The sequence below is a fragment of the Cervus elaphus genome, chromosome 25 (genome assembly GCF_910594005.1).
Source record: "Cervus elaphus chromosome 25, mCerEla1.1, whole genome shotgun sequence".
Lineage (NCBI taxonomy): Eukaryota > Metazoa > Chordata > Mammalia > Artiodactyla > Cervidae > Cervus > Cervus elaphus.
Window position 1 is genome coordinate 15,596,458 of NC_057839.1, and position 1,135,265 is coordinate 16,731,722.

The 1,135,265-nt window shown below is 41.0% G+C and overlaps 4 protein-coding genes, 1 long non-coding RNA gene and 1 other non-coding gene across 21 annotated transcripts; 3 read left to right on the plus strand and 3 right to left on the minus strand.

Annotated features, from left to right (window-relative positions):
• Nucleotides 1–17,504: 17,504 nt before the first annotated feature.
• Nucleotides 17,505–35,950, minus strand: LOC122683960. Its single transcript, XR_006337878.1, has 3 exons — nucleotides 35,738–35,950; nucleotides 33,496–33,603; nucleotides 17,505–17,685 (listed from the first exon to the last, which is right to left on the minus strand). It is a non-coding gene; the product is annotated as an uncharacterized LOC122683960 (long non-coding RNA).
• A 33,765-nt stretch (nucleotides 35,951–69,715) lies between these two features.
• CD180 (CD180 molecule) lies at nucleotides 69,716–83,893 on the plus strand. 2 transcript variants are annotated; one of them, XM_043887925.1, is made up of 3 exons: nucleotides 69,716–70,091; nucleotides 78,190–78,356; nucleotides 82,121–83,893. In XM_043887925.1, exons 1-3 carry the CDS (start codon nucleotides 70,002–70,004, stop codon nucleotides 83,847–83,849), a joined length of 1,986 nt encoding a protein of 661 aa, XP_043743860.1. In that variant the 5' UTR covers nucleotides 69,716–70,001; the 3' UTR covers nucleotides 83,850–83,893. The 2 variants fall into 2 exon arrangements, with proteins under 2 accessions (XP_043743860.1, XP_043743861.1); XM_043887926.1 differs by lacking the exon at nucleotides 78,190–78,356 and having other exon boundaries at nucleotides 69,717–70,091.
• Nucleotides 83,894–94,462: 10,569 nt separating this feature from the next.
• On the minus strand, nucleotides 94,463–698,096 carry MAST4 (microtubule associated serine/threonine kinase family member 4). 12 transcript variants are annotated; one of them, XM_043887653.1, is made up of 31 exons: nucleotides 697,473–698,096; nucleotides 524,921–525,074; nucleotides 499,281–499,405; nucleotides 416,403–416,477; nucleotides 385,550–385,581; nucleotides 372,305–372,340; nucleotides 213,788–213,876; nucleotides 172,826–172,895; nucleotides 167,424–167,502; nucleotides 161,138–161,295; nucleotides 158,897–158,972; nucleotides 156,811–157,020; nucleotides 154,708–154,809; nucleotides 152,222–152,354; nucleotides 148,438–148,505; nucleotides 146,010–146,095; nucleotides 138,561–138,769; nucleotides 136,681–136,819; nucleotides 135,245–135,377; nucleotides 134,105–134,270; nucleotides 132,161–132,262; nucleotides 124,621–124,743; nucleotides 124,304–124,416; nucleotides 122,160–122,287; nucleotides 121,279–121,514; nucleotides 116,878–117,078; nucleotides 114,690–114,919; nucleotides 114,042–114,164; nucleotides 105,413–105,549; nucleotides 102,841–103,022; nucleotides 94,463–102,509 (listed from the first exon to the last, which is right to left on the minus strand). In XM_043887653.1, the coding sequence occupies exons 1-31, from the start codon at nucleotides 697,821–697,823 to the stop codon at nucleotides 97,003–97,005; spliced, it is 9,573 nt and encodes a 3,190-aa protein (XP_043743588.1). In that variant the 5' UTR covers nucleotides 697,824–698,096; the 3' UTR covers nucleotides 94,463–97,002. The 12 variants fall into 12 exon arrangements, with proteins under 12 accessions (XP_043743588.1, XP_043743590.1, XP_043743591.1 ...); XM_043887655.1 differs by lacking the exon at nucleotides 416,403–416,477; XM_043887656.1 differs by lacking the exons at nucleotides 372,305–372,340; nucleotides 416,403–416,477.
• Nucleotides 613,945–614,051, plus strand: LOC122684015. Its single transcript, XR_006337911.1, has one exon. It is a non-coding gene; the product is annotated as a U6 spliceosomal RNA (small nuclear RNA).
• Nucleotides 698,097–1,055,738: 357,642 nt separating the features above from the next.
• On the minus strand, nucleotides 1,055,739–1,102,688 carry SREK1 (splicing regulatory glutamic acid and lysine rich protein 1). Of its 4 annotated transcripts, none has more exons than XM_043887217.1 (12): nucleotides 1,102,363–1,102,688; nucleotides 1,092,760–1,092,893; nucleotides 1,087,022–1,087,137; nucleotides 1,079,807–1,079,971; nucleotides 1,079,481–1,079,659; nucleotides 1,078,290–1,078,420; nucleotides 1,077,300–1,077,414; nucleotides 1,071,755–1,071,874; nucleotides 1,071,003–1,071,389; nucleotides 1,067,179–1,067,274; nucleotides 1,061,604–1,061,745; nucleotides 1,055,739–1,060,512 (listed from the first exon to the last, which is right to left on the minus strand). In XM_043887217.1, exons 1-12 carry the CDS (start codon nucleotides 1,102,521–1,102,523, stop codon nucleotides 1,060,363–1,060,365), a joined length of 1,896 nt encoding a protein of 631 aa, XP_043743152.1. In that variant the 5' UTR covers nucleotides 1,102,524–1,102,688; the 3' UTR covers nucleotides 1,055,739–1,060,362. The 4 variants fall into 4 exon arrangements, with proteins under 4 accessions (XP_043743152.1, XP_043743151.1, XP_043743153.1 ...); XM_043887216.1 differs by having other exon boundaries at nucleotides 1,061,604–1,061,748; nucleotides 1,102,363–1,102,686; XM_043887218.1 differs by lacking the exon at nucleotides 1,102,363–1,102,688 and adding an exon at nucleotides 1,087,419–1,090,268 and having other exon boundaries at nucleotides 1,061,604–1,061,748.
• A 1,278-nt stretch (nucleotides 1,102,689–1,103,966) lies between these two features.
• On the plus strand, nucleotides 1,103,967–1,120,929 carry LOC122683512 (protein FAM114A2-like). Its single transcript, XM_043887137.1, is given in 3 exon segments — nucleotides 1,103,967–1,104,056; nucleotides 1,119,278–1,120,363; nucleotides 1,120,365–1,120,929. Coding segments are annotated over 3 exon segments (1,224 nt in total). The 3' UTR covers nucleotides 1,120,413–1,120,929.
• Nucleotides 1,120,930–1,135,265: the final 14,336 nt, after the last annotated feature.

Sequence of the window (1,135,265 nt, forward strand, 5' to 3'; positions counted from 1 at the left end):
CTCACAAAGAGAACAAGTAAGGCTATCCATGCAAATCGGGATGAGATCACATGATGTCATAAAGTCCACCAACAAAATTGTTCTTGATTTTTTACCTGCTTCACCCCCACCCTTACCTAAGGGATGTGACACTTTTCTGTCTAAACCATGGCTCACTTGGGCCCTGATTTTCAATAAGGGGATTAGTAGGAGACTACAGCAGAAGACTCAGAGACTGTGTCATTCACAAAGCCTCTAGAAATTTCTGCTACCCTCCTCCCACACCTAGGATGAGAATCTCTGCAGCCAAGAGTGTCTGCGAGGTAGGCAAGGGAACTTTGGTCTCTTTTCTTCCCTAGGTAATCTGTTCATCCAAAGGTATATCAAGTTGGAAGAATGCTAGAACCAGGCAATGATGGAGCAGTCATACCACTAGATCTAGATTCAGCACAAGCTTTTGTCTGTTCTCCCCACTTCCAGTATGAGAGCAGGAATGATTAGGCCTAACCAGGATGTTGGTTTTTTTTATTATTAGTTGGCATATTCCTCATCTACTCAGTAAAACATCAAGAAAGAACACTTTGGTAATCTGGGTCCTACCATTCCTACTGGCCTTAGGGCAGGCTGAGAAAAGTGTATAGTTTTGCGTGGTGGGGTAGGAGGGTGTGTGGCCTTCAACACTGGCCCATCCTGGGATCCTCGGATTTCCTAGGAAAAGATGCAGAGCACCCCTCAGTGGCAGAAGAGAAAAAAGAAGGGGAGGGGTGAGCAGGGATGGGAAAGAGCCCGATTTCTTTCAGCTCCCCCATTCAATTTCCAGACTTGTATTCAGGGAGTCCTCAGAATCCAGGTGGAAGTCCCTGAGGCTAGAAACGCCTGTGTTTGATTTTATGTTTATGTTGGGCACAGACATATCAACAGGCCCTTAGAAACACAGCTTAGGAGGTCTCTGCTTGTTGTTTACCTCCGAAATGACCAAGAAGAGGCTGACATGCAAGTAGTATGTTTTGAATGATGTGCTAATTTAAAATCTTCTGTATGAGAAGACACGGAATGCACAGTTCCTATCAGAGTTCCGGTGGTTTGGCGGCAGAGGCCCTCAGCTGAAGTCAGCATCACGAGCAGAGTGTCTGCTCCTCTTTCCGCCCTTGCGTGTGCGGACCTCAACAGGCTGCACTTGCTGACCCACTCAGTCACAGTGCGGAAATCGTATTTTCATGCTTGCTTTGTGAACATGCTTTCTTTTCTAAAGGAAAAGAAAATACTAGTTCTTGCTAAAGATAAAGATCTTCTAAAGGTTCTTTATCTTCAGCAAGAACTATTTCTTAGTTCTTGGAATTAGACTATAGGATAATATCAATTTGGGAACAAATTTTTGGCTAAGACTCTTATTTGGCTGGATCAAGTTTCTGGAAAGTAAAAAAAAAATAAAAAGAAAAAGAAAGAAAGAAAACATTTCAGACAAAGCATTCCCTTGTGTTTAGTTGATTCAAAATCAACTTTATCAAATGAGGGGAGAATGAAACTGATCATGTGAATACTATTCCTGAAAAGAAAGGTTTAATTTTTTACCAATTAAAAATATATTGGTTAACATATAAACACCCACACACATACCCCTCAGGCTCATCAAAAGCCAAAGGAGTCATACACTCACACAACAAGCCTTTTGCCTTTCTGAAAACTAAAACAATTATAATTATTACAGAAGTAATCCCAAATCCTGGTAGTTTCCATGAAGTTTATGAACTTTCCTGTAAAACAGGCTTTGTGTCTGTGATTAATATATTTCTGAACCAAAAATTGAGACACGATGTCTGACACAGAATTTTCAGGGGGAAGAGAAGATGGTTCCAGGAAATCCTGGACACGTGGTTGCCGTAGTGATGCCACGTGTATTGATAGAATAGCACCAATTTTTATAGTTCAGCAGTTGTAAGAATTATACTCTATATATTCCTTATATCCCTCTTCCTCCAAAGGCCTAGATTACTGGTCATGCAACAGGGCTCAATATGCTTGGATTCTATTTTATGCTTTATAAGATATTTTTACCTTTTCTTTTTTCATTTAAAAATCATCAAAAGTATCGACATGAAAGCAAAGAAGCAATTATGACTGTACCTATTTTATTCAAAGTACTATTATAAGGACCTACCTACAGGGAACTCTACTGAATACTTGGTAATGACCTAAATGGGAAAAGAATCTAAAAAAGAGTAGATATATGTATATGCATAACTGATACACTTTGCAGTACAGCAGAAACTAATACAATATTGTAAAATCAACTATAAGCTAATAAAATTTTTTTAAAGTATTATTAAATTCCTCATTCTGCTTTTATAGACAAAGTGGCAGGATGCCAAAGGTCATACAAATGGGAAATGGCAGAACTGTAACTCATAAACACTCATTGATTAATGAATTGATTGATTCAAGAAACTGCTCTTTATTACCTATATAACTGGCAAAGACAAGAATCAAACTGTATGCTTAGCTGATGTAGTTAGCTGTGCGTTCCCTGGTAGCTCTGCAATGAGCATACAAGCTGGAATCCAGCAAAATTAAAAGTTGCTGCTGCTTAAAAGACAGCTGTGAAAATGAAATGAGAATGCATACTTTGAGAAAATATGCACAAAATGCATATCTGATAATGGACTGGTACCCAGAATACATAAAGAACTCTCAAAGCTTAATAAGAAAACAAACAACCTTAATTAAAAATGGGCAAAGGATCTGAAGAAACACCTCATCAAAGAGATGTGGATGGCAAACAGGAACATAAAAAAGACTCTCAAAACTATTAGTCATTAGGGAAATGCACATGAAAATTGCACTGAGATACCACAATAAACCTAATAGAATGTAAACAGACAAACAAAAAAGGTGGCATTACCACGGGCTAGTGATGATGCGGAGCACCGGGGACACTCATACACTGCCAGTGGGCATAAAAAGGTCCACTTTGGGAAACTCTTCAGCAATTTCTTAGAAAGTTAAACATAAATTTCCACACAACCCAGCAACACCCATCCCTAGGTATCCTTGCAAAGGAAATTAGAATTGATATTCACATAAAAACTATAAAAAATGTTTATAGCATCTTTAATCATCATTGTCAAAAACTGGAAACAATCCAACTAGGAGAGAGGAATTATGGTACATCTATAAATTGGACTACTACTCAGAAGTAAAAAGGAACAAACTACTAACACATGCAACAACATGGATGAATCTCAAAACAGTGCTTTAAGTGAAAGAAGTGAGATACAAAAGGCTAAATACTGTAGGATTCCATTTTTATGACATTGTTGAAAAGAGAAAGATCAATGGTTTCCAGGGTGTACGGTGGAGGGGCAAAATTTATTATAAAGAGGCATGATGGGACTTTCCTAAGGGCTTTGAAAATATCTGTAACTTGACTTTTGTGGAATTACATGACTATATATACGTTTTCAAAATTTACAGAACTACATACTTAAACTGGGAGAGTTTTACTGTATGTAAATGATACCTCAATAAACCTTACTTTTTTAAAAAGTGAGAACAAGTATTTTTTTTGCACCAAAAAACACAAAGTCCTATTAAGTGACAAGTCAGTTTAACACTAATTGCTGTCTGTAAGATACAAAGAAGGTAAATATCTGGCTCTTTGTATGATTTTGATCATATTTATATAAGTTTTCATATATTTGGAAGAAAACCAATTATCCTAAACTAGATTATCAACAAAAAAATATTTATATAGATGCCAGAGAAGGTGATTTAGGATATAAACCATTCCCTATATATAGTGGGGCTTTCCTCATATGTCAGTTGGTAAAGAATCTGCCTGCAACGCAGAGACCTGGGTTTGATTCCTGGGTCGGGAAGATCCTCTGGAGAAGGAAATGGCAACCCACTCCAGTATTCTTGCCTGGAGAATCCTATGGATAGAGGATCCTGGCAGGCTACCATCCACGGGATCGCTAGAGTCAGACACGACTTAGCAACTAAACCACAACCATCAGAGTGGACCAAATGGTCACCCAACAAGATACATCCACACCCTAATCCTCAAAACCTATGAATGTTACCTAACATACAAAAGAAGGAATATTACCTAATACAGGAGAAGGTGTGATTAAGTTCATCTTGAGACGAGGATTATCTGGGTCTGCCTTAAACACAACCACATGTAGCTTTCTAAGAAAGGAACTGTGTGGTGCACAGAGGAGAGGCCGTGTGAAGGTGGAGGCCACGTGAAGACCGGAGTGATGCAGCCACCAGAGCTAGAAGAGGCACGAGCCTCTGGAAGGAACACAGCCCTGTCCTCTTGATTGCAGCTTGGTGAAACTGATCTTGGACTCTGGCCTCCCAAATTATAAGAGAATAAAGTTCTGTTGCTTTAAGCCACCAAGTTTACTGGCTTCTTATTTTGTTACAGAGGCTATAGGAAATGAATATAAACATCATGATGATATGGTCATGTAAGGGCTGGACACGAATTTGAGGAAACTATGGGTGAGTGTGGAGTACAGAGGAGCCTGGTGTGCTATAGTCCATAGGGCCACAAAGAGTCAGACACAGCTTATTGACTGAACGACAATATAAGGACATGAGTACATATGCCCAACTCAGCCACAAGAAGCAGGCCCTACGTGAATTGTTCTTGGATTGTACTGACCAAGGTACCCTGTGGCTTCGATTGTTCCCTACTCTTGACCATCCATCTGGCGGTGAGCCTGCCCAGAGAAAGAAGTAGAACCCCAGGGACTACAGTAGAAGCTGCTGCTTGCACACCCAACATCCATCCTCCCTTTGTCCTTAGTAAGAGACACCCACACAGTTAGACTCTGCAATAGACAAACACATTTCCAAACATCCCTTTTAGATACAGGTGGCCAATGAGATTTAAGTAGACATTATTGGCAAAAGCTGCAGAGAAAGGTCTTCAAAAGAAAATTGATTCTATTGAAATGCAAGTGGCTTTACTCACCCTGCTTCCCTCCTTCCTGATGTCTGTAAGGCAGAAGTGATGGATAGAGCTCCGACAGCCATCTCTTGATGGTGAGGTGACCTTGAACATAGAAGGCATGCTCTAAGGATAGAAAAGCAAAAAGATAAAAGGAGCCTGAGTTCCTAAGGACCATAGAGCTGCTCTACTAGTTCTAGGCTGCTTGTTTCTATTTCACGCGAAATAAAATACAAAAGGGCCTTATTTTGGAAGGCCATTGTTATTTTGAGCCTTTATTAGTAGAAGCCAGAAGCAATTCCGAACTGATTGGAATTAAATAAGGATCTAATTAGCTTTATTAAATAATACCAAAAACTACAAAGTTAAAAATGAAAAGTTGTGGATAGCCTGATTTCTCTCCCCTGATTTAGTTCTCTTGAGAACAAATGTGTCGATATCATTAAAAATCCCTATTATTTTAATCTACTAATCTTTGCTTTTTTCTTTTTCAGTTAATCTGTAAATAAATGGAAATGTACAAGTTACTTATAAGTCACACCACTCTATGTCCCCAAAACTGCATGAAGAAAGTACCCAGCCCTGTTACTTGTTCCAAATCAGAAAGAAAAAAATTACATTAGGATCCAAATTACTATTACTAATTCCCATCTTCTTATATTAGTACCCAGTGTATACAAAGAGGCTTCCCAGGTGGCACTAGTGGTAAAGAACCCACCTGCTAATGCACAAGGCATAAGTGATGCAAGTTTGATCCCTGGATGGGGAAGATCCCCTGGAGAAGGGCATAGCAACTGACTCCAGTACTCTTGAGCCTGGAGAATCCCATGGACAGAGGAGCCTTGCGGGCTAGAGTCCATAGGGTCGCAAAGACTTGGACACGACAAAAGTGACTTAACACACACATAGTGTACCCAAAGAGCACCGAAACACTTTCTCACTAAACTATGTAGTTTTGCATTTTGTAGAGGCTGGCTGACTTACATGGGTTCTAAAAAATTCAGACAACTTTCTTCTGATCATTAAAAACAAATCTGCAAAACAGGTAGAGAGATGTAAATTCTAAATCTTTAAAAAAAAAAAAAAGTAAACTCCCAAATAAGGAGAATAGGGAAAATTACTGAGTGAAGTCATTAAAAGCAAATTTATAAAAAAGATACCTAGAATTTAAAAAATGATTTAAATAAGAATAAGGATAAAAGAATCTCCTGAGGTTACAAAACATAAGAGGACCAGCAGCCCATAGGACTGATCACCTGTGGGCCTGAATCTCCTTGGCCTTTGTGTTTACAAGAGCCCCATTCACAGCACCTTACAAACCCTCCATTTGCACCACCTCCCAGGCTGTCCTGGGGGAGCAGTTTGGGGAAACAAGGACTATAAACAGAAAGCATAATAAACAAGATCACAAGCCCTGCCAGGTACAGGACAGAAGGCAGAACCGTTCGTCTACACTGGGCTTCTAATCTAATTTTGTGTTTCCTTCACCCCCATGTTTCTTAAAAGGGAGGCTTACACCAGTTCAGGGGAAGTCAAGACCGTGAAGTTCTTTCTGGGCGCACTTCCCATTGCAAGGAGGCCACTGTACACACACAGGGTGAAGCTCCACTGTGCAGGGTCACTTCTGAGACAACTGTAACCATAAATGCATCTGTTCTGGGTAACAAAATCGAGAGGAACAAGAAGTCGCTTCAGTTGCACTCTAATCTCAGCTTCCTTATCTGAGGAAAACTGAAAGGTCATTCACACCACGGAGAGCGCTGACTTGAGTTTGACAGTGTGGAAAGAATGGAGATTTAGGCATCTAAAGCCTTGCACATGCGCCTGACACAATTTTGTTAAATGATCTTAGCTTTATGGTTAAATGAACTTAACCTCCCTGAGCTTCTGTTTCCTCATCAGGAAAATGAGGTTGATACTACATTTATTCCAGGATCAGGTGGAAAACAACAGCCACAGATGTTCAGTAAATGTTGATTCATTTCCCCCTTCTTCTACACAGTATCATAGCCCCAGACTGGCAGCCTACAAGCCAAAGCTGGCCTATAGACATGATTTTGCTGCAAATTGTGGGTTGTTTTCATTTTGATTCTTTCTTTAATTTTAAGAAGACATTACAGTTCAATATTTTTCTAAAACTGCAATTTCAGTTTATCTTGAAAAATGGGGATGGAAACAGTGGGCCTGCACTTCTGCATGGCCACATGATTGTTAGAGTTGATTGTTTAGACACGGCATGTGCTATCTAGCGCATCAACTTCCTAACCCAGCCGTATTCATTCCCTTGAGTTAAATGCCTGACATTATAGGCATCTGAATTTGCCAAATCTGCTAACAATCACATGGGGGTCCACTCAAATCACCATCTTTTCTTCCCTCCACCACATCACATCTTCCAATACTGAAGTTAAACATGCCATTTGGGATAATTCTAATGTTGGAGCAAGAGACTGAAAGCAAAATTGAAAGGTTAATCAACAAGTTACAGGAAATCAAGCCATGGGGGAGGGAGGTTGAAAAGACACACATAGACACATACAAACGAACAAACAGATACACACATACATTGTGTAAGCCCATGATTGATTGACTATATTCAGTTAGGTTCATTTCTTTCCCTTAGTTTATGGGAATAAACAAAGTATAAATCATACACTTTAATTCTATAATTGTTAATGTTTAAATGTACTTTTTAATTCTAATTTGAGTCAGCTTACAGTTACACATATAATCAAACATTAATTTAATTATCAAAAAAAAAGATAATTAGAACAAACTGTTAGGACAGCATGGAGGAATAAGCACTCTTATATTACAGATGGGAGTGTGAAATGTTACAATCCCTACAAAGGAGAATTTGCAAATATCTAACACAAGTCTAGATGAATTTACCATTTAGACCTCAAAAAATCCACTTCCAGGAATATATATTGAAGACTCAAAAGTGTATTAATTATCTATTGCTGTATCACTAATACAGCTACTAATCATCTTGGTTTGTCCAGGACTGTGGATTTTACTGAAACTCGTAATTTTCAGTACTCAAACTAGAACAATCCCAGGCAAACTCAGATTATTGGTCATCCTAGCAACAAACTGCCCTAAAATTTAAAGAACATATTCAGTAAGCTTGTCAGTGGTCTTGTCAATGATTTATCTGACACCAAAAGCAAAAATAAACAAGTGGTAATACATCAAACCAAAAAGTTTCTGCACAGCAAAGGAAATCATTGACCAAATGAAAAGACAATCTACTGAATAAGAGAAAACATCTGCAAATTATATGTCTGATAAGAAGTTAATATTCAAGATATTGTATATTCAAAATATCCTCATACAATACTCAAAATATTGTATGAGAAATTCATACAATTCAACAGCAAACAAGCATACCATCCAACTTTAAAATAAGCAGAAGATCCAAATATTAATAGATATTTTTCCAAAGAAGACATACAGATGGCCAACATGTACATAAAAAGACACTCAACATCACTAACTGTATCAGGGACATGCACGTCAAAACCACAGTAAAATATCTATCACCTTTATCTGTTAGAATGGTTATTATCAAAAAGACAAAAATAATAAGTGCTGGTGAGAACACAGGAAAAAGGGAACCCTTGTGTACTGTTGGTGGGAACATAAATTGGTACAGCCATTTTGGGAAACAGTATGGAAATCATCAAAAACTTAAAAATAGAAGTAGCATATGACCCAGCAATTCCACTTCTGGGTATTTATCTGAACAAAACAAAAACACTAACTTGAAAAAATATATGCATCCTCATGTTCATTGCAACATTATTTAAAATAGGAAATGACCTAAGTGTCCACCAGTGAATGAAGGGATAAAGAAAATGCCACACACACAAGCACACACAGAAATATTATTCAACCACAAAGAAAGAATGAAGTTTTGCTATTTGCAACAAATTGGATGGCCTCAGGGTATTATGCTATTTCTACGTGAGATAAGTCAGATAAGGAAAGACAAATATTGTAAGAGCTCACTAACACATAGAATCTAGAAAACAAACATAAACCAGGCTCATAGATAGAGAAAACAGATTGGTGGCTGCCAGAGGTGGGAGACTGGGAAGAGGGGAGAAATGGGTAAAGGGAGCTAAAATATGCAAATTCTCAGCTACAGAAATATAAGTGAGGGGATGTAAAGTCCAGCACAGTGACTATAGTTAATAATACTGTATTGCATATTTGAAAGTTTCTAAGAGAAAAGATCTTAAAAGCTATGAGAATAAAAACACTATGTGTGGTAATGGATATTAACTAGACTTATGTGGTTATTATTTGGCAATGTATACAAATAACAAATCATGTTGTACACCTGAAACTAATATAATGTTATATACCAATTATTTATCAATTCCAAAAAAAAATTTAAAACCTTAAAATGCAAAACTAGAACAGGCAAACAAAGATTGTCATCCCAGTAACACCAGGTACACACTCCTGTATTAAAATGGTAACCAACAAGGACCTACTCTATAGCACAGGGAACTCTGATCAATATTATGTAACCAGCTAAATGGGAAAGGAATTTGAAAAAGAAGAGACATGCGTATAAGTGAGTCACTTTGTGTAAATCTGGAACTAATACAACATGGTTAGTCAACTACAGTCCTGTATAAAATAAAAGAGTCAAAAAATGCTGTAAAACTTGGCAGCTTAAAATAATACACATTTATTTAGCTCACAACTTCTGTGAGTCAGGAGTGCAGGCAAGGCTCAGCTGAACTTGTGCTTCACGGCCTCTCACGAGGCTGAGTTCAAGTGTCAAAGAGGGCTAGGGTTTCACGTGAAAGCTCAACCAGGGGAGGAGCTGCATCCAAGCTTACTTACAAGGTTGTTGCCGGAGTCAGTTCCACGGGGCTGTTGGAACGCGACCTTCGGTTATTCTCTGTCTGCAGGTTAGAGGTCACCCTCAGTTCCTTGCCATGTGGGTCTCCCCAACATAGCAACTTGCTTCATCAAAGCCAAAAGAAAGAATTTTCCAGCAAGGCAGAAGTAACACTTTTGGTAACCTAGTCATAGGAGTGATAGCCCTTCCATATTGCCATCTTCTTTGGTTAGAAGCAACTTACACAAACTACTGCACAATTGCACTCATCTCACACGCTAGCAAAGTAATGCTCAGAATTCTCCAAGCCAGGCTTCAACAGTACGTGAACCGTGAACTTCCAGATGTTCATGCTGGATTTAGAAAAGGCAGAGGAACCACAGATCAAATTGCCAACATCCAATGGAGAACTGAAAAAGCAAGAGAGTTCCAGAAAATCATCTACTTCTGTTTTATTGACTACACCAAAGCCTTTGACCGTGTGGATCACAACAAACTGTGGAAAATTCTTCAAGATATGGGAATACCAGGGCACCTGACCTGACCCTGAGAAATCTGTATGCAGGTCAAGAAGCAACAGTTAGAACTGGACATGGAACAACAGACTGGTTCCAAATCAGGAAACGAATACCTCAAGGGTGTATATTGTCATCCTGCTTACTTAACTGATATGCAAAGTACATCATGCAAAATGCCAGGCTGGATGAAGAACAAGCTGTAATCACGATTGCCGGGAGAAATATCAATAACCTCAGATATGCAGATGTGAGAGTTAGACTGTAAAGAAAGCTGAGGGCCAAAGAATTGATGCTTTTGAACTGTGGTGTTGGAGAAGACTCTTAAGAGTCCCTTGGACTGCAAGGAGATCCAACCAGCCCATCCTAAAGGAAATTAGTCCTGAATATTCTTTGGAAGGACTGATGCTGAAGCTGAAACTCCAATACTTTGGCCACCTGATTGGAAGAACTGACTCATTGGAAAAGACCTTGACACTGGGAAAGATTGAAGGCGGGAGGAGAAGAGGACAGCAGAGGATGAGATGGTTGGATGGTATCACTGACCTGATGGACATGAGTTTGAGTAAGCTCCAGGAGTTGGTGATGGACAGGGAGGCCTGGCGCGCTGCAGTCCATGGGGTCGCAAAGAGTCGGACACGACTGAGCTACTGAACTGAACTTGCGTAAGGGGAGTGGCTTACACAACGCCAGAAGGTAGAAATCACCTGGGCCAGAAAAGACTCTGTCTTGAGCCCAGGCCTGGGCGCATCAGACACACGTGTGTTCTATTTCAAATCCTCTTAACCCCCACCTCTCACTCAAGCCACTGCTGCAGCAAAGCCCCAAGTCTTGATTAGCCTTACAGAGGCTGATGTCTGATAGAGACCACGGTATTCCAAGGGGCAGCATGGATGGACAGAGAAGGCAATGGCACCCCACTCCAGTACTCTTGCCTGGAGAATCCCATGGATGGAGGAGCCTAGCAGGCTGGAATCCATGGGGTCACTAGCAGTCGGACACGACTGAGCGACTTCACTTTCACTTTTCACTTTCACACATTGGAGAAGGAAATGGCAACCCACTCCAGTGTTCTTGCCTGGAGAATCCCAGGGACAGGGGAGCCTGGTGGGCTGCCGTCTATGGGGTCGCACAGGGTCGGACACGACTGAAGTGACTTAGCAGCAGCATGGATGGACAGCAGTGGAGTGTTTCCTGAGCTCTATTTATGAGGGGGAAAAAAGCTTAAGAGCTAGAAGAAAGAAAGCTGAAATTAGATACTACAATGGAAAAAATAAGGCCCTCTGCTTGGCTCCCAGGTAAGTTCATCCATAGACCCAGAGCCCACTCCCACTGAAGGGGAGGTTGCACCTCCTTGAAGAGGAGCCCAGGCAGTCCATCACAAGTATAAACAATGATCACTCCCTCAATGTTTCTCCAAAGTGACCTAGGGACACTTACCACAGTACTGTGTACTGGGGAAAGGGGAATACAGAATTGCTTCAACCTTAGGCTGCTATGAGAAATCATAAATGCCAGTTACTACTGTTTGTCTGATTAGAGAAGAAAGTACAGAGGACAGGTGATAAATGAAATCCCCACCCTGGTCCAAGTCACAGTGAAACCCATAGTTATTTCTCCAGTAACTGAGTCTATAATTGGGACAGGTAAACTTAGAAAATGGAAACCCCTCCTATCAGCTCCCTGAATTTTGACGTTAGAGCCTTTAGGGTCATGTAGAAGGCCCGTGTGATTTTTATAGTTCTAACAGCTCTAGGTGATAGGCACATGCAAAGCAAAATTAGATACCACCCATTTTCTTCCTGGGAGAAGGCAATGGCACCCCACTCCAGTACTCTTGCCTGGAAAATCCCATGGGTGGAGGAGCCTGGCAGGCTGCAGTCCATGGGGTCACAAGAGTCGGACACGACTGAGCAACTTCACTTTCACTTTTCCCTTTCATGCATTGGAGATGGAAATGGCAACCCACTCCAGTGTTCTTGCCTGGAGAATCCCAGGGATGGGGGAGCCTGGTGGGCTGCCATCTATGGGGTCACACAGAGTCAGACACGACTGAAGCAACTTAGCAGCAGCAGCAGCATTTTCTTCCCAGCTATCATTTGAGAGGGGATGAAAAGTGCTGAAGCCAGAATGAACCCCGGGGGAGGGGGTGTGATGCAAGGCACACTGGGCACCCCAGGTATGCTCTCCACCCTCTAGTCTACTTTTGTAAAAGGTAATTAGCCCTGAGGGGAGTCACACATTAACAGGAAGTCAGTTACACCCTATCATCCATCAGAGGATTTTCTTGGCCTTACCTAGACACTTACATGATAATCACAGGCCGCCACTGGTCTGCTCAGAGCAGTGTAGGGCCGGCCCACAGGGCGCCAGCAGGTCGGCACCAGGGTCTCCCTCAGTGGAAGTCTATGTCAGCCTGCACAGCCCTTCCGCACTAGCTTTGGCTCAGATTCGAGGGGCGAGAGCCACACTGGCAGGTGTGTGGGCTAACCTGGCTGAATATCCTCACTCCTCAAAGTAGCCTCTCCTATAACAACTCCCTGGACGTAGCTTTCATTCCCTCCAGGGATACCTCGTTATAAAAGTCACCACACCCAGGGAGGCCTCAAGAATCGTGTCCTTAGCAGGAATGCGCGGTCTTTCATAGCTCTTCCCAGCCCAGATAAAACTGACCAGTCAGGGTCATTTTTATCATCAGCAATGTCACTTGGAAATACAGTTTGCATTTTACCCTTAAGAGGCTGCCAGAGTAATGGCTGTGTGTGTGTGTGCGCACACACGCGCGTGTGCACAATCACATGCACTCAGTCATGTCCAACTCTTTGTGATCCTATGACTGTGGCCGCCAGGCTCCTCTGTAAATGGGATTTCCCAGGCAAGAATATAGGAGTGGGTTGCCATTTCCTTCTCCAGGGAATCTTCCCGACCCAGTGATCGAACCAGAGTCTCCTGAATTGGCAGGTGGATTCTTTACCACTGAGCCACCTGGGAAGCCCAACACAGCTGTCCAGCTACCCAAAGGGCAAGTTCTCATGTAGAAGGGAAAGCTTTGTTTACCCCTTACGTTAGCCACCCTGGCTAAAGAGCAGGCTCTACAGATTCTGTCCTTTCTTCAGGACGGAGCTTCCGTAGCTACAGCGGTGTTTCAGCGTCTTTGGGGAGCTGCACAGAAAGACATGGGTGGATGGAGAGGAATTCCAGAACCAGCTTTATCTCCTCCTCTGGTTTTTGTTATTTGTCTTTTTTTTAAACAAGCCCTATTTGAAATTGAGGCTGATGTTCTTGTTTGTTTCAAATAGGGAGGCCGTGGTGGCCACAATGCAGACAAATCCCTTAGGGCTTCATCTGACACCAGAGATTGAGGTGCTGGGACCTACTAAAGCAGAGTGCAAACACCGCCCCCTCTCTGCTGTGTCCTTCAAATCAGGCAGGACAGTCTTACCCAGGTGGATCAGATTGTCTTCCTAGTGAGAGTGCGGGCCTCAGGAACAAGATTCTTCTCAACTTTGCTAAAAGGATTGCTGACTCTTTTCTCCCACTTTGAGTTACATTAAGAATAGGTCTTCTTCCCTCCTCTTGTTTGATGGGTGCCATCCCCCAGGAGATAAGAGGAGGTCAGGAACTCACTCTGCACATACATACTTCCAACTTTACAGGAGCCTGCCTTGTTGATTCCAAGAAACTGAATGTCCATGAGAAAAGTTTTGCCCTGAAAGAAGACCTCACCTCTTCCCCAGGCTGTGCAGCAAGTGAAGCCTCTAGGGAGACGTGCATGTTCATCTCCAGGGTCTGCTCTGTCCTCCTTATGGCCAAACTCACCCTTACAGCTTATGGACTGGCACCAGCCCCATGGAGAAGACTCAGTTCTTTTCTCCCTCCGCAAGTCCGATATGCTTCTTTAATGAGTCTGGTGGTGCTTTGGTCAAGTGTCCAGAGAGACAAGAACAGACTTGGAGGGGGTCAGGGGGATGGGGAGATGAGGACAGATGAGCTGGCATCTGTGGGAGAAGGAGAGCTGTGCAGTGATTCCTTAATGAATTTATTTAAGGGCGGAGGTGGGGGAGATGAAATATGGGGCAGCCTGAGAGGACAGAGGGGGAGAACGAGAGAAAGAGAGCAGATGTTGTGAAAGATACTCTTTCGTGTTTCCTGCGCACTGGCAATCTGCAGATGTATGTTGGCAGGGCTACAGTCAGAGAACAGAGGGAGGCTGGAGTTTACACATCTGGAAATCATTTGGCAGGGGGCAGAGTTCAAACGCTTTCTGCCTCAGCCGCTCGCAGACCTTCCTTGCCGCGTGGGCTGTGGCTGGGTGAGGGGCCGCCAGGCACAGAGTCCCTCCAGCCTCACTCTGGGCGGAAGCCCCACCTAAGCCGGTGGGGTTTGCCTCTGTATGGGTCCAGTCACGCGGAAAAGTTGAAATGCTGATAAAAAGAGAGAACGGGCCTGGGGAAGGACAGGAGCAAAGCGGAGAATGCACCAGAACGGAGAGAAGCCTGGCTGGAAATCAAGAAACAAAATGTACTTGGACTGAGTCCAGAGCGTGAGTTAACTGGAGAGCAAAGAACACCATTCAGTGGAGGGGAAGGAAAAAAAAAAAAAAAGACTCCTCTGCTGCATAGTAACACCCAGGGATCATGCTCACGCCACATTTACTTTTCTCAGAAATCCCTGTCCATGTTGCCTTCATTGGTTGCAGGAATGTGGAGGGTCCTCTTGATCCTGAGGGAGGATCCCTTGGGAAGGATTTATGGGGTTCTGCAAGGAGACAGCAGGGTCTCCCAGGACCGGGTCATCACCCCACTGACCCAAAGCCTCTGCGGCCACTGGGAGACAGAGTCCTCCCTCCCAAAAGGGGCAAGGTCAGCTCGGGTGTTTAGCTTCCCTCTGAGGAGAAACACATCCCTGGTGAACTTGTGTCCCAGCACAAAGACCCTGCCACGCTCAAGGGAGCAGACACGCTGGCTGCAGCTGCTGGGGGGCGCGGCGCGGGGCGCCACGTGGCCTGTGTGGGCGGTGAACGCACCGCGAGTGGTCCTGAGTTAAAGGCACTTGGGCTCACCCAGGTGGGGTAATAAGGTCCAGGACCTCAGAAAGATCAGAGTCCACCTGGGGAGAGAACAGAGCACATGCAAAGACGAATTACAAAATACAACCGAATGGAATAAAAGGCCAAACGTGAGATCAAACACACTCTGATGGATCGCTTCATAACCCCCACCCCCACCCCAAACCTGCTTAACTTCCTGTCCCCTCTACCTTACTGGAAGTCTCTGCCTTCCCTAGGCTGCCCGTGCCAGAAACGGTCGTTACTCCCCCTCAGCTCATGTCAGGTGTGGCCACAGGCCCTGCTGATTTATGCCTTCACCTCTTTTGCACGTGTCCATCACCCGCCGCATCTCTAGACTGAATCACTGCTGCCGCTTCTGAATCAGCCTTGCTGCTGCTGATCTGATCCCCCGAGTCCGCGCTCCAAGATCTCAGTCTGAAGGGAAATCTGAGTGTGCCACTCCTGTAAATGGTTCAGCAGACTTCCACAGTTTTCAGAATAAAGCTCAGCCTGCGAAGCATGACACACAAAATCGTCATGACCTGGCTTTTGTCCACGATCGGAACCTCATCTTCAGCGGTGCGCTCAGAAATGTTTAACAACCAAGGCCTCCAGACACAGCATGTGTCATCTCACACGACACACTCCCCCTGAGCAATGAAGTTCTTCCAACTCCCTGGCCATAACCACGTCTCTCCCTCACCTGGACCTCTGCACAGCTTTCTCTCTCTGCCCAGAAAGACCTTTCTCCTGCCTCTCCCCCATGCTCACACCCCCCAACCCACCCCTGCCAATCATCATCTTTCCAGACCTGGCTTCCACCAGGAAGTCAGCCCTTAGCAGTCGTGTCCGACTCTTTGCCAACCCACGGACTATACAGTCCATGGGCTTCTCCAGGCCGGAATACCAGAGTGGGGAGCCTTTCCCTTTTCCAGGGGATCTTCCTGACCCAGGGCTTGAACCCAGGTCTCCCACATTGTAGACAGATTCTTTACCAGCTGAGCCACAAGGGAAGGTTGCCATTTCCTTCTCCAGGGTTAGCAAGCACAGGGGCCACCAAATGCTGCCTTGTAAATGTGTGGCGGGACTGTTGCTCTATCAGGCACCTTTGAGGACAGAACTATTTTTATCTTTGCATCCACATTGCCTCCCACACTTTCTGGAACATAGTAGGTTTTCAGTTGTCACTGAAATACAGAATATAAACACTGCTAGTTTTTAACTTACTACTTATGCTCTGCCCTCTGGTAAAAAGATTCAAGGTTGTGAATGAATGCTATAAGCCTTTTCCACAAACAGAGCTCTGGGAAGTACAGAAGTCAGAGTGGCCAGAGAAGACTTCTTGGAGCTGAGTTGCCATAATCAGCAAATTAAAATACAGGATGCCCAGTGAAATCTGACTTTTAGGTAAGCAATGATTTTTTTTTTTGTAAGTAGTTCCTATGCAACATTTGCGAAATACTTAAACAAATATTCATTCACCTGAAATGCATATTGAACTGGGCGTCCTGTATTTTATCTGGTAACCCTATCTTTGAAGAGGCTGCATTTGAGCAAGAGCTTGATGGATGAGTCAGATTTAGAAAGGGCAAGAGAAGGGGGACTGGTTTTTCTCACTGGAGGCTGGTGGGAGGGGAGATGAGCCAAGTGCATGGAGACCAGGACCTGTAAGGAATTTTCAGATCGGTCTTGTTAGAGCATAAAGTTGGTGCTCACAATGAGAGGCTGAAAAGGAGGAGAAAGTTGAAATGGAAATAGAAATGGAAGTGATCACAGAGAGAGGACCACTGCCATTATTTAGACATTTGTTCAGTTTAAAAGTCCTGAACTGGCCCAGAGGCGATTGGAAAAAAGGACAGGAAGAAAGGGCAGATTTCTAAGTATGTTGGGGGATGGGAAGGAGATCTAAAGAATCCACGAAGACTTAAGACTGAAGAGGAGAAGCCAGCTTAGAAGGGACAGGCAAAGGAGGATGAGCTTCATTTAGACCAAATGACACTGATGTGAAAGTAGGACCCACAAGGAGGACTGACTACCAAGCAGGAGAGGAGATGCTGGGGCCTCGGCGTGACAGTGGTCATGGAGTGTCCCTACATAACTGACAGGGATGGTCTGCGAGGGTTCTCAGTCACTTACATGCTCCCCGTACATGACAGAGGAGGACTGGTGGGATGACCACCACAAATAGCCAAGGCAGTGTGACAGACCACTAATACGCTCCCTCAATGATGACTCCTCATTCCAGGCCTTCTCCAGAGTCCACCAGGCCACTCGAGAGACGTCTCACTCTTCTGTTTCATGAAGGAATGATAGATGCAGTTCACTGCAAGACATTCAAAGATGGAAAAGGGCATTTCCCCACTAAGTTACCTAAATGTATTGTAAAGTTCAAATTTAATACACTTCAAATCTGTGCCTGACCAGAGCAAATTGTTTATCTATGTGAAATTGGCAAAGGGTCAGTCTGTGGATATAAAAATACTTTGAAAATTATACTGTACCATACAAACCTAAGGATATTATTCATATAAATGGAGTCTCTAAAAGGTAACAGACAATAATCACCCAGATATCCAAAATTATGTTTGCTTTTTGCTAGATGTCTGGATATTTCAAGACATCGAATTCAGTCCTTTCCCTAATATTACCCATGTCTTTCTTATCTTCTTTTTACATAGTACTTATCACCATCTATCACACCTTATATCCAGTTCAGTTCAGTTGCTCAGTCATGTCTGCCTCTTTGCAACCCCATGGACTGTAGCAAGCCAGGCTTCCCTGTCCATCACCAACTCCCGGAGCTTGCTCAAATTCATGACTGTTGAACCGGTGATGCCATCCAACCATTTCATCCTCTGTTGTCCCCATCTCCTCATGCCTTCAATCTTTCCCAGCATCAGGGTCTTTTCTAATGAGTCAGTTCTTCGCATCAGGTGGCCAAAGTATTGGAGTTTCAGCTTCAACATCAGTCCTTCCAATGAACACCCAGGACTGATCTCCTTTAGAATGGACTGGTTGGATCTCCTTGCAGTCCAAGGGACTCTCAAGAGTCTTCTCCAACACCACAGTTCAAAAGCATCATTCTTCAGCACTCAGCTTTCTTTATGGTCCAACTCTCACATACATGACTACTGGAAAAACTGTAGCTTTGACTATACCTATTCCCCATATGGAATACCTTATTTTGTGTTTTCCTTGATTATGCCACAAGACTGCGTGAGCATTGAGGGCAAGAATTTATATCTCTTTTGTTGATGGCTATACTTCTCCATGCCCAAAGCAAAGCTTATTTCTGACTAACTGAATTCATTTTAGTTTTCTAAGGGATGAGTAAGCTTATGTAAATATATCTTGATTGCTAGGAAGTATCCTAAAGACAAACATGAAAGAAATATCCAAATTACAATATCCACTGTTCTACAACTAGGTATCAAACAGTCATTCGAAGTCATGAGGACACACTGTCCATGTAAACTTGATTGTCCTAAAAATAAGATACATGTAGACCAATGCCAAGTTCTTCCTGGTAGCACACACTACAGGCATCTCAGGTGACCCACAAGAGTTCGTTTCCCTCCCTTAGTATGGATCTTGCTAAGCTCAGCTGTTTGATAGCTCTTCTCATGTCCCTAGAGGCCTCAGGTCCTCACCACACCCCTGCTGAGGGTTGATTCAACAAAGACCCCATGTGGACTGTGCCTTTCCCCCCCTTCCTAGGACAGTGTGTCTGTCTCAATCTGGAGAAGAGAGCCACATTTTAATTCCAGTTTCAGAGCTCTGGTTTGAGCCTCTGTTTCTTCTTGCACAGTTCATTCCCCTGTTGTTGGTAGCAATCCTGTCTTAGAGTGATGATTGGACACCACCTTACACATGGTGTTCTGCAGAGTAAGTTCAAGAAAAAGGATCCCTGCTCAGCTTCCCAGCATGAACTGGCATCCCTAATGTAGACAAACACACACAAAAAATACACCGCAGCTGAGGCTCAGATGAGCCTTGAAAGGCATCCAGCTGCACTCTTAAACCCAGCTGGTATGTGTCCTGGTTAAATAACGGAACAGACTGGCAAGTCCCGGAGAACTCAGTGCTGAAGTCCAGAAGGCTGTCATGTCTGTGTGTGTTTGGCATCCCTGGGAGGCAGGAGGATGGCGGGGAGAAAGATTTGGTAGCAAGATGTTAAGGAAGCTGGAGGTGCCGTAACTAAGAAAGACCCTACTAAATAGCTGACTCCTTGGAGTCTAGTTTTAAGGAGACGGGTGGAAATCAGCAGCGAGAGGTGGGCCACGAGGCCCACAGAGGGCATACTGGAGAATCATGGATGGGGATGTCTGAATCCCAACAGGTCCTGCAGGAAAGTTCATGCACCGCTCACCACTCCCTCCACCTGCTACTCTGCCTTCTCTCCTGACCACCCACAAAGAGCCAAAGAGGAGACGTCCCTGCCATTTCCTCCGACCTTGGGGGACTGTCTCCTGCAAGCTCTCCTCTTCCTCTGGAAAGTCATCCAGCTCCACAGAGCCCAACAACCCTTTCTCCTTTCCATCCTGTCCTCAGCAGATTCATGCAGTGTTCCTTTGGCCTCCTAATTACTGCCAGACGCGAAGCTGATGGGCCAGCCTTTATAGACACTATTACTGCCAGATCCTCTTCCCTTCACTGTCTGGAAGCCTGTCTCTATTTAAGCCCTAATCCTTTTTGCCATTTTTGACCTAGTTCCCATTATTTTATATTTTTCCATATTAAGTTAAATAAGCCACTTGTCAGCCTGCATATATCTTATTGAATCCAGCTCTTCTTTTGTGACTCAAATGAATGCCTAATGGAAAAAAAAAAAAAAACTACACTGGCCAGTTCCAGGGATTTATCCACTTTCTTAACTTCCAGCATAAAGGACTAGATGGAAAGTCCCTTTTAAAATGCTGGTGATATTCCTTAACTAGGCAAAGAGAGCCTGTAACTCACTACCATTCTACTGCCTGCAGTCTTCAGATGGACGAATATGTTTAAATATATAAAAAATATTTAATGAGCATGGATGAAGCACTCCTTACAACTGGGATATCTACCCATTCCTCGATGAAAGACTGATAAGAGTGGATGAATGTGTTTCACAGATAAGGAGAAAGAAGAAGCTAAGCAAGAGGAGAAAAGGAGAGTGAGGAATCAAAAGCACAACAGACACTCACCGGAGGCATAACTGATCCTCCCTCTGCATCTTAAGCCCCATGTAACTGTATGTGAAGCCGAACAAAAGCCAAAAGAGGCTCCACTTTGGAAAATATTATTTCTTGAAGCATGCATGCCATGACCACAGGTCTGAACAAAGACACCTTTCCTCTCATGATAAATAATCCACAGACTGGCACCCGCCCTCTTCCTAGCATGTTTCAAAAGTAATTACCTGCACTGTGTTTGTACCACAAACTCTTTGCACCAAACCAAACTTTTCAAGGCTCTCTCTGTGGCTTGAATACGCTCTATCTTGTTTGTCCATCATTTAGGGAGACATTAAGACTACTTAGTGGTGTTTTCATGTGCTATTCTTAGTCTATTTTTCTCCTCCAAAATCAAGTACTTTCACAGCTGACCAACTGAAATTGAAGAGCACGTGGACCTCTCAGAGATCGAACCCAGGAACAGTAATGTCCAGGTGGTTTTACAATCTTGGCAAGGAGTGCTGACTGCCTTGCCCTGGCTGGTGGCAACCCGCCTTGCGCAATCCAGAAACCGTGTCAGGGACAGGTGAAAAATAAGAAATAAAATTTACTTGTTTTGACCCTCCAAGAAGAGGAGCTGATGCTTACTTTTTTCAATTCTCATTGAATTGTAGAATCAATCCTTTCTATTTTGAAAGAGCAGTTTTCATTATTGATAAAATACCAACTGTAAAAAATAAAGTACACTAATTTAAATACATAAAAAATAATATACACACAAAAAAAATACACAAAAATATGGTATGCACTTTTCAATGCATTACTTTAACACAACCATCTTTCAGCTTGGTATCATTATGATGTACATTATAAGAGGAAGCCTGAGATTTAATTAGCTAACCAGTATCAATGTACCCTTAGTGGATATGCACAGGTTCAACTGAACTCAGAGAACACGATCTGGCTACAATGCTTTAAAATACTTTCATGATGGAAATGTTTTTCAATTAGATATGTAAAAAGGAGAGCAAAAACAATTTTCACCACACTCAGAGACAACTTGATAAAACCTCTTTTACAAACTTTGTACATATACCCCCAATTTAAAAAAAAAAAATGAGAGAGATCATACTTAACATACTGCTGTAAAAACTTTGTATTTTCATTTGAAACATACTGTGGAGGTCTTTTTGTGTCAATAAACACACTTCTACCCTATCATATTTAATGACTGTTTTCCATTGTTATCCCTACACCGTAACGCATGTAATCAATCTTCCTTTTGGACATTTTGGTTCTTATACAGAATGCTGTGATAAATAATCTAATAGATGAGTTCTCCACACATCTTTAGATTTCTGAGATAAATTCTTAGAAACAAGATATAGTTTTTACATATTGCCAAATTGCCTTGGGAAATATATGAACTTTCATTCCTGTCAAAAATGTATTAAATCATCCTCGTCCCCCACCATTACCAGCATTGGATATTTTATCATCTTTGCCAATTTAAAAAGGGAAATAATAAGATCTCATTGATGTTTTAGTTGCTCTTCCTTAATTAGTTCTGCCAATCAAACACTCTTCTTTTTGGTATTTGTATTAGTCCTTTTGTGAAATCTATACTTATGTGAATAGCTAATTTTTACTTCACAGCTCACTAGATAGTAATCACTTGCCAAAATAATGTGTCAAATATATTTTCCCAATTTTTTCATTTGTTATTAATTTTTTAGTTTTTTAATTAAAAAATGTTCACAATTTTTCTTTTCTTTTTTGGTTTCTGTCATTGACATCATCCTTACAAAGAACCTCCCCCTCCTTCAAGATTATTTAAAAAACTTAAATTTCCTTATTGTATTTCCAAAGGATTTTTTCACATTTAAATGTTTAATATCTAGCATTTCTTGGTATAAAATATAGCTTATTTCTTATAATTTTTAAACCAAATGTCTAAACACCATTTGCTAAATGATCTGTAAAATCATTGCTCATTTATATTTTTTATTTTATACCAAAACTTTATATATTTAAGTTTATTTCTAGAATTATTGTTCTACTCCATAGATTTTTTTTCCTTCTGATTCCTAGGACATTATTGTCTGCTCTAGTCATTACAGCTTTATAAGCCACATCAATGTCTCAGAGGACAATTTTCCCTTCATTATTACCAACTGTTTATTCATTCACATGCATTTAAAAGGTATCCCTTCAGTTTCAGAAAAATGGGGGATTGTGGTTATAACTGTGTTATATCATTAGAATAATTGGAAAGAACTGAAGCCTTACAATTTGATTAAACTGTTCCTTCCTGGAACAAGCAAAACATGTCTATTTAATTCAAGTTTTCTTAATAATGCATTTATTTTCTTCATATATTATAATGTATCCTATTATATGAATGGAATCTTCTCCCAATTGCATTTAACAATTGGCTATCATGAAACTTAGACTTATACAACTGAACTCCAAGCCATCCTCATTCTTTTAAGGGTAAAGTTGATGCCGAAAAACACTAATTGTCAGTTAAAAGTCCTTCATTTCAGTGAAGGTGGTAAAAATACAAACTTATAGTTACAAAATAAGCAATTTGGGGGGATATAATGTACAGTGTGGTGACTGTAGTTAATAATACTGTACTGTATATTTGAAATTTACTAAAAGTAGATCTTAAAAGTTCTTATCACAAGAAAAAAGACAAATTTCACTATGTGTGGTGGAGATGGATATTAACTAGACTTACTGTGGTGATCATTTCAAATCATCATGTTGTACTTCTGAAAATAATATAATTTTATGTGATAATGATACCTGAATTTTTTTTTAAGTCACCTATTTTATTTGTAACTCAACTTAGTATATAAAGGCATCAGCTAGTTCCAAAGACTCTGTCTCCAGGATGCATCCCTGAACAGCCCACTTCTTCCCATCTCCACCACCACTGGTCAAGGTGCCAGCAAACTTCGCCTGGGCTATTGTTATTATAATTTTGTCACTGGCCTTCCACAGTTCCTGTTTTAAATCATTCTTTGTATTTCACAAATGAACAAGTCATATCACATCCCTGCTTAAACTCACTCCCCCCACCCCACTCCAGCCCAGGCATCTTTAATCTAAGTACTTTACTGGGGCCCACAAGGTCTATGGGATTTGGGCCCCACGTCCCTTCCCAACCGCACTGCCCACCTGTTCTTTCTCAGCAGTCTCCACCACCCTTGCCTTCTTTCAGCTTCCCACGTCACCATCTCCTTAGGGCCTTTCTGCAAGCTCTTCCTCTGCCTGAGATCTCTTCTTCTAGGTGGCCATTCCTGCTGACCATCTGAAGCCCACATTAAGTGTCACATTCAACAAGGTCCTCCCTGCCCATTCAATTTAAAGTAGACTCCATCACTCTCCTATCACATCCCCCTGTTTTGTTTTTTCTAAAACAATTCACCATGAAATATTGACTTATTTGTGTAGTGTGTATCTTCTCCCCTCAATTTGTCTCCCCACATTCCCACCTTGAAGGCAAAGTCCCAGAAGAGTCATAATTCCTATCTTAACCACTACTGCATCTCTCAGGACTAGATGAATACCTGGCACAGAGCAGGCGCTTAGTTAAAATGTGTGAAATGAATGAATAAGTGAACAACCTAAGGCTGTGTGAATCATGGTGAACAGTTTGGTGCAAGCAACGTGCATTTTATAATCAGATAGACCTATGTTTGATTCTCAGTCTCAGTCCTTAGCTAATCTGAGCCCTTGGGAAAAATACTCAAAGTCTTAGAATATCGCTTTCTTTAGTTATCAAAATGGAGTGATTAGTTACTGCCGCATATGTTTGGTTTGAGAAGTAAATGAAAAAATTGTATAAAGCACTAGCACAATCCCTGGTACACAAAACTCAAGATATGTTAGTTCTTTGCCCATTCCTGAGCTACTTCCACTCACCAACTAGTATCTTTATCTATGTTACAGCTGGGGAGCTATGGAATTTAGTGCTCAGAGAGCCTCAATATTAAACAAGACTTTAAAACTGGGTAAAAAAGAGAAAGAAAGAAAGCGAATGCTACCGTCTGGGATGGGTCTTTGTTCCAACTAGCTTTCTGAGATTCAGAAGGAATAGACTATTCAGCAAATTATTCCCTGCCCTAAACTGGAACCTGGAGTTAAAGGCAAGGACAATTGAACAAGTCAAGAAAAACTTTAATTTTGCTACAAATCAACAGAGTTTGGGTCTCTAATCTTAATGCCACATTAGGGGAAAATACTCATTAGTAAGATGTCACACAGTATGCTGGAATTATAAAAGGAGCGTTAAACATAATCCCCAATGGAGGATCCAAAATTCAAATAAATTGGTGATTATGATTTCCTAGAGCAAGTTCACTATGTTTCCAAGTGCCTCCAACATCAAGGGAGTACAGAAATTATACAAGGCTATAAAATCTGACACAGCAAAAGTGCTTCATTCTGAAAAAGGAAATGAATTCTTTGACCTTGACTATCAAAACACCATCATTGACTTTTCTATACTTTCCTTTGGAGTTTACAATTGAGAAGTCACTTCATTTTGTTTCTCTTTTATTTATATTTTGAGGGATTAAGCCCATGGATACAAGTTTTCTAACTTAGAAAGGGTCAGCAAAAATGCCAATAATCTCAGTTTCTGGCACCTTCCGAATCATGAGGACCCTACTTAGGATTAGGGCTCACTCTACCTGAAATACTACCTGAAAAGTGATGGACCAAAATTACACATCATCTGCTATTACAAATAGATTGTATGAGCCTGTTGTTTTGCATTTTGGTTTTTGTTGTTTTGGGGATATGTTGTTCAAGCAGATATTGGGAAACATATGCAACATATGTTTTCCCAAGAGAAGGGCCAGCCAGTACCAGACCGGAGTTCAAGTGAAGCTCAGGGACTCAAAACATGCACTGTGGAGCGTGCTGCTGAGTCTGAGTCCCTGTTCCACGTGCGAAAGAGACCCCAAAGACCCTAGAGAAAGCAATATTCTGAGACTTTGAATAATTTTCCACACCTTACTAGCTGTGAAACCTCAGGCAAATCATTTAGCCTTTCTGTGCCTCTGTGTTCTTGTCTATAAAACAGAATGATAAAAACATTATCCACATTGTAGGGTTGTAATGAGGAGTAAATGAGAATTTGTAAGAAACTCAGTAAAACTTGCTAAAGCGTTTATTAATTCAATTATAACTCAAAAAAGATTTTCAGTGCTTTTGTTCAGTGAATATGTGTCTTCAGAGGGAAGGGAAGGGATACTCACCCCCACCATGTGTGGGGTGATGAACAGGGACTCTCTTCACCTTTTCCCACCTTGTCCCAGAAGGTGTAAGAGGTAAACATGAGTCGCCATCCTTTTATTAAATGAAAAACTGAAATAAGTGAAACGAATTAAAAAAACTAATCCCATTTACTTTAAAAATCAAAGGAGGATACAGAAAGGGAACCCTAGTTCTTGGGTTTCTAGGTCTCCCTGCCTCTTTCTACAGGCATCAGTTATAAATCATGGTCTGTTCCCAGGGCACAGATCCTGAAGGTAAGGATTGGCAAGTACAGGATATCAAAATCTCCACCTTCTGAGGCCACCATGGAGTTGAAAGAAGTCAAATAAGACAACATGATTCTAATACTCCTGAGAATATAAAATGTCAGCATGAAAAGAACCCTTAAACTCTTTAGAGTGTCAGTCTGACGTGCCCAGCTCCTCATCCCTTACTGCCTTGCTGCGTCTTACCTTCGCCCACTAAGTACTGGGTGGTCTGTTGGAAATCTGAAAATAATTTTCAGTATATTCCATGAGAGCAGCCCATCTGCTAAGAGAAAGTTTAAATAAAAACTTCTGAATAGCTTTCTTTACCATGAGACAGGATGGCTTTAGGACTAAAGTTTCTGAGGGGGAAGAAGAAGTGTAATTTGTGACCCCAACCTGGGTAACCACCACAGAGGGCTCTTCACAGATTTCGGGCCAGTCCAGATGACCTATGGCTCTCTGGCACCCAGGGCAGACTCTCCTAACCAGAGGATAATTCTAGAAAGTGAGAACAAAGACATCTCCCCATTCATCACGATTGTAATAATGAAGAACCATAATGACAACGGTAGGAGAAAGCAGAGAAAATAAAATATTACAAGACAGAGAGGCAGTTCAGAAAACTGCATAATGATCATTTTTCTTCAGGACACACCATTGAGAAAAATTAAGTCTAACCTCTGATGGCTTCCTGTGGCAAAGCCACAGAAATCTAATTGAGAGACTCAGGTCCACAGAAATCTGCTGTCTGGTCTGGCTATAGAATCATATTATGATAAGCTTTTGACCTGATTACTGTAAGAAACAAAGGATTGTTGCTACGACATCATTATGTAGACTGCACACCCAAACGATACTTTTCTAATCTTTATTCACTGGTCTCTCCCCCCATTATCTCTAACAAGCAGATGTAGGAGAAACCTCAAGAGACACTGTATTCTGTTTGATTCTGGGGGAGTTCCAAATGCATTTTGTATTTCCATTGTAGAAAAGACACAAAATTGAGTGGTGTGTAAAAGATAGAAGGGCAATGACTTCTGGGCTAGCATTGTAATATTACTGACATTACACTACACTTTCTATCTGTGCGGTGAGTAAAGATGTTAGAACCACAAAGACTTCTCACAATTATATGCTTGCTGCTCTATCTGCCCATTGCACATTCTGAGACGGTTGGAAGTATATCTTTCCGTTTGCCCACAAAATGTAACTCCAGTAGTATCCTATAGAATAAAGCCTAGCCACGGGATGGGGTCTCAGTACAATTTCATACTTTTTCTTTCTCTGGCTATGAGCAGGTGTAAACAACTTGAACAGACCTGCAGGCTTTCAGAGAAACAAGAGGCGCCTAAAAAGTTGTCTCAAGTCTCGCTCCTGTTCTCCATTAGAGTAACTTCATTCACTGTTGCGTAAACCTCCACTTCTCTTCATCCAAAAAACCTCTCCATGTGAAAAATGAGCTGCCTGGGCATTCCCGAGCCCTTCCAGGACAGACAGCACAGCCCTCGCCCTCTTGACCAAACAGAGCTTCTCTCAGAAGCACCACTTCCTGTTATAGTGATCTCTTTGCAACTCTGTCTCCCCAACTTGGCATCTGAAACCCTAGAGGCAAGCTCACTTCTCAGCTCTCGAGAAATGATCTCCAAATAAATGAATGGATGAACAAATGAATCAACTAAAGATGGGAACTAAACTGTTAGGAAGCCGAGGAACATGGGATGTTGACACCTGCTAGGAGTACAATTCTCTCATTAAATATGAAGTTGAGGTTGCGACTGAAAATAGAGGACCCCCAGAGAAGCATGATAACATTTGACAGATCAAAAGTATACAGTATTGGTTGTACTAGCTTAATCTTCTATTACATGCAGTTTACATAGTCTGTGGGTATAAAATTGAATAGCCAATATAGTTCTAAAACGTATCTGCAAGTGTTGCTTAGCTAAAGAATATTATAAGTATGATAATAATAATGAAAGCAACCAATAAAGGCAATACAGGCTACTTTACTATAAAGAGTAACTATATGAGCAAATGTTATTTTCAGTTATGTCCTTGTTCAGGGAATGGGCAGTGGGTTCCTGGATGTTCATCTTATTTAAAAATATTGAACCACACATGTCTTGAACCTAAGACTATAATCAATGATCAATAAAATTCTTTGCAGCTGGGGGTAAAAAAAAAACTAAAAAGAGCAGATCTTCCTATAATGTATAATCCTCAGTCTATTATTAGAATTATTCTGTCTTTGTATGGCTCTTCAACTTAACTAGCACTGTTATATCTTACTTAATATTTTTGTCTAAAGCTTAATAAAACTCTTCATTAATACTAAAAATGGTAGACAGTGCTAAATATCTATAAGTGAGCTAAACACATAATTGAGCCTTTGATTTTAAGCAGATGTTCTGTTTACAGGACGTTATGGACTCATGACCTATTTGAATCTACACAATAAACTATGCTAATAAAAAAGAAAACAAAAACAACAGGTTCTGCTATATTCAGGCACAAAGCTTAAAAGAAAGACTTGTGAAAAACCAATTCAATCCTTATTTTCCCCCATTCATAAGCAATGTCTTTCACTGTCATAAAAACTAATCCTAGTTAAAGTTCAATTCAGAGGACAGAATTGAATTAACTAATGTTCTAACAACAGTAACAACAATAAAAAGAAAAATAATTGAGTGATGGCTTTCCACTTGTATAAGACTTTGCTGTTTCCACGACATTAGAACCCATATTTGTTACCAACACTAGGATCTACTCAGCACACAGCCAGTGGAGCAGAGGGCCCAGTCTGAGATGGATAAATGATCATTAGTGCTGGTGACTGCATTGACGAGACCACCCATAGTGTTCAGCATCTTTCATTCAGGAGTCAGTATGAAATCTGATCATAAACACTTCATTTAATGGCCTGCTTAGTACTTACCTACAGAGAGCAGTACATTAACAGGGCTGAGATTAGAATTTAAATAGAGGAAGCATTTTACCGGGTAAGGCTGTAAGGATGCCTAAGAAGAGCCAATTAGCTTCAGGCTGAGAGCTCACCCTGCACTCAAGAGGATTTTCAATCATGAAGTTGATGTCATTTTACTGTAAGTTTTTGGAAGGACCTCTCAGTCATGACTTAAACCTAGGATATAAGGACTATCACTCGTTACCTTCATAACAACTGTCCTAAACATGGATCTCATGGATGGCGATCTGTCTGTAAGGACCTTAGAGGGAAGGGCAATGTCACAGAATATAAGTTAAAGAAAGGGCTTTGTTGAGGGCAGTGGAGGCTTGCACAGTTAGGCTCACAGCATTAGAGGAGGTGGGGTCACCCTCTGTCTCCACGGAGAGGGGGCCAGGGCATCCTACTAGACAAGCAATTATGGCTTACGTCCCAGTCAAGGAACCCGAGCCCCTTTCCTCTCTGCCTCAGGAGAAGGCGACACTGCTATAGGAGGAGCAGACAGAATCCTGGTGCTAGGCAGGGCGGCTTTAGATGCCAGCTGTCTACTAGAATTGTCAGGGCAGGACAGCACCCAGCATCCAGAGATCTGAGATCCATGCAGGACTGCAGGCCACCCCACTCAGGAGAAAGGCCATGCTTAGGTAAGAAGCTGCGCTCAGACCTACAGCCCGTCTCCCTGGCAAGGGGAGCCCCCGGGGGCCAGCTGGATCACTGCCAAGGCCACCCAGAGAGGGCACCTAAGGTCATCTGCAGACATAAATGCCTTGCATCACAATATGACCCATGAAACTTTGCAAAAGACTGTGAAATAAAATCAGGCTAACCTAAATTCTTCGCTTCCACATGCCTTGGTTTGGCTTCATTGGAATGACCCTGTTATAACTAAAGTCCAACAAATTACTCTGTAGAAAGAGGGTGTCCCTTGCCAGCTTTCTTTCTTTCCTTAGGACTAAGTGTACATATTTCTCTACCAAGCAATCCTTTGCCTCCTTTTATTTTGTAATTTATTACACCAGGACCAGTACTAGGAAAAAACCAAAACAAACTGTGGTGTAGGTCACAGTTGTCATCAGAGCTCCCCATTCGCACATTGCTGTCACCCTCCCAGGGCCAAGAGCCTTGCATTACCCACTCTGGTCTCAGCCTCAGGGCGCTAACCTCCCAACCCGACCTCCTTTCACCAGCAAAGTTGCCTGCTTCATGCCCCATCCTCTAACAATAAATGCTGGTTTCCTACACAGGGAAATTAACTCTATTAAATTGTTTCACTTTCTAGGGTGCAGTGAATTGAGTGGTGATGAATATTCTATGCACTCAGAGAGGACATTTTTATCAGAGAAAGCTTCTTCTTTTCTGTCTGTGGTCCCTTCACACTTGAATTCAGCTTGGCTTGCTGCCACAGAGGAAAATAGACTGTAAGAACCAACGAGCCCTCACATAACACACTTGAAGTCCTTTGGTTAAGTTTGCATCAGTCTTTTGTCCCCATCTAGATCTTCCAGCTCCTCCAGTTTACTTTTGCCATTATTTATTGTACATGTCATTGTTGCAGAACACTTCATTCCCTTTATAGAATGAGGTTGTGCATAAGTAAGCTAGTGATAAATGTGCCCTCAGATGTTGCTCCCTAGTTTTTGGTGTATGTGAATCTCAAAAATTAAGTCAGAACTGCCATATGACCCAGTAATCCCACAGCTAGGCATACACACTGAGGAAATCAGAATTGAAAGAGACACAGGTATCCCAATGTTCACTGCAGCACTGTTTACAACAGCTAGGACATGGAAGCAACCTAGATGTCAATTGGCAGGTGAATGGATAAGGAAGCTGTGGTACATATACACAATGGAATATTACTCAGCTATAAAAAAAACACATTTGAGTCAGTTCTAATGAGGTAGATGAGACCAGAGCCTATTATACAGAGTGAAGTAAGTCAGAAAGAGAAACACCAATACAGTATATTAATGCATATATATGGAATTTAGAAAGATGGTAACAATAACCCTATATGCAAGACAGCAAAAGAGACACAGACATAAAGAACAGACTTTGGACTATGTGGGAGAAGGTGAGGGTGGGATGATTTGAGAGAATAGCACTGAAACATGTATATACCATATGTAAAATAGATGACCAGTGCAAGTTCGATGCATGAAGCAGGGCACTCAAAACCAGTACTCTGGGACAATCTGGAGGGATGAGGTGGGGAGGAAGATAGGGGAGGGTTCAGGATGCGGCGAACACATGTGCATCCGTGGCTGATTCATGTCTATGTATGGCAAAAACCACCACAATATTGTAAAGTAATTATCCTCCAATTAAAATATATTAATTAATTTAAAAAAATGAAGCCACAATCTCAGGTCCTCATTGATTAGCTATTAAATACTTGGTTGACTATTCATAATGCTAAAACAGTGTACTGAACTTGGAATCCAAATATCTCAGTTTGACTTCTGATGCTGAATGTATTTGTCCTAGATTTCCCTTTCGCCTCTGTTGTTTCTCCATACTGAAGAGAGATGGGACATGATAATAAAAGAAAAGCAAAAGGCATATTCCAGGAATTCATAAGAAAAAGGAAATATCATGTTGAAAATAATTGATTAAGTGATTAAATAGCAAGACAAGGTATGCTTCTGAAGTCACATTAGCAAACCAACTGCAAGCCAACCCTCCAAACCTCCTTTATGAGCCCATTAATATTCCTTAAGCTAAGTTTCCTGAAGTCTAAAACAGATCTCTTGACCTTGAGCCCAAATCGACAAAGTTTTCCCAAGATTCCCTGCAGCCCTCCAGGTGAGGGCCCAGTGGCTGGACGTGGGATGACCCAGGAAGTTCAGCGTGTGCTGCACAACACACGCCAAGGAATGTCTGCAGCCTTGGAGAGTCAAGCAGGTACCTGTCTGTGTTTGCTGTGGTCTCCGGAGCTGGGAAGCAAACCAAGTCACACCATGTTTCAACTGCAGCAAATCATTAGCAAAACAGGCAAATGGCAACAGTGCAATTGCAACAACAAGCAGGTGGCCCTTTTACCAAAGATGTTATCCTGAAAATACAGCTAATCGGCTAGAATGTAAACAGCACACCTTTCTCATAAACAAAGGAGACTGGCAGCTGGCAGCTGATCTGAGTCTTCTGATTTGCATCCCTACAGTGAGCATTTGAGATCCCTTCATAATATATACTTGTGAACAAATGAGCAAAGAAACAATGAAATATATGGCACCCCTGTCAATGCTTCAGACCACCAGAGGACACAACAAAAAATTCAACATAAACCCAGGTCTTCTGCTTCCATCAGAAGGCTTCTTAGCTGCTCTTACTTCTGTGATAATTAGCCTCCAGCTGATTTGAGATTTGTCATCACAGAGTGAGATTCTTTCCTTTTTCTATACATAAAATTAGGAACTTGATTCCTTTGCGATGCATCTCTTTAAAATCTACAATGACTTTACTTCTCAAATGTTATGTCACATCCAATATTGATGGCCATAGGACACAGGGGATATTTTCTCATTTTTAAAAAAGCATCAAAATATCTGAATATTTTAAGTATGACTGCATGAAAAACTGTCTTAAATAAATCTCTTAGATCCTTGATATATTATGGGACTTGACATCAAAATCAAACATTCCACATGTACAAAAGCACTGTATATGTCAGAAATAGCCCAGCTGCTTCAGAATAAACTGAAGTGAATGACTAGAACCCATATCTCCCACTACACCCCCTCTACACACACCAGCAGCACCTTCACACATAACATGTCCCTCCATACAACTTCCCGGATGAACCCAGAGGCACATCTGCAAAATAAAGGCTATACATTACTACCCTACAGTTCAATCATAAAATCTAATAATTGATATACAGTTCTCCCATACACTTCAAAGTAATAAAAGTTTTTTTTAAATATTTCTACAGGCTAACATTCCACCAGCATGATGAGCATGTAGCATATATCACTGTCCTTGGAGTTATATGTTCTTATTAACATATTTTCCCTAAGCAGGAACCAGTTGATTTCTATATGATGAATTGAATTTCCAGTTAGGTCAATGCCTCTGTAGTATGAGTTATCTGGGAGACAACACAGCTACAATTTTCATTATCAACTTATATTATTTTCCCCAGTTATAGCAAAAATTCAGTTTTCCCAGGCCTCCTGCTTTGTGAATGGTGGAAAACATTATAGTTATGTTGACATAGAAGTTGATGAAAATTTATATAAAAGAATCAGAAAAAAATGTGTGTGTATTATGATATGTAATGTGTACATATTATGATATATACATCCCTCATCTGCTTGTATGGGAAGCAGACATTAGGACAGAACAGGTCTGTTCCTTTCAGAGAGACCTATGTCATTTTCCCAGGTTTTATTTAAATACAAATTGCAAGACAACGCAGACCCTTTTTGCCTTTCACATCCTTGCACCATTCTCCCATGAATAATTTCTGGGCTTACCTCTTGATTCTGCCACACAGTTGCTTTGTGACTGTTGACAGGTTATTTAACTTCTCAGAGCCTCTCCTTGAGAATGAAGATATTAACATCATCTGATTCAGAGGGTTGCTATGGAGACAAAATAAAGGAGCATCAGTGTAAAGTTCTGGGTGCTTCTACTTACTTACATTAGATCACTGGCCACTCCTGCCCTTCTTCAAGAAAGATTATCTGTACCTTTAAATCAATACCCCACCTTCAATGTACAAACTTGAAAAACATCAGCTTTTTATCTCCTGTCCATCAGTAAATGGATACTCCATGCATACACAGAACACACAAACACAAAAGCGTTCACTTTTAATGACAATTGTACTGGCACCAAGGGAATCACGTAACAGACAACATGCTTTAAAGTGAAGAATTATTCTCCGAGTATTCATTTACCAACTTTCCACACGCCAAGTTCCCAAAGCAGTCAAGAACATTTGAGACCCTGCAGGCTTCAGGTTTCCCCTAATGGGGCACTAGTTGTTTTCAAATAAATGCCTTTGGTGTGCAAGCTGTCTGTGTAGAATGAAAACGGATTAAAGAACGGTAAGCGTAACCCATCATTCTGGTGTTTACAAGGCCGCACTTCAGAAGTTTCCAGGAAAGATCTGATTGGAATTAAATGTATTGGATATCTAATAAAAATATTTAATATTTGAGTTACAAGAGTTCAGCTGTGAAACACGTCCCTCAAAAATACAAACACAATTCTATCCCTGCTCCCCATAACATTTACTCTTCCTCAAATGATTACAGCTTTAATACACACACATATACACACAAATATGCATCACATACACACTTCGCTCCTTTGATACTAAGTATTTTCTATGTGAAAGTCTCTTTAATTTTGTGTTTTCCTTCTTTATTTGCAACCTTCTTAGGACTTTAAAATGAGGTGTTTTAATAGCGCCACCTTGTGGTGATAAGCCATTTCACAGTCATCCTCCCAGTGTCATATCTCTTCCCCTGCCTTTTCTCGCTTATGTTTTGTGAGCTGTATTTCATTTGTATTCATTAATCATTCCTCAGCATTTGTTACTAAGGATGAAAAAGATTTCACCAAAACAAAGGAGGCCATTAAAGAAACTAACAAAATAGCAATAATGTGAGGAGAACAGTAGAACTTGTACCTTTAAGAATATGCCATTCTTCAGAGGAAGGGAGTGTAACTAAAAATCAACCAGAGATTTAGTAAGAAGAATGTCAAAGTGGGTTGTAAAGGAAAAATTAATGTGATTTAAAGCATTTTGGCTGGAGTTCTCCTTTCATATCGACCACATTTTCTGCCCTGTGGCCAGCCTGAGATCCAGGCTGCTCAGCACAGTAAGTAAATGCTTCCCAGAAACAAACAATGGAATATCGAAGCCATTGGTATTCTTCTCACAGCAGTAGGAACCATAGCCAGGTGCTAAAGGAATTGGCTGCTTATGAATTATTCCTTCCTTTTCTTCCTTCCTCTTCATTTCTGCTTCCTCTCACAGAACTATCAGCGGCCCTTTCCCCAGGGGCCAGAGTGCTACTTGGAGAACTACTAATAATGCCCATTGTTTTCCTAAGTCATTTCAGGCCCAGGGATTTAGACATTCATTAGGAGCTTATGCCCAGTAGCAGTTCTGACCAGTTGATCATCAAAACAAGTGATACATACATGTACTCTTTTCAGGATGAGATGATTAAATCCATCAGAAACATCATCCTGCCTATAAGACCATTATATGGATTCACAGGGTGAAAACCGAGAGAAGGAGTAAAGACTTGAGAATGATGGCTGGGGAACACCCACTCATGAGTCCAGCCAAGAGTACCAAAGCTACCAAAGGATCTTTCCTGCTCAGAGAGGTCCAAAGGGAAGCTGAGCTCCTGACTGAAAGGTCAAATTCATATACACACACTTATGTACACACAGGCACACACGTGGACACATACACACACAAGCACACATATTAATGCACACGAACTGCATCCAGTTCGCCGACATAAGCATAGGGTTTAATCCGTGCTTCTTTCATTGACCTTCTGTGGAAAGACATTTGTCCTTTAGGTCCTCAGACCTGGGACTCACAAGTCAAGCTGTCAAGTTTTGTGGAAGATGAAGCTGAGAGGAGACAATCTTTGTCTACTGGAGATTTTGATGAATAGGCAGAAAAGCTTAGCACTGGCAGACGATAAGTGTAGGAGATGGGGTGAAACAGTGGGGGGAGTTATATACCTGACTGTGAAGAGGACGGGGTCACTGGAGCAGCCAAAGGAAGCCACACAGAAATCATGCAAGCACAGTGTTTCATCCCGCGAGGGCAGCGCCCTGGAGGCCTGCCAAAGTCAGACATGCATCCAAGTCTGAGTGACTCCCAGCCCAGACGAAGGACTGTGACCAAGCAGTGAATTCCTTTTCCTTCCTGGTGACCTTGCGTTACTTTCCAGTAAGTTCTCCCGTGGTACAATTGTTCCTTTATCTGCACAGGAAGGGGATTTGTGATTCCTTCTGGAAACCAGAGTGCTGGGAGTGCCAGGCTCACTCTCTCAGCTGCTGGCTCAGAGTCTGACCATACCCTGACCTGGAAGGAAGCCCAGTCGTGTGTGGGCGCTGATGCAACCGCCCAGCTCACCAACAGGCTGGGGGGTGGCTTTAATTCTCTAGGACGCAGTAGCCTTTTGGTGACCATCAGGCAGAAACTACCATGACACCAATGGTGTAAAACAGGGGACAAAGCAGTCCTCCCACTGGGGCTTGTAACCAAAGCTGCACTGGAATCCAGCCTTGTTCACTCACGGCAGGACCCTCTACGGCTGCTCTCCATAAAAAGTGAGCAGCTGCGACAGCAACATAGGCCTGCAAGACCTAAATCACTTACTATCTGGACCTTCATAGAAAAAGTCTGCCAACCTCTGGTTTAAAGGAAAGGTCATCCAGAGAAGGCAGTGTGGTGTAACAGAAGGACCATGAGAAAGCGGCTCCCCAGGCCTAGGTGCTAGGCTGGCTTCTGTTACTAACCATCTCCCTAAGTGACTTTTTTTTTTCCTAGCTGTAGAAGATTCTAAAATTCTGTGATTTAAACCTTTGGAACACGCAGGGTTCTAGATGCCAATTTCACTGCCCAATACTTTTCATTTTCAAAACATGTCATTTTTTTATACATAATCCAAGGATTGTAATGTTTAAGATCATTAGATTGGAACCCATTTTTGTGTTTTAAAAAAGAAACAAATACACATGCATACATGTATGCGCGCACACACACACACACAGTCACGCACATCAGAGCAAGCCATCTGGCCCACTGGTATACGTATAGGATTTCACACCCAGGCTCCCTGCACTGACCTTTTATGGGAAAGACATGAGTCTTCCAGGGCCTCACCACTTGCTCAGTGAAAGCTGCTATCAGGGCCTCACCATCTACAAAGCAATGATCAAAACATCACTACTCAGTTACTACCTAAGACACAGCTATAAAATTATGGAGAATTATTTTTATAAAACTGAGCAATTGTCTGAGTCCATCTCCTGAGGGAATAAAAATGCCTAATTCACAAAACATTTCATTCATTGTAACATTATTATGTAGTGGATGCTCTCCTATTTACTTGTATTCTGTACCATCCTTATTTAGGGGTTACTTTTTGAGACCTGCAAATAGTTTCCAAACATCTCTCAATCGAGAAAAATGTAACATAGTGAAGCTGGTTTTAAATGAGGGCTCTGTCTTAGTTAAGGTTCTCCCCAAAAGCAGAGCCTGAGACAAGATCATCTACCCTGGGATGTGATTCCAAGGAACAGGAGTAGAGGACTGGGCAGATTTAAACAGGGAAAGGGGGGAAGCTGAGCTGATCCAAAGCCACTTCACTGAACCAGGCACTTGAATGGGCAACTCTAGCTCCATAGCCCTGAGATGCTTTGAACTGCCTAGTAGAATGAGCCCCTGATGTCTCCCTGAATAGTATGGGATGTGGGGATTATTTATCCTCCAACTCCCATCATTGCCCCAAGGGGTTTTAGTTCACTCCTGCTTCCAGGGTGTGCATGGGGCAGAATGGTAACTTGGCCTCTGGAAACAACAGCCTCAGGGAAGCCCCAGGTCAGAAAGTAAGAATTGTGTGGGGCAGCTGAGGCAAGGACCCAGTGGGTCACAACTTCACAGAGCTGTCACAGCAGTGACTGGGGTCAAAAGGTCACGGAAGAGGCTATAAGGAAGGACAGTGAAGACGCTGTCCTTGTGTTCAAGCAGAATTCCATTTCAAAGAAGGATACAATTCTGTAAATAAACCATGTTAATGCATCCTAAAGGAGATCAGTCCTGGGTGTTCATTGGAAGGACTGATGCTGAAGGTGAAACTCCAATACTTTGGCCACCCAGTGCAAAGAGCTGACTCATTTGAAAAGACCCTGATGCTGGGAAAGATTGAGGGCAGGAGGAGAAGGGGACGACAGAGGATGAGATGGTTAGATGGCATCACCGACACAACGGACGTGGGTTTGGGTGGACTCCGGGAGCTGGTGGTGGACAGGGAGACCTGGCGTGCTGCAGTTCATGGGGTCGCAAAGAATCAGACACAACTGCGCGACTGACCTGAACTGAAAGCATTCAGATCGACATTGCCGGTTAATATGTGAACACAGACAGATTCTCCTACTCTGTCAGATGGGCAGCAATGAATGGAGGTCAGCATAAAGGAAGTCTTCAGAGAAAGGGTGATACCTGAGTGGTTTCAAAGGACCATTGAGAGTTTTCCAGAAGTAAAGCAACGTAAGTGAACAAATCGCCTATGCAAAGCCATGGGAGATGGACAAGTCAGAAAACACGCAAGAAAATACAGGGACTTCAGAAAGGTTAAAACAGAGATAACGTCTGGGGAAACGGTCAGCCATGAAGAGGGAGCAGAGCCCAGAAACACCGGATCCCATCCCAGGTACCTTGAAATCGTATCTACTGACAATTAAGGAACATAGAAAGATTGTTTTACACAAAAAAAGGAAGAAGGGAGTTATTCAATTTGCTTTTAAGAACAATAACTCTAGTAACATCAGGGAAGGGAATTCATATGATCTCAAAGGAATTTCAGAGGTAGATTAAAGTTTATGTATATTGATGATCCCAAGATTAAAATATTTCAGATCTGCCAAACATCTCAAATCATAGAATATACAATAACCTATTTTTATGTAGATGTACAGAACATTATAACTACATTAAACACAAGACTAATGAAGAAACAGACAAAGGATTAATCTCAAAAATATACAAGCAACTCCTGCAGCTCAATTCCAGAAAAATAAATGACCCAATCAAAAAGTGGGCCAAAGAACTAAACAGACATTTCTCCAAAGAAGACATACAGATGGCTAACAAACACATGAAAAGGTGCTCAACATCACTCATTATTAGAGAAATGCAAATCAAAACCACAATGAGGTACCATTACACACCAGTCAGGATGGCTGCTATCCAAAAGTCTACAAGCAATAAATGCTGGAGAGGCTGTGGAGAAAAGGGAACCCTCATACACTGTTGGTGGGAATGCAAACTAGTACAGCCACTATGGAAAACAGTGTGGAGATTCCTTAAAAAACTGGAAATAGAACTGCCATATGACCCAGCAATACCACTTCTGGGCATACACACTGAGGAAACCAGATCTGAAAGAGACACATGCACCCCAATGTTCATCGCAGCACTGTTTATAATAGCCAGGACATGGAAGCAACCTAGATGCCCATCAGCAGATGAATGGATAAGGAAGCTGTGGTACATATACACCATGGAATTTTACTCAGCCGTCAAAAGGAATTCATTTGAACCAGTCCTAATGAGATGGATGAAACTGGAGCCCCTTATACAGAGTGAAGTAAGCCAGAAAGATAAAGAACATTACAGCATACTAACACATATATATGGAATTTAGAAAGATGGTAACAATAACCCTATATGCAAAACAGAAAAAGAGACACAGAAATACAGAACAGACTTTTGAACTCTGTGGGAGAAGGTGAGGGTGGGATGTTTCAAAAGAACAGCATGTATACTATCTATGGTGAAACAGATCACCAGCCCAGGTGGGATGCATGAGACAGGTGCTCCGGCCTGGTGCACTGGGAAGACCCAGAGGAATCGGGTGGAGAGGGAGGTGGGAGGGGGGATCGGGATGGGGAATAAGTGTAAATCTATGGCTGATTCATATCAATGTATGACAAAACCCACTGAAATGTTGTGAAGTAATTAGCCTCCAACTAATAAAAAAATTAAAAAAAAATATATATATAACAAAAAAAAAAAAAAACACAAGACTAAATGAAAACCATTACAAGGTTTCATCAGATTTTTGTGACAGTGCAGGTCTGTTATTTATTATTTAGCATTCACAGCACTTTACAATGCAGGTCTGGTAATAATTTAAACCCCTTGGTCATTCCCCTAGCCCTTTACCTCTGTGAAGCAGTGTGATAATTCAGGAAGACTACTGCCAGGATTCAGTTCAGAAGTGTAGCTTTCCCCACCACACTGAGAAGAAAATGAGTCATTTGGGTTTTTCATTGAGATGAGTAATGGGCATCCAATACACAAAACTGCCTTTCTCAACTTATTAATGTGCTAAGTTGCTTCAGCCATGTCCAGTGCTTTGCTGCCAGGCCCCTCTGTCCACGGGATTCTCCAGGCAAGAATACTGGAGTGGGTTGCCATGCCCTCCTCCAGGGGATCTTCCTGACCCAGGGACGGAACCCACGTCTCTTGTGTCTCCTGCATTGGCAGGCAGGTTCTTTACCACTAGGGCCGCCTTAATAAATTTGCCAAAATAGTAATTCTAAGGCTCCTCACATGAATTCGTGTGCCAAATACAAGAGGGGGGCTCATGTCCACGGAGGAAGAAGAAGCTAAAGACGTGACACTAAACATGAAGGGACAGACAGAGTGACAAAAGGAAGACTTAAAGGAGCAGCCAACTCGCGGGGCCTCAGTTCTGCGTCACCCAGAATGAGGAGCAACCCATTTCCCCTTTGCCAGACCGCTCACAAAAACTGATACTGATGCTGGGTGACGAGGATGACCCATCTCTAGAGAGGTAATCCAGAGCTCCTCGGTTTGTGTTCAAGCCCCTCTCCGTCATGGAGTCAAGTCTGCCATCAATTTTGGACCCATGGTCCACTCTGGCAGTCTGGTGAGATCTGGCTACCGAGAGACCTGGCTTGCTAGGAATGTAATGGACTAGGATTTTCAATACATCCCCCAGAGGGACCAGAACAAGCCTTACCATGGAGAAAGGTAAAAACAAAAATATACCTCTAAAAAATAGGATAGAATTGGGAGTTCATTGGTGATCCAATGGTTAGGACCTCGTGCTTTCACTGCAGGGGGTTATGGGTTTGATTCCTGGTCAGGGAACTAAGATTTTGTGAAAGAAAATAGGATCAAATTTTATTTAGCTCACTTCAAGAGACAGCTTGAATACTACCTATAGTAACTGCTGGTCATCTGACTTCACACACGCTAATTAACTTCTCTGGCCCTCAGCTCCCTAAAAATTAAGATAATAGTAGTAGCTACTTCATAGGTTTGTCACAGAATTAAATTAAATTTCAAAAGTGCTAACTATACCTGGCATATGGTACGTGTTCAAAAATATTAACTGTTGCTATAGTTGCTATTACTATTACTACTATATTGAGAACTGACAAATCTACAAATAGTGACCAATACTCTACTTCCTCCCTTAGTTTCAAATAATATTTGTCTCTGATTTTAATTCCTGCATCAAAACAAAAGACTTTTTTAAACCAGGCTGCAAACAACTTTTTCTTTAGGAAGTCCTTTATATATTATCACCTACATTTGGCTTTTCTCTGAGCTCTAAAGAGCTCTATTTTTAATAATAATAATAATAATAATGAGTTATTTATTTTTTCTGTCTTATGTGGCTGGCAGAGGTTGTGTGTATATAAATGCTCAGATCCTAACTATACACTGAAATTTAATCAGCAGATCCTTAGGTGCTAAGCATAACTTTCTGGATGCACTATTTCTTGCTTCCACGTGGAAAATACCATATGGAATTGATGTGACCCATGCAAAGGCGGGTTGAGCTTTCTGATATTCACAGACATATTGGCCCCTGGATTAAATCTGAGATTTAATACACCAGAACTCAATCCTCTGACAGAGCCTGGTAACCACCAGACTGGAAATAGACTTTCTGGATGACTGCTGAGTTTCTAAATCACATTAGCCTTTTGTCAACTCACACAGCAGGTAAAGAGTGGAATAATTTAGAAACTCGACATCAGGGGGAAAGTACACACTCCAGAGAGGAAATAACCTCTGCAAGGCTGCATTTCTTCTTTGTCTTCCTCTTGCGCTACAGAGTGTCTCTTAAAATTATCAGGCATCTACCTACCATGCTTTGACTATGGGCCTGTTCTGTTGGGGTCTGCCAGCTCAAAGGGGGTAGATGCCACCCCTCTGGCATCTCACCTGAATCCCTGTGTTCTGTGACTAAGTCTCCAGAGACAAACATTTCTGACCCAAAGCAAATAAACTGCCTGGGGGGCTGGGCAGAATCTCAAGAAAATAAATAACAACAGCCAAAGGCAGAGTCAAAAGGAATGGTCCATAACGGAGGGGATTTCCCCCAATGTTTTAACGTGAACATTTTCTAAAATGAAAGTTGATAGTCTAGTATAACTGGTAGCTGCATACCCACCACCAAGATGGAGCAGCTGTTCATATTTTGGCATTCTGTTTGTCTGTATGTATCCATTTCACTGTGGCTATGTGTGTGTACACTGAGCCATCTGAACGTAAGTTGCTGGTATCAAAGACACTGCACCCCTAAATAGTTCAGTATGTATCTCCTCAGAATGAAGACATTCCCCTCTGTAACCTTAGTAGAAAAATCACACCTAAGCAAATTAAGAGCAACGAATATCACCTGATACTAGTCCACATTCCAATCGTCCTCCTTATCCTAAGACTTAAAGCACCATGTTTGATGACTATAGCTCTATCAGGCCCTTAGACTAGAGCAGTCCTCCAACCTCTCATTTTGGAGGCACTGGCGCCTGCCTGTGTCCGCATCAGCGGTCTATAAACCGTGCACCAGTGAGTGGTGATCGTGAGGGGAAGGAGCAGGAGGGGAGAAAGGTGCCCAGCACAGGAGAACCAGCCGGACTCCCCACCGCACTCAGCGTAGGGACAATGGCAGCCCGCCCAGCACACCCCTGCCCGTGCCCCACTTCTCAGACCTCGCAGACCTTGCTGCGGCCATGCTGGCCTCCTTGTGGCTTCCAACGAGCTAGGTTCACACCCAGTTCCACACTCTGGCCCTCTCTCCTCTTCCCGGGACGCTGGTCTCCCACAGATCCAAAGGGGCACTCACCCCCTCCAGGTCTTTGCTTATCTTATTTAAAATTGCAAACTACGCTCTCCACCTTACTGTTTCCTCACGGTGTATTTCACCATCTAGCTTTCTATGCATTTTGCTTCTTTTGTTAATTGCTTCTCTCAGCACCTGGATGGAGTTTTGTCTGACGGTGCCCAGGGCTGCACCCAGCTCCTCTATTAGCACCAATATCATCAGCTCAGTTCAATCACCAAGTATAAGACCCACTGCTGTGCTCCAGACGGAGAAGGCAATGGCACCCCACTCCAGTACTCTTGCCTGGAAAATCCCATGGACAGAGGAGCCTGGTAGGCTGCTGTCCATGGGGTCGCTAAGAGTCAGACACGACTGAGCGACTTCACTTTCACTTTTCACTTTCATGCATTGGAGAAGGAAATGGCAACCCACTCCAGTGTTCTTGCCTGGAGAATCCCAGGGACAGCAGAGCCTGGTGGGCTGCCGTCTATGAGGTCGCAGAGTCAGACAGGGCTGAAGCGACTTAGCAGCAGCAGCAGCTGGGCTCCAGACACTTGCAGAGCAGCAGGACCTCAGAGGCTCCCCTCGGAGCTGACACAAATCCAGGTCAGCAGTGAGGCTATGTCTCAGCATTGAGAATGGCCCTCAAAAGGCAGGTGAGACCCTGGAGCCCCCCAGAGCCATTCCCGAGCCCTAGAGTTTGCCTGGAGTTACAGCCAACCACACAGCCCACTCCTGCCATCCCCCTGCCCCCCTCATGAATCCCGCCACTATCTGTGCAGGTCTCAGTTTACCTGGGCCTGGCAACTCCTCAGTATGTCCATTCAGAACATCCCCCGCAGAAGCGCCCTCCCCTCCCCTCACTGGACCACTTCATCCCTCCAGCCACCCCCTCCCGCCTGCACTCCTCAGGACCACGGCCAAGAGGCAAGTGTGGCCAAGCCAGCTCAAACGACGTCCCCGGCATCCCTCCCCGCACAGTGTAGACGTCAGCACCTGGCCTCACATGTGCACAAGACCCTTCTTGACCTGACTGCCACCCTCCCCACCCCTTCTCCTGACACTCCTCACACCGGACCACACTAGGATATTCTCAGTCGTTTCTGGAATAATCCAGGCTCCTCATGCCTTGCAGTTACTTAACCTTCTCTGTTCCTCGCACCTTGGCTCCTACCCCATCACACCTCCAGACAGTTCTGAGAAACTTCTACTCTTCCTGCTGGTTTCAGTTCAAATGCTCTCTCTCTGGGCAGCTTTTCTGACCTGTGAGAACTTGGACTCTCCCTTCTGTTCTCACACAGGGAGTTTTGTCTAAAATGAATCTCACTCTAACAGTGTCACCTCACCATTATTTGGTTCTCTGTCTGCCAGCTAGATGTCAGCGTGGCCCTGGCCCTATGAAGGGACTGGCATCTTCCATCTTCCTATTCAGATTCTTTGGCAAAAGACTAGGTGTTTAATAAATTTGCACCACTTAGGTCTAAGGAGCTATTTTGCCCTGGGCAGAGCTATTTGCTGAGGGCCTTAAAGAGCAGAGTTAGTGACCCTCATCTTTCCCAATTCTGATTTTATGGCTGAGGCCTTGAGTTAATGGTAAATGTCCTCATTGTTTCGGTTTGCTGAAACATTATGTAAACCCAGCATCAGGCGGCTGTTTGACTGGCGACAAACAATTCTGCATTCCAGAGCATGCTGACCCTGTGGCCAGCTTGTTTTGTTTGCTTTTCACTAACAAAGAGCGTCTCATTTAAACTTCTGAAAGTTAAACCACATTCCATGTTCCCTTTTGCCCTCCCTCATACAAATGTCAGTGTGTGTTTGAGACAGACAGAGGAATAGAGGGAGCCAGAGACAGAAAGAGACGGAGAAGCCATGGAATTAGCTAGCTGCTATGCGTCAGACTACTGCTCATGCCCTGACCCAAAAGAGGCCTGGAGAGAGCGCCAAGGATTGGACACCAGGTCCAAAGAACCACACTGAAGTGCTGCTAGTCTCAGCAGACCACCTGCTCCCAAAGCATTAACAAACATGGACAACATCCTTGCCACGTCTCCACTCCGTCCTAGTTCCCTCTTGGTGGTTCAGATGGGAAGAATCTGTCTGCAATGCAAGAGACCCAGGTTCGATTCTTGGGTCAGGAAGATCCCCCAGAGAAGAGAATGGCTACCCACTCCAGTATTCTTGCCTGGACAGAGGAGCCTAACAAGTTACAGTCCACAGGGTCACAAAGAGTCTGACTCTGAGACGTTATCTTTTCCACCCAAATGAGTTGAGACAATTAGATGGGCCTTACATTCTGCGCATGGTCAACCCTCAGTAAACAGCAGCGTTAGGAGTTTTCCAAGGAATTCTCTAATTTTCTACAACTAAAAATCCTCTACATTGTGAATAAGCTTCTGTTGTTTCTACCTATGACATGCTGACATGGGTGCAATATCACTTAGTGTTATTATTGAGAAATCTTCAACTGTTATCCATCTCCACAAAAGATCTTCACTCGTGGTTCTGTGCGGGGTGAGTTGTGGGGAATACAGAAGGACACTTGGGCTGCTAGAAGGCTCACGCTAAGAATTTACAGACTGCAGGCTGAAGGTGAAGGAGCATTTCTTGTGAGGCCTAGACTCCTTCCCCTTACTGTTGGTATTGTTTTAGTTTGTCTGGTTTGAACCAAAGCCAGCTGAATCTCCTCCAAGTTCTAGTCACGGTCAGATCTCAGGAGACAGCCTGTCTGTTCGAAAAAAAAAAAAAAATATCTGCCTGGACATCCACCCCAGCCCGAGTCATGACAGATCACTGATGCCTTGTGACCCCAGCAAGTGTCCCCATTCCATTCACGGTGAAAGGAAGGGGCAACAACATTAAGCGCTGTAATCTCCACATCTGAGGTTACTGGAGCCTGAATAAGAAGCCCTATGAGCAGATGAGGCTGCAGGGCCAGTTTCCATCTGGCATAGTCGGCCTCTCCTGCCAGGCATCTCTGTCTTCTTCATTTTTTCCTCTGTTTACTCACGGGTGCCTCCTCTCAGGGCCTCAAGGCACTTTTGATTGTCCGCCTCTAATTAGTGAGCATATAATGGGCCTGACCCTGACCAATTCCCTGAAAAGCTAGGAGAGAACCAGAAGAGGGGTCTCCACTCACAAGGAGCTTATAATCTAGAGGTGGAGGTAAAAATGACAACATTAAAAATGGAATAGAGATACGAAATATACTGCATGCGTGTATTTGGAACTTCCCAGGAGGCGCTAGAGATTAAAAACAAAAACTCCACCTGCCATTGCAAGAGACATATGGGTTTGATCCCTGGGTCAGGAAGATCCCCTGGAGGAGGGCATGGCAACCCACTCCAGTATTCTTGCCTGAAGAATGCCATGGACTGAGGAGCCTGGTGGGCTACTGTCCATGGGGTCACACAGAATCAGACGCAGCTAAAGGAACTTAGCACACACACAGGCATGCACATGTTTGGGGCCTTTTGACAAATAAGCTTTTCTACAAATGGCTGAGATCATCTTCAGATCAGCATTTAAGACCTATCCATGAAGAGGGCAGAGGTGGGGTGGGATATGACTCAGTACTTTAAATAATCTACTTTTCAAACACTATGGAACTAAATTATAGTGATTTCAACCAGTTTTCATTTAACTACAGTCTGGCTTTTTAATTTAGTGAAAAAATCCTCATCAAATTTACCATATTAAATTTGTTTAAACGTGTAAGAATATACATATTTTATTAACATAGACTTTACTCCATCTCCCTATAGCTGTCTATATATATATATATATATATATATATATATAAAATACCTGTATGTACATATATACATGTTTTTCTTTTCTACCAAGAAAACTCAGAGAAAATTTTAATGTTAATCGCTATACACTAATACAACAGAGATATATGGTAATTAATATTATAAATGATTTAATAGGGACTTCCCTAGCTGTCCAGTGGTTAAGACTTTGCCTTCCAATGCAGGCGGTTTAGGTTCAATCCTGGCCAGGGGAACTAAGATCCCAAATGCCTCATGGCCAAAAACCCAAAGCATAAAATACAGAAACAATATTGTAACAAATTTAATAGACTTTAACAAGGGTCCCCATCAAAAAATCTTAAAAAAAATAAAATAAACTGCATAGTGAAAAAGAAGCTAAGTACAGCAGACAGAGCTTAGATATTGGAGAAAAGAAGCATGAATTAACCGGTTCCTTTCTCATGATATGAATTTGAAAAGAATAATAATTCTTATCTCATGAGGTGTTATTATGGAGGGGGAAGAATTAATGTACATAAAGTGTCTAGCACAGTATTAAATATGCTGTTCTAACCTGCCTAGTATACCTTTGGCCATTAGGCATAAACCATTAAAAACTATGATAAGTTAACTTTGTTAACAGACATTATCATTGTAGCCTAGAATCATCAACCAAGAAAAAAAAAATAGAAAGGAAAATAACAGTACCAAAAAAAAATGTTTCAATGTATCTAAAAGGAATGAGGTTTTAGAAGGCCTGGTATCTAAATATCAGGATACAAGAGTTTACCAGTCATACCTTACCACTTTTAGTAATTGCAGCCACATTCCAGTGCAGAGCTGCCCTGGAAAGGCAACTCTTTCCAGGTGGAAAGAGTTGGAACCATATGGAAAGGAAGCTTGGCTAACAAGCTAGAATTACAGACAGCTGATCAAGAAATTCAGTAGGTACCTGATAGAGAAGCCCCAGATGATACCCTTTCTGTGGAGAAGACTAATACTGATTTGGGAAATGGGATTCTGGCTGCTGGAAAGGGGAGGTGGAGTCAGAGATGGTTTCTTTCTCGCAGAGCTCCCCCACAATGGCCTACGGGACAACAGTGATCAAGAGTAGGCTGACAGTGCTTAGAGGCTGACTGCTCCCAAATGAGAAGGGCAAATAGGTAAAACCACCATAATGGGGACCCACAACATTCCGTAAGAATTCCTGCAAAATTTCAGTTCCTGCAGGGGTCAGAGTGGAGTCATTTCAGGAAAGAGACATCTTGTTCATGGGGCCTGGATGCCAGATCCTGAACAGTGGTGGTATCCCAGAACACAGGGGAACAAAGAGGCAAAAAACCATAAGCTCCAGAATCAACCAAAGTAGTAACGCCATCTCCTAAATCCTATAAAAAGGAATAAATATATTGTAAGCACTGATTATACAAGGCCTCCCTGTGTTCTCTAAACAGCTCTACCATGTAGCCAAAAAATGTGTATTTTAGCCATAAGGAGCTTTAAACATGTAACTGACCATAACTGTCTTCTTGGAATTCGGAAGTCTTTGAGGTAATGCTACAGATTACCTAGCTCTCCTAACAAAACTAAGACATTCATGCCACTGCCTTCTTACTCTCATCACATTCTTTAAATTAGTTAAGCGAGGAGGCCGTTAGACTGAGGTGACTCGAATGTTCTAATGCAGTGCTAACGTTTGGCACCTACATAAGCAAACCAAAATCTAAGCCTCAAGGTCAAGAAATCAAAACCGAACAGAACCAATCACAAACAACCAACTAGACTTTCCTGAATGAGGCAATAGTTTAAGTTATAGCCAATCATATATCTCCTTCTAAGGACATAATCTCTTTCTAAGTCTCCTCTACCAAAGTCTTGCTTTTGACTCTTAACTACCTCTGGTTTGTCTCTGCCAGATCAGAGCCCATATTCACTCAAATAAACTTTTAAACATTTTAATATGCCTCGGTTTATCTTTCAGCATTCAAACTCTGTCCTAACTACCATCCTAGCTTATTGTCATGTTCTCTGACATTTAAAAGGGAAAGTGTTTTAGAGATCATCTGGCCCACTCCACCCCCACCCTGCCCCCACCACAGTTTAAAAGAAAGGAACCAAGACTGAGGTAGATCGAAGAACAGTCACAATCATAATAATGCTACTCTTTATCCCTTCATGAACGCTAGCCAAATCATTTTAGCAACACCTAACTATATCCACATAAGTTGCCAGTGCTCAGCAATATGACTAGCGTAACTCAGTTATGAGTAACAGAAAAACTAAAATGAAAAATAAAGTGACATATCACGTGCAGTCACATGAGAAATCTATTATTTTGAAGACTGCCACAAATGCACTGCAATTTGGATTCCCAAAGACAACTGGGAAACAGAAAGTGTTATTAGTCACACGAAGCTTATAGTGACAGTCAATTCTCCAAGCAATTCACACATCATGGAAATGAATTTTTAATTATAATTTTATAGGGCTGTATTTTTAAAAGCAACTTAAGGATGTTTCATTAAAATGAGCATTTCACTAAAATGACTAGACTTCTGAAATCCAACTACAGTTTCCTTCACTTCCTCTCCTTCCCCACTCCCTCCAAGCCACCACCAGTCCACACTCAACTCTGACCCCACTTGCCCAACATAAGCCCACAGGAACCATCACTGCAACACCCTGCTGGCCTGCAGAAAATCATTCTGGTCTCTCCCTTTATCTCTCAGCCACAAATTGGCAAGTCCCTCTCTATGTCTAGGTGGTCCTTTTGTTTGCCTTGAATAGATCCACTTTCACATTCTCTACAACATCCCCCACAAATTGATTCCATATTGCAGCCTAAATCCTACCCAAATCCACAAGAAGAACCAAGCGCCTATTACAGGTACCAATTCATCAGGAAAGTGCACTGAACCAACACAAGAATAAGTCTGCAACACGATGCCAGTGAATTCAGCTTTCTGCATGAAACTTTTCACATAACTGGCCAGAGAGAAGCCCACTCCTGACTCTCAACAACACGCTATTCTTGCTGTTTAGTCGCTTAGTCATGTCCAACTCCTTGCAACCCCATGGACTATAGCCTGCCAGATTCCTATGTCCATGGGATTTTTCAAGCAAGAATACTGGAATGGGTTGCCATTTCCTGCCCCAGGGGATCTTCCCAACCCAGGAATCCAACCTGCATCTCATGCCCTGGCAGGCAGATTCTTTACCGCTGGGCCACCAGGGCAGCTCATGTATACACCAACATGTATACTGTGTTAAAGCACACGTAAGGCACTGCCTGTTCGCTACAGTTCACGTTAACAAGTTAGATGGTTTGCCGAAAGAGCCACAGATCTTGAGATCAGCTGACAGAACAGCTGAGGCCAGCACCAAGTGACCAACGGAATGCTGAAACTGCAGGATGCAGATTGTAGTATTTATCAGTCAAGTGATTCACGTGGTTATCTCAGTTTGAAGCACTGACCTAAGACTTCTATGAAGTTGTCTGGCTCAGGGGAAAAAAATAAAATCTCAAAAAAAGGACAGAGTAAAAGAGAACTAAAGAAAAATGAGATGTGTTTTACCATAATGTAAGTCAGAAAAAGAAACCTTTAAATCCATTTTGAACAATATTTTCCTACTATTAATGTAGTCTTTCCTATACTTAGTAAATAAGAGTAGCTATCACTACAGAAAATTTGTGAAGTGAGATAATTTCAACTAAGTGTAAATGTTATGGTACATATGGGCCTGTAATGAACTCCAATTTCTAAATATAAACATAGGCATGTAATTTTAAAAGAGAAAATCAGCTTCCCTTTGCCATTTCAAAAACATGACTACTGGACAAATATTTAAGGAATAACCACTTGAAGACTGCCAAACTATTTCCCTGCCCTGAGAATCACCCCTCTCTGCCCCTCCAGTCCCGCCCACTTGCCGGTCTGGCCCTGAACTCAGCCCCGTTTTATTAGCCCACCCACACATAACATGAATCCCAGCTCTTCTTCCAGACTCCCTCCTCTCCTCCCTGCTATTTCTGTATGTGGCTTCTCCTATTTCAATAGTAGAGAGGCTCCTTTTCTTTCCAATCTTGCTTATTCCTCAGTTCCCACATATAATTTTGGTTTTATCAATCACTTCCTCTCCTATCTCTTCAGTCTCTTATTGTTTATTTCAGTTTTTCTTCTTGGGTAACACCAAGTGGAGCATGAGTCTCCATCACCCTAACACACCCATCCTTCTCCTGAGCACCCTGATTAAGCATCCTTTTCTCTTCAGCATGTCATCTCCAAGCTTTCGAAGGAGTGGTCTACTTGAAAGAGTAAATGACTTCTATTTCCTCGTCAGTTTCACATGCCTTGCACGCTAAGTCACTTCAGTCATGTCTGACTCTTTGTGACCCTATGGACTGTAGCCCGCCAGTCCATGGGGATTCTGTTCATGGGGATTCTCCAGGAAGATTACTGGAGTGGACTGCCATGCCCTCCTCCAGGGGATCTTCCTGACCCAGGGATCGAACCTGAGTCTCTTACATCTCCTGCATTGGCAGGCTGGTTCTTTACTACCAGTGCCGTCTGGGAAGCCTTGCACACGCCTTAACCAAGTGCAAACACACTGACAGCAGAAATGGCAGACTGAGGCTGGGTGTAGCTGGGGGAACCTGGAGACTGCCAAGAGATTCCCACCAGCCTATGGCCACCTCTCATACTCCCCACTCCATGTTCTAGACACAGGGCCAACATCCAGCCATCATCCAACCAAGAGGCATGAGGGCTCTGGTTGGCTAGATCATGTAGGTTTAGAATTTGGGATTTTTAAGTGAAACAACAATTTCTAAATATTAGCCAGTAATTTGATTTTTTAAACACTGAGAATGAAATAAAATACCTCTTCTGGATTCAGCCTATAACCATGAAATTTGCAAACTATGCTTTAAATCACTGGTGGCCACAGTAAAGAATCTGCCCACAATGCAGGAGACCCGGGTTCAATCCCTGGGTCAGGAAGATCCCCTGCAGAAGGGAGTGGCAACCCACTCTGGTATTCTTGTCTGGAGAATTCCGTGGACAGAGGAGCCTGGCGGCCCCAGTCCATGGGGTTGCAAAGAGTTGGACATGACTGAGCAACTAACAATACACACGCCTTATATCTAAGAACAGTTCTCTTAAAAAGTCATCAGTGACCACATAGCTGCTATAAACAATGGCCTTTCTCATCTAATTTTCTTCACCTTTTTGTGTGTGTTTGGGGGGGGGGGGGACAGGGGGTTGGTATCATAAACTGCTGTGTTAAACTGCAATAACCAAAATTCGGTGACTCCACTCTTTGCTTATTGTTCTGCCATTGCCTTTCTTTAGCTTATCTGACTTGATCATTTTATTTTCCTTCAAAAACCCCTAATTGCAAAATCATCTAGTATCTGGGAGTCAACTACTTCCACTACAAAGCTCACTCCCCACAAAAATCTCCAGCTTCCCTCCTGAGCTCCAGCCTCAGACTTCTGTACATGGGTACCACACTCCCAAAATATGCTGTGCTGACTCATCCTCTTCCTTAGCATTGGTGCCACCAATTCTACTTCTTCTATCCCTTTCCTCTGAGCCAATCAGCCTCAAAACTCCATCAGTTGGGCTCCCCAATCAATCATCACTTCTTTTCTGTGTCCTTTGCAGAATCGGTCATGAATGTCTCCACTTCTTCTTTCTCCTTGACTCTCATTAGCTCTCTCAGCTGAAGGACTAATCCCGGAGCCTGCAAACCCATCTCCCAGGCCTAGGTCCTTCATCTCTTTACCTCCACTCTGCTGCCCCATTCATCTTCCTGAAGGACTCAAGTTCTGGCCAATCCTGTGCTCAGAACTAAATTGGTACCTGTTGCTTACCCAGAATGGAACCCAGGACCCTCCCTGATACTTTCAGCCTGCTTCTCCTCCACTTCCTTCCCTCTGCAAATATCCTAAGTGCCAAGCAAAGTCCTTTATAATCGTTTGGACTACCTCCTGGCTAGTGTCATCCTCTTCCCTGAAGTCCTGTAACCCTGGATCTATTCCTCTGATGGTCTTTACACAGTGGAGCCTCTATTTAAGGTTCATGGGTCATGCCTTATCTCTGTAAGATGCGGGATTCCTTGGCATGGCAGGTTTGGGGTCTCATTTGTCTTGGACCCCTCACAATGATAGCAGTGACTTCTGGCTCCCTATTTGAGGACCAGATGACTGGGCCAGTTTCCTGACTGCCTGTAACAGTAACAACAATCACATTATAGTTTTTCACCAGCTGGGAAGGAACTTAGTATGGGAGTGAGGACCCCTTGCCTATCTGGCTCAGGTAACTGGGGATTAGAATGATAATACAGTGGCATAGAGGGCAAGTTACAGGTGCAACTTTATATTTCTTACTTTAGTTTGATACGAGTTCACATCAGGTGAACTTTAACTGCCATTTCCAGTTCTTTCAATTTGAGATTAGAGCTGTCGTTCAGTCACCAATATAGCAAGCTTGTCTGTGGCAAAACAGATCTCCTCAAAGGTCCCTCCTCCACCCTGTTCCCTGGTCCTCTGTCCACTGTGTTACTCTGGACTTGTCCTCTAGGATTCAGCCCAAGGCATCTGATCCACAAGGTTGTTTTGAGTTACAGCGTTTTCATTTCATTCTCTTTAAAAATGAGTATTTTTAAAATTGAAACAGGAATACATCCCACATGGTTAAAAGAATTCAAACAGAACAAAAGTGTACTAAATGAAAAATATCCCTCCCACATCATACTTCCCTAGTTGAGGCTTCTCTCAGTCTCCTAAAGAAAACTGCCATGTCATTTCTCTGGGTACCCTTCTAGAAGTTTTCCCTTTGCTTGCAAATATATGCAAAAGACAATCACTTTTGTATAAGAACAAAAGAACTCAATGCACACTAGTAGGCCACTTGGTTTTTGTTCTTAACGATATTTGCTACTTGTAAACACACAGAAGCTTGTAAGCCTCATACATGGAAAGCCTTTGGAACTGTACTTGACCCACAGTCAATGCTGAATAAATGACCCTTTACATGGTACCTAGCAGAGGACATCCCAAGATTCTAAAATTCATACCAGTTAGACCCTAGGAGCACACATGCAAAAAAAAAGCTGCAGTTCTGCAGGAGGAAGGCTCAGAAGTGCTTCTTTCCACTCACATTCCAGAGACAGGCTCCAGCAGACGGCTGTCACCTCTCACGCTGCCACCAGAGCTCAGCTCCCCTCGGCGAAGCCACACCCCCCTTCCTCTGATCCCACCTAGTCCAAACAACACGTGCAAGAGTGAAGGCTTCCTAACGTGTTTTTTGCAGCCCCTTTCAGAAAACTGAAAAAAAGTAGCTTCTTGCCCTTTCATTTGGTTACATGGCAATGAAAGATAAATTCCCCCGTGTACTCTGAGCTGTGTTGAATCAGCACCCCCAAGTTTTGCCCAAGCTGATTTAGTTACGCACCTCGTCACGAGGTGTTTCTAGAAGGTAATGTGGGGTCTTCGGCCTTCAGCTCCTGCCCGCAACCTCTTCTACTGAGCCCTCTAATTAGAACAGATCTCACAGGAGGTGCATATTAAGAAATTAACAGCACCAGGGCTCGGCGGCGAGTTGGAGGGGCCTTAGGAGACCACCAGAGAAGTCTTTGCTCCCCTAAAAGCAGTTTTCAGTTTGGGCGACTTTGTTCAAAAACTCTGCAGAAACCACACCCACCCCACAGCCCGCATTTACACCATTTTCAGTTCCCCACGGGGAGGCCTGCAGCACTTCGGCCGCTTCGTTCCCATACCCGATGAGCCCTTCGCTTCTGCGGCGCTGACAGCCCACCCAGCATGCACCACGGCGGGCCAGCCCCCAGTGGGGGAGGGGGCAGGGAGCCGGAAGGGCGAGACCATGAGGATGGCGAGTGTATGTGGGCGTCTGTGGGCTTCAGAGAGCTGGCTTTTAGGGGGGAGCTGGTTGGTGACTGCAACTCCTTAAGAAAGAGCTGAGAGTCCATTTACGTTCCATCCCCCCAAGAAACTTTGCTTTCCAAGTACACGTAGGTGTATGGACTGAAGGACACAGCGCGCACACACGAGCCGGGTCTCCCAGCAACGGACGGTGGGTAGAAATGCCATCACACTGCTGCCCTGATTCTCATCAAGGGGAGAAACATGAGATGCCTGACCCTTTCATGTTACTCGCCGAGAGGCTTATGTGGGGTGAGAGACTGGGTCAGAGCAGGCCAGCCGCAGACAACTGTTCTGCCACTGACTTTCCAGACATTCCCCAAAGCCCTGCAGCACCCGATACCCGTGCCGGCATAACTGTCCACGCAGGGGGGGTGAACCGTCTTTCGTAACAGCTACCGCTTCTTAATGGACTGGCCTTTCCATCGAGCCAGTCATATAGCCCAGCCCAAAGCCCCAGTCAACTAGAATACTAAAAACTCAGGAAGAAGTTGAATAAAAGGCACTGTTACCTAAAGTGGCCCTTGGCCAGGCCCCCGAGGCCAACAGGGGGCTATTGAATGACCTCAACTGCTCTGGACTAGAATGACGAGAAACTTCTGTGAGAAAAAATAATAACCAGCCCAACTCGAGTCCGGAGTGTGAACAAAAGGCTAGGGTCGGAAGGATACCTCGAACAGTGTACTTAGGCTCAGACCAATCTCTAGAGGAAAGCCCAGGACTCGCTGGGACTACGTGTCATGGAGGGGATAAAGGCTGAGGGCTGACATCGAGCCGAAGGCAAAGTGAGCAAGTTTCTGGGCACAGATGTGAGAGAGAAGGGGGCGTCCATTTAGGGGAGGGATCAGACACTCCAGGGAAGGATGGATGACAACTCGGAGCAGCTGTCTGCACAGTTCAGGGCTGCTGGGCCGTTCCAGTGACTTTAGGGAATTAAGATGTTTGGGGTAGGAGTTCCAGACAAAACTGAATTTAGTCTAGCTTGCAGTTGCTCTGGCCAAAATCCTGGGCATTATTCTTGACCCCTCTCTCGCGCCCCCACCTCATACCCAATCTATCAGGAAATCCTATTGGTCCTACTTTGAAAATTCTGCGCAATTCTTTCCACTTCTGCTACTATGTAGCACTCTGGTCCAAGCCACACCATGTAACACTTCAATTACTGTAATAACTTTCCCAGGGTTCTTGCTTCCACCCTGCTGCCCTGCTGTCCACACAGCAGCCAGAGAGATACTTTTAATCTTTAAGTCAGAAAGTGTCCCTCCTCATCTGGAAACCCTCCAGTGGATCCCCATTTTACTCGGAGGAAAAGCCAAAGTCCTCCCACTGTCTTATTAGCTTCTGTGCAGGCTGTTTCCATGGTTCCTTAGCCCGCATCTCCTCCTGATCTCAGCCTCACTTACTCACTCCAGCCACACTGGACACTTCATCCTCCTTGACCTAACCAAGACACCCTCAGAGACCTCCTTAAATGCACTTCCCTAAATCTGGGAAGATCTTTCCCCAGATATAGTCATGACTCACCCCTCAACTCCCTCAGATCTCTTCTCAAATGTGAAATTCTCAGAAAGCTCTCCCCTGTCCAAAATTACAAAGGTGTACAAATCCCCTTTGAACTGCTCTTATTTTTTTCATGTCATTTAACACTGTCTAATGTGATATACAGGCACATATACATATATAGAATTCATTTGTTTTACATATATTATGCTTTCTATTTGTCTTTCCTCACACTAAAACGCGAAGTTCCATAAGAGCAAGGAGTTTTATGTAGTTTGTTAATGGGTAATAATGTTAATTCTTTGAGCCTACTAGAACGTCTGTCTTACAGATGGCTCTCAATGCAAATAGTTTAAATGAGGAAGTGAAATGGTTTACAGTCAAAGTCACTGAATGGCCTCTTTACCAGACTAGTAGCTCCGCCATGGCAGGATAGGTACCATCCATCCATCATACATGGGATACATGTTTACTGAGCAGCTCATCAGTGGGGCTTCCCTGGTGCTCAGTGGTAAAGAGTTCACCTGCATGGGTTTGATCCCTGGGTGAGGAATATCCCCTGAAGAAGGAAATTGCAACCCACTCCAGTGTTCTTTCCAGGATAATCCCATGGACAGAGGAGCCTGGCGGGCTAGAATCCATGGGATAGCAAAGAGTAGGACACGACTGTACGCACACACATATACACACACACACATACCCACACACAGTGAATCTATACAAACAAAGCACTATGCTGAGGTCTAAAATATCATGGTAATCAAAACATATATGGTCCTACCTTCAAGGATCTTACAATTTAGTGACTGGAGACAGATATTCAACAAATAACTCTGCAAATAAAGAGATAATTACAATTGACATAAGTGTACTATTAAAAGAATCCAGAAAAGACATTCTATTTGGGATTAGGTTGGTAAAAGAAGAAATGGAAAGAGCTGAACTGATTCAAGATTATTTAGAAGATGGAAAATATAGGTGTTGTCAGTGGATTAAATGAGGTTGGGGAGAATTTTATTGACAAAGGTGAGTCCTGAATTTTTGGTTTAATTTCTGGAGTAAGGAGCCCTTTGTATGAGTTAGTTTAGGATACTTAATAATGGACCCTCTAAAGATATCCATGTTTTAAACTCTGGAACCCATAAATGCTACCTTATCTGGAAAAGGCATTTATGGGTATGATTATTTTAAGGATCTTGAGGACATGAGATTATTCTGGATTATCTAGATGGGCCCTAAATGCAATCACATGTATCCTTATAAGAGGGAAGCAAAGGGAGATTAAAACACATATAAAAACACAAGAAGGCAATGTGAAGATGGGACAAAGGGATTTGAAGATGCTGACCTTGAAAGCTGGAATGATGTGGCCACAAGCCAAGTGTGATAATTATGTGTTGATTTGACTGGGCCGCGGGATATCCAGACATTTGGTCGAAAATCATTCTGGGTGTGTCTGTGAGTGTGTTTCCTGATGAGATTTGTTTGAATCAGTGGACTGAGTAAAGCAGACTGTCCTCCCTAATGTGGATGTTCCTCATCCAATAAATTGGAGACCTGAATAGAACAAAAAGTCTGAAAGAGAGGAAACGTCTCCTGCCTAACTATTTGAACCAAAGCAGTCATCTTCTCCTGCCCCTAGATTAGAATTTATAGCGTGCACCCTCCTGAGCCTCTAGCCTGATGGCTGCAGAACTTCTCACCCTCCATTGCTACATGAGCCAGTTCCTTATAATAAAACTCATGCACACACACACACACACACACACACACACACACACACACACACACACACACACACACACACACACACACACACACACTATTGTTTCTCTAGAGGTTGTGAGGTTGTGAAAGTCACTCAGTCATGTCCAACTCTTTGTGACCCCATGGACTATACAGTCCATGGAATTCTCCAGGCCAGATTACTGGAGGGGGTAGCTTTTCCCTTCTCCAGGGGATCTTACTGACCTAGGAATCAAACCCGGGTCTCCTACATTGCAGGCAGATTCTTTACCGTCTGAGCCACCGTGGAAGCCCTGATTTATAACTGTACCTTCCATCTACTCATTCAACTGGCATTCATCAGACAGACACCAAACCAGGCTGTGAGATAAAATATAAGCAAGACGTTGTCCCGGGCCTCACAGATTTCATAATTCAATGGAGGAAAGGAGCACAGGAGTGAACAGAAGATTCAAGAGCTGTAATAGAATCAAGCACAAGGGATAGTGGGGACTTGGACCTTTGTAGGGACAGAAGTCACCTCCTTCCATCACAGTACTGAGCACGGAGGACATTCTTGAGACATTCGAGAGCACCTTATCATTTGTGAGGAAACAGAGGAGGAAATGACAGCCCAGCTCGTATTCTGTATGACTGCCGCAGCCCTAAAACAGTAATGGCATGTCAGCGGTTCAGTGCCACCCAGGGCCTCTAAGCAGGACAAAGTCTCAGCTGTCAGGAAAGGTGGTTGCCAAGCTGAGGTGCACACAGGATGTTCTTTGTGGCAATCTCCATGTGACATTCAGAAAATGGTCACTAGGTGGCAGGGTTAACATTTGCAAAATTACCACCAGTAGCAGTTAACTACTAGCTGGATTCTTAGCTGGAAACAGTTTTTGTTTCTATCCCAAAGGGAGAGTGGGACCAAGTCCTAGGGACAGGATGACTGGGTAGTCTCTCAAATCTCGCCCAGAGCTTCCTGCGCACACAATCCCTCATTTCTAAAGATGGATCCATCCCTGCTCCAGGGGCACTGGGCTCAGTATGCACTCTGTCCTAAGAAGCAGGTTCAGACTGAGGTTCGGGGCGGGGAGGAGGAGGAGAAAGGCTGCCAAGTATTCTTCAAAGCTTTAAGGGAAACAAGTGGCTCTTACGCTTTTCACATCTTCAGCTTTCCCTGTCAGTGTCCTGTTTTATCTGGTGTCACACTCCCAGGGGGTCAAGCCCTACCTTAGCCACAGAACCAAATGACCTTGAACAAATTATTTAGCTTCCTTGTGTTTCTTTACCCAGAGATGACAGAGTATAGTCATACAGATTAAATGAGTTAAAGTCTCTAACTTACATAGAATAGTACCTGGCGATAAACAATAAGCACTGTGTGCTAAATATTATTATTATTATTTTCTCTAGGTAAAAAGGAGAACTTTTTTCTCAATTTCTTATGAAGATGGTAAGTAGTTGGGACTCTAAGTTGTAATTTTAAAACAAAGACAAAAAACAACTTTGAGTTCCAAATTTTCAGATGAAATTATAAAGAAAAAAGTGACCACTCAACAAAAGGTATTTACGTCCATTCTAGAATGATGAACCAGGCTCTTTTCCTGGTAGAATTCTAGAGTGGAAATGGGCCACCTCCTGACAAAGACACATCTGACCCTCCAGGTATCTAGCTTCCCATCCCTTCCCACAGAAAAACAGAGCCTGAGACCCCAGAGCCAGCAGATGCTTTATAACCTGTCCGTGGTCTTGAGTGTGGTGGTGTTCTCTCATTTCCCGTATGAGAACAGAATTCTGACATCACAGCCAACTTCTCCAGACACCCCAAAACTTCACTGTCCCACCAAGGCTGTAGTTTTTTTCGCAAAAAACACACATACACACAGCTTCAGGTAGCTCAATTTCAACGTTGATTAGGACCTTATCTACTTACGTAAAGCAAACTTTTTTGTCATTTGTTTAGTTTCTCATTGGCTCTTGAATAATGAATGTGCATGTATTTAAAAGCTACAGATCAGCCTCATTTTTCATGGCAGATATATGTGTAATTACATTTTGAAAAATCTGATCATAGACTGCATAAGATTTGGTTGCAGGAATTCTACAACGCAGAGCAGTCACAAACTGACTTCTTTGATAAAATAAATGGTTGTATTTTTATCAGTCCTACATAAAATTTAAATTTTTATGCTTGATTTGCTTAAAGTGAATTCAACCATATTTAGAAAGTAGAAAGGAAGTTTTAGAATTTCCTCTTTCTTCTTCTTCTTGTTTTTGTTTGGTATTAACAGAGTAAAACAGGAACAGATTGTGTTCTAAAGAGGAAGATTCTGCTAGAATTGAAGCTACAATCTTAAAATTTTCCCATACTTAGCCAGTATTGATTGACTCTCCAGGTAGAGATTTTGCTCTCAACCTCATGCTAATTTATGGTGAGACTTGTCATAATATATTCAGCAATACAAAATGGATTTTCTCTCCCTTGCTGAAAATCTCAAGACACCCCAGTTCTTGGCTTCCTGTTGTCTTCCCCCAAGGAATCCACATATTTGCATCACATTCAAAAAAAAAAAAAGGCCAAAAGCTAGATTGGCCCCCAGTCAGAAGTGAACCATCTACTATTGTTCAGGCACCCACAAAACAAAGTTCTAAGGGGAAAGGACAAATGCATGTTGCTTGGGCACTTCCAGAGACCAAGAGATACAATGATCCTACAGAAAACAAATTTTGACAAGTGAGGGACAAAGGACATGGTAGGATTATGACTGGCCATGGCTAAAGGTGAGGCTCAAAAATAAAATATGAAAATCAGAGGGGAAAACCTTACACAGACACACAACTGAAGCAAGAACCAAATGCCAGCAAAAGACAGAGACCTGACAAGAAAAAGATTTTCAGAAAGGAAATGCAACAGAAGTGAAATGCAAAACAAGCAAGAAAAGACATGCAGCCTATAAGAGAGCAAAGAAGAAAGAAGAGGATTTTTCCTGAGCACAGAGGCCAGTAAGATGATAAGGTTTGGACCACTTCTCTAGTTATCTCCATCTGAACAGACACATTCCTACCACTGGGGTCGATTTGATTTGGTGTTTAAGTCAGAAACAATAGTAACTTGGTAACCATTTATAGACACAATATTTTTATGATTTTGAAATTTAAAACTCTCAAATGTCAATTGCACCCCCACTCGCAAATCTTCCCTCCAAACCCCAAAGCTTTCAATATGTTCCAACTATATGGAACTAAGAGAAGTATTTGGAGTAGGTTGTATTACTGCCATTTTGGGGCATTGGGATTTCAGGAGTCTACTTGGGGCAAATGGCACCTCTCTGGGGGAAGAGGAAGGAGAAGAGTTTGGTTCCAGCTGTGCTAAATTCGGCAGCTTATTGAGAGAATTGCTTTGCTTTAAAACAGACATAAGCTAGTGTGTGAGATTCAAGCTATTTCTAGAAATGCATTTAGAAACCATTTCCAGAGGTTGCCACATTAAAAACTCTCTGTGCAGAATCTTAACCTTTTACCCCTTGTTCCTCAGCTCTTCCCCAAAGCCCTTTGTCCTCCACAGGTTGGTTCAAGAACTCCCAGGACTAGAAAGAGCTTCCCTCACAGGAGGAAGCGGCCTAGATGGGTATGCAAACCCAATGAGCCACCTTAATTAGCTTCTTTGTATGTACAAACATTTCCTCTCAGCCCTACTTAACAATCAGTGGTCATGATGGACTCTAATTACAGTGATAAATTGGGCCTGGGCAGCCACCTCCTGCTCCATCATTAAAGGGGACTATTTACGGGGGCCTTTGCAGTCAGTCATCTCCTTAGCACTAGAAAGACACCACGGCTCACAGAGGTCACTGGAGGTGAACAGGAACGCCCAAGGTGGCCGAGAGCATCAGGCACTCGGTGGCCCCAGCAGCAGCTCAGAGCTGTGTGTTCTGCACAATTAAGAAAACGCATCTGCACAACACGAGGAGTGGACCATGGGCCTGGGGACCAAGTCAGCACGTCCTTAGCATTTACTAAGTCCAGATGTCTTTATCTTCTGGGCAGGAAGTCAGAGTCTGTCCAGATGGCATCTTGATTGCTTTCAGCTCAGCTGATTAAATTTCTAAGGCTGACATCTCTTCCAAATACCCTCTCCATTCTATGAAAATGGGGTTGTTAAACAGTGCCAGAAAGAGTCCCTGAAGACGGCAGGCTGAGAGGGCCCAGTTGCAAACCTGAGTGCCTGGGACACAGCGCCAGGCAAATTTCCTGCCATGTGGCTGGGGTTCTGGGATTTTTTTTCACTACAGCAACAGAATTTCTGGAGAGGAAGTGTTGAGGGGCGAGATCGTGACTGGACCCAAGATCTAGGTAGGAGACCTGGCTCCTCCACTTTCTGACGTGTGACCTTGTGAATATCCTTAAGCCACCCTGACTTCAGTTTACTCTCCTGTAAGCCTGGGATAACAAGAAGACCTACTGCAACAAGTTGCTTTGAAGATTCATGAGATCATGCACACCAAGTGCTTACAAAAGTACAAGAACCTGGTAAATGTTCCCTGTGCGCGCTCAGTCACTCAGTCATGTCTGACTCTTTGCGACCCCATGGACTGTATCCCAGCAGGCTCCTCTGTCCATGGAATTCTCCAGACAATGCTGGAGTGGGTTGCCATTCCCTTCTCCAGGGGATCTTCCCAACCCAGGGATCAAAACTGGGTCTCCTACATTGTAGGTAGATTCTTTACCATAAAGATGCCCCCACCCCCCCCAACCCCACCCCATATCCACAGGTACTGCATTCATGGATTCAACCAACCATGGATGGGAAATATTTGGGAAAAAATTCTAGAAAATTCCAGAAAGCACAACTTGAATTTGCCACACAGCAGCAATTGTTACACAACATTTACATGGAAAATTCAGCAGTGACCACAGGACTGGAAAAAGTTAGTTTTCATCCCAATCCCAAAGAAGAGCAATGCCACAGAATGTTCAAACTGGTGCACGATTGCACGCATTTCACATGCTAGCAAGAGAGTGAGTGAAAGTTGCTCAGTCGTGTCCAGCTCTTTGCAACCCCGTGGCCTGTAACCTGCCAGGCTCTTCTGTCCATGGAATTCTCCAGGCCAGAATACTAGAGTGGGTAGCCAGTCCCATCTCCAGGGGATCTTCCAAACCCAAGGATCGAACCCAGGTCTCCCACATTGCAGGTGGTTTCTTTACCATCTGAGCCACCAAGGTAATGTTCAAAATCCTTCAAGCTAGGCTCCAACAGTACATGAACCAAGAACTTCCAGACATACAAGCTGGATTTAGAAAAGGAACAGGAACCAGAGATCAAATTGCCATCATCCATTGGGTCAGAGAAAAAGCAAGGGAATTCCAGAAAAACATCTACTTCATTGACTATGATAAAGCCTGTGACTGTGTAGATCACAACAAATGATGGGAAAATCTTAAAAGAGATGGGAATACCAGACCACCTTACCTGCCTCCTGAGAAACCTGTATGGACGTCAAGAAGAAAGAGTTAGAATCAGACTTTAAACAATGGACTAGTTCCAAATTGGAAAAGGAGTACGTCGAGGTTGTATATAGTCACCCTGCTTATTTAACTTCTATGTAGAGTACATCATGAAAAATGCCAGGCTGGATGAAGCTCAAGCTGGAATCAAGATTGCCAGGAGAAGTATCAATAACCTCAGATATGCAGACAATACCACGCTAATGGCAGAAAGTGAAGAGGAACTAAATAGCCTCTTGATGAAGGTGAAAGAGGAGAGTGAAAACCTGGCTTAAAACTCAACATTCAGAAAACTAAGATCATGGCATCTGGTGCCATCACTTCATGACAAATAGATGGGGAAACAATGGAAACAGTGACAGACTTTATTTTCTTGGACTCCAAAATCACTGGGGACAGTGACTGCAGCCATGAAATTAATAAATACTTGCTCCTTGAAAGAAAAGCTGACAAACACAGAATATTAAGAAGCAGGCACATGACTTTGTCGACAAAGGTCCGAATGGTCAAAGCTATGGTTAGTCATGTAAGGATGTGAGAGTTGGACCATAAAGAAGGCTTAGCACTGAAGAATTGATGCTTTCACAGTCTGGTGCTGGAGAAGACTCTTGAGAGTCCCTTGAACAGCAAGGAGATCAAACCAGTCAATACTAAAAGAAATCAACCCTGAATATTCATTGTTAGAACTGATGCTGAAGTTAAAACTTCAATACTTTGGCCACCTGATGTGAAGAACCAACTCATTGGAAAAGACCCTGATGCTGGGAAAGATTGAGGGCAGGAGGAGAAGGGGGTGACAGAGGATGAGAGGGGTTGAATGGCGTCATTGACTCAATGGACATGAGTTTGAGTAAACTCCAGGACACAGTGAAGGACAGGAAAGACTGGCATGCTGTAGTCCATGGGGTTGTAAAGAGTCAGACATGACTGAGCCACTGAACTGAACTGACAGGCATTATAATTAATCTAGAGATAATTTAAAGTATACAGGAGGATGTCATAGGTTCTATGCAAATCTGACACCATTTTATGTGAGACTTGAGCATCTGCGGATGTTGCTTTCCCTTGGGGTCCTGGAACCAGTGACTCACAGGTGTTTGAGATGACTGTAGTCTTGCTAATTTTTGTTCCTAGCTCTACTTTGCCTTCTTCGGCAGTGCTTCTTAAAAACACAAACTTGCATAAGGGCAAGGGACGATGCATAAGCTTTAGACCAGAAAAAATAAGTAATCCTTTATAGTCCTTTACGGGTTACCTTTCTTTCACAAGCATCCCTGAGACAGAAGCAGGGCAGACAGTATTTCTCTTTTACAGAAGCTGAGACTCTAGAAGGGCAATGGCTTGTCCAAGGTCACATCAGTAGCTGTGTCTGAGGATGAAAAAGGCTGTTGAACTCCTCTGTGCTGCACACACTCCTACGTGCTACAGATCCTGTGCTCACATGAGGAAATCAGTGCCACATGTGGAGCAGAGGAATGAACACGCTCCCCTCCGACCACCATCATCTCGCCCCCAGCAAACGCTTCCGGTCAGGCTGACAGGACACGCCAAGGACCGCCATGGTGAAGAAAGGAGGCCATAGCACCAATTTACAGAAATTGTGGCCTATCTCTTGCTGTTTTACAAACTCCTTTCCTTCCATGCTTCACTCTCAAGGGCTGTGGGAACTTCAACTACTACTACACTCACAGTAAAATGCGTCTCAAGGGACAGGATGTGGAAAATGTTCCAGAAGACCTAAAAGTCAATGACTTAATAATAATATGAATAATCTCAACTCTTGAGAATGCCAGACTCATGTTTTCTTTTACATTCTTAAAAGAAAAAAAAATGGCATGGTTGGATTAAGTTATTTTAAAGCTTATTTTTAGCTTTAAATTTTTTTATGTTAATGGACCACTATTAGGACCACTTTTATTTCAGAGTGTTTATCTGAGAATTCCAATTCCCTGACCTGTGCTCTAGTCCCCACATTTCATTGCCTATTAATATCATATTCATTTAAAGCTTAAGAGAAAAGCTGTAAAGATGCCTTTAAAATTCCTGCCTTTATAAAATACAACAGGTGAAAGAGAAGTTAGTAAATGGCACTCACCATTAATTAGAAGTTAAAGCTGAACAAATAGTCTATTATGTTACACATATTTCCAGAACCACTTGTGCATAACTGGGTGACCAAGGAATAGTGAAATCTGGTTTTGGAGAAATACCAAATCAGAGAGTTTTTTAATTGTTGTAACGGCCCCCTGGAGTAGGTACTTCCAATATTGATCATCTCTGGGAGAGAGAAATTCTGGGGCAAGAAGAACTCCCCCTTTCCCTGAGTGCCAAGCCAAGAAGCCTTGGGCTCCGAGATGTGAAAAGTCTTAGAGCATTTTTTTGTGATGGAGGGGAGTTGGCAATGCCATGGAAGACACTATGCTTGCTTTCACGGTTGTGGCAATGGTAACATCAGCTTCCATGGCAGAGAAAGAGCCTGGTGCAGCAGGATCAAGGCTGGCATATTGAAGCCACCGGCACAACTGAGCTTGGACTCGAGCAGGACTTAAGAAGAGCCATGTCGCCTCTCCAGGTGGAAGAGGCCCACGAGCATTGCCTGCTCTTTCTGGTCTGGGGACCTCCCAAGAGCCGTCAACTGCAAAGGTAGCAGCCAAGCAGAATGACACACAGGCTTGCGGGCTCTGTTCACACTCTCAGAGACAAAGGGGGCAACTTACAACCATTATGACTCTGAACCATGTGTCATAAGACCTTGGTAACACAAATAAATATGGAGAAATATTTTGATAAGGAGTAAAACTGACCATAAAATGCATTTAAATAGTCAAGTTAAAGAAGAATTTTATATGCCAGTAGATTTAACCATCTGGAGACAGAGGGGAAAGCAGGCGTGACCCAAAAAGCAGAACAAAAACCAAATGTACAAGACGGAGAAAAAAAAATTAAGATTTAATACCAACTGGTACCCATAAGCTGAAACGGATGTTAAACATCTAGTTCTTTGCTAAAATTGAATCACAAAAGCATGTTTTGGTTTGCACACCCTTGGAAAAAAGCAATTAGCCCTAGTCATTGCTAAGAAAGGGTAGAAACAGCCAGACAAGGTATATAAGAACTCCACATGCTTTCCCAGACTATAATTGCCTTGAAACACACAAAAGTGAGTACACGGGCCTCCCAGACATAAAAGTGGGGAGTTACCCATAGGGTGACAGCTGACCCAAGGGATGAACTTCATGGAAATCAGGTGGAAAACAAGACACAATACAATAACAACAAAGAATGGTTTGGGGTTTACATGTAAATATGTGGTATAAGGGTACTTGAATTTTATGAAAATTTCTACAGTCCACAGATCTGTTGTTTCTCCACTGACATGGGTATCAACCCATAGAAATAAATGAGTTACCTGTGCCTTTTTTCATCTTCTCATATCGCTCTCCATATCTCTGCAAGTACTGGTCCTTATAACAGGTGATGGCAGTCTATCCCTCAAAGGCATTGTGAATAAATTGAGTTTGCAGTCATGATGTGCATAGCTCCAGCCAAACCTCTCTATTTTTTATATTTTCTCAGAAGGGTTAAGACCACCTACCTACATTAGTAAAGAAAGAGCAATTGTCAACAAAAAGCCAGTGTAACTCTTTTTTATTGGCTCAGGCCAATGACTGTTAAATAAGTAAAATGAAATCTTTATTTGGAAATAGAATGATAGGATTTTTCAGATGGAGAAATGCCTTATAAATAGTCCAGCCCCATCATTTTACTGATAAGGAAATTTAGACAGAGAGACTTTCCCAAATGCATAACTAGTTAATGGCAAAGCTAGGACCAGAATTCAAGTTAGTGCCTTTCTTGGGAGATTTGGAAAATATTCATATATATAGACTGTTAGGGACTGTAATGCATGAACTTGTGATACAGTTGAAGGAATGATATTTTTAACCTAGAAAGGGGACAGTTCAGGGACATGATGACTATATTCAAATACTTGAAGGACAGACAAGTAGTAAAAGGGCTTGAACTTGTCTTCCCGGCCTGAGGAAACAAGGTCAATTATGAGAAGATAAGAGGAAAGAAAGACTTTGGTAGGTCAGTATAAGATAAAACCCTTTAAACAGTCAAAATATGCCAAAACAATTTGTCGGGGGATAGTAAGCTTTCTGTCACCAGAGAAACTTCAGAAAAGACAGGAAGATACTGTAGTGTGTATGTTTTGTCCACAGAAAGGGGTGGGGTAAGGGGTGTGGAGGAGAAAATTCAGGCATGAAAATCATTTGAATAGGGTGACCTTTAAGAGTATGTGGTTCTTTACAACCTGAGACCAAATAAGGGTTTCATTCTTGCCTCCAAGCTCTAAAACCTATCTTCCTATCTGTTTGCAATAGTTTAAATTTTAATCTATTTCATATTTCAGGGTATTATGCCCTGAATATTTGATTTGAATGCTGTGGCAGAAGGTCACTCGTATTCATTTATTTTCTTTCATACACTTGCAGAGAGTCTTTAGACTCCATTATGCAAACACATGCAAATCATATGCAAATAGTGTGGCCTCAGAAAATGACAAAATCTTATGGTCTTAACTGAGCCATCAAACCTTTCTTTAAGAAGGCAAGTATAATATGCCTTTTGAATGTCTCTGGGGCAGGAGACAATTTCCTGAGAGTGATATTTACATGACATTGGAATTGGTTACTCAGAGGAGTTTTTGCCTCACATTCTTCACATTTATGTAGAACTTTGAGGTTAAGAAAGCATTTTCACATAAATGATCCCATTTGATCCTCATAATTACCCTGTGATATTGGCAGAACAGGAATTGGAATTCTTGTTCTATTATTCAGATGGGAAATAGACTCAGAAAAGTTAAATGCCTTGCCCAGCTTTGCTCCATTGATGAACGATGGATCTGAGACTTTGAAGTAGACCTTCTTTCAGTCTAAGACCTCTTCATGACACTAAGATGCATATCTTCTTTAAAGCACGGTGCTTGTCATCAGTCTGGGTTTGCTTGGATGGATGGTATTTTGCCAAAAGCATCTTTGAAGTTACTTCTGTTGATGAAGATGGCATTTTACAGGTGGCAAAAAAAGTAATTATTTGTAATAGTGCTAGCACAGAGACAAGTCTGTAGTGTCTGCAGCCCTCCCTCCCTTGCTTTTTTTCATATCTGTTCTAAAATCTCCGGATGAAGAAGTTTCCTTAACCTGTCCACTTCTCAGCTTTTTCAGGAGAGAGAATTCTTTCTTAAACTATGCAGAGTAACAGCATGGTCTCTGCAATGAGCCTGTCTATTTGCATGTGTGTGTGTGTGTGTGTGTAGTCACTCAATCATGTCTGACTCTTGTGGCCCCATGGACTATAGCCTGCCAGGTGCCTCTGTGCATGGAATTTCCCAGTCAGGAATACTGGAATGGGTTGCCATTTCCTCCCCTAGGGAATCTTCCCCGCCCAGGGATTGAACCTGAGTCTCCTATGTCTCTTGCATTGCAGGCAGATTCTTTTCCCATTGAGCCATCAAGGAAGCTCATGTGGCCTTGGAGAGGTCATTTAGTCCTCTAAGCATCAGTTTCTACATCTATAAAATGGGGGAAATAGCACCTCTTTGATAGAATATGTGAGAAGGAGATATACACAAAAGAAAACCTGCTTAGAGTCTGACACATAATATGTGTTCAATAAACGGTAGCTACTATAATTATCATATCAGTGGTGGTAACGCAGTAATGGTAGTACCTCAAGGCATTGTGAACTCCGATGCTAAGAATTGGCTCTTGGAAACTGAACAGGAGGACAGTAATGCCAAGTATCTCTTATATGCCAAAGGACTGAAAACAGACACCGTTTGAGGCAGCTGAATTCTGCCCAGTGAGGAATGAATGAACTTCAACTTTCTTTAGTCACTATTATATCTTTCCTCATAACGAGGGGGTTTCAAGGCTATTTCTAAGAAGAAATAGAGCCAAGGCTGACATCCTTAACTCCACTCTCTCTGAGCCGGACTGCTCTGTATATGGCAGTGACCTTTACTTCCCTGGATCACCTTGGGAGGGGATTCCATGGCAGCTGCTTCAGCAAGCCTGAATCACTGGGTCATGGGATGGAGATGTCTTCTTCCTCTACTGAGACCAGATGTGGGGACCACGGAAGAGGCTGAGGCAGTAGCTCCACCCTCTTTCTGGGATGACCCTGCTCCCTCTTGCCCTAGTTCCCAGCTCCAGCAGGTGCCACTGCAGGGCACCTTCCCTCCACCCCTCAGAGTACTCTGCCCTTCCAGAGCACCCCAGTCCTCTCCTGCTCACTCACCCAGGCTAACCAACAAGGTGGCCTCCTCCATGAGGACAGCCTCCTGCTCCCACAGCTTCTTTCATGGAGAGGGACTGGAAGCTTGCTGAGGGTCACTAGGAACCATTGCCCCAAGTGTCCATGTGTCCATGTGACCAGAAGTGCCCTGGGTCATTCTGAGGTTGGGTGCTCAGCTATTTTTGGCAAGAATGAGTCCTCTGCAAAAGGGACTTCCCCTTTTTTTGCAGTGCTAAGCCACCAAAGGCTGAGCAGTCAACATTTCTTATTCCCAGATCACTCTCTGAGCACCTCTCTGGCTGTCAGATTACCAAGGTTGTCATAGCTTTATTCGATTTCTCAGCTCCAGGCTTTCGCTGACCGTACCAGGCTGGGTGACTTCGGTCCTGGGAATGGCTCCCCGTGTCAGCTGCTTCCTGTTGGCGGTGCTGATTTCTGCCAGCTGTAAAGCCATCCCCTCCTCAGATCCGAAGTGCACTGAGGTGAGTCCAGACTATTTGTCTTTGTCCAGATTCAACTGCCTGGAAACGTTGAGATTCAGCACGCAGTTGTATCTGAGCCTTGGCGTTCCAATATCCACTGTCTTTAAAAGGGCAATGGGGTGTGTAGAACTTTTTCTTTGCTGTGAAAAAGGAGCCAAAGAGCTCTTCTGGGGAGATGCACTCACCAATTCCTAGTAGGAAGAAGTGAGAGTTGTTCTCCTCTGCAAACAATTTCCCCCAAATAATCCCAGTTGGGACATAAAATGTCAACAGGGTCAACTGCAAAGGGTAGAGCTCCAAACCTGCCCCCTAGCATAAAGAAGCTGTTTGTCCCAGCTCCCACCACATGGCCACTTCCCCAGAGAGTCCTTCAGTTTCCTGGCATTCAGGGTGGAAGTAAGTGAAGACCACCTGTGCCGGGCTTTAGAGAATAGAAAGATCACTCTGAATGAGCCTGGCTTTCTCCTCGAGTCGGACAGCCCTCCATCTGTTTCACTAACCCACAGGAGTAACATCTGAAAATACAGCCAAATTGTACCTTCTGTTTTGGACCATAGCAATTGTTTATCAACTTGTGGGAAGTTCTTGGGGCTTCCCAAGTGGCTCAGTGATAGAGAACCCGCCTGCCAATGCAGGAGACATAAGAGATGCAGGTTCAATTCCTGGGTTGGGAAGATCCCCTGCAGGAGGGCATGGCAAACCACTCCAGTATTCTTGCCTGGAGAAGCCCATGGACAGAGCAGCCTGCAGGCTACAGTCCATGGGTCTGCAAGAGTCGGACATGACTGGAAGTGACTTAGCAATCACGCATGCATGGGAAGTTCTTGGGCAGGGTGATGAGATAGAGAAAGAAAAAGGGGTCATTCTCTTACCATCGTCCTCCCTTACCTCTGATCCCATCAGGTATCCAGCACCACGTGAACTATCAGACAAGGGCTTGGACAGGAAGGACCATCAGTCTCGGTGGCTGAGTAGGTTGCTTTCCTAGTTTGGAGCTGAATGGCAAAAAAGAGGCAAGAGTAGCTCAGTGGAGAAAGGCAGAGCTTAAGACCCAGGGTCAGGGGAGTCAGGGAAAGTGGGGTAAAGACCTGCCAGACAAGAGCAAGAGCAGAAGCCAGGACTTTAATGAGGCCTGGGAGCAGAAAGCAACAGGACCTCTTTAGTCTGGTGCGTGTATGATCAGAAGGTAAGTCATGTCCAACTCTTCACCACCCCAGGGACTACCAGCCTCCTCTGTCCATGGAATTTTCCAGGAAAGAATACTGGAGTGGGTTGCCATTTCCTTCTCCAGGGGATATTCCTGACCCAGGAATCGAACCTACGTCTCCTGCACCGGCAGGAAGCGATGCTAATCTGATATTGGGATGGAATCAGGATGCACACTCAGACCAAAAGGAAGTACAGTGCCCAGGGGAAATTGTTCCATCTGCTACAATAATGTACCACAGACCAGATGGCTTCAACAACAGAAACCTACTTTGGTACAACTCCGCAGGCTAGAAGTCCAAGATCAAGATGTCAGCAAGGTTGGCTTCTTCTGAGGCCCCTTTCCTTGGCTAATTGACAGCCTTCTTCTCAGGCCCTATCCTGAAAACAAGGGTTTGGGTCTGAGTTCAGTAAACTTTTTATTGAAGTAAAATTTACATACAGAAAATCTACTAACCCTAAGTGCAGAGCTCAATGAGTTTTCACCAAGTGAACACATCCATGTGAGCAGCATGCAGAACAAAAAGCAGAACCTTCTCAGCACCTCAGAAGCCCTCTCATGTCTCCTCCAGATCACCAGCCCCTTAGACCCTCCAGTATTCTCACTTCTATCACCAACAATGGATTTTGCCTCTTTTTTGAATTTTGTATGCATGAGACCAGTGTACACTCTTCTGTATCTGACATTTTGCTCAATGTCAAGTATGTGAGGCTTATCGATGATGTTGTGTGCAGCCATCGTGCTTGTTTTCATCACTGAATGGTATTCTGTTGCACTGTTGTTGTTGTTGTCTGCTAGGTCAGGTCTGGCTCTCTTGTGACCCCGTGGACTGTAGCCTGCCAGGCTCCTCTATCCATGGGATTTCCCACGCCCTCCTCCAAGGGATCTTCCCAACCCAGGGATAGAACCCATCTCCTGGCATTTCCTGCATTGACAGGCAGATTGTTTGGAAGCTCCACATTCTTATCTAGGTCTTCGGTAAATAAATGAACAAATATTTATTAGGTATATATCAGGGAGTAGATGTATTTCATCATAGGGTACACGTATGTTGAACTTTAGTAAATATTGCCAGTTTTCAACATGTTGGTATCCACTTATTCTTACCAGCAGTGGATATGAGTTCTGATTGCCCCAATGCCTCTCTAACATTTGCTATTGTTTGTTTAAGAATGTTAGCTATTCTGATGGATGAGTAGGGGCATTTCACGGTAATTTCTTATTTTCTTAATTAAATTGAGTATACTTGTACATTTTTGGGTGTGTGTGTGTGTGTAAGTGTCTTTTCAAGTCTTTGGCCCATTTTCTCTTAGACTATTCATGGGTTTTTGTTTGTTTGTTTGTTATTTTGGTAGTGGTTCTTTAGGTATTCTGGATGTGATTGCAAATATCTTTTCCTACTTGGTGGCTTGCCTCTTCATTCTGAATATTTTTTGAAGACAGAAGTCCTTAATTTTATCATAGCTTGATTTATCATTTTTCTTTTATTTATTTGAAGTGAATGTCTATTTTGTTTAAGAAATTTTTGCCAACCCAAAGCAATGAAGATATTATCCTATATCTTCTTTTGGAAGTTTTATCATTTTCTATCATTTTGTATTTATTTCTAAGCTTCACATGTATATTTACAGTCCATCTGGAATTTTTTTTTTTTTTTTGCATGTGATGTAGAGGAGTAGTCAAGATAAATTTTTAAATAAAACTTTTTGTTTGGAAAAAATGTCAAACCTTGATAAATTCTAAAATATTCTCAAAATATTATAATGAATGCCAATAAATACTCCACACGGAATCTTCCATGTTTAAATTGAATGTATATATGCATGTGTGTGTATCGTAAGTAACAAAATTAGATCTATGACCAAGTTTTTGAAGGTTGATAAATATGCAAACAGTAGCTAGAATTCAGCCTTCTGTGATTTGGATTCAGGTAATATTTTAGATGTGCTCTTGAATCATTGCTTGTAATTATAGGCATGTCTCCTCCTTTCAGATGACTATTTGTCATTGAACAGTCACCAAGTCATGTCCAACTTTTTGCAACCCCATGGACTGCAGCACACCAGGCTTCCTGTCCTTCACTATCTCCCAGAGTTTTCTCAAACTCATGTCCATTGAGGCAGTGATGCCATCCAAACCATCTCATCCTCTGTCATCCCCTTCTCCTCCTACCCTCAATCTTTCCCAGCATTGGAGGCTTTTCCAATGAGTCAGCTCTTGAAATCAGGTGGCCAAAGTATTGGAGCTCTAGCATCAATCCTTCCAACAAACATTCAGGGTTGATTTCCCGGATGACTCTTCAGTCCCCTCAAACCTGTGGTAGGAGACAATCCTTCATGCCCAGGTATGGGGGAAAGTGCTTAGTAGAGCTCTGTTTTAAGAGAACTCCAAGTTCATGATACAGGGGCTTCACAATAACTCTAGACAATGATAATGATGTTTCAATGATCCAGGGAAATGCTGACTTTTCTTGTGAGTGCTTGATGTATATTACCTCATTAATCCTGAAAGCTGGTCTACCAAGAGAGGTTATTGTCCTCAATCCATAGCTGAGCAAAACAGGATCCTCAGAAAACACAGCTTGGTAGTTGAGACCTGGGATGTGAACCCAAGCAGTCTGCCTTAAGACACACAGAAAGTGAACTGCTTTTAATCTGAGTGCCCTTTGCCTGGAATCAGATCGACAACAGAGTTTTAGGGATGCGACCTCTTCGGAGTCTTTTCTTATTTTCAGAGAGTAACTGTTACTCGGATTTGACTCAGTCAAATTGCTGTCTCTGGATAGAGAGAAGTGACTAGCGAAGGAAGGTTGGAGTTCAGTGTCCCAGAGTCCCCATGCCTGGGGGAGCTGGCTGCTGCTGCGGGTGCCAAGTGCAGAGGAGACATCCAAACAGGTGGGAACCCGTGCTTGTGTGAAACTCAGAGAATCTGAAGTCAGAAAATGCTCTCAACACTTGTGAGAAGAGAAATACTGTGGGGTGGGAGGGAGTCAGAGATACAGCAGGAAGAAGCAAAATAAGATCATGATTGAAAAAATGCAGATGAATAGCTGGAGGGAAAGGGGATTGCACACACAGATGGAGCACTTGGGAGCCCCACTGCGGGTAACGGCGCCGCTCTGAGGTGGAGCTGGAGACAAAGGGATGGGCATGGGTCCCAGTGCGAATGCCCGTGACTGGAATAGAGGTGGGCATGGGTCAGTTGTCCTGAACACCATGGGGCTTCGCCTCGGCCCTGCGTAAGTTCACATCCAGAGGAGTCCAGTCTGCAGTGGAATGGCCAAAGCAGCAGAGTGAGAAAGTGACTTTGGAAACTGACCCCAGACTGAGGTCTAGCAACGAAGTCTGTTTTTATAGGAAGTGGTCACGTGGGGCTCAAAGAAACCACAGGGGCTGCAAAAGCAGTGGTGGGTATCTGCCTAGAAAAGCAACTGAACATGTGGTCCTTGCAGCTGACCCAGCCCTGAGCACAGTGGCAGTGACCACATAGCTGGGACATAGGAATTCTCTTCTACACCCCACCCTTTGTATTATCAGGCTGCTGCCTAGGAATCCTGTGCTATGCTATGGAAGCTCACCCTTAGGAAGTTTTGCTGTGAAAACTGTCAGCGAGAAAGATACAATCTCACTGATACAGTTTTATGAAAAGTGTATAACCTGAATCAAATCATGGGGAAACAAACCACAGAGAAGGAAGATGCAAACTATGAGCCAGGATTCTTAAAAAATTAATCAGTGTCAGTAGAGATCATGAAAGACTGAAGAATCTGCTCAGATTAAAGGAGACAGAAGAGACGTGGAAATGAGAGACAATGATTGAACAGAAATGTGATGTAAAAGCCATGGTGAGGAACCCAGAATAGTCTCTGAAATGTGCTTGGTTTTCAAATTTTCTTATGAGCCCTTATCATTTGCCTCATTCCTTAGGAATAAAGGGCAGATAATTCATTGCCGTTGGCCTAACTAGACATTATTGAATGTTACAACCTAGGCTCCCAGTGAGCTGCCAGTCCTCCTGGGAAGGGCTGTGCCCTGGTTCTCGGGTTTTCACTGGGTTGAAACTGAGCTATTCCTTTCCATTTGCTAGGCCAGTGGTTCAGGAGAGCTTATACTCCCTTTCAACTTTTGGAATCACATTAACGCTGTGAAGTGCTTAGTGAAGCATACAAGAGGAGTAACTTAGTTGTCACAGAAATGTATATATTCTGGAAAAGGAGGGAATTGCCAATGCCGAGCCTTTTACTGCAGGGCCAGAACAGAGCAAGACAAACTGAGGAAAGGCCCCATTTCTCCAGGTATTTATGACGTCAGTGATGCCAGAGGAGATCAGAAAAGAAAAATGGGTCTCCTCAAAGCTAATCTGAACCTCAGAAGGTGCACATACATCTTCTCCCTGGGTCTTCTCTCTTCCTGGGGAATAGGAGGGATCTCACAGCCTGTGTTTTCCCTCACCAGTCAGTCAAATATATTTTAAAGGCCAAGTGTGCATTTCAAGGGCATTCTGTGGATTTGCAGCAATGCCTGAAGGACTTTGGGTCTATGAAGCAATTATGGATGACAGGGATTATAAACATGGTAGTTTCATCAGTGACTTTGTAACATTGTCACAATATAGAAGAAAACTGGACTTCTCTGGTAGCTCAGACAGTATAGAATTTGCCTGCAATGCTGGAGACCTGGGTTTGACCCCTGGGTCAGGAAGATCTCCTGGAGAAAGGCATGGCAACCCACTCCAGTATTCTTGCCTCAAAAATTCCATGGACAGAGGAGCCTGGTTGGCTGCAGTCCATGGGATTGCAAAGAGTCGGACATGACTGAGTGACTAACATTATCATGTAGAAGAAAACCAGTGACTTCTTGTAAATGAGCGCGCTCAGTGTTGCTACAAAAAAGGGCCTGGCTAAGCAGAAGTTGGAGAGTGAGTAAGGCAAAAAGCAATTAAAATGGTGACACCTCTAAAACAAAGCACGTCAGGGTGCAGGCAGATGCATGCCATCTTCTGCGTGCAGTTAAGCAGACCCATTTGCAACTCAGCATGAGGAAAGCTGCTGACCCAGATTTCAGTGGGGCAGGCCATTCCCTACCCAGGGCCGTCTCACTGGGGCCTCTGGTGAGAACACCACGCGGCCAGGAGAAAGCAGGGCCTGAAAGGTGCGATGAGATCACGTGGAGCCTGCGATGATCTGAGAGCTGGTCCGTGGTTCTGGGACGTCTCTCTTCTCTGTGTCTCCAAGTTCTGCTTCTCTTGGAGAGCATGTCTTTCTTTCCCTGGAGCCTCCCCATGCAATATATATCCCACCAGACCTTCAGACCTGTCCGCCACCCTTTATCCTAAGGCATCAGCCAGATAAATTTATGAGCCCATAATTCTAAGGGCCTCTAACGAACCCCTTCACATTTTTACCTGCTTAGTTCAAGATCTGTAACTTGAGTTAGCACATTTAGCAAGCAGTAAGCAGCAGATGTGAAAACCCTTGACTCTCTCTGGGTCCCAGTGGGACCCAGCATAAGGAAGTCCTCTGAATTTACGTGCAGAGCTGTGCCCTCTGCTGGGTCTGGTATCAGCAGTCTGCAGTTCCAGAGATCCTAAACTGAGTCATACTTCAAGATTATAAGACCTTATGACCTAAGGTCTGTGCCATGCTGCTAGTTCTTTTCTTTTTTAAACATTAAGAAAATTTCTAAATATATACCAAAACGGTCAGTTATAAGGGAACCTTGTACGGATCACTCCACATTCAGCAACCACCAAGATTTTGGCTACTAACTTCCTCTATCCACTCTCTTCTTTTTTGCCAAAGTATTTCAAAGCAAATCTCCACCATCATGTCATTTTGCCTCTAAAACCTTCAAAAATAACTCAGAATATCTCTCCTACATAATTACAAGGTCATTATCATTCACAAAATTCACAGTTCTTTAATATTCTAAAATATCCTGTCCTCATTTGAAGTTCCCTGACAATGTTTTCTCAAATGCCTTATTTGAATCAGAATCTAAAGAAGTGAAGTGAAGAAAGTGTTAGTCACTCAATAGTGTCATTTCAGCTCCATAGACTGTAGCCTGCCAGGCTCCTCGGTCCATGGGATTCACCAGGCAAGAATACTGCAGTGGGTTGCCACGCTCTTTTCCAGGAGACCTTCCCCACCCAGGGACAGAACCCACATCTCCTTTGTCTCCTGCATTAGCAGGTGGGTTCTTTACCACTAGTGCCACCTGGAAAGCTCCATACTTCACAAAGTATGCAATATCTGATTGTCTTCTCTTGTTGATGCTAGAGTTGATTTGTTTGTTTCAAAGTGGAAAAAAAAACAAACATTTTTATGTATCCAAAAACAAACTCTAAAACAAATCATGTTCAGAAAAGGCTTGTTTTTATCACCACACCTTGATCTGCTTCCTTCCCTTCCCTTGAATATAGCCAGTTTAGGGTTCTCCCCACCCCACCCTAGTTTCTTTTTGTAAATGTAAGAAAATACACACATACTTTCCTTAGGTATCATACGGCATACTACATATTATATGCAACATATACTAATAGATGTCTACACCTTGATTTTTTCACCTTACAATTAACCTGCATATCACTCCATTATCAGTATATGGAGATTGTACTTAGTAGTTTTTTATCTACACAGGGTTCCATTTTGTGAATGTACATATTTTAACTGGCCTATATGGATAGATAATCTGGTTATTGCCAATCTTTTGCTATTGTAAAAAATACTACAATGAATAATGTTATGCATAGTCATTTTGTGCTTTTCCAAGTATTTTATTTGGTGAAGATTCCTAGAAGTGAGACCTCTGCCCAAAGGATAAAACATGTAATTTTACTAGAGAGCCAGTAAATATACTGTCTGATATTGGCTCACACTGTTTCTCTTATCAGAAAGAAGACAACAGGACTTACAACTGTGAAAATTTAGGTCTCAGAGAAATTCCTGACACTCTACCAAACACAACAGAAGTTTTGGAATTCAGCTTCAACTTCTTGCCTACAATTCAAAATACAACCTTCAGCAAGCTCATAAATCTTGTCTTTTTGGATTTGACCAGGTTTGTATCTGAGTTTTTTGTGTGTGCTTGATGTTTTACTTGGGTCAAAACATTCAAACTGTTTCCAGGACCTTCCTTTGGGGAGCAGGGACAGCCTGCTTATTCTGTGTGTTTACCCCTTCCCATGAAATATTTTTACACAGGTAAAATATAATTTAAATAAGCACCAATCAGTGGAGAGGGAAGTGGCTTATTCTCAAAATAAATTGTGTCTGCAGTCAAACTTAAGAAGTTCGAAGGAATATCAATAACACAACTGAAAATAATTTTGTACTAAATCAGATGTCACATCATACTATATTTTAGCAGAGTTGATTATGAGTGGGTGTGACATTTTAAGAAAAAAATTAGAGGAGACATACACACCATCTACTAACTTTTTTCCTGAAAATTGGTTTTAGAGGCAAGATGAAGATTCTAAATGCTGGCCCAGGGCTTCTGAGCCAGCGGGCAGAAGTGCCAGAAGAAAATAAAGGGATCGAGCAAGAGAGAAATGCAGCTGGTGTGTGTGTGTGTGTGTAAATTAGGGGAGGGCTCCATATGTGGATGGAGCCTGCTCCTCTTGCAGAAGTTCCATTTCTTCTACCTTGGTCCTTCAACCTAAGCTTCTACAGAGCAGGAGAGTATTCACATCCTTTGTTGTTGTTGTTTAGTCACTAAGTTATGTCCAACTCTTTGTGACCCCATGGACTGTAGCTCACCAGGCTCCTCTGTCCATGGGATTCTCCAGGCAAGAATACAGGAGTGGGTTGCCATTTCCTCCTCCAGGGGATCTTCCCCACCCAGGGATCGAACCCGTGTCTCCTGCCTCTTTTACATTGCAGGTGGATTCTTTAGCACTGATCCACCCAGAAAGTCCTTTCACATCCATAAGATTATACAGTCACATCTGCATGACCACCACTGGGAGGCAGGCATGGTAAATACTGCCATTCCACCTGTGTTAGATGGGAAAACAGAGGCTCAAGGAGATTTTGCAAGCTGCCTTAAATTCACACAGGAAGGAAACTGGGACTCTTGCTCTCCTGACTCCCAGCCCAGAATTTACTTTCTCTTTTAACATTTCTCATTCTCACATGAGAAGAGTTTGACTTTTTAAGAAGCATTAGGCCGGGAGAGCTTTCATAACTAGAGGACTCTCAGTTTCCTCTTCTGCTATTTTCAAAAAGCGATAAGAATGGGACCTCATGCTTTCTAAAGGCCTCCCCACTCTGCATCTGGCTGCAATGAGGCACTGTTTTCCTGACCTTACACAGTTGCTGTTTCCTTAGCTTTACCAGTTTGCTTTGTTTGCCCTTGGCTCATTCTTCTGTCTTGCTTTTTAGAACTTCCTCTCTGCAATTCTTTTCCTTTTCAGACATTTAATTTCTTTGGTTACTGTCTGTTAGCAGTCAACTTCCTCAGTTTTTGATTTTCTGAAAATATTTTTATTTCACTCTGATTCTTGCAAGATAACATTTTCTGGCATATGTTATCATTTTCTGGCAACTGTCTAGGCTGACAGTAGTTTTTTTCTCAGCCCTTCAGGATTATCATCCCAGTCTCCCATTGTTGCTGTTGGGAGGTCATCTATCTGTCCAGTCATTGTTCATATATTGAATAGCTGTCTTTTCTTCTCTGGATATTTTCAATAGCTTCTCTTTGTCCTTGGAATTCTATAATATCACAGTGACACATTGTGTAGATTGTTAGGCTCCTTGAATCTGAGATTGGTGTCTTTCATCAGTTCTAAAATATTCTAGCCACTACCCATTTGAGCTCCAGTTTGCTCCCACTCACCCTTGTATCATCTTTGGATCTCTGATTAGACTTATATTGCATCATCTTAACTGTCCTTTATATATCTTAATATCTCTTTATTGTTTTCCAACTCATTTTTTTTAAATTTTGGCTACATTCTAGGTAATTTCCTCATATTTACTTCTAGTCCATTAATATCCTCTTCAGCTGTGTTTAATCTCTTGTATAAGCTATGCATTGGTTTTCTAATTTCAGTTATTAACTTTTCCCATTTTAATATAATTTATTTTTTATTTTACAAATATATAAGGTCAGTTTTAATATTGTTTCCTTCATCATACTTTTGGTTCTTACTATTTCCTTTAAGCATATCAAGCATATGTTTGACATAGTGTAATTATAATGATATGATAATACATATAAGCTTTATCATCTATTCTTTATACATATTATACATATATTGCATACACACACAATATGCGTATACTTTATCAGATATATCTGATAACTGTGGCATCTGCTGCCTTTTTAAATCTGATTCCGTAGAGCTTTTTTTTTTTTTTGGCTGACTTTGGCTAATGTGTTTTCCTTATGTGTTTAGTTAATTCTTATTTTGAGAATTTATCATGTAGAACTTTGTATAAATCTTTGTTTAAAATGTTTCCTTGAATTAGATAATAACAATGAACTATTAATATTGGTATGTGTGACAATGGCATTATGGCTATAGAAAATAAGCCTGTTTTTTTTTTCTTTTTTGAGATGCATACTGAAATATGTATAGACACCTAGGATTTGACTTAATTTTAGAGAGAAAAGTAGGTATAGAAGAAGAAATAACTATGGCAAAATGGTGAGAACCGTTGCATCTGTGTGATATATACATGGAAATTCATTGTACTATTCTCTTGACTTTTATGTAAATTGGAATGGTTTTTATGTAAATCTTTTCACCTGCTAGTTACCTGAAATCACTACCATTCTAGAACTGTTTTAAGCTAAACTTTCCGTTTGGGTTTCTTTGGGGAAGTCCACAGAAGCAGTGTAAACTCAGGCTCCAGTTTTCATAGGTGGAAGCTGGTGGTGGTTAGAGACTCTCAGAGGATGTTTTTCTTGTTGTTCTTGTTTTTCTACCCAAAGGCAAGGTCAAGATAAACATATATCCTCAAAGTCTCTCTCGATGAGTTTTCTTTTTTTAAGTTCACCCACTGAAAGGATCCCTTGAGGGTCTTGGTAGTTTGCAGGTTTTTGAAAAGAGCTCCTATTCTATCCCCAAAGCTTTGTCTCCTGCCACTGGGCTATGTGGCTCATTAAAATCTGGACCCTAGGCCACCAAGGATCAGCAGATATCGACAGATATGACATAACTAGCTCCAGAATTTGGTCCTATGGTTTCAAGCTTCCTTTTGACATTACATCTCTAAACAATTCACTTACTGACCTCCAGGGGAGCTCTGTGTGTGGATGTATAGTGCAGTATTTTGAGGTATTATATCAGGATGAGTTTTCTCTGAACCTCTAGTTCCGTATGTCTATGGAGCATTTTCATATATATCATTTGAATCACAACCATTCTACAAAACAATCATTGTTTGCTATACTTTATAGAAGAGAAAAACAGAGGTTGAGAAAAGTTGTGACTTGCCCAGGATAGCATAGATAACATATTTTATATATCATGTTATACATTGTGTATTTTATGACCTATTTTATATTGCTTATAACAGTAAATAATAGTTTGATTTTGTCTACAAACTACTAATTTTTCCAAACACAAATCTCTGAGAGTTCAACTTAAAATATATAGAAAAAAATTCTAAGTCAGAGTGTTCAGATCTGAGGCTAGTCATTAACTCCAGAGGCTATCTGTGGGTAATGAAGAAAGTTTATTATCTTTTACTTTGAATAATAATGTACACTGTTTTTACTATGCACAAAAGATGGCCTTGCTATTATAAGTCACTGTGATAGAACTTTTTTCTTTTCCTTAATTAATTCTTCTTAAATACTATAATCTTTTTAAGGTGCCAGATTAACTGGGTACATGAAGACACTTTTCAAAGCCATCATCAACTGAACACCATTGTGTTGACTGGAAATCCCCTGATATTCATGGCAGAAACATCACTTAGTGGGCCCAAGTTGCTGAAGCATCTTTTCTTAACCCAAACAGGACTATCCAATCTCGAGTTTATCCCAGTGCACAACCTGGAAAATTTGGAAAGTTTGCATCTTGGAAGCAACCATATTTCCTCCATTAATTTCCCAGAAAACTTCCCAACACAGAATCTGAAAGTCCTGGATTTTCAGAATAATGCTATACACTACATCTCTAGAAAAGACACCCATGCTCTGGAACAGGCCACCAAACTTAGTCTTAATTTCAACGGCAATGACATTAAAGGCATTGAACCTGGGGCTTTCAATTCAAAGATCTTTCAAAGTTTGAAATTTGGAGGGTCTCTCAACTTATCTATTATACTTAAAGGTCTACAGAACTCTACTATTCAGTCTCTTTGGCTGGGGACTTTTGAGGACACTGATGACCAAGATCTCACTTCAGACACATTTGAGGGACTTTGTGACATGTCTGTTGAGAGCATCAACTTACAAAAGCACCGTTTCTATGACTTATCATCGTCCACATTTCGGTGCTTCACTCGACTCCAGGAGTTGGATCTGACAGCAGCTCACTTGAATGGACTGCCTTCTGGGATTGAGGGTATGAACTCTCTCAAGAAATTAGTTCTCAATGCAAATAGTTTTGATCAATTGTGTCAAATCAGTGCTGCCAGTTTCCCGTCCCTTAGGGACCTTTACATCAAAGGCAACATGAGGAAACTTGACCTCGGCACTCGGTGTTTAGAAAAACTAGAAAATCTTCAGAAACTTGATTTAAGCCACAGTGATATCGAGGCTTCTGACTGTTGCAACCTGCAACTCAAAAGCCTGCGCCGCCTGCAGTACTTAAACCTGAGCTACAACCAGCCCCTGGGTCTCGAGGATCAGGCGTTCAAAGAATGCCCCCAGCTAGAACGCCTGGATTTGGCATTTACCCACCTACTTGTTAAGGCTCCACACAGCCCTTTCCAAAACCTCCATCTCCTGCGGGTTCTGAATCTCTCTCACTGCCTCCTTGATGCCAGCAATCAGCGCCTTCTAGCAGGCCTGCGGGATCTCCGGCATCTGAATTTACAAGGGAATTCCTTTCAAGATGGGAGCATCTCAAAGACCAATCTACTTCAGACAGTAGGCAGCTTGGAGATTCTGATTTTATCCTCCTGTAATCTCCTCTCCATAGACCAGCAAGCATTCCACGGCCTTGGGAATGTGAACCACTTAGACTTGAGCCACAACAGCCTGACAGGAGACAGCATTGATGCTCTTAACCATCTTAAGGGGATCTACCTCAATCTGGCCTCCAATAACATTCGCATCATCCCACCCCATCTCCTCCCTGCCTTATCTCAGCAGAGCACCATTAATTTAAGTCACAATCCCCTGGACTGCACTTGCTCAAATATTAATTTCATAACATGGTACAAAGAAAATCTATATAAACTTGAGGACTTGGAGGAGACTATGTGTGCAAATCCCCCACCTTTAAGGGGAGTGAAACTGTCCGAGGTCAAACTGTACTGTGGGATTACGGGCGTGGGCATTTTCTTTATTGTAGTATTTGTATTCTTGCTCATCCTTCTGCTCATTTTTTCAGTTAAATTTATTCTTAGGTGGAAATACCAGCACATTTAGTGCTGAAGGTGTCTGGAGATGGAAAATAAATATGCTTAGCAAAATTGCCCTTGGTAGAGGAACTGTTGTCTGTTAGTGATCAGACTTTTCTGATTGGTTCCTGGAACTGGGTAGGGATTCACTGTACTTTTCTGAGTCCCAGAACTGATGAACCTCCCAGGAAGGTAAAGTGACTAGGGCCAGAGGGTCAGATGCAGCTACGAGAGACACAGAGCCTTTTCCTCATATGGAAGGTGGGTAGGAGTTGAGGGGAACCAGTGGTCGGGAAAGGCCAGGAGGCTATTAGGAGGTCATCACTTCCACTCAGGAGCATCCCTGGAGGCACCTCCTCCCTTGACTCGCCCACATCTCTCTCCTGCAGCTCTGGTCGTGTGCTTGGGTCTGAGTTCTCAGCAATAGAGCCATTTGGGAAACAAGTTGGGGATAAAGTCTCAAAGTATATTTTAAAAGAAAAAGAGAAAACACAATGAATTTAAAAGAAGAGGCTGAGAAATGAATCTTACCATCAAATTGACTTCATTAACCTCCTTATTCCTTAAATCTCCAAGGATTCTACAATGCCGCCATGGTACAAATAGCTCTAAGGGGGAAAAAAAAAAAAGACTCCCTCACCAAGATGCCCCTCCCCGAGGTTGAGGTGTTTTGCACATTGACTACCCTCATTTCAGAACCAAGAAGGCTTTTTTTTTTTTTTTTAACCTATCTGGTGTTCTCACTCTTATTATGTTACAGATCCTAACTTAACAGGTGGGCTGTGTATTTTTCAAAAGAAAAATACTCTTTTCATTTGAATGTCTGGTCCTTGGAAGCTTCTTTCTCATAGGAACCATGAGATAAATGGTGGTTTGGTTCCCAAGCCAGCTCTCAAAAGCCTACTCACCTGGGACAGCAACTGAGACAGCACATTTACAATGAAAACCAGTGGAAGAAAGCAAGCATTCAGGCACCCTCACCACTGGGAACCCAACAAGCTGCCTCAGGGAGGACTAGTTTCTGTTGAGGCTGGAGGTATTACAAAGATGGTACCAGCAAGAGAGAGTGGACAGGGCCAGTAAATGCAGACAGAGGACTGGGAAGCCAGCAGTGTTGTACTCAGGTCTTCTTCCCAAGGCGCAAAGGGTGACACCCGTGCAGGGCTTGATCTTCTGAAGTCTGCACTGGCAGAGAAGACAGCTGAGCTCTTGTACTCACGTGTTGCATTTATAAGGCCTGGATTAAGTAGAATAATCAATTTTAGGTTAGAGATAGCAGAGTTATTAAATTTTGGTTGGATATCAAAGTAAAAATTAGTTAACATTCAATCAGAATTGATTAACCTTAGGTTGGGGGCATATTACTGGAACAGAGTAGAAACTTGGGGATCAGCTCTTCTTTACCTCTGTACCTCCAGAAAAGTAGGAAAAACAAGGGAATAGTGAAGGAAAGCCATAAACATGCATTGCAAATGCTTTACCAGTCTTAGGGTATTTGTGTGTGTGTGTGTGTGTGATACTACATAGGAGCTTAAGCCTTCCCAGAAGTTCTTGGTTAAGGACACAAGTCAGTGGCCAGGGAATGGAGGGGGTGGGGGCGGGGTGGGGAGTGAGGCATTTGCTTTGGGTGCATAATTTAAGGGGGAACCAAAAAACTCAGTAATCAAGGCAAAAAATATTCTTATTTTTAAAACTCTAAATTAACCACTACAATATTGTAAAGTAATTAGCCTCCAACTAATAAAAATAAATGTAAAAAAAAAAACCCAACTCTAAATTAATGCCAAAAATCCACAATAAGTATAAAAAAATTTTCAACATAGCCAGGATCCACACCAGTGCCATGCTGAAATGTATGAGAGCCTGAGGCAAAAGGGAAATTGTTAGTAGCCATGCTGCCTTTGTTTAAAACTTTGATATTTTGTTCATTGTTTTTTCATATTTTACATTAGTTTTGATTCTGTTAATGTTGCATAAAATACTATTTATCTTTGTTACTGAGTTTTTTGGTGCCCCCTTAAATTTGGCACCCGAGGCAGGTGCCTCACTCACCTTGCCCTGCCCCACCCTGAGGACTGGTCAGAAGTGGGGACTCCCATCTAACTCCCAGGCCACCGTCTACTGGAGGCCTATTAGCAGGCGCCGTATCTCAGTTTTCTTCCAAAATGTCCCATCTCCTTCCCCTTGGTTTCTGGGAACAGGGAGAAGTGTTCAAGATCTTATACCTTGTTCTTATCCTCAGCTGTCTCCCAGCTCTTGGGCGCAAAGATTTGCATCCTTCCTTCAAAACCAAGAGAAGTGGCAGAGCTGAATGGGTACCAAAACCCTCTGGTGAGAGAGGGCAAGCAGGGCACCGTCCTGCTAATGAAATGAAACCTCACACAATTCACTGCTTTGATTATCTGAAACACCAGCATTTGGGAAAACAGGTGCGTGGGAAAGGAATTTTCCTCGGCTTTCCTGAGGGAGTGTGGACAAGGAAGTCATTTAAGGATACATGTCAAAGGAGAAAGAAAGTGCCTGGAACTATGTGGGCCTGGGGACACCCCTCTTCAGCCACCGTCATTTCTTCCCTGGGCCTACGATGGTGGGGCAGCCCCCCGAGAAGGCTGGCCTGGGCCCCTGCTGCGCTATCACTGTCCTGAGTCTGGCAGTGACCAGGGCCTTTTCCCCTTGAGTTTTGGGCTCAGAGGCGACCTAACGCAGAAGTGGGCATGACTGCTCCAGGCTGTGCTGAGCGGGTGCTCTTCCAGGAAGCCTCCTCGCTGTGGCCACAGGAAAGGCCCCTCATTCGAGGGACCTGAAGCCAGGCAAGCAGCCAACCCTCCAAGTCAGAGAGCACACCTCCCTCTGACCACCATCCACACAGTCCACTCTCATGGTGCAGGAAGCCTTCACTTCGGGGAACTGAGGCAGAGATATAGCTGGACACATAGTTATTTTGCCTTGTTGATTTTGTTCATGTGCTTGCAGCAAATTCGATGATCAGTTCTGGAAAGTCTGAGGGGCTTTCCTGGTGGTGACCTGAAGATGCGAAAACCACGCTCACTGCTCCTTCCCTCCCTTTCCTGTTTCTCTTTCTTTGTTGCTTCTTCCCCTCCTTCATCCATAACTCTTTCTCTCCCTCTGTACTTCCTTTCATTATTTATCTCCTGCTTTCCTTCCTCTCCTTCCCTTTTTCCTTCAATCCTACCAGGGAGGATGAAAGTCTACACTCTTAAGAATTCAGACTGATAGCACCAACCCACCAAGTTCCCTGTGTATCCTTGCAAACTCAAGCTCCTTCCTGCCTTAAGGATTTAAGCTGTGGATAGGGCCTCCCTGAAAGCTCAGTTGGTAGAGAATCCGCTTGCAATGCAGGAGACCCTGGTTCGATTCCTTGGTTGGGAAGATCTGCTGGAGAAGGGATAGGCTACCCACTCCAGGATTCTGGCCTGGAGAATTCCATGGACTGTATAGTCCAGGGGTCGCAAAGGGTCGGACATGACTGAGCAACTTTCGCTTTCAGGAAATACTAACTGCTGACCTAACCACTCCCTTGCCTTGGGAACTTGGAACGTGTAACTTGGAAAAACAAAAACATTCTGTAGAGCAGGGGGTCTCCAACTTCTGAGCTCTAATGCCTGATGATCTGAGGTGAAGATGATGTAATAATAATTACACATAATAATAAGAATTAAAGTGCACAATAAATGTAATGTGCTTGGATCATCCTCAAACCATCTCCCCCCTCCCCACCCCCAATCTGTGGAAAAACTTTTTCAGGAACCTGGTCCTTGGTGCCAAAAAGGTTGGGGACCACTGCTGCAAACTGCATCCCCGTGAAGACCTTAGGGACCCAAGCCCTAACAATCTGGAATGGCCCGGCTCCGCTGTATCAGGCCCTTCTATGCGACGCCACAATCTGCTCCATAACTGGGCACTGATCTAGGGCTTTGTGACTGTTTTAAGCAATAGTAAATTCACCCTACAAAGTCAGAGAGGGAGCTTCTTGATGGCTGCTGTCAATTTTATTGCTTTATCCTAGTTACTAGGATAGACTCTGCAGCCGCAGTGTTTATTGGTTTTATGTATCGCATGTTGTTGCTGCTCTGACAAGCTACTCCTATAAAAATGTGTTATTATTGCACGTTGTAGCTCAGTGAGCTGACCGTGCATTTCAAAGTGTACTGAAGCAAATAGCGATGAAGTCCATAAAAACCGACTGGCCCCCATCACAGAGGATGCTCTGAGTGGACTGCAACTCCCACAGTCTGGAAGCAAATTATACCTTTCCCCTGTGCCAGCGGCCCTGACTGCTAATGGAACACAGCACAGACCCAAACACAGGCATTATCTATGTGTCCAAGTTAAATTTCAGGACAGGAAACTGTCATTTTACTTCTACTCATCTAATTCCCCAATAAGTGATGCTTGCAATTTTGAAGTTTATAAAAGTATGAAATAAATGGCTTTACAATACTTTCATATATTACTATAGGATGCATGAGGGGTGGCTGACATTGCTTTCCATCTGTTCTGAATGCCGAAAGGAAAATTAATTTGAATTACAGCAAGAGAGGAGGTGGTTAGTTCTAAGCAAGTCAAGACTGAGGGGGGGTCCTGGGTGTCGAGCTAGAATCAATTGCCTGAGACATTAAGAATTAGGATGCCTAATACAATGGGAGTTAGTCTGGCTGCAGAGGAGTCAGCAGCCCAGTGTGACTCCCAGAGCTCCCAGACACTGGTTTATCACCAGAATCATTGGGGAAATTCTTTACAGAGCAGATTTCCATGCCCTACCCTGTATATATTGGGATTCTGTTAGACTAGGGTTGGCCTTGGACTTTTAGCCAAATTATTTCATGTAAAATCCTTCCTTTAACTTTATCAAACAGTAACAGAAATACATGTCAGACTCCATGAGCTAAAAAACTATGCCATACCCTATAAGAGGAAATGTCCCAACAAAATGGGAAGAAAAGGTTAAGGAGGCTTCCAGTCCAAGAGTGAGGCACCTGGGCAAGCAGCTCATTAGTCTCTTCTGCCATCACCACCAGGCCACAAGCCTCTGTTCCTCAACTACCCTGTTCTGCCACCTATCCATCCCCACTCCATCCCAGCTACTGACAACTGGAAATCACTTATTGAATACTGTAGGTCTTGAAAAAGGAATTTGGAATTTGGAAAACTCAGCAGTGGCCACAGGACTGGAAAAGGTCAGTTTTCATTCCAATCCCAAAGAAAGGTAATGCCAAAGAATGTTCAAACTACCACAAAATTGCACTCATTCCACATACTAGCAAAGTAATGCTCAAAATATTCCAAGGCAGACTTCAACAGTACGTGAACTGAGAACTTCTAGATTCACAAGTTGGATTTAGAAAAGGCAAAGGAACCAGAGATCAAATTGCCAACATCTGTTGGATCATAGAAAATGCAAGAGAATTTCAGAAAAACATCTACTTCTGCTTCATTGACTATGCTAAAGCCTTTGACTGTGTGGATCACAACAAACTGTGCAAAATTCTTAAAGAGATGGGAATACCAGACCACCGTATCCGCCACCTGAGAAACCTGTATGCAGATAATAAGCAACAGTTAGAACTGGACATAGAACACTGGACTGGTTCCAAATTGGGAAAGGGGTACATAAAAGCTGTATATTGTCACTCTGCTTACTTAACTTATATGCAGAGTACATCATGCAAAATGCCAGGCTGGATGAAGCTCAAGCTGGAATCAAGATTGCCAGGAGAAATATCAATAACCTTAGATACGCAGATGACACCACTCTTATGGCAGAAAGCGAAGAGGAGCTAAAGCGTCTCTTGATGAAAGTGAAAGAGATGAGTGAAAAAGCTGGCTTAAAACTCAACATTCAAAAAACTAAGATCATTTGCCATCACTTCATGGCAAATAGATGGGGAAACAATGGAAACAGTGACAGACTTTATTTTCTTGGGCTCCAAAATCACTGCAGATGGTGAGTGCAGTCATGAAATCAAAAGATGTTTGCTCCTTGGAAGAAAAGCTATGACCAACCTAGACAGCATATTGAAAAGCAGAGACATTACTTTGCCAACAAAGGTCTGTATAGTCAAAGCTATGGTTTTTCCAGTAGTCATGTATGGATGTGAAAGCTGGACAATAAAGAAAGCTGAGCACCAAAGAATTGATGCTTTTGAATTGTGGTGTTGGAGAAGACTCTTGAGAGTCCCTTGGATGGCAAGAAGATCAAACTAGTCAATCTTAAAGGAAATCAGTCCTTACTATCCAATGGAAGGACTGATGCTAAAGCCAAAACTCCAATACTTTGACCATCTGATGCAAAGAACTGACTCATTTGAAAGACCCTGATGCTGGGAAAGATTGAAGGCAGGAGGAGAAGGGGATGACAGAGGATGAGATGGTTGGATGGCATCACCGACTCGATGGACATGAGTTTGAATAAGCTCCGGGAGTTGGTGATGGACAGGGAAGCCCGGCATGCTGCTGTCCATGGGGTCACAAAGAGTTGGACACGACTGAGCAACTGCACTGAACTGAATCTACCATTTTCAAATTTGGTTTTAAAAAGCCATTATTGCTCATGAAAGATTAAACAGTGAACTACATTGAACATTGACCTCTCGCTGCCTACCTTTTCCTCCATTTTTACATAATATTCTCTAAACACTTGGCTGTTCGAGACATGATACTAGATCCTGCAAAGAGAAGCAGAGGACAGGGAACCACCTGAGCATTTCTCCATCTCCCCCTTCTCCATTCATGTCAGGTCATGGGCTTTCTAAATAGCTTGGGGCATTCTTTTTTCTCTTTCTACTCTTCTTGGAAAGGATCTAAATATCCAACAAGAGATAAAGGATTAAATAAGGTAAGGAAAGACTCTATGTTCTTGGGTGGGATAAGAGCATAAACATGCTGATACTACCAGGAAATAAAGAAACACAGATTAAAATAAGATAAGGTTTATATCTAGTAGTCTGGCAAAAAAAAGGAGACTAGATACTAGTGTAGGTGGAAAGCGAGCTTATAGGAACTGCACACACTGCTTAGGGGTGTAGACTGGTGTAGCTATTGTAGAACCACGAGGCAAAAATTCATCAAATTAAATACATCACCCACCAATCCTGCGCTGGGTGTGTATGACAAGAAAATTTCACAATTCCACAATGGTATTCAGTGCACCATTGTTTCTTTATGGGTGAGTTCAAATCCATTTAAGGGGTCATCACTAGGGAAATGGGCATTTAAAACCTCTAAGATGCACATCATGAGGCATCATCCAGTAACTAGAAGTGGTGAGTTAGACACAGCTATAGCAATGTAGCTGAATCTTAAGCATACAGTGTGGGAGGAGGTCATGGAGAGGACATGATCACCAGTTGACCCGAAGTTGGACCCATCATTTGGAGTCTCCTCACCCCCTCCCCTGTCCTCGTAAAGTATGTGTGGTGTTCCCATAGGAGGAGTCGTTTTCAAGGACTTGGCCTTGAGAGAGCAAGGCCAATCATCTGCACGTTATACATGCCTGAATCCTGTTAAGGCCTCTATGTTAACCTTCAGGCACGTAATCTGTGGGTTTTATTTATTTTCCCTCCCAGTTAGGTTGCCCTCCGAGATTCGAAGACTTCCCCCAGACCCACCAGTGCGAGAGTTTCCTGGTGTTTGGAAACTTTCTCTATTAAGACTCCCTCCCCAGGACGGGTCTCCGTCCCTAGCTCTTTTGTCTCTCTTTTTATCTTTTATATTTTGTCCTACCTCCTTTTGAAGACAATGGGCTGCTTTTCTGGGCTCCTGATGTCCTCAGCTAGCGATCAGAAGTTGTTTTGTGAAGTTTGCCCTGCGTTCAATTGTTCTTTCGATGAATTTGTAGGGGAGAAAGTGGTCTCCCCGTCCTATTCCTCCGCCATCTTGGCTCCTCCATCTATGTTAACCTTTAAAACCCTGGCAGGTGGGTGCGGAGATCCCCTTGTCCCGGGGCCACCGCAGAGAAGCCTCGTCGGTGAGTCCCCTGCTTATAAACCTGCCGCCTGCCAGCCTGGGGCTGCTGTCTCTTCAGTCTCCCCTTGTCTTCCATGCATGAGCCAGTTTGGGAACCAACATATAGACCTTAATGGAAAAAAACAAACACCCAAACGACTTATTAACATGATTTTCATAAATTAAAAATACATGTATACAGAACAATGATACTTACATTTTTTAAGAACACAAACAATTAACATAGTTGCCTATGGGGCAGGAGAGGAGGCTGGATGGGAGTGTAGGGGTAAGTTAAATGAATCCTGGCTCCAAGGTCGATGAGCCAAGACTTTAGAGCAGGAAGACCTCAAGCATCCAAGTCTGAGGTTCTCCACTTGTGCATATGTACAGGAGAGGAAATACTGCGTCACGTCTTTAACATGAAATGCCATGTGGTCATTACACAGTATTGCAGGATACTTAGAGACGTTGAAATCTATTTTTGATTTAATACTAAGCAAAAGAAGTTACCCAACATCATGCCCACTATTATTTCTTTTTTTCTGTTAAAATAAAAATCCATATAAATTGAAGAATAAAAGTGTCTGGGGAAGGGCAGTGACTTAATCTTTTTATTGCTTTTCTGTATTTGTAATTTGCCTTCACTTGACCATGTATTGCACAATAAAGAAAAATAAGAATTTTTAAAAACTTTTTTGGTTTTCACAACAGCCCAAGAATAAAGAAATGGTGAGAATTTCCAGTACTGAAAAAGGAGGTGGAATTTTTCTAAAGCTTTGCAATTTCAAAGGCAAATGCTTAAGCCCAAGCTTCCCGGATTGCTCTTTGCTTTCCCTTGAGAACAGAAGGAGCCCTGGGTGTCCTAAGGATCCCTCTGGGAAGGGGCAGCAGCCAAGCGGCTGAGAGTCATCTTACCGGGCGGCCCTGAGCTGACAGACACGGGAGACCGTCCACAGGGACTGCCCTCAGTACCCCGCGAGAGTGAGTCTGCCTGCAGCCGCGGAAAGCCACTTCAGCACAACACTGTTTCACAGTGTCTGTATTCCAAAGAGACAGAACTTTCAGGCAAAGGGTATCTATTTAGACAGGCTACAGCTGGAGGAGATGGCGATGCCAGCTGACATGTGAAGGCTGGGTAGTGGCAACATGCTTGCTTTAGGCCTTGCAAAAACCTCTTTCTTCACCTCTAGGTTCTGACAGCCGTCTCTTCAGTGCTTCAGGGAAGCAGCCAATGACTTTGGGAGATGCTTTCAGCTTTATAACATCAAGAGCCTTTTTGTAAAGCTCTGTGGGGCAGTTCTTAGAAACCGTCTGCAATGGATCTTCTTCCTTTCCCCCTACATCTGAACAGACTCGGTGGCATGTCAGAAAACATACAGGGAACTTTGGTCTTGGGAACAGAGCCCCTTTTGGGAGTGTTTGCCTGCATCCAAGTATTGGGACTGACAGCCCCATCGCAGCCTGTGATGTTACGAGGTGTCGATCTTGTCTTTCGGAATGCACGGTCCCAGCAATTCATGAGATGCTGGTGCTAAAGCCTCCAGTCCAGGGTCTACGGTGTCTGAACTGCCAGAGAACCTGAACCTGGGCCAAATGATTGACTTTCAGTATAAAGAATAGTAATGAAACCAAAGTTCAACAAAGCTGTGGTGATTTTCCAGCTTTCCTAGATATATGAGATGCATACAGTACTAACTGGGGTAGGAGGCAGAAAGAGAGGAATACACAAAATGATGACATTGAGGAAAGTGTTAAGAACATACTGGTAGGAAGGAAATTAAATTGAGTGAACTGCCCTACCATTGAGTTGCTTAATGTCCAGCCTATACTGAAGCAAGCAAATTTCCACAGTTAACAGAGCTACATTTTTTCATGTAACATTTGTGTTGTGAACCAAAAATCTAGAAGGGAAATTGCCTACTGATTAATTACAACTAATAAAGGACCCCTATTACAGAGAACGATTAGCTTCCTTGGCTCATGGCTTCCCACTGATCATCAAGTTTGTAATTTTGGATAATACGATTTTTCTGCATATAAACTTAAAAAGAGAAAATGAGGTGGCTTAGATCATTCAGAGGGGCCTGGATCTGAATTCAAGTGCAAGATACCTGGTAACGTTTAGAAAGGTCAAGAGCTTTAGAACCAGAAAAATCCACATCCTAAAGTAAGCTATCTTTATAGGGTGTGTGTTAAGCAAACCACACAGCCTGTCTGCTCAGTAAAATGGGGATGTCATCACCATCTGGTTTGAGGCTGGTTTTGGGGCTCAAATAAGATGGCAGATAAAATTCATGTTGCCCAGCACTAAGTGTACATGCAGAGTAGGCAGACACTAAATGTAAGGTGGCTTCCTTCCATCCTGATGTCTTATTGGTTTTTAATTATAAGGGAGGAGATCGGATGGAAGGAAAAGAAAGGAGAGAGAACACATGGTAACTGATGGAACAAAGCTTTGGGAGAAATGAACAGGAGTGGAGTCTACTTAAAGGCAGACAGTCTTGAAGAAAGGAACACTGTTTCAGTTTAAAAGAAATTAGCAAACCTTTCTGCCTTACACTCACCAAAAGGGTCTGCAGAAAGCCACCCTTTCCACAACAGAGTTCTATTCAGTCATGTTTTGGAGATGCTATGCATGTGTGTGGATGGGGGGGAAAAAAACCTTAATAGCCATTATCTTTTCATGCTAAATTTTTATTTCAATGTTATGCAACTGCATAAGTATAAATATTTGTTCAATATACAACAATTATGACATCCATAGGGAATTTCTTAGAGAAAATAAGACTGCACACACTTTATTGCACAGATCCTAACAAACTTGAAGCTGGTAAATCTACAGCTCGGAGTACTAGGGAGGAGCACACCGTACAATCACAGGAGACCGACCAAACAGAACACAGGAGGGCTTCTACCATCTGACTGGAGAGGTTTACAACAACAAACAGTTACTACACGAATGCAATCTTAGGGACTCTGTAGCCATCCAAAATGCAAAAACATATTTGGCAAAAATGATAATACACTATACAAAATATACATTTTAAAATATCATTTGTAAACAAGCAGCTAGTTGTGCTTTAAAGAAAATTGGACAGTTAAAAGCAAAGGCTGTAAACCATACATTACCTCCCCGACAGACCTGTCTAAATGTCTGAGTGCAGAAGGGTTAGGTTATGACAGCCGCCGAATGCAGGTATGAATTATAAATGTTGAGACCATTTTTGAAACCCATTTAAGTTCTTTCAAAATATTTGTTTCTTCTACAATTCACAACATAGTGATGGGAAACGGCTAAAATCTCATGGGAAAAAAATCAGGGGCAAGGAAGAGAGTTTTTCACCACTGTCAACTCATTTTACAATGAAGGACAACCAAGCAATTGGTTAAGTTATGCCTTTGTTTTTGGAGTGGAGTTTACAGCCTCACTAAATGATTTACAATCCACAGGGATGTAAGATGATGCTGTGCTTAGGTGAACAATTTTATAGCCTGAAGATACGAAGACATCCCTGCAGGGGAGGGGGATTGGGTGCTTGACTAGTATTTACTGGTGATTTTTTTCTCTTACAAAACAAAACAAAAATCCTGCTATGGATCCCAAGCATCTTATAAATACTTAGCTGTGTGTATTTTCTCTTAGTGCCTTAGTACTTATGTCAGCAAGTGCCGTCTCATAATACAAAACAAGCCACCAGGAAAACTGCAACAAAAAAACATGAAGACCCCCTCAGCACTAAAATGACTGGACAGATCCTACATATTCCATGGTATACAAAATTTAAATAAGGCTTAGCAAAAGTAAAAAGGACAGTCACATTCAAGCACCAAATAGCTCCAACAAGTCTTTTTGTTACAAAAATGCTGCTCTTTATTAATACAGTATATATATATTTTTTTGCATACAAATAAAGAGACCATGTTATGAAATGTATGGAGCTACTTGATGCACCAGAAATGAATGTGAAACCCAGGAACTTGCTAAAAACAGCAAGCTTCATCTACAACATAAGGCCCCAGCTATGTATTAAAATGTATCTGATGTCCTGATTATTCCTTAAAATATATGCTATGATGCCAAAATCCATACCCCCTCCACTTTTCCTCAAAAAAGCAAAGTGAAAACCTCTTCCAATGCCTAGTGCTTATTAATCAACCTAAATACGAGCAGATTTGTGTGCGGCCAGTTATTTTCTTTTTTGCTCAACAGCAGGGTGGGCGCAGAACTACTACAAAATGTGTGCTTCTCGGACTAGCGACTCATAGCATAAAGGCCTGAGTTTATTTAAGAGCATGGGAAGGAGGGAAACCAGAACAGAAATAAAAATCAACGTGTGTTTATAGCCCTCACTCTACCTATGGTGAAGAGTTGACACACACGCCCACAGACAAGGACAACTGGCCTCTGAGACAGCTGGGCCCAGGATCAAAATGGCCATTAGTGAAATGAAAATGGCTAGCTCCATCTGTTGTGACCATTCCTGATGGAGGAGCATTCCAGATGCAGTGATTCTAGTCATTCTTGCTTTAGATCTGGAAAGATAGGTAGCCAGATATAGTGCTATCAAAACTTCTGGTTAAAAATACACATACAAACTCACAATCTAGTGTATTTCAGGCTTGCTTTCACCATCAACTCTACTCAGAATGTTTTAGCTTAGAAAAAAATGTAGCCTTGCAAGAGTCTCTTCAACCACAGACCAAAACACGTGGGTGGATGTGTATATACACAAACAAGGGTGCATCTATATTTTAACAAGCACCCAGCTTTAGCCATTTCGCATCATGACTGCATCGTGATCAATGGTAGAGCAAACATTCTACTAAAAAAACCCCAAAAGTTGTAGTAAATGATGCCATCAGCAAGGTATCGACTCTACATCCCAAACCAAACACATTGCTAGATATTTACAGAGAAAGTCTTTTCCCTCAACAACCCTCAACCTCAACCAGAAAGAATTTTTTTTTGTTGTTTTATTTTGTACAAACACTATCTGGTAACAGTTTACCGGTTCCAATTTGGGAAGGCATTTGGAAGAAGGTCCCCTCTTTCTCTGTCTCTTGTCTCCTAGCTTCTTCAGTGAGGCTCCAGGCTCTGCCAATAGCAGGGGGGTGGGGGGGGGGTGGTGTCCCACAATGCTGGTTTCCAAGGTAGTCAAGACGCAGTTACACACGCAGGGTGGGTTTCCCCAGTACCGCCCGAGCCTGCCCCATCACAAGGCCTTTTTGTGGGGGCTGCCGCGCAAACTCTCTTTCCCCCGCCTCTGTCGCAGCCCAGTGTCCTTCTCAGAAGGGAGAACGACGGGGCGCTCAGTGCTTGGAGCGGGGGACGGCTTGGCCGCCTCTCTGCCCACACTCTGGTTCCTGGTCTGAGCTGGCGGGGTGGGGGCTGGCTCTTTCCCTTTGGCTTCTCCCACGGCGGCGGTTACTGAGAGGGCCCAGTCCCGGTGGCTGGTGCCCGCCACCAGGCCAGGGTTGGGGTGCTGGGACTCCAGAGTGATGGCTGAGCTGCGGAAGGATGGCAAGGAGTCGCTCTTGGTCATTTGGGTTCTGCCACCCTCGCCAGGCAGGGCTTTCCGCTGGTCCCTGCTGCTCGAGGCTGGGGGTTCTGCTGCAGGCCCACCGGCCTTGGCAGAGGAGGTGTCGCTGGAGGTGGTAGAAGTCTCTGGAACTGCTGGTCTGGCCTCGGGAAAGCCACAGGAGTAGCTCAGAGACTTCTCTGGGAGGGTGGCACAGCGGAGCGAGCTCTGCACTGTGGCTGAGGGTGACCGCTTCATGCCGCTGGGCTTGCTCGCCTCGCTCAGTGGCCTCTGGGGACTGGGCCCTTGCCCCTTGGCCTCCGGCCAGCCCTTCCCAGTGGCTGCTGCCGGCTTCTCCGCACCCTTGGGCCCAGCCTCACTGTGCACCGAGGCCACGCTGGCGCCTGGCTTCTCACCACCCACAGGGGTGTAAAGTGCTTCAGTGCGTTTCTTCCCTTCAGACTCGCCGGTGTTGGCGCTGGCGGCCAGCGGGCTCGGGCTCCTGTCTGTCTGTCTGCACAGAGGGGGACAATCTTTCACAGTGGATGGTGTGGGGGCCTTTGGAGACGGGTTTTGCCTTTCCCTGATGGTGGGAAGTTTCTGGTCCACTGACTCACTGGCCCCGAGGAGTCCTCGCATCTCCAGTGCCTCTGGGGGACACCCAGCGCTGGTGGGTCTCAGCTTTGTGTCTCGAGGACCCCCTTCCATGGGCAGGGGGACTGAGCGCCCACTGGCTCCCTGGCCAGTCACTTCACGGGCTGTATCCTGGGGACCTGGGAGGACAGGGAACTCCTCTGACGCACCCTTACTGCTCCCCACCCCCGCTCTGCCAAGGGTCTGAGCGCCAGGCTCTTTGCTCACTGCAGCCTCAGCGCCCGGCTTCTGGGAGGAGAGGGGCCGGTCTGGGAACTTAGACTTTGGAGGGCCCAGGCTGGGGTCAGACCTGGGCTTATGGCTGCTGCTGTCACCGTGCAGAGCAGCGGGCCTGAGAGCGTCCTGGAAGCTGGAGTCTGTAGCACAGGGCTTGCTCCCCGGCAGAGAGGCGGTGGGGTGGCTGGGCAGAATGTAGTGCTGACAAGCCGGGCCAGGGAGCTCTTTGGTGGGGGGTGGGGGCTGACAGCTACTGGTGAGGTGCTTTTGTGGGGGCTGTTCTTTCCTTTCCAGTTCCCTGGGACTCAGCTGAGAGCTACTGGTGACATGCTTTTGTGGAGGTTGTTCTTTCCTTTCCAGTTCCTGGGGACCCGGCTGAGAACAACTGGTGAGGTGCCTTTGCAGAGGCTGTTCTTTCGTTTCTGGTTCCTTGGGACCCACCTGAAAACTACTGGTGAGGTGCTTCTGCAAACACAGTTCTTTCCTTTCTGGTTCCTTGGGACCCACCTGAGAACTACTGGTGACATGCTTTTGCAGGGGCTGTTCTTTCCTTTCCGGTTCCTTGGGACCCACCTGAAAACTACTGGTGAGGTGCTTCTGCAAACACTGTTCTTTCCTTTCTGGTTCCTTGGGACCTGGCTGAGAACTACTGGTGAGGTGCTTCTGCGAACACTGTTCTTTCCTTTCTGGTTCCTTGGGACCCAGCTGAGAGTTACTGGTGAGGTGCTTTTGTGGGGGCTGTTCTTTCCTTTCTGGTTCCTTGGGACTCACCTGAAAACTACCGGTGAGGTGCTTTTGCAGAGGCTGTTCTTTCATTTCTGGTTCCCTGGGACTCAGCTGAGAGCTACTGGTGACATGCTTTTGTGGAGGTTGTTCTTTGCTTTCTGGTTCCTTGGGACCCAGCTGAGAACTACTGGTGAGGTGCTTCTGCAAACACTGTTCTTTCCTTTCCAGCTCCTTGGGACCCAGCTGAGAACTACTGGTGACGTGCTTTTGCAGAGGCTGTTCTTTCCTTTCTGGTTCCTTGGGACCCAGCTGAGAACTACTGGTGAGGTGCTTCTGCAAACACTGTTCTTTCCTTTCCAGTTCCTTGGGACCCAGCTGAGAACTACTGGTGAGGTGCTTCTGCGAACACTGTTCTTTCCTTTCTAGTTCCTTGGGACCCAGCTGAGAGTTACTGGTGAGGTGCTTTTGCAGAGGCTGTTCTTTGCTTTCCGGTTCCTTGGGACCCGGCTGAGAACTACTGGTGAGGTGCTTTTGCAGAGGCTGTTCTTTCATTTCTGGTTCCCTGGGACTCAGCTGAGAGTTACTGGTGACGTGCTTTTGCAGAGGCTGTTCTTTGCTTTCCAGTTCCTTGGGACCCAGCTGAGAACTACTGGTAAGGTGCTTTTGTGGGAGCTGTTCTTTCTTTTCCAGTTCTTTGGGACCTGGCTGAGAACTACTGGTGAGGTGCTTCTGCAAACACTGTTCTTTACGTTCTAGTTCCTTGGGACCCGGCTGAGAACTACTGGTGAGGTGCTTTTGCAGGGGCTGTTCTTTCCTTTCTGGTTCCTTGGGACCCAGCTGAGAACTACTGGTGAGGTGCTTTTGAAGGGGCTGTTCTTTCCTTTCTGGTTCCTTGGGACCCGGCTGAGAACTACTGGTGAGGTGCTTCTGCAAACACGGTTCTTTCCTTTCTGGTTCCTTGGGAACCGGCTGAGAACTACTGGTAAGGTGCTTTTGCAGGGGCTGTTCTTTCCTTTCCAGTTCCTTGGGACCCATTTGAGAACTACTGGTAAGGTGCTTTTGTGGGAGCTGTTCTTTTCTTTCTAGTTCTTTGGGACCTGGCTGAGAACTACTGGTGATGTGCTTTTGCAGGGGCTGTTCTTTCCTTTCTGGTTCCTTGGGACCCGGCTGAGAGTTACTGGTGAGGTGCTTTTGCGGGGGCTGTTCTTTCCTTTCTGGTTCCTTGGGACTGTCTTTCTGCACAGACTGGAAACCAGAAGGCCTTTCACTCTTCTCACTCTCTGGCCTGGGTGGCTCCAGAGACCACTTGGCAGAAGTGGGTTCCATCCTGGATTCCAGGCCACTCTCTGCACCCAGATCTCTCTCACAAGGAGCCCCCGCAGAGCGCAAAGAGGAGTCCTCTCTGGCCAGCAGCCTCACCTCCTCTCGGCCGTCTCTGGGGTTTGCTCTCCCGCAAGGCCCGCATGCTTTTTCCAAGGCCTGGGTCTGGGTGGAGATATCCGGGCGGGTCCTCCCCACCACAGGGAGGGTTTGGGAGCTGTCGCTGGGTTTAGCAGCTTCTGGGGAACACAGCTCCTTGGAGGACTCTTTGCGGATGTCGGGCCTCGCAGCTGACCGCTCGCTCCTGACTATGGAAGGGCCCCTTTCGGACAACTCCCTCCCACTCGGCTTCTCCCTGGGGGGGACACTTTCAGGAGAGAGTGGGCTGCGGGATCGAGATGCGTTGGCACCTTGGAGGTTCTGCCCCGGGAAGGGAAGGAGCTTAACGTCGGGGCTGCGGTCTTGGTGCTGGCTGGGGTGGCCCTCTCCCCGCTGGGGATGGCTCTCCATGATGGTCGCTGGGGTGTGGGCTGCCTGGGAGACCTTCTTGTCCAGCTTCAGCTCTGGGTCAGGCGGGGCAGCCACCGGTGAACTCTGCAGACCCCGGCTGGATGGCGGGAACCGAGGCTCGAGCAGGTAGGCTTTGCTCACCTTGAAGCCAGCCGGGGAGGGCTCTTTCTGGCCCGCGGGGTCAGTCTTTCTCCCTGTGCTGCTGGGGACAGCCAGGGGCACGGGGGACCCCGCATCACTGCCCGGGCTGGGGCTCTGGGCAGGATCCGGGGAAGGCAGCTCTGTCTTGGAGGCCTGCGGTCCCGACAGGAGAGCGATGTCCAAGGTGCCTTCAATGGGCTTCAGGCATGACACAGACCTCCCTTCCAGCTTATACTCGGAGGGGCTTTTCCGGACAGGCGACTCTGGGGCAGCCAAGCCCGGCTTCTCCACTCCGCTGTCCACCCGGCCAGAAAGGGCCTTGAGAGGGACAAAGGCGACGGCGCTGAGCTGAGCCGCATGGGCGCTGCCAATGAACGGCGTGCGGCCCTCGGGGGCTGGCGGGGCCTCCTGTTGCCCTCCCATGGCCCGGCCCAGGCTCCCGGGCAGGCCCTCCTGGACACCGGCCGCCACCTTGGGCTTGAGCACAGAGCAGGGGCTCTCGTCTTTGTCTTCGAGGGACATCTTCTTCCGGAGGTAATCGATGTTGGCCAACTTGCTGTCTAACTTCTCACACCGCACACCCTCCTTGGCCTGGGGGGCCTTCTCCGCGGTGTCCCCCTTCCCAGAGGTGGACCTGTGGGGGGCGTGGCAGAGGCCGTCCGGGAGGGTGCTGTGAGTCGAGGCTCGTTTGAGGTCACAGGTGCCCTGGCCGTGGTCCCCGGCTGCCGGCGCCCCCTCAGAGGCGACACCCTCGCTGGCCCGCACGCTGGCCTGCTTGTGGAGGGCGTCTTTCAAAAGGCTGCACAGGGGCTGCGCCTCCTGCCCGGCTGCTCTGCTCTCAAAATGACTTGACCTCTCTGAAGCTTTCGGATAGATTTTCTTCTCTCTCTCTTCGAGCCTAAAAGCGCAGAGGTTTTCCAAGTCACTGCCGAGTCCGTGGGGCTTCGGGCGGGATTCCTGTTTTTCCGAGAGCCCGTCAGGTTTCTTCACCACCACCTTGGCCTTCAGCTTCTCTCGGTCCAGCTCGTCCACAGACTCCTGGCGGCCCAGCTTCCGGGACACGGGGCGCTTCAGGCAGCCTTGCTCCACGGGCCTGGCCCGGCTGAGGGCAGGCGCATCGCACACGTTCTCCTCCAGGCTCTGCAAGGTCACCTCCCGCTGTTGCTGCTCCCGCGGCACCTCCTCCTGGGTGACCTCCAGGCTGTGCTTGCGGGAGCACAGGTGCTTCTTGTCGCCTCCATAGGAGGGAGAGAGCTTCTCCTCCGACTGCACGCGCTTGAGCAGCGGGGACCGAGGGGGTTCCGCACTCTTGGGCCTCACAACGTGCCTGACGATGGTGGGTGGGGAGTGCATTTTGCTGGGAAAGGCTTGGGCCATCTTGGAATTGCCAAGTGAGTGCCCCAGCAGAGGGGATGGGGACCGCTGCGGGGAGGTGGGCTGTGGGGTCGGAGAGGGTGTCCGGGCCAGCGGAGACAGGGGGATGCTGCCGGCTGACTTCCGCCTTCCTGACCGGTAGCGCTGCCCGCTGAGTTTGGGGGCCAGACCATGGAGCGTGCTGGGCCGGATGTGTCCGGACCCCGCCGGGGAGTTGGGGGCACTGGAGCTTGGGGAGCTGCTCTGGGAGGAGTTAGTACCTGTGGGTGGGAAACGGGACACTGTGAGCAAGAACCACCTTCCCCTTTCTTTCCAGGCTTTCAGACCCTGGATGTTTTAGATAAGGGCAGCCAACTGTCTCAGCATCTCAGTCTAGTGAACAAGGACTTTTCAGATAAACCTCCCCAAAGGTCAACCCAGTACTTCCTGTCTTTTCTAAGGGACCAAATTGCTATATCTTCTGACCTTCCTGTTAATCCTGTTCTCTGTCAATTACATCCCCACCTTCTTTCTTTAAGCTGGAATAAGCTTGTCTTCCAGGATCTCAGCTCGTGACCCCTCAACTCTTGCTAGGAGAGGAGGTTCACTCACCGGATGGGAAGTCGGGGGTGGAACGGTAGCTGGGTGTAGGGGATCGGGGAGACAAGCTGTGAGTGGGGGACCCTGGGAGGCTCTCCCCTGATGACAGGGATCGGTTCAAGCAGGAGAAACTTCGGCTGGTGTGGAGTAAAGGAGAAGGCTGCTTGGCTAGTTTTTTGAAAAGGGATCTCCTCCTAGAGTGAAAACAGAAGAAAACGGATCAGATTCTACATTCAAAACCACTCCCCCTTCCCCAAAGCACCAGTGTACTGATTCAGTATATCCAGAGATGGTGACATGATGGCAGGTCCTCTCAAAGAGAAGGATTCCACTTTTACCTTCAAAACTTTCCCATGACTTAGAAAGGACGATGCTTGGAGAATACACAATGGAAACCCTCTTAATTTCAAGCACTTTAAGAAAAGTTGTGAAAAATAGGAAAAACATATCTGGTGACTCAGAATCCGCCTGCAATGCAGGAGACCCAGGGTCAGGAAGATCCCAAGAAGAAAATGGCAACCCACTCCAGTCTTCTTGCCTGGAAAATTTCAGGCACAGAGGAGCCTTGCAGGCTACAGTCCATGGGGTTGCAAAGAGCTGGACATGACTGAGTGACTAAGAATAAATGCATATTCATTTATTTGTATGTCAGGTTTTTGAGGATACTGTTTTTTGCCTGAAAGCTTCCAAGTATATAGCCCCCAACACACTGACACAATTAAATTAAGAGACAATACAAAGTAAATCCCTGGAAGAAAAACTGTCATTTGGAATATTGGATTCTTTAATGGTGATCTACTGGGTAGAGGCTTTCATCTCTGAGGGGCTGTTTGCTGTGCTTATTCCATCATGAATTCCTGAATATTCCTATGAACACTGGAGGCTGTACATTTACACAGAAAAACTGAGGGAGGTGAACTGAAGCTTTATCAAGTCAGCAGGGCAGCAGACATCATGCTTCAGCAGAGGGCAAATGTGTAGTGAGTGCCAACAAGCACGTCTTAAAGTTAAAAGCACAGCTTCAGGTGGCTTGAAAAACGGGTGGCTGTATAGGGTTCCTTCACCTCCAGGGGCTGAGTCACACACTTTCTACTCTACTATCCCTTGAAGCAGTGTGTTCTATATGACCCAACACACACTCAAAATATAAAGCTCACATTAAAAAAAAAAAAAAGAAGGATATCAATGTATGTATGTATGTGTGTATGTGTACTTTTTATCACAGTAATAAATGTACTTGGGTCAAAAAGTTAAATAGTTTTATAAGCTTATAATGAAAAATAGCTCTATTCTGCCTTTTCCCCAACTCCGAGAAAAACTCTTTCTACTCTTTTAGCTGTATGCAAATTGCCAAGTAATGTGCTTACATTGTTTTTTCAGTTTTTCAATTCTAGAAATTATCTGTTGATTTCCCACCACAGAAGATGAAAATTTAGCCCCTAGAGCAACACATTCCCCCTTCTAACCAAACACACTTCCTCCCAATTGAGCTAAACCAAATTTTTTGGTTAGGAAAAAAAGGTTGACACTTTATTTTACACAATAAATACTGTTCATAGTTTGGCCATGAAAAGCGTAATTCTATTTTCCTCTCTTGTACAAATTTGTCTTTCCTGGAGTTAATAATCATTGCTTTTTTCATTTGCGTATTTTTCTTTTCTAGCATTAAAATCCTTATAATGTGATCCAACACACCAAATTCAAGTAGGTAGAATCAAGATGCGGTTGCATCATGCAGGGAGCATATCTAGACAATTGTTTGGAAGAAACATCCCCACCATACAGACACACACACAGACAGACACACACACACACCCCTCACCAGTGTCTGCACAGGGGACTAAGTGACACTAACGGTGCCTTTCACAGTGCAAATGTGTAATAGACTTTCAGGCAGTAAAACAAAGTCTTTTTATTTCTAGGCTTATTTGGATGCTTTGAAGATCTAGTTATCTTAGAATATCTGGCACTCAAAAATAGCAACTATATATTTTTGTATTATTTATTATTGCTATTGTTTAGTTGCTAAGTCATGTCTCACTCTTTCCCGACTCCATGGACTGTAGCCTGCCAGGTTCCTCTGTCCATGGGATTCTCCAGGGAACCCAGCTGGAGTGGGTTGCCATGCCCTCCTCCAGGGGATCTTCCCAACCCAGGGATCAAACCCGCATCTCCTGCATTGCAGGTAGATTCTTTACCACTGAGCTACCAAGGCTTCCCTGGTGTTTTTAGATGGACATTATTAAATATAGATTTAATGCTAAAAGCTACTGAAGTTTTAGTTCCTCAAGTCCAACTGAAATGAAGTCTGAAAACTTAAGAAAAAGCAGAGCTTTTCATGGTTCTCACACATGAGAAAAAGTAATCTAAATTCTACAGTGTAACTATATAAATCTTTTCATTATGAAACATAATGCTGTTATGAATGAATACAAACTCTGGTGTATAAATACATTTGAACAGGGCAACATTTCTTGCAGAGACATAGATCTTCCTCACATGCAAGCATTTAAATTAAGTGAGGAGTAACTTTCCTTCAGTGTGGGAACACACCAAACCCACGAGGAGCACGGCTCTAACTCACCTTTCTAGACTTTCCTTCTTCTTAGATTTCTTGCTCCGCCTCACCATCCGGCTCTTATAGCTGTTTCTCCTGGCTGGTCCTGTTTTGATTGATGTGTTTTCAAATGGGGTGGTTGTGATTGACACCTTATTTCCACTCTATAAAAAAAATGAGGTGGTATTAAAGGGAAATGCTGTGATGAAACAAGACCAGAAAAGATATAGGAGATCCAAAGACAAATAAACATCCAAAAGGACGGACATGACCACGTGTCAATGACCCTTCAGGTAGTGAAGTCCTGATAAACTGGGTGGAAAAAAAAAATGTGAGGTCTCCTTAAGGTGGTGGGATGTGGATTCCACGGTCACTGTTGTGCTCAGCTGCGTCCAACTCCTCGCATCCCATGAACTGCTGCCCTCCAGGTTCCTCTGTCCATGGAATTTTCCAGGCAAGAACACTGAAGTGGGTTGCAATTTCCCACTCCAGGGGATCTTCCTGACCCAGAGATTGAACCTGCATCTCTTGCGTTTCCTGCATTGACAGGTGGATTCTTTACCACTGAGCCAACTGGGAAGCCCAGCAGAGCTGAGTTTAAATCTGAGCCTGTGACCTGAGCACTTGTTTTCCTCTGAACCATCTTACAGCGGAATCACACCTGTCTCCTAGGGCTCATCTGAGGATTAAGGGGATAGAGTGTGTAAAGCCGTTAGCACCCAGAGTGGCACATGGAAAGGGCTCTATAAATAACACTTACGCTCATGCATATGTATTAAGTGTAAACGTGCCCAGAGACGCTTGCTCCTGGTTGATTTATTTTTCTTCTCTCTCCTTTCTGTGTTTTTCCTTTGACATAGAAATCATAAAGCAGCACAACTGAATCAGACTTTTATCTTTAATTATTTTTAAAGTTTTCTTTTCTATCACCAGAAAACCTGTCAGCCCAGCAGAGCTGGAAAGTTTATGCCAGCGGGTGTAAGACAGCCTCTGCTCCGTCAGGTCAGGAGTGGTAAGGTCATTCCTGGGGCTTTCTGAGCCCCTCGACTTGAACCTGGGACTGGGGCTTGCTGGACAGGCCCGAGGGATGGATTTGAGAGCAGGGTCAGAGGCCAGGGTGAGGGGTGCCCTAGACAGGCGGGCAGAACCCTACCCCTTCACTTTGGTCTCAATGATCTCTTCTTGAATTTCTTAAAAACCAAGGGAGAATCATATCCTTTCAAAGTCACAGATGGTCCTGATTACCTTAAAAAGACAAGAAGTATACACAGAAGGGCCTTTTAAAAGGCCTATGCCTGGAAGATGCCTAGCAACTCAGATCTAAGTGATGTTAAGAGACGGTGAGTTGAGTACAGTCAGGCAGGGGACTGAAAAAACAGACTGTTCAAATATCAACATCCACTTCTCCACCCAACTTGGGAAGTAATACATGCCATTATTAGAAGAAAACAATAATGTATATTTATATTTTAAAAAAATCATTGAGAAGCCTACCACTCAGCTAATGCTAGTAATATTTCTATATATTTCTTGCTGGTCTTCTATTAAACGTGTATAAATTATGCATATATATATATAGACGTATTTTATAAGTAATTTTAATTAATCTAATAGTTTTTTTTTCACTTCGCATTTCATAACTTTGAAAAACTTGCACTTTATCATTGAATATTCCTTCACATAATTTTTACTGGCTATTTAAAAATATTCCATGAGATAGGTAAATCACAATTTAACTATTTCCTTATAGCTCTTATTTCTATACTCCAATTCTTGTAAAAGTTGAAATAAGTATCTTTATCTATAAATTAGTGTCCTAACCTCTGACATTTTCCTTAGATTATCTAACTAGACTCAATACACTGAACTGTAGGGTCTAGCTGAACTTTTTAAAGACTGTTGGTACACACTGATGCACTAATTTCCAGAAAGTTCATGTCAATTTAAACTCTTACCAGCAGCACATGAGTACCCATCTTAGCACACACCTGTCAGAACTGAATACTAATATTAAATAAATTACCAATTTTATAGGAAAAAGTTACATCAAGTTTTAATCTTTGTTCTTTGGGTATTAACAAAGCTGGATTTCGTTTCATTTATTTTTCATTGTTTTTATTTCTTTAGATAATGATTTGTTCATGTCTTACATCCAATTTTGTATCTAAAAATCAATAATCAACTGAAAATTAATGATTTTTGGGTTCTTTATATATTTAAGAACATATAATCCCATACTTAGTGCCATGACTGTAAAAAAAAAATATTTTAGGGAAATGGGATTTGAATTTGAACAAGGGAAAAAAAAAGTTTTTCATTCTGAAAAAATAAATTACTTGTCTTATATTTATATGCAGATGCCAAAACTTTCAAAGTAAACCTTTATCTGGTAGTGGAGACTGGCATTCAGTTTATTCTTTAAACTGAAAACTCCACTTTTAAGTATGAAAGGGCTACCAAAATTTGTTTGGAATGGGGTTTGTTCTTTACAATTTGACTGAGGCCAGCCTAAAGTTTTGGTTTTTCCTGTATGCCTTAGGGGAAGGAAAGCGGCAGCAAACATGATAGGGGTTCATCCGTCATTGGGATTCATTCCATCCTTTACTAAATCATATCGGAGAGGACAGAGTCACAGTGACCCCTGGGGCTGCTGGAGCCCATGAGCCGTCTAAGCCTGAACCACTGCTATCCCTTCTAATACAGGTCAATTTTAAAAATGGAAAAATATCGTATATATTGCATGAGATGAATACAATAAAATGCTTAACATTTTTCATTAGAAAAGTTACGGCTGGAGTGTCATTAAGCTTTGTACAAACGTCCCTTTCTGCAAGTAGCACTGACATATATAGACTTCCACGTGTAAAGCACTTAGGGGCAAGTTGCTAAAGACACAGGAGGCCCAGCCTGGCACTCTGATGTGATAACCTAAAGAGGTGAGGAGGGGAGGGAGGCTCCCGAGGGAACGCATACATATATAATTATTCACATTGTTGTACGGCAGAAACCAATACAAAATTGTAAAGCAATTTTCCACCAATTAAGATATAAATAAAATTTTTAAAAGTTAAAAGAAAAAACTCAAAAAAGACAAACAAACCTAGATTTTGTTTGTTTCTACAGAGGGCTATTTCAGGGGACAGTTCACTTGAGTTATGGAAATACACAAAGAGATAACCTCCCCAAGAGGAAATACAGACAGAAAAAAATGCAGAGTGCAAACATTTGGTTGAAAAAGTTAATGATGACAAAAATAGTAAGTAAATGACTGAAAAATAATTTTATGGGGAATAAGTGAGAACTGTGAAGCCTGCCACCTGGTGGATCCATCAGCTATAGCAAGTGCTGCCAGAACTGACAATTTGTTTTACTGGGTCCTTTGACCTCAACAAATTCTTTTGAAGAAGGAACAATCTCTTATTAGAGAGATTCTGTGGCACTATTTCAAAAAACAACAACAATAAAATGGGGCCAGAAGACTGTCAAATGTTCTATTAAGTTAAGCATTACTTTAAACTGCTTGTGTGATTAGTGCATGGTGGGGAGGAAATTATTTTAAGCTGGCTGAACTGAATACACAAGCAGAGGTCAGGCTACCCAGCCTGTGCTCAGTCTGACTCCGCATTAGTTTATCATGTGGCCGTGGGTATCTCCCTGAGCTACACTGCTTTCACATTTCTTCCTCTGCAAAATACCCAAGGGGAATGCATTCTTCCCATACCTGAGTCCTCGTCCCATTCACACTCTCCACCATCCAGCCATATCACCTTGCATACTGCATCCCAGACGCCATGAACTCAGGCTCCGGCCACACTGGTTTACTCAGGCACCTCAAGGACTTTGAGCTTCCTGTTCTTGTGGTTTAAAGCATCATTTTATTGTGCCTAGACCGTCCCACACTCCTTCCCTTACACTAACATCCACCCACCCTTCACAGCCCTGCACAGAAAACCCCCAGCTCTCCGCCTGTCCACCGTAGTGGAAGGCTCTCTCTCCTTCAGCACTTGGGCCCTATTTACAGACTGTTCCTTTGGCTTGACACTCTGATTAGAGCCTAGCACCGCCACTGTTTCTCCTGCGAACACTGGGCTGTAAGTCTCTGGCAATCAGACCTCATGGCCGGAGCACGGGGGTATGCTACTTGAAAGCTCAGGCTCTGGAGCAGCACTGCCGGTATGCAAATCTGCTATGTCCTAGCACAGAACCTTGGCTGCTTTGCTAACTTCTCCTTGCTTTAATTTCTTCATCTGTAAAATGCGGACATTCCTATGCATAGCACCTGTGCACAGACTATGAGGATGACCTGAGTTTATTCATGTAAAGTGCTCTTGACTGCCTACTATTCATATGTGCCATCTGCTGTGTGACCCTTCCGTACCTCGCACAACTCTGCACATTCTGGGGACCCAGTTAATATGTAAGAATGGCAATAATGATGCTCTTTTAGCCCCCATTTTAGTACCCAGAGGTTCCCCAGAGTTTAGGGAAAGGAAATACTGAGGCAGTGGCTGGGGTTATTTTAGCACTTCTCCTATGACTGGGCATTTAAGCTAATGCTGTCCTAAGAAAGCAACCTGGCTGAACAGGGGGTTTCCTGCATTTGAGAGGCTCCACTAGGCAGGCAGTCATGTGAGCAGGGCGTACGACTGGGTCCACGTGGCCTCCACACTCCACCACAGTGGGGAGAGAGAGATTTCAGTGCTGTGGGAAAGGTCTTTTAGGAAGCTACTTGTCATCTGGATGGAGGTGATTAACTCCCCGTGGCAGGAGAGGTTTGAGGCAACACTGAGGAAGCACATTTTCAGGGGTTCAAAGCCGATGGGGAACTGAACCGAGTAATTATGACTTTGCTTCTCTGTGCACATAGAGAAGTTAGTGCTTTCACAGCAGGCTCACTTTGAAGTTGTGAGAGTAAGTGAGACCAAAAGTGAAGCCATGACACAGGGAATATGCTTAATGTGTTCACAATCCAAAGATAAATAAGTATTGCACACAATGTTAGTTGCTTAGTTGTGTGTCTTTGTGATCCCATGGACTACAGCCCACCAGGCTCCTCTGTCCATGGAATTCTCCAGGCAAGAATACTGGGGTCGGTTGCCCTTCCCTTCTCCAGGGGATCTTTGCCACCCAGGGATTGAACTGGGGTCTCCTGCCCTGCAGGCTGGATTCTTTACCATCCAAACCATCAGGGAAGCCCAGTATCGTACATGGATTTTTAAAAATACATACAGTGCTATGTGATGGCTCTTCCACCTTTTTCTAAGGATACCATGAGATTTTGTGAAGTAGTTTGCAAGTGTAAAACATCGTATAGACAGCATGTGAGAACACCAAAATACAGCTACTACCCTGACGGTCTGCCACGGATGGCACGTGGGCATCCAGGACTGGTACCAGTCACTTCATCCTCTGTCCAAGAATCACTGTTCACACTTAGGAGACAGACGCATGATAACGCAGTTCCTTGGGAAGATAATTAAATCCCCTGTATCCACTCTGTTTCCTGACATGGGTTGCTCTTTTGAGAGCTTCCTTTATGAGCCAGAGGCAGGATCCTCTGCTTAGATGTGAGACAGCACGCCATGGCCCAGGAGGATGCCAAAGCTCTCCATTACAGCATGTTCATGGCATTTCACGGACACAGGTCAACCAGATCCAGGAATGCAGGCACTCCGTAAGCAGATGAGGACAAAATGTTATAAATGGGATTGACTGAGTCTTTTCAGAGACCTTGCCAGAGACGATCAGGAGAAACATACATTCAAATTTCACAGAAGTAGGAAGAGACGTTTTAAAATCCAGAATCATTTGAAAATGTTTTATAAAATAAATAATGAAAGAGATCAAATATGTCTCAGCAAAATAAAAAGAAGGCATATTTCCTAAAGATATGTATATTTCACCTTATTGTTTCTTCTTCTGATTTTATGAGCAAATGCAAGAAATATTATAAAGATATACTGTGCCAGGACCTAAGATGCATGTAGCATAATACTGCTACAAAAAACGGAAGAGGTCAAACCTACTACCATTTAAAATCCATTTGACCATCTTTGAACTGCTGATGCCAAAACTTGGAAAACTTCTAGTCAGGTGAGTGACAACGAAAAGAAACTCACATATAAAACATAATCTAAACAAAAGGGAGATCCCAGAAAAGCTCAAGGAGCACTTGAGAGAGAGAAGTACCTCTCTGCCCTACACCAATGGAAAGATATACAGGCTGGAATAGATAGAGCCTGGGCCCTTACCCACAAAGGGCCAATGTGAGCCAGCAATGGGGTATCCCTGGACCACTGGATCAGGTACTATGAGAAAAGAGACTGGTCAGACTCATAAATCTTTGATCTCTTCTTGAATTTTGTCTTGGGAAGTCTGAGGTCATTTCAGAGGACTCTCACAGGCAAGGACTCTCAAAGTCCACAATCCTGCTCTGCCTCCCATTTTGGGGGCACTTACTAGGAGACAATTGTTCCATGGCAGTTGGACAAGTAATATTATCAGAAACAGATGGTGAATGAAATGAAAAAACACTCAAGTCTTACCCATGTAGGTACCAGAAATGCTACCTGTTTTGAAATGGCAACCCGCTCCAGAATTCTTGCCTGAAAAACCCCATGGCTGGAGGAGCCTGGTGGGCTATAGTCCAAAGGGTTGCAAAGAGTCGGACACGACTGGGCGACTGAGCACACGTGCACTCCTCAGGAGGCGTACTGCAACGTGTAGAGACCCCACCGTCTCAGGGATGGAACAGCGCGTACATGAAGGCGTAACACAGGCAGCGGTGTGGTGCCTGGCTCCTCCGTGGTGACTTCTGGACAGCAGGCGAGGGAGAACCCTGCTATTCACATTGTCTGAGTACCTGGCTGCAACACAGGCAGTGTGTGAACGCTGAGACAACGTGGAGCTTTAATAGCAGCTCCATGTCCCTCCTGCAGGGCTGTTGTCAGACCTGCCGTGTTTTCGGCACGGCCACGGCTGGCTTCCCATACTGCCTACGGCTCTGCAACGTCCTCTCAATATTCATCCTACTCCTCCAGTGAGCAGCACTATGCATTTGTGAGAAAGTTGACTAGAGTTAAGGGGACCACCCATAGATACAGAGGATAGCAAAGACAGTCACCTACTCCCATGGGGCCTGAAGTCAAGACCAAAATTTCATTAATGCTGTGGACTGATCAATGGCAATAACTTCCCTACAATCTGCTACTTCACAACGGACCTTTGAATGTACATACTATTACTACTCTTGGAATCTGTGCCAGACCCTGAATCTTTTGAAGAATACACTTGTGTTGGCTGGGGGATGACAAAAAGAAGGATAAAAGTCATTTATCAAAGGCTTACTTACTTATCAAAGGCTTTGTACACCCACCTACCTGCACTAATTCCAAATTCCCAAGTTTCTTTCAAGCTTCAGTTCAGTGTAACTTCTCTGTGATGACTCTCCCTATTCACAGAATATTCTGCAAAAGTATGGCATTCTTCCCCCTGCTATGGCCCTGGCTAATCAGGTTGAACTTCATCTGCCTGCATACATCTCCTATATCTCTCACAGTCGTCAAAGTAAGAACTGTACCTTAATTTCCAATGTCTACCGTATCTAGACATGTTACCAGTGTCTACCATGGTATCTGCCTAGCAAGTGCTCTAGAAACAATCTGAGTGGATGTTGTTTAAATGACACACGTGTTTATGTTTTGTTTCTCAATAGGCTGCAGGCTATCTGAGGCGATGGCTCACACCTCTCTGAAAGCCCCTAGTAATCCCTCCCTGTGTTCACACACTGAGAGGTCATCTATAAATCTGCTGACATGTAAAATGACCCTACAATTAATGATTGTATTTTTTTTAATCATAGATACGATTTTTTCCTTGAAAAAACTTAAACTCAAGACTCAGATTCATCTTTGTTTTCACCAGATCCATATTTGGAGTTATAACTTTATATTCTTTAGTTAGCAGTGGCAAAGCAAACAGCCCAAAAGAAATGAGAGAATGAGTGTAGACCATTTCTCTTCATCACACTCATGCTCTTTGTGATCTTCCTACTCCATTGGCTTGAATCAGCTTAATTCCAAGTAGGGACTGATCTACATTCAGATTTATTTGTACAAGGAGGGAAAGGTCTAAAGATTGCTAGAATCCTTTCTTCCATTACCACCTACTTCTGTCATTTATAGTGTATATTATATATTTGCAGCTCTAGCTTCCAAAGAAACCCAACTCTCGAATCAAGCTTCAGGTCTGACCTCACAGTTTAATACCACTGTCTTCTGCCACAATAGAATAAAATGTACTGAAAGCTGCTAAAGAAAACCGCACTGAGGATGGATGATTTCCAAACAGATTTTACTAAGTGTGATACATGAAACAAAGAGAACGCTATTTGTAATTTAGGATAAGAAGCAAAATTAAATTAGGAAGTGACTGTGCAGATACATGGAAGTGGATTTCATGATACAAAACCAAAAAAATTCATGTTGTTCTTGCCTTTACCTTAAACAGACCACTGAACGTTTTCTCAGCAAAGAGAATGAGTGTATATGGATAGCCCATATAGAAGAATACTAGAACTTGAGTAAAGAACTTTTGGTGCTAGTTCCTTCTGGCTACCTGTTTCATCTAGATGGCCCTGACATCAAAAAGACAGTACCTTTAGCAGGAGCTCTATAACTTCTGTGTGGACAAGTCCATGCACTGGTTCTCCATTGATGTGCGTGATCAGATCCCCAGCCTTCAGTCCTGCCTGGCAAGCCGGACTTCCTTCTTCTACATTCTAAAATTCAAGAGGAGAAGATATATTAGTGAGCAAACAAGTGACAATCCTGACACCTACTGTTCTTTTGCAGCACAATATTCTGAGTTCATCAACAAATGATCCTGCGATTCTAAGAGGAAACCAGTAAAATATGGTTCACTATTTTTGTTCTGCCATCCTCCTAAAATAGGGTAATTCCTATGGTTCCTTAAGCAATATTTCAGGTGACCTGAGAAAGTATTTTAGAAAAGAAGAAGGCCAGGTGGAAAAAACTAAGAAAAGAAGGATAAAAATAGGATTATTTTGTACTATTTCTACAAGCTTGGTATAAAGAGTGGATAATCAGATTTGAAGACTAACAAAATTATTAAAAAGAATTAACTTTTGCTAAATTCAGTCCTACCACACAGATAAAGGGCAAGAGTATGAAGCAGGCCCCAAATGCCAGCTTAACAGGAAACTCATTTGCTGTTAACTATGCCTCAGCTGATGTATTCATTCTCTAGTTTGCTGGGAATGAAAACTGGCCAGAAAGAGTCTCACCCAAACGATGTGATGCACTGTGTAAATGTCGCTGTCTCCCACGTACACCCGGATGGCTCGGATGGTGAAACCATAGTTCTTCCCCAAACTGTGGATCACAATGGGCTGGTGTGGACTGGCAGAAGCTCCTGAAGAATCTCGGCTGGGAGAGGAGTCCCTTGAGGAAGAAGGGTCCGAGGACAGGGAATGGGGAGACATTGGACTTCCCAGTGGAGAAACAGCAAACATATCTGCAACAAAGAAGCCAGTCATCAAAGCTTTACCAACTGAGCCACCTGGGAAGCCACATTATTGAAGGAGTACTGGCTGAATAATCTGAATCGGGAAAACACTGTCATGTTAACTTTCTGATAAAAGGATCATTCCTTATTACTGTGATTAGAACTGACTCTCTTCATGTATTACCTGCGGTTCTAGCAAGGTTTCTGAGAGGGTAATGCAGGTGGATAGAGAAATTTTAAGAAAAACTCACTTCATATTCTTCAACACCATTTCTATCTTGTTTTCCTTGTTTTATGAACAAACACGCTTTTTATTTATAGTTCTTATCACTGTTTCATCTATGTGAATCTAAACAAATCCTAACTGGTCATATGAAATTGTGCACGCACGCCTGTCTGTGTGCTGTGCATGAAAAAGAATCATCTGCAAAACGATGCCATGGTTTAAATGTGAGCTGAGCAAGGGCCAGGCTACAAAAGGCCGGTGCTGTTGAAGACTCCCGGGGTGCAGTGAGTAACACTGTGGCCACAGCAAGCTGAAAGTATCCAGACTATCTTCTGTCGTAATTCTTGGGATGCGTGTGTGCTCAGTCGTGTCCGACTGGTTCCGACCCCATGAACTGCAGTCTGCCAGGCTCCTCTGTCCATGGGATTATCCAGGCAAGAATCTTACATCTGTCCAAAGGAGAACAATTACCTAAATGTATCACTGTCCAGGCTCCTTCACTGACTTCATGTGGCATCCTCACACTTTTGTCCTGGCTACCCTCTGTCTCATCCAAAGGCCAGGTGAACAGATCCACACTGATGGGTAGGGAACTTCAAAACATGCAAAGGTAGGAAGCAGACAGAGTGGACACACAGATCCAAACTGCTAAGAAAGCCATGCCCCTGACTCTTTTCCTCAATACAGCTTTCCTTATCTCCCCAAATAACTGACCCATGTTCACCACGATGTGGGCTTTCTCACCAGCTCTCAAAGTGGACTGGACCACATTCCACTTACCGACCACACTGGAACCACTGCCTTCTGGTTGTGAATAGTCATTCAGACTAGGGTGCTTGTTTTAAGGTGCTATAAGGACATCTCCCAGAAAACAGAACATGCTATAGTGAGCACTACCCCCTCAATGAACATTTCTTTCTGCACAAATTTGAAATTTCAAAAATGTAAACAATCCCTTTTATACATGGTCTGTATTCTTCCAACTGCAAGCCATCTGCAATATAATTTGACTGCCACTTCCATTCTTTTACTGTCAGCTGAGTGATAAGTCACAACCACCAGGGTGTGTATTTTCATCTCAGCCAGTGAAATTACACCAGATTTTGTGATTAGTAGAGGCAAAACTAGGTTGTGGAAAAATGCTGCAATTCAACAAAATCATAATTAAGCCAAGTTTTTTAAATATAGGGAAGAAAACGACTGGGCTACCAGTAGGAGGAAGCATAACCCAACAGACAAGGCTGGTAAGACCTGCAATTTCAGTGCTGTCTGTGATACTCTCTGCATCCCCAGAAATGAAAAACGTATGTTCTCTGTATTGATTTCCTCATTAATTAGATGAGAAAAACTATACTTAGCTTTCTGACACAGATGCTGTAAACAGCTCTGTAAAGGATATAAATGATGCATGGTCTAGGGAAGAAAAATTATTCAGAAGAGGGAAATTTATCACTTAACTTGGGGAGGGGAGAAAGGAAAAAGAAAGAAAACAAAAGAAATAAGCCTTTGTGGGAAGGGATCCTGCCTCATCTCCTGCTGCCGAAAGAAGTGTGAAGGAATAGGTCACGTTTGTCTTCTGGGAGCCCTGGAGGCCCTCCAGGGGGTCGCTCAGGAGGGCTGTGCCCGGGCACCACCCGTTACTGGGTCAAGCAGCCTTGCGTCTCAGCCAACATGCCACACTGGGGGAAGGGGGGGCACATGCACAAGTCACACAATTTCATGCGAGTCGATGTCTCTCTACCTCCTGGGATCATGAGGGACAGAGCACTGGCAGAAAGGGACTTTGTGACTTTCCCCGAGATTTTCTTTTTCTCTGTGCTTTCTAATCGCTGCCGAGCCATGTGAGAAGCGGGTTCACTGGAGGGCTTTGAGGCATTATCTGTACTGTCCACACACTCGCTTCGTCCATTTATCTGATCCAAGTGCTCTGAAAAACTGCCAACTGTACAAAGAAGAAGGGATAAACATTTCAGGAGAATTTGGGATAGGAGAGCTGGGGAGGAGGGAGGAGAGAGAGGGAAGGATGAACACTGGGAAACAGAGGCCCACGTGGTGCATGAGTCCATGTGGTGTCAGGCAAACATGGGAATCACGCGACTGGTTCGAGAAAGGTGAGTTGGAGGAGGGAGAATGAAAGAGCTGTCCATCCAGATTTCATTCTCCTTGTACACAGGTCCACTAATTCTGAGTCGACTCCATTTAACTAGAAGAACAATTGCGCTTTAGAATCATTTACAACTCTCATAGAGACAATTCTTCCTCCTGACCCCACTGTGAAAGGCCATGAACCAAACATCACCTTACGAGCCCCATGACCACCCACAGCATACTACGATCAGCCTATGATACCAGTGATCAGCATTAGCAAGGCAGTTAATACTGGTTTTTGCTAAGTGGACATTATTTAGTCACTTCACAGAGACTTATGCCCCTGTCATCTCCTACCATCTTTCCAAGACATACCTCACACTAGGCTCAGGATGTAACTTCCATAAAAGCGTCTAAAGTGTCACCTTTGACCTCCCACACCTCCTTTCACTCTAAGCTCCTCGTAAATTTCACAAGCCAAGACAGAGTTTCTTTCACTACATGCTGCATTACCCAATGGCTTGCTACATCTTCTTGGCTTTAGTCTTGACACAGCCATATGCTGACCTGTCCTGAAATTCCTGGACCAGTGAGAAGATCTGTCCCCCTCTAAGCCAGCCAAATCTTCTTTATATTTATTACCTTGAATATAAACCGGAAGGGTTTTTTTTAAGTTAAAAAATTAGAACTTCCCTCAGCACAGTAATGTGAGAGAATATCTCACCATACAGAACAATGCAGAAATGGAATATCACTGATACCAGTCCGGTAAGTGCACACGCCCAGCGTAAAGACAGTTCTCTCTGTCAGAAGTGACATATTGAAAAAAAAGTCACATGACCATCTCTTTCCGTTTCTCCTATTCTTTCTTTCACAGTCTATCAGTTTTTTGGTATTTTTTCCTTTCTTTTTTCTTATCAATGATACTACATATTTGTCTGTCCAGAAAAAGACAATGCTTATCTCTCTTGTCTTTCTACATGCTATATTAGAAGCCCCCTGTGCTTTAAAAATCATCAGCGCTATCATCACATGAAGATATGCAATCCACAGAGAGAATTTAATACCATTATAAATGATCCTTTGGAAGACCAGCCAGCACATTTTAAAGTGCTGACCATGACATTCTTTGCCTAGAAAAGAGGCTTAATTGGATTTAACTAACATTTCTGTTGCAGTGCTAGACTCACAACGGTACAGCTGAAGTTTGGTCCTAGTTCACAGAGGTGGCGCGACCCCATAGGCGTGGTCCACACTAAGGAAAGCCTAGGACCCAGGACAGTGGGGCTTGCGAACAGCACAGTTCACGGCCAGCCAGGTGCTGCAGGCACAGGAGAAGATTCGCAGTCCTCTGTGTGACCCCCATCTGACCTACCAAAGAAGATAATCTCAAGGCAAATAACAACCCTCTTTCCACTTGCATATGCTAAACTCAACCCCATTTAACAGTGTATCTATCCTATTCACTCTAAATATAAAGACATCAACTGCTGAGGGACTAGGCAAAAATTGCTTCACAAATCAAATCTCACCTCAAAAACCTTCAGCTTGCTCTGGGATAAGTTACACGCTCACTTCTTTCTCATTTGGTTTGTATGGGATCATTGACAAGTGTAAACTGGAAAGCTGAATCTCTTCACGATGAATAATTTGTTGGATGCGTTCGAGCACTACACCTAAGTTTTCAGGACTTTTGCTTCTCACTGATTCAAATACATTGTAGTCGAGAAAAGGAAACATACAAAGCTGGACTTCCCTAAACGCTGGAGTGTGAATATACACCGTTCTCTTTTATCATCCCCCCTGCTTGCCTCTGCCATCTCGTTTCATAGCACTGTATATAAACGTGTGAGTCTTTCCTGCCAAGGGTGGATGTCACTTTAATGTTCTGTAAATGTCAAGGGTTCTTTCTTTTTGATGGTGGAGCAATATAAAAATCAACAAATTTAATTTTACTACAGTCACGGTTTTCAGATTTCCTAATTACCCTTGGCTATGAGCAAATCAGCTTGTCTCTCTATTCTGTACGGCCCCCAAGGTCTTTGATTATTTTTAGTGTGTGTCTGAGGGAGACAGGGAGAAAGGTGGTTTGAATCTATTAATCAAAATGCACGGCAGGACAGAGACAGATTTTTTTTTAATTATGAAAGTAATCAATCAAATGCTTAGACACCATTCCCTTCCCTCTACCTCGTAACTTTCTGATAGTCAGTAGGCAGAAGAGTCCAAGAGATCATAAACAATTCATCATATTAAGAATAACTGAAATAGAGGCAACTCTATTCAGAGTAAATAATAAACTAAGAAACACATGAGAACTTAGTAACCAGAAATATAAAGCACTTGACATATCCACATTTGATTCAATACCAAGATGAACAGGAATCTTAGGCTACTAGCTTGTTTTTACACACTTCTTCATTGCTATTATCTTGGCTCTACCAAGTTAGGACATGTGGAATTATCCCACATGGAAATAGAACTGAGAGGAAAAGAGAGAAGGGAAAAACCCAACATTATTTTTCCCCATGATCAACTATCAGCTCACATGAAGCTCCACAGAACCAGACTTTTTAATGAGGTGGAAATAAACCCTGTTTGTAAAATTTATTATTTTGAAATGATTCAAAACAAAACAAAATTATACACTGAATATTCAGTTAGTTAAAAAAAATGTTCATGATAATCATTCATGGTTATCAATATAGCATACTGGATATGGCTTAATGAAACCATTTATTATTGCAACCTTAAGCCATACCCATATTTTTATTTTTTGAAAGCATAAATGCACATTGCTCTGTGGAAGGATGTGCTATGCATAACATTTCTATAAACCAAATAATATCTGAAATGCACCTCAAGGGCTTGCTCTGAGGGAAGCGCGAGTCCAATCATTTAATGAGGACACCTCTGTGATTAAGGCCCCAAGTATCCACGATACACACTGCTGCTGCTGCTAAGGCGTTTCAGTCGTGTCCGACTCTGTGCAACCCCATAGATGGCAGCCCACCAGGCTCCCCTGTCCCTGGGATTCTCCAGGCAAGAACACTGGGGTGGGTTGCCATTTCCTTCTCCAATGCATGAAAGGGAAAAGTGAATGTGAAGTCGCTTAGTCGTGTCCGACTCTTAGCGACCCCATGGACTGCAGCCTCCCAGGCTCCTCCATCCATGGGATTTTCCAGGCAAGAGTACTGGAGAGGGGTGCCATTGCCTTCTCCGCCACGACACATTAGGCATTCTAAAAACCTGTGGAGACACTGCTCCTCTGGTCAGGAAGGTTTATTCACACAAAAGTAACATTATGAAGAATTCTCCCAGGAAAGGCCTATGCCCCTGGACTGCTTCGCACACACCAGACTATGTCTCAGAAGTGTCTTTACCAGTTACCTAGAAGCTGGAAACCTGTGTGCAGTGGAGTGGTTTCATAGGCACACAAGGTATCAGTTTGAACTGTGTTTCTGACTCCCCTCTCCCCTCTTGGCATGAGAATTTTGCTGCATTGACGGAGGGTTTAGAGTGGAGACTATTTGGTGACTGGGTATAATGTGGCCCCACAACAAAAACCAGCTCCTTCAAGGAAACAACCACCCATTTGAACACCAGAGGGAAAACTGGCTTACACTATACAGATGGTGATGTAAGACGCTATTGAGGGTCCTGTTGACCATTTGACAGGGTTGCTTACTCATCACTTTGAGTTAGATGCAACTCCACAAGACCTTTGCTGTGCCTTTGCCTCCACAATGAAGAACAAGCTCCCCTACTGCATTCTGAAGACCATCCAAGGGCGCCGCTGAAACCCATCAGAGGATGTGAAGGCTTCAGGTGAAGCAAGAAAGACTGGCTGTACAGCCCTGCGCTAAGGAGAGAGCTGAGATGTCTGATCTCAGTTCTGAGGAGTCCATCGCCTAAGGAGTGGGGCTGTAAGAGAGTCTAGCAACACAAAACGCCCATCATCACTGCCTGGTCCGAAGCCAGGCCTGGGACTCCGCGCGCCGCAGTCAACCTGGCGGGCGATGCTGGGATGGCAGGGGCCAGCTCATGGCCTCACCTGACAGAGTGGAGCTGCTGATGGTGCTGGCCGGGGTGGTGACCTCTGGCTCCTCCTGAGCACTCTCTGCAGGGGGGAGGGCTGGCTTTTCCGGCTCCTCGTGCAGCTCTCTGGGGTGGGGAGCAGCCCCATCATGTTCTGCCTCTGCTGAAACAGCCAGCTTGGGAAGCAGCCCAGAACCGAGTCTATGTCTGTTGCTTTCGGTATCCGAAGAGTTGGATGTGGATAACTGTTGCCTTAATTAAACACGAAAACAAAGTCATATATCTACAGACACTAGGAAATTGTGTGCAAGGTGAATTTTAGGGGGAAAAAAAAAGCAGGTAAAAATGGAACTGATGGCGCCTAACTGACACACTTTGAGGGCAGTGACTTCTAAACGGTGCCAGACCACAGGTATCCCCAGGAACTGATCAGAAATGCATACTCTTGGGGCCTCCCTTGTGGTCCAGCAGTAAGAATCCACCTGCCAGTGCAGGGGAAACGGGTTTGATCCCTGGGAAGGTCCGATATGCTGTGGAGCAACCAAGCCCATGTGCCACGAGTACTGAGCCCATGCAGAGCCCGCGAGTCGCAACTAGTGAGCCCCCGCACGGCGACCGGAGAGCAGCCGCCTCTCATGGCAACTGGGGAAAGCCGTGCAGCAGTGAAGACCGGCTCAGTTAAAAACAAGTAAATGAGAAAAATGCAAGAGGATGTAAAACTGTATTTTTACAAAAAAGGAAAAGAGAAATATACATCCTCAGCCCCCATCTCAGACCTCCTGGGTCAGCACTTTGCTTCCACAGGCCCTCCAGGAGATTCGGATGCATGGTCGCGTGTAAGAACCACTGCCCTAGTAGCTGCTGTTTACAGTGCTTCTCAACAAGCATTTCACATACATTTCAGAATACTCTGAACTCCAGCTTAACGTTTCCGTGGATGGCAAAGTTGTGCATTTAGTTTTGTCCCCAGGGTCTTCCTTTTCTTCTCCTGAATTCTGAGTACCTCGATCCATACTGCTGAAAACCTGCAAGGCAAAGAATCAGTGCTTATTAATATCTGCTGGAAAGGGCTTGTCAGAAGGAAAAAAAAAAAAAAGTCCTAGGAGAACAACCTGAGAGTATGACTAAGGTTTGAATTGGGGCCATGCTATTCAGAAGGTACTTTCCAAAGCTATTTACTTGAGTCCTGAGGTGAGTGGCCAACTGTACAATTTTATTTCCTTTTGGAGTGGGGAACTACGAATTCATCACATTCTCACCATATCTCACTATGGACTTTGTATCTGCAAACAAAATCCATACATGCATTGGGGTTTCCAGGCCTGGGATCACTGCATGCATTAGATTACATTTAACCATGAAGTCAATCAGAAAAAGAAAATCACAGAGAAAAAGATTTAATGGCCCCCAGTCAGGGGCAGGAAGTAGAAAAATGAATTGGCATTGAGAGGGAAGAGAAGAATATATTACCTGTTTCAAGACCCATTGGGGGGAGATGCAGTGTGTACTTGGTGAGGAGTCAGAGGTATTTGTTTGGCTTATAAATCACATATACCAACAGGCAGCCTCCTATATTGATACTGGGATTTCTGAAGGGGATAATAGCTTAAGCAAACTGAGGTCTCTGCTGTACCATGCGCAAGATGGAAGCGCAAACAGAGAGCTGAGAGTCCAACCCAGGAAGCACTTGCTACACCCAAGCCAGCCACCCGCTGCTCTCATGGGGATGGCCCTTATAGCTCCTATAATCTCCTGGGATTAGGAGGAAGGTAGCAAAAGAACAGGGGACAGCAGAGAGGGAGCAGTGTAGGGGATGGCTTTGATGGGCCAGAGAACAGGTACTGGGAAAGCCTGAACTCTGTCATCAGCTTCTTTCCTGGCTCTGGCCTAGACCTGGGCCTCCCCTCCAGGGAAATCCCTACCTCTCCGTGTCATTCCTATAACCGGGGAGGGCAGTGTCGGCCAATCTGCAGAGCAATCTGGGTAGTCACTTAGGAAAAGCTACAGAACACTTTCAAATCACTCATTGCTATAGAAAAGCTACACAATAATGATGCAAAATGCCATGGCAACAGAAAATACATCTTGAGTGAAAACAGCAAAAGGAAGGTAGGGTGCCCTCTAGGTTCATTTCTATCTTCCCAGGGCCCTGTTCATCTCAGGACTATCAGGTAAGTCTTTGGTTTGTTTGTCTTTTAAATCTTCCCACTATCAGTCAAAAAGCACCTTTCTCCAACACTGATTTTATCTTCTACTATTTCTAAAATTCTAGCTTGTCTGGCCTGTTGCCCCTTTAATATATCTTACACTTTCTATCACTGATTAAGAGATTGTTTCATTTCACAATCAACTGTCTCCAGGTGTCTGGGCTTATATCAAGGACTAAGCCTTCTCCTTTGTATTGTATCCGTGGGATACTAGGAGAGGGCTCTGCACACAATGAGCTCAAAATTCTTCTTATAAAAGCAATGGGAGGATGCCTCCACAGCCCAGCAAAAGCTAGACCAGGGTCAACATGGAGATCGTATCAGACACTCCCCAAAGAAAAACCGTGAGTGCAAGTCTCTGCCTCCAAGAAAAAGGATATTAATCTGTGAAGCTGGAAACAGAGAAATATACCACTGCATGGGGGTAGGAGCGCTGGTTTATCAAAATCAAAGGGGTAGGGGTCACTCTTTTCTACCCCTAAGAGACTCCAAGCTCCGAAACACCACAGGTGGTTTCCACAATCTCGTAAAGGTATTTAAGGTACCAACTATCTGACCCATGGGCTTCCCTAGTGGCTCAATGGTAAAGAATCCTCCTGCCAGTGCAAGAGACGTGGGTTCGATCCCTGGGTTGGGAAGATCCCCTGGAGGAGGAAATAGCAACCCACTCCAGTATTCCTGTCTGGGAAATTCCATGGACAGAGGAGCCTGGTGGGCTACAGTTTACGAGGTCACAAAGAGTATGACACAATTTAGCAATTAAGCAACAACAAATCTGACCCGTAGGAAGTTCTCTAAGAGAGACCCTCTATGTTTATGCCATATTTCACTCACCTTAGAAAACCTATGTGAACATGAGGAAAACTGCCTTATTTCCACATTAAAGTCTTCATCATTCGTGTCATCTTCTTCCTCAGTCTCCATATGATGGTACTTCTCTGACCGAGCTGCAGGGAAAGGTTTGGAAAGCAGTTTCAATTATTCAGAATTTCAGCTTTTAACTTAGCTATTTTAATTATGAGTTTCTCTATCAAAGCAGCATTATGTTTCAGAACTCATGGGTTTAAGACTGGAAGGCACCTATCAAAAACAGAGCTAATTTTCCACAAAGAAAAGGCCAAATAATGTTTTATGTCAGATATTGCACATACTATCAAAATAACTTGTGTCGTCTTCAGATTCCAGTTGGGGAATGAATTCTGCCTTCTGTCTCAGCAAACTGTTCCAGTCTAAGCAACGGAAGAATCGATGTTGTTTGACTTCGTAGGCACCACCTTAGGGTAGGGAGTGGAGGGAAAGAATAGACGAAAAGTGTTCAGTTATCCTCCCAACAAAGGTAAGAACCAGTTTTTAAGAGCAACAGAAAAAAAAAAAGTTATATTAAGAGAGAATTAAAGAAATCAGGGAAATCTTTTTCATGCTACAACCCAAAGCTCCAAAAATTTTCCCATAATTTATCAGCAGGGGATTTGATTTTGCTAACAGCAGTTGCTATGGCACAGTTTTTCTTTGTTAATTTTTCCATGACTTCCTCCATTTTTCAAAGGTTAATGACACGGCCACTTAAAATCCCATTATGCTCAACCTGGGGATGTGGACACACACTGGCCCAAAGCAGACCTGCTGCTTGCAACCCCCCTAAAATTCTAAGAAGGTATAAAATGTGCTCATGGCAGTAATTCCTCTGGAGGTAAGTTTTATTTATTTATTTATTTTGGGGTACCTACCACAATCGATTTCTCTTTTTTTAAATTATATATACATATATACACATATATATACCTATACATATATAGGCTATGCTGGGTCTTTGCTGTTGCACACAGGCTTTCTCTAGTTGCAGAGAGTGGGGGTTACTCTCGAGTTGTGGCCTGTGGCTTCTAGGACATGCAGGGTCAGTCACTGACCCAGGCATGTGAAATATTCCCAGACCAGGAATCAAACCCATGTCCCCTGCATTGGCAGGCAGATTCTTAACCACTGCAACTCCAAATAACTCCATCCAAAAATTTTACTTTTAATTGGAGGATAGTTGCTTTACAATATTGTGTTGGTTTCTGCCATATAGCAAGATGAATCATCCATAGGTATATGTATGAAGGTAAGATTTTAATAAAGATGATAATATATAATGGTTATCTTTCAATTTTACTGGACTGTTCATTAACATTGGTAGGAATTAGATTCTATGGCTTACAGATTCTTAAATAAGAAATTGGCAAGCTTGTTTGATAGATTTATAATACATGTGATGAAACGCAACCACAATTCCTACGTTTTAGGTTTCTTTTTGCCAAGTGAGCCTGATAGGACAATTCAGTGAATCGAACTAATATTTGTAATTCAGTTTATGATTTTACAGAGAGATTTTGAAGGGCAGACCCCATCAAAGTATTACACGGTCCCCCTTGTAAAGGGGCTTCCCTTGTGGCTCAGCTGGTAAAGAATCCACCTGCAATGTGGGAGACCTGGGTTCGATCTCTGGGTTGGGAAGACCCCCTGGAGAAGGGAAAGGCTACCCATTCTAGCATTCTGGTCTGGAGAATTCCATGGACTGTATAGTATACTTTCTTCCCCGATAGCTGAGTTGGTAAAGAATTCGCCTGCAATGCAGGAGACCCCAGTTTGATTCCTGTGTTGGGAAGATCCTCTGGAGAAGGGATAGGCTACCTACTCCAGTATTCTTGGGCTTCCTTTGTGGTTCAGCTGGTAAAGAATCTGCCTGCAGTGTGGGAGACCTGGATTCGATCCTTGGGTTGGGAAGGTCCCCTGGAGAAGGGTAAGGCTACCCACTCCAGTATTCTGGCCTAGAGAATTCCATGGACTGTATAGTCCATGGTGTTGCAAAGAGTCGGACACGACTGAACGACTTTCACTTTCCCATGTAAAGAGAAGGTACACATGTTATAAAAATCTCACCACGAGAATCACACCCCCATCCTACCACCAACATGCACACTGTTGATGGGAGAGATAAGGAAAATTCAATCTTGAAACAATTTCAGGAAGAGATACTTCTCACAAGACTAGTACCAGGATCTAATCCGTCTCCCAACCAGGAGATGTCCCTCGACATGGGTTTCAAATGCCTCTTTAGTGCAGTTGTTACCCATGCTTCTCATCCTGTCCTCGGTGGGGTACAAAAGGAATAGAATGAGAAATGCAAGCCGAATGAAAAATCTTGGGGCAGGGGAGGTATCTGTGAAGTTCAAAGTCATCTTTCTGTCCTCACTGGGCCTCCCTTCAGCACAAGGAGCAGGTTGTCTCGGGCTCCAAACCAGCCAAGGGAAACCAATGTTTTGAAAATGATGGAACGAAGAGAAAAATGCTAAGTGAAAAAATCACCCTCCAAAAGGGAGAATGGGTTCTTTACAAAGTATTTGACTAGAATCTTCATCTAGAATTCAGTAGGCTTTTTCCTTGTTTTTCAGCATGATACTCAAGTCTGATGTTGAGAGCAACAGCATCAGCAGCTGGGATTTGAGGGCCAACTTTGACAAGTATTACACTAGAGACAAGAGGCAACTTGCTTCTTTTAATTAAACCACTGAAAGTAATGCCTCATTGTAGGCACTGTCCACTCCATTTTTTGGATGGGTAAAGCAAATAATCAGTAAACCGTACTGGGTCAAGATCATCCAGTGAGCAAGGGTTGGAGGGGCTGAGCTGAGGTCTGTCTAAAAACCACCGGTCCATCCTCAGCGCCACAGCACCACATGCCATGTAAGGGGAGGCCTGGTTTAGTCTGGATCCTACCCTGCCCTCTCTCTCGCATCAAGTTGCAAACAGATTCACAACTGTGGATATTGGGAAAGGAGCCATACACCCAGCTCCCCAGCATGTCTGCCTAATCCAGCTCCAGTCCTCTGCATTCTGGTTCTCATCTACCCCAACAAACATCCCCATCCACAGGCCAGGGACAGTTTCTTCCGGTGATCTTTGCTTGGAGACGATCAAAGGGCTAAAATATGCGTCAATTCAATTCCCTCACTGTGCCAGTGACACAGGTCCAAAGAGTCAGGTCCTACCTAGTGGCCTACCAAGCACTATTCAGCAACGATTATGACTTCAGCTGCCACTCTTGGGGCCTCATCAAATGACCACTCTGGAACATCCAGGTCACTCAACTTTAGCCAGCAAAGCATAGTTCTCTGGACCCAAAGGCTCAAAAGACACTTGCAGACCATATCCAGAGTGTTTGCTCCCTGACCCACACCTTGGCACTCGTATTGGTGAGAGCCTTCACTTGCTCTCTATAGAGAATGACAAATGGGCCCTCCCCGGGGAGCCCAGCCCACTGCCGACCCAGGGCCCAGGTCTCACCATTGGCCTCTGTGCCCCACTGAGAGCAGCTGCTTATCACTGAGCCCTGTTTTTCATGCACTTTTGGAGAGAGGGGGAGCAAAAGAATCAAAAGGACATACCAGAGAAAAATTAACCCTGGGCTAACAACCTCAATCCTGGGGCTTCCCGGGTAGCTCAGCTGGTAAAGAATCCACCTGCAATGCAGGAGACCCCAGTTCAATTTCTGAGTCGGGAAGTCATCCCTAGAGAGGGGATGGACTACCTACTCCAGTATTCGTGGGCTTCCCTGGTGGCTCAGACAAAGAATCCGCCTGCAATGTGGGAGACCTGAGTTTGATCCCTGGGCTGGGAAGATCCCCTGGAAGAGGACATGGCAACCCACTCCAATATTCTTGCTTGGAAAAATCCCCATGGACAGAGGAGTCTGGCAGGCTACAGTCCATGGGGTTGCAGAGTTCGACAAAACTGAACGACTAAGCACACACATGGCACAACCTCAAACCTAGAGAGTGTGTTGAAAAGCAGAGATGTTACTCTGCTGATGAAGGTCCGTGTAGTCAAGGCTGTGGTCTTCTCAGTGGTCACGTACAGTTGTGAGAGCTGGACCATAAAGGCGGCAGAGTGCCAAAGAATTGATGTCTTCGAACTGTAGTGCTGGAGAAGACTCCTGAAAGTCCCTTGGACAGCAAGGAGATCAAACCAGTCAATCTTAAGGGAAATCAACCCTGAATATTCACTGGAAGGACTGACACTGAAGCTCCAGTATTTTGGTTATCTGATGCGAAAAGATGATTCATTGGAAAAGTCCCTTATGCTGGGAAAGATTGAGGGCAGAAGGAAAAGAGGGCATCAGAGGATGAGATGGCTGGATGGCATCACTGATGCAATGAACATGAACTTGGGCAAACTCCAGGAGATGGTGAGGAACAGGGAGGCCTGGCGTACTGCAGTCCATGGGATCACAGAGAGACAGACGTGACTGGGCGACTGAACAGCAACCTCTTGGAATAATATAGATGGTGGCTTTATGAGCCAAATACAAATCATCAGACACAGGAACTCACACAAATGTCACTCTCACCGTAAGAATTCACCAGAAAGGTAAAGGAAGGGAAAGTGGCCGTTTCTTGCGCTCCTGTTATGCACCAGATCAGTGTAACCACATACCTCCTCCAACGTGCCTGCACTCAGTCCTGCAATAATCCTGTGAGGTGTGTAACGTGCTTATTTCCACAGATTAGGACACTGAGACTCCAGGCAATGAAGAAATGACTTACGACCTCCCAGCTGGCTCATGGGTGGGAGTCAGTCACATCTGAGCAGGTCTCAAGGCCAGTGAGCCCAGCTGCACTCAATCTTCTCCAAGTTCAAAAGTCAAGTTCAAATACGACAAGGTCCCAAATTGCAAGTTAGGGTTTGGCACTAGTGTTCTCCCTTGAGCTTTTCTCTCCTTTCACAGAATTTTCTTAAACATCCATTATGCTCTTCACACTCCTTTTCTCAGCCTCTCTAGTCTCTCGGGCAAACGTGCATTCGCACATTTTCGTGCATTATTTTGCCCTCTTAATATGCATCAAATCCAAAACACTGTCATTGGAAGCAGCATGGCAGACTTGCGGGATTCTCAGACTTGCTCTCTGGGCCCTACTGGGACTTAGCACATTGGACCTGCCTGTTTGGCAAGTTCTCCTCGACAATGCTAAGAGCTTGGGCAGGGTCTTTTAAAGTCTTTTGCAAGCTTCTGCTAGAAGATTTGTTTCTCAATCTGTCAAACCCCGAAAAGACTGAAACCAGCAGTCAAGGAGAAAATGTGCAAAGAAAACTTGCAGCGTATAATGTACAGACGTGGATGTTCTGACCACCATCCATAGCCCTGTCTTGCCAAGTAAAGACCAATCGAGAGCCCACACGTTCCTAGGAGAGGGAAATGGGCAGAGAAGATAGGAAAACTCTCCAAAGTGATGTGCGAACACTGAAGAGAGCTCTTTAGCAGAAGTGTTGATATGATTCCAATACATTTTTAGCTCTCCCTTAGAACAATACTTCCCTGGACAGTTGATTAGACTATACAAACAGGTATTTGTATTGTTGCAGGGCACTCTTAAAATGCCTCTGCTTCTCATATTTGACTCCAGTGAGTAAAACCACCTCTCAAATCTCTGCACCACACAGAGCCCTGACTCTCACTCTTGGACAGCTATGCTTATCTCTTGGACCATAAAGCAAATCCGACGGTAGATCACAGACAGAGGGAAATAACCAGTTTGCTAGTCACTTCAGACAAAAGGAAATCCAAATAGGGTGACAAGAAAGATAAAGAATTCTGTTCAAAGAGTTCAATCAGCTCAAAGGTGGGAGCACCATCAACCATTCCTAAATCTCATCTGCCAAAGGGGAAAGCATGGGCTTATACATGCAGAAAAATAAAAATTGACAACACCAGCAACAGGGTCACATCTGGTCCCAGTAGACAGAGTTGGCGATCTTCTATCCTCACAGTAATCCTGGGATGTAGACCTTTTATCAGCTCCATTTTACAGATGAGGCACAGAAAGGGAAACAACCTGCTCGTCATCACAGAGTTCGGATTTAAACCCAGGCAACCTGACTCCAGAGTTTATGCCTTTAGCTTCTGTTATATCACCTTTCCTAGTGAAAGGCCCACTTATCCATGGAAGAAAGCAAAAAGCACATGGCACTCTAGCATAAAGGCTTCCCAGGTGGCACCGGTGGTAAAGAATCGGCCTGTCAGTGCAGGAGATGGAAGAGACACAGTTCAATTCCTGGGTCGGGAAGGTCCCCTGGAGAAAGGCATGGCAACCCACTCCGGTCTTCTTGCCTGGAGAATCCCATGGACAGAGGAGCCTGGCAAGTTATAGCCCATGTGGTCACAAAATCAGACACGACTGAAGTGACTTAGCATGCAGGCAGGCACTCTAGTACAAAACTCAACTCAAATTAGTTTTCCTATTGAGTTCTGATTTTAAAACGTCTTGGGAATTCCCTGGTGGTACGGTGGTTAGGACACTGGCTTTCACTGGCATTGACCTGGGTTCAATCCCTGGTCGGGGAACTGAGATCCCACAAGCCTCATAGTGTGCGCCCCCCAAAAAAACCATGAAAGCTTCTTGGATTCTCTAGGGCAGGGTCTTCAATGTTTTTCTGACAAGAGCCAGACAGTAAATGTTTTAGGCCTCGTGGGCCATGAGTTGGTCATGACTACTCAACTCGGCCAAGCAGCATGAAGACAGCCATAGATAATGTGCAAGTGACCAGCACTGCTGTGATTCAGTAAAACTTTATTTACAAAACAAAGATCGGATCCAGGGGTTTTAATGCATCCTCAGAAACTCTGGGTAGCACAGCATTCCATACTTAAGCAAGAAAAAGAGCTCTCCAACTGAGGAAGCTCTGAGCAAAAGTGGAGAACAATGTAAGATATTGTTTATTTGGAGTTTTTGCAAATGATTTCTGTCTAGAAAAAACTGGGTGAGAGAATGATCTCATCAGCATTTTCTTATCTTTCTAGTAAAATGGGGTAGGATGAAACAGCTCAGAATAAACAACCCAGCAAGGCAACAATTGTCATGGATGAAAATTTTTATCAATACAGTGTGTATGTGCGATGTGTGCTGTATGTGTGTGTGCATGTGTGTACATTATGTGTATTTAATATTTAGTCTCATCTCGGTAAATTCACATACTGGAGTTGGCTAGGACTGTATTGCAATCTCTAAGTCTGTCTATTAAGAATATAAGGAAGAAAAGGAAAAGGAGTTTGGAGAAACAAAAAACTGGTAGAACAGTCACAAAAAATAATCAGCAAGAAATAAATCTACTATCTCCTTTATCTTGAAAGTTAATGTTTTTTAACCCTCTTTCTTGGGCCACGGTACCGATCACCATGATAGAATAGTATGGTTCAACCCAAGGCACTTGTTTCTAGTAATTAGTTCAAGTACTGATAATCTGTTTCAAAACTTGCAGATAGCAACTGCTGGGTCAAATCCTTCTAGGGAAAAAAAACTCTCCAAGTTCCTAATCTTCTGTTTCAAATTTTTAAGATTCATGCTTTTCAAGACAGAAGAGTTACATGTGCCCTTTGCCCTTAAAGTTTTCTTCCAGATATATTTTATTGACTGAAACAAAGTAAGAAAAATTTCTGCTTTCCAAAAAAGAACAACAACAAAACAACAGCCACCAACCCTCATAGTGTACACACTGCTCTGAATCATGTAAATATTGTTTACTGTATTGTAGTCATATTCTGAGTCAATCAACAGATGTTTCCCATGCAAAAAACAAAACAAAAATACAAACCTCTGAGTGCTTCACACTGACATTATTTCCTGCATATTAGCAAAATTAAAACACACGTGCTCTAACCTGTTCCCAGTCTCTCCAGGGGATTCTGCCTGAGGAGCAAGGTAATCAGATCCTGGGCATCAGGAGGTGGTGCCTCATCCTTTTCAGGCCAGTTGATCTCATCTAGAAAGAAGAAAAATAGGTGATAGATTGTATTGCTCAAATGGTGGTCCACATCCCAACAGTATGGATAGCATCCAGGAGTCAGAAATGCAGAACTTCAAGTTCCATTCCACCAGCTTAATCGGAATCCACAGCTGATTCCTTCAGTTGATTCCTAGGATCAGTCAAGTGTGAGAAGCACTCTTGCACAAGATATGTATAGTACTACTTTCAACAAGCCAGCATGAGAACATTTCAAATGAGTATCTCTCATTTACCTTTTTGATTCATTTTTCTTTGGTAGAACTGACACTGCAAATTAGTTCTCTTGATGTTAAGAGGGTTCAATATAGTGGAAACTCTAAACTCCTATGGTTAAGGCAATCGCCCACCCAGGGATCATGGGGAGTCAGATTTTCTCTTCTGCTATCATACTTAACTGAGAATCTGGCCACAGCTCTAGAGTTCTTTTGCTTTGAGGAGTAAAAAATAATTTTGTGAAAATAACTATTTCCAGAGACAAAGGAAAGGTTAAAATGCTAAGATTGAAGAAGAAGAAAAGAACCCAAAGAAATTGTAGTAATGGAAGTATTTAAAATCTGCCATAAATATTAAAATAGGTTCTACATTCTCAAGGAGTTCGCCTGAAGATAGGTGTGCATGCTTGTGTGTATGGAAATGCAATAAAAACATGAGTTATTTCTGTGTGTGCCTGCCTCTAGCTTCCTCCGCTGCAGTTTAAATCTGATTTGGAAAATAAAACATGAATATGCAGCTGAGCCGCAAGGCACTGAGAAAGCAAAGCCAGCATTGGCTGCTTGTGTTAATTAAACAGTTGATTCCTCTTGCCGCTCAGGCCTTGGTATATCAGCAGACAGTCTAGTTATAAATCCATAAAGAGCTCAGATATTGTATAAAAGGGTTATACACTGCAGGCAACTCGCAAATCTACTTTGTTTAAGTTTACAAAGATGCCTGGCTTTCAAAGTCAGTGACAGAAAATAATGCTGTGATTAAAAGGTTCCTTATACCAAAAGGAATTATCCCCCTATTTCCACCGTTGGGCCTTCTAAGTATAGTCCAGAAGGGACCAGAGGTGGGTGAAGATGTGAGTGATGACTAACAAACTTTGAGTAAGAGAGGCCTTTCTGATCTCTGCTTCAGGAAAATTTATAAAAACAGCAGGTAGGGTAGTAATAGGCCTATTTAATTATCATTTAGTTTTGCCACAAGCCACATAACAATAGTTAGGGTCAGCTTGCAGGTTAAGATCTAAAGGTTATTGAATTTAAATGAAAGATGAACAGCTGTTAAGAAATAACATTACACCATAACAACTACCAATGAAATCATTAACAATCTGTGGATTAAATTTGCTTCCTCCCCATTCTCATTATTTATTATTTGGTAGACATTTGTTTTAGGGTTTATTACATTTTTGCTAATTTCTTCACTGTGCCAATAGCCATTTTCCCCATTTATGCAAATGTTACCCACATTAACCTTTTCTTCCCTGGTGAAACTCTCCTATTATGGAAAGGAAGACTGGACAGCAGCGAAATCATTTGCAAATCCCACACTAATTTCTTTTGCAGATAAAGCACACCATAAAAATCAGTTACATCGCTAGTACATTTCTAAATTCCACGTTAACAAAACTTCAGATCAATTTCCAACACAAATGGCTCCGTTGAGATTGTGAAAGTCAGTTTCATGCTATGATGAGTGAGTTCTTTTAATTTGTTGGCTAAAGCATTTGATAAAGGTTAACATTTTAGTAATAAAAACAGTAATACTCCCCAGAATTACATTAAAAAGCTGCTTCCCAATGGTAGCCTAGAGATAACTCCTGACAATATTTACCACTGATGACTTGTCCAAATAGCTCTTCTGGAGTGTCCCCAAAGAACGGCACGCATCCAACCAGAAATTCATAGAGGATAATCCCCATGGCCCACCAGTCCACTGGCTTCCCGTAGCCCTGCCTCAGAATCACTTCTGGTGCAATGTATTCAGGTGTGCCACAGACCTAAAAGATAATTGCAATATTAGAATAATTGGAATATTAGACACAAATTAAAATGAGCAAGATGGCTCAATATCAATTATTTTGCCTAGAGTGCACCTGCTCAACCACATGGACAAAGAACTTAAGACCAGAGATTCTAAATCATTTTCTATCATACCAAAGGCAATGAATTACTTAAATACCAAAAAAAAAAAAAAGCAAAGCTTAAAATGCTGCTTTAACAGAAAACTGTGTGTAATATCTAATTTCAAATTTGAGTACCTTTTTATTTACTTTGCAAAAACATTTGTAATCCCTGAAATTTAAAATAATACTGTATTTTTTTCATCTGTCACTCTCAGAGAGTTTTAGTATTTATACGACCGAAATACATTCACATCCTGGTTACTTCATAAAAGCCTGATGGTTGAGACATGTTCACCTTAAGTAACTGTACAATGAACAGATTGTGGGCACATGGTAATGAGGCGTGCTTAAAGAGAAATGGTCCATGGCTCGGAGTTTAGCACCCGTGATTGTACGACGCATCATGAATTTCATGAGGACTCTACTGAGACTCCAAAATTCCTTACAAAAACAGTTTTCCATTTGTCTCTCTCACACTCTCACTTGTGAGCAATTAGATCATTCATCTTACTAACAGACCATAATGCTGGGGGAGGGATGTGGAGGGACCTATAGTTCAAAGAGGTCCTGAGAGAAAAATGGGAGCAATTTGCACTTTATTAAATGTAAGGCTTATCAAGACATCTAAAGCCCCAGCGCTAAAATGAAGACAGCCTAGGCAAGTTTTGGTTCTGAATCTCATTGGCAATGCTGTACTTTGTATCAGAAATGATAACCCACTTCAGTATTCCTGCCTGGAGAATCCCATGGACAGAGAAGCCTGGTGGGCTCTGGTCCATGGGGTCACAAAGAGTCAGACCCGACCACAGGACTAACACTTACTAGAACTGAGCAACATGCAACCTTACCTGCTTGTCCAGGAACTCTCGGGCGTCCTTCTCAATATGACCCTCATAAAGATTGGTAGTCATGCTCATGAGTCCCACCTTGGATAATCCAAAATCTGTCAGCTTTATGTGCCCCATGGAGGTGACCAACAAACTGTGAAGCAGAAGGACATATATGACAATACTCCTTTGAAGCTCATTTTTTTGTTTTTACTTTTCTCCCTTCCACTGACAGTTTTTAAGACTATGTAGTATATAGGTATCAGTCTTATTACAAAATCCAGCCTGCAAAGAGATGAAGTCACACAAAGATGTTAAATATATTAATATGTATCTGGCAGCTGAGTGTAATCCACAACGGAGGGCTAGAGATTGGGACCCGCTCGTCTTCCCTGGAGCATCTACATACAGGATCACTTACAAATTGCAACTCAGAAAAATTCAAGTATGGAACTCTGACATCTTTGCATTTTCAGAATAAAAAAATAACTGAGAAAGGGCTACTGATAATCCTGTGTTACACATCAACAACTAAGATAAGCTACCAATCTGTGATTCAAGTAAGATAAAGAACTTGGAAGAAAAACGTAGTGTTGTTTCAGATTTTAACTTCTGACTCAAACTTAAATTTCTATTCACTAAAGACAAGACCTACATCTCTTATACATGCAAAGAATGCACATTTGAAAGCTTTATGAATTTAGAGTTTAAATTTGTTTTCATTTTAAGTGGCATAGGAAATTTTAATAATTTAAAAAATTAAAGGAGGAGTCTAAAAAATAAAGCTATCGGAAGGATATATGCTGAAATTCTATAGTTGTGTTTGGTAATTTTGTGATTTTTTTTTTTTTTTTGTACTTCCCAAATCTTCTGGAATGAGCATGAGTTAATTTTATCATAAAGTTTTCAGCACACTGAAAAAATACTTCTAGAGGCATCTCAAATTAGTGGAGAAAGCATGAAACATTTAATAAACGGTGTCAAGAAGACTACCTAGACTTTGGTGGGAAAACAGTGTATCTGTATCTCAAATCAGACACCAAAATGAGCTCCACATAGATTAAAAATTAAATAATAAATTATGAATAAAATAGAATGGATTCTATAAGAATATCATCTTGGAGGAGAAAAGAATTATCTAAATATGATTCTAAATGCATAAACTACCCAGAAAACAACTCATGGCATTCTATGTACCTATTATTTACATAATAAAAACCTTAAAAAAATTAATTAACCCTGGTTTTATACTCTTTTGTTTGTTTCTTATAAGCTATCATTATAAACATCATAACCTTTAAAAAGATTATACAAAAATTATAAATGTTGCTAAAAATAACTTTGGGGAACATTATGGGAGAATTTTTAAACATGCAAAGCAGCATTAAAAGAAAACATTTTTTAAAGACAAAAATTTGTATTATGTGAAAAACAGACATATTGCATCAGTGACATACTTGTCTGGTTTCAAATCCCTATGTACAATTCCATAATTATGTAGATATTCCAAGGCCAGGACCGTCTCAGCAAAGTACATCCTGGCCATGTCAACAGGGAGAGGACCCATGTTCTTCATTAAGGTAGCACAGTCACCCCCTATAAAACAGAACAAAAAAGACTTAGCAAGTACTGTATCAGCTGGGATTAAAGACCACCAGTTTAGATTGCAGAATTTCAAAACAGAATGGCCTCTAACCACAAAGTCCATCATGCTCTTAAGTGGAGACTGTTAGGTAATCATGTTTCTACTTAAATGTGCTGTGAAGAAAATACAGACGTCTATTTAAGAAGCACTGCTCATGAGGGAGCAGATTTGACCTGAAGTGAAACAAAAAGTTGAAGAACTAATGACGTGTTTTAGGAACAGTGTGACCATTTAAAATATAATAAAACCCATGGCTGATTCATGTCAATGTATGGCAAAAACCACTACAATATTGTAAAGTAATTAGCCTCCAATTAAAATAAATTAATTAATTTAAAAATATATAATAAAGCATTTTGAAACATGGATTCTGGAATCAGGCTGCCTGAGTTCAAATTCCAGCTTTGATTCTTACAGGTGGGGACGTCTTAGGTAAACTGGTCTTGGTCCCTTTGTCTGTTATGCCAGGATATGAATAACGTCATCCCTTTTATTGTGAGGATTAAATGAAGTAATCTATGTAAAGAATTTAGGATGCTGTCAACACATATTAAACATGTGGAAAACATTAATGATTGTTGTTAAAATAACCACAGCAAAAGTTAATAAAGTATTGGTGTGGTGAAAAGAACATTGGGTGGAAATCATGCAAATTATGTTTTTGTCTTGTATCTACCACTAAGTATCTAGTGAAACGTGGGTTTCAGTTCATTCACCTGCAAAATGAAAATGCTATTTAATGTTCCTTCAAATTGTGAAGTTTTGGGATTCTGTTCAAATAATTACAAGGGCTTAAAGCAGATACTTTGAAAAAACTGTTTTGGCCCTTGCTTACCTATTCATTTTATAGTTTTATTTATGTTAATAAGGCATGGCTACTGAAATACTCAAACATTTCATGTAAAATTGATGGAAATAACATTACTTGGAGCATTTAAAAGACAGACCATGAACTTCCAAAAGAAAAACAAGCTTTTTAAAATTAAACTGTAGTTGATTTATAATGTTAGTTTCAGGTATACAGCTTCTGATTCTTTCCATTGATAGGTTATTAAAAGATACTGAATACAGTTCCATGTGCTATACACTAAATCCTTGTTATCTATTTTATATATAGTGGTGTATATCTGTTAACCCCATAGTCCTAATTTATTCCCCCTCCTCTTTCCCCTTTGAAAGCCAGAAATTTGTTTTCTATGTCTGTGAGTATATTTTGCTTTTGTAAATAAGTTGATTTGTACTTTTTTTAGAAGCTAGATTTTCTTGAATGTGTCTTCCTTCTAACTCACTTTTAATTTAATACCATAGACTGAAAAGGACATATTTTTAATACATTCCTTAAGAGGATCCACTGTAATGAATGCTTTTATGATACGTGATAAAAATAAGTAGGAAAAATCCCATCACCTATATTCTAACTTTAATGACCAATTGAGAGGAGGTACTCAGGATGAAAGGCTATTTAAAAAGGAAAACAACCTTTTTTTTCACGTAGCACTAATTTTCCCTTTGTTATAACAGAGCTGGCACTTTACAGGCAATTATCAGAAGATAATGACTGGGAATACTGCCATCTCATTGCCCAGCCTCGGTTCCTCTGCGGGTGCAACCACCGTGAAGCACGGGTCAGTCACACACAGACAGCGGCCTTGGGTATCAGCGCTATGTTCTCTGCGTCAGAGACTGACTCACCTTCCACGTATTCCATGACCATGCACAAGTGGCGCCTGGTCTCAAAGGAGCAATACATGCTGACCACAAAAGGGTTTTCTGCAAAAGTCAGGATATCCCGTTCCACAAAGGCCTGCTGGATCTGGTTTCGGAGGATGAGGTTCTGTTTATTAATCTTCTTCATGGCAAACCTCTGCCGGGATTCCTTATGCCGAACGAAATAGACTGCCCTGGAAAGGAGCACGAGGAGTTGGGGTTCAAAGGAAGAGGGGATGTTTCTGGGTACAGTAAGCCAGGGAGGTGGATGTGATCACCCACTTTTTTTTTAAGTTCACATAACAGCTGGGATTCAGCCCACATAAACTATGCTGGCAACTATCAACATTCAATTTCAGGTCAAAGTCCTTTGGCTAGGTTGATTTTTTTTTTTTATCCTTTCAATAAAGGTTACAGGTCACACATAAGACATCAAATTCATTTCAACTGCTGAAGGATATGGACAGTCTCCAGAGTGAGCTATTTTCCAATAGCTGGCTGTTGTTTTCAGTTTTTTCATAAACAGAACAAAATCCAATATATAAGTTAGAACAGGAAAACAATGAAAAAAGTACAAACATATTCTGAGCTAAAGCCTTTCTAGCATTAGATATATATTAGGCATTTTTTCACAACTGACTAAAGCAATAATTTTCTATATGATACACATGAGATCTACAAAAAGAGACCATAGATTATAGTTTCTTAAAGCAGCTGACTTCCAACTTGAGAGTAATTTACTTCCCATTAACTTTCATAGGGCTTCTCAGGTGGCGCTAGTGGTAAAGAACCCGCCTGCCAATGCAGGAGACAGAAGAGATGCCGGTTCAATCTCTGAGCTGGGAAGATCCCTTGGAGGAGGGCATGGCAACCCACTCCAGTATTCTTGCCTGGAGAATCCCATGGATAGAGGAGCCTGGCGGACTATAGTCCATAGGGTTGCAAAGAATTGGACATGACTGAAGTAACTTAGCATGCACACATAAACTTTCTAGATAAATATGAAGTATGTCTAGACAAATATGAAGGTCATAGGGGGCTGCCCACCCTGCTACAAAGAGAAGCATATTTCTTCACTACAGACCTCGGCATGAGTTACACCTATGTCTGTTTGAACAGGAAATGCATTTCTCAACTGAAAAGGGGTCCAGAGTATACAGACATTTCTGGTGCATCTGACCCACAGGTGAGGTGCCCAGCAACTTTACCCTAATATGAGCAGGTTGTATGGAATTTCTGCCAGAAGCCTCACCCAAATACTCTACAGAACCAGTTCTGTCTGGGAAAAGACAATGGACTCCTTGGAGCTTCAAATGCTGTACAGAAAAGAAGTAATCAGGAGGAAGATCTTCCAAACCCCACCTGGAAATGATGAGCAACAAGGAAAATGTCTTGGACAGTCTCCTTTTCTCGTAAGTTACTCGTCACTTATCTCATTATTGAGGGAGAACAGGTCTGAACTCAGGTGAGGCAATGTGCAAATACTTAATAATTTATCTAAAGAGCCATCATCATTAGAAGTGTGTAATAGGTTATATGAGGCTGTTCTGAAACAAACGCAATGATAAACTAAGGAATAATTTACCTAAAGAGCTACCAGTCACAGTAAACTCTACCCAGTAGGATGCTTCCTAAACAAAGGGTTATCTGAGATTCATTTCCCACTAGTGATTTTCACTGTCCCTGAAAAAATGAACACAAAGGGGACTAGGACACCCTATATGTCTGTTGAACCAAAATGTCAGAGTGATCCACTGATGTAAATCTTAAGTATATTCAATCTCAGTTTAATCAATGTTCACATCTTTCTCTTAGGTGCTCGACTAGGAATTCATCTTTCTATCAAATGTGTACCTCTTTATCTTTGTCTTCTCATTATACCCACATTTTCCCTTGACTCACAAAATCACACAAGCTGTCTGAACCACACTCCACACAGCCAGCTGGAGGAATAACCTGGTGTTCCTACGTCCACTTTACAATAAGCTGGTGTGGGGGCTGGCCAGCTAGGTGCTCACCACTTTCCATGTGGGCTTGCTGTCCTCTTTAGGATGCCCAGACACTTGGGCTTCCACCAGCTGGGTTTAGTTCTACACCTGTGCTCCTCACTAGGCTTGATACCATAACTGACTAATTTAAACAAATATTTAAACTGATGGAAAGTGAGTGTGAAAAGAGAAAACATCCTTGTTTATAAGAAAAGTGAATGGAATACTTGGGAAAGTACTGATAAATGTGAGTTACTAATTAAAATTCCTATCGATTCAGTAAAGTGAAAAGATTCTAAATGTTAAGAAAATAATAAAAATCTAGACACAGATTGATTTCAGTTTTTGCTTCACCTATAAAGAAGCTAAAAATGGGAAACAAACAACATAGTACAGTCAGCCTTATGTGTCCCTGTCTTCTGTATACCCTTAGATTCAACCAACTGAGGACTGAAAACATTAAAAAAAATCCCAGGAACTCCATAAAGCAAGACGTGAATTTACCACACTGACAACTATTTACAAAGCATTTACATTGTATTGGACTTCCCTGGTGGTTCAGCTGGTAAAGAATCTGCCTGCAATGCCGGAGACTTGGGTTGGGATCCCTGGGTTGGGAAGATCCCCTGGAGAAGGGAATGGCTACCCACTCCAATATTCTGGCCTGGAGAATTCCATGGACTGTTGCATAGGGTTGCAAAGAGACACAACCGAGCGACTTTCACTACATTGTATTAGGTATTATAAGCAGTCTACAGATGATTTAAACTATTGGAGAGGATGCCATTTTATGTAACAGACTTGAGCATTTGTGGATTTTAGTATCCAATGGAGGTAATACCAAAGAATGACTATGTAACTACGGTTTATATTAGCTGTCTTATAAAGGTCTTACATCAAAAGGCTGGTCAATTTACATAAATTTAAGTTAAATTAAAATGTTTAAAGTACATATCATTTTTTGGCGATTTCCTGCTTTGACTAACTTTTTCATTAACCAACTTAACTCATTCTTTCTGAATCAAACACTTTGACAATTTCCCCCCTTTTTCCAATTACTAATTCGATAGAGCAGAACAAAAGATTCAAAAACACTCGAGCTTCTCCTAATCAGAAGCTGATAGCAGAACAGACATACTCAAAGGGAGCACAGAAAAGAACTTGGCCTCGGCTTAGATATGAGACAAGCATTGGCAGATATTGTCATGAAGAGGGATTTCTGAAATACAAAATCTGCTTTTTAAAATAAGTCTCAGAACTGAAAATGTTAAAAAGTCAGTATCTTTATATAAGCACTTACCTATTCTTGAGAGTCAACTGGAGTACAGTTCAGTTACTATCTCTTCTTTCAATGTTTAATATTAAGTAGGTTTAGTGCTAGGATTTCCAGACATATGATATTGAGAATTTCACTTTTAGACTATCAGTAAGTTGCCTTTTTTTCCCCCCTGTTGTATCTTTCTTTTCTTTTTTGGCCATGCCACAAGGCATGTGGGATCTTAGTTCCCTGACCAGGGACTGAACTCATACCCCCTGCTGTGGAAGCACAGACCTCTAACCACTGGACTGCCAGGGAATTCCCTAGGGTGCCACTTTGATTTTCAACCACGCACCACCATTTCTTACATAAATAACTGCAAAAAAACTCAATATGTAACAGGAAGTGAAGGAAAAAAGAATAGGATTGCACATGACTTCATGAAAGAACAAAAGAGAAAGAAGCCCCAGGCTCAATTTGACCAGCACTTACACCAGGTACAGTGTTAATAAAGGCCTTCAATCTTTATCCTCAGATTTTCAGTTCATAAAATTTGATTTGACTTTCTGCTTCCCCTTGCTATTTTATTTAAAACAATCAGGTAATCCTTAGGAATTAACTGAAATTAATTTCAGTTGAAATTAATCCTATAGGTAGCTTGAGATACCATTTCCTCAGGACAAACATATCTTGTTCAAGTTGCAAAAGTCAACTTAGACTTAATTAGAATCCCCTGCAGCTGGGTTTGTTTTGTTTATGTTCTAACATTTTGGTACTGCTTTGGGAATATTATTTCTAATGCTGAAATTGGTTCATTTAGTAATAAGTATTCTCTCACATACTCCTTTCCTCCCTTCCTATAAGTCAGTGTTCAAAATCTACTCAAGTCAGCAGAGAGAGAGGAGAGAGAGAGAGGGAGGGAGAGGCTGAAAAAGAGAGAGAAATAGAGACAAACAGCAGTGGGACAGACAGACACCTAACACTGCGAGGCAGAGCTGCAAACCGCCCAAGTCTAGTTATAAAACTAGGCTGAACTGATTGGGCTCCCATTTCTCTGCTTTCTGTCCCCAAGGGTTGCTTTCTTTGAAAAGGCTTCTGTGTCTCTTTTCCTATACTGACCCCTCTGTGCAACAGGAAGACTCAACGATGGGAGGTGATGCGTTGGGAGGGGCAACCCGCTGAGCCAAGCATCACTCCACTCAAGCAGAACTGAGGTGGGGGCGGGGAGAAGCAGAATGGGAAGCAGGCAGGATCTAGAGCAGAATGAATCAGTCCTATGGGGAGGGTGAATGTCTCATGCATATACAATTACGCATGGATCTGAGAGCCTGATACACGAATCCCTGTGGGCAGAACCTCACGTGGGAAGGAGAGTGCATGTGTTGTCGAGACGCTGAGAGGAAAGGCTATCAAGAGGGGGCATCTGTCAGCTTGCACACCTGGTCTCTCAGGTAAATGACTCTGTCCTTTGAGGGTGAAAAAAAGAAAGGGCGGCAAGAAAGGCTAGAAAGGAATGTGAAGTGGAGAAGAGCTGTGCCTCTCAGATCCGGTTTACTTACTTTAAAAAATTTTAGATTAGTTTTATTCTTTCACTTTGAAAACATTCAAAATTGTTATCTAAAAATCTAGGTGGAGGGAAGTTCACGGCCATCCAGTGACTCCATGCTCTTACTGCCAAGGGCCCGGGTTTGATTCCTGGTCAAGGAACTAGGCTCTCACAAGCCTTGTGACCAAAAATATTTAAAAATAAATAAATAAAAACAAAATCTAGGTGGATGTACTCAATGGAAGAAGGATTTCTATACCCCAATTGAGATGACTAAAAGTTATAAACAAAATATAAAGGGAGACAAGAACTCTGCTTACAGTCAGCATATGTGTGATCAGGCCTGGAAGCCTCTTTCCCCACATCAACACCTCAAAGGGTCTTGTGAGGAGATGACATATATAAAGAGACTAGTCCAGTGCCTGGCACACAGTAGGTGTTCACTTCCTACAAAGGGCTAAGTTTGGCTTGAAGGAAGTTTCAGCTTCCAGGCAGGGATCTGAAACCTACTAACCAGAGAAGGAAATTCAGTGCTTATCAAGTTGGTAAAATGGCTTCATGCCATGCGAATGTGAAAGTGTTAGTCATTCAGTCTTGTCTGACTCTTTCCGACCCCATAGACCATAGCCCGCCAGGCTCCTCTGTCCATCGGATTCTCCAGGCAGAAATACTGGAATGGGTAGCCACTCTCTTCTCCAGGGGATCTTCCTGACCTAGGGATCGAACCCGGGGTCTCCTGCATTGCAGGCAGATTCTTTACCATCTGAGCCACCAGGGAAGCCCCTTCATGCCATGAACTGTCACTAAGCAGGGATGTTGAGAAAATCCTGACCTGTTACAGCTCTTTCTAAGAAAAGGGTTAGTTTCCAGTATAACCAGTTTTTGAAAAGTCAAAGAACAGGTCACTGATGTGAGCAGGGGATTCAGCTACAGGGATGCCCAAGAGAGCCTTGAACAGCTTCAATTCATGGCCCACAAGGGATCCACCTGTTCAGCCAGTTCACAGAACCCCGCCATAGCATCTTGATCGGGTGGGTCAATGGGTGTGGCTCGATTCAAACTTTAAGTTCAAAATAATTAAATCTTAGAGGAAATCTGTCAGAAACATAGTGAGAGATTAACTTGAAGTGTAAAAAAAGAAAAAAAAAAAGTTTTGGCTGATCAGCACAGGCTCCCGCAGGCAGCTTGTAAGCCCATTAATGACTTGGCCTGCGTCCTGGGTGTTTACGGATTCACAGCTTGTTTAACTTCTTGTATATTCCCAACCATTCCCCAAAGTGTGATATACCTCATCTACTATACAGTGGTTTAATTGCACTACAAATGAGTTTACTCAACCAATTAGAACTCCATATACAGCTAAGATATTTGCTCAAATTTTATAAAAGTGGTGCTTCACCGACAATCCTGTGCCAGAATTTCACTTCCAATAAAATCAAGCAGTGCTTATACCCACAGATTCCTTAAATCAAAGTTCAGTCTTCTTTCTAATCAAAGAAGAAATCCTCAGAGGATCCCCAGGATGAAAAAGGACTAAAAGCCAACAATATATAAACAAAATCCACAAACAACCACATGCTAAAATGATCTTCTTAGGCAGAAGAGTTTCAGTGAGGTCCTTGAAAAAAAATAAAACATTGCAAAAAAAAAAATCAGAAAGCATTTATAAGCCACATCAGGAAATATGCCATTTGACATAATCCTGAAAACAAATCAGTGAGGCATAGAAAGGACTCACAAATGTTTAAGTTCTTCACTAAGTTAATGGTGTGGAAAATATTAGAGGTGAAAAAAATCATAAGAAGAAACATCCCTTGTGGCATAACAAAAATCGTTTCTATCTCATCTGCTCATGTGTGTGATAAATGGCAATAAATGTCTACGGGATGGTTTATTGCCCTCCACCTACAGATGGAATTGCAATTAATACTTAATTAAACTAGAGTTCTGGGCTGTCTAAAGTGGATCAGGACACAGTTTGTGCATGAATTATCCTTCCAAATTATTAGTAACTCAAGAAGGATCTTGTCAGTATTGACCTTAAGCCATGAGAAAGAAACTCTGTGTCTATAAAACTGAGTCAAGGAAGGGGCACCACTAATATAATCAGACTATAGCATAGAGGCCAATTGAAAAAAAAAAAATTCTGGTGTAACTGAAAGACAAAGAATTGTATTACTTTATATTTTCAATCAGCCTTCTTATTTAAGTTCTTCTCTTCCAAGGCTGACTGCTGGTCAGGCAGGAAATGCTGGCTAATCCTCAAGAAGAAATGCTATAAATGGAATTTATATATATTCAAATATATTTATACATAAATATACAGCCAGATGTGTATATGTATCTATATATCTACATAGAAACAGGCATATGCAAAAATGTTCCCTTATTTTAGAAATTTTTGTTTTCTAAAGTCTTTCTCTCCAACCCTCTATAATAACTCCCACCCATGTCACTTGAAATACTTTCTGTTGAGGTATTCAATGAAAAATGATTTGGGCTTCACCTTCTACCCATTAAATGAAGGAGCAGTTATCTGAAAACTAAAGTCCCCAACAATATCTATTTGGCATTAAGATCAATGTGAAGAATATATTTCTTAGGTGTGTTAAAACACAATAGAGTTTTCTTGGATTACTCACCCATAGGCTCCATTGCTGATCAATTTAATCGTTTCAAAATCACTTTCCCGAGGTTTCCTTCGAAGTTTCAGGGAAGCATTAGAGCTCTTGGAGACGAAACACGGATGTTTTTAAAAAAAAAAAAAAGCACAGAATTTAAGAAAATTATTTTAGCAGCAAAATAATTAATATCTGAATTACATGCTCTCTTGTTTAAAATATTAAAGTGCAATATTACAGCCAAAGGAACCTGGGGGACAACTTTAAAGATCAATTTTCCAAAGCACCGCTGATAAACTATTCCTCACGACAGTGGCTCAGATTCACTGAACTGAACCTAATTTCCGGGAGATAGAGGCACCAAGGTTTTGAAAATTCCTGATTTTAATTTACCTCTGTAAAGTATTTGGGTGAACCTCATCCTAGTCTTCTAAAGTTTTTTAAGTCTTTAAAGTCATCTTAAAGTTTTAAGTCCAAAATGCCAAAGCTTAATTCTGCTTTTAGTCAGTTAGAATAGAATGGGCTAGAGTGGCTCTATGCAGGCTAGTGGACCATGTGACTTGTCTGCCCGACCCAGAGCGTCTCTATTTCACTCCTATGGCAACCTTTCCCATCTGGAGAAGGTAGCTGACAATGAATGGGATGGCCAAGCAGAGCATGCCTGTCTTTCTTTACTTCCATTCATTGTAAGTCTTACCATGGTTTAGATACCAATTTTCAAAAAGACAGCCCTTTTAAAAGTTCAGCTCACAGAATAAACAGTGTTTTGTTTTTCTAAAAAATTGCCGTATCTTAGCGCTGAAAAGGAGTTAACAGTCATTTTGCTTCCTCTACAGAGACCAGAATTCCCTCCTCATAATTTTGGAAGAACCTCCATGACTCTGAGGAATCCTCCCCGGCTCAGACATGGCGCCCGCTGACCTGCTGCCCACCATCCTTGGAAGACTTAGACTGACCTTCACACCTTCCTGGGTGACTTCAGTATCTACACAGAGAGCTCACCAAACAACCTGGTCCGGGTCTACCTTGCCTCCTCAACTCAAACAGCTCCCTTCTCTACTTCTCCCTGGCCTCTGGCCACAGGACCTGGGTCTAGTCGTCCCCTGCGAGCACTCTACCTCAGGAAACATAATCCAAGCCTGGGACCACTTACTTGTTCAGCCACCCCAGTCTGACTGCTCTCCACAGCTCGGGCTGCAAAGACCCTGAACCAGTCTCTGTCTCCTTAATTCTTCCTCACCTGCTCCCGTGAATGCCTCCTAAGCCACCTAGACCGTCCACCAGAAACTCTCCCTCTGGGGGCTGGAAGGTCCCGCACCTTACACACGCTGCCTGCTTGATGGCTCTCCTTGGATGTCTCAACGAACTTCAGCTTTAGCGCACTCAACATTCTGGCAGTTATAATGAAACTGATTAAAAAGTTGCCTTTATTTAGCGTTTACTACGTGAGGCTGTCCTAACCATTTCACACAGACTACCTCCGTTAATTTTTCATATATATTTTATAGATGAGGAAACTGAGGTATAGAGAGACTCCGACAGCTAGTGAGAAGTGAAGCCAGGCTTGAAACCTGGCAATCTGGCTCCAGAGTCTGGGCATTTCATCCCCCAGGCTAGACAGCCGCCCCTCTCTCCTCACCCCCTGACGCTTGGGGGTGGCCCGTCCTGGTTCCTCTTCCTCTGATCACAAACAGGAAGGACGGCATCAGCACGAGGCCCTCTCAGCTGCGCTGCAGCCTTTCAGACGGCTTCCCCAGGGTCCCCCCTGCCCGCTCCCCTCACCCATCTTCTTCCTGCGCTGCGATCAGAGTGACTTTCTTCCCGCTGTAACTCTATTAGGGTCATCTCCTTATCTACTCCTCCCCACCCCACCCCACGACACACACACCTTTCCTCCACAGCACCACAGCTTCCCACTGTTCTTCAAAAGAAACGATTTGACACAGATGAACAGCAAGGACGTCTGTGTGCAGTTTTAACCAGAGCTGGAGGGTTTTAACATGAAGCTGAAGGCTACACGGTCACCGTCACTCTAGAGCCCTCAGAAGCACTCTCCTATCACGTGTCTCCTGATGTTTCCTTGGCCTGGAAAGTTCCCTCTGCCCCTTCTCATCCTAGTAACCCCTCACATGTCAAGCATCCCTTCCTTAGGAGATCTTTCTGGACTGGCAAGATGAAGCTAAGTCTCTTTATGTTATGTTCCAGGAACACCTGGCCCTTTTTCTTCATCAATCTCCTTCAAGTTTCTCATTTTGATTTTTTGTGCATGATTTCCTTATATTAATTTGTTTCTCTTTGAAGAGAGGGGCTAAAGTTGTACACCTAGTGCCTCGCCTATAGAAGCACAATAAATATGTGTTGAACAAATAAAGTAATTAACACAGCCAAAATCTCCAGATGCTCATAAACAGAAAAACCAACATCATATTTCATCAAGAAAGATACTTACACTCACTGATTCATCTGTTTCTGGTGTTTCTGCTGTCCCACTATCATAGTTTCCCAGCTGAGCCATTTCTAAATTGAAAAAAAAAAAAAAAGGCAAGATTTAAGAGAAATAGGACTATTGCAATTGGACAGCAGTACTATGCTATTAATAAAACTAAAGAAAAACTATTTTCTTCAATATTAAAAAAAAGAAAAATTTACTCTATACTCCAAGGTACACATGGGGAAATCTTAAATCCAAAATGGCAAGAACCAACAACTGATATTTTGAAACTGTTCATTACATGCCCTTTTCCCGAGAACCGCATTCCCTATGAATACTTAGACATAGTCCCACTCGGAGGTGGGCATCTGCGCATGCTAGCAGGACCCCCTGGTTGACACGATCACCGCAGCGTGGAAGGGGTTTGGAGGGCTCAACGACTATGCCTGTAAACAGATACTCAGGAGAGGCAAGTTTCCTAGGCTCTGATGCATCAGAGAGGCACTGCCTGTAGCTCAGAGCTTGAGTCTCAGGTTGTGATGAGCCACCCTTTGCTCTATCCCGTCACATGCAGCGAGAGCAAGCATTCCTAGTCCATGAGAATTCGCAATTTGTCAGAAAGGAAGCAACAGTAACTGTTAAGAAGAGTTTGGAGTTGAGATGACTTGAGCTACCCCCACGAAGAGCACTTAACTAGTGAGTTCTTAACCTTGGGCTCTTTCTCTGTAGGATGGAAACAGTACTGTTTATCTCAGTTTTTTATGAGTATGACAAGGGATATGCATATAAAGCTCTTAGCATGTTAACTAACAAAAATTAAGTGCTTATTGAATGTTGATTGTTGTTTATTACTATTAATTATACCATGTAAAGGAGTCAGTTCTGGGCTGGATGCCACATGTTGACACCAGTCTAAATTCTACCCTACTGGTCTCGTTATGAGACAAAGCATTTAATTGCTCAACCAATACTGGAATGCATCCTTGAGTCTATATAAGTAAATGAGAAAACCGAACTCATTTTCTGGTTTGTTTTGATTTTTATACTTAACAGAAAAAAACAAAACATGTTTAATTTAAAAAAAGAACCTGAAAGAATTTTCTCCAAAACTTTGATAGGGGGTTATCTCTAAGTGGCAGAATCACAAATAATTTGAATTTTCTAATTTTTAAAAATCAAACAAGTATAATAAAGAGTTACAGTATTTAGTTACGTATTTTTGTGTGTATCTAATATTACTTCCTATGTGCTCAGAATTTCATGGATTCATATTCTTATAAATATAATCATCCTTTCTTGGGAGAGATTACACAAAAAAGATATGAAGCAAAGCAACACTACAGTGTTGCCTTTAGAGAAAAATTAACTACAGAAATTAAAATAACTGGAGATTGACACTATACCAGGTTACTTACAGAGGAAATCCAGGAATTAAAAATGAGCTCAGTAAAACCTGTGTGCTTTCTTTGTGTCATTTAAATGAGTCAACATCCTCTGTGGCTAGCACTGTGAAGTCATGGACTAGGAGGTAAATTATAATGTATTCAGTTGGAGGGGCTCAAAGTATTTGTGTGTCATGTCTGACTCTTTGCAATCCTATGGACTGTATGCTGCCAGGCTCCTCTGTTTGTGGGATTCTCCAGGCAAGAATACTGGAGTGGGTGGCCATTCCCTTCTCCAGGGCATCTTCCCAACCCAGGGATCAAACCTGGGTCTCCAGCACTGCAGGCAGATTCTTTACCACCTGAGTCACCAGGGAAGCCCCAAAACAGCAACAGTAACTAACACTTATTAAGCATTATTATACATCTTGGGTGCAGACGTGAACTCATATAATCCTAAAACAACCATATGAAGAGATGCCATTATTCAGTTTTTGGGGAAAGCACTGAGGCACAGGAAGCTCATCAGTCTGATCAGGGTGACCCACCTACAGTGCTGACACTCTGGGCAGTCCCATGCCAAACCCTGACTCCGAACCCTCAAAAGTCAAGTTTTAGGTCTGCCAATGCCCATGATGACAAGAAGGCAAATACACATAGATCAGAGTTTGCAATAATCATGTTTTAAGTGATTATAGCAAACAGATTAAAAATTATCCTTGGATCTGAATTCAGAAAATTAAAAAGTTAAAAACACAACTCTTAGTGATAAATTTGTATAACTAAAACATGAAACTTGTCAAAAATCAGTGTTAAACATTTTTTAAGACTATAAAGGTATATAAATGGGCCTCAGATTATTCCCCTACCAAAGGTTCAGTCTACAGCGATATTTCCTGCCAGGTAAGAAAACTGTGAAGAGCTCACTCAGTCTACAATTCAAGGGCTGACACAACCTTAACTCTACCAGCGTGAAGAGTCACTATAATACACTTTGACAGCCTCCCCCACTCCAATTATTTTCATAAAAAAACAAATTAAAAGATGGTTCTGTTTTAAATAGAGTTGCTGCTAAATAACTATTATCTGGGAAATACATATTATTTGTAAGCAGTGGGTAGTAATGGAATGGAACCAAGAGTCAGCTTTTGAAGCAGGAAGCTAAGGCATCATTTTGTAATGCCTGAAGAGATTTTTAAAACTCATCTAAATACCATTAAACATCTGCCCTTTTTATTTCATTGATTTAAACCATTTCTGAAGACTCATGATTCAAAAAGGTAAAGATGGTAATTTAAAAGCCATGGGGAAAAATCTCTCCCCAGGGAACTTTTCAGAAAAGCAGCCACCAGTCTCCGATAAGTGATGAATCTGTTGTGGTATTGCTTTCAGTACAGTATAAATTTATCTGGCATTATCTCCCCGTAATGCATGCATCATTTCACTGGAAGCAAAGACTTGATGGCCATAAGAGCAGACAAAGCGGGGGAAATAGGAGAACAGTCAGAGAGCAGCAGGTTCCCTGGCTGTAGATGGGAACATATCTGTGCCAACAGTTAGCATCATCACAGACAATTTAGCAAGATAAACACTGTTTGCAAATTCAATTTAATGAACCAGGAAGACAATTTTGAATAAAGGAGTCTATGATTGTTTTTGAGTCTTTTCAGGCAGTATATAACCTAAGTGTTTCAAATGACAATCCCAAACAATAATGAACAGGAAAAGGTGGTGACAGGGGTGGTTTGCCAATATCAGATTTGGAAAAAAAAAACAAAAAAACAAAAACCAACCCACTAACAGGGTGCTTCCCCTTCTCTGCATTTAATAGCAGTGGACTTTTTTTTTTATTCAAGCAGAAATCCTTGCCTAAGTTCTAGAAAGCCTTCTCTCTCCAACTGGCTCCCCAGTATATATATATATATAAAATATATATATATTACTATTTTTCATACTTTTCTGAGATAAGTAAGTAAAAATAGATTTACGAAGACTGCACCTGACTTAAAGTTAATCACCAGTGATCAGTTACCTTACTCCTCAGTTACATTGAAATGTCACTTTTAAATTAAATGTAGTTAATTTCTTTACCAACATTTAAAAAATGTGCACCTCTGAGAAGAATCAAGTAGCGCTTCCCAGGAGAAACAACACCCCGAGAAGGTGGAAATCTAAACCTTCCTGGAAATAAGTTTCAGGCTGAGAAGCCTTCAGGATTTCAAGGTCTCCTCCCCACGCTAGGTAAACACAAAATTCAATTTAGAGCTCTTTCCTTTGGGTCACAATTGGCCCCCAGATTTGGCCTTTTCACCAGATAGTGGTCAAAACAAGAAGAAAAAGGAAAGATTTGCCACTAAGTTCTTCAATGAGGCCATGATGAATAAGCAGGTAAAAGGTCAACCCAACCAGGTACTACTCACCTTCCAGAGGATCTTTATTGAGGCCAAGCTGGCTAATGATGTACCTGGGAATGTCAGTTTTAATACCCTGTCCTTCTTTGGCATGGCCTTCTGCTGCTTCTAATAGGTAGTAAAATTCTTCGGGATCAAATTCCTAACAGAAGACAAACACAGATGTATACTTCTTTGAGCCAAAATTGTCTAACGTTTTATTACATAAACCCTATTCACAGTGAAATTGCTGGATACATATGGTTGTAAGTTATTTATACTGAAAGAAGGCAAAAGGATTACTTCATTTAAAAAGCATATAATTTTCAGGTCATATTCAAAGCCTAATCATATTCTAAGACATTAAATCCTTGGTAACGTAAAGATAATTTCCATTTCCAATTTCCTTGTAATGTGACTTTGAAGGTACCAGGCTCCACTTAAGCTATCTATCCTACTGAAAATGAACAGGTCTGAATTTTTAACTGTGCCATTTTAGAAAAGTTTTAAAAATCCATGAATCTCTTCCAAAGAGATTCAGTTTCTCTCTCTGCCCAAAGAACCTAAGAAGAAGTAATATGAGAATGCATTTTTCTGAAAAGTTTTGAAGGAAACTCCTTTAGTGTAGAGGTGTCCAAAAATATTAGAAAGAAAAATCTCAAAATTACCACTTTTATCATTGAACTCTAAAATTATGCCACAAAATTAGTACTTCCAGTCACCTCTTTGTAAAAATTTGGTAACATTCTCTTAAGCAGTTTACCTTTGGCTGACTGTTGCTTCTAAATGAAAAAGCATGCTACAAATGGAGTAAAGCCAAACCAACGTCCACACTCAGTACCCTTTACAGAAACCTAAAAGCAGAGGCAAGGCAAGATTGGAACTACAGGCCTAAGATGAATGGTTGGGAGAAATATTCCCTAAAATTCTCAAACTCCAGTTTCATCTGAGCTTTAAACAGCTCAAAAAGCAGCACTTGTTTCTATCTTTGATAGGCTACATGGACCTTTACTGCTTCTCTTCTGATTAAGACTGATTACTGTAAAAAAGTCATTTCCTCTTTGAAGGCAACATCTCTCTTAGCATGTCTGCTGCTGTCCAGAGAAGCAAATTTCAATGCTAAATGGTATTTCCCCCCAAACTGAACAACTGCAGGAAGTACAAGCCTGTGGTGCATAATTCAAAAGGTACAACACAAAGAGCAGGGAACAAACCAGTCTTCCTTCTGCCTGTATCTGGTAGTCACATGGTTCTCCGCCCCAGAGGCATCCGGAGTATTTTGCTTTCCCTTTATTCTTCCAGAGACACTCAAATGCTGAATGGTGCTTTTGAGTCTAGGAGTCTCAGAGTCCCTGCATTGATGGAAAGACTTCCTCCACCATACGCCTACCTTTCTTCTCTAGACTTAACCTCTACCACATCTCACTATGCACTAGTGTAAGTTTATGAGGCTGTAAACATTTCACTATTATGAAAAAACCACAAATCTTAATTACAATAAGAATAAAACCAAAATAATATCACCAAGTATGTATATGTGTGTGTACATGTAAAGTTCTGAAAAGCCGTATTGTACGCAGTATTATAAATATCAATACTCTAATGGCTTGTGAACTTAAAAGTGAGTTTTGATACTACTTGAAGCCCCATGAAACTATTTTTTTGTTTGAACCCTCACCTTTGTTCACAGTGTTGACTAACATTTCAATCAAAACAACATAAAATGAAGCAAAGATTTTCAAACAGGAAAATGGTCACTGACTAAACAAAGTATAATCGATAAACTAATCGTGGAAAGTCTCATTCCCTGAGGTCTGGATAAGGCCCTACTGTATTCTCCAAATGGGCTGCTGACACGCCCTTATTTCGAACATGCCACATTTCAAAAGTAAGAGTTATAACCACAGGTTACCATTTATCCTAGCTCTGATTTCCCTTTCTCTGCATCTTGGCATCTCCAGAAAAGTGAGGCACAGTGAGTGTCTTGAACGAGCCCGAACAAAGAAATTATGCTGAGATAAAGTCAAGTGCATTATTTCATAATCAATTTTTTAGGTTTGACCAGAATGTGATAACAACCACCTCTCAATACAACACAAGTCCTAGAATTTTACCGAAAACCAGAGAAGGAAAGCACAGATGTTGTCATCAACATCCATGAGTTGCTGTTCCTCTTGGCTCTTTCTTGGGCTTCCCTGGTGGCTCAGACCATACAGAGTGTGCCTGCAATGCGGGAGACCTGGGTTTGATCCCTGGGTTTGGAAGATCCACTGGAGAAGGAAGTGGCAACCCACTCCAGTATTCTTGCCTGGAAAATCCACGGAAGGAGGAGCCTGGCAGGCTACAGTCCATGGGGTCTCAAAGAGTCAGACACGACTGAGCGACTTCACTTTCTCTTTCTTGACTCTTTCCTTTTAGCTCTGTCTCTGAAGCCAAATGTAACTGGGGCTTTCGGGTGGTCCCTGCTTTCCCACAGTTAACAATAAATAACAAAGTCACTTCAAGGGACAACTCACCAGGCACTCTAATAAACGAGCAGGGCGGGCGATAACAATCAGGATCTTTCGAACTAGTTGTTTAATAAATGCCAGCTCTCCACTTTCTGAACGATTGTGAGCCTATGAGGAAGCAATGAAAAGAATGATGAGAGAGTTGCTCCATTAAATGGGAAAGAAAATCAGCAAAGCATGCTAATTAGATAACTGAAAATATTCAAAAACTAAGTGACTTAGAAAATACTTTTAAAAGATTGATAAGCAGACATTATCTCTACATAAACGGACACTACTAAACGTCTAGATCTACCAAATGGCTCCATTAGCTACATTTTAATTGCAAAACGTTGATTTATTCTCTGTGTTAAAAATCAAACATTAGGGCTCTTAATGTGAGCCATGAATGAAGGAGACATTAAAGGTTTATGACACATCAAGTACATGATACAAGCAGAGTGGATAGTTGATGAGGAACCTTGATTTTCCAGATATAACTGGAGAAGCTGTATGCTGCTTATATCAAATGTTAGGTGAATAATTAAATCAAATGCAACTTTCCAAAATGTAGGTAGAGAAACTATATACAAGCAAAAACAAAACAGTTAACATTTAAAAGAAAAAATAGAGAAAATGACCATTGGGGAATGATTATAAAATAAAATGTGTTTAAAGACAACCAACTGGCAACTATAACTATAGACCCTGATGGTGCTCTTAATGTTACACATATATATATTCCCCTGCCCAAGAGAAAAATTTCCCTAAAAGTCAACAGTTAATCTATTATATGGTGCATTCACATGATTTTTTGAAACCCTAAGATTTTTTTCTAATTGCCATGAAACAGCTTGCCAAGTCTATCATATAGAAACAAAATTAAGTGGGGTATTTCAATGCAAATAGCTTCAGTTATGGATTCAAGCCTTTACAGGGAAAGCCTGTGAAGGAATGAACCACAGAACTTAACTGGTAATTATAACAATATCCTGATACAGAACTGAGAAATTAAGGAAAAAATATCTCAGAGAGGTAAATACATTTTTATCGTAATTTATGGTAGCATTGGTCTATAACACATTGGAAACTGACAATAAAACCCCAGAATACAGTGTTCACACAAAGATAGTCTAAGAAAAACTGCCTCTGTGGGCTACAAAAGGTTGAAATGTGAGAAATGGGGACAGAGCACAGAACTCTGTTGGGAGGTTTAGATGGGAAAGGGAAGAAAAATAGTGGCTGCTTGTCAGAGAGGACTGTCTCATCTTGCCACAACTAAATTCAGTATGAGCAAGGACAGATGGATTCCTAGAAAACTAGGATGCCAATATTTTCATTCAGTTCCATGCAATTATTTACATAATCATCCTTAGAGAAAACCACCTACGGTTTTATTTACATGGGCATAATGTATGCCGATGCGATACAAAAATACAATCTATCCAAATATATAGGCTAAACAGGTTTTACTTGTAGGCTGTGGATGATCAATTTCAATCAGGACAGCAATATTATGCACTAATTCCATCCCAACATGCACACTCCCTTCCTGTCTTGGGTGTTATCAGGAGCTAGGCATGCAAGTGTTAGGCCTGGAAGGGGCCTGTGTTTATCTGTCATTTTAGAAATTGAATATTTTGTTAGAAGAAATATTGACACCAATGAAAATGTAAGTTGCCATTTACTACCCAGTACCACATGCAGGTTAATTAACAGGACACATGGCCTGAAAGAAGCCAGCAATTTTCCATTTAGCTTTTCCAGATATTAGAACTAGATAGCATCATCAAAAAATGCACGTACATTCAGGCAATTTTTAACTTTATGGTTAAGGAGGGGGGGAAAAAAATCACTGCTTCAGAATCTTTCACAATCCACTTATCCAACAGCCATAGATTGCTGGGTCCCAAGGTTCCTGTAAAGGTTATTACATTAACTTTCTATTACTCTAAATGTTGACCTGAAACAATTTATAGCAAGTAGCAATCAATTTTTTTCTTCTTCTTTGCTTCTGTGTAATACGAACTCTGTCTCATAGTTGAAACTTGTTGGGCAAATGCACTCATAAAATTTGTCTTTTTTCAGGGTAAAAGCAAAACAAATCAAAAAACTTTATAAGACCCATACCTCCTGTAGCAGCTTATCTAATTTGTGCTGCAATTCAAGGAAGTATCGTGAGGTGATGAGACCCTGGTGGGACTTATCCAAACAATCGCGAGCCAGTTCAATAATCTGATGGTGAGTGAAGCTGAGCACCCCATCTGCAAGCGGCAGGACGTGGTCTGGAGAGTGGCTGGTGATGACATCTTTCAGGCGCTCTTCCATCTGAGCTGTAGCCTGCGCACAGAAGACACGCACACACAGACGTTACACAAGGAAACACAAAAGGTACACGGTACAATCACCACATTTATTTAGTATTTTTGGAGACCTCTACAAGTTATCAAATAGAATTCTAGAAGTTAAATTTAAAAGAAGCCTCACTTCTGCATGATACTATAAAATGCTAAATACATACATGTCATTATACATGTGTCAAAACCCACAGAATATACAATACAGGAGTGAACCCTAATGCAACCTATGGACTTGGGGTGATTACAGTGTGTCAGTGTTGGTTTGCCAGTGATAACAAATGGACCACTCTGGGACCAGAGGTGTGTGTAGGGGGATGTTGATAAGAGGGGATTGTGTATGTATGGGGTCAGGGAGCATTTGGAAACTCTCTGTACTTTCTGTTCAACTTTGCCATGAATCTAAAACTGCCTTATAAATATAAAGTCTATTTGAAAAAAAGAAGAAGAAGAAGAAGAAGCCTCACCAAATGGAAAAAGAGGTATATACGAGAAACTGAATCTCCCAGGGTGATAATTACTTATTTTCTATGCCCTATCAAATGTAAAACGGTCCATGTAAGCTTCTCCAAATAACTCAGTATCTGTGAATTGCTGTGCTGTCATTTCAAATCTTGGGCTCTTTCAGATAGTTTGCCGAAAATATCAAATACTTGCAGCTCTGTTTTTACCTATTCAAAAATCAGAACTGAAGTTAGAGTTCCTTAGGGTGGGCCAACAGTTTGCTCTCTTGGCTGTATTTTAATGTACCAGGAACAAGCATCTTATACCATCAATACTCTTTCCTCAAAAAGCTACATCTTGGGCAAAAGGTCAAAGGAATTCCCTTGACAACGTAAGTCTAAAATTTCCTTCCCAATTTTTATTTCATTCTCTAGGATCCCCGATTGCCTAATCAATATTCCTTGCTTGAATTTATTGTATATGCTGGGAGATTCTCTCTGCCTCCTGTTCCTTTCTAAAATCCTAACCAGTATTAACTAGTAAAGTCAGGATCTGTTTCCCTGGTGAACAAGTCGCATGTGATAAATGGCTAAAACGACCGTAATCAATGACATCAATGTTGGGTTCATTACAAATAATAAGTACTCTACTCCTGATTTATGAAGCCGAGGATTTCCTTTTGCTCTCCTGCCTAGGGTTACAAAGGTGATAAGGGGAGGAACGGGGACAGAATGGAGCGACTGTTTCTCCCAAATGTGTAGAAACACGCTGGTGGAAAAGCCATGGAGACTAGGGCATGGGGACTGGCAGACAGCAACTCTTTGCAGCCGGGGCAAGTGGCATCAACCCGTCTCCAAAGGCTCTCTGGTTCAGTCCAAATTCTACTGGCCCGTCCAATGGGGAACACTGCAACTGGACTTTCCTTCTGAATAAAGAGGATTAGACTTATAATTGCTAAAGAGACTGGAAGCCACAGAAAAGAAAAATTAGGTGAGAAAAGTAAAAGACTTTTGTGACATAAACCCATTTACAGGCTTCTGAGGAAGCTGAACAGTCTCTGCTGGACCAAGCAGCAGGCCCAGAATGGGCAGAAGGAGCCCCAGAATCCAGCGGCCTTTCAAAGCAGATGCTCACGGAACATCTCCCAGCACCCCCACATCCAACTCGTCACAGTGGGCAGGTGAACCAATGGGATTTACTTTACAGCCATTTCAGTCCACAGAATGTGTGGCTGATTCTCAGCACCTTTTAAAAGGGCTTAGTGATTTTATCTTTCTAAAGAAGGCTACAGTGCTATTTTATGCGAGTCATGACTGGACTGGACCATTACTTTCCTCGAAAAAACCACCTTACAGACGCTAAACCTATGTTGCCTGTTGGTTTAGGTGCTAGACATCTTCAATTCAATTCATTACCTTTGGGAATCTTTCTTTGTAGACATGGTTCATCATAATTATTTCATGGTCACAGCAGGCGGGAGAACGTCCAGGGCTGCAAGCAAAGCAAATTACCCTTTTAAACTTGCTACAGCATGAAATGAAAATAAGATTTTTATTTATAAACAATGGGTTGCAACAAAAGTACTATGCAGCCTTTGTAAGAAAAGTATATTAGGTAATAAACTACAAAATCAGTCATTAGTGCATGCGCACACACACACATACTCACAGAGAAACCCTGAATATGATTCAAAAAGAAAGCTCCAGAAGTAGAATGCTGAAAATTAACTATAGGTACAATATAAAAGTTCATAAAACATTCTTAAATTGCAGTTACATTTTGTATGTAGCATGTACTTGTGTGGTTCCAGAAACCAGTGAATGAACTGGGACATAAAAGAGTACAAACAGCAATGTCCAGGGCACGCTGCAGTGTCAATTTCACACTTTTATCATACATCTGCTCTCTGCCACGTGCCACTGAAGAGATTTAAGAGTTTCCCACAGCACAGGTGTCACCACCGAAATCCATTTTCTAGCTGGGACTGGGATGCTGGGGTGGGCACCGTGTGCAGTATGAAACAGAGGCACACAACTCTGAGGTTTTTTTTTTATTTCAATTGTAGACTCCTGCTCCTTCCTAGTGGTAACACAGTTGGGCAACTGCAGCGTGACTTTATGTATTTCTGAGACGATATAGCTGCTTGTGCTAGCTATCCTGTGAACTCCTTTCGTAATACAAAAAATGGCACCCATGTGGTAAAATACAATGGCTCTAAATGAATTCATAACATTTTATTCCATATCTCAAAATAATCTAACATGATTACACCACATGGCTATATTTACTATATGGCACTAGGAAGGTACAAAGGAAAAAAGAAAAAAAAAAAAAAAAAACCCTTCTCAGCAAACTCTGATGTTCAACTGAACACCTGACAAACTATGTTTTAAAATAAACCTTCCTATCAAAGCAGGCCAGTTCTATATGCCATGGAGATCTCCTATTCTGGAGGACCCAGGATGGACTCCCTGCCCCCCCTGCAGAGAAGGACCTGTTGTCCCAGCTGCTGGGGCTGGAGCAGCCTTCAGCAGTCAGGCCCCTTGGATATGGCCTCAGATGCAGACTCCCCTCAGGCTTCCCCGGTGGCTCCGTGGTAAAGAATCCACCTGCAAGGCAGGAGCCGCGGCAGACAGGTTCGATCCCTGGGTTGGGAAGGTCCCCAAAAGAAGGGAATGACTACCCACTCCAGTATTCTTACCTGGAGAATTCCATGGACAGAGAAGCCTAGTGGGCTACAGTCCATGGGGCTGCAAAGAGTCAGACACTGCTGAAGCAACTTGGCATGCACGCAGAGCCCCCTCACCCAAGGCCAAGTCCTTCCCAGAGTACCACATCCCAGGACTGAGTGGAGATGGAAAGGAAGGGCCATTTGGTTCAGAGGGACAGCTCTGATGGGTCATTTCCTCCCCAGAACTCCCTATGGGGTTGGTTGTGGCTGCCGGGCCTACACAGAGGCAGGACTCCTCTTCTGCTCAATCCCACTACCCACTCCTTCACCCGGACAGGTGTAATTCCCAAGCACTCCTTAATAAACATCGTCATCTCTCTGTTAGAGTCACTCTCAGAGGAACCAAACAGTGACATCTATTTTTTTGCGAGCCAAGGTCAAAATAAAACCAGCCCTACTCAACGTCAAATGGACTACATTTGGCTTTGACAAAATACAAGGGACACAAGCTCCTAATGGCTCGCTCATAATCCTGGAGAAATTAAGACTTGTGATGAGAAGGAAAAATCCAAGACCTGGGTGGATTTTCATAAAAAGGAATCTGAATTCCAAATGTGAACCTCAACACGCTGCCCTTCCCTTTTAGCCAAGCTTCTTTGCCAAATATTAATTGATGTAGCACCATAATTTGATGATCTTGAAATTTCCAACTAGAAGTTTCTCGGGTGGTCCTTGTCGTTCACTATGGTTTCTTTTACCACAACAATTATCAACTTGTAAAAATTTTAAAGAAAAATAGTAAGAGGCCTTTCAATGGTAATTTACTATATCATGTGTAGATGCAAAAAAAAAAAAATCACACTACATTTATAGTAGTTCATAAACCAATTAACACATACATGAATTAGAGGACCCAAAGTCTTTCCCTGAAATGGCTGCAAAGAGGTTATCCAACTAATAAAACATTTCACTCAGGTCTACATACCTCAGACTTCGGGAGCGGGGGCGCATGGGTGTGTTCCTGCATCTGTTCTCTGTGGTGATGCTTTCGGTGGTACAGAAATGTTTTGATAAGAAGTGTAATTCATCAGGTGTCGGTTGATATGGTAACTGATGCAACTTCTCCTGGGAGGAACAGGATGACTACAACAAACCAAAGTGAGGTTTAATGACTATCTCAAAAAGAAATGCTTTAAATGAATATTAGGTCGCAGCACTAAATTTTGTTACATCACCATGTTATACTGCATCTTTTCCATGTTATAATTACATTAGCTAGTGCCTAACTGTATACCTTGATGTGGTCTCTAGAGGTCTAGATGGCTACCGTATTTTATCTCATTTGTCTACAATTTCCCCAAAAATAGTTTACTCTCTGAAGAAAAACCAGGGTCTGAAAACGGATGGGACCCAGTCAAAGCCAGAGCAAGAAAGTGACAACTGTAGTGAGAATTTGGGAGCAAGAAATGACATATTAGTTCTCAGCGGAGTGTGACATCCTCACTTCTAACACTTGCTATTCGGGTAAGTAACATAAAATTAATTCTATGATGTATAATCATAAATGAACTCTATGATGTATAATCAAAAATAAAGTAATAAGGTAATGAGATCTGTCTTTACAAAGCATGCTGTCCTTTGATGTGATTATCATCAATATGAGTCCTGGGTAAAAAGGGGATGGGAAAAGAAAATACTTGTCTCACTTATACCATTGTTTTAAAAACTGGGAATTGGAAATTTTTTCTGTGTTCTCAGGCTTAATGCTATTTTTTTTGAGACAGCTTCAGTGGTGTTGCGTTTTTTTAATCCCTTGAATCTAGATGTGCTCTTTGAAAATCACTCAGCACTTAGAACAAAGTAAGGTAGAAAAGGTGAATGGCTAAACAACACTGCTTTTAATTAATCTGAGAAATATAACTATTAAACAATGTGATTGCTTTTTTGTTTGTTTTTATCGAGAGGTAAACTCTTTAAGTGGTTCTAGCAAAAGAAATGAGAAATGTTTGAGTAATGGAAACACAGGCAGAATAAGCATATTTTGAAAGATACCACTCATTTGAATATTCCATTCGAGCAGGTGTTTTTTTTTATTTAAAAAAAACTGCCACATCAACAGCATACTTCATAAACACAGAAACACTACAGTGCAGTAGTTAGAAATTAATAGACTAAAGCTTTAAAATATCCTTGTACCTTGAAATTATAAAATACTTTCTAAGTACATACAAAGATAATGAGGACTTTTTACAATGTAATGAGGTTATTTTATAAACTATAAAAATGAGAACACTACTAGAAAGACTTCTGAGGTAAACCAAAGCTCTAGTCATAAAACACAAGTAGTTTTAAATACTGTCACGATGAAAAAAGAAACAAAACACCCAAAGTCAACTCAAGAAATCAGTAAAAGAATAATAAAAGTCAATGCCAGCAGGAGAGAAGTCGCAGCCATAAAAGCAAAGATGACGAAATCAGCAAACAGAAACCCCGAGTTAAGACTTTGTATATATGTCTCAAAGGTAAATCAACGTACACAGTCCTGTAGCCAAAATCCAAAAACCCAGATGTCTATTCATAAATTCCCAGTAATAACTTTTTGGTGGCAAGCCATCAGCTGAACTGATGGAAAGCCATTTAAAATACGCATTTAATCCACTTGATGTGAATGCTAATTCAGCTTTGCCATAGAAATATTAATGTATCTGATTCTGAGTTGCTGGGCTGTTGTGTACAGTACAGGGAGGATCATGTTAACTTTGTAAAATGTGAAAATTAATTCCAGAGCCACACCAGACTTAAGAGTTTCACATAAGGCATTATGAACCAGCGTTTGCATGAGGACACAAGTGACTTTAGGGAGTGATTCCCTCTGAGGAGAGGGGAAGAGAAAAGGACTGTGCGGGAAGGGCTTTATTTCTACTTTAATATTTTATTTATTAATCAAAATAAAAGTTCATGTCAAAATAGCTGCAGCAAATGTAAGAAAATGGTCACAGGTGCTAACTCCAACAGGAAAATTTTGTGGTTATACCATAAACATAACCATGTGACTGAACTCCACAGCAATGTGTCCAGGGCTTCCTGATGGGGATGCGTTAGAATGAAGGATGAGGTGGGAAAAGTATTAGAGAAGTGAGAAGCAAAGGGCTTCTCTGGGGAGACAGCGTCTCTCCTCTCAGTTGGGACAGACGAGGTGTCAATGGGAAAAGGGTGACGCTACCCCAGGGACACCGGATGAGTTTATGGAACAGGAAGCAACTGGAGGCTCTCCAAACAGCCTGGAAACTCAAAAGTATCAAACAGGGCCCCCCACAGTGAGTCACTAATGGACAGCAGAGGGTCAGTCCAGGAGTCTGTTCCAGCAAAGATCAGGGACTCAGAGAACTTGTGACAGGCTGCAGGCGCTGTCCCTAGGACCTCACAAGCTCACTGAAAAGATACCTCTGCTGGTCAGTACATCCTTGGAACAGCACTTTTATTAGAGTTTCAAGAATTAGTTTGGAATTCCTCAATAAATTAAGACCCATGACTTTATGTTTCTAGCATGCTCTCTAAACGTGGTGCCAGTAAGTCTCATCACCCAACTAGTTTGCATATATAACTTCTGACTACATCATAAATCAAATCCACTTTCAAAGAGTGAAGGTTTACAAAAAGAACTGTGCTTCTAGTTCTAAGGCACTTAGAAGAGTTTCCCCAAAATGTTGTGAGTAATGGTATCATTCAAATAAACTAGTTTCCCAAGATAAGCATTTTGTAAAGGACAGTATTCATATGTATGTGCAGTTTTCCACTTAAAGTAATGTTATTTTATAGTCAGACCTCATATTTATAAGTATTTATATTCTTATTTTTACTCTTTCCCCCAGAAAATAATTTATCTGTAAGAAATATATGGGAGATATCTTCTGACTGCTATAATTCCATATTACTTATCTTAAAATTAAAAATTATAATCTGAATATTACCTTGGAAAAGTTTCTCAAATTAATTTTAACTACAAAACTTGAAATTAAGAGAAGCAGCAATACTAAATATTCTGAGGAAGAACTTATTAACTTCATATGACCAAATCTTTTCAATTTCAGAATGAAGCATTTTAACCCTTGGGAATTTTGCAGTTTCTATAATACCCAAAGGATGTGGTATTTACATTTCAGCATTAGCAACTCTAACTCAGCTAACAACAAATGTCTGTAAAACTTAAGCTGTATTTTCAAAGTGTTTGTGATTTTATCTGTATATATTCTGTATTTTTATTTAAAAAATAACCAAAATCATTTCTAATTAACTTAATCACAACCAGTTAACCCAGAAAATGAGACTGTAAAAGTGATTCAGGTTAGACTTAGAAAAGAAAAAAATGCAACTCCTGAGCAGCTTTGCACAATTTTTTGTCCTAACATTTAAAGGGCAAGAAGATAAAGAAGCTGAGGAAAATGAGAAGCAGCATTTCAAATTTTCAATTATCATTTTTATCAATAGCCAACAAGGAGAAAAAAATAACTGAACTTGTTAGAGCACCTACATTCCAAAAATCTAACAGTGCCTTATGTCTTTTGGTAAAGACAGTCATTTTGAAAGTTACAATTTGATTTTGAAGGGGAAAAGAGGAATATGAGATCCACAATTATATGAAACCACCTTCTCCAATAAAATAAACACCTAAGAGAAAAGCTGCTTTACCTCTGGGTGGAAGCTGTTAGAAACACAAAACACCTGTGTGTGACTAAAATTGTCTCAGAAAGCTTCCTCTTCAGGCATATACATAAGTCAGGGACAGCAGTGACATCATGACAGATGGTCAGGTCAGATTTATTAATTATCAAGTGTGGTTTAAGCAATACCTTGTGAATTCCTTTTTTAAAAAGTCAAGTGCCCAGGGTTGAGAAACTTACTGTATTCTTATTGCTACACACAGGGGTTAGTAAACAGCCCCTCAGTTCATTCTCTGTGCCTCAGAGCTTTGAGCCATAAAATGACGAAAACAATGGCAACTACATTATAAAGCATGTTTTTACAAATAAATGAGACAATTAAACAAGTCAATTAAATTTTACAATTTATATTTTTTTTTCATTTTTTTTCAAATTTTTCATTTACAATAAGCCAATGCATTGTAAGTAGTGAGACTAGTACCTAGCACATAAAATGTGTTTATAAAAATATTTCTAAAGTACTTTGTACCAAATGGGGTCCACTTCTACATAGCTCACCCTTGCTTTTTAGATTCACTTTTAAAAATGACATATGATCTCCTAGCTAGAGACAGAAAGAACAAAGATCCTGCATCCTCCCCTGTTTTTCTTGCCAAAGAGAAACTTCTATATCCAAACTATAACAAGACTTGACTGCAGGACAAAGCAAGGTGATATAGTTAAAATTAAAAGGATTTGAAGTCAAGAAAGAAGATACAAATTTGGGGCACGGGGAGGATTCAATGAGAGTATGTATGAGAATGGGACAAGTAGTCTGTTTACTGGTGGTTGGATTCTAACTGGAGATGCTCACAAGTCTAGGGAAGAATTCCACTTAAAATCCTTATTCTTTTTTGCTTTCTGGTCAATCAGTTTCAGCAGTCATTTTCACACTGTGGTAGCCAATGCTTTCAAGATCTAAAACATGGGCTAATAATAAACAATGATGCTTACTGACAAAAAACAAGGGTGACTTTGTTTACCATTCTTTAGTGACAACTCTATCCACTGAAGCCATTCAAGAGTTTTGAATATCCTTTCCTGGATGTGAGACTAAAGTGCCACTGAAACTATTCAGGACTGTCAGGATGTTTCACAAAAATGATCTAAATGGACAATAAACTCACATACCACAACCCAATGGAATAGTGGACAAGAAAATAAATTATTGCTCCTCAATAAAATGTTATAAGAAGGTAAAAATAATCCAACAGATTTTAACAGGCCAGTGTTTTGCTCTAGGAAACCCATGTTACACTGCATCTGGAACTCTGGAAATATAAAATATAAGGCACTGGTGATATCAATTAAAGTTTATACATTTAACACAGTTTCTTTTCAATTCACCGATATTAAGTGTGAAGCTATATGCTTAGCACAGTGCTGGGGTTTATGGGGGGTGGGGGAGATAGATATCCCTTTGCGATAAACCACAGATTTTGACAAAATGGAGACAGGAATGACTCAGAAGCGGCTCTAAAACCAAGTTCACATTCCTGGCTGGTACAAGAGCTTTCAGACTTCTCCATTAGGTATTTATTGATTGACCTACACCATATCCTAGGTCCTTCTAAATGACCACCAGCTTCTAAATCTCTGTAGAAGCTCTGCAGAAGGAGAGGGAGGTAGGGGAGGGATGGATAGGGAGTCTGGGGTTTAGCAGATGCAAACTATTATATAAAGAATGGATAAACAACAAGGTCCTACTGTATAGCACAGGGAACTATATTCAGTATCCTGGAATAAATTATAATGGAAAAGAATATAATAAAGAATGCATATATGTGTATGTGTATAACTGAATCACTTTGCTACACAGAAGAAAACACAATATTGTAAATTAACTGTACTTCAATAAAAAAAGTAAAGTAAAAAAATAAACTCTGTAGAGACAAATATCCCACAATATCACGAATTTAAATGGAGAAGGCATGTATCTAAGCCACTGAATCACTTTCAGTAATTGATAGGGCTCTTGTTGAAATGTTGTAGTTTGCGGCAATAGTATTCTTCTTCCTCTATCCTATTTCCATGGCTTCATCTTGTCTCTGTATTGATCTTAACTTACTTCTAAGTTCTTTTAATCTCTCCTTAAAAGAAAGTTTTTATCCAGAAGGTACAAATTTAAGGCTTGCCATTCTTTTTCTTTGAAAGATAAAAACTAAAAAACAAAACAAAACAGAACTCTACATCTAAGCCATACAAGAAAAAAAAATGCCATCAAAGTTTGATGGCATTTTCAGTACTAATATCACTGGCATGGAACCAAAGCAATAAAACCAGATTGTGTTCCCTCCCCTACCCCCAAACACCAAATGGTATTAAAACAAAAGCTCCCAGTCTCCTCCCAACTTGTGATCTGGGGACTCGCTCAATTTGTGCACCATAATTTAAAAGCTTGCAGCAAAGAGTATGTCTTTTTTGTGTCTGTCAGCTCATCATTTGATGTGAAGCCTACTCGGAGGGACAGACATACAGAATTCATCCTCTCCTCCCTATCAGGGAACACCCAGAGAAAGTGCTGCCCATGCAAGAGCTCTGGGGTGTATAAGAGAAAAACTGGGCACTTACAGAGACCGTAGAGCTGGGAGTGTTTGTCCCATAGCCAGAGGAGGGGAGGGAAGCCAAGGACCAGCGGCGTCCATCAGTCCTGGGGAGAAAGTGCGATTAGCTTAGGCCCACACTGGAGGAGGGTTACGTGGGAACCCCAGGGAAACCGAGTATTCTTCGTCGAACAAATGACACAAACACAGTCAGTGAGGGTGTGGAAATGTTCAGCAAGGGCCAGAGTAAACAAACATTATACAGCAGGTTGACTTTTATTTAAACTGAATCAATACACCCAAACAAGTAGAAAGTGAATGGGTTGATCCATATTATTGATCTCTCACTAATACACTTTGACAAAATGAATACCAGGGATAATTACATTGGTCAGACTCAGCAGATTCAGATGAATAAAAATAGAAAGGCAAGAGGAAAACCACTCCTATGTGGAAACTGAACACTGGGGCCACGATCTTTGGAAGGGCCTGAATTCCAGCATGGTACGAGAGCCTCTGGGGACTTCCACCACATCCTAAAGACTTTCAGCTTATTACTTTCAAGAGAACAATCCTACTCATCACACCAAAGGAAGGGAGGATCAGGGGGCTCGTGGCCGGCTCAAGCCTTAAGTGGCAAATAACTTTAGCACTAAGAAAGTGACTGCCCTTGTGTTCAGAATCTCTTAAGAGTTATTACCTTCTGACATGACCTGGCTTTATAGAGTGTTCCAGCAAATGCCTCTTTCTGAGTTTATGAGTGTGCGGCCCAGCTCTGGCCAGTGACAGGGAGCAAAGAAAGAATATTCTCCACTAGTGATAGAAGCTAATGCAGAGTAGAATGACCTGCACTAGTCACAGAGGTGAAGCTGTCAGGAGTCTTAATAGAATATGGTTTTTATCTCCAAATGGCAACAGGATGGATAGCTTCTGGGTTGAACTCTATAGTTATTAATCGGGGTCATTACAAGGGTCTCAGATGAGTTGTCAAAGCGGTGAAGACAATCCTGTTGCTAAAGTAGGATTATTTTATTAACAATAATAAAATAACTATTTTATTAGCAATTTTGAATAGGACTATGCCTTCAAAATAACATAACACAGTGAAGACAAATATACACACATTTGCCATGGGGAGAAAAGGAAAAACACACTTTTCTAAGGAGTTATACTGCATTCTTTGACCATATGTAGCCTTTTTGTAACTCATGATTTATATTAATTTACCAAGTGAGAGGTAAGAGTAGACCAAATTGACCACAGACACATTCACTATAAGGGGACATCAGGGAATTCCTCAGAATTTGACTTGAATTTGAGAAATGTCACAATCGCATGTTTATGTAGAAAAATGACATCTTAGCCTAAATTATAATCAAGGGAGAATATAATCATAGGCCACCATGGATGTTATTTTTACCTCCAATAAATGCAAATGGTCCACAAAGACAAAATGAGAAATTCAAGTGGACAAATCACAGAAGTAGTACAATGTTAAGATTTTAGTAAAATTTACCTGTCAATTCTGTGACCATGATTGGAGTACAATTGAATCAAGTATTTTTTTTTTAAAAAAAAGAAGCAAATTAAGATGCTTGTAAATGTATCAGATAAAAGGAATGAAAAGAAATGCCACAAGTTCTCTAGAAATAATTTTATACAATTTAAAATGTTAAAAGATTTAAGATGAAACTAATTCTAATAACATGTTTCCAAAGACAACTGACCATCAATTAAATGGACACAGGTTGGCCCTGGCTTATTTGGCTAATTATTACAGACTTAAGAACCCATGCCTGGACTCTATTTTAAACACTTCCAGTTTTTAAAAGAATATGGTTTTCAAAGAATTATTCAGTCCATTTAATAGCAATTATCAGAAACTAGTCTTTGGAAAGAGTGAGGGACACAATTTCCCCCACCATGACTCTGCTTTGTGATTCATTAACTCTCCTTTCCCTCAGGTATCAATGAACATATTTCAGATGAATGAACAACTCCAAGAGGAGACATGTTCTTATTAGTTCTGAAGCATAAATTAACATTTGCTTACTTTGGAAAACACATGACTAGAAAGATGTTTAAACAAGAATATGCTTAGTACTTTGTACAACCATGGACCAGAAGTAATTTATGTCTCATAAAGTTCCCTAAGTTGTCTGTGTCTATTTATTCAAATGGAATACAAAGGACCACTGCATTTTCATTACCATGACAACTGCATATGAGAACTTCCTATATATGCTATATACGTGCTCTAAGAGATAGCATGCCCTTTTTTGAAGAAAGCTATCACACAAGTACAATTTGGATCCTACTAATAATGTTCTCTTTTCTTTGTAGCAGCTACCAGTAAAATGTTACCTGAAAACAAAACTACATTCTTGCCAAAGCCACAAGGCTTTTTTTGAAAAGAGTGTTTCCTTTGTGGGTGGAAATTTCAATGTTATACTAAATGAAAAAGTAACACGAGAAAAACATCTGATGGGAACACAGGCTACAAAGCAACTAGCAAAAACAACAACAAAAGCAAACAAACAAAAACAACCCGCTGAAAACCCGCCCCTCTCCCCAAACCTCCATCATTTCAATACTAGCCACAAAAAGTTAGATTACGATGGTGTATGACAAAGGAAGAAAGAAAAGTTCCAGTATCAACCTGGCTACTGTGACTGTATAAAGAGGAAGCAGATTTCATGATTTGTTTGTTGTACTCATCTGGCATGATACATTTTATGGTCTAGTTGATACTGGAACAAGATGAACTATGCCAATATAATGTAACCAGAGTAACTTCAGCCCACCTGTGCTCAGTAAGCGTCTCATGACTTGACCTCAGTAGGCAAATCTGTTCCAGTAATTTGGCTATGTAAATACATTCTGATATTTCACCTGATAAATAACAACTAGGCAGCCAGGAGACATCCCCAGCATCTATTCAGGGCTCTCTTAATATTTCTGATGAAAGTGAAAGCAATGTATGATATGTAAACCTCTACACAACTTCTAAGGAAGGCAGACCAATGTCATCACCTCCATTTTACCACCAAGGAAGACAACATTAAATAACTCCACAAGCAGGTGGATTGTAAATCAGTATCCCAGTTACTGGTTTGGTGTGCTGCAGTCAATGGGGTCGCAAAGAGTCTCACATGACAGCAACTGAAAAACAACAATCACAGCTACTAGCAAAATACAAATACGCTTCCTTGTTCCAGACAAAATCTACTACACTATGACACGCATTTTCATCCTAGTATTTTAATCCAATACTAAAAAAATTTACTTGATAATTTCACTCTCAGACACATATTAGATAGTACGGAAAGCAAGTGTGTGTTGTCTTACTTCCCAGACTTAACTGCAACTAGTTCATTACCAGCAGATGAATACTGAGGGGAAATTCTCACATGTTATAAGTAGGGTCAGAAAAGATTAATAAGTCCAACCTTTATCCCTTTATGCAAGAATAATTTTTAAAACGGGGCAATCTCTTCCATCTGTTGGACTAAATATACAAAATAATAAAATTTGGGACTCCCAAAATGGCATTACTTCCTAAGGTCTCAGAAATGCATACCAAATGGTAGGGAATGGAGACCCATGAGTGGAATTTCCATGTTTCTGGAATGAAAAATCAACTTTAAAATGGAAGAGATAGATGCCAGATGTTAAAAATAGGCCAATTTGAGTTTTGATAGCAAACACAGGTTCTGTTTACTTGCATAAAAGTTTAAAAAGATGATCACTCATGTCCTAATCTAAATTAACACTTTTTGAAGACTGTGCAGTGAGTTCCATCTGGAAATTCCTGCAAAATGAACCAGTGGTCTCCTGTGATAATTTTCTGTTACGGTTTACGGCTTATTTGTCAAAAATTAACATGCCTGGGGGTTTGTGAATTTTTTTTTTCTATATAGCACAGAAACCAGAGTCATCTGTCCTCTAGTCAGCCACTTAATTATTAGGTTCTCTTCATTTTTATAAATCTGGCAGGATTAAAAGACTGATTTTGGTCACATTTAAAAACAGGCTATGAGATGTGCATTTTCTTTTTACTTGAAGTAATTAAATGCATTCTACCACCACTTCCCCCGCCTTTTTTTTTTCAAAGAAACATATTTTAAGGACTATGCTGTGTTCTTTTTTAAACCAATTTTTATAGGATTTCCCTTTTCATTTAGAATAGTAGCACCATCGTGAATTAATATTCAGTGGACAAACACACACAGGCTTTGTGGAACCAATTAATTGTCACTTTTTCTTTACAGTGCTTACAGGCTGTAAGAGGACTAAAAGAATCAAAGTTGGTTTTCATTGGGGAAAACTAGGGTGTGGGTCTCAGAAAGTTCCTTGGAGATCACATCTCAATTACTTTTTGTCCTCCCTATAGGGAAGGCCTGGTACACATAGGCATTTACCATACGGTGGGGAATGTGTGATTTGACAAGAGAATCTTAATGATCAGGAATTGAGAATATACTGCAAGCAGATCCTTTCCTCTGGACCTAGTAACAGAAAACACATTTCACGATGACAAATGGCAGTGATGACACTGCAGGTTTGCACGTAATGTGTTAAATCTACTTTTTTAACCTACCTGTATGTCTTAATTAAATGTTACTTTAATTCATTTCAAGGTATGATTAGCTCTCTGAAGAAAATGTAATCAATAAGCAGGACATTCGGACCATAAAAGCAATTCATTCCGAATATTCAGAAACCTGGCTAAAGGGGCAATTTTGTCTTCTGTGTGTTTTCCCTGGCTGGAAGAGGAATGGAGGAAAGTGAAGATTTGAATGTGACAGGGGAAGCCCACTAATTTCACACACAGAAGAGGAGGCTGTGCAGACATCTCTGACTGGGAGAGATCACAGTAGGTGATCCCAAAATAAAAGCTTTGGTAACAGATCGTATGCCCACTATCCTCTGAGCAACCGTACTTTCTCGTGACTCACTGACCCAGATATGAGACATATAGTCTTGATACTTGATGTCCAATTCTAACTAAGAAAGGAAGAGAAAACACTCAGGGAGGTCACTAAATTGCTGGCTTGGTGCTCTCAAGGAAAGAGGCATCTTAAGGGTTTATACCTTGTGATTCCAGGGAAGGTCATTTTTATTTATTTATTTTTGAGTATTTCAGTAACAACGACAACCGCACCGGGACACATGGATGAATCAAGTCCTTATAATATAAGCTCAGAAAAGTCAGTAAAAATCTGCTGAGCATCAAAAGCAGGTATGAGACACTACACTAGGGATGGGAGAAAAGGTGAAAATGTTTTTTTCTGCCCTTAGTGGGAGCCCACCATCTGGGGGAGGACCAAAGGAGGCATCTATAACTCTAGCGGGTAGTGGAGGAACTGGGGCAGGGGGGAGGGTTTCTCCACATAACACTTTATCATTCTACACACAAAAAGTTCTTACCTCCGTGCAAATGAAAAATGGGCAGAGGCACTGGGGGAGAAATTTCTTGGACTATCTTGAGGGCTATTTCCTGTAGAGAGAAAGAAGGAAAAAAAATGACATTAAGATTTTATTCTTGTATCATTAGCTACATCCAGAACGCTCTTTAGTAGTAAGCTTCTGTACACCTTTGTAAAATGTCCATCTCCTCAAAAAATGCTTTAGTTTTATTTGGAGCAGAGAAAGGGATTGGCTTGAGTTCCAGCACAACTTTCCAAGGGTGTAATATATGAATAAACAAACCCATGTCACCAACCAGCAGACTTTCATATATTTCATAATGTATTTCAGTCCCACAGAATAATGAATACATACATATGTCTTGGTTCCTGCTTTTCCAGATGTTAACATTTCCACAGTAGGATAGAGAAGATAAGCTTCAATTGGGAGCGTGAGGCTTTCCATTTTAGGAAGGCAGCCTCAGTATTTTTATTTACCGAAACAGAATGAAAGTCTGAGTTCTCAATAAATCCTCATTCTTCAAAGCACACATTTTAAAGGCAGAAATGTCAGAACAGGGCATAAAATACTAGGTAGAACCCCAGCAGTTCAGAGCTCAAATGACCCAGCCTAGAGGCCCAGAAGTATCTTCTTCAATAGTCCCTCTGCTCCTAGGCAGCTGAGGGGGTGACTAGCCAGGCTGCCTGAAAAGCCACAGCCACACAGCAGCTCACAGAAGGCATCTTCCCCAAGTTCTTACATGGTGGGTGGAACACGGATGCTTCTGTACGGTGACAGCTCGTCTGGAGGCTTGCTACTTTCCCCATCAGAACATGCAACCTGTTGCTGATCATGGGGTAAGCTTGGCAGGCAGAGGGTGAGGGGAGGCCCCAGGCAGGCCAGACCACCCCGCTTCCCTCTGCAGGGTTCATTAGGTTGGCAGAATGGTCTGAGGACTGGATGGGACTGTAGCCGGTTTAAACAAGGAGGTTAGGAAAGGCTGCAAACAAATGCTGCATGTTCTTGAAACACAGAAAATAATTCAAGAAGACACGTTTAATCTTAACAAGAAGCCAGTGCGCCACGTTGCTGATCTCACACCGGAAGCGACAATTTGTAATTAGGTAGAAGGAACACAGAATGGCACCTGGCCACAAAGGTAAACAATTTACTACCTGTGTGCAAAAAGAACTGACTGACACATCGAAGGGGATCATTTCAGTGTTACCTTTACTTCTGGACTGGCTGTGCCTCTACTGAAATTTTTCAGTTAACTTAAAGTTGCAGATTTTGCAGTGATGGCATCAACAGATGCCATTAAGTTTATGACAGACAGCACAATTAAAGCCATTTAACTGGGAAGCGCTGAAAAGCCCCTTTCTTTATGGATAGAGAATCAAGAAGCATTTTCCCCCTGCTGCAATGAAATTTATCATGCCTTTGCATCTGTTGTTTCTTGGGCCTCTAGAGAAACGGATTGTGCTTTTGCCATCCGGTAATCCAGGACCCTTTCTGTCCTTTATCTACACAGCTAAATTAAATTCTTTGAACTTCTCCCAACAGCCTTCATTCCCCCACTCCCTCCCCTGTTAGTTTGTGCACTGCTTTTCATATTTCTTAAAAGGTCTTGATTTCAAGATGGCTAGAAATCTTGTTTCTAAAGGGAAACAGGTGAAATGCCAGAAATCTCTGGGTTGATTTTAATTTTATTTGGAAAAAAAAAAAAACATTTGGTTTGCTCACACCCCCCACAGAGCAAACTATCAGTAACTTATGAGAAACAAAACAGTTGATTGAAGCCAAGGTATTTTGAGAACAATCCCTACTACTCTAACCACTGAGAATAAATAATAAGGCCAATAAAACTTGGCACCAAATTCTTAGCCCTGTGTTCTTTGTAAAGAGAACATTATATCTGGAGATTATATGAGATCAACCAGAACAAGTAGAGGGAGTTTATTAAATATTTTGAAGAATCTGAAGGAGGCAGAAACAGGAATTATCTTAAGAACCTTTTCACTTTTAGAGATTTTAACAAGTGGCCCCCCAGGAAACAATGTAACATCTTATAATACATGGCGGCCCATCACACTGAGGATGAATGGGCAGAGACAGAGATATAGAGGTAGGTTAATTTAACTCTGCTCTTTAAAAAAACAAGACAAAAAATCAGCACTACTCTTAACCATTTCTTATATTGGGTTTTGCCTTCTCATTCTGTGTGGTCTTTCCAGGTCCATACACTGAAAAGATTCCTCAACTCTAAGTTACATACCCATTTGTATTATCCTACTAATCACAGATCTTTCTTTTTGTTTCTGGTCACATTGAGGAGCTAGTTGAGATAGAAATACACACATCCCACATCATCACAAAGGCCCTTAAGTACAGTGGGCTATTGGAGAAAACAAAGGCAGTATGAACTAGAATACTTGGTAATTCCTTAAGGCCAAGAGACTGCAGCTTAATTTGAGGGCAGTTCAGCAAGCTCAGGATAGGAGAAGGAATGGAAGGACCTCAGGAAGGGGACAGAATCAATCCAAACACAGTTAGGTGATGCAGTAGAGAGACAGACTCTCTAGTACCAGGGAATTCAGACTGGTCAAGTCAATGAGTTGTGAACAACATGGTTTGGTACTACCTAGTGGAAGGCTTAAGAGAAATTTGAACGCAAGAGAGGCACTCGATATTTTAACCTGGGGTGAGTATGTTGAGTGGACAGGGGAGTCGCCAAGGAGAAGGAGCTGGACTAGGATGCGGAAAGCCAACAGAACGCATGTTGTGGTGAGCAAACCAAGTGTGACTGGTGATGGATCAAAAATAAGTGACGAAAAAGATTACAGACTAACTGGTACTTCCAAGGTTAGCAGACTGGGAGGATGACTGCTCCACTAACAGGGAACTTTCAGAGAGAACTGGGGTGGTAGTAATAGTAGAGGAAAAGGATAGAGTATTCTAGAGCTTTTTGTGTCATTTGTTACAGAAAATTCCTCAATTTTCCTCACGGAGAAATTACAAGATGAGTAGATTGCTACTGCTAAGTCACTTCAGTCGTGTCCGACTCTGTGCGACCCCGTCCCTGGGATTCTCCAGGCAAGAACACTGGAGTGGGTTGCCATTTCTTTCTCCAATGCATAAAAGTGAAAAGTGAAAGTGAAGTCGCTCAGTCATGACTGACTCTTCGAGACCCCATGGACTGCAGCCTACTAGGCTCCTCCGTCCATGGGATTCTCCAGGCAAGAGTAGTGGAGTGGGGTGCCATTGCCTTCTCCGATGAGTAGATTAGATAGGCACAAATCAATCTTTGAGGCCTTTGTTCTTCTTTGAGACAAACACTGATTTGTGTGTTATGTTTGAAGACTTAGGGACACTGTTCTGTGATACACAACAACGCTAATTTAGGACAGATTGAAATATAAAGCACACTTTATACATTCTTCACTTGGAGGTGAGGACCAGACTGCTGTGGGCACTCGGAGCACTTTCCCAGGACAAGAAAACAAGATGGAGTGAAACCAGAGTCCTACACTTGACCTTCACCAGGCACAGTCCTGCGCTCTGAAATCATCCACCCATCTGCAAAGCAATACCTGAGAGGCTCTCGAATGAAAACCAGTGCCAGTTAATTCTCTGCCCATATGTGCAGCACTTGCTTATAACTCAAACCCTGCTGTTCGAAGGGATTTGCTGGCTCTTGGATGTCTGAGTGCCAGGACACTTTATAGACTGCTGCTTCTGACCTGGTAAAGGAAACCTTAGTGGTGGGTGGGCAGGCGCTGGAGAGGTAATTAACTCCGTGATTCCCAGGGGGAACTGGCGTGGTGAACACACAGGCAGTACATCAAAACAGTAGTTACCTAACGGAGCTACACAGGGTGCCTCATTTTGGAGGCAGTTATTGTTAAGAAAGTGATTTCGAGATTAATTAAATTGTTTGATTGCTTTGTAATTAGGTTGGAGAAGTCCTCCATCTTCACCGCAGAGAAACAAGCTGCAAATCATTTTAAAAGGCATATGCTATACCCACTATAGATTATTAATGTGCTTTTAATAGCTGTCTGTTTACAAAATGATAGTTTCTGGTTGCCTTGATTTTCTATCAGGACTGAGGGAATCCAAGAATTAATGATAATTGCCATTTGAAACTCCTGGTGGATCAAAGAGTAAGCCCCCACTTTAATCCTTGTTGTCATTACTTGATGATCGGCTTAAATGAGTTGTGCCTTTTTTATACCCTAACAAACAGCACTGTGTTCCTCATCGCTCTGCAGGAGATTCTCAGCAATAAATTGACAGTGCTGAAAAACCTGAAGTCCAGACTTCACAGGACCAAACCTAGGACTCCCTTGCAAAATGTGATGGCAGCAGATGAAGGGACGATTGAACAGTTATGCAGGGACCGCAGGCTGAGTGGACTTTGAAAAATAACAGTTCAAATTCACCCGAGAAGTTGACATCTATGCTATCAGATCCAGCTGACGCAAGAGGGGAGTTAAAAATCCTCCTCTCACTTAGCCATTTCAGAAACTGGCTACTCTCCAGATATAATTGTGGGATATTAATTAAACCTGGGTAGCTGTTTAGACTCTAAGTGGACAGAGAAAAACCTTGATTGGCCTTCAGCAGCACTCTCTTAGGGCAAGCTGTTAAGTGTTCACAGCAGGCCGATATAACAAAGTATAGTGTGTGCATGCTCGGTCATGTTCAACTCTTTGCGACCCCATGGACTGTAGCCTGCCAGGGTCCTTTGCCCATGGAATTTTCCGGGTAAGAATACTGGAGTGGGTTGCCTTTTCCTTCTGCAGAGGATCTTCCCAACCCAGGGACTGGACTCATGTCTTTTTGCGTCTCCAGCTTGGCAGGCAAGTTCTTTACCACCTAAACCACCAGGCATGCCTGTACAGCAGGCCGATAAATAGACTTTTATGCCTGGGTTTTCAAGTAAAGAAATAATTATGGACAATAAATCAGGGCTTTCTTAAAATCTGGCTTCTCTGAACCTCCTTTGGTTTTTTCATCCTTGTCACATTGACTCTCCTTACCCAGTACCACTTCTCACTGTCATCTGATTAATTCAACAAATACTTATCAATCCTTTCCTAACAGAGAAGAGTGGTATGATTTGACTTACATTTTAGAAAGAGCCCCCATGCTGTTCCATGTCCAATGGGCTCTAAGCAGGCAATGAACAGAAGCAGGGAGATCAGAAAGGAGGCTGTCGTGTAGACAAGGTAAGAGGAGACGGTGGTTTGGAGACGTTGGAAGTAGAGCTCAGGTGTGTTCTGAGGGTAGACCCAAAAGGGTTTACTGGGAAACTAGACCAAGTGGAATAACGGGGGAAAGGGAGGAAGCAAGGAGGACTCCTAGGGAGTTCCCTGGTGGCCCAGAGCTTTCACTGCCAGAGCCTGGATTTGATCCTTGGTCAGGGGACCTTTAAGATCCCACAAGCCACAAAGTGGAAAAAAAAAAAAGATATATATATATATGTGTGTGTGTGTATACACATATATATATGTATGTGTGTGTGTGTATGTATATATATATATGATGACTCCTAGCTCTTAGGATTGAGCGAGATAGGCAGATGGTGACTTTAACTGAGATGTAGAAGACTGAAGGAAGACTGGGTTTGGGAACGTGAGGAGGACAGATTAACAATAACCAAGACATGGAAGCAACCCAAGTGCCTATCAACAGATGACTGGCTTAAGGAATGTGGTACATTTATACAACGGAATATCGCCTAGCCATAAAGAACCAAACACTGCCATCTGTAACAACATGGACGGACCGGAGGGCCTTATGTACAGTGAACTAAGTCAGACAGAGAAAGACAAGTACCATATGGAGTCACTTATACATGGAATCTATAAAGTAATACAAACGAATTTATATAAGAAATGAAACAGACTCACAGATTTAGAAAATAAGCTTATAGTTACCGAAGGGGAGAGGAAGGGGAGGAGGGCCTAATTTGGGGAACGGGATTAAATAGATACAAACTAGGTACTATGTGTAAAATAGAAAAGCAATAAAGGATTTACTGTGTAACACAAAGAAGTATACCCAGTACCTTGTGATAACCGAAAATGGAAATAATCTGTAAAAACAAGCAAGCAAACAAAAAACAAATCACTATGCTATATACCTGAAACACAATCTTGTAAATCAATTATACTGAGTTTAAAAAATGCAAAATAAAACCTTTGAAAATTTGAGTGGGATCTATGCTCTTTTATTTATGGAGGCACCACCTCAAATAATTTTAAATATATTAGAATGTACTTTCCAGGGGGCGCCCGTAGTAAAGAATCTACCTGCCAATGCAGGAGGTGCTAGAGGTGCAGGTTCGATCTCTGGGGTCAGGAAGGTCTCCTGGAGAAGGAAATTGCACCCCACTCCAGTATTCTTGCCTGAAATATCCCACGGGCAGAGGAGCCTGGCGGCCTACAGGTCATGGGGCCACAGAGTTGGATACAACTGAGCAACTGAATGCACACACACACAATGTACTTATGTTCCATACTGTATGCAATTAACAATGCTACACTTCTTATATGTAGCATTTATACCACTCAATTAAACATTTAAAAATCCTATTACAGTTTTTTTTATTGTACCTGAGAGCAAATAACATTTTTCCAGCTCACATTATTTAGTGCCTAATAGATTTGATAGCTTTGGTCTGTTTAATATGGCCAAACTAGACAACAGTGCTAGTTAAAGGTTGGCAGAGAAAGATAATTTTACAGGCTAACCACTGAAGTCTGAATATTGAGAATTTCAATCATTCTATGTCCTGTCACCATAGGTAAAATGGAATGGAATATAATGATGTGTACTATATTTTACTTTTCTCTACTTCTCACTAAATTATTCTAAATGCTGGTGAAGGATAAACTCTGGTTATATATACGTATAGATACACAGAAAGCATATTTTGAATTTTCAGTGCCTAACGTAGTCTGTTATACAGTAAATGAGAATTGTACTGAATTTTTTCTAATTCAACAATTATGTATTAGGTTCTTATTATATACAGCACTTTGAGCTACCTGCTAAGCAGATTAAACAGGTAAAGAAGACCCAAAGGACTAAAAATCTACTGATAGAAGATCTGTACATTACTAACTTTAGACACATCTTGTGAAATCAATTCTGGATCCTTATTCATGTGGAAAAGAAACTTTCTTAGACCGAAGCCCTTAAATGTATCAAAACTACTCATTAAAAACCGTCAATGATGAAACCACATGGAGGATGTAGTATGTCACAACAGATACTTAACAAATGGACACGCCCTGCTTTTTAAGGAATGACTGATGAGTTTATAGGGTGAAAAACATGTAGGATGTGAAAGAGAGATCCAATAACAGGTCAATTGCTATGTCATAAGATTCTCACAGATGCCTGTTGTCTCCATTTCATGAAGCCATTCCTCTGAAATTTGTGTAGTGTATTTGAAATGCTGTGGCATTGACACAAATCCCTTGGAGATGTGTTATAATGGGTTTTCAAGAATGTTTTAGCTTTTCATTGACCCTTCCTTATTACTCTGAATTGATGTCACATCTCAAGGTGATCTCGAGTAAAGACTAGTGAATGTCAAGAGTGATGAAGAAAGTTGATTTTAGTTGTATGTTTTCCTCCCATCTACAGTAATTCATCTTCCCAGCAATAGAGAAGAGATTACTTTTAGCCTTTGTGTATAAAGTTACTGAGGAGTGTCTGTAAGGTGAAGAAAGGGGAGATAAGAACATAGCTACCATAACAGACACTCCAAAGTTTCATGCAGCTTTATGAAATGTGATGTAGTCTATCAATTTTAGATAATTAATTAGTCTCTGAATGTACATAAAAGACCAAGTCAAAGAATGTAACCTAAGGTGTGCATATTTTTTTTCTATCTTACATGAAGGGATTTTAATTCTTTAACATAATTAGATACAAAGAATTTGCATTTTTACCCAGAAAAGGGGTGGATGATATCAAGAAACTGGTTCCTCTCAGATTGTTTCCTTCAATTGCTGAATAATTTCTAGTCAAAGAGGAAGTATTTAAATGAAATGTTGCATGTCCTTATAACTTGCTAAATGTAATCTAGATGTATTCTCTATTATAAATCACCTCCTTTCAGCTCCCCTTAAAAATATAAATACTAAATTTAAGGTGGTTTAATTTAACAAATGGAAAATGTTCTTTTGGCTTCTGATAAAAAGGCATTCCATCTGAAGGAAACAAAATATGTGTTATGTATTTTTTAAATAGTTACTTAATTATGTTCAGTTTCTAACTCCAGAAATATCTCGAGATTTAAAAGAATCTAATACATTTAATTCTACTGTTTCATAATAAAATAATATGTAATGCACCAAGAATCTAATAAATCAGAATTCTGGCTTTCAGATTCCATAAACCATACTACACAAGATCTTGGAAATACTTTGGCCCTGAGACTCTCCTCTAGAATCTTTTTTTACCCCTCACTTTCTGCTTCCATGCCCTTGGATCAATAAACAGTTCTCAAGCTCAGATGCACAGGAGAATTACTTGGGAGGCTTTAGAAATGCTGATACCCAGACCCTAGTCTACCTTTTTTAAATGAAGTGGCTCTAGTAAACTGCGAGAGCTGAGAACTTTAGAATTTCCGTGTACTCTGTTAAATCAAGCTCAAGACTTCACTAGCCATTTAGATCCCTCAAGTCCTGAAGTTTTTACACTGCCCGCTTTCTATAACTTAACTTCCCTGCCTCTTATTTCAGCTATACTAATTCAATGCCCCTTTTATATATTCACTTCACTCTGACCTCCAAGTAGTCTCAGAACAGGACTAAGGCTGGAAATTTCTTCCCCATCAGCTTAAACAAACAGCATCCCACCATGTCAACACTCTAGAAATCCCACCTGTCCACAGGTGTTGTCACAGGTCAATCAAGTAAGTTATTACGCTTCTTCTACTGGCGTCCTGTTACTCTCCTCTAAACTCAATTATTTCCACAATTTCTCCTCTCTTCTAAAGAGGAACACCCCCACCCCAAATTAAGCTGTGTATCACTCCTCTGTTCCTGGGTTAAGGTTAAAAGTCTGTATAAGGAAGTCGTAGGGAAGAATACACTCATTAACCACAACTGTGTTTATACTTTTACTATCAACTCTAATTGTTTGACTGCTTAAAGCTGAAATGCCAATTATCTTTATAATCCGTATCTAACAGTATATGAATAAGATATTAGCCTTAAAACTATACATCTTATTCTTTCATTTTTTAAACAAGCAGAATGCCTAATATATGGCCTTGGTAACATCAGAACATGTAAAATTATTAGAAAGGTTAAAACCAAGGCATGTGGCAGGGGGGACTCAATTGAACCAGTGATTATCAGAAGCAAGACTAAAATCATTCTAATTATTCTAATCATTCCTTCTTGCAGAAAACATGATTCACCCTTATCCATAACAGGGATGTGTCCATTCAGGGCCTTACTCTATTTATGATCTATGCATGTATCCATATTTTTAGCATACAATCCCAAGTAACTGATGGACAGGGTGAGGGGCACTTGTTTGCAACCCTGAGATTCTGAATGCACAGATATCAATCTTCAGTGAACCACTACCATAAGGAGCCACAGATATGAATTCTAATGTGTTGAACTTTTCAGGCATATTGGGGTGTGTTGAGGCAGGGGAAAAAGTTGTGATTATTCTTTTAAAAAGCACAACAGAGTCTTTAAGGACCTCTGAAAGAAAAATTAGTTACATACTTTGGCATAATGAATCATTTAACAAATACTTATCTTACTAAATGCAAGAGCTGATACAATAAAACTAGTAGAAAGAAACAGAGAAAAAACTAAACATTGGTTTTGGTAACAATTTTTAAAAAAAATTTTATTGGAGTATAGTTGATTTACAGTGATGCATTAGTTTCAGGTATAAGTGAATCAGTTACACATATATATAAATCCACTCTTTAAAATTCTTATCCCATGCATGAGACAAGTGCTCGGGCCTGGTGCACTGGGAAGACCCAGAGGAATCGGGTGGAGAGGGAGGTGGGAGGGGGGATCGGGATGGGGAATACGTGTAAATCTATTGCTGATTCATGTCAATGTATGATAAAACCCACTGAAAAAATAAATAAATAAATAAATTTTAAAATAAATAAATAAATAAATAAAATTCTTATCCCATGTGGGCCATTACAGAGTACTGAGAAGAGTTCCCTGCGGTGTGCAGTAGGTCTTCATTAGTTATCTGTTCTATAAATAATAGTGTGGATGTGTCAATCCTAACCTTCCAATTTACCCTTCCTCCCTATTTACACCCTGGTAACCATAAGTTTAACCATAAGGGCTTTTCTGGTGGCCCAGACGGTAAAGCGTCTGCCTACAATGCAGGAGACGATCCCTGGGTCGGGAAGATCCTCTGGAGAAGGAAATGGCAACCCACTCCAGTACTCTTGCCTGGAAAATCCCATGAATGGAGGAGCATAGTAGGTTACAGTCCATGGGGTTGCAAAGAGTCGGACATGACTGAGCGACTTCACTTTTACTTTCAAACATAAGTTTGTTTTCTATATCTGTAACTCTGTTTTTCTTGTGTAGATAAGTTCATCTGTACCCCTTTTTAAGATGCCGCATATAAGTGATAACATATGATATTTGTCTTTCTCTGACTTATTTCACTCAGTATGACAGTGTCTAGGTCCATGCATATTGCTGCAAATGACATTATTTCATTCTTTTTATGGCTGAGTAGTGTTCCACTGTATACACAAACCACATCTTCTTTATCCATTTCTCTACTGATGGACATTTAGGTTGCTTCTATGTCCTGGTTATAGCAAGAAAACAGTGCTGCAATGAACACTGGGGTGCATGTATCTTTTCTAATTATGATTTTCTCCAGATATACGTCCAGGATTGGTATTGCTGGATCATATGATAGCTCTATTTTTCATTTGTTAAGGAACCTCCATACTGTCCTCTATAATAGCTGTACCAATTTATAGTCCCTCTGACAGCAGTGGACCATTCCCTTTTCTCCACACCCTCTCCAGTATCTATTATTTATAGATGTTTTTACATTCTGACCGGTGTGAGGCAATACCTTACCTCATTATAGTTCTGATTTGCATTTCTCTAATCATTAGTGATGTTGACATCTTTTCATGTGCTTTTTATTGGCAATAATTTTTTTGACTATGACACCAAAAGAGAAAGCAACAAAAGTAAAAATAAATGAGACTAAATCAAACTAAAAAGCTTCACAACAGAAGAAACAATCAGCAAAAGGAAAAGACAATTTACTGAGTGAGATAAAATATATGCAAATGATAAGGGGTTAATATTAAAAAATAATACAATTCAATAGCAAAAAATCAATCTGATTACAAAAGGGGAAATAACTTGAATAGATATTTTCCCAAAGAAGACAATCAAATGGCCAACAGGCATATGAAAAGGTGCTCACCATCACTAAGCATCAAGGAAATGCAAACCAAAACCACAGGGAGATCTCATATCAGGACTGTCAGAAAGGTTATCTTGTTATCTCTTATCAAAAAGACAGATAACAAGTGTTGGCAATGATATGAAGAAAAGAGAATCTTTTTTTTTTTTCTGTTAAACACAATTTGTTGTTTTGATTAAGACTACATTTTACTTTAAATGTTAGCATTGGTATCTCAATGTATTGGTACAAAATACACACTAGATCTCAAAGACATGGTGAAAAAATTGATGAGTGATCTCATCAGTTTTTAAACATTGATTTAATGTTAAAATGATCATTTCTAGTAATTTTCTTAAATATACTATTTTTAAAATTATTTCACCTGTTTTGTTTTTAATGGTCTTAATGTGGCTACTTGGAACTATGAAATTACATATGTGATTCTCTTGGTAGTTTTGCCTGAAACAATATGATTTTTCATCTCTCTGATAAATATATATATATAAAATTTAGAATTTCCATTAGTGAAGATTTTTAGGTAATAAACTCTCTTTTGTCTAAAATGCTTTAATTTCATTTATATTTTTCAAAGGTAGCTTCTGTGGGTATAGAATGCTATATTAATTTTTTTTCAGTATGTTGAAGATATCATTCTACTGTCTTTTGGCTCCTATCATTACTTTCAGCAGGTAAACATTCAGCCTAATTGCCACTTCTATATTAGCTATCACTCATTAGCCTCTGAATGATTTTAAGATCTCCTTGATGTTCTCCTCTTTCACTGTTGTGGTCTCTATAGGTATGGAATTTTTTTTTTCTTTTTGTCTTGCTTGGAGTAGGTTGAATTTCTTTGATCTGGATTTTAGTGTCCTTCAGTAATTCTGGAAAATTCAAAGAAATTATCCCTCTAAAGAGATCTCTTCTCCATTCTTCCTATTATCACCTTTCAGAACTCTAATGGTCTAATCAAACCCAACAGACCATTCATTCATTGTTGGTGAGAATGTAAACTGATGCAGACACTGTGGCAAACAACGTGGAGACTCCTCAAAAAATTAACAACAGAAATGTCATATGTTCCAGCAATTCCACTTCTGGGTGTTAATCGGAAGAAAATGACATCACTATCTCAAAAAGACATCTGTACTTCCATGTTCACTGCAGCATTATTTACAATAACCAAGACACAGTTGGTGATGGACAGGGAAGGAAGCCTGGTGTGCTGCAGTCCATAGGCACGCAAAGACTTGGACACGGCTGAGCTGAACTGAAGACACATTAACAACCTAAGGGTCCCCTGATGGATGAATGGACACACTCACACACACACAATGGGATGGTATTTGGTCATAAAAAAAAGATTCTGCCTACTGTAACAACATGGGCTGGACCTTGATGACATTACAATAAGCAAAATAAGACAGAGAAAGACAAATATTGTATATTCTTTCTTATATGTGGAGTCTAAAAAACTCAGAAATAGAGAGTTTTGGTTTCCAGTTGCTAGGGGTGGAGGAAATGGGGAGATGTTTAAAAGATACAAATTTCTAGTTATAAGATAAATAAATTTGGGGATTTAATGTACAGTATGGTGACTATAATTAACAATACTGTACTATATATTTAAAAATTGTTAAGAGAGTAAAGCTTTAAGGTTATCACCATACAAATAAAAACTGTAACTATGTAAGGGGATATAGGAGTTAACTAACCTAATTGTGGTAATAATTTCACAATACATACACGTACCAAATCATCATGTCATATACCTTAAACTTGTATATGTTATATGTTATTAATGTCTCAATAAAGCTTGAGAGAGAAAAAGAGTCAATATCTGCTGGATACCCTTCTAGATCTAGTAAGCAACTGATACTGGGAGAGTCCTTCAAGTGATGTTGGTAGAGATGCCGGATGAAATGGAATGCTGGTATTCTGGAGACTGTTTAAGCTAGAGTTCTGTATCCTGGGAATACTCAAAGGGTCAAAAATGGACAATCACTTTCGGTGTCAGGTCAGCGTGAACGTAACACGGACCGGCACTTAGCAGTTGGACCGGAAGCACTGCCCTATGCTCCTCCTGTTGGCTACCATGTGGTAGAGCCCAGCAGCCTTTGGAGGAAGCTCGATGAATCGCGCCATCCCGGATAATGCTCCCACCCACCAGGCAGGAAAGAAAGAGAGAACATGAGGCAGGACGGGACACTGCACTTGTGGTGATAGGTATTCAGTATACATAAAATGAGGAAGCCACAGGTTCAGAAGAGAGAAGAATGGATGGCCGCAAAGGGGCAACCTTTCATCTGACTCAGAGGAAAACTGTAGGAGAAAGGAAGTGATCCTTCTGAAGCAGAGGAAACTGAGGGAACAGAAGGACAGCATCTCAAAAGTGAAGAGCACCTTTTTACACATCTTCATTGTATTATAAAAACAATTATATACATTGAAAAAAGTTCAAAGAGTTAAACGTGGTATTAAACAAAAGGTGGCAGAGAAAACAGGTAAAGGTGGTATGTAAAATTCTTTTCCAGCCTCTGATTCTCATTCATTGATTCAATCAAACACTTACTATGAACTCATTATGGGCCAGGTACTGCAACAAGCTATGGGCTCCATGTCACCTCCCCAGCCCCAGCTCCACTCTTCAGATGTATGGATTTATCCAGGAATACATATAGATATATAAGAATATACAATGTATATTTTTTAAAATTTCCCAAATAATGCTGTGCCATATACGATTTCCCTTGAGCAAGCAACACAGATTTCAAGTGTGCAGGCTCACTTACATGTGGATTTTTTTCTATAGTAAATACTCTACCACCACACGTGTTCAGCAGTTGGGTTGACTCTGGATAAGGATCGCCAATCAGAAGAAATCGCCAATCAGAAGAACCTCAGATATAGAGGGCCAAGTCTAAGTTATACTTGGATTTTCAGTTGCACAGAGGGTAGGCACCTCTGTTGTGTTATTCAAGGGTCAACTGTTTATATATAAATATATACACATATATATGTTCTAAGCTCAGCTGGTAAAGAATCCACCTGCAATGCAGGAGATCCCCGTTCGATTCCTGGGTCAGGAAGATCTCCTAGAGAAGGGTTAGACTATGCACTCCAGTATTCTTGGGCCTCCTTGCTGGCTCAAATGGTAAAGAATACAGAAGACCTGGGTTCGAACCCTGGGTTGGGAAGGTCCCCTGGAGGAGGGCGTGGCAACCCACTTCAGTATTCTTGCCTGGAGAATCCCCGTGGATAAGAGGAGCCTGGGAGACTAGAGTCCACGGGGTTGCAAAGAGTCAGACATGACTAAGCACAGCACATTCTATAACTGATGCTTTTTTGTTAATAATCTAGCTACAACTTTCTATATCAGTTCATCTAAATCTGTCATCTCTAGTATCAAATAAAATTTCAGTATGTCACATACCATAATTTACTCAGTCTTCTATTAACAGATATTTAGACTGATTTCAGTGCTTTGCTTATTCAATGAATATCTTCTGCAAACTCAGGTGATTATACCCAGGAACTAAACTCCTAGAAGCAGGATTACATTGGCCCCCAAAGTCGGTTCACTTTTTACTTTGGTGCATATAGCTAAACTGCTCTCCAAAGACCCTGCCCTAATTTACACTCTCACTAGTGGCATCGGGAACACCGTCTCCCCTCAATCTTGTCAACACTGCATTTTTTTCGGATTTTGGTGGTATCATATTGTTTTGATATGAATTTGTTTAGGATGAGTGAAACTGAACATTTTCTAAAATGCTACCTGACCATTTGTTCCTTTTTGTCCAAATTACCTGCTTCACACTTTACTGCTCTGAGGTATTATGTCAGTCTTTTTTTGACATTAATTTGTAGTTTTTGTTTTTGTACACTGAGGAAATTCTTTGAACACACTAAACACATTTCTTCCATTTGTGCTTATCTTTTAATATTGCTAATATTAACTCTTCTGCAGAGAAATTTTTATTTAATCAGATTTAACAATCATTTTTCTTTATGGCTTATAAAGTTTTGTACCTTGTTCAAAAAGGTCTTCCTACCCTCCCAAATTATTTTCTAAATGAAACCATATTTTCTTCTAGTACTTAATTTTTTTGATACCCTCTGTATTTTATGGGATCTTAGTTCATCCATTAGCAAGCGAACCCATGAGTCCTGCAGTGGAAGCATGCAGTCCTAACAGATGGACAACCAGGGAATTCCCTATGGTTGTTCTTTTTTCTTTTTCTGTATCTACATGGGATTTATTTAAGGAGTAAGCTATAGCAATCGAGGTAACTTCTTTTCCAAATAGCTAATCAACTGATTCAAAACCACTGACTTTAGTAATCTACATTTTCCTCAATGACTTAAGTAAGGTATATTTAAGGTATGCCAAGTAACATGATGCCGTCGAGGCGGTGGTTGTAGAAGTTAGGACAGGGCAGTAAATGATGCAGAGCTTAGAAACTGCATCAAGATCAAACTAGAGAAATCTGCAGGCCAGCTGGAAAAACCTTTTAGTGCAATATTCCAGGTGATTCTTGACCTGAACAGGACCATGGGCGTCTCTGCTTTTATTAAGTCCTCCAGGTGATACTTAGGCACACTAGAGTTTCAGCATGGCTTTAGAACATTCATTCTTAATATTGGTTTTACATTCAAATAGCCTAGGGAACTTAAAAAAAAAATCCAATGACCAAGTCACACTTCAGTCCAATTAAATCAGAATGGGAATTGAGGTGAGGGAAGCATCAGTCATTTTTAAAGCTTCCCAGGTGATTCCACTGTGCACTCAAGTTGGAGAAGCACTGCTTTAGATTCTGCTAAAGAAAGTGAATTGTATAGATTAAGCTGTTCTCTAACCTTTCGACGTATCTAATTCCCCTGGTGAGCCCTTAAAAAGATACATACTGATGCCAGGTCAGACAGATGAAGTTTCTGATTTAATTGGTCTGGGACCTGGGTATTTCTTTCTTTCTTTTTTTTTTTTTTAAGCTCCACAGGTTATTATAATACGCAGCAAGGCTTGAGGACCGGCAATGCAGTCATTCTCAAACTGCAGAGTGCATCAGGATTACTTTGAGGATTTACTGGACCACATACTACTGGGCACTATCCCCGTGGTTACTCAGTGAGGATGGGTGGGAGCCTCAGAGTTTGTATTTCTAACTAGTCTTCTGGTGCCGCTGATCTGCAGATCACCTGTGGCTCATATGGTAAAAAATCCATGCAGTGCAGGAGACCTGAGTTCGATCCTTGGATTGGGAAGATCCTCTAGAGGAGGGAATGGCTACCCACTCCAGTATTCTTGTCTGGAGAATCCCCATGGACAGAGGAGCCTGGCCGGCTACAGTCCATGGGGTCGCAAAGAGTGAGAGATGACTGAGTGGCTAACATTTTTTTAAATTTCACACTCGTGTGTGTCAGGACAAACCATGGGATGTTTTTCTTTAGTTAAAAGACATAATTAAATTCATGTCTTAAAAAATAACAGCTTCAATTAGAAGAGAGATTTGAGAGGCAATAAGAACACGCAAAAGATGGAGCCCAGTTCTCAATTCACTGCAAAAGCCCTGAGCAACTGGGTGGGGAGAGAAGCCAGGTTTAAAACATATTTCAGGGAAAACTCAGCAGGGAGGGGTTTAACAAAAGATGATGTTGAAGCTGCTAGCTTGGGTGGACCACATGGATGATGTTGCCAATATCTGAGAATAAACAGAATTGGTGATAAGAGACTTGGTATTGAATAACAGTTGGATTTAAGGTGCTGGTGGGACATATTCATAAGGAGAGAGTACTAGTAAGTACAAACAGGCATCTGTGCTCAGAGGAAAGGCCGAGATAAAAACTGCAAGAAAACTCATCACACACATGAATCAAAAGACAGTGGGCAAGAAGCGACTGTCACAAGTAGAAGGGTGACAAAGGATGCCACCCAAGGGAGCCTAAGAGTTTTTTAAAAATGAATTGAAAACTAAAAGCAGCCAACAGAAAGACAGAAATATAGAAGGAAGTATCATAGGAATCAAGGGAAGAGACATAGTCAAGAGTTAGAAAGTGCTTCCTAATATCGAAACCTGCAAGGGTGCTCACACTGAGTAATATTATTTTAAAAAGATATTGCATTCTACAAGTAGGAGGTCATGATTTTAGCAGAGCAGTAGGACAGGAGTGGTGTCATGCCTGGGTACATCCTCGGTGAATCCTGGTCAATGCTGGACCTGAACTAGCTTTCCAAGGGTACTGGAATAGGAATATTTGGCTTGTTTTATTGTGACATTAAACAAATATAACATCTACATTTGATTATTAATTTAATCAAGTTATAATTTTTTAAGACACTTCAAATGTTATAGCTCATAATTTCACAGAATGCTTTAAAACCTAATATTAAAAATGTGCTATCAGGTAGAAAATCAAATTAGGGGTTGGCTTTCACATTTTCTGATAGGAAGCTATAGCAAACCAAAATGTTTCCTCTACAGGCTAGAATATCTAATTGCTGAACCTTAGCACAGGACAATTTTACTCAGGGTATCTTTAATTAACCACAGCTCTTTCACTAGAAAATATATGAAAAAGTTCTGCTAAATAGTTTTGCGATGTCTTCCAACAGCAATTAACTCAGACCAAAGGGAAAAAAAAGAAAAGACATTTTTATTCAGCAATGTATGTCTTAAAAAACCACTCCAGTCTTCACCCAGATCAAACACTACCCTCCAGCAGCAGCAAGCTTTTCTAGGTGACGTCAGGGTAGAAAACAGGAGCATATAGCAGCATATGCCCATCACCACCGTGGGGCTGATTAAGGATAAACTAGACTGAGGGGATAACTTCAGTAGTACTACTGACACGGGGAAGTGCTGAACATAAAACTGTTTAACTGCTTTAAACTGGAGGCAGATGGTGAGGGTGGAAGCAATATGCACATAGGATCTTGCTGGTGGAACATTTAAAATCCATAGAAAAGGAACTGCTCACTTTTAAAATAAATTACAAAAACCCAATTCTAAAACTAACACACACTCATTGTTGAGGACTTGAAAATACCTAAAATTACAAGAATGAAATTAGTAATTCTAAAAACGTAATGTGAGGTTTTTCTTTGGCCTATTTTACTATAGAATATAGTATGGAGGAAGCTCACCTCACATATTTTCATATAGATCAGTTCAGTTCAGTCACTCAGTCATGTCCGACTTTTTGTGACCCCATGAACTGCAGCACACCAGGCCACCCTGTCCATCACCAACTCCTGGAGTCCACCCAAACTCATGTCCATCGAGTCAGTGATGCCATCCAGCCATCTCATCTTCTTTCGTCCCCTTCTCCTCCTGCCCCCAAACCCTCCCAGCATCAGGGTCTTTTCCAATGAGTCAACTCTTTGCATGAGGTGGCCAAAGTATTGGAGTTTCAGCTTCAGCATCAGTCCTTCCAATGAACACCTAGGACTGATGTCCTTGCAGTCCAAGGGACTCTCAAGAGTCTTCTCCAACACCACAGTTCAAAAGCATCAATTCTTCTGCGCTCAGCTTTCTTCACATCCAACTCTCACATCCAGACATGACCACTGGAAAAACCATAGCCTTTGACTAGACGGACCTTTGTTGGCAAAGTAATGTCTCTGCTTTTTAGTATGCTATCTGGGTTGGTCATAACTTTCCTTCCAGGGAGTAAGCGTCTTTTAATTTCATGGCTGCAATCACCATCTGCAGTGATTTTGGATTCCCCCAAAATAAAGTCTGCCATTCTTTCCACTATTTCCCCATCTATTTCCCATGAAGTGATGGGACCAGATGCCATGATCTTAGTTTTCTGAATGTTGAGCTTTAAGCCAATTTTTTCACTCTCCTCCTTCACTTTCATCAAGAAGCTTTTAGTTCTTCTTCACTTTCTGCCATAAGGGTGGTGTCATCTGCATATCTGAGGTTATTGATATTTCTCCCGGCAATCTTGATTCCAACTTGTGCTTCCTCCAGCCCAGCGTTTCTCATGATGTACTCTGCATATAAGTTAAATAAGCAGGGTGACAATATATAGCCTTGATAGCCAATTTCAAATCAATTGCCAATTGAACTTTTTCTTTCTCAGTGGTGTGTGATGCTTCCCTCATCATATTATCTTCAAGCTCTGTCAATTTTTATTTCATGAGTGAACGGCTGCTCGCACTGTTATTACTTTATGATGTGTATTAATCTCAGGTAGTCAGGTCTGACTCACTGAATGTACTTGGCCAACCGTATTGACTCAGTCTTCCAAATGTACTCTAGAACCATCATGCCAAGTACCACAGTGAGCATTTGTCATGTTTATAGTCACCCAGTATCTTCTGAATGGCCTCCTTACATAAGAAAAATTTCCTATATCATGAGACCTGTCTCCCCAAAGTTGGTGCCACCACCCACTTTTCCAACTTTCCTTGTATCTAGAGCACAAGTGAAGTTTAAACTCAATTTTAGCTCAAAAGAAGGCAGTATGAGGACGGAGGTGCTGGAGGAAACCATTTTGGTGGCAAAGTTGTCCCTCTTTGGGGGCGACTGTGTCAGAGTTTCTGGAATCCTAGTCCAGGGGCAGCAGCAGCCATGACCAGCACGGGCACAGTGCCAGGATATGGTTGGGGGCTGCGGCCTTCAGTGCTCACTCTCTGGCCCTGCTGACAATTCTGTGAGCTACATAATGCACCTTAAGATATTTCTCTGCTTAAACCAGATAAGAGTGTATGTGGTGCCTGCAACAAAGGAAACAGTTACATACACACACATACACACACATGAAGATTTTGCTGGGAATTGCCTAAGAACTGTAATATAATTTGGGGAAATAATTTTTAGCCTTTTCTACAACAAATATGACATGTCTTTTCATTATGCAAAAATAGTTCACATTTCTAACAAAGTTTTGTTGTTTCTTCATAGAAATCTCTTTCAAATCTCTTTCTAGTTATTCAAAGGCATGATATTTTATGACTTTTTTGTGGGGAAAAGGGAGTATGAGAAAAGAGAGTGGAATGCTATCATGAATTGATGCCTTTCTTTCAATATCCTTTCTAACTGGTTACAACTGGCAATATACAGCAAGATTAATTTCTGTATATTCATCATGTATACAATCTATGTAATGAATGGTTTCATTAATTTTAACACATACCTAATCCTGTTGGATAGTCTAGGTTATTCATATCATCTGAATTTAACAAATTTTACCATCTTTGAGTTACAGATTTTGCTTCAGTTTTATGTTTCTGCTTGTCTGCAAAGAACCTCTAGAATAAAGTTAAATATTATTGGGGAGCGATTTTCACCGATTGCCTCTAGTATTTTCTAAAGTAAGATTAAGTTAGGTATGTCTTAACTACATTACAAAATTCTTTGTTGATTCTTATTCTCTAAAGAATTTTTAGCTGAAATGGATGTTTAATTTTATAGAGTGTTCTTTCACCATCTATTCTGATGAACAGCTGACCCACTATTAAGATGTATTAGTTGTGTTCATACTATTAAAACAATCAGCATTCTTGGGATAAACCTCAGGAGTTTATAGTAAATAATTCTTACAGTGTTCTATTAAATTTTAACATTTACATTTCAAAAATGAATTGGGTTGGTGGTTTTCTTATTTTGTGCTGTATGAGTATTTTCTTAATGTACCAGGAAATCATTGTTTTTCACGCTATTAAAGATAAAGTTATCTTTAAGTGTTTAAGATAAACACCTGAATGCATATTTTAGTGATTAATAAATTCAAAAGGGATGCAGTATAACTTTTGTTTCCTAACCTACTTTCCAAAATCAATCAAGGAGCTCAGCATATATATACTTTCGCCACACCTTCATCTCTCATTTTAGTTATTAATTAGTTCCAATCTATATTGCTATTGGTGAGTTATTATTTATGCTACTACATTTTTAAAAAACCTCTTCAAACTTTTTTCTATTAATGCTCACCATTGTACACTTTTACTCCAGCCTTCCAATTCTTTAGTTCTTCATTCTAAATTAACTCTCAGTCATTTTCTACTTATCTTTAAGTAAGTTTCTCAGGAAAGTTATGGAAAGTATATTTTATGTGACCTCAAACATATGATAATGCATGAATACAAATATGTTTATATACATGAGTATATATGTGTATAATATCTGAGCAAATAGAAGTCTTTGACAACAACACCATCACAAAGCAATCTGTGGAAAGTCGGAGGACAGTATCAATTGTATTCCTTTGTAAGCAATTAGTCTTCCCCCCACCCCCACCCCCGTTCAGATGTTTTCCCTTCATTACTCAAAAATTTAAATCTTGGGACTATATTTAAGGCACAGTTTTATTTCTCTGTTTCTTTTTGTTGTGTTTTCACTCAATTTTTCTTTTAACTTGGAAAGTTTTCTTTAATAGTATCTTTCATGATTGCTTTTGTGCCATTTTATCTGGTCTCCCATCAAGAGGAGATACTGCTATAAATTAATTAATGAATCCCCAATTTATCTGGCATGGATGTTAATCCATGAAAGTACAATTAATACTTTCATGGATTAACTGTACTTTCATGGATTAACACAGAAAACAGGGAAGGACAAATGATATGATATCATTCATACGTAGAATTCATACGTAGAATCTAAGTTTTAAAAAAAGATACAAATGAACTTATTTACAAAACAGAAATACACAAATATTGAACAAACTTATGTTTACCAAAAGGAAAACATGGGTGAGGGAGGGGTAAATCAGGAGTTTGGGATTAACACACACTCCTATATATAAGATCAATAATCAACAGGGACCTAGTATATAGCACAGGAAACTCTACCCAATATGCTGTGGTAACCTGTATGGGTTAAAGGATCTGAAAAGGAATTAATACAGGTATAACTGAGTCACTTTGCTATATACCTGAAACTAGCACAAAATTTTAAATCAACTATACTCCAATAAAGTTTTTTTTTAACTTTTTTAATTAAAAAAAGAAAAAATTCTGACATAGAAATATGAGGCTGTTGGGGCAAAGTAGGCAGTAGATGTCTCTGGTCAGCTCAAAAAGCAGCTTTCCTATTGTGGGAAGTGTCTGCCAGATACTTTGGTTGTTGGCCCAGGAATGAAGACTCTGCTGTAGGGGTTATAAGTAATGTAGGAGGCTGAAACTTACCTTTGTTTCTGCCTATTGAGTTATACTGTTTCTGAGATCTAGCCATGAACTGACTATTTTTGAATCATGTTGTGTTTTCCCTAAAGATGTAACCAATCATTGATATATTCTTAATCTCCAGTATTACTGCAGTTTCAGAAATTGGGGTTGGTGGACTGTTATAAATAGTCCAATGAAAAGCATGAAGAACCACCAAACACCAAATGGGTTGACCTATATGTCAACCAATCACTCTGAGGTACGTTCAAGTCAGTGACTATTTTGTAACTTCTATTTTGCTAGTTCAAATAACTTTTATCTTGCTATTTCAGGAAACAGAATGGTAAGTAGAAGCAGGTTACACAGAACATATTCATGACAGAAGTGGTTAAAACCTCACATCACCAGAAGAAATAAGTATCCATCATTTGTATCAACAGTAAGAATAGGAGGGATGAAATAAAAAGTTTCACAGAACTACTGACAAAGCAGACTGCTTCTGGTTATGTGAAATTCGTTGTCAGGGGAGGTGTGTACATTTCTTGATGTTAAAAGTCTGCTGGGTCTCCAGAGGAGGGAGAAGAATTTGCATTGGTCTTTTTCTTTTGAAATCAAAACTGTCAAATGAAATGACTAGTGACAAGCTTAAAAGACATTTCCTAAATTCCACTGAAATAATGGCACAAAAGAAAGAAATGTGAACTAAGTCACATATTTTTTTTTTTTCAATTTCAAGAATGCTAGAGTATGTTCATTCCTGAGCCAAGTTACTAATTCCACAAGGCAGCAGGCTATTTTTTTTTTTTAACCAATTAAGGAACTTCATTTCCTGCTTTTGGCCTATTTAATATGATTTGCATCTCTTAACATTGAAATGGGGCATGTTCTTTGCCTGAAGATCTCATACACACACACACTTACTCACACTTCCCTCCCCAACCCCCCAATCCCCACCTCTCCCTCTTTCAAAACCTCCAAAACTAAATTCATTCCTTTAAATGACTGGTTGGTCACTCTGGTAACTATTGTAGAGTTCCAGAATATTCCCACATGTGCAAAAGGAGGTTTTCAAGCCTAAAAGTTCCAGTTTATAGATATATTTACCACTAACTGGGATGTAACACTATACTAATTAATCAACAGAAAAGCCTTCAAGGTGGCCTGGGATGCCTAGGCAACAGGACAACCAGTTTTCCCATCCAAAGTCCAAATGGAGCATCCTTTCTCAGATGATGAAAAAAAGTGACCATATCTAGAAAACGCTTGTGGGGAGTTCAGTCATGTCCCCCTGCCTCCATTTAGATCTGCAGAGGCCAACCTACCATCCCAACCAACATTTTTCTTAATATTTTAGATGCTGAGAGAACATTTTCCTTCAGACCCTAAAGCATGACCCCAATAAAGAACATAAGACCAATATGAATCAACACCAAAAACACAGGGTGAAAACCACCCCTTTAAAACAAACAAATGAATAAAAATTTAGGAATATGGAACTAAAACCTTAAAAGAAATACTTTAAAAGATTATTAGGAAAAAAAAAAACAAACCATGTAATTCAGTCTCCTCCTTCAGGAGAAATTAAAGCCAAAAAAAGAGAGACTTAACTGACAGCAGACTACCATAAAACTTTAAGAAAATTAACCTGAAATATCACTTCTTTTTATCTAAGGAAAAAGTATGAACATAGTGCTTCTTTATCAAAGGGAAAAATAGTGCATATAATCAAATGCTGGTTTTTAGTTTACCGACATCTGATACCTTAACAGATGAACCACTCTGGAACGCTTATGCTTTAGGGGAACTCCTTTAGTATACCCGTATCAGAGACTCTCCACGAATGAGCAGGATGTTAGCATGAGGCTCAGCAGCAGTGTAATTAGGGGGTGTACAGTTTTCATTACAATGGTAGGGATTTTCTCTCTCTCAGCCCACTTGTTTACTTGGTAGGTACCATTTCCAGCTGACCATCCGGGATGATTTAGTCACGTGGAAGGTTGTTATTACACCATTATCCTGCTCATCTCCTGACTACCAGTTACTTTTTTCATGTATCAGAGCAATAGTTCATTCCTAAAGTCATCTGGCATTTTTCTCTATCCTTAAAACACAGCATGAATAACTGTAACAACAAAATGCCTGTAAACCTATGTGTTTCTTTCTTTCTTTTTTTTTTTTTAAAGTGAGCTCCCCTCCTGTGCTTCAGGTGTGGGTCCAGGCTCTTTGAGAGAGTAGGAGAATCAGAAATGAAGCATTGATCTACACACTGTGTCTGGCCCTAGAAAAGAGTGAATCAAAGCTTACTCTGGAAGGCAGCTATGCTCACCACCACTTGGGATTAACATACACATACCGCTGTATATCAAACAGTTAATCTACACAGACAAACTGCACAGCACAGAGAACTCACTCTATAATAACCTATATAGGAAAAGAATCTGAGAAGAATAGCTATCTGTAAAACCAAATCACTTTGCTGTACATCTGAAACTTAATTCAACATTATAAATCAAATATACTCCAATAAAGAAACAACAACAAAATGAAACGTAGGATTTAAGGTTAAAAAATATTGGGTTAGCCAAAAAGTTTATTTGGGCACCCAATAATAAAGGAATGAACCAAGGAATGAAATGAATAAATAAATAAATCTGAAACTGGGGGTGGGAGAAAAAGCTCACAATGGGGATGTCCCAGGTCTTCCCTAATCCCTCCAGAAGGTATTATATGTTGGGGGCCAGCTTCCACAGTCTCACTGGGAGGAGTCCAAGAGGCAGAGATGGTAGGCAGGGATCCAGACCTGGCTCTGACACCAACAAGCCGTGTGATCCTCGACCCTTGGCTGCCCTGCGTCTCAATGCCTGTAGAAAGTTTTCAAACCTGAATGCATGTGTAAACACGTGTACATGCTAAATCTTTCACTCAAGCAAAAGACTACTTTCTAGCCCAAAATGTGACAGAGTTTGATCTTCTCTGGCTGAAGCAAAGGTGAAGTGGGGGCCTGCAAACCCCATTCCAAATATCCCTTCCCACTCCCTAACCCCAAGGCATCTCCACAGTAACTGCTGTGGTTCTGAGCCACTGGAACTGGCTTTTAAAAAAAAAAAAAATTGCTGTTCATTTCCCAAGTCAGCTGTAAACCAGAGTACAGTACACAGGGGAGGGATCTTCAAAGGCTGGTATGCCAAAATGAAAATATCACAGACTACTACAACCGTGCTCCAACAGAGATTGTTACCAGGGGGCCACGTTCCACTGCCAGCAATCCACCTGGAGACTGCAACAAGCCTGTGTTCTAATTTGATGTGTCTTTACAAACTATATTATCTTAGCATTTTAACCACACAATGAATTCAAACTGGTTATAATATACTTTGATAGCTTCCTAAAACTCCACAGTGTTTGGCTCTTTATAATATCACAATACTGTCACATTTAAGCAGTCACATGAGGCTGCAAGAGGAAAGTTCTACTCTTTCCATTTTATAGATAAGGACATTCAGATTTAGAGAGTGCTTTGCCCAAATCAACACTGCTGATACACGGCAGAGCTGAGATCCAGTGTTTATTACATATACCATTTAGTACTTCTATTAATAGTTTGAGATCTCAAATTAAAAGGGTTCAGGGAGCAGGATTACTGAGTTACATAGTAGCCGGAGGTTTCTACACTAGTCTAGTCGTCAACCTCCAGGACATCAGGAACACAGTGTGAAATGGGAACAACTCTCAGCTTTGTGTAAGAGTTCCTTTTCCATTTACCCCACTAACATTACCATGTCACCGTGATGTCAGTGGGTACAAAGTTCCTGGAAGTTTATAGAGCTAGCTATTGTTCCACCTAGAGAGAACACTCTTGAGATGTACTTGGATACATGTAAGATTATTTTGGTGCCTACACAACACATTCTTGATGCTTATTAAATGTCATCTGCAGCTAGCATTAAATAGCATTTCCTGTGGATCTAATCTGTAATTCTTAAGGACTCAAAAATCTCAGACAACAATGGATGGCCCAACAACTCAAATACAAGACAATAGAAGCCAGCACTTTAATGAATACCTTCCCAGATTAGGCTGAGAAACTAATCAAAGTTGATCACAAAGATTCATGTTACAATATTGTTCACCACAATATTACTCATAAGAAAAAAAACTGGAGACAGCCAAAATACTCATTATGGGGAGATAACTATGGCACATTCAAGAAATGGAATATTTTTTACTCCTGAAAACCAAATATTTGAAACAAAGAAAAGTATTTAATGTATGTAAAAATCTCAATACCAGAAGAAAATAGACACAAGCTTATATCTGATCCCATACTTACATATATACATATATATATACACACAAACACACACACATATACACAAAGGTATGTGTGCATATGCAAATTTAAGTTTATATGTGAAGTGAAAGTCACTCAGTAATGTCCGACTCTTTGCGACCCCATGGACTATGTAGTCCATGAATTCTCCAGGCCAGAATCCTGGAGTGGGTAGCTGTTCCCCACTTTGCAGGGATAGAATTCAGGTCTCCCACATTGCAGGTGGATTCTTTACCAGCTGAGCCACCAGGGAAGCCCATGTTTGTATGTACACATTTACACATACATAAGTGTTATACACATTGTAATAGATATAGATGTGTAAAATCTACATATTTAGATAAATATCGAATTAAGTGGTTAATTTTGAGTGGTGAATAAGACTATAAATGATGATTATATTCTTCTTTATACTTTCCTATATTTTCCAAATTTTCCATAATAAACATGTACAGCTTTTGTGAAAAGGAAAAAAAAAAAAAGGTTTTTAAAGACCTTTTTTAAAAACCTAAAATTCCATTTTTTAAGCAAAACTGATCTCCTCTTCCTAAAACTCTGTGACCCTTCTTGTATGCATGCTTTCCTAAATTATCTCCACCTCTCCCTTCCCTAGTCTACAGAAACCAAATCTGCCATCAACTCTACCATCAGAGTGTGGATGGACCCGGTTCCAACAGCTGAACCTTCCAAACTTGTGATGATTACCCATGTATGTACACCTTAACATCTATGACAAGCTCTGCAATTACCCACTGTGACTCCTAATATCGAAGCTTAGAACTTAAAAAGCCTGCAATTTGCATGGCTGTGTGGAGAAGTACTCATACATTACTGCAGTAAATACAAAAATCTGCATTAAGGCGTCATTAGGGTGGAAATTGTAATTATGCCAGACTAAGTTCAAAGACAGAGATGGCGCTGCTATACGTGATATTTAGGGAAATGTTCCTTAGTATAGGTACTTGAATTAAAAACGCAGACTTTAAGTCCCCTTTACAGGTTGCCTGAGAGGGAGCCCATAGCCTTCCACCAAGGGCCTGGGCATGTAATGAAGACAGCTGGCTGATCCCCAGGCCAACAGGACCCCCGCCTCAAGTTCTTTTTACCTCTGGGGAAGAATTAGTTTTCCTGTGATATGAATCCACATACTCTCACCAGCTAAGAGGCTGAAGAAGACCGTCTGTATTTACATATAGCTGAGAATTTCTTTCTCAAGTTCAGAGATAATTTGGGAGGAAGCTAGTGAGGATGATGCCAGAAGCATCACAGTGCCAGAAAGCTGAAGTCACTGTGATGGTCGCCAAAGCAGACTGTCCTGTCTGAGACCATCAGGCTGGGAGAGCCTCAAGGGTGAGGACAGAAGTGATTCTGCAAGAATTTTAAATGCACCTTTTCACTTTCTAGGTCATCATTTACTAATCACATATCTCAGAATAAAAGCAACCCTAGCAGGGAAGGGATAGTTAGGGAGATTGGGATGGACATGTACACACTGCTGCATTGAAAATGGATAACGAACAAGGACCTATTATATAGCACAGGGAACTCTGCTCAATGTTATGTGGCAGTGTGGATAATGGAGCAGCTGAAGGGAGAATGGATACATACGTATATATATGTATGGCTGAGTTGCTTTGCTATGTACCTGAAGCCATCACAACACTGTTAATCAGTTATATGCCAATACAAAATTAAAAGTGTTCTTTAAAAAGGCAACCATAAATAGAAGGCAATCCAATATTTTTTAACTAGCAGATAAAAAAGGTTACTTGGGTGGCCAATCTGAATACATAACAGAGACTTAGAAGACATAATAATACATATCATTTATATATTTTAAAACAGTGAAATACATAATCATCATACTTATGAAATTTAAATCTGAAAATGTCTAAACTCAGAGTAGACAAAGTTGATAAGGTAATCACTCTAATCTCCATAATTTGAAATTAAAAGAAGATTCTACATCTCACTAACTTTCGAGAAATTGGGCTATTTGAGACCCGAGTTTCTTAAATATTCTTACCCATCTAAAACTTATAAGAATCTCTATTCTCATAAAAAAAAAAATAGTAACTTCAAGAATTCCCAATGTCTATTCTCTATCAGAAAGAGGATAGTTTAGATCTCCTTAATTTCAGTGAAATTCTGGCTTGTTTGACTGCTCTGTGGACTTGGGAAGGGGTAAAGCACCTTAGCATCAAAACTAATGAAGAGGAAAAAAAGGCAATAGCACCCTCTCAGCTTTCAGCAATGGTGGAAACAGATTATATTATGGACAAGGTAAATGTAAGCTAAAATGACTTTTAAATATGGTTATTAAAATAATGTACTATAATGTGTAAGGCTTTGCAAGTACTCAGATTGATATTTAAGAGGATTGTCTCTTTGGGTGGGAAACAAACTTTGCCTTTGATCAGAAGTTTGGTGCATTTTTGGTCAACAAAGGAAAAAGGATCTCTGTGTATTTCTTTATAAACAGTTCATTTATATTTCAACAAACACTTGTTATGTGCCTGATAGCGATTACTGACCTCATGCTAAAACCCACCTGTCCCCCTCTGGGAGCCCTGTCTCCCTCGGCATCTGGGACACTGTCTCCTCCTTTTTCCCTCCTGTCTCTCAGGTTTCTGCTTCTCAGTTTCCTGCTGGTTTCTTGTCCTCTCAGAACATCTAAATGTTGGCCTTATAGACTCAGTTCACTGTTTCATCTTAAGAACTTCTAAAACTCTTTCCCTCAATGATTTTATCCCATCCCCAGGTTTTTAATACCATCTATAAACGCACAGTCCAAACTGTTCTCACCAGCACAGATTCTTGAGCTTCAGGCCCCATGTGACAACTGTTAATTTACATCACTTAGATGTTTCATGGGCATCTTAAATCAAATAAGCAGCAAAGTGAATTCTTAAGCGCTACCTCAAACCTATTCTTGTCTCCTGAATCTTGGGAAGCCTCCCTTTCATTGATCCATATTCTCAGCAAGGTATCTGGAAGCCACCTTTGATTAATTGCGTCTTACCCCACAAATCCATCAGTTTGTCAATGATGGATATTGTCAATTCTAACTTGAAAAATATGTAATTAAGATCCAATTGGTACTTCAGAAACCAAGCAGAAGAAAATCCACAGTAGATGCATAAACACAAAAAATATTTGGATTAAAAAAAAAAAAAAAAGGAAGAGCCTTTCCCAAAGGATGGAGGAGTAAAATCTTCCTAAGTGCTGCCCAAGAGACCTATGTTCACAAACAAAGACAAAACAAGGCCACATTCATTGACACAGGGGTGTATTAAATTTAGCAGTAAGCTTCCAAAAGCTTCAATGTGTAATAAAGGAGAAACCAAAAAGCTAAATCAATGACCATTTGGGTTAAATTCTACATTTAGATTTAGGAGACTATCTAGAGATTGGGGAAAGATTGGATTGGATTGAACTGTTGTCACTCAATCATGTCTGATTCTTTGCGACGCCATGGACTGTACAGGCTTCTCTGTACATGAGATTCTCCAGGCAAGAATATCGGAGTGGGTTGCCATTTCCTTCTCCAGGGGATTTTCTTGACCCAGGGGTTGAATCTTCATCTCCTGCATTGGCAGCCTAATTCTTTACCATTGAGCCATGAGGGAAGCCCATGCCAGTCATTAAATTATTATTAAAAAAATAATATATAAACATTATACTCTTCTCAAAGAAACAAAACAATAAATGCAGGTCACAGAGCAGATGGAGCTGCATGAAGGAATTAACAAATACTAATGATGTTGGTATATACCCCTGATTAGTGACTCAACACAAAGCCATACCCCAAACTAGGAAAACACAATGACGTCAGTTCATCTGATTTTATCATCCTTTTCCTTAAGCAGGAAGGGCAAGATGGGTCATTACTCAAGCCAACAATTGGTATTTACACAAAGGCTAAGGTTTAAACAAAAAAGAAAAAAACAAAACTGTGGGTACAGTATGGAATAAAAAAGATGTATTCTCTATAATTCAGAGAAACTGATTTATGAAGTACTTGAAGTCACAGAACAAATGTACCATGAAATAGTACACTGTGGACATTCACACTAGATGAAGAAATCTGGTCTTGAGCCCATTTAAGATTTTAATAAAAGCAGACAAGCAGATGATTCCAAGGTAATGTCTACCCAAGGATTTAGCAGTATGATTTGCCAATTTGACCTAAATAAAATAAAATTGTGAGGAGGACACTACAGCACTCTCAACTGAACACAATGTTCCACAAGTTTAAGTTGATTTTGTTAAGATCTGCTTATAATTAGGAAAAAAAAAAAAAATGGGTGGCCATATCAGCGATTGCTCTTGAGTAAAACAAGAAAGTTTCTATCACTTCAAAGAGAGTGGTTATATGGGGCATCAGCAAGCTTAATTTCCATTAACGCTGGCCATCAATTTGCCATGACTCTGAAGCACACAATCTTGCTTTGTCCTATTCTTCAAATATAGAGATGCAAAGGAGCCATTTGTCCACACCATCACTTCTGTGTCACCAAAGGAGGTCACTGCCCTGCTGATCAAGCACTTTTATTAAAGATCTACAAAGCATATTTAAACAACTTGGCAAATAATATTTCAAGCACAGAAAACCTGCTCAAAGCGTGAAACTCAACAAAACAAAAAAAGATTAAATAAAGGCACTCTTACGCTCAGGGCGATGTCTCTAGTCTAACCTAATCTAAAGAGAAATCTTTCACTGATACCTAAAGATCCTTCATCTCTATTGACGGGGTTGTTCCCACCAGCGAAGTAAAATTCATAGTAATAACTTTCCCTCTGTGTGCTGCATGCAAACTTGATGGGGCCACAAATACCTGAGCAGAAACATATAAGTGTACAGTCTCCTTAAGTTGACAGAAACTGACTTAACGCCTTTTTTTTTTTTTTTAAACTGCTATCTCCTCCCTTCATAGGCTAGCCTATAAAGTTTAGGAAGAATTCAGGAAAACTCTTGCTGCTCAAAAATTCACTCAGTGCTTGGGAAAACCCCCACCCTAAATGTCAGGCTAAGGAACACAAGGACGTGAAGAAGCACTTCACTGATAGGAAGCTTGTCAAACAAGAAAAGGCAGGGGAAACAGAGAGGTCAGAACAGCCCTGTCAGGTTCTTAGAGGAAGACCAGTTTGGTTTAAAAAAAAGAAAAGAAAAGAAACTACAACAACTAGATAAAACCAAAAAATGGAAGAAATCAGAAAGAAAAAGACAAATTAGATGACAAAATTAAAAATAAGAAAAAACTTACATTAATCAAAAAGCAACATTAGAACCAACAGCGAATCAGAAAAGAAATTCAGTGAAATGACAAAAGATTAAGAAAACATGCACACATTAAAATGACTAAGATATTCAGTTCACACGTGCTAGCTATTATCAAAGCTATTGATACTAGAATATCAAAACTATTGGTCAAAGAATAGCTATTATCAAAGATAAGAGATAACAGGCATTGGTGAAGATGTGGAGAAAAGGGAACCCTTGCGCACTATTGATGGGAATGTAAATTGGAGTAGCCACTGTGGAAAATACTATGGAGGTTCCTTAAAAAATGGAACTACCATATGATCTAGCAATTCCAGTTTAGGGTACATACTGGAAGGAAACACAATCAGTATCTTCAAAAGACATCTGCACTCCCATGATTTACAATAGCCAAGATACGGAAACAACATAAGTTATCTGTCACCAGACGGATGTATAAAGAAAACGGGGTATGTATCTACAACAGAATATTCTCCAGCCATAAAAAAAGAAATTCTGCCATTTGCAACAATGTGGATGAATCTTGAGGGCATTATGCTAAATGAAAAAAGTCAAAGAAACATAAATATTGTATGATCTCAGGAATATATAGAATCTAAAAACAAACAAAAAAAACCCAAAACAAAAAACAAACTCAGAACAACAAAATGGAAGAAATGAAAAGCCACAAGACCGGTGGTTGCCAGAAGTGGGGGGTGGGTGAAATGGGTGAAGGTGATCAAAAAGGGGATGATAGAGGATGAGATGGTTGGATGGCATCACCGACTCAATGGACATGAGTTTGGGTAAACTCCGCAAGCCGGGGATGGACAGGGAGGCCTGGTGTGCTGCATGGGGTCGCAAAGAATCAGACACGACTGAGCAACTGAACTGAACTGAGCTGATCAAAAAGCACAAGCTTCTAGTTATATGATAAATAAATAAGTTCTGGGGATGTAATGTATAACATGGTGACTATAGTTAGCAATACTGTATTGAATATCTGAAAGTTGCTGAAAGAGTAAATCTTAAAGGCTCTCCTCACAAGAAAAAAAATGTGTAACTATGTGAGGTGATGGATATTAACTAGACTTATTGTGGCAGTCATTAAAAAAAAAGATATATAATCACTGTGTTGTATATCTTAAATACAAGCTTATATGTCAATTATACATTAATAAAACTGGTACTATGGTATTATGTTTGGCCTGTATCAATAGAACCTGAAAAACTGTAACTTAAGTGTGGGCAAGGGTGGAGTAAATAAATAGTTTCAACATAGGCGTCTCAGTCACATGGACAGATATACAGAGACACATACACACAATACATATAGGAAAAAAAAGACAAGAGATACAGTAAAATGTTAGCAGGGTTATTCTTGGATAGTGGGTTTAAGGGGGATTTATATTTCCACATAAATTTCTCATATTTTCTACCAACTATCTGCTTTGCTGTCACAATCAGAGTATCACTTTTTATATTTTAACCATATCAGCCTTGAAGATCACAGTCATGGGAACAGAGGCTGAAAATTTTCTTATGAGATTTTATCATACCTTAAAAATGGCACAGGGTCATATGGATGTTGGTAAGTGATTTAAGGACTTGGTTGGCACACAGGGCCAACATTTCAGGTTTTACTAAACCCCTTACCCCCCAGTTACATATCTTCAGAGCTTATAGTTCACATTCTCAGGGCAGCAGGTTACTATAAAGTTCCTTGCCGATATCAGGGATGTGAGATGCTCTCATGTACATCTCTGGTACCCTGGATGTTGACGAATCTTGTTCTAGCCCAGATGCTCTTCTTTGAATTTATTATTCTGCTTTGTGTATCTTTCACTATCTCCATTTCCCTGCTAGTCTAATGACGTTCAAATCCTTGTATCAGCATGCCTGTCTGCAAAACCTGTGCCTGTTAACCCCATCCTATTCAGCGTCACATCTGGTGAATGAGTATAATTGATACGGCAGAAATACAAGGAGAGCAAGTTTTAAAGTGGCAAGACCAATGTGTGGCTCAAAAAGAGACTCCAGCACAAGTTCAAAAAAGGAAGGTCCTCGTAGTTTTCTGAAACAATACAAACTTTATTGAAAAAATGTACACAATGTCTCATAGTTTCTACTTGGAAACCACATTATACTCTGGGTTATGTTTGTTAAGCCAATGATCGAAGGGTAGAGGTGAGGAGAAGGGAAAATAAAGAAGAAACGCACATCAAGATGTTCACAGGGTGTTTTGAACAGTGAGATTTGGGGTGTTTCATTGCCTAACCTCATATGCCTACCCTAGTACTTTTCTGAGTTTTGCAAGTTTCTACTTGTAGTTGTATTGTCCACACAATCTCTCCAGTTCTCTGGTTATTTTCACCTGTATGGGGCCTCCTTTAGCTGAGTTATATCTTTGAAGAGAGGCCTGGTGAGCAGAACAGAAAATAGTGTAGGGACTAATCCTTCAGAAACGAGGTTCATATGTACAATAGAGAGACAGACAGTAATTTATGAAAGTTTTTTCCCAAGTAGATACTAACTTAATAGGTTATGAACACATAGAAGATTAAGAATATTTCTTGTCTTTAATAATTCTAGAGTAGCAATAGAAAAGTGAGACTTTTTTTTTCCTATTTTTCCTTCAAAAAACACTCATATAAATGAATCTAAGTAGCCAGCTGCAAATTCCCAGTAAAATAATCTTTGAAGACACAAAAGGTTAGATATTTTGACCAATGGGGCAACATTTGATCTTGGGACTCTAAAAGTCTAATAGGTCTCATTTATTTATCTACATCTAGTCTGTGGTTCATCCTCTGTAAGTATCACTCTTAGAGATTATACTTAGCCTTTCGAATCAAAATAAAGTATTGAAGTGATACTGTGGTAGGCAGAATTCTAAAAATGATCTTTTCAAGACACCTGTCTCCCAGTTATTCAAGCAAACACTCCTCTAGGTACTACTATGATGGGATTTTGCAGATGTAAAGCTCCGTATCAGTTGACTTTAATATACAGAGATTATTTGACTTGGCCTGATCCTATCAGATATTGGAGAAGGAAATGGCAACCCACTCCAGTGTTCTTGCCTGGAGAATCCCAGGGGCGGGGGAGCCTGGTGGGCTGCCGTCTATGGGGTCGCACAGAGTCGGACACGACTGAAGCGACTTAGCAGCAGCAGCAGCAGCAGCAGACCCTATCAGATAAGCCCTTTAAAATAATTTTCTTCAATTGATAGCAGAGTAAGTTACAGATGTGAACCATGAGAATGACTGGATTGCCAATGCAAGCTTGAAGACAGAGGAGGACAGCCTCCGGCCAACAGTCAGGATAAAATGGGGATATTAATTCTCCAACCACAAGGATCTGAATCTGTTCACAACCTACATGAGCTTGAGTAGATTCCTTCTCAATCTACAGATAAGAGACCAGCCCAGTCTGACAATAAACGAAGCCTTGTTTTAAATGGAATGGGGAAGTCCTAAAGGGGGAGCTCTCACACACTACCCCTCAGACCCCAGCAGAGGGAGGCAAGAATTTCTCAGCCCAGCAACAGCTCAGCCACCAAGACTCTGGACTCTCCTCCCAACTTCTTCTCTTCCTCTGTAAAGGCAAAAGCCTCTCTCTTCTGTTTTTTGGATTTACCTTTTAAGGTAAGTTTGCTTGTGCCAAATTACAACTTTCTGCCATCCCAAAATAAACTCATTTTGCTGGTAAAATAAGTTTCTAATTTTTTTTAAGGTCAACAACCAACTGACTCTGGCTGAATAAAACTCTGAACAGAAAAAAAAAAAAAAAAGGTGAGGGTTCCTACAGAACTAGGAACTTATCTTTTCTATCTTTCTTTGATTTTGCCCTTGAGATACCCTGAGAGCCTGCCTGAGGTCAAACAAGTCTATACCTAGACTTGTATAGAACTATAAGGTCAATAGATGGATACTGTCTTAAGCCTCTAAATTTTTGGTAATTTGCTATATAGTAATAGAGAACTAGATCAGGCATTATTTTGTTTCATTTACCAGTTGTATTTACAGAAACTTACTCTATTATAAAAGCACCACCCACTAATTTCCCTACTTTCCTATTCTCCAAAGATTAAAAACTGTTAAATTTATCTTTCCAAAAATCCCTTATGAATATGCAAGTATGTTTATATGTGTATATGCACTCAAACACACACACACATATATAAAATTACACAATGTATTTTTTCACTGAATAGTCTATCTTGGACAGCGTTCATATATCAGAATATAAAAGCCCCCACCTCATTCTTTGTAACAAACATGAAGTCTTGGGTTATATACCTGTATTATTTCCTACTAAACCAGATGCTTAATAAATAAAAGGTTCACTAAATAAATAAAGGGTATACTTAATAAATAAAGGGTATACTAAATAAAGGGTACAATAAAATATAAAGTGGTAACAATTAATTTTCCATTTGCTAGTTATAAGCAATGCTCAGTGAAGTCGCTCAGTCATATCTGACTCTTTGCGACCCCATGGACTGCAGCCTACCAGGCTCCTCTGTCCATGGGATTTTCCAGGCAAGAGTATTAGAGTGGGTTGCTATTTCCTTCTCCAGGTGATCTTCCCGATCCAGGGATCGAACCCAGGTCTCCTGCACCGTAGGCAGACACTTTACCATCTGAGCCACCAGGGAAGCCATATAAGCAATGCTAGACTTACCCTTTTCTGTTACTGTGTGAGATATCAATAAGATAAATTCCTAGAGATGGATTTGCCAAAGGGTAAATGTAGTTGAAAGTTTAACCAATATCACAAACTAACTAAAAGTGTTGTGCCAATTCACATCAACACCTAAGTGATCTGAGAGGGGCTGTTTCTCCACAACCTCGCTATCATCGAATTCTATCAGTGTTAGGAAAGTTTTGACAGTATGCTAGGTGAACAACACCGTCTCATTATTCTGGTTCATATTTCTCTTATAATAGAAATGAATCATCATTTCACACATTTTTGTTGGCCAATTTAATTTTCTTCCTGTGACGTACCTTTTTACATCTTTTGATCATTTTCCTCCTGGTGCATTCACCACTTCCATATCAATTTACACAAGCTCTTCATATATTAAGGCAATCAGATGTCTCTCAGTTATAGGTTTAAAAATATTTTTCACACTTTGTTTTCCTTTGATTTCATTTGTTACACAAAACTTTTCAATTCAGGAGAGACATACTAGTCTTTTCCTTTGAGGCTTCTACATTAAATTTCACACTTAGCATTAGAAACTTGTGATATTTACCTCTCTTTTTTCTTTTAATGGGACTGTCCTGATCACAGTTCTTTAAGGAATCCCTGTCTGTCAACAAAGACTATTCTGTCTGCAGAGATAAGCTCCAAAACACGATGCCAGTATCTCTTCTTCCTCAGGGCATTACTGATACATCTACACAAATAAATTAATGTTTTCATTTCTACCGACTCACTTGACGGCATAAATTCGTGTGTCAGTGATGAGTGTCCTGACACATAATCCTTGCCTAAGAAATATAGAAAGTGTATCTGCTGGGCGACTAGGCACTGAGAGGTGGCACTTATTTTTTCCTCGTTTTTCACGGGGACGCCCAGGAACCGGCCCCTGGTGTCTGCGGACCATACATAGCAGGGAATGCAGCAACAGGAAGAGGTGAGTAGGCATTTCACACTGTCAAGGTGTGAGGTTGGGTCCTTTACTTAACCTTTCCTTCTTTCTTTAAAGAAATAGGAACCGACCAGACTGTGATAAATGCCACTTCTCACAAAAAGTCTAACAGATTTCTCTACAGTTTCTGAGTGAATAACAACCTGTTGGCTCTGTAACATAAAGAAAAAGTCTCTTGGAACCTGAAAAACAGGATTTTCTTTGCCCATTATTCCTCTGATTAAATACAAAACTATGCTTTGAAGGGGAAAGAATTCTCCATAGAGAAAAGAAAAATAATTAAAAGGATCATTAAAGTCTTACCGCATATTCTTTAATCTCAATATCAGAACTGAAGAGAATCATGACAATAAAAGCCTAATCAACGGGCACAACAGTATCATGCAATCAATACAGAACACTATAAAGACGAGTAGGACTAAATGCTTTAAATCACAGCTGAACTATATAAAAGAAATAAAATTTATCATATACTTAGAACCTGGTATATACTGGTGGCAGTCTGACAGAGGGATGAAAAAGATAAAACAAAGGGATAATTCCAGCCCCTAAGCAAAGTATTTGATCTTGCTTGACCCTCTGGTCAGCTTTCACTAAAATGACAATACAATATCAATCTCCAAAGTATAAAAGTAACAATATAAATAGTTGTGTACTCACCATTCAGCTTTAGAAACATATTAGCAACTGCTTACTCCTCTCCACAATTATACCTCCTCACACATTCTCAGACATAACTGCTACCATGAGCTGGGTCTTTCAAATGACCGTATTTTCCTTTAGACTCTTACTACAAATGTGTATTTGTTGCTATTGCTATTTAGTCGCTAAGTCACGTCCAACTCTTTATGACCACATGGACTGTAGCCCGCCAGGCTCCTCTGTCCATGGGATTTCCCAGGCAAGAATGCTGTAGTGGGTTGCCATTTTCTTCTCCAGGGGATCTTCCTGACCCAGGGATTGAACCCAGGTCTCCTGCACTGGCAGTCAGACTCTTTACCACTGAGCCACCTGGGAAGCCGACAAATTTATATACACATATACATATATGTGTGTGTGTGTGTGTGTGTGCATGTGTACCCCTAAAGAAAACGTTGCATGTAGCATCATGGTAACCTTATAGGTATGGTTTAAGCACGATTCTTTTGCAACTAGCTTTTATGCCCAACACCATCTTTGAGTGCTAGTTCATTTGTTTACTAAGTACACAATGCTTTGTGGATAACTATGCCTCAATTCATTTATCCATTTTCTAACTGACAGACATTTGGGTTACATTCCTTTAAACGTTTAGATACAACAAGTAACATTTCTATGAGTAGTCTAGAACATGTCTTCTTGCATATACATGTAGGAGAATCTATAAAGTTTTGTCTAGGAGTAGTATTTCTGGACTTGAGTAGTTTTACTGCATACAGTATCATAATTTTATGAACTTATCTTTTGCTTTTTTAACTTTACCATCTTTTATTTATGAGGAAAATAAAACTTCATTCCAAAGGGGCATCTACCTCCCTCTTTCTCTCTCCTGTTTCATCCCCAAACATGTTTAGATAACTTCCACTCTCAACTGGAGATCCCCACTGAGCAGAAGGACTGCTTTCTAGGAGACAGTCATACCCTAGTTTAAATATAAAATCAACACTATCTGAACACCTATATGTGAGAGTTTCCACAAGAGTATATCAGAGGTAGGGCTTAATCACTTATCCTTTAAACCCAACATCCTCCATAATCTCGAGCACATCTTCCTACAGATCCTCCACAAAATCTCTGAAAGGCACTCAAAGTCAAAATTCATTCTCCTTTTTGATTCTCATATCTCTTTTCACCTTTATATTCCCATACAATCAAGCACACACATCCCACACTCTAGCCACACAGTAGGAATTCCCCTATCTCTCATCCCATTTCTACCTACCAAAGTCTTGCGCACCTTTCAACATCATGTGCAAGTGGCTCCTTCAACAGCTCCCAAACTCTCCCGCTTGGCATTAACCCTTTTGTACCACCTTGGACAGAATTTTTTAAAAAATAAAAAGAAGTCTTCATTTTATAGTTTTTTGTAATGTGGCTCTACCATCCTTCTAATCAGCTCTTGAGGCCAAAAGCCTCATCTTTTGAATCTTCTTTGTGCCGGCAATGGGTCTAGATGTAAAGGTAAGTTATATATATATACCACTGGCAGGTAAGACTTTAAACTCCTGCCCACATATAAGAGGAGACATGTTCTAGACTGCTCAGAGCGTCATTGTTTGTGATAGTTAATGTATATAACAGGTAAGTTCAACTTTAGGGAGAAAAATGCTGAATAGTTCTGACACATTTTGGGACTTGAGACCCCAAAATACGTTAACACTGGCACATTGAATATTTTAAGGTGAAGGGATATGAGGAGCAACGCATGAAGGAAGGGCTTTCTGTCTTGCCCATAAGCGGGTCATAAAACCTTCATGTGAGAGGCACACTCTCTATACCTGAAGGAAAGGAGCTTTCTTATCTCTGAAGACAAGGGACATAGAAGAATCTGAACAAACATGTCTTGCTGAGTTTTCCCCAGCTTACTAAGATTAGCCCACCTTTGTCCTAAATATCTTTGCACGACTCCCCACTCTTGATCAAAACTGTAAAAACTAATTTAACTGTTTCTTTGGATTTTCATTTCCTTATGAATGCTCCATAAAATGTATATTAAATAAATGTGCATGCTTTTCTTTTGTAATTTGTCTCTGGTTACCGAGGTTCTCAGTGGAGAAGTTAGGAGGGGAAAGAGAAAGACGTTTTTCTTTCCCTACAGTTCTTAACACTAATCCACTGCATGTGAATTATCATGGCTATATGTCCAAAAGGAAATCCTAACATTGGGAGCATGACTTGCATCATCCACAAATTTAGACACGAAAAAAAAAAAAAAAAAACTGAAATAAGACCTCGTGAGGAATAAAAAGGAATTCTCACTTTCAGAGTTCACGTGCTCAAAGAGAGGATGGGCTGACTTCTCAAAAAGAACAACTTAGTGATAAAGCAATAGAGAAACCAAGATAACAAGGTGTGGAGACACATCCAAAATTCAAAATGCCCAGCTTTTAAAAAACTAGCAAGAAAAAACAAACAAAACTACAAGAATAAGTAAAACAGAACTCAAAGTAATTCATTACCTGCATGAGCAGAAAGAGGTGAGTGGGGCCGAGGCAATGCTGGGGACTGTCCATTGCCTATCAAGCTTTTCCGGTTGCTGGTTCGGCAACTGTCAAAAGGAAAGGAAAAACAGTTTAAAAAACAAGAGAACCTAGCATCCATAATGTTCAAGTATGTTCAGAGTAGACATAGCTTAGACTGAACAATCTATCTGCTCATGTTACTTCTAAAATTTTTGCAATATGCAGTCACTAATATTTGAAAGGTGGTTGTTTCCTGAATAGTAGAAAACATAATATATTCATATCATATAGAACACAATCAATATTCTTCACCACCAGTGAAGTTATAATCAAATGCCTTCTTTCGGCTCTTGACTGCAAATATGTAACATGCCATACACACAAGTGATAAGGATTCAAATCAGCAAACCACAGGTAGCAGCTTTGTTGACATGAAATTTCTAATACAAAATTACATGCAATGAAGCGCAATGACATTAATCTTACAATGATGCACTAATTAAAAATCTAATTATTTAGACAAATTTCATACTTGTGCCTTTTGTCAATAAAACAGCTGATGCCTAAGATACATGTACAATATTTCACTACTCATTCATTTTTCATCTTCATACCATACTCAAAATTCCTTATTAAAATAAGTATTTTGGGAATCATAAAAACAGATTCCAGTTTGCATTAAAATAACAATGAAGGCCTTTTCTCAGAGGCACATTACCTACTGTTTTTTATCCTGGTACCCAGTGAGTAGAAATACATTGCTACATATATGCACAGGGCAACAACTACAGGTCCACTATTTTTTTCCTGTTTCTGATACTAGAAAGTTATAAAATGGTTAATAACGTTCCCAAGCCTTAGAGCATAACACAATAGTTGATGATGAAGTGGATATTATCTTACTTTCCTTTGCTTTTCTGCAGCACAGACTGCTACATCATAGCCATGGTTAGAAAAGGATAATAAAAACCAGCAGGTTACCTCATTGAATTCACTTATAAGGTTCACTGTAATTCCATCCTCCTACACTAGAGCTGCCCTTAACCACCATTACAGATTTACTGTAATTTCTTCTTAATTCAGAATATCTCTCTGTTACAGTACTCTTTAAACAGGAATCTTCACCTACTTCTAAATAACATATGGCGGACATATTTGAGAGTTTGTATAAAATATATGAAAGAAACTTTTCTCAATACTTCTGAATAACACATTTCAAAACCAAACCAAATTTCTTTCCACAATATTGACTTGGGGAACCAATCCTCTCTTTTAGATGTTTGCTACCTATTATCATTCGTCAACATTCTCATATTTATAATTTCTTAAGGTCAGGCTACATCATTTTACTTTCCTTACTGGAGCAATCAACAGCCCTCAGCATTATCTATGTGTTTAATTAAGATCATGTTTACTCAGCCTTAAAGAAGTTGTTGCATAAGAATAGACCCTTGATACTTAATTATGAAGGTGGAATGTGGTATTATCAACTCATCTATCAAGAATCATTATCTGACCTATTAACAAATTCATAATCAAGTCAGATCATGTGCTTGTTTTTTAAAGAAATATTTTTTACACTGTATTTTATGTCAATTCAAATTAACATCTTTCATTTTAAAATAGGGATATTAAATATATCAACTTGCTAAAGCTAATAAGAAATTATAAATGAAAGATCTATATCCTGGAACTCTCACAAAAGTTATTTGCTAATTTGAGCAAACTGGGAAAAACACAGGCTAACTTACATAAAAATGGATATGTGTTATTTTTTACATTTAGTATTTTATCTAAATCATTTATGTAAATTTTCTATTGACATTCAATTATTAATTTATACACATATAAATTAAATGAAGAAGAAATACCTATCAATTGATATCTACTGATATCAATATATCAATAGAAACAGTAATCTAATGAATATTTACATAGGGATATTAGTGAAGTATGCTGACTTAAAATTTAGAAAATGATATTTCTTAAAAACATTTAAATTAAATTTTCCTAAGACACAGAATATAACTAGTCCAGTACCACAGCAAGAAAGTAGCCAACAATTTGTATCTAAAACAAAGAAAAACACAAACAAAAATTCTCACAATTGTATCATTTACTGAAAGTCTACCAGAATAAATGGATATTGAAAAAGTACTGATTTCAAAAATGTGATTTAAAAAAAAAAGTCTCAAAAAGAAATGTCTGACTAAAATGATGCCATCTACTTGTTTCTCCTCAAACCAGTCAATACTAAGCGAAATCAACCCTGAATATTCATTGGAAGGACTGATGTTGAAGCTGAAGCTCCAGTACTTTGGTCACCTGATGCGAAGAGCTGACTCATTGGAAAAGACCCTGATGCTGGGAAAGACTGAAGGCAAATGAGAAGGGGGCAGCAGAGGATGAGATGGTTAGATAGCGTCACTGACTCAATGTATATGAATTTGAGCAAACTCTCGGAGACAGTGGAGGGCAGAGGAGCCTGGCTGGTGTGCTACATACACTCCTTGGGGTTGCAAAGAGTCAGACACGATTTAACGAGTGAACCATCCACTTGTGTGGTCAATATAAAATACAAAAATAAGAACAAAGTTTATATTACATTCATCCCATGTTTGCCCATTGTCTAAAAAGATTTGTAATCTTTACAAATCTATGATTGTGAATGTAATTAAGGATGAAGAAAAATAGGATTCTTTACCTAATAACACAAGAGCAAGTTAGAGGAAGTTAAAAACAAGCTGCCTCAGAATTTGAACAGTTCACCATGAAGACACTGGTATTGTGTTACACAAATCCTTAAATAGTTGAGGCATGTCTTATTGACAGATGTGAACAATCAAAACTGAAGTTGTCTTCTCTATCCTCTGTATTGATCTTTAGCATGAAGCTAGAGAGAGAAGTAAAATTTTTGAATCTCTCAAAATCAAACATGAAGCTTTTAAACATGAAAAGTTCCTCAGCAATGCAAAACTAGACTTTACAAAACATAGCTCAAAGCAGAAATTTAGATACGTACACAAATCTCTACACTCACAAAATAGGGTCTTGGCCTCTCAAATGAACTTATTTGTTGCTAATATTTTTAAGGGTAATGAGGCATATTTTACACTATATTTAACCTTAAAGCACCTAGATCTTGCATATGTATGTATATATGGATATATGTATGTATATATGTGTATATATATACACATATATATATGAAAGTATTAGTCGCTCAGTCATGTCTGACTCTTTGAGATCCCATGGACTGTAGCCCACCAGGTTTCTCTGCCCATGGAATTTTCCAGGCAAGGACACTGGAGTGGGTTGCCATTCCCTTCTCCAGGAGATCTTCCTGACCCAGGAATCTAACCCATGTCTCCTGCACTGCAGGCAGATTATGTTCTAAGCCACTAGGGAAACCCATATATCTCAAGTATATGTATATATTAAGTGTACGTGAGTGGGGTGGTGGTTTAGTCATGTCCAACTCTTGCGACCCCACAGACTACAGCCTGCCAGGCTCCTCTGTCCATGGGATTCTCCAGGCAAGAATACTGGAGTGGGTTGCCATTTCCTTCTCCATATATTAAGTATATGTGTGTGTGTGTATATACTTTAAAAATACTGAACCCTATTGAGATATTCTGTACCTAACTTTTCAAAGCTGGAGAGGAGGGTGGTCATCCAATCTCATTGCCCCCTACTTCTGGTATCTCTGAGAGTCACTTATTATTCTAAGTACCTGATTCCCAATAAATGAATTAAAATCTGCCTTTAACCCCAAAACAAGAGCACTCCTAGTAGACAGGACCTGAATATTTACCACCTAGACTGCCACAGCACCTGGCACTCCCTGCATTAATAATGACACTGGTGCAAAACGCTGAACTGACCTCTGTTGTCATTATTTATTTATCCAGGCATCACACTCTTTTCCTGATGAAAGGGAGGAGCTCATGGCTAGCAAGTGTGAGGCAGGCTCCCCTGGAGCTGGTGACCACATCATTCTCATTTAACCCATAAAGTGGTGAAGCAGTGGAGACATCACCACTTGAGCAAAATCAAGGTCCCTTTTCTCTCACCAGCACAACTAAGTTGAACCACGCTTGCTTTTTCTCAAGTCCTGTCAAAGGGGAAAAAGAGGTGCCATCCTACCAGGTAAAATACAAACATCATTCCTACTGTAGCAGGAATATCTTAGCTGAAAATTTACCCTCTTCTAACTGTTTGAACTTGTAAAGAGTTATCTCCAGTTCAGCCTTAGGAATCTTAAAGGTATTTGATTGCAAAAGTGAAACTAAAGAACCATTATGGGTAATGATAACCCTATACGCAAAACAGAAAAAGAGACACAGATGTACAGACTTTTGGACTCTGTGGGAGAAGGCGAGGGTGGGATGTTTCAAGAGAACAGCATCGAAACATGTATATTATCTATAGTGAAACAGATCACCAGCCCAGGTTGGATGCATGAGACAAGTGCTCGGGCCTGGTGCACTGGGAAGACTCAGAGGGATTGGGTAGAGAGGGAGGTGGGAGGGGGGATCGGGATGGGGAATACATGTAAATCCATGGCTTATTCATGTCAATGTATGACAAAACCCACTACAACACTGTAAAGTAATTAGCCTCCAACTAATAAAAATAAATGAAAAAAAAAGAAAAAAAAAAAAAGAACCATTATGAATTCAAGTTCTAGCTATCCATTCCCAAAATACAATCTCTTTATTTCATTCTTTAAGAAGAAATGGAAATCATCCACCCTGACGGTACTTGGTTCTTAAAGCCAAAGCCAAGAATAGCCACTGCCCACAAAGTACCTGCCTCTCCTCATGACACCCAGCTGAAAAAACCGCATGGGGCACTGCCTATGGACAGCACGCTCAGTTTTTCCTCTCATCTGGCAAGGTGACACAATGGCACAGATTCTTGCAAAATCTGAATTTAGCCCAAGAAGACAACTGGAGACAACAGCAAAGGTAAACAGTGGACTAGAACAGGGGCTGACGGTGCCAAGTGAGCCTTCCTTATTACCTCACTCCTCTGGTTCCTCCCTGCAAAGACCCACCTACTGACAGACAGCACACACACACGCAGACACACACACGCCCAAGGGACGATCACTGTTGACCATGACCCCGGGATCTGAGAAGAATGGGAGGTGGAAAGGTGGTGAGAGTCCTTCCAAGTGAGTAGGCCTGCCGAGCCCCCGCGGGCCGGGAGGCAAGGCGGGTGGGGACACCACCTCTGCGAGAAGACGGCCACAGCCGGACGGGCACCCTGGAGCGTGACGGGAGGCCCCGCCGGGAAGCGTTTCCTTGTCAGCGTGGCGTTTTGGCTCAGGCTGGTGACCTGAGGATCACACAGGCTGCCACCTGCCCCCTGAGCTCACCAGGGCAGTTTCACAAGGAGCTCCTCAACCTTCCCGCGCCTGCCAACAGCGCCTTCGTTCATCAGGAGCAGAGAGAGACACACCACGCGTTCCACCGTGGACGTCAGGCCTCGGCCAGAGTGAGGGACAAAGGGCCACGAGGGGAGGGAAGGCGCTGTAGGGACCTTCGGTCCCCAGGACCCATATTCTGTCTCTGCCCAGACTGTCCTTCTGCTCAGAGCTCCCCGTGAAGGGTTTGGAGGGACCCGTACACGTCTCACACCTGGATCTGTCGCATCTCTCCTGGCAGAGGAACCAGTTAATTATCCTCTGACAGGGCTATAAAAGCTGTGAGGCCCACCAGGCGGTGGCCTTCTGCAACAGCTCTGAGTGGCTGAAATGATGCTTAATTTTAAATTACAATCATCCGGGGACATGAATACTGATCGGGTCTAATGGCGGCGAGACAAGCCGAGAAAGCGAAGCCCCAACAGGCAGTCATTTCTAACGGTCGCCGCTGACGGGAAAGGTCAACACTCAGTAAGACAGAGGACTGACCACGGCTGCGGGGCAGGGGACCGCCTGGGAAGAGCCCCGGGAATTCCGAACAGCTAGGCTATAATTTATTAATTCATCTTGATGAAAAATTTGATAAATTTGCACAGGAGGCCAATTACAGACCAAAGCTGTACTGAATGTGAACATCTGTTAACTATACTCTGATACCCTAATAGAATCTGACACTGAATATTCCTTAAACAAAGAGGAAGGCAGAAGTAGAGGAAACTGGGTATGACCAGAAGGCAGAAATTATCCACTTAATGTGGTATTACTGAGAACATGTTATAAAACAGGCAAGCTTCTGTTTCCTTATCTTTACAATGAAGGGGCTGCACCAGATCAGAGGAGTCATTACCTATTTTTGTTTGGTTTATGAAATTTGAAAAATATCGAAAATACAAAAAAAAAAAAAAAAACCAAACACTTCCTACCGCCTAGAATAACAATGCTATCATTTTGTGATATTTATTCCTAGTATTTAGTAAATATTACACATATATACTAAAGATACAGAAGGAAATGTACATTTTTGCCATCCAAAACATCCACATGAATTTTTCACTCCCCAACCAGGCAGTTCTAAAAGAATTGTGGCTGGTAGCTTTCCCATCCATTCTTGATACTTTTATATACATATACAAATACCTATACCTAACAACATTTGTGTATGCATCTGTATTTTCACTACTGGTGCCATGTATCAGGAAAAACTGACAAAGACTTGGAATTGTGCAAAAGACATGAATGGCTTTCCTTTCAGTAGCTGGGAAGGCTTAGTGCAATGAACCCCCAAGAGATTATCTGGTTCTATCAGGTGGACACCTTTCACTGTCTTTCTCGTGACTAGGCTACCTTAAAACTCTGTAGGGGTTGGAGTTCAGTCGGAGAAAATCAGCAGTAACACAAGTGATTCTTGTCCACATTACTAGACCATAAAATGTCTAGTAAATTCATTTACTACACATAAATGAACTTTGTCTAGTACAAATACAGTTAATAACCACCCATAAAAAGTGACCTCAAACATTTAATATCATTGTCTTACAGGATATTGACTAGTTTTGTATCTGCTGTCAAATTTTATTTCATTATTTTTATTAAAATATATATATAATGTCATATATATTTTAACATACTTATTCACATATATATATATATGGTTTTCAAAATCTCTTATTGTTGTCCTTATTAATAAGCAAATTAAATCTTTGACACATTTACTTTATATTTGTATGACCGTCATGTTTTTGACTTTTTGGATAAACTGTACTTTAGCACAAACTATATCTTAAAGATATTCTATAACTTAATTTTTTCACTCAACATTATATTTTTGAGATTTACCCATGGCAACATAAAGATGGGTTTAATTCATGCTTTTTTCAGATTATTCATTTGAAGCAGATTTTAGGATTCTTAAGTTCACTAAAATTATATATATCATGGACATTTCTTTTTTTCTTTGTGCAACCTGAAGTATCTAGGCCTCTATGTATTTGCAAATCTGATTGCAAAAAAGTCTTGAAAAGTATCTTTGAGACTAAATTTGAAAGAAAAATTATACATGCAACAGAAAGTAAATCTTCCTACAATTTTCTCTGGACACTTCTCCCTCATATCCTTAATTCCTTCAGATGCTGCCACACCCTTCTCTCCATGTCTGCCTTCATACTATTGCCTTCACCAGAAATAACTTTTTGTCTCTCATATGTAAATCAATCTGCCCTTCCCCTGGGCTACTTCAAGTCTACAGCTCTACCCCTTTTCCTGGACAGCACAACAAGGCCATAGCTGGTAGCCAGCTGGATAAGCTCTAGTCCCCCCGAGAAGGCAACAGGGAGCAAAGCATTAATATTCCTGACTCTGTGATAGACTCTTATTTAGGTAAAGTTAAGTGAAAGTCACTCAGACGTGTCTGACTCTTTGTGACCCCATGGACTGTAGCCGGCCAGGGTCCTCTGTCCATGGAATTCTCCAGGAAAGAATACTGGAGTGGGTAGCCATTCCCTTCTCCAGGGGATCTTCCCAATCCAGGGACTGAACCTGGGTTTCCTGCATTGCAGGTGGAATCTTTACAATCTGAGCCACCAAGGAAGCCCCAGAATACTGGAGTGGGTAGCCTATCCCTCCTCCAGGGGATCTTCCCAACCCAGGGATCGAACCAAGGTCTCCTGCATTGCAGGCAGATTCTTTCACAGCTAAGGTACCAGGGAAGCCCGAGGTAAAGTTAAGACACTGTTAAAATCTTCCCTATGCCCTGTGAAATTAAGGCTCCAACCAAGCTTCCATGAAGTCATCCAACAAATTACTTTCTGAGTCCCTAATACATGCTAGATACTATTCTTAACTATTTTGGGCTCCAAAATCACTGCAGATAGTGACTGCAACCACAAAATTAAAAGACGCTTGCTCCTTGAAAGAAAAGCTATGACAAACCTAGACAGCATATTAAAAAACAGAGATACTTTTCCAACAAAGGTCTATCTAGTCAAAGCTATGGTTTTTATCCAGTAGTCATGTGTGGATGTGAGAGCTGGACCGTGAAGAAGGCTGAGTGGCAAAGAATTGATGCTTTTGAACTGTGGTGTTGGAGAAGACTCTTGAGAGTCTCTTGGACAGTGAGGAGATCAAACCAGTCCATCCTAAAGGAAACCAGTCCTGAATATTCACTGGAAGCACTGATGCTCAAGCTAAAGCTCCAATACTCTGGCCACCTGATACAAAGGGCCAATTCACTGGAAAAGACCCTGATGCTGGGAAAGATTGAGGCCAGGAAAAGAAGCGGGTGACGAGAGGATGATATGGTTGGATGGCATCACCGACTCAAGGAACATGAGTTTTAGGCAAATTCTGGGAGACAGTGAAGCACAGGGAAGCCTGGCGTGCTGCAGTTCATGGGGTCACAAAGAGACGACAAGACTTAGCGACTGAGCAACATCTATTCTAAACAAACAAATATCACTCTGTCCTCTAGAGGGGAAGAAGATAATAAGCACCATAAATTAGCAAACTAGGACTGGAGACAGTGATGACACTTGTAGTATGCGAGATGGCGGTAGAGAAAAATGACGCAGACAGTAGGGCATGGAGAGTGGAGATGGGAAATCACAGTGTTAAACAGGTGGTTAGGAAAAGCTGCACTGGGAAGGTGGTATTCGAGGAAGACCAGAAGGATGAGGGAGTGAGCCTTTGGTGAGAGCAAAGGCCCTGAGGCAGCAGGGCTCCAGGACCAGCTAGCAGGCCAGAGTGAGGAGCAGAGCTGGTCAGAGACGAGCAGCAAAAAGGTCAATGGACCGAGGATGGGGCCCACTGTGGCAGCTCGCAGGCCACAGGACTGAGATGGGTTTTACTCTGGGTGAAAAGGGAAGCTATTGGAAGGTTTTGAACATGACTTGATCTTTGTTTTCAGAGAATCAATCTAACCAGAGGAGGAGGGAGGGAAACCAGGGAGAAAGCAGGTGGGCACGGGTAGTAGTACATTCTCATCTCCATGACTCGACTCTAACATACAGCATTTCATTTTAAAAAGCCATGCCAAAAATCACCTCCAAGATTCAATGCAAGTATGAGAGAGGGCCATGCTCTTTCATACAGCCTCCGAAAGGCTGGAGAAAGAACAGGTAGCCAGCGCTGTGTTGAGGGCAGAGCAGATAGTGTCAGGCCTCTGCATACTGGCATCAGTGCAATAACCTAGCTTATCATTTTCTGGGCTATATTATTATGAACACTTAGTACTGATGTTATCAGCTTGATACTTGAACTTAACTTTTCCATTAGTAGAAAAAGTCCTCTTTAAAGACATTAATTATCAGGGAAAGGAATGACTGCTCATACAGTTTTCAGGTAGGAGCAAAAAATTTGGGCTAATTACATACCCAGAGGAAGGTATAGGTCTTGATGCTTTCAAACATTCTTAGGAAAATCAAGAGGAATATGTATGCGTGTGTGTGTGTATTACTATATACAGTACTTCTTAGAAATATATCTAATCCATTAAGATAAGCCCTTGGTGAGATCTAGCCCAACTTTCTGTCTTTGCAGGGGAAGAGAGATGGCTGAATATACAGATATTGGCAAGATGCTATTCAATGCAACAAACATTTATGGAATGTCTATTGCTATGTACCAAGTACTATGGGAAGTAAGAAAATGAAGAAAACACTCTCAAAGTGTTTCAAGTGTAAAAGAAGAGCTAAGACTGATTCACAGATAACTGTATTCTTAGGCAGAATCTGGCAGAGATGTACAAACAAAAATATGCTGCTATCTAAAGTGTGAGAAAACCTCAATCAGCTCAGGATTTTAGAGTGTACACTCAACAGGGCAAATTGTCCCTCCATTTCATAGGTCTTCCCTAAACAACCCCTTAAACTCAGTGATCTGCCTGATACAAACTTTTTAAACCATTTTGGCCCTAATTATTCCATTTTGCGACTACAGCAAAGCAAGATCCATGAACCCAGCTAACCCTATGTGGCCGACATGGTGAGCTCTGACGTCCTATGTGAGCATGTGACAGATGGGTGGGGCTGACATGCACCATGTTGCACCAGTGACCCTGGCAAGCAGAGCATCCACTCTGTGGTCACTCATTCATTCAGTAAACATAACAGGGATTCCACCTGGAGCTTACAGTCTAGGAGATGGGGGACAAGCTCCTTGAGGTCAAAGATTGAATTTTATACATAGTAAATCTCTTTGGATACCCAGAAAAACATAGAAAATAAAAATGATTTGAATACAGATTCAGTAAATATTTTTGAATAACTAAATATAGTTCCTGCCTTTAAGAAGTTTCTAATTTAACTTGGAGGACACACATAGTCTAATCTATAAGACTAAACTGATCCAAGATGATATTACAGCTAATTCTACTAGTTTGATCAAGGCCATGTATAACCGAGAAAACACAAAGAACTGACAGGTTTATATGATGTGAAACATCTTACTGAGAAAATCTACACACATGTCACTCTGAATAAAACAAAATGGGATAATCGGTGGAGTTAAGAGAGGGGCATAATACGATGGTCAAAGTCAAGCAGGAGCTGGTAATAATGTGGGATTTATGGTAGTCATGTTAAGTCCAACTGCTAAAAATATTAGAAGTAAAAAATAATTAAAGTGAGAAGGCTCTCAATACCTGTTAGTTTTTGCAGTGCAATTTATCTGCAGCATGTGTTACAGGACATACCTAGACTCAGGTCCCCCAGGAATCCTCAGACAACAGGGCAGGTCATCTATTTGAACAATGACACTTAAAGGCTGGAACAGGCAATGGAGAGATGAATTCTGGACTTTTGAGTAGTCACACAGAGTGTAATAGCTTAAACCTCATGAAAGACACACACTGAAGACTGTACTTGAGATGAGGGTGTGGAGAAAATGCTGCATAGGTTAAGGTCGAGAGTTGAACAGCATGTGCTGTATCTTGGCAGACTGCTCCAAAGGTTGATCTGGCCAAATATTGTCTGGAGTCATTGAAAATTATGGTCTAATCTGTGCTTCTATCACCTGGCTGGGCTGACCTCTGACTGGGCTATCAAAGAAGCACTGAGAGTCAGCAAGGGGAGGGACAGAGGTGGTGGCCCCGATTTTATAACTGGGTAGAGGGTCATAGAAACAAACAGCTATAAGACTGAAACATAAGCCTCTGGCTGCTCTCAGGACAGCTTTGGCCACGGACCAAAGATAAGTCTACAGACATGTTTGAGAGTTAAGGAAAAATAAGCAAAATACAAACTAATGTTCTTCTAAACTTCTTGTGTTGTGGGGGTGGGGGATGTACATGACACATTTTTTTTTAAAGTTTCCATGTTTCATATTCAGTACGGATAAAAGTCACAACTTGATACACACTCTATTTACTAAGCAGCAGAGAGCCAAGTAGAAAAATTACTTTTAATGAATTTAATAGTATTGGATTTTTCTCAGTTGGCCAGTGTTATGCAAAGATATTAAAACAAACAAACCAAAAAAAAAAAAAAAAAACCACACTAAAAAAGTGGTGGCAACACCAAACCAGAGAAAATACAACAGCTTAAATCTAATGTTCCATTCTCCTTTCTGGAAATACTATAATAAAATTTTACTATTAACTTCTTTCCTCTGTACCTAGTACCTCCTGCTTCATGACTTTAAAGAAATGGTCACCAGTTCTATAAATCTGGATTGAAAGATTTTCTTATATTCAAATCTTATTTGAACATACATGTAGCAGCTGAACTGATACAATATTATTTTACCCACTCCAGGTTCTCCATATATAAATTGAATCTGTTTAACTCACTACATCTAGAAACACTGAATTTGGTGGATATGTTTCACTGTGAAAGTGTTGGTCACTCAGCATCCAACTCTTTTCCTATCCCATGGACTGGGGGGCCTGCCAGACTTCTCTGTCCATGGAATCCTCCAGACAAGCATACTGGAGTGGGTAGCTATCCCCTCCCCAGATCTTCCTGACCCAGGGATCAAATCCAGGTCTCCTGCATTGCCAGCAGATTCTTTACCATCTGAGCCATCAGGGAAGCCCATGCTTCACTCTCGTGGGGTAATTTAGCCACAAAGCTAAACATGACCTATACAATCAGTTCCCTCTTTTTGGTTCAGAGGATTCTGAGGCCACTCCAATCTGACTCACACAAAGGGAGGAGGAGTTGACTTCTGTAACCACTGGATTTCCTTTTATGACACTTGACAGAAATTTATGTCAAGCCCAGAATGAACAGCATGACTGCATAACGCCCTTCCAACTGGAAAGTATTTTGCATTTACAGCAATTTGGCACAATGCATTGCTCACAAGTGAACCTTCTCCGATTCCTGCGCCTCCACAGTCAGAACACAGACAGACACACATGGAAAGCCCGCATCTGAGCTCCACTTGTGCTTTTCTGCGGGGAAACGTCAAGTGGCAAAGAGCCAGCCTCTTTCTCTTCAGTGTGTTTTGTTGCTGGCTGTGCCCAACTCAGAATCTTGCAAAATGACATTCTGCTAATGACAGGAATGTCAAAGCTGTGATAATGGGCACAAGTGGAAGAAAATGTTTCCTAAATGGAAAAACAACAGGAAAACTGCCAAATGGATATTAAAATAAGTCGCGCGTTCCTTCCATCCTTAAGTGTTGAGTGCCCTACTATTCATGGCCAGCGTGAAAGGAAGAGCAGATCTCTAAGGAGGAAAGAAGAGCCCAACTTGATGAAAAGCACAGAAAAAAAACCAAGAGGTCAAGGGAATGTTTTCCCTTAATTAACTTGACAGATGTCTTTTCTTTTCCTCATTTGCATCCACTGATGTTTTCTTAGTCTCTCAACTTGCAAAGATGAAATTGGCCACAAGGAACCAATTCTGTATCTAAAGACAGGAGGGCTGGGGCGATACCAGAAGATGCTGGTCTTTAAATTGCTCAGTACTCAGTTTGGGTAATGAATGAAGTCTCCTTGCTCTTGCCATTTGTGGGCTGAGCCACAGAATTTTACCTCTGGAAGATGATGTAATGACTTCCAAGGCAGCACCACCAATTTGTGGCAAATAAGGCTTAGGAAAGGAGGTCATGTGGGCTCCCACAACCAGGGCACATTCAAAGTTAGAAATATCTACATTAGACACAGAAATACATTTAACTATGTCTTATGTGTTACACATTCCACAAAGGAAAAGGTAGTTTGGTTTAAGATTTCACTGATTGTCTATTTCTTAGGAGAGTACGGTTATAAAATACAAGGACTTACCATTGATTGGTAGAGCTGGTTTTAAATTGAGGTCATTTACTGATCTGTAGATTAGGGGTAAAAATTTGAACTACCTCTGAGGGTTAAGTAGAAACGAAATGAGACAACGCATGTGAAGAAAGTATCACACTGTTTGGCAAAATGAGTACTTCATAAATATTAGCTGTCAAAAGAAAGCATTGTGTGACATTTACAATGGATAACCAACAAGGTCCTACTGTATAACACAGGGAACTCTGCTCAATGCTATGTGACAGCCTGAATGCGAGGGGAGTTTGGGAGGGAATGGTTACAAGTGCAGCTATGGCCGAGGCCCATCGCTGCCCACCTGCAACTATCACAACATTGGTGCTTGGCTACACTCCAATGTAAAATACAAAGTTTTAAAAGAAAAAAGAAAATATTTTGGTCTTTCTTTCTTCAATACATCCTCTCATGCATACATGTTTTCCTATATAGAATGTTACACTAAGGCTTCTCCCCCAAGGATTGGGGAACAAGACGCACAAGATTGCCCATAGAATTAACTTCTAAAATCAATACAATGAATTATGCAAGAGCTAAAGAGGCTGGTTCCAAGGCAGCAGACTTGACAATAAATGTAAATATTAACACAGTTATAGAAAGAATGTAACAATAAGAAGGGTGATTGATTAGCTTTAGAAATATAGAAAAACAAAAACTGCAGAACCACAAGTCAACTGTGCCTCCAGGGGCTTCAAATCAGCACCCTTCAGGCGAAGGGCATGCAAGGGACTGAACCCAACACATACTTCATTTCAGATCAACTCTCAAAATCACGCACATCCATCCACCTCTGCCTGACGCCATGGGTCTTGTGAGCCAGCTAACGTGCCTTGCTCGGCTACCATATCCCCCAAGCCACCTTCTGACTACTTCAGGGAGAGGTCTGCCCAAAAGTGAATAACAAGAACAATAATGACAACTGCTAACTAAGACTAAATGTCTTTTAATACACCCCAAGCAACAGCTTAATCTGCATGAGAATCCTGAGGTAAGACTTACATTTCTCCACATCTCACAGACTTGAAAGCTGAAGAACTGAGAAGTTTAGAAACTTGCCAAAGATCACACAGCTAGTAAGTGGTAGGACAGGTATCCAAACCCAGGCAGTATGCCTTCACAGCCTGTGCTTTTAGCCATTTTGTAGAAATGTCTATAAAGCAAAGAATAAGAACTTTGAAGAGCCTAAACTCCATACCAGTTATCTGTCCTCCCTGTAAATGAATGTCTCAGCATTTCTGGTCCTATACATAAATCAGTGGGCTTACTAACCATAGACCCATGCCTACCACAGACCCAGTAACCATGGGGCTACTCTTGGGATACCAACAAACCAGGTTTTTGAGCCTGTAGCCTGGCAGTCAGATAGACGAGGTAGATCAAGTTAATAAGCTTCATACTCAGGTTGTGAAGTTTTTCTAGGAGCAGAAAGCCTGACCCAGGTGGACAGACACCCCAGTGTCACCAAGCGGGGCATGCATGTTATCCTGTGATATATTTGTACACAGGGGTTTCCCAGGTGGCTCAGTGGTAAAGGATCTGCCTGCAATTCAGGAGACACGGGTTTGATTCTTGCATCAAGAAGATCCTCTGGAGAAGGAAATGGCAACCCACTCCAGTATTCTTGCCTGGAAAACCCCATGGACAGAGGAGCCTGGCAGCCTACAGCCCATGGGGTCACAAAGAATTGGACATGACTGAGCACACACACACACACACATATTTGTATACACAGTTATCAGGCTTACAGAAGACAGATAAGTAAGATGTCATGATTTGGGCATTCCTTCCTCCGCAGTGTATTCTTGAGGGTCCAAATGCAGATGAATGAACTGGCACATAGATTATCCATTTCAAGCAGGCACTTCCTCCTTATCCCTTCTCAAACCAGCTGGTTTAGTCAGACACAGTTAGGGAAGAGACTTGTGTTTAAGCATGTGTGATTCATACTCTTTTGTTAAATTGTTTCTTAGTTAAGATTTTAAAATTAAATCCAAGTTTCTGGATCATATCCTCGTTAACATGGCTTGGCTTTTTATCTTTTTTTCTACGTCTAGATATCTGACTCTTTAAGGATTTTATGCTTTACCAGGGAAGCCCCTTTAAAGATTAGAGAATACAGAAATCAAGACTTTGTGGTGTGAAGCCTCTTTGTATGTACTGGTTTTAGAGGAAAGGAGGATATTATAATATACATTAGGAAGTGAATTTAGCCAACAGAAGATCTAAAACATATATATATTGACCATATTGAGATAAGCTTTTTTAAAAAAGAAGGATTTATAAATGATGTATCTCAAAATACAACAAACTCAACATTATAAAATGTACATATTTATGACTTCTATAAACCTGTGATTCCCCAATCTTAGATTCTTATATTGCACTATTCTTTCAGGATGTCTATCCTTTGGTCCAGCATCTTCCCTTATTTTTTAAAATTAAAATATAGTTGATTTATAATATTGTGTTAACTTCAGGTGTACAACAAAGTGATTCAACCCCATAGCATCTTGTGGAAAAACCCAAATGAACTCTTTGGCCAACTTTATACATATATATTTTTTCAGATTCTTTGTCCTAATAGGTTATTACAAGATATTGACTATCGGTACCTGTGCTATACAGTAGGTCCTTGCTGTTTATCCATTTTATAGATAGCAGTGTGTATCTGTTAGTCCCTAATTCCTAATTGCATCTTCCTCCATGCTTGCTTCCCAAAGGCCTCCCAGACTCTGAGAGAGCATGTATGAGAATGTGACTGTGGAAAGAGGTTTCACTGAATTGTGTGAATTACATTAAAACTATGGCAGGAGTTCAGACAAGGCAGAGTGCCAGGAAAGCGTCATTTCCTAAGGAAAAGTTTACTGCTGGCTTCATCTACCTTCAAATCACCATCCTGCCTCTTATGGGCATGGCCACCTATTTCTCACAGGGCCAGCCTTGTGTTCAAAGAGGTGACCTCATCGTCCCAGCCTGGAATTTGGTCCTTATTAGTAAGTACCCTGAGCTCCAGAACAACACAGGCACTCCGCCTCTTCACCACATTCACCAGCCATCCCACTTCAACTCATTCTGCATTCCCTGCATGCAGTGACTCAGAGAATCTCTCTTCATTGTGTTCCTGGACTCCTGTTTATTAAAGTTATGGAATCCCTGACCTTCACAGGAAAACATTTCAAAGTAGAAATTCAAAGTAGAGAGAGATGGCACCCAACTATGTAACATTTCCATATTGAAAAGGATCCAGTGTAACCTGCCCACCTGAAATTAAATTGCATATCATGAGTAGAATTAAGACACTTCAACTTACTGAAAACAAATCACTGACACTAAGAAAGAAATGAATGTAAACTCTCCCCCTGGTTACTTTTGCTTATCTTTTTTCTAAACAGACCTTCAATCCTATTGAAAGGGCAACATACATATGAAAACAACAAGCTAAACCATCCTGAAAATAAAATCTGTCTATAGCTACCAAGTGAGTCACTCCTTTGGCTTTGTGGCCACCTCATATTTCCATTTACATTATAATCATAAAATTGTAGGGTTCACTTATATAACAAAGAGTGTTTTCTGCTTGGCTGTCAGATAGTAGCTACACTGTTTAGTCCCAGAGTTTATGAACTCACCCAGTGATATGTGTGCATGTAAGTCACTTCAGGTGAGTCTGACTCTCTGCGATCCTATGGACTGTAGCCCACCAGGCTCCCCAGTCCTTTGGATTCTCCAGGCATGAATACTGGAGTGAGTTGCCGTGCCTTTCTCCAGGGGATCTTCCCGACCCAGGGATTGAACCCTAGTCTCCTAAGTTGCATTGGCAGGAGAGTTCTTTACCACTAGTGCCATTGGGAAGCCCCCACACAATTATACAGTAAGGAGCAAAAACACTGCGCTATTAGCCAATCAGCCTCAAGGACAGTACCTCAAAGCTGTATGTTTGGCAGAAATCAACACAATTCTGTAAAGCAATTATCCTTCAATTAAAAAATAAATAAAAACTGTGATGTTCTTCAAATGTCAAAAACCGCGTCTCATTTTACTTAAAAAAAAAATCACACATTCAGTTATGCCTTTTGCATCCGAAAGCATCAATACTGTAAAATAATATTTAAACGGCAGATGAGCGGTAAGCAATAGGTCCTATCACCTTTCTACAAACTGGGGACTAGCACCTGGGGATCACCAGTTTCATAAGACAAAGTTACCTCCTTCCCCTCCTCCAACAATACCGCCATCCACTTCATTTTCTTGTTTTAACTCAACTTGTTTTTCTGACGTGCAGTTTGATCACATCACCAAAACCCCCAAGAGTTTTTAGAGTTTCTGACCCAGGCCAAGGGAGGACAGTTACCAGGACCCCAAAGAAGATGTGCTTATGAGTTTGCAATCAGGAAATCTGGGGAGGGAGACATTTCCCTGAGTTTTTAAATAGCTCCATTGTTTAGCAAGGAGACATTGTGTATTTGAAAGAACCAAGAAAAAAAAAAAAAAAAGACCTACCCAAGGTTTGACAGAAAGTAGGCAGTCACGTTTAAAAACAAAAAGACTAAAGACCAAAATGAAATAAACATACAATCACCTAAATTAGAAACACAACTGTTAAAGAAAGCTTTCAGTTATCCAGGTAGGCAAATTATTACTTAGTTTAAGGCATTTTCTCAAGTAAGTAGAGACAGTAAAGACTATTAACACGGCCAAAATTTATCACTGAGAAATATGAAATAGGAAATGAGTGGGTAGGGGAGGTCCCAGAAAGATTATGTAATGTGTCCATAATACACTGTTAAACCAAAGCATAATTCCATTTAAAAAATCTTAATTGTTTTATTGCAGTAAAGACCTGTAGAACCAATAATTAATATTTGCGTTCTAGCTGAAAAAAATATACTGGCAATGAGTCTGGCCCCAAAGTTAGGAAGAATTACTGGTATATTAATTATAAATAACTCTATCCCCCTAATCCTCATTGTTACCACCTCGCTTCAGAGATTAGTCATTTTTCAACTGCTAAAACTTCCTTTCAGAAAAAGAACTTTGATTAGTTTTCTACCTCTTCATGTAACATATGATTTTAGCCCAACAAGATTAATCTCTAACTCAACTATGTGAAGGAGTTAATCAATTTGTAGAGAAATGAAGAAAACTACTTCCCTAACCTTTTAAAAATGTTTTTTAAAAATTGATAAGACTCAGAAATAGAAATAGGGTTGGCCGCTTTTCTTAGGACAGCTCATTTTTGGGTCATTCCATCCTCCAAACACTTTTTATGTACTAAATGAAACATGTATTTTAAAGAATCTCCCTCACAATAAGGACCTACTTCTGCCCTAGTCACAGTAGCCTGACATCGATAGACAAAAAGTCCAGAATTGAGGGAAGACAAGGTGTCTCCAGGAGGTCCAACGACTGAGGCTGACAGATGCCTGGGACCTGCAACAAAGGCTGTCTGCTCACCCACTCGCTTCTCTCTTAAGATCACTAACAATCACCTAGAATTAACTGCCTCCTCTCTATGAAAGTTCCTGTTTCTAACCAAGCTAAGACACCACCTCCCCTCTCCCATCCCAGACACATATATCTTTTTAGACCTTTTCCTGAGATGGCAGAGAACAAAGGATGATGTAGAATAAGTGATCGGTCTTATTCTCCTAAAAACCCTGAATGAAGTAGCTATTAAGCTCTGCTACAACCACAAGGTGGGATATTTTTCCCAAAATGCTTGCTTACAATGGTGAAAAGTGGAGGGTCCAAAGCTTGACACCAAATATGTTTAAAATACACAGAAAGCAAAGAAAATGGACTGGAAGGAAATGTACACAAATAATAATGGTGAGTACTTCTCAGGGGTGGGAATAAGGGAAAACGTGTGTATTCTTGCACTTTCGTTCACAAAAAAATTAACTATGAACCCTGCAACCTCTTAATCTGGAAAAAATATGTATGTGTTATAAACAACAACACAGCCTTTAAACGCACTGCTCGCCACCGTTTCCAGGAGGAATGGAGAGAGGCAGAGGGTGACGACAAAGTACCCCATAACAGGGTCATTTACTGAGATATTAATTCATGGTATTCTTTCTCCTAGAGGGGGATGAAAGGTATGCTTTCCTCATTCCAAGAAGTCTTTGTGTTCACAGTGTGGGCTCCTATGCCTTAGAAGGTCTTTACTAGGTTTTGGATTCAGTGGCGGTAGAAGTTAGGAAGAGCCAGAAGGCAGGTTTCCCCCAGGTGGCCGCTCCCTAAGGATGCGAGAGGCTGAGAGTGATGCTCCTACAGGGAGAAGGCAGGGAGGAGCTGCCCAGGCCCAGAAGACAGGGGTGGGCTTCCCTGAGACCAAGGCCAGAATGCAAGGAGGCACATGCGTCTGGGGGTGAATCTGGCCGTGTGAGTGGCCAGCACCTGCGTCCGCTCCTTTTCACAGCAGGGCTTCAAGAGGCACCTGTGATAGAGTTAGGAGCCGGAGCCACGGTAGCTTTGCCAGTGCCAGCGAGAGACGCTCTCACCCAGCACTGGCATCTCGTGCACCCATATCCCAGCTCAGACCAGGCCGCCCCACTTCGTGTGGGCTTCAACTAGAAGTGACACAGGTGCGCAGGACGTCCCTGCTGGTTTCCACTTGACCATTTCAGAAAGGCCAAGAAGCTATGCTATGGCATTGAAGAAAGAAGTGAAAGTGTCAGTCACTCGGTCGTGTCCAACTTTTTGCGACTCCCATAGACTGTATAGCCCCCCAGGCTCCTCTGTCCATGAAATTCTCCAGGCAATAATACTGGAGTGGGTTGCCATGCCCTCCTCCAGGGGATCTTCCTGACCCAAGATCGAATCCAGGTCTCCTGCATTGCAGGCAGATTCCTTATCATCTAAGCCACCAGGGAAGCCCCAGCAGAAAGAATACCACAAATTAGTGTCTCAGTGAATGACACAGTCATAGGTACTTTGTCATCAACTCTCTACCACTCTCCATTAATCATGGTGAGCAGTATTTTTCAAAATCATCTGTTTTTCTTTATAACACACACATATTTTTTCCAGATTAGAGGTTGCAGGATTCATAGTTCATTTTTTTGTGGTGATGGTTTCATGGGTGCATATTTGCTGCAAACCCAGCAAACTGTATACATCAAATACGCAGTTTCTTGTATGTCAACTCCACCTCAAAAAAGTGATATAAAAAAAGAAAAGAAACAACTCAACAGTTATAGTAGAAAAAACAGCACACCAAATCCCCTTGGTTGGGAAGTACTAGCCAGTCCTAACTCATAGCACCCAAAATATCAGTAAGGTCTCTCTTAGGAAACCATTCAGTAAATGACATTTTATTATTTTAGCAAAGGCTCAGCCCTCCTCAAAATGTGATTTAAAACATGAAGACAGAAACAAAGCACAGAATGTTGACCGTCCAGTTTCCTAAGGACAGGAACTGTTTATGCCCCTTTAATTACAATCCAATGGCTGCTGGTTGCATAGTCACAGTGGTACTAATCAAAGCTGGGCTGGACCCAACTCTAATAGTTATTAATGATGTGGGGAGGACACAGCTAAGACTTTGGCAGGCTTCGTCGGCTCAACAAATGGCAAAGCCAGAAGGAATAAGGTCTCCTTGACTTAAAATGCCAATAATAGCCCCACATATAACCCAGGAGTTGCAGAGGTTTGAAAGTGAATGCAGGTCATCACAAGGGTTCCCTCAAAATCAGCAGACCTTCTGAGGAATCTTTCTTTTGCTTATAAATTCACCCCCCTGGCATTAGAGGAATACACTCATTAATGAAGATTATTCTTTTAGATTATCCACAGTGTACACGATTTCTATAGTGGTAGACATACCCAGCTACCCTAAAACAACAAAGAACTCTATAGACATCATCTTTCCCCAGCATTTATCATTAAATCTATTCACTCCTCTTAGAGATTTCATTATTGAATTTATATTCGAGTGGAATCATTACACATTGCATTTGAATATTAAGTGTCTTATATTCAATCTGCAGAAAACCTGCAAAGCTGAAGCTGCAGTGCTGAACTAACTAGAATCATACTGTCTCATGGTAAGAAAGCATAAAGTGTAAAGCTTCTAGGAGTGGTGTTAGTGATGTGGGACATTTCACGCGTTATTACACAGCCTGAGATCTTAGGAAGGTCACAGAACCAATGGAAGGAAAACCTAAAGTAGGAATCCAGCACCACGGGGAGGGTGGAGGGACCTGTGGTTTTGCAATCACTGTTTTGTAACCCTCGAGCCCCACCCAAATGCCCACAAGTGTCACTGGGCACTGACCACATTCACTTCCCTCCTGAGTCTCCTCCAGAGACTGCAGAAATGCCATGCTTCTGTGGTGACAGGGACCATTTTAATCAGGTTAGGAGTTCAGGGCCCAGACAGGATAATTAGATTTTCAACATCTTACACAAAAAGCAGCTTAAAGGAAAACATCTGAATAAGCTCCAAGGAATAATGCCAAATTCTCAGGTGTGGCTTCTGATGACACCACAACAAAAGATATAAGCCTTTCAGGTAAGTGGTTTTAAATGAAGAGATTGCACAAAGCCAGATAAGACATTGTATACTTAAGTCCCTGGCCAACTGAGGCTTATCTTCTAATCTCCATTGGAAACGTGTTCTGGTGTGAAGAATAAAATACCATGAAGGGTCTCCTTCATTGAGAACCAAAGAAATAAAGAGGGTACACCTATAAAGAATGGCAATAGTGTGTAAAACCCTGTTCTTAGACATCATTGTTTATGTGCATCTCCCGATGAATCTGTATGTAGATGAGGATCCACCATGTCATATTATTTGACAACAAACTGACATTTTCCTTTGAAACAAACTTGTTTTGCTTATCATAGAAAATGGCTGCAAAAGCAAAGATAAAGGTGACCGCTGTAAGGAGAAAATGAAAACAAGCAAACTGTCTTTCCACAGTAGAGTCAAAGTCAATCAATTTATCCATAGAGCAAAATCTAGACCATTCTACTGTGACAAAACTCACAGGGCACCTCACATCTTTGCTGCGGCACTAGAACACTGCTTAACCATCACTCAGTTACTGGAGAACCGACTGCCTCACTCACAACTTTGCCCAGATGCTTCTATCTCTTGGTGAAAAAGCACAGAACATTTTCTAGAATGTAACACCATGTCTAGGCTGCAATGTATCACAGCAAACTAGCTCAGCCTGATCTTGAGTTTCTTCTCTACGAGTTTTCCCCAAAAAGGAGTGGTATCTACAACAATCTGAAAAAAGCACAGAGAAATTAAGATCCAAATAAAGCAGTGCTCACAACTCCAACAGTGAGCAGAGAACAAAACTCTACTTTATTATTTTAATGTTAATAGCTGCCACTTTTTAAAAAGTGCTATCAAGTCAGCGTGAATTTCTTTTTTTAAGGGTGAGTTGTTCACAGTAAAAACTAAATAACTGCCAAGAACAAGATAGGTTTCAAAAATACTACTCTACTCGTCAAATGCTGGTTTCCATTCACTTCTCCATATTTTAACTTTAAGTAAGACTGTTCAGTCCTAACCTGAGAATATGGTTAGACTCAGGCAAAAAATATTTATATACTAAGACATACAATGATTATCTTAGATAATGCTGGACTGAAAATATATCATGTTGAAATTGTACATATGGTCTATTACTTTTAATACTTTGAAGTCTGTGCAACAGTGGACATGAAGTCAATAGCAATGAATCTGAGCTACTATATGTTGTTTGTAGTAGCTACACATATGTGTGTTTCTGTATCTGTGCTTAATAAAATATATAAGACACACTGCCTTCTTTTTCTGGAGCTTAGAATCGTATTATTCTCAATAAATTCTTTCACCATTTCCATGAAATTCGATGGTAAATACCCTATTTCACATACTAATATATGTGACTGCATAGAGTGAGAGCAGTAAGACTAATGCTGAAAGCAACAGAGTCAGGTAAGAAGTAATCCTAATCTGGGTGTTGGCATGGAATATTCTGCTTCCCTGGTGGCTCAGCTGGTAAAAAATCCACCTGCAATGTGGGAGACCTGGGTTCAATCCCTGGGTTGGGAAGATCCCCTGGAAAAGGGAATGGCTACCCACTCCAGTATTCTGGCCTGGAGAATTCCATAGACTGTGTAGTTCTACATACAGTGAATGTTCAACACTTCCCCACAGCTAAAACAATGTTTAAACTGGTTTACTCTAAAATGACTACACGGAGTTCTTTTACTAGGGATTGTAAGCTTCCTGCAGGCAATCATCTTACTGTTTTTGTGACCCTAGTACAATACCTGACAGAAAAGCTGATTAAACCTTGTTGGATAACTGAGTAATCTCTAAGAATATGCTAATAAAACTGACAAAAGGAAAGTTTTGCTGAAAATGGGTGAGAAGCTTGATCCCAGCAAGCCCTGGCATAATAAACCTTCCTTTCTTAAATTAGTAAAAGTTAACCTTTTTACAGTTTCTCCTCAAAAGCCAAAAATCTTCATTAGAAAGCAGAGATCGTGGGTCAGGATGTACTGAGAGCTATACAAAGTCAGATCCTATCCCTGGCTTCTAGGGCTGAATCTAAAGCAGACTGCATATACAACAGAATAATTAACATATTTAGGTAACTGTAAATATTATGAAAGAATCTATAGGCTAAGGGGTTAAAGTTGCAATGAAGCAAGGGTTTCTGGAAGGGGTACAGATGGCTTTTGACAAATTAGCACACCTTCAACGCAAGAGACAGAAGTAGGTCACAATGAGTAAGTGAATTTTCCACTGACTCATTTCCACATGTATCATGCGCAGCAAAGGGTACCAGTGATCTGAGTCTCTACCTGGAAGAGCCGAACAAATCAGAACTCTAAGCAAAGAAGCTAGAATTAACACTGACCCTGCGGGGAGAACCGCCATCCTGACCTAGAAGCAGGTCAGTAGACAGGAAGGCCAACAGGCCTGACGAATAATATGCACTTAATAAAAGTCCTCATGCATTCAAAAAAGCTAACAACTTAAGACTGTAAGCCCAGCACAGTGACGGGATTCCTATTCTTTCTCAAGCTAAAGATCGATTCAATCAGGTTGAATGGGATTCCACCAATGGACATATTCAGCAAATCTTCACTAAATCTGCATGCACTTTTTCAGGTTTTAACTTTGAACACAAATAACCTCTATTTTAGGTTTGATGGGAAACCAGATTGGCCAATTATTTTTAAATACAAATTCATTTATTTTAGTGCAAATGGAGCATACCACTGTAAATGTCAAATAGTCACCATCCATTATGATAATAGGGTCCAGTCAATCTTACCAACTTATTCAAAGTTCACTGCATGAATGATCAGAGCTCTCAGTCCCCAGACAGACCTTAAAATATGTCCTTATTAAAAATTTTGAAAGCAATAAATCAGGTTAAAGAGGTGACAAGAGATGACCCTCATCAGCCATCTATTCCAGGAAATGCCCAGTGTCTTCCGCTGGAGCAGCCAGAAGCTGACAGCTTCCCTGGCCACGAAGAGGACGCCAGGATGGGATACAAGCACCAGGAGACTTGTGTCTCCATCCACTAGGATCTTACATCGAAATAAGTTTGTGGAAATAATGCATAGATTTTGCTCTAGTGTGAGGTTACCCACAGATGAAAGGAAATGCTTTTCTTCACGCAGGGAAAAAAAACTATCCTGGGACATTTGGAAAAATTCCACCCAACAGACATCAGTTTTATTTTTCTCCAATACAGTTAATGAGTTAGATAGCCTCATCTACACTTGAACAAAAGTAGTCAAAGATTATCAGCCAATTCTGAAACACCAGTTGCAGCTACAGGAAAATTAATCTTCACTGTAAAAGCTGACTGGCATGGAATCAACACTTATGACTGTGGCCTCTTTAGCACAATACTCTACTGAAACAAGATACTAAATTAGAATAGAGCTATTGAGACATCCAAGGTTCTACAAAATGAGACACTGTGAGCGAGTGACACAAACACCAAAGACAGGAAAACACTTAGACATTCGGTCTCCAAATATATAAAGACCATGCGGCTTTACTGTTTACAGACGAAGGCCACCTAAACTGTAAGACAGAACGGAGGAATTTAAAACTACAATCTCATCACTGTACACACAGCAGGTCTTACTCCAAGTACTATCCTGGGACTCTTATAAGATGACTCTGGAATGCAGATTTATAGAAAACATCACGTGTATTTTTTGAAGTAAAATGTCACTCAAATGATGTGCTTCTGCTCCCAGGGCTATGATTACCTCATCAAGAAGCAAATGGACAAACACGGCATTTTATAACCGCCATCCATAACCAGGTGGTCATCTCAGGGCTTTCAATCAGTACGAGCCTGGGTCAAGCCAAGATTCAAAAGGAAAAAATCTAAACCATCAGATACTGCCTCTAAGTTAATTGAGCTTTAATACTGAACTGCACTGGAAAATGCAGTTTTTATTTATGAAATGAAGAACTGTAAGTAAGTGAATGATCTTTACCCACATGTATACAAAACATTTAGATAAAAATACACAGTTGACCCTTGAACATCATAGGTTTGAAATGCATGAGTCCACTCACATGTGGATTTTACGAAATACTACAGTACCACACGATTCCGGTTGGCTGAATCCAGAGATGCAAAATCTTGGATACAAATGGTTGCCTCTAAGTTACAGGTAGATTTTTGACTACTCTGAAGGGCAGCACCCCTACCCCCTACCCTTGCATGGTTCAAGGGTCAGCTATACACTTAATTTGAAATTTGGATTTACAATGCTATACTATTCCTAAACATACACAGCATTTCACGATGAACTGTGAAACTTCATAAATTCCACTTTAAAGGTGTCTACATTAAAAAAAAACTAAATGCAATATGTAATTTTAAAATCTCAAAATGTATAAAAATAACGTATGTCTTATTTTCAGATTGCTGCTGCTACTAAGTCACTTCAGTCATGTCCAGCTCTTTGCAACCCTATGGATGATAGCTCGCCAGGCTCCTCTGTCCATGGATTCTCCAGGCAAGAATACTGGAGTGGGTTGCCATGCCCTTCTCCAGGGGATCTTCCTGGATTAATTTTCACATTAACTAGGAACTCTGTACAGACCCATACACAACACAAAGTGTAAGGCCATTTCAATGATGTGGTCAACATCAGATTTCAAACTTAACAAGAATAAACATGTTTTTCTTACTCCTACCCTTTTCCCCATAGGAGGAAACATGCTTTCCTTCTAAAATTTCTACCATTCTGTCCACCTCATTCTTCCTCTATGTGGACCCAGAAATCATGCTGCCAACAGAGCACTTTTCAATGAAAAATGCTTTTTGTTTCTGTCAAGAAAAATACAATGAAATAGCAAAGAAAAACTGAACAATCAAAAATCATTATCACTATGCCACAGAATTTTGCAACTTCAATTTCCTACTCAACTCCTATTATCTCTTTCCATACATTTCTTTTTCTTTAGAGGCATAATATACAGGATGGTGAGATTCCTCAAAGTAGTTTTTTCGTCCAGTTTTATTGAGATATAATTTACACAAAGCTCTGTTTAAGTGTGACATGTATAGCATCATGTTTTGACTTAGACACATCATGAAGTGAGTATCACAATAAGCTTCAGTGAACATGTGAATGTCCATCATCTCATACAGATACAAATTAAAGAAATAGAAAAAAGAATATTTTTCTTGTGAGGAGAACTTTTTAGGATTTACTCTCTTAACAGTTTTCATATATAATAAACAGCAGAGTTAATTACATGTATCATGTTGTATGTTAAGTCGCTCCCTAGCACTTGTTTACCTTATATAACAGAAGGATACACATTTTGACTGCCTTCATCCAAATCACCCTCCCCCTACTCTGCACCTCTGGTAACCACAAATCTCATCTCATTTTCTGAGTTTGCTTTTGAAGTATAATTGACCTACAATACTATGTTAGTTTCTGTTATACAACATAGTGATTAGATATTTCTATATATTTCAAACTGCTCACCATAATAATTTTACTTACCAGATACTTTATACCCATGACTCATTTATTTTGTAACGGGAAGTTTCTACATCTTAACCTCCCTCACCTCTTTCTTTCCTCCTGCTAGCACCCTCCTCTCCGGCAACCACCTGTTTCTTCCCTGTATCCACAACTGTTTCTTTTTTGTTCATTTCTTTTGTATTTTAGATTCAACATGTAAGTGAAATCATACACTATTTGTCTTTTTGTCTTTATCTGTCTGCCTTATTTCACTTAGCATAGGAAACTATCAAAAAAAAAAAAGCCACCTACTGAATAGGAGAAGATATTTGCAAATGATACATCCGATAAGGGGTTTATATCCAACATACACAAATAACTCACACATCTCAACATCAAAAAGAAAAAAGCTTGATTGAAAAGTGGGCAGAGGATCTGGAGAGATATTTTTACAAGAAAGACATACAGATGGTCAACAGGCAAATGAAAAGGTGTTCAACGTCACCAATCACGAGGGAAATGCAAATCAAAACCACAATGAGACACCACCTTACCCTGTCAGAGGTAGCTATTATCAAAAAAAACCAGTAAATACTGGTGAGGATGTGGAGAAAAAGGGAAACTTCATGCACTGTTGGTAGAAAGGTAAATTGGTGCAACTGCCATAGAAAACAGTATGGAAATTCTTCAAAAAATTTTAAAAAGAACTATCATACGATCCAGCAATTCAACTCCTGGATGTTTATCCAAAGAAAACAAAAGCATTAATTTGAAAAAAGTACATGCATCTCTATGTTCATTGCAGCATTATTTACAACAGTCAAGCTATGGACTGCATAGCACAGGAACTATTCCCTAGAAGGGAAAAGAATCTGAAAAAGAACATATGTATATTTGAATCACTATACTGAACACCCATAGAAGTAACATAACATTGTAAATCAACTATACTTCAATGAAAGAAAAATATGTAGAGGCAATCTTAGTGCCCATCAATAGATGATAAAGAAGACATGATCATAAACACACACACACACACACACACACACGTACATATATGGAGCTTCCCAGGTACTGCGAGTGGTAAAGAACCGGCCTACCAATGCAGAAAAACGTAAAGAGACGTGGGCTCGATCCCTGGGTTGAGAAGATCCCCTGGAGAAGGGCACAGGAATCCACTCCAGTATTCTTGCCTGGAGAATCCCACGGGCAGAGGAGCCTGGTGGGCTACAGCCCATGTGGTCACAAAGGGTTAGACATGACTGAAGTGACTTAGCATGCACACACATACATATATACACCATATTCTATATACCATAAAGAAGAATGAAATCTTGCCATCTGAGACAACAGAAATTGTTCCCAACATACTTTTTAACTATATGGAAAATTCCAGAATTACCATGAAACTTCAGCAGCTATGGCTTTTCCATGACCAGAGATACCTAGGTTGCAAACACTATTTCAAAGTGAAAGAAAACACGCATCTATGCACAGGATAAGTATACGTTTCTGCGGCTTGTCCTGCAGAGAAAACACTACCTAAACCATGTACAAAGTGTCTCCGTTCCACTTGTGAAAAGAGAAGGTCCAAAAGATTAGATTCAGTCCCTGGGTCTAGGCAGTCCTAAATACTTGAGACTCTTGGAAGAAAAATACTCAACACTAAGTAACTTGAGAGCTTGTCATTAATACTGGAGCTTCCCTGGTGGCTCAGTCGGTGAAGAATCTGCCTGCAAGGCAGGAGACTGCCTGCAAAGCAGGAAACCCAGGTTTGATCCCTGGGTCAGGAAGATGCCCTGGAGAAGGAAATAGCAACCCACTCCAGTATTCTTGCCTGGAGAATCTCATGGACAAAGGAGCCTGGCAGGCTGCAGTCCATGGGGTCACAAGAGTCAGAAATGATTTGGCAACTAAACCACCACCATTAGTCTTTGGGTGGATGACTCTTAACCCCCAACCAGGAACTCCTCCCAGGTTCCAAATGCTTGTTTCCAACAGTCAGCAGCACATTTCCATGAGGGTGTCTAAGGAAGCACCAATTCAGTGACTCTCCAACTGAAATGAGCATCTTTACCCAAGATGCCCTGCTTCCTGAGTCTCCAGTTTCAGGGACTGGTACCATTACCCAACAGCCTAAAGCACTATAATCACTCAGTTGGTCATCTGGTCCTATGGATCTCATCTCCCTTCACCCTCACAGCCCCTAACCTGGTTGTGGTATCATCACCACCAGCTCTGTCCTGGAAGCCTGCTGAAGCATGCTCTAACTGGAATCCTGGCCACCCCCCTGACCAGTGTCAACTCATCCTCCACTAACAGAAATCTTCCAAATGGGCAAACATGATCTTACTACTACCCTGTACAAAATCGTTCACTGGTTCCTCCCACTCGCAGAGTAAATTTCAGGTTTCTGATGATCACTCTCATCGTATTTTTCAACTCTTGCTCCAGGTCTCTTTACAGGAACCTGTCTCTTTGCCTGGAACATTCTCTTCCATCTTAAACTGAAAAGCCAACCTGCTTAAATTTTCTGAAAGCCCATTTTCTGTTATAAATCCCTGGGATGCTCTCAAAACATTTTATGTTCCCCCCACCACAACATGGCTAACAGTGGGTAAGCAGAGACATATAATCACACACAGGGTTGTAAATTCTTGTTAATTCTATGTGTCTTCCTCTCCCCCTGTCTCCCCCCACTGCACTCCCCATGAAACCACAAGCTTTCAGGAGGGCTGGAACCACCTGTCTCCTTCACCACTGCCTCCTCAGCACAATCCATGACATAAAGAAGGTGCTCAACTAATTTCGACTGAATTCATGAACCAAGAGATGCAGAGGATGGGGAGCAGACTGCCCCCACCACCACCGTCCAAGCCTCATCTCCCAAGTGAGATCTCCCTTGCTTTCAAGCACATTTTAAACTCAGAAGTGGCCATGACAACAGATCAATGCTAAGGAATGGCTTCCATGAAGTAAGGATGTATCTGAACTGTTTAAAACAAACTGGGAGTCAAACAACTCCTTCATCCAACTCTTCTCGGTGACAATCCACAAACCTTCTTTAGCCTGAAAACTCTCAAGCAGAAAAGGCTTATCCTTCCTTGGGAGGATATAGCTTCTATTTTCCATTTCGACAAGCCAAGTTTTTATTTGGAATGATCCAAAGAAAACTAGAAAAAGGTTCCCCATCTTTTATATGCAGGTCCATAAGTAGAGGCAACTCTGCATCCAGGCACCATATCTGAGGCCTCTATTACTGAACAGGGTTTCCTTTTGGAGTTGTATCCTCAGCCCAGCCAGACTGTGTTATGTACACAATACATCTGCATTCACCTGTGGGTATGCACAGGGATATGGTTACCACTAAAGTTGACTTTGCTTCCACGGCATAGTTGGAACTCTGATGAGACTAAAGCATACATGACACGTATGAGTTATAGGTCAAGACAGATATATTTTACATTGCTTTTGTAATAACTACATATTTTAATGAGTTCAATACTACAAATAAATGTAAACAGTACAAGCTATCTATCTTAGTACAACATTAAAGTAAAAAAATTGCTGTCTTCTGCACTAATTATCTGAATTGTATCATTAAATATGTAGATAAATATCCTTATACATCTTCAGGCAATAACTCTGATAATTTACAATAATTACATAAACATGCCATCCTGATGAAGATAACTTTTAATAATCTTATGTACAAACATTAAAATAGGATATATTATAGTTATTCTGCCTTCCATATTTAACATGATGCATTTGCATTTTCACAAATAAAGGTAACTGGCTAATTTAAACCTGATTTCTTTTCACAGCGAGTTTCATTTGCACTGGCATTCAGAATTAAAATATAAAGTGAAGTCCAAATATAAGGACGGAAGGAGTCCTTACCATCCACATCTGCATCAACTTCATGAGTCACTGAAAAATGATGGATTGTTTTTCTCATCTCTTTTGAACATAATTCTGCGGTCTCAAGTATTACAGGAGAGAAAAATGTGCCTAAGGGGCTATGATTTACAATTATTCTGTTTCATGCTGATTAGCATAAATGACTATGATAGAAAATTGCATGAAAACCCTAGAAGAGTCAATAACAGATATTGATCCACAGCAGCACCTTCAGGAGGAAAAATTGCTTGCTGCCTATGCTTCAAGCTTCCAGTCTAATTTGGCGGAGGATCTTTTAACCCGAAAATGAGTCCACGTTTACAAAGCATTCTTATGGTTACATGAACTACCTTTCACAAGCAAATGGACAAATCAAATCTCACCACTCCACTCCCAGATTTATCAGACTAAGAATTTGTACCCAGATTAACATGGAGGCATTTATAATGCAACTGCAAAGCTAAAAGGAATCTTGCTTTCTATTTGCAATGAATATTGTGAAGTGATGCTGAATTAGGCAAGTGGTGTGACACTTAAAAGTATTTACAGTTCTCTTCAAGAAAAAAAATTTCTTTCTCTCCAAAATGCAAAGTTGAAGGGGGTAGGGAGGTAATGAGAAGAAATGGCTTCCATTTTCCGAAAGAATTAGGATAAATTTAGCTTGCCACTCCTCTCACATAGAACATACTTAGATCTCCATAATTAAAACACTCATAATGTATAGGAGAGAAAACAACTTTAAGTAAATGAGAAGTGCTTTATCACTAATATTCCTTAACTTCTTTTTATTTCAAAGATCTTACTTTCCAGTGAGGCAATACAATTCTAGTCTGGTAAGTAGGTGGGTGCAGCACACGATCTCTGTGTAAAAGATGTGGTTATGACAAAGACGCGGTGATGCTCTGACGGCAAGATGCCGAAAGATACAGGCTCCTCTAATGCAAGCAAAGGACATGGCTTAATACGCATAGAACAGGGACACAGTCACATTCCCCTTAGCTCTGATTTTTGGGTCCCTCCAAAGGGAAATGACCAGGGTTACAATTGTTCCTACCGTGTTACTATTTCCTGAGCTTCCTATGTGTGTGTTAAGTTGTTTCAGTCATGTCCGACTCTTCGAGACCCACGGACCGTAGCCCTCCAGGCTCCTCTGTCCATGGGATTCTCCAGGCAAAAATACTGGAGTGGGTTGCCATTTCCTCCTCCAGGGACTCTTCCTGATCCAGGAATCAAAACCACATCCCCATGTCTCTTGCATCGGCAAACAGGTTCTTTACCACCGGTGCCACCTATGAAGCCCTGCTGCTGCCAAGTCACTTCAGTCGTGTCCGACCCTGTGCGACCCCATAGACAGCAGCCCACCAGGCTCCTCTGTCCCTGGGATTCCCCAGGTAAGCCCTAGTTACATGCTAAATAAAAGCAACAGATGAAACCCAGGGAATTTCTCACTACTAACTGCCCAGGTAACTTCCCAGGTGAATCAAATGTTACTTTCCTGGCAAAACAGTCCCTTAATTATTCCAGTGCCCCAAATCAGTGTTTTGATAAACTCAAGAGGCCATCTGGGTCAGCCTTTCTCTATACTACTAGAATCTGAGCTGCCAGGGATCGCAGTGAACTTCTGGATCCAGCTATTCCTGACTTCCATAGAGTCCAGAGACATGTGAGGAGTCTATGACTAGAATTTAATGAGTCTACAAGCTGGACTCTTTTGTGGTTTTCACTAACCAATAACTGAACAATATCATTTCCTCTGTGCGCACACATAGCATTAGCATTCCTTGTGATTTTGTCACCAATAGAAATCACATACATTTTCATATCATGGTATAGTTGCTGCATTAAAAAGTCACATACCCATAATCACTTCCAAATTATGGAATTAATAGTTAACTAGACACACCTCTAACTCCTGATATCTTGTGTACTAGCAAAGAATCACAAAAATCATCACTTTTTAATGTTTTATGATTTCAATATAACTGGCTTTCTTTATAATTCTATATATTTATTTCATTTACACTAAAAGATACTATTCTGAAAAGTGGTTCATAGGTTTCACCATACTGTCAATAGAATCCAGGATTTTAAAAACTGGTTAGCAGTAGAGAGCCTAGGAAATCTTGCTAATGTCACACAGCTTGTTAGTGGCAGAAACGTGACTAAAAACAAGATCATCTGACTTTATTGCTCATAGAGTCCTTAACAGTTGCAGTTTGGAATGACCCAAGTGTGGTCACATGCTACCATGTAATTACTGGCTTCTCAGAGATCCTCCTACATATGTCTAACTAGATCAAGGCCCAGAGGCTCTAGTTTGCTGGGAAAGATGAGGGATATTCCCTGAAAGTCAGATCCAGCATACGGGAAGTTTTTCTAACTCCTTCATCTCATTCTCAGAGATTGAAGTCACAGGTCTGAGTATGAACAGATTGATGCTGAGCTGGAAGAGAATATATGCACAATGGAATATTGAACACAGAATATTCACAAACTCTTTAAAATATCTGTTAAACCATTGTACTCATGAGAATCCTCAATCTAAACACAGGATATTTCTAATTGAACGATGCCCTTGGTATATTCAGGACTTCCCTGGTATCTCAGCTAGTAAAGAATCCACCAGCAATGCAGGAAACCCTGGTTCAACTCCTGGGTCAGGAAGATCCCCTGGAGAAGGGAATGGCTACCCACTCCAGCATTCTTGGACTTCCCATGAGGCACAGCTGGTAAAGAATCCACCTGCAATGCAGGGGACTTGGGTTCAATCCCAGGGTTGGGAAGATCCCCTGGAGAAGGAAACGGCTACCCACTTCAGTATTCTGGCCTGGAGAATTTCATGGACTGTATAGTTCACGGGGTCACAAAGAGTCAGACACAACTGAGCGACTTTCACTTCACACTTGCTGTATTCAGCTTATCCCCCATAAACTTCGTATGCCATCTATGAAGTGGCATTTACGTGACTCCAGGTGTGAACCAATAGCATACTTGTACCAAAAGGTAGAATGGTTATTTATCAGTGCTCATTTATGAGCCTGCCAAGTACTAGACGAGGAAGGGGAAATTCAAACTCAAAAAAAGCTAGCACTGCCCAAGGTCACAGCGTGGAGACTCAATCTTATTTCACACACACAAATCAGATCAATTGAAGATGGAAATGCATAATACATTAGACAAACAATTTCAAACCTTGATAAAAGCAGATCTTGGAATGTGCATTAATAGCACTTTGCATTTAGTAATGTTTCACTTTTGAACATTAAATGTGCTGAGGGTGAAGAACAAATAAAAGAAATAGCCAATTGCTTTCATGAAATATTGATGACAGTACAGTAAAAGTTCAGAGCAGCAGTAAAACTCCAGGAGTTATTTGCTCCTATAACAGTGTCCTTAACCCCACATCTTGCCCCTGCTGCTTGCCTCCCTCTATTTCCCACGTTCCACAAGAGGAATTTTCATTCTTTTAGAAGCTTTTCATCCTAAAGCATATGCAATGTTCCTTCCAGACTTGAATCTGGCAATGAGGTACCCTCCTGTCATTTTTTTTTTTTTTTTTTTTTTTTTGCTAGAGAAAATATGGAACCACCAGGCTGCCAATCTAGCAATAACATAACATGTGATATAAGAGTCACAAACTTGGAAGGAACCTCAAGTAGACACAAAAGCTACCCGGCACGATGTATCAAAATTCATAAACATGTTCATGTCACTTTGGCCTAGAAATCTCTATACTGGGAATTTATCCTAACAAAATAGCTCCAAAAGACAGGAAAAGCTATATGCACAGATACGCTCACTGTGGAGTACTTTCATTCAATAAACCTTTATTAAGTGCCTATTATGTGCCAGGCACTACGCTGGCACAAAGTCTCCGCTTCAAGGCAGTCACAATCAGCTGGTAATTCAGAGAAGTATATACAGAATCACAGCATGTTGGGATAAATGCTAACAAGCCTGTGCAGAATCACCAGAAACACTAAAATGTGCTGGAACAGAAAGGCAGAGAGTCAAGGAGGACCTTACAAAATTTTAGGTAATGCTTTTAATAATTTCGTCCCAGTTTTATTTTTAAAGACACAATGTAATGCTGAAATGTTTAAAAAAAAAAACAAACAACTTTATTACTCTGAAAAAAATTCCTCAATACATTCTTTAAAATAAAAAATAGCAAGCAAATCTAAATAGCCCTTAAGAGCTCTTAAAGGCCCTCCATCTCTCTCTCCACCACGTGTGGGAGGTGGGGTGTAGTCATGTATCACGCCGGCAGTCTATATTCCCTGTCTTAGTTTTCTACTACACACCAGGGTGTCCCTCATCAAAACCGTGAAAGAACTCTGAGTTCATTTTGCTTAAAACCCAAAACAAAATAAACAAACCAAAAAATGTTATTGCTCCTTTGAGAACTTTCTCTTTCAAATGGCCCACAACTGCTGCAGAAAAATCCTGCTGTAAGATTTCAGAAGGTCCTTTACTAAAGACAGTATTTATTATGTGTTATGATTTTTGAGTGTAGAAATGAAAAACATTCCACAGTTTGAGGAGTTGTGTTGGGAAGCTTTTGAAGAAGTATAGGTTGGACCCACCTACTAATTCACTGTTAGAAAAAGTACGAACTAAATTGGACATGCTACAAAAGAGCACTGCCTTTATTTACACTCGGATTGGAGCAAACTCTAGTCCTGTCACGTGGATGACACCCAGCGCAAGTTCAGACACGCTCCATCCACATCAGGTGGTGGGAGCCACGGAGACCCCTCCCTCAGCGCGTTCCGGCCTGCGTCATGGCTCAAGGCTTTGGTCATACCCCAGAAGTGGGCAGGGGCTTGAGAAGAATCACTAGAGAAGGCCGTCCCGCAGCATCTTTTTTTTTAAGAGTGCCTACAGGGAAAGACTGTGCTTGAAATAATCTATGGGAAGAAAGTAAAAGTAATATTTACTGAGCATCTATATTTGTGAGGCATTGCCCTAGCTCCTGGTTTGGCAAATATTTTCTGTAGAAGACCAGAGAGTACATGTTTTTGACTTTGCAAACCAGAGTCTCATGTTACAACTACAGTAAGGACCCTACACGAGAACATTCAAGTAGGAAACTTTCAAAGCTCTGAACGTGCCCTGTAGGCCAGCTGTTGTACTGTACTGTAAGATTTAAAATGTTTTATCTTTTGTGTCTATTTTTAAAGCAGTATTTGTGTGAAAAGTATTATAAACCTATTACAGTATAGTACCACATAGCTGATCACATTAGTTGGGTATCTAGACTAACTTTGTTGGACATACAAACAAACTGGACTTTTGAACATAGTCTTGGAACAAGACTAGTTCACATGTGGATTTCTGCACCGGATTATGCTACTGTAATACCAGAAGCCATAGATAATATCTAATTGAATGGTGTGGCTGAGTTCTAATAAAGCTTTATGTATAAAAACAGGGAATAGAGTGGATTTGGTCTAGACTGTATCTTGTCTGCCCCTGATCTAAATGTTTCACAATTTATCTTATTTAAGGCACAAAAAAAAGATTTTTTGGCTATTCTTCCTATGTAAGATGAGGAAACCAAACATCAGAGGTAAGGTCACCTGCCAAAATCACACATCTAGGTTGTCACTGAGTCAGGATTCCAGCCAAGGTCTCCCTGACCCAAAGTCTGAACTTTTCCTACTATATGAACAGAGTCTATTAGGTTAAATGCAGATAAGGAAGGAGAGCTACCTTGAAAGAAAGAAAATGAAAGGCAAGTCTAAATCTTTTCTTTCATTCACTATTACCCAATCTATGCCCAACTATGACAGCAAAAGTGCCTGCAAACAGAGTTATAAGTAAAACATTCCTCCCAAGAGAAGCTTCTGGAATACCCAATACTGAACACCTTCATAACCACAAGGGAAAAAGAACCAAACTCTGTATTAGAACGTGCCAGATTACGGCAAAGCTCTAGGATGGTCACACTCCTAGAATTCCAACACGCCCTGAAAGGATTTTGTAAAATAACCCTACTGATATTCACATACTCGGTAATTCATTCATTCCATGCCCGGATAGCACACTTTATAAGTGCTTTAAAAAAAAAACAGACATGGTACTCAGTCCTTCAGGAACTTTAACAGAGTTGGAGGGAACACACAGACACTAAATAGTTAATTACTGGTTGATATCAATTGCCACTTGTGTATGAAAAGAAACTATAAGGGTGATGCACATAGCTCAGTGTCTAAAACTCAAGAAAAATTAGGCAATAAATATGAATTTGCTTCTTCTCCTGGTTGAATCTTATTCAAGGTTCTCTCTCCTTTTATTCCCCTTGAGAAATGAAAGATTTTGTTTTCAACATCATTGTCCTAATTTGGAATCTGGAGACTAGCTTGAAACTTTGGTACCTAAGCATCAACTTCCTCATCTTACAATGAGGGGGTTTGACTAGATGTTCCAAAGCTGTTTCCAAGTTAAGGCTTCTATAAATTAGCTTTTAAATATACGATTCTGTAATGTCCAACTTATAAAAAGAAAGTATCCTGGATGAAACTTAAATGTCCAGATATTTTAATCCATGACATAGGGTTGTTACATCCTTACAGTAAGAAAAAGTTTCAATTCTTAAAACCATCTCCCTTAAAAAGCAGAAAGCATCACTTAGAGAGTTGCACAATTTATTTCTGAAAATTAAATGATGATTTCCCCCAAAGGACAGAGGGGAAAGGAAGATGTGGAGCAGATGGATTCATTGTTCCCCTATGGAGAAAAAACATTTCTACACCTTGCAAAAATATATTAATTGGCCTGCCATCTGGCAAGCCTGCTCACACACATAAGGGATAAAGTTTAGATCTTGAGGTTTAACATTTAAGCCTGTGGGGAGATGGTAATTGGAATCTTTCTGAGTTAGCAGGAGGATTTTTAAAGGGAACATTTCAAAAGAGATCTGAATACAGGTGGAGAAAAACAGAAACTAAACTGTGAGACCATCCAAGGTGACATCATGGGCATCCATGGCCTCGCCCCAACTCTGCAGACCAGTGAGATGCGTGGACACTCCCACGTCAGGTGACACTGTTCATTAGCAGGGCAGCTCTCACAGCATGAGTTTGAATGTTTCCCCTCAATTTTACAGATAACCTCCTGCCCATGCTTTCTTGCACATTTTTGGAAATCTTACCATTGTAAAGGTGGGTGTTTAAAGGAACCTCTTTAAAAGGTCGGGAAGTACTTCATCAAACAGGAAGCTAAATAAAATATAAGTTTTGTGATATGTATGTGCTCTTGTGCACACACATGCCCAGAACAAATACATGGAAGGATAACACCATATTTTTCACAGTGGTTTTATTTGAGCACTAGAATTTGGGGTGATTTTAACAGTTGTTCATATTTTCTCCATTTTCTGTCTTAGGCATAAGTTTACATTTTCTTCTCAAAGTTACATACATTCCACTGAAATTAAAATATAATAAAAATCATGAAGAGACACGGTATATTATTTTACAAAGCAAATAAAGTATCTTGACTTTATCTTTCTCAAGATGTATGTTTTGGTCTGTCTTTACTGGCATGGAAAAACTCCATGCTTCCTTCTGGGTCTCTGTATTTTCTAACGCCATAATCTATGTCTTAAATTACACACCTTCCAGTCTTTCACCTCACGGCTTTGTCTCCTTCCCCAGTAAACACCACCAAATTATCTATAACCATTTTCTGCTAGTAGAATTTGTTTATCTGGTTTCTTAAAACTTCCTCACCTATGTAGCACCAAAGCATCATTATACACTAATAATGGACCACACAATTTAGGTAGTTTAAGCTTCTCTTTCGAGTATCTCATTCTGATGCATTTTCCTGGAACCTACTTGACATTACCAACCATGTAATCAATGTTTAAGTACTGTTAACCATCTTCATCAAAATGGTTGTTTAAAAGGATGACAGTGTAACACGGTATCCCAGCTGGGACTCTGGAATAGAAAAAGGACACTGGGGCATAGCTAGGCAAGACATAATAAAATATGGAGCTAATTTTTTAAAGGGGGTTGGGAAGGAAGAGCAAAGCCTGCTATTCTAAACCTTTATTAGCACCACCAAACAACTAAAAAGCACCTACAACTTTTTGGAGTGATGGAAATATTCTCTATCTTCATTGTGATAATTACATGAATGTATTTGTCAAAATTCAAAGAGCCGCATACCTAAAAAGGATAGTTGCACTACATGTAAATTATATCTCAGTAAACAGTGTTACCTGGCTGCCTGGACATTCTTTTTCTAGAGTGAGTAAATGAGAGTCGTAAACCCTGTGTCAGCAGGGATCTGGATTGGTGGCAGTGAAAAACACCTTCTTTAACATTAAAAAAAAAAAAAATGACTTCTTTCCCCTCCATCCTTGGTAAGGGACAGCTATTTCTCAAAAGCCGTTCACACACTGCACCACTGAGAACGAAGACACGGCCACTGAAGGATTTTTGTGGTTCAGAGAACTCTGGACACAATATTTGTGCCTTTTGTATGTCGTAGATCATTCATACTTTATTCTTACACAATTGCTTTAAGCATAGCAAAGCAGTTACACCCTAGTTCTCTAAATACAATGATTTTCTCAAAGGGAAAAATATGCATTTAAGTGTCATCAATTTATCTCCTTAGGAGTTAGCATTAGCATACTTAAGAGAAATTACTATGTTTTTAAAAAGTGAAGAAGAAGCCTGTAAGCAATTCATCTCTAAAACCCTAACAGATCTTTCCTGGCATTCACAACATATTGCCATGTAAGAGGTTAGAATTTTCATTCCTTCTATGAAATGAACTACACGCTCTATTATCAGACTGGCAAAGATTTTGAGGTAAGTCCATAATATATACACTCATGTTAATGCACAGGATTTTATAATACCTAGAAATCTCAGCAAAACAAGCAGGGGTGTCGTAGAGTGTTATTCATTCAAAAGGCCTGTAAGACAGCAGCTGTTCAGAGCTTCACTATAAAGTAAAACCTCAATTTCAAAAGCACAAGCCCACTCAAATACCATTATAAACTGTGATACTTACGATGGGGAAATTACAGGAGAATACATATACAATTTTCATTAACGGGAAAGAGAATCAGCAGGTGGCATTTTAAAACAAAGTAAAACCTACTTCTATTTTTTATTCTCTTCCCTTAGACAGCAGGTGGCATTTCTATAGCAAAGATCAAAATTTTCAGCACTCAGTATTCCACAAATATCTTTGAATTACCAGGAGGCTGCTGTACAGTAAAAATTAAGTGACTAAAATCTTTCTTTACAAATACTATTTTCAATAATTAGAACATTGTTGGATCTGTATTTCCTTTGGAGCCAGTATAGCCACTTATGTTTTTATCTGGATTTACCCTGTACTATTAGTAACTTAGGGACAATTAATTAACTTCTATAAGCCTCAGTTTTTTCATCTGTATAAGAGATATTATAGGTGGACTTAAAGGAGACAACATACATCAACAGATACTCCTCCTCTCCCTCCTCCCGAGCTGATGTTGGTGGCTTTCCTACTGGCTATTATAGGTTACCGTAGTTATCTATCCACATCACTTTTTAACCCCACTAGATTGAGCTACTTGAACAAAAGGACCATGCCATGCCACCTTTGTTTCCCAGGTGATAAGCATAGTCCTGGTCATATGAAAGATATTCAATAAACATTTGGTACACAAATGAATAAATAAGACAATGCAATAAATCCCCAGACTTGCCCACAGAAGTCAGACAGAGTCAAACTAGGTTACTAGGGTATCAGCTTTCAGAAGGTGATTCAGCCTCATCCATGAGCCCCAAAGCAGAAAAAAGGATCATACCGAGATACATAACTCATAAATAAGTTCCTCCAAGTATCTTTAAATGTAATTAACTTACCATCTTTCAGAGGTTAATCACCTTTGGCTTCTGGTTTCTCTATTTTTTTGGCCCAGTTTACAAACACGTGAGTTTTCTTTAGTGCTTTTAAGGCAGCCAAAGACAAGAAATTGACAGAGGAGCTACATGGCCATAAGGACGGGGGGCTGCCTTCTCCCAATCAAATCCCTAAGACTTCCTTATGACTAGAAGGCAAACACCAAACCAAACCAAGCAAGCCAAAATCATTTCAGTCTCACATGCGTTAACATAGAGTTTAAGATATATACACACCTGGAACTTCCCAACAGAATCCATAATTGTTGGGCCATGAATCCCCTCCAAACATGTTAGTTTCTTATTAAATAGATTTGAAATCAAACCTGTTAAGAGGCTGAAGGAGCAGCTACAAGCCACTGCCTGTAGGACACGCCTAAAAGAATGGAAGGTTTGAAAAGCGAAGCTTGTTTTCTCGGCTGGGCATTTCATTTACATGGGAACTAGAAAACTGGCTTAAAGTGAGAACTATAATCTTTCTGGAACAATAGGTCATGACGAGCTTCCTTAATGCCAAAATAAGTGTTCAGAAGCGACTTCTGCTAACCAAAAGAAAGTGTAAAGGGCATATATGTTTACTCTGGCTTGAATACAACACTTCTGAATATGTCTATCTGTGCCAAAAGTCAGAACCCTATTCTTCATGGATTTCAAACCTGGGATCCATGAAATGAAAAGTTTGTATGCCATCAAAAAGTTGCAGTATATCTAGCCAGTTCAAGTAACTTGTATCTTTTGATCCTAATATTACCCTAGGTCTGATGTGAGAAGGTAGAATAATTATAACATTAAATCTCGAAAGGTAAATAAACTACAATTTCTTCTGTGTGAGAAGGTTTTTTTTTTCTCTTTTTTTTAAAGAAGCCATCAAATGATCAGCAATCAATAACAATTTTAGAGAAAAACTTAAGTCAACCTATCAGGAGGGTATCTTGGCCAGAGTAATGCTGGTAAAAAATAACATCCAAAAATCACTAAGATCTAAGGACTACATTGAAGCAAGCAGAGGTCTGATCTTGAGTTTGGATTACCATGTTAAGGAGGTTTATAAAAACCACTATTGACTTTTTACCTTAAAAATCCTATATTTCCAAGGTTAGTTTTTTTTTTTTAATTGACATGAGAAAAGTCATCTATTGAGGAAAAACGCTACATACAAAGTTTACAGGTCATATCATAAAAATGGCGCAACTTTTATTCCTTACTAGCTCTGTGGTCCAAACATCTAACCCTAAACATCAAATCCTAAAGCACACAGGAAATTATAATTCATAAACATATTAGCTCATTTTGCAGAATCCTCACCAACAACTATGACCTTAAGCACCCCTGAACTATCCTATATGCTACCTGTCCCACCATGACCATTTGAATCATAAATTAAAATTTTCCTTTACTTAGGGACCTATCTTTTATGGGGGCTTCCCTTCTGACTCAGCTGGTAAAGAATCCGCCTGCAATGCAGGAGACCTGGGTTCAATCCCTGGGTTGGGAAGATCCCCTGGAGAAGGGAAAGGCTACCCACTCCAGTATTCTGGCCTGGAGAATTCCATGGACTGTAGTGTCCATGGGGTCGCAAAGAGTCAGACACGACTGAGCAACTTTCACTTCACTATGTTTTATGGAAAATGCAAATTCATAGTCATTCATTCAACCTGCCAAGTCAGGTGAGTGGGCCTATCAGTTGTCCTGCCACCTGTTTGCCCTTTGGAGCAGTTAAGCAAGAGTAGGCTAATTTTACAGTGAACTCTTTTTTGGATTAGCAAATAATTTGTGTTTATCTAGATGGGTCTAGAATGGAGAATATGTAAGCCTGTGCATATGCTCAGTCATGTCCCACTTTTTGCAGCCCCATTGACTAAAGCCCACCAAACTCCCGTATCCATGGGATTATTCCAGCCAGGGATCAAACCCGCATCTCCTGAGGGTCCTACATGGGCAGGCGGACTCTTTACCACTGAACCACAAGGGATGCCTGGAATGGAGAGTACAAAGACGATAAAACTAACCTTCACTTAGAAAAGTAATGCATTCGACATGGATTCTGTACCTTCATGCTCAGTGTCTGACGTAGACAACCTACAGGGAAAAGTTTTCAATTTTGCTTCAAAAATCTTGAGATTAGCCAAGTGAAAGTAATATTTGTACAGGAACTCTATCCCAAGTTCCAAAGGCAACAAGCCATTCCAGATCAGACTTAAGAAATAACATTACATAATAGTCACTTAATGGCCATTGTTTTATAGTAACAAAGGTTTCATTTACCGTATTTCCTAGAGTGTTTTATTCAGCTAGCAGTTTTTCCCATGACAAACATACTTTTTTCCCCTTAACCCCTTCATCTATCTGTAAAAGTAAAACATTCAATAATTGTAGCTTCTAATTAAAAGATATCCATCATATTGCACTTTAAAAGATAGGTATATTAAAGGGACATAGGTGATTTTTATGCCAGCCACAGGTTCAGATTCTTCAGATCTAGTGGCTAAGAAATCTGACAGTGGCTAGATGATATAATAGTTACTCTCAAGAGAAATGTTGTAAGGTCAAAGTCAGGGTCCTGAGACATCAACACACACTGTAATGTTTAAAATTAGACAGAATAAAGCACAGCAAAGACAGCTTCAGCAAACACTCATATGGCAAAATGAGCCTAGTGGATCCAGCAGTGTTCCTCCCTCTCTGATTCTATGACCCAAGTTTCACTAGTTCCTTCTTCCCTCGAGCCAAGTGATTCACTCTGAAACTAATACATTATCTGAAAAAGCTATTTCCTATATGAATGTCCACATTAGATTAGAAAGTTTCCAGAGATATGTAGCTCCTTCTTTCCTGTGAAAAGATAAAAGTGTATTTGAGAAGTACTCAGAAAAACATCTACTACTACTTCATTGACTACGCTAAAGCCTTTTACTGTGTGGATCACAACAAACTGTGGAAAATTCTTAAAGAGATGGGAATACCAGACCACCTTATCTGCCTCCTGATAAATCTGTATACAGGTCAAGAAGCAACAGTTAGAACCAGACATGGAAAGACAGGCTGGTTCAAAATTGGGAAAGGAGTACGTCAAGGCTGTATATCGTCACCCTGCTTATTTAACTTATATGCAGAGTACATCATGTGAAATGCCAGGGTGGATGAAGCACAAGCTGAAATCAAGATTGAAAATCAAGATTGAAATCAAGAAATATCATAACCTCAGATATGAAGATTACACCACCCTTATGGCAGGAAGCGAAGAGGAACTACAGAGCCTCTTGATGAAGGTGAAAGAGGACAGTGAAAAAGTTGGCTTAAAACTCAACTTTCAAAAAATGAAGATCATGGCATCTGGTCCCATCACTTTATGGCAAATAGATGAGGAAACAATGGAAACAGTGACAGACTTTATTTCGGGGGGCTCTAAAATCACCACAGATGGTGACTGCAGTCATGAAATTAAAAGACGCTTGCTCCTTGGAAGAAAAGCTATGACAAACATAGACAGTGTACTAAAAAGCAGAGACATTACTTTGACCACAAAGGTACAAATAGTCAAAGCTATGGTTTTTCCAGTAGTCATGTAAGAATGTGAGAGGTGGACCATAAAGAAGGCTGAATGCCAATGAATTAATGCTTTTGAACTGTGGTCTTAGAGAAGACTCTTGGGGAGTCCCTTGGACTGCAAAGAGATCAAACCAGTCAATCCTAAAGGAAATCATCCTGAATATTCATTAGAAGGACTGATGCTGAAGCTCCAATACTTGGGCCACCTGATGCGAAGAGCCGACTCATTAGAAAAGACCCCGATGCTGGGAAAGATCGAAGGCAGGAGGAGCAGGGGACGACAGAGGACAAGGTGGCTGGATGGCATCACCGACTCAATGGACATGAGTCTGAGCAAGCTCCAGGAGATGGTAAAGGACAGGGAGGCCTGGCGTTCTGTAGTCCATGGGGTCGCAAAGAGTCAGACACAACTAAGCGGCTGAACAATAACAAAATATTTGGGCTCCTCGGGTGGCTCAGACAGTAAAGAATCTGCCTGCAATGCAGGAGACCTGGGTTCGCTCCCCGGGAGGGGAAGATCCCCTAGCAGAGGGGATGGCAACCCACTCTAGTATTCTTGCCTGGAGAATCCCCATGGACAGAGGAGCCTGGTGGGCTACAATCCATAGGGTCACACAGAGGAGGACATGACTGAGCAACTAAGCATACACACACACACACACACACAAACACACATATACATGTGTGTGTGAATTTTGCCTGCAATTAGTTTCCCAAAACACTCTGAACTCTAACAAAATAGAAATCACTGATAAATGTAAATTCCAAAGTCAGCAGAATGTATAAAGTCCTAAAACGGGCAATGAAGATGCTTAGGATAAAATAAACATTGACTGTCTATTCTTTTCACCAATCTATTTTACCTTCAAATGCTAATCAAAGCCTAAATGCTCTGCTTGAGCCTTTTTTCTTTAAAACAAAACAACAAGATGTTTCAGTTTGATATTGCTATAATTACCTCCCTAACAAGCATATCCAATAACCATTAGTGTAGCTAAAACTCCCACTGGTCTTCTCATGCTATTAATAAGATTTAAGGTCAATATTTTCAGAATTTATAACCAAATTCACAAGGGAACTTTCCTAATTACCAAAATAGAGGAAAGAAAATAAAGTATCAGAACAAGTACTAATAACCACATGAACTTTTACTTAGAGATAGTCCTCTAGTTACAAAATGTGCCATGGGTCACAAAAACCCAGCGTGTTGCTAGATATCCAAGGCTTCTACATAGAGCTTGGGCCTGCTTTTAATAAATGGTTTTACACACACACCCTGTACCTACTTTCATCCAAGTAGCCCCAGGACCATTCTACTATCTTGGATCTCTGATAAACTTTCAAAGGGATTACTCAGTTACCATGATGTCACTCCCAAATGACTAGGTTACATGTAGTGAAGACAGCTCCGATTAAAAATAGCTTTGTGCATGCTTACTCACACTGAGAGATGGCAGTGCTGGGGAGGTGAGCTGGGGGTTCAGAGCCTCAAGTCCTGAGATCCCTGCCTATTTCCATTGAACCAATACAAGGAGGACTCTCCCAAATTATTCAGAATAAAGCCCTACCCCAAGCCTTCTCCTCTATGAGTCACCTTCACACTATTGTGAGAAGGGACAATCTCTCAACCCCAACATTTGTCAGTTTTTAGCCCACAAGGCAGATGGTCTCTAACTTGAGGCTTATGAGCCCCCTGTTTTAAAGATATCATTTGGGCTTCTGATAACAGGATCTATACATAAGGAGAAGCAAACAGAGTCATAAAAGCATGTAACATTCTCTCTCCTCACTGTGAACTTACCAGCACAAGTATACCCCTTCCAGAGTCGACTCATTACAGCAACCAACAGTCCACACCTCCCCCGGGAACATATGCTCCATATTCTAAAGCTTTGTTTTTAATGAACTTCTTCTGAAATCTACTTTTTGCCTGTCTCACACACTGCTCCCGCTCATTCCTCTCCTCCTCCCTCTTACTCCTTCCCTCTCCCCTCACAAAAGACCTACACATTCAAGGGGGAAAACAAATGATCGGTCATCTCCTGTTGTAAACTTCCCACTGGAAGTTTAGAGCAATATTTCTGAGATGTGTATATTCTGGCCCACATCCCTTGTGTCTGGTCAGCTTGAAGACCAGAGAACACGCTGCTCTAGTATGGGGCAGCCGGACGCTTCACCCAAGTCACTTCGAGGAGCTCCTGGCCTGGGCTCCCCATGGTCCCCGCTTCCCCAGGGGTCCCCCCAATCAGACTGGGGGAGGGGTGCAGGCGTGACTGCCTCACAGACCAGCGTCCGTGTCAGAACTCACTAGAGGCAAGATGAGAGGACAGAAGGGCAAGCCCTGCAGTGAGGGGCAGGCCTGTCCTGCCGGCGGAAAATGCAGTCAGGAGCATGAAGAAAGAAGGATGAAAGGAAGCAGTTATGAAACAGGCCTGGGCAAAGCCAGGAGTGGGAGGGAATGGGTGCAGAGACGCAGGGAGGGGCAGGCAGGTGAGGCTAGAGAGGACAAGAGCAGGGACGTGCGCACCAGGTTTCAGCCGTCCGGAGCAGGCTGGGGGCTGGGGAGGAGGCCGCACACCCTCCCTCTGCACCCTCAGCTCAGGGGCAGGCTCTGGCACAATCAGTGAGGGGGCCGAGCGGAGCTAGAGACACTCGGAACAGCTCCAACTGAAAACACGTCAGAAAGGAGACAACTCAGGAGGCTGGGGAGAGAACTTGAGCTTCCAGAGGAGAGGGGAGAGGAAGCTGTCATTGCCTATTTGGGTGATGAAGCAGACAGTAAAGTGAGCAACAGTGAGTAAGGGGATATGATTCAGGGAAGAGGACTGACAGGCCAGCTGTGAGCACGCAGAGGCTGGGACGCGGGGATGTGCCGCTGCTGGACTTGGCTTCCCACAGAGAGTGGTTGCCACCCACAGTCGCCGACGCCTCACTTCACTTCCATTTCCCAACCCCCACCCCACCCCTCTGTGGCCGGGGTTCAGGGTGAAGTCACCCAGGCCTCCCCAGTCTTCAGACACACGCACACCTCGGGTCATCTCTGTGGAGCAGCGGCTGGCCACTCCCTTGGGATCTCTGTGAGAACACTCTGCTGGCTCCCTTCCCTCTCCTCCGCATCTCCTTTCCATTTCCTATCTCCATCTCTGCCCTTTCCTTCAATGGGACATCTTCAGCTTTCCCACAGATTCATCTAGCACATTTTGCATGGTCCTAATGAGGACTTCCAAGCCTATTATTTTTGGTCCAGCCTCCCCAACAGCCCCGGACCTACAACCCAACTTGGCCTGCCTAGGGCTCTGTCTTTTCAGCCGCCAAGCCTTGACTGTTCCCACAGGCCTACTCCCGAAGTCTTCCCGCCCACATCTCTTTCTCATCCTTTAGATCTTCTCTTAAACATTATCTCTTCAAAGACCTGCCCTGACCACATTATCTACAGTAGCCTCCTCACCGTCACTCTCTCTTCTCAGCTCTTGCTTACGGCCTCCAGGACACGGTGACCACCGTGTGGCACTTGACTTACGTAGATGCTGGTCTATTTCTGAGGCCCAAGCCCTCTGTCTGGTTCACGCTCCATCCCTGGCCCAACACAGACCATTGGTTCTGTCTGAATGACCGAATGGCTGCCCCACAGTACATCACGGGAAAGGTGCTCACTCAATGTGGATGAACGGTCCCCTCTGGGGACCCCAGGGGACACTGCGAGTCCCAGCTCTTGTGTCTTCTATGTACAAGTGAGTCTCCATTTCCCTAGTTCCCCAAGTTAAAACCCCCAGGGCCATTGTGGTACCCTTCTTCATTCCTCAGAGCCAACAACTCATTAGCTTCTCCCAACTTTATACCCTCAATAGCTCTCAAGGTCTAATCTCATCACATTCTTTGCTCAGACCTGCAAAACCCTTTAGAAAGGCTACTGCCATAACTCATCCATTGGTTTTGAGGTCTCACTCTCCTTTCTCAGACCTAAAACTGCCCAGCATTGCTAGATGTGCCTCTCTCCCCAGGCTCCCACAAATACCTAGAGCCTCAACTCTCTCCTCAGTCATCACCCACTATTCATCCCCTCGTTGTGATGACAGTAACCATAACAAGAGTTAGGGCTTATTGAAAGTTTTCATATGTGAGTCACTGCAGTCAGCATTTTACACATATGGACATATTTTAATCTTACAACAATCCTATGAAATAAGTAATGTACTTATCCCTATCTTGTAGATAGAGCAACAGAATTCCAAATAAGTTAACTAATTCAATAGACAATATCACAGAATTAAGATTCAAACTCAGGTAAACTGGCTTCAGATCAACTCTCTTAACCATTGGGCTCTATTATATAGCCTCTTTAAACTTCATGCTTCAGCAGTACCAAGTTATGCTTCTGGTTCTTTATGCTCCAGCAATACTAAGCTATGTATAATCCCTCGAACTCTGTGTTGCTGAGGCTACCACGCCTTCATACACACCATTCCTCTTGCTCCTTGGGAAGGCCTTGTCTTTCTGTCTGATAAATGCCAACCTACCCTTTAAAACCTCCCCACGATTTTCTGTATGGTACATCTCTCAGCTCCTATGTACCTGGTAAATACTTCTTGATCGCCCTGATTTGCAATGATTCACCTGCACCCCTTCACTGAAGGCATGCCTGTGACTTTCAGCTTTGAGTCACGGTGCCCAGGCACACAATAGATGCACAATAAATGTGGATTAAACCGGGCTTTCTGAAAAAGGGGTAAGCACGGGATAACCAATACCTGACATGCCAGGGCAGGAAGGAAGCATATTCTATCCTGCTAAAAGACATATATTCATGCTCAAAACAAAAGAAAAACTCACCAAACACCCCATATGTTTCTGGAGAGGAGACACAGAGTGCATAAAAGTTCAATGCATTCTGACAACTACAGCAGTTAGTTTAAGATCCCTGAATGTACCTGCTGCTCATTGCAACTGCTGAGTAATGTGAATTCAGCAAAAATAAAGCAAAACTGAAATAACCTTTTATCCCAAGGGTTCTCAGAAAAATACATTTGGAGCCTCTGTCAAAATGATGAACTGAGTCACAAACTACCCAATGGCCTGCGTAGGATTATACTGACTGAGGTGTCACTGAGGTTTGGAGATTATCATTTAAGCCCAAAGAAAACATGACAGATTTCTTACCATTAAGGTTAAAATTCAAGCATCGTCTAGAGTCACTACACTTCAACAAAACTAAGGGTGCACTGTAAAACCAAGCAGCAACATTTATAAATAGATGGTGTGTGTTTTTTTACAGTGTGACATATAGAAGATAGAAGTCAAAGAGACGCTTGATCTCGCCTCCCTCAAAATTTTTAATTCAACCAGAAAGGAAAATATGTCACAAAGAAATAGTAACACAAAGCAGGCAAACTAATTCCCATTCTAAGTTGTAAGGGGATCCTCCAGTGAATGGAGAATCCAAAGATCTATGAAATTCACAGCCTCTAAAAAGTGCAATTCTTACTTCAGTTTAAAACAACACATTTTGGTTGAAATACCCTGTTTATTCAGCCTAGATTTCTGTCCCTCAAAGCAGCAGGTGAATGGCTGTATTAAGACCACCTTGAGGAAATGAGGAGGGGGAGGACAGGTAGGCAAAGCCAGTCATAAAAAAAGGAACCATTACCAATGGAAATGTGAGGTTTACAGCAAAACAGCAAACAAAATCAGCTTGCATCCAGACAACTCAGTGTCTGCCACATGCCAGTTCAAAAGGAATGAAGAGAACAAAATATCATCATTGGGACATAGTACAGGGAAGTTAGGCTTTCAGTGCATCAGGACCCGTTCAAGAGTTCAGGCCTGAGGGTCAGTTTGTAAGCGCCTTTTCCCAAGAATTCAGGAGTTACGAGCCAGGCAGAGCTTTGAGCTGGAAGAGAAACCTTAAAAGCATCCCCATGAGAGCACAAACCAACAAAGCAGAGCCATGCCGAACAGCAAAGCAGACGCGATCCGGCAAAAACCCGAAGGCCTCCATGATGACAGTTTCTACCACGATGTACACTGAGATGAGTCGGAAACCATTCAGCTTCTCTTTCTTTTGTCTAAGTGGTCAACATTCTATCCTGAGGTGCTCCAAGACACTCATTCACAAGTTCAAAGCTGGATTTTATCCTTTGATAGATGTAAGAGGCTGATACTGAAGAAAAGGTTATCATCAAGTCCTCTGGATTACAACATAATCAGAAGAAACAGTGGAAATAAAATATGCAAGCAAATGTACAGAGAAGCAGCCAGGCTTGGGCAGGAGAGCTGTCCCAAGGGCTCAGGCACATCCAGCTGAGGATGAAGGTAAGGCATCACCACCCGGACACGGGGCACACCCTCAGCGAGGCTGGCGAAAGGGGCAGGCAACCTGGGAACGGACAGGTCGTTTTCAAAGGGCAGACTTAGGGAAGCCGATCACTGCGATAAGAAGGACTGACGTGGCACATAGAGGAGTAGGACTGGGAGCCGATAAGGGTGGTCACAGAAGGGGAAGAGTCATCCTACAAGCAGAGGTTTCGTGTCCTTACAAAAGCAAAAAGAACACAGAGCTAGAGTTGATCGCTGTATAATAAGAGAAGGCAACAGCCACATACACTGACCCGGAGAGCGGGACACCTGCCCTTCATCTTCCCGAATCTACATGATAAACAGAAAGCAGCTGGGGCCCCGGGAAACCTGTAAGTAGGTGTATCTAGAGCTGGTCTCCAGGATACAAGTTCCCAAACTCTGTGAATCCTGGAAATCCCCAGTTAACAAACAGGCTGTGACAACCTGTATTCTGAGAAGGGAGGGAAGAAATTCCACCTCTCTCTCTGTATCACGAAACTGAAGGGACGGGCCCATGACTTGGGGAATGGACACAGCCCTCCCACACTCTCATCTGGCTGGGAAGAACCCAAGTTTCTTTAGAACCGAGGCTCTCTGCCAGGGCGAGCTGTCTCAAATGGAGTGTTCCAGGCTGAGTAGGAACTGCCCTAAGGCCGTGGTCGGACCAGCCTGAGAGTCCTTGATGTGTCTGCCTCAATAACACCATCAAACATGTAAGTACGGGAAGGAAACACTCCAGTTACTCCTCAGTTTCAGACACACAGGCATGATGCCAGGGCAGACTCCTCTCGCCCAGAAGTGGCTCCAGGTGAGAGGAGCAGCTATATCACAGCCCAGGCTACATCACTCAGACACGGTTAAGACTCCTGACACACACGTCAGAGAATTCACTGCCATGAGGAGCACAGGCCCGGTTCCGGTACAGTAGGTATCTCTTCAACTGATCCACTGTTTGGGGGCGTCTGGTGTGTGGATGACACAGCCTGTACACAAATGACCAACACCGCAAGAGTCTCTTTCTCTCTGAACACTGTAGCAGAATGTGAAAAGCACAGCCATCCTATTTAAAAGGGACAGCTTTAGATCATCACATGGTTTAGTGGTACCAGCATCGTTCAAGTTACATGAAAAGCTATGATTTACAAATTGATGCAATCCCTTTCTCTCGCACACATACACACACACACATATTTTTCTATATGTATATATGCATGTATATATAAACAGCATATGCCAGTGTATTCCAGGACACTTCTGAAATTTAAGAAATACCATGAGAGAGGTCAAAAGGAAAAACTACTAAGTTTTCCAAAGCATCACATATCTGCACTAACGCTGCAAAAAGTTACTGGTACAACCAAACAGAATGAACCACTTTCCTGTGTTCTTTAAACACTGGAGGACAGAGATTATGAATCTCCAATCTGATAGCCAAGCATCCTGTTTATTTGACTGTACCGCGGCCTCGTGTGTGTTCACGTGTATGTTCAAGGCAAGTTCTGAAGAAAAACAAAGAATCTGTACTTACACAACTCAGAGGGTGTGCCCCTCTAAAACCACAATCATGCCACCTGCCTGTGCTGGACACAAATGCAGAGAGAGGAGGCACACCTCCTTTAAAATCATTTTCTTTCACCCAACTGTCAGCAACTAACTCTCAACTGCCTTTCACTTGTGGCTTGAGCTTCTCCTTGATTCAAAAAATCTTTTTTCTTTTCACCTACTCTAACAGATATATGTTACAAAATGAAAAGGCCAGTCCTGTACTAGAAATACACGTCAGCAAATCAATTTAAAAAATAAAATGCAAAGTTATGCAGACTTATCTCTTTAAGCAGACAATTTGAAACAGGCAAACTTGAGCTATCTTTGCGCTGGACATGTCCATTGTATAAAGGTTAAATATTTAATAGAGCAGAGAGAGCATCTGAAAGGCTCTACTCAGAGAAGCAGACGCTCCCATCATGGAGTGAATGAAATGGACAAGCGATCAGATCAAAAAGAGTGAGCAAGGATCTCTTCCCGCTTCCCTGCTCTTCCCACCACTCACAACTCCAGGTCCCGATTCTCCACATTTCAGAAAGAGAATTCCGAAAAACCACATTTATCAGGATGAGCCAGGAAATCCGCGAGGAGGAGGGAACACCTGAGCCAGGGCGCCCCTGGCAGAGCATAAACTTCTCAAACTGTTACCCAATCAACAACACCCCAGTTGCTAGGGGGGGCCCAGGCCGTAGGGCAGCCTCTGAAGCCAAAGCGTTCATTCCCTCTCCAAGGCAAAAAGGAACCCCCGCGTTTTTACCTTTGTGTTCGCCGAAGCCTGTTCCCACTCCTCAAATGAGGCAAAGTAAAGTTTGAGAGCACAGTCCAAAAATTGGGGTCAGACATATCCATTTCTTTCTCGCTTCAATTCACCGCGGGTTCGAGGCCATAAGACCAAAACGGAGAGGAGGAGAGAAAAAGGAGAGCGGGGGAAAAAAAAGACAAAAAGATCCCAATTATCTACTCACTCCCTCCAGAGGAACCGTGCTGCGAACTGTGATCTCAAGAACAACTTGGTGCGTGAGTGAGAAGTACCCGTCCTAGCCTTTAATTAACACACAGCCATTTCTCCAAGGTTCAAGAAACTTATTTCCTCTTGGGTTTGCCCTCTCCTGGTCAGCCTCGGCCAGCTATAAACAGTAATTACACGAGTTTGGCCGAGCGTCCGGCTCAAAACGCTGTCTGTGTGTGATTCAGTCCAAGGTACTCTGTCATCTGTTTGGCAGATACCATTTGCAGCTCCTGCGGGGGGGTGGGGACGGGAGGGGTGACGACTATTTTAAGTCTTCGGTTCCGGGAGGGCTGGTTGCTTATCAGCAAAACCATTCAACATCCGAACATGCCCAGTGCTGAGTTTCCTCTCGGTATCTACATACAAGGAAAGGAATGTAAATGGAAAAAGCTCCTCTTCTTCGCCCCTCCTCAAAAGAAAAAAAAAAAAAAAGGAAACTTAAAAGCACTTTGAGAAAGCTGGCCTGTTGGCGGACGGCAGCCAGACACCTTTGTGCAGCCTCCGCGGGAAGGGGCCGGGCGGCGGGGACCGGTCCGGGCGCAGACACTCCCCTGCGGAGCGGGGCCTCATGGGAAAGGCGGCGGGCGAGCCGGTGCGTGAGCCCCGCAGACCGCGACCCCCCAGCATCTCCCGCGGCCCCCGCAGCCCCAGCGCCGAGCCCCTGGCGGGTCCTCCCCTCGGCATGAATAAACCAGCGCAATCCGGAACCGGGTGGAGAATGCCGCGCACACCTGGAGGCTGGTCCGTGATTCACTGCAGACTGGATCGTCAGGAAAACGCTCCGAGGAAGTCAGTAATGACTCTTTGCCAAGAGACGCTGTTGGTTGCGTAGAAAAAGCACGCCAAGGGGATGCCACACTCACCTAAAACCTCAGTAAACTGAATTTACGAGTTTACATCCATTTGATGAATTGCCACAGCGCGCATATGTGTGGCTTCACCCAATCTCGGGACTGGTCAACCACTACCTGTGAAGACACTGCCTGACTTTCAGTAAACCAATGCTAGAATCATTTTCCTGCCAGGAGTGTTAAGAGTTTGAAAGGAAGGAATGAAGGGGAGGTTGGATCAGTGTTGTCATTCACTTCCAAGAAAGCCACAGTATTCAAATTACTCCCCAAACCCACCAATGGTTATGATTTTCTTATATAAAGAAAACATTAGAGTTTAAATTAGCTGCCTCAAATCTGGTGTAATATGGCAAGAAATACCAATTTTTTTTAATGTCTAAGCAAAAATAACACTTAAAAAGATGGTTTACGTCATCCAGTAAATATTGAAACAAACTTGCTTACAGAAATATATGTTGTTGTTCAGTCCAGTCGCTAAATCTTGTCCAACTCTTAGAAAGGTGAAGAAAAAGGCAATGGGAGTGGTCAGCTGACAAGGGAGCCGGGTAAACAAAACAGGAATCTGGTTTAGGATGTACTCTTTATCTGATTCTGGTTACCCACAGATATATTATCACCCCAAGAACTCTAAGAATTTCTGATAATTCTCGTCCAGGGCTATCTTATGCATTATCTCCCCAAACTCTTAGGGCCTCCTCAGATCCTTGAAATCTATACAAGTAGACAAAGATGACAATATTTTCTCAATTTTATGTGGCAAAATACACTTCATCAGATGCTTAGGAACTTGGTCCAATATTTATTGCCCCATACTAAGTCATATCTTCTTTAAAAAAAAATGGTTTTAAATATTGAAAAAAGTATCTTTTAAAGGCTTACACAGAGATGGTACCATACTCCAAAGCAGTTTCCCAACCTCAGCACTACTGATATTTTAGGCTAGTTTTTTTGTCTGGGACGGCGGGCCGGGGGGGGGGGGGGGGGGGGGGTGCGCGCGCTGTCTTGTGCATTGGAGGACATTTAGCAGCCTCCTTGTTTGCTACCCACTAGATAGCAGCTGTGATGTTCAATGATATCTGCAGACATTGCCTTAAGTTCCTTGGAGGACAAAATGGCTCCTGGTTGAGAACCACCACTCTAGATAAAAGCTTTCTCTAATAAAGTAGTATAGAATATTGGTTAAGAGCAAAATTCCTGGGCTTGAATTCTGGATCCAACACTTACTATGACCCTAAGCAAGTCAGTTAATGTCTGCCCACTTTCCCTATTTGTATGGGGTCCATGACAGAACCAACCTCTAACAGGTTCACACATATAAATGAGAAGACATACATAAAGCCCTTCATGCAGTGTCTAGAACACAATGCACAGAAATGTTGGCAATATGCAGGCGCTAAAAGAATACCATGCTGGACAGATGCAAGTCTGGAGCAGAGGGCATACCACAGCATCCTCTCTGCTTTCACGGTGCTCTGAACATGCTTCGACGGGGGTGCTGGTCACACTGTATTACAATTGACTGTTTACTGCTGTCTTTCCTATTAGTCTGTGAGCTTCCTCAAGGCTAAAGTCATGTTTTATTGATCTCTGTATTTCTACAGTCTGACAGTTCCTGATTTATATAAGCATTCAAGACATGCTTTTTGAATGGGGATACTTCAGATGTTCAGGTATCTATTCTTTCTCTTAAGATGCCCTGAAATTTATCAGTTTTAGCAGGTCTATTGATTTACTCAAAGAATCTTGAATTTTAAAGAAGCCCATGAGGATATTTTTAAATTCTAAAGACTTTCTCTTATTGACTCATTTTTATCTATATTCTGTAACTGGAAACAGTAGTTAGGGTAACATTCTTCGGGTCTTAACATGGCTCTAAGAAATGTCGCAATCAAATCCAGGATTAACTCTCTTTGAATCCTACCCCCCACCCATCCCCAAAGATAAGCCCCCAAAATGTTTTGTGCTCACTTTTTAGGTATCTGGATAATTACATATCAGAGGCTGCCCAGGGAAGAATAATGAAGCTGGTGAAGGGACTTGAAACTGTGCTATATAAATTACGGGGTTGAAGGACCCTGATGAAGGTGGAAAAGACTTAAGAAACTAGCAACAGCTGTCCTTGAACACTGAAATAATTACCGTTTGGAAGGATCTTCAAGTGCAAAGATGAAAAAGGCTGAAACAACAAGGCCTTGCTATGTGGGTGTTAGACGGGAGGTAAATTGAAGGAGATGCAGTGGGTGAGATTCAAAATCTGAATGACTTAACGCTGGGGCAACTCTGTACCACCAACTCTCAGATCCTCCGTGGTCCTTCTAGAAAAGTCTGCACATATGGGCAACACCACAAAGATGACAGCAATAAGTTGGATAAATCAGTGATATAAAACATTAATTCCTTCCTTTGACTGACTGACACACATTCTGGTCTGTGGGCAGCAGCAGATGTCGTAACTATCTCCACCTTGTACATTTTGGGGACTCCACCATGCAGATTCTCAAAGGAATAGGTAAAGATCTGAATATTTTTAATGTTTACTTTAAATGTTTAAAGTATACTTTAATGTTTTTTGCACTTCAAAGTCTTTAAGAATTGGGGTTGTATCCAAGATGGAAAGTTAAAATTGGTAAAGTGTGTGAAGAGCCGGAAATGAACTAGTTAGTACAGTGAAAGTGGCTAATATATTCCCACACTCCTTTAAGAGTAGGAGTAGGTGTGACACTGAAGTGTAGCTTGTCTCCTAACCTGTTTGACTTGATTTGGGAACCTATGATTCAGAAGGTAATGCAGTCAGTAAATACAAGAATTAAAATTGTCAGAACTACTGACATTTTTATTCAGACAAAATAACTACATGTGTAGAAACTAAAGTATATTTTAGTTCCAAAGGCAGTCAAACTCTGGCTACAGAACTAAGAGGAAACTGAGATTATTGGAAATTCTTAAGACTACAGCTGGTCTATGGTCACTACACAAATATTCAGTAAGATTTTCTACTTATTGCACAATAACTAAGCCTATATGGCAGTGGACAAGCTTTGTGATTCAGAATACTCATTCATTTAATCAGGTTGATATTATCAGTCGTTGTTTTTATGAGAAAGGTGAATGAAACTGAAAAATAAGCTTGTCACGCTCCTGAAATGTTAGTTTAAGATGAAATAAGTATTTAAAGAAGGGTCAAATTCTTCACTATTCACCATCTCCTAATATAAAAAATTCCAGATCCTTTTTGCAGACTTAATTCTTCTGTCTAAACCCCACCCTCTGATCCATGTTTGTTCAGTAGGGTTTCCACCACTTTACATAGAACAGCATTAAGGACTGGGACTTCGCCTTGAACTTAGACCCTGCAGGAGGTTGAGTTTTCTAGTGTAGGTGTGAGGCTAGGAAGCTGTTAGCTCCCTGCACGGTCACCCTTGCGACAGGCCATGTCCAGTGAAAAGACGCTAAGGCAAGTGGAGTCCCTGATGAGTTTCCAAATGTATTCTGATCTTGGCCTGGTCTGGGAATTCTGCTACACATTAACTTTGATCTCTGTCCAACATTATCAGAGTACACAGAAGTGACTGCATCCCCAAGGCTGTCCATACCTACAGGTGTACTTTGGTCATCTTCTAAATGCTGTCTTGAAGAGTTTGAGTCTAGGAGTATGAAGAGCAAATTGCCCATCCTGAACGAACCATCCTTGTAATCACTGTACCTCTTAAGAAAAAAATTAAAAACTGGGCCAGAAATGTGAAGAAAGTTGAATCAATGGGAACGAGTTGTAAGAAAGCTCTTCTAGAACTACTAAGCAAAGGTTTTTGCTTCCATTGCTAAAATATGAAGGAAGATAAAAGGATCAATGAAAACTAACCTGTAAGGATAGATCTGAATGCTGCAAAGCCACAAGATGAATAATAATCAGGGTTACAGAGTGCCATGAATATTAAAAAAAAAAAACATGTTTAAACAATATCACAAGGTAAGAGAGATTCAGATTTCTAAAAGGAATAGATGAAACAATAGATAAACCAAATAAAACTGATTTCTCTTTCCTGATAGGTTAAGTAGAGAACTACATAATCCCCAAGGGCAGGTCAAAGGACAAGGTCCAGGAGGGGAAAGACAGAAAGATAGGCAGACTGGGAAGAGAATGTGATATTTTCCTCAGGTATTCCCTGGAATCCAGAAGAATTAAAGGCTCAGAAAATGTGGCAAATAACCAATACCTTCACAAAGTCAAAGCGGAGAGAACAAATAGACATGGGAAACGCACTTTTCTCCCAAATTAGTGACTCCTTGATTTGTGTGAAAGATAAGGAGATTAGAACATGCAGGACCAAAATCACTGATTCTAAGCATGTTACTCCAGCACTGTCTACCGTGTCATCGACTCTCAAGCCAGGGAAGGTTCTGGGTTCTGGGAGAAGGCCCATAGCTTAATGTGCCTCTGGGAGAGGAGTTAGGCTGCTAGAAAATGTGTCATCTTTACAGAGCTGGAGGGGTTCATCCTGTAGGAGGGAGACTACTGGGAGAAAACCAGAAAAGAGTGTGTCTCTCCACTCAAAATCACTGGCCTCTAACAGAGCTAAGCAATCCAATTTTGGAACCAAGAGTAGTGCTTAGAGACCAAGGCCATCATCTGACAAATAGGAAGGCTAACTCCTTGACCGCTTTATGACCAATCTTCCTTGCCACTTACTCCAGACAACCTTCCTGTAAGCCTCCTTACCCATACTGGGTTAGGTATCCCTCTACGGGGCTCTGCTCCTGAGAGCTCGTGCAGAAAATGTGTTCCCCCACCACATCAGTATCTGCACGTTTGCAGATGGGTTCCCTTAGAGTAAGAACTCCATGAGGGCAGAGGCTGTATTGCTATCTTTTAATCCTGGATACAACCATTAGAATGAATGTTAAGGGAGGAAGGGGAGAAGGATTTGCTCAGGGTAAGAAAGATACTTGATAGCAAAGTTAGGTCTAGAATCCTGATATTTTGAAGACTGACCGCATCTATGGTGGCTCAGAGGTTAAAGCGTCTGCCTGCAATGCGGGAGACCTGGGTTCGATCCCTGGGTCGGGAAGATCCCCTGGAGAAGGAAATGGCAACCCACTCCAGTATTCTTGCCTGGAGAATCCCATGGACAGAAGAGCCTGGGGGGCTACAGTCCACTGGGTCGCAAAGAGTCGGACATGACTGAGCGACTTCACTTCACTTTACTTCATGTTTTAAAAAACATTTTTTGTCTACTATTCTTTGAATTTCATGAGCCCATAATATTATCCACATATGCTGTACCTGTTAAGAAGGTCTACTGTCTCAGATTTCAAAATCTCTGAAAAGAGACCATGCATATGTGGTTGTGAGTTTCCCTGGTAGCTCAGATGGTAAAAATTTGCCTGTGATGCAGGAAACCTGGGTTTGATCCCTGGGTCCAGAAGATTCTCTGGAGAAGGGAATGGCTACCCACTCCAGTATTCTTGCCTAGAGAATTCCATGGACAGAGAAGCCTGGCTGGCTACACTCCATGGGGTCACAAAGAGCTGGACACAACTAAGTGACTAACATATATGTAGTTGTATATATGTGGACACATGTAAATATGTGTGTAACTAGTTTGTATGAAATGCAAAATGCTTTTTGAGTAACAGTGAACCTTAGATACTAATCATTGCATTAGACTCTCGATCTGGAGTTAACTTCAAGGACACAGTGTTTCTTGATCCAGAAGCTTGGTCTAAGGTACATCATTTCTCATCCAGCTCCTAAGCATGAATTACAGTGCAATTATAAGAAGTGTCAATTAAGTGGGTCACTGTGGTTATATTTAGCCCTTTAGTAGCTGACACTAAGACCTTTCTGTAATATAAGATTAAGGTTAATTTATCAGGTCTTCTTTTCTTGAACATTTTTCCAGGTCAGACATCTAAAGTTATGGAAAATTATCCCATTAAAATCAGAGATACGAATTTCCCATTCAAGTACCATATAGGGAGCATATACAGACAGAGGTAGAAACCATGAACTTCTGCAGCAATCAGAATTTTGTTCCATTGTTAAAGCTGACTCAAATTATTCCACAAATGAGAGGATAGTATGTCAGTGAAGATACAGAATTTTAAAGAAATATTAATTCATCAGAGAATAAATATGGGGTTAAGCATAAAAAGTAGTAACCTCTTCACTTTTCATAAATCATAGAAATGCAATTAAAACATCAATCAGATACTTTTCACCTGCTTAACAGGAAAAGACTAAAAAAAGATAATAATAGTGAATGCTGGTGAAAGCACAAGGAGATAAATATGCTTTACCAACTTTCTGGAAAGTAATCTGGAGAATGAAAACACACACACTACACATATGAACGTGCATTTATATATGTGCACATATACACAGATACATATAAATGTATATATATGTACACATAGACAAATGATATACACACATATATTTGAACTAATTCCACATCTAGAAATTATACAATAAAATTGAACACACAAAAATCTATGCATATGAAAATTAATCTTAGAATCCCTCATAATAGTATAACACCGGAAAAAACCCAAAGGTACAAGACAAGGGCAACTATTAATAAATATTGAAACAGTCATAAGATGAAATGCTATAAAGCCAATAAAGACCACTATGGTAGAAAGAGTAATGCCTTCCAAAGATAGAAGGTTCTAATTCCTTAATCTGTGAATATGTTACCTTAATAGAAATTTTGCAGATGTGATTAAATTAAGGATATTGCAACAAGGAGATTATCCTGTATTATCCAGGTGGGCCCTAAATGTAATCACAAATGTCTTATAAAAGAGAGGCAGGAGATTTGATTACAGAAGAATGTAATATGACACTGAAGCTAGATGCTACGCTGATAGTTTTGAAGACAGAGGAAGGAGCAAAGAAAACAAGGAATTCAGTTCTAGTAACTGGAAAAGGCACAGGAACAAATTGACCTCCTTGTTTCTAGTGGGATATCAGCCCTGCTAACACCTTGATTTCAGCCTAGTGAAAGTGATTTTAGACTTACGATCTACAGAATTCTAAGAGAATAAATATATGTTGTCCTAAGCCACTTTGTTGGAATTTGTCACAATGGCCATAGGAAGCTAAAACAATGCTTTTAAAAAATATGTAACAAATGGGAAATGCTCTTGAAACAGGTCTATTTTTAAAAAAGGAAAAAACAAGAGTTCTATGAGCTAAGTTATTTACAACATAGTAAATATGAATGTACATGAAGAGATGGAAATAAAGCATTTTTAGTGGACACTTATGAGTATGGGATTATGGTTGATTTTATTCCTCTTTATACTTTTTAGTAAAAAGTATATATTATTTTTTTAATTGCCATTTTTAATAGGAACTGAAAGTTCAAGTTACTGAGAATTTACAAATATTTTGAGGTTTTACAAATTTAAGAAACACACACTTTCACTCTGAAATTTCATAAAATTTGATTGCTATTTTTGACAAACAAAATTAATGCATTATGTAAAAGCTCTACAAGCCTTATAAATAAATACCAAAATTGCTCTTAAAAAAAAAGTCTACTCTCAGGAATTTTATAAATAAAAATGAAAAATATCTCTTTTCCAGATATAAATCCTTACCTGTCTATGGCAACTGGGCAAATGGGTATTTGCAAAGCTGACTGGGTTATAAATCCATACAGAGCTTTGTTTTGGGTTGAATATATATGTTATTACTTGCAGATTCATTAGGCTGTGCATTTTATGTGAACAGTTTTGAATTCCAGAGCTGCTTCACTCCACTGGGCTGTAGATAAAACCTTTCTTCTTTCATGGCTCAGAAAAATCATATACTCTTGAAAGCAAGCTCAGTTTTAATATTAGCCAAATATGTGTACCATAAAAAATGATGTTCATAATTTTGAAGAATTATATTAGCTATAATTTGGGATCACCTCTCACCAACACATACAAACATTATTTTTAATGAGGCTTAGATAATTCAGATTTTACTGTCTTTACTTAGCTAGAGTCTAAAGACTGAAAGGCTACGACCAGGTTTCTGATGCCAACCATGGAAATATTCTTTGAACCAATGTATTGTCATACATGTCATAGAAGACAACCATATTAATGTTCATAGGGATCAACAAACTTTCAAAAATAAGTTATTCCGCTTAATAAGAGCTATAACAAAAACCCATCATGTCATCCATTATAGTGATAGATGAGAGATGGATGAACATCTATCAACATGAAACAAGAATTATCTCTACCAGTGACTCTTAGAACACAGACTTCTAAAGAATGTTAATATATCAAGGTTAAAGGGGGAAAAAAGGCCAGATGACATGTACATGGCAGGAATAGAAAATTAAAGAGAAAAGAGCAAGTCCCACTTAAAATGGCAGAAATATAGACTAGTTTGGAAAATTAGAAAATGGGGGAAAAGTATGCATACATATAACTGATTCACGTCATTGCGCAGCAGAAACACAGCGTTGTAAAGGAAATGCGCATATGTGTGCTCAGTCACTCAGTCGTGTCTGACTCTTTGCGACCCCATGGACTGTAGCCCACCAGGCTCCTCTGTCCATGGGCTTCTCCAGGCAAGAATACTGGAGTAAGTTGCCATGCCCATCTCCAGGGGATCTTCCCAACTCAGGGATTGAACCTGTGTTTCCTGCCTCTCCTGCATTGCAGGTGGATTCTTTACCCACTGACCCACCTGGGAACCTGTAAAGCAATTATACTCCAACCAACAAACTAATTAAAAAAAAGGAAAATGGGAGAAAAATAAATTGGGAAGGTTTTACTATATACAAAGTGATGAAGAATAATGGATGTTCCTGTTTTCTCCCTACTGGTCACACCCTGGTCGTGCCCTTTGTTACTTCCTGCTTGGATTAATACCCTTCTCTTCCTGCTCCCCCTCCAAATTATTCTTCCAAAGCTGCCCAGCTCCAGTGGATGCACACAATCATTTCACTCCCTGTGCAACAAGGTTCAATGGCTCCTCACTCACATAGCAACATTTCTTCAAGTCTGGTTCCTGTGCTACCTACCATCCTTGAATTACCTCGAGAGCTTGTTAGAAATTCACATTCATGAGGCATCTTCAAACCCACTGACTCAAGATTTCAGAGCATGAAGCCCAGGAATGTGCATCCTATCAAAGTGCCCAGGGGATTCTCACATACACTGAGGTTTTAGAGGTTTTTCCTAAGAAAATCAAAACCTCTTTAAATGAAAGACTTTATGGTGCAGTCCCTTGTCATCTCTTCTGCCTCATCCTTTGATGTGTGCCTCTTCGTGGTTTATGCTCCAATAAGACTAAAATATGTACCTGTCAGAAATATTGAATTACTTTAAGCTCCCCAGACACAGTAGCTCTGCCATACCTCATTGCCTTGGCACATCCTGTTCCCTGTTTCTAGAATTTCCACCTCCTCTGCCTGGAAAACTTGTGCTCATCTTTCAAGTGTGAGCTATAAGGTCACCTCTCCAGCATAGCCTGCCTAACTTTCTCCCGCAGGCCTAAGTGTTTTTCCTCCTGAATCGCCAATGAATTTTATGCATATACATGCCTCTTTTACAGCATTCATTCTACTGCGCACCATTGTCTGTATATAGGTCCAGCTCTCCACTAGGCTTTAAGCTCTCCAAGTACAAGGTCAGTTTCTATTCATCTGTGTATAACTCCAAGTACACAGTAGATATTCAGCAGAATGAGTGAATGCATATATATTATTTTCTAAAGTTAGCTTAAAAAAAAAAAAAACTAGACTGATTATTTTTCTTTTTCCCTAATAGAAAGAGCTCATCGGCTTCTACCCACAAGCCCTAGGGGGATGCTTCTAAAACCATCTTGACTTTTGTCAACTGGTTGGATGCTTTTTTCTTTTAAGTCACTGCCATTATTGACAGCCTTCATGATGATTAATGAAAAGAACAATAGAAATTTAAATCTCTGATTTTTAGGCATATTTTAATAACTCATTAAGAAATGAATCAAAAAACACTAGTTGCTTTTTTTAGTTCAGTTCAGTTGCTCAGTTGTGTCTGACTCTTTGTGACCCCATGAACCACAGCATGCCAGGCCTCCCTGTCCATCACCAACTCCCGGAGTTTACTCACACTCATGTCCATTGAGTCGGTGATGCCATCCAACCATCTCATCCTCTGTCGTCCCCTTCTCCTGCCTGCCTTCAATCTTTCCCAGCATCAAAGTCTTTTCCAATGAGTCAGTTCTTTGCATCAGGTGGCCAATGTATTGGAGTTTCAGCTTCAACATCAGTCCTTTCAAAGAATATTCAGTACTGATTTCCTTTAGGATGGACTGGTTGGATCTCCTTGCAGTCCAAGGGACTCTCAAGAGTCTTCTCCAACACCATAGTTCAAAAGCATCAGTTCTTCAGTGCTCAGCTTTCTTTATAGTCCAACTCTCACATCCATACATGACCACTGCAAAAACCATAGCTTTGACTAGACGGACCTTTGTTGGCAAAGTGGTGTCTCTACTTTTCAATATGCTGTCTAGGTTGGTCATAACTTTCCTTCCAAGGAGTAAGTGTCTTAATTTCATGGCTGCAGTCACCATCTGCAGTGATTTTGGAGTCCCCCAAAATAAAGTCTGTCCAACAAGTAAAAAGTAGCTTTTTACTTCACAACAAATATGCCTGAAATAAAGAGTTACTTTGTCTTTCTTGAAAAAAGTGATTAAAAACTGGAACTTGGGCAGGGTGACCTTTACCTGAGGGTGGAAATTCAGTCTTACTGGGGACATGATCAGCATAAACAACCTGCTGCTGTGATCAGAGAACTGAGAGTGCCAGGGCAGTCGTGCTCACGATGAGCAGCCTGCCGATGACCACTGCACAGCCTGGGGCTCCCAGCTCAGCTACGTCTACTTCCACAGCCAAATCTTCCATCCTGTTTAGGAGGAGCTGGAAGGGTGAACGGACACATCTGTGCAACATTTGACCATCAGCCTCCTCTGTCCATCTCCCGTCCTTGCACCTCTCTTCCTCTTTGGCAAATGGCCATCCCTACATCTCAGTCCTGCTCTTCTTCCACAGTCAACCAATCCCTTCCGAGGGTTTAGCTAAGAAGAAATGTTTCAGTTGATGTTTTAGTGCTGAAGATGTGACTATTTAGTTGGGTTTATAAGCATTGGTGATTTATAATATTTTAGGTGTAGAGCAAAGTGAATCAGTTATACAGACATGTGTATATATAAATATTCTTTTTCAGGTTCTTTTCCATTACAGGTTATTACAAGATATTCAGTGTGGTTCCCTGAGCTATACAGTAGGTCCTTGCTGTTTATCTAGTTTATATATCATAGTATATATCTGTTAATTCCAAATTCTTAATTTATCCCTACCCCCGCCCTTATGGTTACAGTTTTTTTCCTATGTCTGTGGGTCGATTTCTGTTTTTCATTTGTATCATTTTTTTAGATTTCACATATAAGTGATATCATATGATATTTGTCTTTCTCTGACTTACCTCACTTAGTATGATAATCTCTAGGTCCATCCATATTCCTACAAATGGCATTATTTCATTGTTTTTAATGATTAATATTCTATTGTGTGTATATATACATATATATGTGTCTGTGTGTATCCATATGTGTACATATAAATATGGATCTCACATATTCTTTATCCATTCATCTACTGATGAACATTTAAGTTGCTTCCATGTCTCTGGCTAGTGCTTCTATGGACACTGGGGTGCATATATCTTTTTGAATTAGCATCTTCATTTTTTCTGTATGCATGCCCAGGAGTGGCGCTGCTGGACCATATAGAAAGTCTACTTTTAGTTTTTTAAGGAATCACTATAGTGTTTTTCCATAGTGACTATACCAGTTTACAATCCTATCAACAGTGTAGCAGGGCTCTCTTTTCTCCATAGAGCTGGGTTTACATTTTAAAGAGGATTCAAATTTTTAGAGTAAGGAACAAGGAGTAGGGGTGGGGCAGAGTCTACCCCTGAGACTGCAGGGGTCTGAGTTCAGTGGATTATGCTACCAGTCAGAACCCAGAGACAAGGATCCTAAAGAGCGGCAGCCATCATCGCATCTCCCCACTGCCTTTCATTGGAGAAAACCAGACATGAGGATGCAAAACCTTGCCCTGAAAGGGTTAGCAATCTCTGATGTAGATTCTACTCTCTTAGTTTCCACACAAGCATCAGGGGTAGAAGACTTAAGTGTAATAATTATGCCACCACCAAAAATGGTCATTATAGATTATAGAAAAGCATGGCTATACGTAACTTGAAAAAGACAAGAGAAGAAGTTTAACTATGATTATAATCATATAAAATCATATATGTATATAGAAAAAAGATTTATAGGCATCATAGAAAACTGAACATAGTTCATCCTAAGCAACTTATCTTAGTTTTTTATTTCTGCTGTTGTGGTTTTAATACATATGAAAGCACAGTGTAAATTTTAACAGTTATTTCCTGGTCTTTAGTAACTTGCTCCATGATTGTATCAACTCTGCCTTGCTGCCAACTCATCTTCCCCAAAGCAACACCAACCCCCATTAAATAACACTGCCAGAGACAAAACACAAGAAAAAGCAGGAGCACTTGGGCAGTCTCCGATGGGGGCTCAGGGAGGGACAACCTGTTCTTCACAGACACTAAACAAAGCTAAAACTGAACTAAAACTAAACATCTAAAACTAACATCTAAAACTGGACATCTCAACATCTTGAGTGACATCTGACGTTATCAAAGTCCTTCCTCTCCTCTTCAAAATAATCTTTTCCTCTAACAGGATAAATAGCTTTATCCACAGCTTTAAAAACATCACTGCAGAATTCAAAGATCCATCCATTGACTCTGTCCCAGAAATGGGATCAGATACAGCTAGCCCTCCGTAACCACTGGCTCCCCATCCACTGATACAGAGGGCCCACTGTCCTATGCCATTTAATACAAGGAACATGAGTGTCTAGATTGTGGTACCCACGGGGGATCCTGGACCCAATGCCCTGTGGATACTGAGGAATGACTATATGTAACTCAGTGAGTGACCAGGTATCTGTGGAGTATCAAGCATGAGGTATTGTTTGTCACTTTCAGCTTTTCTGGGAAGCAAAGCCTGCTGCATGTAATTTTCATAAATGGAAAGCTCTGGCCCAGCCCTACAAATCACAAAGGGCTTTTGTGTTTTGAAAATACAAGTCAAGGAATGGAAGTTCTGGATGGATCAAATACCCACCAAACAGGTGATTCATGGGTTGAGCCCACTGGTTAACATAAGTATCCAAACAAGGGCAATTTTGGAAAGGAAGAGAGAAAGAAGACTTTGTGAGGTCTCATAAGTGAGTGCCATGCCATAGGCTGCTGAATTTTTCAGTGTGTTCCTTCCAAAGGAAGCAAATGAAAGAACAAGTGGGAAACAATGAACAGATCCGAGTATGCAAACCAAACAGCCAGATTTTAGAAACGCATGCTAAGTCCCACAAGAATGTGTCATGCTTGCAGTCTGTAACGTCCCTCTCCTGTGCCACTGGCTACCTCAGAGGATATTAGCGTATAACTGCTTTTTTGAGTGAAGCAGGAATTTAAGGTCCTATATTTTAGAGTCACTGTGCCTCAAGAAGCTTTCACTGCAACAATTCTGAATCTTGTTTATTTTTACTTTTCATTCAAAGACTCAGCATTTCTGAAGGGAATAACTAAAATCATAACATGTTATTTTCCTACAAATAGCCCAGTAAATAAAACAATGACACCTTCTTTCCCAGTGAAATCACATCTAATCTACCTGTCAGATTCCTGGAACTTCTAGAATAGATTCGTATCTCGAAGTTTCCAAGAGTAGTTAAGTAACTTAAAAAAAAAAAAATCTCATAGAGAAATATGACCAAATAAATATACCATCACCTGAGAGATAAAAGAATATAGCATAGTTCTGGTCATATGGTTCTTTAAAGTTGAGGATGAAAACTGAATTCATAAATATAATACACTTCTAATTAAAGTTTATTATAATCTCAAAACAAAACTAATAGTGTTTCCAAGGTGATATAAAGCTTTATTTTTCTTTGTTTGATTAAACAGAATAAGCAAAACATGAAAGACAGAAACTCACTAATGATCCATAAATTTCACCTTATGAAATTATTTTAATTTCTTGCCACAATGGACCTTCCAAAATGGCAACCCACTACAGTGTTCTTGCCTGGAGAATCACATGGACAGAGGAGCCTGGCGGGCTACAGTCCATGGGGTCACAAGAGTCGGACATGACTTAGCAACTAAACCACCACCACGGAGTGGTCAGCAACTGGCAAACTAATAAAATTATTTTAACTTCTTGCCACAGTGGACCTTCCATAGAGTGGTCAGCAACTAGCAAGCTCTAAGTCTGAACTTCACTTCTTCTACTTCTCCCTATGAAACCTATGTAGGCTTGCCAGAGAACAGAGAAATGCCCTAAGGTAGAGATCTAGAAAAAAACAGTGAAAGCAAAATTCTCAGCTACTTTGTGTGTGTGTGTGTGTGTGTGTGTGTGTGTGTGTGTGTGTGTGTGTGTGTGTGTGTGTGTGTGTGTGACAGAGAGAGAGAGGGAGGGAGAGAGAGAGTCGGTGTGACTATTCTGGCACTGACTACAGATTAAAAAAAATTAACGAAAAGGAGACATGGAATACAATCATCATTTAAAACAGATTTAAGGTAAATGGTATAAAAGCTATTTTATGGTTTAAGCAAAAAATATTGATCATATTTTACTTATTCTAGAAAAACACTTTTTTCTTTCTTGGTTGAAAAAACTTCTACTTAGGGTGAATGTGTATGTAATTGCACACACACTCTTGGGAACTCCCTTAAAAAATTTATCTGAAACTGTATTTTTTCCTTAAAGAAGCTGGTTTCAATATGTCAGTGGGGGAAAACAAGTAACACTTCACCACATAGTACAGCATTTTCACAGGGATGTGCTTGTGTACCAATGAGTTTTAACCAAACCCACACACCTGCACTGCTATCACGGACCCATTCCGAAATATCAAAGACTCTGCCCAGTCTACTTGAATAATTCTGGGCTGACACATACTTCAGCGGGGTGGTGAGACCCTCAAGTGATCAATGACGGCACAGTCCCTCTGAAGACAAACAGTTTCCCCAGACACTCTATACTGTTACTGTCGTTGAAGCCTAGATGAGCTGGCTGCCTAAAGCAAAAATAAGTAGACTTCACCAGATTGTGTACAAATAAGGGTGGAGAGAAAGACGTGGTTAAAAGGTGCTTCTGAGAATCTAAGAAGAGGTCAAATTCAGGGCCATTTAAAATACGTCAAGGTTCTAACAACTCTCACCCTTGGAAGCTCCATCTGACATACTATCAAACATATTAAAATACACCCAAATCATGAATCGAATCTTTATTTTCTCCCCTGTGAGATATGTTTTAACTATTTCACATTTTTGCTTTATAAGCTAAACAATCATCACACAGTTGAGAATTCATGAAGTGAGAAGATCTAAAATAGAAATTGCTTTCAAAAATTATATTTTTATGACCTGTTAAATTTAACAATTAATAAAGTCGATATGCTATGTTACAAGTATTCCTCTAATAAAGCTGTAAGCGCAAGTTGACTTCAGATGTTAAAATGTGAAAAAAAAATCTATGTTTTCATAGATAAAATATGGTATAAATTTTTATTCTTCACTTTTCTTTTTGTGCCCTTTGAACAACACTTTCCCCTTCGCAACAAACTTGACCTAATTCTACAAATGTCTGTGCTCGGCAAACTGGGCATGTATGGAGAGGCGATCTCCCATAAAGGTGGAGAATGCAGATTCTTGAGCCACTGTCTGGGTTTCTAATTACAGCATCAATACTTACTAGCTCTGTGATGTTGGGTAAGCGCCTTGGTTTTCTATTCTATAATGAGAATAAGAGTACTTACCTTCCAGGATTGTTGCCAGGATTATGTTAGTATTTTTTGAGCATTGAGAACAGTGCCTGATATTCTAGAAGTATTAGTCATGTTACTATTATTTCGAACCTAATGCATGAAATGGTTCTGAAAGAATCATTCACTTTCCCCCAACAAAGCTGCTCATCTATGGGAACCATGTTGAAGGAAGTGGATAGACCACAAACTTCAGGCAGATATATATCCATATGCCAGGTCTTAGACCAATGTCTTCACCTTCCTTTTCCTTCCCAGAGATTCTTCGCTGGGCTAGGAACTGGGGTGATCCCAAGTTATGATAAGGATAATTATAGGATAATTATGATAAGGATAATTCTTTCCAGGTTAAAGGTCAAGACACAGGCTCAGGATCAGAGAAGTTAAACACCTTGTCTCTCCAGAATAAATACTAGAGTCAGCTCCCTCTAGCGGCTGAGATATTCAATTACAACTCCCTCCAGCCAGGTGTAATTCTAGGTCTGCTGTCAAGAAAATAATCGAGAAGATGGTAAACCTAAGTGAGGAGCTTCCCTAGTGGCTTAGGGCATAAAGAATCCACCTGCACTGCAGGAGACCCAGGTTCTGTCCCTGGGTCAGGGAGATCCCCTGGAGAAGGGAATGGCAACCCCCTCCAGTATTCTTGCCTGGAAAGTCCCATGGACAGAGGAGCCTGGCGAGTCACTGAACAAGCATGCACGCAAACTTAACTGAAAAGTTCATTCTAAGCCATTAAAGAGCAAGGTGCAAAATAATAAACCAAGTTCATGCAGAACTATTGAACATTTGTACAATGTCATAACTATTAACCTTAGCATCATGAAAAGAGCAACTTTAATTAAATGTAACCCCATTGTAGGTATTTAACACCTACTTCAGGGTCCTCTAAGTATAGTCAGTATAAGCTACATGATAAATAGCTTTTTCTTTCCTAAGTTTTTTTTAATGGACGGGGCTCATTAGTTTACATAATCACCCCTAAAACTAGGACAGTGCCCCCCCTGTTGCTCTGTAGTAAAATATTAATCCTACCAAACCAAATATTTGACATGATCTGTTGGGCTTGGAGTGTTTTCCTTAAACCATTAACTTCTCAGGGGTATGAGGAGGCAGGGAAAAAAAGAAAAATACCACATCTTTCACTACAGCTGTGTTACATAAGGACTATATAGCAAAAAGATCCAGATTTTCTTTACAAGTACTGAAATTCTTTTTTAGCAATTTATGTCCTAAACCATATCAGCCACTCAAACCAGCTCTTCTGAAAGGGTCTGATTTTAAAAACACATTGCCCATGGTTCGTCAGCATATGCTATGTGCTATATGCCGATGAAGGAAGGTTATAGCAAATAAAATGTAAAAGTGTGACTACTTTTTCATTTATAAATTCACTTAAGAAGGCTAAAAACTGTCAACCCACCAGAGAAAAATCTTTCTAAATCAAAGCTCTCCTGTTTTTTCATATAAACTTTATACAGACATTTGATTTTTAAAAACCTTATATAAAATACACCCAGTTAAAGAGAGTATTTTATTTATTTTTGTTTCCTTCCAACTCCAAAAAGTATATTTTTTCTTTCATGCTATTAAATACACCAACATCAAGGAATATTTTTTAGTATGTACAGTACCATGTAAATCTACATAATTTCATACTCCCTTAAGATAATGAGAAGTGTGTAAGAATACATACATGTGCATGCATACCTGTGTGAAGCAAAATACTGCGTTAGAGAAAGAAGTTACGATTTTTAGACATTTTTATTTGCTATGTTGGCAATTCGTCTAAGTAGCAATATTCTCTCAGCATTTGGACCCACAGGGCTAGAAATGAGCCATGGAAAAGAAAAATTGATATGCACATTTATGTATTGTCCTTCTTTCTATAATAAAGATCAATTATCTCTCTGTTTAAAAACCAGTGATCCAGAATTTTTAGGACAATGAAAATATCATACTCTGTATGATACCATAATGATGGATACATGTTATTATACATTTGTTCAAATCCATAGACTCTACAACACCAAGAGTCAATCATAATGTAAACTGAGGACTATAAGTGATAATGATGTATCCACAGAAGTTCATCTGTGGTAACAAATTCATCACTTTGGTGATGTAATTCCTAAAAGATGATGCTGTGAAAGTGCTGCATTCAACATGCCAGCAAATTTGGAAAACTCAGCAGTGGCCACAGGACTGGAAAATGTCAATGTTCATTCCAATCCCAAAGAATGTTCAAACTATCATACACTTGTGCTCATTTCACGTGTTAGTAAGGTTATACTCAAAATCCTTCAAGCTAGGCTTCAGTAGTGTGTGAACCAAGAACTTCCAGATGTACAAGTTGGGTTTAGAAAAGGCAGAGGAACTAGAGATCAAATTGCTAACATTCGTTGGATCACAGAGAAAGACAGGGAATTCCAGAAAAACATCTACTTCTACACTAAAGCCTTTGACTGTGTGGATTACAACAAACTGTTTAAAATTCTTAAAGAGATAGAAATACCAGACCATCCTACCTGTCTTCAGAGAAATCTGTATGCAGGTCAAGAAGCAACAGTTAGAACAGGACATGGAAGAATTGACTGGTTCAAAATTGGGAAAGGAGTATGTCAGTGCTATATATTGTCACCTTGTTTAACTTTTATACAGAGTTCAGGTCTGTTCAGTTGCTCAGTCGTGTCTGACTCTTTGCGACCCCATGGACTGTAGCATGCCAGGCTTCCCCGTCCATCACCAACTCCCAGAGCTTGCTCAAACTCATGTCCATCAAGCCGGTGATGCCATCCAACCATCTCATCCTCTGTTGTCCCCTTCTCCTCCTGCCCCCAATCTTTCCCAGCATCAGGGTCTTTTCAAATGAGTCAGTTCTTCACATCAGGTGGCCAAAGTATTTATTGGAATTTCAGCTTCAGCATCAGTCCTTCCAATGGATATTCAGGACTGATCTCCTTTAGGATGGACTGGCTGGATCTCCTTGCAGTCCAAGGGACTCTCAAGAGTCTTCTCCAACACCACAGTTCAAAAGCATCAGTTCTTCAGTGCTCAGCTTTTTTTATAGTCCAATCCTCATACTGGAAAAACCATAGTCTTGACTAGACAGACCTTTGCTGGCAAAGTAATGTCTCTGCTTTCTAATATGCTATCTAGGTTGGTCATAGCTTTTCTTCCAAGGAGAAATCATCTCTTAATTTCACGGCTGCAGTCACCATCTGCAGTGATTTTGGAGCCCCCCAAAATAAAGTCTCATTGTTTCCCCAACTATTTGCCATGAAGTGATGGGACTGAATGCCATGATCTTAGTTTTCTGAATGTTGCATTTTAAGCCAACTTTTTCATTCTCCTCTTTTACTTTCATCAAGAAGCTCTTTAGTTCTTCTTCACTTTCTGCCATAAGGGTGGTATCACCTGCATATCTGAGGTTATCAATATTTCTCCCAGCAATCTTGATTACAGCTTGTGCTTCATGCAGCCCAGCATTTCACATGATGTACTCTGTATATAAGTTAAATAAGCAGGGTGACAATATACAACCTTGACATACTCCTTTTCCAATTTGGAATCAGTCCATTGTTCCATGTGCAGTTCTAACTGTTGCTTCTTGACCTGCATACAGATTTCTCAGGAGGCAGGTCAGGTGGTCTGGTATTCCCATTTCTTTAAGAATTTTCCACATGGATGTGAGAGTTGAACCATAAAGAAGGCTGAATACTAAAGAATTGATGCTTTTGAACTGTGGTGTTGGAGAGGACTTCTGAGAATCCCTTGGACAGCAAGGAATTCAAACCAGTCGATCCTAAAAGAAATCAACCCTGAATATTCACTGGAAGGACTGACGCTGAAGCGCCAATACTTTGGCCACCTGATGCTATGAGCCAACTTGTTGGGAAAGACCCTGATGAAAGATTAAAGGCGATGGAAGAAGGGAGCAGCAGAGGATGAGATGGTTGGACAGCATCACGGACTCAATGGACATGAAATCGAAGCAAACTGCCGGAGAAGACACGGAAGGACAGAGAAACCTGGTATGCTGCAGTCCATGGGGTCGAAAGAGTCAGACACCACTGAGCAACTGAACAACAACAATAATTCATGTATAGGGCAAGGGGCATGTGGTATATGGGAAATGTCTGTACTGTCTTAATTTTGCTGTGAGCCTAAAACTGTTCTGTTTTTTTTTTAAAGTCAAAAATTAAAAAGAAAAAATCTTGCCCTCTATTTTAGGCCAAAGGACTAAAATAAAACCCCCCAAAAAACACCCTATAATCCCTATCTACCCTTATCTTATCCCTACAGCCCAGAAAAATAAAGCCCAGCCTGGTCCAGGCTCTCTCTCCAGGCTCAGCACTTAACACATCTTCTGTCTTCGCTTCTGTCTTGTTCCCCACACTGCGCTCACCAGGAACCATGCTCCCGGCCTTGTAACCACAACACAGGCTCTCATCCCACTCCATCTGCCCCTGCCGTGCCCTCTGCCCAGGTGGGCCCCCCCTGCCAACTCCTCTTCTCTTCCTGATTGATATCTTTTCATCCTTCTACAGCCAAAGAGCATCTCCTCTGGGAGCTCCCCTGCTGAAATCAAGTCAGACAGAATTAATCCTCTCTCCCCTTGTCTGTTACTATTTGACAGTCAACGGTTTTCATGTTGGTCTTCCCTGAGGGAAGGTCATGGGTCACCCATCCTGGAAGCCCAGCCTCTGTTGTGGGGTCATTCCTGGCAATCAATACGTGTTTGCCGGGTGAATGACAGGTTCTACAGTGTATGTCTACACGTCGGTGGCTTCAAATCTCTTTGAGCAGTAGGAGGTACACAAGCAAAAAGCGAGGCTCACGCCCCCCTTCCTGCTGCACTCCTTCCTGGAGTTTTCATTACCCTGTTGATACAGTGCTGAGTTTTTTTCCTACCTGGATTGTTTCTACTCCCCTCCCCATCTGCCATACCCTTATTCCATCTACCCAAATCTTATCCTTCCTCCAAGACTGGCCTCCTATCTCACTCACCCTGAAGGCCTTTCTCAGTTACACAGACATGCCCAGACAGGCTCCAGGCTGAAGGAAAAGAAATAGTTTACGTTGTAAAATCACTCCAGGCCCTACCGCTCACGTAAGCCTGGCCCTAAAGAAGCCTGATTTGGTAACAGGGAAGGGAAAGGTCTCAAAACTGTGCATAGGATCTCGCCTTGACCAAGAGCCTGATCTTCCCAAGAGCAGACTCTCGTGCCCCTTGTCAACTACAAATTGGCTCTTGCCAAGAGCATTGCCAACAACTGAACAAGGGCATTTGCCATCTGCCTCTGCAGAGACCGAACCCTGTGCTATTGCAGCTACTCACCTTCAACACCCTCTGAGGGGGTTCAGCATGAAGTGAGGCGCTCTGTGCTCCAGGGAATCTGGTGGGACAGGTCTTTAGGAGCAGATTTTATGATTTCAATCCTTGCATCTCCTCATATCTAGAAAAGCACTAAATCTCTTCATAGTGACATCAGATCCTCCTGACTAGCAAAAGAAACCTTTTGTAAAATGAATGCCTAATAGTATTGAACTCCACCTTCCCCCAAACCTTATATATTGACCTTCCTCCCATTGCCTCTTTGGAGCAGTCTCTCTGAGCTATCTGAGGTGCTGCCTCCCTGGCTGCAGTCCTCATTTTGGCCCAAATAAAACTTAACTCGCAAGTCTCAAGTTGTGCATCTTTTTTTAGCCGACACCCTCAAGCTGATGGAATCACAAAGGCCTTTGTCATTTGTCAAGCATTTCTTCTGGCCCCTGTCTTCCACTTCCCATCCATGTGCCCTCACCCCAAACCCCTTAATTCCATGGTCTCTGCCCAGATCAGTGTGGACCCACCAGCTTGACTACACAGGGGACCGGCCACTCTGCTACTTGAAACTGTCTCGCTTTGCTGCTGTGAAACTGCTCACCTGGTTTCCCTCCTAACCCCTGGGCACATCCCCTCTAGCTCCTCTGCTTTGATCTCAGGATCTGCAGCCTCACAGGGTCTGTCCTGGAGTCTGTCTGACCTCATCACCTCCCATGGCCTTATGTAACGCCCCCTGGCCTGGAAGTCCCCAACCAGCTTCTCCAACAGAACCGAACCTTTCTTCAGAATTCAGACCCCACATGGGTATCACACAGACTTCTCAAATTTCACATAAAATCAAACTCTTGTTTTGCCATAAGCTGCTCCTCCTCAAGCCTTCCTTCCCTTAGTAACCAGAACCACCTTCCACTCTCTTACTCCGGCCAACAGTCCAGAAGCTGTCCTTGACTTTCCCTTGACCTGCCTCTTCCAACTCATCTGCCAGCAAGTCCTACACACCGTCCTGCAGAACAAGGCCTGACTTCAGTCACTTTTCTCCAACCTCACCACTCACCCTCTGGGCCAGCCACCATCATCTGCCCCCCATACCTCCCCTCAACCCTCCTCCCCCACCCTCCCCCCTACCTTCCCCTACGTCCTCTTTCCCTCACACACTGCCCCCCTCACCCATGTGGCTCTTCCTTAGGTTGCTCTTGCCCTAGCTGGAGGAGGTTCTCTCTACTTGGAATTCTGGTCATTCTAGTCCAACCAGCATGTTACACCCACAGAGAAAAAGAAGCCATCAGATCACCCTATTTAATTTCTTGGCAAATCACTTGTTATTCTCCAATGGTTTCTTGGCTTGTATGTTTATGCTCAGTGTTCTTCCCTGCCCCCCACCACCCCATCCCCATGTGCATGCATGCTCAGTTGCTTAGTCGTGTCTGATTCTATGTGACTCCACAGACTGTAGCCTGCTAGAAAACAAAACAAAACAAAAAATCCCATGGAATTTTCTAGGCAAGAATGCTGGAGTGGGTTGCCAGTTCCTGCTCCAGGGGCTCTTCCTGACCCAGAGATCAGCACTGAGTCTCTCACGTCTCCTGCACTGGCAGGCGGATTCCTTACCACTGCGCCACCCGGGGAACCCTGGCCCCATTGTTAGCTCTGTGTGAGCAGAAACCTTCTCCACGCTGTTCCGTGATGTGTTTGTTCTCAGAGCTAGAACACAGCCCGGTCAGTAACTGATGCTCAGGCTGCAGGAGCGCTGTATGAATGAAGGTCAGTCCGTGCCAGCACTCATGTCTCCCACGTCACCTCTCAATACTTTCGGCCAAAAGACTTTGGGATGCATAGTCCAAGATGCCTCTGTCTTCTCTCCATTTACATTTGATGATAATCTATACTCCTTAATATATAATATATACTCCATATACTCTATGTTCCATAATCTGATGCCATGAGTAAATTTTTGTACTTCTCCAGAATTTCTATCTTTAATAAGATTTTGCGGAAGTTATGCCACTGGAATAGACCATCTGTCAATAAGTTGCCAGTTACATTAAAAAAATTACTCTAAGCCAGCCTTCCCCTCATCAGCTTGGTAACTATTACTTGCTAATCATCTTCTCTGTGCCTGGTACTTAATCATCCCCATCATTGAAAGATAAGCATTGACTTCTGTATTACACAGATGAAGAACCTGGGCTCAGAAATACTATATAAGTAGAACAGAGTCCTTTAAAGCAAATGACAGAGCTGCATGAGCCTTGAAAATGGTTAAAACATCTCAGAGGGAGGTCTAGATACATCAAACAATGTATGTGTGTGTGTTAGTCACTTAGTTGTGTCACTCTTTGCGACCCCGTGAACTGTAGCCCACCAGGTTCCTCTGTCCTTGGGATTTTCCAGGCAAGAGTACAAGAGTGGGTTGCCATTTCTTCCTCCAGGCGGGGGTCTTCCTGTTCCAGGGATCAAACCCAGGTCTCTTGCATTGCAGGCAGATTTCTTACCATCTGAGCCACCGTATTAAACAAAATAACTACCTATGCACCTTTAAATCAGCAGCCCAAATCCCAGCTTCTGTCATAATCATGAGAAGGATCAGATCCAGAGTCACACATTCAGATTTCTGGAACAAAGCTAAGCGGGGCCATCTGTGATCAAGAAGAGGCAGCACCACAGAAAACAAGGAACATTAACTCGCGTCTCCGGAGCTAAACCCACACACTGGCTTCACCTCGGGTCTCACCCACCAACGCTGCAGTTTGTGACAGCCCTGGGGATGTTTCAGATCCTCCTAATGAAGAAGCTGCACACAGCTGTCGGGAACGCGGGCAGCAAAAGGTTAGAACTTTAAACTGTGTCTCTACCCCTCCTCTGAAATGAAGTCAGCCACATGGCCACAGCAGTGCACACCACTGAACTCCCTACGTAAAAATGCTAAGTCAGAGCCCTAACTCGTTGATGAATGGGGGAGCATTCCTTGATACACATTCCCGTGTCCTGCAGATTGACTGTAAAACTAAATCTAACTAGACAATGAACCCTGTGTCGCTGGGGAAATTAATCACCAGCAAAAGGGCACTGCAGCCCAACAGTGGTCGTAGGCTGGCAACCTCCTTCCAGCAAACTGCACATAGGCGCTTTAATGAGGGAGAAAATATGAGCTAAGAGAACTGTAGTCAAATCATTTCCTACAGAAGGGGAAGCACATGAACTGACGTGGTGATATCTGGCGCCAAAAGATGAGCTAGGGAGAACAAAAGGCTGTCAAAGTCAGGTGTCATCACTAAAGCTGAGACAGCCCAGGGCGTGGGCTCAAGCTGCAATATGACATTCTCAAAGGGAGCACGAGTTTTGTTCCTAATGTCAGCCCTTTTAGTGATTTTTATTGATGTCATTTTTCTTCAGGACTCGCTGGTTCTCCCAGACCAGCAACAGGAGATTCCAACAGAATGTCATGATGTCATCAGAAACACACACTTTGATAAATAATAAAAATTTCCTGTCATCCTTAAATGCTCTTTTTTTGGACATGATTTTCCTACCTATGCAGGTAATGATGTCCAGCACATTCATATCACTCTACGGCCTCTCTAATTGACCCTCACACCAAACCCTGGTTAGAATCAACTTCAAGCCTCCTTAAGACACATGGAAATCCTTAAGGTAAGTACACATGGGGACATGCACACACAGACACACACACAGTGACATCCTGGTACAGAATGGGGTAAAGAAGATGTCGTGAAGGGAAGAAGAACATTTCACCTACAGAAAGGTGAGATGTACTAGGCCATCACAGAAAGAGAAATAGGTCCCACTGCCATCTTTTCAGATTCAGACACTCTGGATGGTAACTTCAATCCTATAAAGTTAGGGATGATCTCCTCACCTATGAAGTGGGCACACCACCACCAAAGAATTCCACCTACTCTGCCTATTTCCCACAAAGTTGCAGCCTCAAACATTACAAAGAACTACATGATGGGATAAAGTTCAGACAAATAAACAGTAAGAGTGACCTCACTGGGCTTTTATGAGGAACCAATTAGAATTTGTATGTGAGAAGTGTCCTTAAATTGGAGAGCTCTGTACAATTACTGAGCCAAATTGATCTTGGCAGAGACACAGAGTTTTGAATGCTTCTCCAGAAGCAATATCGCTCTACAACCCTCAGACCCAAAGTGGGTCAGAGAGTCCCTTGAAAAATGGAATTCCAAAATTAACTGGGGCAAAAAATAAGGCTGCCCTAGCCTCCATTATCCTTCAACAACCCAAATCAATTCAGAGGGTGATGGAATGCACGTTCCCCTAAATACAAGTTAGGAGTGTTGTTTTTGTTTTGTTTTTAAGAAGCATCTAAGGCTTCTGGCCAATTTCTATCAAAATAAATCCAATGCAACTATGACAATTTCACAACACAATTCCCACTGGCCGGTGCTGCTGCCGCAGTTGCTCCTACCATTTGACTGATTCCTTAGTGTTTAGCCACTAGGATCGCAACTGATCCTCAGAATCCATCTTAACATGGAGTTGTGAGTGCCTCTTACACAAGAGTAGTGAAAAGTGTTTACTATTAGCCATCTCTAGAAGAGCGAAATGAGCAAATGACTGACAGTCAAATGGCTTTGCAAAATGAAATTTGCTACTTTGGGCTGATAATTTCCAACAAATAAAAGTATTAATACCAAATAATAATTTCATTCATCTAAACCATCTGGTCAGCTATTCTGGGTAACATTTTGCAAACCCCTCACACTGGAAGGCTGAAAATGCACAGTGCTCCTTGAGTCACACATTGTGTTATTGTATTATGTGAAAAAGGCAGCAGGTTACAAAATTCTCCCTTTAAAGTTTCTGTGCCTAAATGACATCTCCCCTACTGAACTGTACAGAACTTCACAGTCCAACACTCATTTTTATTTAGTATAGTTCTTGTTCTTTCTTGAGAAAAGAACAGCTAACAGCCACTCCTATAGTCCAACTCCTTAAGTAAGACAGAAAGAGAGAAAGAGACTTCTGTCACTGCTAGAATTTCTCAGGTCTTCACTGAATCACAAAAGGAGCTTTTCCGCCTGGCTTCTGGGGGCATCTCTAGGGGACATAGAGGCTAATGACCCAAATTCAGGCTATTCAGGTGTTTCTCCATTCAGAGCATTAGGCTCATGATCCAGTTAGATGGACTCAAGAAATCTCAGCTGCAGGCTGCAGCTGAACACACTTCTCAAGGTCAGCGCCTGTACTCTGAGGTACGCACAAGTCACTGTATTTCTCTCATTAAGACCCAAACCACAGGAGCACAAGCCAAGGCGGATTCTGCAGAGCATCTGCCTCCCACCCGCAGCCTAACAGAGAGGCCTCAGCGTCTCTGCTGCTCCTGCCTCCCTCATCTCCACCCCATCACATCAAAGCCCTGGAAACAACGCTGAGCTCCGGGACACTGCACCTCCAGCAACAGGTGGGATGTCCCACTTGGCTGTGATGCCCTCATTTTCAGATCTGACATCACTAAACACAATTAAAAGTGATATTATTATCTCCCCAGCTGATTTCTCTCCTAATTCCCTATTTCCTTCTGAGCTATGACAGTGCCGCTGGTCTGCATCCTGCCTCCCATCTTTCAGCTTGTCCTGTTGACTCTTCTTCCATAGCACCTGCCGCATGCTTCCTTTCCCTTCTCAATCTCATCTTTCTAGATCTATGGTTTTTCTTCCTTTTCTATACTTTGCGTCCTCCATTCTATTCATACCGTGTTTCTCCAGTGCAGAAATCTTACTGAAGATTTTCCTGGTTAAAAACCTCAGACACGCCCCACTCTGAGGAGATAAAACCCAAATCTCATAGACTGGCATGTGACAGACACTACAGTCTGTGCCCGACCACTCTTTCCATGAAGTGCCCTCTGCCCACACTCGAGGTTACTCAAGCTCTCAGACAAGCTGGCTCATTTCCATTTCTGATCACGTTTTCATCATCCCTTCCACCCCTACTCACCCCTGGTGACCTTCCTTCTATTCACTTACTTCCCCCCAATCGGCCTTCAGGGTCCAGTTCAAGTCATGCTCCTACATTTCTAAATCCTCTGGCTGTGCTACTAAAGTGGCCTCTGTAACATAACCCATTCCATTTTATTTTTTCAGGTGTCCAGGCTTACCTAAATTGTTACTCAAAACAAAAATAAGTTCAAGGAAAATCAGAACTCCTCTTCTTGATATGTCTTATAGTGAGTAAAGTGAAATCGCCCAGTTGTGTCTGACTCTTTGTGACCCCATGGACTGTAGCCTACCAGGCTCCTCCATCCATGGAGTTTTCTAGGCAAGAGTACTGGAGTGGGTTGCCATTTCCTTCTCCAGGGGATCTTACCAACCCGGGGATGGAAGCCGGGTCTCCCACATTGCAGGCAGATGCTTTACCGTCTGAGACACCAGGGAGCCTGACGTCTTATAGTATCAGCAGAGCAAACCAACCAAAGTTGGTTCTATTTGCTTATTCACTGATATGCTACAACTTACAAATAGTGAGATGACTTCCTAAGGACTGATTTTAGAACACAGAAAAACTAGAATGGGTGCATTTTAGGTTTTGCCTTCCTTTAATAAACTTTATTCTCATTACCACAACTCACCCAATGGCTATCCAACCTTGGAAGCTCTTAAGAAACTTCCATTTGGGGAGGGAAGAGGAAAATAGATAAGTTTATTTTCTATAAAAACAAAAGGAAAAATTATACCTGGTTTTAATAATGTGTTAAATTGATGACAGCAATTTCAAAGTATATCCTCTCTCATGTTCATTCATAACCACACTAACAAACTTGTACATATCATACAATAACACAGTGTCTCAGAATAAGCAAACAATAAAAATATGGGTATGCTTTTCAGCCACCTATATAGTGGACTCCAGAGTGAAAAATAAAATCACCTGGAAGCTCCAAAGAAGCAGGGAATAGAAGTGAAAATGTCTTTGGAGACGGGACAACCACAGAGTTCAAAGTGCAGAGCTCCAATCCACTGCAGCCACTGCTGCTTCACTGGAACACACACAGTTAAGCAAAAATTGACCAAATGATTACACCACCCAAAGCAATCTACAGATTCAATGCAAGCCCTATCAAACTACCAATGGCATTTTTCACAAAACTGGAAAAAAATCACAATTTGTACAAAAACACAAAGAACCTCAAATAGCCAAAGCAATCTTGAGAAAGAAAAACAGAGATGGGGGAATCAACTTTCCTGACTTCAGACTATACTACAAAGCTACAGTCATCAAGACAGTATGGACAAAACAATAAAATACATTTTTTGTCAAATTCTTTCAGTTCTGTTTTCACAAAAAATATAACATCAAATGGACTCTTATTTCAATAGCTGTAATAATTTATTATTACATTAATTACATATTACATATTAATAATTTATTACAGCTATATAATAATACTTATTATCTTTCTTCCTTTAGGAAAGAGACAATGGCCATTGTAAGCTTGCGGTATAACCTGATTGGTCATTAAGGTGGAGGCCAATGACTCATGACTGTGAAGCTATTATGAGACCTGTGAGTCCAAATACTGCCAACAACCTGAAAAAACAAAGCCACGCACAGAGGCCCTAGTATTTTCCCCCCACATGTCTTTAGCTATTGTTGTGATCAATAAATTAGAAAATATTAAATGTCCTGATTTCACAGTCACTTTCTGCTTTCTGCCTTTCTGCTTAATCAAGAGATAATGTTCAATCAGGGGATTGTACGGGATGTTCTACACAAAGCCTGACATTAAAAAGGATTCCCAGAATGACAAAGGTGAGACCAGCTATCCCAGATCCCTGATGCTGACCCCATATGTCACCCAATGTCACACAGATCTGAGGCTTTTCAAGCTCTCCAGCTACTGCTGGGCTCCACACAATGACTATTAAGTTCAGCTTCTTTTATAACTCCCATCACTGATAGAAGGCAATAAACGAAAATGAGTGGAGGATGGTGGTCAATGGATGCTAAAAGGATAAATAAGTCACTAATGCATCCATACGCTATCTCACACTGAGCTAAACCAAAAGCCCATACATTCAAGGTTTCAAGACCATGCTCTAAGTTATAGAAAGGAAACAATGAATGGATAAACCAAAGCACATTATAAATCATCACACACAAAATATCTGGATCTACATTGTGGGGCTATGAACCATCCAGATGCCCACGCTGGATCCCCCTGGACTCAGGAGTGAGCCCACAGAGCCCCCTTTATTAAACACACGGCACACTTGCCTGGGAGGGGAGTGGGAGGAGCAGCGTGGGATTTTCATCACCCCATCAGTGTCATCACACTTCAGTCAAACTGTTTCCTTGCTTGTTTCCTACACGGCTGGGAGCTCCCTGAGGGGAGGGATGGAGTCCCATTCATTGTCTTCTCCTCCAGACCACGCCTGGCTCTCAGAAGCAAAATGACTGGGGAGTGAAGTGGGGCACACGGAGCCCCATCAGCGGGGCAAGTGGCAGGAACAGCAGTGCACGCCAAGAGGCCTAGAGCACAGTCCACAGCAGGGCCTCCGACAAGGGAACTGTAAAAGCTGCCAGGGAGAAAAAGTGAGCCAAAGCAAGCACTCTGCAGTGGGCTGTAACTGCAAGTCATTCTGTGGCTTTTACCTGGAGCCTTGCTCAAGCTTGCCCAGATCCCACTGCCTGTAACGTGTCAGGAAGCCATCACATACATGAAAACTGGAGGCAAAGATTCCATGAGGTGGGGCTGAAACGTACCATCAACCAGACAGCAAGGGGTTCTCTCCTCCAAGCAGATACAGACAGATGGACACACACACTCAAAGGCATCCAGAGTCTGGAAGGTTAAATCAGCACTTGATGAGGGAGTAAGTCCCCTGGGCCACGGGAAAGAGGCTGGGCAACTTCCAACTCTCGAGTATCTTTACCCTTAAGGATGCCCTTGGGCTTGTACCTGTCTCCCTGTCTCCCTATCTGGCCCTGACAGCTCCAGCCACACTGGTCTGTCTCTTTCATGAACTATCTTGACTAGTGGTCCGTGCTGTTCCCTGGCTTTCGTTCCTGGGAGGAGTCAGGGTGCCGGAGTGAATGGAGCACTGGATTAAGAATCAGAAAAGCTGGTTCGAGTCATATGACTCCTTCAGCCCTTGGTCCTCCTTCTGTGACACAGAGGTAAAGGGGCCCACATAGAGGGTCAAGTGAGGATCACAATAAAAGTGGGAGAATATAGTTCACCATTCTATTTGGCTTCGATGGTTGCTGTACTGTTAACACAGACTTGGTAGTTTTAAACAGTGGAAATGGATTCTCTCAAATTCGGTAGTCAGAAATCCAAAATCAGTATCAATTGGCCCCAATCAAGGGATCGGCAGACCATGCTCCCTCGGGAGGCACCAGGGAGAACCTGTTCCTTGCCTCTTCCAGTTTCTCTGTGTCAAACCTCCCTCTTAGTACATTTGTTGATAGGATTTATGACCCACAGGATAATCTAGCATGATCTCTTCATCTCAAAATCATTAAAATGAACCACAACTGCCAAGGCTCTTTTTCCAATTAGATAACATTTGTTGGTTCCAGAGATTAGGATCTGATATCTTTGGGGCCACCATTCAGGCCTCTCCACCCATCAACTACATTCAGTGTTAAAGTACAATTCTTGCCACATATTCTTTCATTTATTTATTTAAAATTAATTAATTTTAATTGGAGGATAATTGCAATATTGTGGTGGCTTTTGGCATACATCAATATGAATTGGTCACAGGTACACATGTGCCCCCCTTCCTGAGTCCCCCTCCCACCTCCCTCCCCACCCCATCCCTCTGGGTTGTCCCAGAGCATCGGCTTTGGGTGCTCTGCTTCATGCATCAAACTTGCACTGGTCATCTATTTTACATATGGTAACGTACATGTTTCAATGCTATTCTCTCAATTCACCCCACTCTCAGCTTCTCCCATTGAGTCCAAAAGTCTGTTCTTTACATCTGTAAAGATGCCCTGCACATAGGATCGCTGGTACTGTCTTTCTAAATTCCATGTACATGTGTAATATACAGTATTTGTCTTTCTCTTTCTGACTTACTTCACTCTGTATAATAGGCTCCAGGTTCATCTTACTCATCAGAACGGATTCAAGTGCATTCTTTTTCTTTTATAGCTGAGTAATATTCCATTATGGATATGTACCACAATTTCTTTATCCATTCATCTGCTGATGGACACCTAGGTTGCTTCCATGTCCTGGCTATTATAAACAGTGCTGCAATGAACACTGGGGTACACGTGTCTCTTTCAATTCTGGTTTCCTCAGGGTATATGCCAGCAGTAGGATTGCCTTAGACACCCCTGGGACAATGTTAAACACCCCACCATTCAAATCATAGGCATCCCAGAAGGAGAAGACAAAAGGAGAGGGCATGAGAAAATACTTGAGGAGATAATAGTTGAAAACTTCCATACTCTGTTCTTAATTCTCATCATCACAACTAGGACTGAGATCCTTTGAGGCTAAGAACAACTCTTTGACTTTGCAAGTCCCATGATGGTTTTTAAGGTGTTATTTGTTCATATAGAAAATAAAGCCCTATTCCACTTAATTTTTAGTTCCCAGCACTGGATCCCATGTAAAAATTCTAACTTAGTGTCAAGTGTTTCATTTTTTATTTCTAAAATACCCAGACTTTCTGTTGAGAGAATCTAGGGAAGGAGGAACTGCATGGTAGATGCCTCCACTGTTACAGCCAACTGCCTTGCACTGAGGGTCATGCCACGCATTGTCAGTGAAAACTGTTCCAAACTATCACCTGAATACACACAGGCAGGAGAACTACGAGAAGTAAAATTGCCATATACGCCAGACAAGAGTGTGTGAACTCCATGCAGCCTGAGTCATCTCAAAGCAAAGGAAAGAAAAGCAGCAGCTAATTGGGAAGAGCTTGATGAAGCCTTAAGATGGGGTGGTAAATCCATTCACGCATTTTTTTCCTGCAACTATTTGCTGAGGACACACTATGGGCCAGATACTAGGGACCCAGTCGTGAGCAAAATAGGCGAACTATTGTCAATTTTAAAATTCCATGCTAGTTGGGAAAATAAACTACAAGTAAACAAACAAATATTGAATGGGGATATGCTTCTCCAGTGGCTCAGACCATGAAGAATCTGCCTGCCACGCGGGAGCCCTTGGTTCGATACCTGGGTTGGGAAGATCCCCTGGAGAAGGAAATGGCAACCCACTCCAGTATTCTTGCCTGGAGAAGCCCATGGACGGAGGAGCCTGGCGGGCTACAGTCCACGGGGTCACAAAGAGTTGGACACGACTGAGCAATTAACTAACATAGGGCTTCCCTGGTGGCTCAGACAGTAAAGCGTCTGCCTGCAGTGCGGGAGACCTGGGTTCAATCCCTGGGTTGGGAAGATCCCCTGGAGAAGGAAATGGCAACCCACTCTAGTACTCTTGTCTGGAAAATTCCATGGATGGAGGAGACTGGTAAACTCTGGTCCATGGGGTCGCAAAGAGCCGGACATGACTGAGCAACTTCTCTTCTCTGAGAAAACTAACATTCACCAAAGGAAACATCATGAAGCAGGTCTGGATAGGGGGGAGGTTGGGGACACACTTCTCCTAGAGGGGCAGGGAAGGCCTGCCCCAGTGACAGGGGCAGCAGACAATGTCTGCTGCAGTGACATTTAGTTCGGACATTGAGTGAAAGAGCTCAGGTGATTGAGGAACAGGAAGGAGAGTCTCCTCTAGCTGTCCTGATCAGCTAGAATAAGTTGATGTGCCAGAAAATGCAGTGCTCAGTAAGATGATGTTAAAAGGACCTAGGAGTCAGCTAGAAAGACCTCCCACTGATGGATTTTGGGACAACGTGACCAACAAAAAGAGGAATACTGGTCATGGGTCCTTATGCACCAAATATAGGTTATCTATTTTATTCTTTAAAAATATGCATGAATCAATAATAACATTCCTAAAAATGGGGAGAGAGAAAGGAGGAAAACTTCCTCTGTAACAGAAAAACACTGGAGAAGGCAGTAGCACCCCACTCCAGTACTCTTGCCTGGAAAATCCCATGGACGGAGGAGCCTGGTAGGCTGCAGTCCATGCGGTCGCTGAGAGTCGGACACGACTGAGTGACTTCACTTTCACTTTTCAGTTTCATGCATTGGAGAAGGAAATGGCAAGCCACTCCAGTGTTCTTGCCTGGAGAATCCCAGGGATGGGGGAGCCTGGTGGGCTGCCGTCTATGGAGTTGCACAGAGTCAGACAGGAAGGGACTTAGCAGCAGCAGCAGTAACAGAATTAGAAAACTGCCACTTGAAAAATAGCAACAAAATAACTGATTCAAGCCAGGTCATCAAAGAATGCAAAAACCACTGGGTAAAATTTTATTGAGAAAAGGATATTCATATGATCTCAAAACAGTACTCTGGAGATTACTTAATAAAGCAAAAAGCATAAAACTGCACAGGAAAACTTTGGCAGGCACCAGATTTGGGGCTTTGCAGTATGATGCTATGAGTAAGACATTTTCATCTGTTCTTCTCAAGTATGTTTAACCCGAATCTAATGATCAAGAAACCATCAGATAAATTGAGATTGTGGGACAGTCAACAAAACAGTTTTCCTATATTCCTGAAAAATGTCAGTGTTATGAAAAGATGGAAGAAAAATCTAAAACTGTTCTAAAGGAAACTAAAGAGACACGGCAACTAAAGGAAACATGTACTTTTAAACTAGATTCTGGAGTTTAAAAATGCAACTCTAAAGAACTTTGGAGGGGATAATTGGAGAAATTTGAGATGGACTGCATATGAGATATTACTATAATCAGGTTCAACTTGGGAGTATAATGATGTTACGATTATGAAAGAGAAAGCACATGTCCTCAGGAGATAAATGTTGGAGTATTTTGGGGTGAAATGTCTGAATGTTTGCAAATTACTCTCAAATGGTTCAACAAACAAACAAAAGCAGTCATTTAATATTTATACGGGCTAAAAAGGAAGGAGGCAGGAAGACAAAGCAAATGTGAAGTGTTAATCGGTGAATCAAGGTGAACATGGGTGTTGGCCGTACTATTCTTTCAACTTTTTTTGTAGATGTGGATTTTTTTTTTGTTGTTGTTAAGGTGAAAGGGTAGGCGAGAATATTTCAGGTACAGGAGACAAAAAGGTTGCGACACAAACATTCTTCGAGTGGTCAAGAAAAATCAGAATCCAATGGGACCAGAAGGAAAGGAGTGAGAGACAGCAGGAATGGGTCGTGGAACATGGGAGGCAGCCCGTGGCAGGCTCTGAGCAGAGGAAGGACGGACACAGCAAAGACCACTCTGAGAGCCCAGACTGGGCGCAGGAGGGCAGGGGTTGAATGGAAGTGAGGAGGGGAGGTAAGTGAGGAGGCTTAGAAATCCAGGGATATGACTTCTGACTCTGGACTTAAGATAGAGCCAAGTTGATATTTTATATAAAGAGGAGAAGAAAAACAATTCCAATACCACTGCAGGAAAATAAATGTTCTCTCACTTTGGAGTATCCCCATACTGTTTTATTAAATGGATCCAGTAATAGTTCACCTGAGCATACTGTCATGGAAAGAGTGGTAGAAAAGCATACGAGTCCATGAAATTTAGCTCATTTCCTCTTCACCTGAGATCATGAGTACAGCTGTCCCGTTTTCATAATGTCTCATCATCATCACGTTCCATTAGCATATGCAACATCCTCGATAACAAAGGTCGGGTTTTGAAGTTCATTTTGAATGCTGGGTTTCTAAGAACAGTACAAAGCTAATAATAATAATAAAACAGAATGCCCAGGTTGGAACTCTTCACAAATGATATCTAATTAATTCTTATAACACCTCCAAGAGGTATTATTAGCCCCATGTTACTGCTGGAGAAACTTGATAGCTTTTTTTTTTCTTTTAATTCTGCATTTGTATCACTCTTCTTGCTGAGACACGTCTAAGCTTTACATTGTCATTGCCATCTTTTGCTTTCAAAGAATATCACAACTTAATTCTCTTTTCAATAGGGTGGGTGTTAATGGCCGTAGCCACATTTTAAGTGTAGGAAATAAGTTTTTTAAGTGATGTGAGATGTTTTTCCCCTAGTCTTGAAGTGATACAGTAACAAAATGGAATATATGGTAGAACTCTATGCCGCCCTATCCCACCTACACACAGTAAAGTATTTTTTTTTTCATTTGCCCCAAGATGATCTAATAACTGGGAGATAACTGCTAAACGTGACACAGAATAATTTTAAGATGTTCCAGAACCAAAAATCAAAATTTGGTTAAGTGAAGAAGTCATAATATTTGATACAGAAAAACTGTGTAACAATAAATACTCCTGATTGATGAAAGCCAAATGAGTCTCTCAGTGTGGGTGGTACGAAGGAAGTTTCCAGGCTCCTTGGACTTTGGGTGGAGCTCCTACTTCAGGTCTGAGGAGGCAGGTCTTTTAATAGGCTCAAAAAGTGTGAGACCATCACAGCAGTGTTGAGACACTCTCACCCCAGGGCTGCAGCAAGCCAGCCCTGGCCGAGGGAATGATGCAGACTGCTGAGGATAGGGCAGCAGGAGCTATCAGTGCCTTGGGGGCCTATGGCCTGATTTCCAAATGAAATCAATTTAACCTTCATTGTGTCACTTGGGCTCTGTCTAAAATAAAACTTTTTTAAAAAGAGAAATATAGGGCACCACAATTCGAAACACGTTCCCCAGCCCCATAACCACACTCTCAACAGAGGACTAAAGAATTCACTTGTATGGTGACCCAAAACACCAGGGAAGCCCACGTTAGTTGCTCAGTCTTGACTCTTTGCAACCCTACAGACTTTAGGCCAGCCAGGCTCCTCTATCCATGGCATTCTCCAGGCAAGAATACTGGAGTGGGTAGCCATTCCCTTTTCCAGGGGATCTTCCCTACCCAGGGATCAAACCCAGGTCTCCTGCATTGCAGGCAGATTTTTTTTTTTTTTTTTTTTTTTTTTTTTACCATCTGAGCCACCAGGGAAGCCCTGAAGTCCAGACAGAGTAACAAAATCACCTCCCTGTAAACATCATATTCTGTTCGGAATGCAAAATTTGAAATGACTAAGAACTGAAGTGTGTTCAAGTGTAGACACTTCACTTTATGCCACAGAATAAGAGGGCGGGCTCTTCCCCCAGAGGCCTGAGTTTTAATGGGATCAAGCCACTTTCCAGACATTGTGGGTATAATTTACTGTTCAAACTTGGGGGGTGTTAAAGTGAAAGGGGGGCGCTTTTACGAATGACAATGGGACAGCAGGCATCAACCGAACGGCACATAGGCAGACCGATGTGTGTGGTCACTATAGATAGGTAAGTTTGTTTCTCTGAGTCTGTTTTCACTTCTGTCAAACTGTCTTCCTGGCCTCACAGGCCTGGTGTGAGGACTACAGGAGTTAATGCATGGGGAGCACTAAGAATATTCACATATGGGGCAGGTAGCAAGCTCTCAGTGAAACTAAGCCACCCCACATGCAGATACCTAAGTGATTTTAGCCTCCTGCTCAAAACCATAAGCCAAAGAGAAAAGTTAGCATGAACAAGTGAACGCATAATGAAAAAAGAAGAATCATTATGTCAGAAACCAAGGCCCCTGAAAGGCTCTCAGGGCCTGGCCACAGGGGCTCCTAAGCCTGCAGGGGCAAAGGCTTTGAGAGGGTGACATGTTCCAGGGACCCAGAGGGATGTGAAAGCTCTGCTTGCCATCTGACCTCATAAAACCTCATTCCCTGGGCTCGGTATCTGCAATAAGTTTATTCCATTCTCCCGTCCCCATTACGGTCTACTCTCTGCCCCCTCACCCACCCCTCACCTGGAGTACCACACACACATCCTCTCATTCTCCCTTCTTACAGGAAACAGAAGCCGCCGGCTGGCAGCACCTGCAGAAACCACAGTAGCCGAGTGAAGCACTAACTGGCCTGTCCACGCCTCACCCGCCACCGTTCCAGTGACACCCGAGACCCCAACCTTCCCACTTCTGCCTGGACCACACCCACAGGGCCAGCCAAGTGTTCACAGTCATGCTCATCTCTGCTTCGCAGAGCCATTCCGTATGGTGCTGGTACTAAACAGACCTGGGCCTACACAGCAATTCAGAAATAAAACTCAGGGATGCATAAGGTGGTTCATTAAACCATCACATTCACAAAAGTACTGGAACTGGTGTCTGCAGACTATGAAAAAATTGCCATCTGGTACCAGCTTCTTCAGATTTTTTTTTCAATATTCTTCAGAAAGTGAAGTGGCGGGGCGGCCGGGGGGGCAGGCGCAGAAGAAACAATGGAAAAGACAAATGGTCCTACTCATCCTACAAAGTCAGTGAAACTAAATGGGTATATCAGTCAGGTGACTTTCCCACACTTACAGGTGTCCCATGAAAAGGAGACACAAATAAGTTTGTTTGTATCCTATTTTAGATTCTACATATTAGTGATATCATATGATGCTTGTCTTTCTCTGTTTGGTTTACTTCATTTAGTATGAAAATCTCTAGGTCTATCCATGTTGCTGCAAATGGTATTGATTCATTATTTTTATAGCTGAGTAATATTCCATCCCATATATGTACCACATCTTCTTTATCCATTCATCTATTGATGGACACTTAGGTTGCTTCCATACTTTGGCTATTGTAAATAGTGCTGCTATGAACACTGGGGCGCATGTATCTTTTCAAGTTATGTTTTTCTCCAGATATATGTCCAGGAGTGGGATTGCTAGATCATATGGTAGTTCTATTTTTAATTTTTTAAAGAACCTCCATACTGTTCTCCAGGCTTCTCAGGTGGCACTAGTGATAAAGAATCTGCCTGTCACTGCAGGAGATACAAGAGACACGGGTTAGATCACTGGGTCGGGAAGATCCTCTGGAGAGGAAATGGTACCCGTCTCCAGTATTCCTGTGAGGTAAATTCCACAGGCATAAGAGCCTGGTGGGCTACAGTCCATGGAGCTGCAAAGAGCTGGACATGACTGAGCGACTGAGTACACACATGCACACACATACTGTTCTCCAGAGCAGCTACACTAATTTATATTCCCAGCAACACTGTAGGCAGGATTCCTTTTCTTCACAGACATAGAAAACAAAGGGAAGCAGGGGAGAGGGATAACTTAGATGTTTGGGATTAAAATGTATAGACTACTATATATAAAATAGATAATCAACGAGGACCTACAGTATAGCACAGGATAGAGTATAGCACTATACTCAATACGTTGTAATAACCTATAATGGTAGAGAATGTAAAAATATATATATATATATCCTAAGCATTTTAGTACATATCTGAAACTAACACATTGTAAATCAACTATATTTCAATAAAAATTTAAAAAGAAGACATTAAAAAAAGGAGGCATATTCACAGCATACTACCATGTATTTAGTGAATGCTTATTATGCCTGCCCCTCACCATGGCAACAAGTGGAGTGATGGGGGATTCAGGGAGCTGTGGACACCTGGTCACCTTTCTAGCAGCAGCAGGACGAATGGACAAGCTCTTGCACGGGAAGAGGGCAGCAGGGGCCCAGCTTGAGGCTAGACCAGACTCACGCCACAAGGGAACACTAACTCACTGGCGGGCTTTTGTTTTTAAAAAGCTGCCCCCAAAGTCCCCTGTTAGAACTCTTTTGCTGCTTCAAAGTACCTTCCACGACAAAAGCCAATTGATTTTAGGGCTTCCCTGGTGGTTCAGACGATAAAGAATCTGCCTGCAACACAGGAGAATCAGGTTCGATCCCTGGGTCAGGAAGATACCCCGGAGAAGGGCATGGCAACCCACTCTAGTGTTCTTGCCTGCAGAATCCCATGGACAGGGGAGCCTGGGCGGCTACAGTCCACGGGGTCACAAGAGCCAGACACAACTGAGCGACTAATGCTTTCACACTAACACTCACACAGATTGACTTTATGAAGTATCTGCCCTATAATAAGTGCTCTTACAGGTGCCAGGGAGATGGCAGGAGCAAATCAGACAGGCCTCCATTCCATGGAGCTTACACTGAACTCCCTTTCATCAAACTGACTTAGCCTCTTCACTATGTCATCTGTTGTGACCTCTAGACCATTTTCTCTGCCCCTCACCATAGCCAGGCACTGTCACTAATATACGCTGATGTTAACTTTCATGTAATAAGCCCTTTCTACTCCCGCCTTGAACCTTACTTTATGTATCATTAATACCTGGTCAGTTTTTAAATTTTGAAGGTTATAATTTAATATTTATGGAATCATCAAAATGCATGCCCTACCTCTCAAAGTGTCAGTACCAATTGCAAAGCACACACACGAGTGCGCCCTGCTGTGAGCACAGGTAAAAACATCGGAGCAGGCTGGATTCCCCGGGAGTCACATCCACTCCATCCATACATATTTATGGAGCCTCTACTATATACGTCAGGTGCTATTTTAGGTTCCCTGGATACATCTGTGGGGGAAAAACATTCCTCGTCCTCATGAAGTTGAGGCACACTGGCAATAGTTTTCTCTGAAACTAGCACTGAATCCTACCAGCCATGGGGCATGTGTGGCTTCAGTCCCAGCTGAAACAGGGAGAGAGATTTGGGAGAGATGAGAAGAACTGGAACAGCCACACCATCGCCATCTCCAGCTGAGCTGTGTGTCCACCACCACCATGAGACTCCAGGAACCAAATGGGGAGGTGAACAGAAGGATGGAAGAAGTGAAATAGGAGGGATGTAGGAAGTGCAAGAGATGCCCTAAGGGCTGCCATCCACTCAGAAGTTGGACCACGCGATTAAAATGCAAAACAATATTTTCCTATCAATAGCAATGTGGTCCCTGAGTTACAGTAGCCAGCCTCCAGCTATTTACTAGTCACTATTGAGGGTGAGGCCTACCAGGGGCCATGAAAGATCCTGAAAAGGTAAAATGAGGAAACCCTGGAATCTTGCTATCTAATAATCAGGGTCCAGATTATGAGCTGGCCTAGGTCACATTCACATTACTCATGAGGCACTGGTGTCCTCATTATATGAACTGCCACTAAATTAACGTAAGTGTGCTGTCTTGGGGATTGCAGAAATTCTGAGCAGCTATAGTTGCCACAGAAGAGGGAAGTAAAGGCATAAATAAATTCCACTTTAGATTTTTTAAATGTTTTCTATCAATTGGTATAGATAAACAGATATTTGGGCCATTTTTTTTTTTTAAAGCTTGTGGACAAATCGTGTCGTTTGCCTATTTCTCTCCAGCCCTGTTGTAAGACAATAAGAGCACCAGAATTTCAAGATGAAAGGGCCTTTGGGAATAATGTGCTTGAATTCTCTGTTCTACATCTTTCCAAGTAAGTGGGAACTTGGCCTTCTGGGAGATTTCCAACAGCGTGAAACTGATGGTGTGATGAGAAGATCCATTCTACACTCTGAAGCTTTCTTGGAAAATTCTTCCCCTCATAGAGAGCCAAAGTGTGCCATGTTATAGCCTCCTGCAGCAATGTGAGGTTACATCCCCAAGACGTACTCAGCTAAACTTACATTTCATTTAGCAGCTCAGCTGCCCCGGAAGCTGCAGTTCTCTCATTTCCGGGCAACTCTCAGGAAGCCCATGGAGACTAAGGCTAATTCCCGTCCCAACATAGCTTGCCTCCGGGGCTCCACCATGAAAGAAACAGCATCTTCCACCACAGCATTTAGAAACTGTGTGTGTCAGCACCTCCAAAGGGCACAGAAATAGACAGTGCTCACCACCACTGCTCTCCCTGGACCTTTGATGCCCACTCATTAAAAAGGAACAAAGAAGAAATCTGATCCATCACAACCAACGGAAGAAAAAACAATTCTATGCACAGATACAATAAATGCTTTTCTGTGGTAATAGCATGAATCTATTTGGAATCCCAGAGATTTCAGTTCCGTTCAGTCACTCTGTCATGTCCAATTCTTTGAGACCCCATGGACTGCAGCACGCCAGGCCTCCCTGTCCATCACCAACTCCTGGAGCTTGCTCAAACTCATGTCCATTGAGTTGGTGATGCCATCCAACCATCTCATCCTCTGTTGTCCCCTTCTCCTCCTGCCTTCAATCTTTCCCAGTATTAGGGTTTTTTCCAATGAGTCAGTTCTTCACATCAGGTGGCCAAAGTATTGGAGCTTCAGCTTTAGCATCAGTCCCTCCAATGAATATTCAGGACTGATTTCCTTTAGGATGGGCTGGTTGGATCTCCTTGCAGTCCAAGGGACTCTCAAGAGTCTTCTCTAACACCACAGTTCAAAAGCATCAACTCTTTGGCACTCAGCTTTCTTTATGGTCCATCTCTCACATCCATACATGACTACTGGAAAGATCACAGCTTTGACTAGACAGACTCTGTGATTTACATTAGACCATAATCTGGGGGCACATTATTAGGGACAGTCAACTCCAAGCAATCAACCAGAAATCTCTACTTAAGAGATGACTCAGTGTGTTCAGGACCAAACTCAATCCTGACTAATTTTCCTCCAACTCTGCTCTCTTAGGTTCTGCTCAATTAATGCTAAAAATCTCCATGTAAATTCATTCAAAACTATCTATTGAACACCTATTGTGGGCACCTTTCCTTCATTACCTTCTGCGGCCAAGACTGCTATTTCCCAAACTCATTTCCTGTTTCCTGGATGCAAGGAAGCTGTATTTTCCAGTCATCCTTGTCATTAGGCGTAGTAGAACTCCAAATTCTAGGCATGGAATGGGAGTGAGAGCAATGCCTGCCACTCTCAGGTCTGGCGTCGCACCATCTCCTGGGATCTTTTCATTTTCCATCACCTGGAATGATACCCAGAGCAACTCTAAAGGCCATGTGTTGAAGAACCCTCTGGATTACTAAATGACTGTGTAGAGTGGGTCCTCTCCACACTCTTGGTCTGTGAGTGAAAAATACAATTCCATTTTATCTAAACCAATTGTCTGGTGGTTGATTTGTGAGCAGTACCATAACCAATACATCTTCTATTTCCAGTTCACTCATTCATTCTTTAATAAACATTTTGCAAATGCTTACTACATTCCATGAACTGAGAAAGGCACTGGGGAAATAAAAATCACTAAAGGAGGTCACAAAGTCCACATAAACGGATAATTAAAACCCCATATAAATGAGCCCATGGCAATGTGTATGTCTTAAGTTAGTCACAGTGGAAAGATTTGAGACTTCATTTTGAATCCAAGGCTAGTTAAGCCACTTAAATATCTAAATGTGTTAACATCTTCATCTGCAAACAGAAGCAAAATTCCTTTCTGCCTAGTGTCAGGTGGGTTAAATTGAAAGAGATAGAAAGCATTCTGTCAAGTATCAAGTACTCTGCAAATTTTAATTCAATTCACTGCAATTGTCCTAATCCAGGACCTATTATCATACCAGCACCCTCACTGGAGCTACTAACTAAAGTCCTATCTATTCTTAAAGAATAGATTGGTAAACAGATTGGGAGATGGGTAAATGTAAATTTTCTCAGTCATTTTTTTATTCAGAAAAAATCTTCTAATACCCTGAAATAATTGCAAAATGAAAGTCAAACATTTCAGCTGAGTATTTAAGATCTTACATAGCATAGTCCCAAATTAATGTTTAAGTCCATATCAATCTCTGTATAAGTCCATGCTTTTTTTTCTACTTCATCCACCCTATCTTCTAGTTATAAACCCATTTCTACAATGTGCCACACTCTCTTACCTCCTTACTGTTTTATTCTCTGTTTAGTTTTGACCTTCACTGCTAACTCTACTCATTGAAACCTTCCAGTTTTTCATGGTCCAGCTCAAATATCAACAGTTCCAAAGACATCTCTACATCTCTCTCCAAAAACAGTTTTCAGAACCTCATCTTCCTCTGTACTACCACGGTGTTTTATTAGGAGTTTCTCTTCTCCACTATTGATAGCAACTTTATTTCAAGTAGCCTATTGTTTATAGGAAGGAAAAGGACATGTGGGTATTTAATAAAGGCGTGTTACATTGAGGGAAAAAAGTTCAGAAGACAGACCAGTTACTTGTGGTTAGATCATCAAAATAGACAAATTACAAGAGCAATGGAATTCTTTGGATTGTGAGAAAATCATTCCTATGCTTTAGGACCTACTATATTCAGGGGATACTTTATAAAAGTTATTACATGAAACTTTCATGTTGAAAGTCACTTTGACAATAATAAATATAATCCCATCAGCAGAAGAGTAGAGCCAAAGTTCAAAGTCTTTCACTCATTTCTGCAGTCAATTCTTCAAATTTTGGTTCAGTCTTATTTTAGAAAAATGAGAGAAACACATTAAATTGTCCCACTAATGGGTCTTCCCTGGAGGCTCAGAAGGTAAAGAATCTGCCCGCAATGCAGGAGACCCGGGTTTGATTCCTGGGTCAGGAAGATCCCTTGGAGAAGGGAATGGCTACCCCCTCCAGTATTCTTGCCTGGAGAATCCCATGGAGGAGCCTGGCAGGCTACAGTCCATGGGGTAACAAAGAGTAGTATTTTTAAGGAAATGGCAATGCATGGCAAATTTTTCATTCATTTGCATATAAGAAATAAAAAGTACTCATTAATAGAAAATAATTTAAGTCACTCTTTGCATCAACTGAGAATGTGCTTCTACCTTCTACTTTAGGATTAAAAAAATGGGTGCGAGGGTTGAGGGGCGACTTCTCTGGTGATCCAGTGGTTAAGACTTCATGATCCCAATAAAGCAGGCACAGGTTCAATACCCAGTCAGAGAACTAAGATCCCACATGCTGCATGGAAAGAAAATTATTAAAAAAAAAAAAAAAATGGATAAGGGGAAGTTGGGTTGTGATTAGATCCAGCGAGACAAATTCTATTCACAGACACTGAATTCTCGGAAATCCTAATAGATTGTATGTACTATACATACAATACTAACAACATTTTCTATTATGTACTCTCATGATAAGATGGGCTAAAATGCAAGTAGAGTTCCTTGAAGATGTTTCTCTCTAGAGAAGAGAAGAATGAATTTATATCAGCCTATGAGTGAGAGGGTGGGGTATATAAGTGGGGATTCTAAAAATTCAAAAATACTAATGGTTTTAGACAAGTCAAGTACTTTGTCCTGGAAATAACATGACATAATTTAGAGCATACATAAAATAATTTCTAATGTGAATTAGAAAGTATTTCCTAGAAACTGTAATAAATAGCATTATTATAAAAGATGAATCAAAATTCATGACTTTCAGTGCAGACCATTCTCTAAGGAAAGCCACATGTAACATACACACAGGAGTCAAACAAACTACTAATCGCTGGACACTAAGGGAAACATGAGTAAGATATGCTCAGTGGAATAAGCAAGGTACATTTTCTCAGTGCTCCTGTAAAGTCATCAGGTAAATAACTCAACCAGTTTCCTCATTTCATATGTTAACATGAAGACAATAGTTAAGGGGAAAAAAAAACCCCAAAACTTTATTTTTATGCAATAAAATTATTGCATATTGTGGCCCACAGTGTTCAGATACTCATGGTGGGATACGGGGGATGGGAAGGCAAGACAAGGCAGCCCCGGGCAGGCACCGGAGCGCGCTTACCTCCAGAAGTGAAAAGCGAAGAGAGGACTACAGGGACTGCCTGGGCTGGATGGGGTTGGACTCAGGCTCCTTGGAGTGAGACTGAAAGTTAAAATAATGTCATTCCAAGTGGGAGAAATGGTGGCAGAGAAAATAGCACAGCTCAGTGAAGGGACTTTGTTCCCTTTAGGCCAGAATCATCACGGCACGCCTATCAGTACCACTAGGTAATCATCTAATCACGTGTCCCTTCTCAGCTCTAAATCAGAGAACAAGCACAATGCTGCCTGCTGCAATTTACATTCTCAAAACTACTGCTGCCATTTTTATTTGTGCCTTTTGTCACACAGCAACTTGGCAGATATGTTCGACATGTGATTTTTTTGCAAAGAAAAGTCGGTGATTTTTTTATATTGTGTGTATTCTACTTCCAAGTCAGAATTAATGGTAAATTTGTATCAAAACCATCTAGAAGTAGTCATCAGAATAGAAATGAGAATTCAGGTTAAATATTGTCATTTTTAAAAAAACAAAGTAACAAATATTTCCATATAGGAAGTTATATTTTTAAGCACTTTTTAGTGAAAAATACTCAGCAATATGTTGTCTAAGTCTCATGGTAAAAAGTGTTCTTATGCTTATGTTCATAATAAGGAACTTCAAATTTTCTCATATATGGTTATAAAGTATTTTATTCTCCAAGAGGTTTTTTTTTTTTTTCCTTCAAATTCATCTATCAATGGACCATTGTAACTCCTACTCCCATCAACCCATCCAAGCCCCCAAGCACATTCAGCAGCCAATTCTCAAATATTTAGCATGGGGTCCCAAGCTTAGAGTCCCTTTTCCTTTTTTTTTTCTTTTAGCCTCATGGCTCTTCTCTTTTAGAGAGGAAAAGGAACAAATTAGTCATTTTGTTTACTTGCAACAATTCTGCCAAGAGATCTATCAAGATATGAAGTAAATACCAGTCGATTTCCAATTACTTTCACATGGCAAAATCAAAATAAGAACTAGCTAAATATTCTAGCACCAACTCTTAAGCTGAAGTGAGCCCTGAAAACTTCTGCTACAAGTTTCTTCAAGAACATTCTTCTGCCCGTCCTTTGGTCCACGACTCTACACTGTACATGTTCTTACCTCAGGCAAAGAGTTCTTGGAGCTGAGCTGCATACTGGCTAATTCAAGCTGGCTGTACTCTTCACTGAACAGAGAAGGGGCAGCCGTGGCTAGCATCAGACTCAGGCGTACCAAATTCTTAACGCCATCCTTGTTCCCCATTATGTGGATAATTGAGACTTGGCTGTATTTGATTCAAACCAAAATGTGAGTTGTTGCTCACAATACTCCAATTTGTTTAATGAAATGCTTCAAAGGAGTAATTTTTTATGTCTTCTAAAACCACCCTTGGGCTTGGTGTCAGTACTCCGTAAACTAAGGAATCGATTTCCCTATACATTCAGAGGACATTCAGAATCTGCTGCTTCAACATACTGTACTCAAACTTAGCAGCTCATTGGAAAGCCGTCATGAGTGCCCACTGATAGAGCCGTCCTCTAGTCTAAGTACAGTCTTATCTTTTCCTTCTGGTCCTAAAATAGGCATGAAAAGACAGTGAAGCCACTCAGTGCCTCCAAGCAGAGACATGTTATCATACGTGCTATAAAGTGTCTATGAACCTAATTCTACAGTAAAATTGGGGGAAAAAAAAAAGGAATGAAAAAAACCACTCAATTTCTCAGAAATCAGAAAGCCATGCATAGGCTCTCGACATATGAGAAATTTCTGAATAAATTAATAACCATTAATTTCTGAAATATTACTATATTTGCTGTCTCACATCCAGGATTTCAATTTCTGGAACAGGAATCAGAAACGCCTCATGTTATTGATAAATCAGATGGGAAATTTTTGAATTGCCTCTACAGTGTGTAAAATATTCTAAAAAATATTCTAGTGTAAGAGTCCATGCTGCAGTATCTATGGGATAAACTTTCCTGAAGAAAAACAGAAATGTCTCATGAGAGAACATTCAAAAGCTGTTCTGCACAGTTTGTCTTATAAGGTCCCCAAATAAATAAAATTATATACATTAAATGTGCCCTTAATAAAATCAATGATAAGACTTTTCATTATAACCATTCTCTGCAGTGGTAAGAAACTGAATTTACTCAAAGACTGCAGAACTAGCTTTCTCCATGAATGAATATGAAATCAGCTCTGTCTACCTAAGAGTAGTTTTACATTTCAAGGTAAACAAAATGTTCAAAGTGAATTTCTATTGTCATTGTCAATGACATTGAAGAGTGATCCTCTATTCCACTGCCTCAAGCTCCTCAGGTAAAAAATAAGCTATTTCAGATCCACAGTGTCATGTACCAGGGTGGAGGCTAGACTGAGGGGTTATGGCCCTGGGACCAAAACAAAATGCAGGGAACCCCTGTGTTGAGCTGATCTGTAGGTCACCATCATCACTGGCAATGTCCTAAAATTGGTGGCACAGCTCAGCCTTTCAAATTATAGACGGAACAGTAGATACAACTGAGTTTGTACTTTAGAAAGTAACTTTGAAGTATCTCCTGTTAATGTGGATGAGATATCAAAAATGGAAGAAAGAAAAACTGTAATGTGAAACCATACGTGTCAAAGCCGAAAGAGACAGCAAGGAAGCAGCGCAACCAGAAGGAAAGGTGAAGAAAAGTTGGGGGTTAAAACTAAGTTTCTGGGCCTGGAGCACACAGCCACAGGCATCTGAGCTGTGCAGTTCCAGAATGCTAGAGGGAGGAGGATTAAGGAGAAAAACGTGTGGATGCCACTAAAATATTCCACACAGATGAGGGGGGCTGAATGCCAGGGTGGAGATGGGGACAAATCAGTAGCATTGGGCAAATACTCTTTGTATCTCTGTTGTATAAAAAGCCTTGTCTAGCAAGAAGGTTGTAGCAGCCCTCTAAGTTTTCTAAGTGAGCACTTGTTAGTTAAAAAATCAGTGTAATTTTAGAGCAAGAACTGATGGAGAAAGTACTCAAATCGCTTCAGAAATGTCATGTTTTCACTCATTTATCAACTGAGGGAACAGTTCCCCTTGTGTGACGCACCGACAGGATTCAAGGGGAAGAGTGACTCCTCAGAACTAGGCACAGGTCTCCCCTGCAGTCTCATCCTGGAAGGAGTCCAGCATGAATGAGATGATCAAGGTTGTGCAGATTTCAATGAAAATGCAATTTTATATCTGTATGGCAAGTGAGACAACATATTTATATTTTTCTACCAGAAATCTATTGTGCTATTTATTATTTTAAGTGCCAGCACAGACTAACTCACAGCTTCTGCATCTTTGACAAACAGATTTAAAATAAAAATTTGCTGACACTTCCTGCATCACAGATGTTTAACTTCTGCGCCACAAATTAGATGTGGGCATTTTAAGTGGCTGCATCAAATCAGAAGGCAAGTCAGATGTGTTAATGGGTTAAAAAAAAAAAAAAAGGTAAGCAAACACAGAGCTCAACTAGGTAAACACACCGCGTGAGGCGGCCGGAGACTCTGCAGAAGGACGCAAAATGTACTACAGTTCATTAATATTCTGCTGCACAGATAAAGCATGGATCACATCTAATGAGTGTGACAAATAACCCTTCTCCTGCACTCTTATCCATTGTAATGTCTTCTGGTATCCAAGCCAAACAGAGGCCCTTCTTTAGAACAAGGCAGCATGGGGATAAACAAACAGTAAGAGAGAAGAAAAAAAAAAAAAAAGACACACCACGGCCTGCTGATACATTCTTTCACAATGAGCTGTTAAGATGTTTCCAGCACTGAGGTTTAGTAACTTTAAATATGCAGCAGCGTTTTTCCTCTGACTGCAATGCAAAATGCTGGGTCGGGGCTTCCACATAGGCTGAAATCAAATGCCATACATTTAAGACAGGTTCCTTCCAGCTCACACTGCAGTGCTCTGAGGCTGTCAGTACAAACAAATGCTAAAGAGCTATTGGTCGCAGGAAAGCGAGTGCCATGCAGAAAGCATTAAAATATTAAAGAGAGACAATACTTACTCCAAGGTCAGCCCCGGAATCTGTAGCCTTTCCCGCTGGGCTTTCATGGTTGTTATATGTTACCACACTCTATTGTAACCATGACACACATTCCCTGCCAGCGTCCCGGCGATGACAGAGAGCCGAAATGAACCTCTAGAAAGGGCTGGACTAACCTTCTCTCGAGGGGGAGGGGGATCCTGCAAGTTTCGGTCCTTCCACCTCCAGCGGTAATCAAGAGATGTCAGCCGCTTTCCTCAGGTTAACGACAGTGCGCACTGCACTGATTTCGTTAAGGGAATGAGGCTTTTGGCTCTGCATATCAAGTAATTGGTTTCTGATTTTTTTTTTTTTTCAAAGAAAGTCGCTCCTCTCACAGACCCAGTTTTCACCTCAGTGAAATGAAAAGTCCTCTTCACCATGCAGACTGGAAAAAATAATAACAAAGCAACAGCATCATGCTTATAAAAGAGTTTATTTCAGCAAACCTCAACTATTCCCTGCCTCCTGGGGATGCTCCTGAATAGAATTTGGCCACCCGCAGGAAGTTCTGCTTATTCTTCCCCTGGTGGAGTTAACAAAATCAGTCATGTTCCACAAGAAAGACACGGGGAATGGTTGCCCAATGAAAATAATTAGATTTTTTTCTATATATGGCAATCATCAGAAAGAGGAATAAACTAACTGCCTTAATTTGGGGGAAGTTGAACTCTGCTGTGAGGCAAAGACTTGTGCGAACAGGCAAACCCTACAACTGGGAAAATACCAACTGGAGACAGAAGAGATGGGAGCCTGGATTTTCATTTTGGAAAGCTGATTTTTAAGAACAGCGCAGTGCTAAGTACGTTAACAAGAGCAATCAAATACGAATAAGGAAAGAAACAACATATATTCTGGAAACCTGGAAGTTTCATCCTGTATTTATTCAAGGAGCAGAATTTTTCACAGTATTCATAACTTAGGACTAAGTGTACCTCCATTGCTGTGGATGAAGAACATCTCACTCACTTTCTCTAATGCAAATTTTAAAATGTTTTACAAACTGGCAACCATTGGTTTGTTGAGTAGAAATACTAGGACAAATCAGGATTTTACTTTAGCAAGTCTGGGTATTTTACTTTAGCAAGTCATGGCTGTTTCACCACTGTGGGAAAACAACTGTGCTCAAGTGGTTACATTTTAAAGGCCATGAAGTCAAGCTCCATCTTTTAACAGATGAGGAAGCTGAGGGCTCACAGTTGGTGGTGGAACTGGGATGAGATTCCAGTGTGTTTATTCCTGTCCCAGGGGCCTTCAGAGTAGGGGTGTCATGTGCAGCTGTTCTGGTTGTGCCCTGCACAAGGGTGCTGGGCAGGAAGGGAAGTCAAGGCTGAAATCCAGCCTGCTTCTCACTTTGCCACTCTCAGGCTCTGGGCTGCTTCCCACCTCTTTTTTCCCCTCACTTTTACAATGTTACACCCGGCTATGCACCATCTAGAGGATCATCTGTTTACAAGCCTACTAAAGTGCACGTGGACTAGAGAAAAGTCCACATGATCTTCCCCAAACCTTTCTCTACATCCTAATCTGCCAGCTTGCTCTGGGGGCATTTGTTAATGTTACTTCTCCTTTGTGAGCTCACAGAACTAACCAAGCCTCCGCCCTGTTAGAGGCAACATATCCACACAGAGAATACTTACTGGTTAGTACTGCAAGGAGGCACATAAAAGTGTAAACTAATAACCATAAGTAGCATAAAAGCATAAAGCAACAAGAAATAATGAAAATACAATGGAATACAAAAGAGGAAGGATCAACTTTGCTCCCCATTCTATCCTCAGGATACTTTTTTGCAATGTAAAATATCCAGAATCTCACCATTCTTTCCACCCAAAACACCTTGATTCAAGATATACTGTGTCCAGGTTGGATGCATGAGACAAGTGCTCGGGGCTGGTGCACTGGGATGACCCAGAGGGATGGGATGGGGAGGGAGGTGGGAGGGGGGTTCAGGATGGGGAACACATGTAAATCCATGGCTGATTCATGTCAATGTATGGCAAAACCCACTACAATATTGTAAAGTAATTAGCCTCCAACTAATAAAAATAAATGGGGAAGAAAAAAAAGATATACTGTGTCCTGACTAGGTCACTGTCATTTCCTTCTAACTGAATTCTCTACTTTCTCCCTGCCACCCTCCTACACTTCATTGGCCACACAGACTCCAAGATGCTCATTTTCAGAATGCATCATTCCTCTGCTCAAAATTCTTCACTAGTTTCCTTCTTATTCCAAGTAAAAGCCCCAAACCTGGCAAACTTGGCAAAAGAATGGGACAACTGAGCATCAGGAGGAGTGACAATAGCAATATGTTAAAATGTATCCAAAGCTTGAAACTATGAGTTCAAGGAGATAGAAGAGGAAGGAAGAAAGGAAGGAAGCCAGCCAGCCAGGGTCATCTTTGGAAGATGTTAGAACACTATCCCATTACTTTTAAAAACTGATAAAGGGGAAAAATCAAGCACTTATCCTGCTTTCCTTATGAATAGAACCTCACAGATGCAAAATGATTCTCTACATAGACATATTCCAAGTGGTAAATACGGAATGAATGGCAACATGAGATTACTGCCATTTTTCAAACCCCAACAAATCAACAGATCTAGGTCATAATCAATGATAACTGCTGACATCACTAAGAGATAGCTGGATACTACGTGCTGCTTGATATAACACATCTGAAGTCTTCTCATCAAACAAAGCCACGTCACTCCTGGATACAACCGAGCCTCTACATCAAAATGCCATTTTACAGGAAACATAGTGACAAAGGAACATAATAATATCACAGAAATATGATCAGCATAAGCTAAACTGTGAAAGCTAGAACAAATGATCTGATCCCTTAAACATTTTCAAAGCAATAGTGGGAAAAAAAAAAAAATGGAAAAAGAATCTCAACCTTAAAAAAGACTTGAGACATATTGACTAATTGCAACATATAAACACTTTGGGGTCCTAATATCAAACATATAATCAAATATTTAGAAAATAATTACTGTAACAGGCTCCCCCCCACAAATATGTACACACATAGTGGGTATTTGTTAATACTAATAATTTGTCTTTAAATATAATATTGGAATCAATCATTTTTTCATTTCTCACCTTCTAGAGATATACCCCCAAATATTCATAGATAAAATGTCTAGGCTTTGCTTCAGGTTAACCTAGAGAGAGAGTAAAATATATGAGAGAAAAGTAGGAACTTCCCTGGTGGTCTAATGGTTAAGGACCTGCCTTCCAACACAGAGGATGTGGGCTCAATTCCTGGTCAGGAAACTAAGATCCTACATGCTATGGGGCAACTAACCCCACATGCTACAACCAAGAACTGACACAGCCAAATAAATAAAGAAAAAAGTGTTTTTAAAAAAAGAAGAAAAAAAGAAAAGTGACCCTGAGTAAATATTTGATAGGCCTGGGTGATAGGTAGATAGGGGCTTCATTATACTCTTCTGTTTAGCATACGCCTGAAATTTTCTGTAACAAAAATTGAAGAAGAGTTTGTATGAGGACTGCAAAGATCCATGTGACATGTACAGGCCCATCTCCCTGGCCTCCTCTCCTACCACTCCCATGCTCATTCCTGGCTGCTCTTCACATGCACCAGGAACACTCCTACCCCAAGACCTTTGCACTATTTCCACTGCCTGAACTCTTTCCTCTGAGATGTCCAGATATCCTGCCTATTTGAAACAAGATGCCTTCCCCGCACCTAGTGCTTCCTTATCATCCTGATGTCTTTTTCTCCTCTGCACTTATCATCATTTGATGTTATTGGTACTTATTGACTGACTGACTGTCTTCCCCTATGCAGGGAGGCGCCAAGAAGGTAAGTAGGTTGTGTGTATCTCCAGCGCCAAGAACATCTCACACAGGTTTCCAATACCTATCTCCTGAAGGCTGAATAAATGTCCCTCCCTATACAGCTGCAACCACCAACCAAAGAGACTTGGCCTCTTCTTTCTCATAATTATAGATTTCTACAACATTAATTGTTGGAACTTACATGTCAGAATGAAGACCTCAGAGAGTTGTCTTTAAGAGACTAGAGAACTGGAACATGTTCATTTATCACATGAAGACCCAGAAAAGCCCCTACTGACCGGAAGGCACACATCAAAGACCAGCTGCTCACACGCGGGTGTGGAGAAAACCAAGGTCACACGAGACTAGTGTGCTGCGTTTTGACGGGAGGTGCATAGGTGGGGAAACACTGGTTTAAACTACTTCGGGATCACTGGGAAGACATGCACAGAGGCTGGAGTTAAGCGCCCTCCTTTTCTGATGAGACAAAATCACTGTGCAGTCACATTAATGGTGGCAATACGGATTTGAACAAACCCAGTGGCATGGCTTAAGTCAGGGTTCTTCTATGTATTCTCTAGAGTAATAGTTCTCAACCAGGGCCAGCAAAGTCTGGAGACATTTTCAGTTGTCATACCTGGGCAGAGATCAGGGATATTGCTGAGCACCCCACAATGCACTAGACAGCCCCCACAACAAAGAACTACCCACCCCAAATCAACAATGCTACTCTAGGAACCCAGCTGTAAAATCAAGTGTCAGTTTTTGCAGGACCCTCAGCATCCTTAACCAGTTTCAAATATTTTGCTTCTGATTTCATTGCACTAAGCTTGGGGGTGTGGGGGGAAGAGAGGAGTCTTATTGTTTCATTTCTCAGTCAATATTTCCTCTCTCAGCAATAATACTAACCTAAGCGTATGTAATTCTCCCATCCTGCTTACCGGAGCAGTAACCTAGACACCAAAATCTGCAAACAAGACAACCCAAACAACAGGCAAATGAGCTCTATGGGGGCACCGGGGCCATGAGTGAAGGGGAGCACACGCACCCAGCCAGGCACGTTGACCTGAGGCACACAGGCAGACAGGATTGACACAGAAGGGTTTGACTTCGTAGACGAAATTCAAGGTGCAGATCTCCCCAATCCAATATTTTCTCATTTTTTGTCTCTCTAGACTCAAGGCTTCCACAAGAAAGATACAAAACCCCAAGGCAAGAGTGAAAATCAGCATCACTCTTCCTGAATGTTCAATTATTTATATATTCTTAAAAGGTGGGCATGGTTGAGGGAAATGTTCCAAAAAGGGGTGCGTGTGTGTATGTGTGTGTGTCTGATCTCTTCTTTTGGAACCCATAATCCAAAAATAGTTAGACCACACTACTAACATTTTCACCCTCTCATTAGCTGATATCATTTATAATCACTTTACTGTGTACCTGAAACATTGTAAATCAACTACATTTCAATAAAAAATAAAAATTAAAAACCTTAAAATTTCTTTTCAGCCGTCCTTGTTCTAGGTATGAGAGATGTAGGAGTGGATGAGACAGAAAGATCCGCCTATGGAGTCCATTTAAGTTGGGGAAACTGAATAAGGATATAACTAAGATCATTTCCGATAAGGACGGGTACTGTGTAGGGGCCCTCACAGGTAACACGATGATCAGGGACTCGGGGAGCAGACACTGCTTTCAGACTGGGACCAGGAAGACTCAGTGATGTACAAGCTTCATTTGCAGGAGGACAAGGAACAAGCTCTTGAGGAGTCAGGAAAAGAGTACCACAGGCAGAGAGAATAGCAATCGCAAAGTCTCTGAAGCTGGGACAGGCTGGCTCATTTAATAGCCTTAAAGAGGGCCATGTGCCTGATTGTAGTAACACCATAAACATTCGTTGAGCATTTATATAAAACATGGCACTGTGTGGGATGTAAGGATGAATCATATACAAGCTTGATTCTTAAGGATTTTATCATTTAGCAAAACAGGATGAAGGATAGAATATAAATTAAAGGAGGAATCTTTAGATAGATGGATGGAATGGAATGCTATTCAGTCTTAAATTCAGTTTTATGTTGTATACACCATGAAGATGAAGAACCGGGTTTTAATTTTAGTGATATCTTTAATGATGAGTATTGGCTTTTCAAGCAGGCCTTTTTGAGAAGTCAGTAAATGATTTCAAAGCGATTCTCCATCACTTCATAAACCAGGTAACACGGAACTGCCACGCATCCATTCCCTGAAGGACATATATCACGTGCGTCCTATGGGCAAGACTCTCAAGAAGTAAGGTGGCTGAGATAGGACCCCTCCTAGGGGCACAAGATGAGGAAAGATCAAACAGAAGCATCTTCCCCTCTTCCTCCCTTCCCCTTCTCGTGCCCTCTCCTGTTCCTCTTCCTTCCCCAAATAAAATGAAACCCTTTCTTAATAGAGAAGGCTTAGAACCAACACCTACATAGTTTGCTAAAGATATCTTAAGACATTTAAGGTATCAAATTAACCACCAGTACACCTTTTCTCAAGAAACTACTAGGGGATATGCTCCACCTAAATAATGAAGTAAGCCACTTACGAGAAATGCATGAGACCAAGGAAAGTACAGCACATGGAAAGAAGTAAAGTGAATTACCAGGAGGAGGGTAATGACGATAAGGGGGAACCCCAAGAAAATAGTCATGCAGCAGACCTACAGAGCATACAGACCAGTCTGCGGCAGAAAGATGGAGATGTCCATTAATGGACGAACAGATAAGCCAAATACGATAGATGGATGGAATGGAATACTACTGAGTCTTAAAAGAGAAGGATATTTTGATATATGCTATAACATGGATAAACCCTGAAGATACGATGCCAAGTGACATAAGACAGTCACAAACGGACAAAAAAGTTGCATCTCCTGTTAAAACAAAAATCTTTCTCAGTTTTCTCACACACTTCTCTTTTGGGCTTCCCTAGTAGCTTAGTCGGTAAAGAATCTGCTTGCAGTGCGGGAGACCTGGGTTTGATCCCTGGGTCAGGAAGATCCCCTGGAGAAGAAAATGGCAATCCAATCCAGTATTCTCGCCTGGAAAATCCTATGGACAGGGGAGCCTGGCCGGCTACAGCCCATGGGGTCGCAAGAGACAGACACAACTTATCAACTAAACCACCACCACCACACACTTCTTTAACACACTCCCTCTTTTCCAAAAAGTTATTCATACTCTTCATCATTCCATGCAGGATTGGGGGCAATATATAAGAATATACTACTCACTATTTAGTAAACTACAAATGAAGCAAAGTAAAAAAGTGTACACACACAAGTAAAAGTACATTAAGTCAGAACCAAAGAAAATAGAAAACAGAATAAAAGGACAAATCCATGGGAAAATATGAAACCAAATACTCAGAAAATACAGAATGATAAAGTAAAGGGGGCAAATTTGATGGCATTATCTGGAACCAAATTAATTAATTACTCACCCAACATTATATAGTTAGTAAGTGACTGAGTCAGGATTCTAAATTGGATTTTTCTGACTCCAACCACTGTGTTCTTTTTTACTAAAGTACACAACACTTTTCCAGATCATAAAGTATAAATATTGAGTCACTTGACAAAATAATTCCAGACATGTTTCTATGTAAGATATTCAACATATTTAATTCACATAAAAAATTGATTTTCAACAGAATTTTGAAAAATATATTGCATAAAATCAGATATACTCTGGATAGGTAACCCAAAAGGCAAGCTAATAAACTCTACTTTTGGACAGATAAACTGTCAAAAATGATCAGCAAACAAAAATATTAAATGACACAGGGTTTGGGGAAAAGAGTCACAAAGTACTTTCTGGAGGTGATAACTGAGAAAAGACCTCTTCGGTCTCCACACTCAGCAATGCCATGGTTATCTCCTGTTGGGCTAGATTATCAGGGATATGGAGTAGACAGCACTATTCTTACTATTTTCTATTTTTGTGAACTGCTTAATCACTTGTGGCCTGACCCATTAATAGCCACACCAACATTTTTCAAGAGCTCATCTCACATTAGCAGAGTTCCTCATTAGAGAAAGGCCTTCTTCAATAGCTTACCCTAATGGTGTCTAATTTTTAATATTAAAAAAAAAATTCACACTGTGAATTACGCAACTGATTTTCCACAGCTGGAGCTTTGTGAAAACTTTTATAAATAATAGATGCAAAATCTAGAGAGACCTAAAACAGGTAACATGAAGACTGACAAATCAAAGAAAAATCTTACTTTTTAAATAAAAGAGGGGGAATGGTAAATTCAAAACCATTTAAAAGAAAGAAGTGAAAATTCAGATGTTCATCAGTAAATTTTAAAGACAATGGGCCATATATAATAGTTAAGCTCTTTTAGGGGAATGTTATCATTTACATTTATGGACACCAGGTTCTGAAACCTGGGGAACACAATGTATAAAGAAGAGACACAAATATTTGCATTGTCACTGAAGATGTACAGTCTTCTTTAAAAATGCTCCTCTCTCTGAAATTTTTGCTCCCAACATATCTTGCATAATTCCAAGTCAAGCATATCCTTTAGTTATTATGAAATGTTATGATGATCTGACAATGCGTAACAGATGACCCAAATGCATGTGTTGCTCTGCAGTTTGAAGTCATGGTAACAAAAACACCAAAATTACATGTCTCCATCACAGTGCACACAATGGAGACAAGTAGAGCAATGGAAAAACAAATGCCATTTCTTTATATTGCATGTTTGACGGCTATCATTCCTTTGACAAACATATACTGAATACCTATTATATGTGCAATACTGGAAACAATAAAGAAAATTAGTAGTTCATAGTTTTATTATAAAGTGTATACTTGGTTTAAAAATAGAATTTTATGGAAAAGGTTCTGTTGGCTACATTTTAGGGGAAGAAGGGAATGAAAACGGAAGCGGGGAAGGTAGGACAAGCTGGCTCAAACTTGCTTGCCCTAACAACAGCGGTTATACTGATTGTCATTCTGATATTCCAAGTTCTACTAAATAATACAAGAGGTGAAATTAAAGCCTGGAAAGACTAATGTTGGCTTTGTGGTCACAATATCTGCTTGGACTTCAAGCATCTTATTTGAGCAAGATAGACAATATCTATTTCAATTGGGCAAGCAACATAAAGAGAATTATATGTTGTTAATGTGATATTTTCCATTCTCAATCGATGTGTATTTTACAAAGTTTTTAAGAGAGTATATCCTATCTTATCTCCTTTACAGTCAGTTTTTCTTTTCTTTTTTTAGCTTGTAAGAGCTGTCCACAGGGACAAATAAGCTGGGTCTGCATGGTATCATGAATCCAAAGAAGAAAACCAAACAGAGAATACAGGCTGAAACACAAATATCACCTTTTTTTAATCTGAAAATCCTTCTTCAATTCCCATTTCTTCCATTGAAAATTATAATCTTTCAATGCAAATATGGCACCTGCTTTAGAACACTAGGAATTGTTGAAATATGCATCTTATAAAAGCAAAGATTAATGTATTTTGCAAGAATATATTGCTGAGGTATATACATGAAGATGAGTTACCCAAAAACACAAAATACATTCTATAGAAATATGGAGAGAAACATTTCAAACTATTGATTTTCTCTTGAGCAGAACTTGAATTTTTAAATTTGCAATATTTTGGTTGATCATTACTATTATCCTCTAAAGAATTTCTAATCGTACTTTTTATGTTTTTCTTTTAGTCAAATTTTATTTGTTGTTGTTCAGTCGCTAAGTCACGTCCAACTCTGCAATGTGGACTGCAGCACACCAGGCTTCCCTGTCCTTCACTATCTCCCTGAGTTTGCTCAAACTCATATCCATTAAATCGGTGATGCTGTCCAGCCATCTCATTCTCTGTCATCCGCTTCTCCTCCTGCCCTCAATCTTGCCCAGAATCAGGGTGTTTCCCATTGGCTCTTTCCCTCAGGCGGCCAAAATACTGGAGCTTCAGTTTCAGCATCAGTCCTTCCAAAGAATATTGAGGGTTAATTTCCTTTAGGATTGAATGGTTTGATCACCTTGCCGTCCAAAGGACTCTCAAAAGTCTTCTCCAGCACCATAATTCAAAAGCATCAATTCTTTCAGTACTGAGCCTTCTTTATGCTCCAACACCATACATGACTACTGGAAAGACAGTAGCTTTGACTATATGAGCGTTATCAGCAAAGTGATATCTTTTCTTTTTAACATGCTGTCAAGGTCTGTCATAGCTTTCTTTCCAAGATGCAAGTGTCTTCTAATTTCATGGCTCCAGTCACCATCTACAGTGATTTTAGAGCCCAAGAAGAGGAAATATGTCACTGTTTCCACCTTTTCCCCTTTTATTTGCCATGAAGTGATAGGACCAAATGCCATGATTTTACTTTTTTGAATGCTAAGTTTTAAGCTAGCTTTTCCACTCTCCTCTTTAACTCTCATCTAGAGGCTCTTTAGTTCCTCTTAGCTTTCTGCCATTACAGTGGTATCATCTGCATATCTGAAGTTATTGATATTTCTCCTTGCCATCTTAATTCTAGCTTGTGCTTCATCTAGCCTGGCATTTTGCATGATGTACTCTGTATATGCATTAAATAGCAAGGTGACAACATACAGCCTTGACGTACTCTTTCCCCAATTTTGAACCAATTTGTTGTTCTAACTGTTGCTTCTTGACCTGTATACAGGTTTCTTAGGAGGCAGGTAAAGTGGTCTGCTATTTCCAACTCTTTAAGAATTTTCCGCAGTTCTTGAGGTGCTAGCCTACTGTGTTCTCGCTTTGCTTGGCAAAGCAAGAAAGCTGCTCTTTCCTTCTCCAAGTTTTATTTTGGAGAACATTATTCTCAAAATCTTCGAAAAATGTTGTGAATTTCTAATATTATACTACAAAGTTATCTAACATGTAGTGCTCATGTCAATTTCATAAACTTGAACCTATAGGCATTCTTACCCCCATTTTATGAATGAAGAAAGGAGGCCAAGAAGTAATAATTAACTTGCCCAAGGTCACCCAGCTAGGAAGAAAAGGACCTTTAACAGTCCGCTTTGCATAATTTATTGAGATTGCTTTCTGTAGCCTAATGAAGGATCGATTTGATGAATGTTCCTTAAGTATTGCAGAGTGCAGTGGGAAGACAGAGTCTACATTTATAGCATATAACATTTAACAGAGATCCATTCAAATCCCAACTAACTTCTTATTTTCTTGACCTAATATTAACAATATTGTGTTAAAACATCTGCTCCCTCTCCAAAAGCAAGTGCCTCTTAGACCAGTGTATTGAACGTTTTTGGTTTTTAGGATTACTTTAGGACATTGTTTCTGAACTAAATGATTTATTTGTGCAGTTTGACAAAGTATCTTGTCTCCCAGCACACATTCTGACACATCATAGTTACTGAAATTTGTTGTCTGAACTCAGACCTTTCCTATTTCCAAAATAAGTAATTATCTCCAGTCCCAACCCTCATTATTTCCACGTTTAACTATTTTATCACAGTATTTATTGTTTGTCCCCAATATTCTTTCCCTTCATTGGATTATTATTTATAAACATTTTATACATTTTGAATTATCTTATTCATTTTTTGGTGACATCGTAAGTGTATTACTTGGTTAGTACTGTAAGATTAAATATATATGAAGGATCTATGATTTCAACTACTTTAAGAACCCTATGGTAAGAGAAAATTGGTTACAATGAAACTGTTTTTCTCTTAGAAATGGTAAAGCTGGTTCTTAAGAGAAAATTGGTTACAAAGAACCCTATGGTAAAAAAAAAAAAGAAAAAACAACTCAAATTTATTGTAGAAAAAAATGCCTTTCTGCTAATGTGCTAAGTTAAAATAGTCACCTCAACTTAAGTTAAACTACTTGATCAAAAAGGTCTCCCCTGCCCTTTTGATCTAAATTAGATCCACAAATATCTTCACCTAGGTCATTCTGTTCTTTTCCTTCTGAACACTTATTACAGAGTAAAATTTAAATAATAAATATTAATGTAAACCCCATAAGGGCAGGGGTCATGCCTTTTCTGTCCACTATTTCATACTAAGTATTTATTTAGCACAGTGTTCACATATAGAAGGCACTCAATAAATATTTGACAAAGCATAGTTAACAAAGATAACTGAAAGTATAGTCACAGGCATTAAAACATCAAATTCAACCAGGAGATTATTTCTAGAAGGCTTAGCTATCATTCTTGACTAGAAATATCAGAATCACTCTGGGGCTATTTTGAGAAATCTAGCATGCCAACTTGAACTAACCATTCAAGTTCATTCAAGCCAGTGATACAGATGGCATCAACTACAAACAGCAATAATAGTCATATAACCTGGAATCTGCACTGGAGCCCGAGGTGGCTAGCCCGGACAGGCAGCAGTGATGGATGGAGGGAACAAAAAGGACCTGGGTATCAGAAGGTGAGAAAGTGAAAGTGAAAGCCACTCAGTCATGTCCAACTCTTTGTGACCTCATGGACTATACAGTCCATGGAATTCTCCAGGCCAGAATACTGGAGTGGGTAGCCTTTCTCTTCTCCAGGAGATCTTCCCAGCCTAGGAATTGAACCCAAGTCTCCCACATTGCAGGCAGAGTCTTTACCAGCTGAGCCATCAGGGAAACCCAAGAATACCGGAGTGGGTAAGGAAAAGTATAAAGCCACAAATTTTTAATAATTCTGTAATACCAAAGGAATCAGCAGAGGAATCTCTGCTTATGTGACATGATTTTTATGTGACTATCACTAATGCCTTACCCCTTTCCAGGTAACCCCAAACTTGGAATCAGATTACATACCTCTCTTATGCTCACATTCTAACAGAGCTCAGTCTTTGGTTCTGAGACAAATAATCCAAATCAGACACTGACATGGGTTTTCATCTTTACCTTTCCTTTTCTATCTGCTCAGCCAACTTGGGAACTCAGTCTCTGAGCAGGTTTAAGTCCTACAAGCCAACAGACCCCTTCATCACCCCAACCCCTTCTTTACAAATGAGGTGCTCAGAACGGATGACACCTGTGACACCTGCCTTGTGGGTGAGAGGGACAGTCACTTCATGTGAGAAGTCTGTCATCTAGATGCTCTATTTTCCTACATATCTTGCATGGGAGAAAAAAATTTTAAGTCCCCAAATAGCACAACACGGACTTACCAGGTGGCACTAGCTGTAAAGAATCTGCCTGCCAATGCAGGAGACGCAAAAGACGTGGGTTCGATCCCTGGGTCAGGAAGATCCCCTGGAGGAGGAATTGGCCCCCCCACTCCAGTGTTCTTGACTGGAAAACTGCATGGGCAGAGGAGTCTAGCGGGCTACAGTCCATGGGGCCGCAGAGTGGGACATGAGTGAGCACACATCGAGCACAACATAATGAAATAAATGTTAATGTATCTTTGCCAATTTCAGTCCGAGCTGCCTCCTCACATCACAGGCTATTGCCTCTAAAAGAGCTGAATTCTTGAGAACCAATACAAAGACACAAAATGTACCCATGAGAGACTTCCCGGGTGGTTCAGTGGCTAAGACTCTGTACTCCCAATGCAGGGGGCCTGGGTTTGATCCCTGGTCAGGGCACTAGACCCTACATGCCACAACTAAGAGTTCACATGCCACAACTAAAGACTCTGCATGTGACAAATAAGCCCTGGCACAGCCAAATAAAGAAATAAATATTTTGTTATAAACGTACCCATCATCTCAAATCCAAATTAAAATTCAATTTTCCTTTCCTGTGGGGTATGAGCCTGGTTGGTACAATCTTTATGGGTTATTCTCTTTCCTGACAGAGAAAACGCTTTGCAGAATGGACAAGCATTACAGGAGGGAAGAGACGGTCCCATTCTTCTAGAAAGAAAAGACTGCAGTGACAATGATCCTGAGAGTAAAGTGAGATGGAGGTTTGCTTCTAGTAATCTAGATGGCAAAGGAGAAAACTTAAAATACGTGAAATCTCTAAGTAAACAGAGAATAGTGTTAACCCATTCCTTTGTGATTTCCATGAACGTATAGACGGAAGTTTTATGTGTTAAAAGGCAGAAAAAAGAATTGCTCATGCATTTTTCCCCCCTCATGTGGAGACGGAATATGGTACAGGAATTAAAAAGAAAAGCTGTGTTCCCTTATTTTAATGTTCCTTTGACAGATCAGGATCAGGCTGAAACTCAGGTCTGCTTCAAGCCCTACAGGGACCATAATAAAAGTCATCAAGAAAAAAAAAAAATGTCCATTTTCCAGGGTCCTACTTCTTCTAAAGCAGAAACAACAATAAAGAAATCAGAGGTGAAAAGAATTAGTACATCGTAAAAAACAGGAAGGAAAAATACTCTCATGTTGACTGTCCCTGAGAGAATTTACTCACATACTTAAATTTATGCAGCAAGTTACTATACCAGGAGCCTCATAAATACTGGCCCCATAATCAAGCTGCAATCATTCATTTTATTTACATTTCATTAGGGGCACTAAGGTAATGATCTGCGGAAGGTTTCACTACAGCCAACGCCAAAGCAAATGGACATCTTAAAGGGAGAGAGCATAAAAAGGGACTGTCATTTGTCCCAACGGCATGGAATTATTAAAGAAACAATCTGCTTAAAAAGTTACTGTGTGCTTTTATGTGTTTCCTACTTGTAACTGCATTCTAAATTATTTTTACTCCACACATTACATGTGAGACAAGACCTGAATTTAACTAAAGAATGTAGACTGAACTTTGCGTATTACATGGAAAACAAACAAACTTCCATGAAAGCGATGCTGCAACCATAATTTCCAATACACCTAGAACATTGGCCATATATATTATAACTTGTTATTTACCGCTGGCAAAATCCATGACAACCTTTCAGGCACTTCCTTAGCAATTTGAATAGCTGCACCAAAGGGCAGAGCGGCAATACACTGAATAAAACATCCAATGCCTGCATTATTCCTTTGAAGGCTGTCAGCCATACATTTTGAATAACCTGAAATGAAGATCAAAAGGGAATAGAATTCATTTATTTATTTATTTTACCTGAGGCAGTGAATGAAAAGAAAGCAAAATTTAGGATAAAAAAAAAAGTTTAAATGTAGGCAAATATCAACACTTTGTTCTGAAGATCCATAAAGCCCAATAATTTCCTCTAAGTCACAAAACATGACATTGAGCAATAAAACTAAAGGCAAGGCAACAAAAAGAGCTATAGAAAAATAAAACCAGATATTCCTTCCTCTCACTCCACTTTTGAGTCACCTTTGAGCTGACCTTCACTCACACAGTTCCTCCTGTATTCTGGTCATGGGCCTCACTTCAGTTCTCTTCAATAATTTCAGCCTGAGAATGGTTCCTCCTTCCTGTGGGGATTCCCTGGGAATCATTCATGTTTCTCTCTCTTTCCTCAAATATGTTTTAAAGACAGGAAGAACGTGATAGAACTCAAGATGGGAAGGAGAAAGACAGGGTGCATTATTTTGAAATGATTCTAACATGCAAATATCAGTTTAGTATCAGTATCCTAAGCCATCTTTCTATACAGATCCAAAACAAGACGGCTAACGAAAAACAAACATAGAAATGACTGTCAAGCAGTTTCACACATAAGCTATTGCACAAGTTTAATGGCCCCATTTAAAACCCTGACATCACTCAGTAACTGATTCTATGCAAAAGATAATTCAACTAACAAGATTCTATGTAGAGTATAACATAATTGTGTGTGTGCAGTTGTGTCTGACTCTTTGCAAACCCACGGACTGTAGCCTGCCAGGCTCCTCTGTCCATGGAATTTTCCAGGCAATAATACTGGAGTGGGTTGCCATTTCCTACACCAGATCTTCCCCACCCAAGGATCAAACTCGCATTTCTTTTGTCTCCTGCATTGGCAGGCAGATTCTTTACCTCTGAGGCACCTGGGAAGCTATAACATAATTACCAAATTAGTAAGCTAAATATGGCTCCAATACTCAATACTGGAGGCTTTTCCTATGACAACAGAAGCAGCTGTTACTGCTGTCCCCACCTACCTGCCAGTAGACACAGAGAGAGCTGATGGGCAGCATTTTCTCCTGCCCTACCTTGGGGGCCCAGGCCTTGGGGACCCTCATCACATAAGGCAGGGACACCAGCTGCACTGTGCCAGGACCTTGGTGCCCCACGGGACTTGGTGGCCTCCATGGGGCTCAAGGATTAGGACCCGAGGGGTTCTGGACTACTAAGACAATTTGCCTGAGTGTATGAGCTGGGTCAGACTGTGTGGAACAGCCTAAGAACTCACCCACCATTTCTGGCATAGCTTCCCTGGGGAAGCTTGTTCAGAGGTCTCAAATGAGTGATCTCAATGTGAACTGTGAAAAAAGAGCTCACTTGAAAACTTGTGGCTGTTGAAGAAAAAGCAACTTAAAATGGAGATTCTGACTCTAAGGGTTTTTATTTGGGCCTTTAAGTCAGTGAGTTTCTCTTGAGTCCAAGTTTTACTTGTTCGTAAAACGGAAGTCATAACACTGCCTCAATACCAGGAAGTAATCATGTTCATGTATTTCTTTCTTCAGAGAAAAGTTTTAAAATCCAAGGATATGGCAGCAGAATTCTCAGAAGCCAGTAACTTACACTCATGTATACTATTCCTCCCTCCCCTGTTCACTGCGGCCAGACCTGTCAAGATGATGGAATATCATCCCCATGATCTGATTACCCATCGGCTGGCTCTGAGTTCATCAAAACGAAATGATCATGTGTGGGCCTGACCTAATCAGGTAAATCCTTCAAAAGAAAGTAAAGCAGCAGAGAGTGGCTTCACTGGCCCAGCCCAGAGAAGATGGAAAACAGGCCGAGCTTGACAGTTGTAAGGAGCTGAATTCTGCTGACAACATGAGCTGGGAGAACAGAGCTGAGCCCTTCCCACACTTCTGATGTCCAGAACTAGGAGATAATAAATAAGTGTTGTCTTAAGTCACTAAGTTTATGGTAATTTATTACACAACAATAGAAAACTGGCACAGAGCAGATCTGTAAATTCATGTTTTTTTTTCCATAACTACTGGGAAAAGAGGCATCAGAAGTAACACAGTACACACGCAATACACACAATGAAAAAGGGAGAGAGTGGGGAGAGATTTGAGATGTATTGGGCCAGACATTCTGGTAGCTGCTTAACAAATGTCTCTTGTAAAGAAACAGTTTTATTTAGAAAGAAGTTATAGTGTCTTCTATTACTCTAAAATAAAGTTTCAAATTAAAGCCAAATTACTACCAACTTAACACAAGTTTTAACCTTCTTATCATGATACAGATCTTGTAACTAGCAAAAGGATATAATCCAAAGTTGGCTTTGAACATTTTTATTTTAAAGACTCTCAGAGCAACCAATGGGTAGGTGATTGCAACCTTGAAAACAACTATATAAAATAAAGTTATGCTTATCATATTGGTCATTCAGAAATAATTTTCTCTCTTAATGGGCAAACTAATCCATTATTTTAGAAACAGATGCAACATAACATACACAGCAATACAAAAAAAAAAACAATTACACCAAAGCTATTCAGAATAAAGTGTGAATTGTGACCTTTTTTAAACAGAAAAATCAGAAAATACCTCACAATGTTTTGAAAATAGGAATCATGCACAACCACAGAGCAGAAAGTAGAAAGAGGGCTATCTGTACCTTAAAAAAATCTCAACATCTATGCAAGATCTGTAAAGTTAACACCACCAGAACCCTTCAGGCTCCTCGAAAACTGAAACTGACTTATCAGACAAGACTGGTGAATGCAAAGCATACCTTTGCTGCTTTAGAATCATTTTGACATTTCTACCATTCATCATGCTCTAACTTAAATTCTTTAAAAAGATAAAAAAGGTGTTTCCCTCATGGTCCAGTGGTGAAGACTCAGTGCTCCCAATGCAGGGGGCTCAGGTTCGATCCCTGGTCAGGGAACTAGATCCCACACGCCCCAATTAAGAATGTGCGTGCCTCAACTAAAGATCCTGAATGCCTCACTGATGTGGCCAAATAAATAAATAAATATTAAAAAGAGAAAAAGAAGAAAAACATAAGAACTAAGCGTAGCCTCAAAATATTTCAGAATGCAACCACAGGGAAAAGACAGCACTGTTCTTCAGTAAGGACCTGTTCTCTGTATTTCAATTGTTCCGGAAGAAAGAATGGAAATATTCAAACAAGTACTAAAAAGTTTTAAGTACTATTAGTAGTAATTTTTGCTTAAAGACAGAACTTGACAAAGTGAATTCACCATGCCATCCTATTAAGCCAATATGCTTCTCGGAATTCGTTACTATCTTAATTTTCAGTTCAGCTCAGTTGCTCATTTGTGTCCGACTCTTTGTGACCCCAAAGACTGCAGCACGCCAGGCCTTCCTGTCCATCACCAACTCCCGGAGTTTACTCAAACTCATGTCCCTTGAGTCAGTGATGCCATCCAACCATATCATCTTCTGTCATCCCCTTAATTTTATATAAAATTTATATAAAATTTCTTAATTTTATAGAAATATATTTTAGCTGTTGTTTTACAGCTTGCAAGAGATAATGACACCAAGAACTATTTGGACATGTGGAACTTCCCTGCAGTCACTACTCATTTTTTAGAAGTGGTAACAACTTTAGAACATAAGGAAGAATCTTTAAACATTCTTTAATCTCAGAGAGTGATTTTTATATCTCAACCAAAAAGTGAACAGGCAGGTTTTACCAGAAATGCTAACTACAGTTTCCATTCATAAGTGCTTGCTCTGGGTAAGTTCTTGACATGCATTGTGTGTGTTAGTCGCTTAGTTGTGTCCAACTCTGCAAGCCCATGGACTTGTAGCCTGCTAGGCTCCTCTGTCCACTGAATTCTCCAGGTATCTCTGGAGTGAGGTGCCATTTTCTTCTCTAGGGGAATCTTCCCAACCCAGCGATCAAACCTGAGTCTCCTGCATTGAAAACAGATTAAGTTCTGAGCCACCAGGGAAGCCTCTGCCATGCATCATCACATTTAATTCCATGGGGTGATACTTTCATCAACCTTATTTCATTGGTAATGAAATTAAAACCTGGAAAGGTTACTTAACTTATTTAAAGTTAAGTGGAGTGGTAAGTGGTAGAACTAGGATGGCCAGTCTGCACAGCCAAAATAAGCAAGCAATCCCCAGATGAACCATCTTTGATGACACGGTTCCCCTCAATGAAACAATAGAGGTGTGACACCTATTGCAGCTCCTCTACCAAAACAGGAGAAATCGATGGAAAATTTTTCCATAATCCAACAATGTGAGATCTATATGAGAAAAACAACACACTTACGCTCCCCCTACTCTCACACAGACACACTTTCACGCCGGAATCAATAACTGAGTGTCATCTCAAATTGCATGAAAGTTACTAGCTATTTAATTACACCTAAATAAATGTGTAATGTGCAAATTAGACAGATTGCATTCATTTCTAAACAAAGAGTAAGCTGATATAATTAATCCAAGACCAAAAAGAAAATCATTAAGAAACTTAACTGAGAATACAAAGTTATCTCCAACAGCTTTTATCACACAAGCTAAATTACAAGGGCAGTTATAAAGTACGTGCACACACAAACTTGTATATATGACAGTCTGGAATTTAGAAAATAACGACTCTGTACTTAAGAATGTAGTATAGAATCATGTTGTGAAAGCTATTTTCTTAGTAAAGGTACAGCTGATTTACAATGTTGTGTTAGCTTCCATTGTACAGCACAGTGATTCAGATATTCACATATATAGTATTCTCCTTCAGACTCTTTTCTGTTATAACTTATTACAATATATTGAGCATAGTTCCCTGTGCTATACAGTAGCTCCTCGTTGTTTACCTGTTTTACATATAGTAGTGTGTATATGTTAATCCCAAACTCCTGATTAATCCCCAACCCCTCTACTATCCCCTTTGGTAACTATAAGATTGTTTTCTATGTCTGTGAAGCTATTTCTATTTTGTAAATAAGTTCATTTGTAAGTTCACTTGCCTCTAAAGCATTCAATTTTTTAAGATTCTACATATATGTGATATCATGATATTTGTCTTTCTCTGAAGACTGAAAAAGAAAATTTTTATCATGTTATATACTCTTTTAATATAATTGTCAGTATTCAAATCCAGAAGTTTTGCTGTAAATTAAAATACCATATTAATCACAAGTATTTTATATACATAAAAAATATGTTTGTAATGGAGACACTGAAAAGTTATCTCTCCTATACAAGAAAATACACAAATTGATAAGATTAGTATACACTCTCAGAGACATATAACAAATATATGAATAGATATTTCTCAGAAAATAACACATAAGGAGGAAAATAAAATTAAGCATAAAATGTTTTGATAGTAAATTAAATGCAAATTAAAGTAACAATAAAATATCACTTTACACACAAAATGGCAAAATATAAGCAGTGTTAAAACACCTATTCCTATAGAACTGCCATATGACCCAGCAATCCCACTTCTGGGCATACACACCGAGGAAACCAGAACTGAAAGAGACATGTGTACCCCAATGTTCATCGCAGCACTGTTTATAATAGCCAGGACATGGAAGCAACCTAGATGTCCATAGCAGACAAATGGATAAGAAAGCTATGGTATATATACACAATGGAATACTACTCAGCCATTGAAAAAGAATACATTTGAATCAGTTCTAATGAGATGGATAAAACTGGAGCCCATTAGACAGAGTGAAGTAAGCCAGAAAGAAAAACACCAATACAGTATACTAATGCATATATATGGAATTTAGAAAGATGGTAACGATAACCCTATATGCAAGACAGAAAAAGAGACACAGATGTATAGAACAGACTTTTGGACTCTATGGGAGAAGACAAGGGTGAAATGATCTGAGAGAACAGCATCAAAACATGTATATTATCAAGTGTGAAACAGATCGCCAGTCCAGGTTGGATGCATGAGACAAGTGCTTGGGGCTGGTGCACTGGGATGACTCAGAGGGATCGGATGGGGAGGGAGGGGGGTTCAGGATGGGGAACACATGTAAATCCATGGCTGATTCATGTCAATGTATGGCAAAAACCACTACAATATTGTAAAGCAATTAGCCTCCAACTAATAAAAATAAATGAAAAAAAAATAATAATAAAACACCTATTTCTGATTGGGATAAAGAAAAAGATGGTTCTCATCAAATCACTAGCTAGTAGAAATACATATACATATTATTTCTTCTCTTTAGTTCAGTATGGATATTTTCCATTAACCTGTTTTCTAGTTCATGAATACTGTCTTCTACTGTATCTAATCTGGTTTCAAACCTATTTACATAGTTCCTAATTTGGTTACTGTATTTTTCAGTCATAACATTTTCTAATTGCCTTTATTGCCACAAATTTCAATTCCCTAGTGAAACTTTCCAATTTTTCTTTTCTTTAAAAAAAAAAAAAATTAGTCATGTTATTTTAAGTCCCTACATTGTAACCTCAATCTCTGGGGCAAAATTCCAAAATTATGTTCTCTTTATTTTCTCTTCTATTTTGGTCATATGGTTTTGTCTCTTAGTATACCTATAACTTTTAATTATTAGGTTTTGTGTGAAAAAAAATGAAGAATCTAAGTCAGTGTTTCCCTCACCCCACCCAGGGTATTATAATGACACAGATAAACTGTCTATCATTTTTATATGTTGTAACCTTTAAATCCACAAACAACTGCAATAGGCAATACTTTTTTACCACTTAAAAACCAAGGTTTAACCCCTCGGGAGAGAGATTACCTACCTCAAGAACACATACTCTAAATAATGTTATCTTTTACCAAAAAAGGTTATTCTTCCTCTTCTAGAGAAAGGATGAATCACAGCCTGAGCTAATTCCAAGTTGTTGCACTTTTCATATGACTTAGCCTACTTCTGACTTGCCTCTGTTTCTACAGAGCAGGCCCTCTAGGGTATTCAACTGATAGTATGGTGGATTTTGACCCAACTCCTCTCTAAACTCATGACTAGAACACAGAAGTGAGCATCCTGACTGTAGAACCAAATAAGAAAAAATTCTTCTGATTAAAAGGGATCAGTCTGCTAAATTCAGGCAACTTACTCATTTCATGAAGCTCTTTTTCTTCCTGGATCACAAGCAATTCTTAACTATATATGAATAGAACACATAGAAAATTTCTATGCAACTTAAGAAGAACATTCAGTTTTATATCCCTTTTAATTGTAGTGTTTCTTACACTAGAGAGTTAGTGTTTCACACTAACAGTCTTTCACTTTACAAGGCACTAGAAGCATTCCAGGAGCAAGCCATCTACCATGATTGCTATGTAATGCTTATTTGAGAATAGGGTTCATAGTGATATGACAGTTAAAAAAGAGGTAAAGATACTGAAGAATAAAAATTATTATTTGTACATGATATAATGTTATGTCAAAAAAGCCAAACAGAATCAATTGAAAAACTATCAGTTAATGAAAGAGTTAAGTAACTTGGACAGATCCCATATAAATATACAAAATCCAACACTTTTGCTACCAATAACAGAGAGAAAATGTGATTTCAAAAATTCTGTATAAACATAAAAATAGTTTAAAATACTTCAAGGTATCTTATAGAGAAAACTATGATCTACAAGAAAAAGGAAAAAAAACACTTTACAAAGAGAAACTATTATTATTATTGTTAAATTGAAAATAATAAATGCTACTAGAATGAAAAAAAGATACCATAAGATGACAATTCCTTCTAAATGAAATATTTTTAATATTCCACTTAGGGAAAACTGACATGGTGACTGAACCACAAACAGAATTCTAACATTTACCTAGAAAAAAAGATGAATGAATGAAAAATGAATAGATTAAAAAAAAAATAAGAGATGGGCCTATCACATAAAAACCTGAAGAAAAATAAACATGAAAATACTTGTCTACAGTTTTTAAAAACAGTGTGTTACTGGTTAAAGAGCACAGAAACAAGCAAGAAATTACAGGCATATATTAAATATGATGAAGTATAACAAATCAGCAGGGAGAGAGTTATTTACTAGTGGGAGAAGGGAACAACTGCTTAGCAAAATGGGAGGAAAATGTCATCCTACTATGTACAGAACAGATTACAAATCCATTTAGAGAAGCATTTTGTGACTGTTGGTATGAGACACGACGGTATTGGAGATTAAAAAATGAAGACAGTCTAGGAGTACAATAAACGAAGGAGCACACACAAAAGTGCACTGCCCCTAACCCCTTCTAGTGGGAAATATTATGCTAACTTGAATAAGGTCTGATAAAACTTGGCAGGTGCTAAGTGAGACATTCACTGCATGTCTCAATGCCTTCTCACCCAAACATCCAGTCCTGACATACAGTAGATGCTCAAGTGTTTATGGAATAACAAACTACAGTAAGTATTTTAAAATAATGTGAGTACTCTCCTATGTGTGGTGCTCATAGAAGAACCTGGGCTCTCCTCATCCTTCTACTTCCAAAGAGGGAAAGTTCATTGCAATTTGTCCCTGGTAGAATGATTAGAGGGAAAGAGAGCAAGGGGGAAGAGTTTATTAAAGAAAGACATTTTTTAAGTTTTTCACTTTATGCCAGGCACTGTACTCAGGAGAGAGAGATTCCAAGCAAAAGGATAAAATAAAAAATGGAAGAAAGTATCTCTGAGTATCAAAGAAGATATTGCTAAAGATCACAAGCATAAGACCAAAGACCCAACACCAGTTTTATGACTTTCTAAAAGCAAAGACAGGTAGCTTAAGAACTCAGAGATGAAGATTACATGAGAAAAAGACATTTCTATGAAAAGAAAAAACCTTTATCATTAGCTTATGTTATGAAGTCATTTTATTTTATTTGTTTAACACATTTACACCACATTTCATATATACCAGAAACTCTTCTAGGCATTTACAAATTTTATTTCATTTCATATTTCACTATAAGGCACTGATAAAAGACAACGAAAATACCAACAACTGGAAAGATACACTGTGCTCACAGACTGGAAGAATTAATATTGTTAAAATGATCATCCCACTTAAGACAATCAATAAAATACCTATTAAAAAAAGGCCAGTGACATTTTTCACAGAACTAGGACAAATAATTCTATTTTTTTTATGGAAACATGGAAGACCTTTAATAGCCAAAACAACCTGGAGAAAGAAGAACAAAGCTAGAGGTATCATGAGCCCTGGTTTCAAACTATACTACAAAGCTACAATAATCAAAACAGCATGGTACTGGCACACACACACACACACACACACACACACACAAAGACACATAGATCAATAGAATAGAAAGATGAAGAGACCAGAAATGAACACACTTATATCGTCAATTAATCTACAACAAAGGAGACAAGAAAATACAATGGAAAAAAGACAGCCTCTTTAATAAATGATGCTGGGAAAACAGGATAGCTATATGCAAAAGAATAAAAACAGACTAGTTTTTCACACCACACACAAAAGTAAACTCAAAATTCATTAAAGACTTAAATGCAAGACTTGAAACCAAAAGACTTCTAAAAAAAAACAAAACATAAGCAATATGCTTTCTGACATAGGTCTTAGCAATTTTTTTTTTTAATGTATCTCCTTAGGCAAAGGAATCAAAAGCAAAAATAAACAAATGGGACTACTCACACTAAAAAGCTTTTTCACAGCAAAGAAAACCATCAACAAAATGAAAAACTATGACATCTGCAAGCAATACATTGAATAAGGGGTTACTATACAAAAATATCAAGTGGGCCTTAGAAAGCATCACTACGAACAAAGTTAGTAGATGTGATAGAATTCCAGTTGAGCTATTTAAAATCCTGAAAGATGATGCTGTGAAGGTGCTGCACTCAGTATGCCAGCAAATTTGGAAAACTCAGCAGTGGCCACAGGACTGGAAAAGGTCAGTTTTCATTCCAATCTCTAAGAAAGGCAATCCCAAAGAATGCTCAAACTACCGCACAATTGCACTCATCTCACACGTTAGTAAAGTAATTCTCAAAATTCTCCAAGCCAGGCTTCAGCCAATACGTGAACCGTGAACTTCCAGATGTTCAAGCTGGTTTTAGAAAGGGCAGAGGAACCAGAGATCAAATTGCCAACATCTGCTGGATCATCGAAAAAGCAAGAGAGTTCCAGAAAAACATCTGTTTCTCCTTTATTGACTACGCCAAAGCCTTCGACTGTGTGGACCACAATAAACTGTGGAAAATTCTGAAAGTGATGGGAATACCAGACCACCTGACCTGCCTCCTGAGAAACCTGTATGCAGGTCAAGAAGCAACAGTTAGAACTGGACATGGAACAACAGACTGGTTCCAAATAGGAAAAGGAGTACATCAAGGCTGTATATTGTCACCCTGCTTATTTAACTTATATGCAGAGTACATCATGAGAAACGCTGGGCTGGAAGAAGCACAAGCTGGAATCAAGATTGCCGGGAGAAATATCAGTAACCTCAGATATGCAGACGATACCACCCTTACGGCAGAAAGTGAAGAGGAACTAAAAAGCCTCTTGATGAAAGTGAAAGAGGAGAGTGAAAAAGTTGGCCTAAAGCTTAACATTCAGAAAGCAAAGATCATGGCATCTGGTCCCATCACTTCATGGGAAATAGATGGGGAGACAGTGGAAACAGTGGCTGACTTTATTTTTTGGGCTCCAAAATCACTGCAGATGGTGATTGCAGCCATGAAATTAAAAGACTTTTGCTCCTTGGAAGGAAAGTTATGACCAACCTAGACAGCATATTAAAAAGCAGAGACATTACTTTGCCAACAAAGGTCTGTCTGGTCAAGGCTATGGTTTTTCCAGTGGTCATGTATGGATGTGAGAGTTGGACTGTGAAGAAAGCTGAGCGCCACAAAATTGACGTTTTTGAATTGTGGTGTTGTAGAAGATTCTTTCTTGAGAGTCCCTTGGACTGCAAGGAGATCCAACCAGTCCATCCTAAAGGAGATCAGTCCTGGGTGTTCACTGGAAGGACTGATGCTGAAGCTGAAACTCCAATACTTTGGCCACCTCATGTGAAGAGTTGACTCATTGGAAAAGACCCAGATGCTGGGAGGGATTGGGGGCAGGAGGAGAAGGGGACGACAGAGGATGAGATGGCTGGATGGCATCACTGACTCAATGGGCATGAGTTTAAGTAAACTCCGGAAGTTTGTGATGGACAGGGAGGGAGGCCTGGCGTGCTGTGATTCATGCGGTCACAGAGTCGGACGCAACTGAGCAACTGAACTCAACTGAAATGAACTGATACAAAAATATATAAAGAATTCATAAAACTCAACATGAAAATAACCCAATCAATCAAATTAAAAACTGGGCAGAAGACTTGAATCAACATTTTCCAAATAAGACATACAGATGGTTAACAGGCACATGAAAATATGATCAACATCACTAATAATCATGGGAATGCAGACCAAATACAATGAGATATTACCTCACACCTGTCAGAGTGGGTATTATCAAAAAAACAAAAAATAATTTGTTGGCAAGCATGTGGAGAAATGGGAACCCTTACGCATGTTTGCTGGGAATGTAAACTGATACAGCTGCTGTGGAAAACAATATGGAGATTCCTCAAAAAATTAAAAACAAAACCATCATATGGTTCAGCAAATCCACTCTTGGGTTGTTCCAAAGGGAAAAACACACACGCACACACGCTAATTTGAAGAAAAGAAAGTATGCCCTGTATGTTCCTTGCAGCATTATTTACAATAGCTAAGATATGAAAGTAACCTAAGCTTCCATTGGCAGATGAATGGGTAAAGAAATGTGGTTTGTATACACAATGGAATACTATTTAGCAGTAAAATAAAGAATGAAATCTTGCCATTGATGACAACATGGACAGACCTAGAAAGTCTTACACTAAGTTAAACAAATCAGAAAAAGAGAAATACTCTATGAGTTCACTTATATGTGGAATCTAAAAACTAAATGAACAGACATCACAAAACAGAAACACAGTTGTCAGTACGAAGAAAATAACACGTGGTTGCTGTGGTGGGAGGCAAGGAGTAAGGAGAAGTAAGTGAGGAAGATTAAATGGTGCAAACTTCTAGTTACAGAATAAATGAGTCACGGGTATAAAATGTACAGTGTGGGGAATATAATTGATAATAATGTCGTGTGTTTATATGGTGACAGATGGCAACTAAACCTACTGTGGTGATCATTTTGAAATGTATTGAAATGTACAGAAATACTGAATCACTATGTTGTACACCAGGAACTAACATATTGCTATAGGTCAATTATACTTCAAAAACAAGCAAACAACTCATCAAAATAAAAATTAGATATGTGGTTACCAGAGGTGAGAGGGTGGGGAGAAAGGGACTAGGATGAAAGTAGCCAAGAGGCACAAACTTTCAGTTATAAAGTAATGACTATTCACTAAACTTATCTTGGTAATCATTTCCTGATGTATATGATGCAAATCACCATGCTATACACCTTAAATTTATATAATGCTGTATGTCAATTAAATCTTAATGAAACTGGAAGGAAAAAATAAAACATCTCTCATAAAGAAAAAAAAGAACTTCTGGAGGATAAACACAGTAAAAAGTTTCACAAAAATGTAAGCTCATAAGATGTATTTAATTGAAGGACAGGACAATGTAATAATATAAAAACAAATTTCATTTATACAACACACAAAAAAATCACTACATATTATATATTTTAATCTTTACAGTAACTCATGATTTGGATGCCATTATGACCATGTCTGCTCAACCAAGACTATGGACCTACTAAGTGGTAAAAACAGGATTTGAATTCAGGCTACTATTAATAATTTCCCACTGATAAAGTTTATCTGAAATGCATGATCCTCAGACGAACACTTTCTCTTTTTAAGATGAGAATAACAGAAAAACAAGAAATAAAGGGAGCAGTCAAAGGACAGACGAAGACCAATATTTCAATCCTCTTTCTATCAGTGACCAGATACGAGACCGGGGGCAAGTAAAAGAAACTTTCTGGGTCTTGGTTTTCACATCAGTTAAATGGAGATGATACAATTTAGCTTCAGAATGAGGGATTGAGGGGGAAAAAAATGTCTATGGAGAAGCACCTGGCAACCAAGGAGCACAAAGTTGGCACAAGGGCGGCAAACACAGCTAAGGTTGCATCAGTATTGAGCATCATGCTAAGTAGGGATGGGGCAGGGTATGCTGGGGCGGGGGTCCCCCAGGACAGAGCTGGGAAGAGAGGACAGAACTGACAGAACTGACAGAGGAGAACTTAAAGCAGTTGAGGGATAACTAGGTTGGAAAAGGGCAAAAGGGCAGATTCAATGGGCAGTAAAATGGTTACAAGGTTACAATATAATTGGCTCCATAGGCACCTTGGAAGATGGCACTTGCCCTCCTAAAAGAAATAAGAGTACACCAACTTTGACTCCAAAAACACTGCAGAGTATTGAAATCTAAGGAGTAAGTTGAAAAATGGAGAAGCCTTTTCTGACATTTACTTGTGTAAAATGAGTCAGAAATTAGCTAGTTTGAATACTTCCTTCTCATACTCGTCTCCTATTAGGTGTCAGCAAACATTCACTGCTGCCTTGCACAAGCCACACTCTATGCAGAGGAGTTCTGATGCACTATCTCACGGAATCCTCATTTCCATCATTCCCACTGTAACAGAGGCAAAGTCACAGAGCTGTGAGATGCCAGAACTATACTGGAAGACACACCTATGTCCTGAAAAAAGCATATGATCTTAAATATAGCAGTTATTGCTTTCAAATGCAGACTTTTGGGGGTAAATCTCTAGAGAAAACAGGAAATTGCCAAGTCAAGCATGCCTTGTTTCCACTCACTACAGATGGCCACTTCCTTTTAACTCATTAACTCCTGGTTTGCAGATATTTTTCCCTTCTCCACCATTGGGACCCCTCCTGAGCTGTCAAGTTAGTTTAACTATAGTACCTGAGACAACTCAAAGCAAGGCTGGATTTTGAATAAGAGATGACCGAAGCCAAATACAAAATACAACATCAGCAACCACAAAGCTTAGGTTCAAATAATTATTTCAGTAAAGTGCATAAAGACAAGGGTTAATTAAATGTGGGGTCACCCATTTTAATTAGAAATATTCAATTAGACTACTAAATCAAGTTATATCCATTAATGTACTAAAAGTATTTTGCACCAATTCTGGCCCTACATATATTGCATGCCAGTGTTCCTCAAAGCACAGTTTAAAAGTGATTCTTAGGGAAATATGAATACACACTACAGTAAAAACTTTATTGACATTTCATTGATGCTATATAATGACTATCTTTTAATTTTAGACTGCTCAAAATTAATTAAATATGCTTTTAGTGCCATATTTCCATTTGTGTTAAGGATCAAGTTGGCCAAATATTACTATTTCAGTTGCCCTGAGCTAATGAGAAAATAACAGAGGCCCAAGTACACAAGTAAAATGAGGGCCAAATAATATCATGGAGTGACACGGACCCATCACTAAAGGATTTTTATCAGAAGAGTCACAGAACTGAGCTTTACACTACATATGACAAACATGTCAACTCAAAACACAAACGAAGGAAGCAGGTGCCATAGTAGTCAATAGCATACTGGTATTACTAAGAATGATCTAGTTTTGACAAATCATTATATCTTTCTATCCTATACATTATATATCATGTAAATCATTAATATACAGCATTGATACGGTTATGTTAAATGGTGCTCTGCAGTTTAGTCATATTTGTTTTAATATGTTCTAGTTGTAGTGGTAAAAGCCATTAAATACAAGTTTATACCTGACTTCTGTCTTCATTCACAATTATCATTAAAATAAACATACTGAAGTCGATATTGCAGGTATGAAATGTTTCCCTTTTAAAAGAAGTTCTGGCATCATTCAATTTAGAGGAACCCATCTAAATGCATGGTCACAAATTACATTGGTCTGGGAAGCACTGAAGCAGTCAACATTCTCCACAAGCTGCCACTCTGCTGTCTGGCTCCTCACAGAACAAGTGAGAGAACAAGTATAAATGCCTTCCCACAGGAAGCTTAAAATTTAGGTGGAGAAAAAAGGTCTCTTTGAGGAAAAAAAAATAAACTAAACTTTCTTCTTTTCTTTTTTTTACCATGCTGCATAGCATGTAGGATCTTAGTTCCCTGACATGAAAGCACAGAGTCCTAACCATTGAATCACCAGAGAATTTCCAAAATAAGCCTTCTTAAGGTGGTTTCTGAGACTCGGATGAAAGCTTTAGAAAACACATACATGCACACACATTTATGGCAGTTGATACATTACACAATGCTGTTCACAGCCCCCCAAGATGAGAATATTTAAATAATCAGAGGATAAGAATAATTTATAAAAGCCAAATTATTCCATTTAATAAGTGGAAAAGAGATGATGACATGCAACCAGAAAAGAAAATAAGTGTGGGCCAAAAAAGTTGAAAATAATTTGCTAGATCATGAAACAATTAGGAAAAACTGTTAGTAGGTTTGGTGGGGGAAATTCTGCTCAAACATAAGTATATACAATTCCAAATCACATGATCTCACTTTCAAGGAGTCAAAATCTCATCATCACTGAAATACTTTATCAGAAGTTTTGCTACATAAGAGGGGCATATAAGTACTATATAGGTAGAAGGAGTTACCAGAAATATAAGTACTTTGTTTACTCTAATTAAAGAACTATGGAAAGAATCTATGGATGGTTAAATGTAGTAATTGTTGTTTAGTTGTTAAGTTGTGTCTGACTCTTTGCAACCCCCATTGACTGTAGCCCTTCAGGCTCCTCTGTTCAAGAGATTATCCATTATACTGTAGTAGGGTGCCATTTCCTTCTCCAAAATGTAGTACTATATGATAATAAATTTGAGATATGCAAAGGATTGGTCATATTAAGCTCTGAAAGGCCAAAGAAATCTCTGGCTTCCCAATTTAAATGATTCCTGTTTAGATGAGAATTAAAGAATGAAACTATCAGATTAGAAATGATTATGAAGAGATACACTTTCTGGTTGGAAAAGAACCACAAAGTAACATTTTGAAAACCCCAACACAATGCTTTGTGGAAATTTATTTTAACTAAGTGCTGACTTTGAATAAATAAAAGGATTTAATTACTAAATTTCATGGTTTGTCATAGAGAAAACATCAAATTTCACTCCATCAAAGATTAACAGAAAAATCGTAATAAAAACTGTGCAAATTATTTACATAGCTTAAGTAGATATCAAAGATTGCAGACATGCTCTGAGGAACAGAACTAATTGTCAACCCATGACCTGCACATAGCTAATTATCAGCCCCAAAACAGAGAAAGCCTTCGTTGCCTATTCAGTTTGTACTACCACTTTCAGATCAAGGTTTCATCATTTCTGGTCATAAATAAAAACCAGCCATGCAGAGAATTTAATTCAAAGTGCAAGCACAATTTCAACACAAGTTTATTTCATCTCTTTTTTTCTTCCACATTTTCATTTTTATTTTTATGAGAAAACAAACTATTATTTCCTGAAATACACAACCTGCAGGGTGGCCTAGAGTTCTCGGTCACCTCCACTTTTGAAATCATACTATTCAACTACCAGAAGATAATAAAGTCTATGAAAATGCATCTTATGAAATTAATGAGTGAGCAAACTAGAGGTTAAAACAAGGCATTCATTTCCAGACCTGCATTCCTCTCTCAAGCCCAAGAATTCCCAGTGAAAAGGCCAATCTCTTATAAAACTGATGGTTTCATCATCTTTCCCAGTGAAGGTGACAGAGCTTCTCCTAATGAAGACTTCTTACTTACTCATCTCCAGAAACCTCTCAGATAATTCACATTGAAGTGTGACACAAGACCATCTATAAAAAAAACCCTCATTGATTAAGATTTTATGTACAGCAATTCAGAAGTGATTGTTAATCCACAGCCATCAGTATGTTCTATTTCTCACCATATAGGTTATTATTTGAAGATAGCATTCATACCATCACCACCACTGAGAAAAGAATGCTGGATACTAATCTCATTTGATAGTGTTTTCATAGTTTTCTGAAGATACCATGGATTCATGGGCTCCCTCCAAGATGTCCTTTAAATACCAGTAATACCATCTAACAGGGTCACCAGGTGTCAGAATTCCCATACTGGCTGGATTTCAGTGGGAAGTCACTAGAGTCCTGCATATGAGAAACTGGATGAGTCCCTTTTAAACAATATCTGCATATATGCATGCCTTCTCAGCAGCAACACTGCCTTCAATATGATCTGAATATTTTTGGTGATGGAGGCCAAGGAAAATATGAATATATAAAACACAAATAATTTTCAAACTTTCTAGATTGCTTCAGATTGACAGCCAGAAGTTAATAAACGACATCCAGCATAATGTCATGCCCAATCCTATTTTATTTACAAGTGATAACTATCACTTCATTGGGAATGTGTTAGAGAAAACTGTGTCGGAGTTAGTGGGGTTCCTTTCATGAACTTCATCATTTCCCCATCTTCACTAGCTAGCTAAAGAAATAAAAAAATAATAATACTTATTCAAAAACAATGCTGAAATTCATCTCTCACCTCAAGAATTAGGGTCCTGATAAACACCAAGAAAGGTGAACCCACAAGTGATAAAATCAATAGTTTGGGGAGAAATATTGCAATGGGAATTGAGGTTAGGAGTGAACCTTTAAAAGCCTTGGTAAATTTTTGAAACCCCATAAAAATAAAATAAGGAAAAACATACTCCGTGAGAAAATACATTTTATACATTTAAAATAAGCCATAAATGGATGGCTTTAACTGCTTTCTAAGTTCCTCAAGCAGCAGATACTTTTTAGAATCTCACACCACTGTGACATTACATGAGACACTTAGAAAACGATGTCCCCTTGCCACAGATAAAGTAAGTCCTAAGAAACTATGATTCCCCTAAGTCTGGACCTCCATGAAAATCTTTATCTCTAGAGGGTAGCTGTGAATTTGGAAATGCAGAGACTCAAAATAATTCAAGATGGATAAAGAAACCTTTGGGCTGACTTTTCTTTATCCTACACAGCTGTGTGGAGTGGGCTCCCTGCTCAACATAAAATATATAGGCTCAGTCCAGCCCCAGCAGTTTTATAAATCTCAGCTTCTCCTTCCTTCAGGTCCACAAGTACAGTTCCAAAGCAAGCCCACTCATCCCCCTTTCCTCCCAATTCCCTGCATCATATCAGAGAATCAATGCTGAACAGATAGTGGATCCAGGTAGAAAGGCAATTTTCTTTCCTGCCTCATGCTGCTGCTGCTGCTGCTAAGTCATTTCAGTCGTGTCCAACTCTGTGCGACCCCACAGACAGCAGCTCACCAGGCTCCACCGTCCTTGGGATTCTCCAGGCAAGAATACTGGAGTGGGTTGCCATTTCCTTCTCCAACGCATGAAAGTGAAAAATTCAATTGAAGTCGCTCAGTCATGTCCGACTCAGCAAATCCATGGACTGCAGCCTACCAGACTCCTCCGTCCATGGGATTTTCCAGGCAAGAGTACTGGAGTGGGGTGCCACTGCCTTCTCCTTCCTGCCTCATACATTCCTGAAAACATGCTACAGAGCCAAATATATAATCAGCATTTTTTAATCTAAATTTCTTAATGATTCTTCATCAATACATGTTAAAGCTGTCCACATTCTTTAATTTTGTTCTTTTCACTCACAAATACATATACCATTGACCAAAGAACAATGGGTGTCTGATGGAAGCTAAGTATTAGTCTTTTTGGGAAAGAAATAATTTCCTTCTGGTGTCAGCTGCATTAAATCTATGAGCGCTATACATCTTATCACTGATATCAGCATGTTCCTTGCTCTATTTTCTAGTCAACTTTCTGAAACAATGGTAAAAAGCAATGAAGCACTCAAAATAGGGTCCTGCTACCATGATGGTGATGCTGCTGAAACTATAAGCTAGTTGGTAGAAAATGGTAATGACTGACACTATCTGTGGCATTAGGAAAGAGAGCTGTGAAGGAATAAGGGAGCAGTTAGAAGGGGCATAGTTTCAGAGTCTTCTCCAGTTCACATAAAAAATACTTTGAGGAAAAGATGTCATGGGGCCTAGCAGGCTAGTTCTTCTTAAAGTCTGAGGGGGAAATTCTCCTGTCTTTATTCTCCTTGGACCAACCTTTCCTCTCTGATACACTCTAAACAGCAGTGATGGGTGTTCCTGGGAGAGGATTTCTGTCTCACTTAGGATTAGGGGTCATAGCCTCAGCTGCACCCAAATATGTGGTTTAAGCAAAAGAGCTTATAGCTTTCTCACGTGAAAAAGGTTCAGAAGCAGGAAATCCGCGGCTGATATGATGGCTACCAAATCATCTGATTAAAGTACTTCTACCTTTCAGTTCTATCATCCTTCTGGTAATCTACCCTCATGTTCTACCTCAGGGACCAGTGTGGCTGCCTGATCTCTGGCCAACATAAATACATTACATACAGAAAGACAAAAACAGAAAAAAAGGAAAAGGATCCTCACCAGCTGTCTATTCCCCAAGAAACTTCTGCTTAGATCTCACTGGCCAAAACACAATACCATAACTACATCTAGCTGTGAGGGCAAGCAGCTCTTAGGCATAGTCTTTTAATTGAGCACATTACCAACCCCTGACAAAAATCAGTTATATCCATAAAGCAGAAGGGGACCATGGATATTGGGGATACAGCTGAATGTCTCTGCAGGTGCCCCAGTGGTGTTAGTTCTGGGCATGAGCCCAGCTCCCAGGGGAAATCCTTGAGGCACATGAAGGTCCAGCCTTGTTGACCAAAGGGACACCAAGTAGGTGCTCATCTTCCAGCAGGGAGGAGCAATATTGCTCAGAGTGCCCTTCTGCATCCCCTAAGCACCCTGATGTGGGAGGGAGAAAACTGCCATGATGTCTCAACCTGGGCAGCCCTATTTCCCCAGCTCATTTCAACAACATGCTGGACTGTGCTCAGTAGGTGCATCTGCCAGGCTAAGGCATCAGACTGCATTCTCAGAAAAACAACATTATAAACAGTGGGGGAGGTTTCCAGGCTTAGCCACAAAGGCCTATTTCACAGGTAACGTAGTAGAAACATATTCATTGGCCATCATCTAAAGTGGAATTGATTGGATTTTGATAGATTAGTCTTTGCTCTAATAAGGTGTGCAGAAGAGTCTGGATAGAAGGAAAAAGGAAACGGTAGCAAGGAGTAATTCATATTTCTTCCTTGCGTTGTTCTCTTGCAAATGCTCCTCTCAACTGCTCTCTCCCTAACAGGTATCTTGTCTTATCTCTGTGTTTTCCCCACAGTTCTTTCTCTCTCTGTCAGTAGGACGATGGAGCCCATTCAGAGGAATTCTTGAGAAAACAAGAAGACATTTCATAGACCAGTACAAGCTTAAGCTGACAGGTAAAATTTCCCTTTCAGATATAAGCAGTGAGGATGAGAAATGGAGGGGGTGTTACAGAGTAAACTGTGTCCTTCAAAAGATGCTGAGGTCCACACACCCAGCCCCTGTGAATGCGATCTGGGAACAGAATCTTTGCTGATGATCATGTTAAAATGAGGTCATTGTGGGGTCCTATTCTGTGCAACTGTGTCCACACAGAAGGGAGAAATTTGGATGCAGGAGGAGGCATGCACACAGGAGAATATGAGGATGCACGTAGATATGGGAGCCACATGTGTGCAAGCCAAGTTAGGCGACTGGGTCAGCAAATCACAGAAGCTAGGACAGAAGACTGGGACAGATCTTCCCTCACAGCTCTCATGAGAAGCCAAACCTGTCAACACCTTGATCTTGGACTCCTAGCTTTCAAACCTAGAAGTTCCTGCTGTTTAAACCACCCAGAGCTTGTGGCACTTTGTTACAACAGCCTTGGCAGGCTAATTTTGTGGGGTGAGTGGAGCCTCTTCACCCACCTTGCCAGGCTGAGCACGATGCTCTTTTTCTCTCAAGTGTCCACCTCCTTTGTGGGCTTTGAGTGGCCTCTTGAGGCTCTTAGTTTCTCAGCCACCATCATTACATACTTGGGGCTCCAGCCATGTGGGTTCCAGGAACACTCACTAATGACCGGGGTGAGGGTGAGTGCTTCCCTCTAACAAGACCTCCCCCATTAACAAGGATTATCCATCACTATGTAAGATAAGGAGAAATCAGGCCCAGTCAAATGGGGTACCTACATTTCAGAGTCTGTACACAGGACCGAACTGCATGCATATGCAGCTGCCCCAGGCTTATGTAGAAACAACTGAATAAAAGCAGAGAAGAGTAAAGGGTTGTGCAGAAAGAGGCAATGTAATCACTCATTTCTCTCACACACATTTCCCTGTGTCCACAACATCTTCCCATTTTTTCCCTCTCCTGGCCTTTTTAGCCACAGGATCTGTCTGAAAGACGCTGAGAATGGCAAAGGCTGAAAAAGCTGTTAAAGAAAGCTAAATCTTTCAAAGATACAAGCGGTCTGGGGGAAATCTCCCTTTCATGCACAGCCACTCTCCATCTTTTATTGTTTTTAATAAAAAATCTAGGAAAGAAATAATGGAATGACCATCTATCTATACCTGAATATCAGTTACTCACCCTGATAAATCACACACCATTGAAACCTGCAGCAACCATCCTGATCTTAGCTCCCCTCTGTCCTCCCAGAGGTAATCACCAACATGAATTTGGTGTTTCTTACTCTCATTCAAGCCTTTTTAAAAAATCTTTCTTAGAAAAGTACAACCTTTCAAAATTGAACCAGGAAGAAATAGAAAATCTTAGACCCATCACAAGCACAGAAATTGAAACTAATCAGAAATCTTCCAACAAACAAAAGCCCAGGACCAAACAGCTTCACAGCTGAATTTTAACAAAAATTTAGAGAAGAACTAATACCTATCCTACTCAAACTCTTCCAGAAAATTGCAGAAGAAGGTAAACTTCCAAACTCATTCTATGAGGCCACCATCACCCTAATACCAAAACCTAACAAAGACGCCACAAAAAAAGAAAACTACAGGCCAATATCACTGGTGAACATAGATGCAAAAATCCTTAACAAAATTCTAGCAAACAGAATCCAACAACATATTAAAAAGATCATACATCATGATCAAGTGGGCTTTATCCCAGGGATGCAAGGATTCTTCAATATCCACAAATCAATCAACGTAATACACCACATTAACACATTGAAAAATAAAAACCATATGATTATCTCAATAGATGCAGAGAAAGCCTTTGACAAAATTCAACATTCATTTATGATAAAAACCCTCCAGAAAGCAGGACTAGAAGGAACATACCTCAACATAATAAAAGCTATATATGACAAACCCTCAGCAAACATTATCCTCAATGGTGAAAAATTGAAAGCATTTCCCCTAAAGTCAGGAACAAGACAAGGGTGCCCACTCTCACCACTACTATTCAACATAGTTTTGGAAGTTTTGGCCACAGCAACCAGAGCAGAAAAAGAAATAAAAGGAATCCAAACTGGAAAAGAAGAAGTAAAACTCTCACTGTTTGCAGATGACATGATCCTCTACATAGAAAACCCTAAAGACTCCACCAGAAAATTACTAGAGCTAATCAATGAATATAGTAAAGTTGCAGGATAGAAAATTAATACACAGAAATCCCTTGCATTCCTATACACTAACAATGAGAAAACAGAAAGAGAACTTAAGGAAACAATACCATTCACCATTGCAACGAAAAGAATATAATATTTAGGAATAAATTTACCTAAAGAAACAAAAGACCTATATATAGAAAACTATAAACCACTGATGAAAGAAATCAAAGATGACACAGATAGATGAAGAAATATACCATGTTCACAGATAGGAAGAATCAATATAGTGAAAATGAGTATACCATCCAAAGTAATCTATAGATTCAATGCAATCCTTATAAGCTACCAACGGTATTTTTCAAAGGACTAGAACAAATAATTTCACAATTTGTATGGAAACACAAAAAAACTCACATAGCCAAAGCAATCTTAAGAAACAAGAATGGAACTGGAGGAATCAACCTGCCTGACTTCAGTCTCTATTACAAAGCCACAGTCATCAAGACAGTATGGTACTGGCACAAAGACAGAAATATAGATCAATGGAACAAAATAGAAAGCCCAGAGATAAATCCACACACCTATGGACATCTTATCTTTGACAAAGGAGGCAAGAATATACAATGGAGAAAAGACAATCTCTTTAACAAGTGGTGCTGGGAAAACTGGTCAACCACTTGTAAAACAATGAAACTAGAACACTTTCTAACACCATATACAAAAACAAACTCAAAATGGATTAAAGATCTAAATGTAAGACCAGAAACTATTAAACTCCTAAAGGAAAACATAGGCAAAACACTCTCCGACATAAACCATAGCAGGATCCTCGATGACCCACCTCCCAGAATATTGGAAATAAAAGCAAAAATAAACAAAATGTACCTAATTAAAATTAAAAGCTTCTGCACAACAAAGGAAACAATAAGCAAGGTGAAAAGACAGCCTTCAGAATGGGAGAAAATAATAGCAAATGAAGCAATGGACAAAGAATTAATCTCAAAAATATACAAGCAACTCCTGCAGCCCAAGTCCAGAAAAATAAAAGACCCATTTAAAAAGTGGGCCAAAGAACTAAACAGACATTTCTCCAAAGAAGACATATAGATGGCTAAAAAACACATGAAAAGATGCTCAACATCACTCATTATCAGAGAAATGCAAATCAAAACCACAATGAGGTACCACTTCACGCCAGTCAGAATGGCTGCTATCCAAAAGTCTACAAGCAATAAATGCTGGAGAAGGTGTGGAGAAAAGGGAACCCTCTTACACTGTTGGTGGGAATGTAAACTAGTACAGCCACTGTGGAGAACAGTGTGGAGATTCCTTAAAAAACTGGAAATAGAACTGCCATATGACCCAGCAATCCCACTTCTGGGCATACACACTGAGGAAACCAGAATTGAAAGAGACACATGTACCCCAATGTTCATCACAGCACTGTTTATAATAGCCAGGACATGGAAGCAACCTAGACGTCCATCAGCAGACAAATGGATAAGAAAGCTGTGGTACATATACACCATGGAATATTACTCAGCCATTAAAAAGAATACATTTGAATCAGTTCTAATGAGGTGGATGAAACTGGAGCCTATTATACAGAGTGAAATAAGCCAGAAAGAAAAACACCAATACAGTATACTAATGCATATATATGGAATTTAGAAAGATTGTAATGATAACCCTGTATGCGAGAAAGCAAAAGAGACCCAGATGTATTGAACAGTCTTTTGGACTCTGCGGGAGAGGGTGAGGGTGGGATGATATGGGAAAATGGCATTGAAACATGTAAATTATCATATGTGAAATGAATCGCCAATCCAGGTTCAATGCATGATACAGGGTGCTTGGGGCTGGTGCACTGGGATGACCCAGAGGGATGGGATGGGGAGGGAGGTGGGAGGGGTTTCAGGATGGGGAACACATGTACACCCGTGGAGGATTCAAGTCAGTGTATGGCAAAACCAATACAATATTGTAAAGTAAAATTAATCAATTAAAAAAATGAATAAATAAAATAAAAAAATATTCTTTGTGTAAAAAAATAAAATAAAATAAAATAATCTTTATTTATTTGTCTGGGTCGAGTCTTAGTTGTGGTACATGGGATCTTTAGTTGTAGCATGTGGGATCTTAGTTCCCTGACCAGGGATGAAACCTGTGTCCCCTGCATTGGGAGTACAGTCTCATCCACTGGACCACCAGGAAAGTCCCCTTCATGCAAGTCATATACCTTGATTAAAAAAAAAACAACAACAACGCACCTAAAGTCAGAGTGCTCCTTGGTCACAGTCCCACTGATAACTTTTTTTTTTTTAACCTCTTTTCCTTTCTTTCCCTCATCTAGCAAAAGAATAATTATCAGATAAATGTATTCAAACCATGGGAATTGTAACTGCAAAAAGCTTCATCTGATTCCAATCAACTAATATCCATTTTATGTACTGCATTACCTGCTCCCTCCCCTCCATGAAACTGTGATGTAGGAAATTCAAGCCAGACCAAGAGGAAATATGCTTTGAATAGTTATCTATGTCTGGCACTCTTCAATGCCTATTGGTAAATGAAAGCCTCTGTCACCTACGCTTAAAATTCTCTGACAATAAACCAAAACAAATAAATTAGAATTTAGGATGAGGTTAAATTTAAATTACGCTTCTTTATACAGAGGACTGGAAAAACATAAAAACATTAACCAGTAACAAATCCATCACTGTTGCCTGTTTTCATAAAAGATGTAAATGCAAACAACAAGATAAAATCGCACTAGACTCAAATACATCAAGGGGAGGGCCCAACATCTACATTCATATTTGAAGCACAGCATATTCCTACTGGAAGTTAGAATAACTTAACAGAGGAATACAATAACTTCTCAGTCAACTTAACTAATGTGTTAGTCCATGAGAGGACATATGTATACTTATGGCTGATTCATGTTGATATTTGACAGAAACCAACAAAATTCTATAAAGCAATTACCCTTCAATTAAAAAACAAACAAATTTTTAAAAAACAGTAAGGGAGATACATGATTTTAAAACACACATAGACCATATTTATAGAACAACTATTATATGATTCTAGACAGAGGGGACACAGCAGGGACCGAAACTCCCTGGCTCAAGGGAACCTCTACTCCAGCATGTGCAAAGTTATACTAATGACACATCCTGAGGAATTCTGGGAAACCCTCCCTGATCGATAAATCACTCTGCAAATCACAACTTGGCTAAGAATGGCCGCAGTGCTGGTTTCTGGGGAAATCTTACAAAGCCCCAAGTGTTAAAGCCAAACAAAGGAAAATCTGTTCTATTCCCTAAATGAAAATAGCATCTCTCTGCTGACCAGTGGAACCTATTAAAATGTGTTGTTCAGAGTGATTTCCCACACATAAAAAGTAACAGCCTTTCTGAACCTAAACAAATATTGCCAACAGCTGTAGAAAAAAAAAAAGTTATCATTTGGAACTTTATAAAATGAGTTACTGAAAATAAGGAAACGGGTCAGGAACCTAAATGATGATATGTGACCATTAGAAACAGCCCAGAACTCTGCTCTCCTGGTTGTTTCTGTTGGAAGACACAGAAAATTCTATGGGCAAGTAGGTCACTCAGCTCATATATGAATGGTGGGCTTCAGAAAATACTTCCCAACTGGAAAGAAAATGGACTCCAAGAATCAATAAGCATCAAAGAATGAGGATTTAGAAGAAAACCTGAAAAGTAATACACTAAAATGCTAGTGGGGACTGTCTCTACAAGGTGGGATTATGGATGAAAACATTTCTTTATACTTCTCCATTTTTCTACAATGGAAGTAATTGTGAAAAATGATCAACACTTTATGATCTAAGAATTTTCACAGCAAAATAAAATGCTACCCGATTTCTTAAAAGCTATATGACTACAACACCAAAAATAACCAAAGGAGAAATTATCTAATGCATCAAAAGACACAAGGAAAAAGTAAATGCTCTGCTTTTTAAATTATCTTTTCTTTAAGTGGTAAGATATAGGGAAATTTTGAATGCATTTTTCCTATTTCCTAGTTCTGTAATGACCCCTGTGTGACTGTTAGAAGTATTGTTTAAATTATTATTTTCTACAAAGACCAATTAGCCTTAACCTACTAAGATGCTATAAATTCTACATTATTACTAAAAAAACAGACCACAATAAGAAACCACATATCAATTCATTCTCTAATAACAAGTCTTGGAAATGCCTCTAGGATTGAATTATTTTCCTCTTTGAAAGGAGTCTTATAAATTCAGAGAGACAGAAAGTATAAACTTTTTGGAAGTGAGCTATTTCAATGGGACACAGGTCCCTGGTTCTCCACTGCTGCTACTCTGTGAGCAAACCAGCACTACATCTGATGAGTCGGTAAGAGGACACGGCCACAGGGAGAAAAGCAGGAGTGAGGTGGTTTGGTTTCCAAACACTGCCTATGACTAACACTACAGGACTAAAATATTTCCTGATGACAGGAACAGAACTGAACCCAGGCCAGCTACCTCTTTTACAACAGGGTTTTAAAGCTTGTCTTAAGATGAGTTTTTCCTTTCTCTGCCCCAAACGCCATTTCCCAATGATCAAATAGTAGGTTACAGAGCCAGAGAACAATTTGTTACATCTATGAATTCCTCTACCTGAAGGCCAGATTTCATCAGTGCCCCTTCCTTTCCCCTCTGCCCTAAACAACTTGAAATATATGACTGTATTCTTACATTAAGGTCAGTGCTCTGGGTTACAAACACGGGCTGAACGATTTTTATACGGGCAACAACAAAAGCAAGAGCTTGACTATCCTCAAAAGAGTCATTTACACTCTACAGAGAAGATGAATGAGTGAGGGTCGCCCCTAGGTATGAGGCGTTGGAAGTTTTGGGGTGCTCAGGAGGATGCAGATGTAGGACCACAACCAAAAGAAGCCAAGAATGAGAGGATAACTTGAAACATGTGAGTCATAACTTCAGGAAGTACTTACAACCCTCAAAGCACTTATTCCCCTCAGTTGGTGTTGTTCAGTCACTCAGTCATGTTTGCATGCCAGGCATCCCTGTCCTTCACTATCTCCCAGAGTATGCTAAAATTCATGTTCATTGAGTCAGTGATACCATCTGATTATCTCATCCTCTGTCACCCCCTTCTCTTCCTACGCTCAATCTTTCCCAGCATCAAGGTATTTTCCAATGAGTCAGCTCTCCACATCAGGTGGCCAAAGTATTGGAGCTTCAGCATCAGTCCTTCCAATGAATGTTCAGGGTTGATTTCCTTTTACGATTGACTGGTTTGATTATCTTGCTATCCAAGGGACCCTCAAGAGTCTTCTCTAGCACCACAATTTGAAAGCATCAATTCTTCAGCACTTAGCCTTCTTTATGGTCCAACTCTCATATCCATACATGACTATTGGGAAAGCCACAGCTTTGATTAGATGGGCCTTTGTTGGCAAAGTGATGTCTCTGCTTTTTAATATACTGTCTAGGTTTGTCATAGCTTTTTTTTTCCCAAGAAGCAAGTGTTTTTTAATTTCATGGCTGCAGTCACCATCCATTGTGATTTTGGGGGCCAAGAAAATAAAATCTGCCACTCCCATCAGTGGCCAGCTTCATTTCTTTTCGAGGAAGTTCTCCTGGTGGCTGACTAGAGAGACTTTTTCAGCCTTCATTTGGGAGGCTTCTGCTGCCAACACCTGCCTCAGTTGTCACTGGCTGACCCCTAAAGATAGAGAGTGCGATTCCCCAATATTAATGGACCCCAAGAGAACAATTCTATCTGCGAGGCTCACAATGGATAGGAAAGCCTTCAACTACATGGCATTTCTTTTAATCAGTTATACTGCTTGGGGCTCATTTTACAAAGCCATCTGGCTTTGCAGACATCAATGCAAGGATCATGAAAAACCCCACTTTTTACTATGGTCCCACAAAGCGGGGAAATTTACTTCAAAGTGTGTTATGCTCCCAGGGTTCTGGTGTAGAAATTTCTTGCTCCGATTCTTCATTGTTCAGACATCCAAGGATCCTAGCCATCTAGGACATAAAAGGATTCTTCTGAAAGCACCATGTAAAAGAAAGTGTTTGTTCAGTCCCAGTGTCCCTACAAATGTGATCTCATGCTACATGGTGGGGTGTCTAAGAAGATGAAAATGAAGGGGCCTCAACAGAGCAGTTGGGAATCTGGTCAGATAAATGGGAGGTTGGGGGTCATGAGCCGTGCTAAATTGGAGAACGCCGAGATGCCCTCCTTCCTGTGAATATTCTACTCATTCTCACAAAATGTTCCATGCCTCAGTGTGGCATTAAGAAGAAATGCTTTGACTCTTTTTCTCTCACTACTGAATAAAACTGCAATTATATTTAAAATATTTTTCCTTTGTATTGCTTTGACAGGTTCTCTTTTGAAGTTTTCTATTCATACATTTCAATAATCCTATCCCTTGCTAAGAGACAGTGAGCTGGCTTTTAACAAATTCAGTATTAGCAGAAGGGACCAATGGTATTTTTTCTTTTTTTGCAAAGAGCTCTTTCATTCATCAGAATCTGAATGTTAGAAGATATTACAAAACTCAAGAAGACTGACAGATCGACATTTAGGTGTAGAAAAATACTATAGGGATTAATAATTGGTCCCCACATTTAATGTACCATTTTAAAAAGCCATCTTCTGACATTAACTAACCTGGAAATTAAATGCAGCTGGAGGCTCATATGACCAGCTCACAATAGGTTTCTCAAAAGAGTGGTTATTCTTCTTTAAGGCACCCAGTATAAGGATCATTGACTACCGACCCAGTGGCTTCGTGCAAACAAATGGAGCAGTCTCAACACATTTCTTAATGGGCAGAAGACCTGGCAGCAGAAAGGACAAGTGCTTAGGTCACAATTACAGTTGATTCATAATTTCTGCAAGGAGCCCAGGGACAGGGTTGGACCGTCACTCCAAAGGAACCTTATCTTCCCTGGTGATAACACACTTGAACTTCTGATGCATGCTCAGTCACTTCAGTCATGTTCAACACTTTGCAACGCTATGGACTGTCCATGGGATTCTCTAGGCAAGAATACTGGAGTGGGTTGCCATTTCCTCCTCCAGGGGATCTTCCCAACCCATGGATGGAACCAGCATCGCTAATGTCTCCTGCATAGGCAGGCGAGTTCTTTACCACTAGTGTCACCAGGTCTCTATGTGAAGCAATATGGAAGCCTCATCCTTGCCTTGGATCTACTGCATCAGTATTTTGTACTCTCTCCTATGTGTATGAGGCTTAACATTTCTAACGTGGATTAAGGCAAAATAAAGATGGGAAGCTGGTGATATTTTACAGATGACCATTATATCTACTACTGAGGGCAAGAATCCCCTAGAAGAAATGCAGTAGCTGTCATAGTCAACAAAAGAGTCCAAAATGCAGTACTTGGATGCAATCTCAAAAATGACAGAATGATCTCTGTTCGTTTCCAAAGCAAACCACTCAATATAACAGTAATTCAAGTCTGTGCCCCAACCAGTAATGCTGAAGAAGCTGAAGTTCAATGGTCCTATGAAGACCTACAAGAAATTCTAGAACTACCACTCAAAAGAGATGTCCTCTTCATTATAGGGGACTGGAAAGCCAAAGTAGGAAGTCAAGAGCTACCTGGAGTAACAAGCAAATTTGGCCTTGCAGAACAAAATGAAGCAGTTCAAAGGCTAATAGAGTTTTGCCAAGAGAACACACTGGTCATAGCAAACACCCTCTTCCAACAATATAAGAGAAGACCCTACACATGGACATCACCAGATGGCCAATACTGAAAGCAGATTGATTATATTATTTACAGCCAAAGATGGAGAAGCTCTATACATGACTGGGAGCTGACTGTGGCTCAGATCATGAACTCCTTATTGCCAAATTCAGACTTAAATTGAAGAAAGTAGGGAAAACCACTAGACCATTCAGGTATGACCTAAATCAAATCCCTTATGATTATATAGTGGAAGTAACAAATAGATTCAAGGGATTAGATCTGATAGAGTGCCTGAATAACTATGGAAGGAGGTTTGTGACATTGCATAGGAGGCAGTGATCAAGACCATCCCCAAGAAAAAGAAAGGCAAAATGGTTGTCTGAGGAGGCCTTACAAATATCTGAGAAGAGAAGAGAAGCTAAAGGCAAAGGAAAAAAGGAAAGATATACCCATTTGAATGCAGAGTTCCAAAGAATAGCAAGGAGAGAAAAGAAACCCTTCTTCAGTGATCAATGCAAAGATATAGAGGAAAACAATAGAATGGGAAAGACTAGAGATCTCTTCAAGAAAATTAGAGGTACCAAGGGAACATTTCATGCAAAGATGAGCATAATAAAGGAGAGAAATGGTATGGACCTAACAGAAGCAGAAGATATTAAAAAGAGGTGGCAAGAATACACAGAAAAACTACACAAAAAAGATATTCATGACCCAGATAACCACAATGGTATGATCACTCACCTAGAACCAGACATCCTGGAATGTAAAGTCAAGTGGGCCTTAGGAAGCATCGCTACAAACAAATATAGTGGAGGTGATGGAATTCCAGTTGAGCTATTTCAAATCCTGAAAGATGATGCTGTGAAAGTACTGCACTCAATATGCCAGCAAATTTGGAAAACTCAGCATTGCCCACAGGACTGGAAAAAGTCAGTTTTCATTCCAATACCAAAGAAAGGCAATGCCAAAGAATGCTCTAACTACAGCACAATTACACTCATCTCACACACTAGCAAAGTAAAGCTCAAAATTCTCCAAGCTAGGCTTCAACAGTATGTGAACTGTGAACTTCCAGATGTTCAAGCTGGATTTAGAAAAGGCAGAGGAACCAGAGAACAAATTGCCAACATCCATTGGATCATCAAAAAGCAAGAGAGTTTAAAAAAAACATGTACTTTATTGACTATGCCAAAGACTTTGACTATGTGGATCACAATAAACTGTGGAAAATTCTGAAGGAGATGGGAATATCAGACCACCTGATCTGCCTCCTGAGAAATCTGTATGCAGGTCAAGAAGCAACAACAGGACATGGAACAACAAACTGGTTCCAAATTGGGAAAGGAGTACATAAAGGCTGTATATTGTCATCCTGCTTATTTAACTTCTATGCAGAGTACATCACGCGAAATGCCAGGCTGGATGAGGCACAAGCTGGAATCAAGATTTCCAGGAGAAATATCAATAACCTCAGATATGCAGATGACACCATCCTTCTGGCAGAAAGTGAAGAAGAACTAAAGAGCCTCTTGATGAAAGTGAAAGAGGAGAGTGGAAAAAGTTGGCTTAAAACTCAGCATTCAGAAAACTAAGATCATGGCATTCAGTCCCATCACTTTATGGCAAATAGATGGGGAAACAATGGAAACAGTGACAGACTTTATTTTCTTGGGCTCGAAAATCACTGCAGATGGTGACTGCAGCCATGAAATTAAAAGATGCTTGCTCCTTGGAAGAAAAGCTATGACCAACACAAACAACATATTAAAAAACAGACATTACTTTGCCAAAAAAGGTCCATCTAGTCAAAGCTATGGTTTTTCCAGTAGTCATGTATGGATATGAGAGTTGGACTATAAAGAAAGCTGAGCACTGAAGAATTGACGCTTTTGAACTGTGGTGTTGGACAAAACTCTTCAAAGTCCCTTGGACTACAAGGAGATCCAACCTGTCAATCCTAAAGGAAATCAATCCTGAATATTCATTGGAAGGATTGTTGCTGAAGCTGAAATTCCAATACTTTGGCCACCTGATGCAAAGAATAGACTCCTTGGAAAAGACCCTAATGCTGGGAAAGATTGAAGGCAGGAGGAGAAGGGGATGACAGAGGATGAGGTGGTTGGATGGCATCACCGACACAATGGACATGAGTTGAGTAGGCTCCAGGAGTTGGTGATGGACAGGGAAGCCTGGCCTGCTCAAGTCCATGGAGTCTCAAAGAGTCAAACATGACTGAGTGACTGAACCTAACTGAAGACAGTACCAAACACATGAAGGTAGTATTTAATGAAGGTAATTTAAACAAGAAAAAGAGAGTAGTATTGCATTAGAACAGTGTTACTGCCCTAATTTACTGTGATCATTTGTAGGCAACCCTTACAAGTCTTAAATTGATAACTAATGTGAGCAAAATATTTACCTTGATTCAGTTTTAATTTTGAGTTGTAAGTTGTAAGATTTTTTTCATCTTTTAAAAGTACAATGCCACATAACTTGTTGTTGTTGTTGTTTTTACTTCAGTTTGATCTAGATTAAGAACACCTATGAGTTAAGGAGGGTTCTGGCCCTAAGGAACATTGCTTTGAACATAATACCTGAAATATTTTTGGAGGTACATTATTGTTTTTTGGTCAACACCATAATATCACCTGCTTTGTATCTTCATGTAAGGCAGAGATGCTGAATATAACCTGAACTGATTAATTTAAATCAATATATGTGACTATTTGTACCCAAGGTTGCAGTTTTGGGGGCATTTCTTTCCTTACTCTTTAGGTTCTCTGAGCACTATTTTAATTATTCTACTGCTTATATCTTTCTAGTCTATCATTTCACATCCTCTAAATCAATGTTTTGGGGTTTTTTGGGGGTGCTATGATGGCACATTGCAGCAGCTAGAGTTCTCCTAGCTTCAAACATAAACAACTCTGTTTCTTGCCCATGGACTCTACTACAATCATTCCAACACCCAGTCACAAATGATTATGTATATTGGTTCTACAAAGAAAGATAGGTTCTCCATCCTAATTTAAGAATTCTATCTTTCAGAGTCTAAGCTTAGGTAGCCCTGAAGCAAATTAAAGTTTTAAATACTTGGTATATTATAAAAGAAACATTCCTTTATTATTAATCTTATGATATGCTTGTTCATTGCTTATTTACTGTGATTTTAAGATCCTGTGATAGTCTACATACACTTAAAAATAAGTTTATAATTAACAGTATTTACACACATGCATAATTATATTTAAAATTTATTCTTTTCTAAAAACTTGAAGTATAGTTTATTTATCAATTTTGTTTATCTTCTCAAAGAACCAGCTTTTTTTTTTTAATCTTTACTATTGTTTCTTTCATTTCTTTTTCATTTATTTCTGCTTAGATCTTTATGATTTGTTTCCTTCTACTCATTTTGGGGTTTTTTTTTGTTCTTCTTTTTCCATTTTAGGTGTAAAGTTAGGTTGTCTATTCAATGTTTTTCTTGTTTCTTGAGGTAGGATTGTATTGCTATAAACTTCCCTCTTAGAACTGCTTTTGCTGTATTCCACAGGTTTTGAGTTGTGTTTTCATTGTCATTTATATCTAGAAATTTTTTTATTTCTTCAGTAACCTATTGTTTACTTAGAAACTTGTTGTGTTTGTGTTTCTTACAGTTTTTTTCTGGTAATTGATATCTAGTCTCATAGCCTTGTGGTCGGAGAAGATTCTTGATATGATTTCAATTTTCTTAAATTTTCTGAGGTTTGATTTGTGATCCAAGATGTGGTCTATCCTGGAGAATGTTCTATGCGTACTTGAGAAGAAGGTGTATTCTTCTGCATTTGGATAGAATGTACTGAAGATATCAATGAGATCCATCTCATCTAATGTATCATTTAAGACTTGTGTTTCCTTATTAATTTTCTGTTCTGATGATTTGTCCATTGGTGTGAGTGGGGTGTTAAAGTCTTCTATTATTTGTTACTGCCAATTTCTCCTTTTATGTGTGTTAGTGTTTGTCTTATGTATTGAGGTACTTCTATGTTGCATGCATAGTTATTTACAATTGCTATGTCTTCCTCTTGGATTGATCCCTTGATCATTATGTAGTGTCCTTCCTTATCTCTTGTAATCTTCTTTATTTTAAGGTCTATTTTGTCTAATATGAGGATTGCTACTCCGGCTTCCTTTTGCTTCCCATCTGCATGGAATATATTTTTCCATCCTCTCAGTTTCAGTCTATACGTGTCTTTAGGTCTGATGTGGGTTTCTTTTAGACAGTATATATATGGGTCTTGTTTTTGTATCCTTTCAGCCAATCTGTGTCTTTTGGTTGGAGCATTTAATCCATTTACATTTAAAGTAATTATTGATATATATGTTCCTATTGCCATTTTCTTAATTGTTTGGGGTTGATTTTGTAGATCTTTTCTCTTCTCTTGTATTCCTTGACCACATAAGTTCCTTTAGCATTTGTTGTAAAGCTGGTTTGGTAGTACTGAATTCTCTTAACTTTTGCTTTCCTGACAAGCCTTTTATTTCTCCATCAATTTTGAATGAGATTCTTGCCGAGTACAGTAATCTTGGTTGTAGAATTTTCCCTTTCAGCACTTTAAATATATCCTCCATCCCCTTCTGGCCTGCAGAGTTTCTGCTGAAAGATCAGCTGTTAAGCCTATGGGGTTTCCCTTGTATGTTACTTGTTGCTTCTCTCTTGCTGCTTTTAATATTCTTTCTTTGTGCTTAGTCTTTGTTAGTTTGATTAGTATGTGCCTTGGCGTGTTTCTCCTTGGGTTTATCCTGTATGGGACTGTTTGTGCCTCTTGGACTTGTTTGACTATTTCCTTTTCCATGTTGGGGAAATTTTCAACTATAATCTCTTCAAAAATTTTCTCATACCCTTTCTTTTTCTCTTCTTCTGTGACCCCAATAATTCAAATGTTGGTGCATTTGATATTGTCCCAGAGGTCTCTGAGACTATGCTCAGTTCTTTTCATTCTTTTTACTTTATTCTGCTCTTCAGAAGTGGTTTCCACCATTTTACCTTCCAACTTACTGATTCATTCTTTTGCTTCAGATATTCTGCTATTGATTTCTTCTAGAGTATTTTTAATTTCAGTAATTGTGTTGTCTCTGTGTGTTTATTCATTAATTTTTCTAGGTCTTTGTTAATTAATTGATTCTTGCATTTTCTCCATTTTGTTTTCAAGGTTTTTGATCATCTTTACTATCATTATTCTGAATTCTTTTTCAGGTAGTTTGCCTATTTCCTCTTCATTTATTTGGACTTCTGTATTTCTAGTCTGTTCCTTCATCTGTGCAGTATTTCTCTGCCTTTTCATTATTTTATTAACTTATTGTGTTTGAGGTCTTCTTTTCCCAGGCTTCAAGGTTGAATTCTTTATTCCTTTTGGTTTCTGCCCTCCTAAGGTTGGTCCAGTGGTCTGTGTAAGCTTCATATAGGGTGAGATTTGTGCGGAGTTTTTGTTTGCTTGTTTGTTTTTCCTCTGATGGGCAAGGCTGAGTGAGGTGGTAATCCTGTCTGCTGATGACTGGGTTTGTATTTTTGTTTTATTTGTTGTTTAGATGAGGTATCCTGCACAGGGTGCTACTGGTGGTTGGGTGATGCCAGGTCTTGTATTCGAGTTGTTTCCTTGGTGTGAGTTCTCACTATTTGATACTCCCTACAGTTAGTTCTCTGGGTCTAGGGTCTTGGAGTCAGTGCTCCTACTCCAAAGGCTCAAGGCTTGATCTCTGGTCTCTCAGTCACCTTCCTGGATGAACGCACCATGTCACTACTGGACTGTTAACTTGTAAGACATGATATGGAACATACAAGCCACATCGACACCCTGGAAGTCGTTCTCTACATCAGAGAGACAGCGGATGTCTCCTGGTATAAACCGGATGCCTTCTGGAATGGCCTGAGCTGGGTGGCTGATGTCAAACAGAATCACAAGGACTCCCTTCTGGTCCAGAGCACAGCCAAGGCTCCTCCCATAATGAGGACTGATTCCTTCGGAGATTTGTGGGAATCCATATGTGGTAGTCAAAGATAACTGGACAGTGGCAGAGGATGATGACGCCGGGACTGCTCAAGGTGGGGCGACCCAGGCCCCTCCTGTGAAGTAAGGTTTATTTATGATACACTGTTAGTTTCAGGTGTATAGTAGTACAGTGATTCAGTATCACACATATATGTGTATATGTGTATTATAAATATGTAAATTCTTTTTCAGATTCTTTTCCATTATAGGTTACTATAAGATATCAAATATAGTTCCCTGTGCTATACAGTAAATCTTTGTTAATTTATATATTGTAGTGTATCTCTGTTAATCTCATACTCCTACTTTATCCCTCCCCTTTGGTAATCATAATTTTGTTTTCTATGTCTGTGAGTCTATTTCTCTTTTTTAAATAAGCTCATTTGTATTATTGTTCAGATTCCACATAAAAGTGATATTATATTTGATAACACAAATATCTTTTTATATTTATGTTTATCATCTTTGTCTGTTTTGATGATGATTAAAACTTAAGTGCTATAAAGAAGGCTCAAAGTGAAAGGGAAAGTCGCTCAGTCCTGTCCGACTCTTTGTGACTAGGCCAGAATATTGGAGTGGGTAGCCTTTCCCTTTTCCAGGTGATCTTCCTAACCCAGGGATCGAACCCAGGTCTCTTGCATTGCCAGCTGATTCTTTACCAGCTGAGCCACAAGGGAAGCCCAAGAATATTGGAGTGGGTAGCCTATCCCTTCTCCAGCAGATCTTCCCGACACAGGAATTGAACCAGGGTCTCCTGCATTGCAGGTAGTAAAGAAGGCTGAGCACTGAAGAACTGATGCTCTCAAATCGTGGTGCTGAAGAAGACTCTTGAGAGTCCCTTGGATGGCAAGGAGATCAAAACATTCAATCCTAAAGGAAATCAACCCTGAATATTCATTGGAAGGACTGGTGCAAAGGACTGGCCACCTGATGCAAAGAACTGACTCATTGGAAAAGATCCTGATGCTGGAAAAGATTGAGCACAGGAGGAGAAGGGGATGACAGAGGATGAGATGGTTGAATGGCATTACTGATTCAATGGACATGAGTCTGAGCAATCTCTGGGAGATAGTGAAGGACAGGGAGGTGTGGCTTGCTGCAGTCCATGGGGTCACAGAGAGTCAGACATGACTTAGCAATTAAACAACAAGAACAACAAAACCCAAGTGCAGGAAACACAGTTTGAGCTGGTTAAAATACAGCTTATTAGGAAATATGAGAAATGTGATATGCCTTTAATACAGTACAGTTTATATCATTTGTCAACCTTTGATAAAACATGATTGCTCTCGGCTCTCAGTAGGCTCAGCTTGTTCAATGGCTTAAAATTACCATTTGCTCTGTCACCTAAATTTCCACTGTTGGCCAGCATAAGTTACTTCAGTTGGGCTAATCTCTGTATAGCTCCACACACTACTGAAAGCATTCCTGCTCTTTGGTTAAAAAAAAAAAAACAACTGTTCTGAAAGCAACAAAGTGTTCCCTTATCCCAGCTGTAGCAACCACATATGTTTCAGAATCTTAGAATAGTGGAAAGTAGTTTTAGTGATAAAACTGGGGTCCGTGGGGTGCCTACTAGCTGATTTCATATGAGTAGTGGGTGGAAGCCAGGCAGTGATTATTAATTACCTAGTTTAGAACACAGCAGTAAAATTATATTTGATTTTGACCTAATAAAATTATAAATTCATATAGAAAGTTCAAAGTGAACTCTTAATTTTACTAAGTCCTTTTGTGGTTTTCATGTAAATAATTTAAATTAGTTTCTACCTCTAAATTATCATCTTTAATATTTATACACATGTAAAAAATTGCCATACCTATCTATTTATTTGAACTATATTTTCAGTGAAAGTACTAAAACTATCATTTTTAAAAACACAATTATAATTTGTCAAGTATTTATATCACTCAATAATAATCACAATGTGTTACTTCACCATTTCCTTTTATGGCTATAGAAGAAACTAATGGTTTTTTCCTAATTAACCAAATAAAAATGGGCAGGGACAAACATTAGGACTTTTATTCACTTTCATAAGCAAAATACAGATCTCATGTGTATCTGCATATGTGTTCAATTTGTAAGAAAATGTAACCATTATTTTAAATCACAGGCAGCTTTAGAATTTCAGATGCCTTCAGAGAAATGCAGAAGTATTTATTACCTTAATACTATAACTAAAGTTTCCAAAAAATCTATCGAGAATTTCAGTGAACAAAATTAATATCACATTAGTAAAAACTTAATGTAAGAATTGTCAAAAACATAAAATATTAAAAACAACTTTACCTCAAACTTCAAATGTGATAACTTCTTAAGTCAACATTGTTTAACTTTTAGAAAAACCAAAGCAAAAGGACTGAAAACCCATAGTTTATCATAAACTTCAGCTATAGGTCTTTGTCATATTATCAAATTTACACACCCCTCAACCAATCCAGGTACAGGTATAACTTCTAGTTCGTTATATAAATAGAAATACAAATTATTTACAAGGTCACTTTAGCTTTATTATAATCTGATAATCTGATTTTTAGACAGATTAAAACATATCATGCCTGCATCCCCATTTTTGCATCTTAGGATAATTATACAATTATCACAGGAACAAAGTCACATTTAGAGAAATAAAATTCACAGAAAATCCTTTAAGTTATCAGTAAATATTTTCCAATTAGTAACATCAAGTAAAGAGATTCCCAAACTGCAAAGTAATTTTGCAGTTTTATTTATCATATATTATTATATTAAATTTTAAAACTTAAAGGTTGGGAATTTTATCTTAAATGTTTTAAATATAAAACTTCCCACCTTTAAGTTTTAAAATTTAATATAGCTAGATCAATATGAAACAAAAAATAAATGGCTAAAAGCAACCATGAAAAGTATGAAAACAGACCAGTGAGGGAGGACTTACCAGACAGCACAACTCACTAGAAAGCCACTGTATTCAAAACAAAATGGTGTTGGCACAGAAGCAGACAGACAGGGATCAGAATGAAGAGGCCAGAGACTGATACAAAGGTATGTGGCATCTTTATATGTGACAAGGGTAACATTTCCATCCCATGAAAAATAAAGTTTCTTATAGTAACGATATTGGGGAGAAAAAAGAAAGATAGCATCCTACTTCATATCATGTACAAAACGTAAAACTGGAGTAAGATTTGAATGTTTTTAAAGAAAGAATAGGGAAAAAAAGGGAAGAATATTTATAAGGATGTTTGTATGACCATGGGATGGACAATGCCATCCTGAGTAAAACAGATAACTCAGAAGCAATAAAGAAAATGATAGATACGTCGGATTAAATAATAATTAATAATTTTCTTTTAGTAAAAGACATCATACACATAGACAAGAATCAAAAAGCTATATTTGCACATATATAACACTGGTATAACACTGGATTAACATTTCTAAAACAATACATAGCTCCCAGAAATTGTGACAGAAAAACACTAGAAAAATGGGTAGTGGAAATGAATAGGAAATGAAGAAAAGAAATTCAAATGGATAATAAACATATGAAAATATATTCTACATCAGTGACAGTCAGTGAAGAAATGTAAATTAATGCTCAGAGGTTTAAGACTGCCAAGAATGAAAAGAAAGAGTGGCATCCAATGCTGGTGAAATGTAGAAAATGGGCATTCTTATGTGCAAATGTGATTTGCTATTTCTTTGGGGAAAGAATCTAGAAATATCTATTAAAATTAAAAATACACATACCGTTTGACCAAGCAATTCCACTTCTGGGAATCTATCCTATAGGGAAAAAAAAAGGACCAGTACGTAAGGATACAGGTACAATGATATTTATTGCAGCATTGTTTGTTGTGGGGCGCAGGAAGATGGGGGAGTGGAAATAACATTAATGTCCATTAGTGAGGAAATGGTTAATGAAATGTGGAATATCCATAATATAGAATATTATATATTATTCAAAACAATAGGATAAAGCTGTAGAGTGTGACTTGGTAAGGTGAGAAAAACAAATTGAAAAGCTATAATTCCACTATGACAGTAGCAACAAACACAGCAAAACAATGGCCATGCAGGCACCCCCGTGTACATGGAACAAGGACTGAGGAACACAGACCAGACGGACAAGGGCCACCCCGGGTTAGGAGTGGAAACAAGGACTGAGAGGAATGGGGATTATTTCCTTCCTCCTAGTGTATCTCTCTGCTGCTTCACTGGTTACTATGAGCCATATGTTTGCTCTAGAACTTTCAAAAATATATTTAAGAAAAAATATTAACTTTTTAGTGGTAGTAGAGCAGAAGCATTTCCAGACATTCACCTGCAGTAAAATAGCAGCAATTCAACAAATATTCCCTTTTATGCATATGCCAGTCACAGCAGTGTTCATTTCTGATTGCTTGCCCAATATCCATTCCATCTCTCTCCCCTAAGTGTATCTGCCATGTGATTTGGATGGAGTTGACTCCACTCTACTTGAAGGGACTCCTGAGTGGTCTTAGCCAGTTTGGCCTGCCAAAAATACAGTTTGGAGCCACTAATACAATTTTAAATTTTCTAGTAGTCACATTAAAAGCAAACGTAAAAGAAACAAGTGAAGGCAATTTTAATAATGGTTTTGTATTCTAACCCAACATACCCCAAAATATTACCCTTTCACCATGCAATTAGTACACAAATTATTAAATATTTCACATTTTTTTTCACATCTCAATTTGGACTAGTTACATTTCAAGAGCTCAACAGCCACATGTGGCCAGTGGTTACCATACTGAACAGTCTAAGTTAATGAGGGCAATGCTATAAATATTGTCATATTCAAGGATGGATACATAATTTAAGATGGCCCAATCAAAGAGAAACCCATAATGGCAGGAGAAGAAAAATCCACTCCTGGTGAGGACAGATAAGAAAAAACAAACCGTGAAAACTGTTGGCAGTCATCTACGAGCTAGGAAGGAAGCATGCCCTGGAATGAAGGAGAAACTGGGTCCCTGGGTCAACACTGAAACTCTTGATTAACTCTTGCCAGAAGCCAGGACTTTTTAGTTACATTAGCTGGGAAATTTTTTTTTTTCAGCCATTTTCAGTTAGGTTTTCTCCTATTACTTGCAATCAAAAATATCCCAATTGATAAACTCATCTGTGGACAATGCCATGTCTAAACAAATACTTTCTTCTCAAGTCAATTAACTCAAATGTTCAACATTTCTTCCCTTGTAGTTAAGGCATGCTTTGTTAAACTATTCTTATTTGATAACACTTTCAGACATCTTCCAAAAATACTCACAAAAAAGATTTCCAGAGACTAATTTCTGAGCAAGCATGGTCACCACACGAGAGTATTTTCCTCAAGACAGTATAGACAGTAGGCATCAGAGCAGTCAATCCCTTCATTCTCACTTCACCCTCTTTTCTGGCCCTTCCTCTCTAGACCAGTGGTCCCCACCTCCAGCACTAGGAACATGCTGGGTTGACAAGTCTTTGTTGAGGCAGGTGTTTTCCCATACACTGCAGAATGTTTAGCAACAACTCTGTCCTCTCTATAGCCACTAAAGGAGAGGAGAAATCCACCTCCCAGCAATTGTGACAATCAAAAATCTCTCCAGACACTGTCACATGTCCCCGAGGGGACAATATCACCTCTGGTTGAGAACCACTGTTCTAGACCAATAGCTAGTCCTAATGTATAGCTGACCTGCATTGTTCTATGACAAACGCCTCCCCTCTCTAAGCGTTTTCTGGATCACACTCTTTCCAGGCCTTGTGGCCCTCTCCCAGACCAGACATGGACATGTGAACGCTGTCTGGTCATGCCCTCCCTCCCCCATTCCCTGCCTATGCTGGGCCTGAGCTCTCCGCTGCACCTCTTCTTTCCAGAAGAAAGGCACCTAGTCCTCTCTGACCTCAGCTTGAAATCATTACTTGAGCTGCTCTCTGAACCACCCACCCAACCATTTCTCTTGAGCTTCTCTGAGGGGATGTTTGCTTATCTGTGGTCACTTATTCCACAACTCAGCCTCCCACAGCTGGGTTACCCATCTCCTCCATCAGTATATCATTGGTGACAGTTCCATCACAGTCTCTCCACATTGCATCGACTAACACATTGCTCTCCCTAATCTATCCTTAAGACTTATAACGACTGGAAATTTTTTCATAGCTTCTCAAATTGCTCTAAAGATTTAATGTATTCCAATAAAAATCTCACCTGGATTTTGGGGGCAGAAAAATGATAAGCTGATTCCAAACCTAAAGAATTTAGAATGGTCCAAACAATTTTGAAAATAAAAAATATAGCTGGATGACTAACACTATCCGATATCTGAACTTACTATACAGCTACAACAATTCAATCAGTGCAGACACTGATATAAGACAAACAAGACATGAAACAGAATAGAAAGTCTGTAGATAGACACCCATATATGGACAACCAATTTTCAACCAAACTGCAAAGAAATTCAGTGGAGAGGGGACAGAGAATGGTCTGTTTAACAAATGGTGCTAGAACAGTTAGATACCTGTATGCAAGAACTTAAAACTTCAATCCAGACTTCACCCACACACAAAAATTATCTCAAAATGGATCATAGACATAAACATCTAAAATTTTAAATCTAAAATTATAAATTTTATGGAAAAAGAGGAGAAAACTTTTGTGACCCTGAAACAGTCAAAGATGGCTTAGATGCAACACCAAAACCATAACCACTTAAAGAACAAACTGATAAATTTGACTTCATGAAAACTAAAATATTTTGCTCTTTAATAGATGCTGTAAAGCAACCGAAACCAGGAGAAAATCTACCAATCATGTATAGCAGCTTTATTTATAGTGGCCCCAAACTATACGTGACCCAAATGTCTATCAGCAAGTGGATGGATAATCAAACTATGCTGTACCCACCAATAGGATATTACTTAGAAATAAAAAGCAATGGACTATTAACATACACTGCAAAAGAACTGAATCGCAAGATAATTACATGGAGTGAAAGAAACCAGACAAAAAAAGAGTAAAAGCAGTTTTGTTCCATTTATTTAAAAGTTTAGGAAATGCAAACAAATCTTTAGGAATGGAAAATATTAGTAACTGTCTGATTAGGCATGTTGGGGGAGGGGGAGGGAGCAATTACAAACCTGTAAGAGGAAACTTCTGGAGGAGATGGATATTTCATTACCTTGACTGTGGAGCTGGTTTCACAGGACTGTCTGTATATATGTGTGCATGTCAATTTATGAGATTGTGTACTTTAAGTATAATTTATGATATGTCAATTATGGGTCAATGAAGCTTTGTTTTTAAGGGGAGGGGGAAGTACTGTTAGCTGTTAGGGAAATATTAACCCACAATTATGGGTCAATGAAGTTTTGTTTTTTTTTTTTTAAGGGGAGGGGGAAGCATGCTACGTACTGTGAGCATGTAGGGTTATGCTGCTCTTGTTGCTTAGTCACTAAGTCATGTCTGAATCTCTTGTAACCTCGTGGACTGTAGTCCGCCGGGCTCATTCTGCCCATGGAATTTCCCAGGCAGGTATACTGGAGTGGGTTGCCATTTCCTTCTCCAGGGGATCATCATGATCCAGGGATCAAACTCATGTCTCTTCCTTGGCCATGGATTCTTCACCACTGAGCCGCCAGGGAAGCCTAAATTGGCTCATGCTACATGGGATTTCATGACAGGAAGTGGTTCTGTCTCATTGTGTTGTTTTAAATTCTGCTGTGGTTTAATACAATTATAATTTACAATTCCTGGTACTTAACATAAAACAGCCGAGGTGATGTTAAACAGTAAATAAAAGGTCCATGGATGAAAAGAAACTACACAGAGCCTTGAGGAGTAACAATCTAAACTATGTTTGCTTTAATTCCCCTTTTAAGTATTTTCCCAGATCACCACCATCATCACCACCCTCTGCTGTGGTCTTAAGGATGTGGTCTAACCAACACCTTCCAGCCAAAAAAGAAAAAAAGTGAGATAGAGCTAAGTGACTTGAATTCTCAAAGATAAAAATTAAGTAACATGCTTTTTGATGACAGTATTTTTCCCTGTGATTCTACCAGAATCAACTTCATTTACATACAAATTGGTAATACCTTAGAATCTCACTAAAAAAACCACCAATGTTCCCCTAAGACTTAAAACCATATACTGATCTATTAATTTCATTTCAGTATATGATGTCAAGTGTATTTTCAAAATATACTCCAGGGCTTCCAAAGGCTTCTTTAATCCACTAGGACTGGTTTTAGCGTTTAATTTATCCTAGACTTAAAAAAACTTCTGCTTATTCTCCAAGATAATTGATTCTTGATTTGTTAAGATACTAAACACTATGCCTTACAACCTGAAATATCAAACCCCTGGTGAACTCACTCATGTGCCGTGCACAGAGCAAATCCTCTCAGCAAGAGGCCAAGGGGAGCCCAGGAGAGCAGACCGTGCCCTCCCCTAGAGCTGATGTCAGCCCAGGGGGACGGTCCACACTGACTCTGCAGTGAACAACATTTGTCCCACAGCAGTGACACAAGGATGCAGAGGGTGCCATGAAAACGCTCTCCTCAGTTTTTGAAAAACACCAGTAAATGCAAAAGACCTCTTCCTAAGTAAAAGCACATACACCACCACCAATAACAGTAGAGTCAGCATTGGAAAAATCAGGGTTTAGTAAGAGTTAAGCAATCAGAGCTAATGTCACCCCAAGGTTAATCTCACTGATCTGTAGGACACAGCAGAAATTAAAAATAATTTCTTCCCACACAATAAAAAGCATAATGCCTAGGCCAAATTAATATGTTCTAATAGAGGAAGAACATTTTCACCTAAGCATCTACAAAATAGGCAAATATTTCTTAAAAGATTATAGTTCTAGGAAAGAAGCATTTAAAAATCCTTTCCTTCAATATATTAGGCCTATTTAAATTTATTATCATTAGAATTTTTATGCTTTAAAAAAAACATCAAAATTTACCCTTCCAGACTAGGCACCCATTTCCACATGCCAATAAAATTTACAGAATAAATCTTTCCTCTCATGCAATTGCATTTGTGGAACTCTCTGCATACAATTTCCTTATGGAAGGAATCAAAAGCTACCTGGGTGATGTCAGAGGTAAAGCAGAGCCCAGAAGGCCACTGGAAAGACAGGTGTACAGGTTCTGGGATGTTCTGTGGGCATGTCTTAGGTTCCAACACAGAAGCATGGAAAAGTCCTCATCCTTATCCCAGAAGAGATGGCTTTATATAAAAGCATGTTCAAAGACAAGGCCTGTGTATTCAGATGAAAGAAATGACCCCCAGAAGCTCAGAGGTTGAGGCCTTTACTGCAGAAAAGCAGAGAGGGAAATCCTAAGCTATTTCTCACCCAGCCGCTTACGTCTGACAGTCATTTGCCACAAAGAGTCAAAGAGCAGGAAGTCTAATTCCCACGAGTCAGAATGGCAGAGGAAAATGCAGTGATTCTAAAGAGAAATGCTATACGCGCAAATGGATATGACCAATAGTTCCCCACAGAGGGCCTGACTTACTACAGCAACGGGGTCAGGAGAACAATACGGAATTCAGCTGCCCCATTCACACAACTCCTTGGATGATGGACATTTGGGAACTGCCACACCCCACCAGTGTAGCATCACTAGTCTGAGTTAACTCCGTATCCTGGTAGTGCTGGTATGTGACTTAACATTTTCCTTTCCGTTGCAGTTTTAGGTGTAAACTCTCTTCTTTTTAATGGAGTATAACTGCTTCACCACTTTGTGTTAGGGTCTGCTTTACAACAGAGCGAATCAGCTATACGTGCACATATTTAAGAACAGTTTGAGGCTACACGCTCCACAATGTTCAAAGAAACCATGACAAGCACAGTGAAGTCAAGTGTACTCTGTCAAAAATCTGCCTTTGATGTGACCCGCACTGTGGATGAAGACTCTGTAATTCACATCTTCACAGAACAGAGTGCATCCACACCCTTGCTCATCATCTCTTTTTAACTCAAATGTATTTCCCTAAAGAAGGAAAGGTTGCTTTCCAGTCCGGGGTGGGTGGGAACCCTGAATTCTGGCCATGGTCAAGAAGCAACCTCAACACGCAAATCTCATGTCCTCTGAGTTGCTGGTCCCTCACTTATCAAACAATGGTATTTAAAAGCAGTTTTCTGTTAAGGTGTCTTCCAGCTCCGAAATCCTATGATTAAACTTTTCTGCATGTACATCTATAATATCCCACTTCATTTTCCTCAATATCTGTCTCAAAACACAGTTAGGAGAAGTAACCTGAATACCACGCTGAGAAGGATGGGCAGGTGTCAAGTGATGGATTATTCCGGAAGACAGGCCACCCATTGAGCACAGGGAGTTCCCTCACAGCTTGATGCTACAGAGCCAGAACATGTGTGGGGACTGTCTCCTTCACACACCTAGAAATCTCCTGATATGAGGGGTAGACCATGGAGGGAAACAAGGGAAAAATCTACCCAAGAGTACATGGCCGGCTGCCCTCTCTAATACCCTCTGTTGACAGAAGTGTTGGTATACACTGTCACCCTCTAGAAAGTGCTACTCAAATGATCTGGCTTCAAGGGAACTTCTTCAGTTTACTTGGCAGTCCTTTGTTTAACTCAACAGGACAGAAAGAAGTGATGGGAGGGCTGGGGTAGAAGGTTTCATTCCCTTTATGTTTAACGAAACACACAGAGCTTACTGCGTGTCAGGTACTGTTACAAACATTTTACAAATGTTTATTAATTTAATCCTCAAAACGTTCCAGGATACTTGGATACAGGATACATGCTTTTACAAATGAGGAAATAAAGACACACAGAGATGAAATAACCTTCTGCAGGTCATAGGCTGGTTAAATGGCAGAGGTAGGATTGAATCCAGGCAGTGTGGCTCTGAAATGCCTACTGAATAAAAGACCCAAAAAGGTGGCTTTTAGGAAGGGACCACAGCCACGCATCCACCAATGGGCCACCTTCTTCAGTAAGGCTTGCTAAAAAGTAAAGCGAAGTGAAAGTTGCGCAGTCGTATCCGACTCTTTACAACCCCATGGACTATGTATATATATAGTCCATGGACTTCTCCAGGCCAGAATACTGCAGTGGATAGTCTTTCCCTTCTCCAGGGGATCTTCCCAACCCAGGGATCAAACCTAGGTCTCCTGTATTGCAGGAGGATTCTTTACCAGCTGAGCCACAAGGGAAGCCCACGCTGAAAAGAAATGTTCACCAAAAAGTCTCCAAATTCCTGTCTGATTCAGGCTTGCTAAAAAACCATCCTAGTAAATTTGAAAGAGAACTCACCTTCATGCCTTTGGACATCCAGAAGCTCACTCTGCATGCCGCGTACCCTGCAGCTCCCCTAAGAACAGCAGTTCTTAGCCAAGGGTGGCATTTTAGATTGACCCAGAGAATGGGCTGAAAGGTCACAAGTCCCCCACTCTCCCTTTCTCAGCACCCAACACACATACACACAGGTTTCAATTTGCACCCCCAAGTGTGTTTGGAAATGTGCACATGTATTTTGATAAACCTCCCTAGATGACCCAACTCTCCCTCTCCTGGAGCAAAGCTAAGGTTTTCCTAATAATTTTGCAAAGGTGGGAAGATCAATCCTGCATTGTTTCTATCTCCCAAGTCTCGTCCCCCAACCCCCTCACAGAAGATAAATGCAGGCGTGATAAGGGATGCTGCAAATACATACCAAATACCAAAACTGGCTATTCGATGAATACATAAATGCAATTGACATTCTTTCACAGTCTGAAATCCTCTCTTTACTCTCAGGATATATTACACCATTCTCTTTTTATATAAACATGCCACTTTAAATGCTAATTCAGATGCAACACTCAATTTTTTCTTCATTTTGTTTCTGGGTTTCTAACATTCAAAATGACTCTGGACTTCCAATCGGCTTCAACAATAGTTATTTTGAATTTTTGCTTCCATATTTGTGGGGGTGGGAGGGAAGAAAGTACTAAGAGGAAAACTAAATTCATTTTAAAACTTATCCAAATACTGTTTACATGCCCTTCATTTTGCTTGAATTAAGCCCTTTTCCTCTCAGAAAATCTTGCCTTCACCTTGTTGAAAATCTCATAAATCTAATTCAATTCAGTTGTAGAATCAGGGTGATTCCCTCTCCTTGCATTCTAGAAATAACCTCATTTTACTCAAACTACTTTTCCTAACAGCTCGTCAGGGCAGTATGTTCTGGCTGAAATACAACTGGCCTGAATATAAGTCTTCTTTTTAAAAAATACACAGACCTACATATGCCAATGACATCAACCTGAGTCTATCCAATTATATAGAAGGGCACTTCAAAATAAGGAATTTCAATCTAAGAAATAAAGCAAGTGCCCTAAACATGAACCTTTAATTTGTGAACTTTCAAAAATGTGAAAGTGCCCCTGTGTGTCAGCTGTTGTACTTTTCAAGGTAGTATACTGTAAAATTAAAAATGTATTCTTTATTTTTGTGTGTTTGTTTTTTCATGTATTATTTGTGTGAAAACTATTATAAACCTATTCCAGTGTGGTACTATATGGCCAAATGTGTTAGTTGGGTACCTAGGCTAATTTTGTTGGACTTAGGAACAAACAAACTTACGAACATGCTCTCAGACTAGAATTCATTCATATGTAGGGGACTTACTGTGTCCTAATCCAGTGCACCCAGTTCAACCTATCTACTGTGGGACAAGCTGTCTTCTAAGTCCAATAGGCCCAGCTCCATCCAGAAGCTTCCAATAACTTTCAGGGTCTTTTGCCTCTGTTGTCCTAACCTCTCTAATAACACTCTCTCTCTCTGCTGCTCACTCTGGTCTTCTATCTCTAAACATCCTTTCCTGCCCCTGCCCAAGAGATACAACATGGGAAAAACGTGAAATAAGCTTATCACCTTTTTCACGTACTTTTTAACATGTTGCAAAATGGTTCTTGACAGCACCTCCCCTATCTAGTTTTGTCCCTCATCAGGCCACCAGAAGCATCCCATTAATGACTCATCTTCTGCTGTGCTAAACGCAGCTCAGAGACACCCTGCCCAAAGGAATGTTCATTTCAGTGAGACCCCTCCAGAAAGAAAACACCTTTAAGATCCAACTGAATGAATTTCAGTTTTTTCAGATCCAACTGGATGGATGTCTGGCACTATGATAAGTGTGTTTAAGACGCCTGTCTTCTTTGTGGACAGGAAAATGAATTTCCTAGCAGACCTGAAATGATGTTATGCCAACAGCACCTTGCCCTATTTATTCCACGACCAATCCTACTAGACTTCAGCCATCTCAGAATAACAATGAAAGGAGAGGAGGAATGGAGAAGGGACAAAACTCTATGGAGAGAATAGTGTCATTGCTAGATCAAGAAATTAAAACTAAGCCAAGAAGACACTTCAGTTGCTTTCAGTAATTTCAATCCTCCCAGCAATTCCTCAGCATGCAGGAAACATACTATTCCAGGTCTTGTGTGCACAGGAGGAGCTGCTTTCTGCTTTGAGTTTCTACTGCTAGATGTGTGGGGCCAAAAGAACATAAAGCCAAGAAACTAACTCACCAAGTGTCAGTTGCTGTTTCAACAAAAATAAAGTGGTAACTGCAGAGAGCCTGCTCCTCTCTCCAGGGAATTCCATGAAAAAAAGAAGCCCTTTATCCTGTAGGGCTATTTATTTGATTAATTAACAAAATATGATGGGTCCTTTACAATTAAAGGGGACCGTGATTTTGCCCTGAACTACCCATCAGCTCACACCTTGGACTTTTACCCTTTTCCCACTTTCCCTGTCTGAAAACAAACACCACACAGGGAGTTTTATCACTCAGCATTGTCGTTTTAGGACTCACATTCAAAAGACTAGTTAAGGGACCCACCAGACTATTAACCTTTTAATAAATATGGACAGTTTAGATTCGCTGTTTTTGGAAATTTTACAACTTAAATGCTGTTAACATCTTGAATCTGGAATTTGCTCTAGTTTAGTCATCCTGTTGGGTGTATAGTATTTCATTGCATGACTATCTCATGATAGGATATATAGCTTTTGATAAATAGCTAAGAGGAAAGGGAGCAGAGAGTATGGCAACTTCTGTTCCAAGGACAAAGAAGGAACGATCTAGAAGAATCTGGGGAAATGGCTACTCCTTGTAAGAAGAAGACAACTAGCTAAAATCTACCCTACAGGGAGCCAGAATAGAGAGGGGATTTGGGGTCTTGAAGTCAGTAAAGGGCTGGAAGAACTTCTGGAAAACTGGTCTGGGCTCACTTGGCTATTAAGTAACATCAGGTCTAGAAATAATTTCCCTTAACCTCTCTTTCTGATGACATTTGCACTGTTAAAAACAGAAAAGTCCCAATCATTGTCTTCACAATCTTTTAAAACACATGAGAAACACAGACTTCAAGTTAGTCCTGGAGAAAATGTGAATTACACATTATTGGCAATCTGTATTCCTTTTTTTCTAGACAATATAGTTTGCTTTTTTGTCCTTTTCAATTAGTAATAAAAAGAAAAGTCTACTTTCTATGTTCTTTTATTTGTAAAAGCTTTAGCTTTTATATTATATATACATATATATGCTTTATATCACACATATGTTTTGATCACTTGATTCCAGACAAGCAATATCTATAAGCTTACTTAAAACAATACTAAACTTTTAAAAATCTGATAAATCTATGTGTCTGAATGATGGAAATGCATTTTTAAAATATTATCCTTCCATGCACACAAATTAGAAGTTGCAGATGTAACAAAACCAAGTGCCTTCTTTCAAAAGACAGCTTTTCTGAAGGTACATGCCCTCTGAAAAGTTCAATCACATGCTCAGGGACCACAGACAACATGGAATACATCCCATTGCATAGTTGCTCGCTGTTGACACAGAAAGACAACTCAACAGAAGAGCAGGATGAAATCCTCAATCTTTCTGGGAGAAGTAATAAAAGACTTGAAAGCATTTGTGCAGTAAATTGTACAGTAAATAAACTGAGGAAATGTTAACAGGTTTAATGATCAAGTACCATGATGTGGGCTAGCACCAATACCTAAGAAAAACACACATGTACTTGTCTTCATTAGATTTGTATTGAAAACTCAGAGTGGCATTATATCCCAGAACATCTATGTCATAAGTCATTAATTTTTGAGGAACACTTGTATTTAATAGAAAATAAAAAAATAGAATGTTTATTTCTTATTTGCTTTACTTGCAAGTGTTAATTTTTTCAAAGTTCACTAAAAAAAAATGGTAGATTTATGTTGATATACATACGATGCTTTATTCACATAATTTGATCAATAGACCAGCTGATTTTTATTAGGAGGGGATTTTTAATTGACATATATAATTTTATCTTTCTCTTACTAAGTATTCAAAGCATGTAATCCAAACAAACTAATGTCATCATTCTTTTTTTTTTTTTCTGTTAAAGATTCCGTTCTCTTAAGCAAAGAAATTTAAATATTTTCCTATGTATTTCTCCCACCATCTGATGGCTATCAGCTAATATAATCAGATTTGAGATTTATACAAGTGCTAAAGGAGATATGGCCTTTCAATAAGCATGAAGAATCTACTTTGTTAATTAACATTATCATCATAATAATTTATAGGAAACGTACTAACAGAAAAAAAAAGTACCACCTTTATAAAGGCTAAAAGGAAGATTTGACTAGATTTCTAAAGTTTTTAAATAAAGTATAAAAGACAAGCCTAAGATACTTTAAGGGTTAAAAAAATTATGACAGAAAGAGATTTTTATCTATAAATATATTTTATGTAGATATTTCTGTTTTTCTAGTTCTTTATTTCTCATTATGATGGAAAATATCAAAAAGTTTGAACTTCTACCAGTCTAGGCAGAAGAGTCCTAATCATTATGCAGAAGAATGGAGATTTTTGATTCTAAGGACATTTCTTATGATAAACTATTAGGCCATTAACCTGTAGCATCCAGAGATATAAGCTGGGAGCCAGTGAAAATTTATTCAGGCATATTCTCCAAGAATAATGATCCAGTATCCTCCTGGCAACTAAAAAAGTAGAGATCAAAATGGATAGTATTGAAAAGTTCTCAATTGATGAAGTTTTGGTTCCTAGATGCAAAGACTGAAATTTTCAAAACTTAGTCAAAAGAATGAACTCTTTCAACAGTCACTACATACGTTTCTAATTCTCCAAGTTGGGATTTGCATAAATTTATCTTAAATGTTATACTTATTTTTTTTTAAAGGACACTGCCCCATCCACTAAATTCAACATAAATCAGACACCAAATCCAAATACTTCTAGACCAGCCCTTACACAGTACTAGTTGAGAGTAAATCAACCTTAGTGCATTATTAAAGGCAATTAATTTTATTCCACAACTCGTTAATGAAAAAAACTATGATTTGTACAAATATACAATTAGCCTTAAAAAGAAAAGGCTGAAACACATAATAAAGAAATCAAGTCAATGTTTTTGCAAATTTGCTATTTTAATATAAGAGCATTACAGGAATCAACTCAGTTAAGCTCTAGATCTAGTAGAAAGGTTAGCGAATGCAAAGTCTTCATCAATTCAAAGGCAAAAGTATATCATTTACTCTGCAAAAAGTCATAGTATAAAGAACAATCATGGAATTCTAGATCATGTAGAAAAGCACTAATTCTTTAGTCAGATCAATTTAAACTATCTGCAGACCAAATAATGTTTTTGCTTGATTACATAATAGAATTTTTAATTCAAGATTATCCCAGAAATAATGCATTTTGGCTGACAGTATGCGTGAGGAACAAACCCTGGAAATTTTCTTCAAGTTATTTTGAAATCATTAATTCTGACATTTGTAAATAAGTGCAAAGTTTTATCTTTTCCTAATTCAGTTGATTATCACTAATCTTTTGATTGCCATTGAAAATCTAACAAGTCAGAGAATAATGACATTACACACTGTATCCCAAAATACCAATGAATCAATAAGGAAACTAAATTATTCTACTTACAGACTTCCTCTTCTGGGGAGACTCAGCTCCTTCTGCAAAAGAAAAAACAAAACATGTATATGAGATGCTGCCTTAACCTTAGACTATTAGGACACCAAACAGGTAACATAAAATATATCTTCCTTGTTATGCTTGATTTTGCATTTTCTATACTGAAGAGATTTTAGTGCAATTATTTTATACTGAATCCCTTCTTACATTATTCCTTTTACACACTGTGTTTAAGGTTCAAACACAGATTACCTAAATTCCAGAGTAGAAAAGACATCAATCCTTCCAAAGCAATGACAGTCAAATACTGAGTTGAGCTACGTGACACTATAATTGAGGGTAAGGGAAATCTGAGAAAACAAAGAACTTAACCAAAGAGGAAATAGAAGGAGGAGGGGAAATTCTGCAGGATTATAATTAAGTGAAAGGTGAAATGAAAAGGGAGGTAAATCAGACTATTTGCCCCCAACAGAAATAAACTCAGGCAAAACATTGTGTCTACCAAAGATCATAATTTTAAAAAGAAACACAGCAAAAGGCTTCCTGCTGGTGTTATTTCTTAAAGCAAATGTGACTTATGATTTAGGGTATTTTTTAAAGTAAGTTAATGAACCTCTAAAAAGGTAACCAGACAGTAACAACAATTAATAGATTGCTTTATAGTTTCAGAGGATGCTCTCACACTTATCTCAAATTAAGATCATTATCTACATTTCTATGGAGTGTCTATGGGAAAACAAAACAAAACAACCCAGCAAACAAGCCAAACAAACCAATAAAAAGGGATACAGAAATACTTCCACCCACTAATGGAGCTTTCAGAGGCCTGGGCATTCGAGAATGATTATTTGATGACGATAACTAAAGAATAGGAAGCAATGAGTCATCTGGCTATTTTAACTCAAAATTTGAAAGGCTTGCCTAAATTTGGGGCTCCATTCCCATAATTATCATTTATTTTTTTGCCCACCTGGAGTTCAAACATCATTTTCTGAAAGGTGCTTCCCCTTCAGCTTCAAACTCACCTTTCCTGCTCCCTGTTTTTATTGGATCCTTAAATGTTTGTCATGGCCTGTGGCCTCCCATCTTACTTCTAAACCATGCAATTTACTTCAACACAGCTTACCAAAAAAAAAAAAAACAGACTTGAGAGTAGCAGCCCAGAGGAGGATCCTGCCTTAAACAGAACTTAATCAAAGTTATTACTTTACTCTCTTATTAACAGGGAAATATATTTTGATATAGAGTTATAATAATCAGATGATTAATTGCAAGAAAAAAAAACTTCTTAGGGACAGAGTATTTTCTCCCTTTTCCCAATAGCTAACCATTTTCTTTTCGAGCGCTGCAGGGTTCAGCGGTGGAATGCTTTTTGTTGCTTTGAGTTTTTCTTTAATCCTTCATTAGCCCCAAGAAATTACAGTGTTTGCTGAACTTAGCCCCCTGATTCCAAAATATAAATGCACCTTTATTTACTAAAGCCTCTAATGAGGAGAGAAACATCTCTGACCAAGACAGTTTTCTTTGGAACCTGAAATGTAAATAGAACAACCAATGAATAATTTTCTATACATGTGTCGGGTTATGACAAGCACTGAGAAATCTGTTCTGTATTTAGGTTAAAAAGAGAAAGAAAAAAGAACTCCCTGGAAGTAATCATTCACCAGAGAGTTTCTTTTAAAAAGAAATTACTGATCTGAAAAGGAATACATATACATAACTGAATCACTGTGCAGTACACCTAAAGTTGACACACTATGGCAAAGCAACTATGCTTCCATAAATAAAGAGAAAGAAATCCCTGAGACCTACTTACAGCAAAAGGCCTAGAGCTTAATTAAACAAATAAATACTTCTGTTTAGTAAGCTCATCTGACAGCAGCTTTAAAAGAAAAGGAGGGGTACCTGAGGTGTTATCATTAATAACAGAAAAGAAGTCAGATGTTGTTTCAAGTCTGTAGGTAAACAGATCACTCAGAAGATAAGAGGGGAAGGGCCAAATAAATGATCCCCAAATAGTTCAATCAATCATATTCCACCAAATGACCCAACCGAAAGCTGGCTGCTTTGCTCTGAGGAAAAAAAAAAAAACTGCTGAAATCGCAAGATAAGGGATACAAAGCCAATTCTGCTTTTAATCAGAAAGTCTTTCCAACAGCTCTAGAATTATGAGTTCTAAACAAGAAGAAAGGTCACAGTGGGAAGCCCCGCACTGCCGCTCCCGGGACGGCAGCCGAGGTTGCAGGCAGAGGGGCAGGGGACATTTAATAGGCCACTGTCCACTGACCCTCAGGGTCCACGCTAACCAAGCTGAGGAGCTAATCCACCTGACGACTTGAATGTCAGGCACGGAACTGGAAACTCAATTTGGTAGCAAATTGGAATCAGATGTGACAGTAATAAAGTGAGAGAAATGAATGTGCTGTGGCCAAGGCCTTGTGAACAATGGCTGCAAAAGCTGCAAATACCAGGAAGACTGAGATATTGCAGATGGAGTCAGGAGGGGCTGTGGCCCTGCCTCGCGGGACCATACGCTGATGAACCTGAACTGGTTGGATGCAAATGAGCAACAATAGGCACTTACTGCTCCAACCCCCGTGAGACTGCGTGTGTGTCCTCATCTTATTCTCCTAGTGTCAGGACAAGGTCACTAACACACACTTTTTATAATTAAGGTAATTATAGGTAAGACATATGGTATTGGGCTTCCCCGGTGGCTCAGACAGTAAAGAATCTGCCTGCAATGCAGGAGACCCAGGTTGATCCCTGGGTTGAGAAGACCCCCTGGAGAAGGAAATGGCAACCCACTCCAGTATCCTTGCCTGGAGAAGGACAGTATTAGTGCAATGCACATGTGTGTGTGTGCTCAGTCTTTTCTGACTCTTGGTGACTCAGTGGACTGTAGCCCACCAGGCTCGTCTGTCCATGGAATTTTTCAGGCATGAATACTGGAGTGAGTAACCATTTCCTACTCCAGGGGATCTTCTAATTCTAGAGATGGAAACTGCATCTCTTGCAGTGGCAGGCAGATTCTTTACCATTATGCTATCTTTTAGTACCAGCCATAAACCAAAGCTTGTGCTGAGTATATGGGGAACCTGTGTTAAAAATTTAGCATAAGAACAGAGAAGGGAGGAGGGCAGAGAGAGAAAAGAGGGCAAGAAACATCCATCTGAACTAAAAAGTGTGATTATTAATCATCATAGGTTAAAGAAATGCATATGAGTATACTTAAGAATATTAGAATTTTAAAATTATTTTCATCAATGTTGATTTTTCAGTGACTTCTAATATTTTTTAGAATAACTTTATATCATTATTTGCTTAATATTATGATCTTCTTTGCCTCCTTTTCTATAAATTTTAACTGGCAAAAATATTTTCAGTGTACATACACTAAAAATAAAGATGAAGAAAAGTTAATCGGCCTAAGTGCTTTGTTGTTCATTTTGTGATCTCTTGATAAGACTGAGGACACACAGGTTCCTCAGGTTCATGAAGAGAATTTCTGTGAGTCCAGAAAGAAGAGAAAGCATAATAGGTGATTCTTTTTTTTTTTTTAATTTTTATTTTTAAAATTTATTTTTTTTTTTTCAGTGGGTTTTGTCATACATTGATATGAATCAGCCATAGATTTATACGTATTCCCCATCCCGATCCCCCCTCCCACCTCCCTCTCCACCCAATTCCTCTGGGTCTTCCCAGTGCACCAGGCCCGAGCACTTGTCTCATGCATCCCACCTGGGCTGGTGATCTGTTTCACCATAGATAATATACATGCTGTTCTTTCGAAACATCCCACCCTCACCTTCTCCCACAGAGTTCAAAAGTCTGTTCTGTACTTCTGTGTCTCTTTTTCTGTTTTGCATATAGGGTTATCGTTACCATCTTTCTAAATTCCATATATATGTGTTAGTATGCTGTAATGTTCTTTATCTTTCTGGCTTACTTCACTCTGTATAATGGGCTCCAGTTTTATCCATCTCATTAGAACTGGTTCAAATGAATTCTTTTTAGTGGCTGAGTAATATTCCATGGTGTATATGTACCACAGCTTCCTTATCCATTCATCTGCTGATGGGCATCTAGGTTGCTTCCATGTCCTGGCTATTATAAACAGTGCTGCGATGAACATTGGGGTGCACGTGTCTCTTTCAGATCTGGTTTCCTCAGTGTGTATGCCCAGAAGTGGGATTGCAGGGTCATATGGCAGTTCTATTTCCAGTTTTTTAAGAAATCTCCACACTGTTTTCCATAGCGGCTGTACTAGTTTGCATTCCCACCAACAGTGTAAGAGGGTTCCCTTTTCTCCACACCCTCTCCAGCATTTATTGCTTGCAGACTTTTGGATAGGTGATTCTTTTCCTTTCCTTTTCCTTTCGGCCAACCTTGGCCTCAAACAGAGAAAACAACTTGTCTTATTCATAAAGACAACTGAGAAATAGCTGCAATGTTTAATATGTATGCAATATCCACAATGGCAACTTTAAAAATATGTACTATTTCTGAAGTGTTTAATAGCTCTTCATACACAAATAAAATAACATGGTTATATCTGCCATGAAATCTTTGAACTATTCTTTTTAACTGATAGGCCAGCTATGATTTTAAAAAGAAAGGAGATGTCTATAGATAGTGTTACAAATAAGATATCCCCTCCTTCAAGAGGTGGGGCTTCATTCTCTTCCCCTGGAAAGGGGCTGTACTTAGTGCATGCCTGCTAAGTCACTCAGTCGAGTCTGACTCTTTGGGACCCCAGGGACTGTAGCCCACCAGGCTCCTCTGTCCATGGGGATTCTCCAGGCAAGAATACTGGAGTGGGTTGCCATGCCCTCCTCCAGGGGATCTTCCTGACCCAGGGATCAAACTAGTGTTAGTGTCTCTGACATCTCCTGCACTGGCAGGTGGGTTCTTTGACCACCACTAGCACCACCTGGGAAGCCCTGGACTTGGTGATTCCCTTCCAAGCAGAAAGGAGGGAAAGGGAAAAGCAGCAACTCCTCAGTGGAGAAACCTGGCAAACACCATCTGAACCAACCAACGGTAATGATACCAACGACAAGCATGGATATCATGTGCCCCTGCTATGATGTGATGGGAAGGACTTCACCTCTGTGGCATTCTCGCCCAAAATTCTGAGTTACAGTTTTCATTCTGGGAAAAAAAAAAGCACCAGGGAAACCCAAACTTAGGGTCATCTATAGACACCTTCAAAACTGTCAGGGTTGTGAAAAATAAGGAACTGGGAAACTGTCACAGATCAGAGAAGACGCAGGAGAAACAATGACTAAATGCAACGTTGGATCCTAGACTGGATTTTGACTCATTAAAAAGAACACTAGTGGAAAACCTGGTGATAGTCAAATAAAGTGTGTAGTTTAGTTAATAGTAATGTATAAATGTCAATTTCATAATTTTGACAAGTGCATTATGGTTATATGTTAACACTAGTGGAAACTGGGGGAAGGGTATCCCAAAATTCAACCTTCTTGCAACTTTTCTACAAATCTCAAATAATTTAAAAAAAATTTTTAAAGTTCTCTAAAAGAAGGAGAGAGAAGTAGAGAGAAAGAAAAACTGTATGTGTGTATGTGTGTATTTTAGAGCAGTGGTCCCTACCCTTTTTGGCACCAGCAACTGATTTTGTGGAAGATAATTTTTCCATGGACTGGGTGTCAGAGGGGATGGTTTTGGATGATTCAAGTGCATTACATTTACTGTGCACTTTATTTCTAACCTAATGCTGCAGCTGATTTAACAGGAGGTACCAGTCTCTGGAAGTTAGGGACATCTAAGTTAGAGCATGGAAGGTATGAATTAATAAATACCAAAATAGTCTAAGCTTACTATAAGGTCATATTTAATCCAGTACTTTAGAAGGTTATAGAATAGTCTAAATGAGAGAAGATTGTGACTTGGACCATCAGTGAAGATGGTCAGAGCCAGGTTTGAGATATGTTTTTATAGACGTTACGAAAGAACTGGCCTGTGGAAGATGGAAGAGAAGGCCAGAAAAGGTCAAAGTTCTTGGCCTGATCAAGTAGAGTTTGAGGGAGGAATACTTCAGTCTGGATATGTCACATTCAAGATGTCTGTGAGAACAACAAGGAGAAACTTCCAAACAGGTGGTTGGACAAATGAACCTGGGGTTCAGGAAAGAGATCAGGGCTGGAAATAGACTTTGAATTGATTAATGTATAAGATGGTATGTAAAACCATGGCCCGGAGGAGATAGGAGCAGAGAGGACAGACAGAAAAAGAAGTGGCACATACACAAATAAGTATTCATACAGGGCTACTTCAAATCTACAAGTGGGGAGAAGTTTGCTCCAGTGGTACATGCTGTGAAATGATGTGCTAACCTATGCAAACCCTCAAACCACACAAACTGAAAGAAGCTAGCAAGCAAAAACACTACTGGGTAGATACCAGCTCTCACACAAGATAGCTTCACAGACAAGGTCCGAAAATGGGCAGGAACTAGGAAATGAACCCCCAGAGAACATGACAACCTCTGGGGAACAGCCCCCTTAGGACACCTCCGCTGCTCAAAGCTCAGCTCAGCTTCCCTCTGGGAAGGATTCGACAGGTCCCAGCACCTTCCCCTCAGCACTGGGGCAGGCACTCCCCATAAGTGTCCCATTCTTGGTGGGTATCAGCGTGATACACCTGGAGCCCTGCCCTAACTGCCCAGGGGGCAGGAACAAGGAAACACCGGCTCCCTTCCTGAGCACAGTAGGAGGTGGGGCCAGCTCCACCAGGCTTCACACCCCAGGAGGTCCTCCAAAAGAAAGGGAAGAGGATTTGGAATTCGGTAACCCACCCTCCCCACCCCCCACCCCTAACAGAAAAGCAAAATCCTGCAAACAAATAGAACCCTGATAGCCAGCAGGCATGACTTCCTCACTATTTTCCAGAAACCATTAGATTTAAAGCTCCCATACTCCTCCATATCATCTTCCCTTAATTAGTCATCAGTGGCCTCACCCTGTCATCAAGGGTGACTTCCACTACTCAGCACTGACAGACAAACCATTAATTTAGGGAGAGAGTTTAAAGAGCCAAGATGTGCAAGGCAGTGTATCAGGCGCTGTTAGGGACACCTACGGAGAAAACAAAACAGATTCAAAAGCTACTTGGGGAAACACACAGAGACAGGACAAAAGAGATATCACTAGGTGCAAGAGCATGCAGTATAATTTGAATGAGTAAATGGTAACAGGGGGAGAGAAAATAAAAGGGGATGAGATAACTCAGCTCAAGCAGTGGTTCTGAATGCAGCCTGGCTACCCATCAGTGTCACCCAGGGAGTTCTGACAAATATCGATGTCTGAACACCACCCTGCAGATGGAGAGAGAGTTGTTTGTATATGTTGTTTCATGCGGTTGGCACTTCTAAGTACCCTTAAGGGCACATTAGTTGGATTTTTTTTTTTAATGGAATACTACTTTTCTAGCTGTCATTATAGTAGGGAAGTTTGAGGGGTTTATTGTTATTTCCCTTCCAAGTGGGAAGCAAGAGTTGGGCAAGGAAGGTGCCCCAAGTGGAACTTTTCCTACTCAATGGGGTGTAAATTTAACTAGGGGTATAGGCTCAGCCAGGGATTGGCTCTTTTAAAGGAAGGTTTTCAGCCCCATTTTTCTGACGTCCATTTCTGAGAATTACTTGTGAAGGCAGAAGCAGGGGACAGAAGAATACACACCACACCACAGAACCAGATCTTACATGAAAGGCTTGGTTCTGAAACTGAGCTCTACTCAGAAGTGGCTCACGTTCAAACCACCCTTGAAAAATCCAGTGAATTGCTCATAAAGTACACAGCTCTCTGCAAACAAACTGTAGAATAAAGCTGGAAAAGCAGCAGGTAGAAATCTACAGAGATGCCTGGACTTTTAAACCATCCAACCTGTAAAATACCACTGAAATCTCTCTCACAGTGAGAATGGGAGTTGGGTGGAGAATCTTCAAGGATTTTGCTTTCTTGCAGGTTTTACTTCATTCTATTTCTGTATCTATAACCATAGTGCACTTTAACATATTTATTTGTGGCAGTAAAGTTCAACAAAATAAACCATAAAAGGCACACTAAAATGCTTGCTTGGTTTTCGTGTAAATTTTACTTGATCACAACCACATGCTCACTTTCTCTGACAAAACACATGTAGCTATTGCCTTCCTTTCTGAGTTAGCTTTTTCTGCCTTGAACTGAAATCAACATGGTCCTCAAGACTTGGCATTCACCTCCTACACCTTTCCATATACAAGTTCCTCAGTCACAATATGGGTGTCTGGCTCTTTGGGTTTTGTAAGATACTATAAAAAATGGAGTCTACAAATTTCCTAACAAATTCACTTGGCTGCTTGATGCAACACTCCAGCCTTCCCATGAAGTGTCCAGAGATGAGTGATTGCCCAGGACTGCAAAGCCAGGAGATGGTGGACGCAAAATCTGAACCTGCATTATTAGCCACAGTTTTCTCCTACATTCCAAGGGGAAAGTGCCAGAAAGCAGGTCAAAGTGGTAATGTGAGCAATGGGGGGGGGGGGGGGGGGGGGTTGAATGAGTACATAAACAGAGAGGGTTGGCTTTAATAAAAAATAAATAAATAAAATGTTTTTTAAAAAGAGGGCAGTTTTTCCTTTTAAAAGGAAGAAAAGTATAGGTAAGAACAGATACCTTTTAAACAACAAAGGAAAACTGAAGCAATTTACTTAGAGTTCTGTAATTTCAGAAACAGAAGGCAAAATCTTCTGCCAAAGGTGAAAACAAGGGACACATGTGGGGATTAAAGCAAGCAAAATATTTTTTGGTTTTTCTTTTAGCTATTGAACACTTTTTAGTAAAGGCTGATGAGGCAAGTGCGGGGGTTAAAGGACTTGGCTTGCTTTAGAATATAGTGTGGAAAAACCTGGAACAGAGGTTTTTTTTTTCCCCAAAATATGCAGTAGTACCAAGGGAGGGGGGTGATCAGTTTTCTTTAAGGAGATTCAAGATGGTTTCTTGCCCAGTAATGTTTCCCATCATTAATAAAAACAAAATCTGGTGGAACTGACACTATTCTCGACCGCCAGGCTTAGCTCAGGTTAGGTTAAACTGATGGCAAAGTTCAGCATTTGGGCCAAAGTAATTGGTTCAAAGATAGCATCTGATTCAATCTGGGAAAATAAGATGCCAAATAATGTGTGCTCTGGGCTCCTGGGAAAGAACTCCTTCCCTTTTCCAAGAGAGCTAGCAAGAAAGGAGGAGCGCTAATCCCAAGACACTAACAGCAGCTGCAGGGTAGAAGGTGACAGAGAAGAAAGACAGGTAGAAACTGGGTCTTGGGTGATTTCTTTGAATTAGTGGATCCAGTCTTGCCTTTACCTGAATTTCCCAGTTATGGGAGCCAATCAAGTCCCTTCATTGTTTAAACCAGTTTAACTTGCTGTTTCTGCTCCTTGCGAATCAAATATTCCCAAGTGACGCAATGCTTAAGCCTGGCCTTTCTTCAGAGGCATCTGGGAGTTGGCTAGGCAGCCCCAGGAGTGGGCGAGGAAGGGGCACCCCAGAAGAGCGAATGGATGGATGCAGCAAAGCCGGGTGGAGTGAAACAGCATGTAGCTCTCAGCAAACTTGGGAAGGCAGAAAGAAAAAAATAGCAGGACACGCGTATGGAGGCAGGCACAGGGAAAACCATGGGATTTTAGGAGAGTCTGTCTTTACCCTATAGGCAACGGGGAATTCACAGAACATTTTAAGTAGAATAAGATGGTTAAATTTACATGTCTAAAAGGATGGCTCTGGTAACAGGGGATAAATGAGTTACACAGGAAAGTAACTTATTCATTTATCCAGGAAGCAAAGCTCAGTGGCAGGACCAAGAAAGAGACAGTGGGGAAAGAGAGGAGGGGCAGATTCAAGAGAGAAATGTGTGTCTAGGATCTATGGGAGCTGAAAAGAAGTGCTTAACTTCTGGGAAGGTTTAGAACATTTAGGAGCTAAGTGAGTTAGAGAATCCATCTTCAGTGTAGGAGACGCAGGAGATGTGGGTTCGATCTGTGGATAGAAAAGATACCTTGGAGTAGGAAATGACAACACACTGCAGTACTCCTGCCTGGGAAATCCCATGCACAGAGAAGCCTGATGGGCTACAGTCCATGGGGCCTCAAAGGGTCAGATAGGTCTGGGCAACTAAACCACTACCAAGGGCAGGGCACCATCCAGAGGTGAAAGAAGAGGGCCTTCAAAAGTTAAATCATGAAATCTGAATGTGGATAAGGGGATGCAAAACCATTTTATTTAGACCAGAGGGTCCCTGATGGGAGAGAATGTGAAAGAGATTTGCAAGTAAAATTAGAGCAAAGGTCAGGTCTTCAAAAAAAATTTTTTTTTAATGTGGACCATTTTTTAAGTCTTTATTGAATTTGTTACAATATAGCTTCTGTATTATGCTTTGACCTTTTGGCCACGAGGCATATGGGATCTTAGTTTGAACCCTCACCCCCTGCATTGGAAGAAAAGTTTTAACCACTGGACTACAAAGAAAGTTCCCTCAAGTTTTTCTTGCATGAAAGTTAAATATCATTAATCACAACCCCCTTTGCCACTTTAAATTTTTTACACAATTGGTGGGAATTGTATTTCTTTACTAAGCCCATCTTTATCCATCTAATCACAGTTCCTAATGTTGACTGCATGGTGACATACATTATCTTCTTTAATTTTCACTATTATTTTCATTTTGCAGAACTAAGGCACGGACCAATAAGTAGTGACACAGGTCAGAGAGCTGGTAAATGGCTTAGCTTGTCTTTGAATCCACATCAGTCTGAGTCCAGAACAGTTTTAATTACTTTTCATCACCAAGTAAGATTTGGTGTATTTGTATTAGGGACACACCCGTCTGCCACCCCCCACCAAGCAGGCTATACTGAGTTGCATTCAGAGTTGATAACACAGTGGCAATTACTCTTAGAAAGGAGTATTACAACACAGCCTTGCAGCTCTTTCTAAGCAAACTTCACACTTAAAGTATTTTTATAGACTCTGGTTTTATTTGAAGCAAAGCTTTGCAAATGTTACTTTTAACACAGACCTTTTAAAATAGAAAAGCGTAACAAGTCAAATTATTGGTTAACCCCAAGTAAATGAGCAAATGAAACAACCTTCCTTTCCAGCCAATTACTAGGGTTTTGATGCTTCCTAACATGTTACACCCTTGCTATCAAAAAATCAAGCTTGAGAATCTCCCATTTATATACATACCTCCTTCCAATTCAGTATGATATAAGGGAAATCTGCCTCTTGAGTTTCCACATTTCTGCAAAGTTTCCTGAGTAGCAGGGATCAAACCCTAGGAGTAGCTCGTATTAATGACATCTACAATTGATTGAGTGCTTACTATATACTAAGTGAGGTGAGTTTATTTCCTCAAGGTTAGGAGCTTCCAGCCCACAGTCATACAGTATTTTCTGTGCTCATTTTCTTAAGGAACAAAATACTGTCTCTTTCAAGCAATAGTGTGCCATCTTTGAAATGAAAGAAATTTGTTTTGATCAAATTAGAGGAGCCACAGCCCTTTGCAACAAAAGAAGTAAAACAAGAAAACGGATATTAGATCAACCAAACTTTGTGTTAAACAGAAATTCTTATTTAAGCTCATTGTATACTTCATAGTGATTAAATGAACAGGACTGAGATTCAGATATATCTAATAAAAGTCAATGCTGGAAAACATCCTTGAAAAATCTCTTTAACATCTCTAAGACTCAGTCTTCTAAGTTATAAAATGAGGCTATTATAACTTATGTCATGGGTGTGGAGAAGGCTGAGAACACACGTGAAGCCTGTAGCACAGTTCTGAATACACCAACATCCCAGATGTCAGCCACGACTAGTGGCTGAAGTGTGACACTCACATCAGATGTGCCACTTGGGGCACGAGTGAGAAATGGGTAAGACCAAGGAGCAAGTGCTCAGGATGCCGCTCTCCTCCGCTCTGACTGTAGAACCTGGGCACAGTTCTGTCAAACAGTTGGAAGATTCCAGGCAAAGCAGGCTTCAGTGAAAACACACACCCTGTTACTAATCAGGACAAAAAATTCCTTTAGCAGAAGGAGATCATATACAAATGTTGGATATTTAACATTTGAATTGCCTTTAAGACAGTACACTTTAGAGGTCCTTCAGGACTAGAAAATTAAGGTCACTGTGGACAAGTTTTGTGATTCTCCCTTTTCCTTCCAAAGAGACTGATGAAGGCTTGTGATAAATACATGCGTCGGCCCTGCCACTTAACTATGTTTCTTGTTACTTGGGAAAGCCTGTGACCTACAGTGAGCTTGGATAAAAAGGCCACACTGCCACAGCTGTGCCCTGCAAGGCTCCACAATTTTTTCAGGTCTTCCATCCATTACCAGAAAATTACAGTAAATTCAAAATATTGATCTGCACACCCCTATATGGGAAGAAAGTTACCATCGACTTTTATTGCTTATTGTTGGGTACAATTCCCTGGAATCAATAAAAGCTACAATGTTCATAAGCTTCTAAAAGGCTAGTTAATATAGTGGATATGAGACACCTCTTAGGATCACTATAAATCTATAGGATTCTTCAAGAGAACAGTGCAAACATCTTCACTGTTCAAAAGCCTTATTTGATTTTAGAATCTTCTCATTACCCAGGAAAACACCCTGGGAAAGAAATGAATATCAATGGCGTGCAATAAAAATTAAGCAACTAGGAAGGACTGTGCTTAACAGTTTTTCTCTTTTACCTGTTGGTTCCCCCTGCATTTCCAAAGCAATGTTACTGTCCAATCCAGAGACAGTCTCTAAGAGTTGTGACTTTTTTTTAAAGGGTGTCTTAACACAGATTTAAGATGAGTTTTCTTGACCGAGGGTTCTAGGTTTCGGCAAAGGAGACTGCTTGCCCATAAACAACATTTCAACCACTCCTACTTTAAAGAATCAATATCCTTTTATGAACCAATTTTTAAAAATCAGATAATAACTCAAAGGCTCCATTAAAATTACAGACAATTTTAACACAAAAAGAAAAAGGCTTTTTATAGAACGAGGAAACGGAATTGGATGACACTATTTGGCCAGTGATAGTGAATTTATTCAGCTGAGATTAATCATTTTTATTTACTAAAGACACTCTGTAGTTTATCTAACAGTCACTATTCTGAAAGCCCATTTTAGTGTAGAAATTTACAGGCAAATCAGCTCAAGGGAGCTCTTGAAGTGCTATATGAAGCTAACACCCACAAGTCTGCTTTCTTCTGAACCACTCTTCTCCATCTAAATGCAAAAGACGACACTTAAAATGTACATATAAAATGTATGAGAGCAAAGGAAGATTAATGACACACATATTAAAATAATCAATAATGTGTCTTAAGCCTTTAATGGTATTGAAATTTACTGTAAAGAGGTCACAGGATAAAATAAACAATTGCCTTATAAAGGATATATTTTACTTAGTAAGTAATAGGTTCTATTTGTTAAAGGGATACTGGATCTTTTTTGAAGTTAATTTGTCCAATGTGTTATTTCAAATAACATCAGTTGAAAGAATGCTGGAATAGGGAACCCTAAGATGGAACATAGAGGAAGGTAGGATCCCCTATTTCGTGCTTAACACCTTCCCCTCCATCACACTATGAAAGCTAGTGCTGTGGGGCTGAAGCTCTGGTACAAGTAATCAAGTGGGCTCCAGACTCTGTGCTACACATATTTTCCTACAGTATTTCATTTGAGCCTTACCCTACCCTGCAATTACAGGAAGGGTGACCACCATTTTTTTCTGATGGGGAAATTGAACCCTGGAAAAGTAACCCTGTGATTTTGCCAAGGTCAGATGTCTCATGTTAAGGATAGCAGAACAAAGACAATGCAGCCTTGATGACCCTTTCCCATACCACACCAGCCCTGGACACCCTACCAACCAACATTTTTATATGAGAAATAATAAATCCTTATTTATTTAAGCTGCAATTTGCTGTGTTTTTGGTCGTTGGCAGCTAAACATGTTCCTGATATGCTCCAAAAGTAGTAGTGAACTTTGCAAGTCAGCTTTGGAGCAGTATATCCAAAAGCATACCTGGCGTCAAGACAACCCTGACACCATCTCTGAGCATCAGAAGGGCCGGTGCTCGGCACCCAGAGGAAATGACCAAATGTTGCTTAAATTGGGAGTAAGTTATGTGCTGTGCTGTGCTTAGTCGCTCAGTCATGTCCGACTCTTTGGGACCCCAAGGACTGTAGCCCGCCAGGCTACAATCCTCTGTCCATGAGGATTCTCCAGGCCAGAACACTGGAATGGGTTGCCATCCCTCCTCCAGGGGATCTTCCCAACCTAGGGATCGAACTCAGGTCTCCCGCATTGCAGGCGGATTCTTTACCAGCTGAGCCATCAAGGAAGCCCCATATTAGGATCAGGTTCTATGAGAAGCAAAATCCTTGGAAACACTGATTACAGGCCTGTCAATGAGGTTCCCTTTTCCAAAACCAATTTGGGAGGTCCACACAGTGTGTGTTAATAACTTTGGAGTTAACCGCAGTGACTTTAAACTTAATGGTATCACATTTGTGACAGTTAATTAGCAGAAAATATTATAGTGTAGCCGTTTTTGCCTTTTTTTAAGCATCAAAAGCAATGAAAGGCTTGGGGTTTTGATTGTTTCTTCCCTAAGACTGAATTCTATTCTCATTGCAAAGATAGAATCCTTTCTCTTCAAGTCAGGATGACCTCTTGTGTGGTTTTCGGATCACAAGGACTACAATATGGGTGGACATTTAAACTGAAGACCTAAGAAAGTTCTCATAAAGTGGTATCTTATTTTTATTAACTGAAAAAATTAAGTAATTTCCAAGCAAGAAGGTTTCCCCCTTATCACATGTGAATGCTGCCATTTGTAATTCAGGACCAAGCTTAGGTGGTTTCAACTTTGGTTTCTATTTACACTAATTAAGTTCTTTCTTTTAAAAATAAAAAGCATACTAGACTTACCGTACTGACATGATTACTATATTACACAGATGCTATGTGTTCACATACTGAATTACGCAGTTATCACCTTGGAAACCTAAAACTGATAGTTAAATCTGGACTCACAGTCTGTAAGATTAAAAAAAAAAAAAAACCAGTATAAACTACCTATACCATAACATAGTTGAACAAAGGAGGGAAATAATCAACTCTAGCACACTGAAGAACACAAAATTATAAGCAGCCTAAACTATCTTTTAAAGTCACACAATTTAGACAAGTTGCTGAATTTGCACTAACACTTTTAAATGGTTCTGTCACTTTAAATGGTAGTTAAAAAAAAAAAAAAGAGAGAGGAAACTAAACAACAGAATTATATACCAATCAGGGAAAAAGTATTAATAGTTAAGTAAAATAGATTGTCAAAGAACTACATGTCTCTTTTTCTTCAGATATAATTGACATAACATTATATAAGTTCAAGGTATACAACATTGATTTGATACATTTGTATTGCAATATAATTGTCATTGTAGTGTCAGCCAACAGCTCTATCACCTCATATAAATATCATTTCCTCTAGTGATGGAAAAAATTAACATCTAGTCTCTTAGCAAGCTTAATGCTTACAATATAGTTTGTGGTCTATAATCACTGTACTGTGTATTAGGTCTCCAGGACTTACATGTGCTAGTGGCACATGCATGCACGTGTGCTAAGTCACTTCAGTCATGCCGCCTCTTTTTGACCCTATGGACCGTAACCTGCCAGGCTCCTCTCTCCATGGTGTTCTCCAGGCAAGAATACTGGAGTGGGTTGCCGTGCCTTCCTCCAAGGATCTTCCCGACCCAGGGATCGAACCTGCATCTCTTACCTCTCCTGCATCGGCAGGCACATTCTATGCACCCTTAAACTTCTCTCCCATTTCTCTACCCCGAGCCCCTGGTAACAGATGGCCCTGGAGAAATGACATGCCCTCACTGGAAGCGATCAGTCATAAGAGCTCACAGTGTCACTGTGCGGATTAAATGAAAGAATACACATGAAGTATCCAGAAAACTGACTGGCACACACTGAGCACACTAGTCTTAGGTTATTATTCTATCTTAAATATTCATTCACAAATCTGACATAGCAACCCTAAGGTTTTGCAATTTGAAAGTATAAAGTGTTCATCTACATAATAGGTAGTTATGCTGACGTATCTTCTGTGCACCAAAGCACAGATGAATGAAAACTAGTAATACATTTAAATATTCTACTTGATTGAAAACTTACAGAATCTATCCTTGAATTTCTTATTGATTCTCTCAGATGCTTTCCAAATGAGTTCTGCTGCATTAAAACTAAGCCAAAATAGATTACCTGGGCCTTTTAACTACGCTTTGTCAAGCACAAAGTCCATCTCAATGAAAAACAAAGCTTCTTAAAAAGCCAGATTGCATTTTACCCACACACACGCTAAACAAGTTGGCATATATTCCAAGTATTCCATAGTGTATCTTTTAAGCAGACCCTTTTTATCTCATATAGCTTTCATTAAATTACAAGAGAAAAAGTATTTCCTGCTATGACCAGGAATAATGCTAGATTTGTCATCCACTCCACTTTCATTCTGTATTTCTCTCAGTCTACCTTTCATCAATAAACAACAGTGTTGCTTTAACTAAAAAGTGTGGAAAATTCTGATTGAATTTTCCACTTCAGAGTACACAAAATCATTCCATCTAACATGCCGTGTTAGAAAATCTATGCCCCATTCTGACCTCCTGTTGCAGCCTATTTCAAGTATCAGTGATGCACCGTACCACACTGCATGGCTGGTGAAGGAGAGTAAACTTATTGACTGAGAAATGTTTTGAAAAAACCTTATTCCACCTAGATCCTGGGTACTGTCAAAAATCACAAACATGCTTGCATTCTGTCTGTGCAAGAGCATGACAGGGTTCTTGGAGAAATTCCCACAGTACGTGACACCAGCTACTTGCCTAACTCGCCATCTAAGCAGGACCATGCAGGGCGGGGCTGGGGGAAGGGAGAGTAAGAGCCAGCCCAAATAATATACTCAGAGGTGTAGGAGAGAAGATGTTATTAACTGGGCCCTTCCTTTCACCTATTTGCAAGGTTAAAATAAAATTTAGCAGAAGAGATTACCACCTCGAGTGAGAAGGCACAACTCAGCTGGCAGGCAAGGAACACATGGAAGAAAAGGTAATATATTGATTGACCTTTCCTTCCAATTGCAGTCCAGGCAGCTAGCTGTCTTTCTTCATTTAGGGGGATATGACAGCTGACCTAGCTTATTTTCTTGAACTAGCAAACTAGCAGAGTCCTTGGGCCAGTGAGGTAGTGGAGGCCAGTATACATCTACAAAGGCAGAACTCAACAACATTACCACTGTCCTAAGTAGGAGACCCTAAGTATAATCCTGTAACCTGACAGGCTGCAGGATTAGAGCTCCTCCTCCTTCCAAAAGTGCTAGTTATCTTACCAGAAAACATTGGGGAAGAATGTTTTCCAGGTATAGACAGTGTCAGCCAAAATGAATTATTCACGTTCCTTGAAATAAAGAGGAACAAGTCCCATTTAACTCAACATTACCCAATGAACTTTGCTAATGGGCACTGACAACAAAAACTTAAAAGTTTCTTGGTAAAAGTTCCTGTACTCAAATAAGTTTGAGAAATAAATACAGCTCAGAAAATTTACTTACTGCCAGATTTCCCCAAGACTTTTTAAAATTACTAACATTTTATTTAACAAGATCAAAGGGTATGATCTGCAGTGTTCCTCAAATTAATGGGACCATGAAACACTTTGGCAGAACCATCCCTGAGGCATGTACACAGAGTATGGCTTTGAGAAATGCACATTTCACAGAGCCTTTACTTTGGTACAATGATAGGATGGCCATAAGAAAAGCAGACACTAAATTACTGCCATGTGATACACCAGCAACTGCATTTAGTAACTGAATTTCACAGTCTGGTATTGCACTCTGATGAAAAAGGTAGGTGCCCTACACTGTAATTCAATCAAGTGTCCTCTAGTACACCTTGGAAGACTGCATGACAGATCCAAGAGGAGCTGGAAAACAACAGCTACATAAACAAAGCCCTTGTGCCCAACAGGGACCAAATCATTAAAGAAATGAACCCAAAGTATAAGAAAACATGACCAGCATGCCACAGGTCTATAGTTTATGTGAAAGATACACCCAGGATCTAAGACTATTACCATGGCCATGTGTTTCTAACAGTGACATAATGACACAACTAAGCCCGGATTTATGAATGGCTAGGCTTATTGTTATGGTTTCCCGGGTGGCTCAGATGGTAAAGTGTCTGCCTGCGATGTGGAGACTCAGGTTCGATCCCTGGGTTGGGAAGATTCCCTGGAGAAGGAAAAGGCAACCCATTCCAGTACTCTTGCCTGGGAAATCCCATGGATGGAGGAGCCTGGTAGGCTATAGTCCATGGGGTCACAAAGAGTCGGACACGAATGAGCAACTTCAGTTTCAGTTTAAAGGCTTATCTTTATTCTCTTTTCCCTGTTCACAAATTCCCTGATCTCCTTGGACAAATCTCCTATTTCTGAGACTTTCTCTTCCATTCAAGAAACAGACATTCACAAGAGACCATTACTTTTAATAACAGGAGTGAAGATGTGAAGAAAAACTAGGAATGAAAAGTATGTTTTCACTTGGTCTGATTCCTCTGTTACTGATCTATGGCAGATTTCTCCTCCTGCTGTCATTTCACCATGATAACCATGGGCCTTTCCCTTCATGAATTTATCACTCAGAAATTCACTTTATTAAGGCTTACTTGTGCATGCATGCGAGGTCACTACAGTTGTGCCCGATTCTTTGTGACCCCCATCAACTGTGGGGCACAAAGCTCCTCTGTCCCTGGGATTCTCCAGGCAAGAATCCTGGAGTGGATTGCCATTTCCTTCTCCACAGGATCTTCCTGACCCAGGGATTGAACATGCATCTCTTGCATCTCCTGCATTGGCAGGTGGGTTCTTTATCACTAGCACCACCTGGGAAGCCCCAGGTTTACTTCTGCTCTTAGCTTTTTAAGTTATTTTTTAAAGTATGGTTTTGTAGCTTACATACCTCGTTTTGATTGTGAAGGTAACAACAATGGTCTCTTGTAATTGTCTACATTCTAAGTGGGAAACCAAGCCTGAGAAATAGATGTTGCTTTATTGTGTGTTAATATAAAAATTTTAAACGAGAGAACAGTAGAAATTGAGGTAAATAATATTTAGCTCCAGAAAAAGATGTGTCTCTTCTATGTCATACCACTTCAGTCAGAGTACTGAGTCATTCTGCTGTCTACTTGAACTGTGCGGGGTACTGTTGGGATCCATACTCAATAAAAGAAATAGGCAATACAAACAGATGCAGAGATAACCAAGATTTTGATATTGTCAGACAAAGACTCAAAAATAACTATGGAAAGGGATACAGTGGCAAAGATATCTGACATGAACAAATACATGGAAAATTTCACTAGAGAGATAGAAACTATAATAATAAAAAAGAACAACAGGAAAAGCTGGAATGAAAGATATCAGAATGAAAAAGACTTACCAGCTGACTGAGCAAAGCAGAAGAAGGAATAAGTAGAGTTTAAATCAGAATGATAGAAATTATCCAAAATGAATCACCAGGAGAATAAAGCAAAAACAAAAAAACAGTGTCTAAGATCTGTGCAACAATAGTCAACCGCCTAATACAGGTACAAATAGAGTACCACAAGGAGGGGAGAGAAAATGAGGTAGAAGATATATTTGAATAGATAATGCCTAAGGGCCTTCCAAAAAATTGATAAAAGGCATACTCAAGATGCTCAGTGAACTCCAAGCATAATGAATACAAGGAAAATTGTACTTGGGCATATCATAGTCAAATCTCTCTTTCAGGAAAGAAGCAGAAAATTGTGTGTGAGATAAAGGGAAAGGAGAACTTATCCTACCGCACCTTGAGGAAAAAAGAAACATCAAGTTATAAAAATATTAAAGGAGGCAATGAAGTTAAAGATAATCAGGTCAGTTACAAAAAGATATCATGATCTCCAAGCACTGGCCAGCAAGCGTGTCTGAGGTGCTCAGCCTGCTCTTCTCAACTACTGCCAGCAAGAGGCTCCTTCCAAAACCCTATCAGACTCCTCAGAACACCCTGGGCTAGATAAGGATTGCCTGGCTAAATGTTTAATCTTTCAGAGTTGCTGGCTATGTTTTGATTTGTTTTTCTTTTTGCCTTAGGGCAGAGGATTATAAGGGGTAAACAGGATACAGGGCTCCTTGAAGGCAAAGAAATGATTTCAGTAAGTCTTCATAAATAAATCCAAAGCTAAACTGGATAACCTGTACTTGTCCATTGTTGCTGTTTAGTCTCTAAGTTGTGTCTGACTTTTTGGGATCCTCAGGTGCTATTTAACCATCTTATCCTCTGCCGCTTCCTTCTCCTTTTGCCTTCAATCTTTCCCATCATCAGAGTCCTAACCCAACTGATGATCTTTTAACCTCTAAATTAAAAACATTTCCTACACCCTTCCTCCAAATAAAATACTAGTCTCATCTTGGCCAACTGCCTGTTACTCAAGTCTTTGGTAAGCATTACCCTGAGGACTATGAGAAAAGTCAACAAAAGTAATTCACCAGTTCTTTAAACTCCTTGGGAAAAAAAATCCACCCAAGGATAAGATAGGTTAGGCTGTAACAATTTAGCTATGCCTACTTAACCGCTGTCAGTTAAAACAAACAAAAAAACAAAGAAAGAACAGAAAAAGATAACTACTACAAAAAAAAAGTCTGTGTTAGGAAAGACAAACAGGTCAAACAGTTCTTCCCCCTCAATGTTTTCAGTCACAACATTTAAATGGGCTTAAAATAGAAATTCCATGTGAAGTAATTAGCCTCCAACTAATAAAAAAATAAAAAAAAAATAAAAGATAACTGAACAAAATAAAAAAAAAAAAAAGAAATTCCAGCAACTAAAATATTAAGTCAAAATGGTTTTCACACATTCTTTACTTCCATTTTGAAACCCAGTCCCATTCTTTTCTTAAAGACAAACATCATTTTACTAGACAATCAATTGGGATATTGACAAGCATCAGGAAAGAAATGGAACTCTGAAAACAAAAATGGAAATTTAAAACATTCTGAAAACTGCTACAAGGGTAGGACAAGGGGTCTGCTAGGGTGCCGGTAATGGACTGTATTTTAAACCTTGGAATTGTTACCTAGGCATAGTCAGTGTGTGAAAGCTCATTGAAATCTGCAGTTTTTGGATATGTTACTATTACGGAAAAAAAAAAAAATCAGTTACTAAGATCTTTGGGACAATAGCAAGCTTAAGATATCTGTACTTTTCTGTATATATGTTATACCTCAATGAAAAGATTATTTTGTTGAAGATTAGGGAGTGATTCTTCAAAAGCAGCAGGCTATACTCACCTTCAAGTCTACAAAATAAATCCTGTAATGCTCGGTCACAAGACCCAAATCATTCAGTATGAACTACAGGAGCTGAATTCCAAAAGCATGTTGCAGCCCTGTAATTTTGAATGCTTCAATACTGTGTTTATGTCATACATTATAGACAGAATCATGGAAAATAAATAATTGGAACCCACTTTCTGTAGAATTTCTTGTATGTGTCTGGGTAGAGAGATGTTAGGCTGAAAAAACTGGGGTGCCCTTTGCCCATTTTTTCAGCTGAATTGTTAGGGCTCTAGAATTCTGTTAATGCTAACAGAGAAATAAATCCAGTAAACTGGGATAGTCACACACAGGAAGGGTAAGGAAAATGAAAGCTTTTCAGATAGTTTTGCACATTATGTAGGTCAATAGTACTGTGGAGTCAGGTGGCAGGAGAGCAGGCTATGGGTCAAAGGAGGAACCTGGCTCTGGAGGCAGAAAACACATCTCCGTGGGAACTGTGGTTGCCTTCCTTTTGAAGCTTGAGAAATGCCACTCGGGACAGGGTGTCCCCTAGGAAAGAGAGGCGCCCCTCCAAGATGGCGCACCAAGGGCATGGCGTGGGGGCTACAGACAGGGACTGAGTGGGCTTCACCTGTACTAGCTCTAGGCCTCCTGCAAGGAATTTCACTTCTCTGTGCTGTCTGCCAAAGGCAGCAAAAATGCACACGGAGTATCAGGGGGACAGATCACATTGTGAATGTAACCACAAAACACAACCTCAGACTCAGTCTGAACCTAAGCCAACTGTCTGGATTTGGGGAAAGCGTTGGCCTTAGAGCACGATGCTGACAAATGCAGCCCATAGGAACCGAGGCTGAACATCAAAGACAGGTGCCGGGAAGTTAAAGAACCACCAGGGGAGACGTGAACATTCACTTACCTGTGTATAAGATCAAAGCCATCTTATGATCCACACCATGCAGGTGTTTATCTGTTTATTTCTGTCTAAGGCCTGCAGCTCAATCTGTTTTATCCTTTGATAATGTGAGGTGACCTTAAACTCATTGGAAAACCTTCCACTTTCCTTCAGGAATGGTCTGTGTCCTCCACTATTTGTAACAGAAGCAACTGTGGTAAAAATCGAGAAAAGGTGGAAGGTTTTTCCTACACCTTCAGTTCAGTCGCTCAGTCATGTCCGACTCTTTGCGACCCCATGAATGGCAGCATGCCAGGCCTCCCTGTCCATCACCAGCTCCTGGAGTTTACTCAAACTCATGTCCATCGAGTTGGTGATGCCATCTCATCCTCTGTCGTCCCCTTCTCCTCCTGCCCCCAATCCCTCCCAGCATCAGGGTCTTTTCCAATGAGTCAACTCTTCGCATGAGGTGGCCAAAGTATTGGAGTTTCAGCTTCAGCATCAGTCCTTCCAATGAACACCCAGGACTGATCTCCTTTAGGATGGACTGCTTGGATCTCCTTGCAGTCCAAGGGACTCTCAAGAGTCTTCTCCAACACCATAGTTCAAATGCAACAATTTTTTGGCACTCGGCTTTCTTCACAGTCCAACTCTCACATCCATACATGACCACTGGAAAAACCATAGCCTTGACCAGACAGACCTTTGTTGGCAAAGTAATGTCTCTGCTTTTTAATATGCTGTCTAGGTTGGTCATAACTTTCCTTCCAAGGAGTAAGTGTCTTTTAATTTCATGGCTGCAGTCACCATCTGCAGTGGTTTTGGAGCTCCCAAAAATAAAGTCTGACACTGTTTCCACTGTCTCCCCATCTATTTCCCTTGAGGTGATGGGACCAGATGCCATGATCTTAGTTTTCTGAATGTTAAACTTTAAGCCAACTTTTTCACTCTCCTCTTTCACTTTCATCAAGAGGCTTTTTAGTTCCTCTTCACTTTCTGCCATAAGGGTGGTGTCGTCTGCATATCTGAGGTTATTGATATTTCTCCCAGCAATCTTGATTCCAGCTTGTGCTTCTTCCAGTCCAGTGTTTCTCATGATGTACTCTGCATATAAGTTAAATAAGCAGGGTGACAATATACAGCCTTGACATACTCCTTTTCCTATTTGGAACCAGTCTGTTGTTCCATGTCCAATTCTAACTGTTGCTTCCTGACCTGCACACAGGTTTCTCAAGAGGCAGGTCAGGTGGTCTGGTATTCCCATCTCCTTCAGAATTTTCCACAGTTTATTGTGATCCACACAGTTGAAGGCTTTGGCGTAGTCAGTAAAGCAGAAACAGATGTTTTTCTGGAACTCTCTTGCTTTTTCGATGATCCAGCGGATATTGGCAATTTGATCTCTGGTTCCTCTGCCTTTTCTGAAACCAGCTTGAACATCTGGAAGTTCTCGGTTCATGAAACACCCAAAACCTGCAGCCATTTCCAGGATCTTTGATATTTCTCTCGTTGTTTGCTTTTAAAGGCTTAGGTTTTTCACGATGTTGCTTTCTAGCAATTGTAACTTCACGCCCAGTAAAAGTGACAGAAGTTTTGGTTTTCCAGGGTTGCCCAACATGTTCTATTCTGGGTGCTGGTCCCATGGGATTGTCCAGTTTGTGTAAATTCATAAAGCTGTATACTTGTGAATGTGTATAAAAAGTTGTATATACATGCATACACATACAAGTACACACACAATTGGCAGTTTCCACAAAAAGAAGGTAGTCACAACTGCTAGGCATGGTCCAGGGACACCATGGGAGAAAAGGGTCTGGTTCTCCCTCACCACTTCAGTTACAGCCATTGTACACAGGACGGTTAAGAAGAGGGATCCCAAGAGCCCAAGAACTGTCCAGGTTCGAATCCCAGCTCCCATTTTAGTAGCTGTGTGATCTCATGCAAGCGTCTGTGGCTTCATCTGCCAAAGGAGAAGGCAATGGCAACCCACTCCAGTGTTCTTGCCTGGAGAATCCCAGGGACGGAGGAGCCTGGTGGGCTGCCGTCTATGGGGTCGCACAGAGTCGGACACGACTGAAGCGACTTAGCAGCAGCAGCAGCAGCATCTGCCAAAATGATCAGCAGGACCACCCTCCTGGGGATGCTGTGAGGACTCAAGTTGTTAGTCCCAGGTGTACACAGCCTAGAAGCAGGCGGATACGCGTCGGGGCTGCCTAAGTGTCGGCTGCTCCACGATGCGTAGGAGCATTGCTTTCGCCTCGGAGCCTTCTTTAAGTCTCCCTTACATCTTATTTCTTGGCCTATCTACTTTCTCATGGGGAAATCCAAGGGTACAGGAGAGGGTAAGCATACGCCTCAGACAGAGAATATCATTCCCACCCATCAGTTTATTTGGACAGGACCTTCCCACACCTCTTCTTTGCCTCCAGCCTACCCTTGCAATGTGCCCAATGGACAATCATCTATTTGTATGAGCTCCTGGAAACTGTAAGTTGTATGATGTATGTGCATTTTTAATCGACATTACAAGCATGGTAGTAAAGAACTGAATTTTCTTAAGCTTGGTTTCACAGAGTAACACGTTTTCAGTTCCATCCACATTGCTGCATGTCCTTTCAAGGCTGCTGCTTCTAACTGCTGGGGATTGTTGGATGCCCTCTGATTTCCCAATCACTCCTGCAGGGCACTCACAATATCCCCAAATGTTCTGGTGGAACAACAAGGCTGCAAGAAGCATCTGTGTCCTTGGACAGAGGCCACTTCTTTTCTATTGGGATTGCTGGGTCATAGGGCAGACTGTCTAATTTAGCTAAAAACTGTCATTTTTGTCCCTAAAATAGCACAATCACTCTATGGAATGGTGACACCAGACCATTTCATTGTAACAACATTCTCAATGAGGTAGATATTGTTCTTCCTGAGCTGTAGGGATGAGGAAACAAAAGACTTTTCCTCGGCAACACAACTAGTACACAGAACTTGAGAACAACCCGCCGGAGGCAAAGCCCGCCTGCATCCCCCCCAGGAGCAGCCATTCAGGAACGTGTCACCTCGTTCACTCCATTCAAGTCTGGCCCAACACATCACCTCATGCATTCTCGTAATGTTCATGCCCACTCATAAGGTTTAAAAAGTCTTTTGCTTCTTTCAGGACCCAGATGAAAACCTACAAGCTTCAGGAAGACTTTTCTGACTGTGGCCACAGAGGGCCTCTGGTTTGAAATTAATGCAGCTCGGGTATGTTGACCAAACAATTGATTATGGTCTCTGCATTATTTCTTTGCCAATTACATTATATTCTTAAAGGTAAGATCTAAATACTACAAGCTATAGTCCTCTATGCCTACCACATAGCTGAGTACACACCAGACATTCAAACATAAGGAGAACTCTACATACTTTTAACAATGCAGACATTCTTCCTCAACCCCTTATTTTACATGAGGGAAAAAAAATCTTAGAGAAGTTAGATAATGATTACCTGATATCCATAATAAGAATAATCATAATTTAAAGGATAGCTACAATTTTTTGGTTCTCATTAAGTGCCTTGGAGCTTCCCTGATAGCTCAGTTGGTAAAGAATCCGCCTGCAATGCAGGAGACCTGGGTTCAATCCCTGGGTTGTGAAGATTCCCTGGAGAAGGGAAAGGCTACCCACTCTAGTATTCTGGCCTGGAGAATTCCATGGACTGTATAGTTTAAGGGGTCGCAAAGAGCTGGACACGACAGAGTGACTTTCACTTAAGTCCCTACCTGTGCAGTAAAAACTTTTTATACATTCTCCCATTTAATCCTCAAAACAATCCCATGAGATGGATATTATTTTGTTCTCAGATAAAGAAACTGAGGCTTTCTTAGGGTAATTAAGTAACTGCCCCAATGTCACAGCTATTAAGTTTCAGATATGAGATCAACACCCATTTTAGCCAGGACCAAAAGCAATTCGTAGACAGCTGATGTACAAACAAAAACTATAAACTGCCTCAAAATTTTCTATCAGCAATGTACTACCCCTAAAATCTTTTGTAAAAACCAATAAAAAGTTTACATTGTAACAGCATTTTATATAACTAAAATATTCCCAGAATAATTATGGCAACCAATCTTCCCAGCCCCTTCCCCATCTTTCTATTAATATCTCCTTAAATATAGTAACAAGTATCACATCCTCCAAAAAAGCAGATATAATCCTTTAACACTTGAAACTCTTGGGACTAGGAAGGTGTTAATTACCATCCAAAAATTCGATCCATAATAAGGCTCTAAAATGTAGATATTCAATATTTTAAAACCTATCCCCTTAGTGCTTAAAAAAAAAATCAACCTATTTCTTTTGTCATTAAAGAAAGAAACACATTGATTTCCATGGTTTTATTCTACATCATGTTTGCAACTATGACCCCTGGTCAATGCAGCCTTTTGCCTCCTCCAAACAATGGGTTTCTAAGGTCCCAGAGACATTTACTCTTCAGAGAGATAAAATGAAAAAAAGGATCAATCCTAAAAGGTTTATATTAGTGAGAAAAGAAGACGGTCTGCCCTGAGATAGCTCAGGGCTGATTTTCCCAGCAGGAGAGCCCAGGTTTTATAAACCTTATTCTCATTAGAAAAAGGCAGAGAACTCGTTGAGAATTAGTATAAAGGATTTTCAAGCCCTATGGCATACTGAAATGATGTATCTTAGAATCATACGCAGGGTTTTGGTTAGCTGGAATATCTGTCCATTTAGGGAGGCTTTTTTTTTTTTTTAAGAGGATAGAATATTACAACACTTTATGGTTTTGAAATTTATTAGATGCTATGCCCAGCACTACTTATTGTTACATGCTCAAACTTTCAATACGATCTCTATGAACCTATTTATTCTGGACCAGCAAAGCTTTCAATGAAAAATGACAGCTCATCTAGAATAAATCTTCATCATTCTTTTGTGCTCAAATGCCAGGAGATTTGAAAACTAATCCTCTGTACACTCTTGTGTTCTTTTCTGTCCACCTCCTGCCTCCCCAGATCATGTCCCTGATGCTCCCATATCAAACTGATTTTTATTTAACAGAATTCTTTACCAGCTCCACAAATAACTGTTCGGTGGTCTTTGAACTATTATTCCTGCTGCCTGTTTTCTTCTTTGTTCATTTACTGTGTGAAGGGTTCATACTGGGGGATAGACAGGTGAGCATATTCTCCAAATGAAATATATTTTAGAAATTCCCAGTGGACAAGTTTAGCCAATCAGAGCTACATTACTTACCTTTGATTTCTCCTTCACTCTAACTCTTATTCAAATAAAACAGATTCAAGAGCTTGTTTTCCTATACTCAAACCACTTTCAAAAGCTTTCGAAGACTAAGATTTAAAAATTCAGGCTTAAAAAAAAAAGCCAACTCCCTGAGTAGAAAATGAGCCTCTTGTTTCTGGTCCATATTTTCCCCCACAACTTTAAAGCAATTCTGTTTAAAAAACTAGCATACATTGAAGACACTGATACAAGACTGCCCACAAATAATGTTTTGGAATTCATGAGGAAAAACGCTGTTTCTAAAGGATTTTTAGGACTGAGAAACGTCATTCAAAAATCTCAGATTAAATGGCAAAGTATCTAGCTATGAAAAGCCTTGATGAAAAAGAAACATAATTCCATAATTTGGTTAAGAGAGTATTTAATAAACTCTCATTTAATAGAGGGCTTCCCTTGTGGCTCATCTGGTGAAGAATTCGCCTGCAATGTGGAAGACCTGGGTTGAAAAGATCCCCTGGGGAAGGGAAAGGCTACCCACTCCAGTATTCTGTCATGGAGAATTCCATGGACTATACAGCCTATGGCGTCACAAAGAGTCAGACACGACTGAGTGACTTTCACTTTATGGGCTTCCCAAGTGGCGCTAGTGGTAAAGAACCTGCCTGCCAGTGCAGGAGATATAAAAGATGCAGGTTCGATCCCTGGGTTGGGAAGATCCCCTGGAAAAGGAAATGGCAACCCACTCTAGTATTCCTGCCTGGAGAATCCCGTGGACCGAGAAGCCTGGCAGGCTACAGTCCATAGGGGCGCAAAGAGTCAGACACGACTAAAGCGACTTAGCACACACACGCACTTCATAGAGGAGAGAGCCTTGAGCCACGGGGGCTCGATGTTACGTGGCGGCCCACAGTCACGGAGCTGGTTTATGACAAAGCCTAATGCACATCGCAGTCCTTCCTCACCACTCCATGCTGCTAATGGGAAGCCAAGTGCCTCTGCTTGATCACACTTCTCCCCAGATTGCGATGCTGACTCAACAGAATCCACATTCTCAAAAACTTTAGTAGCTGGTTTACTGTAAGTTATTACTGACCCCAGAATCTGCCAGGGTTCTTTATAGCAACTCAGGTTACTGAGCTGAAGGTAATGCGGTGTAGAGTCTAAGCACCAATGTGCTTATAACGAAAGGTCACTGGCCACACTAATGCACGTTTCCACTTTATATTCATTACCCAAGTAACCAATCCACACGGCAAATGTGTTTCCCCTCATCAGTTCCTAGGGTTAGAAAAAAATTTTAGGCCTTTCTTAAATTTCTAGTACTGCAGTATTTGGGGGAAGAAAGGATTTGACCTTTAAAGCCTATTTGTGAATATTGGCTGAACCTATTCACACAGCACGTTAAGGCACCAGACATCATCTTTTTAGCAGTTTAATGAGCTCTTCTTAGAGCGTGTCTAGAAAAAGAAGCCACGATTTTCACTCAAGACAAAACGGAACAACAAAGACTCAATAGAAGAAACCTGTCTAATTTATAGTATAACAGACAACACTTTGCATGGTGAGGCACAGTAGTATTTCTGAAAATGCCAAGGCAGAATGAAACAAACATAGGAAAAAAGAAAGAGGAGGAGCAAAAGCATGTGCCAAGTTGAGTCCTTAACACACCACTGACCAAGAAGAACACGCTGGGTATAACAGGGGATACGCTTAATCACAGGATGTTTTACTGCCTCATTGATGAAAACTCTTAGGCTGGGTCTGAGAAGGACCTGGTCTCTGAGCTAGGTAAGATTCACCTGAGCAATCTGAGCTAGGCAATTCACCTTAGCAAGATTCACCTCTTACATGATGGAACCATCCAACTTATTCAGAGCTAGTTTATTTTTTCTCCTCACAAACTTTCATGACTTCATCATAAGGATCCTGAGTCAAACTGAGTTGTTTAGAACTTGGGAGGGTGGAGGAGACACCCCAGGTACAGCTAAATGTCATAAAGTGCTATGACATTTGGGGGCCACTTCCAAATACTTCCACATAGGCAATGTAATATTATATATTGATTAAAAATTATATCCTAATCACTGGCTCCCCAGGGGGGTCAACTAGCATTACATCAGAGGTATCTGTGTCGCAGTCACACCAGTGTGCGCGTGTGCTCATACTGAAATGGGTTTTCATTGCTGAAATCAAAATCAGTGGTCTCCTGGTCAATAAAATGGATGTTAGAAACAGGCTTTCATTGTTGACACTAGTGGTATTTAAGGTAAGGGAACTGGCAAAGTCAGTGTACAGATATTTTCTACCCTTGCATGAACAGAGCCTAAGAATCTACAAAGGTCTGTAAATCGGACCCTGAGGTCTGACACCCCGCTGTGCCATGGCCTTATGTTCAGCAGCTGGGGCAGATGGGCTCCAGTGAATGATGCCCACCATAGAAACAAGAGCATCCTGTCTCCAGAGTGTTGTCAGGTCCTCCACCCTAAGTGGAACCTTCCAAGGAGATCTGGCTGGAGCACCTAAAAGGCTTGAGCGCAGAGCCCTCCACTGAGTTTACAGGACAGGCTGCAGAAATATTCTGTGCCTGTTTGCCAGCAAATGTCTCTTTAATAAAAGTCTGTGTGCAGCAGAACAGACTTGCAACTTACTCAAGCTGTGTAGGAAGAGCAAATCCTTGCTCAACACCTCAGCCACTTTCCTGTAGACCATAAGAGCTGAACATGATGAAAGTGGCTTGAGACTATTCTCAACAAATATATCACATGTGGAACTGCTCTACTAGAGTCCACATACACCAACTTGGTAAAATTTTCAGTAATTTTACAAGCTGGTTGTTAAAAACAGTCATTACTGTTGATTAAAACTATCTAAACCTTCCAATGAAATACATTATATTGAAAATAAAGATAAGAGATACCCAAAACAGTTCACTTCCTAATTATTTTGCTATATTTTAACGTGGAAGTGTGTCAATTGTGTCTGGATATAACAGAGCTCTATGGGCACCTCTGCCCAGCCCTGAGGCCACCTTTGTCACACGCTGCTTGAAACTGGCCGTGGGGGGAGTATTTACAATCACAGAAACCAGCGGGGGCCGCTCATCAGGGTTTTGCTGGTTTCCAGGACTGGCGGCTCCACACCACCGCTCCTCTGATGTGGACGGTCCCCAATCAGTAGAGAAGACCTTGCCTCCTCTAAGGCCATCAAAGGCACCAGCATAAACAAAGGCCCACAGCCCCCTCTTCCTCACAGGGACCACACCGCCACGCGCCATGCGCCAGGGCACACTCACTTTTGAAGCAGCGGGGTCCACTAGTCTCTGGCGATGTCGGGCTGAGTTGAAATGACTCTTCGGAGGCTGCCCTTCCTGACAGGGAATGGAAGATGGGGATGAACGAGGTGGGAGAGGAGAAGGCGGGGCGTGGGATGATGGGGAAATGGTCAGAAAAGGGAGAAGGACAGCGTTTAACAGCACTGTACTTGTCTGTTTCAGCTAAAATCCAGCAATAAAAACACACGACACGACTCCCCCTCACCCCACACACACACAGATAGGTGCATGCCATGTGCAAGTCATTTTATTAAAAATGGCCTTGCATATGTATGTGTGTGATAGTCACAAACACAGGCCAGTATCACATTTCCCATCGAGTCTGCATTTTCCTGTTACCTGATATTGTCTCTAACTGTATCAAGGATATTAAGGAAAACTGAAGCATGATTTTGTTGAACATGAAGTCATTCTTCCTAGAGTAGCAGAATACATTCTTAAACCTGCCACTCATGTGGTTCACACCAAAAAGATACAGAAATTACAATCTTTCCCCAAATCATGAAAACTCTCTTGGCTTAGAAGCTCCTCTCTTCATCATCCTGGCAGAATTCCTGGTATCTGGCAGCCTCCACAAGCTCTATCCCTGCAATTAAGTTTTATTGGCTCAGAGATTGAGAATTAAGTTTATAACCTAACCTGTGTAGAAGGGCGGTCTTTTCCTTAGATCAACCCTTGTAAACACACACACACATACACACACACACATGACAAATGGACCACAGAGAAAGACTTAACACCTCCCACTGTTCATTCCATGTCAAACACACACACCAAAGGAAACCCAAGCAACTGTATTTTAAAGGAAAAGTTTGGAATAGGGGCCCCCATGAATGGAATAGAGTTTCACTTCTCCTTTTTTCAAAGTTGGGCAACAGTAAACAAGAATTTAAGAAGCAAGCACAATCCACTGTGGGCAGTGACTTCAGGGACAGGGAGATGAAAGCAACAGAGAGACGGGCTCAGTAAACCCCTGGAAGTAAAGCCCTTGGCCCAAGTGAGCATCTAGACAGGGAGTGAAATATCTGTCAGATGAGTGTTAGCATCTGCTCACAAAAGAGAGAGAAAAGACTCTCCATTAGTAAAAACGCAGGGTCTGTATTACCATACTTGAGAGTTCTTTCCTTTTTTTCTTCTAAGAATAACAGTGCTATTACTTTAAAGACATGGATCAATCACATCCACTTGAATTGCCAACCATCACTGCTTCAGCATCCAAAGCGTAACGCTTACCTTTCAAAAAGGAAATGTCATAAGTAGCAGATTGCAAGTCAGGAGTACGTTTTTCCTACTAACTGTCCTGCCAACATGCATTCTTTCCCTACCCTCTTCCGGAAAAAAAAAATGCAAGGCAATATTTTTAAATCTTAGTTGACCTAGAAAAGATACTGAAAGCTTTGACAGCAGAAATTGTTCTCATTAAGTCACTGAATATTTGGAAAAACAAACAAACAAAAATTGAGTATGACTTTCTATTCAATAGAATCAATAGATTTTTACATGAGAAATAGTTTTTTTTTTTAAATCACAGATTATTTATTTAACCTGAAGTCTCCTTTAAATTTAATGGTTTATCAGAAAGTGATTTTAAGGTTTTTTCTCCTTAAAAAAGTTACCAGATGTAAATAAATAATTATCCTCATTAATATATCTATAGAATTATCTGTCCTTATCAAGCTCCCTATGGAATGATTATAACTGATTCAAGAGTTCCAGTGTGCAGTGCCAGGCTCCCACTCATCAGGGAAAAAAAAGTTAATAATCTTGGAGTTAAATACACAATTACAGTCAATGTGCAAATTAACTAAATCCTAAGTCTGTGGTTTATTGCTCTTCTTCTGACTTCAAGGTGAAAAATCTTATTTTTTTTTTTTAATTAGCTAATTGCACCATGAACTCAGCAGGGGGCAGATGTTGATATTAAACTGAGAACCTCAATCTTAAACTCCCAGTTAGTGAAAGGCTGGTTTAAAGAGCACAAGCACATCCTTTAAGGGGGATGGAGGGGGCCAGTGGGTTTTTAAAACCTGGTCTCCATTTTGTCTCATTTATTATCAGGTACACCGACTCTGTTACAATAGTCTGCTTGTGGTGAACAAATAGGCCTATGAGATAATCAATATATTTACACAGATTCCAGTAATACATCTTTTTCTCTTTTTCAGTAATACATCTTAATAGAAACCAAAGAACAGCCTGGAGTATTAATGTCATTTTAATGAATTGCATATGGAATATAAATAAGGGAATTCTGAACAGCTCACAGTGAGTTTTTCTCCATATGACTCATGTTTTAACCTAATCTTAATTTTCAAAAACAGTCACACTGTATTCTATTGTTGACAAAAAAGTTGGTCATGGTCAGTGGCTCATGTATTGAGTTACTAGGGCCTTGTAGAAAGGTGGCCATAGCTATGCCCTAGATAGGAACCGTTGAGAAGAACTCAATTCATTACAGACTGAACATGCTGCTTTCTTCACTTTAGGGAGACCTTAATTTAAAAGTTTTCCTTTCTTATTTTAAGCCAGATTCCCACATTCAAGACAGGTACATTCATGTCAATGTATGGCAAAAACCACTACAATATTGTAAAGTAATTAGCCTCCAACTAATAAAAATAAATGAAAAAAAAAAAGAAGGTACAAACAACACATATCTGAGAAAAGTCAACTTCATGAGTTCAATTATGAAATATTTTACATTCTTTAAATAGGAAACAGGGCTCTCAAAAATAGGATGTCATGAAACCAACATCCTTATACAGCATATTCATTTTTATAGCTGGCCACGTTCAAGAGAAACATTAAATTCTATCACTCAGGCCAACATTCAAGACAAAATTTATTTCTTTATTTTCTTTTCCTAAATTCTTAGTCCCAAGAATCCACTTCTCCTCTTAAAAGAGAGCCTTTGGTCTCTGGTATCGGTCATTCCAGGCTGAGACTTCAGTCTCTTGGTACCCTTTAGTGAAGTGAAGTCGCTCAGTGGTGTCCGACTCTGCGACCCCGTGGACTGCAGGCTACCAGGCTCTTCCGTCAATAGGATTCTCCAGGCAAGAATACTGGAGTGGGTTGCCATTTCTGCTAATGTCATCAACATCAGCAAAATAACAGATTGGACCTTGGATCCAAAGGGACTCTCAACTGAATGACTTATTTACATATGTAAAAAGGGGCTCTTAACTGCCAGGGTAGCGGGCCAAGGAGGAGGGTTCTAGAAACAGAAGCATCTTCTATCACGTAGGTCAACTTACCAAATCATTTTGCTGTGATAACCATCACTAATAAAAGTAGCAGCCCTCAGTTATGTAAATAAACTACTGAAAGATGACTAAAGAAGGGTTGACATGTGCATAATCTGGAAACTTAATGAGACATCTATCAGCTCCACGCTAAATGCTTTTATCAAGGCTTCTCCTGTTAAGTAAGTCATTTTAGAAATACAAACATCCCTGAGCACTGCAAACCATACTTTTAGAGAAATTATTGTTCCCTAAACATTGCAGATCTGATAGGGTAGTACTTTAGCCTAATTTGCATCACATAAACAAATTTACAAGAATGCCCTGAGGAAAACAGTATATCAGGTGTGAATTAATGGGTGCCCAATGAATTCAGTGGCTGACATCAGATTATTTAAACACCTAAGTCTTTAAATCAGGTATAAGCTACTCTATCTCAAAATTAGAGCCACAGGGAAAATTTAAAACTAAGTGTATGTACAATTTTGGCATTATTTTTTAAAGAAATATATCATTAGACATCTCCAGCCTAGATATTTTATCATAAGGAAAAAAAAAAGAAATATCACACAGTTGCTGCAAGGGCTCCTAGAGGACTTCTTAAAAACCCATTCAAAGGAGTTTTAATCCTGAAAAGAATCACATGCACTCTTGTATAAGAATACGCATTTTCACACAACCCTAAGACATCCTTTCGTTTGAATAAATATATTTCACTTCCAATCAAAGTTCTTACTCAACATTTTACTTAAGTATGTACAACAAAGCTATTGCAAACAGGTCCTGGTAAAGGCACATCAATAAAGCAATCTAGGACCACGAAGTCAAAAAACACTATGCAAATAAATCGATTGGAAGAATTCACAAGCTGAGGAGCTCTAGCAATTACCAGGTGTATCAAAAGAGGGATCAGAAACCCAAATGAACATGGAAGAAACGGGCTATATAATACATTTTCAATAATGATATCATAGGCTTCTAAAACCCATGGAACTAATCTCACAGTAATTTATGAAAACCTCCTATGAAATAGGACTTATGAAATAGTTATGAAAACTATTCATGACCTTGTAAAGATGAAAGTACATCATTTTTTCTTGTCTCCTTACAAACCCAAGTTTTCCAAGTTGGCTCAAGAGGAGAGTTAGCAAAACAGGACAGGGGAAGTGATACTTGCAACTATGAAAGCAAACCCAGAGACTTTCTAACTTCTCACTGCGATGTTCGTTGAGAAAGATATTTTGCATCATGAAATTATGCCTCCAAATACCACCAGCAGTATGCTCTACTTTCTGATCTAGTTTAACTCTTTTTTAAACAAATGCTGGTCTCTACTACTAAGTCTATTGATTTGACCTGCAGTCAAAACAAAATAAAAAACAAAACAGAACAAAGCAGTTAAGACCCTGCTCTTCCACTGCAGGGGCTCAGGTTTGATCCCTGGTCTAGGAACTAAGATCCCTGCATGGTATGTGGCCAAAAAACAAACAAAAACTGTCATGAGATAGGAATCATGACAGGAACTCCTTACAAATGCTTTAGACTGGGTCCCAAACTTTAGTCGTTTATCTTTTTCCCCCATACCCAGATATAATGTATACTATTACACCTGCTACATATGTAATACTACTCATTTCTTAATTATTTTCTTTAAAAAGATGACTCTGGTTATTAAAAACTTATATATTCAAATTTTAATGATGGCCTAAGTAATAACATCTTGAAATCATGGCTTGGTTGTGCTAGTTACATTTTTTTTCTAGCATATATTAAGAAAATAAGGACTTCCTGGGTGATGCAGTGGTAAAGAATCCACCTGGCAATGCAGGAGACACAGGAAACGTGGGTTTAATCCCTGGTTCAGGAAGATCTCCTGGAGGAGGAAAAGGCACCTCACTCCAGTATTCTTGCCTGGGAAATCCCATGGACAGAGGAGCCTGGCGGGCTACAGTTCATGGGGTCACAAAGAGTTGGACATGACTGGGCATACAAACATTAAGAAAAATACATTAAACATCATATAAAGCATCTGTGTGCTGACAGAATCATCTCTGGGCACCCGCGGAGTCCACGGCACCGGGAGTCGCAGCTCACGGGCGTGAACAGGCCAGGCCCTGCAGTGTTTGTGGGGGGCGGGAGTGGTCACCATTCATGACTCTGCTATGACATCTCCCCCACTCTATAACTGCACACTCTGGGATGTCAGGCAGGGACTGCAAACTCACAAGTCCCTGACCCAATTCTGGACTTCCGTCATCCTCAGTGTTCCTAATCTCCAGGAAAGGGCACCACCACTCACCCAATGAACTAGGGGTCACTGGCCATCCCACCCTTAAACTCAGTTCCCACGGGCCCAACACCAACCCCACAACTCCTCTTCAATCCAGCCAATCCTCCTGGTGTTAACTTCAGAGTGTATCTCACATTCCACCCTTCTGACCATTATCAATCTCTTCCAAGTCATTTCTCTGTATTTGGTTCCTAGGGCTGCTATGACAAAATTCCACAAATGGGGTGGCTTAAACAACAGGATTCTACCATCTCACAGTTCTAGAGGCTAGAAATCTAAAATCAAGGTGTCAGCAAGGCTGGCTTCTCCTGAGGGCGGTGAGGGGAGACTGTTTCAGCCTCTCTCCTTGGCCTCTAGACGGCCATCTTTGTCCCATGTCTCTTAACCTTTCCTTTCTGCGCATCTGTCGCTACATCCAAACATCTCCTTAACTGTAAGGACATTAGTTATACTAGATTAGAGATCACGCAAAAAATTCTTACTGACTTGATCACTGACTGTTAAGGCCCTATGTCCAAATAAGGACAAATTCTCAAGAAGAAGGAGTATGACTTCAACATATCTGGAGGGAGATGCAATTGTACCCGATAATACCACCCAGCTCATCCAGATGCCAGCAATAGGCTCCTATCTGTGTTCTGCTACTTTGGGCCTCTGAAGAGTTTGTCCTCCCAATAGCAGACAAAGTCACCCTAATAAAATATATAAATAACATCACTATTCTCCAGATTCTCCATACCTTTCCTTTCCAGTCGCCCCAAGTCCTTCTGGATCCTATAAGGCATCAGGCAACCCACCCTGCATGTTTCCTGAGTTCCAGGGGCTCCCCCTCACTCACTCCAGTCACACTGGTCTTTGTGCTATTCCTAGAGCCCTCTAAGCACCTTCCCAGCTCAGGGTCCTAGAGATGCCCCTTACTGAGAAAAAGCTCCTTTTTTTTTTTTTTTTTTTTTAAATTTTTGCAAATTACCGCCTATTCACTCCATTCTGGAAACTTTTCCTATCCCCTCTTCTAAGGGGATAGGAAACTACACCTTGGCACTTGCCATCTACCTCTACAAGGGATTAAATCATGTGCTGCTACAGCTGCTGATTTTCAACACCCCAGGAAAGGAGCTCAGAGTGGAGATCAGAAATGAGGTACTCTATGCTCAGGGAGGGCTTCCTTGGTGACTCGGGTGGTAAAGAATCCACCTGCAATGAAGGAGACCTGGGTTCGATCCCTGGGTTGGGAAGAAGATCCTCTGGAGGAGGGCATGGCAACCCACTCCAGTATTCTTACCTGAAGATTCCCCACGGACAAAGGAGCCTGGTGGGCTACAGTCCATGGGGTCGCAAAGAGTCAGACAGGACTGAGCAACTAAGCATGCAAGCAGGTGCTGAGGGAAAAACTGTCAGGACAGGTCTTCAGCCAGTTAGATACTTCAAGGAGCCAATTATGAGCCCGTTTCTTGTATCTCCTTATATCTGGAAAAGCCCTAAAATCCTTCATGGTGATGACTGCTGTTTGTGACTAGCAGAAACCTGAAAAAAATATGTGCTTGATTGCATGTATTCCCCCTTCACCAAAATCACTTATATGCTGATCTCCCACCCCGCCTCTTTGGAGCAGGTTCTCAGAGCTACCTGAGGTGCCGACTCCCAGGTTGCAGTCCTCATTCTGCCTCAAATAAAACTTAACTCGCAACTCTCACGTTGTGTATTTTTTTAAGTCGACAACTCCCTTTCCCCTGTCCTCCTTTACTTCCTAACAGTTATTACTGATTGATGGTAACTTGTACGTGTTTGTCTTTTTTTCTGTAAGCTCTGTGATGCCAGGAACTTTGTCTTAATAGTTCTGCCCCTTGGTAGATGCTGGATAAGTAATTTTAAACAATTATCAAAATGATAAATGAAGCACATGTATTTAAATGAAGCATCAGCTCACCCATACCCCGTGTTTCAGTCAGTTTCTGCAGGAAATAGAGGGCACCCTTAGGAGGTGGTCTGAGAAAATCAGATACAGGAATTACTTAGCAGGAGGGTTCCTTCACCTCCCCTAGGTCAGAAGACAAAAGGGAGAGATCTGCTTCCAAGACCTGAAAAGGAGAGCTAGGTTTGGAAGGTCATCTTAAGAAGAGCATCCCTCCAGAGAACAGTGACTTCCATCACCTTTTCTATTTCTGCCTCCTTTCCTCCAATCACCGCTCCTCCACTGGGCCAAACCCAACTAGACACCCCAAAGACAAAAGGGAGAGGCAGGTGTCCCCTTAAGTAGGGGGATAGAGGTAGAGAGGAAGGGAGCAAGGAGGAGGGAGGATGGAGACGAAGAGAGGGGACACGAGAGGAAGAGGAAGTGGGGGAAAGGAGAGGGAGAGAGTGGTGGGAAAGGATGGGAGAGAGTCAGGGGAGGGGGAAAAGGGGAGGGGATGGGGGGAGAGAGAGAGAGGTGCAAACTGATTGGCGGCCAAGGAAAAGACAAAAGGGGCAGCTTCCCCTCCGCTCCTCTCCCAGGTCCCAGTTTACTCCCCAGCATGTGTTGTTCCACCTTCAAACTGGCCCTGGCTGCACCGAACCTGGGCTGTGCATTAGCACTGTGCACGGTGGACACGCCCCTCTGAAGTCACGTGGCACCTTTCTTCTCTGGGTTTCGATTCGCAGAAATGCTGAAAGGGTGAACTAGATACTATCTGTGAAGCACCACGTATCTAATGACGGGGATTTTTCTTTTGTCAAGGTTTCACATTAAGGTAATTTTGGTAGGTCTGCAGTGTCAAATCAAAAGAAAACCCTGGGATTGGATTTCTGATGAAACTCTTGCTTTGAATTCAAATTTACTTCCCAACCCTGGCACATTTCCATTTGCCTTTTAAAGTTATTTCACATTAGGAAAGTAGAAAAGCTAGTCTGCATCTAATGCGCTAAGATTCCAAGGAGAAGGGCATTCTGGCACTCTCTGAGGGGCAGTGGGAAAAGACAAGCTGGGGGCTGATCTCCTCCCAGTCAGTCACTCAGCCTCCCTGGACCAGCATCCCCATCTGTCAGGAGGCATGATGCATCTGAACGCTTGAAATTCCAAGACCTTCTCTGAAAGTTAGCTCTATGTTGTAAAGATCAAAAATATCCAGGACATCCTGTTTTAAAAACAAGTGAATTCAATTACTGGCATCATGTCATAGTTCAGATTTCTTTCAGACTTCATAATGTGTGTGTTTTGGGAATCACACTACTGACCTGCTATTTAGAGAATGTTTACATTTACCGCCATTCACAGAGAAATGTTTGGGTCTGAGACCGTATTATATCTGTCAACGACCCTTTGTTAGAGCATTTCAGAACATTACATATTGATTCAAATTAATGAATTTTGTGTCGAAGACCAGTTAACATATTCTACCAGTGACAATAAGTTTATGGCTGTAATTACTGACTTGAGCTCCAAAAACACAGCACAATTATGCTGCGGCACATATGTCAACCCACTTAAGTCACTTCAATTTAGAAAAAAAAAATTTAATGATATCACATGCCATACTTTTTTTAATGAGAAAAATTACAAGATACCTAAATTAAGAGGACCAATTTTCCGCAGGGAAATCTGGGGGGTGAAATTTAAAAGTAAACCAATTTTCTGAAGGCAAAATAAAATTTTCAACTCAGCTCTGAGTTGTACCCAAAGCGAATTATTGCCGGCAAGTAATATGGTTCTGATAATTAGGCTTGATTGGGGTTTAAATTAAGCAGAGGGAAGCACCAGACTCCTCAAAGGCATTTTGATTTGTTTCATCTGTTCTAGCAGCCATGGGGAGAATGGTCAGGGGCCCGGGAAGGGGGAAGCAGCAACCTGGCTTTGTAGATGAAGGTAGGAGAGAGTTTAACTGCTCTCTCCCCTTCATCTTGTAGCTGCTTATCGCAGATTCCTGTGTGAAAGAGATTAAATGCCTACATAGACAGCTGATCATAATGACAACACCGAACACCTGATATAACACTGCTAACACAATGACAAGCCTGTGTTTTTGTTTTTTTTTTAAACCATAAGATGAATCACTATAAATTCTTGGGGGACAGTATATGGATGAAAGTTTATCTTGTCACTCATTAATAAGGTCCTGGATGCTTAGAACACATGAACTTTTAAAACAAAAACAAAAAAAGCAAGATCCTCATGTTCAGGTCACATTGCTGTAATTCCATTTATTGAACTCTTGAACCAAAACCCACTTTTATCTGGAGAATGTAAAATATCGAATTTTGGTTTCTCCACTAGAGTTTCCACATATTAGGCTTTGCTCTTTCAGGGCATATAGCAAGTGTGGAAGGCACCCAATCATAGTGGAAAGAGTCCCCCAAGACCCGCAGATGTTTGCATTTATAAAATGGGCGTAACAGCTGCCTCCACAAGACTGAAGTCTTTAGACCATGCAACAATTTTCCAAAGGGTATCTTTATCTTACCATCTATTTTTATCAAATTCAAAGATAATTGAAAAGTAGTGCTACTTCAGTTCAGTTCAGTTTCTCACTTGTGTCCGACTCTTTGTGATCGCATGAACCGCAGCACGCCAGGACTCCCTGTCCATCACCAACTCCCAGAATCCACCCAAACCCATGTTCATCGAGTCAGTGATGCCATCCAACCAACTCATCCTCTGTGGTCCCCTTCTCCTCCTGCCCTCAATCTTTCCCAGCATCAGGGTGTTTTCAAATGAGTCAGCCTTCGCATCAGGTGGCCAAAGTATTGGAGTTTCAGCTTCAACATCAGTCCTTCCAACGAATATTCAGGATTGATTTCCTTTAGGATGGACTGGTTTGGTTGAGTGAATTAAATGTAGCCACTGGTTTTGGGGAAGTCGGGTGAAAGCTTGTCACTGACTGAAATATCACATGAAATGAATGATGTAAGTGCAAGTGGAAGAACATCTAATGGGGACAGGATGGTCCTTGAGCTTCTCGAAGGCTGCCCTGCTGTGTAAGGGCTCTTTCTCCTGGAAGCCAGGACATGACTGAGACTGTAGGTCACATGTTTATAGCTCTCTTAGAATTGTACTAATACAGGATAAGGTTTTGGTTTTAGTATTTACACATCCTTTATGGAATATCTCAGCATACCTGAGGTCACAGAACTTAAAAAGCCAAACTGATAAATCAATGCTACCTTCAGTACATGGTTCAATATATTTTACTGATGGATTACAACCAGTGAGAGATCCTTTGGGGGTAGTGGATAAAAGGAAACTGTGACCAATCTGCTCGGATCTGAATTTCAACTTCACGTCTTACCAGCTCTGTGATGTCAGCCACATTTCAAACCTCTGTATACCTTTATTTTCTCATCTGTAAAATAGGGATAGTAAAAATGCCCACTTCATAAAGCTGTTAAGAGGCTGAAAGTAGTTAATTTATGTAATATGCAAGAGAATTAGGTCACAGGAAGCGCCCCATATAACTGTTAACTATTTAAAAATGTGTATTCACAAAAATACTTCCTCTCCTCTAAGGACCTTGCAGTTTGATATAGACAGTAAAATATGTTACCCTGGTTTTCTGTTGTTGCACAAGAAGACAGATTCACACTTAAAGAAGTGCTGTTCTTAATGGAAATCACAGAGGACCCCTGATTCCTCTAGGAGTGCCTTAGATCACATATTTTTTTCAAGATTAAGTATTAAGGCCTGCGAGGTCAGTGGCCCAGTCGTGTCTGACTCTGTGTCCCCATGGACTGTAGCCTGCTAGGCTCCTCTGTCCATGGGATTCTTCAGGCAAGAATACTGGAGTGGGTTGCCATTTCCTCCTCCAGGAGATCTTCCCAACCCAAGGATCAAACCAGTGTCTCCTGTGTCTGCTGCATTGGCAGGCGGATTTTTTTTTTTTTTAACCACTGAGCCACCTGGGAAGCCCTAAGTATTAAGGAGTTAAAGACAAAAGTCTTACAATGTTTCTTTAAATATCTGTTTCAGCTGCATAAGATTAGCACATTTTCCTTGGCAAGGAGCACCTCTTCCTTCTTCTGCTGGAGTATTTTTTCGTCAGCAGCCTTTCTTGTTTTTCTTCCCCAAAGCTTCCTCTGCTGCTGTCTTTCTGTCGTCTGCAGGCATTCTCCCCCCGCTTCAGCACTTCCCTCCTACCACTTCCCATCCTCTCACTTAAAAAAAAAAAACAACTTTGTTCATTGATTGTTTAGCATGTTTCCTTCCTATTTTGCATTCCCCTGGGCGACTAGGACAATCAGGCTGGAAGTACCCTGACAGCATGGGAAAGTGGCTGTGTCACCAGGGGTGGACAGGGCTGTGTATAACACAGTCAGGACACACGGTGTAACAGGCAGCAAGACACGGGGCCAGGTCTGCTCAGGTCAGCCATGAGGCCTTCTGCTTCTGGGGTGCAGTCACCGCTCCGTTACTTCCGGAGGTCAGCCTAGGATTCGCCTTGGACTGCAGTAACTGCTAGCACCTATTGTACGCGTCTGTTAAAGGTGGTTTCTTTCTGTGCAGACAGAGGATCTGAGTCATTGCTGATCCCACAAAGCCTGGAACTCTGGGGTCTAGGCTCTAGGGCTGTGTTCATTCACAAACGCTCACAATTCTCACACAATCAACTACATGGAGTTTAAAGCCGGAAGCGAAGTGGGTGGACGTTAGATATGCAATAAACAAGCAATTCCTGAGAGCCAGCTTGATACCATTAATAACTAATACCTATTGTTTTCCCATTCCAGGCATATGCTGAATTTGGGGAGGAATTTCTGGACCTTCATGTTCATTTCAGCATCATTTACAATTGCTGACATGGAAGAAATCCAAGTGTCTACCAATGGATAAATGGATAAAGAAAATGTGGTATATATCTACAATGGAATAGTATTCAGCCATAAAAAGAATATCTTACCATCTATAATAACACAGATGGACCTGGAGGCATTATTCTACCTGAAATAAGACAGAGGAAGACAAATACTGTATAATCTCACTTCCATGTGGAATCTAAAAAAATGGGACCCATAGAAACAGAACAGCTTGGTGGTTGCCAGTGGCAGAGCATGAAGGGGTGGGTAAAATGGGTGAAAGTGGTCAGATGTGCTAATTTCTAGCTGTAAATCAGTCCTGGAGATATAATGCACAGCATGGTGACCACGGTTAATAACACTGTATTGAATATTTGCAAGTGGCTAAGAGATTAAATCTTAAAAGTTCTCAGCACAGGGGAAAGAAATGTGTAACTGTGTGAGGTGACAAATGTTAACTAAATTTTTGGTGGCAATTATTTCACAACATACACATATATCAAATTATTATGCTGTACTACTTAAACTAATGCAATGTATATGCTAATTAAAAAGAGAATAAATGTGCAAAAAACACAGTGGGAAAAAAAAGGATGAATGAGATCTGTACAGTGAAAATTGTAAAATACTTTAATGGGCACAAGTGAATATCAGAATTATAGGAGACATATACCATACACAGATGGGAAGACTCAAATGCTTCCCAAATTTATCTGAAGAGCCATCAGAATTCTAATAGAAATTCTAAGTATATTTGGTCTGGGGGACTTACACAAATTATTTCTAAAAGCCATTCAGAAGTCTAAATAGTCAAAAATACGCATATTAACTCCGAATAAAAGAAGAACAGGAAGAGGGGACTTGCCCTCCAGAAGTCAAGATTTATCATAAAATTGTAGTAATTAAATCATGTGGTATTCACTGGAGAATAAACACACTGGGGTAGCTAGAGAACCCCAAACAGACTCTTAACACAGATGGGAAGGGAGCAAAAAAACAACACGAGGAAAAGATACATTAACCCAGTATGGTGAAAAATCACTTTCCACCTGGAAAAATTAATTTAATTCATGCTACACACCACACTAAGAAATAAATAAGAAGGATGAGAAACAATGTCAAAACAGAACTTTAAAAATTTTAGAAGAAAAAACGAAGTATGAGATATTTTTATGACCTCTTTTTAGCAACCTATTTCCTACATAGGTACGAAAAGCAAAACTCTCACAAAAAGATTGATAAACTAGACTGTATCAGAACTTAAGCCTTCTGAATGATGTCATAAATTTTCAAGGAAGGGCTAGACTGAAATTGGGCTTCCCCGGTGGCTCATGTGGTAAAGAATCTGCCGGCAATGCAGGAGACCCACCCTGAATCAGGAATATCTCCTAGAGAAGGGAATGGCTACTCACTCCAGTATTCTTGCCTGGAGAATTCCATGGACAGAGGGGTCTGGGGTGCTACAAACCATGGGGCCGCAAAGAGTTACACACAACTGACCAACTTTAACTTTCAGACTGAAATTAGATATTCCTAACATGTAAAATATATAAATAGAAAAAAGGAAATAAAAACAATGGGCATAAGGTAAGACCCAACAGATTAGAGAAGATGAGACCTAATGGCCACTAGACATAAAAAGATACACAACCTCTTTAGTATAGTTCAAAATAAAAGAGCACAATAGTCACTTTACACCAATCAGAACAGCAAAAATTTTTCAAGTTTCAAAATACCAGGTACTGGTGGGTGTGAAGGAGAACAGCAATCTGTTGTAGAAGTGTACATTGATTAAAACACTTTAGCAAAAATGTTAGCAATATCTATTAGGTTGAAAACGTGTATACCATATAACCCAGCAATTTTGCTTCTTGGCATATATCCTAAACTTCTTATACACAGGCAGCAAGAAATCCATACATGAATATCCACTGAAGTATTCTTTTTTTTTTTTTTTGAAGCATTCTTATACTAATAAAAGCAAACGAAAAACCAGCAACAGCTAACATCTATGAAGGGAAAGAATAAAGGAAACTGTGGTACATCCATAAGATGAAATACTAGTCAGGATTTTAAATGAATGAATTAAATCTACTTGAATCAAGATAAATATAAATTAAAGAAAATAATTCTGGGGGTGGGGGAGCCACACAATATTTATGACAACAAAAACAAACGGGAAACATACACACTAAAATGATGATGGGAGTTGCTTCTGGGAAGTGGGATAAGGGAACAGAGCCTGGAGAGGAGTTTTCAGTCATGCTTCTTATATATTCTAAGTTTTTTGCTTGTTAAAATGTTCGATTGCTTTCATTAAAAACACTAAAGGAAAATGACAAAAGGAAAACATTTTTTAATTCTAGATGTCAGGTATAGAGGTATTTGCTATGTCAGTCTCTATCCTTTTAGGTATTTTATGAACATTTCAGATTTTTTTAAAAGATCACATTTAACAGCTGGCCATGTAACCGTGTAACCACAACTCTTGTCTAGGTGAATGCTTCAAACAAAGACATTTCAATTTCATAAAAAGCACAATCAAAAGATCTCCCTACAGCAATGTGGGCAGAAGGGCTCTCCTTGTGCAAACACACAGTGCTGGATACAAAATTAGATAAAAAGTAAATCAGATTTAAAATCAGGAAGACAATCAGGCAGTATGTGTCTTCCTGATAAAGACAACACACAGGAACTTCTAATCTCTTCCTCCGGACAGCACTGACATTGACTGGCATATGTGAGGGCAATTAATAACTCTTCAAAACTTAGATCAACATCTCAGTTGTCCTTTTGTTCAAGCGGAAACAGTAAAGTAACATAGCATAAATCTTCCAGAAGCCCCTGTACAAAGAGATTTATCCATTTATATCCCAGGTAGGGGCCAAAGAGGTCTTTGAGCTCCCTCCTTTTCCCACTGTGACCATCAAGGTCTATAGTCCCCATGTGTGATCAGGCCTCTGACCAGTGTGACGGACCCAGTCGCCCTCTGCCATTGTAAGGGGCCCCAAGGGTGACCTGTAACTCCTTCCTCAGGGCCCACTCTGATCCCCTCCAGCATCAGCTTCAGCTGCAGTGGGGACCCAGAGAAAACTCAAACCTGCTGCTAATAACGTCGCCCCATCTCAAACACATCCATTAGGCATTTTTCCATTTCTGTCCCAGGCATTCTCCAAGACCAGGGGAGCCTGGGAGGCCCAGAGTAAGGAGGAATTAATTCTTCTGAGACACAACTTTCAACAGAGGCGGGGGACAGAAGCCAGCGGTGGATACCTCCAGCTTCCAGTAGGAGTCCTTCCAACGGAGGGCTCTGGGGGGCACTCTTTCCATGTGTGTCTCATGAGGTCCTATTGTAGGGATCAGGCTTTCCTTCCACATCCTGAGATCACCTCTCAAACAACCTGCCTTTAACTTTCCACATTTCCAGCTCCGCTTTCCTGTGCTAGGTGCTCAGTCACGTCCTACTCTTTGAGACCCCATGGACTGTAGCCCACCAGGTTCCTCTGTCCATGGGGTTTCCCAGGCAAGAATCCTGGAGTGGGTTGCCATTTCCTTCTCCAGGGGATCTTCCTGACCCAGGGATCAAACCCATGTCTCTTAACGTCTGCTGCACTGGCAGATGGATTCCTTAGTCTCACCAGTGAACCCAAATTAAGAGAACAAATACCACCTAGTCCAGCTCTGAAGACAAGTGTTCTAATTCATGGGTTCCATTATTCTTTAAATATTTAAGGGTCAAACAGCTTGTGTACTACAGTCACAAAATTAAACAGGACAAGGCCCCTGTCATTAAGGAACTCAGTCTCATAAGGGAGAATTCACACAGACACACTTGGAAGAAGTGTGACATGAGCTGATATCAGATGTGTAAAAGGTAACCATGTTGTGAAGTATAGGGGCTCCTGCTTCCGCCTGTGGAGGTGTTCCCAGCACACCACCCGTTCCCTCTTCTGACTGCAGACAGCATCTAAAATGACCTACAGTGATCCTCAGCTCCTGGCATTCATTCTTTTTGTAATCTCCTCCCCTTCAGAGTGGGGGGCAGTGATTTAATGTGAATGATTAGAATATGACCAAAGTAAAGAGGCGTCACTTCCGAGACTGGGTCTCAGAAGGCTGCTGTTTCCGACTGGCTCTCACTTGCTCCTTCTGATGGAGGCGAGTTGCCATTGTGAGCTGACCTACAGTGAGGCCAGCGTACCAAGGAACAGAAGAGGGGCTCCAGACAGCACTCAGTGAGGAACAGAGGCCCTTGTTCCAATGACCTGCAAGGAGCTGACTCTTACCAACAACCACTTGAGTGACCTTGGAAGCAGTCCCTCTCCCAATCCAGCCTTGAGATGATGGCTCCAGCTGATACCTTAATAGCCTGACTTTAGCCTTGGCAGAGATCAAGAGCTAGATCACCCTGCCAAGCTGCTCCTGGACTCCTGACCCATGAAAACTGACATAATAAATGTTTGTTGTTCGAAACAGCTATATTTGGGACTGTTTCACAGCCATGCCAACATACCAGTGCACACACTAACCATGATTAAAAATTACCATTGAGATGGATATAGTCTCAACACACATCTGATGCCTAATTGTTGTTCTTTCTCATACTCATTCAATAAGCATGTGCTATGTCCTGGGCAGTGCAGACACAAAAGTTAACTTAAAAAAAAAGACACTGTCAATGCATTCTTGGAAAAGGCAAGCTTGCAAGATTTGTGGCAAACCTCTTTATGCAACTTCACTAACTTGCTAAACTATGACTTTTCACAAACATTTCACTTCTGCTGACTATAATTTACTAAATATATAATTAAATGTCTTTTTTGTGTTAATGCACTTTGTGTTTGACGCAAGATACCCAAAGGTATGTCACATCTGCTCAGAACATAAGCTATATATTTAGAAAAGACTTCTGATTTTCTTCTGCACAAAAGTCCTTAACAGGAATTAGGCCTTTTCCTTCCATTCATTCAAAAACACTATTCCCACAGGCAGAAAACCCACAAAGCAGTGTGCTGGGAAGCTTTGTATCCAAACATTCTGTAATGTTTTCCAAATCAGCTACTTGGAGGCCTACATTCTGTGACTCTCTGATGAGGCTCGGTAGCCACTGAGCAAACGCAGTGAAACACTTAAACATTACTGAACAATATTACTTCTCTGAGACTTCCATCTTTCCTAACAGAACTTTTCCTTCACACGTGATACTAACTAGGAAAAAACAAACTGATTTAAAAAAAGAAAAAAAACAGGAATGTTCTCTCTCTCTCATTCATAAAATATTTCTTTAGTCCTATTTGTTTATTTTCTACAAAAATACCATTGGCTTTCCCACAGCATCACAAACAGCTCTGGGAATCAGCAGAAAACGATAAGGGGAACTGACTTTTCAGTGAAGAATTTAAACACACATAGACACACTTGGACCCATCAAACACATACAACTGAATAATTCCAGGTAGATCTTTTAGAGAGCTAACTAATGATCACACAGGTTGTGCAGCCTTTTCCAACATGCTCTATTTCTCTTCCCATTCCTACAATCCTCTTTAGCCAGCCATGGCCTGAGCAAGTTTTAACTTTCATTAGAAGCAGTTCGTTGACTCTCCACCAATGGGATAAGGCCATAAACCAAGGAATTTAAAAATAGAAAACAGCAAGGGGAGGAAGGTCACAAAAGGACTCAAGATTTACTAACCACCCTCTCTTAGACTAGCTTAGGGCTTCAACCAGAGGCTGCCCCCACTATGACAGTCTTAAGGAGAGTATGTCATCCAATTTCATTTCCCAGTTTCAGATGATACTGTAATCTTCCTTTTCATCTTATCATGTTTTCCACACACCTCTTTGCTTACTCATCAAAAGGAATACAATAGGAAGTCTATTTACACAGGGAAAATAGTTTACACTTTGTTGGGGTATCTTGTGAAAAGAATAGTCAACCTGTATCTCCGCAACTTTTGTAAATTTGCCACACATAATTGAGTGCTATGAATCTTCACTGCAATATTTTCCATATAAAAGAAAATTCCTGTGTTTCTGATGTTGGAGGAAAAAAAGAGAGTACAAATTAATGTATTTCAGCTATGCAAAATATCTTGCAGACCAGCCCCTCTCCCCAAATCACTTTGAAGTAAAAAATAAAAGACCAGACCATGGTTTAGGGGATAAGTATAAATTATGAAGCCAAAGAAATACAGGTTTGTACCCACAAAAACAAGCCTGATTATGTCAGCACAATGAATTGAACATCTGAACCTCACTTTCCTCTTCTAGAAAATAAGGTCAATAACGCCTCAACAGGTCCTCTCAAGGATCATAGCCAATACACATGAAATGTCCAGCACGGCAGCTAGTACTGAGTAGCATTCACTATACGATGGAAGGTTATTATTGTGTATTTTAAAAATATTTCACATTGAGGATATTGCTTGAAATGTTAATGGAAATTATCATTATTATTATTGGTTAAAAAACAGGAGACGTGTAGTTCAAGTCAGATCACCTCACTGGGCTACCCAGGAATCAGAATAGGTGGTCCTCCAGGACCTCTCCAGCCCTAAAATAAACAATGCAATGAAATCAGGTACCACTTAGCAAGTTTGAAAATAGTCAAAGGAAAGTAGAGATATGAACTGTTCTTAAAAAGAATTATTTCACAGTTATTAACGCCGACCTTCAGAAGGAAATCTGCACCAAAGTAAGACGGATGCAAAGAGATGCTCAACAGAGAAAGGGTGGACACATTATAATAATCCAGTGATATGTGGAGCTAATAAAAACAAAAAGGGTTTTAGATATATAGCCCCGGTTTCTAAAACATTAAGAAAATGGTGACTCTAAAGAGTCATTTCCCCAGGAATGAAGGAGACAGCAAGCTGGAACAGTATCTTACACAAATTAAACTGTCCTTTAAGAGCAATGGCCAGCACAAAAAAGAATGCATCTGAAGCTACTTGCAGCCTCCTTATGGCCCGGCCATGGGGTGTTAAATTTTGCGTAACAAAAATTTGTAACTAACGGGTTGGTTCAAATTGCCTGGCAGCCTCATCAATTAGACTGCCGCCCCTGCCCCCTCTCCTATTAAACCCTAGTTAAGGAGATGCTTTACTGGGTTCTTTTTCTCTCCTCCAAGCCTTTCTGCCAAGTCTTTACGTAGATACATATAAATAGATAGATAAATAAATAGACAGACAAGATTATGGTTCTTACACAAAAAAAGTGGGGCCAAGATGGAATACTGAGCTAAAATCCCATTTGTTTTTAGAATGATTCTACATCATTCTAAATTACAAAAGACTGAGGTTACCATCTACGGGGAAATGTTCAGCATGCGCTGAGTATAAATACTGCCTAAGCAGCCTCTACTGGCAAGAGAAACTCTTTCCCCATTCCAAAAGAAGATTCTTCCCACTGGACGCAATTCTGTGATGTGTTTAAGAGAGACAAAATAAAAACGCTTATTTTAGGTTCTTTGTAAAAAAATTTTTGAGGCCTTAGATTTGATAGAAACCACAAACAAAAGATTCTAAGGTTAGTTCTGGTCTACAGATATGCTCTATTTAGGGTTTTTAAATAACAATGGAATCTGAACGCCTTTCAGTAAGGAATAAGCTCTGTATGTTGACCACAGGCCCCATCACTCCCCAGTGGCCTTTACATATGGGTCTTCTGTGTCTAGTGCCTAAGGGCATTTTAGTTTGCCTTTATTCTCCTAAAATATAAACAGCTAAGAAATCATACATATTTGAAGTCTAGTAAATGAGGGGTGGCAACAACTTGGGACAGATTTTCGTTATTAAGTTAAATCAGAAACCTCACTCAAGGATATTAATAAACTTTCTGAAATGGAATCATTTCTGTTAGGCAAGGACTAGTTTTTTATTTAAAATGTTATTATCTAGTCCATCACCAGAGGAAAGGATAAAGAAGAAGTGGTATAAACATACAATGGAATATTGGTGGTGGTGGTGGTTTAGTTGCTCAGTCGTGTCCGAGTCTTGCAACCCCATGGACTGTAGCCCGCCAGGCTCCTCTGTCCACGGGATTCTCCAGGCAAGAATCCTGGAGTGGGTCGCCATTTCCTTCTTAGCCATTAAAAAGAATGGAATAATGCCATCTTCAGCAATATGGATGAATCTAGAGATTATCATGTTGAGTGAAGTCAGACAGAGAAAGACAAATATCATATGATATTGCTTATGTGTGGAATCTAAAAAGATGATACAAAATGAACTTATTTACAAAAGAAAAATATATCCATAGACATAGAAAAGAAACTTATGGTTACCAAAGGGGAAAGTAGGGGATAAATTAGGAATTTGGGATTAATATATACACACCATATACTATGTATATAATAGATACCCAACAAGGACCCACCCACTGTATAGCACTGGGAACTACATTCAATATTCATAATAAACTACAAGGGAAAAGAATCTGAAAAGGAATATATCACTTTGCTGAACACCTGAAGCTAACACAACACTGTAAATAAACTATTCTTCCAACAAAAAAGATATTATTTAAAAGTCCAAGGAGACCACACAAAAGAACTCAAGCATCTGCTATGCACAGTATACTAGAATGAAGACTATACATGAAAACACCTTGATTCTGATATTCACTATTTTGGTAACTTCAGTTCAGTCACTTTACTTCTTTGAAAGTCAATATTACTAGCCAGAAGATGAAGAAATTAAGCTAGACTAAATCTAAGCTTTCTCTCTTGGACTTGAAATTCTATGATCCTCTAATTCAAAGCACCTCATGCATTATCTGTTGAACAAAAAGAAACTTTTTTTTTTTTTTTTTTTTAACAGAAAAGCTCTAAACCTGGACCCTGGTAAAGTGTCAGAGGCAGTGAAAGGCAAATCAGGCAAATTATTTACTTGGAATCCTGCAGTGAGAACAGAGACAGAAATCTAGAATTTATCATTTTTACTCAGGCTGATGTAACCACTATAAATAATTGCCTCATGCCTGTGAGGTAATATGCTTTCTGCCAAGGACCCCATTAACATCAGAACAGACCTTGAAAGATTCTCCTTTATTTCACACATAACTTTTATCAAATTATATTTCTTTTTTTAAACTTCCCATTCTGATGGTAAACATGGATCAAATAGGTTCACAAAAGAATGACACAAAAACACGAAGAGTTAAAATCATGTGCAACCCTTGGAGATAACAGACGCGATTGATCATTTACCACAGTCTGACCACGTCCTGGGCATCTAAGAGGACCAAGACAATTCTCTTAATCTCAAGAAGTTTAGGGCTTCCCTGGTGGCTCAGTGGTAGAGAATCTGCCTGCCAGTGCAAGAGACACAGGTTCGATCCCTGGTCAGGAAAGATCCCACAGGCCACAAAGCCATGGGACATAACTATTGAGCCTGTGCTCTGGAGCCCAGGAGCTGCAACTCCTGAGCCCACACGCTGCAACTCCTGAAGCCTGTGCACCCCAGAGCCTGTGCTCCGAAACAAGAGGAGCCACTGCGATGAGGAGCCCACGTGCTACAGAGAAGGGATCCCCTCCTTGCCCCCAGAGAGAAGCCTGCACGGCAACAAAGACCCAGCAAAGCCAACAAACAAATACAAATTAATATGTATATATATTTTAAAAAAGAAGTTTACAGACATTTGGGAGGGAGAGAGACAATAAGGGTCGGAAGTATGTTGAGGTCCGACAAGAGCAGATGGAGGTGATAGGGACTTGCAGAGCCACAGGTACCATGGGCTTGGGCATTTAGAAAGGAAAGTTGCTGCTGTGGGGGGAAAAAAACTGAGTAAGTCTGAATAAACTAGAAAAACAAAGAGGTAGATTAAATGAGAAAGAGTGAAGGGAGGTAGGGCAGGGAGGAGGGAGGAGAGGAACTGAGAAGAGAGGGAGGTGCAGGAAAGGGAAGGTGGGGGAAGCAGGATGCTGGAGGAGAGAGAGGCAATCAAGGCAGGGGGAGGCTGGCTGCTCCAGGCAGAGGGCAGAGGGCAGAGGGGATTCCCTGCTGAAGCTCTGATAAAAGATCTGGGCTTCTGCTGCTCCCTAAGCCTCCCCCTGCAGGCTAGGAAGCAGAATGGAGTAAACTGCGCAAAGTTAAACAGAACCCTCAAGATCTCCATCACCTCTGCTTTCGGGTCAAGCTGTAGGCCACAGAGGCCCTGTCTGGCTACATCACAAGTCAAAGCTGCCCAAAAGAACCAAACGGGAACCCGGAACAGAAACACTCCTATCTACCCCAATGACTTTCCCTCAGTCACAGAGGTTTCTTAGTTTGCTGGGGCTCTAGACCCTCCTCCAAATCTCACCACATCAAGTCATGATGTGAAAAGACCACAAAGCTGGGGTGGGCAGAATGAACCTCAACCGCCTCTCCTCTGCATGTCTGATGCAGCTTTCTGCTAGGAACGTGCCAACCACCCCAGCGGCCTGCACTGTGTGTATAAAGGCTGCAGCCACAGACATATACGTGGCTTGGCAAGAGCATCTGTGGAGTTGGATCTTCCATCACGAGCACAAATCTGAGAATATTGCATTAAGTCTGTGTACTAACGAAAAGAGGAAAACTGGGAAGAAATGATGGAAAAGAAATGGAGAATAAAAAACCATCATTAGGCAGGATTTCCTGTTCCACACATCCTAATCCCCTCATAACTGCATCTAATAGCCAACAGATGTGAACAATTATTTAGAGCAGAAATGATAAAAGGCAACAAACCTTTATGCTGACGTGCCACATCAGCTATCTATCATTGTCAAATCATTTAGGGTAAAAATTAAAATAACTTTTAGGTTAACTGATCATTGGTGAAGTCATGCCTAGTAATTCTTTACTTGTTAAACAACTACAAATACCTGCCTACTTTTAAGAGGTTATCACAGTAAGAACACAAACATACTAATCCTTCAAAGAAGAAAGTATTTCATTTTCACGGCAAAAGTCACTGAAATACATTTTCATTTCTTAAGTATCATCTCTCGTGCATTTTCAAATATCTTCATAAAGAAATTATGTACTAAACCACATATACATTGTAAAATAACAGAAGTAAGATATCTTTGCAGAAGAAAGCAAGCAAGATATTTCAGGGGAGAAACAATAAATTTACTTTGGCATCAAAATAAAAGTTTCAAAATATTGACAAGGAAAAACTGCTATCTAAAGCAAATGGCAACTAAAACTCACCAAGTAATGATGATGCTTTTAATTCCAAGTAACAAACTACTCAATTCAAAGCAGCGAAAGTAATATAAAAGGGCTACCCACTGGTGTGACTGAAAAGTCCAGTGAGAGATTTTGCTTCAGACCATGTTTGATTCAGCAGCCTGACTCAAACTGTTAAGGCCCTGGTTTCTTTGCATCTTTTGGTCCTACTTGGAACGGTACAGCTGATTTCCTAAAGCATGCTTTGTACACCCCAAATAGTTTTAAGCTACTCCTCTGGCTATGAGTTTCCTAATTAATGCCCACAAGAAGGAGCATCTTTGCCTCACCATTAACCAATAAACGAAGAGAAGTTCACTCTGCTGGACTCAGTTTAGGTCTCATGTCATTGCTGAATACACTGTGGTCCATGCAACAGAATATGCTGATGGGCCCAATCCACATGACATGCTTTCCTAGGCAGGGACCCATGTCAGCTATTCCAAACCAAGTGCAAATCAGGGGATGCTAAGAAGAAGCAAGTGAGGAACGAATGTCAGAGAGGTACTCAGTATCAGGGTTCTTCTAACTCAAGAAGACCTCAATTTGGTTAAGTCATACAAAGCTATAGGTTCCAGCTCAAAAGTATTTCTGTAATAATATTAATAACTGTTCTTAAATACCCTTTTACCTCCATGAGCTCATTGGATGTCTTTCATACTATCTTTCAAGAACTAAAATGACCTCACATAGCAACTAAAATTTTAACCCATCATTTTGCCTTATCCACCTCTCCCTATTTACAAACAGATTTTTCATACATCAACTAGTTTAAGAAATCTTTCTAGGATTCCAAAGAATGTTCTGGGGGTTTTAAACCAACGTATACCTTTCTGATACAATCATACAGTTTGTAATTATGGATTACCTCTATTTTAAGACCCAATTCACTAATCCCTAGCAACAATTTCATGGACCAAGATAGCCTGCCTCTTAGAACAATGGACATTATTTCACCCAGCCTCTCATGAATAAAATGCCCAGAACTGCTATCTAAGCCTAGAGTTACAAAAATACAACATAGTGTTAGCCGCTCACAGTCACTGCAGAGTATGGATGAATGGAACTTATTACTATGTCTATCCAGCAAAGCACCTTAACATGGACACCCGTCTCTGGGCTTCCATATTATCATGTTATTCAGTACAATTTCTACTGAACTTGTCACAGTAGATGATAATTATACTGGGCTATCTTGCCCACCTCAGAGAAGCAAAAAAAAAAAAAAAAGTCATAATCCATTAAGAGTGTGGTTGAACCACCTAGATTGAATCTAGACATTTAGATTTGAAGCCAGGTTCTGCAACTTAGTAACTTTTAGAGCCAGAAAGGTTAGTTAACCAACCAGTGCTCCCCTCTGAGAATGGAGGATAACAGTACCTTTCTCAAGAGGGCGAAGTAGAGGTGAAATGAATCGACACATACAAAGCACTTAGAAGCTAGTAAATGTGTATAACAGTTATCATAACTCTTTTGCAGCTGTGCCATGCACAGTCACGTCTGACTCTGTGACCCCATGGACTGTAGCCCACAGGCTTCTCTGTGCATGGGATTTTCCTGGCAAGAATACTGGAGTGGGTTGCCCTAGCTTTGCTCAAATTAAAAGTACATAGTAAATATCTTTGGAGAAAGAAATCTAAAGAAACTTTCTCAAATTAAATCAGTATTCTTATACTATATCCAAAGCGATGCTGTTTTTAAGGAAACAGGAAAGAAGACTGAGTGTGTGCCTGAAAGTTTAAAAGGTCATAGTCCCTAACTGGGAAAACCTAGGGAGGAAACTGCAAAAAGCAGAAACCAACAACCCATCACCAACACACACACACACACACACACACAGAGGACTGACTGAGACCGGTTGTTAGAGATGAATGTCAGACTTCACACCAGTTTTCAGTTTAGAACAACTTAAGGAAAGCATCTGACAATGACGGGAAGGACTATTATAATGAAAGACACTCCGCTGGTGCGGAGGCAGGAAATGACGCAGCCCCTGTTCACCATCAGCTCTGCTCACCCCAGCATATCCACTGAAAGGGATCTGAGGGCCTGGGGGAAAGGGCTGAAAACTGAGATAACCCATCAAAGAAATAGAGTATCCAATCACAGTAACGTGTGCCACACTTTTCTGGGCTAAGTGTGGACACTGATAGACCCTGGCTGGATTTTGTGTCAAAATTCTCGTGAACATTTGCTGTTTTCCCAGAACTGACCCTCCTTGCTTGGAAATTACAGAACCTCCAAGGGTGCTAAGAGAACAAATAAAGAACTACTAAAGTCCATTTTCCTATGGCTCCCAAAAAGTGGTAGCTTAATTCTAACCACCACCAATATTCCTCCACAAGGACACGGGCTTAATGAGGATTGCAAGTAAGTCTATGAGCTTTCTTCCAAACACAGTGCGAGGTAGTCAGCCTTTCACACACTGATATCAGAAAAAGTTGGAGCCAGCATCCAAAGGCAGCAGGCAGGAAGCTGGGTAGGAGGGCTGTGGATCTGCCCACAAAAATCATTCTCTCCAGTGTCATCGGTGAAGTGACCACACCTTAGGGGGAAAATAAAGGACTACTGAAAGTATTAACTGTTCCAGGAAGGCTAAGATGCAGAGCAGATCAAATGACAGAGTAACTGCCTTGCTGACACATTATATTCTTTCAAAGTACCAGACAAATGGAAAGTAGTGGATGACTGCTTTGAAAATACAGGTGAACGGACAGCACAGAAAAGAGTCTCGTTTTCAGGACCACCAGTGTGACAACTATCAAACAAAGAAAAAATGCTTTGACATCAGTGCTGTATCTCAGGGAAGCTTTGTAGGCAGCAAATACTAAAGATTCAGGTTTCTGGGGGGCAAAACACCAGAAGGAGCTTGTGAGTTCTTAACCCATTTACACAGAGTAGATTTGAATAAAAACAGCTGTAGATAAGGCAATGACATAGGTGTATATATATAAATGCATATACACAGACACACACAAGAACTCATTTTAAGTGTTGCATTTCGAATTATTTTGATTGGGTAAAGTTGTCCAGGCTAGTGTGGCACTGGAGATGTAAAGTTTCATTCATGAAATTTTAAATAATGGTGATAAGATTTATCTAGGCCCACCAGCAGAACCTAAATATATAGCACATGAATAATAGAATGTGCATGAATTTTGAATGCTTATTTTTCAGAAGAAAACAAAGAACTGCATGTGTGAATTCTTAGAGCCTCTAAGTTTAGCCTGTATTTGCATTTCAATAGCTTGCAAGGTAAGCTCTGTGAAATTGGTCAAATGTATAGACTCTCATCTCGCCTCCACCCCAAATCAGTCAATTAGCTTCTAGAGAAAGAAGCACACAGAAGCTAATACCCAGCAGCTCAAAACCTATTCCAGCTGATACAGATCAAAATAGATTCAAAGCGAGTATGTCGAGGACACAGGCTTTCTATGGAACAAATTCTGGGTAAGAAGCATACAGTGCCAGGAGCTAAGAGCCGCTGTGGTCCGAGCACACACACAGAAATGAAACAGACAAGGCAGCATGCAGCAAGCGGGGAAACAGGCACATCTTAGACGATTTACAGCTGACACGCCAGAACGTTTTCCAGAAGGCAAAAAAGTTAAGTTTAGCAAATTTTGTCCATTTAAAACAAAGGCATTTTTGAAGCCAGCTCTGCTACACTGATTAATACAGACATGCTGTAAATGAGCCACCCCTGTCATTCCACATTCCACCCCAATCCATGCAGTCTAATCCTAAACCCCTTCTAATTAGCATTTTTCAATCCTCCCAGCCAAAGTCTTCACTGACTCCACATTAGCTACTCCTTCACCTTTATAAATTTTCTTAAAGGAGCTATTTTTATTAATGCCCACAAGAACAAAAGTATAAAACACAGATATTATATACGTGAATGATGTTATCAATATAAGTCTTTTGAATTGCAGCACTTTGGTTCCTTCATTTTCTGAAAAGCTACTTGTACTAAGTCCCGATTCGCCAAGCCATGGTTGGTGCCATGGACTGTGTGTCCCCAACCCCCACCCCGCACAAACTCATATGTTGAATGTTGAAGCCCTAAAGTGACTGTATTTGGAGGTGGAGCATTTAGGAGGTAATTAGGGTGAGACGGGGTCACGATGGTGGGGTCCTCAAGACGGGATTATTATCCTTATAAAAAGAGGAAGAGACATGAGATCTCTACACCAGGATGAGGGCTCTCATCAGATATGGAACTCATGACACGTTGACCTTGGACTGCCCCCCTCCAGAGCCAGAAGAAACACACGTCCACTGTCTCAGTCACCCCGTCTATCACTTTGTTGGAGCGGCCTCAACTGACAGAGGCTTGCCTCACTTTGCTGCAGTCCTTGTAATAATTCCACCAGGTAGGTGTCAATATCTGCATGTAGTAGGAAAGGAAACTAAGCCTCAGAAAAAATTTAATCTGCTCCGGAGTCACATGGGCTTCCCAGGTGGTGTTAGTGGTAAAGAACCCACCTGGCAATGCAGGAGACATAAGAGATGCAAGGTCAGTCCTTGGGTCGGGAAGATCCCCTGGAGGAGGGCATGGAGACCCACTCCAGTATTCTTGCCTGGAGAATCCCCTGGAGAGAGAATCTGGTGGGCTACAGTCCATGGCGTCACAAAGAGTCGGATAAGACTGAAGTGACTTAGTACACAGAGGATCGAACCCAGGTCTTCCGCATTGCAGGCAGACACGTTAACCTCTGGGCCACCAGGGAAGCCCGAGTCCATAGCTAGGATGTGGTAAAGTCACATGGAGCAAGGCAGACAGAGGAGGAGGAACGCTCACCTATCTAGAAACACAGTAACTACTACCTGCTTGAAGCCACTCAAAGTAACTGACATGCGTACATCTTATTTTTATAATATTCCTGGGAGTTAAGTGATACTCTCATTTTACTGAGACAAACCTAAAATTTAGAAGTGAGAAGCATGCCCAGGAGAGTCAAGCCAGCAGGTGGTGGGTCAACATTCACACAGCACTCTAAAATGCCTCCGCTTTTCACCCCACAACACAAGCCTGTCCCCTGTAAGAGTCGTCATTGCCACACGTGCTCGGAACAAGTCCCCACACACCTAGCGACGAGCAACAGTGACCAGCTGCAGGTCTGCAGGTAGACTCTGGGGCTGCTGCACTTGGCTTCTGGCTGCAGGTTTATGTAGGTCAACTCTACCAGAGTGCATTCGGGGACCCAGGCTAAGTGGGCAGTGGCTACCCAGGGCAAGGCCTCTCCTGATAGATCACCAAACAACAGTATGTTTCAACCTCTGCTTGGGACACATTCCTGAAGCTCAGTAAGCCACAGAGCTGAGCCCAAAGTTAAAAGAGAGAAAGCATCTCTGCGGGCCATGAGGCCATGAGACTGGGGAAAGGGAGTTAATGTATCCTTCTGTTCCAGAGGAGTGAAAAGTTAAGAGCTTAATTGAATCTATCACACTATCCCAATTCAATTTGTATTTATCATAAAGCCTTTTGGTTTGGATTGCTAAACAGTTAATGGAAAACGAACCTATGAGCATAAAAATTTATATTTCAAATAAAGTTTTAATGAAAAAGTGTAAATAGCCAAATCAATATTATTATTCCGTCTTCACCTTTATGACAATGCTAAAATTGAGAGAAGAGGCAATTAGAAAATAAAAAGCTATCAATATCTCATAACGAAAAAATCACTAAGATGAAAATCCTATAAAATGAAATATTTCTAGACCAAGCTGTTATCTCACTAACTTTGAGCAATAAGCTAAAACAAATCCATTAAAAAATACCTAACATCTTCTACAGGGGAAGGAAATGGCAACCCACTCCAGTACTCTTGCCAAGAAAACCCCATGAACAGAGGGAGCCTGGTGGGCTACAATCCATGGGGTCACAAAGAGTCAGACACAACTTAGCGACTAAACAGCAGCAGCAGAAAGACTATAATGGGCCCTACTCCCCTTACCCAAGCAAGTATGAGGATCTGGTCTGCCCAGCCCACGCCTTTGAAGCAGCACTTGCCCTTCAGACGTTCGCTTGACCCTGTGTTCTTTCTCATCCCTCTGGCCTGTTTCTTTACCCAACCAGTAAGTTGGCTAATTCTGCTTTAAAAAATACTGTTCCTCCTTAGAATGAACCTCTCAAGCAAAGAGCTAGCTGGAATGCCTAAAGACTGCGAGGGACTTTTCCCCCACTCACAAGAAACCACTGTGTGATCATTTTTATACCTGCTTGTTAATAAACACTGACACCCTTAGCAGAAAAAAAAAAAAAATACCTAACATCTTCTACAATCATTTTGAGCTCATCATAATACATTCTACTCTAACTCTAACTCCCCACCACTTTGCTGAGAGTTTCCATGTCCTCAGTATACTAAATCACCAGGCAGGAACTCATAAAGTGCTGCAGTTAATAAAGTTAAGCTTGGATTTTCATTTGTCGCCAAAATGAAAAAAACAAAAGTTCAGTTTTTAATCAATGTGATTTAATTTGTTTGTGTATACATACACAAACTGAAAACAGTGTGGCAGAAAATTGATAAAATTGTACATTTGCCATGTGTCTTTCTTGGTTGAACCCTCATCTTCAATTACAGATATTTCATTCAAATGGAACAAAAATCTTGCTTGGATTTGATGTAATCTCACTCAGGTTTTAAATTCACTCGCCGTTTCAAGCAATATGGCACCAACCTCATCATCTTCATTTAAGAATGAATTGCGTTTTCCATTACAGCCTCCAGTTTGAGATATTTCATTTTGCCTTTTCAAAATTGTATTGGAATGAGACTGGTAGGCAAGTTGTCAAAGTTGAAAGCAATTTGAAAAAAAAAACATACAAAAAAAGCACACACATCGTCAAAATTGGATACATTATTTTCAAGGCCTGACACTAAACCATAAAACTACTTTGCTCTCTATGTAATTTTAACCGGTCCTGCAAAATAAGTGTTAAAATACACATTATGGTAATTCTTGAAAACTAGTCTAACAGAAACCCATGACTCTGAGAGAAACTGGCTTCTCTCTTTATTCACAGCCTAGTTCAATTAATTATTTAAAGGGGATGAATTTAGAATCTATATCTAGACCTGACCTCTCCAGAAGTTTCAGCCCATACATCCATCTGCCTTCTGAGCCTCTCTACCTAAAAGCTTCCACAGATGCTGCAAACTCAAGATGCACAGAACCAGCTAACCACCTTCTCACCATCCACATCATTTGCTTCTAGTTATGCCTGAAACCTGGGAGCCACCTCCAGCTCCTTGCATTTTTTTCCTCAACCAGGTCATCAAGTCCTGTTAATGATACCTTCAGTTGCCTTGTCTCTACATCCACTGCCAACATCTCAGCCCAGCAGCAGCATCGCTCACCTCCCATTTTTAACTTCTTAACTGTTCTTGGCTTCTTCCCAAGCATTCTTCATTAATGCGTACAGTTGGTAAAATACTTCTGTGCCCTACTTGAAATCTCTTAGTGGCTTCCTACTGTTAGGCTAAAGTCCAAATCCTTCAATATGGCATCATTTTGGGGACTCTGCTCACCACTTTCTGCTTCTCACATGCACTATTTGCAGCACCTTGAAAAGGATGCACCCTGTATGACCACCACACCTTTGCACACGCTGCCGTTTACCCTGCTTGGAATGCCCTTCTTGCCCAGTTGGTACCTGCTCACCCTACATCATCTGGCAGAAACAGCCCCATAGACACATAGCCTTCTCAGCTTCCTGCAGCAGTGGGGGCACCAGCTACCTCCAGTGTCCATGCACTGCAACTGACATTGGTTACGGTACTTGCTGTTACAGAAATTGCTCTCTCTCTCCCACCACACTATACACCCCTCACAGGTCAGTACCATACTCCACTCACTTCTGGACTGGTAGAGCCTGGTGATAAAGGTGCAACTGTGTACATTTAAGACACAGCACTCAGTTCTCTGACACAAACCTGTTCAATATATGCTGCAGCTGCTGTTATGATAAATACTGTCATACATTAATTTAAAGGAAGGCAGAGAATGGAGTTTTTCTTGACTGCTCAAAACAAAAGCATTCACATTCACAATCTAAGTAAAATAGCAAATATTTTGAGAACTCAAGCATGTACCTTAAGGAAGAGTATCTACGATAAGGCCTATGATAAATCACAAGTGCTTGCTATCTCTACATTAGAACACTTCAAGGGGCAACGCAACTGTCTTACCATGCCCTGGAGGTAGTTTCCTATTGCAAAACCATGGAGCATGTGCCAGCAATCTAAAAAAAAAAAGTCAAACTGCACCTGGATACCACGAGTGCCCTGGATCCTTTAGGGGTAATGATCCGGGGCTGCCTCCAGCCACACCACTGTAAGAATTGTCCCCCAAGGTGGGTTAGTTAATAATTTGGGCTCTCACATGACTACCTTTGCCGTTATTTGAGAAGTCAAGAGACAAATACAATGAGTGCACACCCGCTTTATGCACCTCTCCATAAAAATAAAACCCAGCCTCACTGGAAGAAAGAAGGCAAGGCCCCGACATCTTGAAGGTTGTCAAACCTTACATTTGGGGATACAGAAGTGGTATATGCCATGACTTAGAAGTTCCTTGAACACACGACCCCTTAGGAGCAGTGAGTCTCAAGCCTGGCTGCACACCTTCAAGAGATGCTCATTCAACTCATGTGGATTGCGCCGAGATCCCAGGCTTCAGAAAGTTCTCTGGGTGATTCAAAAGTACAGCCTCATTGAACCATGGTCCTAAGTTTTGGAGCAAAGGAACACACAGAACTGATATACTTTTCTCAATTTCAAAAGGATGCACAAGATACAAAACAGCCTTTAAGAGCTTTTCATTGATGGTACTGAGTGGAATAAAGTTTTTTCTTAGACAATAAAGCAAGAAAATTAAAGTGACCCCTAAATCCACTTTTTAAACTGATTATAAAAGCAATACATGCTTACTACAGAAGAGTTAAAGGTAAAAAAATTCTTACGGTGTCACCATCAATATATAATGAGCTGACATTTTAGTATACTTTCTTACTACTATTTTAGGTGATGATAATGAGGAAAAAAATAGGTTCTTAATAAATGTGAGATATTATAGACATATTTTAGCCTTTTCATACCTCATTTTAATTCACTCTCAACAATTCCACAAATAAGTGTATTTTACTGGTAAAGAATTAACTAGCCTGGCTCATACAGTGAAGTGGCAAAGATGGTCTTAAATACTCCAAAACCCACACATGTGCTTTCCTTCCATCCCATAGGGCTATCCTACACACACACACAGACATGTTTATAGAATTGTACATACACTATCTGCTTTGGCCCAGAGGATAATGTATGTCAATACTCATCCCAATCCCCAAGAAGGGTAGTACCAAAGAATGTGCTAACCATCGGACAATTGCACTCATCTTCCATGCTAATAAGGTCATGCTTAAAATCTTGCATGCTAGGCTTCAGCATTATGCGAACCAAGAACTTCCAGATGTTCGAGCTGAGTTTAGAAAAGGAAGAGGAATTACAAATCAAATTACCAACATTCGCTGGATTATAGAGAAAGGAAGGGAATTTCAGAAAAACATCCATCTCTGTTTCATCAACTAAGCTCTTACAGCAATGGGAATACCAGACCATCTTACCGGTCTCCTGAGAACCCTCTATGCGGGTCAGGAAGCAACAGTTAAAACCCTGTATGGAACAACTGATTGGTTCAAGATCGAGAAAGGGGTACAACAGGGCTGTCTGCCGTCACCCTGTTTGTTTAACCTATATGTGGAGCACATACGTGGGCTGGATTAGTTACAAGCTGGGAATCAAGATAGGTGGGAAAAATAACAACCTCAGATATGAGGATGATACCACTCTAATGGTAGAAAGCAAAGAGGAATTAAAGAGACTCTTGATGAGGGTGAAGTAGGAGAGTGAAAGAGTCAGCTTATGATCATAAAAAACTAAGATCATGGCATCCGGCCTCATTGTTCTTGTACTTAGTCCCCATTACTTCATGGCATATACAGGGGGCAAAGGTGGAAGTAGTGACAGATCTCCTCTTCTTTGGCTCCAAAATCACTGCAGACGGTGACTGCAGCCATGTAATCAGAAGATGACTGCTTCTTGACAGGAAAGTGATGACAAACCAAGATAGTGTGTTGAAAAGCAGAGACATTTACTCTGCTGACAAAGGTCCATATAGTCAAGGCCATGGCTATAGTCAAGACCACAAAGCTTCCCAGTGGTCATGTACGGTTGTGAGAGTCGGACTGTAGAATGCCAAAGAATGATGCCTTCAAACTATGGTGCTGGAGAAGACGCCTGAAAGTCCCTTGGACAGCAGGGAGATCAACCCTAAAGGAAATCCTAAAGGAAGTCAATCCTGAATATTCACTGGAAGGACTGATGCTGAAGCTGAAGCTCCAGTATTTTGGTCATCTGATGTGAACAGATGACTCACTGGAAAAGTCCCTGATGCTGGGAAAGATTGAGGGCAGAAGGAGAAGCAAGTGTCAGAGGATGAGATGGCTGGCCAGCATCACCAATGCAGTGAACATGGACTTGGCCAAACTCCAGGAGACGGTGAAGGAAAGGGAAGACTGGTGTGCTGCAGCCCATGGGGTCGCAAAGAGCTGGACACGATTGGGCGGGCGACTGAACAATAACAACAACATACATTATGTATGTTACAATACATAGTATAGTAACCGGTTCTTTTCCTTGACATTATTGTTAACCTTTTGCCCATATCATTAAATATTTGTCAAAAGCATGATTTTAATGGCAATGTTGTCTTCTAACCTGTGTATTTCACAAATTAGATGCCAATCTCCATGCTTTCGGTTGCTTTCAAGGCAAATGTATGATTACCAAGACACTTTAAAAATCTATCATTACACATAATTTATTTCAAATGTAAGCTTCAAGTAAATTCCAACACCATATTTGACTCTGGTACCAACAATAAAATGATCTCTACTTGCATACTGATATTTGTAAGTTCGTGTAATTCTCAATTTTAGTATTTTATCTAGCTTATTGATAATTTGGTCTTTTATTAGTCTTTTTTGTCTTCTAAAATTATTCATTATTCATTGTGTTTTACATGCAATGTTATTATACTTTGTGAAATCTTTTCAGGCAACTTAATATTTTCAAAAGATATGATAAATAAAACCACATAATTCTTTTTTTTTTTTTCTTTCTTACTATTTTATTTTTAGGCTGCACTGTTCAGCATGTGGGATCTTAGTTCCCCAACCAGGGATCAAACCCATGCCCCCTGCATTGGGAGTGCAGAGTTTTAACCACTGGACTACCAGGGAAGTCCCCACATAATTCTTGAAAAGAAGGAACTAAGATCTAGACAGTGAAGAAGTGGTGGTTCATGAGTATCTACAAAACTATTGCAACTGAGTATGAAACCCTGTCCTGACCAGCTAAGACAAAAATGAAGACCAAGCCAGTTATTATTGATTAAAAGAAGCTAACTGGTCTACCTAGAGAGGAAGAAACTTTCTGACTATTGAACTCAAAGACAGTGGATCATGTGGGCCTCATATAACAGACAACACATAACATAATCGGTGAGGCTTCAAGGGGAATTTTTTTTTTTTTTAAGTACAAAGATGTTCTCTCACAATCATTTCTTTCAGCAACCCTCCATAAAAGTCAAGGACAAAACGTGAAGCTGTATTTCTGTAAAGGGATTTGGAGAGGAGCAGAGATGGACAGTCTACGTGTGCTAGGGTCTGCCAGAGGGCAGAGCTCAGGGAATCCAAGAGATGAATGGTAAGAAGTCTCTGGGGCTACCGTTCTCCCCCATCACTTCTCAGCCAGGTACTGCAGAGGAGAGCGATTCAAAATTGAGACAGCAGGACCTGAAGTGCAGGCACACTGCGTGACTGATTCCAAGGAAACCCGTGTGTATCCGACACTAAAGTGGAGAGGGGAGGACTAACATTTTCCCAGGAGGATTGGAGCCTGATAGGAAAGACATCACTATTCAAAAGTGGGAAACAGTTGGGGGCCATGACTTTTTGCAGAAAAAAAGCAGCTCTGAATCTGTTCAAATGCTTGAACTCAGCTCAGGCCCCAGGGACCTGTGGCTGTGAAACTTGAACATTGCCTTTGACGGGCAAGTGCTAAGAGCAAGGGGCAGTGGAACATGGGCTCACTGGAAGGATGCTGCATGTACTTCGATTGCCAACTCAGACCATCTACCCTATACTGGGCTGTGGGGTTAGATGCATGGACCACAGCCAGGGGCTCCTGTGCCCTTCTGGTTTGTCTTGGGTTTTGCTAATAAGGAGCATCAGAAAACATTCAGAAGGATGGAGGCAAATAAGGTTGAGATGTCTATCTCCCTGCAGAGTCACCATGGGCTGTGTCCCTTCACCCAAGGTACCTGTCACATTCCTTCTCTCTCTCCAGGTTCTATAACTGCTCCCTCCCTCATTCCTTCAGATCTAGTGAAGCTAGTGGCTTCCTATTGCTCCCAGTCCCTTAAACTTTCTTTATACCCCACCCACACCTTTTATATTAATAACTAATATGATCATATTATGAGCATCCCTTTTTATAAACTCTCCTCAAATTATCTAATTCATGCTCCCGATCGTTTTATTGCCTAAGCCCCACCTGATACTCCCATAGTTAATTATTTAAAATTACACTATGCCAGGCTCTGTGCCAACCCAGAGGGCAGTGAACTAAGGTGAAGTGAGTAAGTGCTACAAGTCAGATGCTGTGCTAGAGATTTACAACCACCTTCCATCTTTAAGCATGTATTATCTCCATCTTACAGATGGGGACACAGAGGGGTGGAGAAGCTGGTCCAAAGTTACAGAGCTACTCATGGTCACTGGATACTAGTCCTCACTGGGTTTGCAGTTTTGATGTAAGATACAGATAATCTTAAAATAATGCAGTAGAATCAGGTGTGCAAATAGATAAAACAATGACAATGATAAGATTCAGAATGGAACACAGTAATTATGGAAAATTTCACGCCAGAATTATAATTCACTTTGGCCCCTAATGAGCTGGGAGAGTTGGAGGACAGGATATTGTAGGTAAAGGAGATACATCAAGTCTGGACAGTGGGTGATGGGACAGGACTTTGAAGGCAAAGAGTTAAGAAAACAATTCTTAGGGTACAAAATAGAACTTTGAGTGGACATAAGATTTTCAGGGCACTCCATCCTTACTCCCTGTGAATCAGGAAACCAAAACTGTAGTGTTCTACCTCTATTTCAGAGGGAGAAATTCAGCTGCTTCAGTGGATAAGAAACACCATTCAGATATGCCACAACTGGTCTCACTGATTAGGGACCCATCCCTACCAAAAGTTCCCAAAGTCATCTCTGTGCCTTACTGGAACTTATGGATATCAAAAGTACCTTATCCCAAAGTGTAACTATCATAGGTATTTCTATTATAATCCTCTAACTAGACTTCTTTCCTGAAACCACCTAGAGTCTTCAGATGAATAAGGACAGAGCAGCACTCCCACGTAACGATCCTCTGTTAAAGTTCGGGTAGAGTGTAAACACATCCGCAACCACATTAACGCTGACACAGACGAGACACTCAGACACTCTGACTTGAACAACCTATATTCTAGCAACAGAGGGAGTTGGATACCCAGTCAGAATGTGAGCCCACTTGCTTCTAACGTTGAATTCCGGACAAAGGCCAGGGGAAAGTCAGAACCGAGGCCAAGGTAAGAATATTAGGTTTTTGTTGTTTCAAATAAGGCTGAGGGATGGGGCAAGGCATAGGGAAAAGAAAAGCAAACAAAACAAAAACCTCAACACAAATCTGGATGTCTATAAACATTTAGTTGGTGACCACACCATATTTGAAAGAAAAATTTTAATATTCCAGCTACGTGTGACAGTGGATGGAAGTGGTCAGATTTAATTGGGGATGGGGTAAATCAACAAGACGTTACCAAGCAAAGCAAAGCACAAGAGAATGGCAGGAATGGGCTCCCAGGAAGCCTTTCTGGGATACTCCTCCCCCAGAGTGCCTCCTTCCTGCTTTAATGATGCTCGTTGTTCATTTTCCTCCAGCCTTGGGATCTATCACATTAGGGATAGGGACACTTTCATTAAAACAAATAAAAGGGAAACACATAACAGAAATCACTGAAACAATTAATTTCCCTGACAGTTAAAAAATATGACCCATGTTTGAGGGATATTAGGACCGAAAGGAGCCAGTTATCTTTTGACGAATTAGACCTGTCTAGAAATTCAAACTGCCCCAAGTCCAAGGTCTGCCCAAGCCCATCCATCCATCAGAATTTCCCATGTTTGGAGATGCAATCTGAAAAGTTTCCCAGATTCTAACCAGGGAAACCACTGGGGCCTCTCTCTCTCATTCTCATTTCAAAGGCAGTGATTGAAGTGCTATCAACAGTACTGGAAATATTAATACAGTCCACAGAAAAGATGGGAATGTGCAGTCACTAAAGATGAACAACTAAGTTTTGTTACCATTTTATGAAGTAGTCATGCCTTGAGAAATTATATGTTCTGACTAAAAATAATTTTTCAGAGTCCAAATTTTATAAACACCTTAGTAGGCCTGTGTTTTAAGAGCTAGAGGTACTGAACTTCTAAAAACAGGTTCTAAACATATACTATATTATTCTATACTAAACACATTCTACATTTTTGCAAAATCAAATTTTAGAAAATTAGAATATTCGTATACTCCAGATTTCTGACACTAGACTTTAAGTTATTTAAAGAATGAATCTTCCAATTCTAAGTATCTAACACTAAGCATCTATTCATCTCTTATTATTAGATAATATATTCTGTCATATGATCCCTATAAATAGTAATAACTATTACAGGTAATTCTTCTAAATCAAAAATAGATTCAAACAACAAATTATGGAATAAAAATATAATTGTTTCATCTCACTAGTAATGATGTGGAATGTTACAAAGAATGGAATTCATCTTTGCTTTCAACAGCATAATACTTATTCAGGACCTACTATATGATAGTATATTTATTACACAGCCTCTGACTTAAAAAAATTCAGTTATGCTTATCTCCTGTCTAGTACACTCAAAATTCATGTTATAGCATGCCTGTTACAGAAGAATAAGCAGACACCAAGAGGGTTTGTGACTTGCTCAAGATCACCTAGCAACACAGTCAGAATCAAGCATACTAAAGAGTAGGTTTCAGACTAGCTTCACTACAGGTGTACCTCATTTGTGTGTTGAAATGTTTCATATAGTGTGTATTTGAAAATTAACTTAATTCCTAAATTCACTAGGTGGCGTTGCTCATAAGAACTCTACAGTGACATCTTTTGTAATACAAATGTATACTTACATCTGATATTTTGTAAGAAGTTTCCTAATATTGGAATTTCTTAAAACAGCTACCCTATATGTGCTATGTCTTTCAAAATAAATACTGAGTATAATGGGAGTAAAAGATTAACAGTCTTTCTTTTAAACCAAAATAAAGTTGTAACTACGAGATGGCAGAACTTTTAAGTACTTTTATATTACTATTTCTCACAATGTGGAGAAAGCAGACATTCTTTAACTATTATATAGTAGAGTATGGCAGGCATAGTAAAAGAATGTTAAGTACCATGAAGATCTAACAGTCTAAGTACTATATTAACAAGCAAGGTTTCCTTTATTTTGTTGCAAATCTTAGGTAGAAAATAGCTTGGTTATTTTAAAGAGACACAAAAATGTCTGAAATGAAAAGTTCTACAAAGTCTATACCCTTAAAAGCACCATATATCTCAATATCATCCTCTGAAATTGTGATAATCCATGTTACAGAAATTAATCACAAAAAGGAGTTTCCTATCAAAAACACACTTTGAATGATCTAAAATGAATTAAAGGAGGGAGAAAACTCTCAGGAGAATTGCCATCAACATACTAATAATCTGACCATTAGGAGTTTGATAGAGTTTACCACCTTCTTAACAAAGAGCCTTTCCATATTTAACTAGCAACTCCAAAAAGGCCATGGCCCCACACAAACAGCTGTGCATTACCAGAACTTTATAGATGTGATGCAGACAAAGAAAAGGAAATCCACAGCAGGGACTAACCACACTGTACATTCAAAACAATGACCACACTGAAAATCATTAGAGGCAGTCTGTTTACTTAGGTCTGGAACAATAGATGACATTTAACCCCAACTTTTTTAATCCCTCTTTTGTTTACCTACAAATAATCCTTTAGTTTATCTATAATATTATTATGGTATTAGAGTAATATGAATAATATTAGTATTAGCAATTGACATTTAAGACAAAAAGCAGACAGCTACACCGGCCATGAGTCAAAGACCATTAAGGAATATTGAAAGGCATTTCTACATGTAAGGTATAGTGGGTTTTCCCAAGCACTTTTTGTTTTAGCTTCAAAAATAATGAATGAGAGTTTATCAATGGCTAATGATTAGATTCTTTCACAGAGAAAACTACCCCTTCTATACAGGGGAGAAAAAAAGAGTTAACAAGGAGTTAAACAAACTAATTTTGAACGTACTCATATTTTGGCTTCCTGAAACTTACAAACTGCCAAGCAGATGTTTTTTCCAAGTTTTCTGATCTGCCAAGTTTAAACTTGGAATACATTTGTATACTAAAGTCAAAGTAATTTAATTAGAGCAACTTGGGCACAAAGAATCAAGGCGATAGGATACATATCTTTCCTCATCTCAACATAAACAAATTACAGGGAACTCTGATTGAACTGCTAGTAGAAACTTTCATCTCACTGACAGGAGAAACCTCTCAACAGATGCACACATCTGCAAGGCAATCAGACAGATGCTGCTGCCGCAAGGGCTGAGTCTGACACAAACCTGAGTCCTGTGTTCCCAGAACTGAACAGAGTTGCTACCCTCAACAGACTTCCCAGACTCTTGACAGAAAGCCCAACCGGCTCATCAGCTGTCACTGCCAGCCACAATTTAACTATTCTTGAACAACCAGCAGGGAAAAAAAAAAACAACAACAACAACACAACAAACAAGCAACAAAGTCTCAAACTAAAAGTCCGATCTATTGTCTCTGACAATAGAGCCTTTCTCATTGAACCCTGCGATGGGTCACTGAGTTCTGTAAAGAGAGACTTAGCGTATCACGTTGCCAAGTGGATACTAAGAACTGTGCACATATTTGTGCCCAGAAAAAGAATGAAAAGGGAACTTTGAAATCCTCCGCGGCTGGCCACCGGCAAGGCTACATTTAAAGAATGGAAGGATCTCCTACCTGGAGCCCTCTTCGTCTTAGAATGCTGGACTCATCCATCTCCCCCTCCGCTTTCTCTGAGCCTCTCACAACAGTCTAGCCATGCTGTACTACTGCTACTTCGGCACGCTAATTCAGAGCCCGGCAGCTGCTAAACACTTACATCACGCTCTAGCTGATTGGAGCCCTGAGTCAGCTGGTCCCGCTTAGCTATTCACTCCAGCAACTTCGGGGATCACGGATGCTTGCAGTTCGGTGGGAAAGCGCAGCAAGTGGGCTTAGACACCTAAAGCATCCACCCAGGCAGAGGAGGCTCTTGCTAGTAGATAAGAAACCGTGGGAGCCCGGCTTTCGCTACTCCTTCAGAATACTGGCCCTGGCATTCCAGACGACCAGAAAATAGCTTTCGGCAGTGGTCGCGGGTCAAGTCCCTTCGGAAGCAACTATAAGGTCAAAGTAGCTAAGTCAATCAGCGGTGACAGACACCTCTGCAAACAGCAGCTGCTGATTGGGACGGTGAGAAACTAGGGCACAGCTGGCCAGCCAAGCAGCACCACCTTCCTGCCGCTCATCTTTTCTGATGGCATCAAAGGAGAAAAAAAAAAAAAAATGTAATAGAACACAGAGGCAGCCGGAAAACCTGAAAACAGAGGGCTCAGGGCGGCGGCTCTCCAGTTACAGGGGGGAGGAACCCTTACCCCTCCCAGCGCCAAAGCCAATTTATTTACATAAATACCTCACCGCCCATTCCTAGCCCAAAGATACAGTTCAGATTTTAATCTCCCTCATGATAACAACTTTCTCTGTTCATACCGACCCAAACGTAAAAAGGGAGAAGAAATTTTAAGACCCATCATTAGTTGGAATATTAACCTATTTCTAGTCCATAAACAACTAAAAAGAAAAAGATACCCATCACGTGCAATTTCACAGTCTGTTTCAGCTTGTTTACTCCGCTCATCCTCATCTTATTTCAATTCAAAGCAACCAAGAGATGCATATTAAGTTTTCATTACTGGCCTAGCACAGGAGTAACAATATCTGATATTACCAATTTATAATAAATTATTCCCCCTTGATTTCTTTTCTAAAGACTTTTAAACTGGGAGCACAGTATAGTCCTGAAAAGCAAATACTAGGGCTATATTGTAGTTTGTAGTTTGTCTCAGCACTACCTCCTTCTCCACTTTATCCATTAGATAGTCTTTTTTTCTTGAAAGAAAGATAGTCAAGAAGGCAGGCATAATGCATAATTTATTTTCAAAAAATCAGTAATTTCTGGTTTTTACCTAATGCAGGTATCTAGCAATTTCTAAGCATGGGGGTGGGGAAGAAATGACAAGTGGTTCCTACCCAGACACCTGCTATTACACTAGCTTTCTGTCTCTTTCTGGTTGTCAACACACTGGTAGGCTTGCTATCAATTGATTAGATTATGTCATTAAAAATAGCTCAGGGATTTATGAATCTAACCACTGAAGAAAATTGATTGCATTTTATGTTCCCAAACCATCTTTGCAGACATCTCTAGACATACAAACAGAAAGTCTGTCAAGAAACGCTGGCCTCCCACCCACCCACCCCTCACAGAAGCATCCACGGAGAAAGGTGTCAGGGTGTTTTACCACTGAGGCATGTTCAGTGGAGACCACTTAAAGGAATCAAACCCCAGAGACTTTTTAGCTCTTGCTCTTGGTGGAGTAAGGCCATCTCTAAAAGAAAAGGCACCAACCTGGTCATTGCTCAAACCAAAATATACCCCCAACCTTCTAGCACAATTTTTTTTTTATAGATTTTTAAAAATACTATGCATTTTTGTTTAAACTGAAGGACAAAAAAAAAGGCAGAGAAGAAATGAAAAAGTCTAGGGTCTGGAATGGAGGAATCGGTGAGCTGTCTGTGGGAGAAATCTGCAAAGGGGTTGGAAACAGATTCCCATCCTTGACAGGCCCACCTGTACTTTAATCTTTTCCTGCAAAAGGAAGACCTTTCTGCTCAATGAAAACAAAAGGAATGACAGTTGTTGCCCTTTCTCCCTCAACTCACCCTCCTGAGAGAAGAGCTTAAGCAGCTCCCTGAATTTAAGTGCCGACTTCGACAAAGTACCTTGGCAGCAGGTCAGAATATATTTACCAACTCTGATGTCATTTTTATCTGCCCACAGAGGCATAAGAAAGTCCTAACTGAATTTAAAAGAAAAAAAAATCATGACCCAAGAAGCTGAACTTGGAAGAGCAAAAGCCGAGCATGGTGTCCTTATATGTGCTTGTGATCTGAGAGCTGTGATCTTCATTGTGCTGGTCCTTCTAGAGAAAGTGGGGTCTGATAGAGGACATCAAGTTCCCACTAAAGAAAAGGAAGGGAAAAGACTTTTCCCCTTCAAGCAGAGATCATAGGATGTCGGGAGGGGAAAAAAAATTATATATAAACCCCAGAAGTATCTTTTCTGTGACCAATCGAGTAAGATGGTTGGAAGTGCTATCAGAAGACATTTCGAGGACATACTGACAGAAAGTCAGGTATGTGTATCTCAGATAAGTGGGCTCTGGGCATCGCAGGCACTCAGCAGCTAGACCTGTTTGGTGGCTGGGGTTGATAAAAAGGGATCTTGGCTAAAGGTGAGAAGTATGTTTCTTAACAAAGGAATATTCTGAGATAAAAATCTAGGATAGTATTCAACCATTAACTAAGTCTACGATGAAGATTATGACCATTGCACCATCAAATCTAGTATGAAAAAATATCGATTACCTGTCAAAATGTATCACTTTGAGAAGTGATACACGTACATTTTAAAGAAATAAAACAAGCCAGAGGCAAAAACATTTAGGACAAAAATGAAAGGCTGCTGAAAAATAACATCAAGCAATAATGGCTTAGCAGAGGGAATAGTAAAAGGAAAATTGCTACATTTACCCTTTGCTATATATTTTCTCATCAAGATAAGCCATGTGTTAAAATGCAATAAAAACTTCAAATGATGACACTATTCACAGGTAATAATTAGGAGCGAGCCTAATTTCCATTAATAAACTCATTTTTCCTGTGATTTTATACCTTCGTGGAATCTGTTCATATTATTATGAGTCAGTTCACAGAGTACCAAACTCAATGTGTAGAGCTTTTACATGTGTATTCAAATAAAATTTGGCAGGCTCAGTCATTAATTATCATCTGAAGCCAGAGGCTTTGTGGTGCTTGATTTTTAAAAAAAATTATTTGTATGTGTACACCTCATGTACACATAGGCATAATTTACTTCATAGAATACTCAAAATCTGTGGATACTGTAATAAGGACCAAATCTAAATTTTATTTATTGTTATAATAAATGGCTCACAGAAAGAAAAACAAGACCAAATCCCAGTGGAGAAAAATCAGGGGGAGGGGTGGGAAGAGTTTGGTTGTACAAATTTTCAGAAAGAGTGAGATTTTGTGATCAATGACACCCATAGCGATGTCACCTGGTGCTAGGACACAGATGTGTCGCGTGATTTACAGTCACATATTTCTCACAAATTTAAAACCAAGGTACAGCTCTCTCCTCCTGACACATTGGTTTCTCTAGAGTAAATGCAGCTTCTGACTTTACCCACTCTTCAGCAACTGACCTTGCACCCAGAAACCTTGGTGAAGAACACTGTGAGCAATTTTTTAAAAACCAAAGCTGGGGGATGTTTCCAAACCTAACTTGACCCACTCTACTCCACCAGCTAAATCCACTCTCTGCCAGCAGCTCTCAGCCTCTGACTCCTGGACCACTTACCCAAAAGCCAAGGAGGTGATGAGGGAGGGGAGTAGAGGATCTCTTCCTGGTGGAGTAGGAGGCTTCTCCCTCCAGACCAGCCTGAGGGAGCAGAGTACCCCTTCCTCATCTCACCAGAGTTCCCGGTGTGCTCAGGATGTGATTTCTAGTACCATCGCCACAATCTGCTGTGAGATTTGTCCTTAATGTTTGCTTTTGTGTGTGTTTGTAGCCATTACTACTTCTTAGCAAGGTAGACAAACACCCCACAAAATGCATTAGCCACAACATCTTGTTACTTTGAGACAACCTACCAAGGGTTTGTAGCCTCTGCTCACTCATGAGGAAATCCAATATAGCCAGGGGATAAATTCCTTCATTCATTCATTGATTATTTTTTCTACTCATAGATAAATGCCAGTGGCCAATGCGTATGTCATATTTTAAAAAGGTAACATAAAGGTCATAAAAAGTTGCAAATAAGAAACAGGTCATTCATGACAATGCATATAAAATATCTATTATTGTGATGATTATTATTCCTCTGGCAGGTTAAGTGGTAAAGAGAACCCTGAACACCAGTAAGGAATGCAGCTGTGAGATTTACTCAAAACATACATTTCAGTGTTGACATTTATAATCCTTCTTAATTTTAGCACTTTATTTTCCTCCATGTTTTATTTCTAATAACAGCCAACAAATACTGATCACACAGTATGTGACAATCACTGCTCGAAGTACTTTATACAAGTCATCTGATCTAATTCTTTCAACAGCCCTATGAATTAGGTATATTATCATCCCCATTATACAGATAAGGGAACTGACCAGAGAGGTTAAGTAACTTTCCAAAGATTACACAGTCAAGGAAGGGCAGAACTAGGGTACCAATCCTGACAGGCTGACTCTGGAATTTGGGTTCCTAACAACCCTACTACCTCTTAATGTTTAAACATAGAAGAAAAACCTGTTTTCAAGGTGAAAAGAACGCATGAGGGGTGTCAAATTTTTTAGCTTCAAGGTGAAAATGACCACATTCTAAGCTATTCATGGTCAGCACACACCAGAAAGAGCTTGTGGAATCCCAGATTCATGGCCACAGGTCTCTAAAACTCAAAAGGAGGAGGTGCGAAGAGCCAACTCATTAGAAAAGACCCTGACGCTGGTAAAGACTAAAGGCAAAAGGAGAAGGGGACAACAGAGGAGGAGATGATTGGATGGCATCACTGACTCAACGGACATGAGCTTGAGCAAGCTCCAGGAGTTGGTGATGGACAGGCAGGCCTGGCGTGCTGCAGTCCATGGGATTGCAAAAAGCTGGACACGACTGAGCGACTTAACAACACCTCAGCTACTTTAGGGCTGAAGAGAGAGTGATGCCCCTCGGCAAGAGCTGGGTGGAGGAAGAAAGCAGCCAGGGGATAGTGCTGGGGTGTGGCCTCTGTTTCTCCTCAATGCACCTGGGCCTTCAAAGGTCCCACTCTTACAACTCTTCACCCTTCTGGCTCCCAAAGTATACAGCTCTAAATATAGCATATATTTGTTTACAAAGAGTCAATTCTACAGAACCAAGGCTCCCTTTGCAGTTGTAGAGTGCCAGCGTGCTACACATTCCCATGAACTTGGGGGCTTTTCAAAGCTCTTCAGTCTGCAGACTGACACACTTCCATTTTCTGGAATCTGCCATCGAAGGCACTTGATAAATCAGTCTTTCCTTTCAGGTGAAATGACTCAGGGCAAGGCTGTCCTGAGCAATGATGAGAAGCTGAAAGGGAGGGGAAATTCCAACCCTGGCTTTTCCTTCCATTTTCCGGGAGGCATGACTTCCCAGCATCCTTGGAAGAAAGTGCCCTGCCTGAGAGCCAGTGGTCCAGGGCACGTTCCCCAACAAGACAGCCTGGAAGCCAGGGAAGGTCCCTCCACTTCTTGAACTTCAGTTTGTGAAATTAAGATGTTACCACAGGCTTAGCAGTGGGAACTGCAAAGAGGAGGAGGCCACCTGCTGGGAAGCTGGGAAACTGCTGGGGAACTGGGTCCCAGTGCCCCCCCAGCAGGAGCAGTCCGTGCCCCTTACACTGGGCACCTGGTCCCTCCTCTGTTGACTCCACAACCATGACTCCAAACTCCCCCTTCCTCCTCCAGGCTATGAGCATCTCATCAAGCATCTGCTTCACATGCCACTCAGCTACCTGCCTGGTTTCAGGCTCCTTCGATTGGCCAAGTATGCACAAGAGGTTGAGGGGGGAACTCAGCTTCCCAGCAGTGCCTCCTCCTCAGGACTCTCCCAAGTGAGAAAGCAGTGCTCTGACACCAGGGATGTGCTGAAGCGTGGGGGCTGAAAAGCATGCTGCGGACTTCCTGTTAACTGTTAAATGCTTGGCTACAGTTGACACTCATCTTCACCCATGTCCAATACTGGAATATTACAGCATTAGTCTAATCTTCAGAAACATGAAAGTAACATACAAGTGATACAGATCACCAGTGTCATCAATGCCCAAAAGATACCCAGAAATAGGTTCCCTTCTACAAAGTCCCAGGAGCTATTATGCTCAGGATTAAACACTGAAACTACAAATTACCTTGCTCTGTATTTTAAATTGGTCATGTAAAACTGGAAAATAAAGTTTTCATCTCAAAAGTTGAAAAAATGCTGTTCATACTGTATGTCTTTTTCTCCCCAAAGGGGAAAAAAAAAAAAGTAAACCTGTCAAGGAGACTGAAACAAAAGGGCTTGATGCCTTCTAGGGGGAGGAGGAATTTTCTCACTTTCAAACGAAAGAGAGGATCCACATCTTCCCACTGATAATACACAAAAGTCTGAATTTATCCAAAGAGTGGCATTTTCCAAAACACATGTTTCATTTAGCGAAAATTGCAGGTAGGGTCAGTAGCAAGCATATGCCTCTGAAATATGCTGCATCCCACGCTTCCTGCATATAGCTCCATCTTCCATCCTGCCTGTAACCCTGAAGACTGTTACAATGTATGCAATCAGTGACTTCCACAATGTAACAGGCATGAAGAAAAGCTATATCGTCTTGACGTCCGCATCACCTTTTAAAATCTAATTATTTCTGGCATATTAGCCATCAAATCACCACTGACAATATGACGGGAATCATGGTATTGAAAAAATTACATCCTAGGAGGGAATAATAAAATATAAATCACATACGTAATTTTCTTTTGAACATTTTAACAATGACACCCTCATATACATATGAAATATAGCAGACTATCCTCATAAATGACCCAACATCAATCACGGCAGGAAAATATTCTCTACTTTGCGAACACACGGATCCAACAAAATATAGCATTTCTAATAAAGTTGGGTAATACAACTTCATTTTTTTTATCGAGGGGCATTTATGAAGATCTGACAATGGGAAATGGCTCCAATTTTTTTTTTCCAACTATGTCCCTTCATCTCTAAATGACACACAGCTAACACTGGGACCATAAACTAATATTTAGCAAACTCCTATATGTCACATTAATATATAGATGGAGACGGGAGTAGATGAGGGAGTGATCCTGGCTGTATTGCCACCACAGGCTACCTACCCACCGTATGAGCTTCAGACATGTGTGCGTCAATGTGTTTATATGCATGATAATATTCCTGGCATCAACTAAGTATTTTATGAGCTTCTGAAACAGAGATTTCTAAAATTATTCCTAAAGTGATGAGATCTACCTAGAGATAAAAGATGAAGATTATTTTCAAATTTTGAGCTCTATTCTCGGTTTAATGGAATCAGAGATTATATATACTGAATCAGAGATTATAAATGCACTTTTAGGCTACACATGCATTGAAATTTTCTTTTTTAGTCCTACAATGACAAGAAGCTAAGTTCTAGGTTAAATGTACTGTTACCTATCTAAACTACTCCAAAAAAGTAAATACAAGCGAAGGACAGTTACGGAGAATCTTCTAAGAAGAAAAACTAAGCCTAGTCATCTCGGAATTCAAAAGCTGATTGACCAAAGACAGCATGCTAAACAAAATTAGGGTGGGAATTCATGCATGAAGTAACCAGTCTTTCTTCGTCTCTGTGTTTGTATCCACATGAATTACGATATAGATCTGAAGAGCCTCGAGCAAACTGTTTTAAATCCAGTGATCACGTCTGGAACCTTATTCTACCTTGAGGCTCCAGGTTCGATTAATTTCTGAGGTTTTGCTGGGAACCTCATTCTGACCTTTTTTGGATTATGTTCATAGAGTCAAACAATTTTGGTGGCTCTTCTGCAAAATGCTGAGGAGAGGTACAGATAGCAATGATTAACAAACAAGTTGCTTTCCTTCAGGCAAGCAGGTGGCAGTCAGACATCTGTCCTGAATCCTGTTTGTCATTCCACTGCTCCTCAAATTGGTTTGCCTTTCCTTCCATCATCCTCTACTAACATGGCATCTGATTTAGAAGTGAGCCGAAATGGAGCTGTGCCCACAACTCATCTTCAGTTGACAGACAGTAAGCACTCCTTGGGACTCTGTCATCTAACACAGTAAGCAATGTGAGTTCCACTTCTCTACGATATTGACTCTGTCTTCCAGCTTCCCTGAAATGTACTCTTCGGAGAAACACAAAATGTGCTCCAGATTCTACCTCATTAATCCTCATCAGCTTCTTTCAAAGGAGAAAAGGAAGAGACTGGCCCAATTTACCCATGAGGAAAGCGAGGCAATGAGGTTAAAAGAAGAGCTCAAGGTCAAGGAAACAGCAAAAAGGCAGAGCCAACGAAAGCACTCCGGCTTCTCAGGCTGCATCCCGGTGCCCATGCAGCAGCCGCTTTCCCAAAATACCTTTCCTCCCTGCCTCACTTTTCTAGTCCACTTCTGCGGTCCCAAATTGCTTCAATTGCAATTCAAGGGCAAGGGCTGCCCTGCAAAACTTTAAAATAGACAGACAAATGAAGAAAAAGAAAGAAAGAAAACCAAACAAACACAAGCAGAGAGGGAGAAACAGCAGCATTATTAGTTGAAGGTCAGACCAAGGAGACGAACTTACACGTTAAGCTTCACCTGATGACACAGTACCTCTCTGTATCTGGTTCAGTAAGAGGATTCTGCAAACACAGGGCTTAAATTACAAGTACATGGGCCACAGATACATTGGGGTTATGTTTTTGTCTTGCAGTGGCAGAGTTGCTCTCTACCCTACAAGAACAGAGAGTCACGCAACAGCACTCAAAATACCACGATTCTTGGGGTCACGTTATTATACATTTAGTCCTTGACTCTCATCTAAAACTTTGACGGGTAGTCTCTCCCAGTTTTTCCTTTCTTCATCTGTTTGCTCAAGAAAAATGCTTAACTTGTCTGGGTTTCTTAATAATATTTTAAATATAAATGCAATAGATGTCTATTGGGGAACATCTGGAATAGACACCACCACACTGTCATCTCTAATTTAATGAACAATGATTTATTACCCTGATTTTCTTAAACACCAGTGTGTGTGTGTATATATGTACACACACACACAGGACATATAAGTTTCTAAAAAATGGTCTTGAAAATAATTCTTAAAGTAAAATTAAGAGGTAGCTTTCACGGACTGAAATCAGTATACAACAGTCTTCCTATAAAATATTTTAAAATTTTGATTTGCCTGGGTAGCTGATTTAATTTCTGTCTAGTCTATATGAAAATGCAGCAGGGGCTCTGGCATATTCTCCTCAAAAAATCAAGGAAACCTATCTCAAGTTTTACAGACTGATAGAAAGTCACTCAGTTCTATTTGAAACCCCTAGTTCATTCATTTATATTCATTAATCTTAATGACATCATTAATGCACAATGTGTTTCACAGAAACTAATTGTATTTTGCCAGAATCAAACATTAACAATTATGCTTCCCATTATCACCTAATAAAATAAAATAAAATGTTAAAAGTCTCAGGCACATCACTGAATATTTTGGCATGGTAACTGATTTTCATTTTTAATGCTGCAATAAATTGACCAGATTATCATCAATTAGATAAATTAATATTCTTTAAGTAAGGAAGGCAGCAGGAAATTCTCCTGCTAGAAGCTGACAACACTCTACACTTACTTCCTTGAGTTTCATTGAACACTGGCTTAGCCTTCTTTTGTCCCCTTATCTAAAGCTGGATTTTGTGACACAAGCTAATACCACACAAGAGAACATATTCCTTTTTAATTTTATGTACTTATCATTGCTTTAAGAAAAGATAGATTAGGAAATCTCGACTCTTCAAGTAAAGGAGAAGTATCTACCTGAGCAGTAAAAATGCCCTGAGTCAGAAGTACATGAATCAACTTGTTTAAATTGTTGTATTACTATATATACATACATACACACACATACAATTTTATGCACTTGATTCAAAAACCAATCTCTAAACAGCTGCTAGGGATTAGGCATTAAGATGGATGTCGAGAATAGAAAGAGGGAAGAGACTCTGTTCCACTGGAACATGGTCATGGTATCTCACACCTGAAAACAAAACAAAACAACAAAGGGATTGGTGGAATCTCAAGGACAAATATTTACTCAAGGTGCTGGTGCTGCAAGCACAGAAGGGTGGGCAGAGAATGAGGGAGGTTTGGGAAGAGGACGTAAATGATGGTTCCCAAATTGATCTCCACATCGGATTCCCTGGAAGAGCCCTCATAATTTCCAAACACTAAAGCTACGCCCAGACCAATTAAATCCCAATCTTAGGCGGAGGTGGGGGCGGGAGGCAAATATGAGTAATTTCTGAATCTCCCCAGGCAATCCACTGTGCAGACAAGCTTTGGTGACCACTGGTCTGAAAGAAGTGAAACTACTGAGTGGGGTAGATGGGGAAGATAACAGGAGCCCAGTGGTCAGAAGGTCTCCACTACTTACCACTAATTCCCCGTTGTCTACTTGGTAAGTGATTATTCAGCTTGAGAAAAGGGCGAGGCGACAGAGGTGATGGGAAATAGTAAGGAAAGGAAGGACTGATTCCCATAGCTGTGAAAGAACATGCCTTTTAGTCTCTTCATCAAAGATGAGTATTTCCATGGAAAGACAATGCATTTTTGTACAATCTTTCTCTAAAATTGAAGCTCAGTGAACTGAGTAAGTCCTATCTGTCTTGGTCTTACTAAACACATTACAATGACTCAATTATGAAAAGCAAATAGGATCCTTCATCGTGTCCTTCTGCAGGTTTCCCCAGTGCCGCCCGAGCTCGGGTGACGGTTTTATACCTCACCTGCCAACCCTGAGTGGCTGCCACCAGTCTCCTCTGAGACAGATGGGAAAGGACATTTGTGAGGCGCCTATTAATTGTGTTCTTTAACTGTCCTCTGAAGAAAGCTAAACACAATAGGACTTGTGTACCCTGGCCACTTTATCTACAGAAAATATAAATAGATTAGCTCTGATTTCATTTTGTAAAACATTACACAGAGATTCCTTACGTCATCAGGAAAGATATAGACTTCCTTAGGGAAAAATATACAATGCAATTCTAACACTTGACTGGAAAGCAGGATTTTAAAAAAACTTCTTACTTGCCTTCTGAAGTGCATGTTTTAGAAATAAGTTACTAATTTCACTACTCAGTTTTCAGAGGGGACACTTGTATTTATGGAGTGAAAATGCTGCTTCCTTTGCATGTTTCTGAAGAAGCATCTTTCTTTGCGTTATAAAGTTGTGTTTCTTTATGTATTAAAAACCATCACAGATTCTTAACATGAGGCTGCTGATTTGGTCTGGTGTTTAACTGCACATGCATTAAAAGTTTCTAACAATGCATTCTAGAAACATGAAATCTATTCTTTCAAGAATTACACCTAACATGATGCACTAAAATGTCCTTTAAAATATTAGTGGAAGGAATTTCTCCAGCTCAAGTATTCAATATTTTCTCAACATAATTCAAATATACAAACCTGATACCAAAACAGTGATCATATATTATTCTCTAAAGCTCAAAAGGCTATCAAGATTAACAGCACTGTCTAATAGCAGTAATCTGCAGCCCAAATGTTGTGAAAAATCTCCATGTGATGTGACAAAGTATTTTAATTTCAAACAGACACTAGCTTTTTATAAGCTCTTCCTGACAGTTTTCTTACAGTGAGAGAGTTATTTTTACAAAGTCCAACTGGTTTTTTTTTCCCCCAGTTGACTTCATGAACCCCCCTGTGCCCAGGGCATACCTTCCACTCACATGCAATATGAATGTGTCTTTAAAAAATCCTCTCAACATGTTTACTTCTATCAGCTACAAATGAGATTTGCTGAGGTGCCACCTACTGGACACAACACCATTAGCATCAGTGCACTTCACTTGATTTCCTTTTTTCAGCTTTTAAAACTCTTGATTCTGAGTTAATGCAGATGAAGTGAATGTATGCTTCAAATGAAGGTGATCTAACAGAAATCACAGAGTCTGTCCCATCAAGGGTGCCCCTAGGTGATGATGTCTTGAATGCTCCGATGGAAGTGCTGGCTTCTTACCTATCATCACGGCTGCTCATCATGCTCGATCAGGCACAAGGGAGGCAACCAAAGGTCATGACAGACCTGTGAGAGACGATGCTTTCTTGAGACCAGGATGAGACTGACTGCCTCCCACCCAAGCTGACGATCCACCCAGAGCTCCTAGCACCGACTACACAGAGTACTGATGCTCAGCTTTTTACAAATGCTATCATGTCAGCGAGGTGTGCACCCAGCAGACACAGATATTCTGATTTCACAGTTTGTTACTAAGGGCTTCCCAGGTGGCGCAGTGATAAAAGACCCTCCTGCCAAGGTGGGAGAAGCAAAAGACGTGGGTTCAATCCCTGGGTCAGGAAGAGCCCCTGGAGAAAGAAATGGCAAACTGCTTCGGTTTTCTTGCCTGGAAAATTCCATGGACAGAGGAGCCCGGGCTACAGTCCACGGGGCTGCAAAGAGTCGGACATGACTGAGCAATTAAGCACATGCTATACATGAGATGGGGGAAAGTGCCAGGCAAATGCCACTTTCTGTTCAGGTAAAGCTGTCCCTGGAGACTCACCTCTCCTTCCTCTTAAGCCATGTGAGCCTGGGGTGTGTTCAACATTTCTCTCCTGAATTGCCCTAAGCTAAAGAAAGAGGGCAAGGATCTTCTCAGACTCCACTGGTCACAATGCACTTCCAAGGAAAACAGTGAAGAAATATACTGTGCGGTTTTGACTTTGTCTCCCCTCCTATCAGATATGCACCTAACATCCCTTCCTTCACTACCAAGTACTGCTGCCCATGGAATTCTTTTCTGTTTAAAGCTGTCAGTAATGAAAATCCCAGGCTCAGAATTACAGCCACCCATTTCTTCTCAATGGGTGAACTTATTTATCTAATGCCATTCATTGAGCACTTTTATAGAGCTGACAGGTCCTTATCGCCTGCTTTGCCCATTTGGGTAATTTGTACACAGAAATACAAACGCTGCTAGACTCAGAGACATTTCCTTCAGAAGCAGTAGCCTGGAGGAAATTCCTTCCTATACCTGTCTTTCCCTTAGGGAGGAGCTAGGGCCCAGGAAGCACTAGAATGGCAGCTGAGCCACTGAAACCCATTCCAGGTCCTCCCACTTAACCCTTGATTGCCCCTGGGAAAGTCATTTAATAAACTGCTTTATTTGATTTGTCTCAGTTGCCCATTTTTACCCTCCAATATTTCATTCTGAAAGTTTTCAAGCCTACACAAAAGTTGAAAGAATACAACATTCCTCATAGTCTCCAATTTGATTCACCAATTGTAAACAGTTCCCCTAATGTTTCTTGCTATCCATATTTGTGAAAATACAATGCTGCCAAAAACTGTTCTTATTCTCAACTTAATAAGAAAATCGAAAGATGAAAAACCCCACAAGAATGTGGTAAGTGGTCCTTAACTATATACTGAGCAAGACTTCCCAAGAACAATTTTATCAGGAATTAGACTTCTTGAAAAACTTAGGACTACAAAAGAGTTGTCATTAACATTTTTCAGGAAATGCTTCAATAAGGATGGTCAGCCTAAGGTGAAGCCCAGAATCATCCCACCCCAAAGCAGGAAGCCACCTTTTAGAGACATTAAACCATTCCTTTTAGAGACATGAAAACTGAGACCTAGGGAGACTGCTTCTTATCACCTACCACCCCCTATACATTATAAATAATAGACTCACAAGAGAAGTGGGAATGTGAGAAGGAAGATGAGAGAAGCAGGGAGACGGGATGGAGGGAGTAAGAGGAGGAAGCCAGGTGTGGTCAAGGCCAGCAGCTCCCCAAAACCACTGTTATTCATCTGCAGCAGCACCGCCCTCCCAGGGTGCTGGAGGGGGAGCTTCTATTCCCAAACGCCCAGAATTCCCCTTTCCTCTTCAGCCTCACACCCCCTCCTTCAAAGGTCTGACCCTGCATCACACATTCCAGGCATTTCTATTTTTCCTCTTAGTTTCACCATGCTGTTACTGTCTCTCTTAACAACATCACTAAATATAGGTACTCTGGGAGCTTCCCTGGGGACTTCCCTGGTGGCTCAGATGGTAAAGAATCTGCCTGCAATGCAGGAGACCAGGGTTCAACCCCTAAGTCAGGAAGATCCCCTGGAGAAGGGAATGGCAACCCACTCCAGTATTCTTCCCTGGAGAATTCCATGAATAGAAGAGCCTGGAGGGCTACAGTTCATGACAGCTGGACATAATTGAACAACAAACAAAAGACAAATGGGAACAAAGATTCAACCAGTGCCAATGAAGCTTCAAAGATGTTTCACAGGCCAACCACCTCTCTAAGCCAACACAGGCAGGGGCCTCCGGAGGATGAACAGGGAAAGTTTTATGTTTGCTGAATCAGGTTTCTGGGTTCGGTGTCAGAGGTGGAATTTCCTTGTTATTCTGGCCTTCTCGAAAAGTTCATATGCTTTTGTTTCTTAAAATTATCTGTGGCTACTTTCAGAATCCCTGAATCAATAAGATTCAGTAGTAGAATATTAATTTTCAGAAATACATCTTCTATTGATTGTTTCTTGGCATCCTTCCTGGTCCAGTGTGGCTCCACGGTCAGCTCAGTACCACTGGCTATGCCATAAAGATGCTTATTGATGGTGCACTAACGCAGAAGTTCATACCATTACCCCGCTGACCCTCTCTGATCTTTTATTCTGCTGTTTGCACTTCTCTGACTCCAGACTCAAAACAGACCTAGACTTGGAAATGTTTACGGTCGTCCATGAATTGCTTCATTTGTAAAATTAGAGCACTCCTGAACGCCTTCATAAAATACTTTGAGCAGCTTTGATAAATTACAGCTCATGTACACAATTACAGTATCGATCTCTAAAGTCACCAGGTTTTCTGTCAGTCCCTGTTGCATTCACAGCTATCTTTTTAATATCTGTTCTCCTTTCTTAGAAAAATGTCTGAAAACCTGACAGGTATCATCATTTAAGCAGTATGCAATGCCGTCATCAGTCGAGAGGAACAAAACAGGTCTTTCTATTCCTTTTAGCATAACCTTTTGCCTCCTTTACAAACTACTGTGCTAGGACCAAAGCGAAAGTGGTTCAGTCATGCCGGACCCTTCGCAACCCCATGGACTGTAGTCTGCCAGGCTTCTCTGTCCAGTGGAACTCTCCAGGCAAGAATACTGGAGTGGGTTGTCATTTCCTTCTCCAGGGAATCTTCCCAACCCAGGAAATCTTCCCAACCCAGGAATCAAACAGGTCTCCTGCCTTGCAGGCAGATTCTTTACCATCTGAGTCACCAGGGAAGCTAGGGTCACTAGGACTAAATACTAAACTAAATCAAGATGCTGACCAGATTATCCTTTCCTGACATGACTGACTAGTAAGATGCTTAAGGTAACAGATGTTAACCGACTCAGAAAGTCCTGTATGTTCTATGAAGACATCAGAAATATGCTGAGGCTTTTTCCAAGCTCTGACATGCATCCAACTTACTTGAATGAACACCAGAAAAAATGACAAAGGAGAGGGGTACAGAAGGACAAAGCACCAGTTTTGAACATTTTCTGAAACAAAGTTTCTTCAGTTAAAGTTCAAACATGTTTAGATGAGTCTGTGATTTGAGTCTTCATTTTTTTACTTTGAAAACAGGACCCATATACCAATGGGTCATGTTTTTTTAAATTTTTCACTCTCATCCTAAAATGATATCATTAAAAAGAAAAAATAAGTGTTGATACAGAGAAATTTATGATTAAGCTGTGTGCGGCCATAAACCACTGACTCCGATGCAGCTGAGCTGGGAACCCTCAGCAGCAGAGGCAAGGGACAGCAGAGCATCCCTGCCCCCTCTCTCCGAGCATTCAGGGACCATCTGGCAAGGAGCCCGGGGTAGGGAAGAGAGAAACCAACGTGAGCCACCTCTGCCCAAGTCCTGCACCCTCACGCATGCGTGCTCAGTCACTTCTGCCGTGTCCGACTCACTGCGACCCCGCGGACTGTAGCCTGCTGGGCTGCTCTGTCCATGGGATTCTGCAGGCAAGAATACTGGAGAGCGCTGCCATGCTCTCCTCCAGAGGATCTTCCCAACCCAGGGATAGAACCCGAGTTTCCTGCGGCTCTTGCATTGCAGGCGGATTCTTTGCTGCTGAGCCACCAGAGAAGCCCTGCCTGGTCCTCCTCTATTCCAGAAAATCATCACTGAAGAAGCTCCCAGTGACGTTTATCAGGAAAAGACACTCGAAGTTCCGAGGGAATGGACACAAGGCTGTTCTGCGGAGTAACAGCAGCATCCCCATAACTTCCGCTTTCACAGCAACGTCTTTCCGGGGACTCAGTGAAAACCTTCGCATCCCATTTTGCTTCTTCTCTTCAAGTTCAGTTACACATCTGAAAATTAAGATCTTGGCACACAGCCAGAAATACTACATTCATGGTCATCAAAGAACTGTGTAGGTCTTGAGGGTGAATGTCAGAAAGCATTACAGAGCAGAGGAGAAAGTACCTCTTCTGAATTCACTGGCCAGTAGACACAATACTTGGAGGAGGGCATGAAAACCCACTCTAGTAATCTCATGGGCAGAGGAGCCTGGAGGGCTCCAGTCCATAGGGTCGCACAGAGTCAGACATGACTGAAGCCACTCAGCTCACAAGAAGACTCAATACCAGGAACTTCAAGGGAGAAGATAGGTAGCCAGACACACCATTTGTGGTGACAACTGATGCTTAGGTATATCATCCCATTCACAAGGTTTTGGCCATGTTAACTGGCTATTTACTTGTTCAAACTATTTCCTTTTGTTCCTGGGTACAAAGCTACAATATATCTCCCAGCCTCTCATGCACTTGGGTGTGGCCATAAGACCAAGTTCCAGACAATGGGTGAAGGTGTAGATGTGCGCCGTTCTTTCAGATTTGTCCACGAAGGGACGTCCCTGGTGGTCCAGTGGTTAAGAATCTACCTTGCAATGCAGGGGATGCAGGTTTGATTCCCGGTTGGGGAACTAAGATCCCATAGGTACTGCAACTTCTGAGCCCACGTACCACAGCCAGAGAGTCCACATGCCACGACAAAAGATCCTGCATGGTGCAATGAAGACTGCATGACACAACTAAGACCCAACGCAGCTAAATAAATACTTTTTTTTAAAAAAGAGTTGTCCATGAACACTTCCCATACAAGTCCTGCCCAGATTTACAATCTGGGTGTCAACAGGCTTCCCTGGTGGCTCAGATGGTAAGGAATCTGCCTGCAATGAGGGAAAGCTGGCTTTGATCCCTGGGTCAGAAGATCCTCTGGAGGAGGGCATGGCAACCCACTCCAGTATTCCTGCCTGGAGAATCCCAGTCCGCGGGGTCGCAATGGGTCGGACACCACTGAGTGACTAAGGACATCTGGGTGTCAACACCCAAGGTGATCTTGGAAAGGACATAAAGGTGGCAGGACGTCTGTCAGCCTGAATGATCTCGCGGAGCAGAGCGTATCTCTGCCAAATGGCCTGCAGGCAAGGAAGAAAAACTACTGTTTGTAGAAATAAACAATAATAATAGTAAATAAACTTCCAAGTCATTTCTTCTATACGACGTGATACATCCCATGCCACTCTGATTAAACGCCGGGAGAAAACTTACCTCACCAACAACTACAAATCATCCTACAACTAAGAAGAATTGTGGGCAAGCATTCACACAGCAGGTGTCACATAGGTCAAAGCTGGAGGGCTTTTCAACTTGTTTGAGAGTTGACCAAGGGACTGCTCGGGTAATTTATACGATGATGTAGCCGTGTGATGAAATGCCATGCCACCATTAAAAGGGACACAGTAGAGATGTATGCGCTAATATGAGAGATCTTCATATTATTAATAAATCAAAAAGCAAGTCTCCAACAGTATGTCCAGTGTTTTAATTGCTTTATTTATAGAGATATACACAAAAAATTTTTTTCTCTGCAACAAGTAACAAGAAACAATTACCAATGGGTTATTTTTGGGGAAAAGGACAAGAAGGAGAAGTGAATTTACATCATTTTAAGATTGTGTCTGTATTAGTTTTATAAAAATGTCAGCAGGGATAGCAACACACTGGGTTACTTTTCTTTTTCATGCATTCTTGTATTAACAAAAGGTTACCATTAAAATGTCAATCAGGGCATTGAAGGAAGGATTTTATCAATAAAATGGAATGAGCTCTCTTCCTTCCTGCAAGGCAGATTATCCCCCAAATGAGGACACTGAGAGGAGGCTGCTGATCAATAGCCCAGCAAAACCACACAGCTGTGAATTTGCACTGATGCCATGAATGACCGTAAGGCTTTCCTATTTGTTTATTTGGGACTTAGGGCTCCCTATTTGTTTACTAGAAAAGTGACATGTGCAACGGCATTTCCGATTAGTGATCACTAGGAAAGGCCTCAAGAGCCAGCCCCATGTAAATTCTCTCCCAAATGCGTTCATACGCTTTTCCTCCGAGTCTAGTGATATTCGTCCAAATGGCACATTCTGTGGGGCAGGAAAAGCACTCAAACTCTGGAGAAATGCGCCAGGAGAGAAAAACACAGGATGAAGGGGGCATTAGCTGGTGCACAAGCAGTGTCTGGTGGGTCTGGAGTTAGGAATGTTCTCTCCTAGCCCTGGGGAAATTCTGGGTGTTTTTAAAAAATTTCTTCAGAAGAGGAGGCTATCTTCAACCCATACATTTCCCAATAAAGTACAAAAATGCAGCTTTATGACCCTGGGCTCGTCTCTTTTGCCTGGGTTGGATTTTTGTAGCAGCAGAGAAAAGGCTGACCCGGGACACAGGTTCCACATCTAACATAAAGTAGGTGATCGCTGAGCTGTTTGATATTTCGTTTACATCAACTGAATGCAGTTCCACCGGAACAGAGAAGCTCTGGCAGAGAGAATGCATGGTTAAATATTCTGAGATAAATGGGTTATGCTATGGTCTCAGGTACCACGACCAAATGTAGGGCAGAGACAATGCTATTAGTCTAAGTGAGGATCCCAGAGCAACTTGTGTGTGCTAGCCCTGACGTAGGACAATGAGGGAACACAAAGACACAGGCTTCCGAGAGTCCAAAGTTCACAGGGGAGACGGGTGAGTGAAAAAAATTACAACCAGCCAAACATTCCTACACAATACATATTTTTAAAAATATCTGAACACTCCTGAATTTGATTTCAACTCTGCATTATCTTCCTCTTTATAGTATTCTGTACCAGGAAACATAATTAATTTGATTTGGGGCTGTATATTCAACATTACGTCAAACTGAGTTGCTCAAAAACAAACTGAGCTTCGCAAGCCAGAGGGTCTGCCAAGAACTAGGAGAACAGGGCCCAGCATCTAGCGTTTCAGTTCCTGCGTCATGCCAGCAGCACTTCCCACCAGCTCTTCTGAGCCCTCCTTGGAAAAATTACTAACAGAAAACCCCAGGCTACATTTCGAAGCAATGCTCCTCAACAACAAAATTACTGGACAAAACACGGCTGAGTAATTGGATTCCTGTCTCTGGCTTAGCAAGGTGGAGACAGTTGATGAGCCTAGCGTAAGGATGTATCTGATATTCCCACTTCATGACTGTCTGCAGTTGAAAAAGGACTTGACACAGAAGAAAGGGCAAGGGGAGGCAGGGCTGAAAAGACCAGGGTGATGCACTAAACATCACCCTTGGGGCTCCAGTCAACTGTTCTGTTCTAGTCTAGCCTCAAGGCAGAGGGCGGGACATGCTGCCATCTAGAGGCAGTTAGGGGTATTGGCTTTGGTAGCCACGCAGCCAACACAAAAGCGTGGAGGATGCTGGAAGTGGAGGACCTCACAGTCTTAAGGAAGCAGCTGCCCGAGGGATGTCCTTGTCCAGGGACAGCTCCTCTGCTTGTGTGAGGAGGGGGTGTACAAGGAGGAAATGCCCAGCCAGACAGAGCCGCTTCAGCTCCACAATTCTCTAGAGAGTAAGAACGGAAACTCCTGTGACAGGGAAAGTGGGCACAAGGGGTTAGAAGAATTAGAGAGAAGGGATCACCTGCATAAAAGATGCATCAGACATGGCACCTGGGACAAAGGGCTGGCACCTCCTGAGACACAGAAACATTTAGAGTTCCAGTGCCAGGGCTAAGATCTACAGGTAAGGGGAAAGAGCAGAAAGAAAGCCACAGGGAGACCTTAAAATCCAGCAGGTAATCAGCTCAAGACTGGCTTCTTGGAAAGAAACAAGATGTGAGCGATGAGAAACACACGTGTGCTGTCATAAATTACTGGGATGCACAGAAAAAAAAAATCTACACTTAGAGAAACGATGTTAAGATTGGTTGTATGTTATACATGATTTCTGTCCCAACCTTCTAAGAACATTTTCTAAAATTCCTATGGGAACCTACCAGCTTACGATGGAAATATAAATTTACTTTTTAAAATGAAATAAAACAGAATTTATCAAATCCCGAATTTCCTAAATGATTGGCTGGATCCAAGATTCCTGAGATAGAAAGCTAAATAAAGTTCTACGTGGTCAAAGATGTGGTTGTGCCTGTCCTGGTGGCAGGTTCCCAATCTCTCCCTCTTAATGAAGAGCTTTCTGTGCTGACAGGTTCAGGGCATGGTTACACTTCAGATGAGAGTCTGACGCATCCTTCAGCCATGTGGGACAGGTTATAAGCTTAGGACTTCAGTGAGAACTGTTGCCACCAACAACTTCAGTGGCATCTAGTTAATTTCACACCAAATTCAGATTTGCTTAAAACGCCAGACGAGGGGACCATTCGGTCCTGTTCAAGCTTCTCCCTGCTCCAACAGGACAAGGAATCCAAGGGTTGTCAGGCTTGATAGATGAAGAAAATCATTCCTGTGCACTGTCAGTGCCCATCTCCTTGTGAGCACATGCTATTCATCAGCACAGGAGGTGGAGGATGTTCTGAATAAGGTGCCAGCAAACTGTTAGGGTCGTTAACACTTCACTTCTTTCTGGGCTCCCGTGACACTGCCATAAAAAAAAGTTTCTACAGCAGAGGACATCTCAAGAGCTAGTGTGGCGGCTGGTGCAGCTTTCACATCTGCAAGTGATAAGCAAGCCTGGTCACTCCTCTCATGAACAAAGAAGGAGCCCCTGAGACTGACTAAGGAGGCTAATCTCCACGTGGAGAGGGGGTCCTGGATCTGATGCTGCCAATTCCCCATCTCTGAAAACATCCCCAGCCCTTGGAGACCCACTATCAGCAAGGTCCAGGTTCTCAGGCTAGTACGGGCAGGAAGCAGTGAGTCCGCTCCAGGGGGCAGAGAGGTCCAGGGTTAAGTGTTACACAACTCCAGGAGAACAACCCACATTAAAGCCGGGGTGAGCGGTGCCTTGACATTGAGCAGTGCACAGCCCAGGAGGCTGAACACAGAACCCTGACAAAAGAAGAAATGACAATCCGAAGCGCCTGTGATTTTATAAAAGTCGCAGATGTTTAATAACTTCAAAAGGGATGACTTTTTCCCTTCCCCTCACTAGTTCTCAAAGAAAGTGAGGAAGTTATTTCTCACTGATAGAAAAATGTGAAAGTGAGAGGCAGTCTTTTAAATGTAACTGAAGATACATTTAACTTCAAAAGTTATGAGGTTCCCCTACCAGCCCCACTGGATATTAAAAACAGCATGAAATTATAGAAATTAGATTATACATACTATAAATACAGAAAGACAAATCAAAGGAACAAAATAGAGTCAAGGAATAGACCCAAAATACACTTGGGAATTTAGTATATGCTAAAAGTGGTATTAGACATTGCAGGAAGGAGAAGCTGTTTGGTAATAGTGTTGGAATAACAGTCTAGCCACTTAGGAAAAAGAATAATAAATTGAACTGTTCTTTTACTACTTAACAAAAATAAGCTCCAAGTAGACTAGAGGTTTAAATATTAAAAAGTAACCCATAAAGAGAGAAGAAAATATGAAATAATATTGCTAGAATCTGAGAAGAAGAAAAATCTTTCTAAGCATGACACAAAATCCAGGAGCCACTCAAAATTAATAGGCAAGCATCTGTCAAAATTAAGCAAGAAAATGAAGGATAAGGAGGAGAAGACACAACTAATAAACAATATTAAGAACAGGAAAGGAGTCAAAGCTGCAGATGCCACACAGAATGAACATAATTTTCAAATTTAGATTAGTAAACAAGGTCATGCAAAATTACAAAATACCAAACTGCCTCAAGAAGAAATAAATAATCTGAATATTCTGGTAAACATTAAACAATTAGGTCAAGAATATCACCACAAAGAAATTATCAGATGCAGATGACTTTATAGGCAAAACTCAGAAGAGCCAAGAAGGAGATCCATCCATTCCTATAGATACTCTTTCAGAGATGAGAAAAGGAAGGAACTTTCCCTGTGGTGGTAAAATCATTGTTTAGCAAATACTCCTTCCTTCACACTCCCTACCTCCCTGATGCTGGATTTAACCATCCAGTTTTCACCAGTGGTCAGAAGTGATGCTGGCTCAGTTCCAAGCCTGACCCTTAAGAAATAGTCAGTGTTCCTGCTTCCCCTTATAGGATTTCCCAATCTCCACCATCGGACAACCACACCCCAGGTAAGTGCTGCTCTTCACCCTGGGCCCCAGCGTAAGATACAGAGAGTAGAGAACTCAGACCTCCAGTCTGGATGGAAGCCAAGCCAATTCACAGATCCATGCCCCAGGGCAGCCACCCCAAGCCAACCCGCAGATACACAGCAAGAGACAAATACTACTGAAGACTGCGGTGGGGAACTCTGCTTTAACATGCAGCATTAAGGGATGACTGAAACATTCCTATTCATTTTGTTGAACCACCATAACTTAACAAAGGCCATACAGAAGAGAGAAGCTATGAGCTACTACCATTTATAAACACAGAAGGTAAAATTCTAACAAAAATGCTAGTAAGCTGGATGCAAGAATGTACTTTTTTTTCATGTTATTTGCTGTGACAATGTATTTTTTTTTTAATGTAACATCAAAAAGCACCACCAAAAAGCTGGGAAAACTGGACAGATACATGTCAAAGAATGAACACTCCCTAATACCATGCACAAAAATAAACTCAAAATGAATTAAAGACCTAAATATAAGGCCAGCCACTATAAAATTCTTAGAGGAAAACACAGGCAGGACATTCTTTGACATAAATTACAGCAAGATCTTTTTTGATCCACCTCCTAGAGTAATGAAAACAAAAAGCAAACAAACAAACAAAAACAAATGGGATCAAATTAAACTGAAAAGCTTTTGCACCACAAAGGAGCCCCTAAGCAAAACAAAAAGGCAACCCTCAGAATGGAAAAAAACACTTGCAGAATGAAGCAACTGGCAAGGGATTAATCTCCAAAATACACAAACAGCTCATGCAGCTCAATATTAAAAAAAAAAAAAAAAAAAAAAAAAAAACCCAATCCAAAAAAAAGGGGGGGGGGTGGAATATCTAAAGAAGACATACAGATGGCCAAAAAGCACATGAGAAGATGCTCAACATCACTAATTATAAAAGAAATGAAAACAAAAACTATAAAAAGGTATCACCTCACACTGGTCAGTATGTCCACCATCAAAAAGTCTACAAACCAAAAATGCTGAAGAGGGTGTGGAGAAAAGGGAACCCTCCGACAGTCAGTGGGAATGTAACTTGGTATAGCCATTACAGAGAAGAGTGTGGAAAGTCCTTAAAAAGCTAAAAGCAGAACTACCATATGACCTAACAATCTACGCTTGGGTATATACCCAGAGAAAACCATAATTCAAAAGATACATGCACCCAGGGTTCACTACTGCACTGTTTACAACAGCCAAGTCAAGGAAGCAACCTAAATGTCCATCCGCAGAGGACTAGATAAGGAAGATGTGCTACATGTGTACAATGGAACCTGACTCAGCCTAAGAAAGAAAAAAATAATGTCATTTGCAGCAACATGGGATGCACCTAGAGACTGTCCTTCTAAGTAAGTCAAACACAGAAAGAGAAATACCATATGACATTGCCTACATGTGACTAAAACAAGGGTGCGATCAAACTTTCAAAACAGAAGTATAGTCATGGATATATAGAAAACAAACTTAGGGTTTCCAGGGGATAAGAGGGGGAGGGATAAACTTGGAGACTGGGATTGACATATATACACAATTACATATAAAATAGATAACTAGTAAGGACCTACTGCCCTAGAGAAGGAAATGGCAACCCACTCCAGTGTTCTCGCCTGGGAAATCCCATGGACAGAGGAGCCTAGAGGGCTACAGTCTATAGGGTCGCAAAGAGTGGGACACGACTAAGCAGCTGAACAAGGACCTACCGCATAGCATAGGGAACTCTACTCATTACTCTGCAATGAGCTGCGTGGGAAAAGAATTAAAAAACAATAGTGGGGATGTATATAAATACAAAACGGATATACTTTGCTGTACACCTGAAACTAACACAACATTGTAAATCAACTATACTCAAGACCCAGAGGAATCGGGTGGAGAGGGAGGTGGGAGGGGGGATCGGGATGGGGAATACGTGTAAATCTATTGCTGATTCATGTCAATGTATGACAAAACCCACTGAAAAAAAATTTATAAATAATAAAACAAAAAACCAACACCAAATATAGAAAAAGGATTTTTCTATAAAAATGCAAAAAGAAATTTTTCACCACCTGATGTAGAGCTCCCCCTTCAAAAAAAAAACAAACAGTATTCATTATATTTAACATGAAATGTTCAAAATTTTCTCTCTGTGCTTAAGGACAATATGAATGCATGGTATCATAATTTCTATTCAACATAATCCTAGAAGCCATGGTAAATAAAGAAAGGTTTTTTTAAAAGTAAAGTTAAAAAGATTGGAAAAGGAAGAAATAAAGCTGCATTTATTTCAAGATCATCACTGTCTATATTTTCTACAAAAAATTCCCATCCCTCAAATCTAAAGAAGAGAAAGAATCAGTAAGAATTAACTAGGCTGATGAATTTAAAAATATACAAAACCTAATTCAATTTCCAGACATTAGCAAATAGGTACACATGTTTACTTTATTAAGAATAAATCTAAAAAGGATATACAAATTGTTTCAGGAAAAAAATAATAAAGTTATTTAAAAACGTTAATAAGTCCTAAGTAAATGGAGCAATATACTATGGTCTAGAATAGTAAAACCCCATAAAAATGTCAATTTCCCAAACTCATATCTAGATTTAACATAATTCTGGTTAAAATCTCAATCAGCTTTCAGAATGTCACAAGTGATTTTACAGAAAAGATAAACAAGCCTGAAATAGCCAACAATCAAAGAACAAGAATGGCATATGGGAGCTCTCTTGTCCACTTATTAATAAGACATCTTGTGAAGTTACAGTAATTAATAAAGTATGATACTGGCACGGGAATAGCGAAATTGGTCAATTCCAGGATTGAGAGCCCAGAAAGAGAGAAACACACAAAGAATGCCTAATACTCAGCCTCTGATATGTGTTATGTTCTTTAACCTAATGACAATGATGTCAGCATTAACCATTCCCATTCTACAACCTCAACAAGGTTCAAAACTCCTTAGCCAAGAAATGTCAGTACTAAAATAATTCAGTCCTAAGTTTCCCAAACCCAAACATGCCAGTCCTTTTCATCATTTGCTATGTTTAGAAGAACAGTTTGCAAATAAAGCAAGACAAAGGGCCCATGTGCTAAGGATGATGGGAGCCCCACAAATACTGAACAAAATTCTTGGCAGAAAAATGGGCAGCACACAGCAGCTGCCAGCAGAATTAGGCCGTGATCGTGGGAAGAGGGGTTAAGAAAAAACGCTCTGCCCTTCCGAGCACATCACACTGGAGCCAGACCGTGAGTCCACTTAATTGAGAAAGGTATATTGCAAGTCCTAGAGAATTAAGGCCATGGCACTGAAAGACCTGGGCTGATTTATGTGGGTCACAATTGGGGGAAAAAGAGACACACACACACTCAAATGAAAAGACAGCACTCACTCTCAACTGGGAAAAAAAACAACTCAAAACTCTACAAGAAACTACAGAGAGCAAAACTCTGTCTTTAGGTAGTTATGGCCCCTAAATCATCAGGCAGAGGCATATATTTAGCACTCTACATATATAAGAAGTGGTTAGGATTTAAAATTAATTAACAGAAATGCTATTTTTAAAGAACTATAACAGAGGGTAAATTAGGAACACCATGTCCCATAAAGTTTGTTTGTGATGAGCCATAATTCTCTGGTTGGGCTCTCAAAAACTTATTTGGTTACTCCTACTGAAATTCCTATTAAAATGTTTTATGCTCTCAGCTCACTTAAAAGCTTGATATTTCTAGGAGTTTGTTTATGCCTAACTTCCATGAATACAGAGGGAATCATGCTTTAAATAAAAATGAAACACAAAAAAAAAAATGGCATTTTAAAGGATGAAAATCATATTAAAATCTAAATTGCAAATCATCTAACATGTATAAGAAAGCTAAATTAGAACTCCAAGAAGTACTGAAAGCAAATATATTTTTAAGGATCATAAACAAAACTATAATATTAATTGCAATAAGAAGGCTTATTTAAATGAAAAGCCCCCAAAGTAAGGATTTCATAAGCAATGTTTCTAATTTATATGATTCACATGCTAACATTTGTTTCTGTCTTTTACACAGCTAACCAATTAAAGCATATTTCTTAAGAATTAATTTTATTTGCCAGCAATTATTTGTTATCTTAGCTATAATTCTGCAGCTTTTCAAGTAACAAATAAATGAATGTCTTACATCTGGAGGAGAAAACACAAAAAGTGATGGTATAATATTTGAATACATACAATTACTGGTATGTAACATTCTAATTAACATAATTAGCTTTGAAGCAGTTCACACAATAACTGTCAACATTTGTGTCAATTTAGTAGCAGTTAATGACATGTGTCACAAAGAACTGCTACTCCTTTCATTTATAAGTGAAATGTAAAAAACCTTTCCAAAAAAGAAAAGGCAACCTCAATGAATACTCAAAACTCTTTAATCAATAAAGCGCCACCCTGGCAGGCTTAGAGGGCAGACCTTGTAGTTTATTCCAAGAATCTACAAACTGGAATATGGGTACTTCAGGGGGAACACAATATAATCAAATGGGGTTTAGGAAAAAAATTAGAGTACCCGTTTCTGTTTTCTATGTCTCTTCTTTTTTGTTGGTTTTAGTCCATAAGTTGGCAATCAGGCTGACACTCAGCTGATATGCACCAGTGCTGGTGGCTAAAATACTTCCTTGAAAGTGTAAGTGTTAGATGCTCAGTGGTGACCAATTCTTTGCGACCCCATGGACTGTAGCCCATCAGGCTCCTCTGTGCATGGGATTCTCCAAGCAAAAATACTGGAGTGGGTAGCCATTCCCTCCTCCAGGGGATTTTCCTAACCCAAGGATCAAACCCAGGTCTCCTGCACTGCAGGCAGATTATTTACTATATGAGCCACCAAGCAAGCCCCAAAATACTTCCTTACAGGATGCCAAATAGCCATTGCCTCAAGCACTCCAAGTACATCCCACCTCTCCCATCACCTACCCCAAGACTCCCTGGACCTCTCCATGATGTGGCAGCTACATGATTAACACCTGAGAAAGGGAGCTGCCTCCAGGCCCCTGCTGAAACCTACAGTAAATGTTCTAATGATTTCCCAGTGAAGACTCACAGGTCTGGTAAATTATTTTTTAGTACCTCTTCTACCTACATGTAATTCATTTCAAAACATAGTCACACATTAGGGGATGCATACTCAAAATGTTTTATTGATGGTGTGAGCCAGCAAAAATATTAGAGGCCCAGCAGGCATCCTCTGACTTTGTTACATGTGGACAAACAATAGCAAAATTTGGCAATGGCAAATAAATGATTGCAACATTAGTCATATTTTCTGTAAAGCAGTTAGTACCCTAAAGGTCCAAACATACAGGCACATTGCTACACGGGACATAAAATGTCAACCCAAAAGGATGCAAACTGTATACCTGATATAAAAAGATGACTCATGAATTTTTTGTATAATCCAATGAGAAGAATGAAAGGGAAGTTTCTTTTACTGGATGCTTTCTTTTTTATTATTTAGTGACATCATTCCTAAAAGAATACTTCACGTTGAAAACACACTATCCTTTCCCTACAACTTTACATTTCAAACAAGCTTCGTGCCTTTCAAATTATCCTGCATAAAACATAGTAGACCTGCAGTTATCTGAAAACAATCAGAGAAACTTATCTTTATGAGTCCAGCTTCATCAATTCCTTCAACCATAAACTGCAGATATGTATTCAATAAAACTCAAATTTCCTGGTTTAGTAAATACATCAGTTTTCTACTCTTGGACAAGATGGCAACATTGTTGTTCAGTTGGCAACTGAAAACAGTTAACACTGTTTTTCTATTCCTGTGTGTTCCAAGGACCTTAACATGTACCATCTCACTTGATTCTAGCAACAACCACATCTTAAGATAGGTATCACTAATATTCCTTTTTTTCAGAGGCACAGAAAAGTTGCGTTCCATGGTCAAGATGGTACAGTCCAGATGCCAGCCCAGGCAGCCTGGCTTCTGAAGTCCACGCTCTTAAACATGACTCTAAACTGCCTACAGTAATTAAGTTCTAAATCAAGTGCATGTAAAAACTGATCACAATTTAGATAAAGGCCACCGAAGTGCACAGTCTCTTTGGGCAAGGGGAAAGGGCTGACCCAAGGTCTATTGCATCCATAAAATTCTCCAGTTTCAGGATTTATTTTCAGAAGCAAGGCTCTCAAAGGTCAATTAAAATGTAGAGTGGTCCTTTGGGCAAAACCTAATATAAATACATGATATTTTACCTAGTGTCATTTTTAATAGCCCATCGAATGAAATATTTTAGGCTTACATCTTTATCAGCTATAGATCATTTTCCTGGGCTCTTTAGGCAATCAGACCATTTGGAGATGAGGAGGGAAGTGGGAGAAGGCAAGCAGAGAGACCCCTACAGTTTCAAGTGATAAATGCTTTGGTTTGGACATCCACAATTCAAAGGAGAATTAATGTGAGGATGTGGAGAGACATCAGGGAAGGCTCCCTGGAAGAGGAAGTGCATATGGTAAGGTACAGACAGGTATTGGCCTGGCAGAAAGAAGGGAGGTGCATAGACAGGTGTTTTCTTTATAGAGTAAGGAAGGGCATGAGATGAGGAATCTAATACCTTTGGGGAATGAGTGATAGGTAGTTGACGGCTGCCCTAGTTATCTTGCCAAACTTTAGAAGCACTTGAAGATGAGAAATCCCCTGACCCTCCATCAAGTGAATCTCTCAAGGGGATGGATGTTCCAGCAAATGGGGAAAGTGTAGAAGTTTCTTAATGGTTTTTTGATCAGAGCTATGTACAAAGGGAGAAAAAATGATATGATTGGTTCATATTATTTACAGACTAAAACATCACTGCTTGTGTATAGGAACAAAAAAGAAAATAAAAAGCAAATGAATTACACTTAAACTAAGAAAGAAACATACTTAACTGAGCACCTATATGTGTTAAGCAGGAGGTATAGATAATAAAAGAAAAGCAAATAGATGTAATGAAGAGATTTCACAGGAGTTCTAGAAGCATATATATGTACCAAAAATTTCCTATACACACTAAATTTTTATACACATACTAAAAATTTCCTATTAAAGAAATATTTTGTTAATATATTAAAGAGGAAAGAACACAGGTAAAAGAAAGAAGAAACAGAAGTTAGGGATCTAAGGAAGCCAAATTGCAGAAGCACTAGGGCTTAGAATGACAATCAGTCCTACTATGAGGTCAGGATTACCAAAACTGAAGCTAGAGCTTTTTTGTCTTTTCAGAGGTTTGTAGAAATGCTCTCTGCTACCCAGAATCCATTCTTTCTTCAGTTGAAGTATAGGCTGATTGTAATGTTGTATCAATCTCCGCTGTGCAGCAAAATGACTCAGTTATATACACACACACATTCTTTTTTATATTCGTTTCCATTATGATCTATCATGGGGTATTGAATACAGTTCCCTGTGCTAGCCACAGTAGGACCTGGTTGTTTATCCATTCTAAATGTAATAGCTTGCATCTATCAACACCAAACTCCCAGTTTATTCCTCTCCCAGCCTCCTTAGCAACTATAGGTCTGTCCTCTGTGTCTATGAATCTGTTTCTGTTTTGTAGATAGGTTCACTTGAGCCATATTTTAGATTACACATGCAGGTGACATCATATGGCATTTGTCTTTCTCTGTCTGACTTACTTCACTTAGTATGATGATCTCTGCTGTTGTTGTTCAGTCACTAAGTCATGTCCGACTCTTTGCAACCCCACGGACTGCAACATGCCAGGCTTCCCTGTCCTTTACTGTTCCCCAGAGTTTGCTCAAATTCATGTTCAATGAATAGTCAAGTTCAATGCCATCCAACCATCTCATCCTCTGTCCCCCTCTTCTCCTCCAGTCCTCAATCCTCCCCAGCATCAGGGTCTTTTCAAATGAGTCAGCTCTTCATATCAGGTGGCCAAAGCGTTGGGATTTCATCTTCAGCCTCAGTCCTTCCAGTGAATATTCAGGACTGATTTCCTTTAGGATGGACTGGTTTTGATCTTGTTGCAGTGTAAGCTTGATTAGGTAACATTAGCTTAGTTTTGTTTTTATTTCTATTGCCTTGGGAGGCTGACCTAAGAAAACACTGGTATATTTTATATTAGAGAATGTTTTGCCTATGCACTCTTCTAGGTTTTTATGGTGTCATGTCTTATGCTTACAGTTTTAAGCCATTTTGAGTTTATTTTTGTGCATGGTGTGAAGTGTGTTCTAACTGCACTGATTTAATGTGATTGTCCAACTTCCCCATCATCATTTGTTGAAGAGACCATCTTTTTCTCACTGTATATTATTGCCTCCATTGTCATAGATAAATTGACCATGGACAGAGGAGCCTGGCAGGCCACAGTCCATGGGGTCGCAAAGAGTCACACACGACTGAGCGACTAACACTACTAATCGACCATAGGTGTGTGGGTTTCTTTCTGGGCTGTCTACTCTGTTCCATTGATTCATATGCCTGATTTTGTACCAGTACCACACTGTTTTGATAACTGTAGCTTTGTAGTATTGTTTGATGTCTTGGAGAGTTTTATCTCCTGTTTCCCCTCACCCCCCAGATTGCTCTGGCAAATATGGATCTTTTTTTTAAATTAATTTCTTTTAATTGGAGGCTAATTACTTTACAATATGATAGTGGTTTTTGCCATACACTGACATGAATCAGTCATGGGTGTACATGTGTTCCCCATCCTGAACCCTCCCCTCACTTCCCTCCCCATCCCATCCATCCCTCAAGGTCATCCCAGTGCACCAGCCCTGAGCGCCCTATCTCACACATTGAACCTGGACTGGCGATCTATTTCACATATGGTAACGTACATGTTTCAATGCTATTCTCTCAGATCATCTCACCCTCGCAAATATGGATCTCTTAGGGCTCCATGTAAATTTTTGGATTATTTGTTCTAGTTCTGTGAAAAATGTCATGGGTAATTTGATTGGGATCACATTAAATCTATGGGTTGCTTTGGGTAGTACTGCTATTTTAACAACATTTATTCTTCCAACCCAAGAGCATGGGATATCTTTCCATTTCATTGAATCCTGTTTTATTTCCTTTATTAATGTTTTATAGTTCTCAGTATGTCAGTATTTCAGTTTCTTGGTCAGGTTTGTTCCTAGTTTTTTTTTTTTTTTCAGCTCAATTTATTGGCACCTGTTCTTTAGGTGTTTTCTTTAAATGGAGGTTGATCTGCCCTGAACAATAAAATAATGTATTTATTATATCATAAATAGCTAAGCTGGACCTGTCATGTGGCTCTACTCTTAAAAATGAAATCCCCAATAGTATGTCAAATCACAAAGAAAAAAATCTCATAATCCCTTAAGCTATTATTAACATCCAGTCAATGAATCTACCAAATACAAAGACTACTTCCTTAGGACTAAAGTGCTTGAAGGTAACAGCTTTTCCACCCAAGAAACTTCCTAAGGAAAAAGGCATCACTTGATGGGATCTTTGAAGGCTCCCCAGCTACTTCATGCAGACATTTTTCTCACTAAAAGATGGTGCAAATCCTGGTGATCTCCTACAGTTCAGATTAAATTAGAAATCCTTCTATCACAGATATCCATGAGTTTCCAGGTTTTCATGTGGTCCTTTGCCTCCCTACCCATGCTAGAAACATCACATTAAGAAGAAACTGCCCATGTTAAAAATCACTGTCCATGTCACATTGTTCACTCTATCTACACTCCTCACCCCATTCTACTATGTACATAGTTCCACTATGCCTTGAAGCTTGCCCAACCAAAACCTTCCAGAACCTGCAGCCTATATTATTCCTAAAAGCCTAGGAATACACTGCAAACTCTCCAGCCTGTAATCATCTTCTACTTTGTTCTCTAATTTCTCAGAAGCCTCATTTCAACTATATTAGAAGCTGCTTAAAACTCAAGACCATGTGTGACATCTTTCTACATGGGTTTTAATACCAGCTGTATACTCAAGACTCCACTAATAATCAATTAACTGATTAATGAGCATAATAAAGAATACACCGATTCAGAATCCAGTACCACAGATTGATACTGTGGGTGCTAATAATCTAGGAATAAGTATAATTACCAATACTGCTAATTCTTAGCTAACCAGCCAAGTATTACAGAAAAATAAAGAAGGAAAGATACTGAAGTATGTTAGATTTTCCAAAGCCACAATAACCAGGACCTTCCTAAGAAGTCCATGAATTAAAATAATAATTTTTCACTTCTCCCAAGAAAGGAAATGTTACATCCCAATACCGTCCCTCCCCCAAAGCACTGTCTAATTACTATGAGTTTCTTGGTTTCTAATGGTAGAATTCATTCAACACACTAAGATAGCAAAAAGTTAACTGCTGTAATTTTACCACAGGGGCAAAAGGACAGCAGAAAAGTCAAGGCAAGGGGTCCACCAGAGAGGTACCTGTCCACCAGTGTACCAAGGGACACTTCTAAGATGGCAGCTATGAATACTTCACCACCTTTACCTTCACCATCATCTCCCCAGACACACAACCCAATCAAATTCTTGACAGCCCAACCATTCAACTAGTCTGGGCTTCAAGAAGCAGAACAGGAGCATCAGTTCAGTTCAGTCCAGTCACTCAGTCATGTCCAACTCTTCATGACCCCATTGACTGTAGCACGCCAGGCCTCCCTGTCCATCACCAATTCCCGGAGTCTACCCAAACTCATGTCCATTGAGTCGGTGATGCCATCCAACCATCTCCTCCTCTCATCCCCTTCTCCTCCTGCCTTCAATCTTTCCCAGCATCAGAAACTATCAAAAGTTGAATTAAGAACTCCTTATGGGAGCTTCCTGGTCGCTCAATGGTTAGGATTCTGGGCTTTCACTGCCATGGCCTGGGTTCATTTCTGGTCAGGGAACTAAGATCCTGCAAGCCATGTGGTGCATCCAAAAAAAAAAAAAAAAAAACAGAGAGAAGACCTCCTCAACATTTCTTAAAAAACTACCATTATCTAAGTACTAAACAGTACATACCAGGAACTACCCTTGGTGCTAAAGATACGTGAGGATAAGAAAGCTGGGCTGCCAGCACTCTCCATTCTCTGGATCATCTCATCATGCGTAATAGGCAGGTTGGTCAAGTACTGAAATAGGTATAGCAGTTGGGAAAGTGGGCAGTAAGCAAAGCCTGTGATCTCTCTCTCTCCCTCTTTCACACACACAAGGTATTGCTGTTATCAATCTGCTTTGCTCCCCTCTATGATGGTCAGCAATTAATATATTGAGACCATGCATTTCCATGCTGTAAATCCCATAGAATATTTATTGGTGCCATCCATCTCACGGACTCTCAAACACCTTTGATAAGAAGCCCACACTTGACCAGTCTGTTCAGGCACACCCAAGCAGAAAGCCGCTCCAACAGGCATTCTGTCCTTCCCAGGAAGTAATACATAAAGGAATGAAGTTTTTTTTAACCTCTGCAAAATGTAAAGAAGAGCAAACTGGGGCTGAAAGTTTTAAGTGACTACTTCTGACTGTAATTCAATTTCAGAAAAAACTCTTCCCTCACCAAATAATTAGTAGCTCTTCATTCATTCATTCACTGAATCACAATACACTTCACCTGTTTCCTGCTAATTACTCTCATGGCACCCAGGCATGTTTAGAGTAAGGATGCACATTTAGAGTATCTTTTCACAGAAGCAAGAGTTGGATTACAGCAAGGATTTTACAGTTCATTTTTAAGCCGATCTTTGATTAATAGACTCCTGATAAACCAGTTACTCTGTGGATAGGCCCAGGTGAGCCCACAATGAGATTTATCTTCATGGATTAGGCCTGACCTATAAGAACCTGCTCAGGGGTCCCTACTGCTATTTCAGCCCCAAGTTACAAAAATTCATCCCTTTACTATCAATAGAGCCTAGCTCAGAGGGCAATAACTAGGAGATGTATTACTCCCGGAATACAAGCACTCCTGAGACTTTGATTACAATGTCCACAGCTGAAGGCACTATTTCACAATTGAGATTACTATTTTCCAGATGAAAAAAACTCTGAGCTGTGGAATAATGCCTTCAGCTACGTACATTGTAATCACACTCAGCAGTTCTTGTATCCCAAGAGCAATACAGGTTACCAGTAGTTAGGCTGGTGAGCTGATTTAGGGAATGGAAGGAAGAAGTTGGAGGAGAAAACATAGATAACCCTAATTTCATATTTGCTTTATCTGGGGGACTTTGGCGTAAGAGTTCATCATGTACAAAAACTATATCAACTTCACTAAAAAGAAAAAAATACATTTAAAAAAGTAATTATTTTTCACCTAACAAACCAGCAAACTTGGTTTTTTGGGAAGTTCAGAGTGGGTTTTTTTTTGGGAAATATTGACTGCTGGCCAGAATATAAAGAGATGTAATGTCTCAGTCAGTTGCTATAATGTCTATGCTCAGTCGTGTCCGACTTTGCAACCCCATGGACTGTAGCCCACCATGCTCCTTTGTCCATGAGATTTTTCAGGCAAAAAACTGTAGTGGGTTGCCATTTCCTCTTCCAGGGGATCTTTCCGACCCAGGGATCGAACCCACATCACCTGCTTGGCAGGTGTATTCCTTACCACTGAGCCCCCTGGGAAGCCGTATATCGATTTCTCAATATACGGAAGCACAAAGTTGTACGGTATTCCTAGGAACAATTTAGCAAGAGTATGGAAAACCTATATCATGTTCATATCCTCTGCCACATTAATCCCCTCCAAGAATCTACCCTGACAAAACAACCAGAGGTGAACAAAGACTTATTAAAAGCCTGCTTATTACCATTATTTTCAATGGGTAAAACTTGGAAATAACCTAAAGGGGGAAATAGTATAATAAATTGTGAGAAATCCATACACTGGAATATTATGCAGCCTTTAAATTGAGTCATAATGGCTAAGGAGAAATGCTAATTCACGTTGTATTCTACACCTTTTGTTAAGCAATTTATCCAAGGGCATTCAAATAGTTCCTACATCAATATTTAACAGACACTCTCTCAGAGTTAACTAATTGGACTTCAGCTCAGGTTTTTGTTTTTGAGTTATAAGGCCAATGAAGTATTGATATAATATTAAATGACTGCAAATAAAGTCTGTACCCTAAATAAATGCTGACATTATGTCGGTACATTCTGCATGAATTTAAAAGGAAAAATGCACTTTTGCATACGTTTAGTGAATTTTCCCTGACTCTTCATAATGCACTTTTGCAAATGGAAAAGATGAATATTCATTAAGGCTTTCTGAATATATTACAGTTTAAATAGTTTGGTTTTAATATTTATAATACATCATGAAACATAATTTTTCCATTACAAGAAATGGATATAGTGTCAAAAGAGGGCCACTGAAGAAACGTAAAATTATACTACTTAACCTAATATTAAAAATTGAAAAACAATATTTGAAAGTACTTCCACCCCTCAAAACAGTTAACTGTTCTTCAAAAAAAGAAAAAAAACTTTCAGTTTGTGGGGTTGGTGAATTTAGAGTGAAAATGAGGAAGAAAGAAACTACAAGCTGGTCTGTAGTGTCCTGTGCTAACTTGCTTCAGTCATGTCCAACTCTTTGAAACCCAATGGCTGTTGCCTGCCCATCTCCTCTGTTCATGGGATTCTCCAGGCAAGAATACTGGAGCAGGTTGCCGTGTCTTTTTCCAGGGGATCTCCCTAACCCAGGGATCGAACCCACATCTCTTCTGTCTCTTGCACTGGCGGGTGGGTTCTTAACCACTAGCATCCACAGGCATGCAAAAAGCTAAGGACCAAAAGGTGAAACTCCTATTCAAAGTAAAGGATCTGATTTCCTCCCTTCTGAGAATGCCACTTCAGCTAAGTCCAACTGACAACCCCCAAGAAATATTTTTTTCTACCAACCCCAGGAATGCTGGCATTAGCACTTCTTGAGTCACAGATGCTGTGCATAGCAGCACACAAGAATTTGCTCATTTATTTCTCATTATAAACTTATGAGGCAACTAGATCCACTAACCCTACCTCACAGATGAAGACACTGAGGCTCATACAGCCAATAAGTGGTAGAAACTGGAGTTGATCTCTAAAACACTCCGCTTCCCCCCCCTCATTCTCATTGCCCAACTGAATAATTATAGTTTAATTCCTGAACAGAGTTTCCAAAATTAACTACTCTCTGGCTTGAGGAATATCTTCTTGATTAGGTTAAACAATATAAACCTAAAAGGTAAAATACAGATTAAAAACAAAAAATAAACAAGAGTCTGTTCTAGGGCACTTAAAAGGTAAAGAAAGGAAATATATTTACTTTTACATTCAACAAGCCTTCACTGAGCACCTATTATGTGCCAAGGACTGTTCTAGGCCCCAGGGAAACACTAGGTAAAACAGAAAAAAGTAGCTGTCCTCAAGAATTTTTCATCAGAATAATAGGAGATATATAATAAGCAAATTATGTGGTGTATTGGAAGGAGATAAAGCTATTGAGAAAAGTGGGGTGTGTGGCATGCAGTGAGGAAAAGATTTTCAAACAGAATGGTCAAGGAAGCACTCAATAAGAAAAAATATGACAGGGATGCTCACAAAAATCAAAACAGATGAGCCACATGATTCAAATCCAAAAGAAAACTGTTGAAAATACTGGAAACTAATCTTCACTGTGTTTCTGCCATCCATCTACCACTCCAAACAACAAAAGAAGTGATTATTTCTTATGATGGTTACATATACCATTTCTAAACTTTAATCACCAAGGCTTACAACCTTATTTTCCTATGGACAAAATTACCCCGGGTCCTGCTTTGCCTCCTGAAATTTCCATCTTTCTTACCAGAAAGCAGCATCAGTACAAATCCCCTGCTTTTGACGACTATGACTTCTTTGATAAACTACCCATGTGTGTGGGGACGGACAGAAAGATGGAGGAAGCAAATGGGGAAATGAGTTTTCCCCTCTTCAGATTAATGTATACGAGGTATACATCTGACACTTCATCAGCGCTCCCGGCTGGTGCCCCAGCAGGCGGACACTGGCTGAGCGTGTATTCTGCCAGCTACCAGGCTGCCTAGGATGAATTGGCAATGTGCCATTTATCAGAAATGCCCAAAGTGTCTGGGAGAAGGAACACAACTACATTTAGCATTGCCAAGGAAAACTAGATACTTCCGGCTAGGAATTAATCTCCTCCTTGAGAAGGTAGTTAGCATTACCTTGAAGCTTGCCTATGGCATTTAAATCACACTAGGTCATGCATTTACTGAAACTCCTACCGCCCCAACCACGGCCTTCATTTATATCTTACTAACACATGACTGCCTCTCAGATTGAGGGTCTAACTTTCTCCACATGTTCTATTGTTGTGTTGAACATAAAACTGTGATATCAAGTGTAATCCTGTCATTTAGACATAAACCACATTGATTCTGATTTTACCAACTTTTCCACACTTGAACATATGTGTCGCCTCAACTTTCCTCTTCAAAGAATCAACAAAATACTTAAACCAATGTGACTGCATGACTACTCACAAGCAAGTTAAGGGAACTTCCTTGAATATGGACTGTGATAATTTCTTCATTTTGTCCGTATTTTGTCAGCAGCTGATATGGAACTTTCAATAGCGCACCTGTATACTTCAGTTGTGTCTGACCCTCTACAACTCTATGGACTGCAGCCCTCCGGGCTCCTCTGTCCGTGGAATTCTCCAGGCAAGAACACTGGAGTGGGTTGCCATGCCCTACTCCAGGGGATCTTCCCAACCCAGGGATTGAACGCATGTCCCTTATGTCTCCTACATTGGCAGGCGTGTTCTTTACAACTGAATGGGATTTGGTCCATTACATGGAGACTTTGAGGCTAATCACAATTATAAGATGCACTAGACAGCAAAACCAAAAATACTTCAGATAGATGGTCTTAATTAGACACCCATTATAGCATACAGGATCACATCATCACTCTAGCCTTGCAACTAAAGGAATCTGTCACTTCCCACCAATGATTATCCCTTCCATCAATATTATTTACTGAATGTCTCCTATATGCAAGGTGTTGTGCTAGGAACAGTGAGGAGCAGAATGTCAGATCAGACAGGAATTCTGCCCTCAAGGAACGTGCAATCTAGCAGGGGGATATCAGGCATAAACACAAAGAACTAAAACAAAGGTGGGCCTTGATAAACGCTAAGAGTCAGAAGGAAGGTCAACTTACAGGTCTAAGATGGGGGCAAAGGGGCTTATCGTGGCCAGGAGAGAGGATGAGAATGAAGCATGTTCTACTGGTGACTCAGACAGTAAAAACGCCTCTTGCAATGCAGGAGACTTGGTTTCAACCCCAGGGAATGGCTACCCAGGCCAGAATTCTTGCCTGGAGAATTCTAAGGACAGAGGAGCCTGGTGGGCTACATACAGTCCGTGGGGCAGCAAAGAGTCGGACACGACTGAGCAACCAACAACTCTCATGTTCTGCTGTGCAATGCACTTCCAGTAACATAAGGCTTATTTTTTTTTTTTTTTCATAAGGCTTATTTTGAAGACAAGAAAAAGGGAGCTAGAAAGGAAAAAGAAAAAGGTCCAATAGATATACATTAATACTCCTTCAGCATCATTCTCTACCAAGTCTGTTAGGTGTAATCGGCATAATTTAGATATAATCCAATCCAAGAAACATAGACTAACCTGAATGACTTTGCAACGGGCACAGAAAGACAGGCAAAGTCATGAAAGCATACTGAGTCACATACTGAAATAAGTGACACGGCAGAGAGACCTGAGCATGCTGCTGGACAACAAGGAAATCAAGGCGGGGCTCTGCCGGGCAGCTCTCCTCCGGCTGCTCCTGCTCATGATGCGCCAGAAGGTGGGGGACAGAGGACATGGGCAAACAGCCTGCAAGTGGTTTTCCTTAGACAACAATCAGGAAGCAAGGAAACCTCTGAAGAAAAGATATGATGAGGGTGACATTTTAAACCTTCACTGTCCAGTAGTAAATGGTTAGTCACCATCTGGCTTTGGTGCCACACATGATTTTTACTCTGGCTAATATTTGAGACTTGCTTGGTGCCAGGTACTATTTTAAGTTTGCTTTTTATGGTATTTTAGCGTTTTTCTCTAGTCTTGCTCCTAAGCCCTATAAATACTTGCAGGGTAAATAAGCTGATAAGGGACTCTCTGATAAGAATGCTATTCTCCTTGGTTTTGTATCTTATTTCCAAATATCTTAGGTCACCTGACATGTGTTTTATCAATGAATCAATCAGTTTCTATCCTGAGTACATAACTACCAGTATTAGACACATTACTTTGTGGCAGTGTTGTTTTAATTAGGACGATTACTTGGCAATAAACATACATATCTATTTACATGTAAGAATAATATTGTAGTGGCCCCCAAAGCACTTCTGTTTAAAAAAAAATAAAATCACTGATTGTGAGGAATTTTCTTCTTTCCTTAAAAAGTAAATGCTTACAGTAAAATAAGCTTTTAATAAAATTTCTCAAGAAGGAAAAGTAACTTTGAACTTGGGGATGGGATGGGGAAAATGCTAAAATGCATCATTTAACTGAACTTTATTTAAAAATAAGTCCCCAAATTTTCCTGAGAAGATACATTTTGATTTAAAGATCATAGTCAATTTTGAAGTCATAAAATATCCTCAAAGAAACTTTTCAGGGATAATTATCCAGTATGTTCTGAATCTTTGTGATTCTGAAACTAGAAACAGTGAATTTCAATGCTGAATTCCAGAGACTGTTTAATAGGTTGTTTCGTCTTGCAGTTTGCCAATGAGCGAATAAAATCTAAGAAACTTAGCAACATGCTTAAATGTATATAGCTACCTAACGACAAAAGCAGGATTAGAGGTTAGACCTAAATCAGATCTCTCTACATTACTGAATGATTTCCAAATATCTCACATAATTTATTATCAATGTATAAAATTATAAGGCACTGACATATCATTTGCATCACCATCAGTAAAAGATATTTCAAAATCTATTCCTATACCATAAAACCCCAGCACTAGTGCAAAAACAACCTGTATAGGCCTCTAGGCTGTGCTAAAGGTTAAAGTTGAAAAGTAATGGTACCACTGGAAAACAAAATTCTAGTAAGCATCATGGTTAAAAATAAAAGTCTATATTACTTTTTTTTAAAAAGGAGTGTAGGAGCCCATGCTGCTAACAAATGCATAAATATTTATGCCATGTGCTAACCTGTAGGTGTAGAGAATGTGCTGGAGCTGAAAATAATAACCATTTTCAATGATTCTAGAAGAGAAGGATCCAGGCAAGAATCACCAATGAATATGGAATCCAAAGGAAATTTTCGATGAGAAGAAACATGCTTGGATAGCCTCAAAGTGTCCCCCTGCCAAAGGCTTATCAACTGTAAGAGAAAAGTTCTAACTATGTGGAGAAACTGGCCAATGCCTTGTCTGGGTGAAAAAAACTAACATCATAATGATGGGCAGATGGACATACCATCACCTGCCCATGGCATGACCTGAAAGGATACAACATCACCAATGTCACATTCTGGGCTGGAATGCAAAACCCAAAGCTCACTGTAAGGAAATATCAGACACACCAGACATTGTAATATGAGGAATATTCCTTTAAGAAATGGGGTGGGGATGTCACATAGTCTTCAAAACTGTCAGTGTCATAAAAGGCAGACAAACACTGGGGAGAGTTTCCAGATTAAAGGATAATTCAGTACAGTACATGACCCCAGACTGGATCCTCTACTGAAGGAGGGAAAATACTGTATAGGGACAATTGATAAAAATGAAATACAGATGGCAGAGCAGATAAAAGACTTCTTTCATGCATAAAGTTAATGAAGTTACCTGTGATAACAAAAGGCCATGATATATATAACCTACTCTCAAAGAGTTCAAAACAGTTTATGTGAGTGTGTATACATATTCACGGGGAGAGAAAACAAACAGTAGAGCAAATAGGCAAGAGTTAATACTTAAACCCAAGCAAAGGATCGGCTGGCATTGTATTTGTCTTATTCTTGCAACTTTCCTGTAAGTTTGAAATTATTTTCAAATAAGTTTTTTTTTTTTTTTTAAAAAAGCTTAGAACCATTTTCATTTCTTTCAAGGGAAAAGTTCAGACAGAGTTAAGTTTACAAAATATTCCAACTTAGGTTGAGGGGGAGGATCTGGTAAAAACCAGCACGCCGGAAATCAAAAATTTCAGTGTTAAATCTGTGCTTAATATTAAATATAGGTTTAAGTTCATATCTAGAACAATAAACTCAATAAATTTAGACGTCCCTACGTTGGTGGTGAGACGGAGCAAACCTAACCAACCGCAGACAGAGCCCGGGGACACTCACCAGGCTGGCGGTGAGCGAGGGCGCCGACTGGCCCAGGGCCTGGCTGCGCATGCGCACGAGGTTGGACGTCTCCGCAGAGGTTGCCCAGGCTTGCCCCGCAGCCGGGTTTGGAAGGAGATACCTGCCTGTCGGGGATAAAAAGAAGGCAGTATGAGAAGTGGGCAGAAAGGCAGTGCTTCTGTAGAAATCCTTATATACCATTTCAGCCGTACATTACAATTATACTGCACAGCAGCCGGAAGCAGATTGTTTCAAGTCGGGAGATCCAGTTTTAAGTTTAGACCCGAAGTCACCACATAAACCCAGGTAAGTCTCTTCATCTCCACAATTTGTAGGGCAAGACGAAGGGTCTTGTTACTATGTGGAGGAGTTGAGAATACATATATATAAACACACACATACAAAGCCTCAGCATTGTAGAAATAAACATGTGCATTGAGAAATGTACTTTTAAAACATCTAATATGGAAAGTGAGATAGGAATGCACTAGAAAAGTGTCTACGAAGATCATGACGGACAGAAGGAGGAGCTGGGAGCCTTTCAAGGTGAAATGGGGCTGGTGCCCTTTTCTCCCAGCTTCTCTGTCTCTGAAGCTACTGGTGCTCATCCAGCTGTGTCCACAGGACAGATGATGGTACCCATTTGCATAAAGCAGGCCATTAATGTCATTGTAGGCTCACTGAGCAATCTACATCAGCCTTAAACTCGCATATATATGTGTATGTCTTTAAAAGTCAAACAGCTAAACCAACTCACATTGTATTACTTCTTCAGTACACAGATTAGACAAGTTATCAACACATAAGATATACACCTTCATGTTAGGATGGGCATGAATATTCATATAGTAATGAAGCTCCGTAGAAATAGAGACCCTGTTTGATATTTTGCTGTAGCACAGTAATTGGTCATAGCAGGTACTCATTAAATATTTGTTGAATGATGAAAGAACAAGTGGGCACTTCTTTCCCAAAAACACATGAAGACAATGAAAAGACAGTAACCAATCCATAGATTTTCCTCTACAGGCCGCATGTGTGGGGCCTCCAGCTTCATCCCTCCCAGATTCGTGAGGACTGTGGCCTGTGTGCCTGGTGACCCTGCAGCAGAAGGGACATTGTGCCCAGTTTCTCCCCAGCAGGTGTGTTCCTTATAAAAGAAACCCCATATCTTTCCTTAGGCACGCACTTCACAAGCACCCACTGGTTAATAACTATTGATATATAATAACAATTGAAGTATGTATTAATATATTGAAATATATTAACTATTGAAATAAATTGAAATATATTAACATATTAAATGGGCTTCTCAGGTGGTACAGTGGTGAAGAATCCACCTGCCAACGCAGGAGACACAGGAGACGCAGGTTTGATCCCTGGGTCAGGAATATCCTCTACAGGAGGAAATGGCAACCCACTCCAGTATTCTTTCCTGAAAAATTCCAGGGACAGAGGATCTTGGTGGGCTTCAACCCATGGGGTCGCAAAGAGTAGGTCACAACTGAGCATGCATGCACATACCATATTAAATGTGAAAATCCATATTTTATGGCAAGACGATAGTCTTTTACATACAAAAATGCTGACTGCCCATTCTGACCCCCCAGACTAATTCCATCACTTATTCATGACCTTCTCCAAGCCTCAGGTTCCTCAGCTGTAAAACAGGGGTAAACAGGGTGGTGCTAAAATCAAAAAAAGAAAATACATCATATAATGAACATTCAATAAATATAAACTTAAAAAAATAAACACAAAGAGCTATGCAACACATGAGCGATGGCAAGGTGAGCAAGAAATAAAATTTTGTTAAGCCACTGGAACAAATAATTAAATTAGGAAGCATTTACATAATGTTTATTATCCTGTCATAGGTTAGATTTTAGATGTTGTTATTCCTAGTCTCATCCTAGGAATCATATGAATGTTACAAATTGGAGGGTCTGATAGCACAACACATGGGATATTTTATTCCTGCCTGGACCCCCATTAGTGTTAATAGGGAAAAGAGGACAACAGATGGATTTAAGGCAGTCATTAGAAGGCATCAACATTGTGCCATAGTTGGTAGTGATTACATCAAACTTTATACAAATTTTCTTTCTGATGACTACCAAGAGCCTCTGAAAAGTGTGTTGCTGCTGTATTCATGCATCATTTGCTGCCTACGATTTAAGAAAATTAGCATCTGTCAATGCATTATTCAGCTGCACAGGGTGGAAATTAATGGATAATACCATTCCCACTCTGTTGTAGGAGAGGTGAGCTTGCCTAGCAATCTGGCTGCTCTGTTTGAATGCTGCATCAAGCTTGTTGTTACAACTGGAACTTTGATCAGCTTTATGTTTTTTGTAAACACACTGCTAAAATTCCAATATGCTTACTAAAACCTTTATTAGGTACTGTCTACTGACATAACTAGAAATTTAGAGGCAATAAAGAGAGGTCCATTTTAAAGCTGAAATCTGTTGGCCAGACTGAAACAAGAATTTGTCAAGCTTCAACCACAGAGGTGTGGGTTATTGGAATGGACTTTTTATACTGGTTATCGTCACTGTTTTGGTCACAGGGTCTTTACTCAACAGAGAGTAGAAAGATGTGCGACCTTTTAAGGTTATGTACAAAAATAAGTACATTACTAAGACTCAGATTGTACCTTGGTTCCATCTAGGTTACATATGGTCTTTTTCTTGGCATGAGTTTTCCTTTGTTTTCATCCTGAATTTCAAAAAAAAAAAACAAAACAAGAAGCAAGACCTCCATAAACACATGTCCTCAAACATGAGATGTATGCTTTCAAAGATGAATGCTTGAAGTATCCCTCTGAAGTAGGAAAATATCAGGTCAGCAACAAATTCAGCAGAATGTCTATATAAAGAATTAAATATAGCCTCTGGAGACCTACTTTGGCATCAGAGAATAATGGTACCTGCCTAGATTTAAAAGCTTCCAGTAAGTTCCGTATCACCTGAAATGCAATACAGATTTAGCAGTCAGGCCATGGTCTTACATTTTGGGTTACTTCTCTTGACTACAAATAGGACAGTAAAGGGAAAATAGACCTCGGAACTCTATATAACAAAGCAGTCTTGAGAAATGGCTTCTGGTGCTCAGTTATACATAAGAATGCTGGCAAAGTTTGTTGATAATTTCTAAGGTTATAACCTGTAAGGTAGCCACCGGGAAGAAAGGGAAGCTCAGGTGGCCCAGGTGTTGCTCTCGAGGGTTTTGGTGAGGGGCAGGGGAGCCATAGAAGGGAGGAAAGGAGGATGCGGTGAGCATTACAGAGGCAAGAGCTGGGACCAAAAGAACAGTGGGGAGCTGGCGCTGTGCTGGTGCCACAGGCAGGCAGATGGGGCCACAGGCTCACATCTCTCATCCGTCAGCTTTCGTCTGGGGCTGTCACCAGGCTGCTGCTGACCTGAGCATCTACTGAAGCTCCACAGTAGCCCCCAGAAAGTTCACATCTACCACTTCACCCTCCCGCTGCCTACTAAAACCGCCCTTGGTAATTCCACTTTTGGGTATATACACACAAAAAGTGAAAGCCAGGACCCAAAACAGATGTTTGTAGCCCATGTTCAAAGCAGCATTATTCACAGTAGCTCAAAGGTGAAAACAACCCTAGTGTCTATGGATGGATGAATGGAAGGATAGATAACCAAATGTGGCATATACAAACAATGGATTATGACTTAGCCTTTGAAAGGAGAGAAACTGACACATTCTCCAACATGGAGGAAACTTAAGGCATGCTAAGTAAAATAGGCCAGATACAAAAGAACACGTATTGTAACATATCATATGATTCCACTTATTGGAGGTCCCTGGAATAGTCAAATTCATTGAGATACAAAGTTTAACACTGGTTACTGGAGGGCTGGAGGGGGCGGTGCAGCGGAGGGGAATGAGACAGTATTGTTTAATGAGTACAGAGCTTCAATTTGATGAAAAACTTCTGGAGATGGATAGTGGTGATGGTTGCACAACAATACGAAAGTACTTAATAATGCCACTGAACTGTATACTTAATATACTATAAAGTCTAAAAGGTTAAAATAACAAATTTTGTTATGTATATTTTCATACACATACACACCCTCCCTTGCCTAGCTAAAGCTATCATACCGTATATAGGAAGACATGAGGGAGTCCTTGTGTTGTCCAAAAGAAGGTATCTACAGTGAACTCCATCAGCACCTGCTTTCACAAATTATACTGTTTTTCAAGACCTCTCCAAACTTTCAAAATGGAGAGAGCTTAAAGACTGTGCTAAGACACTGACAGTACCTGGACAGAGTCCATGAGTCAGCAGCCATCGCCCTACAGTGCACTCCATCATCATCATCAAGATATTCCTCTTTTATGCCCCATTGCTCAGCCCTAAACATCGGTTCCCGCATTATAGTGACTGCCGTTCTCACAGGCAATTACAGGCTCCCTTTATTCATCTTCAGCTGGGCTGCTGCAACACAGAGACACGGTCTCTTTCATCTTCCCTCTCACATGGGTGACTGACTTCCAATTTCTTGTCCCCACTGCAAAAGAATAACTATACCTAGACAGCATTGACAATGCTGCTAAATCATTCTTCTTAATGGCATAAATAAATATAATTTGAGAAACCAACAGACTTGTGACCAGGGAGGGCTGAAGTTCACTGACTCCTATATTGAGCTGCTATTCTAGCCTTAAAAAGAAAAAAAAAAGTGTGTGTTGATTCACACAAGAAAAGTCCAAAGCATAGGCATGACCCCAAGTCCTTGAAGACCTTACTGCCTACTAGCCAGGGATCTCCACTGACAGGAACTGAAAGCTGAATGAAGAGAGAACACACACTTTTGGGAAGGTTGGTTGTCACAGCACCATGATGCCAATGGGGTATCAAGGTCTGCTTCATATTGATCTCCCAATGCAGCAGTCAACTCCTGTTTTGCTACTAAGACTCAACCCCACCAGAGATGCCCAGTTTCACTTCTTAGAATATTATCAGAAGCATTCTATATTAAACTCAGAATGGCAAGGCAACATTACTAACCACACGGACCTGATGAGGTGACAAGGTGCATGCACGCCAAGTTGCTTCACTCACGTCTGACTCTTTGGGATGCTATGGACTGTAGCCCGCCAGGCTCCTCTGTCCATGGGATTCTCCAGGCAAGAATACTGGAGTAGATTAGCCATGCCCTCCTCCAGGGGATCTTCCCGACCCAGGGCTAGAACCTGCGTCCTTTATGTCTCCTGCATCAGCAGGCGGGTTCTTTACCACTAGCGCCACCTGGGAAACCCGACAAAGTTAGGGGGACACTTCAAAAGGAAGCTTGTAGCAAGCAGAGCAAGTAGCAGATGCTAACTGATACAGCAAGCCCAGACTGAATAGGTCCATGACAAATATGTCAAGGAGTCTCTAAAGCCTATTTCCATACCATGAGAGAGCCAGGGACTGCAGAAAAATACCAGAACAATACACATCTACAGAAATCAAAGCCCCTGGACAAACCACAAGGCTATGCAGCAGCAACTCAAGCTGCCACTGCCGACTGCAGTTTTTAATCAAAAGTAACTTTGGAAAATGTGTCAAGATGACTCAACAGTACAGTGGTCTTTTCACCCCCAGTCACAAAGAGACACCCTGTTACCCTCACCATTGAATGACAAAAGGGCAAAAATGCCAACACAGGGTCTATTTTTAAATGGAAACAATTCAGATCTACATTTAAAGAGAAATACACTTGGCCTCTTTTCTTTTCCCTTAACTTGTTCTGAAAGGAGAAATATTTCTTCTCATCTCCTGAGACTACCAAATTCTAATAAGGGAAGATATTAGGATCATATGAGTTAATACACAAAAAAGAGCTTAGTAAGCTTCGGGGTCCCTCTTTAGTACTTGACTGCTGCCTCTTGATGGACCAACACCCAGCAAATTCTCCCATCCTGCAGTGACAGCCAGCCCTTGCCAGCGACTCCCGCTTGCACCTTTCACGGGGTGGTTGTCTGGATATAAAACTCCTATCAAAAAATACATAATGGTTTGACTCTAAGCTCTAGCTGTACAGACCAAAGGCTAACATGACAACTTCAAATTGATTTTTAAGGAAGTATTAAGTAGAGCTACCCTGATGAGAACATGGTAATAAGAATCTGACAGCAAGCAGCATGGCCTGCAGTGTCGGTGTGAGTGAGGGCACCCGGGAGCCGGGAGGGCATGGTGTCTGAGTGACTCCAGGCACGGCTCAGAGTGAACATCTGCAGTCTCGCCTCCCTCCATCCTCGTATTGAAATATAATTCAGCAGAATGAATTGCTAGACATGTCTAAACCCCCTGGGAAATGACAGATATTGATGAATGCTGTTGGGAAGATATATGGAAGGAAACGGCAAATAAATAGAACCATTTTTTCTCAGAGTCATTTTGCGGATATGTGGAGCAGCTGTTAAAACTACTTGTCAGCTCCCCGTGCTCTCTTCGTCTTTCTCCTTCCTCACCCTCCTCTGCATTCTCTCCACCTTTCTAAACCCCCCCTGGAGGACCAGCATCCTGCTCTTTTTAAAATAATAATCACATTCATAAGAGCCATCTCCTTCTCCCCTATCATACTCTGGCTTCTCAACCAGCTAGTCCAACCCTTTCCAAAATTTCACTCCATTCGAACATGTTGGCTGCCCGCTCTGGTTCCTGGAAAGACAGCTGATTCTTGAACAACACAGGCTGGAATGGCACAGTTCCACTTCCTTGTGGATTTTTTTTCAATGATCAACATTACAGTTCTGCCCAAACTCTGAAGGGTTCAATCTGCAGATATGGAACCATGGCTGGAGGGAACCATGGTTACAGAGGGTTGGCTTTAAGTTGCATGAGGATTTTTGACTTTGCAGGTTGGCATCCTCAACCACTTCATTGTTTGAGGGTCAACTGTACTTTTAATTTTTAAACTCATGAAATGAAATGGCTGAATTCAAATCCACTAGCCTTTGGCTCCAGTCATAAAGCTCAAATCTAAAATTCAAAGCCTAATTACTACCATGCAGTAGATGCATGACCTTGTTAACTTTGTAAGCCTCAATTTCCCATAAATGCTCTGTAAAATGGACATGACTGACCAACATCTTGGGGTGACTGTGAGGACATAGAATGTAAATTGAGAGCCTGTTAGACCACCTGGCAAACAGAAGGCCCACAATAAACAATGGCTTTTTACCCTCTCTACTTTCCATTGCTAAACAACTCTTCCTGCAAAGGGCACTCCTCCTCAGTGTCATCCTCAAACTGGATCAGATTTTCTGCAGCTCAGGGCCCTTTGGGGTATCTGGCTCTTATTTCATTCACCAAGTGAGCTCAAGAGCACAGAGTGGGAAACCAATCAGGCAGGGATTTGCACCCGGGTTTCACCATTTATTCACTGGAAACCCTTGATAAATGACTCCCTCTCTGAGCTTCCATGCCCAGCCCTCAGGTGGGGATGCTTGTAGGTAACACATGTCAAGTGCCCAGTGTGGTGTTGAAGACACACACTATGTGTTCAGTGCTGGCTCAGGTCCCCTCCAAGATGCTTTACCCATTTTGGTATCGTTGGCATTGAATCCATAGCCAGGGCACTTCTAGCCTTACCTTCCCCCATCAACCACCTGCTTCTATGGTCTGCCTGTGTATAGAGTGCCATTTATTTCTGTACACAGTGTGCTTTCCTGCACTGGAAACTCAGTCAGCTGGAACCGTATCTCATCTGTCTTTGTAGTCCCACATTGCACCTAGTACACAGAACCTACTGAAGTTTTTACAGGATCACATACTTATGTCTGTGCATATTAACTCTCCATTCTGTCTCTCATTTATATTTCTCCCAAGGATCAGATTTTTCCATCTTTGTTTAAATCCCTGTTGCCTCAAATAGGAAAAGACCCTGATGCTGGGAAAGACAGAAGGCAGGAAGAGAAGGGGACGATAAAGGATGGCATCACTAATTCAATGGATGCGAGTTTGGGCAAACTCCAGGAGATGGTGAAGGATAGGGAAGCCTGGTGTGCTGCAGTCCATGGGGTTGCAAAGAATCAGATGCAACTGAACAACATTACCTCACATATTCAAATGGGGTTCAGCTGTTTGTTTTGTAACCATAACAATAGTGAAAAGGCTCAGCAGCATTAAAACGATACAAAAACATCATGTCACTTCTCCTGGCTTTGATTTTCTCTTCTAAAACCCTTCTCCAAAAGGATCTGACACCACTACAAAATACTGTCTGTTTCCAAAGCAAACTGATGAACGTGAGTACACATGAGAACAATTTGTACTCAGTAACTTACTTTTTGGAGAAATTAAGAATCCTACTCAGTAACATTCCTTTGCATGCTAAGATGCTTTGATTGACACACCCAAATGTCACTGGCATCCTGAGATGGTAAACATTCTGACAACTGCCCTATATCTAAACAGTTATGAGAGAGGCCAAGGAGGAATTGGGGATCGAGAGCTTTCCAAGAGAAACAAAAAGAACAAAGGCAGCCACAGAGACAAAATAAACTCCATATGACAATCTAAGCAAAAACTTCCAGACAAGTCCAAATTTCCTAACAAGTTTTATATTTTTACAAGGAAACATTTATATTCAATCTAATTCACTTACCAGTGTATTTCCAAATATATTTCTTTGGAACAGTTTCTAGTTTTATGTTGGTTTTTGTTCCAAACAGAATTCAAATTCTTCCTCCTGAATGTCTATGCATGCTTCCTAAAGAATATACTATTCTTGTCTTAAAAAATCTTTGTTGATACTAGTTAATGAATAAACAGAAAATCTAAGACACAACTGTAAAATTTCCCTCCAAATACTGCATAGTAGATCTCCTCCAGCACTTTCAAATGACAGTTTATTAAAATGCCCTATTTCTGGGATGGGAGATCTCAATCAAGGACTAATCAGTCTTCCCCAAACTTTTTGGCACCAGGGACTGGTCTCGAGGATGACAACTTTCCCATAGACTGGTGTGAGGTAGGGGGAGATGATTTCGAGATGATTCAAGTGCATTATATTTACTGTGTACTTCATTTCTGTTATTATCACATTAGCTCCACCTCAGATCATCAGGCATTAGATCCTGGAGGTTGGGGACCCCTGGACTCTATAACCCTTACTGGGAAAGTTGATGTCTATTCTAGCTGGTTTAAAAGCAATAGGATTTAGGAAACACTGTCATCCAAACTATAGCCCTACACCCCAAATTAAATTCTAACAAGTCACTTAGTGCCTTGCGAAACAGCATTGCCCTTGTTTTTAAGAAGAGAGAAATTTAAGCCAGGATTAGCCTCTTGAATGCTTCAAGCACTGATTGGAAATTAATGACCAGTGTAGGGTTGGAATTCAGCCTTTCTATTTCTAGTCAATTATTTAGCCCCTGACTTCTTCTGAAAGTTCAGGTGACATTACGTAGCCCTGAATTCCCGGGTCAGTGCTTCATGTCTTAAAGTAACAGTATCACTAGCCTATTTAACATTCCTTTTTAGGGAATTCAGTCATGCATGCTTATGAGGAAATCTGTGCTCTGGGGCTCAGGTTGGGGGCAGGTAGCCATTTGGTTGTTCCAATCATCCTCCAAACTGTCATCTCTCAAGACTGAGAGCCTGATCGTTTCCTTCCAGTCATTCATTAAATGCATTTAATTTCCTACTGTTTGAGTTCACAGAGAACAGTGTGACTGCTGAAAGATCGGCAGTGGGCATATACACACAGACTTTCACACACTGATACATCAGATCCACTTATGGTTGTCTACAAAGATGGTCCTGTCTGCAAGTGACCTGTCTCCAAATAAAGGAAGGGAAGTGGGACATGAGAAAGGATAGTGTACTAATGTCCATGTGTAAGGCCTCAGCCTCTTGCCTCTTCTACCATGCATGTACCTATGAGACAACATCTCTCATAAAAGCCTCAGGACAGACCCTTGCTGTAGTTACTGATAGAGTTACCAGATTTTAGAAAAATATAGGATGCCCAAGTAAACTGAAATGCAAATAAATCTGAATATACATACTCCAAACGTTACACCGGCCACCTCTGTGCTAAAAATATTATTCCTTATCTCTCTGAAATTAAAATTTAACTTAATGTCATGTATTTTATCTGGTGACCCTATTTCCTGAACACTTAGGATTAGCAATGCAGGAGGATTTTTATGAGGGTACAGAAAAAGGAAATCTATTAAGTAGTAAAAGGGACGATGGGTACACCAATAATAGAAAATTAAAAGTAATCCACCCCGGAAGAAAAGAACAATGTTAGATGGTAACAGGAAAGATAGAGTGAAAGTGTGGCTGTGAAACTGATGGTTCGAAATGGAATGTGAATGCAACAAAGAATTGTGAACTTCATCTCCCTGTTTTGTACACTGGAGATGGGGGACTCATTGCTCCGAGTCTGTGCAAGTATCACCTACCATTATTTTTCTATTATTTCTACATACCAGTGCAGACAAAAGCTAGCAAAGTGGTGTGAAAACAAAACAATAAAAATACTTTGCACTGAGATTCCTGGCAACCAAAACAAAGACAGAAGCACAGTAAGAAACCCAACTCTCACTACTCAGCAAAAGAAATAATTCAAATTTATCAGACCAAGTTAACCCCCCTTTCCTTGTTCTGAGCTTAGAGCAATTTGTTTCTGAGGTTTTCATAAAAAGGCAATGACATACGTAATGCTCACTGTTGTCTAGAGTACTTTAGGGCAAAAATGCAGGTGCATCTTACATTATGCAACACTAAATAAAAACTAAGGATGCAATGTTGTGTGTACACGTGTGCATGTGAGTGCATAAGTCTCCTTCACAGGGACTTGTAAACTGGGAGGCCTGGTGCGCTGCGATTCACAGGGTTGCAAAGAGTTGGACACAACTGAGCGACTGAACTGAACTGAACTGAAGGTACCTTAAACGAATTCTTCAAAAAATTCTTCTTCAAGCCTAAATTGGTGCAGTGATAATGATTTACACAGTGGTCATGACTCCACCTGTGTTCTTATTCAGAAAAAGAGAAACAGACTTTTAAATGGTACTGTTTTTCTCTTTTCAAAAGTTTTACCCCCCAGGGATCAGGTCAGCAAGGAGTTAAAAAACAAGGAAGAGGCTTACTTTCAGCTCTCCCTTCAGGCCTGAATGGGATGCAGGGGCCTGAGACAGTACTGTCAAAACACAGAGAAATGATCTGGCTAGGCAGACACAAGAAAATAAATTTAGCCCTGACAATATGCATTGATTAAGTACTTGAATGACAACACAACATGACAATGACAAATGCAGGCTACCACCACCAGGGTCATTAACACATCAGAAACACTAATTTTTATCAATCTTTAAACATCCCGGTTGGTGGCATTTGCATTTCTTTGCCTACTCTTGTTCCTGTGGAGATGACAAAAAGTCAGCTTCATTTTCAGTTTCCATCCAGGAAGTTAAAAATAAGTCTACATTCCTGATCTTTGATTAGCCGGTGAAAATGAGTTTTAAACAGGAGATGGATGGCCTCGTGTGCTCAGTCTCAGAGGACTGAATGACTGCCACCAGGGAAGGAGGTGGGCTTCCCCACTCAACAGTGGGGCCAGGATCTAAGTGTGACGTGAGAAAATGAAGCAAACCAGTGTCTGCAAAGACTCCCACTATTCCTCCTCTTGGGAGCTAAAAGCATTTACTACTTAAACTCCAAGGGACCTTGAAAGTGTCTGGTTCAATGCACTTATTTTACAAAGGAGAAGACTGAGAACCAGAAATGAAGGCACAGCTATGAGCAATTGATGTGGGACCAGAATCTAAGCCTCAGATCCTCATTGCAGGCCCTTCTCGTCACACCCTGAAAAATCAGTGCAGATGCTGAGACACTCTCCCCAGCCAGACAAGTCCCTTGCTTCCCCATCTTTACACCCCATCAGTGTGAGTCATTCCATTCTCCTTCATATCTGTGTTTCCCCTGTCACTATGTATTACAGCCAACTGCCATGTCTGTGTCTTCCAGAGGACTGATGTGTGGCCTGACTTACTGATTCCAGCACATGTGCGGTTAGCGCCCACACGCACCTTCCTGCAGTGGCACTGCAGTTAGATTGTGTACAAGAAGTTAGTTAGTTTGTGCCACTGTATAAGAAGTTAGTTAGTTAGTGCCACTGTATAAGAAGACATCACCGCAAGAGCTGGCTACCTATGTCCAACTTCACACCTGGGTACCAGTGTGGTGGGAAATGGCAGCCCCCACCATTTTCATTGCCTTCCCCAACCTTACCTTCCCCTGACTAATAACTCAAAGAGTGCTATATGTGGGATTTAATAATCAATACTAATTTTCCATTGTTTAAATTCGTAACTTCATATTCTCAACTGTGATACAATTCATTCAACTTCTGTGACTTTCTCATATATGCTAAAGAGTCACAGGGGTCTAAAATTGCTTCACCTCCTAAAAACAACATACATACAAAACAAAACTGTATATATATCCAAGTTATGTGTGTGTGTGTTTATATATATATATATATATTCCAACTGCATATATTCAAAACTTGGAATCAGCATGCTTCTCAGAACCTACAAGTACGCAAAGCATGAAGGAGAGGAAAACCATGTCCAGCCATGCTCAGGCCTCAGTCTGCCCTATCAGTTAAACAGATTCTCAGGGATGTACTGAAAAAAAAGGAAAAAAAAAAAAAAAAACTGGAGAGAAAAAAGAGAATATGATTATGCCCCTTCAAAAAATTCAATCCCTCAATAAAAAACCTGAAATCAATTTTCTATTCTAAAAATATTTTTAGGAAAAAGCAACTTAAGTTTTTTATATATGGATTCAATAAATTCATTTTTTTCAATTGGGAATAACCCAAAGTCCATCATTTACAGAATCACACTTGACTATAAGAAATAAGGGGGAAAGACCGAGAAAACTGGGAGAGGAATCGGGAGAGAGATAAACAGCTTGGGGACCTAGTTCATGCATCTGTGGTTAGTTCTGTTAAGCTTCTTCATTAGTCTAATTGGTACAGAGAACTTCCTAATATAAATACATTTGGACACACACAACCTTTAAAATAATGCCAGCAAAAACTTTAAAGGACCACTAGGCACTCTCTTCTTTGGGGTTACTTCAGTCACTGTTTTTGATCACATCCGACATACCCAGTAAGGTCCAGAATGACATTTTGCAGGTGATCACAATTTAGCTCTATCTCAGTATGCAACTGATGTTCCTACGCTAGCAGTCTTGGAATTCTATGTCACAATGATTTAAGGCCCAAGCTACTTTTTGCCTCACAGAAGGCACTCCAAGAAACTTAAGAGAAATCAGATCTTCTGGCAACAATCTGTTCTTAACACTTGGGACTAATTTTAAGTCCTTCAAACTCTATCTGGTACAGAACTGGACAAAGGACTGCTGAAGAGCTGGATTTGCTGATGGAGCAGAGCTGCCAGTCCTCTCTGGAGTTCCTGCATGCAAAAAAAAGCAAATAGCTCAGCCTCTCATCTGACTCTTGGTATACAAGCAACACATTCGAGTCCTCAAGTCCTCACGCAGGCTCTTCCTTCGGTTCTCCTCTCATCCCTGACATCACTTCCTCTGATGCCATCAGTGGTGCAAAATGTCTGAAGGAGAGAACTGAGCCTCAAATAGGACTCTGCAGCCTGGCTCTGAACAAGGAGGCCGCTTGGCAATCCCCAAGTAGCAGGAATAACCAAAGTCCATTGTTTATAGAATCACACTTGAACACAAGAAGGAATGGGGAGAGAGAGGGAGAAAAAGAAACAGATAACTGGGAGAGAGACTGGAAGAGAGAGAAATTGCTATGGGGACCCTAGCAGGACTTGGGACCCGCCATGTGATGCTTCCCCCCACCCCCGTCACTAGGAGCCATGGCTCATGGGTAGGCCATCTGCATGGATGATGAGCTGCAGCAGAAGGCCCCTGACAGCCAGCCACGGGGAGGCAGCATCTGCCAAAGGAGTGGGCTAACAGCTGTGAGCCCCATTAAGTAGGAGTCTCAGGAGAGCTTCCTACTCCGATATGGAGAGACTGCAAACACAGCATACACCGAAATCACCATCTTCCATTTAGAACACCTAGATAGAAAATAAAATATCCAGACAAACTGACAATGGGCAGTGAAGACAGCAAGTGATTTGGGGTTTGTTTGTTTTTTAAAAAGAGTATAGTTGCTTTACAATGCTGTGTTAATTTCTGCTATACAACACAGTGAATCAGCTACATGTACACAGCTGTATGTAATCAACTATGTGTATACACACCCCCTCTGTCTTAGACCTCCCCCCTCCTACCCACCCCCCATCCCACTATACAGGACAGAATGAAGGTTCCTTCAGAAACCAAAAATAGAACTACCAGCAAGTGATTTTTTTTTTAATTTTTATTTATTTTTTTTCCAGCAAGTGATTTTTAAAGGCTACTGAAAATCACGCACCCTCACCAAAAAGAAGATGCTAATGGATTTGCCTTTTGATTGTTCAGTGACTCAGAAAAATAGTTAGAGATACTCTCCAGCCTCATAAACCATTGTTGATGAAGTACACAACGTTACAATCTCTAAAACAGAACACTAAAGCAACTGAAAAGAATTCCAGCCCCCAGTTATATGCCCTCTAAGTAGAAAATTTGTAAGTATTGAGAAATAGTAAAACAAATAGAAGCAGGATGCTTTTAAGCCACTATAATCTTAAGTATGAATGATCTAGGTTCCTTTTCCTGTTGGCCAACGGCCAAGAGCGCAAATCAAGAGCATCATGAGAACATCATTCACAACAACTGTAAAGACTTTTGCCCTTTGAACATTTTAAACTGGCCAGATTTCAGCATGTTAACGTACAAGTCATCCTTCACAGGCTGGCTAAGTTGAACAGCCTACCCACTGCTCAGGCTACAACACCATCACACTTCCAAGCTCCCATGGGCTTTGGCTCTACCCCTGGGAAATCCCACGCTGGGCAGCAAAACTCCCCTCCCCGACTCTTACACAGCTCAGCTCCCTCCCCTCTCCCCATGGCTCTGCTGGGTGACCACGCCCCAGGCCTCTCTGCTATGTTCTGTGGGACTATGTTCCCAGTTCAAAAATTTCCCTGGTGCCTTAAACTTTCCCTCAAACACGTACACAGACTTCACTTTCATGATTGAAGACCTTATATGGGCTGCCAGTGCTTCCAAGAAATCCTACTTCATTTATAGCTCCCCTTCCTATTCTCTAAGACCATTTCAGACTTGCTTCTCTTGTCAGTTCCCATATAACCCTCCCCAAACCCACCCAGATATCTCATCAGGCACTGAGAAGTGAAGGCGCTAAATCAACTAAACTACCTGCTTTTTATGAAAAGAAAATTTATTAAAATCACTTATCTGAAAAGGACATATTTTAAAATTAAACCTATTTTGAAGTAACTGTAGGTTCACATGCAATTGTGAGAAATAATGCAGAGAGACGCCAGATAGTCTTTACCCAGTTTCCCTCAATAGTAACATCTCTATGCCTGCCCTGCAAATATGTGAAATAGATAGTAGTAAGAAGTTACTGTAATCCCAGAGAGCTCAGCTCCATGCTCTGGGATGACCTAAAGGGCTGGGAGGGAGGTCCAGTGAGGGATATATGTATACACATAGCTGATTCACTTCCTTGTACAGCAGAAATTAACACATTGTATGTAAAGCAACTAAACCCCAATTTAAAAAATGGTAACATCTTAAAAAACTGTAGTGTACAATCACAGCCAGGATAATGACATTTATACAGTCAAGATCTAGAACATCTTCACCACTGCAGAATTCCTCATGTTGCCAGTTCATAGCCACACCTACTTCCCTCCCATGACCTCCTCAAGTCTCAGCAACCTCTAATTGGTAATTGGTCCTCTACTTCTACAATTTTGCAATTTCAAGAATATTGTATAGAAATGAAATTACATAGCATGTAACCTCTTTTTTTTTTTTTAGTTCTACCAACCCTTCTTCCCCCACCCCTCTCACTCATGTGTGCTCAGTCATGTGACCCCATGGGCTGCAGAACCTCCAGGCTCTTCTGTTCATGGTATCTTCCAGGCAAGAATACTAGAGTGGACTGCCATTTCCTTCTTCTATTTCTTTCTTTCTTTCTTTTTTTTTTTTATTTTAACTCAGAATGACTCTCTGGAGATTCACCCAGGTTGTCACATGCATGATGTGGATGAAGAATGTCACCTTCCATATCAGTAAACGAAGGATGTTACAGACATCGAGCCAGCTGCCACGGCAGCTGCCGCCCAACTGTGCTCCCTGAGGGAATTCAGGGTGGAGAAGAGGACACTGGCCCTAGAGAGTTAAGGTGCATATCAAAGGAATAATTTCAATGAGCCCAGAATCTTGCATCTTCCCACAGACAAGTGCCAAATGCATTAACTTGAGATGCGTGTTTTTCTGGAATTAACACTAATCGTTTGATGTCCCTGCTACCAGTTTTTGTTGTTGTTTCCAAAAACTCCTCAATATCCTGGCTTCTTCCTTACCTCTTCGGAGCAGTCTGAGAGGCTGGTTTAAGTCCTCAGCAAGTCCACTGAATAAAATATCATTCTCAACTTTCAGGTTGTGTGTTTTTTCCAGTAAACAATTGGTAGTTTGTTCCTTTTTATTACTGAGTAGTATTTCATGGTGCGTGTGCTGTGCTTAGTCGTTCAGTCGCATAGGATTCTTTTTGACCCCATGGACTGTAGCCTGCTAGGCTCTTCCGTCCATGGGGATTCTCTAGGCAAGAATACTGGAGTGGGTCACCATGCCCTCCTCCAGGGGATCTTCCCAACCCAGGGATTGAACCCACGTCTCTTATATTGCAGTCAGACTCTTTACCATCTGAGCCATCAGGGAAGCCCATTTCATGGTATGGCTGTCCCTAAACTACCTGCTTTTGCATCCATTTTCTCCTCCTTCCTCCTATGATGACGAAGGAAGCACCTCTCTCTCTACAAAGGCCAACCGTTTTACATGTGCTCTGGACACCCTGCCGGGTGCTTTCAAATCACTTCACCTCTCTGGCTGTCATCTCTTCTGAACCATTCTCAACACCTTACAAACATACTTGCCTGATTCCCACATCAAGATGGCCCCCTCTGTCCCCTCATATCCTTCCAGGTCATACCCATTCTCTCTAGTCTCTTACACTGCACAACTTCTCAAAAGAGCTATCTGCACTCTCATCAACACGTTGGTTACCCCGAGGTCCTTCATTGCCATTTGCTCCTAAGCTCGTTCGCTCTAAGTTTTATCCACACTTCATCAAAATATGACTCTCCACTTCTGTTACTGCACAGTCCTCTCCAGACATTCCAATTTAACGTGCCTCATAGGCATTTCAGAACTAATGTACTGAAAACTAAGTTAATCACACTCAATTTCTTTATTAAAATCCATTTCTCAGTCTCTCCTGCCTCTTGTTTAGCTGGCCTCAGAGACTACAATTCCAGCAGGGTCCATATAGCACTCCCCCAATTCCGGTACTAGCCTTAAATAGCCCAGGCTTCCCTGGTGGTTCAGACCATAAAGAATCTGTCTGCAATGCAGGAGACCGGGGTTCAATCCCTGGGTGGGGAAGATCCCCTTGAGGAGGGAATGACAACCCACTCCAGAATTCTTACCTGGAGAATTCCATGAGCAAGGAGCCTGGCAGGCTACAGTCCATGGAGTCACACAGAGTCAGATATGAATCAGTGACTAACACTTAACCTGGAGAAGGAAATGGCAACCCACTCCAGTATTCTTGCCTGGAAAATCCCATGGACGGAGGAGCCTGGTAGGGCTACAGTCCATGGGGTTGCAAAGAGTTGGACATGACTGAGCAACTTCACTTTTCTTTTCCTATGCAAGGGGAAAGTGAAAGTCGCTCAGTTGTGTCCGACTCTTTGTGACCCCATGAACTCTACAGTCCATGGAATTCTCCAGACCAGGATACTGGAGTGGGTAGCCTTTCCCTTCTCCAGGGGATCTTCCCAACCCAGGGATTGAACCCAGGTCTCCCACATTGCAAGTGGATTCTTTACCATGCCTCTTGAGAAACTTATATGCAGGTCAGGAAGCAACAGTTAGAACTGGACATGGACCAACAGACTGGTTCCAAATAGGAAAAGGAGTATATCAAGGCTGTATATTGTCACTCTGCTTATTTAACTTATATACAGAGTACATCATGAGAAACGTTGAGCTGGAAGAAGCACAAGCTGGAATCAAGATTGCCAGGAGAAATATCAATAACCTCAGATATGCAGACGACACCACCCTTATGACAGAAAGTGGAGAGGAACTAAAAAGCCTTTTGATGAAAGTGAAAGAGGAGAGTGAAAGAGTTGGCTTAAAGCTCAACATTCAGAAAACTAAGATCATGACATCTGGTCCCATCACCTCATAGGAAATAGATGGAGAAACAGTGGAAACCATGTCAGACTTTATTTTTCTGGGCTCCAAAATCACTGCAGATGGTGATTGCAGCCATGAAATTAAAAGACGCTTGCTCCTTGGAAGGAAAGTTATGACCAACCTAGATAACATATTAAAAAGCAGAGACATTACGTTGCCAGCAAAGGTCCATCTGGTCAAGGCTATGGTTTTTCCAGTGGTCATGTATGGATGTGAGAGTAGGACTATAAAGAAAGCTGAGTGTCAAAAAATTGATGCTTCTGAACTGTGGTGTTGGAGAAGACTCTTGAGAGTCCCTTGGACTGCAAGGGGATCCAACCAGTCCATCCTGAAGTCCTGGGTGTTCATTGGAAGGACTGATGCTGAAGTTGAAACTCCAGTACTTTGGCCACCTCATGCAAAGAGTTGATTCATTGGAAAAGACCCTGATGCTGGGAGGGATTGGGGGCAGGAGGTGAAGGGGACGACAGAGGATGTGATGGCTGAATGGCATCACCGACTTGATGGACATGAGTTTGAGTGGACGCCGGGAGTTGGTGATGGACAGGGGGGCCTGGCGTGCTTCAATTCATGGGGTAGCAAAGAGTCAGACACGACTGAGCAACCGAACTGAACTGAACTGAGTGCAAGGGGATCTTGTTAAATGAATGGGAATAGAAATACAGCGTGTCTCTTCCAGGATGGGACTTCTAGCAAGAAAGGTTTTTCTTCTCCCTCATTCCACTTCCACCAGCTAGAAACAGAGTATCTCAAGGCCATAAAAGAAGAAACAAAGCAGAAGGTGGAAGGCATGTGGGACCCTGACTCTTCAGGTGCTTCCCAGGTGGCACCGTGGCAAAGAATCCACTTGCCAATGCAGGAGATGCAAAAGACATGGGTTCAATCCCCGGGTCAGGAAGATGCCCTGGAAGAGGAAATAGCAACCCACTCTAGTATTCTTGCCTGGAAAATCCCAAGGTCAGAGGAGCTTGGCGGGCTACAATCCAGAGGGGTTGTACAGAGTCAGACACAACTGAGCATGAACTTATCAAGAGGAGAGAGCAGCCTGATAACCCGAAAAACTTATATGAGCTAGAAATATGTGACTACTATGTTAAGCCCCAGAAATACCTTGGTTTGCTTGCTGTAGCATGTGGTATTATCCTAATATACACCATTTGTACATAGGCATTCTTTTGATGGCATTACAAATATGAAGAAATTCAGAGCACATAGGAGAGTATTCAGATGCAATACTTACTGAATACCAAGGCTACCTGGGCTTCCTTGATGGCTGAGAAGTAATGAATTGGCTGCCAATGCAGGAGATGTAGGTTCGATCCCTGGGTCAGGAAGATCCCCTGGAGAAGGAAATGGCAACCCACTCCAGTATTCTTGCCTGGGAAAATCCCACAGAGGAATCTGGTACAGTCCATGGGGCCGGAAGAGTTGGACTGGACTTAGTGACTGAACAACAACTGCAAGGCTACATACAACATAGCTATATTGTATGTAAATGTGCTTTTATCTAAATTTTTTCAGACTTGCCCACTAAGCTCAGGAGGCCTTTAGGATGAGAAACCCATTAAACTCTGCTGCTGCTAAGTCGCTTCAGTCGTGTCCGACTCTGTGCGACCCCATAGACAGCAGCCCACCAGGCTCCACCATCCCTGGGATTCTCCAGGCAAGAACACTGGGGTGGATTGCCTATGCAGCACTTAAAAGAGAATATCCTTCAAGTTAATTTTACAGGAAAGAATGTTTTCTGGGATTGTATGATTTGTTTCTCCCTTCCCTCTTAAAGTAAAACTCATTCTGAAGTGGCTTTTTAAAAAAATTTTTAGATGTTACCTTCAACTGATTTCCACAGTCCACGCAGGAAAAATCTCTCAGTTTTCCCCTCAGATAGAATACAATGATGCTAACAGTTTTAGAAGTTCTCATTTATACTGTCTACAAAGTTGATCTTATTATAACATGCACATGATGCACATGCACAGATTCCTCTTGGTTTTCTATTCCAAACAACCCAAGTTATGTTTTGAAAAACACAACTCTGCATAAGAGAGAGAAATCTTTCCTCCTTTTCTGACTGTTAAGGCTGTAACACACAGACATCTCACGTATGGAATGCAGGACTAGGATTCAGGGCAATTATTTGCATAGCAAAAAGCCAGGAGTCAAGATTCTGAGGTTCTGCCCTTCACTCTGCGGCTTCCTTGCTGTGAACTGTCAGGCACATTACCACTTAGTCATGCTCAGATTTAAGAACCTGTATAACGATTTGAATAATGCTTCTTTTCCTCATCAGGGGGCTCCAAAGCTCAGTCAATGTTTACACGATGCTTCTGGGTGCCTAGTTAGCAAGCTGTGGGCCATGAAGATATAAAACATCAGCAGACTCAAAAAAAAAAAAGAAAAAAAAAAGCAGGCAGTGATGGGCATGGTAAACTCTAGGTCTGTTGTTGAAATGCCAGCCCTGCATAAAAGGTACTGGTTGTTTTTTCTTCTGATCTACTACTCAAGTCATTCAAAGCTTTAGCTGGGGCAGAAAATGTCAAAAGTTCAATCAAGGGTGTCTGCATGGTAGCATTATGGTCTTACAGTTTTTCCCTTTATGTTGCTCTGTATTTTCTAAACTGTCCACAATGAACACGGATACTTTCTTAATTGAAAAATAGGTAAATGTAAACATTCTAAAAGATGGTGTTTAAAAAGAGAGGAAGTCAGACTGAATTACTGGTGCCGATTCTTCATTTCTCCCCAACTGTGTTATATATCTACATCTTTGTGAGGTGTCATGGTGGGGAGGGCACGCTTCTGACCCGTGATCCAGGGCTTGATCATGTGACTTGCTTTGGCCAATACAAAGTTAGCAGACATGGCGCCAGAAGAGACTTGAAATCTGCCTGTGCAGGTGGATATACATGTCCTTGCTCTCATCTTTTAGAAGGGGAACATAGTATTTTGGGTAGCTGCTGGTTCAAGGAAGAGGTGAGACACGTGGAGCAGATTTTGACCTAGGCTAGACCCAGGAAGCCATCACAGCAGAGACCAGGCTAAATCACCCCAAACTCAGCTGACCTGCAGTCAGGGGAGAAAGGAAGGAATGTGTACTGTTGTTTTACAGTGAAATTTTGTGGTTATGTAGCATGATCATTGTCTACCAGTATACCACCTGATGCCACAGAAAACCTCAGGGGCAAAAGTAAGTCATGGATTGAACTGCAGTTTGAGAAAACTTTTTAGAAGATAGGAATTATTTTCCTCCCTCTCATTAAAAATATAATTATTTAATTACAATTATAGTAAGCCCTATGAAAAGTTAATGAGTCCATTCAATATGGAGATTTCACATGAAAAATATATTGAGTCTTTTTCAATGTTAATATTTTTTGCAACATGATTTAATGTTTATGGCTGTTTTCCACTTTATGTGTATACCATATTATGTTTCACCAACATTCTTTTGCCAGATATCTAGATTTTAGATAGTTTGCCATCTTTATTATTATTAATGGTGCTCTCTAAACATAACTAAGGCGAATTCTCTACACATATTCATGACTATTTCCTTGTGATGAAATCTGAGGAACAGAATGGCTGGGCTAAGGAATATGTAAATTTTAAAGCTTTAATATGGGTGTTAATTGCCTACTTTTAATTTCCTTTTGTAATTAATAAACCAGGATCTGTACAATTGAGTCAGCTCCGGATATAAACTGAGCAAAAATTGTCCAATTAATTGGAAAAAATTACTCCAATCAATCCTGCTGGAACATATTAAAGACCTATTGGGTACCAGCTATGCAAGGCCCAGAGTAGTGGCTACAAGCATGGACTGTGAGCCACAAAACCTGGGTTCACATCTTGGCATCATCCAGTTCATGATCTTGTGCAATTTACTCAGCTTGTCTGTGCCTCAGTGTTCTCACCTGTAAAGTGGAGATAAGAGTGCCTCCCTCATAAGAGCACAGAGATGTAAGTCAATAAATGTAATTCCCTAAACACTGTGCCTGCCACATAGTAAATCCTTCATGTTAGCTGTCATTAGGGATGAACAGATGAGGAAGATCACAGATCTTCTTCTCAACAACCTAAGAGTTTAGTGAAACTCATAAAGGATAATTGGGTAGCAAATTTTCAAACTAAATTTTCAGACTCAGTGAAAGTTAGCTTTTCATAAAGTCTTTGCTTCAAAGAAAGCAGTAGAAAACTCATAAAAGAAAACAAACCTTGGAATAAAACAAAGGTAAACAATAAGGTAAACAAAATAAAGGTAAACAATAGGAAGGTGACTGGTCTTTAAGCTACAGAAACTGATAGTGCAAATATCTAATACCACAAATTTATGATGGCAAAACTGGTTTGACTAATTTAAGTTTACCAACAAGATCTATCCTAAGGGGAGATCGTATGTGACTATTTACAGTTGCCTAAAACTAGTGGAAACCACTTTTCTTAGTGATCAGAGATGATCTTTCTTCTCTCCTCTCTACTACCTGACACTGGAAAGTGCCTGACACAAAGTAGAAACTCAGGTGACGCAGGTTTCAAACTGATGTTCAAAGCCCAAGTTACCCATCAACTGCAAAAATTCTAAATTCAGTACATTCTGCACACAACACTAATAGCCACCATCCCTAGGCTACGTGCTCTGCATATGTTATTTCATTAAATCCTCAACGAAGCTATCTAAAAGACCAAGTAAGAGTGTTTTCTCTTCATATTCTGAAATAATTTCCAAGTGACTGTTTTTTTAAAATGGGCTGATGTTCAAGAGATATTTTTTTTTTCAAAGCTCTCCCAAGGATCACTAAACATTTTTTTTCCCACTAAACATTTTTGAAAATTATCTTACCAAAGATTTAATTACCTAAAATAATTTTATACCAAGCAAAATTACATAAGAAGGCTAGAATTGTTGGAGCTTTTGAGGTTTGTTATTTTAAAATTGGAATCAAGTTCAGTATTTTTTTGAAGCCCAAAGGCCAAATTTCATGTTTCAGGTCATGTATTTATAATACTTTTGCATTATTTGAAAGTTTTAAGCAAACTGCTTTGGCAAAAATTGGAGAGAACCCTTACTCCTTCCCTCCTGTTGGTCAAAAGTAGTTTAACTAAAGTTAAGTAAATTTTCTAAGTGAAATTAGTAAGCAAGGGGTGAGTCTTTTAAGCTCTAAGATTCCATATCCTCCCCTAAGAAACTAAGAGTTATACTTAAACCTTTAGGATATCCTACTTTTAAAAAAATCTGCATTTATAGAAATGAAAGTCAAGAAAAATGTCCTAATATGCATTAGAAGAACATCAGTAAAACTCCAGTGTGAACATTTTCTTAATGTTAGTGAGGTACAGCAATTTTTTGAATTTTTTCCCCTTGGTCTGAGGTCAGTTTCACCCTCGATCCCAGCAGTGTGCCCATACTATGTCACATGTTCTAGACTGATCATGGTATAGAAGCATTTTTGTTTCCAGAAATTTCATCTCCAAAACTCGAAATCCATAATGTTCCAAAAAAACAACTCAACTTATTTTTGAGGTCACTTATGAACCGGCAAGCAAGACTGTCACTCATAGAGAAAACTTTGTGTGAGGGTTTCAAAAACAATAAAGTTTCCCCCAAAATATTTATATTTAGGAGGAAAAGCACTCAGAATGAATAGAAATCTAACCTTCAGTGATTTAAAATTAAGTTTAATAACATGAATATTTATATGGCAAGTTATTTTTTAAAAACATAAAGTTATTTTAATTTTTAAAATTTTAATTTATCTTTCAAGTTAATAAAAGTTATTTATAGATTTAGGGATTTTTAGCTTTTCAATTAATTTAACAACACAAGTTAAAAATAGGGGAAAGAAAAAAATGGGTGAAAGATCTGAACAGGCACTTCACAAAAGGAAAAATACAAATGTCCAATCAGCACATGAAAAGATGTTTGACATCATTTAGTCATCAAGAAAATATAAGTTAAAACCAGAATGTGATAGAACTACTTTCCCACTAAAATGGCTAAAACTAAAAAGCCTAGCAATACCACAGGTGGTTAAGAATGCAGAGTAATTAGCTCACCTATTGGTGGTGGGAAAGTAAAAATAAATCATTTTGGAAACAGTTTGGCAGTTTCTTATAAAATTCAACATATGCTACAGATACAGCTAATAACATGTACGTGAGTGCATCCTCAGTCATTTCAGTCATGTCTGACTCTGCAACTCTATGGACTATAGCCTGCCAGGATCCTCTGTCCATGGGATTCTCCAAGCAAGAATACTGGAAAGGGTTGCCATTTCTTTTTCCACTAACAACGTGGATGAATGTTAAAAACCCACTGAACAAAAGCAGGCACAAAAAAACATGTACCACATGATTCCATTAATATGGACAAAAGCAGAGAGTTGCCTGGGCGCAGGGAAGGGATGCAGGGAACGTTTTATATCTTGATTTTGGTTGTAGTTCCAAAATCAAGATATTTTGGTAAATAACTTTGCTAAACCCAACCACATGTGCACTTAGAATGAATATATCTAATATGTAAATTACACTTCAGTCAAGATTACTAATCTAATCCTCAATTTAACTGCTCTCCGAATTGGATTAGATTTTACCACATGGTCTGTGGAGGGGCAGGCACCACCTCAAGGGACTGATGCTCACACATGGAACTCTGCTGTCATCAGGGACCCTCTACACTCGTCTCTACCTCTCCACGGGGACTGGTTCCAGGGCTCCCACAGATACCCAATCCACAGATGCTCAAGTCCCTTATATAAAATGGTATAGTATTTGTTTATCAACTATGCACATCCTACTGGATAATGTAAGCCACATATTACTCATAATACCTGATACAATGTAAATATAATGTAAATAGTCGTCGGCAGACAGCAAGCTCAAGTTTTGCTTTAGGGAACTTTCTAGAATTTAAAATATATATATTTTTCATCTGCAGGTGGTTGAATCTGTGGGTTCAGAACCCAAGGATATGGAGGGTTGACTGTACTAGAAAGTTGTTTAGTTGTTCGGTCGTGTCCGACTCTCCGCCAGGCTGCTCTATCCATGGGATTCTCCAGGCAAGAATACTGGAGTGGGTTGCCATTCCCTTTTCCAAGGAGTCTTCCTGACCCAGGGATCAAACCCAGGTCTGCCACATTTCAGGCAGATTCTTTACCATAAGGGCCACCAGCGAAGCCCGTACTGTCTAAACACAATTTCATCTCTTAAGCAGGTCACTCACGCAACTCACCAGTCAGAGCACCTCCCAGACTCCCCCGTCGCAGCTGCCTTCCATCCTCACTCAGCTGTCTTTTAAACTTCAGCGACTTCCCAGGGCCAGGAGCCACGTCTGGGTTGCTGCATTTCCGAAATGGCATGGGCGGAGGGGATAATATGTGATCAAGCTGCAGAGGAGAGGACAGTGGCATCACTTGCTGGGAATGAATGAAAGACCCCCGCCGCCAGCACACTTCCTTCTTTGCCTTCTCTAAATCCCTCTCCCCCAGCCCTGGTTTAGAGACTCCGGGGCTCCACTGTTGAGTCTTCCCTCTGAAAGAGTATCTGGTTGGCTGCAAAATCTCCACCACAGTGTTTTTCAAGCTGCGGGCCATGGTATATTAGTGGGTTATGAAATCAAGTTAGTAGGTTGTGACTAGTATTTTTTAGTGCAACAGAACAGAAATGATCAGAGTCCAAGGAAGGAAGGAAAAGAATTGTTACATGAAATGTATACATTATACATGGGTGTGTGTGTATCCAGAGTCGTTATGTAAAATATGTCCTTTCATGTGCCAAGGACTGCATGCTGAAGCTCCAATACTTTGGCCACCTGATGTGAAGAACCAACTCACAGGAAAAGACTGTGATGCTAGGAAAGATTGAAGGCAGGAGGAGAAGGGGATGAAAGAGGATGAGATGGTTGAATGGCATCACTGACTCAAGGGACATGAGTTTGAGCAAACTCCAGGAGATAGGGAAGGACAGGGAAGTCTGGCATGCTGCAGTCCAGGGGGTCACAAAGAGTTGGACATGACTTAGTGATTGAACATCAACAACATGGGCCATGATCCCCTGTAAAAAATGAAGAATATTGCTCTATAGATTCTAGGGAGAATCCACAGGTCACTTCTCTGGTTGTTCACAAAAAAATTCACAGGCTTTTGGTGCCCACAAATGTATGTAGGGAAGGGAAATTTCTAAGCACCACAGCCCTTAGCGGAAATCAATACATCCCTAGATCACTTTATAGTTTCTTAAAAGAAAATCTGTCACAAGAGTCAGAGAAACCAAAGTTACTTCAAAAGACAGTTTTCTACAAAAGAATCCCTTGTGTCACAACACTTATTTCAAGATCTGCCCTGCTTTCACAAAAAAACCTTTCATACTTGAATAGTGCCCTATGTTTTTAAATGGTTTCCTCCAAGTAAGTACATATGCATATATGTGTGTCTGGATAGTTATTAAAAATATTCCTGAGCCCTAAATATTCCCGAGTCCCATAGACTCAGAGAGTTATTAAGAATGAAAATGAATTAAAAAGATATTCATGGATATTCCAACTACCACAGAAAAGAGTCAACTTCATAGAAATTTAAAAACAAGAAGAGTTGGGTAGCATTGCTCAAAGCCAGGCATTTTAAGGGCCTCTTCACTAAGATGGATAAGGATAAGAGGCTTATGAAAGCTTCCTGAGAAGACTGACAGAGGGGGAAACTGGGTCTTGTTCTGATGGGCGGGGCCATGCTCAGTAAATCTTTAATCCCATTTTCTGTTGATGGGCAGGGCTGTGTTTCCTCCCTGTTGTTTGGCCCGAGGCCAAACTTTGGTGGAGGTGATGAAGATGATGGTGACCTCCTTCAAAAGGGCACACACCACATTCAGTGCCTTGGACCCTGCAGCAGGCCGCTGCCAACCCACGAGTCTGCTGGAGACTCCTGGACACTCACGGGCAAGTCTGGGTCAGTCTCTTGTGGGGCCACAATTATGAAATTAAAAGATGCTTGTTCCTTGGAGGGAAAGCTATAATCAACCTAGACAGCATATGAAAAAGCAGAGACATTACTTTGCCAACAAAGGTCCATCTAGTCAAAGCTATGGTTTTTCCAGTGGTCATGTACGGATGTGAGAGCTGGACTATAAAGAAAGCTGAGCGCCAAAGAACTGATGCTTTTTAACTATGGTGTTGGAGAAGACTCTTGAGAGTCCCTTGGACTGCAAGGAGATCCAACCAGTCCATCCTAAAGGAAATCAGTCCTGAATATTCATTGGAAGGACTGATGCTGAAGCTGAAACTCCAATACACTGGCCACCTGACGCGAAGAAATGACTCACTAGAAAAGACCCTGATGCTGGGAAAGAATGAAGGCAGGAGAAGAAGGGGCCAACAGACGATAAGATGATTGGATGGCATCACTGACTTGATGGACATGAGTTTGAGCAAGCTCCGGGAGTTGGTGATGGACAGGGAAGCCTGGTGTGCTGTAGTCCATGGGGTCACAAAGAGTTAGACACAAATAAGCAACTGAACTGAACTAAGATATGTCTTGTTTTCTTGGGTAGAAAGAAGGTCATCTGCTTATACCTGTCAGAGATTTTCAGATTAAGACTCTCATGGATGTATTCATAGGAAAAATAAATCAGGGATGAAGTCATTTATGTGTCTGACTACACAATGCAGCATATTCAAAACCATGGCAAAAACAAAAACTGACCTTGCCTATGAGTTACTCCTCTCAAGCTGGTTAAGATGAAGTAGATTCAATTCAGTTCAGTTGCTCAGTCGTGTCCAACCCTTTGCGACCCCATGGACTGTAGCATGCCAGGCCTCCCTGTCCATCGCCAACTCCCGAAATTTACTCAAACTCATGTCGATTGAGTCGGTGATGCCATCGAACCATAGATTACGCTCACTCAACTATTATATGATGTCAACTCTCCCCCAAGCTCGGCTGTACTCATTGATAACACAGAACAACTGGATTTCAAGCACTTGCCAATAAGTACCATCTGAAATTCACTGCCAATCAGTATTTTAGTACATTTCATTGCTACCTAGTAATTCAGTGAGAGGTCCTCAAACTAGTGGTGCATCCACTCCAGGATCTGCCCTGAGCAGCAGGGCAAAGGAACTACAGATTATATTTCTGGGAATATTTGTTCCTGTGCTGTTCATTTCATTGGTGTCCTACTTAGGAGGGCCTCCAAGGATACTCCAATTTCTGTCTAGTCTTAGACAATTTGCCCTTAAACCTTATGGACAATGAAATGTAGCAAGGGCACCTTAGACAGTGAGACATCAGCTACTAGAAAATGCAGAATGCAGTCTGGGTTCCAAATGGAGTCAGTCCATTACACAATGCGGAGGTTGATTCTGCCTCCTTCTTAGCTCCATCTATAGCCTTATCCCAGTTGTTTTTTCTTTTTTTCTGTCAATAGTTTGGGGAAATTTAAGCAAATCTACAACAGAAAAGTTTAATACAATGAACACCATATTCCCTTGACGAGTGGTGAATTGCTAACCTTGTTCTCCCTCTCTCTTTCATGCACCAATCCCACAGTAGAGTTAGTTGCAGACATTGTGAATTTCTACCCCTCAATACTTCAGCCTGCCTCTTCTAAGAACAGAAGAGGCCATTCTCTTAAATTCTCTTGCCTTGTATTGTATGTATTCGTATGTCATGAGTCTTTCCTTTTCTAAGGGAAGTTTAAATACTAGGAATAAGACAAAATATCATGCAGACTTAATATTAAGAAATCTGCTTTTACACCGAAAGCAAAGCTTGCAGCCACAAGGTGGCAATGTGTCATAGACATTCAACAAAATGCTCCATAATCCCTACTATCTGTATAAATGCACCAGTAACCCCTCAGAATAAGTTAGGGTTCCTCCCATTTTGTCATTTTCTCTTAATTACTAGTGGTAGCTGCATAGAATACACATATTTATTGTTTAAGGTTCATCAACTTCTGCTACTTATTTTTCACCTGAAGTTAAATTTTTCAGCTTGTGGAATTATAATTAATTTCTCTGGGGAAGACTGTTATATCGCCAATTAACAGAGGGTGAAAAAATAGCAGAAGAAAGAAGATAATTCCTAAGGAGGAATTATGTGATTTCCTTACATGTTTCCAACAAAGCCATAAAAGACACGAAAAAATGAAGAAGAAAGAGAAGGAAATCAAGGTGAAAGTGTAGGTAAATAAAATCCATTTCATCACATATAGAATCATAAGCTATTAGTCCATAAGCCCGAGTTTTTCATCAGAATCACAACCCCAAGAGGAGGGTATTATTTTTTAAATCTGGCAAAATCAAGGCGGTGAACAGTGAGAACTGCAAATGTTTCCAACACAGTAAAAGCAGAAAAACCTATAAGCATTGTGCCATATTCCAGGATCCCATTTCCTTCCTCACCTCAAATCACACTCCCAAGAGGGCTCTCTCTAAATACATCATTTTTCCAAACTTGCTGTGCTGTTAGTGGCTCTAGTTTTCTTTCTACAATTAGTCAAAGCTTCTCAAAATGGTCCACTACAGCCTTGCAATATATTTTTCATTTTTGTCCTGTTTCAAACACTCATGATCCCTTTAAAAACAATTCATCAGACCCTGGAGCTTACGGCAGACATTCAACATATCACTTCGGACATTGCCCTCTGAATGATTTCAGTTTAATGTTTTCCAAAGTCTCCATACTATAAGGAATTCAACTGAAAACAGAGGGTGTCTTTTCAACTTTCACTCATGTTCAAGGACATCTAAGCCTGCACTTGTCACACTTGCTCCAAACATTGCTAATTTCCCTCTCCAAGTAGTCAGTGGACTCCTAGAAAGCCAGCCCCTTCTTTCTTGTCACATACTCACCTAACACGCTGCTAGCCACAAAGTATCCCGGATTTTTGAAGTGCATTCTCCAGGAACAGGTTCCATTCATCTGTCAAGGGACACTTAGGTTGCTTCCATGTTTTGGCTATTTTAAGTAGTGCTGCCATGAATGTTGGGGTGCATGTATCTTTTCAACGTAAGAGTATTTTTCTTTTCTGTATATAGGCCAAGGAGTAGGACAGCTGGATCATATGATAAATATTTTGTTTCTTTAAGGAACCTCTGTACTGTTTCCCATGGTGGCTGCACTAATTTACATTCCACCGGCAGTGCAGGAATCTTTTTTTCCCACACCTTCTCCAGTATTTATATTATTTGTAGTCTTTTTGATGATGGCCATTCTGACTGGTGTGAGGTGATAGATACCTCATTGTAGTTTTGATTTGCATATCATTAATAATTTTGCTAATAGTCTATCATGGGACACATGTGTTTCAGAGAACAAATACACAACTACTGCAAGTCTGATACAGACTTGGGGGAAAGTTTCCAAAATTACCAGTCCTACAGAAGCACTAATCACCAAAAATCTACATCAATTTTCTATATTGATCATCTCCACCCATTGCTTGCGGTTTTACAAGTATTAGGCTGAGTAAAACAGAAGAGTCCACCACAATTACACTATGGCTTCTGCCATCAGTAAAGATGAATTAAAGGCCAATTATTTACAAGATTCCGTCTTACCACTTTATTTAGTGTCTCTGCCATCACCATCACCACCATCTCCAAACACAAACCATGGATTTATTCTTCTATGGCTATATACTATAGTTTTTCATCCATTTCTTTCTCAAAAGGCATGTTACAATTTTTGATGAACATTGAATTTGCAGCCTTCTTAACTGACAGTTTTCTCCAAACTCATCTCCAGACACTTTCCTGCCCAAACATACAGGTTCTCTCATTTACACATGTTCACATAGCCATCATTATTTAGAAAGTAAAGATTTTTCCAACTTTAGTAAATGGCAACTCCTTTTGTCTAGCTTCTTAAGTCACAAACCTTACACTTGCTCTAAACTTCTCTTTCTTACTCCATAGCCAAGGAGCAAATCCCCTAACTCAACCTCTGAGATATATCCAGAACCCAATCACATCACCATTTCTACTGCTGCCACTCCTATCTCTGCCTTCCAGATCTCTCTTGTGATAGCCTCCCAATAAATCTGCTTCCATCCTACTTTCGGCACAGCCGCCAGTGACCCTTGTAAAACGTAAGCCAGATGTTCCAGATCCTCTTTTTGGAGTCCTTTCCTGACGTCCCCTCTACCCAAAACGAAATCCTAAGTCTTGACAATGCCCTCCAAGGTCCTGCCACCTCTACCCTCATCTCTCTGATCCCAGCTCCTACTCCTCCACTCACTCCACTTCTGTTTGTTGCTGGACCTGAAAAGCCCCAGGCATCTTTCCATTCATGACCTTTACACCCATCACTTCCAATATGTGGGATGCACTGCAGATACTAGCCACCATGCACCCCCAATCCTCCAGGTCTCTATTCAAAGGTTACTCTTTTTTTGGAGGGGGGAAGGCTTTCTAATTGCCCTATGTAAATGTGTTACTGAATGCAAGTTTGAGTGCCCCACGTATGGTGAAGTCAAACAAATGGAAACATCAGAGTTTGGAGCAGAGAGAGGTTTGTTGTGGGGCCAAACTAGGAGAATGGGTGGCCTGTGTTCAAAAAACCCGAACTCACTGAAGGGTTTCAGCAAAGCATTTTTAAAGAGAAGGTGAGGGTGGGGCATCCCAGGGTTTATCATCTGTCCATGCACAAGTGTCTGACTGGTCGATGATGATCAATCCTTAGGCAGCAGAAGGTGGGGGCTAGGTGCTCGTGATCATTAAGCAAGACTTTCTTCCCTTTCCTGCAGAAAAAGTCAGGAATATACATCGGATACTACTATCTAGGTGGGGCTTCCCTGGTGGCTCAGTGGTAAAGAATCCACCTGCAATACAGGAGATGTGAGTTCAACCCTTGGGTCAGGAAGATCCCCTGGAGAAGGAAATGGCAACCCATTCCAGTATTCTTGCCTGGAAAACCTCCTGGACAGAGGAACCAGCAGGCTACAGTCCACAGGGTCACAAAAGAGCCGAACACGACTAAAGCAACTGAGCATACTATATAGGTACTTCAGAGGGGAGCTAAAGCAGAGAATATGGGGGAGATGTCTGTCCCAGGAAGGCCCCATAGGGTTCTGTCCCAGGAAAGTCCCACAGGATCTTGCTTGGTTACAAAAGGGCAGGCCCACCACTTTTTGCCCTTTTCAATTTTTCCTCCATAGCATCTATTGCCACGTGGCATGTTAGACCTCTCATATTTATTCTTCTTCTCCCACTCGGAAGTAAGTTACATCAAATTATATACTACTCTTTTGTCCTCTCTTTGTCCACTGTTCTACATAAAAGGCATCTTGTAAAAATGGTTGAAGGAACAAATTGCAAATCTCTGGTATTTGGTTTAAACAACAACAACAAAAAACATACACAATAAAGGGTTTCAATTACTGGGATAAAAACTGGATCAGCTTCAAATATTAAATGTTACTCTGTGAAAATACTAAAGGGAGTCTTTAACATTTTGACAAAGTTGACCACTATATGCATGAAGACCCTCAGGCTTGAGCAAATGGCATCTTTTCAAAGAATCTTTTCTATATACAAACTAATATGCTAATTTTTGAGCACTGCTACCTCCGGTGGCTCAGACGGTAAAAGCGTCTGTCTGCAACGCTGGAGACCCGGGTTAGATCCCTGGGTCGGGAAGATCCCCTGGAGAAGGAAATGGCAACCCACTCTAGTACTCTTGCCTGGAAAATTCCATGGACAGAGGAGCCTGGTAGGCTATAGTCCATGGGGTCACAAAGAGTCGGATACGACTGAGCGACTTTACTTTACTTGACTTTACCTCTGAAGGTAATTCCTAATAATGAATTAGTAGACCTGTTAACTCTATCCTAACTAGCATATCACTTGTTTCTATCAGGTCCTCCTTTTGGTAATTCTTCACTGATTCTCAAGATGTGGCACCTGCATTTTAAAGACCCATCCAGAATGCATGTGTCCCAAGGCCAAAGTTCATTAGTTCAAAGGGATCACCAATGTCACTGAATACATAATGGATGGGATCTCATAGTAAAGAGTGACTAGTAACATAGAGTTATGAAGACACTGTTCATTTACTCTGTTTCTAGATTTTAAATATTCTAAGAAACCATAGATATGAAAATAAATGAATAATTGTACCACTGCATAGACTATACTTGTAACCTTAATTAACTGCTCTGTTGCTTCCATCCAGAAAGGAATCAAAGGAGAAACCTGAAATGACTTTATTGCAAAATTGGGTTTTATTTACATTTAATCCAAAGCCTACAAACAACATTTTAAAATTTGATAAGGTTCTATAGTTAAGACAGTCATTGTTGTTTTCATACTAATTCTTTGGTGTCTAGGAATGCTAATACTTACTATCCTATTTAGGACATTTAGCTGTTACTACACTTGTTTCCTCATCTACAAAATGTTAATAAGAATACTACCTATCTCCTGAGGTGGTTATGAAGTTTAAAAGAATTCTTAAAAAAATAAAAATAAAAGAACCATATATGCACTTAAAACAATTTCGCTGTGGTGGTTATTAACATGCCCATGTAGCAAGTCACTTCATTCGGAAACATCTCTGCATGTATGCTTCAGCATAAATGGTTTGCGAGGAAATTAAACCAATTACAGTTTTACTGAATTGTCTTTTCTTTTTCTTTATGACTCAGAGAGAACTTGGTTTGAATGAACCACTTTAAAATTATTTCAGGCCAAAAAAGAAATAACTAGATAAATAAATAAAAATCATTTCAAGCTGTAGTTTTCATGCTGGGCCCCAGAGCACAACTCCCGGGTCTTGATCATGAGGTTCTCAGCATGTGTGAGGCAAGGAACCTACTCCAAATTTGAATTCTCAGGCACAGAATCCCACTAGCATGCTACTTAACTCCTCTCTGAAGAGTGGACCTCGTGAACCTCAGAGGTAGTTAGGATGCAGAGGGAAGATGGATGCAAAGGACTTGACACAGTGCTTGGCACATGTAAGCGTTAAGTAGTAATATACAACCTCTCTTCCCCCAGCATCCTAAATTCTCACTACAGACTGAGTTAGACACTGAGAGAGATATACTCTTGGATCACATTTTTCTGGGGCCCATTGAACTGAATTTGATGGCATTCATTTTGGATTGTGCCACCCAGAATGAATGCTTCCATTTAATAATATTGTAAGAAACAGCCCTCTGTAAATCCTGCCATTTTGTTCTATAAACATAACAGCCTATATTGAACAGTATCCTCCTTGTCAAGATGAATCTCTATGAAAATATTAAGCAGCTGTGAACCAGATATTCCTCTGAGCACAAGAGTAGACAGAAAAATTCCTGCCCACTAGGAGCTTCATTCCAGTTGGAGAGACAGAACCCAGGAGAAAATGCTGTCAATTCTCTGCCCTAGAAACCATTCTGCTTCTGCTGGGCTATAGTCTTATTTTATCCTAGGAAGCCCATGAACCAGAAAATGAATCATATTCCTCTAAGTCAGCCACTAGAAATCACAGGGTAAAGCTGGCAGTCCATCATCAGCAGGGGTGGCTGTCCAGTTTCTATCAAGACATCATGGATTTGGCTGCTGCATAACCATACTGGATTTCACCTTACCCTCTGCTGGACTGAATGCTTGTGTCCCCATTGCAATTCATATGTTGACCCCTAACCCCTCAAAGTGATTGTATTTGGAGGTAGGACCTCTGGGATGTGATTAGCTCATGAGGGCAGAGTTGTCACAAACGAGAAATCCCATAGAGTTCCCTTGCGCCTTCTACCGTGTGACAACATAGCTAGAAGACGTGTGACTATGAATTAGGAAACAGGCTTTCATCAGACTGTGACTGTGATCTCATCTGCCAGTGGCTCCATCTTGGACTTCTCACCCTCCAGAACTATAAGAAATAAACTGTGCTTTCAAGGTACCCAGTCTATGGTATTTTGTTACAGTGGCTCAAACTAAGACACTCTCTACACCAGTGGTCTCAAGTCATGGTAATCTTGAGATTACCGTAATGCCGCGGTAATGCCGCGTGGGGGACATTTGGCAATGTCTGTCTGGAACCATTTTTGGTTTGTCCAACATGAGGGTGTAGGGCATGTGCTGGGATCTACTGGCGAGGGACCAGGGATGCTGCTAAACACTCTGGGATGCACAGGACAACCCCCAACAACAGAGTTATTTCAGCATAAAACATCCGTAATACCACTGGTAAGACACTGCTCTACACTCACCTTTGTCTGTCTCCACTTATTTTTAAATTATTCATCTGGCTGAGTTATGTGTTACTGTAGGTCATCTTGAAACCTTCTGAGAACAAGAATGCAGTGGGCAAAAAACAGACAGCAGAGACAGAATCTTACCAAGAATTGTTCATGTCAACAAAATTTGTTAGGCAAACCATTTTGTGAGCTACACGAATTTAACCAACCTATTTAGCTGTTTATTGCATTTCACTTTCTCAATGAACATTCATGTTTTGAAAGCTACTTCAATAGAACATATTTAAACTGAAAGATGTACTAGATACCAATATCATTTTCCATCTTCAGTTTTGTAATTAATTCTTTGAATCACAAACTTCAATTAGCAATATAAAAGTGTTTCAGAAACATCCTAACATACATTAGTAGATCAAACTACAAGCGCATTCACCTAAACAGAGCTGCACCACTAGTTCCATCTCTTAAGAGAATTGATTTTCTTTCTTCCCTCCCGAGAGAAATATGTAAATTAGCACTTTGATACCACAATCTCGCTGTTGTCTGTCAACTCAACCTCAAGAAAGTTAATTCCTTTGCTTATGAACATACCCCCGCCCCCTAAACACACACACACACACACACCCCGCCAGCAATATCATCAGTCCCAAGGACAAAGCACCACACAGCAGGCACTTAATTGTGATCTGAACATGAAGCAATAAATTCAACTGTCTACAGATGAAAAAACAGAGCTAATATTATATTACAGTTTTTTGAAACATAGCACTTTTCTAAGTTTAGTTTAGAAACGACAACACTAGAGAAGTACAAGGAATATACTGATTTGACTTTGCATACACACCACCTATTTTCCTGTCTCTTTAATATTCAGGGTGTGTCCTTGACCTTTAGTTAGGGATCTGATCCATGCCTGAAGTTGTTTACATATCTGAAGACATTAAATTCCCCCAGGACCATCATGTCCCCATTGGCAACATAACTCAAGATTCTGACCGCAGTTAACAAAGCAGGCAGAGAATATGCTCCTCACCAGTCATCGTCTCTGCATTTAAAGTCAGAGGGGAAAATCCCCACAATGCCACAAAACTTGACATTCTGTGCCTGCTTCCCCTCTGGTAAAGATAGTAGACCCCCAGGCAGGTAGTAGTATTATTCCCACTTTACCAATAGGCAAACACTTTGGGAAAGAGTAACCCCTGCAAAGTTATCAGCTCAGGAGGTACAAAAGGAATCAAGCTCAAGATTCCTAACTCCAAAGCTCATGTTGCTTCCACTGTTTCAAACAGCCTCCTTAAGAGGGGTCACTGCCATGGAGCACATGGAGCCCCAGAAAGTAGACTTTCATTTCCTCTTCCATCCCTGGTCTGGGCAAGCTCCCCAGAGAAAATGGAGTCTTACACCCTGGTGTCAGTCAGTGTGAATGACCTAGTTCAGTCCTAACTGGCCATCTACAGAAGCAGTTTTTAGGGGTTCTTAGCCGAAATCCTCAAGTCAGAATTACAGAATTACAAAATAAAACCACCTGTAGTCTAATTCTTAGCTTTTCAGAAGACAGAGGCCCAGCCAAGTCAACCACCAAGCTTTGCAGAGATAGCTGGTGCATGAATCCAGCCCAGAACCCAGATTTCTAGACCTACCATCTATTTATTACCTTTCACACCTTTCTCCCTTACCTACTCCTGCAATCCCACTGGTATCCATCACTCCGTTATAATTGGCTTGTGTGATTTTCTGTGGGTTTTGTTCATACATCCTTTATCAGCCAATGGTTATTTTAACAACTTGACATTGTGCTATGGGCTGAGGATGGAAAACAGAAGGAACATAGGCATCTTCCTCAGGGCATTCTACCACAGTGCAGGAGACAGACACAAAAGCAGAGTCATGAGATGACAAGGCAAAGGTAACAACAGAGTTAGGTATGAGGGACTACAATCACCTTGAGCAGAGTAGTGGTCCAGCATCTAATTAATTTCCAGTCCTCACTGTTTTGCCTGAGCCATGCTGACATCACTTAATGCCTAAAATGCAGGAAGGGGTTGACTAGCCTCTACTCACAGAGATCAGGGTCTTTTCAGGGACCCTGAAGCCAGCGCAGAAAGCAGCTCAGTGTGGTATGTTCAATGCAGTTGCTAGTTGTGTCTGACTCTTTGCAACCCCATGGACTGCAGCACGCCAGGCTTCCCTGTCCATCACCAACTCCCGGAGCTTACTCAAACTCATGTCCATCAAGCTGGTGGGTGATGCCATCCAGCCATCTCATCCTCTGTCGTCCCCTTCTCCTCCCACCTTCAATCTTTCCCAGCATCAGGGTCTTTTCCAATGAGTTGGCTCTTTGCCTCAGGTGGCCAAAGTATTGGAGTTTCAGCTTCAGCATCAGTCCTTCCAATGAATATTCAGGACTGATTTCCTTTAGGATTGACAACATTGGTAATTTTCCTTCTACCTTGGGCTTTTCAAACTTGTCTTTAATGGAGTACAGAAAACAAAATCTGTTTTCTAAGCAAGGTGGTCTAAGGACTTAGGGAAATCTCTTTGTTGAGAAGCTGCTGTGATAAACATTATATGGGGGAAATACCTGAGTCTACAGGGTTTAAGACTGAGCAGGACTATTTTGTGCTATGGCAGGAGGAAGGATTTGCTTGCTGCTCCAGAGATGGAAAGAGAAAGAACATAAAAATGTGAGGATGGGGGGAAAGGGTGGTTAGGGAGTTTGGGATGGTCATGTACACACTGCTATAGTTAAAATGGATAACCAATAAGGAACTACTGTATGGCTCATGGAACTCTCCTCAATGTTATGTGGCAGCCTGGATAGGAGGGGAGTTTGGGGAGAATGGATACGTGTATATGCATGGCTGAGTCCTTTCACTGTCCACCTGAACCTATCACAACATTGTTATAATTGGCTAGACCCCAACATACAATAAAACGTTTTTTAAAATACAAAATAAGCACTGAAAGACAAGGTGTTTTTTCAACTAAATGAAAACCAATGGAGGAGAAAAACTGGCAGCTAAACCATCACTATGCCGACAAAGGTCTGTATAGTCAAAGCTATGGTTTTTCCAGTAGCCATGTATGAAGGTGAGAGTTGGACCATAAAGAAGGCTGAGTACCAACGAATTGATGCTTTTGAACTGTGGAGTTGGAGAAGACTCTTGGGAGTCCCTTGGACTGCAAGGAGATCAAACCAGTCAATCCTAAAGGAAATCAACCCTGGATATTCATTGGAAGGACTGATGCTGAAGCTGAAGCTCCAGTACTTTGGCCACCTGATGTTAAGAGCTGACTCACTGGAAAAGACCCTGGTGCTGGGAAAGAGTGAGGGCAAGAGAAGGGGGTGACAGAGGATGAGATGATTGGATGGCATCATCAACATAATGGACATGAGTTTGAGCAAACTCCAGGAGATAATGAAGTAAAGTGAAGCCTGGCTTGCAAAGACTCAGACTCTACTTAGTGTCTTAGTGACAGGAAAACAACAAACCTCTGAAATGAGGTATGAGAAGTAAGATCAGGATTTCTCACACCATTGGCACTGTCATACAGCCTGACTTTCTTATGGTGTCACCGAGGCAGATGCCCTGGGGTCAGTGTAAGCATCACACCTGATTTCCCAAGGGGAGATGCCCTGGGATCAGTGTGAGCATCACACCTCATTTCCTGAGGGGAGCAGTGGGCAGAGGTCTGAGGCAAGCCTACAGCTGGGAAAGCATTCAGACACTTAAAGGGGGCAAATCATAATTTCACCTATAAAACAGGGGTAATTACATCCTCCTTACAGGATTCTTGGATTAAGTTAACTGGTCAATATCAAGTTCCTAGCAAGAGATAGCACTCATCTGTTTCTTCTCTTCCCCCTTCCATTTCCTCTTAGCCTGGTTCATTTGGACAGAACCATAAAAGAAAATAATCAATTACAGGCTTACATCAAGAAACAAGAAAAAAACCAAATAAATAACCTAACTCTACACCTAAAGCAACTAGAGAAGGAAGAAATGAAGAACCCCAGGGTTAGCAGAAGGAAACAAATCTTAAAAATCAGGGCAGAAATAAATGCAAAAGAAACTAAAGAGACCATAGCAAAAATCAACAAAGCTAAAAGCTGGTTTTTTGAAAAAATAAACAAAATTGACAAGCCATTAGCAAGACTCATTAAGAAACAAAGAGAGAAGAACCAAATTAACAAAATTAGAAATGAAAATGGAGAGATCACAACAGACAACACTGAAATACAAAGGATAAGAGACTACTACCAGCAGCTCTATGCCAATAAAATGGACAACTTGGATGAAATGGACAAATTCTTAGAAAAGTATAACTTTCCAAAACTGAACCAGGAAGAAATAGAAGATCTTAACAGACCCATCACAAGCAAGGAAATCGAAACTGTAATCAAAAATCTTCCAGCAAACAAAAGCCCAGGACCAGATGGCTTCACAGCTGAATTCTACCAAAAATTTAGAGAAGAGCTAACACCTATCTTACTCAAACTCTTCCAGAAAATTGCAGAGGAAGGTAAGCTTCCAAACTCATTCTATGAGGCCACCATCACCCTAATTCCAAAACCAGACAAAGATGCCACAAAAAAAGAAAACTACAGGCCAATATCACTGATGAACATACATGCAAAAATCCTTAACAAAATTCTAGCAAACAGAATCCAACAACATATTAAAAAAATCATACACCATGACCAAGTGGGCTTTATCCCAGGAATGCAAGGATTCTTTAATATCCGCGAATCAATCAATGTAATACACCACATTAACAAATTGAAAAATAAAAATCATATGATTATCTCAATAGATGCAGAGAAAGCCTTTGACAAAATTCAACACTCATTTATGATTAAAACTCTCCAAAAAGCAGGAATAGAAGGAACATACCTCAACATGATAAAAGCTATATATGACAAACCCACAGCAAGCATTACCCTCAATGGTGAAAAATTGAAGGCATTTCCCCTGAAATCAGGAACAAGACAAGGGTGCCCACTCTCACCACTACTATTCAATATAGTGTTGGAAGTTTTGGCCACAGCAATCAGAGCAGAAAAAGAAGTAAAAGGAATCCAGATAGGAAAAGAAGAAGTGAAACTCTCACTGTTTGCAGATGACATGATCCTCTACATAGAAAACCCTAAAGACTCTACCAGAAAATTACTAGAGCTAATCAATGAATATAGTAAAGTTGCAGGATATAAAATTAACACACAGAAATCCCTTGCATTCCTATATACTAACAATGAAAAAACAGAAAGAGAAATTAAGGAAACAATACCATTCACCATTGCAACAAAAAGAATAAAATACTTAGGAGTATATCTACCTAAAGAAACAAAAGACCTATACATAGAAAACTATAAAACACTGATGAAAGAAATCAAAGAGGACACAAACAGATGGAGAAACATACCGTGTTCATGGACTGGAAGAATCAATATTGTCAAAATGGCTATTCTACCTAAAGCAATCTATAGATTCAATGCAATCCCTATCAAGTTACCAACGGTATTTTTCACAGAACTAGACCAAAGAATTTCACAATTTGTATGGAAATACAAAAAACCTCGAATAGCCAAAGTAATCTTGAGAAAGAAGAATGGAACTGGAGGAATCAACCTGCCTGACTTCAGACTCTACTACAAAGCCACAGTCATCAAGACAGTATGGTACTGGCACAAAGACAGAAATATAGATCAATGGAACAGAATAGAAAGCCCAGAGATAAATCCACAAACCTACGGACACCTTATCTTTGACAAAGGAGGCAAGGATATACAACAGAAAAAAGACAACCTCTTTAACAAGTGGTGCTGGGATAACTGGTCAACCACTTGTAAAAGAATGAAACTAGAACACTTTCTAACACCATACACAAAAATAAACTCAAAATGGATTAAAGATCTAAATGTAAGAACAGAAACTATAAAACTCCTAGAGGAGAACATAGGCAAAACACTCTCCGACATAAATCACAGCAAGATCCTCTATGACCCACCTCCCAGAATATTGGAAATAAAAGCAAAACTAAACAAATGGGACCTAATGAAACTTAAAAGCTTTTGCACTACAAAGGAAACTATAAGTAAGGTGAAAAGACAGCCCTCAGATTGGGAGAAAATAATAGCAAATGAAGAAACAGACAAAGGATTAATCTCAAAAATATACAAGCAACTCCTGCAGCTCAATTCCAGAAAAATAAATGACCCAATCAAAACATGGGCCAAAGAACTAAACAGACATTTCTCCAAAGAAGACATACAGATGGCTAATAAACACATGAAAAGATGCTCAACATCACTCATTATTAGAGAAATGCAAATCAAAACCACAATGAGGTACCATTACACGCCAGTCAGGATGGCTGCTATCCAAAAGTCTACAAGCAATAAATGCTGGAGAGGGTGTGGAGAAAAGGGAACCCTCTTACACTGTTGGTGGGAATGCAAACTAGTACAGCCACTATGGAAAACAGTGTGGAGATTTCTTAAAAAACTGGAAATAGAACTGCCATATGACCCAGCAATCCCACTTCTGGGCATACACACTGAGGAAACCAGATCTGAAAGAGACACGTGCACCCCAATGTTCATCGCAGCACTGTTTATAATAGCCAGGACATGGAAGCAACCTAGATGCCCATCAGCAGATGAATGGATAAGGAAGCTGTGGTACATATACACCATGGAATATTACTCAGCCGTTAAAAAGAATTCATTTGAACCAGTCCTAATGAGATGGATGAAACTGGAGCCCCTTATACAGAGTGAAGTAAGCCAGAAAGATAAAGAACATTACAGCATACTAACGCATATATATGGAATTTAGAAAGATGGTAACGATAACCCTATATGCAAAACAGAAAAAGAGACACAGAAATACAGAACAGACTTTTGAACTCTGTGGGAGAAGGTGAGGGTGGGATATTTCAAAAGAACAGCATGTATACTATTTATGGTGAAACAGATCACCAGCCCAGGTGGGATGCATGAGACAAGTGCTCGGGCCTGGTGCACTGGGAAGACCCAGAGGAATTGGGTGGAGAGGGAGGTGGGAGGGGGGATCAGGATGGGGAATACGTGTAAATCTATGGCTGATTCATATCAATGTATGACCAAAAAAAATAAATTAAAAAAAAAAATAGAGATAATAACGCCTCTAAGGCCCACATCATGGAGCCAATATGAGGGTTCAGTTCAAGAAGAGGATATAAAAATGTTCTTTTTAAAAAGGATGAAATAATCTCAGTATAAGTATAAAAAATATTAAATAATGTTTTGGTGTGTAAAAAAAAAAAAGAAAATAATCAAGCACTAGAACTTCTGATCAGTAACATCTCTTGAACCTAAAAATAAACTTTCCACAAGTGTCTAGGAAAAAAACTGAAATCTGCCCTTCTTGTAAAAATAATGCGTAAGCTCTTTAACTGGAAAAACATATAAATTAATATTCATTTCGTGATTTTACATTAAGAGGGAAAAAGGGCTGTTGAGCAAGTCCGCTGTGGGCCACGATAGCAAACTGAACCCTGACCCCAGGGGTAAACACACTGTTCGGAAAAGCATTCCTGAGAAGCATGAGTCACGCGTTCTCAGCAGCTCAGGGGCCTCACCTGGTTAAAATGGAAATATTTCAGAAGGACAGGAAAAACAGTCACTGAGAAGTTGGCAAACAGCAAGAGAACTCAAAGGCGTGCTCTGGGGGTCAGATGTAGTGCCAGCCCATGCAAACTATTTTCATCAGCTTCATTTCTTCTTTAAGAGGGAAAACATAACAGAATGTGAAGGGAATGGAGAAGAAAGAGAAGAAAATTACTGAGGGAGAAAGGGGAGGAAGATGGGAAGAGGAGGACAGTCTAACAAGAGCTGTTCAGGACATAAATGCCCTGTGGCCACCCCCCTTCCCCAGCTCCTGCTCTACCCACCTCCTCTGACGTGACCTCACACTTTCACTCTGGTTGTGTCCACCCCTACCACAGAGCCTAAAAACCTTCTCTCTCAGCAAAACTGAAAAGTATGACAGTGCTAGCTGCTCAGTCGTGTCTGACTCTTTGTGACCCCATGAACTATGTGTAGCCCGCCAGGCTCCTCTGTCCATGGGATTCTCCAGACAAGAATTCTGAAGTGGGTTGCCACGCCCTCCTCCAGGGGATCTTCCCGACCCAGGGATCGAACGTTGCATTGCAGGCAGGTTGTTTACCGTCTGAGCCACCAGGGACGCCTTCGCAAAATTAACACATAATAAAGAAACAAATATATTAAATCTATTAAATATTTATAAATGAATACAGTCCATAATTCTAAATAAATAATGAGATCTTCAATCAGTATTTCCGTTGCTCAGCACCACATCTTTCTTACCACTTTGTCTCTCTCTGACCAGAATCTGCCCAGCTGTCTCCCCTGTATCCGCGGGCTGAGTCTCTGCTCCTTAGTTACTAGAATCCCTGGCCTGGGCCCCCAGAACTCAAGGTCAGGCCTTGTGTCCAGGGTCTGGCACCAACTGATTCTTGCCTCTGAAAGGCAGCCTGCTGAGGACTAGATCCGTACATGGTGTGGGGCTTCTGTGCCTGTCTGCCCACTGCCACACATCTGCCCCACCTCTACTAGGAGCCGCACCCACGTTTTAAGGCTTGCTTTGGGCTTTCCTGGTGGCTCAGACAGTAAAGAATCTGCCTGCAATACAGGAGACGTGGGTTTGATTCTTGGGTTGGGAAGATCCTCCATAGAAGGGAATGGCTACCCACTCTAGTATTCTTGCCCAGAGAATTCCATGGACAGAGGACCTTGGAGGGCTACAGTCCAAAGGGTTGCAAAGAGTCGGACATGACTGAGCAACCTACACCTAGAACTTTAGGTTATAGTGCTAACATCCCAGCTTTCCTTTGTTCGGTCACAACACCCCAAGGCAGCTTCCCAAGCCATCTTCCACCCACATGGACTCCCAGTCCTCAAGAGTCAGGTGAGTCCTAACCTATGAGCCCCCAGTGAAATATGAACCAGAGAAAAATGGGAAGGAGAAAATGGCTCAGAAAGACTTAAGAGGAGGAAGGGAGAGGGTGGGAAATGCATTGAGAAAAACAAGAAAAAGGAGAAAGACAGGCAATGAATAGCTTGATAAGACTCTCAGAAAATGAATCCACCTTAACTTTTCTTCATAGTCTAATTTTCATTTGGGTCATGAGTGCATGAGTAACTTGATCCCTCTGATCTTCTGATTACCAATTATACTGTTCTTGAAAAGTCTGATTGGATGGCCAACCATTACTGGGAGCTCATATATTTTTATGTATTCTCCACAAAAGGGTCTGGCCCCCAAACAGGAGCCCTCTGTTCTGAACCCCCGTCCCCACCAGTCCACACCTTCCAGGAAGAAAACTCTTCTCAAAGTTTCAGGAGTGAAGGATAAGTCAAGATGTTCCCAGCAACCATCTGAAATCAGGCCAGGAAAAGACTTTGCCTTTGGGTATAGGTTCATAATTCTGCTAAAATAAGCATTCACCAGAAGCCACAGAGTAGTAAAAACAGACAGAAGATAATTCACTGTCAAGAATCCCTTGAGTTCTCAAAGCAGCCCCCAAGGACTGAGTAGAGTTGCATAAATAAGACCAACACAGCAACAAAAAGAGTTGAAGAGGATTGAGTTTGATCCTATTCTTTTCTAACCGTTATCTATAAACAAGAACTCTAAAACTACTATTAAAGATATACTCACTTTAGCCAAGAAGAAATAACAACTCTGTTTCCTTTCCATGAAAGAGCAAAACCAACCCAATACACAGGAATGCCAAGGAAACTCTTGACAAGGTATGGAGCCAGCCAGTCCTTACCTCAGAAAGCGTGAACACACTGACATCTGCCAACATCTGAAAGAGATGACCCACACCTGCGGACATTTCAACAGTCAGCATTTGATCCAGCTCTGGCTCCCATGCTCAGGTCTTTATTTTTCATTTTTTGCCTGAGACTTGCTGCTGGAAGAGGCTCTGTGTTGGATACGTGTGAGTGCCAAGCTGCTTTAGTTGTGTCCGATGCTTTGTGATCCTGTGGCCCGTAGCCTGCCAGGCTCCACTGTCCATGGGATTCTCCAGGGAAGAATACTGGAGTGGGTTGCCATGCCCTCCTCCAGGGGATCTTCCCAACCCAGGGATCAAACCTTCATCTCTTATATCTCCTGCATTATCAGGTGGGTTCTTCACCACTACTGCCAGACTGGAATCAAGAAACACACTAAATTAGGGAAAGCTCCAAATCTGAGCTTGACGTAGGCTGAGAACAGAACACTCCACTCTACATGTATAGTCTTCCTTTCACTAAATCTAGGGTTCACATATATAAAACTTAAAAGTAGGATGAATTAGATGTCTTCTCCTTTGTGGGGATTTTAAACAATGAATTTCTCTGCCATTTAAATGTTTATTTAAGGTTTAAGAAAAGCCCATTCACCAAATGTGAGAGCAGAGCTCCCATCTCCAAGGCTGCGCCTGCAGGACTGGTCTGGCTGGCGAAGTACACGATCCCCGTCCATTTATAGCATCACAGCGACCAGAAACCAGGCCGCCTCCCCATCAGGGCTATGGGTTTTCTTTGTCCCCCAACTGCTGCCATGGTTATAGTCACCCCCTACTGCTGAGATACCCCATTCCCATAAGCTCAAACCACCACAGCCACTAAATGTTCATTCCTGACCTTCACCATTCATTGCCATTGCCAAGACCAGTCAGCTGCAGCCCACACACCAAATAAGAATGTACTGGACCACAGCCATACTCGTTTGTTCACACACCTTCCACTCTGCCCATGTGAGCAGGGCTGAGCAGTTGTCCCAGAGACGGTATGGCTTGTGAAGCCCAAAATATTTACTATCTGGCCCCCTTGCCTGAACTGATTTCTTCTGTAAATTTACTGAACATCACCTACGTGCCAAGTGCTGTCTGGGCTCTGTGGAGGAAGCCACAGGCAAAACCCAGCCCCTTTCTTTGGGTGCTAATCAGGGCTATGAAGTAGGAGCAGGATGTGGGTGGTTAAAGATCATTTCTCCGACAGGGAGCCATTTGAGCAGAGACCTGGAGGGAGGAGGAATGAAGGACGAAGAGCCTTCTAAGCCAAGAGAAAGGCAAGTTTGAGGGTCTGAAAGTGAGAGTGAGTGAAACAGCATCACATGAGAAACAGCATCCTGGTGTCTGGGCCACACCCGCTTTCCCTGGTCTCAGCCCACCCATCCTTCCCTCTCTCACTAGGTGCAGCCTCACTGCGTGCCAAGCACCATCCAAAGTGCTTTAGGCAAGTGATCTCATTTAATCTTTAAAACAACTCTCTGACATGGTATTATTGTCATCCCCGTTTTAAAGATAAGGAAAGTGAGGTCTAGGGTGTTCAAGAGACTTGCCCCTGGCATCAGAACTAGTGACCAACAAAGACTGAGCCCACGGCTAGTTGTCAGGCTCATCCTCTTCCTCTATGCCATCTCTGTGCGGGCAGCACCAGCCCTGCCCCCCAGCTATGGACCTGCAGCTTTTTGTGACTGGTGTACCTGGGGTAACTGGTGGAAGGTGTGGGCAACCTGGACTGATGGAAGAGGCTTCCCTGAGCCTGCTTCCTTCTCCACTCTCTGTTTTTGGACCAGATTCTCACTGATCACTCCTTCCTCCATCCCCGATTCACATAGGTCTCCTCAGATTACCTCCAAAACAAAATCACCAAGCTAGGGAAGCCTCACCAACATATGGAAATGACTTGCAAAAGAAGCAAAGAGGAAGGGAACTAATATTTACAGAAGGCCCTCTGTGGGCCAGGCACTGATATAAACTTTGTGGACTTTATTTCTGGGAGATGATGCTTGGTGAGAAAATCGAAGTAGAAAAACACAACATCTTCCATTTAGATTTCTGCATTCCACAGTGCAGGAGTCACCAGCGCGGGATCCAGCACAGACACACTGTGACTTTTAGGGACCTCAAGGACTACTACGCTATGCTCCTCATGGCTGCTCATTGTCCAGTGTCCTGAGACAAGACATACAGCAACATCCTATCCTTTCTTATCTCAGCCCATGTTCTCTGATGCCCTACTCTGTCTCCCCCCTCTCCTTTAAGAGCTTATGTCAGCCTTTATGCTTTGCTCACAAGTGTGATCATGGTGTCCTGGGCACAACTGATTAGTCCTAAAGCAACCATTTATGCATATACACATTTACCTCTTCCTAGAGGCGCAGGAGCCCATGGACAGTTAGGACATTTGGTGATTTACCATGATTTCCCAAGCATTCCCAAGACAGGTATGTAGACTAACGCCCCAGGGCAGCCTTCAGTTTATGCTACTACTAGGAAACCAAGAATCACTGATGATAGTGTTCCAAGACAAATTGTACTAGGAGAGCAAGGAACACACCTCAATAAATGCTACTTATAGAAAATGGAACAGGGCAGGGAGGCTTCCCTGATGGCTCAATGGTAAAGAATCTGCCTGTCAATGTAGGAGAATCGTATTCAATTTCTGATCTGGGAAGATCCACATGACGCAGAGCAACTAAGCCCATGCACCATAACTACTGAGCCAGCACTCTAAGGCCCAGGAGCTGCGACTACTGACCCCACATGTCGCAACTGATGAAGCCTAAGCACCCGAGAACCCATGCTCCGCAGCAGGAGAGGCCACCACAATGAGAAGCCTGCCCACCACAACGAAGGAACGGCCCCGCGCGTCACAGCTAGAGAAAACCAGTGCAGCAATGAAGACTGGGTACAGCCAAAACTACACAGATAAAACACGGAATGGGTATTGCCAATAATGAAAAATGACTTTCCCTGCTCGGTAGAAAAAAACTAGAAAAATGCTTTGTCAATTCCTCCACTTTAGCCTAATATGCAGGAAAACACAATCTTCTTGGTTAGTATGTCTGCGGCCCCCTATGAATCCTAATCGCTTATCTGTGCCTCCCACAACCTAGCAAAAGGCCTGAATAGTCAACATTTAGCACATGCATTGTATGAATAAACGTCTACTTTGGACCTGAGAGCATTATTAGATGACAACTACCCGGAGGAGTTAAAAGATGCACCATTGAGAAGGAATGAAAAGAAGACTGAAATAAGGTTAAAAAGTCTCCGTATGTGTAAAAGCAGAGGGGGATTCGCTACCCACACACACAGTTTCCACAGGTGGGTTAGGAAGGGGCCCAGTCACTCCTTACACCTGACTGCTACTCTTCTCTGATTGAGGCAAACCAGTCTTACCCGTATCCTCTTTTTTCTCCCCAGAATTCCTGCCACGGGGGTTAGCAAGGTCAAGGAAAATAAATAAGATGACCTCTCCTCCAACAACCGGGGAAAGGTGTGGCTAAACAGGCAAGTGTCTTCTGTCTGGGGAGGAAGCCAGTAACAGCAGGATTATCTGCAAGTGTAAATTTATTTTACACTTTATGTTCCACAAATAAATACTAAAAATGTGGAACTATGCAATATTTCCATACTTCCCAAATGAATATGAACAAAGGAAAAAGCTGGAAAGTCAACTCTGAGAATTATTTTTGAAAACTTAGAAACGACTTTACACAAATCACATAATCAAGGACGATTTTTACTTAATAAATCACTCTTCACACCACAGTTAAAAATCAAGAAAAAGAAAATCTACAGGAAAATGACAATAGAGGTATCAATAACCCAAGACTTTAATAACTGATCTAAAAGAGAGAAATGATCTACCTAAAATCTTTAAAGAATTCTTGCATTTCAGAATCTTACACAGTCACAATATCTTACTACAAGAACTTATTCATTAATAATTGTCATAATCAAGATGAAATAAAAGCGCAAAGGGGCTATTTGAAAGGATGAAATATAGCCCCTCCAGGGCTGACTTTAGACTTGAGAAGAGTCTAGAAGTAGAAGCAGGTCTAAGAAATCAAAGTGTAGGAATGAGTACTAAGCCAGGAAGGACTCTCAGTTGCTCAGATGTGGTGGTTTTATTCCATGCCCAGGAATTCTTTGGTACTCCTTTAAGAGGTAGACCTTGGTCAAGCTCCCTGCTTCAGAGCAGACTGTACTTAATGACCCTTTTCTAACTAAGACAACAGGACAGAAATGATGGTGTCTATCTTCTAAAACTTGGCCATAAAAGGCATTGTGAGTTTCTCCTTGTTCTCCCATTCTCCGCCCATCCCCACCCCCAACCCCAGCCCCTGTCCATCCAACTGCTTTTCTCCTTCCATACATCAACTATTTCATGTGGGAGAAGCCAGCTGTCCACGTCATGGGGACATTCAAGCATCACCATGGAGAAATCTGTGTGGTAAGGAACTGAGGCGTTCTGACAACAGCCAGCAACAATGGGCCAGCAGTGTGAGGGAAACATCTTGAAAGTGGGTCTCCTTGCCACAGTCAAGTCTTCAGCTGACTATAGCCCTGGATGCAACCTCATGAATGTGCCCAGATGAGCTGCTCCTGAATTACTAACTAAAAAACTTTGGTGTATTAACTCACTGAGTTTGGTTTTGTGTTGTTTTGTTTTTAAAGTGCTAAACTTGGGGGATAATTTCTTTTTTTAAGTATAGCTGATTTACAATGCTGTGTTAGTTCCTGGTGGATGGCAAAGTGATTCTCTTATACATATATGTGTATATTCTTTTTCAGATTCTCTTCCATTAGAGGTTATTACAAGATATTGACTATAGTTTCCTGTGCTATACAGTAGGATCTTGTTTATCTATTTGATATTTAGTGCTGTTTATCTTGGCGCAAAGAGTCGGACACGACTGAGCGACTGAACTGACTGACTGACTGACTGATCTTGGGGCTTCCCTGGTGGCTTAACTGGTAAAGAACCTGCCTGCTAATGCAGGAGATGTACGAGTCATGGGTTTGATCCCTGGGTTGGAAAGAGCCCCTGGAGAAGGAAATGGCAACCCACTCCAGTATTCTTGCCTGGAAAATTCCATGGATAGAAGGGCCCGGCCAGCTACAGTCCACGGGGTCACAAAAAGTTGGACACGACTGAGTGTGCACGCACACCTACACACTGTATATCTATTAATCCCAAGCTCCTAATTTCTTCTCCTCCCTTTCCACTTTGGTAAACATAAGTTTGTTTCCTATGGTGTGAGTCTGTTTCTGTTTTGTAAACAATTTCCTTGAACTGATAACTTTTTTAGATTCCACATACAACTAGTATCATAGGATATTCGTCTTTCTCTGAATTACTTCACTTAATATGAAGTCAATCCATGTTACTGTAAATGGCATTATTTCATTCTTTTTTATGGCCAAGCAATAGTCCATCCACATCTTTATTTATTCATCTGTCGGTGGACACTTAGGTAGGTTTCATATCTTGGCTATCATAAATAGTGCTCCTATGAACACTGGAACACATGTATCTTTTCGAATTAGTTTTTGTCTTTTCAGGATATATGCCCAGGAGTAGGATTGCTGTTTCATATGGTAACTCTATTTTTGGCTTTTTAAGGAACCTCCATACTGTTTCTCATAGTGGCTTTACCAATTTACATTCCCACAGGCATTGTAGGAATTCCTTTTTCCATACCCTCTCCACCACTTATTATTGATGATAGCCATTCTGACTGGTGTGAGGTAATACTTCACTATAATGTTGATATGCATTTCTCTGATAATTAGTAATATTGAACATCTTTTCATGTGCCTGTTGGTCATTTGTCTTCTTTGGAAAAATGTCTAAGTCTTCTGTCCATTTTTTGATATGGAGTTGTATGAGGCTGTTGATACATTTTGGAAATTTATCCCATGTCGGTAACATTGCTGGCAAATTTTTTCCCATTCTGTAGGTTTTCTTTTCATCTTGTTTATGGTTTCTTTTGCTGTGCCTAAGCTTCCAAGTTTGATTAGGTCCCACTGGCTTATTTTTGCTTTCACTTCTTCTGTCTTGGGAGACAGACCTAAGAAAACATTGCTGCAATTTATGTCAGAGAGTATTTTGCCTATATTCTCTTAGGAGTTTTATGGTGCCATGTCTTATATTTAAGTCTTTAAGCCATTGTAAATTTATTTTTTGTGTATGAAGTGAGGAAGTGTTCTAACTTAATTGATTTATATGCACTGTCCAGCTCTCCAAGCACCACTTGCTGAAGAAATTTTCTTTTCTCCTTTATATATTCTTGCCTCCTTTATTGAAAAGTAATTGTCTATAGGTTTATTTTTGGGCTCTCTATTTTGCACCATTTTGCCAATACTGTGCTGTTTCGATTACAGTAGCTTCATAGTATTATCTGTAGTCTGGGGAGGGTTATGCCTCCAGCTTTGTTCTTTTTCCTCAGAATTGCTTGGGGTCTTTTGTTCCAAATAAATTTTAGGATTATTTGCTCTAGTTCTGTGAAAAATATTACAGGTAATTTGATAGGGATTGCATTAAATCTATAGATTGATTTGGGTAGTATGGCCATTTTAACAATATTAATTCTGCCAATCTAACAGCATGGGGTATCTTTCCATTTCTTTGAATTATCTTCCATTTCTTTTATCAATATTATATATTAATAGTTCTCAGGGTATAAGTCTTCCACCTCCTTGATCAGATTTATTCCAAAGTATTTTATTTTTAAGGTAATTTTAAAAGAAATTTTTTGTTTTGCTTTTTCTTTCTGATATCTCATTTTACTATAAAGAAATGCAACAGATTTCTGTATGGTTAAGCTTGTATTCTGCTGCCCTGCTGAATTCATTTAACTGTTTTAATAGTTTTTGTATGGAGTCTTTAGGGTTTCAATATAGAATATCTTGTCATCTGCATATAATTATAATTTTGCCTCTTTCCTTCCAATTTGGATACCTTTTATTTCTTTTTCTTATGTGATTGCTGTGGCTAGTACTTTTAGTACCACACTGAATAGGCTGTACGGCAGGAACACAATACTGTAAACCACCTATATGTCAACAGAAAAAAAAAAAAACTACTGTGCTGAATTGGTGAGAGTGAGCATCCTTGTACTCTTCCAGATTTTAGCAGCAAGGCTTTCAGCTTTTCACCATTGAGTATTATGTTAGATGTGGGTTTTGTCGTAAAGAGCTTTTATTATGCTGACATATGCTTCCTTGATACCCATTTTGGTAAGAGGTTATTTTTTTTTTTATCACTAATAGGTGTTGAATTCATTCAAATGCCTTTTCTGAATCTATTGATATGATCATGTAGTTTTCATCTTTTCTTTTGTCTTTGTGATGTACCACATTAATTAATTTGCATATAATGAAGCATCCTTATGACCCTGGGATGAATCATGGTGTATAAGTCTTTTTATGCATTGTTAGATTCAGTTTGCAGGGGATAGTATCTTACACAGCAAAAGTAAGTAATATATCAAGTGTCCTCTGGCTTTGATGTGAGCTTGTGTGTTTATTTTGTATGAATGACATGTTCACAGTGATTTTATAGAATAGAAAACACACTGACCCCAATAGCCCAGATATAGCTGAGAGGATGCAAACATGTTCTATCAAGGATAGTTCTCCCTGTGGTCCCTAATCCTAATCCTTTGTCATATTCAAGCATAGAATAGTACTTTCCTTCATTGCTATCAAGATCTTCTCTGTGTGTGTATATATATATCACGCCATCTATCATCATGACGGACCTGTCACTTCACCATGACTCAAAAACTACTGAAGAACAGAGGGGAAAAAAAGGAATGGGCCACTGCTGACAGTATGTGAATGTAAGACCATGAAACCAATTACTCATATCTTTTTTCCTATTCTAACTTTTTCCCAAGAAGTCAAATAATTTGATAGAATAACTCCAGTAGGAGTCTCTTCCTTTGACACTAACCAAGTGCCATCTTCTGTTATCTAATAGTTGTTACAGCCTTCCTACCTCTGCTTGGAACTTATATTTGATTCTCCAGTTTACTTACCATCATATTAAACAGTACTTCGGTGAGTGGTACAGAGTAAAAATATGGCTCAAATCACGTGTGTGTCAGCAGGTTGGGAAGCACACATAAGCCAAGGCACACACACATTGAAGAACAGAAAGAAACAACATATGGTACTGAAGTATCTTCCATCTTCTGGCATTTTGCATCTTGTGCCTCTGTCCTAATTGCAGATATAAGTAATAGCAGTGCATGCGTAGTTGCTCAGTTGTGTCCAACTCTTTGTGACCCCATGGGCTGTAGCCCTCCAGGCTCCTCTGTGCATGGGATTTCCCAGGCAAGAATACTATACTGGGTAGCAATTCCCTTCTCCAGGGGAACTTCCTGACCCAGCAATCGAACTCAGGTCTCCTGCATTGCTCGCAGATTCTTTACCCTCTGAGCCACCTGGCAAGCCCAGAGAGATGCTCATTAAACAGTCTGAGGTTTAGTTTCTGAAAAAAATAGTTAACTGAGTGAGTAGCCCACCCTGGATGAAGACAGGAAAGAGACACGGGTATGAGGGTCAGGTAGGGTTAAAACAGGATGGTGCTAAGGTTTGCAGTGAAACCAGTCAGTCTCCACAGAAAGAAGTGGTGGGAAACGGGGACGTTAACTTCTCCTGATCCCCCAAATGCCAGAGCTATTTCCTCTAGGATTAACTGTTCCACATCACCATATGAGGGAGAACAGTAGAAACCTTACACCAGAAGCAAAGAAAAAATAAAAGTTATTATGGATTCATTTTAACACTTGGATAAAAAGAAAGGCAATGCATCAGCTTTGAAAGAAATGGTTTCCAATTACATTCCAAAAGTGTTGATTGAATGTTAGGGTACTATAATGGAAATGGGAGGATAAACTGGTAAGTAAACATAGCCCCTGCAATCAGGAATATCTCAATCTAATAAGTGACTTGACCTTTGAAGTTCTCAGATTCTATAAAACTTATAACTCTTTTCCCCAAATAAACACAGAGGCAGAATAAATACAACATTGCTAACAGTCTCAGGCTATCTGTAAATCCTCAAGGTCCATGGATCCTATAGTAAGTACTTCTTCATCTACTGGGAGGAAAAATCATGCAGAATTTAATAAATGTATTACATAATATATAACATTAGATATTAATCTAGCCTCTCTTCCAAGCAGCTGACAATACCACCCTCATTCTTATCAAACACCAGATAAGACAAGGACAAATACATGTATTCATATAAAGGACAAATACATGTATTCATATAAAAGTAACATTTACTACCATGTCTGGCATCACTTTTTGCAGGTAATAGTAACTAAAATGAAATTAAATTTGTGTGAAACCTAAATCATTTTGAACTGCATCCTTACACTCGGTGTAATTATTCTATACAATTAATCCTGAATACAAACATTTCCTTTAGCTCCAAAATAGCAAGCTGAGCACTTCAATTGTTTCAATGGCTTAAATAATTTTTTGCTGTACTTTTGGTACAAAAATTCACTTGTATATTTGAATTCTTAGCAAAGCTCCATTTCTCTATATCACTTGTATTTATACAAGGCACAAGAGATTTTTTGAAAATCTTTTCTCATCATTTCTGCAGTGTCTCCTAAGAAACATGTTCTCAGACACAATGCTAACAGGTTGTTCAGATGGAAGGAATAAGGAGTAAGTAGAACTAAGAGAAAAAATAAAGGACAACTGGAAAACAGGAAAGACACGTGAACTGAGTTGTTTTCAAGCTTCTAGGACTGTGCTGTCCAATATGGTAGCCACCAACCACACATGGCTATTTAAGTTCAATTTAAATGAAAAATTTAGTTCCACAGTCAATTCAGCCTCATTTCAAGAGCTTAAAAGCTATGCACAGCTAATGGCTACCATATTGGACACTGCAGAGTCTGGAACATTTCCATCATCTCAGAAAGGTCTGCTGGACAGCACCATTCCATTCTGGAAAGTAAAACTCCAGAAAACATTAAGAATCTAATTAGTCTTGAACATAAAGTATATAGACTCAGAGACAAACTGTTTTCAGCTAAGTTCTATTTTAAAAGGAACAAAGGAGGTAGAAAACTGTTCAGATAGAGAATTTTGAGAGCAATGGAAAATGGTCCTACATTACACAGTACAGCACAAAGTACCTTGGACTCCATCTAAGATCCAAGTGTCTCTGGAGCTGCCAGCCAGTGGAAGATTTGTGGATTATTCCTCTTTACCAGCTAATAACAACATTTCCTGAGTTCCTAATATCTATACATGCTCTGCAGAGAAAGCAAGTGCTAAAACAATAAGACGTCTTAGCATTCAGGAATTTAGCAGGGAGGGAGAGAAAAAGTTATTTATACATAAGACTTATTTATTTCAACATATTTTAGAAATGAATACATATAACCTAGACCCAATAGTAAGAAAAATGAAAGCTGTTAAAGGAAGAGAAATTGATAGAATGCCATCTCACTGGACGCTCTTGAACCAGGAATCAAGTAAACTCCCAGGAAAGGTGATGTAATTAAACTATCACGACATATTAACTGGAACACCTTGTTCCATATGCAAACGTCTGACAGATACACCCCAGTGGCTCTGCAGATAACAGCTGTTCTGATCTTTGGATATTGCTAAACTGTGCCCAATGCTGCTTTATCATAAAGCATGTCATGATGAAACTGAAGTGTTATGCACTCATGCATCTCTTTGGGAGCTCCAAAATGCCTCTAAACAACCACTTTTCGCCTGGGGGCACATCCAAGATATTTTTCCATAAATGAAAACATAACCACTCCAATAATTTTCAGAGGTGGACTAATGTCTGTTTTAAGGAGTATGTGTAATTAGGTCACACTGCTCAAGACACACTTGATTAAAGTTCCAGATCTATTTAGGTTAGAATTTGATGTGTTTCTACTGCCAATATCTTGAAAATCTTGAAAGTCAATATTCCCATTCTAGCCCCAGTTTTCATTTCCTAAAATGTGTTTTAAAGTATTTTTTTCCTTCCTGAGAATGAATTAATATACCAGTACATAAAGTAAAACAGCAAGTTGTTAACCCAGATCTTCTTTCATGAGAATTTGATTAAGTTAGGGAGAAATACAGCAGATAAGCATAAGATGTGCATATGTTCAACTGATAACCAGCTTCTAAAATCTACCTTTCACTTAGAGACTTTGACAGATCTCTGTAATTTAGGCTATCCTGATCCTAACTGATTAATGCAAGAAAAATGTTCTACCTTAACCACTGCTCAGAATCCCTTTAAATTACCACTGACCGGCAATCCGTCATCAGCAAATATGCTTATGTCAAATGTCCTTATAATGAGCCATCACACTTTCCAATATTTTCCGCCATTACCTAACCAGGAGATTAACACAATGCATACAACCTATGAAGAGGAGAGGAAATGAAATACTGGCTCTTGGTTTAAATGAGCACCACCCCCCCGCAGTACCCCCCAGTGTCCTGAACAGTAGGGGGTTGGGGGGAGGAGTGTGTAAATTGAGAAAATAATTACCTATTCATCTTCATCAATAGTTGACACCACCATCATTTGGCCTCTAGAAAAAAAGGATGTTTTAATTTGCTGGGAAGAATACATCTCTTCAGGGAGGAGATTTGGGGATCTGACCATGAATAATAATGAAGCAAGCAGAGTTTTATTCCTGCATAAAACCTAGCTCTAGTCTTTCAATCCAAATGAGATTCTAGAAGTTGCAGGTGGAGTGCAAGGAATTTGACTTATTTATTCCAGTCCATGCAGGTATACTTCATCCATACCAACTAGATCTACATTTCTTCTCACTCAAATTAACATTAAGACAAAAGAAAAATAATAAAATATTCCCATTTGTAATGGGCAGCTTGTAGCAACAACCTGAGTTTCCGAGAACCATCACTGTTCATAAGGCTGCTCACAATGGCCCTGCCTGGAATGGTCCTCTGGTAAGGAAACAAGGAACCACTGACAGAGGCTTCTCGTTATCACCCGACTCCTTCAGGATGTGCAAAACATCCTCTTGGCATCAGCAGCTTGCAATAAATCACTCAGGTTCATGCCAAAGCTGGAAACTCAGCATTTATTCATTTTCAGTAAGTTCTGATAACCCACTATCAATTATGGACAATGACAACACTTTTCTAAGCCTATCATTGGTTCTCTGCACCTCAGAAAGCTGAAAGAGAGCGACAATACGGTTGACCTTTTGTGGCTTCCTAATCATGACTGCTTCCCACGGGAAAAAAATTTAACAGGGTCGCAAAGCATTATGCAAGTCAGGTAGAGAGAATGAGAATCCAAGTAAAGCAGAACAAGAGGCCCTCAATACGCAGCATTGAAGTGATGTATAAATCAATAGAGCATGATTAAAACACTGCTCTATGAAGGGTCTGCATAGTTAATGTACATTTCATTATGAAAAAGAATGCTATCTTCAGACCAAATGCTTGGGCATGCTGTAGACAAGCAAAGTGTGTACCACACTGCTTAAATACATTGAATTCCAGGGAATAGAGCTAATCAACACCATCATCTCTGTCATTTCTTTTAAACAAAGCCCCTTGAAATATTTCACTTGTAATTTAAATGTCCCCATTAACATATACACACACTCCAAAGACCTATTTCCTAATATACTTTGTCATTTACTAGACACACTGCCTTCAAAATCCGGCAATAAAAACCATACTATTCTTACCCAGACTGCATCCCAAAATCCATAACTAAATACCACCCCTAATTGCATGATCATTGTATTCACTCAAGTAAAACACACATTTACCTTATCTGTCCTATTAAATGGGTCAATTAAGTGCTGCTCCAACTCTTTCCTTTTTCCAAAAAGCAAATCTAACAGCTAAATATGTTTTTGCTTCAATTAACTTCATGGAAAATGTAGTATTGTGTTTATAAAACAAAGCAAAAACTACCAAAAAGAAAACAGTACTCAAAGATGAGGTGGTTGGATAGCATCACTGACTCAGTGGATATGAATTTGAGCAAACTCTGGGAGATAACGAAGGACAGGGAAGCCTGGCATGCTGTGGTCCATGGAGCTGCAAAGAGTCAGATACAATTTGTTGACTGAACAACAACTACTCAAGGAAAGCAAGGAAACACAGAGTACTCAGTAATCCCCTCTCCTTCCCCCCCTCTTAGCTTACCCCACCAGTACCTCCAGTGGAGCCAAATATTGGGGACCAACCCCTGGGTGTTATTCCCCTAAAAAGTTACATTTAGTACCTACTGGTATAAAGACAGCCATTATGACTTTTAAGGAGCATTTTGCCAACCTCTTCCAAAAGAAAGGGTTCCTTCGGGTCTCAGTAAAATTCTTCCGATGGAGGTGTCCTCTGTTGCCTATTTCCACAGATTCTCCTTGCAGTAACATCTTTGAGCTAAACTTGTCTACTGTTCAACAGAAATCAAACCTTTTACAGCCATGACTTTTTCATCATTCAAAGAAATCTCATATTCAAGAAACTAAGCTTAGCTATCTGAAATGCACTGGAGACCTACCATGCAAAGAGTAAGAACAAGAATATTAAAATATTCAAGATCATATACATTTATATGTAATTTATGGGGCATAAAAAAGCTTTGTTTACTCCAGGGTGTGCTATCACAAAGAGCCAAGACCCTTCAGAAGCCACCTATAGAACTATCTCAACTTAGATACACTTTAATATCTTTCCTATCTGAATTCAAATGCATTTTTATGGAGATTTATACTCTTAAAAATTTCAGCACACACCAGCATAAGAATTTTGATTTTAACTTATTCTATATATGAAACTCAGAAAGGTCCCATATCTTTCCTAGTGCTAATTAAAATGGTCAAAATGGTCTAATGCCAATAATACTTTAGTTGCATGAAGAAAGTAACAGTGGTCATTTATTCAATATGCTTCCTATACTTCACTGTACTTTCTACATGTTATCTCACTTAATCTTCACAAAACAAACCAACCAGGTAGGTGGTAATATCTCCAATTTTGTAGCTGAAAACCTGAGCTATTTGGTTGGAGAAAACCAACAATGGTTTCCAACATGGGTCCAACTTAGAGTCCCACAGAAAAAAGTGCAGCACCCCAAATTTTGCCATTCTGTATCTAATGAGGACAGGCAATTTTAGCAGCAAAGAGAATAGAGAAAGCCTTTCTCTCTCCCCCTCTCCACTCCCTCCACCAAATAAAAACCTGCATAAAAGATGTTTCCAGCACAACTAACCACCTTCTCTGCAGTGATGCATTACCTAGGTAACTGGCAGGGACATGTTGTGTATGGCTCTTCACCTGTCCTGCTGAGACATCAGCAGTTGCCTTAGCATGTTATTTCCTCAAAGGAAATGCTTCCACAGCATAGTGCACTTGGAAATAATACCATTTACTGCCTTCTCCCTCTTCCCACTCTGCTGGGTGAAGGTGTCTGGAGACTGGAGACCACAAAGAACTCAGAGGGGGATATCCTGTCTATTAGAAGATAACATGAAGAAACCTGAGCAGGTGTTTTCCACTCTGAGGGTCATGATCCAACAGCAGAATCTATTTAACAAGTCAAAGTCAACATTTTAAAGAAATAAAAATTGAGTGAATTAGAAAATATCAGAATATTGTCACAGACAATTGGGTAAAGGACTGTTCTAAGTAACTCTGCTTCAGCAACATATTCCATAATCAGTTAGTTGCATATTTATAAGCATGTGTACTGAATTGAGATATAAAATGTATTTCTTATTGTAGGTTAGAAAGATTACTTGACTTCTCTCACCTTACCCCCCAGGGCAGCTACCAAGCTCTGCTGAGACTGTTGTTGTTCAGTCACCAAGTTGTGTCCGACTCTTTGTGACCCCATGGACTGCATCATGCCAGGCCTCCCTGTTCCTCACCATCTCCCAGAGTTTGCCAAAGTTTATGTCCATTGAATTAGTGATGCCATCGACCCATTTCATCCTCTTCTGAGATTACTTCCTAAGTATATACTGACCACATTGTCTCAAGCCCCAACTGCCTGCACACCACTTCCTGGGTTAAGTCACCATCTCTCACCAGAACCACTAGAATACCCTCCAAACCAATCTGTTACACTGTCAACATCCACTGTTGTTGACATCTGTTAAATCAACATCCACTCCTTTGCCAGAATGACCTATTCAAAATGAAGATCTGACCCCATCAATCTCTTACTTATGGAAGGATTGACACATATACAGTATTGATACTCTGCATAAAACAGAAAACTAATGTGAACATACTGCATAGCACAGAGAACTCTGCTTAATGCACTGATGTGACCTGAGTGTGAAGAAGTCCAAAAGGGAGGGAACATACTGTTGATTCACTTTGCTGCACGGTATAAACGAATACAACATCACAAAGCAACAATACTCCAATAAAGACGAAAAAGCAAACAAACAAAAAAGTTCCTATGTGTTTATCTCTTCCACTAGGCAAGGTTTTTACCTACTATCTCCAGGTCTTTATTGAAATGTTATCTCCTTATTAAGACCTTCCTTGACCATCTTATACAAATTTTGAACCTATGACTGCCTTCCCATCTGCATCTTGGCTCCCTCCACTGGCTTCTTTGCTCTCTTTATCACTTACCACTAACTTGAGTGCACACATGCATGTTAGGTATATGTATACAAGCTAAATGTAAGGACATACATATACAATGTACATATTTTTAACTTAAAACCTTGTTTACTATCTGTTTCCCCAATTAGGAATGCCAACTTCACTTTTATCTGTTTTAATATAGCTATATTCCAATGCCTGACACATAATATGTTTTCAATAAATTCTTGTTTAATGAATAAATGAATGAATACCATCAAGATCAGGTATCACAACAGAGTCAACTTTGAGCCTCCAGCTGCCTACTGCAGAGCTGATACATAATAAATGCTTGCATTTTAAAAAGTACAAGCTTTTTTTTTTTTGCTTCAGACTCATATCCTTTTAGTAGACACAAGGACACAGAAAGACAAGGCTAGACAGAAGACCAAAAGGGAAGCAGAAATTTTGAAATACCATCATACCTGGATAATGGGTAAGCAAGCTATCTAAGAAATGTTGAGGGATCTTGTAAGCCAACTATAAGAAGAGACATTTACTAATTTGGCATATATACATAAAGGTTAAAAGCTTTTAATATCCATATTTTCAGCATTCTTATTTGTTGATATTAAAATCATTAAAGCTCTGAAGGCATTTGAAGCAAATGAATCACCAGGCATCTTATTCTTTGGGGGGAAGGAGGATCTTACTTGGTAGTAAGTCATGGGCACATCCAATATTTATAATCATTTTGAAAATCAGATTAAGAATGTAAGGAGAATGATAAAATATGCATATGTTCTTGGAGCTTAAAACTAAGTCTCACACATGTACTATAATGATTTCTGTTAAAGCACAAATTCATGAACAATACTTAAAACTAAAAAATATGAAGCCATTTTTAAAGCATCCCTTCAGATCAAATAAAAGATTAATATAGATGTTCTAGTAAGAAAAGTATATTACTTCATCCCTAAGACATAAACACAACTGGCAGAAATTTAAAAAGAAAAGGTGAAATCATAAAACCAGAAAAATAGTGGCATTTCTTAAAAATGACATAATCGTTCATTAAGAGCAAGGCAGATGTAGGTGGTAAATAAGGAAAGAACCACTTTTGAGTTTTTTTTTTTTAAATGAGACATTTAAAGAGAGAAAGAAAAAAAAAAAAAGAATGGTTACAGCCTATAGAAGAACCATTTAACTTAATATTACTTGAAAAGGTTTGACATTTCATAATGTACAAAAATAATCACTAGTTACTAAGTTATGGCAAGAATGACCCCAAATCAAATCTCTAACTCATCACTAGAAGTCAGATTTCCACCTGGTTGGGGAGTTTACTGTATATGAGTTTTAAACTTGCTCTGACCGTGAAATATGCTTGGTTAACTAGGGAGACAGTTTAATACACAAAACCCTGCCCTGTGCTTCTGTGCTCCATGCCTTCTAAGTGTATTTAAAAGCAACAACTAAAATCTCAAGAATAATGATAGAACTGTAGCTAAAGGAAAGAAAAAGGAATCAACAAGAACTCTTTCCTTGGCCTAGAGGAAAAGTAATACCTTGCTTAATAAGGTGGGCCAATATGCAATCATCATATTTGCTTGGAAATAAAATGAGAGTAATTCCACTAACAGTGACAATCTCATACTTTATATCCTTGATTCAAACCTCCAAAATATGTTCCTTGTTTCCCTTCAGCTTGCCATCCCCAGAAATATCCTGGCCACGTATTGGCAAAGAGAGATGTGGGAGGTGTTCCTGAGGCTGATTTGGGAGAAAGTGCCTGGTTTAAGTTTCACCATCACAAAATGTTCTGCCTAAAGTATTAAAAAAAAAAAATAGACAAACTAAGAGAAGTCAGTTTCGTAAAGCATCAGGTTTTAATAAAAATTTGACTTAGTTCTAAGTAATTTGGTCTCTCCTCTTAAATGACCTAGTTAAGTGACAAAAATGTATTATGCAATAATCTAACTAAAAAGGAAAAAAGAACCAATTTGAGATCATTCCTGAGAAAAACACTTGAGCACTATCTCTGAAGATTCCCCTTTTCCTAGACAGTCACAAAGAAAGCTCAAGTTTTTATAAATGAATAAGCAATTTCTAAGCAATTTCTCTTAATGTATCAAATTCTTTATACCTCTATGTGATATGAAAAATGAAAAATAATTAGCAATTTTATCACTAAGGTTTATGTCATTCTCAAGATTTCTAGAAGGACATCCTCTGAAAGGGCACATTCAGCAATGCAATAGCTAAAGCTCTTTTTAGCAATGTTAATCCACAGCAGTGCTATATAGCAGGGAAACAAACTTGGCTCTGGGCTATGTCTCAGGCCACTTAATAAACTAGGCTTAATAGGAGAGCTAGAGTCAAGAACTCTAAAATAGACTTCATTGTGTTTATAAAGGTTCATTTCAATAACCAATGGAAAGAACCATCTTTCAGGAATTGGAAATGGTCAACCAATATTCTAAACAAAGATCTCTAAAGACACATCTTAAAAGAAGAGACTTCTTATTAAAAGCGGTGTCCATCTAAGTTCCTGGTGCTGCCTCTCCTAACTTCTCAGCAAAATGTCACTGAAGACTTAAAGAGGAGTGAATATTCATAGTGCCTCCAAACATCAAGCTTGCTGAAAACACTAAGGACTGTCAGAATCTGGCGAGTAACCGCTGTAATCATAAGACAGAAATACGCCCAATGCTTCTGCTCACAGCACATCCTCATTTCACTTCATTACTAGGTTCTATTTTTAAATGTGGGAATTGGCATTATAACCTTTCTACCACTTTGGGGCTTCCCTGGTGTTTCAGAGGTAAAGAATCTGCCTGCCAATACAGGAGATGTGGGTTTGAACCCTGGGTCGGGAAGAATCCCTGGAGAAGGGAATGGCAACCCACTCCGGGATTCTTGCCTAGAGAATCCCATGAACAGAGAAGCCTGGCAGGCTACAGTCCATGGGACTGCAAAGAGTTGGACACGACTGAGCGCCTAAGCAGAGCGCAGCACCACGTTGTTGACTCAAGCACATGCCTCTTCAGTGAAAATGACAGCAGGAGCTTCATTCTCCACTTCAGTGATCTGGGAATTAAGGAGAGCACTGCTTCCTGAACACATCTCCCTTGCTACTGCCCCTATGCCTGCCTCCCACAGCAGTCATCTCTCTCCACTCAGAAAGAGACACAAATCCCAGAGAGCTGTTTAGAAACTAAGGACAATGAGTATGTTGAGCATCAGAGTATATGAGCTGTTGCCAATATTTCTCACAGTCAAACTGTAGACTTCACTCACATGCATCTGACACTCAATGAGATCCCTCTATTTGCCAAGCACCATTCCATGTGCTTTGGACACATTTGTGTGGAAAAAAACAAAGACAAAGATCCCTGCCCTCATAGAATTTACATTCTAATGAGGGAGGCAGATAATAAACAGATATAGAAAGTTATATAATCTCGTAGAAAATTTAAAGCACAATGTAAACCAACCAACTAAACAAACAAACAAATTAGACATCGTCAATGGAGTTGGAAGTGGATGGGAGGGGCTTCAATTTTAAATAGGGTGGCCAGTGTGAGTCTCAAGGAGAAGATGACATTTGGTAAAGACTCAAAGGAATTGAGGGAAATCACCTATTGGATATCCAGGGGAAGAATTTCTAGACAGAACCTTGAAACAGCCACGGCAGGGACCTGGAGGCAACAGCATGCCTGGCACATCCAAACAACAGCAAGGAAGCCACATGTTGGACAACAGCAAGGGAGGGGAAAACTAGCAGGTTGGCCAAGAAGTTAATTCTGATTCTTCTGTAAGTTGTTTTGGAAAAATCCAAATGAATTTTGGCCAACCCAACAGGAGTTGGGAAGGTCTGAGAAGTAAATGGTAGGGACTTAACAGAAGCAGAAGATATTAAGAAGAGGTGGCAAGAATACACAGAACTGTACAAAAAAGCTCTTCACGACCCAGATAATCACAATGGTGTGATCAGTCACCTAGAGTCAGACATCCTGGGATGTGAATTCAAGTGGACCTTAGGAAGCATCATTACAAACAAAGCTAGTGGAGGTGATGGAATTCCAGTTGAGCTATTTCAAATCCTGAAAGATGATGCTGTGAAAGTGCTGCACTCAATATGCCAGCAAATTTGGAAAACAGCAGTGGCCACAGGACTGGAAAAGGTCAGTTTTCATTCCAATCCCAAAGAATGCTCAAACTACCACACAATTGCACTCATCTCACACACTAGTAAAGTAATGCTTAAAATTCTCCAAGCCAGGCTTCCGCAATACATGAACCGTGAACTTCCAGATGTTCAAGCTGGTTTTAGAAAAGGCAGAGGAACCAGAGATCAAATTGCCAATACCCGCTGGATCATCGAAAAAGCAAGACAGTTTCAGAAAAACATCTATTTCTGCTTTACTGACTATGCCAAAGCCTTTGACTGTGTGGATCACAATAAACTGTGGAAAATTCTGAAAGCGATGGGAATACCAGACCACCTGAGCTGCCTCTTGGGAAACCTGTATGCAGGTCAGGAAGCAACAGTTAGAATTGGACATGGAACAACAGACTGGTTCCAAATAGGAAAAGGAGTACATCAAGGCTGTATATTGTCACCCTGCTTATTTAACTTCTATGCAGAGTACATCATGAGAAACGCTGGGCTGGAGGAAGCACAAGCTGGAATCAAGATTTCCAGGAGAAATATCAATAACCTCAGATATGCAGATGACACCACCCTTCTGGCAGAAAGTGAAGAGGAACTAAAAAGCCTCTTGATGAAAGTGAAAGAGGAGAGTGAAAAAGTTGGCTTAAAGCTCAACATTCAGAAAACGGAGATCATGGCATCTGGTCCCCTCACTTCATGGGAAATAGATGGGGAAACAGTGGAAACAGTATCAGACTTTATTTTTCTGGGCTCCAAAATCACTGCAGATGATGATTGCAGCCATGAAATTAAAAGATGCTTGCTCCTTGGAAGGGAAGTTATGACCAATCTAGACAGCATATTAAAAAGCAGAGGCATTACTTTGCCAGCAAAGGTCCGTCTAGTCAAGGCTATGGTTTTTCCAGTAGTCATGTATGGATGTGAGAGTTGGACTATAAAGAAGGCTGAGTGCCGAAGAATTGATGCTTTTGAACTGTGGTGATGGAGAAGACTCTTGAGAGTCCCTTGGACTGCAAGGAGATCCAACCAGTCCATCCTAAAGTAGATAAGTCCTGGGTGTTCACTGGAAGGACTGATGTTGAAGCTGAAACTCCAATAGTTTGACCACCTGATGCAAAGAGCTGACTCATTTGAAAAGACCCTGATGCTGGGAAAGATCGAGGGAAGGAGGAGAAGGGGATGACAGAGGATGAGATGGTTGGATGGCATCACTGACTTGATGGACATGGGTTTGTGTGGACTCCGGGAGTTGGTGATATACAGGGAGGCCTGGTTTGCTGTGGTTCATGGGGTTGCAAAGAGTCGGACACGACTGAGTGACTGAATTGAACTGAGAAGTAATGGCCCAAGACATGTTTAAGGACTTTGGCTTTAATCCTCTGTACTCTGGAGTAACTGCAGAGTTTTGAGCAGGCAAGCGGGTTGATACAACTCACATTTTGAAAGGATCACTTTGGCTGCTCTTTTGGATGTAGGTGGGCAGTGATGGAAGCAGGGACATGATTTAGGAGACCACAGAAGTACCAACAATGAGAAGACATAGTGACTCAGGCCAGGGTAGTAGCAAAAAGAAGACGAGAATTGACCAGATCCTGGATATGTATGAAAATAAGGCCAAGAGAACTGTTGTGGATATGGCATGAGAGAGGATCAAAAGTTAAGGATGCTTTCAACATAGCCTGAGCAAGTGGAAAGATGAAGAAGTCATTTACTAAGATGGGAAAGACTTGTCAAACAGGACTGGGAAGCAGATGAAAAGCTCAATGTGATACACATTAAGTTCGAGACACCTATATGTCATTCAATAGAGTTACACATCAGGTAGGCAGTTGGATATGCTCATCTAGAGTCTGGGAGAAAATTCAGGGCTAGAGACTTAAAGTCGGAGGCCATACATATACAGATGTGGTAGCCATCATACCAGGTAAGATCATGAAGGATAGAGTAAAAATAGACAAGAGAGGAAGACTAAGAATATACTCTGGGCCAGGGGAAAAAGGAGGAACCAGCAAAGGAGAGTGATAAGGAGCAACTAGTGATGTAGAAAGATGACCAAGATTCTGAGGTGCCCTGGAGGTCAAATAAGAACTACATATAACAAAAGAGGAAGGACTAACCATAATACAGGAGGTCTGAGAACTGACCACTGTAGTTCAGTCACCAGTGAAGGCCATCAATAACCCAGATAAAAGTAGTCTCTATGGAGTGAGGGGATGAAAGTCTATACTGAGCTTAAGATAGACTAGAGAAAGGTCAGTTTGAGACAGTGTGTATAAATAACTCTTTGCAGAAGTTTGTCCAATAGAACAATGAAATTGCAGGCATCTGGTGGGAAAGCAAGAGCAAGAGAAATTTCTTGAAAGATGGAGCTATAACAAGCAGGGTTCAGGGAAGGAAGTATCTCAGATATAAGAGAGAAGGGAGAAGTGCTAGGGTGGTTTCTTTCATTCTTGAGATATAATTGACATGTAACTTTGTGTGCATTTAAGGTATATATGGAAGGACTGATGCTGAGACTGAAACTCCAATACTCTGGCCACCTCATGCAAAGAGTTGACTCATTGGAAAAGACCCGGATGCTAGGAGGGATTGGGGGCGGGAGGAGAAGGGGACGACAGAGGATGAGATGGCTGGATGGTGTCACCGACTCGATGGACATGAGTTTGAGTAAACTCCGGGAGTTGGTGATGGACAGGGAGGCCTGGCGTGCTTCGATTCATGGGGTCTCAAAGAGTTGGACATGACTGAGCGACTGACCTGAAGGTATATATTGCATTCATTTAATACATTTATATATTGCAGCATGATTATCATAGTAGCAAGACAGAACATCTCTATCATGCACATAATTATCATTTCCTTTTTAGACAGACAAGATTCAATCATTTAGCAACTTTGAAGATTATAATATTGCTGATTACATTCACTGTGCTGTGCACTAGACCTCTAGAACTTATTTATCCATGAGTTAAAAGTTTGTACCCTCAGACAACACTTCCCCAATCTCCCCATCCTCCTTAGGATAGTTTCATTTGCCCAGGCAAGAGGAGATAGGATGGGGGCATCAAAGAGAAATTTCCTTTACACAGGACCTTGAACAATTAATAGGACTAAAGTGAAAGTCACTCAGTCCAGTTTGACTCTTTGCAACCCTGTCGACTATACCCTGCCAGGCTCCTCTGTCGATGGAATTTTTCAGGCAAGAAATACTGGAGTGGGTTGCCGTTTCCTCCTCCAGGGGATCTTCCCAACCCAGGGATTGAAACAGGGTCTCCTGCATTGCAGGTAGATTCTTTACCATCTGAGCCACCGGGGAAGCCCTATTCAGCAAGCAGGAAGGGAGTCTAGCAGAGAGGATGCTGGGTGGGGGAGGGTAAGGGAACGTCTGGAACATCTCTTCTGTCGCAATTCTCTCCAATGTAGAAATCATCAGCCTCTAGTGAAGATGGAAGGAGAGATATTTAAGGTTTGAAGAGAAACAAGGTCAGGAAATAACACACACACACACACACAAAAGGCACTGTCATTTTCAAATAAGAAAAAAATTTTAATTAAATTATTCAACTCAAGCTTTGAAAAAAATCAAATAAACCTAAGGGAACCAAAAGAATCACTAAAAAGATAAAAGCAGAAATTAAGGGATTAGAATATAAACAGCAGAACAGCTGGTTCTTTGAAAAGATGAATAAAATATATAAAACTCTCGCAAAGCTCATCAAGGAAGAGAAAAAAAATACAATCACACAACCTTGGAAATAAGAAAATGGATATAGCCAAAGAGACAAAGGAGATTTAATACAAGTAAAATGGAATACATACAATTCTATGCTGAAAATTTGAAACATCAGATGAAGAAGATGATTCCTAAGGAAACATAAATTATCAAAACTGACTCAAGAAGTAGACTCTGAACAATTCAATAACTATACAGAAATAAACAATGTTGACAATGATTTAACAGGGGAGCAATACCAAACTTTTAAGACAGAATTTTTATGCTATTTAAAACATTGCATGATACAGAAGAAAGAAATCAAATTTCACACTTCACTTTCTTAAACCCAGCATAACCTTGGCATCAAAACTTCAAAAAACTCTATAAGAAACATCTAATTTATAACACATATAATATTTAAGTATATCAAAAATTCTAAAATAATTACAAGTCACATATATATATGTGATTGTGTTGTTAGATGCCAAAACTGCACTTGAAAAAAATCCAAAAAAAACTCCTAACAAAAAATTTTTAGTAAACTCACATTATCTATCACTAACCAACCTTTGAGATCCTATTTCACAATGAACTACCAAAGGCCTTCTCATAAACTGCAGAAATACATGATAAGGGCTCAATTAACATTAGCTGCTATAGTACTAGAAGCAGAAGCAGTAGATTAAAACAAGAATGTCAGTTCCTACTACTGATATTTAACATCTTATACAAGGCAACTCTTCCCAGTCCTCAATGAAGGTAATGGCCCAATGATGGCAGCCAAAGCTTAAAAACACTTGAGTATAAAATCACACGACCAAGAAGGGCTTAATTTCCAAAACATACAAACAGCTCATACAACTCAAGGACATAAATGAAACAACCCAAACAAAAAATGGGTAGAAGACCTAAGTAGACATTTCTCCAAAGAACACATATGGATGGCCAATAGACACATGAAAAGATGCTCAATATTGCTAATTATTAGAGAAATAGAAATCAAAACTACAGTGAGGTAACAGCTCACACTTGTCAGAATGGCCACCATTAAAAAGCCTACAAACAACAATGCTGGCAAAGACGTGGGAAAAAAGGAATCTTCCAACACTTCCTACACTGTTGGTAGGAATGTAAATTTGTGCAGCCACTACGGAAAACAGTAGTGAGGTTCCTCAAAAAACTAAAACTAGAGTTGTCATCGATAATGCAGTCCTACTCCTTGGCACATGTCCAAACAAAACTCTAATTCGAAAAGACATGTGCACTCAATGTTCATAAAAGCACTATTTAAAATAAACAAGACGTGGAAACAATCTAAATGTCCATTAACAGAGTAATGGACAAAGAAGATATGGTATATATATACCATGAAATACCACTCAACCATAAAAAAGGATGAAAGCTACCATTTGCAGGAACATGAGTGGACCTAGAGATTATTACACTAAGTACAGTAAGTCAGACAGAGCAAGACAAATACCATATGGTGTCATTTAGATGCAGGGTTTCCCTGGTGGCTCACAGTGAAGAATCTGCCTGAAATGGGGGAGACCCAGGTTCGATCCCTGGGTTGGGAAGATTCCCTGGAGAAGGGAATGGCTACCCATTCCAGAATTCTTGCCCAGAGAATTCCATGGACAGAGGAACATGGCAGGGTGAGATGCATGGTGGGCTATAGTATATGGGGTTGCAAACAGTTGGACAGAACTGAGCAACTAACACATTGCTTGAATGTGGAATATAAAATATTACACAAATGAATTTATGTAAGTAGCAGACACATAGACATAGAGAACAGGCTTGTGGTTGCCAAGGTGGAAGGTGGGAGGTGGGATGGATTGAGAGTTTGGGATTAGCAGATGCAAACTAGTATACATAGAATGGATAAACAACAAGGTCCTGCTGTATATCGCAGGAAACTATATTCAATATCCTGTAATAAACCATACCTGAAAAGAATATGAAGAAAAGCCTATGTATATACACGTAAGGAAATCACTCTGCTATACAGTAGAAATTAATACAACATTGTAAATCAACTATACTTCAATATTTTTTTTAAAAAACCTGAGCATAAATCAGACAAGCTGATCACAAACCTTTCTGAAATAAAACACAAAGCACAAATACGTCAAGAAAAAAAGCCTGTTTTAATTGCATTTTGTTTTAACGTCATAGATCTTGATGTTTGCCCAAATTTCAATGAATTAAGAAAAGCAAATCTGTGAAACACTGAACAGTGAAGCAAGAATATTTTATTTCATCTCACTTTGTAAATAATTCATGATAATGTATAACCCACTAAACATTTGGTCATAATGTTTATTCAGCTGACAGTTTACAAACAGGACATTCTCGGCTTAAGGAGGAAAAGACTTTAAAAACACTTGCTTTTCCTTTCCAACTTTAATTCACTGTGATTTCCCACTGGGAAGAAGGCTTATTAGGAATTGAATTAGTTTATATTTCCTCCAAAAAGGATTAGTTACATCCTCATTTGCAACTCTTGAGGTCTGAGAAACCTTTTTAAATCATCAAGCAAAAGGAAGTAAGCAAGATGGTGCCTTCATCTTTTTAAATTTGTTTATTTTTAATTGAAGGGAAATTGCTTTACAATATTGGTTTGGTTTCTGCCACACATCAAAGTGAATTAGCCCTAGGTATATATATGTCCCCTCCCGCTAAAAATCTCCCTCCCGCCTCCCATCCTTCCCCACCCCTCTGGGTTGTTACAGAGCCCCAGTTAGAGTTCCCTGAGTCACACAACAAATTTCTGTTGGTTATCTATTTTACATATGGTAGTGTATATGCTTCCATGCTACTTTCTGCATGCCTCTCATCCTCTCCTTCCCCTCCCCAGCTTGTGTCCATGAGTCTGTTCTCTGCGTCTGCGTCTCCATCACTTCCCTACAAATAGGTTCATCAGTAAATATGGTGTCTTCTTGCTAGTAGTCCACCTGACTGCAAAGCAACTCCATGCCATCCATTGCAATTGGATACTTTGCTTCCTAAAAGAAAATAACTTCCAAACACGTGCACTTGACTTCTGTTAACTCACTCCAACCCCTCTGTATTTGAAAGATCTACTGCTTCTCCTCCGATGATTCAGGAAATTCAGTGTTTCTTGGAAAATGCCACACTATAATTGCACTTAACTGTTAAAGACCAAAAGAAGAAGGACTTCACAGCCAGATAGTTAAACACGTGAACATACAAAGATATAACTAAGAATAGTACAAGGTCACTCTTGCAAAATGCAAAGCTTTATTGGAGAACTCAACTGGACGCATCCAAGTAAGAGGCAAAGAAGAGAAACAAAATCACATAGAGAGTAACCAAGAGGGAAAAAGGCCTCAAATGCAGGATACATTTGCAGAAGGAAGAAGAAAAGAGTAAAAAGTATTGCACCCACAGGGCACAATCCAAGTAAATTTGAGAAGATTAGGAATTAGTGAAAAGCTCAAAACTGGTATTTCTTGATGCAGTTAAAACTGAAGCATTTTCAAACACACACAAAAACCTTGTAATTGATATCTTCAAGGTTAACCAGCAACCCCATAGCCTCCTCCTCTTGTAACAGCCCCCTGGGGGATGTGGCAGCCATGATTGTACCACGTGATCTTGCTGGAGCCTGAGGCCTGAGGCAGGTGCATGCGCAGGTGAGACCATCAGGCGTATTCTGACCAGCCTCTGCCTGGCACTTCAAGCGGATCCAGACCCTCATTGGCCCCTCAGGTTTAGTAGATATCCAAAAAACCATCACTAGGAAAAGTGTCTATAAACTAACAAAATACTAGCAGGAAAAAGAGGCCAGGTGTCTGATTTAATGAGTAAGAAGATATTATATTTTAATAACCTTACTTAAGGGCAAGCTTTAAGGCTGCTTAAAAAAAAAATACTTTCAAATATGGCCTCTTTCATTTTGCTTATGCTTTGTTTCCTTAGCAAAGCTAACAAAATAATGGTTCCAAATCGTGTGTGTGTGTGTGTGTGTGTGTGTGTGTGTGTATGTGTGTGACACCGTATAAACCCTCTCGATACTGGAAAGAGTCTTTGAAAAGAGGACGTTTTCTTCTAAGCACACAGGATGTAAGCTACTGTGCAGCGCCAAGAGCAACAAGGCACTGTCAGAGCTGAAGTGGAGTCCCTCATGTCCCAGGGAGAGCTTAGGGGTGGAAGAAGGCCGGCAGCTGTGCAGAGGTGGTGGGAACTGGCCTGGACTCAGTTCTCACGTGGCCTGCCCCCTTTGTTCACTCCGTTAATTGGGCTTTACTAACTGGAAATGACTATGACACCGAATACCTGAGGAGTGTCTGGAGGACAACAGGTTAAGAGATAACCTTCAAGAGAGATTCTATAAATATGAACATAAAAGCAATTGGATGCAGCCTCTACAGCATAAAACTGAGGCCAAGGGGAGAAAAAAAATCACCTAAGACTGAAATGCTAGGAAGAATTTTCTGAACATGGAGATCTATTAAATGCCTAGCAACCTCCCCAGGGAAATTGTAGCAAAGTCACTCAGAGTGGAGCGAGAAATTCATTTCTGAAAGTCTCTTTTCCAACTTGGGAAATTTAACTCTATGCCTTTGTAATCCCCAGAGACAGCTTGGCTGAGGCTGCACTGGGTGTAACCATATGTCAAAACTAATACATTGGATATGGTACTTACTCACGATTTGCAAGGAAATAGTCAAAACTCAACATGCCAAAGGAATCTTTCCTTTTCAGATAGGAGCATAAGCTATGATTCTGTATTATTAAAAATATTTTGTCCTTTGCCCAGATCATTATTTAAAGAGAAAATGTTTAAAAGAACATAGAAAAAAAATCATGGCGGGAGGAGGTGAAGAGCAGGAATGTTGGCCTTCTTTCTATCTTAATAGCAGTGTTTTTACTGGAAGTAAATCCTTCCTTTCTACCTTCCTCACCTGATGAAACAGTCCTGATCCAATCCTGGGTCTTCATCCTCCAGGACTCAACCTAGGTGGAAGTCCTAGCTCTGCTAGAAAAGCCTCCTATTAAAGACCAAAGCACCATGGAAAACTCTTGCTTCACTTTAGCTTACTGCTCCTCACCTTTATCAAATGGCCAGTCTCTCTCTACAGACCCCAGCTCCTTGACGGGGTACTCTGTCCCCTCCAGCTGTGAGACAGAGTGGGAGGCATGTGATTAATGAGTGACTGTTGACTTACCCAGGGTGGAGTCAAAACAGAAGAAAAGAACAATTGATAAAGGCAACATCAGTTCTGGTCATGGGACTCCACTAAGGTGATTAATGTGACCAAGGTGATGGGCCAGAAAAATAGAACAAGGAGGTCAAGAGCCTTACTGGCCCAAGTCAAATTCCTTGGAGAAGTGGTTTGCAAATATTTTGGTCTTCCAAACTCATCCAAGGAAATGTGAAAAGTGATATAGGTCCTAACTCAATTAAAGTTGACATCTAAGCTTGTTCAACCAAGGTTTAAATAGTGGCACAGAATCTAATTTCTAGCATTTCGTAAATATTGACATTTTTAAATGAAACTGCTTTTCTTCAAGCTTTTCAATGTGTCTATTGTTATCTAAATACCACAGGGATTTGATACCCAAGATCCATATTAAAAATACATGAACGACCTTTCTTTTGCTTCCCTCTATTTTCATAGTTTTTTTTTCCCCCTTAAACTTGTATTTCCATTTCATTTCTCCCACATAATATAATACTTCTATGGAGCTTTTTATTGATCACACTATCAATATTTCTCTGCAACAAAAACTTATTAAAATTAAATTTTTTATTTCCTGTGACCAAATGGCTCTAATTTTTAAAAACTTCATCTGGATTCAATTATTAATATTAACAGAATGCAATTTACCAAAACAAATGTCCAAATGTAATAGCTAAAAATTAAAGCACACATAAGTCATTTTTTATTGAAAATGCATTTCTTAATGAGATGAATAGTGATAGTTTATTTTTTCAAAGTAGTTCATTTATCCAGGAAAAAATATTCTTTATTACCAGAATAAAGAGAGTTTCAACAGCAATTCTATTCCCATTTTTTTGTGTTAGAAATACAAAGTAAAAAACCTTGTTCATATAAATTATTTTAGAGAATGAAAGTTTTACTATACCAGTGGTACTTAATTCTTTGAGTTCCTTCTGAGATTTATGTCTCCCAAACCATAGATAATTCAATATAATTTTATGATAATCAGTATTCCTTGACAAACTATTTTGAGCCATCCTCAATTTTGTTTAAAAAAAAAAAAATAGAAGCCACTTGATTTGCAAAAGGATTAATTTCCAAGTCAGATTCATTTGTTTTCCTCAGTAATGTCTCTTTGATACCCCGGACAAAGTAGAGGAGGTGATATCCTGTGACAATACATCATGATGCGATTTGGGAGAGGTAAAGTCAGGCAACCCATTAGTACCGGTACGGTGGGGCTTCCCAGGTGGTGGGAGTGGTAAAGAGCCTACCCGCCAATGCAGGAGACATAAGACATGCAGGTTCGATCCCTGGGTTGGGAAGATCCCCTGAAGAGGGGCATGGTAACCCACTCCAGTATTCCTTCCTGGAGAATCCCATGGACAGAGGGGCCTGGCAGGCTACAGTCCATGGGGTCACAAAGAGTTGGTCACGACTGAAGCAACTTAGCACACACACATGCACACAGGAAGGTTAAGGTCTGAATAGTTTCCTCACAACCGTGGATGGGCCCAGTGCCTCCTACAGTCTTCATGTACCCCTAGAAGTGACACGCCCGAGTCTGTTGACTCCATGGGCCAGAATGCCAGCAGTCTATCCCTAGGTAGAGAAAATAGATACAAATACCACGGGTCGGGAAGATCCCGTGGAGCAGGAAAAGGCAACCCACTCCAGTATTCTTGCCTGAAAAATTCCATGGACAGCGGAACCTGGCGGGCTACAGTCCATAGGGCTGCAAAGAGTCAGACATGGCTGAGCAACTGAGCACAAAAACCAGCAGAAGAAAGAGAGAATGTGGAATAGAGAAGTCAGCTCTTTAGCGGAGCAGAAGACAAAACAAGCCCAGCAGAGACACAGGTGGGACACCCCCTCCACCGCAAAGTACAGCAAGCAAACCCCAGTGCTTCTCCTCGGGCCACACCTGAGCAGGGGCCCCCACTCAATATGTAGAAAAGGAAAAATATGCCACCTAAAAGGTTAAATTTAAAGAAGGTGGTTGGGGTGGTGGCTGTGGGCAAAGAGCAGTAAAAACATAAACACAAGAAGCAAAGGCAAAAAGCTTAGGACATTATATTTAGATACAGGGTTTAAGAAAATGCAGAGGGAAAGGAAGAAGTCATTTTCATTGGAGAAATACGATTTACCAGCAAAAGACAATGCTCTGCACGCCAAGGACAAGAAAGAACCAAGAAAACTTGGACTGGTTAGTTGTGCAGTCAGAGAGGCCATCTACTAGAAGGATTAAGAACATGGACTCTGGGGCTGGAGTTCCTGAATGTGAATCCTGGCCCCTCTACTTACCAGCTTGCTGAGTAATCTTAAGGCTCTGTGCCTTAATTTTCTGTTTGTAAAATGGGGGTATCAAAAATACGTTCCTCATGAGGTTATCATGAGGATCAGTGAATATATACTCACTCACTCATATAGGTATATGTGTGTGTGTATGTGTGTGTGTGTGTGTGTGCGCGCTCAGTCATGTCCAACTCTTTGTGGCCCTTTGACTGTAGTCCACCAGGCTCCTCTGTCCATGGGATTCTCCAGGCAAGAATACTGGAGTGGCTTGAAGAAGAATACTGAAGATCCTCCTTCAGGGGATCTTCCTGACCCAGGGATTGAACCTGCACCTCCCAAGTATTTTACACTGGCAGGCAGATTCTTCACCATTGAGCCACCTAGGAAGCTTGTACACACACACATACACATACATATACACACATATATATTTATAATATATATGGCATTAGTAGTAACAGATATATGGCAATAAGTTCTACTTATCATGATTACCATCATTTCCAAGAGAGAACTAAGCCACATCAGAAAGTGACTTAAATCATTAAACTGTACACCCTAAACTTATATAGTAATGCATATCAATTATATCTCAATAAAACTGGGGAAAGAACTTAAAGATCTGCAAAAATAATAATAAGAGGCCATGTGGTCCAGGCCCCATTTCTAAGTATTCAAATCTAAAACTGAGATGACCAACCTCTAATGAGAACCTCAGTTCAAATTTTCTACTGGCCTCACCAGCCTCTGTGGGGAAAAGTAAATACAACTAAGCCACTAATAAAAGCACAACATTCCCTCAAAGGGCTATTCCTCTCATAACTGTTAGTTGCAATAAGAAATACAAAACTAAAACATAAAAAATTCTATTGAAGATCTTGATTCAAGTGAATAAGAAATGCAAAAAAAGAGGATAAGCAATTAACCCCAAACTTAATAGTCTAAATTATTATCATTCGATCAATGTACTCTGCGTATCATGTCTACGTTGGTAATTAGTATTTCCCAAGGCAGGAGGATGAAGGAATTATGGAGAGAATGTTCAACAAACACTGATTATTTTAAATTCCAAACTAAACTCTACCCACTATAAGTGGTTTCTTCTACTCATTTTCCATGGCCATATCAGTCTCTGTGTTTCCTCCTCCACCAGACCAATACCAGCAGGAGATTAATACCTAAGCAGTAAAAGAAAGGGGCTGTTTGAGGGAGGAGAGTTAAGTAGCTTCTAGGTGCCAAGAGCAGGAGGGAGTCTTTGTGATGATATAAAGAAGGTCACCAGGAGATGCAAACAAGGAAAAAAACCTAGAGCCAGACCAAGAGATAACTTGGATTGATAAGCTGGATTTCATTAAAATGTAAAACTTGTTTGCAAAAGATAACGTCAAGAGAATGAGAAAATCCACAGGGAGTAAATATTTGCAAAAGGTAACAAATACTGTTCTGATAAATGTTACCCAAAATATACAGGGAATTATTAAGCTCAACAATAACAACACAACCCAATTTTAAAAACTGGGGTCCAAGACATGAGCCAGGGAAGATACATAAGTTGTACATAAGCATATGCAAGGATGCTCCACGACATATGTCATCAGGAAAATGCAAATCAAAACAAGAATGAGATGCCAGGAGAAGGGAATGGCAACCCACTCTAGTACTCTTGCTGGAGAATTCCATGGACAGCAGAGCCTGACAGGTTACAGTCCATGGGGTAACAAAGAGTCGGACACGACAGTGACCTTCACGTTCATACACCTTTTAGAATGCTAACACGGATATGGAGCCACAGGAACTCTCATTTACTGTAAGGAGGGATGCAGAATGGTACAGCCACTGTAGAAAACAATTTGGAAGTTTCTGACAAAACTAAACAACTCTTAACCATATGATCCAGCAATCAAGCTCCCTGGTATAAATATAACAAAAGAAGCTGAAAACGTACATCCACACAAAGACCCATACACAAGTATTTATAGCAGTCTTATTCATCATTGCCAGACTTGGAAACACCCTGTCCCTTAGGAGGTAAATGCATAAATAAACTGTGGTACATCCAGATAATGGAGTATTTTTCACTGCTAAAAGGAAATGTGCTATCAGGTCATGAAGACACACGGGGGAACCTGAAATGCCTATTATCAAATAAAAGAAGTCAATCACTGTGTGATTCCAACTATCTGATATTTGAGAAAAGGCAAAACTATGGAGACAGTAAAAAGATTCATGGTTGCCACAGGTTAGGAGGGAATAATGAATAGACAGAGCACCAAGGGTTTCTAGGGCAATGAAAATGCTCCATATGATACTATAATGATGAATACATGTCATTACGGGCACACCTTGCAGGTTTGGTTTCAGGCCACCGCCATAAAGAAATATTGCAATAGAATGAGTCACATGATTTCTTTGGTTTCACAGTGCATATAAAAGTTATGTCTAAACTTTAGTCTATTAAGTGTGCCATAGAAGTATGTCTAAAAAACAATGTACATACCTTAATTTAAAAAATACTTTACTGCTAAAAATGCAAACCATCATCTGAGCCTTTGGTGAGTTTTACACTTTTTGCTAGTGGAGGGTCTTGCCTCAGTGTTGATAGCTGCTGACTGATGAGGTCGGTAGTTGCTGAAGGTTGGGGTGGCTGTGGCAATTCCTTAAGATAAAACAACAATAAAGTTTGCCACATTGATGGATGCTTCCTTTCAGGAAGGATTTCTCTACAGCATGCAATGCTATTTGATAGCATTTTACCCATATTGGAAGTTCCTTCAAAACTGGAGTTAATCCTCTCAAACACTTCCACTGTTTTATTAACTAAGTTTACCTAATATTCTAAAGAAATTGCCTTTTTTAGCAATAAAATAGGTCTTAGTACCACAACTCTTTAATTTGTTTAAAGAAAAAGAAGAACAAAGTGCCCGTGAAGCACTATAAGACAAGGCACGCCTGCATACCTCTGTCTAAACCCACAGAATAAACAGGCCAACAGTGAAGCCTAAGGGAAACTATGGGTTTTGAGCAACTATGATGTGTCAGAGCAGGTTCACCAGTTGTGACAAATGTACCTCCTAGTGGGCAGTGTTGACGGGTGGGGGTGAGGGTGGGGTGCTATGCATGTGTAGGGGCAGGGAGCACAGAGGAAACCTCTATCTTCCTCTCGGTTTCTCTGTGAGCCTAAAAAATATCCGTAAAGACAAATAAAATCCTCTCTTTTAAAAAGAAACCATGGTTTATTGCTGAATTTTCAAAGGGTGTTCCTTGGAACTCTTTTTCTTTGAGATCTCAATAGAAGGAAACTGAGTCGAAGTTAGACCCACTTGGAAGACTTAATTCAAACAAAGGTAAGACTAAACAGGCTTAGGACATTTCACATGTTCATCGGCAAAGTCAGTCTCCAAGTAGATTCCACTATTTCACCAATTCATTTGATAAGAGAAACATTTCTCCTACAAGGGTATCTCTCAGGGTTCTTCACATCAACACACTTGGAGAATCCTGGATTATAAATAAAAGGTCTAAAATGTAGGTCTACAACAATCCCACTACTGGGCATATATCCTGGAGAAACAATAATTTTAAAAGACACCCCAGCATTCATTGCAGCATTATTTACAGGGCTTCCCTGGTGGCTCAGAGGGTAAAGAATCTGCCTGCAAAGCAGGAGACCCAGGTTTGATCCCTGGGTTGGGAAGATCCCCTGGAGAAGGGAATGGCTACCCACTACAGTATTATTGCCTAGGGAAATCCATGGACAGAGAGAGGAGCCTGGTGGGCTACAGTCTATGGGGTGGCAAAGAGTCAGACACAATTGAGCAACTAATATGTTCACTTTCACTTTTCAGGACATGGAAACAACGTAGATATCCATCAACAGATGAATAGATAGATGTCCATCAACAGATGAATAGATAAAGAAGTTGTGGTAAACAGATACAATGGAATATTACTTAGTCATGAAAAGAAACACATTTGAGTTGGTTCTAATGAGGTAGATGAACCTAGAGCCTATTATACAGAATGAATTAAATCAAGAAAGAGAAGAAAAAATATCATATATTAACGCATATATACAGAATCTAGAAAGATGGTACTGATGAGTCTATTTTCAGGGCAACAGTGGAGAAGCAGACATAGAGAACAGCCTTGTGGACACAGTGGGGAAAGGAAAGAGTGGAACAAACTGAGACAGTAGCATTGAAATACATACATTACCATGTGTAAAATTAGGTAGCCAGTGGGAATTTGCTGTATGATGCAGGAAGCTCAAATCCGGTGCTCTGTGACAACTTAGAGGAGTGGGATGGGGTGGGATGTGGGAGAAGGTTCAAGAGGGGGGAAACATATTTATACCTTTGGCTGATTCATGTTGATGTATAAAAGAAACCAACAAAATAAATAATTAAAAATAAATAAATTAAAAAAATAAAATGCAGGTCTATCAATAAGTTAAATTCTGAAGCACAATAGTCAGGTTCAAACTATGTTCTATTCTTTATGAAAGATATGTGGCATGCTATTACACTTTTGGATGGGTCTAAGTTGGTGCAGCCACTTTGGAAAACTGGCATTAACTTGAAGGGTTGAACTTAAACTTACCGAAGAACTGATTATTAGATACATATGCAAGGGAAATGTACTTGTGTTGTGTGTGTATTTGTGTGTGCATGTGTGCAAGGAAGAGAGAGATTTGATGATAGAAGAGGTGAGGTGGCGAGGAGGCAGATACTGCAGTGATGCACGTTGAAGGTGGAGGAGGCAGTGACAAGCCAAGGGATGCACAGGGTCACTGGAGCCGGGAAAGAGAGCGAAATGGATCCACAGAAACAAGCAGCCCTGTCAACACCTTGACAAGAGCCCTGCAAAAATGACGTCACACTCTCACTAGCAGATCTCTGAAAGACTTAAGGCGTGTTGCTTTAAGGTACTAGCTTTGTGATAATTTGTCACAAGAGCAACAGGAAACTAATGCAATACTCTATACAGAAATGAGAAAGAGTAAACTGCTACACACAATAAGAAACACCATTCTCACAGACAAAGTGTTTGGTAAGTGATACAAGATGCAATGGGACAGGACTTCCCTGGTGGTAGAGTGGAGAAGAATCCATCTGCCAATGCAGGGGACATGGGTTCAATTCCTGGTCCAGGAAGAGTCCACATGCCACTGCAGAGTAACTAAGCCTGTGAACCACAACGGCTGAGCCCACGTTCTGTAACTACTGAAGCCCATGTGCCTAGAGCCCACGCTCTGCAACTAGAGACACCACCGCACTGAGAAACCCTTGCACCGCAGGAAGAAGAGCCCCTGCTCACCGCAGGGGCGGAGTGCAAGGCTGAGAGAGGGTGCTCAGGCTGAGAGAAAGCCTGAGTGCAGCAACAAAGCTCCAGCGCAACCCCAAATAAATAAATAAAGAAAAAAGACCCAATGGGACTCACTGCACAAGAGCATTCACAGAAAGTTCAAAAAGCCCTAATTAATGCACAGGCTTAGAGGTCAGGATAGCAGTGATTGATGGAAGTAACACTGACTTGAAGGCAATTGAAGGGGCATCTGAAGTAAGAGTCTCTTTCCATGGGTGCTGGTTATACTGGCATAGGTACTCCTGGAAAGTTCAGTGTATACATATAATGTGCATGCTAAGTTGCTTCAGTTGTATCCAGCTCTTTGTGACCCTATGGACTGTAGCCTGCCAGGCTCCTCTGTCCATGGGACTCTCCAGGCAAGAATACTGGAGTGGGTAGCCATGCCCTCCTTCAGGGGATCTTCCTGACCCAGGGATCAAACCCAGATCTCCTGCACTGCAGGCAGATTCTTAACCCACTGAACCAGCTGGGAAGCCCCATATACATAAACAAAAGGGGATTTTTCCTTTAAAAAAAAAAAAAACAAAGTTTTCAAAAAATCATTAGGTACCAATGACTTACAAAATAAGTGCCTCTTGGGGAAGCACTGGCTGGGAGCGATCTGAGAGCTCAGCCGTTCTCACACAGCGAGGGAAAGGAACCAAGATAAGGAGGCCACAGACTAGGCTCAAACAGTCGATATGGGAACCGGAAGAACGAGGTCTCTGGCAAACAAAAATAAACCAAAGTTTCTAGCAGAAGGAAGATGATATGTTTTTGTAACTAAAAAGACTCCATACCTAAAATTCCTTTTTTCCCAAAACTTGGTCTATTACTTTATATTAAGCACAGCAGAGTAAGAATTTAGTAGAGACATTCCAGTGGATCCACCAGACTCAGGAAGATACAGAAGAATCTGTAGGCTCATGTCTAGGGAAGAAAGATGAAGAGGAATGAAAATGATCAGTGATAAAAGCCCTGTCCATCTAACAAGGTCAAGATGCTGCTACAAGGTCCCCTTCTCTTTGGTTCTTACCAAGTGAAAGAAAAATAAAGGTAGTAATATGTTGACCTTGATATGATATATATTATAAAATATAACAACACTCTATACCACAAGAGAGTTTAAAACAAACTTCTTTCTGTTAAAAAAAAACCCAAAAAGACTATCATTGCTTCCTCTGGCAAATCAGATCGGAATGAGTCAGAATGGAAAGCAGCATCGTTTCCATAACTAAAATTAATAAATCTAGAGGGAGGTAGAAGAAACTAAACCAGAAGCTCTATCAGCAGGGGCAAAGCAGAGATGAATCACATCCACTCGAGGAGGCGTGACAGAAAAGGAAGGAGAGGGGCAGCAGGAAACAAGCCCGTTCTCCTTCCATTACATTCCAGGAGCCAAGGGGATCAAGTTATGTGCTGGGCGACTATTAGCAGAAAAACCAAGCTTGAAAAGCTCATCAGTCACAAGGCTGAAATAGTTCACAGTCCACATACCTATACGGCACCAACTTTGGTGAAATGCTTCATTTTCTAAAGCTTAAAATCACTTTACTGCAACACCCACAGGAGCAGAAGGAGGCTCCAAGAGGTTGGGAATCACAAAGCTAGCTAGTCACCAAGTGGGGATTTTTAAACATTCTGGTGGTGGTTCTTTTCCACATTCAGCCTCCGGTGAAGCAGTGCCAGCATTAATATGTTGATGTGAGGCTAGTTTTAATATTACACTAAACTATCACACTCAGATATAATATCAACACCGTGCTGAATTCATCTGAATTTCATTGAATTTTCATTGAATTCATATAATCAAACATAAGTTTGATCATTACATCTAAATGAGAAATAAAGAGATAAAGAGCCAAAAATGTCATTTTAGCTTTAAAAATGAATTTTGAAACTTCAGTATCTCTGAAGGCAATACAGTCAAGCCCAAAACACACATTCTCTGGTTTATAAGGTAGCACAGTGAAAGATTTTTAAGCTTCAGAAAACTGAGATTTTTTTTTTTTAATCTGAAACAAATCAAGATGTCAAAAACAGCTAAATCTGGGTAGTGTCTGTGACATTTTTGGTGCTTTTCTGGAAGTGTGGAATGTTTCACAATTTTAACAGAAAAAAGGATAAAAAGAATTTTATAGAAATTTTCTATAAACCAGCCACCTGCAAAAATGTTTTAGGTGCCTTTGGATAAAGTAACAGATATAAAAGAAGGGGAACACTAAGTTTGAAAGTCAATCAAAGCCCAAATAAGGAAAATAATATGCTTTCCATGTGCACGGCCCATAATTACCTCTCAATATAAATTCTTACTAATATCTACTCATTTTTCTCATTATTTTTAAATGTCAGCATGTTTTAATGTTGTGTTTCCCCTGACCATTTATATTTTCTGAAACACTGCCACCACCCCAGGAAATAAATTCACTTTTGGACAAAGGGAACACATGGAAACTGAAAGAACTTTTGGGGATGTTATTGCTGTTTTAAATGATTAATTGCTAATAAATGGGTTTGCAACAAACAGCCTAACTAAAACTTTAATGACAGCCAAATGTGCAGCTCACTATCACCAAGGGAAAAATGAGTGTTTCCCACTCACCAACAGAAGGCCAAGTTTACACAAAGCAGAAAGCCAACAGCAAACAGGATCCTGATAAGGAATTTGAAACACTCAACAATGGTTACCACTTGCCAGCCACTACTTCTTTTTCCTTTTTACAGAAAAGAAACTAAAGTTCAGAGTTCAAGTGGCTTCCCAGAGTCAGTTAGGTAAGATGGGTTCCAATACTATATTCTTTGTGCATTTATGCAATTCTGCCCTTACCAACAAAAATTCAACATGACCAATAGCTTATTGAGATTGTGAGAGGTCTATTCACACTCTTCATTTCACCCTCTCAGCCATCTGGTGAGAGAGATATTAACCCCCACACCACTTCACCTATCAGGAAACTGAAGGTCAAACAGAGCATGCGTGACCCAAGCTGCTCAGATTTCGGTGGTTGAGCCAAGACTCCAATTGTCTTCCATCTTCTGTACTCTTTCTACAAATAATAAAAGCAAGCAGGCTGCAAAGGCCAGGCAGTGTGATAAAATTAGGACAGGCTTTACAGAACTGGGTTTGAATCCCACTTAGTAGTTGCATGACCACAGAAGTCACTTAAATATGTATACATGTAGCTGATTCACTACGCCATACAGTGGAAACTACAGTGTTACTACAACACTGTAAAGCAACTTGACTCCAAGAAAAAAAATTTTTTTAAAGAAAAGTTGCTTCATTTCTTTGCATTTCAGTCTTCTCACCTTTAAAATAGATCTACCAGCACCACTCCCTTCCCTGGAAGAAGGGGAATCAATGTGTAAAGGGTTTGGAACCTACAGGTACTCAAATGGTAGCTGTTGATATTGTCAATAACACAGGTCCTATCCTCATAGTAAGTCTTCCATAAAGCACGCTACAAGGAATCATTTTTATGAAATCAACACAAAAGGATTCCACTGACTAAAAGAGTTTGAAAGGCACTGTTCTTTATCATAGCACATGCCCTTGGTCTCCATTACTCCAGGATTTAAGAGCTTTCCCACTGTTGGGGACTGATTCATATCCCCCACAAATTCGTTATGTTTAAGTCGTAACTCCCACTATCTCAGAATGTGACCATATTTGGAGACAGGGTCTTTAAAAAGCGAATGAAAAGCTAAATCCAATATGACTGGTGTCCTTAAAAGAAAGGGAGTTTAAAACATAGGCACAGAGCAAAGACCACGTGAAGACAATTGAAGAGGGTGCTGAGAGGTCTCAGAAAAGACCAAACCTGCTGAAACCTTGATCTTGGACTTGCAGCCTCTGAAAATGTGATAAAATTAATGTCAGCTCTGTAAGTCACCCACTCCCTGATACTCTGTTAAGGCAGCCCCAGCAGACCAACACACCCACCCAGTGCCATCCTCTCCCTGTATGCAGCTCAGCTCAAGATGAGAAATACCCAGCTGTGATTCCACTGTTACTACACAAGCTGCCAGAAAATCAGTCGGCTCACTGATGAGTGGCAACCTATTATGGAGCCATCCTGGCATTTACAGCCCACAAAATGACCAACCTTTTTCAGCATTAGTGGCTAGTTCACAGGACTTCATGAGGAGGGACTGGAATCCAGGAACAGGAGAGCCCTGGTCTCCTCCTGGTAACTTCTTAAGAGAGATGAGGTCTACCTGAAGGGAGACAGGGGTTTCCCTGATGGTTCAGACAGTAAAGAATTTGCCTGTAATAAGGGAGACCTGGATTTGATCCCTGGGTTGGGAAGATCCCCTGAAGATGGAAGGCACAAAAAATGGAGCCTCAATGTCTGAACAACCAGGAGCACCACAAAGTTTCAAAGCAATGGTGGGTATGATCACAAGGAAAATTCACAGTAGCTTTGAAGGGCTAGCATTGCATTGGTTGTTTCTTGACTTTTATCTGATTATGATGAAATTTTATTGTTGTTATTATGATTATTAGACATTCAAATGAGGCCTTAGAGCAAAGTTTTTTGTGGCCAAAACATTTATTAGACAAGGAGTAATTCAGCTATGGCTCTTCATAAATCTAAGTCAAACTCTGCTGTCTCATCCCCAGAGAACTAAATCCCCTTTTCACATAATGGCAATTATTCAAAATGTCTGGTTTGAAGAACGAAATGGACTACCCAAAGATGAAGAATGTTTATGAATCATTAGTTTGAGAGCTTTATCTGATCATTTTAAAGAACAAAAAATTACTATTTATTTCTTCCATCATTACTCGCATATAACACACATTTCCCTGGAAAATTCTACATCTTTTCAGAGTATCATTCAGTGAAAGAAGCTATGAAGAACATTCATTATGACAAGTCATAAACATTCCTTAAAAGAACATACGGGATAACATGTCTTATTAAGCTCAAATGCCACCTCCTTTTACAACGAGTTTCAGTTAAATTTTGAGTTATAAATTGCCTTCCTATTTCACAGAGCATGGTGAATAAGAGGTAAATTTGGAGCTTGGCTTTTTCCTCCAACTCACCTTACAATGGGGAGTCCTTTGCCCTAGGCATAGAGTATAGTCACGATCACAGAGATCAGATCATGAAGGTCTCTGCATTCCCCTAATATCCTTTGTGTTGGTGAAGATGGAAAGGACTCTGGGGACAGTAGGGCAGTATTTCTGAGAGAAGTCCCTGGATCACAGCAGGAGGCTTGCTGAAAATGCAGATCCCTGGGCTACACCTAGATTTAATTTATTAATTTTAGGACCGCACCCAGGAATCTTCATATTAATCAAGCTCAATTGATTCCTATATAGAGTACAGTTTAAGATCCAAAGCAGCAGAGAGTTAACTGCTGAGGCCACGGGGCTGTGGAATCAGACACAGTCACTTACAGCATGTGTGACTGTGGATAAGTTACTTCACCTTCCTCACCCTTGGTCCCTTGTCTATAACTGAGATACCCACAACAACATTATCTGCTTTGGAGAAGTGTTGGAGGATAACAGCAAACAATCTACAGAAAGCTTGCCGCACACTGCCCAACCCACTGAAATACTCAAAAATGCTAAAAATTATTATTATGGTATGCAAAAGGACTTTAAATTGATTAATTTGGGTTGGGTGATGCCTTAACCCTTCATTACAGCAAAGTGAATATTCTAAAGGAACCATGGAAACATGTCTTCTGATTAAAAATCCAAAAGCTTGGAGCACTCAGTTTAACTAATATTTAATGGTAAATGCCAGGCATATGGCTGTAAGAACACATTCTGAAAATGCAGTTCTGTCATCAGCTAGGTTCTCATCTCACAGCATCTCAAATGGAGGTGTCACAGCAGACTCGAGGGAACCTGAAACTGTTTCTGTGAAACATTATTTGACTTTGCTGTCCAATATCACACCACCACATTCGACTATATAATTATGTATTTGGCTCAGATTTTTTTTTATCATTTCTATCTTTTGTTTTTATCTTTTAAAAAAATCCCTATATACTAGTAAAGCAGAGATTAGAAACCCACCGGGGACTTCTGCAGAACTGAAGAAGCACATGTATTTAATTACGGTGAGGCTTCTGGCATTATCATTCTAAACATGCTCATGCTATCCCCATTAAGAACAGAAAAAAAGGATGCTACAGGGAAATGCAGACAGCACACAGTAAGTTTAATCTTCAGATGATCTCAAATGAATTTGTGCAAGCAGAATTCCAAATTACTGCATGTAAATAAAAAGTAGGAAATCTGCTCCTCCAATATGCACTCTCCAGAGTTAGCTTCGGGAGCATTTTTGGAATAGGTCCCCATCCAAAAACTAGGGCCCCAGAAGAACTGTAAAGATGATGGCAGGGCAGTGTCTGTGCCTAGGTGGGCACCAAACATTCACGGCGTATCCTACACCAGAACACTCCAGAGCCCTTGAGCTGGGCTGAGTGACACCCCTCCTCCAGGGTACCCAGCACCCTGAAACACATGAAACTTCCATTTCTCTGGAAGATGGGAGATTCTGAAGCATAGAAAGACAAGCCAGGAAAGGAGAAAGCAGAGGAGCAGGAGGTACACACAGGAGAGCCTTGTGGTTTAAGGCTGGATGTAACACTGCAGATGGGAGTAATGATTATTAATGACAACCTATTGCTGAAACTAGGTAGCTTGGCTGAGAAGGAGTCCACCTGCAATGCAGGAGACCCCGGTTTGATTCCTAGGTCAGGAAGATCCCCCGGAGAAGGGATAGGCTATCCACTCCAATACTCATGGGCTTCCCTGATAGCTCAGATGGTAAACAATCTGCCTGCAATGCGAGAGACTTGGGTTGGATTCCTGGCTTGGGAAGATCCCCTGGAGGAGGGCATGGCAACCCACTCTGATACTGTTGCCTGGAGAATCATCATGGACAGAGCCTGGTGGGCTACAGTCCATGGGGTCATAAAGAGTCAGACATGACTGAGCAACTAAGCACATTGCTGAAAAGTTATTTCTTTCCTGCCATATGCGTTGCTTACACTACTTGTTAATGAATCTGTCTGCAATGCAGGAGACTGGGGTTCAATCCCTGGGTTGGGAACATCCCCTGGAGAAGGGAATGGCAATCCACTCTAGTATTCTTGCCTGGAGAATCCCATGTACAGAGGAGCCTGGCGGGCTACAGTCCACGGAGTTGCAAAGAGTAAGACATGGCTGAGCAACTAACACACACACACTTAGTAAGTCTTTTTAACAACCCTTGAGGTAGTTGTTAAGAGCCCCCTTTCACAGGTGGAATACACATGGCACTTAATAAGCACACAGTACACTGACAAAGTTGATCTAACCAAGTATACTTTCAGTAGGATAAATTTGGCACTCTAAACAGACATGGCATAATAAAATGAGATATAAATGGTTACAGGAAAAAAAAATCAGGTTTTCAAAAAGTATGTGTCTTAGTCATAAACTCTAGAACACAAACCATAATGTTGATGAAAATTAGGGTTAAGTCCATTTGAGCCTTCTGGCCTCTTCTACCATAATTCGTCACTAAAACACACCAACCAACCTCATCCACCTACAGTATTCTTGCCCTCTCTATAAAATATGGACAAGCTGACAGTGTTTGCATGTGTCCATGCTTCAGGTTCCTATAAAAGTTTGTGACTCAAAATATCATATCTCTGTGTTTTAAGACAGCTTGTATTTTCTGTTTGCCTAAGGAGTTCAAACTAGAGTACAAACACAATTTTTCTTCATTTGATCTTTTATATACAAAATGAAAGGCCATTTCTGAACTCTGGACTTTCCTAAGAGTAACAAAACCATTCCTTTGGATGCATGGGACAGGGAAAGATTGCAAATGGTCATAAAGGATCTTTGAGAAATGATCTAAAATTAGATTATGGTGATGGCCACACAGCTCTTTAAATTTATTAAAAACCACTGAATTGTACACTAAAAATGGGTAAATTTTATGTTATATGAATTATACCCTCAATGAGACAATAATTCTCCTTTGCTACATGCCTGTAGAATTTACCCTGAGAATTACTCACTGGAAAAAAAAAAAAGTTCTGTTTCCCTACCACACTTCCCCACTCCCTCCAGGGAATCAATGTATAAAACCCACATATTACTCAAAATGTAAGGGGATTTTTTTTTTTTTATGAGAATGATTATACTTCTTTCAGAGGCTATGTAATACCTTCCAGATGAAAATGATTATGCTATGTAATACCTTCAAGATTATCCTAACTTTTTAATAACATTTTTAAGAGGTATCATTTTTAAGGTTGCTTATGCCACACATGCTGTGCAAAATGAGCTTAATATTAAGAACATCTGTCACATCAGTGCCATCTTTTTCCTGAAGATGTTTGCTGGGAATTGAACCTTCCTCAAGTCACCAAAAGAATTCTTGAAAGGCTAGGAACTTAGCCTTCACTCCCTCATGACCACCTATGAGAAGACACTCCTGAAGAGTGTGAGAAATGAGGTGATAAGTGCAATGTGACTACCCTGGGGCAGCCACGAAGCTGTGCATCTAACTCATACTGATTTCTGGCAGATCCAACCTCTGTCGAGATGCCGGTCACACGTCACTACTTCTTGGTTGAAGCCATGGCTCCTTCCCCTCTCAACTGTTGCCACAGCCTCTTTACCAACCTCTCTGCTTCCATCCATCTTCCCTCTTGTCTACTCTCAACACAGGGGCCAGGGAGAGCCTCCAAAACTTTATGCCGCACCACGCTACTCCTCTGATCAAAATCCTCCAGCTGCTTCCCATCTATTCAGAATCAGAGCCCAAATCCTGACAATAGCCTCAAAGCTATACCTCATTCAGTCCCTGACACTTCTGACTTCCTTTCCTAACATTCTGTGCCTCAGTCTATTCAGTTACCATCAACGTCTTTCCTCGCACACACACACATAGTCCCACCTTAGGGCCTTTGTACCCGCCATTCCTTTTCCTGGAGGATTCTTGCCACAGATAGCCTAGAAACCGGCCTGTTCACTTCATTCTGCCCTCCTAGACATGTCACCCTACCTGAAAGGCCTTCCCTGACCAACATACCAAATAAACAACCCCCTCCACCACACATACACACACCACCACACACACACACCCCCCCTTCCACCCTGCCTTATCTTAGCGCTCATCACCATCTGACCACATGTATTGCTCACGCCTTACATTCTCTACATCTGACTGTCAGTCCATGAGAAGAAAGACCATCTTCAGTTCTTCATAAATTCTTGGTGGTAGTGAGTGAATTTTTAAAAGAGTGAAACTTATGTCAGAAAGGTGATAGTCCACTTGGGATTAAGACGTTTGCTTTATACAAGCGTAGTTACAAATTCCCAGCAGCTAAACACTCCCATCTCCTATGGAAGGAGAGAGGTAGAGGGCCAAGAAGAAATTCAACATTAGGGACTTTTTTGATCATGGAAATTCTAAGTCTGCTCCTGGAAGTGGTACTCACTCAGGACCCACAGTTATCTGGGCAAAAACCATCACCCTTCAAAAAGCTTCCAGGAAAGAAATATTTTTCAGTGAGAGAAAAATAGATAAAATAAAAATACATATAAAAGTGAATGAAAATAAAATAAAAACGAATACAACAGTCTTGTATATTCTGAACTGTATGTGAATTTAATATTTTTTACATGTTTTTAACTTGAAAAGTCCATGTTTTTGGTACAGCAAAGTCCTCTGAGAAGTGAAAACTAATATCTATAAGGTATTTTTCACTTTTTGCCCCCAACAACAACCCTATGAGGTAGGTATGATCACCAATTTCCCTTTGGTAAAAGAGTGAACAGAAAGGTTAGGAAAGGTTAAGCAACTTGCTCAAGGCCATGAAATTCTAGCATCAGGACTTGACTTAGTTCTTCCATTTCATATTCACTCCCCGCCCCCATTATTTATATGTTGTTTTTATTGAAAACGGAGTTCTAAAAAAGGAAAAATGATCTTTGAAGTGAAAACCTAACTGAAGAAACATCTAAATTCAAATAGCGACCAGATCAGAAAATCAAGGTCTAACGTGCTTCAAGACACTGGAGAGGTAATGACACGGTGACTTCTCTAGCATAAGATACAGGTGCAGGAGAATCATTAAATGAAACAGAAGATTAGATCTAAGAGGTACAGACCTCTGTAAGGAGACACATAGTAACACCCCTTGCTAATTATAAAATGGAACAGAGGCAGAACAACACATAAGAAAACACACCCAGGCACCAGCAGACATCAGACAACAATGTCATCATCTTCCAAAATGCATTTAAGATACATTTAGAGAAAAGCAAGTTGTAGAATTAATCTCAAAGGCCATGTGAAGTATTGCATGCATATCAAACCAATGCAGAAATACCCAAGTTTTAGTCACTAAAATTCAAATTTAAATTAACCACCATTTGTTGAAATGTTTAAAATATGCACTAGAAGTAACTTCAATAGAATAATCATTAGTGATAATCAATAATCCTTTTAACAATTAATTACATTAATGACTATGTAATTATGATTATGATATATATGATTATGATTAATAATAATATATGATTAATAATACATTAATGATTAATAACAAACTATGATTAATAATAAATGTACACTATAGTATCAATATAAATAGCAATGAAAATAGCATTTACAATGCAATCCCCAAAATTTAAAATATATTTCCTAATCAATCTTAAATCATTCCCAAGTTCTATTTGTAAACTGTAAAGACCTAAAAGGCCATAAATTAGCCAATCCGCTTTAGAAACTAAAAATATTTGAACTTGCTATCTAGAAATTCTATACAGTGTTGCATGTATATATATGGGTATGTATATATATGTGTGTGTGTATATTGGATTGATTTTTCTGTAACATCTTACAGAAAAATACACACATATATGTGAATGTGTGTGTGAATACATTTTTTTCCCCACAGCCTTATTTTCATACAGGGAAAACACTTGCTCACAGTTTTGCTTCACATCACAACAGATGAATGCTCAAAAGCAAAAGGCCCCATGGAGAAGATACACTTTGAAGCAGGAGAATCTTTAATCCAGGACAAATCGACTAGAAAGTACACTTCTCAATGATCTAAATTGCTAAATAGTCTATACAAGAAATGCACTGAGAATTTTAAGAAGAAAAGAAATATCTTAACTATTGGCAAAGTTTTCCAATAAGCAATATTTTTTCTGCTTGTGTGCCTTTTTTGGCTTATAAAATTCCAATAGGTTGCCCAATTTTAACAAGTTCTAACAAGATTAACACAAGTCATTTATGTGTATCATATCACAATCTAAGGCTTAGAGGATTTTACAAAGATTAAAGACAATCTGAACACTAAAGAAGAGACAGAACAAAAATGTGTATGGGATTAGAATGGAGAGTGATAAACCATCAGAATTTCCCATTTTGAAACAGCAACAGACAAATTTCTATCAAATATCTAGGTGCTAAGAAACACAAAGGTAATATAATTCTGCTTTTAAACTACGATTTATATTCTCTCTACTCCCAATAAAGCAAGCACACAGAAGTATCAGTTTTCATTCAACATTCTAATACTACCTGGAAAAAAGGGAGGGAAATAGCTGTAAGGCCAACAAGTTTAAAATGAAACAAGGCTACCAGTAACACCAAAAATGACTGCAAACAGCATCCAGGCAGCATCTGTCACACTCCCATTTCACAATCACAGCTGCACGGCTAATTGACTTATTCATACAATAATATGTGTTGAACTCCTATCAGAAGATGAGCACTATGGACGGAGTGGTGATCAAGACAAAGTGCCTTCAGAACTCCTGCTCAAATAGCAACGGATGACTATCAGCAGCGGACCTGGGTCCTCCGAAGACAAGAACAGGATAACATGCTCAGGAATGCCAGGGCTTGGGGTGGGGGATGGATGTCCTGGTTCAGCTAGGGCAATCAGAACATTTTCCTATGAAAGCAAATATTTGAGAATTAAATGAGGAGAAGACACAACCACAACATCTAAGGCAGACGGCACTTAAGAGAAGAAACAGGAGTAATTTCAGAGACTGAGATGAGAACTCAGTATTAATGAGAGAAGAGTAACAGCCATTGTGGTTGAAGAGACCTTGCTGGGTTGGGGCAGGGGGTGGGGGTGGGGGCAGAGAGAGAGAAGGGGCCGGATCACACAGGGCTGCCTGGAGGTGGGAAAAAGAAATTGGGCTTTATCCTGAGGGCACTGAGAGGTCACTGCAGCAGATTTTAAGCAGAGGAGTGATGTGACTCATGTTTTGAACAAGATACGTTTTGAACAAGATACAAGCTAATAAATGGAGGATGGACTGCAGGAAGGAAGAAGCTAAAGCTGGAACATTTGTAATGTACAAGAATTCAAGTGAGGAAAAGGTGGTGTCCTGGAGATCAAGGCGGATAACAGTGGAGGAGGTGACAAGGAGGCGGGTTAAAGGTAGAGACCACAGAATGTGCAGAGCTTGGGTGCAGGCTTAAAGAACATGGGGAAATGAAGAGCCATTCACATTTTGGGGGTGGGGGCTGAAGGTACACGGTGGTGCCACTTTTGAGATGAGAAACCAAGAACTCTATCTTGTGCTTATTAATTATTAAATTTCCAAGTGGAGACAGCAGGAACATGGTTGAATTATGAATCTGGAGCTCACGAGAGACATCAGGACAGGAAACACCATCTCACAGGTGTGTTCACAATCAAGGAATTAGCTAGATCACTTAAAGTAAATATCCAGATGGAGAAGAGAGTCAAGGACAAAGCTCTGAACTATTTCAACCCTTGCAGATGGACCAAAAGAGGAGGTCCCTGTAAAACAGAGAAGAAAAACCAAGAGGACGTGGGGTTCCAATAGACAGACGAAGAGGGGTGGGTGGAAGGGATAGACGATGCAATGGAGAGTGAAAAGTTAGAGGAAAGAGAAGGGAAAGTGATGTGACATGGTCATCTCAGGGAACGGGAAGGGCAGCGAGAGCCCAAGCAGGGCCAAGGTCAGCCGGTGAGCTCGGTTGTGTGACTGTCTCCGGAACACTCAGCTGCAGGTGCTGAGGGAGCAGATGCTTGGATTCTGCAAAGTCAGAGCTGCGTTAAGGCCAGTTCACTGGGGAAGACAGAGAGAGGGGCAAGAGACTGGCAGAGAGCCCAGACCATCCCCTCTGCTCAGAAGGAAGCCAGGCCATGACAGGGCCGATGGGTTGCAAAGCAGAAAGAGAGGCAGTGAACTGGAGACTCCCAAGCAAAAATGAGGGTGTACCTATGCTAAAGGATAGGAAGTGGTGGTTTTCAGATAATGAAATATTTGAAATTCAGATTTTGGAGGTGGTATATTATTGGTTGTGGACTTGGCCTAGGATAGCAGTTCTTAAACACTTTGGTTTCAGGCTCCCTTTGTACTCTTGAAAGTTACTAAGTATCATATCTATTACAAACTATTGTGGTTCTACCTGTCATTAGTTACCGTATTAGAAATTAAACCGGACATTTAAAAACACTAATCCATGGGAATTCCCTGACAGTCCAGTGTTAAAGACTCAGTGCTTCCACTGCCAGCTGTTGGGTTCAATCCCTCTTTGGAGAACTAAGATCCCGCAAGGCACAGGGTATGGCCAAAAGAGAAAAAATAAAAATTAAATTAAAAAATACTAATTCAGTTTAAACTAAATCCACTACATGTAAACATAAATACTATTCCTATAAACAAATAACTGTATTTTCAAAAGACAATGGAAGAGTAGCATTCTTTTTACCTATTTGCAAATCTCTGATATAAAAAAAAGAAAGTTGCATTCCCATATCTGATTCTTCATTCAGTCTACTGCAATATATTATCTTGGTTGAAGTATATAAAGAAAATTTGACCTTGTACAGATATACATAGTTGAAAAAGGGAGAAATATTATAATAGCTTTTCAAATAATTGTGGATGTTATTCCTTAATATTACACACTAAGCCTCAACAAGTGTTAATCTCTTAAAGGTTAGTTATGATAGTAATATGAAACCATATTAATTAACAGTTCAGACTCTGTAACATTGCACACATTGGTCTATCATGTACTTTGGTCCAAACTGCACTTCGAATGGATAGATCTTACGGATCTTTTGTCCATGCAGAATTTTGTTAAGTCATGTTTTAGTCACTTGGGAAGTACAGCTTCCCCACATTACATAGATATTTTTTTTAAAAAATGACACATCAGAAAAGTCTTTAAAGTATCCAAGAAGTCGTCAATCTCAGGATGGTAGATGTTAAGTTTTCCAATATTCTAATTTTCACTTGAAGACTTAAATTTATCACTGGTAACAAATATAATCAGTTATTTTCCTGAAGAGGCAAGCTGACTTCTGTCAGGAAAAAGTCTGCCAAAGAACCAAGTCATGCTTTCAAACAAAAATGGTGTACCATGGAGAAAAAAAAATGACTAGTTCACCCCACAATTCAATCACTTAAGTACCTTTCCTTGAGACAGCCACCATATTTCACTCTGGAGAGATGTTTCACGCATACTTCCAATTTCAGCACACAGAGTAATAAAAAGAAGTGCTCTAAAGGGCGGAGATATAATAAAATTAATAGTATTTTACTGTTCCATCAATAACATTCCTAAGTGCAACTGGCATTATTTACTGCAAGTAATAGTGAAGAAAAAAGTAACAGCTTGTACCATTTGGTGTGAAGGTGCTAGAATTTTCACTCACCATTGCTTTTGCCCACAGATGATGCAGACATCAACACAGTAAAAGTAATATCTTAGTATTATTATGAAAACCGTGACCGTGCAGACCTTTGAAAATGTCCAGTGGACCCCAAGAAGTCCACAGACCATGGGTGAAGAACTATCATGCCAGGATATGGCCAAGGACATGTGTGCATGGCTGAACTCGGACGGAGAAGAAGGTGTTGGACTGAGAAAGCCAAAGGCCTGAGAGACCCAAATGCCGACTTGACCATCATATGGGTGCCGATGTTACTGAGAAAGACAGGAACACTAAGGGAAAGGGGGTGGGGGGGAAATGAGGAGATGACACTAATGAATGAACAGGTGAGTCTAGGAAGACACAAAAGCCTGTAGGGGCTGCTAAAGCCTGATGACAGATGCTTCAAACAAGTGCAGATTTTCTAAGGAGAAAGAAGGAACAATAGCTTGGAAGTGGCATCAGCCACAGTGAGAGTACTTCCCCAGCTTCCAAGTTCTGACCAGGTAAGGGAAAAGGACCACTGGCTGCCATAAACCAGTGAGAGGGTAGGCCCTTGGCACACCTTCACCAGCCTCTCTTACCTATGCCATGGGTTTCAGTTCCAAACCTTACAGTCACCTGGGGAGCTTTTTAAAAACAACCAAGCTTAGGGCTCCACACCAAGAAATTCAAACACAAGAAGTCTGGGGTGGACTCTGGGCAACTTATTCTTTCAGTGATGCCCCTGATGATTCTGATGCTTAGTCCGTGTTGAAAGCCATTGGCAGGTGGTAGAAATGCCATTTGAACTTACTCTCGCCTCTAAAAAGCCTCTATTACAGCCAACTTAAAGAACTTAAGCTTTCCCCCAAGTACGTGCACACATCATCTCCTTTACCTAAAATATTCTATCCCTACCTATGTAAGCCTTATGTATACCTTCAGAGTTGGAGCAAAACCATTCCCTTGTCTATAGCTTTTTTGTAATCATCACAATCTTGGTGAAGCCCTCCTACCCTCCACTGTACTTGCTAGCTTGTTTCTCTTTCCATAGTTACACACCCATGTGTTACTGTGCTATCTCTAAATATGCCATGGCCCCATCTGGAGTGAAGGCTCCTGGTGAGTTGGGGCTGTATCTTAGGAGATTTCATAGCTTCTAGCACTGTGTTTTACAATCATGGACATATAAAATACATGATCTAAAAATCACATTTTGCTCATACTGTGACTGTGGCAAGTGCATTTCTTTCATAATCTTGTGGCAAAGTGAAAATAAAACACACATCTGGTAGTTCAGATATTTCCCTGAAATATCTGAAACCCTCAAAGGGTTTCCCTGAAATTAGGGTGTTCCTCAAAGGGTTTCACTTATTAAAACAATGTGAAAATGAATAATAAAGTCTTTATAACCTTCATTTCCCTGTAAAATATTCACACATTTTTAAATATTTTAATCTTGGATTGCTTTAAAATGTATTACAATTGCAAAATTACATTACAGGCATCAACATTTGTAAAACTCTTATACTTCACATGATTGCAATATTGATCTTTAAAGACTATTGAAAGCCATGCAAAGCACAGGACGTGAAATATCAGTAAGGAGGTACCATGGGAGGCTAGCTGCTACCTCCTAACAGAGGACCTTCCAACTTTCAGTTCCAAGAACATGTTCAATGGAGCAAGAGACCTACTAGTCCCCAGGGAAAAAATCTTGTGAAATCTTGTAGCCTTTACACTGTTGTGGCTTGTTTATTTGGGAGTTTTCTTAATCCAATGAAAAACAGTACAGTCAAGCTTTACAATTAAAAAAAAAATTCTGCATTCATGTGAGCTAAAGATTTTCATTTTTCAGTTTTTATACAAGACTGTCTAACCCCACCCCTTCCGTTTTTCTTCTTACCTGCCAGACATTGACCTATTTCGAAGCATATTGAGAAACTTACTGCAGAATAGTTGGGGAATCAAAAAATGAAGATTGAAATGCAAATGAGTTGATTAATTATCTTCTAGCAAAATAGTTTAATGAGCCCACTACCTGGAAGCAGTCAGTAAAAGACCCACTTGAATGTTCTGGTGGTGAACAGCTATTGCCTCTAATATACCAAAAAAGAAAAACACCTTCAGGGATGGAAGATGAACATGAGCTGTTATGCAAGCTGGATCTAGCTCATGTGATTTAAGGACAGCTCTAAAGTAAAGCCAGGAGCTTCCCTGGTGTCTCAGGGGTAAAGAATCCGCCTGCCAATGCAGGAGACATGAGTTTGATCCCTGAGTCAGGAAGATCCTCTGGCGAAGGAAATGGCAACCCACTACAATATTCTTGCCCAGAAATTCCATGGACAGAGGAGACTGGCAGGCCCTAGTCCATAGTGTCACAAAGAGTCGGACACGACTTAGTGCTAAACGACAACAAAATAAGACCAAGCAAGACACAAAGAGAGGTAGACTTGATCAAAGAATGAATATAAGCACAAAAGCATTTATATAGGAAAAAGAGGATGTGAAAAAGTTATAAGAGGAAGAAGTGTGCCTGAATCTCTGATCCAATCACAGTTAAGTTAGAATTAAGGTTGAATTTTCTTTTAATTCCTTGCAAAATTTTTTTTTTTAAATGGTGGAATTGAACTCTCAAGAATGAGACAAGGAAAAGCACCTTTTGTATATCTTATCAGAGGTTGTAGTCTAACAAGCAATTATCTTTCAAGGCTACACAAAAATAAATCAGACTCTCACTAGGGATATCCTATGTATGTCCTTGGACTCCTATCATAATTTACACACACACACACATAGTTTCTCCCTCAATGTAGTCAAAATAAAATTGGGTACCACTAATTAATTGTACATTATTAATAAAGCCATAATCTTGTACAAGAACGATCGTTACCATAAACAACTAAAAGATGGACATTATCTAGATCATTTTCTATGTAGTCTTTTGTTATTGTCACCCGTCTACTCTAAAAAAGGTTTTACTCAATTTAATGTTCACACATTAAAAATGGCCTTAATATTTTATGAGATATTTCTGTGGCTTTGGCAAGAAGCCTAGGGAAATTAAGCCACTTGGAAAAACCAGTAATTTAGAATTACTAAACCATCATAACCAACAGTACAAAAAGGTAATGATTTCTCAAAAAAGAATTCTCCAGCAAAGGAATCTGCAATTCCCTATTTTTGTCCCAAGGAAATTTATCTTCTTGAGTCAACATTTCTTAGTATATATGTGGGAAGAGGAAATCAATTCTATTTTAATGCTTGACAACAGTAATAATTGCAGTCCCCCCCCTTTACCAGGTTTTGGCACCTTAGGCAAGTTGCTAACCTAAATTACTATGTTACTGTGTGGAGAATAAAATAAAATTAGGCAATACTATATGTCACTTAACAAAATGGGCTCAGTAACAGTCACACAATAAGTATGTTGAAATGAAAGTGCCCGTTTCTTATTTACCAACCTAAATTGAAAGCGGCTATCAATATTCAAGTTCAAGATGTCCCCCAGGCTTCATAATGCTGGAGAGAGTAACCATCCTTCATAAAGGCATCATCTGCAAAATCACCAGTGGGCACAGTCACACTTCCAGAACTACAAGAATAAGGTTATTAGAGGCAGCAGCTTCACCAGCAGTTCTACGGCATTGGTGCTCTTCAAATTCACCTCTTCAAATTGTCAACAGTGCTAGGTGAAAAGTTCTTTAACTCTTTCGTCTCTGAAAATTCACTCAAGTACACAAAGAAGGCTCATAAAGGGTCAGCTGCTTGAATGAAGTGATCATAATTGAGGTAAGAGAAGGGAACAACCAGGTGTCTTTCCGAACATTCTAGTATTTCAAGGAAAGGGAGTTTGAAAATTTTCTGCAAATCAACAGCTAATGGCCTATGAAGTTTTAGTTCAGGACTGGAAAGCAATAAGTAGAAGAAAACTAAAGCAAAAACTAAAGCAAATACTAACCCCAGACCATGAAAGCAAACACACAATTCCTCAAGTGGTTACCGAAATATGAAAACCTTCTTCCCATACATACTTAGGAAATAGCAGCCCTAAGTATATTACACTGCGAAAATATTCCACAGCTTTTCAAAGGCTCCTTCATTCATTACTTAACACTGAGATTAGCAATCCTGTGAAGTACTCAAGGTGGGTATCATGGCTCTCTAAAAATGAAGAAACTGAGAAATTAAAAGCTAAATGGTTTGTCCAAGGCCATAAGTCTAGTTAGTGAGGGAACAGGAATTGAGTTTCCCTAAATCAGAGCTATTCCTTCGCCCCACATAGATTAATTATTGCTGATGAGACTAATGTGCAAGGACTAAAAAGTTTCCACATCACATGCCTATAATACACTTAAAACTTTGCAACAGAGGACGCCTCTGGAAGACCAGGTGTACCCAAGTCACATGAGAAAACTAAAACCCAAATGATCTACATTACTACTCAGTAGAATGTAGAAAATGTGAGATTCTATTGCCCTCTTGTAACACTTATGCTTTCCAGAGGGGCAGTGCTACACAATGCATGATGCTACCAGGTACTGTCCATTTTAATGATTATTAGGATAGAAAGTAAACTAATCAGAACACAGAGCTAAGGCTACCTAGTCACCGGAGATGTTATTCATCAACTTGAGGGACTAACAACAAAGCTAAGCAGCACACACTGACAAGGCTTAGAATTTACAACAATTTGGAAGCCATTGGATTTTAAGATAAGGTAGACCAAATAAACAATAAGTGGGCTACCCAGGTGGTGCTAATGGTAAAGAATCCATCTGCCAATGCAGGAGACATAAAGAGATGTGGGTTCAATCCCTGGGTGGGGGAGATCCCCTGAAGGAGGGCATGGCAACCCACTCCAGTATTCTTGCCTGGAGAATCCCCATGGATAGAGGAGTCTCGTGGGCTACAGTCTATAGGGTCACAAAGAGTCGGACATGGCTGAAGTAACTTAGCATGCACTGGGCTAAACTTTCTCAGGAAGGATGGGGCAGAGGTAGGTTTAGAAAGGAAAGCAGAGAGAAAGAGTTGCCTCTGAGAAGGGAAAGTCAATTAACAGGAGAAAAGTCAGTATCCAGGAAGCAGAAGGGTAGACAGCCTGGAAGCTCAGAGTGGTCACTGGGGGTTCAGTAGACGTGAGTACTCCAAGAAGACCCATTGCCTCCTCCTTGGGACTGAAGAAACCCTGATTAGGGTACAATACAGACCAAATCTGGCCCCGGAATCTCTTCTAAGTGCTCACTAGCTGTTTCAGGGAAGACCTAAGATAAAATGATAACGCAGCATGGGATCAGATAGCCTGAAGAAAAGAATACTAAGTAGCAATTAATGGTCTCCATGAATATGAAGAATTTTTACAAAGATCAAAGTAACCAACTGTTTTCATTTTCACTAAAGCTTAAATTGTAAAGAGAGAAAGTGTTTAAGCAGAGCAGTTACTGACTCTTAAGACACTGTTACTAGGAGACCCTCAAATCCTTCTTTAACATTTTTTTTTCCTCCAAGGATAGAATAAAATGCCTGAAATAAAGTGCCTGAAATGCCTGGAAGAAGTCCTTTCGTGGTTCTGTTCTGATGAAGAGAGCATCATTTTACAGGCATAAATTCACATGTAAGCAATTTAAACCACATTTTCCCCAAATGCTCCTGGTATATCCCTGATCCCCACATACCAGAAGGGCTGCCTGGCCTTACTGGTCAGTCTTGGTCTAAGAAAGGTCCTTCCCCATCTCTCCCCACCTGTCCCCTATCCTAGCTAAAAGTTCAGAACATCACACTCATTCCCATTCTGTGAAACCACTGAACACTGAATGGGAATAATTTTTCTGTAAGTTAACTTTATACAATATAGCAGCCATGCTTCTTCTTTGTCTCATTCCAGAAGTACTAGAAAAGATACCATTCTATTTAATACCCATCTAAGAGAGTCTGTGGGAAGGCTGGTTCTTTTCTTGCCCAAGGAAACAGACTAAGGTAGGTATTAAAAGTCAGCCCCTTTTCATTCTTACCTCCCCAGAGCACAGGTCACCCCTGTAGATTCAACCTCTGTGGAATGCAGCTCTACTAAAGGGCAGCTGTGGGAGCCAGCCTGGCCAGAAAGGCTCGGCACATCCAAACCTGGTCTGTAACCATGAACAGAACTGCTTCCAGCTGGTGCTTCAAGAGGTGTGATTTCCAGAACATTCCTAAGGTTACTTCTTACCTATTTGAGTGGGCACGTCAAAGCTGCAGGCACCCTTACCAATCTGCCCTGGCACACTTATGTTGGAGCGTATAGATCACTCACCCTGATCTATTTGGCATGGATGTGAAGGTAGAAGCACCTGAGTCTAGTGGAAACTGTGCTAAGAGGACAAATCTGAAGCTACCATGACCTTACATTGAGACTGAATCATGCTGTATGGATGTCCAAACATCTGGTAAACCAAAGGCTTGCTGGACAGTGGCAAAGTTTGACAATTGTCATGGATCTAAGTTTTGGATATAAGGACAGTTCAACTATTTATGCAGCATTATCACAAGCTAATGTTCTGTACCACATGTATGCACCTGGAGAATGACTGCATCATGTTCAAATACAACAGAAAATAACTGAATTTAGGACCAATGTCTTCTTAAAAATCAATTTTCTCCTTTAAAAAAAAAAAAAAGAAATCAGCTGCTGGAAAACAAAGTTGTGAAATCAAACAGTTTCAGGTAGGCAACTGAAGTTAGGATTTCCACCCAATCAACTAAAAAAGAAAAAAAAAAGTTTTGTTTTTTTTTATAAAGGAAGAACATTCTTTGCACACTTGACTTGCAGCCTTCCAAACAACAGCCAATACAAAATTCCTTGAAATAAAGTCTACTTAAGTAAGGCTCAAATATTGATGGCTATGCTTTTACAATGTAAATTTTGTATAAATTTCCATGCATAACGTACCAAATTAAGTATTTGACAGTACCTAAAGTGTATGTGCTAGAAGTCCTGCCCACAGACGTCACACACTCTTACAAAGGGGAGAGGGGGTGGGGAGTGGGAAGGAAAGGGGAGAAGTTGGAGAAATGAAGTGAGGAGAAATTGGAACCCAGAAAGTAATTTTTCAAGAGCATAAAAATGTAAGGGTGAGAACAGGGAAGCAGCACAGGGAAAGAGCTGATTATGGGCTAAGGAGGAAGTAATCCAACTCGAAGCATACAATTGGAATTTTGATATTGTGAAATATGCTGCTTTTAAATTTCATTCTGGCAGAGGAGCTAATGAAGGAAAACTTTGTCCTAGTAGGGGACAGCTGAGAAAGACAAAGAGGAGCCCTTCTTTTAAATCTGATTTAAATCTAACTTCCAAGACAGATTTTTTATCTAACTTTCTCTTATCTATTATTTTTTTAATCTAATTTTCAAATCTCCAAAATAGAAGTTCAAATCTTCAGACTGCTTACTTAGAACAAGACATTTCTATAAAACCACCATATACAGCTATAATAAAAACATAATAACAGTAGGAATAGTAATAACCACTAATGGCTGTCATTTGTTGAATGCAGATTATTAGGCCAGATACTGTTTAAGTACTGAAATATATTAACTCAGTTAATCCTATAAGCACAGTCTGAGGTTAAGGAATGTTATTATCCCCATTTTACTGATAAAGAAACTAAGGCATAGAGAGGTTACTTCCACCCTAAATCACGAAACTACTGTCAGGGTCGAGACTTTAACCTAGATGGTCTGACGCTAGTGCCCACATTTCTAACCCCCATGCTCTGATGGAATTCATTGCCACACTTTCCCCTAAAGCAAACTCCAGTAGGAAATACATCCTCTTTCTGTAGTCATGCACACAGAGAGAAGATCTCTCTCCTACACATGGTTCCTGAAACAAAGGACAAAATTATGGTGAATCTACTTGTTTCCATGAAATACACAGTTAACTCAATGACTACCATTCTGAGGAGACTTATCCTTCCATATATACTCTCTTATTAATGATTTCTTTTAGAAAAAAAAATTCTCTAGAGAGGAAGAAAAGCAAAATGATCAACTACGTTTGCCTCTATTGAAACAACCTTTGCTGACAAAGGTCTGTATAGTCAAAACTATGGTTTTTCCAGTAGTCATGTATGGTTGTGAGCTTAGGATCATAAAGAAAGCTGAGTACCAAAGGTTGATGCTTTTGAACTGTGGTGTTGGGGAAGACTCTTGAGAGTCCCTTGGACTGCAAGGGGATCAAACCAGTCCATCCTAAAGGAAATCAGTCCTGAATATTCATTGGAAGGACTGATGCTGAAGCTGAAACTCCAAAACGTTGGCTACCTGATGCAAAGAACCAACTCATTGGGAAAGACCTGATGCTGAGAAAGATTGAAGGCAGGAGCAGAAGGGGATGACAGAGGATGAGATGGTTGGATGGGATCACTGACTCGATGGACATGAGTTTGAGTAAGCTCTGGGAGTTGGTGATGGGCAGCAAAGCCTGTTGTACTGCGGTCCATGGGGCTGCAGAGTTGGATACAACTGAGTGACTGAACTGAACTGATTAAAACAACTATACAAAAAAAAAAAAAGAAAGAAACAACTATACAAATGCTTTATTTTTTAATTCTGTTGAAATAACTATGCTAATATGTTATGTCCTAATCCCTAATTCCTAGGAAATGTTTTATTTCCTAACTCCTGAAATAATTATTTCTTAATTCCTAATAACATTCCTAATTTCTAGTTTTATTTCTCTGATCCTTAAGAACTTACCAGATTACCTCTGCAGAACTCCTTTGACCATGTGTGTAGCTGTTATTTTGCTAAGTACCAAGCCCAAGCCTTTGCCCATCTGTTCCTGTCCTTACACTCTAAGAACCACTAGAAGCCTAGAGGCCAGCAGCAGGCCCTCCATCTCCCACGAGTGTGCAGAGGTGCTGACTTAGCACCAGCAAATTCTGGCTCCCTGCAGCATTTCTCAACTGTCAAGGTGACCCCTTTCCATAACCCGCCTCTCACCTACTATAAGCCCTCAAAAATGAGAGTCTTTACTCCTTCCAGGAAGTGGGATAACAATGAAAATCTCCGTGCTAATAACTGACAAAGCAACTGTTACACCATCTCGGCCTAACCACAAAGAAGGCTGAGTGCCAAAGAACTGATGATATCGAACTGCGGTGTTGGAGAATGCTCTTGAGGGTCCCTTCCAAACCAGTCAATACTAAAGAAATCAACCCTGAATATTCATTGGAAGGAATGATGTTGAAGCTCCGATACTCTGGCCAGCTGATGCGAAGAGCCAACTTATTGGAAAAGCCTCTAATGCTGGGAAAGGTTGAAAGCAAAAGGAGAAGGGGGGTGGCAGAGGATGAGATGGTTGGATGGCATTACCAACTCCATGGACATGAATTTAAGCAAAATCTGGGAGATAGTAGAGGACAGGGAAGCCTGGCATTCTGCAGTCCATGGGGTCACAAAGAGTTGGACAAGACTTAGTGACTGGGGACTTCCCTGGTGGTCTAGAGGCTAAGACTCTGTGCTCCCAATGCAGGGGGCCAGGGTTCAATCCCTGGTCAGGGAACTTGATCCCACATGCTGCAGCTAAGGCTGGGAACAGCCAAATAAATAAATAAAATAAATAAATATTTAAAAAAAAAAAAAAAAAAAGACTTAGTGACTGAACAGTAACAAGAACTAGGCCTGACTAACTAATTAGACATGTGACTGGCAACTAGCCCTTCAGGCAATTTTTTATCACGAACTTTTAGCCAAATGTATGTATAAAAAGACACATGCACCTATACCCACACTCACATTCACAGATTACACCTGAATATATATGAATATTTATATATACATACATATAAAACAAATTCCTTCCAGAACAATTTATGCACCCGATTTCCAAACACACTTAATTGGACCTATGGTCGCTTCAAATGAAATTTCTACTTAATTGGTAACTGTGTGTGAATTATTAACTAGTGCTCTTGGAGAACAGAACAGAAAAAAGAAGAGAGGAAAAGAGCTTCTAGTACAGCTGGAAGATTCAAGAAATGACTACATGTTTCCTCGATGGTTATACAATAGACTTCTTCCCATTTCCCCAGGTTCGCTGTCAGCTTCAAGTGCTGTGGGCAGGCTGGCCTGAATGGCCAGGCAGGAAAAGGGTCACTCAAATGTGTGGCCTCTTTGGAAGGCAAGATGTTGAAACAGGTTCTTCAGATCAAGCACTGCCTCAGCTTTCATCTTAAGTGTGGAATGGAACCCACAGATCTCTTTAAACATCCACTTGCCCTACTGTGCCGTTTAAATTAAGCTCCCATATTAGTACCTAAAACAGTAAAGCCTTTTCTCCAAAATCTAAGAGATTAGGCTGAAAAACACATAAGACTTGTATGCCGATACTGCAATTCCTAAGGTATAGTACCTGTCTTCCCAACTCAAGCCCCCACACTCCACTGTCTCTCAGCATGCTTGGATTCTAGGTCCACATGAACACCAGTTTCTACATCTTATGTCCGCCCCCCTCCCATTGCCAAGGGGAACACTAATATTTAACCTTGACCCACTGGTTATCTCAAAGCTATAAAGGGGAGCTGGATGACATGTCCCAGGGCTCTAGTTTATCTGGGGCAAACCAAATCTCAGTCTTAGGTCATCTTCTGAGGAGACACAACATTTAATGACTCCCCAAAGTAGTCATTTATGGATGTGAGAGTTGGACTATAAAGAAACCTGAGTGTCAAAGTATTGATGCTTTTGAAATTCTCTCAAAGGAAGACTCTTGAGAGTCCCTTGGACTGCAAGGAGATCCAACCAGTCCATCCTAAAGGAAATCAGTCCTGAATATTCATTGGAGGGATTAATGCTGAAGCTGAAACTCCAATACTTTGGCTACCTGATGCGAAGAAGTGACTCAATGGAAAAGACCCTGATGCTGGAAAAGAGTGAAGGCAGGAGGAGAAGGGGACAACAGAGGATGAGATGGTTGGATGGCATCACTGACTTGATGGACCTGAGTTTGAGTAAGCTCTGGGAGTTGGTGATGGACTGGGAAGCCTGGCATGCTGCAGTCCATGGGGTCGCAAAGAGTCAGACATGACTGAGCGACTGAATTGAACTGAAACAGGCCTTGGAACATTAATGTTACATATTCACAGATGACCAGGGAAATCTGCTCCAGAGGTGCTGGAGTGCCAGGTAAGTCAGCTTTGGGACATTCTTTCATTACTCTAAGTGATCCTTCAGCCCTGATCCTAACTGGTAGACTTGAAGACTGGTCAACTTAGAGAACAGGCTACTATATGTAAGAACAGCAGTTTGAAGACAGATGTCTATTCCATCAGGTCAGACACTAGATCTCGGTTACTGTGGGAAACACTATTACATGTACTTTTTATATGCAGGTGGTCAGCAGCCAACAGAAATCATTTAAAGGTCCAAAGAAACAAAATAACTGCAGGACAGGGGCATCCAATGTTAGTTCTTATCTTGATGAGGGTACCCTTGCTTCAATGTACATGATGCCAAAGGGCTAATATCCATAGCTAGAGCTGAGGCTGAATTAAGGTGTTTAATCTTTTAAGTGGCAGCCAAAATGATGTTGACAAGGCCCCAGAGAAAAAGGAGCTTGTGATATATAGGGCAGTGAGGGAGCTGCTCTTCCATCAGAAGGAAGTGAATACCCATTTCTAAAACTTGGGGTCTTACTTTCTAACGGAGGTGAGCCCTGGGGGCTGGGCCTCCTCTAGGGGGTACTTCTTTCTTCCAAAGACCCCACCATTCCTTTCCCATCTTTCATTCCATCTGTAGCTCCTTAATACTACCAGCCAAGGGAACAGCCGAAAAACAATGCAGAACACAACAACATAAAAACAAAGGTCAACTTTTGTGGAAGAAAACCTCAGATGGTTTTCTAGCTTACATACGCAATGATCTGTCCTGCACCCCCTTCCCCTCTTCAGATAAGTAGGTTTTTACCAGTGGTACTCTCCCTCTCAGGCAGTAAGAACAATACATAACATTTACTCCCTCAGTCCTGCGCCAGGCACTGTACTGAATGCTATCATGTATTATCTAATTTAACAGTCTCAAGAGACAGGCCCCACAATTGTCCTCTTTGCCCAGATGTAATGCTGTCAAACAATACATCTAGAATTCAAACCAGTCATGACTCTAAAGCCCTAACTAAATGGAACCTGCTTTTATTTTTAGCTTATCTCTTGGTACAATTCCCTGCTCTCAGCGTCAGCACTGGCACAGCATCTTTCCGATGTGAAAACTTTTAGTGTCTAGGTGGTTCCTCACAGTGCCCTTTGGGGACTCACAAGCACATGAAGGCACTTAAGGAACGATAACTGAGATTTCTGACAATGCTGATGAAATTAACCTCCACGCCCCCGGAATTTAGGCATCAAACACGTAAGGCCAGGTGTGCCTGACACATTCTAATCCATTTCTGGGCTGTGGGTCTATCCATGACTGGTTCTTGGCTCTGCTTCAAAGGGAGGCCTTGCTACTTCTGTCCACAGGAAGTGATCGCAGACCCATCCAACCAGATGACTTCATGTAGGTCAGGGAAAGAGTGTGTTTATGATCTAAAATAAAGTCTGGATGTCTGTCTACACATTAAAGCAGTTAAAATACACACAAACACACTAGACTGTCCAGCCGTCCTCTCCTCTTGTCTACTCCCAAGTTACCCGTCACCTTAACCAATGATCCATCATCTTTATCCAACCCCCAGAATGAGCCTACATTGAGGAGCTTATGATGGTGAAGCTATTTGGCAGTGTGGGGACCTGAGGAGAATGCTAGTTAAGAGAAGAGGTGCGCGGGAAAGCAGCGACAGTGGAAGGTAAGTCTGTTGTGGCTTCATGAATTGGGCAATTCAAGAGAAGACGAAGGATGACAGACAGACAAAAAGGTGGGCCAGCATTCAGTGGCCACACGGTCGCCACCACCGATGGCCCCCAGATACCCAGACCTTCCCAGAAATCTCCTCTTGCCAGCCAAGCCGTGCCCTTTAGCATCAGAAGAAGAAATATAAAGCAATTAGGGCTAAGGAAGCACATTCAGAATTAAGTCTGTGGTTGAACAAGGGAAGGATGGGGCCAAAGCTAAACCAGTACGGTCTCCTCCAGCAGTTTTCACACAACTGGGTGGTGAGTCGCCCAGGAAGTCTGTTCCAAATGCAGGTAGCTGAGACCCACCCCTCCTGGATGCTAATACAGTCCTGGAGCAGGGCCCCGGAATCTGCCTTCTCGATGGGCCCCAGCGGACCTGAGGCAGGTGCTTGGGCCACACTGGGTCAAATGCTGACTTGGCCATCCCCGCCCGGCACCTGGAAGAGTGCTTCTGGATAAAGAGCTGGAGGCCTGGGCTCAATTCCCACCTCTTGTTGCTCAGGAGTGTCAGGACCCAGGCAAAGGTGTCTGATGTCTCTGGATGTCTTTTTCTGTCAAATAAGGAGAATGGAAATGATCTCTCATGCTCCCTTCTAGCTCTGAAATACCATGACTGTGAAAAGTCATGACAGGAAGCCTGGTAGCCTGACACGTTTTGCTTCATGGACTCTCCAAGTTAACACCTTCGGTACGCACAGGGATGGGCCTGGGCGTGAGGGGTGATACCAGACTGGATTTAAAACCTTGTAGAATTGAACACGTCCTCTGCCACAGTCTCTCTTGTGACCAAAGGCACATGTCCTGTGACTGGGAGGTCAGAGGTGCAGGTGATGCAGAAGGGTGTCAACAGCAGACCAGCTGTGAGGGAGGCCTGCCCAGCCCCTCAGATGGAGCATTTTGTTCCCACGTGTGTGTGCGCTCCAAGTCAACGGACTGCTGCTCTCAAGAAGGTTAATCCCGTATCTGCCCAGGGAGAAGACCATCACTGCAGTCTTGATTCTTGCCTACTTTAGATCTGCCTTCTACGGGGAGACGAGGGGGAAGAATGGCACCCCAAGGGATGGAGGGAGGCCTCGGGGTCACGTCAGCAGGAGCACACCTGCACCAAGGGCTTTTCTCCGCCGAGAAGAATAGCACTCGTTCACTCTTCTCTGTGAAATCACAGCTTGTCTGTTCAGTAAATAAAGCATCTGAATTAATAGGGGATCTAAAGAAGCTGGAGGGGAAAGGCCTTGCCCTAAAATAAGCTCTGTGGGCCGTGCAGACACCGCGCAAGCAGCTGGGCTGGCACTCCCGTCCCTCTCTAATTACTAAGGGAGGGGGCCCAGCAGCAGGGACGGAGGGGACTGTCAGCGAGGACAGGAGGGACCCCGACGGGCAGTGAATGACAGCACAGGCAGGCCTCGTAACCGCTGCCTGGCTCTTCCCTATTTCCTTCTCAGACAACCAAATAAATTAGATTACCAGCCAGTGAATCCTATAAAGAAAAAAAGTCCAGGGAACTCTCCCTTGATCTGGTGTCTCTTTCCAGTATGAAAGGAGCCAGGAACTAAAAAATTGAAAGAGACCCAGGTTCACAAAGTGTATTTCCAGCCAACCTTCAATCTAGGAGCAGCATTTCAAGTGGAGGCCACAGACCGGATGTAGACAATCAAGCCAGGCTCTGCTGTGGATGTCACATTCTCCTCCATTCCTCAAGGTGAACAAGCTCAGCCTTTATCCAAAGGGGAAAGCAGGAGCTAGTTACACCCAAGGAGTTTGTAAATTCAGGTGTTAAGGAACAATATTTGAGTAATAGCAACTGTAACGTGAAGAAAAAAGTCTACACTGAGCTTCAGTTCAGTTGCTCAGTCATGTCCGACTCTTTGCGACCCCATGGACTGCAGCACGTCGGGCTTCCCCATCCATCACCAACTCTCAGTGATTCAGAATATGGGCTTTGGAGGATGACATATTCCACCATCGGCCCAAGGGCCTTGGTCAAGTGAAAGCCACGTGACAGTTCTGCACAGAGCACAGTGGAGAGTGTATATGCTCAAAAGTGCAGAGGCTCAAAAGTGCCTCTGCAACATAGGGGAAAGCTTGCAACCCCACTGAGAAGCCCACAGCTTTCATCTCATTGTTGTTCAGTCACTCAGTCACGTCTGACTCTTTGTGACCCCACGGACTGGAGCATGCCAGGCTTCCCTGTCCTCCACTAACTCCCGGACTTTGCTCTAACTCATGTCCCTTGAGCGAGTGATGCCATCCAACCATCTCCTCCTCTGTCGCCCCCTTCTCCTCCTGTCCTCAATCTTTCCCAGCATCAGGGTCTTTTCCAATGCGTTGGCTCCTCACATCAGGTGGCCAAAGTATTGGAGCTTCAGCATCAGTCCTTCCAATGAATCTTCAGGGTTGATTTCCTTCAGTGTTGACGGGTTTGATCTCCTTGCGGTCCAGGAGACTCTTCAGAACTGCTGTAATGGTGTAGCTCTGGGTGCTTTGCACACAGCTCAGTTGCTCTAGGAGTACCAAGTTTATCAAGCTTAAGCAGAAAGCAAGGAAGAGGGCTAGAAGGTTATGGCAGCTGGGAAGAAAAAAATTTCACCAGGCTCCCTCTTATGTGGGGTCTACACACAGGGCTTCTAAGTGGCTTCTCTCCTCTGTTAGGGAACCAGAGACAGCAAACACCACCACACAGACAAGGGGCTTGGGGCCCACGCCGGCCACCAGCATAGCTGCCACCATGGTGCCTCTGAAACAGCTTTCCAGAGTGCCCTTGAGTTCTGCCAGAAAGGGAGGGCTTGTCCACTCAGCCACATCCAGTCATCACCACATCTGGTCAATTCTATCTCCTAAATACAACTTGGATCTGCCACCTCCTGACCAACCCCCTTGACAGCTTTAATCCCTGCCCTTCTCTCTCCTCTGAACTATCACCATATCCCATCTACTGAGTCTCACATCACTGTCATCTGTTGCCACTGTCACAGGAATCTTTCTAAAACCTAAGCAGATAAAGCACTCGCCAGCTCTCTAGTTTTCAAATGCTCTCAATTTTCACAACAGAGGGTTCTCAGACTCTATGGGACTTCACATTTGGATAAATCTGGCCCCACCTTGAGAGAATCCTAGCTGATGGGGTAGGTGGAGGGGTTGGGTCCAGGAATGTACCTTTTCAACATGTTCACCAGGTGATGGAGAGCTGGCCATGTTTACCTTCAGAGGGGCTTTCATTACCCCAGAACAATACATGAAGAGAGAGGTTAGAGATTGGGAAGAGAGATGCCCGAGGAGTGAGTCCAGGAATGAGTGCAGGCTTTTACAGCGTAGTTTCTCGTGACTGTACATTTCCATCTGGGGGATCCTTTCCAAGGCTGTAATTTTCAGATCGTGCTGCAGGCTAACTGCTTTTATGCTAATCTCTCAATAAATACCACTGCTGAAGACGCAAACACTGGCTGGTACCATAAAGGCCAAAAAACTGGAAAACATCATTTTTTCAACTTTTAACTTCCACTCTGGGGCCAGGCCCTAGGACTTGCCTCAGTTGCAATAATGAATGCAAGAGGTACTCAATAAATGTCCACTGAGGCCATGGCAATCGATGCAGCCTACACTTGGCACAAAGCCCGAAAAGCTGCTCCTCCACTAAATGACCTTCCAAAAGGAGATGTTCCAGGAACAAACTCTTTAGCCCAATTCCCAATACTGGATGATGAATCAATATGTAATTTTCTTGACAGAATCATTATTTTGCAACTTGTTTATATTTTTTAAAGTATGAAAGAGACTTCTTGAAGTCTCTGGCAAGTTAAACTCCCATAACAATTACCTTTAGAATTTACTTCATCAGCCAGGCAATTCTAACATACTGACATCTGAAGGATGAAAATAAGTTTAAAGGAAAACACCTTTAATGGGAAACCACGAGCCCCCTAAAGGGTGGCCACTTGGGTTATGGCAGCCTGATGCCAATTAAGAAAAACTTCCTTCTCAGCAAGTGCTCAGCTGATTGGTTTATGAGCACATCTTCTCAAATCAAATATTGATCATCTCACGTAGCTCCCTTTTATAAGACCTTCCCTTCCAGCTTTATGATAAATTAATATTCCCAGGTCTGAAAGTTACTCTGAGTCTTTTGCTAACCTCGTACAGATATTAAAAATGTTCAATAGCCTTCTGAGGAAAGCTTTAGGGGAAAGGAAAGCTTTCAACCATCAGGCAACTTTAAAACCTGTGACAGCAGTTTGCAAATATGCTAGTGAAATGCTTGAAATGGACCCATGACCTAGCTGGTCACAATGAGTGGTCACAAGCAACGGGCAACTTATGACACTTCCCTTCAAGGTGGACTCACCTAGCTCTTGGTGTTAGAACCCCCCCCCCCCCACTTTTTTTTGTTTTTGTACTGGGTCTTGGTTGCTGTGTGCGGAGGCTTCCTTTAGTTACAGTAAGCAGGAGCTACTCTCTGCTGCAGTGCACGGGCTCTTAGGAGCATGGGCTTCAATAGTTGCTCCTCAGCATGTGAGATCTTTCTGGACCATGGACTGAACCCGTGACCCCTACACTGGCAGGCGGATACTTAACCACTGGACCCCCAGTGAAGTCCCTAGAAATCCCCGTCTTCAAGGCTGAGATCCACTGGCTTCAGCTGCACCTCTATAGTCACACCACCTACCCCTGCTCCCGGATGCCTGCCTGTGTGTGCAGACAGCAGCCGCATTCCCCATGTGTGTGCAGACAGCAGCCGCATTCCCTAGGCCTGCAGGGGGACAACTCACCCCTTTAACTGCCCCTCACACCCATGATTTTATATCCCTTTGCATTCTTGTCAGTCTCTGGCCCCCCAAAAGCATTCTTAATTGTGGCCAGAATCAATGAATACTTCATATGTCACAGGATCCCTGGAAAGTAAAGGGGAAATCCCTCCCTTGTGATGGACATTTTATTTCCACAAACACTGTAAGATCACCTTAGGAGTTTTGTCTGTTTTTTTTTTAAAAAGACCTGAAACTATTGACTCACACAGTGCTTCCATTCAACTGGAATGTTCAAGGCACTTCCACTTGTGATGCTGTAAAGTGCTAACTTCTTTATTCATCACGTAAACACTGCTGGTTTTCCAAATATCAGAATAAGACACAGTGTTTATTCCCTATGAAACTTCATCCCGTTAGAATCAGCTCTTTGTTCCAATGTACTCACTATATCCATTCCTGCTTAACTTCAAAAGCAGGTTTGATGAGCACCCCCTAACGTTTTCAGCCAAGTCGTTAAGGAGCCCAAACTCCCCCTCCAGAGATGCCTCAAGGCATCACTCACATTACCCAACAATCTCTGAGGTCAGATGTTCCATCAGTTATGACTTGTACATGAGATGCTGGGCTGGTGCTCGCTTCGGCAGCACATATACTAAAATTGGAACGATACAGAGAAGATTAGCATGGCCCCTGCGCAAGGATGACACGCAAATTCGTGAAGCGTTCCATATTTAAAAAAAAAAAAAAAAAGAAAGAGATGCTGGGCTGGTGGGGGAGTTTAGCAAAGATCTTTCTAAAATTCAAACTAACCATGTTTGTGCCACTGTAACTGAAGAATCCCAACAAAAACGATGAGTTTTATGTGTTCTGAATGGCCCATAGTTAACCCTGCTGGTTCCCAAAGGCAATCTCTTTTCCATGACTACTGTAGTGACCGCACACCATCCCTGAATGCTCTCCAATTTTTGGACACTCTTCTTACATGCGAGGGTTCTGTTAGTGAGGGAGACTTGGTGGGGATGAGGGAGCCTCACTTTCTTCTAAAGAAAGTATAAAGGAAGCTAAATGCATGCATCGCTTGCCAGGACACAGGCAGTTTGAGTATGGACAATTTACCTAAGCTCAGCAGACTGCTGTGCCTGCCTGGGACTCTGAGTTTGCAGGGAATGGCTCAAAAAAGCCAGGCAATTCACAACGCATACTGGTGGCAGAGTCAAGAGCCCAGCAGGCAAGGCCAGTGAGAGTTTTCTAACAACTTTCCCTCAGCGTAAGCCGACTGCCTTAACTCTCTGGCCTCCTTAGTGTCTGCTATTTCCTGAGACTGGTTGTCTTGTATTTCCATCAAGATATCCAATATCCCTCTAATAAGACCCATCTCTTTTTAAGTTAATCAGAGTTAGACTCTGCTGTTCACAGCCAAGGACTGTTAACAGTATCACAATCAATCAGCCTAGAACGCTGCCCAATGTCTACACCAACATGCAATCCACCTCTTATCTCCTTTAGAAAGCAGACAACACCATCTCCACTTCCGGTGCCGTTCTCACCCTAGGAGTTCTGACGGCTGGGTCAGCTGTAAGTTCAGCAATTTCATCCATACACTGTTCTCAGTGCACTGGGATGCAACTCGTCCAAAACAAAGACTCTGAACTCATTTAGACTGAAAGGTGCTTTGTGTCCAATCTTTTCACTCATCTTAGGTTTCTAAGATGAGTGAAAACCCTCTTCCCAAGGTCTGTTCTTATCATTCTCAATCAGCTTAACATTCTCTTTAAGGAGGAAGCCAAACAGAACCTTAGTATTTTTTAACTTCTCTGTCATCTATCCAGAACTCCCAGAAATACTCTCATTATCTCTGACTTTCTTTGAATAGCTAAGTGGGCATTGTCCATGAGGTCTAGAAACTCTCTGATAGCAAAGCAAGCAGGGGGTTAACCTATGGGTGTAGTATTCAAAAGGAAGCCAGGTACTCTCCCCAAACCTATTACCTATTACCTTTCTCCTTCCCACAAAAAGTTAGTCATTATACTTTGTCCCCAGCACAAATCAATAAAAGAAATTTATTTCCAAGTCACACTTCCCAAGGTTAGACTATAAAAATTCCCACATCATATATTCATTCTTATTTTTAAGGGAATATCAGATGCTATGATTCAATGGCTAGGCACATTCTTGTGAAACTTTAATTTCACATTATAGATCTAAGTTCTTTTCTGGGGAAACAAAGCTGAGATTAGTAGATTTTCCCTAACATGACGTTTCAGATTTTGTGAAATCTAGAAAGCCTTATACTACATAATGCTGTTTTTAAATTTTTACCTAAACATAAAAATGCAAAGTACAATTTCATGTAGATGATTAGTATGCTATGTTAATGAAAGATAAAGGCTCAAAAGCCATTAAAGAAGATAAATCTTCCAACTATTTCAGTGAAGTTGAAACTGGTCTGTCAACAGAGTAGTTAAAAAGTCTAGACTATTAAGAGTTCAAATAGATAAAAACAGCAATTTATGTTTCGGAAAGGCACAGCGATCTCATAGGATGCTAAGTAAAAATGATGTTCCCTCAAAATTAAGACACAATAACTACTTTCAGAAAAATATAACACCAAGAAATGAGTCAGGGTTAGTGGCCTAGGAATCTATAAATACAAACAACAGAAACACTGACTACAATATCATCAAAATTTAGAATTTCTGTATAGAGAATACATGAACAAAGTCAATAAATAGCTGAGGATTGTAGGGAGATACAATTTTACACGTTTACAGCTGTACAGATAATTCATTTCTACAATCAGGTATATAAAAAACTCGACAAATCGACTAAAGAAAGATAACTTCATTAGAAAAAACAAGGGTGTGAGCAAGCAATCTGCTGAAAAGAAAACTACACACTAAAAAATATGTAGTTGATGGCATGCTCAAACACACTGGTAATCAGAGAAAAACTATGAGAGCAAGGAGTTACTACTTGACACCATTCAGGTTGGCAAATATCAGCAACATGCATAAGTGCTAAGACACTTCAGTCACATCTGACTCTGTGCAACCCTATGGATGGTAGCCCACCAGGCTCCTCTGTCCATGGGATTCTCCAGGTGAGAACACTGGAGTGGATTACTGTGCCCTCCTACAAGGGATCTTCCCAACACAGGGATGGAACCCGCGTTTCTGACGTCTCCGGCACTGGCAGGCATGTTCTTTATCGCTAGTACCGCCAGTGGAAAATTCCTAGTGCAGGCAGGGATGTGGGGAAAGGGGAAACCTCACAGAAATGTACCTGGTGTGACCACCAGAGGGCGCACTCAGGCCCTGGGGGCGTCAAACAATGTATCTGAGTACCCTGTGACCCAACAGCTCTGCTCCTGAGTGAAGGTCCACCGAAGTGCTCTCACAGAACCAGAAAGTGAAAGTCGCTCAGTTCAGTTCAGTCGCTCAGTCGTGTCCAACTCTTTGTGACCCCATGAATCGCAGCACGCCAGGCCTCCCTGTCCATCACCAACTCCCGGAGTTTACTCAAACTCATGTCCATCGAGTCGGTGATGCATCCAGCCATCACATCCTCTGTCGTCCCCTTCTCCTCCTGCCCCCAATCCCTCCCAGCATCAGGGTATCCTCCAATGAGTCAACTCTTCACATGAGGTGGCCAAAGTACTGGAGTTTCAGCTTCAGCATCAGTCCTTCCAATGAACACCCAGGACTGATCTCCTTTAGGATGGTGTCCAACTCTTTGTGACCCTATGGACTATGGGAATTCTCTAGGCCAGGATACTAGAATGGGTAGTCTTTCCCTTCTCCAGGGGATCTTCCCAACCCAGGGATCGAACCCAGGTCTCCCGCATTGCAGGTGGATTCTTTACCAGCTGAGCCACAAAGGGAGCCCAAGAATACTGGAGTGGGTAGCCTATCCCTTCTCCAGTGAATCTTCCCGACCCAGGAATCGAACTGGGGTCTCCTGCATTGCAGATGAATTCTTTACCAACTGAGCTACCAGGGAAGCCCTACAGAACCAGAGGCAGCATCGACAGGAATGCTCACTGGAGCGTCCCTTGTGTCATCCCCTCTCCCTGGGGCCTGGGACAGGTTGCACTCTGATAAAAGTGGCCCCTTACCCTGACAGGGCTTACATTGCTGATGAGTGAACCTCTCTCATCAGGGTAAAATGAGCGAACAGGTAACTAGGTGTGAAGGTATGTCCATGAAGTGAGACCTGGGAAATGACCGCCCCCATGCCACTGTGGGGTTACAAACTAGGTGCCAACCAGTGACAAAGTGGAGAACTAAACGGGGGAGGCAGGCCCGGTGACAGCTGGATACAAGGGTTTCATGTCTGCAGAGCAACACAGAACTGATCTGAGAATCACTCTGTGGAGCAGACAAAAGCAGAAAGGCTTTACAATACTTGCTCTTAAGATACTAGGTATCCTTTCTCTTTCTTCTACCATCCCTGGGAATATAAACAATATAAAGAGAAGCAACATAAAATATACTATAGCAAAATATAAATGCATTCAAATAATACTTTGCAATAGCTCAAGTAAAAAGATGCACTTAAATTGACTGCCTATAAGGGATGGGAGGAAAGGAGAATTGACTATGGGATAAAAGGAGGAAGAAGAAAAAAGGAAGGAATGAGACTCAACTGACAAAAAAAATATTTCCCAGGTGTCAATGATGATGGGTAATTTTTCACTGGGGCCAGGAAAGGAAGCTAGGGAAGCCTAGGTCAGTATGCATAACTGGGTAAGCCCAGTTAAAGCCTATATATACATAGGTATAATTCAGTTACATTTTGTTACTTGTAACCAACACTTACATAACATGGTTTGTATTCATAGCAGCACCAGACATCATAAAACACATGGGATATTTAATTTAAACAAAATTAAGGCACTTACACAGATTTGAAGGAATTAGAATATTCATGCACATCTTTGGTAAGTTTCTAGCTCAGCTAAAAATGGGGAAAATTAACGTTGGTTTGCCAACATAATACTTGACACTATAAGATGCTTTTAAAAATTACACAGCACTTTTTTCCCAAAATTTTAATGACACTTAGTACCTTGCAGACATGGTCATGCTTAACACAATCTAAACTAATGAAACACTCGATGCAGTTGGTGAATCAGTTAGATTTTTCAGAATTAAATTAGGGAAAAAATTAAGTTGGACATTGTGTAAGACCTCACTTGAAGGAGCTCAATTTGACCTCTTATAATCCTTGCTCAGTCATGATGTTATAGGGGTTTGTGGTGGTGCATGGCTAACTCTTAAAGGGAATTATCCCCAAAATCATCACTTCTACAAACAAAAGAATATCTTATAGCTGTGGCAGATGCCGTGGATTGGCTACCACTCACAGATGGTTCTTCCTAGTCCTCCTCTAACAAAGAACTTGAAAATTTCACTTGCAGCTGAGGAAGCATGGGGCCCACTTTCAACCAACATGACATTCACAGAAATTGCTAGATCCATCTTAGGGAAAAATTTCTATCAAGGGGTAGACTAAGCTGGCAAGGCCTCTTTTGCTCTTAGCCCCACCCTCCCTACCACCAACGCCTCTGCCCCCACTAAATATAAAAACAATGCCAAGAGTGAGGCAGGGGATAAAAGTCATGCCCCCAAGATGGTGGAATGGAAAGTCAGGGTCTCCATTCTTAACAACATCCTTGAGCAGCCCTAGACAACCTATTTTCAGACTGTTTGTTAAGTTAAGCAAAATCCACATTGGGAAGCCACTATTAGTTGAGTTTCAGCTAAATGCATTCCTAACTGATATAGCAGCAATGAAAAAAATACAGAAACTGTGCAACAATGCAATACATGAGTAATGTTTTTAGTTTGTTCAAAAATGTTCACCTTTATCTCACCTTTTTGATTACAAAAGAGCAAAAAAATTCATGTTTACTTCTCTAATGGACTTCCTAAACATAGCCTTTTATCTTCTTTGGAATGGACTCTGTGCTTGTTCTCATAAAGAAGTCAGCACAAAACAGTTGTGCTGTTGTATGCACACTTCCTACAATCCTCAGTGAAAAGAAAATCTTAAAAGTTATTTTTCTCAGAATTTCTCCAGGCAAAACCTCCTGGAAAATTAGCATATTTTATCCAAAATACAACTCACATTCATAAGATAACATAATTAAGTGGCTTCCAGAATCCTGATTTGTAACAAACTCTGCAAAGACTGGGCTTCCCAGGTGGCACTAGTGGTAAAGAACCCATTGGCCAATGCAGGAGACGTAAGAGACGCTGGTTCGATACCTGGGTTGGGAAGATCCCCTGGAGGAGGGCCTGGCAACCCACTCCAGTATTCTTGCCTGGAGAATCCCATGGATGGAGGAGCCTGGTGGCCTACAGTCCATAGGGTCACACAGAGTTGGACACGACTGAAGCGACTTAGCCCACACACACTGGAAAAATAGATCAACCCAGAAACAAAGTAAATAAAAGATTAGGTAGTGGAAAATTATTTCAAATGAGTATTTTGAAAGTTAAAATATTTTAGTTACATGTTTCCTAATACTGAGACCCACAAACAACCAAGCAGACACATTGGAGCAGAATCTGCAGAGCTATGACTAATTCCAAGTAACAGTAATTCCAAGAGGCATTTATATTTGACCTTGGAGCATTTGTTCTTATACTTCCTTTTGAATAAGATCAGGACACACACGATTGTCAGCGTCTGTAACAGTCTCACAGAAATTATAACCACATAGTGCTCAAGGTTAATTGCCACACCTTCACTGGGAATTACCCCAATTCTGTGGGGTAAACCATCAAACCCTAACAGGGCTTTACAAAACCCCGCACGTCCCAGCAGTAACCTGACTTCCCAGGCTCATGTCCTGTCACTTTCCCCTACTCGCTGGACGCTGGGCAGATGTTCACACTTGGGAGATAAGCTTTGTCCTCTGACTCTGCCTCTGTCCCCTTTTCTCCTGGCAAACATCTATTTTTCATTCAAGATGCAACTCAAATGTCACTCTCTTTTCAAATGCTGACGCCAAGTGACCCAGGCCAAAAGTATAATTCCTTCCTCTACGCTCCCTGCTGAACTAGCTCACTCATTCCAGAAACAATTCCCCTAGGCTGGCAGAGCTCCCCAGGCCCTCAAGGATTTCCTCTTCTTCATTCTGGGTGCTGTGGATAATCGCTTCAAACACCCTCTGCAGCTCACAGGGTCTGGTGCACACTCTCCTTGACTGTCCGTCTTCTAAGCCCAGTGCGCTGCCAACCCTGGCTCTGTTCTGCTTTCCTGACCTCTGCTCCTTACCCGGCCCCACCACTGCTGAGTTCAGGGGAAAAAAATCTCCCAAGGGCTGCAACAGTCTACAATCCTGTGTTTGTAGGATCCTCACCAGCTCCCACCCAGAGCCCTCATTCCCCACGTCCATCTCACCCCAAACAACCCCAGGCAGCTTTAGTCCTGCAAGTCTCCCAAAGAAACCGAGCTCTCTTAAGTCAGAGACCCATCACTACACCCATCACCTCTGCTCATTTTCACTAAAGAAGAAATGGTACCCCAGCCTCTACCCATCAGTGGCATCTTTTCTATAGAAACGGAGCACATTTCTAGGTGGCCAGGATGCAGGAAACATCCTAGCTCCAGAGCATCCTGAGCTAGGGATTATTTGAAAACATCTCCCTTGTATCTCTCTACAGCTAGCTTCTCTGAGACCTAAGCCTGGGATGTAATAGATGCTGGATGAAAGGCAAATTCTCTCATGTTGATTCTACAGTTATCCTTGAATTAAATTCTTACGCAGGCACTAGACTGAGATTTTAAAAAAGGAACTTGTATCATAGATGGCTCGTTCTCGCGATAGCAACTAAGGTCTTATTTTTAGAACTTTGGGCACTTCCCGACTTTTCCCATCAAGGGTAGCTTTCAGATTTCTCCTGCACAGGATTCGTCCTCTGCCTGCAACAACAGTTAATTCCCACCGTGCCTGGTCTCCAAGCAACCAGCAGCTGGAGATCAAATTCAGCCAAGGCCAGGTTTCCTCCCACCCACCAGCTTCTCTTTTCTAGGACCTCTGGTTATTAAGCAAATCATATCTTGCAAATGTGGACAGTTTTCTTGAGACATTAAGTCTGATGTCCTGAAGATTCTCTGAGACAAAATTATACAAAACCAGTAACAGTGCTGCACTTCTATGTGCCAGGCACACGGAGAACCACTTTACTTGAATTCACATTTAGATCTCACAGTCACCTTGTGGGGTGTGTACGACTGCTGTCCCATTTAACAGAGAAGGAAACTGACCCTCTTTGGGGACCTCACTAGGATGGAAGAGTAAAGCTGCTCTGCTACTCCTAAGATTACCCCCTCACCTTCAGGACCACCCCCCCCCCCCAAATCAGCTCAAGTCCTTTCTTAAATAGGTACAAATTACCATCCTAAGTCAAAAAAGCCATCTTTCAAACCCTTTCTAAAATGGTGAGAGCAAAGCTTGGAGACTGGATTTCAAACATCTCACACACTTGCTACAAGCAAAAAAACGAAAATGTCAAAGCAAGTAATTAAGTAGAGGTGAAGCTAATACTCAGAAGGGCTGTAATGGACACTCTGTGAGGATGAAAACTGTATATAAAATCAACTTAAAATTAGATTTAACTACTTAAGCTTTCTGACCATGGGTATTGATATACAATTACAGAATATAAAGCTAAAGATAAAAATTATAACTCTAGTTCTTCCTTTGCATCTGAAATTGTGATCATTACAAAATCAAATTGTTCCAAATTCACCCAACTTTGATTGCACTCTGGCACTCTGGCAGTAGTCTGGCAATCACTGCAAAGCCATGGGCTAACTCATTAACCCCATAGAACTATTTTCTCCTTGTTGGAATTCAAGTGGATGATTTTCCTTAATATAGAGCGAATAGGAAGTGACTCAATAAATTAATCAATCTAAAGTTCAATGCATGAGGAAAAAATTAAGTCATCAACTATTACGACAAACTCTAAAATGCAGTCCTTTTAAAAGTCAGTCTTACTACTGATAGATAGTGAAGCTGGTCCTTAACACTTTCAAATCATGATAAATAGATGAAAACAAATTGCATTTTGACAATGTGAATACCAAATTCAATTCCCATTTGCTGGAGAACAAAAACTCAATCATTTCTTGGAGATGCTATTAGCAGCAGCAGTCCCATTCCAGAGACCAAAAGCATCAGGCAAACAGTGTTACCAAGATTTCAGTTTGTGGGCAGCAAAATGAAGAACAGAACAAAATTCATTTATAGTGATAAATGGTGGAGCGGGGAGTCAACATCAACAAAGACTAACTAGGGGACAACTTGAAATAAACCATGAATTGAGGGATGGTAACTAGGGGGCTGGGCTTCCAGGGGCTCAGTGGTGAAGAATCCACCTGCCAAGCAGGAGACACAGGTTCGATCCTTGGGTTGGGAAGACCCCCTGGAGAAGGCAATGGCTGCCCACTCCTGTATTCTTACCTGGGAAATTCCATGGACAGAGGAACCTGGAGGGCTACAGCCCATGGGGGTTGCAAAGAGTCAGACACAACTTAGCAACTCAACAGCGAGAACAGCAGCCACTGGGGGTTCACTGAACCGGATAAGGCTGCCAAAAGCATTTGGCAGTCTAGTCCAGGCCACAGATGATTGTTAAAACTGAAAAGAAGAAGGTGGTACAAGGGCCAACAAAAACATGGTAAGATTACCATATATCCTAATATGGGAATGGACTTCATGAAAAAGAACGAAAGAAAATATAAAACAAGAAATCCCAACCCCCCCCCCCCCACACACACATCCTGAGGAATAAGACATTGGTGATAATATTACAGTATTATTTAGGACAATCCTCTATTTTACCAGGACTGATTATCTAGGTATGAACAATAAGCCATTTGAAAGGAGAGAATTTAATGAGTTAAATGCCTTTACATTTTCTTGTATCATTTCTTGGTATAAACCTTAACCATGGGTAGAGGAACTATATACATAACATTGTCCAAATCAATTCATTTTTGTGAGTACAACGGATGTTATTATTATACCTCTAATTAATAAGCATAAATATCCCATGATATTTACCATTCAGTAACCCCCACCCCCTCCTCTTCACATTTGCTCTTCCTACTCAGCCTCCCGCTTTCCGTGTAGACACGGCCTTTGTCCCTGGGTTGTTTCCCTCTACCCTTCAAGACGCTGGTGAATTGCCCTCCTAAGTGCCTGCTTGCACCCCAGCACCTGTTCTTACCCCAGCATTTGCTACATCTTATTATAAATGTCTGTTTACTCATCTGGCCACTTTACTAGCTATGCCCCAAAATTTATTCCTAAATTTCATTTGCATGCTGTGATTTTAAAATGGCCTCACATTTCTCAATTTTATTAATTTATGGAGAAATAAAATTTTAAATTATAAAGTCACAGCCACATGAGTTGTTGGGGCTTCTGTATCAATCTGCAGGCTTGTAACTTTTATGGAAAAACAGCAGTCCTTGAAAAGAAGAGACACTAAAGTGGTTTCATGTTTATTTCTATTAGGGGAGACACTGCAGCCAATTTCACCACTAAATTAGCTTTCTTTGCCATAATGGAGTCAATGTGACAACAACTGTCCCAAAGGCTGTACATTCTAAGTCACATAAAAGGCAAACGCACAGGAATGAATACTCTATTTTATTTTTGGCATGCCGCACAATTCATTTGGTGTGATTTGTGCAATTTCTCCAAGACTATAAAGTTCCACATAAGGGAAGCATACAGCAGAACACAGATTAGCAGATGTGACATGGGGAACAAGAAGGATACATACTTTTTCCAGCTGGTTAGGGGTTTGTAGAGATAACACATCATTATCCTCAGAGACATTTCAAAGTCTCCCAGAACAAAAAATATAAGTCAAATTTTAAAGGCTCAACCCAAAGCACATTTGTAAACATGGTCTTGGCAAACTGAGGCTAGTACAAAGTTCCTTGAGGGCAGGGGATGCTGAATGACGGGATCAAAAACCTAGGGCAAGCACAGCCCTGGCTACAAATTGGAGTAATTGAACTATTTTTGTCTTTAAACAAAGTACTAATGATCTACAAAGTACTAATGGTCTAGGGACTTGACCCTAGGCCAATTAAATTAGAACTTCAAGGGATAAAGCCCAGCTATGGGTATTTTTTTAAGAGACCCTATAAACCTTTTCCAACCAGTGAGAACTATTCTTCTTCTAACAGGTTTCCCCTGAATCAGAGATGATAGCAAGAAACATTTACTATTTCCTATGTGATAGACACTATTCTAAGGAGGTGTACTAACTCATTCAACACTCACAATAATCATCCCACCACATTTTACCCACAAGGAAACTGAGGCTCCAACAGGTTAAATAACTTGCCCAATTTTCCCGTCTAATAAGTGAAGAAAATAGAACTCAGACCTCAGTTGTCTGCCACCCAAGTCAGCCCTCATAAGAACTCTGAAGTAGAAATATTCCCACTAAAGAACAACCCCAAAGGTCCCAAGAAGAGGCCTCCATATCTCATATGATTTGGGGAGTGGGGGCTTAGGTGGATCGCAGAGTGAGACAAGAGAAGGATTTTGTTTAAATATCTTATTAATACTAAACAAGTCAGTGATACTGAGAATTATACAATTTAAAATACTTTTTTTGCTTTCTAAGAAATATTGCAATAGCAGATCTACTTTCCTATCTACATCATTTAAAGCCAAATAGGGAGGCAGCTATGCAGACATGCTGGTAATTCTCTTGCCACTGGACCCTAGTCAGTGTTACCTACTGAAGGATGTAGTACAAGCAGTGGTCCCCACTCTTCTCTACCCACTGTCTCCCGGATCATTCCTACCAACATATAAACATGCTACAATATCTAAAATGAAACCAAAAAACCCTCGCTTTTCCCCACACCCCATTAGCCATCACCTAGTTTCCCTGTTCCCCTTGACACAAAACTCTTCAAAAGAATTCTCTACATTTATCCTATAAATGCTTCTCCCATTCTGCTTTTATCAGTTTTGAAAAATTTTCAGCCACGCTCTCTTCAAATATTGCTGTGTTCTGTTCTCCACTTTTTTTTTTTTTTTTTTGGACCCCAGTGACTTGTACGTTAAACCTTTCTACCAGACCTCATGTAGCTCTTCAGTTCTTTTCTCTGCTGCAGTCTGAAGATTTTTATATGATTTATCTTTCAGTTAACTTCTTTAAAATTCTGCATAAGGCTGGCCCTACCCTTGCATTTTAGAGCAGTTGTAGGTTTCCAGGAAAATTGAGAGGAAGGTACAGAGACTCCCACGTAACCCTGCCCCTGCTCATGGACAGCCTCCCCTATTATCAGCATCCCTCACTGAAGTGGTGCATTTGTTACCATCAATGACCCTACACTGATCACATCACAACCGCCGGAGCCATAGTTCATGTTGTGCTTCAGTTTTGGTGTTATACCTTCTATGTGTGCTGTGCTTAGTCGCTTCAGCCGTGTCCGACTCTGCAACCCCATGGACTATAGCCTGCCAGGCTCCTCTGTCCATTGGATTCTCCAGGCAAGAATACTGGAGTGGGTTGCCAATTCCTCCTCCAGGGGATCTTCCTGACCCACGCATCAAACCCGCATCTTCTGTAGCTCTTGCACTGCAGGCGGAGTCTTTACCACTGAGCCACCGAGGAAGCCCTCTATGGGTTTAGACAAATGTATATTTAATGACATGTCTCTACCTTTATGGGCTTCTCCAGTGACTCAGCAGTAAAGAATCTGCCTGCCAATGCAGGAAATGTGGGTTCACTCCCTGGGTCAGGAAGATCCCCTGCAGAAGGAAATGGCAAACCACTCAAATATTCTTGCCTGGGAAATCCCATGCACAGAGGAGCCAGTACAGTCCGGGGAGTCACAAAACAGTCAGACATGACTTAGCGACTAAACAACGACATCATCCATCACTGGTATCATACAGAGTGTTTTCACTGCCCTAAAAATCCTATGCTTCACCTATTCATCTCTCCTTCCACTGTCTTTTTACTGACTCCAAACTTCTGTCCTAGCTGGAATCATACAGAACGTAACATTTTAAGATTGACTTCTTTCAGTTAGTAATGTGCATTAAAGCTTCTCCGTGTCATTTCACAGATTGATAGCTCATTTCTTTTTAATGCTGAATAATATTCCACATTCTGGATATACCACAGCTTATCTATCCATTATATACGAAAAGGCACTTTGCTTGCTTCCAAGTTTGGTAAATTACAAACAAAGCTGCTATAAGCATCTGTATACAGCTCTTTGTGTAGATGTAAGTTTTTAACTCCTTTCTATAAATACCAAGGAGTATAACTGCTTGATCACATGGTAAGAATATACTTGGTTAACTAACTTTTCAGTGGAGTTTAATCTTCCATTAAACCCATTCATTAAGTTCATTATTTTGACTATTTTCTGGTTATGCTATTTCCACTTGCTTTCCTAATTTCTAGTTCTGACAAAATTCTTCATCTCATCTTTTAATTCCTATTTTCTCCATTTCCCATGAGTCAGTTTCTATTTTTTTCTTGGACAGGTCTTAACTTTTCCTTCTTCTCTCCTCTTCTACACTGATCTCCTTCATGACCTCATCCAGCCTCTGTGTTTAAATACCTCCATTATGGTGATTACTCCAAATTGGTGTTTTTAGCCATAATCTCTCCCCTTAAATTCAAATTCTTATCTCTATTGCCTGCTGAATATCTATACTTGACAATCTCATAAACATATCATCAAAGTTAACATGTCCAAAACCTAACTTTATTTTTATCACCTCTTCTAGCAATCTTCCAGCTCTTCCGACATGGCAATTCTACTTTTTGTTCCTCGGATCAGGAACTATGGAGTCACCATTATCTCCAGTCTTCCTTACACCCCACATCCAAGCCAATTAGTCAATCCTTGGGTCTACCTTCAAGACCTAGGATGCAGCCACTTCTCAAAGCTTTGCTTCTGCCAACACCACCAGCCTGGCCCACACACCACCCCGCACATTACTGCCTCGGCTTCCCAGATGGGTACTTCCTGCTCCTCCTCGGTTTCCCACAATCTATCAACACAAGAGCTAGCATGATCTTGGCTTGAAGACTTACGAAGTATCATTCACCCCTTTGTTCAAAGCCTTCCACTGGCCTCTCTTCTCAAGCAGTGTAAGCAGCAGAGCTCTCCAAACGGTGCTTAAGCTTCTCTGCGTTCTTCCCTGCCATCTCTCTGAGCACACCTGCTTCCTGTCACTTGCTCGCTCCACTTCAACCACAGCGGCTCCTTAATGTGCTCTGAACAGGTCAGAAGGCAGACGCCCTCTCTCTCAGGGCCTGGTGCTTCGGTTCCCTCTGTCTTCAACATTCTGGCCCCTGACAGCCATGGAAGAAGTAACTCCCTCACTTCCCTTAAGTCTTTATTCAAATAAATCACCTTCTCAAGGAGCTGTCACACAATTAACTGATTAAATAAACCCATAAATAACCCCTCCCATCACTTCTTCCGTTTACCCTAACTTTATTTTTCGCCACAGAAATTTTCACTATTTAGCATTAATTGTGTGTTTTATTCCCACGGACTTCCCAGGTGGTACACGGTAAGAATCAGCCTGTCAATGCAGGAGATGCAGCTTCAAACCCTGGGTTGGAGAGATCCCCTGGAGAAGGAAATGGTATCCCACTCCAGTATTCTTGCCTAGAGAAGTCCATGGACAGAGGAGCCTAGCAGACTACAGAACAGTCCATGGGGTCGCAAAGAGTTGGACATGACTGAGCAACTAACCACGAGCATGCATGTGTTTTATTAGTTTTTTTTTTAATTTATTTATTTTAATTGGAGGCTAATTACTTTAAATATTGTAGTGGTTTTTGCCATACATTGACATGAATCAGCCATGGGTGTACATGTCCATCCTGAACCCTGTTTTATTAGTTTTAATTGCCTCTCTTCTAGATTTCAAGCTCTACGAGAGCAGGAATTTCATCTGTTTCATTCACTGCTGTGAAATCAGGGCCTTGCAGGTGGTAGGTACTCAACCAATGACAATAATGAAGAACCAAGTTAACGGATTGCTTTGTACCTGTCAGACTGCTATGAACAGATGAAGACCATTCCTAAACAGGGTATCTTTTTAAGGATTTATAACTTACTATGTACAATACTAAAAAATGCACAACAACCAAAGTAGCAAACAACGCAAGTACCAATACTGAGTTCAGCAATGGAATATCAAAATTATTAAAGAATTTGTAACTGCATAAATATCTTAGAGAGACCAAATATTTCCCTTTTAAAAGCACATTCTGCAGCTAACAATCTTTAGTTTCCTAGAAGATTTTTTTCCCAGTTTCTTTTCATTATCTTTAAACAGATGGAAGCAATAAAAGGCATCCAGCAAGCTCAGTGCACTAATTACTTGACTATAGCTCTCTTAAAATGCCACTATCCCTTTAATTTTAAAATAAACTGTTTAAAATATTCTGCCCAAAGTTCAGAATATTAGGTGCTCTTGAACACATTAAGAAGTACCTAAAGAACAAAAATCCTTGACTATATTACAATATTTAATTAGGAAAAGAATTCTGTAATTAAGGTACTTTACATGATGGAAATGTGAAATGAAGAGCTTAAAATGAAATGATATGACAGACTCCAAAGAAATTTTTCTGCTCATGACTTTTGATGGTTTGTGTACTGTCTCTCTGAAATGGAAGACTATGGCTTAATTAATCAACCATCACATTTCAGTCAATAAAAGTTTCAAAATTAGAAAAACAAAATGAAAGGGCAATAATAGTCCAAACAGTGTTTTTCTTTCAGTTCAGTTCAAACCCCAATTATTAAATTATGAAGAGCTCACTCAATATGCTAGATTGTAAGTTCCATGAGGGTAAAGGTTTTCTCCTCTGTTCTTCACGGTTATATCCCAGGAGCCTAGAACACGGTCTGATCCATGTCAGGTGCTCATAAAACAAGCAAGCAAACAAAAAACTCTGGAAGAGTTATGTAGTACCCTGAGTACTGGACACAGTATAAGGCAAACCAACTTGTTTTGATTACTACCACTATCAATAAAATACCACCTCTCTTGCATGGCTCCCTTTTGGTTTGGTTAGCATCTGAAAAGCATTATTTTAGAGGGGGGGGCAGCAAGCTTATAAAATAGATTAATATTACATTCTGCTGGTTCTTTCAAAATAAAAACTTCAGTTCAGTTCAGTTCAGTCTCTCAGTCGTATCTGACTCTTTGCAACCCCATGAACTGCAGCATGCCAGGCCTCCCTGTCCATCACCAACTCCCGGAGTTTACTCAAACTCATGTCCATCAAGTCGGTGATGCCATCCAACCATCTCATCCTCTGTCATCCCCTCCTCCTCCTGCCCCCAATCCCTCCTACCATCAGGGTCTTTTCCAATGAGTCAACTCTTCACATGAGGTGGCCAAAGTACTGAAGTTTCAGCTTCAGCATCAGTCCTTCCAATGAACACCCAGAACTGATCTCCTTTAGGATGGACTGGTTGGATCTCCTTGTAGTCCAAGGGACTCTCAAGAGTCTTCTCCAACACCATACTTCAAAAGCATCAATTTTTTGGCGCTCAGCTTTCTTCAAAGTCCAACTCTCACATCCATACATGACTACTGGAAAAACCATAGCCTTGACTAGATGGACCTTTGCTGGCAAAGTAATGTCTCTGCTTTTTAATATGCTGTCTAGGTTGGTCATAACTTTCCTTCCAAGGAGTAAGTGTCTTTTAATTTCATGGCTGCAATCACCATCTGCAGTGATTTTGGAGCCCAGAAAAATAAAGTCTGACACTGCTTCCACTGTTTCCCCATCTATTTCCCATGAAATGATGGGACCAGATGCCATGATCTTAGTTTTCTGAATGTTGAGCTTTAAAGTCAACTTTTTCACTCTCCTCTTTCACTTTCATCAAGAGGCTTTTTAGTTCCTCTTCACTTTCTGCCAGAAGGGTAGTGTCATCTGCATATCTGAGGTTATTGATATTTCTCCTGGCAACCTTGATTCCAGCTTGTGCTTCTTCCAGACCAGCGTTTCTCATGATGTACTCTGCATAGAAGTTAAATAAGCAGGGTGACAATATACAGCCTTGACGTACTCCTTTTCCTATTTGGAACCAGTCTGTTTTTCCATGTCCAGTTCTAACTGTTGCTTCCTGACCTGCATACAGGTTTCTCAAGAGGCAGGTCAGGTGGTCTGGTATGCCCATCTCTTTCAGAATTTTCCACAGTTTATTGTGATCCACACAGTCAAAGGCTTTGGCATAGTCAATAAAGCAGAAATAGATGTTTTTCTGGAACTCTCTTGCTTTTTTGATGATCCAGCGGATATTGGCAATTTGATCTCTGGTTCCTCTGCTTTTTCTGAAACCAGCTTGAACATCTGGAAGTTCTCGGTTCACATATTGCTGAAGCCTGGCTTGGAGAATTTTGAGCATTACTTTACTAGCGTGTGAGATGAGTGCAATTGTGTGGTAGTTTGAGCATTCTTTGAGATTGCCTTTCTTTGGGATTGGAATGAAAACTGACTTTTTCCAGTCCTGTGGCCACGGCTGAGTTTTCCAAATTTGCTGACATATTGAGTGCAGCACTTTCACAGCATCATCTTTTAGGATTTGAAATAGCTCAACTGGAATTCCATCACCTCCACTAGCCTTGTTCGTAGTGATGCTTTCTAAGGCCCACCTGACTTCACATTCCAGGATGTCTGGCTCTAGGTGAGTGATCACACCATTGTGATTATCTGGGTCATGAAGATCTGTTTTGTACAGTTCTTCTGTGTATTCTTGCCACCTCTTCTTAATATCTTCTGCTTCTGTTAGGTCCATACCATTTTTGTCCTTTATCGAACCCATCTTTGCATGAAATGTTCCCTTGGTATCTCTACTTTTCTTGAAGAGATCTCTAGTCTTTCCCATTCTGTTGTTTTCCTCTATTTCTTTGCACTGATCGCTGAGGAAGCCTTTCTTATCTCTCCTTGCTTAGGTGGACCTAAAATTGACCCTTGGAACTCCCTCTTGCTCAATATTTGAGAATACACCCTCCAGTTAAAAATATTAAGAAATTCTTTGTGTAGCCTATTTCTCAATTTATTAGTGGCCAATACAGGTATCTACTTTGGCTCTTTTTCTTTTTCTTTTCAGTTCATCCCTAGCTGGAGTGAATATTAATTCCATCTTCAAAGTGATGGGGCAAATGCATGAGGAACCCAAGCTCTAACCAGGCATACTGAAGATCCTTACATTGGATGTGGCTTAATTACTCCGTCATTTCCAACTCTGTGACCCCATGGACTGTAGCCTGCCAGGCTCCTCTGTCCATGGGATTTTTCAGGCAAGAATACTGAAGTGGGTTGTCATTCACTTCTCCAAGAGATCTTCCTGATCCAGGAATCAAACCTGGTTCTCCTGCATTGCGTGGGGATTCGTTACCCTCTGAGCCACCAGGAAAGCTCATACACAATAGTTGTCTATCAAGTATCCTTTTCTCGTTCTTTCTCACTTGCAGAGTCCAGGTTGGTTTCCAAATAGCAATATGCCTACCTCAAATTAGAAAGTGGTTAGAGGAGAGGCAGACAGCAGGAACATGCATTTTACCTATTCCTTTCATCCTGCTGGAATGTAGATACAATACCAGAAGCACAGAAGCCATCTTAAGACCATGAGGGGACATGTACACAGCAAGGCCAGCTTACACAATAGGGAAAGAAAGGTCTAGATCCCCGAGGGAGCAGAGGAGCTACCACACCACCTATGTACTGCCTACCAGACTTTTTCCTTCACTGAAAATAGAACTTCTCACTAGGTCAAAGCCACTGTTTTCAGGTTGTATTTTGTGAGGCAGATTTGAATCCTCACTGATACAGATATTAATGGGGACTAGAAGATGGGAGGAAATGAAATGATAGCTTTTGGTACTACTTTGCCTAAACTTAACTTGACACATGTATAAAACTGAAAACAAACTACATACTAATATCTGATTTTCCACATTTTAAGCAAGGCAATGGCATTGAGAGACTAATTGTTGTCTGTTGCTAACAGAAATTAAACTTTAAGAAGGCACATTCCTTTATTAAATAAAATTAATTTAAAAAAATTCGCATAGGGGTTGGGAAATTTAAGCACCACTAATGAATGTCTGAATTATACAATTTAATTTTTTCTTTTACCTTGATAATTAAGATAATTATTTGTATATAAAGAATATTTCAAAAATATTTGCTACCATCAAAAAAACAGTTGAATCTCAAACACTAAAATCCCTCATAGCAAGCCCCAAACCATTGACTTGCAACATGAGAACAACGTTTCGTACACCACAGTCAGCAAGTCAGACCAGCCTTACTGTATTTATCACGAATTTTGAATTATGCAGACAATATATTTTGTGTTGTGCAGACAAAACAATGAAATTTTACTAAACGCTCACTGATGTTCTTTAAATAAGTCTTGGCCATTGGAGGCTGGAGATGATGGAAGCCTATACAAACTCATAGCCTCTGGTTTTGGAGAAGAGAGGCTACTGACATAAACATCATGTTTCACAGTGACTCCTGAACCCTGGGCAATGCACAGTGGTGAACCCCATCCCTGTCCTCACTAATACTCCGCCATATGCCAGGAAGTCGTTCACCACCTTCTCAGCCAGCAAACTTCTCCTCACCCTTAAAGACTCAGAACCATCCGCTCTGCGATGGTTATTCCCTCAGTCCTTTACATTCCCATCTGTACATCAGCATGTTCTCCACAGCATTATGACTGGCTCTTTGTATATCTGATGTTTCTTATTTGGCTATAAACTGCTTACCAAGACTCCACTCTCTTCCTCTTTGCATCCCTAGGAGCCATAAAACCCATGTACAAACAATCAAAGTTTGCTGAATGACAGACTGAATGATTCAATGAGTACATGATGGCATTTATACTGCCAATATCATGGGACAATGCATCAAAATTTAAGTTGTGACTTATACAGGATGTACATGGGGCTAAGCTGACTTTAGATGGAAGTTTTAAAGGAAAAGAGTTGTTTTGTTCACCTTTTGGCCTAGGTATCTTTTAAACCTGGACATCAAAGGCCATCTTACATTTGAAAAGCGCTTGAGTGTTTGTTTGCCCAGAGACTGTCTGATGAAGCGACAGCACCCAAATGAGATGGAGACTGTGGCGATGTTGTGTATCAGAGATAACACTGGAAATACGATGACTCAAGTCCAAGTCCCAGCCCAGCTACTTCCAGACAGTAACTGCTCTTCCCACCAACCCTGCAGGCTGCTGTGGGGATAAAATTTTTTCTTTGTTGCTGCTCTCCTGCCAAGCCAGAGCATGCTGTCTGGCTCCTAAGGAGCACGCACATGTCACCGAATCACTGACCCAGAGAAGACACGTGTCTGGCCTCAAAGACCACACTGTGTAGGCTCACAACGCTTCCTTACAAAAATCCCACTCCACTTCCTCTACGAGTTCACACTATGGGTTACTGGTTCTCTTCTTCGTGTTTCCTTTTCTTAAAACTTTATTTAGTTATTTACTTTCGGTTGTGCTGGGTCTTGGTTGCCGCGTGAGCTTTTCTCTGACTCCGGGGAGCCGGGGTCCCTCTCCAGCCGCGGTGCACGGGCGTCCCCCCTGTGATGGCTCTCCCGCACCCACCGGCTCGCGCGCGGGCTTCAGCAGCTGGGGCACGTGGGCTCAGCAGTCGCGGCTCCCGGGCTCAGAACCCAGGCTCAATCATCGTGGCGCATGGGCTCAGCTGCTCTGCGGCACGTGGGATCCTCCCAGACCAGGGAGCGAACCCGTGTCTCCTACACCGGCAGGTGGACTCTACCACTGAGCCCCCGGGGAAGCCCCTCAGTGCTTTCTTGAAAGCCTATATGCCATGTTGCCTTGACAATCCCACATGCCTGGGTTTAATTTGATATTGATCTAAAAGGAAAGAGGGCGGGGGTGGGGTGGAGGTGGGGGGAGGTACCCATAACCATTCTACAATTAACAGTTAAGCTTACATACAACTTGGTTGGAAACAGTCCGTTTCTGTGACATTTTGTTTTCTCTACAACGGAAATGCATTCCTTTTCAGGCTAGACAGGCCAACCTCAATGTTCAGCTGGAGAATCAAGGGCATGTTCACAACTATGCCTAAAAACCAACTTAATCTATGTGTTTTCATGATGCAAATTGAAAACGTGGAATAATGTAGCCTGTGTTCATCTATTCCTAGACTCTCTTTATATACCATACACATTCCAATTAGTGCTTCTCTTCAGAGGGGATCTGCTGTTCTGAAGCAGCAAGTAGCAGCTTACACTGGAAAAGGCAAATTGACAGTCCAAAGCTTACTAGTATCCAGAAAATAAATGTTTACCTGTGGACACTAAATTTGTATACAGTCCTTCTTTGGTCGATTCAACACACACATATTCCTCCACATAGGAGCACTAGAGAGGATTTTTAGAAAGCAAGCTTTACTTTTTACCTCCCTCCTTTATTTTCAGCTCTGCCATCTCCTGCATAGGCAGGTTTCATTGAACTGTTTTTAGTGTTTACCACATTTTACCAGAGTTAAATATCCCCACATACCCATCAGTAACCAAAGCACATTTTCCAGTCATCTTCATGGTTAACAAGGAAAATGACAAGCAGCAAAGTAGGAAGAGAGAACATACAGAAATAAGCAGAACTCAAACTGAATGGAAATTAAACTTCCCTTGCTGATAGGATTCACACACACATCTTTCAATCGGGACGATACATTTACAAAAGCACAATTCGATTAACTGGAAATGTATAGGGGGAATTATATTACAGATACCAATTTCACTTTGTTATAAGATGCTGAAGAACTAGTGCTACTGAATTGGGGGGAGATGCGGGGATGGAATATCAGTACATTAACAGAGAATACGCAATTTCTTCTCCAGCAATATTAGGGTAGTGTCCTTTCATGAGGACACAATCGGAGTTTTAAAGGGTCTCTGGTGTTGTCCAACTGTCATCAGATTGCAGATTGCTTAACTACTAGAAACTCTGAAGATATTCTCCTTGGCAATAAGGCAGTGTCTTCTGTTAAAACAATGATAATTTTTATCTGCACTTGTCACCCAGTAAACTAGATAGACTATTGATTCAGTCTGGACATCCAAATACCTGAACAACAATGAACAGTGAATAAATTCAGTCATTAAGAGAAGGAAAAGACAGATCAGTTTTATGTAGTTGATCAGCAATCAGTCTAGAAAGCAGAAATAATTTTAAAAACCTCTGTAATGAACATTTTTCAGGTAAGTTTCTTCCTTCTACTGAATCTTCCCAGAAATATGGTGAACAACATCTACTCTACAACTGTAAAAGAAAATGAATATAAGAAAGAAAGATATTGGATACTACTGGGCAAAGTAAGATATATGGGCTCTCAAAACTCAATTTTGCTTGAGAAAAATGAAACCGATATAACCAATATTTGAACTTACCAGCATTATATACCTAAGAATGTCTTACAGGTATAAAAAGGCATTTTGCCTTTCCAAGGCACTAGAGAAGGAAAACATTTCATTTAACAATTTATAAAACATATGTGAACCTAACACTTCAGAGTACTTTAAAACGGAGAGGCATTTTTTTTCCCCATAAAGTCAAATCACAGAAGCAAAAAGATGCGCTTGCAATGCAAAAAGCATTCTTCTGGCCAATAAAGCAAGCTATCTTAGATTGTCTCTCCATTACATGGAAAACCCAGTGAACCTAATCAAGTGAGGTTATCAGAGTTTCTTTAATCGAATAGAAAGTCCCACCCACACTGTCTTCTCATCAATATTCCTCACGGCTTCCTCTTCCCCAATTACAAAAGACCAGATAACCCTGTGACTGATAGGAGATACACACAAGCTTATTTTCCACTGTTAAACAGAGTTAACATACCCAGGGAAGCCATTTCAATTACTGAATAAATGGAAAAGGGTTAAATGTGGAATTTAATGGAATAGGATTTAACAACGTTCCCAACCTCATCAGCGAGCAAACAGGCAATTTCTGAGGAAAATATGCTAGAGAAGATAAATCTCATGAAAGATAATGGAGAGACAGACTTCACATTTCAAGGTTATTTCCAAACAACAACAACAACCTGAGCAGTATTTGATATGCAGTGGCCCATTAAGACAGACCAGAAAGTTCCTGGCTCTCACAGAGTCCCCCCTGCGGAGTTCCCACCTCCCCCAAACCCGCCTTTCCCACCTCCTCTGCCCTGTCTTAGGAGCCCCTTTCTTCATCACCAGGCTCTTGGTTCAACTCCTTCACGATGCCATCCCCAACTATCATATGCCACCCTTCAACTTTTAAAGCTATCAAGTTACTAAGGAGTTTAATTTTCGAAAATATTTTCCAAATTCAAAAGAAGGACTAAGGGTTTGTGCATTAAAACACACACACACACACACACACACACACACACACACACACACACACACACACACACACACACACAGAGTAAAAGTTCTGAATCATGCCACTCATTTGCACTCAGGACAAGGACTACCATGCTTCAGCTGGGTTGGCCTGTATATTAATGAGCCCATTTCCACCGTGCAAATGATAACACACAGGCACTGCACACTGCATTTCGACACATGAGTAAGTGCAGCACCACAGCAAAGTGATGCATCTTGTTTCCCAAGCTGGGCTGTAAACTGCTTGAGAGCAAAACTTCTCAGGGTGCTTTCTGTACGTTTTCTCAGAGCTCCTAGGTTAGAGCATTTGCTGCAGAGCAGGCTGGACCCACCTAGATTGGTTTCCTGAAGAAGAAACTTGGGACAAAGGCTACCCCACATCGTTGGGATTATCAGTCTTCAGCCAATTCGCCCTTAAAATTGACACCTCTTCACATCCGGATAACTGTTCTTTCCATTCAAGTCCTCCTTCTAAAATGGGCTCTTTGTCTTCTTATACGACTGAGTGGGAGCCAAATACCTGCATTTTCACTCCAGCTCTGCCACCATCCAGCTGTGTAACTGGAATAAATCACTTCTACTTCTCTCCCTCAGCTTCAGAATGCTGAAGCCTAATTCCTCCATGAAAGTTCCATGATTCTACACTTTAAATGGTTTTTCAAAGCACAGCAATCTTCTAACAAAAGCATTAATATTGTAATACTCAAGTGGGTTTCAAAGCATTTAGCACCAAAGTTCTAGACTCCAGTCACAACACAACACGTCTGAGCTGATTCCATGGGCTAAAAGCAGCGTCTGCCTCACAGTGCTGCTGTTTGTAGTAAAGGTTCAGTTGAGTAATGAACATAAGTTTGCTCAATGCCTGGTGCTCAGTAAAGCACTCAACAAATGTCAGCTATCAATATCAAAACAAATACAACTGGAACTAGTTCTATAGTTTCATCAAAACTCATAATCTCAGTGTAAGTAAGTTGGCAGAACTGAGTCTGTTTAGACACTCCTTTAAAAAAGGGGGGAGGGGGTCATAATGTATTCACTTGGCCACTACACATCATATAATTAAGAGAAAGCACATCCCAGCAATGCAGAATTTCTGTGTTTTGTGTGATCTTCTCATCCTGCACATGAACCTTGTTTCATGCTAAAAAATCATCTGAACATAATTCTGAAGAAACCCATTTTATTCTATCAAACAGGTATATATATATATACCTTTTTAATATATCCAGAAAAGATAAAAACTCTAATTAGAAAAGATACATGCACTCCAAGTTCACAGCACTATTCACAAGAGCCAAGACATGGAAGCAACCTAAGTGTTCATCAAGAGATGAATGCATAAAGACGTGAGATACACACACATGCACGCACGCACACACACATGCACACATGCATGGCGCACACACACACACACATGCACACACACAGAGGAATACTATGCAGCAGTAAAAAAGAAAGAAAGAACACCATTTGGAGCAACATGTGTGAACCTAGAGATTATCATGCTGAATGAAGGAAGTCAGACAAAGACAAATATCATATGGTATCACTTACATGTGGAATCTAAAACATGATACAAATGAACTTACAAAACAGAAACAAGACTCAGACACAGCAACTAAAGGGAAAAGGGAAGTGAATGATAAATTAGGAGTTGGGATTAACAGATATGCGCTACTACTTATAAAATAGATAAACAACAAGGACCTACTGTATAGCACAGGGAACTACACTCAATACCTTATAATAACCTATAATGGAAAAGAATCTGAAGAAGAATATATATGTGTAACTGAATCACTTTGCTACATACTTTAAACTAATGTAAAACACAGAAAATCAACTATATCAAAAAAGGGAAAGAAGGTATATTGACACAGTGATTATTCTTTCCTTTAAACCTCCCTTCCACCTTTGCTACATAATTTGTACTAAAAAAGGCTTTGACAACAGTTAAATGTTTTTTTTCTATCTACCCTTTTCATCTGAACTTTTCCCTCACCACTCCATCTCTTCTCTGAATCAGTCATCACAAGGCCCCAACACGCACAGCATTCTCTCTGTTCTCAAGTTCCCTTCCAGCATCTTCTCTGACTGCCCATCACCGTCTCTGGGTCCCCAGTTCTTGCATGAAGCTCCTAGAGAGACTTACCTACTTCACAGCAGGTAAGACTAAGCTATTCCACAGCAACTCCGTCAGAACCTAACCACCTGTTTGCTAACTGGTAACACTTAAGACGAGCTAAGCAAGGCTGATTCCATTCTGATTCCAAGAATCAGAATGAACCTCTGAAAATCTGTCATGGACCCAGCACAGCTCTGTCCCTGGGAACCACCACAGACTCCTAGGTGAACTGCATCCAGAATACATACAAAACAGCAGAGCCACGTGGTTGGCCTCTCCGGAAACCAGGATGCATGTTAACAAGGCAGAGTTCAAAACCACACTAATTCAAATGTTCAAGGCGGGCACTTAGAGAAGCAGACAAAGGAGGATTTGCCTCAAGTAGAACAGATACTTTGTTTTCCTTAAGTAAAACTAAAGAGAAGTTAAAAGTAATGTTATTCTATGCCCAAATCCACACGTTTCTAAGACTCTTAAGACCTAGTAGGTTGGCCAAAAAGTTCCTTCGGTTTTTCCATTAGCTGTTAACAGAAAAACCCAAATGAACTTTTTGGCCAACTCAACACTACAACCAAAGAACTGTCCAAAAAAAGAAAAAGTAGGAAAAATATATTATTATCTCTCAGCTTGCATTTGAGATTGAATTCTGTTTCTTAGGCAACATGGGTATTTGGGGGACATCAATGGCTACTGGTACATAGTTATCATATTGTTCTCTATATCTCATTCTGAAATAAAGCCAAAATGTAACTGTAACTGCTTTGTTGATAAATTAGCTATATTATTTTAGTGGACAGCAAAGATCTTTAAACAGGTTGGAGCAGCATGAATACTCCAAGCTGAAGGATTAGCTTTTTCAAGCTTGAAAAGTATTTAAATGTGTTTTCTATATGGTATGGTATTTTTGTCTACAGTTAAGGAAATAAACACAAAGAAAACCAGAGCAATAGGAACAGCTAAGAAAGTCACACTATCATGACCGTTTCATCATTCATCCCTACACATGTGTATGGAATATTGACTACATTTCTAGCACATTGAGGGTAATACGGTACAACAAGCACCTCCTTCCTCAAGTTTATGTTCGAGCATTTGCTTTGGCCTCAGCGTTTCAAACGGTCTTCTGGGATAGAGAAGATTCCCATCTGAGGAACTAGTTACATTATATACCAGCATCTGAGCATTGGAAACAGGTAATTTAACCTCTCCAACCTCTCACTTCCGAATCTGAAAAACAGGAATTTTATAGGGCGCCAAACACAGCAGTGTAACTGTGGGAGGCAGCCACTAGACAAGACCCAACGATTGCCGCTTCCTCACCATCACGCCCTTGCATCATCCCTCCCTTTAAACATGGGCTGGACCTAGTGACTTGCTTCTCTACCACATGATGGAAAGACTGTCACTTTGGTTTTGCTCAGCCTATGGAGAAATCCCAGGTAGCAAGGAACTCTGGGAGTTCTCTGGCCAATAGCTAGTGCAAAACTGAGACCTTCAGCCCAGCGGCCATCAGGAAATGAACCCTGCCAAGTCCATGTGTGACTAGAAAATGGCCTGTTTCCCAGATGAGGACTCAGACGTGACCTCAGATCTGGATGACACATTCACTGTAGTCATATGATACTTTAACTGTAGTCTTATGACAGACCTTGAGGCCAAGGTAGGCAGTCAAGCCATATCTAGACTCCTGATCACCAGAAGCTACGAGATAATAAATAGCTGCTAATTTTGGAGGGATCTGTCCACAGCAATAGATAATAATATAAGCACAATTCATAAAATAAAGTACATTATATAAAGTTTTTTAAAAAATTATACCTGGGACAATAGCAAACACAATTTTAAAGTCCTCTTAAAATCATCCTAGTCTTGAATAAAAGCAATCTATTTTTTATTCACTATTATATAAGATGATGCTGTGAAAGTGCTACACTCAACATGCCAGCAAATTTGGAAAACTCAGCAGTGGCCACAGGACTGGAAACAGGTCAGTTTTCACTCCAATCCCAAAGAAGGGCAATGCCAAAGAATGTCTGAACTACCACACAATTGCACTCATTTCACATGCCAGCAAGGTCATGCTCAAAATCGTTCAAACTAGTCTTCAGCAGTACGTGAAGTGAGAACTTCCAGGTGCACAAGCTGGATACAGAAAAGGCAGAGAAACGAGAGATCAAATTGCCAACATCCACTGGATCACAGAAAAAGCAAGAGAATTCCAGAAAAACATCTGCTTCCTTGACTGTATTAAAGCCTTTGATTGTGTATCACAACAAACTGTAGAAAATTCTTAAAGAGCTGGGAATACCAGACCACCTCATCTGCCTCCTAAGAAACCTGTATGCAGTTCAAGAAGTAACAGTTAGAACCGGTCAGGGAAGAATGGACTGGTTCCAAACTGGGAAAGGAGTACGTCAGCCTATATATTGTCACTCTGTTTATTTAACTTATATGCAGAGTACATCATGCAAAATGCTGGGCTGGATGAAGCTCAGGTTAGAATCAAGATTGCTGGGAGAAATATCAATAACCTTAGATATGCAGGAGACACCACTCTAATGGCATAAAGCGAAGGACTAAAGAGCCTCTTGATGAAAGTGAAAGAGGAGAATGAAAAAGCTGGCTTAAAAGTCAACATACAAAGAACTAAGATCATGGCATCTGGTCCCATCACTTCATGGCAAATAGATGGGGAAAAAAATGGAAAGAGTGACAGACTTTATTTTCTTGGGCTCCAAAATCACTGTGGAGGGTGCTGCACCCATGAAATTAAAAGATGTTTGGTCCTTAGAAGAAAAGCTATGACAAACCTAGACAGCGTATTCAAAAGCAGAGACATTACACTGCCGACAAAGATCCATACAGTCAAAGCTATGGTTTTTCTAGTAGTCATGTATGGATGTGAGAGTTGGACTATAAAGAAGGCCGAATGCCAAAGAACTGATGCTTTTCAATTGTGGTGCTGGTCCCTTGGACAGCAAAGATATCAAACCAGTCAATCCTAAAGGAAATCAACCCCGAATATTCATTGGAAGGACAGATTCTGCAGCTGAAGCTCCAATACTTGGCTACCTGATGCGAAGGGATGACTCATTGGAAAAGACCCTAATGCAGGAGGAGAAGGGGATGACAGAGGATGAGATGGTTGGATGATATCACCGACTCAATGGACACGAGTTTGAGCAAACTCTGGGAGACGGTGAAGGACAGGGAAGCCTGGCATGTTGCAAAGAGTCAGATAGGACTGAGTAACTGAACAACATAACATATATGAAATCTAATTAATTCATTAATGGTACTATCTCAAATTAGAGGTGAATCAGCCATCAAAATTCTATGAAAATAGCTGTGCTACTTGGGACTGCTGCTGCTAAGTCACTTCAGTCGTGTCCGACTCTGTGTGACCCCGTCCCTGGGATTCTCCAGGCAAGAACACTGGAGTGGGTTGCCATTTCCTTCTCCAATGCATAAAAGTGAAAAGTGAAAGTGAAGTCGCTCAGTCATGTCTGACTCTTCGCGACCCCATGGACTGCAGCACACGGAGCCAAAACATAAATGGAGAGTAAGAATGAACATTACTATCAGGCAAAAGTCTTTAGAGGGAAAAAAATAGCATCAAAGAATATACTAAATGACATAGGAACAGCCTACTTTACAAAAACAAAAACAAAAAAACCCCTCAGCTATGGTTGCCTGTCACTGCCTCACAATATACAGAGCAGAATTTCAGACTTCATTTTTTTTTTTACCCCTAAATCTTTCCTGAATAACAGCTGTTACACTGTATGAGACATACTTTAAAAAAGAAAAGGATTACTATCTTAAGCAAATCTGCTAACTTAGAATTTATATCCAAGGCTACTTCCATAAGAAATATGATTTAAGCATTTCAGAGACAGGATTAAATGAAATTAACATAATACAGATATATTTTTTTCAGTGGTCCTGGGCATGGAGATACACTGTCTGGTATGGAATGTGTGATACACTGAATCACTGGCCATACCCTTTGCCAGCTGACCCTGCAACTTTAAAGTACTCTCCCCCATCCATTCCCTTTGATCTCTGCCACAATATTTGCTTCGATCAATGGGATGTGAACAAAAGTGACAATGTGGTGGTTTTGAGCCTAGGATTTCCTGCATATCATGTATCTGTGTATCTGGGTTCACCCAGTGATGTACTTACTGCAGCCAGCTTGTACCAGGTCAGGAAAACCCCTTGTTAAAGTTACAGCAATTTACAGGCCAGTTGTTAAACACAACAAACCATTAATGAAAATTAAATTACATAAATTGAAAGATAAATATTTTAAAAGTTACTCAAAATTCACAAATGCCTGATTATTTTACTACATTTTACTATTGCAAGTGCTACTGCATGTGCTTTTGAAGTAAAATGTACACATCCATTACTCACACTTATGAAGATACATCCAAACTACCCAGCTAAAATAAGACATTTTCAATAGAAAAATAAAATGTAAAGGTATCCTGAAATTTAATTTTATAATTCAAATAGTTTCAATTAATACTAGATGATCGTGATTTCAAACCATGAAATGAAGGTTTTTACTTTTGCTTTTTACTTTAAATGAAGGTCTTACTTTAAGATTTTTACTTTAAGAATTAATTCTGCAAGCACAACCATTGTGCAAATAATGTAAAAACCATTTTAGCCACGCTGGTAAATCAAGCATACAAAAGCCATTTCACTAGATGACAATTCAAATATAGGAACACAGAAGGAAAATAAAATATTTGACAAGGCTCTCATTTAGAAAAATCTCAGGGTACAGTTCAATCGACTACCAATCTCTTCTGAAATTGTTAGCCTGCAATCAAATATTAAAATTAATAAGGACATTTTCTTCAGAGATTTGGATAAAAACACAGTAGGGATGCCACAGACAAGGATAGATTCATTTAAGAAAAAAGTTAAGGCAAATTACCAGTTCATTACTGTCTTTCTCTGCTACTACTTAAATATACACTCAAGGCATTTCCGCCATAAAAACCAAAATGTAAACTGTGGAAGAGACAGTCACCCTGATTTATTTTCCTGCTTCTGCTGGACTTTACTCCTGAGCATCCTGTACATTCTTTATTCACCAAGTATTTTTTTCTGCTCAGCTTGAATCTCTGCCATACCAAGTTAAACTTTCCCAAATCTTCTTGTTCTAATCATAGCACAGTGAACTCTGGTAAAAATAACTAAGTAAAGCTTCCTTAAAATGACTAGGATCTATAACAAAAAGCTGCTTCAGAATTAAGGTTTTTTTAAATATTATGGTCAGAGTTACCACATTGCCACAAAGTCTGAAAGAGCGTGTAAATACTAAATGCAGTTCATACACACACACGGGCTACATTAACCACTTAAGAATTTCCTTCAAACTGTATACACACAATATAAAAGTAACTCATCAGGTAAAATTAAAGTGCAGATTATTAGACTTAGGTCTCATTCCTGCCTTGACCCCTGTATTTCTAAAGTTCATTTCAAAAACTTGGTCTTTTCCCCTTTATGTTTCAGGCAGCAAAGCTCAAGGCACGAAAACTGAATGGTCCAGTCAATTCTCAAGAAGCGACTATGGCCCACCAGTGACAAAAGACACAGGCATTCAACCTGTGTGGGTATATAATGGGCCTTTACTTCCTGCACGGCACTGCAGGAGCCCAAAACCCATCACCCCGTGTCTGGTTATGTAGACACTAAGGCTTCAATCAAACTACAAAGCACTTAAACCAGAGTTAGATTAGATTTAGGACACTTTAACTTCTCATGTTTTTCCTCCTTAATAAAACAACGCAAATAATTCTAGGTACTGTTTTTCTTAAGAACTGGTTGATCTATGCAAAACATTAGATAACTTCCAGCCTTCAGGATACAGTTAACACAGTACAGGCAAAAACAATAATTTTTTTACTCAATATCTAAGTCATTTGGCGGGGGGGAGTCTATTAGATATTTTGAAATGAATTATTTAGCTGTTGGAATCAAGGGTAAAAGGGTAGTCACTCAGGAGCAGGAGGAGCAAAGAGTGACTGAAGAGGTTTAAATAATTAGTTTTGAAGAGGGCTCTTCCAACTCACCCTTTCTTTAAAGATTTAAAGTGTTGTTCCAGATATACAAAATATTTAAATGATGCCCCAGTCAATGATTCTGGAGCTAAACTTTTGAAAACTGTCACTTTTCAGAGGAGGATGGGGATACAGGTTAGGAGCTGGCAGCTTACTTGGCCAGGGATTCAGCATATGAAGGTCATTTAGAAGTCTGTATAAGAAGCACTGACATTCATAATCACAAGTCTCAGTCCTGCAATGGCAGGGATGTGCCCTGTGGAAACCAACCCATGTTCTGTTACATTTAGAGGTAGAGGGCAAATCTCCAATTGTGAAATTAACAGAAATGACTTAAACAAATATCTCAGTTGGACCACCTAATTTAAAGGTTATTTTAAAAGTCATTTAAAAGTTCAATCACATTGATAACAATAAGACTGTAGGAGTTGCAGGCTTTAAGCCGAGGCATTACAAAGAAACATGACGTCAATCTCAAGTCTGACATTGGTTTCTATCAGCCAGGGTAGCTGCTTGGGGCTATAGCAGTCTTGAGTTATCTGGCCTATTCTTTGGTTGCGATTAATGGTTTCATAAAGTCCTCACAGCACATCATCCACTGAAGCTGAGAAATAAGTGAAACCTGACTTAGAATTAAACGGAAAATAAAGGGCACAATGATTTTCTAATACTTAGTGTTAAAACAGATTAATAAAGAAATTAATAATATCTGTATGAACTTAGATAATAACTGTTGCATTCTTCCCAAAAATAATACTATCTTTCTGGAAAAAAGCTGTGCAAGATTTACATTTTATCACCATGTTTTTGTTATTCCTACATAAGCTAAAACCACAAGTTAAGTAGCAAGGGACTGTTACTTTTTCAAAGGTAGCAATTGAAGAGAATTTTTAGCACTTAGAGAAGCTCAAGGCTTCAGCAAGAAGTAAAGGATTAAAATCAGAGTCTCTAATTGAGATTTAAAATACATCACTGTCACAATTCAATTTCTGATGTCTGCCTATAACCCACACCATACCGTATAAATCTGGGGCTCTAAAAGCAGTCAAAATGATTTATAACAAAACATTTTCTGTAAGTATATCCTTTATCAGTGATTAATGACCAGAAAGTTCTCTCATCCAGCTATCTGACTGAATGGCAAAATGAGGAGTTTATGACGTTTACCCATTGCATGCTGTCGAGGGAAATAATATGAAGCAATGGTGGGCGGAGGCAGAGGGTGGTGCAGGGATTGAAAGGTACAAAAAAAGGCACATGGTCTCAGTTGTTATCAAATGCCTTACAACTTCTCATGGTACCAATCTCAATTCCAGAACCTGTTAACCTGTTACAGTAAAATCAGAGCCACTAGCATTATATGGAACAGAAGATACAACTATCTCACGTCTTACGTGAATAAAGAAGATACTTCTCTGCAAAATGTTTTAAAACTAAAAGCAGGGGTGGGGTGGGGGTGGGATTCAAATCTGGGAAGAATGCCCTACCAGGAAAAGGAGGGAAAGGGAGGAGAGGCGGACTGCACTGCAATTTGAAGGACAAAATAAGAAGGCTAACATACAACGTTAAAATTCAAAGTAAAATCGCAAAGGCTGCTAGAGAATTCCAAGCAGTTTAAAGTGGTTTATTATTATAAAAGCACATAACTTTACAGCCAATATTCCTCTTTTTTAATAATAAAGGGGCAGCCAAGTAAATACTCTAAGAGTACTTTAAAGACATTTAATTACTTGGGAGAAAAAAACTCCGTCCAAGTCTCCCTTTACATGTAGACAATAAGTCAGTTAAAGCAAAAAATCAGCTTGCCTAACCATCTTCCACTGGCTGGGGATGATGGACATGTGTAGTTGAAAATCACAAAGCTGAAAATAAACATTCTTTAACCCCAGACTGCCCAATACCACTCCCAGCTCCCAGAAGCCCTGGCTCTGTTGTTACATTCTCAAAATAGAATTGCCCTGGACATGGTCTTTGCCCCTCATCTTGAGAAACTAACTGATCTGTAGTTCCTTAGTACATAAAGAATCTAAGAGCTACTGATATTGTTCACACATATATCTAATGGAATCTTAACATTTCCTTTCAAATTTGAAAAAAAGGAAAAAGTAAGTCAAACTGAAGTTTTCCTCAACAGTTTATTAACCATAATTTTTAGGTACCAAAAAATCAAAGGGCATAGTTCAAAACTTAAAAAAAGATTTGTAAATGAACACTTATTTATATATGATTCTATAAAACAAAACACAAACTCATACTGCAAACACTATTAAAACCCTTTGTCAAAATTCATTTTCTACTTCTGAAAGCTATTTGGGTCACTTGAATATGATAAAAATCAAGTCATGCTCTTCTTTCCCTCCCAATAAATCCCTTAGAAACATCAGCAACAATTTAGGAATGTAAATGGATTTTCCATTTGCATTTATACTTAATGATGACTTAACCAGAAGGAATATAGCTTTATTTTTTGGAGGGAGATTGAACCCAGAGGAATATGTTGTTTTACGGGGGAAAAAAAACTAATTTAGACTAGGCAAAATAAAAAGAATGTCAAAAGAAAAAGCCTGATATTAAAAAAAAGCAGCTGAAGCCAAAAATAAATTTGAAAAAAACAGCACTCCGATGCCTGGTGTGATGGTGATGGAATATGGAGTCCCATCTTCTGAACAACATTAAGTACTGAAGAACACCTCACATTAAAAGCCTACACACACCCATCTGAATTCATTTGTTTTACATTCTTACCTCTTTTATTTTCTTTTGCTACCATGGACTTTACATGCAACTGTAACTAATGCTGAAAATCAAATTTTGATTTTAGAAGATATGTGTGGCTATTGTAATATGAGACACCATATGACACAGTGCATATCAATAGCTTCAAAAGATAATACTTCAATAATAAGGGAATTTCCACACAGACTTCCTTAAGTCAGCACTCCTGGAAGGCCCTTTCTAACGGCCCCACCTTTTGAAAAACTACACTTCCCCTGACATTTCACAGGAACCGAAAACGTATCAAGTGGATTTTGCCTAAGTCTATCCTGCAAGTACTTCTCATATTTAATTCTATAAATGTCAGATAAATGACTCAACCAAAAATCATTCCTCTCCTAAAAAAATACATCTGAGCATGTAGCCTATGTCGGCTTATTAATATATATATTAACAATCACTAAGTCCATTGAAAGAGAAATTAAATGATACATGTTCAATAATTCACATTTATGGGAGAGTTTATGTTCAAAAGCTACAGATTTAATTTTAGATTAAGAACACAAGTAATAACATAAAATTCAGAGCAAATCATAATCTAAGGTATTATTAGTGCCATGTCCATCCCAGAAGAAACATTAGACAGCGTATTAGACAGTACAATACAATTAAGAACCAGTATTTGACAAAGTGTTCAGCTACTGAATTTCAGTACTCCCAGAATTGAGTATCTCAGCATGTCTAATTATGGGTAATAACACCATAATTATATCTAGTGATTCTTGATGGGTGTAAGATTAAGAGTCATTTTAAAAAGAAACATTTCAACTTAGACAAAAGGAGAGTAAAATGATCCAGCCCTCATCAAGTCATGGTCATTCTTATTTCCTCTGTCCCTACCCAATTCCCCACCCTCCTGGAAGGCATCATTTCATTGCACCCATTAAAACTTCTACCTGTATATTTAAAGGATAACTCTTTTAATCATCACCACAAAAACCACATCTAAAAGAGCCAAACAGTTAATTCCTTACTAACAAATATCTGGTCATTGCTCAGTTTCCCCAGTTGTCTCAAAATGTTTTTAGTTTGATTGAACTGATATGCATGTGGCATTCATACATTGTCATTAATATCTTTTTAAAGTATTTTTTAATCTTTAGGTTCCTACTCTGTTCTTATCCAATTCACCCCACTTGGCAAAGCCATATGGTTTGTTCTGTATATTGTTTTCCATGGTTCAGAGTTTGTTGATTGTATCCCCAAGGTCTCATTTAACTGGTCTCTCTCTTCCCTGTATGTCTTGTAAGTAAGCTGACAGGTCCAGAGACTTGAACAAAAAACTTGGTTTTTTGGTTTTTTTTGCTAAAATATATCCTCCGTAGTGTTATCTACTTCCATTCGAAGGTATATAATATTCAGTTATCTCTGTGTGATGTTAGTGGTTATTAATGATCGTTACCTAAATCCATTATCATTGACCCTTGAACAATAGAGGGTCATGCTGTTGAAAATCTGCATATAACTTTGCAACTGGCCCTCCATAACTACAGTTCCACATCCACAAGTAGAATCAACCACAGAATTTATAGGACCATAGTATTTACTGAAAAATATCCACATATAAGTGGACCCATGCAGGTCAACCCTGGCTTGTTCAAGGGTTGCTGCTGCTGCTGCTAAGTCGCTTCAGTCGTGTCCGACTCTGTGCGACCCCATAGACAGCAGCCCACTAGGCTCCCCGGTCCTTGGGATTCTCCAGGCAAGAACACTGGAGTGGGTTGCCATTTCCTTCTCCAACGCATGAAAGTGAAAAGTCAAAGTGAAGTCCCTCAGTCATGTCCGACTCTTAGCGACCTCATGGACTGCAGCCTACCAGGCTCCTCTGTTGATTTTCCAGGCAAGAGTACTGGAGTGGGTTGCCATTGTTCAAGGGTTAACTGTATTTTATTAGTGCTTGCAAAACGTCATATTCTAGATCAATTTTTCTTCTTTTATTAGCAAAAAAAAAACTTCTGTAAAGAGAAACATCAATTATTTGGTTATCTTGAGGAATAATTCTAATTGGAGAGCCAGGATAAATGGGTTTTTTTTTTTTCCTTTTTTTTCAGGATTTTTGTTGTTTACTGTAGTAAGAACATTTAACATGAGATTTATTCTTAACAAAGCTTTAAATGCATAATACATAATTATTAACTATCTAGGCCCAATTTTTAACTTTGTTTGCTTTTTAATTATGTAAGACATTTACTTTTCCTTTTTTCCTTTTCGGTTCTTCTCTTCCACTTTTTAATGTAAGCGGCCTCTCAGCAGCAACGAGCATGCTGACCACTCTCCCCCTCTTGGTTTCTTCATCATACTCTGCAGATCGCCCTTGTTTCTCTGGTTTTCCCTTCTCAGTCTCCTATTGTTCCTTCTCTCGAACCTATCAATATACTTAATGGAGCTCCTCGGGGTTCAACCAGAATCTTTTCTCCTCTCTACACCTTCCCCCCAGCAAGTTATCTGTTCCTACGCCATTAAATATCATCTATATGCTAATGGCTGCAAATTTCTATCTCCAACCTGAAGCTCTCCTGTGAGCTCCAGACTCAGGTACCCAACCATCTATAAAACTTTGATGCTTGGGTGTCTAATAAACACCTCAAGTGCATACAAAGCAGAACCCTAAATCACTACCGTTTCCGCAACCATGGTCCTCCTGCCCCCTCAGCTCAGTAAAAGGCACCCAGTTTACTCAAACTGAAAACTCAAGCATCATCCTTGATTGCTGCCTCTGCTTCATGCTTCTTACCCAATCGTGATGTAAAGCTCTCGGTCTTCTACTTCCTGTCCCCTCTTCTCCGTCTCCCACCACGCCCCCCACCCAGCCCCCTTCTCCCCTCAGGAACCTCTGCATTCTCCTCACAGGCCTCCAGGCTTCATGCCTCCCTCCACATGAGGCAGCATCACCCAGCATCCAGAGTGGTCCTTCTCCAGACTAACTTGAACCTACCACCTGGAAGTGTAAAATGGACCAATGCCCTTCCTTCATACTTGAATTCTAACATCTTTCTCAAAGCCTACTAGGTCCTGCATGATCGACTCTGCTTTCCTTTCCACTGCCTTTTGTTACATTCTCCTGCCCTCTGCTTGCCCCCAGGGGCCTCCTCTCAATCCTCAAGTGAAATACTCCTCTCAATCCAGACTCTTCTCTCCGCCTCACAATCTCTGCACAGGTGGTCCGATCCGCTCGCAAGCTCGTCACTGCACTCTTCTTCCATCTTGACATGGCTGGCTCCACCTCATTCTTCTGACTCTGCTTAAATGTCACCTCCTCTAAGGAGCCCTCCCTGACAAGCCCTACGCCTATCACTTCAGCTTACGTTTAATTATGTATCACCACTCTATTAATTCTCATGGAGGAAGGGTCTGCATACCACCCCCTGCACTGGCTGATGTAATGCACTATGTATATGTATATGTATATGTATATGTATATGTATATGTATATGTATATGTATATGTATATGTATATGTATATGTATATGTATATGTACTACTTATTGAGCATCAGCAGATTTAATCCCCAAGTATTCCTTCTCTATTTCTGGCTCACTTGGTAATGGAGTCCTTCTGCTTCTTCCTCTACTCAAGAATTACAGAACATCCAGCCCATATATTAGTTTTATCTCATTGGACTATGTGGCAGATACACAGGCCTTAAAATGAAGCCTACAGTGACTATTCTATTTATTCTGTCTTTGGTACACAGACTCCCAGTGAATCCAAAGATAGATTTCAGAGGGCCACGAACTGGGGTGAGAAAACAACTCCATGTTCTTGTTCAAAACCTTAAATTTAGCATTCCCACTCACTATGAAGGTTGACTACAAACTAGTTGCAATACCTGTAACTTTGTCACCAATGGAAACCTTCAGATGTTTTCATATCTCATAATTTAAACATTGTGAAATATTTATCATCACTACCTTGAAATTACAATTATTAAACATACTGCTAGATCTTGTCAGTTGGTGCTTTAATAAGGGAGCAAATACTTTTATGTATTATACATTTTTAATATTTTGATAACTATTTCAATATAACTGGTTTCCTTTGTAACCCTTGTGTTTTATGCATTTAAGGTTTTGCTTGGGTCCACATACTAGCGATATAATGAAGCACTAAGAGGTAAAAGAAATCCATCCTGGTGGGGACAAGTATTCATTTATTGACTTGCTCAGAACTGCCAGTGCACAATGACATTGAAAAGGAGGCTGGCTCTTTTGTCCGTTTTAGTATTATTTTTAAGTTCTCTCCAGGCCATGCATCCCCATTTTACCCACTCCCAGAATGGATCACTCCCATCACCCTTCCCTTGGAACACAGTTGCCTAGACTACCAAAGACCTCCCCAGATATCCAACAGGCTCATGACACATAGAAGGTTAAAGAATTCCTGAACTGGAACTTCCATATAGTGTAATAAGGAACACTTGACAATTAATAAAGGTGACTAGGTAGTTAATTTTAAAATCTTCAATACAGAAATGAAGTCAATGAAAATTTAACCAAGAAAACAGAAGATATGGCCAAAAAAACAAGAGAAATTTTTAAGCCACAAAAAAATGGATAATTTAACCCATTCATATACCACTAAAACTGATAGGAAGGAGCCAGTACCCTGTGATTATAGAGAACTCTTACAAATCAGCAAGAAAAAGATCCAACAAAAAAAGTCAAAGGACACAAATTAGTAAATTAGAGAAAAACTAAACTGTCCACAAAATATGATAATTTTCTACTTCAGTAATCAAAGAACTACAAACTGAAATAGGATATTTTCATCTATCAGACTAACAAATCTTAAAGAAAAATAATGATTCGATGACATTACCGACTTAATATACATGAATTTGAGTAAACTCCAGGAGACAACGGAGGACAGAGGAGCCTGGCAAGCTGCAGTCCATGAGGTTACAAAAAGTTGGACATGACATAAGAGACTGAGCAACAACACTACTTAATATAAGCAAAAAGTTAAGATAAATATTTGTATACATTATATTGTTTATCCAAATCACAACATGGCATACACATGCAACATTTTAAAAATGTATCAACTCTTTCTTCAAGCAATTCAACTTCTAGGAATTTATCCTAAGAGGAAGATCACACAACTGTGTAAAGATTCATGTGAAAGTGTGTGATCAAAGCATGGTGTACAACTTTTTTAATGAATGAGGATAAAACACATGTGCAAAAAAAGTGAAAGTGAAACTGTCAGTCGCTCCGTCATGTCCAACTCTTTGTGACCCCATGGATGGTAGCCCGCCAGGCTTCTGAGTCCATGGCATTCTCCAGGCAACAATACTGGAGTGGGTTGCCAGTCCCTTCTCCAGGGGATCTTCCCAACCTAGGGATAGAACCCAGGTCTCCTGCATTGCAGGCAGATTCTTTACCAACTGAGCCACTAGGGAAGAAATTATGGGACATTCATACAATGTCCAATCATTTAAAACAAAAGTCTAGTTTTTCTGATATGGAAAAATATTTAACATGTATTAAGTGGAAGAGCTAGATTATGAATTTATATGTCTCTTATGAGCCACATCTTGGTTTTATTTTAATGTACATAAAACCCTGAAGGCTATCAACATTTCCAGAGTAGTGTCACCTCTAGGTTATATACAAGTGGCTTTTTATAATTTGATTTTCTGGTATTTAACAAAATAGCATATTACTTTTTTAATAAAAAAGTATCCTTTAAAAATGAAATTACCATGTTTAAAATATTCTGAGTTATAGAGTAAGATGAAAAGCAAATATCCTCTTAAACAAGAGGACTTCTAAAGACAATCGTGGTACCTTCCCCATACTTTCAAGTATCTTCAAGTCAAAGTGGATGCCCTTCTGTTTACTTCATATCCGGGCCACATATGCCTTCCTAAATATTCAACACAGGAAAGCAATACCCCAGGTACAATTAGTAATTACTCTCTTATGTCAGTACCACCAAATACTTATCAAAAGCTGGTTGAAGGGAGACAAGTTTGAGGAACCATGACCTGATGGATATGAAATCCATCTTTCTTTCCTATTCTGCATCTAGAGTGAGCCAAAATCAGCAAAGAAGCAGTTTTGACCTCATTTGTTCCAACCACCACCTCTGGGTATTAAACCTACGACTCCCAGTCTGTTATAGATTTGCTTCTACTGACCAAGTATCTATGGAATTCTATCAGTCTATATCATGGAGTGTGGTACCAAACATGCCTATGAAATTCATCATTGTGGCTATTGTAAGTGAGGGGAGAATCTGTCCCCGCTAGGAGGAATTCCTGCCTGGGATTAGCATCACAAGTCTGTAGTGTTTCTTCTGACTAAATGGTCTCTGTCTCACGGCAGCAGTTTTTAACCTTAAGTGGGGCGGGGGTATGGTCACATGTGCTCCTGAGAATCTGATGAAAGCTGTGACTCCTCTCCATATGCACACCCTACAGTTTGCAATTTCAAGGAGTGCAGAGACATCTCCCTGTCTCCAGGTTAAGAATTCACATCTTATGGGTCAAGCTTCCCTCCCACAAGCTCTCTTTTCACATGGGCTGCTAGAAAGTTTCATTTAATGCCCACCTTCAGCAAATACACAGTTTATCTTGGGATGCATTTGCAGTAGTGGCATAGCTGGTTCCAGCCCCCATCCCTGTACTAACCAACTTACTGTAAATTGGTACTAACCAATTTACTATTCTGCTGAAGTTTACCTATTCTAGAAAACTGATTTGGAGGGAACAGAGATAGGGAAAGGACGATCAACAACAACATCACGCTAATTCCAAAACCTTGTCTGAGAATCATTAGTGTGATGGCCTTGTATTTCTAGTCCTCTCCTTTTCCAAACACATAACAGCACTGTCCTTCCTAGTTGCAGACCATGTAACAAGTTCTAGCAAATAAGCTGTGAACAGAACCAACACATGTCATTTCCAGACCAGCACATTTAACTGCTGATGGAAACCCCTCAGGGCTCTTTTCCTCTGGCACTGTTCCCAGGAAGCTTAGAAACAGAGGCCGTTCAGTGACTCTGCGTCCCCAAGTGATCATGATACACCTCCACAGGTGTAGGAGAGCCTGATGCTCTCCTAGGCTAGAGAGATTTGGTGGTGTTTTTATCTGCCTATGTGAATGAATGTACCTGATGTACAAAAACAAGAAGGTATAGACCTCTCTCATTTGGGAACTTAGACCCTAAGATTTTCAGTGGAAACACAAGGAGGGAAGGGCTCACACCCAGGAGGCGGGCTCAGGTTTTCAGCAGGTCTGGTCACGTTTACAGCACTGATGGGGCAGGACCAGCGGGGAGACAGGGAGCACTATCCTAGGACAGGGAGCAGAGGGGTCTAGGGTTTCAGCAGAGTGGGCCAGGCTGGCTTGATTGGGGTCACTGGGCAGAGCTTGGGTCCATCATTGGGCCACCCCTGGGACCTATGCCAGGGCACTCACACCCACGGTACAGTGGCTATTAACAGAGCAATGGGACTAACACCTTCCCTCGAGCTCCGCTGACCTTTGCCAAGACTACAGTGAACGTGCTTCCACAGTCACTGGGGGTCACTTAGGGTTCTTTTGTCCCTGTCTGTGTTCAAAATTTACTAAAAGCAGTTCATCATATGTGTGAATATTTCTACAAAGGAAGAAATAAGAGTTCAAGGGGGAAAAGGTAAGATTTTTTTTTGGGGGGGGGGGAACAGATGAGTTTAACTTTTAAAAAATCAAATGAAAGCAGAAGAAGATTTCCAGCTCTGAGTACTATAACTAGGGCACAAATTAGACTTTTTATCATGTTCATCATCAGCATGAGAAAGAAACAGAATCATGAAAAACAAGGTCCCTAAAAAAAAAAAGAAAAGAAAAACAAGGTCCCTAAGAACAAACAAACTAGTTACTCGGGAGCAGCACAATTTTCAGGACCAAGGTCAGGGAGAAATTTGTCCCCTGTGGCCTCATAATGAGGTGACTGTGTAATAGGATCCTTAAGGTAAATAAGGGTTTCAGGGGATTTTTCTCAGGGGTGTGCCTCAGTGTAAGCTGACAGCCTCCAACCAAGCACTATTCAAGGGATGCTGAAGAGCCAATTCCAAGGGTCTGATGCTAGGCTTTTAGGAACTCAGCTGTCTGGTGAGCTGAAGTAATGCAGCAACAAACTTTAGACTATCTAGAAGAATTCAATGCTATGTATGTATTTTAAAAATTGAAGAACACAGGCAGGCACCCTGGTTGAGGAAAAAAAAAAAAAAAACACTTTAACACTTCTGAATTCTCTGAAACTGTATTTTAAAGATCTTAATTACTGAAATTTCAATCTTTTCAGCTTCAGAATGCAATAGGATGCCACAGTGATCTTGGGAACTTCTGAGACTGTTATGCAACTGGGTATGTGATACTTTGGACCAGATGATAGGCAAGTAAGGAATGGTCATAATAAAATATCTTAATTAGAGGAACACAGGATTGACAGCATATCCTCAAGGCAATTCTTCGTAACTATTATGCTCCCAACCTAGCATTAGATAATTGAAGGGCAATAGATTCTTGTTTGGACTCCTCACAAAGAACCTGGAGAAGAACAGACACTCTCACTGCCCTCCAGTGCAAATTCCAGGATGTTATGTTAACCAAGACGGTGGTGCTGGCCCAGAAGAAACTATCCCTGAGCAGAAGGCATTCCCACCTTTGCAGAGAAGTCAGCTGAGGAAACAGCAATAGGCATGGCCAGATGTCCCTCAAAAAATAACTTAAAGGCCTTCTTCCACACAAGAACTGTGGGTATCCGAGGCTCCAGAATCAGGCTTCTCAAACTATAACACCTGTACTCCAAAGTGTATGTGATATGTGATGGGCACATGGAAGCCACAGAATGGACATGGGACATCTGTCTAATGCATCCCTTTTTTGGTGTTAAGTAGTCATTTTAAAGAAATTAACATGTTACATTTGTGGCAGAATGCAAAACGTACATGATTCTTAAAGTAAAAAGAGAAGAGAAGATCTGAAAGAAGAGTCTGCTGTGATGGCCAATGGGCACATGAATAGACGCTTGACGTTACTAACCATTAGAGAAAGGCAAATCAAAACCACAGTGAGGTATCACTTCACACCAGTCAGAATGGCCATCATCAAAAAGTCTACAAATAACCATTGCCGGAGAGAGTGTGGAGAAAAGGGAACCCTCAATACACTGTTCGAGGTAATGCAAATTGGTGCAGCCAATATAAAAAAAACAGTATAGAGATTCCCCAAACATCTATAAGTAGAGTTGCCACATGACCCAGTAATCCCACTTCTGGGCACATACTCAGACAAAACTATAATTCAAAAAGATATATGCACCTCTATGTTTACAACAGCACTATTTACAATAGCCAAGACATGGAAACAATCTAAATGTCCACCAACAGACAAATGGATGAAGATGTGGTATATACACACAATGGGATATTACTTAGCCATAAAAATGAAATAATGCCATTTGTAGCAACAGTAGTGAACAAATATCATATAATATCATTTATATATGGAATTTAAAATAAAATACAAGTAAATATATATACAAACCAAAACAGATAAACAGGTGTAGAGAACAGGCTTGTGGTTCACAGGAGAGAGGCGGGTAGCACAGGCAAAGACTGGGAGTTTGGGATTAGCAAATGCAAACTATTACACATAGAATGGAAAAACATTAAGGTCCTACTGTATAGTAAAGGGAATTATATCCAATATTCTGTGACAAAGCATAATGGAAAAGAATATAAAAAAGAATATATATAATTGGGTCACTTTACTGTACAGAAGAAACTAACACAATATTATAAACCATCTATACTTCAATAAAATGTTTAAAAAGTCTGCTGCTATGAAGTATACTGCCAAATACATAGGAACTAGCACTTACCACTAATTCAGGAAGTCTAAAGACACACAAAGAAAATTAGGTCAATAGAAAAAAATTCAAACTCATCTATACTAAGATATATAGTTATAAAGAAGTTTATTATTTATACAGAACATATATAACAGTTATGTATATATATTATGTGTGTATATATGTATATATACATATTTATATATACACATAATATAACATTATGTATATATGTTTAATACAGTTGATTTTTCACTTACCAATAATACCTGAATTGTATAAGATACTCTTCTACATCTCAAGGCCAGAATAATTTTTAGCCTAGAAAATATTTTATACTGACTATGATCAAGCACCTCTCTCAGACATTAACACTTCACCAAAGTAAATTAGGGTAGCACTTCACCAAGGTAAATTAGGGTAAAGAACTTTCTAACAAACTCCCTGAAAAAACTTTTTAGAAAAGAGGGCTGGGCTGCAGACAATGTGCACAGGGATGGGAGGTAAATTCCAGACAGATGCAAGGGAGGGTAATAGCTAATAATCTCTCTCTACCAAATACACACCACACAAGAGAGGCCTCCCGTCCCCACTTCACGGCTCGGGATATGAGCCCAGGTCTGCTGGCCCCCGACCCGCCTTGGCCACCGTGCTGCCCATCAATTATACTACCGGTATGTACTCACGATAATGGCGTCGTTAGGACTGCTCTTTAAAACTACTCCTGAGATCTCTTCCACCCCAGCAGAGCTACTTTACAGAAGAATAAATTAAAAACGCAAAGGAAATAAATCTACTTTCCTTCCAACAGCCTTCCACAGAAGGCAACCACCACACAGCTATCAACAGCAGCAGAGCTGTGCCTCAGAGCCGCCTGCAGTTTACCGTGAGCCCAGGAAGCCAGAGTTTACAACTTATAAATACGGCAACTGTCACACACTTCCAATGGCAAAGCGAGAAAACTCTAACCGCGAGGGAGCAGGGCAGTAAATCTCCCCAGGGCAGAGGAGAGCAATGGACGGCTGTCACGTTTGATTCTGTCTATGTGGGTTCTATGTGAGGAATGCAGGACAAAAATTAAAAATCAAACTAAGACACACATCCATTCAAAGCATGACGCCTTTCTAGATGGCATTTAACTGTTTCAGAAGTCATGCACACCCTCCCACCCCCCCGCTCAGAGACTGAGGTTGTGGATGTTTATTTTGAAGATGTTCTCCAGGTGTGCTCCACCTCTGCAAAAACGATGTGTTGTCCACTGGAGATTCAAGACCAGCAAGTTGCCCCCAAGGCTGTTTTGCCGAGCTCCTTTCCTACTTGTTTTCTGATTTACATAATGCAACTGACCTGCTTGGCCTCCAGCGCTACAGTGATGGTACTAGAGATTTTAAGTTCTTACGTATGGAATTCCTCATATAAAACAACCAGAAGTTATGTGTGCTCTCTGGATAAAAATTATAATTATCATCTTGGGGGAAGGAATTCTGTAGATCTTCCAAGTCAAATTCTCAATTTTGCAAGATAATCACCAAGCTATTAAAATATAAATAGTTTACTAGGCTACCAAGAAAGTTAATATAAATTGTTGATCAGCAAATAATTGCTGGTAAGTTTCTGTAAAAGAGTTATGCTCAAAGTTTGTAGGATGTATTGATATATCCCTTTTAGTATTTTCGTATTAGCAAAATCAGTTTGGAGCCCTAAGAATGCATCCCAATGAAAGACAAGTCTGTCAATACAATTCTAAGAGGACCAATACGGTGAGTCCTGACTCAAAACTCTCCAGAGACCAGGCTGAATTAAGGGACAGGTTCTGGAGGCTACAGAGGGACGTAGATACTATCAATCCTTCAGGCAGCCTTTTATTATGCCATTTCTCTATTTTCATCAGGGTTCATTTGACTATAAGAACTGAAACTCATAGGAATTTAATAAATGCAAATAGTGGTATCGCCCAAGTCTACATGCAATAAGGACAACTGGGCATCAAAAAAATTCAACCCCCAAACTGTAGAGCATCAGGAATCAGACAGCAGCTCTAGAATTCTCTTGCACTCTGGAGCCAAGGGTCTCTAGGCTTGTCCCACTTCTGCTTCCTTCTCCTCTGTCACTGAGACGAGCTTTCTCTGTCCACTCACTTGCTTACAACTCTTCCAAGACTGCTTCTGAATGTCCACATGACCTTGACTTTTTAATTTCTTGTTCAAGTATGGTTGATTTAAAATGTTGTGTTAATTACTGATATACAGCAAAGTGACTCAGTAATACATCTATATACTCTCACGACCTTTACACTCAGCTCCCTAACAACACTCTGTATCTCAATTCTTGATCATCTGAAGAGCGAATCCAATTGTTTTTCCCAGGCTCAGGTACCCAGCTTGGTCCAATCAGCTGTGGAGCAAGATCACATGTAAAGAAAGCAATGCACAGCAGACTGGGTAGGGACAGTTATCTAGAAAAGAAAGAAGCCAAGAGGAAATAACAGACATCTATGCTATCATTTTTCAGAGTTTCAGAGAGTTATTGAATAGCAGTGAGTTTAAAGTTACTCTCTGACCTAGGAGAACTTTTTTCCAGCAATCTATGTTAGTCTCCTATGGTTGATGCAACAACGCTCAGACAATGAAAACATATCATCTCACAGGTATGGAGGCTAGAAGTCTGAGGCCAAGGTGTCAGCAGAGCCATGCTCCCCTTGAAGGCACCAGGGATGGATCTATTCCAAGCCCCTTTCCCAGCTACTAGGAACTCCTTGCCTTGCGGCAGCAGAACTCCAATCTTCACAAGGTATCCTTCCTGTGTGCATGTCTGTATCCAAATTTCCCCTGTTAATAAGGATGCCAGTCATACTGAATAAGGGGCCCACCCTACCTCAGTATGACCTCACCTTAACTAGTTACATCAGCTGTGACTATTTCCAAATAAGGTCACACTCTGAGGCATGAGGGAGGTAGGACTTCAACATCTGGGTTTTAAGCAGATATAATTCAACCCATAGCACCTAGGATTAAGCTTATGGGACTTTTACCCCTAGGAAGTTAACTCAAAGACGAGAATTTTATGTATGGAAGTACTCAGTACTCGTTGTTTGTGACAAAAATCAGAACTGAATATCAAACAGAAAGGACACCCCACTTCCCAGGTGGTGCTAGTGGTAAAGAACCCTCCTACAGGAGGGCCTCTTACAGGAAATGTAAGAGACGCAGATTCCATCTGTGGGTCAGGAAGATCCCCTGGAGGAGGGCATGGCAACCCACCCCAGTATTCTTGCCAGGAGAACCCCATGGACAGAGAAGCCTGGCGGGCTACATGCATAGGGTCACAAAGAGTTGGTCAGGACTGAAGTGACTAAGCATGCCTGCCAGCATCAGTAGAGCATAGCTTGTTAGGGCGTGGAGTCACGAGTCAGACCGCGGAGGTTCAACTCAAATCCAGACCCTGCCAATGACTACTAACTGAGCCACTCTGGGAGAGTTATCTACATTCTCTTTGCTTCAGCTTCCTCATCTATAAAATGGAGATGGTGGTAATACCTCACCAGATATTTCAAGAATTAATGCAACAAAATAACTGCTGGATACAAAATATTAAATCATACAAAATACAACATCTAGTCACTGTGAGGTTATGTATAAGGCAAGCTTTTGCCATTATCCTGGCTCCATAAATGTCCAACAGTCCCTGATAGCTTTATCTCCAAAATTACATTTTTTTAGAGCATATTGAGGGGTCTATTATACATGTAAAGCACTTACAGCACTGCCTACCGCACAAACGGCATTAAATAAATCCTCTCCCAACTCTGGTCTCCCACAGCTCACTGCGACACGTGTTCTTATTGCAGCTTCTTTCCTTCATGTGTATCTCATCTTACCAAGATCACACATTGAAATACAGGACTCAGACTTAGAGGTGAATGCATACATGAAACATGGAAACTTCCCTCACGGCTCAGTTGGTAAAGACTCCATCTGCAATGCAGGAGACTCCGGATTGATTCCTGGGTGGGGAAGATCCCCTGGAGAAGGGATAGGCTACCCACTCCAGTATTCTTGGGCTCCCCTTGTGGCTCAGGTGGTAAAGAATCCGCCCGCAATGCGGGAGACCTGGGTTTGATCCCTGGATTGGGAAGGTCCCCTGGAGAAGGGAAAGGCTACCCACTCCAGTATTCTGGCCTGGAGAATTCCATGGACTGTATAGTGCATGGGGTCGCAAAAAGTCGGACACGAATGAGCGACTTTCACTTCCACTTTTCATTGCTTCTTTTCATAAAGTATCTCCATGCTTCCATTTAGAAGTTACTCATCCAGCTCACCTTTCTAGAAAGAGAAAGAAAGGTGAATGTGAAAGTCACTCTGTCATGTCTATTTGTGATCCCATGGACTGTAGCCTGCCAGGCTCCTCTGTTCATGGGATTCTCCAGGCAAGAATACTGGAGTGGGTAGCCATTCCCTTCTCCAGGGATCAAACCTCGGTCTCTTGCACTGCAGGCAGATTCTTTACCATCTGAGCCACCAGGGAAGCCTTTCTAGAGCATAGCTAAAGAACAGAAGTAAACCCCTAAAAGGTTTATCCACTGCAATGTACAGATTTTATTTCTTAAAAAGGTCCTTAGATCTTTACTGACAGCCTATTGATTCTTCATTTGCCCCACAATTCTAACCAATTTGATCACATGGTTTCTAAGTCTATGGCAGAAAAACAACAAATTAAAAGGGAAAAAAGTGGGAACTAGCATAGAAAACTGTTGGAATAAGACAGAATGCAAAGTGCAGCAGTCTCGGGGCACTCAGTTAGAAAACAAATAGCCTTATACACCTTCCCAGTTGCTTCTAAATCCAGCACCTCTATGACCCAGCATGGTTACCATGTGTGTAAGGCTACTTCTGAGTCAGCATGAAATAGTTTAATTCTTCCTCAGGAACTTAAGTAATAGTGAGGTTCCATCCCAGAAAGTCAGATTGGCCAGGGATTGTTTTTCCCCTTCAAACTCAAATGACAACCAGGATGAGAACCACTGCCCTATAATGCCCCTCTCTCATCAATAAAGATAAAATGTAATGAGCTAAAAATTGTGTTCAATCCTGCACTTTTTTCTGAAAGAGCCCCTTATTCCATCTTCATTTGCAAATCAACTGTTTTAACCCAAATATTTCAAAGTTTCAAAACAAACACAAAAATTTCTACCCAAATGTGCATATTAACAACTCATAGACATCTTTCAGATTTGGCAGATGGCGCTAGTGGTAAAAAAACCCGCCTGCCAAAGCAGGAGACATAAGAGATGCGGTTTCAATCCCTGGATTGGGAGGTTGCCCTGGAGAAGTGTATGGCAACCCACTCCAGTACTCTTGCCTGGAGAATCCCATGAACAGAGGAGTCTGGCAGGATAGAGTTCATGGGGTTACAAAGAGTTGGACACGGCTGAAGCAACTTAGCAACAACAACAGATATCCTTTACCATTGACTACACTTAGTAAGCACTGGCTTTGAGGTAGGTTGTTTTACTGTTAGCTTGCACATTCTCAGTCATTCCTGCACCAGCATCCAAAGCAAATGAGCAGACAATTAGTGGTCTGACAATATCTCAAAGTGTTCCACTAAATACTGAGTTACACCAAAGAAAGCCAATGAGAGACAGGGAGACAGTAGCTGCTACAAATGCTGGAAAGCACTGAAGCTTTACTTGAAAATCTTTTAGGGAGACAAATGGAGACATATATGGGCCTAGGCAGAAATGATTCATGATGTATAATATGAAATGTTCTAAAGTAATCTGCTAACACCTGAACAGTGTAAGACAGCTGGGATGGTAAAGAAAAAGACTTTCAAAGGGAAAGGCCAGTCCACAAGTGAATCGGAGCTTGGCCAAGCTAATCCCACAGCTGGACTCACAGGTATCAGACGCAGGACCTCTCCGGAAATGTGTTTATAGCAAACCTCTTTACCTTTTCCAGTTTTCACTAAAGCCATCGGCACCAAAACCAGAATTCACACTGGACCATCTAATGGAGTCTGAGGGCAGGAAAGGCATATCTTTAATTGCCAAGTATGTTTTTCGTTATCTAAAGGGATTGCAGCAAGAAAGAGGTACAGCCCTCCCTTGCCTCCTCTCCCCAGGGATGGTCAACCATGCAAGCAAACAGCCCAAAGAGGCTTAATAACCAAAGTCAGTCCCTGGCTTGCACTTCATTCTCTCAACTGTTAAAAACATGGAGATGATTTAAACTGACAACATCAATTATCAGTACAGCAAGTTTCCCTAAGAAACAATAGCATTCTGTGAAAAATGGCATTGGTAAACTGATAGAGATTACACTAAATTTGTAGACTGCCTTGGGCAGTATAGTCATTTTGACAATATTGAGTCTTCCAGTCCAAGAACATGGTATATCTTTCCATATGTCTGTGTCATCTTTGATTACTTTCATCAGCATTCTACCGTTTTCAGAGTACAGGTTTTTTGCCTCCTTAGAATAAAATACCTATGGATAAACCCACCTTTCTATGTGAGGATAAATGAGATTGTTTCTTTAATTTTTGTTTCTCCTCTTTCATTGTTACTGTATAGAAATGCATGAGATTTTTGTGCATTAATTTTGTATCCTGCAACTTTACTGAACTCATTAATGGAGATGCAGAAAACCTCAAATAGCCAAAGCAGTCTTCACAAAGAGAAACAGAGCTGGAGGAACCACTTTCCTTGATTTCACACTATACTATAAAGCTACAGTAATCAAAATAGTATGGTACTGGCACTGGCACAAAAACAGACACATAGATCAACAGAACAGAAGAGAAAGCCCAGAGATAAACCCATGCACCTATGGTCAATTAATCTATGACAAAGGAGACAATACTATACAACGGGGAAAAGACCGTCTCTAAATAAATGGTGCTGGAAAAACTGGATAGTTACATGTAAAAGAATTACAACATTATTTAATACCATACACAAAAATAAACTCCAAATGGATTAAAGATCTAAATGTAAGACCAGATCCTATAAAACTCTTAGAGGAAAAGATAGGCAGAACATGCTTTGACATAAATCACAGCAATATCTTTGTCTATCCATCTCCCAGAGGAATGGAAATAAAAGCAAAAATAAACAATTGGAACATAATGAAACTCAAAACCTTTTACACAGCAAACCATAAACAAAACAAAAAGACAGCCTGCAGAATGGGAGAAAACATTTGCAAACAATGGGACTGACATGGGATTAGTCTCCAAAATCTACAAACAACTCATGCAATTTAACATCATAAAAACAAAGCAACCCAATCAAAAAATGGGCAGAAGACCTAAAGAGACATTTCTCCAAAGAAGACATACAGATGGCCAAGAGGCATATGAAAAGATACTCAGCATTGTTAATTATCATTGTTGTTGAGTCACTAAGTTGTGCCCAACTCTTCCGCAACCCCGAGGACTGTAGACCACCAGGCTCCTCTGTCCATGGGATCTTCCAGGCAAGAATACTGGAGTGGGTTGCCATTTCCTTCTCCAAGGGATCTTCCCAACCCAGAGATCAAACCCACATCTTCTGCATTGGCAAATGGATTCTCTACCACTAAGCCACCAGGGGAGCCTCATTAATTATTAGAGAAATGCAAATCAAAATTACCTGACCATCTCACACCAGTCAGAATGGTCATCATCAAAAAAAATCTGCAAACAATAAATTTTGGAGAGCAAGTGGAGAAAAAAGAAGCCTCTTACATTGTTGGTGGGAATGTAGTTTGATGCAGCCACTATGGTGAAGAGTATGGAGGTTCCTTAAAAAACTAAAAATGAAACTACCATATGATCTTGCAATCTCATTCCTAGGCAATATATCTGGAGAAAAACACGGTTCAAAATGATATATGTGCTACAATGTTCACTGCAGCACTGTCTACAATAGCCAAGACACAGAAGCAACCGAAGTGTTTGCTCATAGAGGAATGTATAAAGAAGATATGGTACATATAGACAATGGAATATCACTTAGTCATACAAAAGAATGAAAAATTCCTTTTGCAGCCACATGGATGGACATGGAGATTCACATACTAAGTGAAGTAAGTCAGAGAGACAAATACCATATGATATTTCACATATATGGAATCTAAAAACACTGATGCAAATGAAATTATTTACAAAACAAAAACAGACTTGACTTAGAGAACCAAAACAAACTTATGTTGCCAGTGGGGAACGGTGGAAAGGGGATAAATGAGGATGGCAGGATGGACATATGCACACTACTATATTTAAAATAACCAACAAGGACCTACTGTATAGCACAGGGAACTCTGCTCAATATTCTGTAATAACCCAAATGGGAAAATAATTTTAAAAAATAGATATATGTTTATGTATAACAGTCACTTTGCAGTATACCTGAAATTAACACATTGTAAACTGACTATAATCCAATATAAAATAAAAATTTTTAAAAAGCAGAATCTTTGGATCCTTAACATAAGTATGCTTTTAGCATTATCCCTCAATGTAAGATGCAATTCTAGGTAACTTTGGAATACCTACTATGGGGACATTGAGGACACTGTATTCTCGTCATTCACCATTCCCTATGCTGTGGGAAAATTTCTCAGGCCTCAAGACGGAGAAAAGCTCTCCTTCACCTGAGTAACCAGTTTGGTTTTGCCTTCTTTCACACTAAACCACATAACAATAATGTTTCTTTCTTGCCCTAAACTGCTATAATGCTATGAAAATCAGACTCAAATTTTGGCCCTTTTCCAGCAACTACATAGGATCTACTCTCATACATTCTTGTGCGCTAAACCTCTCCATGACTTTTTTCCCTCTACCCTTAATTTTCCCTTTGCTCCAATTTTCTAATCTATTAATCTTATCCTCTAAGCACAGGAAAAAGTTTCCTCTATGATTTACAAGAAGAAATTCAACCTGACCATGTTAGATGAAGCAATTATACATAATCAACATGTGATTTTGGCAAAATAGGCTACAACTTCCCTTATACCTCTGATCTGACAAGATTGCTCCCTGCCCCTTGTTTCATAGTACCGTGACCTAAATTTTTTTTTAAAAAAGGAAGCACTGATAGCATTGTGCCCAAGAGGAGCTAAAGTGTATTTAATAAATACATACAAACTTTTAGAGAATCTGAAAGAAAAGGATGTGAAACTGTACTGACAACAAGCAAGATTCCAAAATCACATAGCTTAACTGAGAAAAACCAAAGAAGGTTTTGTAAAAGAATTTTGTTATAGACTTGGTTTTTCTATACCTAGTACTACCAAAATATTAATGACGATGACTGGTAAGTGGTTAGAAGAAAACTGGCAATGATTAAGAGAGGCCACAACTGCCCAAACTGTATACATACTGAGTTCATTTGCATTATTGACCTAAATGTTCCATCATAAACACACTACACTATCTATCACTGCTCTAAAGTTGCCGATGTCTTGTACCCTGGTAAAGGCTCACTTCTCAGTCCAACAGTCCTTGACCTTCCAACAGTATTCAACATAGCTAATCGCATTCTCCTCAAAACATCATCTTGACTTGACTTCCAGGACACCACTGGTCTTCCTGTTACCTCTCCCTTTTGGCCTTTCCTCCTAGTCTCCTTGCTTGTTGCTCCGAGGAATTTGGTTCTCGTCTATCTATGTCAACTCCCCCAGTGATCCCATTGGTCCCACAGCTTTGTCTACCATGAAAGACTCCCCAGATCTCTCTCTAGCCTGGTCTTTTCTCACCCCCAGACTCATTTATACTACCTTCTTCACATCTCCACCTGGATGTTCCATAGAAATCTCAACCCCCCCACCACTTAATAGGATTTACTATCTTCTTTGCATTGAATCTTAAACACTGACATACAACTCCCTAATAAGATAAAGGTAAGGCCAAAGCACCTATCTCCTTAGAAACAAGAACCACCACTTGGAGTCTTCAAATCATTATTATACTTTCACTGTCTTATATTTGGCAATGCATTTGAAAAACAGTCTGCAGATGTTTTAGCAGACAATTTATAGAATCCTCTAAACAGACATGACTTCCTGAATTGCTTTTTGGCACTGAATTCTACATGTTATTTATATGCACAGCAACCTCGGAGTGGGAGAGTATCACACCTTCTCCAAGAAGCACAGAGAACCATCAGTATTGTATAGAATCGACAACTCATTTAAGACCCCGGCTCTTGCAGCTGTCAGATGTCAGCCTACATATCTCCCTGCGTTTGAGGGCCTACGTGGTGATACACTGGGTACCAGGATTTCTTTCAGTAACCTAATGAATTAAAATGGGAATTAAAATGGGTTCACTCAAAGAATTTGTGTGTGGAAACATCACCTGCCCCCAAAATCTCAGGAACTTGCACCAGCACAAGATACGAACCACAGCAAGAGGCTAAGACAAACCTCAGCATGGACACAAGACCTCAGCCTGGGGACACTTGGAGCCATCGTGGCACACACACATCCAGGCTTGCCTTGAGTGTCAGGCTGTGTGCTCAACCAGGGCTCTGTGCAGTGAGACTGCCGGCGGTCCTGCCCCCGTCCCCACTGGGGGAACAGCACCCCGCCCTCCCAGTTTACTTTGGAGTCATCTTGGACTCCTCCAAGAAGTAAGATAGAGTTCAGGAGGAGAAGGGGATGACAGAGGATGAGATGGTCGGATGGCATCACCGTCTTAATGGACATGGGTTTGGGTGGACTCCAGGAGTTGGTGATGGACAGAGGCCTGGCGTGCTGCAGTCCATGGGGTCACAAAGAGTCGGACACGACCGAGCAACTGAACTGAACTGAACTGGACTGGACTCCTCCAGTCCTCATGCCCCATGCTTCCATGGTGAGCAATTCCTGTTGAGACTATGGCCAATGCACATCGTGGAGCGGCTGTTTCTCACCATGTCCGCCACCACAAGCCTATCCAAGCACCATCATCTCTAACCTGCTTACCTGAATACCTCTTGGTTCTCTGGGTTTCCACCCCAGCCCCCCTACAGTCTGTTATCCACACACAAACCAGGGATCCTATTAAAAGTTACATTTTATCACCCTTCTACTCAAAATCCCCCAATGAGTACCCAACTGACTTGCAAAGCAAAAAAAAAAAGGCTTACAAGGTGCCATGATGTGACCTCATCCTTCACCTTCAGGCTGTGCCTCTGACCTCACCTTCTACCACTCTCCCATCACTCATTCTGCTCCCAACACCCTGACCTTTTTCCCACTCTCTGAATTCCCCACTTATGTTTGACCTCAGGACCCTTGCACGTGCTGTTCCCTCTGTATGGATCATTCTTTTCCCCACATATACACAGAGCTGAACCCAATTTACCCAAATTTTTACATAAGTCACCTGCTCAGTGAGGCCTTTCCTGATCACTGTGTCAAAAACTGCAACATACTTTGTCCCACACCCCAATACTCCACATTCCCTTTCTATTTTCTCCTTAGGACATACTACCAGCTAACACAGGAGTCTGCAAACTACAGGCTGCAGGGCAAATCTAGCCCACCACCTGATTCTATAAGTAACATTCTGTTGGCACAGAGTTGTACCCACGCATGTACATAATGTCTATAGCTGCTTTCTCACTCCAAAGACAGAAGCCCCCTGGCCCACAAAACCTAGACTGTTTACTATCTGGCCCCTTATAGAAAAAGGCTGCTAACACCCCGCTCTAACATGTGGCTTAAAGTAGTGTCTGTCCTTTTCTAAAATAATGAGATCGGAGACTTTTACTTGTTTTTATTCATTACTGTATCCCCAGAGCCAGGACAGACCCTGGTGCATAGTAGGTGCTCAACAAATGTATGCTGAGTAGATGGAGGAGTGAATAATGAATTTCATATGGCTGAGGTGGAAAATATAAAAGACATGCTGATAACTTTTCCATAAGCCCTTTTTATTTTTAAATGAAGAGACAAATACCTAAAAGTATAGTGTAATAAATTATTAACACTTGCGTAACCACCACCCAAGGAGGGAAATATGGCTAATGCATTTTCAGTCAAAACATTGTGTTTCCCTAAAATCCACAGCTAAGAAAAATGCAAAGCGGAATTATACCTGACATGAAATCTCTATTCACAGCACAGCAGAGCCCTGGTCCACTCTGCATGCCCTGGTTCTTAGACACTACTCCAGTGTTTGCTGGCTCCTTCTCAGACAATACACACTGCAAGACAGAGGAAGGACAGGAAAAATTCTGGACCCTCACTATAAAGCCACTCTGTTAAGGCTCATGTTAAGTTGCCTCCCAGTAGGGCTTACGGCATTTTAATACAACCATCCCCTCTTATCTGGGGTCCCCAAATTCAATTCTTCTCTCATATAAGCACATATCACTGAGGCTCCCAAGTATTTATGTGAGCCTCCAACTTCATTTTCCTTAAGCATTTGTGATCCCTCAGAACAAAGAATTAAGACAGTCACCCTCAACTTCTCTCCCTCTATATTTCTCTTCCATTTATTAACGAGACACTGCTGCTGGTGCCCAGAGAATTCAGGGGAAAAAAAAAACAATCTATTTAGAAACAATTCTGGCTTAACCACTGTGTCAATTCCTATCCACATCTCCCTTCCCCGGAATTAGGGGGGACATTTGCATTAAAACAGTATCTCTCTTACTTAGAATGCACCTGCTCAGGCTGATGAAGCCCCAACTGGAGTCATAATCCTCCACTTTTGAGATCACTACCATTCTAGCAAAGTGAATTAACACTTCTGGTGAGATATAAGGGAAAAAAATTGGGCTCTGTAAAACCAGAATCATCTTGAAGTGAGGTAGGAGAAAAGGATGAACAGAGTGGCAGGAGGAAAAGGAGTATTCAGTTCAGTTCAGTCGCTCAGTCACATCCGACTCTTTGTGACCCCATGAATCACAGCACGCCAGGCCTCCCTGTCCATCACCAACTCCCGGAGTTTACTCAAACGCCCATCGAGTCGGTGATGCCATCCAGCCATCTCATCCTCTGTCGCCCCCTTCTCCTCCTGCCCCCAACCCCTCCCAGCATTAGCAGGGGGCAAAAAAAAAGCATTTTATGTTCTCTTAAAAAACTCATCAGAATGTTCAGTCACAATTTATACATAGTTAATATTCCATAAATGAGACTACAGTCCACAGAGCTCAATTTTTCTCTACAACCAGGAATGCTACATATTGCTTTGTTTTTACAAAATAAAACATGTTTTATTTTTTCTAAAGTCCATGAAGGTTGCCTGCCCTAACAGTATCATGGATGATCTGCCCATTCTAATTTCACATGGTAACTTCTTCATTTATAATAAATGCTTTTTAAATAAAAAACACCACACCCACATGTGGTGTGCTCAGTCATTCAGTCATGTCTGACTCTTCGTGACCCCATAAATTGTAGCCTGCCATGAGATTTTTCAGTCAAGAATACTGGAGTGGGTAGCCATTTGATTCTCCAGGGGATCTTCCCGATGCAGGGATCAAACCCCTGTCTCCTGCATTGGCAGGCAGATTCTTTACCACTGTGCCACCTGGGAAGCCCATGTCCCATATAACATGCAAAATTCAAAATTGTACTGAGCCTTTGAAACAGTTGCAGGTATAATTGTATATGGTTCTGAGGTGGAAAATGATAGTCCTGTAGTTCCATATATCCGCCCACTCAGAGATACACATTCACACCATACAGTATCATCACCTCCTAATAAAAGTGCTGGCGAAAAAGGGCAAGCTATGCCTTTTACTCTGTATCAAGGTTTCATCTTACAGAGCTAAGCATAATGAAGTATGACTTTCCCTAGAGAATATTTTGGAAATGATGCACTATCATTCCTGGGTAACTGTTATTTTTAAATACTAACACAAAAAGTGACCTCACTAAAAATGTTCATCATAAAAAAAAAAATTAAATCCACTAATTTTATTTCTTTCTAGATACACAGAAAGCAAAGCATCATTGTGATAATAAAATAAATAGATATGCTGAAAAGGTATCTGGAAAAATGTAGGCAAGGTTAATGAAATTTAAAATAGTCGTTGGAATGGAGTCTTTTGAGAATACGCATAAATATATCTTAGTCACATTGAACCAGTGGGGGGAAATTAGCTGATTTCCCTCAGCAAAGCCACTGTGGCATATACCGGAGCTCCTGCACAGATTCACAAGCACACATCTGTACCTGTGTGCATGAGGAGAGAGATGTATCTATTAGGAGAAAAGAGGATAAGCAGCTCAACAAAATTCTACAGGATCCTGTGGGCACTGAAATCGTAACATGAATTTTTATGAGTTTTCAGGGAGATAAAAAATATTTCTTACAAAAGGTTGGTAAGACCTGACAGCTTTGAGTAAGTGAAGTACATACCCCCACGTGTTCCCACTTGCCAAGTCGCTGCTTTGCAAGTGGCATGGTAGTTAACTCAGCACCCAGGGAGCCCCCACTGTGCTCAGGGATCCAAGGTTTAGGACAGGAACCACATCAAGACCCAAGGGTAAAATCCTCTACTCTAGAGACTCCAGTAGAAGTAACCAAATGAGGGCCAAAATCTATTAGACGAGCAAGTCGGGACTTACCTGGTGGCTCCCAGTAAAGAATCCTCCTGCAATGCAGGAGACGCAGGTTTGATCCCTGTGTTGGGAAGATCCCCTGGAGAAGGAAATGGCAACCCACTCCAGTATTCTTGCGTGGGAAATCCCACGGACAGAGGAGCCTGTGGGCTACAGTCCATGGGGTTGCAAGAGTCAGACACGACTTAGTGACTAAACCACCACCAGTCTCCTCTCTGCCACTGTTTTCACCATCCACATCACCCTCCACATGGGTTACAGGCCTGCCCTGGGGCAACAGGTTGGCACACAGAATGTTGCATGAAGACAATACTATATTCATAAATGGTGTTTCAGTTGGAACCTCCTTTTGCTGGCTTAACAACCAAATATAGACACTGGCACCCTAGAAAGGGAGAGAGATAGGCATATTTTTCCATTTCTTCTCTCTCACATTCCAAAATATCCAACAGTTCAGCAAAATTAAGTCAGGAAAAAAAAAAAACTTTCTCTTTTTGTAGAAATGTGTACTAGCAATCCTCAGACTACTAAAGGAAATGAAAAGCATGATACTCCTAATAGGAATGACACTTCCTAATAGCTGCCTTGCTATTTGAGGATCACCCAAAGATAATCAGGATAAACATCTGAAGTTGCATCTGCATCTGCAGTTAATCTGAGGCCTTTAAAGCTACCATGTTTATTGTTCCTCAATGAAAAGAAAAGTTCCTCATTAGCTCTGTAATGAGAAATTAACATTTGTCCAAAAGTTAGGTTGTAGTGAGGATATAAATTTACAAGGAGCTATGCTTTCAAACATACACACACATACCTACATACACACCCTCTTCGAGTCTTCTAAAAGTTACAAAATATTCATCAACAATGCAGTAAGTAGTGCCAAGTATGCAAAATCCTTTGCTAATCTGAGAACACAGGTTAGCGTCCTTTACATAAATCCCTCAAGTCAAAACTGGAAGTCAGGAAGGATCTCCCTGGTGGTCCAATGGTTAGAATGCCATGTTTCCACTACAGGGAGCACAAGTTCAATTCCTGGTCTAGGAACTAAGATCCTGCATGCTGCATGGTACAGCCAGAAAAAAAAAAAAAAGAAGAAGAAGAAAGGAAAAGAAAATGAAGATCAGGAGAAAATCAAGTGTAAAAATTTAGACAGCTGAAACACAAACAGATGAGTTCCAATCATATCCCTATTACCAACTAGAAGACTGGGCAGCAATGACAGTTCTCAGACACACCTGTCCCCTCACCTATCACCTGAGGATTCTCCCCTCAGCCTAGCAGGCCTGCAGTGAGGATTGGAGAGTAACCAGCATGGCTCCTGTTCATGAAGGCCCTGGTAAATACACCTGCAGTAAACGTGACCTTTCTCCGTATGCCACTGGGAGCCAGGCCAACATTTCTACCATCCCTGGCCACTCACAGAACCACCTGGCAGCCTTTACCAGACAGGCAGGCAGAGTCACAGTCTCCCAGTTGGAATCTGGTGTGTCAAAGCTCCAAAGGGAATTTGAATACAGTCAAAGCTGAAACCAAAAACACTGTCATACCACCTATTTCTCTATTCCACCCCGGCTTCTGGAAACACAGGCTAAAATTGTAATTATGCTCCTAGTTTCCCAGGCACTATCTTTCCCCCTTTAATAGTCTGATTTGGTGAATTTTTTTTTTTTTTTTTGGTGGGGAGTGGGCACACCATGAAGCATTGCGGGATCTTTTAGTTTCCTGACCAGGGATCAAACCCAGGTCCCCTGCATTGGAAGCACAGGGTCTTAACCACTGGACCACCAGGGAAGTCCCTGGTGATTTATTTCCTTAACTGTCATTGGCCTTTCCACATTTGTGCTCCTACAATAAGCTGCTTCAAGGTGCTACTGTAAGAGAGATGGCTTATGACAGCAGAGTAAGCCTCTTCAGCCAGAGAAACCAAGAACCAAGACATGGGAGATGCTTATCTGGCATGTGGTACCTTCTATCCTGAAACTTAGAGGCTTAAACAACTGTTTCATCTTACTTCACAATTTTATGAGCCAAGAATTCAGACAGGGTTCAGCAATTCTGCTCCAAATTTTTTTACATATATATTTTTAAAAGCAACTGTTACAAAAGGTTGGTCAATCTGTTCATGAACAACTTTTTAAAAAAAATCAGCTCCTCTCTGCTTCTACTGACCAATTGTGAGAGAAGCATTGGTTTTTACACCAAATTCATGAGCTTCATTTTTCTTAACTGAGAGATGGAGATCTTCCCATCTTCCCTGTGAGATCACAAGCAGGATTAAAAAAATATATAACGTAATTCCCTGGAGGTCCTGCGGTTTAGGACTTCACCTTCCAATGCAGGGGGGTTGGGTTCAATCCCTAGTCTGAGAGCTATGATCCCATATGCCTGTCCGCCAAAAAACCACAACATAAAATAGAAGCAACATTGTAACGAATTCAAAATAGATTTTTTTAAATGGTCCACATCAAAATTCTTTAAAAAAATTTATGTACGTAAGCACAAGTGCCTAGCACATAGCAGGCTTCTAAAAAGGCCTGTGTAGAAATGCTTTAACATTTTCAAAAGCTAGGGAGCCACAGTCAATTCTAAAACACTGCATCACAAAACCCAAATATATTAATGAGATATTGCTTCCGCTTGTATCTGAAGGTAACTTAAGTGCCTCATCCTCAAATTAAGTGTTTTCTTTTACATTTTAAAAGAAATTCAGTCCATCAAATCGTTACTGACAGATCCTGTGGTTTCTTTTCAGCCCAGATGTGAACATACAAGGTGTCTATTCCCAAGGCTCAGCCTCTTCGGTTGCAATCATTTTTTTTCCTGGCTTTATATATTTTTATAGCATGTTATTACACAGATAATTGAGCTTTGCAATTCAGCAACTGATTGTGGCGAAGAGCTACCAGCAAGGCTGTCAGGGAAATTAATTAGCAAAAGGGAAAAAAAAAAGGAGCAGGACTTACCAAGTATCTGCATGAGGAAGTCCTGGACTTCTCTCTAGAATTTGCTTTTGCAAACATTTTTAAATGTTTGCCTGTTCAGAGGATGGAGCACCCACACCCACTCACACAGATGCCCCTGCCAGCTGCTTACCCTCGGGGCTTGAGAAAGCAAAACCCTGGTTTCCCCAGGGCCACACAGAACTTGTCAATTCAGAACAGAAGCCCTTCACCTACAAGGGGGCCGGCCTTGGGCTTCACCAGCTCTCAGCAGTCATGGGAAGAAGACCAGGAGCCCTGAGCTGTCCACTCGGATGTCCAGGCAGGTCTGCCTGACTGCTGACAGCTGGCCAGCCAGCACTGCCAGCCTTCTAGAAACTGATTCTTACATATAACTTCAACACGTACTCCTAAAAAAAATTTTAAAGCCTTAAGATCTTCACAGATGCAGAGAACGGACTTGCAGACACAGTGGGGGAAATAGAGAGTGGGACGAACAGAGAAAGCATCATCGACATATACACACGCTCGTGAGTAAAACAGACAGCTGGGGGGAACCTGCTACATAACACAGGGAGCCCAGCCTGGTACCCTGTGATGACCCAGAGGGGAGGGGTGCAGCAAGAGGAGGGAGGCTCAGGGGGGAGACGGTGTGTGTAGAACTAGGGCTGATTCTCACTGTTGCACAGCGGAAACCAACACAACATTATAATGGGAAAAAAAATGTTTAATAAAAAAAACTTATCTGCTTTGAGCCCCATTCTGAATCGCTCCCCTTTGACAAGAGGACATGGAATGAATGTGAAAACCTTATGCTCTGTACCCACCTACAGTCATCCAGCTAAAGTGAGGGGGTTCTATCCTGGAGTTCTTTTTGGATTAATCTTTCAGGGCCAGCACCCATTTCAGAGCTTCCCTTAAGCTGCAAAGTTTTCTCCATGTGTTTATTTATTCAAAGACTTATTGCACACGGGAGGCAGCTGCGGCGGCTGTGAGGATGAATAAGGCAGGGTCTCTGCTCTCCTGGAACTCAAAGTGTGAGTGACACCCAGAGCCAGAAGCCACGCACGTGCCAAGAGGGCAAAGGGGATGCACGAAGGGAGCTCTCAGGGCCCTATCTGATCTGTCTGCACAAATCTCACACTTTTGTAGTAAAATCATACAGAAGGGCAGGACCAAGAAGCACCTGGGGTAGCAGCTTCCCGGTGGCTCATCAGGCTCCGCAGTGGTTCAGGGGTGAAGAATTTGCCTGCAATGCAGGAGGCACGGGAGAGGGAGGTTCATTCACTGGGTTGGGAAGATCCCCTGGAGGAGGGCATGGCAACCCACTCCAGTATTCTTGCCTGGAGAATCCCATGGACAGAGGAGCCTGGTGGGCTACAGTCCATAGGGTCGCAAAGGGTCGGACACGACTGAATCAGCTTAGCACACATGCAGCATTTCATCCAGGGGCCTAACGTTTGGATCACGGGTACAGGGGGTCTGAGACCTCAATTTACAAAGTTAAACGTGCCAAAACAAGCAAACAAAGCCACCACTCTTTTCTTAAAGTCAAATTAATTCCGATTCCAAAGCTCATGGTAAAGAAACTGACCCTTCAGAGCGGTTCCTGCAACGTGGCACCACGGGGAGCCTGCCACGCTCAGTGCTGGTGCCCGGCCAACACCCAAGGGCCCTGGAAATCCAGCCTGCCCATATTGCCATGCCCACAGGTGCCCCAGGATCTTTGCCAAAGCAGGAAGCTCAGGCGTCTAAGTTGTAGAGCTCCCAGGCCCCACCTAAGGGCCAGGGGGTCAGGCCGCCGCCAAAGATCATGAACCCCAACCCTGGCACCCCACCCACCCTGACCCCTTTTCCCAGTTCAGGCAATCTGCTTCCTGTCTCCCTGTCCTCGTCGGAAAACCATCCTCCAGGCCAGGACACACAGTGTTCTCTATTTCTTGGGCACAGACTGAGAAGAACCTGTTCTTCCAACTGTTTCAGTTTTCTATCCCCAAGGCAATGAATTACCACTGTCCCAGTTTCCACTTAAAACATCAGAGAAGAAGAAAAGCAAAGAGCAAAACAGAGGTTTAAAAGCTTAAAAAAAAAAAAAAGATTTCCCTGTCATAGGTGACCCCCTCTAACAGAGCATCACAAAGGATGACTTGTCTTCAGCTGTATAGATGCACCTCCCACAAGACAGGTCCCCACGCCTCTTTCTACCTGTGGATCATGAGAGGTTCCTCTCTCCCCAGATCACCGTTCCAGCAGCCCCTTCCTGCTTGGAGGTATGCGAAGTACCATGTCTTTTCAGCACAAAAGAAGTCTGCCAGCTCAAAGAACAGGAGGAACTGCCTCTAAGAATAAGAAAGTTGGGGTCCCTTGCATGGTCTTCCTTCTGCAGCACAGAAACCCTCCAACAAGGTTTGCTTCATAGCTTAATTCAAGATTGGGATCTCACTGCCCTCCTCAAGAGTCAAAGAAATCTAGACACCCAGACACCTTTCCATTAGGGCAAACCAATTCCTTGATTTCACCGGCCAGACGACGCAAGGTTTACAGGAATAGCTGCTACCCTCTCAATCATCTCATGCATCACCCAGGCTGTCTGCAAGCTCCGGGTGAAGAGTGAATATTTAGTTTTCAGAGTTAAGATTAATAGCATAGTTGTAACTGTAAATTTCAGAAGTCCAGAGCACACACACGCTGTGGTCAGAATGAAAATAACTGGGACAGAGAATCTTTGAAGAAGTCGTGGAACTGGCCAGACAGGCACCCGGGCTCACAGGCTGCTTTCTTCGTTATTTTTCCTGAGGGAAAAGTGAAGGGGAAGATGTTGCTGGGCCAGCAAAGAGGGTGTAGGGCTAAAAGCTGCTTCATCTGGGAGCTTCAAGTTAGTTATAAAGGCAGAACTCCCCCTCCCCCTTTTGCTCGGCCATACGTAAGTAACACCACCTGTAAGTTCTCCCCACTAATGCCATAAACTCATTTTCCCCAGCTCCCCGGCTGTGCAATTTTGCAGCTTTTGCCAGCAGCCCCCATGTCACACACAGCCCCCACACTGGTAGACCATGACTAGCACCCATTAACTCGCAGGTGAAGGAATTTTCCCCTATGCCTGCAGATTCCTGAAGGAGACAGATAAAGTCCCAAGGGACTTTGCAACAAAGTCTCTTTTAACCTTGGTAGGTTCACTTCCCTGCTGCTGCTGCTAAGTCGCTTCAGTCGTGTCGGACTCTGTGCGACCCCACAGACGGCAGCCCACCAGGCTCCCCCGTCCCTGGATTCTCCAGGCAAGAACACTGGGGTGGGTTGCCATCTCCTTCTCCAATGCATGCATGCCTGCGAAGTTGCTTCAGTCGTGTCTAACTCTGTGTGAGCCCATGACAGCAGCCCACCAGGCTCCTCTGTCCACGGGATTCTTCAGGCAAGAATACTGGAGTGGGTTGCCATTTCCTTCTCCATTCACTTCCCTCCGCACCTGCAAACAGGGGGAACTAGTTACCCTGGCAGCACCCAAGGGCCCTGGAGACCCAGCATGTCTGTGTCGTCATGCCCACAGGTGCGTGAGGCGTGGAGACACCACCTTTTATAAAAATCACAGGCTCTGCCTCATAAGACCAGTTGGTCTGTGGATACCTGAGGATCTCAAGCAAGTCCACATGGCTCCAAGGATTCAGGAAGCCGCCAGGGCACAGGCTGCCATGGCCGTCGGGCAAGTCCTCCGCTGTGCAGGGGGCTCTGGTCCAATTAAGGCCACGATTCCTGCCAAAGACCCAGAGGCTGAGAGCTTATCCTTCAAGATTTTCAAGTGTACTTTGAAGAAAAGGAGAAGAAAGAATATTGAAGGAGTGTTTGAAATTCCAGCTGGGCTCAAAACACCATTGCTCTCAAAACTTGGTAAATTTCAACTACAGAGTAACCAAAAGATATCCAAGCAAAGAAGGTGCTGTTTTCAAGAGACAGCACCAAAAATGGCTTACCTGGTAAATTCGCACCCAACATGCCTTCTCCCTAAACTGCCTTCACAACAAACAAGTTTGTTAAAACAGTTATTAAAAAAGTATTAGTTGGAAATATTGCTTAGTTATCTAGGGAAATATTAAGCTTAAAGAAGTACTCTTTTTTTTTTTAGCACTCTTGATTAGAAAGTTATGAAGCCATAAATAAGCTGATATTAGAGAAAAATACTACAACCCCAGTAGTATATGTTCACCAGTAATTTTAAATTACAGCAAGAGTAAACCATAAACAAACGGGAAAAAAAATCAACTGCCAATTACCACTGCTTCTAAATATTACCATTTTTAAAGAGACAAGACTTTCCTAAGACTACAACTGTATCGAATGAACATACTGAACAGGGCAAATCATTTAATCTGACACAAGCACTTTTTCTTTCCGACGTTTACATCTTCAAGGGCACCAGGAAAAACCGCTCCCAGATACATCCCATCACGTTGCTGATTCTGTGCTGGGTGCCCTTCCCACTCCCACCGTCAGCCCGCACACATTTTCACTTGTTGAAATGTGCACCGTGCACATTCAGGCAACTCACCCTGCGTGCGCTTGGCCTCCTAACCCGACTGCCTGCGGCTTCAGGCACCGACCAGATTTCTTAGAGCTTCCAGAACAGCAGGGCTCCCTAAAACCTCTGGATTCGGCCAAGGAAAACCTGCATTTTCACACCAGCTCTACCCCACAGCAGGGAGGGTTTAGCCGCAGCCTGGATACCAGGAAGGAGTCCTCACCATCAACAAGAGCATCTTCACCAGCACCTGCTGTTGCCACATCATGCTAACATAGCACCCTTACTTCTTCTAGGACTTGCGTCCACCCACCCGATACTTTAACAAGTCCTCTTTCCCTGCTTCTCACACGTGCAGGCCAACATGCAAGGGAAAGAAAGAAACACTGCCAAAAAAAAAAAAAAAAGCGCAAGAGAGAGAGAGCCAAGAAGAAGTGGTCTTGGCTCAGACCCCTTGCCACTCTGGACTTTAATAACACCAGATCTATAGCTCCACTGCAGGTTTGGATTAAAAGGAGACCCACACAGAAAACATACCGTATTCAAGCTCTACTCTTCTAGAATATCCTAAGTGAGCAGCTGTTTGAACCACATCAAACTGAAAGCTGCCCCCCTCCAAGTCAAATGAGTGTGATTGCCCAAGAAGGCCCTGTTAATGCTTTGAAAGTCATCCATCCATATTGCAAGTTTAGAAAATTTTAAGCCCCCATGAAACTAAAAGAAAAAAACAACTACATCTTAGTGGCAATTTCAGTATATAATCTGCCACTTTTCATTCAAGCCCACAGAGAAAGCAGCAGCAGCAGTAATTAAATTTACATCCTTAGATGTCCTTAAGTGTCAAAATAAATTTCTACAAACTGCAGGTAACGGTATGTGAACAATTTCACAACAGTGCCCATCTGATTATAGGTTTCTCGGGAGTATAAAGTGAGTACCCAGGACGCTTCTCAGCAGGGCTTCCATCTAGCATCATGAAATCACCTGGTAAACCTGTATTTATCATTTTTCAAAAATCTGTGTTTCACTTTCCTTTTAATTACCACAAACGATCTCTAAAGGGACATTTAGAGAGGCTCTGTTGACATCATCTTCATTGCTGGAACCTGGCTATAAATTATTTGGAGGGGGCCTTCACCCCCACTTTTTAAAAAATTGCACTAATTCTGTAACTCAGCCTTAACCTTCACGTGAAGGGAGGGGAGAAAAACAGGGGAGAGAAAAGCAAAGAAAAACAGCAGCTTGTGGCACAATGAAGAAAACCATCATACAGGTGCCATGAAACAGCCATCACTCCTCAGCTCTGGATTCGAGTTCTGGGTAAAACAGCCTTAAAATACACATTCAAGTGTAAAGCCCCAATGGAACAAGGATACGTGGCAATTATTTAGAGCCTCATCTACAGGATGTGTCAATCCTATCATCTGAGTTAAACTAAAAGAACATGCATGGGAGAATGCCCACACTTGTCTTTTTGAGAACAGCCATCCTAACAGGCCTAAGATGATATCTACCACCTTCAGCCTTAAATTCTGAGACTTCACAGGCTTTCTCCATTAGAATTGAGCTGAAAAGTGGCAGGAGATAATGCTTTGGGTTAAAAGAATCTGCCCCAATATGGGAAGGAGTCTTGGGCATCCATATGGGTGTCCTAAAGACAAAGAGAAGTCATCACCATACCTTCAGGACGACAGCCAGAGCCGCCACGTGGCTGCAGTGGAGGCTGAGACCATGGACACTCCTTCCCCCAGCTCACCTTTCAGGGACACAGAAGGGAGTCAGTGAGGGCAGGGCAGGGCCCCCATCCAGGCAATCAGATGTTGAGAACTAACGTTCACTCACTAAGTCATGTCTGACTCTGTGACCCCATGGACTGTAGCCCACCAGGCTCCTCTGTCCATGGAATTCTCCAGGCTAGAATACTGGAGTGGGTTGCCATTCCCTTCTCCAGGGGATCTTCCCAACCCAGGGATCAAACCTGCGTCTCCTGCATTGCAGGCAGACTCTTTACCGCCTAAGTCACTAGGGAAGCCCTGGAAAACAAATCACCATTTAAAACATCTCTATGGGACTTTACACTCCAAGCTCCAACTAATCCCAAAAGCTCAGGCTAACAGCTTAGATTAGAAGTGCCAGCCTCTGGTTTGGGAAAAAAAAAAAACACTGGTAAATGTAATTTTTCTTGATAGATTCTAACTTACCTTTGCAAACAAACTTTAGTCCACTACACGGGGTGGGTGGCTAAGATCCAGAACAGTACAGGAGGGCCCTGGCTGGCCTGGGGGAGCTGTGCTTAGCTGCTCAGTCGAGTCTGACTCCTTGTGACCCCATGGTCTCCTCTGTCCATGGGTATTCTCCAGGCAAGAATATTGGAGTGGATCGCCATGCCCTCCTCCAGGGGATCTTCCCAACCCAGGGACTGAACACAAGTCTCCTGCATTGCAGGCAGATTCTTCACCATCTGAGCCACCAGGGAAGCCCCAAAACACTGGAATGGGTAGCCTATCTGTTCTCCAGGGAATCTTCCTGACCCAGGAATTGAACCAGGGTGTCCTGCGTTGCAGGTAAATTCTTTACCAGCTGAGCTACCAGGGAAGCCCAATGGTGAAGCTAAGACCATATAAATCTTTTAAATTTAAGAAGTATTGTTTTAAAAACCAAAGATTTCTGGTCTAGATAGGCTTGTGACAGGATGTATGGCCTAGAGGAATTCCAGACAGGAAACCCAAGTCTTTTCTGTTTGGAGCCTATTGTAATAAGCAGATTCTGCCACTGAACTAAGAATCTGCAGATGCTCTTCTGCAATCAGCCTCTGAAAGTCAGCACTAAAAACCATCATTTCACCTACAACAGTAATTCCTGGTGCACACAACAGTATGCTACTTAGTGCATCAAGAGAAATACAAGACTGGCCCTGTTATCCAGAGTCCAATTCCTCTGCAGGGCTTGGGAGGTAAGAGCACCCTCAACATGTATCTGACCAACAAAAACATACCAAATAATTTTAAAAGATGGGCAAAAGCAGATTTGTCAAAAGACAAATGTGAATGAACAGTTCTGTAACAAATTATATACTGATGACAACTTTAAAATGTTAAATCAAAGTTTCTGTAGTAAGAGGAAACAACAACAACAAAAAAATCAGAGCTGGAAAGGACCACCGTTCATTCCATGTGAACTCCACGGGGTTAATACCTTGCCCAGCCAGGAGCAGAGACACAGTTCAGAACGCCTAACTTCTCCACCAACACTCATTCAGTCCTGACAAAGTTGCCAGAATTTCTGACATTTCTACTGACAGCCGTTTATCCTGAGCACCAATGAGTACAGCCCAGTATCACTGTTAAAATTTTAAGGCTAGTTGTCAAAATGTCAACAGCAATTAAAATAATTCCTTGAAACATCTGGCCAAAAATGGCTCAGAGTTACAAGTGTGGTTGTAATGAACAACTTGGCAGAATACAGTTTCCCAATGCTAACAGTAAAATAAGAATTGGTTTAATCTCAAAAACTTTTCATTTGTTGAAACCCACTCAGCAAATTAAACCTATGATCTTGGGTTTTAGGCCACCAGTTAAACCTTCACATAGCATGGCTCATAGTTTCATTGAGTTAGACAAGGCTGTGGTCCATGTGATCAGATTGGTTAGTTTTTTGTGATTGTGGTTTTCATTTTGTCTGCCCTCTGATGGAGAAGGATAAGAGGCTTAAACTGGAAGCTTCCAGATGGGAGAGACTGACTGAGGGGGAAAATCGGTCTTGTTCTGATGGGTAGGGCCATGCTCAGTAAACCTTTAATCCAGTTTTCTGCTGAAGGGCAGGGCTGTGTTCCCTCCCTTTTGTTTGACCTGGGGCCACACTATGGTGGAGGTAATGAAGACAATGGTGACCTTCTGAAGGTCCCACGCATGCACTGCTGCGCTCAGTGCCCCCAACCTTGCAGCAGGCCACTGCCAACCCACACCTCTGCCAGGGACTCCTGGACACTCACGGCCAAGTCTGGGTCAGTCTCTTGTGGGATCACAGATCCTTTCTCCTGGGTCCTGGTGCATACAAGGTTTTGTTTGTGCCCTCCAAGAGTCTGTTTCCCCAGTCCTGTGTAGGTTCTGGTGGCTCTATGGTGAGGTTAATGGCGACCCCCTCAAAGAGGGCTTATGCCACACCCAGGTCTACTGCACCCAGAGCACCTGCCCCTGCAGCAGTCCCCTGCTGACCCGTACCTCCACAAGAGACACTCAAACACAGTTCTGGCTCAGGCTCTGGGTCCTGGTGAGCACAGAGTTTGTTTGAGTCCTCCAAGCATCTCTGGCAGGTATGGGGTTTGATTCTAAACACAATTTCACCCCTCCTACCATCTTGCTGGGGCTTCTCCTTTGCCCTTGGATGTGAAGTATCTTTTTTTGGTGGGATCAAACATTCTCCTATTGATGGTTGTTCAGCAGCAAGTTGTAATTTTGGAGTCATTTCAGGAGAGGATGAACACATGTTCTTCTACTCCGCCATCTTTACCCTTTGCCTAACTCAATGAAACTGTAAGCCACACTGTGCATGGTCACCCAAGACGGACGGGTCATGATGGAGAGTTCTGACAAAATGTGGTCCACTGGAGAAGGGAATGGCAAACCACTTCACTATTCTTGCCTTGAGAACCTCATGAACAGCATGAAAAGGCAAAAAGATAGGACACTGAAAGATGAACTTGCCAGGTTGGTAGGTGCCTGATATGCTACTGGAGATCAGTGGAGAAATAACTCCAGAAAAAATGAAGAGATGGACCAAGAGCAAAAACACCACCCAGTTGTGGATGTGACTAGTAATGGAAGTAAAGTCTGATGCTGTAAAGAACAATATTGCATAGGAACCTGGAATGTTAGATCCACGAATCAAGGCAAATTGGAAGTGGTCAAACAGGAGATGGCAAGAGTGAACATCGCATCTTAAGAATCAGTAAACTAAAACGAACTGGAATGGGTGAATTTAACTCAAATGACCATTATATCTACTACTGTGGGAAAGAATCCCTTAGAGAAATGGGGTAGCTATCACGGTCAACAAAAGAATCCAAAATGCGGTACTTGGATGCAATCTCAAAAACGACAGAAAGATCTCTGTTCATTTCCAAGGCAAACCATTCAATATCACAGTAATCCAAGTCTATGCCCCAACCAGTAATGCCGAAGAAGCTGAGGTTGAATGGTTCTATGAAGACCTACAAGACCTTCTAGAACTAACACCAATAAAGGATGTCCTTTGCATTACAGGGGACTGGAATACAAAAGTAGGAAGTGAAGAGATACCTGGAATAACAGGCAAATTTGGCATTGGAGTACAAAATGAAACAGGGCAAAGGCTAACAGAATTTTGCCAAGAGAACGCACTGGTCATAGCAAACACCCTCTTCCAACAACACAAGAGAATACTCTACACATGGACATCACCAGATGGTCAACACTGAAATCATATTGATTTTATATTCTTTGCAGCCAAAGATGGAGAAGCTCTATATAGTCAACAAAAACAAAACTGGGAGCTGACTGTGGCTCAGATCATGAATGCCTTATTGCCAAATTCAGACTCAAATTGAAAAGAAGGGAAAACCACTAGACCATTCAGGTATGACCTAAATCAAATCCCTTATGATTATACAGTGGAAGTGACAAGCACATTCAAGGGATTAGATCTGATAGACAGAGTGCCTGAAGAACTATGGATGGAGGTTCATGACATTGTACAGGAGGCAGTGATCAAAACCATCCCAAGGGGGGAAAATTGCAAAAAGGCAAAATGGTTGTCTGAGGAGGCCTTACAAATAGCTGAGAAAAGAACAGACGTGAAAGGCAAAGGAAAAAAGGAAAGATATTCCCATTTGAATGCAGAGTTCCAAAGAATAACCAGGGGAGATAAAAAAAGCCTTTTTCAGTGATCTGTGCAAAAAATTGAGGAAAATAACAGAATGGGAAAGACTAGGGATCTCTTCAAGAAAAGTAGAGATACCAAGGGAACATTTCATGCAAAGATGAGCACAATAAAGCACAGAAATGGTAGGGACCTAACAAAACCATAAGTTACTAAGAACAGGTGGCAAGAATACACAGAAGAACTATACAAAAAAGATCTTCATGATCCAGATAACCACAATAGTGTGATCACTCACCTAGAGCCAGACATCCTGGAATGCAAAGTCAAGTGGGCCTTAGGAAGCATCACTATGAACAAAGCTAATGGAGGTGATGGAATTCCAGTTGAGCTATTTCAAATCCTAAAAGATGATGCTGTGAAAGTGCTGCACTCAACATGCCATCAAATTTGGAAAACTCAGCAGTGGCCACAGGTCTGGAAAAGGCCTGTTTTCATTTCAAGCCCAAAGAAAGGCAATGCCAAAGAATGCTCAAACTACTGCACAATTGCACTCATCTTACACACTATTAAAGTAACGCTCAAAATTCTCCAAGTCTGTCTTCAACAGTATATGAACCTTGAAATTCCAGATGTTCAAGCTGGATTTAGAAAAGGCAGAGGAACCAGAAATCAAATTGCCAACATCCGTTGGATCATCAAAAAAGCAAGGGAGTTCCAGAAAAAAACATCTATTTCTGCTTTACTGACTATGCCAAAGCGTTTGACTGTGTGGATCACAACAAACTGTGGAAAATTCTTCAAGAGATGGGAATACCAGACCATCTGACCTGCCTCCTGAGAAATCTGTTTGCAGGTTAAGAAGCAACAGTTAGAACTGGACATGGAACAACAGACTAGTGCCAAATCAGAAAAGAAGTTCGTCAAGGCTATATACTGTCACCCTGCTTATTTAACTTATATGCAGAATACGTCATGCTAAATGCTGGGCTGGATGAAGCACAAGCTGGCATCAAGATTGCCGGGAGAAATATCAATAACCTCAGATATGCAACTGACACTACTCTTGTGGCAGAAAGTGAAGAACTAAAGAGCCTCTTAATGAAAGTGAAAGAGGAGAGTGAAAAAGTTGGCTTAAAACTCAACATTCAGAAAACTAAGATCATGGCATCTGGTCCCATCACTTCACGGCAAATAGGTGGGGAAGCAAAGGAAACAGTGAGACTTTATTTGGGGGGGGGGCCTCCAAAATCACTGCAGATGGTGATTGCAGCCATGAAATTAAAAGACGCTTGCTCCTTACAAGAAAACCTCTGACCAACCTAGATAGCATATTAATAAGCAGAGACACCACTTTGCCAACAAAGGCTCATCTAGTCAAAGATATGGTTTTTCCAGTAGTCATGTATAGATGTGAGAGTTGGACTATAAAGAAAGCTGAGCACCAAAGAACTGATGCTTTTGAATTGTGGTGTTGGAAAAGACCCTTGAGAGTCCCTTGGACTGCAAGGGGATCAAACCAGTCCATCCTAAAGGAAATCAGTCCTGAAATGAATATTAATTGGAAGGACTGATGCTGAAGCTGAAACTCCAATATTTTGGCCACCTAATGCAAAGAACTGACTCATTGGAAAAGATCCTGATGCTGGGAAAGCTGAAGGCAGGAGGAGAAGGGGACGACAGAGGAGGAGATGGTTGGATGGCATCACTCACTCTATGAACATGAGTTTGAGTAAGCTCTGGGAGTTGGTGATGGACAGGGAAGCCTGGCATGCTGTAGTCCATTGGGTCACAAAGAGTTGGACATGACTGAGTGACTGAACTGAACTATATCTTCACCCTGATCTTTAAAGTTCTTCAGACACTTAAACTCGTAATGCCAAATGCATAGGACATATAGTGGGTAATAATAAAGCACTGCTCCCAAATTTCCACTGAGGCATTTTGTGTGTCAAGACATCATTCTGAGTGTTTTACATGCATTTACTCAATGTTTGCAAAAGTCTTTTAAAGCTTAATTGGCAATTCAATTGGCCCACACTACCACACTTTGGCTAAGTGACACTCTCAACATCATAGAGTCTAGTGGGATAGAGACAGAGAAACTATTAACTACACGACAAGAAAATGTGTGTGCAAAATGAAAATGAGAGAACAGTTGAAATAGTATCAGGAAAGGCAGTGAAAACTGCTAAGTTCTGTACAAATATTAACAATATATACATGATCTGGCATAACCCAGGAGCAAAGATAATGAGGCAAAGTTCTCAGAAAAAAAGGTACTTTGCTAACTCCAATTTCTAAAGTTAAAGAAATCAAGATCATCTACTTTTGTTAATAGCATACTCAATTTTATACTTTCTACTTCTTCTTATGCACTTTTCCCATCTTCAGTAGGCTTTGAAGATGACTGATAGCCAAAGTGAGATCCCTAAAGCATTATAATATGTCTAATCACTAAAAAGAAAAGCTAGCTTGTTCATCACAAAATAAGGCAGAAAATCCACATCTAGGAATTATAAGACAAAAGGTAAACAGCAAAGTGAGAACAGAAGAGCTTTTCAGTTAATTATTAGTGAATCATAAGATTGAGTAACCAAAAAAAGTCTCTCCCCCAAATATTCTGTTTAAACAAAGGTTTTACTACAGTCTTCCAGCCAAAGTGATTTGTGCTGTTCTTTTTAAAATTCTGATGACTAAGCTATAGGTAGGAAGGGGCTGAAAGAAACAGGGATGAATTAGAACACAGAATGACAGGTAACCTAACACACAGAAAGTGATGACTCAAATACTTTTAAAGGAATTTAAAACAGCACGATAGTAGCAGGTTACACAACTGTCACATTGTCACTCTGCTAATCTAACTCTTCCCAACAGGACTTGTTCCATAACGTTAAAACTATTGCCGTCAGCTTTCTCCAGGTAGAAATGTTTTAATTTAAAAAATGGAATTCTTGAAAAGTCAAAGTGACACTGACATTATAATAAAGAAAAGTAGGAGAGTTCACAGTTAGAATTTCCATGTTCTCTTTTGTCCTAATAGAGACTCTGCATCAGGGCTGGGACCCACTATCACCAGGGATTAAAGTGAGTCCTAAAAGGTCTCAAGAGGCCGTTTTGAACCAGACTCCTCTTCCCAGCCAACAATGAACTGGGGTAGCTTACAGGCAAACAGTGTTTGTAGAACAACAAAAACAACAACAACAAAAAAACATTTCCAAAGTGGTACATGAAATAAAATATACAGAAGTAAAATTTCAACAATACATAAAGGGCCAAAGCGTAGCAGGGAAAGAAGAGAAGTATTTCCTTACTTGACCAGCAGTTTCTCTCTCGTTGTCCTTCACTCTCTCGTACTCACACACGCTCACTGAGTCTTTAAGGCCACGCTGGCTTAACCTAGCAATCTGACTTACGCGTCTCATAAGAGCCAGAAGAATAGGAAGGTGGGCGTCTTCTTCGGTCTTCCTGATTTGTACTCTACTGATTTGAGATGAGTCAGAAGTTCTCCTTAAGTAAAACTTCTCAGTGGTCCTTTCCCGCCAAACAAACGTTTGGCATTGCCCTTTTTTCTAGAGCTGCTCTCCCCAACTCTTCCTGGCTGCATCTAGGTGAGGAGCCTGGGAGCTGCCCTTTTAAACAGAGAAGCCTGGGCTGATGACGACTTTAGTTACGACTCAGGTGCTTTCAATTAAGTGCTCTCGCTCCATTCTAGCTACATTTTTTTAAATTAAAAAATTAAAACTAGGCAAATAAAACTAAAGGAGTGGCAAAGCAAATTCTGTGAGTTTGAGTGTCCAGGAGCTGGACACGTTCCTATGGAGCCAATTTTTTCATCAAGAACCTCTTTGTGAAATTAATCATTTAACCTTCATACATAAAATGAATTTCATCACAACTGCATTCCATTTCAATATCTTAATGCAGTTTACCTAGCAATGATTGCCCTAAGAAGCAATTGTGAATTTGTAATTTCTGAGAATATAAGTCTCAAGGGCAGTGTACAGCAGCATAGGATTTTAACCACCGACTTTAACCCGATTTTACTTTATTTCCCTATCACTGGTGAGGCACTGGGACCCATCCTGCATTTTGAAGGTACACCCATCTGTGCATAAAGAAATGCCTGAAAAAAACAAATTTTAACACTGGAACCCCAAGATATGATGATCTTGTTATTTTTTGTTTGTTTTTAAAACAAACTTGGAAAGGCATAAAATCATCTACCAGGAGCTAGCTACCTACCTAACTTTTCGGCTTATTAAAAAAGTAGCTGAGCAAGTCTTAAGGCAGAGGCCAAAATACCCACACCTGAGATGAGTGTCAAATGTATATTCTGCTACCCACACTAAAGTGGGCATGCCTGTGAGTCGCTGGCCACTGAAAACACCTCCCAGATACAAAGTCAAGAACATTATAATTAAGTTTTCATTTTCCACACCATAGCCTATGAAATTAGTTAAGAAAAGAAAGCCAATTTGTCAGTATCCCCAGCCTCCCCTCTACCAACCCCTGCCCCCAATATCAGTACAAAGCATTAGGGCTGAAATGTTCAGTGGAAGTAGTATCATAATCAAAAGTATATGGCCTGTGTCCAACAGGAAAATTGATGGGCCAGCAAAAGAGTGCAGGCATAGGGTACAAATTTATCAGCTGTTTCAGAGACACATGTACCTGGTTATGAATTAAAATCATTAAATAAGGAGTGAACTTTTTCATTAAAAGAAGTTGGAGAAGCAACCAGAAATTTCACACAAGTTCTATACACTTAAATGTATGTGTATGTGTACCGCTGACCACGGTCCTGAACTGACGTTTCACATTTAAGGAAGGGTGTTCTTTCCTAGGGGCTTCCTCAGAGGCTCAGCAGTAAAGAAGCCAGTCTGCAACACAAGAGACCCAGGTTCGATCCTTGGGTTGGAAAGATCCCCTGGAGAAGGGAACAGCTACCCACACTAGTATTCTTGCCTGGAGAATCCCATGGACAGAGGAGCCTGGCAGGCTGCAGCCCACAGGCTGTTGGACGCGACTAAAGCAAACTATGCATGCATTTCTCTCCTAAACCTGACTTGGGAGAGGAATGCATTGACACGTGACTACTGTCCAATCCTTTCCAGGAATCCTGAAGGGGTGAGAGAAGGACAAAAGGGGGGAAAGAAAGAAGTGTCCACAAGCTGCTGGAGAAAGAGATTTCTGCTTGACTGTATCTGATCTTATGCTCTACCCCAAAATAATAGGACCCAATAAGAAATATCTGTTTAATACCAGACTAAATAGAGGCACAAAGGGCACAGACAGCCTTGGACTGAGGGATGGAAGGCTGTGTGAATGTCAACCTAAACGGGACACAGGGCAGAGCACCAGGCTGGCGGAAGGGAAGCCACCTGCAGTCACTGCACCGGTATTTATCTGAGTTATAGCAGAAGTGGATCCGAGGCTTTCGCAATTTTGCCTTAAAAAATTGAACTGTTTATACGACCCCTAAAGGGATAAAAGAGACTTTTTGCTGGGCAATTCACATACATGAGTTCTTGCATTTTTAAAAGTTCTATCTCATTTCCAACAGATTCCCCTCTGTGAAGCTGGGGGTGGGGGTAGCTCCTGGACCACCACCCAATTCCTTTATGAACCAAAGTTGGTTTCCAGAAGATCATTTCATTTCCTTGTCACTCTCTTCTCAGCCTCCAATCATCACGAAGCACTGGGTCATGTCACCAGCCTCACCACATGTCTGACATGGTGCCTTCTGACTAACTTCCTGGGCTCAGTTAGTAATCTGCATGTTCACAGAGTCTTTGAGGACATCATTTAATAAGTGATCACTCACAGCAGATTCCAGGAGCAAAAGAGAGATCGTGTCTTACAGAAGAGTTAACGAACCATAGTCCATAAAGCTTTGCTATTAGTATACTGTAAGAAATGCTGTGTCCATGAAATTAAAAATGATCACTCTGTTACACATCTACCTGCTCATGAATGAAAGGGCCTCCCAGAACCATCAGCAGACTATGCTGGTAGCATAATCCATCAGGGAAGGGACGTCCAGGTGCTGATTATTCCTGGCTATGGCGCTGATATTCTGCATAAACCAGCTTTTCCGCACTCAGTCATACTAGCAAACACCATCACGGAAGGCATGTGTATGCCAGGAATCATGCTGGGACCTCTATATAAAACTCTCATAACAACCCTCTTCAGTAAATGCTAGCCTGTCCATTTTACAGAGAAGGACACAGTCTCGGTATTAATAACTGTTCCAAAGGCACACAGCCTAGAAGTGGCTGAACCGGGGTCATTAGTCTATACTCTTAGGCCCTACAGACCCTGACCCCAGGGCAGGGAACACTGGCTGCTGGTCTGAAGTGATGGTGAAGAGGAGCACAAGGCCTTCCCGGGCATCACCATAAAATGTGTGACCTTGCTCATAAATGACCCGGGGTATCTTTCATCTCAAAAGGACAATTATTTCTTCTTAGATATACAAGGGCATGTACACCAACACACACACAAATGCGTGCATGTGTGCGCGCACACACACACACAACCTCATTCAGTTTTCTCTAACACCAAGCCACCTGGTTATGGATCCTTCTCGTTGTGAGAACTTTTCTCCCAGGATTCTCCCCGTAGTTTACCATCTTCACAGCCTGCACTCCAATGTACATTCACACCCTTCTTCCCAGGGGCAAAAACACAAACAGCTGGGCTTAAACACTGTATCCAGTCAGTGTCAGGAGACAGATAGTCAGCCTTTGTCACTGGCTCCAAAACACTGGTGGACTGACATTTCCTAGAACACCCCAGACCCGGGGTGGAAACGGTAGAAGCCTTGTTTCCTTGACGCTGACCATTCCTTCTCTAGGAACACGCAGGCGAACAAGCCAGACTCTCAGAACGTGTGTTATTAGCTCACAGACCCCGCACGTCCCAAGGCCAGAGAATCACGCCACCTCTGGGCAATCACCCCTTATTCTCACCCCAGGTTGATGGCCCCTGCAACCGACTGTGGAAACGAGCGTTTGCACGTCCCTCTTCTCAGTCTCCATTCATCACTGAAGGTTTTCCTTCAAGAAAATCCTAGTCTTAAGGCAACACTGCAGTGAGAAGCAGCATCAACAGTCACACGAAGGTGTTCTCTCGAATAGACCTACACTCATTTCCCGATCCATTTCCTGTGTGTTTACATGGATTCCTAAGCTCCACTTTCCAGCAACATGCCGTTTACTGAGGTGCCATCTTCTTGGGTCATCAGCTCCCAGCTAACCTGGGACATTCCAACCAGCTACACTGCAGCATCAACAGGCGGGCTCCACACCACCTGGCCTCCGGGAACACCAGTCTGACAGAGTCATTTCCTTGCTTCAAACCCTCCAGTGCACTCCCAGGGCCTCAGAATAAAGTCCAAAGGCCATGCATGACCCAACCACTGATTCCCTCTCCCACATCCCCCGACGCCAGGCCCTCCTCTGCTTCATGCACACAACGCAGATGTCTCTTAGCCCCTAGACCCACAAACTCTCTCTGCTACCCACATCGCTCTATCCCTTCCCTTCTCCAAAAACTCCCCAGGAAGGCAGTTCCCACCTCCCACGTGAGAAGAGGTATATACTCCCTCACTGCCTGTTCCCCATCTACCACCTCAGAAATCAATTAGTGAAGAGTCATGTGTTTCGGGAGTATCTCCCCGCTACACTAGAAGCTTCGAGAGGTCAAGACTATCTCTGTCTTGCCCACCTTCATGATCTCAGCACCCAGGGTGCTGCTTCTCAGGCATCAGACTCAACATACATTGACTGTCTGCTGTCTGACATTGTGAACCTGTGACTCTTATTGAATCAGGGAGTCAAAGACAAAACTCAATGATACATGTGCCAAGATTTACGTGCTATTTTTTTTTTAAATTATGTAGCTGCTGTGATTCATAAAATATCAATTCACGGAAAAGCTTCACTCTATTCATGGCTGCTATTTTGCTAGTTATTCTCTTCACCGGTGAAGTCTAGACATTCATCTATGCATGATATTAAAATCAGTCTTCAAGCTCACATCATTAATAGAACACTTAAAAGACAACCCTAATTGTGCCTATTGTTAATAAGGGCAATTGTTTTCCCCCTCCTGCCAGTAAAGTAAATCCTTTAGGGTAGCAAAGTATGAATGAAACGCTTTATATTGAGTTGAAAATCCTTTTAGCTACTAAGCCTTTATTCTACCATGCCTTTCTACAATCCCTGAAAGTTTCAAGTTCTAACACACAGAGTGAAAAGCAGAGTTAATGCACAAGTCCTTGCACAGGCATTGTGACTGGATCCTCACTGATTTGACTTTCTTAAAAATTTACCTGGAAAACTGCTTATAATATTTTCACTGGGATCCATGAGGCTTTTTTTTTTTTTTTTTTGGATAAGAGATCTAGAGGCTTAAGCATAATTCACAACAAAAGAAGACTCATATGGTCACTCTTCAGTCAAATGTGCAACTGTTTTCAAAGACATATTTTCCTCTTTCATTCAAAATATATGTACTGAGCCTCCACTAATGTATGAGAAACACTGGGTCAACACACAAAGACAAAATTCCTGCCCTCAGGAGTTGATCGACAGACAACAGACAGCACTGAGTTCTTTATGAGGGTCAGCACAGGTGCTCTGAGAAGGGACGGGGCCGAGATGTGCCTGGGAGCAAATCTCAGAAACACTGTTAGAGGGACACTCCAATTTAGTTTATCATGACTATTCTAAACACAGCCTGTTACCCTCAACTTGCAGAGACCCCAACGTCCACAGGTTTGGGGAATCAGGGGGAAAGTCAAATGCACTTTATTCAAACAAAAAACCAAACACCATCTCTCTCATGTGTCTGATTATTAAGTACATGAAAATAACAACCATTGTCATGTTAAACTATTGTTTTTTAGACACCAAAAGCTTAAAGGGTTGATGTAAGTCTATGAGACTGTAAGTTTACACAAATACTGACAATAAGATAAAATATGAAGTAGGTCAAACACTGTTGATATTACTAGTGTTTGCTGCTGCTGCTAAGTCGCTTCAGTCGCGTCTGACTCTTGGCGACCCCATGGACTGCAGCCCACCAGGCTCCTCCGTCCATGGGATTTTCCAGGCAAGAGTACTGGAGTGGGTTGCCAGTGCCTTCTCTGCTAGTGTATGCAAGCAGCTTTAATAAAGGTGCATCAAAAATTAGCACTGCAATCATACACTAGGAAGTTGAGTTTTGCTGCTTTTTAAAAATTGATGCAATAAGTAACTGAAAAAAAATTTTGGAAAACAGTGATTATCCCAAGCTAGACACACAATTTTTAAATCTAAATGAATCTTTTTCCATATTATGGGTTTCACTTAAGGCTTTTAAAGGCTTTGTACTCGGTATCTTGCTATTGCATAACTAACACTACACTAACAGTGCTTTGCCATAATACATCTGATACAAATAAAAACTGTTTTCCAGCTTGTACTAATACAATGGTAATAAACAGAATAGCCACAGCCTTCAGTTCTCTGAAAGTAGGGAGCAGATTAATTTTGCATAAATAAAATAAGCCAGCCCAAACTTGTACCTCCTTTCACAACATTTTTAATCACAAATGAATCTGAAAAATTAATATTCAATTCTAGATACTATACTAGGATTAAATTAGGTGGCATGTATAAAATGCCTAATGATTCTATTATTATTATTCCCATTTAAGAGGGGAAAAATCAGGCCTTACATCAATGGAGTAGTCCACAACCCACATACAGCTAAGGTGGCAGAGCTGGACATCAAACCCACATCTTTCCACCAAACTGAGACTGTGTGACCCAGTATTCCTCACTCAACCCGCTAAAATGGTATTTATAATGATACCTATTTTCTGAGGAGAGGATGGAGAGCTTTCATTAGGTTCTCAGAGAGACCCACTGCACCCCCCTCGAAGGTTAGGAACCCCTCCCTGCACCAGTGTAAGAGCCAGAAAATGTGCACTGGAATTCAACCCCTGCCACAAAGACTATCATTCTCTACTCCACAGTTTCAGTCTTGCTTTAAAATTCTCAGAGCAAGTCAAGATTTCCACTCCTGGACAATTTCCAGCATCCCCTGCCACAGGTTAAGTTACACAATAAACTGCAATACTGTATCACTTTACATCCAATTCTGAGATTTCACAAATACTGACCAATGTTATTTAGTCATTCCACTTTTCAAAATGTGTTTCAATCAACCAATCCTCACTGCAGTGCCTGTGAAATAAGCTATCATTATATCCACTTCCAAGAAAATAAAACACTGTCACCCTGAGGCCAAGCAATAAACCAGCTACAGGATCCTGAACAAAAGTGAGAAGTTCCTGTCTTCCTCGGCCTGGGATCTGCAAGACCATGTTATGTATCATGAAGCATACGCCCAGCTTCCCAGAAAACACAGGGCAACTAACTGTACCACCTTCTGTACCAATGGCAGCACTATATTGGAATCTAATAGTATTAATAAATCATTAAGTTGGGTCATATCCCCAGGTAGCTCTGTGATAAGTGTGGTGCTCAGCTTAACTCTTGGTACTCTGTTCCTAGGATCAATCTGAAGTTTGGATTCATCCTAAATTCCTGATAAAAAAGGGGAGTGTTCGTGGGACAATAAACTTTACCTTGAAGTTCACTGGTCATACCCCTCACTTCACAGATTATTAAACTGACCTCAGAGGAATCAACTCATCTGAGGTCTCCCAGTTCAGGAGCACAGGCAGTTCTGGAAAGCAGATCTCCAGACACCTGTCCAGGATGCCCACCCTCCACCAGGCATTGGGGAATGGGTCCTGATTACTGCCAGAGGGTTCACCAACCACTAGGGTTTACTCCATCTCTGCCAGCCTAGGAGTTGACTCTCCTCATTCTGTACCAGATCCAGTCTTTACCTGCAGGCTGGGGTCCCCAGGGGGCTACTGTCAGAACACTGGCCTCAGCCTGCAACTTCTGAGGGGCAAAGACAATTACTTACTAAAGCTAACCCCATCAGAGAGGAGGAAAATACAACTCTGGCACTGAGGAACTAACTTCACAAGGAGGCGGTTCTGTTAGGGTAATTTATTTATGGCCCTGCGTGATCAAGATGACCTCCCAAGAAACGTCCAAAGCAAACAATCAAAGACACCAAGAACCTTAAGCTTCTTTAACTGTCCTCCAAAGACAGGAAAAAGCCAGAGAAAACAGACGGGAGGACACCAAGTCACAGTCTCGATGTATCAGGACGCGACCCACAAGTTTCACACAAATATTCTTCCAAGAAACCAAGGTGGACGAATAAACCAGGATGGACACAGTCTCCCAAAGGAGGAGCTACATTCCCTGTTCAGTCTGGCGACCGGAACGCATCTGGACACCCCGGAACGAGTCCAAATGGGAGATGCAGAAGCTCAGTTCAGCGCTGCCAGCCCAGAGCTAGGAGTCCTCCTCTCTCGAAGAACCGACGCCGGGGGAACAGCCAAAACCACCCTCCCGCGATCCTGGGGCGGATGCTACGGAAACCCGCCGCGCAACTTCGCGGGTACTGCCGCCAACTGCCCCCCACCCCCTCACACCCATCCCTTCACCCCATCCCCCTGTGCACAGGCGCCACGGCGCGAAGCAACGCCCACTTCGGAGAAGGAAGTCTTAGTTGTGGGGACAAACCAGGTGGTCAGTGTCACATCCATTCACACACCCAGCGGAGCAAATCCAGACCTGGAGGAGTTTGCGGCTTTGATACTGTATAAGCCCACTGTCAGGCAGCACATGTACACGAACACACACACACACACACACACACACACACACACACACACACACGTGACAATCACGGGGAAACCAACGACCCACAGCGAGGCTCCTAACTGTCATTACCCGGGGCACGGCGCACAGCACCTGGGGTCCCTTCCCCGCTCCATGCCCCAGTGCGCACTGCCCACCACTCGCGTGCTGGGTAGAGAGCTGGGGTCGCCTGGCAGCCCGGACCAGAGGGGTCGAGGTGGGGAAGGCGGGGCCCACCTCCTCGTCCTGCTCCTCCTGGGACGCGCTGCTGCCCCGGGGCGCGGGTGGCGCGGCTCCTCCCGGGCGCGGCGGCGGCGGCGCTGAGACTCCACGCTCCGGCACCAAGAGCGCGGGAGCCCACGCAGCGGCCGGCCGAGCTCCACCCGGCGGCGGCGGCGGCGGCGGCGGCTGCTCGCGGGAGAAGCCAGGCTCCCCTTCCTCCGACAGAGTTTCCGAGCCCGAGGAGGACTCCGCCGAGGAAGCGCCGGGCGAGGACTCGGCATTCACCGCAGGGGCGGGAGTCGAAGCACTGTGACTGCTGCAGCCGCGGGGCACCGGCTCAGGCGACTCCGAAACTTTCTCCCCCATTTCCCTCTAGGACCCAAAGTGCGGCCCGAGGGGCGGCGGGGGCGAGGCGCGCACTCAGCGCCTCCCGGGGAAGCCGCGAGCTGCTGGGCTCCGGCTCGCTCTCGCTGCTGCTCCCGGGCTGCGGGGAGCCCCGCCGGCGACTACATGGCCGCGGCCGGACCGCCGGAGCCTGCAGCCAAGTTAGCAGCCGCCCGGGCCTGGCGGCTGACGGGAGCTCCTTGGCGAGGAGGCATGCCAGTGCCGGTCGGCGATCCGCTCCACAGTCCTCCGGCTCTGCGCCCGAGCCGCCGGGACTGCGGCTTCTCCGGCAAAACCTGCCTCTGGGACCGAACGGGGCCGGCGAAAGAGACGGGCAGCAGGGGGAGCCAATGGCAGGGCAGGCGCGCCGGTGGGCGGAGGCTACGGCGCCCCAGGCGCACCGGCGTCAGGTAGGGGAGGCGGGGCCGAGGCGCGGGCTGCGGGGTCCCGCCTGAGATCCCCGGGCCCAGGGGACGCGAGGGAGCCACCCGGCCCTGGAGGGTCGGAGTGGAGCCCGGAATCCGAGCCGAAGGCTGGGACTCTGAATTTAGCCAAGGAGTGGCTGGCGGTCCTGGGAACCCCAGGAGGAGAGGAGATGGCCGAGGCGGGCAGTGCAACCCTGGAGAACTGGACTTCGTTTCGAAAAAGTGGAATCCAGGAAACTGACCAGAGGAGAAGCAGCGGGGCTATAAGGGTAAAAGGAAACAGAAACAGTCAGGCACACGCACGCACCCACGTGCGTGCTGGAGGAGAAAGGGGGAAACTTCGTGGTATGGTGAGTGCGTCCAAACCCAGCTGATCTCCGATCCCGGATTCCCCACTTGAGCTTCATGGGCTTCAGGATCCTCAGCTGGAAGTGAAGACGTTCACACCTGTCTTGTCTCCCTATGAGCAGAGTTAGAGCAAAAATAAACACAGCTCCAGCAGACTGCCTGGCTTAGACACATGGAGAGTTTTCAAAAGACTATTTTCTCTCTTTATTTCTGTTTGTCAATTGAATAAAGATGTGTGTACATTTTAAAGGGGAGGGAAATGACAAATTATGCCGCTATGGCGCCTCAGTGGTAAAGAATCCACCTGCAATGCAGGAGGCCAGGGTTCCTGGGTCGGAAAGAGCCCCTGGAGAGGAAATGGCAACCCACTCCAGTATTCGTGCCTGGAAAAGTCCATGGACAGAGGAGCCTTGTGGGCTACAGTCCCTGGGGTCGCAAAAGAGTCCGACACGAATGAGCAACTAAACAACAATTTAATTAGGGACAAGAATATGCCCAGCTCTGTACCAGATACTAGACAAAGCTAAATTAGAGAGGAGTACTGGCCCACCATTGCCTGTCTTTCCACATCAGCCAAGCAGAGGATGAAGAGAGATCACATTTCCACTTTAAGCTCTCCTAGCTCTGGCTTGCAAACCAACAAAATGCAGGACTAGTTGCTTCATTTTCTTTACCTCTAAGAACCAGGAGAAAGAACTTCCACGAAGGATACCAATAGAATCACCTTAACAGCCTCCCCCTGGGTGGCCTTCAGCGTGATGGGGTGACTTGAATTTCTCAGAAGCCAGCAGGCAGCTCAGCAGTGGGAAAAAAATGATTCCTCACTCGCCTTTAGCTCCATTCCTATTCTGAGCTCTAGCACTGCAACCTGGGAGATAAATTCAACCAGATTCAATTCCACAGATGTTGATTGAGATGTGTGCCCAGTGCTTGCAGGGGATACAAAGATGGATAAGGCAGGTCCCCTGCCCTTGAGGAGCTTACGGTCAAGCAAGAGATTGATGCTGCATAATGTAGCTCCGATATTAATTTTCCAAAGCTATGGTAGTGCTGCAGGAACAATGTGCCATGGAAGAAGAGGGGAGAGTGACAGAAAAACAGTTTAGGTCCTCAAGCTCGGGAGTCCTCAAGCATCTTAGATTTCTCTTTGTCAGGACAGCCTTGCCAAAGGTCCTTAAGAACTGGAGGAGTCAAGCTGAAAGCCCCTTCAGCTAATGAGCCCTTTTATGCTATCATCGTATTTAGAAGTGATACATCATACAAAGTGCTTCATCACGCTGGACAGCAAGCTTTGTCTGAATCAGTTTCCTCCCCCAAGATGAAGGGGCAGGAAATATGATGTGACCCCACCGCCACAGACAGCCATACTGAAAAACACCTCGGGCTGTCAGGCTTCCACTGTGACCCTTCAGAATTATCTGAGGGGCTGTGAAGACCCGCTGAGGCAAAAGAACAGTTCTAGGGCCTTGACTAGCTGTGAGAGCAAGGCTAAAGAGAGAGCACAGTGGGGCAGTCTGAATCCGACCCCGGGCCTCACAATTGCTTTTCTCCTCAGGAGGATTGGTCTTTATCTGAGCCCCTATGTGGTTGATTCACCACAGCTGAAGTAAAATGATGACTTAAGCAAGCCATTCACATGAAAGAGGAGGAGGGCTACTCTTCAGTGCATCAGAATAGAGGCAAAGACATGACCTGAATCGTCAATGGGAAGGATGCTAATAGCTATTATCGCGCCTTCCCAAGCATCCGTGGAGAGTCTCGAGCAATCCTGGCAACAACCTTATGAGACAGTCTGTTAACCCCACTTTATAGATTAAGAAACTGAGGATCTGCAAGGTCAAATAACTTACCAAAAGTTCCACAGCAAGTCAGTAGCAGAACAGTGATTTGATAACAGCGATCTAGTCCAAGGTCCGTTCTTAAATATTCCAACATATTGCACTCAGAAGGGGACTTGTTCAAGTACACATATATATTAAACTACAAATATCCATAGGGCAGGGACTCTACTGTCTTGATTTAAAACATAAAAGCTTGTAAAAGGATACTTGCAGAACAGATTTTTCCTCCACAACCCTCCTATATAAGGCACTTAGCATGTGCCAGGCAAGGTTTCAAGCACTTGACAAGTATTAATTTTCTTAATCCCCATATCAACCCTATAAGGTAGCCACTATTATTCTCATATTTCGTATGTGATATATGTGAAAACTATGGCACAGAGAAGCCAGGTTATTTTCCTAAAGCCACACAGCTAGAAAGTAATGGAGCCAGGGTTCATGCTAGAGAAATTGGACCCCAGCATTCATGCTCTTAACCCTTACAGATCAAAATCAAGTACCAGATCAATATTTCCTAAACTTTTTAAGCTCAAATAAGAAATATACTTTACATTGCAACTCATGATACATGTACATGCATACACATAAAAATAAAATTTCATGAAACAATACTTACCCTTCCTATGGGCACTGTAATTTTTTTATTATATTTTATTGAAAATAAAAATGCTAGTTGTGATCAGCAAAATGGATTCCACTTTGACACATGCAGTTGCAGGCCGTGTACTTAATCATCTCCACAGCTGACCTATAAGGGAAATACGACTCAGATGCAGGCAGAGAGTTTCCACACCAGAACCATGCAAACTCAAAGGATGACTCTATAAATAGAAGATGATCAGAAGGTCAGGATAGTTCCCCAAAGTCAACCCAATTGACCTATAGACAAATGTTAGGGTACAACGAAACCACTTGACCAGTTCTGATTTAAATCCTACAGCTCACCTTTCTTATTAATTAAATTATAAACACCTTCCTCCGTGGCCAGGAAAGCACCTCTCCAAGAGAACATCTCATAAAATGTCCCTAACGTTGGCAACTTTGGGACCAGAGATAGTTATAAAAGCGTGGCTTTTTTTCTGCTGTGTCACTGTCGGCAAGGGCAAGAAAGATAAAAACAACTGAGTCATTACTCCTGAGAAGCCGATAGTGTAGCTTGAAAGGCAGAGCCAGATTAGCCTATTGAGTGGGAAGGACAGGGTCAGGCTACTCCAAGGTAATCAGGATTCGCACGTTCTACTGGACATGTTCCCAAGTGTCTGGACCTGGAACAAGCACCCCGGGCACTGAGTGTTCATTTTGCTTTGTGACTGGACACCGGCGTCAGTTTTCTGTGTTGTCCTCCCAGGTTATGGGAGATATTGCCTCTGAGAGCCTCTGTTGTCTGCCAATCTCTGCAGTGTTGGTGGGGCCAAGTGTGACTGTCAGTGTCAAGTCCTATCTGTAAGAGATGGAGGATTTTTGAGGACAAGACATCACACACTTAGTCTATTCTGTGTCATGACTTTTCCCCCACATTGAGGGCTTGATAAACTTGAAGTCAGTTTATCCTTACATACATAATGTTCCTTTTCCTTACATACATAAAATGAGAACATTATGAATTCAGAACAGATATTTTTGCAAAGTTACATACTCATATTCAATACTCCCCAAATCTTAAATACCATATGATCTTTGGATTATAAACATGAAATATCATCTTTACCTTTGGTAGGTTTTTAAGATTTCACCTTTGGTAGGTAGGTTTTTCGGAGAAGGCAATGGCACCCCACTCCAGTACTCTTGCCTGGAAAATCCCATGGATGGAGGAGCCTGGTAGGCTGCAGTTCATGGGGTCGCTAAGAGTCAGACACGACTGAGCGACTTCACTTTCACTTTTCACTTTCATGCATTGGAGAAGGAAATGGCAACCCACTCCAGTGTTCTTGCCTGGAGAATCCCAGAGATGGGGGAGCGTGGTGGGCTGCCATCTATGGCGTCGCACAAAGTCGGACACGACTGAAGCAACTTAGCAGCAGCAGGTAGGTTTTTAAGTTTTAATTATTAATAATAGATTTGCCTGCTGCCCTGTGACCAATAAAGTACAATTTTGTGACAAAGTAAACATCTATAAAAATGTGGCCACTGAGGTGGCCTCGACTGGGGTTTTTGATTTATACCAGAGGGTGTATCATGATATGGACCATGATGGTTTCTGACCAAACAGCTGGAATAAAAAGCTCTCATAGCATCTCAACTTTCTATTTGTGTTTGAGAAGCTAGGAAAGGAAAGGTTATAGTATACAGGTTTCAGAAGAGGAGTAGAGAATTTCTTAAGTGATAGTTGAAAAGGACAGGGGAGGACCAGTAATATCATGATTTGCTCTGTTGGAGTCTCTGACCTAGAGATCGAGAAGGGTGGGAAGCTGTTATATTAGCAAATTAAAATAAGCCTGTGTGTGTGCTATTCTCAGTCATGTCCGACTCTTTTGCGAGCCCATGGACTGTAGCCTCTGTCCACGTAATTTTCCAGGCAAGAATACTGGAGTGGGTTGCCATTCCCTTTGCTAGGGGATCTTCCCAACCCAGGGATCAAACCTGGGTCTCCCACATTGTAGGCAGATTCTTTACCATCTGAGACACCAATGGACCAAACAAGAGAATGCTGCAATCTGTTCTCTTAGGTCAATGCTTCTCCATATGCTGTATGTGGAGTACTTGCTTCGTATGGCCAGGATACAGACAGGAGAACAAGGTGTTTGTTTCATGACTCCAGCCAAAGGTTTGGGGATCTGCATTTTTAAGGAACGTCCCAAGCATGTGTCAAGAGTATTGAAGCTTGAGGATTACTGATGATGATCCTAATTTGAAGGTCAGAGAGCTGCTTTGTCGCACACGTGTGCACGGCTCTGTAGAAAGTGACTAGAACGAGCTTGACGGATTGCAGTCTGTGTCTCTCCGGACCTTTTTGTTCTTGGAGGACAACTACCTTGGGGAGACAAAGGCAGCTTAGCAGCTGGACAGGAATATGCATATTCTGAAAACAGCTGGGAAAACTGAGCTAATACAGAAAGAGAACCCTTGAGAATTCTGTTTAAATAAAATTCAAAATGGTGACCTATTTCTCACAGAAGACTCCAGTCTTTGGCATCTGTCTTTCCAAGATAGATAAGATGGATATTCATATCTGGGATTTTTTTGTTGTTGTTGTTATGCTTTCAGCATGAAGTGTTCTTTTATTATCATTCTTCATTTTTCAAAAAGATTTATTCAGGACTCTTCGCCTGTTTAAGAAATAGAAGAAAAGCGAACACATTTACTCATTTTTATTCATTGTAGTGGTTTACTTTCAGAATCAAAAACTTCCATTTTCAATTCATACAGCAACCTCCTTGATCCTGTCTACACTGCATGGCAAGTAGTTCCTTCTACCACTCACCCCAACTGATTAGAAGATAAAACAATGCTGAATAGTAACCTACCAAGTAACAACTTTCCTCAATCATAAGCCAGCTTGCAGCCCTAGAGGTAATGTTTGAGGGTTTTTGTACTTGAAGAAAAAAGCCTTCCAGTCCCTTTCCCCTCAAAGTGTGGTTTGCCACTAAACCAACCCAAGAACTTGTTAGAAATGCAGACTTATAGTCCCTGCCTCAGACCCACTCTATCAGAATCTTAACAAGATTCCTAAGGACTTCATATCCACATGACAGAAAATCATCACTTTAGTTTGGTTCTCACATGTGGTTGTATGTTAGAACCACCTGTGGAACTTTAGAAATGACTGACCCTTTGGTCCCACCCCTCAAGATCTTCTGATTTAACTGGTCTGGGTTATTGTCTGGACACCAGGATTTAACAGGGTCACCAGGTGGGAAGTAGTTTATCTTAGGGCCAAAGTGGCGAAATACAAGATAAGCCTACAACAATTCATGGTACTGCAAACTAAGAAATTGCTCAAAAAAAAAAGATAAGACCTTGTCAGCAGAACACAGGTAGCAGCCTAAAGGAGTTCTCAATAGCCAAAGCCAGTATTCTGAGCAACAAAATAAATCATGATGATGTGGGTTTTAAACCATAGAATAAAATCAGTATTTGTGAATCCAAACTCATATAAATAATGAAATAAGAAGGTAAATGGGTGAGCAGAGATAATTCTTCCTCACAATAGAATTCCAGTTAACAGATGTAGAAAGAAAGAGGTTGAAATAAGAATCGCCCTTAGGCAAACACCACTATTTATTGTGCATAAGAATAAATGTAGCAGCTTCTGCTGCTGCTGCTTAGCTACTTAGTCATGTCTGTTTTACAAGACCATGGACTGTAGTCGGCCAGGCTTCTCTTTCCATGGGATTTTCCAGGCAAGATTACTAGAGTGGGTTGCCATTTCCTTCTCCAGGGAATCTTCCTGACCCAGGGATCAAACCCACGTCTCCTGCTTGGCGAGAGGATTCCTCACCACTGAGCCACTGGGAAAGCCTCAAATGCAACAGACAAGATCCAAAAATATGTGCTCAAATTAGCAAGGCAAAAGTTTGAGAAAAAGGTTTTTTGTAGACTTGAAGTACTTCCCCCACAATACTTACAAATATGAAATCTACCACCACGAAGCTAAAGCCACTTTACAGTACAGAAACACAACAAACACCAACCTAACCATACAAATATCACTGGTAATAGGAAATGTCAGCATCCTGAACCCCCTGAGATGAGGTACATCATTAATTTTCTGGCATTCTTGACCAAAAAATGTATGACTCACTCCAGTCATAAGAAAACATGACAAATCCAAATGGAGAAACATTGTTCAGTTAGTGACTAGGACTCTTCAAACATATCAAGGTCATGAAAGACAAGGAAAGTGCGAGGAACCATTAAGAGAAACTACACAGTAATAACTAAATAAAATGTGGGCTCTTGGGTAGAATTCTGGAACCACAGAAAGGATACTAGAGGGGAAAATGGTGAAATTTGAGTCTGCAGTTTGGTTAATAATATTTTATCAATATTAATGCCTTGACAATTATACTATGGTTATGTCATATCAGAGGAATCAGAGTAAGCGGTATTAGGGAACTCTCAGTACTATTTTGCAACTTTTCTGTAAATCTTAAATTAGTTCAAAATAAAAAGTTAAAAAGCAAAAGTCCCTAGGTGAATATAATAATAGCCAAAGTTGAGAATTCCACCTTCAATGGCTCAAGTCCTCCCTCCCTGCTTTCTCCTTACAGAAGAAAAATAATTTTTTCCTATCTTGCCCTCATCAAGTAGACTAGCTCGGGATGGTTGCGGCAGGGGGCAACACTGTCAGTAACAGCATCAATACTATACCCAGAGACACACTTGGGGCATAAACATAATGACAGACACACATGGTACCTGGCGGCCCTGTACCTGTTCTGTCTCCTTCTGATAAGAGCACTCCAGTTCATTTTTAAGGTATTGCCTATTTCCCTTTGATGGTCTTGTTCTTTCAGGAGTAGGCCATCCTTGGATTCTGAATCTTGAGAAGAGTAATACAAGGACACTGATATCTAGACAAAGCTATCAATTAACTCCTGTTAACAATATCTAGAGCTGCTGTGATTCCAGTACTTTTTCAGTCTTAGTCTCTGACTTTTCCTTCCATTCAATGAGTTACCAATAGCACTTCCTTCTGGTTGAATTATCTAAAATCAGCTATTGCTTCAGACCAGGAAACTAAGAAATACAGGTCTGTTGACCTAAATCTTCTCGTTACCCAATCCAGATGGGAAGCAGACATCTGAATGCCATCCGAAAGCTCCTACTGGTCCTAAATTTAGAGATGTACTCCTGACCGCAATAAGGGTCAAATTTAAAGAAATTGTTAATGTTTCAGGTAGAAGAAAGGATCTGTCTTACTGGAGATTCAAATACTTGTGAAAAAAGAATGCACTTACAGATAAAAAGACATTTCAAGTTATGGCAGAAATAGATCTTAGCACATACTGTGGCAGAATTGTCTGTCTTTCTACTAGGTTATGAGAAGTCTTGGGGGCAAAAGCAAACCAAATATTATTTATTTAGCACCTAGCACAATGTCTGACACAAAATAGCTCATAATAAATAACTATTGAATGAATGGATAAAGTGATTGCTACCACATGACTTTAAATCAACTTTATTAAAACTACATTAATCTAAATTTTGCTCAGGCTAAGACTTATATAGGTCAATTAGAAGACCCCCCAAAATTGTATAGGATGAAAAAATCTGTTAATGAATTTTAGCCTCATTCCCAAACAGTTCCTTACTTTAGTAAAAATAATAATTACATGAAAAGCTTCAGCTCAAACTACCACTGTTACTGTCTTGCTCACCAAAGTTCCATCCCAACTATTTGCCTTCCTAAAACAGCCAAACTAATAAGAACTGCCTGCGTGTGAAGCGAATAAGGTAGAAGGAACACTTGAGAAGCATTTAACCTATTGGCAAGACAGCTTCCTGCCAGCAGCCCAAGGGCACCACTCAGGATGGGAATTCAGGGTGGGAACAGTCTGTGCCCTTACTTACAGAAAGCCTCATTTGTACAGAAACTCCATTCTTAGAATATTAAGACCCGTTATTACACTTCGCCAATGTTTCACAGGGGCTTCCCTGGTGGCTCAGTTGCTAAAGAATCTGCAATGCAGAGGACCCAGGTTCTATCCCTGGATTGGGAAGATGCCCTGGAGAAGGAAATGGCAACCCACTCCAGTATTCTTACCTGGGAAATCCCATGGACAGAGGAGCCTGACAGGCTACAGTTCATGGGGTCACAAGAGTCTGACATGGCTTAGTGACTATATCAGTGTTGCATAATTAAAGCAAGGAAATGGTGGTGGCAGGGAGGAAGATGAAATGAAATAATGGGATGTTTCAGCGTTGTACAACTCAAGAGTTCTTGGTTGCCAACCACAGAATCTACTCTAAAGTGGTTAAAATAGAAAGTGATTTATGAAAAAATATTAGAATCCTCACAAAGTTTTTGGCAGAAATAAAGAAAGAGTCTGTGGAGTGAGCTTCCAGAAACAGTCCCCAGAACCCCAGAGCAGAACTGGCTGAGGAAGGAATTGCTGGTCCTGATGATTCTAGAACCACATTGCCTCTCCCACCATCTGTGCCTGCAAAATAGATGCCCTGCCCCCCACCTGCTTCCTCACATAAATCACTTCTGTATCCACATCTCTGTATGTGCATCTCATTAGCAGGATCTCAGTCACATGATGCTCCCTGGAGGCAAAGGAAACTCAGAAATGTGGGGGCTTTGCTTTCTATACTGGGAAGGTTGGAATTCACACCATAGGGAACCATCATAATGTAGGAGTGTCAAAAGATTTGGCTAACAGGGTAAACTAGAATGATTTAGAATTTAAAAGGCTCCAGTTCTTGATTAATTGTACTGATCTGCCCCCTGGCGTAATGTTTTCAGCCATCAGCTTGAGGTGGGCCTGAATATCAGCTTCAAGATGCTTGCTCGAAACTCCAGTCATTTCCCTGCTAAATATCTCAACAGGGGAAAGAACTGACATATACTGGACATAGTCTATGTGACAGAAAGCGAAGTTGCTCAGTCGTGTCCGACTCTTTGTGACCCCATGAACTGTAGCATGCCAGTCTCCTCTCTGTCCATGGAATTCTCCAGGCAAGAATCCTGGAGTGGGTTGCCATTTCCTTCTCCCGGGGATCTTCCCAACCCAGGGATTGAACCCAGGTCTCCCGCACTGCAGGCAGACGCTTTACCATCTGAGCCACGAGGTGTGTGACTCTGTGCCAAATGCTTTATATGCATTGTGTATTTAATCTCCTCCATAACCCAGTCCAATAGTACGGTCCTCATTTTATAGATTAAAAATTTGGTGTTGAGAAAGTAAATAGTTTTTCTCAAAGTCCCTCAGTAACGTAGGGCTAGGATTTAATCTAAGGTCTCTCTCTCTCAAGTTATATTCTTTGTAATACAGATGGTCGTCTGCTTACAATGGTTTGACTTACAATTTTTCAATTTCATGATGGTGCAAAAGCCGTACATGCTCAGTAGAAACCATACTTCAATTTTTGATCTTTTCCCACGCTATACTCTCTGATGAGCCTGGGTGCCTCGCTCCCAATCAGCCACACCATCACCAGTGGAAACCACTGATGTATTCACAACCATTCTGATCTCATACAACATTGCTGTTTTTTACTTTCAGAACAATATTCAATAAACTGCTTAAGATATTTAACACTTTATTATAAGATAGGTTTCCTGTTAGATGATTTTGCCCAACTACTAATATAAGTGTTCTGAGCATGTCTAAGGTGGGCTAGGCTAAGCTCTGATGTTCAGTAGGTTAAGTGTATGAAATGCACTTTCCACTTAGGATGGGTTTATCAGGACACAACCCCCCTGTAGTTCAAGGAAGATCTGTATGTTGGACTCTTACGTAGGCCATTCATGAACCCAGTGAAGGAGGTAGTGGGTTCAGAAGCCCTTATAACTTTCTTTCTTGCATCTTTCTGGGGGGAGGCATCTTTAGCTTTTATCAGATTCCCCAAGGGGCACATGACCTTCAAACAGTAATGAACCACTGTACTACCCAAAGATATAGTTCATCTGTTTGTGATCATGAAGCTCTGTTGGGGGCGGGGGTACATCCAGCTAATTTTTTGATCTTATCATTTATTGACTAGGATATCATTTTGTAATATGAGATCAAAATTTTAAGTTTTAATCAAGAGCCTTATTTCTTGGGGGAGGTGAGGAGGAATACATATCTATGTAGGAATGAGCAAGGGTTAAAACTGAAAAGTTCTTTGTGCAAGATGAGAAAGGGCTGAGCAAAACAGAAACATATTTTTCATTTAACTACTGAAGTCCTAGCTGTACATCAGAAGGCCTAGCATCTATTTGTGACTTTGTCACCAACTCCATTTATCATGGCCTCCATCTCCTGTATGAAGAGGGTAATATAAAACCTGCCATCATTTCCCCCATCACAATGTTATGAGATTGTTTTGAAAGTACTTTCATTTCCCCAACAGGAAGGCATTATAGATCTCTATATATACCTGTTATGACTTCTTTGGGGGTGGGGAGAAAAGCACCTTGGAGAAGGTTTGGCTTACAACTTCTAGGACTGAATGATTTCTGAGCCTCACAGGCATACATTGCAGGAAGTTCTTTGTGAAGAACGACTTGTTTACTTCTTAGTTTTTCATTTCTAGGGGGTTGCCTCTTCTCCTCTTTCCATTTGTTGTGTTTAAAAAAATTCCAATATAAATAAGCCTCTCAAATTGTGTTAGCTAGCTAGAATGTTGCTTTAGATGGTTCATTATTTATGTCTTGCTGTCAATATGTGTATTATTTTTACAGAACCCAAAAGCTTTATTCCAGAAATAACATAACAATTGTTTTAAAGCAGAAAGATGCAAAGGAGCCCAGGAGATTTAGCCTGGCCCACTTGTAGAAGTAGCAATAAACCCTATAAATATAGAAGACTGTCTAAATGTGGTATTTTATGAACAGGGTCAACCATCTGGGTGTGAAATGGCCCCTTCTTTGCCATCTAGTCCCCAAGCAATCCGTTTTTTAAATGGCATTTTAGAAAGGTAATGAATATCTACTAACACCAGATGTAAACTTAATTTCAAGGCTGTGGAATAGGCCATAAATAAAAAACAATGAGTGATTTCCATAGCTCAGCCTGTTCATACTCATGGAAATATGGATGATCCCATGGAAAGTCAAGAGCGCGTCTCAAACAGGGTAAAATGGCAGGTAGTAGGAAGTTCCATTGGTGGTTCTGGCTGTTCTTGCTGTTATTGTCCTGTTCGCTTTTTTTTTCCTTGAGTAGCTTTCATAAAGACAAAATATAAATAAATTAAGTTATTTGTGGTATCTAATGTAAGGATTCAGCATATGACATTCATGAAGCAGGTGGAAGGGAAAAGAGACAAAGGGTAAATTTTGAAAACAGAGTACTTTTGATGTTTTCTTTCAACTACGCTATGGTAGGCTATGGTAAGTTGCTTCAGTTGTGCCCGACTCTGAGATTCCATGGACTGTAGCCCGCCAGGCTCCTGTGTCCATGGGATTCTCCAGACAAGAATACTTGAGTGGGTTGCCATGCCCTTCTCCAGGGGATCTTCCTGACCCAGGGATCGAACCCTCGTCTCTTATGTCTCCTGCAATGGTAAGTGGGTTCTTTACCACTAGTGCCACCTGGGAAGCCCTTTCTTCCAACTATTGTGGCTCATAACTTCAAACCACACTATTACACACTATATCACTTGGATGAAGCTTAATTGTACTTATTCATCTAGTTGCCCAGTGCAGGAGCGGGAGGCAAGGAATTCTTCAGATCCCCACTGGCACAGGAAGGCTGAGCCACATTGTTTTGCCTTGGTAGGAAACGGATAATGCCCCAGTTCTCAGGATTCCCTCCACAGCCAATTGATTATCAGGTCTTGTTGATTTTTTCCTTCATATAAATTTCTCATTCAGGGCCTCTTTTCCATGTTAAATTCAGCTTCCCTGCCACAGGTTTCTGTCACCGGTAAGATTACAGCCCGAGCTCTCTGAATGATTTTCTAGCTTAGAGTAGTCCAGCTCTTCCAATTTATCTTATATTCCCATGCCAGGTTAGTCTTCCAGAAATACTGCTTTGATCATGCCACTCTCTTACAAATCAGCAAGATGAAGGCCAGCATTCTTAGCCTAGCATGCAAGACCCCATATCTTTCCAGGTTCACCTTCCAAGTTCCACTCCACAGACCTTACACTCATGCCAAACTGGATAATTCATCATTTGTGACTCAGACTCTGCTCCAATCTTCTCCCCCATAAGTTTCAGTGCACCTAGAAGCCTATTTAGCCCTTTTTGCCACCCAATCACTTTCACTTTTCACTTTCATGCATTGGAGAAGGAAATGGCAACCCACTCCAGTGTTCTTGCCTGGAGAATCCCAAGGATGGAGGAGCCTGGTAGGCTGCCCCAATCCATGGGGTCGCACAGAGTCGGACACGGCTGAAGTGACTTAGCAGCAGCAGCAGCCGCCACCCAGTCAAATCCAGCAACTACTTAAATTCTATTTTTCTGCCAAAACACAACTAAAATCCAGTTCCATTGGTGGCAGTTTTAAAACATGTCCTCCAATTCTTTGACACTTCTCCCACTGAGAAGTAGAGTCTAGGTCCCCTTCTTTAAGTGTGGGTTGATCTTTAGGGATTCTCTTTTATAGAAAGCAGCAGAAGGGAGGCTGCATAATTTTCAAGGCTCCATCAGAAATGTCCACGTGCCTGATGCCTGCTTGTCTTGGAATGCCTGCTCTAGGGACAATCAGGAACCATGATGGAAGGACCTGATCTAAATACTCTGATAACAGCCTGACTGAGCTCTAGCATAAGTGCTCATCAAGGAAGGAGACATCTTTGATGTCCAGCTCACAAAGCCTTCAGGTGACTCACTGTCAACATCCCAGCAATGAATTGCTCCACCAAGCCTTAGCCAAATTCCTGACCCCCAAATCAAATTTTAAAAAAATGGTTGTTTTAAGCCACTAAGTTTGGAGGGTAATTTGCTATGCAACAATGGTAATTAGAACATTCCTATGAATCCTCTCCCTTGCCTCCCAATTCTAGAGTCATCTCTCTTTTAAATTCCATAGCAATTATTCTCTATTCTCATTCATTCTGGAAATATTAATTAAAGCATCTACTAAGTCATATAGACCCACGTGCTGGATACTGGGCAAGCAATAGATTTTGAGGAAGACACTAATTCCTGCTCACAGATATTTAGAGTCTGATGGAGAAAGATGAGAAAACAGGCAGTAATACATTATGCCTATGATAAATATCTGAGCATCTATTTTGTGCAGAGCAGTGTGCCACAAAGAGATGAGTTTGAAAATGCTAATTTTTATAGGCTATGAGACACTGATGCAGGATTATCCTGGAAATAACTGAGTATGTGAATCTGAGGTTCTTCAGAGAGAAGTGGGCTAGAGAGTTAGATTTGGGAGTCACCAGCACTTGATGATAGTGAAAGCATAAGCGTGGATGAGATTCCCCAGAAAATGGGGTGGGAAGCCCCACTGAGGCAAGAACTTTAATGCAAAGGAAGAGTGTCCTTCAAAGGAAAAGAAGGATCAGAGAAAACGCAAGGGAACTGAAGTCTGTGGGTCCCTCAGATCAAGGTCAATGGGTATTTCAAGGATCGGCGTGGAAGGGGAGGGTGGTCAACTATACGAAATGCTGTGAGGACCGGATAAATCAGGCCCGAAAAGCGTAATGTTGATGTAGACAATCAGAAGGTCTCTAACATTCATTTAATTGTGGTCTAGGATAATTACATGAAAACCCTTTCAGGTATTATGGTCTCTCTTTTGGACTGTGAAGAAAGCTGAGTGTCAAAAAATTGATGCTTTTGAGTTGTGGTGTTGGAGAAGACTCTTGAGAGTCCCTTGGACTGCAAGGAGCACCCACCAGTCCATCCTAAAGGAGATCAGTCCTGGGTGTTCATTGGAAGGACTGATGCTGAAGCTGAAACTCCAATACTTTGGCCACCTCATGCAAAGAGTTGACTCATTGAAAAAGACCCTGATGCTGGGAGGGATTGGGGGCAGGAGGAGAAGGGGATGACAGAGGATGAGATGGCTGGATGGCATCACTGACTCGATGGACATGAGTTTGAGTAAACTCCAGGAGTTGGTGATGGACAGGGAGGCCTGGCGTGCTGCGATTCATGGGGTCATAGAGAGTCGGACACAACTGAGTGACTGAACTGAACTGAACTGAAAGCTTCATGGTCTCTGCGGACAAGAAGTGTTTTTTTTTTGCAAATTTCACATGGTTACAAGACTCAGATGTATAAAATGAAAACAATTTTTTTGTTAACCGAAAGGAACTATCTGGTTCCCTTTCCCGCTGATGGCAGATTTAATCTTGCCATCATTCATGCAATGTATTTATTTCTATTTTGAAACACATTCCTTTTTCTTAGTGCATGTTCAAATCCAAGATTATCTGGGTTCCCAGGGGTACTAATGTTTGGTCCTGGCAGAGAGCCCATTTCCCATTAGCATCCACTGCATGCGCCGGCCTCTGCTTGGGTGGCACTCCTTCGCTCAGATTTTGAACATCAACCTATATCTTCATTTGGGGCTTTCCTGAGGCTCAGTGGTCGAGAATCTGCCTGCCAGTGCAGGAGATATGGGTTCAGTCCCTGGTCCGAGAAGTTCCCACACGCTGTGGAACAACTAAGCCTGTGTGCCACAGCTACTGAGCCTGTGTTCTGGAGCCCCGGAGCCACAGCTACTGAGCCATGGCTCTGCAGCCGCTGAAGACTGCAAACCCTACAGCCCGTGCTCCACAACAAGAGAAGCCACTTCAATGAGAAGCCCTTGCACCGCATCTAGAGAGTAGCCCCTGCTTGCTGCAACTACATAAAAAGCCCACTCAGAAACAAAGACCCAGCAGAGCCAAAAATAAAAATAAAAAACATTATTAAAAAAAAAAAACCATGTCTTCACTGTATCCACTGCTAACGTCTGAGGCCCCGTCACAGCCTACTTCTGTTGATCTAGGCAACTTGAATCAGCTCTGTTCTCTCTCAAGTCTGCTGCTTACCAACTACCTTATCCTCCACTACAGTGACCCCAGTCCTGGGAGCCCTGGACATCGCCCTCAGTCATTCCTCCTCTACCTCCTGAGAACCCATGAACATGGAGCTTCCTGAGAGTTCATGGTAGACATCCTTTAAAATTTACACCTATAAAAAAAAAACCCACTTCTCTTATATATTTCTAATTAATATTATGTCACAATATCAATTTAGGGCATAGAATTTCATATATGAAGCCAAGTTTTCAAAATATCTCTCAAAACCTATTCTCTCTTAAGATCCTGACGCGCTCTTGAAAATCAAAACTGTTTTGGCTATCAGATGACTTTCTCTGCTTTGGATTTTAATACCCCTTTTTGAAAGTCAGCATTGCTTTATTCTAGACTGTATTATTCTCCATTTCTTGACTGATTATTGATACAATAGAGAGAATAAATAGGACAACTAAGATTCTTCCAGGAACAAAAAAATACATCATATATTTTTTTCAAGTATTATCCAATTCTATTGATTATGCAAATAGTAAGTGACTAAATTATGTAATTTAAAATATTTGTTGATGGTTATTTGTCATAAGAAAGGCAACTGAATTGGCCTAACATTTGCTGTCTTTATAAATTTGGTATTTCATGGTCAATCTCTAAAGGATCCTATTCCATTACTAGGACTTAAATGATAAACATTTAATATATAAATAGTATCAACTATCATAGTGTTGCTGGTGGCTATGTCTTTGCTGTCCCCAAAAATGATGTCCCATAGGCATTATTAAATAAGAAATAAAGATTAGTGTGTTTTCCCCTGTAACCCTGTAATTATCCTTCTTTGCATGAAAGTACAACTCTTTATTAAAACAGACAAACACAAATACTTATTAATATTCCTACATAATTGCTCTGCTTAAATGGGACATATAATTAGGAGGTAATTTAAATAAATATAAGACTAAATAAACATAAAACTACATCCTCCTTTCTCATAATCTCTGTTGTTAATCATTGCTTAATTTAATCCTGGATTTATCCTGAATTTAAAGAGAAATAACACACCCTTCATCATCCCCCAAATCAAACTTCAATTTTCTGGACCACTCTCCCCAACTGACACCCCTTTGACTATTTTTGATTAACGAGTGTTTCTGTAACTGTTTGTTTTTCCAGGGTACTATTCAAGCAGTTTCCCATAAATTCTAATTCTCTTCTTTTAAGAGCATATCCTCATCCTTTTTCTCTTTTTTTCTGGAATCTTAACAGAAATTGAGAGAGAGAAATGTGTATAGAGACATGTAGTACCTGAGGAAACCTAACTGTTTCATCTAGTAATCAATCCTGAATCATGACTTCATATGTAAAACTGCTTTCAAAATAGGCTAGGTTTACAAAGCAAAGCTTATCAAAAGTTACTTTTTCTAGTTAGAGTCTTGGATTTTTAAAAAAGAGATAAAAAATAATGTTACCCTAGTTGGGCTAACTTTCCACTAGCAAAAAAGCAAGGCAATAATTTTAGGGGTGAATACACGCCCTTGACAGTGTTTTTGTTTTTGCTTAACACAAGGAAGAGAAGATAGAGAGGTGAATTAGGAGGTAAGAGTCAATCAAATCTTAGGTGGTGACCTGTAAATATAGCAAAGTTGGGGAAATAAAGTTATTGAAAATAAAACAATGGTGGGAGAAAATAATAAGAAAACAAAATGTTGTTGAAGAAAAAAGAGAAGAAAGAAAGGCTGAATCAGATTGCTTTAAGGAGAGGTTGAAATGTTAATGTCATTAAAGGGGTTGGAGGGAAGGGATAAATTGAGAGATTGGGACTGACATATACATGCTACTATATATAACACAGGTAACTAATTAGGACCTACTGTATAGCACAGGGAACTCTACTCCATACTCTGTAATGACCTACGGGGAAAAGAACCTAAAAGTAAGTGGATATATTTATTTGTATAACAGATTCACTTTGCTGTACACTTGAAACTAATGCAATATTGCAAATCAACTATGTTTCAATAAAATTTATTTTAAAAATCTGGTCACACTACTGAGCCCACCTGCCACAGCTGTTGAAGCCTCAGCACCTAAAGCCCATGCTCCGCAACAAGAAAAGCCATCACAGTGAGAAGCCCACACACTGCAACCAGAGAGCAGCCCTTCCTTGCTGCAACTACAGAAAGCCCGTACAAAGCAATGAAGGCCCAGTTCAGTTCAGTCACTCATTCGTGTCCTACTCTTTGCGACCCCATGGACTGAAGCACGCCAGGCTTCCCTGTCCATCACCAACTCCCGGAGCCTACTTAAACTCATGTCCATTGCATCAGTGATGCCATCCAACCGTCTGATCCTCTGTCGTCCCCTTCTCCTCCTGCCTTCAGTCTTTACCACCATCAGGGTCTTTTTGAACAAGTCGGTTCTTCGCATCAGGTGGCCAAATTATTGGAATTTCAGCTTCAACATCAGTCCTTCCAATGAAAATTCATGACTTATTTCCTTTAAGGATGGACTGGTTAGATCTCCTTGCAGTCCAAAGGACTCTCAAGTGTCTTCTCCAACACCACAGTTCAAAAGCATCAATTCTTCGGTGCTTAGCTTTCTTTCTAACCCAACTCTCACATCCATACATGACTACTGGAAAAACCGTAGCTTTGACTAGACGGACCTGTGTTGCTAAAGTAATGTCTCTGCTTAGGGCAACCAAAAAAAAATGTTTTAATAAATGAATAAAATTAATTTTTTAAAAATCTGGGAACATAAATCCTAATAAAATTCTTAACTATCTCCTCAAAAAAATAAAGTCAATCAGCGAAAAGGAGGAAACATACGGATGATTTCCAAAGCAGAATGAAGGAAATATTGGTCCTATGGTTGGGAAAAAAAATATTTTTGTTGTAGTATTTACAGTGAGTAAAGCAATTTAAAAGTAGTGTCTAATACCTCATTTGGTCCCCTTCAAGTTGTTTGTACATACTTGCTTGACACAAGCTAGGGTAAGAGGTTCATGGAGGAAGCTGGGGTGTGTGAGTGAGAAAGTGGCTGACAATTTTCTGTGCAGAGAAAATTCAGCTGGATTGCAAAACGGGGAACATCTGCTGCTGGTACCTGATCTATGATGTACTTAAATATTTTAGTGATGTGTTTATCACTGTGGCCTCCTTCCCATGGCTCACAGTGGGTGGGTAAGTGGTGCACCACACTCTAAAAAGCCCCTTCACTGACTTCAGAAGGACCACACTGAACAATCTATCCCTCATATGAACCATCACCTGTTTGCTTTCTAGCTTCAGTGCTAAAGGCACAAATAAAGTTACAGAAAATTGTATATGATTTATAAAGTAAACATGTCTCCTAGTTATTTTCAACGTTTTCTGTCTTTACCATTTGTGGAGATTAGAGGTGACATTTGTTTATCCAGGAAGGGTGGCACCTACTTCCTCTATTTCAGAGAGTCTTTGGCCAGAGAGTACCAGTGATGACTACTTGTTCTCAGACAGCCAGGCATAACCTAAGCTTTTCTTAATTTTAACTAATTTACTTAATGTTACTAATGAAAAATGATGTGTTTGAGAACCACATTTTCAACACTGTTCTTTTCTATTTCTTATGAATCTTTGAATATTTTTTCTAATAAATTACTAAGCTAAAAATGTCAGATATGTCCAACAAAAAAACCATGAAACAATATCTGCCTCACAATGGTCATTTTCTTATGTCTTATGAGACAAAAAATGTTCTGGGCTATTTGCTTCAAAATAATCCTCTGGGGAATGGAGATTTTGAGGTTATAAGCAAAACAAGATTGGCATCTGTTGATAATTGTTGACATAGGATAATAGGATGAGGAAGTTCATTATTCTATTCTGGTTTTGTAATTAAATGTGTACATAAAGATGTTCATGGTAACAATATTTATAACACCAAAAAGGTAGAAATAACTGGATTATTTAAGAGAATGACTAAAAAATGATAGATGATAATATATTTTTGTAAAAATTAAATTATCATAAAATTAACATATAGCCACTAAAGAAAAATCATGTTTTCAATGAATATTTAATGACAGGGAATAATGCTTACAATCTGCTAAGTGAAAAATCTGAGTGGAAATCCATATGTACAGTATGATATCCATTTTTTAACATAAAAATGCTTGGGATGAAATTCCCCAGGCTGACCCAATTCTAACTTTCATCTTAAAAAGGTAATAAGAAATTCATTAAAAAAAAGCTGTGCATATCGGTGCTCATTATAGAGTTTATTATAATTTTTTAAAATAATAGATAATTTAGAAACTGGTCAATTTAATGTTATATGCCTGTTTCAAACATTAGCTTCCCTGGTGACTCAGTGGTAAAGAATCTGCCTGCCAATACAGGAGACATGGGTTTGATCCCTGGGTTGGGAAGATCCCCTGGAGAAGAAAACGCAACCCATTCCAGTATTCTTTCCTGGGAAATTCCATGGACAGAAGAGCCTGGTAGGCTACAATTCATGGGGTCGAAAAAGAGTCAGACATGACTCAGCGACTAAACAACAACAATGTACAGTCATTAAATGACGTTTTTGAAGATATTTAATGAAACTGGAAAATGATGTCAAGTTAAATAGCACAATACCAAACTCTATGTAGATAGCATTATTCACATTTATTGAAAAAGAAGTAAAATCAATTTATAGCTTGCTAATAAGGAATTTTAAATATTTGAGTATAGGACCAACAATTGAAGCAAAAGGTAATTTTCTGGGTTAGACTTAGCCCTAGGTTAGAACTAAGTCACAGATAAAAACAGCACTCCTACAGATTTCCAAGTTCTTTTCTAAAACACATGAGACCAATCAAATTAGACTGTCTGGTACAGGTTTTACAGCAAACTCTCTCTTGGGCAATAAGGTAGATGAAGCATTTCTGATAAAAGCTCTTTTGTCCCTAAAAGCTTTCAAGCCTAGGCTGAAGCTTCATGTCTTGTGATAGATATTTTGATGACCAATGAAACATCCACTTCTTTCTTGAGCCCCACAGCAACTCCTCCCAGGTAAGGTACTTTCCCAACCTTCATCTCTAGGGTTGATACGAGAGACCTACAGATGTGGCCCTGGGTCTTAACTCCCACACCTCTCCTCCACTGGAGAGGGGAGCTACTCTCAGCGGGCATTTCCTTTTCCTGGCTTTGTGTAGTTAGGAAATAGACCTAAACGAGTCAGTACATCAAGAGTTACTTCATCTTAAATCCCCATCTGCCTTCATATTTGTCCAGCACAAGACTTTTGACATTCTTTTTAGAGTGCTTCCCATGCTCATTCATTTGGAACAGGAGAACCTAGAGCAAGATTATGCCCTGAATGCTTGCCCTTTTATCAACATTGCTCAGCATCTATGCTCACTCAGTAACCTTCCATTCTTGTTCATAGCAAGGAATGGTGACAGGAAACAAATTCAAGTTATGTGATACTTCTAGAGGGAAAATCATTCCTAAAACCACCCTTCTAAACACACACACACACACACACACACACACACACAAACATACACACCCCTCAAATAAGCCCTAATATAAAAATAGCTCTTAAAAATCATTTCACAAAAAGTCCATTAACTTCCAAAAGAAAATTGGGTAAGGGGCATAAAGAGGTAACTTGGATGTAGCCCACTAGGCTCCTCTGCTATGAAATTTTCCAGGCAAGAATACTGGAGTGAACTGCCATTTCCTTTTCCAGGGGATCTTTCCAACTCAGGGATTGAACCTGGGTCTCCTGCATTGCAGGCAGATTCTTTACCATCTGAGCCACCAGGGAAGCCCTTAATTATACTAAAGAAGAACCCCAAAGACCAATACATGCAAAAAAGAATATTCAGTCTCTCTGGTAATTAAATACAGATCAATTAAACCACAGTTAAATATATTGCTTTCTTGTAATTTTGGTATCTTTTATTAAATGATAATATTTAATAGCAAGAGAGTAGCATTATGGGTACCATCATGTTCTCTGGTATTGGTTTAAAGTTGATGTAACTGGAAAGTAATTCAGCAATATGTATCAAGAAATATCGAGGTTTTTTTTTCTTTCACCTAGTGGTTTATCAATAATTTCTAGGAATCTGATACAAGTATCAGCAATGTTGACAAAGATTTTGGTATAATTTTGTTCATTACAATAGTATTTATAGTGGTAAGGAATCAGAGACACTCTTCCTGCTCAATAATGAGACTAGTTAAATAGGGCACACTTATATTATAAAATATTATATAGCCATAAAAACAATCATATTTTTAGGCTAGCCTCTACTACTAATCTTTTGACTATATGCGCACTTCTAGAAAATCCCTTCAGATAGGTGCTACTCTCTCATTTTCTATTCCATGTTATACTACTTACCTCATTTCATTGTAGTTGCTTTTTAATTGCATGTCTTCCTAATCAACTACAGACTCCAAGAGGACATGGGCCATGTCTGGTTTTTAATTAAATATATCCCAAGTGCCTGGAAAAATACCTGACACATTGTAAGCACTAAAACAAATATTGCTAAGTAAATATTAACAATTTGAGGAAATTGTCATGATAAAACTTCTGCTACAGGAAACAAAATACAAAAATATGTAGAAAATCTGGTCCAGACTCAGAAGAAGATAAAGAAGAGATATTATGTGTGTGTATATAATTATATGAAAGGCTTCCCAGGTGGCTCAGTGGTAAAGAATCTGCCTGCCAATGCAAGAGACCTGGCTTTGATCCCTGGGTCAGAAAGAGCCCCTAGAGAAGGAAATGGCAGCCCACTCCAGTATTCTTGCCTGGGAAGGCTCATGGACAGAGGAGCCTGGAGACTTAGTGGCTAAACAGCAACAATATAATCATATATATATATATATATATATATATATATATATGTATATACACACATACATACATATGTATATATACTGAAGAAGAAACAAAACTGCTTAAATCTGAGTGCTATCTGGATGGTAAGAATTTAAGTCAATGTTATTCCCCTTTATAAACTTTCATATATACATTTTCTTCAATGGGCATATATATATCACTTTTGTAAACAAAGAAAAAAATTACAAATTCCCTATACAAAACTGAGTGAAAAATTTCCAGAACCTAGTTTTAGTACACTTCTAATTTCCCCATCATTTGTAGTTTTTTTTTTTCCTACCCTTAAATTCTGTAACTCTTCTTTTTGAATAAAAAGAAAAAAAAATTTCTATTAACATCATCTTAGAAAACAAATTACATGTGAAAATTGTACTTTTTACTAGTCTCCTGGAAGATATATGTGTGTGTGCATACATGTATGTGTTTGCCAACAGGATTTTCTAGGTCTGAAACTAAACTGTTATTACTGATAATGACTGTTCATGGCACCTACTCAGACTGGGTGTGTTTGGAAACTTGCCCTGCAAATCGGATAAGCTAACAGTTTCCCATCATGTTTTCTCATTCACTGTGCATTCCTACATGCAGAGGTAGTTGTCCTAGTTACTCTGGTTACCAGTTTTTAAAATGCAACAACAAAACCTTTTATGAGAAGAATTAAACCTTTGAAGATGGAATCACAAAATATTCATGCTATTATTTGAAAATTAAATAGAGACATCTTCTCTAAAATGCTTATTTTCCTCCAAAATGATTCTGTGATGTTTAGTTTCCTACTTTTTATAGATACTGTTACTTATGATATAGGATACTATTAACTGTGACTTATTTGTTCCAGGATCTGGTGGGCTACAGTCCATGGGGTCACAAAGAGTTGGACACGACTTAGCGACTGAACAACAATGACAATTTATACACAGCACCAAATACTTGTTCAAGTGCCACAGATGACAAAGGAAACATTCTGAAGGTAGAAAAGTACTTCAAGGATAAAGAAAGCAATGGAATGGGATGAGAGAGGAGCCTTGGGGGTGGATAGAGCAAGCGCATTTAGGTATAAGAGGAAGTCAGTAACTGAAAACTCATCACATTCACTCTCAGCAACACCCCACCTTGCCCCTCCTCTGGGGAACTGCAGCGTCCTCCTCCAGACTTCACCAGCCCTCTAGCCCCCAGTCTCCCAAGCTCTGCAGACCTGCAGGTAACCTCAGAGATGAACCAGTATAAGGGAACCAAGGGCCTGCAAAATCTGTCCACACACGCCCAGCGTGTCCTGGGAAGTCCAGGGAAGAGCGCGTGGTGCCTCCCAAGAGCTGACTGTCAAGGCCGCTGGAGCCGTGGGGCATTTTGTCTGTCGAATAAAGAAAACCCCTGTGAGCGTATCTGGCCTCACTGCACAGGCCCGAGTGCCAACTTCTGAATTCGATGATGCAGTTTTGAATTGTAATGGTCTCCATAGTCAAGATATATAATATTATGAGTTAAGAAAAGACAGTTTGTGGGTGGAAAATAGTTTAGGCTCTTCACTCAGAGTAGTGATCCTAACAATTTATGGAGCTTTCTGTGTCACTCTCTAAAATTTAGTGCATATATTGTCAATATCTTTTGGAAGACATTATCAAAACTCTTGAAATGAAAATGAAGATTTAGAAATTTGACTCAGCATTTATTCTAGAAAATTACTCTAAGGAAATAATCAGTTCTCTAATACTTACACACAAGGTTATTCATCAAAGTGTTATTATAATACCAAACTATGAGAAACAATCTATGAAGCTTGATTAAATAAATGATGGTATATATACACACACACACACACACAATAAAATATTATTGATCTGTTAGATACTATAATGTAGTCATCTTTATTATTAACTTAGAAAGAGGTCTACACTTCATCAAATGAAAAGTTTAGGCTAAAAATGGTATGCATGGTATGATCCTGTTAAACTTAAACATATACATAGAAAACAGTCTAGAGGGTTCTAAACCAAAATATTCACAATATTTATCTCAGAAGTATTGTCAGTAAATATCAGTCTCTTGTTTCTATACTCTTTCTATGCTTACTGAATGTAAAATAAAGCAAGTAAAAAAAATAATCCACCCCTACTTTCTGGGACACAGAAAGATTTTTATTAGAATGATCATTTGAATAGCTTAATATCCCATTTTTCTGTGTAACATCAATGTTTGTGTCTGTATGAGGATGCATTGTGATCCTGGCTTGAGTTTGAACCAAGCAGTAGGTATACAGATATGACATATTTTACCCTTCAACTTAAAAGCGTTGGGGTGTCAGGAAATCATCCTGACTATAAGTTGAACAAAATTAGTAAAACAGCATTAGCATTTTATCTCCATGCTGTCAGAAGATGCCCATAATCTTCCAACTGCAATCTGGCAACCTCATGGATGAATAGTTCTATTCATCAGAAGATTCTTATTCGGGTATTAAAAATACATGGCATGGCTACCACCACCACCATACCCTCTCACAACCTTGGCAGACATCATTAATCACACTTTGTCCTGTGAACCCAGATGTGGCCTCAAAATCCTTTCCAACACAGCTGTGCTCCAGGCAGACCCTATCAATCATTTATTTCAACTCAAGTTGAAACCTATTAGCCATATCTGCTCTGATTACTCTGGCTGAAACATTATTATTCCTTTGACTGGTTCCCAGACTACAGAGTTGAGAAGCATGACCACTTTCTTTCTCTAATGATCTTTCTTCCCTTCAAATGTCTAGAACTTATAAAGGGGTTACTGACATAAGGTTAATTCACCAAGCAGCATGTTTTAAAAAGCCCTCTACCTCCAGCCCTGAACCACATAAAAGAACTATCTCTTCTAAAGAATTACAGGACAAAAGTTTCCTTTCTTCCCTGTGATGACTACATTTATATTCCATATAGAATAATACAGTATTAAGAACAATCACAAATATTAACAGAAAGTAGAATATAATAAGTTAGAATGGACAAGGTTGACTTATATGGAATGAGAGCAATAATGGAATAATTTTTGTTTTTCACATCCACAATTCAGACTTAAATTGAAGAAAGTAGAGAAAACCACTAGACCATTCAGGTATGACCTAAATCAAACCCCTTATGATTATACAGTAGAAGTGACAGATAGATTCAAGGGATTAGATCCGATAGACATGATGCCTAAAAAACTATGGATGGAGGTTCGTGACATTGTACAGGAGGCGGCAATCAAAACCATCCTCAAGAAAAAGAAATGCAAACAGGCAAAATGGCTGTCTGAGGAGGCCTTACAAATAGCTGAGAAAAGAAGAGAAGCAAAAGGCAAAGGAGATAAGGAAAGATACACCCATCTGAATGCAGAGTTCCAAACAATAGCCAGGAGAGATAAGAAAGCCTTCCTCAATGATCAATGCAAAGAAATAGAGGAAAACAATAGAATGGGAAAGACTAGAGATCTCATAAAAAAAAAATTAGAGATACTAGGAGAATATTTCATGCAAAGATGGGCACAATAAAGGACAGAAACAGTATGGATCTAACAGAAGCAGAAGATATGAAGAAGAGATGGCAAGAATACACAGAACTATAAAAAAAAAGATCTTCATGACCCAGATCACTCACCTAGAGCCAGACATCTTGGAGTGCAAAGTCAAGTGGGCTTTAAGAAGCATCACTATGAGCAAAGCTAATGGAGGTGATGGAATTCCAGCTAAGCTATTTCAAATCCTAAATGATGGTGCTGTGAAAGTGCTGCACTCAATATGCCAGCAAATTTGGAAAACTCAGCAGTGGCCACAGGACTGGAAAAGATCAGTTTCAATTCCAATCCCAAAGAAGGGCAATGCAAAGAATGTTCAAGCATACATGAACCAAAAACTTCCAGATGTTCAAGCTGGATTTAGAAAAGGCAGAGGAACCAGAGATCAAATGGCCAAACCATAGAAATTCAACATCCTAGAATTCAGCATCATAGACAAATCAAGAGAATTCCAGAAAAAACATCTATTTCTGCTTTATTGACTGTGCTAAAGCCTTTGACCATGTGGATCACACAAACTGGAAAATTCTTAAAGAGACGGGAATACAAGACCACCTTACCTGCCTCCTGAGAAACCTGTGTGCAGGTCAAGAAGCAACAGTTAGAACTGGACATGCAACAACAGATTGGTTCCAACTTGGGAAAGGAGTATATCAAGGCTGTATACTGTCACTCTGCTTATTTAACTTATATGAAGAATACATCATGCGAAATGCCAGGCTGGCCAGAGCACAAGCTGGAATCAAGATTGCCAGGAGAAATATCAGTAACCTCAGATATGCAGATGACACCACCCTTATGGCAGAAAGTGAAGAGGAACTAAAGAGTCTTTTGATGAAGGTGAAAGGGAAAGTGGAAAAAGCTGGCTTATAACTCAACATTCAAAAAACTAAGATCATGGCATCCACTCCCATCACTTCACGGCAAACAGATGAGTAAAAAATGGAAACAGTGACAGACTTTATGTTTTTGGGCTCCAAAATCATTGCAAATGGTGACTGCAGTCACGAAATTAAAAGACGTTTTCTCCTTGGAAGAAAAGCTATGACAAATATAGACGGCATATTAAAAAGCAGAGACATTACTTTGCTGACAAAGGTCCGTATTGTCAAAGCTATGGTTTTTCCAGTAGTCATGTATGGATGTGAGAATTGGACCATAAAGAAGGCTGAGCACTGAAGAATTGATGCTTTTGAACTGTGGTGTTGGAGAAGACTCTTGAGAGTCCCTTGCACTTCAAGGATATCAACCAGTCAATCCTAGAGGAAATCAATCCTGAATATTCATTAGAAGGACTGATTATGAAACTGAAGCTCCAATACTTTGGCCACCTGATGTGAAAAGCCGATGCATTGGAAAAGACCCTAATTCTGGGAAAGAGTGAAGGCAGAAGGGGAAAGGGACAACAGAGGATGAGATGGTTGGATGGCATAATTAACTCATTGGACATGAGTTTGAGCCAGCTCTGGGAGATGGTGAAGGACAGAAAAGCCTGGCGTGCTGCAGTCCATGGGGTTGCAAATAGTCAGACATAACTGAATGACTGGACAACAACAACATCCACAAAAAACATTTTTCTTCCAAAAGTTTGTCTGAGGAAGGCATTATGAAATCCCAGACTAGGAACCTCTACATGTAATATAAGCAGGATCCAGTCTCATAGAAATGATCATGTGATAGCCTGGATCAATATGGTAAATTCATAACAGATTTTTAACTCCAAGCCTCAGACCCCAAGAAAACAAACTAACACACATAAAATGTTAGCCCTAGAAAAGTAGAATTGCGTGTTACCATCAATCCAGGAATTTTGAAGAAATCCTAAAAAATTAAGGATAATATAATCATACTGGGTACAGGAAACCATGACCAAATCATGTAGAAAAATAACTAAGGGAGTGGGAATAGTTTAATAGGAACTTCAGAATGGAAGAATACTAAAACTCACAGAATAAGAAAAAAATCAAAGAAATTTCCCCAAACTCAACAGTGACACTAGTTTTTAGATTTAAAGCTGCCATAGAATGCTAAGTGGATTTAAATAGACACATTTTGATGAAATTTCCTAATACCAGGAGAAAGAGAAAGTTCCCAAAGAGAGAGACAGAAAGAAAAGATTACTTGGAACAAGAATCAAAATGGTATCACACTTCTCAGGAGAAACACTGGTTGCTAACTGACATTAGGAAATCTACTCAAATTTTTTAGAGAAACGTATTCTAACAGAATATTTTATCCTGGAAAAACTAACATTCAGATTAAAGAGCAACAACAACAAAAAATGACAACTTTAAGTATGAGAAACGTTGCAATAAAGAATTTATAAGGGGATTAAAGTTTTAAAATGATAAGGCAGTGGGGAAATTGTATTTCTTTTTTTGAGAGGAAGCAGGATTTTGATAGCTTTTAAAATAACTCCCAAGAATATCCAGCAAAAGTTGTAAAGATGTACACTGAAAGAAGGAAAAGAATGAAGCGAAGGTAGTCTTCTCAGCAAATGGTGTGAGTACAACCGGACATCTGCATGCAAGAAAATGAATCTGAAAGAGAAGAAAAGTTTTCAAAAAAGAAAGTGAATCTACCCACAGACCTTATTCCCTTCACAAAAATGAACTCAAAATGGATCACAGACCTAAATGTAAAATCTAAAATTGAAACACAGGAAAAAACCTAGATGACCTTGGATATGGTGATGATTTTTAAGGTACATCAAAGACATGATTCATGAAAGAAAATTAATAGGCTCAACCTCGTTAAAATTAAATTTATTGCTCCTCAAAATATGGTATCGAGAAATTAGAAGATAGGCCACAAACTGGGGGGAAAGAGACACAAGTAATAAAGGACTATTACCCACAACATACAAATAACTCAACACTCAACAACAAGAAAAAAACAACCGAAACAAAAACTGGGCCAAAGATGCCTCACTAATGAAGACACACAGATGCAAATAAGCATTTGAAAAGATGCTACATCTCATATGTCATCAGGGAAACACAAATAAAAATAACAATAAGGCACCACTACACACATACCAAGCATGTATTAGAATGGCCAAAATCTGGAGCACCAACACCACCAATTGCTGGTGGGAATGTGGAGGCACAGGAATGCTTCTTCATTGCCAGGAGGAGTGCACAATGGTATGGCCAACTTGCAAGACAGTCTGGCAATTTCTTACAAAATTAAGCATACTCCTACCATATGACCCAGTCCTCATGCTCTTTGATATTCATCCAAAGGAGCTGAAAACTTATGTCCAGATAAAAACCTACATAAATGTGTATAAAAGTTTTATTCATAATTGCCAATACCTGGAAACAACCAACACTTCCTTCAGTATCCTGATGAATGGGTAAATAAACCTTGGTACATTCAGACAATGGAGTATTATTCACTGCTAAAAAGAAAGACCTATCAACCATGAAGAGACATGGAAGAACCTTAAATACATATGACTAAGAAGCCAATCTGAAAAGACTACATATATCATGGTTCCAGCTATATGACACTCTGGAAAAGGCAAATCTATGGAGACAGTGAAAAGATCAGGATCAGAGGGGATGAATAGGCAGAGCATAGAGGATTTTTAGGGAAGTGAAAATGCTCGGTATGATACTATAAAGATGTTACACGTCAGTATACATTTGTCCAAACCTATAGAATGTACACCAAGAGTAATGTAAACTGTGGACTTTGGATGATAATGATGTGCTAATGTAGCTTCATCAGTTGTAACAAAAAATAGCACTGGGTAGGAGGAGGGGGGAGGCTATGCATGAGTGGGAACAGTGAGGGGAGTATATGAGAACTCTCTGAAAGTGAAAGTCACTCAGTCATGTCCGACTCTTGGTGATCCCATGGACTATACAGTCCATGGAATTCTGTAGGCCAGAATACTGGAGTGGGTAGCTTTTCCCTTCTCCAGGGGATCTTCCCTACCCAGGGATCGAACCCAGGTCTCCCACATTGCAGGAAGAATCTTTACCAGCTGAGCTACAAGGGAAGCCCAAGAATATTGGAGTGTGCAGCCTATCCCTTCTCCAGAGGATCTTCCCAACCCAGGAATCAAACTGGGGTCTCCTGCATTGCAGGCAGATTCTTTATCAACTCAGAACTCTCTGAACCTTCTTTTTAATCTTGTTGTCAACCTAAAACTACTCTTTAAAAAATCAAGTGTTAAAAGAAAGATTAATGCAAATGAAAGGAAGAAAGGGGGGAGAGAGGCAAAAGAAAGAGGACAGGAGGGAAGGAGGGAAGAAAGACGGGGAAGGCTGGAAACAACTTTCTTCAGCAGTTTAGATAAACAGCCATGAAAAGTCATTACCCTCCAACATCCATTTAGTGACTCATGTGAAATGAGCTTGTTCTGAAGTTCAATTTCCTATATTTGGAATTTGGGGTTTTACACTCTCAGCAGACATGCCAAGTGCTCTCTTCTTGTCCCCTTTCCATGGCAAGGAAAAGAGCACAAAGATCTACTTCCATACAGATTCCTCATCGTCACGGAAAGAATAGTTGGCTTCCTACAAGGCTGCATGAGATCCTCTTTTACTTGTGGAATTAGGTGCCCGGAAAGAGCATTGCTTGCCCTGCATAGCAGTAGAGCAGTTTCCTCAAATAACCACATAGATAGACTGGCTGTTTATAAAATGTCTCCCTTAGCCTGGTGTATGTAAGGTGTCATTCGCTTACAGCATTTTCCTGACCCCAAAATACGTAAACAGGAGGGTGGTCCAAGGGAATCACGAGGTAAACCTCTCGTAAAACAATAAGAGCTAGGTTTGTGTCCAAAGGGCTCTTGCATAATCCTGCTTCAACCCTCACAAAGAGCCCTGTAAGGTGGGAAGGACAGATACAATTAATATCTGTTGTTTTAGAGAAGGATAATTTTCAGCCCAGAGCATTTAATGAAACGTCAAAGAGCATTCAGTAAGTCAGTCAGGCTGGCTTCATAAGTACCTCCTATGTGTTGGCAATTACTGTTCTGAACACCGGCCAAAAGCTGGAAAGTCTTTCAACAGGGAACCTGGGGGCTAGCAGGGGGAGGCAGGTAGCAAACTTGTGTCTTTTCAAAGTATAGCAGTGTGTACATGCCCATCTCAAATTCCCTGGCTATCCCTTCCCCTCTTCCTTCCCCCACTACCCACCCCCGGCAATCATAGGTTTGTTCTAAGTCTGTGAGTCTCTATTTTGTAAGTTCCTTTGTATCATGTCTTTTTAGGTTCCACATATAGCTCATGGATTTCTGTTCAATGTGATGCAGCAGCCAGGATTGGAGAGGAGTTTGGGGGAGAATGGATACGTGTATATGTATGGCTGAGTTCCTTTGTTGTTCACCTGAAGCTATCACAACATTGTTAATGGGCTATATCTCAATACAAGATAAAGATACATAAGTAAAAAACAAACACTTGTCCTAAGTGCTGTGTCTTAGTCCTTCTGGGCTTCTATAATGAAATACCACAGACAGAGTGGCTTACAAACCACAGAGATGGATTTCTCACAGTTCTGGGGGCTGGAAGTTTGAGGTCAGGGTACCAGCATGGTTGGGTAAGAGAACCTCCTCCAGGTCGCTGATTCCTCTCTGAATCTTCTCATAGTGGAAGGGGTGAGGGATCTCTCTGCAGCCTCTTTTGTAAAGACACTAGTAACTTTCACCTCCCAAAGTTACCATTTCTTCATACCATCACCTTTAGGGGTCAGGATTTTAACATATACATTTGGGAAACGGGCACAAACGTTCAGACCACAGTGCATATAATTTCAAGGTGCTGGTAATTGCCACAAGGATGATAAACTAGTTGCAAAAGATGACGTGGGCTATGACAGATAGGGGATCTCTGCTTTTGCTCTGATGGAGTTGGGGAAGTTCTCTGGACTGAATTTCCAAAGTTGAGAAGGAGACAGGTATGTAAGGATCTGAGAAAACAGTATCCTTAGCAGAGGAACAAACATCTTAAGACAGTAATGAACTTGGCAAATTAGAGGGATAAAGCCAGGACCAATGGGGTTGAGATACTGTGAGCCAAGAGGGGACCAGTAAGAGACAAGGTCTGAAAGGTAGGTAGTGGTGTAGAGCTTTGTGTACTATGGGAAGGAGTTTGGGTTTTATTCCAACTTCAATAGGAAGCTATTTTTAAAACATTGTTATTAAGCTACATTTTATATATTGTAGAATTCACCTATTTCAGGTGTGCAATTCAATTTTTTTTAAGTAGTTCAACTAAAGGGTGCAACCATTACCATCAATCAGTTTTAGGTTACTTTTATCCTCTCAGTGAAACCTCTCATGCCCACTTACAGTTATCACCTGTTCCCACTTAGCCCCATGCAGCTGCTCATCTAATATCTGCTTTTTGAAATGTGCCTTTTCTAGCATTTCATGTAAATGGAATCATATATTACATAGTATATTCTTGTGTCCAGCTTCTTTCACTTGGCATGATGTTTGTAAGTTTCCATGTCATATGTCAATAGTTAATGCCTTTTGATTGCTGAACATGTTCCACTGTTTGGATACACCAGGGTTTGTTTATCCACTTACCTGCTGATGAACACGCGGGTTGTTCCAGTTTGGGGCTGATATGAATGATGTTGCTATAAATAGTTGCATGCAAGTCTTTGTGTGGACAGATGTTTTCATTCCACTTGCATAGATACCTAAAAGCGGAATTGCTGGTTTGTAGGATGGTTTTATATTTAACATTTTGAGAAACTGCCAAATTGGTTTCCAAAGTGGCTGCACCATCTTACATTCCCACCAGCAATGTACGAGGTTCCCATTTCTCAGCATATTCACCAACATTTGTTGTTGTATGTCTTCTTTATGACAGTCATTCTAAGTGAAAATGAAATGATATCTCACTGGGGACTTAATTTGCATTTCCTTAATGACTAATGAATCTGAGAATTTTTTCTGTCCTTATTACCAATGGACAGGTTGTAAGCAAGAAGGAGATATGATGTAGTTTATGCATTACAGCTCAATCTGATCACTAAACGGCAGTTCAGCTATAGATAGGAGACTAGTTAGGGGACAGCAGCAGTGATCCAGAGGTGGGTGACTGGACTCAGCTTATAATAGTCAAAGTAAAGAGGAGCTAGAATACAGATACATTATGGAGGCAGAGACAACAGAGTTGGCTGTCAGATTGGATGTAGGTTGTAAGTGTGTGGGAAAGAGAAGAATTTAGCTGAACCCCTGTATAGGCAGTGGTACCATTTATTGCCTTGAGAAAGGTTTATGGGAGAACAAATATGGTGATTATACTGGGGGTTGGTAATCAGTACTTATTTTGGTCATGTTATATTTTCTGTGTTAATTATACATCCTAGAGGAAATGTTGAATATATAGTTGGATATGACTGTCTGCAGCTCAGAGGAGAGGTCTGGGCTGGAGACAAATTTGAGAGTCATCAGCATAAGGCTGGTATTTAAAGTCACAGGGCCTAAGGAGAAAAAGGGGAAAAAAGGAGAATAGATTGGAGAATGAAATCCCAGGGGCATTTCAGAGTTGCTTATAGAGATCAGAGAGTAAGCCTAACAATTTGAAAATTGGGATTAGGGGGAAGGCAGGCTAAGGGAAGCATCTGGAAGTATATTCAGTGGATTAGTGAGTCTATACCTACCTGTCCTGTCCTACACTGTCGTCACCTAACACCTGTGGCTGGTGGAGCACTTGAAATTTGGCTTATCAACACAGTCATCAAGACAGTGTGGTACTGGCACAAAGACAGAAATATAGACCAATGGAACAGAATAGAAAGCCCAGAGATAAATCCACGAACCTATGGACACCTTATCTTTGACAAAGGAGGCAAGGATATACAATGGAAAAAAGACAACCTCTTTAACAAGTGGTGCTGGGAAAACTGGTCAACCACTTGTAAAAGAATGAAACTAGAACACTTTCTAACACCATACACAAAAATAAACTCAAAATGGATTAAAGATCTAAATGTAAGACCAGAAACTATAAAACTCCTAGAGGAGAACATAGGCAAAACACTCTCCGACATAAATCACAGCAAGATCCTCTATGACCCACCTCCCAGAATATTGGAAATAAAAGAAAAACTAAACAAATGGGACCTAATGAAACTTAAAAGCTTTTGCACTACAAAAGAAACTATAAGTAAGGTGAAAAGACAGCCGTCAGATTGGGAGAAAATAATAGCAAATGAAGAAACAGACAAAGGATTAATCTCAAAAATATACAAGCAACTCCTGCAGCTCAATTCCAGAAAAATAAATGACCCAATCAAAAAATGGGCCAGAGAACTAAACAGACATTTCTCCAAAGAAGACATACAGATGGCTAACAAACACATGAAAAGGTGCTCAACATCACTCATTATTAGAGAAATGCAAATCAAAACCACAATGAAGTACCATTACACACCAGTCAGGATGGCTGCTATCCAAAAGTCTACAAGCAATAAATGCTGGAGAGGCTGTGGAGAAAAGGGAACCCTCTTACACTGTTGGTGGGAATGCAAACTAGTACAGCCACTATGGAAAACAGTGTGGAGATTCCTTAAAAAACTGGAAATAGAACTGCCATATGACCCAGCAATCCCACTTCTGGGCATACACACTGAGGAAACCAGATCTGAAAGAGACACATGCACCCCAATGTTCATCGCAGCACTGTTTATAATAGCCAGGACATGGAAGCAACCTAGATGCCCATCAGCAGATGAATGGATAAGGAAGCTGTGGTACATATACACCATGGAATTTTACTCAGCCGTCAAAAAGAATTCATTTGAACCAGTCCTAATGAGATGGATGAAACTGGAGCCCCTTATACAGAGTGAAGTAAGCCAGAAAGATAAAGAACATTACAGCATACTAACACATATATATGGAATTTAGAAAGATGGTAACGATAACCCTATATGCAAAACAGAAAAAGAGACACAGAAATACAGAACAGACTTTTGAACTCTGTGGGAGAAGGTGAGGGTGGGATGTTTCAAAAGAACAGCATGTATACTATCTATAGTGAAACAGATCACCAGCCCAGGTGGGATGCACGAGACAAGTGCTCGGGCCTGGTGCACTGGGAAGACCCAGAGGAATCGGGTGGAGAGGGAGATGGGAGGGGGGATCGGGATGGGGAATAAGTGTAAATCTATGGCTGATTCATGTCAATGTATGACAAAACCCACTGAAATGTTGTGAAGCAATTAGCCTCCAACTAATAAAAAAATTTAAAAAAAAAGAAAAAAAAAAAAGAAATTTGGCTTATCAAATTGAGATATATATAAGTATAAAAGGCACAGCGGATTTCAAAAAATTAATACAAGGAAGAATGTAAATTCTCATAATTTTTATATGATCACATATTAAAAATATTTGGATATACTGGGTTAAATAAAACTATTATTAAAATTAATTTCATCTGTTTCTTTGTACTTTTTAAATGGTGTCTAGAAAATTTCAAATTGCATATGTGGTTCATATTCCATTTCTATTTCTATTGGGCTGGTTTTTTATATTCTGCCCACAGTCTCATCCTGATTTTCCTTAAATACCATTGTAGCATATATATGTACCTATGAATTTATATGAGAATTCCATACTTATTTGCTACAAGTCTTTCTAAAGGCATAGACCATGGCCACAACTTAAAAGTGCCAATCAATGTCTTGGGTATTTTGGATACATGCTTACATTGTGCAATAGACCTACATCTTCGTTAAGACAATGCCATGTGGGTCATCTGATCCTTGTTGAACTGTGGAAGTGTTAAAATTCAGGTATTCTACCCTAGATGATTATAAGACTTAAGATGTTCTTGCTGACTATGAAAAAAATTTCATCAAATAAATCCCTTCTTCCATCTGGTGAAAGGCAACTTGATTAAATGAAGAGAAACTTAATTATTTAAGTAAGGTCACAGTATGAGTTAGAAACTACTTGATTTTTTCTTTATCATCTCTGAGATTCTAACATACCACAAAAATCAGTTATATCAAATTCTGTTCCCATTGGTATTTTGATAAGAGTTTCTCTTTCAGAATAGAAAAAATTCCCTTTGATTTGAGATCATAAACTGTGTGGATGCAATTTGGTGTAATTTCCCCACATTCTTCCCTGCCCCCAATGAATAAGATCTTTTGAACAAGGTAATACCCCCACAGGGGTAGAGCTACACAGCTTTTTTACATTTTATAAGGCAGATACTGAGCAGATTTTTATACAGAATTCTGTAAGAACTTCTGTAATCTCAATATAGAGTTCTCCCTAATGCTTATTATTAAAATAGCCAACCCTATAGTAATAGATTATTCATCTAGGTCATTGAAGCGCTGGTTGGCTGTTTCACAGAGATGAATTTTCTTAGTGGCTAAGCTTTGCATGGGCTTCCCTGGTGGCTCAGTGGTGAAGAACTTGCCTGCCAATGCAGGAGATGCAAGTTCGATCCTTGGGTCGGGAAGATCCCCTGGAGAAATAAAAAGCAACCCACTCCAGTATTCTTGCCTGGGAAATCTCATGACAGAGGAGCCTGGCAGGCTGCAGTTCATGGGATCTCAAAAGAGTCATACAGACTTAGCGACTAAACAACAGTAACAGGTTTGCACATGTTACTTCTCATAACACTAAATTTTCCTCCCCAGGCACACCACCCATTGCTGGCCTGGCTACAGTGGCAGGACATGCTAAATACACTTTTCATCCTCACTGCATACCTCAGAGAAACTACTTGTTGTATAAAGACTACTGAAATTGCCTAGAGTCTAGGGAGTCTGGTCCAGATATGCCGTTAGCTTCTCATGTGATTTAGGGAGTGAAACCCAACCTCTGGGCTTCAGCATCCTCACCTGCAGAATGAAGACATCATTCTAAATCAGTAGTTCTTAAGTAAAATTCAGCATGCATCAGAGGACTTGTTAAAACACGAATTGCCCAGCGTAACCCCCAGAGATTCGGATGCAGTAGGACTAAGTGGGCCCTGAGAATGTGCACTTCTGATCATCTCCAATGGGATGCTGACACTGCTGGTTTGCGGACCACTCTGAGAACTGCTGATCATCTCTGCTGTGCCCCTCATAGCTCAGCCTTCTATAATTTTGTACATGTTAAGTGGAAGTTTGTTTGTTGGTTGTCTCACTTGACACCAAAATTCCCTAAAGATCTCAGACAGTGTGATAACTCTAAAATAGGTTTTCATACAAAAAACCAGTCATCAGAAATGTCAACATCTCTAATTTTGATAAATGGAAACTAGATTCTTTTATTAGCATTCTGAGGTGGTATATAAAAAATACACTTTGCAGTTTGGAAAAAGATAAGTCAGTATTAATTTCTTTTCTCAATGTACCAATTACTGCTTCTCCACCTAACCATTACATTTCAGCTGAAATATAAATCTGGGAAAACATGCAGCAGACAACCTAATCACTCCCTACACAACATCCTCTGGCGTGACAGCTTTTCTCCTTGGGCCACTTCCATGAAACAATCATATTTTATCTTTTTATTTCTATTGCAGTAAAGCTGAGAATCAAAAAGATTATTTAAAATAGTGTTCAATGAAACTATCCTTATTAATTTAAATCTTTGCAGTAGGAATTAGCCAGTGCTTTAGTGTTTAAACACTAAATCAAAGATCATTCCTTTCCTATATCTGACACACAATCTAGTTTTTGTTCCAATAACTACAAGACTTTGAAATGTCTTAAATCATGAAAACTTTAGGAATATAAATACTAATTGTGACTCAGCTAAAGACTTGCCAGCTATAGTTGGAGATGTCATTTGCTTTCCTATTATTTCTGCTTCTTTATTTGTGAAACAAGAATGACAGTTTCCTTTGTACACAGTGTTTACTGAGTACATGTTTCATTTTAAGTAAGATATTCCCCCAAGTCATTGACTGAAAAATGCTGGATTCCCTATTAGAACAGGTTTCCCCTTTCCCATGAGTGCAGCTTCTGAAGGTACAAACGTCCATGGAGCAGGAGGGAGGAAGGTGTCTCCAGCCCAACCAACCAGTCGGACATGTGTGTTGCAGCCTGCTCAGCTCACATCCAAATCTCAAGCAATAATGATCACCAGCATCAGAAAAGGTCGAGAAATGCCTCACTGAAAGGACTGAAAACACAGTATTCACTGCAGGCAAAGGCCCGGTGTTAGTAGGAAAGAAAGTTGATACATCATTTCTGGAAAGCAGTTTGGCAGGAATCACCATGATCTGTAGAAATTTATTTCCTTTAACTCAGTAACCCTCTTTCTAGGAATCCATTCCCAAGAAATGTCAGAGAGATACCGACAAAGATTTACATGCACAGTTACTGCAGTGCTGTTTGTAATATAGAGAAACATAAAACATTCTAAGTTACCAATAACACAGGGACAGTGAAATAAATAATGGTTTATCAGAATTTCTTACAAATTAGTTTAAGAGGAGTGTTCAGTGATATTGGACAATGCTCTTGCTATGTTAAGTGGGAGGAGGGGGGAAGCCAGACAAAAACCTATAAACTCTATGATCCTGGGTTGGAATATGCTGTGTGGACTTAGTTAAGCTGGGAACCACGGGTCCTTGAACTCTGAATTCTGTTCCCTACATGAGTCAGAGCTGGCCCAGAGAGAAACTCATGTGAGATTTAGAAGGCAAAAGTGACAAAGCCACAATTGCTTTCCGAAGGCATTTGTGGCCAGATGGAGTGAAGGATAGACCAAGAGGTGACCAGGATGGTTCCAGCTCTTCTCTGCTCTGTGTCCAGTATGTCTTGCTTCTGATCTTGCTGACCAACCAACAGTGGTCTCAGGCCCAGCACCGGATGCATCTGCGGGTCCATAGAAGACACAGCTACGCAGAGCCAACAGCTTTGAACAGCTTTCTTTAGACCCATTCCCTTAGTGATCTCACTTTATGACTGAATGTGTGCATTTGTGTCCTCTTGCTCCTGTAATGAACCACAAACTTAGGGGCTTAAGACAACACAACTTTACTTTCTCGCAATTCTGGAAGCCAGATGTCCAAAATCTGTTTCACTCAACTGAAGCCACAGTGTCAGCAGGACTGGTTCCTTCCGGAAGCTCAAGGGGAGAATCTGTTTCCTTTTGCCTTCTCTAGCTTCTGGAGGCCACCTGCTTTCCTTGGCTCAGGACCCTTCCTCACACGGCTCCAACTGTCATCACATTTCCGATTGCTGTGGTTAAATCTCATACTTCCCCTTTTATAAGGACACATGATATTGGGCCCACCTGGATAGTAAGGATAATGTGTTTGGCTTCTTCGTCTTCTGGTTAACAACTCTGCTGCCTCTCCAACATCCCCATCATGGACTTTTACTTCTTTCCTCCTTACAACTGTGGAAGGTCCAACTCATATAATAAATCCCATAGCATGGTGATTGTGCTCCCCTGTTTGAACTGTAACAGAGAAAAATCCCAATGATGTATAAAATGTATGCTTATATATGTATAAAGAGACTAAAAGGAAATATAGCAATATGTTAACAGTGTAATTTCTGGGTGGTAGGAATATACTGGGTTCGCCAAAAGGTTCATTCCATGGATCCAGTAGCATTTAGTTTCCTTAAACTTCATTAAAAGCAATTTTGTTGGATTGTAACTGTGACAGCTCTCATAAAAAAAAAGTATCAAAATTGGTGAATTTTTGTGTAGCCATTTTAATATTGGAGATAGAAGAAAAAAGCAACATTTGGGGCATATTATGCTTTAGTATTTCAAGAAAGGTAAAAATGTAACTGAAATGCTAGAAAAGATTAATGCAGTATATGGGAAGGTGCTGTGACCAGTCAAACATGTCAAAAGTACTTTGCAAAGTTTTGTGCAGGATATTTCTCACTGGACAATGCTCAATAGTTGGGTAGACCAGTTGAAGTTGATAGTGATCAAATTGAGACATTAACTAGAACAATCAGTATTATACCACACAGGAAATAGCCAACATACCCCAAATACCCAGTCAAGCTTTGAAAATCATTTGCACCAGCTTGGTTATGTTAATTGCTTTTATGTTTGGGTTCTATATAATTTAAGTGAAAATAAAACCTTGACCATATTTCCGCATGTGATTCTCTACATAAATGCAATGAAACCATTCTGTTTTTAAAACAAATTGTGACTGGCAATGGAAAGTGGATGCTGTACAATAATGTGGAACAGAAGGGATCGTGGAACAAGTGAAATGAACCACCAGCAACCACACCAAAGGCCAGTCTTCATCCAAAGAAGGTAATACTGTATATATGGTAGATTGGAAGGGAGTCCTCTATTATGAGCTCCTTCTGGAAAACCAGATTATTAATTCCAACACGTACTGCTCCCAAACAGACCAACTGAAAGACATACTTGATGAAAAGCATCCAGAATTAGTCAATAGAGAACAAATGCATACCCTTTCATCAGGATAATGAAAGACTACAAGTCTCTTTGCTGACCAGACAAAAACTTACAGCTTGGCTAGGAAGTTCTGATTCATCCACTGTCTTCACCAGACATTGTACCTTCAGATTTCCATTTATTTCTGTCTTTCCAAGATTCTCTTAATGGAAAAATTTCAATTCCCTGAAAGACTGTAAAATACACCTGAAATAGTTCTTTGCTCAAAAAGATTAAAACTTTTGGGAAGACGGAATTATGAAGTTGCCTGAAAAATGGCAGAAGGTAGTGGAACAAAACAGTGAATATGTTGTTCAATAAAGTTCTCAGTGAAAGTGAAAAATGTATTTTATTTTACTTAAAAACAAAAGGAATGTTTTGGCCAACCCAATAATGGCAGAGAGGAAGGGGTTGAGAAGAGATGGAGGAGATGAGGGAAGCATTGAGGAATGAGAGGCAGAGCATCTGGGAAGGTCCTGGCTTAGCTAGGAGGAGAGACAACGCAATAGAAGGAAGCGGATGTGGAAAGAGGTGCATCTGTAGGTTTGGTGGTGGGTTTCTCATGGCTTCTACTTTATCTGTGAATTGGAAAGTCAGTTCATAAGTTAAGATGTGGGGGAAGAGGCTGGGTCTGAAGTTTGAGGAAAGAGAAGAACGTTTGGGACTGTCCTTGTGCAGAATGAGACAGTGAGCTGTCTGGAGAGGCACGGTGGGATTTGCAGGGTTGAGAGCTTGGTTGAGCAGGGTTGATTGGCCTAAGTCCCTGGTTTTCCCTAGTCACACTCAACAGCCAGAATGCAGGGAAGAGGAGCCAGATAGTAGCGCCATCCGGAGTTGGAGTTTTCCAGCCAGGCAAGGAGGAAAGACAAGGGGACAAGTGAGTTTACGTTAAGTAGGCTTCCTTGGTGGCTCAGATGGTAAAGAACCCACCTGCAATGTGGGAGACCTGGGTTCAATTCCTAGGTTGGGAAGATCCTTTGGAGAAGGGCATGGCAATCCATTCCAGTATTCTTGCCTGGAGAATCCCCATGGACAGAGGACCCTGGAGGGCTACAGTTCATGGGGTCGCAGAGAGGAGGACGCAGCTGAGTGACTAAGCACACAGAATTCTCTCTGCTCTCACGGGCTTTAGAGAAGGAAACAGAAGCACTGACAGTTAGAGCGGCTTATTTGAAGCCGGGCCAGGGACTGCTGCGGGAGGGTGGGCAGAGCTGAAACTAACACCGCCCCCTTCCCTGGCAGCCCTCCCCTGAGATGAGTAGCACAGGGCTGTTCAAAGAGTCATCTCCTCACCAAGTCAGATTCACCTAGGGTGGGAGATGGAGCCTGCTGGTTAAAATGCAGATTCCCAAGTTCAGAAACACAGGACAAGTGACCCGGGATTTTAACAAATACCCCCAGGGATTCTGAAGCACAGCAGTGTTTAAGAACTGTAGGGACAGGGCAGAGTCTGTCTCTTGCAGAATTATGGCGGGGAGAAAAAGGGAGGGAGGAACATTCTCAGTTCAAAGTTGAGAGACCAGATATAGGAACATCTGGGGAAGGCAGTTTGGGCATAATGAAGGTTGATGGATACCAGATGCTGGCTGGGTGTGTAGGAGTGGGCGGGCTTACGTTACAAACGGAGGAAAAGCCAAGACAACCCCACCCTTTTACCATAACATTTTCTTTTTTTTCTCTTGCTGAAGGCTTAAGGGTATTCAAGATCTAAGCAGTATCTCTGCCTCACAGTAAGACTTGGAGAAATTCAATATCATCTCAACTTCCTTACTGACAAAATCTTAAACGCAAATGGAACTACAACAGACTCAATGGGCTCTACCTGCAGACCCAGAGTTAGCATAGGGAGGACTCCCTGACTCCCAGAGTGCCAGAAATGAAATATCATGTGCTACCAGGTGGCAGGGGGGCTGTAAATGTTTCACAAGTTGCCAATGTCCAAAGCCCACACCCCTGGATAGGAAGAATAGATGTGCCTCCATGGGGAGTAAGCCTCTTGGAATTTGTATTGTCAGCTCTAAGCTAGAAGCTGGTTTCTTGCAGCAGAGATTTAAAGGGAAAAGCTGTCTTGTTTCTACTGCAAATTTACCTGAAACAAGTACAATTGGACACATTTATCTAAAACTCAGTTCTACCTTTAAAACAGCCCAGATCCAAGAAAGACTTGTTTGTTTGTTCTGATCAACACCTGATTTTAAAAGTACGAGCATAGACAGTCTTGCGATATTAAGCACGTAATAAATTTATCTCCTCTTGCTTGCCCATGACCTGCTAGCATCAAGGATCAGTCATCTCTTAGGAAGATGGGTGATTTAAGAAATATGAGGAGAAAAATTATAAGATGATCACTTAAATTTCCTATTTATTGTTACTAACAAATAGAGGCTCAGTGACTCAAAGCCTTGCTTTTGTGGCGCTCTGGAAGTTATCTTCTCAGGTAACACAAAAATATCAGCATATCACAGCTGCTACTTTAAAGGTTAACACAACTGAATAATAATAGGGTGATACCATGCCAAATCAGATCATATTTTAATATGTAAACCCAAAGTATCTTCAGGAAAATTTCCTGAGTAGAGTGATCAATTTTTAAAACATACTGCTATGTATCAAACTTATAAATATTTTTCCTTTTGATATGTCAAAAATATTTTGACAGATACACATGCCCACATACAAAATGATGAAAATATAAGATGCCTATCTGAAGCATTTTTAAAATAATACCAACAAACTGGAAAGAATCTAAGTGAGGAACCAGTTTAATAAACTCCAGTATATCCACACCATGGAATATTATGCAGCTGTAAGCAAAACAAAAGGAAGCCACTCTCTATAAATAATGCAAAGAAACAGAGGAAAACAATAGAATGGGAAAGACTAGCGATCTCTTCAAGAAAATTAGAGATACCAAGGGAATATTTCATGCAAAGATGGGCACAATAAAGGACAGAAATGTTATGGACCTAAGAGAATCAGAAGATATTAAGAAGAGGTGGCAAGAATACACAGAAGAACTATACAAAAAAGATCTTCATGACCCAGATAACCATGATGGTGTGATCACTCACCTAGAGCCAGACATCTGGAATGTTAAGTCAAGTGGGCCTTATGAAGCATCACTATGAACAAAGCTAGTGGAGGTGACGGAATTCCAGCTGAGCTATTTCAAATCCTAAAAGATGATGCTGTGAAAGTGCTGCACTCAATATGCCAGCAAATTTGGAAAACTCAGCAGTGGCCACAGGACTGGAAAAGGTCAGTTTTCATTCCAATCCCAAGGAAAGGCAATCCCAAAGAATGTTCAAACTACCACACAATTGCACTCATCTCACACACTACCAAAGTAATGCTCAAAATTCCCCAAGCCAGGCTCCAATAGTACATGAACTGTGAACTTCCAAATATTCAAGCTGGATTTAGAAAAGGCAGAGGAACAAGAGATCAAATTGCCAAAATCCACTGGAACATCGAAAAAGCAAGAGAGTTCCAGAAAAATATCTACTTCTGCTTTATTGACTATGCCAAAGCCTTTGATTGTGTGGATCGCAACGAACTGTGGGAAATTCTGAAAGAGATGGGAATACCAGACCACCTTACCTGCCTCCTGAGAAATCTGTATGCAGGTCAAGAAGCAACAGTTAGAACCAGACATGGAACAACAGACTGGTTCCAAATTGGGAAAGGAGTATGTCAAGGCTGTATATTGTCACCCTGTTTATTTAACTTCTATGCAGAGATTATCATGCAAAATGTCAGGCTGGATGAAGCACAAGATGAAATCAAGATTGCCAGGAGAAATATCAATAACCTCAGATATGCAGATGACACCACCCTTATGGTAGAAAGCGAAGAGGAACTGAAGAGCCTCTTGATGAAAGTGAAAGAGGAGAGTGAAAAAGTTGGCTTAAAACTCAACTCAAAAAACTAAGATCATGGTATCTGGTCCCATTATCTCGTGGCAAATAGATGGGGAAACAATAAAAACAGTGAGAGACTTAATTTTTTGGAGGGATCCAAAATCACTGCAGATGGTGACTGCAGCCATGAAATTAAAAGACACTTGCTCGTTGGAAGAAAAGCTATGACCAACCTAGAGAGCATGTTAAAAAGCAGAGACATTACTTTGCCAACAAAGGTCTGTTTAGTCAAAGCTATGGTTTTTCCAGTATTCATGTATGGATGTGAGAGTTGGACTATAAAGAAAGCTGAGGGCTGATGAATTGATTAATTTGAACTGTGGTGTTGGAGAAGATTCTTGAGAATCCTTTGGACTGTAAGGAGAACAAACCAGTCAATCCTAAGGAAATCAGTCCTGAATATTCACTGGAAGGACTGATGCTGAAGGTGAAACTCCAATACTTTGGCCACCTGATGCAAAGAACTGACTCATTGGAAAAGACGCAGATGCTGAGAAAGATTGAAGGCAGGAGGAGAAGGGGACGACAGAGGATGAGATGGTTGGATGGCATCACTGACTCAATGTACATGAGTTTGAGCAAGGTTCAGGAGTTGATGATGGACAAGGAAGCTTGGCACGCTGCAGTCCATGGGGTCGCAAAGAGTCAGACATGACTGAGCAACTGAACTGAACTGATATTGATATGGAAAGTTATGCAGGATTAACTATTAGGTTGAAAAAACAAAATAAAGCAAAACAAAACAAAAGACCAAGGTAAAGGTCACAGTATCAAGTAGGCTCCTGCCTTTTGCGGAAGAAAGGTATAATAGGTATTTGTATTTGCTGGTATCTGCACAAAGACCCCCGCAAGGAAACATAAGAAATAAGTAGATGAGAGGGAAAGAGACTGTTTGATGTTTACTTTGTTAAGATGCTTTTGAATTTTGAAACATATGAATGTATTTCTTATTCAAAACAAATAGTAAAAATTAGAAGACAGAAAATAACATAAAAATACTTAAAATATGGTGTTGATGATAAAGGAAGGGAATAATCTATTTATTTGGTTTGTTATAGTTTCTTTCCCTTCACTGAACACTTACTATTGGTTGAGACAGATTCGGTACCCACTGGCTGATGCCCAGGCTGAATAGGGTTCCCCCATCCCTGCAATTATCCCTTCCTCACCAAATCCGGTCCAAGTAATAACCTATCTAATCCATTGTTTCTTTCTATCCTCCAGTCTTCCTTGCCTAAGTTCAGGCTACCAGCTTACCTTCCCTAATTTATTGCCTCAGCCTTTCCAGGGTCTTCTGTGTCTCCAGCCTCATCCCTCCAGTTCATGATCCAAGTACAGCCATAGTGTTCTATTTAAAATACAAATCTGATTTTGTCCCATTCCTGTTCAAAGGCTTTAGTTATCTCCCTTTCATCCACTGCCTTCCTTCAAGATAAGCTTTAACTTACTCATTATTCAGCACCTAACGTTCTCCATGATCATACCCCTGCTGACACTTTCAGCATCATTCCTTTGTGGTCCTAGGCACCCCTCCCCACTGCCATGTCACCCTGTTTATTTAACTTCTATGCAGAGATTATCATGCAAAATGTCAGGCTGGATGAAGCACAAGATGAAATCAAGATTGCCAGGAGAAATATCAATAACCTCAGATATGCAGATGACACCACCCTAGCTCTCCTAACCCACTGCCTTTTGTTGTCAGACCTTTCTGAGCACTATTTCCTCTGCAAAGAAGACTGTTCCCCTTCTTGATTTTCTCTGACTTACTGTCATTTGACTTTAAACCCTAGCTCTGGTAGCATCTTTGTGGAAAATCTACCCTGACCACTCCTTAATACATCTCACAATTTAAGAGTTGATAAAATTGAACAGCAACAGAACCTTGACAAACATTGTACAGGATTTACCAGTTTATATTTTCACATAGAAGTACAAAAGTCTTGGAAAAAGTTCCCAGGTTGTTTTGGAGTGATCAATATTCTAAAAATTGTGATACTTAGCAAAGTTGTAAATGCCTTTACACTTTCTGGGTTAAGTCACCTTTCTGGATAATCCTACATCACGTTGCCCTCTGCCCACCCCGCCCCACACACCTACACTCTTCTATCATGGCACCGATGACACCATTTTACAATTGTGTGAGTCCCTCACCAGACTCTGAGCTCCGTGGGGACAGGGCCACTGCTCTTCAATTGTTGCATCTCCTGTGCCAAGCAGTGTTGACTGTAACCTACATGTTACAGCAATAAGAGATTTAAGGGAAACACCCCTAAGCTACTCCTTACCTACTTCTACCAGGGAGGGTGTCAAATGGAGTTGCACAGCAATTGGTCACGATTCCCTAATTCTGAGCTATGACAAAGTTCTTTACAGTTAGACCTCCAAGCAGGAAATGACTCTTTTTGCTTCCAAGCGTCTTTTAAAGGCCCTACCCAAAGCCATAGGGCTGAGAAACAAAATCCCACAGAGAGAACACTTGGAGAGCTCTTGTAAACAGACCTAGAGTAGTCCTTGCCAATGTTAAGCAACAAAGTCTAATTAATCACTCTCTAGGGCTAGGAATGAGAGACCTGTGGCAAGGAAGGTATCTCTAAACTCATCACAGGAGGACATCACACAGATACACAGCTACACTGGAAGAAAACAACCCAGCTCGGGACCAGAACTTTTCTCTTTGTTGTGATAGTTTAAAAAGGATTACCAATCTCTCTGGTGAAGAAAAATTAGAGGCTTGTATCAGACTCACTGTTGGAACATTTATTGCCTGTATACTACACGGTGAATTAGTAAAGATATAGTTCTCATATCTAGATTCACTGATCCTTAACAAAGCTTTGTCTTAAACAATCTCTAGTTATCAATTTTATAGACACCTAGATCCAGGAGCTCTTGCCAACTAATCAGAATTAAAATTCTAGTCTTCAGAATGGACAAAACCAGGAAAGTAACTCCCCCTTCTCCTGCCCCCGGGCACCCTTCCTGTCCAGCATCCCTTTCAGATTAGGTCTAATGAAGGCTTATTTTTTTAGCTCAGTGAATGGAATGCACACATAACTGATGCTTAAGATTTGTTGAATGAATAAGTGAATGAATGGATAAAATATACATGCCACCTGCCAATATTTCAGGTTCTACATCTTAACATTTTATACCTTATACCACTTTCTCCATCACAAGCATAAATCTAATAAATGGATTTCATGTACTTCTGCTATGTTATATTAACAGCTAGATGTAGCTCTAATGCCAAAGACCATATTTCCTTCTACCATTAATCTTTCTCCAGCTTGAGAGCTCGAAAAGTCATAATGATGAGAGTTGTCATAATGAACCCAAACAGTAATTGTAATAAGGAAACGGAGGAAGAAAATTGAAAAAGAAAATGTCTCTCCCACAGCACCACAGATAAATGACCCTATTCTCTCCTGATTCCAAATCCACACGGTTGTATTTGTTCTTGTCAAGATCATTAGGTACCAAAAGTCCATTTGACATTAGTGGAATGATATTTTTAATAGGAGTAATATATCGATGGAAAAAAAGAGCATACCTCTTATTTCTGCAGGTTCTTGTCTAATTTGCAAAACTTTAAAAGTTAAAATGTATTAAAAATATTTAATATAAAGTTTGTATGAATGAGACATGAAAACGAGTAACCTGCCCTAGCCAATCCTCTTAAACCAAAGTAAGCAATTACTTCTAATAAAGCAATCAAGGACTTGAATGAGAACAGGTTTCATTCTAACTTAAATATTAACTTGGGGGTTTAAAAGATTCTTTCCATAACTCTCTTCTCTTTAAAAAAAAAAAAGATGTTTTTAAAATCATTTTGATAAGTTATATCTTCCTGTCATTCCAAAGCATGTAACATACAATGAGAACCACAAAAGAATATAAAGAAATTTATAAGACTGCTAAATCATTCTGACACCCTCTGGGCCCTGATGGATTTAATAATGAGTTTCACAATAAGATCCCAGACAAATTAAGTAATGAATTGCTTGATCCTGGGGAAAAAGTGTGGCCTTATTCCAAAGTGCCAAGAACTTAGTTTGGAATGATGGCTGGAAGCACTCAGGTCATTCATCAGTGAGGCCATAAGAAGGAGGGCTTCCTAGGTGGTGCTAGTAGTAAAGAAACTGCCTGCCAAAGCAGGAAATGTAAAAGACATGAAATCAATCCCTGGGTTGGGAAAATCCCCTAGAGGAGGTCATGGCAACCCACTCCCATATTCTTGCCTGGAGAATCCCCATGGACCTGGCAGGCTGCAGTGCGTAGCGTCACAAAGAGTCAGGCACGACTGAAATGACCTAGCACACACACACACACCATAGGAAGATGCTACTTATGTTAAACCGATATTAATTCCATGTTGTCTCCTTTCACACTGCCCATGGTCTTGCCCTGATGCTGACCTCCTTCCAGGTCAGTTAAGGTCAGAGAACAATAATCCTGTCCCAGTATTTATGCATTATTTCAGGAGACTGGGCATCCCTGGAGGCTCAGACAGTAAAGAATCTGCCTGCTATGTGGGAGACCCAGGTTTGATCCCTGGGTTTGGAAGATTCCCCTGAAGAAGGGAATGACTATCCACTCCAATATTCTTGCCTGGAGAATTCTATGGACAGAGGAGCCTGGTGTCACAAAGAGTTGGACACCACTGAATGGCTACCACTTTCTTTGGAGAGTGGGACATTCTTAACATAGAGAAATTACTTCTCTAATCTCTTTTTCTCCAGCTTCCTTAAAATGACTACTTTCCATTCAACTCAACTCTTAGACAAAAATAAGAAACCAGAGAAGGACTGGGTTAAATCCAGATTTTTAATCCTGGCTGCACATTGGAAACACAAGGGAGCTCTTAAAATAGTCTCATGCCCAGTCGCCACCCCAGGCCAATTATGTCAGAAGATCTGGGGCTGTCTGTGGGACTGGATCCAGAGATCTGTTTCTAAAGATCTCCAGGAGATTCCAGTGTGTTGCCACTGTTGAAAATCTTTAGGAGAGTTGAGTCAAATTGATGAGGTGTGCCTCAAATCATCAAAAAGGCAGTCAGTTTAGTACTCTGCTGACATGTAACATTGGGCCTGGAAATGTTCTAGCAACCAATGGCATAAAATAACCTTAAGGATGATTTATATCTAGGAAACTATCTATGAAAAGACTTTTACTTGGCTTAATTTAAAAGACTTCAAATTCATGCATTATGCTAATATAGGAACCTTTAGCAACCTACCATAAAAGGAGGCAAAAGCATTGCTATGTACTTAAGTTTCCCAACACCAACTTTTTTAAGTTAGCTTCTCTTTGCAGAGAGATCTGTAAAGACCTTACTGACATCTAAAGATAGTCAGTGCAAGAACACAAGAACTTCCTGGGAAAATTAAGCCAATGTCTTCTTTGAAAGGAAAAAAAGGGAAAAGAAATTGTACCCAATTTGAAGGAGGTGATATTTCACTGTTATTTCACCCAAGGCTGTAGCTCCCACCCAGGGTGACCTCCTGACATCTTAATATTTTAGGGTTAGAGGTCTAGTGGCAGATGACCAGGAGCAAGACAGCGCTTTCAGGTATCTGGAACTGATTTCATGGAGCGATTTCTAGATGACTTTTTCAAGATTTCTCCCTTACACTGATGACCATTAAACGCATAATCCCAGTGCCCAGGGGGCCAAATATATGATCATGGTGGCAGACAAAGCTACACTGTGTGGTTGGGTTGAATCTTCTTTTACAGCAATGCCTGTGGAAGTGCCCACAGTATTAAGGCCAGTTTAACTCTCGTGGCTTCCTACTATTGAGGTCGCTTTGACTCTTGTGTCTTCCTACTTCAAGAGTATTTGCTTTCTTAGTCCTATTCTAAGCTCACTTTATAGGCATGAGCAAGAGTTTCTCCACATTTATTTATCTCTCTCTGTTTTATTTTTACTGTAAAATATAAGCTTTTTGAGGATAGGGTCTTTGCTTTGAAATTCTCTGCAAATATTAAAGAATAGAATTCTTTGGGTGGGGGGGTGGGAGATCTTGTCTCTGTTTCTCTATTAAGTTAATAGGATCTGGTATAGGTTCTAAATTTTATAGTTTTGCTATTAACCAACACACTTGGCCAGGATTTTACTTTTAATGAAAATACTCAGGGTTAGCCGGTTAATTTGTACAGACTTTCTGAAAGACAACTTTTGCAACATTGATTAAAAAAAAAAAACAGACTCTTAAAATAGGCATACCCTTTGACCCAGATTTTCTATTTCTAAAAAAAAGTATCCAAGGAAATAAATAAATATATAAATAAGCATATGTACCAAGATGAACTATAAAGATGTTCACTGCAGTACTGCTTATAGTAGGAAGCCTTTGGAAATAACCTAAATGAAGAGAGATTGGCTAAATACATTATGACATATTTCTAATGACTCCTGGGTCCACGGATGCCTTGCTCATGCCTTAGGGTCCACAGGATGGAGGGTAAGTATGGAAGGAAGGAAGCCAGTGGGAGCCTGAGTGAGTGGGGCCCTGGATCGCCCATTCCTGTCTTGCCCTCAAAAGCCTGAATTTTATGTTCCATGTAGGGTGGCGCCTTCTGCAAAATTAGTTCTGCTGCCAAAAATAGTTGAATATGATGATCTGAATATGACTGAAATACAAAGATATCTATAATATTTCAGAAACTGAAATATACTGTAAAACTTGTTTCATCTCATTTTTATTACTATGCATGTATAAGATATATATATGAGAATATATAAAAATGTGTGTATATATATACATATACATGTATATACATACATAAATGTGTGTATATATATACATATACATGTATATACATACATATATATGTGTATACACACATACACACGTATACACATACACATGTATATATGTATATACATATGCATATTGTGTATATACATGTATATGTATACATATATGCAATCACATACACATACACACATACACGTGCATGTATACATGTGTGTATGTGTGTATACATATATGTGTATACATGTGTGTATATGTGTATACATATATGTATATGTGTCTTCCTTCTTGGCTTAGACGATAAAGTGTCTGCCTACAATGCGGGAGGACCGCGTTTGTTCCCTGGGTCAGGAAGATCCCCTGGAGAAGGAAATGGCAAGCCACTCTAGCACTCTTGCCTGGAAAATCCCACGGACAGGGGAGCCTGGTAGGCTACAGTCCATAGGGTTGCAAAGAGTCAGACATGACTGAGAGACTTCACATATGTATATACAATTGTATGTATATGTATGTGTATACATGTGTGTATATGTATACATATGTACACATGTATACATAGATAGACATATGTGTATACATACGTATGTATATGTGTGTCTATAGAGACATGTACATATACACATATACATGTGCGTATACATACATACATATACACATACATATATATACATACATACACCCCCTGGAGAAGGGAAAGGCTACCCACTCCAACATTCTGGCCTAGAGAATTCCATGGACTGTATAGTCCATGGAGTCGCAAAGAGTCAGACATGACTGAGCGACTTTCACTTCACTTCACTTCATATATATATATATGTATATATATATACATACACACATCTTTTATATATATACTAGATAGGCCTTCCTTGGTGGCTCAGATGGTAAACAATCGGCAGATTGCAGGCAGCAATGCAGGAGAGCTGGGTTCGATCCCTGGGCCAGGAAGATCCCTTGGAGAAGAGAATGGTACCCATGCCAGTATTCTTAAGAATGGAACTGGAAGAATCAACCTGCCTGACTTCAGTCTCTACTACAAAGCTACAGTCATCAAGACAGTATGGTACTGGCACAAAGACAGAAATATAGATCAATGGAACAAAACATAAAGCTCAGAGACAAATCCACGCACCTATGGACACCTTATCTTTGACAAAGGAGGCAAGAATATACAATGGAAAAAAGACAATCTCTAACAAGTGGTGCTGGGAAAACTGGTCAACCACTTGTAAAAGAATGAAACTAGAACACTTTTTAACACCATACACAAAAATAAACTCAAAATGGATTAAAGATCTAAATGTAAGACCAGAAACTATAAAACTCCTAGAGGAAAACATAGGCAAAACACTCTCCAACATAATTCACAGCAGGAACCTCTATGACCTGCCTCCCAGAGTAATGGAAATAAAAGCAAAAATAAACAAATGGAACCTAACTAAGCTTAAAAGCTTTTGCACAACAAAGGAAACTGTAAGCAAGGTGAAAAGACAGCCTTCAGAATGGGAGAAAATAATAGCAAATGAAGCAACTGACAAAGAATTAATCTCAAAACTATACAAGCAACTCCTGCAGCTCAATTTCAGAAAAATAAATAACCCAATCAAAATATGGGCCAAAGAACTAAACAGACATTTCTCCAAGGAAGACATACAGATGGCTAACAAACACATGAAAAGTTGCTCAACATCACTCATTATCAGAGAAATGAAAATCAAAACCACAAGGAGGTACCATCTCACGCTGGTCAGAATGGCTGCTATCCAAAAGTCTACAAGCAATAAATGCTGGAGAGGGTATGGAGAAAAGGGAACCCTCTTACACTGTTGGTGGGAATGCAAACTAGTACAGCCGCTATGGAGAACAGTGTGGAGATTCCTTAAAAAACTGGAAATAGAACTGCCATATGACCCAGCAATCCCACTCCTGGGCATACACACCAAGGAAACCAGAACTGAAAGAGACATGTGTACCCCAATGTTCATCACTGCACTATTTTTATAATAGCCAGGACATGGAAGCAACCTAGATGTCCATCATCAGATGAATGGATAAGAAAGCTGTGGCACATATACACAATGGAATATCACTCAGCCATTAAAAAGAATACATTTGAATCAGTTCTAATGAGATGGATGAAACTGGAGCCTATTATACAGAGTGAAGTAAGTCAGAAAGAAAAACACCAATACAGTATACTAATGCATATATATGGAATTTAGAAAGACAGTAACAATAACCCTATATGAAGGACAGCGAAGGAGACACAGATATATAGAACAGTCTATTGGCCTCTGTGGGAGAGGGCAAGGGTGGGATGATCTGAGAGAATAGCATTGAAACATGTATATTATCATATGTGAAATAGATCGCCAGTCCAGGTTCGATACATGAGACAGGGTGCTCAGGGCTGGTGCACTGGGATGACCCTGAGGGGTGGGGTGGGGAGGGAGGTGGGAGGGGGGTTCAGGATGGGGGACACATGTACACCCATAGCTGATTCATGTCAATGTATGGCAAAACCCACTACAATATTGTAAAGTAATTAGCCTCCAATTAAAATAAATAAATTTAAAAAAAAAAGAACACACCAGGAATTTATACAGCAATGAACATGTTACTCTTTCTGGTAATAGAGAAGAAATTATTTTTAACTTTAAAAGTATGCTTGCTAGCCATCTGTATGTCTTCTTTGGAGAAATGTCTGTTTAGTTCTTTGGCCCATTTTTTGATTGGGTCATTGATTTTTCTGGAATTGAGCTGCAGGAGTTGCTTGTATATTTTTGAGATTAATCCTTTGTCTGTTTCTTCATTTGCTATTATTTTCTCCCAATCTGAGGGCTGTCTTTTCACCTTACTTATAGTTTCCTTTGTTGTGCAAAAGCTTTTAAGTTTCATTAGGTCCCATTTGTTTATTTTTGCTTTTATTTCCAATATTCTGGGAGGTGGGTCATAGAGGATCTTGCTGTGATTTATGTCGGAGAGTGTTTTGCCTATGTTCTCCTCTAGGAGTTTTATAGTTTCTGGTCTTACATTTAGATCTTTAATCCATTTTGAGTTTATTTTTGTGTATGGTGTTAGAAAGTGTTCTAGTTTCATGAAAGATGCTCAACATCACTCATTATCAGAGAAATGCAAATCAAAACCACAAGGAGGTACCATTACACGCCAGTCAGGATGACTGCTATCCAAAAGTCTACAAGCAATAAATGCTGGAGAGGGTGTGGAGAAAAGGGAACCCTCTTACACTGTTGGTGGGAATGCAAACTAGTATAGCCACTATGGAAAACAGTGTGGAGATTTCTTAAAAAACTGGAAATAGAACTGCCATATGACCCAGCAATCCCACTTCTGGGCATACACACTGAGGAAACCAGATCTGAAAGAGACACATGCACCCCAATGTTCATCGCAGCACTGTTTATAATAGCCAGGACGTGGAAGCAACCTAGATGCCCATCAGCAGACGAATGGATAAGGAAGCCGTGGTACATATACACCATGGAATATTACTCAGCTGTTAAAAAGAATTCATTTGAATCAGTTCTAATGAGATGGATGAAACTGGAGCCCATTATACAGAGTGAAGTAAGCCAGAAAGATAAAGAACATTACAGCATACTAACACATATATATGGAATTTAGAAAGATGGTAATGATAACCCTATATGCAAAACAGAAAAAGAGACACAGAAGTACAGAACAGACTTTTGAACTCTGTGGGAGAAGGTGAGGGTGGGATGTTTTGAAAGAACAGCATGTATATTATCTATAGTGAAACAGATCACCAGCCCAGGTGGGATGCATGAGACAAGTGCTCGGGCCTGGTGCACTGGGAAGACACAGAGGAATTGGGTGGAGAGGGAGGCGGGAGGGGGGATCGGGATGGGGAATACATGTAACTCTATGGCTGATTCATATCAGTGTATGACAAAACCCACTGAAATGTTGTGAAGTAATTACCCTCCAACTAATAAAAAAAAAAAAAATATCAAAAAAATAAATAAATAAAAATAAAAGTATGCTTGCTACATGATTCTCAACATTTTAAAATTTTCAACCATTATGATGCCTAAATCAAGTTAACTACCAATCCTTCATCTTAAGACTAAACTTTAATAAGAATCTCAAAACTAGCTGTTAGCTATCCCTTCAGAGGTAGAGAAACTGAGGGATGAAATGATACTGTGAATTACTGGAAAATTGAGAAACTACTACCGATGCTTTAAACAGTTTCCTTTTCAAATTATGTTTCAAATGTTACCGCAGAGCCCTTTAGTTTTTCAAAGCTGGGTAAATGAGTTGGTAGCCAGAGGAAAAACATGTGTGTAGATGTGAAAACAAAATTTTTTTACATGTTTTGTACTCATTGAAATTATAACAGCAAAGAGATGTTAATAAAAGGTAATATAGGGGACTTCTCTGGGGATCCACTGGTTAAGATGTCATGCTTCCACTGCAAGGGGTGCAGGTTCAATTCCTGATTCCATAGGGAACTAAGATTCCACATAAAATTAATATAACCAGAGGCAGATGGCAAGGCAAGAAGATAAGGTGTAGTCATTGTGGATGTGCCAGCTGAGGATGACAGAGAGCAGCCAGGATCATAACTTCTTCAGGCACCATGGGCACTGGAGGCACTTAATTCAACTCTAAATTGATGGTGATGCTAACACTAACATTTACTGAGAGATTACAACGTACCGAGGACTGTTTCAAGCACTTTATGTGTATTGGCTCTTAATCCTCACCACACCTTTAAGGGGTAGAAACTATTAACCTTCCCATTTTTCTGAAGAGGAGACTGAGGAACAGAAAGAATACACAATGAGTGTGGATGCCATTTGAAGTGCTTCATTCATTTTATTATCAGCACTCTAAATCTAGAAATACAAAGGAGGTTGTTGTCAGCGGTTTTGTTTCCAAACACACATAATGGTCAGTCAGTTAGTTCAGTCGCTCAGTCGTGTCCAACTCTTTGCAACCCCATGAACCACAGCATACCAGGCCTCCCTGTCCATCACCAACTCCCAGAGTCCACCCAAACCCATGTCCATTTAGTCAGTGTTGCCATCTAACCATCTCATCCTCTGTCGTCCCCTTCTTCTCCTGCCCTCAATCTTTCCCAGTGTCAGGGTCTTTTCCAATGAGTCAGCTCTTTGCATCAGGTGGCCAAAATATTGGAGTTTCAGCTTCAGCATCAGTCCTTCCAATGAATATTTAGGACTGATCTCCTTTAGGATGGACTGGTTGGATCTCCTTGCAGTCCAAGGGACTCTCAAGAGTCTTTTCCAACACGACAGTTTAAAAGCATCAATTCTTCTGTGCTCAGTTTTCTTTATAGTCCAACTCTCACATCCATACATGACTACTGGAAAAATCATAGCCTTGACTAGATGGACCTTTGTTGACAAAGTAATGTCTCTCCTTTTTAATATGCTGTCTAGGTTGGTCATAACTTTCCTTCCAAGGAGTAAGCATCTTTTAATTTCATGGCTGCAATCACCATCTGCAGCGATTTTGGAGCCCCCAAAAATAAAGTCTGACACTGTTTCCACTGTTTCCCCATCTATTTGCCATAAATAATGGTAAATAATGATAATAATGACAAGCAACTTTTGATGCCAACAGACCTACATTCAAGTTCTGGCTTTGATTTTCCTCTCAGAGCCTCCATTTTCTCATCTGTCAAGAGAACTAATGCTACTCACTGTGTCAAGGGGCTGAGGATAAGATTTCACATATAAAACTTTGGCCCAGAATGTGCCACAAGTGGGTACAGAATAAATGGAAGCTAATAATGTTATTTAGGCAAGAAAATGAAGCAAGTGAAGGGACTTAACTGGATAATGTTATAAGCTACTTTACTACTTTCAAAAGTAAATGAATACATGAATCCAAGAATAAATTTGCTTTTATGGTGACTATATAATTCATTATCTAAATTAGGAGACTTTCGAGAGGAAAGGGGTTCTATTAGCAATTATTCTGAAATAACATGTATAAGCAGACTCTGTCCTGGGAAAACCAGGATGAGGGCTCATATGTTGGTGAACTGGGTTCTGAATCCACAGCTGGAGGACCTTTCCTGGTTCTGCACCTGGCCCGCCAGCCCCTACTTCAGGATGGTCACAAGGACGAGGAGGGAGGAGCTCCAAAGAGGAGAGTCTTTAGCCCGTACATTAGCCAGTGAAGGAGACTGTGTGTTTATACTGCCTTCTGTTTAGATGAACTCTGTTCTTAAGGATTATCTTATTTATTAGCTATTGGGAAAACCAACCCTAGAACTCAGTCTCCAGTACCACCTCTCCTCTTATGATCACCCACCCCTCTGTGGTCTTTGAAAGGAAAGACTATACATACAAGCTCGTAGGTAGAAATGTAAAAACAAAACCTCACACATGCGCCCTCCTTCAAGAGGTTCTGCTACCAACAGCTGTGATTTCACTGCAACTGCAATGTTCTTTCTGAACGTACATAGCTCTTGAAATGACACAGTACTCAGCTTGCGAATAGCACTTCTCATCCACAGGGTCACAGAATAGCAGAGCTTGCAAGGATTCTTTAGTCTAATCCCTTCATTTCAGGCCCTGAGATCTCAAGTGACTTAACTTAGTCAAACCACACGCCTAGCTAGAAGAAGAACCCAAGCCCAGGATGGGGCTCAGAGCACGGTGTTCTTTCCATCGCCTTACAGCTGCTTCCCTGAAAAATAGCCCTAACAGCTCAGAGAGCAATATAGGAATTCCAAAAATAACACATGATTTCAGATGTGTCAAGGTTATCAGTAGGAACTGAATATTCTCTCATTGTAGTATGTAGCATTCTTATAATTAGACATATTTTTCAGTTCTTATTGGGAGAAAATTAAAATTAGATTTATGTTTAAATTCTCTGCATTGGCCAGGTAATCAGGAGGCTAAATAGCACATGTTCAGCAAAGGCCAGATAATACACATAGTCTCTAAGTTGGGATGTTTATTCCCCAACACCGACATAGATGGGAATATTAAAAAAAAAAAAAAAAATCAGATATCCCAAGCCAGGGTAAGGAAGCCAGGAAAGGAAAACTGATAGTCACTAATCTGGTTATTTGAGGGTGCCTGTCCAGGTATATAAATGAAAAGTAAACTTTGTTTCTATTGTTTAAAGTTTACATTTCCCAACCTTTGTATCCAGTATGGTGGTAAAAGATAATACAGAAGGTTGGGGTGAAAGAGAACTAGATGAATGCTATTTTCTGGAACACTGGAGAATATCAAAGGACACAGTTTTATAAAGGAAAAAAAACATACTCTGCTTCAAATACATATTCTTTTCTAAATAGGGGATCAGAGAAGAATCTCTCTAGATGGCTTAATTGGGAATGAGGAAAAAAGAAAACCAACAAATGGATTTATTTGCAAGATACTGGATTCCTAGATACGCTTGGGCCTAGCCCTTCTGAACTTTTTCTCTTCTGACAAAAGAAATTCTAAAATCTCCTACTCAACTCAAATTGGATTTAAAATACAAAATGAGTCAGGGCAATCCAGCAATAAAAAGAAATAAAAGACATCCATCCAGATTGGAAAGGAAGAAGTATATCTATTTCTCTTGGCAGATAACATGATCTTATCTATGGACAATCCTGAAGAATCCACTAAAAACATGATTAGAACTTATAAACAAGTTCAACAAGGTTGTAATGTTAAATATTGATATTCAAAAGTCAATTGTATTTATATATATTAGCAGTGAACTATCCAGAAATGAAATTAAGATCACAACTGTAGCTATAATAGCATCAAAATGAATTAATATACTTAGAAATAAACTTAACAAACAGGCTTCCCTGGTGCCTCAGATGGTAAAGAATCTGCCTGCAATGCAGGAGACCCAATTTCAATCCCTGGGTCAGGAAGATCCTTGGAGAAGAGACTAGCTACCCACTCCAGTATTCTTGCCTGGAGAATTCCAAGGACAGGGGAGCCTAGAGGGCTTCAGTTCATGGAGTCGCAAAGAGTCAGACATGATTGAGCAACCAACACACACACACAAACTTGACAAAAGAAAATGTATAAAACGATGCTGAAAAAGTTAAAGAAGACCTCAATAAACAGAAAGGTACTGTATTTATAAATCTAAAGACTTAATGTTATTAAGGAAGTCAATACCATCTAAACTGATCTACAGATTCAATGCAATCCTTGTCAAAAATCTCAACAGACTTTTTGCAGAAATTGACATGCTATGATAAAATTAATGGGAAATGCAAGGAACCCAGAAGGACCAAAGCAATCTTTAAAAAACGGACACGGTTGGAAGACTCATGCTTCCCAATTTCAAAATTTACTGGAGCTGCAGTAATTAAGACAATGTAGTACTGGCATAAGGACAGATATATAGATCAATGGAATAGATGTAAATGTTCATCTATGGTCAACTAAGTTTTTATAATGTGCCAGACAACTCCGTGGGGGAAAAGAGTCTTTTCAACAAATGATGCTGGGACAGCAGGACATTCACCAGGAAGAATGAAGATAGATCCCTATTTTACACCATATAGAAAAAAGTAACAGAAAATCAGAGACTAAATGTAAGAACTAAAACTATACAATAATGAGAAGAAAATATAGAGGCAAATCTTTGTGATCTTGGATTAGGCAATGGTTTTTTAGATATAACATCAAAAACACAAACAACAAAAGAAAAAGTAGGTAAATGAGACAATCAAAATTTTAAACTTCTGTGCTTTCTTCAAGAAAGCAAAAGACATTCCACAGAATCAGAGAAAATATTTGCAAGTTATACATCTAATAGTGGACTTGTATCCAGGAAATACAAATAGCTTTATAACTCAATGATAAAAAGACAATCCAATTTAAAAACAGGCAAAGGATTTGAACAGAAGGTTTCAAAGGCTTTCAAAGAAGACATACACATGGCCAAAAAGCATATGAAAAGATGCTCAGCCATTAGAAAAACATTAGCCATCAGAAAACCACAAATCCAAACCACAATTAAGAAAGAGAAGGGGAGTCGTGAGTTATTGTTTAATAGGGAGTTTGGGATGATGAAAAACTTCTGGAAGTGGATGGTGATGATGATTGCCCAATATGCAAATATCCTTAATGTCACTGAATTATACGCTTAAGGTGGTTAAAATGGTAAATGTCATCTTATTTATATTTTACATGATAAAATTAGAAACTATACAGAAGTGCTATTTTATGCCCACTGGATAGCTTGGATACCTATAGTCAACATGACAAATAATAACAAGTGTTGGGAAGGACTTGGAAGAATCAGAACCCTCCTATACTGTTGGTAGAAGTGTAAAACTGTGCAGCCACTTTGGAAAACAGGCTAGTAATTTCTCAAACAGCCAAACATAGAGTTACCACATAATCCAAAAGTTTAAACCCAGGAGAATTTACAACCCATTTCCACACAAAAATCTGTATGTGAATGTTCAATGAACCATGATTCATAATAGCCGAAAAGTGGAAACAATTCAAATGTACACCAACTGATGAACTGATAAACAAAATGTTGTAAATTCATGTGATGGAATATTATTCAGCCATGAAAAGTAATGCATACTACATTGGTACGTACTACAGAATGGACAAACTTTGAAAATGTTGTGCTAAGTAAAAGAAGCCAGACACAGAGAGTCACACACTGTATGATTCTGTTTGTATGGAATGTCCAGATCAGGCAAATCCATAGAGACAAAAAGTGGATTAGCATTTCCCAGGGGCTAGGGGAGGGAGGAATAGGAAACAAAAGCAAATAGGTGCACAGTCTCTCATCAGGTATGAAAGTGTTCTGAAATTAGATATTGGTGATGATGGTAGCATGCTTTGTACATGCACAAACTGCATTTCAATAAAGCTGCTTTTTTTTTTTTAATGATCAAATATACTGCTGCGTAGGCACAGTACTTTGAAGAGTTTAACATCCTATAATTATAACCCTACTAAGTGCATTGGAAGCAAATATTTTAGGGTTGGCAAAACCACATACCTGGCATACACTTTTCTCTGCCTGAGGCCATTGTTCATCATTTCCAGTGATTCATATCCCTTTGCTCTGATCTCTGTCTCTACATAAGAAGAATCAGCTGAAAGAATGAAAACATACAAGTGTCTGTAGGTTCCCTTGTAAAATACTGAGAATACAGTGATGATCGTGCGTGTGACCTACTGCTTCACTCATCTTTGGTTTGGCGAGGACAGAGAGCTACATTCTTGGGGAAATGAAGCCAAGCAAGACATAGTTATAGGTGAGTCCACTTTGGCCAGAGAGAAGCAGTTCACTCTCATACTTTGAACAGAGCATTCGTGCTCAGCATCCCCAGAACCAACTACAGAGAACTCAGTGAAATGAATCCTTCCAAAAGAAACGTCAACAGTTCTAGAGAGACTTCAGGTGGAAGTAACATGGCGCTCGAGAAAGCGTCCACTACACACCAAGATGTAACTGTGGTCTGCTGTGTGTACAAAAGACTCAAACCTTAGCTTATTACACTAAGCAAAACTTTGTGCAATATGAAGTAAAAAGAAGAGATGAAGACGCTCTGCCACTTTGGTAGAAATCGTGATATTCTTAACGTTAAATACAATGTGGGGCATATTTTCTTAATAATATCTTAAACAGAATCCAAAACTGATTTTAGGTTATTGGAGAGAGGTAATATAATGTACTAGTCAAGTTCAAGAAATGTTTTTTTTTGTTTTTTTTTAACTCTAGCACCTCTTTTTCCTAGTTATAAGTTTGAGAAAATTACTTAAACCCTTTAAGCATTGATTTCCTTATTTATAATATGAGGATAAAATAGCATTGACATCACAGAGTTGCTGAGAAAATTAAAGAAGGTGCAGTGTAGCTAAAATGCTTCACATGGAGCCTGACAAACAGTAAGAGCTCTATAGATGAGCTCTCCCCAAAAACCCCATCTATAGAGCTATGTCTTTATAGAGTCACTGCTTCATCCCACCATAACCCCTGATAGCCGGACTGACATTTTCTGCTTAACTGGGAAGCCAGCTCTTTGGGGTGACAGTTCTCCTGTGGTGGAATAGGGAATATGAAGGTCTGGGGATTGCCTCCGCCCAATACTTCCTATGTACCAGGAAGTCCGGTCTTCCTCCCATGCTTCCTCCATCTCCTCGGGGGTACCTTGTGCTTACTGGGAATTTCCTTTCATTCTTCCCACAATCATCTTCCCCTTCCAGTCTCACCATTTCTCTCAGCCTCATTGTTCCTCTGTCAGATTTGAAATCCTGAAATTATCTTCGACTCTCTCCACTCCCTGTATCCAAAAAAATATTATATCTCTTGTCAACTCTTCCTTCAATCTGTCTTGGCTCTCTGACTTTCACTGTATGTATTACTATTGCCATCCCTGTATCAATAATTTACACCCACTCTTATCCTTGATTGATCTCCTAACCTGCCTGTCATTGTAAGGCAACACACTGTTATGCATTGAATCAAAGCTAAATACCAATCCTAATTTAAGGCCTAATATTTTGCCAGTTCACTTTTATCTGCCATCATTTCCCAATAAGAATTATTTGCTCTATTTTATTTTAAAAATTATATTAATATTATGCAAGTAAAAGGTTTAATCCTTTATTTTCATCAAATTAATTTTTTATAGTCTGTCACAAATACCAAACAATTTGTCTGGCCCTGGTTTTCCTTTTACAGAAATTTTATTTTTTAAAATACAGTAAAATTTACATTTTTCTTTTCATGTGTAGTTGTACAATCCATGTCAATACATGTATAGATTCATGCAACCACCACCATAATCAAAATATAGAACAATCAAAAATAAAATATGGATGAAAAAGACAGATGAAATTGAGGAGCCTCAAGGCTCAGACTCAGAGTTACGGTCCCATTGCTACTGATACAAAAGAAGATATAGAACAATTCCACTTTCCCCAAAAGCTCCATTACAGAGCTCTGGCTTTAGTCACCCCTTCATCCCACCATAACCCCTGACAGACGTTTTCTGCTGATTTCACTACCTTGAGTGTCCCCCACTCCTCCGCTCTTTCAAGAAAACTACAAAACTCATCTGTCAAGATATTATGCAAACTCCATGCCTCTGTCCAGATATTCGCCCATTTATTTCTTCATACTTGTAGTTAAGAAACGTTATGAAGCAGCGGTTATATGACAGAAACAATATGAGGTGCAGGGAATATAAAGATGGATCAGAACAGCCTCCTGACCTGAGGACACCCACAGAGGGAAGTAATAGTGAGTTCTGATCACTGTGCGATGGGCAACAGGAAAGGCACCTGCAGGAAGCTCAGTGACAGTCCAGGAGAGGGGATGTCAGTTCTGTCCCAGGGGACACCATTTACATTGTGTTGTCAGAGGAAATGAACATCCAGTGAGGAGGGAGCCTTGTGTGCTGTGGGGAAAGATTCATTTTATGGGGCCTGGAGCAAATGCCACTGGGGGCTTTTGCCCTAGATGGGGTAGGAGGAGATGGGAGGGGATTTCAAGAGGGAGGGGACATATGTATACCTGTGGCTAATTCATGTTGATGTATGGCAGAAGCCAACACAATATTAAAAGGCAATTATCCTCCAATTAAAAAAAATAATTTAAAAAAAAGGATTTAAAAAAGCATACCATTTTAGGACTTCCACAGTGCTCCAGTGGTTAAGACTCCATGCTTCTACTGAAGGGGGTGCAGGTTCAATCCCTGGTTGGAGTACTAAGATATCACGTACTGAGTGGCACAGCCCCCCCCCCCAAAAAAACTACAGTGCAATGATAAAAGTATGTCAGGTGAAATTACAGATTTTCTAAAGTTTATAAACACAAGGTTCACAAATTCCACAAGAACAACACATTCTTGTTATTTTTGTTAGTTAATTAACTGCTCAAAATATTTCCATGATATTTTCCCCCTATCCTTCAGCCTCCTCCCGGGATTGATTTTTTATTATCTTTTTCAACAGAAAAACCGGGAAGACAATTCAATCTCTCCAGTGGCAAGGCATGGAGAAATCAGGTTCTTGTTGCCGATGGTTTTAGAAATTTCTCCTGGCTTTATCACTGTGTTATCAGCCATGCCTCATCTGTTACTTCCTCTGCAGTATCTTTCTGGGGGCAGAGGAAAGCCTCCAAGGTTCTCCATCCCCCGATGGCACCCCTGAGATGGAGGTGGAAGTGTGAGACGGTTCTGGAGCCTGAGGCATGTTGGCCCCCAAGCAGGAGCAGAACGGCTTCCAGTTCAGATGTCTTTGACCCTTGGAGGTCAAAGACAGGCAAATGCTCTGTGAGGTGGCCAGGGGCAGGCTGTCATTGAAATCTGGGCAGCTGGGGAGAAATGCAAGCAGTCCATTAGGCCCACCCATCACCCCAGGACTACCCCCCAGGATGTGGCTGTGCTCCTTGGCTCAGGACCCCACCCCAGGCTGCTGCTTTCTCCTTGAGTCCTGAGAACATGCCAAGCCTTGGAAAGTACAGGTACAAATGATGGGCCCTGAGCATAACGTTCATGAGCATTATCGTTCATCTACATCTGTGCAAAACAAGGATCTTTAAAACAGGTGGGCATATTCAGGGGGACTGACCATTGTCTAGTATCACTAGGGGATTGTTAGGAAGTTTGAACTTGATTCATGAGCTAAAGGGAAGCCAGAGACGGTTTCAAGGCATCTAAAGGAAGTGGTGAGCATTGTCCTGTAAGAAAGGCAATCAGGTGAACGTTGTAGGATGGATGGGGGGTGAAAGTATTGAGAAAGTGATTATAATAGTCCAGGAAAGGAATAACAAGGACTGGAATGAAAGCAGGAGGTGTAGCATTGGATATGTAATGGTGTTAGTGATATTAGGAACATCAATTGAAACTAACATTTACTAATCACAGTGCCGAGTGCTTGTAAGTATCTTAACTTACTTAATCTTCAGAGAACCTCAGAAAAAAGATGAGGAAACTGAGACTTTCAGAGGTTAAGTGATTTGTATAAGGTCAGTAGGTGATGTGGTATGCCCATGTGCGTTAGTCACTCAGTCATGTCCAACTCTTTGCAATCCCATGGACTAGAGCCCACCAGGCTCCTTTGTCCATGGAATTCTCTAGCCAAGAATACTGGAGTGGGTTGCCATGCCCTTCTCCAGGGGATCTTCCCAACCCAGGGATCAAACCTGTGTCTCCTGCACTGCAGGTCAATTCTTTACCTTCTGAGCCACCAGGGAAGCCCAGGTGATGTGGATCAGGACCCCATGCATCTGTTTCCAGAGCCATGGAAAAAGATGTCAGATTACATTTAGGGGTAGAGGGAGACAGAAATGTTGGAAAGGAGAGAATTTAAGGTGAATTAGATATTGTAAACTGAATTAGGAAATACTTTTACCTGCTCCTGTTTCATATAGCAAATAATTTATATTATTGCCTAGATGTTTCACAGGTGAGTATACTATTTCTACAACCAAACCACAAACTACCTGAATATAGCATTACTTATGCTATGTGTCATATACCCAGTCAACAACGATTAGGCCTCCCCGTTGGAGCCAGAGCCTGGGCTGCTGCTGCTAAGTTGCTTCAGTTGTGTCCATCTCTGTGCGATCCCATAGATGGCTAGTCACCTGGAATGCAAAGACCGAAGAAGACAAATTGCCTTCCCTGAATTTCTAAGATTTATAGGCCAGCATGAGAGATAGACAAAATATTTTGATGCAATATTACAGGGCAACCCTAGAGTTATGAACACTGTGATCTAAGACTGCAAGGATGCGAGCTCACTTAGACCCACCTGAGCAGGTCACGAAAGCATTCAATTGCAATAATATTTAAGCTTGGGATCAGCATATATGGAGGAGTTCATTAGATAAATAAATTAATAATATGTTAATAAATATATTAATAATATATTAACAAATATACTGTAGGTGGGCCCTCTAGCCTGACGCAACTACACATATAGAGGCTAGAGATGTGAGGTATGTTTGGTAAGAGACAGAGTAACTTAAGTGAAATAAAAACCTAAAGGTGACTGGCTGGTAGTAAGACTGATAGTAAGTAATTTTGAAAATTACCATCGGCAACCAGTCTTGATTTACTTGACTGCCTGGAATAACTGATGCATGGGATGATTTAACCAGGGTGTTGACAGCAGGAGAAGAAAGATGTGGCTGCCTATGATAGACTGCCATTCCTTACATCCACACCCTTTTCAATGTGACTTCACTACTCTTCCCATCAAGAGATGGGTCTATTTCTTCATTCCTTGAATTTGGGCATGGCCAGGTAACTCATTCTGACAAATGGGTCATCAACAACCATGACACAAGCAGAAGCTTGAGAAGTGCTTACACAGTGACCAGCTCCTGCTGTGCTCTGGGAATTCTTTCACCTTCATGTGAACAAGCCCAGGCGAGCCTCCTGGAGGATGAGAGGCCTAATGGACAGAGGCTCTGTTCCTGCCTTTCCTACATCACGTATACATGTGAGTGACACCAACCTAAATAATCACTCCTCAGCTAAGTTGGCCTAAAGAAGAAGTGCCCAGATGCAGGAATAGAGATGCAGATGTAGAGAATGGACATGTGGACACGGGTGGGGTAAGGGGAGGGTGGGACAACCTGGGTGAGTAGCACTGCCGTTTATACACCCCTGTGTGTAAAACAGATACTAGTGGGAACCTCCTGCAGCACACAGGGAGTTCAGTTCTGTGCTCTGTGACAACCTTGAGGGATGGGACGTGAGGGAAGGAGCGAGGCTCAAGGAGGAGGGGGTATATGTATGCATACATCTGATTCACACTGTTGTACAGCAGAAACTAACACTAACATTGTAAAGCAATTATACTCCAATAAAAAATAAAAACAAAAACCCCCAAAGAATAAGCAGAAAGTATAAGCATTTATTGCTTTAAAGCCATGGGCTTCCCTAGTGGCTTAAATGGTAAAGAATCTGCCTGCAATGCAGGAGACCTGGGTTCAATCTCTAGGTGTCTTGGAGTAAGAAATGGCAACACCCTCCAGTATTCTTGCCTGCAGAATTCCTAGGACAGAGGAGCCTGGTGGGCTACAGTCCATGGGGTCACAAACAGTTGGACACAACTGAGTGACTAACACTTTCATTACACTAGGTTTTAGAGCCGTGTGTTACACAGCAAAAGTAACTGACACTATGGCAGTGTGCCATACTCTCACACTTGATCACATCTTGTGTGATCACTCCTTACACTTACTCTCATCTTGATCACAATCAGGATTATGGACCCCAAACGGCAGTTATACACTTGGGTTCTTTCCTTAGATTTTTGAAGGTAAATCACTGAGTCCTCGTGACTAGAAGAAAATATATCTTCCACTGGATGCTATTACTACTTGATTCTAGGATCCTAATGCTCTTATAATCTGTGAACTTGTACAAGGACTTTGCTGAACTACTTACTAGCAACATCATCTCCCTAACCACACCTTTTCCGGAGATGCTAAGTTGGGTTTAGGTTAGGGGTAATAACAGCTAAAGGTCTTTATGTTCCATGGGGAAGACTGAGTCGTGCTTATCCCTTGAGCTTTGTTGAAAAATTGTGGAGAGCGAGTAAGTGGCTGATTTTTCCACCTCAAGGGGAAAAACATTGGGTTATTGTCATTTCATAAGCCTGCACTGCACTAGCTGTTCTACAAAAGAAACAGTCTCTTACTTATGATCCCGGTGGAGTAAAGCTTAAAAATTTCTGCTTTGTTTTCTACATAGTTAAATTCATTGGTTACTTTCATTAGTTAATCTGAAATATTTTGGAAGATTGCTGAAAAGGGTTTTACAGCAACAAATAAGTCTCCTAGAGGGAAATGTCAGGAACTCAGTCACAGATAAAAAAAATTATGGAATATGCCATGTCTATCTACTCCACCCCTCATTCCATCCTCTGAGAAATGAGCAGAGATAAAAATGAAAGATAGTCATTTTTGATATCTGAACCTTCCCTATAGTAAAACTAACTTGAGGCTAAAAATAAAAAGATATTTCTTAAATACATTTGCTTAAACACAGAGGGTGAAGATTGCCAGAGCTGCAGAAGAAGGAACCTAATCTACATACCCATCTCAGGGTTCTGAGACTTTAGGGCAGAACACCAGGAGTCCAATTTGCATGAGAGCAAAGACACCAACACTAAGACTCTTAAGAAAAGAGAGGAAGCATAGTTAATATTCCAGGATTCATTCTCTCAGAAAGCAGTTCTCCAATTTATCCACTGGAGAGGCCATTCATATCTCCAAATATTCTTTGGTACAGACTAATGAATTTGTTCCAAGTTCCTTAGTAATTGGGATAAAAAGAAAGCACTCAATAACCTAAGTCCTTGCTATCCAAAGCATGGTCCACAAGCCAGCAGCATCAGCATGATCTGAAAGCTTGTTGCAAATGCAGAATCCCAGGTCCACTCTAGAACTGCTGAATCAGAACCTTGATTCTAACAAGATCCTTCAGTGATTCACACGTGCATTAATGACTGAAGTGAAAGTGAAAGTAGCTCAGTTGTGTCCGACTATTTGTGACCCCATGGACTATACAGGCCATGGAATTCTCCAGGCCAGAATATTGGAGTGGGTAGGATCTTCCCAACCCAGGGATCAAACCCAGGTCTTCCACATTGCAGGCGGATTCTTCACCAGCTGAACCACAAGGGAAGACCAAGAATACTGGAGTGGGTAACCTATCCCTTCTCCAGGGGATCTTCCCAACCCCGGAATTAAACCAGAATCTCCTGCATTAATGGCTGAGAATCACTGATCTAAGATAATGGTTTTCATAGTTACCTGTATATTGGAATTACCTGGAAAGTCTTACAAAACACTGATATCTGGGTCTCACCTCCATAAGCTGTAATTTGAATGGTCTGGGACTTCTTTCTCATCAAGCTTGAGTCACAGAGATCTAATTCATCCTTCCTGCCTTAAACAACGGAACAAAAATAGCAGACTATGATCTTCAGACTTTATTCACTATCTATTGCTGAGTAACAAGTTTCCCCCAAATTTAGCAGCTTAAAAAAACACACTCTTCTTTTCTCACAGTTTTTGTGGTTCAGGAAGCCAGGCATGCTTTAAGTAGTATGAAATTGTCACAAATTTTCAAGAATGATGTTTTAGCTCAGAGTCTCTCCCAAGGCTGCCGCTGAAGTGTTGGCCAGTGCCACGGTCTCACGTTTATGCTAGACTGAAAAGGAATCCACTTCTAAGCTCACTCATGCAGTCTTTGGCAAGACTCAGGTGCCCTTGGTGGTTGGACTGAGGGCCTCCATTACTCTCTGGCTGTTGACCAGACGCTACTCTTAGTTCCTTGGCATGTAGGCCTCCCTAACGTGATAGCATGCCTCATCAAAGCAAGCAAGAGAGAGAGTCTGCCAGCAAGATGGAAGTCAGAGTATTCTGTAACGTTCTGTAATCCCAGAAGTGACATCTACTACACTTGCTATGTATCTCTTACTTATTGGATCCTATCGTCACTCAAAGTATGAATACCAGAAGGTGGGTATCATTGGGGGCCACTTTAGAAGCTGCCTACCACAGATATTAAACAACAGATATCAAGGGTCTGTGATTTCTAACAGAAGAGTAACGTCAAAGCCAGTGGAACAACCATACCAGCTTACTGTCAGAAGGCAGTTCTGAGCTGTGGTGCATGAAAGGGGAAATCAGAGTTCTCTGTCTACGAAGTGAAGATACAGAGAGGCCAAGGCAGTAAGAATTTATGAGTCAGAGTGCTCTCTGCAGAGAGTGACCTCAGGAAGTCTACTGAGGGGTCCCCTTGAGTCTCTGGTTGGGTGCTAATCTGTATATGTCTGAGAAAAAACTACCTGAATACAGTGAAATAACCATCAGGAATGAGTAAACAGAACAATTTCCAGAGTTCACACAGGGCAAGAATGGAAGTGATCATAATCCACAAGACATGGAGTGGAATCCTCTGATATTCTTCAGCCTGTACTAAAGGTTGCTCTGGACTTGTCCTAACAAAATTTAAGAGGAAGCTTATAAAGTTTCAACTGATTCCAAGTAAATTAATTGTGTACCAGAGCAAAATCCAACACTAGTTGAAAATATACCACAAAATCCAACAAACAATAATGCAAAATTCACAATGTCTAACTTTCATTAAGAAATTAGTAGGCAGGCAAAGTAGCAGCAAATAAGGGCCAAAACCAATCAATATAACTCAATCAATAGAAACAGATCCAAAAGATGGAGAGAATGGAACTAGTACCTAAGAATCCAAAAAAAAAAAAAGTTAGAACAGCTATTGTAAAAGTTCTTAAAGTGCTAAAGAAATAAAGAAAAACATGACCATAATGTAGAGAAAAGTAAAGATATAAAAATTACCCAAATGAATGACCAAAAAAAAAAAATTCAACATGCGAAATGAACAATGCACTGGGATTAAGAGAAGACTAAATGTTAAAAAATTCAATGACTTTGAAGGCATAATAATAAAAATATTCAAAATGAAACTGGAAAACAACTGAAAAGATAAGAGACAAGCCATGACCTGTGGGGTACCATCAGGTGGGTTAATAAATTTGCAACTGAAGTTTCAGGAAAACAGGGGTAAAGGTAATAAAAAATATTTAAGCAAATGATGGTTAAATTTTTTCAAATTTGATGAAATCCATAAACTCACAGATTTGAGAAGCTCAATAAATTTGAGCAGAAAAAGCAAAAATTAAAAAGTCACTTTATAATTAAATGACTAAAGCCAATGATAAAGAGAAAAAAAATGTAAAGTGGTCAGAAGAAAAAGATATTATATACACAGAGGAAGAATGACAAGAATTATAGTAAGTGCCTTATCAGAAACTATGCAAGTCAGAATATGATGAATGATAAATATGATACTTTAAAGTCATCTTTAACGCATGAAAAGAATAAAATAGAAATTTAAAATTCTTTTCCCATAAAAAAAGAACTTTCATACTTAAAGGCAAACTAAAGGTATTTCAGGCAAAGCAAATACATTGCCAGCTTACATGAATTATAAGCAACGTTAAAGAAAGTTCATTAGGCAGAAGGAAAAGGAAATCTTCAGGTAGATGGAAATGCATAAAGGAATAGAGCCAGAAATGGTAAATACATGAATAAATAGAAAAGATTTTTTCTCTTTTAAAAAATCTTTTTTAAAGTAATTTCTAAAAAATAAGAATAATGAAAATGCATTCTGAAAATGCAATATATAGCATATGGAGAAGTAAAATTTATAACAATATCACAAAAGATGAGCAGGCAGAAATGGAAATACCAGTTGTAAGATTCACAGGCTGCATGCTGATCTAAGTGTAATTTGCAAGGAGAGATCTCTTCTTCATCCTGTCCTACCATAACTAGAATAACAAAAAGATAGTAATGCTATCAAAGGTTTGAGCCACATAGAACCCACTGGAAGAAAAGAACTGGAAAGCCCTCAGGTCACAAAATGTAACAGGGTTGTGGAGGATTAGGACAAAGAACGCTGCAATTATTGTCTATAACTTGATTTTCCCCTGGCGAGAGCCTAGAGTAACAGGTTTCTCACAACTTAAAAAATTAGGTATTTTTATCACATACCCATGAGAGTTATCTTAACTTTTATTTCTGTAAAAAAAAATTTTTTTTAATTCTGCCTTAAGAGTGAACTCCAAATAAATATGAACTCAATGGTTTGCATTCACTTATTTAACCCAATGTCAATTTCACTTTACTGTGAACTGAGTCAATTTATATAAATCTAATGGCTTCTTTGAATTCATATGTTAAAAAAATAATTATTAGACACAAAATTCTGCAACATTACCATATTCTTCAAACTTGATGAGACTGGCTGTGAGACTTTCCCACTTCACAGGATGGAGGCATGGCAAAACAAGGCTGGGGAATCCAGGGATCACAGGCTTAGGAGCTTGCATTGCTCAGGGCCCAGGTGATAAGGGTACACCCCTTAGGAGCAGGGAGTCACAGTTTTGGTCTGGGCTTTAAAAGAAGAGCCCAGGGCTTCCCTGGTGGCTCAGTGGTAAAGAGACCCCCTGCCAATGCAGGGGACACAGGTTCGACACCTGGTCTGGGAAGATGCCACATACCACCATGTGGCATCTCCACAAGAGGTTTCTCTCCAACAAGAGAAACCACTGCAATGAGAAGCCTTTGCTCTGCAAATAAAGAGTAGTCCCTACTCACCACAACTAGAGAAAAGCTCACACAGCAACAAAGACCCAGCGCAGCCAAAAATAAATAATAAATAAAATTATTTTTTAAAAACTAAATAAAAATAAAAGAAGGGCCTGTAAAAAACTGGGTCGATAAGGACAGTTATGAACAAATTAAAGAGACTTAAATTAGGATCTATGAAGGAAGCTTTAAAAAGGGTTGGAGGTAATTTTGCATGAAAAAGAAAAAGATAAAGAGTGACTAGCTACCTTCAAATAAATTAAGAGTAATTACCAATAGATAATTAACAGTATTGCTCATTCCTACTACCCAAGATAGAAACAAGAAGAAATGAGTCTAAATTTCAACAATGAAATGTGGTCACTGAAGGTAGAATTTTTTAGCCAGGAGGGTGATTAAGCACAGAGAAAAATCTAGGTTCTCCCAACATTTCAAGTGAAGCTATGTTTTCATGACAGCAAAACATCTGGTGATATTAAAAATCTCATCCAGCTGACCTTTCAGAGTTATGTAGATAAAACATCTGTAAGGTAACTGGATTTTTTAATGGATTGATTGAACTGAGTAAATGTTTTGAGGCTTTGGGGAAATTTCACCCAAATAATAAAAAGCAAAGGAGTCATATTCTGTCTGACCTTTTGGAGGGAATAATTTATATTATATAATTAGAATAACAATCTCCATCTGGCAGTGGACCCGTTCCTCTGGGCTCATACGTACAGCAGACAGAGCTCCACCTAATTAGTCAAGTGTTTTCAGTGAGATTACAGTGAGATTTACTAAAATTACTCAGTGTCCTGACTCTCCAGTGATTCACTGCTCTCTGCCACCTATAAACCAAGCTGTTCAAAAGCTTATAAAAACCCTAAACAAACTGATAATTTTTTTAATAGAAAAATGAAGGTATAGAGAATTCTCATCATGTTCCAAAATTATCTTCTTGGATTCAGGCAGGAAAGGTCTTTATTGACGAAAGTTTTAGAGCAAGTAAAAACTAAGATGAAGTTGGAGGACTGTCATGCATCCATGAGCTCTTTTTCCAGAAAGCTAGTCACCAGATGATCAAAGCAGTGATTCTCCAAGTGTGTCTTTAGATCAGCACCAGCATCCTCTGGGAACTCTTCAGAAGTGCAGATCCTTGGGTCCCACCCAAGACCTACTGAATCAGAAACATTGTAGGTGGAGCCCAGCAATCTATGTTTTAATAAACCCTCCAGGTTATTCTGATATACACTGAGGACTAACAACCTCCAGGTTCAGGAGTGACTACTCCCAACTGAGCCAAAGCTAGGTTTCAGAATCTGGCTACTTGTGTAACCAGTGATCCTCATAGGTCTCTTGCCATGAACTGAGATGCACAGGAGTTTCAGGTTTCCTGGATGAAGGAAAGGGACATGGAAGGTGGGAGTCCAGCAAGATGTCTGGATATTAAAGATGATGGTGTATATTAAGTATCTAGTTGTGGCTCAGCAGTAAAGAATCCACCTGCAAAGCAGGAGATGCGGGAGACACAGGTTCAATCCCTGCGTGGGGAAGATCCCCTGGAGGAGGACATGGCAACACACTCCGGTATTCTTGCCAAGAAAATCCTATGGACAGAGGAGCCTAGCAGGCTACAGTCCATGGGGTTGCAAAAAGTCAAACATGACTGAGCCCACACACATTCATTTTGAAAAATAAAATCTTTACACATAATAGAATCCATAATTATTTGTTGATTATCTAATTCAGCTTAATCCTTCTGCCTAGTGAACTAAGTTTGATCCCCAAAGGAATGGGGAGAGACAGAAGCTGAAAGATTAGTGTTCTTTGAAACAAAGCAGAACCTATAATGGGACTCAGAGCATAAGAGACTTGATTCAGGGCCCAGGAAGAAAAGAGGTCAACCCTAGAACCCTAGAAGCCTGCGCCCTTGAGGGGTTTGGAGTAGCCCCAAGGAAAAGCCAGCTGTGCCTAGTGCATGTTCTCTTACAAGACAGTAGCAGTAGAAACAGCAGTAAAAACGCCGAAGAAACCTAGAGAGGGCCTAAAGTTCTATAGCTGTTGTAATCTGAATATTAGCATGACCATATTTCTTTATCCACAGGTTGGTAAGGCCTGGCACAGTCAAGTTACAAATATAATATAAAACAATGCTCAATTCAACTGGGAGAATGAAAAAGCATGTTACCTAAGTTCCCTTTGGAATGTTACAGAGATGGTTAAGTTGAAGCTCTGGCAAATTTGGCCTAGGTGCTTTCAGATTCAGAGCCGTACAGTGACGGTCCAGCTCAATAGCCAGCTGTCAGTTGATGTCAATGGTTTTGGAATTATGCACCCCTAGAAAATCAATTCCTATAAAGTTTTTTATATGGAGTAAGCTGCAGTAGTGTCTATATATGATCTACAGAACAAAAATATTGAAGTTATGGAGGCTTCAGGTCTATCTTGAACCAGTGATCAACTCACATTTATTGCTTTTATAATGTATGTCATTCATTTACTCTAGAAATATTTATTGAGTGCCTCTTATGCGTCAGGAATGGTGCTGGACTCTGTGAGGCACTGGAATCAGACAGACAGTGGTCAGGTGCTCCACACAGTGGTCAATATAGCAGCCATTAGTCACAGGTGACTATTGCAATTCAATTCCTTTGTCACATTTGCCACATTTCACGTATGTAACAGCCACATGTGGCTAGTGGCCACAAGACAAGACAGATGGTAGGTAACAGCAGAGTTTCCCATTGTCTGTCCTCCCAGATCTTAACACTCAGTTTTTCCTTGCCCACTTCCATCTCCTCCAGGTGATCAAAGCCCTCCTCATTTTTTCCAGGTTGATGCTGCCATGACCATCCTGGACCAGGACATTGGCAGAATGTGTTTATGGGGAATATTTGGATTAAGTCTCAGAAAAATCTTGAGGCAGATGCAGGCCTCCATCAGCTGAGTGGACCATGGCCAGTATGCCACATTCTCTTTCCAATTGCATGGCTATGGCATAAACCTTGGGGATGTTGCAAAGTCTTCAGACTTCCCTTCTTAAATTTCCAAAAACTCTGTTTCGAAAGTTAAGGAAAAAGGAAATCTGGAACATTAACAGTTTCCTGCTTTTTTCTCTTATTCCTGTTTTTCTCCCCAAGGCAGTATAGAGGCCTCTGCCTAAGAGGGGGAAAGTCACTTGCAAGGACAAGAGGGAAACAAAAGCACAAAGATTAATATTTCAAGATGTTATCTTGTGACATCAAAATAGTAAAAAACAGGATTCTTGCCTCCAAGCTGCCTATATAACTGAGGAAACATGAAAAATGGGGAAATAGATGAAACATTAATAACCATAAAGAGTAAAGTAACAATATTAAACAGAGGAGATGTCACCCAGATCTACATGATTCATCACTGGGGACTGGTACAGACCCTAAGTGTGGCTGTTCACTGAAAGGTGAGATCTGAGCTACACAACTTCTGATGGATAGAGGTGAGAAGAGGCAGAATTTCAGGCGGGGACACACAGTAAACAGACTTGTGAATGTTGAGTGCAAGTGTCGTTTAATGTACAAGAAGGTAAAGTTTGTCATGCAGAGTAAAGGGAACTGAGACTGCAAGAGAAGGCTGAGGAAATACCATGGAAGACTTTACCCATCAGGCTGAAGGATTTAGTCCTTATCCCACAATGAGATGGGGATGTCATTGATGATTTGAATATAGAAGTGATGTAGCAAAAGCAGCATTGTGACGATGAATCTGACATTGAACTCTTGCAGTAATATTTGAATATACTGAAGCAGAGACAGGATGGAGCACAGAGGGTGGTTAGGAGGCTATTGTAGAGGGCTTTCCTGGTAGCTCAGATGGTAAAAGAATTCGCTTTCAATACAGGAAGCCCAGTTCAATCCCTGGTTTGGGAAGATTTCCTGGAGAAGGGAATGACTGCCCACTCCACTATTTGCCTGGAGAATCCCATAGACAGAGGAGCCTTGTGGGTTGTACTCCATGGGGTCCCAAAGAGGCAGACACGACTGAGTAACTAACACTTTTCTCACTTTCAGGCATGAAATGCTACAGGCCTAGAACAGGATAGGTAGCAATAGAATGACAAGAATGCAAGGAGTGAGTAGCATGTTGAAGGAAAATCAACAGGGCTTTGATTTTCAGAGCTGAGGGAGAGAAAGAAGTCAAATATACTATTAACTTAGGCAAATTACTTAGCATCTATAAAATAGTGATAATGGCTATGTTTTACAGGCTTGCCATGTGAATTAATAAAAAGACCTTTCTAAAATGTAAGACATCTCTGGCATACAAATGCAACTGAAATCCACCATTTCGAACTCAGATAGCCTGGAGCCGCACCCCCTAACCTTCTCCCATCCCAGCAGCAGGACCTCAGACAAGTAGATCCAGCATCAAGGGCAAGACCAGCGGACTCTCTTCTCACGGCTTAGAAGTCATCGAGCTTGCCCACAGACCCACAATTCTGAACACTTCTTCCTTGTATAGGGTTTACATCCTCTTAGAACAACCCTCAGTGACCATCTCAGGCCAGAATCCACTGGAATATAATGGGCTTCCCTGGTGGCTCAGATGGTAAAGAACCTGCCTGCAATGTAGGAGACCTTCGTTCAACCCCTGGGTCGGGAAGATCTCCTCCAGTGTTCTTGCCTGGGAAATCCCATGGACGGAGGAGCCTGGCATGTCCGTGGGGTGGCTCAGAGTCAGACATGACTGAGTGACTAACACCTTCACTATTTTTTTTTTTTGCCAGAACACACTGGATCCTTCTGCTCTATTTTCAATCACATACCAGGTTTCCCATTTCTCTTAAAGATTTCTGAGTCTCCTCCCCTAACAAATAAAAGTTGCAGCTCAAAAGCCTGATGTGCTTTTGTGTTTTATTGTCTCAAACATGTAGTCTCCATCCATAAACCGCCTCACCACCTGCTTTCCCTCGGTTTCTAGTCATTCCTAGTAAATAGTGCTTATATTTCCACATAGTCCACAAAACCCTCTTCAACACACAATATTGTTGCATATGCCTTAGATTTACAATGAAAACTAGAAAAGGGTGCTATTATGTTAGCTATAATTTTTTTTTAAGTAAAAGAAAAAAAATGGTAGGAAATTATTTTCTTCTATTTGTGCTGAATACTAGTACTTAAGGAAAGCTGTTTAAATTAGTGGACCGTAGAGGGGCAGACAGAGATTTTGGTAAAAATTTTAAAGGAAATCTTCTGAGCACTTTCAAATTATCTAGAAGTTGAAGGTAAGGGTCCTGAGTCTGTATTATGTTTAATGTAAAATCTCTGTCCTTTTTACTTCAAATAGGTATATATCAGCAAACTATTAAGATATAGATGAAGGGTGTGTGTGTGTGTACATGTCCAAAGGTGTACACACACATATATATTAATATATGAATGTATATATCCATACAAGGGACACAGGAAGGACAAGAAAGGATAAAATGTCAGAAGAAAGATTTTCCTGAGGTACTTCTAAATAAGGGGAAAGAGGGAAGGAAGTTTAAAGAAAAGAGCACGTGCATATAGAAAAAGGAATGATCTATGAAAAGCAAAGCAGAAGGAAAAAAGAAGATAGACATAAGTCTGGTACCAGGAGCTGTTTGGGGGAGGTCTAATGAATGAGACCCAAATGCAGAGGCCGCGCATCTGTGCAGCGACAAGAGGAAAATCAGTGTCTGGTGAATCACATGGGTGTTCAAGGTCTGAGGTGGTAGCATGGAGAGTGTCTACTCTGGAAAGTAAGTGAAGGCACAAATCAAAAGTTGGATTATAAATAATTGGTACTTTCTTCCAATGGACATAGAGCCTCTTACTGCTCTGGTTAGACAGGAAGTGCCACCAAGGTGCTCACTAGAGCACCACGCCTAGATTTCTTTATTGCCCTGGCCCTGCTGAAACATTCCAATCTGCTGTCCTCTAAAACGCTATTCTAAGTTATGGTGTGTTAAACTTACCCATACATAACTGAATGGGAATGCTAATTAATCTGCAGGGGCACTTATGATTTTCTAGATGATTCTAGATTTTCTAGATGGTTCTAGATGATTTTCTAAAAATATCCAGTTAGGTTGCAAAGCTGTCTTGGTCAGTTGACAGGTCTGTAGGGAAGCCCAGTTTGGATAGTGGAGTTACGACGGGCATAGCTTCTTAGGTCACATTGTGTAGAACAGTGTCTCTCCTCCCCAGCCCCTCTCCCCAGACATTTGTTGATTTGTAGCAGCAGCAAAGGCAAGTTCTGCTGCCTTGTAGCATCAGTGCAAATTAAGAGGGCAAGTCTGAGGGATTGGCATTCCAGTGGTTAGGACTCCACGCTTTCACTGCCACAGGTGTGGTTGGGTTCAATCCCTGGTCAGGGAACTAAGATTGGGGTGTCCCTCCCCAAAAAAGGCCAAGACTGAAATTATAGAAGGTCACAAAGCATCCCATACAATAGTCTGAGTTTATAAAGCCTAAGACTGGCCCCTGGAAAAAGTATAATATTCCTATTTTGGGTGTCTCAAGTCCATTACCATCTTCTCTCAGACAGGACTGGAGTGCATCATGCCCTTTCTTCCTCGTAGTAAAACCTGTGCCCAGGGAACTATCTAATACCAGCAATTTACTTGTTAGTGTGAATGAAGTGGTATCTCCCCCAGGCTGAATTAAATTGTTAAGTCCTATCTTTAATTATATTCTTTCATTCCTTCTCCTAAGAAGTATTCACTGAGAGCCTTCCATGACTAAGTTGGAATATGATAAGAGAAAGCAAAGCAGAGCTGCCCCCAAGGAACTGAGAAACTTTGGCCTCCGTTAATTACAGGCATCAGCTCACCAGCAAGAAAGGAGTCGTCTGGGGCGGGGCTGCATTTCCTAACTGCCCCAAACAGGAACTCACAGGCAGGCACTGAGAGAGGTTGTTCTGCCAGGGCGAGAGGGTTACAAACTCGCTGGAGGTATTAATATGGATATTAAAGCTTAAAGTCTCACAATCTTATTTTTCTATTATGTGTATTCAGAATTGAAAGATGATGTGAAGAGCAGAAGGGAGGAAGATAGGGGAAGTGGCCCCACAAAAGTCTAGACACGGATGACAACAAAAATGGAGAAAATTTTAAATAAAGAAACATAAAATCTTCATTGTGGCCCAAAACATAATTTGATTTCAGGACTACATTAAAATCACCCCCAAAGCAACCGATTTCTGTACAATGATAGAACCACCTCAACGTCTGAGACAGAGAGTAGATAAGTAAATATAGTACATCTTACTATGGAATTAATGTAGCTATATTAAAGTATAATTGTAAAAAATAATACAGTAGCTTGGGAAAATGTTGTTTTGTTAGCCCTCAAAGTCAGAATATGAAAAATTATCTCGGCTATGCTGAAATGTATGTAAAATTTATGCAAGCTTATGAGCAAGGGCTAGAAAAAAACTTGGACAGTTGAAAATTGCCAAAGTGGGCCTAATGAGATTCTAGGTCATTTATTTCATTTTTATATATCTTTTCATGATATTGTTTGTACAATGAAAGTTATCATGAATCAGCTGGACAAATAAGAACAAGGGGAAGACAAAAGCTTGTTTGCAAAGCACCTGGTGATTTGATTGACTGCCAGCTCAGAATAAGCCAAATGACAGTGTTATGAGGCTACTTTTTAAAAAAACTGATGAAATCAGACTTCATTGATGAAAATATAATCCAGACTCAACAGAAAATATAAGCTCCAGCATATGTACACTAATCTGACCATATCTGGGATAATTCTCTTCAGCGTTGGGTGACTCATTCTACAGGAGGCATTGATAAACTGGAGCACAGTGAGAAAAGACAACCAGAAGATTTGGCAAGACTCAAAAAGAAAAGCAAGTGATAAACGGTTTTAGAAGAAACTTTGGAATTCTAACTTGGAAAAGAAAAGACTCAGAGCGGGTGCCTCTGTAGGATTGTTATGGTAAAAATTGTATCAGGTTTTTTTAAGTTTAGAGGGCACAATTAGAATCAAAAGATGGAACATTTAGGGAAGCAGTTTCCTGGCTAAAAATAAGGAATAACTTTCTAATAAAAGCTAGACAAAAATGCAATGACCTATTTCAAAAAGTAGGGACCCTCCACCATTACACACCAGTCAGGATGGCTGCCATCCAAAAGTCTACAAGCAATAAATGCTGGAGAGGCTGTGGAGAAAAGGGAACCCTCTTACACTGTTGGTGGGAATGCAAACTAGTATAGCCACTATGGAAAACAGTGTGGAGATTCCTTAAAAAACTGGAAATAGAACTGCCATATGACCCAGCAATCCCACTTCTGGGCATACACACTGAGGAAACCAGATCTGAAAGAGACACGTGCACCCCAATGTTCATCGCAGCACTGTTTATAATAGCCAGGACATGGAAGCAACCTAGATGCCCATCAGCAGATGAATGGATAAGGAAGCTGTGGTACATATACACCATGGAATTTTACTCAGCCGTCAAAAAGAATTCATTTGAACCAGTTCTAATGAGATGGATGAAACTGGAGCCCCTTATACAGAGTGAAGTAAGCCAGAAAGATAAAGAACATTACAGCATACTAACACATATATATGGAATTTAGAAAGATGGTAACGATAACCCTATATGCAAAACAGAAAAAGAGACACAGAAATACAGAACAGACTTTTGAACTCTGTGGGAGAAGGTGAGGGTGGGATGTTTCAAAAGAACAGCATGTATACTATCTATGGTGAAACAGATCACCAGCCCAGGTGGGATGCATGAGACAAGTGCTTGGGCCTGGTGCACTGGGAAGACCCAGAGGAATCGGGTGGAGAGGGAGATGGGAGGGGGGATCGGGATGGGGAATAAGTGTAAATCTATGGCTGATTCATATCAATGTATGACAAAACCCACTGAAATGTTGTGAAGTAATTAGCCTCCAACTAATAAAAAAAATTAAAAAAAAAAAAAGTAGGGACCCTCCCATTGTGGTAAGTGTTTAAGACAAGGTGCTGACATCTGTTAGGAGGCTGTCCTAGATGGTACCTAAAGATCCACTGAATCCTCATGGTATGTTTCTGTCAAATTTGGGAATGAGAGAAATTCTGTTATTTTTCTCAATTCCTTAGATATAGATGTGAGACAGGTCAAGTCTTCCCTTCCACATCTTCCTTCAATTTAGAAGACATAAAATGTAATTAGACTGAAGCCAGATTAGAAGAAACAGTTCTGTCAGTTCCCATTGGATTGTGTGGGTGTATCCTCTGATTTTAAAATTCCATTGCTCAACATCCATTTGATTACTCTCAGCCTAATTACTTTTGGCCACATTATAATTACATTCTTGACCTTTTATCTAATCACAGAGGAAAGAGTTAAAAGCAATAACTTTAATGAAGCATCCTCTATATGTCAGGAACCATACTAGGTATATTATATACATAATTTAATTTAGTCCTCCAATCTCATAAGGAAAGAATTATCATTCCTATTTTACAGTTAAGCAAATGCATCCAAGATCTCACAGCAAATGCCAGAGCTGGACTTCAAACCCTGAGCCCAGTTTGTTTCAAAGATCTCCTTGCCCATGGACTTACCTGGTGGTTTAGTGGTTAAGACTCTGTGCAGCCAAAAATAATGATATCAATAAATGATTATCCTAGTAGACCCAACATAATCACAAATGTCCTTATAAGAAGAGGGTCAGAGAAGGACAAGTGATGGTAGGAGCAGAGGAGGGGGGCATTTGAAGATGCTATGCTACTGGCCTTGAGGATAAATGAAAGGACCATGACCAATAAATGCTGGTGGCCTCTAGAAGCTGGAAAAGGCAAAGTTACAGATTCTCCAGGACAACTCAGTTCTGCAGACACCTTGAATTTTTAGGACTGCTTTATTTCCAGAAATAAGATAGTAAATTTGTGTTGTTTTAAACCACTGGGTTTGCGGTCATTTGTTACAACAGCAAAGGAAGCCACAGCCTTAAATATTCCATTTAAATAAAGAGAAATTACCATATTTAAGAACATCCTAGGGCTTCTTTGTGGCTCAGCTGGTAAAGAATCTGCCTGCAATGTGGGAGTCCTGGGTTCAATCCCTGCATTGGGAAGATCCCCTGGAGAAGGGAAAGGCTACCCACTCCAGTATTCTGGCCTGGAGTATTCCATGGATTGTATAGTCCATGGGGTCGAAAAAAGTCGGACACAACTGAGCGACTTTCGCTTTCACTTTCAAGAACATCTTGACAATTGTGGAGAGGCTGGGAACTTCTTTCTGTCTCTTTTCAGTCCTGTCTGCTGATGAGAGAATGAAGATGACTGTAGAGTCCCTGGCAGGCTAAAGACCTGGGCAGGAGAGAAGAGAAAAGGAGAGAGGAAGAGAGAGGAGGAGGAGGAGGCCAGGAGGAAGGTGGGATCAACAGGAAAGGATGGATAAAAGAGTGAGGGTAGAGAAGAGAGAAACAGCGACATAAAGGCAACAACACGCTATGTCTCACCACTTTGTGCACTTTTTTAAAATTAGAGGATAATTACTTTACAATATTGTGATGGTTTCCACCATACATGAACATGAATCAGCCATAGGTATATAAATGTTCCATCCCTTTTTTTTTTTTAATTCATTCATTTATTTTAGTTGGAGGTTAATTACTTTATAATATTGTAGTGGGTTTTGCCATACATTGACATGAATCAGCCATGGGTGTACATGTGTTCCCCATCCTGAAACCCTGTCCCACCTCCCTCCCCATCCCATCCCTCAGGGTCATCCCAGTGCCCCAGCCCTGAGCACCCTGTCTCATGTTCCATCCCTCTTGAAACCCCTCCTATCCCTCCCCATCCCACCCCTCTATGCTGCCACAGAGCATCAGCTTTCAGTTCCCTATGTACCATTAACTTTTGTTCCACTAAGAACAATATATTTCTAAGCAGTCTATTCCTGAGTGAACTTACAATATCAAAGTTAGTATTACCATAATACAGGTACTGTGTTAATACAGAGAGCATCAACTTGCTTCAAATTGTTGCAATGGTTTTAATTTGTCTCTAAACCTCTTGGAATCACTCCAGCATTATTCTCTGTCCACAAGCACAGCCAAAGAGGAGAGGCAGTCAGAAAGCTATGCTATGGGCAAGGATCGCCAGGAGCACTGAGTTGAGAAGTATTACCCCTCTTTCAGGGCCTACTCCAGTGAAGTGCACTGCAATTCTGCCCTGCTCCGGATCAAAAAGCAGCACTCGAGACTTCCCTGGTGGCCCAGTGGTTTAGACTTCATCTTCCAATGCAGGCGGTACAGGTTCAATCCCTGCTGGAGAGCTAAGAGTCCACACGCCTTGTGGCCAAAAAACCAAAGCAGAAAACAGAACCAGTATCATAAAACTTCAATTAAAAACTTTGAAAATGGTCCACATTAAAAAAACAAAATCTTAAAAAGCAGCACTCAAGCTGTCAGCCGGGTAGCAAGTCCCTGAGTCTAACTCTGCTCAGCTTTTCAAAAGACAGCCACCAAGTGTGGGTACTCAAGAGCCTTCCTTCCGCTCCCCACCCCTACACCAAGGGTGATGACTTGCAAACTCACAAGGCAGTAGGCAACTCTAATTCTCCTGAAGCAGACGGATTAGGAACTCTTGTCTTCCTGTAAGGTTTGTCTCACTTATCTCAACCAAGCCATTAGCTGATTTCAGCTGATATAACCACAATATGTACAAAAGGCTGCATTTGATTCCACATGATCACTGATTGTAAAACTAGCTAAGTAACTTTTGGGATTTCCAGAAACCTTGGAAGCTTACTCTGCATTCAAATGGGAACATCTTTCCTTTTCTCCTTTGCTTTTCGCTTCTCTTCTTCTCACAGCTATTTGTAAGGCCACCTCAGACAACCATTTTGGCTTTTTGCATTTCTTTTCCATGGGGATGGTCTTGATCCCTCTCTTCTGTACAATGTCATGAACCTCCATCCAAGGTTCATCAGGCTCTCTGTCTATCAGATCTAGTCCCTTAAATCTATTTCTCACTTCCACTGTATAGTCATAAGGGATTTGATTTAGATCATACCTGAATGGTCTAGTGGTTTTCCCTACTTTCTTCAGTTTAAGTCTGAATTTGGCAATAAGGAGTTCATGATCTGAGCCACAGTCAGCTCCTGGTCTTGTTTTTGCTGACTGTATAGAGCTTCTCCATCTTTGGCTGAAAAGAATATAATCAATCTGATTTCGGTGTTGACCATCTGGTGATGTCCATGTGTAGAGTCTTCTCTTGTGTTGTTGGAAGAGGGTGTTTGCTATGACCAGTGCGTTCTCTTGGCAAAACTCTATTAGCCTTTGCCCTGCTTCATTCTGTACTCCAAGGCCAAATTTGCCTGTAATAGCCAAGAGAGATAAGAAAGTCTTCCTTAGTGATCAATGCAAAGAAATAGAGGAAAACAACAGAATGGGAAAGACTAGAGATCTCTTCAAGAAAATTAGAGATACTAAGGGAACATTTCAGGCAAAGATGGGTTCGATAAAGGACAGAAATGGTATAGACCTAACAAAAGCAGAAGATATTAAGAAGAGGTGGTAAGAATACACAGAAGAACTGTACAAAAAAGATCTTCTTGACCCAGATAATCACAATGGTGTGATCACTGACCTAGAGCCAGACATCCTGGAATGTGAAGTCAAGTGGGCCTTAGAAAGCATCACTACGAACAAAGCTAGTGGATGTGATGGAATTCCAGTTGAGCTATTTCAAATCCTGAAAGATGATGCTGTGAAAGTGCTGCAGTCAATATGCCAGCAAATTTGGAGAACTCAGCAGTGGCCACAGGACTGAAAAAGGTCAGTTTTCATTCCAATCCCTAAGAAAGGTAGTCCCAAAGAATGCTCAGACTACCACACAATTGCACTCATCTCACACGCTAGTAAAGTAATGCTGAAAATTCTCCAAGCCAGGTTTCAGCAATATGTGAACCGAGAACTTCCAGATGTTCAAGCTGGTTTCAGAAAAGGCAGAGGAACCAGAGATCAAATTGACAATATCTGCTGGATCATCGAAAAATCAAGAGAGTTCCAGAAAAACATCTATTTCTGCTTTATTGACTATGCCAAAGCCTTTGACTGTGTGGATCACAATAAACTATGGAAAATTCTGAAAGAGATGGGAACACCAGACCACCTGACCTGCCTCTTGAGAAACCGGTATGCAGGTCAGGAAGCAACAGTTAGAACTGGACATGGAACAACAAACTGGTTCCAAATAGGAAAAGGAGTATGTCAAGGCTGTATATTGTCACCCTGCTTATTTAACTTATATGCAGAATACATCATGAGAAATGCTGGGCTTAAAGAAGCACAAGCTGGAATCAAGATTGCTGGGAGAAATATCAATAACCTCAGATATGCAGATGACACCACCCTTATGGTGGAGAGTGAAGAGGAACTAGAAGCCTCTTGATGAAAGTGAAAGAGGAGAGTGAAAAAGCTGGCTTAAAGCTCAACTTTCAGAAAACTAAGATCATGGCATCTGGTCCCATCACCTCATGGGAAATAGATGGGGAGACAGTGGAAACAGTGTCAGACTTTATTTTTGTGGGCTCCAAAATCACTGCAGATGGTGATTGCAGCCATGAAATTAAAAGACGCTTACTCCTTGGAAGGAAAGTTATGTCCAACCTAGACAGCATATTAAAAAGCAGAGACATTAGTTTGTCAACAAAGGTCCGTCTAGTCAAGGCTATGGTTTTTCCAGTGGTCATGTATGGATGTGAGAGTTGGACTATAAAGAAAGCTGAGCGCCGATAAATTGATGCTTTTGAGCTGTGGTGTTGGAGAAGACTCTTGAGAGTCCCTTGGACTGCAAGGAGATCCAATCAATCCATCCTAAAGGAGATCAGTCCTGGGTGTTCATTGGAAGGACTGATGTTGAAGCTGAAACTCCAATACTTTGGCCACCTCATGCGAAGAGTGGACTCATTGGAAAAGACCCTGATGCTGGGAGGGGTTGGGGGCAGGAGCAGGAGGGGACGACAGAGGATAAGATGGCTGGATGGCATCACCGACTCGATGGGCATGAGTTTGAGTCAACTCTGGGAGTTGGTAATGGACAGGGAGGCCTGACGTGCTGCAATTCATGGGGTCGCAAAGAGTCGGACATGAATGAGCGGCTGAACTGAACTGAACTGACTGGAAGCTTACTAGTAGTGAAGTCCCAGTAGATGTATGTTTAAGTAAATACTTCTTAAATAGCATTTAGCATATTGCATTGACAAAAGTCAGCTCTGATATTATTTTGCTGTGCTACTTGGGAGTAAATTACTTCATCTCTCTGCACCTCTGTTTCCTCACCTAGGGTTCAGCTTGTGTTGGGATTCTGTGAGTCTAAGAAAAGGCACCAGGAGCTTCCCTGGTAGTTTAGCTGGTAAAGAATACACCTGCAATGCAGGAGACCCCGGTTCAATTCCTGGGTTGGGAAGATCCCCTGGAGAAGGGCAGAGCAACCCACTCCAGTATTCTTGCCTGGAGAATCCCCATGGACAGAGGAGCCTGATGGGCTACAGTCCATGGGGTCACAAAGAGTTAGACACGACTGAGCGACTAAGTACACAGCACACAAGGAAAGGTAAAGTGCTATATTCCTATTTGCATCTCGGTGACACTCTCCCTGGCCCCTCAATTAGATGGTGCATTTTTTTTCTAAGTCATTCGCTATGAAATGCTCTCTTCAATGCCAGGAAATATATCTTCTCTAAATATGAAATTCAGCTGTTTCTCTGCTCTCCTTCATCTATTCTCCATTTAAAATGGGCTCATCATCTGTGTAAACTTAAAAGTCATCAATTGTGATATTTTGGTTGGTCACTTTGAATGCAGAAAAAAAGAAAAAGATTTTCCAAGCAGAACAACTGAAGTACCAGCCTCCAATAATTAATAACAAAAATATATAACCTTACTGAGCTCCTCCTATAAATATTAGTTCTTTCATTCAATGAATACTTATTGAGGGCCTCCCGTGTGCCAGGTTACTTGGGAGGCAGCAATGAACAACATAGAAAAAGTTTCTGCCTTTAAGGAAGTTACATTCTAGTGGGAGAAAACACACACTAAACAGTAAGCACAAATCACAAAAATAATGCCTGGTGAAAGGGTAGAAAGGGGTGAGGTAGGCGGAGGTGGGTAAGGCATTGCATTGGGCTAGGAAGGAGCTGTGAGTAATGGCAGAAATCATAAAATATCACCCCTGTGATAAAAAGTTGACAGTCTGGATAAAGAGATCAAACACCACAGCTTGACCTTTAGGGGACCAAACAAGAAAGTTTGTGTATTGATATTTTGAGCTAAATTCAAAACAGGCTTTTGGATATGCCAAAGAATTAAACAAATTGGGAGGGAAGAGAATGCCAACAAATAGAACTCCCCCCAGAAGGCCCCCTGGATCTACTGTGTGGAGTAGAAACAGGGGGTACGCTGAGTTAGAGGAACATCTCTCCTGCTGGTTTCCCAGCTACAGAAGCCCCATCATGGGCTCAGGAGCCCCTGTCCGTTTTGAAACCAGGACCCACACCTCTGAGCTGAGCTCCTAAGAGACAAGTCTGATTTCTGCTTTCTCTTCCCCAGCACGTGTGACCCATCTCTCCCAAAGGACCACGGGGAGGACTGATGAGGTAATGTCTCCACAGGGGTGGGTGAGTGCTCTGCTGACTCTTTCACTAAAACTCAAATTATAACCAGGTGAAGTCACTCAGTCTAGAATGGAAATCCTGGAGTTCCAATATTCTAAACATAACACTGAATAATCTCTCCCTAATCAGACAGTTGAGAGTACATATGATGTGGCAGTTTTCCTGTCTTTCCTTACCAATTAGAACAATCTAAACTTTGGCCGGTAGCATGTGGGTTTGGGATGCAATATGGAAAAAGTACAACTGACTTTTTATGAGCCGTGGAAGAACGTTCCAAAGTAAATCAGGACACACATATATCAGGCATGTTCATTTCCTTGGCTCTGTGTTTGGCCAGATGATGTCAATACTTAGTTCGCTAACTCTAGTTCCAGCTGGCAAGCCATGCTTGCGAGTTATAGGATTTTGAGGACTGAAGGCAGCAGCATAACCCAGAAGATGAAGCACAGGATGGTAAAACAGAAAAACGTCACTTTCAGAGACACCACAAATCAGCATATCCTAAAACTTCAATTCACCGTCTAAGTGAATGCCTCTTACAGAGCTATGAAGAGTCTGATCAGTAGCTACTTTCAAAATACATCTCAGATATGAACTCCACGGCTTTACTGAAGGATAATAAAATTATATCCTTTAGCTCTCCTATTTGAAGATGTTGCCTCAAGAATCTAAAGTGCTGTTGAAAGTGATAGGCTTATACATGGAAAAGTGACCAAAATGTGTTGTTGTTTTCTAATAACATATTTTCATTTTTTAAAATTTAGGGTATATAAAAATACATATAAAAGCAAATTAGTATCATCCATAATTCCGCTGCTCTGAGATAATTGTAGAAATAATTTGGAAAATAATTTCCCATATTTTTGAAGGTACATGTTTTTAGTAAACTTAGGATCATATCTTCAATGTTTTGCAACTGGATTTTTAAAAATAATTTTGAATCAGAATAGAAATTATGTCATGTGACTGGTTCCTTGAAAAGCCAAAGTTCGACCTTCTCAAATATGTTTTCCAACGTTCTTTTAATGAATGCCAAGGAGAAGCAATGGAAGTCCCAAGATAGCCACAGAACTATAATATAGAACTTTCTTCTGTATAATACAGGACTGTGTGTGCTTAGTCACTCAGTCATGTCCGACTCTCTGTGACCCCATGGACTGTAGCCCACCAGGCTCCCCAGTCCATGGGATTCTCCAGGCAAGAATACTAGAGTGGGTACGAATGAAGAAAATGTGTTTTTGGAGTGACAAACATCACCGTGTCTTTCTGCCCTTTCCTGTGATGGTTCAGTGAGGTTTGCCATGGCCTGCTTCCTCCATATACTTACCAGACTTCCTAATTGGGTTGTGGGGAGTTGAATTAACCCTAAGAATACATAGGTCTCCCACTGCAGATAACAATACTCACTGGAAAAGACCCTGACGCTGGTAAAGATTGGAGGCAAAAAAGGAAGGGGGCAGAAGAGGATGAGATGGTTAGATAGCATCATCAGCTCAATGGACATGAATTGAGCAAACTCCAGAGATAGTGAAAGACAGGGAACCCTAGCATGCTGCAGTCTGTGGGTTCACAAAGAGTGGAACACGGTTTAGTGACTGAACAGCAACATAGGCATTTCTTTTTCAATCAGAGTAGTTCACAGGTATTTACTAACCTGTATTTCAATCTAATTTATTATCATAAAATGCTGTGGAACTTGTGAGGTGAGGTGGATGAAAGCTATTTTAACTCTTATTTTACAAGTTATCAAAGTGTGGGGGGAAATATATAGAACTTGTCTAAAGCCACTGGATAAGCTGATTCAGTTCAGCTCAATTCAGTTGCTCAGTTGTGTCTGACTCTTTGCAACCCCGTGAACTGCAGCACGCCAGGCCTCCCTGTCCATCACCAACTCCCGGAGTCCACCCAAACCCACATCCATCAAGTCAGTAATGCCATCCAACCATCTCATCCTCTGTCGTCCCCTCCTCCTCCTGCCTTCAATCTTTCCCAACATCAGGGTCTTTTCAAATGAGTCAGCTCTTCACATCAGGTGGCCAAAGTATTGGAGTTTCAGCTTCAGTATCAGTCCTTCCAATGAACACCCAGGACTGATCTCCTTTAGGATGGGCTGGTTGGATCTCCTTGCAGTCCAAGGGACTCTCAAGAGTCTTCTCCAACACCACAGTTCAAAAGCATCACTTCTTCGGTGCTCAGCTTTCTTTTCTTTGTAGTGCAACTCTCACATCCATACATGACCACTGGAAAAACCATAGCCTTGACTAGATGGCAGATAAGCTGATTAGTAGTATTTTAATAGGAACTCAACTCCCCAATTAATGCACTGATTCCTCTGTGCTCCTAGCAAACACTAAAGATTCACTAATTCTTTAATGAAATTATTCTTGTTCTAAATAATTTATTTTCTCTATTTTTTCCTTCCCTGAATTTAATTTCTATGAATACTTAAAATAATGTATTTGTTTTCAAGAGTTCATCAGCTTCTGCTACAGACACCTCACTGCAGCCATAGATCTATCGTTGTTGGCCTATGTATGATTAGAATGAGGACCACGGATAGAGAAGAAACTGGACTTTATTTTAAAGCCCTATTTCCTGTTTTCTTATGTAATTTCTTCGTTTTCTCTGCCATATGCTTTTATTTTTTAATTTATTTTTAATTGAAGGATAAATGCTTTACAGTATTGTGTTGGTTTCTGCCAAACGTCAACATGAATCAGCCACAGGTATACATGTGTCCCCTCCTCTTCAACCTCCCTTCCATCTCCTACTCCATTCCACCCCTGTAGGATGTTACAGAGCCTGGTTTGAGTTCCCTAAGTCATATAACAAATTGCCATTGGCTATCAACTTTACATATGGTAATTGTAGATGGGCCTGTCGCTATGAGATGCCTCTGGAAATGACTCCTATCCCAGCCAGAAACCATGGCAGAAACTTCTTGTTCCCACCCCTAGGTCACACAAGGGGATCTGCGTGGTCTCCTCACTGAACACTATGCTCAGAGTGGTGTACCAGTAAACTGGCTCTTTGTGGGAAAAAGCCTTGAATTGCAGCATTTGCCCATTTCTGTGGTATCAATACTTTGAAATCAAAGGTGATTTCAAGCTGCCAACATTTTGTCACTAAGCATGGAGTTGAGATGAGACACATGCACACAGCTCAAGCATAAGTCGGAGCTGGAACATCATTGCACAAAGCTCCGGGGAGCTTGTGGGGAATGTGTTTGCCTTTCTCTAGGGTGGCTTTGGGGGAGCAAGCCCTTGTACTGTCTCACAGTGCAGTCCCCCTAAATGCCCGTCACCAGCAATCTTTTGCTGAATGTACATAAATTCAGGGACTGTTCTGGACCCACAGTAGGCTTTCAGAGATCCTAAAATAGCCCCTTCCACAGGGTGATCCTGGTGAGGCTTGTACCCAGAGTGTGGTCTGAGGACCCCAAATTTTGGCCATGCACGAGAGCTTGTCAGAAATGCAGAATCTTAGGTCCTCCTAGACCTACTGAATCTGAATCCACATTTTAACAAGATTTCCAATTGAGGAGGCCTTCACCTAGAAATTTTATCCAATCTCAAAGCTATGAAGCAGGTGAAGACCCAGGAACAATACTAGATATCCCATAGGTCATTCCCCCCAAGGTTAGCATTTAGAATCAAAGACAGACCAGAGACTGCAGATGAAACAATTCTCTGAAATGAACGTTAAGTATATCAGTAAACTTATTAGGGCAGGTGGATTTTAGGATCCTAAAATTGCTAAGGGGAGAAAGCCTATATTAGAGTTTGAGGATCTTTTATGTACCAAGAGCCACAGACTCATAGGAAATAGATAATTGACAGTTACTTATCTCATTTTGCTTATCTGTTTTTAGGTTAGTTTTGAAATACTCCATTGTTTAATTTTGGGCTTCCCTACTGGCTCAGATGGTAAAAAATCTGCCTGCAATGTGGGAGATCCAGGTACAATCCCTGGGTCAGGAAGATCTCCTGGAGAAGGGAATGCTACCCACTCCAGTATTCTTGCCCGGAGAATCCATCCCATGGACAGAGGAGCCTGGCAGGCTACAGTCCATGGGGGTGCAAAGAGTCGGACATAACTGAGCAGCTAACACTTTCACTTTTTTTGTTGCTTTATTTCAACTAGTTAAAAAGGAACTAAAAGCTCTTTGCATGCTGCTGCACATAAATTTAGTTTATTTCATATGATTGCCACATAATATTCCTTTGTAAGCATATAACATTATAGTGCTCAAGGTCTTTGGTAAAAGGACATGCAGAGTGCTTCCTACTCTGCTACTATGAAAAAAATTCTTCTGTGGACAACTGCATACATTTCTCTTTTGGGATCAGTGTGAGAGTTATTCTAGGTAGACACGTAGAAATGGGATCATTGGAGTTGCAGAATACATATACACTTAATTCTGTTGACTACTCTCAGATGGCTCTCCAGGATGGCTGCATCAATTTACATTCCTACCAGCAGTGCTTGGGGGTTTCCACTGCTCTACTTTCTTCTTATCATCTGACTTTTGAACTTTTGCCAATTTGATGGACATAGAACATTATATCATACTTCTTTTTATTTGCATTTTTCTGATATGAGATTAACCATCTTTTCATATATTACTGGCCATTATGACTTTCTTTCGGGTAATTGCCTACTCATCTCTTTTCTGATTCTGCCCTTTCTCATGTCTATTTGCAGGGATCTGTTCACTGATTTACTTAGATCTTTACTGAGCATCTACTGTATGTCAGGGGTTGTACACAGAGCAGGGCTGAGTGAACAGAGTAGAAAAAAGTTCTGACATGCCTGAGCTTAGAATTTATAGGGGAAAAAAAAAACAATGAATGAATAACCATATGATCTTGGGTTTTGATAGGTGTTATGAAGAAAAATAAAGTTACGGGGATTAAAGTAAGAAAGCGGCTTCCCTGGTGCTCCAGTTGTTGAAAATCCACCTTGCAATGCTGGGGGCACAGGTTCAATCCCTGGTCCAGGAAGATCCCACATGCTGTGGTCCAACTAAGCCTAAGAGCCACAGCTACTGAAGCTTGCTGGACTCTAGAACCCATGTTCAGCAACAAGAGAGGCCACCGCAATGTGAAGCCAGCACACCACAATAAACTGTAGCCTGACTTGCCGTAACTAGAGAAAGCCCAAGCACAGCAACAAAGACCCAGCACAGCCAAAAAATAATTTTAAAATAAATAAATAACTTTTTGTAAAAAAGTAAGGAGGGAGTAGTATTTTGGATAGAAAGTCAAGGAAGTCCTTTCTGAGACTGTAAAGTCTGACCAGAGATCTGAAGGAGGAATTTCTTATGTATGGTATATATTACTTCCATTGGGATCATCTGTCCATTTTTAAATGCTCTGTTTATCTTTTCCCAGAAGGATACTCATATGTTAACTTTATCCATGGTTCCCCTTGTTACTCAGAAATCTTTAACATTGATTCAGTCAAACTCATCATTTTTTCCTTTTATGGTTTGTGCTTTTTTTTGAGTCTTGTTTAAGAGACTGTTACTCAAAGTCACAAGAATATTCTCCTCTACTTTCTGCCAGTAGCTTTATAATTTTACCTTTTACACATAGGTATTTATTTCACTTGATAGGGAAGATCAGTTTTATTTTCTCAGACAGAAAGCCGTTTGTCCCAGGATGATTTATTAACTAGCCTCTTATTTCAACATTGATTTGGTTTGCCATCTCATTATATTCACCAAGTCTTCAGGTACTTGTGAGTCTTTTAATGAGATTTCTTGTTTGTTTCACTGGGGCATCATCTGCCTGCTTCTGACGAGCACCACACTTTTGTCTTATTGAACTATGGCTTTGTAATGTGTATCTTGATATTAGATGGCAATCTGTTCTTAATAATAGATAACTGAAAATTTCTGGAAAAAAAAAAAGGAAAGTTATCAAAAGTTCTGTTCTCAGTAGAACATAGCATTCTGTCTTATTACCAGGTATTGCTTAAATATTATTTTTAAATTACATAGAGATAAACTTGTTCTTCAGGTGTTGCTATTCACTTGGGCTTTGAACATCATAAACAGTTATCAACTACTGTCCTATCCATTTGTGGCACTAAATTTATTTACTTTTTCTGGATTGATAAACTGATTTTCTGCTTCTATCTTAGCATAAAAGTATATCTAGAATAACAGGCTTATTTAATGATGTAAGTCAGAAGACTTCACATGGGTGAGTGACAATGGTATAGGAACTTAAAATGAATATGTCCATTTATGATTTAATAGCTTTTGCTTACCATGAATTTGTGAAAAATTAAGACCCACATATTCTATCATATTTAAAAAGTAACATGAAACTGGCATATATTTCATTATTCTTAGCATTTTTTTCTGAATCAGTTCTAACTCTAGTGAGGATAAGATAAAATTCAGTTTCTTTTATAAATATTAAATTAAGTACTTTGAGAATAGGACTCCTGCTTCAATTAATATTAGATTGGGTAATGCAGAACAGCCCCCCTTTTGAGAAATATTGAGACCATAGGAGAACTACTAAGATAGTGAAGAATTGTGAGGCAAAGATACAAGAAAAGAAAGAAATACCAGAGAGTTATGCTCAGCATTTAAATCAGATTTCCTCATAGGAGCATCTGGCAATTAAAAGAGTCATCCAAGAGATTAAGTTAAACACTAATCTTTGTCAGCGTCACCAGGGGAATGAAAGTGAGAGTCCAGGACCCACCAGGGAAGAGGAGACATCCCATGCTTTTGGTTAGAATTCCTAAGGGTGGCACCTTAAAGGAAAAAAAGTGAACTAGAGTAGCCTGCCCCTCACTTAGACTGAAGCCTATCTTAAAATAACCCCAATCCCTATCTTAGGATTATCTGGGTCCTTGCTGTCTACTAAAAACAAATATAAATCCTCTTATGCTTCAAATTATTTTCACATTTTAAAAAAGATTATGTCCAGTAAATAATAAAAATTTATCAGGCACATGAACAGACAAGATGATGTAATTTAAAAACAAGATAAACAACAAACATTATAAGTAAGTCCATTTGGAATTTGTACACTATACTTTAAAAGAACAAGAAAATTCTAGAACTGAAAAAATATAATAATTGAAATGAAGAACTCATTGTGGGTTTAATTGCATATTCACTTCAGTCCAGTTCGGTCGCTCAGTTGTGTCTGACTCTGTGACCCCATGAATCACAGCACGCCAGGCCTCCCTGTCCATCACCAACTCCCAGAGTTTACTCAAACTCATGTCCATCGAGTTGGTGATGCCATCCAGCCATCTCATCCTCTGTCATCCCCTTCTCCTCCTGCCCCCAATCCCTCCCACCATCAGGGTCTTTTCCAATGAGTCAACTCTTTGCATAAGGTAGCCAAAGTATTGGAGTTTCAGCTTCAGCATCAGTCCTTCCAAAGGACTGATCTCCTTTAGGATGGACTGGTTGGATCTCCTTGCAGTCTAAGGGTCTCTCAAGAGTCTTCTCCAACACCACAGTTCAACAACAAACATAAGTAAGTCCATTTGGAATTTGTACACTATACTTTAAAAGAACAAAAAAATTCTAGAACTGAAAAAATATAGTAATTAAAATGAAGAACTCATTGCAGGTTTAATTGCATATTAGATACACCTAAAGAAATAATTTATGAACTAGAAGGGAAAATACCCAAAATAAAATACAAAAACAAAAAAAGAATGGAAAAAAAAATAGGAATGAGTATAAGAGACACGGGGCTTCCCTGATAGCTCAGTTGGTAAAGAATCTGCCTGCAATGCAGGAGACCCTGGTCCACCTCCTGGGTTGGGAAGATCCGCTGGAGAAGAGATAGGCTACCCACTCTAGTATTCTTGAGCTTCCCTTGTGGCTCAGCTGGTAAAGAATCTGCCTGCAATGCAAGAGACCTGGGATTGATTCCTGGGTTGGAAAGATAGATCCCTTGGGGAAGGGGAAGGCTACCCACTCTGGTATTCTGGCCAAGAGAATTGCATAGACTGTATAGTCCATGGGGTTGCAAAGAGTCAAAAATGACTGAGCGATCTTCACGATAAGATACAAAGAGGTTTAGTGAAAAAGGTCTAATATGCATGTAATGGAAGTACTAAAAGGTAAAATAGAAATAAAGGCATAGCAGTATTTAGAGAGGTAAGGATTGAGAATTTTCTCCCCAAATAATGAAATAATGAAAATCACTGAGACTCATTCTCAAGGAGCTCTACAAATGTCAAGCATTATAATTCTGTATAAAATCACAGAGTATATCATAATGAAACTGCTGAAAGCAAGCAAATATCCATAAAACAGAAATGAAGATCTTGAAAGCAACCAAAAGAATAATATGAACTTTAAAGAAGCAATCATTAGATTGACATCACACTTCATTCCAGAAACAATGAAAGTTAAGACAGGATAGATTGACATCCTCAAAGAAAATACCTGAAAACTAAAATTCTATATGTGGGGAAAAACACCCTTCAAGAATAAAAGTGGAATATAGATAATTTTAGAGCTTCCCTGATGGCTCAGAAGGAAACAGCAACCCACTCCAGTATTCTTGTCTGGAAAATCCCATGGACAGAGGAGCCTGGCAGGCTACAGTTCATGGGGTTGCAAAGAGTTGGATACGACTGAGCACACATGCAACGATGACTCAGACAGTAAAGAATCTGCCTGCAATGCAGGAGACCCAAGTTCGATCCTTGGGTGGGGAAGATCCCCTGGAGAAGGGGATGGAAACCTACTCTGGTATTCTTGCTTGGAGAATTCCATGGACAGAGGGGCTGGGAGGCTACAGTCTGTAGGGTTGCAAAGAGTCTGACACAACTGAGCAGCTTTCACTCACTCACTCTCATAGATAATTTGATCGGGATGAGGAGTACATGTAAATCCATGGCTGATTCATGTCAATGTATGACAAAAATCACTACAATATAAATGGAATCAAAATGCAAAAATAAAGAAATAATTTTTTTAAAAATCTACTGCAAAATAAAAAATAAATAAATAAAAAATAAAAAGATAGATTGGGAGTAGGGGGAATTTGTTGCTGGCAGACACATATTATAAGGCATACAATGAAAGTGATCCTAGCTAGAAGCCCAAGGATACAGGGAAGAGTAACAAGCAACCAAGGGGTAAACATGGCAAAATATCAATGAATACTATTTAAAATGGTAATAATAATTTCTTATGTGATTTAAACTAGATATAGAATTAAAATACATGACAACAATAGCATATATGTAAGAATGGAGGTATTTAAAGTGTTCACCGAGTTATCACCTCATACCTGTTAGAATGGCTATTATTAAAACAAGAAGACAAGAAATAACAAGTGTTGGTGAGGATGTGGAGAACAGGGAACCACCCTACACTGTTGGTGGGAATGCAAATTGGTGCAACCACTGTGGAAAACAGTATGGAGCTTCCTTAAAAAATTAAAAACAGATACCACAGCAAAGGAAACAATAAACAAAATGAAAAGACAGCCCACACATTTGGAGAAAATATTTGCAAATGATGTGACCGATAAGCGATTAATCTCCAAAATTTATAAACAGCCCATGACGCTTTAGTCAGTTCAGTTGCTTAATGATGTCCAACTCTTTGTAACCCCATGGGATGCAGCACACCAGTCTTCCCTGTCCATTACCAACTCCCGGAGGTTGCTCAAACTCATGTCCATCACGTCAGTGATGCCATCCAACCATCTCATCCTCTGTCGTCCCCTTCTCCTCCTGCCCCCAACCCCTCCCAGCATCAGGGTCTTTTCCAATGAGTCAGCTCTTTGCATCAGGTGGCAAAAGTATTGGAGTTTCAGCTTCAGCATCAGTCCTTCCAATGAACACCCAGGATGATCTCCTTTAGGATGCATTGGTTGGATCTCCTTGCAGTCCAAGGAACTCTCAAGAGTCTTCTCCAACACCACAGTTCAAAAGCATCAATTTATCGGCGCTCAGCTTTCTTTATAGTCCAACTCTCACATCCATACATGACCACTGGAAAAACCATAGCCTTGACTAGATGGACCTTTGTTGACAAACTAATGTCTCTGCTTTTTAATATGCTGTCTAGGTTGGACATAACTTTCCTTCCAAGGAGTAAGCGTCTTTTAATTTCATGGCTGCAGTCACCATCTGCAGTGGTTTTGGAGCCCAGAAAAGTAAAGTCAGCCACCATTTCCACTGTTTCTCCATCTATTTGCCATGAAGTGATGGGACAGGATACCATGATCTTAGTTTTCTGAATGTTGAGCTTTAAGCCAACTTTTTCACTCTCCTCCTTCACTTTCATCAAGAGGCTTTTTAGTTCCTCATCACTTTCTGCCATAAGGGTGGTATCATCTGCATATCTGAGGTTATTGATATTTCTCCCGGTAATCTTGATTCCAGCCTGTGCTTCTTCAAGCCCAGCATTTCTCATGATGTACTCTGCATAGAAGTTAAATAAGCAGGGTGACAATATACAGCCCTGGCGTACTCCTTTTCCTATTTGGAACCAGTCTGTTGTTCCATATCCAGTTCTAACTGTTGCTTCCTGACCTGCATACAGGTTTCTCAAGAGGCAGGTCAGGTGGTCTGGTATGCCCATCTCTTTCAGAATTTTCCACAGTTTATTGTGATCCACAGAGTCAAAGGCTTTGGCATAGTCAATAAAGCAGAAATAGATGTTTTTCTGGAACTCTCTTGCTTTTTCAATGATCCAGCAGATGTTGGCAATTTGATCTCTGGTTCCTCTGCCTTTTCTAAGACCAGCAAAGTAGAGAGACTCTACAAAATGGCACGTTTGGAAAGAGAGAGAAAAAAGAGAAAGAGAGGCCAAGGAGCACCATGCATCAGATGTGAAAGTAAAGAAGCCATCCAAGAAGTTAATCCTGCAGCTGTGCCATGCGAATCAGAAATGAGCTACTCAAATAAGTCCTTCCTGAGTCTCTGACTTACAAAATCATGATAAAACTAAAGTGATTATTATAAGCTCTTAAATTTTAAGGTGGTTTTTTATGCAACAATAGATAACCAGAACAGCTACCAAGCTAGGAAGTAGGATGAGGAATGAAATATTAACTACTTGAATGAAGCTAAAGAGCATATTGATGAGGGTTAAAGAGGAGAGTTAAAAAGCTGGCTTAAAACTCAACATTCAAAAAATGAAGATCATGGCATCTGGCCCCATCACTTCGTGGCAAATAGGTGGGGAAAAAGCAGAAATAGTGACAGGTTTTTTTTCTTGGTTTCCAAAATCACTGTGGACAGTGACTGCAGCCATGAAATTAAAAGACACTTGCTCCTTGGAGGAAAAGCTATGACAAACCTAGACAGCATATTACAAAAGAGAGACATCACTTTGCTGACAAGTCTGTCTTGTCAAAGCTATGGTTTTTCCAGTAGTCATGTACAGATTTGAGAGTTGGACCATAAAGAAGCCTGAGCACTGAAGAATTGATGTTTTTGAACAGTCATGCTGGAGAAGACTTTTGAGAGTCCCTTGGACAGCAAGGAGATCACACTTGCTAATAATCCTAATCCTAAAGGATTATTAGCAATAATCAATCCTAAAGGGAATCAATCCTGAATATTCATTGGAAGGACTGATGCTGAAGCTGAAACTCCAATATTTTGGCCACCTGATGCAAAGAACTGACTTATTGGAGGGGACCCTGATGCTGGAAAGACTGAAAGCAGAGAATAAGAGGGCAACAGAGGATAAGATGGTTTGATGGCATCACTGACTCAATGGACATGACTTTGAGCAAACTCTGGGAGATAGTGAAGGACAGGGAAACCTGGCATGCTGCAGTTCATGCGGTCACAAAGAGCTGGACATAACTTAGCGACTGAACAGCAACAAATCAACCTGAAGAGTGATAAGAAAGATGGAAACAGAAACAGTAAAGTAAGAGGGTAGATTTAAATCTATTGAGATTTAAATCATGAGATACATGAAGTGAACCAAATGTCCCAGTTAAAAGACAAAAAAAAGGTAACCAGCCAATATTTACAAAAAACAAAAATATGATGCTTTAAAGAGATAATATAAAAAATAAGCATATATTAAGATTGAAAGCAAAACAATGGAAAAATATATAGCATCCAAACACTAACAAAATTAAAATACTGTGACTATTTTAATATCTGAGAAAGTAAAACTTAAGACAAAAAGCATTATTAGACTAAAGAGGAATAGTTTATAATGATAAAATATTCATCATAAAGAAAAATTATTTTATAGTTTTAAGCATATAATAATATAGTATTTAACTATATAAAGCAAAAATTTAAAGCACTTTAAAGAACAATGGATGAATCCACAATCCGATTGAGAGGTTTGAAAATACTTTGAGAATAAATTAGCTAACTCATTTGTTCATTTAATCTCTCTTTTGGATCCTCATTCACAAGTGAGAACTGTTTTAGATGGTTGCTGTGGGTGTTATATATTTTCTACTGAAGAAATTATTCTAAGTGATGATTCACCATCCTCTCTTTATTCCAGCCAAAGAAACTAAGATAAAGCCCAAGTTTCATCTGAAATCTTAAGGTTTCTGCCTAGGCTTCATTAACTGACAGATTTTTGGAAGGCCTGAGAAAGGACTAGCTGTCTAGAGTCTCAAGGAGATAATTTTCCACATCAACTTTTTATGGACTGATAGGACTATCTCAGTAAAAAAAAAAAAAAAAAAGTCCTAATATGTATTTTTTAAATTTTATTGGAGTACAGTTGTTTTACAATTTGTTGGTTTCAGATGCACAGCAAGTTGATTCCATTATACCTTAATATGTATCTAGCAGGAGTCAGGTACTATGTTATAATGAGCTAACCAACAGATCAGAAACTGAATGATCATTCAAAATACATCTACCCATTCTGTAGAGCAGATGGGCTAATCTTACTCCTCTGTGGGTTAGTTTTCTCCATTACCCTATGGTGATAATAATTTACTTCCCAATAATGATCATTACAGAGCTTATACAGATATTCAATTAACAGCCAAACTATCCCATTTTCCTCTATTTGCTTGTTGATAATCAAGATATAACAGTTCTATTGCATTTGAGTCATCTGTTTAATCACACTTGTTCACAATGCTTTAGCTCTGTTTACACCACTCTGTTCCTTAGGAATCACAGATTATTTTACTACTGACTGTGCACCATCAGGAATATGGTCCCTTGTCTTATCTTGATAAGAGAGCACTGTTTCTTATCTTAAGCAAAAAGATAAACATTCAGAAGACTTCAATGTTACAGTCCTACTTGGTACAATTTTTGCTTATCTAGGTATGCATATCACTTGCACTGCATGAACAGTATGGTTCATTTTGAGCCTTGTTTTCAGTGTTTCAGTATTGAGATGAATATAGGGTTCTGGCAGCTAGAAAGTACTGGCAGTCTATCACCCTCCATCTCATGCAGGTCTCTAAATAGAGTCTGGACAAATCTGTGCGGTTGCTCCTGCCAAGTCTTTCTACCATGACTGTTACCGTCACTCCATGGTCCTGATTCTCAGCCAACAATACATTTATTTAAGTCTGCTCAATTAAAATGGAGGAACAGGTTTTTGCTTATCTGCCAGAGAAGCACTAAGGGTTACTCACGGAAGCAGTCAGAAGGAATCTTCCTGCAAAATACCTGTCAATGAGATCTAGATTCTGTTTAGGCAGAACAGTTCCTTTAATAAAGATGATGAACTCTAGCCTCTAAAATCTCTAGGGTCTAAACTCTCTAGAACATCTTTTACAGGGCTAATATGCTTTTTCCTCAGTTTCTAATCCCAATCTATGAGTAAATGTATCTGTTTTGCTCAGTTTGGTTATCTTTACTCAAAAGTCAGCTTGATCCCAGTAGAGAAGAAAAGTGTCTATTTCACTCTAGTAAGTAGGATGTGTCTCCCCTGATGATAGTTAATACTCTTCATTAGGCTGGGTCTTGCCTTTGATCTGCTGACACAATTGATCTTGAATTTCTATTGGTTCTGATGCATCTTGTTTTGCGATTTCTCTCTCTAGGCTTTGTTTAATTCTCTCTTGCTTGTAGTTTTATGTCTGAACTTTGAACCCCCTGGGGGGCTAGATTTCCACTCCCCATCTCTTTTTCTCTTTTTTCTTATTTTTTAAGCTGATTTAGCAAGATCGTCATGTAGTGTTTTAGAAATAATATGTGTGATGGGGGTGGGGCGTGGCAGGAGAGAGGCATTGGGATCTTGGCAGTGATGTGTTCACAACTAGGTTACATTTTTTAATGCCTATCATATCCTCAGGGAATCTTTGGAGGGCTTCTGCTTAGGGCAATTGTATATTTTCCACGTCTTAAGAGCAAGCTAAATAAACAGTTGTTTAATATTGTGGCTTAGTTTTGCTGTCTTTATTGTAGTTTCCTAAGATCCAAAGACATTTGTAGTCCACACATGGTGCTACCAAAATTTTAGTTCTATGGAGTAAAACAATGCCTTAACTTTATATACCACTTTAAAACCAAAAATCTACATTAACACTCAAATGATTTTCAGTGCACCCTTGTATATTGGCAGAACAGGAATAGACATAGAAACACTGATAAACCAGAGGGGTCCACAGGAATCTCTTGATCAGGCTAAGCCCTCCTCCTTTTCTCTCCTCCCCAGAGAAATGGATAATAAACTGGATTCTTTGCCTAAAAGGATCTAAGACCAACTGAAATGCAGAATCCAAAATGAAAAAATGCCTGCTGGAGCATCATACACAAAATCTTCAGTTTACAAACTACCCTTCCTTAATGGGGAGCAGAAAGGTGAGCTGCCTCCTTTGCTTCAGTAAACAAATAATGAGGAGGAAGCTGTGGTTAGATGCACATTTCCAGGGCCTTGATGGATAATTATCCAAGTGACTAATCATTAAGGTTAATGGACTTCCCTTGGTTAAATTCCATTCCATTGTATACTATTGGAAATAGATCCTTTGGGTCATTGAAGCTCTTTTAGGGTCTCTGCTCTTTGCCAAAAGGTACAATCTCAGAACCCATCTCTGGTTTGGCTGAACTGATGAATTAACAACAGCTTCTAAATTACTCAGGGAGAGTCTGTTCGCTGGACCAGACTGTGGAAATGAAGCACCAAGGAGAGTTCATCACAAGCTAAGTAGATAGCCTGCCCCCGTGGTGGTGCACAGACGAACACAGCTTCTGGGAACAGCAGGTAAGAAAACGGAGCCAGCCATGGAGGGGGAAACAACTCGCGAAGGTGCCATGAAAAATCACCTGTCTACTAAAATTACAGCAAAACAGCATGCTAGGGAATTTAAGAAAGATTTTTATGCAGATGGGGATTTACTCTTTTTTTTTTTTTTGCACCTGCTGTCAGTAAGCATTAGACCATAAACATCAGCAAACATTGATTAAGCATATTGCCTTGATGAAACTTCAAGTGAAAGAAGAAAGTGGTTCAGCAGCTCCAAAGCCCAGAAGACAAATCACTCTTGGTATAGCAATTAGAATGGGGAAAACTACTGTACCGTTTTGAAAAAGCACTCTGAACTTGATTCCGTAGACAATCTAATACTAGCTGATATGACTTTAGAGAAAGTACTAGCACTCCTACTATGGATTGTAATTTTTGAAACGTATTTCAGCTTTATAAAATTCCACATGACCAAAACTATAAAGGTCAGTCTATTTCTAAGATATACCTCAGGCTGGATGTTTTAAACTAGCTTGCTTCAAGAAATATGGGGTATATTAAGTGAAATGTGAAAGACTTTAGGGACCCAGAATTCCTGGACTTCCTGGAGTTATGTCCATTTTGAGCTGAGTTTTCTGTCAATTTCCATCCAGCAGGTCGATAACATGAATGTTTCACAAGCAACTTTAAAATGCATTAGTCATTTTGGGATTCATTTCTTCAGTGTTCTCGCTACTTCTTTTGATCATGCAAGCTGCAGTTGGGCTGTGAGCACAAAATAATAACATTCTCAACTGAGAGGACCTACGTATGCAGTGAACATAAGTAAATTCTAGTTTACTTCTAATTGGAACACACCAAGTCAAATATGAGTGTAAACAAAAGTAAGGCTGTATAAGTTTGTGTGTTTGTGTGTATGTGTTGTGCACTTCGCCAAAAACTGGACACATTTATTCTTAAGTCCATACCGCTTCTTTCGTTGAAGTGGAAGGAAAATAAAATTCATGTTTATTGTGCATTTATTATGTGTCAGGCTTTGTGCTGGTCCTAATCAGAGCAGCCTAGAGCTTAGGCACGTGGTCTATGAAGTCAGGCTGCCTAGGTTGAAAGCCCAACTCTGCCATTACTGGCCATGAAACATCAGAGAGGTACTTAACCTCTCTAAGCTTCTTTTTTTTTAATCACTTGAGAAACATGGAAATTAATAGAACTTATATCATAGGATTATTGAGGTGATTCAATGAGTTAAGTTACGTGAAGTGTTTAGCACAGGGTCTGACACATGTCAATGCTCAATAAATGATACTACAATGTCTCATTAAGAATGACAGTATTCCTATGAAGTATATATCATTAGTCCCATTTTATAGATGTGACAACTGAGACTAAGGAAAATAAATTGATATATCCACAATTTCAAAACAAGCAATGATCTCATCTATGAAAAAAATTAAATGAATTTTCAAATGAATGAATGACTATATTCTTTAGGAGAATGCTAGCTGCTATAACAAATAAACCTCGAGTTTTTGAAAGCTCAAACACAAAAGATATATATTTCTTCCAGGTAACTTTTACAATGGTTGTTCCTAGTTGCAAATGATCCTCCTCCTCGCCATAATTCAGACATGCACATTTCTCCCATCTGGGAGTTCTACCAGCCCCAAGATCTAGTCATTTATATCCACCTGGCACAAGGGGAGAGAGACAGCATAGAAAAGGCCTAATGACTTCTGAAAAGCCTTGGCTCATCAGACATCACTTCTACTTTCCCGCTGGTAAGAACTAGCCACATGGCCACACCTAGTTGTAGAAGATGCTGGGAAACAAAAGCCCTGGCCAGTCAGCTGCTTTCCAATGACAACTCCATTCTATCTATATAAGGGGAATATAATATCACTGTTACACAGCATTTAGTCCATGCTGTCAGTGGGTCAAATGATAGCATCTTTAAATATGATGGGCATTATTTATTTTTCTCTTAGTGCATAAAATTTCTCCAAATTAAAATTTAATTCCTCTTCTATTTATCATTTTATTTACTTCTTCCCAAAGGAATTTCAGACCAATGTATTTCAGGTCTTGAGCAACTATCTTCATGAGTCAAGGTAATTGTGCTACACTAAGTTTGATGGAGGAAAGAGCAGGAAGAATCTTGTCAATTAAATTTATAGCCCGAAGCTTGTGAGTTTGTTATGTGTGTGTTTTTCTGGGCTTCAAATATTGATAAGGGCCATCATGTGAGTCCATCTTTAAAAAACAAAGTCAAAGCCTTGTCCTGATGGTGAACTAGAGGGATTCGGCATTGAATAGTTAATATAACCCATAGAAAAACATACTAAATGCCTGGAAGTAAAGTTCACCTAAATGAATAATTAAACAGGACCACACATATAATCAATGATCCCTGTTTTCAGTTATCTATTGCTGTGTAAGAAACCACTTCCAAACCGTGACTTTAAACAAAAACCATGCATTACTCTTATAATTAAGCACATTGATTGGGCTCATCTGGGAAGTTCTTCTCTACATGATATCAGCTGAGGCTGTGGTCCTCTGCAGACTTAACTGAACTGGAACATCCATGGTGGCTGTCTCCTGTGACTGATGCCTTGGTGGAGACAACTGGAAGCTTGGGTACAGCTGGGACATAGGACAGTTGGGACTCCCTGTCTCCCAATGTAATTTCCAGGCTTCCCCATCTCCATATGGCCTCTCTAGCAAATATCTCCATGTAATTTCTCCAGCAAAGTAGCTGCACTTCCAATATGGCAGCTCAGGATGCCCCAAAGCACATAAGTGAAATCTGCCAAGTCTTCCCAAGACTTAGGACCAACATAAGGTCATTTCTCCCAAATGCTATTGGTTAAACAGAGGTGTAGGTGTAGCCTAGGTTCAATATTCTGGAAATATAAAAGAATATAGGAAGCTATATTCACCATCTAGGAAGCTATTACTACAACCTGAGCTCAACAATGAGAATAAGCACCATGTTATAATCAAAGTCCAGAGCAGATAACAAAGTTGATATACTTGGCCTCTCATTTTTTCCCTTCAGTTTACTCTTTCCTAAGAGTCAATTTTACAAAGGAGCATTCTTGATCTCAGAATGAGAAAATGCAGACAGTGGTAATCTAAACTGTCATGATACAACTTAATTCCGTTTATCTAGAGATGGTTCTCTCATTGTTCTACCTTTAGATGGATGAAAAGATGAGATTAACAAAGCTGAAGAAAGTAGAATTAGAAAATAAGAAGAGGCAGTCAAATAATCCCATAAAAAATGGGATGGCAACTCTAACGAGGGCCATGGAGTGGTGTCAGAGCTGTGAGAATAGTTAGGGAGCACCTGGGTAATTTAGACAAGAAATGATGAATTTTGAATTTGCTGTAAGGATCTGCTGAAAGCCCTGTGGAGGGCTTTCAGAAAATGAGATGCACTGCAGAGAGAAGATGGCAGAGGAGTAGGTGAACGTGGAGCACATTTCTCTCCTTGAATGCCTCAGTAATATACCTTCAGATGCAGAAGATCTCATAGAATACCAGCTAAGATTGGGCAGGAGTCCCTGACCTCTGGAAAGGAATATACAGATGCACACAAATCTTGGTAGGATGAAGGAAGGGGAAAAGGAGAGTGACTAGGACTGGACCTGAACCCAGGGGGTGGGGGAACTGAAGCAAGGGTCAGACCCCTACATCACAGCAACTGCTTGGGACAAAGGGGAAGAGTGTGGGGCTGTTATAGAGTGCAGCAGCTGATCTGTGACAGTTTGAATGGAGTAAGAACCACAAAGACAATCCTTGCTGCAGCCCCACATAGCCCAGACAGGGCGCAAGTTCCCTGGAACATATGGCGTCTGGGAGCTGGCGCTTAGGGATTGGAGAGCAATTCCAGGGTGAGGCCTGTTGTTGACTGTGGGGAGATGGCTGCAAGGGATGTGAGAGAGAAGACTGCGGTGCCGAATGCCTTTGGAAGAAAGCTGGGCCGCCATGGAAGCAAGGCAGTACTGCTGAGTCATGCGTAGGGGTGGAGCCATCACTGTAGGCTCTCCCTCGCCACATGCCAGCACCAGCAGCTGAACAATAAAGACCCCAGAGAGGGTGGCCCTTTAAGTGCCTGACGTGCCGAGCATTAGAAAAGGACCCCAGCCAGGGAGGCCCTTTGGACTCCAGCTGCCAGAGGCTAGAAGAAACCCACCAGCGCCCTGGCTCCTGCACCTGAGGCTGCCGCCATCTTGCACACTTGGGACCACCAAGGTCCCCATGATCCAAGCAGTTGCCCCACCTCCTTGCTCAATCTTCACTGGACCAGAGCTGCCAGTGGCTAGGGAAAAGCACCCTAATAGCCCCATGGCTCCTGCTCCCACGGCCACCAGCTCCCCCGTGTACCCGGCACTACCAGGGTCCCTGCAATCCAAGCCGCTGCACCGTGTCCACACATGGCCCTCGCTGGGGCAGACCCAAGTCTCCAGGGCAGCCTCAGGAGGAAACTCCCGTGGATGACCCACGTGCAGAAGTGGAGATAAAACCACAGTTGAACTCCAGGGGCAGTGTGGGTAAGGAAGAAGATCAAAAACCTGTCCACCAGTTGTATGAGCTACAGTTTAAATCCACACAACCAACTAGGCAGACTGTGTCTACAGAATATATAAATAGGATGATGCGCGTTCCCACAAAAGAAAATGCACTAGATCTGGTGGTTGTGGACACTGAAGGCAAGGACACGCTGTAGCAGGGCCACATTAGAGTCTGAGCTGTCCCCACAGCAGGCCCAGAGACCAGTCCAGTGTTGGAGGATATCCTAGGAGGCAGAGGTAGACTGTGGCTTACAGCTAGGGAAAGAATGCTGACAACTGAGATCTGAGAGAAACATTTATTATTATTCTTACATTTTGACTTGTTGGTTCTGGATTATTTTTTCTTTTCTCTGTTGTTGTAGTTGTTGAATTTATTTTTACTGTTAACTCTATTTAAACTTTTGAGAACATTTTTTTTAAATCACACTTTTAATTTCCTTTATATACTTCTATCTCTGCTGGCTTTTTGTGGTTCTGTGGAATTTTTCTTTTTTAAATTTTGTTTTTGTTCAATTTATTTATTTGCTTTTCTTGTGGTTCTTTTCCTGCTGTAGTTATCCTTCAATAGACATAAATCTTTTTTTATATACTTCTATTTAACTTTACTTTTCTATTTCTTTTTTCTTTTCTTCCTTTTCTTTCTTTACTTCTCCACATTTTGTTTTCCTGCTTTGCTTTATTCTTCACTTGGGACTCTGCTTTCGTTTTGTTTTAGGTTTGTGTTTTAGTTTTGGTTTTAATTGGTTGATATCATTTTGGTTTCCTTTGCTTGTTGGGTCACTCTGTTGTACTTTCTTTTCCTTGGACTGTTTGGTTGTTTGTGTGTATGTGCATGTGTGTGTGTGTGTTCCTTTGTTTTTATTTGTCTGATTTTGTATTTACCATTTGTCGGGGTTTGCCTTGCTTCTCGTTTTGTTTTGTTTTGTTTTTGAGTGTTTGTTTTAATCCTCTTTAATGCCATTAACACGTGGATTGTGGAATCTTGGTTACCTGGCTTGAGATCTGGCCTGAGCCTTTCAAGTGGAAGCTCTGAGTCCAGGACACGAGACTGCCAGAGAACTCCTGACTCCAAAGAGTATTAATCAGTGAGAACTCCCCTGAGGACCTCCACCTGTAAGACCCAGCCTCACCCTACTCCCAGCAGCACCCAGTGCAGGATGCCTCACCCAAATAACAAGCAAGGCCAAACACAATCCCAATCACCAGCAGACAGGCTTCCCACAGATGCTCCAAAACATACCATCTCACACAACCCTGCTGATCAGAGGGAAAAAAAACAAAACACCTCGTCCCACCAGAACACAGGCACAAGTCCCTCCCAATACAAAGCTTACTCAAACCACTGGCAACCTCACCCACCAAGGGCAGAAACCAAAAGGAAGAAGGAATACAACCCTAAAGCTGGGGGAAAGGAAACCTCAAACACAGTAAGTTAGGAAAAAATGTAAAGACAGAAATATTGTGCAAATGAATAAGGGAAAACCCACAAGACCAAATAAATGAAGAGGAAATAAGCAAACTACCTAAAAAAGAATTTAGAATAATGATGGTAAAGATGATCTAAAACCTCGAAAATAGAATGGAGAAAATGCAAGAATCAATGAAAACATTTAACAAGGACCTAGAAGAAATAAAGACTAGATAGAGATGAGCAACACAATTACTGAAATTAAAAATACTCTAGTAATGCACAACTGCTAAAGTTAAAAAATAGCAGAATAACTAAGGCAGAAGAATGGATAAGTGAGCTGGAAGATAGAATGGTGGAAATAACTGCTAAAGAGCAGAATAAAGGAAAAAGAATGAAAAAAGTTGAGGATAGTCTCAGAGACCTTTGGGACAATATTAAACATACCAACATTCAAATTATAGGGGTCCCAGAAGAAGAAGTGAAAAAGAAAGGGTCTGAGAAAATTTGTGAAGAGGCTATCAAACATCTCCCAAAAAACAAAAGCCCAGGGCCAGATGGCTTCATAGGTGAATTCTATCAAACATTTAGAAAAGAGCTAATGCCTATTCTTCTGAAACTCTTCCAAAAAAATTGCAGAGGAAAGAACATTTCTAAATTCAATCTACGAGGCCACCATTACCTTGATACCAAAACCAGATAAAGACAGCACAAAAAAAGAAAGTTATAGGCCCTTATCATTAATGAACATAAACACACAAATCCTCAATAAATTCTAGCAAACAGAATTTAACAACACATTAAAAAGATCATACACTATGATCAAGTCAGGTTTATCTCAGGAATGCAAGGATTCTTCAATAAATGCAAATCAATCAATGTGATTAAAAACTGTATGATAATCTCAATAGATGCAGAAAAATCTTTTGACAAAATTCAGCACCCATTTATGGAAAAAAAAAAAAAGCTCTTCAAAAATGGGCTTAGAAGGAACCTACCTCAACATAAAAAGGCCTTATATGATAAACCCACAGCAAACATTATTCTCAATGGTGAAAATCTGAAAACATTTCCTCTAATATCAGGAATAAGACATGGGTATCCACTGTCTTCACTATTATTCAAAATAGTTTTGGAAGTCCTAGCTATGGTAATCAGAGAAGAAAATGAAATAAAAGGAATCTAAATGGGAAAAGAAGAAGTAAAACTATCATGTTTGCAGATGACAATGATACTATACATAGAAAACCCTAAAGATACTTTCAGAAAATTACTAGAGCTAATCAATGAATTTAGTAAAGTCATAGGATACAAAATTAATACACAGAAACCACTTGCATTCCTATACACTAACAATGAAATATCAGAAGGAGAAATTAAGGAATCAATCTCATTTACCATTGTAACAAAAAGAATAAAATACCTAGGAATAAAGGAGACAGGAGAGCTGCCTAAGGATAAAAGAACTGTATACAGAAGACAATAGGACACTGATGAAAGAAGTCAAAGACAGCATAGACAGATGGAAAGATACTCCATGTTCCTGGGTTGAAAGAATCAATATTGTGGAAGTGACTATTCTACCAAATGCAATATACAGATCCAATGTGATCCCTATCAAATTACCAATGCTATTTTTCACAGAATTCGAACAAAAAATTTCATAATTCATACAGAAACACAAAAGACCCCAATTAGCCAAAGCAATCATGAGAAAGAAGAATGGAGCTGGAGGAATCACCCTCAGACTGTACTACAAAGCTAGAGTCATCAAGCCACTAACTCACTGGCACAAAAACAGAAATATAGACTAATGGAGCAAGATGGAAAGCCCAGAGACAAACCCACACACCTATGGGTACCTTATCTTTGACAAAGGAGGCAAGAATATACAATGGAGAAAAGATAGTCTCTTCAATAAGTGGTGCTTGGAAAACTAGACAGCTGCAGCTAAAAGAAAGAAACTAGAACATTTCCTAACACCATACATAAAGATAAACTCAAAATGGATTAAAGACCTGAATGTAAGACCAGAAACTATAAAAACTCTTAAAGAAAAACATATGCAGAACACTGTTTGACATAAATCACACAAGGTCTTCTATGACCCACTTTCTAGAGTAATGGAAATAAAAACAAAACTAAGGGGGCCTTAATTAAACCTAAAAGCTTTTGCACAGCAAAGGAAACTATAAACAAGGTTAAAAAACAACCCTCAGAATGGGAGAAAATAATAGCAAATGAAATAACTGACAAAGGATTAATCTCCCAAACATACAAGCAGCTCATGTAACTCAATACCAGAAAAAAACAAAAAAACCCAATCAAAAAGTGGACAGAGTAACCTAAACAGCCATTTCTTCAAGGTGAACATACAGATGGCTAATAAATACTTGAAAAGATGCTCAACATTGCTCATTATTAGAGAAATGCAAATCAAAACTACAATGAGATATCATTTCACACTGGGCAGAAAGAATCTACAAACAATAAATGCTGGAGAAGGTGTAGAGAAAATGGAACCCTCTTGCACTGTTGGTGGGAATGTAAATTGATGCTGCCACTATGAAAACAGTTATGGAGAGTCCTTAAAAAACTAGGAATAAAATTATCATATGACTCAATAATCCCCCTACTGGACATACACCCTGATGAAACCATAATTGAAAAAGACACGCATCCCAATGTTCATTGCAGCACTATTAACAATAGCTGGGACAGGGAAGCAACCTAGATGTCCATCAACAGATGAATGGATAAAGAAGCTATGGTACATATATACAATGGAATATTACTTGGCCATAAAAAGGAATGCACTTAAGTCAGTTCTAATGAGGTGGATGAACCTAGAGGCTATTATACAGAATGAAGAAAGACAGAAAGAGAAAAATAAATATCATATACTAACACATATATATGGACTCTAGAAAGATGGTACTGATGAACCGCTTTTCAGGGCAGCAATGGAGACACAGACATAGAGAACAGAGCTGTAGACACAGTGGTGGCAGGGAGGAGAGGGTGGGATGAATGGAGAGAGTAGCATGGGAATACATAAACTACCACATGTAAAATAGAGAGTCAGGGGGAATTTGCCGTATGACTCAAGGAGCTCAAACCAGGGCTCTGTGACAACCTAGAGGAGTGAGATGTGGTGGGAGGTAAGAGGGAAGGGACATATGCATGCTGAGGTATGTCAGAAACCAACACAACATTGTAAAGCAATTATCCGTCAATCAAAAATAAAATTTTTAAATAAAATTAAATTAAAAGGAGATGCATTAAGAAACATTTATAACGCATAATCCATAGGATTTGATGACCAGTGACTTTAAGGAGGGAGGGAGAGTAACTCTGGCTTCCCTTTCTCCCAGTCCATTTTCTGAGTCTTGTTATTCAGTTTTCCAACAATTCTGAGAGCTATTAATATACAATATTTCTTTGATATTAATAATTCACATTTCTGCTCAAACCAGCCTCTGTGGATTACAACTGGGATCCCTGAGCAGCCCAAATTCAGAAACCTGGAGGACGAACTGGGGGTTCATCAGAGAAAACAGAGATGTGGAATCCAGAGGTGTGAATGAGGCTGTCCAGGGAGTGTACGGAGGGTGAGAATGAAGTGAGATGAGGACAGGAGTCTGAGGAAAAGCCACAGGTAAAGGCGGAGCAGAGCCGAGCAGAACGCTAACACTGGGCCCCTGAGAACAGTCACTTAAAAGAGTTTCTTCCTTTGCCACTTATCGCAGTGCAGTAACCCAGGATATAGTGGATTCAGGTGTCAGTGGTGTTTAGAACTCAGAGTCCCAGCAACACAAAAGACCTGTTGGTATCTCGGGACAGAGGCAGTACGGAGTCCATCAAGGGGAGGAGACAGAATTGGAAGCAGGAGGCCAGCCTCCTCCACGTGGAGGAGAGGAGAGGCAGAACGGACGAGGCTCGGTCGAAAGGTGTAGGCACGGGGACGTCTGAGTCCAGAGCTGGGGAACAGCACCATAAAGGGGGCCCACCAAGTTTAGTGCTGCACCCAGAATGAGCCACCCTGTCCCATCACACTTCACATGACCAGGAGGCGCCTGGTCAGGGCCCTATAGGTGTGCGCTTAGACCAGAGAAAGAAGCCTGCACAGGCATGGAATTTATAATTGAAGCAGGACAGGTGTGCTAGGCTTCCTTGGAAGGTCTTATTCCAGGCAACATAAACAACTGAGTGGTTGGAATAATAAAAAGATTTCATCCAAATTGGAACCAAGTAATATATAATAGTTCCAGATGTGAGTTCATCCCTGATGTCCATAGCTAATATTAATTGTTGGCACTGCATGGATAATTCTTGTAAAACCCACTGTCTTGGGCTCTAATTGTAGTATGTCTAGGTTTTTTCACCTTGGCAGAAGCATCTCATAGCATTTAATATCTCTTTTGTCCTTCCCCAGAGTAGCTGGCAAAGCGCTAGCATGTGTAAGTATTCAGCAGGTACTTGACCTAGCTGGCTTATATATATAGAACAAGTTTTTATGCCAAAACTTCAGATCAATTCTTACCACAGGTCATGGCATATTTTTCTTACTATAGCTTTTCCTTTTATTTGCTTTAATACTTCTCAGAAAAAAAAAACAGGACTCTGAAACATGAGGACTTAATGAAGCTTGGAGACTTCAGTTATCTGATGTCTATGAAGCCTGACCAGGCTCCTTCTAGTCAGTAAGATCATATGGGAGCTTCCGTGACAAGCTTCTACTTTGCTAATGATTTTACAATCCTGTTACCCACTGTAATTGCTTAAATGGCGCTCTAATTAGCTGCCTTAAATGACTTTCCTTTTTTCCTAAAAGTAGTATGCGTTTTAGTTTAAAATATGAGCCACTGGTGTTTCCTTTTCCAAGATGCTTGTTTAGTACAAGAGGAAAGTGAAAGTGTTAGTCACGCAGTTTTGCCCAATTTTTTCTGACCCCGTGGACTATATAGCCTGCCAGGCTTCTCTGTCCATGGGATTTTCCAGGACAAGAATACTGGAGTGGGTTGCCATTCCCTTCTCCAGGGATCTTCCCAATCCAGGGATCGAATCCCAGTCTCCTGCACTGCAGGCAGATTCTTTACCATCTGAGGCACCAGGGAAGCCCCTGAGTATATATTTGCAGAGGTCTTACTCAAGCATTTCTATAGCCCAGGTTGATTTATGGCATATAAATGCTTCAGTACTTTTGTGGGTTCAGTGATGTTATATAAAGATCTCTTACATTTTTCCTGGTTTTTAAATACTGTTAATTCATTCATGAGCTTCCCACAGTTCCAGTTTATTTCTGGTACCTGCAACAAGTCAGTCAGCTATGTTTATGATTATACACAATTTTAGAAAGAAGTGACAGGAGAGCATGTGCCAGGGGAAAAAAAGTTGAGACACTTATTATGGATACAGATTTGTCTTCCCTGCATTCATTGTTTCCTTTGAAACTACCATCCATGGACTCATCTATTGTTATGGTACTGGTAAATGACTCCATAGCAGATAAAGTACAGCAATGGACCTATACTCATGGACTTCACTGGTCTTAATATGGTCCCCACCAGCCTGAAGCAACTGGCTTGATAAAACAATGGGACCACCTTTTGAAGACTCGATAACAGCCCCATTTAGATGGCAGTATCTCAAACTGGAACAGGTTCTCTAGGAGGCTGTCTATGCTTTGCATCTGTCTCCAATATATGGTGCTTTCTCTCCTACAGCCAGGATTTGTGGGTCAGGGGATCAAGGGGTAGAAACAAGAAGGACACTTCTATTACCCCCTAGTGACTGAATAGTAAATTATTTGCTTCCTCTCTCTGCAACCTTATGATCTAATGCCCTAGAGTTTTTAGTTCCTCAATGAGGAATGCTTCTACCAGGAGACACAATAGTGATTCCACTGAGCTAGAAGTTAGGGCTGCCACCCGGTCACTTTGGGCTCCTTATGTCTCTAAATCAACAGTTTAGAAAGGGAGTCCCTGAGCTGGCTGGGGAGAGTGATGCTGACTACCTAGGAGAAATCGGACTGCTGCGCCACGGTGGAGGTAAGGAAGGGTGTCTGGAATGCAGGAGATCCCTTAGGACATCTCTTAGGATTGCCATGTCCTGTGATTAAAATCAACAGAAGACTATATCAGCCCAATCCAAAAAGGACTACTAGTGACTGAGACCCTTCAGGAATGAAGCTTTGGGTCACCCCACCAGACTAAGAACCATGAGCAGATGAGGTGCTTGCTGAGAGCAAAAGGAATACAGAACGAGTTTTGGAAGACATTAGTTATAAACACCAGTTACAACCACAACACCAGTCACAGAAACAAGGACTGTAATTGTCATGAATATGTCTTCTTTATTTTGTTTTGAATATCAGTCAGTTCAGTCACTCAGTCATGTCCGACTCTTTGTGAACCCATGGACTGCAGCATGCCAGGCTTCCCTGTCCATCACCAACTTCCAGAGCTTGCTCAAACTCATGTCCATCGAGTCAGTGATGCCAGTCAACCATCTCATCCTCTGTCATCCCCACCTCCTCCTGCCTTCAATCTTTCCCAGCACCAGGGTCTTTTCCAATCAGTCAGTTCTTCACATCAGTGGCCAAAGTATTGGAGTTTCAGCTTCCACATCAGTCCTTCCAATGAATATATTTATGAATATATCTGTGTGTATATGTATATATAGCAAATCTCTTTGTCTTTCCCCCCTCTTTTACCCCCTTATCATATAACATAAAATGTATTTACTTTATATCATAGTATTTAAGTATTTTTAACTTCACATCATAGTATTTCAGTTACAGGATATCAAGGAGAAAAGTAAAAATTACCAAGGATTTGACATCCTTTTCTGAGAGGAGAGTTAGTGTATTTTCAATTGGATATAGGATAGTTGTATAATTGTTAGGCATAAGTATGACCTTACAGCTATCTTTATTTAGAGATTAAGCATGGTTTAAGATGAAAGTGGGTGCCAAGTTGCCAGGGGGTGGATTTGTGATGGTTAAGATTGTGTCACCTTGGTTGGACCACAGTGCCCAGATTTTTGTCAATTATTATTCTGGTTGATTCTGTGGGTATGGTTTTGGATGAGATTAACTCTAAACTGGCGGACTTTGAGTAAGGCAAATTGCAAACTATAATAGGGGTAGGTCTCATCCAATGAGTTAAAGGACTGAATAGAGCGAAAGATGCCTGCACAAGAGTGAATTCTCCAGCAGACAGCCTTTGCACTTGAACTGCAACACTGCCTCTTCCTGAAGTCTCCACTTCTGGCCCACCCTGCAGATTCTGGATTTGCCAACCTGCATAATTCTGTTAGTCAATTCCTTAGACTAAATCTCTTTCTATATATATATATTCTCTTTCTCTGATTTCTATTTATATGCAGAAACCTGATACACAAGATGATAGCTGTCATGAGTGTTTTGGTTAGGATGATGTATTAAAAGCTAGACAAATTTCTGGTTTCAAAAATATGCCAGACTGACTAACCAGTTTTTACATAGAAGTGATATACAAAATTAAGCAGAAAATTGCCAAACTAAAAAAATTTAAATTACCCAGAATGCAGCAAAAAATAAAATTATTCCAACCTGAGATTATTATTAATATAATAAATTCAAGATGTCCACTTATGTCTAATAGTTCTAGAATTAAGGTGAAGAGCAGAGATTGACAATTTTTTTTTTCTGTAGAGAATCAAACAATAAATTGTTTAGGCCTCATGGGCCATATAATTCCTTTTACAACTACCCTACTTTGAAGTTGTAATGAAAAAGCAGTCATAGACAAATATGTAAACAAATGGGCATGGCTGTGTTCCAATAAAATTTTATAAAAACAGGCAATGGCAAGATTTTGCCCCAGGTCATAGTTTACTGACCTTTGGCCAGAGATAAGAGATGAAAGTCAATATTTGATCAAAGAGTAGAGAAATTTCCTGAATTTTTAAATGCTTGACCTTTAGGTTGAGGAAGCATACAATGTCCAAAGTGAAATAAATAAAAATAAAGTACACTCAGTCACACTGTAATGAAGCTCCTGAATAAAAGCATCAAGAGAAAAATTTTATCCACAGCCAGAAAAAAAACTAGAGTATCTATAAAGGACTGGCTGTTAGCATATTTCTCATCAGTAAGAAATAAAATCCAAAACAAAGGGATCAAATCTTCACAGAATTGGGGAAAATAGTAGTCAATCTATAATTATATACCATGAAAAACTACCATTAAAGAATGAGGGCAAAATAAAGACATTTTGAAACAAATTCTGAAACAGTTTACAAGTCACACACCCTTACTGAAAGGACTAGTAGAAGACACACTTCAAATGGAAGGAAACTGACCCAAAAGGAAGGAATTGAGAGCCGTGCTGAGAAGAGACTCGTTTTCTGTGGGTAATTTAAATATGCTTTAATGATAATAAGTGATGTCCAAGATCTTAAAAATAAGACAGAACCATAATACTAGGCAACAATAATTTAGATTTTAAGTCAAGTGGTACAAGTTAAAGGAAGAAACAAAAAAAAAAAAAAGGAATGCTTAACTTCCAAAACCAATAAAAGGATTAAAACTTAATTTTAAAAAAGATTAAATCCAATAGGAGTTGGAAAAGGAAAAGAAAGAGAGATTCATAGGAAAACACAAAATAATAGGCAGAAATCAATTCAGATACACCAGAAACTGCATCAAGTGGGTTTAAAACACAGAAGTTCTCAGGTTATTTTTTTAAATATAACAACAAAATCAAATTAGGAACTATTTAAGGGTCACACATAGAACTTAACACAATAAGTTTAAAAGATGGAAATAACAGACTAAGGAAATACTAATAAAATAGATTTGTGACAATATTATTTTTAGACAAACTTTAAGACAATAATATTAGAAATAAAAGAGATCATTATGCTTTGATAAAAGGAAAAAACTTAAATGTTTTTAAAAATTTTTGAATAGGCATCTAACAATATAGTCTTAATATGTACAAAGCAAATTTAGGCAGAATTACCAGGAGCTGGTGCTGTGAATGGAATGTTGTGTTCCCTCCTTCCCTAAAGTCATCTGTTGAAACTTAGCCCTTGATGGTCATTAGGTCAGGATGAGGTCATGAGTCCTGAATATTCATTGGAAGGACTGATGCTAAAGCTGAAGCTCCAATACTTCAGCCACCTGATGTGAAGAACTGAATCATTGGAGAAGACCCTGATACTGGGAAAGACTGAAGGCAGGAGGAGAAGGGGATGACAGAGGATGAGATGGTTGGATGGCATCACTGACTCGATGGATAGGAGTTGAGCAAGCTCTGGTAGTTGGTGATAGACAGGGAAGCCTGGCATGCTGCAGTCCATGGGGTCGCAAAGAGATGGACATGACTGAGCTGAACTGAACTGAGGTCATGAGGGTGGAGTCTTAATGATATGATCAATACCCTTACAGGGAGAGACCAGAGTACCATCTAACCTCCCTCCCCTCTCCACCAGGTGACATCATAACAAAAGGCAGCCATCTGCAAACCAGGAAAAGGGCCGTCACCAGCCCCTGAAGCTTATGGCATCTCTTTTAGCCTCCAGAGTTGTGAGAAATAAGTATATGTTGCTTAAACCATCCAGTCTATGGTATTTTGTAATAGCAGCCTGAACTAAGACAGATGGGAAGAGCTAATTATTTCAAAAATATTTCACCAGTTGGTAGGATCTTTGTGGAATCACTGTTTGCCAAGAGTTTAATTTTCTTCAGTTCAAGAAACATGCTAGGAAACTGATTAACTAATAATGTACAAGCAACAAAAAATGCATTGCTATTCTGTGATTTGTATAGGTGTATTTGCTTTCATACAATCACCATCTGATTACCCTATATTTGGTTTTTATTTATATGCAAAGGGAAACTGGATAACAAAAATGGAAAAGGCCTAGATTCATGAGTAAGGAATTGATTAAAGAAGAAAATGCCACGAGGAGTCAAGGATGGAAAATGTCTCAGGCATCAAGGTTAGTCTTGAACAGGTAATGGGACAGCTTCTCCATTAACATGTGGAAAAAGGTGTATGTGGATACAGAGGAGTGTATTTATGGAATGGGTTGGGGCAATTAAGTGAGTGTTTTCCCCATGCCAACCTGCATTTGCATGTAAGTTATTCAGAGGATATAAACTCTAAAAAGGCGAATATTTGCCTATCTTGTTGCCATTAATCTTCATATGTAAGACAGGCTACATGTACACGTAAATGTACAAATATATTTGCTAATGTACTAATGAGTTGTTCAATGCTGTGCTGTGAAGGGGGTTAGGAGAGATTAGAGCAGAGAGCTTGGGGAAGTAAGCCAGTTAGCCCTCGGAGGATAATAAAAGTCAAAGTCAAGTCGCTCAGTCGTGTCCAACTCTTTGCGACCCCACAGACTGTAGCCTACCAGTGTCCTCTGTCCATGAGATTTTCCAGGCAAGAGTACTGGAGTAGGTTGCCATTTCCTTCTCCAGGGGATCTTCCTGACCCAGGGATTGAACCCGGGTCTCCAGCATTGCAGACAGACGCTTTACCGTCTGAGCCACCAGGTATAATAGGGCTTTGCAAATGTGTCTGGGACTGAATGCATCTGTCACATTAAAATTTTGTGTCAGGGTTGGAAGGAGGGTTTGATCCCTGTGTACAATAGGAATCACAATCTTTGAGACAAGAAGTGCTAGAAGGCACTTTCAAGGATCACTTCAGAAGTGTCATCTCAGAAAAAAAAAGGGGGAAGTAATAACTCTTTACCTGAAAGTGGAACCACCTCAAACACCAGTTAATGCAATTAGCTTATAAAGCCAAAGAAACATGAAGTAGCAGCTTAGTGGATCCTGAGGAGGTCTAAAGAGGTGTATTAAGCCAGTCATGGGAACCTGGGATTTTAGGCTTAGGTAGTATCTTCATTGCAGGTACAAGTCTGGATTAGTACTCAACAACCTTCTTTTCGAAATATTCTGTATTGAATTGTTAAGACTTGTCTTTATACCTCCCTGTTTGGAAGATTATAGAGTATCTATAGACTACAGTAGTTGTGTTTAAGTCGACGGCTTCCTTGTAAGGTCATCGCCTAAACCCTCAGAAAGAGGGTTAGCCCTCTTAGCTGTAGCCCTAACGGATCATTTCCTAGGTGGGCTGCTGCTGAGATGATTTTCCCAGGTGTTTGTCGGTACCTATCTTCAATGAGTAATTTCAGACAGTGACATTCTTATAACTTATTAAAAAGACATATGCTGTTTGGGACTGCAGTTTAAGATCTAAAGCATCTTCACTTTCCCTTTTTCTCAGACTCTGAAAAATCCGGTTCAGTGTTGCTCTACACTGATTATATTTTAATTATTTTCCTTTAACTCAGCTCACCTTGTTACAAAATTTAGGTATTTCCCAGACAGAACACCCTAATTATATGTCAGAATAAGTTATTATGGAATGTAGACAAATCTAAAGGAAGTTGCCATTTTGGACTCACATACAAGATAATAATTGGTTTCCTGTTAAGAAAATTTGAATAACCAGTATTAGGCCATCCCTATTAGAAACAGATGTTCTTATCTTTCAAAATATCACATTAGTTTTTGATTAGCAGCTGAAAACTTCCCAGAGGCACTATCAGTTTTACCACTAGGATAAATGTGGGCAACCGGTATTATATTAGTCAAAATACACAGACAGTCAATAGTACAGATCCAAATCAAAATAGCTCAAGAAAACAAAAAAGGATGTTTCCCTTATGTTAACGTGTCCTCAAATGATACCATCACAATGACTTCAGCCTCAAACAGACTCCAAATGGCGGAAAACATGCCCCAATTAGCTCCAGGTTTATACCATCTTTTGGCTTCCAACCCCAGCTAGAAGAAAGAGAACCCCTCTTGCCAGCATCTGTATCAATCTATGAAAATACCCTGGCCCCCTTGGTTCAGATGCTCTCCCACATAATTCACTAAGCCCAGGGATACCGAGCAATCTGATTGGCCAGCCCTGCTACTCCCTCTCATCATCCACGTCATGGGGAAGGGAAAGCTACATGATTGACAGACCATTTCCAGACGCCAAAGATGCTGAGCAGACAGAAGAAAAGTAGTCAATCTTCATCTCATTCTTTCCAGGGACATCTCAGTGTAAGGGATCTGTACTCAGACATACCTACACCATTCACTTGCTAAAGCAAGTTACCTAACTCCCTCTTTTGAAGTCATCTATGTCAAGCACTGTTCAGATACTTCCATTCCTCCCTTAGGTTCATCCCTGTTCTTGGCTGATAACTGTGTCCTCAGCCTGTAGAGAGGAGACGGAGCTCATCTGCTCCACCCACCCCCTACAAGCCCAGCTCCCAGAGTGTCCCTGGCTGCAATTCTCCCCAAATGTGTGCTCACAACTTTCTCTGACCCTCATTAAATTTCTGGCTATAAAGAGTGATCGGCTACATAGAATGACCCATTCCAAAAGGGTACTAGAAAGCTAAGACTTTACTCTTCCACAAATTGCATGCAAGAGATCACCATGAAAACTATTCAAAAGTGAACTTTCTTTTATAAATATAGCTAACACTTGCTGGTTAACTCTTGATAGTTAATTGCCTTCAAACTGTGAAAGCACTTTCTCGGTGTCTTCTCCCTCTGCCAAGTAGCATTCCAGTTTCAGTTGACCTTGGCTAGGACATTGAACAGTTTTCATTTGTAAAAGCCCTGTTGACCTGAGCATCTGATCCTCTATTTGTTATTCACACCATATCCTCCCTGCCTTTGTGTGAAGAGTTAATATACATACGAGGACAGCAAGGTCCAAACCTCACTCATTACAATGAGCAAGCCAGAATTACTACAGGGACCAGTACCAAAAGCATCACATGCACAAAAATAGTCCCTAGTCACTTTCTCTTGTTTATATTTAAGAGAGTTTGACAGCCTTTTTCATGGGAAAGTGTTGTTCAAGAAATGCAGCTTCCACCGGTGCCAGGGGAAGGGCAGGCGGAGAAGCCAAGTGCTTGGCTAATAAGGACAGAGACATCTGCATTAGCTGTTTGAAGAAGACATAGGGGATTGGGAACATATTTGTTTAGCCATATTCCTTATTGCTTTATTATTATTCCAGCTTAAAGTCTGCCTGTACTTGTGTACGTTCAGCTCTGGAATCCACAGTTTGAGATGTTTAACTCCTTACTCCAAAACAAACATGTGCAACTGAGGAACTGGGGGATGTGATCTGAAACTCAACATCCAACCTGTACAATGCAGAGATTATTGATAAGAGAGAAAGGCATGGGGTTTTTATGCACTTTTTTTCTGCCCTAGAACCATATTGATCCTCATCTTAAAATGCAGACTGAAGAATTAATTAATACACTTTAAGCCAAGCAATCTAAACTTAAGCTACCCAAGCAAGTGGTGGCAGTTTAGTCGCTCAGTTGTATCCAACTCTTGTGACCCCATGGACTGTAGCCCACCAGGCCCCTCTGTCCATGGGATTTCCCAGGTAAGAATATTGGAGTGGGTTGCCATTTCCTTCTCCAAAAGGATAATTCTTCCATGGGATCTTCCCAACCCAGGGTTCGGACCCAGGTCTCCCACATTGTGGGCAGATTCTTTTACCAACTGAGACAACCAGGGATGCCCAAGAATACTGGAGTGAGTAGTCTATCCCTTCTCCACGGAACCTTCATGACCCAAGAATCAAACTGGGGTCTCCTGCATTGCAGGCGGATTCTTTACCAGCTGAACTACCAGTGAAGCCCCTACCCAAAAGTAGGATGCAAAGACCTGAGTCCTTCTGGTCAGGGGAACCTGTGGTCATGGGTGTTGTATTCATTGGTTTTTTTATATAAGCTGCTGCTGTAGGAAAGGCGACTTGTGGAAGCTAGTGGTTCACAAATTAGAGCACATTGTGCCTTCAGCTCCCAAGCTCTGAACAGCCAGGGTGACACCAAGCTGATCTTTGCCATCGTCAGCGTGTTTGGGCTTCCCTGTCATCAACACTCCAGCTCACCTCACTTGGGATGGTGCTGGGGTGGATGTCGGCAAGATCTCTTCTACACATAATATCCAGCTCTGCATGAAAGTCAGTTCACTCTTGGAAAAGTGTCACTCGTTCCTTTATTTTTAAAACTTTCCTTCAGAAATTCAGACAATTTCACCAAACAAATGTACAGCTTAAGAAAATGATTAGGGCAAGCTAACGATTAGGGCAAACTTTTCTAACTACGATTCAAGTCAATAAATAGAACATTGCCCCATCATGTGCCCCCATCATAATCATACTTCCTCCTGAAGTAATTACCACTCTGATTTTTATTGTTGCCTTTCTGATGCTCTGGTGTAGTTTTTCACTCAAGTGGTTAAGATGTACTTTAAGTCTCCTTGAACCTCCCCCCGCCCAAATTCTTCTCTTTTCCTTATAACTTATCTGTTGAAGACTTCAGGCGGTTGGATGGGTAGATTCTGCCGTTGTCTGGACATTGTCAATGGCGCACTGAACTAGAAGATGGAGTCATTACGTTGCTTGGCTTTAACAAGCCTGGTGACCAAAATTTCCTCTTCTCCCTGTTGCCCCCATCTCCCCTGATAAAGGAAGGGGACTTTCCTCCTCAGTGCAGATGCAGCCTCTTTGGACACATTGCGCTGTCATGCTTTCTGCCCAGCTTCTCCCACGATCTGAAGTGCCCTCCCTGCTTTTCTACCTGAAAATCAATGACTCAGTTTTCAGGGCCTGAGTCAATGTTGCTCAAAACTCTGTAACATCTTCACACATTCCCTCAGCAGAATATATCACTGGGAAACTTCCCTGGAAGTCCAGTGGCTAAGACTCTGTGCTCCCAATGCAGAGAGTCCAGGTTCAATCCCTGGTCAGGGAACTAGATCCCACATGCAGCAGCTAAAGATGCCACATGCTACAACAAAGGTCTAAGATCCCATCTGTCATAGCTGAGACCCAGCACAACCAAATAAATAAAAATAAATGTTTTTTTAAAAAATATATTGCTTCGTTCCTACTGCATTCTCACTCCCCTCAATCATAGTATTTGCCCACCCTGAACTCATCACTTTTCCAACCCCCTGTCTCCACCCCTTTCCCATCCTTGACAGAGGTGACCATCTTATCTGAGTAGAAGCAGATATTTAGCCACACCCTTCCACCAAACCTCTAGGAAACACCTAGATACCTATCAAGCCCTCACCAACCGCCCCCAGGGGTCCATCGAGGACCACTCTCCTCCAAGGGCCCTCCTTCCTTTCCCTGTGACTCCAAGGTGCCTCTGCTCTTAAGCTACTCTTTTGTTTCAAAAAGCACAGCATGCTTTCCTGTCCTCAATTGCCTCTTGTTTTCTTAAGAAGGATCTGTACCCTCATTTGATCTGAAGTTGGCTTGAAACCTGGCACTCAAAGAGAGGGATCATAGAATAGTGCCCCATGCCTGTTCTGTAGCTTAGCACAACAGCAGTGTCATGAGGCCTGGCTTCATTCATACCATTAACCAGTGCAGCAATGAAAGACAAGCCCCAAATTATAACCATCCGCAAAGGGAGCTGGTCAAGCAAAAAGGGAGGTATTTTCTCATACCATTCCATTAAAGTCTCTCTTACCTTTCAAATCTGGCTTCAAAATCACTTCCTAAGAACTTTTCCTGATTAACTTGACCTAATTCTCGTACTCAATGAGCCTTCATTAATTATGTACCTAGAGATTTTCCACTATTCATATGCTCTATGTATTAGTCTATGAATATGCTTTTCATATGCAGTTTCTCACATGCAGAGAGGAAAATCTGATCTTGCAATTCTTTTGAATCTCCCCCATGCCGTCAGTTCACATTTGGCATAGAGTACAAACCCAATTAATGTCACTGACGAACAAACATATATGAATATTCGTATTCCTGGACACTTGGAAATTTCTGGTACGAGAACTGAAAGAGCTAGAAAAGAAAAGATGATAGCATTTCTAGCCCCTCTGAAGAACATTTTATCCAAAATGTCTTTTTCTTTTTCCTGAATGATTCTTTTTTTTTTCCCTCACTAATCTGCTGAAATTTGCTTAAGTGCCAATCTTTTGAGCTCTTGAAATAAAGACTTGTTGAACAGATTTTTTACTTTTGAGAGAAGGGTTTCAGATCCGATTTAAAGTCCTCAATATATTAAAGCATATTACTCTGAGTATTGCTATAGCTATTTGTGTTAGTTGTAAATAAATAGCATTGAGTTTTTTTTTTTTTTCATCAACCTTTATACAGCATCTTCACACAGTTCCCTATAATAGTCAACAATTTTTCTGAGGCAATGAACCCTGGTAAGAGTATTCTGAGTCAAATCTAAGTTATTTAAATTTTTTATTACTTATTACTTTTCAAAGAGTATTTTTCTGGTCCTCCAGATCCACAATAGTTTGGAGTAAATGTTGACACTTCCCTGAAGACAGAAGACATTTGGCCAAATATGGACTGGAGAAACTTGACACTTCTTCTGAGAGAAAGTAAAGCCTCAGAAGACTGGTTATCTATTCATTTATCCACAGGTTTATGAAAAATTAAGGAGACATGTATGTGTTGTGCGTATGCATGAAAAAGAGACATGTGCAAGTTCTATAATGCAGGTCAGGGCCCTACTGCCAAGTTGAGGGAAGGAAATCATACATTCTAGAGCAGTGACAGGAAATTCCTTTGGATCTCTGCTCATGTTTTTGCAGTCAATAAATTAGGGAAACACCTAGATCATTTATAGAAAAGATGTAAGATAAGATTTTCAGTATATGTGCACACATGTGCCATCGTGCACTTTCTGGTGTTCAAATTGTTAGTGAATGTTCACATTAGACTTCATCTATTAATTTTTTAAAAAATCACTGCCTTGATTATGCTAACCAAAGTGAAACACATTTTGCTTATTCATGGTAATTTCAAGTATTTAAATTGGAAGATATTATTTAAAAGAAATGAGCAGTTAATTTTGAAAAATGAATGAAAGAAGTGAGTTCACGCTATTTGCAGTGTGATCTCCCAGGCTGGGCTCCCCTAGCAACAGGCCGGCTGAGCGCCCAGACTCAGTCATTCATCCCTGACAGGCTTTCTAAACTTCTTTCCTTCCTCCTGCCCTTCATCTTCTACCAAAACTAGTCGATATCAATACTTATGCCTTTCTTATTTTTAGCTGCTCCCACAGTCTTCCCTTGAGGTTATTTCATTCCCTAAGGCTCTATTTTCCCTCTTTCCCTTCTCCCTGAAATAATTAATCTAATCCTTGTAGTTCTAGGTTATTATTTGTCCCTAAAGGAGAGGAAATAATGGGTTCAGAAAACCCTAAGAAGTTGTAAACATAACTTACTGAAACAGAAACACTGACAACTTCTTTCTAGACCTGCATTGTTCAATATGGTAGCCACTAGCCAAGAATGGCTATTTAAATATAAATTTAAGTGAACTAAAGCTAAATGAAATGAAAATTCCAGTTCCTTGTTCTCATTCACTATCAAGTACTTAATAGCCACAGCTAAGTTATTAGATGACCCAGAATATTTTCACCATAACAGAAAGTTCTATGGGACAAAGCACTATGCTAGATTCCCTTCTCTGAAAGGAGAGGCCTAATGTTGTTTGTTTTTTTTTTCCTAATGTTTTATTCTATAATCTTTTCCTTTCAGCAAATGTTCTACATTCTTCTTAAGGAGGTCATTCACCTTCAGGCCTAACCAGACCTCCCAGTGGTGTGTGGAAGCAGGACAGCCATCCAATTTCTGAATTAAGTGGTTCACTTATGCCTCAGTGCAGGGGTCCATCTTGAGGGCTCCACATGAATCAATCTTAGAAGGACTGATACCCAGAGAGCCCCAACGAAATCAGCAAGCCCTATGGAATTTAGTGTTCTGCCAGAACATAAGCATAGAGCAGAGAAGGGACAGTGAAGTATATTTAAGGTTCAAAGACACAGGATTCTCTCTCTCACAGGATAGGAAATTTAGGATTCCAGTGATACCTCTCTTTATGCATCACTTAATGGTATGTAAACAAATAAGGAAAGAATGCAGAAGTAAAGTGAAAGTTGCTTAGTCATGTCCAACTCTTTGGGACCCCATGGACTATACAGTCCATGGAATTCTCCAGGCTAGAATACTGGAGTGGGTAGTCTTTCCTTCCAGGGGATCTTCCCAACCCAGGTATCAAACCCAGGTCTCCCATATTGCAGGCAGATTCTTTACCAGCTGAGCCACTTGGGAAGCCCAAGAATAATGGAGTAGGTAGCCTATCCCTTCTCCAGCAGATCTTCTTGACCCAGGACTCGAACCAAGGTCTCCCACATTGCAGATGAATTCTTTACTAGCTGAGCTACCTGGGAAGACTGAGCTCACAATAAAAACAAAACTGCAGTGAAAACATCACAAATTTAAGTAATCCTTTTCAAGTGTAAATTGTTGTCCATTTAAAGGGATAGTCTTTCACAAAGGAATAGGGTACATCTGTACCAAGGACTCAGGGAACCTGCCCCCAGGGCCCCAGGCTGCCAGGTCAGTTTTCTTGGGGCTTCTCTTTTCAAGGCCCTTCTGGGACCTGTTAACTGGACTCTTGTCCTTTCCTGTCTAGATCTACTGTCTTGTTTTGCTAGAGAACATCTTCTAGTTGTTTCTTGGGACAGTGCTTGGAAAGAATGTAAGTATCTGAAAATATCATTATTCAACCCTCATATTTGATGGATCATTTGACTGGGTTAAGAAGTCATTTTTACTCAGATTTTGAAGGTCTTGTTCCATTGTCGTCAAGCTTTCTGTGGTGCCAGCAAGAAGCCTGCTATCATTCTGATTCCTGGTCTGTAGTGTTTGACCTGAGATAAAGTTAACTTGCATGTCAGAAACCACAAAATGGAGGACTCCACAGTGGTCTGGCCCAAGTCACAAATCTAAACATAAGACATCCTACACTTATAGGAAATGCCTGACAAGAAAACCAAATGCCAATCCGAATCCTCCACCTCAGCTGGCTCATCTTATCCTAGAAAATAAGACCTGCTGGCTTAGAAGGAAATCTCTGACATCCTAGTCAATCATGCTCTACTTCCTCATTGTGTGTGTGTGTGTGTGTGTGTGTGTGTGTGTGAGTAGCTCAGTTGTGTTTGACCCTTCATGACCCCATGGCCTGTAGCCCACCAGGCTCCTCTGCAGAATTTTCCAAGCAGGAATACTGGAGTGGGTTGCCATTTCCTACTCCAGGGAAACTACCCGACCCAGGGATTGAACCCACAACTCCTGCACTGGCAGGCGGATTCTTTACCACTGTGCCACCTGGGAAGCCCTAAAGGATATCACACATGTGATTAAATTGTTTTAGCTTTGTCATTTGACACTAGCTTTTTTCCCCTCTTTAATGTGCATTCACGTGGATTTCTAAAAATTATTATTATTCTTTGGGCAGGAAATTTGATGTAGTCTTTATGAGTGGAGATGCTAATCCTTCATTCCTAAGAATTACTGCATATTTTTGACAATAATTTTCTCTCCATTTTATTTGTTTTAATTTTCTAAGATTCTTCTTACCTAGGTGTAAGATCTCTTTAATTGAAATGTGTAGATATTTGAGCACTGTATTTTCACATGTACTACCTTTTTGCCTCTATTCAGAGTAATTTTGTTTTATAACTAACTTTACAGGATAAAACTTGCCAAATACTCAGTCTCTGTTGATCTTTAAATGCTGTTTTCTGAATAAAATGCAACCAAAACTTAAAGAACTCATTTACAAAATAATATAATACCATTGTAGATCACTTTGGTGGATTTATGGTTCTTCAAAGATTCAAAATTTTCTGAATTCCATTTGATAATGAACAATGAGGGGAGAAAACAATTGTGGCTAGGATGAAATAACTTTATGAATTCAGCATCAGCTTTGTCACCAAAATTTTTATGATTCAGTTACTCTATGCAGATACAAAAATATTTGTAAATCTTAACAACTACAATTTTTATTTTTATTGGTAGGATACTACAGCTTGCTTGAACACACAATTGTGAATTATACATGCATACAACCAGTTCCAAATACATTTCTGCTCCATAGTTTCCTAATTTAGTAAGAACATAGTTATTACTATGGTTCTGTGCCTTCCCAAAATTTGTTTGTATTATGACTACAAAAACAAATTATTTTATCTTCAATGTTAAACTTTTGAACTGTATTCACACTGAAATTCACTATAATGTCAAATATTTCAAATTCAATACAATGAGCTTTCAAAAGATACTCTGACTCTATCAATTCGATTTTTAAAAATGAATCATTATTGATATTAACCCAACTGATTTCTGTCTGAAGCATTTGATGTCACAGATATGAAACAGGCATCAGTTGTTTACAAATTCTTTACCAATGGAGGCAACATACTGACAGCTTTCACTTCATTTTTTCTGGTACATGTGCAAGAAAATTTAGAATTAAAAATGAGACAAATGAATTTAGAACAAGAGTCAACCTTCAAAAAAAGTGATTTCACAGAGTGATGCATAAACACACTTTCTGCAGCTGTACTTGTTATTATCTTAAACATGGTATTCTTAGAATAAATACCAATGTTTCAAGTAAATGAGGATAGTTCTTCAGCAAATGTCTACCCCCTGTTTTCAGCGGTCAGAGCTATCATTGCTGACTCAATGGTGAATGTAAAATGGAAGTGATTTTGCTCAGATTTCATAATTACCATTGACTTTCTTGAGAAGTCAAAATTCAGTTCTTAACTTTTCAAAATAGGGGAATAAGGAATGCTGAAATCTTGCCCCTCCATAAGAGCAATGAAAAAACTGATTAAAAAAAAAATCAACAACTTTTTGAACTTTGGAAACTAACTATAAGTATGCAGCAACCCAGGGAGAACTTATTCAAGAAAAATGACTGAATCTCAGTAAGAACAATGAGCGCTGTGGCATCTTACTTTAATTTATTCCAGTCCCCAAGCTCTACAGTAGCCTTGAAAATAGCAGCCTGCATTCCTGCTACTGGTAGAGGAGAGAAAACAGACGACCTTTGAAAATTGTGCTTAGTTGTTCTGTCTGGCTTTCTGGAGGAGCTTCTCAAAAGGCTGTCTTTTATACACATGGCCAACAGACACATGAAAAGATGTTCAATACAACTAATTATTAGAGAAATGCAAATCAAAGCCACAATGAGATACCACCTCACACCAGTCAGAATGGCCATCAATAAAAAGCTCACAAATAACAAATGCTGAAGAGAATGTGGAGAGAAAGGAACCCTCCTACACTGTTTGTGGGAATGTAAATTGGTGTAGCCACTATGGAAAACCATATGGAGTTTCCTCAAAAAAACTACAAATAGAGTTGCCTTATGATCCAACAATCCCACTCCTGGGCATACATCTGGAGAAAACAATAGTTCAAGAAGATACATACACCCCGGTGTTCACTGCAGCACTATTTACAATAGCCAAGACATGGAAACGATGTAAAAGTCCATTGACAAATTAATGGATAAAGAAGATGTGGTATATATACACAATGGAATACTACTTAGCCATAAAAAAGAAGGAAACATCCATTTGCAGCAATATGGATGGACCTGGAGATTATCATACTAAATGAAGTAAGTCAGAAAAAGAAAGACAAATACCATGATGTTACTTATATGTGGAATCTAAACTATGACACAAATGAGCTTATCTACAAACTAGAAACAGATTCACAGACAGAGATCAGATTTGTAGTTGCCAAGGGGCAGGAGGACAGATGAATTGGGAGCTGGGGATTAGCAGATGCAAACTATTACATATAAAATGGGTAAACAACAGGGTCTCACTGTATCACACAGGGAACTAACTGTATGTGATAAACCATAATGGTTTAAGTTCATAGTTAAGCTCAAGCTCATATTTAGCTGTCTTCATGCTCATAAAAGACCTGAGAAGGCCCTACACCTACCTCAACCTCTGGCTGACTTTGAGACTCTGAAGAAGCAGAAAGTGAAGGTGAAGGCAGGGTTGTCAGTCTCCTGGCTGAGGGTTGAAGGCATGTCCCAGTACACACATAAAAATCCCTCTGTAATGGTTCTAGGCATTTCCTATTCAGTCATTAGCTGAACACTAAGCCAGGCTATTCAGGAAACTTGAACAACTAAAACAATCATGAAAAGAAGAGCAAAGTTGGAGGACACACACTTTCTGATTTCAAAACTTACTACAAAGCTACAGCAATCAAAATAGTGTGGTACTGGCGTAAGGACAGATATACAGAACAATGGAATACAACTAAGAGTCCAGAATGAACTCATATAACTGTGGTCAACTGCTTTTCAAAAAGGATGCCAAGACCATTCACTGGGAAAGAATATTTTCAACAAATAGTGCTGAGACAACTGGAAAGCCACGTGCAAAAGAATGAAGATGGATCCTTACCACATACCATATATAAAAATGAAGTCAAACTGGATAAAAAGGTCTAAATGTAAAACTGAAAATGCTTAGAAGTAAATATAAGGTTAAGTCTTCACAACCTTAAAATAGGCAGTGATTTCTTTAATAAGACTCCAAAGTCACAAGCAGCAAAAGAAAACAGATAAAATTAGACATCACCCAAATTAAAAGCATTTGTACATCAAAGGACACTACCAAGTGAGTGCAAAGACAGCCAACACCATGGCAGAAAATATTTGTCAATCATGTATCTGTTGCTGGGCTTGTATCCAGACATATAATGAACACTTACAACTCAATAATAAAAAGACACACAACTGAAAAATGTGCAAGGAATTTGAATACACATTTCTCCAAAGAAGATTTGTAAATGGCCACTATAAACAAGAGAAGTTGCTCAACATCATCCATCATTAGGCAAATGTAAATTAGAGCCAGAATAAGATAACAACTCACATGCAGTAGGATGGCTCTAATCAAATAACAGATAGTAACCAGTGTTGGTTAGGAAGTAGAGAAGTTGGAACTCTCATGCTTTCCTGGTGGGAATGTAAAATGATATAGCTACTTTGGAAAACAGTTTGGTAGTCTTTCAAAAAATTACCATATGATCCAACAATTCCAGTCTCAGGTATATAATCCAAGAAAATGGAAAACTTATGTCCACAGATATTCATAGCTACATTATTCATAGTAGCCAAAACCTGGAAACAACACAAATGTCCATTAAATGAATGGAAAACAAAATGTGGTATATTTATTTACACAACAGAATATAATTCAAAAATAAAAAGGAATGAATTACTGATATACGTTACAATGTGGATGAACCTAAGTAAAAGAATCCAGATACAAAAGCCTTCATATTCTGTGGCTCTATTTAAAATATCCAGAATAGGCAAAACCCTGGAGACCCAACAAAGCAGACTGACAGTTGCCAGAAGAGAAGGAGAGGGAAGTTGGGAGTGGCTCCAAACAGGTACAGATTGGGGGCGGGGGATTCTGGAAATGTTCTAGAATTTGATAGTGGTTATGATTGCACAACACTGTGAACATACTAAAAGCCACTGAATTAGACACTTTTTACTGGTTGAAATGGTGAATTTTATGCTATGTGGATTTAATCTCATCCATAATAATATAGCTCATGCTGACGACAGGAATATTTTTTGTAAAATAAAAAGTGCTGCCAAGCAATAAAATGAATCAGTGTTGGTTTGCACCATATGATAAATGAGAGAGCTGTTGCAACAAAAGCATTTCAACAGTCTTCTCTGTACACACTATGGCAGAACTGTTCAGCCTCTGTTTACTGGACATATTCCATGATACAACCTGTAATTTCCCCAGTTTCCCACTGATCCTCATGCCAAGTGGCCTGGAGACCTTGCTTCATGCTCCTAGAGGTCCTGGCACAACTAGCTAGATGATCAGTATCCAGCTGGAGTGACAGAGTCAATCACTTCCCCTGCCACTGTGGGCTGGCATGAGCGAGCTGTCCTTTACTGCTTCTGTTTCCAGCACTTGTTTTTATCAGTGAGTGTCCTGCTTGCTGTCCTTGAGATGGAAATATTAGCTGACACTGTATCTTTAAAAGGTCAGGAAAAGAGACAGGTTACTGCTGGTCATCTTTAATTTATGTGTTAAAGTGAGAACTTTGCTCAGTGTACATGTGCCTTGCACACTCCTAGGTGCAACATTGGAAGAAGAAAGAAGTGCACAATGGAGGTCCATCCAGCCCATCCTGGTTATTACAACGTCATTGTTAATAATAAGACTTTGCTTAAAACCAAACCCCAAAATCTGAGGCAAACACTACATAAGAAAGGATGCTAGGAAAGAGGTTAATCTGGACTTCGTGGTCAAATCAGGACATGTTGTGCTAACTCTACTGCAAGCCATTGAAAGATAAGTGTCAAATGCCTGGCACAGAAATTAAGTCTACAGAGATCAGAGGTAGAAATCATGTCTGGCCCCTTCAAGGCTTGTGTTTTGTGCTGTAATAACATCATGTAATATTAACAGGTAAAGACAAGGCGGGGGTGGAGGGGGAAGGACAATCTAGGAGGAATGGAAAAGGGGCAGAAGGTCAAAAGTTTCATTTAGAAGGGAACAGAGATGTTTCCCATGGGTTCATCTGTTACTGAGTATTGACAGAAGTCATGTTTTAATTTGATTACCTATATTTTCCAGCTGTCTGTATACAAACTATGCCTAATGCTGCTCACATTATCTAACTTCTGGTTCAATGCCTCTTATTCAAAATAGCAAGGAGGAAAACAGGAAAAACAATGAATCAGCTTGCAAAATCAGGGGTGTTTTCTCTATCTCCTAGTAAACATGTAAAGTCCTCAAAATACTACATGAATGAATAACCACCATTGGTATGGATAACCCTTACAATTACTCTTAAAACATTTGAGTTTTATTTCTACAAGACTTCCTTCCATTAGGTTTAAAAACTCAGCACCCACCAAGGTGAAACACAATAATGCAAGAGGCTCAGACTGAGCATATGTCATGCACTTTCCACTCTGCCCAAGCTGCCAGCTGCTTCTGGCTTTCTAAGCCCCTGCGCAGAGCCATGACTTCTTCCCGGAAAGCACTAAGTGCCCAGAGCCTTTCGTCTCCAGTCCCACAGATTGTTCCAGAGCCTTTGCTGCCACAGACACCATATGTAGCTTGCTATTTACCAGTACACTTGACACTCTTTTCGGTCTACAGTGGGAGTTCTTGCTGCTGTAATTTGGTGTTTCCAAAGTTTTCTAGACATTTGTGCCAACAGCTACTTTTTGTAATTTAGGTAAATATACTACAGTTTCCTGGGTAAGACTAATCACACAAAAGAGTTTTCCAGTAGACATTCAATTGACCTTTTGTCCTCTAAATCATCTCCCATCCTTCTCACCCTATTAGGTGTAGATTTTTGAGAAAGGCACTTTCCTGGAGATATCAAAGTGTTTCAGCAACCACCAGACTTACAGGAAAAAGTTAATTGGGTACAAAGGTGTTGTTTGTTTGTATTTCAATTTGTTGTTTGTATTCCCTGGAGCAGGGAACTATTATGAGTCCAAAATGTATTTTCATCTACTATTCAGTTGGATTTTCATGGGGCTTCCCAGGTGGCATTAGTGGTTAAAAAAAAAAAAATCCCCCTGCCAATGCAGGAGATCCAAGAGATGCGATTTCGATCCCCGGGTCAGAAAGATTTCCTGGAGTAGGAAATGGTACCCAACTCCAGTATTCTTGCCTGGAAAATTCCAAGGGCAGAGGAACCTGGTGGGCTACAGTCCATGGGGGTGCAAAGAGCATGGCTGATCTACTGAGCACATTATAAATCTTTGGAAGATAAATTTAGAATATAGCCTGGGTTTCATAATTAGAAAATCTGAGCTGAAATCTTTAAAATTTATTAGGCATCAAAATGAGGTTTTTCAAGTATGAAAAAAGTAGAACTATATGCTTTATCTACACAATCTTGAAACACCCATTTAAGCCATTTCTGAGGAAAAATATTTTTTAAAATTTTTTTTATATTCGGCCACATAGCATAGCAGGATCTTAGTTTCCCCAACCAGAGATCAAATCGATGCCCAATGCAGTGGAAGTACCAAGTCTTGACCACTGGACCATCAGGGAAGTCTCAAAAATTCTATTAAATCAACTGCTGAGGTGCCTTAGATCAGAACATGAGAGATTCTTGTCCCAGAGTGATAAGACTTGAAGTTCTGTTGTCAGAAAAATTCAGATGTGTCAACAATTAAATAAATGAAAAGTCAGATATCCATTTTAAAAGTTTAGATTTAGTAAAACTTCCTGTCTAGCTTTAGCCACTTAGGACATCATGTGAGGCCTTTGCCCCATGGAGAGGCAGGCAGCTGGCTAAAGGGAAGTAGGAAACCAGTCAGCTCACAGAGCAAGAACTTTTCCATTGTTTTAAGAAAAATCGAATTTAAAAATTAGATTTATGAGAAATAGTTGTGAAAAGTTGAACAGTTTCTTCCAAAAAGAGACAAAACAGCTGTTATAAGAATAGGACTTGGTATTCTCAAGGACGGTAACCTGAAATTATGCTCAAGGTCACGGCCACAGCTGGCTGTGGGCTGAGTAACTGAGCTGTCTTGAGTCAGGGTCAGGCTGAGCAGAAGCACTCGGGATCACGGCAGGAGTTAGAGCCCTTCATCTAACTGAGAGAAAGCAGATTGAAAAGTAGCAAGGTCCAGGGGGAGGGACATTTTTCCCAAGCGTTAAGTCCAAAGGAAATATTACCCTTTATTATCTGAGGTATATTGGATATCAATAGGCCTCTCTGCTAGCGTACTTTTGGTTTTCTATTCTGTGAGCTCTTAGGAGCAGAGTGATGAGGTCCAACACCTGGTGCTTACAGGGCTGCGCTGGGATTAAAGATGCCTAGGGACGAGTGTGGGCTTCCCTGGTGGTTCAGTGGTAAAAAATCTGCCTGCCATGCAGAAGACCTGGGTTCGATCCCTGGGTCAGGAAGATTCCCTGGGGGAGGGAATGGCAACCCACTCTAGCACTCTTGCCTAGAGAATCCCATGGACAGAGGAGCCTACTGAATCAGACATGACTGAAGTAACAAAGCAAGACCAGGGACCAAGGTACTACCAAAGTGTAAGGGAGAAGAGATGCTGCTGGCCCTCTTCTTCACCACTGAAAGGAAGGTTCATTTGATGCCACCAACTTTGAGAGAGATGTTTAGTGCTCTATGGCTTCCTTAAAGCCAAATAGAGCAAACTTCCTTTGGGTATGGAGACACAGGCCTAAAAAATTCTATCCGTTTGTGCTTTGCCAAAGTTAGGTTTTTGGTTTTGCATTAGAAATGAGGAGAAGTTAAGCCTCAGTTAAACCTTTGAAGTGCTCTGCCTTCAACGTCTTGAGTGGGATTTCTAACCAAGGCCCTTAGACTTAATGCCATCCCATTTTGGGGTTTGCAGCTATGACTATGGATGAATTAGAGCCAGAAACACTCACTTGCCTCAAGTCCCTGTATTAATACTGAACACCCGTTCTTACAGAAAAGGCCAGGAAGAAAATGATTCTCACTCTTGCTCTCCTGTTCTCCACTGGTACCCAGAACAGCCCATCCTGAGACGGGCACGCCCATTTGGAGAGGTGAGATTACACAGGCATAATCACAAATTCGTGCCGTATGTTGAGGAGCCTTTGTTATTTATGCCTGAACCAGATGCTTCTCTCCCCTACATTACATTTGCAATCAACCATTTTTAGCTCGTTTTCCTGATGCAATGTCAATTTAATAAAAGAATGGTGCTTCCTTTTTCCTTCATGACTATGAATACTCTCATGACCAAATAACCTCACTATTTCATCTCAGAAAGGGTCCCCTTGGAATTAATTACTTTGAAATCAAAGTATCTACAGCTCCTTTTAAAGACATCATTGGCACTTCTCCCCAACAGATTATCCACCATAATTGAATCAAATTTTCACCATGATGTCACAGAGAATTAGAATGATAAAAATACATGGTGAACCATTACAATTAACCCAACTACTCCATGGCAGTTTTCAAATGATATTACTTTATATTGTAAAATGGATTTTTAAATGTCCTGCTATTGAATTAAGCTTGAAATTTAAATATAGACACATGGGATCCATGAAATTCTGCCTTGAGTGCAACATATATCATCAGCATTGTGCCAATGTTTTACTAGTTTCTTAAAAGTACTAATTGAATTATATACTTATATAGCTCTTTTCAAAGTTTACAGAAAGTTGACTTTTAAATGAGGTGACTCTCAAATATTGATTCCCATTCCCCAAGCTACCCAAGAACAATTTTCCTATTATTTTGTTTTCTGTTTCTTAGTTCTTCCTTTCTCCACACAATATCCCAGTACCTGCCTCTTTCACTATTTCCTGATGAAAACCTGTATCAATTTTCTTGATGCTGTGCTAATTCAGACTGACAACCCACTCAGCTCAGGTTTTTTCCCCTATAGACCCACTATTCATTTCATTCTCATCTGTTACTGAAAAATGGATATGGGGCTACAAGAGATGAGGATACAAGGCTGGATTCAGGTACAATTAGATTCAGAGATCAAATAACTCACTGTGACTATTTTTCACCATCCTATGGCACAGTCTCCTGCTATACTAGTTTAATGCTTAGACTCCATGATGAACTCCTGACAGCTTGAGCTCTCTCTTTGTGGTAGTTAAAGCCAGCCACATAGTGGCTAAAACCTCTCAAGTGGGCAAAATAGCAAATGTTTTCGTAAAGTTCTCTTACAAGTCTGAGGCTCACTCTGATTGGACTAGGTTAAGTCACATGCGTCTCTTGAATCAGTCATTGTGGTCATGAAAATACGATCCAGTAGTTGGCTTAAACCACGATGATATGTTGCCTCTGAATTTTGGAGGTAAATTCCCCCAGACTACATCGATCCAGCATGGAGGGTTGATTCCTCATTCCCAAAGTCAGAGACCATAAGCAGAAAAAGAATTGAGTTGGGGAGGGAAATGAGGAGTACAGTCTTTCTACCTAGTCTCTATAGCCTGAGCACCTAGCACAATGCCTGGCACAGTGTAGACTGTTCACGGAAAGAGTAAATGTCTAGTACATGTATGTTACTGTACCCTCCAGATTTTTTTCCCTTGCTCCAGTCTAACAACTTTTCTGGCTCAGAAAAGCATCTGGTGAATTCTTAGCTGACATTCACTGAGAAGTCCTTTAACTACACGTCTTTCCTTTTTTATACAGCTGAGCTCTGCCCAAGAAGGTGAGAATCATTTGAATTACTCTGGAGCAATTCAATCGTTTCTGAAGAAATCGGATGCAATTGAGTTGCTTGTTGATACATCTTCAGGAGCAACTGAACAGTGTCTGATAGAGTTGGGAGCAATTCAATTGCATCTGAAAACTTCTCACTATTCAATTGGGTTTAAAAATTATTTTGACATAACTCTATGACATGCAACATGCGACAGTTGTTCCAGGACATGTAACAATTGTTCTCTGCATGAAAGCCACCCTAGGAGTAAACCTTTTAAACAATTTTTGACCCGTAATATTAATCTAATTTTAGTCATCAAAAAATAAGTCTGAATGTTCTTCTAATGGTTATAAAGAAAGCTAGAGAGAGCTTTTCTAAACAAATAGCTATTTTAATAAGTGGCAGTAGTGGCCAAAAACATAAATCCAGTAGAAGGTACAAATTGCAATTCTAACATTAGAGAAAGATGCCTTCTAGAAGAGAAATGAGGACCTTACAGACGGCTTGCTCCAAGAGGCTTTTTCCCAAGGATTTAATTAGGAATAAGGAATGTGCTGTTCAAGACCTCTCCTCAAATACAGTTTAATGCAGAGAATTTTACTTTGATTTATTATGAGGTTGAGAATGAATGTGATATAACCAACTAGGGTAATTCACATAAGTGGATTTTTAATCCTTTGGGCTCACCTACTTTAACTTTGAAGCCCTCCTGAGTTTCATCCCAACTTTTGTATTTTCAACAAATAATTGAATAAAAGGAATAGAACACTGAGGGAAAGAGACTCTTTTTACCCTATTTAGTTACATAGGAGCCTGTCCTTCGAGCAACTATCAAGCAGACAGTTTGCCTTTGGGAGTCAAGGTCAGTAGCCCCAGCCATGTCTCTCAGAACTCTCCACCCCTTGGTGGAAACAATTTTTAATCTCTCAATTCCCCAGTGGCCCTGCCTTTCCTCCCCACATTTACCAAACTGTGTTATTAAATCATTCACACACACTTAGTAATACCTGACAATAACCTAAAATGCTGCACCACTGTGGATATTTGAGTTTTGAGACATATTAGAGCTTTAAAGTCATTAAATATCAACAGGGGAATTTCAGACCCCGTCATGGAGGAGATAAGACTCCAAGTGACACTGTACTTCTTGACCTGAGTGTGGGTCACATGGGTGTGGTCCGTTGTACACTAGGATGGGTGTACTCTTCTGTATGCATATTATACTTCAACTCAGAATTTTAAAATATCCAGGAGAGAGATAAGGAAGCCTGAATTAAAGTCAGAGTGGAGAGAAGTAGTCACAATTGAGATACTTCAGCGGTAAAATCAATAGGGTTTGACAATTAATAGAATGTGAGGAAGGGAGCCGGAGTCATAGTGTTTGGGATGCCAGGTTGACAACATTGGCGTTAACAAAGATGGGGATGATGGATGAAGAATATAGGAGAAGAGTAGGTTGTTGGGGAAGATAAGAGATTTTATTTTTGGATATGTTGAGCTTGAGCCACTGAGGCTTTGAAATAAAGGTCAGTATCTTGGGAGAGAAGAGGAGCCCAGAAATAGATGTAGATCATTGATGTGTCAGTGGTAAATGAAGCAACTGTCGGTTAAAAGTTAACCAGGAGAATGTATTTGAATGTATTCTTTGGGAAGTAGATTGAACTTGGACCCCTGGAGAGCACCAATATATTATACATTCTCTCTCTCAGTAGATTGATAGGTAGAGATATAGGCATATATATTACATGTGTGTACATGTGTGTATCTAGATAGAGAAAGAAAGGAAATGAGGCCACACAGAAGACCAGGGAGGGGAGATCAGTAAGACCAGGTAGAATCAACTATTTTGGCATTATCGCTTTGGCAGATGCTTTGATGGAAGATGCTTTGGATACCATGTAGTGAAAAATTTCTCTCCTCCTCATATAGAGAATGAAGGAAATGTATTAAAACCATCAGAGAGTCAAAATTTTTAACAATCAATATAGTATGGGCACCCACCAATCAGAATGAACCTTCAACCAATCAGGAGGGATGCTGGCACGTAAACCACGTAGGTCTCACCTATGCCTGTGGCTGAGTGTGCACCTCCCAAGACGCTCACTGATTACTACTGAGGCACAGTGTAAGGTGGAAGTTAAGAGAGTGGGCTTCAGATTCAGACTCTCTGGCTTTTATTTCTGGTTTGGCCACCTGGCATGTAGAAAGCACTAGAAAAATGTTAGTTGTTAGTATCGTTTCTGAAGAATAACCTAGACCTTGGGGGAAATCTGCCTTCCTAAACCCACAGAGCTGAGCCTTGCTCTTTCAGATGTGTTGAATCCATATGGGCAATGATGCATTTGTACAGCCATGATCTCCTTTTGGACAAACTCTTAAATTCAATTAGCATCTTCAGTTCAACTAAACAAAATGTGGGAAAAAATCCCAACTGCTTCAGATACTTCAGTTAGATGAAATCAGTAAGGGAGAAAAAAACATTTGAAATGAAACCAAAAACTCACTACAGACATTTCATGGTTGGAACTCCAAGAATTTAAAAGGCATTTGCTTTTTTGGAGCAAGGTTTGGGACTTTTGACTAAAATGCTATTTAAGAAGTGGAATTTGGAAGGAAGAGACACTCTGTGGTACAACTGTTTCATGTCTATATCCTGAAATGGACTTTCGCCAGAGTTCTTGCTTAAGTTCTGTTTACAGTGGCCATTATTTTGTGGGAAAATAAAAAGAACTCTTAAATCACAAATCAAAGAAAAAAATTGAAAAAGACGTGTTTGTGGCTTTTGGAAAAATCTGCTCATCGGTACCATCTCCTACAATTTGTAAAAACCTGCAAAATCAAAAGCTCTGAGAAACCACAGTGGTGGGCCAGTTTAGGAGTAGTTTCTTGCGAACTGTAGGGAAATTGATTAAAAATGAAAATTTTCAGGCTTCCTCCCAAAACAGTGGGAAAAGCCTGAGAGAAGGGAGAGCATGGTGGGTTCACCACAGATAAAGGAGGTGACTCAGATGCCACCTGTGCAGGCTGGCTCACCCAAATCATTCAGTCACATGATCCCCTTTGCTGTTCTCCGATCTCTCGCTTTCATTTTCTTTAGAGCACTTCCGTTAAGTCAGTTGCTTAAGTAGATTGCACGCTTTCTTGTTTATTGTCTATTTCGCTTCTAGACTGTTCTGTCCCTCATTGTATTTCCAGTTACCAGAACTCTGAGAACACAGAAGGATGCTCAGGCATTTGTGCTGAATGAATGAGTAAATGAATGAGTGAATGCAGTTGCTGTAGAGACCATTTTGGATAAGCAGCTGTATAAACTCTGTGCCAGATATGGTATCAGTCCCACTGACACCTGATCAATTTGATAGGGATTTTGACTAAATTAAACCAGTTTTAAAAAAATGATTAGCCCCAGAATTTCATTCAGAGCCTTAATCTAGACCCATTCTGACTGCAACTCTAATTAGGACAGAGGTTGAAAATTGTCCTCCTGGTATACCTCTTTCATAATTTTCCTTTCTACTTGGTTGTTTCACAGCCATAATAATAACGAATAATAGAAAACAAATAATACAGTACATTGCAGAAGAGTTAGGCTGTTGAGGCAAAATGATCGATCTAGGCAAGTCAAATCAAACCAGGGGTTTAATGATTAAGGGCAATTGACCTGCACGCAGTCAGTATACTGACAACTGCTGCTGCTGCTAAGTCGCTTCAGGCGTGTCCGACTCTGTGTGACCCCATAGACAGCAGTCCACCAGGCTCCCCCATCCCTGGGATTCTCCAGGCAAGAGTACTGGAGTGGGTGGCCATTTCCTTCTCCAATGTATGAAAGTGAAAAGCGAAAGTGAAGTCACTCAGTCGTGTCTGACTCCTAGCAACCCCATGGACTGTAGCCCACCAGGCTCCTCCATCCATGGGATTTTCCAGGCAAGAGCACTGGAGTGGGGTGCCATTGCCTTCTCCACTACTGACAACTGAATCACCTGATTTAGAGCCTGGTGGCTCAGACCGTAAAGAATCTGCCCACAGTGTTAGAGACCTGGGTTCAATCCCTGGGTTGGGAAGATGCAACCCACTCCAGTATTCTTGCCTGGAGAATCCCCACGGACAGAGGAGCCTGGCAGGCTACAGGCCATGGGGTGGTGAAGAGTCGGACACAACTAAGCAACTAAGCACACAGCATAGACCACGCTCACTGCATCCTTACTTTAAATAACTAAAAAGAACTTTCTAGTGCCTAATAGGATCTGAATCTTACTATTATCCTTGAAAAGCATATAGATGTCATTCATTTGTTTGGGAAAAGAAGTCTTAGGAAAAGAGATAAAAAGGAGGAAAGGAGGGAGGGATACTAGCAGGCAGTAACACACACACACACGCCTCTAAGATAAATTCAAACAAAACTCAATTCCTTAAAATCCAAAGCACTTAAAATGAAAGTGAAATGGTGCCCCTTAAGCATATTACCAGAAGGAACATGTAAAAGAGGGATCCGCATGGTGTCCTGGATGTTTTTACTGGGAAGAAATATAAAATATCTAGTAGCTGGCTCCACTACTGGAAAAATTGTCTCAAAAATATATTTTATCAAAGGCACTGAATTGTAAGTGAGTGAAGGTCACTTTATATGAAGAAAATGTGAACTATTTTGTTTGCTTGATATCAATGCTTTGTGACTGTAAGTGTAAAAATAGAGCATTCTAAAACCACATAGAAAAAAAAAAACACCACATAGATAAAGAAAGCCCTCTCCAAAATCCATAAAAGAGCTTTTGTTTACATAATAATGATAACTATTATGGTTCTTCACTGGGAGAAAAAAATTCCACTGAGGAAAAAGGTATTTTCTTCTAGGGGTTAAGTTGTATAGAATGGATTCCATCTCTATCCAGGCTGGGCCATGTCAGTATTCAGGGCCAAAAATAAAGGTTGAGAAAAGGAGAACTGATTTGGAAATTGACAGGGTTCAAAGAGTTCAGTATAAAGTGATGAAGAACGGTGCAGGGAAGACAAAGTTCTTAAGAAGTACTTTCGCATTATAAATGGAAAGACTTTCCACGTTTTGTAGGTATTTGATGACTGCAGGAATTAACTATCATTTTCATAATATATGCCAGGCCCCATACTAAGTGTTTTACTGAAGTTTTTTGTTTGTTTTAGCCTCATAATCATCCCATGTGCTACATACTATCATTCCTGTTTTACAGGTGGGGATACAAAGCTCAAGATCAAACAGCTGTTGGGAAGTAGAACCAGCTAGTGGTGAAACCCATGCTCCCATGTGGCAGCCAAACAGCCTGAGAATACTTCACCAAGAGCTCAGTTCTGGCCTACCATCAAGACTGGGCTATCCTGGCTTCTCTAGTGGTCCATTGGTTTAAGACTCTATGCTTCCATTGTGTGAGTGTGGGTTTAATCCCTGGTCAGAGCAGTTCCACATGCCATGAGGTGTGGCCAAAGGAAAACAAAAAAACAAAAAAAGATTGGGCTATTCTGCATACGTTGTAACATGGAAGTATGTAGAGATTATTATACTAAGTGAAGTAAGCCAGACAGAGAAAGACAAATATCACATCACTTATATGTGGAATCTCAAAAAAAATACAAATGAACTTATTTACAAGACAGAAACAGACCCACAGACACAGAAAACAAATATAGTTACCAAAAGGGAAAGGGGGGAGGGATAAATTAGGAGTTTGGGATTAACGTATATACACATTACTATATATAAAATAAACAGCAACAATCTACTGCTTAGCACAGGGAACTACACTCAGTATACTCAATAGCCTTTAATAGAGAATATAAAGAACGTATATATACTTACATACATATATACATGTACAGGTTTTCCAGGTGGTACTAGTGGTAAAGAATCCACCTGACAGTGCAGGAGATACGAGAGACTCAGCTTTGACCCCTGGGTCAGAAAGATTACCCTGGAGGAGGAAATGGCAACCCATTCCAGTATTCTTGCCCGGAAAATTCCATGGACAGAGGAATCTGGCAGGCTACAGCCCACGGGGCCGCAGAGAGTTGGACACGACTGAGTGAGCGTGCGCGCACACACACACATATATATATGTACGACTGAATCCCTTTGTTGTACACCTGAAACTAACACAACATTGTAAATCAACTATATTTCAACATGAAAATTTTAAATTAAAAAGATAGAAAATCATAGATCTAAATAAAAAGCCCTCAGTGTTCCATTAAAAGAGAGAATGGGCTATCCTGAAATTTGGGATAATCCATTTCCCCCTAGAACCTAAATTATTTCACTCCCATTGCCATGGTCTGTCAGGCAGAACCAGAAAACACCTGAGTACAGATGATACTTGGGCAGCGGGTGAGGGCTGGGGTGTTGTTCCCATAGCATCTGAGGGAGATTTTCATACTTCTGCCACTATGATGGATTCAAACCTACCCAGAAAGGTGATAGTCAATTCTGACATTTAAAGATATAATTGAAAACTAGAGAGGAGAGGGGAATTGAGGGGGTCATGCTGCAATTATAGAATGGATTACATCTAGGTTTGCTTGGGGAGCTTTATTAGAGGAAAACAATTTGGAAACCAGAGTCTTACATAAGGCGGCAAGGAAAATAGGACATGGTCCCAGAGACAGAGTAAAGACTTGCAAGAAGAAGAAAAAGAGGAAAGTGGGGAGAAGGGAAGCCAAGGAGACCTAGAGGAAGGGAGCATAATTTGAACTACCAATGAGGGAGGTGGACCAGAGCAACCAGCCTTGGGAGACAGTCTGTGAGAGGTGCGAAGAATTAGAATGAGGGGCACTTGGAGAACTGTGGACTCCATTTGCCATTTCATCTCTTTACATGAAAATGAAAGATAATTTATTTGGCAGGAAATAAACAAAAACAAACCCTCTGGGTCTCTGAGTGCACTTGGATTTGTGCGGCCCTGTCCCAGCTGCTTAGAAATAATTTCTGAGTCCGCAGTCTTGTCACCAGCAATGAGAACCCCTAGCCTCCTAATGCATGCAGTGGAAGAACAAATGAAAATCAAATGGAAAAAGGCAGGAGAACTCCACGCTGCTTGTCAAGAGACGGGGGAAGCAGAAACATAACCTTGTAATGAAGTGATTGAGAGATTGTTAAGACATCCCAGGTACAAGATAAATCATCATCTCAATGACGTGATTGCCTGATTCCCTGGCAGACAATACACCAGGTGAACTTCCCCCTTTCCGAATAAAGCAATCTCGCCCTGAGACAAGAACAATTTCCCTGCATATTGCAGAGGAAGTGCGAAGTGGCACTTTGGATAAGGGATTGAAAGTGCCTGTCAGACGCATTCTCAGAGCCTGCCATCCATCCCAAGCTCTGGACACCCGCCGAGAGAATTCTCTCTTGCTGTTCCAACTAATCCAGCCCCTCGCCCACCCCACCCCCCAAACTGGTAATGGGAATATGAACTTGTCGAATTCATCAATGGACTGACTGTTCTTAAGGAAGCAAAGCAACGGTTTGGGCTGCACTGTAGCCCATCTGCATGTCTGTATCAAGTATGTTCTATGGAGCTACCTCACTTTTTTACTGTTTGTGTACAGAAGCCCAGCCATGCATGGCTCCAGCCTAGGTCAGAAATAAGGAATTCACTCTCTAGTAATGCAGTGTCTTGGCACTTCAATGGGGTTTGACTGATGGTGAAATTGAATGTGAATTTCAAGCAGGCCATTTCCTTTGACTACTTCAGGGAAAGGTTGTCATGAAGAGAGGTTTTTAAAACCGAAGAGGAGAGCTGGTCATTAAGCCTCGGGAGTGGCTGAATGCCAGAGAAGGCACTCACAGACTTTGGCCATAATGATATTATTATTTATACATTTCCATAATAAGCACTTAGTTCCGAGGGAGCTCAAATAGTTTTTACACACACAAGTTTCTTAGTCTTTGGAGTATTCCTCAACTACAGAATGAGGATTAGTTTTATTAACTCCATTTACAGATAGAGAAAAGGACAGCTTAGAAAGGTTAAGTTTCTAGCTTCCGGTCACTGAGCAGATCAAGACGTAAGCCGTGGATGGAACTCCTGTTCCTGCCTTCCAGTCCAGGGCTGTTTTCCATCCCACTAGATACACACAAGAGATGCGCACAAGGCTTTCTTGCTCAGAATACAAGAATGGGGCCGAGGGTAGGGGTGACAGAGGGGAAGCCACAGCTCCGAACAGCACGGCTCGTGTTCTCGCTGCTGCACACCCTGCCCCCGGGAGCCCTGCAAACAGGAGGGAGGAGGGTGCAGGGGTGGGGGTTCACAGGCCTTCTCAGCAGCCTAGGGATGAGCATAACAGTGGAAATCCCAGAAATCACTTCCCCATCTCCCTCCTGGATTAATAAGGAGAGGATGGTGGCCAGGGCAGGTGCACCATGGGAAGCGTGTTGTCTGGAGATGGGAGACCCGGCCCTGGGCTCCTAGTCAAATCATTTGCTTCCTGCCTGGAGGTGGCCATAAGCCCGGAACAGCTCACCAGTGGCAGCAGCAACTGGGAGCCTGTGAAAAACACAGACTTCCAGGTCTCACCTCAGACCAATGAAATCAGTTCCTGCTCCTCACAAGATCTCTCCATGATTCATAGGTTCATTAAACTTTGAGACTCATTTTTCCAGTGATTCAGCATAGACACCAGATTTATAGCATCTGAATTAGCACCCCTGATTCTCCACTCAAACCATCCGTGTGACCCCAGACATGTTCCTTAACCCTCATTCACTCATCTGTGAAATTAGGGACAATAAGACTGTCTACATCAGAGGTTATTATGAGGATTAAATGAAAGAATCCACTGCATTAAGGTCGATGAGAGACAATTCATACCACATATTATGAACAATGCCCACCACATCGCAAGGACTCCCAATACATGTTACCTTCAGTCTGTCTCTTCTAATTCATTTCAGTGTGACTACACATGGTAAGATATTTGGAGGGGAACACATCGATTTGTTCTGGGGCCCCCATTTTAAAAACAGCTCTGTTTTATAACCCATATATCCTGCTGGATCTTTCCTCCAACCAATTTCCTGTCAATCCCCGCCCCCCCTCAAATTTTTGTTTCCATGTCAAGGATGCCTGTGGGGGCACAAGACCCCCCATGAGCTTGAATTAGTCCCTGCCCCACGATTGAGCTACAATCCCATCCATACCAGATCCCACAAGGATCCTGAATGCTATTCAGAACAATGAGAGTAAACAGAGCAGCCAGACAGTCCTCTCACCCACAGCCACCTGCAAAGCCTTGCATTGTCAGGAAGGTTTGGAGGCTAAACTGGTTTGTGACATGGGAAGGAAATAATGGGATGAAGCAGGCTGCCTACTGTTCCCTTGACCTTTATTTAGCACACATAGCTTTGTATAAAAACATGCGTGCTTTCAGAATGAATTCTGCCAACCAAGTAAATGCTAACCCAGGTTGGTCTATTCACACAAGATCACCATTTCTTTAACTACTAGAGAGAGGTTTATAAGGAGATGCCCACTGCTGTCCATGAACCCAGAATAACTTTATACAGGCTTTAATGAAGCAGTGGGACCAGGGCCAGTTCCTCATTTGGCCCCCAGCACCCACAGCCAGGGAAATAGAGTGGGGACGCACAAGGGAGCCTCCCTGACTGCTTGCTGGCCAGAGGGAACCATGTCTCACATTTTTACAGTTAATTTTCCAATGAGGACATCTTCAGGAACTAGTGATCAGAATTTCTGATCATAATACCTAAATATTTTACCCTTCCCTTCCCTCTTTCCTTCCTTCAGACCACAAGGAAAAGAGCCAAGATCTCAGGGTTAAGGGCTGAAATCGGTTGGCATCAATGAAAAGAGGAACAGACTTCATTAAGCAGTTAACCATCTGTTCACCAGAGCACCACCTGGAAATCTGAACCTTCAGAGCTGACAGATATTATATGTTTTTTAAGCAGGTAAGACCCAGAAGTGTTAGTGATATGTTCCCAAACCATCCACTCAATTACGAGGTGTTGTTACTACACAGGACTGCTGACGCGAATTCAGATCTTTCTCCTCTCCCACTCTTTCCTCCCTGCAGTTTGTTTACCCTGTTTATCAACCCCATAAACACACTATGAGTTTAAATAAAGAGTGGGTGGGATCAAGCCCTACCATGGAAGGTCCACTGAGGTTTTTCATTCAGGCCTCCCGAACCCTGGGGGCTCTTCCTGGAATGCGGACAACCTCTTAGCTTCCAGGTGTGGATGCTGCAAATGTTGCTTGCCATGAGTGGGCACACACATTTACAGCAGGGTAGGATGTAACAGGAAGACACAGGCTTCCTGCTGTTCTCCTGACATGGATTCACTTGGAGTGGGGTGCATGTTTATATCAATCTAAAACAGCTCTCACATAAACACAGCCTGCCCTAAAGAAGCAAAACAAGAACCAAGTGACTAAGCAGGGGAGAGAAATAACTGGATTGAAGTATTTACTGGGTGAACAACACACACATACACAAACAAAGAATTTGTTACTTTAGTTATTAAACATTTAATTTGGTAAAGGTCTCGTCCTAAAAGATGAATCCTATACATGGTTGGGCTTTGGCTTTCTCAAGTAAAACTGGAGCTGGCGAAAGTGCTGTGTTGACAGCCTCGCAGGTAGAAATGTGCAGAAAGCAGCTGGTTTGGGGGTCTCGGTACGATTTGTGCAAACAGCCTCCCTGTTCATGGGTGTGCTGACATCTCTATTTTTCATTTATGAAAAATCCGGGTGCCACTTAAACCTTGGCAAGGCCTCAGAAAGCCAAACAGAAAGCGTCTCAAGCGTTTTCTACTTACTGCTCTGTCTTCCAAGAAATCCCAGCATAACCTGTAGATTCTGGATGCAGAGATGACATGGGTCAGTGTTGGCCTCCGTGAGCTCTCTCCTCTGCAGGGGAGAAGGAGGCTGGGAAGTCAAGGCTGGACTTTGAACCAACCATTAACCCCAAGCCACTCTTCCCGCTCCTAAATATCTTCTCTCGGTCCTCAGTCTCCAGCACCCTCAGTATCACCAGCAGGGCTTGTTAAAACACTAATTGCTAAGACCCCGCCTACCCTCAGGGTTTCCCAGGTGGGTAAAGAATCTGCCTGCAAAGCAGCAGACACAGGTGACGCAGGTTCAATCCCTGGGTCGGGAAGATCCCCTGGAGGAGGAAATGGCAACCTACTCTAGTATTCTTGCCTGGAGAATCCCATGAACAGAGGAGCCTGGTGGGCTACAGTCCACAGGGTCACAGAGTCAGACATGGCTGAAGCATCTGAGCATGCACACATGCTCCCACCCCCAGAGTCTGGAAATCTGCATTTCTAACAAGTTCCAGCTGGTAGATCTAGTAAGTACTACCAAGGGATGCAGATGCTGCTGGTCCAGAGATTGCACTCTGAGAACTCCTATGTTAGGAAAACTTGGGGGACTGAGGCATTCCCTGAAAGACCTGTTCTGTCTTCAGGATTCAAATCTATTGATATCCTGGGGAAAGGTGAGAGTGGTTATCTCTGAAACAATGCTCTCAGGCCTAGAGCTGACAGAAATAGGACTATTCCTTGAAAAGGAAGGCATGGACATCTTTGACTCGGTGGCTATACTGGGGGACTGTATTTGGTCTTCCATCAGCCTGGAACATCTGAGTCACATAGAGCCAGGCCCTCCCCCAGCCCGCCTGGAAGTCACAGGACAGACAATGTGCAATTCCTTGCCTGAATAATAAGATTCATTATGGATCCTCTCTCTGTCTCCTTCCTCATGACCAAAGTCGTTCAAGTGATTTAGAGCAAAAGATCAAGGGAGACTGTGGAATATAATGGAATGAATACAGAATACCCTTGTTCTTCTTGAACATTTTCCCAACACTTCTGTGGCACATTGCCAAAATCGTGGAACATTCTGTGAAACAATTCACCATCTCTGATCTGCGTCACCTCCCAACTTCACATGCCAGGACACTCAAGTTTATCTGAAATTTCACTTCTGATAGGAACCTTCACTTTCTAGGTTATCTCTGTATTTTTGCTCATTACTTTTTTTTTTTTTTGCTCATTTGCCCATTAACTACTTTCCATCATGAGAAAGAAGTTGTAATATATCACCAGAATGACTGTGTCCTCTACAAGCAGAGAACTTCAAAGTCTGTTGGAGATGTGAGTATTTGCTTGCGAGCTCAGGGACTCACTCCCACACGCTAGCCTTGGAGCATGTGTTTCATCAAAATTATAAATTACGACAACCATAGAGCTTTGAGGCTGAAAGAACAAAGTTAAATCATTGCATGCCAAGGGTTGACTGGCTTGGGCTAACTTGAATTCTGGGTGCCAAGCCAGACCCCCTACACTAACCGGCACTTTTATCCAGGTCATTTCATCTTTCTGGGCCCCATCTTCCTTATCTTTGCTTTGGCCGTTCCCTTGACTGGCCGGAAGATCACTGTTTTGCAAGGCAGTACATTCCATTGCTGGGCAGCTCATTCCAAAGTCAAGAATTCGTCTGTAATTCATGCCCAAGTCTGACACCCTTTATCATCGACTCATGTTCCCTACTTGTGCCCTCTGGAAAAACACAGATAAGCCTCCTCCCTCGTCATACCCTTGAAAATAGCTGTCATGGTCCCTTTAAATCTTCTCTTTTGGTGGTACAGCCGAAGTTCCCTCAGCTGTTTCTCAGAGCAGAAAATCCCAAAATGTACTGTTGGTGAATTAAATCAAACAAATAAGTGAAAAGATAGATCAATGCAGGGGTGGACACAGAGGTTAACCTTCCCATGCTCTCAAGTCAGTGAACAAATCCTCTCTAAGTAAGGTTCCTAGACCTGGACTCAGTACAGTTGACTTTTCACAATCACCAAGATAACCTATACTAGTGCTATTTGGCTATGGCAAAAAAGAAATCCAAATTGATGCCACCAGGTTGATGTGATAGTTAAGTCATTTAGCTAGTGAGGGTACATAGCTGATGCTTCAACATCTAAATCCCAATTTGACTTTTATTATGCATGTGTTTTATAGTACAAATGATATTCTATTGTGATATCAGAAATTCTGGGAGTTTGCAAGATTCTGAGATCAGATTCCTCTCAAATTATAAAGGTGAAATACTTTCCAAATGGACTAAAGGGATCCAGTGGGTTGACGATTACCTGGTCCCCCTGATAATCATGGAAGCTGAGTTTTCATCAGCCTTCTTCTCTTAGCTGGGTCAGCATCAGATCACACAGGGCTTTTTCACAGGGACTGCTCTGCAGTAAGCTCTCCCTTATGCTTTCTTTGTGCTTATCACGAATGAAAAGAGGACACAAAAGAGATTGGCTGGCTACTCCACTGGCTTCAGAAGGAGATGGGATGCTACTCCTCGGTTTTTTGTGCCAAGAGACTCATCATACCACAGTAGTCATTGCTATTCAGGCTTTTGGACCTGAGTCATGCAAATCTAACTCCAAAAAGACTGATATATAAACTAAAGTGCCCTTTCAAAATTTCTAATGGGGGCTGTGGTTTTACAGTGACTGCAATATATGTGTTTAATATGAAAGGGATTGCTTGTAAAAACTTAGGGAAGCCCAATTAGTAATCGCTGAATTGAGTACAGAATCTAAACCAAGAGAACTGAATGCTCTTGTGTTACATAAAATATTCCCTCCTAATAGGAAAGTACTCATCATGTCTGCTAACCACTGCCTTTCTTCCTTGGTTTGGGTAAATAATGACAAATCCATCCTATCTAATTTCTCCTTTTCTAGACTCTAAACAGACCACTCACCTCTTGTAAATCTATTCTTTCTCTAAACAGGAGAAAATACAATGGTTTAGGTAATAGTCTTCTTAAGTTATGTTCCAAGCATGAAGGCATTGCAGTTATCATGATTGCAGTAAAAGGTTTACCAGTTCACTATCAGCTACACATTTAGAAACTCTCTCTTAACATGGATGACCTTTCATCTATTTTAGCTTCCCAATTACTGACATTTTTGAATATGTAATGCATGCACATGGTGTAAGAAATTTCTTTCAAAAGATATCCAAAAAAAGATATATAGTGAAAAAGTTCTCACCCACTCCTGATCCCCAATCTCCTCCCCAATCTGTTATCAGTCTCTGTCACATTCATCCAAAGATAATCTATACATATTATTTTTTTTGCATTACATAAATCATAGTATATTATCCACATTATTTTGTTACTTGTTCACAGAATGATATTATTTGTTAACAACTGTATAGAATTCCACTGTGTGGGTGTATCATATTTAATTAACTAGTACTGACATTTAACTTATATACAGAGTACAACATATGAAATGCCAGACTGGCTGAAGCACAAGCTGGAATCAAGACTGCCAGGAGAAATAGCAATAATCTCAGATATGCAGATGACACCACTCTTATGGTAGAAAGTGAAGAGGGACTAAAGAGCCTCTTGATGGTGAAAGAGGAAGAGTGAAAAAGCTGGCTTAAAACTCAACATGCAAAAAATGAAGATCATGCCATCTAGTCACATCATTTCATGGCAAATAGATGGGGAGGAAAATGGAAACAGTGACAGACTTTATTTTCTTGGGCTCCAAAATCACTACAGACAGTGACTACAGCCAGGAAATTAAAAGACACTTGCTCCTTGGAAGAAAAGCTATGACAAACCTAGACAGCATATTAAAAAGCAGAGACATCACTTTGCCAACAAAGGTCCATATAGTCAAAGCTATGGTTTTTCAAGTAGTCACATATGAATGTGAGAATTGGACCATAAAGAAGGCTGAGAGCCGAAGAATTGATGCTTTTGAACTGTGGTGCTGGAGAAGACTCTTGAGAGTCCCTTGGACTGCAAGGAGATCCAAACAGTCAATCCTAAAGGAAATCAGTCCTGAATATTCATTGAAAGGACTGATGCTGAAGCTGAAGCTCCAACACTTTGGCCACCTGATGTGAAGAGACACACTGGAAAAGACCCTAATGCTGGGAAAGACTGAGGGCAGGAGAAGAAAGGGGTGCCTAGAGGATGAGCTGGTTGGATGGCATCATTGACTCAATGGACATGAGCTTGAGCAAACTCTGGGAGATAGTGAAGGACAGGGAAGCCTGGCATGCTGCAGTCCATGGGGTCATAAAAAGTCAGACACAACTGAGCAACTGAACAACAATAACAATACACATTTAGATTGTTGCCAGTCTGCTAGTGCAAACAATACTGCAATAAACAGGATTGTTTAATTAACATTTCACAATGTGCAAGTATATCATTGGAAGTATTTATAGATGTGGAATTACATTTTTACTGTAATAGATATCACCTAACATGTCTCCATGGCACTGATCCAATGTATACCCTACCAGCAATTTTTGAGGGTGCCTCTTCCCACATACCTACCACAGAGCAAGTTCATTAGTTATCTATTTCTGTGTAACAAATAACCACAACACTAAATAGCCAAAGACAACATGCATTATCTCACAGTTTCTGCAAGACAGGAATTTAAGAGGAGCATAGCTAGACAGCCCTGCTTCAGTGTCTCTGTTGGTTAACCAACGCAGCAGTCATCCACAGGCTTACCCGGGGCTGGGTGATCCACTTCCAAAATGTCGCACTCACAGGACTAGTAGCAGAAGATCTCAGCTCCTTGCCGACTGTTGGCAGGATGGCTCAGTTTCTCTCAGCACATGGAGTTCTCCTCAGGGCTCCCTGAGGATATTCATGACATAGGAATTGGCTTTCCCCAGAGCAAGGGATCCAAAAGACAGCAAGTAGGAAACAGCAGGGCTCCCTGGTGGCTCAGCTGGAAAAAAATCTGCTTGCAATGCAGGAGACCTGGGTTTGATCCCTACGTTGAAAAGACCCCCTGGAGAGGGAATGGCTACCCACTCCAGTATTCTGGCCTGGATAGTTCCATGGACTGTATAGTCCATGGGGTTACTAAGAGTTGGACACAACTGAGTGATTTTCACCTCATTTCACTTCAGGAAACAGCAGTGCTTGTCATGATCATTCCTGACCTAGTCTCAGAAGTCACACACCATCACATCTACTATATTTTATTCACTAAAAGTGAGCCTCGAAGTCCAGTCCACACTCAGAGAAAAGTTATTTTCTCTCTTAAAGAGGTAAAGTGTCAAAGAATTTGTGGATTTTTTTTTTTTTTACCAGTCTGGTAAGTAGAAATGGTATCTATTGTGAATTTTTATGAATATATTATAATTTATTTGTGCATTCTATTATTGATATCTATCCTTTTCATAACTGAAGTATTGCTGATTTACAATATTGTGTTAGTTCCAGTGTACAGCAAAGTGACTGAGTTACAGACAGGTAAGTAGGTAGATAGGGTTTTCATGTGCATTTCCTTATGATGAGTGAGACTGAGTATTTGTAACAGCTTCACAGTATATTAAGTATGTGCACAAAGAGTGCACATACTTAATATACACAATTTGATCAGTTTGGACAAATTGTAAAACACTCATGACACCATCACCACAATCAAGATAACAGACATATCCAACACTTCCAAAATAAACAAGATTGACAAAACTTTAGCTAGAATAACTAAGAAAAAAGAAAATTAACAAAACTAGAAATGAAAGAGAAGACATTAGAACTAATACCAGAGAAATAAAAAGGATCATAGGAGACTAAACAATTACATGCCAAGAAATTGGATAACATGGAAGAAAGAAAGAAATTCCTAGGTACATACAACTTACTAAAACTGAATCATGAAATGGAAAATCTCAACAGACTGACAAGTATGGAGATTCAATCAGAAATCAGAACCTCCCAGCAAAGAAAAACCCATGACCTGATGGTTTCACTAATGAATTCTGAGTATATTTTTTAAAAGAATCGTTTATATATTCTTTCTGTCTGGGATCTTTGCTGATTTTTCTGTTGGGGTTTTGGATGGACATTGTAAATATTTTTCCTGTTGATTTTATACATGCTGGATTTTTTGTTGTTATGCCAACATTTTTATGGGATTAAATTCTTCTAATGTTTCTTATCTGGAACATCTCTGAGATTTTTTTCTTAATCCACCATGTTTTCTTCAGTATTTTTATGGTTTATTTCTCTTACATTCAAATCTTTGAGTCATCTGAAATGTATTTTGGTATAAAGTGTAAGGGAGAGAACCAAACCTTATTTCCACTCCCCCACATGCTGAATCACCTAGTTTCACCAATTAGCATTTATTGAATAATTGTTATTTTCTCCTTATATTAGTTAGTGTCCTGTCAGGAAATGTGAAAACACTCTAAATATTTCAAGAGAGGGCAATTCAATGATCTGAATTAGCGACAAAGACATTGAACCAAAGTAACAGGGGAAAGGGATATTATTCAGTGATCGGGAAGCCCCTAGTACCCCCAACTGGCAACCACCAGATGGTGCCCACTGGTGAGCTGCTAGCAGGATGGCCATTGGTTTTCTTTCTTTCTTTCTTTTTTTTTTTGGGGGGGGGGCGGGTCTCACTGTAAACACTGACAGACATTCAGGAACTTAAGCTTTAATGATGCTGGGCTTCCCTGACAACTCAGCTGGTGAAGAATCCGCCTGCAATGCAGGAGACCCCAGTTGGATTAGGATAGGTTAGGATACACATCCTGGGTTAGGATGATCCACTGGAGAAGGGATAGGCTACCCACTCCAGTATCCTGGCCTGGAGAATTCCATGGACTGTACATGGGGTCACAAAGAGTCGGGCACGACTGAGCGACATTCATTTTCAAAACCTCCACCTTTCTCACTAATGCTAGTGGAACCCAAATTACCAGCCATTACTATTACTACTGCAAGAAGAGGCACAAAAATGGCTCTTTCTTACTTCTTACTCCTCAACCCCAACCAGTGCCTTCCATTCAAAAGAGTTAGTTGCTCATTCAGTCGTGTCCAACTGTTTGTGACCCCATGGACAGTAGCCCACCAGGCTCCTCTGTCCATGGGATTCTCCAGGAAAGAATACTGGAGTGGGTAACCATTCTCTTCTCCAAGGGATCTTCTCAACCCAGGGATTGAACCCAGGTCTCCTGCACTGCAGGCAGATTCTTTAACCATTTGAGCTACCAGGGAAGCCCAACCCTAACAAAACCTTCCCATTCACAGAACCTAACCAGAGCAAGCTGATAAGGGAATCTAGAAATATAGCACACTGGCTTTCAGCCAGCACCTTTGTAACACATGCGAGCACAGAAGTTTAAGATCAGAGCTGAGTGCTAACAAAAAAATTAGCTCACCTGCTGATTTGAAAAGCCATGTTTACCACACAATAAATTTCCCCATGTGTGAGGGTCTGCTTCCAGACAATTTTTTTTCTCATTAGTCTATTTAAGTTTTAGGGTTAACATTGTTTTGAATATTATGTTTTTGTATCTAGTAAAGACAATCTCTTCTCATTTTATTCTCTTAGAAATTTCCTAGGTTTCCTGGATTATTTTTCCAAATAAATTTCAGAATTAGCTTGCATACTTCCAAAAAACTTCAGTCTGCAGTTTATTTTATTGAAAGTGTATTATAATTTTAGTATATCTTAGGGAGAAGTATTATAATATCTTGATGAAAATAAAATTACCTGTCTATGAATTCAGTATACATTTGTTCATTTCCCTTTGTGATCCTCGCTAGTATTTATTTATTTATTTTTATTTTTTTTGTTTCCTCGCTAGTATTTAAAATGTTCTTTCTATAGACTTTGCACATTTCCTGTTAAGTTTACTTATAACTATTCCATGCATTTTGTATTTATTCTGGGGGTCTCTTGCTCTGATTGATTATAGCTTGCATATATGAAAGATATTGATTTCCATATATGAATTTAATGAATTCCCTGACTATAACAGTACTTCAATTTACTCTCCTTTTCATTTTTGAGGCAAAAAGTTATATTATCTGATAATAATTAGAATTTTATGTCCTCTACTTCAGCTTTTAAACCATTATTTTCTTTCTCTTCTCTAATTGTACTAAAGAACACCACCAGACCATGACAATTAGTAGTAATAGTGTGTCCATTCCTTGTTCTGATTTAAATAGGAATGCTCCTACTCTTTCCCTATTTTATATAATGCTGGGCTTGGCACAAAAGAATAATATCTGATTTCCATTCTGTTAAAACTTCTCAAAAAATAAAGAATAGGCATTGAATTTTCTCAAAAACCTTTACAACATTCATAGAAATGATCACATGATTTTTCTATTTACATCTATTAATGGGAACCACATTAATAAATATACAAATACTGAAACACCCTTGCATTTATGGAATAAATTCCTTTGGTCATGTAATATTAATCTTTTAATATGCTCTCTGTTTGCATATATTTTCTTTAGGATTTCTGCATTGATTATCATGAGTGAAATTGGTCTGTAGGCTAATGCATGTACGTGGGTACTCTTTGTCCACATTCATTTTAAATCCATTTTTACCAGCTTCACTCTCGATAGTGACCTTGCTACCAGTTTCCTCAGGGTTCCTTACAATGACCTCCTATATGCGGATTACAGTGAAACTGATCTTTTAAACATAAACATTAGGTTTGATATTTATTCCTGATAATTTCATCTCCTGTTTTTATTTTATTGCAGCAATCTATCAACATCTTTTTGGTTACTTACTTCCCTTCATATATGCTATTCTGTGATGAAAAGAAACAGTTGGCAGATGGGTCAAAATCCAGTAGTTAGACTGGCCTATAACCTCTCACTTAACTTGTGAGGAAATATAGAAAGAATGAGAATCAGGTAATGCCTCTCCACGCAGTAAAGAAAGGAAACTAGAAGCACTCCTAGTGGCCGGTCAGACGAAGAGCCGCCCACCGGGGCTTCCTGCAGCCGGTAAGAAGCAGGCAGTGGAGACCCGGAGCTCAGAGAGTTTCTAAGGCCATTGCTTTGGTTTCTAGATGTGTGCTTTTCATTAAATTGAAAAGCAGCATGCTGCAAACTGGGATGGAGGGCAATAAGTGTGGGGTCATTTATGATTGCTCACTCCAGGCTTGAGTTATAGCTTCCAACACTCATACCTTTTAGGGTCAGAAATCAGGAGTCAGCCTGTCAGAAGGCATTTGCCACATTTGCTCAGGATTCCTACCCTTTATGATGGCAGAAGAATACACACTTCCAAGGGATGTTTCCTTGACTGAGAAACAACTAAGAATTCATTTTAGAAACTACTGCAGGAAACAATAAATGTGACTTTATATTTCTGATATATACTAAACTCATTTTTTAGGCTCTCCCAAGGCTGTTCCCCACCCCATCCCCCCAAAAAACTAAACAACTCACTATTTTGTCAAACTGCCACAAATCCTGAATACACAATTAGAATTATTACATCTTCTTGGTGAACTGATAATTTTATCATTGTATACTTGCCTCTTTACTGCTGGTAACAGTCCTTGTTCTCAAGTCTGCTTTGTCTGATATTAACATAGTCACTCCAGCTCTCTTTTGATTTTTGTTTGCATGACATATCTTTCTCTATACTTTTATCTACATCTTTATATTTAAAGCAGCCTTCTTCATGTGTCTAGATAACTTACACTTTATCTAATTATTGACATGGCTGGATTTAGAGCTATTATTTTCTTATTTGTTCTCTTGAATTGTTTCAATATTTTTGTATTCCATTTTAATTTACGTATTGGCTATTTGGACATCATGTTTTTTTAATGTTTATAGTTTACATTTACATCCATGAACCATTTTGAGTTAAGCTTTATATTAAGATGTGAGATTTGGGTCTTCTTTCCTCCCTTCTTCCCTCTATTTCTTCCTTTTTTTTTTTTTTTTTTTTGCCTGTCAATGTCCAACTTCCAGTGCCATTTGTTGGGAAGGTTATATTGTTCTCTATTATGTTCCACTGATTTATGGGTCTGTCCTCCCCCAAAGCCACACAAATATAGTTATATAAATAGTGAAACCATGAAGACAGATTCCTCCCGCTTTATTCTTTCCCAGAATTGTTTTAGCTAGTCCAGTCTCCTTTCCATTCCACATAAATTTTAGAATAATCTTATCTATATCTGTAAAACAAATTTCTGAGATTTTAATGGGAATTGTGCAAAACCTGTCAATCATTTTAAGGAGAACTGACATCTTTATTGTGTTGTTTCTTCCAATCCACAAACATTTTATGTTTCTCCATCCATTTAGAATCACAATGTTATGTATATGCTCAGTTTTAGTAGAAACTGCCTGTTTTCAGTGGTGAGTATACCAATTTACCCTTGAAGAAAGGAATGGCTACCTACTCCAGTATTCTTGCCTGGAGAATTCCACGGACAGAGGAGCCTGGAAGGCTACAGTCCATGGAGTCACAAAGAGTCAGACATAACTGAGCAACTAACACACACACACACACACACACACACACACACCCCAATTTATGCTCCCATCAGTAACATATGAGAGTCCCAGTTCCTCCACATCCTTATCAACACTTTTTCATTCTGGTTATTCTGGTGGGTGTGTAGTGGTGGTGTTGCATTTTGGTTTTGCATTTCCTTGATGACTGTCCTTAGTCACTCAGTTGTGTCTGACTCTTTGTGAGCCCATGGGCTGTAGCCCAAGACTCCTCTGTCCATGGGGACTCTCCAGGCAAGAATAGTGGAGTGGGTTGCCACACCCTTTTCCAGGGGATATTCCCAAATACAAGGATCCCAGGTCTCCCACATTGCAGGTGGATTCTTTACTGTCTGAGCCATCAGGGAAGCCCTACTTGATGACTAATTACACATTATGTTTCATGTATACTGTTATATTTTATGGTTATTTTTATTATTTTCTTTTTTCTAATTTTATTGAAATTGAAATAAATTTTATTTTTAATAAAATACATTATTTTATTAATTTATAAATAAGTTTTATTAATTTTAAATAAAATTTGGAAATTATATGATGTTTTATAATTTTAATGTATATAAATGTGATGATTTGATATATGTGTGTATACTGTGAAATGATTACTCAATAAGTGTAGTTGACATCCATCACCTCACAGTTACAATTTTTTTTTTCTTGAAATGAGCACTTTTACATGGAACGTTCTTCAGAATAGATCATATCCTAGGCCATAAATCTAGCCTTGGTAAATTCAAAAAAATTGAAATCATTCCAGTCATCTTTTCTGACCACAATGCAGGAAGATTAGATCTCAACTACAGGAAAAAAAACTATTAAAAACTCCAACATATGGAGGCTAAATAACACGCTTCTGAATAACGAACAAATCATAGAAAAAATCAAAAAAGAAATCAAAATATGCATAGAAACGAATGAAAATGAAAACACAACAATCCAAAACCTATGGGACACTGTAAAAGCAGTGCTGAGGGGAAGGTTCATAGCATTACAGGCTTACGTCAAGAAACAAGAAAAAAGTCAAATAAATAACCTAACTCTACACCTAAAGCAACTAGAGAAGGAAGAAATGAAGAACCCCAGGGTTAGTAGAAGGAAAGAAATCCTAAAAATTAGGGCAGAAATAAATGCAAAAGAAACAAAAGAGACCATAGCAAAAATCAACAAAGCTAAAAGTTGGTTTTTTGAAAAGGTAAATAAAATTGACAAGCCGTTAGCCAGACTCACCAAGAAACAAAGGGAGAAGAACCAAATCAACAAAATTAGAAATGAAAATGGAGAGATCACAACAGACAACTCTGAAATACAAAGGATCATAAGAGACTACTACCAGCAGATCTATGCCAATAAAATGGACAACTTGGAAGAAATGGACAAATTCTTAGAAAAGTATAACTTTCCAAAACTGAACCAGGAAGAAATAGGAGATCTTAACAGACCCATCACAAGCACGGAAATCGAAACTGTAATCAGAAATCTTCCAGCAAACAAAAGCCCAGGACCAGATGGCTTCACAGCTGAATTCTACCAAAAATTTAGAGAAGAGCTAACACCTATTTCACTCAACTCTTCTAGAAAATTGCAGAAGAAGGCAAACTTCCAAACTCATCTTATGAGGCCACCATTACCTTAATACCAAATCCAGACAAGGATGCCACAAAAAAAGAAAACTACAGGCCAATATCACTGATGAACATAGATGCAAAAACCCTTAACAAAATACTAGCAAACAGAATCCAACAACATATTAAAAAGATCATACATCATGACCAAGTGGGCTTTATCCCAGGAATGCAAGGATTCTTTAATATCTGCAAATCAATCAATGTACTACACCACATTAACAAATTGAAAGATAAAAACCATATGATTATCTCAATAGATGCAGAAAAAGCCTTTGACAAAATTCAACATCCATTTATGATAAAAAAAAAAAAAAACAACTCTCCAGAAAGCAGGCATAGAAGGAACATACCTCAACATAATAAAAGCTATATATGACAAACCCACAGCAAGCATCACCCTCAATGGTGAAAAATTGAAAGCATTTCCCTTAAAGTCAGGAACAAGACAAGGGTGCCCACTCTCACCACTACTATTCAACATAGTGTTGGAAGTTTTGGCCACAGCAATCAGAGCAGAAAAAGAAATAAAAGGAATCCAGATAGGAAAAGAAGAAGTAAAACTCTCACTGTTTGCAAACGACATGATCCTCTACATAGAAAACCCTAAAGACTCTACCAGAAAATTACTACAGTTAATCAATGAATACAGTTATATTGCAGGATATAAAATTAACACACAGAAATCCCTTGCCTTCCTATATGCTAACAATGAGAAAACAGAAAGAGAAATTAAGGAAACAATACCATTCACCATTGCAACAAAAAGAATAAAATACTTAGGAGTATATCTACCTAAAGAAACAAAAGACCTATACATAGAAAACTATAAAACACTGATGAAAGAAATCAAAGAGGACACAAATAGATGGAGAAATATACCGTGTTCATGGATTGGAAGAATCAATATTGTCAAAATGGCTATACTACCCCAAAGCAATCTATAGATTCAATGCAATCCCTATCAAGCTACCAATGGTATTCTTCACAGAACTAGAACAAATAATTTCACGATTTGTATGGAAATACAAAAAACCTCGAATAGCCAAAGTAATCTTGAGAAAGAAGAATGGAACTGGAGGAATCAACCTGCTTGACTTCAGGCTCTACTACAAAGCCACAGTCATCAAGACAGTATGGTACTGGCACAAAGACAGAAATATAGATCAGTGGAACAGAATTAAAAGCCCAGAGATAAATCCACACACCTATGGACACCTTATCTTCGACAAAGGAGCCAAGGATATACAACGGTAAAAAGACAACCTCTTTAATAGTTGGTGCTGGGAAAACTGGTCAACCACTTGTAAAAGAATGAAACTAGAACACTTTCTAACACCATACACAAAAATAAACTCAAAATGGATTAAAGATCTAAATGTAAGACCAGAAACTATAAAACTCCTAGAGGAGAACATAGGCAAAACACTCTCTGACATAAATCACAGCAGGATCCTCTATGACCCACCACCCAGAATATTGGAAATAAAAGCAAAAATAAACAAATGGGACCTAATGAAACTTAAAAGCTTTTGCACAACAAAGGAAACTATAAGCAAGGTGAAAAGACAGCCCTCAGAATGGGAGAAAATAATAGCAAATGAAGAAACAGACAAAGGATTAATCTCAAAAATATACAAGCAGCTCCTGCAGCCTAATTCCAGAAAAACAAATGACCCAATCAAAAAATGGGCCAAAGAATTAAACAGACATTTCTCCAAAGAAGACATACAGATGGCTAACAAACACATGAAAAGATGCTCCACACCACTCATTATCAGAGAAATGCAAATCAAAACCACAATGAGGTACCATTACACGCCAGTCAGGATGGCTGCTACCCAAAAGTCTACAAGAAATAAATGCTGGAGAGGAGGTGGAGAAAAAGGAACCCTCTTACACTGTTGGTGGGAATGCAAACTAGTACAGCCACTATGGAGAACAGTGTGGAGATTCCTTAAAAAACTGGAAATAGAACTGCCATATGACCCAGCAATACCACTCCTGGGCATACACACCGAGGAAACCAGATCTGAAAGAGACATGTGCACCCCAATGTTCATCGCAAGACTGTTTATAATTTCCAGGACATGGAAGCAACCTAGATGCCCATCAGCAGATGAATGGATAAGGAAGCTATAGTACATATACACAATGGAATATTACTCAGCCATTAAAAAAATTCATTTGAATCAGTCCTAATGAGATGGATGAAACTGGAGCCCATTATACAGAGTGAGGTAAGCCAGAAAGATAAAGACCAATACAGTAAACTAACGCATATGGAATTTAGAAAGATGGTAACGATAACCCTATATGCAAAACAGAAAAAGAGACACAGAAATACAGAACAGACTTTTGGACTCTGTGGGAGAAGGCGAGGGTGGGATGTTTCAAGAGAACAGCATCAAAACATGTATGTTATCTAGGGTGAAACAGACCACCAGCCCAGGTTGGATGCATGAGACAAGTGCTCAGGGCTGGTGCACTGGGAAGACCCAGAGGGATGGAATGGGGAACACATGTATATCCATGGCTGATTCATGTCAATGTGTGGCAAAAACCACCACAATACTGTAAAGTAATTAGCCTCCAACTAATAAAAATAAATGAACAACAAAAAAAAGAAATGAGCACTTTTAAGATCTACTCTCTTAGCAACTTTTAAATATATAATACAGTTTGGTTAACTGTATATAGTATATAGTTATGTACATCATCGGGATTTCCCTGTAGCTCCAATGATAAAGAATCTGCCTACAGTGCAGGAGACCTGGGTTCGATCCTTGGGTTGGGAAGATCCTCTGGAGAAGGGAGTGGCAATCCACTCCAGTATTCTTGCCTGGAGAATCCCATGGACAGAGGAACCTGGCAGGCTATAATCCATGGGGTTGCAAAGAGTCAGAGACAACTGAGCAGCTAACACTATTACTATCATGTACATCACATTCCAGAACTTATTTATGTTATTAATGGAAGTTTATACCTTTTTATCACCTTCTAATTCCTCCAGCCCCAATCCCACAAATCTGATCTCTTTCTATGAATTTTTTTAGATTCTACATATAAGTGAAATCAGAGTATTGTCTTCCTCTGACTTATTTAACTTAGCATAACACTCTCAAGCTCCATCCATTTTGTCACAAATGGTCAGATTTCCTTTATTTTTTAATGGATGAATACTGTTCCACTGTATACATAAATACTACATTTTCTTTATCCATTCACCCTTTGATAGACACTAAGTTTGTTTCCATATCTTGACCATTGTTGATAATGCTGCAAGGAACATGGAAGTACAGATATCTCTTTGAGAGAGTGATTTCATTTCCTTTGGATATATACCCAGAAGTAGAATTGCTGGATCATAAGGTAGTTTTATTTTTAATTTTTTGAAGAATCTCCATACTGTTTTCTGTAGTAACTGTACCAATTTACATTCCCACCAACAGTGGAAAAGGGTTCCCTTTTCTGCACCTCCTTGCTGTACTTGTCATTTCTTGTCTTTTTGATAATAGCCATTCTAATAAGTGTGAGATAACACCTCATTATGGTTTTGCTAAGTGATGTTTGTCCAGGGATTTTTGTTGTAATCATGTGAGAGAAAAGGGAAAAGTATGTCCATTCTATCTCCTTGAAAGTAGAAGTTCTTGTTTGGGTATTTTTAGTTTGTTTTAGGCTTTGCACAGTTATATTCATGTTTCTGCCACTGAGCAGAGAAAGCATTAATGAAACTTTCTGGTGATAATTTATATAAACTGGCAATAGTTTTGAAAACATTAGCATCAATGATTCTTTTCCACATTTATTCTGACCTTATCAGAGAACGAAAATGCATTCATACATTTCTCAATTGCTTACTGAATGTTTACTATGTACCAGCCACTGTGTTTTACTCTGGATGTAGAATAAAGCATTATCCTTGCTCTCAAGAAGTTTATGGTCTAAAAGGAGAAACAGAGAAGTGGCATTTTAATACTCTGTACAGTAGTAACTACCATTAATAAGAATATACCCATTGGATACATGTATATGTGTGGCTGATTCACTTTGCTGTCCTACAGAAACTGACACAGCAGTGTAAACAACTGCACTATAAAAGAAGAAACAAAATAAAAGAATATTGAGTATAGCATTCATGGTTTCAGATATCTGCAAATCAATAAAAAGCAGCTAAGGGAAACCTTAAAATATAAATCTAGAAGCCTCAGATGGGCTGAGACTCATGCTTGAGAATAGCAAAGGAAAAGTGAGTTTGAGGGAAAGAACATGAAAAAGAATGAATATAGGTATATGTATAAATGAATCACTTTGCTATACACCTGAAACTGACACAGTATTGTAAATCAACTATACTCCAAAAATGTAATAAAATTAATTAAAAATTAAAAAAAATAACTTGCTTTAACTAGGCAAACTTTAACTTAGATCACATTAAATTAATTTAATTAATTTAATTAAAGCATCTAACCTAACTTGTTTTAGGTTCAATGATAACACATAGGAGGGCTAGGGAGCGATGGAATATTTTGTATATGAAAAAAGAGTAGAAACCAACTCTTTCTAACTCAAAGATAAAGAAATTTAGGGATTTCCCTGGTGGTCCAGTGCTCAGGAGTGGAGGGGTTGCAGGTGCTATCCCAGGCTGGGGAAATAAGATCCCACATGTGGTGGAGCAGCTGAGTCAGCATACCACAACTAAGGGACCCAAGTGCCTCAACAAAAGATCCTGTGCACTGCAACTAAGACCTGATGCAGTCAGGAAGAAATAAAGAAAGTTGTGAAAGGATATTGGTCCAAGTAGAATCAACAGAACAGATGGAGAAGTAGGCTTATAAAAAGACAGAAATCATGGCGGATTTGAAAGGTTGCAAAATAGGAACCCAGGCAGGGTCTCTGAGCCAGAACAGTCCAGTCAGAACCCTGCCCCTGGCAAGGAGGAATCCCAATTTCTCTCCTCCTGGCACTGTTTATTCAAGATTCAAGTTTTAGAAAAAGGCCTCTGATTGATCAGTTTAGATCACAGTTCATCTACCCAATTGTACCAAGGCCAGGAGAGAAAGGAACTAACTCGCTTTAGGTTCAGTGATGACAGACAAGACACTTGAGTTTACCATCTAGCCAAGGATACACAAAAAAAGGGTTCATTCTCCAGAAGACATTCAAGATGCTAAAGGAAAGGTGAACACAGCCCAAGAAATGACCCAAGTCTGTGACAACAGCTAAGCAGAGACTGAGGCCTGGGGAAGACTTAGCTAATCTCAGGTGAGAAACATGTATGTTGAGGAAGAGCATGAGCAAAAGCCTGGGACAAGAGGAGGTGTGGTGAATTTAGATGACTAAAGTAATTCATAATGGACGGGGCCCAGGGTTGGGTTGGGGGAGGCAGGGGATAAAGAGGCGGAGCATGGGAGGAGATGATGTCAGACAGGAAAACAGGAACAAAGTGGCACTGCTTCTAGAAGACAAGTGAAAAGCTTAGAGTTTATTCCTGAGGAGGAGGGAGATGACAAAGTGTTTTATGTAGTTATGACATTTTTATTTTTATGAAGTGGCTTTGGCCAATCACAATAATTCAGGCAGAGATAAAAGTAGCCTGAACCAGGATGGTATTGAATAGATAAAGAGACATGATTAGTTACACCTAGGAGAGGAGGAGGTGAGCGAGCAGGAGGAGACAGGATGAGTCCCAGGTTTCTGACTTCAGTTACGGCATGGACATACAGAGGAAGAGGATTAAGGTGGGGAAATGAACTTAAAGTGGCTGGACATGTTGAGTTTGAAGTAGATTGTTGAATGCATGGTTTTGAAAGTTAGGGAAGATAATTGAGGTTAGGTATCCATCACCATATAGAAGCCAAAGTGATAGATGAAACATCCCAAGAATACCACACAGGCAAGAAGAGATCAGACCCTAGGATCAAACCCTCACAGCACTGACACTCAAGAATGAGCTGAAGAAAAGCAGTAGCCGAGAGAATCACAAAGATAATCAGGAGGTAGGAGGGAAAACAGATGAGTGGTATCTGGGAAGCCAAAGAAAGGAGCTGCTTCAGCATGAGGAAATGGCCCAGTGGCATCAAACATGGAGCAACGTAAGTAGGGCGTAGTGTCCACTCAATTTGTCAACAAGAGGTGGCTGGTGTGTAAGAAGAGTCCAGATATTACTGGAATAGGGGCCAGATTGCAGTGGACCAAGGGGGCAAGTAGGTGTGAGGAAATGGACACGGCACAGCCCATGGGCACTCAAACCTGCTGTACAAAATCACCTGCAGAGCCGTCTCTCCAAAGGCAAGTTTACACGATGTGTTTGCTCCCTCTTGCTGCTGGAACAAATGGCCACAAACTTAGTGGCTTAAAGCAATACAAATATCTCACAGTGCTGTAGGTCGGACATCCTCCAGGGTCTCACTGGACCAAACCGAAGGCGTCAAAAGAGCTCCGTTTCTTCTAGAGACTCCGGGGAAAATCTGTTTTCTTACCTTTTGCAGTTTTTAAAGGCCCCCTTCATCCACCTTCAAAGCCAGCAATGCTGCTTCTCTCTGTTTCTTCCAGAGTAACATCTCCTTTTTACCCTCTTCTTCTGAGACCTTTTCCCACTTTTAAAGACCCCCGTGATTACCTGGATAATTCAGGACAACTCCATACCATGAGATCTTAACTTAATCACAGGGAAGGTAACGGGTCCTAGGGATTTGGACATGGACATCCCTGGAAGGTGGTTATTCTGATGTCACATATGGGTAAAATTAAACCCCCGGTGATTCTTCTGAGCAGCCAGGATTAAGCAACCCTAGATAGAGGAAGAGGATGATAATGGAATTGATAGAGTTTTTATCTTTGTTTTGCCTTTTAAAATGAGGTGTGCTTAGCAGAAATAAAAAAGACAATCATTTCAACTCCTCACTTTGTTTTTTTCCAATGGGGTCTTAATAGTGAAATCATGTTAGAGAAGAATAGTTTTTACCTGACACTTTTTAAAGTCTGCCCAGAGCTCTTTGCTCCTTCTCCCCTTACTCAAAAACATGACATATTGTGTGAAGATTCCAAACCCATAGTTATAATTAAAAAGATGAGCAAAAGATATGCAGTTGCACACTCAAGGTGAGCCTGCAGATACCCAAACCTAAACTTACAGAAAATGAGCTTTTCAGAGACAGAAACTGAAGAGGCTAATCTGAAATGAAACTCAATTTTCTCCAAGTCAGCGGCCTGAGGTTACTTGAGACCCGCCTTTTGTCAGCACTGGGGACTCAGAAATGAAAGCGTGCGGAGATGATCAAATGCCAAGATTGCCATATTGCACAGGGAACGCGACCATGTGTTTTGGTTGGAAGGGGGAAGAGTGTTCAATTAATCCTGAAATGTTTGCAAAAACAAATGATGGGCAAAAAGGAAACTCAACTTGAAAGGGGTGTGATTCTTTATGAAAGCGCCATCTCCGCCAGTCTGGAAGCCGCAAAATAAACACGTCGGCCAGCCAGGCCGGAGCAGATAATTAGGAATGAGCTGCAGCGCATGGACAGTTTTCATTAAAACCAAGGCGGGGTGGCAGATGGGCAGGCCTCAGTGGCCAGCCTCGGTAGCCTAGCACCGCGGGCTTGGAGGAGGCTGGACCATGACTCCCCTGTTCTTCCCGGGGCCTGAGGACCAGCCACTCCTCCTCTAAACCTGAGGCTGGCACGGGAATGCACACCTCCTGCCCGTGCAAGCGTCTGCACTCACCTCAGCTCCTGGCCAGCACCAGGGGAGAACTGGGCCAGAATACTAATAACGAAGCCCCTGGAGCGATCCCACAGGCCTGTCAGAGTGAAGGGACTCCTTCCTGCTCTTCAGACCCTGCCCTGTCGTGGGCACTCCCAGGATTGCAAAGTACTTGAAGGTTGCCTTGCCCTTGACCCCTTACAGGCAGCAGACAAAGAGCCACCAAAAAACTATGTATTCTGTTTAAGCAATTGCCTCATCGTTATATAAAAACATGAATATTTACGTAATTCAGTGAAGGCAGAGTGCTGATCCATGCAGAACAAAGGCTGGCGATTACAAGGGCACAGTTGCCACTGTCCTCATAGTCGAGTCTGGGTCACGAAATAACTGAGCCTTTGTGGCCAGCCTTGTGCCTACTTGACAGCGAAGCACCAGTTTGACAACAGTGATGCCCCCAGTTCTCCGAGCAGGGCCCCTTCATGACTGCTCTGCATCGACCCAATAGAATATTTGATTCGTGTTACTGAAAAAAGCACTGTTGACTGCCAGATTGAGGTGAACGTGTTGGAACTGACAGAGTCAAATATAAAGGGAGCCAAAATATTCTGAGGCTTCCAGACTCCCACCCCGCCTCCCCGCTGTCTGGCTCCTCCTGAGGATTTGACACAGTAACAGGGGCAGGTCTGTATTCAGCCGACTCACTCCCCGCCCCTTCCAGCCTGTGCTCCCAAAAAAAACCCACTCACCATTCAGCACAGCCGCCTTCCCCTTCTGCTTCGGGCTTTGCCAGCATGGCCCCTGCTCCTCCTGACTGAAAGACAGCACCAGGAGGATCACAGAAGACAGTGTCACGACCATTTGCCTGGAGGGACCAGACCCTCTCATGGTTTGCTGTGGGCTGACTGCATCTCTCTGCTCAGAGCTGCCTCTGCTCCTGGCCCACAGCACGGCCTCTCCTCAAAGGCAGGAGGTGCTCCAGGCGAGAGGCTGTCTGGAAGTGGCTGCACCCTCCTGAGAGATGCAGTCTGCTTTGTTATTGGACTCTACATTTCCAGATTTCTCTTTCCTTTATACATATCTGCAAAGAGACCTGTGTGCAGGTCAGCTGCCTATTTGTCTTCCTCTGCTCTGCTCCTGTATCTGTGGTCAGCTCTGCCAGTGAAGGTCCTGGTGGAAGGCTGGAGGGGAGGAGGCAGGAGTAAGCTTTCCTCAGCTTCCTATGGCATCTCCTCCATAGGGGACCAGGCCCCCCAGGTTCAGCTCTGGAATGTGACCCTGATTCTGGAGGCCTGTCCAGCTGTCTTCGCCCCTTGTTCCTCTAGCAGAGGGATGGTGGCAGCTTCCTGCTCTTGCTCATCCCTGGATGATCTCAAGATCTTCTATTGGCTTCTCCATTCTTCCCTCTCCTGAAACCAATTCGCTGTACCAGATTCACTCATAACATCATCTTAACCATTTCTGAGTGTGCAGTTCAATAACATTAAGCATATTCACCATACTATAGATTCAGTCTATTTTAAGTTCTAGAGAAGTTTCTCATTCTCCTGGTTGGTATAGCTCTTGGATTGGTTTTTAAAAAAACAAAACAAAACAAAACAGGTTTTCAAAGTAGAATTCTGGTTTGGATTGTTCACCTTTTATAGCATTAATATAATGATGATCTCCTGGCAAATGGAAGTCATATCTGGCATGCAGTGGCAACATCTTCACTTAACTTATCAGCTGAAGATTGCCTGGGGTCATGTGCCAGTTAAGACAAGGCTTTGGGAAATCAAATGACTCCTGCACTCAACTGGTGTAAGCTGTTAGGTGGCCAGCTGCTTCTAAAGGTGCTGAGAGCTTTCAGAAAGGAAACTATAAGGTCAGGCACAGAGCCACTGAGATGCTTTGATGTCTTTAAAAATGTCTCTTATTTCTAGTAGTCAGTGGGTTCAGTTCAGTTCAGTCACTCAGTCATATCCCACTCTTTGCGACCCCTGGACTGCAGCACACCAGGCCTCACTGTCCATCACCATCTCCCAAAGTTTACTCAAACTCATGTCCATTGAGTCGGTGATGCCGTCTAACCATCTCATCCACTGTTGACCCCTTCTCCTCCCACCTTCAATCTTTCCCAGCATCAGGGTCTTTTCAAATGAGTCAGCTCTTCACATCAGGTGCCCAAAGTATTGGAGTTTCAGCTTCAGCATCAGTCCTTCCAATGAACACCCAGGACTGATCTCCTTTAGAATGGACTAGTTGGATCTCCTTGCAGTCCAAGGGACTCTCAAGAGTCTTCTCCAACACCACAGTTCAAAAGCATCAATTCTTCAGTGCTCAGCTTTCTTTATAGTCCAACTCTCACATCCATACATGACTACTGGAATAACCATAGCTTTGACTAGACGGACCTTTCTTGGCAAAGAAATGTCTCTGCTTTTTAATACACTGGGTTGGTCATAGCTTTTCCTCCAAGGAGCAAGCGTCTTTTAATTTCATGGCTACAGTCACCATCTACAGTGATTTTGGAGTCAAAAAAATAAAGTCTGTCACTGTTTCCACTGTTTCCCCATCTATTTGCCATGAAGAGATGGGACCAGATGCCATGATCTTAGTTTTCTGAATGTTAAGCTTTAAGCCAACTTTTCACTCTCCTCTTTCACTCTCATCAAGAGGCTCTTTAGTTCTTCTTCACTTTCTGACATAAGGGTGGTATCATCTGCATATCTAAGGTTATTGATATTTCTCCTGGCAATCTATCAAGCCCAGTGTTTCTCATGATGTACTCTGCATATAAACTAAATAAGCACGGTGACAATATACAGCCTTGACGTACTCCTTTCCTGATTTGGAACCAGTCTGTTGTTCCATGTCCAGTTCTAATTGTTGCTTCCTGACCTGCATACAGATTTCTCAAGAGGCAGATCAGGTGGTCTGGTACTCCCATCTCTTGAAGAATTTTCCATAGTTTATTGTGATCCACACAGTTCAAAGACTTCGGCATAGTCAATAGAGCAGAAATAGATGTTTTTCTGGAACTCTCTTGCTTTTTCGATGATCCAGTGGATGTTGGCAATTTGATCTCTGGTTCCTCTGCCTTTTCTAAAACCAGCTTGAATATCTGGAAGTTCATGGTTCATGTATTGTTGAAGCCTGGCTTGGAGAATTTTGAGCATTACTTTACTAGCATGTGAAATGTGTGCAATTGTGCAGTAGTTTGAGCATTCCTTGGCATTGATTTCTTCACTGGGTAGATTTGTCTGAATATTTGGTCCCAAAGCACATAGTACATGTCACAAAATAACACTGTAAGCTCAGAATGGCTGCTATCCAAAAGTCTACAAGCAATAAATGCTGGAGAGGATGCAGAGAAAAGGGAACCCTCTTACACTGTTGGTGGGAATGCAAACTAGTACAGCCACCATGGAGAACAGTGTGGAGATTCCTTAAAAAAAACTGGAAATAGAACTGCCATATGACCCAGCAATCCCACTCCTGGGCATGCACACCAAGGAAACCAGAACTGAAAGAGACATATGTACCCCAATGTTCATCACAGCACTGTTTATAATAGCCAGGACAAGGAAGCAACCTAGATGCCCATCAGCAGATGAATGGATAAGAAAGCTATGGTACATATACACAGTGGAATATTACTCAGCCATTAAAAAGAATGCATTTGAATCAGTTCTAATGAGGTGGATGAAACTGGAGCCCATTATACAGAGTGAAGTAAGCCAGAAAGATAAAGACCAATACAGTATACTAATGCATATATATGGAATTTAGAAAGAGGATAACAATAACCCTATATGCAAGACAGAAAAAGAGACACAGATGTATAGAACAGACTTTTGGACTCTATGGGAGAAGGTGAGGGTGGGATGATCTGAGAGAATAGCATTGAAACATATATATTATCAAGTGTGAAACAGATCGCCAGTCCAGGTTGGATGCATGAGACAAGTGCTCAGGGCTGGTACAATAGGATGACCCAGAGGGATGGGATGGGGAGGGATGTGGGAGGGGGTTCAGGATGGGGAACACATGTAAATCCATGGCTGATTCATGTCAATGTATGGCAAAAACCACTACAATATTGTAAAGTAATTAGCCTCCAACTAATAAAAACAAATGAAAAAAACAAAACAAAACCTAGCCATGTCTCATACATTAATGTCAGAACATTAATTGTAAAGGAGTAAGTAGTATCCTGAGCCTTGAGAGGAGGACATTTGAATATTAAATAGTTTGACGATGCTTAGAACCTTGCAGGCAGTCCATCTTCCCTTATCTCTAGAAACTATCCTTCCCTTAAAGGCACCGTAATGTAAAATATTGATCTTACCTTAAGCAACTTTTGCAATGGAATACTATTCTCAAGACCCATTCCTACCAGTTCTTACTGCCTCTGGACCCAAAAGGAGAATCTGATCCCACTGTAAGGGGTGAATTGCAAGGTGTGCTCTAGGAAAGGCATCCTATACACCAAGGGAATTATTAATTATTAATCTTGCTAATTCTTAAGAGCAGAAACCTGGAGAACAACTGTGCAGTCAGATTCTAAGGCTAACAGCCTAAGAATAGAAAATAAAATTAGATGAGGCCAAATTTGTCAATAAGGATACCCTTACTCAAGATTCCAGATAATGTTCTAGCTCCTGCAGCTAGAAATAGCTACAACAGTGTCCTTGATTGGTTGACTGAGCCTTGGATTCAACTGCTTACATTCAATTACATCAAGATACTAAAACTTCCCTAGTATAATGAGCTTTGCATGTTTCTGTCAGTACCACAGTCCATGGATTTAGGGAATGCCTCATTTATCATAAGGGTATCTCACTCGACATTCTGAACAAGGAATACATTTTATAGTGAAGGGGGTGCAGCAGTGGCTTCACACACATGGAATTCACTGGCCTTGACACATCTCTCAAATGCCCTGAAGGAGCTGGCCTGATAGAATGGGTTGTTACAGACTCAGTCACAGGGTCAGGTAGGAGACCATACCCTATGAGGTGGGATACTGTCCCAGAGGATGCAATATATGCTTTAAACGGAAATAAATGGTCATTGCTCTTTCTTCTATAATCAGAACCTACAGACCTGGGAAGCAAGAGATGAGGACTGGCTCCATTCACTAGTATACCCATTCTCAGAGATTTGCTTACTGTCTCTGCCATCTTGCATCTTGGAGGTGTTCCAAGGAGTAACTGCTTCCACAAGGAAGATGAGGAGACTGCCAGCTAGCTAGTAGGATTTTTGCATGTTTCTGGATCAACGGAAAATGGGGTTGATTTCAATTATCAGGGGGATATTGGGTTGCTTCCACACAGTGAAGGCAAAGAGGCCATCACAGGAGCCCAGGGATAATCTTAGATGCTGCTTATTACTTCCAAATAGAAGAATAGAGCAATCCACGAAAGGCACAGTCACTAAAGACTCAGAACCTCCAAGAGTTGTGATTTTAGTCAGCCCAGCAGGTCAAGAACCCCAACCAAGTGGAGTGCTGATTAACAGCAAGGTAAAAGGGAATGGGTGGAAGAAAGAGGAAGATATAAACACCAACTATGCTCCCATGACCAGTCACAGAGATGATGGCTTTGTGAAATGAAATGAAAGTCACTCAGTTGTGTCCAACACTTCACGACCCCTTAGACTATATTCTCCAGGCCAGAATACTGGAGTGTGTAGCCTTTCCCTTCTCCGGGGGATCTTCCCAACCCAGGGATTGAACCCAGGTCTCCTGCCTTGCAGGCAGATTCTTTATCAGCTGAGCCACAAAGGAAACCCAAGAATAGTGGCAGCCTGTCCCTTCCTCAGTGGATCTTCCTGGCCCAGGTATCAAATTGGGGTCTCCTGCATTGCAGGTGGATTCTTTACCATCTGAGCTTCCAGGGAAGCCCAATGACGGCTTTAGCAGCTATGAATATTTTATTCAAATTTCTATGAATTACATTTCTATCTAGTTACATTTCTATCATTCAATTCTTTTTTTTTTTTTTTTCTGTTCTCTTATTTTTACACCAAGTGTCAGAGATTTTTACTTTACAGTTCAGTCAGCAGACCACCAGACTATGAGAACCCCACCCAGACCTTTGGGAAGGATGCTATCAACCGGAAGCTATGCGCTTGAAGCAGGTGATGACAGTGAAGTGACTTCGGGTCTCCCCTTGTTGAGAGGGTGAGAACATTCCGGCTTATACGACACGTCTCAAGTCAGGCAGGTGAGAATGGACACCAGATTGCAAAAGAGATACAGTGTGGAGGTCCACGGCCTGGTTGCTTTCATAGGCACTCCTCATTCCTCTTCTGCTCTATTCTGTACTTCAGGGAACTGCATTTCTCAGGCTCTCTTTCCCCCGGCTTCTGAGTAGATGTGACCACTAGGCTATGATAGGGGAAGACTGGACAGTAGGAGGAGGGGAGAAGAAAAGGGTATTTCTCCCCCTCATCCTGCTTCCTGTGGCTTCTCTATAGCGGCTGCAACTCCTCATGGGTTCAGCGCCCATGAGACGGGCCCGCCATGTACATGAGTAACTCTGGCAAGAATACAGTCTCCTCACTCTGCCTCTCCAGTGTCAGGATGTTTTTCACCTTTGTAATCAATTCCCTGTGCAAACTTTTCTTGCTTTTAAATATTTATAGGACTTTTTATTTTTCCGGTTGGACCCAAACTGGTAAAAGTGTGTTTTGTTGTAATAAAAATAAGCTATAAAGATCCACAGACATAGAAAACAAACTAATGGAGAAATGGGGACTGGGGGAGGGATAAATTAGGAGTTTGAGATTAACACATACGCACTACCGTATATAAAATAGATAAATAACAAGGACCTACTGTATAGCACAGGGAACTATACTCAATATTTTTTAATAACCTATAAGGGAAAAGAGTCTAGAAAAGAATATACAGAGAGATATATCTGAAGCATTTCCCTGTATACCTGAAACTAATACAACATTGTAAACCAACTATATTGCAGTAAAAAAATAACCTATATATTGTTTAACAACTTGTTCCTGAAACCTACAATGTATCAGGGACACCGCTTTATTTCAGACAAACAGAATTTCTCTCTTTTTTGTTTTTGAGATACAGTTCACATACCATAAAATTCACCCTTTTAAAGTTTATAACTCAGTGGTTTTAGTATATATTGTTCACAAAGTTGTGTTACCATCACCACTATCTAATCCTAGAATATTTTCATCACTGCCCTAAGAAACCCTATCTGTATTCATTAGCAGTCACCTGCTATTACTTCCCTCTCCCCAGTCCCTGGAAGCTATCAACATATTTTTCATCTCTATGAACTTGCCTCTTTTTTGACATTTGATAGGAATAGAATCATATAATCAATCCATGAACTTGTATGTCCGGCTTCTTATACTTAGCATAATGTTTCCAAAGCTCAACCACATTATAGCAAGAATCAGTACATCATTTCTGTTTACACCTATTTACACCATCCATTGTGTGGATATACCACCTTTTGCTTACCCATTCATTAGCTGATGGACATTTGAGTTGTTTCCACTTGTGCATGCTCAGGTGCTTCTGTCATGTCCAACTCTTTATGACCCTATGGACCATAGCCCGCAGGCTCCTTTGTCCGTGGGATTCTCCAGGCAAGAATACCAGAGTGGGTTGTCATGCCTTCTTCCAGGGGATTTTCCCAACCCAGGGATCAAACCCGTGTTTCCTACAGAGTCTTTACCCACTGAGCCACCTGGGAAGCCCAGTTTCACCTTGTTGGCTATTATGAATAATGCTGCCACAAACATTTGTGTACAAGTTTCGTGTGGACATAGGCTTTCAGTATTATTGGTTATGTCCTGCTGGGTCATATGATAATTCTTTAACTTTTTGAGGAATTGCCAAGTGCTTCCCAAAACAGCTGTATCATTTTACATTTCTAATTCATTCTTTTTAAAAGCTATGCAAAATTCCACAAAATAGCAACATAGATTTTCCATAATTAATTCAACATTTCCTCTATTGAAATACATTCATGTTTTCTCCACTTTTCTTTTATAATCACAATTAATCACAATCATTCATGAACATCTAATTTTGTGCACCTCCATAAATATAGGGATTCTTGCCCTTGAAATTACTGTGTCCCTTTAAGTTTTGCTTTTAATATTTTGCTATTTTTTTTTTGCCTTTTACATTGCTTTTTAATTTTTTTATTATTTCAAGTTTTGCTTTGAAATGTGTTAGAGTGCCCCCCAAAAGTTGTTATCAATCCATACTCATCCAACAGTGTAGGAGAGAGACAATTTGTCCACCTTTCTGGTAACACTGGGTATGGTTCTGTTTTTGCCAACCTGACAGAGGAAAACTTTGTTTTCTTACTTTAATTGCACTGCTCTGCTCACTAGTGGGAGTAAGTATCTTTTCAAGTACTCAAATATTTATTACCCAAACATAAATAGCTAGATTGGGTGATTTCTAAAAGCCTTTGAAGCTCTAAAATCTGACTTGTGTGATTCATGCTCTAGCAAGAGGAGATGGTTACAGCAATGCTGGCTGAAGCCAGGACTGGCTTTATGGAGCACGGGATTGTTTGATGGTGTTTCACAGGTGCTGCCACAGGCGCTCATGCTCACCAATTGTCTCCCACAGGGTGTCTCTGGTAGAGCCACATCTCTTTCTGTTTAGCCTAGAAAAAGATGCCAGTACCTCCAGGACAGGCACAAGTCAGCACAACCAAGGAGATCAGAGCAAGTCTGATTGAAGTTAGGAACCAAGAGGGCAAAAGTTCTTAGAAAAATGAACCTGGAAGACTGAAGGACAGAACTGACCTTCTCTTTACCTAAAGCCCGCTGTTGCCCAGAGGCGAGACAGCATTGTAATGCATTGGGCCTTGAATCTAGAGTCAGAGGATTAAGGGTCTATTCCTGGCTTATTCATGAGAGAGCTTGGGGCATTTCCATGACTCAGTTTTCCAGCCTGTTAAGTGATAATATTCTCTATTATACCAAATTATTCTAAGATCAAATAAGGGAACAAGTGAAAATCCAATAACAACAAGAAAGAAGCGTTCTACCTAAAGCCAGTGCTGTGAGTTCTCTCCCACGTCCAGTAGTTTGGGAAGCAGCATAAACTGGCCAGCAGTCCAGATGGAAGGGACTGGCCAGAATCCCAAAGCGACTCTTAGAAGCACACAGATTATGTAACATCCTAAATGGGAACAGAACCTGAAAAAGAACACACGCATGAACAACTGTATCATTTTGCAGTACACCTGAAATTAACACAGCGTTGCTAGTCAGCTCTACTCCACATAAAATAAAAACGTTAAAAATTTTAAATAAAACAAAACACAAAGATTTAAAGACATATTCACATAGTCAAAATAAAAAAAAGTTGCCCTGCACCCACGCTTCCCCTTTCCAGAAGCCAGCATACCTGAATTCCAGCATCTGTGCCAGTCTCTCTCCGTCTCCTAAAAAGATGAAGACAGTGGTTTAGGGACCCAGATGGGCTTTGTTTCCATTTCGCTTATTTCTCGGGTTATCTTATTCCACCGTTTTCCTCTATTGTTCCAATTATTTCTCAAGCTCTTCCACATTTCCTTGTAAATGTCAAATTAAGTGGTGGCTAAACTTGGAAGGCAGCTGGCGGGCTGACCCAGCTGTGTGCCAGAAACAATCAACCATCCAAGAAGGGTTCACACTCTCCAATCCATAATTTCACAAAGGGATGACATTCTCCTGGCCCCTTGACATCTAGATGTGACCACATGACCAGTTTTCATCCATGGGCTTCAAGTTAGAATCATGAATCTCATTTTCTATGAGAGTTTTTTAAAAGTGGGAGTACCTGCTTCACATTCCCTTTCATCTTCTGCCAGTTGGGTGCAGATGACAACAGGTCTTAGAGAATGGCTGAGCCATATGACGAAAGGAGCCTGGATACCTGTGTTAAGGAAAGCTGACTTTCCTTGACTATTATATAAGTGGGAAATCAAATCCTATTATTTAATTTTGAAGTCTACTTACTTTAGCAGCTACCATTACTTTAACATCTTGCCTGAAAACATTTCAACAACATGACCATTATAATAAACCAGGTAACAGCAAACCTCATGTAATTCCCAATAGACACCTTCCTTAGAGCCTAGAAGTTTCATCAAACAGAAAGCTCATTAAATTATCCTCATGTCATAGGACAGCTCAATTCCATCATATCTTGCAATTCTTGGCTTGTACTTTGAAAAGCTCTGAAGCATGAGAAACAGATGTCTTACAACAAAAAATTACAACATATTGATTGTGTGTTACTGAAAATTATCAGGAAGTATGAAAGATTAAAAAAAATATTGTAAGAATAAGATTAGTCTTATCCAGTAGCTTAGAATTTAAATGGGAAGAAAAGATGCTCACAGAAATGACTTTAGGATTGTATGTCTGGTTAGTACCAGGAATAGGTGGTCTAGGGCTTTTCAAGAGGGTGAGATCACTTTTATTGGGGTGAGGGACAATAAGGTAAAGCTTCATGGAAGATGAAATTTGAGGTGCGGCTGACAAATTGAGTGGAATTAAGTTGTGGAATCATACACAACGGCCAATAGAAATTAAACAAATAAGTTAAATTACTGTTAGATGCTAGAAATCTAGAGGGTTTTGAATGCCAGGCCAAGGAATTTGGACATCATTATAAAGGCAGCAAGGAGCTGATAATTTTAGGTCCCCCTTAATTTCTAGAATTTTCTAGCTAAATATATGACTTCCCACAGCAAAAGCCATGACACCTCTCTATTCTTTTCAGATATATTCCAAGTCTCCTTGATTTTCCTATGGCCTATTTTCCTGACCCCTAAATTTTAGTTATTGCCACCTCCACATTTTTATTCCATCCCTATGTACCACTTGTATATTTCTTATTTAAATTTTTCCTAAGTCTACTTTTAACTGACTCCTAAGCAAAAATTATGAAATTACAGGGTAGACATTGATGTTGGGTAAATTTTTTTCTACTACATAGTCAAATTAACACCTACCCATTAAAATTTTTAAAGTTTGCCATCTACATATGCTCAGTTACCATTAATGGTTTACAGATTACACTTGGAAAAACATGGTTCCTCTCTGAACCCTCACACATCTTCTCTCCTGGTTTCCAACTTATCACTTATCTTTCCATATTCACGTCCCCCAAAGCAGATTTTTTTGTCCATTTTGGATTTAATAACTGATAAGTAATGTTGCCATAGACAACCCTAAAATCATAGTGGTTCAGCAAAATGAGAGTTTATTCCTTGCTCAGAACACATATGGGACAGCCCTCCTCCACCTTGTAGCTAAGTCATCTGGGAAAATGGACTGCAGGGTCACCATGGGCAGGAAAAGAGAAAGAGATCAGATGGATTCATTGAAGGACCAGGCCTGGAAGTAGCCTATATCACTTTTGTCTACATCCCACTGGCCATGTAGCCCCGACCCAACTTCAAGGGAGACTGAGAAAAACAGTCAATCTCACAGATTATTGGGGAGCACTGAGGTTCTCCACCACCTAGTCTCCAAACTAGGTGTTCAGTTCAGTTCCTCAGTCATGCCCGACTCTTTGTAACCCCATGGACTGCAGCATGCCAGGCCTCGCTGTCCATCACCAACTCCCAGAGTTTACTCAGACTCATGTCCATTGAGTTGGTGATGCTGTCTAACCATCTCATTCACTGTTGACCCCTTCTCCTTCCACCTTCAATCTTTCCCAGCATCAGGGTCTTTTCAAATGAGTCAGCTCTTCACATCAGGTGGCCAAAGGATTGGAGTTTCAGCTTCAGCATCAGTCCTTCCAATGAATATTCAGGACTGATTTCCTTTAGAATGGACTGGTTGGATCTCCTTGAAGTCCAAGGGACTCTCAAGAGTCTTCTCCAACACCACAGTTCAAAAGTATCAATTCTTCAGTGCTCAGCTTTCTTTGTAGTGCAACTCTCACATCCAGACATGACTACTGGAAAATCCACAGCCTTGAATAGAGGGACACTCGCTGGCAAAGTAATGTCTCTGCTTTTTAATACATTGTCTAGGTTGGTCATAACTTTTCTTCCAAGGAGTAGGCGTCTTTTAATTTTATGGCTACAGTCACCATCTACAGTGATTTTGGAGCCCAAAATAATAAAGTCTGCCACTGTTACCACTCTTTACCCATCTATTTGCCATGAAGAGATGGGATCAGATGCCATGATCTTAGTTTTCTGAATGCTGAGCTTTAAGCCAACTTTTTCACTCTCCTCTTTCACTTTCATCAAGAGGCTCTTAAGTTCTTCACTTTCTGCCAAAAGGGTGGTGTCATCTGCATTTCTCCCAGCAATCTTGATTCCAGCTTGTGCTTCATCCAGCCCAGTGTTTCTCATGATGTACTCTGCATATAAGTTAAATAAGCAGGGTGATGATATACAGCCATGACATATTCCTTTTCCTATTTGGAACCAGTCTGTTTTTCCATGTCCAGTTCTAACTGTTGCTTCCTGACCTGCACACAGATTTCTTAAGAGGCAGGTCAGGTGGTCTGGTATTCCCATCTCTTTCAGAATTTTCCACAGTTAACTGTGATCCACACAATCAAAGTTTTTGGCATAGGTGTATTCACCTAGAAAGCCCCTGGATCACTGCTCCAAAACTGTCCCCAGGACAGGCCAGAGTATCTCAGAATTAAAAGATCAAATGCATTTGCTTAACTGGGCAGATATTTTTTCATCAAAATAGTCACTGAGGAATTCAAGGAACCAAGCCTAGCATTCATTCTCTCTGTCCTTCCCTCATTATGATGAAGGGCAAATAGACGACCACAGCATTTCTCCATTTTGACTAGACTTGCCTTTCATTCTTCTTATTGGAGTTTGAAAATAGAGGCTGTATTGGTTTTCTTTTGCTGCTGTAACAAATTACAAGTTTGGTGGTTTAAAGAACACAGACTTATCACCTTACACTTCTGTAGCTGAGGTTGCATCTCACATCTCACATCTAACATGGGTTAGATATGCTAAAATCAAGGTTTTATTGAATCATGGGTTTTAATAAATCATGGGTTTATTGGACTAAAATCAAGGATCAGCAGAACTGATTCCCTTTCCATAAGGTCTACAGGAGGATCTGTTTCCTTGACCTTTCCACCTTCCAGCAGCCACCACACTCCTTGGCTCGTGGTCTCCTTCCAACTTCAAAGCAGCAACACTGCACTGACTCATTCTCATATCTTATCACTCTGACATGGACTTTTTAGCCTCCTCTGTCCACTTTTAAGGACAATTGTGATTGTGTTGAGAACATGAGGATAATTCAAGCTAATCTCCCCATTTTAAAGTCAGCTGATTTGCAGTTTAATTCCATCTGTATCTCCTTTGTGGTGGTTGCTCAGTTGTGTCCAATTCTTTGTGGCCCCACAGACTATAGCCCATCAGGCTCATCTGCCCATGAAATTTTCCAAGCAAGAATATCGGAGTGGAGTACCGTTTCCTGTTCCAGGTTATCTTCCCAACCCAGGGATTGAACCTGAGTCTCTTGCGTCTCCTGCATTGACAGGCAGATTTTTTACTACTAGCACCACCTGGGAAGCCCATTTGCCATGTAACAAAGCACATTCAGAGGTCCTGGGAATTAAGACTCAGACATCTTTGTCGAGGGGATTATTCTACTTACCAGAGAGACCCACAAGCCATGGGTTTTATCAGTCTACTGTTTTCCTTTTTTTTTTCTCTTTAAAAAAATGTTTTTAGAAATTTAGGTTAAATATTTTAAGTTGAGAGGTTTTGTGTATTTTTAACCTATCCACATCTAGAAACCTCAGGGGCTTTCCAGGTGGAGCTAGTGGTCAAGAACCCACCTGCCAATGCAGGAGACACAAGAGATGTGGGTTTGATCCCTGGATCGAGAAGATCTCCTAAAGGAGGGAATGGCAACCTGCTCTAGTATTCTTGCCTGGAGAATCCCTGGAGAGGAGCCTGGCTCCTGGATTCTTGCCTGGAGAATCCCTGGCTACAGTCCATGGGGTCACAAAGAGTGGGACATGACAGAAGCGACTCAGCAGGCATATGTGCAGAGACTTCAGCCATCTAGAAACAAGAACCTGGATTTCCTCATCAAAACAAAGGCTGGTGCCCAGAGTGGCTTCCCCTATAAATGGGACACGAAGCTCCCAGGCTGCCGTCATCGCCACCTCTTCCCAGTGCCACCTACTCCTGGCCCACTTCAGGCGATGTGACTAGCCTCCCACCTTAAATTTGCAAATTCTGACCAGTGGATCACAGACTATCATTTTACCCTCTGTTCTGGACTTCAGGGACCCTCATCAGCTGTTGGCAGCAGGTTCTCCCATTCAGAATTCTTCCATCTGCACAAAGGTGTCATGGCAGCCCTCTCTTCTGACTCCAGAAAGTAAAAAGGCCTGTGGCATGGGAGGGGGTGTGGTATGGCTGGATGATCACAGGCATTTGAAAGCCCCTCTCGTGGGCTACTACATCATAAATCCCCTCAAGAAGCAGGGACCGAAGTGCATATTAGAGCAAGGGACAAAGTTTTAATTCGCTGTCACTCCATCAACACCCACCCCCTCTTCCTTTTTCTCTTCAGTCCTTGCTACAAGCTCTCCTCTAATGAATTTCTTTACTCTGACTGCAGGCCGGCTTCTGGCTCCCAGCCAAGCGGCACACTGGCTTTCATTGTCCTCGTGGGCTTAAGTGAAGGGCATCTCACTCAGTTTCACTTGCAGATGCTCATGGATGCGGTGCTGGCGTTAATAACACTGCCGGGCCGACCATTCCATCTTCATCAGTGGCCAAGCATCAGGCACAGATGATAAGCTGCCTGGGCTGCTGGGGAGATGAACTCTATTACCCGGGTCAGGCTGCAGGGCCTCTGCACCAAATACCTGAAAATCACGTTAGCCCAGCAAAATCTCTTGCGTCACACCAACAGTGGGTAGAAGAAAGAGACCTTAAAGATCTAAATTGTGTTGAAATTCTTACAGCGGTCTTGACAACAAGAGACAAAGGCAGTAACTTTGTCACTGAGTCCAGTCAGTGTTTTCCCAATCTGTCATCTGAGCTCCTCTTTTGCAGTTTTTGCCATTGCTGCATAATACCCGTAATTTTATTCATTTAATATTTCCCTTAAATCAACTCTATTGATTTGTTTTTCTTTAGCCCTATCCTAAGTAATAGGATAAAATTAGAGCTTAGATGTGCTGGTTTTACCTCTCTAAAATACACATTAATGTTGGACTGTTTATTTAATTCATTAAAATTAGGATATTAATATTAAAATAAGAAATGTTGACCCACATATCATCTAAAGTTATCTTACATGCTCTTGACTGGATGCAAACCATACCATGTTTCAGGAACCACAAATCTAATTCATCCTTCCAGCTCAGAACAGAATCTCACCTGAGTTAAATGATCAGGTTACCCCTGTACTATTCTCTAGGTTCTCCAGGTAAAGTTCCCAAAATCCTGACAGTACTGATGCCTGAAGGTACCAATATCACTGGGAAGTTCTTTCTTACATCTCACCTAAGTATTTCCATCTGCAGTTGATAGTGGCAGAACCTGGAAATCTAGTGAAACTTAGTCGCTCAGTGGCGTCCAACTCTTTGCAACCCCATGAACCATAGCCCGCCAGGCTCCTCTGTCCATGGAATTCTCCAGGCAAGAATACTAGAGTGGGTTGCCATTCCCTTCTCCAGGGGACCTTCCCCACCCAGGGATCAAACCTCGTCTCCTGCACTGAAGGCAGATTCTTTACAGTCTGAGCCACCAGGGAAGCACCAAATCTAGACCACTCAGCAAATGGCTCTAGAACAGTCCATCTCCTTAAATGAAGCAATTCCTAGATGGCATGGCAGGAAACCAGCTTGGAGCTAAAGCCTCCATGTTCAGAGATGGACATGGCCCACATTTTAGAGGTGGACAATTAAGAAAAGAAGCAAATTAAGAAAAGTGGTGTGAGTAGGTGAGGTGGACTGAACAACTATATCCTAGAGCAGAGGTCAGCAAACATTTTCCTGAAAAAGCTAGAAATCAAGTATTTTGCACTTTGCAGGACAGATGGTCTCTGCCATAACCGGCTCACCTCCATCAATGTAGTGTGAAGGCAGCTATGAACAGTACATAAACAAGTGGGTGTGGCTGTGTTCCAGTAAAACTTTATTTACAAAAACAGACAGGGGCCATAGTTTACTGACTCTAATTTTAGTGGATTGATTGATGAGATTCATGCAACACAGATGGAAACTTCTCCTGGAGTATTAATCAAGTTTTTTCAGAGTAACCAATAGTGCACATGTTTTTTTATACTTACTTTATTATAAATTTCATAGGTATAATTATAAATCTAATTATATATATACATACATATTATTTATATATGTATGCAAATATGTATAATTTGGGCTTCCCTGGTGGCTCAGATGGTAAAGAATTCACCTGCAATGTGGGAGACCTGGGTTCGATCCCTGGGTTGGGAAAATCCCTTGAGGAGGGCATAGCAACCCACTCCAGTATTCTTGCCTGGAGAATCCCCATGGACAGAGGAGCCTGGCAGGCTACAGTCCATGGGGTGGCAAAGAGTTGGACATGAATTTATATATAATATATATATAATCATATATATATGATTTAGATGTATAAAAATGTATAATTTATGCATATAGAAAAATAAAATGTATATATGTATAAGCCATAGAAAGTGAAAGAAAGAAAATGAAGTTGCTTAGTTGTGTCCGACTCTTTGCGACCTCATGGACTGTAGCCTACCAGGTTCCTCCATCCATGGGATTTTCCAGACAAGAATACTGGAGTGGATTGCCATTTCCTTCTCCAGATCTTTCCGACCCAGGGACTGAACCCAGGTCTCCCGCATTGTAGGTAGATGCTTACCATCTGAGCCACTATGTATGTATAAATTAGAGAGAGAATGATTATAAGGAATTAACCCACATGATTATGGAAACAAGTCCCAAGATCTGCAAAGTGTCAGCAAGCTGGTGACCTAGGAGAACTGTCAATTTAGTTCTATCAGGGTCTGAAGGCCTAAGAACCAGAAGAGCCAATGGTTTTCAGCCTGAAAACTGGCAGATGGAGACCCAGGAAGAACTAATGCTCCAATTTTAGTCCAAAGACTGGGGGTGGGGGGGCAGTGAATTTCCAATATCTGAGCCCAAAGACAATTAGGCAAGAGGAATTCTTTGTTATTCAGAGGAGGTCAGCCTTTTTTTTTAAAATTCAGACCTTGAACTAATTGGATAATGTTCACTTACATTGGTTAGGACAATCTGCTTTACTTAGTCTGCAGATTTTAATGTTAGTCTCATCCAAAACCACCCTGACAATCACACCCAGAATAACATTTGACCAAATATCTGGGTACCCACCATCCAATCAAGTTGACATAAAAAATTAACTATCACCCTGGCAAGGTTCTGTCCTTGGCCCTAGGGCTGAAAGTTGTCAGACAAGGATGAAGGCCCAGATTTGCAGCGAAAGCAGAGCTGAGAAACAAGTTAGATGTGAGATATTTGTCAAACTACTGAAAGAGTCTAAGGAGGGACACAACTTATGAAATACAAGGCTGTCAGAGTTGGACAAAACCTTCAAGATCACAAAGCCCAAATCCTTCAGTTTTCAGATAAGAAAGCTATGCTTTAGACAGGTCTAAAACAAAATGACATACAGGTTGAATAAGAAATTATACACCACAAGTTTTTTAATTAATTGCAGAAGTAGAGAACAGAAGAGATTTGACTAAACTATATGTGGTTCACAAGCAATAATAAAACCAGGAGTTTAGTTACAACAGCCCAGTGACAGTTAACAGAATGATGCAAGTCCCAACAATGATTCTGCAGCTTCAACATGGTTCAGTGGAAGAAAGATGCTCCAATTAAGGGAAACAATGCTTCTGAATTGCTTTGCCCTGGCAAACTGCTTCTGAAGTGTTGCTTCCAACTGGGGACCACACACTTTACCTTTCACAGGATTACTACTAGGGAGGATCAAGACCCTCACTCATTGAGCATCCTCCATGGCCAAGCCCAGACGAGAGCCGGGCATTTCTGGTTGTTGTCGTTGTTTAGTCACTAAATTGTGCTCAATTCTTTGCAACCCCATGGACTGTAGCCCACCAGGCTCCTCTGTCTATGGGATTTCCAAGGCAAGAATATCAGAGTACATTGCTGTTTCCTTCTCCAGGGGATATTCCCAACCCAGGGATCGAACCTACATGTCCTGCATTGGCAGGTGGATTCTTTTCCACTGAGCCACCAGGGAAGCCCAGGCATTTCTAGTACCCTCATAATAATAACCTGCTAAGACTATTTTAATATAGAAATACAGCCATTTTGTTTTTCTTCCTTTTCTTCATTGAACCAGGTAGTACAAGTTTAAGCCCCGCTTCACGTCACTCTTTGAGAAAAGGTGAGCTAGTTCCATTGACTGGAGCTCTTGTACCCAGGAGTCTGGGAGAAAATTGAAGAGAAGTTGTGCAAGAAGACAGAGGGGTCTCTACCCAGCAATCACAGGTGGACAGGGCACCATGAGTGGGTACTACTTGAGGATCCACGTGGGAGCCTCCATTCAAGTGAGCAGCATCCATCACCATCCTCAGAGACTATGTTGACCAGTCCCCGAGAAAGAGTCCAAGGGAACTTCACTTCACTGAAGACCACCCAGCATGTGGTCAAGATTTTTCTTGGTTTTCTTCTGATTTTCACCAGCCATCATAGGACTGGGGTAGGGCCCACACATGCCTGCACCCATGGGGAACAATCTGAACCAGTGGAGAATGCCCAAGCTTGCCCAATAATAACTCCCCCATTATAGCACTTTATCCCCATTTTCAGATGATGATGCTGATCCAAAGTTAATGTGCCAGTAGATTAGAACCCTCATTTGACTCAAAGCCTATGCTTTGTCCACTATATGATACTCTCTTGATAGATGGAGTAAGTCCACACAAAAGCATCTAAGACACATTTGAAAATGCAGAGCCTTGAGGAGACTTCAGGGTAGAGGCAGACACGGAAGAAACTGGTATCTCCCTGAATATTTAAAGTGTTACTATCAGAAAAATAAACTGTTCTCTGTTATTCCATGAGTGGACCTTGAACCAGCCGGAAGTCACAAGGAGATAAAGTTCAGCTGATGGCACTGGAGGGACCCAATAGGCAATAGGCTTCCTCCCGGAGCAGACAGACATCTGTCACTGGATATATACAAGCAGGTGTGGAGTGAGCAGGTCAGGGATGTAGAACATTGAGTAGGAGATTGGGTCTTGCTCTCTGTAGTCTTGCCTTACGGTAAGATTCTATGAAACCAAGAAGGCAAGAATTTGGCAGAAACTCTGAACTGTGACCTTATTCCTGGCTCATGGTCCATGCTTCTCCTCACCCAAAGCCGCCATAGTTCCTCATCACCCAGCTATCCTTGGGAGACGCTGCCTGTCTTCACTCTCTGGATTAGTGCATCAGCCCCAATCCCCACTGCTCCAAGAGCTCATAAGAATGTGTCTTAACCCAGGCTTCCACTTGAAACTTCTGCTGCCTGACCCACATACTTCAGGCGGCCCTTCAATACCAGAGCCTGAGGGAAAGCAGATGTCATGGGGTAGAAGGTCAAGGCATATCCAGCAGGAAATTTCTGGCCCCAGAAGGTCAGGCTAATGGTATTGATTCTTCATCAGACCTCATTGTCCTTTTCAAGTATGACTTGTGTGTTCCTTGAAGCAAGTCAGGGAGCGAGGACACACATGAAATCTACCCGCCTGTTGAGTCCGAGCGTGGAGAGCGGCTCGGGAGTGGTGGAGGCTGGAGGGGATGGTCGGAGGGGCTGTGGGGAGAGGGAGGTTCCACCTCAGGGGGGTGAGGCATGTGGGGGCAAGAGTGGAGGAGGGTGTTAGAGGCTGCAGGCTCCGGGAAATGACCACCCTGGGGTCAGAGGGTGACAGAATGTCCACAACATCAATGTGTGGAGAGACTTAACCTCCTTGGGCCTGACACTTCCAGGGCTCTAAAGTCACTTCAGAATGGGAGAAACTGCAAAGGAGGGCCTCTCCCCTTTCCCTGGAAAAGCAGCCTCTCACACACCACATCACTGCGTCCATGTAATACTGGAATCAAGAGAAACGGCTGCGAGGATAGCTGTGGGGGATGGAACGCCCAGCTGTGCCACCTCGGAAGGCACTTTACAGCTCTGGAGTTTGGGCCCAAATGTGCAGGGGGTGGGGCTGGGCCTCCGTGGTCCATCACAGGGTGACAAGCTGATTCTGAGATCCTAGCCCTCCTTGGATCTAGGATCCCTAGGCCCACGGTACCTAACACACATCAGCCTTCCTGAGGGTCGGTGAGAATGTCTGAACAGGAAACACAGATCAATATTTTCACTTGAGGATTTTACTTTTTAAAACAAAATTAGAAAGGAAAGAAGATTCAGGAATGGGCCAGGCTAAGGCAGAGGTGGCTAGGCATTCCTCTAGCTGTGTTAGGGCCATATCCCCCCAGTACCTGTTCTCCGGGAACGGAAAACTGCTTCCCAGTGGTGAAGGACCACGCAGGATGGAGTGAGTTCCTGAAGGTGCTGAGATGAGGAGAGGAAGACAGCAGGGTTCGTGGTGGTTTCATCCCCAGGAGAGGGGAGACCAAGGACCTGATTGTGCAGTCACTGCAACTCTGGGAACCACATGGAACCAAACACTGGATCGTGCGGGTTTTTACAATTTGTTCCTGGAAAGGGACCACCAACATCCCAGATGCTGTTTCAAAAGGTGCCATTTAATGACCATAAATGAAACTGTTCCAAACAGCCCATCTGTCACCCAGTTTTTACAAATATCTAATTCTGTTCACAAGCTATTCCCAAGGGGAATGGTGACACAGAGCTGTTTGCCCACCACGAATCTGTCCATTTGAATGATTAATGAATTTCTCACATCAAGTACATAGAGATGGCTGGGACCATGGAGACCCCTGGGAGACCTGCCTTCAGAGAAGCTGCCTAGTTCTCTCCTTCCCCTCTTCCTTCAGCAAATCCTCTCCAATGTGGGTGATAGAGCAGAACTTCTCCATGGGGAGTTTTCCCCATGGACAGAATATCAGGGGAAGAAACGACAAGGAAGTTAGAAAGAAAGGCTGCTCCCCACCTACCCTCCAGAGCGCAGAATCTCTGTCTCCTGGCCTTCCACTGCCCCTCCCTGCTCCCTGTCCCCTTCCTCACTTTGGTTTCCAAATTTGAACCTCCCTCTGCTTTCCCCAGACCTCTTCCTGCCTCATCTGAGGAACAGCAAAGGCAACATATGGCAGCCACCCCATCGCCTCTCTGACTGCTGATCTAAGGTCCTGCTTAGCTCAGCCATGTCATGAGCATAAAACCTTTCAGCCAAACATAAATATCTATGTTATTTAAAAAAACCAGCTGTCTCTTAGACTCACACTCAGGGCATACTACACAATTTCAGGCTTTCTCACTTAGCACATGCTTTTCAGTAATTATGAGGACAAAATGTTTTCTTCCACTTTTGGTTTCCTGTGTAATTTTTTCCACCCACTGGGCCACTACTGAAATAGTACCATTGAATTCATACTTCTGTTCCTTGAATTTTCTTACTTAACGATATATGCTAGAATTGTTCCCTGTAAGATCAATAGAAGTAGATCAACAGTTCTGGCCCACTCTTGTTCCTAGTTGCAGAGTATTCCACTTTATACTAGAATTTATTCCATCAGTTTCATATACCTGTCTATTTAGGTTGTTTCCAGGTTTTTGTTATTTGACACAGTGCTACTCTTAATATGTATATATATTTCAGCACATGTTCAAGTATATCCATAAGGATACATTCCTAGAAGTGGAATTGCCCCATCAAAGGCATGTTCATCTAACATTTGTATACATGCAATTCAGGAGAGCCAGATTTGATTCCTGGGTCAAGAAGATCCCCTGGAGAAGGGAATGGCTACCTATTCTAGTATTCTTGCCTGGAGAATCCCATGGACAGAGGAGCCTGGCAGGGCTACAGTCCATGGGGTCATAAAGAGTCAGACAGAACTGAGCAAACTAACCCTTTCTTTCATAGGTAGAGTACATCATAAATATAAATCTCATTCAATAGCTTACAGAACTAAACTTTAGACGTTAACAAGTAAAAAGTATCATTCCTTTGGGAGGAGCTGCATATACACTCTACACATCTTTTTACCTACCCCAGACATTTTAGTTAAAAGGTGTTTGTGTTACGGAATGGCAGCTGAAGCTCCAGACATTTTGTCCAGCTTGAAAGCAATAGCAAGAAGGATAGGGAGTGTTTCTCTGATGGGTCAGCTTCCTTTAATGAGCCACTCCAGTTCTATTCAAATTTTTGCTTACATTTCATTGTCCATAATTTAGTTCTACAGTCATATCTAGCTATAATGTAGTCTTTCAACTGGGTGAGTTTCTGTCCCCAAAATAGGCTTCTCTTATGTTAGAAGACAAATGAGTGAAAATTTGGGAAATAGCCAGCCATCACTGCTGACCTATAGGAACTTGTGCATCTATTTCATCCCATTCAGGTTCTAGAGTCCTTGCCCAGGCTTTCTTACTGCCTCATAGCCTGACAGCCCCAGATTGTGGTTCATTCTGCAAGATAGCTTCACCGTGAGTCCCAAGATCTCTTCTACTCTGAACTTGTACCTCCACCTAACAGTGCTCCCTCTCCCATAAACACACATTTTCACATCTCCTTGGACTCCAGCCAGAGCAAGCAAGGCCAGGCTCCACATGCTGCCAGCACACCTTCCCCGTGTTTCATCCCCTTCTTCTTCCCACAACCCCAGGAGCAGGATTTCCACTTCCTCTCCCCTTCCATCCTTGACCTTCCCATATACCCACAGTGCACATCCCACAGCACTGCTTCCCTTTCCCAGATCCTACAGGGGAGGCAGCGGCCACCAGGCACTATACAGGTGAAAATGTAAATGTACCGCCTCAATATTTTAAAAATAGTATCCCTGTGTGCTCAGGCGCTCAGTTGTGTCTGACTCATCTGAAACTCCATGGATTATAGTCCTCCAGGCCCCTCTGTCCTTGGGATTATCCTGGCAAAAATACTGGAGTGGGTTGCTATTTCCTTCTCCAAATATTATCCCTACCACACCTATATTCTTTTTAATTTATTGAGCACATGGTAAGCATATAGGCCTTTTGATGAAGAATGGCACTGTCATGGGACTCAAAATGAAATAAAATAGAGAAATCTTGCTATGATGCATAGCATATTGTATATGCTTAGTAAATGGTAGCCATTATTGTTATTAGCATTATTTAAATAATACAACACACTCTGCCTTTGTCTTCTCTCTCCCAAACAAACATGCTACCATGCACGGCTCCAGTTCACAGAGACACTGTTAGGCTCAATCATGGCATTTTCTGTTTTGCTTGGTTTCAAACTCCATTTTCTGGTAACAGGAGGAATTTTTTCCCAGGGAAAGGCGATACTACTTAGAGACCTAACTCTTAATTAACTTTGTTACTGGATGCCCTGTAACTGTGAGCATGTCACTTTCTTTAGGGAAGGGGGCTAATTGGAAGAGGGAAGATTGATGAAGGTCAGTGTGGATGGCGATGCGAAGTTATGGCTGGAGGCTGGGTCAGCTGAAGTCAGGCCTTTCCAAACTGCACCCTGTCGGGGACTCTAAATTATTTCTAACCCCCCTGACCTCCCCCACTTTGTGTTTGTGTAACAGCAGCTTGAGAGCGCGTATGAGTTAAACAAGGCAAGATGAGAATTGATCTATCAACGGTCAATCAGGGGGTTGGCTCAAGGAGACTGGGAGGGAGTTGCCAGAGGCTCTGGACTGGAATTGCATTTAAATAGATTTGAAACGGGGCTGGGAGGAAAACAAGGATGTACACTCAGTTGTGTTTGGGCCTCAGAGTCCACCAGGCATATCAGATTTCCTAAGGTGGAGCAGGAAATCCCCAGAGATTTACTACTGTAACTAGGAGGCTGTTTTAATGTACGGAAAATATGAATGAGCGAATTTGTAAAGAGTTATAGTTCAGTCATGTCCAAGGACTGCATATAGACATCCAACAAAAATGTCAACAAATGCTTTAACTAACCTCAGAACATGTCATCACCAGGGCCCAGTCCTGACACAGCAGGGACTCCTCAAACCCACGAAATTTCTAGGTTGTAGAGGATGAGCAGGACAGTTGAGGTTGGAGGTGATGGGCAGAGTTTGGGAGGACAGGAAAGAGACTTTTAGGGGTTCAGCTTAGGAATGGGTTCGCTGAAGAGTCTTGATTCATCTAGCCTCCTATACAAACAAGCTGAATTAAGTGTTGTTATCCAAATCTGGAAGTACTTATGTTGATTTTACGTTACACAGGAGGGCAGTGCTCCGGGTGGGAAAGGACTTTCATAGTAATATCTGAAATTCACCTACCATTGAGGGAAAGCAGAGGAGGGCATGAAGGTTGGTGGATCTGAAACCAGCCCTCAGGACAGGTCAGGAAATGTATTGGGGAAATGTCAGATGAAGGCTTGGGTTTCCTAGCTGACACTAATGTATATTTATTATTAGCTGACATAGAATGACCCCTTACACACATCACCTCATTTAATTCACATAGCAAAAAAGAGGAAACAGGTAATATTATTATTTCCATTTTATAGGTAAAGAACTTGAGGCACAGAAATGTCAAGGAGTTTACCTAAAATTACAGGTTTTTGCAGATGGTGAAGTTAAGAGCTGAATGCACGGAGTCTGACTCCAGAGACCTGTGTTATCACAGGAATATGTGATAAAACCAATATTTGCTAAACCAAAAATCCCAACAGTAAAATTTATAAATTAAGGGAACTGATCCTTTTAACATTAGCGGTAAAGTACTAGATTAGCATAAATTTCCGTAAGGTAATTTTCAGTTAATTACTTCACAGAATTTTTACTTCCACTCAGAGCTGTCCTTCAACAAGTGAGTTCGTTTTTTCCTGCATTTTAAAATAATTGCCTCTGATTTGTATCTTTAGCTAAGATCTATCTTTTCATTTAAAGAGCCAGTGTCCAGGAAATAAATTCAGACCAACCAAAGGGTGACGAGTTACCCTAAAGTTGCATTTTGAGCTCCAACTGTGTTTTGAGATTTCCCTTTGACAGCCTGGCCTGAGGCCCCATATAGGCCCAAGCATGGAGCCTGGCACCTTCCCAGTAACTGAGAACTAAAAGACAGAATAGAATCTGAGGGAATTTCAGACTCGTATTTTCATTCATTGATTCTGAGAACTACCTTCTAGTACCTGTCACTTTCTTCAAGATATTTTAACTTTATTGTCAGAAATAAAAATTGCCTAAGCTGTTTTGTGTTCATATTTTACAGCTCATTTTGAGAATTAATATTTTATCAGAAAATTATTTTGATTCAAACAGTGACTTTTAAAAGGTTTATGATATTCTTAAGTGTAACTTTTATTATGCCTTGGGGCCAATAGCTTTTCTAGAGAAAGACAGTGTAGTTATTGATGTATGGAACCCCTTGTGAATTTCCCTTCATGTTCTGAGACTGAAACAGGAGAAATTATTTTCTGTACATAATTTACTACCTTCTTTCCACCTCTACCCCTCCTTTTCCCTGGCTGCCTCTTTTTCTGTCCTTTCAGTGCAAAATAAATTTAAAAAACCATTATTACCCATGAAAGGGGGAAAAAAGCTTAACAGTCATATTTGAACCAAGCCAAGCCAAAGTTAAATTAAAATAACTGGAAGATACTCATTAAGACCTGGGAAGGTAGATGTGAAAAACCATACTCTGAGTTCTTCCCCAGTCTAATAACCTTCCCTGTTGACCATTATCTCCCTTCTCTTTTCTCTGGTTTATGTTGAAATGATTGATCTCCTTTTCCATCTTCCCATAACAGACAAGCAGGAATCAACCTTCAGCTTAATCCTCTAGCATTCTAGAGGATCTAGAATGCTAAAGCTCTGAAACTAAAACTGGAGATGCTCAAATCCTTGGATCAGTTAGTCAGTGATGTGTAAGAAACCATCCTTAAATATGGTGGCCCTTAAAAAGAACATCTATTTATTTCTCATGGTCGATGGATTGGGTTGGTCGACTGGCTAACCTGAGCCAGGTTTGGCTGATCTTAGCTGGCTGGTCTCTCTCATGCATCTGTGGTCAACTAATGGCTAGCTGGTCTAAATGGCCTTGTATGAGACAATTCTCTGCTCTCTTCCATGTATCTCCCACTCCCTTCTTGTCGGCTATGTTCTCATGGTGGTGGCAGGGGTCCAAATGGAAAGGAGGAAATGCACAGGTACTTCTAAAGCTTTTACCTGCACCAGATTTGTTAACATTCCATTGGCCAAGCCAAGTCACATGCCCAAGTCTGGATTTAATGTAGGAGGGGACCAAGAGTTACAAGACAGACAGCCTGATACTGGGAGACCAATATGGTGGCCATAAATGCAATTAATCTCTCATAGTTCCCAAATTAAAACCTGAAAAGGAGCAACAAAGGACATTTTGAAAGCAAAATACAGTAGTCCCTCATTATCTGAAGATTCCGTATATGAGAATTTGCTTCCTTGCTAAAATGTGTTTGTAACCTCACCCTCATTAGTTGGGGACACTTTGACAATCATTGCTATATGTGCACAGAGCAGTGGAAATTTACAGGTGCTCTGGACTGAGGTTGAACAAGGAGATGCTCTGCTCTTTTGTTTCAGCTCTCATACTACAAGCAAGTGTTCTTTTAACAGTATGCATAATACCAACATTTTTGCATTTTTTGCCCTTTTTACTGGTGATTTCACTGTTTAAAATGGCCCCCAAGTGCAGTGCTGAAGTGCTATCTGGTATTCCCAAGCACAAGAAGGCTGAGATGTGCCTTAAGGAAAAAAAACAAAACAAAAACGTGGTATATAAGCTTTCTTCAAGGCATGAGTTACAGTACTGTTGACCATGAGTTCAATGTTAATGAGTCAACAATATATATTTTAAAAGGTGTTTTTAAGCAGACAGGCACATAAAACAAAGTTATATATTGATAAGCTGAAATATTTTGACCAGAAGTTCACTCCTGCGAACCTAACCTTGCATTTCCCCTATGAGCAATGGGTCAATACTCACTCATTCAGTGTTTGTAATATATTCTGGAGGAGGGGATGGCAAACCACCCCTGTATACTTGCTGTGAGAACCTCATGAACTATATAAAATGACAAAAAGATTTGACACTGAAAGATGAGTCCCCCAGATCTGAAGATGTCCGATATGCTACTGGGGAAGAGCAGAGGACAACTATTAATAGCCCCAGAAAGAATGAAGTGGCTGGGCCAAAATGGAAATGATGCTCAATTATGGATGTGTCTGGTGATGAAAGTAAAATCCGATGCTTCAAAGAACAGTATTGCATAGGAACCTGGAATGTTAGGTTCATGAATCAAGGTAAACTGGATGTGGTCAAGCAGGAGATGGCAAGAAGAAACACTGACACCTTAGGAATCAGTGAACTAAAATGAACAGGAATGGGCAGATTTAATTCAGATGATCATTATATCTACTACTTTGGGCAAGAATCCCTTAGAAGAAATGGAGTAGCCCTCATAGTCAACAAAAGAGTACGAAATGCAGTACTTGGGTGCAATCTCAAAAATGACACAATGATCTCAGTTGGTTTCCAAGGCCAGCCATTTAACATCACAGTAATTCAAGTCTATGCCTCTACGGCTGACACCAAAGAGGCTGAAGTTGATCATTTCTACGAAGACCTAGAAGACCTCCTAGAACTAACACCAAAAAAAGATGTTCTATTCATCATTGGGGATTAGAATGCAAAAGTAGGAAGTCAAGAGATACCTAGAGTAAAAGGCAAGTTTGTCCTTGGCAAACAAAATGAAGCAGGGCAAAGGCTAACTGATTCTGTCAAGAGAATGAATTGGTCATAGCATATATCCTTTTTCAACAAGACAAGAAATGACTTTACACATGGTCATCACCAAATGGCCAATACCAAAATCAAACATTACATTCTTTGTAGCCAAATATGGAGAAGATGTATACAGTCAGCAAAAACAAAACCTGGAGCTGACTGTGGCTCAGATCATCAGCTTCTCATAGCAAAATTCAGGCCTAAACTAAAGAAAGTGGGGAAAACCACTAGGTCGGGTATGATTTAAATCAAATCACCTATGAATATGCAGTGGAAGTAACAAATAGATTCAAGGGGTTAGAACTTGTAAACAGTGTGCCTGAAGAACTATGGACCGAGGTTATAATATTGTACAGGAGGAAGCAAGCAAAGCCATCCCAAAGAGGGAAAAAAGCAAGAAGGCAAAGTGGTTATCTGAGGAGGCCTTACAAATAGCTAAAGATAGAAGAGAAGTGAAAAGCAATGGAAAAAGGGAAAGGTATATCCAACTAAATGCATATTACCAAAGAATAAAAAGGAGAGACAAGAAGACCTTCTTCAATGAACAGTGTATAAAAATAGAGGAAAATGACAGAAGGGGAAAGACTAGAGCTCTCTTCAGGAAAACTGGAGATATCGAGGGAACATTTTGCCCAAAGATGACGGGCACAGTAAAGGACATAAATGGTAGAGATCTAGTAGACGCTGAAGAGATGAAGAAGAAATGGAAAGAATACACAGAAGAACTGTATAAAAAAGATCCAAATGAACTGGATGACTACAATGGTGTGGTCAGCCACCTAGAGTCAGACATTCTAAAGAGCAAAGTCAAGTGGGTCTTAGGAAGCACTGCTGTTAATAAAGCTAGTGGATGCAACAGAATTCCAATAGGAATTATTCAAAATCCTAAAAGATGATGCCATCAAGGTGTTACCTTCAATATGTTAGCAAATCTGGAAGACCCAGAAGTGGCCACAGGACTGGAAAAAGTCAATCCTCCTCCCCATTTCCAAGAAGAGTAATACGAAAGAATGTGCTAACCATCAGACAATTGCTTTCATCTCCCATACTAGCAAGGTCATGCTTAAAATCTTGCATGCTAGATTCATGCTAGATTGCATTCTAGGCTTCAGCATTATGTGAACCAAGAACTTCCAGATAACCAAGAGGGATTTATAAAAGGAAGAGGAACCAGAGATCAAATTGTCAACATTCTCTGGATCATAGGGAAAACTAGGGAATTCCAGAAAAACATCTACTTCTGTTTCATCGACTATGCAAAAGCTTTTGACGATGGTGTTGTTGTGTAGTCCTGTCTAACTCTTTGTGACCCCATGAACTGCAGCATGCCAGGCTTCCCTGTCCTTCACCATCTCCCAGAGCTTGCTCAGACTCACGTCCATTGAATCAGCGATGCCATCCAACCATCCTCTTCTGCCGTCCCCTTCTCCTGCCTTCAGTCTTTCCTAGAATCAGGGTCTTTTCTAATGAGTCAGCTCTTTGCATCAGGTGGCCAAAGTATTAGAGTTTCAGCTTCAGCATCAGTCCTTCCAATGAATATTCAGGATTGATTTCCTTTAGGATGGACTGGTTGGATCTCCTTGCAGTTCAAGGGACTCTCAAGAGTCTTCTCCAACACCACAGTTCAAAAGCATCAATTCTTTGGCACTCAGCGTTCTTTATAGTCCAACTCACACATCCATACATGACTACTGGAAAAACCATAGCTTTGGCTAGATGGATCTCTGTTGGTAAAGTAATGTCTCTGCTTTTTAATATGCAGTCTAGGTTGCTCATAACTTTTCTTCCAAGGAGTAAGCATCCTTTAATTTCATGGTTGCAGTCACCATCTGCAGTGATTTTGGAGCCCAAAAAAACTAAATCTGTCACTGTTTCCACTGTTTCCCCATCTATTTGCCATGAAGTGATGGGACCAGATGCCATGATCTTCGTGTTTTAAATGTTGAGTTTTAAGCCAGAATTTTTACTCTCCTCTTTCACCTTCATCAAGAGGCTCTTTAGTTCCTCTTCACTTTCTGCCATAAGGGTGGTGTCATCTGTATATCTGAGGTTATTGATATTTCTCCAGGCAATCTTGATTTCAGCTTGTGTTTTATCCATCCTGGCATTTCACATGATGTACTCTGCATATACAGTAAACAAACTGTGTGGACCATAATAAACTATGGAAAGCTTTTAAAGAGATGGGAATACCAGACCATCTTACCTGTCTCCTGAGAAACCCATATGCCCATCAAGAAGCGACAGTCATAACCCTATATGGAACATGTAACAACTGATTGGCTCAAGATTAAGAAAGGAGTATGACAGGGTGGTCTGCTGTCACCCTGTTTGTTTAATCTATACACTGAGCACATCATGAAAAATGCTGGGCTGGATGAGCTATAAGCTGGAATCAAGATTGCCGGGATCAAGAAACATAAACAGCCTCAGATATGTGGATGATACCACTCTAATGGCAGAAAGAAAAGAGGAAATAAAGAGCCCCTTGATGAGGGTGAAGGAGGAGAGTGAAAAAGTTGGCTTAAAACTAAATATTAAAAAAAACTAAGATCATGGCATCCAGCCCCATTACTTCATGCCAAATACAGGGGAAAAGGTGGAAGTAGTGACAGATTTCCTCTTCTTGGGCTCTAAAATCACTGCAGATGGCGACTGCAGTCATGAAATTTGAAGATGTTTGCTTCTTGGCAGGAAAGCTATGACAAACCTATACAGTGTGTTGAAAAGCAGAGACATTACTCTGCCAACAAAGGTCCGTATATTCAAGGCTATGGTTTTCCCTGTGGTCACGTACGGTTGTGAGAGCTGGACCGTAAAGAAGGCAGAACACCAAAGAATTGATACCTCCAAATTGTAGTACTGGATAAGACTCCCGAGAGTCCCTTAGACAGCAGGGAGATTAAACCAGTCAATCCTAGGGGAAATCAACCCTGAATACTCACTGGAAGGACTGATGCTGAAGCTGAAACTCTAATATTTTGGTCATCTGATATGAACAGCTGATTCATTGGAAAAAGTTCCTGAGGCTGGGAAAGATTGAAGGCAGAAGTAGAAGCAGGTGTCAGAGGATGAGATAGCTGGATGACATCACCAATGCAATGGACATGAACTTGGGCAAACTCTGGGAGATGGTGAGGGACAGGGAGACCTGATGTGCTGCAGTTCATGGGGTTGCAAAGAGTCAGACACAACTGGGCAAGTGAGCAGCAACAACTAAAAAATATTCATAGAATATATTGAGTAGTCCAAAAAGTTCATTCATAGACTATATTGAGTTGTCAAAAAGTTCATTCGGGTTTTCTAAACGAGGTTTAAGCCAACCCAATAATTACCACAAATAATAAGAAACAACAGCACTTCCATTTGTTTTTAAGCTTCTAAAAAAAGATTTTATCTTCTAAAGAAGATTTTTAAATAACAAAACCTATATTTTTATCTCCACATATAATGTCACACTTCTGAAAAGCATAACAAAAATAACTTTCACATATGAATACCTACCTGGACTTACACAAAACAATCTTTTGTTCTAAGCAGAATATTTTAGGAATGCACTCACTCATTGATGAAGGGACATATTAGTGAGATTCCTAATGGCATTCAACAAAGGGTTATTGAGCTAGTCCTATGAATAACTCTTACTGGAGCTTCATTTTATAGTAAACGGATGAAAACTCAAAAAAAATAAAATAAAGATTCCAGAGAGTAAACTAGGATTCAGATGTGTTTATGCGTCTCTGAGTGAAAATATTGAGCAAGAAAGGCACAATCATAAAATTATTCATGTAATGAAAGCCAAAGAAAAACAGGATTCAACACGAATATAATTTTTCAGAACACACCTATTATATATGGAAGTTCAAAGGCATTTTGTCTTGTTAGAGTACCTGACATCCCCAAAGAGCTCTGAGCCCCACATCTGAGCTTCAGGGTTGGGTGTGATGAATAGACCAGAGAGCTTCACGTTTAAAATCCGAGTCTCTACAATGGGACAGACCCAGGTCTGGATCTTGGCTCCATGTTATTGGCTGGGTGACAAGGCAAAAACACTCCCTCTGTGGACCCCAGTTTCTTCATTTGTAAAATGCGAGTACTGAGAGTAATTGTACGGATATAATCAGACATTCAGTGAATGCTGACCAGGTCCCTGGCACCCTGCTTGGACCTGTCCTTGCATTATACCTCATTTAATTCATTTTTATGAAAAATGGGGAGACAGAGGAGTTAAATGATCTCACCAAGAATTAGAACTGGCAGAGTTAGAATTTGATCCTAGGAAGATGACTCCACCTTCATGATGCTGTTTGTGAAAATTAAATGAGATAATGCCCATAAAATGCTCCGTATGGTGCCAGGCACGTAATAAGCACATATAATAAATTTTTCAAGAATCTTTTTAACTAAAAATGCCCTGCCCTTTCTCCAGTCTCACTGCAACCAATAGATATGAAGGGTTGTACAGAGGGTTTATGTGGGGACTCTGTTTATGCTGAATTCTCCTCTGGTTGAAAGAACCACAGGAAAGAGTCTTACCTCACCAGGCAAAGCACTCCAAATAACCCCCTGGAGAAATTCCTATTTGTCTTAGTGGAGGATAATAAATACAAGTTTGGAGATCAGATCCAAGATTCGTGTTTGAACAATCTCTCTCACTGAGGTTAAAACTTCCAGCGGTTTATCTCAACCTTTCTTGAATCTGTTTGTTTAATCTATCTGATATTGTTAACTTATTTTTTGTCCCTATCTCAGATATAACTATATTGTTTTTAGGGAAAACATTTAAAGTATAGAGTGAAGTCAGCTGTGCAAGCCAAACTTCTGACTGGCCAAAACTAAACACACTTTGTATCTTCTGGGTTTTCATTCCTTGCAGAAAGGGGAGCTAGAGAGAAAATGAAGATTCTTTCAAATACCATGTTCACTTACATAACTTTCTTTCTCATTTTAATGTCTGTATAACCAAGTTGCCACCATCCTGTTTCCCCTAGTCCTGTACTTTAAGGTTGGACAGATGTAGGTATAAGCAGGAATTAATGATCGTCCTTTCATCTCCAACAAGATCCCTCCTGGCTCTGTCCCCTGTCCTAACTAGGCCTTCAGGGGATCCTGACAACTCAGGCAACCCGTGAGGTGACAGAACCCATGGAAGAAACAAAGAGGAAGGAAAATACTCCCTCATCATTATCAGAAATTATGTGCTGGCTGAGAAAGCCTGAATTATTCAGTATGCCCTGAGTGTGAGTTTGAAAGAACACTCTGCAGTTATTAACAAGACTGAAGTTGAAAGATATCTGCTAATATGGAACAACTGCCAGCATTTATTATTAAGTAAGAAAATTCAAGCCTTGTGTATACCATTTTACCAAGTTGTGTACACACAGGCTCTCGGTCCAGAAGACATAGAAAACCAGTAAGAGTGGTTATCTCAGGGGAAAGGGTTAAGTGTGGGGGTAGACTTGTTTTTCAACCTACATCTTGTTGTGCTGTTTAAATTCTTTATAAAGAATGTTTGAACACTCAATCATGAGCTGGAGGCTCTACGTGGAGCCACAGTGACCTCCTGTTCAGGTGATCTACTCTCCCCAGATGGAGAAGAACAACAAACTGAGGCAAGATGGGCCCTCAAGGCAGAAGAAGAGACATCTGGAAAGAGTTCTGTGAAGATGTTGCCCAAATTGACATTCGTGACTTTCCCTATTACTCTCCTCCTGTGTAGACTTGTCTCCTTTACATATTACCACAAAGAAAGCAAAGGGGGACCCATGTAAAGATAGTGCCTAACACGTAAGACATGAATGATAGCAGGTTTTTAAAAAAACTTTTCAGAAAGAGAATTACTTCAGAAAAGAGGAGACATTTTCATATACTTGTCTCTACTTTGGAGGCTTCCCAAGTGGCACTAGTGGTATAAAGAATCTGCCTGCCAATGCAGGAGCTCCAAGAGATGCAAGTTCAATCCCTGGGTTGGGAAGATCTCCTGGAAAAGGAAATGGCAACCCACTCCAGTATTCTTGCCTGGAGAATCCCATGGAGAGAGGAGCCTGGCAGACTACAGTCCATGGGATCACAAAGAGTCAGATATAACTGAGCACACACAAACATCTCTCTTTTTAAAGAAAGAGAACTTAGGCTCTTTAGGGAGAGATAGGAAAGAAATCAGACAATCAAAGATTAGAGTATGAAATATCAAAAGGAAATAAAATATAACCTGAAGTAGCATTTGAAAAAAGTTTAAGATAATAAAAGCATAAGAATGAAAGTCATATCAGAAGCAGCAAGAATAGATAACACAGCTAGGTATATGGACGTAGTGAAAGTGAAGCGAAAGTCGCTCAGTCATGTCTGACTCTGCAACCCCATGGACTACACAGTCCATGGAATTCTCCAGGCCAGAATACTGGAGTCAGTAGCCTTTCTCTTCTCCAGGGGATCTTCCCAACCCAGGGATCGAACCCAGGTCTCCCGCATTGCAGGCGGATTCTTTACCAGCTGAGCCACTAGGCAAGCCATATGGAGGTAGCTGCTGCTGCTGCTAAGTCGCTTCAGTCGTGTCCGACTCTGTGCGACCCTATAGACGGCAGCCCACCAGGCTCCCCCGTCCCTGGGATTCTCCAGGCAAGAACACTGGAGTGGATTGCCATTTCCTTCTCCAATGCATGAAAGTGAAAAGTGAAAGTGAAGTCGCTCAGTCATGTCCGACTCTTATCGACCTCATGGACTGCAGCCTACCAGGCTCCTCTGTCCATGGGATTTTCCAGGCAAGAGTACTGGAGTGAGGTGCCATTGCCTTCTCCGATATGGAGGTAGAGGTATACCTTAAGAAATTTGTATAACAAAAAATGAAAAAGAATTCTAAAAAATAAAAGAGAGTATAGAGAAGATGACAGATGGGTGAAGAGGCTCATTGTATGTGTAGCTAATATTCCTAAAGTGGAAAACAGAACAAATATTCAATATAATAAGGAAGAAATGTTTTCTTAAATAACAAAAAAATATGAATCCACTGATTAAAATCTACAGAAAATAGACTTTTTGATCAAGGAAAAATACAGTCTCAAATTTGAACCATATCTTAGTGGAAACCATGAAGTTTGAGAATTAAAAAAGATTCCTAAGGACATTCAGAAATTAAATAAAGCATGTTTCCCAAAGAGAGAAAATGGCTGACCTCAGCCTTCTCCATATCAACATCCAATGCCAGCAGTAGGTGAACAATATCTACAGAATTCTGATGGAGAAAAACGCGTGACCTGAGAATTATATGTTTTATGTATAAAGACAGTTTTAATAATGCAAAGAATCTGATAACATAGCATTTATGAGCCCTTCTTTAAAAAAAAAACGACACAACAAATTCAGCCAACCCAAAGATAAGTAAAAAAATGTTTGAAGTCATGTCATGATCAGGAAAGCCATGGATGAAAGGACTATTGGTGACCACTGAGTGTGTAATTACATTCTCAGAGCTCAGTTCTATGTAAGTTGTAAATCTTGGTAATACAAAAAATAATAATAATAAAAAGTGAGATGAGTGAAAGAAGCTGAGAGGAAGTGTAAAATATAAATCTTCCTCTTCTTTCATCCTGAGTTATAAATCTGCCCAACATTGATAAAACAAGAAAGAGAGGTTTAACTATCAAAGTTTCAAATATTATTATGAGAAACGGGAAGACAAAGCAAAGCAAAGAAGTCACAGGCAGAACAAAATAACCAAAATAAATTTTGTGACAACAATATAAACAGAAAATATAGATATACTATCACCAAACAAATATTGTAATAAAATTAAGTGTAATAAATACATGTTATAAAAAAATAAATGTAAACGAGGCAGCTGTACATAACAAAAGAAAAAGACTATCAGTCTGGATTAGTAAAACTCATCTACTTACCATGCTAATAGCAAAACAATGAAGGCTTGGATAAAAAATTTATGATACGTTCATATCACAGAAAATTTGGCAATCATTCAGAAGGAACTGGGCTTCCCTGGTAGCTCAGTTGGTAAAGAATCTGCCTGCAAATGCAGGAGACCCCAGTTGAATTCCTGGGTTGGGAAGATCTCCTGGAGAAGGGAACAGCAATGCACTCCAGTATCCTTGCCTGGAGAATCCCCATGGACAGAGGAGCCTGGCGGACCACAGTCCATGGGGTCGCAAAGAGTCAGACATGACTGAGTGACTAAGAACAGCACAGGAGAAAGAACTGGATGTGTAAGAAATGATGTAGAAAGAAGTCCAAAATAAATTAATAGAAAAATATTATAAGAATAATGCCTGTTAACCCATTTGTATTTTACAAAAGATATATGTTGTACAAGTACATATTTGTACACCTGTCTGCATATATAGGTGTATCCATATGCAATTGCTATGTGTGTATGTATGTCCAGAGTTACAGTACTGGAGAAGGTGAACTGATGCAGTCCACCCCATAAGAAGGAGTATTTTATCCCTGACATTGTTTAGAATTGCTGGTATATGGTGCTAATAAAAAACAGACTGACTTTTAGGAGTCTTCATTATTTTTTACAGTTCTTTCCTAACAATACACCTCTGTCTGCACTTGGGGTGGATCATTCCAATCTCCTTGCTCTTGCTCAGTGTGTGTGTGTGTGTGTGTGTGTGTGTGTGCGCTCACATGCATGCTTTGTAGCCAGATGGTAACAACACATAGGTAATAGTGGTCACACCTAGGAGTGGAATTGGAGGATGTTTGAAGAACAGATATGAAGAGCAGACAACTTATGAACTTCTCTGTCTTATAAAAAAATTTTAAAGGAGAATATATCTCTTTATAATACAGCTTTAATTAATAATAAAAATGAGAAGAATATAAAAGAGTTCTACTTGGAAAGAAGGAGTCAATGTATTTGAAAACTCAGTTGAGTTTGGTGCTCCTGCCAGATCTAGAAAAACTGCTTACACCTTGGGTGACTTAGTGCTTATATCAAATATAAGAAAACATCCTGGTTCATCTATATTCCGATATCTACCCCAGTGCCTGGCACAAAACAGGCATTCCATAAAGATTTGTTGGGAGAATTAATAAATTAATCTGGTCAAAAAAGCTTTTTCCTAGCAATGAATTTCAGGAAATGTTGCGTGAATTGTGTAATGAATGACACTTTCAGAAAGAGATGTACAAAAGATACAAAAACACTTGCAAAAAGGATCCTTTGCTGTACTAACTCTCAGGACTTACAAAGACATAACTAACACTCAGCCATCTCTCCTGCTAGACCTTTCTTTAAGGGACTCAAAAGCATTTGTGTGCTGTTTCCTGGAAACCTGAACTAATATACAGATGGTGCTTAGAGGATGGAGTGAAGGTGACATGGAGCAAGTCCCTTAGACGATCTCTTTCAAGTGACAGATGTTTCAAGTGGCCTCATCAATTGCTAGGTTGCAGATACCTTCCAGTGGAGTCTCTCTCAAGGGTATGAAGTGCCATGTGTTGCTGCTGTTGCCTAAAGAGTCATCCACTCTCTTTAGACACCTGGTGATCTAAATTCCGGTGGCAGAATCGATGTTGCATTCAGCTGCTAAAAACTAATTTGCTCATTTCTGTGGTAGAAATAAAGCAGGTTCTTTTTCTTCTATGCTGTATTAGCAGTTTGCACAGACAGCCAGACCCACAGAATGGCTAAGACCCAAGATGGCTTTCCTTCTGCCTCCCATTCACCCCAGATCCAGTGAGGAAGAAAAGGAACGGTCCCTGAATAAAGTGGAGAGCTCAGGGTTATAATTTCTCACCCCTCTAGGCAGAATTATGCTCATCCTGATGGTCAGAAGGGGCACTGGTGCCATCTTGACATGTTATAGCATCCCAGTGGGAGGAAGAGCAGTGGCGGGCACCCAGGGCAGCTCCTGTTCCTTCAGCTGACCCCATGGAGGGGCATGGGGCTTCTTCTCAAACGTGACCAGTTTGGTCCTGCCTCTTGTGGAGGGCTGCTTTCAAACATGGGCCTTACAAAAACAGGTACACGACTAAAAGACAATCACACAGCAAAATGTCCATCATTGCCCTGACACTTCTATTCTAAATGCAGTATCCCAACCCATGTGCAACAGCAAGGCACGTACCTAAGGCTATATGCTTTTCCTACTCTCTAGGACAAGCTGGCAACCACAAAAAGCTTCTTTCATAAAGGGGCATTTTCTTGGAGAGACCTAGGACCTCAGGGAGGTTCCAGGGATTCCTATCATAATAATTTCCTATCATGGATAATTACAGATTTAATTCATATTTGGATACAGAATGGAGGTTGGCCATGGAGGTGATGGCAGAAAGAACCAACATTTCTGTCTCCAAATGGAACTTTAAATCTACAAACGCACTTGAAGACACTCTTACTCTTGGGAGATCTATCTTGATGCCATGGGTCCCCCTTCCTGTTCCCCATGCAGGGATCACAGAGGGCCCTGGCCTGGAGATTCCAGGATGTGACTAGATAGTGTTTACAAAGGATGAGGTTGCAGTGTGGTCAGAGTTCCTAGTCATGGACGGTTTTCTCTCCACACGGCAGGTCCAAAAGGGCACAAAGAAGTCTGGCCGCCCAGCTCTCTCTCGTTTCTCCTTCCCCAAGCTCTCTCATCGGCTCCGTTTTCTGTCCCCTGATGTGACTGATGAGTGATCAAATGGTCTGGGTTTCAGAGGAGGGAGAGTTTCCTTTCAGGCCTCCAGCCCCAGCCACAGACTTCCTCACTGGGGTTTCTGGCACATTATGTCATAGCCCACGGAACTTTGCATGCCTTTGCCATCATCCTCTGAAACTTCACAGGGAAGGGGAGCTGCGAAATGCAGGGCCAGGAGTGCCCCACCCACAGTGCCTCACAGGCACTGCTGCTGCTGCTGCTGAGTCACTTCAGTCGTGTCCGACTCTGTGCGACCCCATAGACGGCAGCCCACCAGGCTCCCCCGTCCCTGGGATTCTCCAGGCAAGAACACTGGAGTGGGTTGCCATTTCCTTCTCCAATGCATGAAAGTGAAAAGTGAAAAGTGAAAGTGAAGTCGCTCAGTCGTGTCCGACTCTTCGCGACCCCATGGACTGCAGCCTACCAGCCTTCTCCGTCCATGGGGTTTTTCAGGCAAGAGTACTGGAGTGGGGTGCCATTGCCTTCTCTGTCACAGGCACTAGGCAGGCTCAAATATTTGTTGAATTAAGAGAGCTTAGAATCTTAATCACTGTGAAAAATTAAAGTTCCTGGTGAAAGTGACCTTGATCTCCACGATAATAAAGCATCCGGAATAGCTGCATCAAGGAGAATCCTCTGGAAATCCTATCTTGAGAGAAGGTGGATGAATTAGATAGAATGGATTCTCCCAGTGTACAGGATCTAGTCACTTAAAGCTCCTTCTATCCTTTACAAAGTGTGATACATGGGTCCATGCAGGTGTATAAAAGGATTTCATTTGTATGCAAGCAAATATTTTATAATAATTATTCTGAATTTGTTTATATGTTAATTAGGAAAATATAAGTAGTAAACCAAAAATATGATTTCACGGATCCTTGTTTAGGACAAGATTAAGATATTTATGTTTAATTGTTTGAGCTGATTTACAGAAAGAATTAAATAAATAATAGTTTAAGTAACAAAGTCAAAATGATGAAGATGAGTATATGAAAGATTAAAATTAGAGAAACACTGACTACACCCAAATGCATATATATATATATATATATATATATATATATGCTCCCTGGCAGATCTGGCAAGAGCAGAAAGCGAGAGACCTATTAAGGTCAATAAATACGCTAACACATACCCTGAAAGGGGCTGCCCAGGTGGGGCTAGTGGTAAAGAACCTACCTGCCAATGCCAGAGATGTAAGAGATGTGGGTTTGATCCCTGGGTCAGGAAGATCCCCTGGAGGAGGGCATGGCAACCCACTGCAGTATTCTTTCCTGGAGAATCCCAAGGACAAAGGAGCCTGGTGGACTACAGTCCATGGGGCAACAAGGAGTTGGACATGGCTGAAGCGACTTGCACAACACAGAAGCACATACCCTGAATGATCTCATAAACATCACCAATATCTAATAGCTCTACTGGGCTATTTTGAGGCTGAATTTATAGTCCCCTAGATGGAATCCTCCTTCTTCCACTCTGTAGAGTGTCCAAAGGAACATCACTGCATGTGGGGCAATTGTGGACCTTCTCCGGAAGGCCAGCTTTGCAACCTCGGAGGCTTTCCAGGCATCATCTGGGAGATGCTCCAGGGCATCAGAACGCTTATGGAGTTGGACTGCCTTGTTTGAACCTGGTCTGGACCCCTAACCCGGAGCTTCTTGTCCTCCATTTTAAAAAAGAAGAACTGGTGATAAGACACAAAAGAAACACTTTTTAAAGCAATATAATTACAGCTATAACAAGTAGAGCAATAGGAATAAAAGGAAGTCTGCTGAGGCAAAAGAAAGAACTAAACAGCCAGTCAGTGCCCTGGACACCCAAGCAGGCAGAGCTGAGCTCAGGCACCTACAGACCACAAGTCTTTGCAGCAGGGTGGTCACTCCACAAACCCAGAAAATTAGCCCTCATGGTCCATCCTAAGGCATGACAGTGTTGTTTTATTTTTTATTATTTTTTTAATTAGAGGAAAATTACAATGTTGTGTTGGTTTCTGCTTACAACCACACAAATCAGCCATAATTGTACATATATTGCTCCCTCTTGAGCCTCCAACAACATTGTTTTAAAGCAGTAATAGTTTGAGATGGTAAAATGCTGTGATGTCACCGTGAGGGGTGGGATCAGAATTGGGAGCACCAGGTAGATTCTTGTAGGAACCCTAGTGCCAGGCTAGACCCTGGAGCTAAGATCAGAATGCTTGGGAGCTTAGGTCTAAGTGCATGGTCAGCAATGGAAACTCACCCCCTTGCCCGCCAGTCGGTGGAGACCTATGTCTCTGTCATGCCCAGGTAAAGCAGACACCGAGTGGCTCCTGGCACACACACTGTCATATCTGTGTCAAGAACAGGACCTGCCCCCCAAAATGCCAACTAAACCCAAAATTGGGGAAGAAGTGTCTTGAAGAGGCTTAAATGCAAGGGGGGATGCAGGGGGGAAGAAGCAGCAGGCGAGATCATCAGCAGGAGGGGCAGTAGACAACCCAGAGACGGCAGAGGCTGAACGTCCTGCACAACAGGGTCACTTGAACTGGGAGACTCTGTCATAGCCCGTGATAGATGGAGGCCTATCCCAGAACCATGGTCTAGAGCCTCTGGAGGCCTGGCTGCACACCTGATGAGATATATTCGCCTTCTATTTCCAGTGACCTTCACAAGTCATCCCCACTCTGGAGCATGCATTCATCCTCACACCTGGGGAAGCCTGACTGCTTACACTGGGACCCAGGACAGCAAGGCTGGGGAGCGAACCAGATAACCAGGGTCAGCTGCCACAGCTGGACCACCGTGGGTGAGGAAGTGGGTAGGAGCCAAAGAGACTGTGCATACGGAGGGTAGTGCCAATGGACAGGGAAGGCTGGGGTCAAAAGTGAAGGGCTAGAAGGGAAGTTTCCAAGAAGAGAGTGAAATAAAAAGAACAGACTTGAAGCATTAACTCCAAGGAAGACATTGACAGCCACAAGCAAATAATTAACTCATTCCAGACAGTATGGTCTCTCTGGTGACCTTCCTCCAGGCTTGGGTACATGACCCTTTGGTGTGTCCCATTCTGAATCCTCTCTTACCACACTTACCACACTGCACTGTCCTGCCGACTTACTCCTCTCTCTCTTATAAGGACAAAGGCTATCTCTTTTTCATCTGAGTACTTTTTTTTTTTAAGATTTTTTTTGATGGGGACCATTTTAAAGCCTTTATTGAATCTGTTACAATATTGTTTCTGCTTTATGTTTTGGGTTTTTGGCCATGAGGCGCGTGGGATCTCAGCTCCCAGACCAATACACCACCTGCCTTGGAAGGCAAAGTCTTAACCACCTGACCTCCAAGGAAGTCCTCATCTGAGTATTACTAATACCTAGTAGAGGGGAAAAGACAGAGATGGGGCAGGGGGCGGGGGCAGTTGGGGAGGGAGGGAGAGGTGGGTCGGGAAGAAGGGAGAAGAGAGGGAGAAGGAAAGAGAGCAAGACAGACAGATGAAGTGAATTTGAACTGAGCTGGCAAAGCTCCACCACAGCCAAATCACTTGGAGCTCCTGAGGGTGCATTATCACAGGGTTTCAGCTACATTTCAAAAGTCAGCTCAGGCTTGCTGATGCTTGAGAGTAACTCATGGTGCAAGCAGGGTGCCTTTGCCAAATCCAGGTGCACCCCCTCAACAGCATCAGCCTGCCACTTTTTCCTCTTTCTGTGCAGCCCCACCCACCCTCTTCTTTGGAACCATTGACTGCTTGACACGAAAAATGTCCTGTAGAAAATGCAACCACTAATTATACCAATGAAAGAAATCCTTGTCTCAGATACGGAAAGATGAACCACAGAAAAACAATTCTTCAATAATAATTTTCCAGTCCTTTATTTTCAGCTAGAGTTGATTTTCTGCCTGTGCACTGGGTTTCCCCAGAGTTCCTGAATACTTTTACCCACCATAAATTCACAGGGAAAAAAAAAAAAAAAAAAACCTCTCGCAAAGTTGGCATTCTGTATTAGAAAAAGTATGAATTGCCCCTCACCTAACTGAATTGCTTGCCTTGGTTTCTCTTCCAAGGAAGTACATAACTTCAAAGACCATTTGCTTTAAGCTCCTGAGTTTTCTTGATTTCTAAACTCTCCCTAGATTTTCCTCACACCCCATCCTTGAATTCTCTTATCTCTGTGCTTCTACTTCCCCAGCCACCGGCAGACATCTGCTCACCTGCATGTCAGTCATGAGTCAGGGCTCATCACCTCTCCATCCCCCAGACAGGTAGGGGACCCCTGCCAGGAGCCCTGCCCTGTGCTTAGGCTGGGAGGCGGGCAAAGACCAATTAGGTGTAGCTCATCAAGCCTCTCGGTCTCTACCGGGCAAATGCCCTTCCATTTCAAGTCCCAGCTCCAAAGTCATCTCCTCGGTGAAGGTGTTCCTGTTCAGACCTGCCTCTTGGGCCTCACAGTCCCCTCTTCATATTTCTGTGATCATGCTTATCCTGTGTTAGGACTTAAGAAAAACAACAAATTATACCCCTGCCCTCTGGTTTTAGAATCGATTGAGAAATATACACGAGTCAAAGAGATGCAGCTCATGATATCAGCTACTTCACATGTTGGGAGGAAGCTGGTAGGAGACAGCAAAGAGCCTACAGCCAAAGGAGATCCTAATATACCACACACCCTATACACACACCCGCTAGCAAGCCTGACCATTTACTTGGCCAGACTGAGCCGCCGGAGAACTTTGGACCTGCTGCCACAGAGCATAAATTTGAACCTCAGCTCTGACACGTATGAGCTACACGTTATGGGCACTTGACTTAACTTTTTACCTCTTTACCCCCTGAGCTACAAGGCGGAGCTGCAGCGGCACCTGACTTCTGCCTTGTGGGAAGCAATGTATGAGGGAAGGCTTTTGTAGCCCCTGGCACAGTGCTTGGCACAGACGCGGGGATCAGTAACCACAAACATGCCCATTCCTTTCATGCTGCCCTGCGCAGCCACTGGGTTGTAACTGAGAACTTCTGGTCTGTAACAGCGCAGGCCCTGCGGCCGGAGCCCGAGTTCAATCCCAGGTTCAGCCCTAGCTCTGCGGCTCAGGGCCCATCACTTAACCTCTCTGTGAAAAGTAAAAGTATTAGTCACTCAGTCACGTCTGACTCTTTGTGATCCCATGGACTGTAACCCTCCAGGCTCCTCTGTCTATCGAATTCCCCAGGCAGGAATACTGGAGTGGCTTGCCATTCTTTTCTCCAGGGGATCTTCCCAACCCGGGTCTCCCCACTGCAGGCAGATTCTGTACTATCTGAGCTACCAGGGAAGCCCCAACCTCTGTGATATAGTTTTATTATCAGTAAAAAGTGTTATTCTCAGCCTCCCTGGTCTGTTGGGGCCTGGTGTTCAGTAACGCAGGCAAAGCACTCGGAACAGCTTTGACGCAGAGTTTGCAGGTTGGGCTAAATGTGTTAGGGTATAAATAAATATTTGTCTACACCCTGTTTAAGAAGAGAGGGAAAGAGATGTGTGTGGAAGGCCTTCATCAAATGGCTAACATTAGATTTAGACCCTTACAGTGTACACATCCCTTATCAAAAAATGCACTTTTCTACCATCACTTCATTTTGTTCCTAGCAAAGGACCACCTTGCACTGCTCACTAGCAGCCTGTGAAGGGCTTCAAGTTCAAGGTCAGAAGACAGCATGGATAGGACCAGGCAGACCTGGTCAGACCTCTTGGGCCCCATCCTGGTCCTGCCCTTGGCTGTACAAACTTGGGCAAATTTTGGAACTTCTCTTTGCCTTGGTTTCCTACATCACACTAAAAAAAATGACATCAATTCTTACCATGGGCGCTTAATAGTAATCTAGGCTTCCCTGCTGGTTCAGCTGGTAAAGAATCTGCCTGCAATGCAGGAGACCCAAGTTCAATCCCTGGGTGGGGAAGATCTCCTGGAGAAGGGAATGGCAACCCACTCCAGTGTTCTTGCTGGAGAATTCCATGGACAAAGAAGCCTGGCAGGCTATAGTCCATGGGGTTGCAAAGAGTCAGACATGACTTCCCTTGGCCTCGGTTTCCTCCATCTATAACAGCACCCAGCACATCATGCTGAAAAATGCCATCAGTTCTTACTAGCAGGAGCTTAGTTAACTGCCAGTGATTTCATTGGGTTTGCTATTGTTGTCCCTATTTTACAAACAAGTGAACCAAGGCAGCCAGTTGTTGCTGGAGCCACCTCTGGAACTCAGCCTTCTGTTTCATTGCTTATTCCATTAAATTCTACTCTGAACGTTAGAATGATTTTTGGTGTGTAGGTACTACTTGTGTGTTGTTTTATTTTCCCCTGGTGCATTTTAGAAACAAGGAGGCCAGTATTTCTGGCCAACTCACCTACATTTCAGACTCGCTAGACTTCGTTCGGTTTCCCCCGTAAAAATAAAAGCGCAGGGCTCAAAATATTTAGAACGGCACATTGGAAAATTTCCGCAACAAAGAGGGACCTCATTGTGGAAAACAGGAGCAGGCCTTCAAGTTGGCACCTACTCAGACCTAGAGACAGAAACCAGTGATGTCACCACTTCCCTACCTCTCTAACACAACTAGTGAAATAAAGAACAGACAGACGAGAAGGCAGCAAGATCCCGCTGTTTCATGACTATAACGAGAGCACATGACCAATGTTCGTGGAGCAGCTTTCACCAAATCCCAAAGGGAACTCTGGCCAGGAAAATACATCCCTTTCTTGCCCCAAGTCTAGAATTTCCTGATCCATCTCTGCTTCTGGAACTTGAAGTTCAACTCCATTATCTGGTCCCTTCTAAGGAAAAAGAAGTGGTTTTCATGTTTCAACCACAGTAAATTTCATCCCTCTATCTAAGCATGTCAACAGCTGCCACTGTCATGCAACCTTCCAGCTGACACTCGCGAGTCAAACCCAGGATGATCATAGCTCTGAGTGAGAGTCGGAAGTGGAGGCTTCAGTCCTGATTGCTCTCACATCCTCCTTTCCAGAGCTTTGAAAACTCAACCCACCCTCAGCCAAGTAAAGATCTGAGGCTAAGCAGGATGGGTCCCTCCTTCAAAGCTCACAGAAAGCACTCTAACTGCAAGTTTTGAGGGGCTCACAGGAGCTAAAGAAAGCACAGTGATAATAAAAAGCCATTCATGGTGCACTTACTTAAGCAGCAGGAGGTAGGCTAAGTGCTTTAATATACAATATCTAATTTATACCCAATCTCAACCTGTGAAGTAGTTTCCCACCTATGTCTGAGAAAGCTCAGACTTATAGAGAAAAAGTCACTTGCCCAAGGTGGCCTAAGCAGCAAGGGGCATGGCTGGGATCTGAAGGGGGGTCTGCTCTGCCTCCAAAGCCCACCCCTTTCCCATTGCATTGGAAGTCCTAAGGTGTGTCAGCCACCAGAGGTGCCAGACAGCTGGAGAATCATTTACCCAGCAGACACTCTACTGAGCATCTACACCATGTTAGACACTGTGCTAACTCCAAGGGATACAAAGGTGACAGGAGGCTTCTATTCTACTAAAGACACACAAGGAAATCAGACTCCAATGATTGCGCATTCCTTGAAAACAATGGAACCCTCAAACAGGTTTCGGGAAATCCAGGAATAAGAGAGGCTGGTGCTGACTTGCTACCTGAAGTTCTAGAACCCTGGAAAACCATGCAGATGAATCCATGGATGACCAATCACTGTGCAAGATGTCTAGGCCACTGGTCCTGGGGTCAGCCTTCTGGAGTTCCGTAGATCCCAGCAGCTACAGGGACAGCAGACAAATCCTCCCAGGTTCCAGGGGAGGAGCCTGATGAGAACCACGGTCAGGAAGATGAGATGCAGCTAGAGACGGCAGCATGGCCCTGAGACATGAGCCCAGGCTGCTGCAGCACATCCCGGGTCAGGTCTTCACTAAGAGCCAACAGTCAAGACCAGACAGCGCTGTGGAATGCAGATGCCAGCTCAGAGTGACCACAAATCCTGCCCCATTAATGCCACATCACTATGATGTCCCCCCAACAGGAACAGTCTTGCCTTGCCAAGGAGAGGGAGGGAGAGAGAAATACTTGATCTGATTGAGCATAAACTCAAGAAAACTGAGAAATCACTGAAGTTCCCTGAGTTGACCTGGGCGTAACTAGACAGAGCTTCTGCATCAGTCACTATGGTGACTGGAGGTAGAAACTCAGTAAAACTAAAGGAAAACACATCTCTGCACATGTAAGTGTGACTCCAACTCCCTGGGCTAGAGCAGGAGTCTGAGTGAGTGTTGGTGGCAGCCTGGATTAAAGAGCAGAAGAAGAGCTGGAGAGAAGTGGGTGGCTTGAAGTCATACTTCACAAGCAGTACTCTGGGGACACCATGATGTGTTGAATTTCAAAAAGATGGGTGTTATGAGTTGAACTGTGACCCCCAAAAGTTCATATGCTCAAGTCCTAACCCCCAGTACTTTAGAATGGGACTTGACTTGGAAATAGGATTACAGCAGATGTATTTAGTAAGATGAAGTCATACTGGTATAGGGTGACCCCTTACCCAGTATGACTAGTATCTTTAAAAGAAAACAACTTTGTGTAGACAGACACAGGAAGAGCACATTGAACATGAAGGCAGAGATCTGGGTGACGTACCTACACGTCAATGAACAGCAAACATTGCTGGCAAATCTCCACGAGTTACGAGAAGTGTGCACGACAGATTCTCCCTCACAGTCCTCATAGGGAGCCAACCCAATGGACATCTTGATCTCGGACTTCTAGCCTCCAGAACTATGAGACACCATGTTGTTATTTAAGCCACCCAGTGCTCAGCAGTAAAGAATCCACCTGCAATGCAGGAGACACAGGTTCGATCCTGAGGTCAGGAAGACCCCCTGGAGAAGGAAATGGCAACCCACTCCAGTATTCTCGCCTGGGAAATCCCACGGACAGAGGAGCCTGCTGCGCTATAGTCCATGGGTCACAAAAGAGTCAGACACAACTTAGCAACTAAATAGCAACAGCAAAGTCACCCAGAATGGCAGTCCTATCAAACCAAAACAACACAGAATCACATTTGTATTTATTCATTACATGTTTTCTAGGTACCTAGTATTGGCTGGATAAAGCAGAAGGTACTCTGAGGGATTCAAAGTTTGACACTGCCTGTGATCGTTGTCCTTATTCTGGGGGCCACAGTCTCATAAATGTTCCTTTAGTCACAAGAAGCTGCTGGTAGGAATCCCTGGTTCTCTGACCAGGGCTCCATCAGGAAACCTGAGTCCTTCTTCCTTCCAGCTCCTGAAGATGGAAGCCTCATGGCCACACAAACCCACTGAGCCTCACAGTTCTGTAGCCTGGTCCTTACCCAAGATGCAAGTGATTAGCTGATTATCTTATCTACCACCTTTAGGCCTCATTTCTCCTAACCTTATCTCCTTTCACAGGACTGACACCCAAGTTTTCCTAGAACACACATAACACACATTCTGTGAAAAACAAATTCCCCAAGCCTCACCCTTTTCACTAAATGGTTGCTCTGCCTCTTGAATTAACTGAAACCTCACTCTGGCCTCTTCCATTTTACCCTGGATTGTGTCCTTGCCCCCCACCCTGGTACTTCAGGGTGTAAGGCTACACAAAGAGAATCATTTCCTGTGATGGAAAACTAGGCTTTATTCATTAACTCTGTCTCTCACTTTCTTCTGGAAGCTAATGACACCATATTCTGTAGTGGACACCAGTCCATTCTTCACTTCTGCTCTTCTAACGTGGGAAACATCTCTGGGAACAGAGAGAGCTCGTTGACCCACCTTCTTTGCCCCTTGGTTAGTCCAGGATCTTAGCTCATAAGTGTTCAAAACATCTTTTTCTCTCTAGATATTGACACTGTCTTGATAAGCAGGATCTTTTTTTGGTACTCCACGGTGGAAGCTAGGCAACTTCTTTCTCTTTGCACTCCTAGTATAATGTCCTTATCACCTTGATGCAATGGAAACCACTGAGGCACATTTTCCTGAAAAGAACAGATCCACAAAAAGAATATCTTCTCTAGTGTTCTGCCCCAGCTCCCTGCTACAGACAATGAGGTGGGGGGAGGTGACTGCAAAAGGGCCTAAGAAGCTATTCAAAGCTTTACTAGATGAAAAAGGAAAGAGAGAAAATTTGGATCTATCAGCCTGCTTTTTCTTACTGCATCTGTGCCACGCCTCTCTTTGTCCTCCAAACCCGGTACCCAGAGAACCAAGAGCACTCACTCACTGCTCTGACCAGGGGACATTCACACCAGTGAAAGGAGAGGGTAGAATTCAACTGAGGTTTCTAAGCAGATATTTTTTTATTTCATGAGAGAGTTGGTAGTCTCAATAGCCAAGATGTTTTTGATTGGCAAGAACCTGACAAGAGTGGGAAAAGATGGTAAAAGTCCAAGAGGGGTTAGTCATCTCAAGAGAGCCACTGGGTACAGAGGATGATGAGACCCATGGAGCAGAATCCAATCGGTCAGGGACAGGACGGCATGGAAATTGACCCTAGAATTGACCCCCGGGGGAAAAAGGAGGAAAAAAAGGAGGGGCAGAATCCTAAAATGACAAAGGAAACATTGAAGTGACTGTGTTTACCTTGAATTGTCTAGACAAAACTAGACTCTAGGCAAAAGTTTCCGCTACCTAGAAGAATGGAAATTTGAAAGCTGAACTGTATAGAAAAAAAAAGATTTTAAGCTGCATTTCTGCAATAGCATGTTTGAGGTTTCAGCCATACCCACTATACTAGTAATGGGCATAGTGTCTCCCTATTCCATGCTTGAGACTCTATTCATAGCATATTCCAGGCACACTGCCTCCCCTGCCCTTCTATGACCTTTTTTTAAAAATTGAAGTATAGTTGATTTACAATGTTGTGTTAGTTTTGGGTGTACAGCTTCAGTGACCTTTTATTGCAGTTAAAACAAAATCCTAGTTCCTTACCACGACTTCAGGAGGGCAGCCAGGCCATGGTCCCAGCCTTCCTGCATTGTCCAGGCTCTGCCTCCCGCTCCATCTGTGCCTTGCCCCTTCCTTCCTGGGCTAACACTCTCCAGCCACAGCAGCATCTTTTCAATTCTCATGCTTGCAGACCCCTTCCCACACAGTGCTTTCCGACACTCTGCTCTGTGGGGGCTCACACGCTGTCCCTGAGGCTTCTTATGGATAAGACAGGCTGCCGTCTGTCCTAGAGAAAGCTCCTTGACTCTTATGAGTTTCCTTACCATCTCCTGGGCTTCCCTGGACGCTCAGATGGTAAAGAATCTGCCTGCAAAGCAGGAGACCAGGGATCAAACCTGGAAGATCCCCTGGAGAAGGGAATGGCAAGCCACTCCAGTATTCTTTCCTGGAGAATTCCTTGGACAGAGGAGCCTGGCGAGCTACAGTCCATGGAGTCGCAAAGAGTTGGACATGACTGAGCAACTAACACACACACACACACACACACACACACACACACCTTCTATCCCCCAGCTCCCTGCCTCCACGCTGAGAACTCCTAGCCTGGACTCATCCTACCTGTAGTGGTTCCATTTGCTGGTGGTTATTGTTGTCTTTCACTCCAGTTAGTATGTAAACTCCATGAAGGTAAATCCTTCATTGCTCGTGTTTTATCTTTCATTTCCAAATACTAGCCAAGTATCCAGCACTCAATAAGTATTTGTTAAATGAAGGAATATTGTCCAGCTTATTGCCCATGTAACTTCTTTGATGGAGCAAAAAGAAGAGTGAAGCTTCCTCTGTTGATGTGGGTAATGCCTCCACAACATCTGTTTAGAGTACCCTAGGGAGCATTTTGCTTTAACAAGCCTAAGAATTTACATTGGCAAAAAACACATGTGGTTACTAGTGACATTAAACCAGTGGTGAGCAACCTTTTCTGCTTGAGAGCCAACTTAGGAAAAATACAAATGTTTATGATCAGCATTTAAAAATTTAATATGAAAATAACTTTACTGACTCCTATGGGGAGGAAGAAATGGTGCGTATTTTTACCACTGCAATGATGTACTTGATCAGACATATATCAGTGGGCAATAGGCATTACTTTTGAACCACTAAAATGCTAATAGGAACAGTGATTCATAGATGTCTGTGACATAATAAGAAATACGTATTTGGTCTTTGCCCCTGGTTCCTGACAGAGCTTCTAAAACCCTCAGAATTTCCTGAGGGGTAGAGGTAATAGGAGTGTCTTTTGTTATTCATAACAAGCCGTTTTCAGCCTTACTAGAGTTTTACGATAATGAGGTGACTCTTGATGGGCCCCTAGATAGCTTCAGGATGGGGCTGGTTGCCAAAAGAACCAGCCGTGTGATCAGAGGGTTGGAACTTTGGATTGCTGTGCATGCCCCATTCCCACCACCTCTGGAGATGGAAAGTGGCTGGAGACTGAATTTAATAACCAGTGGCCAGTGATACAATAAATCATGCCTATGTAAAGAAACCTCCATTAAAAACCCCTATACAATGGACTTTGGAGATTTTCCAGGTTGGTGAACACGTCAAGGTGCTAGGAAGTTGTCATGCCTGAAGACAGCATGGGGGTTCTGTGCCCCTTCCCCCATACCTCGACCTCTGCAGCTCCTCCATTTGGCTATTCTTGAATTATCCTTTATAATCAACTAGTAACAGTTAAGTGGGCTTCCCTAGAGGCTCATACAGTAAAGAATCTGCCTGCAATGCAGGAGACACGGGTTCAATCCCTGGGTCGGGAAGATCCCCTGGAGAAGGGAATGGCAACCCATTCCAGTATGCTTGCTTGGAGACTTCCATGAACAAAGGAGCCTGGTGGGTTACAGTCCATGGGGTGGCAGAGAGTCAGACCCAACTGAGCAACTAACACAGACACACACAGTAATAGCAAATAAAGCACTTGCCTGAGTTCTGTGAGTCATTTCAACAAATCATCAAACCTAAGGAGGGGGTTGTAAGAACACTTGAATTTATAGCTGATTGGTCAGAAGCGACGGTCTGGGATTTGTGACTGGTATCTAAAGTGGGGGCTGGCTTGTGGGACTAAGCCCTTAACTCCTAGGATCTAACACCAATTCCAAGTAGATAGTTTCAAAATGTAATGGAATTGTGGGATACCCAGCTGGTGTCAGTGGGTTGAAGCAGTGTTGAAAAAGATCCCATGCATTTAATGTCAGAAGTGTTGTGAATAAGAGCAGTTCAAGAGCTATCTCTTCCTCCTTAAGGAGATATATATATATCAGATTTTAAAGTCATGCCATCCAAAGAAGATAAACACACCCCAAGGTTTCATAAGATTATTCATTAGGTTACAGGAAGAATATATTAGAAAATCTATTTATTTTTTGTTTCACCCATTAAAAACACATACTATGTAAATATGTAGCAGAACATGTGTGTCATTTATATGTATTTATAAAATCTAACAGAATGCATATTTAAAACTTCCTATGAATATGAGGTCATGCTGAAAAAACATTGGAGGCTACTGATGTCGCAGGCCCAAATGCATTACATTACTTTTTCCTTGAAACAACAAAATGAAAATACTATGATCCACATTGAACAGATGGGAAAATTGAGGCTCAGAGGTGAACCTACTAATTCAATGTCACATAGGGTGTGAGGGACACAGATTGGGCTGGTATGTGTCCATGCCACTCCATAGCATCTACTGACTGATAACCTGTTTATGGCAGGCTCCGCGGCAGATGTTGGGGATAAGAAGACAAACAAGTTGTGTTCCCCCGCAACACATGCTCACACTCTTCATAGCTGGGCCACGCACTCCCACTGGGATAGAATCTTCTCTCCAGTCAGGGTGTGGGACCTAGAGCAACACTGGCTCCTGCTAGTTTCCTGGGACTTTCCTCTCTGCTTCTCTCCTGCCTTCCTATCCCTCCATCTTCGTAGAACATAAGGATCTGGGCATTGGTGGTTCTGCCTGCAGTGACTCTAAGGACATCCTAGATGGTGGCTGGGTCCCTCCAGGGCTCAGCAGCATGTGAAAGCAGGCACTTGCATGGGGAAGAGTGAGTGGACTCAGAGACGACACGAGTGGGGTAGGGCGGCTCACTGCCAGGCCCCAGCAATAAGGATGAGGGCAGGGCATCAGGGAGATGGGGTTCAGGCTGCACAGAGAAGTCCGTAGGTTGAGGGCAGAACTGCCTCTTGGGCATGTGGTGAGGGCGGCAGGGAAACAGTCAAGGACCAAGGCTCATTGCAGGGTATGTGTTCTCTGGCGCTGGGGCAGGGATCTGTTTATTGGAGCTGAAATCAAAAGCAGAAGCTTATCAACTAGGAATGAAATAAGAACCAGTTACTAGAACTGAAAACATGGTCACAGTGGGCTTGTCAACAATGCTGGCTTATTAAATCACCAATTGCCCATCTAAATTCCCTCATCTTAAAACAGGACTCTCCTAAAAGCCAAGGGAAGACAGAAACTAGAAAAGAAATATAAGTATGGAACTATTGGGTTTGTAAAAATGTTCATCTGTGTTCTTCCATAAGTGCTTATGGAAAAATCTTCATGAATGTTTTGGGTAACCTAATATATCACCTTTCTTCTTTCCTTAGATCAATACTGATTGAGGGCATACTATGTGCTGGTCAGGAGACTAGACGCCAGGTGCAACAGTGAGGCAGCTAACCTGGCTCCTGCAGGGCTTTCTAGGCAGAGGGAGACAAACGGCTGAGAACTGACAGGACATCCTGAGCGCTGAGAGGGGATATGGCAGTGGGCAAAGGGGCTTTTGTGCTTCTTCAATCAAAATGCAAAGGTGCAAGCATATCCACGCAAACTCAAGAATTCAAGCCTAACCACTAATGGAAAGGAGCCTAGAAGAGGCAGAGGTAGAAGATGTAGGGGAGTGGAGGGTAACTAGTGGTTTGAGGACCTCAGGGATTCAGGAAGGGAGCAAGATCTAGAGCCTTCTAACTCCGTTTGGTATCCTGTTTACCAGTAGGTATAATAGCCATGTCTCCAGAGCTGAGATAGCAGGAATAATCGATGATTAAGAGCTGATGTCTTCATATGGAATGATATATTTCTAGAGATGTTGTGAACTGGCTGTACCACACCGTCTAATGGAAAACCTTGGCATTTGGAATTGGATGAACCATTTTTGAGTTCTAGTTATACCACTTTTCTAGCCAAGTGAGCTTGGGCAAATCATTTAACTTCTTTTAGCACTGGGTTGGTTGGTTTGTTTTTCCCTAGGACCTCCAACAGACAGAATTCAGTTCATCACAATCCTTGGTTCATGACACCTTCTCATCATTAATCCATCATATTGCAATGATTCATTCACATTGTTGCATATAGGTGGCATATTTTAAACTGCCATGTGACACCTCATTATGGGAATGCCTATGTGGATCACCCATATATGTCAGATTTAGTAACGCATATCAGTGGGGAAAAGAGAAACTCAGCTACACAGAGATAGAAAAGAAAATAATTTTCCACAGGGACTAAGATAAAACAGACTCCTTAAATGATCCCACATGTAAAAATCAACTCCAGATAGTCTTACATGTCAAAAACAAAACTTTAAAACTTATAGAAGAAAATTTAGATGAATACATTTTAGGCCTTCTAATAGGGAAAGATTTCTTAAAGAAGACACATTGTTTATAAATAAAAGATTAATTAATTTAAATATTTTAAAGTTAGGAATATTTTCATTAGAATATAAGAACAGTTACAGTTTCAATTTTCTCACTGATAAAATGAGGATAATAATACATTATAGAACTCTAGCAAGATGAAATGAAATAACATGTGTAACACTTAACACAGATCCTAGCACTTAGCAAACAATAAATGGTAACAATTAGTAATCTTCTCAAACAATGATATTATTTATCAAATAATACTAAGTAACATGATAAGACATATTTAAGCCATATGAGAATAAGTGCTTAATTTCATGGTGATAGTTTCAAGAAAGAAATGGTAATGTAATCTACATTAGTAGTCAACAAATACTTACTGAACCTATAGGGAGACAGTGGACAAATATTTATTGAGCTTTCATGCCAGGCACCAGGCCAGGGGCTGGTTAATTTATGTCAGCCACCATGACTTTTATGCCACAGTCTAACACACACACTACTTTCATACATTTGTCTGTGACCAGAGCAGAGAAAGGACCTCCACACACTTTGACAACTTGTACATAGCACTGTGGAACTTTGGCCCTGTCCAAACCAGAAATCCTAGAACCGGCCAACTCTCAGTTATTTGTACTAACAGGAGAGTACAGAAAAACAGACAATCCGAAACCATAGATAAGTTTTCTCTCATTCGTTCTGAGTTTTATGCAAACAATCAAAAGCCTCAAATCAATCCGACCCAACAATAAGGACCAGAAGTAAGGCAGTTTTCGGGAACTGTTTGATCAGCAGCTCAATAATGACACAAAGATGCTCTCCATTTCTCTGCGCTGTGGCTCTGGATACAGAAGTACATGCCCAGATACTTCAATGCGGCTGATGGCTGCTCTGGAATGTATGGAGCCTCATACACAGGAAATGAAACTGGGCTGTGGACTCCTGGTTTGGAAAGTGCTGAAAAGCAGCTCAGGGTCTGCCCTGCTGCTGCTGTTTTCTAGGATTCTACCCCCCTGAGGGCTTTGTACATTCATGTAACATAGCTTCCTTTTGGGTGTCTCCTACCAGGAACAGCCAACATAAGCTTTTAAAAATAATAAATTGTGCCTAAATATATTTTATCACATAATTTGCCAAATGAGAATTCAATAAACATTTATTGAGCTTTGGGGATGTCAACAATTATTCAGCTCTCACAAGTAACATTTGCTTAAAAATCTACCTGAGAACAGGATAACAACCTTCTCAAAATAAGAATTCATGTCTAGCTAACCCAAAAGAAACCTAATCTAAACATCTTTTAGAGAACAAACAGTTCTCCTGAAAATCACCCTGGTATGATTTATGGGACTGACATAGATTTGGACACTGACTTTTAAGAGAAAAAAGAAAGCTACTCCCTATCACAATATATTCTTTTTCCCACAACCTAGTGAGTTTCCTCCATTCCTGGAACCAATCCAATCATCTTCAGAATACTTCCTTTTTCTGGGAATGTGCTTCAAGTGGGAGTGATGCACCCAGTGTGGGTGTAGGAAGTAGGAGGGGAACGGACCAGGAAATAAAGCCCGATTCTGGTCTATCGCTTACTAGCTGTGCAAGTCTGGACTTAATATCACCAAGCTGTTGTTCTGTCATTCTTCACATCAGATCATCACCCCCCTTCCCTACTTCACAGGTATTGTAGGATAATGTTTTCAGAAGCATGTTAAAGATAATAGCATACTCTATACTTATCTTCTACTAGATCATGATTTCCTTAAGGGCAGGAAGCATGTATTTTTTTATTATTCCTTTCATTTATTTATCTTTTGGCCATGCTACACAGCTTGTGGAATCTTAGTTCTCCAACCAGGGATTGAACCCATGCCTCCTGCAGTGGAAGCTCAGAGTCCTAACCACTGGATAGCCAGAGAATTCCCAGGAAGCATGTTTTAATTATATTTGTATATTCCATCTCTCAATAAATGTTGATAATAAATGACAGCTGTCATGAAATAAGAGGAAAACAAAAGTCAACAGTAAAATTTCAAATAAATAAATATTAGGGCTTTAATCTGATGACTCGGATGGTAAAGAATCTGCCGGCAATGAAAGAGACCTGGCTTTGATCCCTGGGTAAGGAAAATCCCCTGGTGAAGTGCATGGCAACCCGCTCCAGTATTCTTGCCTGGAGAATTCCATGGACAGAGGAGCTTGGTGGGCTATAATCCACGGAGTCCCAAAGAGTCGGACACAACTGAGTGACTAGCATTTTCAAGGATATAATGTACAACATGATAAATATAACTAACAGCACTGTATGGTATATGTGAAAGTTATTAATAAAGTAAATCCTAAGAGTTCTCATCACAAGGAAATTTTTTTCTATTTTTTTTGATTTAAATTTTTTTTAATTTTATCCCATATAGATAATATGGGATGATAAATATTCACTAATCTCATTATGATGATCATTTCATGATATAAGACAAATCATTATGCAGTATACCTTAAACTTATATAGTGCTATATATCAACTATATATCTTAATACAACTAGAAGAAAAGATAATTATAGGAAGCAGGAAAAAATTAAAAAACCCATAAATGTTCAAGATGTCTTCTGGTCAGCACATGATACATTGAATCTAAAGAAGGATGGTGGCAGTTAAACAGCAGAAAGAAGACATGCTGAAGCTTTCTAAGCAGTGAAGCACTGAAAACCACAGGCTCTTTGGCCATCGTTTTATGTTCAGAGATGAAAGTTAGTCAGGCCAGGCTGAGAACAGACAATGAGAAACTAACAAGTTTCAACAGGCTGAGGATCACTTCCAAGATGAGATTGTATCCTGGGCTCTTCCCACCTGGGTTCTAAGCCCTCCTCTTGGGAGTTTCTCTTCCCCAATGCATCCCACGATTGAAAAGTTTCAGGAGAATAACTGGGGTAACTCAGCTCAGTGTCTCCTCTTCTTTTTCTCGGGCATGGGTTTCCAAAGGTGATCTGCTAGGGAAGGTGATCTACTAGGTTTCCAATGGTAAAGCAAATGGGAAGAGGGAAAAGAGAGAGAGATCAGGAAGGAAAAAGAATGAGGAAGACCAAAGAAGACCACACTAACAAGCACAGCCAGTGAGTCTGAGGATGTTCCAACAGCAGGGGTGTCTACTATCCCATTTTTCCTTTTGATTTTGTGAAAATCGTCTGTTAAGTGTTACAGCAATGTAACCAGCTTCAGTACCTACGGTCTTTCAATAAAGTCATGGCCTTATGTGCACGGTTGCCCTGGAGAATTGAAAGAAAGGGGGCAGTGTCCATGTGGGGAAAATGATGTGCAGAAAGGATAGTGTGTACAGGAGGAAAGACGAGAAGAGATCAAGAAAGAATTCACCGGAAACAAGAACTTGGAGCTAGAGACGAAACAAGGACTGTCTACAATTCCTGGAGATACAGGGAAACACTGGGCTTCCCAAGTAGAAAGAGGCGCAAATCATTTTTATGGGGCCACCAACTGGAGGCGTGGCCCCAAAACACCGAATAATAACAGACAGATAGCATCTGGGTTATAGGTCTCTAAAGTCTTATTGTTCTCAGCTGAGAGTACGAACAACACTGGGGAAGAGGGGAAAGGGAAGGAAAGAGGAGTGAGGCAGGCGCAGAAAAGAGGTTCCTTCTTTTCTTCTCCTATTTCAGGGTCAGAAGGTAAAGCCAGAGAGCTGGCTATTTCTGCTCACTGGAGATGATACAGCCCATAACAGACTGAGGAGCCAACAGTCAAACCATTCCTCCTTCAAATTAAAGCAGAGAATGAGGCAATTTCCCAGAAATTTGGATTTTTTTAAAAATCACCTTGGACTAAATTAATTGTCCCACCTCTCTGATTCACCTGGGGATTCATGCTGCAGAATAATTCCCAAGTCCAGTTCCAAGATGCTTACCTAATGTGGGTCAGGGAATATTTGATAAGTAATAGCATCTTTAATTTGTGTGAAAAATATCTCCATGGCTTGAAAATCTTAACATCTTAAACACCAGTGAGGCAGGCCTTGTCTAGCACAATCCCATGACTCCTGTTGCTAACCTGAGCCTTCCAGGGCCACCCTTCCACCTGCAGGAAGGAAAATCTGACCTGGGCAGCTCTGCTTTCTCCAAGGTCCAAGTAGAGGAGATGGTCAGGTGAGAACCTCACCTGCTATAGCCGCCAGGTCCACAGGGGCTTGAGAGAGAGTGAAGCTGCCCGTCCCAGCCTGAGTCTCAGCCTGGCCACCCCGTCTGACAGGTGGTGTAGACTGCCAGCTACCACGGCACCTTTACTCTCCCTTGACATGAGGACGGCCTGAGAATCACAAGTGGCTTCTTACTCAGATTCCCTGAGCTGCTTTTTCTGGCCTATCTCATCTTCTTCTGCTGGTTTTGTTCAATTTTCTGCAAGCTTTTCTATCTGGCTCACTTGCTTCCCTTCGTCCCTCACAGTCATCTCCAGTCACTCCACTGACCAGAGAGGACAGGTTTCCCCCAGAAAGCAGAGCTGAGCCCCTCAGCCCCCCTGCAGTCTGCAGTCTCCCTGACCTCGGGGGACCCACTGCCTGGCTTTTGAGGTCAGTAGGGACTTTCCCAGATGGTACTTCATTCTCCTTTAGCTTTTTCATTTCTGGCTGTCAGGCTTCCTCTTCTTAATCACGTGTGGGACCACATTTCACACAACAAAGCCAACCTAGGCCTTGGGTGAACGGCGGTTATAGAGGGGAATCCCATCATTTCCATTCCCTCATCAAAGCAGAGCTAAACAGAACCCACTGCAAACACAAGAATGAGAAGGGCTGATGAGTGCGGTGCTGGGAAAGGTGCTCAACCAGGCACCCGGGGCTCCGACACAGGGCCAGACCCCACTGTTTATTCCACCCCATGATCAAGTCACCTAACCGCCTAGACGTCAGAAGATCATGCTCTGAGCCCTTCTCATGATGGATGTGGCTAATACATGCATCGCTTTAACATACCTGAGAAATGTAAAGCAATGTATTGAAGACCCCCATCAAGGGCAGTGAATGAATACATCAAAGCCTTCAGAGTGAAGGCCGGGTGGCTCTCTCACTATTTACTCCCAATGCTCAGGACAGGGAAGGGAGGAGGGGTGGGAGGAAGGAGACCACGCACCCAAGAGGTATGAGATTTTAGGTCCTCCCCATGTCTGTGATACCTGTTACCTGCTGGCAAGAGGAAGAACACCTGAACCACCACCCAGGCCTCTCCTGAACTTGCATCTCTGAATTAAGTCCCGTCTGTGTGAAAAGTGAGAAAGTCTAGCACTAAACCAGAGATGCTTTTGTTTGAAGGTCAACAGTCAAAGTCCTGAGCCGGCACAACCTCAGGGAGAATGTTCATATAGGGAAGCCAGGGTTACAACAGCAATATCTACATGTTTACAGTGCTTTATAGTTTATTAAGCATTTTCCAGGACCTGACCTTGTTCTTATCTTCAAAATACCATGCAGACAGAGAGGAGAGCTTAGGCCTATTTTCCAGATGAGGAGACTGCGACTCACAGGAGTGCAGAAACTCACAGCAAATCACAAGGCCAGTAAATGGCAGAGCTGGGATTTGGACACTGTTTCCTGACCCTCTGGACCTGTCAGTCACTGGTGAGGATACTCATGAGGGTGGATCAGTAGTAAGCTGACTGCCTCTGTAGCAACCAAAACTAATATGATTTCCTCTTTATTTCAACAGAATGACTTTTATTCTGAATCTCTGGACAGAATTTAGAGAGGAAATCCCATCCTGCTCAAATAAGGAAAAAACCTCCTTTCAAGCAACACATACAATTAGTAAATAAGCAATTGTAAATAGTTGACCTCTGTAGTAGTCAGCTGATTGCCAGCAACAACAGTGGTGCACCATTCCCCTCATTAGAAACAGTAGAATTGAAGTTGATAAGGACGCAGTAAAACTGGTGTTTATGCTCCACACTGGTGGCCCCGTCTGCTGCTACCACCATTTACAAGCTGTGGACCCACAGATATCAGTAGCCATGAAATTGTTCACACTCCCTGAATCAGTAATTTTACATCTGGGAATTTATCCTAAGGAAATAATACGAAATACAGAGAGAAAAAAATACCTCTCCTGACCTCTGGTTGTTGAATTCTCCCTTGTGTAGCAATGAGATAGCATGATATCTTTTCAATATATTTCCTTTGTTTAATTTATTTCACATTAGGTCCTGTTACCTGGCTCTGGAACCATCATTATTATGAACACATACAAAGATAGCCAATATAAATATTATTATCCTCCCCTTCTTTCCTTCATAGTTGATCCCAATTAACCTTTTCAAGTGCATTGCCTGTTACCCCATCTCTCCATCCCACGCCCCCATCAAACTCAGAGCTCTGATCAAGTACATCTTTTCAGAGTGGATCAGAGGGACCATGAATATATACCATTCTTAACTTCCACAAGCAACAGAATCACCTGGAAAGAAGGTTACAACACATCCTGACACACGCACTCTCCTGCCACTCTGACTCAGCAGGTCCTGTGGGAGGCCCAGGAAGGCGCATTTCCAACAAGCTCTAGGTGATGCTGCTGCTGCTGGTAGGGGTTACAGTTCAAGAACCACTGGGGTAAACAACTGTCTGCCTCAGAGGACTTCCTTCTCCCGGCAAAATCTCTCCAGTCCTTCCAGCCCCAGCTCCTCCCTTCTTTTTTTGCAGCCATCTCCAATCCCACCAAGCTGAACTAATTACTTTTCCCTTGTGCTTCTTTGGGGAGAGAAGAGCGCCTATTCCACTGTATAATTAGAGTGAGTTGTATAATCGGTGTCAGCTCCCTGCTAACTGGGAGCGTCTGGAGGGCTGGCCCACAGCCTCCCCATCCCTGAACCCCCAGAGCAAGCACAATGCCTGGCACACAGCGGCCATACACACACATACGGCTGTGCCCTTCCTCACTGCCTCCCTCAACAGGAAGGGATGGTCAACTCCTGTTCCCACAGGACCCATTCTCACATTGAATGGCTGTTCAAAAAAAAAAAAAAACCACCACCACCACAATTAGCTATGACAGCAAAAGAAGAAACATGAGCAGAGTTTATTAGTTTGCCAGGCTAATAAATATCATCTTGCTTTGCTCTCTAAACTCCCTAATGAAGATAGCAGCTCTCAGCCAAATAAATAAAACATTAGGTTGACAACACACAGCACATCACAAGCATAGTTCACTAATTCGCTCATTGCCGAAGAACATCAGCCACCTTTGGGATAATCTCCATAAACACACTGCCCAGACTCCCTTTCTACTAGATAAACAGTGTCACGCTAAGGCTTTAACATTTTTCAATGTCTTATATGTATTTTATTTCAATAACTATCTGTTAATAGCAAGATACCTGTCTGAATCAAATGAAAGCTATTTTTCAGTAATTGTCCTAAAAGCCAATTCCTTTTCTGGAAAAACATCCTTTTTGAATCACAAGTGGTTGGGCTAAACTGTGTTCTCAGAATATTAATGTGAGCTTAAGCTATTAAAATGTCATAGTTAACCTTTTTAAAACCTAATTAAATTAAAATAATAATATGTGGAACAGTTTTACTGGAGGAAAAGGCTCTTTTTCAAAGAACCTGTTCCAAGTCTCAGGACTAACACCTTGACGCCATGGTGGGAAAGAGGTTTCGCATGCAGACAAAAGAGAGCCCAGCTTGGCACGTGCTGTGATTACCTTTTGGTTATTAGTGTTAGAGTTAATTATTGCAGCATGCTGGAGGGCAGGGACAATTTACTTGCCTGATCACACCTAATAAGATATGTTTGCAGATGCCAGCATCTCCTGGACTTAATCAACAAACTATCGAGATAATCAATGCTGTTGGGCCCCATGTCCTTGTGATATTTTTTCCAAACAAAAAGATAAAAATCCAAGGACAGAGGGCTAAGGATATAGGCAAGTTGTTCAGAAGACATGAGGCTTATCTCCCTCCTGTTTGGCCGAAGCCACTGTGCGGAAGGACTGGTTCACCCCAAGGCCTGATTCTATCAAAAGCAAAGTTCAAGCCAGCCAACACGAGGAAACTAACATCTGAAAACGCCCACACTTCTTGGTAACTGGTTCTGGAAATCTCTTCTACTGACTTTATCCTGTGTGGGAAAAGGCACTGGCTCAGATCAAGTCTTTTTCATACAGAGTATGAATTTGAGGAGAAAATTATATTTACATTCCCAAAGCTCAGTGCATCATTTTCCACAAAACAATGTGTGGTGAAAGACTTGAGTAACATTCGCAATTCAACTGGTAAGATTTCATATTCAGTATGAGCCATTCTCTGCCTGTTGTATTCTTGCCCGGAACATATTTCTGCAAGCCTTGGGTAATCTGCCCTGGTTTTTGCTTAGTGTTATACAACAAGTCTCCTCAAATCTGAGAAAGTATTAAAGAAAAACTTGGAGACGAGAGGAAAGCCATGACATTGGAAGAGGAAATCTTACTGCACACAGAGAAGTTACTTGTCAACAACCACACTAATAGCCTGGGATTAGGAAGGAATGTTTTAAGCATCTTACATCCTAATAGGAGAGTCTTTTAGTTCCATGTAGGTGTTATACTAGGGACTTCCCAGGTGGCGCTAGTGGTGTCTGACAGTGCAGGAGATATAAGAGATGTGGGTTCAATTCCTGGGTTGGGAAGATCCCCTGGAGGAAGGCATGGCAACCCACTCCAGTATTCTTGCCTGGAGAATTCCATGGACAGATGAGCCTGGCAGGCTACAGTCCATAGGGTCACACAGAGTTGGATGTGACTGAAGCGACTTAGCATGCATGCATGTTTTATGCTTCTGTTATGTTTTAGGAAATTGTGTGGAAACTTAGAATTGATGTGTAACAGTGTAATTTTTACCACTTCAAATAATAAGAAATAGGCTCTGGCTGGCATTTTTCATGTAGACCATCTGACTCTTAGAAGCAGATTACTGGTGTTATGTGGGAGGAGACGGTATTTTAGAAACTCGATAGGAAGTGATGCCCTGTGCCTCTGTATTACTCCCCACCCATTCAGGAACACTGAGTACTATAAGCCCAGTACTGTGTCGTGGGCTGTGGACACAACAGTGAAGGAGCCAGCATCTGCGTCTTGAAGAGCCCTGGGATGGGGTCAGAGGGCCAGCAGAGGAAGTGGGGTGTAGGCGGAGGAGCAGGTGGTGGGACCCTCATCCAGCTCCCAGAGCCAAGGAGGCATGAGCAGAGGAGGAGAGGGGATGAAGAGGCCATGCTAAAGCCCAGAGCGGAGCAAAAGGCAGCTGAGCCTGGGTGCATCACTGGGCCCAAAAGGGCAGGTCCTCCCACACTGCAGCACCCTCGCTGCATCCCAGGAAGGAAGAGTTCCAGCTCCTCTCAGTGGCTCTGCCCACAGGCTTCTGCACCATCTTCTGGGTAAGTTACTTCAGGGACAAACTGTGAATGGGCTCTAAGACTTCGTTTCCTCATCTAAATATGGGATAAATCTCTTCCTTCTAGAGTTATTGTGATAAGTGAATGAGTTAATATATGAAAAGTGCTTAGACCAGTGCCTAGCAATATGTCAGTGATTATTTTATTTACCTATTTTTCAGTGCAATATATTAGCTATTATTATTAGCTTGCTGTTGTTGTTCAGTTGATCAGTTGTGTCCAATTCTGAGACCCCATGAGCTACAGCACACCAGGCCTCCCTGTCCATCACCACCTCCTAGAGCTTGCTCAAACTCATGTCCATCGAGTCAGTGATGCCATCCAACCATCTCGTTCTCTGTTGCCCCCTTTTCCTCCTGCTGTCAATCTTTCCCAGCATCAGGGTCTTTTCTAATGAGTCAGCTCTTCCAATCAGGTGGCCAAAGTATTAGAACTTCAGTTTCAGCATCAGTCCTTCCAATGAATATTCAGGGTTGATTTCCTTTAGGATGGACTGGTTTGATCTCCTTGCAGTCCAAGGGACTCGAGAGCTAGAGGCCCTATAAACGTGTCACCGAGAAACCTAAGGGTCCCTGAGCTCAGGCTGGGGCTTTTAACACCTGCGTTCCCAATCTTTCTCTCTCTCTTCTTTTCACTTGCCTTCTCTTTTCTTCCACACAGGCAAATGCATATTTTTGGACCACTCGTTGCTGCCATGAACCTGCATATGACATGGATTTAACTTAAGAAAATCCAAGAATGCCCACCTGGCTGGATGAGGTAGGGGAGAACAATTTCAATATTGCAAGCCCTCCTTGCCTTCTATTGGGGAGTGCAAGGTGAGCTCCAGAAGAGGGGGTGACATGAGCCTGTCCCACCAACAGGGCCACTTTCCCAGCCTCAACTGTCCTGAACATCTTGCCACATACATGCAGGCGAGTTAGGGGAACTTCAGGCATAAATCTGACTATACGCAATTTTCACCCTCCATACTGCCTTTGGTAGCCAAACTTCTCTTAAAAAAGAGATACCCCAGCACCTCTGTCTGTCAAGCACTGAGTAAATTCTAATTGAATCAAAAATGTTGAAGGCTTTCTGAGAGCTGTTTTTTACTTTGGAAGGTTTACATCCTCCCCCAAGGGTAGCCTGAACAATGGAACAAATGCCTCCCAGATGTGAAAACAAAAGAAGGGGCTGGGGTCTACTACCTGAGTCACCAGGCCGTCCCCTCCCCCACATGCTCCCATGGTAAAATCAGCATCTTCTCCACCTAAAGTAGGGCTAAAAATTGAAATTTGTCACATAGCAGCTACAGCAGGGCAGACACAGAGCTCCAGAGCTTGAAAAATAGATGGTCTCAGCTCACATGCCCACAAGCCCCATGCTGCTCCCGACCTTAGGCAGGTATGTTCTCCCCGCTGGGTTTTGAAGGAGGAAACAGACAGAACAGGCTCCATCTTGAAAGCAGGACTCCATCTTGGGCCGGACCGTGGACTTTGAGCTCTATGCCCAGGATCTATGGAAACGACACACCAACTGGAAAACCAGGCCCCCTGGATGGAAGAGCCCCGGGGCTCGTACCTAGACTCTCTGTCACCTAAAAGAATACCCTAATTATCTGTGTAACCAAATAGAATCATAAATTCTATTATGCTTATTGGTGTATGACCACAGGCCTATTGATTATTGTCCACTGTTAACTACCTAGGCTTAAGGCATATGAATCACAAGTTAACTTTGATTGTATCTTTCTTTTCCTTTGTTCAGACTAGTTTCAGGGAATTTGGGGAGGTGGGTTTGGGCATGTACACTTAGGGTACATAAGGTTTTCAGGAAAACTGGTCAGGGTCCCTGGCTAGGAGGAGACTCTGCCTTGGGCCCGCCGGTGTAATGAGCTGCACTCCACTGTCTGCACTGTCCTTGTGAGTGAGTTTGTTTCCCGGAACACGTGGCTACGTTTAGTGCATTGACTGGGAAACTCCTCACTTTGAGGAGACAAGTCCCATTTGGGACTACTCCGAGGCCTTGTGGCTCAAATCTTCTAGAGGGGGGAAGGTGCCTTACCCTTCTGGAAGGATTCTGCTTCTCAATGCCTGGACCTTTCAGGTTAGCAGGTGGTGGACGGGAGCAGGGGAACTGAGCGCTCAGGTGAGGAGGAACCCGCCTGGCAGGGTGGAAGAGGGGGCCTGATCACCCCCCGGGAGGGATTAGAAGGCGCACAGACCACAGGAGCCTGGACTAGGCAGGTGGCAACGATTGCTTGGTACACAGGTTGACGAGCGTGTTAGGGCTTAGGAAGGAAATTTGTGAAGGTCATTTAGGAGGTGGTGTCCACGCCGTCTTGGGGAAAATTATTACCAAGCAATTGCCAGGGGATTTTTAGGAGAAGAAACTTGGTTTTTGTGTGCTCATATTCTGCCCTCCCCAAGGAGGTGTCCCATCTACTATGAAATTCTTGACCCCCTCGGAATTGTCAGGCTAGAAGGAGGGGGATACATAAGTGAGTACAAATTGGCTTCTCCAGAGACAGCCTGGGATGTGGGATATTTAACCCATCTGTATTTTCATCCGCACCTGATCAAGCCCACCAAGGCAGAATGGACTTTAAAAGTTAAGGGAAAAACAGTCTTGGACTACATGGTGTTCTGTTTCGCCTGTGCTGACCGGCAGGTGAAGACATGCCGATCCCCCTTCTCCCTCTAGGATCTGGCAGGTAAGGCTCTTCTCACCCTAATTAGGAAGGAGGCAGAATGGCAATTTAAGTGTCATTGAGTGGAAATACCAGAAGTACATAGAGTACTGAGAACTTCACAGACAGAACGAAAAGGAAAAGTAGAAGAAGGTCCGAGAAGGTAAGCAAGATGCGGGGAAGTGAATCTAAGGCAACTGTATTGGAGTGCATGATTAAAAATTTAAAGAAGGGATTTGTAGGAGACTATGGGGTGGACATGACTGAAGCGACTTAGCAGCAGCGGCATGGGGTGAAGATGAAGCCTAACCGCCTCCACATACTCTGTGAGGTCAAATGGCCCCCATGGAAGTAGGATGGCCACCAGAGAACACCATGAACTTAAAAATAGTGGAAGCAGTCTATACTGTAGTCAGAGGAGAGCCAGGACACGCGGATCAATATCCATATATTGACTCATGGCTAGGGTTAGCTCAAGACCCTCCTACTTGAACAAGGTTCTGTATCCAGAAGGGAAAGGGAAAAATATTAATGGCACAAAAATTGACTGATGATAAAAAAGGAAATTCTACAGGATTCGGACGGGGATGACCTGATCCCTCCCCCATACTGGATAATGACTCGCCCGCCGCCCTGTGTTCCATCAGGACCAGAGGCCACCTTAATGCCCGATCCAGGGCCAGGTGAAGTTCCTGCAGCAGCCGCTGCTCTTCCACCAGCTCTCCCGGAGTTTGTAGAGCCGCCGTTTCACCAGGCTCCAATCCCAGCAATGGAGACCTCTGGTCAACGTCCCCAGAATTCCACCTCAGCTGGACCTCTAGATTGTATCCACCTCTCCCGGTGAGTACTGATGGGAAGGGGGGAGAAAATACACCAATTAGACAGAGGCTGCACTCCGCCAGGGAACAGGGGGAAAGAACCCCACTACAGATGCCCCTCAGAGAGCTACAGCAGCCTCCGGGTCAGGACGCATGCGGGTACTACCATCAGCCCCCCTGTAGCCTATTATTACCAGCCATTTTCCTCTACGGATATATTAAACTGGCAGAGACACGCTCCACGGTACTCAGGGGAGCCACAAGCCATGATTAGGCTAATGGAGACTATTTTTCGGACCCACTGCCTTACATAGCATGACATAATCCAACTGCTAGTCTCCCTTTTCAGCACTGAGGAAGGACACAGGATCCTAATCGAGGCCAGAAAATTGTTCAGAGAAATGGCCCCTGAGGGTACTGCAAACCCGCAGTGGTGGGAGAACCAGCCACCCCCGATGAGGGGCCCTATTGGGACTGTGACCCAGAGGGAGGGAGGGCTCACCTGGAGATATCGGGTGACTATTTTACGAGGTCTCAAGAGGGGGGCCCAAAAAGCTATGGGTATCGCAAAACCCTCCGAAGTGATTCAAAGGGAAAGCGAATCACCCTCTGAGTTCTGCGAAAGACTGTGCGAGGCCTAGAGGCTTTATACGCCAATAGGCCCAGCCAGAGGCTGCTGGGTCTCAGATGGTGATAAATGCAGCCTTTGTGTCTCTAGCCTACCCTGAAAATGTCAGATGGGGGGACACCAAGTGACTCATGAATTTTTATACATCCCTGAATGCCCAGTACCTTTGTTAGGAAGAGACTTGCTGTCTAAATTGGGGGCACAAGTGACCTTTCCCCCCACGAAAGACCCACTGTTCGAGTGGGCTCAACCACCTATTTACTCTTCCTCTCAGTAGCCCTTCAAGATGAATGGAGGTTGTGCAATCTCCCGGCAAGGAAACCTGACAGGCTAAACAGTCAAGAGAGAGAGAGTTAACTCAACAATTTCCTGAGGTCTGGGCAGAAGACAACACCCCCAAGGCTTGCAAAACAAGCCCCACTGGTAATAGAACTCAAACCCGGTACAATTACGTCAGCACCCGCCTTGGGCCTGCCAGACCTTGCTAAGCCGTTTACTCTTTAGGACAAGGTGGCTATGAGAGTGCTGTCCCAGATTATGGGGACATGGGACAGACCAGGGACTTATCTCTCGAATCAGATGGACAATGTTGCCACTGGGTGGCTGGGATGCTTACGGGCAGTTGCTGCAGTTGCCTTACTGGTCCGGGAGGCAACCAAGCTGACTTTGGGCCAAGATTTGTTCGTAAAAGTCCCGCATGAGGTCAGCACTCTCCTGTGAGGGGACCCCCATAAATGGCTGTCAACATCCCGGATTACTCAGTACCAGGGACTGTTATGTGAGAACCCCCATGTTGCTACTGAGCCTTGTCAGGCCCTGAATCTGGCCACTCTCTTTCTTGTGGGAGAAGGTGGACCCTCACATGATTGCAAGAAAATATGCAGCAGACCTGACTTGAGAGACCAGCCAGTCCTGGACCCAGATTTGGTCCTGTACACCAGTGGCACCAGCCTGGTGAAACAAGGACAATGACTGTCGGGATACACAGTAGTCATGGGAGAAACCATCGTTGAGGCTAGCTCTCTGCCATCACACTGGTCCGCTCAACAGGCCGAACTATACGCTCTAATCCAGGCCCTCCAGCTGTCAAAAGGTAAGAAGACAAACATTTACACAGACTCCACGTATGCTTTTGCCACACTACAGGGCTCTGTATAAGGAGAGAGGCCTTTGACAACTAGTGAAAAAGATACTAAAAATAAGAAAGAAATCAAGACCCTATTAGATGCTGCCTGGGAACCAGAAAGGGTTGCAGTCATACACTGCTGAGGACGTCAAAAACAGGATACCCACCCTGGGCTCAGGGAACAGACTGGCAGATAAGACCGCTAAACAAGCAGTCGAGGGCTTGGGGGTGACAAATGAAGCCCCTATTGGTGGAGCTGCCTGAGCTAACACTAGACTCTCCAAAATACACAGAAGCCCAAAACCAACTAGCCAAAGTGGAAGGGGCCATCAAGACTGAAAAGGGATGGTGGGAACTGCCCAGTGGCAAATTATTGGTACCGGAGGAGCTGGCACCCACTCTGGTAAGCCAAACACACCAAGCGACCCATCTAGGCCATGATAAACTGGAAGAGCTAATTTGAAAATATTTCTTGGTTCCCCACCTCTCTTCCCTATGCAGGACAAAATCTCAGAACTGCACTGCCTGCTCATGGATCAATGCTGCCCCTCGGCACAGACAGAAATCTCCGGGGATTCAGCTAAAAGGCACGCTGCCCTTTGAGCACCAGGAAGTGGACTTCACTGAAATGAAACCTCACTGACACTACCATTACCTGCTGGTCATAGTATGTACATTCTCGGGATTGGTAGAAGCTTTTCCTACCCAGACTAAAAGAGCCTCAAAAGTAGCCGGTTCCTACTTAGGGAGATAGTTCCCAGATTTGGATTTCCTACCAGCATTGGATCGGACAATGGCCTGGCTTTCGTAGCTGATTTAGTATAACAAGTAAGCAAAACTTTAAACATCAAGTGGAAATTACATACAGCATATAGGCCCCAGAGTTCTGGGATGGTGGAAGGAACCAACCGGACACTTAAAGAGACACTCTCCAAGTGGATCTTAGAGACTGACTGCTCCTGGGGGGACTTGTCTGACGGCTCTGCTCAGACTCAGGATGACCCCACGGTCCCACGGCTCTTCATACAAAACTGTGTATGGGAGGCCCCCTCCCATAATAAAACAGGTGCCAACAAATTTGCCTCAGGTAAGGGGAGATGAGATTTCACAGCAGATGAAACAACTGGGTAAGGTAATGGATCAGGTAACTAAGTTGGTACAAGAAAGGGTGCCGTTCCCCCTTGGGGAACAGATTCATGAATCTGTGCCGGGGATCAGGTGTGGTCAAGGACTGGAAACACAACTCCTTGGCCCCACATTGGAAGGGTCCGTACACTGTCGTTCTAACCAGCCCGACTGCAGTTAAATTTGCAGGTGTCACCCCTGGATCCACCACAGGAAGGTGGAGAGAGCATAGCACGCAGACCTGGAGGACGCCAAGTGGACTACACAAAAGGACCCCACTGATCCCCGGGAAACCAAGATCATCTTACAGAAGAAAAAGAGAGGAAGCTCTACAGTCAACTGCTGCTACAAGGACTTGCTGGTATCATCCTGAGACTAACCATAGTTTCAGAACAAAGAGGGACCTGTGCTCTAATTAAAGTTGAATGTTGTGTATATATTCCTGATTTATCTGGCTATATATCAGCCACCCTAAATGACATGAGAAGTCAGGTAAAAGTTATGTCTGATGATAATCTTCCTTTTTGGACTTCAGTCCTATCTTGGGTGAAGAGTGACTGGAGGAAAACTATATTTACCATTGTTATAGTTGCCTTGATAGTTCTGCTTTGTGGACCCTTTATTTTACAATGTATTATGAACTTTGTAACCCAAAGGTTGATGTCGTTCTCCCAAATTGGAGGTCTGAGAGTCAGGGTGCAATATTTCCCTATGAATGATGCTCATACTATGAGTTAAGAGCATCAAGAGGAGGGAATGAAGGAGGAAACAGACAGAACAGGCTCCATCTTGAAAGCAGGACTCCATATTGGGCCGGACCGTGGACTTTGAGCTAGACACCCAGGATCTATGGAAACGACATGCGAACTGGAAAACCAGGCCCCCTGGATGGAAGCGCCCCAGGGTTCATACCTAGACTCTCTGTCACCTAAAAGAATACCCTAATTATCTGTGTAACTGAATAGAATCATAAATTCTTTTATGCTTATTGGTGTATGACCACAGGCCTATTGATTATTGTCCACTGTTAACTACCTAGGCTTAAGGCATATGAATCACGAGTTAACTTTAATTGTATCTTTCTTTTCCTTTGTTCAGACTAGTTTCAGGGAATTTGGGGAGGTGGGTTTGGACACATACACTTAGGGTATATAAGGTTTTCAGAAAAACTGGTCAGGGTCCCTGGCTAGGAGGAGACTCTGCCTTGGGCCCGCCGGTGTAATGAGCTGCACTCCACTGTCTGCACCGTCCTTCTGAGTGAGTTTGTTTCCCAGAATGCGTGGCTACAACAGTTTAATTTCAAAATCCAGTGCAGTCACTGAAAAAAAAAAGAGTAACTCGCTCTTTCCGATATGCACAATTTTCATCAGCATTAGTCTCTGGTGGCTAGAGTCTCGTGCAGTCTCTTACCACCTCTCCTCGTCTTCCCTATTCTAGGAAAATGGTTTTTCTAAGCGTCTGTGGATGCCTGCCTGGATTTTGAGGCACGGTCCACACCCCAAGTCAGGAGACAGAATCCTCTCCCCCCAGTCTGACATTTATAGAGTGCTGTGATCTCAGATTCCAACTTCCTTCTCCCGCCTGAAATCTAATCATGCCTTTTGTCTTTCAACCACAATTATACATCAAAAGAGAAACATGATGATGCAACAGTTTGCCCGGACCTGTGTAACTGATTCACAGAGGTAAACAGAAGGTGTAATTACAGCTGAAAGGCGGCACCTTCTGCAAGGAGAAGAAAAAAAGGAAAATGTTCTTTATAAAATACTCTTGCTTTTATTTTAAGCTTGGTGCTCACATCTAATTCTCTAACACACAGAAGCAAGTGAATAACCATGTCCACATAAAAACACTCCCATTCACCCCATACAACTAGTAATATTTGAGAGACCCTTTCAGCAAATGGACAATTCATCTCAATAGTCAAATAAACATTAGAAGAGGTTTTAGTCTTCCTCCACTGCTACAAAATCTGAACAGAGATGAGCGAAACAGCATGAAAGCCAAACCAGCTCACACGGAAGACTCCAGAGATCAAGATCTTCCAAATGGAAACTCCAGTTAGCTCAGCTTCTCAGAATCTCATCGCTTAAACTGTGATTTCAAAGAGGAAATCCCTGAGGGCCCAGCAGGTACATATCATCAATTGTCCACATTAGTTATGTAAAAACCCATCCTGCTGAATATTCTAGACCGAGAAGTGACAGCTTCCAAATGAGATCTGCCAGCACAAGCCCCTTTCCCCAAACAGCAAGAATCAGCAGAACACACCTAGGAGTCCTCTCAATTTATTCTTCATTGTAAGCCAGAGGGAAAGGAAGTGAGATCGGCTAAGTGAGATCCCAAGCCACACAAAGTGAAGTTGCTCAGTCATGTCTGACTCTTTGCGACCCCATGGACTGTAGCCTACCAGGCTCCTCCATCCATGGGATTTTCCAAAGCAAGAGTACTGAAGTGGGTTGCCATTTCCTTCTCCAGGGGATCTTCCCGACCCAGGGATTGAACCCAGGTCTCCCACACTGTAGGCAGATGCTTTACCGTCTGAGCCACTATTCACAAGCCGCACAAAGGCACTAACCTAATCCCATCCAGAGGAAAACAAGACGAAGACTCTTAGTGGGCAAACTCAGAGACTCAGAGGAACCTAGTGAGGCAGGACACCAAATAGATCTAAGTCACAAAGAGCTGGGCTAACGAGGCTTCAGGCTATGAGGCCTGCCGGGGGAGACAACAGTGTCCCGGGGCAAAAGCCACACCACCTGTCCACAGTGGGTCTGTGTGTCAAGTCCTGTCATGGGTGCATATGAGTCTTGCTTTTGAAAGCAGGAGGGCAACAAGGCTTTATTGTACATGAGCCATATGCTGCTGCTGCTGCTGCTAAGTCACCTCAGTCATGTCTGACTCTGTGATCCCATAGACGGCAGCCCACCAGGCTCCCCTGTCCCTGGGATTCTCCAGGCGAGGACACTGGAGTGGGTTGCCATTTCCATCTCCAGTGTGTGAAAGTGAAAAGTGAAAGTGAAGTCGCTCAGTCATGTCTGACTCTTAGCGACCCCATGGACTGCAGCCTTCCAGGCTCCTCCATCCATGGGATTTTCCAGGCAAGAGTACTGGAGTGGGGTGCCATTGCCTTCTCCACATGAGTCGTATAGTGTTGGCCAAAGGCGCCCTTCCAATTGAAAGGGCTGTCTAAACATAAGATGAGGCCTCAGCCACACACAACGGCCTTGTCTGGAATGTTACTCACCTCCTATGCCCCTCCTGCCTGAGGTGAGAAGCGGAATCACAGTAAAAACCTCTTTGCTCACATGTTCATTCGCTCTTTCCTCTCTTTCCTGAAAAAAATTATTGTGACTGGGCGTGTCCTCTGCTCGGAAAGGCTTCTGTTTGGAGGGCCTTCTGGAAGGTGGAATGGAGTCAGAGTGAAGCCCAGGGGAAGAGAGCAAAAAGTAGCTGTTCCAATCCCACGCTGGCCGAGTCTTTGGGAAATGAGGGGAATTGCTTAACTTCCACATTATCAGCCCACGTCCCTGCTGGAGAAGAGATAAGGTGTAGGCAGATGACCCAGGAGAAAGATGCACTCGGCTAGAATAGACTCAGTGCCTGTGAGAGGCAGAAAGACGTGCAAGTCAGGGAAGCCCTAACGTCAATGGAGTCCAGAATCCAGAAGGCCCCCGTGTACCACAGCAACTTCCACTGCCCGGGTCTCTTCTGCCATGCTCAGACCAGGACAGGAGGGCACGGAGGTGTGGGAAGCAGAGAACTGCCTGGAGTTGAGACCCCTAATTCACCCTAGTTCCACATGTGACTGCTTCTCCTACCACACCACATACCCTGGCACTCAAAAAACAAAGCAAAAAATTGAGGGCCTGCAATCTACAAGGCCCTGTTGTCGCTGTTTAGTTGCTCAGTCATGACTGACTCTTTTGCGACCTCGTAGACTGTAGCCCACCATGCTCCTCTGTCCATGGGATTTCCCAGGCAAGATTACCGGAGTGGGTTGTCATTTGCTTCTCCAGGGGATCTTCCTAACCCAGGGAGAGAACCCATGTCGCTTTCATTGGCAGCCAGATTCTTTACCGCTGAGCCACCGGGGAACCACAAGGCCCCAAAGATGAACAAAATTAACAAGAGACAACTGTGCCAAGACCAAGTGGTGAAAGGAAAGAGCCTGGGTTTCTAAGCCATCCTGGTCTCGGTTCGGTCTTTTGTAAATTGTGTGGCCTTGGCCAAGTCACTCTGTGTCTCTGTTAAGGGGGATAAAACTGCTTACCACCAAGTCTTTCTGAATAGATTAAGATAAGGTATACAAAGCACTCCTGCCAGAGGCATGGTGACCTTACGAAATGGCAACAGCATTACTAGCTGTGGAGAACCTCAGACTTGTAAGCAGCTAAAAACAAGATGGAACAAATACAGTGGATCCAGAACAAGAGCAAAGTGGACTTGATGGGACTGGGTCCAGGAGAGAGGGAAAAGGGATGCCTTGCAGAGGAGCTGACTCAGCTGCTTCTGAAACAACGAGAAGCGATGCCTCCCAGCCCCGGAGGCCTCACGGTGCCCACACAGGGCTCCACACTTAGAAGAGCCTGTGCTTAGTTTAGTGCCCCGCTGTCGTCATCTTGAAATTCTAAATAATTTTTGAACAGAGACTTTGCCTTTGTAGAAGGCCCCTGCAAACTGCATGGCCAGCCCTGTTCCTATTGCTTGATGGAGTTTTAACTGACCATCTCTGAGGCAGGCCACCTCCTTCTCAGGGCCTCCAGAGCTGGACAAACATTACTGCCCCTCTGATTCCCAGTGTGTGGGCACACCAAGGCCGCTAGGTTCTCCTTCTCAGCTCCAGACTTCCAAATCCATATAACCCACCCCAGTTTCTCTGCAGGTAACAGAGTGGGTAAAGATCTGTACCAGGTCCAGGTCATCACTTTCAAAATACAAGGAAACATTCCCCTTCATGAAAACCCTTTCCAGAATTCAAGACTTCAACCTGGCAGAAACCATCCCTTGTCCAGCCCCATCAGCCTTCCATTCAACCAACCTCTCTTGAGTGCCTACCACAGGCTTCCTGGTGGCTCAGATGGTAAAGAATCCACCTGCAATGCGGAAGGTCTGGGTTCAATCCCTGGGTTGGGAAGATCCCCTAGAGGAGGGCATGGCAACCCACTCCAGTGTTCTTGCCTGGAGAATCCCCATGGACAGAGGAGCTGGGCAGGCTGCAGTCCATGGGGTCACAAAGAGCTGGACAGGACTGAGCGGCTAAGCGTGGCACACACCAGGGCCCAGGCACACACCAGCTGGGCCCCACTGAACCCTGTCTTCCTGGCCACATGCACATCCCACCTACAGCGGACAGGTGCTTAGCTAAGGGAACAACGTTCTGCAGAACCTGAAGTAAGATATGGCTTTGGGCAATGTGACCCAGAGGCTGTCGCCAGGGAGAAAGTGTACGTTTTGGAATGGGGATGAGAACCCAGAAGCAGGGCTATGTTTGCTCCAACTCCAGCAGCCGGGAGAGGCGTTTGGATGAGATGCTGTAAACCCTGTCATATTCCCCTACCTGCTGTTAAGAGGTGTCCTGCCTAATTCAGTATCTTACAATAACCTAAAATGGAAAAAAATCTGAGAAAGTATGTATATATGTATATATACATATACATAAACTGAATCACTTTGCTTTACACCTGAAACTAACACAGCATTGTAAATCAACTATTCTTCAATTTAAAAAAAAAAAAATTGAGGTGTCCTGCCCTCTATGAATTGCATTATTGTCTGGTGTTCTGCATCCCTAGATGTGATTCTCTGGGATCTCAGATTGGTGGGAAAGTAATCTGTCACCTTTGACCTAGACTAGCTTCCCCAGTGGGAAAGTGTTGGGGTGGCCAGAGATCCCCGGCTACAGAGGCAGCAAGATTTTGGGATATCCTGGAGAAAGTGGTCTGCAAAGCAGCCAGATAGTGGATAGAGGGCACAGAGGCAAGATGCAGGCTCCTGATGACTAACCTCTCTTCTCTTTCTCTGTGAGAGTCTCTCCTCTGAGCAGCCAGAGACCCGAAGGAGAGAAGATCCGAGAAGTTGATCTATAGGATGTGCCAAGAAAAGATTCCCCATTCATCACAACCAGTGAACTGTAAGCCACAAGCAGTGAGAGTAAAAATAGCTATATCCATCTCAGGATAAAGGGAGAAAACAGAATAACAGAAGAGCCCACCCTTCTAAATCTGAGACAGGAGCTCTTGGCATGATCTAAACTCCAGGCCCCATTGTATTAAATATGAAAACCTCTCACCCTCTTTCACAGTTGTATAAATTTCAAGTAAATTAGTATATTGACTTCAATTAAGTGAAAGGCATACTGGTGATATAAGCATATGCTTTCTGAACTAAGTTTGCTACTTCTCTCTCTTGCCAATTTCCCTACCCCCATTCCCACCCCCACTGCCTGGTATTCTAATACACCCTTAATTGAGAAACATTTTTTGTCCCCCATTTGGAAATACTCAATTTAAAGTTATTTGAGATTGTGACCCTTTTGAGGCACTGTGTTAATCTGCTTAAATTGTCTTAAATCTTTTTTGGATCTCTGGCTGCTCAGAGAAGTGGGGTTCAAGAAGACGAAAAAGATCAGTTGGCAGAAACCCACATCTCACAGGTGCTATCACCAAGCCTAGTAAATGGCCTGAAATAGTGCAAGGTATATACTGACAAAAGATTACATATGTGAGTGGATGGGAGGATGGAGGTAAGGGATGTCAGATCATTATCCATTCTTTAGGGCCAAAGTTAATTTTGTGCTGTAACCTTTGGCTTTAGGAGACCATAGTCTGGGGGGAAATGAGGAAAAATCTGGGGCATGTGCAGATCCTCAAAGAGAACAGGCAAGTCTTTATCAACCTACTTTTCCCATGCTTGTTGGGAACATCCAGTTTCCCAGCTCTCAATATTCCCACATGAGCAAAGCCCCTTGCCTTTGGGCTGCCATACATGGTCAGTAGGCACAGAGCAAGCCAAACTACACCAGAAAATCTCTTGGAGAGGCTCAAAAGACCCCCAGACTCCACACACAAGAAAGCCTGGGGTTATGATCCTCCTGGATTGCAGAGAGAAGAAAGGAGACAGGTCATAGCTCACACTGACAAACCAGAGGACACTAGGTGAAACGGGAAGGGGTCTAGAGTTGTGTCCTTCATGATCAACAATTGAATGAACTAAAGATCGTCAGTCACTTGGTTGTCATTGTTTAGTCACTAAGTTGTACCTGACTCTCTTGTGACCCCATGGACTGTAACCCAACAAAGTTCCATCTAGTCAAAGCTATGGTTTTTCCAGTAGTCGTGTATAGATGTGAGAGTTGGACTATAAAGAAAGCTGAGCACAGAAGAGTTGATGCTTTTGAACTATGGTGTTGGAGAAGACTCTTGAGAGTCCCTTGGACTGCAAGGAGATCCAACCAGTCCATCCTAAAGGAGATCAGTCCTAAATAGTCATTGGAAGGACTGATGCTGAAGCTGAAACTCCAATACTTTGGCCACCTGATGTGAAGAACTGACTCATTTGAAAACACCCGGATGCTGGGAAAGATGGAAGGCAGGAGGAGAAGGGGACGACAGAGGATGAGATGGTTGGATGACATCACCGACTCAATGGACAAGGGTTTGGGTGGACTCCGGGAGTTGGTGATGGACAAGGAGGCCTGGCGTGCTGAAGTCCATGGGATCTCAAAGAGTTGGACATGACTGAGCAACTGAACTGAACTGAACTGGACTGTAGACCTGTCAGGCTCCTCTGGGTGGGATTTTCTAGGCAGGAATACTGGAGTGGTTGCTATATATCATTCTCTAGGAGATCATCCCAGCCCAGGGATTGAACCCATGTCTCCTGCGTTGGCAGGCAGATTCTTTACTGTGGAGGCACCAGGGAAGCCCCAGCCGTTCTGCAGAGCGCTAAAACCCGCCTTTCAGGGATTTCAACGAAAATACTTTGAAAGTCAATATACTTGAATATTTAGATCTAGAGGACAAAACTATGACCAAGGGGAGGCTTAATTAATTTCATACAAGGAAGCAGCTTTTAATAATTAAGCCTGTCCCACCATGGAATATTCAAGTCTATCATTGGTAAGAGATATGATGAGTAAGTTTCCTTTCAGTGGAAGAACTGAAACAGAAGTTGTATGCTCATCTGACTGAGCTGTCATGTGAGGGATTTCTGTGGTGGAAGCGAGGCAGGGCTGGATGATTTAAGCTCTCTTCCATGATTCATTTGTTCAGGTGAGACACCCAAGCCATTCTCAATCCTCACTCCACCCATTCCCACTCAGACTGTGATATCAAGTTTTATTTCAAGGGTTTGACTAAGAATTCACTTCCCCACTTAGAATTTAGGAGGTTCCTAGGTTTATTGGTGGAAAACTCTGTATTTCCCCAGACATGTGCTAGCCTATTTCCCTCTTAAAGGAGTATCCCTTAAGAGAGTTGGTATGTCCCCCATACCAACAAAGGGATGGTGGAAAGCTTCACTTAGAAATGTCTCCTCAAACTTGGTCTCTGGGTTTTGGCTTCTCTATTTTTCTCTCCCTCTCTCCCCACACACCCACACCCAAAAGGGATTCCCGCCAAGTGCTTTGGAAATCATCTCCCTCGGGTCCCTGTACTGTAACTCCATCCTGGTAAGCCAGCTAAGTATTCTTTCAGCTCATCTCTGGAAGACAATTCACATCAGTGTTCCTGCCTAGAGGCCACCAGACTCTTTTAAGGAAGTGGTCCACAGCCCTTTAAAGTGAATGACACCAGGAGGTACGCTAAGGATCGAATACCCTCCTATCACCAAGCTGGTGTCACACTCCCCATCCCCCTCCATCTCTACCACACTGTGATCTGAGCAGGGCATCTGTGTCCCCTGCCACCCCCTCCCCACTGAGCAGTGCAGTCTTGAACCCCTTACCCTGTCCTCTGATATACAAGAAACTTGGAACTCTAAAAAAATTTTAATTCCCCTTTACACCTCCACTCCACCTACACAGGACACAAGAATGCATGCAAAGTAGGTGCCAGGAACTGTCCAAAGTCGCCTTTAAACTAAACCCTGAAACTGGCTCTGGGTTGCCAACATGGTCAAAGCTGAGGATGGGTAGTCTGGCCAGGGCCACCAAGCCTGGAAGGTGCTCAGGATGCCGTCATGGGGACTCTGGCTCAGGAAGTGATCACGGGGATGCTGGCTGCACTGCTGAGGGACTCTGAGCACAGATCTGGGAGTTGGGAGAATTGGCCGGGCTCTGTTTCTTCATCCATCAGTAAGGAAATTGGTCTTGGGTTTTAGAGCTTCCCTGGTGGCTCAGCTGGAAAAGAATCTGCCTGCAGCACACAAGACGTGGGTTTGATCCCTGGGTTGGGAAGATCCCCTGGAGAAGGGACTGGATACCCACTCCAGTATTCTTGCCTGGAGAATTCCATGAACAGAGGAGCTTGGTGGGCTACAGTTCATGGGGTTACAAAGAGTCAGACACAACTGAGCGACTAACACTTTCTAGAGCTAGAACTTGTCTAAAAGGACACAATTTGCTGATTGAACGGGACATTTTGCATCCATCTCTTCTGTTTCAGATGAGGAAATCTATGTCCTGGGATGCACACTGACTTGGCCAAGCTCACACTGGTCTTTAGAGCCTGGTCTTCTGCCTCAGAGCCCAGCTCCACTGAACCCTTCCAGACTACCTGTCCTGGACCCTAGGAGACTGAAGCCTCTGGGAATGAGGGAAAGGAATGCAGAGAGTACACAGCAAGGGGTGAAAGGAGGCTGCAGTTTTCTCCTTGGCTCCCTTTGGCAAAAGGCAATGCTATTAGCATAAGGCCCTTAAGAAAATATTAATTTTTCACAATCCTTCCTCTTCCACCACATCCCCCATGAAGAGTTCAAAGTACAGATCAAAGCAAAACAATCTCCTGAGGAGGTCTCTGCCCCAGACTGTACTCAGATCTAGCAACAAGCTCCAGAGGACCACTTACTTCTGAATTCATTGTTCCTATAACCTCAGGTAAGCATGTGTGTTTCAGGGGACACTGTGGGCTGGCTTAGAGCCCTACTGGAGGTGTGGCAAGTGCCTTCTAAGTGTTTCCTAAGCAGCTCTCATAGAAACTTTTGGGAATAATTATTATCTTCCATTGATGACTCAGACTGTACAGCCACGTGAGTGCTGAGTCCCCTGTTATGCTAACAAGGTGAAGTCAGTAGACAAGAGAGCAGTCAGGTCTTTAGTTTCAGGCCAAAACCCACATGTCCAATAGATAAGTTTAATGAGGTTTCCTAAATGAAAGCAACTCATGGCTACTTGACAACAGTCGCGTGATACAGTTCTGGCAGACGTTGGTAACTTGTATGTGCATAAGAGCAAGACACTGTATGGTTAGAACAGCAATACAGGAGCTGTAAGAATTTTAATTTGGGGGAAGATACTTTCTTTTGCAGGGTTGTTTGTGCTATTAACTCGGATGATCTAATTCACCTTCAGTTTTTCCATGACCCAAGCCAAGACTGACAACAGTCGATAACATCATTGTGTACAACTAACATTTTCTAGATACAAATAATTTGGAACACAGCCTGCCTGTTTCTCTCAGTGCTCTACATATTACTCACTGGAGACAGCATGGTACTTTAAAATGTCTGCATGGCTGTCACCAGGCACCAAGTTGGGCTGGTATCAGTGACTGCCCGGGTCTACATTCCAGAAACCTGGGACCCTGAAATGTCCGCATGGCTCAGCAACTCAAGAACTGCATGTGAAAATAGCATCCAAGCTGATGAAAACACTCCATGGTGGTCACCCCCGGATCTTCTCCAGATCCTGTTGCCAGAGGCCCAAAGTAAGTGCTGCGATCTAATTGGCTAAGACATCCCTTAGGCTAAGTCAATTATCTTACAAGCTACACAGAAACACAACCATTCCAGTTTTATCAATCACTTCAGTTCAGTTCAGTCACTCAATCGTGTCCTACTCTTTGCAACCCAATGGACTGCAGCACGCCAGGCATCCCTATCCATCACCAACTCCCGGAGCTGGCTCAGACTCATGCCCATTGAGTCAGTGATGCCATCCAACCATCTCACCCTCTGTCATCCCTTTCTCCTCACACCTTCAATCTTTCCCAGCATAAGGGCGTTTTCAAATGAGTCAGTTCTTTACATCAGGTGGCCAAAATATTGGAGTTTCAGCTTGAGTCATTCCAATGAATATCTAGGGCTTATTTCCTTTAGGATGGACTGGTTGGATCTCCTTGCAGTTCAAGGGATTCTCAAGAGTCTTCTCCAAACCACAGTTCAAAAGCATCATTTCTTCAGAGTTCAGTTTTCTTTATTGTCCAACTATCACTTTCATACATGACTGCTGGAAAAACCATAGCTTTGACTAGATGGACCTTTGTTGGCAAAGTAATATCTCTGCTTTTTAATATGCTGTCTAGGTTGGTTATAGATTTTCTTTCAAGGAGCAAGCATCTTTTAATCTCATGGCTGCAATCACCATCTGCAGTGATTTTGGAGCCCCCAAAAATAAACTCTTTCACCGTTTCCATTGTTTCCCCACCTATTTGCCATGAAGTAATTGGGACCAGGTGCCATGATCTTTGTTTTCTGAATGCTGAAATTTAAGGCAAATATTTCACTCTCCTCTTTCACTGTCATCAAGAGGTTCTTTAGCTCTTCTTCACTTTATGCCCTAAGAGGTTGTAATCTGCATATCTGAGGTTATTGATATTTCTCCCAGAAGTCTTAATTCCAGCTTGTGCTTCATCCAGTCCAGCATTTCTCATGATGTACTCTGCATATAAGTTAAATAAGCAGGGTGACAATATACAGCCTTGACATACTCCTTTCCTGATTTGGAACCAGTCTGTTGTTCCATGTCCAGTTCTAACTGTTGCTTCTTGATCTGCATACAGATTTCTCAGGAGGCAGGTCAGGTAGTCTGATATTCCCATCTCTTGAAGAATTTTCCACAGTTTATTGTGATCCACACAGTCAAAGGCTTTGGCATAGTCAATAAAGCAGAAGTAGTTGTTTTTCTGGAACTCTCTTGCTTTTTCAATGACCCAACAGATGTTGGCAATTTGATCTGTGGTTCCTCTGCCTTTTCTAAACCCAGCTTGAACATCTGGAACCTCACAGTTCATGTACTGTTGAACCTGGCTTGGAGAATTTTGAGCATTACTTTACTAGCATGTGAGACGTGTACAATTGTGAGGTAGTTTGAACATTCTTTGTCATTGTCTTTCTTTGGGATTGGAATGAAAACTGACCTTTTCCAGTCTTGTGGCCACTGCTGAGTTTTCCAAATTTGCTGGCATATCAAGTGTAGCATTTTCACAACATCATCTTTTAGGATTTGAAATAGCTCAGCTGGAATTCCATCATCTCCACTAGCTTTGTTCGTAGTGATACTTCCTAAGGCCCACTTGACTTCGAATTCCAGGATGTCTGGCTCTAGGTGAGTGATCACAACATTGTGATTATCTGGGTCATGAAGATCTTTTTTGCATAGTACTTTACACCTTTTCTTAATATCTTCTGATTCTGTTAGGTCCATACCATTTCTGTCCTTTACTGTGCCCATCTTTGCATGAAATGTTCCGTTAGTATCTCTAATTTTCTTGAAGAGATCTCTAGTCTTTCCCATTATATTGTGTTCCTCCATTTCTTTGCATTGATCACTGAGGAAGGCTTTCTTATCTCTCCTTGCTATTTTTTGGAACTCTGCATTCAAATGGGTATATCTTTCCTTTTCTCCTTTGCCTTTAGCTTCCTTCTTTTCTCAGGTATTTTTAAGGCCTCATCAGACAACCATTTTGCCTTTTTGCATTTCTTTTTCTTGGGGATGGTCTTGATCACTGCCTCCTGTACAGTGTTACGAACCTCCATCCATAGTTCTTCAGCCACGCTGTCTATCAGATCTAATTCCTTGAATCTATCTGTCCCTTCCACTGTAAAATGGTAAGGGATTTGATTTAGGTCATACCTGAATGGTCTAGTGGTTTTCCCTACTTTCTTCAATTTAAGTCTGAATTTGGCAGTAAGGAGCTCATGATCTGAGCCACAGTCAGCTCCCAGTCTTGTTTTTGCTGACTGTATAGAGTTTCCCCATCTTTGGCTGCAAAGAATACAATCAATCTGATTTCAGTATTGATCATCTGCTGATGTCCATGTGTAGAGTCTTCTCTTGTGTTGTTGGAAGAGGGTGTTTGCTATGACCAGTGTGTTCTCTTGGCAAAACTCTATTAGCTTTTGCCCTGCTTCATTTTGTATTCCAAGGCCAAATTTGCCTGTTACTCCAGATATCTCTTGACTTCCTACTTTTGCATTCCAGTCACCTATGATGAAAAATACATCTTTTTGGGGTATTGGTTCTAGAAGGTCTTGTAGGTCTTCATAAAACCATTCAACTTCAGCTTCTTTAGCATTACTGGTTGGGGCATAGCCTTGGATTATTGTGATATTGAATGGTTTGCCTTGGAAACAAACAGAGATCATTCTCTCATTTTTGAGATTGCATCCAAGTACCACATTTCAGACTCTTTTGTTGACTATGAGGGCTATTCAATTTCTTCTAAGGGGTTCCTGCCCACAGTAGTAGATATAATGGTCATTTGAGTTAAATTCACCCATTCCAGTCCATTTTAGTTCACTGATTCCTAAAATGTCGATGTTCACTCTTCCCATGTGCTGTTTGACCACTAGTTTTCTTCTAAGCCTTGTCTTTTTGGGAGATAGAAGTGAGACAATGCACAGGAAAAGCACCAAGGGTTATCAGAGCAGGAAGAGACTTCAGAGCTCATTAGCCCAGCTTCCTACTTCACTTTGCAGAGAAGTAAACTGAGTTCCTGCCTAAAGCATGTTCCCTAAAAGCAGAGCTTGAAACAAGGATTCCAGCACACATGGTTTACTGAGGGAGTGTTCTTCAGGAAAAACCTATGAGGGAGCAAGTGAAGAAAAGTACAGAAAAGAGGAAAGTGCTGAGAAAAGTTGTGACCTCAGAAAAAGTCTAGTCTTGACCTGGAGAGCTGGCTACACGTCTCCCCTGGGATGGTAGGGTCTGCCTTCCTATCTGTAGTCGAGAGATAATGCTCCAGGGAAAGGAGCAGCTGGGAGCTTTAGCAGGCAATGCTCAAGGCAGCTGGGGGACGGGCCCACCGGCCCAGCAATGGGGATCTGGGCAGGGCGCAGTGGTAGTGCCCACTACAGCACCAGAGAAATGTCTGCATTGAACATCTGTATGAATATTTTTATTTCTATAAATACATAAATAAATGTCTACATATGTCTCTCTAAAGATATACAGAGGTGGAGAGACAGATACACAGAGACAGAAAGAGAGACACAGAGAGGGAGAGGGGAGACACACAGGCTAAGTGGGCCCTGCAGAAGCAGAAGTTCTAAGGGCGTATATACTGCGAGGAATGGAGACACTTGGTAGAGAATGCATATTAAGTGGTGGATGAGAAGTCTAATCCACGAGAGATTGGAGCAGATGTTCCGAGAGGGTGTGTCTGTGTTGTGTTAATGGCAACGCTCTAAAAGGAAAAGCCAGGAATTCCCTGACTAGGGTAGAGTTTTACAGGTGAGACTAGGGGTTGGTAACCTGGGGAGCACAGCCATCCAGGAGGCTAGGTCAGATACTGAGGCCTGGGCACAGCTCAGGCTGTCGGAGGACACCCAGCAGTCACCAGATGGTGTGCGCAGAAACTGGGGACTGACATGGGGCTGACCCCAGAACTACAGCCCAGGGTCGTGAGTGGGATCCTGCCCAGCGGCAGGGCTCTTGTCAGGGGATGGGACCAGTTTATACGGGGGCTTGGAGACAGCCTTAAGGAAGTCGGAGGCAGGGGTCATGATGTGGGCACAACGCAAATCCCACAGAGACTTGGTGAATGCACAGCCCTGAGCTGACGGCAGGGGGCCCGAGGGGAGGTGTGATGGCCGAGGGAAGGCCAGGACCAGGCAGAAGCACTGGTTCCCAGTGGGACCAGCAGCTGATCACATCTCGGGAGAGTTTCTTTAATTTCTCCTCATTCATCCCCTGGGCTTCCCCAGTGACTCAGATGGTAAAGAGCTTGCTTGCAATGCAGGAGACCCAGGTTCAATCCCTGGGTTGGGAAAATCCCCTGGAGGAGGACATGGCAACCCACTCCAGTATCCTCGCCTGAAAAATTCCACGGACAGAGAAGCCTGATGGGCTACAGTCCATTGGGTCACAAAGAGTCGGACACAACTGAGTGACTAACACCTTCATTCTCTCGTTGGTCCCAGAATGAAGGGCACCCTGCGCCTGCAGACATCTGGGTGGAGTGGGAGAACTGGGGAATTGGGAGGGGTGGTGGGCAGTTAACTACCCACTGAAGATAGAGGCAAGATCTCAGCAGTGGTCTGGGGCAAGAAACCTATTTAGGAAACCAAGCTCTGCAGGCAGCAGAAATCTCTGGATAGGAATTTGTACCTGAATCTCTAGAGGTCAAGGCAGCCACTCTCGTTATCCAAGCCTGTGTTTGCTGAATGTGCAAACATTCCTGAGTACGGATCTTAAAAAATGATTAAAAAGAGTTTCCCCCATAGGGAAAATACACTATTAATCTTGAAAGTTCCTTTCCTTTTTTTTTTTCCCCACTGCTGCTCTTCTCCAATAAAACATCACATCACGGTTTTGTTTATTTTAGCATATTACAGTTTTGATAAAGCCACAAATCCTTACATCAAATATATTCTTCAGTGTCAAAAGGGCACGCAAAGAAATGTTTCCTAATGAAAGATTTATCTTCTATCTGACAGTGATGATTTAGCTGGTACTGATCTCTTCATCCTCTTTTCCATTTAAAAAAAAAAAAAGTTGAACAAAATTACCTTTCTTCGAATAACAGCTCCTTTTAAAACCTGACTGCTTTGTCATTACCTTTGTAATCTCCCTTGGAGATCATGGGCTATTCATTTTCTCCCTGACTCCAATTTGCCTTTTGATATTTTTCTTTGGTCTGTTCAAACGGTCCTCCAATCGCCCAGCTCATCAGAGCAAGGCCTTGCACAAGCAAGAGCCCACTGCCATGGCGCGTCACCCAGGGCGCGTCACCCAGCTCTCCACCAGCTCTGGGGCCTCTCTGTGTACCATGGTGGTGCTTTGAAAATGGCTGAAGCTCCTCTCATTAAAGCTTTCTCTAGCTCTTACCCCTGTGACATCTTTTATCTATATATCATGTCAGAGGCCGCAGCCTCACAGTCCTAAAAAAATAAAGTAGCTCCTGAATCTTTTTCTTTTTTTTTTAAAGAAAAATCTTACAAAAGGAAAGTCTGGAAATATGACATGATTACCTGCAGGCCCTCAGGGCCCCGTGCACAGCTACAAGGGGGGTCCCCTGTACAAGGGGGCCTGGATGAGAGGTGAGTGGACCTGAAATTCAGCCCATGTAGAGCTGTGTGTGCCTAGAGGGGGTCCCTTTCACACTTGGCACCAAGAGCCGTCTGAATTGGCAGCTTCTCTGGGTTCCTAGTGGGCAGCCTCTTCTACATGATGAATTGAGCCAAAGGGCACATTAGGTTGCTGTTTCATCTCATCATGTTGAATTGTTGCTCTTTTCTTCTTTGGTTATTTGTTTTCCAGATCTTTCTTTTTTAATTTTTCTTTTTAAAAATTTTATTTTATATTGGAATATAGTTGATTGATAAAGTCATGTTAGTTTCAGGAGTACAGCAAAGTGATTCAGTTGTACACACACATGCATCGATCCTTTTTTAAAATTCTTTTCCCATTTAGGGTATTACAGAGTATTGAGTAGAGTTGCCTGTGCTATACGTTGATTATCCATTTTAAATATAGCCAGGTGTACATGTCAGTACCAAACTCCCAATCTATCCCTCCCCCCCAACTTTCCCCCCCGGTATTTGGTTATTTTTTTTCTTTAATTTCATCTATGTGATTTGACCTCTGCTGTCCCCTGTGGAAAGCTGAGCAGCTCCTAGCATAGCCATGGTTCAGAGGAAGCATTGCACACACAAGAAGCCTCTGCCTCTCTTCTTACACGTCCCCTCGAAAAGAAATTTCTTTTCACCTATGTTTAATCAGCATTGTGGATCCAAGTGCACTGGCTTCGTCCTTACTAGATTTGGAATGCACAATCACATCCCAACTCATTAGTGACAAGATAGCTGAGCTGTCAAGCATGGCTTCCTAAACGCTAGGAAAGGGGTCTGAATTAGAGCAAGGTCCAGGATCCAGACACAAGCTGAGCTGGCTTTTTTCTTCTCTTTTAAGCTTTATTGATCTCAGGAAGAACTGAAGGCCTGTTGAAAAAAGGTGGCAATCAGCTCAACATACTAATTTATGTATTATTTATGGACTTAAAGAAGCCTAGACTCAGAACAATAAAGAAAAATGAAATCATGTGATAGAACTGCCATTGTATTCAATTCTAAAATTAGGGGTATACTCACAAGGACTGAGAGAGACTGCATGGGGCAGGGAATGGGGGAGTGGAAGCAATGTGGAATTTTAGATCAGACAGCGGCACCGCCCCGTGAGACCTGGAGCAAGCTCCAACATCTCCCTAGGATTCTGTTTTCTCGTCGGTAAAACGGACAGAAATATCGATGCTCAGGGTTGTTGTGATAACTGTGTGGCAGAAGTCGTGGATGAAACTCAAAGTGGGTACAAATTCCTGCTGTGGGTATCCTGTGTGAGGAGAGGCACGGGTCCAGCTTGTAGCCTCTTGTCTCAGAGTAGTCACCTTTCCTGACCTAAGCCCATGGAAAAAGTCAACTCTGGCAGTAGTAAAGGACTCCCCCACTTTTCCTCCAAAAAGACAGAAAAGGAAAGACCTGCCCCACTGATTCAGGAAACAGCTCCCCACCCCCCACTGCCGGCCCTCCTTCTTTCCCTCTCTCCCTCCCTTTCTCTCCCTTGCTCTCTCTCTCCTCCCTCCCTCAATCTCTTTTCTGAAATAAATCCTGAACTGGCTCCATCACCCACCCGCCACACAGCACTATGTCCAGTATTTGTTCTCACTATGCCCTCCAAGCCAAGGCCAGCCTGCCTTCCACACTGACCATGGAGAACCCCAGTCTCTGGTGGGCCCTTCCACCAGGCTTCTTGCTGCCACCAGAGAGGCTGTTGAAATCTGATTGTCCATCCACCGTGTGCTGATCCAGTACCCTTGGTCCTCCCAGAGGGGACAGTGGCCTTCAACATCAAGTTCAGCAAAGGATGCCCCCCCTAACGTGGGCTCCCAGGACAGCAGTTCTTAGCTGATGTTCCCCACTCCCTCCCGACCTGTTCTCCAGATGTCAGAGTTCTCAGGAGCTCTCTATCAGAACTCACTCCTGTGGCTAGAGCCCGCTATCCCTTTCAGTTCCCTGCATCTAGACCTCTGATGGCAAGCTGCGCTTTCCTTTCAGCTTTGAAATTCAGTAGATCTCAAAACAATCAAGGAGGGCCGTCCTAACTGTCTTCAGCCCTCCCCTACTCTGCCAGCTCCCTTTCCCTCTCCTCTGTTCCCTCACCTTCCCCACCCCTTCCTCTTCCCGGTGCCAACTCCATCTTCTTTCCTCCCTGCCCATCCTCACCCACAAAAGAACAAAGCTACCCCCTGAGTTTCACCCCAGGAATTTCACCTCTCACAGAGAACACAAGCTAAAACTTTGACTGAGACATTTTACTACCAACATAACATGCGCTGAAAGATTACTATGCATGATAAACACTGCTGATATTTTACATCCTTTATCTCCTTTCATTCTCACCACCACCTGGTACAGGTGTTATATTCTCCAAGATACATACAAGAAACCTAAACTTTAAGAGGCTGAACAACTCCTCCAGGGACACAGAGCCTGTAGATGGCAGAGTTCACTCTGAACCCCTTCTCTGTGATTCCCCCGCTCCTCAGAGCCCCACCTTCCCGCATTCCATATAGTTGACAGGTATACACCGTGCCAGGAATTCTTAGTAGTTCTTAGCCATCATCGTAAAATAACTCATTTTCTTCTCACAGAAATTCTGTGAGGCAGCATTGTTATCCCCATTTCACAGACGTGGAAACTGAGACAGCGTGAGCTTAACTAACCTGCCTGCGATCCTGAGCTGGTGATGAGCAGGACAGGGACGCAAACCCAAGTAGTCTAAGGCCCTTCAGGCTGTATGGCTCCTACCCAGCCTAGGTCCTCCCAGAAGCCTCCTCCCAACAGGAATGACAAGTGTCGATGGGACAGGCGAGGGGCCAGTGGGGACCCTTGCGCCTACATTGTCTGAGAACAGACTTTCCTTAATTGTCCTGAATACACTTGAAGGCCCAACATTGTGGGATGAGCTAAAAGTTCTAGTCACTGTGGGGTGTGCTGGGGCAGGGACCCCAGGAAGGGCAGACAAAGATAGGGTACAGCAGAGAGTGACAAGAGCAACGCTGGACCTTATGAGAAAGTGATTCAAGGGGGTTGAAGTTCCCAGAAATCAAATATGTCTGCATTTAGAGACAAACCTGTACCTATAAGCATTAATTGAGCATCTGTTATGAGCTTGATACAATGATTAAAACACTTGGTCCTAGCTCCTGAAGTGCTCAGCCTATGTGCCTTGCACCCAAGTCTTTGTCTCCCAGCAGCTACACTTAAATTGATCCAAAGCTGCAACATGCATTTTCTTGTTTTAAGACTTAGTTTTTTAAACAACACCAAAAAAGTCTGTATTCCCACCATGCAGAATTAATTATTTTGTTTGCTATCTCTTTTTTCACAAGCCTCATCCCCCCATCTTTACTCTCCTGCCAGCCTTCATCCCCAGAAAATCATTACCAGGAAGTTTAGCAGATATCTTTCCATCCATTTTTTCCTACAATTTTACATTCATAAACCTTTATTTTTCATTCCTGATCTCACTTTCCAGTTCTATTTTTCAATGGTCACCCTTAAGATTTTAAAATACATACCTAACTTCCTATTTTTGCAGCTAAATCTAGAGTTTTTGATACCTGCATTCCACCTTCCAAATTTTTGCTTGCTTTAACTTCCCTCCCAAACTAACCCAGTGTCAAACCTTTGTTGTTTTATAACCAAGAGTTTTAGTTATATTTTGCTTTTAAACAAGTACATAAATCGCTTTGCCTTTGCATCCCATACCTTCCTTCCAGGTTTATTTACATTCATGCTTTTTTTTTTCAGATGTATTTGTTTAGGTGGGTCTTCATTGCTGCACACAGGCTTTCTCTAATTGCAGTGAGCAGCTTAGGGGAAATGGCTACTCTTTGTTGCGAGGTGTGGGCGCTAGCGTCTCAGGCTTCAGTATTTGCAGCACATGGGCTCACTAGTTGCAGCACACAGGCTTAGTTGCTCTGTGGCATGTGGGATCTTCCTGGACCTGAGGCTGAACCAGTGTCCCTTGCATTGCAAAGTGAATTCTTCACCACTGGAGCACCAGAGAAGCCCCTAGGACATTCTTTATGAGTTCTCTCTATCTGTAAGTAGTAAACTATTCTAGTTCTTTTATGTTTAAAAATTTTGCCCTCACTCCTAGAAATATTATTTGGCTGATATTATATAGCCTATCATTTACTTTTAAATATTTCAGCAGAGATAGCATGACATACATCTACGAAAATGTATGCTAGTTTTAATCTACAGTCGTGGTTGGTTAAGACTGGGAGTACCCTAATTAATAATAAACACTCTAAGTGTGGTTAGTTACAATTTGAATTTAAAAGATTCCATTCAAGACTCCCCAGAGGCAACTTCTGCAAGCCTCGTAAAGACTGCTATCCAAAACCACAGAGAGAGCATGTTAATTATCACAGTTTTATAGAAATATTTCTCATTGTTGAAATAATTGGTGGTCAGGCTACATGGATTGGTTAGAAATATTCAGTATACACCTTCTCTGCTCCTGTAGAAATAGGGTACAGAACTAGGTCAGCTCAACCACTTACCTCCCTGCAGAGCAGGAAGCTCCCTTTTGACCAGCATTCCACCATTTAAAGAAGGACTCCGTCATTTGATCCAGCAAGAATATCCTTCTTTTAGAATAATGTCACATCTGCCTCTATGAAATATTTTATGCAAGGCATTGGCAGAAATGCCTAAATGATGCCAAACTGGTATTTCCTTGACCTTATAAGGACAGGAATGATTGTTATTTGTGCCTGCTTACCAAAAATATTTGGGAGTGGGGCAGAATTCTATATAAGACTTGTTTTCATTATAACATTCTACCTGGTGGCAAAATTGTGCAGAAGGGGACTTCACTCACTCCCAATTACTGGAAGCCACCAAAATTTATCAAAAGAATAAAGCAGCGATTGAATAGACTTAGTTGAGTTCTCAACAGCTGGATAGTGTTCCAGAATAAAAGCTATTGTCTTCTGGCATCTACTGATAAGAAGTCTTCCGTCAGTCTGATGGCCACCGCCTTGTAGGTGGTTCTGGTGGATATTATAATTTTGTATTCTGCCATTCTACTACAATTGGAACCTACAGAAGGATTTTTTTTTTCTTTTTTAATCCTTCTTGGCATTCTGACTTTTTCTTTCTAAAATGTTATCTCTTCATATTCAGAAAATATGCGGCCATTGCTTCTGTGAATCTTGGCTTTCCATCATTGTCATATTCTTTTTTTATGGAGTTCCTATTCAATATAAGTTGGCGGTTCTCATCATACCCTTAATTTCTCAATTTCTGTCAATCACTCTCTGCTACATAGGGAAAACTATGTCAGTTCTGTCTTCCAAATACTAATTCTCTCTTTACCTGTGTCTAAACTATCCTATAATTCATCTACTGAGCTTTTTAGGTCAATGACTCTGTTTCTCATTTTCAAGATTTCTTCTTGGCTTCTTTTGACTTTGAATAATTTTTTCTGGCCATTTCTATATGTTTGATGTGCGAATAGGGCCCTTAGCATGTGTTCAGTTTGACTCTTTGATTCAGACTTCATCACATTAATTCTTCAGTGTAACTGAGAATAAGATACAAGGCAGCTTGGTTTTAGAAAAGTGTGAGAGTATGAGTAAGGCACCCCCCTAGTATCTGTTTGCCATTGGAAAGACCAGAACCAGGAGCGGGACCACAGCGAAGCAGGGATGTGAAAGATTTCATCTGCATGGAAAATCCTCCTTACAGCCACTTCACAATTATATTGTGTTCTCTAAAATTGATTTGCAACATCATGGATAGAACTTGGCTTTATTTAAGTCCAAACTCTTGAGAGAAAACCATGCCAAAATGCAGAAGTATTCAGTCCTGTGAGACACAGTTATTAGGGGACTATGTGATGCAAACAAATCAACAAACACCAAGCAGTGGATATCTGACACCAGGGCAAGCCGGGAAAGACTTAGCAGCCGGCCAGCAGGGAGACTGCTAATTGGAAATAGACAGTCATGGGGTATTTAAGCACACCAGTGACATCACGTTGCTACTTCATTTTTTCTTCCTTTTTTGTAACAGAATTGAGGAAAGATACAAGGGATCTTGTAGCTGATCAGGAATGCCAGAAAGGTTAAATCAGGCAATCCCTGTCATCAGCAAACAGCCTACACAGATAAATACTTAATGGTTCTGACAGAGACGTGATGAAGGGCTACAGGGCTAGAAGCCTTGCCATTTCAGAAACAAAACAAAATAAAACACTATAAGTACTAAGACTTACTAATGCCCTCAGGACAAACAGTGTTAATATTCATTAAAACCTGTTAAGTATTGCTGCAGTCTCTCACCAAGAACCCCTGAACGGCTGCCACGATGCAGATTCTTGGGCTTCCACCCAGAGTGCTCCATTCCGTAGGTCTGGAATGGAGCCCAGGAACCTGCATGCTAACAAATACCCTATATTCTGACAGAGCTTCCCAGGCAACTCAGTGGTGACTCAGAATCCGCCTGCTAGTGCAGGAGACAGGTTCAATCCCTGGGTAGGGGAGATCCCCTGCAGAAGGAAATGGCTACCTACTGCAGTATTTTTGCCTGGAGAATCCGCATGGACAGAGGAGCTTGGTGAGCCCCAGTCCTTGGAGGTCACAAAAAATCAAGATATGACTGAGCACACACACACGCGCGCATATTGTAATGTGAGTGATCCAAAAAAAAGTTTGAAAAACACTAGATTATATTGTAGAACAAATTCTAACTAGGAGCTGATATATATATTTCAATTCAGCACTTAAATGTGATTGAACTTTTAAATAAATAAAGTAATTACTGATTAGTATACAAAGTTTCTTTCACTCAAACAAACAAAAAGAATTGGAGAGCTATGCTAACCAGAATTCTCAGTTACCTACCACGAGACAAGTGTCCTATATGCTCTAACACAGTGCTTCTCATCCCCGACTGCAGAGTACAATCATTTGGGGCACTTATTAAAAATACCAGCACCTGGACTCAACCTCAACCAATTAAATCTGAACATCTAGGCATGGAGCCCAGGCATCAGCAATTTTTAAAAGCTCACCAAGCAATGTTCATGGGCAGCCAAGGTCAAGAACCACCAGTTCTAATGAGAACTGAGGGGCTAGTCTTGCAAAACCAACCTTGGAAAGTGAAAGCAAACACTGCTGCCTTCAAAGAGCACTCAGGCTGGACCTTAGAAATAACTAGGCATCTGGTGGGAAGGCCAGTATTTCAGAATGTAACCTGAAAGCAAGCTGCTTTGGAATTCACAAATGGATTTTGCAGGTAGGACCTCTCTCTGAAATAATACCAGGTAGGTGCCTTTTGCTCCAGCATCCTATGGCTTTATTATAAGTAGGACATTACAGCTGCACTCTTTAGTCAATTATCAGCTGCATTTGAAAATTAGCCCAGTCGTCATCATTGATTAAACAGTATATTTCAAAGTCTCTATTCATCAGGAGAGGGATCCCACCATTCAACAGATTGACAGATTATTTTAGTGATTTAGTTCAGTCAGTTCAGTCGTTTAGTCATATCTGACTCTTTGTGACCCCATGGACTTCAGCACGCCAGGCTTCCCTGTCCATCACCAACTCCTAGAGCCTACTCAAACTCATGTCCATTGCATCAGTGATGCCATCCAACCACCTCATCCTCTGTCGTCCCCTTCTCCTCCCACCTTCAATCTTTCCCAGCATCAAAGTCTTTTCAAATGAGTCAGTTCGAATCAGGTGGCCAAAGTATTGGAGTTTCAACTTCACCATCAGTACTTTCCAATGAATATTCAGAACTGATCTCCTTTAGGATTGACTGGTTGGATCTCCTTGCAGTCCAAGGGATTCTCAAGAGTCTTCTCCCATACCACAGTTCAAAAGCATCAGTTCCTCGGTACTCAGCTTTCTTTACGGTCCAACTCTCACATCCATACATGACTACTGGAAAAACCATGGCTTTGACTAGACAGATCTCTGTTGGTAAAGTAATGTCTCTGCTTCTTAATATGCTGTCTAGGTTGGTCATAGCTTTTCTTGCAGGGAGCAAGCGTCTTTTAATTTCATGGCTGCAATCACCATCTGCAGTGATATGGAGCCTAAAAAAATACAGTCTGCCACTGTTTCCATTGTTTCCCCATCTATTTGCCATGAAATGATGGGACCAGGTGTCATGATCTTAGTTTTCTGAATGCTGAGTTTTAAGACAATTTTTTCACTCTCTTCTTTCAGTTTCATCAAGAGGCTCTTTAGTTCTTCTTTGCTTTCTGCCATAAGGATGGTGTCATCTGCATATCTGAGGTTGTTGATATTTCTCCCAGAAATCTTGATTTCTAGCTTGTGCTTCATCCAGTCCAGCATTTCTCATGATGTACTCTGTATGTAAGTTAAATAAGCAGGGTGACAATATACAGCCTTAACACACTCCTTTCCTGATTTGGAACCAGTCTGTTGTTCCATGTCCAGTTCTAACTGTTGCTTCTTGACCTGCATACAGATTTCTCAGGAGGCAGGTCAGGTGGTCTGATATTCCCATCTCTTGAAGAATTTTCCACAGTTTGTCGTGATCCACACAGTCACACCACACTACTTTGGCGTAGTCAATAAAGCAAAAAGTAGATGTTTTTCTGGAACTCCCTTGCTTTTTCAATGATCCAACGGATGTTAGCAACTTGATCTCTGGTTCCTCTGCCTTTTCTAAACCCAGCTTGAACATCTGGAACCTCACAGTTCATGTACTATTGAAGCCTGGCTTGGAGAATTTTGAGCATTACTTTGCTAGTGTGTGAGATGAGTGCAATTGTGTGGTAGTTTGAACATTCTTTGGCATTGCCTTTCTTTGGGATTGGAATGAAAACTGACCTTTTCCAGTCCTGTGGCCACTGCTGAGTTTTCCAAATTTGCTGGCGTATTAAGTGTAGCACTTTCACAGCATCATCTTTCAGGATTTGTAATAGCTCAACTGGAGCTCCATGACCTCCACTAGCTTTGTTCATAGTGATGCTTCCTAAGGCCCACTTGGCTTCACTTTCCAGGATGTCTGGCTCTAGGTGAGTGATCATACCTTCATGATTATCTGGGTTGTGAAGATATTTTTTGTACAGTTCTTCTGTGTATTCTTGCTACCTCTTCTTAATATGTTATGCTTCTGTTAGGTCCATACAATTTCTGTCCTTTCTGAGCCCATCTTTGCATGAAATTTTCCCTTGGTATGTCTAATTTTCTTGAAGAGATCTCTAGTCTTTCCCATTCTATTGTGTTCCTCTATTTCTTTGCATTGATTACTGAGGAAGGTTTTCTTATTTCTCCTTGCTATTCTTTGGAACTCTGCATTCACATGGGTATATCTTTCCTTTTCTCCTTTGCCTTTAGCTTCTCTTCTTTTCTCAGCTAGCTAGTATTTTTCATTGGGCTAGCAAAATGCTTATAGATAAATTTTGGTCAAGCAGTAGCCCCTGCAGCCTGGATAGGAAGGGAGTTTGGGAGAGAATGGATACAGGTGTACGTATGGCTTAGTCCCTTTGCTGTCCATCTAAAACTATCTCAATACGTTAATTGGCTATACTCCAATATAAAATTTTACAAGTTTTTAGAAAAGTTAAAATTGTATAATTGTAAAAAAATTTTTAAATGCAGTACTGCTTTTTCCCAGTTCAATCCCTGGGTCAGGAAGATTCCCTGGAGAAGGGAATGGCTACCCACTCCAGTATCCTTGCCTAGAGAATTCCATGGACAGAGGAGCCTGGCGGGTTACCGTCCACAGGGTCAAAAAGAGTCAGATGCAACTGAGCAACTAACACAGCCCCTGATACTGACAAAAAAGTTTACCAAAGCCTCCCTAAACCCACTCCTGACCCTCTGGGTCCGGGAAAGCTGGAAACTCATCCCACAGGCCCTGGTATCATTTCCATCACCTCCACCTACTGCACCCTTTCTACTTCCTCTTACACTGCAAGGAGAAGATAAGTTTGGGGTTTTGACCTGAAAACAATGTTCAACTTCTCTTTTCAATTTTGCTTTTCTAAATGAAATAAGCTCCATATCTTGAACCCTTTTTTCCCCAAAGTACCCTGCAGTCATGAAAGTATTTTTAATAGCTTCTTGTGTGCTCTCCATCTTTTTCACATCTCTTAAATAGCAGCGTCATCAAGCAGCACCAGCCATGAGTTCGGCCAGATGATGGTGTGCCTTCGATAGGTGCCCTGGGAAGGGGGCAGTTGGCAGCAGAAGGATGAGGACTACTCTGCCCTTGCCCTGAAGTCTCCAGCCCCTGATTTTTGATTCTCTGCCAGCTTTGTGGAAGCAGCCTGGCTAGAACTGCATTCTCTTGTTGCCCCTAACAATTCCACTGCAGGGAACAGCTTGGTGTGAGGGGGTGGGGGAGGAGGTGGAAATGCAAGTGAGTGTTACAACTCTGCCTTATATCTGGACGACCTTAGGCAAGCCATTTAACCTCTCTGAGTTTCTGCTTCCTTTTCTGTGAAACAGAAATAAAAACACCCATCCTGCCTTGCTTAACAGATGGTTGTGAGAATAAAGTGAGATGATAGATGTGAAAGTGCTCCGGAAATTGTAAAGCCTGATATAGCTCCAAAGTTTTATCATTAGACAGTGTGATCCATGTACCCCTGATTCCATTCTTCATGACAAAGAGAGCCGTCAACATCAAATGCACAACTGAAGCGTCCCCTGGGGACACGCACAAGTTCTCCTTCCTTCTGTCTGAATTACTGATGGGGATAGATATTCCCAAGGCATAGAAAATTCTGCTGGCCTTGGTCCCCTGAGAGCTGTCACAGAAAATATGACAAGGAAGCCTAGAGAGAGATAAAGGGATTAAGGGGCATCAAAGGAAGGGGTTTTGTTTTAGCAGAGACCTTTTCTATAGAGTCTTTAAGGCAGAACTGACTCTTCACTCTCCACAGATGGTTTCCACGGGGGCCCTGTCGGAAGGCCACAGATGGACACCGTGATATCTATGAGAGCTTCACACTTCCCGAGCAGTCTAAATTACACGCAAGCAATCAAGCTTCCGGTTTTTTCACACTGTGCTTGAGCAGCCAAAACGCATCAGAGAACAAGTACTCTGCCGATGTCAAAAACAGAGCCATGCACATTTTACCATAATGTTTTAATAACAAGTGAAACGTGAATCCACTTGCCCACACGGAGGATGGGCTGGAGGAGTTAACTCCATCTGAAGAATAAGCTGGCTTACTGTCAAATAGGATGAAATTGTGTTCCTAGGAATGCATGTCACATTAAACGTAAAAGATGCAGAAAGAAATAATGATGTGGAAAATGTATACAGTACAAATAGAGTTTTAAAATATTAATAGAACTCAGCGAGCGACGGTTGGGAAATCCTCCAGCTCAACTGTTCTGAGAAGCTTAATATTTAGCGACACCTAGTGGTGTCTGATATGAAAACCTTTATGGGGGTTCTTTTGAGGATGGTAAAACAATGAATTCACCAAACTTGCCTACTGGCTGGCACATAGAGCTTGGGGGTTGGTTTTTTTTAAGTGAACTCTCATTCACTTGCCCAATCCCCATGGACCAGGATCTGAAGAATCACATGCGATGGCAGAATATGGTAACAAGAGTCACGGAGAACAGACTGCCTTCAGGCCTGTTGTATTTTTCATTTTTATTTAAATTGGTGCTAACATAAGCCTGCTTTCTTAAAACACAGTAAATGGCTGCAGCAGCAAAAACACGGCATTTGCACGCCAACAATCTAAGACGCCGCCTGGTATAGGCCGGATGTTAAAGAGACAGTGGCACCAAAGAATAACCTCATTCAAAGAATGAAAAGCATATTCCATTTTAAAATAATGACTTTTAAAAGATGCTTTTATCCCAAACTAGTAGCCTTTCTCCCTTTTATCCAAGGACTGACTGTGCTTTTATATTATATCATCCATTACAGTGAAGTAGCAAGACAATACCATTCCAATGTGCCTTCGAAAGCTCCAGGAGTCCATATGACCACACACTTCAGTTTCTGAGACACTCTTTCTGAGGAGGCTTTTATTATTAAAGAGGCAGTAAAGATCTCTGAGTAAACTGTTAGTAAAGGAACGAAGGTCATGGAGTAGACAGAGAATAACACTCAGATGGGACTTGCTTCAAGTGCAAGAAAATAGCAATTGCTTACTTCCTATCTTTACCTCCATTTGAAATTTCCCTGGAATTTTGCCTAAGTATTCATTCTTTTTCACTCAGCAAATAATTCAAGACCAAGATCAGTAAAGTAGAGAAATGAGACCTTTATGAGACTTTGTTTTAATCATTGAAATTATTGGATGAGGTGTCTTTTGATCCTAAATTAAAATTATAACTTGAGCTTGAATAAGCGGATAATGCTTCAGTCCCTTCCTTGCATCACACCCAATTCGATGTGGACACCTCAGAAGATGCCTTGTCCTAGATGTCATCCAGGTTGATTCAGGTTCTCAAGAGAGTCCCCTGGTGTTCAGAAGCGGTATCTGCATCAAGTGGAGCTCCCTGCTGATAGATGCAGACTACAGCCAAGCTCTAAGAAAGACCTGGAAGATTCCGTGCCAGGAGCATGAGTGGAAGGGAAGAGAAGTCATGGCAGGAGGCACACTCAGATGGGGGCCAGTCTCCAGCACACTCCCCACCAGGGCCAGCAGCCTCACCAGAACTCACGGATGGATAGATTGCTACCCACAGAGTTCGGGAGGACAAACGAAATTATGTCTTTACCTGTCAGTGAGCATCTTCCTCCCAAACTGGGCTCCATGGCTCTTATAGCTATTAGGAAAAGCAGCCTAAGAAATGGCCAGCTATTGTATGAAATATTTACATGCCTTGCTCCATGAGTCCATTCATGTATGGGCTTGAATGCTTCCTCCTCAAAATGGCCTTTCCTGACTATCTATCTCAAATACACCACCCTGTTCTGCTTATTGCTGGAGCCCTCTCCCACTCATATTCCTGGCTGCCACTGGACTTCCCACTCCCTCTCCTTCCATCCCCTCCGCATCCAAGCCATCAGCAGGACCTGACGATTCTTCCTTCTGAATCTCCCTCCGCTGTGTCCTCTCTGCTACGGACCCTCCATCCACTCCTTAGTTCAGGCTCACATTGCCTTTTATTCCCCACTTGGCTACTGAGAGAACCTCCCTTTTATGGCTAAGTACTATTTCATTTTATAAAGGTATCACATCTTCTTTATCCACTCCTCTATCAATGGACATTTAGGTTGTTTTTATGCCCTGACTGTTATAAACCGTGCTGCAGTGGACATACATGTATCTTTCTGAATTGTGGTTTTCTCAGGGTACACGGACAGAGGAGCCTGGCGGGCTACAGTCCACGGAGTCACCAAGCGTTAGACATAACTTAGCAACTAAACAACAACAAATACCCTGTAGTGGGATTGCTGGGTCATATGGTAGTTTAAGGAACCTCCACACTGTTCTCCATAGCGACTTATCAATGTATATTCCTCCCAACAGTGTAGATGTTGTTGTTGTGACTAAACAACAAGATGGGTGGGGCGGGGGTGGGGTGGGAGAGAGGTCCAAGATGGAAGGGATGTACGTGTACACTCAGCTGGTTCACTTTGTTGTACAACAGAAACTAACCGGCACTCTAAAGCAGTTATACGCCAGTGTTTAAAAATTAAACAGACAAACGAACCTCCCTGCCTTCAAGGTCGCCTCCTCCAGTTTGTCCTCCATACCAAGTCAGAAGAGACTTTCTACTCCTCCCCCCGTGGCCCGCCTACCTACTTCACTTCCTAAGTCCTGACATGGACAGGAAGACGTCCAAATTCCCCTAGGACCTGAATCCTTGGCCCTCATCCCTTGCCATCCCCCAAATGTACGCCATTTCATGCACACACAGGTCGTGGAACGTTCCACCACCTTCCATGGCTCTGTACCATTTCCCATGCTGCTCCTTCTACTAGGACGCCCCATCTTCCCAGATAGCGACCCTGCTCCTCAGCCTCCTTCCCTACAGATTTAGTTGTTCCCTCCTTTGAGTCATCATAGAACTTTGCTTCATCTCTTCAATAACTCACTCGTATGTTTCTCACAACAGTTTTGTTCACCTATAGGTCTCCTCCAGTAGACTGTGAGATCCTCAAGAGATAGGGCACTATTTGTATTATTCTTTGTATCTCCAGCATTTAGCATAGTGCCAGACACAGATTTGATGGTCAAAAAGTGTTGGTTGAATGGATAAAAATTGTAAGGTATCAATTAAATCAACAATATGGAGAGATTTTTTTCAGCACCAGAGCATCTAAGAACTGTCTCTCCTCTTTGCTGCCCCACAGTCTTCACTATTTGCTGCAGTTCGTCGGGTCAGAAAGAGTCAGACATGACCTAGTGGCTGAACAACAACAAGTCTTCACTGTTCAAGTGTCTCTTCCCTATTTGCCTTTCTCCCTCAGAGAATTCTGATTTCCCTCAAGGAAATACTTTCTCCTCCAGATAGCCCATAAGGGAAATTTGATCTCATTCCCAGGTTCACAATGTCCCAAAGGTAATCTCATTTCCATCCTTTTCCGGTGATTGGTTCCACAAGAGCATATCACCAAATTCAGACCTAGGAAACATAAGAAAAGACTTGCGGGGGCTGGGTGCAGCTTCTCAAGCTTCCAGAAGCAGCTATTGCTATCTTTCTCTAGACATAGATGAGTGCTACACGCCCAAGAAGAAGACTACCCACAGAGGCCAGCAAAGCCAAGAGTATCTCAGGAAATGGGGCAAGAGCCCCTAGATTAAGCCAGCACTGAAGCCTGCTCTATCTCTGGACTTCCAGTCATGTAGTCCAATAAACATAAACATCCATTTGACCACAGTGTGGTAGAAAGGATTTTCCAGGGAAATAGAACCCATTGGAGATGTGTGAGTGTTTAGATATACTGGTTTATAGATAGATAAATAGGTAGGTAGATAGATGGATAGATTAATTTTAAGGAATTGGCTCACACAATTATGGAGATTCAAATCCAAAATCTGCAGGGTAGATTAGCAGGCTGGAGACCCAGGAAAGAGTTGATGTTGCAGCTCAGATCCAAAGGCAGCCTGGAGCACAATTCTTTCTTCCTCTGGGAACAATGCATGTGTACATGCCCATTAGTGAGAAAATGAGAAAATACATTAGTGAAGTCACTCAGTCGTGTCCGACTCTTTGCGACCCCATGGACTGTAGCCCACCAGACTCCTTGGTCCATGGGATTTTCCAGGCATGAATACTGGAGTGGGTTGCCATGCCCTTCTCCAGGGGATCTTCCCAACCCAGGGATCGAACCTGGGTCTCCCGCATTGTAGACAGATGCTTTACTGTCTGAGCTACCAGGGAAGCCCCAGTGGTGTCCAAATTTTTGCGACCTTATGTAATGTAGCCCACCAGGCTCCTCTGTCAATGGGATTCTCCAGGTGAGAATATTGTAGATGTTTGCCAAGCCCTCCTCTGGGGGTTTTCTCAACCCAAGGATTGAACCAGAGTCTCTTATGTCCCCTGCATTGGCAGATGAATTCTTTACCACTAGCACCACCTGGGAAGTCCCTGGGAAGAGCAGTCTTTTCCTTAAGTTGTTTAACTGATAGGATGAGGCCCACCCACATTATGGAGGGTAATCTGCTTTACTCAAAGTGTACTGATTTAAATGTCTGTCTCATCCAGGAAATACCTTCACAGCAACATCCACATATGTTTGACCAAACCTCTGGGTACCAAGACCTAGACAAGTTGACACATAAAATTAACCATCACACAGTCTCTGTCCTGTGTATTATAAGTCTGACGATGGCTTCCCTGGTGGGTCAGATGGTAAAGAATCTACTTGCAATGCAGGAGAAGTAGGTTCAATCCCTGTGTTGGGAAGATCCCCTGGAGAAGGTAATGGCTACCCACTCCAGTATTGCTGCCTGGAAAATTCCCTGGACAGCAGAGCCTGGCAGGCTACAGTCCACAAGGTCACAAAGAGTTGGACACAAATGAGCAACTAACACTTTCACTTGTCCTTAATTTATTTATTTTCTGCAGTGGTGCTATGCCTATGTTGTTATTCAGTCGCTCAGTCATGTCTGACTCTTTGCAGGCCTGTGGAATGCACATGCCAGGTTTTCCTGTTGTTCACTATCTCCCAGAGTTTGCTCAGATTCGTGTTCACTGAGTCAGTGATGCTATCTAACCAACTCTTCCTCTGCCACCCTCATATCTCACAGATTACCTCACAATGTGTCTGTATGTCACAGTGTGTGAATTCTCACTTGGAGGAAGCAGAAACGAGGTTGGAGTGAGAACTCCAGAGGGAGAGCGATCATGAGCCATTGACCATGACTGGTGGCGTGAATGCATTGACTGAGTAGAAACTCTCCACACTTCATCCTGGAGATCAGCTTCTCACAACCCACAAAGTAATAATGATGAAGCTCTGTCTCCTTGGGAAACTCGGACACCTGAACATATATTTTCAGCTCTTTATCATTTTATATCCTTTCCAAAGTGAAAAAGGAATAAAAACATAAATGGAGTAAGAGAAAATATGGAGAGTCAAAATCACGAGAGTTAATAACTTGCTTTCCTGATGCATTTGGAAATACCATTATCTTTAAAGCTTTTATAAATTTTTCATCTAATTCAAAATTAGCCTCCACACTGAAGTTCTCCAAGCAGGAACGCCTTAATTTAAATGGTCACCCATGTAGTAGAACAGACACCTTACCCATTACCACCCCATCCCCATGCTGGATCTGAAGCGTGCTCATTACTCAAGCACGCTTTTGGCCAACATTACTCGAGTTTCATTTGGAAGCTGGCAGAATGCTAGAGCTGCCTAGTATATGGAGAGTTCAGAACAAGGGGCTTTCTAATTTCAAAATGCTTCTCATTTAATTTCAAAGCACCATCCACATACTTGTCATCACTAATTTTATGTGACTTGGCTAGGCCACAGTGTCCATCTATTTGGTCAACCACTATGCTGGCTGTTTCTGTGAGGGTATTTGAATGGGGAGGGGATGATTTTAACGTTTAAACGGGTAGACATTGAGTAAAGCAGGTTGCTCTCCCTGGTGTGGGTGGGCCTTATCTGTTCCATTGAAGGCTTGAATAAAACAAAAGGACTGACCTCTTCCCAACAAGAGGGAATTCTGCCAGCAGTCAGCCTTTGGACTTTATCAGCAACTTGGCCTTTCCTCCTGGTCTCCAGCCCTCTGGCCCATGCTACAGATTCTGGGCTTGCCAGCCTTCTTAATTGTGGAATACAGACACACACCTTATTGGTTCTATTTCTATAGAGTTTTACTACAACACTCAAGGTGATTCTTGAAGCATAAAATGTCACAGGTCTCATTAAAAATAACATGAGGCACAGAAGAAGAGGCTGGCAGATAGAACGGAAGAGGGTTTTCAGAAATCATGGATCAGAGCTCAGCCTCAGATAAGAGAGAGAATTGAAAGAGGCCAAGAAAAAGAGAAACGGCATGGGGAAAAGAGAAGAGGCACTCAAAAATAGTCAACAACAGCTTCTAGATACCGAGCACTGCCTCTCTACCAGACTCGGCCTGTTTCAGCCTCTTTGCTGCTCTCAACCACACCCTATCCTGGTCTGCGGAGGAGAGAACAGAAGGACCCTGAGCCCCAGCAGAACATGCCCCCCACTTGCTCCCTCACTTCCGGGCCCCTGTGGAATGCTCTCCACCCCGCTCACGTCCTCCCACTCAGACCCTTGTCCAGCAGCTTCAGCTCCTTCAGGTCTCAACCTGCATGTCATGAACCCCCTCGTTTGTAACCATCTGCTTATTTCTGTCTCTGCTGGCCATGCTGGGTGGGGGGCACATAGCGCCCAGCACCAGATGTTTGCTGAATGAATGAATGGGAAAGACCCAAGGGAGGAAGTAGTCCTGGGAGGGGAAGCAAAGGGGCACAGAGCGCAAGCTGGCCGGTCCAGCCCCTGCACGCGGCAGGTGAGCACACTTACAGAGGCAGCCTCGTCACCCTCGCCCCTTCCCACTGCCCCCAGGGATGCGAGAATCTCGACATCTGCAGACAGGCACCAGCCCTTTGGCAAATTATACCAAAGCCAGGCCTCTGTGCTTTTGCTGAGTCGTGCTCACACCAAAACCAGAAAATATCCTTGCCTCGTCAGGCACGGATACACCCAGGGGCTGTCAAGGCACCTGAGTGCCTGAGACGGCTGGCTCTGTCCTGGAGGGTGGGGGGGAGAGGGGCAAGCAAGCGAAGCAAGCGGCTGCCCTTGCCCCTCACCTACAGGGGTCATCCATGTACGACTGCCTTGGATCCTATCAACTCCTCCCCAACCTTCGAACACAGACCTCTTCATTCACTATCCATGGTTTTGCATGTTTCTAGAGCAAAGAAGTGGAGAAGGCAATGGCAACCCACTCCAGTACTCTTGCCTGGAAAAATCCTATGGATGAAGGAGCCTGGTAGGCTGCAGTCCATGGGGTCGCTAGGAGTCAGACACGGCTGAGCGACTTCACTTTCACTTTTCACTTTCATGCACTGGAGAAGGAAATGGCAACCCACTCCAGTGTTCTTGCCTGGAGAATCCCAGCGGCAGCGGAGCCTGATGGGCTGCCGTCTATGGGGTAGCGCAGAGTCGGACACGGCTGAAGTGACTTAGCAGCAGCAGCAGAGCAAAGAAGAGGTTATATAAATCCAAAATCCTTCACACCATAAACTAACAAGCATTGACTAGGTAGCACCTACAGAGTCTGCAGAAACATGGGGACCGTACAGCACAAAAAAATGATCCAGGGCCATCTCTCAGTGTGTATACTCACTCCAGCAAAGGCCCATTTCTTGCCTTGATTTTCTTTGGTTCATCTGTCACTTAATTCTGATGCCCACCCAGGCATTAAATGGATTTTAGGCGTTTTAACCTAAATCCCTCTGCCATCTCATTCATTAGACCCAGAAACCAGAAGCAGAGTGGGGCTTGGTAAATATTTTCCACAAAGGGCATGGGCTGCCACCTGCATACCTGTGGGGGATGCTGAGGCCCGCCTGGTCTGCAGGAGGTGGGAACCTTGGCCCTCCTGCTGGGCATCCCCATGACTCCTCGCCTTTCCAAGGTGAAAAAAGCAGAGCGTGGGCTTTTTAGCAATTAGGGTTTGCTGCCCTTCTTGTTGGAGAGTGCCATGTTTGAACTGACTGCCTGGCACATGTAGGAGTGGACAAGGAGAGGAAGGTGGAGCCTTGCTCCTCTCACTTCTGCGTGAACCTGACGGCGGCCCTGGGCGGGCTGGGTGCTCAAGCCAACGTGGGGAGGCCTCCTGCACATCATCCTAACGATCAATATCTCCAGGATTTCAGCTCACCTATTGATGAAATGGATTTTTTTCACTTTAAAAAAAAAAAAGCCAGGCTTGACTTAGAAGCATGAATCATTTTCTTTCCAAAGAGCTCAAAGAAGATGGGTGTTAACTCTTACTGAGTCATCACTATTAGCATCTGGGGTTGTAACAGACACTTTGGTGCATGTTTGCCTCCTTCAGCTTTCACAGTAACTTTACAAGGTAGACCATAGGTGTGAGGCAGAAAACGGGACTCAAGGTAGGTAACTAACTCATTCAAGGATCCACAGGAGGGCGGCCTGGATATGCCCCAGCAAGCCCAGCAAAGAACCAGTTTGGAACCTTGAAATACGAACCTTCTAAAGAGGTGTGTGTGTGTGTGTGTGTGTGTGTGTGTGTGTGTGTGTGTACACATGTACACATACACATACATAGTATGTATATACATATACACATATCTACATATATAAACACATGGATACACATATCTACATATATAAACACATACAGACTTATAGACAGTCAGCCCTCCATATCCTGGAGGATTGACATCCACAAATTCAAACAACCTCAGTGAAAAATATTCAGGGGAGGGGGAGGAAGTCCAGAAAATTCCAAAAACTAAACTTGAGGGCAGCTATTTACACAATATTTTCATCATATTTACAACTATTTACATAACATTTGGACAAACGTGGACAAAATGTGGTCCACTGGACAAGGGAACAACAAACCACTTCAGTATTCTTGCCTTCAGAACCCCATGAACAGTATGAAAAAGCAAAAAGATAGGATACTGAAAGAGGAACTCCCCAGGTTGGTTGGTGCCCAATATGCTACTGGAGATCAGTGGAGATATAACTCCAGAAAGAAAGAAGGGACGGAGCCAAAGCAAAAACAACACCCAGATGTGGACATGACTGGTGATGGAAGCAAGGTCCGATGCTGTAAAGAGCAATATTGCATAGGAACCTGGAATGTTAGGTCCATGAATCATGGCAATTTGGAAGTGGTCAAACAGGAGATCACGAGAGTGAATGTCGACATTCTAGGAATCAGTGAATGAGAATGGACTGGAATGAGTGAATTTAACTCAGATGACCATTATATCTACTACTGTGGGCAGGAACCCCTTAGAAGAAATGGAGTAGCCATCATAGTCAACAAAAGAGTCCGAAATGCAGTACTTGGATGCAGTCTCAAAAAGGACAGAATGATCTCTGTTTGTTTCCAAGGCAAACCATTCAATATCACAGTAATCCAAATCTATGCCCCAACCAGTAATGCTGAAAAAGCTGAAGTTGAATGGTTCTATGAAGACCTACAAGACCTTTCAGAACCAACACCCAAAACAGATGTCCCTTTCATTATAGGGGACTGGAATGCAAAAGTAGGAAATCAAGAAACACCTGGAGTAACAGGCAAAGTTGGTCTTGGAGTATGGAATGAAGCAGGGCAAAGACTAATAGAGTTTTGCCAAGAGAATGCACTGGTCATAGCAAACACCCTCTTCCAACAACACAAGAGAAGACTCTACACATGGACATCACCAGATGGCCAATACCGAAATCAGATTGATTTATTCTTTGCAGCCAAAGATAGGAAAGCTCTATACAGTCAGCAAAAACAAGACCAGGAGCTGACTGTGGCTCAGATCATGAACTCCTTATTGCCAAATTCAGACTTAAATTGAAGAAAGTGGAAAAACTGGTCATACCATTCAGGTATGACCTAAATCAAATTCCTTATGATTATACGATTATAGTGGAAGTGAGAAATAGATTTAAGGGACTAGATCTGATAGACAGAGTGCCTGATGAACTATGGACAGAGGTTCATGACATTGTACAGGAGACAGGAATCAAGACCACCCCCAAGAAAAAGAAATGCAAAAACGCAACATGGCTGTCTGAGGAGGCCTTACAAATAGCTGTGAAAAGAAGAGAAGCTTAAGTCAAAGGAGAAAAGGAAAGATATACCCATTTGAATGCAGAGTTCCAAAGAATAGCAAGGAGAGATAAGAAAGCCATCCTCAGTAATCAATGCAAAGAAATAGAGGAAAACAATAGAATGGGAAAAACTAGAGATCTCTTCAAGAAAATTAGACATACCAAGGGAAAATTTCATGCAAAGATGGGCTCAGAAAGGACAGAAATGGTATGGACCTAACAGAATCAGAAGATATTAAGAGGTGGCTAGAATACACAGAAGAACTGTACAAAAAATATCTTCATGACCCAGATAATCACAATGGTGTGATCACTCACCTAGAGCCAGACATCCTGGAATGTGAAGTCAAGTGGGCCTTAGGAAGCATCACTATGAACAAAGCTAGTGGAGGTGATGGAATTCCCGTTGAGCTATGTCAAATCCTAAAAGATGATGCTGTGAAAGTGCTGCACTCAATATGCCAGCAAATTTGGAAAACTCAGCAGTGGCCACAGGACTGGAAAAGGTCAGTTTTCACTCCAATCCCAAAGAAAGGTAATGCCAAAGAATGCTCAAACTACCACACAATTGCACTCATCTCACATGCTAGTAAAGTAATGCTCAAAATTCTCCAAGCCAGGCTTCAACAGTACATGAACCGTGAACTTCCAAATGTTCAAGCTGGATTTAGAAAAGGCAGAGGAACCAGAGATCAAATTGCCAACATCTGCTGGATCATTGAAAAAGCAAGCGAGTTCCAGAAAAACATCTATTTCTGCTTTATTGACTATGCCAAACCCTTTGACTGTGTGGACCACAGCAAACTCTGGAAAATTCTTAATGAGATGGAAATACCAGACCACCTGACCTGCCTCTTGAGAAATCTGTATGCAGGTCAAGAAGCAACAGTTAGAGAAACACTGGGCTAGATGAAGCACAAGCTGGAATCAAGATTGCCGGGAGAAATATCAATAACCTCAGATATGCAGATGACATCACTCTTACGGCAGAAAGTGAAGAAGAACTAAAGAGCCTCTTGATGAAAGTGAAAGAGGAATTTAGAAAAGTTGGCTTAAAGCTCAACATTCAGAAAACTAAGATCATGGCATCTGGTCCCATCACTTCATGGGAAATAAATGGGGAAACAGTGGAAACAGTGGCTGACTTTACTTTTCGGGGCTCCAGAATCACTGCAGGTGGTGACTACAGCTATGAAATTAAAAGACGCTTACTCCTTGGAAGGAAAGTTATGACCAAACTAGACAGCATGTTAAAAATCAGAGACATTACTTTGCTAACCAAGGTCCATCTATTCAAGGCTATAGTTTTTCCAGTAGTCATGTATGGATGTGAGAGTTGGACTTTGAAGAGAGCTGAGCACCAAAGAATTGATGCTTTTGAACTGTGGTGTTGAAGAAGACTCTTGAGAGTCCCTTGGACTGCAAGGAGATCCAACCAGTCCATCCTAAAGGAGATCAGTCCTGAATATTCATTGGAAGGACTGATGCTGAAGCTGAAACTCCAGTACTTTGGCCACCTCATGCGAAGAGTTGACTCTTTGGAAAAGACCCTGATGCTGGGAGGGATTGGGGGCAGGAGGAGAAGGGGACGACAGAGGATGAGATGGCTGGATGGCATCACTGACTTGATGGACATAAGTTTGAGTAAACTCTGGGAGTTGGTAATGGACAGGGAGGTCTGGTGTGCCGCGATTCATGGGGTCACAAAGAGTCAGACACGACTGAGCGACTGAACTGAATTGAACTGATACCCCAAAGTCAGTCCTTTGTGGTCCTTTTTGAATTTGTCAAAATCAGTCCCCTGCAAGCTACAGAGTGGCTGCTTTTTATGCACTTTTCTTTCTCAAAAGATAAGGAAGGAAACAGGAAAGCCTGTAGAACAAGAGATTGTGGCCCCGTCTATCTCTTTTCTCGGATGCGTCATCCTCCTCATACCACTTCTGTCTGAAGATTTCCAAAGCTCTTTGGAACAATTTGTGTAGGGCTCAGAGGTCGAAATCCCTCCTCACCTGTGGCCAGCATGACAAATCCACTGCTGACAAGGATGAACGCCAGCACAGCCGTGCCCTGCCTGCTCGCCTTCGTGCTAAAGTCAGTCTGGTCCTCACACTCTGAGTCTGGAGAACAGCAAACAATTTCACACTTCCTTGCAACACTGGCTGGAATGATGCCAAACATAAGATCCCTGAGTGCTCCAATGTGGCTTCTATTTTAGAAATAGAAATTTAGACCCAAGAGGATCCCTTTTATCACCTGACAGTAACGGGACAACTCAGGAGAAGAATATTGAATAGATAGCAAAGGAACAAACCTCCCTTCGTCTTGTACAGCCGGTGGATGCAACGTCTTGAGTCCAATCCTAAAACTTTCTGTCTTCTCCTTGTGGCACAAGTGCCCCTCCTCACCGTCCCACCCTATCATGGACATGCCACTGCCCACAGGAATAGGCAGGCACTCCACCAAGAAGAAGAGGGCTTTTTAGTGCCTGAAAGTTGAGTAATGGACTGTAATGGACTTTCCTGAGAAGGAAGACACCATTAGGAGCTTAACACCTTCCTAAGAAAGTCGCATAGACAGGTTCCTAGAACTTCCACACCACGTGCCTATGTTAACCTACCTTCCCAGAGTCTGCTTCCTAACTTTTGAAAAAAACAAGATGCCTAAGAGTGAAGAAGTTTTCAGTCTGCAGGCTTCCCCTTCCTCTCATAGAAAGAAAGGACAAAGGAAGGTGATGTGTGCCTACCACAAGGGAAGGTAAAAATTCCAGTTTGGCAGAGAAGAACTGATGAGAAGGTCCATGGAATTGGCTTGAGGTCTAATTACAAGTGGACTGAATGCATACAGATGACAAATGACAAGTATGCACCATTTTAGGGAAAAACCCATCCAATAAATATTTTATTATGAGTCTAAATATATCACATTAGGATGGTTTCTGCCATTAGGGTGATATCATCTGCACATCCGAGGTTGTTGATATTTCTCCCAGCAATCTTGATTCCAGCTTGTGATTCATCCATCCCACCATTTCGAATGATGCACTCTGCATATAAGTCAGAAAATCTGGGAGATTATATACAGCCTTGATGTACTCCTTTCCCAATTTGGGACCAGTCCATTGTTCCATGTCCAGTTCTAACTGTTGTTTCTTGACCTGTATACAGGTTTCTCAGGAGGCAAGTAAGGTGGTTGGGTATTCCTATCTCTTTAAGAATTTTCCACAGTTTGTTGTGATCCACACAGTCAAAGACTTTAATATAGTCAATGAAGCAGATGTTTTCCTGGCATTCCTTTGCTTTTTCTATGATCCAACAGATGTTGACAAATTGATCTCTGGTTCGTCTGCCCTTTATAAATCCAGCTTGTACATCTGGAACTAGGACTAGGCTGGTGGTAATAGCTGATCAATGGTTTGAAGAGAAAGGCAGCTTACCTAGGCAGTTTATCTAAGCAAGTCACAGGCTGAGTCCCATAGAAATCCAACTTATTGTTTTATAGACATATTGCACTTATTTTACACTGAAAATAAAATTTTATTACAAATGAAGTGTTGATAATATTTTCCAATTTATAGGCTCTGATATGCAATTTTGAAACATGACTTAAAATAAATACAAACACCTATTTTAAATAGATATATACACTGTTTGTATTTAAAATAAATGATAGAATTGTCCATCATGGCAAGAAGGAGTATTTTATCACTGATATTGTTTAGGATACTGGTGTAAATATAATAAAAACCAGACTGGCTTTTAGCCAGTTTTACTATTGATCTCAATGCTATGGTTTTTCCAGTAGTCATGTATGGATGTGAGAATTGGACTATAAAGAAAGCTGAGTGCCGAAAAATTGATGCTTTTGAACTGTGGTGTTGGAGAAGACTCTTGAGAGTCCCTTGGACTGCAAGGAGATCCAAGCAGTCCATCCTAAAGGAGATCAGTCCTGGGTGTTCATTGGAGGGACTGATCTTGAAGGTGAAACTCCAATACTTTGGCCACCTAATAAGGAGTCCTGACTCATTTGAAAAGACCCTGATGTCGGGAAAGATTGAGGGCAGGAGGAGAAGGGGACGACAGAGGATGGGATGGTTGGATGGCATCACCGACTCGATGGTCATGGGTTTGGGTGGACTCCGGGAGTTGGTGATGGACAGGGAGGCCTGGCGTGCTGCGGTTCATGGGGTCGCAGAGTCGGACATGACTGAGCGACTGAACTGAACTGACTATTGATCTCAAGCCTCTCTTCTGCTTGTCTCTGGAGCAGAGAGTTTCCCACCCTTGGGGTATCACAGTCTTAGTAACTGCCTCAAGTCCTTTTCAGAATGAAGCAAGGATGAATACTAATATACCTAGGAACTAAATATACCTAGAAGATATATTTAGAAATTTCAGAATACCATTGCCTTTAGAAAATCCCATTAAAACCATTCTAATAAATCTACAACTGTTACAATCACTGCTTGATCATCTTTCCATTTCTTAATTTGCTTTAGGAAGATGTAGTTAACTCGCCTCTAACTCAAGATCAAACAGCTAAGCTTTCTTAGAAATCTGACAGAGCCCCCCTGCAGCCTTTCACTTTACACTTTGGGAGATTGCCCCATCCCAGCCCCCAACAGATTCTGTGAGTATAAAGACCTGTGTAATAGATTTTAACCCCAACAAAGATAGTAAGAACCTCTCACTAATCTTTAGGCCCTTATCAAAGGCTGCAAATTCAAATGTACAGGGCCAGACAAGTAACGCAAATAAGTAAAACAATCAGGGACTGCTGGGACCACATAAACTGGAGACCTGGAGAAGGTATGCAATTCAAAACGTTCTGCACCAGGCCAGATCACAAGCACATTGGGGGGGGGGGGGGGGCGATGGTGTTTTGGAGTTTCTTTTTGGAAACTTTATTTACTTTTAAGATTTATTTTAGGTCATTTTAATAATATTTCCATGGAGGCTGGAAAAAAGATACATAGATATAGATTAGATATAGATATCAGAGTAACCTTTATTACTGATGTTGTTCAGATTCTCTTTCTACTTCAGACATTATTTGCTTTGTATATTTTGAAACAATGTTATTTGGTTCATAAGAGTTTATAATGATTATATAGTTTTGAAAATTATTCATTTTACCAACATAAAGGTCCCATAATCTTACTTAATGTGTTCCTTATTCTACCTTTTCATATTTACATTATCCCTTTTTATTCATTTTCTAATATACTGACACCTTTTACTTTAAACATTTGCTTCACTTTGTTTTAGGTCTACTCCTTTTCAACAACATAAAATTGGATTCTGTTTCTTGACTCCATGTGAGACTCTACTTCTTTTAATAAGGATGATATTTTATCCCTTTTTATATTTATTGCAACTGATCTGGTTGTTTGTAGTTTTATCACAGCATTCTATGCTTTCTTGATGCTAATTTAGTTTTATGTTTTTTACTATGTGGATTCTTTTTGTTTTATGTTTGTTTAGGTGATTTTGATTTATTTTCTTTAGGGTTCTTGAAATTCATTTGCTTTTTATTATGCTAAATAATTCTTCTGTATATAATACTTTAGCTTCTATTTCCCTGTCAGAACCAAGAAAATATTATAGTTCTTAGTCGCCCCATTTGACGTAAGAAATTAAACACATTTCTTCTTCTTCTCTGTTCACTCTCAGGTTTTTTGTTCATAAAATTCAGATTACTATTAATTTCATATTACATATTCTCTTTAAGGAGGACCATGGGGCATTTGCACTCAGCTTTTTTCACATCAGTTCTGCTTTTCCTGGCTTCAATGTAGTAATTGTTAATTCCACAATTGTGTTCTTGCTGTGAGCAATCCTCTCTCAATTCATTTAACTTCCTTTTTATCTTAACCAACTGCCTTTTCAGTTCAGCTCTTTTTTACTTCTGGCTTTCTCTCCTGATAGAGGTCATGTCTTCTTGAATGTCAAAAAGTCCTGTGAAATTTTCTTCTGGGTTCTGTGGGAGATGATATTTAAAGGTATGCTTTTCCCTCTCAGTTGCCCAGATCCTTTCCTTCCCTTTGCTCTGCACAATCTTTTCACATGCCCCATGTTACTGTTTTCTCTTCTTTGAATGAAGCATCCAGCTAGCCTCAGAGTTTGTCAACAAAGAGTGTGATATGCAGTCTCCCAGGGTAATACATTCCCTGTTTTGTGTGGGTTTCCATAATGATCTTTGATTTGCTGCAGAGGTATCTACTTCCTATCTCTTTTTTCTTTTTCTCTCTCCCTTGAACCAAGGGAATACAAGAGAGACTGGAATTCCTAGCATGTTCTGCTGCTAAACTAGTGCTTTATTCATGAAACTACATCTCCCAAAATATATAGTGCTATTGCACACAAGTGTGTGCATGCACACACACACACACACACACACACACACACACACACACACGCACCTCATGCCCAGTTCACTTCTGAGATTTTAAGTTTCTTCCTAGATGGAGAAAATTGGAAAAACAATACACTCTTCTGGCCTCCAAGAGGGGGACCCAAGAAGTACAACTGATTATTTTCAAATTATAAGTTCTTGTATTAAGAGGACAAATGTGGTGGGATATGCAATATCTCTTGACTTTTTTCAGGAAGTCTGCTTTGAAAACAAATCTGAAGCTTGACTAGTTCTCCTAGTTCAACTCCATCTGCTTCATAATTATTGTCAGTCCATCCCAGATTGTCATTGGGATGGTGATATGACTGGTCATCTCATACTGGATCTTTGTGGATATTTTAGTAAGGAATAAACCAGAATTCTAACTATTTATACACCTCCTGCCAGCCTCTGCTCCTGAAAGGTAGGGGGGCTGTCTTCCTTTCAACATCAAGAGCCAAGGCTTTTCACACACACACTCATACAAGCACACACATACACGCATACACACACAAAAAAACACACCATGGCTGCCAAACTGTTTAAGATTCTCTTCCATCTAATTTTGATGTCAATGATGCAAAAAATCTCTGGAAATCCATCAAAGATGCTCCTGCCAAAAAAAGAAACAAGCAAACTCTGGAAATCACTAAAGCAGTATCTGCCATCCGGTGCTTAAATTTACTCTTATATCAGTTAATTGATAAAAGAAAAAAGGATGATTCAATGTCTATTTTGCTTCCATCCTTTGCATAAAAGAAATCACCTTCATGTTGGAAAGGAGAGGAAAGTGTGATTACCAACCTGAATTTTAATAGACATAAACACTTAAGACAGTGCCTGCAACATAATAAATACTCAACACATGTCAAAATTTCCCCTTTTTTGAAATAGAAATTTTAAAAGGTGCTGGATGACTGAAATGGGAAAATCACCAATTTTCAAAAAAGGGAATAAGATGTAGTATGAAAAAGAATACTTCAATGGATGTGACATCAATTCCTGGTCAAATACAGGAACAAAATATTTAGAGATTGATTGTGAGTGGTTTGGAAAGGAAGATGAAATTATTGAAAATAATGAGTTCCAAATGATGAAGTCTGGCTAAACTTACCTGATTTCCTTTGTTTTAGTCACTGAATGGTTTTTGTTATAAGAATACAGTTGATGGAAAATATCCATATTTTGGTAAAACATTGGAAAAATAGAAAAAAAACTTCTATATCACAGCTGCCATCCATATGTTGGGAAGTTCACAGAGCAATGCCTAATTTAGAGTTCAGTCTACAGGGCAAGGAAATACAGCCGCTGAAACTTGCATTCCGTGTACTATTCTGCTCCTTCTGTCGGCACAGGATATGGATGTTGGCAGATGGTCTTTCCCACAGGCCAAGTCATGGTCTTGGTATATTAAAAACTCATCCCTACACCTCCCTTGAGGATGGTAGACTGCCATCAAATGTTGTGTGCTCCAGAACACGAGATCATATGGTTACCACCATAGCCAGATGCTTAGTAAGTGGTGCTAAAATGCAGACAGTTGAAAGAGATGCCTCTGCTTGCTGCTGAGGGCTTCATCTTGCCAAAAATCACTGCTTGCCCTAGAAAGCCCAGAGAAAGATGGCAAAGCCAGGGCAGGGACTAACACTGATAGCAGAGGGAAGGGGTGAGCTGAGAAGCCATCAGAGTCAAACTCAGCTGAGCCATCAGCCGTGGAGATCCAAATTACCCTGAGATCCATGTGTGTTCAGTGACTCATTGTGGGGAGGGGAAAGCAACAGGAAAAATCTAATTAAAAGCCCCAGAGCCAGCCTAACCTCGACATCCTCCCAGGAACCACTGAAGGTCTCACGAGCCCTTCTCTCAGGGCTGTGGGTTCCGTGGCCCAGACAGGAGCAGCGCACCCCCTGCAGCTCTTGTCTTGTTCCTCAGGCCCCTGCCTCCTCCTCAAGCAGCAGCAGTGACATGCCCTGGCCTGGTGGTTCGTCCAGCCTCTGTCACAGATGGCTAATTCTGTCATCCTTCCTTCCCTCCCTCCTTCCTCCCTTCTTTTCCTTTATTTTACTCAATTTTAGGGGTAGAGAAGGGAAACAGATGCCCAGCCATTTGGCCAACTGAACAATCTAAGTTGTGGCATATCTTTAAGTACTGCTAATAAAAAAGAATCCAAAGAATTACAGCCTCCTTTATGACAGGTATGATTAAACTGCCTGGGCATGATTTGTCTCTATTATATAACAGCATGAGGAGGGGGGAAAAAAAAAAAGATTAAACCATCATTATTACTTTTGGGTGAAAAAAAAAAAAAAAACCTTTCCTTGCATACTGAAGACTGCACCTTTGCTCAGAAAAAAATTTGAAATCCATTCATTGTTATGAACAATCAAGGAGCTGGCCACAAAAAGACCATTTAAAAAAGAGTTAATAATTGTGTCTGAAAAAAAGATGATCACTTGCCCTAATGTAGCCTAGGAATCTCTACCACCTGTCAAAACAGCTAAAATGAAACATGGAACTGAGATAAAAGGTCCTTCTGAGGACAGGAAGCCCACAGCAGGGCTCACGGGTTGAGTCAGTGCTGAGTGTCACATGGGAAGGGATACGAGCAGGGCTGTGCAAACACTGTCTTGTTCCAGTTTGGTGTATGTAGCAGGTTGATGCCTGCAGGCTTTATGAAAGCGCGCTCTAGGGCATGGTGCTTCTTGCAATGGAGTCCAGCATGCTATGGCTTCACACTCAGTTCTTGGGGGTGTTGAAATTCTCCCTACCAGTATGCTTTCTTCAGTCAGGAAGAAGGCAGCAGCAGAGCTAATATTCAAGAAGTTTCAAATACTCTGGGTTCTCCGAGGGAGGATGCCCCCATCATCCATTACAAGTGAAGGAGGAGGCATGACTTGCTCATTGAGAAGTTCTCACAGTTCTTTCCCTCCCTCACTCCCCTGAAATACATGACCTATCCTCTCCCCACGTCCTCTCACTCTCTCTGCCTCCCTCCCTCTTTTACTTTGCCTTCAGGTATATATGATATCAGACGTACTCCTAGTGTGTGACATTTCATATGAAAGAAACTAGAGCACTTGGAATTCAGAGAGTATTTTGGTTTGGGCTGGCTGATAAGTTGTTTTAATCAATCTGATTTTATTAGTAATTTATTTCTAATTTCTTATCCATCTATGGAATACAGGTTTAAGAAGACATAACACTACATCATCAACTCCATAAAAATTGAAACTAAGCCCGCTTTCTTAGTGTTCCAGGAAAAGCCTGTACTAGAAGCCTGAGACCTAGTTTCTACTCCTGGTTCTGTAGCTACACAGTTTTGTGAGCCTGGATGAGTTATTTTGACATCCTGGCCATTGTTTTTCTCATCAGTGATACTTGTTTAACCTTTGGGGTCAGGGATCCCCTGAGAATTTGATGAAGATATAGACCCTCTTCCCAGGTACACATGAACACAGAGCTTTGCACAGAATTTCAAGGTTTTGGGGCTCCCCACAATAGCCCAGCTAGGACTTTACCTGTGCAAGTGAACCTAAGGTCAGAAACTCATGGACAGGAGGATCACTATAGCATCTTTCAGCTCTAATGGGCTCAGCTTTGTGAATCTGCAAGCAAGAGACAGTGCTGAGGAATTTATTTGAGAAGAAAGAGGGAAAAGAAAAAAGAGGAAAAAAAAAAAAAGAAAAAAGAGGAGAAAAGGCAAAGGAAAAAAGAAAAAAGAGGAAAAAAGAGAGGCTCTAGTTCTAGTAACTCAAAAAATACTTAAAAATCCAGTTGTCGGATGAACACTTACATGAATTAAATGCAATATAATTAAATTTTATGTTATAAAGGAAACTGTAATGTAACATGTCAACTCATTTTAAAGTTATACCCTCTTGGGAACAATAAAATAACTCATAGTGAATAAAACAAAGAAAGGGAAATGAAAGAAAAGAAGTATTTGCCGTAACTAAACAATTATCTCAAAATGTGATTAAATACTTAAAATTCTGTGATAATTGAATAAATCTTTACATTTTGTAATCATCTGGTTTCTGTAACTTGACTCTTAAATCTTTTGGGAAAATAAACCTACACTGCAGATTTTTAGTTCTGTAAGAACACATCACTACCCCCATTTTTTAAAAATGCAATTTAAGCAACTCAGCAGAGATATTCAGTCTAAGAGATTTAATTAACTTTAGATGAATGTCCTGAGCCAGTCCCCAAGGAGAATACGATCTCTTACAAACATGTCAACACCAAGTTAGAGAAGCCATGGGCTCAAGAGAGGTGGTACTGGATTCCAGTACTGGACATGGGGCACTAGGAAAGTCCCTCGCTCTATCTGGGGCTCAGCTGTTTCCTCTACAAAGTACAGGTACTGGGGCTGATTATCTCTAGAATCCTCTCCTGAGCTACTTTTACAATGAGTCTCTCTTCATCATACTCCCCAAAGCATTATCATAAATCAACCAAAGGGGCTAAAACCAGTTTTCTCTCCAATACAGGTCCTTGTGCGTTTGTGGCTCTAAATATATAAAAGTCCAAATTGAGCAGGGAAAGTAACGGTAATGTCAAATCTAACCTTATGAACATTCCCAAACATGCTTTCTAACTGCTATAGGTTTTCCCAGAAAGTAGAGAGGCAAGGAGAGGAAAGAGGGTCTATGTTTGTATTCTTGAATATTATCAACTAGTAATTCTGAATTACTAATTTGCCCTGAACAAATTACAAGGGAAAAGTTAACTAGTTGCCTGACTCTAAGAACTTGTAACCTAGAGAGAACAACAACAAATGAAGCAAACACAAATGTACTTATTTTACCAAGATTTATAGCCGAGACTGCACAACTAGAGGGAACAGGCTAGTGATGTAGAAATGTAAAGCAAGTTGTGTCTGATGCAATAGGGAGCAGTGGGGACTGTGGAAAATGAAATATTGTGTTAGCCAAAATCAACATGTCAGCAGGTAAAACTGATGCACTGATCAGATCTAGTTTGAAATCTGGATTTAAGGCTCAAGAGAAGTGAGACTTGAGGTTATCCAGCTAGTTAAAGGCAGAACAAGAATTCCAATGTAGGCCTTTTCATTCTTAGAACAGTGTTTTCTCCACTTATACCAGAGCTTCCTTTTGTCAAAAGTCAGAGCAAATTCCCGTCACAATGGATGCTGGTATCATTCTCTCCCATAGCTCCCATTGCTATACCTCAGACCATGCTCCACACTCACCATCATCAGACTCGCCCTCTAAAATACCACTGTTATAATGTCCCTTCCCTGCTCAAGAAGCCACCAGGCCCCACCTGTCTCTTCATGCCCCTGGGGACCTCTCTAATCAGGCCCTGCTTAACCCAAATCAAGGTGACTTATGCCAGGATAGGTAGAGTCTTGGTGCTCACTTAGCCTCATCATTTATTCACTACATTTCCCCCTCCTGGAAAGTTTTCCACACTCATTAGTCAAATCTTTTGGAAAAAAAAAAAAAGAATCAGTATCAGTCTCAGTTCTTTAAGATGTGTGGGTACTAAGTCGCTCAGTCATGTCCACTTCTTTGTGACCACATGGAGAGTAGTCCACCAGGCTCCTCTGCCCACGGGCTTCTCCAGGCAAGAATACTGGAGTGGGTTGCCATGTCTGTCTCCAGGGGGTCTTCCCAACCCAGGTATCGAACCTGCATCTCTTACATCTCCTGCGCCAGCAGGCAAGTTCTTTACCACTAGCATTATCTGGGAAGCCCATTCTTTAAGATGAGGGACACACAAAGGGGCTTCCTCAAATTCCTCCCACCTTCTCATCTTGACCTAAGATGATGCTAACCTTAAGGAGGGTCTTCCTTTAGTGACAGAATAACCAGGGAATCCATGAGAGGAGCAGGTGCTCAACTGCAGAGACATGTTATTCACAAACAGGGAGCAGTTGATCCTATTGAGCATATACTCATTTTTCTGACTCATATCAATGTTCTCTCGAGGACAGTGATGCCAGCCACAGATATGGGAATGTCCAGAAAGAGAAAAAGCAAGTAATGTGGTTGATAGATAGAGCATCCTCCCATCGTCTGAATCTAGCACCTTTTTGTGGGTGCAGACAGAAGGTTCTGGGAAGAAAACCCAAAGATGTTGAAAGAGAAGTGCTGCTGGGGTCATCGTTTTTGACTCCACTGAAGCAAGCAGGACATGCTCCATGCTTTAACATCCAAAATGTCACACTGCTGTTAACCCTCAAGGCTTATTCTCCTTTTTAATACTTCTATTTTATGATATTTCATTTCTCTAATTTTCAGGCTGGCTCACGTGCAATAAATGAGATTCTAGGTCAGGGATAATTTTTATACATGATTAACAAGCTAAAAGAACAGTGCCTTTCCAAAAAAATGAACTGTTCACCTGAGGTAATTAGCCAGTGGTTCCTAGTTTCTAAATATCCTCATTATAACCCATCTCTTCCTGCCAAAATAGGACTCACTGTGGAATCTGGACCTTCACGTGGGCACTATTCCCATTTGTGGGTTTTGGAATGAGCAGAGGTGCTGCTGCCTTTCATCTGCCGTGAATGAGACTCAGTCGTTGGACTGAGGCTTTCATCAGCCAGCCCTGCTGGAAACCTTTCTGTGTGAGCAGGAGCCTGCCAGACATTCATATCAAAAATCCACAGGCTTTATTTAACTCTCCCTGGAAGGAGGTATAAAGGTTACAAAATAATGAGGAAGAGCTCTGTTGAGCAGGAACCCAAGAGTCACAACCTTTTTGTTAAAACTGACAAAAGAGGTGGGAGATAAACTCTATGAGGGACAGAATCTGGGCTATTTAACCTGCCGTAGGGGATGCTGGAAGGGAACAAAATCACAGGATTCATACATATGAAAGGATATTATAATAGGGGATACTGAGCAGCTGTTCCTGATTCCTCTGAGCACAGGTAAGAAATGGGCTTTAATAGCAGCAAAAGCCTTTGCAAGTATTTCAGTATGTTGGAAAGAATATATATGAAGACAGAAAATCTGAGTTCTAAACCTTTTCTCCCTTAGCTGGTTAACTAGCCTCGGTATTTCTGCTTTCTGGGAAATTAGAACAGGATAGCCACCTGCCCACCTAATAATAATTGATGGCACTAGCAGTAAAGAATCCACCTGCCAATGCAGGAGACGTAAGAGATGCAGGTTCAATCCTTGGATTCAGAAGATCCCCTGGAGGAGGGTATGGCAATCCACTCCAGTATTCTTGTCTGGAGAATCCCACAGACAGAGAAGCCTGGTGTGCTAGAGTCCATAGGGTCACAAAGAGTTGGACACAACTGAAATAACTTAGCATGCACACAAAAAAGCAATGAGGGGCATTTAAATGCACAAAATTACACATTAAATGTGAAGCGTGTACATGTGGCTGATTCATGTTGATATATGGCAAAAAACATCACAATGTTGTAGTTATCCTCCAACTGGGCTTCCCTTGTGGCTCAGCTGGTAAGGAATCTGCCTGCAATGCGGGAGACCTGGGTTTGATCCCTGGGTTGGGAAGATTCCCTGGAGAAGGGAAAGGTTACCCAATCCAGTATCATGGCCTGAAAAATTCCACGGACTGTTCAGTCCATGGGGTTGCAAAGAGTCGGACACAACTGAGTGACTTTCATTTCACTTCATTTATCCTCCAATTAAAATAAATTAATTAATTTTTAAAAAGTAAAGCTAAGGAATTACCTCAGCTTTAACAAAAAATAGATGAGGGGTCTGATGTTCTTTTCACCAGTCCTGCACTAACTTACCTGGTGACCTTATCAGGTAGAATCTAGTCAGCCCTGTAAATATGTCTATTTCTCAAGAACAAAAGAGGTGGAGTATTTATGTGTATGAGTGTATACATAGCGAGTTTGTAGACACAAAGGGTCTTGCTAATGTCACTTTTTTTCTTTTTAATTTATTTTTTTATTGAAGGATAATTGCTTTACAGAATTTTGTTGTTTTGTGTCAAACCTCAACATGAATCAGCCATAGGTATACATATACCCCCTCCCTTATGAACCTCCCTCCCATCTCCCTCCCATCCCACCCCTCTAGGTTGATACAGAGCCCCTGTTTGAGTTTCCTGAGCCATACAGCAAGTTCCCGTTGGCTATCTATTTTACATATGGTAATGTAAGTTTCCATGTTACTCTTCCCATACATCTCACCCTCTCCTCCCCTCTCCCCATATCCATAAGTCTATTCTCCATGTCTGTTTCTCCATTGCTGCCCTGTAAATAAATTCTTCAGTACCATTCTTCTAGGTTCCGCATATATGTGTTAGAATATGATATTTATCTTTCTCTTTCTGATTCACTTCACTCTGTATAATAGGTTCTAGGTTCATCCACCTCATCAGAACTGACTCAAATGTGTTCCTTTTCTAATGCTGAGTAATATTCCATTGTGTATATGTACCACAACTTCTTTATCCATTCATCTGTCAATGGACATCTATATTGTTTCCACATTCTAGCCACTGTAAATAGTGCTGCAATGTACAATGGGATGTATGTGTCTTTTTCAATTTTGGTATCCTCAGGGTATATGCCTAGGAGTGGGATTGCTGGGTCATATGGTGGTTTTATTCCTAGTTTTTTAAGGAATCTCCATACCATCTTCCATAGTGGCTGTATCAATTTATATTCCCACCAACAGTGCAAGAACGTTCCCTTTTCTCCACACCCTCTCCAGCATTTATCGTTTGTAGACTTTTTGATGATGGCCATTCTGACTGGTGTGAGGTGATATCTCATTGTAGTTTTGATTTGCATTTCTCTAATAATGAACAATGTTGAGCATCTTTTCATGTGCTTATTAGCCATCTGTATGTCTTCTTTGGAGAAATGTCTGTTTAGGTCTTTTTCCCACTTTTTGATTGGGTTGTTTGTTTTTCTGGCATTGAGTTGTATGAGTTGCTTGTATATTTTGGAGATTAATCCTTTGTCAGTTGTTTCATTTTCTGTTATTTTCTTCCATTCTGAGGGTTGTCTTTTCACCTTGCTTATAGGTTCCTTTGCTGTGCAAAAACTTTTAAGTTTATTCAGGCCTCACTTGTTTACTTTGTTTTTATTTCCATTACTCTAGGAGGTGGGTCATAGAGGATCTTGCTTTGATTTATGGCATTGAGTGTTGTGCCTATGTTTTCCTCTAAGAGTTTTATAGTTTCTGTTCTTGCATTTAGGTCTTTAATCCATTTTGAGTTTATCTTTTGTATGGTCAAGAAGTGTTCTAATTTCATTCTTTTACATGTAGCTGTCCACTTTTCCCAGCACCATTTATTGAAGAGGCTGTCTTTGTCCCACTGTATATTATTGACTCCTTTGTCAAAAATAAGGTACCCATAGGTGCATGGGTTTATTTCTGGACTTTCTATCTTGTTCCATTGATCTATATTTCTGTTTTTGCACCAGTACCATACTGCCTTGATGATTGTAGCTTTGTAGTATAACCTGAAGTCAGGAAGGTTGATTCCTCCAGCTCCATTCTTCTTTCTCAAGGCTGCTTTGGCTATTCAAGGTCTTTTATGTTTCCATATGAATTGTGAAATTTTTTGTTCTAGTTCTGTGAAAAATGCCATTGGTAATTTGATAGGGATCACACTGAATCTGTAGATTGCATTTCATAGTATAGCCATTTTCACAATGTTGATTCTTCCTATCCAGGAACATGGGATATCTCTCCATCTGTTTATGTCATCTTTATGACACTTCATCAGTGTCATAATTCTGTGCACAGTTCTTTGTCTCCTTCAGTTCAGTTCATTCGCTCAGTCGTGTTCGACTCTGCGACCCCATGGATTTCAGCACACCAGGCCTCCCTGTCCATCACCAACTTCCGGAGTTTACTCAAAATCATGTCCATTGAGTCAATGATGCCATCCAACCATCTCATCCTCTATCATCCTCTTCTCCTGCCTTCAATCTTTCCCAGCATCAGGGTCTTTTCTAATGAGTCAGTTCTTCACATCAGGTGGCCAAAGTATTGGAGTTTCAGCTTCAGCATCAGTCCTTCCAATGAATATTCAGGACTGATTTCCTTTAGGATGGACTGGTTGGATCTCCTTCCAGTCCAAGGGACTCTCAAGAGTCTTCGCCAACACCACAGTTCAAAAGCATCAATTCTTCAGCGCTCAGCTTTCTTTGTAGTCCATTCTTACATCCATACATGACTACTGGAGAAACCATAGCTTTGACTAGATGGACCTTTGTTGGCAAAGTAATGTCTCTGCTTTTTAATAAGCTGTCTAGGTTTGTCATAACTTTTCTTCCAAGGAGTAAGCATCTTTAATTTCATGGCTGCAGTCACCATCTGCAGTGATTTTGGACCCCCAAAAAATAAAGTCTGTCACTGTTTCCACTGTTTCACCATCTAAGTTTCCCCATCTAAGTCCCCATGAAGTGATGGGACCAGATGCCATGATCTTAGTTTTCTGAATGTTGAATTTTAAGCCAACTTTTTCACTCTCCTCTTTCACTTTCATCAAGAAGCTCTTTAGTTCTTCTTTGCTTTCTGCCATAAGGGTGGTGTCATCTGTATATCTGAGGTTATTGATATCTTTCCTGGTGATCTTGATTCCAGCTTGTGCTTCATCCAGTCCAGCATTTCTCATGATGTACTCTGCATATAAGTTAAATAAGCAGGGTGACAATATATAGCCTTGACGTACTCCTTTCCTGATTTGGAACCAGTCTGTTGTTCCATGTCCAGTTCTAACTGTTGCTTCTTGACCTGCATACAGATTCTCAAGAGGCAGGTCAGGTGGTCTGGTACTCCCATCTCCTGAAGAATTTTCCACAGTTTGTTGTGATCCACACAGTCAAAGACTTTGGCATAGTCAATAAAGCAGAAATAGATGTTTTTCTGGAACTCTCTTGCTTTTTAAATGATCCAGTAGATGTTGGCAATTTGATCTCTGGTTCCTCTGCCTTTTCTAAAACCAGCTTGAACATCTGGAAGTTCATGGTTCACATATTGCTGAAGCCTGGCTTGGAGACTTTTGAGCATTACTTTACTAGTGTGTGAGATGAGTGCAATTGTGTGGTAGTTTGAGCATTCTTTGGCATTACCTTGCTTTGGGATTGGAATGAAAACTGACCTTTTCCAGTTCTGTGGCCACTGATGAGTTTTCCAAATTTGCTGGCATATTGACTGCAGCACTTTCACAGCATCATCTGTCAGGATTTGAAATAGTTCAATGGGAATTCCATCACCTCTACTAGCTTTGTTCATAGTGATGCTCCCTAATGCCCACTTGACTTCACATTCCAGGATGTCTGGCTCTAGTGAGTGATCACACCATTGTGATTATCTGGGTCATGAAGATCTTTTTTGTATAGTTCTTCTGTGTATTCTTGCCACCTCTTCTTACTATCCTCTGCTTCTGTTAGGTCCATACCATTTGAGCCCATTTTTGCATGAAATGTTCCCTTGGTATCTCTAATATTCTTGAAGAGATCTCTAGTTTTTCCCATTCTATTGTTTTCCTCTATTTCTTTGCATTGATCACTGAGGAAGGCTTTCTTATCTCTCCTTATGTAAGTTTATTCCTAGATATTTAATTCTTTTTGTTGCAATGGTGAAGGGGATTGATTCCTTAATTTCTCTTTCTGACTTTTCGTTGTTAGTATATAGAAATGCAAATGACTTCTGTGTATTGATTTTGTATCCTGCAACTTTGCTAAATTCACTGATTAACTCTATTAATTTTCAGATACTATCTTTAGGGTTTTCTATGTACAGCATCACGTCATCTGCAAATAGTAAGAGCTTTACTTCTTCTTTTCTGATCTGGATTCCTTTTATTTCTTTTTCTTCTCTGATTGCTGTAGCTAGGACTTCCAAACTATGTTGAATAATAGGGGTGAAAGTGGACACCCTTGTCTTGTTCCTGATCTTAGGGGAAATCTTTCAGTTTTTCACCATTGAGAATAATGTTTGCTGTAGGCTTATCATTAATGTCACCTTTTAAATTCTCTTTTAGAGGCTGATTTAGGCCTAAAACCAAAGTAACATCATAAGAAATGCTGAGGTATATAACAGAATAACTTGGCTTTGGGGTCGATTGCTTATTATGTGGTTTCACAGTTTTTCCAAAAACCACCAAAATAAAATATTCCAGAAGCTGACATTACTTTTGAAAACTCACAAGAGCCCATGGGAAAACTACTACAGATAAGAATAAAACAATATATTATACAACTAATGTATAGCTGTAGGTTTTATATATACAAACAAAAACCAATTGGAATGGAAGAGAATGCCCCATCTGTGGTATCAAAATATGAAATAAAATTCTTAGGAACAAACTTAAAAAGATATGCCCAAAAGCTATATGAGGAAACCTATAAAGCATACTTTTAAGTCTCAAAAGTAGACGTGAAAGAAAAAAGAGATATATCATGTTTTGGCATATCAGTTATCATGAAGGTAATATATAAATTAAACACAATCCCAATTAAAATTTTATCAAATTTTTTTCTGGCATATAGCAATTTACAACAAGTTTCATTTGGAAGGACAAATAAACAGTAATAGCCATGAAAGTATCTTTTAAAAAGAAAAACAATAGAGGAATATAGGGAACTAGCTTATATAAAATAAAATAGCTATAATTAAAAATACTGTGGCATTGGCACATGACTAGAGAAGCAGTGGAACAGAATAGAAAATTCAGGCATAGACCCAATTGCACACAGAAATTTAGTATACAGTAAAGAAGGTTTCTCAAGTTGGTGAGAAAAGATTGTAAATGCTGAAAGTATAAACGGCTAGCTATATGAAAAAAATTAAATTGAATCCATTTCTCACACCATATACTATATAAAATCCAGATGGGTTAGTGATTTAAACTTAGTGCTTTTAAATGTAATAAATAAATATTCTTCAACTACCAAAAACAGTAAAACATAAAGCTCTACAAACACCATATGAAAATACAGGTAAATTGCTCTAGAATTAGAATGAGGGAAATTTTTTTGTCACTATGGCTCAATATCCAGAAGTAAGAGAAAAGATTAATAAATCTGATACCAATCAAAAATATTTGAATAAGTCACAGCACCATGAACAAAGTAACATACCAAATGATGAACTAGGGCAAAACAGTTTGCAACTAATCACAAAGTGTTAATATCTCTAACAAATAAAAAACTTCTAAGAATACAAGAACAAGGCCCAAGATTCCTGTGAGAAAAAATAGGCAAGATGATATCAATATAATGGTCAGAGTAAGAAACTGCAAAAGGCCTCCCCTCTATAGAAACAACTAAAACTCTGGCAAAAACTGTCAGAATCAAACTTTTTTTTGGAACACTGGAGACAAACCAAAAGCTTGTTGCAATTTTGGAAGCACTAAATCAGCAAAAAGGGCTGAATCTCTGTAAGAACACTGACCTTTGTGGCATTTTAGTCCCATCACCTGTTACTCAGCTTAACAGTAGCCTTGAAAGAAACAGCTCCCTTTCCCAGTAACAGAGCTGATACCAGAGGGAGCAGAACAGAACGCATTTGGACAGAGTTATGCTTGGTTGATCTGCCCAGTGACTCCATGGAAGACAAGCTCAAAAGGCATGTTTTTTCTCACCTGGAACTCAGCCAGAACTATGACCACTACCCAGGGGTGTTTGTCAAAAACATTTACAGGCAACTATTTTAATAGGTACTGTATGCAGCAACAGGTAATGGTTATTTAAAAAAACAATAGATTAACTAAAAAACTTGGAGGAAAGGCTGAGAAATGGTACACAATGGGGACTAAGGACTTTGAAAGGCTCCAACATATTCCTGACCATCTAGAAGGTCTTACACATAAACAGGATGGTGCACATGCTCAGGATTCACCTTCGAAGGCTTTACACTCCCAGTTCTGGCTGACCTTGACTCTGCACAAACAGGAAATGAACAGTAAGGCAGAGCTGTGACCTGCCTGGCTGAGTACTGGGAGTGTGCCCCAACACAGAGAGCCCATGTGCAAAAAACAGGGAGCTACTTTGTCCCTAAACATTGAAGGAAATCCACATCCAAGCATTAATGGACCACTGCACCAACAGAACAGAAACTTCAGCGGTCACAAATGACCAAAAGATGTGCTTTTAAAACCGGTTCAGAAAAGTCCTTAGGAAATCAACAACTAAAACAAGTAGAAACAACAAATCTGAAGGAAGATAGGGAATCTTATTTCTACAGTCACTACATTCTAGTATTCAAAATGCTGTTTTCGTTTAAAAATTATGAGGCAAGGAAAGAAACAGGAAAAGGTGGTCCATACACAGCAGGAAAGAAACAATCAATAGAAAATGTCCCTGAGGTAACCCAGACATTGAGATACTAGAAAAACAGTTTGAATCAGCTGTTTTAAATATGTTCTAATTTCTAAAGGAAAGAACAATGTCTTACCAAGAGAATATCAAAAAAGATAGAAACTGTTAAAAGGAACCAAAAAGAAATTCTGGAGTTGAAATGTACAATGAATGAAATTAGAATTTTACTACAGGAGCTCAGCAACAAATTATTGCAGACAAAAAAAGAACCAGCAACCCTGAAGATAGGTCAGCTGAGATTATCTAATGAGAGAAACAGAAAAGAAAAAAGAATGAAGGAAAATGAAAGAATCTAAGGAACCTATTGAATTCCATCAATCATCCCAACATACATATAATGGGAGTCACAAAAGGAAGAAGAAACAGAAAGGAAAAGAAAGAATATTCAAAGAAATAATGGCAAAAATAATTGGTAAATCTCTCCAAAATCTCTTAGTATCAAGCAAAATATTTACATTTAATGCCTTTTGTTACTTAAAAAGATTTGGTCTGTTAGTTGCTCAGTCTTGTCCGACTCTGCAACCCCATAGACTGTAGCCCGCCAGGCTCCTCTGTCCATGGGATTTTCCAGGCAAGAATACTGGAGTGGGTTGTTATTTCCTTCTCCATGGGATCTTCCCAACCCAGGGATCAAACCCAGAACTTCCACATTACAGGCAGATTCTTTACTGTCTGAACCACCAGGGAAAGTGAAAGTGAAAGTCACTCAGTTGCATCCGACTCTTTGCGATCCCATGGACTATAGTCCATGGAATTCTCCGAGCCAGAATACTGGAGTGGGTAGCCTTTCCCTTCGCCAGGGAATCTTCCCAGCCCAGGGATCAAACCCAGGTCTCCCACATTGCAGGTAGATTCTTCATCAGCTAAGCCACAAGGGAAGCCCAATTAAAAAGATTAATTGTGACTATTTCTTCACAATTAGGAAGGTATGTTTAGGAAGAAGTCAGCAAAGAATTATTCCTTTGCAAAAACCACGTTGGAACCTGAGCCTTTTCTTCTAGAGATAAGTGTAGAATCACTGCCAATAGCTCATTAAGCTGCTTCCTTTTGGCATCATCTTCTGTCCTTGCTGACAAAAAAAAAAAAAAAAACTGCCATGCTTCAGACTGGTGTGGAAAAATGCCACCAGAAGAATTCAGCTCTCAGAGTGAATGGTTTAGCTGATCACCAAAGCATAATATCAACAAAGACAGAAAACAAACCAGGGGCTGTTTCTACATGACATTAAAACAAATGGCTGGGTACATCAGTCTAAGGCCTTCTCTCAGTCTCATGAAACCTGTGGGGTTTTCACTGTACTGATTTCTTCTCTGAACTGATAGAGCTGATAAGGGACTTTGTATCATGTACAGCTGATAGAGCTGTAGCCAGAATGCACATTTATTAAGAATTTCAAACTGTTGGTCATATGATTCAGGTTCCTATGCTTTCTCTCAGTTCTTAAAAAATCAGCTCAAGGAGACCTGGCATCAAATTGCATCCAAAGAACTGCCAGAGCTAGCACAATGGTAGGAGGTGAAATTGAGCAGATACCACAGTGTGAAGAACAGCTTTGCTGGTTCCAGTCTCTTCTTTCTGTGTCTGCAGAAGTCCTACTTCCAGACATGAGGAATCATGCTCCAGATGCCTTGTCTTTTCTATTTTGAATAGGTCTCCTGAGCATTCTTTTGCAATCACAAATCCTTCTAACCCATTCTAATTCATCACTAGACCATTTCTCCAGGAATAGGGTTGAGTTTTGTGGGAAAGACTGGAGACATAAATTTAAAAATCACACAAACCCTAATGCTGAACTTTTTTTTTCCATTTTAGATGAATAACTTCTTTGTTGTATTGCTACTGTGTTCCTGTTAGTTGGAGTAGCCCTCATAGTCAACAGAATCTGAAATGCAGTACTTGGGTGCACTCTCAAAAATGACAGAATGATCACAGTTCATTTCCAAGGCAAACCATTCAACATCACAGTAATCCAAGTTCCTGTTAGTTTCTCTTAAAAACCCTTTTTAAAATTTTATGATGCCTGGAAAATCCTAGAATTAGGCAGGGGCACTAGTATGCAACCAAAGTAGGTTTGAATCCCACCTGACTCCTTAGCGTACCCCCGAACAGGGGGCTCCCCCGCATCACTGGGTTACTCCATGATACAGTAATTGTCTATTCACCTGTCTAACCATGTGAAAATGAGCAACCAAACCTCACTGTGTCTTTATTTTCTGACCTGTAAAGTAAGGAATAATAAAAAATATTTACCTCATGATATTGAGGAATGGTACATACTAAGCATTCTATATTTTCTGCTATTATTATTATTATTATTTTACTATTATTACCATTATTATTAGCCTGTGAGCATCTTGAATAGGAGCCTTTGGTCTAATTCTCCATGTCGTGGTACCTGGCACATACTAGCTGCTCAATAAATATTGGGTGAGTGACTGAATGAATGGAGAGACAACTGTTTAAATGAGCAAGCAGCTGTGAGAACAAGAATGCAATGCACAGTCCCGCTGAATTTGGGGTTGGGACTTGCTAGATCTTTCTGACAAGAGATTCACTGGTGTTTCTATGTCCAATGCAAAAGGAGTGGGTGTGAATAGGAACTGGGCTGATGGTGGGACTCCATGTTTTATCTGTTGATGTAGTTTATTAAAAGAATGTATTCATCTGTATATTTGATACTGAAAGAGTGATGATGGCTGCCCAGCCACCGAGAGACTTAGCACCTGGAGACACAGGAGAGATCCCAGGCACCCAAAGAAGGTTCTGGAAGCAATAGTTACTGTAACTGAAGCCACAGCTACTGATCATGTTGCCACGAAGGGTTTCCTCAGAAAGATGTCAGAAACCACTGGGGACCAGGGAAGAAACTGCTGGGACACACTTTCATCGGGAGAGCTGAGGGCCACCCGAGGCTCCACACTGGAGTCACACAAGCAGAGACAGGTAGGAAGACCCCTGTGCTTCTGACTCCAAGCCTCTGTGCCTCGTAACCATTGACTTTTTGGTAGTGGGTAGAGATTATGAGGGTTTTGGTGTCTTCTTCTGAGGAGAGAAAATGGTGGGGATCTGGGCCAGCCCACTCACAGAGAGTCAGAGCCTTGGTGAAGGATATGGGTCCCTGCCTCTCTCCTTTTTCACTCCATTGTAGGTGAGGGAAATTTCCCAATTACCAACCACTACTTAATTCATTCCTTGCTTGCTTTTTTTCCCCCTTAGGGATTAAAATGATGGTAATACTTTAAAGCATAAATCATGAAAGTTCATCATAAGATATTTATTCATTTTTTGCTAGAAGCTTACTCAGTAAGCCTGGGCAAGTTATTGAACTTGGTCTTCGTCTAATGTGGTTTTCCCATCTATGAACTCAGGCTCCCTTCTCATTAAATATGGATAGTGTTGATCTCTACCTGCTGACTCTCCCCTTTGTGCTGGTGTTTTATATTCATGGAAGCTCAGCAAGGAACAAAATATAGAATTCAGTACAGAGCTTCTGTCCATTGGGTTTTCATTCAAAATTCAACAGGTAGACAGAACTCCCTGCATAAGAAAAGGACGAGGTGACTAAGGGAAGACAAGTAATGATGCTTGGAAGTGGGCTGCCAGAGCTCTGAGGGCTAAAGGAGGATCTTTTCAAAGAAAGTGAGTCTGGAGATGTGAACAGTGTATGTCAAGGTCATACTGAGTGAGTTTTGCAACCCCCAACGTCAGTGGAGTCTGAGCTATGCAAACACAACAAACTCCCATTTGCCTGGAATCAGACTTGCATCTCTATGCTCATCTTTATGAGATGGGGACAACTGTGTATTATACAAATGTAATGTTAATTTATCCAAAGAAGCAAGAAACTCAACAGCATAATATCTAGTACCTCATGTGTGAAGATGATGCTGATACTGTCAGAAAGTACAAAGATGACTATGCAAGCTCTGTGCCCTCACAGATTTGACCATATCATTGACGAAACAGATCAGCTAAAAACAGAAGATAAACCTGAGCAGTAGTATAAGATAGATTTTAAAGACTAGATCAACTGAAAGGATTGAAGGAATTAAGGAAAGTAAGATGTGATTTGGAGAAGGAAATGGCAACCCACTCCAGTAATCTTGCCTGGAGAATTGCATGAACAGAGGAGCCTGGCATGACTGAGCAACTAGCACTCACAAGATGTGATATGTACTTGGAAGGTTTTGCAGCAAGTTGGAGTTTTGACTGAACCTTGAAGCTTGGATTGAATTTGAGTCAGTGGAGAGGAAAAGGAGAACGAATGGCCTACAGGAGCAAGTACCCACTGTCTCGTGAGAAGTGGCTCTTATATTTTTCAGGAATAATATTTACCAGTTGCCAAAGCAGCTTGCCTGGAGAATCCTAGGGACAGAGGAGCCTGGTGGGCTGCTGCCTTCGGGGTCGCACAGAGTCGGACACGACTGAAGCGACTTAGCAGCAGCAGCAAAGCAGCCATTATTAAAAATTAAATTATACAAGCTTACAACTAACTAAATTATATTGTATTTATAAATTAATTTATATGTATAATATATGAGTACATGCTAACTCGTTTCAGTCATGTCCAACTCTTTGCAACCCTATGGACTGTAGCCCACCAGGCTCCTCTGTCCATGGGATTCTCCAGGCAAGAATACTGGAGTGGGTTGCCATTTCCTGCTCCAGGGGATTGTCCTGACTGAGGGATTGAATCTGCCTCTCTGATGTCTCCTGCATTGGCAGCCAGGTTCTTTACCACTAGCGCCACCTGCGAAGCCCTGTATAATTTAGCATTATACAGTATTATCTAAATAAATACTCAGAACTCATCACTTCCTAATTATTTTACTGCATTTTACTATTATTTATGCTCTTGAGGTTATTTACATCTATCGCATCTGTAAAGTAGCAATGCTGTGTAATAACGTGCTCCTGAGCACCTCTTCCCAACTCCTTGCTGGGAGCACTTACAAAACAGAAGTCTGCAACTGCTATAAATCAGGGCTTGATCTATTGTTCTGTTGGTTGTTTATACTTCAGTAATATAAAAATATTAATAATGCAGATTAAAATGTAAAATATATCATGTTGGCAGTTGTCACAGTGTGAATGACACCAAAAATATTGAAGGAATCTTGAACAAGGAAGATTCTTTCTCATAACTGGGAAGACACCAATCCTGCCCATACCTCAGTCTTGGACTTCCAGCCTCTAGAGTTCTGAATCAATAAAATTCTGTTGTCCAAGCCACCTTGGTTTGTGGAGTTTTATTACGGCAGCCCTAGCAAACTAATACACCTCCCAAGTCAGCTTCTTGATCTGACTGCTGCCTGTCTCTCTAGCCACATGCTACCTTCCACTCCCCCGACTTTACAATCCCACCATATCCATCTGCTTCAAATCCCCCAAATGTGCTATGTTCGTTCATGCCTCTGGGCTTGTGCCCTGATTGCTCTGTCTACATGAAATATCCACTCCCCTGCCCGCTTCCACCTGGGGGGACCCATGAGCCCTAGAAGATTCGGCTCAATCCCCCTGCTTCTGTTTCCCTAGTCACTGCACCCTGCTGCCTCCCAGCCAGACTTCCACAGAACCCACCCTTCCGCCGTAGATGTACCTCATCTGTTGTGTCAGTCTGGTCTCTCACTCCAGCCACTGCCCCCAGCAGAGCCCCAGGCTCACTTCAACCAGCGTCACATTCGTGTGACGTGACGGCACCTCTCCTCAGCCTACCGGCTTGCCTCCCACCTCCTGGCCCAGGCCTTCTCTGATGCCGAGACTGGAACATCCACAGAAACCCACTGGTCACAGCCATGGGCCAATCGATGACACGCGGGGGAAGTGACCCCTCAGAGACTGCTCACAGATGAAGTTTCCGCTTTGTCCCTGTGCAGGCAGTTCTGACTCACATTTCACAAAGCTCCTCAGAAGTTCCAGCAGATTGACCACCAGCGGAAGGGACGGGGGCCAACTCCAAAGGCATCCCATGTATTCATCTTTCCTCCTTCCCTGTTTTACTCCCATGGTCGCTCCCCTACTTCTGATCCCTGGAATCAGTAAGACACTGTGTTTATTTTGTATTGGGTTGGACTAAACCATATGAAATTGCCAATACTGATCATTCTTGGCCTACAAAAACGCCAGTTACATACGATCTAATGATTATTTGTTTGCACTTTTCCAACAGAACGTAAACTTCTTTTTCTTCCATTTATTTATTTTTTTTCCATTTATTTATTTTAATTGAAGTATAGTTGATAGAATGTAAGCTTCCTGGGGCTTCCCAGGTGGCATGAGTGGTAAAAAATGTAGGAGATTAAGAGATTCGGGTTCAATTCCTGGGTCGGGAAGATCCCCTGGAGGAGTGCATGGCAACCCATTCCAGTGTTCTTGCCTGGAGAATCCCATGGACAGAAGAGCCTGGTGGGCTACAGTCCACAGGGTCACAAAGAGTCAGACACAACTAAAGCAACTTAGCAGGCATCATGCAGGCAAGCTTCTTGAGGTCAGGAGCAGCATCATTCATTTCTCATTCCTGGCATCAGCAAGGCTGGTACTTAGCAGTCCCTCAACAAACAGTGGATGAGTATAGAATGATTTTCTCAGGACAGGTAAGGAAAAGATAAGGGAAGAATTCTTCTGTAAATATTAGGACAATAAAATGAGATCCTTACCTCACATTCTACCCAAAAAGTCAACATGAATTAGAGATTTAAATATGGAAAAGAAATCATTTTTTAAATACAAAGAAAATAGTTTATAGCCCACTGGTGGAAGCAGTTCTACAAACCAAATCTCCAGTGCTGAGTGGGAAGGGCTCCCCCAGCAGAAGCATGGATGTGCAAGCAGCATGTAAGGAAAACCTGGGGGCTCCTGGGGGAGTGACATCAAGCTACGTTCTGAGAGACAAATAGAAGTTAGGCAGGAGAGGGGCTAGGGAGGAGTGTTCCAGGCAGAGGGAAGAGCCTATTCAAAGGGATGGAGTGAGAGAATCAACTGGAGGCAACAAAAGCAATTGTCTTAAAGCTCTCCGTGGAGGCACTACCCAACCCTTGGCTTTGGAGAAGGCATGCCAAGTCTCAAACAATGGTAGCTGTGTTTCTTGGGGCAGAAGCTCAGAGTTAGACTTGGAGTCAATGCTGTCTTCTTGGGGTGAACTGGGATCTCCGTGTTGGCCCAGTGGTTGCTGAGTCCTAGGGGTAAGTACAGCCTTAGTCTGTACACTGGCACCAGCTTTGACAGGTAAAGATGAAACCTGGCCTGGTCCTCTCACGATGGGGCATCCTGAACCCAGGATTGGATCATGGACCAAATATACATTGATAAACACGGTCCATTCTTGAATATGACTTGACCTTTAAAAGGAACAAAAATGAATCATCTGTAGAGATGTGAATGGACCTTGAGACTGCTTTACAGAGTGAAGTAAGTCAGAAAGAGAAAAACAAATATTGTATATTAACACACATATGTGGAATCTAGAAATATGGTACAGATGAAACTATTCAAAGTAGAAATAAAGATACAGTCATAGAGAACAGACTTGTGGACGCAGCAGGGGAAGGGGAAGGTGGGACAAATTCGGAGAGTAGCACTGACGTATACACACTGCCACATGTGAAACAGATCTTAGTGGGAGGCTGCTGAGTAGCATGGGGAACTCAGCTCGGTGCTCTGTGATGACCTAGAGAGGGGGGATGGAGGATGCAGGTGGAAGGGGGCCCAAGAGGAAGGGGACATATGTATACTGAGAGCTAATTCACATTGTTGTACAGCAGAAACTAACACATTATAAAGCAATCATACTCCAATTAAAACAATAATAAGACTGTCCATCCTCTTTTAACAGCTTGTGAAAAAGCTGCTTAGTAAGTCACCCCACTATGGCCCTGGAGTGTTTGAATTGCCATGGCTCAGCGTGACCGAGAACCAGGATCCAACACAGGACCAGAAAACAGGGAATAAAGCAGGCTGGCTCTTTATTTTTCAGCCTAGAGTTAACTGGAGACTGTGGATGCTATATTCTATGGTCTGTAACAATCAAAATCTTTCCCCCTACACAAAGTTCAATACATATATCATGTTTCCCCCAGTGAATTGCTCTACGTAATAAAAAGATGGTTCTTTGCAATTCAAATTGATAATTTAAGATAACGTTATAAATTTTCCTGTTCCAAGAACTGGGCAAACTGAATCAACATACTTCATTTTACAATAACAACCATGCGATATTTCACCAAGTGTCTTTAAAATCTGCTTAAAGTAATAAAGTACGTGTTCTGCCATGAAATCCTTTAAAACAAGAGAGAGTGAAGTAACAAAACACCATGATATTCTAAAGAGGATGAACCAGTATATTCCATGCCCCTTCAAGAGCAGTGGTGATGGAACATGGGTCCTGATAAGAGCTTTTATGGTAGGTTCATCATTTATCATTTTTAATAATGAAGAAAAGTAACCTGGCTTCAGAAACTTGGTCTGTCAGTAGAGGATAGGCATAAAAATTCTAATATTTTTAAATCATCTGTTTTAAAACACCTGTCTTCAGTCGCTTATCTACTTTATTCAGACATCTGATAGGATAAATTGGAAGAAACTGATCAAAAGTATCATCGGTAACATATGCAAAGAGTTTCTATAGTCATATATTTCCCAAGTTACAACTGTGTGTTATTTATGACTCATGTCAAAAATGCCCTGGGGCTTTTGTTTCTCAATTCCATAACAGTTTATTTTCCCTAAACTGTGCCCATGTTTTACAGCAAGGTCCACAGCAATAAAGCAAGAAATCAGAAAAATCAGCATTTGATATCCACAGTTTAGCATTTTCTGCTACCTGGGACAGTCCAGAGATCATAGAAGGGGTCTTGGTGACCTTGCAGCAGCTGCAAATCACTGTGACCTGAATTATAATAGGCTCCTCTTCAATAATACATTACTGACTCAGTACACTTAGGTGTCCTTGGGGCTTCTCAGTAGGAACCAAAATGATTCCAGCACACACCACATTTTTCTTATCACACAGCTTCCATCAATACATTTATGATCTCTTTAAGACACACAATAGAGGGCACATCTATGCATCGTGCCCACGTTTATCCACAAGTGCTCAGATAGACACATAAGTCAATACATTCTAAATGAAAGGACTAACTAAAAATTCTTATCCAAGGGGCGAATGCATGGCTGCTCACCTTCAAGGTCTGTCCTAATAGAAACTGACTTAGAAACCAGACCAAAGCAAGCCAGTAGAGGTCAGCTGTGAAGGTCAAGGAGATGCAGGAGCTGCCGCAGCAGGCAGAGAAGGAGGCCCACCGAGGCCCTTGGCATTAGCTGAGAATGAGTCCTCAGACAGTCAGGAGTCCCTGTATGCAAGCAAGCCTCTCTAAGATAGGATTCCACAAAAAAAAGCAATAAAATACAAATAGAAATGCAATGTCCCTTCAGACCCAAGTAAAGGACAACAAAGCCTCACTGAAATGTCAATGCCCATTGCTGGTCCCGGGGGGGGCCAACCAGACCCCAGTGTCCCCCTGCTGTCCAGCACACACATGCCCCCTCCCCAGCTTCCTCATGAACCCAGTGGTTCACACTCAGCAGGAACAAATCAAATGTGTCCCTCTGTATGATGACAAATTACTAGATGCCATGATTATAAAAATAAAATTTGATATGTAGGGGGTACCAACTGGGTAAGATATACTGTGCTAAAAGTTGTCTATCTATGACCTCATTAAATCTTCACCTCAACTGAATGTGGTAAATATTATTAAATGACTCCTCATTTAATGCATGAGAATCTTCAGTTTAGTGAATTAGACATCTCAGCTTGGGTCTGTCCAGTTTAAAATCATTTTCCCATCTCTTTAATTTCCCCTCTCTTCATCCCACAATCCAGAGAGGTGGCCTCCCAGGAAACATGTTTGTACCACCTCTTTCTGCCAGTTGAGCCGTTCAAAAGCTCAAGTCTCAGTGAAGAGCAAGAGAGATGAAAGCCGGTTGATGAGTCTTAACAGCAAAGACTGAAAAGGGGAGCCACGAACTTGAGCTGCTCATTTCCAGGCAGCCCTTGGAGCCCATGCGAGACCTTCCAGCAAGCACTCTTTTTCCTAAGCTGGATTGAGTTCTTTCTGTTCCTTGCTGTGGCCACCATGCCCTTGACGACAGGAGACAAGAGGGAGCTCCCTGCCCCACTGCAGGAACTGAGAGGGAGCTCCACACCCCAGGAAGACCTTATCTCCCCCAGCTTCTGCACTTCCACTAGCAGGAATCAAGACGAAGCCCCAGAACCGCCTGTCCTGGCAAGACCCCACGCCCTCCCTCCCCCACTCCCTCCACTACTCACATCTTAGCCACCACCCTCCTCCTCATGACCACCGGATTTTTCATTCCTGTTAATCCGCTACCAAAAAAATTCCAGGGCCCCAAACCATGTGGACATCTCCTTTTCCGACCCTTGTCCTCTGCCAACATCCACTCCTAGCTTCTGAGATCCACTACTATACCTGTCAGAGCACACACCCAATCCTCAGCAAAATCTCTGCTATGCTCAGCCTCCTCGGAATGATGCCCTTCGCCTGTCACTGTAACTAAATCTGAGGACGCCACTTTGGCATCCCCTTTAAATGGTGGCCGTTTTGCCCCCTCATGCCCCTTAAACAGTCAGACTGGAGATGGGATAATGCTCCTCACTACCTTTTCAGACCTTTCTTCTTCCCAGACCCGCACCCCAGAGCTCTGTATCTTACATCATCACACTGCTCCCCTCAGCCCTCTTTGTTGCGGTCATCCCCACTGAGCCCCCGTCCTCACATTTCTATCCTCATTCTTCTAAGACTTCTGCTCTTGGCTCACTGCCACTCTAGCAGCACCCTTATCAAAATTCTTGGTACTTTTAATATCCACATGGATGATCCTGCCAATATTCTGTCTTTTCAGGTCCTTAAGATCTTGTCCTCTGTGCATCTCAGCCACCCACTCCCACAGTCGCACCCTGGACTTTGTCATTTATCAAAATGGCAACTTTCAGGTTCACTCCTTTATCCAACTGCCTATTTAATATCCCCATTGTCCTGTGGCTATCTCAAACTTAGTACATCCAAAACCAAACTCAATCCTCCGCTCAGACCTACTCCAACTGCTATTTTCCTGTCTCAGTTAAGACTCTTAACTGAACCCCATCCTTTCAGGCCCGTGGACCAAAGTCTTTACTTTTCCTCAAAGCCTATATCCATGGCTTCCCTGGTGGCTCAGTGGTAAAGAATCCACCTTGCCAGTGCAGGAGACATGGATATGATCCCTGATCCAGGAAGATGCTACATGCCACAGAGCAACTAAGCCCACCCATACACCGCAACAAGTGAACTTGGGCTCTAGAGCCCAGCAACCGCAACTATCGAGGCTGCATTGTGCAACTACTGAAACAGGCGTGCCCTAGAGCCCATGGTCCGCAATAAGAGAGGCCACCGCAATGGGAAGCCTGCGCGCTGCAACAAAGAGGAGCCCCCGCCTGCTGCAACTAGAGAAAAGTAGCAGTGAAGACCCAGCACAGCCAAAAATAAACGAACAATTTTTTTATTTTTTTTTAATTTTTTTATTAGTTGGAGACTAATTACTTCACAACATTTCAGTGGGTTTTGTCATACACTGATATGAATCAGCCATAGATTTACACTTATTCCCCATCCCGATCCCCCCCCCCCCCCACCTCCCTCTCCACCCGATTCCTCTGAGTCTTCCCAGTGCACCAGGCCCGAGCACTTGTCTCATGCATCCCACCTGGGCTGGTGATCTGTTTCACCATAGATAGTATACATGCTGTTCTTTTGAAATATCCCACCCTCACCTTCTCCCACAGAGTTCAAAAGTCTGTTCTGTATTTCTCTGTCTCTTTTTCTGTTTTGCATATAGGGTTATCATTACCATAAAAGCCTACATCCAGTCTGTCAAGATCCAAGATTTAGATCTACTTTCAAAATACCTCCAGAATCCAACCACATCTCACCAGCTCACTACAGCCACCCTGATCTGAGCCAGCATCATCTCTTACTCAGATTACTGCAGTCGTCTTCTTTAACTGATCCCACTGCTCCTACCCTTGGCCACTCTTCCCAACCCAGTAACCAAAGTGGACCATCTAAGGCATAAATCAAGTTACGTCCATCAGTGTTCAAAAGCTCCCCATTGGCCTTCCATCACATCCAAAGTAAAAACCAAACTGCTTATGATAACTTACAAGACATTAGATGTGCAAGTCCCAAGCGCCACCTGGACCTCCTTTCCTGCTACATCACTGTCCATTCTGTTTCAGGCCCTCTGGCCACCCTGCCATTTCTTTTTTTTTTTTTCCTGCCATTTCTTTAATAGGCTCAACATGCTTCTGCCTCAGGGCCTTTCACTCTCTTACCTCAACCCGGAACATTCTTTTCTGCAGACTTTTACTACCTTACTCTCTTCTCTCCTTCTGGTCTTTACTCAGATATCACCTTCCCACTGAGAGCGTCCCTGACCACACAACTTAAAACTGCAGCCCTCTGGGTGGATGAACTAGAGATCTGGACTGATGTATACACACTACTGATACTCTGCATAAAATGGACAACAAGTGAGAATCTACCATATAGCTCAAGGAACCTACTCGGTGCTCTATGGTGACCTAAGTGGGGAAGAAATCAAAAGAGAGGGGCTATATGTACGCATATAGCTGATTCACTTTGCTGTAGTAAAAGCAGCAACATTGTAAAGCAGCTATAGTCCAATAAAATAGTTTCTTAAAAAACTGCAGTCCCTCTGCATCCTCTCTTCTTCCTACCCTGAAACTATCTGTTCCCCCTTTCTTTATTTTTCTTCATGACACTTAATTGTCATCTTCACGCTATAAACATTTTCTGTTTAGTGTCTGCCTCTACCTGGTGGAATGCCAACTCCACCAAAGCAGGGATTTTTCTGCTTTGTTCACAGCTATATCCTCAACACAGCATTGCCTGGTACATAGTAGGCACTCAATAAATACTTTTGAATGAGTAAATGAGAATGAACAGAGTTAAGTAGATTAATCAATTTCTCAAAGGCCACAGAGCAAGTAAGGTCCAGAAACAGGCCTCCAGCTCACATTTATCTGAGGCTGCACTGTGCTTTCCACTCACAAATTCCCTGTGTCACGTGACTGTATATCCTTGGGACAGCTCACAAAAAGACACAACCAGAAATGTTAACTTCTCAAGTGGTGAGTTTCTTATGCTCATATTTGAAAGATGAAGGATAAAAAGGAATCTGCCTGGAATTATTCAAATCAGGGAAAACTCTGTAAACGGCCAATTGGCAAATATTTTATGCTTTACAGGCTATTTGGCCTCTGTCTTAACTACTCAACTCTGTTATTATAGCATAAGAGCAGCCACAGATAATAGGGAAACAAACAGACATGGCTGTACTCCAGTAAAGCTATATGTACAACGAGATGATGGACTAGATTCCACCCACGGGCCATAATTTACTAACCCCTGGTTTAAATCTGTAAAATTGCAATTAGGATGACTGTGTTCTTATGTTTCAAATCTTGGGCAATTATAGGAAGCAGTAGGATAAAACGCAAAGAGTATCAACTTTGATTGTAGCCAGTTCTGTATTCAGGTTCCAGCCTTGCCATGGGCTAGCTATGACATTACACAGTCCTCTGAAAATTACACAGTCCTCTGAAATAGTTTGCTCACCCAACAAAAGGGATGAAAAAAGAAAGTGAAAGTGAAAGTCACTCAGTCATGTCCAACTCTTTGAGACCCCATGGGCTATACAGTCCATGGAATTCTCCAGGCCAGAATACTGGAATGGGTAGCCTTTCCCTTCTCCAGGGAATCTTCCTGACCAAGGGATCAAACCCAGGTCTCCCGCATTGGGGGCAGATTCTTTACCAGCTGAGCCACAAGAGAAGCCCAAGAATACTGGAGTGGGGTAGCCTATCCCTTCTCCAGGGGATCTTCCTGACCCAGGAACTGAACTGGGGTCTCCTGCATTGCAGGCAGATTCTTTGCCAACTGAGTTATTCGGGAAAGCCCTGATAAACAAAAGGGATAAACAACCCTTATCAGGCAGGGCTGTTCTGAGGCACAAATGAGACAGTGTATGTACGCAACCACTGAACTATACATAATAATTACTCTATAATGATGACGGTGGTAGTGATAATAGCATTATTAGGTGGCTCTGATGAGACCCCCGTGAACTTCAAATTCCTTGGAATCCAGGTCTCTCTCTTTTTTCATTTTGAGGTCCCCTTAGCACATTGTCCTGGGCTGGAGATTTTGGTACCAAGCATCTTACAAAAGACAAGGGAAAGGACACATCACTGTATATAATGCCTGCTAAACTACTGAATGCAAGGTATAACGTAGACTTTTTTTTTTAAATGAGCTCTGGAAGAGTTTATGCCCACGCAGATTATGGACTTAGTAGCTGTGAATTATGATCCCAGCATTGAGGGAAATAAACCAACACATTTTCACTCACGTGTTATCTAGTCCTCCGCTGTCCTGTGGTTGATGTTTGTTCTCAGATTGTCTCAGGCTTTTCCATTCCACCCCCTCCCTAGTAGCCTTGCTGCACACACTAGGGGCAGGAAAACAAGACTGTGCTTCCCTGATGTGCTTAGATCTCAGGCTCCTCTGACATCAAGCAGACAGCCCACAAGAGATCTGCAAATCCTCAGAGAGGTGACTTCTTCGCTGGTGGAACACAGGGCACGTATTTTGCTGGTGTGGATGCTGGCTGAGGCTGTAGTAGGCCTGCTGTGGGTACAGAGGTTTCCTTTCCTGATTTCCCGACAGAGGCAGCAGCACCCTTCGGGGCTAATTCTGCAGTGTTGTTCTGGGAGTCACTTCCAGAAGCTAAGTCTGGAGCCGTCTCCTCTGGCCTTTGAACACAATGTATTCAATCTGTCTGTGTTAAAAACAATTAAGGGCTTCCCTGGTGGCTCTGTGGTAAATAATTCACCTGCCAAGGCAGGAGACGCAGGGTTCGAACCCTGATCGGCAGAGATTCCACGGACTCTAGAGCAACTAAGCCTGTGAGCCACAACTACTGAGCCTGTGCTCTAGAGCCCAGAAGCCACAAATACTGAACCCACGTGCCGCGACTACTGAAGCCCATGCGCCTAGAGCTTGTGCTCCAGAACAAGAGAAGCCACAGCAATGAGAAGTCCGCACACGGCAACTAGAGAATAGACCCCACTCACCACAACTAGAGGAAGCCTGCACACAGCAATGGAGACCCAGGGCAGCCAAAAATAAATAAATAATTTTTTTAAATCTAACAAGTAATTGCTGCCAGCTGGAGCTCAACCCAGACTGATACTGCTCCTTTATTAAGAGCTCAGCTCCACTCCAAATCACCAAGTCTCTTTCAGAATACAAAAAACACTGAAGACATGACCCCAGACTGGTGCCTGAAATGCGAAGGAGGGACCAGCCTGCCCCTTCCAACCAAGTTGGGTGTGGGAAGAAGGACAGGGAGAAGGACAAAAGAAGGGAGAAGAAGCAGGCGTTGAGGCACACGCATCTAACCTGCCTTCTCTGCAGTAACACCCATGGGAGAAGGTGTATTAGAGAGCAGCCAGCCAAAGCAGTGGGGAGCTCCCGGCCCTGCTTCCTCCTGGGAGCTCCCTGTGGGCAAAGCCTTGGCGCGGTACCCCCACATCAGCACGGGGTGATCACAGAGCTGGGCCCACTATGGCCCTGAGGTTCCAGAAACTTCTACATACCTGTGGAAGAAGGTGAGGTGCAGTGAACAAATTAGAAACAATACACAAGACATTATAATTTTTGTACTTAAAAACGAGCTGTCTATGGTGTATTTGTGTACAAGCCTTTTGCAAAAAAAGAAATCTAATGTCAAATATCAAATTGTGGGCAGTGGTTACTTCCCACACAAAATGGGAAAGAATCATGGGAAGAGGGGAACACCCACTTTTTCAGTTATAATGTTCAATATTGTGTGAATTTTTTTAAGTTAACATGGACTTCCTTTGAGGTTAAAATTTTTTCTCTTTTTGCCTCTTCCTTCTTCACAGCTGTTAGCCAAATGGAAGCAGCCAGGTGTGGACAGCTAATGTCAAGAGTTGTTAAACATGATCTGCTCAAGGGAATTTCTATTCAAACTTGGCTGTTACACAGACACCTTAATGTTATAAGAGTTTTCCTTCTTCTATTTTGGTAAAAAATGTAAATTGGTGATATCGAAATGGTCAAGTTTGTCTGTATCCTTGACCAGTGGTTCTCAAACTTGAACAAACATCAGAATCACCTCGCAGACTTGTTAAGACACAGATTTCAACACATCCACAGGCTCTGTCTCAGTATATCTGGGTCAAGCCCAAGAATACGCATTTCTAGCCGGTCCCCAGGGGTGCTAATGCTACTGATGGGCAGACCACCCTCCGAGACCCTCTGATCTAGACCCTCACTACTGGAACTGTAGTCCCAGACCGGCCACCGCATCATCTGAGAGCTTATTAGAAATACAGAATGCTGGGTCTGAGCCCAGGCCTCCTGAGGCAGAAGCTGCGCTGTAATAAGACCCCCATGTGGGGGTTCACACGGACACAACAGCCAGAGAATCTGCTCTAGACGTTCAGAGCCTTTGGCCCCGTGGTCTGAGATACTCTCACTAAACACTAAGCCATCCCTGAGCGCTCCCTCCACTGCTGAGACGGGATAGTGCCCTCTCGGTGACCTCGGGGACAGAGGCTAGGAGCAAAGAAGAGCCCATCCATAACAGAAGAGGCCTCGAGCAGAGCCTCCCAGGGACACAGAGCAGGGACACTCTTTCTCTCCTTGGGCACATTCCCACAGCCCCCGTGGAGCTGTCTTCTCAACGCTGTTGCTGGGTTACATCCTCCTGGGCTCACAGAGAGCTAGCGGCTGGACCCTGGCCAGAGCCTCCCCACAGCACAGCTGGAGACCACCCAAGGTGCTTCTCCCACCCTGGTCAGGCCCTCTCATGTTCCATCTGTAAAGCCAGCACTCAAGCAGAATACAACCCAGCCAAACAGAAGGCCCTCTGGACATTTCAGAGACAAAGCAAGCATGATTTCCACCACTTAATTCATCCCGGAGCCTCCCCCATCGAGAGAGATTATGCAGGCCACATGCCAAACCCAGTTTCACTGCCTTATTGTGGTCAAGCTGGCTATGTCTAGATATTTAAGACCATCCGATTAGGCCCACCAGCCTCCTGACAAACACACTTGGTTCCTACAGCCCAAGGAGCCTTCGAGGGGAGGACCTGCTGCCCTCCCACCCCTGCCCAGACTTGCCTCTGAGCCCTTCCTGCTACAGGGAGCACCACGCGGAGGACCCCCCCACGACCCACAGGACGCGGTCACATCACGTCTGAGTTCTCTCCCCAGAAGCCACACCAGGACAGGAACATAGGAACTGGGAACAAATAAGCAAAAAGGCTTTCAGCTGATTGCACAGGCTGTTTTTCTCTATTAATCTACAAATATGTCTTTACATAACCCATTGGAAAGTCTCAACCTCTCCCACAGAGTAACAGAGTGGCGCTGATTGGTCTCCAAGCCACAGTGTCAAAAACTGGATGGTGTACTGAATAGCTGAATAAAAAAGTCATCTTTAAAATTGGAGGGGTTAAGTGAAACAATAATTTTCACGTAAATAAATAAGCAGGTATTGTTTTAATTGTGGTTAAAAAACAATCCGAACCTTCTCAACACTACCACTTGTTGAGGTTTATTGAAGGTTGGTCCCATGCTAGACCTTTCAGGATTACCTTATTTATTTTCATAACAATCCTCTGTGATGGTAGGAGCTATTTAGATTCACAGCACCTCAGACACCAAATGGGTGGGCTTTTTTCACACCAACAACCAGTCCTCCAAGCCTCCAACATCACCTGGGTGTCTCACAATTGAATTTGCTTCTGAAACTAAAGACATGGGGTTAGCATCAGACCACACAGGTTAAAGGACTGGGTCCCACAAGGCTGCCCTCACCAGAAACCAGTTGCAAGTTCTGGGTGCCCAGGGGACCCACACTTCTGTCTGACTTGGCTGCAAAATCAAGGATTCCCACAGCCACCCCCACTCAGGTTCGATCATTTACGAAGGGGTTCACAGAACTCAAGAGTATACTCACTTAGCATTACAAATTTATTCTGGAGGATGTAAGTGAACAGCCGGATGGCGAGGTGTACCGGGAAAGGTCCAGAAGTATCCCAAGCACGGAGCTCCTGTCCCTACAGCACCATCCTGACACAGATGTGTTCACCAACTCCAAAGCTCTCTGAACCCCACTGTTTAGAGACTGAACGGAGGTCTGAATACATAGGCAGGATTAAATCACTGGCCATTGATGACTGAACTCAACCGGCAGCCCCTCTCCTCTTCCTAGAGGCTGAGTGGTGGGCATGAAATTTCCAAGCCTCTAATCAAGCCTTCTTCTTTCCTGGCCCCCATCCTGAGCTATCCACAGACCCATTTGTGGAATCCTGCTCCAAGGCCACAGGTGCAAGGCCTTGCACCAAGGCCACAGAATCAGAGCCCAGATCCAAGGTCGCCTGTGAAACTGACTGAGCCCCTTTGTAGCCATTGCCAAAAGCCCCCTTGATCATCACCAGCAGGTTTCCTGACCCCAAATTAGACAAAAAATTGCCACCCTGGCAGTCACCCTATAGCGCCCTACTGTTAGTCACTCAGTCGTGTCTGACTGTTTGCAACATCATGGACTGTAACCCACCAGGCTCCTCTGTCTGCAGTTCTCCAGGCAAGAATACTGGAGTGGGTAGCTATTCCCTTCTACAGAGGATCTTCCCAACCCAGGATCAAACTTGGGTCTCCTGCTTTGCAGGAAGATTCCTTACCATCTGAGCCACCAGGGAAGACAATAGTGCCCTAACCAAATCACCTAATGCCAACCTTCCTGCAATAATTTTGAGACTATAAAAATTGTCTACTAACCCATGAAAAGCGTTGACTTTCCCTGGTCTGCCAGGAGGTCGGCCTGCTGCACTCACAGTTCCCACATTCTCCCTGTTCTTTGTTCTTAATAAACTCACTCCTTTCTGCAATACTCTGTCTGGAAATTCTTTTCCAACCTGCATTTGAACTGCCACGACACCACTAAGAATTTGCTTCAGTGGAATAAAAGACACTCCAGTATCTTTATCCCTTAGGAAATTGAAAGGGTTTTAAGAGCTCTGTCCTTCCTTCCTATGCCAGGAACCTGAGTCAAAGATCAAAGAGCTTCCTATGATAGCCATGTGAGTACTATTCACTCTTCTGTACAGACGGGAACACTGAAATTTAAAGAGGTTAATTAACTTGTATGAGATCATACAGCAAGGAACTTGAGTAGACCAATTTGAGCCTCTATGCTTAATCATTATTCTTTACAGCCTTCCAGTTTTCTAGTCTTAAGGGTCACCCCCCCATGAAAACAAATAGTAATAATGAACATCCAAATGCTTTGGGAAATATTGGAGGGGTCAACTTGACTTTGTATCAAGGTAACCTCCAAGTAATATCATTACATATGTCTATGGTGTGTTGTGTTTGAGGGTGTGTTCAGAAGGCCCAGATGGCTCACGTATTGTTTTGATAAATGGAGAGCAGTCACTCCCATCATTGGCAGGGAAAGCAAAATTATGTCTCACCTCCAGACCAACTCATCACAGCGCCAGCTGAAGAAACACTTTATTTGGTCATGACCCAAGCATGAGTGCTGACTGCTTTGATGCGTACAGAGGCCCCAGGTCATCAGCCCAGATTGACGGCACAAGGAGACTGCCTGCTTCTCCGTCCTCCTGTCTCCGAGCCTCATTCCTCTTTGCCAGGATGACAGATTGTCTAGTGTCATGCTAGGGAATGGACACACACAAGCACACACACAAACAGGTGATGCCTGAAAGGAGCTCAGCTTCACTTGGTAAGTATGAGGTAACAGAAATTAAAAGAACTCTGCTTATGTTAGTTGCAAATGGGAATGGGCAGTTGGTTTTTATTATTAAATCAAAGGGTGATTTAACATGCACTGGAGAGCTGGCTACTTGCTCACAGATGGAATCATCTTTTTGTAAATGCTAACCCTCAAAATTTTGTCAGATCTAATTCATGGGGGGTCAGGGGGTCAACGCCACTCTTGTGTAAAGTGCATCAAACACCCAAACTCAGAAGCATGTAAGAGAAATAGAAGGGCAGAGGAAAGGCAAATGGGAGTGTTATGGAAAGAAAAGCCAGGTCTGTGTTTGAACCCTGCTGCCCAGTAAATAATATATAGCACAGTCAATCCCAAATTGACTTAAATGTCTTGTTGAGACAAAATAGAGCTAAGGAAATGAAAATTATGAGTTGACTTATGAGTGGTCATAATAATAAACAGCAGTTATTGAGGATCTTCTATGTATCAAACAACACAGATATTACTCCCATTTTATATATGGGAAAACTGAGGCTTAAAGGGGCTAAATAACCTAACCTACAGGAGATGCCACAAGTGATAAAGAGCAGAGCCTGGATCCAAATTGAGGTTGAGTTGAATCCAAAGCCCCAGTTTTTTTTAGAATACATGGTAAATGACTATGATTTTTTGGAAATTGGAAAATGGCATACAATTGGAGGTGTGCCTAGAAGGGCCTGGGGCGACCATCACTGATGACCTGTTCAACATCCTTTCCCCCTTTCATCTTTATTGTTCAAACCTCAGTTATGCTGTGTAATTGTCCAATTTATAATTCCCAAAGAGAATCCCAACTGAACTAACAGAACCCTTGATTGGCCTTCTCCTAGTCACTGTTACTGATCTAGTGGTAGGCACATGACCTTAGATGGCAGTTATACTAAAGACAGAAACATGTGTTCCAATCTTGAGAGATACTCTTGTCTTTTCTCTGAATAGAACAAGGAAATGTATCACCCTTTGGATAACTGGCAGACATACTGTGATCATGAGGAGAACCACATGAAGACAAAGGCAACACCCAACAGTGCAAAGCAATGTGAAGATGCAAAAAGCACAAGTCTATAAGAAAAAAACCCACTGAGCTGATGACTTAGCCAGTTATTGAAACTATCATACCTCTGAATTTCTCATAATATAAAATGTATATTTTTAACTAGTTTGAGGCAGTTTTTCACTGATATACAAAAGCATCCTAATGTAATTTGTTCCCTGCCCAAATAATCTCCTTTAATAAGCAAGTCCCCATGTTCCACAATTAGAGATTTATTCCTTTGAATATTTGTGTTCTTTAAAAGGTAATAGGTAAATAACTATATGACCTTAGAGAATGGATGTTTTCTTCGTATTGCAAAAAGGAAATGGTTTATAAAGGAAAATATTAATGCATTTAACTACATAAAGTTAAAATTTTAATGTAGAAATAACTTATTAAACTCTAAAGGGAAACAGTAAACTGGAGAACAATTTTTCTGCATATAATACTGAGAGTTAATATTGTTTCTATATAAAAAGCTCTGAAAATAGGTGAATACCTCAAGAAAAAAATATGCAAAGAATACAAACAAGCAATGGCCATTAAATGTATTTTTAATATTTAATTTTACTACTAATAAAGAAGTACAAGTTAAAATACCATGTTCATCCACCAAATTTGGCTATTTTGTCCTTTAGGGAATAAAGACTGCCTTATCAGGAAAGAACTGACTTGGTTAACCTGGCTACCAGCTGAGGTTGCTCAGCCCTCCTCAGTCTTCATCAGACCAGCCTGGCTTTGTTACTACGGCAGACTCAGGGGTAAAGCAAGACAGAGGGAGCAAACACACAGGCCTCTGGAGGCCTGGGCTCAGAACTGGTAAACCATCACTCTTACCGCATTTTATTAGCCAAAGCAAGTCACCAGCCCAGCATAGGTTTGGGGGAAGATGGACTCTGCTTTTTGATGGGAGGATTTGTAAACTCATATTGCAAAGTTTCTGAATATAGGAAGAGGAAGAGAATCGGGTCCATTTTCAATCAGTCACAAGCATGTACTGCATTGTTCCAATTATGCTTTAAAAATTGTGTGTACCTATCTAAAATATATATACATAAATATATGTCATATGTAGATACATAGACCAGCCATAAAAATATACTCTCAACTTAAAAAATACCACACAAAAGAGAATACCCAGATGACCAATGAGTCTATGAAAAGATCCTCAGTAGCACTAGTCACCATGGAAATTAAATGCAAATTAAAGCTACAAAGAGACACCATTATCTACTCACAAGTGAAGTGAAGTGAAGTCACTCAGTCGTGTCCGACTCTTCACGACCCCGTGGACTGTAGCCCACCAGGCTCCTCCGTCCATGGGATTCTCCAGGCAAGAATACTGGAGTGGGTTGCCATTTCCTTCTCCAGGGGATCTTCCCGACCCAGGGATCAAACCCAGGTCTCCCGCATTGTGGGCAGACGCTTTAACCTCTGAGCCACCAAGGAAGCCCACTCACAAGAATGGCTAAAATTAAAACAAACAAATTCTTTAAAAAAAACTGACAATACCACATATTGGTGAGATAGGGAATTACTGGGACTCAGATATTCCTGGTAGGAATGCAAATTGGTAGAACTTGATGAAACTTGTCCATATCTACTCAACTGAACATATGTATACTCTATCACCCAACAATTTTACTCCTAGGTATATACCCAAAATAAATGCACATATATACATAAAAAGACATGATTAAGAATATTCATAGATGTGTATTTATGATAGCCAAAATCAACCAAAACACTGGAATGGATAAAACATTCCATCAACATTGGAATGGATAAAATGTGAGATTTTTCACAAAGTGGAATACCACATAGCAAGGAAAAAGGACAAATACTTTTACTAGCAACAAAGTTGGTAACTCTAACAGACACAATGTTGAGGAAACACACCCAGAGCCCAAAAAGGTACACACCACACAGTGTAATTGCACGTGTGTAAAGCTAACCTGTGATCATAGAAATCGGAATGGCAGTTACCTTTGACGACACGGTGATCCAGGTATGGCCCGAGGTGCTGCTGACTTACTGGTCTTGATCTAGGTTTCAACTACACTGTACCGGTTCAAGATGTGTCCCTAAAACTTCCACACTTTGCTGTCTGTGTGTTTCACTTCAGTAACAATATTTACAAAATAATACAAAGAATTTGATTTCTTTTAAAGTTTTCTCAATTAAAAGGCAAATATCTCTTGGGTAGAGTCTTCGTTTGAACCCAACATGGAGCTCCCAGGACTGGCTGGGGCCAGCTGAAGGCCAGGAAAGAGCCAGTAGGAGTGTCAGGTATGAGAGGCCCAGCCTTGTGGGGGCGGGTTCCAGAGGCACTCAGCAGACTGCAATAATCACCACAACTTGACTGCACCCCCAGTGAATATGTGTGCAAACAGCAGGCCCTGAAGAGGTCTTATGTCTTCAGTTGTGTCTGACTCTGCAACCTATGGACTATAGCCCACCAGCCTACTCTGTCCATGGAAATTTCCAGGCAAGAATACTGGAGTGGGTTGCCATTTCCTCCTCCAGGGGATCTTCCCCACCCAGGGATCAAACCTGCGTCTTCTGGGTCTCCTGCATTGCGGGCAGATTCTTTACCGCTGAGCCACCGGAGAACACCACAGCAGGGCGTGTTTTACAGTAAAACCAGCCTCAGTGGCCTTGGCTCTGCCGGCTCTTCGTTACCCAGCTCCTTCCTGCCCTGCTTCCCCCACTGCACCCCCTGTGTCTGAGCACATGGTTCTGCTCTATTTTATGCTCTTCCTGGCCCTTTAAATCACCAGCACGCCGCACAGCAGAATCCACAATGCTTATTTTAGTGAGTGGCTGCAAAAAGGTCAGGAGAAGCACAGCGAGTTTGGAGAGACCCAGATGTCCCCAGCTGAAAGGGCTCTTTCTCGCGGCTCATTTCCACTTCCCTCTCCCTCTTCAACTTCAATTTTCTCCATCTAATCCCTCACCGCCAACACATTTAGGATTTTCTTTCTGATAAAAATGAGATCCGTGTTCCCGAGGCTTGGGGCCCGCTAACGGATGTTCGGGACAGGCTGCCTGTATATAAGGAAGGATGTGAGTGAGAGGACAGAGCTCACTCAGTAGGACGCTGCAGACAGATGACCATCTCAGGAGAGAAACATGCAAAGAACAGGAACGGGCAATGGCCAGTAAGTATGTTTTAATAGTCATCAATGAAATCCAAGTTAAAATATACTATGTTCATCTACCAGATTTGGTTATTTTTTTCCTTTGTGGAATAAAGACTACATTATTAAGGAAAGAACTGCTCTATTAACTCACTACCAGCTGAGGTTCCTCAGCCCTCCTCAGTCATCAGAACAGCCGGGCTTGTTATCATGGCAGGGGTGGGGGTAGGGGTGAGGCACGCAGGCCTCCTCCTGAGGCCTGGGTTAAGATCTGACAAACCATCACTTCCACTGCACTCTATTAGCCAAAACAAGTCACAAGGCCAGCATACATGGGGGTAACGGACTCTGCTTCTTGGTGGGAAGGTTTGCAAACTCATACTGTAAAGATTCTAAATAGAGAGAAGTGGAGAACTGGGGCCCTTTTCTAAGCAATCTGTCACAAGTATATATACTACATTGTCCCAATTATATTTTTTTAAAATTATGTGTATCTATCTAAAATACAGGCTTCCCTGATGGTTCACCTCGTAAAGAACTCAGCTGCCGATGCAGGAGATGCAAGAGACACGGATTTGATCCTTGGGTTGGGAAGAGCCTCTGGAGAGGGAAATGGCAACCCACTCCAGTATTCCTGCCTGGAAAATTCCGTGGACTACAGTCCATGGGGTTGCAAAGAGTCAGACATGATTGAGTGCACATGCACGCACACATCTAAACTATATAACATACATAAATATAAAAACACAGTTTATATAGAACAATATATTTTTATAGATGTGGATAGCCAAAACAGATAGCTGGATTGAGCAGATTATTAACACAAATCACTGCATTTCCATAACAGTGAGGGATATCTGTCATCCAATTTATTCAGGCTTTGTTCAAGAATTTTACAATGTGCACAGTTTGCCCCCATAGGGGTTTCAAAATGCATGATTTTAATCAGCGTAATGTTTGAGTGTGTCTGGCCTGTACCAAGATAGGTCAATCACAAATTTGACTTACTAACTACAGCAAAGTAGGACACACTGTTGTCTGCAAAAATCACAGTAATCAAATGAACACAGAGAGAAAATGTTGGGAAACAGTCATTTTCAAGATGGAAAATCAAACACTGTACCTTTTCTGGGCAGATACAATCCACCACAGAAGCACAACACTGATCTGCTCTTCAGCCGCGGGGACCCATTCTTCTTAGAGCCATACATAACGAAGCCCTAGGATAAAGTAAATAAAAGCAGAAACCTTTTGAAAGTAGAATCTTGAGAGGTGATTCTGACCTCATTGCATGTTGGGCCATGTAAGCCAAGCAATGCCCCAGCGAAGCCCTAACCCAAGTACACAGGGACTGCACAAATTTTTAAAAGCCCAAGTCACAGGAACTTCTAGTACCCTGATGGCTGGCCTACCTGCCTCCTGATCAATGCCATGACCACACATAGCAAAGGAAGGAGCATTGTTAGGAGGTCCTGCTACCCTCACCTGTCATCCTCCTGATAGATCCGATGTCCCAGACAGACAGCAGGTTCAATCTCTTTAGCAGCCAGCTAATCTCAAAGATATAACTCTAGCTGTTATATACCAATTAAAGGAAAACAGTGATTCTTCTGTCCAACTACAGCTATGTTTACCAAGGGCTGTAATTGGGCCCAAATCTAAAGGGACTGGGTTTATTTAATGGAGATATTTTAATACAATAGCTGGACACTGAAAGAAAACAGGAATGAGACAGAAAACCAGAGTGCAGATGTCTGAGGAATCCAATCCTATTTTAATTTTTCTGAGACTGGGACTTCCCTGGTGGCCCAGTGGCTAGAAGTCCACACTCCCAACGCAGGGGGTCCAGGTTTGACCCCTGGTCAGGGAACTAGCTCTCATATGTTGCAACTAAGAGCTCGCACACTGCAACTGAGTTCATATGCAGAAATTAAAGATCCCTTGTGCTACCACTAAGACCCTGCACAGTCAAATAAATAATTTTCTTTAATTTTTCCTATGATTATTAACTCCCAGTAGCACATAGCAGTTACAAACTCTACTTCCTGAATCTTCATTATTTACCCAATCTATCAATGTGCTCTGACCATCAGTTATGAAACTGTGCTGGGGGCTCGGGGTTTAAGGCAGGATGGGGGAAGGAAGATGAATTATTTATAAAATATAATCCATGGCCTTGAGAAGCTCAGTTTAGAGGGAAGGCCTGAGCAAGTGTACAAGCACTCCAAATGGGACTGAGCCCTGTACTAGAACACACATTTCCCAGGGCCTCTAAAAATCATAGAAGGCTGGCTAAAGGCCACCTGAAGATGCCAGGTCCTAATCCCTGGTACCTGTTATCCTGTAACGAACAAGGATCCTTGCAGACATGATTAGGATTTTGACATGCGGAAATTGTCCTGGAGTACCCTGGTGGGCCTGGACAATCTGATCACAAGCCTCATCATAAGAGAAAGACAGAGAGAGATGTGACACACACACACGGAAGGGAACTTGCCTTGAAGACAGAGGCAGAGTCTGCAGTGATGCAGCCACAAGCCAAAGAATGCCAGAAGCCACCAGAAGCTGGGGAAAGTCAAGGAAGGGATCCTCCCATAACCTCCGAAGGTCACACAGCCCCAGGGACACCTCGACTTGGACCCTGACCTCCACAGTTGTGAAAAAATAAGCTTCTGTTGTTTGGGGCCACCAGGTTTATGACAATATGGTGTTCAACAAGCATAGGAAACTATTGTATGATGAGCTGAGTGTAGAGAGGGTGTGGGGATGGAAACAACACATGAGCTGAGTGTAGAGAGGGTGTGGGGATGGAAGGTGAGATGTCAACAGCTTGATTATGGCTCACATGTAAAATGCAAAAGGGTAAGCGATGAAACTAGCCATGGAGAGCCCAGTATGTTTTTGTTAAAGTTGTATTTCACTTAATATTTATTCATGCTGACTGAGGGGGAGCTATCGCAGGGTTTAAGTCATTTATATCTTAGAAAGTCCTCTATTCACAATGTGGAGCCTTTCTCTCAACACTCACCCCCATATCCAGTCTATCAGGAAATCCTATGGACTCAATATTCCAAATGTCTCTAAGTTGTTACTCCCAGGAATACACTGAAGGTCCAGTGGATAGGACCCCTCGTTTTCACTGCTGTGGCCAAGGTTCAATGCCTGATCAGGGAACTAAGATCCTGCAGGCTGCATGGCACGGCCAAAAAAAAAAATCTTATGTCCCTTCTTCCAATCACTGCAACCATTCTGATTCAAGCCAATGTCATCTTGATTTGAAGTGTCCACACGGTGGTCAGTGTGGTCCTTATAAATGTTCAGTCAGATCATGACTCCTCTTCTTCCCCGTTTAACTCGTGTTCTTCACCGTAGTCTTGCTTTACACTCCCACCTACCCTGCTGCAGCCACTGTGGGCTCCTTGCCTTCAACACACTAACACATCAACCTTCAACACAACACAACCTTCAACAATCTTCAACACACCCTTCAACATACCAATATACCAACCTAAACACAACATGACTTTCAACAACTTTCAACACACAAACACACCAACCTTCAACACAACACAACCTTCAACACACTAACACACCAACCTTCAACACAACACAACCTTCAACAACCTTCAACACACCAACACAGCAACCTTCAACACAACCTTCAACATACCAACAACCTTCAACACAACACAACTTTCAACAACCTTCAACACACAAACACACCAACCCTCAACACAATGCAAACTGCAACACAACCTTCAACAGCCTAACACATCAGCCTTCAACACAACACAACCTGTAACCTTCAACACACCAACACACCAACCTTCAACACAACCTTCAGTTGCCTTCGTCACACCAACACAGCCCTGCCTCGAGGCTCCTCACAGCCATTCCCTCTTCTGCAACAATCCATCCCCAGACATCCTTACCTCCTTCAAGTCTTTGCCTGATTGTCATGCTCTCCAGGAGGCCTACCCTGACCACTGTATTCTTCTTACCTCCCAGGGTACTTCATATTCCTCTTCCACTTCTTTTCTCTTTTTTCCATATCTTTTAACATAGCTATAATTTACTTATTGTGTTTATTGTTTAATATCGATCCCCTCCACTAAAATAAGATCCATGGGGAAAAGAATCTCTGGTTTATCCTCTGCCATAACCCAAACACTAGCACATAGTAGGTACTGACACATAGGAGGTGCTGGATAAATATCTGCTGAACGATTAAATGAACAAATGAATGGGGACTGGATTGGAGCAGACGTCAGCCTGAGGTTGAGAATCCAGATGAACTCAGAACAGCAGACTAGTCTTGACTCTGAAATGATGTATCATAAAATTATGGGATCAATGACAAGCCCTTGAACAATGATTTGGAAGGACCCAGAAAAGAAATCTCTGGTTCTGAAGGTAAACTGACCCGAGGAAGATTTGTTTACACAGAACCAAGTTGTGTCAAAGTTCAAATCAATTTTGGTAAATATTCTGAGCATTGGGATTAGAAGTCATTAAATATTTATCAAGTTGTTGTGGTGCTCAAGGACATTCAAACATTAAATCTCAAACCTTTATAGTTTGATAAAGGAAATAAGATACCTAACAGGCTGTAACAGCCTAGAGGGTTCTTTTAAGTAGGCTGTTCCAAGAATACCCATAAGACTACAGTAACTATAAACAAACAATGCAAAGAAAATCATTCTCATATATTGCTTGCTTGAGTACAAAGCAAGATTATTGACAGGCATCTTGGTAATTCATACCAGTTGCCTTAAAAAATATTCATTCCCTGATCTAAAAAGAAAAAAATGCATAGATTTTTTTAAAAACCTGAGAAAAAATACACCAAAATGTTAACCATGATTGTTTCTGAAGAATAAATTACGAAATTTCAGTGTCTTAACCTAACAGTACATCCTACCCATGTAAGAGTATAACCCAGCATTCCTAATGGACAGGTGGCTATCCTCCATGCAATGATTAAGGGATGCAGATGGGGAAAAGATTATGGAGAAAGCACACCTGATTCTTCAGTCGTGGCCCAAAAGTCATACATATGCAAAAGGAAAAGAGTTAATAATCTTTGACCCAGTGACCCCATCCTACAAATCTACAGTAAAGAAATAGTTGCAGGAAAAGTTATGTCAGACAAATGATTGATAGACAGTTACATGGATACATAGATACCCACAGAGATATATAACAGTAGACAAAGATAGACTGGCAGAATTAAGAAAAAAAAGCACAAAAAAAATTCCACCAATAAAGGAGTGTTCCATATACATTGTGAAGTATTATTTAATCATAAAATATTTTCAATAATATACACAAAAGAGTAATTACATGAAATTTTTACTGACCTATGTAAGTCTATCCAATTAGAATATATATTATCAATAAAGATACCTAATTTGGGTTAAGGGATATGTTAACAATCTAAATAGGTAAAATCTTTTTCAAAGGCAACAAGTATAAAGTTGAAATAAGTATAAAATGTCTTTGTTCCAGCAATTGTATGCTAGCATTTATCATAAGAATAAAAGTAGAGATGTACCAAAAGTGCCACTCTTCTATGAATGCTAAAAATGTTGATTAGATTTTCCCTTGCAAAAAGAAAGATTATGAGCAACTTAAATTTACAACAATTTCTGATTTTTTTAAAATACATTTTGATATATCCTAGTACATTCATATGATGGATTAAAATGTAGCCTTTTAACAAGTGGTGCTGGGAAAATTGGTCAACTACCTGTAAAAGAATGAAACTAGAACACTTTTTAACACCATACACAAAAATAAACTCAAAATGGATTAAAGATCTAAATGTAAGACCAGAAACTATAAACTCCTAGAAGAAAACATAGGCAGAACACTCTCTGACATAAATCACAGCAGGATCCTCTATGACCCACCTCCCAGAATATTGGAAATAAAAGCAAAAATAAACAAATGGGACCTAATGAAACTTAAAAGCTTTCGCACAACAAAGGAAACTGTAAGCAAGGTGAAAAGACAGCCCTCAGATTGGGAGAAAATAATAGCAAATGAAGCAATAGACAAAGGATTAATCTCAAAAATATACAAGCAACTCCTGCAGCTCAATTCCAGAAAAATAAATGACCCAATCAAAAAATGGGCCAAAGAACTAAACAGACATTTCTCCAAAGAAGACATACAGATGGTTAACAAACACATGAAAAGATGCTCAACATCACTCATTATCAGAGAAATGCAAATCAAAACATCAATTAGGTACTATTACACGCCAGTCAGGATGGCTGCTATCCAAAAGTCTACAAGAAATAAATGCTGGAGAGGGTGTGGAGAAAAGGGAACACTCTTACACTCTTGGTGGGAATGCAAACTAGTACAGCCGCTATGGAGAACAGTGTGGAGATTCCTTAAAAAACTGGAAATAGAACTGCCATATGACCCAGCAATCCCACTTCTGGGCATACACACCGAGGAAACCAGATCTGAAAGAGACACGTGCACCCCAATGTTCATCACAGCACTGTTCATCACAGCCAGGACACGGAAGCAACCTAGATGCCCATCAGCAGATGAATGGATAAGGAAGCTGTGGTACATATACACCATGGAATATTACTCAGCCATTAAAAAGAATTCATTTGAATCAGTTCCAATGAGATGGGTGAACCTGGAGCCCATTATACAAAGTGAAGTAAGCCAGAAAGATAAAGACCAATACAGTATACTAACGCAATATATATGGAATTTAGAAAGATGGTAACAATAACCCTATATGCAAAACAGAAAAAGAGACACAGATGTACAGAACAGACTTTTGGACTCTGTGGGAGAAGACAAGGGTGGGATGTTTCCAAGAGAACAGCATCGAAACATGTATATTATCTAGGGTGAAACAGATCACCAGCCCAGGTTGTCTCACCAGCATGAGACAAGTGCTCGGGGCTGGTGCACTGGGAAGACCCAGAGGGATGGGGTGGAGAGGGAGGTGGGAGGGGGGATCAGGATGGGGAACACATGTACACCCATGGCTGATTCATGTCAATGTACAGCAAAAACCACTACAATATTGTAAAGTAATTAGCCTGCAATTAAAATAAATAAATTTTTAAATATAAATAAAATGTGCTCTGGAAGATTATTAAATAGTTTGGAAAATATTCTCATTGTATCAAGTTGTTAAAAAAAACAAACTTCAAAGTAGTATGCACAGTAATTTATATGCATAAATATTCAGAAAACTGGAAATGTATACATCAAAATTTTGAGTTATTTCTGAGAGGTATAACTACACATCTTTTTTGTTTTATTGTTTGTGAGGTTTTTCCTTTTACAACGTTTCAGTAATAAATATATAATACTTTAAAATCAGGTTTTAAATATTTTACTCATATTCTAATAGTATTGGGGAAAATTCTCATAATAATACTGAAAAAAGTAAACTGCCAATCTGTGGACATGGTATGATTCCAGTTTTTTGTATATGTTCACAAAAATGTATATATTGGAAGAAAAGATATCAAAATGTTAACAATGTTTATTTCTTAGTTGTAGGGTTCCAGTCCAAGTAAAAGTGGAGTAAGCAGGTCCACCCATGTCTCCTCCAACTAAATGCAGTTATAAAATCTGGGCTGAATGCAAGGAGCAGTGATTTAAGCATTCTAAACATAAAGTAGAAAGTGGTTTGGGGGATCAGCATTTGAAGTACCCATGAGCCAGTGAAGAGTATACCATTTTTTAAACTCCAGTGTTTAAATGGAGTGTTTAAAGTGCTTCTTGATGAGAGTGAAGGAGGAGAGTGGAAAGCTGGCTTAAAACTCAACATTTAAAAAAACTAAGATCATGGCATCCAATCCCATCATTTCATGGTAGATATATGGGTGAAAAGTGGAAATAGTGGCAGGTTTTACTTTCTTGGGCTCCAAAATCGCTGCAGACGGTGACTGCAGCCATGGAATTAAAAGACGCTTGCCCCTTGGAAGAAAAACTATGACTAACCTAGACAGCATATTGAAAAGCGGAAACATCACTTTGCCCAAAAGGTCCATATAATCAAAGCTGTGTCTTTTCCAATAGTCATGTATGGATGAGAAAGAAGGCTGGGCACTGAAGAATTGATGTTTTCAAACTGTGGTGCTGGAGAAGACTCTTGAGAGCCCCTTGGACTGCAAAGAGATCAAACCAGTCAATTCTAAAGGAAATCAACCCTGAATATTCATTAGAAGGACTGATGTTGAAGCTGAAGCTCCAATACTTTGGCTACCTGATGCTGGGAAAGATTGAGGGCAGGAGGAAAAGCGGCCAACAGAGGATGAGATGGTTAGATAGCATCACTGACACAATGGACATGAATTTGGGCAAACTCCGGAAGATAGTGAAAGACAGGGAAGCCTGTCATACTGAAGTTCATCGGGTTGCAAAAGTCAGACACAACTTAGCGGCTGAACAACAACCCTTGACTGTGCTTGGGTTTTTGCAGGGGAGTAGGTAGGGAGGAACCACAAGTAGGCTTCCATGCAGACAGAAAGCTCTGGGAGAAACCCTCCAGCTCTGAGGCCAGGGGCAGTAAACAGGTCTCTGGTAGTGACAGTAAGGGGCCTACAATGCCTGAAACACTGAGGGAGGGGAACTTTCTTCTCTGATCAGAGGAGCTACATTCCCAAAAGAAAGAGGCAAAACCCATTGCTCTTTTCTCTCTGCATCCTCCCAGAACTTGGTCCTGAAGCAAACACAGATGTTGGGGGGGTGGGCGGTGCAAAGCAGAGCAGGGTAAATCAAGTCACAGCTTTCTGGGGTAAGAACCAAACAGAAGAGTCCCCAGGGACCTGAACATATAAAGAAATCACAGAGAGAAAGGAACTTGGAAAATCAGTCCCATAAAGTTGTTGATAAACCCCTGGGCTCACTGCCAAGCTACACATGAACAGACATAATCCTAACCAGCATAACAGCTCAGAGTTCAACTAAGAGATAAACCATCTCCCAAGCATCAGCCTGATGGCACACACATGGGACAGGGCTGAGTAGCGCTGTGAGGGCTTTGGAAAAGAACTGACATTGAAACCAGAGCCCACAAAATGCTGGTTAAGAACCTGTGACCTGAACCCAAGTGGACCGATTCTCTTCTAAAAGAAAGTACCAAACAATAATAATAATAATAATAAATAAACAAAAGTACCAACAGACTCCACAGAACTTAGACAACACCCAAAGTCACATAACATAAAAGTCAAAATGTCTAACATGCAGCCCAAAATCACTTGGAAGATAAACAACTAGGAAAGTCTCAGTTTCCACAGGAAAAGATAAGGAACAGATGTTCACAGAGATGACACAGATGTTGGAATTATCTGATTAGGACTTTATGGCAGCAGTTGGATCCTTATGTTCACAGCAGCATTATTTACAATTGCCAAAATACAGAAACAACCTAAGTGTCCATCAACAGATGAAAGGACAAAAATGATGTGGCACGTATATAATGGAATACTGCTCAGCCATTGTTTTACAAATGAAATGTTGCCATTTACAGCAACTTGGATAGACTTGTAGGGTATTAGGCTGAGTGAAATAAGTCAGACCGAGAAAGACAAATATTGTATGATATCGCTTGGATGTGGAATCTTAAAAAGATAAGACAAACTAGTGAATATAACAAGAAAAAAAACAGACTTACAGAGAACAAACTCGTGGTTACCAGTGGGGAGGGGGAAGAGGGATGAAGAGGGAACTAAGAGGTACCAACAATCGTGTGTAAAATAAATAAGCTACAAGTATATATTGTACAGCACAGGGAAATATAGCCAATATTGTATAATTGTATAACCTTTAAAATCATGAATCACTATGTTGTACATCTGAAACATATAATATACATAAACTATACCTCAATTATGAAAAAAAGACTTCAAAGCAGCTATTATAAACTTTCTCCACCAAGTAAGGGTGAACATTCAAGAAATGAACAGAAAGTTAGAAAGTGTCAGCAAAGGATATAAGATAGAAAGCAGAACCAAGTGGGAAATTTCAAACCAAAAAATAATAAAAATAATAACCTCATTGAAGCAGCTGAATGGTAGTATGGAGATAACAGAGGAGTAAGTGAACGTAAAGATACACCAATGAAAGGCAATTTTAGCAACACAAAGAATAAATGTAGGCACTAATTCAGGCTTCCCTGGTGGCTCAGGGGTAAAGAATCTGCCTGCCAATGCAGGTGATTTGGGTTCGAGTCCAGTACCTGTCAGGCTGAGAGGAAAGAATTATGACAATTCTACATTCAGGATAATATCCCTCGAGATGAAAGACATTCTCAGATGAAGAGCAACTACGAGAATTCACTTAGACCTGCTCTACAGAAGTGCTAAAGGATGTTCCTCAGGGAGCAGAGAAATAACATGAGAAGGAAACTTGCATCTTCAGGAACCAAGGAAAAGAAACAGAATGGCAAATATCTGGTAAGTATAATAGACTATTATTCCCCTCTTGTGTTCTTGAAAATACACACGGCGATTGAAAATAAAAATGACAGCACTGTCTGACAGGGTTCCCTTGGTGTGTAGACATTGTGAGGTCACTAAAACATAAACGGAAGAGGGTGAAGGGACCTCTGTGCTGGTGATGTTAGCATAAGACCTTGATTAATGGAAAAGACATCCATGCTCTGGAATGAACAGGGAGCAGGGAAAAGGTTCTCCAGACCAGAGCATGTCCTGTGACCACAAGGTCTGTCTCCACTTCCACCTACCACACCCAACTTACCCATCTTTCCTTCCTTCTAAATACATGAGGTCTTCATGAATTCTTTCTCACTTCCTTCTAAGACAGGGGTCCACAGTCCCCAGGCCACAAATTGGTACTGGTCTGTGGCCAGTCAGGAATTGGGCCTCACAGCAGGAGGTGAGTCGGGGTGAGCAAGAGAAGCTTCATCTGTATTTACAGCTGCTCCCCATCACTCCCGTCCTGTCAGATTAGCAGCAGTATTAGATTCTCATAGGAGCACAAACCCTTCTGTGAACTGCACATACGAGAGATCTAGGTTGCATGTTCCTTTTAAGAATCTAATGCCTGATGATCTGATTCGGCATTGTGATTAGTTGTATAATTATTTCATTATCTATCACAATGTACTAATAATAGAAATAAAGTGCTCAATAAATGTAATGCACTTGAATCATCCCTAAACCATCCCCTGACCTCAGTCTATGGAAAAAATTGTCTTCCACAAGACCAGTCCATCGTGCCAAAATGTTTGGGGACCGCTGCTCTATGGCACCCCCTTAGCATATGGTTTATAACTAGTTGAAGTGAAGTGAAGTGGAAGTTGCTCAGTTGTGTCTGACTCTTTGTGACCCCATGGACTATACAGTCCATGGAATTCTCCAGGCCAGAATACTGGAGGGGGCAGCCATTCCCTTCTCCAGGAGATCTTACCAACCCAGGGATCAAACCCAGGTCTCCCACATTGCAGGCAGATTCTTTATCGGCTGAGCCACCAGGGAAGAATAACTACCTGAGGATTCTTCTAATAAACGATAACTTGTAGTGCTAATAATAACAGCCACAACCATCTATTATGTGCCTCCTGTCTACCAGTTATAGCACTAAGTACTATACAAGTTATGTTTAAGTCTTACCCCAGACCCTGTGAGGTAGACAATATCACACCCTACTTGACAAAAGAGGAAACAGCCTCAATGTGTCACTGTGATTTTCACGCCTGCTTCATCTACAGTGGTTACACTTACCAGGTGTGGCTAAGTCATATCAATCCTGGAGCATCCTGGGTTCACAGACTCCAAGCTGGAATGACCTTAGTAATGTGCTCCTACTTTCATCCTCCAATTCTACAGCTGATAAAACTGGGCTGGTTTGGTTCAGCTTGAAATTGAGTTCAACCCATTAAATCCCAAAGAGGGACAGGCCAATGAAAGGTCAGTGAACTGGTAGATTTCCACTATGGCTCTTCAGCCTCCCCCCAAATAACACGCAAGACAAGGCTGAGATAGTTGGAGGGAGTTTCTTGCAAACTGCAGAGCCATTCTTGATCCTCGCTGAGATCAGAATGAAACAATTTATGTTTCTGAGCATCAATACCTTCGACTGACCTTGGTGCGGAATGCTTATTGTGATTTTTGTGCTGCAGCACATTCCAAGTTCAAAGTAAGATGGATATATCTTAGTAATACATGCTGGAGAAAAATCAATTTCTATGATAAATGATGTGATGCTTGTCTTGACTCAGGGCTGTGTGGGCAGCCTCCTGAAAGGCCACAGCTCCCCCCTGAGCACTACAAAGTGCTTGTTACCTTAGACTGTTTGGGACTGAGCTGCAGTGTGCAGGGAAGGAAATAGCATCTAACCATTCAATTGTAATGTCTGCCATGGTCTGCATGTGTCCCTCCAAAATTCACATATTGAAATCCTACCCCGTCCCAAGATGATGGTTTTAGGAAGTAGGGCCTTTGGGGATTGCTTAAGTCATGAGGATGGAGTGCTCCTGAATGGGATTAGTGCCCTTATAAAAGAGGCCCCAGAGAGCTCCCTCACCCTTTCCACCGTGTGAGGACACAGTGAAATGGTATCATTGTGAACCAGGGATAAGGCTCTCATCCAACTATGCTGGCACCTTGACATTGGACTTCCAGAACTCCAGGATTATGAGCAATAAATGTCTGTTGTTAATAAGCTATCCAGTCTGTAGCATTTTGTTATAGCAGTCCATATAGACTAAGATAATATCAGAGTGGCACTTCCCTGGTGGTCCAGTGGCTAAGACCCTATGCTCCCAGTGCAGGGGGCCTGGGTTCAATCCCAGGTCGGGGAACTAGATCTCACGTGGTACAACTAAGACCTGGCGCAGCCAAATAAATAAATACATTTTAAAAAAAGATAATATCAGAGGGAAATTTGCAGAGACAAATTTTAAAAGTCTTTATTGAATTTGTTACAATATTGCTTCTGTTTTGTGTTTTGGTGTTTTAGCCACAAGACATATGTGATCTTAGCTCCCCAACTAGGGATCAAACCTGTACTCCCTGTATTGGAAAGTGAAGTCTTAATGACTGGACCACCGGGGAAGTCCCTCAGAGGGAACTTTTTATAGAGGAGGCCCATTGTGTTGAGCACTGGGGAGAAGTAGAATTTGGACTTGTAGAAATGAGACTGGAGAGGATGGTATTCCAAGCTGAAAAGGCAAGGGCAGGAAAGGGGGCCAGCTAGTGAGGAGCAGAGTTTGCCTGGAGCACAGAATATATTTTCAAAGGAGGAAAAAAAAACAGAGGTAAGAAAGATGGATGGGGCCTATGTTAGGGAGGGTTCTTCCAATGGAAGTAATTGAAACCCAATTCAAATTAGCTGAGTCAAAAAAAGAAAAGGGAATTAATTGATTGTCATAACTGGCACATCTAGAGATGGTGACTGCCTCAGGCATGACTGGATCCAAGCACTAAAAAATGTCCTCCATTTCTCTCCCCGTCCTTCTGCTGCTCACAAATGGGTATTGGCCTCACTTACTCCCTCTGCAGGCCCACTTCCTCCAGGTAGTCTTGGAAAACAATGATTAGCAGGTCAATCTATGGCCCTGTCTAAAGCACATGCCTCTTACTGAGCCCTCTCACTGGGCCCTGGTAAATGGACTGCAATGGTTGGCCGGGCCTGGCTTACATGCCCACCCTCTTGCCATAGACTAGGGTGCAAAATCACGAGAAAGGGGATGGGAAAGCAGAATATAAAATGCACAGTTAACACAATCCATCACAGGGCCACAAAGAGAACCAGGCTGGGACTGTATTTTTCAGACAGTGGCAGGGACAGCAGATGCTTATAAGGTGAAAAGCATAATCAGAGATGGGAGTCAGAAAGGGGAGTCTAGAGGCAGGGTGTAGGGTGAACTGCAGCGGTCAGGGGGCAGGTCCATCCAGCTATAAGGGCCCAGGTCTGAGTCTGTACTGGTGGAGGTACAGAGGACTGGTCCTTGCCATGGACGAACAGGGGAGAGCAGGGCACTGGGAGGGAGCCATTCTCACCTCTTCACCCCAGAACCAACACCAGCAAAAGGGAACAGGAGCCCTAGTAAAACAACCAGGGTTCAGTGGTTTCTTTGCAAGCCTGTGACCCCATCAGACTCACAAGACTTAACACTGGGGAAAGGGTGGGACGTGAAATGAGCTTTTCCCAATCCAACAGATGGGGGCTCTGGAGGATAATTACATGACCTTTGCAGGTGTGTGAAATAAGATCCAGAAGCATGCATCCAAAAGTCAACAGTGGTTTACAAGAGGAGAGAGGGTCTTTCTCTTTGCATCTTGAACACTTTGATGTTGTATAGAATAGTTTTTCCTTCGTAATGAAAATATACACTGCGTATGCATTGCAGAAATATATATGACAAAGGGAAGGAGTTGCAACTTTTGTTCCTTGATCTGGTCGCTTGGGGCACAGCAAGTTCAATAGGATAGGGGGATAAGCTGGAGGGGAGTGCAGAACAGGGAATTAGCTAGTTCTCCCTGGGGCCTCAAAAACATTTCATTAAGATGTTGCTCAGGCTGAGACTTGAAAGAAGAACTTTGGTCAGAGTGTTGGTCAGACCCATAAGGCAGAGAAGAAAGAGACGTAAGATGGAAATATGAGGCCAGTGGCAGTAGGGGGTGGGGTGGGGTGGGGAAGGGGCTGTCTGATGGCCCAGCGCACTGCGTGCTCCATACGCCCCTACCTCCCCACCGCCACCCCAGCCAGCTCCTGTTTTGTCTGCCACGCCCCAGGTTTGCCCAGAGGGCAATAGGAGGCCACTGGAAGATCTGATGCCAGGAAGTAGCAAGAGCAACTTTGAGTTCGGAAGTTCACCATAGGCAAAGGTTAGTGGGAGGGGATGGATGGGAGGCTCCTGGAATGACCTGAACAAGACCTGCTGGAGGCGTGAACCACTGCCCTCAGGACCGAGAAGCTTCTCACCCTGGTGAGGAACCTTCACGAGCAGAGCAAGGGCACTGGTCAGGGCTACTGGTCTGAGCTGCCCCCGGATGGTGGGCTGGAGGGGAGGCGAGCTTCCTTAAGGTCGGCACTAACTCCTCCCCCTTCTGTTAAGTTAGTTACCTCCGCTTTGTGGCTGCCACCCATCCAGTGATTCTGTCGTCCCAGTGGTGGCAGCACATCATCCCATCAACCACAGCTTCTCGAAAAACGCCCGCCCCCTGCTGGCTAATGCTCCCCTGGGCCTGGGTGAAGCGAGGTGCCCGCCTGCTGGTGCACAGCCAGGAGGTAGGTCCTCCCGCCTCACTGGGTAAACCCATGCTAACATACCTGGTCCCTGAGCTCCCAGCCCAGCACTCTGCCAGGAGGCGTTTGGCCACCACCCTCCCTTCCTGTCTCAGGGAGCAAATCAGTCGCCTGTCAAGACCCACGCAGACATCTCTGCCAGGATGACTCCCATATCAACAAATTCCCTGCTTCCCATCCCTACCTGCTCCCAGCCCCAAACCCTCACCATTGATCCACACGCGGCCCCCACGTCCTGCGGTCACCTGTGCCTTCTTGAGACTCGCTCAGCATATGCTCTGACTCTGCTTCTGCTCTGGAGGCAAAGATCTTGGGGAAGACAAATCCTCCGGCAAGGCCAGGGCCCCCTAAGAGCCTGGTGGGTTCCTGCAGACACCAGGGCCACCGTCCAGAGCAAGGGAGGCATCCATCACCAACAGGCCTTTGCTCAGCAATTTCAGACTCAAGGACAAGCTGAAGGTTACTCAAGAGCGCTTTAGGACACAGCCACGATGCACGGGTCTTCCCAGGTGGCTTGGTGGTAAAGAATCCACCTGCAACGCAGGAGATGCAAGAAACACAGGGTCCATCCCTGAGTTAGAAAGATCTACTGGAGAAGGAAATGCAACCCACTCCAGAATTCTTGCCTGGAAAAATTTCATGGACAGAGGAGCCCGCTGGCTGCAGTCCATGGGGTTGCAAGGAGTCAGTCTCAATGAGCTACTGAGCTCGCAAGGCCACGCTGGATGCGTGAGCACTCCCCAGGCCTCTGATCACCTCTCCCCTCCCCCTGCTCACCCTCCTTCCCGAGCTGAGGCTCCCTCTGCCTGCTCTGTGCCTCTGGATCTGAAAACTCTGCTTAGAACACGAACTGGGGGAGGCAGGATCCACAGAGCCTGACAACACACTGAGTCATTTTAAGAGCTGGTTATTTTTGAGGCCCCAAGCTCAAGAAAGGAATTCGGAGAGAAAATTTAAAAAAAATAACAAGACTGATAGCAGGAGTGCAGCCTCCACTAACATGGGCCGTCAGCTGAAACCAATTTGCACGGCTCAGCACAGTCTCAGCTCATGAACTGCACTTCACCTTAGAAAAGCCCTTCAGCACACGGACACACACACACACAGACATACACACTCACGCAGACAGAAGGCAGGCTGAGTTTCAGAGCTATATAGCATGAAAGGATCCTTTTACTTTAGCAATAATCCCTGTGGTTTTGACCTCACCAGCTCCATGTCTTCTGAAGAGGTCTTAGGGACCAGCTGCCCAGTCATCCCAGGCCTGCAAGTTGGATTTTTAGGAGCTACTTTTGGCTAGAGAACCTCAGAAGCAGAAAATCCCAGAAGGCAGCTCATGCTGCCCCACTTTACACTAGCCACTTATCCCTGAAATATCCCATCTCTCCACCCACCTTTATTTTTCAACCTCAGAAATGAATCTGAAGTTCTAAAATATGTTAAGTCCCCCATCCCACAGCTCACCAGAGAATGCCTGAATCTGAATCTCTGAAAAGTGGTTGGTCTTCTCCTTGGGAAAATCAAAGATCTTCCCTTCCACCTGGTCTCCATTACCTAGGGGCCAGGAGGAAGACAATAGAAGGCTTGATCTCTCCCCAGTTCCTTTAAGACCCCACCCAGCCAAGCTCCACCTTCTCCGTGGAACTTTCTGAAAACCAAGTCAGTCTTCTTGGATTTTAGAATCCCAAGTGAGGGCACAGCCCCACTCTCCCAGCCACTCCCACTGTCTACCCTGCAACTTGCATGATGTTTTTCTAGACGAGGAACCATTCCTTCACCTTCAGTCCATGACAGAAATGGGGTGGAGAAATGTTTTACTCCAATGTTAAGTGAAAAATACTAAGTTCAGAGCTCTGAGTATGGTAAGCTACTAATGGTATTCAAAGAAGAGAAAATGAATGTAAATTGATTTACTTGCATGTAAATAAAATATCTCTGGAAGGATACATAAGAAACTCATTACGCTGCTTGCCTCTGAGGAGGCATACAAAAGACTGTATGCTTTTGCCACCTTTGAATTTTGAAACACATGAATGTATTACTACTCAAAAGGAAGTAATGAAATCACAATTTAAAATACACGTTTGTTTTTTAAACATTTTTATTAAGCAGAGCTTCAAGATTGATTAAGTAAGGCAGGATTACTTGTGTGTAAGTGTACTTGTGGGGTAGAAAAGAAAAGAAAGTGAAGTCGCTCCGTCGTGTCTGACTATTTGCGGCCCCATGGACTGTAGCCTGCCAGGCTCCTCCATCCATGGGAATTTCCAGGCAAGAGTACTGAAGTGGGTTCCCATTTCCTTCCCCAGGGGATCTTCCAGACCCAGGGATCAAACCTGGGTCTCCCACACCGCAGGCAGATTCTTTGGCGTCCGAGCCACCAGGGAAGCCCATTTGTGGGGTTGAGTGGTGGTCTACACACTGCAGTGAAGGAAGCGAACAAGGTCAGGATGGTGGCCTTCTGGGCTACGGTGGAGCCAGAGGGGAGGCAAGACCAGTGTGGTCCTAAATGGATACGGTACTAGTATGATACTGAGTTTCCTAGGTGGCGCTAGTGGTGGAGAACCTGCCTGCCAATGTAGGAAACTCAGGGGGCACGGGTTCGATCCCTGGGTAGGGAAGATTCCCTGGCGGAGGGCATGGCAGCCCACTCCAGTATTCCTGCCTGGAGAATCCCCGTGGACAGAGGAGCCTGGCGGGCTACAGTCCATGGGGTCGCAGAGAGCCGGACAGGACTGAAGCAACTCAGCACGCACACACCAGTGTGGCGCTAGAACTCCTTAGACCCTTTTTTTTTTTCCAGGCGTGCCATGTGGTTTGCAGAATCTTAGTTTCCCAACCAGGGATTGAACCCGGGCCCTGGCAGTGAAGCACTGAGTCCTAACTGCGGGACAACTCCTTAGACCGTCAACACCACCTCTAAAGTCACGAAATCATGAGTGTAACCGGACTTTCTTAAAATGGGGACAAGGACAAGGCTAGTGAACCGGCTAGTATGGGGCCAATACTGAGGCAGCACACTTAGGCAGAGAAGCTGATTACAGGCAACCTTGAGGAGGAAGGTCAGAGGTGCATGGAGGCCATAGGAAAGCAGGCGGGTACAAACAGGCTGGGGATTTGAGCCAAGTCCCCCAGAGAGCCTGCCAAACCTCAACACAGAAGTTTGTATGCGTTCCTGCTTCACTAAGACCAAGGTTACCCTTGAGGGGAAGTGGCTCTGACTCTGGAGGCAGGCCCACTGCCAGCCCATACGGACCCTTCACGAGGTCCAGAAGATGGCACTCCTTCCTCAAGCCCTTTCCTGACCTCTGCCAGAAAACTGTCACATCTACACGGACCGGCCTATGAGGGGCACCCCCTAGGGTCATGCAGTCCCCAACACGTTCCGCCACTGCCTCTGCAGGGGGCCACTCTGAAGAGGTGGGGGGGGGGGAGCCTGTGGGCCATGTCAGTGACTCATAGGGAGGCAGGACTTCCTGTCTTCTAGAAAACCTTAGAAAAACACACACACATACACATACACACTTCTGCCTTTACAAAACAAAAACCTTCATGGGTAATTCACACATTTCAAAAAATTACTTTGTGAAAAGACTGCTCTTAAAGAAGCTCTGTTTTTAGATCGAAAATGTGACTTGTTATTCCTATGTTTTATTTCTATATTTTATCATACCCTGAGATGTATTGGTACCAATTTCTCATGATCCAAAACATTTTAGAAACCTATGGTTGAAAGAGAACTCAGAGTTGAAAGCAGGAAGCAGCCTATCTCCTCATAAGATTTTCTTCACATAGAACATGCTCCACACAGCTAACTCACTTGGTGATAACAGGGGATTGAAAACGTTCTTGTGTTAGTGATCTAATATGAACAACTCTCTTTCCAGCACACAGACATGCTTCTCAAAGTCTAATGTACATAAGAATCACCAGGGAAGGTTGTTAAAATATCAGGTTCCCCCCTCCTTCCATTTCAACTACAGTTCTGCTTCTGGCTCAGGGCACCAGACCTGAGCAAGGACTCAGTTACTGTATGCACTTCCCTCTCTGATGTGAACTCAGTGGAGACCTGCCAAACAGAACAAAGACTGTGATCTATTTTATTACTGGTGGCTTTTAAATAAACATGCAAAAATCGTATGGCTCCATCAGGTACTTGAAGCAAACACACATTCCCTTGACAGAGGAGTTAAACAGGTATGAAATTAAATGCCTATACAATTTAATTTTTTATGGCTTTAAGCAAAGCACTAAATATGTTCAGGCAGTCCTGAAACATCTTTTTTCTTTTGTTCTCTCTTCTCTTCCCCAAGGTCCCAGGCCTGAAGCACATGCCCTGAAAAAAAAAGAACAGGAAACTGACACTTAATAAACCCCTATTGTGCCCATTTTGCTGATGCGGAAATAGAAGCTCAGAAAGATTCAATGTCTTGCTCAAGTGACACATGTAGGACAAATCATTTCACCTAGCACATCTGTGCTATGCACAGAAAAATAGTAACTAACACACACAAATGACCGCATGATTTGTTCTCACTTACTTAAGACTCCCTCCAATACTTTTCTTCAAATCTCATCTATTTCCATGGCTTTACATTCCATCTATCTATAGTCATCAACTTCCAAATTCATACTGTCAGCCCAGAGCTTGTCTCTGAGCTTTAGAGATACATCCACTTTTGACTTGCAGGTGTCTGAAACTGAAAATGTCAAATACTGACCTATTTATTGTCAGCCCCTCCTCCAGCAGAATCCATTTCTCACCTCAGTCTTCATCATTGCACTTTCTGGCACTACCTTCAACCCGAATGCTTGAGCCAAAATGCCAGGCAAGCATCCTGAGAGGGTGCCTCCAAACTGTAACTGAAACCTAACTACTACTGTCCACTCCCTTCTGTTTTCACCATGCAGGTGTGTATATATTCATCTCCGAACCTGTTTTCCTTAGCTGTGGGGTTGCAGTCAAACATGTTTGCAAGCCACTTATTCCCCATCAGGTCAGGGCCCCTGCCACCTCTTTGATCTCATCTTCCATCACCTTCCCCTCTGTTTCCCTTAAGTGTTGAGATCTTTCCCACCTCGGGATATTTGCTGTTCCCTCCACCTGGAACATTCTTCTCCTTATCTTTCCCATGCCTGGCTCACTGTCATCTTTCAAATCTCTATAAATATCACATCCTCAAAAAGGCCTCCTCTGACTACACTTCGTAAACCATGTTCTACACAGTCATTTTTTCTAACAAATACTTACCAGTTGACTTGCTTATCATCAGTTTTTCCACGAGACTATAAGCTTTCAAAGGACAAGAATGGTCAGTGTAAATGTTGATTCCCTGAACCCCACTTTCACCTAACTCAAAGAGCCCTCCCAAATGGTGGGGTAATGAATGACTGTCTGAAGGGTTTTGATATTCATAGTAGTAGCGTGAGAACTGTGTCCCCAGAAAGATATATGAGTCTTAACCCCTGGTACCTGTGAAAATGACCTCAGTTAGAATTAGGGTCATTGTAGATGTAATTAGTTAAGATGAGGTCATACTGGAGTAAGAAGGGGCCTTGATCCAATATAACTGATGTTCTCATGAGAATATGAGTTTCTATTGTTTTAAGTCACCCAGTTTGTGGTATTTTGATACATACAGTAGTCCTGTTATCTGCACTTGAGTAACACGAGAAGATGATAATAAATAATTTCTAAAATGAAATTTAGCTCTAAAGTTGGTGGATTTTATGATAAGTAATTAATGACAGTGAAGTTAGGTACAACATACAATTTGGAGGACCCGGAGATGAGTTCTCGGGTAGGTTTTATTCCTTGAAGGTAAAATACCCTAACCAAAACTCTAATAGTTCCTCTGAATCAGTGTTACCCCAGCCCTTGGAGCCAAAAATGAGACAGATTTGATTCATCAAGCAATTAAATTGCTCATTAAACTTTTGCCATCTGACCTGGAAGAAAAGAAAATCATATTAATGTTGGAAGATGTGCTCATTGTTTGTTTTCCTAGATAAAATACTTTTTAAAGTCATGTACTGATAATGAAGTTACATCAGCCTTTTAGGACATCTTTGAACACAAATTACATTACCGCGGATGTCTCCGTTGGTTCATCAAGATTAATGAAATTATTACTGCCAGAAGCCATGATTCCATGGAAATTAAAATTGTATTTTTCAAGTGCTATAAATGATGATGCTTGGAAGTCTTGTAATTATTGAATAATAAAAGTCATCTTTTTATTTGTATTTTCAAGATGGGTTGTAAGCAGCACTTTAAGGGAAAAAAAACTATTCAAATTTTAATTTATAAAAACGGCAGTTAAATATTGAAAGAAAATTGCTCCTGGCCAGGCAGTGGGTCATGAAAGGAACACAACCTGGAATCACAGCGTTCAAGCCTTCTTCCGACTCTGCTCCTTAGTAGTGGTGAGATCTAGGGCTACTTACTTCACCTTTGAACCCTGTGAGCCCTCATCTGTTAAAGGGTAGGAAGGGAAGAACTAGATCATTTCCAAAATCCATCCAAGCTCTCAAATAGCCTTGTTCATGGACATTTTATTCTTATTCCCCTGCAACATGTTTACATGGGCTCAGGATTTCATGGTTAGCCTTCCACCCTTTTTTAAGCCAATAAATGTCTCACTCATCTCTCAGTCCCTCCACCGGCCAGACAGGCCAGCCAGAGGCCAGGGCTGCAGTCAGGAAATTGCTGAAGCCACCTCCTGCCACTGGTGCCCCCGAGACAACTGAGTAGTCTGTTTATTACCCAAGCATGCCCTAGTGCATGGCAGCCGTGAGGTGGCATCTGGAGACAGCACCTTTTCCTAACCCCAACGAAGGCCCCAAAGAGGCTCAAGGTTGCCGGGCTCCCACCTCCCTGGATTTCATACTTTCTTTGAAAGGCTGCAGATTCCTTCCTTATTTCAGAGAAAGCAGCTAAACAGTATACTCACTTTTTATTAGTTACTAATTTATTACTGTTTATCATCACTGTTCTTAAAAACTGATGAACAGCCTACATTCCTGTAGACCCAAGGAGCCATAGACCAGCTAAATAATTTCCAAATTCTACTTGCCCTTATAATACTCTAATCTACACATGACAACAATCTAAGTTGCTAGCTGTGATTCAGTTAAAATGTTTAAATTGTTATGTAACAAGCTAGAGGGGTGGGAAGGGGTGGGAAGTGGGAGGAAGTTTAAAGAGAGAGGGTACACATGTATACCTATAGCTGACTCATGCTGATATACGGCACAGGCCAACACAATATTGTGAAGCAATTTTCCTTCAATTAAAAATAAATAAATTTGGAAAAAAATGTTTAAATTGTTAGCTTTGTGATTTGTCCTAGAATCAGATTCTCCTGACTAGGGTGGATATTAGTTTAACCTCTAATCAAATATATGATATTAGCTTGCTCTCACATTGTGTAATTTGTAGAAGCTTGAAGTAAGGACAGCAAAGATAAGGGTATGCAATACAGATTTAACTCATGTCATACTGTAAAGTTCGATTTCTCTCATGAAGTGGACGACCTCTTGGATGGATGGCTCCTTGGAGGCAGAGGTGGATCCACTGGGTACAAGTTACTGGCTGAGCGGCTTCCCTGAATCTTTAAGAAAATGAGTTTTTATAACCTACCAAGAAATCAGCCCTTGTAAATATTACCTCCTTCACTGGTTGTCATTGGCCATATTGCACTTAGGAAGAGTCAGATCAGGCTGGACTGAAGCCTCCATCCTTCCAAAGCTTGTCCTTCTTTACCTAAGTAAGACCTAAGGAAGATAATGATGCTTAAGCTTCAATACCCATCACTTACCCCAGTCCTTTTCAAGAAATCTGGTCATTATGTGTATAGAATAACATAATATATATTATAGCAAAAACTATGTGGTCAAAAAATGTTGGTTGAAAACTAAAGATGTCCACTTTTGGCCAAGATGGAACCACAGAAACATGTTTACCATCTTACTTGAAGCACTGGAGAAATATACATAACAGTGATTTTCAGATATTGGACATCCAACAGTGAAGGACAGTGATCTCTGATCAATGAATGAGGTGAGCCCTATGACTGCCCCCATTTACAAGCTGAAGCAAAAGAAGGGGAAACCAGGGAGAATCCAGCAGTCTGAATTGAAATGTTGGGGGTGTGCTGAGGACAAGGTAGCCACGGATGACAGAGCAGAGGGCCGATTAGAGAGCCGCACGGAGGAAAAGCGCGGAAGATCTGCACCTTAAGCAGACAGAAACTGCTGGAATTCCCATGAGCCTGGGTGGGGATTGGAGGGGAGCGTAATTCACAGAGCATCAAGTACTCAAAAGAGCATCGCTTCTGTGGTAGGTAACACTGTGTGCTACGTGCTAAGTCACTCAGTCATGTCCAGCTTTTTGTGACCCCATGGACTGTAGCCCGCTAGGCTCCTCTGCCCATGGGATTCTCCAGGCAAGATTACTGGAGTGGGTTGCCCCTCCTCCAGGGGATCTTCCTGACTCGGGGGTCGAACTCACATCTCTCATGTCTTTTGCATTAGCAAGCAGGTTCTTTACCACTAGCACCACCTGGGAAGCCCTAAATGGCTAATCTGCTCCTTCTAACAGTTCCCAAGTAACTTAAGTGCATCTCAGAACAAAACTAAAGAATATCAATCAATAAGATGCAAAAATACTCAGAACCAAAAAAGGTAAAATCACAAGTTATTAATATATTTTATATGTAAAAATTACATTTTAATATGTAAAATAGAGACATGGAAGGTACAAAAATGACCAAAACTGAACTCAGAGTTGCAAAAAATAATATCTTAGATCTTTTTAAAAGATATACTGGATAAAGTGAACAGATTAGATTTTACAGAAGAAAATATTAACAAACTCAGATATAGCAAGAGAACCATCCAAAGTAAAACAAAGAAAAAAGTTGAAAAAAAAAGAACAGAGCATCAGTTAGTGAGCTGTGGGACTTCAGGTGGCAATATAAATGTAATTCAAGACTAGAAAAGTGTCAAAGAAAAAGAAAACATATTTGAAGAAATAATGGTTGCAATTTTCCAAATTTAATAGAAACTTGAAATATACAAGGCTCAAGGAAACACAAGCATATAAAACAAAAATAAAACAGCTCCAAAGCACATCATAATCAGATTGATTAACACTAGTGAATGAAGAGGAAACCTTAAAAGTGGCCACAAGAGAGGCCTCTACATTCTATGTAGAGGAACAATGATCAAAATGACTGCAGACATCTTTATGGAAACAAAGAAAACCAAAGGACAGGGGGGTCACATTTTTAAAGCACTGGGGTAAAAATAAGCCAAGGTAGAACTCTATATCCAGCAAAAATACCTTTAAAACATTAAGCTGAAATAAAATTCAGCATGCAAAAGGTGAAAGCATCCATCACTAACAGACCTGAACTATGAGAAATGTTAAAGGATGTCTTCCATCATAATGAACAGAGCACCAAGCAGAAATATGAATATACAAAAAGGAATGAAGAGCACCATGAATTGTAAATCTGTGGGGAAACTGAAGAGGCTTTTCTTCTTTTCTAAAATCTCTTTTAAACTGATTGTTTAAAGGAAAAAAGATTACACCATATTGTGGGGATTTTAATACATGTACTAAGTAAAACGTATGACAAAAGTAACACAAACCTGTGAGTGGGAAAAGAAAAGAATATCACTGCAAGGCTTTTATACCATTGTTTTTGTACTGTTTAGTCACTAAGCTGTGTCCAACTCTTTTGCAACCCTATGGACCATAGCCTGCCAGGCACCCATGTCCATGGGATTTCCCAGGCAAGAATACTGGAGTGGGGTGCCATTTCCTTCTCCAGGGGATCTTCCCAACCCAGGGATCAAACCCATGTTTCCTGCTTGGCAGATGGATTCTTTACCACTGAGCCACCAGGGAAACCCTTTTATACTAAACATGAAGTGATATATGTGAAGTGAAACTTACACATACACAGTGATGAATGAAAATATGCACGTACAATAAACCCTAAAATCATTTAAAAATTAAGGAATCCTGGCTAATAGGCCAACAAAGATGATGGAATGGAGTAAGTACTCAGTTCGAAAGAAGGCAGATCAAGAGGAAAACATGGACAAAAACAAAGGAGATAGAGAATAAATAGCAAGACAACAGATTTAAACCCAATGACGTCAATAACCACATTCAACGTAACTAGCTTAAACACTTCAACTAAGTAGGATTTTAAAAAAGCAAGACCAAACTATACAAGGCCCACAAGAAGTACTCTTTAAATATAACAACAGTGCAAGAATGAGGAAAGATAACCCCATGCTAAATTTTTTTAAATTTTAACTAGATTACTAACATAAATAAAAGAAAAATATTTCAAAGCAAAGAATGTTACCAGGAATAAAGAGTAATTTAATAATGATAGAAAGGTAAATATGCAAATTAACCCTATTTTTTAAGTTTTTAATTGGAGGATAACTGTCTTACAATATTGTGTTGGTCTCTGCCATACATCAACATGAGTCAGCCATAGGTATACATATGTCCCCTCCCTCTTGAACCTTCCACCCACCTCCCATCCCATCCCACCCCTCTAGGCTGTCACAGAACACCTGATTTAGGCTGCCTGCAACATACAACAAATTTCCACTAGCTCTATTTCCATGATCACTCAATTTGCCCCACTCCTCGCACTGTCCACACGTCTGTTCTCTACGTCCGCATATCCACTGCTCCCCTGCAAACAGGCTCATCAGCACCATCTTTCTAATTACCACCATGCTAGTCATTCAGTCACGTCTGACTTTTTGTGGCCCCATGAATCATACAGCCTGCCAGGCTCCTCTGTCCATGGAATTCTCCAGGCAAGAACGCTGGAGTGGGTAGCCATTCCCTTCTCCAGAGAATCTTCTCATCCCAGGGATTGAACCCAGGTCTCTCACGTTGCAGGTGGATTCTTGACTGTCCAAGCCACCAGGGAAGCCCCATACACACACACACACACATATATGTGTGTGTGTGTGTATATATATATATATATATATATATATATATATATGATATTTTTCTTGTTCTGACTTACTTCATTCTGTATAACAGGTTCTAATTTCACCCACCTCATTAGGACTGATTCAAATGAGGTTTTTTATGGCTGAGCTATACTCCACTGTTTATACACATACCACAACATCCTTATCCATCATCTGTCATGATGGACATCAAGGTTGCTTCCATGTCCTAGCTATTGTAAATACTGCTGCAATGAACACTGGGGTACATGTGTCTCTTTCAATTACAGTTTTCTCAGGGTATATGCCCAATAGTGTGATTGTTGGGTCATGTTTTTGTCCAGTCGCTCAGTAGTGTCCAACTCTTTGCGAGCCCATGGACTGCAGCACGTCAGGCTTCCCTGTCCTTCACCATCTCCCAGAGTTTGCTCAAACTCATGTCCGTTGAGTCAATGATGCCATCCAACCATCTTGTCCTCTGACAGCCCCTTCTCCTCCTGCTTTCAATATTTCCCGGCATCAGGGTCTCTTCCAGTGAAGCTCTTCACATCAGGTGGCCAAAGTATTGGAGCTTCAGCCTCAGCATCAGTCCCTCCAATGAATATTCAGGACTGATTTCCTTTAGGATGGACTGGTTTGATCCCCTTACTATCCAAGGGACTCTCAAGCATCTCCTCCAACACCACAGTTCAAAAGCATCAGTTCTTTGGCACTCAGCCTTCTTTATAGTCCAATTCTCACATCCATACATGACTACCAGAAAAAACCCTAGCTTTGACTAGACAGACCTTTGTCAGCAAAGTGATGTCTCTGCTTTTTAATATTAATACACTGTCTAGGTTTGTCATAGTTTTTCTTTTTTTTTTAATTTATTTATTTTACTTTACAACATTGTATTGGTTGTACCATACACTGACTTGAATCCACCATGGGTGTACATGTGTTCCCCATCCTGAACTCCCCTCCCTCCTCCCTCCCCATCCCATCCCTCTGGGTCATCCCAGTGCACCAGCCCCGAGCACCCTGTATCATGCATCGAACCTGGACTGGCAATTAGTTTCACATATGGTAATTTACATGTTTCAATGCCATTCTCCCATATCATCCCACCCTCACCCTCTCCCACGGAGTCCAAAAGACTGTTCAATATGTCTGTGTCTCTCTTGCTGTCTCACATACAGGGTTATCATTACCATCTTTCTAAATTCCATATATATGCATTAGTATACTGTATTGGTGTTTTTCTTTCTGACTTCACTCTGTATAATAGGCTCCAGTTTCATCCACCTCATTAGAACTGATTCAAATGTATTCTTTTTAATAGCTGAGTAATAGTCCATCGTGTATATATACCACAACTTTCTCATCCATTCATCGGTTGTTTCCATGTCCTGGCTATTGTAAACAGTGCTACAATGAACATTAGGGTACATGTGTCTCTTTCAATTCTGGTTTCCTCAGTGTGTATGCCCAGCAGTGGGATTGCTGGGTCATATGGCAGTTCTATTTCCAGTTTTTTAAGGAATCTCCACACTGTTCTCCATAGTGGCTGTACTAGTTTGCATTCGCACCAACAGTGTAAGAGGGTTCCCTTTTCTCCACACCCTCTCCAGCATTTATTGTTTGCAGATTTTTGGATAGCAGCCATTCAAACTGGTGTGAGATGGTACCTCACTGTGGTTTTGATTTGCATTTCTCTGATAATGAGTGATGTTGAGCATCTTTCCATGCGTTTGTTAGCCATCTGTATGTCTTCTTTGGAGAAATGTCTGTTAAGTTCTTTGGCCCACTTTTTGATTGGGTCTTTTATTTTTCTGGAATTGAGCTGCAGGAGTTGCTTGTATATTTTTGAGATTCTTTGTCCGTTGCTTCATCCAAGGAGCAAGTGTCTTAATTTCATGGCTGCAGTCACCATCTGCAGGTGTCACCATCTTGGAGTCCAAGAAAATAAAATCTGTCACTGTTTCCATTGCTTCCCCATCTATTTGTCATGAAGTGATGGGACCAGATGCCATGATCTTACTTTTTTTGAATGGTGAGTTTTAAGCCAGCTTTTTCACTCTCCTCTTTCACCCTCATCAAGAGGCTCTTTAGTTCCTCTTCACGTTCTGCCATTAGCATGATATTATCTGCATATCTGAGGTTATTGATGTTTCTCCTGGCAATCTTGATTCCAGCTTGTGCTTCATCCAGTCCAGCATTTCTCATGATGTATTCCGTATGTAAGTTAAATAAACAGAATGACAATAAAAAGCCTTGACGTACTCCTTTCCCAATTGTGAACCAGTCCAGTGTTCCATGTCAAGTTCTAACTGTTGCTTTTTGACCTGCATACAGGTTTCACAGGAGGCAGGTGAGGTGATCTGGTATTCCCATCTCTTTAAGAATTTTCCAGTTTGTTGTGATCCACACAGTCAAAGGCTTTAGTGTAGCCAATGAAGCAGAATTAGATGTTTTTCTGGAATTACTTTTTCTATGATTCAACAGATGTTGGCAATTTGATCTCTGGTTTTCTGCCTTTTCTAAATCCAGCTCGAACATGTGGAAGTTCTTGGCTGATGTACCATTGAAGCTTAGCTTGGAGAATTTTGAGCATTACTTTGCTAGTATGTGAGATGAGTTGCAATTGTGTGGTAGTGTGAACAGTCTTTGGCATTGCCCTTCTTTGAGATTGGAATGAAAACTGACCTTTTCAGTCCTGTGTCCACTGCTGAGTTTTCCAAATTTGCTGGCCTATTGAGTGCAACACTTTCACAGCATCTTTTAGGATCTGAAATAACTCAACTAGAATTCCATCACCTCCACCAGTCTTGTTTGTAGTGATGATTCCTAAGGCCCACTTAACTTTGCACTAATTCTCAGGTCCTTGAGAACGTCTCAGCTTTGCTAGGATCCCTGTCAAAATAATAAAAGAGGGAGAGGAGCTAAGATGGTGGAGGAATGGGACAGGGAGACCACTTTCTCCCCTACAAATTCATCGAAAGAACCTTTGAATGCTGAGCAAACTCCACAAAACAACTACTGATCGCTAGCAGAGGACATCAGGCGCCCAGAAAAGCAGCCCATCATTTTTGAAAGGAGGCAGGACAAAACATAAAAGATAAAAAGAGAGACAAAAGAGCTGGGGACGGAGACCCGTCCCGGGAAGGGAGTCATAATAGAGGAAGTTTCGAAACACCAGGAAACCCTCTCACTGGCGAGTCTTGGGGAAGTTTTCAAATCTCGGAAGGCAACCTACCTGGGAGAAAAAATAAATAAAACCCACAGATTACATGCCTAAAAGCAACTCCCAGCAGAAAAGTACCCCAGACGCCCGCATCCACCACCATCAAGTAGGGGCTGAACGGAGAGGAGCGGGCGGCATTGCTCAGTGTAAGGACCAGGCCCAAATGCCCTGAGGGCAACCAGAGGGAGCTAACATGAGATAGCAACTTAAACTGTGGGATAGCAAGAGAGAGAGAGAAAATTAACCTGCGAAAAGCCCTAACCAAAGACACTGCAGGCCTGTTCACAGAACAAAGGAAGAACTGAGTGATCCTAGAGAAGAGCTAGAAGGCGGCAGACCGGCCCATCCCCCGCCGGAGGCAGGAGGCAGGGGGCAGGGGAAAGGGGCAAACTCGGCCCCTACCAAACTGCAAACAGGTCTCCAGTTTCTAAACAAAGACTTCCTGAGATTCTGGATGGTTGACATCCACTGGGAGAGTCACAGCTAGAGACCAGCTCCCCAGAACAGACACAAGGCGCACCCGACCAGCTCCTGGCTGCCTGAGCTGCTCAGATGGGAAAGGCACAAAACGCAGGCCCAACCGAGTCTGGGCCTTTGTGGAGTACCGGAAAACCTGAACCTGAGTGGCTTAGGCCTGGGAAGTGCACGCAACTCAGGGCCCGCTCCCTGGAGAGCAGCCTGGAGCCTGAGCAGTGTAGACGGGGGAAGCACACGCTGTGAGCGGGGCAAACCCAGTGAGGCCGGAGCACTGAGCGCTCCCCACACAGGCCAGTGACATTTGTCTGCAGCGCCCCTCCCTCCCCGTAGCGGGACTGAACAAGCGAACCTAAACAAGAGACCACCTCCGCCTGCCTGTGTCAGGGCGAAAATTAGACACTGAAGAGACCTGCAAACAGAAGCCAAATAAACAAAGGGAACTGCTTCAGAAGTGACCGGTGCAACAGATTAAAATCCCTGTAGGTAACACCGACTACACCCAAAGGGGCCTATAGATATTGAGAAGTGTAAGCTGGAGCGAGGAGCTATCTGAAACTGAACTGAACCCACACTGCCCGCAACAGCTCCAGAGATTCCTAGATATATTTTTACTATTTTTCTTTAATTAAAAAAAAAATTTTTTTTTAAACTTTTAAAGTCCTCTATTACTCCTTAATTTTCATTTTCATAACCCACTATAACCTTGCAAAAAAATAATAATAAAAGAAAGCATGTAGTTCTAGTCCTAGTTTTCTAGGAATCTCCATACTGTTCTCCACAGTGGCTGTGTCATTTTAACACTAATAGTGCAAGAGGGTTTCCTTTTCTCCACACCCTCCAGCATTTAGTTTGTAGATTTTTTGATGATGACCATTTTGAGTAGTATGAGCTGATGCCTCATCATAGCTCTGATTTGCACTTCTCTAAGAGGCAACGTTGAGCATCTTTCCATGTGTTTATTAGCCAGATGTATGTCTTCTTTTGAGATACATGCCTAGTTCTTTTGCCCGTTTTTTGATTGTGCTGTTTGCTTTCCTGATGTTGAGTTGTATGAGCTGCTTATATATTCTGGAGATTAACCCTTTGTCAGTTGCTTTGTTTGTATTTATTTTCTCCCATTCTGAGGGCTGTCTTTTAATCTATTGTTTTCTTCGTTGATAACCCCATTTATGAAGTATCTTGAATGAAAATGAAGACACAACATATCAAAATTTGTGAGAATGCAGCTAAAGCAATACTTTATTGTATAATTTATAATTAGTATAATTTATAGTACTAAAATACTTCTGGGGCTTCTCTGGTGGTTCAGCCAGTAAAGAACCTGCCTGCAATGCAGGAGACCCGGGTTTGATCCCTAAGTCGGGAAGATCCCTGAGTTCGGAAGATCCCCTGAAGAAAAGAATGAAAAGAACAGAACCCACTCCAGTATTCTTGCCTGGAGAACTGCACGGACAGAGGAGCCTGGCAGGCTACAGTCTATCAGGCTACTTCTATTAGAAGAGAGGGACTCTCAATATCTTGTAGTAACTTATAATGGAGAAGAATCTAAAAAGGAGTACATATGTGTGTGTGTATATATTTATGTTTACATGTATAAAGAATCATCTTGCTGTACATGTGAAATACAACACTGTAAATTAACTTCAATTTTTTTTAATGACAGAAAACAAACAAAGGTCTGAGGTCAGTGATACCACCTCACACTTTAGGGGGGAAAAAAGAGCAAATAAGCTCAAAACAAGCAGAATAAGAAGAAATAATGAGTAGAAGTCAGTGAAATAAAAGGCAGAGAGAATATGATGAAAAAAATCTGACTGCTGGAAAAAATAAAATTGATAAATCACTAGCAAACTCAGGTAAAAAAGACATAAGCCAACTAGGAATGAGAGAGGCTTTCACTATAGATCTTACATATATACTAAGATACAAAGGTGACGTCATGAACACGTTTATGTTGACAAATTCAACAACTTAGATAAAATGGACAAATTCCTTAGACGACACACAGAACTAATGCTCACTCAAGATTAAATAACATGAATAGCCCTAATTCTATTTTTAATGTTGGATTTGTAGCATGAAAATTCCAGGCTCAAGTTGGTTTTATTGGGGAATTCTAATATTTATGGAAGAAATAGTGAACACGACACAAATTTCTTCAGAAAACTCCAAAGGGAACAACATCCAACTCATTCTATCAGGCCAGCATGACTCAGAATTTCACATAGACACACTATAATTAGAAAAGTTTTTTATAAAATTGCAGACCAATTTAAAGGAATTATAAATCCAGTAGCCAAGTTATGCTTAAAAGAATTTAGAAAAAGGCCTGAGGTTTGAAAACCAATTAGCAAGCTACAGAAACAGGCTCAAAGGAGAAGGGGCTTAATTCTAACACCATAATTACCTTTCTGCTAAAGTGGATTCTGTTTTGTGTGACTGGGAATCAAAACCGAGACAAGGGCACATTTAAAGTATTTCAGAGGAAAAGTAGGATTGAGAGGATTTAGCAAATACGATTGACAGTGAAGTCAAGACAGAAATGAACAGTGGCAATGCAGAACTAAAAAGATGTCAGTTCGGCTGAAACCAATGAACAGAGGCATAGACTTGATATTGGAAATGGAATGTTTTGTTTGGAACAGAATAAATTTACGGTGCTGGTAAGACATCCAGTATTCAGGAGTTAAGAATCAATAAGTTCTTTTGTGCCATGTGCTAATCAGAAGGCGGTTGGACTGGTGCTCAATATAAAGAAATACAGTACTAGACGTCATGTCTATATAATTGATTCCATTTACCACCTCTGATGGGGCTGCCCCCGTGGCTCAGTGGTAAAGAATTTGCCTACAATGCAGGAGCCGCAAGTTCAATCACTGTGTCAAGAAGATCCCCTGGAAAAGGGCATGGCAACTCACTCCAGTATTCTTGCCATGGACAGAGGAGTCTGGTGGGCTACCCTCTACAGGGCTACAGAATTGGACAAGACTGAAGCGACTTAGCATGCACCACCTCTGATATCATGCTGTAGCTATTACTACGTTAAGTAGAGGAGCATACTTTCTAAGAGATTTTACTCTCTTGTCAGTGAATCTTAGGGTATTTTTCCCCAGGTAAGAAAATCAGCATTATAAAAACTAAATATACTCTCATTATACTCCTTTAGTAATTACTATTTAGAAATCCTTCATAATAAAAATAATACAAGAGACAGTTTGTCTGGAAGTCAAAAAGTTAAGGGTCAAATGCATCATTCCTCTAGGAAGTCATGTGAACTTGGAAAAGTTCAAACTCACTACTGCCAAGGGTCTCTCCTCTCTCACCCCCAACCTGTCCTCACACATGTAGTTCAACATTTGGAAATCGAAGCAGCTCATGACCTTTAACCACAGAAGGACAGAAGACTTACACAGAGAAATTTGTGTGAAGAGCCTCACCACCTCTGGACCAGTTAAACCACCAGGTCATATAGGGTTGTAAATTTACATATTTGATAGCCAATTTATTTTTAAGAGACACCCCTAATAGTCTGTCTCACTTAAATGACCATCGCAAGTACACAGTTCATTCACCAAATGGAGAGTTAAACTTCTGACATATGGGAGAGGGCATTCCACTTGCTGTTACAATTAGTGGCAGTTTTCATTGTGCAAATACTAGTTCATCAACAGATGAATGGATAAAGAGAATGTGGTACATATATACGATGGAATATTACTCAGCCACAAAAAAAGCAATGAATTTGAGTCAGTTGTAGTGAGGTGGATGAACCTCTCAGAGCCTGTTATACAGAGTGAAGTAAATCAGAAAGAAATGCAAATAGAGGAAAACAACAGAAAGGGAAAGACAGAGATCTCAAGAAAGTTGGAAGTATCAAAGGAACATTTCATTCAAAGATGGGCACAATAAAGGACAGAAACAGTAAAGATCTAACAGAAGCAGAAGGATCAAGAAGAGATGGAAAGAATACACAGAAGAACTGCACAAAAAAAGATCTTAACGACCCAGATATCCACAATGGTGTGGTCACTCACCCAGAGCCAGACATTCTGAGAGCAAAGTCAAGTGGGCTTAGGAAGCACTGCTGTCAATAAAGCTAGTGGAGGCAACGGAATTCCAGTAGAACTATTTAACAATCTTAAAAGATGATGCCATCGAAGTGCTATACTCAGTATGTCAGCAAATTTGGAAAACCCAGCAGTGGCCACAGAACTGGAAAATGTCGATCCTCATCCCAATTCCCAAGAAGGCCAATACTGAAGAACATTCAAACCACCAGACAATTGCACTCATTTCCCATGCCAGTAAGGATATACACAAAAATCTGCATGCTAGGCTTCAGGATTACGTGAACTGAGAACTTCCAGATGTCCAAGCGAGGTTCAGAAAAGGCAGAGAAACCAAATTGCAAACATTCACTGCATCAAAGAAAGCAAAGGAATTCCAGAAAAACATCCACCTCTGTTTCACTGACTATGCTAAAAGCCTTTGACTGTGTGGATCATAACACTGAAAAACTCTTAAAGAGATGGGGATACCAGACCATCTTACCTAGCTCCTGAAAAACCTATATGCTAGTCAAGAAGCAACAGTTAGAATAGAAAACAACTGACTGATTCAGGCTTGAGAAAGGAGTCTGACGAGGCTGTTTATCGTCACTCTGTTTACTTAACTTAGATGCAGAGCACATCATGCGAAATGCCGGGCTGGATGAGTTACAACCTGGAATCAAGATTCCTGGGAGAAATATCAACCACCTCAGATACGCGGCTGATACCAGTGTAATGGCAGAAAGCAAAGAGGAACTAAAGAACCTCTTGATGAGGGTGAAGGAGTAAAGTGAAAGAGCCAACTGAAAACTAAATATTAACAAAACTAAGATCATGGCATCCAGCCCCATCACTTCACAGGAAACAGAAGGGGAAAGGTGAAAATAGTGACAGATATCCTCTTCCTAGGCTCTAAAATCACTGTGGATGGTGACTGCAGCCATGCAATTAGAAGACGAATGCTTTTTGTCAGGAAAGTTATAACAATCCTAGACAGTGTATTAAAAAGCAAAGACATCACTTTGCTGACAAAAGTCTGTTTAGTCAAGGCTATGGTCTTTCCAGCAGTCACATATGGTTGTGATACCTGGACCATAAAGAGCACCAAAGAATTAACTGATGCTTTTGAACTGTGGTGAGGGAGAAGACTCTTTAGACTCCTTTGGACAGCAAGGAGATCAAACTAGTCAATCTCAAAGGAAATCAATCTTGAATACTCACTGGAGGGACTGATGCTGAAGCTTAAAGCTCCAATACTCTGGCCACCTGATGCAAAGAGCCAACTCACTGGAAAAGACCCTGATGCTGGGAAAGACTGAAGGCAGAAGAAGAGGGCGACAGAGGATGAGATGGTTGGATGGCATCACTGATGCAATGGACATGAACTTGAGCAAACTCCTGGAGATGGTGAGGGACAGGTAAGTCCAGCGTGCTGCAGTCCATGGGGTCACAAAGAGTCGGACACGACTTGGCAACTGAACAACAACAAATCAGAAAAACAAACATCGTATATAAGGCACATATATGGAATCTAGAAAAATAGTACTAATCAACCTATTTACAGGGAAGAAAGGGAGATGAAGACGTGGGAAGCATACTTGTGGACACAACAGGGGAAGGAGAGGGTAGGATGAACTGAGAAAGTAGCACTGACATATACACACCACCATGTGTAGAGCAGGTAACTAGTGGGAAGCTGCTGTGTAAACAGGGAGCCCGCCCTCGCACTCACTGACCTAGGGGGTGGGACGGGAGAGGGCAGGGAGGCTTATGAGCGAGGCGATGTATAGATATGACTGATCACCACTGTTATACAGCAGAAACCAACACAACACTGCAAAGCAATTATCCTCCAATAAATAGAGGTGGTTCTGAAAATAAAAGGGAGATTCAAAGAGCTGCTGTCACTTACTGGAACACTGCAAAACATTAGAGATGCAAAGCTTTGACTTGAGACCACCACACAACATGAAGAATACCCAATGATCGAAAACCTCTACCCTGAAGAGGCCATTGCCAACCTTTCAGTTATAAAAGTACACTGTAAATATGTAATTAAATGTCTTAGATGAAATTACTACTCAACAGTGGAGACTTTAAGATTTTCATTTTATTAAAAATAGAGCAACACAACAGCAGCAGCATCTGATAAATCTTCACTAGTACCATTTGGAAGTAGTCCTACTCACATAAATATACACCACCTATGCAGTACCCATTTTTTACATTTTAAACCCTTCCCTTGATAATCCATATAGCATTTTGTAAAAAATAGCACTACTGTATTAAACCTAGTTAAGATGGAGAAAAGTAATATCTAACTGCTAAACTGGCCTACCTATATAACTACACAGTACACCCAAATATAACCTTCTGTGGAAATTAAGAGAATTCTGTAGTTTCCCAACAGTTTTTTGCCTACCAGTAACCTTAAATGGTAGAACAATCTCTTCAACTCTAATTCTTTCAGCATGAATTTCATGAATTTGAACTTACAGATATAGTTAAGAAATTATCTACCTAGCAAATAGAAGTGAATCAAGAATGAAGGCAACTATTATTCTATTCCAATCCTCAGAAAGGAAATCTTACCAGTAAAATTTGTGAAGTTTTATAAAAGTTGGCAAGTCTCAAAATTAAAATGTTACAAAGTAAATTTAAAACTCAGACAACAGACTAAAAATCTAAGAACAGTATGTTAAGAAATGTTGCATTATATATAAACTAACAATTGTAATAAATTGATTGCTAGAAACTATAAAAGTACCTTAAAATGAAATAGAAAGAAATCTAGTTATTAGTTTCTAAATCCCACCTAGTAATAATAGCTTTAGCTTTTATTTTAAAAATTATGTACCAATCTTTGGCAGAATCACCAATAAAAGTGTGTTTAAGAAAAACAAATTCACCCACAAACCCAAGATTAAGTAGGGAAGTGAATTTTATTTTTAAAAGATTATTTTATTACATTTATACTTGACTCCTGCTTCCAGAAATATCACTTAGCCCTTCTGAGAGCACTAACCTCTGAAACTTAAAAATCAACAATTTAATTTTAAGTGACTGTTACATTACTGAATAAACATGAGAAAATACTAAGTATATATGTAGTAAAAGTTCCTTTAAAATCTTTAAAACACCCTAAGGAATGTAATTACTTTGTGGAAATGGCTCTACTTCATAAGTGACCCAATTAAAACCAGATACTCCTTTCAATAAAAATATAAGAAATATCTCATTGAAACGTTATTCAATACAACGCTCAAAAAGAATTCATTTTAACTGCTAATTCAACTACTAAAGAAAGATTTAAATCAAATCATACTAAAAGACCCTGATGCTGAGAACGACTGAAGACAAAAGGAGGAGGAGGTGGCAGAGAATGAGATGGTTAGCCAGCATAACTGACTTAACGCACATGAATCTGAGCAAACTTTGGGAGACAGTGAAGGGCAGAGCCTGGCGTGCTGCAGTCCATGGGGCTTAGTGACTGAACAACAACTGTTCCAAATTTTTAAACTTTTAAAAGTCTATTATTACATACTATATTCCTTAAATTTGAATGATAGCTTCAGTTGGGATCAAATTTGCCTCCAGATTCATTTTAAACACAGAAACCCATATAACGTATAAGAATGAATGAGGATACTGAGGATGACTAATATCACAAAAGAAATTATTTTCTTGACCAAAAAAAAAAAAAAAATTGGTTCTAAATGCCAGTGTTTACTTTTCAATGTCAAAATTTAACTCTCGGATACTTCTCAAGATCAATGTAGCAAATACTGAATACCTTGGAAAATAATTCTAAACAGAAAAGCACAAGCTGACTAGTGTATTTGTAACTACGTATTAATTAGACTCAATGGAAAATAATGAGACAGCTGCAGAAGTTAAGGGTTTATACTTGATTCCTCACATGAAACTGGCTAGCTTATAAAGGAACATCTTTTATTACCAGTTAAGTGTACACTGCTGAAGAACAAAAACAGAAGGACCAACAGAATTTGTCTAGAATGATGAAGAGCAACTACAATTTAAGGGACAGAACATACTCGCCATGTAATCAAGCTGAAACAGATAACTTACAGCTGGCATCAAGTATAAAATGCTGTCTTCTTGGCCTTACCTCAAGTTTTCCTGACATCTACCTGGGGTGAAAAAGACAGCTTTAAAAAAACAATGAAGTACCTTAAAAGAAAATAATAAACAAATGAAAACACATCAGCCCTTATAAGTGAACAAAGAGAAAATCTTTTTCACTCACACACACACTCTCTCTCTCTCTCTCCCCGTCACCCTCCCTTCCTTACCTCTAGACCCCTAGAAAGTTTTGCTTCCCTAGGCCTGTTTAAGAAAATGACTTCACGTTCTCTGGGCCTCTGGTATTCCTACTCATGCCCAATTTTTATAAATCAGTGTCTTTTAAGATTAGTATGGTTATCTTAAAGCTGAATAAATATCATCAGGAAGAAAAATAATTGGCATCAGGAACCAAATTACATATGTTAATTACCAACTAACCAAACATTGTACAGAGTACAGAGTACAAGAAAATACTCAGAACTTTAAATGACTGCTTTATAGACACCACACAAACATGCATACCAAAACAATCTCCATAGCTATGCCAACTAAAACAAGAACAGGAGAAACCTAAGATGCTGTTTTGAAATGCATAAACAAATATTTTCCTCTAAAATACTTAGCTTTATTAGAGAAATGGTACTAAAAATAACAAAGATTCAAACAACATTTGTTCTATTCTACTTACATATCATAAATAAGAAGCTTTGATGCAAGACACACACTCCTTCCATCTTTCCATATGCACCCAAGCATTCCTGTATCAAAATAAGCTGTTTACCAGCCAACCGTATGTGGCTGAATGATTAAAATGACCATCTATACTTTACATAGTAAAGCATTTTCAAAAATTTTAATGTACATAGTGACAAAGAGGAAAAAAAAAAACACAGTAATTGTGAACACATGAAGAGTAGTTAAGCAGCTTCATAATCAAACCAGGCTTCATTATTTGCAATAAGGGCAATTCCTTCCATTCTCCGCCAAATACTTAAGTTCCAATAGTATTAACATTAAAAGAAAACTCAAGTTGAAACCAAGTAACTGATGTGCTACTCAGCTCTTTAAATCCATAAGTAACTCTTCCCATGAGGTAAGGCAACTGAGTAATTTGATTGTATTAGACTGCATTAAAATAATTATACTTGATTTTTTTAAATAACATGCTAATTAAAAGGCATAACTTTTGGAAATATAACAATGAAAAGAGTTCTGAAATATAAGTTGTGGTTTGGGGGAAAGTATTAGCAATGTTGTCATTTTACTACTTGCATACTTTCTGCAAAAAGTGTGTCTAACAATGTAGGATGACCTATATTTTAAGCTTAAGTAAACATACTTAACACATAAAACAAATAACCGCATGTACTCTCCTTTAAGCACAATTTCAGCACATCATTTATGAGAAGATGATTGAGAGGTAATAATTAAGGCCATCCAATGTAGACAACTAAAGGGTCTTGCTTTAAGTAAAATAAGAACATGCTGCTTCATTTTCAATTATCACAGTATAAAACTGATGGTCCCGAAACTGCACTGTTGTTTTAAGCGCTGAAGTCATTCTTAAAAACAGACTTCCCTCTCATATTAAGTAAGAAGCTCTTCTGACATATTACTTTCACACTTTTCTATGGGAGGGAATGGAATACCCATCTAAATTCCATATGAATTGAGAATGACTTGCTCATATAAAATTCTAGAAAACAGTATACCACATTGTAGAAGGCACTAAAGCTTCAGCTTGTGCTCCCATAGCCCATTTTGAAAACCCAGCTTTCTTTTTATAAATGGCACCTTTACCACCTACAGCTGACAACACACACTGCAATATTGTTCATAATAAGCTCGGAAATGTCAAGAAAGTTCAAAAAGAAATGCTTACTATGTGGGGAGACCCAATGATTCTAAATACTGAATACTAATATGTCATTAGTATTCAACACAGTTGTTCTTCCTTTAAAAAGAGAACAGTAGCATGCATTGTCAGTTGGTTTGTAATCCACTTATTTAAGCAACTTTAATCTGTAGAATTATTTTAAAGAAAAACCACTGTCCTAAACTGTGAGCAAAAGAAAACACAATAGTGAGAATTTAACACAATCACTATAAATCCTGTGAAGTAAATGTTAAAACTTCTTACAAACTCTGCACTTACAAGGGTGTGTACATATTTGCACCGATTTCAAGCACATTATCAATCTGTATATATTGAAATTAAAAAAAAAAGTAAAATAATACAAAATCAGTTTCTAGCATTTCTTAAAAGAGCCTCCAAAGCTTATCTCCAGTCTTTATGGATAGTATAACAAATTTAGATCTTTAATGTCCCATTTATTTGTAATGGTTCTTGGCAAACACTAACAAACCACATGACACCTGTGTCAGCCACCATGGAGATGCACAGATTTTAGAAGATGAGGAGTTTGGGTCACACCTGTTATTTTCATGATGTCCATGCTTTGTTTTCTTACTCAGTAACAAGATGGCCACAAAGTCACCTAACAACTAGAAAAGCCGTTAGCTCGTATCTTTATGCTCTACCGGATGTCTTCAGTCTAACATCTTGTTGAGAGAACGAAAAGCTCTGGATTCTATCCCGGCGTGTGTTCAGGTGCGTCTGCCGGGCCTATACCGCTTCTGCCTTGGCAGAGAGGTTCTCCTCATTGGGCTGACAACTCCCATTCTGCTGCACTTTGCTCTCCTCAGTCCTTGGTGCATCCTTGTCTTCTGCTTCTTTGCCCACGCTTGAATCTGGTTCTTTATTGTGCTCCTTCTCCTACAATGAGTATTTAGGTAAACATTTAATATTTTTCTCAAGAGCTGCCAGCTGTTACGTTTAGTTCTGGCTAAAATATGTAACTTTACCTTTTGTGAATTAGTCAAACTGGGTATTTTCCCCATTTACCTTTTCAAATAAATAGTACATGCAAACATGTATTGATATGTCCTTTGTACTTCTAAAATGGGACAATCCATGGAATAAATCCATGGAATAAATCCATGGAATAAGATGGAATAAAATAGGTACACAGAAATTCTACAGAAGAACTCAACGAACATTGTTGCCTGACTTGAAAAAGTGGAAGAGATCTGCTGAAGGTAAAATAATTCCCATAGAGGCCAGGACAGACTTGTAATCTGGATACCAAATAAGCAAAAACAAGGGAATATAGAAAAGGAAGTCACTGTTCTCCCTACCGAAGACTGTTCAAGAACAGTCCAGATTCAGTCCTCAACCGAGAATTAAAGAGGACATGTGGAACGGTGTCTGGAATGTATCAAGTGTTCAGATGTTATCACTGTTACTGACAATGATGATAAACTTCTAGCCGTATGGGAATAAATAACACTGGAAGAGGAAAGCTCCAGAACTCACAAAACACAAATATTACTTACCAGCGTAAGGAAAATAACCTAATTCACAAGTATCTACAATATTTATCCCTCTCTCCCCCCAAAAATCCTTACTTGATGGAATTTGGTTTCCATTAATTATTCTAACTCAACAAACCTAACAATTGGTATATTATCACAAAACCAATGATAACATCATCTGTCAAATTTGCTAAAACAAACGCAGTGAGGAAAATGGCAACAAATAGAAATATTCCTGTACACTGTTAAAATTTTTATTGTATGCCATTCTGTGAATAAGATAAGGAATGCAATTGTTTACACTAGTAAACATTAATTAGTTCTTATCTTCAAAACCTAGGTGAAACAACTACTGATATAACAAATGTTAAACAAGTAGTACCAAAAACACTGTTGCCCTCAAGGAGCTTTGTCTAAAGTTACTATCTCTATGAAATAAAGAACAATCTCATATTAATTATTTAAACCCTAAACATGCAAAGACTTGCTTACTTTAAGTGAAGTATTGTTCTTCTCCACCTTGTCCTTCCCTTCTCTGTCATTAGAGCTCTTTCTTGTAGAAGCTGAGCGTTCTCTCTCTCTTCTTTCACTGATGTGGTCCCTTTCTTTTTCTCTCTTTTTATCCTTCTTATTTCTGCTATAAGAGTATTAATAATGTCAGTTAACATCTCAAAAAGTAAACACCCAGTATATTGTTAACTAAATACTCTAATAATAACGCATTGTAAACAAGCATATCAGTAACCTGGTAGACCAAGTAACATAAACGAGTCCTGAAACTCACCAACTCAATCCCATATCCAGTTAACTTTTTAAAGACCCACAATCATTTCTGCAGAGGCACAATTTTGTATTACCAATTTCTTAGTTTTTAAACATTCAAGGTTTATTTATCTACTGTAATTAGGATAAAACAAAATCAAATACATAATACTTTTACCCATTTTTTTCAAAGCAAAAAATGAATAACCAGAAAATAATAAAAAAGATAAAATAATCAGATAAGGCTGAATGACTTCTCAGGCAAGACTATGACTTACAAAAACCTGGAACTTCAAATAATCAATGACACCATGTGCCTTTTTCTCATTCACAAAGTCCCACCCACCAATTCAAGAGCAAAAGTTAAGCAGAAGATGGACTGAACACGTTCCATTTGCAAAAACAACATATCCTTAAAACCAGAGGGGAAAAAATGATGCACTTCATATCAGAAGCATAACAAGACATTTTCAACTCAAAATAATTAACCCTAATATAGAATTCTTTGTCTTAATTATGAATAGCTTAAAAATAAATACAAAGACCAGGTAAATGAACAAAAACACTTAAGAAACAGACCCAAGTACATATAAAAATTGAATAAAGCATCTCAATCATAGGGAAAAAGATGGTCTTTTACAAATAAAAGACCTGGGTACAATTGGATTATTATTCAGAAAGTGATAAAAGTGGGTCCATGTCTCATTCACATATATAAATCCAAATGGATTAGAGACCTAAATTTTTTAAATGAAATAATACAAGTACCACAAGAAAACATAAGTGAATTTCTAATTTAAATGAAAGGGAAGATTTTTTTAACCATAACTAAAATTCCAAGTACAATAGAAGATTCATACATATGCCTACATAAACTTTTGCAAAGCAAAGCAAAAAAACACTGCTAGCATATTCAAAAGAAAAATGACAAACCAAAAAAAAATAGATTCACAACATACTTATGTATATATGTTTATCTTTACATATAGCTCTTAAAAGTCAAGGAAACAACTGCAAAAAGAACGAGATTCCTTAGCAATATATTTAACCAAAAGGGCAAAAAACTTGCCAAAAGAAATAAATGCATAAATAAAATGGAAACACAACCCATGTTCTTGAATCAGAAGACTTAAATAGAGTTAAGGTAACAATAGTATTCAACGTGATCTACAAATTTATTGCAATCCCCATCTAAATCACATCGGCATTGTTAGCAGAAATAGAAAAAGCCCATCCTAAAAACCATATAGAATCTCCAGGGACATCAAATAGCCAAAACCATCTTTAACAACAAAATTGGAAGACAGTTCCTGATGTTAAAACTTCTTACAAAACTACAGTAAGCAGAACTTTTCTTGGTGGTACAGTGGGTAAGAATTTGCCTGCCAATGCAGGGGACATGGATTTGATCCCTCGTCCAGGAAGACCCTACAGCACTGTGAAGCACCTAAGCCCACGTGCCAGCACTGCTGAGACTGCACGCTGCAGTTACTGAAGCTGCAGACCGAGAGCTGCGCCCCGCTACGAGACGCCGCCACCACGAGAAGCCCACGCCCCGCCACTGGAGGGCAGCTGCCGCTCCCCCAGCGAGGAAGCCCAAGCAAAGCGACGAAGACCCAGAGCAGCCATCAATAAATAAACACCTGTACACAACTGTTCATAGCAGCATTATTTACAATAGCAAAAAAACGGAAATAATACTAAATGTCCATCAACTAATGAATGGTTAAATAACAAAACCTGGTTTTATCCATTCATTGGAATATTACTCATCCATTAAAAAGGAATGAAGTACTAATCATGCTATAATATGTATGAACCTTGAAAACATTACATTCAATCAAAGAAGTCAGATACAAAACCACACATTATGTGAGTCTATATGAAACGGCCATAATAGGCAATCCAGAGACAAGAAGCAGATTAGTGGCTGTCTGGAGCCATGGAGAGTAACTGCTAATGGGTACAGGCTTTCTTCTGAAGTGAAAAAGATGTTCTGGAACTAGCAGTGATGGCTACACAAAATTGTGAACTCTTGAGAAAAATGCAACAAAAATTACTAAACATCACAGAAATGCACATTTAAAAGGGTGAATTTTATGTTATGTAAATTATTTCTTAATTTAAGAAATTTTAAGTCAAAATGGAACTGAGGTTGGGTAGAGTCACTGACCACACACACACACACACACACACACAGTATATATAGTGAACGCTATCTTTTGGAAGACAAGGGAAAATTCAAATACATGTATCTGCTTAATTTTGCAAAAAAGAAACACAAAGAAGGATAAAATAATTTATCACTTACAGAAAGTGGATGTTAAAGTAGAAGAAATCCTGAAGGAAGTGAAATGTTCTAAATATATCTTTTTGTCTAATTAGAGTTTACAGTTGATAAAAGTTTTTACTTTCATGAGCAAAGTATTTTTTTTTCCATTTATTTTTATTATAGCAAAGTATTTTTTAAAAATTTGCCCCACCTCCTCAATATCCTACACCTTCCTTTTATTCTCATCTAAAAATAATAACCCACAAACAAATAAACAAAAGATCTCTGCTGGGGAACATGTTCCTTCTACTCTGGGCAAAACTTTTTTTTTTTTTTGGGCAAAACTTTTTATAAATTTCTCTTTTATCTACCTGGAAAACCAACTGAAAAACTATGACCCATTAGGAAGATAGTGGGATGAAAAAATATATATACAGAAATAACTAACCTTCCTATGTATAAACCTAATCTCCAATTATATGATATAATGAAAGACTTCACTTACAAGAACAAAAAAGCAACATATATCTAAAATTAGACCTTGAAAATGCATAAAATCTGTTTGAAATAAACACTGAAACATTCATGAAAACACTAAGGATGGCCTAAATAAGCCATGTTCCTGGAGAGAAAGACTCACCTTCATAAAGTTTTATTTATTAATAAATCTATTCACCAATTTCCCCATTAATAAATTTAATCATACTGTAACACAAATTATCGGTAGGTTTTACTTCTAGAACACAGTCAAACTAACTCTTAAGCTCAAACAGAAAAATAAACACATAAGAATGATCAAGAAAGCTCAAAAAAAAGAGAAATGAGAGGTATGGAAAAGTGTGTGTGTGTGTGTGTGTATGCGTGCGCACACACGCGCGCTCAGTCATGCCCCAATCTTTGTGACCCCACAGACTGTAGCCCGCCAGGTTTCTCTGTCCATGGGATTCTCCAGGCAAGAATATTGGAGTGGGTTGCCATTTCCTACTCAAAGGAATTTTCCCAACCCAGGGATGGAACCCACGTCTCTTATGTCTCCTGCACTGACAGGCGGATTCTTTACCAACTGTACCACCTGGGGAAATAAAGACCTTACTAAATATTTTAAAATACTACACAATACGTATAATTAAAAGCATGAGGCACTACTGGTACGCAATCATCAGTCAATCCAATACCACATAAGGCCCAGAAACAGATGCCAACACAAGCAGGAAAGTTTAGTATATGACAAAGGAAACATGGAATAAGTGTCAAGAAAATTGGGTTTTTAATGATATTGGAAAACAAAGAAGCATTTGGAAAAATAAAATCGTATCCATGTGCCATATTGCAAACAAGGATAAACTCCTAATGGATCAAAGATGTAAATGCAAAAATTAAAAGTATAAAAGTACAAAAAAGCAATGAAGGAATTTTACTATAATCTTGGAATAGGAAAGACTTTTCTACCTGTAAGACTCAAAATGGAAAAGTCACAAAAGAAAAAAACTTGAGGAATTAAAACTATATAAATCAAAAATCTCTATAAAATTAAGTCTCATAAACAATTTCTAAGAAATGACAAACTAGGAATAATACTTGAAACCAAGTCACTGAAGAATCACCTCTGCAATACAGAATAAATTCCTGAAAACAGAAAAAATAAAAACAGACCCCATAAAAAAATGGGTAATGTATACAATTCACAGAAAAGGAAATACAAATGGCCTTCAAATATATGAAGAGATGGTCACTTCACTCTTAAGAAAAATGCAATGAAAATTACTTTATACTGGTACCATTTCTCATCTATAGATGGACCAAAATCCACAGCTTTGGAAACAATCTGCAGGAGCTATAGGGAAACAAGCAACTCAAACTGCAGCTGGTTAAAGTGCAAGCTGCCACTAACCTTTATAAAGGACAATACGGAAGGATCTCAAAACTACAAAAACACTCACCCTCTGGCCCACCAATACCATTTACAGAAACTGTCTCTGCATACTGGTGTCATCCACAAATTGGCACTTGCCATGGGTGCTTGCCATCTACCTCTACAAGGATTAAATCATGTTCTGCTGCAGCTGCTGACCTCCAACACCCTCTGAGGAAGCCCAGGGTGGAGAGCAGAAATGAGGCACTCTGTGCTCTGGGAAAACTGACACGACAGATCTTCATAGAGTAAGATATTTTCAGGAGCTGATTTTATGAGCCCAGTTCTACTCATATAGCCCAATATCTACTCATATCTAGAAAAGCACTGAAGCCCTTCATGGTGATGACTGTCTCTTGTGACTAGCAGAAGTTTCACAAGACCAGCAGAAACTTTCTAAAAAAGTAAAAATAAACATGCTTGACTGCATGCATTCTCCCTTTACCAAAATCACATATATCCTGTCCTCCTCCCCGCCTCTTTGGGGCAGTCTCTCAGCGCCATCCGAGGTGCTGTCTGCCAGGCTGCAGTCCTCATGTTGCCCCAAACAAAACTTAACTCACAGCTCTCACATTGTGCATTTTTTCAAGTTGACACTGGCACACTACAAAATTATGTAAATACAAAGCTATTCATTACAGACTTACATAATTTATAAAAAGAAAATTAAGAGAACCCATTCTACTGTAGGCTGGTTTCATAACAGGCAACAGAAGACCATGCAGTTGTAAAAAGGGATGAGCAGTACTCTGATGAATACAGAAAGTTCTTCTGGTAGTTAAATGACAAAAGCAACTGTACAACAGTGTACATTTGGCACTACCTTTTGTAGAAGATGAAAAAAAACATTATATATTCTCAAAAAAAAAATTATATATTCTCATCTGCTCCTATATACAAAACTGGAAGGATATACCAAAAAAACTAATACACTGTGGACAGGATAGATGGACACATCATGGAAGTTAAGATCTATTTATAACTTTTGTATTCTCCAGATTTCTAAACCAAACTAATATATTGTTACTCATTCAAAATATAAAGTTATAAAAATAACAGACTGAAGAGAGAAAATTTTCCCCCTGCTTCCTCCTCAGTTCTAGAACACGCTTTCAACCTACCTCCTGGGGGATGGAGACCTAGAAGATTTCCTTTTTATGGTTTTTGATGTTCTTGGTGATCTGGAAGAACTCCTGCTCCTCCTCCTACGCCTTTCCCTAAAAGTAAAAAATATGCCATTTTAAAAACCAGTAATTCCAGTAATATTAATTCAAACACACAAAAGCAAAAGGGTCTGGAATGCTCTCAAGTGAAGCGTATTCTGTAAAGGTCAGTTTAAACTAATGTCTTTCATGAAAATATTCTATCACGTAATTTTAGTACAGGTCAAATGATGAACCATAAATTCAACAGACCAGTGAAAATATCTCTAAGATTTCATATCAGAAAGATGATCTCCTTTACACGTGATTTACTTGGACAGCAATTTCTAGAGCAGAGAAAATATTAATGGATGTTTCATATTCTCTCTTACGTTAAACATATTTTCTTCCTCAACACCTAAAGCACGCTGCTTTCCAGATCCCGCCATGCATCTAGCTCCTTGCTGCCCCACTGTGGATTATTTTTTTTAACAAGTTAATAGGCCCTTTTTAAGAAGTGAAAGATAAATAGGCTTGCAACATACAGACTTTCTAAACCCAAGTACGCAGAATGCCTCTTTAAGGAGTATTTACATTAGTTCACTTCACAGAGAAACTGCTTTTACCCCCTCAACCACCTATCGCTTCATTATTGTTGTTCTAGTCATTTAAAATTAAGCATACAAGTTACTTAGATATAAGGAAATTACTTAAAAACTGGGATTTAAATATGACGAAGTAAAAAATAATTATTAAATAGATTAACAAGATTAAAAACTTTATTAAAAACTGTTTTGTTTCACATATTACTGAATGACACATACTTTTAATAATAATTTTATGTGTGTTCAGTCACTAAGTCGTGTCTAATACTTCGCAACCCCACGGACTGTAGTACACCAGGCTTCCCTATCCTTCAGTATCTCCTGGAGTTTGCTCAAATTCATGTCCACTGAGTCAGTGCTACTATCTAACAAATTACTTCATTTCTAAGAGTGGTCAACTTAGAAACAATGAACTGCAAGATGTCTATTATTCGGGTGATGAGGTATGAGGATTTATTTCTTTTCTTTTTTTTTTTGAGGATTTATTTCTTAAATGACTAATGTAGCCAATGATCTATCCACAAGAAGCTTTGATGATAAGTGGCCACAGAACTGAAACAACCAAATCCTCTAGACTTCAAGTTCTCCTTATATGTCAGTAAGTTGATTCTAGGCTAATAAAATAGGCTAGTAAAATATTTTGTGTACATTTTTCATCTATAAAATAAAAAACCAGACAATGCTTATATGTGGCATACACGGTAGATGTGAAGACTGAAAGAGTTCAAGAACTTGAGTACACAAATTTCTGCTCTACCTAAGGTTCTTGCTTCCATTACCTAATTTTATCTCCAAGTCACCTAAAATTATACTTCCTACTGTGGAAATTAGATGACATTATTCCATTCAATCAATACCATTCTGTAGCAGCACCCCTCCCCCTACCTCACACACTAGGAGTAACTTTTTTCATAGCATAAGAATGTCAGTGTATCCCATTTTATATAAAATGGCTCCATCTTCATCAGTGTCTCTTTACTTGTATTTCAGGAACACTATGTATGGGTGGACTTCTAATAACTACTGGTTAGTGGTGATGAGAGACAGGCTTGATAGACAGCCATCCAGAATGTCAGTTAGTTGAAAAAGAAGCTATCAGCGCTAGTATGCAGAATTGGAGTTAAATAGGCTGACGTTTAAATTTCAGTTTCACACTTAACCAGCTGCATGACTGGGGTCATATTACTTAATCTGAGTCTTAGTTTTTCCAATGGATGAATGGAGATAATAACTCAAGTCTCACTGTGTTGTTATGAGGATTAGGATAATATCTGTAAAGTACCAAGCCTAATGTCTGATACACAGGAGGTGCTCAACAAATTTTTTCTCTTTCCCTTTGTTGGTCTAATCCTTATTGATTATAATTTCAAGCATTATTCTTAAATATCAAAATTTTTTCTTTAAAAAACATAGCTCAGAAGACAATGTTGGAAATAAAAACACCAAGTAGACTATTTTTCTGAGCAGTTAACAGGTTTCCTATTCACTAAACAAATCAGAGCAGCTGAAAGGAAGAAAAATGCTAAAAGAAATTTTAAAACTCTTCACTAAGCTCTTCTGAAAGCATGAATCATTTCAAACCACTGAACCTTTAGGAACCAACATCAGTCAGCATTTATTCTCCAGGCCCCCAGAGGTTATCTAAGAACTGAATGTGACTATCTACACTTTCTTAAACATCAAGCATGAAAAAATTAAACATTTTGAAGTCATCAGAAAAAGTAAATTCAAATGAATTTGAAAAGAATCAGGACACTATTTGGTGTTGTGAAAGGCATAAACATAAACATCATGGAATGTGTGAAACACAACCAATAAAATAACTGCAGTGAAGACACCATAATTGATACCCACAGCAAATGAGTGAAATTATTTAGGTTTTGTTTCAATGTGCTGAATATAGCAAAGATCTACTAATCTGAAGTTCCATTTTAACATATACTGCTGCCTTCAACTTTATACTTCTGAGGCATTTTTTAAAAAGCCAGTACCAAGTACTAGTTAGAGTCTTCATTTAAACAATCACAGAAGAGAAAGAGCTACTGTACTACTATGCTTCTAACTAAAGTGCAGAGCAGATGGAAAATTTCCTCTGAGCTTTGGTTTCTTCATGTTTGAAAACCATAACAGTCTTCTCACAGGCTTACTGTGAGGATTAAATAAGATTAGTCATGAAAAACTCCGCTGAAGACACAAAATCTGGCATATGGTAAAGCACTCAATAAATGCTAGAAAATTATCTTCAATTAAGTAACCAAAGACTAGCATTAAGAATAAGCTACTAAAAAAAAAAAAAAAAAAAAAAGAATAAGCTACTAAAACAGAAAGCAAAAACATTAGGAAATGCACATGCCAGTCTCAAATTATTCTCTATGAAAAACCTTTTAAAAATATCTTTAAAATTTGCTAAAATATGTTTTTAAGTATTTTTAAGATACAGTTTTTAACACAACTTAGGAACTTTCATTTGTTTATAGTGACAATATCATCTGGAGCAAGGGATACAGGTTGAGATGATCTTGAACTAAGGAAGGTCCTCATTTGCTGCTGTTATTATGGCAACCTGCTGCCACCTGGTGGCAGTGTGCGTGTGTGTTAGGTTGCTTCAGTCACATCTGACTCTTTGCAACCCTCTGGACAGCAGCCCACCAAGCTCCTCCGTCCATGGGATTACCCAGGCAAGAATACTGGAGTAGGTTGCCACGCTCTCCTCCAGGGGATGTTCCCAACCCAGGGATCGAACCCGTGTCTCTTATGTCGTCTGCATTGGCAGGTGGGTTCTTTATCATTAGTGCCAGCGGGGAAGCCCTGATGGCAGTGCTCCTAGAGTTAAATTTACTGCTCATTCCAAAGAAATATAGAAGCCTAATAAGCAGTCAACTTGTCCACATAAAACCAAATCCAAAATAAAGAGCTTGCCCCTGCCATCCCACCCTCCACGGAGACAACAAGCAACAGCAACAACAGTCACCGGCGCCCTGCCAGGTTACAGCAGTGGATTACAAGGGGCAGTTAACCTTTCAAACAACTGTGCCCAACACCACCCCTTCCTCCTCACTGATTCAATGCTGCAGCAATCCCTCTGCTAGAGAAATGTTCTACCATTACTCTACTGGTTCCATGTATGACAACATTCTCCCTCTCCCTTAAAACTGTCATCAGTGAGCCTCTTGGTAGAAAGCTGAAGCATCATCAAACCTGCTGGAACTACGAGATCTTCTTGACGCATTGTAACTTCTGGGTGGTGTTCTGGACTTTTTATCCTTCTTTCTTTTCTCATCTATCTCTTTGGATCTGTCCTTTTCTCGTTCCTTTTCTTTGTCTTGTTCCTTCTCCTTTTCTTTGTCTCGTTCCTTCTCATGGTCTTTGTCCCGCTCTCTCTCTTTGTCCTTCTCTTTTTCCTTGTCTTTATCTCGGTCCTTTTCCCGTTCTTTATCTCGGTCTTTATCTTTGTTTTTACCCCGTTCCTTTTCTTTTTCACGTTCCTTTTCCCTGTCTCTTTCTTTTTCCCTTTCCTTTTCTCTATCTTTTTCTTTCACTCTTTCCTTTTCCTTGATTTTTTCTCGGGTATCTTTTCTTTTGTCCCTTTAAAAATAAAAATAAATAAATAAATTCACAACTAAAATAATTCTACTCCCCAAAAAGGACCTCACTGTTTCCTCAACAATTATCAATACAAAACAACTGATAACAGCTATAAGACATTACATACAAATGTCTACATAATTTCTATGTACATGAAGCTAAATGAAACAATTACCAGGCTGAATTAAGTAGTCTGGAAATCTCATGAGTCATACTAACCATCATATTCAAATCAATGACAATCGACATTAAATTATTAAACAATCAGAAAAAAAGTTTAATTTCTTTCATTAAAATTTTAAACCACAACAGATTTTTAACAAATGAGGTCATGAGAATACTACCCTTAAATTCAAAAAACTCACCGTGAACGTGAGCGACTCCTTGACTTTCGCCTCTCCCTTGATTTAGAGCGTTTTTTATGAGGGCTTTTAGATCTACGTCTATCTTTTTGTCTTGAACGTGATCTATTGTGGGATCTACTCCTAAAGAAAGACAAATTGGTAGAGTATCAAAACTTAGTCTCAGAATTTCAACTTCTAAATATTTAAGATCTTTCAAATGGGAGAATTTTAACACCAAACTTGACAGTATTTATCAGTATTTTAAAACTCTCTTTACATAACACTTCCGATAGCTTATATAATTTATTGGAAACTTTACCAGTTTATTGCCCAGAATACAAAGACAGAAATAGAGAAGGAATTTAAGTTATTTCCTACGTCAGATTTAAATTGATAGTTTCAGGTGTGACCTTCCTTTGCTAAGTATTACGTGCTTCAATTAGTACAGACAGACGATTTCTCTCAGTCCATATTTTCATATCATAAATTGTCTTTAACTCTTTTTTTTTAATAGATTTTATTTTGACATGGACTACTTTTAAAAACTTTATTGAATTTGTTAACAATATTGCTTCTATTTTATGTTTTGGTTTTTCAGCCATGAGACATGATATTTTAGCTCCCTGACCAGGGATCAAACCCTCAGACCCTGCATTGGAAGGTGAAGTCTTAACCACTGGACCACCAGGGAAATCCCTGTCTTTAACTCTTGACTTGCATGTAATATGACTGCTTGTGGTTATAACTTATCTTGACAGGGAGTGGTGGTTATATGGTTCAATGGTTTCTATAAACAGCCGTGTGCTGTTTGTCATAACACATATTAAGAACAATGTGTAAGAAAGCACAGTACTAATGATGGTGCTAGCTAGTGTGACAGGAGACCAAACATCTTACTCATGAGTGAAAGCTAAATATAATCAAATACTGAATTTGCAAAGGCCTTGATTTTATAATTGCATATACAGACCTATTAAAAGAAACCATTATTTCTAGAATTCTTGGAGGAAAAATGACTGTTCTTCCAATTTTAAAATTCTCTAGGCTCTTCTCCCAACTAAATAGCATATATAACGTGACATTTTTCATATTGAGGCATCCTAGAACTATTCATTAAAATATGACAATATTGAATGCATACAACAAGTGATGAGACTCACTGGCTTTAGAGACAAACAAACTGGCTCTGACACTCAGTTCTGCCACACAACCACAGACAGAACTCTGGTTAATCACTTAACCTCACTAAGCCTGAGTTTCTTCATCTAAAAACTGGAGTAAAAAACATACCTACACCTCTTATGACCCTCATGATTAAAACAGATGATGTATGGAAAAATGACTAACAGTTTCTGGTGCAGAATAAATGCTTAAAACTCCTCCTCTCAATATCTACATCACCAACAATTAATATAAGTGAAAAATTATTCCAAGAAGGTAAAATGAACTTCTATAAGTGTGCCTTACATAATTAAAACTCATCTTGATAGTAATATTTTCATGAATTAGGTTAAAACAAGTTTATAAAAGAAATACATATAGTTAAATGCTGGTAGTATGCTATGAAACCAAAAAAATCTCCAAACAATCCTCAATTAATAATGAAATCTTGTTCATAAAACACTTTTCAGTTAGTTAAAATTTGTTCTCCAACAGTTAATTTTCAACTAAATCTACTACATGGCTTTAAAAATTAAACTTTTATCTTTATGCTGTTCAGTCCCTAAGTCGTGTCCAACTCCTCGTGACACAGGGAAGCACGCTGGACTTCCCTGTCCTTCACTATCTCCTGAAGTTTGCTCAAATTCATGTCAGTTGAGTCAGTGATGCTTTCTAACCAACTCATTTATCTTCATACCACAATCTAATCTAAGAAAATAATTATTAGTTTGTTGAAATCTTTATCACTAATAACCTATGAGACACTAGGGTCAAGTAGTAGCTACTAGGGGAAAACTGCAAAACTTACAACATTTTTAAGTCCATTTACAGACATCCACATAAGGGTAATGTTTTAAAGGGCCTTTGTGTCTATGTACTTAATAGTCCTGTTAACTTTGCTAAAAAAAAAAAAAAACACAATAATTTTGTTTTCCTCAAATAGTGCTTTCCAGTCTTAATTAAGAAACTTTTAATAAAAATTAACCATAGTCCTAACAAATACAAGTTAATAATAAAAAAGCACTCACCAAAAAAACAAACAAAGAAACAAAAACAAAACACAAAACAGCGACGACCACGTGGCTCCCACTTCACACTGTGGGTGCTCAGAGTCTGAAACTCACTGCTCAAGAGTGATTACTGCATTTTAATTTTGACAATAAATATTTCATGTCTGTGTCACCCACTAGTTGCCTTTAAGTATCCCAATTAGGAAAGCTAAAAGCTTTAAGTCAAGAGCAAAACGAATCCAATCAAAGATAAAGATGTGAGCCATCATTAGCAGCTCTCATTTTAGCATAAATGTACAAAATTGCACTTACAGGTTAAATTGTAAATAAAGGGCAACTTACCATTATGTTGCATCAAAGTTCATTTGTAAGTCAGTTGCTTCCCATTAAAATATTATAAAATGTCTTACAGTTCCTATGCTGGTCTGTAAAAGTTACTTAACTTTACAATAGAGTACTATACCCACCTTTTCTAACCCTGCCCCTATGAAAAAAACACAATAAAAATTTGGACAGAGTGGAAACACATCTTCCCAGTTCTAGCCAAGATAATAACAAATAACTCCTTCCTCCCTCCTACAGAGAGAAGGGAGGGAACAGGAAAAAGATCAGGGGAAGGTTCTAGAAGTATCAGAACACTAACAAGGTAGAAAAAGATGGGCCTTTGAGAAAGGGGATCCTGCAACCTCCACTCCTGGCTAGGTCTAGTGGGTCAGAGAAAGAGCTGACGGTCTCCAAGCCCACTAGGGGTGGGGGTGGCGGGGAGCACGAAATGTCTGGCATTTCCTACAGTGGAGAGGGGGAGGGAGTTCCTTAGGTCAAATGTTCTTGGTTGAGGAACTTTTTTTCAACAAAATTCATCCTCTTTTGCATTTCTTTATGATTTTAGTAAAAGCTTCTTGTATAAGAACAGTATATGCTGATAAAAAAGGTATACAGGCATACCTCAAGAGAGATTGTGGGTCAGGTTCCAGACCACAGCAACAAAAGGAACATCACAACAAAGCAAGCCCAAGGAACTTTTTGGCTTCCCAGTGCATATACATGTTATATTTACTCTACAGTGTAGTGTATTAAGAGTGCAGCAGCACTGTGTTACAAAAAAAAAGTACATAACTCAATTTAAAATGGGTTGGCCAAAAAGTTCATTCAGGCCTTTCCCTAACATCTTACAGAAAAACCTGAATGAACTTTTTGGCCAACAACACTTAATTGCTAAAAATTGCTGATCATCATCTGACAATGCAGGACTGCCACAAACTTTCTATTTGTTAAAATCAACAATATCTGTGAAAGCACAACAAAGCTAAGTATAACAAAATGAGGTATGCCTGACTATGAGCCAGCCAAGAACAATTAATTTCTCACTCTATATCATTACACAGACCTCCATGAAACCACTCCCATGGATTATACAAATTTCTAACCCTCCACTAATCCTTGGAAGGGGAAAATATCCAAATACACTTAAAATGATAAGAGTAAAAACCTTAAAATAGATAAATTATATGTCCCAACAGAGAAAGCTTCACAGAAATTATCAAGAAAATAATGATATTAATCATTAAGTTCTGCTTTTTTCCAGTTACAGAATACCACTAACATATTAGATTTGGAGTATGGCTCTATTAACACAAACTAAGAGTCAAGTCATTGGTCTTTTCTTCCTCAGAAAGTTATAACTCTTTCACTCACTTCTATACTTTCCTTTTACCACTCTGTTGACCTATAGAAATATCCATAACCTAGTACCACTGAGTCTATACACTTCTTCCTCTAATTCCGGTTTCTGCTACACTGCCTTCTTCCTCGTACATGAGACAATTTCCTTCTTGTAGACATGAATTTGCCTTACTGTCCAGCCTTGGATGGAGAGTAAAATCATATTCCAAAAGGAGTTTTGCAATCTAATAATAGGGAAGTATACCCCAGTACAGCTAAAAGTATAGTTTACTAGTCTAATTAAGAATATCTGCAATCAGAGATCACCATACTAAGTGAGATAAGTCAGAAAGAGAAAAACAAATACCGTAAGATAACACTTACATGTGGAATCTAAAATATGATAAAAACGAACCTATCTATGAAAAACGGAAACAAAATCAGGGCCACAGAGAACAGTATGGTGGTTGCCAAGGGGAAGGGGGTGGGAGAGGGCAGGAGCGGTAGTTTGGGATTAGCAGATGCAAACTGGTATGTCTACAACGGATAAACAGATCCTACCGTATAGCATAGGAAACTACATTCAACATCCTGTGACAAACCATATGAAAAAGAATGTATACATAACTGAGTCACTTCAGCTGTACAGAAGTAATTAACACATTGTAATTCAAAACACTTCAATAAAAAACAAATTTTAAAAAAGAATATCGTATTTTCCTATCTCATTGCCTCAATCTCCTTGATTAGCACAGGAAATTAAGACTGAACTGAGCTTGTTGGTAAAGTTCAACAAAGAACATACTGGTCCTTTTTGCCCTCCCCTGAAATCCTCCTTCTCTAACCCTCCCAACAAACATGCACACACACTTTTCTCTATCTCTTCTCTTCAGAGAGTATGAATATGTATGTACATATAACATGCAATTAGGATCTACTGTATCCATTTTCACATTTCAGTAACAGCTCCCTCCTCATCTTAAAGAGGACAATAAAACTTATCTTGTTAGACCTGATTCTTAGGTTACTTTCAATCAAGATGGTGTTCCAAGTTTATATTTTGAGATCCCCTTTGCACCACAAACAACATATTTTTAAAAGAACATTAAAATGACAGAGCCATGCTCAAAAATAAGGTAAACAGAATAGAAATAAAGTTTCAGCACAATACAATAGTTGCCATTAAAACTGCAAGTTACTCCTACATTTCAGGTCCCAAAGTGGGTGGAGGCAGCTCTTATCATCAAGAGTACAAAGACTTAAAGTACTTCATTTGATGCAGAGTACTGGAGAAAAGCAACTCTACTTGAAACCTAGATCTGGGGTAGTACTTCCCAGACCTTGAGGGGAACAGGGGAGGAAAAAAAAACAAAAATGCAACTTTACCAGTACTTTCAGCACCATATGTTCCCTTTTCCCAATGTGAAGAAAGAAAAATTTCTGCCAATTCTTTATAACGAGTTAATTCTTAGAAATATCAAGAACAGAACACCTTAAGATAAAAAACCAACTTCTAAAACTAAAAATTAGTTGAAAATATGTATTTACTAGATACAACTTCATTCTTAAGTATAGTGCTATAATTAAAGCAATATCTAAGAGTAACCATACTTTCTGGTGAACACCAGTGAAATTTCTAAACTCTGAAACTTAAGACAAAAACTCAAGAAAATCTTAGTCACGGTAAATACAAAAACAAAAAACATTCAAAATATGACAGCAGGAATTCTCACCTGTGTTTTGACTGTGACCTTTTCCTTCGAGAACGGGATTTTGAGCTAGACCTGGATTTTGAACGAGTGTGGGAACGAGATCGACCGCCTTTTCTTTCATTGCTCTTTCCAGACTCTGGGAGGAAAAAACCACTTTGCAGTGTAAGCTCAGAACAATTAAAGATCCCAGTTAATAATCAGGCACAAGTGGAATGTACCACATATAGTGCAAGGGGCCTACTCTCTGTACATCCTCCTCCTGTGCAATTATCCTTCAGAAACATCCAAGAAAGTCATTGCATAAACTCGTTGAGTGCAGCCACCCTGCAGCAGTACATATAAACCAGATGATTATAAACAGCTGTTCGTAGTATTTTGTTGCTGCCATAATGTACGATTATAACATGTCTGTAATTCCTATGACAGTGATTTTAATTCCTTTTTCCATTTATTTTCCTAGAATTGAAGCTTAAGTTCTGAATGCTAATTTAGAAAATTTGCTCAAACATAAACCATCTATACATTTTTAGGTTGGATTTTTATAGTTAGCAACACAAAAGATTGAAAAGATGTTCCTTTACCTTGCTAAAATAGTCTCTATTTTTCCTAAATTGTGGTCTCTGTTGTCTATTTTTAAAATTAAAACTTTGAAGGAAAAATGAAATCTGCTTAATCATAACATTTAAAATATATTTATTCTTGTCTTTAGTCTCACAAATAGTATTTATACTTTGCTTTAAGCAAATCAGTTCTGTACACTGATTTTGCCATTAAAATATAAAGAACTGATTTAACTCAAGCTAATATACCTCAATTCAGTATCATGGAAAAAGACATTTGTGCTAAATACTTCTTCAACCTTTGATGCTAGTTAAGTCACTTACACTTTCTTGAGTTTCAGTCTTCTTATTGTAAAATGAAGGGACTTAACAGATAATTTCTAAAATTCCTTCCAGTTCTAAGAGTCTATGATCATCAACTAAGACCTATGTAACAACGCTGTGGCCTTACCTGGTTCGATAGCTGCTGAGATAAAGGACTGAGCCTCTCGTACTCGCTTCATTACTTCTTCTAACTCCTTAGCTGCAGCCTGAGGTGTCATCTCAGGGGGTTTTACTATTGCATTGTTGGAGTGATTTATTCTAAATTAAAAATATTAGCATATCACAAATACACACCATATTTTACAAAACCTGAAACAATTAACTGCTTATAAGGTACACATATTTACAAATCTGAGGACATCTCAAAAGCACATGAAGAATAATATAGCTAAATACAGAATAACCAAAACCAACCTCAAAACCATGATTCATCTCATTTCCATCTGCCATCATCTCTTGCTAACAAAGGCAAAAGCAAGGGGAAAAATAAAAAGAAAAACTGAACCCTAGCTAACCTCTTTAACAACCTGAACAGACCAGGACAACAGCTTTACCACACAGCTTAGAATTAAAATAAATTAAAATGGTAACACCAGTATTAAAATGAGTCATTTCTATTCTTAGATTATAAAAAACTCTCCCTTCATGGCTAAGAGTGGTTTCTCTGAGGCACATAAATGAATTTGGTGTGTCTCACTTTAGCATGGTGAAAAGACAAGCATTCACTAAGAACATCATTTCTTATCTTCTAATAGCAGACTCCTGACCAAACTGCATAGTTAAGATCATTATCTACAGAATTCAAATAAAACTGTCACCTCAATAATCTATATGAAATAGAATTTCTGGTCTTGAGTATCTAAAAGGCTTTATCAATTTTTCACTTTGCAAACAAGAATGCAAGCAAACCTTAAAATGTATTATTTTTAAACATTTCTGAGATTTTGGATTTACCAAAATTCTATTTCTATATTACTGTAAAGTCAATCCATATGTTAGACTACCTAAGTCTAGCATAATAATGCAAAACTAACCTGACCTGTTAAAGCCTATGGAAAAAGAGCTACAGTCAACATGTACAGTATAAATATGCTAATATTAACCTAGACGTTATGAACTAGAAAGTAACATGTCTTCAAATGCAACTTTAATTTAAAAGCTAAAATGGTAAATATCTCATGTTTCATTTATACTTAACACAGTCTTCCTTTCCACAAATTGCCAATTACTATTAAAAAGAAAAAAAAAACTTAATTACATAAAAAACACTTAAAAATTTTCCAGAATCATTAAAATTTCTTTGTTTAGTGTTTCTTACTTCAGTGGCCTGTCTCCAAACATAACTCCATTAAAAGCAAGGGCCCTTGGTACAGAATTTTGGTCTGCAAATTCCACAAAAGCAAACCGAGTTGGCTGAGTCTCATCACCTGCCATCCGAACAAACTTCACTTCTCCAACTTGTTTAAAAAATTCAAGTAGCTGGTCAGCTGTGGTTGTCTGAAGAAACAAAGTAACAGTTTTAATAAAGTATATTCTTCTTAAAAAAAAAAATCTTGTAAATATTACTTTACCAATTGATACGATTTTTAAGAAAGGGAAAAAGATAAAAGGCCCCAACACTCAATTTCTTCTTATATTAGTTACCTGGGAATTCAAATTGCCAACATAGACTGTTCTCCTAATTTCATCAATTTTAGAAGGATCCACATTCCCCATAAGTGGTGGCTGTGGTATCTCTCCAAGGGTTGCAATGTTGGGGTCGAGTGCTGCTGCTGGTATAGCTCCCAAACTGCTAAGGGAAACGCCCAGCTATAAAAAAATAAACACAGCATGCATTTTCTGTTAGTGTCAAAAATTACCATTCTCAAGAAATCCAAAGAGGGGATATAGGTATACATATAGCTGATTTATTTTACTGTTCAGTAGAAACACATTATAAAGAAACTACACTCCAATAAAAGTTAATTACAAAAACAAAACAAACAAACAAACATTACCAGTCTCTCATCTTGAACAATACTGATCAATTCAGTAAGACTGGGAAGAGACTAGGGACTCCTAATTTAAGCCAGGTATACATCTGAACTATTCAGAGTAAGGTCACGCTGGTTTTCAATGTAACAAGAAGTACAATGTATTTCTTAACTATCTGGGTATTTTAATTCTAAACTTAACATTAAAAACAAACAGTGAATTCTTACTATTTTTTTTCCTATTAAATGGTAGTTTTAGTGATAGAGAATTCTATTCTTTTCTGTTGACCAATCAAGATACAGTGGTATTAACTGAATAACAGTTACATAGTCACAATAGTAAAAGATCTGTTTTCACAATCAATAGCCAGACAAAAAATAAAAGATAATTACAACTGCCAGCCATAATAGAAGCATGATTAACCTAACAATATAAAATAATTACATACAACTTGGGGGATTAAGGAGAGTGATGTGCTAAGTAGAAGTGCGTACATGCACATGTTCTCATCTGTCCAGCCAGTCTCTTTTGGTTGGTGCATTTAATCTATTTACATGTAAGGTAATTATCACTATGTATGATCCTATTTGGCCTTTTATAGTTTATGACATTTTCGTGGCAAGTATACTGGGTGGCTTGTCATTCCCTCCTCCATGCTGAAGCTAAAGCTACAGCACTTTGGTCATCTGACACACAGACGACCCGCTGGAAAAGTCCCTGACGCTGGGAAAGATCAAGGGCAGAAGAGGGCATCAGAGGATGAGATGGCGGGATGGCATCACTGATGCAATGAACATGAACTCGGGCAAACTCTGGGAGACGGTGAGGGACAGGGAGGCCAGGAGTGCTAAAGTCCACGGGGTCACAAAGAGTCAGACAGGACTGGGCTAGTGAACAACAACAATGATCCTATTACCATTTTTTTTTTAGCATTTTCTTAACTGTTTTGAATTTATTCTAGTAGGTTCTCTTGTGTTTCCTGCCTAGAGAATTTCCTTTAGTATTTGTTGTAAAGCTGGTTTGGTGGTGCTGAAGTCTCTTTTAACTTTTGCTTGTCTGGAAAGCTTCTCACTTCTCCATCAAATCTGAACAACAGTTTTGCTAAGTAAACTATTCTTGGTTATAGGTTCTTCCCTTTCATCACTTTCAATGTACACACCATTCCCTTCTGGCTTGAAGAGGTTTCTGTTGAGAAATTAGCTGATAACTTTACGGGAGTTCCGTTTTATCTTATTTGTCATTTTTCCTTTCTTTTATTATTTTACCTTCATCTTTAATTTTCATCATTTTGATTACTATGTGTTTCAGTGTGTTCCTCCTTGGGTTTATCCTGCCTGAGACTCTCTGTGCTGCCTGGACTTGGTTGACTACTTCCTTTCCCATCTTAGAGAACTTTTCAGCTATTATTTCTTCAAATATTTTCTCAGGTCCTTTCTTTCTTCTTCTGGGACCCCTATAATGAGAATGTTGGTGCACTGAATGTTGTCCCAGAGGTCTCCTAGGTTGTCTTCATTTATTTTCATTTGTTTTTCTATATCCTGTTTTGTAGCAGTGATTTCCACCATTCTGTCTTTCAGGTCACTTATCCATTCTTCTGTATCAGTTATCCTAGTTCTTCTAGTTCCTTGGGAAACATTTCTTGCATCTTCTCAATCTTTTCCTCCACTCTTATCCAAGATCCTGGATCATCTTCACTCTCATTATTCTAAATCCTTTTTCTGGAAGCCTGCTTATCTCCACTTCATTTGCTTGTTTTTCTGGAGTTTTACACTGTCCATTCACGTGAGACCAAACCCTCTGCTTTTTCATCTGGGTTAACTTTCCATGGTGTGGTTTTGATTTTAGCCACTGACGTATTCTGTTCTTGCTTCATCTGTCTGCCCTCAAGTGGATGAGGCTAAGAGGCTTGTAGAAGCTTCCTGATGGGAAGGACTGGTGGCGGGAAAAACGGGGACTTGCTCTGGTGGGCAGAGTCATCCTCAGTAAAATTTTAATCCAATTATCTGCCGATGGGGGTGTCTGCACCCCTTCTCTGTTTGTTGTTTGGCCTGAGATGACCCAGCCAAACACAGGCTCTGTGGTTGGGTTAATCGTGACGTCCGAGAGGACTTACACCAAAGGGCCCTTTCCAGGACCGCTGCTGTCTGTCTCCCCATCCCCACGGCAAGCCACTGCCAGCCCACACCACCATGGCAGACCCTCCAACACTAGCAGGCAGATCTGGTTCAGTCTCCTGTGGGGTCACTGCTCTGTCCCACTGGGTCTTGGCATACACAGGATTTTGTTTCTGCTCAAGAGTGGAGTCTCTGTTTCCCCCAGTCCTGTGAAGGCCCGTAATCAAATCCCGCTGGCCTTCAAAGTCAGATTCCCTGGGGACTCCTAGTCCGTTTGTTGGATCCCCTAGCTGGGAAGCCTGACGTGGGACTCAGAAACTTCGCAACAGTGGGAAAACTTCTTTGCTATTAGTGTGCTCCAGTTTGTGGGCTGCCCACTTGGTGGGTATGGGATTTGATTTTATCGTCATTGTGCCCCTCCTACCGTCTCATTGTGGCTTCCTGTCTTTGGACGTGGAGGATCTTTTTTTGGTGGGTTCCAGGATATGCAGGTCAGGAAGCAACAGTTAGAACTGGACATGGACCAACATGGTTCCCAATAGGAAAAGGAGTACGTCAAGGCTGTGTATTGTCACCCTGCTTATTTAACTTATACGCAGAGTACATCATGAGAAACGCTGGGCTGGAAGAAGCACAAGCTGGAATCAAGATTGCCAGGAGAAATATCAATAACCTCAGATATGCAGATGACACCACCTTTATGGCAGAGAGTGAAGAGGAACTACAAAGCCTCTTGATGAAAGTGAAAGAGGAAAAAGTGAAAGTGAAAGAGGAAAGTGAAAGAGTGAAAAAGTTGGCTTAAAGCTCAACATTCAGAAAACTAAGATCATGGCATCTGGTCCCATCACCTCATGGGAAATAGATGGGGAGACAGTGGAAGCAGTGTCAGACTTTATTTTTTTGGGCTCCAAAATCACTGCAGATGGTGATCACAGCCATGAAATTAAAAGACTACTTACTCCTCGGAAGGAAAGTTATGACCAACCTAGACAGCATGTTAAAAAGCAGAGACATTACTTTGCCAACAAAGGTCCGTCTGGTCAAGGCCATGGTCTTTTTAGCAGTCATGTATGGATGTGAGAGTTGGACTGTGAAGAAAGCTGAGCACCAAAGAATTGATGCTTTTGAACTGTGGTGTTGAAGAAGACTCTTGAGAGTCCCCTGGACTGCAAGGAGATCCAACCAGTCCATCCGAAAGGACATCAGTCCTGGGTGTTCATTGGAAGGACTGATGCTGAGGCTGAAACTCCAATACTTTGGCCACCTCATGCGAAGAGCTGACTCATTGGAAAAGACCCGGATGCTGGGAGGGACTGGGGGCAGGAGGAGAAGGGGACGACAGAGGATGAGATGGCTGGAAGGCATCACCGACTCGATGGACATGAGTTTGAGTAAACTCCAGGAGTTGGTGATGGACAGGGAGGCCTGGCGTGCTGCGATTCATGGGGTCGCAAAGAGTCAGACACGACTGAGCGACTGAACTGAACTGAACTGAACTGAGGATCCTCCAGTGGATGGTTGTCCAATAGCTAGCTGTGATTTTGGTGCTTTTGCAGGAGATGAGTGTACGTTCTTTAACTCTGCCATCTTGAACTGGAAACCCTGTCAGTTCTTACTATTTGCAGTAGCTTTTAGTTCAAACGTTAAGAAACATGCTTTAGTGTGAATTTAAACTTGAAAAGATAGACCTGAGAATTTGAAAATGAAACATTCTGCAGATTCAAGAAAAGACTTTTTAAGAAACAAAAACACTGCTACTTTCATTTTCACCTGGGCAATTTAAGCCAATTAAGTTAACCAACTACATATTGTTATACTGTTGCCAATCTACTAAAATTTTAACAATACTTTCTAAAGGCAAAACTACTAGTTTATGAAATCAGTATCACTTACACTTACTTGTCATAGCAACCCATGTGTGATCTTTTTAAAACATCACATCAAGTTTTATCTCTGCTTAAAACCCTTTAGAATAAAATTCAAACTTCTTTCTGTGGCCTAAAAACCTTACATAATCAGTGCCCTACCTGCCCCTCTAATCTCAAAACAACTTCTACCCTACCTCCCTAAACCCCTACCCTGAAACCAAGCCATTCTGTACCTTGAACACACACGTTTTTCTCACTTAGGGCTTTTTACCTGGCATTCCATCTACCCTGAAAAGCTCTTACCCGAGCTTCTGCTGGCTGAATTCTTCAACCATCCGGTCAGTCAACCTCTCCAAGTTCTCCCTGACCTTATGGAGAGCCACATTTCCTCTCTACTGCATCACTGTTTTTTCCTTCATAGTTTTTATGAACATAATCTGTGGTATCGTGCTGCTAACAGACTTTAGCTTTGTTGCTATCATCAAGTTATCATAACACTGTAGAAAATATCTTTAGTTCAAAACACATGAATGATCTAGCCTTTTTCCATATGTTGCCTCTAATGACACTCCTTTTTCTATCTCACCTCTGACAGTCTAACATTCAAATGATTGAGGGTCACACCTTCAAGTTTTTTCCTACTGTACAAGAGAATTATTATATACAACTAAGCTAAATTACAATTATGAGTCTTGTTAGTTCTGCCTGGATTTAAAACAGACTTTTCCAGTTATTCCTAGCTGTCCACCCTTTGACTTAGAAATTTCTCCACTGGGACATATAATTATATATCTGGAATGGGCTTTTCCAAATCATCTAACCCAACCCCTTTGTTTCCAAAATGTAAAGATGATTCAGTCTTTTTTCTTTAGAAACTTTGTCTCTCTCTTCTTTGCCCTATACCATTCTTCAACACTTGTGCCATTTGACATGGTAACCACCAATCACATAGGGCTATCTAAATTTTAATTAAAATTCAATGCCTCAGTCACACCAGTCAAATTTCAAGTGCTCAATAGCCACATGCTGCTAATGGTTCCTATACTACATAGTATAGATTCAGACATCTCCATCATAGCAGAAAGATCTAATGGATATGGCTTCTCTGTAACAATACAACTACCCTTCTTTAGATTAGTCTCTATTACGGCCCTGGTCCAAACCACCTAAATACTGAGTTAGCCAAAAAGTTCGTTCAGGTTTTTCCTTAAGATGTTATGAAAAGCCCACACAAACTATTTGGTCAACACAATACTCACGAGTGCCCTTTCGGTCTTTGAGGGGATAAAGATGATCTGGACTCCCAATATAAAACTTTTGCCTTCTGACATAGAAACCTCAGCCTCCCTGAAGACTTTATAGACTTAATCTCCCTATTAAGTAGAGACCTTATAAAAGGTTTCATTCAAGAAAAAAAAAAGGTTTCATTCACTCATATCAAAGAGTGAATCTTTTTAATGTCCAGAAAAGAAATGTTCTAGGCAGAGACTAAATAAATATTCCAAGGCAGAAATATATTTGGCATATCCAAAAAAACAAGGCCAGTATGACTGAAGTAGAGGGGAACAAGCAGGGAAAAAAGGTCAGAGAAGCAGCCAGGAGCCGGATCACAATGGGCCACCTTCCCCGTGTTTTATAACTTCATGAATTAAGTTATATAACAATAGACATCTACAGCTGAATTAAAAGGAATCATTTCCCGTCAAAGCAACAAATTAAATAATAAAGACGTTATACTGTTGACAAATAAACCTAATAATGCTCACAACAGCAAGACAATATTTTCTGAGGAGAGGGGAAAAAAAGATGGTGATTCAGGAATTAATCTTCAAATATGCCAAAACATACCCAAACTCAAATTTCTAAAAAGCGCAATTCAAATGATCAGATGTTAAAGTAAAAAGCACTTTCCCCCCATGGATCATAACATAGGTCTTCAGTAGAACAATGTCATGTAAAAATCCTAAAATCTAGCACTTCCCAAGTTTCAAAAATCACTTCTAAAACTTGGATAAATTAAGTAACTTAAAATCATAAAGTTTACTGGTTCACTCCTTAATAACCTGGTATCACAAAGCTAAATACAACTTTCAATTAAAGTTAGTTTTGCATTTTGTCTTGGGTTTATTTTTACAGAAAAATGACTCTTTTAAAATAAACGACAAAAAAAATAAATAAATAAATAAATGACCAGATTCTTTTATATAAACCAAGAACTCAGTAACAGCACGTCTTTTTTAACACCATTTGGAAATCACAAAGGAGGCATTAAATTACGCTTAGTTAACAAGAAACTATTTTTACCATGTTACATTTTCTCAGTATCAGAAAAAAGCTTCTCTGAGACGTTTTTTCCCCATTATCAAGACAGTAAATTATTTCATATTTTTCAAATGGATTTAGTCCCCCTGAACTGGGAAATACAGGTACCTAGACTCTCCGAATTCCTCATGCTATCTACAGTGCTGGGTTCCAGTAACTGATTTACTAATGAATAATATACTTCAGTTCTCAAATTTAAATGAATCCCCAACTACTTCATAAGCAATTCCAAACGGCATTTCAGGTCAGTGACAACATGAGGAAAAAATTAGGCAGACATTTCAATCAAATCCTCTCCATTAAAAAAACTGTATTTAAAATAGAAATAACGACTTGCCTGGTGGTCCAGTGGTTAAGACTCTACACTCCCAATGCAGGGAGTGCAGGTTCAGCCCCTGGTTGGAGAACTAAGACGCCACATGCTGGGTGACGCAACCCAAAAATAAATTAATATAAGTAAAATAGAAATAGTTTTATAAGCTCTTTACAAAAAAAAAAAAAATTTCTAAGCTCTTTACTTAGCCGATGACACAGTTTAATGTTCACCCCTCTTGGAAGAGGGCGTATCGTCTCACACTTACTGTAGTTAAGGGGTTTGGAGTCGGTATGGGAAGCAAGCCTGCACCAGGCATCAGACTTGTCATGGTTGGAGCAGGAGCCAATAAAGAGAGGGCTTTGGCTTCCTCTGGGATTTTACCTGCAGAGGCAAGTTCCAAACATTACAGAAAGCAGAAACACCACACAACTTTACACTATGATTTTACAATTACCCTTGCACTTAAAAAATAATAATAATAAATGAATCTATCAGATCCATATAAAGAAATAAATAAGAACTTAAGTCTTTCCTTTTACCCTGCTCTACTAGGAAAAATAAAAGTGAGCAAAATTTCAAAGACTAACAATCTCATTAATGGAATATTATTTTAAAAATTGAATAATGTAGACAATTATTTAACACTTTGAGCTATGGGTCACCTGTACTGGAAACTTAATGTTCATGAACCAAACGATATCAAGCATGGACGCTTTTCCAGGACGGTGTTTTCGCGGTGATCGAAAGTTGTGTTACACATGACAACCGTTCGTGTTGGCTGCATCACTAATAGCACACAGAACATCAGATACAGAAAAGAAGAACATTTTTTAAAGTTTAATCCCCAGAAATGGCAAATAACCAAATTAGTCAAAAAAAAGAAAAAGAAAAAAACAAATATGTGCGAATTGAAATTTATTCCCGAGTGTCCCTATCCTGTTAATTTAAACTACCTACTTGTGATGCAAACAATTTTGATAATCTTCTAATAGATTCCATTTAATTTCAAGTAGACAGAAAAAAACAAAGCTACTGCATGTAACCAGCTTCAGTTGAAAAGGAAGCCTACACCCATTCAGTTAACGAGGCATCTCACCAACAATGTCAGAGATGACCAAAAGAATCCAGTTTCAAAGAATATATATACCTTGGGAAACTATCATTTTTGAAAATAAAAAAACTTTCCTGAGTCTCAGGAAACTTCTTAAATTACTGACTTTTAGAACCAATTTACGTATACTTATCTGAAGAGGGGTGGGTTAATGCCTAAATGTCTTCCTTGTAATAAGCAGCGTAAGTGCCTAATAATAATAACAATAACATTAAAATAATCCTAGACACTAAGAAGAAATCCCTACAAGTAAAAAAATGAAAATTTACTCTGAATTAAGTCCATCAATTTGCCACATTTAATTACTGAATTCTAATCAATCAGTTTTGATAAGGACTATGACTTTCACACACTTTTTTCTGCTTTCTCTTAACCCTTTGAAAAATAAAATATCTAAGAAAAACTGACTATACACAGCAATTTCAGAAGAACTACTGATACATAATTATGTGTTATTTGACCAAACATTTCTATTATGAATTCTTCAAAGTAATTTAAAACACTGTACAAAGTCACACCAAATTGCAACTAGCATATGGAGTAAATTTTCAAGAAAGTGTAACACTGGGTTTCAGCGGTAAAATTCTACTTAATACAACCAGATGTGCAGGGATAAATCTCTAAAAAAAATTATTGGATGCACTTCTAAATGTGGATTGAATTCAAGATGAATTTTAAAATTTGCTTTAAATAGTGGTTATACCTTATTCATAGGAATAGAAAAATAACACTTTCTTAGCTTTAGCAAATGTCTATTTATTCTAAGTCTATATAAGCTTAATTTACTAATTTCAAAAACAAAGTCATTTTATTATTTCAGTAAATTCTGCGTAAGCACAGATTTTAACATGCATAAAGATTATTAAAAGGTGGGAGGATCTTACTTGAAAACATCGAATTATTTTGTATTTATTAGTTACTAGCATTAAGACATCTATCTGTATACTCACATATATACTATACTATTTACATTGCTATCAAACCTGTTTTATCTGTTAAAAGTAAGTATTCTTTTTTAAATATTTGTAAAACCTGAACACGTTGATAAATCAACTGAGATCCTAAGGTACAAATCCTATGCTTTACTACCCTAATTCATGCACCTAAAAAACAAAGAATTCCAATTTAGTAATGTCCCAATTTAAGATTAATTGTTGATTAAATAAGCAAAACTATACACACAAAACAGTGCAGAAAGACTATACCAACAAAAAAGGGTATTTAACCTAGGCCAAAAGTTGATTACTTAAAGTCATTCACTCTTGGCTTAAAAACAGTTGTCAGTAGGATATCTGACTCTCACCGCCTCTCACAACATAATGAACTATTATAAGTATTAAGTCTAACTAAAAGCACAATATTTATTATTATTACCATTAAAGGTAATCTAAAAGTCCCACTGCTTAATTTCCAAGATAAAATTCTACCAAATTTATCCTCCAAATACTATCAGAATGTATAAAAGCATAAAGCAAATTAAGTACTTGGCATTTATCCCAAACTGTACTCATCAAAGACAACTGAGAGGAAAACAATTCTCTCATGCATCCTAATCTCAGAATCTATTTAGAAACAAGTAATCTCTGAACATTTTTCAATCAAAAATTCAAGCAAAGAAATACACACGCAAGTAAATATTAAACAGTTTCTCAAGTATCCATTCCCCACATAGGCAACTAAAAGTGTTGTTTTTAAATCAATGTTATTTTCTATAATAACTAACTATCATAAAAGTGAAAAGTCTCTTCTTGTTCTCTACCCCCAGAATGTTATAAGAAATTTACTTATTTTCCTTGATGATTGTGTATGCCTAAAATTCTAAGGGACAAGGATGAAAATTAGAAGTTATCAGTTGGTCTTTATGAGAGTTGCAGACTTGGGAGAAAACTGCAAAAAAGTTACACTGAGATCAAAAACGTGCTCCTAAATAAGAATCTCACCACTGTTTTAGTGTTTCGGGAACAAAATGTACCCGATCAGTTTATAAACACCAATTGAAACTAGCACTGAGCTTCGTGAAACTGTGTACAAATTTACTGTGAAAACTTATGTTAAGGATGAGTTCTACTAATCATCTCCCAATATAATTTGCAACGCAATGTTATGAACTCTTAATGGAATACCATTTACAAAGAACTGGAAAACCAGCTCACGAGTTAAAGTGAAAGAGATTTAACAAAACAAAACAAAACAAAACCAAAAAAAAAGGGACAAAATAAAGAAAAAGAAATGAAATTAAAGTAAAACAATAAAAAACAGAGACAGGGCGTCCATCTTCTGCGGTTCAGACTCCGATCTCATTTCCCCAATGAAGGTTTCACTTGACGGCAGGTTTAGTGGCATGGCAAACAATGCCTAACTCAGGCAAGTGTAACAGGTCTGCCTTGGCCAGTCTAGTCATCTAATAATGCACAAATATCACATAGAGAAAACATACAAAACCAAATTAATAGTCAAAATCCATCTACCAGAAAATGTGGACATAAACTTATGACTGATGATTAGGTTGACACCCTATCTTTGACCTTATCTTTTTCTAAGTGTTAACATTTATAAAAAGAAATCTGAGATGCACGCAACAACAAAAAGAGGTCATAGCTGGACGAATATAATGAAAGTATAACATTTTATTTTGAAGTGGCATGTTTTAATAACAATAGCTAATGCTTAATACGTATGAAACTATTACACATCCAACATTATTTAAACAGCTTAGGATCTTCTCACGATACTACCGTCTGAATTAAAAACAAACAAAAAAACCCAGCAAATTGAAAGAAACTGAAAAAAAAGTCTTACAACTTTTTTCTATGGTTCTTTCACTTCTTTCATTATGCCGTTTCTGTAGTATCAAGGAAAGAATACAATCAGTGAAGTAAATAGAAGACTGCTTACAGCAACGCAGTACATCTCCTCTTACAGAACTTACTCCACTGGAACTCTTTCCTTTGATTTACTTCAAATTTACTTCCCTATCTTTTTTAATACAATACATTATTACTTTGCTTGCAGTGCATAATCAGATCTTTTAATACCTCACTGTGACATTCTTCAGGTTCTATGAATTCATCTCTGTTGTACTAGTTCAATGAAAAATGTGTATCTGAATGTTTTTCCAATACCAATTATTTTATAGGTTCATGTTCTAAACTAGAATAAAAATATGAATTTTCATGTTCAAAAATAGCGAAATTTTGTCTCAAAATGTTAATACTAAAAATATTCAAGTCATTACAATAAATATGCAGTTAATTCTATCAAGTAAAACAGACAAAAAAAGGAACCTCTATATGCCCATAATCTTGAACATTTATAACAAACAATGGTCATTTTTCAAATATTTGAAAAATTCTATGGGAATATAGCAAGGTTCCAGCAGAGCCACACTAACAAAATTCTTCCTTCCAGTTCAATAATAAGCTAAAATCACACAAGATCTGTGCTGCTGGTGGCATAATTTTTTGATACAATTAATACTCCCATTAATAAACCTTCTACTTATTTTCTTCCCATGCAGTTTACTCGGTATAAAATTGGTATGAACTTCGTATGCAAACTAAACCATTACCAGCTCTTTTCTCACCTTGTTCTCCAATTTTAGGGTCGTTGTACGCTTACAGATTAGTAGATAAGAATAGATTTAAGCAAATGATTAACTTCAGTTCATTTTCATTCTCCCTACCCCACTGTAATCCCCAGGCATGGGAAAAACACTTTCAAATTTATCTGAAAATCTCCAGAAGGTCCTATTCTGGGACTTCAAAAATAACATCACTGTATCTGACTGTAATGTTTTTGACATCCCAGAACAGGCATTCTGAAATATGCAAAAAAACTTGAAAGTGCAGCAAACTGTTTACTACACACTATTTTAATGTTAGCCTGGTTTCTAAAAATGGTTTTAAAACATTACATACGAAAACTCATTAGACTGTTTCAGGTAAAAATTTTATGTTGTAAAACCATTACAAGCCACCAGTGAAAATATATTTTAAAGACATTTAAATTGTAATAACCAATTATAAAATCCATGTACATATGCTACAATCAGTGCTCTGAATAAAAGTTAATTACACACCAGAACTTTCAAATTCAGCACAGCCTATTATATGTTAGTGGCTCTGTAAACATAAATTACTAAAAAAAAAATAAGCATTAATAATAATTAGCTCTTAAAGCAGGTTAAGTCATAAATTAATGAATTACTATAAGGCCTTTGGCCTTGTTACCCCCTCAAACAACTATTTCCTTGATGGACGCTTTGGAAAATTGTTTTCCATTGTTTTTCTTTAATTGCCATCACCACCCCCAACCCTAGCTCCACCCCCAACCCACCAGCAAAAGAAGTCAGTAAAATAAATTTCAGTTGCACAGCAAACAATTACAGTGAATAAGAAATAATGGTTTCATTAAAAAGGTAAATTACCTTAAGAAGATACTATAAACCTTAAAATATGAATATTTTTCTTTAACATAATTACCACCTAACCCCCCACTTAGCAAAATGTACATTGTTTTTATTTATAAAATTTCATTAATATTGTATACACAAGGGCAAAGGATCACTTATTTACACATTTTAAATAATATCCGCTACCAACTTAATTTCAGAAAGCTTGCTTTAAACTTGCAAATTAAATACAATAAAGCAAAGTAAACCAAAGAAGGCAAGCAATTAAAAAAAATTTTAATGTCTAACTATAATATCTCAAATATACATAATAAAGTAACCATTTTAATATATTTTATTATTAGGTAAAATTCTTTCCATCTCCAAATTTCATTCTTACACACAACATACCATATCTACTTGCCAATTTCTAGGAAAGCCAGTGGTAGTAATGGACAGGACAGAGATTAAAATAACTTAAAAAATCATATGAGATACCAACCTTCCGCACAAGGAACAACTATCAGAGCTCTGTCAATAAAAACCGTGTTAGTTAGATGCTGGGCCACACCAACACTTGATGGATCACGAAACTTAACATAACATACTTTGGAAGAAAAAGCAAGAGGTGCGTTGCTGCAAGATAAAAAGAAAAACAATTGGACTAATAAACATTAGGTTGGTTTTGTCATTTTCACTTACCATTTCTTTTTTAGATCTTTACATAATCTTACATAATCAAGACAGGAATTTTTGTTGCTAAGACATGAAATACCAGAACTTAGTCTTTTGATGGTGATTTGCTGAAAAGACTAAAGAGAAATCTAGACAGGCCTATAGCCCTGCTTGTTAAAAATCTGAAACTTTACACATTCTTAATTTCAGTGAAATGAGAAAATAGCTGACTTAACCCAAGGATGTTTAATTGGTACATCCACATCAATCGGCAAAATCTCTTTCATAAAAATAGCCCCAACTCTCAAGACTTCAAATTTTTAACTATTTCTAATCCTCCTTAATGTGATTCCTGACATTTAAATTATTAAAAACTTCACAAACATCTAAAAACAATCAGGTAACCTGGAATTAAAATTAAATTCTTCTACATATACTAGACCACTTCAGACTAGGCAGCATTGTGGTTTTCCAGACAAACAATTTTACAAACAAAATTTATATATTTTATAGGCAAAAGAGAAAAGATTCTTACAAGTCCTACTAGATTTAATCTAGGCAAGACTACATTAAAAAGAAGCCAGACACAGCACAGATGAAAGCAATTTTTCCATAATGTGAATCCATCATGTTAGAGTTCAAAATACACTATATCCTCATAAAGAATCATTTTCTCAATCTACCCATAACTGTGTTCAATTAAAATCTGTAATTGTCTTTAGCAAGTAAAAAAAGGCACAACCTAGATACACAGCTAATGTTTAACATAAATGTACAATCCTTGAAAACATTCAATCTGTCACACTAAAAGAGTAAGATCATTTGAAAAATACCAAATATGACTTGGGCAATAACAGTAATTTACTTTAGTTGACAAAACAGGTCAAGGAAGTTGACCACAATCTAGACCTAGTAAAAGGCAAAGATGAGATTTAAAGTCTAATTATCTAATTCCAAATTTCATGTAACCTTAATCATTCAGTTAATCAAGACTTTTAAAGCCACTTTAATGTACTATCTAATTTGTAATTCCATAAATATCCATCACTTCTTAAAATTAAAAACTTAAATACAGCAAAAAATCCACTTTGATAATGGCTAAATGTAGTTACAATATTAACCAAACACTGAGATAAAATATATCTACACTTAGAACTTGAAACTGTATGTTGATATATTATTATTAATGTAACTTAATCAGGCTAATTAAAGCAGCTAAAATGAAAATAAAACTCTACCTCTTTTTCACCCAACTGAATTCAATACTTTCCGGCCTAAGGTCATCCAATCAAGCTTCAAGCCAGTCCTTTTCAGCCTCCCCCTACTGAACATGTAAGGGAAGCACTGTATGCATCTGTCATGAGATACACACACCTGCGGGCCTCCCTGGTGGTGCAGTGGTAAAAACCTGCCTGCAGATGTGGGTTGCGTCCCTGGGCTGGGAAGATCCCTGGAGAAGGAAACGACAACCTACTCCAGTATTTCTGCCTGGGAAATCCACGGGCAGAGGAACACGCTGGGCTACAGTCCATGAGGTCACAGAAGAGTCAGACGTGACTTAGCGACTAAACCGCAACAACAAATACATCTGCATCCAGACTTAACTCACCTTTCTATTATCAAAGCACCAATTTAGGCCTTTCTAAGAGCTCTAAATTCCTGTATCTAAGTGCCTGCTGGAATACTTCATGGTAATGGTCACAGGGCCCACCACTGAATTTATTCTTAAATTCATCATCTTCCTTCTATACCAATCCAGCACTTTGTCCTAATTTCATATCTCAGTTAAGGATACTACCACATCACCTGAGTCAGAAATCTGGGAGTCACTAATGTGACCATCATTACTACTGTTCACCAAATATTTCCAAATTTCCTTCTGGCTACATAATAAAATTCTATTTCTTTTTTTCCTTGAAGTTAGATATGGCTGTGCAGTTTGGTCAAGTAAATATGAGCAGAACTGAAATGTAGTCCTATTCAGGAGCTTTAAGGGTCATTGCTCCCTTCTGTCCCTCTGCCACAGTGACCAGCAACATCAAAGAGATGGGTGGCTGATACATCAGCTTCATCACCAACCCCATCAATTTAGTGTAAGAAATAATCTTCTGTTTTTATTAAACTACTGAGATTTGTGGGTTGTTTCCATCCTTGATCCTTCTTCCTTCTTTTTCATCCAATTGGTCTTTATATCCTATGAAAATGGCCTCCCAAGTATTTGTCACATTAAAACTCAACATTCCAAAAACTAAGACCATGGTTTCCAGTCCCATCACTTTCTGGCAAATAGATACGGAAACAATGTAAACAGTGACAGACTATTTTCTTGGACTCCAGAATCACTCTGGACAGTGACTGCAGCCATGAAATTAAAAGACACTTGCTTCCTGGAAGAAAAGCTATGACAAATCTAGACAGCATATCAAAAAGCAGAGACATCACTTTGCTGACAAACATTCGTCTAGTCAAAACTATGGTTTTTTCCAGTAGTCGTGTACGGATGTGAGAGTTGGATCATAAAGAAGGCTGAGTGCTGAAGAACTGATGCTTTCGAACTGTGGTGCTGGAGAAGATGCTTGAGAGTCCCCTGGACAGCAAGGAGATCAAACCAGTCAATCCTAAAGGAAATTAACTCTGAACATTCTTTGGAAGGACTGATGCTGAAGTTCCAATACTTTGGCCACCTGATGCGAAGAGCCGACTCATTGGAAAAGACCCTGATGCTGGGAAAGATTGAGGGCAGGAGACAAAGGGGGGCGACAAAGGATGAGATGGTTAGATGGCATCACAGACTTAACAGACATGAATCTGAGCAAACTCCGGGAGACAGTGAAGGACAGGGAAGCCTGTTGGGCTGCAGTCCCTGGGATTGCCAAAAGTCAGACACGTCTGAGGGACAAAACAACAAATTCTTTCAGTACTCTCATTATCAAGGCCTTCATTCAAGTCCTTATCATTTCTCACTGGAATTACTGTAATGGCTCCTAACCAATCACACTGCCTCCAATCTCAACTCTTTATTTAACAATCTTCCACAAAAGCTGTTAGGATAATCTTTCTAAACCCTAAATTTCTTCATGTCATGCTTAAATTTCCTCAAAGACATCCTTCTCTTCTTGCCTCATCATTTAAAAAATCCAGGCATTAAAAATACTTGCTGTTCCCAGGACACATTCTGAACCAACAGAGCCATCTTTGTACATGTTGTTTCATTTGGCTATGATGTGCTCTTACTCCCCTTCCACTTTTCTTCAAGGCTCAAGTTTCAAAGTCTTCTGGGAAGTCATTTCAAAATATCAATGTAACTAAGTACCCTCTTACATGTGCTACCAAGACATCCTATCTACTTTCAGCAGTTCCCTCTGTGAAGCCCCGAACAGACCTAGCAAGCTTTAAGCCACAATTGATCAATCACACGGCACGGGGCCCATTCCACCGGCGAACCCAAACCTGTAACTTGGGAGGCTGACCAAAAGGACCTCAACAACCACCCTCTCCCGGGCTGGAAGGGCACTTAGAGTGAGGGTGTGGGCCAGATGCCAGATGAGTGAGCACAGAATAGGTCTGCAGAGAAACTGAGCCGATAAACAGAAACAAACCAAACTGACAATAAATCCTGACGGGAAGAAGCAGATCGCCACCTTGGATGCTGATACCTTTCTGGTTCCCAGTCCCGGTTTCCATGAGGCCTAGCCTATATTTTACTACTTAGGGAAATCTTCATCTTCTTAACAATGTCTCTTCCTGAGCTAGATTAGTAACACCTTCTGTCCTTGGCACCCCCACCCCCACAAAAAACCTATGACAAGGAGCTAAGAAGGCCCTAGCAATTGCAACAAGTATAATCTCTTTTAGCACTTGAAGAAACTAACAAGTTACCACTGAAACTACACTTCCTAAATTGACAGATCCTTCTGTAAAAGAATGGAAACCCAAATCATCACTGTTGTAAACTACAAACATTTCCAAATACCCCTACTTGAAACTCACACCATTTCAAATTTAAAACACCCACAGGAATAAGAAATGTGGGACTGGTTAGTAAACCATATGCTATGGAGGTTTCAGAAGCCCAAACCTGGTTACAAGAGGCCAGTCTGTTCCGAGCAGCATCACCATCAAAGAATGGATCCTTGCGCTAAAAGCAATTTTCTTCACAATCTCCAACTACCTCCCTTAAATGGAGAGTAAGATCAACACAGTATCTACTTTATAAAAATGTAAACACACAAGCTTTTCAGGAGTAGTAGCAGCACTACTTTATTTTGAATATTATAAGCTAAAAAGATACAGTGTGTGTACATGCTCAATAGTTTGGAGTCATGCCTGACTCTGTGACCCTATGGACCATAGCTCACCAGGCTCCTCCGTCCATGGGATTCTCCAAGCAAGAATACTGGAGTGGGTTAACATGCACTCCTCCACGGATCTTCCCAACCCCAGGGAACGAACCTGAGTCCTCTTTGTCACCTGCATTGCAGGCAGATTTTTAACCGACCGAGCCACCTGGGAAGCCAAAAAATGATACAGTGGCAAGCCTAAATACAGATATCTCAGCAAACAACTTTGTATTTATATTTATAAATGAATATATTTCCAAACAGAGAAGGCAATGGCACCCCACTCCAGTACTCTTGCCTAGAAAATCCCATGGACGGAGGAGCCTGGTAGACTGCAGTCCATGGGGTCGCCCGAAGAGTCGGACACGACTGAGCGACTTCACTCTCACTTTTCACTTTCACGCATTGGAGAAGGCAATGGCAACCCACTCCAGTGTTCTTGCCTGGAGAATCCCAGGGACGGTGGAGCCTGGTGGGCTGCCGTCTATGGGATCGCACAGAGTCAGACACGACTGAAGTGACTTAGCAGCAGCAGCATATTTCCAAATCTCATTTAGATCTTCCTCTCTAGTATATCTATGCTGTTAAGTAAGGTTTACTTTGTAAAAAATCAAATACGATTATCATTACAAATGTAATTCTGACCTACAGTTTTAATTTTGAAAAGGGGTTACATATGATACTGGTTTAATATTTCTCTAAAGATATTTCTCTAAAGAAAGTAACAGTACTCAAATATAGTAGATTTTATATTGACCTCATTTGTTAAATCAAGTTTTGTTTTTTTAAAAAAGTTCTACAATTACTTTTCAAAAAATAATCAGAATTTTTCACTGAGAGTTTAATGCAAAAATCACAGAACCAACTTTTTGAGCATCAGTTAAATTTCTTGGACCTTAACTGGTTATCTGGGCTTCCCAGGTGGCGCAGTGGTAAAAAATCTGCTTGCCAATGCAGGAGCCACAGGAGACTCAGGTTCAATCCCTAGGTCAAGAATATCCCCTAGAGTAGGAAATGGCAACACACTCCAGTATCCTTGCCTGGAAAATTTCATGGACAGAGGTGGGGTAACAGTCCATGGGATGGACATGACTAAGCATGCACACACATAACTGGTTATCTAATTTTTCATTAAACATGGTGATAGCACTGTACAATCTTGAAAAAAAAACTCAATGTGGTAACACTATGATTTTCCAACACTTTATTATATTTCTAGACATCCTCTGAGAATCTATCAAAAAAGATATAATGCAAAGCATGGACAAAGTATGTAGTTTTATGTACGAAAATATTAACTGATACATAATAATTTCTCAACAGGTCTCCAGTGATACTTTGGATGGCACAATTCTGCTTTCTATAAGACTTCCTTATGATTTACTGACACCCACTAAATGCCAGAGGCCCTCCAATCACTGTGGACAATCAAAAATACACATTTTCAAATACTTCTAGCTAAAATCCAATGACAATTTCAAACACACACATATACACTTGAGACTTTAAATATTACAATAAATAAAACACAGCAATATGAAAAATGCGTACTATGGGCTGAGTAAAAAAAGTTGACAGTAACAGCGTATATATTCTTCTGACTATACTAGATTAAGATAAGGGCTTCCCCGATAGCTCAGTTGGTAAAGAATCCGCCTGCAATGCAAGAGACCCCGATTCAATTCCTGGGTCAGGAAGATCCGCTGAAGAAGGCATAGGCTACCCACTCCAGTGTTCCTGGGCTTCCCTTGTGGCTCAGCTGGTAAAGAATCCACCTGCAATGCGGGAGACCTGGGTTCAATCCCTGGGTTGTGAAGATCCCCTGGAGAAGGGAAAGGCTACCCACTCCAGTATTCCGGCCTGGAGAATTCCATGGACTGGGACTGTATAGTCCATGGGGTCACAAAGAGTCGGACAAGACTGAGTGACTTTCACTCAACTCATTCATATTAAGATAAATGCATATAAAAAGGACTGAAGGGAAACACATGGAAATGGAAAAAGGCTTTGATAGGGCCCTAGGGTCACTGGCAGTGTTTCATTGTCTCTATTTTTCATAATGTGACTATACAGGTTATACTTTTAGCTAACTGACAGCTTTTACCTTATCAGTGCTTTTTAAGACCAGAGATGTAAAGAAAACCCGCAAGCCAAAAAAAAATCAACACGGGGTTGATGGTAGAAATGAGGCTAGGATTACCCTACATGTATTATGCACTTGAGGGGGCACAGGAGAACTTCTAGGGCGCAGAGAATCCTATCCACATGCGGGATGTGTTCCCTTTGTGAACATTCATCAAGCTTTATACCCGTATCCATGCACTTTTCTACACATTATACCTCTATAAAGAGCTTACTGAAAAAAAGACAAAAATTTATTACCATTGTAAATAGGTTTTCAAGATGTGTGAGATTCATTTAGTACTAAACAGTACTAAACTGTACTAAAATAGAAAGTCTGGATATTTGTCATCTAGCAGCACAAATAAGAATTTTTAATATTTACAATGAATGTCTATTCCAATTCTTAAATGTTTAAATAGAAATTGAATTATGGCCCCATGCCAAAAAAAAAATTAATTTAAAATCTGAATTTTCATATTAGCAATTGCATCCTTAAAATGTAAATGAGAAACTATTCTCACAATCTGTTAAAGAAATATAGTTCCAAATTTAAAACAAATCAATTTCTACTCAGCTTCCAAAGATTAATCATAAAATACTGTTTCCACAACACTGAAAAAAGAATTCTGTCTTCAAAACACCTACTACTATTGCATACTTATACATTTCAGCCCAAATTTGCAAACAGAATGTAAGGACCATAGATTATGACAACTTAACTACAGAGCAAACAGAAAACACACCACTAGAAAAGCATGTTAATACTTGTGATAAACAGGAATAGGAACTGCAAATATAGAATAACTAGTCAAAGATTTTGCCTGGCCTAGATGTATTACATTTATGCTACAATTTTGCAAAATGCGTTACAGTTGGTGACACAGTAACTCTGTATCAATGCACTGTTTAAGTAACCAGTTTTTTTATTCCCTTACACTTTTAAACTCCAAGCAACTAACATCTGATTTCAAAAAATAGCCCATTTTACTAAATGTCAGTTAACTGGCAGCATACTGCCACCCAAACGCATTTTTCAACCATGTGAGTGGTGTTATGTTCGCAATGAAGAATATTCTGTGATATATTTCTTCTGCCCATAAGACACATTACCACAACCCTGAAAGCAAGGTTAGTTTACCAAGGTTTATGTACAAAATATTTTACTATTTGATTTCAATTCATTCAGAATACAGCAACCCTCCAAACAGTTCTCAATTTTTCAGAAATGTCTTGAGTGTCTAAATGAAGAGAAAGCTTAAAGCACTTTCAAAAGTTATATAAGATGGCCAAAGCTATATATGTGATGACGAATCAATAAAGATGCATGTGCACCCACTTATGAACTATTTTTGGCAAAACTGTATTACTGAATCTATTCAGGTGGAAACAATTTATATAGCCAAGATGAGTCATTTTACAACACAAACTACAAGACAAAATATCAATTTCACGAAAAACTTTTAAAAAGATGACTGGGGGAGAAAAAGGGGTGTGAGGGGACAGACGGGGAGTAGTCCTAGATTAAAGAAAACAATCAAACCTACTGAGTGATCTCTGATTATTTCTAGATCAGAAAAAGGAAATGGAGAAAAGGCGTTGGTTGACAGACTAACTGAAAAAATTTAGATGTTATATATTGTCAATGTCAAATTTCTTGGCTGCATTAACAGTACTGTGGTAAAGCAGGAGATATACATAAGAGATTCACATTTAAGTGTTGAGGAGTGAAATAGTCAAGGGATGTGGGTGGATGGGTGTGTGTGTATAGAGGTGGGGAGAGGGAGACAGAAATCTGTGGCTAACTATAAATACAGATTAAGGAAACATGGGAGTTTTTCTTTCAGCATTTCTGTATGCATGAAATACTCTGAAACAAAAATGAGAAGAAAAACTTAAGTAAAATTTAAAAATCCAAACACCAACTTTTATCACTGTCTGTGCAGTAGCAATGCGGTACAGTTAGAAAACTAAAGAAAAATAGATCTACATGCATCACTATGAAATACCCCAAAAAATCAAACACAATTTTTTTAAAAAGAGAAATCTTAGGCAACTACTAACCCTTTCTTCAAAAGATTTTGACAAAATGAACAAACACTGAGAAATTTTCATATTCTGGACACTAGTTTTTAAAAGTTTATGCCCGTAAGAAAATAAACAACCCAGAAACCTCTTACAAATTTTGTGAGCTGATACTACCGTACAAGGGAAATCTTACTTCAAAGTACAGCACCTGGGAACTGTCTGAGAACAGGGAATGCCATCCCAAATCTGGACTTCTAGAAGTATACAGCAGGAATAATCCTGCACAGATTACTGTTTTTTCTGAAAGGTTTAGGGCAGTGTGACCTTCTAGGAGGAAATTTTAATCCGATGCCAAATGGGTGAACAGACATGAATCTTTAACAACATGGATGGGCTCGGTTAGATTAACCTCTGAAGATGCTATATTTGTGAACACAGGCCTAGGGACCCTAATTCTATTTGTCATCAGCCGCAGGCTTCCCTGTCGGCAACAACGGCCCGACACTGAGGCCCTAAGAATCGGACAGTTTCTCAGGCGCAGTCTCCGCGATTTTCCATTGCAAAAACCCCATCAGGCGCTTGCCATGAGGACTATTCCGGGCCCACCTGCGGCCATCTTAAGTTAGGGAAAAAAACGGGGGGAGCCGGGCACTGAATTCGAGGACTCGGCGACGACCACTGGCCGGGAAGCACGAGAAGGTAACCCCTCTAAGTCCTTTGTAAGGATTCTGTGCAAAGAATCCCCCCGAAATGTCGACTAACAAGGAAAACAGAAGTCGGGGGCTGGGGCCGCGGTGCCCCAATCAAACATGGGCACCAAGGTAAACCCGGTGGTCACGTGACCGGGGCAGCGCGCCCCCGTCCGCGCTCTCCCCCACGCCTGGGTTCCCGAGGTCTCGCTCGGGCCCGCACCCCTCCCCCAGTCAAGCTCGAGCACTTACTCGGGCGGGTAGAGCCGCAGCTCCTCGATTTCTCCTAGGAAGGAAAAAAGCGTCCGCATCTGCTCGCTTGTCACTGCAGAGGACAGATTTGTCACCTGAATCACGGCCGTAGGGGTGAGGCCGAAGCCTAAGCCCAAGCCGAAGCCGCCGGCGCTGTTCATCCTGATCCGCGCTGCCGCTGCCTCCCTCCCCAACGTCTACAACGCGTCAGCGACGGAGCCGGGAAAGCGGAGATCGCGCGGCCGCAAGCGCGCTCCCTCTGGCGAATTCACGGCAACGGGCAGGTCTAGCCGCCCATTTCACAACTCCCCTGCTCTCCGGGCTGCGCGCGCCAGCCGGAAGCGTCGCCCTGGCAACCCGGCAGATCTCGCGAGGCTGCAGCCTGGCGCTCCCGGGTGTGTAAGGCTGTTGGTCCTGCTGCACTTCTCCCCGCCAAGATTTTGATTGAAGGTTTCCCTGGCTACGACTCCATCAAATTCTTGTGCTCCTGTAAATACAAGAGACCCACCTCTATCCAGTCTTTATAGTGGCTAAGACTGGGAAGTCAAAAGGCCTGCTGGTGCAAAGCTGTTAAGAAGGAATGACTCGAGCAGCGCAGATAAATACTTGGCTGAACTATAACGTATCAGTATCATATTCACGCAGCTCCTCCTCCCCACCTATATAAAAAAACAAGTTGACCGGCGTCCTATTCATGAAAAGAACTTAGAAAATTTTACGAAACATGTAAATTTAGGCGGAATTAAGGAAGAAGGCAGTATGATGAAGGCTATGCGGTTGTTCGTAACATTTTTTAGCTCATTCCGCAGGTATTAATATTTGAGTGTTATGTACCGGACAGACACGAACACATTAAGGACAGTTACAGAAGATCCACCCAGACTTTGCAACCTAACGAGGCACAAGTAACAGTAGTATGTGAAAACAGGGCAGCTGTTCGCAAAATGCCATCCGCAAAACCTGGAAGGTCCTCAGGGGCCTTTTCAGTGAATTTGTAAGGTCAAAACCATTTTCACAATATGAAGACTTGATTTTCTTCACTTTGTTGAGGATTGCACTGTTGGTGTGAAGCCAACACCTTAGCAGAAATCAAGGCAGTGGTGTCAAACTGCACAACTACAGTGAGTCCGTCTATATATGAGCTTTTGAGTTACAAACTGAAAGATGCCAAGTGTCCGTGAATGCCAGCGATACTGGCAGTACTACTACACTTTAGAAGGTACTGAACTGTAAGATTTGAAATGTTTATTTTTTTATTAGTTTTTTATGTATTATTTGCGCATAAAGTATTATAAACCTCTTACAGTACAGTGCTATATAGTCAATTGCATTAGTTGGGTACCTAGGCTAACTTTGCTGGACGTATAAACAAATTGGACTTAAACGCTGTTAGAACAGAACTTGTTCTTAATTGGGGGACTTACTGTAGTGGTATTTTGTATTCACCTCCTTGCACTCTTAGCATACACAATATATGATTTTTTTTTTTTTTAAATAAGCTAGTTTAATTTAAGGATGTCCTTGACAGACCTCCTGGTGGTCCAGTGGTTAAGAATCCGCCTACCAATGCAGGGAACGTGGGTCCCTGGTGGGGAAGAGTCCACATGCTGTGGGGCAATAAAGCATTAACGCCAAAACTGCTGAGCCTGCGCACCCTAGAGCTCACGCTCTGCAACAAGAAAAGCTGCGGCAGTGTGAAACTCGTGCACCCAAACTGCAGAATAGCCCGTTTTCCGCAGCCAGAGAAAGCCTACCCACAGCAATGAAGACTCAGTGCAGGCAAAAATAAATAAATAATTGTCCTTGACAAAGGAGTAAAAATTATTAATATTACTAAATCTTCACCCTAGCATACACCTATTTTCTTTTTATAAAACCCTTTTTTTTTTAATTTAGTTTTTTTTGGGGGGGTGGCCTCACTGCACAGCATGTAGGATCTTAGTTCCTCAACCAGGAATCAGATCCACCTACCCCCATCACTGGAAGCTCTGAGTCTTAACCACTGGGCCGACAGGGAAGTCCCCCATCTCTTTTTAATATGTGAAGAATTGGGAAGTACTTCTGCTGCATGCCCAAGTAGGATGGACATCTCCAGAAAATGCTCTTGTGTGATTGTTGGAGTTTTCACTCAAAAATGCAAATTTTTAAAAATTTGTATCCACCATCTGGAGCTTGACAGCTTTCCAGTATTTAAACTTTTCTGCTAAAAACACCAGTGATATTAACAAATGTGTTTTTTCACATTATATAGTGATTATAATTGACCATTTGAAAATCTCTATAGCCCAATGAAGCAGTTTTCAGCAGAACCAATACATGCTATTACAAAATTAAAAAGAGTTATCAAAGTGGAAGATGGACCCATGGATTTTACTGTAGCAGAATACAGAAAGTTAATTGATATGGTTTCGGATTCAATCAACATTGTAATTGCACTCTAGGAAACAATCACATGTCCAGTTTGGGATAGTTATCAAACAAGATATCTCGTATCATCTAGAAAGACAATGAAAATAGTTCCCCCTTTTCCAACTACTTATCTGTGTGAGACCAGATTTTCTTCTTATGTTTCAACCAAAACATATCACACAGATTGAATGCACAAACAGATAGGGAAATCCAGCTGTCTTCTATTAAGCCAGAGAGATCAAAGAGCTTTGAAAAATGTAAAGCAATGCCACTCTTCCCAAAATTCTTTTTGGAAAATATCACTTTACCATAAAAATGCATAATTTAGCCCCACAGCCATTTGGGAGCAGGCTAAAAAATTTATCATTTATGTAAGTACATAATGGGTTTATAATTATTTTTAAATGGGGTTTTAAATATTAAATTTTACAGATTTAATTTCTAATATAAATATGTACAGATACACCATAAATCTTTTAGGGTCTTCAATAATTTTTAAGAGTATAAAGGGGTCCTAACACCAAAATGTTTGAGACCTACTACCAGAGGGATAAACACAGGGAGAGATGGGCGCATACACTAACGCAGCTTAAACCCAGTGCCAATGGAAGGCTCCCCGGAAGAGATGCTGCTTGCACTTAATCTTAAACAAATAGGAATTAGCCAGCCAAGGAGGGAGGGAGGAGCAGTGATGGACTTTCTAAACTGAGGTGAAGAATATGCAAAAATAGAAAGATATGAGAGTCAGGTTAGGTCCACAATATTCAAGGTTTAGTATTGCTGTCCAAAGGCTGAAGAATGACTAGAGATACACATGAAAGAACAAGCCTTCAGGAAACATGCTGTTTGTCATGCCGAGAGGGTCCTTTATCACTAGTTGTTGGGAGCCACTGAAGACGTTTGAACAAAAGTGTGAATATATCAGATTCCTAGAGTGATTGCCATCACTTCGAAATGGAGATATGTTGAAAAAGATGGAAACTAGAGATAAAAGGGACTGGTTCAAAGGGCAATAAAAGCCATTGATTCAGAAAAATATATATGTACATATACTTGGTTTTAGATACCATTACAAGTGCTTTTTGATCTTCCCTAAACCCCACAATGGATCCCAGGATTAACTACCACTTGTTAAGAACACTGGTCCTCAGACTTTCATGTGCATCAAAATCGCCTGAAGAGCATGTTAAAACAGACTAATAGGGACTCCCCCTGGTGGTCCAGTGGCTAAGACTCCGAGCTCTTAATGCTGGGGCCCTGAGTTTGATTCCTGGTTGGGGAACAAGATCCCAATGCCACAACTAAGACCCTGTGCAGTCAAATAAATAAATAAAAATAAATATTTTAAAAAAAAACAGACTGATGGCTCCATCCCCAGATATTCTGATTCAGTACATCTGGGGATGGGGGGGGGGGGCGGTGCTGAAAATTTTAATTTCAACAAGTTCCCTGGTGATGGGGCTGCCAGTGATCCAAGAACCCCATTTTGAGCACTACTGGTTTAGAAGGTTATAAAACATTATTTAGTAGATTTAGTAATCTACCATTGATGGTAAAGCAGAGGGAGAAATTTGTTTCTGGCCTGAGGGACTGTGTAATAGTGCCATAGTTTAGGACAAGAAATAAAAAGGAAGAGCAGATTTGTAGAGAAGAAGGAAAAAAATACTGAAATCCATCATGGACAAGTTCCTGAAATGAAATTTAAGAAAAATGTCTAGAACAAAGATAAAGTGAAAAAGTGAAAGTGAAGTCAGTCGTGTCCGGTGCTTTGTGACCCCATGAACTGTAGACCACCAGGTTTCTCTGTCCATGGGATTTTCCAGGCAAGAATACTGGAATGGGTTGCCATTTCCTTCTCCAGGGGATCTTCCTGACCCAGGGATCAAACTCAGGTCTCCTGCATTGCAGGCAGACTCTACTGTCTGAGCTACCAAGTATGTGATTTAAAGTTGAAAGTAGATACAGTTAGCCAGGCAAGAGAAATGCATTGAGTAACATTAAAAGGACAAATACAACAAACAACCAAAATCAAGCCAGGAGGAAAATTAGACGGGAGGATAGTCACAAATGTTAAAGGAAGAAAAAGTTTTAATGGGAAAAAATGAAGAGAAGGGAGGAAAGAATGATTAAAAAGAGTCAAATTCTGCAGGGATGACAAAATCAGGAATAAAATGTGCCTATGTGTAGATATAATGTGACTACTAAGACAGAAACTACATGAACCAGTTTAGAGAAGCAAAGGTCACAGTGTCACTATTACTTCCTCTGATTCATCTATGAATCTCTCAGAAGGGTATATAGTTAACAGCTACTTAAGTAGGTATTCAAAAAGAGAAGATACAGTGTAAGTCTTTCCCAATCCCTGTTTCTCAGCCACCTAGTTTCCCTTTCAAGGGAGAATAAGTTACATTGTTTATTTAACATTCCTCTTGGTCAGATACTTGGCTAGGTGCCTAATTGTTGTTGTTTAGTTGCCAAGTTGTGTCCAACTCTTTTGCAACTATGGATGCAGCCCTCCAGGCTCCTCTGTTCATGGGATTTCCCAAGTCAGAATTCTGGAGTGGGTTGCCGGTTCCTCCTACAGTGATCAAACCCGCATCTCCTGCATTGACAGGCAGATTCTTCACATCTGAGTCACCAGGGAAGCCCTTAAGTTGCCTAACAGGTCCTAACAAAAGAATTTCAAAGTAACTACATAAAGGCTATGGCTTTTTCCAGTAGTCATGTATCGATGTGAGAGTTGAACTATAACTGAGCGCCAAAGAATTGATGCTTTTGAACTGTGGTGTTGGAGAGGACTCTTGAGAGTCCCTTGGGCTGCAAGGAGATCCAACCAGTCCATCCTAAAGGAAACCAGTCTTGAATATTCATTGGAAGGACTGATGCTGAAGCTGAAACTCCAGTACTTTGGCCACCTGATGTGAAGAGCTGACTCATTAGAAAAGACCCGGATGCTGGGAAAGATTGAAGACAGGAGGAGAAGGGGACGACAGAGGATGAGATGGTTGGATGGCATCACCAACTCAATGGACACGAGTTTTGGTAGACTCCAGGAGTTGGTGATGGACAGGGAGGCCTGGCGTGCTGCAGTCCATGGGGTCACAAAGAGTAAGACACGACTGAGCGACTGAACTGAACTGACATATACACAGAACAGTGTTAAAACCAACATAAAGAGAGGGGTTTTTTTTTTGTTTTGTTTTGTTTTAATTAAAACAATATGTTTATTTCTCAATCATGCTATCTATCCTATGTTCCAGGGAATTCTGCTCACTGTAGTTCCCATTGTATATTAATAAAATCTGACATGCAAGACAGTTTCTTAGCCTTTAGTATAGAATGTGGTCTTCTAATGAACCAAATTAAAGAAAAATTTTTTCCTGATCTATTTCAATAAGTTTTGAGGAAACATCAAAGAAACATTTATTCAAACTTTTAAGGAATAAACATTCTTATAGAATTTATTCCCACAGGGATTCCTAGGAATATTTGCAAGTTTTAAGAGCAGTCATGTTATAGTCTTACCCAGGTTGACTATTTAGACCTAGCTGTCCTTCTTAAAATCTTAACAGAATAAAAAGAATCGAAGTAGAATCTTCCACTATGAAACGCCCAAGGCTCTTCACTCTTGCTGTCAGCAGTGTTGCTAGAAATGGATTCCGTACAAGGAATGCAACATGCTAATCATTCTTTGGGGATTTTATGGAGGCTTTGGGGGTTTATGGAGGCTTCATTACATAGTCATGATTGATTGAATTACTGGTCCAGCCCCTGTCTCCTCCCCAGAGGTGAGTGAAGGGGTTGGGCGCGGGCACTGACAGTTCCAATCCTCTAATCTTAAAGTTGAGTTGCCTGGCAACCAGCCCACCCCCACCCCTCCCCAGTCTTTAGGTTACCTAGATGCTTTCCTCAAAGTCACCACAGTAACATAAAAAAAGACACTTTTATGTCTCTCATCACTTAAGAGATTCCAATGGTTTTGGAGCTCTGTGCCAGAAAACAAATGTTTCTCATTATAAATCACACTATCACACCTACCCTAACTGCCTTCTGGTCATCTCCCCTTGAATGTCTGAAAAACTGTTCAAACTCAAAATGTCTGAAAGTGATCCATTTTTATTTACTGTTGCCTATATCAAACCTGCTGTAATTTTGTACTTTTCAATCTCTTTATTTGTATATGCATGAGTTAGTTGCTCAGGCATGTCCGACTCTTTTTGACAACCCATGGACTTGAGGTTCCCCCCCACCCCCGCCCCCCAGGCTCCTCTGTCCATGGAACTCTCCAGGCAAGAATACTGGTGTGGGTAGCCATTCCCTTCTCCAGGGTATCTTCCCGACCCAGGGACTGAGCCCCGGTCTCCCACACTGTGGGCATATTCCTTACTGTCTGAGTCACCTGGGAAGGCCCTTGACTTGTACACAGTCCTTCAAACCCTCACCTGCCTTGCACGTTATGCTTTAGCCTTGTTAGGCTACATCTGTTTCCTCCAAGGTACCCTACTGTTATTCACACTTGTTGCAGAATGACAACTGCACCACATGCATGACTTAATGTAATTCACAGGTCATTGTCCCAGACATTCTGGTGAGTCAATGAATGCTTGGCAGTTACTGCTGCATGAACACAAAGGAAAAGACTGTGTCCTAAACACTCAGTCACCCGTTCTCTCACTGCTGAATCCTGGCTAGAAGACTGTGTTCTGACAACTCTTCCTTCAAAAGGGATGCGCTTCCAGGAGTTAAAATGTTACTTGAGCCTTCTGGACTCTGGTCTCTCAGATCCTAATCTCCCTCATCCCAGTGATAACAGGAAGAGTGAAATTGGATCTTAGGGCACCATCCAGCCAAGATTATCATAGTTCTGACTGCAGCCACCCAGCTCCTGCTCATGAACTCTCTTCCCAAAGCTGATACATCAAAAATAGAAAATGTTGCTTTCTTGTATTTTTTTATATGATCTACACAGGAAATTGGGGGGGGGGGTCTCATTAGCAATGGTATAACTACTTTATGTAGGGAGACAATTTTTAATAAACAAAAACTTTCTTCTGACTTATGAGGGCCAGTAAACATTTTCTGATTCATGATACGTTTTAGCAGAAATATACTCCCAGTTTTGCCCCAAACATTATTACATTCTTAGCTTTTGTTTTTCCAAGAGAAGGAAAACGTTTATAAAAGAAATAGTCATACTCAGGCTGATGCTTGCTTGCTTATTTTCCTTCTAAAATGCTGAGTTAGGTAACCAAACAACAGAACTTTAAAAAATATCTTCCACAGCCTATTTGCTTTGCTTTCACAATACTGCTTCCTCAATCAGGAATGCCATAACAGTTTGATGGGCCTGCTACAGCAAAGCACAGTGGTTTCCCCATTATCTGTGGTTTCAGTTATCCACAGTCGATTGCATTCTGAAATTATTTCATGGAAAATTCCAGGAACAAACAATTCATAAATTTTAAATTGCACATCATTTGGAGTAACATGATGGTGTCTCACACCATCCTGCTCCATCCCACCCAGAACCTGAATCATTTCTTTGTCCAGCATACCTCACTCAATTAGTCACTTAGTAACAGTGACTGACTATTGACTAACAGATCAACGATTATGGAAATACAGTGCTTGTATTCAAGTAACATTTATTTTCTCTAATAATGGCCCCAAAGTGCAAGATTAGTGATGCTGGATATTTGGATAATCTCTTATGATGCTTAATTATAAACCAAACTTTAAAATTGGTGTGTATGTATAGGAAAAAACACAGTACATATAGGGTTCAGCATTGTCCTCAGTTTTAGGCATCTGCTGCAGATAGACTGTATCCCCCATGGATAACGGGGGACAACCATATTATAAACTGTGAATAAGTGGCTTTAACAATAGTAATGTATCATCTCACAGTTCTAGGTGCTAGAATTCTGAGATTAACATGTCAGGCAGCCTAAGCTCCCTCTGTAGGCACTAGGGAGGACCTATTTCAAGCATCACCTGTAGACTCTGGTAGTTCCTTGACTTTTGGCAGTCCAAAATCTTCATGGTATTCTCCTTGTGTGTGTCTGTGTGTCCAAGTTTTTCCTTTTTATACAAATACCAGTCAGGACTTCCCTGGTGATCCAGTGGCTAAGACCCCATGCTCTCAAAGCAGGGGCCCCAGTTTCCATCCCTGGTCAGGGAACTAGATCCCACATGCCACAACTAAAGATCCCACACAGCTAACACTCAGCACAGCCAAATAAATCAATTAATTAAAATAAATATTTTTAAAAACTTAAAAATTTTTTACAGAATTTAAAAAATATATTAAAGAAAAAGAATACCAGTCATATTGGATTAGGGGTTCGTCCTCTAGTGTAACTTCATTTTAATTACATCAACAGTGACCCTGTTTGCAAATAAGGTCACACCTGAGGTACTAGGGATGAGGATTTCAACCTATGAATTCAGCAGGTACATGGTTCAAGCCATAACAAATGCCTTCCCTCATTTGTTCACCTGGAAAGTTCTGCTCATTTTTCATGGCTCACAACATCCTCTGTGAAGCCTTTCCTATCTTCTCTGGGGACTTTCAACAATCCCTTCCTTTGTGGCCACACTGGGCCCTGTGCTACCTCTATCACATTTGATGTATTTTCTTTCTTCCCCTATTAGACCATAAGTTGCTTGTGGGCAGGGACCTGTCTTGCTCATTTTTCACCCCTTAGCATCTAGCAGAGTGCATAGCACATAATTAATGTTAAGTAAATATTTGCTCTTTGAATGGATGAATTGAGTATGAAAGTGAAAAAAGTGAGTCAGTCCTTCAGTTGTGTCTGACTCTTTGTGACCCCATGGACTGCAGCCTGCCAGGCTCCTCTGTCTATGAGATTCTCCAGGCAAGAGTACTGTAGTGGGTTGTCATTTCCTTCTCCAGGGGATCTTCCCAACCCAGGGATTGAACCCAGCTCTCCCACACTGCAGGCAGACTGTTTCCCATCTAAGCCACCAGGGAAGCCTCGGCCAATTTAAATAGAGGCTTGCTTGTGCTTAGTCACTCAGCTGTGTCCGACTCTCTGGGACCTCATGGACTGTAGCCCGTGGGATGTCCTATGTCCATGGGATTTTTTCCAGGCAAGAATACTAGAATGGGTTGCCGTTTCCTACTCCAGGAGATCTTCCTAACTCAGGGATCAAATCTGAGCCTTCTGCGTCTCCCAGCATTGCAGGCAGATTCTTTACTGCTGAGCCATCGGGGAAACCCAAATAGGAGAGGAAAACAAGCTAAATCCTCAGCATCTGTTTCAAAAAACAGAGAAGTGAACACAGGGAACTTGCCCAATTGTGCTCAGCGTTTGAAACAACCCCATGCTGTTCCTCAACACAAATAAACTCCCATTGATCTAGACTGATCCAATATCATTACTGCTGTTTAAATGTAAATAAATTAAAATTAAATACATATAAGAGATTCAGCTCACCAGTCACACTAGCCATATTTTAATGTTCAATAGCCACTTTGTGGCTACCATGCTGCAGACCACAGATATAAAATATGTGCATAATTTCAGTAAGTCCTGTAGGACAGTCTTGGTCAATAAGCTAATCTCAAGGAGATAGTCTTTTCTCAAAGACACAATTTAATTTAATAGTATTAATTTATCTGTTTATATGACAGTACTATGTTTGTTGTTAGCAAAAAAACAAAAAATGAGTATGATTACTGTGATCCTCATTTCAGTGAATTTTTAAAAAATGTTTTGCTAAGGAGAATTTTGTTACAAATTTGAAAAATCATCTAAAGCAAGCAAAAATTAGGAGAGCTCAGGAAATGTTTTACCAATGAAATGCTTTTCCACTATTAGTTTATTAAATTGACAACTTAGGTATCTGTGAAAGTTTGGTTATCATGCACACATGCTCAACACTGTGTCAAAGGTGGAATAGATCCCCAGTTTGCTTAAAAAACATGTGTCCAAACTGAGATCTCTTAATTCAGTGTTTAAGACGAGTTTAAAAACACATTTAGGGAATTTCCTGGCAGTTCAGTGCTCAAGACTCTGTGCTTTCACTGCAGCCATGGGACGCAGCCAAAAAAAGAAAAATACCCATTTAGTATTTAGCTGTGTTCTAGAATCTTATGAAGCACAATTAAGTTAAGATAAATTACATTTTTTAAAGTTTAGAAACAACCTCAGGAAAACTTTTACTACAAACAATCGGGTCAGATAGGATCTGGGATCTAGTGGAAGTCTAGGGGAAAACAATTTCCCAACAACATATGGCAGAGCCCCCTCGGGCTTATAATTAGACCACAATAAAACCGAAGGTCACCTTATCCATCACAAAGGGTGCTTGTGTAAACATTCAAGATGATCACACTGAATTTCAAAATGGATATATGTATTAACTTACAGACAGAGAACATTGGAGAAATTAAGAGGAATCATTGCATATGGAAAATAACTTTCTTATATAGCAAATTCAAAACCATAATTATGTTAATATTTCAATCCTTTTCAAAAGAACTGCCTTAAATATCATATTTGGTTTTGAATTATACGCAATGCCTGCTTTCATTTTTCCCAGCTTTACTGAGTTACAATTGACATAAAACATTGTATACATTTAAAGTGTTCAAAGCATTGATTTGATGCAAATATATTGTGTAATTTCTCTCCCATAGCATTAGCTCTAGCCTCCATAGTATCACCTAATTATTTTTTTCTATTTGTGGTAAGAACATTTAAGATTGACCCTCTTTATTATATTTTTTCCTTTTTTTTGTTTTCTTTAAATAACCACATGTCCTAAATGTACATTTTTTGTCAAGCTTTGCAAGTTATTTCATATAGATATTTAATACTTAAGTTATTGTGTGTTTTCCTGGTAAGTATACAGATTTTCAAGGATTACTTTTTTGTATTACCAAAAAACACATTTGAACTTAGCATTAAAAAAAAAATTAGCAACTTTCAAGTATGCAAAACAGTTTTATTAATTAGAATCACCATACCGTACACTGGCGTACATCACTTTGCCAACAAAGGTCCGTGTAGTCAAAGCTATGGTTTTTCCAGTAGTCATGTGTGGATGTGAAAGGTGAACCATAAAGAAGGCTGAGTGCTGAAGAACTGAAGCTTTCGAACTGTGGTGCTGGAGAAGACCCTTGAGAGGCCCTTGGACAGCAAGGAGATCAAACCAGTCAATCCTAAAGGAAATCAACCCTGAATATTCAGTGGAAGGACTGATGCTGAAGCTGAAACTCCAGTGTTTTGGCCACTTGGGGAAGGTGAACAGCTGACACACTGGAGAAGACCCTGATTCTGGGAAAGACTGAGGGCAGGATGGGATGGTTGGATGGCATCACCATCTCAATGGACATGAACTTGAGCAAACTCTGAGAGATAGTGAAGGACAGGGAAGCCTGACGTGCTGCAGTCTATGGGATTGCAAAGAGTTGGATATGACTTAGCAACTGAACAACAACAGCAAAATTGGTGGTGATGGTGTAGTTGCTAAGTAGTGTCCAACTCTTTGCAACCCCATGGCTGTAGCCTCCTCTGTCCATGAGATTTGCCAGTCAAGAATAAAGGAATGAATTGCCATTTCCTTCTCCATGAGATCTTCCTGACCCAGGGATCAAACCTGCATCTTCTGTGTCTCCTGCTTGGCAGGCAGATTCTTTACCACTGAGCCACCTGGGAAGCCCATCCCACAACTTATTTATCTTATAACTAGAAGTCTCTACCTTTTTACCAGCATCTCCCCATTTCCAGGGAAACTGCCTGGTGGCTCAGCCAGGAAAGGATCCACTTGAAATGTGGAAGACCTACGTTCAATCCCTGGGTCAGGAAGATCCCCTGGAGAAGGAAATGGCAACCCGCTCCAGTGTTCTTGGAAAATCCCATGGACAGAGAAGCCTGGCAGGCTATAGCCCATGGGGTCACAAAGAGTCAGACACAACTGAGTGACTTTCACCCCATTTCCTCCACCCCTTCAGCCCCTGGTAATCACCATTCTACTGTTTCTGCATGTTCAGCTTTTTAGATTACAAATACAAGTGATATCATACAGTACACACACATTATCTCACACCCTTATCCATTCATCCATTGACAGACACTTAGGTTATTTCCATATCTTGGTTGTTGTGAATAATGCTTCTATGAACATGGCAATGCAGACATTTTCAAGATCCCGATTTCATTTCTCTTGGGTATATACCCAGAAAAGGGATGGCTGGATCATTTCTAATTTCTTAAGGAATGCCCAAACTGTTTTCCATAGTGGTTATGCCAATTCACATTTCCACCAACAGCACACAAGGATTCCCTTTTCTTCACATCCTCACCAACACTAATTATCTCTTATCTTTCTGGTGTAAGGTCATATCCTCTTGTGATTTTGATTTGCATTTCCCTGATGATTACTAATGTTAAGCATCTTTTTATGTACCTGTTGGTTATTTGTATGTCTTGTTGGGAAAAAATGTCTATTTTGTTCCTCTGTTCATTTTTAATCATATATATATATGTATTATATATGTATATATATATGTATATATATATATATATATATATATATAGTAATTAGGTTGTATGAATTCCTTATATAGTTTACATTTTAACCCCTATCAGATACATGATTTGAAAAGATTTTTTCCCATTCTGTATGTTGTCTTTTCACTTTGTTGATCATTTCTTTTTCTATGCAAAAACTTTTTAGTTTGATGGTCTCATATATTTACTTTTATTTGGTTGCTTATGATCTAGGTTTCATATTTTAAAAATCACTGCCATGACCCATATAAAAAGGTTTTTCCTATATTTTCTTCTTGCAGTTTTATTATTTCAGGTTTTATGTTTAAGTCTTTAATCTACTTCGAGTTAATTTTTGAGTGGTGTAAAATAAGGGTCCAGTTTCATTCTTCTGCATGAGAGTATCCACTTTTCCCAAAACTATTTATCGAAGAGATCTTCCTTTCCCTATTGCGTATTCTTGGCTCCCTTGTCAAATATTAACTGATTGAGTATGTGAGGATTTGTTTCTGGGCTCCTGATACTGTTCCATTGGTCTAGGTGTCTATTATTTTTAATATTTATTTATGTATTTCGCTGTGTCAGGTCTTAGTTGTGTGGAGGTTCAGTAATTGTGACACACAGGCCCAGCTGCCCCAAGGCATGAAGGATCTGTTCCCCAACCAGGGATCAAACCCATGGCCCCTGCATTGCAGGGCAGATTCCCAACCACTGGACCACGGGGGAAGCGCCCTCGGTGTCTATTTTTGTACCAACATCATACTTTTTATTATAACAGCTCTGAGTATAGTTTGAAATTACGAAGTGTGATGGCTCCAACTTTGTTCTTCTTTTTCAGGATTACTTTGGCTATTTGGAATCTTTTGTGATTCAATTCAAATTTTTAGGATTATCCTATTTCTGTGAAAAAATTTCATTAAAATTTTTATAGGGTTTACATTAAATCAATAGATGACTTTGGATTAACATTTTACCAATATTAATTTTTCTAATATTTAGTATTAGAATATTTTCAGACCTGTTCAGTCGCTCAGTCATATCCGCCTCTTTGCGACTCCATGCATCACAGCACACCAGGCCTCCCTGTCCATCACCAACTCCTGGAGTTTACTCAAACTCATGTCCATTGAGTCAGAGATGCCATCCAACCATCTCATCCTCTGTCGTCCCCTTCTCCTCCTGCCCCCAATCCCTCCCAGCATCAGGGTCTTTTCCAGTGAGACAATGCTTCGCATGAGGTGGCCAAAGTATTGGAGTTTCAGCTTCAGCATCAGTTCTTCCAGTGAACACCCAGGACTGATCTCCTTTAGGATGGACTGGTTGAATATTTTAGATATTATCTTAAATATTTATTTAACATAAAATAATTTCTCTAATATTTGAAAAAATCTTTCCATTTTTTGTGTGTCTTCCTTTTGTTCATTAAAGTATTTTATTTTTCAGTGTATAGATCTCTCATCTTGGTTAAAATTATCCCGAAGTATTAATATTTTATTGCTTTTGATGATATTGTGAGCTTGGTCTCTTTATTTTTTTTTTTTTATTTCTTTTTAAGATGTATGGCTGTTGGTGGACACAAATGTAACTCGTTTCTGTATGTTGGTTTTTTATGCTGCAACTATACTAATTAGTTCATTAATTAGTTCCAACAGTTTTTTTGGTGGAATCTTTAGAATTTTCCATATTTAAGGTTATACCATCTGCAAACAAAAATAATTTCACTTCTCCCTTTCTGGTGTGAATACCTTCTATTTCTTTTTCTTGCCTGATTGTACTAGTTAGAACTTCTAGTCCTGTGCTGAATAGGTGTCATGAGTTTGGGTACTCATGTCTTGTCTTAGAGGAAAAGCTTTCAACCTTTCATAATTGAGTATAATGTTGGCTGTGGGTTTGTCATGCATGATCTTATGTTAAGATACATTTTTCTATAGCCAATTTATTGAGTGTTTTTATCATAAAAGGATGTTGCATTTTGTCTCATGCTATTTCTACATCAAGATAGTTATATGATTTTTATCTTTCATCCTGTAATGTGGTGGGTTTGATTTATGTTTGTTGAACCATCCTTGCATACCAGGAATAATCCCGTAGCATAAGAGACTCAATGTGTTGAATTTGGACTGAATTTGGTTTACTGATGTTTGGTTGAGAATTTTTGCATCTATGCTCATCAGGGATATTGGTCTGTAATTTTCTTTTCTTGTAGTGTCCTTGTCTGTCTCTGGTATCAGCATATTGCTGGCCTTACAAAATGAATTTAGGAGTGTTTCCACCTCTTCAGTTTTTTGGAAGAGATTGAGAAGGACTGATGTTAATTAGTCTTTAAATGTTTGGTAGTACTCTCCAGTGAAACCATCTGGTCTGGGCTTTATGTATTGGGAGGCTTTGAATTACTAAGTCAATCACCTTACTAGTTGTAGATCTGTTCAGATTTTCTGTTTCTTCATAATTGTCATGATAGTATCTATGTTGCTAGAAGTTTATCTATTTATTCTAGGTTACCCAATTTGTCGGCATATGATTATTCTTCTCTTTCCCAAGTCAGTTCATAGAGTCTGGAAGAGGGAACTGCAGTGTCCAGAAAGTCTGGGGGAGCAGGGGGCTCACCCTGTTCTTTTTTTCCTGGCCTGTTGAGAGGAACTCTTTCTAGCTGGCCAGTTCCCTCTTGGTGGTCAGCTGTGCTGGCTTAATGGAGGGAATGATGCAGGCAAAATTAAGCTGTCTCTCCTCCCCCTTATGGGGTTATTCTCAGGGCTTTTGTTCCACTGTGTTGCTAAAATTTCTGAAGTGAAGTCCAGGGCTCTCCTTGTTCATGCAGTCTCTTTCTGGGGGTTTGGCTGGGGGATGCAGGGAGCCTGTGGATGGAGTCTCCTACATCACCATTTGGGCCTACAATTCCTGCTCTCAACTCCTCTGCTAATTACTGGTGCTCAAATATTTGCTATCATGTTTGATAATGACTGACTCGAGACTTTTTCCCTGGAACATTTAGAAAAACAACAATTACCAAAAGTTATGATAGTAGGGGAAAGACTTTCTACAAAGCCACATTCTGACCTTTATATAACGTTTCTGTAGTGGGCAATCATGGGATATATATAATTTTATAAATTGTCTTTCCTACTTAACATGATGCTTATCTATGTTGCCTTCCTATTTTTCTATGCTATTTTCTTATCTTCCTGATTACCATTTTAATGATTTATGCAATAGACCAAGTACTTGGTTTATTTAATTATTCTCATATTATGGCCCACTTGGGCTGCTACAGTATTTTGCTTTACATATAGTACTGCCGTGAACACCAAAAGAATTTCGTAAGGTTCAGTGACATCATGGTTCTCACTTTCATCTGACAACAACCAGTTAAAAAGCCAAAATGCTAATTTGTAACCTGTCTCTTTTACATTCAGCAGAATTTAAAGCAAATTAGGCAATAAAGGTTTTTGAAAATTGTCTAGAAATAAATAATATCTAGATTATTTCTTTTTGTTACAGAATGCTTCTTTTTCTGGATTTTCAGAATGATGGAAGAATTTAGAATTTTGTTGTTGTTACTGACCAAAATAAAAGATGCCCAGGGAATTTATTAAATACAAGTAAACAAACATTTTATTTTTCTAATGTACTAATCCAGTGGAATCTTTCCCTCTTTTAAAATGTTTCAATATACATTGTGTGTTAGTCGCTTGGATGTGTCCAACTCTGCAATCCCATGGACTGTAGCCCGCCAGGCTCCTCTGTCCATGGAATTCTCCAGGCAAGAATATTGGAGTGGGTTTCCATTTCCTCCTCCAGGGGATCTTCCTGATCCAGGGTTGTATTTTATAATAAATGCTTGATAAATGAAATTCTTAGCTTCTTAGTAGTATCTTCAAAGTGGTAGCAGAAATAATGATACTTAAAAATGGAAGATTACGTACTTCTTTATAACATTCTCAACACAGTAGCAAGAAAGTTTTCAAAACTATTGAGGGGGGCAGTAGGAGCAGCTTCTTGGAGAAGGAGAGACAAATGCCAAAGAGAATGGAAACTCCTCTCCAATGAGTGGGCCGTTTGGGGTGTTCTCGACCATCTCTACTGCTGTTCAGAGCACAGGAAAGAGTGTTATCAGTGGGGGTTTGGATGCCTTAGAATTCATTGGAAAAAAGACAATGGATGTAATAGCAGAAGGGGATCCTGGATTTAAAAGAACCAAGGGTCTGATGAACCGGACTTCCACACTGTCTCAGGTTTTACGAGAGGCAAAGGAGAAAGAAGAACTATGGACTTCCAATGAGGTTACCATGGAAACAGACAAGAAAACTCATTATGGGCTACTCTTTGATGAATTTCAAGGCCTTTCACATCTAGAAGCTCTGGAGATGCTCTCTCGAGAAAGTGAAATAAAGGTGAAATCTATTCTTAATTCTCTAAGTGGAGAAGAATTAGAGACTCTAAAACTTGAATTGGAGCAACTCAAAGAAGCATTTTCCCTAGCAGAGTTCTGTGAAGAAGAGGAGGAAGAGAAGAAAGGGGATGAAGACTTTACCAAAGAGATAACAGAGCTATTTTCCCAGCTGCATGTCTCCTCCAAACCAGAGAAACTTGCCAGGGCAAGAAATACAGCCTATGAGTGGATCAGGACATCTCTGGCCAAACCGTTGGAAGAGAAGGAAGAAGGAGAAAGACAGTTGGAAGCAGAAAGCACTGAGCAGATCAATAACAATTCAATAGAGGATATCCATGCATTTGCAATCCGGAGCCTAGCAGAACTGACTGCCTGCTCAATTGAACTTTTTCACAAAACAGCGGCTCTGGTTCTACATGGCCGGAAACAGGAAGTAACAACCATAGAAAGGAGCAGAGCCCTTTGCCAGCTAACAGTTTTGTTGTGTAAAGAATTGTCCTGTCTGTCTAAAGAGTTCACCACCTGCCTAACAACTGCTGGGGTTAAGGAAAAGGCTGACGTCCTTAATCCATTAATCACTGCAGTATTTCTAGAGGCATCAAACAGTGCTTCCTACATTCAGGATGCCTTTCAGCTACTTTTACCTGTATTGGAGATCTCATTTATTGAGAACAAGACTGAATTACCAGAGGCATGAGCTTCATGTCCAGAGGCCTTTGTCCGAACATTGAGGAACAGAGAAGATTATACCTGAGACTTGTGATGGTTGAGAAATGCCACTCACTTCTGGATAGCCCTGCAGAAGTGAGGGAGAAAGGTTATTTTAGTATATAAAAATCCTGGCAGGAGAGCAGATATGAAGGAAGTTTGTTGTCTTCACTGCTTGACTGAAGTATTCAGGTCCTCACACTGCTCTTCCCAGTTGTTATAATTAATAAATTATTTGAAAAGAAACTTTTATAGACAGTTCAAAAATAATAGCTCTAGGTGAAAGTTAATGGGATACTCAGGCAAAGATATTGATCTTTCTTTGACAATATGTGAAACTCTAAAATTTTTGTCATGGATGTCGTTTTATAGTCCATGGATATAATTGGTTGTTAAGCAAGAGGAAAAGAAATTAAAAAAAAAAAAAGAGGAAAAGGAATTCAGTATTTTGGAATTCATGTGCTTGATCTGTTAATGCCATTTTCTTTCTCCTTTCTATAATAAAATCTGTGGCTTTTAAGAAAACTGAGTATGTATAAACTCCATAGTGATTGCCCTTTATTACATGGATTTTTGGAATTGGTTAGAAAATTACCTCTACTCTTTAATTCTCAGTAGATATGTGCCATTGAGGAGAAGCTTATAGAATATACCTACCTATAGCCACATTAATTAACTATAGCCAAGTGTCCTTTGACTTCAAGTTGCTCTCATATCCCACAATGGTAAGCTTCAAGTTGTTGTTGACTCCCACTCTACCGGATTCAAGACAAAGAAATGCAATTTGGAGAAACAGTTTCATGTTTGTAGATATTCTGAGTTTGTAGGATGTTTTTCATGCATACCCTATATGCAGGATGAATTCTGTAATAGCCAGCTCCAAAGGAGGGTTGAAGCTCTTTCAGCGATGGAGATTTTGTTACTTGAATATTGTTGAAGTGGATTGTAGAATCCCATGAAAATGATGTTCATGTATGATAGGATTACACAGTATATTTTTCTTCATTCTTTTTTGTTTCTTTTAATGTATTCTTTAGCATGTTTATAAATATAACTTTTATCCTTTAGATTCTAAGCCTTCTTTTGCTTTCTTCAGCAATTTAAAAGATTTATAGGTCCTAACAGCTATTTTGGTATCCACTCTTTAAAAAAAAAAGTTCTCCAACTAGGTGGTTTTTAATGATTCAGGTAACTTTTATGAGTTCTGCCCCATATCTTTTAAACCTTTAAATAAAATGTTATAATTCTGTCAAAAAAAAAAAAAAAAACTATTGAGGGGGATTTCCTGGTGGTCCAATAACGGTTGAGAGATTGCCTTGCAATGCAGGACACCAGTTGGACCTCTGGTCCAGGAAGATCACACATGTCTTGGGGCAACTGAGTCTGTTGACCACGACTACTGAGCCTGTGCTTTAGAGCCCAGGAACCCCAGCCACTGAGCCCATGAGTTGCAGCTACTGAAGTCTGCGCACCCTAGAGCCCATGCTCCACCACGAGAGGGAACCCGGCACAAGGAGAAGCCTGCATACTGCACCTAGAGTAGCTCCCGCCCACAACGAGAGAAAGCCTGCTCACAGCAACAAAGACCTGGTGCAGACACACACACACACACACACACACACACACACACACACACACACACACACACACACACACACACACACACCCCTTACTGAGGGAGAAAAGCTGATATTCTGTACCCTAGCATCTGTATCAGTAAGTAATACTTGAAAAATGTAATCAGTTAAATCCAATCCATTTTTAAACCATGAATATAGTAGTTAAAGTAGAGAGTCTTTGCCTTTGTTCCTAAAGAAAATGAAACACGCTATTGGGTTGTAAAGAAACTGAGGATAGAGAACAGATGGGATTTTTGGCACAGGGCAGGCAAGTCTGACTGTCGGCAGCAGGAGCTGGCTAATGCTCTAGCATACGGTGCTGATAATACCTCCATCAGTTAAAGAAGTGCCATCCAGGATTTGCCTGTCAGAAGACATCTTAACTACTTTTTCTTAAAGCCAAGAGCAGATTCATTATAACCCTCTCTGGGGCTCAGCAGCCAATTTTGGATTCACTTTTGACAGTCGGCTGATGTCAGTTTTTCCATGAATATATTCTCATGCTTGGAAATGTTGCTAATGTGAAATATTGCAACTTGTATGATACCAAGTCACCATCTGAACAGCACCCGCATAATTTACTCATCATCTACAAATATTTATTGAACTGAAACATGGAGTGCTTTAATATGTACATAACAAAATTTTTGTTTTCAAAGCAAGACTGATCATGCTGCAAGTCAACTTAGGGCTTCCAGTGAATGCCCATAGCTCTTTCTCCTACATCTCTTTCCATGGCATTTATCACTTTCTTTTCATACTGTCTCCCTCAGTAAAAACCAAACTCATCTTTACAATGGTCTAATAGGCCCTACACAAACATCCCATATATATCTGATCTCTTGACCTCTTTTCTCTCTCTTTCTCTCTGACTCTTCTCTTGCATGGATAAAGTGTAAAATCCACTGTGGATCGACAACAGTCTCTTCTACTGTGTAGAAGTAGAAACACAGTATCTGCTGCAATACCAGTATACCAGAGTGGATAGAAAAGATTCTTCCATCAAGGAGTTTCCAATAGTTTTGGAAACAAGACTAAATAATACACATGATAATATGAGAATAAATAAGTTGCTACTAAGTTATGTGATATAAATTTTAAATATGAAATTCTTGGAAAGGTCAGAGTTCAGATAAGGCATGATGGGGACTGTTTTCCTTGTGTCCAGACACCATGACGACAATAACAAACTGGAGGCCTCTAACACACACTCTCTCTCTCCTACTACTTTTCCTGAGTACCAGGTGGCATTTCTAAATGCTCCAAACTAAGCAAGTGCAAGACAATCTCATTCCTGGTTTCAGTTAGTGGCTTTACCACCTACCCTCCAACTGCAGTCAGAACTTGGAAGTCACCCTTAATTTTGCCTTCTAACTGCCTCATCTCCCCATCCACATTTTAACCTGGCCTTGCCTAAGTATGTTGTGTACAGAGACCCCCCTCCTCTAACTTCCATTTCCAGTACCTTGGCTGGTGCCAATGTCACCTCTGTTTTGGGTTTTACAACAACCACCTATCCATGTCACTAACTCTAAGCTGCTGTGGCATATGCTAAGTCGCTTCAGTCATGTCCAACTCTCTGTGACCCCATGGACTGTAGCCCGCCAGGCTCTTCTGTCCATGGGATTCTCCAGACAAGAACACTGGAGTGGGCTGCCATTTCCTTCTTCAGTGGACCTTCCCAACCCAGGGATTAAACCTGTGTCTCTTATATCTCTTCCATTGATAGGTGGGTTCTTTACCACTGCTAATACATCCATTTTATATACAGCAAAGTAAACTTTCTAAAGTTCAAATCAAATTCTTTATGTCACTCACTATTGTTCTCAGAATAAAATCCTTTGCATAGCATCAGTGGTCCTGCTTGTTATATATGTCTTTCCCAGGTGATATTCTGGATGCTCTCATGTCTGATGGAAGGGTGCTTTCCCTATCAACACACCTAACAAGGCCTGCCAGGGCTAGTATCAATCAAGAGGGTCTGATTCAAGCGAATGGAGTGGGGAGGGGTGGGGGGTGACTTTGGAAATGTGGTTCTAGGCACAAAGATAAGGCTAGGGCTCAGGCTCTCAAACAGGCTCCTCTCCAGCCTACTGGGTAGAGGTAGAGGGGTCTTGAAAAGAAGACATAGAAACTGAACCAAGGCTAGATGTATTAGGTTTCTACTGCTGTGACTACAAACTTAGCAGTCTAAAACACCACACACGTACTATCTCACAGTTCCTATGGGTCAGGAGGCCCACCGGTTGCAGTCAATGCAGCTGGGCTGTCCTCTCATCTGAAGTTTGGTGTCCTCTTCAAGCTCACTAAGGTTCCCAGCAGAATGCAGTTCTTCACAATTGTCGAACTAAGGCATCCGCTCCTAGAGGCTGCCCCTCTCCATAGGCAGTTCACAATGTGGCCACTTCTAGGTCAACAGGAGAGCATCTCTCTTGCTTCATGTCTCTTTTTCAAAGAAGGCCTGGTGTCCACCTGCCTGTCAATCTAGCTGTCTGTCTGTCTGTAACAAATCTCTTCAATTCTGTAACTCTTCTATTTTATTATCTCTTTGTCTTTTATACTAGCTATAAAAATACATTATGAAAAGAGAATTTTTCTTTCCTTTCTTTCTTGGTAACATTACTGACTGAATAACATGTCATCCATTAACTACTACTATTCCTATTTCACAGGCTGGGAAATGAGGTACAGAAATGTTAAAGAACTTCCCTAGGTTCACACAGCAAGTGCTGGCTAAACGGTAGCTCTAGAATTCAGGAGAGCTGGAGAGGGAACAGTGGGTAATCTATGTCCTACTCACAGTGACTCTGCAAGAATGCTCGGGAAGAAGTAGCTGGAGACAGAACTTGACTTTCTCCATAGAGGGATACGTGGGTGTCAGGAGAGAGGACACTGACAGTAATAACGTCAGCCTGGGGTTTCCTTTGAAATGTGACTAACTGTTACTGGTGCTTGCCATTCAGACAGGATCTACATGACAGAGACATTGAGTTCACATCTAATGTGAGGCTCTTGTTCAATGAAGGATCTAGAAGCCCACCTTTTGGAATGAAAGAGGGACTATGAAGCACAAAACTGCATTTTTAAAAAGATTTATTTATTTATGGCTGTGCTGGGTCTTTGTTGCTGCCTGTGGGCCTTCTCTTGTTGCAGAGCACGGGCTCTAAGCATGCAGGCTTAATTGCCTCATGGCGTCTGGGATCTTCCTAGACCAGTGATTGAACCCATGTCCCCTGCATTGGCAGATCAATTCTTAACCACTGGACCACCAGGGAAGCCCAAAACTGCGTTTTTCAGATTACCTAGGGAGGGAAAAAAGGCATGTACATCATCCTTGTGGAGTGCATTGTGAGCAGGCATTGCAGCCAAGTGATCTTCACAGGAAAGGAATCCCTGCAGGAGGTGCTCTTTTTGTCTTTTCACTAAACTTTAAACCAGGTACCCTCATGCTCTACTCATCTCCACCCCTAGCACATCTTTCAGATCTTTTGATCACATAATACTTGTCTAACTTGGTTTTTTCTATAGATCAAAGAAGTAGAAATGAAAAATAAGTAACTAACAGATGATCAGAACGCTTTCCTAGCTTCCCCTTCAGTAATCTTGTGAACAAACAGTGTAAAACAAGATAGTATACAAAGAAAAATCGCAAGTTGACAAAACTGCACCCAGTCGGGATGGAGATCACTCTGAGACTGCTTCTCTTATTTCCTTTAAAAGCTTTCATGCATTCTGATTAAAAGCAACTTTCCTTTCTCCTGGTGGCTCAGGAGAGCCAGATGGTAAAGCAACTGCCTGCAATGCAGGACACCCATGTTTGATCCCTGAATTGAGAAGATCGCCTGGAGAAGGAAATGGCAACCCACTCCAGTACTCTTCTTGGAAAATCCCATGGACAGAGGAGGCTGGTAGGCTACAGTCCATGGAATCACAAAGAGTCGGATACGACTGAGCAACTTCACATTCACTTTTCCTTTCTCTTAACATTTTTCTCTCTCTTGGGTATTGATTTTCAAGCAACAAGCGCAGCGAGTTGCTGGACCTGATTTGGTTAACAATAGTAACTTCATTGGCTTTCAGAAGGAGGATTCAGAAAGATCTCAATAGGTACAAGTGATAAACCTCAGCTTACAAAGAGAAATTTAAGAGTAATAAATATAAGGTTCTACCTTGGGACTTGACCTCTTTTTTTAATTGTTCAGTTCAGTTCAGTAGCTCAGTTGTGTCCGACTCTTTGTGACTCCATGGACTGCAGCATGCCAGGCTTCCTTGTCCATCACCAACTCCCGGAGATTACTCAAACTCATGTCCATTGAGTCAGTGATGCCTCCCAACCATCTCATCCACTGTCATCCCCTTCTCCTCCTGCCTCCAATCTTTCCCAGCATCAGGGTCTTTTCAAATGAGTCAGTTCTTCCCATCAGGTGGCCAAAGTATTGGAGTTTCAGCTTCAGCACCAGTCCTTCCAAAGAATATTCAAGACTGATTTCCTTTAGGATGGACTGGTTGGATCTCCTTGCAGTCCAAGGGACTCTCAAGAGTCTTCTCCAACACCACAGGTCAAATGCATAAATTCTTCAGCACTCAGCTTTCTCACATCCATACATGACTATTGGAAAAACCATAGCTTTGACTAGACAGACCTTTATTGGCAAAATAAAATCTCTGCTTTTTAGTATGCTGTCTAGGTTGTTCATAACTTTTCTTCCAAGGAGTAAGCGTCTTCTAGTTTCATGGCTGCAGTCACCATCTACAGTGATTTTGGAGCCCCCAAAAGTAGTCTCTCACTGTTTCCATTGTTTCCCCATCTATTTGCCATGAAGTAATGGGACCAGATGCCATGATCTTAGTTTTCTGAATGTTGAAGTTTTAAGCCAACTTTTTCATTCTCCTCTTTCACTTTCATCAAGAGGCTCTTTAGTTCTTCTTCGCTTTCTGCCATGAGGGTGGTGTCATCTGCATATCTGATGTTATTGATGTTTCTCCTGGCAATCTTGATTCCAGCTTGTGCTTCTTCCAGTCCAGCATTTCTCATGATGTACTCTGCATATAAGTTAAATAAGCAAGGTGACAATATACAACCTTGACATACTCCTTTCCCAATTTGGAATCAGTGTATTGTTCCATGTCCAGTTCTAACTGTTGCTTCCTGACCTGCATACAGGTTTCTCAAGAGGCAGGTTAGGTGGTCTGGTATTCCCATCTGTTTCAGAATTTTCCACAGTTTGTTGTGAGCCACACAGTCAAAGACTTTGGCATAGTCAATAAAGCAGAAATAGACATTTTTCTGTAACTCTCTTGCTTTTTTGATGATCCAACGGATGTTGGCAATTTGATCTCTGGTTCCTCTGTCTTTTCTAAAACCAGCTTGAACATCTGGAAGTTCACGGTTCACGTACTGTTGAAGCCTGACTTGGAGAATTTTGAGCATTACTTTGCTAGTGTGTGAGATGAGTGCAATTGTGAGGTAGTTTGAGCATTATTTGGCATTACCTTTCTTTGGGATTGGAATGAAAACTGACCTCTTCCAGTCCTGTGGCCACTGCTGAGTTTTCCAAATTTGCTAGCATATTGAGTGCAGCACTTTCACAGCATCATCTTTTAGGATTTGAAATAGCTCACCTGGAAATCCATCACCTCCACTAGCTCTGTCCATAGTGATGTTTCCTAAGGCCCACTTGACTTCTCATTCCAGGAAGTCTGGCTCTAGGTGAGTGATAACACCATTATGGTTATCTGGGTCATAAAGATCTTTTTTGTACAGTTCTTCTGTGTATTCTTGCCACCTTTTCTTAATATCTTCTGCTTCTGTTAAGTCCATACCATTTCTGTCCTTTGTTGTGCTGATCTTTACATGAAATGTTCCCATGGTATCTCTAGTTTTCCTGAAGAGATCTCTAGTCTTTCCCATTTTATTGTTTCTTTGCGTTGATTACTGAGGAAGGCTTTCTTATCTCTCCTTGCTATTCTTTGGAACTCTGCATTCAACTGGGATATGGAAAGATTAAATTAAATCATATAACCCTTTTTAAGTGTACAGTTAAGTAGTGTTTACTTACATGGTTGCACAACAGGTTTCTAGAAATTTTACTCATAACACTGAAATGTTATACTCACTCAGCACTAAATTAGCTCTCCTCCCTTCCTGTGGCCCTTGGTAACTTTTAATGTATTTTCTGTTTCTATGACTTGAATGATTTGACCACTTTAGATACTTCATATGAGTGGGATTATACAGTATTAGTCCTTTTGTGACTGGTTTATTCCTCTCAGCTTAATGGCCTCAAAATTAATCCATGGTATTACAGGGTTTCTTTCCTTTTAAAGGCGGCATCATATTCCATTGCTTGTATATGCCACATTTCTTATCCATTCGTTTGTCTGTAGAGATTTTGGTTGCTTCCACATTTTGGTTACAGTGAATAATGCTGTGATGAACATGGGTGTGCAAATATCTCTTGGAAGTCCTGCTTTGAATTCCTTAGGATATATATCCAGGGACATACACACACACACACACTCATATATATATATATATATATATATCTCCCCCAGATTGCAGGATCATACGGTAATTCTTAGTTTTTTAGACACTTCCATACTCTTTTCCATAATGGCCCTTCAATTTTACATTACCACCAACAGATCAACAGAATTCCAACTTCTCCACATCCTCTTCAACACTTGTTATTTTTTGTTCTTTTGACAGTGATCACTTGATGGACATTAGGTGGTATTTGATTTGTGGTTTTGTTTTGTATTCCCATAATGATTAGTAACATTGAACATCTTTTCATGTTCTCATTGGCTGTTGTTACAACTTTGTTTAATCAACATTTTTAAAGTGGATCACAGAATGCTGAGCCAAGGTTCAGCAAGAGAAATTGAAACAGAAAAGTCTATTACAGATTTTGGGGGAAGTATACTGCATGCCCCCAGAGGTCACAGAGGGAGGTCACGGCCGTGTGCAGGGAGGCAGAACTTGGAGCACCTGCCTTTATTAAGAACTGGGTAAAGTGCTTTGGGTTTCTCGGGCTAAGGATGGATTGATTAATTCAAACTAAAGGAGTGTGGTTCTTATAAGCCTCTCAGGGGTTGTATGTAAGGGGCACATAAAGCATATAGACGCTGGGGCGCAGAGCAGACCTAATTATAGGCTATTGGGAAAATCATATTAGGACTTGTATTAGCTTGTGAGTTTGTGGTCACAACCTAGGGCATGGGCTTGCATTCATAGGCAAGCAGAATTTATGGTCTCTGAAGGTCACGTGACTAAACAAAATGTATGCTGAGGCAGCAATACCATGGAGTAGCTCAGCTAAGCACTCAGCATCCATCTGCATATCTTCTTTGGAGAATGTTTGTTCAAGCCCTTTGTCCATTTTTTCATTGGGTTATTTTCTGTTGTTGTTGCTGTTGAGTTTGTAGAAGTTCCTTATATGTTTTGGATATTAACCTCTTGTCAGATTCATGATTTGCAATTTTCTTCCCTTCCATATGATGCCGCTTCATTCTGCTGATTGTTTCCTCTAATGTAAAGAAGTTTTTAAGTTTGATGAGGTCCTATTTGTCAATTTTTTATTTTGTTGACTGTACTTCTGGAGTCATATCAAAGAAATCATTGCCAAATCTAATACCCTGAAGCTGTCCCTTATTTTCTTCTAGCAGTTTTATAGTTTTAGGTGTTATATTTGGGTCTTTACTTCAAGTTAATTTTTATATGGTATAAGGTAAACCATCTAACTTCATCTCTTTTGCATGTCAATATCCACTTTTTCCTTAGCTGTTTGTTGTCCTTTCCACGTGTGTAGTCTTTGTATCTTTGTCAAATATTATTTAGCCATATATGCAATATATTTTTTCTGGGCTTTCTGCTCTCCTCCATTGGTTTTTATATCTATCTTTATGTTGGTCCACAGTCTTTTAATTACTAATGCTTTGTAATATGTTTTGAAATCAGAATGTCTGAGATCTCCAACTTTTTTCTTCTTTTCTAAGATTGTTTTGACTATTCAGGTCTCTTGAGGTTACATATGAATTTCAGGATGGTTTTTCCTATTTTTGTGAAAAATTCTATTGGGATTTTGATAAGGACTGCACTGAGTCTGTAGATTTTTGGGGGGTAGTATGAATATTTTAACAATATTATACTTTAAAAGATGCTTACTCCCTGGAAGAAAAGCTATGACAAACCTAGACAGCACATTAAAAGGCAGAGAAATCACTTTGCTGACAAAGGTCCAAATAGTCAAAGCTATGGTTTTTCCAGGAGTTGGTGATGGACCGGGAGGTCTGGCATGGTGCAGTCCACAGGGTCACAGAGTCAGACACGACTGAGCGACTGAACTGAATGGTTTTTCCAGTAGTCATGTATGGATGTGAGAGTTGGACCATAAAGCAAGCATAGCACCAAAAGAAATCAGCATATTTTATACTTTTCAGAGTATGAGTCTTTCACTTCCTTAGGTAAAATTTATTCCTATTTTATCCTTTGATACTGTAGTAAATGTGACTGACTTTTGGATTCTGCAACTTTACTGAAATTGGTAGTTGTGATTGTGTGTGTGTGTGTGTGTGATTTTTAGATTTTGATATGTAAAATTATGCCATCTGCAAATGGAGGTAATTCTCTTTTATAATTTGGATAACTTTTATATATTTTTATTGTCTAATTTCTCTGGCTAGAACTTCTAGTGCTATGTTGATTAGTCGTAGTGAGAATGGGCATCCTTGTCTTACTCCTCATCTTAGATGAAAAGCTTTGAGTCACTGAGTATGATGTTAGCTGTGGGCTTTTCATATATGGCTTTTATTACATTGAGGTAGTTTCCTTTATTTGTAGTTTTTTGAATTTTTTTTTAATTACAAAAGAGTATTGAGTTTTGTTAAATATTCTTTTGCATTTATGATGATGATCAAATGGTTCTGGTCTGTTTTATAAAATTACCTGTGTATTACAATGATTATTTTCATATGTTCAGACATCCTTCATTCCAGGTATAAATCCCACTTAGTCATGGTATATAAACCTTATATATGTTGTTGAATTTTGTTTGCTACTATTTTGTTAAGATTTTTTGCGTCAATATTCACAGGGAGATTGGTCTATAGTTTTCTTTTCTTCTGATATCTTTGATTTTGATATAAGGATAATTCTGGCCTCATAGAATGAGTTTGGGTGTGTGCTCTCCTCTTCAATTCTTTGGGAGTGTTTGAGAAGAATTGGTGTTAATTTTTCTTCGAATGTTTGTTAGAATTCTCCAGTAAAACCATCTGGTCCTGGGCTTTACTTTACTGGGAGGTTTTTATTACTAATTCAATCTCAATCTCTGTTTATAATCTCAATTACTGTTTATAGCTCTGTTCAGATTTTGCTTCTTCATGATTCAGTCTTGATACATTGTATATTTTTAGGAATTTATCTATTTCTTCTAGGTTATTGAATTTGTTGGTATATAATTGTTCATACTTATCTTATGTGTGTGCATACTCAGTCAAGGCCAACTCTTTCCGACCCCATAGACTGCAGCCCACCAGGATCCTCTGTCCATGAAATTTTCCAGGCAAGAATACTGGAGTGGGTTGCCATTTCCTCCTCCAGGGGATCTTCCTGACCCAGGGATAGAACCTGCATCCCCCTGCATTGGCCAGCAGATTCTTCATCATTGCACCACCTGGGAAGCCCCGATAAGATATCTTATGATCCTTTTTATTTCATGGCTTTAGTTGTAATGTCTCCTCTTACATGTCTAATTTAAGTCACTTGAATCTTCTTTTTCTTTTCCCTTAGTCAAGGTTTGCTCTTTCATTGATGTTTAAAAAAAAAACAAAACATCTCATGGTTTCATTGACTTTTTCCTTAATTCCTTTTTTCTATTCTCTATTTCATTTGTCTCTGCTCTAATCTTTAGCTCTAATTTGCTTCCTTCTGCTAACTTTGAGTTTGTTCTTTTTCTAGACCCTTGAAGTGTAAGATTAGGGTTGATTGGAGAGTTTTATTCTTTTTTAATGTAAGCATTAACTGTTATAAACTTCCCTTTTAGTACTGATTTTACTGTATCTGTAAGTTTTCATATGTTGTTTTTGTTTTCATTTGACTTCAGATATTTTCTAAATTTTTTTCATGCTTTCTTCTTTGACTCATTGGTTTTTTAAATGTGTGTTGTTTAATTTCCACATTTTTGTGGATTTCCCTGTTTTTCTTCTGCTGTTGATTTCTAGCTTGATTCCATTGGGGTCAGGGAAGGTACTTTTCTGATTTCTGAACATTTCTTCTCAGATTTAAGATTTATTTTATCATTTAACTTGTGTTCTATTTTGAAGAACGTACACACACTTGAGAAGAATGTATTCTGTTGTTGTTAAGTGCATTTTTCAGTGTATGCCTGTTTAGGTCCGATTGTTCCATAGTGATGGTTTTCAATTCTTCTGTTTCCTTATTGATCTTGTTCTATCTATAAATGAAAGTAGGGTATTGAGGTCTTCTCCTATTATTGTTTTGCTATTTCTCCTTTCAATGTCTGGGAGCTTGAAGAACAGAGGCATATCTATTTATAATTGTTATAGCTTCCTAGTGAATTGACCCTCTTATGGTTATATAAAGTTCTTCCTTGTCCCTCATGATTTTTTTTGTCATAAAGTCTATTTTGTCTGATAAAGGTATTGCCACTCCTGGTTTTTTTGGTTTTTTGGGGGGGCCTTTTCATACTGTAAAAAAAAAAAGCTCATGCTTTCTTTCTTCTTTGACACCAGTCAATCTTAAAGGAAATCAGTCCTGAATATTCATTGGAAGGACTGATGCTGAAGCTGAAACTCCAATAGTTTAGCCAGCTGATTCTACCTGATGTGAAGAACTGACTCATTGGAAAAGACACTGATGCTGGGAAAAATTGAAGGCAGAAGGAGAAAGGGATGACAGAGGATGAGATGGTTGGATGGCATCACCAACTTGATGGACATGAGTTTGAGGAAGCTCTGGGAGTTGGTGATGGACAGGGAAGCCTGGAGTGCCTGAGTCCATGGGGTCACAAAGAGTTGGACACAACTGAGTGACTGAACTGAACTAACTCCTGTTCTGAGGTTCCCATTTGCATGGAATATCTTTTACTTCCAGCCTGTGTGTGTCGCCCTTAGATCTAAAGTGTAAACAGCATGTAGTTGTATCTTTTTTATCCGTTAAGCCCATCTATGTATTTTAACTGGTGCATGTATTGCTGAAAGTTTTACTTTTGTTTTATGTTTGAAGGATTCATCAACAAGATAAACCACTTGTTACACACATAGACAAATTCAATTTTTATAGAAGGTTATTTGGCTTAATCTGGAGTCCCAGTTGAGAGAGTCCTAGGCGGTGTATCCACCTCAAGGGTGAGACTTCAAAATTGCAGTCTTGGGGGCTCCTGCTTAAAATCCCAGGTTGTAGAATAATATTACCAGCTTGCAAGCAAAAGTGCAGCTCTGGTTTTACATTAACCTTTTTTACAATGCTGTTTCTTTCACCTTGTGAGTCATAGGATTTTGTTAGACCCCAGGGAGTTGACCAGACCTCTAAGGGCTCAAGAATTCCAAGAACCACTTCCTTTCTTATTTAAAGTGTTAATTGACTTACTGTGCGTGCAGGCAGGCATGGAATATGGACAGTGTCTGTGCAGGTGAGCAGGTCAGAGGCCCACTCTCCTGCTTCTGAAGCCTGAAAAAGACCTTCTCCTTTTCAATTTCCCTAACAGTGCATTTTATCCATTTACATTCAAAGTAACTACTAGCAGAAGACTTACTACTGCCATTTTGTTAATGGTTTCCCATTTACCCTATAGCTTCTTTATCCCTTTCTCTCCTTGCTACCTTTTCTATTTCATTGATTTCAATTTTTCACAGTGATTTTAATTTTTTATGTTTTGAACCCCTTCTCATTTCTCTGATATTTTTTTGTGATCACATTGTAATAAAATAAAACATAAAAGTCTTAACAATGAATTTTAAACTGATAATACCTTTTTAAAATTTTCTTAATTCATTTATTTATTATTTGGCTGTGTTCAGTCTTAGTTGCAGCATGTGGGTTCTTTCGTTGCGACGCATGGGGTTCTCTTTAGTTGTGGCATATGGGCTTAGTTCCCCAAGGCATGTGAGATCTTAATTCTCTAACCAGGCATCTAACCCATGTCCCTTGCATTAGAAGGCAGATTCTTAACAACTGGGCCGCCAGGGAAGTCCCTAAACTGATAACACCTTTACTTGCATATAAAAGCTTGGGCTTCCCAAGTGGCACAGTGATAAAGAATCCACCTGCCAATGCAGGAGATGCAAGAGACATGGGTTTGATTCCCGGGTCGGGAAGATCCCCAGGAGTAGGAAATGGCAACCCGTTCCAGTATTCTTGCCTGAAAAATTCCATAGACAGAGGAGCCTGGTAGGCTACATCCATGGGGGTCACAGAGTCATATACCACTGAGCGCACACACACAGAGTCCTGTATATTTCTGTCACCGTTCTTAATATTACTGATGACAAAATAAGCTTCTTTAAAATACTGTGCATCCATTAACAGGGATTTATAATGACTATTTTTTAAAAAATATTGACCAGATAGTACAGTTATTCACATGCCCACATTAAATATTACAAGATTCTGTATTTGTCTGTGTGTTTCCTTTACCAGGAGTTTTATATTATCATATGGTCTTGTGGTGTTGCTTATCATTCTTTCACTTCAACTTAAAGGACTCATTTAAGCATTTTCTGGGCTTCCCTGGTGGCTCAGTTAGTAAAGAATCCTCCTGCAATGTGGGGGACCTAGGTTTGGTCGCTGGATTAGGTAGATCCCCTGGAGAAGGGAACGGCTACCACTCCAGAATTCTGGCCTGGAGAATCCCATGGACAGAGGAGCCTGGTGGGCTACAGTCCATGGGGTCACAAAGAGTTGGAAACAACTGTGTGACTTGCACTTCACTTTAAGCATTTTCTATAAGGCCAGTCTTAATAGCCATGAACTCACTCAGCTTTTGGTTATCTGGGAAAGTCTTAATTTCTCTATTGGTTTTAAAGGACAGTACTTGGTTGCAGACTTTTTTCTTTCAGTACTTTTGAATATATTATCCCACACCCTTCTAGCCTGCAAATTTTCTGTTAGGGAATCTGCTTATAATCTAAAGGAACTGTATGTGATGAGTCATATTTTTGTGCTGCTTTCAAGATTCTTTGTCAGTGTCCTATGACAGTTTATGATGTGTCTTGGTAAGTTTTCAGATTTATCCTAGT

Bases quoted from the DNA above. Each gene is read 5' to 3' on its own strand.
- CD180 (XM_043887925.1), top strand. From the start codon at position 70,002: ATGGCTCCCCGTGTCAGCTGCTTCCTGTTGGCGGTGCTGATTTCTGCC. The intron at 70,092-78,189 runs GTGAGTCCAGAC...TTCTCTTATCAG, and splicing joins CAGATCCGAAGTGCACTGAG to AAAGAAGACAACAGGACTTA. The intron at 78,357-82,120 runs GTTTGTATCTGA...AATCTTTTTAAG, and splicing joins GTCTTTTTGGATTTGACCAG to GTGCCAGATTAACTGGGTAC.
- MAST4 (XM_043887653.1), bottom strand. From the start codon at position 697,823: ATGGGGGAGAAAGTTTCGGAGTCGCCTGAGCCGGTGCCCCGCGGCTGC. The intron at 157,021-158,896 runs GTAATGAATTGA...TTCTGTGCGCAG, and splicing joins ACAAAGAAAGATTCCCAAAG to GCTACAGCTCAGATGGAAGA. The intron at 102,510-102,840 runs GTGAGTGAACCT...TCCCACCCACAG, and splicing joins CACCCCCGACTTCCCATCCG to GTACTAACTCCTCCCAGAGC.
- SREK1 (XM_043887216.1), bottom strand. From the start codon at position 1,102,523: ATGAACAGCGCCGGCGGCTTCGGCTTGGGCTTAGGCTTCGGCCTCACC. The intron at 1,067,275-1,071,002 runs GTTTGATGATGC...TTTTACTTTTAG, and splicing joins AGATCTCGTAGTTCCAGCAG to GGAAAGGCGTAGGAGGAGGA. The intron at 1,060,513-1,061,603 runs GTAAGCAAGTCT...TACTCATTGTAG, and splicing joins AGAACAATACTTCACTTAAA to GAGAAGGAGCACAATAAAGA.